Source organism: Bos grunniens, chromosome 21, assembly GCF_055505025.1.
Source record: "Bos grunniens cultivar Pamir isolate PY7600 chromosome 21, Bosgru_T2T1.0, whole genome shotgun sequence".
Taxonomy (NCBI): domain Eukaryota; kingdom Metazoa; phylum Chordata; class Mammalia; order Artiodactyla; family Bovidae; genus Bos; species Bos grunniens.
Window position 1 is genome coordinate 70,915,398 of NC_141185.1, and position 1,153,433 is coordinate 72,068,830.

General features: G+C 54.4%; 1 protein-coding gene across 1 annotated transcript in view; it reads left to right on the forward strand.

Annotated features, from left to right (window-relative positions):
- Positions 1 to 583, forward strand: part of LOC147349994 (uncharacterized) — a 2,495-nt gene extending 1,912 nt beyond the window's left edge. The window contains exon 2 of the mRNA XM_086365443.1: positions 501 to 583. Within this exon, the coding sequence (XP_086221569.1) occupies positions 501 to 583 (83 nt within the window). The remainder of the gene's footprint in view (positions 1 to 500) is intronic.
- The last annotated feature ends 1,152,850 nt before the right edge of the window (positions 584 to 1,153,433 follow it).

Sequence of the window (1,153,433 nt, forward strand, 5' to 3'; positions counted from 1 at the left end):
AGATACTGAAGGACAGGAAAGCCTGGAGTGCTGCAGTCCACGGAGTGGCAAAGAGTCGGACACACTTGAGTGGCTGAACTAAAACCTGAGTGTGTGCTAACCTGCTTCAGTCGTGTCTGACTCTGCGACCCCAGGGACAGTAGCCCACTAGCTCCTCTTTCCATGGGATTCTCAAGGCGAGAATACTGGAGTGGGTGGCCACGCCCTCCTCCAGGGCATCTTCTCGACCCACGGATTGAACCCACATCGCTTGTTATCTGATGCACAGGCAGGCAGGATCTTTACCCCAAGCACCACATGGAAAGACCCAGTGAACGGTGACAACTAGAAATGCAGAAAATAAGGGCTGCTCCTAAGTTAAACTGGAAGAGCAGCAAGCACAGGTTGTAAAGAGGAAAACACATGCCACCCCACGGCAACCGCGTCAGCCAGACAGAGGCGGTTGCCGTGGGGCACCCTAAGAGCCTTGCTCTTCACCGCCCTTTCACTCTGACCTGCAGGTCGGGCCAACAGGCCGGACCTCTCCTTGGGGGGCGTGCTGTACTTGAGCTGCACGACCCGCGACCGGACTCCAGCCTGCTGACGCCGGCCCGCCCCCCGAACACTGCCAACACCAGACCAGGAACCACCTGGTCAGGCGCGGGGGCCCGAAGGGCTTCCAGGACACCCCAGTAACCGGGAGGGTGGGTGTGCTTGCGCGTGGGGCCTGGGGGGTGGGCTGAGGGGTGCGGAGGTCTTGGCGCATTCCCACCCCTAGCCACTCTAAGCCCGGCTGCGCTCGCTGAGCAGGGCCTCCCCCCCGATCCGGTTCGCTGATCAGGGCCACGTGGCTCTAGAGGTGTCGATCTTCGGGGCCTGCCATGACCCGACACCAGTGGCCCGCTGGACTCTAAACCTCCTTCGGGCCTAGGCGCAGGGAATCTTGAGTGCCCATCCTGCCCGGCACCTGCCTGGTGCTCAAACACAGTTGGACCCAGGGAGGTGCAATCGACTGGAGCGCCTCAGCCCAGCCCCTTCGCACTACCTAGGACCCCCTTTGCCCCCACGCCGCCCGCCAAGCACTCGACCTTCCTGTGAGAGCAGACGAGCCACAGGCAGGCACACAGACAGACACACAGACACTCGCACGCACCCATGCCAAGGGAGACAGCTGGCCTACGCAAGCTCCTCAGCCAGAGCCAGAGCACCTGGGAGAGGCCGGCGCCAGAAGAACGGGCCGGTGGCCAGCTGTCAGGAGATACAGAGGCAGAAATACATGAAGATTCCAAGACAGACTCCAAGACGGCGAAAAGAGATACACACACACACACACACACACACTTGAGTGTGGTTTTGGAAATACTTCTGTTCGTGGTTGCTGGGTTGAGCCCAACTTTGATACGACCCATGGACTGTGGCCCATCAGGCTCCTCTGTCCGTGGCATTTCCCAGGCGAGAATACTGGAGTGGGTTGCCATTTCCTTCTTCGGGGGGATCTTCCCGACTCAGGGATCAAACCCCAGTCTCCTGCGGGCGGATGCCTTGCCATCTGAACCAGGACATTGCTAATTCCCTAGGCAAAATACAAAGAATAGAGCTCGTGTTCTACTAAATGGAAAGATGATTTCAGAAACAGAAGCTGTCCTTTGTTGGTATCTTTGAATCTTTATGTAGTTTTCGTTGATTTTTACTCTTAAGGCTACTTGAACAAGGCAAGAGAGAAACCCCAGAATTGAAAAGCAATTGACGTTTTTGAAAGAAACATGTGCAGGTGAAGCTCTCTTCCTTTTTGAGAGATGGTTAAATGCAAAATCTTGATTCAACACATATGACTTTTGTGAACTTTATTTCAAATCTCCATGACGAACCCCTAAGGCATCCAGGAAGAAAGGAGTAGAGGGGCAGACAAAAAGAGCAACCTTTCCCCTTGGTGCCATCTCAACCAGCTGCTTAGTTCCTTCATCTCAAGGACTATCATCTGGGCTTCTCTGGTTTGTGTAATTCTTGTTTCGGGGACCGTTTCTAGTCACAAGGCTGTCAACAGTGGGGGTGGGGTGTGTGTGTGTGGGGGGGAAGCCCTTCTTTCCATTCCACATGAGACAGTGGACAATCCAGGCCCTGCTCACTGCATTGAGTGTGCAGCAACAATATCAACGGTAATGCGGGTTAACAACGCATATTCCTGGAATCCACTCCGTTGGCTACTGACTGTGTGTGGTGGTGGTCTGGAACCTAGACCTGGAAGCTTTCTTGATGATTGCAAATGACACAAAAGTCTGAGGACGATGGAAGATCTTCACATTTCTGCAAGAGCCACACACCTCCAGAAGGAACCACAAGACTTGCCTGAAATGGTCAAGGTATAAGTATTGGACTAAACTTTGGAAGGTCTCCACCTTTGCTATGGAAGTCAAACGATCTTTCTTTGAAATGAAAATGGAGCATACTGAACATTCACTTTCTTCTAGAGCATTTGAAAAGCCCTAACTTGTAGAAATCTGCTGTACGAGTTCCTTGAAAGCAAGAACCTATATGTATGGATATGTCTTCATGCCTTAGATTGTGCCTCAAATATAGTGTACACATCAACCCAGTAAAGGAAGGAATTGCGTGATGCGTGCCTGCTCAACTCTGTGATTATTGACTGCTGAGGCACAGGATCAGTGCATGATGGCCACGTGATCAGCGCATGATCTTTCACATGATCAGTGCCGCTCAGTCCCATGATCACTGCATGGTAGCTAGGTGATCAGTGCATGCTCAGTCACGTGATCAGTGCATGATCAGCCACGTGATCAGGGCCTGATGAGTTATAGGATTAGCGCCTGCTCAGCAGCTTGAAAATTGCCAGCTGAGCTGCGTGATTCCTTTGTGCTCATCCACTTGATAATAGACAGCTGAGCTGCGTGATTCCTGCCGGCTCAGCTGCTTGATAATTGCCAGCTGAGCTGCGTGATTTGTCCCAGCTGAGCTCCATGATTATTGCCTGCTGATTGTGTGATTCGTGCCTGCTCAGCTCTTTGATTATTGACTGCTGAGGCACATGATCAGTGCATGGTGGCCATGTGATCAGTGCATTATCAGTCACATGATCAGCACCTCTCAGTCACGTGATCACTGCATGATAGCCATGTGATCACTGCATAATCAGCCACGTGATCTGTGCCTGCATGGTCGTGTGATCAGTGCCTGCTCAGTCACGTGATCAGCGTCTCTCAGTCACATGATCAGTGCATGATAGCCACGTGATCAGTGCATGCTCAGCCACGTGATTAGTTCGTGCTCAGAGACGTGATCAGGGACTGCTGAGTTACGGGATTAGCGCCTGCTCATCTTCTTGATAATTGCCAGCTCAGCTGCGTGATTCCTGCCTGCTCAGCTGCTTGATAATTGCCAGCTGAGCGGCGTGATTCCTGCCTGTTCCGCTGCTTGATAATTGCCAGCTGAGCTGCGTGATTCCTGCCTATTCAGCAGCTTGATAATTGCCATCTGAGCTGTGTGATTCCTGCCTGCTCATCTACTTGATAATTGCCAACTGAGCTGCGTGATTCCTGCCTGTTCTGCTGCTTGATAATTGCCAACAGAGCTGTGTGATTCCTGCCGGCTCAGCTGCTTGATAATTGCCAGCTGAGCTGGGTGATTCGTCCCAGCTGAGCTCCAGGATTATTGTCTGCTGAATGCATGATTCGTGCCTGCTCAGCTCTTTGATTATTGCCTACAGAGGCACATGATCAGAGGATGATGGCCAGGTGATCAGCGCATGATCAGTCACATGATCAGCACGTCTCAGTCATGTAATCACTGCGTGATAGCGACGTGATCAGTGCCTGCACAGCCACGTGATCAGCGCCTCTCAGTCACGTGATCAGTGCATGATAGCCATGTGATAACTGCATGCTCAGTCACGTGGTCAGTGCATGATCAGCCACGTGATCAGTGCCTGCACAGTCACGTTATCAGGGCCTCTCAGTCACGTGATCAGTGCATGATAGCCACGTGATAAGTGCGTGCTCAGTTACGTGATCAGGGGCTGCTGAGTTACGAGATTAGTGCCTGTTCATCTGCTTGATAATTGCCAGCTGAGCTGCGTGATTCCTGCCTAATCAGCTGCTTGATAATTGCCAGCTGAGCTGCGTGATTCGTCCCAGCTGAGCTCCATGATTATTGCCTGCTAATTGCGTGATTCATGTCGGCTCAGCTCTTTGATTATTGCCTGCTGAGGCACATGATCAGTGCATGATGGCCACAATATCAGCACATGATCAGTGCCTCTTGGTCACGTGATCAGTGGGTTCTCAGCCATGTGATCATTGCGTGCTCAGTCACCTGATCAGGGCCTGCTGAGTTACGGGATTAGCACTTGCTCAGCTGCTTGATAATTGCCAGCTGAGTTTGCGTGATTCCTGCCTGCTCATCTACTGGATAATTGCCAGTTGAGCTTCTTGATTCCTGCCTGATCAGATGCTCGATAATTGCCAGCTGAGCTGTGTGATTCCTGCCTGCTCAGCTGCTTGAAAATTGCCAGCTGAGCTGCGTCATTCCTGCCTGCTCATCTACTTGATAATACCAGCTGAGCTGCGTGATTCCTGCCTGCTGAGCTGCTTGATAATTGCCAGCTGAGCTGCGTGATTCGTCCCAGCTGAGCTCAATGAATATTGCCTGCTGATTGCGTGATTCGTGCCTGCTCAGCTCTTTGATTATTGCCTGCTGAGGCACATTATCAGTGCATGATGGCCACGTGATCATCACATGATCAGTCACCTGATCAGCGCCTCTCTGTCACGTAATCACTGCATGATAGCCATGTGATCAGTGCATGCTCAGTCACGTGATCAGTGCAAGATCAACCACGTGATCTGAGCCTCTCAGTCACGTGAACAGTGCATGATATCCACGTGATCAGTGCGTGCTCAGTCACGTCATCTGTGCCGGCTGAGTTCTGGGATTAGTGCCTGCTCAGCTGCTTGATAATTGCCAGCTGAGCTGCGTGATTCCTGCCTTCTCAGCTGCTTGATAATTGCCAGCTGAGCTGCGTGATTCCTTCCTGCTCATTTACCTGATAATTGCCAGCTAAGCTGCATGATTCCTCCCTGCTCAGCTGCCTGATAATTGCCAGCTGAGTTGCCTGATTCCTGCCTGCTCATCTACTTGATAATTGCCAGCTGAGCTGCATGATTCCTGTCTGCTCAGCTGCTTGATAATTGCCAGCTGAGCTGCGTGATTCCTGCCTGCTCATCTGCTTGACAATTGCCAGCTGAGCTGCGTGATTCGTCTCAGCTGAGCTCCATGATTATTGCCTGCTGATTGCGTGATTCGTGCCTGCTCAGCTCTTTGATTAGTGCCTGCTGAGCCACATGATCAGTGCATGATCAGCCACATGATCAGCGTCTCTCAGTCACGTGATCACTGCATGATAAACACGTGATCAGTGGATGCGCGTTCACGTGATCAGGACAAGCTGGGCTGCGTGATTCCTGCCTGCTCAGCTGCTTAATAATTGCCAGATGAGCTGCGTGATTCCTGCCTGCTCATCTGCTTGATAATTGCCAGCTGAGCTGTGTGATTCCTGTCTGCTCATCTGCTTGATAATTGCCAGCTGAGCTGTGTGATTCCTGCCTGCTCATCTACTTGATAATAGACAGCTGAGCTGCGTGATTCCTGCCGGCTCAGCTGCTTGATAATTGCCAGCTGAGCTGCGTGATTTGTCCCAGCTGAGTTCCATGATTATTGCCTGCTGATTGTGTGATTCGTGCCTGCTCAGCTCTTTGATTATTGACTGCTGAGGCACATGATCAGTGCATGGTGGCCATGTGATCAGTGCATTATCAGTCACATGATCAGCACCTCTCAGTCAGGTGATCACTGCATGATAACCACGTGATCACTGCATAATCAGCCACGTGATCAGTGCCTGCATAGTCGTGTGATCAGTGCCTGCTCAGTCACGTGATCAGCGTCTCTGAGTCACGTGGTCACTGCATGATAAACACGTGATCAGTGCATGAGCCGTCCTGTGATTAGTGCATGATCAGCCACGAGATCTGCGTCTCTCAGTCACATGATCAGTGCATGATAGCCACGTGATCAGTGCATGCTCAGCCACGTGATCAGTGCGTGCTCAGACACGTGATCAGGGGCTGCTGAGTTACGGGATTAGCGCCTGATCATCTTCTTGATAATTGCCAGCTCAGCTGCGTGATTCCTGCCTGTTCTGCTGCTTGATAATTGCCAGCTGAGCTGCGTGATCCCTGCCGGCTCATCTACTTGATAATTGCCAGCTGAGCTGCGTGATTCCTGCCTGCTCAGCTGCTTGATAATTGCCAGCTGAGCTGCGTGATTCTTGCCTGCTCATCTGCTTGACAATTGCCAGCTGAGCTGCATGATTCCTGCCTGCTGAGCTGCTTGATTATTGACAGCTGAGCAGTATGATTCATCACAACTGAACTCCATGATTATTGCCTGCTGATTTCGTGATTCGTGCCTGCTCAGCTCTTTGATTATTGCCTCCTGAGGCACGTGATCAGTGCATGATAGCCACGTGATCAGTGCATGATCAGTCACATGATCAGCGCCATTCAGTCACGTGATCACTGCATGATAGCCACGGGTTCAGAGCATGCTCAGTCAGGATATCAGTGCAAGATCAGCCACGTGAGCAGTCCGTGATAGCAACGTGATCAGTGCATGATAGCCACGTGATCAGTGCATGATTAGTCATGTGATCAGTGTTTGATCAGCCACGTGATCAGGGTATCATAGCCACCTGATCAGTGCATGATATCCACGTGATCAGTGCATCATTAATCACGTGATCAGTGCTTGATCACCCACGTTATCAGTGCATGATCAGCCACATGATCAGTGCATGATCGGTCATGGGATCACTGTATGATCATCCACATGATCTGTGCATGGGCAGTCACGTGATCAGTGAATGATAGCCACGTGATCAGTGCATGATAGCCACCTGATCAGTGCATATTCAGTCACGTGATCAGTGCATGATCTGTCACGTGATCAGTGTATGATCATCCACATGATCAATGCACGTGCAGTACGTGATCAGTGCATGATAGCCACGTGATCAGTTCATGATCAGTCACGTGATCAGTGAATGGGCATTAAACATGATCAGTGCATGATTGCTGCATGATCAGTGCATGATCAGTCACGTGATCAGTGTATGATCATCCACGTGATCAGTGCATGCACAGTCAAGTTATCAGTGAATGACAGCCATGTGATCAGTGCATGATCAGTCACGTGATCAGTGTATGATCAGCAACGTGAAGAGTGCGTGCTCAGTCATGTAATCAGGGCCTGATGAGCTGCATGATTCCTGTCTGATCAGCTGCTTGGCAATTGCCAGCTGAGCTTCGTTATTCCTGCCTGCTCATCTCCTTGATTACTGCCAGCTGAGCTGCGTGATTCCTGCCTGGTCCTCTGCTTCATAACTGGCAGCTGAGCTCCGTGATTCCTATCTGCTCATTTGCTTGATAATTGTGAGCTGAGCTGCGTGATTCCTGCCTGCTCATCTGCGTGATAATTGCCAGCTGAGCTGAGTGATTCCTGGCTGCTCATCTGCTTGACAATTGCCAGCTGAGCCTTGTGATTGCTGCCTGCTCAGCTGCTTGATTATTGCCAGCTGAGCAGCATGATTCATCTGAGCTGAGCTCCATGATTATTGCCTGCTGATTTCGTCATTTGTGCCTGCTCGGCTATTGATTATTGCCACCTGAGGCACATCACCAGTGCATGATATCCACGTGATCAGCCCATGATCAGTCACATGATCAGCGCCATTCAGTCACGAGATCACTGCATGCTCAGTCACCTGATCAGTTCATGGTTAGCCACAGGATCAGTGCTTGATCAGCCACGTAATCAGTGCATGCTCATCCACGTGAACAGTGCATGCACAGTCACGTGATCAGTGCATGATAGCCACGTGATAATTGCATGATCAGTCCCGTGATCAGTGTATGATTAGCCACGTGAACAGTGGGTGCTCAGTCATGTGATCAGGGCCTGCTGAGCTGCGTGATTCCTGTCTGCTCATCTGCTTGACATTTGCCAGCTGAGCTGGGTGATTCCTGCCTACTCATCTGCTTGACAATTGACAGCTGAGCTGTGTGATTCTTTCCTGCTCTTCTACTTGATAATTGCCAGCTGAGCTGCGTGACTCCTGCCTGCTCATCTGCTAGACAATTGCCAGCTGAGCTTCGTGATTCCTGCCTGCTCAGCTGCTTGATTATTGCCAGCTGAGCAGCATGATTCGTCACAGCTGAGCTCCATGATTATTGCCTGCAGATGGTGTGATTCGTGCCTGCTCAGCTCTTTGATTATTGCCTCCTGAGGCACATCATCAGTGCATGATAGCTACGTGATCAGCGCCTGATCAGTCACATGATCAGCACCATTGAATCACGTGATCACTGCATGTTCAGTCACCAGATCAGTTCATGATCAGCCACGTTATCAGTGCATGATCAGCCACGTGATCAGTGCATGATTATCCACGTGATTAGTGCACACCCAGTCACGTGATCACAGCATGATATCCACGTGGTCAGTGCATGATCAGTCACGGGATCAGTGCCATTCAGTCACGTGATCAGTTCATGATATGCCACGTGATCAGTGCATGATCATCCAGGTAATCATTTCATGCACAGTCACGTGATCATTGCATGGGCAGTCACGTGATCATTGCATGATAGCCACGTGATCTGTGCCTCTCAGTCATGGGATCACTGCATGATAAACACGTTATCAGTGCATGCGCAGTCACGTGATCACTGCATGATCATCCACGTGATCAGGGCATGCGCAGTCACGTGATCACTGCATGATAGCTATGTGATCAGTGCATGATCATTCACGTGATCAGTGCCGTTCAGTCACGTGATCAGTTCATGATCACCCACGTGGTCAGTGCATGATCATCCATGTGCTCAGTTCATGCGCAGTCACTGGATCAGTGCATGCGCAGTCACTTGATCAGTGCATGATAGCCAGGTGATCAGCGATTCTCAGTCATGTGATCAGTGCATGCGCAGTCACGTGATCAGTGCATGATCATCCACGTGATCAGTGCATGTGCTATCACGTGATCAGTGCATGATAGCCAAGTGATCAGCGCTTCTCAGTCACGTGATCACTGCATGAACAGCCACGAGATCAGTGCATGATCAGCCACGTGATCAGTGCATGATCATCCACCTAGTCAGTGCATGCCCAGTCACGAGATCAGTGCATGATAGCCACGTGATCCGTGCCTCTCAGTCCCGGGATCACTGCATGATAAACACGTGAACAGTGCATGGGCAGTCACATGATCAGCGCCATTCAGTCACGTAATCACTGCATGCTTAGTCAATCACGAGGTCAGCGAAGAATCAGCCACGTGATCAGTGCCTGCTCATTCACGTGATCAGCGCCTGTCAGTCACTGATCACTGCATGATAAACACGTGAGCAGTGCATGATCAGCCACGTGAGCAGTGCATGATCATCCATGTGATCAGTTCATGCGCAGTCACGTGATCAGTGCATGCACACTCAAGTTATCTGCGCCATTCAGTCACATGATCACTGCATGATCATCCACGTGATCAGTGCATTCGCAGTCACTTTATCACTGCATGATAGCCACGTGATCACGCATGATCAGTCACATGATCAGCGCCTGTCAGTCGAGGTTTGGCGCCATCTTCCAAAGATAAAATTGCATTCCTATAGGGTGGATGTGTAATGGGTTTACAACAAAGGAAAGAATTTATTACCTTAAGGGTCTAAATTTGCTATCACCAAGGCCACTATTATTTTTTCTACATACCAATTATATTAATTAATACACATTCAAGGATACAATTCAGGGGATGTGAAAACTTGGCAGCAAGCATTGGCTCATCAATGAAATCCTTTACTAGTCTTATTCTGACAGTTTCTAACTCTCTGAGTGGCTCTAAGCTATTTGAATATCTTAAGTTTCCCGTGCCTCTGGAGGCTGGGAGACTGTAAACAATCAAATTCATAGCTGTAGGAGTCCGGGTAAATTTGTCAGGCGAGTTAGAGAGCCATTTGAGGGGTTTGGATTTAAACACTCCTAATTGCCCAGGAATTTTACGAATTGGAGCTGTAAGATAACTCTTTGTCAGAGAGATCAAGATGGTGGTGGGGGACAGCCCCCAGTAAACTCAGAGGTGAGAGCACAAAGCTATAAAGTAGGCAGACTCTGGTTTTTGGGGGGTAGATGCTGGAGAATATCCGGGTGGACTCCTGAGGCTTGATCCCGCATTTGCGTATGCAGAGCCTCCTTCCTCATGACCTTTGTCAAGAGTGGAATGCCTCACGGGCTCCCGGCACATGATCAGTGTATGCTCATCACGATATCAGTGCATGATCAGCCACGTGATCACTGACTGCACAGTCACGTGATCAGCGCCTCTCAGTCACGTGATCACTGTATAATAAACACGTGATCATTGAACGATCAGCCACGAGATCACTGCATGCTCGGTCAGGTGGTCAGTTCATGATCAGCCACGTGATCCGTGCCTGCACAGTCACATGATCAGCGCCTGTCAGTCATTGATCACTGCCTGATAAACACGGGATCAGTGCATGTAGAGCCACGTGATCAGTGCCTGATCATCCACGTCATCAGTGCATGCGCAGTCACCTGATCACTGCATGATAGCCACGTGATCAGCACATGATCAGCGCCATTCAGTCACGACATCACTGCATGATAGCCACGTGATCAGTACTTGATCAGCCACGTGATCACTGACTGCACAGTCACGTGATCAGCGCCTCTCAGTCACATGATCACTGTATAATAAACACGTGATCATTGAACGATCAGCCACGTGATCACTGCATGCTCGGTCAGGTGGTCAGTTCATGATCAGCCACGTCATCCGTGCCTGCACAGTCACATGATCAGCGCCTGTCAGTCATTGATCACTGCCTGATAAACACGGGATCAGTGCATGTCGAGCCACGTGATCAGTGCCTGATCATCCACGTCATCAGTGCATGCGCAGTCACGTGATCACTGCATGATAGCCACGTGATCAGTACTTGATCAGCCACGTGATCAGTGCCTGCAGAGTCACGTGATCAGGGCCTGCTGACCTGCGTGATTCCTGCCTGCTCATCTGCATGATCATTGCCAGCTGAGCTGCGTGATTCCTGCCTGGTCACCTGCTTGATTATTGCCAGTTGAGCAGCATGATTAGTCACTGCTGTGCTCCATGCTTATTGCCTGCTGATTGCGTGGTTCATGTCTGCTCAGCTCTTTGATTATTGCCTCCTGAGGTCCCTGTTCGGGCACCACCTGCCGGGGAACAGCCCCAGCTGATCCAGGGTATTCGAAGTAGAGATTGCCTAGGCGACTATTTATATGCTAATCAGAGATATAAAGAATAATAGTATGGGGATAGCTCAGTAGGAAAATTCAGTGGAGAAAAGAGACCAAGTAGCTTGGTTTACGAAGGAGACCAACAAAACTTCAAGACAAGAAGTTTGCACCACTTACGTAAGCAGCAGGCGCCCTCTCCAATAGCGGAAGGTGCCTCACCCTAGACACCTTCTCGAGTGGGTCTTAGCAGCCCAGGCATAATTAGTAAGCGTGGTGGGTTCCGCGCTCCAGATAGAGACTCAGCTGGAAGTTAAAGGGAAGAATGACATGGGGAGACCTAGCGTTGGTGAGCAAGGCCCGTAGATTTATTTTCAACAGGGGTTTTTATACCCTAAGTAACACATAGAGGATAATAGGGGATGCAAAGTAAGCAGTCTTTGATTCTTATCAAAAACCAGGGTTTCTTTCCTGCAAATTTATCGTATACAAATGGTTTAGGTGATTTACATCATGTTCTGGCCAGAAGGCCTACTAACATTTTATGACTCTTGACAAGGACTTGTCAACAAAGACTTATTTTCTCTAAGAGTAATTATTTTAAGTTTCGGCGCCATCTTCCAAAGATAAAATTGAATTCCTATTGGGTGGATGTGTAATGGGTTTACAACAAAGGAAAGAATTTATTACCTTAAGGGTCTAAAGTTACTAACACCAAGGCCACTACATATTTTTTCTACACACCAACTATATTTATTAATACACATTCAAGGATACAATTCAGGGGATGTGAAAACTTGGCAGCAAGCATTGGCTCATCAATGAAATCCTTTACTAGTCTTATTCTGACAGTTTCTAACTCTCCGAGAGGCTCTAAGTTATTTGAATATCTTAAACTTCCCGTGCCTCTGGAGCCTGGGAGACTGTAAACAATCATATGCATAGCTGTAGGAGTCCGGGTAAATTTGTCAGGCGAGTTAGAGAGCCATCTGAGGGGTTTGGATTTAAACACTCCTACTTTCCCAGGAACTTTATGAATTGGAGCTGTAAGTTAACTCTTTGACAGAAAGAGCGAGATGGTGGTGGGGGACAGCCCCCGGTAAAATCAGAGGTGAGAGCACAAAGCAATAAAGTAGGCAGACTCTGGTTTGTTGAGGGGTAGATGCTGGAGAATATCCGGGTGGACTCCTGAGGCTCAATCCCGCATTTGCGTATGCCGAGCCTCCTTCCTCATGACCTTTGTCAAGAGTGGAATGCCTAACCGGCTCCCGGCACATGATCAGTGCATGCTCAGTCACGATATCAGTGCATGATCAGCCACGTGATCACTGACTGCACAGTCACGTGATCAGGGCCTCCCAGTCACGTGATCACTGTATGATAAACACGTGATCAGTGAATGATCAGCCACGTGATCAGTGCCTACAAAGTCCCATGATCAGCGCCTGTCAGTCACGGATCACTGCATGATAAACACGTGATCAGTGCATGTCGAGCCACGTGATCAGTGCCTGATCATCCACGTCAGCAGTGCAGGAGCAGTCACGTGATCAGTGCATGATAGCCACGTGATCAGCACATGATTAGTCACATGATCAGTGCCATTCAGTCACGTAATCACTGCAGGCTCACCTCTTTGATTATTGCCTCCTGATGCACATCATCAGTGCATGATAGCCACGTGATCAGTGCATGATTAGTCACATAATCAGTGTATGAACATCCACGAGGTCAGTGCATGGGCTGTCACGTGATCAGTGCATGATCAGCCAGGTGATTAGTGCATGATCAGCCATTTGATCAGTATATGATCATCCACGTGTTCAGTGCTTGCACAGTCACGTGATCATTGCAATAGCCACGTGATCATTGCATGATCAGTCAGGTGATCAGAGTATGATCAAACACGTGATCAGTGCATGATAGCCTTGTGATCAGTGCATGATGGCCACGTGATCAGTGCACGCTAGCCACCTGATCAGTGCATGATCAGACATGTGATCAGTGTATGATCAGCCACATGATCAGTTCATGATCAGTTATGTGAGCAGTGAATGATCTGCCACGTGATCAGTGCATGATAGCCACGTGATCAGTGCATGATCAGTCACATGAGCAGTGCATGCGCACTCACATGTTCAGTGCATGATAAGTCATGTGATCAGTGCATGATCAGCCAAGTGATCAGTGCATGATAGCCGAGTTATCAGTGCATGATCAGTTACATGATCAGTGTATGCGCAGTCAAGTGATCAGTTCATGATAGCCACGTGATAAGTGCAAGACCAGATACATGATCAGTGCATGATCTGCCACGTGATCAGTGCATGATAGCCACGTGATCAGTGCATGATCAGTCACATGAGCAGTGCATGCGCACTCACATGTTCAGTGCATGATAAGTCACGTGATCAGAGCATGATCAGCCAATTGATCAGTGCATGATAGCCGAGTTATCAGTGCATGATCAGTTACATGATCAGTGCATGCGCAGTCAAGTGATCAGTTCATGATAGCCACGTGATAAGTGCAAGACCAGATACATGATCAGTGCATGATAGCCACGTGATCAGTGCATAATAGCCACGAGATCAGTGCATGATCAGTCATGTCATCAGTGTATGATCAGTCAGGTCATCAGTGTAGGATCATCTATGTGATCAGTTCATTCCCAGTCACGTGATCAGTGCATGACAGCCACGTGATCAGTGCATGATCAGTAACGTGATCAGTGTATGATCAGCAATGTGATCAGTGTATGACCATCCACGTGATCAGTGCATGGGCAGTCACGTGATCAGTGAATTATAGCCACGTGATCAGTGCATGATCAGTCACGTGATCACAGTATGATCAGCCACGTGATCAGTGCATGATAGCCACATGATCAGTGCATGATAGCCACCTTATCAGTGTGCATGATGATTCACCTGATCAGTTTATGATCAGCAACGTGATCAGTGCATGATAGACAAGTGATCAGTGTATGATCATCCACGTGATCAGTGTATGATCATTCACGTTATCAGTGCATGGGCAGTCACGTGATCAGTGAATGATAGCCACGTGATCAGTGCATGATAGCCACATGATCAGTGCATGATAGCCACCTGATCAGTGCATGATCAATGACGTGATTGGTGTATGATCAGCCACGGGAAGAGTGCGTGCTAAGTCACGTGATCAGGGCCTGCTGAACTGCGTGATTCCTGTCTGCTCATCTGCTTGACAATTGCCAGCTGAGCTGCATGATTCCTGCCTGTCATCTGCTTGACAATTGCCAGCAGAGCTGCGTAATTCCTGCCTTCTCAGCTGCTTGGGTATTACCAGCTGAGCAGCATGATTCGTCAAGCTGAGCTCCATGATTATTGCCTGCTGATTGCGTGATTCGTGCCTGCTCAGCTCTTTGAATATTGCCTCCAGAGGCACATCATCAGTGTATGATAGCACACATGACCAGCGCAGGATCAGTCACATGATCAGTGCCATTCAGTCACGTGATCACTACATGATAGTCATGTGATCAGTCCATGCTCAGTCACGGTATCAGTGCATGATCAGCCACGTGATCAGTGCCTGCACATTCACGTAAACAGGGCCTCTGAGTGACGTGATCACTGCATGATAAACACGTGATCAGTGCCTGATCAGCCACGTGATCAGTGCATGATCAGTCACATGATCAATGCATGATAGCCACGTGATCAGTGAATGATAGCAACGTGATCAGTGCATGATCAGTCACGTGATCAATGCATGATAGCCAGGTGATCAGTGAATGATAGCAAGGTGATCAGTGCATGATCAGTCATGTGATCAGTGCCTGATCTGTCACGTGATCAGCGTATGATATCCACGTGATCATTGCATGATAGCCAAGTGATCAGGGCATGATAGCCACGTGATCAGTGCATGATCAGTCACGGGATCTGTGCATGATCAGCCACGTTATCTGTGCAAGATCAGCCACATGATCAGGGCATGATCAGTCACCTGATCACTGTATTATCATTCACATTACCATGGCATGCACAGTAAAGTGATCAGTGAATGTTAGCCATGTGATGAGTGCGTGATTAGTCACGTGATCAGTGTATGATCCACCACGTGAACACTGCATGATCAGTCACGTGATCAGTGAATGATAGCCACGTGATCAGTGCGTGATCAGTCACGTGATCAGTGCATGATCAGTCACGTGATCAGTGAATGATAGCCACATGATCAGTGCATGATCAGTCACGTGGTCAGTGCATGATCAGTCACATGATCAATGCATGATAGCCACGTGATCAGTGAATGATAGCAACGTGATCAGTGTATGATCAGCCACGTGAACAGTGCGTGCTGTCACGTGATCAGTGCCTGCTGAGCTGGGTGATTTCTGTCTACACATCTGCTTGAAAATTGCCAGCTGACCTGCGTGATTCCTGCCTGATCATCTGCTTGATAATTGGCAGCTGAGCTGCATGACACCTTCCTGCTCATCTGCTTGATTATTGCCAGCTGAGCTGCGTGATTCCTGCCTACTCATCTGCTTGACAATTGCCAGCTGAGTCTTGTGATACCTGCCTGTTCAGCTGCTTGATTATTGCCCGCTGAGCAGCATGATTCATCACAGCTGTGGTCCATGATTATTATTTGCTGATTGCGTGATTCGTGCCTGCTCAGCTCTATGATTATTGCCTCCTGAGGCACATCATCAGGACATGATAGCCACATGATCAGTGCATGATCAGTCACGTGATCAGTGTATGATCAGCCACGTGAACAGTGCGTGCTAAGTCACGTGATCAGGGCCTGATGAGCTGCGTGATTGTTGTCTGCTCATTTGCTTTACAGTTGCCAGCTGAGCTGCATGATTCCTGCCTGTCATCTGCTTGACAATTGCCAGCTGTGCTGCGTAATTCCTGCCTGCTCAGCTGCTTGATTATTGCCAGCTGAGCAGCATGATTCGTCACAGCTGAGCTCCATGATTATTGCCTGCTGGTTGCGTGATTCGTGCCTACTCAGCTCTTTGATTATTGCCTCCAGAGGCACATGATCAGTGTATGATAGCAACCATGAGCAGCGCATGATCAGTCACATGATCAGCGCCATTCAGTCACGTGATCAGTACATGATAGTCTTGTGATCAGTCCATGCTCAGTCACGGTATCAGTGCATGATCAGCCAAGTGATCAGTGCCTGCACATTCACGTAATCAGTGCCTCTCATTTACGTGATCACTGCATGATAAACACGTGATCAGTGTGTGATCAGCCACGTGATCAGTGCATGATCAGTCAAGTGATCAATGCATGATAGCCACGTGATCAGTGAATGATAGCATCGTGATCAGTGCATGATCAGTCACGTGATCAGTGTATGATCATCCACGTGAACAGTGTATGCACAGACAAGTGGTCAGTGAATGATAGCCATGTGATCAGCGCATTATCAGTCACGTGATCAGTGTTAGATCAGCCACGTGAACAGTGTGTGCTCAGTCACGTGATCAGTACCTACTTAGCTGCGTGATTCCTGCCTGCTCAGCTGCTTGACAAGTGCCAGCTGAGCTGCATGATTTCTGCCTTCTCATCTGTTTGGTAATTGGCAGCTAAGCTGCGTGACTCCTGCCTGCTAATCTGCTTGACAATTTCTAGCTGAGGTGCGTGATTCCTGCCCGCTCTGCTGCTTGATTATTGCCAGTTGAGCAACATGATTCGTCACAGCTGAGGCCCATGATTATTGCTGATTGCGAGATTCATGCCTGCTCAGCTCTTTGATCATTGCCTCCTGAGGCACATCATCAGTGAAAGATAGCCACATGATGAGCGCATGATCAGTCACATGATCAGTGCCATTCAGTCTCGTGATCACTGCACGCTCAGTCATCTGATCAGTTCATGATCAGCCACGTGATCAGTGCTTGATGAGTCACGTGATCAGTGTATGATCAGCCACGTGATCAGTGCATGATAGCCAAGAGATCAGTGCATGATCAGTCACGTGATCAGTGCATGATCTGTCAGGTGATCACTGTATGATCATCTACATGATCAGTGCATGCTCAGTCACATGATCAGGGATTGATAGCCACGTGATCAGTGCATGATCAGTACGTGTTCAGTTCATGATCAGCCACGTGATCATTGCGTTAACAGTTACGTGATCAGTGCCTGAGAGTCACGTTTTCAGTGCATGAGCAGTCATGTGATCAGTACATGATCAGCACATTATTAGTGCATGATAGCCACCTGATCAGTGCATGATAAGTGACGTGATCAGTGCATGATCTGTCACGTGATCACTGTATGATCATCCACATTAACAGTGCATGCACAGTCACGTGATCAGGGAATGATAGTCACGTGATCAGGGCAGGTGTAGTCACTTGATCAGTGCATGATAGCCACGTGATCAGTGCATGATCAGTCACATGATCAGTGTCATTCAGTCACGTGATCACTGCATGCTCAGTCATCTGATGAGTTCATGATCAGCCACATGATCACTGTATGATCATCCAAATTATCAGTGCATGGGCGTCACGTGATCAGGGCATGATAGCCACATCATCAGTGCATGATCAGTCAGTTTTTCAGTGCATGATCAGCCAGGTTATCAGTGCATGATAGTAACGTGTACAGTGCATGATCTGTCACGTGATCACTGTTTGATCATCCATCTACATTAACAGTGCATGCACAGTCACGTGATCAGGGAATGATAGTCACGTGATCAGGGCAGGTGTAATCACGTGATCAGTGCATGATAGCCACGTGTTCAGTGCATGATCAGTCACATGATCAGTGTATGATCATCCACGTGATCATTGCATGAGCAGTCACGAGATCAGTGCATGATAGCCAGGTGATCAGTGCATGATCAGTCACTTTTTCAATGCATGATCAACCACGTTATGAGTGCATGATAGCCACGTGTTCAGTGCATGATCAGTCACATGATCAGTGTATGATCATCCACGTGATCATTGCATGAGCAGTCACGAGATCAGTGCATGATAGCCAGGTGATCAGTGCATGATCAGTCACTTTTTCAATGCATGATCAACCACGTTATGAGTGCATGATAGCCACATGTTCAGTGCATGATCAGTCACATGATCAGTTTATGATCATCCACGTGATCATTGCATGAGCAGTCACGTGATCAGTGCATGATAGCCACGTGATCAGTGCATGATCAATCACTTTTTCAGTGCATGATCAGCCACATGATCAGTGCATGATAGCCACGTGTTCAGTGCATGATCAGTCACATGATCAGTGTATGATCATCCACGTGATCACTGCATGAGCAGTCACGTGATCAATGCATGATAGCCAGGTGATCAGTGCATGATACCCATGTGATCAGTACATGATCAGCCACGTGATCAGTGCATGATATCCAAGAGATCAGTGCATATAGCCACGTGATCAGTGTATGATCATCCACGTGATCAGTGCATGGGCAGTCATGTGATCAGGGCCTGCGGACCTGCATGATTTCTGCCTGCTCATCTGGTTGACAATTGCCAGCTGAGCTGCGTGATTCCTGCCTGGTCATCTGCTAGAAAATTGCCAGCTGTGCTGCGTGATTCCTGCCTGCTCATCTGCTTGACAATTGCCAGCTGAGCCGAGTGATTCCTCCCTGCTCATCTGCTTGATTATTGCCAGTTGAGCAGCATGATTCATCACAGCTGAGCTCCATGATTTTTGCCTGTTTAACATGTGATTCGTGCCTGGCCATCTTTTTGATTATTGCCTCCTTAGGCACATCATCAGTTCATGAGAGCCACGTGATCAGTGCATGATCAGTCACATGATGAGCGCCATTCACTCACGTGATCACTGCAAGATAGCCACGGGATCAGTGCATGCTCATTCATGTGGTCAGTACTTGATCAGCCACGTGATCAGTGCCTGCACAGTCACGAGACCAAGGCCTGCTGAGCTGCGTGATTCCTGCCTGCTCATCTACTTGACAATTGTCAGCTGAGCTACGTGATTCCTGCCTACTCATCTGCTTGACAATTGCCAGCTGAGCCTTGTGATACCTGCCTGTTCAGCTGCTTGATTATTGCCAGCTGAGAAGCATGATTCATCACAGCTGTGGTCCATGATTATTACCTGCTGATTTCGTGATTCGTGCCTGCTCAGCTTTATGATTATTGCCTCCTGAGGCACATTATCAGTGCATGATAGACACGTGATCAGTGCATGATCAGTTACGTGATCAGTGCTTGCGTAGTCACGTGATCAGTGCATGATAGCCACGTGATAAGTGCATGATCAGTTATGTGATCAGTTCATGAACAGCCACGTGATCAGTGCATGATAGCCACGTGATCAGCACATGATCAGTCACATGATCCATGTATGATCATCCACATGATCAGTGCATGAGCAGTCACGTGATCACTGCATGATAGCCACGTGATCTGTGCCTCTCACTAACGTGATCACTGCATGATAAACACGTTATCACTGCATGCGCTGTCACGTGATCACTGCATGATCATCCACGTGATCAGTGCATGATAGCCACGTGATCAGCACATGATCAGTCACATGATCCGTGTATATTCATCCATATGATCAGTGCATGATCAGTAACGTGATCACAATGTGATCAGCAACATGATCAGTCACATGATCAGCGCCTGTCAGTCACTGATCACTGCTTGATAAACACGTGATCAGTGCCTGATCAGCCACGTGATCAGTCCATAATAGCCACCTGATAAGTGCATGATCAGTCACGTTATCAGTGCTTGACCTGTCACGTGATCACTGTATGATCATACACATGATCAGTGCATGTGCAGTCACGTGATCAGGGAATGACAGCCAGGTAATCAGTGCATGAACAGTCACATGTTCAGTGCATGATCAGTCACGTGATCAGTTCATGGGCAGTCACGTGATTAGTGCAAGATAGCCAGGTGATCAGTGCATGATCAGTCACAAGATCAGTGTATGATCATCCACATGATCAGTGCATGAGCAGTCACGTGATCAGGGAATGATAGCCACCTGATCAATGCGTGATCAGTCACATGATCAGTGTAGGATCAGCCACGTGATCAGTGCATGATTGCAACCTGATCAGTGCATGATAGCCACCTGATCAGTGCATGATTGCCACGTGATCAGTGCATGATCAGTCATGTGATCAGTGTATGATCATCCACGTGATCAGTGCAGGATAGCCATGTGATCAGTGGATGATAGCCACCTGATCAGTGCGTGATCTGTCACGTGTTCAGGGCTTGCTGAGCTGCGTGATTCCTGCCTGCTCATCTGCATGACAATTGCCAGCTGAGCTGCGTGAATCCTGCCTGCTCATCTGCTTGATTATTGCTAGCTGAGCTGTGTGATTCCTGCCTGTTCAGCTGTTTGAAAATTGAAGCTGAGCTGTGTGATTCCTGCCTGCTCATCTGCTTGATTATTGCCAGCTGAGCTGCATGATTCCTCCCTGCTTAGCTGCTTAACAATTGCCAGCTGAGCTGTGTGATTCCAGCTGTTCATCTGTTTGACAATTGCCAGCTGAGCTGCGTGATTCCTGCCTGCTCATCTGCTTGATTATTGCCAGTGGAGCAGCATGATTCGTCACTGCTGAGCTCCATGATTATTGCCTACTGACTGGGTGATTCGTGCCTTCTCAGTTCTTTGATTATTGCCTCCTGAGGTCCCTGTTCAGCCACCACCTGCCGGAGACCAGCCCCAGCTGATCCAGGGTATTCGAAGGAGAGACGGACTAAGCGACTATTCATAAGCTAATTAGAGATATAAAGAATAATAGAATGAGGATAGCTCAGTAGGAAAATTCAGTGGAGAAAAGAGACTGAGTAGCTTGGTTTACTCGGGAGACCAATCAAACTTCAAGACAAGAAATTTGCACCACTTACTTAGGCTGCAGGTGTGCTCCTGAATATCAGAAGGTGCCTCAACCTAGACACCTCCTCGAGTGGGTCTTAGCAGCCCAGGCATAATTAGTAAGCGTGGTGGGATCCACGCTCCAGATGGAGACTCAGCTGGAAGTTAAAGGGAAGAATGACATGGGGAGACCAAGCGTTGGTGAGCAAGGCCCTTAGCTTTATTTTCAACAGGGGTTTTTGTACCCTAAGTTACACATAGAGGATGATAGGGGATGCAAAGTCAGCAGTCTTTGATTCTTATCAAAAACCAGGGTTTCTTTCCTGCAAATTTATCGTATACAGATGGTTTAGGTGATTTACATCATGTTCTGGCCAGAAGGCCTACTAACATTTTATGACTCTTGACAAGGACTTGTCAACAAAGACTTATTTTCTCTAAGAGTAATTATTTTAAGGTTTGGCGCCATCTTCCAAAGATAAAATTGCACTCCTATAGGGTGGATGTGTAATGGGTTTACAACAAAGGAAAGAATGTATTACCTTAAGGGTCTAAAGTTACTAACACCAAGGCCACTACTTGTTTTTTCTACATGCCAATTATATTAATTAATACACATTCATGGATACAATTCAGGGGATGTGAAAACTTGGCAGCAAGCATTGGCTCATCAATGAAATCCTTTACTAGTCTTATTCTGACAGTTTCTAACTCTCTGAGAGGCTCTAAGCTATTTGAATATCTTAAGCCTCCCGTGCCTCTGGAGGCTGGGAGACTGTAAACAATCATATGCACAGCTGTAGGAGTCCGGGTAAATATGTCAGGCGAGTTAGAGAGCCATTTGAGGGGTTTGGATTTAAACACTCCTAATTGCCCAGGAACTTTATGAATTGGAGCTGTAAGTTAACACTTTGACAGAGAGAGCGAGATGGTGGTGGGGGACAGCCCCCAGTAAAATCAGAGGTGAGAGCACAAAGCAATAAATTAGGCAAACTCTGGTTTTTTGGGGGGTAGATGCTCGAGAATATCCGGGTGGACTCCTGAGGCTCGATCCCGCAGTAGCGTATGCCGAGCCTCCTTCCCCATGACCTTTGTCAGGGTGGAATGCCTCACCAGCTCCGGGCACATGATCAGTGCATGCTCAGTCACAATATCAGTGCATGATCAGCCACGTGATCACTGACTGCACAGTCACGTGATCAGTGCCTCTCAGTCACGTGATCACCGTATGATAAACACGTGATCAGTGAATGATCAGCCACGTGATCAGTGCCTACAAAGTCACATGATCAGTGCATGACAGCCATGTAATCAGTGTATGATGAGCCACGTGATCAGTGCATGATAGACATGTGAACAGTGCATGATAGCCACGTGGTCAGTGCATGTTCAGTTATGTGAGCAATGTATGATCAGCCACGTGATCAGTGCATGAGAGCCACGTGATCAGTGTATGATCAGTCACGTGAACAGTGCATGCACAGTCATGTGATCAGTGCATGAGAGCCACGTGATCAGTGTATGATCAGTCACGTGAACAGTGCATGCGCAGTCATGTGATCAGTGCATGATAGAGACGTGATCTGTGCATGATCAGTCACGTGATCAGTCCACGATCAGCCACGTGATCAGTGAATGATAGCCACGTGATCAGCGCATGATCAGTCCTGTGATCAGTGTATGATCAGCCACGTGATCAGTGCATGATAGCTACGTGCTTAGTGCATGATCAGTCACATGATCAGTGCATGATCAGCCACGTGATCAGTGCATGATAGCCACGTGACCAGTGCATACAGTTATGTGAGCAGTGCATGCGCAGTCACATGATCAGTGCATGATAGCCAAATGATCAGTGCATGATCAGCCACGTGATCAGTGCATGATAGCCACATGATCAGTGCATGATCAGTCACGTGATCCGTGCATGATCAGCCATGTGATCTGTGCCTGAACAGCCACATGATCAGTGCATGATAATTCACGTGATCAGTATATGATCAGCCATGTGATCAGTGCATGATAGCCATGTGATCAGTGCCTGATCAGTCACGTGATCAGTGCATGCACAGTCACGTTATCAGTGCATGATAGCTTCGTGATCAGTGCAGGATCAGTGACGTGATGAGTTCCTGATCAGCTACATGATCAGTGCATGACAGCTAGGTGATCAGTGCATGATCAATCTCGTGATCACTGTATGATCAGCCACGTGATCAGTGCATGATAGCCAGGTAATCAGTGCATGATAGCCAGGTGATCAGTGCATGATCAGTCACGTGATCAGTGCATGGTAGCCAGGTTATCAGTGCATGACAGCGACGTAATCAGTGCATGATCAGCCATGTGATCAGTGCATGATCAGCTACCTGATCAGTGCATGATAGCCAGGTGATAAGTGCATGATCAGCGACGTGATCAGTGTATGATCAGCCAAGTGAACTGTGCGTGCTCAGTCACGTGATTAGGGCCTGCTGAGCTGCGTGATTCCTGTCTGGTCAGATGCTTGACAATTGCCAGCTGAGCTGCATGATTCCTGCCTGCTCATCTGCTTGATAATTGCCAGCTGAGCTGTGTGATTCCTGGCTGCTCATCTGCTTTGTAATTGACAGCTGAGCTGCGTGATTCCTGGCTGCTCATCTGCTTGATAATTGCCAGTTGATCTGCGTGATTCCTGGCTGCTCATCTGCTTGATAATGGCCAGATGAACTGAATGATTCCTGCCTGCTCTACTGCTTGATAATTGCCAGCATATGTGCGTTATTGTTGGCTGCTCATCTACTTGATTATTGCCAGCTGAGCTGCGATATTCCTGCCTGCTCATCTGCTTGATAATTGCCAGATGATGTGCGTGATTCCTGGCTGCTCATCTGCTTGATTATTGCCAGCTGAGCTGAGTGATTCCTACCTGCTCATCTGCTTAATAATTGCAAGCTGAGCTGCGTGATACCTGCCTGCTCATCATGAACTGATGATGTGCCTAAGGAGGCAATAATCAAAGAGCTGAGCAGGCACGAATCACACATTAATCAGGCAAAAATCATGGAGCTCAGCTGTGACGAATGATGCTGCTCAGCTGAAAATAATCAAGCAGATGAGCAGGCAGGAATCATGCAGCTCAGCTGGCAATTGTCAAGAAGATGAGCAGGCAGGAATCACGCAGCTCAGCAGGCCCTGATCACGTGACTGTGCAGGCACTGATCACGTGGCTGATCAAGTACTGATCAAGTGACTGATCATACACTGATAACGTGCCTATCATGCACTGATCACGTGACTGAATGGCGCTGATCATGTGACTGATCATGGGATGATCATGTGGCTATCGTGCACTGATGATGTGCCTCAGGAGGCAATAATCAAAGACCTGAGCAGGCACGAATCACCCAATCAGCAGGCAATAATCATGGAGCTCAGCCTTGGCAAATCATGCTTCTCAGCCGGCAATAATCAAGCAGATTAGCAGGCAGGAATCACGCAGCTCACCTTGCAATTGTCAGACAGATGAGCAGGCAGGAATCACACAGCTCACCTTGCAACTGTCAATCAGATGCCAGGGAGGAATCACGCAGCTCAGCTTGCAATTGTCAAACAGATGAGCAGGCAGGAATAACGCAGCTCACCTTGCAATTGTCAATCAGATGAGCAGGGAGGTATCACGCAGCTCAGCTGGTAAGTATGAAGCAGATGAACAGGCAGGAATCATGCAGCTCAGCTGGCAATAATCAAGCAGAAGAGCAGACAGGAATCAAGCAGTTCAGCTGGCAATTGTCAAGCAGATGAGCAGGCAGGAATCACGAAGCTCAGGAGGCCCTGATCACATAACTGTGCAGGCACTGATCTCATGGCTATCATTCACTGATCACGTGACTGCCCATGCACTGATGAGGTGGATGATCATACACTGATCACGTGACAGATCATGCACTGATCATGTGGCTGATCATGCACAGATAACGTGGCTGATCATGCACATATCACGTGATGATCATGCACTGATCACGTGGCTATCATGCACTGATCACGTGACTGCCCATGCACTGATCAAGTGGATGGTCATACACTGATCCCGTAGCTATCATGCACTGATAAAGTGATTGCACAGCAGCTCAGCTGGCAATTATCGAACAGATTAGAAGGCAGGAATCACGCAGCTCAGCTGGCAATTATCAAGCAGCTGAGCAGGCAGGAATTACGCAGCACAGCTGGCAATTGTGAAGCAGATGACTGGCAGGAATATCGCATCTCAGCTGGCAATTGTCAAGTAAATGAGCAGACAGGAATCACGCAGGTCAGCAGGCCCTGATCACGTGACTGAGCACGCACTGTTCACGTGGCTGATCATACACTGATCACGTGATTGATCATGCACTGATCCCGTGGCTATCATGGAATGATCACGAGACTGCGCATGCACTGAACACGTGGATGATCACGTACTGATCTAATGGCTGATCATGCACTAATCACCTGGTTGATCATGCACTGATCACGTGACTGATCAGGCACTGATCAGGTGGCTATCATGCACTGATCGCGTGAATATCATGCACTGATCACGTGGCTGATCATACTCTGATCACGTGAATGATCATGCACTGATCACGTGGCTATCATGCACAGATAACATGATTGATCATGCACTGATCACGTGGCTATCATGCAGTGATCACATGGCTGTTCATGCACTGCTCACGTGACTGATGATGCACTTATCACTTGGCTATCATGCACTGATCACTAGACTGAGCAAGCACGGATCCTGGAACTGAGCATGCACTGATCATGGGACTGTGCATGCACTGATCATGTGGCTGATCATACACTGATCACGTGGCTGATAATGCACTGATCAGGTGGCTGATGACACCGTGATGACGTGGCTGATGATGCCCTAATCACGTTGCTCATCATGACATGATCAAGTGGATGAGCATGCAGTGATCATGTGTCTGAATGGTGCTGAACATGTGACTGATCATGCGCTGATCACTTGGCTATCATGCACTGAACATGTGCCTCAAGAGGCAATAATCAAAGAGCTGAGCAGGCACGAATCATGCAATCAGCAGGCAATAATCATGGACCTCAGCTGGCAATAATCAAGCAGCTGAGCAGGCAGGAATCACATGGCTCAGCAGGCAATTGTCAAGCAGATGAGCAGGCTGTAATCACGCAGCTCAGCTGGCAAAAACCAAGCAGATGAGCAGGCAGGTATCACGCAGCTCAGCTGGCAATTATCAAGCAGATGAGCTGGCTGGAATCACGAAGATCAGCTGGCAGTTATAAAGCAGATGAGCAAGCAGGAATCACACAGCTGACCTGGCAATAATCAAGCAGAAGAGAAGCCAGGAATCACGCAGCTCAGCTGGCCCTGATGATGGGACAGCACGCACTGTTCACGTCGCTCATCATACACTGATCACGTGACTGTTCATGCACTGATCACGTTGATATCATTCACGGATCACGTGATTCTCATGCATTGATCACGTGACTGCGCATGCACTGATCACGTGGCTGATCATGCACTGATACTGTGACCGGGCATGGACTGATCACATGACTATCATGTAGTGATCACGTGACTGAATGGCACTGATCATGTGACTGATCATGCGCTGATCATGTTTGCAATCATACACTGATCATGTGCCTCTGGAGGCAATAATCAAAGAGCTGAGTAGGCACGAGTCACGCAACCAGCAGGCAATAATCATGGAGCTCAGCTGTGATGAATCATGCTGCTCAGCTGGTAATACCCAAGCAGCTGAGCAGGCAGGAATTACACAGCACAGCTGGCAATTGTGAAGCAGATGACTGGCAGGAATATCGCGTCTGAGCTGGCAATTGTCAAGCAAATGAGCAGACAGGAATCACGCAGTTCAGCAGGCCCTTATCACGTGACTGAGCAAGCACTGTTCACGTGGCTGATCGTACACTGATCACGTGATTGTTCATGCACTGATCCAGTGGCTATCATGGAATGATCACGTGACTGCGCATGCACTGAACACGTGGATGATCATGTACTGATCTAATGGCTGATCATGCACTAATCACCTGGCTGATCATGCAATGATCACATGACTGATCATGCACTGATTAGGTGGCTATCATGCACTGATCACGTGAATATCATGCACTGATCACGTGGCTGATCATACACTGATCACGTGACTGATCATGCATTGATTACGTGGCTATCATGCAGTGATCACATGGCTGTTCATGCACTGATCACGTGACTGATGATGCACTTATCACTTGGCTATCATGCACTGATCAGTAGACTGCGCAAGCACTGATCATGTAACTGTACATGCACTGATCACGTGGCTGATCACACACTGATCATTTGACTGATCATGCACTGATCATGTAGCTAACTTGCACTGATCCCGTGGCTGATCATGCACTGGTCATGTGACTGAACATGCACTGATCACGTAGCTATCATGCACTGACCATGTGAGTGCACATGCAGAGATCACGTGACTCATCAAGCACTGATCATGTGGCTGTCATGCACTGATCACGTAGCTACCATGCACTGATCATGTGGTGGATCAGGCACTACACACGTGGCTGATCATGCACTTATCAGGTAGTATCATGCACTGTTCACATGGGTATCATGCACTGATCACGTGGCTGTCATACACTGATTACGTGGCTGATCATACACTGGTCACGTGGCTATCATGCATTGTTCACATGGCTATCATGCACTGAGACGTGACAGCCCAAGCACTGATATCGTGTATGATCATACACTGATCACGTGACTGATCATGCACTGATCAAGTGACTGATCATGCACTGACCACGTGGCTATCATGCACTGATCACGTGGCTGATCATACACTGATCACATGACTGATCAGGCACTGATCACGTGACTGATCATGCACTGATCACGTGGCTGATCATACACTGATCACATGACTGATCATGCGCTGATCACGTGACTAATCATGCACTGATCACGTGGCTATCATCAATTGATCACATGACTGATCATGCCCTGATCACCTGACTGTACATGCACTGATCACTTGGCTGACATACACTGATCACGTGGCTGATCATGCACTGGTCTCGTGGCTGATCATACACTGATCACGTGGCTCATGATGCACTAATCACGTTGCTGATCATGAACTCCTCAAGTGGCTGAGCATGCAGTGAACACGTGTCTGAATGGCACTGATCATGTGACTGATCATACTCTGGTCACGTGACTGGTCATGCACTGATCACCTGGCTATCATGCACTGATCAGGTGACTGTGCATGCACTGATCACGTGACTGATCATACACTGATCATGTGACAGATCATGCACAGATCACATGACTGATAATGCCCGGATCAGGTGGTTATCATGCAGTGATCACGGGACTGCGCATGCACTGAGCATGTGGCTGATAATGCACTGATCAGGTGGCTGATCAAACCGTGATGACGTGGCTGATGATGCCCTAATCACGTTGCTGATCATGAACTGATCAAGTGGATGAGCATGGACTGATCACGTGTCTGAATGGCGCAGAACATGTGACTGATCATGCACTGATCACGTGGCTATCATGCACTGATCACGTGACTGCCCAAGCACTGATCACCTGTATGAGCATACACTGATCATGTGACTGATCATGCACCGATCAAGTGACTGATCAGGCATGATCACGTGGCTATCATGCACTGATCACGTGACTGCCCAAGCACTGATCACTTGTATGAGCATACACTGATCACCTGACTGATCATGCACTGATCAACTGACTGATCAGGCATGATCACGTGTCTATCATGCACTGATCACTTGGGTATCATGCGCTGATCACGTGGCTGATCATACACTGATCACGCAACTGATCATGCACTGATCACGTGACTGATCATGCACTGATCAGGTGGCTATCATCCACTGGTCACAGGACTCACCATGCACTGATCACCTGAGTGTGCATGCACTGATCACGTGGCTATCATGCACTTATCACGTGGCTGATCATACACTGATTACGTGGCTATCATGCATTGTTCACGTGGCTATCATGCACTGATCACGTTACTGCCCAAGCACTGATCACGTGTATGATCATACACTGATCACGTGACTGATCATGCACTGATCAATTGACTGATCATGCACTGATCACGTGGCTTACATGCACTGATCACTTGGCTATCATGCACTGATCACGTGGCTGATCATACACTGATCACGTGGCTTCATCCACTGATCACATGACTGACCATGCACTGATCACCTGACTGTGCATGCACTGATCACGTGGCTGATCATACACTGATCACGTGGCTGATCATGCACTGGTCACGTCGCTGTTTATACACTGATCACCTGTCTGATGATGCACTAATCCCGTTGCTGATCATGAACTTATCAAGTGGCTGAGCCTGCAGTGATCACACATCTGAATGGCGCTGATCATGTGACTGATCATACTCTGGTTACGTGACTGATCATGCACTGATCACCTGGCTGTCATGCACTGATCACGTGACTGTGCATGCACTGATCACGGGACTGATCATACACTGATCATGTGACAGATCATGCACAGATGACGTGACTGGTCATGCACGAATCAGGTGGCTATCATGCACTGATCATGGGACTGTGCATGCACTGATCACGTGGCTGATCATACACTGATCACGTGGCTGATAATGCACTGATCAGGTGTCTGATGACACCGTGATGACGTGGCTGATGATGCCCTAATCAAGTTGCTCATCATGATATGATCAAGTGGATGAGCATGCAGTGATCATGTGTCTGAATGGCGCTGAACATGTGACTGATCACGCGCTGATAACTTGACTATCATTCACTGAACATGTGCCTCAAGAGGCAATAATCAAAGAGCTGAGCAGGCACGAATCATGCTGCTCAGCTGGCAATAATCAAGCAGCTGAGCAGGCAGGAATCACATGGCTCAGCAGGCAATTGTCAAGCAGATGAGCAGGCTGTAATCACGCAGCTCAGCTGGCAATAACCAAGCAGATGAGCAGGCAGGTATCACGCAGCTCAGCTGGCAAATATCAAGCAGATGAGCTAGCTGGAATTACGAAGATCAGCTGGCATTTCTCAAACAGATGACCAGGCAGGAATAATGCAGCTCGGCTGACAATAGTCAAGCAGCTGAGTAGACAGGAATCTCGCAGCTCAGCTGGCCCTGATGACGGGACAGCACGCACTGTTCACGTCGCTCATCATACACTGATCACGTGACTGTTCATGCACTGATCACGTTGATATCACTCACTGATCACGTGATTCTCATGCATTGATCACGTGGCTGATAATGCACTGACACTGTGACTGGGCTTGGACTGATCACATGACTATCATGCAGTGATCACGTGACTGAATGGCACTGATCATGTGACTGATCATGCGCTGATCATGTTTGCTATCATACACTGATCATGTGCCTCTGGAGGCAATAATCAAAGAGCTGAGTAGGCACGAATCACGCAATCAGCAGGCAATAATCATGGAGCTCAGCTGTGACGAATCATGCTGCTCAGCTGGTAATACCCAAGCAGCTGAGCAGGCAGGAATTACGCAGCACAGCTGGCAATTGTGAAGCAGATGACTGGCAGGAATATCCCATCTCAGCTAGCAATTGTCAAGCAAATGAGCAGACAGGAATCACGCAGTTCAGCAGGCCCTGATCACGTGACTGAGCACGCACTGTTCACGTGGCTGATCATACACTGATCACGTGATTGATCCTGCACTGATCCCGTGGCTATCATGGAATGATCACGTGACTGCGCATGCACTGAACACGTGGATGAACATGTACTGATCTAATGGCTGATCATGCACTAATCACCTGGCTGATCATGCACTGATCACATGACTGATCATGCACTGATCAAGTGGCTATCATGCACTGATCACGTGAATATCATGCGCTGATCACGTGGCTGATCATACTCTGATCACGTGACTTATCATGCACTGATAACTTGTCTATCATGCAGTGATCAAGTGGCTATCATGCACTGGTCATGTGACTGAATATGCACTGATCACGTAGCTATCATGCACTGACCATGTGACTGCACATGCACCGATCAGGTGACTCATCATGCACCGATCATGTGGCTGTCATGCACTGATCACCTGGCTGATAAAATACTGATCAAGTGACTGATTGTACACTGATCACGTGGCTGACATCCACTGATCACGTGACTGATCATGCACTGATCACGTGGCTATCATGCAATGATCACGTGGCTGATCATGCACTGGTCATGTGGCTGATCATACACTGATCACGTGGCTGATGATGCACTAATCAGGTTGCTGATCATGAAGTCATCAAGTGGCTGAGCATGCAGTGATCACGTGTCTGAATGGCGCTGATCATGTGACTGATCATACTCTGGTCACGTGACTCATCATGCACAGATCACGTGACTGATCATGCACGAATCAAGTGGCTATCATGCACTGATCACGGGATTGCGCATGCACTGAGCACGTGGCTGATCATACACTGATCACGTGGCTGATAATGCACTGATCAGGTGGGTGATCACACGGTGATGATGTAGCTGATGATGCACTAATCACGTTGCTGATCATGAACTGATCAAGTGATGAGCAGGCAGTGATCACATGTCTGAATGGCACTGAACATGTGACTGATCATGCGCTGATCACTTGGCTATCTTGCACTGAACATGTGCCTCAGGAGGCAATAATCAAAGAGCTGAGCAGGCACGAATCATGCAATCAGCAGGCAATAATCATGGACCTCAGCTGTGACGAATCATGCTGCTCGGCTGGCAATAATCAAGCAGCTGAGCAGGCAGGAATCACATGGCTCAGCAGGCAATTGTCAAGCAGATGAGCAGGCTGTAATCACGCAGCTCAGCTGGCAAAAACCAAGCAGATGAGCAGGCAGGTATCACGCAGCTGAGCTGGCAATTATCAAGGAGATGAGCAGGCTGGAATCACGAAGATCAGCTGACAGTTATCAAGCAGATGAGCAAGCAGGAATCACACAGCTGACCTGGCAATAATCAAGCAGAAGAGCAGCCAGGAATCACGCACCTCAGCTGGCAAATATAAAGCAGATGGGCAGGCAGGTATCACGCACCTCAGGTAGCAATTATCAAGCAGATGGGCAGACAGGAATCACGCAGCTCAGCTGGCAATTATCAAACAGATGATCAGGCAGGAATAATGCAGCTCGGCTGACAATAGTCAAGCAGCTGAGTAGACAGGAATCTCGCAGCTCAGCTGGCCCTGATGACGTGACAGCACGCACTGTTCACGTCGCTCATCATACACTGATCACGTGACTGTTCATGCACTGATCACGTTGATATCATTCACTGATCACGTGATTCTCACGCATTGATCACGTGACTGCGCATGCACTGATCACGTGGCTGATCATGCACTGATACTGTGACTGGGCATGGACTGATCACATGACTATCATGTAGTGATCACGTGACTGAATGGCACTGATCATGTGACTGATCATGCGCTGATCATGTTTGCAATCATACACTGATCATGTGCCTCTGGAGGCAATAATCAAAGAGCTGAGTAGGCACGAATCACACAATCAAAAGGCAATAATCATGGAGCTCAGCTGTGATGAATCATGCCACTCAGCTGGTAATACCCAAGCAGCTGAGCAGGCAGGAATTACGCAGCACAGCTGGCAATTGATAAGCAGATGACTGGCAGGAATATCGCATCTCAGCTGGCAATTGTCAAGCAAATATCAGACAGGAATCATGCAGTTCAGCAGGCCTGGACCACGTGACTGAGCACGCACTGTTCACGTGGCTATCATCCACTGATCACATGACTGACCATTGACTGATCACCTGACTGTGCATGCACTGATCACATGGCTGATCATACACTGATAACGTGGCTGATCATGCACTGATCCCGTGGCTATCAGGGAATGATCACGTGATTGCGCACGCACTGAACACGTGGATGATCACGTACTGATCTACTGGCTGATCATGCACTAATCACCTGGCTGATCATGCACTGATCACGTGACTGATCACGCACTGATCAGGTGGCTATCATGCACTGATCACGTGAATATCATGCACTGATCACGTGGCTGATCCTACTCTGATCACGTGAATGATCATGCACTGATCACGTGGCTATCATGCAATGATCACCTGGCTATCAGCCACTGATCACTTGGCTGATCGAACACTGTTCACGTGGCGGATCAAGCACAGATAACGTGATTGATCATGCACTGATCACGTGGCTATCATGCAGTGATCACATGGCTGTTCATGCACTGCTCACGTGACTGATGATGCACTTATCACTTGGCTAACATGCACTGATCACTAGCTGTGCAAGCACTGATGCTGGAGCTGAACATGCAGTGATCACGTGGCTGATCATGCACTGATCACGTGACTGATCATGCAGCTATCATGCACTGATCCCGTGGCTGATCAAGCACTGGTCATGTGACTGAATATGCACTGATCACGTAGCTATCATGCACTGACCATGTGAATGCACAAGCACCGATCACGTAACTAATCATGCACTGATCACGTGGCTGTCATGCACTGATAACGTGGTGGATCATACCCTGAACACAAGGCTGATAATACACCTATCACGTGACTGATCATGCACTGATCTCGGGGCTCTCATGCACTGATCTCGTGGCTGATCATACATTGCTCACTTAACTGTTCATGCACTGACCACGTGGCTATCATGCACTTATCACGTAGCTATCATGCACTGATCAGGTGGCTATCATGCACTGATCACGTGGCTGATCATACATTGAATATGTGACTGATCATGCACTGATTACGTGGCTTTCATGCACTGATCATGTGGCTGCGCATGCATTGATCACGTAACTGATCATGCATTGATAATGATCATGTAGTGATCATGTGACTGAATGGCACTGATCATGTGACTGATCATGCACTGATCATGTTTGCTATCATAAACTGATCACGTGCCTCTGGAGGCAATAATCAAAGAGCTGAGTAGGCACGAATCACGCAATCAGCAGGCAATAATCATGGAGCTCAGCTGTGACGAATCATGCTGCTCAGCTGGTAATACCCAAGCAGCTGAGCAGGCAGGAATTACGCAGCACAGCTGGCAATTGTGAAGCAGATGACTGGCAGGAATATCGCATCTCAGCTGGCAATTGTCAAGTAAATGAGCAGACAGGAATCACGCAGGTCAGCAGGCCCTGATCACGTGACTGAACACGCACTGTTCACGTGGCTGATCATACACTGATCACGTGATTGATCCTGCACTGATCCCGTGGCTATCATGGATTGATCACGAGACTGCCCATGCACTGAACACGTGGATGATCACGAACTGATCTACTGGCTGATCGTGCACTAATCACCTGGCTGATCATGCACTGATCACGTGACTGATCATGCACTGATCAGGTGTCTATCATACACTGATCACGTGAATATCATGCACTGATCACGTGGCTGATCATACTCTGATCACGTGAATGATCATGCACTGATCACGTGGCTATCATGCACAGATAACATGATTGATCACGCACTGATCACGTGGATATCATGCAGTGATCACATGGCTGTTCATGCACTGCTCACGTGACTGATGATGCACTTATCACTTGGCTATCATGCACTGAACACTACACTGCGCATACACAGATCATCTAACTGAACATGCACTTATCACGTAGCTATCATGCACTGATCAGGTGGCTATCAAGCACTGTTCACATGGCTATCATGCACGGATCACGAGGCTATCATGCACTGATCACGTGACTGCCCAAGCACTGATCACGTGTATGATCATACACTGATCATGTGACTGATCATGCACTGATCACGTGGCGAACATTCACTGATCACTTGACTATCATGCACTGATCACGTTGCTGATCATACACTGATCATATGACTGATCATGCACTGATCACGTTGCTGATCATGCCCTGGTCACGTGGCTGACCATTCACTGATCACCTGACTGTGCATGCACTGATCACGTGGCTGATCATACACTGATCACGTTGCTGATCATGCCCTGGTCACGTGGCTGATCATACACTGATCACGTGGCTGATGATGCACTAATCAGGTTGCTGATCATGAACTCATCAAGTGGCTGAGCATGCAGTGATCACGTGTCTGAATGGCGCTGATCATGTGACTGATCATACTCTGGTCACGTGACTCATCATGCACTGATCACCTGGCTATCATGCACTGATCATGTGATTGTGCATGCGCTGATCATGTGACTGATCATACACTGATCACGTGACAGATCATGCACAGATCACGTGACTGATCATGCACGAATCAGGTGGCTATCATGCACTGATCACGGGACTGCGCATGCACTGATCACGTGGCTGATCATACACTGATCACGTGGCTGATAATGCACTGATCAGGTGGGTGATCACACGGTGATGATGTAGCTGATGATGCACTAATCACGTTGCTGATCTTGAATTGATCAAGTGATGAGCATGCAGTGATCACGTGTCTGAATGGCACTGAACATGTGACTGATCATGCGCTGATCACTTGGCTATCATGCACTGAACATGTGCCTCAGGAGGCAATAATCAAAGAGCTGAGCAGGCACGAATCATGCTGCTCAGCTGGCAATAATCAAGCAGCTGAGCAGGCAGGAATCACATGGCTCAGCAGGCAATTGTCAAGCAGATGAGCAGGCTGTAATCACGCAGCTCAGCTGGCAATAACCAAGCAGATGAGCAGGCAGGTATCACGCAGCTGAGCTGGCAATTATCAAGCAGATGAGCAGGCTGGAATCACGAAGATCAGCTGGCAGTTATCAAGCAGATGAGCAAGCAGGAATCACACAGCTGACCTGGCAATAATCAAGCAGAAGAGCAGCCAGGAATCACGCACCTCAGCTGGCAAATATAAAGCAGATGGGCAGGCAGGTATCGGGCACCTCAGGTAGCAATTATCAAGCAGATGGGCAGCCAGGAATCACGCAGCTCAGCTGGCAATTATCAAACAGATGATCAGGCAGGAATAATGCAGCTCGGCTGACAATAGTCAAGCAGCTGAGTAGACAGGAATCTCGCAGCTCAGCTGGCCCTGATGACGTGACAGCACGCACTGTTCACGTCGCTCATCATACACTGATCACGTGACTGTTCATGCACTGATCACGTTGATATCATTCACTGATCACGTGATTCTCATGCATTGATCACGTGACTGCGCATGCACTGATCACGTGGCTGATCATGCACTGATCACGTGGCTGATAATGCACTGATCAGGTGGGTGATCACACCGTGATGTCGTGGCTGATGATGCACTAATCACGTTGCTGATCATGAACTGATCAAGTGGATGAGCATGCAGTGATCACGTGTCTGAATCGTGCTGAACATGTGACTGATCATGCGCTGATCACTTGGCTAGCATGCACTGAACGTGTGCCTCAGGAGGCAATAATCAAAGAGCTGAGCAGGCACGAATCACGCAATCAGCAGGCAATAATCATGGACCTCAGCTGTGACGAATCATGCTGCTCAGCTGGCAATAATCAAGCAGCTGAGCAAGCAGGAATCACGTGGCTCAGCTGGCAATTGTCAAGCAGATGAGCAGGCTGTAATCACACAGCTCTGCTTGCAATAACCAAGCAGATGAGCAGGCAGGTATCTCCCAGCTCAGCTGGCAATTATCCAGCAGATGAGCAGGCTGTAATGACGCAGCTCAGCTGGCAATTATCAAACAGATGATCAAGCAGGAATAATGCAGCTCCGCTGACAATAGTCAAGCAGCTGAGTAGACAGGAACCTCAGAGCTCAGCAGGCCCTGATGGCGTGACAGCACACACTGTTCACGTCGCTCATCATACACTGATCACGTGACTGTTCATGCACTTATCACGTTGATATCTTTCACTGATCACATGATTCTAATGCATTGATCACGTGTCTGCGAATGCACTGATCACGTGGCTGATCATGCACTGATACTGTGACTGGGCATGGACTGATCTCATGACTATCATGTAGTGATCACGTGACTGAATGGCACTGATCATGTGACTGATCATGCGCTGATCATGTTTGCTATCATACACTGATCATGTGCCTCTGGAGGCAATAATCAAAGAGCTGAGTAGGCACGAATCACGCAATCAGCAGGCAATAATCATGGAGCACAGCTTTGACGAATCATGCTGCTCAGCTGGTAATACCCAAGCAGCTGAGCAGGCAATAATTACCCAGCACAGCTGGCAATTGTGAAGCAGATGACTGGCAGGAATATCGCATCTCAACTGGCAATTGTCAAGCAAATGAGCAGACAGGAATCATGCAGTTCAGCAGGCCCTGATCACATGACTGAGCACGCACTGTTCACGTGGCTGATCAGACACTGATCACGTGATTGATCATGCACTGATCCCGTGACTATCAGGGAATGATCACGTGATTCCGCATGCACTGAACACGTGGATGATCACGTACTGATCTACTGGCTGATCATGCACTAATCACCTGGCTGATCATGCACTGATCACGTGACTGATCACGCACTGATCAGGTGGCTATCATGCACTGATCACCTGAATATCATGCACTGATCACGTGGCTGATCCTACTCTGATCACGTGACTGATCATGCACTGATCACGTGGCTATCATGCAATGATCACCTGGCTATCAGCCACTGATCACTTGGCTGATCGAACACTGTTCACGTGGCTGATCAAGCACAGATAACGTGATTGATCATGCACTGATCACGTGGCTATCATGCAGTGATCACATGGCTGTTCATGCACTGCTCACGTGACTGATGATGCACTTATCACTTGGCTAACATGCACTGATCACTAGCTGTGCAAGCACTGATCCTGGAGCTGAACATGCAGTGATCACGTGGCTGATCATGCACTGATCATGTGACTGATCATGCAGCTATCATGCACTGATCCCGTGGCTGATCAAGCACTGGTCATGTGACTGAATATGCACTGATCACGTAGCTATCATGCACTGACCATGTGAATGCACAAGCACCGATAACGTAACTAATCATGCACTGATCACGTGGCTGTCATGCACTGATATAGTGGTGGATCATACCCTGATCACATGGCTGATAATACACTTATCACGTGACTGATCATGAACTGATCTCGGGGCTCTCATGCACTGATCACGTGGCTGATCATACATTGCTCACTTAACTGATCATGCACTGACCACGTGGCTATCATGAACTGCACCCGTGGCTGATCATGCACTTATCACGTAGCTATCATGCACTAATCAGGTGGCTATCATGCACTGATCACATGGCTATCATGCACTGATCACGTGGCTGATCATACACTGGTCACGTGGCTATCATGCACTGAGACGTGACAGCCCAAGCACTGATATCGTGTATGATCATACACTGATCACGTGACTGATCATGCACTGATCAAGTGACTGATCATGCACTGACCACGTGCCTATCATGCACTGATCACGTGGCTGATCATACACTGATCACGTGACTGATCAGGCACTTATCACGTGACTGATCAGGCACTGATCACGTGACTGATCATACACTGATCACATGACTGATCATGCGCTGATCACGTGACTAATCATGCACTGATCACGTGGCTATCATCAATTGATCACATGACTGATCATGCCCTGATCACCTGACTCTACATGCACTGATCACTTGGCTGACATACACTGATCACGTGGCTGATCATGCACTGGTCTCGTGGCTGATCATACACTGATCACGTGGCTCATGATGCACTAATCACGTTGCTGATCATGAACTCCTCAAGTGGCTGAGCATGCAGTGAACACGTGTCTGAATGGCACTGATCATGTGACTGATCATACTCTGGTCACGTGACTGGTCATGCACTGATCACCTGGCTATCATGCACTGATCAGGTGACTGTGTATGCACTGATCACGTGACTGATCATACACTGATCATGTGACAGATCATGCACAGATCACATGACTGATAATGCCCGGATCAGGTGGCTATCATGCAGTGATCACGGGACTGCACATGCACTGAGCACGTGGCTGATAATGCACTGATCAGGTGGCTGATCACACCGTGATGACGTGGCTGATGATGCCCTAATCACGTTGCTGATCATGAACTGATCAAGTGGATGAGCATGGAGTGATCACGTGTCTGAATGGCGCAGAACATGTGACTGATCATGCACTGATCACGTGGCTATCATGCACTGATCACGTGACTACCCAAGCACTGATCACCTGTATGAGCATACACTGATCATGTGACTGATCATGCACTGATCAAGTGACTGATCAGGCATAATCACGTGGCTATCATGCACTGATCACGTGACTGCCCAAGCACTGATCACTTGTATGAGCATACACTGATCACGTGACTGATCATGCACTGATCAATTGACTGATCATGCACTGATCACGTGGCTATCATCCACTGATCACATGACTGACCATGCACTGATCACCTGACTGTTCATGCACTGATCACGTGGCTGATCATGCACTGATCCCGTGGCTATCATAGAATGATCATGTGACTGCGCATGCACTGAACACGTGGAAGATCATGTACTGATCTAATGGCTGATCATGCACTAATCACCTGGCTGATCATGCACTGATCACGTGACTGATGATGCACTGATCAGGTGGCTATCATGCACTGATTACGTGAATATCATGCACTGATTACGTGGCTGATCATACTCTGATCACGTGACTGATCATGCATTGATTACCTGGCTATCATGCATTGATCACATGGCTGTTCATGCACTGATCACGTGACTGATGATGCACTTATCACTTGGCTATCATGCTCTGATCAGTAGACTGGGCAAGCACTGATCATGTAACTGTACATGCACTGATCACGTGGCTGATCATGCACTGATCACTTGAATGATCATGCACTGATTATGTAGCTAACATGCACTGTTCCCGTGGCTGATCATGCACTGGTCATGTGACTGAACATGCACTGATCACGTAGCTATCATGCACTGACCATGTGAGTGCAAATGCACCGATCACGTGACTCACCATGCACTGATCATGTGGCTGTCATGCACTGATCACGTGGCTACCATGCACTGATCACGTGGCGGATCATGCACTACACACGTGGCTGATCATGCACTTATCACGTAGCTATCATGCACTGATCAGGTGGATATCATGCACTGTTCACATGGCTATCATGCACTGATCAGGAGGCTGATCATACACTGATTACGTGGCTATCATGCACTGATCACGAGGCTATCATGCACTGATCACATGACTGCCCAAGCACTGATCACGTGTATGATCATATACTGATCACGTGACTGATCATGCACTGATCAAGTGACTGATCATGCACTGATCACGTGGCTATCATGCACTTATCACTTGGCTATCACGCACTGATCACGTGGCTATCATACACTGATCTCATGACTGATCATGCACTGTTCACGTGACTTATCATGCAGTGATCACATGGCTGAACATACACTGATCACGTGGCTGATCATGCACTGGTCACGTAGTTGATCATACCCTGATCACGTGGCTGATGATGTACTAATCACGTTGCTGATCATGAACTCATCAAGTGGCTGAGCATGCAGTGATCACGTGTCTGAATGCGCTGATCATGTGACCGATCATACTCTGGTCACGGGGCTGATCATGCACTGATCACGTGGCTATCATTCACTTATCACGTGACTGCCCATGCACTGATCACGTGGATGAACATACACTGATCACGTGGCTGATGATGCACTAATCACGTTGCTGATCATGAACTCATCAAGTGGCTGAGCATGCAGTGAACACGTGTCTTAATGGCGCTTATCATTTGACTGATCACACTCTGGTCACCTGACTGGTCATGCACTGATCACCTGGCTATCATGCACTGATCACGTGACTGTGCATGCACTGATCACGTGACTGATCATACACTGATCACGAGGCAGACCATGCAGAGATCACGTGACTGTTCATGCCCGGATCAGGTGGCTATATTGCACTGATCATGGGACTGCGCATGCACTGATCACGTGGCTGATCATACACTGATCACGTGGCTGATAATGCACTGAACAGGTGGCTGATCACACCGTGATGACGTGGCTGATGATGCACTAATCACGTTGCTGATCATGAACTGATCAAGTGGATGAGCATGGAGTGATCACGTGTCTGAATGGCGCTGAACATGTGACTGATCATGCGCTGATCACGTGGCTATCATGCACTGATCACATGACTGCCCAAGCCCTGATCATGTGTATGATCATACACTGATCACGTGACTGATCATGCACTGATCAAATGACTGATCAGGCACTGATCACCTGGCTATCATGCACTGATCACTTGGCTATCATGCACTGATCACGTGGCTATCATGCACTGATCACGAGGCTGTTCATACACTGATTACGTGTCAATCATGCATTGTTCACGTGGCTGTCATGCACTGATCACCTGACTGCCCAAGCACTGATCACGTGTATGATCATACACTGATCACGTGACTCATCATGCACTGATCATGTGGCTGTCATGCACTGACCACGTGGCTACCATGCACTGATCAGGTGGCGGATCATGCACTAATCACGTGGCTGATCATGCACTGATCACGTGACTGGTCATGCAATGATCAGGTGGCTATATGCACAGATCACTTGGCTGATCATGCACAGATCACGTGACTGATCATACACTGATCACCTGACTGATCGTACACTGATCACGTGGCTGTCATCCACTGATCACGTGACTGATCATGCACTGATCACCTGGCTCTCATTCACTGATCACATGGCTGATCATACACCTATCACGTGAATGATCATGCACTGATCACGGGGCTCTCATGCACTGATCACGTGGCTGATCATACATTGCTCACGTAACTGATCATGCACTGACCACGTGGCTATCATGCACTGCACCCGAGGCTGATCATGCACTTATCACGTGGCTATCATGCACTGATCAGGTGGCTATCATGCACTGATCACATGGCTATCATGCACTGATCACATGGCTGATCATACACTGGTCACGTGGCTCATGCATTGTTCACGTGGCTATCATGCACTGATCACCTAACTGCCCAAGCACTGATTATGTGTATGATCATACACTGATCCCGTGCCTGATCATCCATTGATCACGTGACTGATCAAGCAGTGATCACGTGGCTATCATGCACTGATCACTTGGCTATCATGCGCTGATCACGTGGCTGATCATACACTTATCATATGACTGATCATGCACTGATCATGTGACTGATCATGCACTGATCACGTGGCTATCATCCACTGATCACATGACTGACCACGCACTGATTACCTGACTGTGCATGCACTGATCACGTGGCTGATCATACACTGATCACGTGACTCATCAGGCACTGATCCCGTGGCTATCATGGAATGATCTCGTGACTGCGCATGCACTGAACATGTGGATGATCATGTACTGATCTAATGGCTGATCATGCACTAATCACCTGGCTGATCATGCACTGATCACATGACTGATCATGCACTGATCAGGTGGCTATCATGCACTGATCACGTGAATATCATGCACTGATCACGTGGCTGATCATACTCTGATCACGTGACTTATCATGCACTGATCACTTGTCTATCATGTAGTGATCAAGTGGCTATCATGCACTGGTCATGTGACTGAATATGCACTGATCATGTAGCTATCATGCACTGACCATGTGACTGCACATGCACCGATCACGTGACTGATCATACACTGATCACGTGGCTGTCATGCACTGATCACGTGGCGGATCATATACTAATCAAGTGACTGATCATGCACTGATCACGTGGCTATCATGCAATGATCACGTGGCTATCATGCACTGATCACTTGGCTGATCGTACACTGATCACTTGGCTGATCATGCAGAGATAACATGATTGATCATGCACTGATCACGTGGCTATCATGCAGTGATCACAAGGCTGTTCATGCACTGCTCACGTGACTGATGATGCACTTATCACTTGGCTATCATGCACTGATCACTAGACTGCTCAAGCACGGATCCTGGAACTGAGCATGCACTGATCACGTGGCTGATCATGCACTGATCACGTGGCTATCATGCACTGGTCATGTGACTGAATATGCAATGATCACGTAGCTATCATGCACTGACCATGTGACTGCACATGCACCCATCACGTGACTGATCGTACACTGATCACGTGGCTGTCATGCACTGATCACGTGGCGGATCATATACTAATCAAGTGACTGATCGTACACTGATCACGTGGCTGTTGCACTGATCACGTGGCGGATCATATACTAATCAAGTGACTGATCATGCACTGATCACATGGCTATCATGCAATGATCACGTGGCTATCATGCACTGATCACTTGGCTGATCCTACACTGATCACTTGGCTGATCATGCAGAGATAACATGATTGATCATGCACTGATCACGTGGCTATCATGCAGTGATCACAAGACTGTTCATGCACTGCTCACGTGACTGATGATGCACTTATCACTTGGCTATCATGCACTGATCACTAGACTGCACAAGCACGGATCCTGGAACTGAGCATGCACTGATCACGTGGCTGATCATGCACTGATCACGTGACTGATGATGCACGGATCATGTAGCTATCATGCACTGATACCGTGGCTGATCATGCACTGGTCATGTGACTGAATATGCACTGATCATGTAACTATCATGCACTGACCATGTGACTGCACATGTACCGATCACATGACTGATCATGCACTGATCATGTTGCTGTCATGCACTGATCACCTGGCGGATCACATACTGATCAAGTGACTGATCGTACACTGATCACCTGGCTGTCATCCACTGATCACGTGGCTGATCATGCACTGATCACGTGGCTATCATTCAATGATCACATGGCTGACCATACACCTATCACGTGACTGATCATGCACTAATCACGTGGCTCTCATGCACTGCTCACGTGGCTGATCATACATTGCTCACGTAACTGATCATGCACTGATCACGTTGCTATCATGCACTGCACACGTGGCTGATCATGCACTTATCAAGTAGCTATCATGCACTGATCAGGTGGCTATCATGCACTGTTCACATGGCAATCCTGCACTGATCACGTGGCTATCATGCACTGATCACATGACTGCCCAAGCACTGATCACGTGTATGATCATACACTGATCACGTGACTGATCATGCACTGATCAATTGACTTATCATGCACTGATCACATGGCTATCGTGCACTGATAACTTGGGTATCATGCAGTGATCACGTGGCTGATCATACACTGATCACATGACTGATCATGCACTGATCACGTGACTGTTCATGGACTGATCACGTGGCTATCATCAACTGATCACAGGACTGACCATGTCCTGATCACCTGACTGCATGCACTGATCACGTGGCTGATCATACACTGATCACGTGGCTGATCATGCACTGGTCACGTGGCTGATCATACACTGATCACATGGCTATCATGCAATAATCAGGTGGCTATCATGCACTGAACACTTGGCTGATCATACACTGATCATGTGGCTGATCATGCACAGATAATATGATTGATCATGCACTGACCACGTGGCTATCATGCAGTGATCACATGGCTGTTCATGCACTGCTCACGTGAGTGATGATGCACTTATCACTTGGCTATCATGCAGTGATCACTAGACTGCGCATCCACTGATCATGTAACTGAACATGCACTGATCACGTGGCTGGCCATGCACTGATCACGTGACTGATCATGCACTGATCATGTAGCTATCATGCACTGATCCTGTGACTGCACATGCACTGATCACTGGACTCTTCATGCACTGATCACGTGGCTATCATGCACTGATCCCGTGGCTGCTCATGCACTGGTTACCTGACCGAACATGCACTGATCATGTAGCTATCATGCACTGACCTTGTGACTGCACATTCACCCATCACGTGACTCATCATACACTGATCATGTGGCTGTCATGCACTGATCACGTGGCTGATCATACCCTTATCATGTACCTATCATGCACTGATCAGGTGGCTACCATGCACTGTTCACATGGCTATCATGCACTGATCACGTGGCTGATCATACACTGATTAAGTGGCTATCATGCACTGATCACGTGGCTATCATGCACTGATCACATGACTGCCCAAGAACTGATCACGTGCATGATCATATACTGACCAGGTGACTGATCATGCACTGATCTAGTGACTGATCATGCACTGATCACGTGGCTATCATGCACTGATCACTTGGCTATCATGCACTGATCACGTGGCTGATCATGCTCTGATCACCTAACTGATCATGCACTGATCATGTAGCTATCATGCACTGATCCTGTGACTGCACATGCACTGATCACGGGACTCATCATGGACTGATCACGTGGCTATCATGCACTGGTCATGTGACTGAACATGCACTGATCACGTAGCTATCATGCACTGACCATGTGACTGCACAAGCACCGATCACGTGACTCAACATGCACTGATCATGTGGCTGTCATGCAATGATCATATGGCTACCATGCACTGATCACGTGGCGGAGCTTGCACTAATCACGTGGCTGATCATGCAATGATCACGTGACGAGTCATGCAATGATCAGGTGGCTATCATGCACAGATGACTTGGCTGATCATACACCTATCACGTGTCTGATCATGCACTGATCACGTGGCTCTCATGCCCTGATCACGTGGCTGATCATACATTGCTCATGTAACTGATCATGCACTGATCACATGGCTATCACGTACTGCACACGTGGCTGTTCATGCACTTATCACGTAGCTATCATGCACTGATCAGGTGGCTATCATGCACTGTTCACATGGCTATCATGCACTGATCACGTGGCTGATCATATAATGATTACGTGGCTATCATGCACTGATCACGTGGCTATCATGCACTGACCCCGTGACTGCCCAAGCACTGATCACGTGGATGATCATACACTGATCACGTGACTGATCAAGCACTGATCACGTGGCTATCATCCACTGATCACATGACTGACCATGCACTGATTACCTGACTGTGCATGCACTTATCACGTGGCTGATCATACACTGATCACGTGGCTGATGATGCACTAATCACGTAGCTGATCATGAACTCATCAAGTGGCAAAGCATGCATTGATCACGTGTCTGAATGGCGCTGATCATGTGACTGATCATACTCTGGTCACGTGACTGATCATGCACTGATCACCTGGCTATCATGCACTGATCAGGTGACTGTGTATGCACTGATCACGTGACTGATCATACACTGATCACGGGACAGATCATGCACAGATGACGTGACTGATCATGCTCGGATCAGGTGGCTATCATGCACTGATCACGGGACTGCGCATGCACTGATCACGTGGCTGATCATACACTGATCACGTGACTGATAATGCACTGATCAGGTGGCTGATCACACCGTGATGATGTGGCTGATGATGCCCTAATCTCGTTGCTGATCATGAACTGATCAAGTGGATGAGCATGCAGTGATCACGTGTCTGATGGCCCTGAACATGTGACTGATCATGCTCTGATCACTTGGCTATCATTCACTGAACATGTGCCTCAGGAGGCAATAATCAAAGAGCTGAGCAGGCACGAATCACGCAATCAGCAGGCAATACTCATGGACCTCAGCTGTGACGAATCATGCTGCTCGGCTGGCAATAATCAAGCAGCTGTGCAGGCAGGAATCACATGGCTCAGCTGGCAATTGAAAGCAGATGAGCAGGCTGTAATCACGCACCTCAGCTGGCAATAACCAAGCAGATGAATAGGCAGGTATCACGCAGCTCAGCTGGCAATTATCAAGCAGATGAGCAGGCTGGAATCACGAAGATCAGCTGGCAGTTATCAAGCAGGTGAGCAAGCAGGAATCACGCAGCTGAGCTGGCAATAATCAAGCAGAAGAACAGCCAGGAATCACGCACCTCAGCTGGCAAATATAAAGCAGATGCGCAGGCAGGTATCACGCACCTCAGGTAGGAATTATCAAGCAGATGGGCAGCCAGGAATCACGCAGCTCAGCTGGCAATTATCAAACAGATGATCAGGCAGGAATAATGCAGCTTGGCTGACAATAGTCAAGCAGCTGCATATACAGGAATCTCGCAGCTCAGCAGGCCCTGATGACGTGACAGCACGCACTGTTCACGTCACTCATCATACACTGATCACGTGACTGTTCATGGACTGATCACGTTGATATCATTCACTGATCACGTGATTCTCATGCACTGATCACCTGGCTGATCCTGCACTGATACTGTGACTGGGCATGTACTGATCACATGACTATCATGTCGTGATCACGTGACTGATCATGCGCTGATCATGTTTGCTATCATACACTGATCATGTGCCTCTGGAGGCAATAATCAAAGAGCTGAGTAGGCACGAATCATACAATCAGCAGGCGCAAATCATGGAGCTCAGCTGTGACGAATCATGCTGCTCAGCTGGTAATACCCAAACAGCTGAGCAGGCAGGAATTACGCAGCACAGCTGGCAATTGTCAAGCAGATGACTGGCAGGAATATCGCATCTCAGCTGGCAATTGTCAAGCAAATGAGCAGACAGGAATCACGCAGTTCAGCAGGCCCTGATCACGTGACTGAGCACGCACTGTTCAGGTGGTTGATCATACACTGATCACGTGATTGAACATGCACTGATCCCGAGGCTATCATGGAATGATCAGGTGACTGCGCATGCACTGCACTCGTGGATGATCATGTACTGATCTAATGGCTGATCAAGCACTAATCACCTGGCTGATCATGCACTGATCACGTGACTGATCATGCACTGATCAGGTGGCTATCATACACTGATCACGTGATTGATCATGCACTGATCCCGAGGCTATCATGGAATGATCACGTGACTGCGCATGCACTGAACTCGTGGATGATCATGTACTTATCTAATGGCTGATCAAGCACTAATCACCTGGCTGATCATGCACTGCTCACGTGAATGATGATGCACTTATCACTTGGCTATCATGCACTGAATACTAGACTGTGCATGCACTGATCTTGTAACTCAACATGCACTGATCACGTGGCTGATCATGCTCTGATCACGTGACTGATCATGCACTGATCATGTAGCTATCATGCACTGATCCTGTGACTGCACATGCACTGATCACGTGACTCATCATGCACTGATCACGTGGCTATCATGCACTGATCCCGTGGCTGATCATGCACTGGTCATGTGACTGAACAGGCACTGATCACGTAGCTATCATGCACTGACCATGTGACTGCACAAGCACTGATCACGTGACTCAACATGCACTGATCATGTGGCTGTCATGCAATGATCACGTGGCTACCATGCACTGATCACTTGGCGGGGCTTGCAGTAATCACGTGGCTGATCATGAAGTGATCACGTGATGCGTCATGCAATGATCAGGTGGCTATCATGCACAGATGACTTGGCTGATCATGCACAGATCACGTGACTGATCATGAATTGATCACGTGGCTATCATGCACTGATCACGTGGCGGATCATACACTGTTCACGTGACTGATCGTACACTGATCACGTGGCTAACTTTAACTGATCACATGGCTGATCATACACCTATCACGTGTCTGATCATGTACTGATCACGTGGCTCTCATGCCCTGATCACGTGGCTGATCATACATTGCTCATGTAACTGATCATGCACTGATCACATGGCTATCATGTACTCCACACGTGGCTGTTCATGAACTTATCACGTAGCTATCATGCACTGATCAGGTGGCTATCATGCACTGTTCACATGGCTATCATGCACTGACCACGTGGCTATCATGCACTGATCCCGTGACTGCCCAAGCACTGATCACCTGGATGATCATACACTGATCACGTGACTGATTATGCACTGACCAAGTGACTGATCATGCACTGATCACGTGGCTATCATGCACTGATCACGTGGCTGATGATGCACTAATCACGTTGCTGATCATGAACTCATCAAGTGGCTGAGCATGCAGTGATCACGTGTCTGAATGGTGCTGATCATGTGACTGATCATACTCTGGTCACGTGACTGATCATGCACTGATCACCTGGCTATCATGCACTGATCACGTGACTGTGTATGCACTGATCACCTGACTGATCATACACTGATCACGGGACAGATCATGCACAGATGACGTGACTGATCATGGTCGGATCAAGTGGCTATCATGCACTGATCACGGGACCGCGCATGCACTGATCACGTGGCTGATGATACACTGATCACGTGGCTGATGATGCAATAATCACGTTGCTGATCATGAACTGATCAAGTGGATGAGCATGCAGTGATCACGTTTCTGAATGGCGCTGAACATGTGACTGATCATGCGCTGATCACTTGGCTATCATTCACTGAACATGTGCCTCAGGAGGAAATACTGAAAGAGCTGAGCAGGCACGAATCACGCAACCAGCAGGCAATAAACATGGACCTCAGCTGTGACGAATCATGCTGCTCAGCTGGTAATACCCAAGCAGCTGAGCAGGCAGGAATTACGCAGCACAGCTGGCAATTGTCAAGCAGATGACTGGCAGGAATATCGCATCTCAGCTGGCAATTGTGAAGCAAATGAGCAGACAGGAATCACGCAGTTCAGCAGGACCTGATCACGTGCCTGAGCACGCACTGTTCAAATGGCTGATCATACACTGATCACGTGATTGATCATGCACTGATCCCGTGGCAATCATGGAATGATCATGTTTCTGCGCATGCACTGAACACGTGGATGATCATGTACTGATCTAATGGCTGATCATGCACTAATCACCTTGCTGATCATGCACAGATCACACGACTGATCATGCACTGATCAGGTGGCTATCATGCACAGATCACGTGAATATCATGCACTGATCACGTGGCTGATCATCCTCTGATCACGTGACAGATCATGCACTGATCACGTGGCTATCATGCACTGGTCATGTGACTGAATATGCACTGATCACGTAGCTATCATGCACTGACCATGTGACTGCACATGCACCAATCACGTGACTCATCATGCACTGATCATGTGGCTGTCATGCACTGATCACGTGGCGGATCATATACTGATCAAGTGACTGATCGTACACTGATCACGTGGCTGTCATCCACTGATCACAGGACTGATCATGCACTGATCACGTGGCTATCACGCACTGATCACGTGGCTATCATCCACTGGTCACATGACTGAACATGCACTGATTACCTGACTGTGCATGCACTGATCACGTGGCTGATCATACACTGATCACGTGACTGATCATGCACTGGTCACGTGGCGTATCATACACTGATCACGTGGCTATCATGCAATGATCACGTGGCTATCATGCAGTGATCACATGGCTGTTCATGCACTGCTCACGTGACTGATGATGCACTTATCACTTGACTATCCTGCACTGATCACTAGACTGCCCATGCACTGATCATGTAACTGAACATGCACTGATCACGTGGCTGACCATGCACTGATCACGTGACTGATCATGCACTGATCATGTAGCTATCATGCACTGATCCTGTGACTGCACATGCACTGATCACCGGACTCATCATGCACTGATCACGTGGCTATCATGCACTGATCCCGTGGCTGCTCATGCACTGGTTACGTGACCGAACATGCACTGATCACGTAGCTATCATGCACTGACCTTGTGACTGCACATGCACCCATCACGTGACTCATCATACACTGATCATGTGGCTGTCATGCACTGATCACGTGGCTGATCATACCCTTATCATGTACCTATCATGCACTGATCAGGTGGCTACCATGCACTGTTCACATGGCTATCATGCACTGATCACGTGGCTGATCATACACTGATTAAGTGGCTATCATGCACTGATCACGTGGCTATCATGCACTGATCACATGACTGCCCAAGAACTGATCACGTGCATGATCATATACTGACCAGGTGACTGATCATGCACTGATCTAGTGACTGATCATGCACTGATCATGTTTGCTATCATAAACTGATCACGTGCCTCTGGAGGCAATAATCAAAGAGCTGAGTAGGCACGAATCACGCAATCAGCAGGCAATAATCATGGAGCTCAGCTGTGACGAATCATGCTGCTCAGCTGGTAATACCCAGGCAGCAGAGCAGGCAGGAATTACGCAGCACAGCTGGCAATTGTCAAGCAGATGACTGGCAGGAATATCGCATCTCAGCTGGCAATTGTGAAGCAAATGAGCAGACAGGAATCACGCAGTTCAGCAGGCCCTGATCACGTGACTGAGCATGCACTGTTCAGGTGGTTGATCATACACTGATCACGTGATTGAACATGCACTGATCCCGAGGCTATCATGAAATGATCACGTGACTGTGCATGCACTGCACTCGTGGATGATCATGTACTGATCTAATGGCTGATCAAGCACTAATCACCTGGCTGATCATGCACTGATCACGTGACTGATCATGCACTGATCAGGTGGCTATCATACACTGATCACGTGATTGATCATGCACTGATCCCGAGGCTATCATGGAATGATCACGTGACTTCGCATGCACTGAACTCGTGGATGATCATGTACTGATCTAATGGCTGATCAAGCACTAATCACCTGGCTGATCATGCACTGCTCCCGTGAATGATGATGCACTTATCACTTGGCTATCATGCACTGAATACTAGACTGCGCATGCACTGATCTTGTAACTCAACATGCACTGATCACGTGGCTGATCATGCTCTGATCACGTGACTGATCATGCACTGACCATGTAGCTATCATGCACTGATCCTGTGACTGCACATGCACTGATCACGTGACTCATCATGCACTGATCACGTGGCTATCATGCACTGATCCCGTGGCTGATCATGCACTGGTCATGTGACTGAACAGGCACTGATCACGTAGCTATCATGCACTGACCATGTGACTGCACAAGCACTGATCACGTGACTCAACATGCACTGATCATGTGGCTGTCATGCAATGATCACGTGGCTACCATGCACTGATCACTTGGCGGGGCTTGCAGTAATCACGTGGCTGATCATGAAATGATCACGTGACGGGTCATGCAATGATCAGGTGGCTATCATGCACAGATGACTTGGCTGATCATGCACAGATCACGTGACTGATCATGAATTGATCACGTGGCTATCATGCACTGATCATGTGGCGGATCATACACTGTTCACGTGACTGATCGTACACTGATCACGTGGCTAACATTCACTGATCACATGGCTGATCATACACCTATTACGTGTCTGATCATGTACTGATCACGTGGCTCTCATGCCCTGATCACGTGGCTGATCATACATTGCTCATGTAACTGATCATGCACTGATCACATGGCTATCATGTACTGCACACGTGGCTGTTCATGAACTTATCACATAGCTATCATGCACTGATCAGGTGGCTATCATGCACTGTTCACATGGCTATCATGCACTGATCACGTGGCTATCATGCACTGATCCCGTGACTGCCCAAGCACTGATCACCTGGATGATCATACACTGATCACGTGACTGATTATGCACTGACCAAGTGACTGATCATGCACTGATCACGTGGCTATCATGCACTGATCACGTGGCTGATGATGCACTAATCACGTTGCTGATCATGAACTCATCAAGTGGCTGAGTATGCAGTGATCACGTGTCTGAATGGCGCTGATCATGTGACTGATCATACTCTGGTCACGTGACTGATCATGCACTGATCACGTGACTGATCATGCACTGATCACCTGGCTATCATGCACTGATCAGGTGACTGTGTATGCACTGATCACGTGACTGATCATACACTGATCACGGGACAGATCATGCACAGATGACGTGACTGATCATGGTCGGATCAAGTGGCTATCATGCACTGATCCCGGGACTGCGCATGCACTGATCAGGTGGCTGATGATACACTGATTACGTGGCTGATAATGCACTGATCAGGTGGCTGATCACACCGTGATGACGTGGCTGATGATGCCCTAATCACGTTGCTGATCATGAACTGATCAAGTGGATGAGCATGCATTGATCACGTTTCTGAATGGCTCTGAACATGTGACTGATCATGCGCTGATCATTTGGCTATCATGCACTGAACATGTGCCTCAGGAGGCAATAATCAAAGAGCTGAGCAGGTACGAATCACGCAATCCACAGGCAATAATCATGGACCTCAGCTGTGACGAATCATGCTGCTCAGCTGGCAATCATCAAGCAGCTGAGCTGGCAGGAATCACATGGCTCAGCTGGGAATTGTCAAGCAGATGAGCAGGCTGGAATAATGAAGCTCGGCTGACAATAGTCAAGCAGCTGTGTAGACAGGAATCTCGCAGCTCAGCTGGCCCTGATGACGTGACAGCACGTAGTGTTCAGGTCGCTCATCATACACTGATCACGTGACTGTTCATGCACTGATCACGTTGATATCATTCACTGATCACGTGATTCTCATGCATTGATCACGTGACTGCCCATGCACTGATCACCTAGCTGATCATGCACTGATACTGTGACTGGGCATGGACTGATCACATGACTATCATGTAGTGATCACCGGACTGAATGGCACTGATCATGTGACTGATCATGCACTGATCATGTTTGCTATCAAACACTGATCATGTGCCTCTGGAGGCAATAATCAAAGAGCTGAGTAGGCACGAGTCACGCAACCAGCAGGCAATAATCATGGAGCTCAGCTGTGATGAATCATGCTGCTCAGCTGGTAATACCCAAGCAGCTGAGCAGGCAGGAATTACGCAGCACAGCTGGCAATTGTCAAGCAGATGACTGGCAGGAATATCGCATCTCAGCTGGCAATTGTGAAGCAAATGAGCAGACAGGAATCACGCAGTTCAGAAGGCCCTGATCACGTGACTGAGCATGCACTGTTCACGTGGCTGATCATACACTGATCACGTGATTGATCATGCCCTGATCCCGTGGCAATCATGGAATGATCATGTGACTGCGCATGCACTGAACACGTGGATGATCATGTACTGATCTAATGGCTGATCATGCACTAATCACCTGGCTGATCTTGCACTGATCACGTGACTGATCATGCCCTGATCAGGTGGCTATCATGCACTGATCAGGTGAATACCATGCACTGATCACGTGGCTGATAATACTCTGATCACGTGACTGATCATGCAATGATCACATGGCTATCATGCACTGGTCATGTGACTGAATATGCACTGATCACGTAGCTATCATGCACTGACCATGTGACTGCACATGCACCGGTCACATGACTGATCGTAACTGATCACGTGGCTGTCATGCACTGATCCTGTGGCGTATCATATACTAATCAAGTGACTGATCGTACACTGATCACGTGGCTGTCTTCCACTGATCACGGGACTGATCATGCACTGATCACGTGGCTATCATGCAATGATCACGTGGCTATCATGCACTGATCACTTGGCTGATCGTACACTGATGACTTGGCTGATCATGCAGAGATAACATGATTGATCATGCACTGATCACGTGGCTATCATGCAGTGATCACAAGGCTGTTCATGCACTGCTCACGTGACTGATGATGCACTTATCACTTGGCTATCATGCACTGATCACTAGACTGCGCAAGCACGGATCCTGGAACTGAGCATGCACTGATCACGTGGCTGATCATGCACTGATCACGTGACTGATGATGCACGGATCATGTAGCTATCATGCACTGACCATGTGACTGCACATGTACCGATCACGTGACTGATCATGCACTGATCATGTTGCTGTCATGCACTGATCACCTGGCTGTCATCCACTGATCAGGTGACTGATCATGCACTGATCACTTGGCTATCATTCACTGATCACATGGCTGACCATACACCTATCACGTGACTGATCATGCACTAATCACGTGGCTCTCATGCACTGCTCACGTGGCTGATCATACATTGCTCACGTAACTGATCATGCACTGATCACGTTGCTATCATGCACTGCACACGTGGCTGATCCTGCACTTATCAAGTAGCTATCATGCACTGATCAGGTGGCTATCATGCACTGTTCACATGGCAATCCTGCACTGATCACATGACTGCCCAAGCACTGATCACGTGTATGATCATACACTGATCACGTGACTGATCATGCACTGATCAAGTGACTGATCATGCACTGATCACATGGCTATCGTGCACTGATAACTTGGGTATCATGCAGTGATCACGTGGCTGATCATACACTGATCACATGACTGATCATGCACTGATCACGTGACTGTTCATGGACTGATCACGTGGCTATCATCAACTGATCACAGGACTGACCGTGCCCTGATCACCTGACTGTGCATGCACTGATCACGTGGCTGATCATACACTGATCACGTGGCTGATCATGCACTGGTCACGTGGCTGATCATACACTGATCACATGGCTATCATGCAATAATCAGGTGGCTATCATGCACTGAACACTTGGCTGATCGTACACTGATCATGTGGCTGATCATGCACAGATAACATGATTGATCATGCACTGACCACGTGGCTATCATGCAGTGATCACATGGCTGTTCATGCACTGCTCACGTGAGTGATGATGCACTTATCACTTGGCTATCATGCAGTGATCACTAGACTGCTCATGCACTGATCATGTAACTGAACATGCACTGATCACGTGGCTGGCCATGCACTGATCACGTGACTGATCATGCACTGATCATGTAGCTATCATGCACTGATCCTGTGACTGCACATGCACTGATCACTGGACTCTTCATGCACTGATCACGTGGCTATCATGCACTGATCCCGTGGCTGCTCATACACTGGTTACGTGACCGAACATGCACTGATCACGTAGCTATCATGCACTGACCTTGTGACTGCACATGCACCCATCACGTGACTCATCATACACTGATCATGTGGCTGTCATGCACTGATCACGTGGCTGATCATACCCTTATCACGTACCTATCATGCACTGATCAGGTGGCTACCATGCACTGATCACTTGGCTGGTCATACACTGATCACGTGCCTGGTCATGCACTGATCACGTGGCTCTCATGCCCTGATCACGTGGCTGATCATACATTGCTCATGTAACTGATCATGCACTGATCACATGGCTATCACGTACTGCACACGTGGCTGTTCATGCACTTATCACGTAGCTATCATGCACTGATCAGGTGGCTATCATGCACTGTTCACATGGCTATCATGCACTGATCACGTGGCTGATCATATAATGATTACGTGGCTATCATGCACTGATCACGTGGCTATCATGCACTGATCCCGTGACTGCCCAAGCACTGATCACGTGGATGATCATACACTGATCACGTGACTGATTATGCACTGACCAAGTGACTGATCATGCACTGATCACGTGGCTATCATGCACTGATCACTTGGCTATCATGCACTGATCACGTGGCTGATCATACACTTATCACATGACTAATCATGCACTGATCACGTGACTGATCAAGCACTGATCACGTGGCTATCATCCACTGATCACATGACTGACCATGCACTGATTACCTGACTGTGCATGCACTTATCACGTGGCTGATCATACACTGATCACGTGGCTGATGATGCACTAATCACGTAGCTGATCATGAACTCATCAAGTGGCAAAGCATGCATTGATCACGTGTCTGAATGGCGCTGATCATGTGACTGATCATACTCTGGTCACGTGACTGATCATGCACTGATCACCTGGCTATCATGCACTGATCACGTGACTGTGTATGCACTGATCACGTGACTGATCATACACTGATCACGTGGCTGATAATGCACTGATCAGGTGGCTGATCACACAGTGATGATGTGGCTGATGATGCCCTAATCACGTTGCTGATCATGAACTGATCAAGTGGATGAGCATGCAGTGATCACGTGTCTGATGGCGCTGAACATGTGACTGATCATGCTCTGATCACTTGGCTATCATTCACTGAACATGTGCCTCAGGAGGCAATAATCAAAGAGCTGAGCAGGCACGAATCACGCAATCAGCAGGCAATACTCATGGACCTCAGCTGTGACGAATCATGCTGCTCGGCTGGCAATAATCAAGCAGCTGTGCAGGCAGGAATCACATGGCTCAGCTGGCAATTGAAAGCAGATGAGCAGGCTGTAATCACGCACCTCAGCTGGCAATAACCAAGCAGATGAACAGGCAGGTATCACGCAGCTCAGCTGGCAATTATCAAGCAGATGAGCAGGCTGGAATCACGAAGATCAGCTGGCAGTTATCAAGCAGGTGAGGAAGCAGGAATCACGCAGCTGAGCTGGCAATAATCAAGCAGAAGAACAGCCAGGAATCACGCACCTCAGCTGGCAAATATAAAGCAGATGCGCAGGCAGGTATCACGCACCTCAGGTAGGAATTATCAAGCAGATGGGCAGCCAGGAATCACGCAACTCAGCTGGCAATTATCAAACAGATGATCAGGCAGGAATAATGCAGCTTGGCTGACAATAGTCAAGCAGCTGCATATACAGGAATCTCGCAGCTCAGCAGGCCCTGATGACGTGACAGCACGCACTGTTCACGTCACTCATCATACACTGATCACGTGACTGTTCATGCACTGATCACGTTGATATCATTCACTGATCACGTGATTCTCATGCACTGATCACCTGGCTGATCATGCACTGATACTGTGACTGGGCATGTACTGATCACATGACTATCATGTCGTGATCACGTGACTGATCATGCGCTGATCATGTTTGCTATCATACACTGATCATGTGCCTCTGGAGGCAATAATCAAAGAGCTGAGTAGGCACGAATCACGCAATCAGCAGGCAATAATCATGGAGCTCAGCTGTGATGAATCATGCTGCTCAGCCGGTAATACCCAAGCAGCTGGGAAGGCAGGAATTACACAGCACAGCTGGCAATTGTGAAGCAGGTTACTGACAGGAATATTGCATCTCAGCTGGTAATTGTCATGCAAATGAGCAGACAGGAATCTCCCAGTTCAGCAGGCCCTGATGAGGTGACTGAGCACGCACTGTTCACGTGGCTGATCATACACTGATCACGTGATTGATCATGCACTGATCCCGTGGCTATCATGGAATGATCACATGACTGCCCATGCACTGAACACGTGGATGATCATGTACTGATATGATGGCTGATCATGAACTACACACCTGGCTGATCATGCACTGATCACGTGACTGATCATGCACTGATCGGGTGCCTATCATGCACTGATCACGTGAATATCATGCACTGATCACGTGGCTGATCATACTCTGATCACGTGACTGATCATGCACTGATCACGTGGCTGATCATGCACTGGTCACGTGACTGAACATGCACTGATCACGTGACTGATCATGCACTGATCCCGTGGCTGATCATGCACTGGTCACGTGACTGAACATGCACTGATCCCATGGCTATCATGGAATGATCACGTGACTGCCCATGCACTGAACACGTGGATGATCATGTAGTGATATGATGGCTGATCATGAACTACACACCTGGCTGATCATGCACTGATCATGTGACTGAACATGCACTGATCACGTGGCTGAACATGCACTGATCACGTGACTGATCATGCACTGATCCCGTGGCTGATCATGCACTGGTCACGTGACTGAACATGCACTGATCACGTCGCTATCATGCACTGACCATGTGACTGCACATGCACTGATCACGTGACTAATCATACACCTATCAAGTGACTGATCAAGCACTGATCACTTGGCTATCATGCACTGATCACCTGGCTATCATCCACTGATTGCATGACTGACCATGCACTGATCACCTGACTGCGCATGCACTGATCACGTGGCTGATCATACACACATCACGTGGCTGATCATGCACTGGTAACGTGGCTGATCATACACTGATCACGTGGATGATGATGCACTAATCATGTTGCTGATCATGAACTAATCAAGTGGCTGAGCATGCAGTGATCACGTGTATGAATGGCACTGATCATGTGACTGATCATACTGTGGTCACGTGACTGATCATGCACTGACACCTGGCTGTCATGCACTGGTTACGTGACTCATCATACACTGATCACGTGACAGATCATGCACAGATCACGTGACTGATCATGCAAGGATCAGGTGGCTATCATACACTGATCACGGGACTTCACAGGCACTGATCACGTGGCTGATCCTACACTGATCACGTGACTGATAATGCACTGATCAGGTGGCTGATCAAACCGTGATATCGTGGCTGATGATGCACTAATCACGTTGCTGATCATGAACTGATCAAGTGGAGGAGCATGCAGTGATCATGTCCCTGAATGGCGCTGAACATGTGACTGATCATGCGCTGATGACTTCGCTATCTTGCACTAAACATGTGCCTCAGGAGGCAATAATCAAAGAGCTGAGCAGGCACGAATCACGCAATCAGCAGGCAATACTCATGGACATCAGCTGTGACGAATCATGCTGCTCAGCTGGCAATAATCAAGCAGCTGAGCAGGCAGGAATCACATGGCTCAGCTTGCAATTGTTAAGCAGATGAGCAGGCTGTAATCACGCAGCTCAGCTGGCAATTATCAAGCAGATGAGCAGGCTGGAATCATGAAGATCAGTTGGCAGTTATCAAGCAGATGAGCAGGCAGGAATCACGCAGCTGAACTGCCAATAATCAAGCAGAAGAACAGCCAGGAATCACACACCTCAGCTGGCAAATATAAAGCAGAGGTACAGGCAGGTATCACGCACCTCAGGTAGCAATTATCAAGCAGATGGGCAGCCAGGAATCACGCAGTTCAGCTGGCATTTAACAAACAGATGATCAGGCAGGAATAATGCAGCTCGGTTGGCAATAGTCAAGCAGCTGAGTAGACAGGGATCTCGCAGCTCAGCAGGCCCTGATGATGTGACAGCACGCACTGTTCACGTCGCTCATCATACATTGATCACGTGACTGTTCATGCACTGATCACGTTGATATCATTCACTGATCCCGTGATTCTCATGCATTGATCACGTGACTGCGCATGCACTGATCCCGTGGCTGATTATGCACTGGTCACATGACTGAATATTCACTGATCACGTAGATATCATGCACTGTTCAGGTGGCTATCATGCACTGTTCACATGGCTCTCATGCACTGATCACGTGGCTGATCATACACTGATTAGGTGTCTATCATGCACTGTTCACCTGGCTATCATGCACTGATCACATGACTTCCCAAGCACTGATCACTTGGATGATCATACACTGATCACCTGACTGATCATGCACTGATCAAGTGACTGATAATGCACTGATCACGTGGCTATCATGCACTAATCACTTGACTATCATGCACTGATCACGTGGCTGATCATACACTGATCACATGACTGATCATGCACTGATCACGTGACTGATCATGCACTGATCACGTGGCTATCATCCACTGATCACATGACTGACCATGCACTGATCACGTGACTGATCATGCACTGATCACGTGGCTATCATCCACTGATTACATGACTGACCATGCACTGATCACCTGACTGTGCATGCACTGATCACGTGGCTGATCATACACTGGTCACGTGACTGATCATACACTGATCATGTGGCTGTCATCCACTGATCACGTGACTGATCATGCACTGATTACGTGGCTATCATTCACTGATCACATGGCTGATCATATATCTATCACGTGAAAGATCATGCACTGATCACGTGGCTCTCATGCCCTGATCACGTGGCTGATCATACATTGCTCACGTAACTGATCATGCACTGATCACATGGCTATCATGTACTGCACACGTGGCTGTTCATGCACTTATCACGTAGCTATCATGCACTGATCAGGTGGCTATCATGCACTGATCCTGTGACTGCCCAAGCAATGATCACGTGGATGATCATACACTGATCACCTGACTAATTATGCACTGATCATGTGACTGATCATGCACTGATCACGTGGCTATCATGCACTGATCCGGTGACTGCCTAAGCACTGATCACGAGGATGATCATGCACTGATCACGTGGATGATCATACACTGATCACCTGACTAATTATGCACTGATCAAGTGATTGATCATGCACTGATTATGTGGCTATCATGCACTGATCCCGTGACTGCCCAAGCACTGATCACGTGGATGATCATGCACTGATCACCTGACTAATTATGCACTGATCATGTGACTGATCATGCACTGATCACGTGGCTATCATGCACTGATCACTTGGCTATAATGCACTGATCATGTGGCTGATCATACACTTATCACATGACTGATCATGCACTGATCATGCACTGATCACGTGGCTGTCATCCACTGATCACATGACTGACCATGCACTGATTACCTGACTGTGCATGCACTGATCACGTGGCTGATCATACACTGATCACGTGGCTGATCATGCACTGTTCACGTGGGTGATCATACACTGATCACGTGGCTGATGATGCACTAATCACGTTGCTGATCATGAACTCATCAAGTGGCTGAGCATGCATTGATCACGTGTCTGAATGGCGCTGATCATGTGACAGATCATACTCTGGTCACGTGACTGATTATGCACTGATCACCTGGCTGTCATGCACTGATCACGTGACTGTGTATGCACTGATCACGTGACTGGTCATACACTGATCACGTGGCAGATCATGCACAGATCACGTGACTGATCATGCAAGGATCAGGTGGCTATCATGCACTGATCACGGGACTGCGCATGCACTGATCACGTGGCTGATCGTACACTGATCACGTGGCTGATAATGCACTGATCAGGTGGCTGATCACACCGCGATCACGTGGCTGATGATGCACTAATCACGTTGCTGATCATGAACTTATCAAGTGGATGAGCATGCTGTGATCACGTGTCTGAATGGCGCTGAACATGTGACTGATCATGCTCTGATCACTTGGCTATCATGCACTGAATATGTGCCTCAGGAGGCAATAATCAAAGAGCTGAGCAGGCAGGAATCAGGCAATCAGCAGGCAATACTCATGGACCTCAGCTGTGACGAATCATGCTGCTCAGCTGGCAATAATCAAGCAGCTGAGCAGGCAGGAATCACATGGCTCAGCTGGCAATGGTCAAGCAGATGAGCAGGCTATAATCACGCAGCTCAGCTGGCAATAACCAAGCAGATGAGCAGGCAGGTATCACGCAGCTCAGCTGGCAATTATCAAGCAGATGAGCAGGCTGTAATCAAGCACCTCAGCTGGCAATAACCAAGGAGATGAGCAGGCAGGTATCACGCAGCTCAGCTGGCAATTATCAAGCAGATGAGCAGGCTGGAATCACGAAGATCAGCTGGCAGTTATCAAGCAGATGAGCAAGCAGGAATCACGCAGCTGAGCTGGCAATAATCAAGCAGAAGAACAGCCAGGAATCACGCACCTCAGCTGGCAAATATCAAGCAGATGCGCAGGCAGGTATCACGCACCTCAGGTAGCAATTATCAAGCAGATGGGCAGCCAGGAATCACGCAGCTCAGCTGGCAATTATCAAACAGATGATCAGGCAGGAATAATGCAGCTCGGCTGACAATAGTCAAGCAGCTGAGTAGACAGGAACCTCGCAGCTCAGCAGGCCCTGATGATGTGACAGCACGCAGTGTTCACGTCGCTCATCCTACACTGATCACGTGACTGTTCATGCACTGATCACGTTGATATCATTCACTGATCACGTGATTCTCATGCACTGATCACGTGGCTGATCATGCACTGATACTGTGACTGGGCATGCAATGATCAGGTGGCTATCATGCACAGATGACTTGGCTGATCATGCACAGATCACGTGACTGATCATGAATTGATCACGTGGCTATCAGGCCCTGATCACTTGGCCGATCATAGACTGATCACGTGACTGATAGTACACTGATCACCTGGCTGTCATCCACTGATCACGTGACTGATCATGCACTGATCACGTGGCTATCATTCACTGATCACATGGATGATCATACACTGATCACGTGGCTGATCATGCACTGGCCACGTGACTGATCATGCACTGATCACCTGGCTATCATGCACTGATCACGTGACTGTGCCTACACTGATCACGTGACTGATCATACACTGATCACGTGACAGATCATGCACAGATCACGTGACTGATCCTGCACGGATCAGGTGGCTATAATGCACTGATCTCGGGACTGGGCATGCACTGATAACGTGGCTGATAATGCACTGATCAGGTGGCTGATCACACCGTGATGACGTTGCTGATGATGCATTAATCACGTTGCTGATCATGAACTGATCAATTGGATGAGCATGCAGTGATCACGTGTCTGAATGGCGCTGAACATGAGACTGATCATGTGCTGATCACTTGGCTATCATGCACTGAACATGTGCCTCAGGAGGCAATAATCAAAGAGCTGAGCGGGCACGAATCACGCATATAGCAGGCAATAATCATGGACCTCAGCTGTGACGAATCATGCTGCTCAGCTGGCAATAATCAAGCAGCTGAGCGGGCAGGAATTACATAGCTCAGCTGGCAATTGTCAGGCAGATGAGCAGGCTGTAATCACGAAGCCCAGCTGGCAATAACCAAGCAGATGAGCAGGCAGGTATCACATGGCTCAGTTGGCAATTGTCAAGCAGATGAGCAGGCTGTAATCATGAAGATCAGCTGGCAGTTATCAAGCAGATGAGCAAGCGGGAATCACGCAGCTGAGTTGGCAATAATCAAGCAGAAGAGCAGCCAGGAATCACGCACCTCAGCTGGCAAATATAAAGCAGATGAGCAGGCAGGTATCAACCACCTCAGGTAGCAATTATCAAGCAGATGGGCAGACAGGAATCACGCAGCTCAGCTGGCAATTACCAAACAGATGATCAGGCAGGAATAATGCAGCTCGGCTGACAATAGTCAAGCAGCTGAGTAGACAGGAATCTCGCAGCTCAGCTGACCCTGATGACGTGACAGCACGCAGTGATCTCGTCGCTCATCATACACTGATCACGTGACTGTTCATGCACTGATCACGTTGATATCATTCACTGATCACGTGATTCTCATGCATTGGTCAGGTGACTGCGCATGCAATCATCACCTGGCTGATCATGCACTGATACTGTGACTGGGCATGGACTGATCACATGACTATCATGTCGTGATCACGTGACTGAATGGCACTGATCATGTGACTGATCATGGGCTGATCATGTTTGCTATCATACACTGATCACGTGCCTCTGGAGGCAATAATCAAAGAGCTGAGTAGGCACGAATCAGGCAATCAGCAGGCAACAATCATGGAGGTCAGCTGTGTCGAATCACGCTGCTCAACTGGTAATACCCAAGCAGCTGAGCAGGCAGGAATTACGCAGCATAGCTGGGAATTGTGAAGCAGATGACTGGCAGGAATATCGCATCACAGCTGGCAATTGTCAAGCAAATGAGCAGACAGGAATCACGTAGTTCAGCAGGCCCTGATCACGTGACTGAGCACGCACTGTTCACGTGGCTGATCATGCACTGATCACGTGATTGATCATGCACTGATCCCATGGCTATCATGGAATGATCACGTGACTGCCCATGCACTGAACACGTGGATGATCATGTACTGATATGATGGCTGATCATGAACTACACACCTGGCTGATCATGCACTGATCACGTGACTGATCATGCACTGATCGGGTGCCTATCATGCACTGATCACGTGAATATCATGCACTGATCACGTGGCTGATCATACTCTGATCACGTGACTGATCATGCACTGATCACGTGGCTATCATGCAATGATCACCTGGCTATCATGCACTGATCACTTGGCTGATCGTACACTGATCACGTAGCTGATGAGGCACAGATAACATGATTGATCATGCACTGATCACGTGGCTATCATGCAGTGATCACATGGCTGTTCATGCACTACTCACGTGACTGATGATGCACTTATCACTTGACTATCATGCACTGATCACTAGACTGCGCATGCACTGATCAGGTAACTGAACATGCACTGATCACTTGGGCTGATCATGCTCTGATCACGTGACTGATCATGCACTGATCAGGTAGCTATCATGCACTGATCCTGTGACTGCACATGCACTGATCACTGGACTCTTCATGCACTGATCACGTGGCTATCATGCACTGATCCCGTGGCTGATCATGCACTGGTCATGTGACCGAACATGCACTGATCACGTAGCTATCATGCACTGACCATGTGAATGCACAAGCACCAATCACGTGACTCAACATGCACTGATCATGTGTCTGTCATGCAATGATCACGTGGCTACCATACACTAATTACGTGGTGGAGCATGCACTAATCACGTGGCTGATCATGCAATGATCACGTGACGGGTCATGCAATGACCAGGTGGCTATCATGCACAGATGACTTGGCTGATCATGCACAGATCACGTTTCTGATCATGAATTGATCACGTGGCTATCATGCACTGATCACGTATCGGATCATACACTGATCACGTGACTGATAGTACACTGATCACCTGGCTGTCATCCACTGATCACGTGACTGATCATGCACTGATCACGTGGCTATCATTCACTGATCACATGGCTGATCATACACCTATCACGTGTCTGATCATGCACTGATCACCTGGCTCCCATGCCCTGATCACGTGGCTGATCATATATTGCTCATGTAACTGATCATGCACTGATCACATGGCTATCATGTACTGCACACGTGGCTATTCATGCACTTATCACCTAGCTATCATGCACTGATCAGGTGGCTATCATGCACTGTTCACATGGCTATCATGCACTGATCACGTGGCTATCATGCACTGAATCCATGACTGCCGAAGCACTGATCACGTGGATGATCATACACTGAACACGTGACTGATTATGCACTCATCAAGTGACTGATCATGCACTGATCACGTGGTTATCATGCACTGATCACGTGACTGATCATGCACTGATCACGTGGCTATCATCCACTGATCACATGACTGACCATGCACTGATCACTTGACTGTGCATGCACTGATTACTTGACTGTGCATGCACTGATCACGTGGCTGATCATACACTGATCACATGGCTGATGATGCACTAATCAGGTTGCTGATCATGAACTCATCAAGTGGCTGAGCATGCAGTGATCACGTGTCTGAATGGCGCTGATCATGTGACTGATCATACTCTGGTCACGTGATTGATCATGCACTGATCACCTGGCTATCATGCACTGATCACGTGACTGTGCCTACACTGATCACGTGACTGATCATACACTGATCACGGGACAGATCATGCACAGATCACGTGACTGATTATGCTCGGATCAGGTGGCTATCATGCACTGATCACGGGACTGCGCATGCACTGATCACGTGGCTGATGATACACTGATCACGTGGCTGATAATGCACTGATCAGGTGGCTGATCACACCATGATGACGTGGCTGATGATGCACTAATCACGTTGCTGATCATGAACTGATAAAGTGGATGAGCGGGCAGTGATCACGTGTATGAATGGCGCTGAACATGTGACTGATCATGCGCTGATCACTTGGCTATCATTCACTGAACACGTGCCTCAGGAGGAAATAATCAAAGAGCTGAGCAGGCATGAATCACGCAATCAGCAGGCAATAATCATGGACCTCAGCTGTGATGAATCACCCAGCTCAGCTGGCAATAACCAAGCAGATGAGCAGGCAGGTATCACGCAGCTCAGGTGGCAATTATTAAGCAGATGAGCAGGCTGGAATCACGAAGATCAGCTGGCAGTTATCAAGCAGATAAGCAAGCAGGAATCACGCAGCTGAGCTGGCAATAATCAAGCAGAAGAACAGCCAGGAATCACGCACCTCAGCTGGCACATATAAAGCAGATGCACAGGCAGGTATCACGCACCTCAGGTATCAATTATCAAGCAGATGGGCAGCCAGGAATCACGCAGCTCAGCTGGCAATTATCAAACAGATGATCAGGCAGGAATAATGCAGCTCGGCTGACAATAGTCAAGCAGCTGAGTAGACAGGAATCTCGCAGCTCAGCAGGCCCTGATGATGTGATAGCACGCAGTGTTCACGTCGCTCATCATACACTGATCACGTGACTGTTCATGCACTGATCACGTTGATATCATTCACTGATCACATGATTCGCATGCATTGATCACGTGACTGCACATGCACTGATCACATGGCTGATCATGCACTGATACTGTGACTGGGCATGGACTGATCACATGACTATCTTGTCGTGATCACGTGACTGAATGGCACTGATCATGTGACTGATCATGCGCTTATCATGTTTGCTATCATACACTGATCACGTGCCTCTGGAGGCAATAATCAAAGAGCTGAGTAGGCAGGAATCACGCAATCAGCAGGCAATAATCACGGAGCTCAGCTGTGACGAATCATGCTGCTCAGCTGGTAATACCGAAGCAGCTGAGCAGGCAGGAATTACGCAGCACACTTGGCAATTGTCAAGCAGATGACTGGCAGGAATATCGCATCTCAGCTGTCAATTGTCAAGCAAATGAGCGGACAGGAATCACGCAGTTCAGCAGGCCCTGATCACGTGACTGAGCACGCACTGTTCACGTGGCTGATCATACACTGATCACCTGATTGATCATGCACTGATCCCGTGGCAATCATGGAATGATCATGTGACTGCCCATGCACTGAACACGTGGATGATCATGTACTGATCTAATGGCTGAACATGCACTGATCACGTGACTGATCATGCACTGATCATGTAGCTATCATGCACTGATCCTGTGACTGCACATGCACTAATCACGTGACTCATCATGCACTGATCCCGTGGCTATCATGCGCTGATCCCATGGCTGATCATGCACTGGTCACATGACTGAACATGCACTGATCACGTAGCTATCATGCACTGACCATGTGACTGCACATGCACTGATTACGTGACTATTCATGCACTGATCATGTGGCTGTCATGCACTGATCACGTGGCTATCATGCACTGATCACGTGGCTATCATCCACTGGTCACATAACTGAACATGCAATGATTACCTGACTGTGCATGCAGTGATCACGTGGCTGATCATACACTGATCACCTGGCTGATCGTGCACTGGTCACGTGCCTGATCATACACTGTTCACATGGCTGATGATGCACTAATCACGCTGCTGATCATGAACTCATTAAGTGGCTGAGCATGCAGTGATCACGTGTCTGAATGGCACTGATCATGTGACTGATCATACACTGGTCCCGTGACTGATCATGCACTGATCACCTGGCTATCATGCACTGATCACGTGACTGATCATACACTGATCACGGGACAGATCATACACTGATCACGGTACAGATCATGCACAGATCACGTGACTGATCATGCTCGGATCAGGTGGCTATCATGCACTGATCACGGGACTCCGCATGCACTGATCACGTCGCTGATCATACACTGATCACGTGGCTGATAATGCACTGATCAGGTGGCTGATCACACCATGATGACGAGGCTGATGATGCACTAATCACGTTGCTGATCATGAACTGATCAAGTGGATGAGCATGCAGTGATCACGTGTCTGAATGGCGCTGAACATGTGACTGATCATGCGCTGATCACTTGGCTATCATTCACTGAACATGTGCCTCAGGAGGCAATAATCAAAGAGCTGAGCAGGCACGTATCACACAATCAGCAGGCAATAATCATGGACCTCAGCTGTGACGAATCATGCTGCTCAGCTGGCAATATTCAAGTAGCTGAGCAGGCAGGAATCACATGGCTCAGCTGGCAATTGTCAAGCAGAAGAGCAGTCTGTAATCACGCAGCTCAGCTGGCAATAACCAAGCAGATGAGCATGCAGGTATCACGCAGCTCAACTGGCAATTATCAAGCAGATGAGCAGGCTGTAACCACGCAGCTCAGCTGGCAATAACCAAGCAGATGAGCAGGCAGGTATCACGCAGCTCAGCTGGCAATTATCAAGCAGATGAGCAGGCTGGAATCACGAAGATCAGCTGGCAGTTATCAAGCAGATGAGTAAGCAGGAATCACGAAGCTGAGCTGGCAATAATCAAGCATAAGAACAGCCAGGAATCACGCACCTCAGCTGGCAAATATCAAGCAGATGCGCAGGCAGGTATCACGCACCTCGGGTAGCAATTATCAAGCAGATGGGCAGCCAGGAATCACGCAGCTCAGCTGGCAATTATCAAACAGATGATCAGGCAGGAATAATGCAGCTTGGCTGACAATAGTCAAGCAGCTGCGTAGACAGGAATCTCGCAGCTCAGCAGGCCCTGATGATGTGACAGCACGCAGTGTTCACGTCGCTCATCATACACTGATCACGTGACTGTTCATGCACTGATCACGTTGATATCATTCACTGATCACGTGATTCTCATGCATTGATCACGTGACTGCGCATGCACTGATCACGTGGCTGATCATGCTCTGATACTGTGACTGGGCATGGACTGATCACATGACTATCATGTAGTGATCACGTGACTGAATGGCACTGATCATGCCCTGATCATGTTTGCTATCATACACTGATCATGTGCCTCTGGAGGCAATAATCAAAGAGCTGAGTAGACACGAATCACGCAATCAGCAGGCGCAAATCATGGAGCTCAGCTGTGACGAATCATGCTGCTCAGCTGATAATACCCAAGCAGCTGAGCAGGCAGGAATTACGCAGCACAGCTGGGAATTCTCAAGCAGATGACTGGCAGGAATATCGCCTCTCAGCTGGCATGTTCAAGCAAATGAGCAGACAGGAATCACGCAGTTCAGAAGGCCCTGATCACATGCCTGAGCACGCACTGTTCACGTTGCTGATCATACACTGATCACGTGATTGATCATGCACTGATCCCGTGGCTATCATGGAATGATCACGTGACTGATCATGCACTGATCAGGTGGCTATCATGCACTGATCACGTGAATATCATGCACAGATTACGTGGCTGATCATACTCTGATCACGTGACTGATCATGCACTGATCATGTGCTGGGAGCCGGTGAGGCATTCCACTCTGGACAAAGGTCATGAGGAAGGAGGCTCGGCATATGCAAATGCAGGATCGAGCCTCAGGAGTCAACCCGGATATTCTCGAGCATCTCCCCCCCAAAAAAACCAGAGTCTGCCTACTTTCTTGCTTTGTGCTCTCACCTCTGATTTCACTGGGGGCTGCCCCCACCACCATCGCGCTCTCTCTGTCAAAGAGTTAACTTACAGCTCCAATTCATAAAGTTCCTTGTCATTCTTCCCTTGAACTTCCAGCTGAGTCTCCATCTGGAGCTCGGAACCCACCATGCTTACTAATTATGCCTGGGCTGCTAAAACCCACTCGAGAAACTGTCTAGGGTGAGGCACCTTCCGCTATTCGAGAGGGCGCCTGCGGCCTACATAAGTGGTGCAAACTTCTTGTCTTGAAGTTTGATTGGTCTCCCGCGTAAACCAAGCTACTCAGTCTCTTTTCTCCACCGAATTTTCCTACTGAGCTATCCTCATACTATTATTCTTGACATCTCTGATTGGCATATAAATAGTTGCCTAGGCCATCTCTCCGTCGAATACCCTGGATCAGCTGGGGCGGGTCCCCAGCAGGTTGTGCCGGAACAGGGACCTCAGGAGGCAATATTAACAGAGCTGAGCAGACACGAACCACGCAATCAGCAGGCAATAAGCATGGAGCTCAGCAGTGACGAATCATGTTGCTCACCTGGTAATAATCAAGCAGGTGATCAGGCAGGAATCACGCAGCTCAGCTGGCAATTGTCAAGCAGATGAGCCGACAAGAATGACGCAGCTGACCTGGCAATTGTCATGCAGATGAGCCCGCAGGAATCACGCAGCTCAGCAGGCCCTGATCACGTGACTCTGCAGGCACTGATCACGTGACTGATCAAGTCCAGATCAAGTGACTGAGCATGCACTGATCACGTGGCTATCATGCACTGATCACGTGACTGCGCATGCACTGATGACGTGGCTGATCAGGCACTGATCACATGGCTCATCATGCACTGATCACGTGTTTATCAGGCAATGATCAGTGACTGACAGGCGCTGATCATGGGACTGTGCACGCACTGATCACCTGGCTATCATGCAGTGATCACGTGAGTGCGCATGCACTGATGTCGTGGCTGATCAGGCACTGATCATGTGCCGAGAGGCGGTGAGGCATTACACTCTAGACAAAGGTCATGAGGAAGGAGGCTCGGCATTCGCAAATGCGAGATAGAGCCTCAGGAGTCCACCCGGATATTCTCGAGCATCTCCCCCCCGAAGAAACCAGAGTCTGCCTACTGTATTGCTTTGTGCTCTCACCTCTGATTTCACTGGGGGCTGTCCCCCACCACCATCACGCACTGATCAAGTGCTATCATGCACTGATCGCATGACTGCCCATGCACTGATGACATGGCTGATCAGGCACTGATCACATGGCTCATCATGCACTGATCACCTGTTTCTCAGGCAGTGTTCAGTGACTGACAGGGGCTGATCATGGGACTGTGCACACACTGATCACGTGGCTATCATTCACTGATCACGTGACTGAGCATGCACTGATGACGTGGCTGATCGGGCACTGATCATGTGTTTATCAGGCAGTGATCAGTGACTGACAGGTGCTGATCATGGGACTGTGCATGCACTGATTACGTGGCTATCATGCACTGATCACGTGACTGCACATGCACTGATGACGGGGCTGATCGGGCACTGATCACGTGTTTATCAGGCAGTGATCAGTGACTGACAGGCGCGGATGATGGACTGTGCACGCACTGATCTCGTGGCTGATCAGGAACTGACCATCTGACTGCGCATACAGTGATCACGTGGCTGGTCGTTCACTGATCACGTGTTTATCATACGGTGATCACGGGACTGAGAGGCGCTGATCACGTGACTGTGCCCTCAGTGATTACGTGGCTGATCATGCACTGATATCGTGACTGAGCATGCACTGATCATGTGCCGGGAGCCGGTGAGGCATTCCACTCTGGACAAAGGTCATGAGGAAGGAGGCTCGGCATACGCAAATGCGTGATCGAGCCTCAGGACTCCACCCGGATATTCTCGAGCATCTCCCCCCCAAAAAAACCAGAGTGTGCCTACTGTATTGCTTTGTGCTCTCACCTCTGATTTCACTGGGGGCTGTCCCCCACCACCATCTCGCTCTCACTGTCAAAGAGTTAACTTACAGCTCCAGTTCATAAAGTTCCTTGTCATTCTTCCCTTGAACTTCCAGCTGAGTCTCCATCTGGAGCGCGGAACCCACCACGCTTACTAATTATGCCTGGGCTGCTGAGACCCACTCGAGAAGGTGTCTAGGGTGAGGCACCTTCCGCTATTCGAGACGGCGCCTGCGGCCTATGGAAGTGGTGCAAACTTCTTGTCTTGAAGTTTGATTGGACTCCCCCGTAAACCAAGCTACTCAGTCTCTTTTCTCCACCGAATTTTCCTACTGAGCTATCCTCATACTATTATTCTTGACATCTCTGATTAGCATATAAATAGTCGCCTAGGCCATATCTCCTTCGAATACCCCGGATCAGCTGGGGCTGCTCCCTGGCAGGTGGCACCCGAACAGGGACCTCAGGAGGCAATACTCAAAGAGCTGAGCAGACACGAACCACGAAATCAGCAGGCAATAAGCATGGAGCTCAGCAGTGACGAATCATGCTGCTCAACTGGCAATAATCAAGCAGGTGACCAGGCAGGAATCACTCAGCTCAGCTGGCAATTTTCAAGCAGATGAGCGGACAGGAATGACGCAGCTGAGCTGGCAATTGTCATGCAGATGAGCTGGCAGGAATCACGCAGCTCAGCAGGCCCTGATCACGTGAGTCTGCCAGCACTGATCACGTGATTGATCAAGTACAGATCACGTGACTGAGCATGCACTGGTGACCTGGCTATCATGCACTAATCACGTGACTGCCCATGCACTGATGACGTGGCTGATCAGGCATTGATCACAGGGCTCATCATGTGATCACGTGTTTCTCAGGCAGTGATCAGTGACTGACAAGCGCTGATCGTGGGACTGTGCACGCACTGATCACGTGGCTATCATGTACTGATCACCTGACTGCACATGCACTGATGACGTGGCTGATCAGGCACTGATCACATGGCTGATCAGGCACTGATCACGTGTTTATCAGGCAGTGATCAGTGACTGACAGGCGCTGATCATGGGACTGTGCACGCACTGATCACGTGGCTATCATGCACTGATCACGTGACTGCGCATACACTGATGACGTGGCTGATCGGGCACTGATCACGTGTTTATCATACGGTGATCACGTGACTGAGAGGCACTGATCACGTGACTGTGCAGTCAGTGATCACGTGGCTGATCATGCACTGATATCGTGACTGAGCATGCACTGATCATGTGCCGGGAGCCGGTGAGGCATTCCACTCTGGACAAAGGTCATGTGGAAGGAGGCTCGGCATACGCAAATGCGGGATCGAGCCTCAGGAGTCCACCCGGATATTCTCGAGCATCTCCCCCCAAAAAAAACTAGAGTCTGCCTACTTTCTTGCTTTGTTCTCTCACCTCTGATTTCACAGGGGGCTATCCCCCACCACCATCTCGCTGTCTCTGTCAAAGAGTTAACTTACAGCTCCAGTTCATAAAGTTCGTTGTCATTTTTCCCTTGCACTTCCAGCTGAGTCTTCATCTGGAGCGCGGAACCCACCATGCTTACTAATTATGCCTGGGCTGATAAGACCCACTCGAGAAGGTGTCTAGGGTGAAGCACCTTCCGCTATTCGAAAGGGCGCCTGCGGCCTACGTAAGTGGTGCAAACTTCTTGTCTTGAAGTTTTATTTGTCTCCCGCGTAAACCAAGCTATTCAGTCTCTTTCCTCCACCGAATTTTCCTACTGAGCTATCCTCATACTATTATTCTTGATATCTCTGATGAGCATATAAATAGTCGCCTAAGACATCTCTCCTTGGAATACCCTAGATCAGCTCGGGCTGGTCCCCAGCAGGTGGCGCCCGAACAGGGACCTCAGGAGGCAATACTCAAAATGCTGAGCAGACCCGAACCACACAATCAGCAGGCAATAAGCATGGAGCTCAGCAGTGACGAATCATGCTGCTCACCTGGAAATAATCAAGCAGGTGACCAGGCAGGAATCACGCAGCTCATCTGGCAATTGTCATGCAGATGAGCTGGCAGCAATCACTCAGCTCAGCAGGCCCTGATCACGTTACTCTGCAGGCACTGACCACGTGGCTGATCAAGTACAGATCACGTGACTGATCATGCACTGATCACGTGGTTATCGTGCACTTATCACGTGACTGCGCATGAACTGATGACGTGGCTGATCGGGCACTGATCACGTGGCTCATCATGCACTGATCATGTGTTTATCAGGCAATGATCAGTGACTGACAGGCTCTGATCAAGGGACTGTGCACCCACTGATCTCGAGGCTGATCAGGAACTGACCACCTGACTGCGCATGCAGTGATCACGTGGCTGATCGTTCACTGATCACGTGTTTATCAGGCAGTGTTCAGTGACTGACAGGCGCTGATCATGGGACTCTGCACGCACTGATCACGTGGCTGATCAGGAACTGACCACCTGACTGCCCATACAGTGATCACGTGGCTGGTCTTTCACTGATCACGTGTTTATCATACGGTGATCACGTGACTGAGAGGCGCTGATCACGTGAATGTGCAGTCAGTGATCACGTGGCTAATCATGCACTGATATCGTGACTGAGCATGCACTGATCATGTGCCGGTAGCCGGTGAGGCATTCCACTCTGGACAAAGGTCATGTGGAAGGAGGCTCGGCATACGCAAATGCGTGATCGAGCCTCAGGACTCCACCCGGATGTTCTCGAGCATCTCCCCCCCAATAAAACCAGAGTCTGCCTACTTTATTGCTTTGTGCTCTCACCTCTGATTTCACTGGGGGCTGTCCCCCACCACCATCTCGCTCTCTCTGTCAAAGTGTTAACTTACAGCTCCAATTCATAAAATTCCTTGTCATTCTTCCCTTTAACTTCCAGCTGAGTCTCCAACTGGAGCGCGGAACCCACCATGCTTACTAATTATGCCTGGTCTGCTAAGACCCACTCAAGAAGTTGTGTAGGGTGAGGCACCTTCCGCTATTCGAGAGGGCGCCTGCGGCCTACGTAAGTGGTGAAAACTTCTTGTCTTGAAGTTTGATTGGTCTCCAGGGTAAACCAAGCTACTCAGTCTCTTTTCTCCACCGAATTTTCCTACTGAGCTCTCCTCATACTATTATTCTTGACATCTCTGATTAGCATATAAATAGTCGCCTAGGCCATCTCTCCTTCGAATACCATGGATCAGCTGGGGCTCTTCCCGGCAGGTAGCGCCCGAACAGGGACCTCAGGAGGCAGTACTCAAAGAGCTGAGCAGACACGAACCACGCAATCAGCAGGCAATAAGCATGGAGCTCAGCAGTGACGAATCATGCAGCTCAACTGGCAATAATCAAGCAGGTGACAAGGCAGGAATCACGCAGCTCAGCTGGCAATTGTCAAGCAGATGAGCCGACAGGAATCACTCAGCTCATCTGGCAATTGTCATGCAGACGAGCCGGCAGGAATCTCGCAGCTCAGCAGGCCCTGATCACGTGACTCTGCAGGCACTGATCACGTGTCTGATCAAGTACAGATAAGGTGACAGAGCTTGCACTGATCACGAGGCTATCATTCACTGATCCCGTGACTGCGCATGCACTCATGAAGTGGCTGATCGGGCACTGATCACGTGGCTCATCATGCACTGATCACGTGTTTATCAGGCAGTGATCACTGACTGACAGGCGCTGATCATGGGACTGTGCACGCACTGATCACGTGGCTGATCAGGAACTGACCACCTGACTGCGCATACAGTGATCACGTGGCTGATCGTTCACTGATCACGGGTTTATCATACGATGATCACGTGACTGAGAGGCGCTGATCACGTGACTGTGCAGTCAGTGATCACGTGGCTGATCATGCACTGATATCGTGACTGAGCATGCACTGATCATATTCTGGGAGCCGGTGAGGCATTCCACTCTGGACAAAGGTCATGAGGAAGGAGGCCCGGCATACGCAAATGCGGGACCAAGCCTCAGGAGTCCACCCGAATATTCTTCAGCATCTCACCCCCAAAAAAACCAGAGTCTGCCTACTTTATTGCTTTGTGCTCTCACCTCTGATTTCACTGGGGGCTGTCCCCCACCACCATCTCGCTCTCTCTGTCAAAGTGTTAACTTACAGCTCCAATTCATAAAGTTCCTTTGCATTCTTCCCTGTAACTTCCAGCCGAGTCTCCATCTGGAGCGAGGAAACCACCACGCTTACTAATTATGCCTGGGCTGCTAAGACCCACTCGAGAAGGTGTCTAGGGTGAGGCACCTTCCGCTATTCGAGAGGGCGCCTGCGGCCTACGTAAGTGGTGCAAACTTCTTGTCTTGAAGTTTTATTGGTCTTCCGCGTAAACCAAGCTACTCAGTCTCTTTCTCCACCGAATTTCCCTACTGAGCTATCCTCATACTATTATTCTTGATATCTCTGATTAGCATATAAACAGTCGCCTAGGCCATCTCTCCTTCGAATACCCTAGATCAGCTGGGGCTGGTCCCCGGCAGGTGGCGCCCGAAAAGGGACCTCAGGAGGCAATACTCAAAGAGCTGAGCAGACCCGAACCACGCAATCAGCAGGCAATAAGCATGGAGCTCAGCAGTGACGAATCATGCTGCTCACCTGGCAATAATGAAGCAGGTGACCAGGCAGGAATCACGCAGCTCAGCTGGCAATTGTCATGCAGACGTGCCGGCAGGAATCACGCAGCTCAGCAGGCCCTGATCACGTGACTCTGCAGGCACTGATCACGTGGGTGATCAAGTACCGATCACGTGACTGAGCATGCGCTGATCACGAGGCTATCATGCACTGATCCCGTGACTGGGCATGCACTGATGACGTGGCTGACCGGGCACTGATCACGTGGCTCATCATGCACTGATCAGGTGTTTATCAGGCAGTGATCAGTGACTGACAGGCGCTGATCATGGGACTGTGCACGCACTGATCACGTGCCTGATCAGGAACTGACCACCTTACTGCGTATGCAGTGATCACGTGGCTGATCGTTCACTGATCACGGGTTTATCATACGGTGATCACCTGACTGAGAGGCGCTGATCACGTGACTGTGCAGTCAGTGATCACGTGGCTGATCATGCACTTATATCGTGACTGAGCATGCACTGATCATGTGCCGGGAGCCGGTGAGGCATTCCACTCTGGACAAAGGTCATGAGGAAGGAGGCCCGGTACACGCAAATGCGGGATCGAGCCTCAGGAGTCCACCCGGATATTCTCGAGCATCTCCCCCCCAAAAAAACCAGAGTCTGCCTACTGTATTGCTTTGTGCTCTCACCTCTGATTTCACTGGGGGCTGTCCCCCACCACCATCTCGCTCTCTCTGTCAAAGTGTTAACTTACAGCTCCAATTCATAAAGTTCCTTATCATTCTTCCCTGTAACTTCCAGCCGAGTCTCCATCTGGAGCTCGGAACCCACCACGCTTACTAATTATGCCTGGGCTGCTAAGACCCACTCGAGAAGGTGTCTAGGGTGAGGCACCTTCCGCTATTCGAGAGGGCGCCTGCGGCCTACGTAAGTTGTACAAACTTCTTGTCTTGAAGTTTTATTGGTCTTCCGTGTAAACCAAGCCTCAGTCTCTTTATCCACCGAATTTCCCTACTGAGCTATCCTCATACTATTATTCTTGATATCTCTGGTGAGCATATAAATAGTCGCCTAGGCCATCTCTACTTCGAATACCCTGGATCAGCTGGGGCTGGTCCCCGGCAGGTGGCGCCCGAACAGGGACCTCAGGAGGCAATACTCAAAGAGCTGAGCAGACCAAAACCACGCAATCAGCAGGCAATAAGCATGGAGCACAGCAGTGACGAATCATGCTGCTCACCTGGCAATAATGAAGCAGGTGACCAGGCAGGAATCACGCAGCTCAGCTGACAATTGTCAAGCAGATGAGCCGACAGGAATCTCGCAGCTCAGCTGGCAAATGTCCTGCAGATGAGCCGGAAGGAATCACGCAGCTCAGCAGGCCCTGATCACGTGACTCTGCAGGCGCTGATCACGTGGCTGATCAAGTACAGATCACGTGACTGAGCATGCACTGATCACGTGGTTATCATGCACTGATGACGTGTTTATCAGGCAGTGATCAGTGACTGACAGGCGCTGATCATGGGACTGTGCACGCACTGATCACGTGGCTTGTCAGGAACTGACCACCTGACTGCGCATGCAGTGATCCTGTGGCTGATCGTTCACTGATCACGTGTTTATCATACGGTGATCACGGGCCTGAGAGGCGCTGATCACGTGACTGTGCAGTCAGTGATCACGTGGCTGATCATGCACTGATATCGTGACTGCGCATGCACTGATCTTGTGCCGGGAGCCGGGGAGGCATTCCACTCTGGACAAAGGTCATGAGGAAGGAGGCCCGGCATACGCAAATGCGGGATGGAGCCTCAGGAGTCCACCCGGATATTCTCGAGCATCTCCCCCCCAAAAAAACCAGAGTCTGCCTATTTTATTGCTTTGTGCTCTCACCTCTGATTTCACTGGGGGCTGTCCACAACCACCATCTCGCTCTCTCTGTCAAAGAGTTAACTTGCAGCTCCAATTCATAAAGTTCCTTGTCATTCTTCCCTGTAACTTTCAGCCGAGTCTCCATCTGGAGCGAGGAACCCACCACGCTTAAGAATTATGCCTGGGCTGCTAAGACCCATTCGAGAAGGTGTCTAGGGTGAGGCACCTTCCGCTATTCGAGAGGGCGCCTGCGGCCTATGTAAGTGGTGCAAACTTCTTGTCTTGAAGTTTTATTGGTCTCCCGCGTAAACCAGCTACTCAGTCTCATTTCTCCACGGAATTTTCCTACTGAGCTATCCTCATACTATTATTCTTGATATCTCTGATGAGCATATAAATAGTCGCCTAGGCCATCTCTACTTCGAATACCCTGAATCAGCTGGGGGTGGTCCCCGGTTGGTGGCGCCCATACAGGTACCTCAGGAGGCAATACTCAAAGAGCTGAGCAGACCCGAACCACACAATCAGCAGGCAATAAGCATGGAGCTCAGCAATGACGAATCATGCTGCTCACCTGGCAATAATCAAGCAGGTGACCAGGCAGGAATCACGTAGCTCAGCTGGCAATTGTCAAGCAGATGAGCCGACAGGAATCACGCAGCTCAGCTGGCAATTGTCATGCAGACGATCCGGAAGGAATCACGTAGCTCAGCAGGCCCTGATCACATGACTCTGCAGGCGCTGATTACGTGGCTGATCAAGTACAGATCACGTGACTGAGCATGCACTGATCACGTGGCTATCATGCACTGATCACGTGACTTCCCATGCACTGATGACGTGGCTGATCGGGCACTGATCACGTGGCTCATCATGCACTGATCATGTGTTTATCAGGCAATGATCAGTGACTGACAGGCTCTGATCAAGGGACTGTGCACCCACTGATCTCGAGGCTGATCAGGAACTGACCACCTGACTGTGCATGCAGTGAGCATGTGGCTGATCGTTCACTGATCACGTGTTTATCATACGGTGATCAGGTGACTGAGAGGCGCTGATCACGTGACTGTGCAGTCAGTGATCACGTGGCTGATCATGCACTGATATCGTGACTGAGCAGGCACTCCTCCTGTGCCGGGAGCCGGTGAGGCATTCCACTCTGGACAAAGGTCATGAGGAAGGAGGCCCGGCACACGCAAATGCGGGATCGAGCCTCAGGAGTCCACCCGGATATTCTCTGGCATCTCCGCCTCAGAAAAACCAGAGTGTGCCTACTTTATTGCTCTGTGCTCTCTCCTCTGATTTCACTGGGGGCTGTCCCCCACCACCATCTCGCTCTCTCTGTCAAAGAGTTAACTTACAGCCCCAATTCATAAAGTTCCTTGTCATTCTTCCTTTAACTTCCAGCTGATTCTCCATCTGGAGCGAGGAACCCACCATGCTTACTAATTATGCCTGGGCTGCTAAGACCCATTCGAGAAGGGGTCTAGGGTGAGGCACCTTCCGTTATTCGAGAGAGCGCCTGCGGCCTACGTAAGTGGTGCAAACTTCTTGTCTTGAAGTTTTATTTGTCTCCCGCGTAAACCAAGCTTCTCAGTCTCTTTTCTCCACCGAATTTTCCTACTGAGCTATCCTCATACTATTATTCTTGATATCTCTGATGAGCATATAAATATCCGCCTAGGCCATCTCTCCTTCGAATACCCTGAATCAGCTGGGGGTGGTCCCCGGTTGGTGGCGCCCATACAGGTACCTCAGGAGGCAATACTCAAAGAGCTGAGCAGACCCGAACCACACAATCAGCAGGCAATAAGCATGGAGCTCAGCAGTGACGAATCATGCTGCTCACTTGGCAATAATCAAGCAGGTGACCAGGCAGGAATCACCCAGCTCAGCTGGCAATTGTCAAGCAGATGAGCCGACAGGAATCACGCAGCTCAGCTGGCAATTGTCATGCAGAGGAGCCGACAGGAATCACGCAGCTCAGCAGGCCCTGTTCACGTGACTCTGCAGGCGCTGATCACGTGGGTGATCAAGTACAGATCACGTGACTGAGCATGCACTGATCACGAGGCTATCATGCACTGATCCCGAGACTGCGCATGCACTGATGAAGTGGATGATCGGGCACTGATCACGTGGCTCATCATGCACTGATCACGTGTTTATCAGGCAGTGATCAGTGACTGACAGGCGCTGATCATGGGACTGTCCACGCACTGATCACGTGCCTGATCAGGAACTGACCACCTTACTGCGTATGCAGTGATCACGTGGCTGATCGTTCACTGATCACTGGTTTATCATTCGGTGATCACGTGACTGAGAGGCCCTGATCACGAGACTCTGCAGTCAGTGATCACGTGGCTGATCATGCACTGATATCGTGACTGAGCATGCACTGATCATGTGCCGGGAGCCGGTGAGGCATTCCACTCTGGACAAAGGTCATGAGGAAGGAGGCCCGGCATACGCAAATGCGGGATCGAGCCTCAGGAGTCCACCCGGATATTCTCGAGCATCTCCCCCTCCCCGAAAAAACCAGTGTCTGCCTACTTTATTGCTTTGTGCTTCACCTCTGATTTCACTGGGGGCTGTCCCCCACCACCATTTCGCTGTCTCTGTCAAAGTGTTAACTTCCAGCTCCAATTCATAATGTTCCTTGTCATTCTTCGCTGTAACTTCCAGCCTAGTCTCCATCTGGAGTGCGGAACCCACCACGCTTACTACTTATGCCTGGGCTGCTAAGCCCCTTCGAGAATGTGTCTAGGGTGAGGCACCTTCCGCTATTCGAGAGGGCGCCTGCAGCCTACTGAAGTGGGGCAAACTTCTTGTCTTGAAGTTTTATTGGTCTCCCGCATAAACCAAGCTACTCAGTCTCTTTTCTCCACCGAATTTTCCTACTGAGCTATCCTCATACTATTATTCTTGATATCTCTGATAAGCATATAAAAAGCCGCCTAGGCAATCTCTCCTTCGAATACCCTGGATCAGCTGGTGCTGGTCCCCGGCAGGTGGCGCCCGAACAGGGACCTCAGGAGGCAATACTCAAAGAGCTGAGCAGACATGAACCAGGCAATCAGCAGGCAATAAGCATGGAGCACAGCAGTGACGAATCATGCTGCACACCTGGCAATAATCAAGCAGGTGACCAGGCAGGAATCATGCAGCTCAGCTGGCAATTGTCAAGCAGATGAGCCGACAGGAATCATGCAGCTCAGCTGGCAATTGTCATGCAGAGGAGCCGACAGGAATCACGCAGCTCAGCAGGCCCTGATCACGTGACTCTGCAGGCACTGATCACGTGGCTGATCAAGTACAGATCACGTGACTGAGCATGCACTGATCACGTGGCTATCATGCACTGATCCCGTGACTGGGCATGCACTGATCATGTGCCGAGAGCCGCTGAGGCATTCCACTCTGAACAAAGGTCATGAGGAAGGAGGCCCAGCATTTGCAAATGTGGGATCGAGCCTCAGGAGTCCACCTGGATATTCTCGAGCATCTCCCCCGCAAAAAAAACAGAGTCAGCATACTTTATTGCTTTGTGCTCTCACCTCTGATTTCACTGGGGTCTGTCCTCCACCAGCATCTCGCTCTCTCTGTCAAAGAGTTAACTTACAGCTCCAATTCAGACAGTTCCTTGTCATTCTTCCCTGTACCTTCCAGCCGAGTCTCCATCTGGAGTGCGGAACCCACCACGCTTACTAATTATGCCTGGGCTGCTAAGACCCACTCGAGAAGGTGTCCAGGGTGAGGCACCTTCCGCTATTGGAGAGGGCGCCTGCTGCTTACGTAAGTGGTGCAAACTTCTTGTCTTGAAGTTTTGTTGGTCTCCGAGTAAAACAAGTTACTCAGTCTCTCTTCTCCACCAAATTTTCCTACTGAGCTATCCTCATACTATTATTCTTGATATCTCTGATGAGCATATAAATAGTCGCCTAGGCAATCTCTCCTTCGAATACCCTAGATCAGCTTGGGCTTGTCCACTGCAGGTGGCGCCCGAACAGGGACCTCAGGAGGCAATACTCAAAGAGCTTAGCAGACCCGAACCACGCAATCAGCAGGCAATAATCAAGGAGCTCAGCAGTGACGAATCATGCTGATCACCTGGCAGTAATCAAGCAGGTGACCCGGCAGGAATCACGCAGCTCAGCTGGCAATTGTCTTGCAGATGAGCCGACAGGAATCACGCAGCTCAGCTGGCAAATGTCCTGCAGATGAGCCGGAAGGAATCACGCAGCTCAGCAGGCCCTGATCACGTGACTCTGCAGGCACTGATCACGTGGCTGATCAAGTACAGATCACGTGACAGAGCATGCACTGATCACGTGGCTATCATGCGGTGATCACGTGACTGCGCATGCACTGATGACCTGGCTGATCGGGCACTGATCACGTGGCTCATCATGCACTGATCACGTGTTTATCAGGCAGTGATCAGTGACTGACAGGCGCTGATCATGGGACTGTGCAGGCACAGATCACGTTGCTGATGATGAACTGACCACCTGACTGCGCATGCAGTGATCACGTGGTTGATCGTTCACTGATCACTTGTTTATCATTCGGTGATCACATGACCGAGAGGCGCTGATCACGTGACAGGGGCAGTCAGTGATCACGTGGCTGATCATGCACTGATATCGTGACTGAGCATGCACTGATCATGTGCCGGGAGCCGCTGAGGCATTCCACTCTGGACAAAGGTCATGAGGAAGGAGGCCCGGCATACGCAAATGTGGGATCGAGCCTCAGGAGTCCACCCGGATATTCTCGAGCATCTCCCCCGCAAAAAAAACAGAGTCAGCCTACTTTATTGCTTTGTGCTCTCACCTCTGATTTCATTGGGGTCTGTCTTCCACCAGCATCTCGCTCTTTCTGTCAAAGAGTTAACTTACAGCTCCAATTCAGACAGTTCCTTGTCATTCTTCCCTGTACCTTCCAGCCAAGTCTCCATCTGGAGCGTGGAACCCACCACACTTACTAATTATGCCTGGGCTGCTAACACCCACTGGAGAAGGTGTCCAGGATGAGGCACCTTCCGCTATTCGAGAGGGCGCCTGCGGCCTACATAAGTCGTGCAAATTTCATGTCCTGAAGTTTTATTGGTCTCCCGAGTAAACCAAGCTACTGAGTCTCTTATCGCCACCGAATTTTCCTACTGAGCTATCCTCATACTATTATTCTTGATATCTCTGATGAGCATATAAATAGTCGCCTAGGCCATCTCTCCTTCGAATACACTGGATCAGCTGGGGCCGGTCCCCGGCAGGTGGCGCCCGAACAGGGACCTCAGGAGGCAATACTCAAAAAGCTGAGCAGACCCGAATCACGCAATCAGCAGGCTCTAAGCACGGAGCTCAGCAGGGACGAATCCTGCTGCTGACCTGGCTATAATCAAGCAGGTGACCAGGCAGGAATCACGCAGCTCAGCGGGCAACTGTCAAGCAGATGAGATGACAGGAATCACGCATCTCAGCTGGCAATTGTCATGCAGACGAACCGGCAGGAATCACGCAGCTCAGCAGGCCCTGATCACGTGACTCTGCAGGCACTGATCACGTGGCTGACCAAGTACAGATCACGTGACTGAACATGCACTGATCACGTGGCTATCATGTACTGATCCCGTGACTTCACATGCACTGATGACGTGGCTGATCGGGCACTGATCACGTGGCTCATCATGCACTGATCACGTGTTTATCAGGCACTGATCAGTGACTGACAGGCGCCGATCATGGGACTGTGCACGCACTAATCACTTGGCTGATCAGGAACTGACCACCTGACTGCGCATGCAGTGATCACGTGGCTGATCGTTCACTGATCACTTGTTTATCATATGGTGATCACGTGACCGAGAGGCGCTGATCACGTGACTGTGCCGTCAGTGATCATGTGGCTGATCATGCACTGATATCGGGACTGAGCATGCACTGATAATGTGCCGGGAGCCGGAGAGGCATTCCACTCTGGACAAAGGTCATGAGGAAAGAGGCCTTGCATACACAAATACGGGATCGAGCCTCAGGAGTCCACCCGGGTATTCTCGAGCATCTCCCCCTCAAAAAACCAGAGTCTGCCTACTTTATTGCTTTGTGCTCTCACCTCTGATTTCACTGGGGGCTGTCCCTCACCACCAACTCGCTCTCTCTGTCAAAGAGTTAACTTACAGCTCCAATTCATAAAGTTCCTTATCATTCTCCCCTCTACCTTCCAGCCGAGTCTCCATCTGGAGCGCGGAACCCACCACGCTTACTAATTATGCCTGGGCTGCTAAGACCCACTCAAGAAGGTGTCTAGGGTGAGGCACCTTCCGCTATTCGAGAGGGCGCCTGCGGCCTACGGAAGTGCTGAAAACTTCTTGTCTTGAAGTTTTATTGGTCTCCCGCGTAAACCAAGCTACTCAGTCTCTTTTCTCCACCGAATTTTCCTACTGAGCTATCCTCCTACTATTATTCTTGATATCTCTGATGAGCATATAAATAGTCGCCTAGGCCATCTCTCCTTCGAACACTCTGGATCAGCTGGGGCTGGTCCCCGGCAGGTGGCGCCCGAACAGGGACCTCAGGAGGCAATACTCAAAGAGCTGAGGAGACCCAAACCACGCAATCAGTAGGCAATAAGCATGGAATTCAGCAGTGACGAATCATGCTGCTCACGTGGCAAAAATCAAGCAGGTGACCAGGCAGGAATCACCCAGCTCAGCTGGCAATTGTCAAGGAGATGAGCCGACAGGAATCACGCAGCTAAGTTGGCAACTGTCATGCAGACGAGCCGGCAGGAATCACGCAGCTCAGCAGGCCCTGATCACGTGACTCTGCAGGTATTGATTACGTGGCTGATCAAGTACAGATCACGTGACTGCGCATGCACTGATGATGTGGCTGATCGGGCACTGATCACGTAGCTCATCATGCATTGATCACTTGTTTATCAGGCAGTGATCAGTGACTGACAGGCGCTGATCATGGGACTGTGCACGCACTGATCACGTGCCTGATCAGAAACTGACCACCTGACTGCGCAGGCAGTGATCACGTGGCTGATCGTTCACTGATCACGTGTTTATAATACGGTGATCACGTGACCGAGAGGCGCTGATCACGTGACAGGGGCAGTCAGTAATCACCTGGCTGATCATGCACTGATATCGTGACTGAGCATGCACTGATCATGTGCCGGGAGCCGGTGAGGCATTTCACTCTGCACAAAGGTCATGAGGAAGGAGGCCCGGCATACGCAAATGCGGGATGGAGCCTCAGGAATCCACTCGGATATTCTCGAGCATCTCCCCCCCAAAAAAACCAGAGTCTGCCTACTTTATTGCTTTGTGCTCTCACCTCTGATTTCACTGGGGTTGTCCCCCACCACCATCTCACTCACTCTGTCAAAGAGTTAACTTGCAGCTCCAATTCATAAAGTTCCTTGTCATTCTTCCCTGTAACTTCCAGCCGAGTCTCCATCTGGAGCGCGGAACCCACCACGCTTACTAATTATGCCTGGGCTGCTAAGACCACTCGAGAATGTGTCTAGGGTGAGGCACCTTCCGCTATTCGAGAGGGCGCCTTCGGCCGAGGTAAGTGGTGCAATCTTCTTGTCTTGAAGATTTATTGGTCCCCTCATATACCAAGCTACTCAGTCTCTTTTCTCCACCGAATTTTCCTACTGAGCTATCCTCATACTATTATTCTTGATATCTCTGATGAGCATATAAATAGTCTCCTAGGCCATTTCTCCTTCGAATACCCTGGATCAGCTGGGGCTGTTCCCTGACAGGTGGCGCCCGAACAGGGACCTCAGGAGGCAATACTCAAAGAGCTGAGCAGACCCGAACCTCGCAATCAGCAGGCAATAAGCATGGAGCTCGGCAGTGACGAATCATGTTGCTCACCTGGCAATAATCAAGCAGGTGACCAGGCAGGAATCACGCAGCTCAGCTGGCAATTGTCATGCAGACGAGCCGGCAGGAATCACGCAGCTCAGCAGGCCCTGATCACGTGGCTATCATGCACTGATCACGTGACTGCGCATACACTGATGCCGTGGCTGATCGGGAACTGATCACGTGGCTCATCATTTACTGATCACTTGTTTATCAGGCAGTCATCAGTGACTGACAGGCACTGATCATGGGACTGTGCACGCACTGATCACGTGCCTGATCAGGAACTGACCACCTGACTGCGCAGGCAGTGATCACGTGGCTGATCGTTCACTGATCACGTGTTTATCATACGGTGATCACGTGACCGAGAGGCGCTGATCACGTGACAGGGGCATTCAGTGATCACGTGGCTGATCATGCACTGATATCCTGACTGAGCATGCACTGATCATGTGCCGGGAGCTGGTGAGGCATTCCACTCTGGACAAAGGTCAGGAGGAAGGAGGTCCGGCACTCGCAAATGCGGGATCGAGCCTCAGGAGTCCACCCGGATATTCTCGAGCATCTCCCCCCAAAAAAAACAGAGTCAGCCTAATTTATTGATTTGTGCTCTCACCTCTGATTTCACAGGAGTCTGTCCCCCATCACCATCTCGCTCTCTCTGTCAAAGAGTTAACTTACAGCTCCAATTCATAAAGTTCCTTGTCATTCTTCCCTGTACCTTCCAGCCGAGTCTCCATCTGGAGCACGGAACCCACCACGCTTACTAATTATGCCTGGGCTCCTAAGACCCACTGGAGATGGTGTCAAGGGTGAGGCACCTTCTGCTATTCGAGAGGGCGCCTGCGGCCTACGTAAGTGGTGCAAACTTCTTGTGTTGAAGATTTATTGGTCTCCCGCATTAACCAAGCTACTCAGTCTCTTTTCTCCACCGAATTTTCCTACTGAGCTATACTCAAACTATTATTCTTGATATCTCTGATGAGCATATAAATAGTCGCCTAGGCCATCTCTCCTTCGAACACTCTGGATCAGCTGGGGCTGGTCCCCGGCAGGTGGCGCCCGAACAGGGACCTCAGGAGGCAATACTCAAAGAGCTGAGGAGACCCGAACCACGCAATCAGTAGGCAATAAGCATGGAGCTCAGCAGTGACGAATCATGCTGCTCACCTGGCAATAATCAAGCAGGTGACCAGGCAGGAATCACGAAGCTCAGCTGGCAATTGTCAAGGAGATGAGCCGACAGGAATCACGCAGCTCAGTTGCAATTTTCATGCAGACGAGCCGGCAGGAATCACGCAGCACAGCAGGCCCTGATCACGTGACTCTGCAGGCATTGATTACGTGGCTGATCAAGTACAGATCACGTGACTGCGCATGCACTGATGACGTGGCTGATCGGGCTCTGATCACGTGGCTCATCCTGCACTGATCACGTGTTTATCAGGCAGTGATCAGTGATTGACAGGGGCTGATCATGGGACTGTGCACGCACTGATCACGTGGCTGAGGAGGAACTGACCACCTGACTGCGCATGCAGTGATCATGTGGCTGATCGTTCACTGATCACGTGTTTATCATATGGTGATCACGTGAATGAGAGGCGCTGATCACGTGACTGTGCAGTCAGTGATCACGGGGCTGATCATGCACTGATATCGTGACTGAGCATGCACTGATCATGTGCCGGGAGCCGGTGAGGAATTCCACTCTGGACAGAAGTCATGAGGAAGGAGGCCCGGCGTAGGCAAATGCGGGATCGAGCCTCAGGAGTCCACCCGGTATTCTCGAGCATCTCCCCCCCAAAAAACCAGAGTCTGCCTACTTTATTGCTTTGTGCTCTCACCTCTGATTTCACTGGGGGCTGTCCCCCACCACCATCTCGCTCTCTCTGTCAAAGAGTTAACTTACAGCTCCAATTCATAAAGTTCCTTGTCATTTTCCCTGTAACTTCCAGCCGAGTCTCCATCTGGAGGGCGGAACCCACTACGCTTACTAATTATGCCTGGGCTGCTAAGACCCACTCGAGAAGGTGTCTAGGGTGAGGCACCTTCCGCTATTAGAGAGGGCGCCTGCGGCGTACGTAAGTGGTGCAAACTTCTTGTTTTGAAGTTTTATTGGTCTCCCGCGTAAACCAAGCTACTCAGTCTCTTTTCTCCACTGAATTTTCCTACTGAGCTATCCTCATTCTATTATTCTTGATATCTCTGATGAGCATATAAATAGTCGCCTAGGCCATCTCTCCTTTGAATACCCTGGATCAGCTGGGGTTGGTCCCCTGCAGGTGGCGCCCGAACAGGGACCTCAGGAGGCAATACTCAAAGAGCTGAGCAGACCCGAACCACGCAATCAGCAGGCAATAAGCATGGAGCTCAGCAGTGACGAATCATGCTGCTCACATGGCAATAATCAAGCAGGTGACCAGGCAGGAATCACGCAGCTCAGCTGGCAATTGTCAAGCAAATGAGGGGAAAGGAATCACGCAACTCAGCTGGCAATTGTCAACCAGATGAGCCGACAGGAATCACGCAGCTCAGCTGGCAATTGTCATGCAGATGAGCCCACAGGAATCACGCAGCTCAGCAGGCCCTGATCACGTGACTCTGCAGGCACTGATCACGTGGCTGATCAAGTACAGATCACGTGACTGAGCATGCAATAATCACGTGGCTATCATGCACTGATCACGTGACAGGGCATGCACTGATGACGTGGCTGATCGGGCACTGATCACGTGGCTCATCAAGCACTGATCACCTGTTTATCAGGCAGTGATCAGTGACTGACAGGCGCTGATCATGGGCCTCTGCATGCACTGATCACGGGCCTGATCAAAAACTGACCACCTGACTGCGCATGAAGTGATCACGTGGCTGATCGTTCACTGATCACGGGTTTATCATACGGTGATCACGTGACTGAGAGGCGCTGATCACGTGACAGGGGCAGTCAGTGATCACGTGGCTGATCATGCACTGATATCGTGACTGAGCATGAACTGATCATGTGCCGGGAGCCAGTGAGGCATTCCACTCTGGACAAAGGTCATGAGGAAGGAGGCCCTGCATATGCAAATGCGGGATCGAGCCTCAGGAGTCCACCCGGATATTCTCGAGCATCTCCCCCGCAAAAAAAAACAGAGTCAGCGTAATTTATTGATTTGTGCTCTCACCTCTGATTTCACTGGAGTCTGTACCCCTCCACCATTTCTCTCTCTCTTTCAAAGAGCTAACTTACAGCTCCAATTCATAAAGTTCCTTGTCATGCTTCCCTGAAACTTCCAGCCGAGTCTCCATCTGCAGCGCGCAACACACCACGCTTACTAATTATGCCTGGGCTGCTAAGACCCACTCGAGAAGGTGTCTAGGGTGAGGCACCTTCCGCTATTCGAGAGGGCGCCTTCGGCCTACGTAAGTGGTGCAAACCTCTTGTCTTGAAATTTTATTGGTCTCCCGCGTAAACCAAGCTACTCAGTCTCTTTTCTCCACCGAATTTTCCTACTGAGCTAACCTCATACTATTATTCTTGATATCTTTGAGGAATATATAAATATTCGCCTAGGCCATCTCTCCTTCGAATACCCTAGATCAGCTGGGACTGGCCCCAGCAGGTGGCGCCCGAACAGGGACCTCAGGAGGTAATACTCAAAGAGCTGAGCAGACCCGAACCACGCAATCAGCAGGCAATAAGCATGGAGCTCAGCAGGGACGAATCATGCTGCTCACCTGGCAATAATGAAGCAGGTGACCAGGCAGGAATCACGCAGCTCAGCTGGCAATTGTCAAGCAGATGAGCCGACAGGAATCACGCAGCTCAGCTGGCAATTGTCATGCAGATGAGCCGGCCGGAATCACGCAGCTCAGCAGGCCCTGATCACGTGACTCTGCAGGCACTGACCACGTGGCTGATCAAGTACAGATCACGTGACTGAGCATGCACTGATCACGTGGCTGTCATGCACTGATCACGTGACTGAGCATGCACTGATGACTTGGCTGATCAGGCACTGATCACGTGGCTCATCATGCACTGATCACGTGTTTATCAGGCAGTGATCAGTGACTGACAGGCGCTGATCAGGGGACTGTGCACGCACTGATCACGTGGCTGATCAGGAACTGACCACCTGACTGCGCATGCAGTAATCACGTGACTGATCGTTCACTGATCACGTGTTTTTCAATCGGTGATCACAGGACCGAGAGGCACTGATCACGTGACAGGGGCAGTCAGTGATCACGTGGCTGATCATGCACTGATATCGTGACTGAGCATGCACTGATCATTTGCCGGGAGCCGGTGAGGCATTCCACTCTGGACAAAGGTCATGAGGAAGGAGGCCCGGCATACGCAAACGCGGGATCAAGCCTCAGGAGTCCACCCCCATATTCCCCAGCATCTCCCCCCCAAAAAAACCATAGTCTGCCCACTTTATTGCTTTGTGCTCTCACCTCTGATTTCACTGGGGGCTGTCCCCCACCACCATCTCGCTCTCTCTGTCAAAGAGTTAACTTACAGCTCCAATTCATCAAGTTCCTTGTCATTCTTCCCTGTAACTTCCAGTCGAGTCTCCATCTGGAGCGCAGAACCCGCCACGCTTACTAATTATGCCTGGGCTGCTAAGACCCACTCGAGAAGGTGTCTAGGGTGAGGCACCTTCCGCTATTCGAGAGGGCGCCTGCGGCCTACGTAAGTGGTGCAAACTTCTAGTCTTGAGGTTTATTGGTCTCCCGCGTAAACCAAGCTACTGAGTCTCTTTTCTACACCGAATTTTCGTACTTAGCAATCCTCATATTATTGTTCTTGATATCTCTGATGAGCATACAAGTAGTGGCCTAGGCCATCTCTCCTTCGAATACCATGGATCAGCAGGGGCTGGACCCAGGAAGGTCGCACCCGAACAGGGACCTCAGGAGGCAATACTCACAGAGCTGAGCAGACACGAACCACGCAATCAGCTGGCAATAAGCAGGGAGCTCAGCAGTGACGAATCATGCTGTGCAACTGGCAATAATAAAGCAGGTGACCAGGCAGGAATCACGCAGCTCAGCTGGCAATTGTCAAGCAGATGAGCCGACAGGAATCACGCAGCTCAGCTGGCACTTGTCATGCAGATGAGCCAGCAGGAATCACGCAGCTCAGCAGGCCCTGATCACGTGACTCTGCAGGCACTGATCACGTGGCTGATCAAGTACAGATCACGTGACTGAGCATGCACTGATCACGTGGCTGCCATGCCATGATCCCGTGACTGCGCATGCACTGATGACATGGCTGATCGGGCACTGATCACGTAGTTCATCATGCACTGATCAGGTTTTTATCAGGCAGAGATCAGTGACTGATAGGCGCTGATCATGGGCCTGTGCACGCTCTGATCACGTGCCTGATCAGAAACTGACCACCTGACTGGGCATGCAGTGATCACGTGGCTGATCGTTCACTGATCACGTGTTTATCATACTGTGATCACGTGACCGAGAGGCGCTGATCACGTGACAGGGGCAGTCAGTGATCATCTGGCTGATCATGCACTGAAATCGTGACTGAGCATGCACTGATCATGTGCCGGGAGCCGGTGAGGCATTCTACTCTGCACATAGGTCATGAGGAAGGAGGCCCTGCATATGCAAATGCGGGATCGAGACTCAGGAGTCCACCCGGATATTCTCGAGCATCTCCCCCCAAAAAAAACAGAGTCAGCGTAATTTATTGATTTGTGCTCTCACCTCTGATTTCACTGGGGGCTGTCCCCCACCACCATCTCGCTCTCTCTGTCAAAGAGCTAACTTACAGATCCAATTCATAAAGTTCCTTGTCATGCTTCCCTGAAATTTCCAGCCGAGTCTCCATCTGGAGCGCGGAACCCACCACGCTTTCTAATTATGCCTGGGCTGCTAAGACCCACTCGAGAAGGTGTCTAGGGTGAGGCACCTTCCGCTATTCGAGAGGGCGCCTGTGGCCTACGTAAGTGGTGCAAACTTCTTGTCTTGGAGTTTTATTGGTCTCCCGCGTAAACCAAGCTACTCAGTCTCTTTTCTCCACCGAATTTTCCTACTGAGCTATCCTCATACTATTATTCTTGATATCTCTGATGAGCATATAAATAGTCGCCTAGGCCATCTCTCCTTCGAATACCCTGAATCAGCTGGGGCTGGTCCCCGGCAGGTAGCACCTGTACAGGGACCTCAGGAGGCAATACTCACAGAGCTGAGCAGACCCGAACCACGCAAACAGCAGGCAAGAAGCATGGAGCTCAGCAGTGATGAATCATGCTGCTCACCTGGCAATAGTCAAGCAGGTTACCAGGCAGGAATCACGCAGCTCAGCTGGCAATTGTCAAGCAGATGAGCCGACAGGAATCACACAGCTCACCTGGCAACTGTCATGCAGATGAGCCGGCAGGAATCACGCAGCTCAGCAGGCCCTGATCACGTGACTCTGCAGGCACTGATCACGTGGCTGATCAAGTACAGATCACGTGATTGAGCATGCACTGATCACGTGGCTACCATGCCCTGATCACGTGACTGCGCATGCACTGATGACATGGCTGATAGGGCACTGATCACGTAGTTCATCATGCACTGATCAGGTGTTTATCAGGCAGAGATCAGTAACTGACAGGCGCTAATCATGGGCCTGTGCACGCTCTGATCACGTGGCTGATCAGCATTTGACCACCTGACTGTGCATGCAGTGATCACGTGGCTGATCGTTTATTGATCACGTGTTTATCATATGGTGATCACGTGATCGAGAGGCGCTGATCACGTGACAGGGGCAGTCAGTGATCACGTGGCTGATCATGCACTGATATGGTGACTGAGCATGCACTGATCATGTGCCGGGAGACGGTGAGGCATTCCACTCTTAACAAAGGTCATGAGGAAGGACGCTCGGCATACGCAAGTGCGGGATGGAGCCCCAGGAATTCTCCCGGATATTCTCGAGCTTCTCCCCCGCAAAAAAAACAGAGTCTGCCTACTTTATTGCTTTGTGCTCTCATCTCTGATTTCACTGGGGGCTGTCTCCCACCAAGATCTCGTTCTCCCTCTCAAAGAGTTAATTTACAGCTCCAATTCATAAAGTTCCTTGTCATTCTTCCCTGTAACTTCCAGCCGAGTCTCCATCTGGAGCGCGCAACCGACAACGCTTACTAATTATGCCTGGGCTGCTAAGACCCACTCGAGAAGGTGTCTAGGGTGAGGAAACTTCCGCTATTCGAGATGGCGCCTGCGGCCTACGTAAGTGGTGCAAACTTCTTGTCTTGAAGTTTATTGGTCTCCCGCGTAAACCAAGATACTCAGTCTCTTTTCTCCACCAAATTTTCCTACTGAGCAATCCTCATACTATTATTCTTGATATCTCTGATGAGCATATAAATAGTCGCATAGGCCATCTCTCCTTCGACTACCCTGGATCATCTGGGGCTGGTCCCCGGAAGGTGGCGCCCGAACAGGGACCTCAGGAGGCAATACTCAAAGAGCTGGGCAGACCCGTACCACGCAATCAGCAGGCAATAAGCGAGGAGCTCAGCAGTGACGAATCATGGTGCTCAACTGGCAATAATTAAACCGGTGACCAGGCAGGAATCACGCAGCTCAGCTGGCAATTGTCATGCAGATGATCCGGCAGGAATCTCGAAGCTCATCAGTCCCTGATCACGTGACTCTGCAGGCACTGATCACGTGGCTGATCAAGCACAGATCACGTGATTGAGCATGCACTGATCACGTGGCTATCATGCACTGATCACCTGACTGCGCATGCACTGAATACGTGGCTCATCATGCACTGATCACGTGTTTATCAGGAAGTGATCAGTGACTGACAGGAGCTGATCATGGGACTGTGCACGCACTGATCACGTGACTGATCAGGAACTGACCACCTGACTGCGCATGCACTGATGACCTGGCTGATCGGGCCCTGATCAAGTGGCTCATCATGCACTGATCACGGGTTTATCAGGGAGTGATCAGGGACTGACAGGCGCTGATCATCGGACTGTGCACGCACTGATCACGTGGCTGATCAGGAACTGACCACCTGACTGCGCCTGCAGTGATCACGTGGCTGATCGTTCACTGATCACGTGTTTATCATACGGTGATCACGTGACTGAGAGGCGCTGATCACCTGACAGGGGCAGTCAGTGATCACGTGGCTGATCATGCACTGATATCGTGACTGAGCATGCACTGATCATTTGCCGGGAGCCGGTGAGGCATTCCACTCTGGACAAAGGTCATGAGGAAGGAGGCCCGGCATACGCAAACTCGGGATCAAGCCTCAGGAGTCCACCCCCATATTCCCCAGCATCTCCCCCCCCAAAAAACCATAGTCTGCCTACTTTATTGCTTTGTGCTCTCACCTCTGATTTCACTGGGGGCTGTCCCCCACCACCATCTCGCTCTCTCTGTCAAAGAGTTAACTTACAGCTCCAATTCATCAAGTTCCTTGTCATTCTTCCCTGTAACTTCCAGTCGAGTCTCCATCTGGAGCGCAGAACCCGCCACGCTTACTAATTATGCCTGGGCTGCTAAGACCCACTCGAGAAGGTGTCTAGGGTGAGGCACCTTCCGCTATTCGAGAGGGCGCCTGCGGCCTATGTAGTGGTGCAAACTTCTTGTCTTGTGGTTTTTTGGTCTCCCGCGTAAACCAAGCTACTGAGTCTCTTTTCTCCACCGAATTTTCGTACTTAGCAATCCTCATATTATTGTTCTTGATATCTCTGATGAGCATACAAGTAGTGGCCTAGGCCATCCCTCCTTCGAATACCATGGATCAGCAGGGGCTGGACCCAGGAAGGTCGCACCCGAACAGGGACCTCAGGAGGCAATACTCACAGAGCTGAGCAGACACGAACCACGCAATCAGCTGGCAATAAGCATGGAGCTCAGCAGTGACGAATCATGCTGTGCAACTGGCAATAATAAAGCAGGTGACCAGGCAGGAATCACGCAGCTCAGCTGGCAATTGTCAAGCAGATGAGCCGACAGGAATCACGCAGCTCAGCTGGCAATTGTCATGCAGATGAGCCAGCAGGAATCACGCAGCTCAGCAGGCCCTGATCACGTGACTCTGCAGGCACTGATCACGTGGCTGATCAAGTACAGAACACGTGACTGAGCATGCACTGATCACGTGGCTGCCATGCCCTTATCCCGTGACTGCGCATGCACTGATGACATGGCTGATCGGGCACTGATCACATAGTTCATCATGCACTGATCAGGTTTTTATCAGGCAGAGATCAGTGACTGACAGGCGCTGATCATGGGCCTGTGCACGCTCTGATCACGTGGCTGATCAGGATTTGACTACCTGACTGTGCATGCAGTGTTCACGTCGCTGATCGTTCATTGATCACGTGTTTATCATACGGTGATCACGTGACCGAGAGGCGCTGATCACGTGACAGTGGCAGTCAGTGATCACGTGGATGATCATGCACTGATATGGTGAATGAGCATGCACTGATCATGAGCCGGAAGCCGGTGAGGCATTCCACTCTTAACAAAGGTCATGAGGAAGGACGCTCGGGATACGCAAATGCGGGATGGAGCCCCAGGATTCTCCCGGATATTCTCGAGTATCTACCCGGCAAAAAAACCAGAGTCTGCCTACTTTATTGCTTTGTGCTCTTATCTCTGATTTCACTGGGGGCTGTCCCCCACCACGATCTCGTTCTCATCTCAAAGAGTTAACTTACAGCTCCAATTCAAAAAGTTCCTTGTCATTCTTCCCTGTAACTTCCAGCCGAGTCTCCATCTGGAGCGGGGAACCGACCACGCTTACTAATTATGCCTGGGCTGTTAAGACCCACTTGAGAAGGTGTCTAGGGTGAGGCACCTTCCGCTATTCGAGAGGGCGCCTGCGGCCTACGTAAGTGGTGCAAACTTCTTGTCTTGAAGTTTATTGGTCTCCCGCGTAAACCAAGCTACTCAGTCTCTTTTCTCCACCAAATTTTCCTACTGAGCAATCCTCATACTATTATTCTTGATATCTCTGATGAGCATATAAATAGTCGCCTAGGCCATCTCTCCTTCGAATACCCTGGATCAGCTGGGGCTGGTCCCCGGCAGGTGGCGCCCGAACAGGGACCTCAGGAGGCAACTCAAAGAGCTGAGCAGACACGAACCACGCAATCAGAAGGCAATAAGCATGGAGCTCAGCAGTGACGAATCATGCTGCTCAACTCGCAATAATCAAGCAGGTGACCAGGCAGGAATCACGCAGCTCAGCTGGCAATTGTCAAGCCGGTGAGCTGACAGGAATCACGCAGCTCAGCAGGCAATTGTCATGCAGATGAGCCGGCAGGAATCACGCAGTTCCGCAGGCCCTGATCACGTGACTCTGCAGGCACTGATCACGTGGCTGATCAAGTACAGATCACGTGACAGAGCATGGACTGATCACGTGGCTATCATGCACTAATCCCGTGTTTATCAGGCAATGATCAGTGACTGACAGGAGCTGATCATGGGACTGTGCACGCACTAATCACGTGGCTGATCAGGAACTGACCAGCTGACTGCGCATGCAGTGATCACGTGGCTGATCGTTCACTGATCACGTGTTTATCATACGGTGATCACGTGACTGAGAGGCGCTTATCACGTGACTGTGCAGTCAGTTATCACGTGGCTGGTCATGCACTGATAGCGTGTCTGAGCATGCACTGATCATTTCCCGTGAGCCTGTAAGGCATACCACACTAGACAAAGGTCATGAGGAAGGAGGCTCGGCATACGCAAATTTGGGATGACGCCACAGGTGTTCACCCGGATATTCTCGAGCATCTCCCCCCCCAAAAAAAAGAGTCTGCCTACTTTATTTCTTTGTGCTCTCACCTCTGATTTCACTGGCGCTGTCCCCCACCACCATCTCGCTCTCTCTGTCAAAGAGTTACTTTAGAGCTCCAATTCATAAAGTTCCTTGTCATTCTTCCCTGTAACTTCCAGCCGAGTCTTCATCTGGAGCGTGGAGCACACCACACGTACTAATTTTGCCTGGGCTGCTAAGACGCACTCGAGGAGGTGTCTAGGGTGAGTCACCTTCCGCTATTCGAGAGGGCGCCTGCGGCCTCCGTAAGTGGTACAAACTTCTTGTCTTGAAGTTTTATTGGTCTCCCGCTTAAACCAAGCTACTCAGTCTCTTTTCTCCACCGAATTTTCCTACTGAGCTATCCTCATACTATTATTCTTGATATCTCTGATGAGCATATAAATAGTCGCCTAGGCCATCTCTCCTTCGAATCCCATGAATCAGCTGGGGCTGGTCCCCGGCAGGTGGCACCCGAGCAGGGACCTCAAGAGGCAATACTCAAAGAGCTGAGCAGACACGAACCACGCAATCAGCAGGCAATAAGCATGGAGCTCAGCAGTGACGAATCATGCTGCTCACCTGGCAATAATCAAGCAGGTGACCAGGCAGGAATCACGCAGCTCCCCTGACAATTGTCAAGCAGATGAGCCGACAGGAATCTCGCAGCTCAGCTGGCAAATGTCCTGCAGATGAGCCGGCAGGAATCACCCAGCTCAGCAGGCCCTGATCACGTGATTCTGCAGGCACGGATCACGTGGCTGATCAGGTAAAGATCACTTGACTGAGCATGCACTGATCACGTGGCTATCATGCACTGATCCCGTGACTGCGCATGCACTGATGACGTGGCTGATCGGGCACTGATCAAGTGGCTCATCATGCACTGATCTCGTGTTTATCAGGCAGTGATCAGTGACTGACAGGCGCTGAACATGGGACTGTGCACACACTGATCACGTGGCTGATCAGGAACTGATCACCTGACTGCCCATGCAGTGATCACGTGGCTGATCGTTCACTGATCACGTGTTTATCATACGGTGATCACGTGACCCAGAGGCCTTGATCACGTGACAGGGGCAGTCAGTGATTACCTGACTGATCATGCACTGATATCGTGACTGAGCATGCACTGATCATGTGCCGGGAGCCGGTGAGGCATTCCACTCTGACAAAGGTCATGAGGAAGGAGGCCCGGCATACGCAAATGCGGGATCGAGCCTCAGGATTCCACCCGAATATTCTCGAACATCTCCCCCCCAAAATAACCAGAGTCTGCCTACTTTATTGCTTTGTGCTCTCATCTCTGATTTCACTGCGGGCTGTCCCCCACCACCATCTCTCTCTCTCTGTCAATGTGTTAACTTACAGCTCCAATTCATAAAGTTCCTTGTCATCCTTCCCTGTAACTTCCAGCCGAGTCTCCATCTGGAGCGCGGAACCCACCACGCTTACTAATCAAGCCTGGGCTGCTAAGACCCACTCGAGAAGGTGTCTAGGCTGAGGCACCTTCCGCTATTCGAGAGGGCGCCTGCAGCCTACGTAAGTGGTGCAAACTTCTTGTCTTGAAGTTATTGGTCTCCCGTGTAAACCAAGCTACTCAGTCTTTTTTCTCCACCGAATTTTCCTACTGAGCTATCCTCATACTATTATTCTTGATATCTCTGATGAGCATATAAATAGTCGCCTAGGCCATCTCTCCTTCGAATACCCTGTGTCAGCTGGGGCTGGTTCCCGGAAGGTGGCGCCCGAACAGGGACCTCAGGAGGCACTACTCAAAGAGCTGAGCAGACACGAACCACGCAATCAGAAGGCAATAAGCATGGAGCTCAGGAGTGACGAATCATGCTGCTCACCTGGCAATAATCAAGCAGATGACCAGGCAGGAATCATGCACCTCAGCTGGCAATTGTCAAGCAGATGAGCCGACAGGAATCACGCAGCTCAGCAGACCTTGATCACGTGACTCTGCAGGCACTGATCACGTGGCTGATCAAGTACAGATCACGTGCCTGAGCATGCACTGATCACGTGGCTATCATGCACTGATCACTTGACTGCCCATGCATTGATGACGTGGCTGATCGGGCACTGATCACGTGGCTATCATGCACTGATCACGTGACTGTGCAGCCACTGATCACGTGGCTGATCACGAACTGACCACCTGACTGGGCAAGCAGTGATCACGTGGCTGATGGTTCACTGATCACGTGTTTATCATATGGTGATCACCTGACTGAGAGGCGCTGATCACGTGACTGTGCAGTCAGTGACCACGTGGCTGATCATGCACTGATATCGTGACTGAGCATGCACTGATCATGTGCCGGGGGCCAGTGAGGCATTCCACTCTGGACAAAGGTCATGAGGAAGGAGGATCGGCATACGCAAATGCGGGATCGAGCCTCAGGATTCCACCCGAATATTCTCGAACATCTCCCCCCCAAAAAAACCAGAGTCTGCCTACTTTATTGCTTTGTGCTCTCACCTCTGATTTCACTGGGGTCTGTCCCCCACCACCATCTCGCTCTCTCTGTGAAAGAATTAATTTACAGCTCCAATTCATAAAGTTCCTTGTCATTCTACCCTGTAACTTCCAGCCCAGTCTCCATCTGGAGCGCGGAACCCACCATGCTTAATAATTATCCCTGGACTGCTAAGACCCACTCGAGAAGGTGTCTAAGGTGAGGCACCTTCTGCTAATCGAGAGGGGCTTGCGGCCATGTAAGTGGTGCAAACTTCTTTTCCTGAAGTTTTAGTCGTCTCCCGCGTAAACCAAGCTATTCAGTATCTTTTCTCCACCGAATTTTCCTACTGAGCTATCCTCATAGTATTATTCTTGCTATCTCTGATGAGCATATAAATAGTCGCCTAGGCCATCTCTCCTTCGAATACCTTGGATCAGCTGGGGCTGGTCCCCGGCAGGTGGCGCCCGAACAGGGACCTCAGGAGGCAATACTCCAAGAGCTGAGCAGAGAGGAACCAGGCAATCAGCAGGCAATAAGCATGGAGCTCAGTAGTGACGATTCATGCTGCTCAACTGGCAATAATCAAGCAGGTGACCAGGCACGAATCACGCATCTCAGCTGGCAATTGTCAAGCAGATAACCCGGCAGAATTCATGCAGCTCAGCTGGCAATTGTCATGCAGATGAGCCTGCAGGAATCACGCAGTTCAGCAGGCCCTGATCACGTGACTCTGCAGACCCTGATCACGTGACTGATCAAGTACAGATCACGTGACTGAGCATGCACTGATCACGTGGCTATCATGCACTGATCACGTGACTGCGCATATGATCACCATATGATAAACACGTGATCAGTGAACGATCAGCCACGTGATCACTGCATGCGCAGTCAGGTGGTCAGTTCCTGATCAGCCACGTGATCAGTGAGTGCACAGTCCCATGATCAGCGCCTGTCAGTCACTGATCACGACCTAATAAACACGTGATCAGTGCCTGACGAGCCACGTTATCAGTGCCCAATTAGCCACTTCATCAGTGCATGCGCAGTCACGTGATCAGTGCATGATAGCCACGTGATCGGTGCATGCTCAGTCACGTGGTCTGAACTTGATCAGCCACGTGATCAGTACCTGCAGAGTCACGTGATCAGGGCCTGCTGAGCTGCGTGATTCCTGCCGGCTAATCTGCATGACAATTGCCAGCTGAGCTGCGTGATTCCTGCCTGGTCACCTGCTTGATTATTGCCAGGTGAGCAGCACGATTGGTCACTGCTGAGCTCCACGCTTATTGCCTACTGATTTCGTGGTTCGGGTCTGCTCAGCTCTTTGAGTATTGCCTCCTGATGTCCCTGTTCGGGCGCCACCTCCCGGGGACCAGCCCAAGCTGATCCAGGGTATTCGAAGGAGAGAAGGCCTAGGCGACTATTTATATGCTCATCAGAGATATCAAGAATAATAGTATGAGGATAGCTCAGTAGGAAATTTCGGTGGAGAAAAGAGACTGAGTAGCTTGGTTTACTCGGGAGACCAATAAAACTTCAAGACAAGAAGTTTGCACCACTTACGTAGGCCGCAGGCGCCCTCTCGAATAGCGGAAGGTGCCTCACCCTAGACACTTTCTCAAGTGGGTCTTACCAGCCCAGGCATAATTAGTAAGCCTGATGGTTTCCGCGCTCCAGATGGAGACTCGGCTGGAAGTTATAGGGAAGAATGACAAGAAACTTTATGAATTGGAGCTGTATGTGAACTGTTTGACAGAGAGAGCGAGATGGTGGTGGGGGACAGCCCCCAGTGAAATCAGAGGTGAGAGCACAAAGCAATAAAGTAGGCAGACTCTGGTTTTTTTAGGGGGGAGATGCTGGAGAATATCTGGGTGCACTCCTGAGGCTCGATCCCGCATTTGCGTATGCCGGGCCTCCTTCCTCATGTCCTTTGTCCAGAGTGGAATGCCTCACCGGCTCCCGGCAAATGATCAGTGCATGCTCAGTCACGATATCAGTGCATGATCAGCCACGTGATCACTGACTGCACAGTCACGTGATCACCGTATGATAAACACGTGATCAGTGAACGATCAGCCACGTGATCACTGCATGCGCAGTCATGTGGTCAGTTCCTGCTCAGCCACGTGATCAGTGGGTGCACAGTCCCATGATCAGCGCCTCTCAGTCACTGATCACTGCCTGATAAACACGTGATCAGTGCATGATGAGCCACGTGATCAGTGCCCGATCAGCCACGTCATCAGTGCATGCGCAGTCACGGGATCAGTGCATGATAGCCACGTGATCAGTGCATGCTCAGTCCCGTGATCTGTACTTGATCAGCCAGGTGATCAGTGCCTGCAGAGTCACGTGTTCAGGGCCTGCTGAGCTGCGTGATTCCTGCCGGCTCATCTGCATGACAATTGCCAGCTGAGCTGCGTGATTCCTGTCGGCTCATCTGCATGACAACTGCCAGCTGAGCTGCGTGATTCCTGCCTGGTCACCTGCTTGATTACTGCCAGGTGAGCAGCATGATTCGTCACTGCTGAGCTCCATGCTTATTGCCTGCAGATTGCGTGGTTCGGGTCTGCTCAGCTCTTTGAGTATTGGTCTCCTGAGGTCCCTGTTCGGGGGTCACCTGCCGGGGACCAGCTCCAGCTGATCCAGTGTATTCGAAGGAGAGATCTCCTAGGCGACTATTTATATGCTCATCAGAGATATCAAGAATAATAGTATGAGGATAGCTCAGTAGGAAAATTCGGTGGAGAAAAGAGACTGAGTAGCTTGGTTTACGCGGGAGACCAATCAAACTTCAAGACAAGAAGTTTGCACCACTTACGTGGGCCGCAGGCGCCCTCTCGAATAGCGGAAGGTGCCTCACCCTAGACACCTTCTCGAGTGGGTCTTAGCAGCCCAGGCATAATTAGGAAGCGTGGTGGGTTCCAGGCTCCAGATGGAGACTCGGCTGGAATGTACAGGGAAGAATGACAAGGAACTTTATGAATTGGAGCTGTAAGTTAACTCTTTGACAGAGAGAGCGAGATGGTGGTGGGGGACAGTCCCCAGTGAAATCAGAGGTGAGAGCACAAAGCACTAAAGTAGGCAGACTCAGGTTTTTTTGGGGTGAGATGCTCGTGAATATCCGGGTGGATTCCTGAGGCTCGATCCCGCTTTTGCGTTCGCCGGGCCTCCTTCCTCATGACGTTTGTCCAGAGTGGAATGCCTCACCGGCTCCCGACACATGATCAGTGCATGATCAGCCACGTGATCACTGACTGCCCCTGGCACGTGATCAGCGCCTCTCAGTCACATGATCACCGTATGATAAACACGTGATCAGTGAACGATCAGCCACATGATCACTGCATGCGCAGTCAGGTGGTCAGTTCCTGGTCAGCCACGTGATCAGTGCGTGCGCAGTCCCATGATCAGCGCCTGTCAGTCACTGATCACTGCCTGATAAACACGTGATCAGTGCATGATGAGCCACGTGATCAGTGCCCGATCAGCCACATCATCAGTGCATGTGCAGTCACGTGATCAGTGCATGATAGCCAGGTGATCAGTGCATGCTCAGTCACGTGAACTGTACTTGATCGGCCACGTGATCAGTGCCTGCAGTCACATGATCAGGGCCTGCTGAGCTGCGTGATTCCTGCCGGCTCATCTGCATGACAATTGCCAGCTGAGCTGTGTGATTCCTGTGGGCTCATCTGCTTGACAATTGCCAGCTGAGCTGCGTGATTCCTGCCTGGTCACCTGCCTGATTATTGCCAGGTGAGCAGCATGATTTTTCACTGCTGAGCTCCATGCTTATTGCCTGCTGACTGCGTGGTTCGGGTCTGCTCAGCTCTTTGAGTATTGCCTCCTGAGGTCCCTGTTCGGGCACCACCTGTCGGGGACCAGCCCCAGCTGATCCAAGCTATTCGAAGGAGGGAAGGCCTAGGCGACTGTTTACATGCTCATCAGAGATATCAAGAATAATAGTATGAGGATAGCTCAGTAGGAAAATTCGGTGGAGAAAAGAGACTGAGTAGCTGGTTTACCCGGGAGACCAATAAAACTTCCAGACAAGAAGTTTGCACCACTTACGTGGGCCACAGGCGCCCTCTCGAATAGCGGAAGGTGCCTCACCCTAGACACCTTCTCGAGTGGGTCTTATCAGCCCAGGCATAATTAGTAAGCGTGGTGAGTTCCGCGCTCCAGATGGAGACTCGGCTGGAAGTTACAGGGAAGAATGACAAGGAACTTTATGAATTGGAGCTGCAAGTTAACTCTTTGACAGAGAGAGCGAGATGGTTGTGGGGGACAGCCCCCAGTGAAATCAGAGGTGAGAGCACAAAGCAATAAAGTAGGCAGACTCTGGTTTTTTCAGGGGGGAGATGCTCGAGAATATCCGGGTGGACTCCTGAGGCTCGATCCCGCATTTGCGTATGCCGGGCCTCCTTCCTCATGACCTTTGTCCAGAGTGGAAAGCCTCACCTGCTCCCGGCACATGATCAGTGCATGCTCAGTCACGATATCAGTGCATGATCAGCCACGTGATCACTGAATGCACAGTCACGTGATCAGCGCCTCTCAGTCACGTGATCACCGTATGATAAAGACGTGATCAGTGAACGATCAGCCACGTGATCACTGCATGCACAGTCAGGTGGTCAGTTTCTGATCAGCCACGTGATCAGTGCGTGCACAGTCCCATGATCAGCGCCTGTCAGTCACTGATCATTGCCTGATAAACACGTGATCAGTGCATGATAGCCACGTGATCAGTGCATGCTCAGTCACGTGATCTGTACTTGATCAGCCAGGTGATCAGTGCCGGCAGAATCACGTGACCAGGGCCTGCTGAGCTGCGTGATTCCTGCCGGCTCATTTGCATGACAATTGCCAGCTAAGCTGCGTGATTCCTGTCTGCTCATCTGCTTGACAATGGCCAGCTGAGCTGCGTGATTTCTGCCTGGTCACCTGCTTGATTATTGCCCGTTGAGCAGCATAATTCATCACTGCTGAGCTCCATGCTTATTGCCTGCTGATTGCGTGGTTCGTGTCTGCTCAGCTCTTTGAGTATTGCCTCCAAAGGTCCCTGTTCGGGCACCACCTGCCGGGGACCAGCCCCAGCTTATCCAGGGTATTCGAAGGAGAGATGGCCTAGGCGACAATTTATATACAAATCAGAGATGTCAAGAATCATAGTATGAGGATAGCTCAGTAGGAAATTTCGGTGGAGAAAAGAGACTGAGTAGCTTGGTTTACGTGGGAGACCAATCAAACTTCAAGACAGGAAGTTTGCACCACTTCCGTAGGCCGCAGGCGCCCTCTCGAATAGCGGAAGGTGCCTCACCCTAGACACCTTCTCGAGTGGGTCTTAGCAGTCCAGGCATAATTAGTAAGCGTGGTGGGTTCCGGGCTCCAGATGGAGACTCAGCTGGAAGTTCAAGGGAAGAATGACAAGGAACTTTATGAATTGGAGCTGTAAGTTAAGTCTTTGACAGAGAGAGCGAGATGGTGGTTGGGGACAGCGCTCAGTGAAATCAGAGGTGAGAGCACAAAGCAATACAGTACGCAGACTCTGGTTTCTTCCGAGGGGAGATGCTCGAGAATATCCGGGTGAACTCCTGAGCCTCGATCCTGCATTTGCGTATGTCGAGCCTCCTTCCTCATGACCTTTGTCCAGAGTGGAATGCCTCACCGGCTCACGGCACATGATCAGTGCATGCTCAGTCACGATATCAGTGCATGATCAGCCACGTGATCACTGACTGCACAATCACGTGATCAGCGCCTCTCAGTCACGTGATCACCGTATGATAAACACTTGATCAGTGAACGATCAGCAACGTGATCACTGCATGGGCAGTCAGGTGCTCAGTTCCTGATCAGCCACATGATCAGTGGGTGCACAGTCCCATGATCAGCGCCTGTCAGTCACTGATCACTGCCTGATAAACACGTGATCAGTGCATGATGAGCCACGTGATCAGTGCCCGATCAGCCACGTCATCAGTGCATGCGCAGTCACGGGATCAGTGCATGATAGCCACGTGATCAGTGCATGCTCAGTCCCGTGATCTGTACTTGATCAGCCACGTGATCAGTGCCTGCAAAGTCACGTGACCAGGGCCTGCTGAGCTGGGTGATTCCTGCCGGCTCATCTGCATGACAATTGCCAGCTGAGCTGCGTGATTCCTGTCGGCTCATCTGCATGACAACTGCCAGCTGAGCTGCGTGATTCCTGCCTGGTCACCTGCTTGATTACTGCCAGGTGAGCAGCATGATTCGTCACTGCTGAGCTCCATGCTTATTGCCTGCAGATTGCGTGGTTCGGGTCTGCTCAGCTCTTTGAGTATTGGTCTCCTGAGGTCCCTGTTTGGGGGTCACCTGCCGGGGACCAGCTCCAGCTGATCCAGTGTATTCGAAGGAGAGATCTCCTAGGCGACTATTTATATGCTCATCAGAGATATCAAGAATAATAGTATGAGGATAGCTCAGTAGGAAAATTCGGTGGAGAAAAGAGACTGAGTAACTTGGTTTACGCGGGAGACCAATCAAACTTCAAGACAAGAAGTTTGCACCACTTACGTGGGCCGCAGGCGCCCTCTCGAATAGCGGAAGGTGCCTCACCCTAGACACCTTCTCGAGTGCGTCTTAGCAGCCCAGGCATAATTAGGAAGCGTGGTGGGTTCCACGCTCCAGATGGAGACTCGGCTGGAAGGTACAGGGAAAAATGACAAGGAACTTTATGAATTGGAGCTGTAAGTTAACTCTTTGACAGAGAGAGCGAGATGGTGGTGGGGGACAGTCTCCAGTGAAATCAGAGGTGAGAGCACAAAGCACTAAAGTAGGCAGACTCTGGTTTTTTTGGGGTAAGATGCTCGTGAATATCCGGGTGGATTCCTGAGGCTCGATCCCGCTTTTGCGTACCCCGGGCCTCCTTCCTCATGACGTTTGTCCAGAGTGGAATGCCTCACCGGCTCCCGACACATGATCAGTGCATGATCAGCCACGTGATCACTGACTGCCCCTGGCACGTGATCAGCGCCTCTCAGTCACATGATCACCGTATGATAAACACGTGATCAGTGAACGATCAGCCACATGATCACTGCATGCGCAGTCAGGTGGTCAGTTCCTGGTCAGCCACGTGATCAGTGGGTGCACAGTCCCATGATCAGCGCCTGTCAGTCACTGATCACTGCCTGATAAACACGTGATCAGTGCATGATGAGCCACGTGATCAGTGCCCGATCAGCCACATCATCAGTGCATGTGCAGTCACGTGATCAGTGCATGATAGCCAGGTGATCAGTGCATGCTCAGTCACGTGATCTGTACTTGATCAGCCACGTGATCAGTGCCTGCAGTCACGTGATCAGGGCCTGCTGAGCTGCGTGATTCCTGCCGGCTCATCTGCATGACAATTGCCAGCTGAGCTGTGTGATTCCTGTGGGCTCATCTGCTTGACAATTGCCAGCTGAGCTGCGTGATTCCTGCCTGGTCACCTGCCTGATTATTGCCAGGTGAGCAGCATGATTTTTCACTGCTGAGCTCCATGCTTATTGCCTGCTGACTGCGTGGTTCGGGTCTGCTCAGCTCTTTGAGTATTGCCTCCTGAGGTCCCTGTTCGGGCACCACCTGTCGGGGACCAGCCCCAGCTGATCCAAGCTATTCGAAGGAGGGAAGGCCTAGGCGACTGTTTATATGCTCATCAGAGATATCAAGAATAATAGTATGAGGATAGCTCAGTAGGAAAATTCGGTGGAGAAAAGAGACTGAGTAGCTGGTTTACCCGGGAGACCAATAAAACTTCAAGACAAGAAGTTTGCACCACTTACGTGGGCCGCAGGCGCCCTCTCGAATAGCGGAAGGTGCGTCACCCTAGACACCTTCTCGAGTGGGTCTTATCAGCCCAGGCATAATTAGTAAGCGTGGTGAGTTCCGCGCTCCAGATGGAGACTCGGCTGGAAGTTACAGGGAAGAATGACAAGGAACTTTATGAATTGGAGCTGCAAGTTAACTCTTTGACAGAGAGAGTGAGATGGTTGTGGGGGACAGCCCCCAGTGAAATCAGAGGTGAGAGCACAAAGCAATAAAGTAGGCAGACTCTGGTTTTTTCGGGGGGGAGATGCTCGAGAATATCCGGGTGGACTCCTGAGGCTCGATCCCGCATTTGCGTATGCCGGGCCTCCTTCCTCATGACCTTTGTCCAGAGTGGAAAGCCTCACCTGCTCCCGGCACATGATCAGTGCATGCTCAGTCACGATATCAGTGCATGATCAGCCACGTGATCACTGAATGCACAGTCACGTGATCAGCGCCTCTCAGTCACGTGATCACCGTATGATAAAGAGGTGATCAGTGAACGATCAGCCACGTGATCACTGCATGCACAGTCAGGTGGTCAGTTTCTGATCAGCCACGTGATCAGTGCGTGCACAGTCCCATGATCAGCGCCTGTCAGTCACTGATCATTGCCTGATAAACACGTGATCAGTGCATGATAGCCACGTGATCAGTGCATGCTCAGTCACGTGATCTGTACTTGATCAGCCAGGTGATCAGTGCCGGCAGAATCACGTGATCAGGGCCTGCTGAGCTGCGTGATTCCTGCCGGCTCATTTGCATGACAATTGCCAGCTAAGCTGCGTGATTCCTGTCGGCTCATCTGCTTGACAATTGCCAGCTGAGCTGCGTGATTTCTGCCTGGTCACCTGCTTGATTATTGCCCGTTGAGCAGCATAATTCATCACTGCTGATCTCCATGCTTATTGCCTGCTGATTGCGTGGTTCGTGTCTGCTCAGCTCTTTGAGTATTGCCTCCAAAGGTCCCTGTTCGGGCGCCACCTGCCGGGGACCAGCCCCAGCTTATCCAGGGTATTCGAAGGAGAGATGGCCTAGGCGACAATTTATATACAAATCAGAGATGTCAAGAATCATAGTATGAGGATAGCTCAGTAGGAAATTTCGGTGGAGAAAAGAGACTGAGTAGCTTGGTTTACGTGGGAGACCAATCAAACTTCAAGACAGGAAGTTTGCACCACTTCCGTAGGCCGCAGGCGCCCTCTCGAATAGCGGAAGGTGCCTCACCCTAGACACCTTCTCGAGTGGGTCTTAGCAGTCCAGGCATAATTAGTAAGCGTGGTGGGTTCCGGGCTCCAGATGGAGACTCAGCTGGAAGTTCAAGGGAAGAATGACAAGGAACTTTATGAATTGGAGCTGTAAGTTAAGTCTTTGACAGAGAGAGCGAGATGGTGGTTGGGGACAGCGCTCAGTGAAATCAGAGGTGAGAGCACAAAGCAATACAGTACGCAGACTCTGGTTTCTTCGGAGGGGAGATGCTCGAGAATATCCGGGTGAACTCCTGAGGCTCGATCCTGCATTTGCGTATGTCGAGCCTCCTTCCTCATGACCTTTGTCCAGAGTGGAATGCCTCACCGGCTCACGGCACATGATCAGTGCATGCTCAGTCACGATATCAGTGCATGATCAGCCACGTGATCACTGACTGCACAATCACGTGATCAGCGCCTATCAGTCACGTGATCACCGTATGATAAACACTTGATCAGTGAACGATCAGCAACGTGATCACTGCATGGGCAGTCAGGTGCTCAGTTCCTGATCAGCCACATGATCAGTGGGTGCACAGTCCCATGATCAGCGCCTGTCAGTCACTGATCACTGCCTGATAAACACGTGATCAGTGCATGATAGCCACGTGATCAGTGCATGCTCAGTCCCGTGATCTGTACTTGATCAGCCACGTGATCAGTGCCTGCAAAGTCACGTGACCAGGGCCTGCTGAGCTGGGTGATTCCTGCCGGCTCATCTGCATGACAATTGCCAGCTGAGCTGCGTGATTCCTGTCGGCTCATCTGCATGACAACTGCCAGCTGAGCTGCGTGATTCCTGCCTGGTCACCTGCTTGATTACTGCCAGGTGAGCAGCATGATTCGTCACTGCTGAGCTCCATGCTTATTGCCTGCAGATTGCGTGGTTCGGGTCTGCTCAGCTCTTTGAGTATTGGTCTCCTGAGGTCCCTGTTTGGGGGTCACCTGCCGGGGACCAGCTCCAGCTGATCCAGTGTATTCGAAGGAGAGATCTCCTAGGCGACTATTTATATGCTCATCAGAGATATCAAGAATAATAGTATGAGGATAGCTCAGTAGGAAAATTCGGTGGAGAAAAGAGACTGAGTAACTTGGTTTACGCGGGAGACCAATCAAACTTCAAGACAAGAAGTTTGCACCACTTACGTGGGCCGCAGGCGCCCTCTCGAATAGCGGAAGGTGCCTCACCCTAGACACCTTCTCGAGTGCGTCTTAGCAGCCCAGGCATAATTAGGAAGCGTGGTGGGTTCCACGCTCCAGATGGAGACTCGGCTGGAAGGTACAGGGAAAAATGACAAGGAACTTTATGAATTGGAGCTGTAAGTTAACTCTTTGACAGAGAGAGCGAGATGGTGGTGGGGGACAGTCTCCAGTGAAATCAGAGGTGAGAGCACAAAGCACTAAAGTAGGCAGACTCTGGTTTTTTTGGGGTAAGATGCTCGTGAATATCCGGGTGGATTCCTGAGGCTCGATCCCGCTTTTGCGTACCCCGGGCCTCCTTCCTCATGACGTTTGTCCAGAGTGGAATGCCTCACCGGCTCCCGACACATGATCAGTGCATGATCAGCCACGTGATCACTGACTGCCCCTGGCACGTGATCAGCGCCTCTCAGTCACATGATCACCGTATGATAAACACGTGATCAGTGAACGATCAGCCACATGATCACTGCATGCGCAGTCAGGTGGTCAGTTCCTGGTCAGCCACGTGATCAGTGGGTGCACAGTCCCATGATCAGCGCCTGTCAGTCACTGATCACTGCCTGATAAACACGTGATCAGTGCATGATGAGCCACGTGATCAGTGCCCGATCAGCCACATCATCAGTGCATGTGCAGTCACGTGATCAGTGCATGATAGCCAGGTGATCAGTGCATGCTCAGTCACGTGATCTGTACTTGATCAGCCACGTGATCAGTGCCTGCAGTCACGTGATCAGGGCCTGCTGAGCTGCGTGATTCCTGCCGGCTCATCTGCATGACAATTGCCAGCTGAGCTGTGTGATTCCTGTGGGCTCATCTGCTTGACAATTGCCAGCTGAGCTGCGTGATTCCTGCCTGGTCACCTGCCTGATTATTGCCAGGTGAGCAGCATGATTTTTCACTGCTGAGCTCCATGCTTATTGCCTGCTGACTGCGTGGTTCGGGTCTGCTCAGCTCTTTGAGTATTGCCTCCTGAGGTCCCTGTTCGGGCACCACCTGTCGGGGACCAGCCCCAGCTGATCCAAGCTATTCGAAGGAGGGAAGGCCTAGGCGACTGTTTATATGCTCATCAGAGATATCAAGAATAATAGTATGAGGATAGCTCAGTAGGAAAATTCGGTGGAGAAAAGAGACTGAGTAGCTGGTTTACCCGGGAGACCAATAAAACTTCAAGACAAGAAGTTTGCACCACTTACGTGGGCCGCAGGCGCCCTCTCGAATAGCGGAAGGTGCGTCACCCTAGACACCTTCTCGAGTGGGTCTTATCAGCCCAGGCATAATTAGTAAGCGTGGTGAGTTCCGCGCTCCAGATGGAGACTCGGCTGGAAGTTACAGGGAAGAATGACAAGGAACTTTATGAATTGGAGCTGCAAGTTAACTCTTTGACAGAGAGAGTGAGATGGTTGTGGGGGACAGCCCCCAGTGAAATCAGAGGTGAGAGCACAAAGCAATAAAGTAGGCAGACTCTGGTTTTTTCGGGGGGGAGATGCTCGAGAATATCCGGGTGGACTCCTGAGGCTCGATCCCGCATTTGCGTATGCCGGGCCTCCTTCCTCATGACCTTTGTCCAGAGTGGAAAGCCTCACCTGCTCCCGGCACATGATCAGTGCATGCTCAGTCACGATATCAGTGCATGATCAGCCACGTGATCACTGAATGCACAGTCACGTGATCAGCGCCTCTCAGTCACGTGATCACCGTATGATAAAGAGGTGATCAGTGAACGATCAGCCACGTGATCACTGCATGCACAGTCAGGTGGTCAGTTTCTGATCAGCCACGTGATCAGTGCGTGCACAGTCCCATGATCAGCGCCTGTCAGTCACTGATCATTGCCTGATAAACACGTGATCAGTGCATGATAGCCACGTGATCAGTGCATGCTCAGTCACGTGATCTGTACTTGATCAGCCAGGTGATCAGTGCCGGCAGAATCACGTGATCAGGGCCTGCTGAGCTGCGTGATTCCTGCCGGCTCATTTGCATGACAATTGCCAGCTAAGCTGCGTGATTCCTGTCGGCTCATCTGCTTGACAATTGCCAGCTGAGCTGCGTGATTTCTGCCTGGTCACCTGCTTGATTATTGCCCGTTGAGCAGCATAATTCATCACTGCTGATCTCCATGCTTATTGCCTGCTGATTGCGTGGTTCGTGTCTGCTCAGCTCTTTGAGTATTGCCTCCAAAGGTCCCTGTTCGGGCGCCACCTGCCGGGGACCAGCCCCAGCTTATCCAGGGTATTCGAAGGAGAGATGGCCTAGGCGACAATTTATATACAAATCAGAGATGTCAAGAATCATAGTATGAGGATAGCTCAGTAGGAAATTTCGGTGGAGAAAAGAGACTGAGTAGCTTGGTTTACGTGGGAGACCAATCAAACTTCAAGACAGGAAGTTTGCACCACTTCCGTAGGCCGCAGGCGCCCTCTCGAATAGCGGAAGGTGCCTCACCCTAGACACCTTCTCGAGTGGGTCTTAGCAGTCCAGGCATAATTAGTAAGCGTGGTGGGTTCCGGGCTCCAGATGGAGACTCAGCTGGAAGTTCAAGGGAAGAATGACAAGGAACTTTATGAATTGGAGCTGTAAGTTAAGTCTTTGACAGAGAGAGCGAGATGGTGGTTGGGGACAGCGCTCAGTGAAATCAGAGGTGAGAGCACAAAGCAATACAGTACGCAGACTCTGGTTTCTTCGGAGGGGAGATGCTCGAGAATATCCGGGTGAACTCCTGAGGCTCGATCCTGCATTTGCGTATGTCGAGCCTCCTTCCTCATGACCTTTGTCCAGAGTGGAATGCCTCACCGGCTCACGGCACATGATCAGTGCATGCTCAGTCATGATATCAGTGCATGATCAGCCACGTGATCACTGACTGCACAATCACGTGATCAGCGCCTATCAGTCACGTGATCACCGTATGATAAACACTTGATCAGTGAACGATCAGCAACGTGATCACTGCATGGGCAGTCAGGTGCTCAGTTCCTGATCAGCCACATGATCAGTGGGTGCACAGTCCCATGATCAGCGCCTGTCAGTCACTGATCACTGCCTGATAAACACGTGATCAGTGCATGATAGCCACGTGATCAGTGCATGCTCAGTCCCGTGATCTGTACTTGATCAGCCACGTGATCAGTGCCTGCAAAGTCACGTGACCAGGGCCTGCTGAGCTGGGTGATTCCTGCCGGCTCATCTGCATGACAATTGCCAGCTGAGCTGCGTGATTCCTGTCGGCTCATCTGCATGACAACTGCCAGCTGAGCTGCGTGATTCCTGCCTGGTCACCTGCTTGATTACTGCCAGGTGAGCAGCATGATTCGTCACTGCTGAGCTCCATGCTTATTGCCTGCAGATTGCGTGGTTCGGGTCTGCTCAGCTCTTTGAGTATTGGTCTCCTGAGGTCCCTGTTTGGGGGTCACCTGCCGGGGACCAGCTCCAGCTGATCCAGTGTATTCGAAGGAGAGATCTCCTAGGCGACTATTTATATGCTCATCAGAGATATCAAGAATAATAGTATGAGGATAGCTCAGTAGGAAAATTCGGTGGAGAAAAGAGACTGAGTAACTTGGTTTACGCGGGAGACCAATCAAACTTCAAGACAAGAAGTTTGCACCACTTACGTGGGCCGCAGGCGCCCTCTCGAATAGCGGAAGGTGCCTCACCCTAGACACCTTCTCGAGTGCGTCTTAGCAGCCCAGGCATAATTAGGAAGCGTGGTGGGTTCCACGCTCCAGATGGAGACTCGGCTGGAAGGTACAGGGAAAAATGACAAGGAACTTTATGAATTGGAGCTGTAAGTTAACTCTTTGACAGAGAGAGCGAGATGGTGGTGGGGGACAGTCTCCAGTGAAATCAGAGGTGAGAGCACAAAGCACTAAAGTAGGCAGACTCTGGTTTTTTTGGGGTAAGATGCTCGTGAATATCCGGGTGGATTCCTGAGGCTCGATCCCGCTTTTGCGTACCCCGGGCCTCCTTCCTCATGACGTTTGTCCAGAGTGGAATGCCTCACCGGCTCCCGACACATGATCAGTGCATGATCAGCCACGTGATCACTGACTGCCCCTGGCACGTGATCAGCGCCTCTCAGTCACATGATCACCGTATGATAAACACGTGATCAGTGAACGATCAGCCACATGATCACTGCATGCGCAGTCAGGTGGTCAGTTCCTGGTCAGCCACGTGATCAGTGGGTGCACAGTCCCATGATCAGCGCCTGTCAGTCACTGATCACTGCCTGATAAACACGTGATCAGTGCATGATGAGCCACGTGATCAGTGCCCGATCAGCCACATCATCAGTGCATGTGCAGTCACGTGATCAGTGCATGATAGCCAGGTGATCAGTGCATGCTCAGTCACGTGATCTGTACTTGATCAGCCACGTGATCAGTGCCTGCAGTCACGTGATCAGGGCCTGCTGAGCTGCGTGATTCCTGCCGGCTCATCTGCATGACAATTGCCAGCTGAGCTGTGTGATTCCTGTGGGCTCATCTGCTTGACAATTGCCAGCTGAGCTGCGTGATTCCTGCCTGGTCACCTGCCTGATTATTGCCAGGTGAGCAGCATGATTTTTCACTGCTGAGCTCCATGCTTATTGCCTGCTGACTGCGTGGTTCGGGTCTGCTCAGCTCTTTGAGTATTGCCTCCTGAGGTCCCTGTTCGGGCACCACCTGTCGGGGACCAGCCCCAGCTGATCCAAGCTATTCGAAGGAGGGAAGGCCTAGGCGACTGTTTATATGCTCATCAGAGATATCAAGAATAATAGTATGAGGATAGCTCAGTAGGAAAATTCGGTGGAGAAAAGAGACTGAGTAGCTGGTTTACCCGGGAGACCAATAAAACTTCAAGACAAGAAGTTTGCACCACTTACGTGGGCCGCAGGCGCCCTCTCGAATAGCGGAAGGTGCCTCACCCTAGACACCTTCTCGAGTGGGTCTTATCAGCCCAGGCATAATTAGTAAGGGTGGTGAGTTCCCCGCTCCAGATGGAGACTCGGCTGGAAGTTACAGGGAAGAATGACAAGGAACTTTATGAATTGGAGCTGCAAGTTAACTCTTTGACAGAGAGAGCGAGATGGTTGTGGGGGACAGCCCCCAGTGAAATCAGAGGTGAGAGCACAAAGCAATAAAGTAGGCAGACTCTGGTTTTTTCGGGGGGGAGATGCTCGAGAATATCCGGGTGGACTCCTGAGGCTCGATCCCGCATTTGCGTATGCCGGGCCTCCTTCCTCATGACCTTTGTCCAGAGTGGAAAGCCTCACCGGCTCCCGGCACATGATCAGTGCATGCTCAGTCATGATATCAGTGCATGATCAGCCACGTGATCACTTAATGCACAGTCACGTGATCAGCGCCTCTCAGTCACGTGATCACCGTATGATAAAGACGTGATCAGTGAACGATCAGCCACGTGATCACTGCATGCACAGTCAGGTGGTCAGTTTCTGATCAGCCACGTGATCAGTGCGTGCACAGTCCCATGATCAGCGCCTGTCAGTCACTGATCATTGCCTGATAAACACGTGATCAGTGCATGATAGCCACGTGATCAGTGCATGCTCAGTCACGTGATCTGTACTTGATCAGCCAGGTGATCAGTGCCGGCAGAATCACGTGACCAGGGCCTGCTGAGCTGCGTGATTCCTGCCGGCTCATTTGCATGACAATTGCCAGCTAAGCTGCGTGATTCCTGTCGGCTCATCTGCTTGACAATTGCCAGCTGAGCTGCGTGATTTCTGCCTGGTCACCTGCTTGATTATTGCCCGTTGAGCAGCATAATTCATCACTGCTGAGCTCCATGCTTATTGCCTGCTGATTGCGTGGTTCGGGTCTGCTCAGCTCTTTGAGTATTGCCTCCAAAGGTCCCTGTTCGGGCGCCACCTGCCGGGGACCAGCCCCAGCTTATCCAGGGTATTCGAAGGAGAGATGGCCTAGGCGACAATTTATATACAAATCAGAGATGTCAAGAATCATAGTATGAGGATAGCTCAGTAGGAAATTTCGGTGGAGAAAAGAGACTGAGTAGCTTGGTTTACGTGGGAGACCAATCAAACTTCAAGACAGGAAGTTTGCACCACTTCCGTAGGCCGCAGGCGCCCTCTCGAATAGCGGAAGGTGCCTCACCCTAGACACCTTCTCGAGTGGGTCTTAGCAGTCCAGGCATAATTAGTAAGCGTGGTGGGTTCCGGGCTCCAGATGGAGACTCAGCTGGAAGTTCAAGGGAAGAATGACAAGGAACTTTATGAATTGGAGCTGTAAGTTAAGTCTTTGACAGAGAGAGCGAGATGGTGGTTGGGGACAGCGCTCAGTGAAATCAGAGGTGAGAGCACAAAGCAATACAGTACGCAGACTCTGGTTTCTTCGGAGGGGAGATGCTCGAGAATATCCGGGTGAACTCCTGAGGCTCGATCCTGCATTTGCGTATGTCGAGCCTCCTTCCTCATGACCTTTGTCCAGAGTGGAATGCCTCACCGGCTCACGGCACATGATCAGTGCATGCTCAGTCACGATATCAGTGCATGATCAGCCACGTGATCACTGACTGCACAATCACGTGATCAGCGCCTATCAGTCACGTGATCACCGTATGATAAACACTTGATCAGTGAACGATCAGCAACGTGATCACTGCATGGGCAGTCAGGTGCTCAGTTCCTGATCAGCCACATGATCAGTGGGTGCACAGTCCCATGATCAGCGCCTGTCAGTCACTGATCACTGCCTGATAAACACGTGATCAGTGCATGATGAGCCACGTGATCAGTGCCCGATCAGCCACGTCATCAGTGCATGCGCAGTCACGGGATCAGTGCATGATAGCCACGTGATCAGTGCATGCTCAGTCCCGTGATCTGTACTTGATCAGCCACGTGATCAGTGCCTGCAAAGTCACGTGACCAGGGCCTGCTGAGCTGGGTGATTCCTGCCGGCTCATCTGCATGACAATTGCCAGCTGAGCTGCGTGATTCCTGTCGGCTCATCTGCATGACAACTGCCAGCTGAGCTGCGTGATTCCTGCCTGGTCACCTGCTTGATTACTGCCAGGTGAGCAGCATGATTCGTCACTGCTGAGCTCCATGCTTATTGCCTGCAGATTGCGTGGTTCGGGTCTGCTCAGCTCTTTGAGTATTGGTCTCCTGAGGTCCCTGTTTGGGGGTCACCTGCCGGGGACCAGCTCCAGCTGATCCAGTGTATTCGAAGGAGAGATCTCCTAGGCGACTATTTATATGCTCATCAGAGATATCAAGAATAATAGTATGAGGATAGCTCAGTAGGAAAATTCGGTGGAGAAAAGAGACTGAGTAGCTTGGTTTACGCGGGAGACCAATCAAACTTCAAGACAAGAAGTTTGCAGCACTTACGTGGGCCGCAGGCGCCCTCTCGAATAGCGGAAGGTGCCTCACCCTAGACACCTTCTCGAGTGCGTCTTAGCAGCCCAGGCATAATTAGGAAGCGTGGTGGGTTCCACGCTCCAGATGGAGACTCGGCTGGAAGGTACAGGGAAAAATGACAAGGAACTTTATGAATTGGAGCTGTAAGTTAACTCTTTGACAGAGAGAGCGAGATGGTGGTGGGGGACAGTCTCCAGTGAAATCAGAGGTGAGAGCACAAAGCACTAAAGTAGGCAGACTCTGGTTTTTTTGGGGTAAGATGCTCGTGAATATCCGGGTGGATTCCTGAGGCTCGATCCCGCTTTTGCGTACCCCGGGCCTCCTTCCTCATGACGTTTGTCCAGAGTGGAATGCCTCACCGGCTCCCGACACATGATCAGTGCATGATCAGCCACGTGATCACTGACTGCCCCTGGCACGTGATCAGCGCCTCTCAGTCACATGATCACCGTATGATAAACACGTGATCAGTGAACGATCAGCCACATGATCACTGCATGCGCAGTCAGGTGGTCAGTTCCTGGTCAGCCACGTGATCAGTGGGTGCACAGTCCCATGATCAGCGCCTGTCAGTCACTGATCACTGCCTGATAAACACGTGATCAGTGCATGATGAGCCACGTGATCAGTGCCCGATCAGCCACATCATCAGTGCATGTGCAGTCACGTGATCAGTGCATGATAGCCAGGTGATCAGTGCATGCTCAGTCACGTGATCTGTACTTGATCAGCCACGTGATCAGTGCCTGCAGTCACGTGATCAGGGCCTGCTGAGCTGCGTGATTCCTGCCGGCTCATCTGCATGACAATTGCCAGCTGAGCTGTGTGATTCCTGTGGGCTCATCTGCTTGACAATTGCCAGCTGAGCTGCGTGATTCCTGCCTGGTCACCTGCCTGATTATTGCCAGGTGAGCAGCATGATTTTTCACTGCTGAGCTCCATGCTTATTGCCTGCTGACTGCGTGGTTCGGGTCTGCTCAGCTCTTTGAGTATTGCCTCCTGAGGTCCCTGTTCGGGCACCACCTGTCGGGGACCAGCCCCAGCTGATCCAAGCTATTCGAAGGAGGGAAGGCCTAGGCGACTGTTTATATGCTCATCAGAGATATCAAGAATAATAGTATGAGGATAGCTCAGTAGGAAAATTCGGTGGAGAAAAGAGACTGAGTAGCTGGTTTACCCGGGAGACCAATAAAACTTCAAGACAAGAAGTTTGCACCACTTACGTGGGCCGCAGGCGCCCTCTCGAATAGCGGAAGGTGCCTCACCCTAGACACCTTCTCGAGTGGGTCTTATCAGCCCAGGCATAATTAGTAAGGGTGGTGAGTTCCGCGCTCCAGATGGAGACTCGGCTGGAAGTTACAGGGAAGAATGACAAGGAACTTTATGAATTGGAGCTGCAAGTTAACTCTTTGACAGAGAGAGCGAGATGGTTGTGGGGGACAGCCCCCAGTGAAATCAGAGGTGAGAGCACAAAGCAATAAAGTAGGCAGACTCTGGTTTTTTCGGGGGGGAGATGCTCGAGAATATCCGGGTGGACTCCTGAGGCTCGATCCCGCCTTTGCGTATGCCGGGCCTCCTTCCTCATGACCTTTGTCCAGAGTGGAAAGCCTCACCTGCTCCCGGCACATGATCAGTGCATGCTCAGTCACGATATCAGTGCATGATCAGCCACGTGATCACTGAATGCACAGTCACGTGATCAGCGCCTCTCATTCACGGGATCACCGTATGATAAAGACGTGATCAGTGAACGATCAGCCACGTGATCACTGCATGCACAGTCAGGTGGTCAGTTTCTGATCAGCCACGTGATCAGTGCGTGCACAGTCCCATGATCAGCGCCTGTCAGTCACTGATCATTGCCTGATAAACACGTGATCAGTGCATGATAGCCACGTGATCAGTGCATGCTCAGTCACGTGATCTGTACTTGATCAGCCAGGTGATCAGTGCCGGCAGAATCCCGTGATCAGGGCCTGCTGAGCTGCGTGATTCCTGCCGGCTCATTTGCATGACAATTGCCAGCTAAGCTGCGTGATTCCTGTCGGCTCATCTGCTTGACAATTGCCAGCTGAGCTGCGTGATTTCTGCCTGGTCACCTGCTTGATTATTGCCCGTTGAGCAGCATAATTCATCACTGCTGAGCTCCATGCTTATTGCCTGCTGATTGCGTGGTTCGTGTCTGCTCAGCTCTTTGAGTATTGCCTCCAAAGGTCCTTGTTCGGGCGCCACCTGCCGGGGACCAGCCCCAGCTTATCCAGGGTATTCGAAGGAGAGATGGCCTAGGCGACAATTTATATACAAATCAGAGATGTCAAGAATCATAGTATGAGGATAGCTCAGTAGGAAATTTCGGTGGAGAAAAGAGACTGAGTAGCTTGGTTTACGTGGGAGACCAATCAAACTTCAAGACAGGAAGTTTGCACCACTTCCGTAGGCCGCAGGCGCCCTCTCGAATAGCGGAAGGTGCCTCACCCTAGACACCTTCTCGAGTGGGTCTTAGCAGTCCAGGCATAATTAGTAAGCGTGGTGGGTTCCGGGCTCCAGATGGAGACTCAGCTGGAAGTTCAAGGGAAGAATGACAAGGAACTTTATGAATTGGAGCTGTAAGTTAAGTCTTTGACAGAGAGAGCGAGATGGTGGTTGGGGACAGCGCTCAGTGAAATCAGAGGTGAGAGCACAAAGCAATACAGTACGCAGACTCTGGTTTCTTCGGAGGGGAGATGCTCGAGAATATCCGGGTGAACTCCTGAGCCTCGATCCTGCATTTGCGTATGTCGAGCCTCCTTCCTCATGACCTTTGTCCAGAGTGGAATGCCTCACCGGCTCACGGCACATGATCAGTGCATGCTCAGTCACGATATCAGTGCATGATCAGCCACGTGATCACTGACTGCACAATCACGTGATCAGCGCCTATCAGTCACGTGATCACCGTATGATAAACACTTGATCAGTGAACGATCAGCAACGTGATCACTGCATGGGCAGTCAGGTGCTCAGTTCCTGATCAGCCACATGATCAGTGGGTGCACAGTCCCATGATCAGCGCCTGTCAGTCACTGATCACTGCCTGATAAACACGTGATCAGTGCATGATGAGCCACGTGATCAGTGCCCGATCAGCCACGTCATCAGTGCATGCGCAGTCACGGGATCAGTGCATGATAGCCACGTGATCAGTGCATGCTCAGTCCCGTGATCTGTACTTGATCAGCCACGTGATCAGTGCCTGCAAAGTCACGTGACCAGGGCCTGCTGAGCTGGGTGATTCCTGCCGGCTCATCTGCATGACAATTGCCAGCTGAGCTCCGTGATTCCTGTCGGCTCATCTGCATGACAACTGCCAGCTGAGCTGCGTGATTCCTGCCTGGTCACCTGCTTGATTACTGCCAGGTGAGCAGCATGATTCGTCACTGCTGAGCTCCATGCTTATTGCCTGCAGATTGCGTGGTTCGGGTCTGCTCAGCTCTTTGAGTATTGGTCTCCTGAGGTCCCTGTTTGGGGGTCACCTGCCGGGGACCAGCTCCAGCTGATCCAGTGTATTCGAAGGAGAGATCTCCTAGGCGACTATTTATATGCTCATCAGAGATATCAAGAATAATAGTATGAGGATAGCTCAGTAGGAAAATTCGGTGGAGAAAAGAGACTGAGTAGCTTGGTTTACGCGGGAGACCAATCAAACTTCAAGACAAGAAGTTTGCAGCACTTACGTGGGCCGCAGGCGCCCTCTCGAATAGCGGAAGGTGCCTCACCCTAGACACCTTCTCGAGTGCGTCTTAGCAGCCCAGGCATAATTAGGAAGCGTGGTGGGTTCCACGCTCCAGATGGAGACTCGGCTGGAAGGTACAGGGAAAAATGACAAGGAACTTTATGAATTGGAGCTGTAAGTTAACTCTTTGACAGAGAGAGCGAGATGGTGGTGGGGGACAGTCTCCAGTGAAATCAGAGGTGAGAGCACAAAGCACTAAAGTAGGCAGACTCTGGTTTTTTTGGGGTAAGATGCTCGTGAATATCCGGGTGGATTCCTGAGGCTCGATCCCGCTTTTGCGTACCCCGGGCCTCCTTCCTCATGACGTTTGTCCAGAGTGGAATGCCTCACCGGCTCCCGACACATGATCAGTGCATGATCAGCCACGTGATCACTGACTGCCCCTGGCACGTGATCAGCGCCTCTCAGTCACATGATCACCGTATGATAAACACGTGATCAGTGAACGATCAGCCACATGATCACTGCATGCGCAGTCAGGTGGTCAGTTCCTGGTCAGCCACGTGATCAGTGGGTGCACAGTCCCATGATCAGCGCCTGTCAGTCACTGATCACTGCCTGATAAACACGTGATCAGTGCATGATGAGCCACGTGATCAGTGCCCGATCAGCCACATCATCAGTGCATGTGCAGTCACGTGATCAGTGCATGATAGCCAGGTGATCAGTGCATGCTCAGTCACGTGATCTGTACTTGATCAGCCACGTGATCAGTGCCTGCAGTCACGTGATCAGGGCCTGCTGAGCTGCGTGATTCCTGCCGGCTCATCTGCATGACAATTGCCAGCTGAGCTGTGTGATTCCTGTGGGCTCATCTGCTTGACAATTGCCAGCTGAGCTGCGTGATTCCTGCCTGGTCACCTGCCTGATTATTGCCAGGTGAGCAGCATGATTTTTCACTGCTGAGCTCCATGCTTATTGCCTGCTGACTGCGTGGTTCGGGTCTGCTCAGCTCTTTGAGTATTGCCTCCTGAGGTCCCTGTTCGGGCACCACCTGTCGGGGACCAGCCCCAGCTGATCCAAGCTATTCGAAGGAGGGAAGGCCTAGGCGACTGTTTATATGCTCATCAGAGATATCAAGAATAATAGTATGAGGATAGCTCAGTAGGAAAATTCGGTGGAGAAAAGAGACTGAGTAGCTGGTTTACCCGGGAGACCAATAAAACTTCAAGACAAGAAGTTTGCACCACTTACGTGGGCCGCAGGCGCCCTCTCGAATAGCGGAAGGTGCCTCACCCTAGACACCTTCTCGAGTGGGTCTTAGCAGCCCAGGCATAATTAGTAAGCGTGGTGAGTTCCGCGCTCCAGATGGAGACTCGGCTGGAAGTTACAGGGAAGAATGACAAGGAACTTTATGAATTGGAGCTGCAAGTTAACTCTTTGACAGAGAGAGCGAGATGGTTGTGGGGGACAGCCCCCAGTGAAATCAGAGGTGAGAGCACAAAGCAATAAAGTAGGCAGACTCTGGTTTTTTCGGGGGGGAGATGCTCGAGAATATCCGGGTGGACTCCTGAGGCTCGATCCCGCCTTTGCGTATGCCGGGCCTCCTTCCTCATGACCTTTGTCCAGAGTGGAAAGCCTCACCTGCTCCCGGCACATGATCAGTGCATGCTCAGTCACGATATCAGTGCATGATCAGCCACGTGATCACTGAATGCACAGTCACGTGATCAGCGCCTCTCATTCACGGGATCACCGTATGATAAAGACGTGATCAGTGAACGATCAGCCACGTGATCACTGCATGCACAGTCAGGTGGTCAGTTTCTGATCAGCCACGTGATCAGTGCGTGCACAGTCCCATGATCAGCGCCTGTCAGTCACTGATCATTGCCTGATAAACACGTGATCAGTGCATGATAGCCACGTGATCAGTGCATGCTCAGTCACGTGATCTGTACTTGATCAGCCAGGTGATCAGTGCCGGCAGAATCCCGTGATCAGGGCCTGCTGAGCTGCGTGATTCCTGCCGGCTCATTTGCATGACAATTGCCAGCTAAGCTGCGTGATTCCTGTCGGCTCATCTGCTTGACAATTGCCAGCTGAGCTGCGTGATTTCTGCCTGGTCACCTGCTTGATTATTGCCCGTTGAGCAGCATAATTCATCACTGCTGAGCTCCATGCTTATTGCCTGCTGATTGCGTGGTTCGTGTCTGCTCAGCTCTTTGAGTATTGCCTCCAAAGGTCCCTGTTCGGGCGCCACCTGCCGGGGACCAGCCCCAGCTTATCCAGGGTATTCGAAGGAGAGATGGCCTAGGCGACAATTTATATACAAATCAGAGATGTCAAGAATCATAGTATGAGGATAGCTCAGTAGGAAATTTCGGTGGAGAAAAGAGACTGAGTAGCTTGGTTTACGTGGGAGACCAATCAAACTTCAAGACAGGAAGTTTGCACCACTTCCGTAGGCCGCAGGCGCCCTCTCGAATAGCGGAAGGTGCCTCACCCTAGACACCTTCTCGAGTGGGTCTTAGCAGTCCAGGCATAATTAGTAAGCGTGGTGGGTTCCGGGCTCCAGATGGAGACTCAGCTGGAAGTTCAAGGGAAGAATGACAAGGAACTTTATGAATTGGAGCTGTAAGTTAAGTCTTTGACAGAGAGAGCGAGATGGTGGTTGGGGACAGCGCTCAGTGAAATCAGAGGTGAGAGCACAAAGCAATACAGTACGCAGACTCTGGTTTCTTCCGAGGGGAGATGCTCGAGAATATCCGGGTGAACTCCTGAGCCTCGATCCTGCATTTGCGTATGTCGAGCCTCCTTCCTCATGACCTTTGTCCAGAGTGGAATGCCTCACCGGCTCACGGCACATGATCAGTGCATGCTCAGTCACGATATCAGTGCATGATCAGCCACGTGATCACTGACTGCACAATCACGTGATCAGCGCCTATCAGTCACGTGATCACCGTATGATAAACACTTGATCAGTGAACGATCAGCAACGTGATCACTGCATGGGCAGTCAGGTGCTCAGTTCCTGATCAGCCACATGATCAGTGGGTGCACAGTCCCATGATCAGCGCCTGTCAGTCACTGATCACTGCCTGATAAACACGTGATCAGTGCATGATGAGCCACGTGATCAGTGCCCGATCAGCCACGTCATCAGTGCATGCGCAGTCACGGGATCAGTGCATGATAGCCACGTGATCAGTGCATGCTCAGTCCCGTGATCTGTACTTGATCCGCCACGTGATCAGTGCCTGCAGAGTCACGTGACCAGGGCCTGCTGAGCTGGGTGATTCCTGCCGGCTCATCTGCATGACAATTGCCAGCTGAGCTGCGTGATTCCTGTCGGCTCATCTGCATGACAACTGCCAGCTGAGCTGCGTGATTCCTGCCTGGTCACCTGCTTGATTACTGCCAGGTGAGCAGCATGATTCGTCACTGCTGAGCTCCATGCTTATTGCCTGCAGATTGCGTGGTTCGGGTCTGCTCAGCTCTTTGAGTATTGGTCTCCTGAGGTCCCTGTTTGGGGGTCACCTGCCGGGGACCAGCTCCAGCTGATCCAGTGTATTCGAAGGAGAGATCTCCTAGGTGACTATTTATATGCTCATCAGAGATATCAAGAATAATAGTATGAGGATAGCTCAGTAGGAAAATTCGGTGGAGAAAAGAGACTGAGTAGCTTGGTTTACGCGGGAGACCAATCAAACTTCAAGACAAGAAGTTTGCAGCACTTACGTGGGCCGCAGGCGCCCTCTCGAATAGCGGAAGGTGCCTCACCCTAGACACCTTCTCGAGTGCGTCTTAGCAGCCCAGGCATAATTAGGAAGCGTGGTGGGTTCCACGCTCCAGATGGAGACTCGGCTGGAAGGTACAGGGAAAAATGACAAGGAACTTTATGAATTGGAGCTGTAAGTTAACTCTTTGACAGAGAGAGCGAGATGGTGGTGGGGGACAGTCTCCAGTGAAATCAGAGGTGAGAGCACAAAGCACTAAAGTAGGCAGACTCTGGTTTTTTTGGGGTAAGATGCTCGTGAATATCCGGGTGGATTCCTGAGGCTCGATCCCGCTTTTGCGTACCCCGGGCCTCCTTCCTCATGACGTTTGTCCAGAGTGGAATGCCTCACCGGCTCCCGACACATGATCAGTGCATGATCAGCCACGTGATCACTGACTGCCCCTGGCACGTGATCAGCGCCTCTCAGTCACATGATCACCGTATGATAAACACGTGATCAGTGAACGATCAGCCACATGATCACTGCATGCGCAGTCAGGTGGTCAGTTCCTGGTCAGCCACGTGATCAGTGGGTGCACAGTCCCATGATCAGCGCCTGTCAGTCACTGATCACTGCCTGATAAACACGTGATCAGTGCATGATGAGCCACGTGATCAGTGCCCGATCAGCCACATCATCAGTGCATGTGCAGTCACGTGATCAGTGCATGATAGCCAGGTGATCAGTGCATGCTCAGTCACGTGATCTGTACTTGATCAGCCACGTGATCAGTGCCTGCAGTCACGTGATCAGGGCCTGCTGAGCTGCGTGATTCCTGCCGGCTCATCTGCATGACAATTGCCAGCTGAGCTGTGTGATTCCTGTGGGCTCATCTGCTTGACAATTGCCAGCTGAGCTGCGTGATTCCTGCCTGGTCACCTGCCTGATTATTGCCAGGTGAGCAGCATGATTTTTCACTGCTGAGCTCCATGCTTATTGCCTGCTGACTGCGTGGTTCGGGTCTGCTCAGCTCTTTGAGTATTGCCTCCTGAGGTCCCTGTTCGGGCACCACCTGTCGGGGACCAGCCCCAGCTGATCCAAGCTATTCGAAGGAGGGAAGGCCTAGGCGACTGTTTATATGCTCATCAGAGATATCAAGAATAATAGTATGAGGATAGCTCAGTAGGAAAATTCGGTGGAGAAAAGAGACTGAGTAGCTGGTTTACCCGGGAGACCAATAAAACTTCAAGACAAGAAGTTTGCACCACTTACGTGGGCCGCAGGCGCCCTCTCGAATAGCGGAAGGTGCCTCACCCTAGACACCATCTCGAGTGGGTCTTATCAGCCCAGGCATAATTAGTAAGCGTGGTGAGTTCCACGCTCCAGATGGAGACTCGACTGGAAGTTACAGGGAAGAATGACAAGGAACTTTATGAATTGGAGCTGCAAGTTAACTCTTTGACAGAGAGAGCGAGATGGTTGTGGGGGACAGCCCCCAGTGAAATCAGAGGTGAGAGCACAAAGCAATAAAGTAGGCAGACTCTGGTTTTTTCGTGGGGGAGATGCTCGAGAATATCCGGGTGGACTCCTGAGGCTCGATCCCGCCTTTGCGTATGCCGGGCCTCCTTCCTCATGACCTTTGTCCAGAGTGGAAAGCCTCACCTGCTCCCGGCACATGATCAGTGCATGCTCAGTCACGATATCAGTGCATGATCAGCCACGTGATCACTGAATGCACAGTCACGTGATCAGCGCCTCTCAGTCACGTGATCACCGTATGATAAAGACGTGATCAGTGAACGATCAGCCACGTGATCACTGCATGCACAGTCAGGTGGTCAGTTTCTGATCAGCCACGTGATCAGTGCGTGCACAGTCCCATGATCAGCGCCTGTCAGTCACTGATCATTGCCTGATAAACACGTGATCAGTGCATGATAGCCACGTGATCAGTGCATGCTCAGTCACGTGATCTGTACTTGATCAGCCAGGTGATCAGTGCCGGCAGAATCACGTGACCAGGGCCTGCTGAGCTGCGTGATTCCTGCCGGCTCATTTGCATGACAATTGCCAGCTAAGCTGCGTGATTCCTGTCGGCTCATCTGCTTGACAATTGCCAGCTGAGCTGCGTGATTTCTGCCTGGTCACCTGCTTGATTATTGCCCGTTGAGCAGCATAATTCATCACTGCTGAGCTCCATGCTTATTGCCTGCTGATTGCGTGGTTCGTGTCTGCTCAGCTCTTTGAGTATTGCCTCCAAAGGTCCCTGTTCGGGCGCCACCTGCCGGGGACCAGCCCCAGCTTATCCAGGGTATTCGAAGGAGAGATGGCCTAGGCGACAATTTATATACAAATCAGAGATGTCAAGAATCATAGTATGAGGATAGCTCAGTAGGAAATTTCGGTGGAGAAAAGAGACTGAGTAGCTTGGTTTACGTGGGAGACCAATCAAACTTCAAGACAGGAAGTTTGCACCACTTCCGTAGGCCGCAGGCGCCCTCTCGAATAGCGGAAGGTGCCTCACCCTAGACACCTTCTCGAATGGGTCTTAGCAGTCCAGGCATAATTAGTAAGCGTGGTGGGTTCCGGGCTCCAGATGGAGACTCAGCTGGAAGTTCAAGGGAAGAATGACAAGGAACTTTATGAATTGGAGCTGTAAGTTAAGTCTTTGACAGAGAGAGCGAGATGGTGGTTGGGGACAGCGCTCAGTGAAATCAGAGGTGAGAGCACAAAGCAATACAGTACGCAGACTCTGGTTTCTTCGGAGGGGAGATGCTCGAGAATATCCGGGTGAACTCCTGAGGCTCGATCCTGCATTTGCGTATGTCGAGCCTCCTTCCTCATGACCTTTGTCCAGAGTGGAATGCCTCACCGGCTCACGGCACATGATCAGTGCATGCTCAGTCACGATATCAGTGCATGATCAGCCACGTGATCACTGACTGCACAATCACGTGATCAGCGCCTATCAGTCACGTGATCACCGTATGATAAACACTTGATCAGTGAACGATCAGCAACGTGATCACTGCATGGGCAGTCAGGTGCTCAGTTCCTGATCAGCCACATGATCAGTGGGTGCACAGTCCCATGATCAGCGCCTGTCAGTCACTGATCACTGCCTGATAAACACGTGATCAGTGCATGATGAGCCACGTGATCAGTGCCCGATCAGCCACGTCATCAGTGCATGCGCAGTCACGGGATCAGTGCATGATAGCCACGTGATCAGTGCATGCTCAGTCCCGTGATCTGTACTTGATCAGCCACGTGATCAGTGCCTGCAGAGTCACGTGACCAGGGCCTGCTGAGCTGGGTGATTCCTGCCGGCTCATCTGCATGACAATTGCCAGCTGAGCTGCGTGATTCCTGTCGGCTCATCTGCATGACAACTGCCAGCTGAGCTGCGTGATTCCTGCCTGGTCACCTGCTTGATTACTGCCAGGTGAGCAGCATGATTCGTCACTGCTGAGCTCCATGCTTATTGCCTGCAGATTGCGTGGTTCGGGTCTGCTCAGCTCTTTGAGTATTGGTCTCCTGAGGTCCCTGTTTGGGGGTCACCTGCCGGGGACCAGCTCCAGCTGATCCAGTGTATTCGAAGGAGAGATCTCCTAGGTGACTATTTATATGCTCATCAGAGATATCAAGAATAATAGTATGAGGATAGCTCAGTAGGAAAATTCGGTGGAGAAAAGAGACTGAGTAGCTTGGTTTACGCGGGAGACCAATCAAACTTCAAGACAAGAAGTTTGCAGCACTTACGTGGGCCGCAGGCGCCCTCTCGAATAGCGGAAGGTGCCTCACCCTAGACACCTTCTCGAGTGCGTCTTAGCAGCCCAGGCATAATTAGGAAGCGTGGTGGGTTCCACGCTCCAGATGGAGACTCGGCTGGAAGGTACAGGGAAAAATGACAAGGAACTTTATGAATTGGAGCTGTAAGTTAACTCTTTGACAGAGAGAGCGAGATGGTGGTGGGGGACAGTCTCCAGTGAAATCAGAGGTGAGAGCACAAAGCACTAAAGTAGGCAGACTCTGGTTTTTTTGGGGTAAGATGCTCGTGAATATCCGGGTGGATTCCTGAGGCTCGATCCCGCTTTTGTGTACCCCGGGCCTCCTTCCTCATGACGTTTGTCCAGAGTGGAATGCCTCACCGGCTCCCGACACATGATCAGTGCATGATCAGCCACGTGATCACTGACTGCCCCTGGCACGTGATCAGCGCCTCTCAGTCACATGATCACCGTATGATAAACACGTGATCAGTGAACGATCAGCCACATGATCACTGCATGCGCAGTCAGGTGGTCAGTTCCTGGTCAGCCACGTGATCAGTGGGTGCACAGTCCCATGATCAGCGCCTGTCAGTCACTGATCACTGCCTGATAAACACGTGATCAGTGCATGATGAGCCACGTGATCAGTGCCCGATCAGCCACATCATCAGTGCATGTGCAGTCACGTGATCAGTGCATGATAGCCAGGTGATCAGTGCATGCTCAGTCACGTGATCTGTACTTGATCAGCCACGTGATCAGTGCCTGCAGTCACGTGATCAGGGCCTGCTGAGCTGCGTGATTCCTGCCGGCTCATCTGCATGACAATTGCCAGCTGAGCTGTGTGATTCCTGTGGGCTCATCTGCTTGACAATTGCCAGCTGAGCTGCGTGATTCCTGCCTGGTCACCTGCCTGATTATTGCCAGGTGAGCAGCATGATTTTTCACTGCTGAGCTCCATGCTTATTGCCTGCTGACTGCGTGGTTCGGGTCTGCTCAGCTCTTTGAGTATTGCCTCCTGAGGTCCCTGTTCGGGCACCACCTGTCGGGGACCAGCCCCAGCTGATCCAAGCTATTCGAAGGAGGGAAGGCCTAGGCGACTGTTTATATGCTCATCAGAGATATCAAGAATAATAGTATGAGGATAGCTCAGTAGGAAAATTCGGTGGAGAAAAGAGACTGAGTAGCTGGTTTACCCGGGAGACCAATAAAACTTCAAGACAAGAAGTTTGCACCACTTACGTGGGCCGCAGGCGCCCTCTCGAATAGCGGAAGGTGCCTCACCCTAGACACCTTCTCGAGTGGGTCTTAGCAGCCCAGGCATAATTAGTAAGCGTGGTGAGTTCCGTGCTCCAGATGGAGACTCGGCTGGAAGTTACAGGGAAGAATGACAAGGAACTTTATGAATTGAAGCTGCAAGTTAACTCTTTGACAGAGAGAGCGAGATGGTTGTGGGGGACAGCCCCCAGTGAAATCAGAGGTGAGAGCACAAAGCAATAAAGTAGGCAGACTCTGGTTTTTTTGGGGGGGAGATGCTCGAGAATATCCGGGTGGACTCCTGAGGCTCGATCCCGCATTTGCGTATGCCGGGCCTCCTTCCTCATGACCTTTGTCCAGAGTGGAAAGCCTCACCTGCTCCCGGCACATGATCAGTGCATGCTCAGTCACGATATCAGTGCATGATCAGCCACGTGATCACTGAATGCACAGTCACGTGATCAGCGCCTCTCAGTCACGTGATCACCGTATGATAAAGACGTGATCAGTGAACGATCAGCCACGTGATCACTGCATGCACAGTCAGGTGGTCAGTTTCTGATCAGCCACGTGATCAGTGCGTGCACAGTCCCATGATCAGCGCCTGTCAGTCACTGATCATTGCCTGATAAACACGTGATCAGTGCATGATAGCCACGTGATCAGTGCATGCTCAGTCACGTGATCTGTACTTGATCAGCCAGGTGATCAGTGCCGGCAGAATCACGTGACCAGGGCCTGCTGAGCTGCGTGATTCCTGCCGGCTCATTTGCATGACAATTGCCACCTAAGCTGCGTGATTCCTGTCGGCTCATCTGCATGACAACTGCCAGCTGTGCTGCGTGATTCCTGCCTGGTCACCTGCTTGATTACTGCCAGGTGAGCAGCATGATTCGTCACTGCTGAGCTCCATGCTTATTGCCTGCAGATTGCGTGGTTCGGGTCTGCTCAGCTCGTTGAGTATTGGTCTCCTGAGGTCCCTGTTCGGGGGTCACCTGCCGGGGACCAGCTCCAGCTGATCCAGTGTATTCGAAGGAGAGATCTCCTAGGCGACTATTTATATGCTCATCAGAGATATCAAGAATAATAGTATGAGGATAGCTCAGTAGGAAAATTCGGTGGAGAAAAGAGACTGAGTAGCTTGGTTTACGCGGGAGACCAATAAATCTTCAAGACAAGAAGTTTGCACCACTTACGTGGGCCGCAGGCGCCCTCTCGAATAGCGGAAGGTGCCTCACCCTAGACACCTTCTCGAGTGGGTCTTAGCAGCCCAGGCATAATTAGGAAGCGTGGTGGGTTCCACGCTCCAGATGGAGACTCGGCTGGAAGGTACAGGGAAGAATGACAAGGAACTTTATGAATTGGAGCTGTAAGTTAACTCTTTGACAGAGAGAGCAAGATGGTGGTGGGGGACAGTCCCCAGTGAAATCAGAGGTGAGAGCACAAAGCACTAAAGTAGGCAGACTCTGGTTTTTTTGGGGTAAGATGCTCGTGAATATCCGGGTGGATTCCTGAGGCTCGATCCCGCTTTTGTGTACCCCGGGCCTCCTTCCTCATGACGTTTGTCCAGAGTGGAATGCCTCACCGGCTCCCGACACATGATCAGTGCATGATCAGCCACGTGATCACTGACTGCCCCTGGCACGTGATCAGCGCCTCTCAGTCACATGATCACTGTATGATAAACACGTGATCAGTGAACGATCAGCCACATGATCACTGCATGCGCAGTCAGGTGGTCAGTTCCTGGTCAGCCACGTGATCAGTGCGTGCACAGTCCCATGATCAGCGCCTGTCAGTCACTGATCACTGCCTGATAAACACGTGATCAGTGCATGATGAGCCACGTGATCAGTGCCCGATCAGCCACGTCATCAGTGCATGTGCAGTCACGTGATCAGTGCATGATAGCCAGGTGATCAGTGCATGCTCAGTCACGTGATCTGTACTTGATCAGCCACGTGATCAGTGCCTGCAGAGTCACGTGATCAGGGCCTGCTGAGCTGCGTGATTCCTGCCGGCTCATCTGCATGACAATTGCCAGCTGAGCTGTGTGATTCCTGTGGGCTCATCTGCTTGACAATTGCCAGCTGAGCTGCGTGATTCCTGCCTGGTCACCTGCCTGATTATTGCCAGGTGAGCAGCATGATTTTTCACTGCTGAGCTCCATGCTTATTGCCTGCTGACTGCGTGGTTCGGGTCTGCTCAGCTCTTTGAGTATTGCCTCCTGAGGTCCCTGTTCGGGCACCACCTGTCGGGGACCAGCCCCAGCTGATCCAAGCTATTCGAAGGAGGGAAGGCCTAGGCGACTGTTTATATGCTCATCAGAGATATCAAGAATAATAGTATGAGGATAGCTCAGTAGGAAAATTCGGTGGAGAAAAGAGACTGAGTAGCTGGTTTACCCGGGAGACCAATAAAACTTCAAGACAAGAAGTTTGCACCACTTACGTGGGCCACAGGCGCCCTCTCGAATAGCGGAAGGTGCCTCACCCTAGACACCTTCTCGAGTGGGTCTTAGCAGCCCAGGCATAATTAGTAAGCGTGGTGAGTTCCGCGCTCCAGATGGAGACTCGGCTGGAAGTTACAGGGAAGAATGACAAGGAACTTTATGAATTGGAGCTGCAAGTTAACTCTTTGACAGAGAGAGCGAGATGGTGGTGGGGGACAGCCCCCAGTGAAATCAGAGGTGAGGGCACAAAGCATTAAAATAGGCAGACTCTCGTTCTTTGGGGGGGGAGATGCTCGAGAATATCCGGGTGGACTCCTGAGGCTCGAACCCGCATTTGCGTATGCCGAGCGTCCTTCCTCATGACCTTTGTCCAGAGTGGCATGCCTCACCGTCTCCCGACACATGATCAGTGCATGCTCAGTCACGAAATCAGTGCATGATCAGCCACGTGATCACTGACTGCCCCTGTCACGTGATCAGCGCCTCTCAGTCACGGGATCACCGTATGATAAACATGTGATCAGTGAACGCTCAGCCAGGTGATCACTGCATGTGCTTGAGGTGGTCAATTCCTGATCAGCCACGTGATCATTGCGTGCACAGTCCCATGATCAGCGCCTGTCAGTCACTAATCACTGCCTGATAAACACGTGATCGGTGCATGATGAGCCACGTAATCAGTGCATGCTCAGTCACGTGATCTATACTTGATCAGCCACGTGATCAGTGCCTGCAGAGTCACGGGATCAGGGCCTGCTGATCTTCGTGATTCCTGCCGGCTCATCTGCATTACAATTGTCAGCTGAGCTTCGTGATTCCTGTCGGCTCATCTGCTTGACAATTGCCAGCTGAGCTGCGTGATTCCTGCCTAGTCACCTGCTTGATCATTGCCAGGTGAGCAGCATGATTCGTCCCTGTTGAGCTTCATGCTTATTGCCTGCTGATTGCCTGGTTCGGGTCTGCTCAGCTCTTTGAGTATTGCCTCCTGAGGTCCCTGTTCGGGCGCCACCTGCTGGGGACAAGCCCCAGCTGATCCAGGGTATTCGAAGGAGAGATGGCCTAGGGGACTATTTATATGCTCATCAGAGATATCAAGAATAATAATATGAGGATAGCTCAGTAGGAAAATTCGGTGGAGAAAAGAGACTGAGTAGCTTGGTTTAGGCGATAGACCAATCAAACTTCAAGACAAGAAGTTTGCACCACTTACGTAGGCCGCAGGCGCCCTCTCGAATAGCGGAAGGTGCCTCACCCTAGACACCTTCTCGAGTGGGTCTTAGCAGCCCAGGCATAATTAGTAAGCGTGGTGTGTTCCACGCTCCAGATGGAGACTCGGCTGGAAGGTACAGGGAAGAATGACAAGGAACTTTATGAATTGGAGCTGTAAGTTAACTCTTTGACAGAGAGAGCGAGATGGTGGTGGCGGACAGTCCCCAGTGAAATCAGAGGTGAGAGCACAAAGCACTAAAATAGGCAGACTCTGGTTTTTTTGGGGTGAGATGCTCGTGAATATCCGGGTGGATTCCTGAGGCTCGATCCCGCTTTTGCGTACGCCGGGCCTCCTTCCTCATGACGTTTGTCCAGAGTGGAATGCCTCAACAGCTCCCGACACATGATCAGTGCATGATCAGCCACGTGATCACTGACTGCCCCTGTCACGTGATCAGCGCCTCTCAGTCACATGATCACCGTATGATAAACACGTGATCAGTGAACGATCAGCCACATGATCACTGCATGCGCAGTCAGGTGGTCCGTTCCTGGTAAGCCACGTGATCAGTGCGTGCACAGTCCCATGATCAGCGCCTGTCAGTCACTGATCACTGCCTGATAAACACGTGATCAGTGCATGATGAGCCACGTGATCAGTGCCCGATCAGTAACTTCATCAGTGCATGTGCAGTCACGTGATCAGTGCATGATAGCCACGTGATCAGTGCATGCTCAGTCACGTGATCTGTACTTGATCAGCCACGTGATCAGTGCCTGCAGAGTCACGTGATCAGGGCCTGCTGAGCTGCTTGATTCCTGCCGGCTCATCTGCATGACAATTGCCAGCTGAGCTGTGTGATTCCTGTCGGCTCATCTGCTTGACAATTGCCAGCTGAGCTGCGTGATTCCTGCCTGGTCACCTGCCTGATTATTGCCAGGTGAGCAGCATGATTTTTCACTGCTGAGCTCCATGCTTATTCCCTGCTGACTGCGTGGTTCGGGTCTGCTCAGCTCTTTGAGTATTACCTCCTGAGGTCCTTGTTCAGGCGCCACCTGTCAGGGACCAGCCCCAGCTGATCCAAGCTATTCGAAGGAGGGAAGTCCTAGGCGGCTGTTTATATGCTCATCAGAGATATCAAGAATAATAGTATGAGGATAGCTCAGTAGGAAAATTCGGTGGAGAAAAGAGACTGAGTACCTGGTTTACCCGGGAGACCAATAAAACTTCAAGACAAGAAGTTTGCACCACTTACGTGGGCCGCAGGCGCCCTCTCGAATAGCGGAAGGTGCCTCACCCTAGACACCTTCTCGAGTGGGTCTTATCAGCCCAAGAATAATTACTAAGCGTGGTGAGTTCCGCGCTCCAGATGGAGACTCGGCTGGAAGTTACAGGGAAGAATGACAAGGAACTTTATGAATTGGAGCTGCAAGTTAACTCTTTGACAGAGACAGCGAGATGGTGGTGGGGGACAGCCCCCAGTGAAATCAGAGGTGAGAGCACAAAGCAATAAAGTAGGCAGACTCTGGTTTTTTCGGGGGGGAGATGCTCGAGAATATCCGGGTGGACTCCTGAGGCTCGATCCCGCATTTGCGTATGCCGGGCCTCCTTCCTCATGACCTTTGTCCAGAGTGGAAAGCCTCACCTGCTCCCGGCACATGATCAGTGCATGCTCAGTCACGATATCAGTGCATGATCAGCCACGTGATCACTGAATGCACAGTCACGTGATCAGCGCCTCTCAGTCACGTGATCACCGTATGATAAAGACGTGATCAGTGAACGATCAGCCACGTGATCACTGCATGCACAGTCAGGTGGTCAGTTTCTGATCAGCCACGTGATCAGTGCGTGCACAGTCCCATGATCAGCGCCTGTCAGTCACTGATCATTGCCTGATAAACACGTGATCAGTGCATGATAGCCACGTGATCAGTGCATGCTCAGTCACGTGATCTGTACTTGATCAGCCAGGTGATCAGTGCCGGCAGAATCACGTGACCAGGGCCTGCTGAGCTGCGTGATTCCTGCCGGCTCATTTGCATGACAATTGCCAGCTAAGCTGCGTGATTCCTGTCGGCTCATCTGCTTGACAATTGCCAGCTGAGCTGCGTGATTTCTGCCTGGTCACCTGCTTGATTATTGCCCGTTGAGCAGCATAATTCATCACTGCTGAGCTCCATGCTTATTGCCTGCTGATTGCGTGGTTCGTGTCTGCTCAGCTCTTTGAGTATTGCCTCCAAAGGTCCCTGTTCGGGCGCCACCTGCCGGGGACCAGCCCCAGCTTATCCAGGGTATTCGAAGGAGAGATGGCCTAGGCGACAATTTATATACAAATCAGAGATGTCAAGAATCATAGTATGAGGATAGCTCAGTAGGAAATTTCGGTGGAGAAAAGAGACTGAGTAGCTTGGTTTACGTGGGAGACCAATCAAACTTCAAGACAGGAAGTTTGCACCACTTCCGTAGGCCGCAGGCGCCCTCTCGAATAGCGGAAGGTGCCTCACCCTAGACACCTTCTCGAGTGGGTCTTAGCAGTCCAGGCATAATTAGTAAGCGTGGTGGGTTCCGGGCTCCAGATGGAGACTCAGCTGGAAGTTCAAGGGAAGAATGACAAGGAACTTTATGAATTGGAGCTGTAAGTTAAGTCTTTGACAGAGAGAGCGAGATGGTGGTTGGGGACAGCGCTCAGTGAAATCAGAGGTGAGAGCACAAAGCAATACAGTACGCAGACTCTGGTTTCTTCGGAGGGGAGATGCTCGAGAATATCCGGGTGAACTCCTGAGGCTCGATCCTGCATTTGCGTATGTCGAGCCTCCTTCCTCATGACCTTTGTCCAGAGTGGAATGCCTCACCGGCTCACGGCACATGATCAGTGCATGCTCAGTCACGATATCAGTGCATGATCAGCCACGTGATCACTGACTGCACAATCACGTGATCAGCGCCTATCAGTCACGTGATCACCGTATGATAAACACTTGATCAGTGAACGATCAGCAACGTGATCACTGCATGGGCAGTCAGGTGCTCAGTTCCTGATCAGCCACATGATCAGTGGGTGCACAGTCCCATGATCAGCGCCTGTCAGTCACTGATCACTGCCTGATAAACACGTGATCAGTGCATGATGAGCCACGTGATCAGTGCCCGATCAGCCACGTCATCAGTGCATGCGCAGTCACGGGATCAGTGCATGATAGCCACGTGATCAGTGCATGCTCAGTCCCGTGATCTGTACTTGATCAGCCACGTGATCAGTGCCTGCAAAGTCACGTGACCAGGGCCTGCTGAGCTGGGTGATTCCTGCCGGCTCATCTGCATGACAATTGCCAGCTGAGCTGCGTGATTCCTGTCGGCTCATCTGCATGACAACTGCCAGCTGAGCTGCGTGATTCCTGCCTGGTCACCTGCTTGATTACTGCCAGGTGAGCAGCATGATTCGTCACTGCTGAGCTCCATGCTTATTGCCTGCAGATTGCGTGGTTCGGGTCTGCTCAGCTCTTTGAGTATTGGTCTCCTGAGGTCCCTGTTTGGGGGTCACCTGCCGGGGACCAGCTCCAGCTGATCCAGTGTATTCGAAGGAGAGATCTCCTAGGCGACTATTTATATGCTCATCAGAGATATCAAGAATAATAGTATGAGGATAGCTCAGTAGGAAAATTCGGTGGAGAAAAGAGACTGAGTAGCTTGGTTTACGCGGGAGACCAATCAAACTTCAAGACAAGAAGTTTGCACCACTTACGTGGGCCGCAGGCGCCCTCTCGAATAGCGGAAGGTGCCTCACCCTAGACACCTTCTCGAGTGCGTCTTAGCAGCCCAGGCATAATTAGGAAGCGTGGTGGGTTCCACGCTCCAGATGGAGACTCGGCTGGAAGGTACAGGGAAAAATGACAAGGAACTTTATGAATTGGAGCTGTAAGTTAACTCTTTGACAGAGAGAGCGAGATGGTGGTGGGGGACAGTCTCCAGTGAAATCAGAGGTGAGAGCACAAAGCACTAAAGTAGGCAGACTCTGGTTTTTTTGGGGTAAGATGCTCGTGAATATCCGGGTGGATTCCTGAGGCTCGATCCCGCTTTTGCGTACCCCGGGCCTCCTTCCTCATGACGTTTGTCCAGAGTGGAATGCCTCACCGGCTCCCGACACATGATCAGTGCATGATCAGCCACGTGATCACTGACTGCCCCTGGCACGTGATCAGCGCCTCTCAGTCACATGATCACCGTATGATAAACACGTGATCAGTGAACGATCAGCCACATGATCACTGCATGCGCAGTCAGGTGGTCAGTTCCTGGTCAGCCACGTGATCAGTGGGTGCACAGTCCCATGATCAGCGCCTGTCAGTCACTGATCACTGCCTGATAAACACGTGATCAGTGCATGATGAGCCACGTGATCAGTGCCCGATCAGCCACATCATCAGTGCATGTGCAGTCACGTGATCAGTGCATGATAGCCAGGTGATCAGTGCATGCTCAGTCACGTGATCTGTACTTGATCAGCCACGTGATCAGTGCCTGCAGTCACGTGATCAGGGCCTGCTGAGCTGCGTGATTCCTGCCGGCTCATCTGCATGACAATTGCCAGCTGAGCTGTGTGATTCCTGTGGGCTCATCTGCTTGACAATTGCCAGCTGAGCTGCGTGATTCCTGCCTGGTCACCTGCCTGATTATTGCCAGGTGAGCAGCATGATTTTTCACTGCTGAGCTCCATGCTTATTGCCTGCTGACTGCGTGGTTCGGGTCTGCTCAGCTCTTTGAGTATTGCCTCCTGAGGTCCCTGTTCGGGCACCACCTGTCGGGGACCAGCCCCAGCTGATCCAAGCTATTCGAAGGAGGGAAGGCCTAGGCGACTGTTTATATGCTCATCAGAGATATCAAGAATAATAGTATGAGGATAGCTCAGTAGGAAAATTCGGTGGAGAAAAGAGACTGAGTAGCTGGTTTACCCGGGAGACCAATAAAACTTCAAGACAAGAAGTTTGCACCACTTACGTGGGCCGCAGGCGCCCTCTCGAATAGCGGAAGGTGCCTCACCCTAGACACCTTCTCGAGTGGGTCTTATCAGCCCAGGCATAATTAGTAAGGGTGGTGAGTTCCGCGCTCCAGATGGAGACTCGGCTGGAAGTTACAGGGAAGAATGACAAGGAACTTTATGAATTGGAGCTGCAAGTTAACTCTTTGACAGAGAGAGCGAGATGGTTGTGGGGGACAGCCCCCAGTGAAATCAGAGGTGAGAGCACAAAGCAATAAAGTAGGCAGACTCTGGTTTTTTCGGGGGGGAGATGCTCGAGAATATCCGGGTGGACTCCTGAGGCTCGATCCCGCCTTTGCGTATGCCGGGCCTCCTTCCTCATGACCTTTGTCCAGAGTGGAAAGCCTCACCTGCTCCCGGCACATGATCAGTGCATGCTCAGTCACGATATCAGTGCATGATCAGCCACGTGATCACTGAATGCACAGTCACGTGATCAGCGCCTCTCATTCACGGGATCACCGTATGATAAAGACGTGATCAGTGAACGATCAGCCACGTGATCACTGCATGCACAGTCAGGTGGTCAGTTTCTGATCAGCCACGTGATCAGTGCGTGCACAGTCCCATGATCAGCGCCTGTCAGTCACTGATCATTGCCTGATAAACACGTGATCAGTGCATGATAGCCACGTGATCAGTGCATGCTCAGTCACGTGATCTGTACTTGATCAGCCAGGTGATCAGTGCCGGCAGAATCCCGTGATCAGGGCCTGCTGAGCTGCGTGATTCCTGCCGGCTCATTTGCATGACAATTGCCAGCTAAGCTGCGTGATTCCTGTCGGCTCATCTGCTTGACAATTGCCAGCTGAGCTGCGTGATTTCTGCCTGGTCACCTGCTTGATTATTGCCCGTTGAGCAGCATAATTCATCACTGCTGAGCTCCATGCTTATTGCCTGCTGATTGCGTGGTTCGTGTCTGCTCAGCTCTTTGAGTATTGCCTCCAAAGGTCCCTGTTCGGGCGCCACCTGCCGGGGACCAGCCCCAGCTTATCCAGGGTATTCGAAGGAGAGATGGCCTAAGCGACAATTTATATACAAATCAGAGATGTCAAGAATCATAGTATGAGGATAGCTCAGTAGGAAATTTCGGTGGAGAAAAGAGACTGAGTAGCTTGGTTTACGTGGGAGACCAATCAAACTTCAAGACAGGAAGTTTGCACCACTTCCGTAGGCCGCAGGCGCCCTCTCGAATAGCGGAAGGTGCCTCACCCTAGACACCTTCTCGAGTGGGTCTTAGCAGTCCAGGCATAATTAGTAAGCGTGGTGGGTTCCGGGCTCCAGATGGAGACTCAGCTGGAAGTTCAAGGGAAGAATGACAAGGAACTTTATGAATTGGAGCTGTAAGTTAAGTCTTTGACAGAGAGAGCGAGATGGTGGTTGGGGACAGCGCTCAGTGAAATCAGAGGTGAGAGCACAAAGCAATACAGTACGCAGACTCTGGTTTCTTCGGAGGGGAGATGCTCGAGAATATCCGGGTGAACTCCTGAGCCTCGATCCTGCATTTGCGTATGTCGAGCCTCCTTCCTCATGACCTTTGTCCAGAGTGGAATGCCTCACCGGCTCACGGCACATGATCAGTGCATGCTCAGTCACGATATCAGTGCATGATCAGCCACGTGATCACTGACTGCACAATCACGTGATCAGCGCCTATCAGTCACGTGATCACCGTATGATAAACACTTGATCAGTGAACGATCAGCAACGTGATCACTGCATGGGCAGTCAGGTGCTCAGTTCCTGATCAGCCACATGATCAGTGGGTGCACAGTCCCATGATCAGCGCCTGTCAGTCACTGATCACTGCCTGATAAACACGTGATCAGTGCATGATGAGCCACGTGATCAGTGCCCGATCAGCCACGTCATCAGTGCATGCGCAGTCACGGGATCAGTGCATGATAGCCACGTGATCAGTGCATGCTCAGTCCCGTGATCTGTACTTGATCAGCCACGTGATCAGTGCCTGCAGAGTCACGTGACCAGGGCCTGCTGAGCTGGGTGATTCCTGCCGGCTCATCTGCATGACAATTGCCAGCTGAGCTGCGTGATTCCTGTCGGCTCATCTGCATGACAACTGCCAGCTGAGCTGCGTGATTCCTGCCTGGTCACCTGCTTGATTACTGCCAGGTGAGCAGCATGATTCGTCACTGCTGAGCTCCATGCTTATTGCCTGCAGATTGTGTGGTTCGGGTCTGCTCAGCTCTTTGAGTATTGGTCTCCTGAGGTCCCTGTTCGGGGGTCACCTGCCGGGGACCAGCTCCAGCTGATCCAGTGTATTCGAAGGAGAGATCTCCTAGGCGACTATTTATATGCTCATCAGAGATATCAAGAATAATAGTATGAGGATAGCTCAGTAGGAAAATTCGGTGGAGAAAAGAGACTGAGTAGCTTGGTTTACGCGGGAGACCAATCAAACTTCAAGACAAGAAGTTTGCACCACTTACGTGGGCCACAGGCGCCCTCTCGAATAGCGGAAGGTGCCTCACCCTAGACACCTTCTCGAGTGGGTCTTAGCAGCCCAGGCATAATTAGGAAGCGTGGTGGGTTCCACGCTTCAGATGGAGACTCGGCTGGAAGGTACAGGGAAAAATGACAAGGAACTTTATGAATTGGAGCTGTAAGTTAACTCTTTGACAGAGAGAGCAAGATGGTGGTGGGGGACAGTCTCCAGTGAAATCAGAGGTGAGAGCACAAAGCAATAAAGTAGGCAGACTCTGGTTTTTTTGGGGTAAGATGCTCGTGAATATCCGGGTGGATTCCTGAGGCTCGATCCCGCTTTTGTGTACCCCGGGCCTCCTTCCTCATGACGTTTGTCCAGAGTGGAATGCCTCACCGGCTCCCGACACATGATCAGTGCATGATCAGCCACGTGATCACTGACTGCCCCTGGCACGTGATCAGCGCCTATCAGTCACATGATCACCGTATGATAAAGACGTGATCAGTGAACGATCAGCCACATGATCACTGCATGCGCAGTCAGGTGGTCAGTTCCTGGTCAGCCACGTGATCAGTGCGTGCACAGTCCCATGATCAGCGCCTGTCAGTCACTGATCACTGCCTGATAAACACGTGATCAGTGCATGATGAGCCACGTGATCAGTGCCCGATCAGCCACATCATCAGTGCATGTGCAGTCACGTGATCAGTGCATGATAGCCAGGTGATCAGTGCATGCTCAGTCACGTGATCTGTACTTGATCGGCCACGTGATCAGTGCCTGCAGTCACGTGATCAGGGCCTGCTGAGCTGCGTGATTCCTGCCGGCTCATCTGCATGACAATTGCCAGCTGAGCTGTGTGATTCCTGTGGGCTCATCTGCTTGACAATTGCCAGCTGAGCTGCGTGATTCCTGCCTGGTCACCTGCCTGATTATTGCCAGGTGAGCAGCATGATTTTTCACTGCTGAGCTCCATGCTTATTGCCTGCTGACTGCGTGGTTCGGGTCTGCTCAGCTCTTTGAGTATTGCCTCCTGAGGTCCCTGTTCGGGCACCACCTGTCGGGGACCAGCCCCAGCTGATCCAAGCTATTCGAAGGAGGGAAGGCCTAGGCGACTGTTTATATGCTCATCAGAGATATCAAGAATAATAGTATGAGGATAGCTCAGTAGGAAAATTCGGTGGAGAAAAGAGACTGAGTAGCTGGTTTACCCGGGAGACCAATCAAACTTCAAGACAAGAAGTTTGCACCACTTACGTGGGCCGCAGGCGCCCTCTCGAATAGCGGAAGGTGCCTCACCCTAGACACCTTCTCGAGTGGGTCTTAGCAGCCCAGGCATAATTAGTAAGCGTGGTGAGTTCCGTGCTCCAGATGGAGACTCGGCTGGAAGTTACAGGGAAGAATGACAAGGAACTTTATGAATTGAAGCTGCAAGTTAACTCTTTGACAGAGAGAGCGAGATGGTTGTGGGGGACAGCCCCCAGTGAAATCAGAGGTGAGAGCACAAAGCAATAAAGTAGGCAGACTCTGGTTTTTTCGGGGGGGAGATGCTCGAGAATATCCGGGTGGACTCCTGAGGCTCGATCCCGCATTTGCGTATGCCGGGCCTCCTTCCTCATGACCTTTGTCCAGAGTGGAAAGCCTCACCTGCTCCCGGCACATGATCAGTGCATGCTCAGTCACGATATCAGTGCATGATCAGCCACGTGATCACTGAATGCACAGTCACGTGATCAGCGCCTCTCAGTCACGTGATCACCGTATGATAAAGACGTGATCAGTGAACGATCAGCCACGTGATCACTGCATGCACAGTCAGGTGGTCAGTTTCTGATCAGCCACGTGATCAGTGCGTGCACAGTCCCATGATCAGCGCCTGTCAGTCACTGATCATTGCCTGATAAACACGTGATCAGTGCATGATAGCCACGTGATCAGTGCATGCTCAGTCACGTGATCTGTACTTGATCAGCCAGGTGATCAGTGCCGGCAGAATCCCGTGATCAGGGCCTGCTGAGCTGCGTGATTCCTGCCGGCTCATTTGCATGACAATTGCCAGCTAAGCTGCGTGATTCCTGTCGGCTCATCTGCTTGACAATTGCCAGCTGAGCTGCGTGATTTCTGCCTGGTCACCTGCTTGATTATTGCCCGTTGAGCAGCATAATTCATCACTGCTGAGCTCCATGCTTATTGCCTGCTGATTGCGTGGTTCGTGTCTGCTCAGCTCTTTGAGTATTGCCTCCAAAGGTCCCTGTTCGGGCGCCACCTGCCGGGGACCAGCCCCAGCTTATCCAGGGTATTCGAAGGAGAGATGGCCTAGGCGACAATTTATATACAAATCAGAGATGTCAAGAATCATAGTATGAGGATAGCTCAGTAGGAAATTTCGGTGGAGAAAAGAGACTGAGTAGCTTGGTTTACGTGGGAGACCAATCAAACTTCAAGACAGGAAGTTTGCACCACTTCCGTAGGCCGCAGGCGCCCTCTCGAATAGCGGAAGGTGCCTCACCCTAGACACCTTCTCGAGTGGGTCTTAGCAGTCCAGGCATAATTAGTAAGCGTGGTGGGTTCCGGGCTCCAGATGGAGACTCAGCTGGAAGTTCAAGGGAAGAATGACAAGGAACTTTATGAATTGGAGCTGTAAGTTAAGTCTTTGACAGAGAGAGCGAGATGGTGGTTGGGGACAGCGCTCAGTGAAATCAGAGGTGAGAGCACAAAGCAATACAGTACGCAGACTCTGGTTTCTTCGGAGGGGAGATGCTCGAGAATATCCGGGTGAACTCCTGAGGCTCGATCCTGCATTTGCGTATGTCGAGCCTCCTTCCTCATGACCTTTGTCCAGAGTGGAATGCCTCACCGGCTCACGGCACATGATCAGTGCATGCTCAGTCACGATATCAGTGCATGATCAGCCACGTGATCACTGACTGCACAATCACGTGATCAGCGCCTATCAGTCACGTGATCACCGTATGATAAACACTTGATCAGTGAACGATCAGCAACGTGATCACTGCATGGGCAGTCAGGTGCTCAGTTCCTGATCAGCCACATGATCAGTGGGTGCACAGTCCCATGATCAGCGCCTGTCAGTCACTGATCACTGCCTGATAAACACGTGATCAGTGCATGATGAGCCACGTGATCAGTGCCCGATCAGCCACGTCATCAGTGCATGTGCAGTCACGGGATCAGTGCATGATAGCCACGTGATCAGTGCATGCTCAGTCCCGTGATCTGTACTTGATCAGCCACGTGATCAGTGCCTGCAGAGTCACGTGACCAGGGCCTGCTGAGCTGGGTGATTCCTGCCGGCTCATCTGCATGACAATTGCCAGCTGAGCTGCGTGATTCCTGTCGGCTCATCTGCATGACAACTGCCAGCTGAGCTGCGTGATTCCTGCCTGGTCACCTGCTTGATTACTGCCAGGTGAGCAGCATGATTCGTCACTGCTGAGCTCCATGCTTATTGCCTGCAGATTGCGTGGTTCGGGTCTGCTCAGCTCTTTGAGTATTGGTCTCCTGAGGTCCCTGTTTGGGGGTCACCTGCCGGGGACCAGCTCCAGCTGATCCAGTGTATTCGAAGGAGAGATCTCCTAGGTGACTATTTATATGCTCATCAGAGATATCAAGAATAATAGTATGAGGATAGCTCAGTAGGAAAATTCGGTGGAGAAAAGAGACTGAGTAGCTTGGTTTACGCGGGAGACCAATCAAACTTCAAGACAAGAAGTTTGCAGCACTTACGTGGGCCGCAGGCGCCCTCTCGAATAGCGGAAGGTGCCTCACCCTAGACACCTTCTCGAGTGCGTCTTAGCAGCCCAGGCATAATTAGGAAGCGTGGTGGGTTCCACGCTCCAGATGGAGACTCGGCTGGAAGGTACAGGGAAAAATGACAAGGAACTTTATGAATTGGAGCTGTAAGTTAACTCTTTGACAGAGAGAGCGAGATGGTGGTGGGGGACAGTCTCCAGTGAAATCAGAGGTGAGAGCACAAAGCACTAAAGTAGGCAGACTCTGGTTTTTTTGGGGTAAGATGCTCGTGAATATCCGGGTGGATTCCTGAGGCTCGATCCCGCTTTTGTGTACCCCGGGCCTCCTTCCTCATGACGTTTGTCCAGAGTGGAATGCCTCACCGGCTCCCGACACATGATCAGTGCATGATCAGCCACGTGATCACTGACTGCCCCTGGCACGTGATCAGCGCCTCTCAGTCACATGATCACCGTATGATAAACACGTGATCAGTGAACGATCAGCCACATGATCACTGCATGCGCAGTCAGGTGGTCAGTTCCTGGTCAGCCACGTGATCAGTGGGTGCACAGTCCCATGATCAGCGCCTGTCAGTCACTGATCACTGCCTGATAAACACGTGATCAGTGCATGATGAGCCACGTGATCAGTGCCCGATCAGCCACATCATCAGTGCATGTGCAGTCACGTGATCAGTGCATGATAGCCAGGTGATCAGTGCATGCTCAGTCACGTGATCTGTACTTGATCAGCCACGTGATCAGTGCCTGCAGTCACGTGATCAGGGCCTGCTGAGCTGCGTGATTCCTGCCGGCTCATCTGCATGACAATTGCCAGCTGAGCTGTGTGATTCCTGTGGGCTCATCTGCTTGACAATTGCCAGCTGAGCTGCGTGATTCCTGCCTGGTCACCTGCCTGATTATTGCCAGGTGAGCAGCATGATTTTTCACTGCTGAGCTCCATGCTTATTGCCTGCTGACTGCGTGGTTCGGGTCTGCTCAGCTCTTTGAGTATTGCCTCCTGAGGTCCCTGTTCGGGCACCACCTGTCGGGGACCAGCCCCAGCTGATCCAAGCTATTCGAAGGAGGGAAGGCCTAGGCGACTGTTTATATGCTCATCAGAGATATCAAGAATAATAGTATGAGGATAGCTCAGTAGGAAAATTCGGTGGAGAAAAGAGACTGAGTAGCTGGTTTACCCGGGAGACCAATAAAACTTCAAGACAAGAAGTTTGCACCACTTACGTGGGCCGCAGGCGCCCTCTCGAATAGCGGAAGGTGCCTCACCCTAGACACCTTCTCGAGTGGGTCTTAGCAGCCCAGGCATAATTAGTAAGCGTGGTGAGTTCCACGCTCCAGATGGAGACTCGACTGGAAGTTACAGGGAAGAATGACAAGGAACTTTATGAATTGGAGCTGCAAGTTAACTCTTTGACAGAGAGAGCGAGATGGTTGTGGGGGACAGCCCCCAGTGAAATCAGAGGTGAGAGCACAAAGCAATAAAGTAGGCAGACTCTGGTTTTTTCGTGGGGGAGATGCTCGAGAATATCCGGGTGGACTCCTGAGGCTCGATCCCGCCTTTGCGTATGCCGGGCCTCCTTCCTCATGACCTTTGTCCAGAGTGGAAAGCCTCACCTGCTCCCGGCACATGATCAGTGCATGCTCAGTCACGATATCAGTGCATGATCAGCCACGTGATCACTGAATGCACAGTCACGTGATCAGCGCCTCTCAGTCACGTGATCACCGTATGATAAAGACGTGATCAGTGAACGATCAGCCACGTGATCACTGCATGCACAGTCAGGTGGTCAGTTTCTGATCAGCCACGTGATCAGTGCGTGCACAGTCCCATGATCAGCGCCTGTCAGTCACTGATCATTGCCTGATAAACACGTGATCAGTGCATGATAGCCACGTGATCAGTGCATGCTCAGTCACGTGATCTGTACTTGATCAGCCAGGTGATCAGTGCCGGCAGAATCACGTGACCAGGGCCTGCTGAGCTGCGTGATTCCTGCCGGCTCATTTGCATGACAATTGCCAGCTAAGCTGCGTGATTCCTGTCGGCTCATCTGCTTGACAATTGCCAGCTGAGCTGCGTGATTTCTGCCTGGTCACCTGCTTGATTATTGCCCGTTGAGCAGCATAATTCATCACTGCTGAGCTCCATGCTTATTGCCTGCTGATTGCGTGGTTCGTGTCTGCTCAGCTCTTTGAGTATTGCCTCCAAAGGTCCCTGTTCGGGCGCCACCTGCCGGGGACCAGCCCCAGCTTATCCAGGGTATTCGAAGGAGAGATGGCCTAGGCGACAATTTATATACAAATCAGAGATGTCAAGAATCATAGTATGAGGATAGCTCAGTAGGAATTTTCGGTGGAGAAAAGAGACTGAGTAGCTTGGTTTACGTGGGAGACCAATCAAACTTCAAGACAGGAAGTTTGCACCACTTCCGTAGGCCGCAGGCGCCCTCTCGAATAGCGGAAGGTGCCTCACCCTAGACACCTTCTCGAGTGGGTCTTAGCAGTCCAGGCATAATTAGTAAGCGTGGTGGGTTCCGGGCTCCAGATGGAGACTCAGCTGGAAGTTCAAGGGAAGAATGACAAGGAACTTTATGAATTGGAGCTGTAAGTTAAGTCTTTGACAGAGAGAGCGAGATGGTGGTTGGGGACAGCGCTCAGTGAAATCAGAGGTGAGAGCACAAAGCAATACAGTACGCAGACTCTGGTTTCTTCGGAGGGGAGATGCTCGAGAATATCCGGGTGAACTCCTGAGGCTCGATCCTGCATTTGCGTATGTCGAGCCTCCTTCCTCATGACCTTTGTCCAGAGTGGAATGCCTCACCGGCTCACGGCACATGATCAGTGCATGCTCAGTCACGATATCAGTGCATGATCAGCCACGTGATCACTGACTGCACAATCACGTGATCAGCGCCTATCAGTCACGTGATCACCGTATGATAAACACTTGATCAGTGAACGATCAGCAACGTGATCACTGCATGGGCAGTCAGGTGCTCAGTTCCTGATCAGCCACATGATCAGTGGGTGCACAGTCCCATGATCAGCGCCTGTCAGTCACTGATCACTGCCTGATAAACACGTGATCAGTGCATGATGAGCCACGTGATCAGTGCCCGATCAGCCACGTCATCAGTGCATGCGCAGTCACGGGATCAGTGCATGATAGCCACGTGATCAGTGCATGCTCAGTCCCGTGATCTGTACTTGATCAGCCACGTGATCAGTGCCTGCAGAGTCACGTGACCAGGGCCTGCTGAGCTGGGTGATTCCTGCCGGCTCATCTGCATGACAACTGCCAGCTGAGCTGCGTGATTCCTGCCTGGTCACCTGCTTGATTACTGCCAGGTGAGCAGCATGATTCGTCACTGCTGAGCTCCATGCTTATTGCCTGCAGATTGCGTGGTTCGGGTCTGCTCAGCTCTTTGAGTATTGGTCTCCTGAGGTCCCTGTTTGGGGGTCACCTGCCGGGGACCAGCTCCAGCTGATCCAGTGTATTCGAAGGAGAGATCTCCTAGGTGACTATTTATATGCTCATCAGAGATATCAAGAATAATAGTATGAGGATAGCTCAGTAGGAAAATTCGGTGGAGAAAAGAGACTGAGTAGCTTGGTTTACGCGGGAGACCAATCAAACTTCAAGACAAGAAGTTTGCACCACTTACGTGGGCCGCAGGCGCCCTCTCGAATAGCGGAAGGTGCCTCATCCTAGACACCATCTCGAGTGCGTCTTAGCAGCCCAGGCATAATTAGGAAGCGTGGTGGGTTCCACGCTCCAGATGGAGACTCGGCTGGAAGGTACAGGGAAAAATGACAAGGAACTTTATGAATTGAAGCTGCAAGTTAACTCTTTGACAGAGAGAGCGAGATGGTTGTGGGGGACAGCCCCCAGTGAAATCAGAGGTGAGAGCACAAAGCAATAAAGTAGGCAGACTCTGGTTTTTTCGGGGGGGAGATGCTCGAGAATATCCGGGTGGACTCCTGAGGCTCGATCCCGCATTTGCGTATGCCGGGCCTCCTTCCTCATGACCTTTGTCCAGAGTGGAAAGCCTCACCTGCTCCCGGCACATGATCAGTGCATGCTCAGTCACGATATCAGTGCATGATCAGCCACGTGATCACTGAATGCACAGTCACGTGATCAGCGCCTCTCAGTCACGTGATCACCGTATGATAAAGACGTGATCAGTGAACGATCAGCCACGTGATCACTGCATGCACAGTCAGGTGGTCAGTTTCTGATCAGCCACGTGATCAGTGCGTGCACAGTCCCATGATCAGCGCCTGTCAGTCACTGATCATTGCCTGATAAACACGTGATCAGTGCATGATAGCCACGTGATCAGTGCATGCTCAGTCACGTGATCTGTACTTGATCAGCCAGGTGATCAGTGCCGGCAGAATCACGTGACCAGGGCCTGCTGAGCTGCGTGATTCCTGCCGGCTCATTTGCATGACAATTGCCAGCTAAGCTGCGTGATTCCTGTCGGCTCATCTGCATGACAACTGCCAGCTGTGCTGCGTGATTCCTGCCTGGTCACCTGCTTGATTACTGCCAGGTGAGCAGCATGATTCGTCACTGCTGAGCTCCATGCTTATTGCCTGCAGATTGCGTGGTTCGGGTCTGCTCAGCTCGTTGAGTATTGGTCTCCTGAGGTCCCTGTTCGGGGGTCACCTGCCGGGGACCAGCTCCAGCTGATCCAGTGTATTCGAAGGAGAGATCTCCTAGGCGACTATTTATATGCTCATCAGAGATATCAAGAATAACAGTATGAGGATAGCTCAGTAGGAAAATTCGGTGGAGAAAAGAGACTGAGTAGCTTGGTTTACGCAGGAGACCAATAAATCTTCAAGACAAGAAGTTTGCACCACTTACGTGGGCCGCAGGCGCCCTCTCGAATAGCGGAAGGTGCCTCACCCTAGACACCTTCTCGAGTGGGTCTTAGCAGCCCAGGCATAATTAGGAAGCGTGGTGGGTTCCACGCTCCAGATGGAGACTCGGCTGGAAGGTACAGGGAAAAATGACAAGGAACTTTATGAATTGGAGCTGTAAGTTAACTCTTTGACAGAGAGAGCAAGATGGTGGTGGGGGACAGTCCCCAGTGAAATCAGAGGTGAGAGCACAAAGCACTAAAGTAGGCAGACTCTGGTTTTTTTGGGGTAAGATGCTCGTGAATATCCGGGTGGATTCCTGAGGCTCGATCCCGCTTTTGTGTACCCCGGGCCTCCTTCCTCATGACGTTTGTCCAGAGTGGAATGCCTCACCGGCTCCCGACACATGATCAGTGCATGATCAGCCACGTGATCACTGACTGCCCCTGGCACGTGATCAGCGCCTCTCAGTCACATGATCACTGTATGATAAACACGTGATCAGTGAACGATCAGCCACATGATCACTGCATGCGCAGTCAGGTGGTCAGTTCCTGGTCAGCCACGTGATCAGTGCGTGCACAGTCCCATGATCAGCGCCTGTCAGTCACTGATCACTGCCTGATAAACACGTGATCAGTGCATGATGAGCCACGTGATCAGTGCCCGATCAGTAACTTCATCAGTGCATGTGCAGTCACGTGATCAGTGCATGATAGCCACGTGATCAGTGCATGCTCAGTCACGTGATCTGTACTTGATCAGCCACGTGATCAGTGCCTGCAGAGTCACGTGATCAGGGCCTGCTGAGCTGCGTGATTCCTGCCGGCTCATCTGCATGACAATTGCCAGCTGAGCTGTGTGATTCCTGTGGGCTCATCTGCTTGACAATTGCCAGCTGAGCTGCGTGATTCCTGCCTGGTCACCTGCCTGATTATTGCCAGGTGAGCAGCATGATTTTTCACTGCTGAGCTCCATGCTTATTGCCTGCTGACTGCGTGGTTCGGGTCTGCTCAGCTCTTTGAGTATTGCCTCCTGAGGTCCCTGTTCGGGCACCACCTGTCGGGGACCAGCCCCAGCTGATCCAAGCTATTCGAAGGAGGGAAGGCCTAGGCGACTGTTTATATGCTCATCAGAGATATCAAGAATAATAGTATGAGGATAGCTCAGTAGGAAAATTCGGTGGAGAAAAGAGACTGAGTAGCTGGTTTACCCGGGAGACCAATAAAACTTCAAGACAAGAAGTTTGCACCACTTACGTGGGCCACAGGCGCCCTCTCGAATAGCGGAAGGTGCCTCACCCTAGACACCTTCTCGAGTGGGTCTTAGCAGCCCAGGCATAATTAGTAAGCGTGGTGAGTTCCGCGCTCCAGATGGAGACTCGGCTGGAAGTTACAGGGAAGAATGACAAGGAACTTTATGAATTGGAGCTGCAAGTTAACTCTTTGACAGAGAGAGCGAGATGGTGGTGGGGGACAGCCCCCAGTGAAATCAGAGGTGAGGGCACAAAGCATTAAAATAGGCAGACTCTCGTTCTTTGGGGGGGGAGATGCTCGAGAATATCCGGGTGGACTCCTGAGGCTCGAACCCGCATTTGCGTATGCCGAGCGTCCTTCCTCATGACCTTTGTCCAGAGTGGCATGCCTAACCGTCTCCCGACACATGATCAGTGCATGCTCAGTCACGAAATCAGTGCATGATCAGCCACGTGATCACTGACTGCCCCTGTCACGTGATCAGCGCCTCTCAGTCACGGGATCACCGTATGATAAACATGTGATCAGTGAACGCTCAGCCAGGTGATCACTGCATGTGCTTGAGGTGGTCAATTCCTGATCAGCCACGTGATCATTGCGTGCACAGTCCCATGATCAGCGCCTGTCAGTCACTAATCACTGCCTGATAAACACGTGATCGGTGCATGATGAGCCACGTAATCAGTGCATGCTCAGTCACGTGATCTATACTTGATCAGCCACGTGATCAGTGCCTGCAGAGTCACGGGATCAGGGCCTGCTGATCTTCGTGATTCCTGCCGGCTCATCTGCATTACAATTGTCAGCTGAGCTTCGTGATTCCTGTCGGCTCATCTGCTTGACAATTGCCAGCTGAGCTGCGTGATTCCTGCCTAGTCACCTGCTTGATCATTGCCAGGTGAGCAGCATGATTCGTCCCTGTTGAGCTTCATGCTTATTGCCTGCTGATTGCCTGGTTCGGGTCTGCTCAGCTCTTTGAGTATTGCCTCCTGAGGTCCCTGTTCGGGCGCCACCTGCTGGGGACAAGCCCCAGCTGATCCAGGGTATTCGAAGGAGAGATGGCCTAGGGGACTATTTATATGCTCATCAGAGATATCAAGAATAATAATATGAGGATAGCTCAGTAGGAAAATTCGGTGGAGAAAAGAGACTGAGTAGCTTGGTTTAGGCGATAGACCAATCAAACTTCAAGACAAGAAGTTTGCACCACTTACGTAGGCCGCAGGCGCCCTCTCGAATAGCGGAAGGTGCCTCACCCTAGACACCTTCTCGAGTGGGTCTTAGCAGCCCAGGCATAATTAGTAAGCGTGGTGTGTTCCACGCTCCAGATGGAGACTCGGCTGGAAGGTACAGGGAAGAATGACAAGGAACTTTATGAATTGGAGCTGTAAGTTAACTCTTTGACAGAGAGAGCGAGATGGTGGTGGCGGACAGTCCCCAGTGAAATCAGAGGTGAGAGCACAAAGCACTAAAATAGGCAGACTCTGGTTTTTTTGGGGTGAGATGCTCGTGAATATCCGGGTGGATTCCTGAGGCTCGATCCCGCTTTTGCGTACGCCGGGCCTCCTTCCTCATGACGTTTGTCCAGAGTGGAATGCCTCAACAGCTCCCGACACATGATCAGTGCATGATCAGCCACGTGATCACTGACTGCCCCTGTCACGTGATCAGCGCCTCTCAGTCACATGATCACCGTATGATAAACACGTGATCAGTGAACGATCAGCCACATGATCACTGCATGCGCAGTCAGGTGGTCCGTTCCTGGTCAGCCACGTGATCAGTGCGTGCACAGTCCCATGATCAGCGCCTGTCAGTCACTGATCACTGCCTGATAAACACGTGATCAGTGCATGATGAGCCACGTGATCAGTGCCCGATCAGTAACTTCATCAGTGCATGTGCAGTCACGTGATCAGTGCATGATAGCCACGTGATCAGTGCATGCTCAGTCACGTGATCTGTACTTGATCAGCCACGTGATCAGTGCCTGCAGAGTCACGTGATCAGGGCCTGCTGAGCTGCTTGATTCCTGCCGGCTCATCTGCATGACAATTGCCAGCTGAGCTGTGTGATTCCTGTCGGCTCATCTGCTTGACAATTGCCAGCTGAGCTGCGTGATTCCTGCCTGGTCACCTGCCTGATTATTGCCAGGTGAGCAGCATGATTTTTCACTGCTGAGCTCCATGCTTATTCCCTGCTGACTGCGTGGTTCGGGTCTGCTCAGCTCTTTGAGTATTACCTCCTGAGGTCCTTGTTCAGGCGCCACCTGTCAGGGACCAGCCCCAGCTGATCCAAGCTATTCGAAGGAGGGAAGTCCTAGGCGGCTGTTTATATGCTCATCAGAGATATCAAGAATAATAGTATGAGGATAGCTCAGTAGGAAAATTCGGTGGAGAAAAGAGACTGAGTACCTGGTTTACCCGGGAGACCAATAAAACTTCAAGACAAGAAGTTTGCACCACTTACGTGGGCCGCAGGCGCCCTCTCGAATAGCGGAAGGTGCCTCACCCTAGACACCTTCTCGAGTGGGTCTTATCAGCCCAAGAATAATTACTAAGCGTGGTGAGTTCCGCGCTCCAGATGGAGACTCGGCTGGAAGCTACAGGGAAGAATGACAAGGAACTTTATGAATTGGAGCTGCAAGTTAACTCTTTGACAGAGACAGCGAGATGGTGGTGGGGGACAGCCCCCAGTGAAATCAGAGGTGAGAGCACAAAGCAATAAAGTAGGCAGACTCTGGTTTTTTCGGGGGGGAGATGCTCGAGAATATCCGGGTGGACTCCTGAGGCTCGATCCCGCATTTGCGTATGCCGGGCCTCCTTCCTCATGACCTTTGTCCAGAGTGGAAAGCCTCACCTGCTCCCGGCACATGATCAGTGCATGCTCAGTCACGATATCAGTGCATGATCAGCCACGTGATCACTGAATGCACAGTCACGTGATCAGCGCCTCTCAGTCACGTGATCACCGTATGATAAAGACGTGATCAGTGAACGATCAGCCACGTGATCACTGCATGCACAGTCAGGTGGTCAGTTTCTGATCAGCCACGTGATCAGTGCGTGCACAGTCCCATGATCAGCGCCTGTCAGTCACTGATCATTGCCTGATAAACACGTGATCAGTGCATGATAGCCACGTGATCAGTGCATGCTCAGTCACGTGATCTGTACTTGATCAGCCAGGTGATCAGTGCCGGCAGAATCACGTGACCAGGGCCTGCTGAGCTGCGTGATTCCTGCCGGCTCATTTGCATGACAATTGCCAGCTAAGCTGCGTGATTCCTGTCGGCTCATCTGCTTGAAAATTGCCAGCTGAGCTGCGTGATTTCTGCCTGGTCACCTGCTTGATTATTGCCCGTTGAGCAGCATAATTCATCACTGCTGAGCTCCATGCTTATTGCCTGCTGATTGCGTGGTTCGTGTCTGCTCAGCTCTTTGAGTATTGCCTCCAAAGGTCCCTGTTCGGGCGCCACCTGCCGGGGACCAGCCCCAGCTTATCCAGGGTATTCGAAGGAGAGATGGCCTAGGCGACAATTTATATACAAATCAGAGATGTCAAGAATCATAGTATGAGGATAGCTCAGTAGGAAATTTCGGTGGAGAAAAGAGACTGAGTAGCTTGGTTTACGTGGGAGACCAATCAAACTTCAAGACAGGAAGTTTGCACCACTTCCGTAGGCCGCAGGCGCCCTCTCGAATAGCGGAAGGTGCCTCAACCTAGACACCTTCTCAAGTGGGTCTTAGCAGTCCAGGCATAATTAGTAAGCGTGGTGGGTTCCGGGCTCCAGATGGAGACTCAGCTGGAAGTTCAAGGGAAGAATGACAAGGAACTTTATGAATTGGAGCTGTAAGTTAAGTCTTTGACAGAGAGAGCGAGATGGTGGTTGGGGACAGCGCTCAGTGAAATCAGAGGTGAGAGCACAAAGCAATACAGTACGCAGACTCTGGTTTCTTCGGAGGGGAGATGTTCGAGAATATCCGGGTGAACTCCTGAGGCTCGATCCTGCATTTGCATATGTCGAGCCTCCTTCCTCATGACCTTTGTCCAGAGTGGAATGCCTCACCGGCTCACGGCACATGATCAGTGCATGCTCAGTCACGATATCAGTGCATGATCAGCCACGTGATCACTGACTGCACAATCACGTGATCAGCGCCTATCAGTCACGTGATCACCGTATGATAAACACTTGATCAGTGAACGATCAGCAACGTGATCACTGCAAGGGCAGTCAGGTGCTCAGTTCCTGATCAGCCACATGATCAGTGGGTGCACAGTCCCATGATCAGCGCCTGTCAGTCACTGATCACTGCCTGATAAACACGTGATCAGTGCATGATGAGCCACGTGATCAGTGCCCGATCAGCCACGTCATCAGTGCATGCGCAGTCACGGGATCAGTGCATGATAGCCACGTGATCAGTGCATGCTCAGTCCCGTGATCTGTACTTGATCAGCCACGTGATCAGTGCCTGCAGAGTCACGTGACCAGGGCCTGCTGAGCTGGGTGATTCCTGCCGGCTCATCTGCATGACAATTGCCAGCTGAGCTGCGTGATTCCTGTCGGCTCATCTGCATGACAACTGCCAGCTGAGCTGCGTGATTCCTGCCTGGTCACCTGCTTGATTACTGCCAGGTGAGCAGCATGATTCGTCACTGCTGAGCTCCATGCTTATTGCCTGCAGATTGCGTGGTTCGGGTCTGCTCAGCTCTTTGAGTATTGGTCTCCTGAGGTCCCTGTTTGGGGGTCACCTGCCGGGGACCAGCTCCAGCTGATCCAGTGTATTCGAAGGAGAGATCTCCTAGGTGACTATTTATATGCTCATCAGAGATATCAAGAATAATAGTATGAGGATAGCTCAGTAGGAAAATTCGGTGGAGAAAAGAGACTGAGTAGCTTGGTTTACGCGGGAGACCAATCAAACTTCAAGACAAGAAGTTTGCACCACTTACATGGGCCGCAGGCGCCCTCTCGAATAGCGGAAGGTGCCTCACCCTAGACACCTTCTCGAGTGGGTCTTAGCAGCCCAGGCATAATTAGGAAGCGTGGTGGGTTCCACGCTCCAGATGGAGACTCGGCTGGAAGGTACAGGGAAAAATGACAAGGAACTTTATGAATTGGAGCTGTAAGTTAACTCTTTGACAGAGAGAGCCAGATGGTGGTGGGGGACAGTCTCCAGTGAAATCAGAGGTGAGAGCACAAAGCACTAAAGTAGGCAGACTCTGGTTTTTTTGGGGTAAGATGCTCGTGAATATCCGGGTGGATTCCTGAGGCTCGATCCCGCTTTTGCGTACCCCGGGCCTCCTTCCTCATGACGTTTGTCCAGAGTGGAATGCCTCACCGGCTCCCGACACATGATCAGTGCATGATCAGCCACGTGATCACTGACTGCCCCTGGCACGTGATCAGCGCCTCTCAGTCACATGATCACTGTATGATAAACACGTGATCAGTGAACGATCAGCCACATGATCACTGCATGCGCAGTCAGGTGGTCAGTTCCTGGTCAGCCACGTGATCAGTGCGTGCACAGTCCCATGATCAGCGCCTGTCAGTCACTGATCACTGCCTGATAAACACGTGATCAGTGCATGATGAGCCACGTGATCAGTGCCCGATCAGTAACTTCATCAGTGCATGTGCAGTCACGTGATCAGTGCATGATAGCCACGTGATCAGTGCATGCTCAGTCACGTGATCTGTACTTGATCAGCCACGTGATCAGTGCCTGCAGAGTCACGTGATCAGGGCCTGCTGAGCTGCGTGATTCCTGCCGGCTCATCTGCATGACAATTGCCAGCTGAGCTGTGTGATTCCTGTGGGCTCATCTGCTTGACAATTGCCAGCTGAGCTGCGTGATTCCTGCCTGGTCACCTGCCTGATTATTGCCAGGTGAGCAGCATGATTTTTCACTGCTGAGCTCCATGCTTATTGCCTGCTGACTGCGTGGTTCGGGTCTGCTCAGCTCTTTGAGTATTGCCTCCTGAGGTCCCTGTTCGGGCACCACCTGTCGGGGACCAGCCCCAGCTGATCCAAGCTATTCGAAGGAGGGAAGGCCTAGGCGACTGTTTATATGCTCATCAGAGATATCAAGAATAATAGTATGAGGATAGCTCAGTAGGAAAATTCGGTGGAGAAAAGAGACTGAGTAGCTGGTTTACCCGGGAGACCAATAAAACTTCAAGACAAGAAGTTTGCACCACTTACGTGGGCCACAGGCGCCCTCTCGAATAGCGGAAGGTGCCTCACCCTAGACACCTTCTCGAGTGGGTCTTAGCAGCCCAGGCATAATTAGTAAGCGTGGTGAGTTCCGCGCTCCAGATGGAGACTCGGCTGGAAGTTACAGGGAAGAATGACAAGGAACTTTATGAATTGGAGCTGCAAGTTAACTCTTTGACAGAGAGAGCGAGATGGTGGTGGGGGACAGCCCCCAGTGAAATCAGAGGTGAGGGCACAAAGCATTAAAATAGGCAGACTCTCGTTCTTTGGGGGGGGAGATGCTCGAGAATATCCGGGTGGACTCCTGAGGCTCGAACCCGCATTTGCGTATGCCGAGCGTCCTTCCTCATGACCTTTGTCCAGAGTGGCATGCCTAACCGTCTCCCGACACATGATCAGTGCATGCTCAGTCACGAAATCAGTGCATGATCAGCCACGTGATCACTGACTGCCCCTGTCACGTGATCAGCGCCTCTCAGTCACGGGATCACCGTATGATAAACATGTGATCAGTGAACGCTCAGCCAGGTGATCACTGCATGTGCTTGAGGTGGTCAATTCCTGATCAGCCACGTGATCATTGCGTGCACAGTCCCATGATCAGCGCCTGTCAGTCACTAATCACTGCCTGATAAACACGTGATCGGTGCATGATGAGCCACGTAATCAGTGCATGCTCAGTCACGTGATCTATACTTGATCAGCCACGTGATCAGTGCCTGCAGAGTCACGGGATCAGGGCCTGCTGATCTTCGTGATTCCTGCCGGCTCATCTGCATTACAATTGTCAGCTGAGCTTCGTGATTCCTGTCGGCTCATCTGCTTGACAATTGCCAGCTGAGCTGCGTGATTCCTGCCTAGTCACCTGCTTGATCATTGCCAGGTGAGCAGCATGATTCGTCCCTGTTGAGCTTCATGCTTATTGCCTGCTGATTGCCTGGTTCGGGTCTGCTCAGCTCTTTGAGTATTGCCTCCTGAGGTCCCTGTTCGGGCGCCACCTGCTGGGGACAAGCCCCAGCTGATCCAGGGTATTCGAAGGAGAGATGGCCTAGGGGACTATTTATATGCTCATCAGAGATATCAAGAATAATAATATGAGGATAGCTCAGTAGGAAAATTCGGTGGAGAAAAGAGACTGAGTAGCTTGGTTTAGGCGATAGACCAATCAAACTTCAAGACAAGAAGTTTGCACCACTTACGTAGGCCGCAGGCGCCCTCTCGAATAGCGGAAGGTGCCTCACCCTAGACACCTTCTCGAGTGGGTCTTAGCAGCCCAGGCATAATTAGTAAGCGTGGTGTGTTCCACGCTCCAGATGGAGACTCGGCTGGAAGGTACAGGGAAGAATGACAAGGAACTTTATGAATTGGAGCTGTAAGTTAACTCTTTGACAGAGAGAGCGAGATGGTGGTGGCGGACAGTCCCCAGTGAAATCAGAGGTGAGAGCACAAAGCACTAAAATAGGCAGACTCTGGTTTTTTTGGGGTGAGATGCTCGTGAATATCCGGGTGGATTCCTGAGGCTCGATCCCGCTTTTGCGTACGCCGGGCCTCCTTCCTCATGACGTTTGTCCAGAGTGGAATGCCTCAACAGCTCCCGACACATGATCAGTGCATGATCAGCCACGTGATCACTGACTGCCCCTGGCACGTGATCAGCGCCTCTCAGTCACATGATCACCGTATGATAAACACGTGATCAGTGAACGATCAGCCACATGATCACTGCATGCGCAGTCAGGTGGTCCGTTCCTGGTCAGCCACGTGATCAGTGCGTGCACAGTCCCATGATCAGCGCCTGTCAGTCACTGATCACTGCCTGATAAACACGTGATCAGTGCATGATGAGCCACGTGATCAGTGCCCGATCAGTAACTTCATCAGTGCATGTGCAGTCACGTGATCAGTGCATGATAGCCACGTGATCAGTGCATGCTCAGTCACGTGATCTGTACTTGATCAGCCACGTGATCAGTGCCTGCAGAGTCACGTGATCAGGGCCTGCTGAGCTGCTTGATTCCTGCCGGCTCATCTGCATGACAATTGCCAGCTGAGCTGTGTGATTCCTGTCGGCTCATCTGCTTGACAATTGCCAGCTGAGCTGCGTGATTCCTGCCTGGTCACCTGCCTGATTATTGCCAGGTGAGCAGCATGATTTTTCACTGCTGAGCTCCATGCTTATTCCCTGCTGACTGCGTGGTTCGGGTCTGCTCAGCTCTTTGAGTATTACCTCCTGAGGTCCTTGTTCAGGCGCCACCTGTCAGGGACCAGCCCCAGCTGATCCAAGCTATTCGAAGGAGGGAAGTCCTAGGCGGCTGTTTATATGCTCATCAGAGATATCAAGAATAATAGTATGAGGATAGCTCAGTAGGAAAATTCGGTGGAGAAAAGAGACTGAGTACCTGGTTTACCCGGGAGACCAATAAAACTTCAAGACAAGAAGTTTGCACCACTTACGTGGGCCGCAGGCGCCCTCTCGAATAGCGGAAGGTGCCTCACCCTAGACACCTTCTCGAGTGGGTCTTATCAGCCCAAGAATAATTACTAAGCGTGGTGAGTTCCGCGCTCCAGATGGAGACTCGGCTGGAAGCTACAGGGAAGAATGACAAGGAACTTTATGAATTGGAGCTGCAAGTTAACTCTTTGACAGAGACAGCGAGATGGTGGTGGGGGACAGCCCCCAGTGAAATCAGAGGTGAGAGCACAAAGCAATAAAGTAGGCAGACTCTGGTTTTTTCGGGGGGGAGATGCTCGAGAATATCCGGGTGGACTCCTGAGGCTCGATCCCGCATTTGCGTATGCCGGGCCTCCTTCCTCATGACCTTTGTCCAGAGTGGAAAGCCTCACCTGCTCCCGGCACATGATCAGTGCATGCTCAGTCACGATATCAGTGCATGATCAGCCACGTGATCACTGAATGCACAGTCACGTGATCAGCGCCTCTCAGTCACGTGATCACCGTATGATAAAGACGTGATCAGTGAACGATCAGCCACGTGATCACTGCATGCACAGTCAGGTGGTCAGTTTCTGATCAGCCACGTGATCAGTGCGTGCACAGTCCCATGATCAGCGCCTGTCAGTCACTGATCATTGCCTGATAAACACGTGATCAGTGCATGATAGCCACGTGATCAGTGCATGCTCAGTCACGTGATCTGTACTTGATCAGCCAGGTGATCAGTGCCGGCAGAATCACGTGACCAGGGCCTGCTGAGCTGCGTGATTCCTGCCGGCTCATTTGCATGACAATTGCCAGCTAAGCTGCGTGATTCCTGTCGGCTCATCTGCTTGAAAATTGCCAGCTGAGCTGCGTGATTTCTGCCTGGTCACCTGCTTGATTATTGCCCGTTGAGCAGCATAATTCATCACTGCTGAGCTCCATGCTTATTGCCTGCTGATTGCGTGGTTCGTGTCTGCTCAGCTCTTTGAGTATTGCCTCCAAAGGTCCCTGTTCGGGCGCCACCTGCCGGGGACCAGCCCCAGCTTATCCAGGGTATTCGAAGGAGAGATGGCCTAGGCGACAATTTATATACAAATCAGAGATGTCAAGAATCATAGTATGAGGATAGCTCAGTAGGAAATTTCGGTGGAGAAAAGAGACTGAGTAGCTTGGTTTACGTGGGAGACCAATCAAACTTCAAGACAGGAAGTTTGCACCACTTCCGTAGGCCGCAGGCGCCCTCTCGAATAGCGGAAGGTGCCTCAACCTAGACACCTTCTCAAGTGGGTCTTAGCAGTCCAGGCATAATTAGTAAGCGTGGTGGGTTCCGGGCTCCAGATGGAGACTCAGCTGGAAGTTCAAGGGAAGAATGACAAGGAACTTTATGAATTGGAGCTGTAAGTTAAGTCTTTGACAGAGAGAGCGAGATGGTGGTTGGGGACAGCGCTCAGTGAAATCAGAGGTGAGAGCACAAAGCAATACAGTACGCAGACTCTGGTTTCTTCGGAGGGGAGATGTTCGAGAATATCCGGGTGAACTCCTGAGGCTCGATCCTGCATTTGCATATGTCGAGCCTCCTTCCTCATGACCTTTGTCCAGAGTGGAATGCCTCACCGGCTCACGGCACATGATCAGTGCATGCTCAGTCACGATATCAGTGCATGATCAGCCACGTGATCACTGACTGCACAATCACGTGATCAGCGCCTATCAGTCACGTGATCACCGTATGATAAACACTTGATCAGTGAACGATCAGCAACGTGATCACTGCAAGGGCAGTCAGGTGCTCAGTTCCTGATCAGCCACATGATCAGTGGGTGCACAGTCCCATGATCAGCGCCTGTCAGTCACTGATCACTGCCTGATAAACACGTGATCAGTGCATGATGAGCCACGTGATCAGTGCCCGATCAGCCACGTCATCAGTGCATGCGCAGTCACGGGATCAGTGCATGATAGCCACGTGATCAGTGCATGCTCAGTCCCGTGATCTGTACTTGATCAGCCACGTGATCAGTGCCTGCAGAGTCACGTGACCAGGGCCTGCTGAGCTGGGTGATTCCTGCCGGCTCATCTGCATGACAATTGCCAGCTGAGCTGCGTGATTCCTGTCGGCTCATCTGCATGACAACTGCCAGCTGAGCTGCGTGATTCCTGCCTGGTCACCTGCTTGATTACTGCCAGGTGAGCAGCATGATTCGTCACTGCTGAGCTCCATGCTTATTGCCTGCAGATTGCGTGGTTCGGGTCTGCTCAGCTCTTTGAGTATTGGTCTCCTGAGGTCCCTGTTTGGGGGTCACCTGCCGGGGACCAGCTCCAGCTGATCCAGTGTATTCGAAGGAGAGATCTCCTAGGTGACTATTTATATGCTCATCAGAGATATCAAGAATAATAGTATGAGGATAGCTCAGTAGGAAAATTCGGTGGAGAAAAGAGACTGAGTAGCTTGGTTTACGCGGGAGACCAATCAAACTTCAAGACAAGAAGTTTGCACCACTTACATGGGCCGCAGGCGCCCTCTCGAATAGCGGAAGGTGCCTCACCCTAGACACCTTCTCGAGTGGGTCTTAGCAGCCCAGGCATAATTAGGAAGCGTGGTGGGTTCCACGCTCCAGATGGAGACTCGGCTGGAAGGTACAGGGAAAAATGACAAGGAACTTTATGAATTGGAGCTGTAAGTTAACTCTTTGACAGAGAGAGCGAGATGGTGGTGGGGGACAGTCTCCAGTGAAATCAGAGGTGAGAGCACAAAGCACTAAAGTAGGCAGACTCTGGTTTTTTTGGGGTAAGATGCTCGTGAATATCCGGGTGGATTCCTGAGGCTCGATCCCGCTTTTGCGTACCCCGGGCCTCCTTCCTCATGACGTTTGTCCAGAGTGGAATGCCTCACCGGCTCCCGACACATGATCAGTGCATGATCAGCCACGTGATCACTGACTGCCCCTGGCACGTGATCAGCGCCTCTCAGTCACATGATCACCGTATGATAAACACGTGATCAGTGAACGATCAGCCACATGATCACTGCATGCACAGTCAGGTGGTCAGTTCCTGGTCAGCCACGTGATCAGTGGGTGCACAGTCCCATGATCAGCGCCTGTCAGTCACTGATCACTGCCTGATAAACACGTGATCAGTGCATGATGAGCCACGTGATCAGTGCCCGATCAGCCACATCATCAGTGCATGTGCAGTCACGTGATCAGTGCATGATAGCCAGGTGATCAGTGCATGCTCAGTCACGTGATCTGTACTTGATCAGCCACGTGATCAGTGCCTGCAGTCACGTGATCAGGGCCTGCTGAGCTGCGTGATTCCTGCCGGCTCATCTGCATGACAATTGCCAGCTGAGCTGTGTGATTCCTGTGGGCTCATCTGCTTGACAATTGCCAGCTGAGCTGCGTGATTCCTGCCTGGTCACCTGCCTGATTATTGCCAGGTGAGCAGCATGATTTTTCATTGCTGAGCTCCATGCTTATTGCCTGCTGACTGCGTGGTTCGGGTCTGCTCAGCTCTTTGAGTATTGCCTCCTGAGGTCCCTGTTCGGGCACCACCTGTCGGGGACCAGCCCCAGCTGATCCAAGCTATTCGAAGGAGGGAAGGCCTAGGCGACTGTTTATATGCTCATCAGAGATATCAAGAATAATAGTATGAGGATAGCTCAGTAGGAAAATTCGGTGGAGAAAAGAGACTGAGTAGCTGGTTTACCCGGGAGACCAATAAAACTTCAAGACAAGAAGTTTGCACCACTTACGTGGGCCGCAGGCGCCCTCTCGAATAGCGGAAGGTGCCTCACCCTAGACACCTTCTCGAGTGGGTCTTATCAGCCCAGGCATAATTAGTAAGCGTGGTGAGTTCCGCGCTCCAGATGGAGACTCGGCTGGAAGTTACAGGGAAGAATGACAAGGAACTTTATGAATTGGAGCTGCAAGTTAACTCTTTGACAGAGAGAGCGAGATGGTTGTGGGGGACAGCCCCCAGTGAAATCAGAGGTGAGAGCACAAAGCAATAAAGTAGGCAGACTCTGGTTTTTTCGGGGGGGAGATGCTCGAGAATATCCGGGTGGACTCCTGAGGCTCGATCCCACATTTGCGTATGCCGGGCCTCCTTCCTCATGACCTTTGTCCAGAGTGGAAAGCCTCACCTGCTCCCGGCACATGATCAGTGCATGCTCAGTCACGATATCAGTGCATGATCAGCCACGTGATCACTGAATGCACAGTCACGTGATCAGCGCCTCTCAGTCACGTGATCACCGTATGATAAAGACGTGATCAGTGAACGATCAGCCACGTGATCACTGCATGCACAGTCAGGTGGTCAGTTTCTGATCAGCCACGTGATCAGTGCGTGCACAGTCCCATGATCAGCGCCTGTCAGTCACTGATCATTGCCTGATAAACACGTGATCAGTGCATGATAGCCACGTGATCAGTGCATGCTCAGTCACGTGATCTGTACTTGATCAGCCAGGTGATCAGTGCCGGCAGAATCACGTGACCAGGGCCTGCTGAGCTGCGTGATTCCTGCCGGCTCATTTGCATGACAATTGCCAGCTAAGCTGCGTGATTCCTGTCGGCTCATCTGCATGACAACTGCCAGCTGTGCTGCGTGATTCCTGCTTGGTCACCTGCTTGATTACTGCCAGGTGAGCAGCATGATTCGTCACTGCTGAGCTCCATGCTTATTGCCTGCAGATTGCGTGGTTCGGGTCTGCTCAGCTCGTTGAGTATTGGTCTCCTGAGGTCCCTGTTCGGGGGTCACCTGCCGGGGACCAGCTCCAGCTGATCCAGTGTATTCGAAGGAGAGATCTCCTAGGCGACTATTTATATGCTCATCAGAGATATCAAGAATAATAGTATGAGGATAGCTCAGTAGGAAAATTCGGTGGAGAAAAGAGACTGAGTAGCTTGGTTTACGCGGGAGACCAATAAATCTTCAAGACAAGAAGTTTGCACCACTTACGTGGGCCGCAGGCGCCCTCTCGAATAGCGGAAGGTGCCTCACCCTAGACACCTTCTCGAGTGGGTCTTAGCAGCCCAGGCATAATTAGGAAGCGTGGTGGGTTCCACGCTCCAGATGGAGACTCGGCTGGAAGGTACAGGGAAGAATGACAAGGAACTTTATGAATTGGAGCTGTAAGTTAACTCTTTGACAGAGAGAGCAAGATGGTGGTGGGGGACAGTCCCCAGTGAAATCAGAGGTGAGAGCACAAAGCACTAAAGTAGGCAGACTCTGGTTTTTTTGGGGTAAGATGCTCGTGAATATCCGGGTGGATTCCTGAGGCTCGATCCCGCTTTTGTGTACCCCGGGCCTCCTTCCTCATGACGTTTGTCCAGAGTGGAATGCCTCACCGGCTCCCGACACATGATCAGTGCATGATCAGCCACGTGATCACTGACTGCCCCTGGCACGTGATCAGCGCCTCTCAGTCACATGATCACTGTATGATAAACACGTGATCAGTGAACGATCAGCCACATGATCACTGCATGCGCAGTCAGGTGGTCAGTTCCTGGTCAGCCACGTGATCAGTGCGTGCACAGTCCCATGATCAGCGCCTGTCAGTCACTGATCACTGCCTGATAAACACGTGATCAGTGCATGATGAGCCACGTGATCAGTGCCCGATCAGCCACGTCATCAGTGCATGTGCAGTCACGTGATCAGTGCATGATAGCCAGGTGATCAGTGCATGCTCAGTCACGTGATCTGTACTTGATCAGCCACGTGATCAGTGCCTGCAGAGTCACGTGATCAGGGCCTGCTGAGCTGCGTGATTCCTGCCGGCTCATCTGCATGACAATTGCCAGCTGAGCTGTGTGATTCCTGTGGGCTCATCTGCTTGACAATTGCCAGCTGAGCTGCGTGATTCCTGCCTGGTCACCTGCCTGATTATTGCCAGGTGAGCAGCATGATTTTTCACTGCTGAGCTCCATGCTTATTGCCTGCTGACTGCGTGGTTCGGGTCTGCTCAGCTCTTTGAGTATTGCCTCCTGAGGTCCCTGTTCGGGCGCCACCTGTCGGGGACCAGCCCCAGCTGATCCAAGCTATTCGAAGGAGGGAAGGCCTAGGCGACTGTTTATATGCTCATCAGAGATATCAAGAATAATAGTATGAGGATAGCTCAGTAGGAAAATTCGGTGGAGAAAAGAGACTGAGTAGCTGGTTTACCCGGGAGACCAATAAAACTTCAAGACAAGAAGTTTGCACCACTTACGTGGGCCACAGGCGCCCTCTCGAATAGCGGAAGGTGCCTCACCCTAGACACCTTCTCGAGTGGGTCTTAGCAGCCCAGGCATAATTAGTAAGCGTGGTGAGTTCCGCGCTCCAGATGGAGACTCGGCTGGAAGTTACAGGGAAGAATGACAAGGAACTTTATGAATTGGAGCTGCAAGTTAACTCTTTGACAGAGAGAGCGAGATGGTGGTGGGGGACAGCCCCCAGTGAAATCAGAGGTGAGAGCACAAAGCATTAAAATAGGCAGACTCTCGTTCTTTGGGGGGGGAGATGCTCGAGAATATCCGGGTGGACTCCTGAGGCTCGAACCCGCATTTGCGTATGCCGAGCGTCCTTCCTCATGACCTTTGTCCAGAGTGGCATGCCTCACCGTCTCCCAACACATGATCAGTGCATGCTCAGTCACGAAATCAGTGCATGATCAGCCACGTGATCACTGACTGCCCCTGTCACGTGATCAGCGCCTCTCAGTCACGGGATCACCGTATGATAAACATGTGATCAGTGAACGCTCAGCCAGGTGATCACTGCATGTGCTTGAGGTGGTCAATTCCTGATCAGCCACGTGATCATTGCGTGCACAGTCCCATGATCAGCGCCTGTCAGTCACTAATCACTGCCTGATAAACACGTGATCGGTGCATGATGAGCCACGTAATCAGTGCATGCTCAGTCACGTGATCTATACTTGATCAGCCACGTGATCAGTGCCTGCAGAGTCACGGGATCAGGGCCTGCTGATCTTCGTGATTCCTGCCGGCTCATCTGCATTACAATTGTCAGCTGAGCTTCGTGATTCCTGTCGGCTCATCTGCTTGACAATTGCCAGCTGAGCTGCGTGATTCCTGCCTGGTCACCTGCTTGATCATTGCCAGGTGAGCAGCATGATTCGTCCCTGTTGAGCTTCATGCTTATTGCCTGCTGATTGCCTGGTTCGGGTCTGCTCAGCTCTTTGAGTATTGCCTCCTGAGGTCCCTGTTCGGGCGCCACCTGCTGGGGACAAGCCCCAGCTGATCCAGGGAATTCGAAGGAGAGATGGCCTAGGGGACTATTTATATGCTCATCAGAGATATCAAGAATAATAATATGAGGATAGCTCAGTAGGAAAATTCGGTGGAGAAAAGAGACTGAGTAGCTTGGTTTAGGCGATAGACCAATCAAACTTCAAGACAAGAAGTTTGCACCACTTACGTAGGCCGCAGGCGCCCTCTCGAATAGCGGAAGGTGCCTCACCCTAGACACCTTCTCGAGTGGGTCTTAGCAGCCCAGGCATAATTAGTAAGCGTGGTGTGTTCCACGCTCCAGATGGAGACTCGGCTGGAAGGTACAGGGAAGAATGACAAGGAACTTTATGAATTGGAGCTGTAAGTTAACTCTTTGACAGAGAGAGCGAGATGGTGGTGGCGGACAGTCCCCAGTGAAATCAGAGGTGAGAGCACAAAGCACTAAAATAGGCAGACTCTGGTTTTTTTGGGGTGAGATGCTCGTGAATATCCGGGTGGATTCCTGAGGCTCGATCCCGCTTTTGCGTACGCCGGGCCTCCTTCCTCATGACGTTTGTCCAGAGTGGAATGCCTCAACAGCTCCCGACACATGATCAGTGCATGATCAGCCACGTGATCACTGACTGCCCCTGGCACGTGATCAGCGCCTCTCAGTCACATGATCACCGTATGATAAACACGTGATCAGTGAACGATCAGCCACATGATCACTGCATGCGCAGTCAGGTGGTCCGTTCCTGGTCAGCCACGTGATCAGTGCGTGCACAGTCCCATGATCAGCGCCTGTCAGTCACTGATCACTGCCTGATAAACACGTGATCAGTGCATGATGAGCCACGTGATCAGTGCCCGATCAGTAACTTCATCAGTGCATGTGCAGTCACGTGATCAGTGCATGATAGCCACGTGATCAGTGCATGCTCAGTCACGTGATCTGTACTTGATCAGCCACGTGATCAGTGCCTGCAGAGTCACGTGATCAGGGCCTGCTGAGCTGCTTGATTCCTGCCGGCTCATCTGCATGACAACTGCCAGCTGAGCTGCGTGATTCCTGCCTGGTCACCTGCTTGATTACTGCCAGGTGAGCAGCATGATTCGTCACTGCTGAGCTCCATGCTTATTGCCTGCAGATTGCGTGGTTCGGGTCTGCTCAGCTCTTTGAGTATTGGTCTCCTGAGGTCCCTGTTTGGGGGTCACCTGCCGGGGACCAGCTCCAGCTGATCCAGTGTATTCGAAGGAGAGATCTCCTAGGTGACTATTTATATGCTCATCAGAGATATCAAGAATAATAGTATGAGGATAGCTCAGTAGGAAAATTCGGTGGAGAAAAGAGACTGAGTAGCTTGGTTTACACGGGAGACCAATCAAACTTCAAGACAAGAAGTTTGCACCACTTACATGGGCCGCAGGCGCCCTCTCGAATAGCGGAAGGTGCCTCACCCTAGACACCTTCTCGAGTGGGTCTTAGCAGCCCAGGCATAATTAGGAAGCGTGGTGGGTTCCACGCTCCAGATGGAGACTCGGCTGGAAGGTACAGGGAAAAATGACAAGGAACTTTATGAATTGGAGCTGTAAGTTAACTCTTTGACAGAGAGAGCGAGATGGTGGTGGGGGACAGTCTCCAGTGAAATCAGAGGTGAGAGCACAAAGCACTAAAGTAGGCAGACTCTGGTTTTTTTGGGGTAAGATGCTCGTGAATATCCGGGTGGATTCCTGAGGCTCGATCCCGCTTTTGCGTACCCCGGGCCTCCTTCCTCATGACGTTTGTCCAGAGTGGAATGCCTCACCGGCTCCCGACACATGATCAGTGCATGATCAGCCACGTGATCACTGACTGCCCCTGGCACGTGATCAGCGCCTCTCAGTCACATGATCACCGTATGATAAACACGTGATCAGTGAACGATCAGCCACATGATCACTGCATGCGCAGTCAGGTGGTCAGTTCCTGGTCAGCCACGTGATCAGTGGGTGCACAGTCCCATGATCAGCGCCTGTCAGTCACTGATCACTGCCTGATAAACACGTGATCAGTGCATGATGAGCCACGTGATCAGTGCCCGATCAGCCACATCATCAGTGCATGTGCAGTCACGTGATCAGTGCATGATAGCCAGGTGATCAGTGCATGCTCAGTCACGTGATCTGTACTTGATCAGCCACGTGATCAGTGCCTGCAGTCACGTGATCAGGGCCTGCTGAGCTGCGTGATTCCTGCCGGCTCATCTGCATGACAATTGCCAGCTGAGCTGTGTGATTCCTGTGGGCTCATCTGCTTGACAATTGCCAGCTGAGCTGCGTGATTCCTGCCTGGTCACCTGCCTGATTATTGCCAGGTGAGCAGCATGATTTTTCACTGCTGAGCTCCATGCTTATTGCCTGCTGACTGCGTGGTTCGGGTCTGCTCAGCTCTTTGAGTATTGCCTCCTGAGGTCCCTGTTCGGGCACCACCTGTCGGGGACCAGCCCCAGCTGATCCAAGCTATTCGAAGGAGGGAAGGCCTAGGCGACTGTTTATATGCTCATCAGAGATATCAAGAATAATAGTATGAGGATAGCTCAGTAGGAAAATTCGGTGGAGAAAAGAGACTGAGTAGCTGGTTTACCCGGGAGACCAATAAAACTTCAAGACAAGAAGTTTGCACCACTTACGTGGGCCGCAGGCGCCCTCTCGAATAGCGGAAGGTGCCTCACCCTAGACACCTTCTCGAGTGGGTCTTATCAGCCCAGGCATAATTAGTAAGCGTGGTGAGTTCCGCGCTCCAGATGGAGACTCGGCTGGAAGTTACAGGGAAGAATGACAAGGAACTTTATGAATTGGAGCTGCAAGTTAACTCTTTGACAGAGAGAGCGAGATGGTTGTGGGGGACAGCCCCCAGTGAAATCAGAGGTGAGAGCACAAAGCAATAAAGTAGGCAGACTCTGGTTTTTTCGGGGGGGAGATGCTCGAGAATATCCGGGTGGACTCCTGAGGCTCGATCCCGCATTTGCGTATGCCGGGCCTCCTTCCTCATGACCTTTGTCCAGAGTGGAAAGCCTCACCTGCTCCCGGCACATGATCAGTGCATGCTCAGTCACGATATCAGTGCATGATCAGCCACGTGATCACTGAATGCACAGTCACGTGATCAGCGCCTCTCAGTCACGTGATCACCGTATGATAAAGACGTGATCAGTGAACGATCAGCCACGTGATCACTGCATGCACAGTCAGGTGGTCAGTTTCTGATCAGCCACGTGATCAGTGCGTGCACAGTCCCATGATCAGCGCCTGTCAGTCACTGATCATTGCCTGATAAACACGTGATCAGTGCATGATAGCCACGTGATCAGTGCATGCTCAGTCACGTGATCTGTACTTGATCAGCCAGGTGATCAGTGCCGGCAGAATCACGTGATCAGGGCCTGCTGAGCTGCGTGATTCCTGCCGGCTCATTTGCATGACAATTGCCAGCTAAGCTGCGTGATTCCTGTCGGCTCATCTGCTTGACAATTGCCAGCTGAGCTGCGTGATTTCTGCCTGGTCACCTGCTTGATTATTGCCCGTTGAGCAGCATAATTCATCACTGCTGAGCTCCATGCTTATTGCCTGCTGATTGCGTGGTTCGTGTCTGCTCAGCTCTTTGAGTATTGCCTCCAAAGGTCCCTGTTCGGGCGCCACCTGCCGGGGACCAGCCCCAGCTTATCCAGGGTATTCGAAGGAGAGATGGCCTAGGCGACAATTTATATACAAATCAGAGATGTCAAGAATCATAGTATGAGGATAGCTCAGTAGGAAATTTCGGTGGAGAAAAGAGACTGAGTAGCTTGGTTTACGTGGGAGACCAATCAAACTTCAAGACAGGAAGTTTGCACCACTTCCGTAGGCCGCAGGCGCCCTCTCGAATAGCGGAAGGTGCCTCACCCTAGACACCTTCTCGAGTGGGTCTTAGCAGTCCAGGCATAATTAGTAAGCGTGGTGGGTTCCGGGCTCCAGATGGAGACTCAGCTGGAAGTTCAAGGGAAGAATGACAAGGAACTTTATGAATTGGAGCTGTAAGTTAAGTCTTTGACAGAGAGAGCGAGATGGTGGTTGGGGACAGCGCTCAGTGAAATCAGAGGTGAGAGCACAAAGCAATACAGTACGCAGACTCTGGTTTCTTCGGAGGGGAGATGCTCGAGAATATCCGGGTGAACTCCTGAGGCTCGATCCTGCATTTGCGTATGTCGAGCCTCCTTCCTCATGACCTTTGTCCAGAGTGGAATGCCTCACCGGCTCACGGCACATGATCAGTGCATGCTCAGTCACGATATCAGTGCATGATCAGCCACGTGATCACTGACTGCACAATCACGTGATCAGCGCCTATCAGTCACGTGATCACCGTATGATAAACACTTGATCAGTGAACGATCAGCAACGTGATCACTGCATGGGAAGTCAGGTGCTCAGTTCCTGATCAGCCACATGATCAGTGGGTGCACAGTCCCATGATCAGCGCCTGTCAGTCACTGATCACTGCCTGATAAACACGTGATCAGTGCATGATGAGCCACGTGATCAGTGCCCGATCAGCCACGTCATCAGTGCATGCGCAGTCACGGGATCAGTGCATGATAGCCACGTGATCAGTGCATGCTCAGTCCCGTGATCTGTACTTGATCAGCCACGTGATCAGTGCCTGCAGAGTCACGTGACCAGGGCCTGCTGAGCTGGGTGATTCCTGCCGGCTCATCTGCATGACAATTGCCAGCTGAGCTGCGTGATTCCTGTCGGCTCATCTGCATGACAACTGCCAGCTGAGCTGCGTGATTCCTGCCTGGTCACCTGCTTGATTACTGCCAGGTGAGCAGCATGATTCGTCACTGCTGAGCTCCATGCTTATTGCCTGCAGATTGCGTGGTTCGGGTCTGCTCAGCTCTTTGAGTATTGGTCTCCTGAGGTCCCTGTTTGGGGGTCACCTGCCGGGGACCAGCTCCAGCTGATCCAGTGTATTCGAAGGAGAGATCTCCTAGGTGACTATTTATATGCTCATCAGAGATATCAAGAATAATAGTATGAGGATAGCTCAGTAGGAAAATTCGGTGGAGAAAAGAGACTGAGTAGCTTGGTTTACACGGGAGACCAATCAAACTTCAAGACAAGAAGTTTGCACCACTTACGTGGGCCGCAGGCGCCCTCTCGAATAGCGGAAGGTGCCTCACCCTAGACACCTTCTCGAGTGGGTCTTAGCAGCCCAGGCATAATTAGGAAGCGTGGTGGGTTCCACGCTCCAGATGGAGACTCGGCTGGAAGGTACAGGGAAAAATGACAAGGAACTTTATGAATTGGAGCTGTAAGTTAACTCTTTGACAGAGAGAGCGAGATGGTGGTGGGGGACAGTCTCCAGTGAAATCAGAGGTGAGAGCACAAAGCACTAAAGTAGGCAGACTCTGGTTTTTTTGGGGTAAGATGCTCGTGAATATCCGGGTGGATTCCTGAGGCTCGATCCCGCTTTTGCGTACCCCGGTCCTCCTTCCTCATGACGTTTGTCCAGAGTGGAATGCCTCACCGGCTCCCGACACATGATCAGTGCATGATCAGCCACGTGATCACTGACTGCCCCTGGCACGTGATCAGCGCCTCTCAGTCACATGATCACCGTATGATAAACACGTGATCAGTGAACGATCAGCCACATGATCACTGCATGCGCAGTCAGGTGGTCAGTTCCTGGTCAGCCACGTGATCAGTGCGTGCACAGTCCCATGATCAGCGCCTGTCAGTCACTGATCACTGCCTGATAAACACGTGATCAGTGCATGATGAGCCACGTGATCAGTGCCCGATCAGCCACATCATCAGTGCATGTGCAGTCACGTGATCAGTGCATGATAGCCAGGTGATCAGTGCATGCTCAGTCACGTGATCTGTACTTGATCAGCCACGTGATCAGTGCCTGCAGTCACGTGATCAGGGCCTGCTGAGCTGCGTGATTCCTGCCGGCTCATCTGCATGACAATTGCCAGCTGAGCTGTGTGATTCCTGTGGGCTCATCTGCTTGACAATTGCCAGCTGAGCTGCGTGATTCCTGCCTGGTCACCTGCCTGATTATTGCCAGGTGAGCAGCATGATTTTTCACTGCTGAGCTCCATGCTTATTGCCTGCTGACTGCGTGGTTCGGGTCTGCTCAGCTCTTTGAGTATTGCCTCCTGAGGTCCCTGTTCGGGCACCACCTGTCGGGGACCAGCCCCAGCTGATCCAAGCTATTCGAAGGAGGGAAGGCCTAGGCGACTGTTTATATGCTCATCAGAGATATCAAGAATAATAGTATGAGGATAGCTCAGTAGGAAAATTCGGTGGAGAAAAGAGACTGAGTAGCTGGTTTACCCGGGAGACCAATAAAACTTCAAGACAAGAAGTTTGCACCACTTACGTGGGCCGCAGGCGCCCTCTCGAATAGCGGAAGGTGCCTCACCCTAGACACCTTCTCGAGTGGGTCTTATCAGCCCAGGCATAATTAGTAAGCGTGGTGAGTTCCGAGCTCCAGATGGAGACTCGGCTGGAAGTTACAGGGAAGAATGACAAGGAACTTTATGAATTGGAGCTGCAAGTTAACTCTTTGACAGAGAGAGCGAGATGGTTGTGGGGGACAGCCCCCAGTGAAATCAGAGGTGAGAGCACAAAGCAATAAAGTAGGCAGACTCTGGTTTTTTCGGGGGGGAGATGCTCGAGAATATCCGGGTGGACTCCTGAGGCTCGATCCCGCATTTGCGTATGCCGGGCCTCCTTCCTCATGACCTTTGTCCAGAGTGGAAAGCCTCACCTGCTCCCGGCACATGATCAGTGCATGCTCAGTCACGATATCAGTGCATGATCAGCCACGTGATCACTGAATGCACAGTCACGTGATCAGCGCCTCTCAGTCACGTGATCACCGTATGATAAAGACGTGATCAGTGAACGATCAGCCACGTGATCACTGCATGCACAGTCAGGTGGTCAGTTTCTGATCAGCCACGTGATCAGTGCGTGCACAGTCCCATGATCAGCGCCTGTCAGTCACTGATCATTGCCTGATAAACACGTGATCAGTGCATGATAGCCACGTGATCAGTGCATGCTCAGTCACGTGATCTGTACTTGATCAGCCAGGTGATCAGTGCCGGCAGAATCACGTGATCAGGGCCTGCTGAGCTGCGTGATTCCTGCCGGCTCATTTGCATGACAATTGCCAGCTAAGCTGCGTGATTCCTGTCGGCTCATCTGCTTGACAATTGCCAGCTGAGCTGCGTGATTTCTGCCTGGTCACCTGCTTGATTATTGCCCGTTGAGCAGCATAATTCATCACTGCTGAGCTCCATGCTTATTGCCTGCTGATTGCGTGGTTCGTGTCTGCTCAGCTCTTTGAGTATTGCCTCCAAAGGTCCCTGTTCGGGCGCCACCTGCCGGGGACCAGCCCCAGCTTATCCAGGGTATTCGAAGGAGAGATGTCCTAGGCGACAATTTATATACAAATCAGAGATGTCAAGAATCATAGTATGAGGATAGCTCAGTAGGAAATTTCGGTGGAGAAAAGAGACTGAGTAGCTTGGTTTACGTGGGAGACCAATCAAACTTCAAGACAGGAAGTTTGCACCACTTCCGTAGGCCGCAGGCGCCCTCTCGAATAGCGGAAGGTGCCTCACCCTAGACACCTTCTCGAGTGGGTCTTAGCAGTCCAGGCATAATTAGTAAGCGTGGTGGGTTCCGGGCTCCAGATGGAGACTCAGCTGGAAGTTCAAGGGAAGAATGACAAGGAACTTTATGAATTGGAGCTGTAAGTTAAGTCTTTGACAGAGAGAGCGAGATGGTGGTTGGGGACAGCGCTCAGTGAAATCAGAGGTGAGAGCACAAAGCAATACAGTACGCAGACTCTGGTTTCTTCGGAGGGGAGATGCTCGAGAATATCCGGGTGAACTCCTGAGGCTCGATCCTGCATTTGCGTATGTCGAGCCTCCTTCCTCATGACCTTTGTCCAGAGTGGAATGCCTCACCGGCTCACGGCACATGATCAGTGCATGCTCAGTCACGATATCAGTGCATGATCAGCCACGTGATCACTGACTGCACAATCACGTGATCAGCGCCTATCAGTCACGTGATCACCGTATGATAAACACTTGATCAGTGAACGATCAGCAACGTGATCACTGCATGGGCAGTCAGGTGCTCAGTTCCTGATCAGCCACATGATCAGTGGGTGCACAGTCCCATGATCAGCGCCTGTCAGTCACTGATCACTGCCTGATAAACACGTGATCAGTGCATGATGAGCCACGTGATCAGTGCCCGATCAGCCACGTCATCAGTGCATGCGCAGTCACGGGATCAGTGCATGATAGCCACGTGATCAGTGCATGCTCAGTCCCGTGATCTGTACTTGATCAGCCACGTGATCAGTGCCTGCAGAGTCACGTGACCAGGGCCTGCTGAGCTGGGTGATTCCTGCCGGCTCATCTGCATGATAATTGCCAGCTGAGCTGCGTGATTCCTGTCGGCTCATCTGCATGACAACTGCCAGCTGTGCTGCGTGATTCCTGCCTGGTCACCTGCTTGATTACTGCCAGGTGAGCAGCATGATTCGTCACTGCTGAGCTCCATGCTTATTGCCTGCAGATTGCGTGGTTCGGGTCTGCTCAGCTCGTTGAGTATTGGTCTCCTGAGGTCCCTGTTCGGGGGTCACCTGCCGGGGACCAGCTCCAGCTGATCCAGTGTATTCGAAGGAGAGATCTCCTAGGCGACTATTTATATGCTCATCAGAGATATCAAGAATAATAGTATGAGGATAGCTCAGTAGGAAAATTCGGTGGAGAAAAGAGACTGAGTAGCTTGGTTTACGCGGGAGACCAATAAATCTTCAAGACAAGAAGTTTGCACCACTTACGTGGGCGGCAGGCGCCCTCTCGAATAGCGGAAGGTGCCTCACCCTAGACACCTTCTCGAGTGGGTCTTAGCAGCCCAGGCATAATTAGGAAGCGTGGTGGGTTCCACGCTCCAGATGGAGACTCGGCTGGAAGGTACAGGGAAGAATGACAAGGAACTTTATGAATTGGAGCTGTAAGTTAACTCTTTGACAGAGAGAGCAAGATGGTGGTGGGGGACAGCCCCCAGTGAAATCAGAGGTGAGAGCACAAAGCACTAAAGTAGGCAGACTCTGGTTTTTTTGGGGTAAGATGCTCGTGAATATCCGGGTGGATTCCTGAGGCTCGATCCCGCTTTTGCGTACCCCGGGCCTCCTGCCTCATGACGTTTGTCCAGAGTGGAATGCCTCACCGGCTCCCGACACATGATCAGTGCATGATCAGCCACGTGATCACTGACTGCCCCTGTCACGTGATCAGCGCCTCTCAGTCACATGATCACTGTATGATAAACACGTGATCAGTGAACGATCAGCCACATGATCACTGCATGGGCAGTCAGGTGGTCAGTTCCTGGTCAGCCACGTGATCAGTGCGTGCACAGTCCCATGATCAGCGCCTGTCAGTCACTGATCACTGCCTGATAAACACGTGATCAGTGCATGATGAGCCACGTGATCAGTGCCCGATCAGCCACGTCATCAGTGCATGTGCAGTCACGTGATCAGTGCATGATAGCCAGGTGATCAGTGCATGCTCAGTCACGTGATCTGTACTTGATCAGCCACGTGATCAGTGCCTGCAGAGTCACGTGATCAGGGCCTGCTGAGCTGCGTGATTCCTGCCGGCTCATCTGCATGACAATTGCCAGCTGAGCTGTGTGATTCCTGTGGGCTCATCTGCTTGACAATTGCCAGCTGAGCTGCGTGATTCCTGCCTGGTCACCTGCCTGATTATTGCCAGGTGAGCAGCATGATTTTTCACTGCTGAGCTCCATGCTTATTGCCTGCTGACTGCGTGGTTCGGGTCTGCTCAGCTCTTTGAGTATTGCCTCCTGAGGTCCCTGTTCGGGCGCCACCTGTCGGGGACCAGCCCCAGCTGATCCAAGCTATTCGAAGGAGGGAAGGCCTAGGCGACTGTTTATATGCTCATCAGAGATATCAAGAATAATAGTATGAGGATAGCTCAGTAGGAAAATTCGGTGGAGAAAAGAGACTGAGTAGCTGGTTTACCCGGGAGACCAATAAAACTTCAAGACAAGAAGTTTGCACCACTTACGTGGGCCACAGGCGCCCTCTCGAATAGCGGAAGGTGCCTCACCCTAGACACCTTCTCGAGTGGGTCTTAGCAGCCCAGGCATAATTAGTAAGCGTGGTGAGTTCCGCGCTCCAGATGGAGACTCGGCTGGAAGTTACAGGGAAGAATGACAAGGAACTTTATGAATTGGAGCTGCAAGTTAACTCTTTGACAGAGAGAGCGAGATGGTGGTGGGGGACAGCCCCCAGTGAAATCAGAGGTGAGAGCACAAAGCACTAAAATAGGCAGACTCTCGTTCTTTGGGGGGGGAGATGCTGGAGTATATCCGGGTGGACTCCTGAGGCTCGATCCCGCATTTGCGTATGCCGAGCGTCCTTCCTCATGACCTTTGTCCAGAGTGGCATGCCTCACCGTCTCCCGACACATGATCAGTGCATGCTCAGTCACGAAATCAGTGCATGATCAGCCACGTGATCACTGAGTGCCCCTGTCACGTGATCAGCGCCTCTCAGTCACGGGATCACCGTATGATAAACATGTGATCAGTGAACGCTCAGCCACGTGATCACTGCATGTGCAGTGAGGTGGTCAATTCCTGATCAGCCACGTGATCATTGCGTGCACAGTCCCATGATCAGCGCCTGTCAGTCACTGATCACTGCCTGATAAACACGTGATCGGTGCATGATGAGCCACGTAATCAGTGCATGCTCAGTCACGTGATCTATACTTGATCAGCCACGTGATCAGTGCCTGCAGAGTCACGGGATCAGGGCCTGCTGATCTTCGTGATTCCTGCCGGCTCATCTGCATTACAATTGTCAGCTGAGCTTCGTGATTCCTGTCGGCTCATCTGCTTGACAATTGCCAGCTGAGCTGCGTGATTCCTGCCTGGTCACCTGCTTGATCATTGCCAGGTGAGCAGCATGATTCGTCACTGTTGAGCTTCATGCTTATTGCCTGCTGATTGCCTGGTTCGGGTCTGCTCAGCTCTTTGAGTATTGCCTCCTGAGGTCCCTGTTCGGGCGCCACCTGCTGGGGACAAGCCCCAGCTGATCCAGGGTATTCGAAGGAGAGATGGCCTAGGGGACTATTTATATGCTCATCAGAGATATCAAGAATAATAATATGAGGATAGCTCAGTAGGAAAATTCGGTGGAGAAAAGAGACTGAGTAGCTTGGTTTACGCGGGAGACCAATAAAACTTCAAGACAAGAAGTTTGCACCACTTACATGGGCCGCAGGCGCCCTCTCGAATAGCGGAAGGTGCCTCACCCTAGACACCTTCTCGAGTGGGTCTTAGCAGCCCAGGCATAATTAGTAAGCGTGGTGTGTTCCACGCTCCAGATGGAGACTGGCTGGAAGGTACAGGGAAGAATGACAAGGAACTTTAAGAATTGGAGCTGTAAGTTAACTCTTTGACAGAGCGAGCGAGATGGTGGTGGGGTACAGCCCCCAGTGAAATCAGAGGTGAGAGCACAAAGCAATAAAGTAGGCAGACTCTGGGTTTTTTGGGGGGAGATGCTCGAGAATATCCGGGTGGACTCCTGAGGCTCAATCCCGCATTTGCGTATGCCGGGCCTCCTTCCTCATGACCTTTGTCCAGAGTGGAATGCCTCACCGGCTCCCGGCACATGATCAGTGCATGCGCAGTCACGTGATCACTGCATGATAGCCACGTGATCAGTGCATGCTCAGTCACGTGATATGTACTTGATCAGCCACGTGATCAGTGCCTGCAGAGTCACGTGATCAGGGCCTGCTGAGCTGCGTGATTCCTGCCTGGTCACCTGCTTGATTATTGCCAGTTGAGCCCCATGATTCGTCACTGCTGAGCTCCATGCTTATTGCCTGCTTATTGCGTGGTTCTTGACTGTTAATCTCTTTGATTATTGCCTTCTGAGGTCCCTGTTCGGTCGCCACCTGCCGAAGACCAGCCCCAGTTGACCCACGGTATTCGAAGGAGAGATGGCCTAGGCGACTATTTATATGCTCATCAGAGATATCAAGAATAAAATATGAGGATAGCTCAGTAGGAAAATTCGGTGGAGAAAAGAGACTGTGTTGCTTGGTTTACACAGGAGACCAATAATAATTCAAGACAAGAAGTTTGCACCACTTACGTAGGCCGAAGGCGCCGTCTAGAATGGCGGAAGGTGCCTCACCCTAGACAACTTCTCGAGTGGGTCTTAGCAGCCCAAGCATAGTTAGTAAGTGTGGAGGGTTCCGAGCTCCAGATGGAGACTCAGCTGGAAATTAAAGGCAAGAATGACAAGGAACTTTATGAATTGGAACTGTAAGTTATCTCTTTGACAGAGAGAGCGAGATGGTGGTGGGGGACAGCCCCCAGTGAAATCAGAGGTGAGAGCACAAAGCAATAAAGTAGGCAGACTCTGGTTTTCTTGGGAGGGAGATGCTCGAGAATATCCGGGTGGACTCCTGAGGCTCGATCCCGCATTTGCATATGCCGAGCCTCCTTCCTCCTGACCTTTGTCCAGAGTGGAATGCCTCACCGGCTCTAGGCACATGATCAGTGCATGCGCAGTCACGTGATCAGTGCATGATAGCCACGTGATCAGTGCGTGCACAGTCCCAGGATCAGCGCCTGTCAGTCACTGATCATTGCCTCATAAACACGTGATCAGTGCATGATTAGCCATGTGATCAGTGCCTGATCAGCCAGGTTATCAGTGCATGCGCAGTCACGTGATCAGTGCATGATAGCCACGTGATCAGTGCATGATCAATCACGTGATCTGTACTTGATCAGCCACGTGATCAGTGCCTGCAGAGTCACGTGACCAGGGCCTGCAGAGCTGGGTGATTCCTGCCGGCTCATCTGCATGACAATTGCCAGCTGAGCTGCGTGATTCCTGTCGGCTCATCTGCTTGACAATTGCCAGCTGAGCTGCGTGATTCCTGCCTGGTCACCTGCTTGATTATTGCCACGTGAGCAGCATTATTCGTCACTGCTGAGCTCCATGCTTATTGCCTGCTGATTGCGTGGTTCGGGTCTCCTCAGCTCTTTGAGTATTGCCTCCTGAGGTCCCTGTTCGGGCGCCACCTGCCGAGGACCAACCCCAGCTGATCCAGGTTATTCGAAGGAGAGATGGCCTAGGCGACTATTTATATGTTCATCAGAGATATCAAGAATAATAGTATGAGGATAGCTCAGTAGGAAAATTCGGTGGAGAAAAGAGACTGAGTAGCTTGGTTTACGCGGGAGACCAATAAAACTTCAAGACAAGAAGTTTACACCACTTCCGTAGGCCGCAGGCGCCCTCTCGAATAGCGGAAGGTGCCTCACCCTAGACACCGTCTCGAGTGGGTCTTAGCAGCCCAGGCATAATTAGTAAGCGTGGTGTGTTCCACGCTCCAGATGGAGACTCGGCTGGAAGTTACAGGGAAGAATGACAAGGAAATTTATGAATTGGAGCTGCAAGTTAACTCTTTGACAGAGAGAGCGAGATGGTGGTGGGGGACAGCCCCCAGTGAAATCAGAGGTGAGAGCACAAAGTAATAAAGTAGGCAGACTCTGGTTTTTTCGGGGGGGAGATGCTCGAGAATATCCGGGTGGATTCCTGAGGCTCGATCCCGCATTTGCGTATGCCGGGCCTCCTTCCTCATGACCTTTGTCCAGAGTGGAATGCCTCACCGGCTCCCGGCACATGAGCCGTGCATGCTCAGTCACGATGTCAGTGCATGATCAGCCAGGTGAACACTGACTGCAGAGTAACGTGATCAAAGCCTCTCGGTCACGTGATCACCGTATAATAAACACATGATCAGTGAACGATCAGCCACGTGATCACTGCATTCGCAGTCAGGTGGTCAGTTCCTGATCAGCCACGTGATCAGTGCGTGCAGAGTCCCATGATCAGCACCTGTCTGTCACTGATCACTGCTTGATAAACAGTTCATCAATGCTTGATGAGCCACCTGATCTGTGCCCGATCAGGCACGTCATCAGTGCTTGCGCAGTCACGTGATCAGTGCATGATAGCCACGTGATCAGTGCATGCTCAGTCACGTGATCTGTACTTGATCAGCCAGGTGATCAGTGCCTGCAGAGTCACGTGATCAGGGCCTGCTGAGCTGCGTGATTCCTGCCGGCTCATCTGCATGACAATTTCTAGCTGAGCTGCGTGATTCCTGCCTGGTCACCTGCTTGATTATTGCCAGGTGAGCAGCACGATTGGTCACTGCTGAGCTCCACGCTTAATTCCGGCTGATTGAGAGGTTCGGGTCTGCTCAGCTCTTTGAGTATTGCCTCCTGATGTCCCTGTTCAGGCGCCACCTCCTGGGGACCAGCCCCAGCTGATCCAGGGTATTCGAAGGAGAGAAGGCCTAGGCGACTATTTATATGCTCATCAGAGATATCAAGAATAATAGTATGAGGATAGCTCAGTAGGAAATTTCGGTGGAGAAAAGAGTGAGTAGCTTGGTTAACGCGGGAGACCAATAAAACTTCAAGACAAGAAGTTTGCACCACTTCCGTAGGCCGCAGGCGCCCTCTCGAATAGCGGAAGGTGCCTCACCCTAGACACCTCCTCGAGTGGGTCTTAGCAGCCCAGGCATAATTAGTAAGCGTCGTGGGTTCCGCGCTCCAGATGGAGACTCGGCTGGAAATTACAGGGAAGAATGACAAGGAACTTTATGAATTGGAGCTGTAAGTTAACTCTTTGACAGAGAGAGCGAGATGGTGGTGGGGGACAGCCCCCAGTGAAATCAGAGGTGAGAGCACAAAGCACTAAAATAGGCAGACTCTCGTTCTTTGGGGGGGGAGATGCTCGAGAATATCCGGGTGGACTCCTGAGGCTCGATCCCGCATTTGCTTATGCCGAGCCTCCTTCCTCATGACCTTTGTCCAGAGTGGCATGCCTCACCGTCTCCCGACACATGATCAGTGCATGCTCAGTCACGAAATCAGTGCATGATCAGCCACGTGATCACTGAGTGCCCCTGTCACGTGATCAGCGCCTCTCAGTCACGGGATCACCGTATGATAAACATGTGATCAGTGAACGCTCAGCCACGTGATCACTGCATGTGCAGTGAGGTGGTCAATTCCTGATCAGCCACGTGATCATTGCGTGCACAGTCCCATGATCAGCGCCTGTCAGTCACTGATCACTGCCTGATAAACACGTGATCGGTGCATGATGAGCCACGTAATCAGTGCATGCTCAGTCACGTGATCTACACTTGATCAGCCACGTGATCAGTGCCTGCAGAATCACGGGATCAGGGCCTGCTGATCTTCGTGATTCCTGCCGGCTCATCTGCATTACAATTGTCAGCTGAGCTTCGTGATTCCTGTCGGCTCATCTGCTTGACAATTTCCAGGTGAGCTGCGTGATTCCTGCCTGGTCACCTGCTTGATTATTGCCAGGTGAGCAGCATGATTCGTCACTGTTGAGCTTCATGCTTATTGCCTGCTGATTGCCTGGTTCGGGTCTGCTCAGCTCTTTGAGTATTGCCTCCTGAGGTCCCTGTTCGGGCGCCACCTGCTGGGGACAAGCCCCAGCTCATCCAGGGTATTCGAAGGAGAGATGGCCTAGGGGACTATTTATATGCTCATCAGAGATATCAAGAATAATAATATGAGGATAGCTCAGTAGGAAAATTCGGTGGAGAAAAGAGACTGAGTAGCTTGGTTTAGGCGATAGACCAATAAAACTTCAAGACAAGAAGTTTGCACCACTTACGTAGGCCACAGGCGCCCTCTCGAATAGCGGAAGGTGCCTCACCCTAGACACCTTCTCCAGTGGGTCTTAGCAGCCCAGGCATAATTAGTAAGCGTGGTGAGTTCCGCGCTCCAGATGGAGACTCGGCTGGAAGTTACAGGGAAGAATGACAAGGAACTTTATGAATTGGAGCTGCAAGTTAACTCTTTGACAGAGAGAGCGAGATGGTGGTGGGGGAGAGCCCCCAGTGAAATCAGAGGTGAGAGCACAAAGTAATAAAGTAGGCAGACTCTGGTTTTTTCGGGGGGGAGATGCTCGAGAATATCCGGGTGGATTCCTGAGGCTCGATCCCGCATTTGCGTATGCCGGGCCTCCTTCCTCATGACCTTTGTCCAGAGTGGAAAGCCTCACCGGCTCCCGGCACATGAGCCGTGCATGCTCAGTCACGATGTCAGTGCATGATCAGCCAGGTGATCACTGACTGCAGAGTAACGTGATCAAAGCCTCTCGGTCACGTGATCACCGTATAATAAACACGTGATCAGTGAACGATCAGCCACGTGATCACTGCATTCGCAGTCAGGTGGTCAGTTCCTGATCAGCCACTTGATCAGTGCGTGCAGAGTCCCATGATCAGCACCTGTCTGTCACTGATCACTGCTTGATAAACAGTTCATCAATGCTTGATGAGCCACGTGATCTGTGCCCGATCAGGCACGTCATCAGTGCTTGCGCAGTCACGTGATCAGTGCATGATAGCCACGTGATCAGTGCGTGCACAGTCCCAGGATCAGCGCCTGTCAGTCACTGATCATTGCCTCATAAACACGTGATCAGTGCATGATTAGCCATGTGATCAGTGCCTGAACAGCCAGGTCATCAGTGCATGCGCAGTCACGTGATCAGTGCATGATAGCCACGTGATCAGTGCATGATCAATCACGTGATCTGTACTTGATCAGCCAGCTGATCAGTGCCTGCAGAGTCAGGTGACCAGGGCCTGCAGAGTTGCGTGATTCCTGCCGGCTCATCTGCATGACAATTGCCAGCTGAGCTGCGTGATTCCTGCCTGGTCACCTGCTTCATTATTGCCAGTTGAGCAGCATGATTCGTCACTGCTGAGCTCCGTTTTTATTGCCTGCTGATTGCCTGGTTCGGGTCTGCTCAGCTCTTTAAGTATTGCCTCCTGAGTTCCTTGTTCGGGACCCACCTGCCGGGGACCAGCCACAGCTGATCCAGGGTATTCGAAGCAGAGATGGCCTAGGCGACTATTTATATGCTCATCAGAGTTATCAAGAATAATAGTATGAGGATAGATCAGTAGGAAAATTCGGTGGAGAAAAGAGACTGAGTAGCCTGGTTTATGCGGGAGACCAATAAAACTTCAAGACAAGAAGTTTGCACCACTTAGGTAGGCCGCAGGCGCCCTCTCGAATAGCGGAAGGTGCCTCATCCTAGGCACCTCCTCGAGTGGGTCTTAGCAGCCCAGGCATAATTAGTAAGCGTGGTGGGTTCCGCGCTCCAGATGGAGACTCGCCTGGAAATTACAGGGAAGAATGACATGGAACTTTATGAATTGGAGCTGTAAGTTAACTCTTTGACAGAGCGAGCGAGATGGTGGTGGGGGACAGCCCCCAGTGAAATCAGAGGTGAGAGCACAAAGCACTGAAATAGGCAGACTCTCGTTCTTTGGGGGGGGAGATGCTCGAGAATATCCGGGTGGACTCCTGAGGCTCGATACCGCATTTGCGTATGGCGAGCCTCCTTCCTCATGACCTTTGTCCAGAGTGGCATGCCTCACCGTCTCCTGACACATGATCAGTGCATGCTCAGTCACGAATTCAGTGCATGATCAGCCTCGTGATAACTGACTGCCCCTGTCACGTGATCAGCGCCTCTCAGTCACGGGATCACCGGATGATAAACACGTGATCAGTGAACGCTCAGCCACGTGATCACTGCATGTGCAGTGAGGTGGTCAATTCCTGATCAGCCACGTGATCATTGCGTGCACAGTCCCATGATCAGCGCCTGTCAGTCACTGATCACTGCCTGATAAACACGTGATCAGTGCATGATGAGCCACGTGATCAGTGCATGCTCAGTCACGTGATCTGTACTTGATCAGCCACGTGATCAGTGCCTGCAGAGTCACGGGATGAGGGCCTGCTGAGCTTCGTGATTCCTGCGGGCTCATCTGCATTACAATTGTCAGCTGAGCTGCGTGATTCCTGTCGGCTCATCTGCTTGACAATTGCCAGCTGAGCTGCGTGATTCCTGCCCGGTCACCTGCTTGATTATTGCCCGGTGAGCAGCATGATTCGTCACTGTTGAGCTTCATGCTTATTGCCTGCTGATTGCCTGGTTCGGGTCTGCTCAGCTCTTTGAGTATTGCCTCCTGAGGTCCCTGTTTGGGCGCCACCTGCTGGGGACAAGCCCCAGCTGATACAGGGTATTCGAAGGAGAGATGGCCTAGGGGACTATTTATATGCTCATCAGAGATATCAAGTATAATAGTATGAGGATAGCTCAGTAGGAAAATTCGGTGGAGAAAAAAGACTGAGTAGCTTGGTTCAGGCGATAGACCAATCAAACTTCAAGACAAGAAATTTGCACCACTTACGTAGGCCGCAGGCACCCTCTCGAATAGCGGAACGTGCCTCATCCTAGACACTTTCTCGAGTGGGTCTTAGCAGCCCAGGCATAATTAGTAAGCGTGGTGGTTTCCATGCTCCAGATGGAGACTCGGCTGGAAGTTACAGGGAGGAATAACAAGGAACTTTAAGATTTGGAGCTGTAAGCTATCTCTTTGACAGAGAGAGCGAGATGGTGGTGGGGGACAGCCCCCAGTGAAATCAGAGGTGAGAGCACAAAGCAATACAGTAGGCAGACTCTGGTTTTTTTGGGGGGGAGATGCTCGAGAATATCCGGGTGGACTCCTGAGGCTCGATCCCGCATTTGCGTATGCCGGGCCTCCTTCCTCATGACCTTTGTCCAGAGTGGAATGCCTCACCGGCTCCCGGCACATGATCAGTGCATGCGCAGTCACGTGATCACTGCATGATAGCCACGTGATCAGTGCATGCTCAGTCACGTGATATGTACTTGATCAGCCACGTGATCAGTGCCTGCAGAGTCACGTGATCAGGGCCTGCTGAGCTGCGTGATTCCTGCCTGGTCACCTGCTTGATTATTGCCAGTTGAGCCCCATGATTCGTCACTGCTGAGCTTCATGCTTATTGCCTGCTTATTGCGTGGTTCGTGACGGCTAATCTCTTTGATTATTGCCTCCTTGAGGTCCCTGTTCGGTCGCCACCTGCCGAAGATCAGCCCCAGCTGACCCACGGTATTCGAAGGAGAGATGACCTAGCCGACTATTTATATGCTCATCAGAGATATCAAGAATAAAATATGAGGATAGGTCAGTAGGAAAACTCGGTGGAGAAAAGACACTGTGTAGCTTGGTTTACACAGGAGACCAATAATAATTCAAGACAAGAAGTTTGCACCACTTAGTTAGGCCGAAGGCCCAGTCTGGAATAGCGGAAGGTGCCTCACCCCAGACACCTTCTCAAGTGGGTCTTAGCAACCCAGGCATAATTAGTAAGCGTGGAGTGTTCCGAGCTCCAGATGGAGACTCAGCTGGAAATTAAAGGGAAGAATGACAAGGAACTTTATGAATTGGAGCTGTAAGTTATCTCTTTGACAGAGAGAGCGAGATGGTGGTGGGGGACAGCCCCCAGTGAAATCAGAGGTGAGAGCACAAAGCAATAAAGTAGGCAGACTCTGGGTTTTTTGGGAGGGAGATGCTCGAGAATATCCGGGTGGACTCCTGAGGCTCGATCCCGAATTTGCATATGCCGAGTCTCCTTCCTCCTGACCTCTGTCCAGAGTGGAATGCCTCACCGGCTCCCGGCACATGATCAGTGCATGCTCAGTCACGATATCAGTGCATGATAGCCACATGATCAGTGCGTGCACAGTCCCATGATCAGCGCCTGTCAGTCACTGATCATTGCCTCATAAACACGTGATCAGTGCATGATTAGCCATGTGATCAGTGCCTGATGAGCCACGTCATCAGTGCATGCCCAGTCACGTGATCAGTGCATGATAGCCACGTGATCAGTGCATGCTCAGTCACGTGATCTGTACTTGATCAGCCACGTGATCAGTGCCTGCAGAGTCACGTGATCAGGGCCTGCTGAGCTGCGTGATTCCTGCCTGGTCACCTGCTTGATTATTGCCAGTTGAGCCCCATGATTCGTCACTGCTGAGCTTCATGCTTATTGCCTGCTTATTGCGTGGTTCGTGACTGCTAATCTCTTTGATTATTGCCTCCTTGAGGTCCCTGTTCGGTCGCCACCTGCCGAAGATCAGCCCCAGCTGACCCACGGTATTCGAAGGAGAGATGACCTAGCCGACTATTTATATGCTCATCAGAGATATCAAGAATAAAATATGAGGATAGGTCAGTAGGAAAACTCGGTGGAGAAAAGACACTGTGTAGCTTGGTTTACACAGGAGACCAATAATAATTCAAGACAAGAAGTTTGCACCACTTAGTTAGGCCGAAGGCCCAGTCTGGAATAGCGGAAGGTGCCTCACCCCAGACACCTTCTCAAGTGGGTCTTAGCAACCCAGGCATAATTAGTAAGCGTGGAGTGTTCCGAGCTCCAGATGGAGACTCAGCTGGAAATTAAAGGGAAGAATGACAAGGAACTTTATGAATTGGAGCTGTAAGTTATCTCTTTGACAGAGAGAGCGAGATGGTGGTGGGGGACAGCCCCCAGTGAAATCAGAGGTGAGAGCACAAAGCAATAAAGTAGGCAGACTCTGGGTTTTTTGGGAGGGAGATGCTCGAGAATATCCGGGTGGACTCCTGAGGCTCGATCCCGAATTTGCATATGCCGAGTCTCCTTCCTCCTGACCTCTGTCCAGAGTGGAATGCCTCACCGGCTCCCGGCACATGATCAGTGCATGCTCAGTCACGATATCAGTGCATGATAGCCACATGATCAGTGCGTGCACAGTCCCATGATCAGCGCCTGTCAGTCACTGATCATTGCCTCATAAACACGTGATCAGTGCATGATTAGCCATGTGATCAGTGCCTGATGAGCCACGTCATCAGTGCATGCCCAGTCACGTGATCAGTGCATGATAGCCACGTGATCAGTGCATGCTCAGTCACGTGATCTGTACTTGATCAGCCACGTGATCAGTGCCTGCAGAGTCAGGTGATCAGGGCCTGCAGAGCTGCGTGATTCCTGCCGGCTCGTCTGCATGACAATTGCCAGCTGAGCTGCGTGATTCCTGCCTGGTCACCTGCTTGATTATTGCCAGTTGAGCCCCATGATTCGTCACTGCTGAGCTCCGTGTTTATTGCCTGCTGATTGCGTGGATCGTGTCTGCTAATCTCTTTGATTATTGCCTCCTAAGGTCCCTGTTCGGTCGCCACCTACCGGAGACCATCCCCAGCTGACACACGGTATTCGAAGGGGAGATGGCTTAGGCGACTATTTATATGCTCATCAGAGATATCAAGAATAAAATATGAGGATAGCTCAGTAGGAAAATTCGGTGGAGAAAAGAGACTGAGTAGCTTGGTTTACGCGGGAGACCAATCAAACTTCAAGACAAGAAGTTTACACCACTTCCGTAGGCCGCAGGCGCCCTCTCGAATAGCGGAAGGTGCCTCTCCCTAGACACCGTCTCGAGTGGGTCTTAGCAGCCCAGGCATAATTATAAGCGTGGTGGGTTCCACGCTCCAGATGGAGACTCGGCTGGAAGTTACAGGGAAGAATGACAAGGAACTTTATGAATTGGAGCTCCAAGTTAACTCTTTGACAGAGAGAGCGAGATGGTGGTGGGGGACAGCCCCCAGTGAAATCAGAGGTGAGAGCACAAAGCAATAAAATAGGCAGACTCTGGTTTTTTTTGGTGGGGAGACGCTCGAGAACATCCTGGTGGACTCCTGAGGCTCGATCTTGCATTTGCGTATGCCGGGCCTCCTTCCTCATGACCTTTGTCCAGAGTGGAATGCCTCACCGGCTCCCGGCACATGATCACTGCATGCTCAGTCACGATATCAGTGCGTGATCAGCCACGTGATCAATGACTTCACACTCACGTGATCAGCGCCTCTCAGTCACGTGATCACCGTATGCTAAACACGTGATCAGTGAACGATCAGCCACGATATCACTGCATGCACAGTCAGGTGGTCAGTTCCTGATCAGCCACGTGATCATTGCGTGCACAGTCCCATGATCAGCGCCTGTCAGTCACTGATCACTGCCTGATAAACACGTGATTAGTGCATGATGAGCCACGTGATCAGTGCCCGATCAGCCACTTCTTCAGTGCATGTGCAGTCACGTGATCAGTGCATGATAGCCAGGTGATCAGTGCATGCTCAGTCACGTGATCTGTACTTGATCAGCCACGTGATCAGTGCTGGCAGAGTCACGTGATCAGGGCCTGCTGAGCTGCGTGATTCCTGCCGGCTCATCTGCATGGCAATTGCCAACTGAGCTGTGTGATTCCTGTCGGCTCATCTGCTTGACAATTGCCAGCTGAGCTGCGTGATTCCTGCCTGGTCACCTGCTTGATTATTGCCAGGTGAGCAGCATGATTTTTCACTGCTGAGCTCCATGCTTATTGCCTGTTGACTGCGTGGTTCGGGTCTGCTCAGCTCTTTGAGTATTGCCTCCTGAGGTCCCTGTTCGGGCGCCACGTGCCGGGGACCAGCCCCAGCTGATCCAAGCTATTCGACGGAGGGAAGGCCTAGGCGACTGTTTATATGCTCATCAGAGATATCAAGAATAATAGTATGAGGATAGCTCAGTAGGAAAATTCGGTGGAGAAAAGAGACTGAGTAGCTGGTTTACCCGGGAGACCAATAAAACTTCAAGACAAGAAGTTTGCAGCACTTACGTGGGCCGCAGGCCCCCTCTCAAATAGCGGAAGTTGCCTTACCCTAGACACCTTCTCGAGTGGGTCTTAGCAGCCCAGGCATAATTAGTAAGCGTGGTGGGTTCTGCGCTCCAGATGGAGACTTGGCTGGAAGTTACAGGGAAGAATGACAAGGAACTTTATGAATTGGAGCTGCAAGTTAACTCTTTGACAGAGAGAGCGAGATGGTGGTGGGGGACAGCCCCTAGTGAAATCACAGGTGAGAGCATAAAGCAATAAAGTAGGCAGACTCTGGTTTTTTTGGGCTGGAGATGCTCGAGAATATCCGGGTGGACTCCTGAGATTCGATCCCGCATTTGCGTATGCCGGACCTTCTTCCTCATGACCTTTGTCCAGAGTGGAATGCCTCACCGGCTCCCGGCACATGATCAGTGCATGCTCAGTCACGATATCAGTGCATGATCAGCCAGGTGATCACTGACTGCCCCTGTCACCTGATCAGCGCCTCTCGGTCACGTGATCACCGTATGATAAACACGTGATCAGTGAAGGATCAACCACGTGATCATGCATTTGCCGTCAGGTGATGAGTATCTGATCAGCCTCGTGATCACTGCATGCCCAGTCAGGTGGTCAGTTCCTGATCAGCCCCGTGATCAGTGCGTGCACAGTCCCATGATCAGCGCCTGTCAGTCACTGATCACGGCCTGATAAACACGTGATCAGTGCATGACGAGCCACGTTATCAGTGCCCATACAGCCACTTCATCAGTGCATGCGCAGTCACGTGATCAGTGCATGATAGCCACGTGATCAGTGCATGCTCAGTCACGTTATCTGTACTTGATCAGCCACGTGATCAGTGCCTGCAGAGTCATGTGATCAGGGCCTGCTGAGCTGCGTGATACCTGCCGGCTCATCTGCATGACAATTGCCAGCTGAGCTGCGTGATATCTGCCTGGTCATCTGCTTGATTATTGCCAGTTGAGCAGCATTATTCGTCACTTCTGAGCTCGATGCTCATTGCCTGCTGATTGCGTGGTTCGGGTCTCCTCACCTCTTTGAGTATTGCCTCCTGAGGTCCCTGTTCGGGCGCCACCTGCTGGGGACCAGCCCCCGCTGATCCAGGGTATTCGAAGGAGAGATGGCCTAGGCGACTATTTATATGCTCATCAGAGATATCAAGAATAATAGTATGAGGATAGCTCAGTAGGAAAATTCGGTGGAGAAAAGAGACTGAGTAGCTTGGTTTACCCGGGAGACCAATCAAACTTCAAGACAAGAAGTTTACACCACTTCTGTAGGCCGAAGGCGCCCTCTCGAATAGCGGAAGGTGCCTCTCCCTAGACACCTTCTCAAGTGGGTCTTAGCAGCCCAGGCATAATTAGTAAGCGTGGCGGGTTCTGCGCTCCAGATGGCTATCATGCACTGATCACGGGATTGCGCATGCACTGAGCACGTGGCTGATCATACACTGATCACGTGGCTGATAATGCACTAATCAGGTGGGTGATCACACGGTGATGATGTAGCTGATGATGCACTAATCACGTTGCTGATCATGAACTGATCAAGTGATGAGCAGGCAGTGATCACATGTCTGAATGGCACTGAACATGTGACTGATCATGGGCTGATCACTTGGCTATCTTGCACTGAACATGTGCCTCAGGAGGCAATAATCAAAGAGCTGAGCAGGCACGAATCATGCAATCAGCAGGCAATAATCATGGACCTCAGCTGTGACGAATCATGCTGCTCAGCTGGCAATAATCAAGCAGCTGAGCAGGCAGGAATCACATGGCTCAGCAGGCAATTGTCAAGCAGATGAGCAGGCTGTAATCACGCAGCTCAGCTGGCAATAACCAAGCAGATGAGCAGGCAGGTATCACGCAGCTGAGCTGGCAATTATCAAGGAGATGAGCAGGCTGGAATCACGAAGATCAGCTGACAGTTATCAAGCAGATGAGCAAGCAGGAATCACACAGCTGACCTGGCAATAATCAAGCAGAAGAGCAGCCAGGAATCACGCACCTCAGCTGGCAAATATAAAGCAGATGGGCAGGCAGGTATCACGCACCTCAGGTAGCAATTATCAAGCAGATGGGCAGACAGGAATCACGCAGCTCAGCTGGCAATTATCAAACAGATGATCAGGCAGGAATAATGCAGCTCGGCTGACAATAGTCAAGCAGCTGAGTAGACAGGAATCTCGCAGCTCAGCTGGCCCTGATGTCGTGACAGCATGCACTGTTCACGTCGCTCATCATACACTGATCACGTGACTGTTCATGCACTGATCACGTTGATATCATTCACTGATCACGTGATTCTCATGCATTGATCACGTGACTGCGCATGCACTGATCACGTGGCTGATCATGCACTGATACTGTGACTGGGCATGGACTGATCACATGACTATCATGTAGTTATCACGTGACTGAATGGCACTGATCATGTGACTGATCATGCGCTGATCATGTTTGCAATCATACACTGATCACGTGCCTCTGGAGGCAATAATCAAAGAGCTGAGTAGGCACGAATCACACAATCAAAAGGCAATAATCATGGAGCTCAGCTGTGATAAATCATGCCACTCAGCTGGTAATACCCAAGCAGCTGAGCAGGCAGGAATTACGCAGCACAGCTGGCAATTGATAAGCAGATGACTGGCAGGAATATCGCATCTCAGCTGGCAGTTGTCAAGCAAATGATCAGACAGGAATCATGCAGTTCAGCAGGCCTGGACCACGTGACTGAGCACGCACTGTTCACGTGGCTATCATCCACTGATCACATGACTGACCATTGACTGATCACCTGACTGTGCATGCACTGATCACATGGCTGATCATACACTGATAACGTGGCTGATCATGCACTGATCACGTGGCTATCAGGGAATGATCACGTGATTGCGCACGCACTGAACACGTGGATGATCACGTACTGATCTACTGGCTGATCATGCACTAATCACCTGGCTGATCATGCACTGATCACGTGACTGATCACGCACTGATCAGGTGGCTATCATGCACTGATCACGTGAATATCATGCACTGATCACGTGGCTGATCCTACTCTGATCACGTGAATGATCATGCACTGATCACGTGGCTATCATGCAATGATCACCTGGCTATCAGCCACTGATCACTTGGCTGATCGAACACTGTTCACGTGGCGGATCAAGCACAGATAACGTGATTGATCATGCACTGATCACGTGGCTATCATGCAGTGATCACATGGCTGTTCATGCACTGCTCACGTGACTGATGATGCACTTATCACTTGGCTAACATGCACTGATCACTAGCTGTGCAAGCACTGATCCTGGAGCTGAACATGCAGTGATCACGTGGCTGATCATGCACTGATCACGTGACTGATCATGCAGCTATCATGCACTGATCCCGTGGCTGATCAAGCACTGGTCATGTGACTGAATATGCACTGATCACGTAGCTATCATGCACTGACCATGTGAATGCACAAGCACCGATCACGTAACTAATCATGCACTGATCACGTGGCTGTCATGCACTGATAACGTGGTGGATCATACCCTGATCACAAGGCTGATAATACACCTATCACGTGACTGATCATGCACTGATCTCGGGGCTCTCATGCACTGATCTCGTGGCTGATCATACATTGCTCACTTAACTGTTCATGCACTGACCACGTGGCTATCATGCACTTATCACGTAGCTATCATGCACTGATCAGGTGGCTATCATGCACTGATCACGTGGCTGATCATACATTGAATATGTGACTGATCATGCACTGATTACGTGGCTTTCATGCACTGATCATGTGGCTGCGCATGCATTGATCACGTAACTGATCATGCATTGATAATGATCATGTAGTGATCATGTGACTGAATGGCACTGATCATGTGACTGATCATGCACTGATCATGTTTGCTATCATAAACTGATCACGTGCCTCTGGAGGCAATAATCAAAGAGCTGAGTAGGCACGAATCACGCAATCATCAGGCAATAATCATGGAGCTCAGCTGTGACGAATCATGCTGCTCAGCTGGTAATACCCAAGCAGCTGAGCAGGCAGGAATTACGCAGCACAGCTGGCAATTGTGAAGCAGATGACTGGCAGGAATATCGCATCTCAGCTGGCAATTGTCAAGTAAATGAGCAGACAGGAATCACGCAGGTCAGCAGGCCCTGATCACGTGACTGAGCACGCACTGTTCACGTGGCTGATCATACACTGATCACGTGATTGATCATGCACTGATCCCGTGGCTATCATGGATTGATCACGAGACTGCCCATGCACTGAACACGTGGATGATCACGTACTGATCTACTGGCTGATCGTGCACTAATCACCTGGCTGATCATGCACTGATCACGTGACTGATCATGCACTGATCAGGTGTCTATCATACACTGATCACGTGAATATCATGCACTGATCACGTGGCTGATCATACACTGATCACGTGAATGATCATGCACTGATCACGTGGCTATCATGCACAGATAACATGATTGATCACGCACTGATCACGTGGATATCATGCAGTGATCACATGGCTGTTCATGCACTGCTCACGTGACTGATGATGCACTTATCACTTGGCTATCATGCACTGAACACTACACTGCGCATACACAGATCATCTAACTGAACATGCACTTATCACGTAGCTATCATGCACTGATCAGGAGGCTGATCATACACTGATTACGTGGCTATCATGCACTGATCACGAGGCTATCATGCACTGATCACATGACTGCCCAAGCACTGAATACGTGTATGATCATATACTGATCACGTGACTGATCATGCACTGATCAAGTGACTGATCATGCACTGATCACGTGGCTATCATGCACTTATCACTTGGCTATCACGCACTGATCACGTGGCTGATCATACACTGATCTCATGACTGATCATGCACTGTTCACGTGACTTATCATGCAGTGATCACATGGCTGAACATACACTGATCACGTGGCTGATCATGCACTGGTCACGTAGTTGATCATACCCTGATCACGTGGCTGATGATGTACTAATCACGTTGCTGATCATGAACTCATCAAGTGGCTGAGCATGCAGTGATCACGTGTCTGAATGCGCTGATCATGTGACCGATCATACTCTGCTCACGGGGCTGATCATGCACTGATCACGTGGCTATCATTCACTTATCACGTGACTGCCCATGCACTGATCACGTGGATGAACATACACTGATCACGTGGCTGATGATGCACTAATCACGTTGCTGATCATGAACTCATCAAGTGGCTGAGCATGCAGTGAACACGTGTTTTAATGGCGCTTATCATTTGACTGATCACACTCTGGTCACCTGACTGGTCATGCACTGATCACCTGGCTATCATGCACTGATCACGTGACTGTGCATGCACTGATCACGTGACTGATCATACACTGATCACGAGGCAGACCATGCAGAGATCACGTGACTGATCATGCCCGGATCAGGTGGCTATATTGCACTGATCATGGGACTGCGCATGCACTGATCACGTGGCTGATCATACACTGATCACGTGGCTGATAATGCACTGAACAGGTGGCTGATCACACCGTGATGACGTGGCTGATGATGCACTAATCACGTTGCTGATCATGAACTGATCAAGTGGATGAGCATGGAGTGATCACGTGTCTGAATGGCGCTGAACATGTGACTGATCATGCGCTGATCACGTGGCTATCATGCACTGATCACATGACTGCCCAAGCCCTGATCATGTGTATGATCATACACTGATCACGTGACTGATCATGCACTGATCAAATGACTGATCAGGCACTGATCACCTGGCTATCATGCACTGATCACTTGGCTATCATGCACTGATCATGTGGCTGTCATGCACTGATCACGAGGCTGTTCATACACTGATTACGTGTCAATCATGCATTGTTCATGTGGCTGTCATGCACTGATCACCTGACTGCCCAAGCACTGATCACGTGTATGATCATACACTGATCACGTGACTCATCATGCACTGATCATGTGGCTGTCATGCACTGATCACGTGGCTACCATGCACTGATCAGGTGGCGGATCATGCACTAATCACGTGGCTGATCATGCACTGATCACGTGACTGGTCATGCAATGATCAGGTGGCTATATGCACAGATCACTTGGCTGATCATGCACAGATCACGTGACTGATCATACACTGATCACCTGACTGATCGTACACTGATCACGTGGCTGTCATCCACTGATCACGTGACTGATCATGCACTGATCACCTGGCTCTCATTCACTGATCACATGGCTGATCATACACCTATCACGTGAATGATCATGCACTGATCACGGGGCTCTCATGCACTGATCACGTGGCTGATCATACATTGCTCAAGTAACTGATCATGCACTGACCACGTGGCTATCATGCACTGCACCCGAGGCTGATCATGCACTTATCACGTGGCTATCATGCACTGATCAGGTGGCTATCATGCACTATTCACATGGCTATCATGCACTGATCACGTGGCTGATCATACACTGGTCACGTGGCTATCATGCATTGTTCACGTGGCTATCATGCACTGATCACCTAACTGCCCAAGCACTGATTATGTGTATGATCATACACTGATCCCGTGCCTGATCATCCATTGATCACGTGACTGATCAAGCAGTGATCACGTGGCTATCATGCACTGATCACGTGGCTGATCATACACTGATCACATGACTGATCATGCACTGATCACGTGACTGATCATGCACTGATCACGTGACTGATCATGCACTGATCACGTGGCTATCATCCACTGATTACATGACTGACCATGCACTGATCACCTGACTGTGCATGCACTGATCACGTGGCTGATCATACACTGGTCACGTGACTGATCATACACTGATCATGTGGCTGTCATCCACTGATCACGTGACTGATCATGCACTGATTACGTGGCTATCATTCACTGATCACATGGCTGATCATATATCTATCACGTGAAAGATCATGCACTGATCACGTGGCTCTCATGCCCTGATCACGTGGCTGATCATACATTGCTCACGTAACTGATCATGCACTGATCACATGGCTATCATGTACTGCACACGTGGCTGTTCATGCACTTATCACGTAGCTATCATGCACTGATCAGGTGGCTATCATGCACTGATCCTGTGACTGCCCAAGCAATGATCACGTGGATGATCATACACTGATCACCTGACTAATTATGCACTGATCATGTGACTGATCATGCACTGATCACGTGGCTATCATGCACTAATCCGGTGACTGCCTAAGCACTGATCACGTGGATGATCATGCACTGATCACGTGGATGATCATACACTGATCACCTGACTAATTATGCACTGATCAAGTGATTGATCATGCACTGATCATGTGGCTATCATGCACTGATCCCGTGACTGCCCAAGCACTGATCACGTGGATGATCATGCACTGATCACCTGACTAATTATGCACTGATCATGTGACTGATCATGCACTGATCACGTGGCTATCATGCACTGATCACTTGGCTATAATGCACTGATCATGTGGCTGATCATACACTTATCACATGACTGATCATGCACTGATCATGCACTGATCACGTGGCTGTCATCCACTGATCACATGACTGACCATGCACTGATTACCTGACTGTGCATGCACTGATCACGTGGCTGATCATACACTGATCACGTGGCTGATCATGCACTGTTCACGTGGGTGATCATACACTGATCACGTGGCTGATGATGCACTAATCACGTTGCTGATCATGAACTCATCAAGTGGCTGAGCATGCATTGATCACGTGTCTGAATGGCGCTGATCATGTGACAGATCATACTCTGGTCACGTGACTGATTATGCACTGATCACCTGGCTGTCATGCACTGATCACGTGACTGTGTATGCACTGATCACGTGACTGGTCATACACTGATCACGTGGCAGATCATGCACAGATCACGTGACTGATCATGCTCGGATCAGGTGGCTATCATGCACTGATCACGGGACTGCGCATGCACTGATCACGTGGCTGATCATGCACTGATACTGTGACTGGGCATGCAATGATCAGGTGGCTATCATGCACAGATGACTTGGCTGATCATGCACAGATCACGTGACTGATCATGAATTGATCACGTGGCTATCAGGCCCTGATCACTTGGCCGATCATAGACTGATCACGTGACTGATAGTACACTGATCACCTGGCTGTCATCCACTGATCACGTGACTGATCATGCACTGATCACGTGGCTATCATTCACTGATCACATGGATGATCATACACTGATCACGTGGCTGATCATGCACTGGCCACGTGACTGATCATGCACTGATCACCTGGCTATCATGCACTGATCACGTGACTGTGCCTACACTGATCACGTGACTGATCATACACTGATCACTTGACAGATCATGCACAGATCACGTGACTGATCCTGCACGGATCAGGTGGCTATAATGCACTGATCTCGGGACTGGGCATGCACTGATAACGTGGCTGATAATGCACTGATCAGGTGGCTGATCACACCGTGATGACGTTGCTGATGATGCATTAATCACGTTGCTGATCATGAACTGATCAATTGGATGAGCATGCAGTGATCACGTGTCTGAATGGCGCTGAACATGAGACTGATCATGTGCTGATCACTTGGCTATCATGCACTGAACATGTGCCTCAGGAGGCAATAATCAAAGAGCTGAGCGGGCACGAATCACGCAATCAGCAGGCAATAATCATGGACCTCAGCTGTGACGAATCATGCTGCTCAGCTGGCAATAATCAAGCAGCTGAGCGGGCAGGAATTACATAGCTCAGCTGGCAATTGTCAGGCAGATGAGCAGGCTGTAATCACGAAGCCCAGCTGGCAATAACCAAGCAGATGAGCAGGCAGGTATCACATGGCTCAGTTGGCAATTGTCAAGCAGATGAGCAGGCTGTAATCATGAAGATCAGCTGGCAGTTATCAAGCAGATGAGCAAGCGGGAATCACGCAGCTGAGTTGGCAATAATCAAGCAGAAGAGCAGCCAGGAATCACGCACCTCAGCTGGCAAATATAAAGCAGATGAGCAGGCAGGTATCAACCACCTCAGGTAGCAATTATCAAGCAGATGGGCAGCCAGGAATCACGCAGCTCAGCTGGCAATTATCAAACAGATGATCAGGCAGGAATAATGCAGCTCGGCTGACAATAGTCAAGCAGCTGAGTAGACAGGAATCTCGCAGCTCAGCTGACCCTGATGACGTGACAGCACGCAGTGATCTCGTCGCTCATCATACACTGATCACGTGACTGTTCATGCACTGATCACGTTGATATCATTCACTGATCACGTGATTCTCATGCATTGGTCAGGTGACTGCGCATGCAATCATCACCTGGCTGATCATGCACTGATACTGTGACTGGGCATGGACTGATCACATGACTATCATGTCGTGATCACGTGACTGAATGGCACTGATCATGTGACTGATCATGGGCTGATCATGTTTGCTATCATACACTGATCACGTGCCTCTGGAGGCAATAATCAAAGAGCTGAGTAGGCACGAATCAGGCAATCAGCAGGCAACAATCATGGAGCTCAGCTGTGTCGAATCACGCTGCTCAACTGGTAATACCCAAGCAGCTGAGCAGGCAGGAATTACGCAGCATAGCTGGGAATTGTGAAGCAGATGACTGGCAGGAATATCGCATCACAGCTGGCAATTGTCAAGCAAATGAGCAGACAGGAATCACGTAGTTCAGCAGGCCCTGATCACGTGACTGAGCACGCACTGTTCACGTGGCTGATCATGCACTGATCACGTGATTGATCATGTACTGATCCCATGGCTATCATGGAATGATCACGTGACTGCCCATGCACTGAACACGTGGATGATCATGTACTGATATGATGGCTGATCATGAACTACACACCTGGCTGATCATGCACTGATCACGTGACTGATCATGCACTGATCGGGTGCCTATCATGCACTGATCACGTGAATATCATGCACTGATCACGTGGCTGATCATACTCTGATCACGTGACTGATCATGCACTGATCACGTGGCTATCATGCAATGATCACCTGGCTATCATGCACTGATCACTTGGCTGATCGTACACTGATCACGTAGCTGATGAGGCACAGATAACATGATTGATCATGCACTGATCACGTGGCTATCATGCAGTGATCACATGGCTGTTCATGCACTACTCACGTGACTGATGATGCACTTATCACTTGACTATCATGCACTGATCACTAGACTGCGCATGCACTGATCAGGTAACTGAACATGCACTGATCACGTGGGCTGATCATGCTCTGATCACGTGACTGATCATGCACTGATCAGGTAGCTATCATGCACTGATCCTGTGACTGCACATGCACTGATCACTGGACTCTTCATGCACTGATCACGTGGCTATCATGCACTGATCCCGTGGCTGATCATGCACTGGTCATGTGACCGAACATGCACTGATCACGTAGCTATCATGCACTGACCATGTGAATGCACAAGCACCGATCACGTGACTCAACATGCACTGATCATGTGTCTGTCATGCAATGATCACGTGGCTACCATACACTAATTATGTGGTGGAGCATGCACTAATCACGTGGCTGATCATGCAATGATCACGTGACGGGTCATGCAATGACCAGGTGGCTATCATGCACAGATGACTTGGCTGATCGTGCACAGATCACGTGACTGATCATGAATTGATCACGTGGCTATCATGCACTGATCACGTATCGGATCATACACTGATCACGTGACTGATAGTACACTGATCACCTGGCTGTCATCCACTGATCACGTGACTGATCATGCACTGATCACGTGGCTATCATTCACTGATCACATGGCTGATCATACACCTATCACGTGTCTGATCATGCACTGATCACGTGGCTCCCATGCCCTGATCACGTGGCTGATCATATATTGCTCATGTAACTGATCATGCACTGATCACATGGCTATCATGTACTGCACACGTGGCTATTCATGCACTTATCACGTAGCTATCATGCACTGATCAGGTGGCTATCATGCACTGTTCACATGGCTATCATGCACTGATCACGTGGCTATCATGCACTGAATCCATGACTGCCGAAGCACTGATCACGTGGATGATCATACACTGAACACGTGACTGATTATGCACTCATCAAGTGACTGATCATGCACTGATCACGTGGTTATCATGCACTGATCACGTGACTGATCATGCACTGATCACGTGGCTATCATCCACTGATCACATGACTGACCATGCACTGATCACTTGACTGTGCATGCACTGATTACTTGACTGTGCATGCACTGATCACGTGGCTGATCATACACTGATCACGTGGCTGATGATGCACTAATCAGGTTGCTGATCATGAACTCATCAAGTGGCTGAGCATGCAGTGATCACGTGTCTGAATGGCGCTGATCATGTGACTGATCATACTCTGGTCACGTGATTGATCATGCACTGATCACCTGGCTATCATGCACTGATCACGGGACAGATCATGCACAGATCACGTGACTTATTATGCTCGGATCAGGTGGCTATCATGCACTGATCTCGGGACTGCGCATGCACTGATCACGTGGCTGATGATACACTGATCACGTGGCTGATAATGCACTGATCAGGTGGCTGATCACACCATGATGACGTGGCTGATGATGCACTAATCACGTTGCTGATCATGAACTGATAAAGTGGATGAGCGTGCAGTGATCACGTGTATGAATGGCGCTGAACATGTGACTGATCATGCGCTGATCACTTGGCTATCATTCACTGAACACGTGCCTCAGGAGGAAATAATCAAAGAGCTGAGCAGGCATGAATCACGCAATCAGCAGGCAATAATCATGGACCTCAGCTGTGATGAATCACGCAGCTCAGCTGGCAATAACCAAGCAGATGAGCAGGCAGGTATCACGCAGCTCAGGTGGCAATTATTAAGCAGATGAGCAGTCTGGAATCACGAAGATCAGCTGGCAGTTATCAAGCAGATAAGCAAGCAGGAATCACGCAGCTGAGCTGGCAATAATCAAGCAGAAGAACAGCCAGGAATCATGCACCTCAGCTGGCACATATAAAGCAGATGCACAGGCAGGTATCACGCACCTCAGGTATCAATTATCATGCAGATGGGCAGCCAGGAATCACGCAGCTCAGCTGGCAATTATCAAACAGATGATCAGGCAAGAATAATGCAGCTCGGCTGACAATAGTCAAGCAGCTGAGTAGACAGGAATCTCGCAGCTCAGCAGGCCCTGATGATGTGATAGCACGCAGTGTTCACGTCGCTCATCATACACTGATCACGTGACTGTTCATGCACTGATCACGTTGATATCATTCACTGATCACATGATTCGCATGCATTGATCACGTGACTGCACATGCACTGATCACATGGCTGATCATGCACTGATACTGTGACTGGGCATGGACTGATCACATGACTATCTTGTCGTGATCACGTGACTGAATGGCACTGATCATGTGACTGATCATGCGCTTATCATGTTTGCTATCATACACTGATCACGTGCCTCTGGAGGCAATAATCAAAGAGCTGAGTAGGCAGGAATCACGCAATCAGCAGGCAATAATCACGGAGCTCAGCTGTGACGAATCATGCTGCTCAGCTGGTAATACCGAAGCAGCTGAGCAGGCAGGAATTACGCAGCACACTTGGCAATTGTCAAGCAGATGACTGGCAGGAATATCGCATCTCAGCTGTCAATTGTCAAGCAAATGAGCGGACAGGAATCACGCAGTTCAGCAGGCCCTGATCACGTGACTGAGCACGCACTGTTCACGTGGCTGATCATACACTGATCACCTGATTGATCATGCACTGATCCCGTGGCAATCATGGAATGATCATGTGACTGCCCATGCACTGAACACGTGGATGATCATGTACTGATCTAATGGCTGAACATGCACTGATCACGTGACTGATCATGCACTGATCATGTAGCTATCATGCACTGATCCTGTGACTGCACATGCACTAATCACGTGACTCATCATGCACTGATCCCGTGGCTATCATGCGCTGATCCCATGGCTGATCATGCACTGGTCACATGACTGAACATGCACTGATCACGTAGCTATCATGCACTGACCATGTGACTGCACATGCACTGATTACGTGACTATTCATGCACTGATCATGTGGCTGTCATGCACTGATCACGTGGCTATCATGCACTGATCACGTGGCTATCATCCACTGGTCACATAACTGAACATGCAATGATTACCTGACTGTGCATGCAGTGATCACGTGGCTGATCATACACTGATCACCTGGCTGATCGTGCACTGGTCACGTGCCTGATCATACACTGTTCACATGGCTGATGATGCACTAATCACGCTGCTGATCATGAACTCATTAAGTGGCTGAGCATGCAGTGATCACGTGTCTGAATGGCACTGATCATGTGACTGATCATACACTGGTCCCGTGACTGATCATGCACTGATCACCTGGCTATCATGCACTGATCACGTGACTGATCATACACTGATCACGGGACAGATCATACACTGATCACGGTACAGATCATGCACAGATCACGTGACTGATCATGCTCGCATCAGGTGGCTATCATGCACTGATCACGGGACTCCGCATGCACTGATCACGTGGCTGATCATACACTGATCACGTGGCTGATAATGCACTGATCAGGTGGCTGATCACACCATGATGACGAGGCTGATGATGCACTAATCACGTTGCTGATCATGAACTGATCAAGTGGATGAGCATGCAGTGATCACGTGTCTGAATGGCGCTGAACATGTGACTGATCATGCGCTGATCACTTGGCTATCATTCACTGAACATGTGCCTCAGGAGGCAATAATCAAAGAGCTGAGCAGGCACGAATCACACAATCAGCAGGCAATAATCATGGACCTCAGCTGTGACGAATCATGCTGCTCAGCTGGCAATATTCAAGTAGCTGAGCAGGCAGGAATCACATGGCTCAGCTGGCAATTGTCAAGCAGAAGAGCAGTCTGTAATCACGCAGCTCAGCTGGCAATAACCAAGCAGATGAGCATGCAGGTATCACGCAGCTCAACTGGCAATTATCAAGCAGATGAGCAGGCTGTAACCACGCAGCTCAGCTGGCAATAACCAAGCAGATGAGCAGGCAGGTATCACGCAGCTCAGCTGGCAATTATCAAGCAGATGAGCAGGCTGGAATCACGAAGATCAGCTGGCAGTTATCAAGCAGATGAGTAAGCAGGAATCACGCAGCTGAGCTGGCAATAATCAAGCATAAGAACAGCCAGGAATCACGCACCTCAGCTGGCAAATATCAAGCAGATGCGCAGGCAGGTATCACGCACCTCAGGTAGCAATTATCAAGCAGATGGGCAGCCAGGAATCACGCAGCTCAGCTGGCAATTATCAAACAGATGATCAGGCAGGAATAATGCAGCTTGGCTGACAATAGTCAAGCAGCTGCGTAGACAGGAATCTCGCAGCTCAGCAGGCCCTGATGATGTGACAGCACGCAGTGTTCACGTCGCTCATCATACACTGATCACGTGACTGTTCATGCACTGATCACGTTGATATCATTCACTGATCACGTGATTCTCATGCATTGATCACGTGACTGCGCATGCACTGATCACGTGGCTGATCATGCACTGATACTGTGACTGGGCATGGACTGATCACATGACTATCATGTAGTGATCACGTGACTGAATGGCACTGATCATGCCCTGATCATGTTTGCTATCATACACTGATCATGTGCCTCTGGAGGCAATAATCAAAGAGCTGAGTAGGCACGAATCACCCAATCAGCAGGCGCAAATCATGGAGCTCAGCTGTGACGAATCATGCTGCTCAGCTGATAATACCCAAGCAGCTGAGCAGGCAGGAATTACGCAGCACAGCTGGGAATTGTCAAGCAGATGACTGGCAGGAATATCGCCTCTCAGCTGGCATGTTCAAGCAAATGAGCAGACAGGAATCACGCAGTTCAGAAGGCCCTGATCACGTGCCTGAGCACGCACTGTTAACGTGGCTGATCATACACTGATCACGTGATTGATCATGCACTGATCCCGTGGCTATCATGGAATGATCACGTGACTGCGCATGCACTGGACAGGTGGATGATCTCGTACTGATCTAATGGCTGATCATGCACTAATCACCTGGCTGATCATGCACTGATCACGTGACTGATCATGCACTGATCAGGTGGCTATCATGCACTGATCACGTGAATATCATGCACAGATTACGTGGCTGATCATACTCTGATCACGTGACTGATCATGCACTGATCATGTGCTGGGAGCCGGTGAGGCATTCCACTCTGGACAAAGGTCATGAGGAAGGAGGCTCGGCATACGCAAAGGCAGGATCGAGCCTCAGGAGTCAACCCGGATATTCTCGAGCATCTCCCCCCCAAAAAAACCAGAGTCTGCCTACTTTCTTGCTTTGTGCTCTCACCTCTGATTTCACTGGGGGCTGCCCCCACCACCATCGCGCTCTCTCTGTCAAAGAGTTAACTTACAGCTCCAATTCATAAAGTTCCTTGTCATTCTTCCCTTGAACTTCCAGCTGAGTCTCCATCTGGAGCTCGGAACCCACCATGCTTACTAATTATGCCTGGGCTGCTAAAACCCACTCGAGAAACTGTCTAGGGTGAGGCACCTTCCGCTATTCGAGAGGTCGCCTGCGGCCTACATAAGTGGTGCAAACTTCTTGTCTTGAAGTTTGATTGGTCTCCCGCGTAAACCAAGCTACTCAGTCTCTTTTCTCCACCGAATTTTCCTACTGAGCTATCCTCATACTATTATTCTTGACATCTCTGATTGGCATATAAACAGTCGCCTAGGCCATCTCTCCGTCGAATACCCTGGATCAGCTGGGGCGGGTCCCCGGCAGGTTGTGCCGGAACAGGGACCTCAGGAGGCAATATTAACAGAGCTGAGCAGACACGAACCACGCAATCAGCAGGCAATAAGCATGGAGCTCAGCAGTGACGAATCATGTTGCTCACCTGGTAATAATCAAGCAGGTGACCAGGCAGGAATCACGCAGCTCAGATGGCAATTGTCAAGCAGATGAGCCGACAAGAATGACGCAGCTGACCTGGCAATTGTCATGCAGATGAGCCCGCAGGAATCACGCAGCTCAGCAGGCCCTGATCACGTGACTCTGCAGGCACTGATCACGTGACTGATCATGCACTGATCATGTGCTGGGAGCCGGTGAGGCATTCCACTCTGGACAAAGGTCATGAGGAAGGAGGCTCGGCATACGCAAAGGCAGGATCGAGCCTCAGGAGTCAACCCGGATATTCTCGAGCATCTCCCCCCCAAAAAAACCAGAGTCTGCCTACTTTCTTGCTTTGTGCTCTCACCTCTGATTTCACTGGGGGCTGCCCCCACCACCATCGCGCTCTCTCTGTCAAAGAGTTAACTTACAGCTCCAATTCATAAAGTTCCTTGTCATTCTTCCCTTGAACTTCCAGCTGAGTCTCCATCTGGAGCTCGGAACCCACCATGCTTACTAATTATGCCTGGGCTGCTAAAACCCACTCGAGAAACTGTCTAGGGTGAGGCACCTTCCGCTATTCGAGAGGTCGCCTGCGGCCTACATAAGTGGTGCAAACTTCTTGTCTTGAAGTTTGATTGGTCTCCCGCGTAAACCAAGCTACTCAGTCTCTTTTCTCCACCGAATTTTCCTACTGAGCTATCCTCATACTATTATTCTTGACATCTCTGATTGGCATATAAACAGTCGCCTAGGCCATCTCTCCGTCGAATACCCTGGATCAGCTGGGGCGGGTCCCCGGCAGGTTGTGCCGGAACAGGGACCTCAGGAGGCAATATTAACAGAGCTGAGCAGACACGAACCACGCAATCAGCAGGCAATAAGCATGGAGCTCAGCAGTGACGAATCATGTTGCTCACCTGGTAATAATCAAGCAGGTGACCAGGCAGGAATCACGCAGCTCAGATGGCAATTGTCAAGCAGATGAGCCGACAAGAATGACGCAGCTGACCTGGCAATTGTCATGCAGATGAGCCCGCAGGAATCACGCAGCTCAGCAGGCCCTGATCACGTGACTCTGCAGGCACTGATCACGTGACTGATCAAGTCCAGATCAAGTGACTGAGCATGCACTGATCATGTGGCTATCATGCACTGATCACGTGACTGCCCATGCACTGATGACGTGGCTGATCAGGCACTGATCACATGGCTCATCATGCACTGATCACGTGTTTATCAGGCAATGATCAGTGACTGACAGGCGCTGATCATGGGACTGTGCACGCACTGATCACCTGGCTATCATGCAGTGGTCACGTGAGTGGGCATGCACTGATGTCGTGGCTGATCAGGCACTGATCATGTGCCGAGAGGCGGTGAGGCATTACACTCTAGACAAAGGTCATGAGGAAGGAGGCTCGGCATTCGCAAATGCGGGATAGAGCCTCAGGAGTCCACCCGGATATTCTCGAGCATCTCCCCCCCGAAGAAACCAGAGTCTGCCTACTGTATTGCTTTGTGCTCTCACCTCTGATTTCACTGGGGGCTGTCCCCCACCACCATCACGCACTGATCAAGTGGCTATCATGCATTGATCGCATGACTGCCCATGCACTGATGACGTGGCTGATCAGGCACTGATCACATGGCTCATCATGCACTGATCACCTGTTTCTCAGGCAGTGTTCAGTGACTGACAGGGGCGGATCATGGGACTGTGCACACACTGATCACGTGGCTATCATTCACTGATCACGTGACTGAGCATGCACTGATGACGTGGCTGATCGGGCACTGATCATGTGTTTATCAGGCAGTGATCAGTGACTGACAGGTGCTGATCATGGGACTGTGCACGCACTGATCACGTGGCTATCATGCACTGATCACATGACTGCACATGCACTGATGACGGGGCTGATCGGGCACTGATCACGTGTTTATCAGGCAGTGATCAGTGACTGACAGGCGCGGATGATGGACTGTGCACGCACTGATCTCGTGGCTGATCAGGAACGGACCACCTTACTGCGCATACAGTGATCACGTGGCTGGTCGTTCACTGATCACGGGTTTATCATACGGTGATCACGGGACTGAGAGGCGCTGACCACGTGACTGTGCCCTCAGTGATTACGTGGCTGATCATGCACTGATATCGTGACTGAGCATGCACTGATCATGTGCCGGGAGCTGGTGAGGCATTCCACTCTGGACAAAGGTCATGAGGAAGGAGGCTAGGCATACGCAAATGCGTGATCGAGCCTCAGGACTCCACCCGGATATTCTCGAGCATCTCCCCCCCAAAAAAACCAGAGTCTGCCTACTGTACTGCTTTGTGCTCTCACCTCTGATTTCACTGGGGGCTGTCCCCCACCACCATCTCGCTCTCACTGTCAAAGAGTTAACTTACAGCTCCAGTTCATAAAGTTCCTTGTCATTCTTCCCTTGAACTTCCAGCTGAGTCTCCATCTGGAGCGCGGAACCCACCACGCTTACTAATTATGCCTGGGCTGCTGAGACCCACTCGAGAAGGTGTCTAGGGTGAGGCACCTTCCGCTATTCGAGACGGCGCCTGCGGCCTACGGAAGTAGTGCAAACTTCTTGTCTTGAAGTTTGGTCTCCCCCGTAAACCAAGCTACTCAGTCTCTTTTCTCCACCGAATTTTCCTACTGAGCTATCCTCATACTATTATTCTTGACATCTCTGATTAGCATATAAATAGTCGCCTAGGCCATATCTCCTTCGAATACCCCGGATCAGCTGGGGCTGCTCCCCGGCAGGTGGCACCCGAACAGGGACCTCAGGAGGCAATACTCAAAGAGCTGAGCAGACACGAACCATGCAATCAGCAGGCAATAAGCATGGAGCTCAGCAGTGACGAATCATGCTGCTCAACTGGCAATAATCAAGCAGGTGACCAGGCAGGAATCACTCAGCTCAGCTGGCAATATTCAAGCAGATGAGCCGGCAGCAATCACTCAGCTCAGCAGGCCCTGATCACGTTACTCTGCAGGCACTGACCACGTGGCTGATCAAGTACAGATCACGTGACTGAGCATGCACTGATCACTTGGTTATCGTGCACTTATCACGTGACTGCGCATGAACTGATGACGTGGCTGATCGGGCACTGATCACGTGGCTCATCAGGCACCGATCATGTGTTTATCAGGCAATGATCAGTGACTGAGAGGCTCTGATCAAGGGACTGTGCACCCACTGATCTCGAGGCTGATCAGGAACTGACCACCTGACTGTGCATGCAGTGATCACGTGGCTGATCGTTCACTGATCACGTGTTTATCAGGCAGTGTTCAGTGAGTGACAGGCGCTGATCATGGGACTCTGCACGCACTGATCACGTGGCTGATCAGGAACTGACCACCTGACTGCCAATACAGTGATCACGTGGCTGGTCTTTCACTGATCACGTGTTTATCATACGGTGATCACGTGACTGAGAGGCGCTGATCACGTGAATGTGCAATCAGTGATCACGTGGCTAACCATGCACTGATATCGTGACTGAGCATGCACTGATCATGTGCCGGTAGTCGGTGAGGCATTCCACTCTGGACAAAGGTCATGTGGAAGGAGGCTCGGCATACGCAAATGCGGGATCGAGCCTCAGGACTCCACCCGGATATTCTCGAGCATCTCCCCCTCAAAAAAACCAGAGTCTGCCTACTGTATTGCTTTGTGCTCTCACCTCTGATTTCACTGGGGGCTGTCCCCCACCACCATCTCGCTCTCTCTGTCAAAGTGTTAACTTACAGCTCCAATTCATAAAATTCCTTGTCATTCTTCCCTTTAACTTCCAGCTGAGTCTCCAACTGGAGCGCGGAACCCACCATGCTTACTAATTATGCCTGGGCTGCTAAGACCCACTCAAGAAGGTGTGTAAGGTGAGGCACCTTCTGCTATTCGAGAGGGCGCCTGCGGCCTACGTAAGTGGTGAAAACTTCTTGTCTTGAAGTTTGATTGGTCTCCCGGGTAAACCAAGCTACTCAGTCTCTTTTCTCCACCGAATTTTCCTACTGAGCTCTCCTCATACTATTATTCTTGACATCTCTGATTAGCATATAAATAGTCGCCTAGGCCATCTCTCCTTCGAATACCATGGATCAGCTGGGGCTGTTCCCGGCAGGTGGCGCCCGAACAGTGACCTCAGGAGGCAGTACTCAAAGAGCTGAGCAGACACGAACCACGCAATCAGCAGGCAATAAGCATGGAGCTCAGCAGTGACGAATCATGCTGCTCAACTGGCAATAATCAAGCAGGTGACAAGGCAGGAATCACGCAGCTCAGCTGGCAATTGTCATGCAGACGAGCCGGCAGGAATCTCGCAGCTCAGCAGGCCTTGATCAGGTGACTCTGCAGGCACTGATCACGTGTCTGATCAAGTACAGATAAGGTGACTGAGCTTGCACTGATCACGAGGCTATCATTCACTGATCCCGTGACTGCGCATGCACTGATGAAGTGGCTGATCGGGCACTGATCACGTGGCTCATCATGCACTGATCACGTGTTTATCAGGCAGTGATCACTGACTGACAGGCGCTGATCATGGGACTGTGCACGCACTGATCACGTGCCTGATCAGGAACTGACCACCTGACTGCGCATACAGTGATCACGTGGCTGATCGTTCACTGATCACGGGTTTATCATACGATGATCACGTGACTGAGAGGCGCTGATCACGAGACTGTGCAGTCAGTGATCACGTGGCTGATCATGCACTGATATCGTGACTGAGCATGCACTGATCATATTCTGGGAGCCGGTGAGGCATTCCACTCTGGACAAAGGTCATGAGGAAGGAGGCCCGGCATACGCATATGCGGGATCACGCCTAAGGAGTCCACCCGGATATTCTTCAGCATCTCCCCCCCAAAAAAGCCAGAGTCTGCCTACTTTATTGCTTTGTGCTCTCACCTCTGATTTCACTGGGGGCTGTCCCCCACCACCATCTCGCTCTCTCTGTCAAAGTGTTAACTTACAGCTCCAATTCATAAATTTCCTTTGCATTCTTCCCTGTAACTTCCAGCCGAGTCTCCATCTGGAGCTCGGAACCCACCACGCTTACTAATTATGCCTGGGCTGCTAAGACCCACTCGAGAAGGTGTCTAGGGTGAGGCACCTTCCGCTATTCGAGAGGGCGCCTGTGGCCTACGCAAGTGGTGCAAACTTCTTGTCTTGAAGTTTTATTGGTCTTCCGCGTAAACCAAGCTACTCAGTCTCTTTCTCCACCGAATTTCCCTACTGAGCTATCCTCATACTATTATTCTTGATATCTCTGATTAGCATATAAATAGTCGCCTAGGCTATCTCTCCTTCGAATACCCTAGATCACCTGGGGCTGGTCCCCGGCAGGTGGCGCCCCAAAAGGGACCTCAGGAGGCAATACTCAAAGAGCTGAGCAGACCCGAACCACGCAATCAGCAGGCAATAAGCATGGAGCTCAGCAGTGACGAATCATGCTGCTCACCTGGCAATAATGAAGCAGGTGACCAGGCAGGAATCACGCAGCTCAGCTGGCAATTGTCATGCAGACGAGCCGGCAGGAATCACGCAGCTCAGCAGGCCCTGATCACGTGACTCTGCAGGCACTGATCACGTGGGTGATCAAGTACCGATCACGTGACTGAGCATGCGCTGATCACGAGGCTATCATGCACTGATCCCGTGACTGGGCATGCACTGATGACGTGGCTGACCGGGCACTGATCACTTGGCTCATCATGCACTGATCACGTGTTTATCAGGCAGTGATCAGTGACTGACAGGCGCTGATCATGGGACTGTGCACGCACTGATCACGTGGCTGATCAGGAACGGACCACCTTACTGCGTATGCAGTGATCACGTGGCTGATCGTTCACTGATCACGGGTTTATCATACGGTGATCACCTGACTGAGAGGCGCTGATCACGTGACTGTGCAGTCAGTGATCACGTGGCTGATCATGCATTTATATCGTGACTGAGCATGCACTGATCATGTGCCGGGAGCCCGTGAGGCATTCCACTCTTAACAAAGGTCATGAGGAAGGAGGCCCGGCACACGCAAATGCGGGATCGAGCCTCAGGAGTCCACCCGGATATTCTCGAGCATCTCCCCCCCAAAAAAACCAGAGTCTGCCTACTGTATTGCTTTGTGCTCTCACCTCTGATTTCACTGGGGGCTGTCCCCCACCACCATCTCGCTCTCTCTGTCAAAGTGTTAACTTACAGCTCCAATTCATAAAGTTCCTTTGCATTCTTCCCTGTAACTTCCAGCCGAGTCTCCATCTGGAGCTCGGAACCCACCACGCTTACTAATTATGCCTGGGCTGCTAAGACCCACTCGAGAAGGTGTCTAGGGTGAGGCACCTTCCGCTATTCGAGAGGGCGCCTGCGGCCTACGGAAGTTGTACAAACTTCTTGTCTTGAAGTTTTATTGGTCTTCCGCGTAAACCAAGCCTCAGTCTCTTTCTCCACCGAATTTCCCTACTGAGCTATCCTCATACTATTATTCTTGATATCTCTGATGAGCATATAAATAGTCGCCTAGGCCATCTCTCCTTCGAATACCCTGGATCAGCTGGGGCTGGTCCCCGGCATGTGGCGCCCGAACAGGGACCTCAGGAGGCAATACTCAAAGAGCTGAGCAGACCAAAACCACGCAATCAGCAGGCAATAAGCATGGAGCACAGCAGTGACGAATCATGCTGCTCACCTGGCAATAATCAAGCAGGTGACCAGGCAGGAATCACGCAGCTCAGCTGAGAATTGTCAAGTAGATGAGCCGACAGGAATCTCGCAGCTCAGCTGGCAAATGTCCTGCAGATGAGCCGGCAGGAATCACGCAGCTCAGCAGGCCCTGATCACGTGACTCTGCAGGCGCTGATCACGTGGCTGATCAAGTACAGATCACGTGACTGAGCATGCACTAATCACGTGGCTATCATGCACTGATCACGTGACAGGGCATGCACTGATGACGTGGCTGATCGGGCACTGATCACGTGGCTCATCATGCACTGATCACCTGTTTATCAGGCAGTGATCAGTGACTGACAGGCGCTGATCATGGGACTGTGCATGCACTGATCACGGGCCTGATCAGAAACAGACCACCTGACTGCGCATGCAGTGATCACGTGGCTGATCGTTCACTGATCACGTGTTTATAATACGGTGATCACGTGACCGAGAGGCGCTGATCACGTGACAGGGGCAGTCAGTGATCACCTGGCTGATCATGCACTGATATCGTGACTGAGCATGCACTGATCATGTGCCGGGAGCCGGTGAGGCATTCCACTCTGCACAAAGGTCATGAGGAAGGAGGCCCGGCATACGCAAATGCGGGATCGATCCTCAGGAGTCCACCCGGATATTCTCGAGCATCCCCCCCCAAAAAAAACCAGAGTCTGCCTACTTTATTGCTTTGTGCTCTCACCTCTGATTTCACTGGGGTTGTCCCCCACCACCGTCACGCTCTCTCTGTCAAAGAGTTAACTTGAAGCTCCAATTCATAAAGTTCCTTGTCATTCTTCCCTGTAACTTCCAGCCGAGTCTCCATCTGGAGCGCGCAACCCAAAAGCTTACTAATTATGCCTGGGCTGCTGAGACCCACTCGAGAAGGTGTCTAGGGTGAGGCACCTTCCGCTACTCGAGAGGCCGCCTGCGGATACGTAAGTGGTTCAAACTTCTTGTCTTGAAGTTTTACTGGTCTCCCGCGTAAACCAAGCTACTCAGTTTCTTTTCTCCACCGAATTTTCCTACTGAGCTATCCTCATACTATTATTCTTGATATCTCTGATGAGCATATAAATAGTCGCCTAGGCCATCTCTCCTTCAAATACACTGGATCAGCTGGGGCTGGTCCCCGGCAGGTGGCGCCCGAACAGGGACCTCAAGAGGAAATACTCAAAGAGCTGAGCAGACCCGAACCACGCAGTCAGCAGGCAATAAGCATGGAGCTCAGCAGTGACGAGTCATGCTGCTCACCTGACAATAATCAAGCAGGTGACCAGGCAGGAATCACACAGCTCAGCTGGCAATTGTCAAGCAGATGAGCCGACAGGAATCACGCAGCTCAGCTGGCAGTTGTCATGCAGATGAGCCGACAGGAATCACGCAGCTCAGCTGGCAATTGTCATGCAGATGAGCCGGCAGGAATCACCCAGCTCAGCAGGCCCTGGTCACGTGACTCTGCAGGCACTGATCACGTGGCTGATCAAGTACAGATCACGGGACTGAGCATGCACTGATCACGTGGCTATCATGCACTGATCCCGTGACTGCCCATGCACTGATGACCTGGCTGATCGGGCACTGATCAAGTGGCTCATCATGCACTCATCACGTGTTTATCAGGGGGTGATCAGTGACTGACAGGCGCTGATCATCGGACTGTGCACACACTGATCACGTGGCTGATCAGGAACTGACCACTTGACTGGGCCTGCAGTGATCACGTGGCTGATCGTTCACTGATCACGTGTTTATCATACGGTGATCACGTGACTGAGAGGCGCTGATCACGTGACAGGGGCAGTCAGTGATCACGTGGCTGATCATGCACTGATATCGTGACTGAGCATGCACTGATCATTTGCCGGGAGCCGGTGAGGCATTCCACTCTGGACAAAGGTCATGAGGAAGGAGGCCCGGCATACGCAAACTCGGGATCAAGCCTCAGGAGTCCACCCCCATATTCCCCAGCATCTCCCCCCAAAAAAAACCATAGTCTGCCTACTTTATTGCTTTGTGCTCTCACCTCTGATTTCACTGGGGGCTGTCCCCCACCACCATCTCGCTCTCTCTGTCAAAGAGTTAACTTACAGCTCCAATTCATCAAGTTCCTTGTCATTCTTCCCTGTAACTTCCAGTCGAGTCTCCATCTGGAGCGCAGAACCCGCCACGCTTACTAATTATGCCTGGGCTGCTAAGACCCACTCGAGAAGGTGTCTAGGGTGAGGCACCTTCCGCTGTTCGAGAGGGCGCCTGCGGCCTACGTAAGTGGTGCAAACTTCTAGTCTTGAGGTTTATTGGTCTCCCGCGTAAACCAAGCTACTGAGTCTCTTTTCTACACCGAATTTTCGTACTTAGCAATCCTCATATTATTGTTCTTGATATCTCTGATGAGCATACAAGTAGTGGCCTAGGCCATCTCTCCTTCGAATACCATGGATCAGCAGGGGCTGGACCCAGGAAGGTCGCACCCGAACAGGGACCTCAGGAGGCAATACTCACAGAGCTGAGGAGACACGAACCACGCAATCAGCTGGCAATAAGCATGGAGCTCAGCAGTGACGAACCATGCTGTGCAACTGGCAATAATAAAGCAGGTGACCAGGCAGGAATCACGCAGCTCAGCTGGCAATTGTCAAGCAGATGAGCCGACAGGAATCACGCAGCTCAGCTGGCAATTGTCATGCAGATGAGCCAGCAGGAATCACGCAGCTCAGCAGGCCCTGATCACGTGACTCTGCAGGCACTGATCACGTGGATGATCAAGTACAGATCACGTGACTGAGCATGCACTGATCATGTGGCTGCCATGCCATGATCCCGTGACTGCGCATGCACTGATGACATGGCTGATCGGGCACTGATCACGTAGTTCATCATGCACTGATCAGGTTTTTATCAGGCAGAGATCAGTGACTGACAGGCGCTGATCATGGGCCTGTGCACGCTCTGATCACGTGCCTGATCAGAAACTGACCACCACTGGGCATGCAGTGATCACGTGGCTGATCGTTCACTGATCACGTGTTTATCATACTGTGATCACGTGACCGAGAGGCGCTGATCACGTGACAGGGGCAGTCAGTGATCACCTGGCTGATCATGCACTGAAATCGTGACTGAGCATGCACTGATCATGTGCCGGGAGCCGGTGAGGCATTCCACTCTGCACATAGGTCATGAGGAAGGAGGCCCTGCATATGCAAATGCGGGATCGAGCCTCAGGAGTCCACCCGGATATTCTCGATCATCTCCCCCCCCAAAAAACCAGAGTCTGCCTACTTTATTGCTTTGTGCTCTCACCTCTGATTTCACTGGGGGCTGTCCCCCACCACCATCTGGCTCTCTCTGTCAAAGTGTTTACTTACAGCTCCAATTCATCAAGTTCCTTGTCATTGTTCCCTGAACCTTCCAGCCGAGTCTCCATCTGGAGCCCGGAACCCACCACGCTTACTAATTATGCCTTGGCTGCTAAGACCCACACGAGAAGGTTTCTAGGGTGAGGCACCTTCCGCTATTCGAGAGGGTGCCTGCGGCCTACGTAAGTGGTGCAAATTTCTTGTCTTGAATTTCTATTGGTCTCCTGCGTAAACCAAGCTACTCAGTCTCTGGTCTTCACCGAATATTCCTACTAAGCCATCCTCATAGTATTACTCTTGATATCTCTGATGAGCATATAAATAGTCACCTAGGCCATCTCTCCTTCAAATACCCTGGATCAGCCTGGGATGGTCCCCGGCAGGTGGCGCCCGAACAGGGACCTCAGGAGGCAATACTCAAAAAGCTGAGCAGACCCAAACCACGCAATCAGCAGGCAATAAGTATGGAGCTCAGCAGTGACAAATCATGCTGCTCACTTGGCAATAATCAACAGGTGACCAGGCAGGAATCACGCAGCTCAGCTGGCAATTGTCATGCAGATGAGCTGACAGAAATCACGCAGCTCAGCAGGCCCTGATCACGTGACTCTGCAGGCCCTGATCACGTGGCTGATCAAGTACAGATCACGTGACTGAGCATGCACTGATCACGTGACTACAATGCCCTGATCACCTGACTGCGCATGAACTGATGACATGGCTGATCGGGCACTGATCACGTAGTTCATCATGCACTGATCAGGTGTTTATCAGGCATAGATCAGTGACTGACAGGCGTAGATCATGTGCCTGTGCACGCTCTGATCACGTGGCTGATCAGGATTTGACCACCTGACTGTGCATGCAGTGTTCACGTGGCTGATCGTTCATTGATCACGTGTTTATCATACGGTGATCACGTGACTGAGAGGCGCTGATCACGTTACAGGGGCAGTCAGTGATCACGTGGCTGATCATGCACTGATATGGTGACTGAGCATGCACTGATCATGTGCCGGGAGCCGGTGAGGCATTCCACGCTTAACAAAGGTCATGAGGAAGGACGCTCGGCATACGAAAATGCGGGATGGAGCCCCAGGAGTTCTCCCGGATATTCTCGAACATCTCCCCGGCAAAAAAACCAGAGTCTGCCTACTTTATTGCTTTGTGCTCTCATCTCTGATTTCACTGGGGGCTGTCCCCCACCACGATCTCGTTCTCCCTCTCAAAGAGTTAACTTACAGCTCCAATTCATAAAGTTCCTTGTCATTCTTCCCTGTAACTTCCAGCCGAGTCTCCATCTGGAGCGCAGAACCCACCACGCTTACTAATTATGCCTGGGCTGCTAAGACCCACTCGAGAAGGTGTCTAGGGTGAGGCACCTTCTGCTATTCGAGATGGCGCCTGTGGCCTACGTAAGTGGTGCAAACTTCTTGTCTTGAAGTTTTATTGGTCTCCTGCATAAACCAAGCTACTCACTCTCTTTTCTCCACCGAATTTTCCTACTGAGCTATCCTCATACTATTATTGTTGGTATCTCTGATGAGCATATAAATAGACGCCTAGGCCATCTCTCCTTCGAATACCCTGGATCAGCTGGGGCTGGTCCCCGGCAGGTGGCACCCGAACAGGGACCTTTGGAGGCAATACTCAAAGAGATGAGCAGACCCGAACCACGCAATCAGCAGGCAATAAGCATGGAGCTCAGCAGTGACAAATCATGCTGTTCACCTAGCAATAATCAAGCAGGTGACCAGGCAGGAATCACGCATCTCAGCTGGCAATTGTCAAGCAGATGAGCTGACAGAAATCATGCAGCTCAGCAGGCCCTGATCACGTGACTCTGCAGGCACTGATCACGTGGCTGATCAAGTACAGATCATGTGACTGAGCATGCACTGATCACGTGGCTACCATGCCCTGATCACGTGACTGCGCATGCACTGTTGACATGGCTGATAGGGCACTCATCACGTAGTTCATCATGCACTGATCAGGTGTTTATCAGGCAGAGATCAGTGACTGACAGGCGCTGATCATGGGCCTGTGCACGCTCTGATCACGTGGCTGATCAGCATTTGACCACCTGACTGTGCATGCAGTGATCACGTGGCTGATCGTTCATTGATCACGTGTTTATTATACGGTGATCACGTGACCGAGAGGCGCTGATCACGTGACAGGGGCAGTCAGTGATCACGTGGCTGATCATGCACTGATATGGTGACTGAGCATGCACTGATCATTTACCGGGAGACGGTGAGGCATTCCACTCTTAACAAAGGTCATGAGGAAGGACGCTCGGCATACGCAAGTGCGGGATGGAGCCCCAGGAATTCTCCCGGATATTCTCGAGCTTCACCCCCTCAAAAAAAACAGAGTCTGCCTTCTTTATTGCTTTGTGCTCTCATCTCTGATTTCACTGGGGGCTGTCCCCCACCACGATCTCGTTCTCCCTCTCAAAGAGTTAATTTACAGCTCCAATTCATAAAGTTCCTTGTCATTCTTCCCTGTAACTTCCAGCCGAGTCTCCATCTGGAGCGCGGAAACGACCACGCTTACTAATTATGCCTGGGCTGCTAAGACCCACTCGAGAAGGTGTCTAGGGTGAGGCACCTTCCGCTATTCGAGATGGCGCCTGCGGCCTACGTAAGTGGTGCAAACTTCTTGTCTTGAAGTTTATTGGTCTCCCGCGTAAATCAAGCTACTCAGTCTCTTTTCTCCACCAAATTTTCCTACTGAGCAATCCTCATACTATTATTCTTGATATCTCTGATGAGCATATAAATAGTCGCATAGGCCATCTCTCCTTCGACTACCCTGGATCAGCTGGGGCTGGTCCCCGGCAGGTGGCGCCCGAACAGGGACCTCAGGAGGCAATACTCAAAGAGCTGAGCAGACCCGAACCACGCAATCAGCAGGCAATAAGCGCGGAGCTCAGCAGTGACGAATCATGCTGCTCAACTGGCAATAATCAAGCAGGTGACCAGGCAGTAATCACGCAGCTCAGCTGGCAATTGTCATGCAGATGAGCCGGCAGGAATCTCGCAGCTCATCAGTCCCTGATCACGTGACTCTGCAGGCACTGATCACGTGGCTGATCAAGCACAGATCACGTGATTGAGCATGCACTGATCACGTGGCTATCATGCACTGATCACCTGACTGCCCATGCACTGAATACGTGGCTGATCGGGCACTGATCACGTGGCTCATCATGCACTGATCACGTGTTTATCAGGAAGTGATCAGTGACTGACAGGAGCTGATCATGGGACTGTGCACGCACTGATCACGTGACTGATCAGGAACTGACCACCTGACTGCCCATGCACTGATGACCTGGCTGATCGGGCACTGATCAAGTGGCTCATCATGCACTCATCACGTGTTTATCAGGGGGTGATCAGTGACTGACAGGCGCTGATCATCGGACTGTGCACACACTGATCACGTGGCTGATCAGGAACTGACCACTTGACTGGGCCTGCAGTGATCACGTGGCTGATCGTTCACTGATCACGTGTTTATCATACGGTGATCACGTGACTGAGAGGCGCTGATCACGTGACAGGGGCAGTCAGTGATCACGTGGCTGATCATGCACTGATATCGTGACTGAGCATGCACTGATCATTTGCCGGGAGCCGGTGAGGCATTCCACTCTGGACAAAGGTCATGAGGAAGGAGGCCCGGCATACGCAAACTCGGGATCAAGCCTCAGGAGTCCACCCCCATATTCCCCAGCATCTCCCCCCAAAAAAAACCATAGTCTGCCTACTTTATTGCTTTGTGCTCTCACCTCTGATTTCACTGGGGGCTGTCCCCCACCACCATCTCGCTCTCTCTGTCAAAGAGTTAACTTACAGCTCCAATTCATCAAGTTCCTTGTCATTCTTCCCTGTAACTTCCAGTCGAGTCTCCATCTGGAGCGCAGAACCCGCCACGCTTACTAATTATGCCTGGGCTGCTAAGACCCACTCGAGAAGGTGTCTAGGGTGAGGCACCTTCCGCTGTTCGAGAGGGCGCCTGCGGCCTACGTAAGTGGTGCAAACTTCTAGTCTTGAGGTTTATTGGTCTCCCGCGTAAACCAAGCTACTGAGTCTCTTTTCTACACCGAATTTTCGTACTTAGCAATCCTCATATTATTGTTCTTGATATCTCTGATGAGCATACAAGTAGTGGCCTAGGCCATCTCTCCTTCGAATACCATGGATCAGCAGGGGCTGGACCCAGGAAGGTCGCACCCGAACAGGGACCTCAGGAGGCAATACTCACAGAGCTGAGGAGACACGAACCACGCAATCAGCTGGCAATAAGCATGGAGCTCAGCAGTGACGAACCATGCTGTGCAACTGGCAATAATAAAGCAGGTGACCAGGCAGGAATCACGCAGCTCAGCTGGCAATTGTCAAGCAGATGAGCCGACAGGAATCACGCAGCTCAGCTGGCAATTGTCATGCAGATGAGCCAGCAGGAATCACGCAGCTCAGCAGGCCCTGATCACGTGACTCTGCAGGCACTGATCACGTGGATGATCAAGTACAGATCACGTGACTGAGCATGCACTGATCATGTGGCTGCCATGCCATGATCCCGTGACTGCGCATGCACTGATGACATGGCTGATCGGGCACTGATCACGTAGTTCATCATGCACTGATCAGGTTTTTATCAGGCAGAGATCAGTGACTGACAGGCGCTGATCATGGGCCTGTGCACGCTCTGATCACGTGCCTGATCAGAAACTGACCACCACTGGGCATGCAGTGATCACGTGGCTGATCGTTCACTGATCACGTGTTTATCATACTGTGATCACGTGACCGAGAGGCGCTGATCACGTGACTGGGGCAGTCAGTGATCACCTGGCTGATCATGCACTGAAATCGTGACTGAGCATGCACTGATCATGTGCCGGGAGCCGGTGAGGCATTCCACTCTGCACATAGGTCATGAGGAAGGAGGCCCTGCATATGCAAATGCGGGATCGAGCCTCAGGAGTCCACCCGGATATTCTCGATCATCTCCCCCCCCAAAAAACCAGAGTCTGCCTACTTTATTGCTTTGTGCTCTCACCTCTGATTTCACTGGGGGCTGTCCCCCACCACCATCTGGCTCTCTCTGTCAAAGTGTTTACTTACAGCTCCAATTCATCAAGTTCCTTGTCATTGTTCCCTGAACCTTCCAGCCGAGTCTCCATCTGGAGCCCGGAACCCACCACGCTTACTAATTATGCCTTGGCTGCTAAGACCCACACGAGAAGGTTTCTAGGGTGAGGCACCTTCCGCTATTCGAGAGGGTGCCTGCGGCCTACGTAAGTGGTGCAAATTTCTTGTCTTGAATTTCTATTGGTCTCCTGCGTAAACCAAGCTACTCAGTCTCTGGTCTTCACCGAATATTCCTACTAAGCCATCCTCATAGTATTACTCTTGATATCTCTGATGAGCATATAAATAGTCACCTAGGCCATCTCTCCTTCAAATACCCTGGATCAGCCTGGGATGGTCCCCGGCAGGTGGCACCCGAACAGGGACCTCAGGAGGCAATACTCAAAAAGCTGAGCAGACCCAAACCACGCAATCAGCAGGCAATAAGTATGGAGCTCAGCAGTGACAAATCATGCTGCTCACTTGGCAATAATCAACAGGTGACCAGGCAGGAATCACGCAGCTCAGCTGGCAATTGTCATGCAGATGAGCTGACAGAAATCACGCAGCTCAGCAGGCCCTGATCACGTGACTCTGCAGGCCCTGATCACGTGGCTGATCAAGTACAGATCACGTGACTGAGCATGCACTGATCACGTGACTACAATGCCCTGATCACCTGACTGCGCATGAACTGATGACATGGCTGATCGGGCACTGATCACGTAGTTCATCATGCACTGATCAGGTGTTTATCAGGCATAGATCAGTGACTGACAGGCGTAGATCATGTGCCTGTGCACGCTCTGATCACGTGGCTGATCAGGATTTGACCACCTGACTGTGCATGCAGTGTTCACGTGGCTGATCGTTCATTGATCACGTGTTTATCATACGGTGATCACGTGACTGAGAGGCGCTGATCACGTTACAGGGGCAGTCAGTGATCACGTGGCTGATCATGCACTGATATGGTGACTGAGCATGCACTGATCATGTGCCGGGAGCCGGTGAGGCATTCCACGCTTAACAAAGGTCATGAGGAAGGACGCTCGGCATACGAAAATGCGGGATGGAGCCCCAGGAGTTCTCCCGGATATTCTCGAACATCTCCCCGGCAAAAAAACCAGAGTCTGCCTACTTTATTGCTTTGTGCTCTCATCTCTGATTTCACTGGGGGCTGTCCCCCACCACGATCTCGTTCTCCCTCTCAAAGAGTTAACTTACAGCTCCAATTCATAAAGTTCCTTGTCATTCTTCCCTGTAACTTCCAGCCGAGTCTCCATCTGGAGCGCAGAACCCACCACGCTTACTAATTATGCCTGGGCTGCTAAGACCCACTCGAGAAGGTGTCTAGGGTGAGGCACCTTCTGCTATTCGAGATGGCGCCTGTGGCCTACGTAAGTGGTGCAAACTTCTTGTCTTGAAGTTTTATTGGTCTCCTGCATAAACCAAGCTACTCACTCTCTTTTCTCCACCGAATTTTCCTACTGAGCTATCCTCATACTATTATTGTTGGTATCTCTGATGAGCATATAAATAGACGCCTAGGCCATCTCTCCTTCGAATACCCTGGATCAGCTGGGGCTGGTCCCCGGCAGGTGGCACCCGAACAGGGACCTTTGGAGGCAATACTCAAAGAGATGAGCAGACCCGAACCACGCAATCAGCAGGCAATAAGCATGGAGCTCAGCAGTGACAAATCATGCTGTTCACCTAGCAATAATCAAGCAGGTGACCAGGCAGGAATCACGCATCTCAGCTGGCAATTGTCAAGCAGATGAGCTGACAGAAATCATGCAGCTCAGCAGGCCCTGATCACGTGACTCTGCAGGCACTGATCACGTGGCTGATCAAGTACAGATCATGTGACTGAGCATGCACTGATCACGTGGCTACCATGCCCTGATCACGTGACTGCGCATGCACTGTTGACATGGCTGATAGGGCACTCATCACGTAGTTCATCATGCACTGATCAGGTGTTTATCAGGCAGAGATCAGTGACTGACAGGCGCTGATCATGGGCCTGTGCACGCTCTGATCACGTGGCTGATCAGCATTTGACCACCTGACTGTGCATGCAGTGATCACGTGGCTGATCGTTCATTGATCACGTGTTTATTATACGGTGATCACGTGACCGAGAGGCGCTGATCACGTGACAGGGGCAGTCAGTGATCACGTGGCTGATCATGCACTGATATGGTGACTGAGCATGCACTGATCATTTACCGGGAGACGGTGAGGCATTCCACTCTTAACAAAGGTCATGAGGAAGGACGCTCGGCATACGCAAGTGCGGGATGGAGCCCCAGGAATTCTCCCGGATATTCTCGAGCTTCACCCCCTCAAAAAAAACAGAGTCTGCCTTCTTTATTGCTTTGTGCTCTCATCTCTGATTTCACTGGGGGCTGTCCCCCACCACGATCTCGTTCTCCCTCTCAAAGAGTTAATTTACAGCTCCAATTCATAAAGTTCCTTGTCATTCTTCCCTGTAACTTCCAGCCGAGTCTCCATCTGGAGCGCGGAAACGACCACGCTTACTAATTATGCCTGGGCTGCTAAGACCCACTCGAGAAGGTGTCTAGGGTGAGGCACCTTCCGCTATTCGAGATGGCGCCTGCGGCCTACGTAAGTGGTGCAAACTTCTTGTCTTGAAGTTTATTGGTCTCCCGCGTAAATCAAGCTACTCAGTCTCTTTTCTCCACCAAATTTTCCTACTGAGCAATCCTCATACTATTATTCTTGATATCTCTGATGAGCATATAAATAGTCGCATAGGCCATCTCTCCTTCGACTACCCTGGATCAGCTGGGGCTGGTCCCCGGCAGGTGGCGCCCGAACAGGGACCTCAGGAGGCAATACTCAAAGAGCTGAGCAGACCCGAACCACGCAATCAGCAGGCAATAAGCGCGGAGCTCAGCAGTGACGAATCATGCTGCTCAACTGGCAATAATCAAGCAGGTGACCAGGCAGTAATCACGCAGCTCAGCTGGCAATTGTCATGCAGATGAGCCGGCAGGAATCTCGCAGCTCATCAGTCCCTGATCACGTGACTCTGCAGGCACTGATCACGTGGCTGATCAAGCACAGATCACGTGATTGAGCATGCACTGATCACGTGGCTATCATGCACTGATCACCTGACTGCCCATGCACTGAATACGTGGCTGATCGGGCACTGATCACGTGGCTCATCATGCACTGATCACGTGTTTATCAGGAAGTGATCAGTGACTGACAGGAGCTGATCATGGGACTGTGCACGCACTGATCACGTGACTGATCAGGAACTGACCACCTGACTGCCCATGCACTGATGACCTGGCTGATCGGGCACTGATCAAGTGGCTCATCATGCACTCATCACGTGTTTATCAGGGGGTGATCAGTGACTGACAGGCGCTGATCATCGGACTGTGCACACACTGATCACGTGGCTGATCAGGAACTGACCACTTGACTGGGCCTGCAGTGATCACGTGGCTGATCGTTCACTGATCACGTGTTTATCATACGGTGATCACGTGACTGAGAGGCGCTGATCACGTGACAGGGGCAGTCAGTGATCACGTGGCTGATCATGCACTGATATCGTGACTGAGCATGCACTGATCATTTGCCGGGAGCCGGTGAGGCATTCCACTCTGGACAAAGGTCATGAGGAAGGAGGCCCGGCATACGCAAACTCGGGATCAAGCCTCAGGAGTCCACCCCCATATTCCCCAGCATCTCCCCCCAAAAAAAACCATAGTCTGCCTACTTTATTGCTTTGTGCTCTCACCTCTGATTTCACTGGGGGCTGTCCCCCACCACCATCTCGCTCTCTCTGTCAAAGAGTTAACTTACAGCTCCAATTCATCAAGTTCCTTGTCATTCTTCCCTGTAACTTCCAGTCGAGTCTCCATCTGGAGCGCAGAACCCGCCACGCTTACTAATTATGCCTGGGCTGCTAAGACCCACTCGAGAAGGTGTCTAGGGTGAGGCACCTTCCGCTGTTCGAGAGGGCGCCTGCGGCCTATGTAAGTGGTGCAAACTTCTAGTCTTGAGGTTTATTGGTCTCCCGCGTAAACCAAGCTACTGAGTCTCTTTTCTACACCGAATTTTCGTACTTAGCAATCCTCATATTATTGTTCTTGATATCTCTGATGAGCATACAAGTAGTGGCCTAGGCCATCTCTCCTTCGAATACCATGGATCAGCAGGGGCTGGACCCAGGAAGGTCGCACCCGAACAGGGACCTCAGGAGGCAATACTCACAGAGCTGAGGAGACACGAACCACGCAATCAGCTGGCAATAAGCATGGAGCTCAGCAGTGACGAACCATGCTGTGCAACTGGCAATAATAAAGCAGGTGACCAGGCAGGAATCACGCAGCTCAGCTGGCAATTGTCAAGCAGATGAGCCGACAGGAATCACGCAGCTCAGCTGGCAATTGTCATGCAGATGAGCCAGCAGGAATCACGCAGCTCAGCAGGCCCTGATCACGTGACTCTGCAGGCACTGATCACGTGGATGATCAAGTACAGATCACGTGACTGAGCATGCACTGATCATGTGGCTGCCATGCCATGATCCCGTGACTGCGCATGCACTGATGACATGGCTGATCGGGCACTGATCACGTAGTTCATCATGCACTGATCAGGTTTTTATCAGGCAGAGATCAGTGACTGACAGGCGCTGATCATGGGCCTGTGCACGCTCTGATCACGTGCCTGATCAGAAACTGACCACCACTGGGCATGCAGTGATCACGTGGCTGATCGTTCACTGATCACGTGTTTATCATACTGTGATCACGTGACCGAGAGGCGCTGATCACGTGACAGGGGCAGTCAGTGATCACCTGGCTGATCATGCACTGAAATCGTGACTGAGCATGCACTGATCATGTGCCGGGAGCCGGTGAGGCATTCCACTCTGCACATAGGTCATGAGGAAGGAGGCCCTGCATATGCAAATGCGGGATCGAGCCTCAGGAGTCCACCCGGATATTCTCGATCATCTCCCCCCCCAAAAAACCAGAGTCTGCCTACTTTATTGCTTTGTGCTCTCACCTCTGATTTCACTGGGGGCTGTCCCCCACCACCATCTGGCTCTCTCTGTCAAAGTGTTTACTTACAGCTCCAATTCATAAGGTTCCTTGTCATTGTTCCCTGAACCTTCCAGCCGAGTCTCCATCTGGAGCCCGGAACCCACCACGCTTACTAATTATGCCTTGGCTGCTAAGACCCACACGAGAAGGTTTCTAGGGTGAGGCACCTTCCGCTATTCGAGAGGGTGCCTGCGGCCTACGTAAGTGGTGCAAATTTCTTGTCTTGAATTTCTATTGGTCTCCTGCGAAAACCAAGCTACTCAGTCTCTGGTCTCCACCGAATATTCCTACTAAGCTATCCTCATACTATTACTCTTGATATCTCTGATGAGCATATAAATAGTCACCTAGGCCATCTCTCCTTCAAATACCCTGGATCAGCCTGGGATGGTCCCCGGCAAGTGGCGCCCGAACAGGGACCTCAGGAGGCAATACTCAAAAAGCTGAGCAGACCCAAACCACGCAATCAGCAGGCAATAAGTATGGAGCTCAGCAGTGACAAATCATGCTGCTCACTTGGCAATAATCAACAGGTGACCAGGCAGGAATCACGCAGCTCAGCTGGCAATTGTCAAACAGATGAGCTGACAGAAATCACGCAGCTCAGCAGGCCCTGATCACGTGACTCTGCAGGCCCTGATCACGTGGCTGATCAAGTACAGATCACGTGACTGAGCATGCACTGATCACGTGACTACAATGCCCTGATCACGTGACTGCGCATGAACTGATGACATGGCTGATCGGGCACTGATCACGTAGTTCATCATGCACTGATCAGGTGTTTATCAGGCATAGATCAGTGACTGACAGGCGTAGATCATGTGCCTGTGCACGCTCTGATCACGTGGCTGATCAGGATTTGACCACCTGACTGTGCATGCAGTGTTCACGTGGCTGATCGTTCATTGATCACGTGTTTATCATACGGTGATCACGTGACCGAGAGGCGCTGATCACGTGACAGGGGCAGTCAGTGATCACGTGGCTGATCATGCACTGATATGGTGACTGAGCATGCACTGATCATGTGCCGGGAGACGGTGAGGCATTCCACTCTTAACAAAGGTCATGAGGAAGGACGCTCGGCATACGCAAGTGCGGGATGGAGCCCCAGGAATTCTCCCGGATATTCTCGAGCTTCTCCCCCGCAAAAAAAACAGAGTCTGCCTACTTTATTGCTTTGTGCTCTCATCTCTGATTTCACTGGGGGCTGTCTCCCACCAAGATCTCGTTTTCCCTCTCAAAGAGTTAATTTACAGCTCCAATTCATAAAGTTCCTTGTCATTCTTCCCTGTAACTTCCAGTCGAGTCTCCATCTGGAACGTGCAACCGACCACGCTTACTAATAATGCCTGGGCTGCTAAGACCCACTCGAGAAGGTGTCTAGGGTGAGGCACCTTCCGCTATTCGAGATGGCGCCTGCGGCCTACGTAAGTGGTGCAAACTTCTTGTCTTGAAGTTTATTGGTCTCCCGCGTAAACCAAGCTACTCAGTCTCTTTTCTCCACCAAATTTTCCTACAGAGCAATCCTCATACTATTATTCTTGATATCTCTGATGAGCATATAAATAGTTGCATAGGCCATCTCTCCTTCGACTACCCTGGATCAGCTGGGGCTGGTCCCCGGAAGGTGGCGCCCGAACAGGGACCTTTGGAGGCAATACTCAAAGAGCTGAGCAGACCCGTACCACGCAATCAGCAGGCAATAAGCGCGGAGCTCAGCAGTGACGAATCATGCTGCTCAACTGGCAATAATTAAGCCGGTGACCAGGCAGTAATCACGCAGCTCAGCTGGCAATTGTCATGCAGATGAGCCGGCAGGAATCTCGAAGCTCATCAGTCCCTGATCACGTGACTCTGCAGGCACTGATCACGTGGCTGATCAAGCACAGATCACGTGATTGAGCATGCACTGATCACGTGGCTATCATGCACTGATCACCTGACTGGGCATGCACTGAATACGTGGCTGATCGGGCACTGATCACGTGGCTCATCATGCACTGATCACGTGTTTATCAGGAAGTGATCAGTGACTGACAGGAGCTGATCAAGGGACTGTGCACGCACTGATCACGTGACTGATCAGGAACTGACCACCTGACTGCGCATGCACTGATGACCTGGCTGATCGGGCCCTGATCAAGTGGCTCATCATGCACTGATCACGGGTTTATCAGGGAGTGATCAGGGACTGACAGGCGCTTATCATCGGACTGTGCACGCACTGATCACGTGGCTGATCAGGAACTGACCACCTGACTGCGCCTGCAGTGATCACGGGGCTGATCGTTCACTGATCACGTGTTTATCATACGGTGATCATGTGACTGAGAGGCGCTGATCACGTGCCAGGGGCAGTCAGTGATCACGTGGCTGATCATGCACTGATCATGTGTCGGGAGCCGGTGAGGCATTCCACTCTGGACAAACGTCATGAGGAAGGAGGCCCGGGGTACACAAAAGCGGGATCGAGCCTCAGGAATCCACCCGGATATTCACGAGCATCTTACCCCAAAAAAACCAGAGTCTGCCTACTTTAGTGCTTTGTGCTCTCACCTCTGATTTCACTGGGGGCTGTCACCCACCACCATCTCGCTCTCTCTGTCAAAGAGTTAACTTACAGCTCCAATTCATCAAGTTCCTTGTCATTCTTCCCTGTAACTTCCAGTCGAGTCTCCATCTGGAGCGCAGAACCCGCCACACTTACTAATTATGCCTGGGCTGCTAAGACCCACTCGAGAAGGTGTCTAGGGTGAGGCACCTTCCGCTATTCGAGAGGGCGCCTGCGGCCTATGTAGTGGTGCAAACTTCTTGTCTTGTGGTTTTTTGGTCTCCCGGGTAAACCAAGCTACTGAGTCTCTTTTCTCCACCGAATTTTCGTACTTAGCAATCCTCATATTATTGTTCTTGATATCTCTGATGAGCATACAAGTAGTGGCCTAGGCCATCCCTCCTTCGAATACCATGGATCAGCAGGGGCTGGAGCCAGGAAGGTCGCACCCGAACAGGGACCTCAGGAGGCAATACTCACAGAGCTGAGCAGACACGAACCACGCAATCAGCTGGCAATAAGCATGGAGCTCAGCAGTGACGAATCATGCTGTGCAACTGGCAATAATAAAGCAGGTGACCAGGCAGGAATCACGCAGCTCAGCTGGCAATTGTCAAGCAGATGAGCCGACAGGAATCACGCAGCTCAGCTGGCAATTGTCATGCAGATGAGCCAGCAGGAATCACGCAGCTCAGCAGGCCCTGATCACGTGACTCTGCAGGCACTGATCACGTGGCTGATCAAGTACAGATCACGTGACTGAGCATGCACTGATCACGTGGCTGCCATGCCCTGATCCCGTGACTGCGCATGCACTGATGACATGGCTGATCGGGCACTGATCACGTAGTTCATCATGCACTGATCAGGTTTTTATCAGGCAGAGATCAGTGACTGACAGGCGCTGATCATGGGCCTGTGCACGCTCTGATCACGTGGCTGATCAGCATTTGACTACCTGACTGTGCATGCAGTGTTCACGTCGCTGATCGTTCATTGATCACGTGTTTATCATACGGTGATCACGTGACCGAGAGGCGCTGATCACGTGACAGGGGCAGTCAGTGATTACCTGACTGATCATTCACTGATATCGTGACTGAGCATGCACTGATCATGTGCCGGGAGCCGGTGAGGCATTCCACTCTGACAAAGTCATGAGGAAGGAGGCCCGGCATACGCAAATGCGGGATCGAGCCTCAGGAGTCCACCCGAATATTCTCGAACATCTCCCCCCCAAAATAACCACAGTCTGCCTACTTTATTGCTTTGTGCTCTCATCTCTGATTTCACTGGGGGCTGTCCCCCACCACGATCTCGTTCTCCCTCTCAAAGAGTTAACTTACAGCTCCAATTCATAAAGTTCCTTGTCATCCTTCCCTGTAACTTACAGCCGAGTCTCCATCTGGAGCGCGGAACCCACCACGCTTACTAATCAAGCCTGGGCTGCTAAGACCCACTCGAGAAGGTGTCTAGGCTGAGGCACCTTCCGCTATTCGAGAGGGCGCCTGCAGCCTACGTAAGTGGTGCAAACTTCTTGTCTTGAAGTTATTGGTCTCCCGCGTAAACCAAGCTACTCAGTCTCTTTTCTCCACCGAATTTTCCTACTGAGCTATCCTCATACTATTATTCTTGATATCTCTGATGAGCATATAAATAGTCGCCTAGGCCATCTCTCCTTCGAATACACTGTGTCAGCTGGGGCTGGTTCCCGGAAGGTGGCGCCCGAACAGGGACCTCAGGAGGCACTACTCAAAGAGCTGAGCAGACACGAACCACGCAATCAGAAGGCAATAAGCATGGAGCTCAGGAGTGACGAATCATGCTGCTCACCTGGCAATAATCAAGCAGATGACCCGGCAGGAATCATGCACCTCAGCTGGCAATTGTCAAGCAGATGAGCCGACAGGAATCACGCAGCTCAGCAGACCTTGATCACGTGACTCTGCAGGCACTGATCACGTGGCTGATCAAGTACAGATCACGTGACTGAGCATGCACTGATCACGTGGCTATCATGCACTGATCACGTGACTTCCCAGGCATTGATGACGTGGCTGATCGGGCACTGATCCCGTGGCTATCATGCACTGATCACGTGACTGTGCAGCCACTGATCACGTGGCTGATCACGAACTGACCACCTGACTGCGCATGCAGTGATCACGTGGCTGATGGTTCACTGATCACGTGTTTATCATACGGTGATCACCTGACTGAGAGGCGCTGATCACGTGACTGTGCAGTCAGTGATCACGCGGCTGATCATGCACTGATATCGTGACTGAGCATGCACTGATCATGTGCCGGGAGCTGGTGAGGCATTCCACTCTGGACAAAGGTCATGAGGAAGGAGGATCGGCATACGCAAATGCGGGATCGAGCCTCAGGAGGTCACCAGGATATTCTTGAGCATCTCCTCCCCAAAAAAACCAGAGTCTGCCTACTTTATTGCTTTGTGCTCTCACCTCTGATTTCACTGGGGTCTGTTCCCCACCACCATCTCGCTTTCTCTGTGAAAGAATTAATTTCCAGCTCCAATTCATAAAGTTCCTTGTCATTCTACCCTGTAACTTCCAGCCCAGTCTCCATGTGGAGCGCGGAACCCACCATGCTTACTAATTATCCCTGGACTGCTAAGACCCACTCGAGAAGGTGTCTAAGGTGAGGCACCTTCTGCTAATCGAGAGGGACTTGCGGCCATGTAAGTGGTGCAAACTTCTTTTCCTGAAGTTTTAGTCGTCTCCCGCGTAAACCAAGCTATTCAGTATTTTTTTCCACCGAATTTTCCTACTGAGCTATCCTCATACTATTATTCTTGCTATCTCTGATGAGCATATAAATAGTCGCCTAGGCCATCTCTCCTTCGAATACCTTGGATCAGCTGGGGCTGGTCCCCGGCAGGTGGCGCCCGAACAGGGACCTCAGGAGGCAATACTCCAAGAGCTGAGCAGACAGGAACCAGGCAATCAGCAGGCAATAAGCATGGAGCTCAGCAGTGATGAATCATGCTGTGCAACTGGCAATAATAAAGCAGGTGACCAGGCAGGAATCACGCATCTCAGCTGGCAATTGTCAAGCAGATGAGCCGGCAGAATTCATGCAGCTCAGCTGGCAATTGTCATGCAGATGAGCCGGCAGGAATCACGCAGTTCAGCAGGCCCTGATCACGTGACTCTGCAGACCCTGATCACGTGACTGATCAAGTACAGATCACGTGACTGAGCATGCACTGATCACGTGGCTATCATGCACTGATCACGTGACTGCGCATATGATCACCATATGATAAACACGTGATCAGTGAACGATCAGCCACGTGATCACTGCATGCGCAGTCAGGTGGTCAGTTCCTGATCAGCCACGTGATCAGTGAGTGCACAGTCCCATGATCAGCGCCTGTCAGTCACTGATCACGACCTAATAAACACGTGATCAGTGCCTGACGAGCTACGTTATCAGTGCCCAATTAGCCACTTCATCAGTCCATGCGCAGTCACGTGATCAGTGCATGATAGCCACGTGATCGGTGCATGCTCAGTCACGTGGTCTGTACTTGATCAGCCACGTGATCAGTACCTGCAGAGTCACGTGATCAGGGCCTGCTGAGCTGCGTGATACCTGCCGGCTCATCTGCTTGACAATTGTAGCTGAGCTGCGTGATTCCTGCCTGGTCACCTGCTTGATTATTGCCACGTGAGCAGCATTATTCGTCACTGCTGAGCTCCATGCTTATTGCCTGCTGATTGCGTGGTTCGGGTCTCCTCAGCTCTGTGAGTATTGCCTCCTGAAGTCCCTGTTCGGGCGCCACCTGCCGAGGACCAGCCCCAGCTGATCCAGGGTATTCGAAGGAGAGATGGCCTAGGCGACTATTTATATGTTCATCAAAGATATCAAGAATAATAGTATGAGGATAGCTCAGTAGGAAAATTCGGTGGAGAAAAGAGACTGAGTAGCTTGGTTTACGCGGGAGACCAATAAAAATTCAAGACAAGAAATTGACACCACTTCCGTAGGCCGCAGGCGCCCTCTGGAATAGCGGAAGGTGCCTCACCCTAGACACCGTCTCGAGTGGGTCTTAGCAGCCCAGGCATAATTAGTAAGCGTGGTGGGTTCCACGCTCCAGATGGAGACTCGGCTGGAAGTTCAAGGGAAGAATGACAAGGAACTTTATGAACTGGGGCTGCAAGTTAACTCTTTGACAGAGAGAGCGAGATGGTGGTGGGGGACAGCCCCCAGTGAAATCAGAGGTGAGAGCACAAAGCAATAAAATAGGCAGACTCTGGTTTTTTTTGGGGGGGAGACGCTCGAGAACATCCGGGTGGACTCCTGAGGCTCGATCTTGCATTTGCGTATGCCGGGCCTCCTTCCTCATGACCTTTGTCCAGAGTGGAATGCCTCACCGGCTCCCGGCACATGATCACTGCATGCTCAGTCATGATATCAGTGCGTGATCAGCCACGTGATCAATGACTTCACACTCACGTGAACAGCGCCTCTCAGTCACGGGATCACCGTATGCTAAACACGTGATCAGTGAACGATCAGCCACGATATCACTGCATGCGCAGTCAGGTGGTCAGTTCCTGATCAGCCACGTGATCAGTGCGTGCACAGTCCCATGATCAGCGCCTGTCAGTCACTGATCACTGCCTGATAAACACGTGATTAGTGCATGATGAGCCAAGTGATCAGTGCCCGATCAGCCACTTATTCAGTGCATGTGCAGTCATGTGATCAGTGCATGATAGCCAGGTGATCAGTGCATGCTCAGTCACGTGATCTGTACTTGATCAGCCACGTGAGCAGTGCTGGCAGAGTCACGTGATCAGGGCCTGCAGAGCTGTGTGATTCCTTTCGGCTCATCTGCTTGACAATTGCCAGCTGAGCTGCGTGATTCCTGCCTGGTCACCTGCTTGATTATTGCCAGGTGAGCAGCATGATTTTCCACTGCTGAGCTCCATGCTTATTGCCTGTTGACTGCGTGGTTCGGGTCTGCTCAGCTCTTTGAGTATTGCCTCCTGAGGTCCCTGTTCGGGCGCCACGTGCCGGGGACCAGCCCCAGCTGATCCAAGCTATTCGAAGGAGGGAAGGCCTAGGTGACTGTTTATATGCTCATCAGAGATATCAAGAATAATAGTATGAGGATAGCTCAGTAGGAAAATTCGGTGGAGAAAAGAGACTGAGTAGCTGGTTTACCCGGGAGACCAATAAAACTTCAAGACAAGAAGTTTGCACCACTTACGTGGGCCCCAGGCCCCCTCTCGAATAGCGGAAGGTGCCTCACCCTAGACATCTTCTCGAGTGGGTCTTAGCAGCCCAGGCATAATTAGTAAGCGTGGTGGGTTCTGCGCTCCAGATGGAGACTTGGCTGGATGTTACAGGGAAGAATGACAAGGAACTTTATGAATTGGAGCTGCAAGTTAACTCTTTGACAGAGAGAGCGAGATGGTGGTCGGGGACAGCCCCCAGTGAAATCAGAGGTGAGAGCACAAAACAAGAATTTAGGCAGACTCTGGTTTTTTCGGGGGGGAGATGCTCGAGAATATCCGGGTGGAGTCCTGAGGCTTGATCCCACATTTGCGTATGCCGGGCCTTCCTTCCTCATGACCTTTGTCCAGAGTGGAATGCCTCACCGGCTCCCGGCACATGATCAGTGCATGCTCAGTCATGATATCAGTGTATGATCAGCCACGTGATCACTGACGGCACAGTCACGTGATCAGCGCCTCTCAGTCACGTGATCACCGTATGATAAACACGAGATCAGTGAACGACCAGCCACGTGATCTCTGCATGCGCAGTCAGGTGGTCAGTTCCTGATCAGCCACGTGATCAGTGCGTGCGCAGTCCCATGATCAGTGCCTATCAGTCACTGATCACTGCCTGAGAAACACGTGATCGGTGCCCTTTCAGCCAGGTCATCAGTGCATGGGCAGTCAGGTGATCAGTGCATAATAGCCACGTGATCAGTTCGTGCACAGTCCCATGATCAGCGCCTCTCAGTCACTGATCACTGCCGGAGAAACACGTGATCAGTGCATGATGAGCCATGTGATCATTGCCTGATCAGCCACATCATCAGTGCATGCACAGTCACGTGATCAGTGCATGATAGCCACGTGATCAGTGCGTGCACAGTCCCATGATCAGCGCCTGTCAGTCACTGATCAGTGCCTGATAAACACGTGATCAGTGCCTGATCAGCCACGTCACCAGTGCATGCGCAGTCACGTGATCAGGGCATGATAGCCACGTGATCAGTGCGTGCACAGTCCCATGATCAGCGCCTGTCAGTCACTGATCAGTGCCTGATAAACACGTGATCAGTGACCGATTAGCCACGTGATCAGTGCCGGATCAGCCACGTCATCAGTGCATGCGAAGTCACGTGATCAGTGCATGATAGCTACGTGATCAGTGCATGCTCAGTCAGGTGATCTGTACTTGATCAGCCACGTGATCAGTGCCTGCAGAGTCAATTGATCAGGGCCTGCTGAGCTGCGTGATTCCATCCGGCTCATCCGCATGACAATTGCCAGCTGAGCTGCGTGATTTCTGCCTGGTCACCTGCTTGATTATTGCCAGGGTAGCAGCACGATTCGTAACTGCTGAGCTCCACGCTTATTGCCTGCAGATTGCGTGGTACGGGTCTGCTCAGCTCTTTGAGTATTGCCTCCTGAGGTCCCTGTTCGGGCGCCACCTGCCCGGGACCAGCCCCAGCTGATCCAGTGTATTCGAAGGAGAGATGGCATAGGCGACTCTTTATATGCTCATCAGAGATATCAAGAATAATAGTATGAGGATAGCTCAGTAGGAAAATTCGGTGGAGAAAAGAGACTGAGTAGCTTGGTTTACGCGGGAGACCAATAAAACCTCAAGACAGAAGTTTGCACCACTTATGTGGGCCGCAGGCGCCCTCTCGAATAGCGGAAGGTGCCTCACCCTAGACACCTTCTCGAGTGAGTCTTAGCAGCCCAGGCATAATTAGTAAGCGTGGTGGGTTCCACGCTCCAGATGGAGACTCGGCTGGAAGTTACAGGGAAGAATAACAAGGAACTTTATGAATTGAAGCTGCAAGTTAACTCTTTGACAGAGAGAGCGAGTTGGTGGTGGAGGACAGCCCCCACTGAAATCAGAGGTGAGAGCACAAAGCAATAAAGTAGGCAGACTCTGTTTTTTTGATGGGGGAGATGCTCGAGATACTCCTGAGGCTTGATCCCGCATTTGAATATGCCGGGCCTCTTTCCTCATGACCTTTGTCCAGAGTGGAATGCCTCACGGGCTTCCGGCACATGATCAGTGCATGCTCAGTCACGATATCAGTGCAGGATCAGCCACGTGATCACTGACTGCACAATCAAGTGATCAGCGCCTATCAGTCACGTGATCACCGTATGATAAACACTTGATCAGTGAACGATCAGCAACGTGATCACTGCATGGGCAGTCAGGTGCTCAGTTCCTGATCAGCCACGTGATCAGTGGGTGCACAGTCCCATGATCAGCGCCTCTCAGTCACTGATCACTGCCTGATAAACACGTGATCAGTGCATGATGAGCCACGTGATCAGTGCCCGATCAGCCACGTCATTAGTGCATGCGCAGTCACGGGATCAGTGCATGATAGCCACGTGATCAGTGCATGCTCAGTCCCGTGATCTGTACTTGATCAGCCACGTGATCAGTGCCTGCAGAGTCACGTGATCAGGGCCTGCTGAGCTGCGTGATTCCTGCCGGCTCATCTGCATGACAATTGCCAGCTGAGCTGCGTGATTCCTGTCGGCTCATCTGCATGACAACTGCCAGCTGAGCTGCGTGATTCCTGCCTGGTCACCTGCTTGATTACTGCCAGGTGAGCAGCATGATTCGTCACTGCTGAGCTCCATGCTTATTGCCTGCAGATTGCGTGGTTCGGGTCTGCTCAGCTCTTTGAGTATTGGTCTCCTGAGGTCCCTGTTCGGGGGTCACCTGCCGGGGACCAGCTCCAGCTGATCCAGTGTATTCGAAGGAGAGATCTCCTAGGCGACTATTTATATGCTCATCAGAGATATCAAGAATAATAGTATGAGGATAGCTCAGTAGGAAAATTCGGTGGAGAAAAGAGACTGAGTAGCTTGGTTTACGCGGGAGACCAATCAAACTTCAAGACAAGAAGTTTGCACCACTTACGTGGGCCGCAGGCGCCCTCTCGAATAGCGGAAGGTGCCTCACCCTAGACACCTTCTCGAGTGGGTCTTAGCAGCCCAGGCATAATTAGGAAGCGTGGTGGGTTCCACGCTCCAGATGGAGACTCGGCTGGAAGGTACAGGGAAGAATGACAAGGAACTTTATGAATTGGAGCTGTAAGTTAACTCTTTGACAGAGAGAGCGAGATGGTGGTGGGGGACAGTCCCCAGTGAAATCAGAGGTGAGAGCACAAAGCACTAAAGTAGGCAGACTCAGGTTTTTTTGGGGTGAGATGCTCGTGAATATCCGGGTGGATTCCTGAGGCTCGATCCCGCTTTTGTGTACCCCGGGCCTCCTTCCTCATGACGTTTGTCCAGAGTGGAATGCCTCACCGGCTCCCGACACATGATCAGTGCATGATCAGCCACGTGATCACTGACTGCCCCTGTCACGTGATCAGCGCCTCTCAGTCACATGATCACCGTATGATAAACACGTGATCAGTGAACGATCAGCCACATGATCACTGCATGCGCAGTCAGGTGGTCAGTTCCTGATCAGCCACGTGATCAGTGCGTGCACAGTCCGATGATCAGCGCCTGTCAGTCACTGATCACTGCCTGATAAACACGTGATCAGTGCATGATGAGCCACGTGATCAGTGCCCGATCAGCCACTTCATCAGTGCATGTGCAGTCACGTGATCCGTGCATGATAGCCAGGTGATCAGTGCATGCTCAGTCACGTGATCTGTACTTGATCAGCCACGTGATCAGTGCCTGCAGAGTCACGTGATCAGGGCCTGCTGAGCTGCTTGATTCCTGCCGGCTCATCTGCATGACAATTGCCAGCTGAGCTGTGTGATTCCTGTCGGCTCATCTGCTTGACAATTTCCAGCTGAGCTGCGTGATTCCTGCCTGGTCACCTGCCTGATTATTGCCAGGTGAGCAGCATGATTTTTCAGTGCTGAGCTCCATGCTTATTACCTGCTGACTGCGTGGTTCGGGTCTGCTCAGCTCTTTGAGTATTGCCTCCTGAGGTCCCTGTTCAGGCGCCACCTGTCAGGGACCAGCCCCAGCTGATCCAAGCTATTCGAAGGAGGGAAGTCCTAGGCGACTGTTTATATGCTCATCAGAGATATCAAGAATAATAGTATGAGGATAGCTCAGTAGGAAAATTCGGTGGAGAAAAGAGACTGAGTAGCTGGTTTACCCGGGAGACCAATAAAACTTCAAGACAAGAAGTTTGCACCACTTACGTGGGCCGCAGGCGCCCTCTCGAATAGCGGAAGGTGCCTCACCCTAGACACCTTCTCGAGTGGGTCTTAGCAGCCCAGGCATAATTAGTAAGCGCGGTGAGTTCCGCGCTCCAGATGGAGACTCGGCTGGAAGTTACAGGGAAGAATGACAAGGAACTTTATGAATTGGAGCTGCAAGTTAACTCTTTGACAGAGAGAGCGAGATGGTTGTGGGGGACAGCCCCCAGTGAAATCAGAGGTGAGAGCACAAAGCAATAAAGTAGGCAGACTCTGGTTTTTTCGGGGGGGAGATGCTCGAGAATATCCGGGTGGACTCCTGAGGCTCGATCCCGCATTTGCGTATGCCGGGCCTCCTTCCTCATGACCTTTGTCCAGAGTGGAAAGCCTCACCTGCTCCCGGCACATGATCAGTGCATGCTCAGTCACGATATCAGTGCATGATCAGCCACGTGATCACTGACTGCCCCTGTCACGTGATCAGCGCCTCTCAGTCACGTGATCACCGTATGATAAAGACGTGATCAGTGAACGATCAGCCACGTGATCACTGCATGCACAGTCAGGTGGTCAGTTTCTGATCAGCCACGTGATCAGTGCGTGCACAGTCCCATGATCAGCGCCTGTCAGTCACTGATCATTGCCTGATAAACACGTGATCAGTGCATGATAGCCACGTGATCAGTGCATGCTCAGTCACGTGATCTGTACTTGATCAGCCAGGTGATCAGTGCCGGCAGAATCACGTGATCAGGGCCTGCTGAGCTGCGTGATTCCTGCCGGCTCATTTGCATGACAATTGCCAGCTAAGCTGCGTGATTCCTGTCGGCTCATCTGCTTGACAATTGCCAGCTGAGCTGCGTGATTTCTGCCTGGTCACCTGCTTGATTATTGCCCGTTGAGCAGCATAATTCATCACTGCTGAGCTCCATGCTTATTGCCTGCTGATTGCGTGGTTCGTGTCTGCTCAGCTCTTTGAGTATTGCCTCCAAAGGTCCCTGTTCGGGCGCCACCTGCCGGGGACCAGCCCCAGCTTATCCAGGGTATTCGAAGGAGAGATGGCCTAGGCGACAATTTATATACAAATCAGAGATGTCAAGAATCATAGTATGAGGATAGCTCAGTAGGAAATTTCGGTGGAGAAAAGAGACTGAGTAGCTTGGTTTACGTGGGAGACCAATCAAACTTCAAGACAGGAAGTTTGCACCACTTCCGTAGGCCGCAGGCGCCCTCTCGAATAGCGGAAGGTGCCTCACCCTAGACACCTTCTCGAGTGGGTCTTAGCAGTCCAGGCATAATTAGTAAGCGTGGTGGGTTCCGGGCTCCAGATGGAGACTCAGCTGGAAGTTCAAGGGAAGAATGACAAGGAACTTTATGAATTGGAGCTGTAAGTTAAGTCTTTGACAGAGAGAGCGAGATGGTGGTTGGGGACAGCGCTCAGTGAAATCAGAGGTGAGAGCACAAAGCAATACAGTACGCAGACTCTGGTTTCTTCGGAGGGGAGATGCTCGAGAATATCCGGGTGAACTCCTGAGGCTCGATCCTGCATTTGCGTATGTCGAGCCTCCTTCCTCATGACCTTTGTCCAGAGTGGAATGCCTCACCGGCTCACGGCACATGATCAGTGCATGCTCAGTCACGATATCAGTGCATGATCAGCCACGTGATCACTGACTGCACAATCAAGTGATCAGCGCCTATCAGTCACGTGATCACCGTATGATAAACACTTGATCAGTGAACGATCAGCAACGTGATCACTGCATGGGCAGTCAGGTGCTCAGTTCCTGATCAGCCACATGATCAGTGGGTGCACAGTCCCATGATCAGCGCCTGTCAGTCACTGATCACTGCCTGATAAACACGTGATCAGTGCATGATGAGCCACGTGATCAGTGCCCGATCAGCCACGTCAACAGTGCATGCGCAGTCACGGGATCAGTGTATGATAGCCACGTGATCAGTGCATGCTCAGTCCCGTGATCTGTACTTGATCAGCCACGTGATCAGTGCCTGCAGAGTCACGTGACCAGGGCCTGCTGAGCTGGGTGATTCCTGTCGGCTCATCTGCATGACAACTGCCAGCTGAGCTGCGTGATTCCTGCCTGGTCACCTGCTTGATTACTGCCAGGTGAGCAGCATGATTCGTCACTGCTGAGCTCCATGCTTATTGCCTGCAGATTGCGTGGTTCAGGTCTGCTCAGCTCTTTGAGTATTGGTCTCCTGAGGTCCCTGTTCGGGGGTCACCTGCCGGGGACCAGCTCCAGCTGATCCAGTGTATTCGAAGGAGAGATCTCCTAGGCGACTATTTATATGCTCATCAGAGATATCAAGAATAATAGTATGAGGATAGCTCAGTAGGAAAATTCGGTGGAGAAAAGAGACTGAGTAGCTTGGTTTACGCGGGAGACCAATCAAACTTCAAGACAAGAAGTTTGCACCACTTACGTGGGCCGCAGGCGCCCTCTCGAATAGCGGAAGGTGCCTCACCCTAGACACCTTCTCGAGTGGGTCTTAGCAGCCCAGGCATAATTAGGAAGCGTGGTGGGTTCCACGCTCCAGATGGAGACTCGGCTGGAAGGTACAGGGAAAAATGACAAGGAACTTTATGAATTGGAGCTGTAAGTTAACTCTTTGACAGAGAGAGCGAGATGGTGGTGGGGGACAGTCTCCAGTGAAATCAGAGGTGAGAGCACAAAGCACTAAAGTAGGCAGACTCTGGTTTTTTTGGGGTAAGATGCTCGTGAATATCCGGGTGGATTCCTGAGGCTCGATCCCGCTTTTGTGTACCCCGGGCCTCCTTCCTCATGACGTTTGTCCAGAGTGGAATGCCTCACCGGCTCCCGACACATGATCAGTGCATGATCAGCCACGTGATCACTGACTGCCCCTGTCACGTGATCAGCGCCTCTCAGTCACATGATCACCGTATGATAAACACGTGATCAGTGAACGATCAGCCACATGATCACTGCATGTGCAGTCAGGTGGTCAGTTCCTGGTCAGCCACGTGATCAGTGCGTGCACAGTCCCATGATCAGCGCCTGTCAGTCACTGATCACTGCCTGATAAACACGTGATCAGTGCATGATGAGCCACGTGATCAGTGCCCGATCAGCCACATCATCAGTGCATGTGCAGTCACGTGATCAGTGCATGATAGCCAGGTGATCAGTGCATGCTCAGTCACGTGATCTGTACTTGATCAGCCACGTGATCAGTGCATGCAGAGTCACGTGATCAGGGCCTGCTGAGCTGCGTGATTCCTGCCGGCTCATCTGCATGACAATTGCCAGCTGAGCTGTGTGATTCCTGTGGGCTCATCTGCTTGACAATTGCCAGCTGAGCTGCGTGATTCCTGCCTGGTCACCTGCCTGATTATTGCCAGGTGAGCAGCATGATTTTTCACTGCTGAGCTCCATGCTTATTGCCTGCTGACTGCGTGGTTCGGGTCTGCTCAGCTCTTTGAGTATTGCCTCCTGAGGTCCCTGTTCGGGCACCACCTGTCGGGGACCAGCCCAAGCTGATCCAAGCTATTCGAAGGAGGGAAGGCCTAGGCGACTGTTTATATGCTCATCAGAGATATCAAGAATAATAGTATGAGGATAGCTCAGTAGGAAAATTCGGTGGAGAAAAGAGACTGAGTAGCTGGTTTACCCGGGAGACCAATAAAACTTCAAGACAAGAAGTTTGCACCACTTACGTGGGCCGCAGGCGCCCTCTCGAATAGCGGAAGGTGCCTCACCCTAGACACCTTCTCGAGTGGGTCTTAGCAGCCCAGGCATAATTAGTAAGCGTGGTGAGTTCCGCGCTCCAGATGGAGACTCGGCTGGAAGTTACAGGGAAGAATGACAAGGAACTTTATGAATTGGAGCTGCAAGTTAACTCTTTGACAGAGAGAGCGAGATGGTTGTGGGGGACAGCCCCCAGTGAAATCAGAGGTGAGAGCACAAAGCAATAAAGTAGGCAGACTCTGGTTTTTTCGGGGGGGAGATGCTCGAGAATATCCGGGTGGACTCCTGAGGCTCGATCCCGCATTTGCGTATGCCGGGCCTCCTTCCTCATGACCTTTGTCCAGAGTGGAAAGCCTCACCTGCTCCCGGCACATGATCAGTGCATGCTCAGTCACGATATCAGTGCATGATCAGCCACGTGATCACTGAATGCACAGTCACGTGATCAGCGCCTCTCAGTCACGTGATCACCGTATGATAAAGACGTGATCAGTGAACGATCAGCCACGTGATCACTGCATGCACAGTCAGGTGGTCAGTTTCTGATCAGCCACGTGATCAGTGCGTGCACAGTCCCATGATCAGCGCCTGTCAGTCACTGATCATTGCCTGATAAACACGTGATCAGTGCATGATAGCCACGTGATCAGTGCATGCTCAGTCACGTGATCTGTACTTGATCAGCCAGGTGATCAGTGCCGGCAGAATCACGTGATCAGGGCCTGCTGAGCTGCGTGAATCCTGTCGGCTCATCTGCTTGACAATTGCCAGCTGAGCTGCGTGATTTCTGCCTGGTCACCTGCTTGATTATTGCCCGTTGAGCAGCATAATTCATCACTGCTGAGCTCCATGCTTATTGCCTGCTGATTGCGTGGTTCGTGTCTGCTCAGCTCTTTGAGTATTGCCTCCAAAGGTCCCTGTTCGGGCGCCACCTGCCGGGGACCAGCCCCAGCTTATCCAGGGTATTCGAAGGAGAGATGGCCTAGGCGACAATTTATATACAAATCAGAGATGTCAAGAATCATAGTATGAGGATAGCTCAGTAGGAAATTTCGGTGGAGAAAAGAGACTGAGTAGCTTGGTTTACGTGGGAGACCAATCAAACTTCAAGACAGGAAGTTTGCACCACTTCCGTAGGCCGCAGGCGCCCTCTCGAATAGCGGAAGGTGCCTCACCCTAGACACCTTCTTGAGTGGGTCTTAGCAGTCCAGGCATAATTAGTAAGCGTGGTGGGTTCCGGGCTCCAGATGGAGACTCAGCTGGAAGTTCAAGGGAAGAATGACAAGGAACTTTATGAATTGGAGCTGTAAGTTAACTCTTTGACAGAGAGAGCGAGATGGTGGTGGCGGACAGTCCCCAGTGAAATCAGAGGTGAGAGCACAAAGCACTAAAGTAGGCAGACTCTGGTTTTTTTGGGGTGAGATGCTCGTGAATATCCGGGTGGATTCCTGAGGCTCGATCCCGCTTTTGTGTACCCCGGGCCTCCTTCCTCATGACGTTTGTCCAGAGTGGAATGCCTCAACGGCTCCCGACACATGATCAGTGCATGATCAGCCACGTGATCACTGACTGCCCCTGTCACGTGATCAGCGCCTCTCAGTCACATGATCACCGTATGATAAACACGTGATCAGTGAACGATCAGCCACATGATCACTGCATGGGCAGTCAGGTGGTCCGTTCCTGATCAGCCACGTGATCAGTGCGTGCACAGTCCCATGATCAGCGCCTGTCAGTCACTGATCAGTGCCTGATAAACACGTGATCAGTGCATGATGAGCCACGTGATCAGTGCCCGATCAGCCACTTCATCAGTGCATGTGCAGTCACGTGATCAGTGCATGATAGCCACGTGATCAGTGCATGCTCAGTCACGTGATCTATACTTGATCAGCCACGTGATCAGTGCCTGCAGAGTCACGGGACCAGGGCCTGCTGATCTTCATGATTCCTGCCGGCTCATCTGCATTACAATTGTCAGCTGAGCTTCGTGATTCCTGTCGGCTCATCTGCTTGACAATTGCCAGCTGAGCTGCGTGATTCCTGCCTGGTCACCTGCCTGATTATTGCCAGGTGAGCAGCATGATTTTTCACTGCTGAGGTCCATGCTTATTCCCTGCTGACTGCGTGGTTCGGGTCTGCTCAGCTCTTTGAGTATTACCTCCTGAGGTCCCTGTTCAGGCGTCACCTTTCAGGGACCAGCCCCATCTGATCCAAGTTATTCGAAGGAGGGAAGTCCTAGGTGACTGTTTATATGCTCATCAGAGATATCAAGAATAATAGTATGAGGATAGCTCTGTAGGAAAATTCGGTGGAGAAAAGAGACTGAGTAGCTGGTTTACCCGGGAGACCAATAAAACTTCAAGACAAGAAGTTTGCACCACTTACGTGGGCCGCAGGCGCCCTCTCGAATAGCGGAAGGTGCCTCACCCTAGACACCTTCTCGAGTGGGTCTTATCAGCCCAGGCATAATTAGTAAGCATGGTGAGTTCCGCGCTCCAGATGGAGACTCGGCTGGAAGTTACAGGGAAGAATGACAAGGAACTTTATGAATTGGAGCTGCAAGTTAACTCTTTGACAGAGAGAGCGAGATGGTTGTGGGGGACAGCCCCCAGTGAAATCAGAGGTGAGAGCACAAAGCAATAAAGTAGGCAGACTCTGGTTTTTTCGGGGGGGAGATGCTCGAGAATATCCGGGTGGACTCCTGAGGCTCGATCCCGCATTTGCGTATGCCGGGCCTCCTTCCTCATGACCTTTGTCCAGAGTGGAAAGCCTCACCTGCTCCCGGCACATGATCAGTGCATGCTCAGTCACGATATCAGTGCATGATCAGCCACGTGATCACTGAATGCACACTCACGTGATCAGCGCCTCTCAGTCACGTGATCACCGTATGATAAAGACGTGATCAGTGAACGATCAGCCACGTGATCACTGCATGCACAGTCAGGTGGTCAGTTTCTGATCAGCCACGTGATCAGTGCGTGCACAGTCCCATGATCAGCGCCTGTCAGTCACTGATCATTGCCTGATAAACACGTGATCAGTGCATGATAGCCACGTGATCAGTGCATGCTCAGTCACGTGATCTGTACTTGATCAGCCAGGTGATCAGTGCCGGCAGAATCACGTGACCAGGGCCTGCTGAGCTGCGTGATTCCTGCCGGCTCATTTGCATGACAATTGCCAGCTGAGCTTCGTGATTCCTGTCGGCTCATCTGCTTGACAATTGCCAGCTGAGCTGCGTGATTCCTGCCTGGTCACCTGCCTGATTATTGCCAGGTGAGCAGCATGATTTTTCACTGCTGAGCTCCATGCTTATTGCCTGCTGACTGCGTGGTTCGTGTCTGCTCAGCTCTTTGAGTATTGCCTCCTGAGGTCCCTGTTCGGGCACCATCTGTCCGGGACCAGCTCCAGCTGATCCAAGCTATTCGAAGGAGGGAAGGCCTAGGCGACTGTTTATATGCTCATCAGAGATATCAAGAATAATAGTATGAGGATAGCTCAGTAGGAAAATTCGGTGGAGAAAAGAGACAGAGTAGCTGGTTTACCCGGGAGACCAATAAACCTTCAAGACAAGAAGTTTGCACCACTTACGTGGGCCGCAGGCGCCCTCTCGAATAGCGGAAGGTTCCTCACCCTAGACACCTTCTCGAGTGGGTCTTATCAGCCCAGGCATAATTAGTAAGCGTGGTGAGTTCCGCGCTCCAGATGGAGACTCGGCTGGAAGTTACAGGGAAGAATGACAAGGAACTTTATGAATTGGAGCTGCAAGTTAACTCTTTGACAGAGAGAGCGAGATGGTGGTGGGGGAGAGCCCCCAGTGAAATCAGAGGTGAGAGCACAAAGTAATAAAGTAGGCAGACTCTGGTTTTTTCGGGGGGGAGATGCTCGAGAATATCCGGGTGGACTCCTGAGGCTCGATCCCGCATTTGCGTATGCCGGGCCTCCTTCCTCATGACCTTTGTCCAGACTGGAATGCCTCACCGGCTTCCGGCACATGAGCCGTGCATGCTCAGTCACGATGTCAGTGCATGATCAGCCAGGTGATCACTGACTGCAGAGTAACGTGATCAAAGCCTCTCGGTCACGTGATCACCGTATAATAAACACGTGATCAGTGAACGATCAGCCACGTGATCACTGCATTCGCAGTCAGGTGGTCAGTTCCTGATCAGCCACGTGATCAGTGCGTGCAGAGTCCCATGATCAGCGCCTGTCTGTCACTGATCACTGCTTGATAAACAGTTCATCAATGCTTGATGAGCCACGTGATCTGTGCCCGATCAGGCACGTCATCAGTGCTTGCGCAGTCACGTGATCAGTGCATGATAGCCACGTGATCAGTGCATGCTCAGTCACGTGATCTGTACTTGATCAGCCAGGTGATCAGTGCCTGCAGAGTCACGTGATCAGGGCCTGCTGAGCTGCGTGATTCCTGCCGGCTCATCTGCATGACAATTTCTAGCTGAGCTGCGTGATTCCTGCCTGGTCACCTGCTTGATTATTGCCAGGTGAGCAGCACGATTGGTCACTGCTGAGCTCCACGCTTATTGCCGGCTGATTGAGAGGTTCGGGTCTGCTCAGCTCTTTGAGTATTGCCTCCTGATGTCCCTGTTCAGGCGCCACCTCCTGGGGACCAGCCCCAGCTGATCCAGGGCATTCGAAGGAGAGAAGGCCTAGGCGACTATTTATATGCTCATCAGAGATATCAAGAATAATAGTATGAGGATACCTCAGTAGGAAATTTCGGTGGAGAAAAGAGAATGAGTAGCTTGATTTACGCGGGAGACCAATAAAACTTCAAGACAAGAAGTTTGCACCACTTACCTAGGCCGCAGGCGCCCTCTCGAATAGCGGAAGGTGCCTCACCCTAGACACCTCCTCGAGTGGGTCTTAGCAGCCCAGGCATAATTAGTAAGCGTGGTGTGTTCCACGCTCCAGATGGAGACTCGGCTGGAAATTACATGGAAGAATGACAAGGAACTTTATGAATTGGAGCTGTAAGTTAATCTTTGACAGAGAGAGTGAGATGGTGGTGGGGGACAGCCCCCAGTGAAATCAGAGGTGAGAGCACAAAGCACTAAAATAGGCAGACTCTCGTTCTTTGGGGGGGGAGATGCTCGAGAATATCCGGGTGGACTCCTGAGGCTCGATCCCGCATTTGCGTATGCCGAGCCTCCTTCCTCATGACCTTTGTCCAGAGTGGCATGCCTCACCGTCTCCCGACACATGATCAGTGCATGCTCAGTCACGAAATCACGAAATCAGTGCATGATCAGCCACGTGATCACTGACTGCCCCTGTCACGTGATCAGCGCCTCTCAGTCACGGGATCACCGTATGATAAACATGTGATCAGTGAACGCTCAGCCACGTGATCACTGCATGTGCACTCAGGTGGTCAATTCCTGATCAGCCACGTGATCATTGCGTGCACAATGCCATGATCGGCGCCTGTCAGTCACTGATCACTGCCTGATAAACACGTGATCGGTGCATGATGAGCCACGTAATCAGTGCATGCTCAGTCACGTGATCTATACTTGATCAGCCACGTGATCAGTGCCTGCAGAGTCACGGGATCAGGGCCTGCTGATCTTCATGATTCCTGCCGGCTCATCTGCTTTACAATTGTCAGCTGAGCTTCGTGATTCCTGTCGGCTCATCTGCTTGACAATTGCCAGCTGAGCTGCGTGATTCCTGCCTGGTCACCTGCTTGATTATTGCCAGGTGAGCAGCATGATTCGTCACTGTTGAGCTTCATGCTTATTGCCTGCTGATTGCCTGGTTCGGGTCTGCTCAGCTCTTTGAGTATTGCCTCCTGAGGTCCCTGATCGGGTGCCACCTGCTGGGGACCAGCCCCAGCTTATCCAGGGTATTCGAAGGAGAGATGGCCTAGGGGACTATTTATAAGCTCATCAGAGATATCAAGAATAATAATATGAGGATAGCTCAGTAGGAAAATTCGGTGGAGAAAAGAGACTGAGTAGCTTGGTTTACCCGGGAGACCAATAAAACTTCAAGACAAGAAGTTTGCACCACTTCCGTAGGCCGCAGGCGCCCTCTCGCAAATGGGAAGGTGCTTCACCCTAGACACCTTCTCGAGTGGGACTTAGCAGCCCATGCATAATTAGTAAGCGTGGTGGGTTCCACGCTCCAGATGGAGACTCGGCTGGAAGGTACAGGGAAGAATGACAAGGAACTTTATGAATTGGAGCTGTAAGTTAACTCTTTGACAGAGAGAGCGAGATGGTGGTGGCGGACAGTCCCCAGTGAAATCAGAGGTGAGAGCACAAAGCACTAAAGTAGGCAGACTCTGGTTTTTTTGGGGTAAGATGCTCGTGAATATCCGGGTGGACTCCTGAGGCTCGATCCCGCTTTTGTGTATCCCGGGCCTCCTTTCTCATGACGTTTGTCCAGAGTGGAATGCCTCACCGGCTCCCGACACATGATCAGTGCATGATCAGCCACGTGATCACTGACTGCCCCTGTCACGTGATCAGCGCCTCTCAGTCACATGATCACCGTATGATAAACACGTGATCAGTGAACGATCAGCCACATGATCACTGCATGCGCAGTCAGGTGGTCAGTTCCTGGTCAGCCACGTGATCAGTGCGTGCACAGTCCCATGATCAGCGCCTGTCAGTCACTGGTCACTGCCTGATAAACACGTGATCAGTGCATGATGAGCCACGTGATCAGTGCCCAATCAGCCATATCATCAGTGCATGTGCAGTCACGTGATCAGTGCATGATGAGCCACGTGATCAGTGTCCGATCAGCCACTTCATCAGTGCATGTGCAGTCACGTGATCAGTGCATGATAGCCACGTGATCAGTGCATGCTCAGTCACGTGTTCTGTACTTGATCAGCCAGGTGATCAGTGCCGGCAGAATCACGTGATCAGGGCCTGCTGAGCTGCGTGATTCCTGCCGGCTCATTTGCATGACAATTGCCAGCTAAGCTGCGTGATTCCTGTCGGCTCATCTGCTTGACAATTGCCAGCTGAGCTGCGTGATTTCTGCCTGGTCACCTGCTTGATTATTGCCCGTTGAGCAGCATAATTCATCACTGCTGAGCTCCATGCTTATTGCCTGCTGATTGCGTGGTTCGTGTCTGCTCAGCTCTTTGAGTATTGCCTCCAAAGGTCCCTGTTCGGGCGCCACCTGCCGGGGACCAGCCCCAGCTTATCCAGGGTATTCGAAGGAGAGATGGCCTAGGCGACAATTTATATACAAATCAGAGATGTCAAGAATCATAGTATGAGGATAGCTCAGTAGGAAATTTCGGTGGAGAAAAGAGACTGAGTAGCTTGGTTTACGTGGGAGACCAATCAAACTTCAAGACAGGAAGTTTGCACCACTTCCGTAGGCCGCAGGCGCCCTCTCGAATAGCGGAAGGTGCCTCACCCTAGACACCTTCTTGAGTGGGTCTTAGCAGTCCAGGCATAATTAGTAAGCGTGGTGGGTTCCGGGCTCCAGATGGAGACTCAGCTGGAAGTTCAAGGGAAGAATGACAAGGAACTTTATGAATTGGAGCTGTAAGTTAAGTCTTTGACAGAGAGAGCGAGATGGTGGTTGGGGACAGCGCTCAGTGAAATCAGAGGTGAGAGCACAAAGCAATACAGTACGCAGACTCTGGTTTCTTCGGAGGGGAGATGCTCGAGAATATCCGGGTGAACTCCTGAGGCTCGATCCTGCATTTGCGTATGTCGAGCCTCCTTCCTCATGACCTTTGTCCAGAGTGGAATGCCTCACCGGCTCACGGCACATGATCAGTGCATGCTCAGTCACGATATCAGTGCATGATCAGCCACGTGATCACTGACTGCACAATCACGTGATCAGCGCCTATCAGTCACGTGATCACCGTATGATAAACACTTGATCAGTGAACGATCAGCAACGTGATCACTGCATGGGCAGTCAGGTGCTCAGTTCCTGATCAGCCACATGATCAGTGGGTGCACAGTCCCATGATCAGCGCCTCTCAGTCACTGATCACTGCCTGATAAACACGTGATCAGTGCATGATGAGCCACGTGATCAGTGCCTGATCAGCCACGTCATCAGTGCATGCGCAGTCACGGGATCAGTGCATGATAGCCACGTGATCAGTGCATGCTCAGTCCCGTGATCTGTACTTGATCAGCCACGTGATCAGTGCCTGCAGAGTCACGTGACCAGGGCCTGCTGAGCTGGGTGATTCCTGCCGGCTCATCTGCATGACAATTGCCAGCTGAGCTGCGTGATTCCTGTCGGGTCATCTGCATGACAACTGCCAGCTGAGCTGCGTGATTCCTGCCTGGTCACCTGCTTGATTACTGCCAGGTGAGCAGCATGATTCGTCACTGCTGAGCTCCATGCTTATTGCCTGCAGATTGCGTGGTTCGGGTCTGCTAAGCTCTTTGAGTATTGGTCTCCTGAGGTCCCTGTTTCGGGGTCACCTGCCGGGGACCAGCTCCAGCTGATCCAGTGTATTCGAAGGAGAGATCTCCTAGGCGACTATTTATATGCTCATCAGAGATATCAAGAATAATAGTATGAGGATAGCTCAGTAGGAAAATTCGGTGGAGAAAAGAGACTGAGTAGCTTGGTTTACGCGGGAGACCAATAAAACTTCAAGACAAGAAGTTTGCACCACTTACGTGGGCCGCAGGCGACCTCTCGAATAGCGGAAGGTGCCTCACCCTAGACACCTTCTCGAGTGGGTCTTAGCAGCCCAGGCATAATTAGGAAGCATGGTGGGTTCCACGCTCCAGTTGGAGACTCGGCTGGAAGGTACAGGGAAAAATGACAAGGAACTTTATGAATTGGAGCTGTAAGTTAACTCTTTGACAGAGAGAGCGAGATAGTGGTGGGGGACTGTCCCCAGTGAAATCAGAGGTGAGAGCACAAAGCACTAAAGTAGGCAGACTCTATTTTTTTTGGGGTAAGATGCTCGTGAATATCCGGGTGGATTCCTGAGGCTCGATCCCGCTTTTGTGTACCCCGGGCCTCCTTCCTCATGACGTTTGTCCAGAGTGGAATGCCTCACCGGCTCCCGACACATGATCAGTGCATGATCAGCCACGTGATCACTGACTGCCCCTGTCACGTGATCAGCGCCTCTCAGTCACATGATCACCGTATGATAAACACGTGATCAGTGAACGATCAGCCACATGATCACTGCATGCGCAGTCAGGTGGTCAGTTCCTGGTCAGCCACGTGATCAGTGCGTGCACAGTCCCATGATCAGCGCCTGTCAGTCACTGGTCACTGCCTGATAAACACGTGATCAGTGCATGATGAGCCACGTGATCAGTGTCCGATCAGCCACATCATCAGTGCATGTGCAGTCACGTGATCAGTGCATGATAGCCAGGTGATCAGTGCATGCTCAGTCACGTGATCTGTACTTGATCAGCCACGTGATCAGTGCCTGCAGTCACGTGATCAGGGCCTGCTGAGCTGTGTGATTCCTGCCGGCTCATCTGCATGACAATTGCCAGCTGAGCTGTGTGATTCCTGTGGGCTCATCTGCTTGACAATTGCCAGCTGAGCTGCATGATTCCTGCCTGGTCACCTGCCTGATTATTGCCAGGTGAGCAGCATGATTTTTCACTGCTGAGCTCCATGCTTATTGCCTGCAGATTGCGTGGTCGGGTCTGCTCAGCTCTTTGAGTATTGGTCTCCTGAGGTCCCTGTTTGGGGGTCACCTGCCGGGGACCAGCTCCAGCTGATCCAGTGTATTCGAAGGAGAGATCTCCTAGGCGACTATTTATATGCTCATCAGAGATATCAAGAATAATAGTATGAGGATAGCTCAGTAGGAAAATTCGGTGGAGAAAAGAGACTGAGTAGCTGGTTTACCCGGGAGACCAATCAAACTTCAAGACAAGAAGTTTGCACCACTTACGTGGGCCACAGGCGCCCTCTCGAATAGCGGAAGGTGCCTCACCCTAGACACCTTCTCGAGTGGGTCTTAGCAGCCCAGGCATAATTAGTAAGCGTGGTGAGTTCCGCGCTCCAGATGGAGACTCGGCAGGAAGTTACAGGGAAAAATGACAAGGAACTTTATGAATTGGAGCTGTAAGTTAACTCTTTGACAGAGAGAGCGAGATGGTGGTGGGGGACAGTCTCCAGTGAAATCAGAGGTGAGAGCACAAAGCACTAAAGTAGGCAGACTCTGGTTTTTTTGGGGTAAGATGCTCGTGAATATCCGGGTGGATTCCTGAGGCTCGATCCCGCTTTTGTGTATCCCGGGCCTCCTTCCTCATGACGTTTGTCCAGAGTGGAATGCCTCACCGGCTCCCGACACATGATCAGTGCATGATCAGCCACGTGATCACTGACTGCCCCTGTCACGTGATCAGCGCCTCTCAGTCACATGATCACCGTATGATAAACACGTGATCAGTGAACGATCAGCCACATGATCACTGCATGCGCAGTCAGGTGGTCAGTTCCTGGTCAGCCACGTGATCAGTGCGTGCACAGTCCCATGATCAGCGCCTGTCAGTCACTGGTCACTGCCTGATAAACACGTGATCAGTGCATGATGAGCCACATGATCAGTGCCCAATCAGCCATATCATCAGTGCATGTGCAGTCACGTGATCAGTGCATGATAGCCAGGTGATCAGTGCATGCTCAGTCACGTGATCTGTACTTGATCAGCCACGTGATCAGTGCCTGCAGTCACGTGATCAGGGCCTGCTGAGCTGTGTGATTCCTGCCGGCTCATCTGCATGACAATTGCCAGCTGAGCTGTGTGATTCCTGTGGGCTCATCTGCTTGACAATTGCCAGCTGAGCTGCGTGATTCCTGCCTGGTCACCTGCCTGATTATTGCCAGGTGAGCAGCATGATTTTTCACTGCTGAGCTCCATGCTTATTGCCTGCTGACTGCGTGGTTCGGGTCTGCTCAGCTCTTTGAGTATTGCCTCCTGAGGTCCCTGTTCGGGCACCACCTGTCGGGGACCAGCCCCAGCTGATCCAAGCTATTCGAAGGAGGGAAGGCCTAGGCGACTGTTTATATGCTCATCAGAGATATCAAGAATAATAGTATGAGGATAGCTCAGTAGGAAAATTCGGTGGAGAAAAGAGACTGAGTAGCTGGTTTACCCGGGAGACCAATAAAACTTCAAGACAAGAAGTTTGCACCACTTACGTGGGCCGCAGGCGCCCTCTCGAATAGCGGAAGGTGCCTCACCCTAGACACCTTCTCGAGTGGGTCTTATCAGCCCAGGCATAATTAGTAAGCGTGGTGAGTTCCGCGCTCCAGATGGAGACTCGGCTGGAAGTTACAGGGAAGAATGACAAGGAACTTTATGAATTGGAGCTGCAAGCTAACTCTTTGACAGAGAGAGCGAGATGGTGGTGGGGGAGAGCCCCCAGTGAAATCAGAGGTGAGAGCACAAAGTAATAAAGTAGGCAGACTCTGGTTTTTTCGGGGGGGAGATGCTCGAGAATATCCGGGTGGACTCCTGAGGCTCGATCCCGCATTTGCGTATGCCGGGCCTCCTTCCTCATGACCTTTGTCCAGACTGGAATGCCTCACCGGCTTCCGGCACATGAGCCGTGCATGCTCAGTCACGATGTCAGTGCATGATCAGCCAGGTGATCACTGACTGCAGAGTAACGTGATCAAAGCCTCTCGGTCACGTGATCACCGTATAATAAACACGTGATCAGTGAACGATCAGCCACGTGATCACTGCATTCGCAGTCAGGTGGTCAGTTCCTGATCAGCCACGTGATCAGTGCGTGCAGAGTCCCATGATCAGCGCCTGTCTGTCACTGATCACTGCTTGATAAACAGTTCATCAATGCTTGATGAGCCACGTGATCTGTGCCCGATCAGGCACGTCATCAGTGCTTGCGCAGTCACGTGATCAGTGCATGATAGCCACGTGATCAGTGCATGCTCAGTCACGTGATCTGTACTTGATCAGCCAGGTGATCAGTGCCTGCAGAGTCACGTGATCAGGGCCTGCTGAGCTGCGTGATTCCTGCCGGCTCATCTGCATGACAATTTCTAGCTGAGCTGCGTGATTCCTGCCTGGTCACCTGCTTGATTATTGCCAGGTGAGCAGCACGATTGGTCACTGCTGAGCTCCACGCTTATTGCCGGCTGATTGAGAGGTTCGGGTCTGCTCAGCTCTTTGAGTATTGCCTCCTGATGTCCCTGTTCAGGCGCCACCTCCTGGGGACCAGCCCCAGCTGATCCAGGGCATTCGAAGGAGAGAAGGCCTAGGCGACTATTTATATGCTCATCAGAGATATCAAGAATAATAGTATGAGGATACCTCAGTAGGAAATTTCGGTGGAGAAAAGAGAATGAGTAGCTTGATTTACGCGGGAGACCAATAAAACTTCAAGACAAGAAGTTTGCACCACTTACCTAGGCCGCAGGCGCCCTCTCGAATAGCGGAAGGTGCCTCACCCTAGACACCTCCTCGAGTGGGTCTTAGCAGCCCAGGCATAATTAGTAAGCGTGGTGGGTTCCGCGCTCCAGATGGAGACTCGGCTGGAAATTACATGGAAGAATGACAAGGAACTTTATGAATTGGAGCTGTAAGTTAATCTTTGACAGAGAGAGTGAGATGGTGGTGGGGGACAGCCCCCAGTGAAATCAGAGGTGAGAGCACAAAGCACTAAAATAGGCAGACTCTCGTTCTTTGGGGGGGGAGATGCTCGAGAATATCCGGGTGGACTCCTGAGGCTCGATCCCGCATTTGCGTATGCCGAGCCTCCTTCCTCATGACCTTTGTCCAGAGTGGCATGCCTCACCGTCTCCCGACACATGATCAGTGCATGCTCAGTCACGAAATCACGAAATCAGTGCATGATCAGCCACGTGATCACTGACTGCCCCTGTCACGTGATCAGCGCCTCTCAGTCACGGGATCACCGTATGATAAACATGTGATCAGTGAACGCTCAGCCACGTGATCACTGCATGTGCACTCAGGTGGTCAATTCCTGATCAGCCACGTGATCATTGCGTGCACAATGCCATGATCGGCGCCTGTCAGTCACTGATCACTGCCTGATAAACACGTGATCGGTGCATGATGAGCCACGTAATCAGTGCATGCTCAGTCACGTGATCTATACTTGATCAGCCACGTGATCAGTGCCTGCAGAGTCACGGGATCAGGGCCTGCTGATCTTCATGATTCCTGCCGGCTCATCTGCTTTACAATTGTCAGCTGAGCTTCGTGATTCCTGTCGGCTCATCTGCTTGACAATTGCCAGCTGAGCTGCGTGATTCCTGCCTGGTCACCTGCTTGATTATTGCCAGGTGAGCAGCATGATTCGTCACTGTTGAGCTTCATGCTTATTGCCTGCTGATTGCCTGGTTCGGGTCTGCTCAGCTCTTTGAGTATTGCCTCCTGAGGTCCCTGATCGGGTGCCACCTGCTGGGGACCAGCCCCAGCTTATCCAGGGTATTCGAAGGAGAGATGGCCTAGGGGACTATTTATAAGCTCATCAGAGATATCAAGAATAATAATATGAGGATAGCTCAGTAGGAAAATTCGGTGGAGAAAAGAGACTGAGTAGCTTGGTTTACCCGGGAGACCAATAAAACTTCAAGACAAGAAGTTTGCACCACTTCCGTAGGCCGCAGGCGCCCTCTCGCAAATGGGAAGGTGCTTCACCCTAGACACCTTCTCGAGTGGGACTTAGCAGCCCATGCATAATTAGTAAGCGTGGTGGGTTCCACGCTCCAGATGGAGACTCGGCTGGAAGGTACAGGGAAGAATGACAAGGAACTTTATGAATTGGAGCTGTAAGTTAACTCTTTGACAGAGAGAGCGAGATGGTGGTGGCGGACAGTCCCCAGTGAAATCAGAGGTGAGAGCACAAAGCACTAAAGTAGGCAGACTCTGGTTTTTTTGGGGTAAGATGCTCGTGAATATCCGGGTGGACTCCTGAGGCTCGATCCCGCTTTTGTGTATCCCGGGCCTCCTTTCTCATGACGTTTGTCCAGAGTGGAATGCCTCACCGGCTCCCGACACATGATCAGTGCATGATCAGCCACGTGATCACTGACTGCCCCTGTCACGTGATCAGCGCCTCTCAGTCACATGATCACCGTATGATAAACACGTGATCAGTGAACGATCAGCCACATGATCACTGCATGCGCAGTCAGGTGGTCAGTTCCTGGTCAGCCACGTGATCAGTGCGTGCACAGTCCCATGATCAGCGCCTGTCAGTCACTGGTCACTGCCTGATAAACACGTGATCAGTGCATGATGAGCCACGTGATCAGTGCCCAATCAGCCATATCATCAGTGCATGTGCAGTCACGTGATCAGTGCATGATGAGCCACGTGATCAGTGTCCGATCAGCCACTTCATCAGTGCATGTGCAGTCACGTGATCAGTGCATGATAGCCACGTGATCAGTGCATGCTCAGTCACGTGTTCTGTACTTGATCAGCCAGGTGATCAGTGCCGGCAGAATCACGTGATCAGGGCCTGCTGAGCTGCGTGATTCCTGCCGGCTCATTTGCATGACAATTGCCAGCTAAGCTGCGTGATTCCTGTCGGCTCATCTGCTTGACAATTGCCAGCTGAGCTGCGTGATTTCTGCCTGGTCACCTGCTTGATTATTGCCCGTTGAGCAGCATAATTCATCACTGCTGAGCTCCATGCTTATTGCCTGCTGATTGCGTGGTTCGTGTCTGCTCAGCTCTTTGAGTATTGCCTCCAAAGGTCCCTGTTCGGGCGCCATCTGCCGGGGACCAGCCCCAGCTTATCCAGGGTATTCGAAGGAGAGATGGCCTAGGCGACAATTTATATACAAATCAGAGATGTCAAGAATCATAGTATGAGGATAGCTCAGTAGGAAATTTCGGTGGAGAAAAGAGACTGAGTAGCTTGGTTTACGTGGGAGACCAATCAAACTTCAAGACAGGAAGTTTGCACCACTTCCGTAGGCCGCAGGCGCCCTCTCGAATAGCGGAAGGTGCCTCACCCTAGACACCTTCTTGAGTGGGTCTTAGCAGTCCAGGCATAATTAGTAAGCGTGGTGGGTTCCGGGCTCCAGATGGAGACTCAGCTGGAAGTTCAAGGGAAGAATGACAAGGAACTTTATGAATTGGAGCTGTAAGTTAAGTCTTTGACAGAGAGAGCGAGATGGTGGTTGGGGACAGCGCTCAGTGAAATCAGAGGTGAGAGCACAAAGCAATACAGTACGCAGACTCTGGTTTCTTCGGAGGGGAGATGCTCGAGAATATCCGGGTGAACTCCTGAGGCTCGATCCTGCATTTGCGTATGTCGAGCCTCCTTCCTCATGACCTTTGTCCAGAGTGGAATGCCTCACCGGCTCACGGCACATGATCAGTGCATGCTCAGTCACGATATCAGTGCATGATCAGCCACGTGATCACTGACTGCACAATCACGTGATCAGCGCCTATCAGTCACGTGATCACCGTATGATAAACACTTGATCAGTGAACGATCAGCAACGTGATCACTGCATGGGCAGTCAGGTGCTCAGTTCCTGATCAGCCACATGATCAGTGGGTGCACAGTCCCATGATCAGCGCCTCTCAGTCACTGATCACTGCCTGATAAACACGTGATCAGTGCATGATGAGCCACGTGATCAGTGCCTGATCAGCCACGTCATCAGTGCATGCGCAGTCACGGGATCAGTGCATGATAGCCACGTGATCAGTGCATGCTCAGTCCCGTGATCTGTACTTGATCAGCCACGTGATCAGTGCCTGCAGAGTCACGTGACCAGGGCCTGCTGAGCTGGGTGATTCCTGCCGGCTCATCTGCATGACAATTGCCAGCTGAGCTGCGTGATTCCTGTCGGGTCATCTGCATGACAACTGCCAGCTGAGCTGCGTGATTCCTGCCTGGTCACCTGCTTGATTACTGCCAGGTGAGCAGCATGATTCGTCACTGCTGAGCTCCATGCTTATTGCCTGCAGATTGCGTGGTTCGGGTCTGCTAAGCTCTTTGAGTATTGGTCTCCTGAGGTCCCTGTTTCGGGGTCACCTGCCGGGGACCAGCTCCAGCTGATCCAGTGTATTCGAAGGAGAGATCTCCTAGGCGACTATTTATATGCTCATCAGAGATATCAAGAATAATAGTATGAGGATAGCTCAGTAGGAAAATTCGGTGGAGAAAAGAGACTGAGTAGCTTGGTTTACGCGGGAGACCAATAAAACTTCAAGACAAGAAGTTTGCACCACTTACGTGGGCCGCAGGCGACCTCTCGAATAGCGGAAGGTGCCTCACCCTAGACACCTTCTCGAGTGGGTCTTAGCAGCCCAGGCATAATTAGGAAGCATGGTGGGTTCCACGCTCCAGTTGGAGACTCGGCTGGAAGGTACAGGGAAAAATGACAAGGAACTTTATGAATTGGAGCTGTAAGTTAACTCTTTGACAGAGAGAGCGAGATAGTGGTGGGGGACTGTCCCCAGTGAAATCAGAGGTGAGAGCACAAAGCACTAAAGTAGGCAGACTCTATTTTTTTTGGGGTAAGATGCTCGTGAATATCCGGGTGGATTCCTGAGGCTCGATCCCGCTTTTGTGTACCCCGGGCCTCCTTCCTCATGACGTTTGTCCAGAGTGGAATGCCTCACCGGCTCCCGACACATGATCAGTGCATGATCAGCCACGTGATCACTGACTGCCCCTGTCACGTGATCAGCGCCTCTCAGTCACATGATCACCGTATGATAAACACGTGATCAGTGAACGATCAGCCACATGATCACTGCATGCGCAGTCAGGTGGTCAGTTCCTGGTCAGCCACGTGATCAGTGCGTGCACAGTCCCATGATCAGCGCCTGTCAGTCACTGGTCACTGCCTGATAAACACGTGATCAGTGCATGATGAGCCACGTGATCAGTGTCCGATCAGCCACATCATCAGTGCATGTGCAGTCACGTGATCAGTGCATGATAGCCAGGTGATCAGTGCATGCTCAGTCACGTGATCTGTACTTGATCAGCCACGTGATCAGTGCCTGCAGTCACGTGATCAGGGCCTGCTGAGCTGTGTGATTCCTGCCGGCTCATCTGCATGACAATTGCCAGCTGAGCTGTGTGATTCCTGTGGGCTCATCTGCTTGACAATTGCCAGCTGAGCTGCATGATTCCTGCCTGGTCACCTGCCTGATTATTGCCAGGTGAGCAGCATGATTTTTCACTGCTGAGCTCCATGCTTATTGCCTGCAGATTGCGTGGTCGGGTCTGCTCAGCTCTTTGAGTATTGGTCTCCTGAGGTCCCTGTTTGGGGGTCACCTGCCGGGGACCAGCTCCAGCTGATCCAGTGTATTCGAAGGAGAGATCTCCTAGGCGACTATTTATATGCTCATCAGAGATATCAAGAATAATAGTATGAGGATAGCTCAGTAGGAAAATTCGGTGGAGAAAAGAGACTGAGTAGCTGGTTTACCCGGGAGACCAATCAAACTTCAAGACAAGAAGTTTGCACCACTTACGTGGGCCACAGGCGCCCTCTCGAATAGCGGAAGGTGCCTCACCCTAGACACCTTCTCGAGTGGGTCTTAGCAGCCCAGGCATAATTAGTAAGCGTGGTGAGTTCCGCGCTCCAGATGGAGACTCGGCAGGAAGTTACAGGGAAAAATGACAAGGAACTTTATGAATTGGAGCTGTAAGTTAACTCTTTGACAGAGAGAGCGAGATGGTGGTGGGGGACAGTCTCCAGTGAAATCAGAGGTGAGAGCACAAAGCACTAAAGTAGGCAGACTCTGGTTTTTTTGGGGTAAGATGCTCGTGAATATCCGGGTGGATTCCTGAGGCTCGATCCCGCTTTTGTGTATCCCGGGCCTCCTTCCTCATGACGTTTGTCCAGAGTGGAATGCCTCACCGGCTCCCGACACATGATCAGTGCATGATCAGCCACGTGATCACTGACTGCCCCTGTCACGTGATCAGCGCCTCTCAGTCACATGATCACCGTATGATAAACACGTGATCAGTGAACGATCAGCCACATGATCACTGCATGCGCAGTCAGGTGGTCAGTTCCTGGTCAGCCACGTGATCAGTGCGTGCACAGTCCCATGATCAGCGCCTGTCAGTCACTGGTCACTGCCTGATAAACACGTGATCAGTGCATGATGAGCCACATGATCAGTGCCCAATCAGCCATATCATCAGTGCATGTGCAGTCACGTGATCAGTGCATGATAGCCAGGTGATCAGTGCATGCTCAGTCACGTGATCTGTACTTGATCAGCCACGTGATCAGTGCCTGCAGTCACGTGATCAGGGCCTGCTGAGCTGTGTGATTCCTGCCGGCTCATCTGCATGACAATTGCCAGCTGAGCTGTGTGATTCCTGTGGGCTCATCTGCTTGACAATTGCCAGCTGAGCTGCGTGATTCCTGCCTGGTCACCTGCCTGATTATTGCCAGGTGAGCAGCATGATTTTTCACTGCTGAGCTCCATGCTTATTGCCTGCTGACTGCGTGGTTCGGGTCTGCTCAGCTCTTTGAGTATTGCCTCCTGAGGTCCCTGTTCGGGCACCACCTGTCGGGGACCAGCCCCAGCTGATCCAAGCTATTCGAAGGAGGGAAGGCCTAGGCGACTGTTTATATGCTCATCAGAGATATCAAGAATAATAGTATGAGGATAGCTCAGTAGGAAAATTCGGTGGAGAAAAGAGACTGAGTAGCTGGTTTACCCGGGAGACCAATAAAACTTCAAGACAAGAAGTTTGCACCACTTACGTGGGCCGCAGGCGCCCTCTCGAATAGCGGAAGGTGCCTCACCCTAGACACCTTCTCGAGTGGGTCTTATCAGCCCAGGCATAATTAGTAAGCGTGGTGAGTTCCGCGCTCCAGATGGAGACTCGGCTGGAAGTTACAGGGAAGAATGACAAGGAACTTTATGAATTGGAGCTGCAAGTTAACTCTTTGACAGAGAGAGCGAGATGGTGGTGGGGGAGAGCCCCCAGTGAAATCAGAGGTGAGAGCACAAAGTAATAAAGTAGGCAGACTCTGGTTTCTTCGGAGGGGAGATGCTCGAGAATATCCGGGTGAACTCCTGAGGCTCGATCCTGCATTTGCGTATGTCGAGCCTCCTTCCTCATGACCTTTGTCCAGAGTGGAATGCCTCACCGGCTCACGGCACATGATCAGTGCATGCTCAGTCACGATATCAGTGCATGATCAGCCACGTGTTCACTGACTGCACAATCACGTGATCAGCGCCTATCAGTCACGTGATCACCGTATGATAAACACTTGATCAGTGAACGATCAGCAACGTGATCACTGCATGGGCAGTCAGGTGCTCAGTTCCTGATCAGCCACATGATCAGTGGGTGCACAGTCCCATGATCAGCGCCTGTCAGTCACTGATCACTGCCTGATAAACACGTGATCAGTGCATGATGAGCCACGTGATCAGTGCCTGATCAGCCACGTCATCAGTGCATGCGCAGTCACGGGATCAGTGCATGATAGCCACGTGATCAGTGCATGCTCAGTCCCGTGATCTGTACTTGATCAGCCACGTGATCAGTGCCTGCAGAGTCACGTGACCAGGGCCTGCTGAGCTGGGTGATTCCTGCCGGCTCATCTGCATGACAATTGCCAGCTGAGCTGCGTGATTCCTGTCGGGTCATCTGCATGACAACTGCCAGCTGAGCTGCGTGATTCCTGCCTGGTCACCTGCTTGATTACTGCCAGGTGAGCAGCATGATTCGTCACTGCTGAGCTCCATGCTTATTGCCTGCAGATTGCGTGGTTCGGGTCTGCTCAGCTCTTTGAGTATTGGTCTCCTGAGGTCCCTGTTTGGGGGTCACCTGCCGGGGACCAGCTCCAGCTGATCCAGTGTATTCGAAGGAGAGATCTCCTAGGCGACTATTTATATGCTCATCAGAGATATCAAGAATAATAGTATGAGGATAGCTCAGTAGGAAAATTCGGTGGAGAAAAGAGACTGAGTAGCTTGGTTTACGCGGGAGACCAATAAAACTTCAAGACAAGAAGTTTGCACCACTTACGTGGGCCGCAGGCGACCTCTCGAATAGCGGAAGGTGCCTCACCCTAGACACCTTCTCGAGTGGGTCTTAGCAGCCCAGGCATAATTAGGAAGCATGGTGGGTTCCACGCTCCAGTTGGAGACTCGGCTGGAAGGTACAGGGAAAAATGACAAGGAACTTTATGAATTGGAGCTGTAAGTTAACTCTTTGACAGAGAGAGCGAGATGGTGGTGGGGGACTGTCCCCAGTGAAATCAGAGGTGAGAGCACAAAGCACTAAAGTAGGCAGACTCTATTTTTTTTGGGGTAAGATGCTCGTGAATATCCGGGTGGATTCCTGAGGCTCGATCCCGCTTTTGTGTACCCCGGGCCTCCTTCCTCATGACGTTTGTCCAGAGTGGAATGCCTCACCGGCTCCCGACACATGATCAGTGCATGATCAGCCACGTGATCACTGACTGCCCCTGTCACGTGATCAGCGCCTCTCAGTCACATGATCACCGTATGATAAACACGTGATCAGTGAACGATCAGCCACATGATCACTGCATGCGCAGTCAGGTGGTCAGTTCCTGGTCAGCCACGTGATCAGTGCGTGCACAGTCCCATGATCAGCGCCTGTCAGTCACTGGTCACTGCCTGATAAACACGTGATCAGTGCATGATGAGCCACGTGATCAGTGTCCGATCAGCCACATCATCAGTGCATGTGCAGTCACGTGATCAGTGCATGATAGCCAGGTGATCAGTGCATGCTCAGTCACGTGATCTGTACTTGATCAGCCACGTGATCAGTGCCTGCAGTCACGTGATCAGGGCCTGCTGAGCTGTGTGATTCCTGCCGGCTCATCTGCATGACAATTGCCAGCTGAGCTGTGTGATTCCTGTGGGCTCATCTGCTTGACAATTGCCAGCTGAGCTGCATGATTCCTGCCTGGTCACCTGCCTGATTATTGCCAGGTGAGCAGCATGATTTTTCACTGCTGAGCTCCATGCTTATTGCCTGCAGATTGCGTGGTTCGGGTCTGCTCAGCTCTTTGAGTATTGGTCTCCTGAGGTCCCTGTTTGGGGGTCACCTGCCGGGGACCAGCTCCAGCTGATCCAGTGTATTCGAAGGAGAGATCTCCTAGGCGACTATTTATATGCTCATCAGAGATATCAAGAATAATAGTATGAGGATAGCTCAGTAGGAAAATTCGGTGGAGAAAAGAGACTGAGTAGCTGGTTTACCCGGGAGACCAATCAAACTTCAAGACAAGAAGTTTGCACCACTTACGTGGGCCACAGGCGCCCTCTCGAATAGCGGAAGGTGCCTCACCCTAGACACCTTCTCGAGTGGGTCTTAGCAGCCCAGGCATAATTAGTAAGCGTGGTGAGTTCCGCGCTCCAGATGGAGACTCGGCAGGAAGTTACAGGGAAAAATGACAAGGAACTTTATGAATTGGAGCTGTAAGTTAACTCTTTGACAGAGAGAGCGAGATGGTGGTGGGGGACAGTCTCCAGTGAAATCAGAGGTGAGAGCACAAAGCACTAAAGTAGGCAGACTCTGGTTTTTTTGGGGTAAGATGCTCGTGAATATCCGGGTGGATTCCTGAGGCTCGATCCCGCTTTTGTGTATCCCGGGCCTCCTTCCTCATGACGTTTGTCCAGAGTGGAATGCCTCACCGGCTCCCGACACATGATCAGTGCATGATCAGCCACGTGATCACTGACTGCCCCTGTCACGTGATCAGCGCCTCTCAGTCACATGATCACCGTATGATAAACACGTGATCAGTGAACGATCAGCCACATGATCACTGCATGCGCAGTCAGGTGGTCAGTTCCTGGTCAGCCACGTGATCAGTGCGTGCACAGTCCCATGATCAGCGCCTGTCAGTCACTGGTCACTGCCTGATAAACACGTGATCAGTGCATGATGAGCCACATGATCAGTGCCCAATCAGCCATATCATCAGTGCATGTGCAGTCACGTGATCAGTGCATGATAGCCAGGTGATCAGTGCATGCTCAGTCACGTGATCTGTACTTGATCAGCCACGTGATCAGTGCCTGCAGTCACGTGATCAGGGCCTGCTGAGCTGTGTGATTCCTGCCGGCTCATCTGCATGACAATTGCCAGCTGAGCTGTGTGATTCCTGTGGGCTCATCTGCTTGACAATTGCCAGCTGAGCTGCGTGATTCCTGCCTGGTCACCTGCCTGATTATTGCCAGGTGAGCAGCATGATTTTTCACTGCTGAGCTCCATGCTTATTGCCTGCTGACTGCGTGGTTCGGGTCTGCTCAGCTCTTTGAGTATTGCCTCCTGAGGTCCCTGTTCGGGCACCACCTGTCGGGGACCAGCCCCAGCTGATCCAAGCTATTCGAAGGAGGGAAGGCCTAGGCGACTGTTTATATGCTCATCAGAGATATCAAGAATAATAGTATGAGGATAGCTCAGTAGGAAAATTCGGTGGAGAAAAGAGACTGAGTAGCTGGTTTACCCGGGAGACCAATAAAACTTCAAGACAAGAAGTTTGCACCACTTACGTGGGCCGCAGGCGCCCTCTCGAATAGCGGAAGGTGCCTCACCCTAGACACCTTCTCGAGTGGGTCTTATCAGCCCAGGCATAATTAGTAAGCGTGGTGAGTTCCGCGCTCCAGATGGAGACTCGGCTGGAAGTTACAGGGAAGAATGACAAGGAACTTTATGAATTGGAGCTGCAAGTTAACTCTTTGACAGAGAGAGCGAGATGGTGGTGGGGGAGAGCCCCCAGTGAAATCAGAGGTGAGAGCACAAAGTAATAAAGTAGGCAGACTCTGGTTTCTTCGGAGGGGAGATGCTCGAGAATATCCGGGTGAACTCCTGAGGCTCGATCCTGCATTTGCGTATGTCGAGCCTCCTTCCTCATGACCTTTGTCCAGAGTGGAATGCCTCACCGGCTCACGGCACATGATCAGTGCATGCTCAGTCACGATATCAGTGCATGATCAGCCACGTGTTCACTGACTGCACAATCACGTGATCAGCGCCTATCAGTCACGTGATCACCGTATGATAAACACTTGATCAGTGAACGATCAGCAACGTGATCACTGCATGGGCAGTCAGGTGCTCAGTTCCTGATCAGCCACATGATCAGTGGGTGCACAGTCCCATGATCAGCGCCTGTCAGTCACTGATCACTGCCTGATAAACACGTGATCAGTGCATGATGAGCCACGTGATCAGTGCCTGATCAGCCACGTCATCAGTGCATGCGCAGTCACGGGATCAGTGCATGATAGCCACGTGATCAGTGCATGCTCAGTCCCGTGATCTGTACTTGATCAGCCACGTGATCAGTGCCTGCACAGTCACGTGACCAGGGCCTGCTGAGCTGGGTGATTCCTGCCGGCTCATCTGCATGACAATTGCCAGCTGAGCTGCGTGATTCCTGTCGGGTCATCTGCATGACAACTGCCAGCTGAGCTGCGTGAATCCTGCCTGGTCACCTGCTTGATTACTGCCAGGTGAGCAGCATGATTCGTCACTGCTGAGCTCCATGCTTATTGCCTGCAGATTGCGTGGTTCGGGTCTGCTCAGCTCTTTGAGTATTGGTCTCCTGAGGTCCCTGTTTGGGGGTCACCTGCCGGGGACCAGCTCCAGCTGATCCAGTGTATTCGAAGGAGAGATCTCCTAGGCGACTATTTATATGCTCATCAGAGATATCAAGAATAATAGTATGAGGATAGCTCAGTAGGAAAATTCGGTGGAGAAAAGAGACTGAGTAGCTTGGTTTACGCGGGAGACCAATAAAACTTCAAGACAAGAAGTTTGCACCACTTACGTGGGCCACAGGCGACCTCTCGAATAGCGGAAGGTGCCTCACCCTAGACACCTTCTCGAGTGGGTCTTAGCAGCCCAGGCATAATTAGGAAGCATGGTGGGTTCCACGCTCCAGATGGAGACTCGGCTGGAAGGTACAGGGAAAAATGACAAGGAACTTTATGAATTGGAGCTGTAAGTTAACTCTTTGACAGAGAGAGCGAGATGGTGGTGGGGGACTGTCCCCAGTGAAATCAGAGGTGAGAGCACAAAGCACTAAAGTAGGCAGACTCTGTTTTTTTTGGGGTAAGATGCTCGTGAATATCCGGGTGGATTCCTGAGGCTCGATCCCGCTTTTGTGTACCCCGGGCCTCCTTCCTCATGACGTTTGTCCAGAGTGGAATGCCTCACCGGCTCCCGACACATGATCAGTGCATGATCAGCCACGTGATCACTGACTGCCCCTGTCACGTGATCAGCGCCTCTCAGTCACATGATCACCGTATGATAAACACGTGATCAGTGAACGATCAGCCACATGATCACTGCATGCGCAGTCAGGTGGTCAGTTCCTGGTCAGCCACGTGATCAGTGCGTGCACAGTCCCATGATCAGCGCCTGTCAGTCACTGGTCACTGCCTGATAAACACGTGATCAGTGCATGATGAGCCACGTGATCAGTGTCCGATCAGCCACATCATCAGTGCATGTGCAGTCACGTGATCCGTGCATGATAGCCACGTGATCAGTGCATGCTCAGTCCCGTGATCTGTACTTGATCAGCCACGTGATCAGTGCCTGCAGTCACGTGATCAGGGCCTGCTGAGCTGTGTGATTCCTGCCGGCTCATCTGCATGACAATTGCCAGCTGAGCTGTGTGATTCCTGTGGGCTCATCTGCTTGACAATTGCCAGCTGAGCTGCATGATTCCTGCCTGGTCACCTGCCTGATTATTGCCAGGTGAGCAGCATGATTTTTCACTGCTGAGCTCCATGCTTATTGCCTGCAGATTGCGTGGTTCGGGTCTGCTCAGCTCTTTGAGTATTGGTCTCCTGAGGTCCCTGTTTGGGGGTCACCTGCCGGGGACCAGCTCCAGCTGATCCAGTGTATTCGAAGGAGAGATCTCCTAGGCGACTATTTATATGCTCATCAGAGATATCAAGAATAATAGTATGAGGATAGCTCAGTAGGAAAATTCGGTGGAGAAAAGAGACTGAGTAGCTGGTTTACCCGGGAGACCAATCAAACTTCAAGACAAGAAGTTTGCACCACTTACGTGGGCCACAGGCGCCCTCTCGAATAGCGGAAGGTGCCTCACCCTAGACACCTTCTCGAGTGGGTCTTAGCAGCCCAGGCATAATTAGTAAGCGTGGTGAGTTCCGCGCTCCAGATGGAGACTCGGCAGGAAGTTACAGGGAAAAATGACAAGGAACTTTATGAATTGGAGCTGTAAGTTAACTCTTTGACAGAGAGAGCGAGATGGTGGTGGGGGACAGTCTCCAGTGAAATCAGAGGTGAGAGCACAAAGCACTAAAGTAGGCAGACTCTGGTTTTTTTGGGGTAAGATGCTCGTGAATATCCGGGTGGATTCCTGAGGCTCGATCCCGCTTTTCTGTACCCCGGGCCTCCTTCCTCATGACGTTTGTCCAGAGTGGAATGCCTCACCGGCTCCCGACACATGATCAGTGCATGATCAGCCACGTGATCACTGACTGCCCCTGTCACGTGATCAGCGCCTCTCAGTCACATGATCACCGTATGATAAACACGTGATCAGTGAACGATCAGCCACATGATCACTGCATGCGCAGTCAGGTGGTCAGTTCCTGGTCAGCCACGTGATCAGTGCGTGCACAGTCCCATGATCAGCGCCTGTCAGTCACTGATCACTGCCTGATAAACACGTGATCAGTGCATGATGAGCCACGTGATCAGTGCCCAATCAGCCACATCATCAGTGCATGTGCAGTCACGTGATCAGTGCATGATAGCCAGGTGATCAGTGCATGCTCAGTCACGTGATCTGTACTTGATCAGCCACGTGATCAGTGCCTGCAGTCACGTGATCAGGGCCTGCTGAGCTGTGTGATTCCTGCCGGCTCATCTGCATGACAATTGCCAGCTGAGCTGTGTGATTCCTGTGGGCTCATCTGCTTGACAATTGCCAGCTGAGCTGCGTGATTCCTGCCTGGTCACCTGCCTGATTATTGCCAGGTGAGCAGCATGATTTTTCACTGCTGAGCTCCATGCTTATTGCCTGCTGACTGCGTGGTTCGGGTCTGCTCAGCTCTTTGAGTATTGCCTCCTGAGGTCCCTGATCGGGTGCCACCTGCTGGGGACCAGCCACAGCTTATCCAGTGTATTCGAAGGAGAGATGGCCTAGGGGACTGTTTATATGCTCATCAGAGATATCTAGAATAATAGTATGAGGATAGCTCAGTAGGAAAATTCGGTGGAGAAAAGAGACTGAGTAGCTGGTTTACCCGGGAGACCAATAAAACTTCAAGACAAGAAGTTTGCACCACTTACGTGGGCCGCAGGTGCCCTCTCGAATAGCGGAAGGTGCCTCACCCTAGACACCTTCTCGAGTGGGTCTTATCACCCCAGGCATAATTAGTAAGCGTGGTGAGTTCCGCGCTCCAGATGGAGACTCGGCTGGAAGTTACAGGGAAGAATGACAAGGAACTTTATGAATTGGAGCTGCAAGTTAACTCTTTGACAGAGAGAGCGAGATGGTGGTGGGGGAGAGCCCCCAGTGAAATCAGAGGTGAGAGCACAAAGTAATAAAGTAGGCAGACTCTGGTTTTTTCGGGGGGGAGATGCTCGAGAATATCCGGGTGGACTCCTGAGGCTCGATCCCGCATTTGCGTATGCCGGGCCTCCTTCCTCATGACCTTTGTCCAGACTGGAATGACTCACCGGCTTCCGGCACATGAGCCGTGCATGCTCAGTCACGATGTCAGTGCATGATCAGCCAGGTGATCACTGACTGCAGAGTAACGTAATCAAAGCCTCTCGGTCACGTGATCACCGTATAATAAACACGTGATCAGTGAACGATCAGCCACGTGATCACTGCATTCGCAGTCAGGTGGTCAGTTCCTGATCAGCCACGTGATCAGTGCGTGCAGAGTCCCATGATCAGCGCCTGTCTGTCACTGATCACTGCTTGATAAACAGTTCATCAATGCTTGATGAGCCACGTGATCTGTGCCCGATCAGGCACGTCATCAGTGCTTGCGCAGTCACGTGATCAGTGCATGATAGCCACGTGATCAGTGCATGCTCAGTCACGTGATCTGTACTTGATCAGCCAGGTGATCAGTGCCTGCAGAGTCACGTGATCAGGGCCTGCTGAGCTGCATGATTTCTGTCAGCTCATCTGCTTGACAATTGCCAGCTGAGCTGCGTGATTCCTGCCTGGTCACCTGCTTGATTATTGCCAGGTGAGCAGCACGATTGGTCACTGCTGAGCTCCACGCTTATTGCCGGCTGATTGAGAGGTTCGGGTCTGCTGAGCTCTTTGAGTATTGCCTCCTGAGGTCCCTGATCGGGTGCCACCTGCTGGGGACCAGCCCCAGCTTATCCAGTGTATTCGAAGGAGAGATGGCCTAGGGGACTATTTATATGCTCATCAGAGATATCAAGAATAATAATATGAGGATAGCTCAGTAGGAAAATTCGGTGGAGAAAAGAGAATGAGTAGCTTGATTTACGCGGGAGACCAATAAAACTTCAAGACAAGAAGTTTGCACCACTTACCTAGGCCGCAGGCGCCCTCTCGAATAGCGGAAGGTGCCTCACCCTAGACACCTCCTCGAGTGGGTCTTAGCAGCCCAGGCATAATTAGTAAGTGTGGTGGGTTCCGCGCTCCAGATGGAGACTCGGCTGGAAATTACTTGGAAGAATGACAAGGAACTTTATGAATTGGAGCTGTAAGTTAATCTTTGACAGAGAGAGCGAGATGGTGGTGGGGGACAGCCCCCAGTGAAATCAGAGGTGAGAGCACAAAGCACTAAAATAGGCAGACTCTCGTTCTTTGGGGGGGGAGATGCTCGAGAATATCCGGGTGGACTCCTGAGGCTCGATCCCGCATTTGCGTATGCCGAGCCTCCTTCCTCATGACCTTTGTCCAGAGTGGCATGCCTCACCGTCTCCCGACACATGATCAGTGCATGCTCAGTCACGAAATCAGTGCATGATCAGCCACGTGATCACTGACTGCCCCTGTCACGTGATCAGCGCCTCTCAGTCACGGGATCACCGTATGATAAACATGTGATCAGTGAACGCTCAGCCACGTGATCACTGCATGTGCACTCAGGTGGTCAATTCCTGATCAGCCACGTGATCATTGCGTGCACAATGCCATGATCGGCACCTGTCAGTCACTGATCACTGCCTGATAAACACGTGATCGGTGCATGATGAGCCACGTAATCAGTGCATGCTCAGTCACGTGATCTATACTTGATCAGCCACGTGATCAGTGCCTGCAGAGTCACGGGATCAGGGCCTGCTGATCTTCATGATTCCTGCCGGCTCATCTGCTTTACAATTGTCAGCTGAGCTTCATGATTCCTGTCGGCTCATCTGCTTGACAATTGCCAGCTGAGCTGCGTGATTCCTGCCTGGTCACCTGCTTGATTATTGCCAGGTGAGCAGCATGATTCGTCACTGTTGAGCTTCATGCTTATTGCCTGCTGATTGCCTGGTTCGGGTCTGCTCAGCTCTTTGAGTATTGCCTCCTGAGGTCCCTGATCGGGTGCCACCTGCTGGGGACCAGCCCCAGCTTATCCAGGGTATTCGAAGGAGAGATGGCCTAGGGGACTATTTATATGCTCATCAGAGATATCAAGAATAATAATATGAGGATAGCTCAGTAGGAAAATTCGGTGGAGAAAAGAGACTGAGTAGCTTGGTTTACCCGGGAGACCAATAAAACTTCAAGACAAGAAGTTTGCACCACTTCCGTAGGCCGCAGGCGCCCTCTCGCAAATGGGAAGGTGCTTCACCCTAGACACCTTCTCGAGTGGGACTTAGCAGCCCATGCATAATTAGTAAGCGTGGTGGGTTCCACGCTCCAGATGGAGACTCGGCTGGAAGGTACAGGGAAGAATGACAAGGAACTTTATGAATTGGAGCTGTAAGTTAACTCTTTGACAGAGAGAGCGAGATGGTGGTGGCGGACAGTCCCCAGTGAAATCAGAGGTGAGAGCACAAAGCACTAAAGTAGGCAGACTCTGGTTTTTTTGGGGTGAGATGCTCGTGAATATCCGGGTGGATTCCTGAGGCTCGATCCCGCTTTTGTGTACCCCGGGCCTCCTTCCTCATGACGTTTGTCCAGAGTGGAATGCCTCAACGGCTCCCGACACATGATCAGTGCATGATCAGCCACGTGATCACTGACTGCCCCTGTCACGTGATCAGCGCCTCTCAGTCACATGATCACCGTATGATAAACACGTGATCAGTGAACGATCAACCACATGATCACTGCATGCGCAGTCAGGTGGTCCGTTCCTGATCAGCCACGTGATCAGTGCGTGCACAGTCCCATGATCAGCGCCTGTCAGTCACTGATCACTGCCTGATAAACACGTGATCAGTGCATGATGAGCCACGTGATCAGTGCCCGATCAGCCACTTCATCAGTGCATGTGCAGTCACGTGATCAGTGCATGATAGCCACGTGATCAGTGCATGCTCAGTCACGTGATCTATACTTGATCAGCCACGTGATCAGTGCCTGCAGAGTCACGGGATCAGGGCCTGCTGATCTTCATGATTCCTGCCGGCTCATCTGCATTACAATTGTCAGCTGAGCTTCGTGATTCCTGTCGGCTCATCTGCTTGACAATTGCCAGCTGAGCTGCGTGATTCCTGCCTGGTCACCTGCCTGATTATTGCCAGGTGAGCAGCATGATTTTTCACTGCTGAGGTCCATGCTTATTCCCTGCTGACTGCGTGGTTCGGGTCTGCTCAGCTCTTTGAGTATTACCTCCTGAGGTCCCTGTTCAGGCGCCACCTGTCAGGGACCAGCCCCAGCTGATCCAAGTTATTCGAAGGAGGGAAGTCCTAGGCGACTGTTTATATGCTCATCAGAGATATCAAGAATAATAGTATGAGGATAGCTCTGTAGGAAAATTCGGTGGAGAAAAGAGACTGAGTAGCTGGTTTACCCGGGAGACCAATAAAACTTCAAGACAAGAAGTTTGCACCACTTACGTGGGCCGCAGGCGCCCTCTCGAATAGCGGAAGGTGCCTCACCCTAGACACCTTCTCGAGTGGGTCTTAGCAGCCCAAGAATAATTAGTAAGCGCGGTGAGTTCCGCGCTCCAGATGGAGACTCGGCTGGAAGTTACAGGGAAGAATGACAAGGAACTTTATGAATTGGAGCTGCAAGTTAACTCTTTGACAGAGAGAGCGAGATGGTTGTGGGGGACAGCCCCCAGTGAAATCAGAGGTGAGAGCACAAAGCAATAAAGTAGGCAGACTCTGGTTTTTTCGGGGGGGAGATGCTCGAGAATATCCGGGTGGACTCCTGAGGCTCGATCCCGCATTTGCGTATGCCGGGCCTCCTTCCTCATGACCTTTGTCCAGAGTGGAAAGCCTCACCTGCTCCCGGCACATGATCAGTGCATGCTCAGTCACGATATCAGTGCATGATCAGCCACGTGATCACTGAATGCACAGTCACGTGATCAGCGCCTCTCAGTCACGTGATCACCGTATGATAAAGACGTGATCAGTGAACGATCAGCCACGTGATCACTGCATGCACAGTCAGGTGGTCAGTTTCTGATCAGCCACGTGATCAGTGGGTGCACAGTCCCATGATCAGCGCCTGTCAGTCACTGATCATTGCCTGATAAACACGTGATCAGTGCATGATAGCCACGTGATCAGTGCATGCTCAGTCACGTGTTCTGTACTTGATCAGCCAGGTATTAAGTGCCGGCAGAATCACGTGATCAGGGCCTGCTGAGCTGCGTGATTCCTGCCGGCTCATTTGCATGACAATTGCCAGCTAAGCTGCGTGATTCCTGTCAGCTCATCTGCTTGACAATTGCCAGCTGAGCTGCGTGATTTCTGCCTGGTCACCTGCTTGATTATTGCCCGTTGAGCAGCATAATTCATCACTGCTGAGCTCCATGCTTATTGCCTGCTGATTGCGTGGTTCGTGTCTGCTCAGCTCTTTGAGTATTGCCTCCAAAGGTCCCTGTTCGGGCGCCACCTGCCGGGGACCAGCCCCAGCTTATCCAGGGTATTCGAAGGAGAGATGGCCTAGGCGACAATTTATATACAAATCAGAGATGTCAAGAATCATAGTATGAGGATAGCTCAGTAGGAAATTTCGGTGGAGAAAAGAGACTGAGTAGCTTGGTTTACGTGGGAGACCAATCAAACTTCAAGACAGGAAGTTTGCACCACTTCCGTAGGCCCCAGGCGCCCTCTCGAATAGCGGAAGGTGCCTCACCCTAGACACCTTCTCGAGTGGGTCTTAGCAGTCCAGGCATAATTAGTAAGCGTGGTGGGTTCCGGGCTCCAGATGGAGACTCAGCTGGAAGTTCAAGGGAAGAATGACAAGGAACTTTATGAATTGGAGCTGTAAGTTAAGTCTTTGACAGAGAGAGCGAGATGGTGGTTGGGGACAGCGCTCAGTGAAATCAGAGGTGAGAGCACAAAGCAATACAGTACGCAGACTCTGGTTTCTTCGGAGGGGAGATGCTCGCGAATATCCGGGTGAACTCCTGAGGCTCGATCCTGTATTTGCGTATGTCGAGCCTCCTTCCTCATGACCTTTGTCCAGAGTGGAATGCCTCACCGGCTCACGGCACATGATCAGTGCATGCTCAGTCACGATATCAGTGCATGATCAGCCACGTGATCACTGACTGCACAATCACGTGATCAGCGCCTATCAGTCACGTGATCACCGTATGATAAACACTTGATCAGTGAACGATCAGCAACGTGATCACTGCATGGGCAGTCAGGTGCTCAGTTCCTGATCAGCCACATGATCAGTGGGTGCACAGTCCCATGATCAGCGCCTGTCAGTCACTGATCACTGCCTGATAAACACGTGATCAGTGCATGATGAGCCACGTGATCAGTGCCCGATCAGCCACGTCATCAGTGCATGCGCAGTCACGGGATCAGTGCATGATAGCCACGTGATCAGTGCATGCTCAGTCCCGTGATCTGTACTTGATCAGCCACGTGATCAGTGCCTGCAGAGTCACGTGACCAGGGCCTGCTGAGCTGGGTGATTCCTGCCGGCTCATCTGCATGACTATTGCCAGCTGAGCTGCGTGATTCCTGGCGGCTCATCTGCATGACAACTGCCAGCTGAGCTGCGTGATTCCTGCCTGGTCACCTGCTTGATTACTGCCAGGTGAGCAGCATGATTCGTCACTGCTGAGCTCCATGCTTATTGCCTGCAGATTGCGTGGTTCGGGTCTGCTCAGCTCTTTGAGTATTGCCTCCTGAGGTCCCTGTTTGGGGGTCACCTGCCGGGGACCAGCTCCAGCTGATCCAGTGTATTCGAAGGAGAGATCTCCTAGGCGACTATTTATATGCTCATCAGAGATATCAAGAATAATAGTATGAGGATAGCTCAGTAGGAAAATTCGGTGGAGAAAAGAGACTGAGTAGCTTGGTTTACGCGGGAGACCAATAAAATTTCAAGACAAGAAGTTTGCACCACTTACGTGGGCCGCAGGCGACCTCTCGAATAGCGGAAGGTGCCTCACCCTAGACACCTTCTCGAGTGGGTCTTAGCAGCCCAGGCATAATTAGGAAGCATGGTGGGTTCCACGCTCCAGATGGAGACTCGGCTGGAAGGTACAGGGAAAAATAACAAGGAACTTTATGAATTGGAGCTGTAAGTTAACTCTTTGACAGAGAGAGCGAGATGGTGGTGGGGGACTGTCCCCAGTGAAATCAGAGGTGAGAGCACAAAGCACTAAAGTAGGCAGACCCTGGTTTTTTTGGGGTAAGATGCTCGTGAATATCCGGGTGGATTCCTGAGGCTCGATCCCGCTTTTGTGTACCCCGGGCCTCCTTCCTCATGACGTTTGTCCAGAGTGGAATGCCTCACCGGCTCCCGACACATGATCAGTGCATGATCAGCCACGTGATCACTGACTGCCCCTGTCACGTGATCAGCGCCTCTCAGTCACATGATCACCGTATGATAAACACGTGATCAGTGAACGATCAGCCACATGATCACTGCATGCGCAGTCAGGTGGTCAGTTCCTGGTCAGCCACGTGATCAGTGCGTGCACAGTCCCATGATCAGCGCCTGTCAGTCACTGATCACTGCCTGATAAACACGTGATCAGTGCATGATGAGCCACGTGATCAGTGTCCGATCAGCCACATCATCAGTGCATGTGCAGTCACGTGATCCGTGCATGATAGCCAGGTGATCAGTGCATGCTCAGTCACGTGATCTGTACTTGATCAGCCACGTGATCAGTGCCTGCAGTCACGTGATCAGGGCCTGCTGAGCTGCGTGATTCCTGCCGGCTCATCTGCATGACAATTGCCAGCTGAGCTGTGTGATTCCTGTGGGCTCATCTGCTTGACAATTGCCAGCTGAGCTGCATGATTCCTGCCTGGTCACCTGCCTGATTATTGCCAGGTGAGCAGCATGATTTTTCACTGCTGAGGTCCATGCTTATTGCCTGCTGACTGCGTGGTTCGGGTCTGTTCAGCTCTTTGAGTATTGCCTCCTGAGGTCCCTGTTCGGGCACCACCTGTCGGGGACCAGCCCCAGCTGATCCAAGCTATTCGAAGGAGGGAAGGCCTGGGCGACTGTTTATATGCTCATCAGAGATATCAAGAATAATAGTATGAGGATAGCTCAGTAGGAAAATTCGGTGGAGAAAAGAGACTGAGTAGCTGGTTTACCCGGGAGACCAATAAAACTTCAAGACAAGAAGTTTGCACCACTTACGTGGGCCACAGGCGCCCTCTCGAATAGCGGAAGGTGCCTCACCCTAGACACCTTCTCGAGTGGGTCTTAGCAGCCCAGGCATAATTAGTAAGCGTGGTGAGTTCCGCGCTCCAGATGGAGACTCGGCAGGAAGTTACAGGGAAGAATGACAAGGAACTTTATGAATTGGAGCTGCAAGTTAACTCTTTGACAGAGAGAGCGAGATGGTGGTGGGGGACAGCCCCCAGTGAAATCAGAGGTGAGAGCACAAAGTAATAAAGTAGGCAGACTCTGGTTTTTTCCGGGGGGAGATGCTCGAGAATATCCGGGTGAACTCCTGAGGCTCGATCCTGCATTTGCGTATGTTCAACCACCTTCCTCATGACCTTGGTCCAGAGTGGAATGCCTCACCGGCTCCCGGCACATGATCAGTGCATGCTCAGTCACGATATCAGTGCATGATCAGCCACGTGATCACTGACTGCACAATCACGTGATCAGCGCCTATCAGTCACGTGATCACCGTATGATAAACACTTGATCAGTGAACGATCAGCAACGTGATCACTGCATGTGCAGTCAGGTGGTCAATTCCTGATCAGCCACTTGATCATTGCGTGCACAGTCCCATGATCAGCGCCTGTCAGTCACTGATCACTGCCTGATAACCACGTGATTGGGGCATGATGAGCCACGTAATCAGTGCATGCTCAGTCACGTGATCTATACTTGATCAGCCACGTGATCAGTGCCTGCAGAGTCACGGGATCAGGGCCTGCTGATCTTCGTGATTCCTGCCGGCTCATCTGCATTACAATTGTCAGCTGAGCTTCGTGACTCCTGTCGGCTCATCTGCTTGACAATTGCCAGCTGAGCTGCGTGATTCCTGCCTGGTCACCTGCTTGATTATTGCCAGGTGAGCAGCATGATTCTTCACTGTTGAGCTTCATGCTTATTGCCTGCTGATTGCCTGGTTCGGGTCTGTTCAGCTCTTTGAGTATTGCCTCCTGAGGTCCCTGTTCGGGCGCCACCTGCCGGGGACCAGCCCCCGCTGATCCAGGGTATTCGAAGGAGAGATGGCCTAGGCGACTATTTATATGCTCATCAGAGATATCAAGAATAATAGTATGAGGATAGCTCAGTAGGAAAATTCGGTGGAGAAAAGAGACTGAGTAGCTTGGTTTACCCGGGAGACCAATAAAACTTCAAGACAAGAAGTTTGCACCACTTACGTGGGCCACAGGCGCCCTCTCGAATAGCGGAAGGTGCCTCACCCTAGACACCATCTCGAGTGGGTCTTAGCAGCCCAGGCATAATTAGTAAGCGTGGTGAGTTCCGAGCTCCAGATGGAGACTCGGCTGGAAGTTACAGGGAAGAATGACACGGAACTTTATGAATTGGAGCTGCAAGTTAACTCTTTGACAGAGAGAGCGAGATGGTTGTGGGGGACAGCCCCCAGTGAAATCAGAGGTGAGAGCACCAAGCAATAAAGTAGGCAGGCTCTGGTTTTTTCGGGGGGGAGATGCTCGAGAATATCCGGGTGGACTCCTGAGGCTCGAAACCACCTTTGCGTATGCCGAGCCTCCTTCCTCATGACCTTTGTCCAGAGTGGAAAGCCTCACCTGCTCCCGGCACATGATCAGTGCATGCTCAGTCACGATATCAGTGCATGATCAGCCACGTGATCACTGAATGCACAGTCACTTGATCAGCGCCTCTCAGTCACGTGATCACCGTATGATAAAGACGTGATCAGTGAACGATCAGCCACGTGATACCTGCATGCACAGTCAGGTGGTCAGTTTCTGATCAGCCACGTGATCAGTGGGTGCACAGTCCCATGATCAGCGCCTGTCAGTCACTGATCATTGCCTGATAAACACGTGATCAGTGCATGCTCAGTCACGTGATCTGTACTTGATCAGCCAGGTGACCAGTGCCGGCAGAATCACGTGATCAGGGCCTGCTGAGCTGCGTGATTCCTGCCGGCTCATTTCCATGACAATTGCCAGCTAAGCTGCGTGATTCCTGTCGGCTCATCTGCTTGACAATTGCCAGCTGAGCTGCGTGATTTCTGATTGGTCACCTGCTTGATTATTGCCCGTTGAGCAGCATAATTCATCACTGCTGAGCTCCATGCTTATTGCCTGCTGATTGCGTGGTTCGTGTCTGCTCAGCTCTTTGAGTATTGCCTCCAAAGGTCCCTGTTCCGGAGCCACCTGCCGGGGACTAGCCCCAGCTTATCCAGGGTATTCGAAGGAGAGATGGCCTAGGCGACAATTTATATACAAATCAGAGATGTCAAGAATCATAGTATGAGGATAGCTCAGTAGGAAATTTCGGTGGAGAAAAGAGACTGAGTAGCTTGGTTTACGTGGGAGACCAATCAAACTTCAAGACAGGAAGTTTGCACCACTTACGTAGGCCGCAGGCGCCCTCTCGAATAGCGGAAGGTGCCTCACCCTAGACACCTTCTCGAGTGGGTCTTAGGAGTCCAGGCATAATTAGTAAGCGTGGTGGGTTCCGGGCTCCAGATGGAGACTCAGCTGGAAGTTCAAGGGAAGAATGACAAGGAACTTTATGAATTGGAGCTGTAAGTTAAGTCTTTGACAGAGAGAGCGAGATGGTGGTTGGGGACAGCGCTCAGTGAAATCAGAGGTGAGAGCACAAAGCAATACAGTACGCAGACTCTGGTTTCTTCGGGGGGGAGATGCTCGAGAATATCCGGGTGAACTCCTGAGGCTCGATCCTGCATTTGCGTATGTCGAGCCTCCTTCCTCATGACCTTTGTCCAGAGTGGAATGCCTCACCGGCTCCCGGCACATGATCAGTGCATGCTCAGTCACGATATCAGTGCATGATCAGCCATGTGATCACTGACTGCACAATCACGTGATCAGCGCCTATCAGTCACGTGATCACCGTATGATAAACACTTGATCAGTGAACGATCAGCAACGTGATCACTGCATGGGCAGTCAGGTGCTCAGTTCCTGATCAGCCACGTGATCAGTGGGTGCACAGTCCCATGATCAGCGCCTCTCAGTCACTGATCACTGCCTGATAAACACGTGATCAGTGCATGATGAGCCACGTGATCAGTGCCCGATCAGCCACGTCATCAGTGCATGCGCAGTCACGGGATCAGTGCATGATAGCCACGTGATCAGTGCATGCTCAGTCCCGTGATCTGTACTTGATCAGCCACGTGATCAGTGCCTGCAGAGTCACGTGACCAGGGCATGCTGAGCTGGGTGATTCCTGCCGGCTCATCTGCATGACAATTGCCAGCTGAGCTGCGTGATTCCTGTCGGCTCATCTGCATGACAACTGCCAGCTGAGCTGCGTGATTCCTGCCTGGTCACCTGCTTGATTACTGCCAGGTGAGCAGCATGATTCGTCACTGCTGAGCTCCATGCTTATTGCCTGCAGATTGCGTGGTTCGGGTCTGCTCAGCTCTTTGAGTATTGGTCTCCTGAGGTCCCTGTTCGGGGGTCACATGCCGGGGACCAGCTCCAGGTGATCCAGTGTATTCGAAGGAGAGATCTCCTTGGCGACTATTTATATGCTCATCAGAGTTATCAAGAATAATACTATGAGGATAGCTCAGTAGGAAAATTCAGTGGAGAAAAGAGACTGAGTAGCTTGGTTTACGCGGGAGACCAATAAATCTTCAAGACAAGAAGTTTGCACCACTTACGTGGGCCGCAGGCGCCCTCTCGAATAGCGGAAGGTGCCTCACCCTAGACACCTTCTCGAGTGGGTCTTAGCAGCCCAGGCATAATTAGGAAGCGTGGTGGGTTCCAGGCTCCAGATGGAGACTCGGCTGGAAGGTAGAGGGAAGAATGACAAGGAACTTCATAAATTGGAGTTGTAAGTTAACTCTTTGACAGAGAGAGCGAGATTGTGGTGGGGGACAGTCCCCAGTGAAATCAGAGGTGAGAGCACAAAGCACTAAAGTAGGCAGACTCTGGTTTTTTTGGGGTAAGATGCTCGTGAATATCCGGGTGGATTCCTGAGGCTCAATCCTGCTTTTGCGTACCCCGGGCCTCCTTCCTCATGACGTTTTTCCAGAGTGGAATGCCTCACCGGCCCCCGACACATGATCAGTGCATGATCAGCCACGTGATCACTGACTGCCCCTGTCACGTGATCAGCGCCTCTCAGTCACATGATCACCGTATGATAAACACGTGATCAGTGAACGATCAACCACATGATCACTGCATGCGCAGTCAGGTGGTCCGTTCCTGATCAGCCACGTGATCAGTGCGTGCACAGTCCCATGATCAGCGCCTGTCAGTCACTGATCACTGCCTGATAAACAGGTGATCAGTGCATGATGAGCCACGTGATCAGTGCCGGATCAGCCACTTCATCAGTGCATGTGCAGTCACGTGATCAGTGCATGATAGCCACGTGATCAGTGCATGCTCAGTCACGTGATCTATACTTGATCAGCCACGTGATCAGTGTCTGCAGAGTCACGGGATCAGGGCCTGCTGATCTTCATGATTCCTGCCGGCTCATCTGCATTACAATTGTCAGCTGAGCTTCGTGATTCCTGTCGGCTCATCTGCTTGACAATTGCCAGCTGAGCTTCGTGATTCCTGCCTGGTCACCTGCCTGATTATTGCCAGGTGAGCAGCATGATTTTTCACTGCTGAGGTCCATGCTTATTCCCTGCTGACTGCGTGGTTCGGGTCTGCTCAGCTCTTTGAGTATTACCTCCTGAGGTCCCTGTTCAGGCGCCACCTGTCAGGGACCAGCCCCAGCTGATCCAAGTTATTCGAAGGAGGGAAGTCCTAGGCGACTGTTTATATGCTCATCAGAGATATCAAGAATAATAGTATGAGGATAGCTCTGTAGGAAAATTCGGTGGAGAAAAGAGACTGAGTAGCTGGTTTACCCGGGAGACCAATAAAACTTCAAGACAAGAAGTTTGCACCACTTACGTGGGCCGCAGGCGCCCTCTCGAATAGCGGAAGGTGCCTCACCCTAGACACCTTCTCGAGTGGGTCTTAGCAGCCCAAGAATAATTAGTAAGCGCGGTGAGTTCCGCGCTCCAGATGGAGACTCGGCTGGAAGTTACAGGGAAGAATGACAAGGAACTTTATGAATTGGAGCTGCAAGTTAACTCTTTGACAGAGAGAGCGAGATGGTTGTGGGGGACAGCCCCCAGTGAAATCAGAGGTGAGAGCACAAAGCAATAAAGTAGGCAGACTCTGGTTTTTTCGGGGGGGAGATGCTCGAGAATATCCGGGTGGACTCCTGAGGCTCGATCCCGCATTTGCGTATGCCGGGCCTCCTTCCTCATGACCTTTGTCCAGAGTGGAAAGCCTCACCTGCTCCCAGCACATGATCAGTGCATGCTCAGTCACGATATCAGTGCATGATCAGCCACGTGATCACTGAATGCACAGTCACGTGATCAGCGCCTCTCAGTCACGTGATCACCGTATGATAAAGACGTGATCAGTGAACGATCAGCCACGTGATCACTGCATGCACAGTCAGGTGGTCAGTTTCTGATCAGCCACGTGATCAGTGCGTGCACAGTCCCATGATCAGCGCCTGTCAGTCACTGATCATTGCCTGATAAACACGTGATCAGTGCATGATAGCCACGTGATCAGTGCATGCTCAGTCACGTGTTCTGTACTTGATCAGCCAGGTGATCAGTGCCGGCAGAATCACGTGATCAGGGCCTGCTGAGCTGCGTGATTCCTGCCGGCTCATTTGCATGACAATTGCCAGCTAAGCTGCGTGATTCCTGTCAGCTCATCTGCTTGACAATTGCCAGCTGAGCTGCGTGATTTCTGCCTGGTCACCTGCTTGATTATTGCCCGTTGAGCAGCATAATTCATCACTGCTGAGCTCCATGCTTATTGCCTGCTGATTGCGTGGTTCGTGTCTGCTCAGCTCTTTGAGTATTGCCTCCAAAGGTCCCTGTTCGGGCGCCACCTGCCGGGGACCAGCCCCAGCTTATCCAGGGTATTCGAAGGAGAGATGGCCTAGGCGACAATTTATATACAAATCAGAGATGTCAAGAATCATAGTATGAGGATAGCTCAGTAGGAAATTTCGGTGGAGAAAAGAGACTGAGTAGCTTGGTTTACGTGGGAGACCAATCAAACTTCAAGACAGGAAGTTTGCACCACTTCCGTAGGCCGCAGGCGCCCTCTCGAATAGCGGAAGGTGCCTCACCCTAGACACCTTCTCGAGTGGGTCTTAGCAGTCCAGGCATAATTAGTAAGCGTGGTGGGTTCCGGGCTCCAGATGGAGACTCAGCTGGAAGTTCAAGGGAAGAATGACAAGGAACTTTATGAATTGGAGCTGTAAGTTAAGTCTTTGACAGAGAGAGCGAGATGGTGGTTGGGGACAGCGCTCAGTGAAATCAGAGTTGAGAGCACAAAGCAATACAGTACGCAGACTCTGGTTTCTTCGGAGGGGAGATGCTCGCGAATATCCGGGTGAACTCCTGAGGCTCGATCCTGTATTTGCGTATGTCGAGCCTCCTTCCTCATGACCTTTGTCCAGAGTGGAATGCCTCACCGGCTCACGGCACATGATCAGTGCATGCTCAGTCACGATATCAGTGCATGATCAGCCACGTGATCACTGACTGCACAATCACGTGATCAGCACCTATCAGTTACGTGATCACCGTATGATAAACACTTGATCAGTGAACGATCAGCAACGTGATCACTGCATGGGCAGTCAGGTGCTCAGTTCCTGATCAGCCACATGATCAGTGGGTGCACAGTCCCATGATCAGCGCCTGTCAGTCACTGATCACTGCCTGATAAACACGTGATCAGTGCATGATGAGCCACGTGATCAGTGCCCGATCAGCCACGTCATCAGTGCATGCGCAGTCACGGGATCAGTGCATGATAGCCACGTGATCAGTGCATGCTCAGTCCCGTGATCTGTACTTGATCAGCCACGTGATCAGTGCCTGCAGAGTCACGTGACCAGGGCCTGCTGAGCTGGGTGATTCCTGTCGGCTCATCTGCATGACAACTGCCAGCTGAGCTGCGTGATTCCTGCCTGGTCACCTGCTTGATTACTGCCAGGTGAGCAGCATGATTCGTCACTGCTGAGCTCCATGCTTATTGCCTGCAGATTGCGTGGTTCGGGTCTGCTCAGCTCTTTGAGTATTGGTCTCCTGAGGTCCCTGTTTGGGGGTCACCTGCCGGGGACCAGCTCCAGCTGATCCAGTGTATTCGAAGGAGAGATCTCCTAGGCGACTATTTATATGCTCATCAGAGATATCAAGAATAATAGTATGAGGATAGCTCAGTAGGAAAATTCGGTGGAGAAAAGAGACTGAGTAGCTTGGTTTACGCGGGAGACCAATAAAACTTCAAGACAAGAAGTTTGCACCACTTACGTGGGCCGCAGGCGCCCTCTCGAATAGCGGAAGGTGCCTCACCCTAGACACCTTCTCGAGTGGGTCTTAGCAGCCCAGGCATAATTAGGAAGCATGGTGGGTTCCACGCTCCAGATGGAGACTCGGCTGGAAGGTACAGGGAAAAATAACTAGGAACTTTATGAATTGGAGCTGTAAGTTAACTCTTTGACAGAGAGAGCGAGATGGTGGTGGGGGACTGTCCCCAGTGAAATCAGAGGTGAGAGCACAAAGCACTAAAGTAGGCAGACTCTGGTTATTTTGGGGTAAGATGCTCGTGAATATCCGGGTGGATTCCTGAGGCTCGATCCCGCTTTCGTGTACCCCGGGCCTCCTTCCTCATGACGTTTGTCCAGAGTGGAATGCCTCACCAGCTCCCGACACATGATCAGTGCATGATCAGCCACGTGATCACTGACTGCCCCTGTCACGTGATCAGCGCCTCTCAGTCACATGATCACCGTATGATAAACACGTGATCAGTGAACGATCAGCCACATGATCACTGCATGCGCAGTCAGGTGGTCAGTTCCTGGTCAGCCACGTGATCAGTGCGTGCACAGTCCCATGATCAGCGCCTGTCAGTCACTGATCACTGCCTGATAAACACGTGATCAGTGCATGATGAGCCACGTGATCAGTGTCCGATCAGCCACATCATCAGTGCATGTGCAGTCACGTGATCCGTGCATGATAGCCAGGTGATCAGTGCATGCTCAGTCACGTGATCTGTACTTGATCAGCCACGTGATCAGTGCCTGCAGTCACGAGATCAGGGCCTGCTGAGCTGTGTGATTCCTGCCGGCTCATCTGCATGACAATTGCCAGCTGAGCTGTGTGATTACTGTGGGCTCATCTGCTTGACAATTGCCAGCTGAGCTGCATGATTCCTGCCTGGTCACCTGCCTGATTATTGCCAGGTGAGCAGCATGATTTTTCACTGCTGAGCTCCATGCTTATTGCCTGCTGACTGCGTGGTTCGGGTCTGTTCAGCTCTTTGAGTATTGCCTCCTGAGGTCCCTGTTCGGGCACCACCTGTCGGGGACCAGCCCCAGCTGATCCAAGCTATTCGAAGGAGGGAAGGCCTGGGCGACTGTTTATATGCTCATCAGAGATATCAAGAATAATAGTATGAGGATAGCTCAGTAGGAAAATTCGGTGGAGAAAAGAGACTGAGTAGCTGGTTTACCCGGGAGACCAATAAAACTTCAAGACAAGAAGTTTGCACCACTTACGTGGGCCACAGGCGCCCTCTCGAATAGCGGAAGGTGCCTCACCCTAGACACCTTCTCGAGTGGGTCTTAGCAGCCCAGGCATAATTAGTAAGCGTGGTGAGTTCCGCGCTCCAGATGGAGACTCGGCAGGAAGTTACAGGGAAGAATGACAAGGAACTTTATGAATTGGAGCTGCAAGTTAACTCTTTGACAGAGAGAGCGAGATGGTGGTGGGGGACAGCCCCCAGTGAAATCAGAGGTGAGAGCACAAAGTAATAAAGTAGGCAGACTCTGGTTTTTTCCGGGGGGAGATGCTCGAAAATATCCGGGTGAACTCTTGAGGCTCAATCCTGCATTTGCGTATGTCGAACCACCTTCCTCATGACCTTTGTCCAGAGTGGAATGCCTCACCGGCTCCCGGCACATGATCAGTGCATGCTCAGTCACGATATCAGTGCATGATCAGCCACGTGATCACTGACTGCACAATCACGTGATCAGCGCCTATCAGTCACGTGATCACCGTATGATAAACACTTGATCAGTGAACGATCAGCAACGTGATCACTGCATGTGCAGTCAGGTGGTCAATTCCTGATCAGCCACGTGATCATTGCGTGCACAGTCCCATGATCAGCGCCTGTCAGTCACTGATCACTGCCTGATAACCACGTGATTGGGGCATGATGAGCCACGTAATCAGTGCATGCTCAGTCACGTGATCTATACGTGATCAGCCACGTGATCAGTGCCTGCAGAGTCACGGGATCAGGGCCTGCTGATCTTCGTGATTCCTGCCGGCTCATCTGCATTACAACTGTCAGCTGAGCTTCGTGACTCCTGTCGGCTCATCTGCTTGACAATTGCCAGCTGAGCTGCGTGATTCCTGCCTGGTCACCTGCTTGATTATTGCCAGGTGAGCAGCATGATTCTTCACTGTTGAGCTTCATGCTTATTGCCTGCTGATTGCCTGGTTCGGGTCTGTTCAGCTCTTTGAGTATTGCCTCCTGAGTTCCCTGTTCGGGAGCCACCTGCCGGGGACCAGCCCCCGCTGATCCAGGGTATTCGAAGGAGAGATGGCCTAGGCGACTATTTATATGCTCATCAGAGATATCAAGAATAATAGTATGAGGATAGCTCAGTAGGAAAATTCGGTGGAGAAAAGAGACTGAGTAGCTTGGTTTACCCGGGAGACCAATAAAACTTCAAGACAAGAAGTTTGCACCACTTACGTGGGCCACAGGCGCCCTCTCGAATAGCGGAAGGTGCCTCACCCTAGACACCATCTCGAGTGGGTCTTAGCAGCCCAGGCATAATTAGTAAGCGTGGTGAGTTCCGAGCTCCAGATGGAGACTCGGCTGGAAGTTACAGGGAAGAATGACACGGAACTTTATGAATTGGAGCTGCAAGTTAACTCTTTGACAGAGAGAGCGAGATGGTTGTGGGGGACAGCCCCCAGTGAAATCAGAGGTGAGAGCACCAAGCAATAAAGTAGGCAGGCTCTGGTTTTTTCGGGGGGGAGATGCTCGAGAATATCCGGGTGGACTCCTGAGGCTCGATCCCACCTTTGCGTATGCCGAGCTTCCTTCCTCATGACCTTTGTCCAGAGTGGAAAGCCTCACCTGCTCCCGGCACATGATCAGTGCATGCTCAGTCACGATATCAGTGCATGATCAGCCACGTGATCACTGAATGCACAGTCACGTGATCAGCGCCTCTCAGTCACGTGATCACCGTATGATAAAGACGTGATCAGTGAACGATCAGCCACGTGATACCTGCATGCACAGTCAGGTGGTCAGTTTCTGATCAGCCACGTGATCAGTGGGTGCACAGTCCCATGATCAGCGCCTGTCAGTCACTGATCATTGCCTGATAAACACGTGATCAGTGCATGCTCAGTCACGTGATCTGTACTTGATCAGCCACGTGATCAGTGCATGTGCAGTCACGTGATCAGTGCATGATAGCCAGGTGATCAGTGCATGCTCAGTCACGTGATCTGTACTTGATCAGCCACGTGATCAGTGCCTGCAGAGTCACGTGATCAGGGCCTGCTGAGCTGCGTGATTCCTGCCGGCTCATCTGCATGACAATTGCCAGCTGAGCTGTGTGATTCCTGTGGGCTCATCTGCTTGACAATTGCCAGCTGAGCTGCGTGATTCCTGCCTGGTCACCTGCCTGATTATTGCCAGGTGAGCAGCATGATTTTTCACTGCTGAGCTCCATGCTTATTGCCTGCTGACTGCGTGGTTCGGGTCTGCTCAGCTCTTTGAGTATTGCCTCCTGAGGTCCCTGTTCGGGCGCCACCTGTCGGGGACCAGCCCCAGCTGATCCAAGCTATTCGAAGGAGGGAAGGCCTAGGCGACTGTTTATATGCTCATCAGAGATATCAAGAATAATAGTATGAGGATAGCTCAGTAGGAAAATTCGGTGGAGAAAAGAGACTGAGTAGCTGGTTTACCCGGGAGACCAATAAAACTTCAAGACAAGAAGTTTGCACCACTTACGTGGGCCACAGGCGCCCTCTCGAATAGCGGAAGGTGCCTCACCCTAGACACCTTCTCGAGTGGGTCTTAGCAGCCCAGGCATAATTAGTAAGCATGGTGAGTTCCGTGCTCCAGATGGAGACTCGGCAGGAAGTTACAGGGAAGAATGACAAGGAACTTTATGAATTGGAGCTGCAAGTTAACTCTTTGACAGAGAGAGCGAGATGGTGGTGGGGGAGAGCCCCCAGTGAAATCAGAGGTGAGAGCACAAAGTCATAAAGTAGGCAGACTCTGGTTTTTTCGGGGGGGAGATGCTCGAGAATATCCGGGTGGATTCCTGAGGCTCGATCCCGCATTTGCGAATGCCGGGCCTCCTTCCTCATGACCTTTGTCCAGAGTGGAATGCCTCACCGGCTCCCGGCACATGAGCCGTGCATGCTCAGTCACGATGTCAGTGCATGATCAGCCAGGTGATCACTGACTGCAGAGTAACGTGATCAAAGCCTCTCGGTCACGAGATCACCGTATAATAAACACGTGATCAGTGAATGATCAGCCACGTGATCACTGCATTCGCAGTCAGGTGGTCAGTTCCTGATCAGCCACGTGATCAGTGCGTGCAGAGTCCCATGATCAGCGCCTGTCTGTCACTGATCACTGCTTGATAAACAGTTCATCAATGCTTGATGAGCCACGTGATCTGTGCCCGATCAGGCACGTCATCAGTGCTTGCGCAGTCACGTGATCTGTACTTGATCAGCCAGGTGATCAGTGCCTGCAGAGTCACGTGATCAGGGCCTGCTGAGCTGTGTGATTCCTGCCGGCTCATCTGCATGACAATTGCTAGCTGAGCTGCGTGATTCCTGCCTGGTCACCTGCTTGATTATTGCCAGGTGAGCAACACGATTGGTCACTGCTGAGCTCCACGCTTATTGCCGGCTGATTGAGAGGTTCGGGTCTGCTCAGCTCTTTGAGTATTGCCTCCTGATGTCCCTGTTCAGGCGCCACCTCCTGGGGACCAGCCCCAGCTGATCCAGGGTATTCGAAGGAGAGAAGGCCTAGGCGACTATTTATATGCTCATCAGAGATATCAAGAATAATAGTATGAGGATACCTCAGTAGGAAATTTCGGTGGAGAAAAGAGAATGAGTAGCTTGGTTTACGCGGGAGACCAATAAAATTTCAAGACAAGAAGTTTGCACCACTTACGTAGGCCACAGGCGCCCTCTCGAATAGCGGAAGGTGCCTCACCCTAGACACCTCCTCGAGTGGGTCTTAGCAGCCCAGGCATAATTAGTAAGTGTGGTGGGTTCCGCGCTCCAGATGGAGACTCGGCTGGAAATTACAGGGAAGAATGACAAGGAACTTTATGAATTGGAGCTGTAAGTTAACTCTTTGACAGAGAGAGTGAGATGGTGGTGGGGGACAGCCCCCAGTGAAATCAGAGGTGAGAGCACAAAGCACTAAAATAGGCAGACTCTCGTTCTTTGGGGGGGGAGATGCTCGAGAATATCCGGGTGGATTCCTGAGGCTCGATCCCGCATTTGCGTATGCCGAGCGTCCTTCCTCATGACCTTTGTCCAGAGTGGCATGCCTCACCGTCTCCCGACACATGATCAGTGCATGCTCAGTCACGAAATCAGTGCATGATCAGCCACGTGATCACTGACTGCCCCTGTCACGTGATCAGTGCCTCTCAGTCACGGGATCACCGTATGATAAACATGTGATCAGTGAACGCTCAGCCACGTGATCACTGCATGTGCAGTGAGGTGGTCAATTCCTGATCAGCCACGTGATCATTGCGTGCACAGTCCCATGATCAGCGCCTGTCAGTCACTGATCACTGCCTGATAAACACGTGATCGGTGCATTATGAGCCACGTAATCAGTGCATGCTCAGTCACGTGATCTATACTTGATCAGCCACGTGATCAGTGCCTGCAGAGTCACGGGATCAGGGCCTGCTGATCTTCGTGATTCCTGCCGGCTCATCTGCATTACAATTGTCAGCTGAGCTTCGTGATTCCTGTCGGCTCATCTGCTTGACAATTGCCAGCTGAGCTGCGTGATTCCTGCCTGGTCACCTGCTTGATTATTGCCAGGTGAGCAGCATGATTCGTCACTGTTGAGCTTCATGCTTATTGCCTGCTGATTGCCTGGTTCGGGTCTGCTCAGCTCTTTGAGTATTGCCTCCTGAGGTCCCTGTTCGGGCGCCACATGCCGGGGACAAGCCCCAGCTGATCCAGGGTATTCGAAGGAGAGATGGCCTAGGGGACTATTTATATGCTCATCAGAGATATCAAGAATAATAATATGAGGATAGCTCAGTAGGAAAATTCGGTGGAGAAAAGAGACTGAGTAGCTTGGTTTAGGCGATAGACAAATCAAACTTCAAGACAAGAAGTTTGCACCACTTACGTAGGCCGCAGGCGCCCTCTCGAATAGCGGAAGGTGCCTCACCCTAGACACCTTCTTGAGTGGGTCTTAGCAGCCCAGGCATAATTAGTAAGCGTGGTGTGTTCCACGCTCCAGATGGAGACTCGGCTGGAAGTTACAGGGAAGAATGACAAGGAACTTTAAGAATTGGAGCTGTAAGTTAATTCTTTGACAGAGAGAGCGAGATGGTGTTGGGGGACAGCCCCCAGTGAAATCAGAGGTGAGAGCACAAAGCAATAAAGTAGGCAGACTCTGGGTTTTTTGGGGGGGAGATGCTCGAGAATATCCGGGTGGACTCCTGAGGCTCAATCCCGCATTTGCGTATGCCGGGCCTCCTTCCTCATGACCTTTGTCCAGAGTGGAATGCCTCACCGGCTCCCGGCACATGATCAGTGCATGCGCAGTCACGTGATCACTGCATGATAGCCACGTGATCAGTGCATGCTCAGTCACGTGATATGTACTTGATCAGCCACGTGATCAGTGCCTGAAGAGTCACGTGATCTGGGCCTGCTGAGCTGCGTGATTCCTGCCTGGTCACCTGCTTGATTATTGCCAGTTGAGCCCCATGATTCGTCACTGCTGAGCTCCATGCTTATTGCCTGCTTATTGCGTGGTTCTTGACTGCTAATCTCTTTGATTATTGCCTCCTGAGGTCACTGTTCGGTCGCCACCTGCCGAAGACCAGCCCCAGTTGACCCAAGGTATTCGAAGGAGAGATGGCCTAGGCGACTATTTATATGCTCATCAGAGATATCAAGAATAAAATATGAGGATAGCTCAGTAGGAAAATTCGGTGGAGAAAAGAGACTGTGTTGCTTGGTTTAGACAGGAGACCAATAATAATTCAAGACAAGAAGTTTGCACCACTTACGTAGGCCGAAGGCGCCGTCTAGAATGGCGGAAGGTGCCTCACCCTAGACAACTTCTCGAGTGGGTCTTAGCAGCTCAGGCATAATTAGTAAGCGTGGAGGGTTCCGAGCTCCAGATGGAGACTCAGCTGGAAATTAAAGGGAAGAATGACAAGGAACTTTATGAAATGGAGCTGTAAGTTATCTCTTTGACAGAGAGAGCGAGATGGTGGTGGGGGACAGCCCCCAGTGAAATCAGAGGTGAGAGCACAAAGCAATAAAGTAGGCAGATTCTGGTTTTCTTGGGAGGGAGATGCTCGAGAATATCCGGGTGGACTCCTGAGGCTCGATCCCGCATTTGCATATGCCGAGCCTCCTTCCTCCTGACCTTTGTCCAGAGTGGAATGCCTCACCGGCTCCCGGCACATGATCAGTGCATGCGCAGTCACGTGATCAGTGCATGATAGCCACGTGATCAGTGCGTGCACAGTCCCAGGATCAGCGCCTGTCAGTCACTGATCATTGCCTCATAAACACGTGATCAGTGCATGATTAGCCATGTGATCAGTGCCTGATCAGCCAGGTCATCAGTGCATGTGCAGTCACCTGATCAGTGCATGATAGCCACGTGATCAGTGCATGATCAATCACGTGATCTGTACTTGATCAGCCAGGTGATCAGTGCCTGCAGAGTCAGGTGACCAGGGCCTGCAGAGCTGCGTGATTCCTGCCGGCTCATCTGCATGACAATTGCCACCTGAGCTGCGTGATTCCTGTCGGCTCATCTGCTTGACAATTGCCAGCTGAGCTGCGTGATTCCTGCCTGGTCACCTGCTTGATTATTGCCACGTGAGCAGCATTATTCGTCACTGCTTAGCTCCATGCTTATTGCCTGCTGATTCCGTGGTTCGGGTCTCCTCAGCTCTTTGAGTATTGCCTCCTGAGGTCCCTGTTCGGGAGCCATCTGCCGAGGACCAGCCCCAGCTGATCCAGGTTATTCGAAGGAGAGATGGCCTAGGCGACTATTTATACGTTCATCAGAGATATCAAGAATAATAGTATGAGGATCGCTCAGTAGGAAAATTCGGTGGAGAAAAGAGACTGAGTAGCTTGGTTTACGCGGGAGACCAATCAAACTTCAAGACAAGAAGTTTACACCACTTCCGTAGGCCGCAGGCGCCCTCTCGAATAGCGGAAGGTGCCTCACCCTAGACACCGTCTGGAGTGGGTCTTAGCAGCCCAGGCATAATTAGTAAGCGTGGTGGGTTCCACGCTCCAGATGGAGACTCGGCTGGAAGTTACAGGGAAGAATGACAAGGAACTTTATGAATTGGAGCTGCAAGTTAACTCTTTGACAGAGAGAGCGAGATGGTGGTGGGGGACAGCCCCCAGTGAAATCAGAGGTGAGAGCACATAGCAATAAAATAGGCAGACTCTGGTTTTTTTTGGGGGGGAGACGCTCGAGAACATCCGGGTGGACTCCTGAGGCTCGATCTTGCATTTGCGTATGCCGGTCCTCCTTCCTCATGACCTTTGTCCAGAGTGGAATGCCTCACGGGCTCCCGGCACATGATCACTGCATGCTCAGTCACGATATCAGTGCGTGATCAGCCACGTGATCAATGACTTCACACTCACGTGATCAGCGCCTCTCAGTCACGTGATCACCGTATGCTAAACACGTGATCAGTGAACGATCAGCCACGATATCACTGCATGCGCAGTCAGGTGGTCAGTTCTGATCAGCCACGTGATCAGTGCGTGCACAGTCCCATGATCAGCGCCTGTCAGTCACTGATCACTGCCTGATAAACACGTGATTAGTGCATGATGAGCCACGTGATCAGTGCCCGATCAGCCACTTCTTCACTGCATGTGCAGTCACGTGATCAGTGCATGATAGCCAGGTGATCAGTGCATGCTCAGTCACGTGATCTGTACTTGATCAGCCAGGTGATCAGTGCTGGCAGAGTCACGTGATCAGGGCCTGCTGAGCTGCGTGATTCCTGCCGGCTCATCTGCATGACAATTGCCAACTGAGCTGTGTGATTCCTGTCGGCTCATCTGCTTGACAATTGCCAGCTGAGCTGCGTGATTCCTGCCTGGTCACCTGCTTGATTATTGCCAGGTGAGCAGCATGATTTTTCACTGCTGAGCTCCATGCTTATTGCCTGTTGACTGCGTGGTTCGGGTCTGCTCAGCTCTTTGAGTATTGCCTCCTGAGGTCCCTGTTCGGGCGCCACGTGCCGGGAACCAGCCCCAGCTGATCCAAGCTATTCGAAGGAGGGAAGGCCTAGGCGACTGTTTATATGCTCATCAGAGATATCAAGAATAATAGTATGAGGATAGCTCAGTAGGAAAATTCGGTGGAGAAAAGAGACTGAGTAGCTGGTTTACCCGGGAGACCAATAAAACTTCAAGACAAGAAGTTTGCACCACTTACGTGGGCCACAGGCGCCCTCTCGAATAGCGGAAGTTGCCTCACCCTAGACACCTTCTCGAGTGGGTCTTAGCAGCCCAGGCATAATTAGTAAGCGTGGTGGGTTCTGCGCTCCAGATGGAGACTCGGCAGGAAGTTACAGGGAAGAATGACAAGGAACTTTATGAATTGGAGCTGCAAGTTAACTCTTTGACAGAGAGAGCGAGATGGTGGTCGGGGACAGCCCCTAGTGAAATCACAGGTGAGAGCATGAAGCAATAAAGTAGGCAGACTCTGGTTTTTATGGGCTGGAGATGCTCGAGAATATCGGGGTGGACTCCTGAGGTTCGATCCCGCATTTGCGTATGCCGGGCCTTCTTCCTCATGACCTTTGTCCAGAGTGGAATGCCTCACCGGCTCCCGGCACATGATCAGTGCATGCTCAGTCACGATATCAGTGCTTGATCAGCCAGGTGATCACTGACTGCCCCTGTCACCTGATCAGCGCCTCTCGGTCACGTGATCACCGTATGATAAACACGTGATCAGTGAACGATCAGCCATGTGATCACTGCATTCGCCGTCAGGTGGTGAGTATCTGATCAGCCTCGTGATCACTGCATGCCCAGTCATGTGGTCAGTTCCTGATCAGCCCCGTGATCAGTGCGTGCACAGTCCCATGATCACCGCCTGTCAGTCACTGATCACGGCCTGATAAACACGTGATCAGTGCATGACGAGCCACGTTATCAGTGCCCATACAGCCACTTCATCAGTGCATGCCCAGTCACGTGATCAGTGCATGATAGCCACGTGATCAGTGCATGCTCAGTCATGTTATCTGTACTTGATCAGCCACGTGATCAGTGCCTGCAGAGTCATGTGATCAGGGCCTGCTGAGCTGCGTGATACCTGCCGGCTCATCTGCATGACAATTGCCAGCTGAGCTGCGTGATTCCTGCCTGGTCATCTGCTTGATTATTGCCAGGGGAGCAGCACTATTCGTCACTGCTGAGCTCGATGCTCATTGCCGGCCTATTGCATGGTTCGGGTCTCCTCAGCTCTTTGAGTATTGCCTCCTGAGGTCCCTGTTCGGGCGCCACCTGCCTGGGACCAGCCCCCGCTGATCCAGGGTATTCGAAGGAGAGATGGCCTAGGCGACTATTTATATGCTCATCAGAGATATCAAGAATAATAGTATGAGGATAGCTCAGTAGGAAAATTCGGTGGAGAAAAGAGACTGAGTAGCTTGGTTTACGTGGGAGACCAATCAAACTTCAAGACAAGAAGTTTACACCACTTCCGTAGGCCGAAGGCGCCCTCTCGAATAGCGGAAGGTGCCTCTCCCTAGACACCTACTCAAGTGGGTCTTAGCAGCCCAGGCACAATTAGTAAGCGTGGTGGGCTCCGCACTCCAGATGGAGACTCGGCTGGAAGTTACAGGGAAGAATAACAAGGAACTTTATGAATTGGAGCTGCAAGTTAACTCTTTGACAGAGAGAGCGAAATGGTGGTGGGGGACAGCCCCCAGTGAAATCAGATGTGAGGGCACAAAGCAATAAAATAGGCAAACTCTGGTTTTTTTTGGGGGGGAGACGCGCGAGAATATCCGGGTGGACTCCTGAGGCTCGATCTTGCATTTGCGTATGCCGGGCCTCTTTCATCATGACCTTTGTCCAGAGTGGAATGCCTCACCGGCTCCCGGCACATGATCACTGCATGCTCAGTCACGATATCAGTGCATGATCAGCCACCGGATCAATGACTTCACACTCACGTGATCAGCGCCTCTCCGTCACGTGATCACCGTAGGATAAACACGTGATCAGTGAACAATCAGCCACGATATCACTGCATGCGCATTCAGGTGGTCAGTTCCTGATCAGCCACGTGATCAGTGCGTGCACAGTCCCATGATCAGCGCCTGTCAGTCACTGATCACCCCCTGATAAACACGGGATCAGTGCATGATAGCCACGTGATCAGTGCATGCTCAGTCACGTGATCTGTACTTGATCAGCCACGTGATCAGTGCCTGCAGAGTCACGTGATCAGGGCCTGCTGAGCTTGTGATTCCTGTCGGCTCGTCTACATGACAATTGCCAGCTGAGCTGCCTGACTCCTGTCGGCTCATTTGCTTGACAATCGCCAGCTGAGCTGCGTGATTCCTGCCTGGTCACCTGCTTGATTATTGCCAGGTGAGCAGCATGATTTTTCACTGCTGAGCTCCATGCTTATTGCCTGCTGATTGCGTGGTTCGGGTCTGCTCAGCTCTTTGAGTATTGCCTCCTGAGGTCCCTGTTCGGGCGCCACCTGCTGGGGACCAGCCCCAGCTGATCCAGGGTATTCGAAGGAGAGATGGCCTAGGCGACTATTTATATGCTCATCAGAGATATCTAGAATAATAGTATGAGGATAGCTCAGTAGGAAAATTCGGTGGAGAAAAGAGACTGAGCAGCTTAGTTTACGCGGGAGACCAATCAAACTTCAAGACAAGAAATTTGCACCACTTACGTAGGCCGCAGGCGCCGTCTCGCAAATGGGAAGGTGCTTCACCCTAGACACCTTCTCGAGTGGGACTTAGCAGCCCAGGCATAATAAGTAAGCGTGGTGGGTTCCAGCTCCAGATGGAGACTCGGCTGGAAGTTACAGGGAAGAATGACAAGGAACTTTATGAATTGGAGCTGCAAGTTAACTCTTTGACAGAGAGAGCGAGATGGTGGTGGGGGACAGCCCCCAGTGAAATCAGAGGTGAGAGCACAAAGCAATAAAGTAGGCAGACTCTGGTTTTCTCGAGGGGGAGATGCTCGAGAATATCCGGGTGGAGTCCTGAGGCTTGATCCCGCATTTGCGTATGCCGGGCCTCCTTCCTCATGTCCTTTGTCCAGAGTGGAATGCCTCACCGGCTCCCGGCACATGATCACTGCATGCTCAGTCACGATATCAGTGCATGATCAGCCACGTGATCAATGACTTCACACTCACGTGATCAGCGCCTCTCAGTCACGTGATCACCTTATGATAAACACGTGATCAGTGAAAGATCACCCAGGATATCACTGCATGGGCAGTCAGGTGGTCAGTTCCTGATCAGCCACGTGTTCAGTGCGTTCAGAGTCCCATGATCAGCGCCTGTCAGTCACTGATCACTGCCTGATAAACACGTGATAAGTGCATGATGAGCCTCGTGATCAGTGCCTGATCAGCCACGTCATCAGTGCATGCCCAGTCACGGGATCAGTGAATGATAGCCTCGTGATCAGTGTAAGCTCAGTCACCTTATCTGTACTTGATCAGACACGTGATCAGTGCCTGCAGAGTCACGTGATCAGGGCCTGCTGAGCTGCGAGATTCCTGCCGGCTCGTCTGCATGACAATTGCCAGCTGAGCTGCGTGATTCCTGTCGGCTCATCTGCTTGACAATTGCCAGCTGAGCTGCGTGATTCCTGCCAGGTCACCTGCTTGATTATTGCCAGATGAGCAGCATGATTCGTCACTGCTGAGCTCGATGCTTATAGCCTGCTGATTGCGTGGTTCGTGTCTGTTCAGCTCTTTGAGTATTGCCTCCTGAGGTCCCTGTTCGGGTGCCACCTGCCGGGGACCTGCCCCAGCTGATCCAGGGTATTGGAAGGAGAGATGGCCTAGGCGACTACTTATATGCTAATCAGAGATGTCAAGAATAATAGTATGAGAATAGCTCAGTAGGAAAATTCGGTGGAGAAAAGAGACTTAGTAGCTTGATTTACTCGGGAGACCAATAAAACCTCAAGACAAGAAGTTTGCACCACTTATGTGGGCCGCAGGCGCCCTCTCGAATTGCGGAAGGTGCCTCACCCTAGACACCTTCTCGAGTGGGTCTTAGCAGCCCAGGCATAATTAGTAAGCGTGGTGGGTTCCACGCTCCAGATGGAGACTCGGCTGGAAGTTACAGGGAAGAATAACAAGGAACTTTATGAATTGAAGCTGCAAGTTAACTCTTTGACAGAGAGAGCGAGATGGTGGTGGAGGACAGCCCCCACTGAAATCAGAGGTGAGAGCACAAAGCAATAAAGTAGGCAGACTCTGTTTTTTTTGGGGGGGAGATGCTCGAGATTACCGGTTTTACTCCTGAGGCCTGAGTCCGCATTTGCGTATGCCGGGCCTCTTTCCTCATGACCTTTGTCCAGAGTGGAATGCCTCACGGGCTCCCGGCACATGATCAGTGCATGCTCAGTCACGATATCAGTGCATGATCAGCCACGTGATCACTGACTGCACAATCACGTGATCAGCGCCTATCAGTCACGTGATCACCGTATGATAAACACTTGATCAGTGAACGATCAGCAACGTGATCACTGCATGGGCAGTCAGGTGCTCAGTTCCTGATCAGCCACGTGATCAGTGGGTGCACAGTTCCATGATCAGCGCCTGTCAGTCACTGATCACTGCCTGATAAACACGTGATCAGTGCATGATGAGCCACGTGATCAGTGCCCGATCAGCCACATCATCAGTGCATGCGCAGTCACGGGATCAGTGCATGATAGCCACGTGATCAGTGCATGCTCAGTCCCGTGATCTGTACTTGATCTGCCACGTGATCAGTGCCTGCAGAGTCACGTGATCAGGGCCTGCTGAGCTGCGTGATTCCTGCCGGCTCATCTGCATGACAATTGCCAGCTGAGCTGCGTGATTCCTGTCGGCTCATCTGCATGACAACTGCCAGCTGAGCTGCGTGATTCCTGCCTGGTCACCTGCTTGATTACTGCCAGGTGAGCAGCATGATTCGTCACTGCTGAGCTCCATGCTTATTGCCTGCAGATTTCGTGGTTCGGGTCTGCTCAGCTCTTTGAGTATTGGTCTCCTGAGGTCCCTGTTCGGGGGTCACCTGCCGGGGACCAGCTCCAGCTGATCCAGTGTATTCGAAGGAGAGATCTCCTAGGCGACTATTTATATGCTCATCAGAGATATCAAGAATAATAGTATGAGGATAGCTCAGTAGGAAAATTCGGTGGAGAAAAGAGACTGAGTAGCTGGTTTACCCGGGAGACCAATAAAACTTCAAGACAAGAAGTTTGCACCACTTACGTGGGCCACAGGCGCCCTCTCGAATAGCGGAAGTTGCCTCACCCTAGACACCTTCTCGAGTGGGTCTTAGCAGCCCAGGCATAATTAGTAAGCGTGGTGGGTTCTGCGCTCCAGATGGAGACTCGGCTGGAAGTTACAGGGAAGAATGACAAGGAACTTTATGAATTGGAGCTGCAAGTTAACTCTTTGACAGAGAGAGCGAGATGGTGGTGGGGGACAGCCCCTAGTGAAATCACAGGTGAGAGCATAAAGCAATAAAGTAGGCGGACTCTGGTTTTTTTGGGCTGGAGATGCTCGAGAATATCCGGGTGGACTCCTGAGGTTCGATCCCGCATTTGCGTATGCCGGGCCTTCTTCCTCATGACCTTTGTCCAGAGTGGAATGCCTCACCGGCTCCCGGCACATGATCAGTGCATGCTCAGTCACGATATCAGTGCACGATCAGCCAGGTGATCACTGACTGCCCCTGTCACCTGATCAGCGCCTCTCGGTCACGTGATCACCGTATGATAAACACGTGATCAGTGAACGATCAGCCACGTGATCACTGCATTCGCCGTCAGGTGGTGAGTATCTGATCAGCCTCGTGATCACTGCATGCCCAGTCAGGTGGTCAGTTCCTGATCAGCCCCGTGATCAGTGCGTGCACAGTCCCATGATCACCGCCTGTCAGTCACTGATCACGGCCTGATAAACACGTGATCAGTGCATGACGAGCCACGTTATCAGGCCCCATACAGCCACTTCATCAGTGCATGCGCAGTCACGTGATCAGTGCATGATAGCCACGTGATCAGTGCATGCTCAGTCACGTTATCTGTACTTGATCAGCCACGTGATCAGTGCCTGCAGAGTCATGTGATCAGGGCCTGCTGAGCTGCGTGATACCTGCCGGCTCATCTGCATGACAATTGCCAGCTGAGCTGCGTGATTCCTGCCTGGTCATCTGCTTGATTATTGCCAGGTGAGCAGCATTATTCGTCACTGCTGAGCTCGATGCTCATTGCCTGCTGATTGCGTGGTTCGGGTCTTCTCAGCTCTTTGAGTATTGCCTCCTGAGGTCCCTGTTCGGGCGCCACCTGCCCGGGACCACCCCCTCTGATCCAGGGTATTCGAAGGAGAGATGGCCTAGGCGACTATTTATATGCTCATCAGAGATATCAAGAATAATAGTATGAGGATAGCTCAGTAGGAAAATTCGGTGGAGAAAAGAGACTGAGTAGCTTGGTTTACGTGGGAGACCAATCAAACTTCAAGACAAGAAGTTTACACCACTTCCGTAGGCCGAAGGCGCCCTCTCGAATAGCGGAAGGTGCCTCTCCCTAGACACCTTCTCAAGTGGGTTTAGCAGCCCAGGCATAATTAGTAAGCGTGGTGGGCTCCGCACTCCAGATGGAGACTCGGCTGGAAGTTACAGGGAAGAATGACAAGGAACTTTATGAATTGGAGCTGCAAGTTAACTCTTTGACAGAGAGAGCGAGATGGTGGTGGGGGACAGCCCCCAGTGAAATCAGATGTGAGGGCACAAAACAATAAAATAGGCAGACTCTGGTTTTTTTGGGGGGGGAGACGCTCGAGAATATCCGGGTGGACTCCTGAGGCTCGATCTTGCATTTGCGTATGCCGGGCCTCTTTCATCATGACCTTTGTCCAGAGTGGAATGCCTCACCGGCTCCCGGCACATGATCACTGCATGCTCAGTCACGATATCAGTGCATGATCAGCCACCGGATCAATGACTTCACACTCACGTGATCAGCGCCTCTCCGTCACGTGATCACCGTAGGATAAACACGTGATCAGTGAACAATCAGCCACGATATCACTGCATGCGCATTCAGGTGGTCAGTTCCTGATCAGCCACGTGATCAGTGCGTGCACAGTCCCATGATCAGTGCCGGTCAGTCACTGATCACCGCCTGATAAACACGGGATCAGTGCATGATAGCCACATGATCAGTGCATGCTCAGTCACGTGATCTGTACTTGATCAGCCACGTGATCAGTGCCTGCAGAGTCACGTGATCAGGGCCTGCTGAGCTGTGTGATTCCTGTCGGCTGGTCTACATGACAATTGCCAGCTGAGCTGCCTGACTCCTGTCGGCTCATTTGCTTGACAATCGCCAGCTGAGCTGCGTGATTCCTGCCTGGTCACCTGCTTGATTATTGCCAGGTGAGCAGCATGATTCGTCACTGCTGAGCTCCATGCTTATTGCCTGCTGATTGCGTGGTTCGGGTCTGCTCAGCTCTTTGAGTATTGCCTCCTGAGGTCCCTGTTCGGGCGCCACCTGCCGGGGACCAGCCCCAGCTGATCCAGGGTATTCGAAGGAGAGATGGCCTAGGCGACTATTTATATGCTCATCAGAGATATCAAGAATAATAGTATGAGGATAGCTCAGTAGGAAAATTCGGTGGAGAAAAGAGACTGAGCAGCTTGGTTTACGCGGGAGACCAATCAAACTTCAAGACAAGAAATTTGCACCACTTACGTAGGCCGCAGGCGCCCTCTTGCAAATGGGAAGGTGCTTCACCCTAGACACCTTCTCGAGTGGGACTTAGCAGCCCAGGCATAATTAGTAAGCGTGGTGGGTTCCAGCTCCAGATGGAGACACGGCTGGAAGTTACAGGGAAGAATGACAAGGAACTTTATGAATTGGAGCTGCAATTTAACTCTTTGACAGAGAGAGCGAGATGGTGGTGGGGGACAGCCCCCAGTGAAATCAGAGGTGAGAGCACAAAGCAATAAAGTAGGCAGACTCTGGTTTTTTTGGGGGGGAGATGCTCGAAAATATCCGGGTGGACTCCTGAGGCTCGATCCCGCATTTGCGTAGGCCGGGCCTCCTTCCTCATGACCTTTGTCCAGAGTGGAATGCCTCAACGGCTCCCGGCTCATGATCAGTGCTTGCGCAGGCACGTGATCACTGCATGATAGCCACGTGATCAGTGCATGCTCAGTCACGTGATATGTACTTGATCAGCCACGTGATCAGTGCCTGCAGAGTCACGTGATCAGGGCCTGCTGAGCTGCGTGATTCCTGCCTGGTCACCTGCTTGATTTTGCCAGTTGAGCCCCAGGATTCGTCACTGCTGAGCTTCATGCTTATTGCCTGCTTATTGCGTGGTTCGTGACTGCTAATCTCTTTGATTATTGTCTCCTGATGTCCCTGTTCGGTCGCCACCTGCCGAAGATCAGCCCCAGCTGACCCACGGTATTCGAAGGAGAGATGACCTAGGCGACTATTTATATGCTCATCAGAGATATCAAGAATAAAATATGAGGATAGCTCAGTAGGAAAATTCGGTGGAGAAAAGAGACTGAGTAGCTTGGTTTACGCGGGAGACCAATCAAACTTCAAGACAAGAAGTTTACACCACTTCTGTAGGCCGCAGGCGCCCTCTCGAATAGCGGAAGGTGCCTCACCCTAGACACCGTCTCGAGTGGGTCTTAGCAGCCCAGGCATAATTATAAGCGTGGTGGGTTCCACGCTCCAGATGGAGACTCGGCTGGAAGTTACAGGGAAGAATGACAAGGAACTTTATGAATTGGAGCTGCAAGTTAACTCTTTGACAGAGAGAGCGAGATGGTGGTGGGGGACAGCCCCCAGTGAAATCAGAGGTGAGAGCACAAAGCTATAAAATAGGCAGACTCTGTTTTTTTTTGGTGGCGAGACGCTCGAGAACATCCGGGTGGACTCCTGAGGCTCGATCTTGCATTTGTGTATGCCGGGCCTCCTTCCTCATGACCTTTGTCCAGAGTGGAATGCCTCACCGGCTCCCGGCACATGATCACTGCATGCTCAGTCACGATATCAGTGCGTGATCAGCCACGTGATCAATGACTTCACACTCACGTGATCAGCGCCTCTCAGTCACGTGATCACCGTATGCTAAACACGTGGTCAGTGAATGATCAGCCACGATATCACTGCATGCCCAGTCAGGTGGTCAGTTCCTGATCAGCCACGTGATCAGTGCGTGCACAGTCCCATGATCAGCGCCTGTCAGTCACTGATCACTGCCTGATAAACACGTGATCAGTGCATGATGAGCCACGTGATCAGTGCCCGATCAGCCACGTCATCAGTGCATGCGCAGTCACGGGATCAGTGCATGATAGCCACGTGATCAGTGCATGCTCAGTCCCGTGATCTGTACTTGATCAGCCACGTGATCAGTGCCTGCACAGTCACGTGATCAGGGCCTGCTGAGCTGCGTGATTCCTGCCGGATCATCTGCATGACAATTGCCAGCTGAGCTGCGTGATTCCTGTCGGCTCATCTGCATGACAACTGCCAGCTGAGCTGCGTGATTCCTGCCTGGTCACCTGCTTGATTACTGCCAGGTGAGCAGCATGATTCGTCACTGCTGAGCTCCATGCTTATTGCCTGCAGATTGCGTGGTTCGGGTCTGCTCAGCTCTTTGAGTATTGGTCTCCTGAGGTCCCTGTTCGGGGGTCACCTGCCGGGGACCAGCTCCAGCTGATCCAGTGTATTCGAAGGAGAGATGGCCTAGGCGACAATTTATATACAAATCAGAGATGTCAAGAATCATAGTATGAGGATAGCTCAGTAGATAATTTCGGTGGAGATAAGAGACTGAGTAGCTTGGTTTACGTGGGAGACCAATCAAACTTCAAGACAGGAAGTTTGCACCACTTCCGTAGGCCGCAGGCGCCCTCTCGAATAGCGGAAGGTGCCTCACCCTAGACACCTTCTCGAGTGGGTCTTAGCAGTCCAGGCATAATTAGTAAGCGTGGTGGGTTCCGGGCTCCAGATGGAGACTCAGCTGGAAGTTCAAGGGAAGAATGACAGGAACTTTATGAATTGGAGCTGTAAGTTAAGTCTTTGACAGAGAGAGCGAGATGGTGGTTGGGGACAGCGCTCAGTGAAATCAGAGGTGAGAGCACAAAGCAATACAGTACGCAGACTCTGGTTTCTTCGGGGGGGAGATGCTCGAGAATATCCGGGTGAACTCCTGAGGCTCGATCCTGCATTTGCGTATGTCGAGCCTCCTTCCTCATGACCTTTGTCCAGAGTGGAATGGCTCACCGGCTCCCGGCACATGATCAGTGCATGCTCAGTCACGATATCAGTGCATGATCAGCCACGTGATCACTGACTGCACAATCACGTGATCAGCGCCTATCAGTCACGTGATCACCGTATGATAAACACTTGATCAGTGAACGATCAGCAAAGTGATCACTGCATGGGCAGTCAGGTGCTCAGTTCCTGATCAGCCACGTGATCAGTGGGTGCACAGTCCCATGATCAGCGCCTGTCAGTCACTGATCACTGCCTGATAAACACGTGATCAGTGCATGATGAGCCACGTGATCAGTGCCCGATCAGCCACGTCATCAGTGCATGCGCAGTCACGGGATCAGTGCATGATAGCCACGTGATCAGTGCATGCTCAGTCCCGTGATCTGTACTTGATCAGCCACGTGATCAGTGCCTGCAGAGTCACGTGACCAGGGCCTGCTGAGCTGGGTGATTCCTGCCGGCTCATCTGCATGACTATTGCCAGCTGAGCTGCGTGATTCCTGTCGGCTCATCTGCATGACAACTGCCAGCTGAGCTGCGTGATTCCTGCCTGGTCACCTGCTTGATTACTGCCAGGTGAGCAGCATGATTCGTCACTGCTGAGCTCCATGCTTATTGCCTGCAGATTGCGTGGTTCGGGTCTGCTCAGCTCTTTGAGTATTGGTCTCCTGAGGTCCCTGTTCGGGGGTCACCTGCCGGGGACCAGCTCCAGCTGAGCCAGTGTATTCGAAGGAGAGATCTCCTAGGCGACTATTTATATGCTCATCAGAGATATCAAGAATAATAGTATGAGGAGAGCTCAGTAGGAAAATTCGGTGGAGAAAAGAGACTGAGTAGCTTGGTTTACGCGGGAGACCAATCAAACTTCAAGACAAGAAGTTTGCACCACTTACGTGGGCCGCAGGCGCCCTCTCGAATAGCGGAAGGTGCCTCACCCTAGACACCTTCTCAAGTGGGTCTTAGCAGCCCAGGCATAATTAGGAAGCGTGGTGGGTTCCACGCTCCAGATGGAGACTCGGCTGGAAGGTACAGGGAAGAATGACAAGGAACTTTATAAATTGGAGCTGTAAGTTAACTCTTTGACAGAGAGAGCGAGATGGTGGTGGGGGACAGTCCCCAGTGAAATCAGAGGTGAGAGCACAAAGCACTAAAGTAGGCAGACTCTGGTTTTTTTGGGGTAAGATGCTCGTGAATATCCGGGTGGATTCCTGAGGCTCGATCCCGCTTTTGCGTACCCCGGGCCTCCTTAGTCATGACGTTTGTCCAGAGTGGAATGCCTCACCGGCTCCCGACACATGATCAGTGCATGATCAGCCACGTGATCACTGACTGCCCCTGTCACGTGATCAGCGCCTCTCAGTCACATGATCACCGTATGATAAACACGTGATCAGTGAACGATCAGCCACATGATCACTGCATGCGCAGTCAGGTGGTCAGTTCCTGGTCAGCCACGTGATCAGTGCGTGCAAAGTCCCATGATCAGCGCCTGTCAGTCACTGATCACTGCCTGATAAACACGTGATCAGTGCATGATGAGCCACGTGATCAGTGCCTGATCAGCCACGTCATCAGTGCATGTGCAGTCACGTGATCAGTGCATGATAGCCAGGTGATCAGTGCATGCTCAGTCACATGATCTGTACTTGATCAGCCACGTGATCAGTGCCTGCAGAGTCACGTGATCAGGGCCTGCTGAGCTACGTGATTCCTGCCGGCTCATCTGCATGACAATTGCCAGCTGAGCTGTGTGATTCCTGTGGACTCATCTGCTTGACAATTGCCAGCTGAGCTGCGTGATTCCTGCCTGGTCACCTGCCTGATTATTGCCAGGTGAGCAGCATGATTTTTCACTGCTGAGCTCCATGCTTATTGCCTGCTGACTGCGTGGTTCGGGTCTGTTCAGCTCTTTGAGTATTGCCTCCTGAGGTCCCTGTTCGGGTGCCACCTGTCGGGGACCAGCCCCAGCTGATCCAAGCTATTCGAAGGAGGGAAGGCCTAGGCGACTGTTTATATGCTCATCAGAGATATCTAGAATAATAGTATGAGGATAGCTCAGTAGGAAAATTCGGTGGAGAAAAGAAACTGAGTAGCTGGTTTACCCGGGAGACCAATAAAACTTCAAGACAAGAAGTTTGCACCACTTACGTGGGCCACAGGCGCCCTCTCGAATAGCGGAAGGTGCCTCACCCTAGACACCTTCTCGAGTGGGTCTTAGTAGCCCAGGCATAATTAGTAAGTGTGGTGAGTTCCGCGCTCCAGATGGAGACTCGGCAGGAAGTTACAGGGAAGAATGACAAGGAACTTTATGAATTGGAGCTGCAAGTTAACTCTTTGACAGAGAGAGCGAGATGGTGGTGGGGGAGAGCCCCCAGTGAAATCAGAGGTGAGAGCACAAAGTAATAAAGTAGGCAGACTCTGGTTTTTTCGGGGGGGAGATGCTCGAGAATATCCGGGTGGATTCCTGAGGCTCGATCCCGCATTTGCGTATGCCGGGCCTCCTTCCTCATGACCTTTGTCCAGACTGGAATGCCTCACCGGCTTCCGGCACATGAGCCGTGCATGCTCAGTCACGATGTCAGTGCATGATCAGCCAGGTGATCACTGACTGCAGAGTAACGTGATCAAAGCCTCTCGGTCACGTGATCACCGTATAATAAACACGTGATCAGTGAACGATCAGCCACGTGATCACTGCATTCGCTGTCAGGTGGTCAGTTCCTGATCAGCCACGTGATCAGTGCGTGCAGAGTCCCATGATCAGCGCCTGTCTGTCACTGATCACTGCTTGATAAACAGTTCATCAATGCTTGATGAGCCACGTGATCTGTGCCCGATCAGGCACGTCATCAGTGCTTGCGCAGTCACGTGATCAGTGCATGATAGCCACGTGATCAGTGCATGCTCAGTCACGTGATCTGTACTTGATCAGCCAGGTGATCAGTGCCTGCAGAGTCACGTGATCAGGGCCTGCTGAGCTGTGTGATTCCTGCCGGCTCATCTGCATGACAATTGCTAGCTGAGCTGCGTGATTCCTGCCTGGTGCCCTGCTTGATTATTGCCAGGTGAGCAGCACGATTGGTCACTGCTGAGCTCCACGCTTATTGCCGGCTGATTGAGAGGTTCGGGTCTGCTCAGCTCTTTGAGTATTGCCTCCTGATGTCCCTGTTCAGGCGCCACCTCCTGGGGACCAGCCCCAGCTGATCCAGGGTATTCGAAGGAGAGAAGGCCTAGGCGACTATTTATATGCTCATCAGAGATATCAAGAATAATAGTATGAGGATACCTCAGTAGGAAATTTCGGTGGAGAAAAGAGAATGAGTAGCTTGGTTTACGCGGGAGACCAATAAAACTTCAAGACAAGAAGTTTGCACCACTTACGTAGGCCGCAGGCGCCCTCTCGAATAGCGGAAGGTGCCTCACCCTAGACACCTCCTCGAGTGGGTCTTAGCAGCCCAGGCATAATTAGTAAGTGTGGTGGGTTCCGCGCTCCAGATGGAGACTCGGCTGGAAATTACAGGGAAGAATGACAAGGAACTTTATGAATTGGAGCTGTAAGTTAACTCTTTGACAGAGAGAGCGAGATGGTGGTGGGGGACAGCCCCCAGTGAAATCAGAGGTGAGAGCACAAAGCACTAAAATAGGCAGACTCTCGTTCTTTAGGGAGGGAGATGCTCGAGAATATCCGGGTGGACTCCTGAGGCTCGATCCCGCATTTGCGTATGCCGAGCGTCCTTTCATGACCTTTGTCCAGAGTGGCATGCCTCACCGTCTCCCAACACATGATCAGTGCATGCTCAGTCACGAAATCAGTGCATGATCAGCCACGTGATCACTGACTGCTCCTGTCACGTGATCAGCGCCTCTCGGTCACGTGATCACCGTATGATAAACACGTGATCAGTGAACGATCAGCCACGTGATCACTGCATTCGCCGTCAGGTGGTGAGTATCTGATCAGCCTCGTGATCACTGCATGCCCAGTCAGGTGGTCAGTTCCTGATCAGCCCCGTGATCAGTGCGTGCACATTCCCATGATCACCGCCTGTCAGTCACTGATCACGGCCTGATAAACACGTGATCAGTGCATGACGAGCCACGTTATCAGGCCCCATACAGCCACTTCATCAGTGCATGCGCAGTCACGTGATCAGTGCATGATAGCCACGTGATCAGTGCATGCTCAGTCACGTTATCTGTACTTGATCAGCCACGTGATCAGTGCCTGCAGAGTCATGTGATCAGGGCCTGCTGAGCTGCGTGATACCTGCCGGCTCATCTGCATGACAATTGCCAGCTGAGCTGCGTGATTCCTGCCTGGTCATCTGCTTGATTATTGCCAGGTGAGCAGCATTATTCGTCACTGCTGAGCTCGATGCTCATTGCCTGCTGATTGCGTGGTTCGGGTCTTCTCAGCTCTTTGAGTATTGCCTCCTGAGGTCCCTGTTCGGGCGCCACCTGCCCGGGACCACCCCCTCTGATCCAGGGTATTCGAAGGAGAGATGGCCTAGGCGACTATTTATATGCTCATCAGAGATATCAAGAATAATAGTATGAGGATAGCTCAGTAGGAAAATTCGGTGGAGAAAAGAGACTGAGTAGCTTGGTTTACGTGGGAGACCAATCAAACTTCAAGACAAGAAGTTTACACCACTTCCGTAGGCCGAAGGCGCCCTCTCGAATAGCGGAAGGTGCCTCTCCCTAGACACCTTCTCAAGTGGGTTTAGCAGCCCAGGCATAATTAGTAAGCGTGGTGGGCTCCGCACTCCAGATGGAGACTCGGCTGGAAGTTACAGGGAAGAATGACAAGGAACTTTATGAATTGGAGCTGCAAGTTAACTCTTTGACAGAGAGAGCGAAATGGTGGTGGGGGACAGCCCCCAGTGAAATCAGATGTGAGGGCACAAAACAATAAAATAGGCAGACTCTGGTTTTTTTGGGGGGGGAGACGCTCGAGAATATCCGGGTGGACTCCTGAGGCTCGATCTTGCATTTGCGTATGCCGGGCCTCTTTCATCATGACCTTTGTCCAGAGTGGAATGCCTCACCGGCTCCCGGCACATGATCACTGCATGCTCAGTCACGATATCAGTGCATGATCAGCCACCGGATCAATGACTTCACACTCACGTGATCAGCGCCTCTCCGTCACGTGATCACCGTAGGATAAACACGTGATCAGTGAACAATCAGCCACGATATCACTGCATGCGCATTCAGGTGGTCAGTTCCTGATCAGCCACGTGATCAGTGCGTGCACAGTCCCATGATCAGTGCCGGTCAGTCACTGATCACCGCCTGATAAACACGGGATCAGTGCATGATAGCCACATGATCAGTGCATGCTCAGTCACGTGATCTGTACTTGATCAGCCACGTGATCAGTGCCTGCAGAGTCACGTGATCAGGGCCTGCTGAGCTGTGTGATTCCTGTCGGCTGGTCTACATGACAATTGCCAGCTGAGCTGCCTGACTCCTGTCGGCTCATTTGCTTGACAATCGCCAGCTGAGCTGCGTGATTCCTGCCTGGTCACCTGCTTGATTATTGCCAGGTGAGCAGCATGATTCGTCACTGCTGAGCTCCATGCTTATTGCCTGCTGATTGCGTGGTTCGGGTCTGCTCAGCTCTTTGAGTATTGCCTCCTGAGGTCCCTGTTCGGGCGCCACCTGCCGGGGACCAGCCCCAGCTGATCCAGGGTATTCGAAGGAGAGATGGCCTAGGCGACTATTTATATGCTCATCAGAGATATCAAGAATAATAGTATGAGGATAGCTCAGTAGGAAAATTCGGTGGAGAAAAGAGACTGAGCAGCTTGGTTTACGCGGGAGACCAATCAAACTTCAAGACAAGAAATTTGCACCACTTACGTAGGCCGCAGGCGCCCTCTTGCAAATGGGAAGGTGCTTCACCCTAGACACCTTCTCGAGTGGGACTTAGCAGCCCAGGCATAATTAGTAAGCGTGGTGGGTTCCAGCTCCAGATGGAGACACGGCTGGAAGTTACAGGGAAGAATGACAAGGAACTTTATGAATTGGAGCTGCAATTTAACTCTTTGACAGAGAGAGCGAGATGGTGGTGGGGGACAGCCCCCAGTGAAATCAGAGGTGAGAGCACAAAGCAATAAAGTAGGCAGACTCTGGTTTTTTTGGGGGGGAGATGCTCGAAAATATCCGGGTGGACTCCTGAGGCTCGATCCCGCATTTGCGTAGGCCGGGCCTCCTTCCTCATGACCTTTGTCCAGAGTGGAATGCCTCAACGGCTCCCGGCTCATGATCAGTGCTTGCGCAGGCACGTGATCACTGCATGATAGCCACGTGATCAGTGCATGCTCAGTCACGTGATATGTACTTGATCAGCCACGTGATCAGTGCCTGCAGAGTCACGTGATCAGGGCCTGCTGAGCTGCGTGATTCCTGCCTGGTCACCTGCTTGATTTTGCCAGTTGAGCCCCAGGATTCGTCACTGCTGAGCTTCATGCTTATTGCCTGCTTATTGCGTGGTTCGTGACTGCTAATCTCTTTGATTATTGTCTCCTGATGTCCCTGTTCGGTCGCCACCTGCCGAAGATCAGCCCCAGCTGACCCACGGTATTCGAAGGAGAGATGACCTAGGCGACTATTTATATGCTCATCAGAGATATCAAGAATAAAATATGAGGATAGCTCAGTAGGAAAATTCGGTGGAGAAAAGAGACTGAGTAGCTTGGTTTACGCGGGAGACCAATCAAACTTCAAGACAAGAAGTTTACACCACTTCTGTAGGCCGCAGGCGCCCTCTCGAATAGCGGAAGGTGCCTCACCCTAGACACCGTCTCGAGTGGGTCTTAGCAGCCCAGGCATAATTATAAGCGTGGTGGGTTCCACGCTCCAGATGGAGACTCGGCTGGAAGTTACAGGGAAGAATGACAAGGAACTTTATGAATTGGAGCTGCAAGTTAACTCTTTGACAGAGAGAGCGAGATGGTGGTGGGGGACAGCCCCCAGTGAAATCAGAGGTGAGAGCACAAAGCTATAAAATAGGCAGACTCTGTTTTTTTTTGGTGGCGAGACGCTCGAGAACATCCGGGTGGACTCCTGAGGCTCGATCTTGCATTTGTGTATGCCGGGCCTCCTTCCTCATGACCTTTGTCCAGAGTGGAATGCCTCACCGGCTCCCGGCACATGATCACTGCATGCTCAGTCACGATATCAGTGCGTGATCAGCCACGTGATCAATGACTTCACACTCACGTGATCAGCGCCTCTCAGTCACGTGATCACCGTATGCTAAACACGTGGTCAGTGAATGATCAGCCACGATATCACTGCATGCCCAGTCAGGTGGTCAGTTCCTGATCAGCCACGTGATCAGTGCGTGCACAGTCCCATGATCAGCGCCTGTCAGTCACTGATCACTGCCTGATAAACACGTGATCAGTGCATGATGAGCCACGTGATCAGTGCCCGATCAGCCACGTCATCAGTGCATGCGCAGTCACGGGATCAGTGCATGATAGCCACGTGATCAGTGCATGCTCAGTCCCGTGATCTGTACTTGATCAGCCACGTGATCAGTGCCTGCACAGTCACGTGATCAGGGCCTGCTGAGCTGCGTGATTCCTGCCGGATCATCTGCATGACAATTGCCAGCTGAGCTGCGTGATTCCTGTCGGCTCATCTGCATGACAACTGCCAGCTGAGCTGCGTGATTCCTGCCTGGTCACCTGCTTGATTACTGCCAGGTGAGCAGCATGATTCGTCACTGCTGAGCTCCATGCTTATTGCCTGCAGATTGCGTGGTTCGGGTCTGCTCAGCTCTTTGAGTATTGGTCTCCTGAGGTCCCTGTTCGGGGGTCACCTGCCGGGGACCAGCTCCAGCTGATCCAGTGTATTCGAAGGAGAGATGGCCTAGGCGACAATTTATATACAAATCAGAGATGTCAAGAATCATAGTATGAGGATAGCTCAGTAGATAATTTCGGTGGAGATAAGAGACTGAGTAGCTTGGTTTACGTGGGAGACCAATCAAACTTCAAGACAGGAAGTTTGCACCACTTCCGTAGGCCGCAGGCGCCCTCTCGAATAGCGGAAGGTGCCTCACCCTAGACACCTTCTCGAGTGGGTCTTAGCAGTCCAGGCATAATTAGTAAGCGTGGTGGGTTCCGGGCTCCAGATGGAGACTCAGCTGGAAGTTCAAGGGAAGAATGACAGGAACTTTATGAATTGGAGCTGTAAGTTAAGTCTTTGACAGAGAGAGCGAGATGGTGGTTGGGGACAGCGCTCAGTGAAATCAGAGGTGAGAGCACAAAGCAATACAGTACGCAGACTCTGGTTTCTTCGGGGGGGAGATGCTCGAGAATATCCGGGTGAACTCCTGAGGCTCGATCCTGCATTTGCGTATGTCGAGCCTCCTTCCTCATGACCTTTGTCCAGAGTGGAATGGCTCACCGGCTCCCGGCACATGATCAGTGCATGCTCAGTCACGATATCAGTGCATGATCAGCCACGTGATCACTGACTGCACAATCACGTGATCAGCGCCTATCAGTCACGTGATCACCGTATGATAAACACTTGATCAGTGAACGATCAGCAAAGTGATCACTGCATGGGCAGTCAGGTGCTCAGTTCCTGATCAGCCACGTGATCAGTGGGTGCACAGTCCCATGATCAGCGCCTGTCAGTCACTGATCACTGCCTGATAAACACGTGATCAGTGCATGATGAGCCACGTGATCAGTGCCCGATCAGCCACGTCATCAGTGCATGCGCAGTCACGGGATCAGTGCATGATAGCCACGTGATCAGTGCATGCTCAGTCCCGTGATCTGTACTTGATCAGCCACGTGATCAGTGCCTGCAGAGTCACGTGACCAGGGCCTGCTGAGCTGGGTGATTCCTGCCGGCTCATCTGCATGACTATTGCCAGCTGAGCTGCGTGATTCCTGTCGGCTCATCTGCATGACAACTGCCAGCTGAGCTGCGTGATTCCTGCCTGGTCACCTGCTTGATTACTGCCAGGTGAGCAGCATGATTCGTCACTGCTGAGCTCCATGCTTATTGCCTGCAGATTGCGTGGTTCGGGTCTGCTCAGCTCTTTGAGTATTGGTCTCCTGAGGTCCCTGTTCGGGGGTCACCTGCCGGGGACCAGCTCCAGCTGAGCCAGTGTATTCGAAGGAGAGATCTCCTAGGCGACTATTTATATGCTCATCAGAGATATCAAGAATAATAGTATGAGGAGAGCTCAGTAGGAAAATTCGGTGGAGAAAAGAGACTGAGTAGCTTGGTTTACGCGGGAGACCAATCAAACTTCAAGACAAGAAGTTTGCACCACTTACGTGGGCCGCAGGCGCCCTCTCGAATAGCGGAAGGTGCCTCACCCTAGACACCTTCTCAAGTGGGTCTTAGCAGCCCAGGCATAATTAGGAAGCGTGGTGGGTTCCACGCTCCAGATGGAGACTCGGCTGGAAGGTACAGGGAAGAATGACAAGGAACTTTATAAATTGGAGCTGTAAGTTAACTCTTTGACAGAGAGAGCGAGATGGTGGTGGGGGACAGTCCCCAGTGAAATCAGAGGTGAGAGCACAAAGCACTAAAGTAGGCAGACTCTGGTTTTTTTGGGGTAAGATGCTCGTGAATATCCGGGTGGATTCCTGAGGCTCGATCCCGCTTTTGCGTACCCCGGGCCTCCTTAGTCATGACGTTTGTCCAGAGTGGAATGCCTCACCGGCTCCCGACACATGATCAGTGCATGATCAGCCACGTGATCACTGACTGCCCCTGTCACGTGATCAGCGCCTCTCAGTCACATGATCACCGTATGATAAACACGTGATCAGTGAACGATCAGCCACATGATCACTGCATGCGCAGTCAGGTGGTCAGTTCCTGGTCAGCCACGTGATCAGTGCGTGCAAAGTCCCATGATCAGCGCCTGTCAGTCACTGATCACTGCCTGATAAACACGTGATCAGTGCATGATGAGCCACGTGATCAGTGCCTGATCAGCCACGTCATCAGTGCATGTGCAGTCACGTGATCAGTGCATGATAGCCAGGTGATCAGTGCATGCTCAGTCACATGATCTGTACTTGATCAGCCACGTGATCAGTGCCTGCAGAGTCACGTGATCAGGGCCTGCTGAGCTACGTGATTCCTGCCGGCTCATCTGCATGACAATTGCCAGCTGAGCTGTGTGATTCCTGTGGACTCATCTGCTTGACAATTGCCAGCTGAGCTGCGTGATTCCTGCCTGGTCACCTGCCTGATTATTGCCAGGTGAGCAGCATGATTTTTCACTGCTGAGCTCCATGCTTATTGCCTGCTGACTGCGTGGTTCGGGTCTGTTCAGCTCTTTGAGTATTGCCTCCTGAGGTCCCTGTTCGGGTGCCACCTGTCGGGGACCAGCCCCAGCTGATCCAAGCTATTCGAAGGAGGGAAGGCCTAGGCGACTGTTTATATGCTCATCAGAGATATCTAGAATAATAGTATGAGGATAGCTCAGTAGGAAAATTCGGTGGAGAAAAGAAACTGAGTAGCTGGTTTACCCGGGAGACCAATAAAACTTCAAGACAAGAAGTTTGCACCACTTACGTGGGCCACAGGCGCCCTCTCGAATAGCGGAAGGTGCCTCACCCTAGACACCTTCTCGAGTGGGTCTTAGTAGCCCAGGCATAATTAGTAAGTGTGGTGAGTTCCGCGCTCCAGATGGAGACTCGGCAGGAAGTTACAGGGAAGAATGACAAGGAACTTTATGAATTGGAGCTGCAAGTTAACTCTTTGACAGAGAGAGCGAGATGGTGGTGGGGGAGAGCCCCCAGTGAAATCAGAGGTGAGAGCACAAAGTAATAAAGTAGGCAGACTCTGGTTTTTTCGGGGGGGAGATGCTCGAGAATATCCGGGTGGATTCCTGAGGCTCGATCCCGCATTTGCGTATGCCGGGCCTCCTTCCTCATGACCTTTGTCCAGACTGGAATGCCTCACCGGCTTCCGGCACATGAGCCGTGCATGCTCAGTCACGATGTCAGTGCATGATCAGCCAGGTGATCACTGACTGCAGAGTAACGTGATCAAAGCCTCTCGGTCACGTGATCACCGTATAATAAACACGTGATCAGTGAACGATCAGCCACGTGATCACTGCATTCGCTGTCAGGTGGTCAGTTCCTGATCAGCCACGTGATCAGTGCGTGCAGAGTCCCATGATCAGCGCCTGTCTGTCACTGATCACTGCTTGATAAACAGTTCATCAATGCTTGATGAGCCACGTGATCTGTGCCCGATCAGGCACGTCATCAGTGCTTGCGCAGTCACGTGATCAGTGCATGATAGCCACGTGATCAGTGCATGCTCAGTCACGTGATCTGTACTTGATCAGCCAGGTGATCAGTGCCTGCAGAGTCACGTGATCAGGGCCTGCTGAGCTGTGTGATTCCTGCCGGCTCATCTGCATGACAATTGCTAGCTGAGCTGCGTGATTCCTGCCTGGTGCCCTGCTTGATTATTGCCAGGTGAGCAGCACGATTGGTCACTGCTGAGCTCCACGCTTATTGCCGGCTGATTGAGAGGTTCGGGTCTGCTCAGCTCTTTGAGTATTGCCTCCTGATGTCCCTGTTCAGGCGCCACCTCCTGGGGACCAGCCCCAGCTGATCCAGGGTATTCGAAGGAGAGAAGGCCTAGGCGACTATTTATATGCTCATCAGAGATATCAAGAATAATAGTATGAGGATACCTCAGTAGGAAATTTCGGTGGAGAAAAGAGAATGAGTAGCTTGGTTTACGCGGGAGACCAATAAAACTTCAAGACAAGAAGTTTGCACCACTTACGTAGGCCGCAGGCGCCCTCTCGAATAGCGGAAGGTGCCTCACCCTAGACACCTCCTCGAGTGGGTCTTAGCAGCCCAGGCATAATTAGTAAGTGTGGTGGGTTCCGCGCTCCAGATGGAGACTCGGCTGGAAATTACAGGGAAGAATGACAAGGAACTTTATGAATTGGAGCTGTAAGTTAACTCTTTGACAGAGAGAGCGAGATGGTGGTGGGGGACAGCCCCCAGTGAAATCAGAGGTGAGAGCACAAAGCACTAAAATAGGCAGACTCTCGTTCTTTAGGGGGGGAGATGCTCGAGAATATCCGGGTGGACTCCTGAGGCTCGATCCCGCATTTGCGTATGCCGAGCGTCCTTTCATGACCTTTGTCCAGAGTGGCATGCCTCACCGTCTCCCAACACATGATCAGTGCATGCTCAGTCACGAAATCAGTGCATGATCAGCCACGTGATCACTGACTGCTCCTGTCACGTGATCAGCGCCTCTCAGTCACGGGATCACCGTATGATAATCATGTGATCAGTGAACGCTCAGCCACGTGATCACTGCATGTGCAGTCAGGTGTTCAATTCCTGATCAGCCACGTGATCATTGCGTGCACAGTCCCATGATCAGCGCCTGTCAGTCACTGATCACTGCCTGATAAACACGTGATCGGTGCATGATGAGCCACGTAATCAGTGCATGCTCAGTCACGTGATCTATACTTGATCAGCCACGTGATCAGTGCCTGCAGAGTCACGGGATCAGGGCCTGCTGATCTTCGTGATTCCTGCCGGCTCATCTGCATTACAATTGTCAGCTGAGCTTCGTGATTCCTGTCGGCTCATCTGCTTGACAATTGCCAGCTGAGCTGCGTGATTCCTGCCTGGTCACCTGCTTGATTATTGCCAGGTGAGCAGCATGATTCGTCACTGTTGAGCTTCATGCTTATTGCCTGCTGATTGCCTGGTTCGGGTCTGCTCAGCTCTTTGAGTATTGCCTCCTGAGTTCCCTGTTCGGGCGCCACCTGCTGGGGACAAGCCCCAGCTGATCCAGGGTATTCGAAGGAGAGATGGCCTAGGGGACTATTTATATGCTCATCAGAGATATCAAGAATAATAATATGAGGATAGCTCAGTAGGAAAATTCGGTGGAGAAAAGAGACTGAGTAGCTTGGTTTAGGCGATAGACCAATCAAACTTCAAGACAAGAAGTTTGCACCACTTACGTAGGCCGCAGGCCCCCTCTCAAATAGCGGAAGGTGCCTCACCCTAGACACCTTCTCGAGTGGGTCTTAGCAGCCCAGGCATAATTAGTAAGCGTGGTGTGTTCCACGCTCCAGATGGAGACTCGGCTGGAAGTTACAGGGAAGAATGAAAAGGAACTTTAAGAATTGGAGCTGTAAGTTAACTCTTTGACAGAGAGAGCGAGATGGTGGTGGGGGACAGCCCCCAGTGAAATCAGAGGTGAGAGCACAAAGCAATAAAGTAGGCAGACTCTGGTTTTTTTGGGGGGGAGATGCTCGAGAATATCCGGGTGGACTCCTGAGGCTCAATCCCGCATTTGCGTATGCCGGGCCTCCTTCCTCATGACCTTTGTCCAGAGTGGAATGCCTCACCGGCTCCCGGCACATGATCAGTGCATGCGCAGTCACGTGATCACTGCATGATAGCCACGTGATCAGTGCATGCTCAGTCACGTGATATGTACTTGATCAGCCACGTGGTCAGTGCCTGCAGAGTCACGTGATCAGGGCCTGCTGAGCTGCGTGATTCCTGCCTGGTCACCTGCTTGATTATTGCCACGTGAGCAGCATTATTCGTCACTGCTGAGCTCCATGCTTATTGCCTGCTGATTGCGTGGTTCGGGTCTCCTCAGCTCTTTGAGTATTGCCTCCAGAGGTCCCTGTTCGGGCGCCACCTGCCGAGGACCAGCCCCAGCTGATCCAGGTTATTCGAAGGAGAGATGGCCTAGGTGACTATTTATATGTTCATCAGAGATATCAAGAATAATAGTATGAGGATAGCTCAGTAGGAAAATTCGGTGGAGAAAAGAGACTGAGTAGCTTGCTTTACGCGGGAGACCAATAAAACTTCAAGACAAGAAGTTTACACCACTTCCGTAGGCCGCAGGCGCCCTCTCGAATAGCGGCAGGTGCCTCACCCTAGACACCGTCTCGAGTGGGTCTTAGCAGCCCCGGCATAATTTGTAAGCGTGGTGGGTTCCACGCTCCAGATGGAGACTCGGCTGGAAGTTACAGGGAAGAATGACAAGGAAATTTATGAATTGGAGCTGCAAGTTAACTCTTTGACAGAGAGAGCGAGATGGTGGTGGGGGACAGCCCCTAGTGAAATCAGAGGTGAGAGCACAAAGCAATAAAATAGGCAGACTCTGGTTTTTTTTTGGGGGGAGACGCTCGAGAACATCCGGGTGGACTCCTGAGGCTCGATCTTGCATTTGCGTATGCCGAGCCTCCTTCCTCATGACCTTTGTCCAGAGTGGAATGCCTCACCAGCTCCCGGCACATGATCACTGCATGCTCAGTCACGATATCAGTGCGTGATCAGCCACGTGATCAATGACTTCACACTCACGTGATCAGCGCCTCTCAGTCACTTGATCACCGTATGCTAAACACGTGATCAGTGAACGATCAGCCACGATATCACTGCATGAGCAGTCAGGTGGTCAGTTCCTGATCAGCCACGTGATCAGTGCGTGCACAGTCCCATGATCAGCGCCTGTCAGTCACTGATCACTGCCTGATAAACACGTGATTAGTGCATGATGAGCCACGTGATCAGTGCCCGATCAGCCACTTCTTCAGTGCATGTGCAGTCACGTGATCAGTGCATGATAGCCAGGTGATTAGTGCATGCTCAGTCACGTGATCTGTACTTGATCAGCCAGGTGATCAGTGCTGGCAGAGTCACGTGATCAGGGCCTGCTGAGCTGCCTGATTCCTGACGGCTCATCTGCATGACAATTGCCAACTGAGCTGTGTGATTCCTGTCGGCTCACCTGCTTGACAATTGCCAGCTGAGCTGCGTGATTCCTGCCTGGTCACCTGCTTGATTATTGCCACGTGAGCAGCATGATTTTTCACTGCTGAGCTCCATGCTTATTGCCTGTTGACTGCGTGGTTCTGGTCTGCTCAGCTCTTTGAGTATTGCCTCCTGAGGTCCCTGTTCGGGCGCCACGTGCCGGGGACCAGCCCCAGCTGATCCAAGCTATTCGAAGGAGGGAAGGCCTAGGCGACTGTTTATATGCTCATCAGAGATATCAAGAATAATAGTATGAGGATAGCTCAGTAGGAAAATTCGGTGGAGAAAAGAGACTGAGTAGCTGGTTTACCCGGGAGACCAATAAAACTTCAAGACAAGAAGTTTGCACCACTTACGTGGGCGGCAGGCGCCCTCTCGAATAGCGGAAGTTGCCTCACCGTAGACACCTTCTCGAGTGGGTCTTAGCAGCCCAGGCATAATTAGTAAGCGTGGTGGGTTCTGCGCTCCAGATGGAGACTCGGCTGGAAGTTACAGGGAAGAATGACAAGGAACTTTATGAATTGGAGCTGCAAGTTAACTCTTTGACAGAGAGAGCGAGATGGTGGTGGGGGACAGCCCCTAGTGAAATCACAGGTGAGAGCATAAAGCAATAAAGTAGGCAGACTCTGGTTTTTTTGGGCTGGAGATGCTCGAGAATATCAGGGTGGACTCCTGAGGTTCGATCCCGCATTTGCGTATGCCGGGCCTGCTTCCTCATGACCTTTGTCCAGAGTGGAATGCCTCACCGGCTCCCGGCACATGATCAGTGCATGCTCAGTCACGATATCAGTGCACGATCAGCCAGGTGATCACTGACTGCCCCTGTCACCTGACCAGCCCCTCTCGGTCACGTGATCACCGTATGATAAACACGTGATCAGTGGACAATCAGCCACGTGATCACTGCATTCGCCGTCAGGTGGTGAGTATCTGATCAGCCTCGTGATCACTGCATGCCCAGTCAGGTGGTCAGTTCCTGATCAGCCCCGTGATCAGTGCGTGCACAGTCCCATGATCACCGCCTGTCAGTCACTGATCACGGCCTGATAAACACGTGATCAGTGCATGACGAGCCACGTTATCAGTGCCCATACAGCCACTTCATCAGTGCATGCGCAGTCACGTGATCAGTGCATGATAGCCACGTGATCAGTGCATGCTCAGTCATGTTATCTGTACTTGATCAGCCACGTGATCAGTGCCTGCAGAGTCATGTGATCAGGGCCCGCTGAGCTGCGTGATACCTGCCGGCTCATCTGCATGACAATTGCCAGCTGAGCTGCGTGATTCCTGCCTGGTCATCTGCTTGATTATTGCCAGGTGAGCAGCATTATTCGTCACTGCTGAGCTCGATGCTCATTGCCTGCTGATTGCGTGGTTCGGGTCTCCTCAGCTCTTTGAGTATTGCCTCCTGAGGTCCCTGTTCGGGCGCCACCTGCCCGGGACCAGCCCCCGCTGATCCAGGGTATTCGAAGGAGAGATGGCCTAGGCGACTATTTATATGCTCATCAGAGATATCAAGAATAATAGTATGAGGATAGCTCAGTAGGAAAATTCGGTGGAGAAAAGAGACTGAGTAGCTTGGTTTACGTGGGAGACCAATCAAACTTCAAGACAAGAAATTTACACCACTTCCGTAGGCCGAAGGCGCCCTCTCGAATAGCGGAAGTTGCCTCTCCCTAGACACCTTCTCAAGTGGGTCTTACCAGCCCAGGCACAATTAGTAAGCGTGGTGGGCTCCGCACTCAAGATGGAGACTCGGCTGGAAGTTACAGGGAAGAATGACAAGGAACTTTATGAATTGAAGCTGCAAGTTAACTCTTTGACAGAGAGAGCGAGATGGTGGTGGAGGACAGCCCCCACTGAAATCAGAGGTGAGAGCACAAAGCAATAAAGTAGGCAGACTCTGTTTTTTTTGGGGGGGAGATGCTCCAGATATCCGGGTGTACTACTGAGGCCTGATCCCGCATTTGCGTATGCCGGGCCTCTTTCCTCATGACCTTTGTCCAGAGTGGAATGCCTCACGGGCTCCCGGCACATGATCAGTGCATGCTCAGTCACGATATCAGTGCCTGATCAGCCACGTGATCACTGACTGCACAATCACGTGATCAGCGCCTATCAGTCACGTGATCACCGTATGATAAACACTTGATCAGTGAACGATCAGCAACGTGATCACTGCATGGGCAGTCAGGTGCTCAGTTCCTGATCAGCCACGTGATCAGTGGGTGCACAGTTCCATGATCAGCGCCTGTCAGTCACTGATCACTGCCTGATAAACACGTGATCAGTGCATGATGAGCCACGTGATCAGTGCCCGATCAGCCACGTCATCAGTGCATGCGCAGTCACGGGATCAGTGCATGATAGCCACGTGATCAGTGCATGCTCAGTTCCGTGATCTGTACTTGATCTGCCACGTGATCAGTGCCTGCAGAGTCACGTGATCAGGGCCTGCTGAGCTGCGTGATTCCTGCCTGGTCACCTGCTTGATTATTGCCACGTGAGCAGCATTATTCGTCACTGCTGAGCTCCATGCTTATTGCCTGCTGATTGCGTGGTTCGGGTCTCCTCAGCTCTTTGAGTATTGCCTCCAGAGGTCCCTGTTCGGGCGCCACCTGCCGAGGACCAGCCCCAGCTGATCCAGGTTATTCGAAGGAGAGATGGCCTAGGTGACTATTTATATGTTCATCAGAGATATCAAGAATAATAGTATGAGGATAGCTCAGTAGGAAAATTCGGTGGAGAAAAGAGACTGAGTAGCTTGCTTTACGCGGGAGACCAATAAAACTTCAAGACAAGAAGTTTACACCACTTCCGTAGGCCGCAGGCGCCCTCTCGAATAGCGGCAGGTGCCTCACCCTAGACACCGTCTCGAGTGGGTCTTAGCAGCCCCGGCATAATTTGTAAGCGTGGTGGGTTCCACGCTCCAGATGGAGACTCGGCTGGAAGTTACAGGGAAGAATGACAAGGAAATTTATGAATTGGAGCTGTAAGTTAACTCTTTGACAGAGAGAGCGAGATGGTGGTGGGGGACAGCCCCTAGTGAAATCAGAGGTGAGAGCACAAAGCAATAAAATAGGCAGACTCTGGTTTTTTTTTGGGGGGAGACGCTCGAGAACATCCGGGTGGACTCCTGAGGCTCGATCTTGCATTTGCGTATGCCGAGCCTCCTTCCTCATGACCTTTGTCCAGAGTGGAATGCCTCACCAGCTCCCGGCACATGATCACTGCATGCTCAGTCACGATATCAGTGCGTGATCAGCCACGTGATCAATGACTTCACACTCACGTGATCAGCGCCTCTCAGTCACTTGATCACCGTATGCTAAACACGTGATCAGTGAACGATCAGCCACGATATCACTGCATGAGCAGTCAGGTGGTCAGTTCCTGATCAGCCACGTGATCAGTGCGTGCACAGTCCCATGATCAGCGCCTGTCAGTCACTGATCACTGCCTGATAAACACGTGATTAGTGCATGATGAGCCACGTGATCAGTGCCCGATCAGCCACTTCTTCAGTGCATGTGCAGTCACGTGATCAGTGCATGATAGCCAGGTGATTAGTGCATGCTCAGTCACGTGATCTGTACTTGATCAGCCAGGTGATCAGTGCTGGCAGAGTCACGTGATCAGGGCCTGCTGAGCTGCCTGATTCCTGACGGCTCATCTGCATGACAATTGCCAACTGAGCTGTGTGATTCCTGTCGGCTCACCTGCTTGACAATTGCCAGCTGAGCTGCGTGATTCCTGCCTGGTCACCTGCTTGATTATTGCCACGTGAGCAGCATGATTTTTCACTGCTGAGCTCCATGCTTATTGCCTGTTGACTGCGTGGTTCTGGTCTGCTCAGCTCTTTGAGTATTGCCTCCTGAGGTCCCTGTTCGGGCGCCACGTGCCGGGGACCAGCCCCAGCTGATCCAAGCTATTCGAAGGAGGGAAGGCCTAGGCGACTGTTTATATGCTCATCAGAGATATCAAGAATAATAGTATGAGGATAGCTCAGTAGGAAAATTCGGTGGAGAAAAGAGACTGAGTAGCTGGTTTACCCGGGAGACCAATAAAACTTCAAGACAAGAAGTTTGCACCACTTACGTGGGCGGCAGGCGCCCTCTCGAATAGCGGAAGTTGCCTCACCGTAGACACCTTCTCGAGTGGGTCTTAGCAGCCCAGGCATAATTAGTAAGCGTGGTGGGTTCTGCGCTCCAGATGGAGACTCGGCTGGAAGTTACAGGGAAGAATGACAAGGAACTTTATGAATTGGAGCTGCAAGTTAACTCTTTGACAGAGAGAGCGAGATGGTGGTGGGGGACAGCCCCTAGTGAAATCACAGGTGAGAGCATAAAGCAATAAAGTAGGCAGACTCTGGTTTTTTTGGGCTGGAGATGCTCGAGAATATCAGGGTGGACTCCTGAGGTTCGATCCCGCATTTGCGTATGCCGGGCCTGCTTCCTCATGACCTTTGTCCAGAGTGGAATGCCTCACCGGCTCCCGGCACATGATCAGTGCATGCTCAGTCACGATATCAGTGCACGATCAGCCAGGTGATCACTGACTGCCCCTGTCACCTGACCAGCCCCTCTCGGTCACGTGATCACCGTATGATAAACACGTGATCAGTGGACAATCAGCCACGTGATCACTGCATTCGCCGTCAGGTGGTGAGTATCTGATCAGCCTCGTGATCACTGCATGCCCAGTCAGGTGGTCAGTTCCTGATCAGCCCCGTGATCAGTGCGTGCACAGTCCCATGATCACCGCCTGTCAGTCACTGATCACGGCCTGATAAACACGTGATCAGTGCATGACGAGCCACGTTATCAGTGCCCATACAGCCACTTCATCAGTGCATGCGCAGTCACGTGATCAGTGCATGATAGCCACGTGATCAGTGCATGCTCAGTCATGTTATCTGTACTTGATCAGCCACGTGATCAGTGCCTGCAGAGTCATGTGATCAGGGCCCGCTGAGCTGCGTGATACCTGCCGGCTCATCTGCATGACAATTGCCAGCTGAGCTGCGTGATTCCTGCCTGGTCATCTGCTTGATTATTGCCAGGTGAGCAGCATTATTCGTCACTGCTGAGCTCGATGCTCATTGCCTGCTGATTGCGTGGTTCGGGTCTCCTCAGCTCTTTGAGTATTGCCTCCTGAGGTCCCTGTTCGGGCGCCACCTGCCCGGGACCAGCCCCCGCTGATCCAGGGTATTCGAAGGAGAGATGGCCTAGGCGACTATTTATATGCTCATCAGAGATATCAAGAATAATAGTATGAGGATAGCTCAGTAGGAAAATTCGGTGGAGAAAAGAGACTGAGTAGCTTGGTTTACGTGGGAGACCAATCAAACTTCAAGACAAGAAATTTACACCACTTCCGTAGGCCGAAGGCGCCCTCTCGAATAGCGGAAGTTGCCTCTCCCTAGACACCTTCTCAAGTGGGTCTTACCAGCCCAGGCACAATTAGTAAGCGTGGTGGGCTCCGCACTCAAGATGGAGACTCGGCTGGAAGTTACAGGGAAGAATGACAAGGAACTTTATGAATTGAAGCTGCAAGTTAACTCTTTGACAGAGAGAGCGAGATGGTGGTGGAGGACAGCCCCCACTGAAATCAGAGGTGAGAGCACAAAGCAATAAAGTAGGCAGACTCTGTTTTTTTTGGGGGGGAGATGCTCCAGATATCCGGGTGTACTACTGAGGCCTGATCCCGCATTTGCGTATGCCGGGCCTCTTTCCTCATGACCTTTGTCCAGAGTGGAATGCCTCACGGGCTCCCGGCACATGATCAATGCATGCTCAGTCACGATATCAGTGCCTGATCAGCCACGTGATCACTGACTGCACAATCACGTGATCAGCGCCTATCAGTCACGTGATCACCGTATGATAAACACTTGATCAGTGAACGATCAGCAACGTGATCACTGCATGGGCAGTCAGGTGCTCAGTTCCTGATCAGCCACGTGATCAGTGGGTGCACAGTTCCATGATCAGCGCCTGTCAGTCACTGATCACTGCCTGATAAACACGTGATCAGTGCATGATGAGCCACGTGATCAGTGCCCGATCAGCCACGTCATCAGTGCATGCGCAGTCACGGGATCAGTGCATGATAGCCACGTGATCAGTGCATGCTCAGTTCCGTGATCTGTACTTGATCTGCCACGTGATCAGTGCCTGCAGAGTCACGTGATCAGGGCCTGCTGAGCTGCGTGATTCCTGCCGGCTCATCTGCATGACAACTGCCAGCTGAGCTGCGTGATTCCTGCCTGGTCACCTGCTTGATTACTGCCAGGTGAGCAGCATGATTCGTCACTGCTGAGCTCCATGCTTATTGCCTGCAGATTGCGTGGTTCGGGACTGCTCAGCTCTTTGAGTATTGGTCTCCTGAGGTCCCTGTTCGGGGGTCACCTGCCGGGGACCAGCTCCAGCTGATCCAGTGTATTCGAAGGAGAGATCTCCTAGGCGACTATTTATATGCTCATCAGAGATATCAAGAATAATAGTATGAGGATAGCTCAGTAGGAAAATTCGGTGGAGAAAAGAGACTGAGTAGCTTGGTTTACGCGGGAGACCAATAAAACTTCAAGACAAGAAGTTTGCACCACTTACGGGGGCCGCAGGCGCCCTCTCGAATAGCGGAAGGTGCCTCACCCTAGACACCTTCTCGAGTGGGTCTTAGCAGCCCAGGCATAATTAGGAAGCGTGGTGGGTTCCACGCTCCAGATGGAGACTCGGCTGGAAGGTACAGGGAAGAATGACAAGGAACTTTATAAATTGGAGCTGTAAGTTAACTCTTTGACAGAGAGAGCGAGATGGTGGTGGGGGACAGTCCCCAGTGAAATCAGAGGTGAGAGCACAAAGCACTAAAGTAGGCAGACTCTGGTTTTTTCGGGGGGGAGATGCTCGAGAATATCCGGGTGGACTCCTGAGGCTCGATCCCGCATTTGCGTATGCCGGGCCTCCTTCCTCATGACCTTTGTCCAGAGTGGAAAGCCTCACCTGCTCCCGGCACATGATCAGTGCATGCCCAGTCACGATATCAGTGCATGATCAGCCACGTGATCACTGAATGCACAGTCACGTGATCAGCGCCTCTCAGTCACGTGATCACCGTATGATAAAGATGTGATCAGTGAACGATCAGCCACGTGATCACTGCATGAACAGTCAGGTGGTCCGTTTCTGATCAACCACGTGATCAGTGCGTGCACAGTCCCATGATCAGCGCCTGTCAGTCACTGATCATTGCCTGATAAACACGTGATCAGTGCATGCTCAGTCACGTGATCTGTACTTGATCAGCCAGGTGACCAGTGCCGGCAGAATCACGTGATCAGGGCCTGCTGAGCTGCGTGATTCCTGCCGGCTCATTCGCATGACAATTGCCAGCTAAGCTGCGTGATTCCTGTCGGCTCGTCTGCTTGACAATTGCCAGCTGAGCTGCCTGATTTCTGCCTGGTCACCTGCTTGATTATTGCCCGTTGAGCAGCATAATTCATCACTGCTGAGCTCCATGCTTATTGCCTGCTGATTGCGTGGTTCGTGTCTGCTCAGCTCTTTGAGTATTGCCACCAAAGGTCCCTGTTCGGGCGCCACCTGCAGGGGACCAGCCCCAGCTTATCCAGGGTATTCGAAGGAGAGATGGCCTAGGCGACAATTTATATACAAATCAGAGATGTCAAGAATCATAGTATGAGGATAGCTCAGTAGGAAATTTCGGTGGAGAAAAGAGATTGAGTAGCTTGGTTTACGTGGGAGACCAATCAAACTTCAAGACAGGAAGTTTGCACCACTTCCGTAGGCCCCAGGCGCCCTCTCGAATAGCGGAAGGTGCCTCACCCTAGACACCTTCTCGAGTGGGTCTTAGCAGTCCAGGCATAATTAGTAAGCGGGGTGGGTTCCGGGCTCCAGATGGAGACTCAGCTGGAAGTTCAAGGGAAGAATGACAAGGAACTTTATGAATTGGAGCTGTAAGTTAAGTTTTTGACAGAGAGAGCGAGATGGTGGTTGGGGACAGCGCTCAGTGAAATCAGAGGTGAGAGCACAAAGCAATACAGTACGCAGACTCTGGTTTCTTCGGGGGGGAGATGCTCGAGAATATCCGGGTGAACTCCTGAGGCTCGATCCTGCATTTGCGTATGTCGAGCCTCCTTCCTCATGACCTTTGTCCAGAGTGGAATGGCTCACCGGCTCCTGGCACATGATCAGTGCATGCTCAGTCACGATATCAGTGCATGATCAGCCATGTGATCACTGACTGCACAATCACGTGATCAGCGCCTATCAGTCACGTGATCACCGTATGATAAACACTTGATCAGTGAACGATCAGCAACGTGATCACTGCATGGGCAGTCAGGTGCTCAGTTCCTGATCAGCCACGTGATCAGTGGGTGCACAGTCCCATGATCAGCGCCTGTCAGTCACTGATCACTGCCTGATAAACACGTGATCAGTGCATGATGAGCCACGTGATCAGTGCCCGATCAGCCACGTCATCAGTGCATGCGCAGTCACGGGATCAGTGCATGATAGCCACGTGATCAGTGCATGGTCAGTCCCGTGATCTGTACTTGATCAGCCACGTGATCAGTGCCTGCAGAGTCACGTGACCAGGGCCTGCTGAGCTGCGTGATTCCTGCCGGCTCATCTGCATGACAATTGCCAGCTGAGCTGCGTGATTCCTGTCGGCTCATCTGCATGACAACTGCCAGCTGAGCTGCGTGATTCCTGCCTGGTCACCTGCTTGATTACTGCCAGGTGAGCAGCATGATTCGTCACTGCTGAGCTCCATGCTTATTGCCTGCAGATTTCGTGGTTCGGGTCTGCTCAGCTCTTTGAGTATTGGTCTCCTGAGGTCCCTGTTCGGGGGTCACCTGCCGGGGACCAGCTCCAGCTGATCCAGTGTATTCGAAGGAGAGATCTCCTAGGCGACTATTTATATGCTCATCAGAGATATCAAGAATAATAGTATGAGGATAGCTCAGTAGGAAAATTCGGTGGAGAAAAGAGACTGAGTAGCTTGGTTTACGCGGGAGACCAATAAATCTTCAAGACAAGAAGTTTGCACCACTTACGTGGGCCGCAGGCGCCCTCTCGAATAGCGGAAGGTGCCTCACCCTAGACACCTTCTCGAGTGGGTCTTAGCAGCCCAGGCATAATTAGGAAGCGTGGTGGGTTCCACGCTCCAGATGGAGACTCGGCTGGAAGGTACAGGGAAGAATGACAAGGAACTTTATAAATTGGAGCTGTAATTTAACTCTTTGACAGAGAGAGCGAGATGGTGGTGGGGGACAGTCCCCAGTGAAATCAGAGGTGAGAGCACAAAGCACTAAAGTAGGCAGACTCTGGTTTTTTGGGGGTAAGATGCTCGTGAATATCCGGGTGGATTCCTGAGGCTCGATCCCACTTTTGCGTACCCCGGGCCTCCTTCGTCATGACGTTTGTCCAGAGTGGAATGCCTCACCGGCTCCCCACACATGATCAGTGCATGATCAGCCACGTGATCACTGACTGCCCCTGTCACGTGATCAGCGCCTCTCAGTCACATGATCACCGTATGATAAACACGTGATCAGTGAACGATCAGCCACATGATCACTGCATGCGCAGTCAGGTGGTCAGTTCCTGGTCAGCCACGTGATCAGGGCGTGCACAGCCCCATGATCAGCGCCTGTCAGTCACTGATCACTGCCTGATAAACACGTGATCAGTGCATGATGAGCCACGTGATCAGTGCCCGATCAGCCACGTCATCAGTGCATGTGCAGTCACGTGATCAGTGCATGATAGCCAGGTGATCAGTGCATGCTCAGTCACGTGATCTGTACTTGATCAGCCACGTGATCAGTGCCTGCAGAGTCACGTGATCAGGGCCCGCTGAGCTGCTTGATTCCTGCCGGCTCATCTGCATGACAATTGCCAGCTGAGCTGTGTGATTCCTGTGGGCTCATCTGCTTGACAATTGCCAGCTGAGCTGCGTGATTCCTGCCGGGTCACCTGCCTGATTATTGCCAGGTGAGCAGCATGATTTTTCACTGCTGAGCTCCATGCTTATTCCCTGCTGACTGCGTGGTTCGGGTCTGCTCAGCTCTTTGAGTATTGCCTCCTGAGGTCCCTGTTCAGGCGCCACCTGTCAGGGACCAGCCCCAGCTGATCCAAGCTATTCGAAGGAGGGAAGTCCTAGGCGACTGTTTATATGCTCATCAGAGATATCAAGAATAATAGTATGAGGATAGCTCAGTAGGAAAATTCGGTGGAGAAAAGAGACTGAGTAGCTGGTTTACCCGGGAGACCAATAAAACTTCAAGACAAGAAGTTTGCACCACTTACGTGGGCCGCAGGCGCCCTCTCGAATAGCGGAAGGTGCCTCACCCTAGACACCTTCTCGAGTGGGTCTTAGCAGCCCAGGCATAATTAGTAAGCATGGTGAGTTCCGCGCTCCAGATGGAGACTCGGCAGGAAGTTACAGGGAAGAATGACAAGGAACTTTATGAATTGGAGCTGCAAGTTAACTCTTTGACAGAGAGAGCGAGATGGTTGTGGGGGACAGCCCCCAGTGAAATCAGAGGTGAGAGCACAAAGCAATAAAGTAGGCAGACTCTGGTTTTTTCGGGGGGGAGATGCTCGAGAATATCCGGGTGGACTCCTGAGGCTCGATCCCGCATTTGTATATGCCGGGCCTCCTTCCTCATGACCTTTGTCCAGAGTGGAAACCCTCACCTGCTCCCGGCACATGATCAGTGCATGCTCAGTCACGATATCAGTGCATGATCAGCCACGTGATCACTGAATGCACAGTCACGTGATCAGCGCCTCTCAGTCACGTGATCACCGTATGATAAAGACGTGATCAGTGAACGATCAGCCACGTGATCACTGCATGCACAGTCAGGTGGTCAGTTTCTGATCAGCCACGTGATCAGTGCGTGCACAGTCCCATGATCAGCGCCTGTCAGTCACTGATCATTGCCTGATAACAACGTGATCAGTGCATGATAGCCACGTGATCAGTGCATGCTCAGTCACGTGATCTGTACTTGATCAGCCAGGTGATCAGTGCCGGCAGAATCACGTGATCAGGGCCTGCTGAGCTGCGTGATTCCTGCCGGCTCATTTGCATGACATTTGCCAGCTAAGCTGCGTGATTCCTGTCGGCTCATCTGCTTGACAATTGCCAGCTGAGCTGCGTGATTTCTGCCTGGTCACCTGCTTGATTATTGCCCGTTGAGCAGCATAATTCATCACTGCTGAGCTCCATGCTTATTGCCTGCTGATTGCGTGGTTCGTGTCTGCTCAGCTCTTTGAGTATTGCCTCCAAAGCTCCCTGTTCGGGCGCCACCTGCCGGGGACCAGCCCCAGCTTATCCAGGGTATTCGAAGGAGAGATGGCCTAGGCGACAATTTATATACAAATCAGAGATGTCAAGAATCATAGTATGAGGATAGCTCAGTAGGAAATTTCGGTGGAGAAAAGAGATTGAGTAGCTTGGTTTACGTGGGAGACCAATCAAACTTCAAGACAGGAAGTTTGCACCACTTCCGTAGGCCCCAGGCGCCCTCTCGAATAGCGGAAGGTGCCTCACCCTAGACACCTTCTCGAGTGGGTCTTAGCAGTCCAGGCATAATTAGTAAGCGGGGTGGGTTCCGGGCTCCAGATGGAGACTCAGCTGGAAGTTCAAGGGAAGAATGACAAGGAACTTTATGAATTGGAGCTGTAAGTTAAGTTTTTGACAGAGAGAGCGAGATGGTGGTTGGGGACAGCGCTCAGTGAAATCAGAGGTGAGAGCACAAAGCAATACAGTACGCAGACTCTGGTTTCTTCGGGGGGGAGATGCTCGAGAATATCCGGGTGAACTCCTGAGGCTCGATCCTGCATTTGCGTATGTCGAGCCTCCTTCCTCATGACCTTTGTCCAGAGTGGAATGGCTCACCGGCTCCTGGCACATGATCAGTGCATGCTCAGTCACGATATCAGTGCATGATCAGCCATGTGATCACTGACTGCACAATCACGTGATCAGCGCCTATCAGTCACGTGATCACCGTATGATAAACACTTGATCAGTGAACGATCAGCAACGTGATCACTGCATGGGCAGTCAGGTGCTCAGTTCCTGATCAGCCACGTGATCAGTGGGTGCACAGTCCCATGATCAGCGCCTCTCAGTCACTGATCACTGCCTGATAAACACGTGATTAGTGCATGATGAGCCACGTGATCAGTGCCCGATCAGCCACGTCATCAGTGCATGCGCAGTCACGGGATCAGTGCATGATAGCCACGTGATCAGTGCATGCTCAGTCCCGTGATCTGTACTTGATCAGCCACGTGATCAGTGCCTGCAGAGTCACGTGACCAGGGCCTGCTGAGCTGCGTGATTCCTGCCGGCTCATCTGCATGACAATTGCCAGCTGAGCTGCGTGATTCCTGTCGGCTCATCTGCATGACAACTGCCAGCTGAGCTGCGTGATTCCTGCCTGGTCACCTGCTTGATTACTGCCAGGTGAGCAGCATGATTCGTCACTGCTGAGCTCCATGCTTATTGCCTGCAGATTTCGTGGTTCGGGTCTGCTCAGCTCTTTGAGTATTGGTCTCCTGAGGTCCCTGTTCCGGGGTCACCTGCCGGGGACCAGCTCCAGCTGATCCAGTGTATTCGAAGGAGAGATCTCCTAGGCGACTATTTATATGCTCATCAGAGATATCAAGAATAATAGTATGAGGATAGCTCAGTAGGAAAATTCGGTGGAGAAAAGAGACTGAGTAGCTTGGTTTACGCGGGAGACCAATCAAACTTCAAGACAAGAAGTTTGCACCACTTACGGGGGCCGCAGGCGCCCTCTCGAATAGCGGAAGGTGCCTCACCCTAGACACCTTCTCGAGTGGGTCTTAGCAGCCCAGGCATAATTAGGAAGCGTGGTGGGTTCCACGCTCCAGATGGAGACTCGGCTGGAAGGTACAGGGAAGAATGACAAGGAACTTTATGAATTGGAGCTGTAAGTTAACTCTTTGACAGAGAGAGTGAGATGGTGGCGGGGGACAGTCCCCAGTGAAATCAGAGGTGAGAGCACAAAGCACTAAAGTAGGCAGACTCTGGTTTTTTTGGGGTAAGATGCTCGTGAATATCCGGGTGGATTCCTGAGGCTCGATCCCGCTTTTGCGTATCCCGGGCCTCCTTCCTCATGACGTTTGTCCAGAGTGGAATGCCTCACCGGCTCCCGACACATGATCAGTGCATGATCAGCCACGTGATCACTGACTGCCCCTGTCACGTGATCAGCGCCTCTCAGTCACATGATCATCGTATGATAAACACGTGATCAGTGAACGATCAGCCACATGATCACTGCATGCGCAGTCAGGTGGTCAGTTCCTGGACAGCCACGTGATCACTGCGTGCACAGTCCCATGATCAGTGCCTGTCAGTCACTGATCACTGCCTGATAAACACGTGATCAGTGCATGATGAGCCACGTGATCAGTGCCCATCAGCCACGTCATCAGTGCATGTGCAGTCACGTGATCAGTGCATGACAGCCAGGTGATCAGTGCATGCTCAGTCACGTGATCTGTACTTGATCAGCCACGTGATCAGTGCCTGCAGAGTCACGTGATCAGGGCCTGCTGAGCTGCGTGATTCCTGCCGGCTCATCTGCATGATAATTGCCAGCTAGCTGTGTGATTCCTGTGGGCTCATCTGCTTGACAATTGCCAGCTGAGCTGCGTGATTCGTGCCTGGTCACCTGCCTGATTATTGCCAGGTGAGCAGCATGATTTTTCACTGCTGAGCTCCATGCTTATTGCCTGCTGACTGCGTGGTTCGGGTCTGCTCAGCTCTTTGAGTATTGCCCCATGAGGTCCCTGTTCGGGTGCCACCTGTCGGGGACCAGCCCCAGCTGATCCAAGCTATTCGAAGGAGGGAAGGCCTAGGCGACTGTTTATATGCTCATCAGAGATATCAAGAATAATAGTATGAGGATAGCTCAGTAGGAAAATTCGGTGGAGAAAAGAGACTGAGTAGCTGGTTTACCCGGGAGACCAATAAAACTTCAAGACAAGAAGTTTGCACCACTTACGTGGGCCACAGGCGCCCTCTCGAACAGCGGAAGGTGCCTCACCCTAGACACCTTCTCGAGTGGGTCTTAGCAGCCCAGGCATAATTAGTAAGCGTGGTGAGTTCCGCGCCCCAGATGGAGACTCGGCAGGAAGTTACAGGGAAGAATGACAAGGAACTTTATGAATTGGAGCTGCAAGTTAACTCTTTGACAGAGAGAGCGAGATGGTGGTGGGGGAGAGCCCCCAGTGAAATCAGAGGTGAGAGCACAAAGTCATAAAGTAGGCAGACTCTGGTTTTTTCGGGGGGGAGATGCTCGAGAATATCCGGGTGGATTCCTGAGGCTCGATCCCGCATTTGCGTATGCCGGGCCTCCTTCCTCATGACCTTTGTCCAGAGTGGAATGCCTCAACGGCTCCCGGCACATGAGCCGTGCATGCTCAGTCACGATGTCAGTGCATGATCAGCCAGGTGAACACTGACTGCAGAGTAACGTGATCAAAGCCTCTCGGTCACGTGATCACCGTATAATAAACACGTGATCAGTGAACGATCAGCCACGTGATCACTGCATTCGCAGTCAGGTGGTCAGTTCCTGATCAGCCACGTGATCAGTGCGTGCAGAGTCCCATGATCAGCACCTGTCTGTCACTGATCACTGCTTGATAAACAGTTCATCAATGCTTGATGAGCCACGTAATCTGTGCCCGATCAGGCAAGTCATCAGTGCTTGGGCAGTCACCTGATCAGTGCATGATAGCCACGTGATCAGTGCATGCTCAGTCACGTGATCTGTACTAGATCAGCCAGGTGATCAGTGCCTGCAGAGTCACGTGATCAGGGCCTGCTGAGCTGCGTGATTCCTGCCGGCTCATCTGCATGACAATTGCTAGCTGAGCTGCGTGATTCCTGCCTGGTGCCCTGCTTGATTAATACCAGGTGAGCAGCACGATTGGTCACTGCTGAGCTCCACGCTTATTGCCGGCTGATTGAGAGGTTCGGGTCTGCTCAGCTCTTTAGGTATTGCCTCCTGATGTCCCTGTTCAGGCGCCACCTCCTGGGGACCAGCCCCAGCTGATCCAGGGTATTCGAAGGAGAGAAGGCCTAGGCGACTATTTATATGCTCATCAGAGATATCAAGAATAATAGTATGAGGATAGCTCAGTAGGAAATTTCGGTGGAGAAAAGAGAATGAGTAGCTTGGTTTAAGCGGGAGACCAATAAAACTTCAAGACAAGAAGTTTGCACCACTTACGGGGGCCGCAGGCGCCATCTCGAATAGCGGAAGGTGCCTCACCCTAGACACCTCCTCGAGTGGGTCTTAGCAGCCCAGGCATAATCAGTAAGCGTGGTGGGTTCCGCGCTCCAGATGGAGACTCGGCTGGAAATTACAGGGAAGAATGACAAGGAACTTTATGAATTGGAGCTGTAAGTTAACTCTTTGACAGAGAGAGCGAGATGGTGGTGGGGGACAGCCCCCAGTGAAATCAGAGGTGAGAGCACAAAGCACTAAAATAGGCAGACTCTCGTTCTTTGGGGGGGGAGATGCTCGAGAATATCCGGGTGGACTCCTGAGGCTCGATCCCGCATTTGCGTATGCCGAGCCTCCTTCCTCATGACCTTTGTCCAGAGTGGCATGCCTCACCGTCTCCCGACACATAATCAGTGCATGCTCAGTCACGAAATCAGTGCATGATCAGCCACGTGATCACTGACTGCCCCTGTCACGTGATCAGCGCCTCTCAGTCACGGGATCACCGTATGAAAAACATGTGATCAGTGAACGCTCAGCCATGTGATCACTGCATGTGCAGTCAGGTGGTCAATTCCTGATCAGCCACGTGATCATTGCGTGCACAGTCCCATGATCAGCGCCTGTCAGTCACTGATCACTGCCTGATAAACACGTGATCGGTGCATGATGAGCCACGTAATCAGTGCATGCTCAGTCACGTGATCTATACTTCATCAGTCACGTGATCAGTGCCTGCAGAGTCACGGTATCAGGGCCTGCTGATCTTCGTGATTCCTGCCGGCTCATCTGCATTACAATTGTCAGCTGAGCTTCGTGATTCCTGTCGGCTCATCTGCTTGACAATTGCCAGCTGAGCTGCGTGATTCCTGCCTGGTCACCTGCTTGATTATTGCCACGTGAGCAGCATGATTCGTCACTGTTGAGCTTCATGCTTATTGCCTGCTGATTGCCTGATTCGGGTCTGCTCAGCTCTTTGAGTATTGCCTCCTGAGGTCCCTGTTCGGGCGCCACCTGCTGGGGACAAGCCCCAGCTGATCCAGGGTATTCGAAGGAGAGATGGCCTAGGGGACTATTTATATGCTCATCAGAGATACCAACAATAATAGTATGAGGATAGCTCAGTAGGAAAATTCGGTGGAGAAAAGAGAGTGAGTAGCTTGGTTTATGCAGGAGACCAATAAAACTTCAAGACAAGAAGTTTGCACCACTTACGTAGGCCACAGGCGCCATCTCGAATAGCAGAAGGTGCCTCACCCTAGACACTTTCTCGAGTGGGTCTTAGCAGCCCAGGCATAATTAGTAAGCGTGGTGTGTTCCACGCTCCAGATGGAGACTCGGCTGGAAGTTACAGGGAAGAATGACAAGGAACTTTAAGAATTGGAGCTGTAAGTTAACTCTTTGACAGAGAGAGCGAGATGGTGGTGGGGGACAGCCCCCAGTGAAATCAGAGGTGAGAGCACAAAGCAATAAAGTAGGCAGACTCTGGTTTTTTTGGGGGGGAGATGCTCGAGAATATCCGGGTGGACTCCTGAGGCTCAATCCCGCATTTGCGTATGCCGGGCCTCCTTCCTCCTGACCTTTGTCCAGAGTGGAATGCCTCACCGGCTCCCGGCACATGATCAGTGCATGCGCAGTCACGTGATCACTGCATGATAGCCACGTGATCAGTGCATGCTCAGTCACGTGATATGTACTTGATCAGCCACGTGATCAGTGCCTGCAGAGTCACGTGATCAGGGCCTGCTGAGCTGCGTGATTCCTACCTGGTCACCTGCTTGATTATTGCCAGTTGAGCCCCATGATTCGTCACTGCTGAGCTCCATGCTTATTGCCTGCTTATTGCGTGGTTGTTGACTGCTAATCTCTTTGATTATTGCCTCCTGAGGTCCCTGTTCGGTCGCCACCTGCTGAAGACCAGCCCCAGTTGACCCACGGTATTCGAAGGAGAGATGGCCTAGGCGACTATTTATATGCTCATCAGAGATATCAAGAATAAAATATGAGGATAGCTCAGTAGGAAAATTCGGTGGAGAAAAGACACTGTGTAGCTTGGTTTACACAGGAAACCAATAATAATTCAAGACAAGAAGTTTGCACCACTTAGTTAGGCCGAAGGCCCAGTCTGGAATAGCGGAAGGTGCCTCACCCTAGACACCTTCTCAAGAGGGTCTTAGCAACCCAGGCATAATTAGTAAGCGTGGAGGGTTCCGCGCTCCAGATGGAGACTCAGCTGGAAATTAAAGGGAAGAATGACAAGGAACTTTATGAATTGGAGCTGTAAGTTATCTCTTTGACAGTGAGAGCGAGATGGTGGTGGGGGACAGCCCCCAGTGAAATCAGAGGTGAGAGCACAAAGCAATAAAGTAGGCAGACTCTGGTTTTTTTGGGAGGGAGATGCTCGAGAATATCCGGGTGGACTCCTGAGGCTCGATCCCGCATTTGCATATGCCGAGCCTCCTTCCTCCTGACCTTTGTCCAGAGTGGAATGCCTCACCGGCTCCCGGCACATGATCAGTGCATGCGCAGTCACGTGATCAGTGCATGATAGCCACATGATCAGTGCGTGCACAGTCCCATGATCAGCGCCGGTCAGTCACTGATCATTGCCTCATAAACACGTGATCAGTGCATGATTAGCCATGTGATCAGTGCCTGATGAGCCACGTCATCAGTGCATGCCCAGTCACGTGATCAGTGCATGATAGCCACGTGATCAGTGCATGCTCAGTCACGTGATCTGTACTTGATCAGCCACGTGATCAGTGCCTGCAGAGTCAGGTGATCAGGGCCTTCAGAGCTGCGTGATTCCTGCCGGCTCATCTGCATGACAATTGCCAGCTGAGCTGCGTGATTCCTGCCTGGTCATCTGCTTGATTATTGCCAGTTGAGCAGCATGATTCGTCATTGCTGAGCTCCGTGTTTATTGCCTGCTGATTGCGTGGATCGTGTCTGCTAATCTCTTTGATTATTGCCTCCTGAGGTCCCTGTTCGGTCACCACCTACCGGAGACCAGCCCCAGCTGACCCACGGTATTCGAAGGGGAGATGTCTTAGGCGACTATTTATATGCTCATCAGAGATATCAAGAATAAAATATGAGGATAGCTCAGTAGGAAAATTCGGTGGAGAAAAGAGACTGAGTAGCTTGGTTTACGCGGGAGACCAATAAAACTTCAAGACAAGAAGTTTACACCACTTCCGTAGGCCGCAGGCGCCCTCTCGAATAGCGGAAGGTGCCTCACCCTAGACACCTTCTCGAGTGGGTCTTAGCAGCCCAGGCATAATTATAAGCGTGGTGCGTTCCACGCTCCAGATGGAGACTCGGCTGGAAGTTACAGGGAAGAATGACAAGGAAATTTATGAATTGGAGCTGCAAGTTAACTCTTTGACAGAGAGAGCAAGATGGTGGTGGGGGACAGCCCCCAGTGAAATCAGAGGTGAGAGCACAAAGCAATAAAATAGGCAGACTCTGGTTTTTTTTGGTGGGGAGACGCTCAAGAACATCCGGGTGGACTCCTGAGGCTCGATCTTGCATTTGCGTATGCCGGGCCTCCTTCCTCATGACCTTTGTCCAGAGTGGAATGCCTCACCGGCTCCCGGCACATGATCACTGCATGCTCAGTCACGATATCAGTGCGTGATCAGCCACGTGATCAATGACTTCACACTCACGTGATCAGCGCCTCTCAGTCACGTGATCACCGTATGCTAAACACGTGATCAGTGAACGATCAGCCACGATATCACTGCATGCGCAGTCAGGTGGTCAGTTCCTGATCAGCCACGTGATCAGTGCGTGCACAGTCCCTTGATCAGCGCCTGTCAGTCACTGATCATTGCCTGATAAACACGTGATCAGTGCATGATAGCCACGTGATCAGTGCATGCTCAGTCACGTGATCTGTACTTGATCAGCCAGGTGATCAGTGCCGGCAGAATCACGTGATCAGGGCCTGCTGAGCTGCGTGATTCCTGCCGGCTCATTTGCATGACAATTGCCAGCTAAGCTGCGTGATTCCTGTCGGCTCATCTGCTTGACAATTGCCAGCTGAGCTGCGTGATTTCTGCCTGGTCACCTGCTTGATTATTGCCCGTTGAGCAGCATAATTCATCACTGCTGAGCTCCATGCTTATTGCCTGCTGATTGCGTGGTTCGTGTCTGCTCAGCTCTTTGAGTATTGCCTCCAAAGGTCCCTGTTCCGGAGCCACCTGCCGGGGACCAGCCCCAGCTTATCCAGGGTATTCGAAGGAGAGATGGCCTAGGCGACAATTTATATACAAATCAGAGATGTCAAGAATCATAGTATGAGGATAGCTCAGTAGGAAATTTCGGTGGAGAAAAGAGATTGAGTAGCTTGGTTTACGTGGGAGACCAATCAAACTTCAAGACAGGAAGTTTGCACCACTTACGTAGGCCGCAGGCGCCCTCTCGAATAGCGGAAGGTGCCTCACCCTAGACACCTTCTCGAGTGGGTCTTAGGAGTCCAGGCATAATTAGTAAGCGTGGTGGGTTTCGGGCTCCAGATGGAGACTCAGCTGGAAGTTCAAGGGAAGAATGACAAGGAACTTTATGAATTGGAGTTGTAAGTTAAGTCTTTGACAGAGAGAGCGAGATGGTGGTTGGGGACAGCGCTCAGTGAAATCAGAGGTGAGAGCACAAAGCAATACAGTACGCAGACTCTGGTTTCTTCGGGGGGGAGATGCTCGAGAATATCCGGGTGAACTCCTGAGGCTCGATCCTGCATTTGCGTATGTCGAGCCTCCTTCCTCATGACCTTTGTCCAGAGTGGAATGCCTCACCGGCTCATGGCACATGATCAGTGCATGCTCAGTCACGATATCAGTGCATGATCAGCCACGTGATCACTGACTGCACAATCACGTGATCAGCGCCTATCAGTCACGTGATCACCGTATGATAAACACTTGATCAGTGAACGATCAGCAACGTGATCACTGCATGGGCAGTCAGGTGCTCAGTTCCTGATCAGCCACGTGATCAGTGGGTGCACAGTCCCATGATCAGCGCCTGTCAGTCACTGATCACTGCCTGATAAACACGTGATCAGTGCATGATGAGCCACGTGATCAGTGCCCGATCAGCCACGTCATCAGTGCATGCGCAGTCACGGGATCAGTGCATGATAGCCACGTGATCAGTGCATGGTCAGTCCCGTGATCTGTACTTGATCAGCCACGTGATCAGTGCCTGCAGAGTCACGTGACCAGGGCCTGCTGAGCTGCGTGATTCCTGCCGGCTCATCTGCATGACAATTGCCAGCTGAGCTGCGTGATTCCTGTCGGCTCATCTGCATGACAACTGCCAGCTGAGCTGCGTGATTCCTGCCTGGTCACCTGCTTGATTACTGCCAGGTGAGCAGCATGATTCGTCACTGCTGAGCTCCATGCTTATTGCCTGCAGATTTCGTGGTTCGGGTCTGCTCAGCTCTTTGAGTATTGGTCTCCTGAGGTCCCTGTTCGGGGGTCACCTGCCGGGGACCAGCTCCAGCTGATCCAGTGTATTCGAAGGAGAGATCTCCTAGGCGACTATTTATATGCTCATCAGAGATATCAAGAATAATAGTATGAGGATAGCTCAGTAGGAAAATTCGGTGGAGAAAAGAGACTGAGTAGCTTGGTTTACGCGGGAGACCAATAAATCTTCAAGACAAGAAGTTTGCACCACTTACGTGGGCCGCAGGCGCCCTCTCGAATAGCGGAAGGTGCCTCACCCTAGACACCTTCTCGAGTGGGTCTTAGCAGCCCAGGCATAATTAGGAAGCGTGGTGGGTTCCACGCTCCAGATGGAGACTCGGCTGGAAGGTACAGGGAAGAATGACAAGGAACTTTATAAATTGGAGCTGTAATTTAACTCTTTGACAGAGAGAGCGAGATGGTGGTGGGGGACAGTCCCCAGTGAAATCAGAGGTGAGAGCACAAAGCACTAAAGTAGGCAGACTCTGGTTTTTTGGGGGTAAGATGCTCGTGAATATCCGGGTGGATTCCTGAGGCTCGATCCCACTTTTGCGTACCCCGGGCCTCCTTCGTCATGACGTTTGTCCAGAGTGGAATGCCTCACCGGCTCCCCACACATGATCAGTGCATGATCAGCCACGTGATCACTGACTGCCCCTGTCACGTGATCAGCGCCTCTCAGTCACATGATCACCGTATGATAAACACGTGATCAGTGAACGATCAGCCACATGATCACTGCATGCGCAGTCAGGTGGTCAGTTCCTGGTCAGCCACGTGATCAGGGCGTGCACAGCCCCATGATCAGCGCCTGTCAGTCACTGATCACTGCCTGATAAACACGTGATCAGTGCATGATGAGCCACGTGATCAGTGCCCGATCAGCCACGTCATCAGTGCATGTGCAGTCACGTGATCAGTGCATGATAGCCAGGTGATCAGTGCATGCTCAGTCACGTGATCTGTACTTGATCAGCCACGTGATCAGTGCCTGCAGAGTCACGTGATCAGGGCCCGCTGAGCTGCTTGATTCCTGCCGGCTCATCTGCATGACAATTGCCAGCTGAGCTGTGTGATTCCTGTGGGCTCATCTGCTTGACAATTGCCAGCTGAGCTGCGTGATTCCTGCCGGGTCACCTGCCTGATTATTGCCAGGTGAGCAGCATGATTTTTCACTGCTGAGCTCCATGCTTATTCCCTGCTGACTGCGTGGTTCGGGTCTGCTCAGCTCTTTGAGTATTGCCTCCTGAGGTCCCTGTTCAGGCGCCACCTGTCAGGGACCAGCCCCAGCTGATCCAAGCTATTCGAAGGAGGGAAGTCCTAGGCGACTGTTTATATGCTCATCAGAGATATCAAGAATAATAGTATGAGGATAGCTCAGTAGGAAAATTCGGTGGAGAAAAGAGACTGAGTAGCTGGTTTACCCGGGAGACCAATAAAACTTCAAGACAAGAAGTTTGCACCACTTACGTGGGCCGCAGGCGCCCTCTCGAATAGCGGAAGGTGCCTCACCCTAGACACCTTCTCGAGTGGGTCTTAGCAGCCCAGGCATAATTAGTAAGCATGGTGAGTTCCGCGCTCCAGATGGAGACTCGGCAGGAAGTTACAGGGAAGAATGACAAGGAACTTTATGAATTGGAGCTGCAAGTTAACTCTTTGACAGAGAGAGCGAGATGGTTGTGGGGGACAGCCCCCAGTGAAATCAGAGGTGAGAGCACAAAGCAATAAAGTAGGCAGACTCTGGTTTTTTCGGGGGGGAGATGCTCGAGAATATCCGGGTGGACTCCTGAGGCTCGATCCCGCATTTGTATATGCCGGGCCTCCTTCCTCATGACCTTTGTCCAGAGTGGAAACCCTCACCTGCTCCCGGCACATGATCAGTGCATGCTCAGTCACGATATCAGTGCATGATCAGCCACGTGATCACTGAATGCACAGTCACGTGATCAGCGCCTCTCAGTCACGTGATCACCGTATGATAAAGACGTGATCAGTGAACGATCAGCCACGTGATCACTGCATGCACAGTCAGGTGGTCAGTTTCTGATCAGCCACGTGATCAGTGCGTGCACAGTCCCATGATCAGCGCCTGTCAGTCACTGATCATTGCCTGATAACAACGTGATCAGTGCATGATAGCCACGTGATCAGTGCATGCTCAGTCACGTGATCTGTACTTGATCAGCCAGGTGATCAGTGCCGGCAGAATCACGTGATCAGGGCCTGCTGAGCTGCGTGATTCCTGCCGGCTCATTTGCATGACATTTGCCAGCTAAGCTGCGTGATTCCTGTCGGCTCATCTGCTTGACAATTGCCAGCTGAGCTGCGTGATTTCTGCCTGGTCACCTGCTTGATTATTGCCCGTTGAGCAGCATAATTCATCACTGCTGAGCTCCATGCTTATTGCCTGCTGATTGCGTGGTTCGTGTCTGCTCAGCTCTTTGAGTATTGCCTCCAAAGCTCCCTGTTCGGGCGCCACCTGCCGGGGACCAGCCCCAGCTTATCCAGGGTATTCGAAGGAGAGATGGCCTAGGCGACAATTTATATACAAATCAGAGATGTCAAGAATCATAGTATGAGGATAGCTCAGTAGGAAATTTCGGTGGAGAAAAGAGATTGAGTAGCTTGGTTTACGTGGGAGACCAATCAAACTTCAAGACAGGAAGTTTGCACCACTTCCGTAGGCCCCAGGCGCCCTCTCGAATAGCGGAAGGTGCCTCACCCTAGACACCTTCTCGAGTGGGTCTTAGCAGTCCAGGCATAATTAGTAAGCGGGGTGGGTTCCGGGCTCCAGATGGAGACTCAGCTGGAAGTTCAAGGGAAGAATGACAAGGAACTTTATGAATTGGAGCTGTAAGTTAAGTTTTTGACAGAGAGAGCGAGATGGTGGTTGGGGACAGCGCTCAGTGAAATCAGAGGTGAGAGCACAAAGCAATACAGTACGCAGACTCTGGTTTCTTCGGGGGGGAGATGCTCGAGAATATCCGGGTGAACTCCTGAGGCTCGATCCTGCATTTGCGTATGTCGAGCCTCCTTCCTCATGACCTTTGTCCAGAGTGGAATGGCTCACCGGCTCCTGGCACATGATCAGTGCATGCTCAGTCACGATATCAGTGCATGATCAGCCATGTGATCACTGACTGCACAATCACGTGATCAGCGCCTATCAGTCACGTGATCACCGTATGATAAACACTTGATCAGTGAACGATCAGCAACGTGATCACTGCATGGGCAGTCAGGTGCTCAGTTCCTGATCAGCCACGTGATCAGTGGGTGCACAGTCCCATGATCAGCGCCTCTCAGTCACTGATCACTGCCTGATAAACACGTGATTAGTGCATGATGAGCCACGTGATCAGTGCCCGATCAGCCACGTCATCAGTGCATGCGCAGTCACGGGATCAGTGCATGATAGCCACGTGATCAGTGCATGCTCAGTCCCGTGATCTGTACTTGATCAGCCACGTGATCAGTGCCTGCAGAGTCACGTGACCAGGGCCTGCTGAGCTGCGTGATTCCTGCCGGCTCATCTGCATGACAATTGCCAGCTGAGCTGCGTGATTCCTGTCGGCTCATCTGCATGACAACTGCCAGCTGAGCTGCGTGATTCCTGCCTGGTCACCTGCTTGATTACTGCCAGGTGAGCAGCATGATTCGTCACTGCTGAGCTCCATGCTTATTGCGTGCAGATTTCGTGGTTCGGGTCTGCTCAGCTCTTTGAGTATTGGTCTCCTGAGGTCCCTGTTCCGGGGTCACCTGCCGGGGACCAGCTCCAGCTGATCCAGTGTATTCGAAGGAGAGATCTCCTAGGCGACTATTTATATGCTCATCAGAGATATCAAGAATAATAGTATGAGGATAGCTCAGTAGGAAAATTCGGTGGAGAAAAGAGACTGAGTAGCTTGGTTTACGCGGGAGACCAATCAAACTTCAAGACAAGAAGTTTGCACCACTTACGGGGGCCGCAGGCGCCCTCTCGAATAGCGGAAGGTGCCTCACCCTAGACACCTTCTCGAGTGGGTCTTAGCAGCCCAGGCATAATTAGGAAGCGTGGTGGGTTCCACGCTCCAGATGGAGACTCGGCTGGAAGGTACAGGGAAGAATGACAAGGAACTTTATGAATTGGAGCTGTAAGTTAACTCTTTGACAGAGAGAGTGAGATGGTGGCGGGGGACAGTCCCCAGTGAAATCAGAGGTGAGAGCACAAAGCACTAAAGTAGGCAGACTCTGGTTTTTTTGGGGTAAGATGCTCGTGAATATCCGGGTGGATTCCTGAGGCTCGATCCCGCTTTTGCGTATCCCGGGCCTCCTTCCTCATGACGTTTGTCCAGAGTGGAATGCCTCACCGGCTCCCGACACATGATCAGTGCATGATCAGCCACGTGATCACTGACTGCCCCTGTCACGTGATCAGCGCCTCTCAGTCACATGATCATCGTATGATAAACACGTGATCAGTGAACGATCAGCCACATGATCACTGCATGCGCAGTCAGGTGGTCAGTTCCTGGACAGCCACGTGATCACTGCGTGCACAGTCCCATGATCAGTGCCTGTCAGTCACTGATCACTGCCTGATAAACACGTGATCAGTGCATGATGAGCCACGTGATCAGTGCCCATCAGCCACGTCATCAGTGCATGTGCAGTCACGTGATCAGTGCATGACAGCCAGGTGATCAGTGCATGCTCAGTCACGTGATCTGTACTTGATCAGCCACGTGATCAGTGCCTGCAGAGTCACGTGATCAGGGCCTGCTGAGCTGCGTGATTCCTGCCGGCTCATCTGCATGATAATTGCCAGCTAGCTGTGTGATTCCTGTGGGCTCATCTGCTTGACAATTGCCAGCTGAGCTGCGTGATTCGTGCCTGGTCACCTGCCTGATTATTGCCAGGTGAGCAGCATGATTTTTCACTGCTGAGCTCCATGCTTATTGCCTGCTGACTGCGTGGTTCGGGTCTGCTCAGCTCTTTGAGTATTGCCCCATGAGGTCCCTGTTCGGGTGCCACCTGTCGGGGACCAGCCCCAGCTGATCCAAGCTATTCGAAGGAGGGAAGGCCTAGGCGACTGTTTATATGCTCATCAGAGATATCAAGAATAATAGTATGAGGATAGCTCAGTAGGAAAATTCGGTGGAGAAAAGAGACTGAGTAGCTGGTTTACCCGGGAGACCAATAAAACTTCAAGACAAGAAGTTTGCACCACTTACGTGGGCCACAGGCGCCCTCTCGAACAGCGGAAGGTGCCTCACCCTAGACACCTTCTCGAGTGGGTCTTAGCAGCCCAGGCATAATTAGTAAGCGTGGTGAGTTCCGCGCTCCAGATGGAGACTCGGCAGGAAGTTACAGGGAAGAATGACAAGGAACTTTATGAATTGGAGCTGCAAGTTAACTCTTTGACAGAGAGAGCGAGATGGTGGTGGGGGAGAGCCCCCAGTGAAATCAGAGGTGAGAGCACAAAGTCATAAAGTAGGCAGACTCTGGTTTTTTCGGGGGGGAGATGCTCGAGAATATCCGGGTGGATTCCTGAGGCTCGATCCCGCATTTGCGTATGCCGGGCCTCCTTCCTCATGACCTTTGTCCAGAGTGGAATGCCTCAACGGCTCCCGGCACATGAGCCGTGCATGCTCAGTCACGATGTCAGTGCATGATCAGCCAGGTGAACACTGACTGCAGAGTAACGTGATCAAAGCCTCTCGGTCACGTGATCACCGTATAATAAACACGTGATCAGTGAACGATCAGCCACGTGATCACTGCATTCGCAGTCAGGTGGTCAGTTCCTGATCAGCCACGTGATCAGTGCGTGCAGAGTCCCATGATCAGCACCTGTCTGTCACTGATCACTGCTTGATAAACAGTTCATCAATGCTTGATGAGCCACGTGATCTGTGCCCGATCAGGCAAGTCATCAGTGCTTGGGCAGTCACCTGATCAGTGCATGATAGCCACGTGATCAGTGCATGCTCAGTCACGTGATCTGTACTAGATCAGCCAGGTGATCAGTGCCTGCAGAGTCACGTGATCAGGGCCTGCTGAGCTGCGTGATTCCTGCCGGCTCATCTGCATGACAATTGCTAGCTGAGCTGCGTGATTCCTGCCTGGTGCCCTGCTTGATTAATACCAGGTGAGCAGCACGATTGGTCACTGCTGAGCTCCACGCTTATTGCCGGCTGATTGAGAGGTTCGGGTCTGCTCAGCTCTTTGAGTATTGCCTCCTGATGTCCCTGTTCAGGCGCCACCTCCTGGGGACCAGCCCCAGCTGATCCAGGGTATTCGAAGGAGAGAAGGCCTAGGCGACTATTTATATGCTCATCAGAGATATCAAGAATAATAGTATGAGGATAGCTCAGTAGGAAATTTCGGTGGAGAAAAGAGAATGAGTAGCTTGGTTTAAGCGGGAGACCAATAAAACTTCAAGACAAGAAGTTTGCACCACTTACGGGGGCCGCAGGCGCCATCTCGAATAGCGGAAGGTGCCTCACCCTAGACACCTCCTCGAGTGGGTCTTAGCAGCCCAGGCATAATCAGTAAGCGTGGTGGGTTCCGCGCTCCAGATGGAGACTCGGCTGGAAATTACAGGGAAGAATGACAAGGAACTTTATGAATTGGAGCTGTAAGTTAACTCTTTGACAGAGAGAGCGAGATGGTGGTGGGGGACAGCCCCCAGTGAAATCAGAGGTGAGAGCACAAAGCACTAAAATAGGCAGACTCTCGTTCTTTGGGGGGGGAGATGCTCGAGAATATCCGGGTGGACTCCTGAGGCTCGATCCCGCATTTGCGTATGCCGAGCCTCCTTCCTCATGACCTTTGTCCAGAGTGGCATGCCTCACCGTCTCCCGACACATAATCAGTGCATGCTCAGTCACGAAATCAGTGCATGATCAGCCACGTGATCACTGACTGCCCCGTGTCACGTGATCAGCGCCTCTCAGTCACGGGATCACCGTATGAAAAACATGTGATCAGTGAACGCTCAGCCATGTGATCACTGCATGTGCAGTCAGGTGGTCAATTCCTGATCAGCCACGTGATCATTGCGTGCACAGTCCCATGATCAGCGCCTGTCAGTCACTGATCACTGCCTGATAAACACGTGATCGGTGCATGATGAGCCACGTAATCAGTGCATGCTCAGTCACGTGATCTATACTTCATCAGTCACGTGATCAGTGCCTGCAGAGTCACGGTATCAGGGCCTGCTGATCTTCGTGATTCCTGCCGGCTCATCTGCATTACAATTGTCAGCTGAGCTTCGTGATTCCTGTCGGCTCATCTGCTTGACAATTGCCAGCTGAGCTGCGTGATTCCTGCCTGGTCACCTGCTTGATTATTGCCACGTGAGCAGCATGATTCGTCACTGTTGAGCTTCATGCTTATTGCCTGCTGATTGCCTGATTCGGGTCTGCTCAGCTCTTTGAGTATTGCCTCCTGAGGTCCCTGTTCGGGCGCCACCTGCTGGGGACAAGCCCCAGCTGATCCAGGGTATTCGAAGGAGAGATGGCCTAGGGGACTATTTATATGCTCATCAGAGATACCAACAATAATAGTATGAGGATAGCTCAGTAGGAAAATTCGGTGGAGAAAAGAGAGTGAGTAGCTTGGTTTATGCAGGAGACCAATAAAACTTCAAGACAAGAAGTTTGCATCACTTACGTAGGCCACAGGCGCCATCTCGAATAGCAGAAGGTGCCTCACCCTAGACACTTTCTCGAGTGGGTCTTAGCAGCCCAGGCATAATTAGTAAGCGTGGTGTGTTCCACGCTCCAGATGGAGACTCGGCTGGAAGTTACAGGGAAGAATGACAAGGAACTTTAAGAATTGGAGCTGTAAGTTAACTCTTTGACAGAGAGAGCGAGATGGTGGTGGGGGACAGCCCCCAGTGAAATCAGAGGTGAGAGCACAAAGCAATAAAGTAGGCAGACTCTGGTTTTTTTGGGGGGGAGATGCTCGAGAATATCCGGGTGGACTCCTGAGGCTCAATCCCGCATTTGCGTATGCCGGGCCTCCTTCCTCCTGACCTTTGTCCAGAGTGGAATGCCTCACCGGCTCCCGGCACATGATCAGTGCATGCGCAGTCACGTGATCACTGCATGATAGCCACGTGATCAGTGCATGCTCAGTCACGTGATATGTACTTGATCAGCCACGTGATCAGTGCCTGCAGAGTCACGTGATCAGGGCCTGCTGAGCTGCGTGATTCCTACCTGGTCACCTGCTTGATTATTGCCAGTTGAGCCCCATGATTCGTCACTGCTGAGCTCCATGCTTATTGCCTGCTTATTGCGTGGTTGTTGACTGCTAATCTCTTTGATTATTGCCTCCTGAGGTCCCTGTTCGGTCGCCACCTGCTGAAGACCAGCCCCAGTTGACCCACGGTATTCGAAGGAGAGATGGCCTAGGCGACTATTTATATGCTCATCAGAGATATCAAGAATAAAATATGAGGATAGCTCAGTAGGAAAATTCGGTGGAGAAAAGACACTGTGTAGCTTGGTTTACACAGGAAACCAATAATAATTCAAGACAAGAAGTTTGCACCACTTAGTTAGGCCGAAGGCCCAGTCTGGAATAGCGGAAGGTGCCTCACCCTAGACACCTTCTCAAGAGGGTCTTAGCAACCCAGGCATAATTAGTAAGCGTGGAGGGTTCCGCGCTCCAGATGGAGACTCAGCTGGAAATTAAAGGGAAGAATGACAAGGAACTTTATGAATTGGAGCTGTAAGTTATCTCTTTGACAGTGAGAGCGAGATGGTGGTGGGGGACAGCCCCCAGTGAAATCAGAGGTGAGAGCACAAAGCAATAAAGTAGGCAGACTCTGGTTTTTTTGGGAGGGAGATGCTCGAGAATATCCGGGTGGACTCCTGAGGCTCGATCCCGCATTTGCATATGCCGAGCCTCCTTCCTCCTGACCTTTGTCCAGAGTGGAATGCCTCACCGGCTCCCGGCACATGATCAGTGCATGCGCAGTCACGTGATCAGTGCATGATAGCCACATGATCAGTGCGTGCACAGTCCCATGATCAGCGCCGGTCAGTCACTGATCATTGCCTCATAAACACGTGATCAGTGCATGATTAGCCATGTGATCAGTGCCTGATGAGCCACGTCATCAGTGCATGCCCAGTCACGTGATCAGTGCATGATAGCCACGTGATCAGTGCATGCTCAGTCACGTGATCTGTACTTGATCAGCCACGTGATCAGTGCCTGCAGAGTCAGGTGATCAGGGCCTTCAGAGCTGCGTGATTCCTGCCGGCTCATCTGCATGACAATTGCCAGCTGAGCTGCGTGATTCCTGCCTGGTCATCTGCTTGATTATTGCCAGTTGAGCAGCATGATTCGTCATTGCTGAGCTCCGTGTTTATTGCCTGCTGATTGCGTGGATCGTGTCTGCTAATCTCTTTGATTATTGCCTCCTGAGGTCCCTGTTCGGTCACCACCTACCGGAGACCAGCCCCAGCTGACCCACGGTATTCGAAGGGGAGATGTCTTAGGCGACTATTTATATGCTCATCAGAGATATCAAGAATAAAATATGAGGATAGCTCAGTAGGAAAATTCGGTGGAGAAAAGAGACTGAGTAGCTTGGTTTACGCGGGAGACCAATAAAACTTCAAGACAAGAAGTTTACACCACTTCCGTAGGCCGCAGGCGCCCTCTCGAATAGCGGAAGGTGCCTCACCCTAGACACCTTCTCGAGTGGGTCTTAGCAGCCCAGGCATAATTATAAGCGTGGTGCGTTCCACGCTCCAGATGGAGACTCGGCTGGAAGTTACAGGGAAGAATGACAAGGAAATTTATGAATTGGAGCTGCAAGTTAACTCTTTGACAGAGAGAGCAAGATGGTGGTGGGGGACAGCCCCCAGTGAAATCAGAGGTGAGAGCACAAAGCAATAAAATAGGCAGACTCTGGTTTTTTTTGGTGGGGAGACGCTCAAGAACATCCGGGTGGACTCCTGAGGCTCGATCTTGCATTTGCGTATGCCGGGCCTCCTTCCTCATGACCTTTGTCCAGAGTGGAATGCCTCACCGGCTCCCGGCACATGATCACTGCATGCTCAGTCACGATATCAGTGCGTGATCAGCCACGTGATCAATGACTTCACACTCACGTGATCAGCGCCTCTCAGTCACGTGATCACCGTATGCTAAACACGTGATCAGTGAACGATCAGCCACGATATCACTGCATGCGCAGTCAGGTGGTCAGTTCCTGATCAGCCACGTGATCAGTGCGTGCACAGTCCCTTGATCAGCGCCTGTCAGTCACTGATCATTGCCTGATAAACACGTGATCAGTGCATGATAGCCACGTGATCAGTGCATGCTCAGTCACGTGATCTGTACTTGATCAGCCAGGTGATCAGTGCCGGCAGAATCACGTGATCAGGGCCTGCTGAGCTGCGTGATTCCTGCCGGCTCATTTGCATGACAATTGCCAGCTAAGCTGCGTGATTCCTGTCGGCTCATCTGCTTGACAATTGCCAGCTGAGCTGCGTGATTTCTGCCTGGTCACCTGCTTGATTATTGCCCGTTGAGCAGCATAATTCATCACTGCTGAGCTCCATGCTTATTGCCTGCTGATTGCGTGGTTCGTGTCTGCTCAGCTCTTTGAGTATTGCCTCCAAAGGTCCCTGTTCCGGAGCCACCTGCCGGGGACCAGCCCCAGCTTATCCAGGGTATTCGAAGGAGAGATGGCCTAGGCGACAATTTATATACAAATCAGAGATGTCAAGAATCATAGTATGAGGATAGCTCAGTAGGAAATTTCGGTGGAGAAAAGAGATTGAGTAGCTTGGTTTACGTGGGAGACCAATCAAACTTCAAGACAGGAAGTTTGCACCACTTACGTAGGCCGCAGGCGCCCTCTCGAATAGCGGAAGGTGCCTCACCCTAGACACCTTCTCGAGTGGGTCTTAGGAGTCCAGGCATAATTAGTAAGCGTGGTGGGTTTCGGGCTCCAGATGGAGACTCAGCTGGAAGTTCAAGGGAAGAATGACAAGGAACTTTATGAATTGGAGTTGTAAGTTAAGTCTTTGACAGAGAGAGCGAGATGGTGGTTGGGGACAGCGCTCAGTGAAATCAGAGGTGAGAGCACAAAGCAATACAGTACGCAGACTCTGGTTTCTTCGGGGGGGAGATGCTCGAGAATATCCGGGTGAACTCCTGAGGCTCGATCCTGCATTTGCGTATGTCGAGCCTCCTTCCTCATGACCTTTGTCCAGAGTGGAATGCCTCACCGGCTCATGGCACATGATCAGTGCATGCTCAGTCACGATATCAGTGCATGATCAGCCACGTGATCACTGACTGCACAATCACGTGATCAGCGCCTATCAGTCACGTGATCACCGTATGATAAACACTTGATCAGTGAACGATCAGCAACGTGATCACTGCATGGGCAGTCAGGTGCTCAGTTCCTGATCAGCCACGTGATCATTGCGTGCACAGTCCCATGATCAGCGCCTGTCAGTCACTGATCACTGCCTGATAAACACGTGATCAGTGCATGATGAGCCACGTGATCAGTGCCCGTTCAGCCACGTCATCAGTGCATGCGCAGTCCCGTGATCTGTACTTGATCAGCCACGTGATCAGTGCCTGCAGAGTCACGTGACCAGGGCCTGCTGAGCTGGGTGATTCCTGCCGGCTCATCTGCATGACAATTGCCAGCTGAGCTGCGTGATTCCTGTCGGCTCATCTGCATGACAACTGCCAGCTGAGCTGCGTGATTCCTGCCTGGTCACCTGCTTGATTACTGCCAGGTGAGCAGCATGATTCGTCACTGCTGAGCTCCATGCTTATTGCCTGCAGATTGCGTGGTTCGTGTCTGCTCAGCTCTTTGAGTATTGGTCTCCTGAGGTCCCTGTTCGGGGGTCACCTGCCGGGGACCAGCCCCAGCTGATCCAGTGTATTCGAAGGAGAGATCTCCTAGGCGACTATTTATATGCTCATCAGAGATATCAAGAATAATAGTATGAGGATAGCTCAGTAGGAAAATTCGGTGGAGAAAAGAGACTGAGTAGCTTGGTTTACGCGGGAGACCAATCAAACTTCAAGACAAGAAGTTTGCACCACTTACGGGGGCCGCAGGCGCCCTCTCGAATAGCGGAAGGTGCCTCACCCTAGACACCTTCTCGAGTGGGTCTTAGCAGCCCAGGCATAATTAGGAAGCGTGGTGGGTTCCACGCTCCAGATGGAGACTCGGCTGGAAGGTACAGGGAAGAATGACAAGGAACTTTATGAATTGGAGCTGTAAGTTAACTCTTTGACAGAGAGAGTGAGATGGTGGCGGGGGACAGTCCCCAGTGAAATCAGAGGTGAGAGCACAAAGCACTAAAGTAGGCAGACTCTGGTTTTTTTGGGGTAAGATGCTCGTGAATATCCGGGTGGATTCCTGAGGCTCGATCCCGCTTTTGCGTATCCCGGGCCTCCTTCCTCATGACGTTTGTCCAGAGTGGAATGCCTCACCGGCTCCCGACACATGATCAGTGCATGATCAGCCACGTGATCACTGACTGCCCCTGTCACGTGATCAGCGCCTCTCAGTCACATGATCATCGTATGATAAACACGTGATCAGTGAACGATCAGCCACATGATCACTGCATGCGCAGTCAGGTGGTCAGTTCCTGGACAGCCACGTGATCACTGCGTGCACAGTCCCATGATCAGTGCCTGTCAGTCACTGATCACTGCCTGATAAACACGTGATCAGTGCATGATGAGCCACGTGATAGTGCCCATCAGCCACGTCATCAGTGCATGTGCAGTCACGTGATCAGTGCATGACAGCCAGGTGATCAGTGCATGCTCAGTCACGTGATCTGTACTTGATCAGCCACGTGATCAGTGCCTGCAGAGTCACGTGATCAGGGCCTGCTGAGCTGCGTGATTCCTGCCGGCTCATCTGCATGATAATTGCCAGCTAGCTGTGTGATTCCTGTGGGCTCATCTGCTTGACAATTGCCAGCTGAGCTGCGTGATTCGTGCCTGGTCACCTGCCTGATTATTGCCAGGTGAGCAGCATGATTTTTCACTGCTGAGCTCCATGCTTATTGCCTGCTGACTGCGTGGTTCGGGTCTGCTCAGCTCTTTGAGTATTGCCCCATGAGGTCCCTGTTCGGGTGCCACCTGTCGGGGACCAGCCCCAGCTGATCCAAGCTATTCGAAGGAGGGAAGGCCTAGGCGACTGTTTATATGCTCATCAGAGATATCAAGAATAATAGTATGAGGATAGCTCAGTAGGAAAATTCGGTGGAGAAAAGAGACTGAGTAGCTGGTTTACCCGGGAGACCAATAAAACTTCAAGACAAGAAGTTTGCACCACTTACGTGGGCCACAGGCGCCCTCTCGAACAGCGGAAGGTGCCTCACCCTAGACACCTTCTCGAGTGGGTCTTAGCAGCCCAGGCATAATTAGTAAGCGTGGTGAGTTCCGCGCTCCAGATGGAGACTCGGCAGGAAGTTACAGGGAAGAATGACAAGGAACTTTATGAATTGGAGCTGCAAGTTAACTCTTTGACAGAGAGAGCGAGATGGTGGTGGGGGAGAGCCCCCAGTGAAATCAGAGGTGAGAGCACAAAGTCATAAAGTAGGCAGACTCTGGTTTTTTCGGGGGGGAGATGCTCGAGAATATCCGGGTGGATTCCTGAGGCTCGATCCCGCATTTGCGTATGCCGGGCCTCCTTCCTCATGACCTTTGTCCAGAGTGGAATGCCTCAACGGCTCCCGGCACATGAGCCGTGCATGCTCAGTCACGATGTCAGTGCATGATCAGCCAGGTGAACACTGACTGCAGAGTAACATGATCAAAGCCTCTCGGTCACGTGATCACCGTATAATAAACACGTGATCAGTGAACGATCAGCCACGTGATCACTGCATTCGCAGTCAGGTGGTCAGTTCCTGATCAGCCACGTGATCAGTGCGTGCAGAGTCCCATGATCAGCACCTGTCTGTCACTGATCACTGCTTGATAAACAGTTCATCAATGCTTGATGAGCCACGTGATCTGTGCCCGATCAGGCAAGTCATCAGTGCTTGGGCAGTCACCTGATCAGTGCATGATAGCCACGTGATCAGTGCATGCTCAGTCACGTGATCTGTACTAGATCAGCCAGGTGATCAGTGCCTGCAGAGTCACGTGATCAGGGCCTGCTGAGCTGCGTGATTCCTGCCTGGTGCCCTGCTTGATTAATACCAGGTGAGCAGCACGATTGGTCACTGCTGAGCTCCACGCTTATTGCCGGCTGATTGAGAGGTTCGGGTCTGCTCAGCTCTTTGAGTATTGCCTCCTGATGTCCCTGTTCAGGCGCCACCTCCTGGGGACCAGCCCCAGCTGATCCAGGGTATTCGAAGGAGAGAAGGCCTAGGCGACTATTTATATGCTCATCAGAGATATCAAGAATAATAGTATGAGGATAGCTCAGTAGGAAATTTCGGTGGAGAAAAGAGAATGAGTAGCTTGGTTTAAGCGGGAGACCAATAAAACTTCAAGACAAGAAGTTTGCACCACTTACGGGGGCCGCAGGCGCCATCTCGAATAGCGGAAGGTGCCTCACCCTAGACACCTCCTCGAGTGGGTCTTAGCAGCCCAGGCATAATCAGTAAGCGTGGTGGGTTCCGCGCTCCAGATGGAGACTCGGCTGGAAATTACAGGGAAGAATGACAAGGAACTTTATGAATTGGAGCTGTAAGTTAACTCTTTGACAGAGAGAGCGAGATGGTGGTGGGGGACAGCCCCCAGTGAAATCAGAGGTGAGAGCACAAAGCACTAAAATAGGCAGACTCTCGTTCTTTGGGGGGGGAGATGCTCGAGAATATCCGGGTGGACTCCTGAGGCTCGATCCCGCATTTGCGTATGCCGAGCCTCCTTCCTCATGACCTTTGTCCAGAGTGGCATGCCTCACCGTCTCCCGACACATAATCAGTGCATGCTCAGTCACGAAATCAGTGCATGATCAGCCACGTGATCACTGACTGCCCCTGTCACGTGATCAGCGCCTCTCAGTCACGGGATCACCGTATGAAAAACATGTGATCAGTGAACGCTCAGCCACGTGATCACTGCATGTGCAGTCAGGTGGTCAATTCCTGATCAGCCACGTGATCATTGCGTGCACAGTCCCATGATCAGCGCCTGTCAGTCACTGATCACTGCCTGATAAACACGTGATCGGTGCATGATGAGCCACGTAATCAGTGCATGCTCAGTCACGTGATCTATACTTCATCAGTCACGTGATCAGTGCCTGCAGAGTCACGGTATCAGGGCCTGCTGATCTTCGTGATTCCTGCCGGCTCATCTGCATTACAATTGTCAGCTGAGCTTCGTGATTCCTGTCGGCTCATCTGCTTGACAATTGCCAGCTGAGCTGCGTGATTCCTGCCTGGTCACCTGCTTGATTATTGCCACGTGAGCAGCATGATTCGTCACTGTTGAGCTTCATGCTTATTGCCTGCTGATTGCCTGATTCGGGTCTGCTCAGCTCTTTGAGTATTGCCTCCTGAGGTCCCTGTTCGGGCGCCACCTGCTGGGGACAAGCCCCAGCTGATCCAGGGTATTCGAAGGAGAGATGGCCTAGGGGACTATTTATATGCTCATCAGAGATACCAACAATAATAGTATGAGGATAGCTCAGTAGGAAAATTCGGTGGAGAAAAGAGAGTGAGTAGCTTGGTTTATGCAGGAGACCAATAAAACTTCAAGACAAGAAGTTTGCACCACTTACGTAGGCCACAGGCGCCATCTCGAATAGCAGAAGGTGCCTCACCCTAGACACTTTCTCGAGTGGGTCTTAGCAGCCCAGGCATAATTAGTAAGCGTGGTGTGTTCCACGCTCCAGATGGAGACTCGGCTGGAAGTTACAGGGAAGAATGACAAGGAACTTTAAGAATTGGAGCTGTAAGTTAACTCTTTGACAGAGAGAGCGAGATGGTGGTGGGGGACAGCCCCCAGTGAAATCAGAGGTGAGAGCACAAAGCAATAAAGTAGGCAGACTCTGGTTTTTTTGGGGGGGAGATGCTCGAGAATATCCGGGTGGACTCCTGAGGCTCAATCCCGCATTTGCGTATGCCGGGCCTCCTTCCTCCTGACCTTTGTCCAGAGTGGAATGCCTCACCGGCTCCCGGCACATGATCAGTGCATGCGCAGTCACGTGATCACTGCATGATAGCCACGTGATCAGTGCATGCTCAGTCACGTGATATGTACTTGATCAGCCACGTGATCAGTGCCTGCAGAGTCACGTGATCAGGGCCTGCTGAGCTGCGTGATTCCTACCTGGTCACCTGCTTGATTATTGCCAGTTGAGCCCCATGATTCGTCACTGCTGAGCTCCATGCTTATTGCCTGCTTATTGCGTGGTTGTTGACTGCTAATCTCTTTGATTATTGCCTCCTGAGGTCCCTGTTCGGTCGCCACCTGCTGAAGACCAGCCCCAGTTGACCCACGGTATTCGAAGGAGAGATGGCCTAGGCGACTATTTATATGCTCATCAGAGATATCAAGAATAAAATATGAGGATAGCTCAGTAGGAAAATTCGGTGGAGAAAAGACACTGTGTAGCTTGGTTTACACAGGAAACCAATAATAATTCAAGACAAGAAGTTTGCACCACTTAGTTAGGCCGAAGGCCCAGTCTGGAATAGCGGAAGGTGCCTCACCCTAGACACCTTCTCAAGAGGGTCTTAGCAACCCAGGCATAATTAGTAAGCGTGGAGGGTTCCGCGCTCCAGATGGAGACTCAGCTGGAAATTAAAGGGAAGAATGACAAGGAACTTTATGAATTGGAGCTGTAAGTTATCTCTTTGACAGTGAGAGCGAGATGGTGGTGGGGGACAGCCCCCAGTGAAATCAGAGGTGAGAGCACAAAGCAATAAAGTAGGCAGACTCTGGTTTTTTTGGGAGGGAGATGCTCGAGAATATCCGGGTGGACTCCTGAGGCTCGATCCCGCATTTGCATATGCCGAGCCTCCTTCCTCCTGACCTTTGTCCAGAGTGGAATGCCTCACCGGCTCCCGGCACATGATCAGTGCATGCGCAGTCACGTGATCAGTGCATGATAGCCACATGATCAGTGCGTGCACAGTCCCATGATCAGCGCCGGTCAGTCACTGATCATTGCCTCATAAACACGTGATCAGTGCATGATTAGCCATGTGATCAGTGCCTGATGAGCCACGTCATCAGTGCATGCCCAGTCACGTGATCAGTGCATGATAGCCACGTGATCAGTGCATGCTCAGTCACGTGATCTGTACTTGATCAGCCACGTGATCAGTGCCTGCAGAGTCAGGTGATCAGGGCCTTCAGAGCTGCGTGATTCCTGCCGGCTCATCTGCATGACAATTGCCAGCTGAGCTGCGTGATTCCTGCCTGGTCATCTGCTTGATTATTGCCAGTTGAGCAGCATGATTCGTCATTGCTGAGCTCCGTGTTTATTGCCTGCTGATTGCGTGGATCGTGTCTGCTAATCTCTTTGATTATTGCCTCCTGAGGTCCCTGTTCGGTCACCACCTACCGGAGACCAGCCCCAGCTGACCCACGGTATTCGAAGGGGAGATGTCTTAGGCGACTATTTATATGCTCATCAGAGATATCAAGAATAAAATATGAGGATAGCTCAGTAGGAAAATTCGGTGGAGAAAAGAGACTGAGTAGCTTGGTTTACGCGGGAGACCAATAAAACTTCAAGACAAGAAGTTTACACCACTTCCGTAGGCCGCAGGCGCCCTCTCGAATAGCGGAAGGTGCCTCACCCTAGACACCTTCTCGAGTGGGTCTTAGCAGCCCAGGCATAATTATAAGCGTGGTGCGTTCCACGCTCCAGATGGAGACTCGGCTGGAAGTTACAGGGAAGAATGACAAGGAAATTTATGAATTGGAGCTGCAAGTTAACTCTTTGACAGAGAGAGCAAGATGGTGGTGGGGGACAGCCCCCAGTGAAATCAGAGGTGAGAGCACAAAGCAATAAAATAGGCAGACTCTGGTTTTTTTTGGTGGGGAGACGCTCAAGAACATCCGGGTGGACTCCTGAGGCTCGATCTTGCATTTGCGTATGCCGGGCCTCCTTCCTCATGACCTTTGTCCAGAGTGGAATGCCTCACCGGCTCCCGGCACATGATCACTGCATGCTCAGTCACGATATCAGTGCGTGATCAGCCACGTGATCAATGACTTCACACTCACGTGATCAGCGCCTCTCAGTCACGTGATCACCGTATGCTAAACACGTGATCAGTGAACGATCAGCCACGATATCACTGCATGCGCAGTCAGGTGGTCAGTTCCTGATCAGCCACGTGATCAGTGCGTGCACAGTCCCTTGATCAGCGCCTGTCAGTCACTGATCATTGCCTGATAAACACGTGATCAGTGCATGATAGCCACGTGATCAGTGCATGCTCAGTCACGTGATCTGTACTTGATCAGCCAGGTGATCAGTGCCGGCAGAATCACGTGATCAGGGCCTGCTGAGCTGCGTGATTCCTGCCGGCTCATTTGCATGACAATTGCCAGCTAAGCTGCGTGATTCCTGTCGGCTCATCTGCTTGACAATTGCCAGCTGAGCTGCGTGATTTCTGCCTGGTCACCTGCTTGATTATTGCCCGTTGAGCAGCATAATTCATCACTGCTGAGCTCCATGCTTATTGCCTGCTGATTGCGTGGTTCGTGTCTGCTCAGCTCTTTGAGTATTGCCTCCAAAGGTCCCTGTTCCGGAGCCACCTGCCGGGGACCAGCCCCAGCTTATCCAGGGTATTCGAAGGAGAGATGGCCTAGGCGACAATTTATATACAAATCAGAGATGTCAAGAATCATAGTATGAGGATAGCTCAGTAGGAAATTTCGGTGGAGAAAAGAGATTGAGTAGCTTGGTTTACGTGGGAGACCAATCAAACTTCAAGACAGGAAGTTTGCACCACTTACGTAGGCCGCAGGCGCCCTCTCGAATAGCGGAAGGTGCCTCACCCTAGACACCTTCTCGAGTGGGTCTTAGGAGTCCAGGCATAATTAGTAAGCGTGGTGGGTTTCGGGCTCCAGATGGAGACTCAGCTGGAAGTTCAAGGGAAGAATGACAAGGAACTTTATGAATTGGAGTTGTAAGTTAAGTCTTTGACAGAGAGAGCGAGATGGTGGTTGGGGACAGCGCTCAGTGAAATCAGAGGTGAGAGCACAAAGCAATACAGTACGCAGACTCTGGTTTCTTCGGGGGGGAGATGCTCGAGAATATCCGGGTGAACTCCTGAGGCTCGATCCTGCATTTGCGTATGTCGAGCCTCCTTCCTCATGACCTTTGTCCAGAGTGGAATGCCTCACCGGCTCATGGCACATGATCAGTGCATGCTCAGTCACGATATCAGTGCATGATCAGCCACGTGATCACTGACTGCACAATCACGTGATCAGCGCCTATCAGTCACGTGATCACCGTATGATAAACACTTGATCAGTGAACGATCAGCAACGTGATCACTGCATGGGCAGTCAGGTGCTCAGTTCCTGATCAGCCACGTGATCATTGCGTGCACAGTCCCATGATCAGCGCCTGTCAGTCACTGATCACTGCCTGATAAACACGTGATCAGTGCATGATGAGCCACTTGATCAGTGCCCGTTCAGCCACGTCATCAGTGCATGTGCAGTCCCGTGATCTGTACTTGATCAGCCACGTGATCAGTGCCTGCAGAGTCACGTGACCAGGGCCTGCTGAGCTGGGTGATTCCTGCCGGCTCATCTGCATGACAATTGCCAGCTGAGCTGCGTGATTCCTGTCGGCTCATCTGCATGACAACTGCCAGCTGAGCTGCGTGATTCCTGCCTGGTCACCTGCTTGATTACTGCCAGGTGAGCAGCATGATTTGTCACTGCTGAGCTCCATGCTTATTGCCTGCAGATTGCGTGGTTCGGGTCTGCTCAACTCTTTGAGTATTGGTCTCCTGAGGTCCCTGTTCGGGGGTCACCTGCCGTGGACCAGCTCCAGCTGATCCAGTGTATTCGAAGGAGAGATCTCCTAGGCGACTATTTATATGCTCATCAGAGATATCAAGAATAATAGTATGAGGATAGCTCAGTAGGAAAATTCGGTGGAGAAAAGAGACTGAGTAGCTTGGTTTACGCGGGAGACCAATCAAACTTCAAGACAAGAAGTTTGCACCACTTACGGGGGCCGCAGGCGCCCTCTCGAATAGCGGAAGGTGCCTCACCCTAGACACCTTCTCGAGTGGGTCTTAGCAGCCCAGGCATAATTAGGAAGCGTGGTGGGTTCCACGCTCCAGATGGAGACTCGGCTGGAAGGTACAGGGAAGAATGACAAGGAACTTTATGAATTGGAGCTGTAAGTTAACTCTTTGACAGAGAGAGTGAGATGGTGGCGGGGGACAGTCCCCAGTGAAATCAGAGGTGAGAGCACAAAGCACTAAAGTAGGCAGACTCTGGTTTTTTTGGGGTAAGATGCTCGTGAATATCCGGGTGGATTCCTGAGGCTCGATCCCGCTTTTGCGTATCCCGGGCCTCCTTCCTCATGACGTTTGTCCAGAGTGGAATGCCTCACCGGCTCCCGACACATGATCAGTGCATGATCAGCCACGTGATCACTGACTGCCCCTGTCACGTGATCAGCGCCTCTCAGTCACATGATCATCGTATGATAAACACGTGATCAGTGAACGATCAGCCACATGATCACTGCATGCGCAGTCAGGTGGTCAGTTCCTGGACAGCCACGTGATCACTGCGTGCACAGTCCCATGATCAGTGCCTGTCAGTCACTGATCACTGCCTGATAAACACGTGATCAGTGCATGATGAGCCACGTGATCAGTGCCCATCAGCCACGTCATCAGTGCATGTGCAGTCACGTGATCAGTGCATGACAGCCAGGTGATCAGTGCATGCTCAGTCACGTGATCTGTACTTGATCAGCCACGTGATCAGTGCCTGCAGAGTCACGTGATCAGGGCCTGCTGAGCTGCGTGATTCCTGCCGGCTCATCTGCATGATAATTGCCAGCTAGCTGTGTGATTCCTGTGGGCTCATCTGCTTGACAATTGCCAGCTGAGCTGCGTGATTCGTGCCTGGTCACCTGCCTGATTATTGCCAGGTGAGCAGCATGATTTTTCACTGCTGAGCTCCATGCTTATTGCCTGCTGACTGCGTGGTTCGGGTCTGCTCAGCTCTTTGAGTATTGCCCCATGAGGTCCCTGTTCGGGTGCCACCTGTCGGGGACCAGCCCCAGCTGATCCAAGCTATTCGAAGGAGGGAAGGCCTAGGCGACTGTTTATATGCTCATCAGAGATATCAAGAATAATAGTATGAGGATAGCTCAGTAGGAAAATTCGGTGGAGAAAAGAGACTGAGTAGCTGGTTTACCCGGGAGACCAATAAAACTTCAAGACAAGAAGTTTGCACCACTTACGTGGGCCACAGGCGCCCTCTCGAACAGCGGAAGGTGCCTCACCCTAGACACCTTCTCGAGTGGGTCTTAGCAGCCCAGGCATAATTAGTAAGCGTGGTGAGTTCCGCGCTCCAGATGGAGACTCGGCAGGAAGTTACAGGGAAGAATGACAAGGAACTTTATGAATTGGAGCTGCAAGTTAACTCTTTGACAGAGAGAGCGAGATGGTGGTGGGGGAGAGCCCCCAGTGAAATCAGAGGTGAGAGCACAAAGTCATAAAGTAGGCAGACTCTGGTTTTTTCGGGGGGGAGATGCTCGAGAATATCCGGGTGGATTCCTGAGGCTCGATCCCGCATTTGCGTATGCCGGGCCTCCTTCCTCATGACCTTTGTCCAGAGTGGAATGCCTCAACGGCTCCCGGCACATGAGCCGTGCATGCTCAGTCACGATGTCAGTGCATGATCAGCCAGGTGAACACTGACTGCAGAGTAACGTGATCAAAGCCTCTCGGTCACGTGATCACCGTATAATAAACACGTGATCAGTGAACGATCAGCCACGTGATCACTGCATTCGCAGTCAGGTGGTCAGTTCCTGATCAGCCACGTGATCAGTGCGTGCAGAGTCCCATGATCAGCACCTGTCTGTCACTGATCACTGCTTGATAAACAGTTCATCAATGCTTGATGAGCCACGTGATCTGTGCCCGATCAGGCAAGTCATCAGTGCTTGGGCAGTCACCTGATCAGTGCATGATAGCCACGTGATCAGTGCATGCTCAGTCACGTGATCTGTACTAGATCAGCCAGGTGATCAGTGCCTGCAGAGTCACGTGATCAGGGCCTGCTGAGCTGCGTGATTCCTGCCTGGTGCCCTGCTTGATTAATACCAGGTGAGCAGCACGATTGGTCACTGCTGAGCTCCACGCTTATTGCCGGCTGATTGAGAGGTTCGGGTCTGCTCAGCTCTTTGAGTATTGCCTCCTGATGTCCCTGTTCAGGCGCCACCTCCTGGGGACCAGCCCCAGCTGATCCAGGGTATTCGAAGGAGAGAAGGCCTAGGCGACTATTTATATGCTCATCAGAGATATCAAGAATAATAGTATGAGGATAGCTCAGTAGGAAATTTCGGTGGAGAAAAGAGAATGAGTAGCTTGGTTTAAGCGGGAGACCAATAAAACTTCAAGACAAGAAGTTTGCACCACTTACGGGGGCCGCAGGCGCCATCTCGAATAGCGGAAGGTGCCTCACCCTAGACACCTCCTCGAGTGGGTCTTAGCAGCCCAGGCATAATCAGTAAGCGTGGTGGGTTCCGCGCTCCAGATGGAGACTCGGCTGGAAATTACAGGGAAGAATGACAAGGAACTTTATGAATTGGAGCTGTAAGTTAACTCTTTGACAGAGAGAGCGAGATGGTGGTGGGGGACAGCCCCCAGTGAAATCAGAGGTGAGAGCACAAAGCACTAAAATAGGCAGACTCTCGTTCTTTGGGGGGGGAGATGCTCGAGAATATCCGGGTGGACTCCTGAGGCTCGATCCCGCATTTGCGTATGCCGAGCCTCCTTCCTCATGACCTTTGTCCAGAGTGGCATGCCTCACCGTCTCCCGACACATAATCAGTGCATGCTCAGTCACGAAATCAGTGCATGATCAGCCACGTGATCACTGACTGCCCCTGTCACGTGATCAGCGCCTCTCAGTCACGGGATCACCGTATGAAAAACATGTGATCAGTGAACGCTCAGCCACGTGATCACTGCATGTGCAGTCAGGTGGTCAATTCCTGATCAGCCACGTGATCATTGCGTGCACAGTCCCATGATCAGCGCCTGTCAGTCACTGATCACTGCCTGATAAACACGTGATCGGTGCATGATGAGCCACGTAATCAGTGCATGCTCAGTCACGTGATCTATACTTCATCAGTCACGTGATCAGTGCCTGCAGAGTCACGGTATCAGGGCCTGCTGATCTTCGTGATTCCTGCCGGCTCATCTGCATTACAATTGTCAGCTGAGCTTCGTGATTCCTGTCGGCTCATCTGCTTGACAATTGCCAGCTGAGCTGCGTGATTCCTGCCTGGTCACCTGCTTGATTATTGCCACGTGAGCAGCATGATTCGTCACTGTTGAGCTTCATGCTTATTGCCTGCTGATTGCCTGATTCGGGTCTGCTCAGCTCTTTGAGTATTGCCTCCTGAGGTCCCTGTTCGGGCGCCACCTGCTGGGGACAAGCCCCAGCTGATCCAGGGTATTCGAAGGAGAGATGGCCTAGGGGACTATTTATATGCTCATCAGAGATACCAACAATAATAGTATGAGGATAGCTCAGTAGGAAAATTCGGTGGAGAAAAGAGAGTGAGTAGCTTGGTTTATGCAGGAGACCAATAAAACTTCAAGACAAGAAGTTTGCACCACTTACGTAGGCCACAGGCGCCATCTCGAATAGCAGAAGGTGCCTCACCCTAGACACTTTCTCGAGTGGGTCTTAGCAGCCCAGGCATAATTAGTAAGCGTGGTGTGTTCCACGCTCCAGATGGAGACTCGGCTGGAAGTTACAGGGAAGAATGACAAGGAACTTTAAGAATTGGAGCTGTAAGTTAACTCTTTGACAGAGAGAGCGAGATGGTGGTGGGGGACAGCCCCCAGTGAAATCAGAGGTGAGAGCACAAAGCAATAAAGTAGGCAGACTCTGGTTTTTTTGGGGGGGAGATGCTCGAGAATATCCGGGTGGACTCCTGAGGCTCAATCCCGCATTTGCGTATGCCGGGCCTCCTTCCTCCTGACCTTTGTCCAGAGTGGAATGCCTCACCGGCTCCCGGCACATGATCAGTGCATGCGCAGTCACGTGATCACTGCATGATAGCCACGTGATCAGTGCATGCTCAGTCACGTGATATGTACTTGATCAGCCACGTGATCAGTGCCTGCAGAGTCACGTGATCAGGGCCTGCTGAGCTGCGTGATTCCTACCTGGTCACCTGCTTGATTATTGCCAGTTGAGCCCCATGATTCGTCACTGCTGAGCTCCATGCTTATTGCCTGCTTATTGCGTGGTTGTTGACTGCTAATCTCTTTGATTATTGCCTCCTGAGGTCCCTGTTCGGTCGCCACCTGCTGAAGACCAGCCCCAGTTGACCCACGGTATTCGAAGGAGAGATGGCCTAGGCGACTATTTATATGCTCATCAGAGATATCAAGAATAAAATATGAGGATAGCTCAGTAGGAAAATTCGGTGGAGAAAAGACACTGTGTAGCTTGGTTTACACAGGAAACCAATAATAATTCAAGACAAGAAGTTTGCACCACTTAGTTAGGCCGAAGGCCCAGTCTGGAATAGCGGAAGGTGCCTCACCCTAGACACCTTCTCAAGAGGGTCTTAGCAACCCAGGCATAATTAGTAAGCGTGGAGGGTTCCGCGCTCCAGATGGAGACTCAGCTGGAAATTAAAGGGAAGAATGACAAGGAACTTTATGAATTGGAGCTGTAAGTTATCTCTTTGACAGTGAGAGCGAGATGGTGGTGGGGGACAGCCCCCAGTGAAATCAGAGGTGAGAGCACAAAGCAATAAAGTAGGCAGACTCTGGTTTTTTTGGGAGGGAGATGCTCGAGAATATCCGGGTGGACTCCTGAGGCTCGATCCCGCATTTGCATATGCCGAGCCTCCTTCCTCCTGACCTTTGTCCAGAGTGGAATGCCTCACCGGCTCCCGGCACATGATCAGTGCATGCGCAGTCACGTGATCAGTGCATGATAGCCACATGATCAGTGCGTGCACAGTCCCATGATCAGCGCCGGTCAGTCACTGATCATTGCCTCATAAACACGTGATCAGTGCATGATTAGCCATGTGATCAGTGCCTGATGAGCCACGTCATCAGTGCATGCCCAGTCACGTGATCAGTGCATGATAGCCACGTGATCAGTGCATGCTCAGTCACGTGATCTGTACTTGATCAGCCACGTGATCAGTGCCTGCAGAGTCAGGTGATCAGGGCCTTCAGAGCTGCGTGATTCCTGCCGGCTCATCTGCATGACAATTGCCAGCTGAGCTGCGTGATTCCTGCCTGGTCATCTGCTTGATTATTGCCAGTTGAGCAGCATGATTCGTCATTGCTGAGCTCCGTGTTTATTGCCTGCTGATTGCGTGGATCGTGTCTGCTAATCTCTTTGATTATTGCCTCCTGAGGTCCCTGTTCGGTCACCACCTACCGGAGACCAGCCCCAGCTGACCCACGGTATTCGAAGGGGAGATGTCTTAGGCGACTATTTATATGCTCATCAGAGATATCAAGAATAAAATATGAGGATAGCTCAGTAGGAAAATTCGGTGGAGAAAAGAGACTGAGTAGCTTGGTTTACGCGGGAGACCAATAAAACTTCAAGACAAGAAGTTTACACCACTTCCGTAGGCCGCAGGCGCCCTCTCGAATAGCGGAAGGTGCCTCACCCTAGACACCTTCTCGAGTGGGTCTTAGCAGCCCAGGCATAATTATAAGCGTGGTGCGTTCCACGCTCCAGATGGAGACTCGGCTGGAAGTTACAGGGAAGAATGACAAGGAAATTTATGAATTGGAGCTGCAAGTTAACTCTTTGACAGAGAGAGCAAGATGGTGGTGGGGGACAGCCCCCAGTGAAATCAGAGGTGAGAGCACAAAGCAATAAAATAGGCAGACTCTGGTTTTTTTTGGTGGGGAGACGCTCAAGAACATCCGGGTGGACTCCTGAGGCTCGATCTTGCATTTGCGTATGCCGGGCCTCCTTCCTCATGACCTTTGTCCAGAGTGGAATGCCTCACCGGCTCCCGGCACATGATCACTGCATGCTCAGTCACGATATCAGTGCGTGATCAGCCACGTGATCAATGACTTCACACTCACGTGATCAGCGCCTCTCAGTCACGTGATCACCGTATGCTAAACACGTGATCAGTGAACGATCAGCCACGATATCACTGCATTCGCAGTCAGGTGGTCAGTTCCTGATCAGCCACGTGATCAGTGCGTGCACAGTCCCTTGATCAGCGCCTGTCAGTCACTGATCATTGCCTGATAAACACGTGATCAGTGCATGATAGCCACGTGATCAGTGCATGCTCAGTCACGTGATCTGTACTTGATCAGCCAGGTGATCAGTGCCGGCAGAATCACGTGATCAGGGCCTGCTGAGCTGCGTGATTCCTGCCGGCTCATTTGCATGACAATTGCCAGCTAAGCTGCGTGATTCCTGTCGGCTCATCTGCTTGACAATTGCCAGCTGAGCTGCGTGATTTCTGCCTGGTCACCTGCTTGATTATTGCCCGTTGAGCAGCATAATTCATCACTGCTGAGCTCCATGCTTATTGCCTGCTGATTGCGTGGTTCGTGTCTGCTCAGCTCTTTGAGTATTGCCTCCAAAGGTCCCTGTTCCGGAGCCACCTGCCGGGGACCAGCCCCAGCTTATCCAGGGTATTCGAAGGAGAGATGGCCTAGGCGACAATTTATATACAAATCAGAGATGTCAAGAATCATAGTATGAGGATAGCTCAGTAGGAAATTTCGGTGGAGAAAAGAGATTGAGTAGCTTGGTTTACGTGGGAGACCAATCAAACTTCAAGACAGGAAGTTTGCACCACTTACGTAGGCCGCAGGCGCCCTCTCGAATAGCGGAAGGTGCCTCACCCTAGACACCTTCTCGAGTGGGTCTTAGGAGTCCAGGCATAATTAGTAAGCGTGGTGGGTTTCGGGCTCCAGATGGAGACTCAGCTGGAAGTTCAAGGGAAGAATGACAAGGAACTTTATGAATTGGAGTTGTAAGTTAAGTCTTTGACAGAGAGAGCGAGATGGTGGTTGGGGACAGCGCTCAGTGAAATCAGAGGTGAGAGCACAAAGCAATACAGTACGCAGACTCTGGTTTCTTCGGGGGGGAGATGCTCGAGAATATCCGGGTGAACTCCTGAGGCTCGATCCTGCATTTGCGTATGTCGAGCCTCCTTCCTCATGACCTTTGTCCAGAGTGGAATGCCTCACCGGCTCATGGCACATGATCAGTGCATGCTCAGTCACGATATCAGTGCATGATCAGCCACGTGATCACTGACTGCACAATCACGTGATCAGCGCCTATCAGTCACGTGATCACCGTATGATAAACACTTGATCAGTGAACGATCAGCAACGTGATCACTGCATGGGCAGTCAGGTGCTCAGTTCCTGATCAGCCACGTGATCATTGCGTGCACAGTCCCATGATCAGCGCCTGTCAGTCACTGATCACTGCCTGATAAACACGTGATCAGTGCATGATGAGCCACTTGATCAGTGCCCGTTCAGCCACGTCATCAGTGCATGCGCAGTCCCGTGATCTGTACTTGATCAGCCACGTGATCAGTGCCTGCAGAGTCACGTGACCAGGGCCTGCTGAGCTGGGTGATTCCTGCCGGCTCATCTGCATGACAATTGCCAGCTGAGCTGCGTGATTCCTGTCGGCTCATCTGCATGACAACTGCCAGCTGAGCTGCGTGATTCCTGCCTGGTCACCTGCTTGATTACTGCCAGGTGAGCAGCATGATTTGTCACTGCTGAGCTCCATGCTTATTGCCTGCAGATTGCGTGGTTCGGGTCTGCTCAACTCTTTGAGTATTGGTCTCCTGAGGTCCCTGTTCGGGGGTCACCTGCCGTGGACCAGCTCCAGCTGATCCAGTGTATTCGAAGGAGAGATCTCCTAGGCGACTATTTATATGCTCATCAGAGATATCAAGAATAATAGTATGAGGATAGCTCAGTAGGAAAATTCGGTGGAGAAAAGAGACTGAGTAGCTTGGTTTACGCGGGAGACCAATCAAACTTCAAGACAAGAAGTTTGCACCACTTACGGGGGCCGCAGGCGCCCTCTCGAATAGCGGAAGGTGCCTCACCCTAGACACCTTCTCGAGTGGGTCTTAGCAGCCCAGGCATAATTAGGAAGCGTGGTGGGTTCCACGCTCCAGATGGAGACTCGGCTGGAAGGTACAGGGAAGAATGACAAGGAACTTTATGAATTGGAGCTGTAAGTTAACTCTTTGACAGAGAGAGTGAGATGGTGGCGGGGGACAGTCCCCAGTGAAATCAGAGGTGAGAGCACAAAGCACTAAAGTAGGCAGACTCTGGTTTTTTTGGGGTAAGATGCTCGTGAATATCCGGGTGGATTCCTGAGGCTCGATCCCGCTTTTGCGTATCCCGGGCCTCCTTCCTCATGACGTTTGTCCAGAGTGGAATGCCTCACCGGCTCCCGACACATGATCAGTGCATGATCAGCCACGTGATCACTGACTGCCCCTGTCACGTGATCAGCGCCTCTCAGTCACATGATCATCGTATGATAAACACGTGATCAGTGAACGATCAGCCACATGATCACTGCATGCGCAGTCAGGTGGTCAGTTCCTGGACAGCCACGTGATCACTGCGTGCACAGTCCCATGATCAGTGCCTGTCAGTCACTGATCACTGCCTGATAAACACGTGATCAGTGCATGATGAGCCACGTGATCAGTGCCCATCAGCCACGTCATCAGTGCATGTGCAGTCACGTGATCAGTGCATGACAGCCAGGTGATCAGTGCATGCTCAGTCACGTGATCTGTACTTGATCAGCCACGTGATCAGTGCCTGCAGAGTCACGTGATCAGGGCCTGCTGAGCTGCGTGATTCCTGCCGGCTCATCTGCATGATAATTGCCAGCTAGCTGTGTGATTCCTGTGGGCTCATCTGCTTGACAATTGCCAGCTGAGCTGCGTGATTCGTGCCTGGTCACCTGCCTGATTATTGCCAGGTGAGCAGCATGATTTTTCACTGCTGAGCTCCATGCTTATTGCCTGCTGACTGCGTGGTTCGGGTCTGCTCAGCTCTTTGAGTATTGCCCCATGAGGTCCCTGTTCGGGTGCCACCTGTCGGGGACCAGCCCCAGCTGATCCAAGCTATTCGAAGGAGGGAAGGCCTAGGCGACTGTTTATATGCTCATCAGAGATATCAAGAATAATAGTATGAGGATAGCTCAGTAGGAAAATTCGGTGGAGAAAAGAGACTGAGTAGCTGGTTTACCCGGGAGACCAATAAAACTTCAAGACAAGAAGTTTGCACCACTTACGTGGGCCACAGGCGCCCTCTCGAACAGCGGAAGGTGCCTCACCCTAGACACCTTCTCGAGTGGGTCTTAGCAGCCCAGGCATAATTAGTAAGCGTGGTGAGTTCCGCGCTCCAGATGGAGACTCGGCAGGAAGTTACAGGGAAGAATGACAAGGAACTTTATGAATTGGAGCTGCAAGTTAACTCTTTGACAGAGAGAGCGAGATGGTGGTGGGGGAGAGCCCCCAGTGAAATCAGAGGTGAGAGCACAAAGTCATAAAGTAGGCAGACTCTGGTTTTTTCGGGGGGGAGATGCTCGAGAATATCCGGGTGGATTCCTGAGGCTCGATCCCGCATTTGCGTATGCCGAGCCTCCTTCCTCATGACCTTTGTCCAGAGTGGCATGCCTCACCGTCTCCCGACACATGATCAGTGCATGCTCAGTCACGAAATCAGTGCCTGATCAGCCACGTGATCACTGACTGCCCCTGTCACGTGATCAGCGCCTCTCAGTCACGGGATCACCGTATGAAAAACATGTGATCAGTGAACGCTCAGCCACGTGATCACTGCATGTGCAGTCAGGTGGTCAATTCCTGATCAGCCACGTGATCATTGCGTGCACAGTCCCATGATCAGCGCCTGTCAGTCACTGATCACTGCCTGATAAACACATGATCGGTGCATGATGAGCCACGTAATCAGTGCATGCTCAGTCACGTGATCTATACTTGATCAGCCACGTGATCAGTGCCTGCAGAGTCACGGGATCAGGGCCTGCTGATCTTCGTGATTCCTGCCGGCTCATCTGCATTACAATTGTCAGCTGAGCTTCGTGATTCCTGTCGGCTCATCTGCTTGACAATTGCCAGCTGAGCTGCGTGATTCCTGCCTGGTCACCTGCTTGATTATTGCCAGGTGAGCAGCATGATTCGTCACTGTTGAGCTTCATGCTTATTGCCTGCTGATTGCCTGGTTCGGGTCTGCTCAGCTCTTTGAGTATTGCCTCCTGAGGTCCCTGTTTGGGCGCCACCTGCTGGGGACCAGCCCCAGCTGATCCAGGGTATTCGAAGGAGAGATGGCCTAGGGGACTATTTATATGCTCATCAGAGATACCAACAATAATAGTATGAGGATAGCTCAGTAGGAAAATTCGGTGGAGAAAAGAGAGTGAGTAGCTTGGTTTATGCAGGAGACCAATAAAACTTCAAGACAAGAAGTTTGCACCACTTACGTAGGCCACAGGCGCCATCTCGAATAGCAGAAGGTGCCTCACCCTAGACACCTTCTCGAGTGGGTCTTAGCAGCCCAGGCATAATTAGTAAGCGTGGTGTGTTCCACGCTCCAGATGGAGACTCGGCTGGAAGTTACAGGGAAGAATGACAAGGAACTTTAAGAATTGGAGCTGTAAGTTAACTCTTTGACAGAGAGAGCGAGATGGTGGTGGGGGACAGCCCCCAGTGAAATCAGAGGTGAGAGCACAAAGCAATAAAGTAGGCAGACTCTGGTTTTTTTGGGGGGGAGATGCTCGAGAATATCCGGGTGGACTCCTGAGGCTCAATCCCGCATTTGCGTATGCCGGGCCTCCTTCCTCATCACCTTTGTCCAGAGTGGAATGCCTCACCGGCTCCCGGCACATGATCAGTGCATGCGCAGTCACGTGATCACTGCATGATAGCCACGTGATCAGTGCATGCTCAGTCACGTGATATGTACTTGATCAGCCACGTGATCAGTGCCTGCAGAGTCACGTGATCAGGGCCTGCTGAGCTGCGTGATTCCTGCCTGGTCACCTGCTTGATTATTGCCAGTTGAGCCCCATGATTCGTCACTGCTGAGCTCCATGCTTATTGCCTGCTTACTGCGTGGTTCCTGACTGCTAATCTCTTTGATTATTGCCTCCTGAGGTCCCTGTTCGGTCGCCACCTGCCGAAGATCAGCCCCAGTTGACCCACGGTATTCGAAGGAGAGATGGCCTAGGCGACTATTTATATGCTCATCAGAGATATCAAGAATAAAATATGAGGATAACTCAGTAGGAAAATTCGGTGGAGAAAAGAGACTGTGTAGCTTGATTTACACAGGAGACCAATAATAATTCAAGACAAGAAGTTTGCACCACTTACGTAGGCCGAAGGCGCCGTCTAGAATGGCGGAAGGTGCCTCACCCTAGACAACTTCTCGAGTGGGTCTTAGCAGCCCAGGCATAATTAGTAAGCGTGGAGGGTTCCGAGCTCCAGATGGAGACTCAGCTGGAAATTAAAGGGAAGAATGACAAGGAACTTTATGAATTGGAGCTGTAAGTTATCTCTTTGACAGAGAGAGCGAGATGGTGGTGGGGGACAGCCCCCAGTGAAATCAGAGGTGAGAGCACAAAGCAATAAAGTAGGCAGACTCTGGTTTTCTTGGGAGGGAGATGCTCGAGAATATCCGGATGGACTCCTGAGGCTCGATCCCGCATTTGCATATGCCGAGCCTCCTTCCTCCTGACCTTTGTCCAGAGTGGAATGCCTCACCGGCTCCTGGCACAAGGTCAGTGCATGTGCAGTCACGTGATCAGTGCATGATAGCCACGTGATCAGTGCGTGCACAGTCCCAGGATCAGCGCCTGTCAGTCACTGATCATTGCCTCATAAACACGGAATCAGTGCATGATTAGCCATGTGATCAGTGCCTGAACAGCCAGGTCATCAGTGCATGCGCAGTCACGTGATCAGTGCATGATAGCCACGTGATCAGTGCATGATCAATCACGTGATCTGTACTTGATCAGCCAGCTGATCAGTGCCTGCAGAGTCAGGTGACCAGGGCCTGCAGAGTTGCGTGATTCATGCCGGCTCATCTGCATGACAATTGCCAGCTGAGCTGCGTGATTCCTGTCGGCTCATCTGCTTGACAATTGCCAGCTGAGCTGCGTGATTCCTGCCTGGTCACCTGCTTGATTATTGCCAGTTGAGCAGCATGATTCGTCACTGCTGAGCTCCGTTTTTATTGCCTGCTGATTGCCTGGTTCGGGTCTGCTCAGCTCTTTAAGTATTGCCTCCTGAGTTCCTTGTTCGGGACCCACCTGCCGGGGACCAGCCACAGCTGATCCAGGGTATTCGAAGCATAGATGGCCTAGGCGACTATTTATATGCTCATCAGAGTTATCAAGAATAATAGTATGAGGATAGATCAGTAGGAAAATTCGGTGGAGAAAAGAGAATGAGTAGCTTGGTTTATGCGGGAGACCAATAAAACTTCAAGACAAGAAGTTTGCACCACTTAGGTAGGCCGCAGGCGCCCTCTCGAATAGTGGAAGGTGCCTCACCCTAGACACCTCCTCGAGTGGGTCTTAGCAGCCCAGGCATAATTAGTAAGCGTGGTGGGTTCCGCGCTCCAGATGGAGACTCGCCTGGAAATTACAGGGAAGAATGACATGGAACTTTATGAATTGGAGCTGTAAGTTAACTCTTTGACAGAGCGAGTGAGATGGTGGTGGGGGACAGCCCCCAGTGAAATCAGAGGTGAGAGCACAAAGCACTAAAATAGGCAGACTCTCGTTCTTTGGGGGGGGAGATGCTCGAGAATATCCGGGTGGACTCCTGAGGCTCGATCCCGCATTTGCGTATGCCGAGCCTCCTTCCTCATGACCTTTGTCCAGAGTGGCATGCCTCACCGTCTCCCGACACATGATCAGTGCATGCTCAGTCACGAAATCAGTGCATGATCAGCCTCGTGATAACTGACTGCCCCTTGTCACGTGATCAGCGCCTCTCAGTCACGGGATCACCGTATGATAAACACGTGATCAGTGAACGCTCAGCCACGTGATCACTGCATGTGCAGTGAGGTGGTCAATTCCTGATCAGCCACGTGATCATTGCGTGCACAGTCCCATGATCAGTGCCTGTCAGTCACTGATCACTGCCTGATAAACACGTGATCAGTGCATGATGAGCCACGTGATCAGTGCATGCTCAGTCACGTGATCTGTACTTGATCAGCCACGTAATCAGTGCCTGCAGAGTCACGGGATGAGGGCCTGCTGAGCTTCGTGATTCCTGCCGGCTCATCTGCATTACAATTGCCAGCTGAGCTGCGTGATTCCTGCCTGGTCACCTGCTTGATTATTGCCCGGTGAGCAGCATGATTCGTCACTGTTGAGCTTCATGCTTATTGCCTGCTGATTGCCTGGTTCGGGTCTGCTCAGCTCTTTGAGTATTGCCTCCTGAGGTCCCTGTTTGGGCGCCACCTGCTGGGGACAAGCCCCAGCTGATACAGGGTATTCGAAGGAGAGATGGCCTAGGGGACTACTTATATGCTCATCAGAGATATCAAGAATAATAGTATGAGGATAGCTCAGTAGGAATATTCGGTGGAGAAAAAAGACTGAGTAGCTTGGTTCAGGCGATAGACCAATCAAACTTCAAGACAAGAAATTTGCACCACTTACGTAGGCCGCAGGCACCCTCTCGAATAGCGGAACGTGCTTCATCCTAGACACCTTCTCGAGTGGGTCTTAGCAGCCCTGGCATAATTAGGAAGCGTGGTGGGTTCCACGCTCCAGATGGAGACTCGGCTGGAAGGTACAGGGAAGAATGACAAGGAACTTTATGAATTGGAGCTGTAAGTTAACTCTTTGACAGAGAGAGCGAGATGGTGATGGGGGACAGTCCCTATTGAAATCAGAGTTGAGAGCACAAAGCACTAAAGTAGGCAGACTCTGGTTTTTTTGGGGTGAGATGCTCGTGAATATCCGGGTGGATTCCTGAGGCTCGATCCCGCTTTTGCGAACGCCGGGCCTCCTTCCTCATGACGTTTGTCTAGAGTGGAATGCCTCAACGGCTCCCGACACATGATCAGTGCATGATCAGCCACGTGATTACTGACTGCCCCTGTCACGTGATCAGCGCCTCTCAGTCACGTGATCACCGTATGATAAAGACGTGATCAGTGAACGATCAGCCACGTGATCACTGCATGCACAGTCAGGTGGTCAGTTTCTGATCAGCCACGTGATCAGTGCGTGCACAGTCCCATGATCAGCGCCTGTCAGTCACTGATCATTGCCTGATAAACACGTGATCAGTGCATGATAGCCACGTGATCAGTGCATGCTCAGTCACGTGATCTGTACTTGATCAGCCAGGTGATCAGTGCCGGCAGAATCACGTGATCAGGGCCTGCTGAGCTGCGTGATTCCTGCCGGCTCATTTGCATGACAATTGCCAGCTAAGCTGCGTGATTCCTGTCGGCTCATCTGCTTGACAATTGCCAGCTGAGCTGCGTGATTTCTGCCTGGTCACCTGCTTGATTATTGCCCGTTGAGCAGCATAATTCATCACTGTTGAGCTCCATGCTTATTGCCTGCTGATTGCGTGGTTCGTGTCTGCTCAGCTCTTTGAGTATTGCCTCCAAAGGTCCCTGTTCGGGCGCCACCTGCCGGGGAACAGCCCCAGCTTATCCAGGGTATTCGAAGGAGAGATGGCCTAGGCGACAATTTATATACAAATCAGAGATGTCAAGAATCATAGTATGAGGATAGCTCAGTAGGAAATTTCGGTGGAGAAAAGAGACTGAGTAGCTTGGTTTACGTGGGAGACCAATCAAACTTCAAGACAGGAAGTTTGCACCACTTACGTAGGCCGCAGGCGCCCTCTCGAATAGCGGAAGGTGCCTCACCCTAGACACCTTCTCGAGTGGGTCTTAGGAGTCCAGGCATAATTAGTAAGCGTGGTGGGTTTCGGGCTCCAGATGGAGACTCAGCTGGAAGTTCAAGGGAAGAATGACAAGGAACTTTATGAATTGGAGTTGTAAGTTAAGTCTTTGACAGAGAGAGCGAGATGGTGGTTGGGGACAGCGCTCAGTGAAATCAGAGGTGAGAGCACAAAGCAATACAGTACGCAGACTCTGGTTTCTTCGGGGGGGAGATGCTCGAGAATATCCGGGTGAACTCCTGAGGCTCGATCCTGCATTTGCGTATGTCGAGCCTCCTTCCTCATGACCTTTGTCCAGAGTGGAATGCCTAACGGGCTCCCGGCACATGATCAGTGCATGCTCAGTCACGATATCAGTGCATGATCAGCCACGTGATCACTGACTGCACAATCACGTGATCAGCGCCTATCAGTCACGTGATCACCGTATGATAAACACTTGATCAGTGAACGATCAGCAACGTGATCACTGCATGGGCAGTCAGGTGCTCAGTTCCTGATCAGCCACGTGATCAGTGGGTGCACAGTCCCATGATCAGCGCCTGTCAGTCACTGATCACTGCCTGATAAACACGTGATCAGTGCATGATGAGCCACGTGATCAGCGCCCGATCAGCCACGTCATCAGTGCATGCGCAGTCACGGGATCAGTGCATGATAGCCACGTGATCAGTGCATGCTCAGTTCCGTGATCTGTACTTGATCTGCCACGTGATCAGTGCCTGCAGAGTCACGTGATCAGGGCCTTCAGAGCTGCGTGATTCCTGCCGGCTCATCTGCATGACAATTGCCAGCTGAGCTGCGTGATTCCTGCCTGGTCATCTGCTTGATTATTGCCAGTTGAGCAGCATGATTCGTCATTGCTGAGCTCCGTGTTTATTGCCTGCTGATTGCGTGGATCGTGTCTGCTAATCTCTTTGATTATTGCCTCCTGAGGTCCCTGTTCGGTCACCACCTACCGGAGACCAGCCCCAGCTGACCCACGGTATTCGAAGGGGAGATGTCTTAGGCGACTATTTATATGCTCATCAGAGATATCAAGAATAAAATATGAGGATAGCTCAGTAGGAAAATTCGGTGGAGAAAAGAGACTGAGTAGCTTGGTTTACGCGGGAGACCAATAAAACTTCAAGACAAGAAGTTTACACCACTTCCGTAGGCCGCAGGCGCCCTCTCGAATAGCGGAAGGTGCCTCACCCTAGACACCTTCTCGAGTGGGTCTTAGCAGCCCAGGCATAATTATAAGCGTGGTGCGTTCCACGCTCCAGATGGAGACTCGGCTGGAAGTTACAGGGAAGAATGACAAGGAAATTTATGAATTGGAGCTGCAAGTTAACTCTTTGACAGAGAGAGCAAGATGGTGGTGGGGGACAGCCCCCAGTGAAATCAGAGGTGAGAGCACAAAGCAATAAAATAGGCAGACTCTGGTTTTTTTTGGTGGGGAGACGCTCAAGAACATCCGGGTGGACTCCTGAGGCTCGATCTTGCATTTGCGTATGCCGGGCCTCCTTCCTCATGACCTTTGTCCAGAGTGGAATGCCTCACCGGCTCCCGGCACATGATCACTGCATGCTCAGTCACGATATCAGTGCGTGATCAGCCACGTGATCAATGACTTCACACTCACGTGATCAGCGCCTCTCAGTCACGTGATCACCGTATGCTAAACACGTGATCAGTGAACGATCAGCCACGATATCACTGCATGCGCAGTCAGGTGGTCAGTTCCTGATCAGCCACGTGATCAGTGCGTGCACAGTCCCTTGATCAGCGCCTGTCAGTCACTGATCATTGCCTGATAAACACGTGATCAGTGCATGATAGCCACGTGATCAGTGCATGCTCAGTCACGTGATCTGTACTTGATCAGCCAGGTGATCAGTGCCGGCAGAATCACGTGATCAGGGCCTGCTGAGCTGCGTGATTCCTGCCGGCTCATTTGCATGACAATTGCCAGCTAAGCTGCGTGATTCCTGTCGGCTCATCTGCTTGACAATTGCCAGCTGAGCTGCGTGATTTCTGCCTGGTCACCTGCTTGATTATTGCCCGTTGAGCAGCATAATTCATCACTGCTGAGCTCCATGCTTATTGCCTGCTGATTGCGTGGTTCGTGTCTGCTCAGCTCTTTGAGTATTGCCTCCAAAGGTCCCTGTTCCGGAGCCACCTGCCGGGGACCAGCCCCAGCTTATCCAGGGTATTCGAAGGAGAGATGGCCTAGGCGACAATTTATATACAAATCAGAGATGTCAAGAATCATAGTATGAGGATAGCTCAGTAGGAAATTTCGGTGGAGAAAAGAGATTGAGTAGCTTGGTTTACGTGGGAGACCAATCAAACTTCAAGACAGGAAGTTTGCACCACTTACGTAGGCCGCAGGCGCCCTCTCGAATAGCGGAAGGTGCCTCACCCTAGACACCTTCTCGAGTGGGTCTTAGGAGTCCAGGCATAATTAGTAAGCGTGGTGGGTTTCGGGCTCCAGATGGAGACTCAGCTGGAAGTTCAAGGGAAGAATGACAAGGAACTTTATGAATTGGAGTTGTAAGTTAAGTCTTTGACAGAGAGAGCGAGATGGTGGTTGGGGACAGCGCTCAGTGAAATCAGAGGTGAGAGCACAAAGCAATACAGTACGCAGACTCTGGTTTCTTCGGGGGGGAGATGCTCGAGAATATCCGGGTGAACTCCTGAGGCTCGATCCTGCATTTGCGTATGTCGAGCCTCCTTCCTCATGACCTTTGTCCAGAGTGGAATGCCTCACCGGCTCATGGCACATGATCAGTGCATGCTCAGTCACGATATCAGTGCATGATCAGCCACGTGATCACTGACTGCACAATCACGTGATCAGCGCCTATCAGTCACGTGATCACCGTATGATAAACACTTGATCAGTGAACGATCAGCAACGTGATCACTGCATGGGCAGTCAGGTGCTCAGTTCCTGATCAGCCACGTGATCATTGCGTGCACAGTCCCATGATCAGCGCCTGTCAGTCACTGATCACTGCCTGATAAACACGTGATCAGTGCATGATGAGCCACGTGATCAGTGCCCGTTCAGCCACGTCATCAGTGCATGCGCAGTCCCGTGATCTGTACTTGATCAGCCACGTGATCAGTGCCTGCAGAGTCACGTGACCAGGGCCTGCTGAGCTGGGTGATTCCTGCCGGCTCATCTGCATGACAATTGCCAGCTGAGCTGCGTGATTCCTGTCGGCTCATCTGCATGACAACTGCCAGCTGAGCTGCGTGATTCCTGCCTGGTCACCTGCTTGATTACTGCCAGGTGAGCAGCATGATTCGTCACTGCTGAGCTCCATGCTTATTGCCTGCAGATTGCGTGGTTCGTGTCTGCTCAGCTCTTTGAGTATTGGTCTCCTGAGGTCCCTGTTCGGGGGTCACCTGCCGGGGACCAGCCCCAGCTGATCCAGTGTATTCGAAGGAGAGATCTCCTAGGCGACTATTTATATGCTCATCAGAGATATCAAGAATAATAGTATGAGGATAGCTCAGTAGGAAAATTCGGTGGAGAAAAGAGACTGAGTAGCTTGGTTTACGCGGGAGACCAATCAAACTTCAAGACAAGAAGTTTGCACCACTTACGGGGGCCGCAGGCGCCCTCTCGAATAGCGGAAGGTGCCTCACCCTAGACACCTTCTCGAGTGGGTCTTAGCAGCCCAGGCATAATTAGGAAGCGTGGTGGGTTCCACGCTCCAGATGGAGACTCGGCTGGAAGGTACAGGGAAGAATGACAAGGAACTTTATGAATTGGAGCTGTAAGTTAACTCTTTGACAGAGAGAGTGAGATGGTGGTGGGGGACAGTCCCCAGTGAAATCAGAGGTGAGAGCACAAAGCACTAAAGTAGGCAGACTCTGGTTTTTTTGGGGTAAGATGCTCGTGAATATCCGGGTGGATTCCTGAGGCTCGATCCCGCTTTTGCGTATCCCGGGCCTCCTTCCTCATGACGTTTGTCCAGAGTGGAATGCCTCACCGGCTCCCGACACATGATCAGTGCATGATCAGCCACGTGATCACTGACTGCCCCTGTCACGTGATCAGCGCCTCTCAGTCACATGATCATCGTATGATAAACACGTGATCAGTGAACGATCAGCCACATGATCACTGCATGCGCAGTCAGGTGGTCAGTTCCTGGACAGCCACGTGATCACTGCGTGCACAGTCCCATGATCAGTGCCTGTCAGTCACTGATCACTGCCTGATAAACACGTGATCAGTGCATGATGAGCCACGTGATCAGTGCCCATCAGCCACGTCATCAGTGCATGTGCAGTCACGTGATCAGTGCATGACAGCCAGGTGATCAGTGCATGCTCAGTCACGTGATCTGTACTTGATCAGCCACGTGATCAGTGCCTGCAGAGTCACGTGATCAGGGCCTGCTGAGCTGCGTGATTCCTGCCGGCTCATCTGCATGATAATTGCCAGCTAGCTGTGTGATTCCTGTGGGCTCATCTGCTTGACAATTGCCAGCTGAGCTGCGTGATTCGTGCCTGGTCACCTGCCTGATTATTGCCAGGTGAGCAGCATGATTTTTCACTGCTGAGCTCCATGCTTATTGCCTGCTGACTGCGTGGTTCGGGTCTGCTCAGCTCTTTGAGTATTGCCCCATGAGGTCCCTGTTCGGGTGCCACCTGTCGGGGACCAGCCCCAGCTGATCCAAGCTATTCGAAGGAGGGAAGGCCTAGGCGACTGTTTATATGCTCATCAGAGATATCAAGAATAATAGTATGAGGATAGCTCAGTAGGAAAATTCGGTGGAGAAAAGAGACTGAGTAGCTGGTTTACCCGGGAGACCAATAAAACTTCAAGACAAGAAGTTTGCACCACTTACGTGGGCCACAGGCGCCCTCTCGAACAGCGGAAGGTGCCTCACCCTAGACACCTTCTCGAGTGGGTCTTAGCAGCCCAGGCATAATTAGTAAGCGTGGTGAGTTCCGCGCTCCAGATGGAGACTCGGCAGGAAGTTACAGGGAAGAATGACAAGGAACTTTATGAATTGGAGCTGCAAGTTAACTCTTTGACAGAGAGAGCGAGATGGTGGTGGGGGAGAGCCCCCAGTGAAATCAGAGGTGAGAGCACAAAGTCATAAAGTAGGCAGACTCTGGTTTTTTCGGGGGGGAGATGCTCGAGAATATCCGGGTGGATTCCTGAGGCTCGATCCCGCATTTGCGTATGCCGGGCCTCCTTCCTCATGACCTTTGTCCAGAGTGGAATGCCTCAACGGCTCCCGGCACATGAGCCGTGCATGCTCAGTCACGATGTCAGTGCATGATCAGCCAGGTGAACACTGACTGCAGAGTAACGTGATCAAAGCCTCTCGGTCACGTGATCACCGTATAATAAACACGTGATCAGTGAACGATCAGCCACGTGATCACTGCATTCGCAGTCAGGTGGTCAGTTCCTGATCAGCCACGTGATCAGTGCGTGCAGAGTCCCATGATCAGCACCTGTCTGTCACTGATCACTGCTTGATAAACAGTTCATCAATGCTTGATGAGCCACGTGATCTGTGCCCGATCAGGCAAGTCATCAGTGCTTGGGCAGTCACCTGATCAGTGCATGATAGCCACGTGATCAGTGCATGCTCAGTCACGTGATCTGTACTAGATCAGCCAGGTGATCAGTGCCTGCAGAGTCACGTGATCAGGGCCTGCTGAGCTGCGTGATTCCTGCCTGGTGCCCTGCTTGATTAATACCAGGTGAGCAGCACGATTGGTCACTGCTGAGCTCCACGCTTATTGCCGGCTGATTGAGAGGTTCGGGTCTGCTCAGCTCTTTGAGTATTGCCTCCTGATGTCCCTGTTCAGGCGCCACCTCCTGGGGACCAGCCCCAGCTGATCCAGGGTATTCGAAGGAGAGAAGGCCTAGGCGACTATTTATATGCTCATCAGAGATATCAAGAATAATAGTATGAGGATAGCTCAGTAGGAAATTTCGGTGGAGAAAAGAGAATGAGTAGCTTGGTTTAAGCGGGAGACCAATAAAACTTCAAGACAAGAAGTTTGCACCACTTACGGGGGCCGCAGGCGCCATCTCGAATAGCGGAAGGTGCCTCACCCTAGACACCTCCTCGAGTGGGTCTTAGCAGCCCAGGCATAATCAGTAAGCGTGGTGGGTTCCGCGCTCCAGATGGAGACTCGGCTGGAAATTACAGGGAAGAATGACAAGGAACTTTATGAATTGGAGCTGTAAGTTAACTCTTTGACAGAGAGAGCGAGATGGTGGTGGGGGACAGCCCCCAGTGAAATCAGAGGTGAGAGCACAAAGCACTAAAATAGGCAGACTCTCGTTCTTTGGGGGGGGAGATGCTCGAGAATATCCGGGTGGACTCCTGAGGCTCGATCCCGCATTTGCGTATGCCGAGCCTCCTTCCTCATGACCTTTGTCCAGAGTGGCATGCCTCACCGTCTCCCGACACATAATCAGTGCATGCTCAGTCACGAAATCAGTGCATGATCAGCCACGTGATCACTGACTGCCCCTGTCACGTGATCAGCGCCTCTCAGTCACGGGATCACCGTATGAAAAACATGTGATCAGTGAACGCTCAGCCACGTGATCACTGCATGTGCAGTCAGGTGGTCAATTCCTGATCAGCCACGTGATCATTGCGTGCACAGTCCCATGATCAGCGCCTGTCAGTCACTGATCACTGCCTGATAAACACGTGATCGGTGCATGATGAGCCACGTAATCAGTGCATGCTCAGTCACGTGATCTATACTTCATCAGTCACGTGATCAGTGCCTGCAGAGTCACGGTATCAGGGCCTGCTGATCTTCGTGATTCCTGCCGGCTCATCTGCATTACAATTGTCAGCTGAGCTTCGTGATTCCTGTCGGCTCATCTGCTTGACAATTGCCAGCTGAGCTGCGTGATTCCTGCCTGGTCACCTGCTTGATTATTGCCACGTGAGCAGCATGATTCGTCACTGTTGAGCTTCATGCTTATTGCCTGCTGATTGCCTGATTCGGGTCTGCTCAGCTCTTTGAGTATTGCCTCCTGAGGTCCCTGTTCGGGCGCCACCTGCTGGGGACAAGCCCCAGCTGATCCAGGGTATTCGAAGGAGAGATGGCCTAGGGGACTATTTATATGCTCATCAGAGATACCAACAATAATAGTATGAGGATAGCTCAGTAGGAAAATTCGGTGGAGAAAAGAGAGTGAGTAGCTTGGTTTATGCAGGAGACCAATAAAACTTCAAGACAAGAAGTTTGCACCACTTACGTAGGCCACAGGCGCCATCTCGAATAGCAGAAGGTGCCTCACCCTAGACACTTTCTCGAGTGGGTCTTAGCAGCCCAGGCATAATTAGTAAGCGTGGTGTGTTCCACGCTCCAGATGGAGACTCGGCTGGAAGTTACAGGGAAGAATGACAAGGAACTTTAAGAATTGGAGCTGTAAGTTAACTCTTTGACAGAGAGAGCGAGATGGTGGTGGGGGACAGCCCCCAGTGAAATCAGAGGTGAGAGCACAAAGCAATAAAGTAGGCAGACTCTGGTTTTTTTGGGGGGGAGATGCTCGAGAATATCCGGGTGGACTCCTGAGGCTCAATCCCGCATTTGCGTATGCCGGGCCTCCTTCCTCCTGACCTTTGTCCAGAGTGGAATGCCTCACCGGCTCCCGGCACATGATCAGTGCATGCGCAGTCACGTGATCACTGCATGATAGCCACGTGATCAGTGCATGCTCAGTCACGTGATATGTACTTGATCAGCCACGTGATCAGTGCCTGCAGAGTCACGTGATCAGGGCCTGCTGAGCTGCGTGATTCCTACCTGGTCACCTGCTTGATTATTGCCAGTTGAGCCCCATGATTCGTCACTGCTGAGCTCCATGCTTATTGCCTGCTTATTGCGTGGTTGTTGACTGCTAATCTCTTTGATTATTGCCTCCTGAGGTCCCTGTTCGGTCGCCACCTGCTGAAGACCAGCCCCAGTTGACCCACGGTATTCGAAGGAGAGATGGCCTAGGCGACTATTTATATGCTCATCAGAGATATCAAGAATAAAATATGAGGATAGCTCAGTAGGAAAATTCGGTGGAGAAAAGACACTGTGTAGCTTGGTTTACACAGGAAACCAATAATAATTCAAGACAAGAAGTTTGCACCACTTAGTTAGGCCGAAGGCCCAGTCTGGAATAGCGGAAGGTGCCTCACCCTAGACACCTTCTCAAGAGGGTCTTAGCAACCCAGGCATAATTAGTAAGCGTGGAGGGTTCCGCGCTCCAGATGGAGACTCAGCTGGAAATTAAAGGGAAGAATGACAAGGAACTTTATGAATTGGAGCTGTAAGTTATCTCTTTGACAGTGAGAGCGAGATGGTGGTGGGGGACAGCCCCCAGTGAAATCAGAGGTGAGAGCACAAAGCAATAAAGTAGGCAGACTCTGGTTTTTTTGGGAGGGAGATGCTCGAGAATATCCGGGTGGACTCCTGAGGCTCGATCCCGCATTTGCATATGCCGAGCCTCCTTCCTCCTGACCTTTGTCCAGAGTGGAATGCCTCACCGGCTCCCGGCACATGATCAGTGCATGCGCAGTCACGTGATCAGTGCATGATAGCCACATGATCAGTGCGTGCACAGTCCCATGATCAGCGCCGGTCAGTCACTGATCATTGCCTCATAAACACGTGATCAGTGCATGATTAGCCATGTGATCAGTGCCTGATGAGCCACGTCATCAGTGCATGCCCAGTCACGTGATCAGTGCATGATAGCCACGTGATCAGTGCATGCTCAGTCACGTGATCTGTACTTGATCAGCCACGTGATCAGTGCCTGCAGAGTCAGGTGATCAGGGCCTTCAGAGCTGCGTGATTCCTGCCGGCTCATCTGCATGACAATTGCCAGCTGAGCTGCGTGATTCCTGCCTGGTCATCTGCTTGATTATTGCCAGTTGAGCAGCATGATTCGTCATTGCTGAGCTCCGTGTTTATTGCCTGCTGATTGCGTGGATCGTGTCTGCTAATCTCTTTGATTATTGCCTCCTGAGGTCCCTGTTCGGTCACCACCTACCGGAGACCAGCCCCAGCTGACCCACGGTATTCGAAGGGGAGATGTCTTAGGCGACTATTTATATGCTCATCAGAGATATCAAGAATAAAATATGAGGATAGCTCAGTAGGAAAATTCGGTGGAGAAAAGAGACTGAGTAGCTTGGTTTACGCGGGAGACCAATAAAACTTCAAGACAAGAAGTTTACACCACTTCCGTAGGCCGCAGGCGCCCTCTCGAATAGCGGAAGGTGCCTCACCCTAGACACCTTCTCGAGTGGGTCTTAGCAGCCCAGGCATAATTATAAGCGTGGTGCGTTCCACGCTCCAGATGGAGACTCGGCTGGAAGTTACAGAGAAGAATGACAAGGAAATTTATGAATTGGAGCTGCAAGTTAACTCTTTGACAGAGAGAGCAAGATGGTGGTGGGGGACAGCCCCCAGTGAAATCAGAGGTGAGAGCACAAAGCAATAAAATAGGCAGACTCTGGTTTTTTTTGGTGGGGAGACGCTCAAGAACATCCGGGTGGACTCCTGAGGCTCGATCTTGCATTTGCGTATGCCGGGCCTCCTTCCTCATGACCTTTGTCCAGAGTGGAATGCCTCACCGGCTCCCGGCACATGATCACTGCATGCTCAGTCACGATATCAGTGCGTGATCAGCCACGTGATCAATGACTTCACACTCACGTGATCAGCGCCTCTCAGTCACGTGATCACCGTATGCTAAACACGTGATCAGTGAACGATCAGCCACGATATCACTGCATGCGCAGTCAGGTGGTCAGTTCCTGATCAGCCACGTGATCAGTGCGTGCACAGTCCCTTGATCAGCGCCTGTCAGTCACTGATCATTGCCTGATAAACACGTGATCAGTGCATGATAGCCACGTGATCAGTGCATGCTCAGTCACGTGATCTGTACTTGATCAGCCAGGTGATCAGTGCCGGCAGAATCACGTGATCAGGGCCTGCTGAGCTGCGTGATTCCTGCCGGCTCATTTGCATGACAATTGCCAGCTAAGCTGCGTGATTCCTGTCGGCTCATCTGCTTGACAATTGCCAGCTGAGCTGCGTGATTTCTGCCTGGTCACCTGCTTGATTATTGCCCGTTGAGCAGCATAATTCATCACTGCTGAGCTCCATGCTTATTGCCTGCTGATTGCGTGGTTCGTGTCTGCTCAGCTCTTTGAGTATTGCCTCCAAAGGTCCCTGTTCCGGAGCCACCTGCCGGGGACCAGCCCCAGCTTATCCAGGGTATTCGAAGGAGAGATGGCCTAGGCGACAATTTATATACAAATCAGAGATGTCAAGAATCATAGTATGAGGATAGCTCAGTAGGAAATTTCGGTGGAGAAAAGAGATTGAGTAGCTTGGTTTACGTGGGAGACCAATCAAACTTCAAGACAGGAAGTTTGCACCACTTACGTAGGCCGCAGGCGCCCTCTCGAATAGCGGAAGGTGCCTCACCCTAGACACCTTCTCGAGTGGGTCTTAGGAGTCCAGGCATAATTAGTAAGCGTGGTGGGTTTCGGGCTCCAGATGGAGACTCAGCTGGAAGTTCAAGGGAAGAATGACAAGGAACTTTATGAATTGGAGTTGTAAGTTAAGTCTTTGACAGAGAGAGCGAGATGGTGGTTGGGGACAGCGCTCAGTGAAATCAGAGGTGAGAGCACAAAGCAATACAGTACGCAGACTCTGGTTTCTTCGGGGGGGAGATGCTCGAGAATATCCGGGTGAACTCCTGAGGCTCGATCCTGCATTTGCGTATGTCGAGCCTCCTTCCTCATGACCTTTGTCCAGAGTGGAATGCCTCACCGGCTCATGGCACATGATCAGTGCATGCTCAGTCACGATATCAGTGCATGATCAGCCATGTGATCACTGACTGCACAATCACGTGATCAGCGCCTATCAGTCACGTGATCACCGTATGATAAACACTTGATCAGTGAACGATCAGCAACGTGATCACTGCATGGGCAGTCAGGTGCTCAGTTCCTGATCAGCCACGTGATCATTGCGTGCACAGTCCCATGATCAGCGCCTGTCAGTCACTGATCACTGCCTGATAAACACGTGATCAGTGCATGATGAGCCACTTGATCAGTGCCCGTTCAGCCACGTCATCAGTGCATGCGCAGTCCCGTGATCTGTACTTGATCAGCCACGTGATCAGTGCCTGCAGAGTCACGTGACCAGGGCCTGCTGAGCTGGGTGATTCCTGCCGGCTCATCTGCATGACAATTGCCAGCTGAGCTGCGTGATTCCTGTCGGCTCATCTGCATGACAACTGCCAGCTGAGCTGCGTGATTCCTGCCTGGTCACCTGCTTGATTACTGCCAGGTGAGCAGCATGATTCGTCACTGCTGAGCTCCATGCTTATTGCCTGCAGATTGCGTGGTTCGGGTCTGCTCAACTCTTTGAGTATTGGTCTCCTGAGGTCCCTGTTCGGGGGTCACCTGCCGTGGACCAGCTCCAGCTGATCCAGTGTATTCGAAGGAGAGATCTCCTAGGCGACTATTTATATGCTCATCAGAGATATCAAGAATAATAGTATGAGGATAGCTCAGTAGGAAAATTCGGTGGAGAAAAGAGACTGAGTAGCTTGGTTTACGCGGGAGACCAATAAAACTTCAAGACAAGAAGTTTGCACCACTTACGGGGGCCGCAGGCGCCCTCTCGAATAGCGGAAGGTGCCTCACCCTAGACACCTTCTCGAGTGGGTCTTAGCAGCCCAGGCATAATTAGGAAGCGTGGTGGGTTCCACGCTCCAGATGGAGACTCGGCTGGAAGTTACAGGGAAGAATGACAAGGAACTTTATGCATTGGAGCTGTAAGTTAACTCTTTGACAGAGAGAGTGAGATGGTGGCGGGGGACAGTCCCCAGTGAAATCAGAGGTGAGAGCACAAAGCACTAAAGTAGGCAGACTCTGGTTTTTTTGGGGTAAGATGCTCGTGAATATCCGGGTGGATTCCTGAGGCTCGATCCCGCTTTTGCGTATCCCGGGCCTCCTTCCTCATGACGTTTGTCCAGAGTGGAATGCCTCACCGGCTCCCGACACATGATCAGTGCATGATCAGCCACGTGATCACTGACTGCCCCTGTCACGTTATCAGTGCCTCTCAGTCACATGATCACCGTATGATAAACACGTGATCAGTGAACGATCAGCCACATGATCACTGCATGCGCAGTCAGGTGGTCAGTTCCTGGACAGCCACGTGATCACTGCGTGCACAGTCCCATGATCAGCGCCTGTCAGTCACTGATCACTGCCTGCTAAACACGTGATCAGTGCATGATGAGCCACGTGATCAGTGCCCGATCAGCCACGTCATCAGTGCATGTGCAGTCACGTGATCAGTGCATGACAGCCAGGTGATCAGTGCATGCTCAATCACGTGATCTGTACTTGATCAGCCACGTGATCAGTGCCTGCAGAGTCACGTGATCAGGGCCTGCTGAGCTGCGTGATTCCTGTGGGCTCATCTGCTTGACAATTGCCAGCTGAGCTGCGTGATTCGTGCCTGGTCACCTGCCTGATTATTGCCAGGTGAGCAGCATGATTTTTCACTGCTGAGCTCCATGCTTATTGCCTGCTGACTGCGTGGTTCGGGTCTGCTCAGCTCTTTGAGTATTGCCTCCTGAGGTCCCTGTTCGGGCGCCACCTGTCGGGGACCAGCCCCAGCTGATCCAAGCTATTCGAAGGAGGGAAGGCCTAGGCGACTGTTTATATGCTCATCAGAGATATCAAGAATAATAGTATGAGGATAGCTCAGTAGGAAAATTCGGTGGAGAAAAGAGACTGAGTAGCTGGTTTACCCGGGAGACCAATAAAACTTCAAGACAAGAAGTTTGCACCACTTACGTGGGCCACAGGCGCCCTCTCGAACAGCGGAAGGTGCCTCACCCTAGACACCTTCTCGAGTGGGTCTTAGCAGCCCAGGCATAATTAGTAAGCGTGGTGAGTTCCGCGCTCCAGATGGAGACTCGGCAGGAAGTTACAGGGAAGAATGACAAGGAACTTTATGAATTGGAGCTGCAAGTTAACTCTTTGACAGAGAGAGCGAGATGGTGGTGGGGGAGAGCCCCCAGTGAAATCAGAGGTGAGAGCACAAAGTAATAAAGTAGGCAGACTCTGGTTTTTTCGGGGGGGAGATGCTCGAGAATATCCGGGTGGATTCCTGAGGCTCGATCCCGCATTTGCGTATGCCGGGCCTCCTTCCTCATGACCTTTGTCCAGAGTGGAATGCCTCAACGGCTCCCGGCACATGAGCCGTGCATGCTCAGTCATGATGTCAGTGCATGATCAGCCAGGTGATCACTGACTGCAGAGTAACGTGATCAAAGCCTCTCGGTCACGTGATCACCGTATAATAAACACGTGATCAGTGAACGATCAGCCACGTGATCTCTGCATTCGCAGTCAGGTGGTCAGTTCCTGATCAGCCACGTGATCAGTGCGTGCAGAGTCCCATGATCAGCACCTGTCTGTCACTGATCACTGCTTGATAAACAGTTCATCAATGCTTGATGAGCCACGTGATCTGTGCCCGATCAGGCACGTCATCAGTGCTTGCGCAGTCACGTGATCAGTGCATGATAGCCACGTGATCAGTGCATGCTCAGTCACGTGATCTGTACTTGATCAGCCAGGTGATCAGTGCCTGCAGAGTCACGTGATCAGGGCCTGCTGAGCTGCGTGATTCCTGCCGGCTCATCTGCATGACAATTGCTAGCTGAGCTGCGTGATTCCTGCCTGGTGCCCTGCTTGATTATTGCCAGGTGAGCAGCACGATTGGTCACTGCTGAGCTCCACGCTTATTGCCGGCTGATTGAGAGGTTCGCGTCTGCTCAGCTCTTTGAGTATTGCCTCCTGATGTCCCTGTTCAGGCGCCACCTCCTGGGGACCAGCCCCAGCTGATCCAGGGTATTCGAAGGAGAGAAGGCCTAGGCGACTATTTATATGCTCATCAGAGATATCAAGAATAATAGTATGAGGATAGCTCAGTAGGAAATTTCGGTGGAGAAAAGAGAATGAGTAGCTTGGTTTACGCGGGAGACCAATAAAACTTCAAGACAAGAAGTTTGCACCACTTACGTAGGCCGCAGGCGCCCTCTCGAATAGCGGAAGGTGCCTCACCCTAGACACCTCCTCGAGTGGGTCTTAGCAGCCCAGGCATAATTAGTAAGCGTGGTGGGTTCCGCGCTCCAGATGGAGACTCGGCTGGAAATTACAGGGAAGAATGACAAGGAACTTTATGAATTGGAGCTGTAAGTTAACTCTTTGACAGAGAGAGCGAGATGGTGGTGGGGGACAGCCCCCAGTGAAATCAGAGGTGAGAGCACAAAGCACTAAAATAGGCAGACTCTCGTTCTTTGGGGGGGGAGATGCTCGAGAATATCCGGGTGGACTCCTGAGGCTCAATCCCGCATTTGCGTATGCCGAGCCTCCTTCCTCATGACCTTTGTCCAGAGTGGCATGCCTCACCGTCTCCCGACACATGATCAGTGCATGCTCAGTCACGAAATCAGTGCCTGATCAGCCACGTGATCACTGACTGCCCCTGTCACGTGATCAGCGCCTCTCAGTCACGGGATCACCGTATGAAAAACATGTGATCAGTGAACGCTCAGCCACGTGATCACTGCATGTGCAGTCAGGTGGTCAATTCCTGATCAGCCACGTGATCATTGCGTGCACAGTCCCATGATCAGCGCCTGTCAGTCACTGATCACTGCCTGATAAACACATGATCGGTGCATGATGAGCCACGTAATCAGTGCATGCTCAGTCACGTGATCTATACTTGATCAGCCACGTGATCAGTGCCTGCAGAGTCACGGGATCAGGGCCTGCTGATCTTCGTGATTCCTGCCGGCTCATCTGCATTACAATTGTCAGCTGAGCTTCGTGATTCCTGTCGGCTCATCTGCTTGACAATTGCCAGCTGAGCTGCGTGATTCCTGCCTGGTCACCTGCTTGATTATTGCCAGGTGAGCAGCATGATTCGTCACTGTTGAGCTTCATGCTTATTGCCTGCTGATTGCCTGGTTCGGGTCTGCTCAGCTCTTTGAGTATTGCCTCCTGAGGTCCCTGTTTGGGCGCCACCTGCTGGGGACCAGCCCCAGCTGATCCAGGGTATTCGAAGGAGAGATGGCCTAGGGGACTATTTATATGCTCATCAGAGATACCAACAATAATAGTATGAGGATAGCTCAGTAGGAAAATTCGGTGGAGAAAAGAGAGTGAGTAGCTTGGTTTATGCAGGAGACCAATAAAACTTCAAGACAAGAAGTTTGCACCACTTACGTAGGCCACAGGCGCCATCTCGAATAGCAGAAGGTGCCTCACCCTAGACACCTTCTCGAGTGGGTCTTAGCAGCCCAGGCATAATTAGTAAGCGTGGTGTGTTCCACGCTCCAGATGGAGACTCGGCTGGAAGTTACAGGGAAGAATGACAAGGAACTTTAAGAATTGGAGCTGTAAGTTAACTCTTTGACAGAGAGAGCGAGATGGTGGTGGGGGACAGCCCCCAGTGAAATCAGAGGTGAGAGCACAAAGCAATAAAGTAGGCAGACTCTGGTTTTTTTGGGGGGGAGATGCTCGAGAATATCCGGGTGGACTCCTGAGGCTCAATCCCGCATTTGCGTATGCCGGGCCTCCTTCCTCATCACCTTTGTCCAGAGTGGAATGCCTCACCGGCTCCCGGCACATGATCAGTGCATGCGCAGTCACGTGATCACTGCATGATAGCCACGTGATCAGTGCATGCTCAGTCACGTGATATGTACTTGATCAGCCACGTGATCAGTGCCTGCAGAGTCACGTGATCAGGGCCTGCTGAGCTGCGTGATTCCTGCCTGGTCACCTGCTTGATTATTGCCAGTTGAGCCCCATGATTCGTCACTGCTGAGCTCCATGCTTATTGCCTGCTTATTGCGTGGTTCCTGACTGCTAATCTCTTTGATTATTGCCTCCTGAGGTCCCTGTTCGGTCGCCACCTGCCGAAGATCAGCCCCAGTTGACCCACGGTATTCGAAGGAGAGATGGCCTAGGCGACTATTTATATGCTCATCAGAGATATCAAGAATAAAATATGAGGATAACTCAGTAGGAAAATTCGGTGGAGAAAAGAGACTGTGTAGCTTGATTTACACAGGAGACCAATAATAATTCAAGACAAGAAGTTTGCACCACTTACGTAGGCCGAAGGCGCCGTCTAGAATGGCGGAAGGTGCCTCACCGTAGACAACTTCTCGAGTGGGTCTTAGCAGCCCAGGCATAATTAGTAAGCGTGGAGGGTTCCGAGCTCCAGATGGAGACTCAGCTGGAAATTAAAGGGAAGAATGACAAGGAACTTTATGAATTGGAGCTGTAAGTTATCTCTTTGACAGAGAGAGCGAGATGGTGGTGGGGGACAGCCCCCAGTGAAATCAGAGGTGAGAGCACAAAGCAATAAAGTAGGCAGACTCTGGTTTTCTTGGGAGGGAGATGCTCGAGAATATCCGGATGGACTCCTGAGGCTCGTTCCCGCATTTGCATATGCCGAGCCTCCTTCCTCCTCACCTTTGTCCAGAGTGGAATGCCTCACCGGCTCCTGGCACAAGGTCAGTGCATGCGCAGTCACGTGATCAGTGCATGATAGCCACGTGATCAGTGCGTGCACAGTCCCAGGATCAGCGCCTGTCAGTCACTGATCATTGCCTCATAAACACGGAATCAGTGCATGATTAGCCATGTGATCAGTGCCTGAACAGCCAGGTCATCAGTGCATGCCCAGTCACGTGATCAGTGCATGATAGCCACGTGATCAGTGCATGATCAATCACGTGATCTGTACTTGATCAGCCAGGTGATCAGTGCCTGCAGAGTCAGGTGACCAGGGCCTGCAGAGTTGCGTGATTCATGCCGGCTCATCTGCATGACAATTGCCAGCTGAGCTGCGTGATTCCTGTCGGCTCATCTGCTTGACAATTGCCAGCTGAGCTGCGTGATTCCTGCCTGGTCACCTGCTTGATTATTGCCAGTTGAGCAGCATGATTCGTCACTGCTGAGCTCCGTTTTTATTGCCTGCTGATTGCCTGGTTCGGGTCTGCTCAGCTCTTTAAGTATTGCCTCCTGAGTTCCTTGTTCGGGACCCACCTGCCGGGGACCAGCCACAGCTGATCCAGGGTATTCGAAGCATAGATGGCCTAGGCGACTATTTATATGCTCATCAGAGTTATCAAGAATAATAGTATGAGGATAGATCAGTAGGAAAATTCGGTGGAGAAAAGAGAATGAGTAGCTTGGTTTATGCGGGAGACCAATAAAACTTCAAGACAAGAAGTTTGCACCACTTAGGTAGGCCGCAGGCGCCCTCTCGAATAGCGGAAGGTGCCTCACCCTAGACACCTCCTCGAGTGGGTCTTAGCAGCCCAGGCATAATTAGTAAGCGTGGTGGGTTCCGCGCTCCAGATGGAGACTCGCCTGGAAATTACAGGGAAGAATGACATGGAACTTTATGAATTGGAGCTGTAAGTTAACTCTTTGACAGAGCGAGTGAGATGGTGGTGGGGGACAGCCCCCAGTGAAATCAGAGGTGAGAGCACAAAGCACTAAAATAGGCAGACTCTCGTTCTTTGGGGGGGGAGATGCTCGAGAATATCCGGGTGGACTCCTGAGGCTCGATCCCGCATTTGCGTATGCCGAGCCTCCTTCCTCATGACCTTTGTCCAGAGTGGCATGCCTCACCGTCTCCCGACACATGATCAGTGCATGCTCAGTCACGAAATCAGTGCATGATCAGCCTCGTGATAACTGACTGCCCCTTGTCACGTGATCAGCGCCTCTCAGTCACGGGATCACCGTATGATAAACACGTGATCAGTGAACGCTCAGCCACGTGATCACTGCATGTGCAGTGAGGTGGTCAATTCCTGATCAGCCACGTGATCATTGCGTGCACAGTCCCATGATCAGCGCCTGTCAGTCACTGATCACTGCCTGATAAACACGTGATCAGTGCATGATGAGCCACGTGATCAGTGCATGCTCAGTCACGTGATCTGTACTTGATCAGCCACGTAATCAGTGCCTGCAGAGTCACGGGATGAGGGCCTGCTGAGCTTCGTGATTCCTGCCGGCTCATCTGCATTACAATTGCCAGCTGAGCTGTGTGATTCCTGCCTGGTCACCTGCTTGATTATTGCCCGGTGAGCAGCATGATTCGTCACTGTTGAGCTTCATGCTTATTGCCTGCTGATTGCCTGGTTCAGGTCTGCTCAGCTCTTTGAGTATTGCCTCCTGAGGTCCCTGTTTGGGCGCCACCTGCTGGGGACAAGCCCCAGCTGATACAGGGTATTCGAAGGAGAGATGGCCTAGGGGACTACTTATATGCTCATCAGAGATATCAAGAATAATAGTATGAGGATAGCTCAGTAGGAATATTCGGTGGAGAAAAAAGACTGAGTAGCTTGGTTCAGGCGATAGACCAATCAAACTTCAAGACAAGAAATTTGCACCACTTACGTAGGCCGCAGGCACCCTCTCGAATAGCGGAACGTGCTTCATCCTAGACACCTTCTCGAGTGGGTCTTAGCAGCCCTGGCATAATTAGGAAGCGTGGTGGGTTCCACGCTCCAGATGGAGATTCGGCTGGAAGGTACAGGGAAGAATGACAAGGAACTTTATGAATTGGAGCTGTAAGTTAACTCTTTGACAGAGAGAGCGAGATGGTGATGGGGGACAGTCCCTAGTGAAATCAGAGTTGAGAGCACAAAGCACTAAAGTAGGCAGACTCTGGTTTTTTTGGGGTGAGATGCTCGTGAATATCCGGGTGGATTCCTGAGGCTCGATCCCGCTTTTGCGAACGCCGGGCCTCCTTCCTCATGACGTTTGTCTAGAGTGGAATGCCTCAACGGCTTCCGACACATGATCAGTGCATGATCAGCCACGTGATTACTGACTGCCCCTGTCACGTGATCAGCGCCTCTCAGTCACATGATCACCGTATGATAAACACTTGATCAGTGAACGATCAGCCACATGATCACTGCATGCGCAGTCAGGTGGTCAGTTCCTGATCAGCCACGTGATCAGTGGGTGCACAGTCCCATGATCAGCGCCTGTCAGTCACTGATCACTGCCTGATAAACACGTGATCAGTGCATCATGAGCCACGTGATCAGTGCCCGATCAGCCACTTCATCAGTGCATGTGCAGTCACGTGATCAGTGCATGATAGCCAGGTGATCAGTGCATGCTCAGTCACGTGATCTGTACTTGATCAGCCACGTGATCAGTGCCTGCAGAGTCACGTGATCAGGGCCCGCTGAGCTGCTTGATTCCTGCCGGCTCATCTGCATGACAATTGCCAGCTGAGCTGTGTGATTCCTGTGGGCTCATCTGCTTGACAATTGCCAGCTGAGCTGCGTGATTCCTGCCTGGTCACCTGCCTGATTATTGCCAGGTGAGCAGCATGATTTTTCACTGCTGAGCTCCATGCTTATTCCCTGCTGACTGCGTGGTTCGGGTCTGCTCAGCTCTTTGAGTATTGCCTCCTGAGGTCCCTGTTCAGGCGCCACCTGTCAGGGACCAGCCCCAGCTGATCCAAGCTATTCGAAGGAGGGAAGTCCTAGGCGACTGTTTATATGCTCATCAGAGATATCAAGAATAATAGTATGAGGATAGCTCAGTAGGAAAATTCGGTGGAGAAAAGAGACTGAGTAGCTGGTTTACCCGGGAGACCAATAAAACTTCAAGACAAGAAGTTTGCACCACTTACGTGGGCCGCAGGCGCCCTCTCGAATAGCGGAAGGTGCCTCACCCTAGACACCTTCTCGAGTGGGTCTTAGCAGCCCAGGCATAATTAGTAAGCATGGTGAGTTCCGCGCTCCAGATGGAGACTCGGCAGGAAGTTACAGGGAAGAATGACAAGGAACTTTATGAATTGGAGCTGCAAGTTAACTCTTTGACAGAGAGAGCGAGATGGTTGTGGGGGACAGCCCCCAGTGAAATCAGAGGTGAGAGCACAAAGCACTAAAGTAGGCAGACTCTGGTTTTTTCGGGGGGGAGATGCTCGAGAATATCCGGGTGGACTCCTGAGGCTCGATCCCGCATTTGCGTATGCCGGGCCTCCTTCCTCATGACCTTTGTCCAGAGTGGAAAGCCTCACCTGCTCCCGGCACATGATCAGTGCATGCTCAGTCACGATATCAGTGCATGATCAGCCACGTGATCACTGAATGCACAGTCACGTGATCAGCGCCTCTCAGTCACGTGATCACCGTATGATAAAGACGTGATCAGTGAACGATCAGCCACGTGATCACTGCATGCAGAGTCAGGTGGTCAGTTTCTGATCAGCCACGTGATCAGTGCGTGCACAGTCCCATGATCAGCGCCTGTCAGTCACTGATCATTGCCTGATAAACACGTGATCAGTGCATGATAGCCACGTGATCAGTGCATGCTCAGTCACGTGATCTGTACTTGATCAGCCAGGTGATCAGTGGCGGCAGAATCACGTGATCAGGGCCTGCTGAGCTGCGTGATTCCTGCCGGCTCATTTGCATGACAATTGCCAGCTAAGCTGCGTGATTCCTGTCGGCTCATCTGCTTGACAATTGCCAGCTGAGCTGCGTGATTTCTGCCTGGTCACCTGCTTGATTATTGCCCGTTGAGCAGCATAATTCATCACTGCTGAGCTCCATGCTTATTGCCTGCTGATTGCGTGGTTCGTGTCTGCTCAGCTCTTTGAGTATTGCCTCCAAAGGTCCCTGTTCGGGCGCCACCTGCCGGGGAACAGCCCCAGCTTATCCAGGGTATTCGAAGGAGAGATGGCCTAGGCGACAATTTATATACAAATCAGAGATGTCAAGAATCATAGTATGAGGATAGCTCAGTAGGAAATTTCGGTGGAGAAAAGAGACTGAGTAGCTTGGTTTACGTGGGAGACCAATCAAACTTCAAGACAGGAAGTTTGCACCACTTACGTAGGCCGCAGGCGCCCTCTCGAATAGCGGAAGGTGCCTCACCCTAGACACCTTCTCGAGTGGGTCTTAGGAGTCCAGGCATAATTAGTAAGCGTGGTGGGTTTCGGGCTCCAGATGGAGACTCAGCTGGAAGTTCAAGGGAAGAATGACAAGGAACTTTATGAATTGGAGTTGTAAGTTAAGTCTTTGACAGAGAGAGCGAGATGGTGGTTGGGGACAGCGCTCAGTGAAATCAGAGGTGAGAGCACAAAGCAATACAGTACGCAGACTCTGGTTTCTTCGGGGGGGAGATGCTCGAGAATATCCGGGTGAACTCCTGAGGCTCGATCCTGCATTTGCGTATGTCGAGCCTCCTTCCTCATGACCTTTGTCCAGAGTGGAATGCCTAACGGGCTCCCGGCACATGATCAGTGCATGCTCAGTCACGATATCAGTGCATGATCAGCCACGTGATCACTGACTGCACAATCACGTGATCAGCGCCTATCAGTCACGTGATCACCGTATGATAAACACTTGATCAGTGAACGATCAGCAACGTGATCACTGCATGGGCAGTCAGGTGCTCAGTTCCTGATCAGCCACGTGATCAGTGGGTGCACAGTCCCATGATCAGCGCCTGTCAGTCACTGATCACTGCCTGATAAACACGTGATCAGTGCATGATGAGCCACGTGATCAGCGCCCGATCAGCCACGTCATCAGTGCATGCGCAGTCACGGGATCAGTGCATGATAGCCACGTGATCAGTGCATGCTCAGTTCCGTGATCTGTACTTGATCTGCCACGTGATCAGTGCCTGCAGAGTCACGTGATCAGGGCCTGCTGAGCTGCGTGATTCCTGCCGGCTCATCTGCATGATAATTGCCAGCTAGCTGTGTGATTCCTGTGGGCTCATCTGCTTGACAATTGCCAGCTGAGCTGCGTGATTCGTGCCTGGTCACCTGCCTGATTATTGCCAGGTGAGCAGCATGATTTTTCACTGCTGAGCTCCATGCTTATTGCCTGCTGACTGCGTGGTTCGGGTCTGCTCAGCTCTTTGAGTATTGCCTCCTGAGGTCCCTGTTCGGGCGCCACCTGTCGGGGACCAGCCCCAGCTGATCCAAGCTATTCGAAGGAGGGAAGTCCTAGGCGACTGTTTATATGCTCATCAGAGATATCAAGAATAATAGTATGAGGATAGCTCAGTAGGAGAATTCGGTGGAGAAAAGAGACTGAGTAGCTGGTTTACCCGGGAGACCAATAAAACTTCAAGACAAGAAGTTTGCACCACTTACGCGGGCCACAGGCGCCCTCTCGAACAGCGGAAGGTGCCTCACCCTAGACACCTTCTCGAGTGGGTCTTAGCAGCCCAGGCATAATTAGTAAGCGTGGTGAGTTCCGCGCTCCAGATGGAGACTCGGCAGGAAGTTACAGGGAAGAATGACAAGGAACTTTATGAATTGGAGCTGCAAGTTAACTCTTTGACAGAGAGAGCGAGATGGTGGTGGGGGAGAGCCCCCAGTGAAATCAGAGGTGAGAGCACAAAGTAATAAAGTAGGCAGACTCTGGTTTTTTCGGGGGGGAGATGCTCGAGAATATCCGGGTGGATTCCTGAGGCTCGATCCCGCATTTGCGTATGCCGGGCCTCCTTCCTCATGACCTTTGTCCAGAGTGGAATGCCTCAACGGCTCCCGGCACATGAGCCGTGCATGCTCAGTCATGATGTCAGTGCATGATCAGCCAGGTGATCACTGACTGCAGAGTAACGTGATCAAAGCCTCTCGGTCACGTGATCACCGTATAATAAACACGTGATCAGTGAACGATCAGCCACGTGATCTCTGCATTCGCAGTCAGGTGGTCAGTTCCTGATCAGCCACGTGATCAGTGCGTGCAGAGTCCCATGATCAGCACCTGTCTGTCACTGATCACTGCTTGATAAACAGTTCATCAATGCTTGATGAGCCACGTGATCTGTGCCCGATCAGGCACGTCATCAGTGCTTGCGCAGTCACGTGATCAGTGCATGATAGCCACGTGATCAGTGCATGCTCAGTCACGTGATCTGTACTTGATCAGCCAGGTGATCAGTGCCTGCAGAGTCACGTGATCAGGGCCTGCTGAGCTGCGTGATTCCTGCCGGCTCATCTGCATGACAATTGCTAGCTGAGCTGCGTGATTCCTGCCTGGTGCCCTGCTTGATTATTGCCAGGTGAGCAGCACGATTGGTCACTGCTGAGCTCCACGCTTATTGCCGGCTGATTGAGAGGTTCGCGTCTGCTCAGCTCTTTGAGTATTGCCTCCTGATGTCCCTGTTCAGGCGCCACCTCCTGGGGACCAGCCCCAGCTGATCCAGGGTATTCGAAGGAGAGAAGGCCTAGGCGACTATTTATATGCTCATCAGAGATATCAAGAATAATAGTATGAGGATAGCTCAGTAGGAAATTTCGGTGGAGAAAAGAGAATGAGTAGCTTGGTTTACGCGGGAGACCAATAAAACTTCAAGACAAGAAGTTTGCACCACTTACGTAGGCCGCAGGCGCCCTCTCGAATAGCGGAAGGTGCCTCACCCTAGACACCTCCTCGAGTGGGTCTTAGCAGCCCAGGCATAATTAGTAAGCGTGGTGGGTTCCGCGCTCCAGATGGAGACTCGGCTGGAAATTACAGGGAAGAATGACAAGGAACTTTATGAATTGGAGCTGTAAGTTAACTCTTTGACAGAGAGAGCGAGATGGTGGTGGGGGACAGCCCCCAGTGAAATCAGAGGTGAGAGCACAAAGCACTAAAATAGGCAGACTCTCGTTCTTTGGGGGGGGAGATGCTCGAGAATATCCGGGTGGACTCCTGAGGCTCAATCCCGCATTTGCGTATGCCGAGCCTCCTTCCTCATGACCTTTGTCCAGAGTGGCATGCCTCACCGTCTCCCGACACATGATCAGTGCATGCTCAGTCACGAAATCAGTGCCTGATCAGCCACGTGATCACTGACTGCCCCTGTCACGTGATCAGCGCCTCTCAGTCACGGGATCACCGTATGAAAAACATGTGATCAGTGAACGCTCAGCCACGTGATCACTGCATGTGCAGTCAGGTGGTCAATTCCTGATCAGCCACGTGATCATTGCGTGCACAGTCCCATGATCAGCGCCTGTCAGTCACTGATCAATGCCTGATAAACACGTGATCGGTGCATGATGAGCCACGTAATCAGTGCATGCTCAGTCACGTGATCTATACTTGATCAGCCACGTGATCAGTGCCTGCAGAGTCACGGGATCAGGGCCTGCTGATCTTCGTGATTCCTGCCGGCTCATCTGCATTACAATTGTCAGCTGAGCTTCGTGATTCCTGTCGGCTCATCTGCTTGACAATTGCCAGCTGAGCTGCGTGATTCCTGCCTGGTCACCTGCTTGATTATTGCCAGGTGAGCAGCATGATTCGTCACTGTTGAGCTTCATGCTTATTGCCTGCTGATTGCCTGGTTCGGGTCTGCTCAGCTCTTTGAGTATTGCCTCCTGAGGTCCCTGTTTGGGCGCCACCTGCTGGGGACAAGCCCCAGCTGATCCAGGGTATTCGAAGGAGAGATGGCCTAGGGGACTATTTATATGCTCATCAGAGATACCAACAATAATAGTATGAGGATAGCTCAGTAGGAAAATTCGGTGGAGAAAAGAGAGTGAGTAGCTTGGTTTATGCAGGAGACCAATAAAACTTCAAGACAAGAAGTTTGCACCACTTACGTAGGCCACAGGCGCCATCTCGAATAGCAGAAGGTGCCTCACCCTAGACACCTTCTCGAGTGGGTCTTAGCAGCCCAGGCATAATTAGTAAGCGTGGTGTGTTCCACGCTCCAGATGGAGACTCGGCTGGAAGTTACAGGGAAGAATGACAAGGAACTTTAAGAATTGGAGCTGTAAGTTAACACTTTGACAGAGAGAGCGAGATGGTGGTGGGGGACAGCCCCCAGTGAAATCAGAGGTGAGAGCACAAAGCAATAAAGTAGGCAGACTCTGGTTTTTTTGGGGGGGAGATGCTCGAGAATATCCGGGTGGACTCCTGAGGCTCAATCCCGCATTTGCGTATGCCGGGCCTCCTTCCTCATGACCTTTGTCCAGAGTGGAATGCCTCACCGGCTCCCGGCACATGATCAGTGCATGCGCAGTCACGTGATCAGTGCATGATAGCCACGTGATCAGTGCGTGCACAGTCCCAGGATCAGCGCCTGTCAGTCACTGATCATTGCCTCATAAACACGGAATCAGTGCATGATTAGCCATGTGATCAGTGCCTGAACAGCCAGGTCATCAGTGCATGCCCAGTCACGTGATCAGTGCATGATAGCCACGTGATCAGTGCATGATCAATCACGTGATCTGTACTTGATCAGCCAGGTGATCAGTGCCTGCAGAGTCAGGTGACCAGGGCCTGCAGAGTTGCGTGATTCATGCCGGCTCATCTGCATGACAATTGCCAGCTGAGCTGCGTGATTCCTGTCGGATCATCTGCTTGACAATTGCCAGCTGAGCTGCGTGATTCCTGCCTGGTCACCTGCTTGATTATTGCCAGTTGAGCAGCATGATTCGTCACTGCTGAGCTCCGTTTTTATTGCCTGCTGATTGCCTGGTTCGGGTCTGCTCAGCTCTTTAAGTATTGCCTCCTGAGTTCCTTGTTCGGGACCCACCTGCCGGGGACCAGCCACAGCTGATCCAGGGTATTCGAAGCATAGATGGCCTAGGCGACTATTTATATGCTCATCAGAGTTATCAAGAATAATAGTATGAGGATAGATCAGTAGGAAAATTCGGTGGAGAAAAGAGAATGAGTAGCTTGGTTTATGCGGGAGACCAATAAAACTTCAAGACAAGAAGTTTGCACCACTTAGGTAGGCCGCAGGCGCCCTCTCGAATAGCGGAAGGTGCCTCACCCTAGACACCTCCTCGAGTGGGTCTTAGCAGCCCAGGCATAATTAGTAAGCGTGGTGGGTTCCGCGCTCCAGATGGAGACTCGCCTGGAAATTACAGGGAAGAATGACATGGAACTTTATGAATTGGAGCTGTAAGTTAACTCTTTGACAGAGCGAGTGAGATGGTGGTGGGGGACAGCCCCCAGTGAAATCAGAGGTGAGAGCACAAAGCACTAAAATAGGCAGACTCTCGTTCTTTGGGGGGGGAGATGCTCGAGAATATCCGGGTGGACTCCTGAGGCTCGATCCCGCATTTGCGTATGCCGAGCCTCCTTCCTCATGACCTTTGTCCAGAGTGGCATGCCTCACCGTCTCCCGACACATGATCAGTGCATGCTCAGTCACGAAATCAGTGCATGATCAGCCTCGTGATAACTGACTGCCCCTTGTCACGTGATCAGCGCCTCTCAGTCACGGGATCACCGTATGATAAACACGTGATCAGTGAACGCTCAGCCACGTGATCACTGCATGTGCAGTGAGGTGGTCAATTCCTGATCAGCCACGTGATCATTGCGTGCACAGTCCCATGATCAGCGCCTGTCAGTCACTGATCACTGCCTGATAAACACGTGATCAGTGCATGATGAGCCACGTGATCAGTGCATGCTCAGTCACGTGATCTGTACTTGATCAGCCACGTAATCAGTGCCTGCAGAGTCACGGGATGAGGGCCTGCTGAGCTTCGTGATTCCTGCCGGCTCATCTGCATTACAATTGCCAGCTGAGCTGTGTGATTCCTGCCTGGTCACCTGCTTGATTATTGCCCGGTGAGCAGCATGATTCGTCACTGTTGAGCTTCATGCTTATTGCCTGCTGATTGCCTGGTTCAGGTCTGCTCAGCTCTTTGAGTATTGCCTCCTGAGGTCCCTGTTTGGGCGCCACCTGCTGGGGACAAGCCCCAGCTGATACAGGGTATTCGAAGGAGAGATGGCCTAGGGGACTACTTATATGCTCATCAGAGATATCAAGAATAATAGTATGAGGATAGCTCAGTAGGAATATTCGGTGGAGAAAAAAGACTGAGTAGCTTGGTTCAGGCGATAGACCAATCAAACTTCAAGACAAGAAATTTGCACCACTTACGTAGGCCGCAGGCACCCTCTCGAATAGCGGAACGTGCTTCATCCTAGACACCTTCTCGAGTGGGTCTTAGCAGCCCTGGCATAATTAGGAAGCGTGGTGGGTTCCACGCTCCAGATGGAGACTCGGCTGGAAGGTACAGGGAAGAATGACAAGGAACTTTATGAATTGGAGCTGTAAGTTAACTCTTTGACAGAGAGAGCGAGATGGTGATGGGGGACAGTCCCTAGTGAAATCAGAGTTGAGAGCACAAAGCACTAAAGTAGGCAGACTCTGGTTTTTTTGGGGTGAGATGCTCGTGAATATCCGGGTGGATTCCTGAGGCTCGATCCCGCTTTTGCGAACGCCGGGCCTCCTTCCTCATGACGTTTGTCTAGAGTGGAATGCCTCAACGGCTCCCGACACATGATCAGTGCATGATCAGCCACGTGATTACTGACTGCCCCTGTCACGTGATCAGCGCCTCTCAGTCACATGATCACCGTATGATAAACACTTGATCAGTGAACGATCAGCCACATGATCACTGCATGCGCAGTCAGGTGGTCAGTTCCTGATCAGCCACGTGATCAGTGGGTGCACAGTCCCATGATCAGCGCCTGTCAGTCACTGATCACTGCCTGATAAACACGTGATCAGTGCATCATGAGCCACGTGATCAGTGCCCGATCAGCCACTTCATCAGTGCATGTGCAGTCACGTGATCAGTGCATGATAGCCAGGTGATCAGTGCATGCTCAGTCACGTGATCTGTACTTGATCAGCCACGTGATCAGTGCCTGCAGAGTCACGTGATCAGGGCCCGCTGAGCTGCTTGATTCCTGCCGGCTCATCTGCATGACAATTGCCAGCTGAGCTGTGTGATTCCTGTGGGCTCATCTGCTTGACAATTGCCAGCTGAGCTGCGTGATTCCTGCCTGGTCACCTGCCTGATTATTGCCAGGTGAGCAGCATGATTTTTCACTGCTGAGCTCCATGCTTATTCCCTGCTGACTGCGTGGTTCGGGTCTGCTCAGCTCTTTGAGTATTGCCTCCTGAGGTCCCTGTTCAGGCGCCACCTGTCAGGGACCAGCCCCAGCTGATCCAAGCTATTCGAAGGAGGGAAGTCCTAGGCGACTGTTTATATGCTCATCAGAGATATCAAGAATAATAGTATGAGGATAGCTCAGTAGGAAAATTCGGTGGAGAAAAGAGACTGAGTAGCTGGTTTACCCGGGAGACCAATAAAACTTCAAGACAAGAAGTTTGCACCACTTACGTGGGCCGCAGGCGCCCTCTCGAATAGCGGAAGGTGCCTCACCCTAGACACCTTCTCGAGTGGGTCTTAGCAGCCCAGGCATAATTAGTAAGCATGGTGAGTTCCGCGCTCCAGATGGAGACTCGGCAGGAAGTTACAGGGAAGAATGACAAGGAACTTTATGAATTGGAGCTGCAAGTTAACTCTTTGACAGAGAGAGCGAGATGGTTGTGGGGGACAGCCCCCAGTGAAATCAGAGGTGAGAGCACAAAGCACTAAAGTAGGCAGACTCTGGTTTTTTCGGGGGGGAGATGCTCGAGAATATCCGGGTGGACTCCTGAGGCTCGATCCCGCATTTGCGTATGCCGGGCCTCCTTCCTCATGACCTTTGTCCAGAGTGGAAAGCCTCACCTGCTCCCGGCACATGATCAGTGCATGCTCAGTCACGATATCAGTGCATGATCAGCCACGTGATCACTGAATGCACAGTCACGTGATCAGCGCCTCTCAGTCACGTGATCACCGTATGATAAAGACGTGATCAGTGAACGATCAGCCACGTGATCACTGCATGCAGAGTCAGGTGGTCAGTTTCTGATCAGCCACGTGATCAGTGCGTGCACAGTCCCATGATCAGCGCCTGTCAGTCACTGATCATTGCCTGATAAACACGTGATCAGTGCATGATAGCCACGTGATCAGTGCATGCTCAGTCACGTGATCTGTACTTGATCAGCCAGGTGATCAGTGGCGGCAGAATCACGTGATCAGGGCCTGCTGAGCTGCGTGATTCCTGCCGGCTCATTTGCATGACAATTGCCAGCTAAGCTGCGTGATTCCTGTCGGCTCATCTGCTTGACAATTGCCAGCTGAGCTGCGTGATTTCTGCCTGGTCACCTGCTTGATTATTGCCCGTTGAGCAGCATAATTCATCACTGCTGAGCTCCATGCTTATTGCCTGCTGATTGCGTGGTTCGTGTCTGCTCAGCTCTTTGAGTATTGCCTCCAAAGGTCCCTGTTCGGGCGCCACCTGCCGGGGAACAGCCCCAGCTTATCCAGGGTATTCGAAGGAGAGATGGCCTAGGCGACAATTTATATACAAATCAGAGATGTCAAGAATCATAGTATGAGGATAGCTCAGTAGGAAATTTCGGTGGAGAAAAGAGACTGAGTAGCTTGGTTTACGTGGGAGACCAATCAAACTTCAAGACAGGAAGTTTGCACCACTTACGTAGGCCGCAGGCGCCCTCTCGAATAGCGGAAGGTGCCTCACCCTAGACACCTTCTCGAGTGGGTCTTAGGAGTCCAGGCATAATTAGTAAGCGTGGTGGGTTTCGGGCTCCAGATGGAGACTCAGCTGGAAGTTCAAGGGAAGAATGACAAGGAACTTTATGAATTGGAGTTGTAAGTTAAGTCTTTGACAGAGAGAGCGAGATGGTGGTTGGGGACAGCGCTCAGTGAAATCAGAGGTGAGAGCACAAAGCAATACAGTACGCAGACTCTGGTTTCTTCGGGGGGGAGATGCTCGAGAATATCCGGGTGAACTCCTGAGGCTCGATCCTGCATTTGCGTATGTCGAGCCTCCTTCCTCATGACCTTTGTCCAGAGTGGAATGCCTAACGGGCTCCCGGCACATGATCAGTGCATGCTCAGTCACGATATCAGTGCATGATCAGCCACGTGATCACTGACTGCACAATCACGTGATCAGCGCCTATCAGTCACGTGATCACCGTATGATAAACACTTGATCAGTGAACGATCAGCAACGTGATCACTGCATGGGCAGTCAGGTGCTCAGTTCCTGATCAGCCACGTGATCAGTGGGTGCACAGTCCCATGATCAGCGCCTGTCAGTCACTGATCACTGCCTGATAAACACGTGATCAGTGCATGATGAGCCACGTGATCAGCGCCCGATCAGCCACGTCATCAGTGCATGCGCAGTCACGGGATCAGTGCATGATAGCCACGTGATCAGTGCATGCTCAGTTCCGTGATCTGTACTTGATCTGCCACGTGATCAGTGCCTGCAGAGTCACGTGATCAGGGCCTGCTGAGCTGCGTGATTCCTGCCGGCTCATCTGCATGATAATTGCCAGCTAGCTGTGTGATTCCTGTGGGCTCATCTGCTTGACAATTGCCAGCTGAGCTGCGTGATTCGTGCCTGGTCACCTGCCTGATTATTGCCAGGTGAGCAGCATGATTTTTCACTGCTGAGCTCCATGCTTATTGCCTGCTGACTGCGTGGTTCGGGTCTGCTCAGCTCTTTGAGTATTGCCTCCTGAGGTCCCTGTTCGGGCGCCACCTGTCGGGGACCAGCCCCAGCTGATCCAAGCTATTCGAAGGAGGGAAGGCCTAGGCGACTGTTTATATGCTCATCAGAGATATCAAGAATAATAGTATGAGGATAGCTCAGTAGGAAAATTCGGTGGAGAAAAGAGACTGAGTAGCTGGTTTACCCGGGAGACCAATAAAACTTCAAGACAAGAAGTTTGCACCACTTACGTGGGCCACAGGCGCCCTCTCGAACAGCGGAAGGTGCCTCACCCTAGACACCTTCTCGAGTGGGTCTTAGCAGCCCAGGCATAATTAGTAAGCGTGGTGAGTTCCGCGCTCCAGATGGAGACTCGGCAGGAAGTTACAGGGAAGAATGACAAGGAACTTTATGAATTGGAGCTGCAAGTTAACTCTTTGACAGAGAGAGCGAGATGGTGGTGGGGGAGAGCCCCCAGTGAAATCAGAGGTGAGAGCACAAAGTAATAAAGTAGGCAGACTCTGGTTTTTTCGGGGGGGAGATGCTCGAGAATATCCGGGTGGATTCCTGAGGCTCGATCCCGCATTTGCGTATGCCGGGCCTCCTTCCTCATGACCTTTGTCCAGAGTGGAATGCCTCAACGGCTCCCGGCACATGAGCCGTGCATGCTCAGTCATGATGTCAGTGCATGATCAGCCAGGTGATCACTGACTGCAGAGTAACGTGATCAAAGCCTCTCGGTCACGTGATCACCGTATAATAAACACGTGATCAGTGAACGATCAGCCACGTGATCTCTGCATTCGCAGTCAGGTGGTCAGTTCCTGATCAGCCACGTGATCAGTGCGTGCAGAGTCCCATGATCAGCACCTGTCTGTCACTGATCACTGCTTGATAAACAGTTCATCAATGCTTGATGAGCCACGTGATCTGTGCCCGATCAGGCACGTCATCAGTGCTTGCGCAGTCACGTGATCAGTGCATGATAGCCACGTGATCAGTGCATGCTCAGTCACGTGATCTGTACTTGATCAGCCAGGTGATCAGTGCCTGCAGAGTCACGTGATCAGGGCCTGCTGAGCTGCGTGATTCCTGCCGGCTCATCTGCATGACAATTGCTAGCTGAGCTGCGTGATTCCTGCCTGGTGCCCTGCTTGATTATTGCCAGGTGAGCAGCACGATTGGTCACTGCTGAGCTCCACGCTTATTGCCGGCTGATTGAGAGGTTCGCGTCTGCTCAGCTCTTTGAGTATTGCCTCCTGATGTCCCTGTTCAGGCGCCACCTCCTGGGGACCAGCCCCAGCTGATCCAGGGTATTCGAAGGAGAGAAGGCCTAGGCGACTATTTATATGCTCATCAGAGATATCAAGAATAATAGTATGAGGATAGCTCAGTAGGAAATTTCGGTGGAGAAAAGAGAATGAGTAGCTTGGTTTACGCGGGAGACCAATAAAACTTCAAGACAAGAAGTTTGCACCACTTACGTAGGCCGCAGGCGCCCTCTCGAATAGCGGAAGGTGCCTCACCCTAGACACCTCCTCGAGTGGGTCTTAGCAGCCCAGGCATAATTAGTAAGCGTGGTGGGTTCCGCGCTCCAGATGGAGACTCGGCTGGAAATTACAGGGAAGAATGACAAGGAACTTTATGAATTGGAGCTGTAAGTTAACTCTTTGACAGAGAGAGCGAGATGGTGGTGGGGGACAGCCCCCAGTGAAATCAGAGGTGAGAGCACAAAGCACTAAAATAGGCAGACTCTCGTTCTTTGGGGGGGGAGATGCTCGAGAATATCCGGGTGGACTCCTGAGGCTCAATCCCGCATTTGCGTATGCCGAGCCTCCTTCCTCATGACCTTTGTCCAGAGTGGCATGCCTCACCGTCTCCCGACACATGATCAGTGCATGCTCAGTCACGAAATCAGTGCCTGATCAGCCACGTGATCACTGACTGCCCCTGTCACGTGATCAGCGCCTCTCAGTCACGGGATCACCGTATGAAAAACATGTGATCAGTGAACGCTCAGCCACGTGATCACTGCATGTGCAGTCAGGTGGTCAATTCCTGATCAGCCACGTGATCATTGCGTGCACAGTCCCATGATCAGCGCCTGTCAGTCACTGATCAATGCCTGATAAACACGTGATCGGTGCATGATGAGCCACGTAATCAGTGCATGCTCAGTCACGTGATCTATACTTGATCAGCCACGTGATCAGTGCCTGCAGAGTCACGGGATCAGGGCCTGCTGATCTTCGTGATTCCTGCCGGCTCATCTGCATTACAATTGTCAGCTGAGCTTCGTGATTCCTGTCGGCTCATCTGCTTGACAATTGCCAGCTGAGCTGCGTGATTCCTGCCTGGTCACCTGCTTGATTATTGCCAGGTGAGCAGCATGATTCGTCACTGTTGAGCTTCATGCTTATTGCCTGCTGATTGCCTGGTTCGGGTCTGCTCAGCTCTTTGAGTATTGCCTCCTGAGGTCCCTGTTTGGGCGCCACCTGCTGGGGACAAGCCCCAGCTGATCCAGGGTATTCGAAGGAGAGATGGCCTAGGGGACTATTTATATGCTCATCAGAGATACCAACAATAATAGTATGAGGATAGCTCAGTAGGAAAATTCGGTGGAGAAAAGAGAGTGAGTAGCTTGGTTTATGCAGGAGACCAATAAAACTTCAAGACAAGAAGTTTGCACCACTTACGTAGGCCACAGGCGCCATCTCGAATAGCAGAAGGTGCCTCACCCTAGACACCTTCTCGAGTGGGTCTTAGCAGCCCAGGCATAATTAGTAAGCGTGGTGTGTTCCACGCTCCAGATGGAGACTCGGCTGGAAGTTACAGGGAAGAATGACAAGGAACTTTAAGAATTGGAGCTGTAAGTTAACTCTTTGACAGAGAGAGCGAGATGGTGGTGGGGGACAGCCCCCAGTGAAATCAGAGGTGAGAGCACAAAGCAATAAAGTAGGCAGACTCTGGTTTTTTTGGGGGGGAGATGCTCGAGAATATCCGGGTGGACTCCTGAGGCTCAATCCCGCATTTGCGTATGCCGGGCCTCCTTCCTCATCACCTTTGTCCAGAGTGGAATGCCTCACCGGCTCCCGGCACATGATCAGTGCATGCGCAGTCACGTGATCACTGCATGATAGCCACGTGATCAGTGCATGCTCAGTCACGTGATATGTACTTGATCAGCCACGTGATCAGTGCCTGCAGAGTCACGTGATCAGGGCCTGCTGAGCTGCGTGATTCCTGCCTGGTCACCTGCTTGATTATTGCCAGTTGAGCCCCATGATTCGTCACTGCTGAGCTCCATGCTTATTGCCTGCTTATTGCGTGGTTCCTGACTGCTAATCTCTTTGATTATTGCCTCCTGAGGTCCCTGTTCGGTCGCCACCTGCCGAAGATCAGCCCCAGTTGACCCACGGTATTCGAAGGAGAGATGGCCTAGGCGACTATTTATATGCTCATCAGAGATATCAAGAATAAAATATGAGGATAACTCAGTAGGAAAATTCGGTGGAGAAAAGAGACTGTGTAGCTTGATTTACACAGGAGACCAATAATAATTCAAGACAAGAAGTTTGCACCACTTACGTAGGCCGAAGGCGCCGTCTAGAATGGCGGAAGGTGCCTCACCCTAGACAACTTCTCGAGTGGGTCTTAGCAGCCCAGGCATAATTAGTAAGCGTGGAGGGTTCCGAGCTCCAGATGGAGACTCAGCTGGAAATTAAAGGGAAGAATGACAAGGAACTTTATGAATTGGAGCTGTAAGTTATCTCTTTGACAGAGAGAGCGAGATGGTGGTGGGGGACAGCCCCCAGTGAAATCAGAGGTGAGAGCACAAAGCAATAAAGTAGGCAGACTCTGGTTTTCTTGGGAGGGAGATGCTCGAGAATATCCGGATGGACTCCTGAGGCTCGATCCCGCATTTGCATATGCCGAGCCTCCTTCCTCCTGACCTTTGTCCAGAGTGGAATGCCTCACCGGCTCCTGGCACAAGGTCAGTGCATGCGCAGTCACGTGATCAGTGCATGATAGCCACGTGATCAGTGCGTGCACAGTCCCAGGATCAGCGCCTGTCAGTCACTGATCATTGCCTCATAAACACGTAATCAGTGCATGATTAGCCATGTGATCAGTGCCTGAACAGCCAGGTTATCAGTGCATGCGCAGTCACGTGATCAGTGCATGATAGCCACGTGATCAGTGCATGATCAATCACGTGATCTGTACTTGATCAGCCAGCTGATCAGTGCCTGCAGAGTCAGGTGACCAGGGCCTGCAGAGTTGCGTGATTCATGCCGGCTCATCTGCATGACAATTGCCAGCTGAGCTGCGTGATTCCTGTCGGCTCATCTGCTTGACAATTGCCAGCTGAGCTGCGTGATTCCTGCCTGGTCACCTGCTTGATTATTGCCAGTTGAGCAGCATGATTCGTCACTGCTGAGCTCCGTTTTTATTGCCTGCTGATTGCCTGGTTCGGGTCTGCTCAGCTCTTTAAGTATTGCCTCCTGAGTTCCTTGTTCGGGACCCACCTGCCGGGGACCAGCCACAGCTGATCCAGGGTATTCGAAGCATAGATGGCCTAGGCGACTATTTATATGCTCATCAGAGTTATCAAGAATAATAGTATGAGGATAGATCAGTAGGAAAATTCGGTGGAGAAAAGAGAATGAGTAGCTTGGTTTATGCGGGAGACCAATAAAACTTCAAGACAAGAAGTTTGCACCACTTAGGTAGGCCCCAGGCGCCCTCTCGAATAGCGGAAGGTGCCTCACCCTAGACACCTCCTCGAGTGGGTCTTAGCAGCCCAGGCATAATTAGTAAGCGTGGTGGGTTCCGCGCTCCAGATGGAGACTCGGCTGGAAGGTACAGGGAAGAATGACAAGGAACTTTATGAATTGGAGCTGTAAGTTAACTCTTTGACAGAGAGAGCGAGATGGTGATGGGGGACAGTCCCTAGTGAAATCAGAGTTGAGAGCACAAAGCACTAAAGTAGGCAGACTCTGGTTTTTTTGGGGTGAGATGCTCGTGAATATCCGGGTGGATTCCTGAGGCTCGATCCCGCTTTTGCGAACGCCGGGCCTCCTTCCTCATGACGTTTGTCTAGAGTGGAATGCCTCAACGGCTCCCGACACATGATCAGTGCATGATCAGCCACGTGATTACTGACTGCCCCTGTCACGTGATCAGCGCCTCTCAGTCACATGATCACCGTATGATAAACTCTTGATCAGTGAACGATCAGCCACATGATCACTGCATGCGCAGTCAGGTGGTCAGTTCCTGATCAGCCACGTGATCAGTGGGTGCACAGTCCCATGATCAGCGCCTGTCAGTCACTGATCACTGCCTGATAAACACGTGATCAGTGCATGATGAGCCACGTGATCAGTGCCGGATCAGCCACTTCATCAGTGCATGTGCAGTCACGTGATCAGTGCATGATAGCCAGGTGATCAGTGCATGCTCAGTCACGTGATCTGTACTTGATCAGCCACGTGATCAGTGCCTGCAGAGTCACGTGATCAGGGCCCGCTGAGCTGCTTGATTCCTGCCGGCTCATCTGCATGACAATTGCCAGCTGAGCTGTGTGATTCCTGTGGGCTCATCTGCTTGACAATTGCCAGCTGAGCTGCGTGATTCCTGCCGGGTCACCTGCCTGATTATTGCCAGGTGAGCAGCATGATTTTTCACTGCTGAGCTCCATGCTTATTCCCTGCTGACTGCGTGGTTCGGGTCTGCTCAGCTCTTTGAGTATTGCCTCCTGAGGTCCCTGTTCAGGCGCCACCTGTCAGGGACCAGCCCCAGCTGATCCAAGCTATTCGAAGGAGGGAAGTCCTAGGCGACTGTTTATATGCTCATCAGAGATATCAAGAATAATAGTATGAGGATAGCTCAGTAGGAAAATTCGGTGGAGAAAAGAGACTGAGTAGCTGGTTTACCCGGGAGACCAATAAAACTTCAAGACAAGAAGTTTGCACCACTTACGTGGGCCGCAGGCGCCCTCTCGAATAGCGGAAGGTGCCTCACCCTAGACACCTTCTCGAGTGGGTCTTAGCAGCCCAGGCATAATTAGTAAGCATGGTGAGTTCCGCGCTCCAGATGGAGACTCGGCAGGAAGTTACAGGGAAGAATGACAAGGAACTTTATGAATTGGAGCTGCAAGTTAACTCTTTGACAGAGAGAGCGAGATGGTTGTGGGGGACAGCCCCCAGTGAAATCAGAGGTGAGAGCACAAAGCACTAAAGTAGGCAGACTCTGGTTTTTTCGGGGGGGAGATGCTCGAGAATATCCGGGTGGACTCCTGAGGCTCGATCCCGCATTTGCGTATGCCGGGCCTCCTTCCTCATGACCTTTGTCCAGAGTGGAAAGCCTCACCTGCTCCCGGCACATGATCAGTGCATGCTCAGTCACGATATCAGTGCATGATCAGCCACGTGATCACTGAATGCACAGTCACGTGATCAGCGCCTCTCAGTCACGTGATCACCGTATGATAAAGACGTGATCAGTGAACGATCAGCCACGTGATCACTGCATGCAGAGTCAGGTGGTCAGTTTCTGATCAGCCACGTGATCAGTGCGTGCACAGTCCCATGATCAGCGCCTGTCAGTCACTGATCATTGCCTGATAAACACGTGATCAGTGCATGATAGCCACGTGATCAGTGCATGCTCAGTCACGTGATCTGTACTTGATCAGCCAGGTGATCAGTGGCGGCAGAATCACGTGATCAGGGCCTGCTGAGCTGCGTGATTCCTGCCGGCTCATTTGCATGACAATTGCCAGCTAAGCTGCGTGATTCCTGTCGGCTCATCTGCTTGACAATTGCCAGCTGAGCTGCGTGATTTCTGCCTGGTCACCTGCTTGATTATTGCCCGTTGAGCAGCATAATTCATCACTGCTGAGCTCCATGCTTATTGCCTGCTGATTGCGTGGTTCGTGTCTGCTCAGCTCTTTGAGTATTGCCTCCAAAGGTCCCTGTTCGGGCGCCACCTGCCGGGGAACAGCCCCAGCTTATCCAGGGTATTCGAAGGAGAGATGGCCTAGGCGACAATTTATATACAAATCAGAGATGTCAAGAATCATAGTATGAGGATAGCTCAGTAGGAAATTTCGGTGGAGAAAAGAGACTGAGTAGCTTGGTTTACGTGGGAGACCAATCAAACTTCAAGACAGGAAGTTTGCACCACTTACGTAGGCCGCAGGCGCCCTCTCGAATAGCGGAAGGTGCCTCACCCTAGACACCTTCTCGAGTGGGTCTTAGGAGTCCAGGCATAATTAGTAAGCGTGGTGGGTTTCGGGCTCCAGATGGAGACTCAGCTGGAAGTTCAAGGGAAGAATGACAAGGAACTTTATGAATTGGAGTTGTAAGTTAAGTCTTTGACAGAGAGAGCGAGATGGTGGTTGGGGACAGCGCTCAGTGAAATCAGAGGTGAGAGCACAAAGCAATACAGTACGCAGACTCTGGTTTCTTCGGGGGGGAGATGCTCGAGAATATCCGGGTGAACTCCTGAGGCTCGATCCTGCATTTGCGTATGTCGAGCCTCCTTCCTCATGACCTTTGTCCAGAGTGGAATGCCTAACGGGCTCCCGGCACATGATCAGTGCATGCTCAGTCACGATATCAGTGCATGATCAGCCACGTGATCACTGACTGCACAATCACGTGATCAGCGCCTATCAGTCACGTGATCACCGTATGATAAACACTTGATCAGTGAACGATCAGCAACGTGATCACTGCATGGGCAGTCAGGTGCTCAGTTCCTGATCAGCCACGTGATCAGTGGGTGCACAGTCCCATGATCAGCGCCTGTCAGTCACTGATCACTGCCTGATAAACACGTGATCAGTGCATGATGAGCCACGTGATCAGCGCACGATCAGCCACGTCATCAGTGCATGCGCAGTCACGGGATCAGTGCATGATAGCCACGTGATCAGTGCATGCTCAGTCCCGTGATCTGTACTTGATCAGCAACGTGATCAGTGCCTGCAGAGTCACGTGACCAGGGCCTGCTGAGCTAGGTGATTCCTGCCGGCTCATCTGCATGACAATTGCCAGCTGAGCTGCGTGATTCCTGTCGGCTCATCTGCATGACAACTGCCAGCTGAGCTGCGTGATTCCTGCCTGGTCACCTGCTTGATTACTGCCAGGTGAGCAGCATGATTCGTCACTGCTGAGCTCCATGCTTATTGCCTGCAGATTGCGTGGTTCGTGTCTGCTCAGCTCTTTGAGTATTGGTCTCCTGAGGTCCCTGTTCGGGGGTCACCTGCCGGGGACCAGCTCCAGCTGATCCAGTGTATTCGAAGGAGAGATCTCCTAAGCGACTATTTATATGCTCATCAGAGATATCAAGAATAATAGTATGAGGATAGCTCAGTAGGAAAATTCGGTGGAGAAAAGAGAATGAGTAGCTTGGTTTACGCGGGAGACCAATAAAACTTCAAGACAAGAAGTTTGCACCACTTACGGGGGCCGCAGGCGCCCTCTCGAATAGCGGAAGGTGCCTCACCCTAGACATCTTCTCGAGTGGGTCTTAGCAGCCCAGGCATAATTAGTAAGCGTGGTGTGTTCCACACTCCAGATGGAGACTCGGCTGGAAGTTACAGGGAAGAATGACAAGGAACTTCAAGAATTGGAGCTGTAAGTTAACTCTTTGGCAGAGAGAGCGAGATGGTGGTGGGGGACAGCCCCCTGTGAAATCAGAGGTGAGAGCACAAAGCAATAAAGTAGGCAGACTCTGGATTTTTTGGGGGGGAGATGCTCGAGAATATCCGGGTGGACTCCTGAGGCTCAATCCCGCATTTGCGTATGCCGGGCCTCCTTCCTCATGACCTTTGTCCAGAGTGGAATGCCTCACCGGCTCCCGGCACATGATCAGTGCATGCGCAGTCACGGGATCACTGCATATAGCCACGTGATCAGTGCATGCTCAGTCACGTGATATGTACTTGATCAGCCACGTGATCAGTGCCTGCAGAATCACGTGATCAGGGCCTGCTGAGCTGCGTGATTCCTGCCTGGTCACCTGCTTGATTATTGCCAGTTGAGCCCCATGATTCGTCACTGCTGAGCTCCATGCTTATTGCCTGCTTATTGCGTGGTTCTTGACTGCTAATCTCTTTGATTATTGCCTCCTGAGGTCCCTGTTCGGTCGCCACCTGCCGAAGACCAGCCCCAGTTGACCCACGGTATTCGAAGGAGAGATGGCCTAGGCGACTATTTATATGCTCATCAGAGATATCAAGAATAAAATATGAGGATTGCTCAGTAGGAAAATTCGGTGGAGAAAAGAGACTGTGTAGCTTGATTTACACAGGAGACCAATAATAATTCAAGACAAGAAGTTTGCACCACTTACGTAGGCCGAAGGCGCCGTCTAAAATGGCGGAAGGTGCCTCACCCTAGACAACTTCTCGAGTGGGTCTTAGCTGCCCAGGCATAATTAGTAAGCGTGGAGGGTTCCGAGCTCCAGATGGAGACTCAGCTGGAAATTAAAGGGAAGAATGACAAGGAACTTTATGAATTGGAGCTGTTAGTTATCTCTTTGACAGAGAGAGCAAGATGGTGGTGGGGGACAGCCCCCAGTGAAATCAGAGGTGAGAGCACAAAGCAATAAAGTAGGCAGACTCTGGTTTTCTTGGGAGGGAGATGCTGGAGAATATCCGGGTGGACTCCTGAGGCTCGATCCCGCATTTGCATATGCCGAGCCTCCTTCCTCATGACCTTTGTCCAGAGTGGAATGCCTCACCGTCTCCCCGCACATGATCAGTGCATGCGCAGTCACGTGATCAGTGCATGATAGCCACGTGATCAGTGCGTGCACAGTCCCAAGATCAGCGCCTGTCTGTCACTGATCATTGCCTCATAAACACGTGATCAGTGCATGATTAGCCATGTGATCAGTGCCTGATCAGCCAGGTCATCAGTGCATGCGCAGTCAGGAGATCAGTGCATGATAGCCACGTGATCAATGCATGATCAATCACGTGATCTGTACTTGATCAGCCAGGTGATCAGTGCCTGCAGAGGCAGGTGACCAGGGCCTGCAGAGCTGCGTGATTCCTGCCGGCTCATCTGCATGACAATTGTCAGCTGAGCTGCGTGATTCCTGTCGGCTCATCTGCTTGACAATTGCCAGCTGAGCTGCGTGATTCCTGCCTGGTCACCTGCTTGATTATTGCCAGTTGAGCAGCATGATTCGTCACTGCTGAGCTCCGTTTTTATTGCCTGCTGATTGCCTGGTTCGGGTCTGCTCAGCTCTTTAAGTATTGCCTCCTGAGTTCCTTGTTCGGGACCCACCTGCCGGGGACCAGCCACAGCTGATCCAGGGTATTCGAAGCAGAGATGGCCTAGGCGACTATTTATATGCTCATCAGAGTTATCAAGAATAATAGTATGAGGATAGATCAGTAGGAAAATTCGGTGGAGAAAAGAGACTGAGTAGCTTGGTTTATGCGGGAGACCAATAAAACTTCAAGACAAGAAGTTTGCACCACTTAGGTAGGCCGCAGGCGCCCTCTCGAATAGCGGAAGGTGCCTCACCCTAGGCACCTCCTCAAATGGGTCTTAGCAGCCCAGGCATGATTAGTAAGCGTGGTGGGTTCCACGCTCCAGATGGAGACTCGCCTGGAAATTACAGGGAAGAATGACATGGAACTTTATGAATTGGAGCTGTAAGTTAACTCTTTGACAGAGAGAGCGAGATGGTGGTGGGGGACAGCCCCCAGTGAAATCAGAGGTGAGAGCACAAAGCACTAAAATAGGCAGACTCTCGTTCTTTGGGGGGGGAGATGCTCGAGAATATCCGGGTGGACTCCTGAGGCTCGATCCCGCATTTGCGTATGCCGAGCCTCCTTCCTCATGACCTTTGTCCAGAGTGGCATGCCTCACCGTCTCCCGACACATGATCAGTGCATGCTCAGTCACGAAATCAGTGCATGATCAGCCTCGTGATAACTGACTGCCCCTGTCACGTGATCAGCGCCTCTCAGTCACGGGATCACCGTATGATAAACACGTGATCAGTGAACGCTCAGCCACGTGATCACTGCATGTGCAGTGAGGTGGTCAATTCCTGATCTGCCACGTGATCATTGCGTGCACAGTCCCATGATCAGCGCCTGTCAGTCACTGATCACTGCCTGATAAACACGTGATCAGTGCATGATGAGCCACGTGATCAGTGCATGCTCAGTCACGTGATCTGTACTTGATCAGCCCCGTGATCAGTGCCTGCAGAGTCACGGGATGAGGGCCTGCTGAGCTTCGTGATTCCTGCCGGCTCATCTGCATTACAATTGTCAGCTGAGCTGCGTGATTCCTGTCGGCTCATCTGCTGGACAATTGCCAGCTGAGCTGCGTGATTCCTGCCTGGTCACCTGCTTGATTATTGCCCGGTGAGCAGCATGATTCATCACTGTTGAGCTTCATGCTTATTGCCTGCTGATTGCCTGGTTCGGGTCTGCTCAGCTCTTTGAGTATTGCCTCCTGAGGTCCCTGTTCGGGCGCCACCTGCTGGGGACAAGCCCCAGCTGATACAGGGTATTCGAAGGAGAGATGGCCTAGGCGACTATTTATATGCTCATCAGAGATATCAAGAATAATAGTATGAGGATAGCTCAGTAGGAAAATTCGGTGGAGAAAAAAGACTGAGTAGCTTGGTTCAGGCGATAGACCAATCAAACTTCAAGACAAGAAATTTGTACCACTTACGTAGGCCGCAGGCACCCTCTCGAATAGCGGAACGTGCCTCATCCTAGACACCTTCTCGAGTGGGTCTTAGCAGCCCAGGCATAATTAGTAAGCGTGGTGGGTTCCACGCTCCAGATGGAGACTCGGCTGGAAGTTACAGGGATGAATAACAAGGAACTTTAAGATTTGGAGCTGTAAGTTATCTCTTTGACAGAGAGAGCGAGATGGTGGTGGGGGACAGCCCCCAGTGAAATCAGAGGTGAGAGCACAAAGCAATACAGTAGGCAGACTCTGGTTTTTTGGCGGGGGAGATGCTCGAGAATATCCGGGTGGACTCCTGAGGCTCGATCCCGCATTTGCGTATGCCGGGCCTCCTTCCTCATGACCTTTGTCCAGAGTGGAATGCGTCACCGGCTCCCGGCACATGATCAGTGCATGCGCAGTCACGTGATCACTGCATGATAGCCACGTGATCAGTGCATGCTCAGTCACGTGATATGTACTTGATCAGCCACGTGATCATTGCCTGCAGAGTCACGTGATCAGGGCCTGCTGAGCTGCGTGATTCCTGCCTGGTCACCTGCTTGATTATTGCCAGTTGAGCCCCATGATTCGTCACTGCTGAGCTTCATGCTTATTGCCTGCTTATTGCGTGGTTCATGACTGCTAATCTCTTTGATTATTGCCTCCTGAGGTCCCTGTTCGGTCGCCACCTGCCAAAGATCAGCCCCAGCTGACCCACGGTATTCGAAGGAGAGATGACCTAGGCGACTATTTATATGCTCATCAGAGATATCAAGAATAAAATATGAGGATAGCTCAGTAGGACAATTCGGTGGAGAAAAGACACTGTGTAGCTTGGTTTACACAGGAGACCAATAATAATTCAAGACAAGAAGTTTGCACCACTTATTTAGGCCGAAGGCCCAGTCTGGAATAGCGGAAGGTGCCTCACCCTAGACACCTTCTCAAGTGGGTCTTAGCAACCCAGGCATAATTAGTAAGCGTGGAGGGTTCCTCGCTCCAGATGGAGACTCAGCTGGAAATTAAAGGGAAGAATGACAAGGAACTTTATGAATTGGAGCTGTAAGTTATCTCTTTGACAGACAGAGCGAGATGGTGGTGGGGGACAGCCCCCAGTGAAATCAGAGGTGAGAGCACAAAGCAATAAAGTAGGCAGACTCTGGTTTTTTTGGGAGGGAGATGCTCGAGAATATCCGGGTGGACTCCTGAGGCTCGATCCCGAATTTGCATATGCCGAGCCTCCTTCCTCCTGACCTTTGTCCAGAGTGGAATGCCTCACCGGCTCCCGGCACATGATCAGTGCATGCGCAGTCACGTGATCAGTGCATGACAGCCACATGATCAGTGCGTGCACAGTCCCATGATCAGCGCCTCTCAGTCACTGATCATTGCCTCATAAACACCTGATCAGTGCATGATTAGCCATGTGATCAGTGCCTGATGAGCCGCGTCATCAGTGCATGCCCAGTCACGTGATCAGTGCATGGTAGCCACGTGATCAGTGCATGCTCAGTCACGGGATCTGTACTTGATCAGCCACGTGATCAGTGCCTGCAGAGTCAGGTGATCAGGGCCTGCAGAGCTGCGTGATTCCTGCCGGCTCATCTGCATGACAATTGCCAGCTGAGCTGCGTGATTCCTGCCTGGTCACCTGCTTGATTATTGCCAGTTGAGCCCCATCATTCGTCACTGCTGAGCTCCATGCTTATTGCCTGCTTATTGCGTGCTTCGTGACTGCTAATCTCTTTGATTATTGCCTCCTGAGGTCCCTGTTCGGTCGCCAACTACCGGAGACCAGCTCCAGCTGACCCACGGTATTCGAAGGGGAGATGGCTTAGGCGACTATTTATATGCTCATCAGAGATATCAAGAATAAAATATGAGGATAGCTCAGTAGGAAAATTCGGTGGAGAAAAGAGACTGAGTAGCTTGGTTTACGCGGGAGACCAATCAAACTTCAAGACAAGAAATTTGCACCAATTATGTAGGCCACAGGCGCCCTCTCGAACAGCGGAAGGTGCCTCACCCTAGACACCTTCTCGAGTGGGTCTTAGCAGCCCAGGCATATTTAGTATGCATGGTGGGTTCCGCTCTCCAGATGGATACTCGGCTGGAAGTTAAAGGGAAGAATGACAAGGAACTTTATAAATTGGAGATGTAAGGTAACTCTTTGACAGAGAGAGCGAGATGGTGGTGGGGGACAGCCCCCAGTGAAATCAGAGATGAGAGCACAAAGAAATACAGTAGGCAGACTCTGGTTTTTTTGGGGGGTAGATGCTCGAAAATTTCCGGGTGCAGTCCTGAGGCTCGATCCCACATTTGCGTATGCCGAGCCTCCTTCCTCATGACCTTTGTCCAGAGTGGAATGCCTCACCGGCTCCCGGCACCTGGTCAGTGCATGCTCAGTCATGATATCAGTTCATGATCAGCCACGTGATCACTGACGGCAAAGTCACATGATCAGTGCCTTTCAGTCACGTGATCACCGTATGATAAACATGTGATCAGTGAACAACGAGCCACGTGATCACTGCATTTGCAGTCAGGTTGTCAGTTCCTGATCAGCCACGTCATCAGTGCATGCGCAGTCACGTGATCAGTGCATGATCGCCACGCTCTGATCACATGGCTGATCAGGAATTGACCACCTGACTGCGCATGCAGTGATCACGTGGCTGATCGTTCATTGATCACGTGTTTATCATATGGTGATCACGTGACCGAGAGGCGCTGATCACGTGACAGGAGTCCACCCGGATATTCTAGAGCATCTCCCCCCCAAAAAAACCATAGTCTGCCTACTTTATTGCTTTGCGCTCTCACCTATGATTTCACTGGGGGCTGTCCCCCACCATGATCTCGTTCTCCCTCTCAAAGAGTTAACTTACAGCTCCAATTCATAAAGTTCCTTGTCATTCTTCCCTGTACCTTCCAGCCGAGTCTCCATCTGGAGCGCGCAACCCACCACGCTTACTAATTATGCCTGGGCTGCTAAGACCCACTCGAAAAGGTGTCTAGGGTGAGGCACCTTCCGCTACTCGAGAGGCCGCCTGGGGCCTACGTAAGTGGTTCAAACTTCTTGTCTTGAAGTTTTATTGGTCTCCAGCGTAAACCCAGCTACTCAGTTTCTTTTCTCCACCGAATTTTCCTACTGAGCTATCCTCATACTATTATTCTTGATATATCTGATGAGCATATAAATAGTCGCCTAGGCCATCTCTCCTTCGAATACACTGGATCAGCTGGGGCTGGTCCCCGGCAGGTGGCGCCCGAACAGGGACCACAGGAGGAAATACTCAAAGAGCTGAGCAGACCCGAACCACGCAGTCAGCAGGCAATAAGCATGGAGCTCAGCAGTGATGAATCATGCTGCTCACCTGGCAATAATCAAGCAGGTGACCAGGCAGGAATCACACAGCTCAGCTGGCAATTGTCAAGCAGATGAGCCGACAGGCATCACGCAGCTCAGCTTTCAATTGTCATGCAGACGAGCCGTCAGGTATCACGCAGCTCAGCAGGCCCTGATCACGGGACTCTGCAGGCACTGATCACGTGGCTGATCAAGTACAGATCTCGTGACTGAGCATGCACTGATCATGTGGCTATCATGCACTGATCCCGTGACTGGGCATGCACTGATCACGTGGCTCATCATGCACTGATCCCGTGTTTATCAGGCAGTGATCAGTGACTGACAGGCGCTGATCATGGGACTGTGCACTCTCTGATCACGTGGCTGATCAGGAACTGACCACCTGACTGCGCCTGCAGTGATCACGTGGCTGATCGTTCACTGATCACGTGTTTATCATACGGTGATCACGTGACTGAGAGGCGCTGATCACGTGACAGGGGCAGTCAGTGATCACGTGGCTGATCATGCACTGATATCGTGACTGAGCATGCACTGATCATTTGCCGGGAGCCGGTGAGGCATTCCACTCTGGACAAAGGTCATGAGGAAGGACCCCCGGCATACGCAAACGCGGGATCAAGCCTCAGGAGTCCACCCCCATATTCCCCAGCATCTCCCCCCCAAAAAAACCATAGTCTGCCTACTTTATTGCTTTGTGCTCTCACCTCTGATTTCACTGGGGGCTGTCCCCTACCACCATCTCGCTCTCTCTGTCAAAGAGTTAACTTACAGCTCCAATTCATCAAGTTCCTTGTCATTCTTCCCTGTAACTTCCAGTCGAGTCTCCATCTGGAGCGCAGAACCCGCCACGCTTACTAATTATGCCTGGGCTGCTAAGACCCACTCGAGAAGGTGTCTAGGGTGAGGCACCTTCCGCTATTCGAGAGGGCGCCTGCGGCCTACGTAAGTGGTGCAAACTTCTAGTCTTGAGGTTTATTGGTCTCCCGCGTAAACCAAGCTACTGAGTCTCTTTTCTCCACCGAATTTTCGTACTTAGCAATCCTCATATTATTGTTCTTGATATCTCTGATGAGCATACAAGTAGTGGCCTAGGCCATCTCTCCTTCTAATACCATGGATCAGCAGGGACTGGACCCAGGATGGTCGCACCCGAACAGGGACCTCAGGAGGCAATACTCACAGAGCTGAGCAGACACGAACCACGCAATCAGCAGGCAATAAGCATGGAGCTCAGCAGTGACGAATCATGCTGTGCAACTGGCAATAATAAAGCAGGTGACCAGGCAGGAATCACGCAGCTCAGCTGGCAATTGTCAAGCAGATGAGCCGACAGGAATCACGCAGCTCAGCTGGCAATTGTCATGCAGATGAGCCAGCAGGAATCACGCAGTTCAGCAGGCCCTAATCACGTGACTCTGCAGGCACTGATCACGTGGCTGATCAAGTACAGATCACGTGACTGAGCATGCACTGATCACGTGGCTGCCATGCCCAGATCCCGTGACTGCGCATGCACTGATGACATGGCTGATCGGGCACTGATCACGTAGTTCATCATGCACTGATCAGGTTTTTATCAGGCAGAGATCAGTGATTGACAGGCGCTGATCATGGGCCTGTGCACGCTCTGATCACGTGCCTGATCAGAAACTGACCACCTGACTGGGCATGCAGTGATCACGTGGCTGATCGTTCACTGATCACGTGTTTATCATACGGTGATCACGTGACTGAGAGGCGCTGATCACGTTACAGGGGCAGTCAGTGATCACGTGGCTGATCATGCACTGATATGGTGACTGAGCATGCACTGATCATGTGCCGGGAGCCGGTGAGGCATTCCACTCTTAACAAAGGTCATGAGGAAGGACGCTCGGCATACGCAAATGCGGGATGGAGCCCCAGGAATTCTCCCGGATATTCTCGAGCATCTCCCCGGCAAAAAAACCAGAGTCTGCCTAGTTTATTGCTTTGTGCTCTCATCTCTGATTTCACTGGGGGCTGTCCCCCACCACGATCACGTTCTCCCTCTCAAAGAGTTAACTTACAGCTCCAATTCATAAAGTTCCTTGTCATTCTTCCCTGTAACTTCCAGCCGAGTCTCCATCTGGAGCGCAGAACCCACCACGCTTACTAATTATGCCTGGGCTGCTAAGACCCACTCGAGAAGGTGTCTAGGGTGAGGCACCTTCTGCTATTCGAGATGGCGCCTGTGGCCTACGTAAGTGGTGCAAACTTCTTGTCTTGAAGTTTTATTGGTCTCCTGCATAAACCAAGCTACTCACTCTCTTTTCTCCACCGAATTTTCCTACTGAGCTATCCTCATACTATTATTGTTGGTATCTCTGATGAGCATATAAATAGACGCCTAGGACATCTCTCCTTCGAATACCCTGGATCAGCTGGGGCTGGTCCCCGGCAGGTGGCACCCGAACAGGGACCTCAGGAGGCAATACTCAAAGAGCTGAGCAGACCCGAACCACGCAATCAGCAGGCAATAAGCATGGAGCTCAGCAGTGACAAATCATGCTGTTCACCTGGCAATAATCAAGCAGGTGACCAGGCAGGAATCACACAGCTCAGCTGGCAATTGTCAAGCAGACGAGCTGACAGAAATCATGCAGCTCAGCAGGCCCTGATCACGTGACTCTGCAGGCACTGATCACGTGGCTGATCAAGTACAGATCACGTGACTGAGCATGCACTGATCACGTGGCTACCATGCCCTGATCACGTGACTGCGCATGCACTGATGACATGGCTGATAGGGCACTGATCACGTAGTTCATCATGCACTGATCAGGTGTTTATCAGGCAGAGATCAGTGACTGACAGGCGCTGATCATGGGCCTGTGCACGCTCTGATCACGTGGCTGATCAGCATTTGACCACCTGACTGTGCATGCAGTGATCACGTGGCTGATCGTTCATTGATCACGTGTTTATCATATGGTGATCACGTGACCGAGAGGCGCTGATCACGTGACAGGGGCAGTCAGTGATCACGTGGCTGATCATGCACTGATATGGTGACTGAGCATGCACTGATCATGTGCCGGGAGACGGTGAGGCATTCCACTCTTAACAAAGGTCATGAGGAAGGACGCTCGGCATACGCAAGTGCGGGATGGAGCCCCAGGAATTCTCCCGGATATTCTCGAGCTTCTCCCCCTCAAAAAAAACAGAGTCTGCCTTCTTTATTGCTTTGTGCTCTCATCTCTGATTTCACTGGGGGCTGTCCCCCACCACGATCTCGTTCTCCCTCTCAAAGAGTTAATTTACAGCTCCAATTCATAAAGTTCCTTGTCATTCTTCCCTGTAACTTCCAGCCGAGTCTCCATCTGGAGCGCGGAACCGACCACGCTTACTAATTATGCCTGGGCTGCTAAGACCCACTCGAGAAGGTGTCTAGGGTGAGGCACCTTCCACTATTCGAGATGGCGCCTGCGGCCTACGTAAGTGGTGCAAACTTCTTGTCTTGAAGTTTATTGGTCTCCCGCGTAAACCAAGCTACTCAGTCTCTTTTCTCCACCAAATTTTCCTACTGAGCAATCCTCATACTATTATTCTTGATATCTCTGATGAGCATATAAATAGTCGCATAGGCCATCTCTCCTTCGACTACCCTGGATCAGCTGGGGCTGGTCCCCGGCAGGTGGCGCCCGAACAGGGACCTCAGGAGGCAATACTCAAAGAGCTGAGCAGACCCGTACCACGCAATCAGCAGGCAATAAGCGAGGAGCTGAGCAGTGACGAATCATGCTGCTCAACTGGCAATAATCAAGCAGGTGACCAGGCAGTAATCACGCAGCTCAGCTGGCAATTGTCATGCAGATGAGCCGGCAGGAATCTCGCCGCTCATCAGTCCCTGATCACGTGACTCTGCAGGCACTGATCACGTGGCTGATCAAGCACAGATCACGTGATTGAGCATGCACTGATCACGTGGCTATCATGCACTGATCACCTGACTGCGCATGCACTGAATACGTGGCTGATCGGGCACTGATCACGTGGCTCATCATGCACTGATCCCGTGTTTATCAGGAAGTGATCAGTGACTGACAGGAGCTGATCATGGGACTGTGCACGCACTGATCACGTGACTGATCAGGAACTGACCACCTGACTGCGCCTGCAGTGATCACGTGGCTGATCGTTCACTGATCACGTGTTTATCATACGGTGATCACGTGACTGAGAGGCGCTGATCACGTGACAGGGGCAGTCAGTGATCACGTGGCTGATCATGCACTGATATCGTGACTGAGCATGCACTGATCATTTGCCGGGAGCCGGTGAGGCATTCCACTCTGGACAAAGGTCATGAGGAAGGAGGCCCGGCATAAGCAAACGCGGGATCAAGCCTCAGGAGTCCACCCCCATATTCCCCAGCATCTCCCCCCCAAAAAAACCATAGTCTGCCTACTTTATTGCTTTGTGCTCTCACCTCTGATTTCACTGGGGGCTGTCCCCCACCACCATCTCGCTCTCTCTGTCAAAGAGTTAACTTACAGCTCCAATTCATCAAGTTCCTTGTCATTCTTCCCTGTAACTTCCAGTCGAGTCTCCATCTGGAGCGCAGAACCCGCCACGCTTACTAATTATGCCTGGGCTGCTAAGACCCACTCGAGAAGGTGTCTAGGGTGAGGCACCTTCCGCTATTCGAGAGGGCGCCTGCGGCCTACATAAGTGGTGCAAACTTCTAGTCTTGAGGTTTATTGGTCTCCCGCGTAAACCAAGCTACTGAGTCTCTTTTCTCCACCGAATTTTCGTACTTAGCAATCCTCATATTATTGTTCTTGATATCTCTGATGAGCATACATGTAGTGGCCTAGGCCATCTCTCCTTCGAATACCATGGATCAGCAGGGGCTGGACCCAGGAAGGTCGCACCCGAACAGGGACCTCAGGAGGCAATACTCAAAGAGCTGAGCAGACACGAACCACGCAATCAGCAGGCAATAAGCATGGAGCTCAGCAGTGACGAATCATGCTGTGCAACTGGCAATAATAAAGCAGGTGACCAGGCAGGAATCACGCAGCTCAGCTGGCAATTGTCAAGCAGATGAGCCGACAGGAATCATGCAGCTCAGCTGGCAATTGTCATGCAGATGAGCCAGCAGGAATCACGCAGCTCAGCAGGCCCTGATCACGTGACTCTGCAGGCACTGATCACGTGGCTGATCAAGTACAGATCACGTGACTGAGCATGCACTGATCACGTGGCTGCCATGCCCTGATCCCGTGACTGCGCATGCACTGATGACATGGCTGATCGGGCACTGATCACGTAGTTCATCATGCACTGATCAGGTTTTTATCAGGCAGAGATCAGTGATTGACAGGCGCTGATCATGGGCCTGTGCACGCTCTGATCACGTGCCTGATCAGAAACTGACCACCTGACTGGGCATGCAGTGATCACGTGGCTGATCGTTCACTGATCACGTGTTTATCATACGGTGATCACGTGACCGAGAGGCGCTGATCACGTGACAGGGGCAGTCAGTGATCACCTGGCTGATCATGCACTGAAATCGTGACTGAGCATGCACTGATCATGTGCCGGGAGCCGGTGAGGCACTCCACTCTGCACAAAGGTCATGAGGAAGGAGGCCCTGCATATGCAAATGCGGGATCGAGCCTCAGGAGTCCACCCGGATATTCTCGAGCATCTCCCCCGCAAAAAAAACAGAGTCAGCGTAATTTATTGATTTGTGCTCTCACCTCTGATTTCACTGGGGGCTGTCCCCCACCACCATCTCGCTCTCTCTGCCAAAGAGTTAACTTGCAGCTCCAATTAATAAAGTTCCTTGTCATTCTTGCCTGTAACTTCCAGCCGAGTCTCCATCTGGAGCGCGCAACCCACAACGCTTACTAATTATGCCTGGGCTGCTAAGACCCACTCGAAAAGGTGTCTAGGGTGAGGCACCTTCCGCTACTCGAGAGGCCGCCTGCGGCCTACGTAAGTGGTTCAAACTTCTTGTCTTGAAGTTTTATTGGTCTCCAGCGTAAACCAAGCTACTCAGTTTCTTTTCTCCACCGAATTTTCCTACTGAGCTATCCTCATACTATTATTCTTGATATCTCTGATGAGCATATAAATAGTCGCCTAGGCCATCTCTCCTTCGAATACACTGGATCAGCTGGGGCTGGTCCCCGGCAGGTGGCGCCCGAACAGGAACCTCAGGAGGAAATACTCAAAGAGCTGAGCAGACCCGAACCACGCAGTCAGCAGGCAATAAGCATGGAGCTCAGCAGTGATGAATCATGCTGCTCACCTGGCAATAATCAAGCAGGTGACCAGGCAGGAATCACACAGCTCAGCTGGCAATTGTCAAGCAGATGAGCCGACAGGAATCACGCAGCTCAGCTGGCAATTGTCATGCAGACGAGCCGTCAGGTATCACGCAGCTCAGCAGGCCCTGATCACGTGACTCTGCAGGCACTGATCACGTGGCTGATCAAGTACAGATCACGTGACTGAGCATGCACTGATCATGTGGCTATCATGCACTGATCCCGTGACTGAGCATGCACTGATCACGTGGCTCATCATGCACTGATCAGGTGTTTATCTGGCAGAGATCAGTGACTGACAGGCGCTGATCATGGGACTGTGCACGCACTGATCACGTGGCTGATCAGGAACTGACCACCTGACTGCACATGCAGTGACCACGTGGCTGATCGTTCACTGATCACGTGTTTATCATACGGTGATCACGTGACCGAGAGGCGCTGATCACGTTACAGGGGCAGTCAGTGATCACGTGGCTGATCATGCACTGATATGGTGACTGAGCATGCACTGATCATGTGCCGGGAGCCGGTGAGGCATTCCACTCTTAACAAAGGTCATGAGGAAGGACGCTCGGCATACGCAAATGCGGGATGGAGCCCCAGGAATTCTCCCGGATATTCTCGAGCATCTCCCCGGCAAAAAAACCAGAGTCTGCCTAGTTTATTGCTTTGTGCTCTCATCTCTGATTTCACTGGGGGCTGTCCCCCACCACGATCTCGTTCTCCCTCTCAAAGAGTTAACTTACAGCTCCAATTCATAAAGTTCCTTGTCATTCTTCCCTGTAACTTCCAGCCGAGTCTCCATCTGGAGCGCAGAACCCACCACGCTTACTAATTATGCCTGGGCTGCTAAGACCCACTCGAGAAGGTGTCTAGGGTGAGGCACCTTCCGCTATTCGAGAGGGCGCCTGCGGCCTACGTAAGTGGTGCAAACTTCTAGTCTTGAGGTTTATTGGTCTCCCGCGTAAACCAAGCTACTGAGTCTCTTTTCTCCACCGAATTTTCGTACTTAGCAATCCTCATATTATTGTTCTTGATATCTCTGATGAGCATACAAGTAGTGGCCTAGGCCATCTCTCCTTCGAATACCATGGATCAGCAGGGATTGGACCCAGGATGGTCGCACCCGAACAGGGACCTCAGGAGGCAATACTCACAGAGCTGAGCAGACACGAACCACGCAATCAGCAGGCAATAAGCATGGAGCTCAGCAGTGACGAATCATGCTGTGCAACTGGCAATAATAAAGCAGGTGACCAGGCAGGAATCACGCAGCTCAGCTGGCAATTGTCAAGCAGATGAGCCGACAGGAATCACGCAGCTCAGCTGGCAATTGTCATGCAGATGAGCCAGCAGGAATCACGCAGTTCAGCAGGCCCTAATCACGTGACTCTGCAGGCACTGATCACGTGGCTGATCAAGTACAGATCACGTGACTGAGCATGCACTGATCACGTGGCTGCCATGCCCAGATCCCGTGACTGCGCATGCACTGATGACATGGCTGATCGGGCACTGATCACGTAGTTCATCATGCACTGATCAGGTTTTTATCAGGCAGAGATCAGTGATTGACAGGCGCTGATCATGGGCCTGTGCACGCTCTGATCACGTGCCTGATCAGAAACTGACCACCTGACTGGGCATGCAGTGATCACGTGGCTGATCGTTCACTGATCACGTGTTTATCATACGGTGATCACGTGACTGAGAGGCGCTGATCACGTTACAGGGGCAGTCAGTGATCACGTGGCTGATCATGCACTGATATGGTGACTGAGCATGCACTGATCATGTGCCGGGAGCCGGTGAGGCATTCCACTCTTAACAAAGGTCATGAGGAAGGACGCTCGGCATACGCAAATGCGGGATGGAGCCCCAGGAATTCTCCCGGATATTCTCGAGCATCTCCCCGGCAAAAAAACCAGAGTCTGCCTAGTTTATTGCTTTGTGCTCTCATCTCTGATTTCACTGGGGGCTGTCCCCCACCACGATCACGTTCTCCCTCTCAAAGAGTTAACTTACAGCTCCAATTCATAAAGTTCCTTGTCATTCTTCCCTGTAACTTCCAGCCGAGTCTCCATCTGGAGCGCAGAACCCACCACGCTTACTAATTATGCCTGGGCTGCTAAGACCCACTCGAGAAGGTGTCTAGGGTGAGGCACCTTCTGCTATTCGAGATGGCGCCTGTGGCCTACGTAAGTGGTGCAAACTTCTTGTCTTGAAGTTTTATTGGTCTCCTGCATAAACCAAGCTACTCACTCTCTTTTCTCCACCGAATTTTCCTACTGAGCTATCCTCATACTATTATTGTTGGTATCTCTGATGAGCATATAAATAGACGCCTAGGACATCTCTCCTTCGAATACCCTGGATCAGCTGGGGCTGGTCCCCGGCAGGTGGCACCCGAACAGGGACCTCAGGAGGCAATACTCAAAGAGCTGAGCAGACCCGAACCACGCAATCAGCAGGCAATAAGCATGGAGCTCAGCAGTGACAAATCATGCTGTTCACCTGGCAATAATCAAGCAGGTGACCAGGCAGGAATCACACAGCTCAGCTGGCAATTGTCAAGCAGACGAGCTGACAGAAATCATGCAGCTCAGCAGGCCCTGATCACGTGACTCTGCAGGCACTGATCACGTGGCTGATCAAGTACAGATCACGTGACTGAGCATGCACTGATCACGTGGCTACCATGCCCTGATCACGTGACTGCGCATGCACTGATGACATGGCTGATAGGGCACTGATCACGTAGTTCATCATGCACTGATCAGGTGTTTATCAGGCAGAGATCAGTGACTGACAGGCGCTGATCATGGGCCTGTGCACGCTCTGATCACGTGGCTGATTAGCATTTGACCACCTGACTGTGCATGCAGTGATCACGTGGCTGATCGTTCATTGATCACGTGTTTATCATATGGTGATCACGTGACCGAGAGGCGCTGATCACGTGACAGGGGCAGTCAGTGATCACGTGGCTGATCATGCACTGATATGGTGACTGAGCATGCACTGATCATGTGCCGGGAGACGGTGAGGCATTCCACTCTTAACAAAGGTCATGAGGAAGGACGCTCGGCATACGCAAGTGCGGGATGGAGCCCCAGGAATTCTCCCGGATATTCTCGAGCTTCTCCCCCTCAAAAAAAACAGAGTCTGCCTTCTTTATTGCTTTGTGCTCTCATCTCTGATTTCACTGGGGGCTGTCCCCCACCACGATCTCGTTCTCCCTCTCAAAGAGTTAATTTACAGCTCCAATTCATAAAGTTCCTTGTCATTCTTCCCTGTAACTTCCAGCCGAGTCTCCATCTGGAGCGCGGAACCGACCACGCTTACTAATTATGCCTGGGCTGCTAAGACCCACTCGAGAAGGTGTCTAGGGTGAGGCACCTTCCACTATTCGAGATGGCGCCTGCGGCCTACGTAAGTGGTGCAAACTTCTTGTCTTGAAGTTTATTGGTCTCCCGCGTAAACCAAGCTACTCAGTCTCTTTTCTCCACCAAATTTTCCTACTGAGCAATCCTCATACTATTATTCTTGATATCTCTGATGAGCATATAAATAGTCGCATAGGCCATCTCTCCTTCGACTACCCTGGATCAGCTGGGGCTGGTCCCCGGCAGGTGGCGCCCGAACAGGGACCTCAGGAGGCAATACTCAAAGAGCTGAGCAGACCCGTACCACGCAATCAGCAGGCAATAAGCGAGGAGCTGAGCAGTGACGAATCATGCTGCTCAACTGGCAATAATCAAGCAGGTGACCAGGCAGTAATCACGCAGCTCAGCTGGCAATTGTCATGCAGATGAGCCGGCAGGAATCTCGCCGCTCATCAGTCCCTGATCACGTGACTCTGCAGGCACTGATCACGTGGCTGATCAAGCACAGATCACGTGATTGAGCATGCACTGATCACGTGGCTATCATGCACTGATCACCTGACTGCGCATGCACTGAATACGTGGCTGATCGGGCACTGATCACGTGGCTCATCATGCACTGATCCCGTGTTTATCAGGAAGTGATCAGTGACTGACAGGAGCTGATCATGGGACTGTGCACGCACTGATCACGTGACTGATCAGGAACTGACCACCTGACTGCGCCTGCAGTGATCACGTGGCTGATCGTTCACTGATCACGTGTTTATCATACGGTGATCACGTGACTGAGAGGCGCTGATCACGTGACAGGGGCAGTCAGTGATCACGTGGCTGATCATGCACTGATATCGTGACTGAGCATGCACTGATCATTTGCCGGGAGCCGGTGAGGCATTCCACTCTGGACAAAGGTCATGAGGAAGGAGGCCCGGCATAAGCAAACGCGGGATCAAGCCTCAGGAGTCCACCCCCATATTCCCCAGCATCTCCCCCCCAAAAAAACCATAGTCTGCCTACTTTATTGCTTTGTGCTCTCACCTCTGATTTCACTGGGGGCTGTCCCCCACCACCATCTCGCTCTCTCTGTCAAAGAGTTAACTTACAGCTCCAATTCATCAAGTTCCTTGTCATTCTTCCCTGTAACTTCCAGTCGAGTCTCCATCTGGAGCGCAGAACCCGCCACGCTTACTAATTATGCCTGGGCTGCTAAGACCCACTCGAGAAGGTGTCTAGGGTGAGGCACCTTCCGCTATTCGAGAGGGCGCCTGCGGCCTACATAAGTGGTGCAAACTTCTAGTCTTGAGGTTTATTGGTCTCCCGCGTAAACCAAGCTACTGAGTCTCTTTTCTCCACCGAATTTTCGTACTTAGCAATCCTCATATTATTGTTCTTGATATCTCTGATGAGCATACATGTAGTGGCCTAGGCCATCTCTCCTTCGAATACCATGGATCAGCAGGTGCTGGACCCAGGAAGGTCGCACCCGAACAGGGACCTCAGGAGGCAATACTCAAAGAGCTGAGCAGACACGAACCACGCAATCAGCAGGCAATAAGCATGGAGCTCAGCAGTGACGAATCATGCTGTGCAACTGGCAATAATAAAGCAGGTGACCAGGCAGGAATCACGCAGCTCAGCTGGCAATTGTCAAGCAGATGAGCCGACAGGAATCATGCAGCTCAGCTGGCAATTGTCATGCAGATGAGCCAGCAGGAATCACGCAGCTCAGCAGGCCCTGATCACGTGACTCTGCAGGCACTGATCACGTGGCTGATCAAGTACAGATCACGTGACTGAGCATGCACTGATCACGTGGCTGCCATGCCCTGATCCCGTGACTGCGCATGCACTGATGACATGGCTGATCGGGCACTGATCACGTAGTTCATCATGCACTGATCAGGTTTTTATCAGGCAGAGATCAGTGATTGACAGGCGCTGATCATGGGCCTGTGCACGCTCTGATCACGTGCCTGATCAGAAACTGACCACCTGACTGGGCATGCAGTGATCACGTGGCTGATCGTTCACTGATCACGTGTTTATCATACGGTGATCACGTGACCGAGAGGCGCTGATCACGTGACAGGGGCAGTCAGTGATCACCTGGCTGATCATGCACTGAAATCGTGACTGAGCATGCACTGATCATGTGCCGGGAGCCGGTGAGGCACTCCACTCTGCACAAAGGTCATGAGGAAGGAGGCCCTGCATATGCAAATGCGGGATCGAGCCTCAGGAGTCCACCCGGATATTCTCGAGCATCTCCCCCGCAAAAAAAACAGAGTCAGCGTAATTTATTGATTTGTGCTCTCACCTCTGATTTCACTGGGGGCTGTCCCCCACCACCATCTCGCTCTCTCTGCCAAAGAGTTAACTTGCAGCTCCAATTCATAAAGTTCCTTGTCATTCTTGCCTGTAACTTCCAGCCGAGTCTCCATCTGGAGCGCGCAACCCACAACGCTTACTAATTATGCCTGGGCTGCTAAGACCCACTCGAAAAGGTGTCTAGGGTGAGGCACCTTCCGCTACTCGAGAGGCCGCCTGCGGCCTACGTAAGTGGTTCAAACTTCTTGTCTTGAAGTTTTATTGGTCTCCAGCGTAAACCAAGCTACTCAGTTTCTTTTCTCCACCGAATTTTCCTACTGAGCTATCCTCATACTATTATTCTTGATATCTCTGATGAGCATATAAATAGTCGCCTAGGCCATCTCTCCTTCGAATACACTGGATCAGCTGGGGCTGGTCCCCGGCAGGTGGCGCCCGAACAGGAACCTCAGGAGGAAATACTCAAAGAGCTGAGCAGACCCGAACCACGCAGTCAGCAGGCAATAAGCATGGAGCTCAGCAGTGATGAATCATGCTGCTCACCTGGCAATAATCAAGCAGGTGACCAGGCAGGAATCACACAGCTCAGCTGGCAATTGTCAAGCAGATGAGCCGACAGGAATCACGCAGCTCAGCTGGCAATTGTCATGCAGACGAGCCGTCAGGTATCACGCAGCTCAGCAGGCCCTGATCACGTGACTCTGCAGGCACTGATCACGTGGCTGATCAAGTACAGATCACGTGACTGAGCATGCACTGATCATGTGGCTATCATGCACTGATCCCGTGACTGAGCATGCACTGATCACGTGGCTCATCATGCACTGATCAGGTGTTTATCTGGCAGAGATCAGTGACTGACAGGCGCTGATCATGGGACTGTGCACGCACTGATCACGTGGCTGATCAGGAACTGACCACCTGACTGCACATGCAGTGACCACGTGGCTGATCGTTCACTGATCACGTGTTTATCATACGGTGATCACGTGACCGAGAGGCGCTGATCACGTTACAGGGGCAGTCAGTGATCACGTGGCTGATCATGCACTGATATGGTGACTGAGCATGCACTGATCATGTGCCGGGAGCCGGTGAGGCATTCCACTCTTAACAAAGGTCATGAGGAAGGACGCTCGGCATACGCAAATGCGGGATGGAGCCCCAGGAATTCTCCCGGATATTCTCGAGCATCTCCCCGGCAAAAAAACCAGAGTCTGCCTAGTTTATTGCTTTGTGCTCTCATCTCTGATTTCACTGGGGGCTGTCCCCCACCACGATCTCGTTCTCCCTCTCAAAGAGTTAACTTACAGCTCCAATTCATAAAGTTCCTTGTCATTCTTCCCTGTAACTTCCAGCCGAGTCTCCATCTGGAGCGCAGAACCCACCACGCTTACTAATTATGCCTGGGCTGCTAAGACCCACTCGAGAAGGTGTCTAGGGTGAGGCACCTTCGGCTATTCGAGATGGCGCCTGTGGCCTACGTAAGTGGTGCAAACTTCTTGTCTTGAAGTTTTATTGGTCTCCTGCATAAACCAAGCTACTCACTCTCTTTTCTCCACCGAATTTTCCTACTGAGCTATCCTCATACTATTATTGTTGGTATCTCTGATGAGCATATAAATAGACGCCTAGGCCATCTCTCCTTCGAATACCCTGGATCAGCTGGGGCTGGTCCCCGGCAGGTGGCACCCGAACAGGGACCTCAGGAGGCAATACTCAAAGAGCTGAGCAGACCCGAACCACGCAATCAGCAGGCAATAAGCATGGAGCTCAGCAGTGACAAATCATGCTGTTCACCTGGCAATAATCAAGCAGGTGACCAGGCAGGAATCACGTAGCTTAGCTGGCATTGTCAAGCAGATGAGCTGAAAGAAATCATGCAGCTCAGCAGGCCCTGATCACGTGACTCTGCAGGCACTGATCACGTGGCTGATCAAGTACAGATCACGTGACTGAGCATGCACTGATCACGTGGCTACCATGCCCTGATCACGTGACTGCGCATGCACTGATGACATGGCTGATAGGGCACTGATCACGTAGTTCATCATGCACTGATCAGGTGTTTATCAGGCAGAGATCAGTGACTGACAGGCGCTGATCATGGGCGTGTGCACGCACTGATCACGTGGCTGATCAGCATTTGACCACCTGACTGTGCATGCAGTGATCACGTGGCTGATCGTTCATTGATCACGTGTTTATCATATGGTGATCACGTGACCGAGAGGCGCTGATCACGTGACAGGGGCAGTCAGTGATCACGTGGCTGATCATGCACTGATATGGTGACTGAGCATGCACTGATCATGTGCCGGGAGACGGTGAGGCATTCCACTCTTAACAAAGGTCATGAGGAAGGACGCTCGGCATACGCAAGTGCGGGATGGAGCCCCAGGAATTCTCCCGGATATTCTCGAGCTTCTCCCCCTCAAAAAAAACAGAGTCTGCCTTCTTTATTGCTTTGTGCTCTCATCTCTGATTTCACTGGGGGCTGTCCCCCACCACGATCTCGTTCTCCCTCTCAAAGAGTTAATTTACAGCTCCAATTCATAAAGTTCCTTGTCATTCTTCCCTGTAACTTCCAGCCGAGTCTCCATCTGGAGCGCAGAACCGACCACGCTTACTAATTATGCCTGGGCTGCTAAGACCCACTCGAGAAGGTGTCTGGGGTGAGGCACCTTCCGCTATTCAAGATGGCGCCTGCGGCCTACGTAAGTGGTGCAAACTTCTTGTCTTGAAGTTTATTGGTCTCCCGTGTAAACCAAGCTACTCAGTCTCTTTTCTCCACCAAATTTTCCTACTGAGCAATCCTCATACTATTATTCTTGATATCTCTGATGAGCATATAAATAGTCGCATAGGCCATCTCTCCTTCGACTACCCTGGATCAGCTGGGGCTGGTCCCCGGCAGGTGGCGCCCGAACAGGGACCTCAGGAGGCAATACTCAAAGAGCTGAGCAGACCCGTACCACGCAATCAGCAGGCAATAAGCGCGGAGCTCAGCAGTGACGAATCATGCTGCTCAACTGGCAATAATCAAGCAGGTGACCAGGCAGTAATCACGCAGCTCAGCTGGCAATTGTCATGCAGATGAGCCGGCAGGAATCTCGCAGCTCATCAGTCCCTGATCACGTGACTCTGCAGGCACTGATCACGTGGCTGATCAAGCACAGATCACGTGATTGAGCATGCACTGATCACGTGGCTATCATGCACTGATCACCTGACTGCGCATGCACTGAATACGTGGCTGATCGGGCACTGATCACGTGGCTCATCATGCACTATTCCCGTGTTTATCAGGAAGTGATCAGTGACTGACAGGAGCTGATCATGGGACTGTGCACGCACTGATCACGTGACTGATCAGGAACTGACCACCTCACTGCACATGCACTGATGACCTGGCTGATCGGGCACTGATCAAGTGGCTCATCATGCACTGATCACGTGTTTATCAGGGAGTGATCAGTGACTGACAGGCGCTGATCATCGGACTGTGCACGCACTGATCACGTGGCTGATCAGGAACTGACCACCTGACTGCACCTGCAGTGATCACGTGGCTGATCGTTCACTGATCACGTGTTTATCATAGGGTGATCACGTGACTGAGAGGCGCTTATCACGTGACAGGGGCAGTCAGTGATCACGTGGCTGATCATGCACTGATATCGTGACTGAGCATGCACTGATCATTTGCCGGGAGCCGGTGAGGCATTCCACTCTGGACAAAGGTCATGAGGAAGGAGGCCCGGCATACGCAAACGCGGGATCAAGCCTCAGGAGTCCACCCCCATATTCCCCAGCATCTCCCCCCCCAAAAAACCATAGTCTGCCTACTTTATTGCTTTGTGCTCTCACCTCTGATTTCACTGGGGGCTGTCCCCCACCACCATCTCGCTCTCTCTGTCAAAGAGTTAACTTACAGCTCCAATTCATCAAGTTCCTTGTCATTCTTCCCTGTAACTTCCAGTCGAGTCTCCATCTGGAGCGCAGAACCCGCCACGCTTACTAATTATGCCTGGGCTGCTAAGACCCACTCGAGAAGGTGTCTAGGGTGAGGCACCTTCCGCTATTCGAGAGGGCGCCTGCGGCCTACGTAAGTGGTGCAAACTTCTAGTCTTGAGGTTTATTGGTCTCCCGCGTAAACCAAGCTACTGAGTCTCTTTTCTACACCGAATTTTCGTACTTAGCAATCCTCATATTATTGTTCTTGATATCTCTGATGAGCATACAAGTAGTGGCCTAGGCCATCTCTCCTTCGAATACCATGGATCAGCAGGTGCTGGACCCAGGAAGGTCGCACCCGAACAGGGACCTCAGGAGGCAATACTCACAGAGCTGAGCAGACACGAACCACGCAATCAGCAGGCAATAAGCATGGAGCTCAGCAGTGACGAATCATGCTGTGCAACTGGCAATAATAAAGCAGGTGACCAGGCAGGAATCACGCAGCTCAGCTGGCAATTGTCAAGCAGATGAGCCGACAGGAATCATGCAGCTCAGCTGGCAATTGTCATGCAGATGAGCCAGCAGGAATCACGCAGCTCAGCAGGCCCTGATCACGTGACTCTGCAGGCACTGATCACGTGGCTGATCAAGTACAGATCACGTGACTGAGCATGCACTGATCACGTGGCTGCCATGCCCTGATCCCGTGACTGCGCATGCACTGATGACATGGCTGATCGGGCACTGATCACGTAGTTCATCATGCACTGATCAGGTTTTTATCAGGCAGAGATCAGTGATTGACAGGCGCTGATCATGGGCCTGTGCACGCTCTGATCACGTGCCTGATCAGAAACTGACCACCTGACTGGGCATGCAGTGATCACGTGGCTGATCGTTCACTGATCACGTGTTTATCATACGGTGATCACGTGACCGAGAGGCGCTGATCACGTGACAGGGGCAGTCAGTGATCACCTGGCTGATCATGCACTGAAATCGTGACTGAGCATGCACTGATCATGTGCCGGGAGCCGGTGAGGCACTCCACTCTGCACAAAGGTCATGAGGAAGGAGGCCCTGCATATGCAAATGCGGGATCGAGCCTCAGGAGTCCACCCGGATATTCTCGAGCATCTCCCCCGCAAAAAAAACAGAGTTAGCGTAATTTATTGATTTGTGCTCTCACCTCTGATTTCACTGGGGGCTGTCCCCCACCACCATCTCGCTCTCTCTGCCAAAGAGTTAACTTGCAGCTCCAATTAATAAAGTTCCTTGTCATTCTTGCCTGTAACTTCCAGCCGAGTCTCCATCTGGAGCGCGCAACTCACAACGCTTACTAATTATGCCTGGGCTGCTAAGACCCACTCGAAAAGGTGTCTAGGGTGAGGCACCTTCCGCTACTCGAGAGGCCGCCTGCGGCCTACGTAAGTGGTTCAAACTTCTTGTCTTGAAGTTTTATTGGTCTCCAGCGTAAACCAAGCTACTCAGTTTCTTTTCTCCACCGAATTTTCCTACTGAGCTATCCTCATACTATTATTCTTGATATCTCTGATGAGCATACAAGTAGTGGCCTAGGCCATCTCTCCTTCGAATACCATGGATCAGCAGGGACTGGACCCAGGATGGTCGCACCCGAACAGGAACCTCAGGAGGAAATACTCAAAGAGCTGAGCAGACCCGAACCACGCAGTCAGCAGGCAATAAGCATGGAGCTCAGCAGTGATGAATCATGCTGCTCACCTGGCAATAATCAAGCAGGTGACCAGGCAGGAATCACACAGCTTAGCTGGCAACTGTCAAGCAGATGAGCCGACAGGAATCACGCAGCTCAGCTGGCAATTGTCATGCAGACGAGCCGTCAGGTATCACGCAGCTCAGCAGGCCCTGATCACGTGACTCTGCAGGCACTGATCACGTGGCTGATCAAGTACAGATCACGTGACTGAGCATGCACTGATCATGTGGCTATCATGCACTGATCCCGTGACTGAGCATGCACTGATCACGTGGCTCATCATGCACTGATCAGGTGTTTATCTGGCAGAGATCAGTGACTGACAGGCGCTGATCATGGGACTGTGCACGCACTGATCACGTGGCTGATCAGGAACTGACCACCTGACTGCACATGCAGTGACCACGTGGCTGATCGTTCACTGATCACGTGTTTATCATACGGTGATCACGTGACCGAGAGGCGCTGATCACGTTACAGGGGCAGTCAGTGATCACGTGGCTGATCATGCACTGATATGGTGACTGAGCATGCACTGATCATGTGCCGGGAGCCGGTGAGGCATTCCACTCTTAACAAAGGTCATGAGGAAGGACGCTCGGCATACGCAAATGCGGGATGGAGCCCCAGGAATTCTCCCGGATATTCTCGAGCATCTCCCCGGCAAAAAAACCAGAGTCTGCCTACTTTATTGCTTTGTGCTCTCATCTCTGATTTCACTGGGGGCTGTCCCCCACCACGATCTCGTTCTCCCTCTCAAAGAGTTAACTTACAGCTCCAATTCATAAAGTTCCTTGTCATTCTTCCCTGTAACTTCCAGCCGAGTCTCCATCTGGAGCGCAGAACCCACCACGCTTACTAATTATGCCTGGGCTGCTAAGACCCACTCGAGAAGGTGTCTAGGGTGAGGCACCTTCTGCTATTCGAGATGGCGCCTGTGGCCTACGTAAGTGGTGCAAACTTCTTGTCTTGAAGTTTTATTGGTCTCCTGCATAAACCAAGCTACTCACTCTCTTTTCTCCACCGAATTTTCCTACTGAGCTATCCTCATACTATTATTGTTGGTATCTCTGATGAGCATATAAATAGACGCCTAGGCCATCTCTCCTTCGAATACCCTGGATCAGCTGGGGCTGGTCCCCGGCAGGTGGCACCCGAACAGGGACCTCAGGAGGCAATACTCAAAGAGCTGAGCAGACCCGAACCACGCAATCAGCAGGCAATAAGCATGGAGCTCAGCAGTGACAAATCATGCTGTTCACCTGGCAATAATCAAGCAGGTGACCAGGCAGGAATCACGTAGCTTAGCTGGCATTGTCAAGCAGATGAGCTGAAAGAAATCATGCAGCTCAGCAGGCCCTGATCACGTGACTCTGCAGGCACTGATCACGTGGCTGATCAAGTACAGATCACGTGACTGAGCATGCACTGATCACGTGGCTACCATGCCCTGATCACGTGACTGCGCATGCACTGATGACATGGCTGATAGGGCACTGATCACGTAGTTCATCATGCACTGATCAGGTGTTTATCAGGCAGAGATCAGTGACTGACAGGCGCTGATCATGGGCGTGTGCACGCACTGATCACGTGGCTGATCAGCATTTGACCACCTGACTGTGCATGCAGTGATCACGTGGCTGATCGTTCATTGATCACGTGTTTATCATATGGTGATCACGTGACCGAGAGGCGCTGATCACGTGACAGGGGCAGTCAGTGATCACGTGGCTGATCATGCACTGATATGGTGACTGAGCATGCACTGATCATGTGCCGGGAGACGGTGAGGCATTCCACTCTTAACAAAGGTCATGAGGAAGGACGCTCGGCATACGCAAGTGCGGGATGGAGCCCCAGGAATTCTCCCGGATATTCTCGAGCTTCTCCCCCTCAAAAAAAACAGAGTCTGCCTTCTTTATTGCTTTGTGCTCTCATCTCTGATTTCACTGGGGGCTGTCCCCCACCACGATCTCGTTCTCCCTCTCAAAGAGTTAATTTACAGCTCCAATTCATAAAGTTCCTTGTCATTCTTCCCTGTAACTTCCAGCCGAGTCTCCATCTGGAGCGCAGAACCGACCACGCTTACTAATTATGCCTGGGCTGCTAAGACCCACTCGAGAAGGTGTCTGGGGTGAGGCACCTTCCGCTATTCAAGATGGCGCTTGCGGCCTACGTAAGTGGTGCAAACTTCTTGTCTTGAAGTTTATTGGTCTCCCGTGTAAACCAAGCTACTCAGTCTCTTTTCTCCACCAAATTTTCCTACTGAGCAATCCTCATACTAATATTCTTGATATCTCTGATGAGCATATAAATAGTCGCATAGGCCATCTCTCCTTCGACTACCCTGGATCAGCTGGGGCTGGTCCCCGGCAGGTGGCGCCCGAACAGGGACCTCAGGAGGCAATACTCAAAGAGCTGAGCAGACCCGTACCACGCAATCAGCAGGCAATAAGCGCGGAGCTCAGCAGTGACGAATCATGCTGCTCAACTGGCAATAATCAAGCAGGTGACCAGGCAGGAATCACGCAGCTCAGCTGGCAATTGTCATGCAGATGAGCCGGCAGGAATCTCGCAGCTCATCAGTCCCTGATCACGTGACTCTGCAGGCACTGATCACGTGGCTGATCAAGCACAGATCACGTGATTGAGCATGCACTGATCACGTGGCTATCATGCACTGATCACCTGACTGCGCATGCACTGAATACGTGGCTGATCGGGCACTGATCACGTGGCTCATCATGCACTGATCCCGTGTTTATCAGGAAGTGATCAGTGACTGACAGGAGCTGATCATGGGACTGTGCACGCACTGATCACGTGACTGATCAGGAACTGACCACCTCACTGCACATGCACTGATGACCTGGCTGATCGGGCACTGATCAAGTGGCTCATCATGCACTTATCACGTGTTTATCAGGGAGTGATCAGTGACTGACAGGCGCTGATCATCGGACTGTGCACGCACTGATCACGTGGCTGATCAGGAACTGACCACCTGACTGCACCTGCAGTGATCACGTGGCTGATCGTTCACTGATCACGTGTTTATCATAGGGTGATCACGTGACTGAGAGGCGCTGATCACGTGACAGGGGCAGTCAGTGATCACGTGGCTGATCATGCACTGATATCGTGACTGAGCATGCACTGATCATTTGCCGGGAGCCGGTGAGGCATTCCACTCTGGACAAAGGTCATGAGGAAGGAGGCCCGGCATACGCAAACGCGGGATCAAGCCTCAGGAGTCCACCCCCATATTCCCCAGCATCTCCCCCCCAAAAAAACCATAGTCTGCCTACTTTATTGCTTTGTGCTCTCACCTCTGATTTCACTGGGGGCTGTCCCCCACCACCATCTCGCTCTCTCTGTCAAAGAGTTAACTTACAGCTCCAATTCATCAAGTTCCTTGTCATTCTTCCCTGTAACTTCCAGTCGAGTCTCCATCTGGAGCGCAGAACCCGCCACGCTTACTAATTATGCCTGGGCTGCTAAGACCCACTCGAGAAGGTGTCTAGGGTGAGGCACCTTCCGCTATTCGAGAGGGCGCCTGCGGCCTACGTAAGTGGTGCAAACTTCTAGTCTTGAGGTTTATTGGTCTCCCGCGTAAACCAAGCTACTGAGTCTCTTTTCTCCACCGAATTTTCGTACTTAGCAATCCTCATATTATTGTTCTTGATATCTCTGATGAGCATACAAGTAGTGGCCTAGGCCATCTCTCCTTCGAATACCATGGATCAGCAGGTGCTGGACCCAGGAAGGTCGCACCCGAACAGGGACCTCAGGAGGCAATACTCACAGAGCTGAGCAGACACGAACCACGCAATCAGCAGGCAATAAGCATGGAGCTCAGCAGTGACGAATCATGCTGTGCAACTGGCAATAATAAAGCAGGTGACCAGGCAGGAATCACGCAGCTCAGCTGGCAATTGTCAAGCAGATGAGCCGACAGGAATCATGCAGCTCAGCTGGCAATTGTCATGCAGATGAGCCAGCAGGAATCACGCAGCTCAGCAGGCCCTGATCACGTGACTCTGCAGGCACTGATCACGTGGCTGATCAAGTACAGATCACGTGACTGAGCATGCACTGATCACGTGGCTGCCATGCCCTGATCCCGTGACTGCGCATGCACTGATGACATGGCTGATCGGGCACTGATCACGTAGTTCATCATGCACTGATCAGGTTTTTATCAGGCAGAGATCAGTGATTGACAGGCGCTGATCATGGGCCTGTGCACGCTCTGATCACGTGCCTGATCAGAAACTGACCACCTGACTGGGCATGCAGTGATCACGTGGCTGATCGTTCACTGATCACGTGTTTATCATACGGTGATCACGTGACCGAGAGGCGCTGATCACGTGACAGGGGCAGTCAGTGATCACCTGGCTGATCATGCACTGAAATCGTGACTGAGCATGCACTGATCATGTGCCGGGAGCCGGTGAGGCATTCCACTCTGCACAAAGGTCATGAGGAAGGAGGCCCTGCATATGCAAATGCGGGATCGAGCCTCAGGAGTCCACCCGGATATTCTCGAGCATCTCCCCCGCAAAAAAAACAGAGTCAGCGTAATTTATTGATTTGTGCTCTCACCTCTGATTTCACTGGGGGCTGTCCCCCACCACCATCTCGCTCTCTCTGCCAAAGAGTTAACTTGAAGCTCCAATTCATAAAGTTCCTTGTCATTCTTCCCTGTAACTTCCAGCCGAGTCTCCATCTGGAGCCTGAAACCCACCACGCTTACTAATTATGCCTGGGCTGCTAAGACCCACTCGAAAAGGTGTCTAGGGTGAGGCACCTTCCGCTACTCGAGAGGCCGCCTGCGGCCTACGTAAGTGGTTCAAACTTCTTGTCTTGAAGTTTTATTGGTCTCCAGCGTAAACCAAGCTACTCAGTTTCTTTTCTCCACCGAATTTTCCTACTGAGCTATCCTCATACTATTATTCTTGATATCTCTGATGAGCATATAAATAGTCGCCTAGGCCATCTCTCCTTCGAATACACTGGATCAGCTGGGGCTGGTCCCCGGCAGGTGGCGCCCGAACAGGAACCTCAGGAGGAAATACTCAAAGAGCTGAGCAGACCCGAACCACGCAGTCAGCAGGCAATAAGCATGGAGCTCAGCAGTGATGAATCATGCTGCTCACCTGGCAATAATCAAGCAGGTGACCAGGCAGGAATCACACAGCTCAGCTGGCAATTGTCAAGCAGATGAGCCGACAGGAATCACGCAGCTCAGCTGGCAATTGTCATGCAGACGAGCCGTCAGGTATCACGCAGCTCAGCAGGCCCTGATCACGTGACTCTGCAGGCACTGATCACGTGGCTGATCAAGTACAGATCACGTGACTGAGCATGCACTGATCATGTGGCTATCATGCACTGATCCCGTGACTGAGCATGCACTGATCACGTGGCTCATCATGCACTGATCCCGTGTTTATCAGGCAGTGATCAGTGACTGACAGGCGCTGATCATGGGACTCTGCACGCACTGATCACGTGACTGATCAGGAACTGACCACCTGACTGCACATGCAGTGACCACGTGGCTGATCGTTCACTGATCACGTGTTTATCATACGGTGATCACGTGACCGAGAGGCGCTGATCACGTTACAGGGGCAGTCAGTGATCACGTGGCTGATCATGCACTGATATGGTGACTGAGCATGCACTGATCATGTGCCGGGAGCCGGTGAGGCATTCCACTCTTAACAAAGGTCATGAGAAAGGACGCTCGGCATACGCAAATGCGGGATGGAGCCCCAGGAATTCTCCCGGATATTCTCGAGCATCTCCCCGGCAAAAAAACCAGAGTCTGCCTACTTTATTGCTTTGTGCTCTCATCTCTGATTTCACTGGGGGCTGTCCCCCACCACGATCTCGTTCTCCCTCTCAAAGAGTTAACTTACAGCTCCAATTCATAAAGTTCCTTGTCATTCTTCCCTGTAACTTCCAGCCGAGTCTCCATCTGGAGCGCAGAACCCACCACGCTTACTAATTATGCCTGGGCTGCTAAGACCCACTCGAGAAGGTGTCTAGGGTGAGGCACCTTCTGCTATTCGAGATGGCGCCTGTGGCCTACGTAAGTGGTGCAAACTTCTTGTCTTGAAGTTTTATTGGTCTCCTGCATAAACCAAGCTACTCACTCTCTTTTCTCCACCGAATTTTCCTACTGAGCTATCCTCATACTATTATTGTTGGTATCTCTGATGAGCATATAAATAGACGCCTAGGCCATCTCTCCTTCGAATACCCTGGATCAGCTGGGGCTGGTCCCCAGCAGGTGGCACCCGAACAGGGACCTCAGGAGGCAATACTCAAAGAGCTGAGCAGACCCGAACCACGCAATCAGCAGGCAATAAGCATGGAGCTCAGCAGTGACAAATCATGCTGTTCACCTGGCAATAATCAAGCAGGTGACCAGGCAGGAATCACGCATCTCAGCTGGCAATTGTCAAGCAGATGAGCTGACAGAAATCATGCAGCTCAGCAGGCCCTGATCACGAGACTCTGCAGGCACTGATCACGTGGCTGATCAAGTACAGATCACCTGACTGAGCATGCACTGATCACGTGGCTACCATGCCCTGATCACGTGACTGCGCATGCACTGATGACATGGCTGATAGGGCACTGATCACGTAGTTCATCATGCACTGATCAGGTGTTTATCAGGCAGAGATCAGTGACTGACAGGCGCTGATCATGGGCGTGTGCACGCACTGATCACGTGGCTGATCAGCATTTGACCACCTGACTGTGCATGCAGTGATCACGTGGCTGATCGTTCATTGATCACGTGTTTATCATATGGTGATCACATGACCGAGAGGCGCTGATCACGTGACAGGGGCAGTCAGTGATCTCGTGGCTGATCATGCACTGATATGGTGACTGAGCATGCACTGATCATGTGCCGGGAGACGGTGAGGCATTCCACTCTTAACAAAGGTCATGAGGAAGGACGCTCGGCATACGCAAGTGCGGGATTGAGCCCCAGGAATTCTCCCGGATATTCTCGAGCTTCTCCCCCTCAAAAAAAACAGAGTCTGCCTTCTTTATTGCTTTGTGCTCTCATCTCTGATTTCACTGGGGGCTGTCCCCCACCACGTTCTCGTTCTCCCTCTCAAAGAGTTAATTTACAGCTCCAATTCATAAAGTTCCTTGTCATTCTTCCCTGTAACTTCCAGCCGAGTCTCCATCTGGAGCGCGGAACCGACCACGCTTACTAATTATGCCTGGGCTGCTAAGACCCACTCGAGAAGGTGTCTAGGGTGAGGCACCTTCCGCTATTCGAGATGGCGCCTGCGGCCTACGTAAGTGGTGCAAACTTCTTGTCTTGAAGTTTATTGGTCTCCCGCGTAAACCAAGCTACTCAGTCTCTTTTCTCCACCAAATTTTCCTACTGAGCAATCCTCATACTATTATTCTTGATATCTCTGATGAGCATATAAATAGTCGCATAGGCCATCTCTCCTTCGACTACCCTGGATCAGCTGGGGCTGGTCCCCGGCAGGTGGCGCCCGAACAGGGACCTCAGGAGGCAATACTCAAAGAGCTGAGCAGACCCGTACCACGCAATCAGCAGGCAATAAGCGAGGAGCTCAGCAGTGACGAATCATGCTGCTCAACTGGCAATAATCAAGCAGGTGACCAGGCAGGAATCACGCAGCTCAGCTGGCAATTGTCATGCAGATGAGCCGGCAGGAAACTCGCAGCTCATCAGTCCCTGATCACGTGACTCTGCAGGCACTGATCACGTGGCTGATCAAGCACAGATCACGTGATTGAGCATGCACTGATCACGTGGCTATCATGCACTGATCACCTGACTGCGCATGCACTGAATACGTGGCTGATCGGGCACTGATCACGTGGCTCATCATGCACTGATCCCGTGTTTATCAGGAAGTGATCAGTGACTGACAGGAGCTGATCATGGGACTGTGCACGCACTGATCACGTGACTGATCAGGAACTGACCACCTGACTGCACATGCACTGATGACCTGGCTGATCGGGCACTGATCAAGTGGCCCATCATGCACTGATCACGTGTTTATCAGGGAGTGATCAGTGACTGACAGGCGCTGATCATCGGACTGTGCACGCACTGATCACGTGGCTGATCAGGAACTGACCACCTGACTGCGCCTGCAGTGATCACGTGGCTGATCGTTCACTGATCACGTGTTTATCATAGGGTGATCACGTGACTGAGAGGCGCTGATCACGTGACAGGGGCAGTCAGTGATCACGTGGCTGATCATGCACTGATATCGTGACTGAGCATGCACTGATCATTTGCCGGGAGCCGGTGAGGCATTCCACTCTGGACAAAGGTCATGAGGAAGGAGGCCCGGCATACGCAAACGCGGGATCAAGCCTCAGGAGTCCACCCCCATATTCCCCAGCATCTCCCCCCCAAAAAAACCATAGTCTGCCTACTTTATTGCTTTGTGCTCTCACCTCTGATTTCACTGGGGGCTGTCCCCCACCACCATCTCGCTCTCTCTGTCAAAGAGTTAACTTACAGCTCCAATTCATCAAGTTCCTTGTCATTCTTCCCTGTAACTTCCAGTCGAGTCTCCATCTGGAGCGCAGAACCCGCCACGCTTACTAATTATGCCTGGGCTGCTAAGACCCACTCGAGAAGGTGTCTAGGGTGAGGCACCTTCCGCTATTCGAGAGGGCGCCTGCGGCCTACGTAAGTGGTGCAAACTTCTAGTCTTGAGGTTTATTGGTCTCCCGCGTAAACCAAGCTACTGAGTCTCTTTTCTCCACCGAATTTTCGTACTTAGCAATCCTCATATTATTGTTCTTGATATCTCTGATGAGCATACAAGTAGTGGCCTAGGCCATCTCTCCTTCGAATACCATGGATCAGCAGGGGCTGGACCCAGGAAGGTCGCACCCGAACAGGGACCTCAGGAGGCAATACTCACAGAGCTGAGCAGACACGAACCACGCAATCAGCAGGCAATAAGCATGGAGCTCAGCAGTGACGAATCATGCTGTGCAACTGGCAATAATAAAGCAGGTGACCAGGCAGGAATCACGCAGCTCAGCTGGCAATTGTCAAGCAGATGAGCCGACAGGAATCACGCAGCTCAGCTGGCAATTGTCATGCAGATGAGCCAGCAGGAATCACGCAGCTCAGCAGGCCCTGATCACGTGACTCTGCAGGCACTGATCACGTGGCTGATCAAGTACAGATCACGTGACTGAGCATGCACTGATCACGTGGCTGCCATGCCCTGATCCCGTGACTGCGCATGCACTGATGACATGGCTGATCGGGCACTGATCACGTAGTTCATCATGCACTGATCAGGTTTTTATCAGGCAGAGATCAGTGATTGACAGGCGCTGATCATGGGCCTGTGCACGCTCTGATCACGTGCCTGATCAGAAACTGACCACCTGACTGGGCATGCAGTGATCACGTGGCTGATCGTTCACTGATCACGTGTTTATCATACGGTGATCACGTGACCGAGAGGCGCTGATCACGTGACAGGGGCAGTCAGTGATCACCTGGCTGATCATGCACTGAAATCGTGACTGAGCATGCACTGATCATGTGCCGGGAGCCGGTGAGGCATTCCACTCTGCACAAAGGTCATGAGGAAGGAGGCCCTGCATATGCAAATGCGGGATCGAGCCTCAGGAGTCCACCCGGATATTCTCGAGCATCTCCCCGGCAAAAAAACCAGAGTCTGCCTACTTTATTGCTTTGTGCTCTCATCTCTGATTTCACTGGGGGCTGTCCCCCACCACGATCTCGTTCTCCCTCTCAAAGAGTTAACTTACAGCTCCAATTCATAAAGTTCCTTGTCATTCTTCCCTGTAACTTCCAGCCGAGTCTCCATCTGGAGCGCGGAACCGACCACGCTTACTAATTATGCCTGGGCTGCTAAGACCCACTCGAGAAGGTGTCTAGGGTGAGGCACCTTCCGCTATTCGAGATGGCGCCTGCGGCCTACGTAAGTGGTGCAAACTTCTTGTCTTGAAGTTTATTGGTCTCCCGCGTAAACCAAGCTACTCAGTCTCTTTTCTCCACCAAATTTTCCTACTGAGCAATCCTCATACTATTATTCTTGATATCTCTGATGAGCATATAAATAGTCGCATAGGCCATCTCTCCTTCGACTACCCTGGATCAGCTGGGGCTGGTCCCCGGCAGGTGGCGCCCGAACAGGGACCTCAGGAGGCAATACTCAAAGAGCTGAGCAGACCCGTACCACGCAATCAGCAGGCAATAAGCGAGGAGCTCAGCAGTGACGAATCATGCTGCTCAACTGGCAATAATCAAGCAGGTGACCAGGCAGGAATCACGCAGCTCAGCTGGCAATTGTCATGCAGATGAGCCGGCAGGAAACTCGCAGCTCATCAGTCCCTGATCACGTGACTCTGCAGGCACTGATCACGTGGCTGATCAAGCACAGATCACGTGATTGAGCATGCACTGATCACGTGGCTATCATGCACTGATCACCTGACTGCGCATGCACTGAATACGTGGCTGATCGGGCACTGATCACGTGGCTCATCATGCACTGATCCCGTGTTTATCAGGAAGTGATCAGTGACTGACAGGAGCTGATCATGGGACTGTGCACGCACTGATCACGTGACTGATCAGGAACTGACCACCTGACTGCACATGCACTGATGACCTGGCTGATCGGGCACTGATCAAGTGGCCCATCATGCACTGATCACGTGTTTATCAGGGACTGATCAGTGACTGACAGGCGCTGATCATCGGACTGTGCACGCACTGATCACGTGGCTGATCAGGAACTGACCACCTGACTGCGCCTGCAGTGATCACGTGGCTGATCGTTCACTGATCACGTGTTTATCATAGGGTGATCACGTGACTGAGAGGCGCTGATCACGTGACAGGGGCAGTCAGTGATCACGTGGCTGATCATGCACTGATATCGTGACTGAGCATGCACTGATCATTTGCCGGGAGCCGGTGAGGCATTCCACTCTGGACAAAGGTCATGAGGAAGGAGGCCCGGCATACGCAAACGCGGGATCAAGCCTCAGGAGTCCACCCCCATATTCCCCAGCATCTCCCCCCCAAAAAAACCATAGTCTGCCTACTTTATTGCTTTGTGCTCTCACCTCTGATTTCACTGGGGGCTGTCCCCCACCACCATCTCGCTCTCTCTGTCAAAGAGTTAACTTACAGCTCCAATTCATCAAGTTCCTTGTCATTCTTCCCTGTAACTTCCAGTCGAGTCTCCATCTGGAGCGCAGAACCCGCCACGCTTACTAATTATGCCTGGGCTGCTAAGACCCACTCGAGAAGGTGTCTAGGGTGAGGCACCTTCCGCTATTCGAGAGGGCGCCTGCGGCCTACGTAAGTGGTGCAAACTTCTAGTCTTGAGGTTTATTGGTCTCCCGCGTAAACCAAGCTACTGAGTCTCTTTTCTCCACCGAATTTTCATACTTAGCAATCCTCATATTATTGTTCTTGATATCTCTGATGAGCATACAAGTAGTGGCCTAGGCCATCTCTCCTTCGAATACCATGGATCAGCAGGGGCTGGACCCAGGAAGGTCGCACCCGAACAGGGACCTCAGGAGGCAATACTCACAGAGCTGAGCAGACACGAACCACGCAATCAGCAGGCAATAAGCATGGAGCTCAGCAGTGACGAATCATGCTGTGCAACTGGCAATAATAAAGCAGGTGACCAGGCAGGAATCACGCAGCTCAGCTGGCAATTGTCAAGCAGATGAGCCGACAGGAATCACGCAGCTCAGCTGGCAATTGTCATGCAGATGAGCCAGCAGGAATCACGCAGCTCAGCAGGCCCTGATCACGTGACTCTGCAGGCACTGATCACGTGGCTGATCAAGTACAGATCACGTGACTGAGCATGCACTGATCACGTGGCTGCCATGCCCTGATCCCGTGACTGCGCATGCACTGATGACATGGCTGATCGGGCACTGATCACGTAGTTCATCATGCACTGATCAGGTTTTTATCAGGCAGAGATCAGTGATTGACAGGCGCTGATCATGGGCCTGTGCACGCTCTGATCACGTGCCTGATCAGAAACTGACCACCTGACTGGGCATGCAGTGATCACGTGGCTGATCGTTCACTGATCACGTGTTTATCATACGGTGATCACGTGACCGAGAGGCGCTGATCACGTGACAGGGGCAGTCAGTGATCACCTGGCTGATCATGCACTGAAATCGTGACTGAGCATGCACTGATCATGTGCCGGGAGCCGGTGAGGCATTCCACTCTGCACAAAGGTCATGAGGAAGGAGGCCCTGCATATGCAAATGCGGGATCGAGCCTCAGGAGTCCACCCGGATATTCTCGAGCATCTCCCCGGCAAAAAAACCAGAGTCTGCCTACTTTATTGCTTTGTGCTCTCATCTCTGATTTCACTGGGGGCTGTCCCCCACCACGATCTCGTTCTCCCTCTCAAAGAGTTAACTTACAGCTCCAATTCATAAAGTTCCTTGTCATTCTTCCCTGTAACTTCCAGCCGAGTCTCCATCTGGAGCGCAGAACCCACCACGCTTACTAATTATGCCTGGGCTGCTAAGACCCACTCGAGAAGGTGTCTAGGGTGAGGCACCTTCTGCTATTCGAGATGGCGCCTGTGGCCTACGTAAGTGGTGCAAACTTCTTGTCTTGAAGTTTTATTGGTCTCCTGCATAAACCAAGCTACTCACTCTCTTTTCTCCACCGAATTTTCCTACTGAGCTATCCTCATACTATTATTGTTGATATCTCTGATGAGCATATAAATAGACGCCTAGTCCATCTCTCCTTCGAATACCCTGGATCAGCTGGGGCTGGTCCCCGGCAGGTGGCACCCGAACAGGGACCTCAGGAGGCAATACTCAAAGAGCTGAGCAGACCCGAACCACGCAATCAGCAGGCAATAAGCATGGAGCTCAGCAGTGACAAATCATGCTGTTCACCTGGCAATAATCAAGCAGGTGACCAGGCAGGAATCACGCAGCTCAGCTGGCAATTATCAAGCAGATGAGCTGACAGAAATCATGCAGCTCAGCAGGCCCTAATCACGTGACTCTGCAGGCACTGATCACGTGGCTGATCAAGTACAGATCACCTGACTGAGCATGCACTGATCACGTGGCTACCATGCCCTGATCACGTGACTGCGCATGCACTGATGACATGGCTGATAGGGCACTGATCACGTAGTTCATCATGCACTGATCAGGTGTTTATCAGGCAGAGATCAGTGACTGACAGGCGCTGATCATGGGCGTGTGCACGCACTGATCATGTGGCTGATCAGCATTTGACCACCTGACTGTGCATGCAATGATCACGTGGCTGATCGTTCATTGATCACGTGTTTATCATATGGTGATCACGTGACCGAGAGGCGCTGATCACGTGACAGGGCAGTCAGTGATCACGTGGCTGATCATGCACTGATATGGTGACTGAGCATGCACTGATCATGTGCCGGGAGACGGTGAGGCATTCCACTCTTAATAAAAGTCATGAGGAAGGACGCTCGGCATACGCAAGTGCGGGATGGAGCCCCAGGAATTTTCCCGGATATTCTCGAGCTTCTCCCCCTCAAAAAAAACAGAGTCTGCCTTCTTTATTGCTTTGTGCTCTCATCTCTGATTTCACTGGGGGCTGTCCCCCACCACGATCTCGTTCTCCCTCTCAAAGAGTTAATTTACAGCTCCAATTCATAAAGTTCCTTGTCATTCTTCCCTGTAACTTCCAGCCGAGTCTCCATCTGGAGCGCAGAACCGACCACGCTTACTAATTATGCCTGGGCTGCTAAGACCCACTCGAGAAGATGTCTAGGGTGAGGCACCTTCCGCTATTCAAGATGGCGCCTGCGGCCTACGTAAGTGGTGCAAACTTCTTGTCTTGAAGTTTATTGGTCTCCTGCGTAAACCAAGCTACTCAGTCTCTTTTCTCCACCAAATTTTCCTACTGAGCAATCCTCATACTATTATTCTTGATATGTCTGATGAGCATATAAATAGTCGCATAGGCCATCTCTCCCTCGACTACCCTGGATCAGCTGGGGCTGGTCACCGGCAGGTGGCGCCCGAACAGGGACCTCAGGAGGCAATACTCAAAGAGCTGAGCAGACCCGTACCACGCAATCAGCAGGCAATAAGCGAGGAGCTCAGCAGTGACGAATCATGCTGCTCAACTGGCAATAATCAAGCAGGTGACCAGGCAGGAATCACGCAGCTCAGCTGGCAATTGTCATGCAGATGAGCCGGCAGGAAACTCGCAGCTCATCAGTCCCTGATCACGTGACTCTGCAGGCACTGATCACGTGGCTGATCAAGCACAGATCACGTGATTGAGCATGCACTGATCACGTGGCTATCATGCACTGATCACCTGACTGCGCATGCACTGAATACGTGGCTGATCGGGCACTGATCACGTGGCTCATCATGCACTGATCCCGTGTTTATCAGGAAGTGATCAGTGACTGACAGGAGCTGATCATGGGACTGTGCACGCACTGATCACGTGACTGATCAGGAACTGACCACCTCACTGCACATGCACTGATGACCTGGCTGATCGGGCACTGATCAAGTGGCTCATCATGCACTGATCACGTGTTTATCAGGGAGTGATCAGTGACTGACAGGCCCTGATCATCGGACTGTGCACGCACTGATGTCGTGGCTGATCAGGAACTGACCACCTGACTCCGCCTGCAGTGATCACGTGGCTGATCGTTCACTGATCACGTGTTTATCATACGGTGATCACGTGACTGAGAGGCGCTGATCACGTGACAGGGGCAGTCAGTGATCACGTGGCTCATCATGCACTGATATCGTGACTGAGCATGCACTGATCATTTGCCGGGAGCCGGTGAGGCATTCCACTCTGGACAAAGGTCATGAGGAAGGAGGCCCGGCATACGCAAACGCGGGATCAAGCCTCAGGAGTCCACCCCCATATTCCCCAGCATCTCCCCCCCAAAAAAACCATAGTCTGCCTACTTTATTGCTTTGTGCTCTCACCTCTGATTTCACTGGGGGCTGTCCCCCACCACCATCTCGCTCTCTCTGTCAAAGAGTTAACTTACAGCTCCAATTCATCAAGTTCCTTGTCATTCTTCCCTGTAACTTCCAGTCGAGTCTCCATCTGGAGCGCAGAACCCGCCACGCTTACTAATTATGCCTGGGCTGCTAAGACCCACTCGAGAAGGTGTCTAGGGTGAGGCACCTTCCGCTATTCGAGAGGGCGCCTGCGGCCTACGTAAGTGGTGCAAACTTCTAGTCTTGAGGTTTATTGGTCTCCCGCGTAAACCAAGCTACTGAGTCTCTTTTCTCCACCGAATTTTCGTACTTAGCAATCCTCATATTATTGTTCTTGATATCTCTGATGAGCATACAAGTAGTGGCCTAGGCCATCTCTCCTTCGAATACCATGGATCAGCAGGGGCTGGACCCAGGAAGGTCGCACCCGAACAGGGACCTCAGGAGGCAATACTCACAGAGCTGAGCAGACACGAACCACGCAATCAGCAGGCAATAAGCATGGAGCTCAGCAGTGACGAATCATGCTGTGCAACTGGCAATAATAAAGCAGGTGACCAGGCAGGAATCACGCAGCTCAGCTGGCAATTGTCAAGCAGATGAGCCGACAGGAATCACGCAGCTCAGCTGGCAATTGTCATGCAGATGAGCCAGCAGGAATCACGCAGTTCAGCAGGCCCTAATCACGTGACTCTGCAGGCACTGATCACGTGGCTGATCAAGTACAGATCACGTGACTGAGCATGCACTGATCACGTGGCTGCCATGCCCAGATCCCGTGACTGCGCATGCACTGATGACATGGCTGATCGGCCACTGATCACGTAGTTCATCATGCACTGATCAGGTTTTTATCAGGCAGAGATCAGTGATTGACAGGCGCTGATCATGGGCCTGTGCACGCTCTGATCACGTGCCTGATCAGAAACTGACCACCTGACTGGGCATGCAGTGATCACGTGGCTGATCGTTCACTGATCACGTGTTTATCATACGGTGATCACGTGACCGAGAGGCGCTGATCACGTGACAGGGGCAGTCAGTGATCACCTGGCTGATCATGCACTGAAATCGTGACTGAGCATGCACTGATCATGTGCCGGGAGCCGGTGAGGCACTCCACTCTGCACAGAGGTCATGAGGAAGGAGGCCCTGCATATGCAAATGCGGGATTGAGCCTCAGGAGTCCACCCGGATATTCTCGAGCATCTCCCCCACAAAAAAAACAGAGTCAGCGTAATTTATTGATTTGTGCTCTCACCTCTGATTTCACTCGGTGCTGTCCCCCACCACCATCTCGCTCTCTCTGCCAAAGAGTTAACTTGAAGCTCCAATTCATAAAGTTCCTTGTCATTCTTCCCTGTAACTTCCAGACGAGTCTTCATCTGGAGCGCGCAACCCACCACGCTTACTAATTATGCCTGGGCTGCTAAGACCCACTCGAAAAGGTGTCTAGGGTGAGGCACCTTCCGCTACTCGAGGGGCCTCCTGCGGCCTACGTAAGTGGTTCAAACTTCTTGTCTTGAAGTTTTATTGGTCTCCAGCGTAAACCAAGCTACTCAGTTTCTTTTCTCCACCGAATTTTCCGACTGAGCTATCCTCATACTATTATTCTTGATATCTCTGATGACCATATAAATAGTCGCCTAGGCCATCTCTCCTTCGAATACACTGGAACAGCTGGGGCTGGTCCCCGGCAGGTGGCGCCCGAACAGGGACCTCAGGAGGAAATACTCAAAGAGCTGAGCAGACCCGAACCACGCAGTCAGCAGGCAATAAGCATGTAGCTCAGCAGTGATGAATCATGCTACTCACCTGGCAATAATCAAGCAGGTGACCAGGCAGGAATCACACAGCTCAGGTGGCAATTGTCAAGCAGATGAGCCGACAGGAATCACGCAGCTCAGCTGGCAATTGTCATGCAGACGAGCCGTCAGGTATCACGCAGCTCAGCAGGCCCTGATCACGTGACTCTGCAGGCACTGATCACGTGGCTGATCAAGTACAGATCATGTGACTGAGCATGCACTGATGACGTGGCTGATCGGGCACTGATCACGTGGCTCATCATGCACTGGTCCCCTGACTGCGCATGCACTGATGACGTGGCTGATCGGGCACTGATCACGTGGCTCATCATGCACTGATCACGTGTTTATCAGGCGGTGATCAGTGACTGACAGGCGCTGATCATGGGACTGTGCACGAACTGATCACGTGGCTGATCAGGAACTGACCACCTGACTGCGCATGCAGTGATGACGTGGCTGATCGTTCACTGATCACGTGTTTATCATACGGTGATGACGTGAACGGGAGTCGCTGATCACGTGACTGTGCAGTCAGGGATCACAGGGCTCATCATGCATTGATATCGTGACTGAGCATGCACTGATCATGTGCCAGGAGCCGGTGAGGCATTCCACTCTGAACAAAGGTCATGAGGAAGGAGGCCCGGCATTCGCATATGCGGGATCCAGCCTCAGGAGTCCATCCGGATATTCTCGAGCATCTCCCACCCAAAAAAACCAGAGTCTGCCTACTTTATTGCTTTGTGCTCTCACCTCTAATTTCACTGGGGGCTGTCCCCCACCACCATCTCGCTCTTTCTGTGAAAGAGCTAACTTACAGATCCAATTCATAAAGTTCCTTGTCATGCTTCCCTGAAATTTCCAGCCGAGTCTCCATCTGGAGCGCGGAACCCACCACGCTTACTAATTATGCCTGTTCTGCTAAGACCCACTGGAGAAGGTGTCTAAGGTGAGGCACCTTCCGCTATTCGAGACGGCGCCTGCGGCCTACGGAAGTGGTCCAAACTTCTTGTCTTGGAGTTTTATTGGTCTCCCGCGTAAACCAAGCTACTCAGTCTCTTTTCTCCACCGAATTTTCCTACTGAGCTATCCTCATACTATTATTCTTGATATCTCTGATGAGCATATAAATAGTCGCCTAGGCCATCTCTCCTTCGAATACCCTGAATCAGCTGGGGCTGGTCCCCGGCAGGTAGCACCTGTACAGGGACCTCAGGGGGCAATACTCACAGAGCTGAGCAGACCCGAACCACGCAAACAGCAGGCAAGAAGCATGGAGCTCAGCAGTGATGAATCATGCTGCTCACCTGGCAATAGTCAAGCAGGTTACCAGGCAGGAATCACGCAGCTCAGCTGGCAATTGTCAAGCAGATGAGCCGACAGGAATCACACAGCTCACCTGGCAACTATCATGCAGATGAGCCGGCAGGAATCACGCAGCTCAGCAGGCCCTGATCACGTGACTCTGCAGGCACTGATCACGTGGCTGATCAAGTACAGATCACGTGACTGAGCATGCACTGATCACGTGGCTATCATGCACTGATCACCTGATTGCCCATGCACTGATGACCTGGCTGATCGGGCACTGATCACGTGGCTATCATGCACTGATCACGTGACTGTGCACGCACTGATGACATGGCTGATCAGGCACTGATCACGTGGCTCATCATGCACTGATCACGTGTTTATCAGGCAGTGATCAGTGACTGACAGGCGCTGATCATGGGACTGTGCACGCACTGATCACGTGGCTGATCAGGAGCTGACCACCTGACTGCGCATGCAGTGATCACGTGGCTGATCGTTCACTGATCACGTGTTTATCATACGGTGATCAGGTGACCCAGAGGCGCTGATCACGTGACAGGGGCAGTCAGTGATCACGTGGCTGATCTTGCACTGATATCGTGACTGCGCATGAACTGATCATGTGCCGGGAGCCAGTGAGGCATTCCACTCTGGACAAAGGTCATGAGGAAGGAGGCCCTGCATATGCAAATGCGGGATCGAGCCTCAGGAGTTCATCCGGATATTCTCGAGCATCTCCCCCACAAAAAAAACAGAGTCAGCGCAATTTATTGATTTGTGCGCTCACCTCTGATTTCACTAGAGTCTGTACCCCTCCACCATCTCTCTCTCTCTTTCAAAGAGCTAACTTACAGCTCCAATTCATAAAGTTCCTTGTCATGCTTCCCGGAAACTTCCAGCCGAGTCTCCATCTGCAGCGCGCAACACACCACGCTTACTAATTATGCCTGGGCTGCTAAGACCCACTCGAGAAGGTGTCTAGGGTGAGGCACCTTCCGCTATTAGAGAGGGCGCCTTCGGCCTACGTAAGTGGTGCAAACCTCTTGTCTTGAAATTTTATTGGTCTCCCGCGTAAACCAAGCTACTCAGTCTCTTTTCTCCACCGAATTTTCCTACTGAGCTAACCTCATACTATTATTCTTGATATCTCTGATGAATATATAAATATTCGCCTAGGCCATCTCTCCTTCGAATACCCTAGATCAGCTGGGGCTGGTCCCCAGCAGGTGGCGCCCGAACAGGGACCTCAGGAGGTAATACTCAAAGAGCTGAGCAGACCCGAACCACGCAATCAGCAGGCAATAAGCATGGAGCTCAGCAGGGACGAATCATGCTGCTCACCTGGCAATAATCAAGCAGGTGACCAGGCAGGAATCACGCAGCTCAGCTGGCAATTGTCAAGCAGATGAGCCGACAGGAATCACGCAGCTCAGCTGGCAATTGTCATGCAGATGAGCCGGCCGGAATCACGCAGCTCAGCAGGCCCTGATTACGTGACTCTGCAGGCACTGACCACGTGGCTGATCAAGTACAGATCACGTGACTGAGCATGCACTGATCACGTGGCTGTCATGTACTGATCACGTGACTGAGCCTGCACTGATGACTTGGCTGATCAGGCACTGATCACGTGGCTCATCATGCACTGATCACGTGTTTATCAGGCAGTGATCAGTGACTGACAGGCACTGATCATGGGACTGTGCACGCACTGATCACGTGGCTGATCAGGAACTGACCACCTGACTGCCCATGCAGTGACCACGTGGCTGATCGTTCACTGATCACGTGTTTATCAAACTGTGATCACAGGACCGAGAGTCGCTGATCACGTGACAGGGGCAGTCAGTGATCACGTGGCTGATCATGCACTGATATCGTGACTGAGCATGCACTGATCATGTGCCGGGAGCTGGTGAGGCATTCCACTCTGGACAAAGGTCATGAGGAAGGAGGCCCGGCATACGCAAATGCGGGATCGAGCCTCAGGAGTCCACCCGGATATTCTCGAGCATCTCCCCCCCAAAAAAACCAGAGTCTGCCTACTTTACTGCTTTGTGCTCTCACCTCTGATTTCACTGGGGGCTGTCCCCCACCACCATCTCGCTCTCTCTGTCAAAGGGTTAACTTACAACTCCAATTCATAAAGTTCCTTGTCATGCTTCCCTTAACCTTCCAGCCGAGTCTCCAGCTGGAGCGCGGAACCCACCACGCTTACTAATTATGCCTGGGCTGCTAAGACCCACTCGAGAAGATGTCTAGGGTGAGGCACCTTCCGCTATTTGAGAGGGCGCCTGCGGCCTACGTAAGTGGTGCAAACTTCTTGTCTTGAAGTTGTATTGGTCTCCCGCGAAAACCAAGCTACTCAGTCTCTTTTCTCCACCGAATTTTCCTACTGAGCTATCCTCATACTATTATTCTTGATATCTCTGATGAGCGTATAAATAGTCGCCTAGGCCATCTCTCCTTCGAATACCCTGGATCAGCTGTGGCTGGTCCCCGCTTGGTGGCGCCCGAACAGGGACCTCAGGAGGCAATACTCAAAGAGCTGAGCAGACCCGAACCACGCAATCAGCAGGCAATAAGCATGGAGCTCAGCAGTGACGAATCATGCTGCTCACCTGGCAATAATCAAGCAGGTGACCAGGCAGGAATCAGGCAGCTCAGCTGGCAATTGTCATGCAGATGAGCCGGCAGGAATCACCCAGCTCAGCAGGCCCTGATCACGTGACTCTGCTGGCACTAATCACGTGGCTTATCAAGTACAGCTCACGTGACTCAGCATGCACAGATCACGTGGCTATCATGCACTGATCACGTAACTGCGCATGCACTGATGACGTTGCTGATCGGGCATTGATCACGTGTCTCATCATGCCTCATCACGTGTTTATCAGGCAGTGATCATTTACTGTCATGCTCAGATCATGGGACTGTGCACGCACAGATCACGTGGCTAATTAGGAACTGACCACCTGACTGGGCATGCAGTGATCACGTGGCTGATCGTCACTGTTCCCGTGTTTATCATACGGTGATCACATCACCGAGAGGCGCTGATCACGTGACAGGGGCACTTAGTATTCACGTGGCTGATCACGCACTGATAAGGTGACTGAGCATGCACTGATCATGTGCCGGGAGCCGGTGAAGCATTCCACTCTGGACAAAGGTCATGAGGAAGGAGGCCCGGCATACGCAAATGCGGGATCGAGCCTCAGGAGTCCACCCGGATATTCTCGAGCATCTCCCCCGCAAAAAAAACAGAGTCTGCCTACTTTATTGCTTTGTGCTCTCACCTCTAATATCACTGTGGGCTGTCCCCCACAACCATCTCGCTCTCTCTGTCAAAGAGTTAACTTACAGCTCCAATTCATCAAGTTCCTTGTCATTCTTCCCTGTACCTTCCAGCCGAGTCTCCATCTGGAGCGAGGAACCCACCACGCTTACTAATTATGCCTGGGCTGCTAAGACCCACTCGAGAAGGTGTCTAGGGTGAGGCACCTTCCACTATTCAAGAGGGCGCCTGCGGCCTATGTAAGTGGTGCAAACTTCTTGTCTTGAAGTTTATTGGTCTCCCGCGTAAACCAAGCTACTCAGTCTCTTTTCTCCACCGAATTTTCCTACTGAGCTGTCCTCATACTATTATTCTTGATATCTCTGATGAGCATATAAATACTCACCTAGGCCATCTCTCCTTCGAATACCCTGGATCAGCTGGGTCTGGTCCCCGGCAGGTGGTGCCCGAACAAGGACCTCAGGAGGCAATACACAAAGAGCTGAGCAGACCCGAACCACGCAATCAGCAGGCAATAAGCATGGAGCTCAGCAGTGACGAATCATGCTGCTCACCTGGCAAATATCAAGCAGGTGACCAGGCAGGAATCACGCAGCTCAGCTGGCAATTGTCAAGCAGATGAGCCGACAGGAATCACGCAGCTCAGCTGGCAATTGTCATGCAGATGAGCCGGGCGGAATCACGCAGCTCAGCAGGCCCTGATCACGTGACTCTGCAGGCACTAACCACGTGGCTGATCAAGTACAGATCACGTGACTGAGCATGCACTGATGACTTGGCTGATCAGGCACTGATCACGTGGCTCATCATGCACTGATCACTTGTTTATCAGGCAGTGATCAGTGACTGACAGGCGCTGATCATGGGACTGTGCACGCACTGATCACGTGGCTGATCAGGAACTGACCACCTGACTGCACATGCAGTAATCACGTGGCTGATCGTTCTCTGATCACGTGTTTATCAAACGGTGATCACAGGACCGAGAGGCGCTGATCACGTGACAGGGGCAGTCAGTGATCATGTTGCTGATCATGCATTGATATCGTGACTGAGCATGCACTTATCATGTGCCGGGAGCCGATGAGGCATTCCACTCTGGACAAGGTTATGAGGAAGGACGCCCGGCATTCGCAAATGCGGGATGGAGCCTAAGGAGTCCATCCGGATATTCTCGATCATCTCCCCCCCAAAAAAACCAGAGTCTGCCTACTTTATTGCTTTGTGCTCTCACCTCTGATTTCACTGGGGGCTGTCCCCCACCACCATCTCCCTCTCTCTGTCAAAGTGTTTACTTACAGCTCCAATTCATAAGGTTCCTTGTCATTGTTCCCTGTACCTTCCAGCCGAGTCTCCATCTGGAGCCCAGAACCCACCACGCTTACTGATTATGCCTTGGCTGCTAAGACCCACTCGAGAAGGTGTCTAGGGTGAGGCACCTTCCGCTATTCGAGAGGGTGCCTGCAGCCTACGTAAGTGGTGCAAATTTCTTGTCTTGAAATTCTATTGGTCTCCCGCGTAAACCAAGCTACTCAGTCTCTGTTCTCCACCGAATATTCCTACTAAGCTATCCTCATACTATTATTCTTGATATCTCTGATGAGCATATAAATAGTCACCTAGGCCATCTTTCCTTCAGATACCCTGGATCAGCCTGGGATGGTCCCCGGCAGGTGGCGCCCGAACAGGGACCTCAGGAGGCAATACTCAAAAAGCTGAGCAGACCCAAACCACGCAATCAGCAGGCAATAAGTATGGAGCTCAGCAGTGACAAATATTGCTGCTCACTTGACAATAATAAAGCAGGTGACCAGGCAGGAATCACGCAGCTCAGCTGGCAATTGTCAAACAGATGAGCTGACAGGAATCACGCAGCTCAGCAGGCCCTGATCACGTGACTCTGCAGGCACTGATCACGTGGCTGATCAAGTATAGATCACGTGACTGAGCATGCACTGATCACGTGACTACAATGCCCTGATCACGTGACTGCCCATGAACTGATGACATGGCTGATCGGGCACTGATCACGTAGTTCATCATGCACTGATCAGGTGTTTATCAGTCATAGATCAGTGACTGACAGGCGTAGATCATGTGCCTGTGCACGCTCTGATCACGTGGCTGATCAGGAATTGACCACCTGACTGTGCATGCAGTGTTCACGTCGCTGATCGTTCATTGATCACGTGTTTATCATACGGTGATCACGTGACTGAGAGGCGCTGATCACGTTACAGGGGCAGTCAGTGATCACGTGGCTGATCATGCACTGATATGGTGACTGAGCATGCACTGATCATGTGCCGGGAGCCGGTGAGGCATTCCACGCTTAACAAAGGTCATGAGGAGGACGCTCGGCATAAGAAAATGCGGGATAGAGCCCCAGGAGTTCTCCCGGATATTCTCGAGCATCTCCCCGGCAAAAAAACCAGAGTCTGCCTACTTTATTGCTTTGTGCTCTCATCTCTGATTTCACTGGGGGCTGTCCCCCACCACGATCTCGTTTTCCCTCTCAAAGAGTTAACTTACAGCTCCAATTCATAAAGTTCCTTGTCATTCTTCCCTGTAACTTCCAGCCGAGTCTCCATCTGGAGCGCAGAACCCACCACGCTTACTAATTATGCCTGGGCTGCTAAGACCCACTCGAGAAGGTGTCTAGGGTGAGGCACCTTCCGCTATTCGAGAGGGCGCCTGCGGCCCACGTAAGTGGTGCAAACTTCTTGTCTTGAAGTTTTATTGGTCTCCCGCGAAAACCAAGCTACTCACTCTCTTTTCTCCACCGAATTTTCCTACTGAGCTATCCTCATACTATTATTGTTGGTATCTCTGATGAGCATATAAATAGACGCCTAGGCCATCTCTCCTTCGAATACCCTGGATCAGCTGGGGCTGGTCCCCGGCAGGTGGCACCCGAACAGGGACCTCAGGAGGCAATACTCAAAGAGCTGAGCAGACCCGAACCACGCAATCAGCAGGCAATAAGCATGGAGCTCAGCAGTGACAAATCATGCTGTTCACCTGGCAATAATCAAGCAGGTGACCAGGCAGGAATCACGCAACTCAGCTGGCAATTGTCAAGCAGATGAGCTGACAGAAATCACGCAGCTCATCAGTCCCTGATCACGTGTCTCTGCAGGCATTGATCAAGCACAGATCACCTGATTGAGCATGCACTGATCACGTGGTTATCATGCACTGATCACATGACTGCCCATGCACTGAATACGTGGCTGATCCGGCACTGATCACGTGGCTCATCATGCACTGATCACGTGTTTATCAGGCAGTGATCAGTGACTGACAGGAGCTGATCATGGGACTGTGCACGCACTGATCACGTGGCTGATCAGGAACTGACCACCTGACTGCGCCTGCAGTGATCAGGTTGCTGATCGGTCACTGATCACGTGTTTATCATACGGTGATCACGTGACTGAGAGGCGCTGATCACGTGACTGTGCAGTCAGTGATCACGTGGCTGATCATGCACTGATATCGTGACTGAGCATGCACTGATCATGTGCCGGGAGTCGTTGAGGCATTCCACACTGGACAAAGGTCATGAGGAAGGAGGCTCGGCAAACGCAAATTCGGGATGAGGCCACAGGGGGTCACCAGGATATTCTCGAGCATCTCCCCCCCAAAAAAACCAGAGTCTGCTTATTTTATTGCTTTGTGCTCTCACCTCTGATTTTACTGGGGGCTGTCCCCCACAACCATCTCGTTCTCCCTCTCAAAGAGTTAACTTACAGCTCCAATTCATAAAGTTCCTTGTCATTCTTCCCTGTAACTTCCAGCCGAGTCTCCATCTGGAGCGCAGAACCCACCACGCTTACTAATTATGCCTGGGCTGCTAAGACCCACTCGAGAAGGTGTCTAGGGTGAGGCACCTTCTGCTATTCGAGATGGCGCCTGTGGCCTACGTAAGTGGTGCAAACTTCTTGTCTTGAAGTTTTATTGGTCTCCTGCATAAACCAAGCTACTCACTCTCTTTTCTCCACCGAATTTTCCTACTGAGCTATCCTCATACTATTATTGTTGGTATCTCTGATGAGCATATAAATAGACGCCTAGGCCATCTCTCCTTCGAATACCCTGGATCAGCTGGGGCTGGTCCCCGGCAGGTGGCACCCGAACAGGGACCTCAGGAGGCAATACTCAAAGAGCTGAGCAGACCCGAACCACGCAATCAGCAGGCAATAAGCATGGAGCTCAGCAGTGACAAATCATGCTGTTCACCTGGCAATAATCAAGCAGGTGACCAGGCAGGAATCACGCATCTCAGCTGGCAATTGTCAAGCAGATGAGCTGACAGAAATCATGCAGCTCAGCAGGCCCTGATCACGTGACTCTGCAGGCACTGATCACGTGGCTGATCAAGTACAGATCACGTGACTGAGCATGCACTGATCACGTGGCTACCATGCCCTGATCACGTGACTGCGCATGCACTGATGACATGGCTGATAGGGCACTGATCACGTAGTTCATCATGCACTGATCAGGTGTTTATCAGGCAGAGATCAGTGACTGACAGGCGCTGATCATGGGCGTGTGCACGCACTGATCACGTGGCTGATCAGCATTTGACCACCTGACTGTGCATGCAGTGATCACGTGGCTGATCGTTCATTGATCACGTGTTTATCATATGGTGATCACGTGACCGAGAGGCGCTGATCACGTGACAGGGGCAGTCAGTGATCACGTGGCTGATCATGCACTGATATGGTGACTGAGCATGCACTGATCATGTGCCGGGAGACGGTGAGGCATTCCACTCTTAATAAAGGTCATGAGGAAAGACGCTCGGCATACGCAAGTGCGGGATGGAGCCCCAGGAATTCTCCCGGATATTCTCGAGATTCTCCCCCTCAAAAAAAACAGAGTCTGCCTTCTTTATTGCTTTGTGCTCTCATCTCTGATTTCACTGGGGGCTGTCCCCCACCACGATCTCGTTCTCCCTCTCAAAGAGTTAATTTACAGCTCCAATTCATAAAGTTCCTTGTCATTCTTCCCTGTAACTTCCAGCCGAGTCTCCATCTGGAGCGCGGAACCGACCACGCTTACTAATTATGCCTGGGCTGCTAAGACCCACTCGAGAAGATGTCTAGGGTGAGGCACCTTCCCCTATTCAAGATGGCGCCTGTGGCCTACGTAAGTGGTGCAAACTTCTTGTCTTGAAGTTTATTGGTCTCCCGCGTAAACCAAGCTACTCAGTCTCTTTTCTCCACCAAATTTTCCTACTGAGCAATCCTCATACTATTATTCTTGATATCTCTGATGAGCATATAAATAGTCGCATAGGCCATCTCTCCCTCGACTACCCTGGATCAGCTGGGGCTGGTCACCGGCAGGTGGCGCCCGAACAGGGACCTCAGGAGGCAATATTCAAAGAGCTGAACAGACCCGTACCACGCAATCAGCAGGCAATAAGCGAGGAGCACAGCAGTGACGAATCATGCTGTTCAACTGGCAGTAATCAAGCAGGTGACCAGGCAGGAATCACGCAGCTCAGCTGGCAATTGTCATGCAGATGAGCCGGCAGGAAACTCGCAGGTCATCAGTCCCTGATCACGTGACTCTGCAGGCACTGATCACGTGGCTGATCAAGCACAGATCACGTGATTGAGCATGCACTGATCACGTGGCTATCATGCACTGATCACCTGACTGCGCATGCACTGAATACGTGGCTGATCAGGCACTGATCCCGTGTTTATCAGGAAGTGATCAGTGACTGACAGGAGCTGATCATGGGACTGTGCACGCACTGATCACGTGACTGATCAGGAACTGACCACCTGACTGCACATGCACTGATGACCTGGCTGATCGGGCACTGATCAAGTGGCTCATCATGCACTGATCACGTGTTTATCAGGGAGTGATCAGTGACTGACAGGCCCTGATCATCGGACTGTGCACGCACTGATCACGTGGCTGATCAGGAACTGACCACCTGACTCCGCCTGCAGTGATCACGTGGCTGATCGTTCACTGATCACGTGTTTATCATACGGTGATCACGTGACTGAGAGGCGCTGATCACGTGACAGGGGCAGTCAGTGATCACGTGGCTGATCATGCACTGATATCGTGACTGAGCATGCACTGATCATTTGCCGGGAGCCGGTGAGGCATTCCACTCTAGACAAAGGTCATGAGGAAGGAGGCCCGGCATACGCAAACGCGGGATCAAGCCTCAGGAGTCCACCCCCATATTCCCCAGCATCTCCCCCCCAAAAAAACCATAGTCTGCCTACTTTATTGCTTTGTGCTCTCACCTCTGATTTCACTGGGGGCTGTCCCCCACCACCATCTCGCTCTCTCTGTCAAAGAGTTAACTTACAGCTCCAATTCATCAAGTTCCTTGTCATTCTTCCCTGTAACTTCCAGTCGAGTCTCCATCTGGAGCGCAGAACCCGCCACGCTTACTAATTATGCCTGGGCTGCTAAGACCCACTCGAGAAGGTGTCTAGGGTGAGGCACCTTCCGCTATTCGAGAGGGCGCCTGCGGCCTACGTAAGTGGTGCAAACTTCTAGTCTTGAGGTTTATTGGTCTCCCGCGTAAACCAAGCTACTGAGTCTCTTTTCTCCACCGAATTTTCGTACTTAGCAATCCTCATATTATTGTTCTTGATATCTCTGATGAGCATACAAGTAGTGGCCTAGGCCATCTCTCCTTCGAATACCATGGATCAGCAGGGGCTGGACCCAGGAAGGTCGCACCCGAACAGGGACCTCAGGAGGCAATACTCACAGAGCTGAGCAGACACGAACCACGCAATCAGCAGGCAATAAGCATGGAGCTCAGCAGTGACGAATCATGCTGTGCAACTGGCAATAATAAAGCAGGTGACCAGGCAGGAATCACGCAGCTCAGCTGGCAATTGTCAAGCAGATGAGCCGACAGGAATCACGCAGCTCAGCTGGCAATTGTCATGCAGATGAGCCAGCAGGAATCACGCAGTTCAGCAGGCCCTAATCACGTGACTCTGCAGGCACTGATCACGTGGCTGATCAAGTACAGATCACGTGACTGAGCATGCACTGATCACGTGGCTGCCATGCCCAGATCCCGTGACTGCGCATGCACTGATGACATGGCTGATCGGCCACTGATCACGTAGTTCATCATGCACTGATCAGGTTTTTATCAGGCAGAGATCAGTGATTGACAGGCGCTGATCATGGGCCTGTGCACGCTCTGATCACGTGCCTGATCAGAAACTGACCACCTGACTGGGCATGCAGTGATCACGTGGCTGATCGTTCACTGATCACGTGTTTATCATACGGTGATCACGTGACCGAGAGGCGCTGATCACGTGACAGGGGCAGTCAGTGATCACCTGGCTGATCATGCACTGAAATCGTGACTGAGCATGCACTGATCATGTGCCGGGAGCCGGTGAGGCACTCCACTCTGCACAGAGGTCATGAGGAAGGAGGCCCTGCATATGCAAATGCGGGATCGAGCCTCAGGAGTCCACCCGGATATTCTCGAGCATCTCCCCCACAAAAAAAACAGAGTCAGCGTAATTTATTGATTTGTGCTCTCACCTCTGATTTCACTGGGGGCTGTCCCCCACCACCATCTCGCTCTCTCTGCCAAAGAGTTAACTTGAAGCTCCAATTCATAAAGTTCCTTGTCATTCTACCCTGTAACTTCCAGCCGAGTCTCCATCTGGAGCCCGAAACCCACCACGCTTACTAATTATGCCTGGGCTGCTAAGACCCACTCGAAAAGGTGTCTAGGGTGAGGCACCTTCCGCTACTCGAGAGGCCGCCTGCGGCCTACGTAAGTGGTTCAAACTTCTTGTCTTGAAGTTTTATTGGTCTCCAGCGTAAACCAAGCTACTCAGTTTCTTTTCTCCACCGAATTTTCCTACTGAGCTATCCTCATACTATTATTCTTGATATCTCTGATGAGCATATAAATAGTCGCCTAGGCCATCTCTCCTTCGAATACACTGGATCAGCTGGGGCTGGTCCCCGGCAGGTGGCGCCCGAACAGGAACCTCAGGAGGAAATACTCAAAGAGCTGAGCAGACCCGAACCACGCAGTCAGCAGGCAATAAGCATGGAGCTCAGCAGTGATGAATCATGCTGCTCACCTGGCAATAATCAAGCAGGTGACCAGGCTGGAATCACACAGCTCAGCTGGCAATTGTCAAGCAGATGAGCCGACAGGAATCACGCAGCTCAGCTGGCAATTGTCATGCAGACGAGCCGTCAGGTATCACGCAGCTCAGCAGGCCCTGATCACGTGACTCTGCAGGCACTGATCACGTGGCTGATCAAGTACAGATCACGTGACTGAGCATGCACTGATCATGTGGCTATCATGCACTGATCCCGTGACTGAGCATGCACTGATCACGTGGCTCATCATGCACTGATCCCGTGTTTATCAGGCAGTGATCAGTGACTGACAGGCGCTGATCATGGGACTCTGCACGCACTGATCACGTGACTGATCAGGAACTGACCACCTGACTGCACATGCAGTGACCACGTGGCTGATCGTTCACTGATCACGTGTTTATCATACGGTGATCACGTGACCGAGAGGCGCTGATCACGTTACAGGGGCAGTCAGTGATCACGTGGCTGATCATGCACTGATATGGTGACTGAGCATGCACTGATCATGTGCCGGGAGCCGGTGAGGCATTCCACTCTTAACAAAGGTCATGAGGAAGGAGGCCCTGCATATGCAAATGCGGGATCGAGCCTCAGGAGTCCACCCGGATATTCTCGAGCATCTCCCCGGCAAAAAAACCAGAGTCTGCCTACTTTATTGCTTTGTGCTCTCATCTCTGATTTCACTGGGGGCTGTCCCCCACCACGATCTCGTTCTCCCTCTCAAAGAGTTAACTTACAGCTCCAATTCATAAAGTTCCTTGTCATTCTTCCCTGTAACTTCCAGCCGAGTCTCCATCGGGAGCGCAGAACCCACCACGCTTACTAATTATGCCTGGGCTGCTAAGACCCACTCGAGAAGGTGTCTAGGGTGAGGCACCTTCTGCTATTCGAGATGGCGCCTGTGGCCTACGTAAGTGGTGCAAACTTCTTGTCTTGAAGTTTATTGGTCTCCTGCATAAACCAAGCTACTCACTCTCTTTTCTCCACCGAATTTTCCTACTGAGCTATCCTCATACTATTATTGTTGGTATCTCTGATGAGCATATAAATAGACGCCTAGGCCATCTCTCCTTCGAATACCCTGGATCAGCTGGGGCTGGTCCCCAGCAGGTGGCACCCGAACAGGGACCTCAGGAGGCAATACTCAAAGAGCTGAGCAGACCCGAACCACGCAATCAGCAGGCAATAAGCATGGAGCTCAGCAGTGACAAATCATGCTGTTCACCTGGCAATAATCAAGCAGGTGACCAGGCAGGAATCACGCATCTCAGCTGGCAATTGTCAAGCAGATGAGCTGACAGAAATCATGCAGCTCAGCAGGCCCTGATTACGAGACTCTGCAGGCACTGATCACGTGGCTGATCAAGTACAGATCACCTGATTGAGCATGCACTGATCACGTGGCTACCATGCCCTGATCACGTGACTGCGCATGCACTGATGACATGGCTGATAGGGCACTGATCACGTAGTTCATCATGCACTGATCAGGTGTTTATCAGGCAGTGATCAGTGACTGACAGGCGCTGATCATGGGCGTGTGCACGCACTGATCACGTGGCTGATCAGCATTTGACCACCTGACTGTGCATGCAGTGATCACGTGGCTGATCGTTCATTGATCACGGGTTTATCATATGGTGATCACATGACCGAGAGGCGCTGATCACGTGACAGGGGCAGTCAGTGATCTCGTGGCTGATCATGCACTGATATGGTGACTGAGCATGCACTGATCATGTGCCGGGAGACGGTGAGGCATTCCACTCTTAACAAAGGTCATGAGGAAGGACGCTCGGCATACGCAAGTGCGGGATTGAGCCCCAGGAATTCTCCCGGATATTCTCGAGCTTCTCCCCCTCAAAAAAAACAGAGTCTGCCTTCTTTATTGCTTTGTGCTCTCATCTCTGATTTCACTGGGGGCTGTCCCCCACCACGTTCTCGTTCTCCCTCTCAAAGAGTTAATTTACAGCTCCAATTCATAAAGTTCCTTGTCATTCTTCCCTGTAACTTCCAGCCGAGTCTCCATCTGGAGCGCGGAACCGACCACGCTTACTAATTATGCCTGGGCTGCTAAGACCCACTCGAGAAGGTGTCTAGGGTGAGGCACCTTCCGCTATTCGAGATGGCGCCTGCGGCCTACGTAAGTGGTGCAAACTTCTTGTCTTGAAGTTTATTGGTCTCCCGCGTAAACCAAGCTACTCAGTCTCTTTTCTCCACCAAATTTTCCTACTGAGCAATCCTCATACTATTATTCTTGATATCTCTGATGAGCATATAAATAGTCGCATAGGCCATCTCTCCTTCGACTACCCTGGATCAGCTGGGGCTGGTCCCCGGCAGGTGGCGCCCGAACAGGGACCTCAGGAGGCAATACTCAAAGAGCTGAGCAGACCCGTACCACGCAATCAGCAGGCAATAAGCGAGGAGCTCAGCAGTGACGAATCATGCTGCTCAACTGGCAATAATCAAGCAGGTGACCAGGCAGGAATCACGCAGCTCAGCTGGCAATTGTCATGCAGATGAGCCGGCAGGAAACTCGCAGCTCATCAGTCCCTGATCACGTGACTCTGCAGGCACTGATCACGTGGCTGATCAAGCACAGATCACGTGATTGAGCATGCACTGATCACGTGGCTATCATGCACTGATCACCTGACTGCGCATGCACTGAATACGTGGCTGATCGGGCACTGATCACGTGGCTCATCATGCACTGATCCCGTGTTTATCAGGAAGTGATCAGTGACTGACAGGAGCTGATCATGGGACTGTGCACGCACTGATCACGTGACTGATCAGGAACTGACCACCTGACTGCACATGCACTGATGACCTGGCTGATCGGGCACTGATCAAGTGGCCCATCATGCACTGATCACGTGTTTATCAGGGAGTGATCAGTGACTGACAGGCGCTGATCATCGGACTGTGCACGCACTGATCACGTGGCTGATCAGGAACTGACCACCTGACTGCGCCTGCAGTGATCACGTGGCTGATCGTTCACTGATCACGTGTTTATCATAGGGTGATCACGTGACTGAGAGGCGCTGATCACGTGACAGGGGCAGTCAGTGATCACGTGGCTGATCATGCACTGATATCGTGACTGAGCATGCACTGATCATTTGCCGGGAGCCGGTGAGGCATTCCACTCTGGACAAAGGTCATGAGGAAGGAGGCCCGGCATACGCAAACGCGGGATCAAGCCTCAGGAGTCCACCCCCATATTCCCCAGCATCTCCCCCCCAAAAAAACCATAGTCTGCCTACTTTATTGCTTTGTGCTCTCACCTCTGATTTCACTGGGGGCTGTCCCCCACCACCATCTCGCTCTCTCTGTCAAAGAGTTAACTTACAGCTCCAATTCATCAAGTTCCTTGTCATTCTTCCCTGTAACTTCCAGTCGAGTCTCCATCTGGAGCGCAGAACCCGCCACGCTTACTAATTATGCCTGGGCTGCTAAGACCCACTCGAGAAGGTGTCTAGGGTGAGGCACCTTCCGCTATTCGAGAGGGCGCCTGCGGCCTACGTAAGTGGTGCAAACTTCTAGTCTTGAGGTTTATTGGTCTCCCGCGTAAACCAAGCTACTGAGTCTCTTTTCTCCACCGAATTTTCGTACTTAGCAATCCTCATATTATTGTTCTTGATATCTCTGATGAGCATACAAGTAGTGGCCTAGGCCATCTCTCCTTCGAATACCATGGATCAGCAGGGGCTGGACCCAGGAAGGTCGCACCCGAACAGGGACCTCAGGAGGCAATACTCACAGAGCTGAGCAGACACGAACCACGCAATCAGCAGGCAATAAGCATGGAGCTCAGCAGTGACGAATCATGCTGTGCAACTGGCAATAATAAAGCAGGTGACCAGGCAGGAATCACGCAGCTCAGCTGGCAATTGTCAAGCAGATGAGCCGACAGGAATCACGCAGCTCAGCTGGCAATTGTCATGCAGATGAGCCAGCAGGAATCACGCAGCTCAGCAGGCCCTGATCACGTGACTCTGCAGGCACTGATCACGTGGCTGATCAAGTACAGATCACGTGACTGAGCATGCACTGATCACGTGGCTGCCATGCCCTGATCCCGTGACTGCGCATGCACTGATGACATGGCTGATCGGCCACTGATCACGTAGTTCATCATGCACTGATCAGGTTTTTATCAGGCAGAGATCAGTGATTGACAGGCGCTGATCATGGGCCTGTGCACGCTCTGATCACATGCCTGATCAGAAACTGACCACCTGACTGGGCATGCAGTGATCACGTGGCTGATCGTTCACTGATCACGTGTTTATCATACGGTGATCACGTGACCGAGAGGCGCTGATCACGTGACAGGGGCAGTCAGTGATCACCTGGCTGATCATGCACTGAAATCGTGACTGAGCATGCACTGATCATGTGCCGGGAGCCGGTGAGGCATTCCACTCTGCACAAAGGTCATGAGGAAGGAGGCCCTGCATATGCAAATGCGGGATCGAGCCTCAGGAGTCCACCCGGATATTCTCGAGCATCTCCCCGGCAAAAAAACCAGAGTCTGCCTACTTTATTGCTTTGTGCTCTCATCTCTGATTTCACTGGGGGCTGTCCCCCACCACGATCTCGTTCTCCCTCTCAAAGAGTTAACTTACAGCTCCAATTCATAAAGTTCCTTGTCATTCTTCCCTGTAACTTCCAGCCGAGTCTCCATCTGGAGCGCAGAACCCACCACGCTTACTAATTATGCCTGGGCTGCTAAGACCCACTCGAGAAGGTGTCTAGGGTGAGGCACCTTCTGCTATTCGAGATGGCGCCTGTGGCCTACGTAAGTGGTGCAAACTTCTTGTCTTGAAGTTTTATTGGTCTCCTGCATAAACCAAGCTACTCACTCTCTTTTCTCCACCGAATTTTCCTACTGAGCTATCCTCATACTATTATTGTTGATATCTCTGATGAGCATATAAATAGACGCCTAGTCCATCTCTCCTTCGAATACCCTGGATCAGCTGGGGCTGGTCCCCGGCAGGTGGCACCCGAACAGGGACCTCAGGAGGCAATACTCAAAGAGCTGAGCAGACCCGAACCACGCAATCAGCAGGCAATAAGCATGGAGCTCAGCAGTGACAAATCATGCTGTTCACCTGGCAATAATCAAGCAGGTGACCAGGCAGGAATCACGCAGCTCAGCTGGCAATTGTCAAGCAGATGAGCTGACAGAAATCATGCAGCTCAGCAGGCCCTGATCACGTGACTCTGCAGGCACTGATCACGTGGCTGATCAAGTACAGATCACCTGACTGAGCATGCACTGATCACGTGGCTACCATGCCCTGATCACGTGACTGCGCATGCACTGATGACATGGCTGATAGGGCACTGATCACGTAGTTCATCATGCACTGATCAGGTGTTTATCAGGCAGAGATCAGTGACTGACAGGCGCTGATCATGGGCGTGTGCACGCACTGATCATGTGGCTGATCAGCATTTGACCACCTGACTGTGCATGCAATGATCACGTGGCTGATCGTTCATTGATCACGTGTTTATCATATGGTGATCACGTGACCGAGAGGCGCTGATCACGTGACAGGGGCAGTCAGTGATCACGTGGCTGTTCATGCACTGATATGGTGACTGAGCATGCACTGATCATGTGCCGGGAGACGGTGAGGCATTCCACTCTTAATAAAAGTCATGAGGAAGGACGCTCGGCATACGCAAGTGCGGGATGGAGCCCCAGGAATTCTCCCGGATATTCTCGAGCTTCTCCCCCTCAAAAAAAACAGAGTCTGCCTTCTTTATTGCTTTGTGCTCTCATCTCTGATTTCACTGGGGGCTGTCCCCCACCACGATCTCGTTCTCCCTCTCAAAGAGTTAATTTACAGCTCCAATTCATAAAGTTCCTTGTCATTCTTCCCTGTAACTTCCAGCCGAGTCTCCATCTGGAGCGCGGAACCGACCACGCTTACTAATTATGCCTGGGCTGCTAAGACCCACTCGAGAAGATGTCTAGGGTGAGGCACCTTCCGCTATTCAAGATGGCGCCTGTGGCCTACGTAAGTGGTGCAAACTTCTTGTCTTGAAGTTTATTGGTCTCCTGCGTAAACCAAGCTACTCAGTCTCTTTTCTCCACCAAATTTTCCTACTGAGCAATCCTCATACTATTATTCTTGATATGTCTGATGAGCATATAAATAGTCGCATAGGCCATCTCTCCCTCGACTACCCTGGATCAGCTGGGGCTGGTCACCGGCAGGTGGCGCCCGAACAGGGACCTCAGGAGGCAATACTCAAAGAGCTGAGCAGACCCGTACCACGCAATCAGCAGGCAATAAGCGAGGAGCTCAGCAGTGACGAATCATGCTGGTCAACTGGCAATAATCAAGCAGGTGACCAGGCAGGAATCACGCAGCTCAGCTGGCAATTGTCATGCAGATGAGCCGGCAGGAAACTCGCAGCTCATCAGTCCCTGATCACGTGACTCTGCAGGCACTGATCACGTGGCTGATCAAGCACAGATCACGTGATTGAGCATGCACTGATCACGTGGCTATCATGCACTGATCACCTGACTGCGCATGCACTGAATACGTGGCTGATCGGGCACTGATCACGTGGCTCATCATGCACTGATCCCGTGTTTATCAGGAAGTGATCAGTGACTGACAGGAGCTGATCATGGGACTGTGCACGCACTGATCACGTGACTGATCAGGAACTGACCACCTCACTGCACATGCACTGATGACCTGGCTGATCGGGCACTGATCAAGTGGCTCATCATGCACTGATCACGTGTTTATCAGGGAGTGATCAGTGACTGACAGGCCCTGATCATCGGACTGTGCACGCACTGATCTCGTGGCTGATCAGGAACTGACCACCTGACTCCGCCTGCAGTGATCACGTGGCTGATCGTTCACTGATCACGTGTTTATCATACGGTGATCACGTGACTGAGAGGCGCTGATCACGTGACAGGGGCAGTTAGTGATCACGTGGCTGATCATGCACTGATATCGTGACTGAGCATGCACTGATCATTTGCCGGGAGCCGGTGAGGCATTCCACTCTGGACAAAGGTCATGAGGAAGGAGGCCCGGCATACGCAAACGCGGGATCAAGCCTCAGGAGTCCACCCCCATATTCCCCAGCATCTCCCCCCCAAAAAACCCATAGTCTGCCTACTTTATTGCTTTGTGCTCTCACCTCTGATTTCACTGGGGGCTGTCCCCCACCACCATCTCGCTCTCTCTGTCAAAGAGTTAACTTACAGCTCCAATTCATCAAGTTCCTTGTCATTCTTCCCTGTAACTTCCAGTCGAGTCTCCATCTGGAGCGCAGAACCCGCCACGCTTACTAATTATGCCTGGGCTGCTAAGACCCACTCGAGAAGGTGTCTAGGGTGAGGCACCTTCCGCTATTCGAGAGGGCGCCTGCGGCCTACGTAAGTGGTGCAAACTTCTAGTCTTGAGGTTTATTGGTCTCCCGCGTAAACCAAGCTACTGAGTCTCTTTTCTCCACCGAATTTTCGTACTTAGCAATCCTCATATTATTGTTCTTGATATCTCTGATGAGCATACAAGTAGTGGCCTAGGCCATCTCTCCTTCGAATACCATGGATCAGCAGGGGCTGGACCCAGGAAGGTCGCACCCGAACAGGGACCTCAGGAGGCAATACTCACAGAGCTGAGCAGACACGAACCACGCAATCAGCAGGCAATAAGCATGGAGCTCAGCAGTGACGAATCATGCTGTGCAACTGGCAATAATAAAGCAGGTGACCAGGCAGGAATCACGCAGCTCAGCTGGCAATTGTCAAGCAGATGAGCCGACAGGAATCACGCAGCTCAGCTGGCAATTGTCATGCAGATGAGCCAGCAGGAATCACGCAGTTCAGCAGGCCCTAATCACGTGACTCTGCAGGCACTGATCACGTGGCTGATCAAGTACAGATCACGTGACTGAGCATGCACTGATCACGTGGCTGCCATGCCCAGATCCCGTGACTGCGCATGCACTGATGACATGGCTGATCGGCCACTGATCACGTAGTTCATCATGCACTGATCAGGTTTTTATCAGGCAGAGATCAGTGATTGACAGGCGCTGATCATGGGCCTGTGCACGCTCTGATCACGTGCCTGATCAGAAACTGACCACCTGACTGGGCATGCAGTGATCACGTGGCTGATCGTTCACTGATCACGTGTTTATCATACGGTGATCACGTGACCGAGAGGCGCTGATCACGTGACAGGGGCAGTCAGTGATCACCTGGCTGATCATGCACTGAAATCGTGACTGAGCATGCACTGATCATGTGCCGGGAGCCGGTGAGGCACTCCACTCTGCACAGAGGTCATGAGGAAGGAGGCCCTGCATATGCAAATGCGGGATTGAGCCTCAGGAGTCCACCCGGATATTCTCGAGCATCTCCCCCACAAAAAAAACAGAGTCAGCGTAATTTATTGATTTGTGCTCTCACCTCTGATTTCACTCGGTGCTGTCCCCCACCACCATCTCGCTCTCTCTGCCAAAGAGTTAACTTGAAGCTCCAATTCATAAAGTTCCTTGTCATTCTTCCCTGTAACTTCCAGACGAGTCTTCATCTGGAGCGCGCAACCCACCACGCTTACTAATTATGCCTGGGCTGCTAAGACCCACTCGAAAAGGTGTCTAGGGTGAGGCACCTTCCGCTACTCGAGGGGCCTCCTGCGGCCTACGTAAGTGGTTCAAACTTCTTGTCTTGAAGTTTTATTGGTCTCCAGCGTAAACCAAGCTACTCAGTTTCTTTTCTCCACCGAATTTTCCGACTGAGCTATCCTCATACTATTATTCTTGATATCTCTGATGACCATATAAATAGTCGCCTAGGCCATCTCTCCTTCGAATACACTGGAACAGCTGGGGCTGGTCCCCGGCAGGTGGCGCCCGAACAGGGACCTCAGGAGGAAATACTCAAAGAGCTGAGCAGACCCGAACCACGCAGTCAGCAGGCAATAAGCATGTAGCTCAGCAGTGATGAATCATGCTACTCACCTGGCAATAATCAAGCAGGTGACCAGGCAGGAATCACACAGCTCAGGTGGCAATTGTCAAGCAGATGAGCCGACAGGAATCACGCAGCTCAGCTGGCAATTGTCATGCAGACGAGCCGTCAGGTATCACGCAGCTCAGCAGGCCCTGATCACGTGACTCTGCAGGCACTGATCACGTGGCTGATCAAGTACAGATCATGTGACTGAGCATGCACTGATGACGTGGCTGATCGGGCACTGATCACGTGGCTCATCATGCACTGGTCCCCTGACTGCGCATGCACTGATGACGTGGCTGATCGGGCACTGATCACGTGGCTCATCATGCACTGATCACGTGTTTATCAGGCGGTGATCAGTGACTGACAGGCGCTGATCATGGGACTGTGCACGAACTGATCACGTGGCTGATCAGGAACTGACCACCTGACTGCGCATGCAGTGATGACGTGGCTGATCGTTCACTGATCACGTGTTTATCATACGGTGATGACGTGAACGGGAGTCGCTGATCACGTGACTGTGCAGTCAGGGATCACAGGGCTCATCATGCATTGATATCGTGACTGAGCATGCACTGATCATGTGCCAGGAGCCGGTGAGGCATTCCACTCTGAACAAAGGTCATGAGGAAGGAGGCCCGGCATTCGCATATGCGGGATCCAGCCTCAGGAGTCCATCCGGATATTCTCGAGCATCTCCCACCCAAAAAAACCAGAGTCTGCCTACTTTATTGCTTTGTGCTCTCACCTCTAATTTCACTGGGGGCTGTCCCCCACCACCATCTCGCTCTTTCTGTGAAAGAGCTAACTTACAGATCCAATTCATAAAGTTCCTTGTCATGCTTCCCTGAAATTTCCAGCCGAGTCTCCATCTGGAGCGCGGAACCCACCACGCTTACTAATTATGCCTGTTCTGCTAAGACCCACTGGAGAAGGTGTCTAAGGTGAGGCACCTTCCGCTATTCGAGACGGCGCCTGCGGCCTACGGAAGTGGTCCAAACTTCTTGTCTTGGAGTTTTATTGGTCTCCCGCGTAAACCAAGCTACTCAGTCTCTTTTCTCCACCGAATTTTCCTACTGAGCTATCCTCATACTATTATTCTTGATATCTCTGATGAGCATATAAATAGTCGCCTAGGCCATCTCTCCTTCGAATACCCTGAATCAGCTGGGGCTGGTCCCCGGCAGGTAGCACCTGTACAGGGACCTCAGGGGGCAATACTCACAGAGCTGAGCAGACCCGAACCACGCAAACAGCAGGCAAGAAGCATGGAGCTCAGCAGTGATGAATCATGCTGCTCACCTGGCAATAGTCAAGCAGGTTACCAGGCAGGAATCACGCAGCTCAGCTGGCAATTGTCAAGCAGATGAGCCGACAGGAATCACACAGCTCACCTGGCAACTATCATGCAGATGAGCCGGCAGGAATCACGCAGCTCAGCGGGCCCTGATCACGTGACTCTGCAGGCACTGATCACGTGGCTGATCAAGTACAGATCACGTGACTGAGCATGCACTGATCACCTGGCTATCATGCACTGATCACCTGATTGCCCATGCACTGATGACCTGGCTGATCGGGCACTGATCACGTGGCTATCATGCACTGATCACGTGACTGTGCACGCACTGATGACATGGCTGATCAGGCACTGATCACGTGGCTCATCATGCACTGATCACGTGTTTATCAGGCAGTGATCAGTGACTGACAGGCGCTGATCATGGGACTGTGCACGCACTGATCACGTGGCTGATCAGGAGCTGACCACCTGACTGCGCATGCAGTGATCACGTGGCTGATCGTTCACTGATCACGTGTTTATCATACGGTGATCAGGTGACCCAGAGGCGCTGATCACGTGACAGGGGCAGTCAGTGATCACGTGGCTGATCTTGCACTGATATCGTGACTGCGCATGAACTGATCATGTGCCGGGAGCCAGTGAGGCATTCCACTCTGGACAAAGGTCATGAGGAAGGAGGCCCTGCATATGCAAATGCGGGATCGAGCCTCAGGAGTTCATCCGGATATTCTCGAGCATCTCCCCAACAAAAAAAACAGAGTCAGCGCAATTTATTGATTTGTGCGCTCACCTCTGATTTCACTAGAGTCTGTACCCCTCCACCATCTCTCTCTCTCTTTCAAAGAGCTAACTTACAGCTCCAATTCATAAAGTTCCTTGTCATGCTTCCCGGAAACTTCCAGCCGAGTCTCCATCTGCAGCGCGCAACACACCACGCTTACTAATTATGCCTGGGCTGCTAAGACCCACTCGAGAAGGTGTCTAGGGTGAGGCACCTTCCGCTATTAGAGAGGGCGCCTTCGGCCTACGTAAGTGGTGCAAACCTCTTGTCTTGAAATTTTATTGGTCTCCCGCGTAAACCAAGCTACTCAGTCTCTTTTCTCCACCGAATTTTCCTACTGAGCTAACCTCATACTATTATTCTTGATATCTCTGATGAATATATAAATATTCGCCTAGGCCATCTCTCCTTCGAATACCCTAGATCAGCTGGGGCTGGTCCCCAGCAGGTGGCGCCCGAACAGGGACCTCAGGAGGTAATACTCAAAGAGCTGAGCAGACCCGAACCACGCAATCAGCAGGCAATAAGCATGGAGCTCAGCAGGGACGAATCATGCTGCTCACCTGGCAATAATCAAGCAGGTGACCAGGCAGGAATCACGCAGCTCAGCTGGCAATTGTCAAGCAGATGAGCCGACAGGAATCACGCAGCTCAGCTGGCAATTGTCATGCAGATGAGCCGGCCGGAATCACGCAGCTCAGCAGGCCCTGATTACGTGACTCTGCAGGCACTGACCACGTGGCTGATCAAGTACAGATCACGTGACTGAGAATGCACTGATCACGTGGCTGTCATGCACTGATCACGTGACTGAGCCTGCACTGATGACTTGGCTGATCAGGCACTGATCACGTGGCTCATCATGCACTGATCACGTGTTTATCAGGCAGTGATCAGTGACTGACAGGCACTGATCATGGGACTGTGCACGCACTGATCACGTGGCTGATCAGGAACTGACCACCTGACTGCCCATGCAGTGACCACGTGGCTGATCGTTCACTGATCACGTGTTTATCAAACTGTGATCACAGGACCGAGAGTCGCTGATCACGTGACAGGGGCAGTCAGTGATCACGTGGCTGATCATGCACTGATATCGTGACTGAGCATGCACTGATCATGTGCCGGGAGCTGGTGAGGCATTCCACTCTGGACAAAGGTCATGAGGAAGGAGGCCCGGCATACGCAAATGCGGGATCGAGCCTCAGGAGTCCACCCGGATATTCTCGAGCATCTCCCCCCCAAAAAAACCAGAGTCTGCCTACTTTACTGCTTTGTGCTCTCACCTCTGATTTCACTGGGGGCTGTCCCCCACCACCATCTCGCTCTCTCTGTCAAAGGGTTAACTTACAACTCCAATTCATAAAGTTCCTTGTCATGCTTCCCTTAACCTTCCAGCCGAGTCTCCAGCTGGAGCGCGGAACCCACCACGCTTACTAATTATGCCTGGGCTGCTAAGACCCACTCGAGAAGATGTCTAGGGTGAGGCACCTTCCGCTATTTGAGAGGGCGCCTGCGGCCTACGTAAGTGGTGCAAACTTCTTGTCTTGAAGTTGTATTGGTCTCCCGCGTAAACCAAGCTACTCAGTCTCTTTTCTCCACCGAATTTTCCTACTGAGCTATCCTCATACTATTATTCTTGATATCTCTGATGAGCGTATAAATAGTCGCCTAGGCCATCTCTCCTTCGAATACCCTGGATCAGCTGTGGCTGGTCCCCGCTTGGTGGCGCCCGAACAGGGACCTCAGGAGGCAATACTCAAAGAGCTGAGCAGACCCGAACCACGCAATCAGCAGGCAATAAGCATGGAGCTCAGCAGTGACGAATCATGCTGCTCACCTGGCAATAATCAAGCAGGTGACCAGGCAGGAATCAGGCAGCTCAGCTGGCAATTGTCATGCAGATGAGCCGGCAGGAATCACCCAGCTCAGCAGGCCCTGATCACGTGACTCTGCTGGCACTAATCACGTGGCTGATCAAGTACAGCTCACGTGACTCAGCATGCACAGATCACGTGGCTATCATGCACTGATCACGTAACTGCGCATGCACTGATGACGTTGCTGATCGGGCATTGATCACGTGTCTCATCATGCCTCATCACGTGTTTATCAGGCAGTGATCATTTACTGTCATGCTCAGATCATGGGACTGTGCACGCACAGATCACGTGGCTAATTAGGAACTGACCACCTGACTGGGCATGCAGTGATCACGTGGCTGATCGTCACTGTTCCCGTGTTTATCATACGGTGATCACATCACCGAGAGGCGCTGATCACGTGACAGGGGCACTTAGTATTCACGTGGCTGATCACGCACTGATAAGGTGACTGAGCATGCACTGATCATGTGCCGGGAGCCAGTGAAGCATTCCACTCTGGACAAAGGTCATGAGGAAGGAGGCCCGGCATACGCAAATGCGGGATCGAGCCTCAGGAGTCCACCCGGATATTCTCGAGCATCTCCCCCGCAAAAAAAACAGAGTCTGCCTACTTTATTGCTTTGTGCTCTCACCTCTAATATCACTGTGGGCTGTCCCCCACAACCATCTCGCTCTCTCTGTCAAAGAGTTAACTTACAGCTCCAATTCATCAAGTTCCTTGTCATTCTTCCCTGTACCTTCCAGCCGAGTCTCCATCTGGAGCGAGGAACCCACCACGCTTACTAATTATGCCTGGGCTGCTAAGACCCACTCGAGAAGGTGTCTAGGGTGAGGCACCTTCCACTATTCAAGAGGGCGCCTGCGGCCTATGTAAGTGGTGCAAACTTCTTGTCTTGAAGTTTATTGGTCTCCCGCGTAAACCAAGCTACTCAGTCTCTTTTCTCCACCGAATTTTCCTACTGAGCTGTCCTCATACTATTATTCTTGATATCTCTGATGAGCATATAAATACTCACTTAGGCCATCTCTCCTTCGAATACCCTGGATCAGCTGGGGCTGGTCCCCGGCAGGTGGTGCCCGAACAAGGACCTCAGGAGGCAATACACAAAGAGCTGAGCAGACCCGAACCACGCAATCAGCAGGCAATAAGCATGGAGCTCAGCAGTGACGAATCATGCTGCTCACCTGGCAAATATCAAGCAGGTGACCAGGCAGGAATCACGCAGCTCAGCTGGCAATTGTCAAGCAGATGAGCCGACAGGAATCACGCAGCTCAGCTGGCAATTGTCATGCAGATGAGCCGGGCGGAATCACGCAGCTCAGCAGGCCCTGATCACGTGACTCTGCAGGCACTGACCACGTGGCTGATCAAGTACAGATCACGTGACTGAGCATGCACTGATGACTTGGCTGATCAGGCACTGATCACGTGGCTCATCATGCACTGATCACTTGTTTATCAGGCAGTGATCAGTGACTGACAGGCGCTGATCATGGGACTGTGCACGCACTGATCACGTGGCTGATCAGGAACTGACCACCTGACTGCACATGCAGTAATCACGTGGCTGATCGTTCTCTGATCACGTGTTTATCAAACGGTGATCACAGGACCGAGAGGCGCTGATCACGTGACAGGGGCAGTCAGTGATCATGTTGCTGATCATGCATTGATATCGTGACTGAGCATGCACTTATCATGTGCCGGGAGCCGATGAGGCATTCCACTCTGGACAAGGTTATGAGGAAGGACGCCCGGCATTCGCAAATGCGGGATGGAGCCTAAGGAGTCCATCCGGATATTCTCGATCATCTCCCCCCCAAAAAAACCAGAGTCTGCCTACTTTATTGCTTTGTGCTCTCACCTCTGATTTCACTGGGGGCTGTCCCCCACCACCATCTCCCTCTCTCTGTCAAAGTGTTTACTTACAGCTCCAATTCATAAGGTTCCTTGTCATTGTTCCCTGTACCTTCCAGCCGAGTCTCCATCTGGAGCCCAGAACCCACCACGCTTACTGATTATGCCTTGGCTGCTAAGACCCACTCGAGAAGGTGTCTAGGGTGAGGCACCTTCCGCTATTCGAGAGGGTGCCTGCAGCCTACCTAAGTGGTGCAAATTTCTTGTCTTGAAGTTCTATTGGTCTCCCGCGTAAACCAAGCTACTCAGTCTCTGTTCTCCACCGAATATTCCTACTAAGCTATCCTCATACTATTATTCTTGATATCTCTGATGAGCATATAAATAGTCACCTAGGCCATCTTTCCTTCAGATACCCTGGATCAGCCTGGGATGGTCCCCGGCAGGTGGCGCCCGAACAGGGACCTCAGGAGGCAATACTCAAAAAGCTGAGCAGACCCAAACCACGCAATCAGCAGGCAATAAGTATGGAGCTCAGCAGTGACAAATATTGCTGCTCACTTGACAATAATCAACAGGTGACCAGGCAGGAATCACGCAGCTCAGCTGGCAATTGTCAAACAGATGAGCTGACAGGAATCACGCAGCTCAGCAGGCCCTGATCACGTGACTCTGCAGGCACTGATCACGTGGCTGATCAAGTATAGATCACGTGACTGAGCATGCACTGATCACGTGGCTACAATGCCCTGATCACGTGACTGCCCATGAACTGATGACATGGCTGATCGGGCACTGATCACGTAGTTCATCATGCACTGATCAGGTGTTTATCAGGCATAGATCAGTGACTGACAGGCGTAGATCATGTGCCTGTGCACGCTCTGATCACGTGGCTGATCAGGAATTGACCACCTGACTGTGCATGCAGTGTTCACGTCGCTGATCGTTCATTGATCACGTGTTTATCATACGGTGATCACGTGACTGAGAGGCGCTGATCAAGTTACAGGGGCAGTCAGTGATCACGTGGCTGATCATGCACTGATATGGTGACTGAGCATGCACTGATCATGTGCCGGGAGCCGGTGAGGCATTCCACGCTTAACAAAGGTCATGAGGAGGACGCTCGGCATAAGAAAATGCGGGATAGAGCCCCAGGAGTTCTCCCGGATATTCTCGAGCATCTCCCCGGCAAAAAAACCAGAGTCTGCCTACTTTATTGCTTTGTGCTCTCATCTCTGATTTCACTGGGGGCTGTCCCCCACCACGATCTCGTTTTCCCTCTCAAAGAGTTAACTTACAGCTCCAATTCATAAAGTTCCTTGTCATTCTTCCCTGTAACTTCCAGCCGAGTCTCCATCTGGAGCGCAGAACCCACCACGCTTACTAATTATGCCTGGGCTGCTAAGACCCACTCGAGAAGGTGTCTAGGGTGAGGCACCTTCCGCTATTCGAGAGGGCGCCTGCGGCCCACGTAAGTGGTGCAAACTTCTTGTCTTGAAGTTTTATTGGTCTCCCGCGAAAACCAAGCTACTCACTCTCTTTTCTCCACCGAATTTTCCTACTGAGCTATCCTCATACTATTATTGTTGGTATCTCTGATGAGCATATAAATAGACGCCTAGGCCATCTCTCCTTCGAATACCCTGGATCAGCTGGGGCTGGTCCCCGGCAGGTGGCACCCGAACAGGGACCTCAGGAGGCAATACTCAAAGAGCTGAGCAGACCCGAACCACGCAATCAGCAGGCAATAAGCATGGAGCTCAGCAGTGACAAATCATGCTGTTCACCTGGCAATAATCTAGCAGGTGACCAGGCAGGAATCACGCATCTCAGCTGGCAATTGTCAAGCAGATGAGCTGACAGAAATCATGCAGCTCAGCAGGCCCTGATCACGTGACTCTGCAGGCACTGATCACGTGGCTGATCAAGTACAGATCACGTGACTGAGCATGCACTGATCACGTGGCTACCATGCCCTGATCACGTGACTGCGCATGCACTGATGACATGGCTGATAGGGCACTGATCACGTAGTTCATCATGCACTGATCAGGTGTTTATCAGGCAGAGATCAGTGACTGACAGGCGCTGATCATGGGCGTGTGCACGCACTGATCACGTGGCTGATCAGCATTTGACCACCTGACTGTGCATGCAGTGATCACGTGGCTGATCGTTCATTGATCACGTGTTTATCATATGGTGATCACGTGACCGAGAGGCGCTGATCACGTGACAGGGGCAGTCAGTGATCACGTGGCTGATCATGCACTGATATGGTGACTGAGCATGCACTGATCATGTGCCGGGAGACGGTGAGGCATTCCACTCTTAATAAAGGTCATGAGGAAGGACGCTCGGCATACGCAAGTGCGGGATGGAGCCCCAGGAATTCTCCCGGATATTCTCGAGATTCTCCCCCTCAAAAAAAACAGAGTCTGCCTTCTTTATTGCTTTGTGCTCTCATCTCTGATTTCACTGGGGGCTGTCCCCCACCACGATCTCGTTCTCCCTCTCAAAGAGTTAATTTACAGCTCCAATTCATAAAGTTCCTTGTCATTCTTCCCTGTAACTTCCAGCCGAGTCTCCATCTGGAGCGCGGAACCGACCACGCTTACTAATTATGCCTGGGCTGCTAAGACCCACTCGAGAAGATGTCTAGGGTGAGGCACCTTCCCCTATTCAAGATGGCGCCTGTGGCCTACGTAAGTGGTGCAAACTTCTTGTCTTGAAGTTTATTGGTCTCCCGCGTAAACCAAGCTACTCAGTCTCTTTTCTCCACCAAATTTTCCTACTGAGCAATCCTCATACTATTATTCTTGATATCTCTGATGAGCATATAAATAGTCGCATAGGCCATCTCTCCCTCGACTACCCTGGATCAGCTGGGGCTGGTCACCGGCAGGTGGCGCCCGAACAGGGACCTCAGGAGGCAATACTCAAAGAGCTGAGCAGACCCGTACCACGCAATCAGCAGGCAATAAGCGAGGAGCTCAGCAGTGACGAATCATGCTGTTCAACTGGCAGTAATCAAGCAGGTGACCAGGCAGGAATCACGCAGCTCAGCTGGCAATTGTCATGCAGATGAGCCGGCAGGTAACTCGCAGGTCATCAGTCCCTGATCACGTGACTCTGCAGGCACTGATCACGTGGCTGATCAAGCACAGATCACGTGATTGAGCATGCACTGATCACGTGGCTATCATGCACTGATCACCTGACTGCGCATGCACTGAATACGTGGCTGATCGGGCACTGATCACGTGGCTCATCAGGCACTGATCCCGTGTTTATCAGGAAGTGATCAGTGACTGACAGGAGCTGATCATGGGACTGTGCACGCACTGATCACGTGACTGATCAGGAACTGACCACCTCACTGCACATGCACTGATGACCTGGCTGATCGGGCACTGATCAAGTGGCTCATCATGCACTGATCACGTGTTTATCAGGGAGTGATCAGTGACTGACAGGCCCTGATCATCGGACTGTGCACGCACTGATCACGTGGCTGATCAGGAACTGACCACCTGACTCCGCCTGCAGTGATCACGTGGCTGATCGTTCACTGATCACGTGTTTATCATACGGTGATCACGTGACTGAGAGGCGCTGATCACGTGACAGGGGCAGTCAGTGATCACATGGCTGATCATGCACTGATATCGTGACTGAGCATGCACTGATCATTTGCCGGGAGCCGGTGAGGCATTCCACTCTGGACAAAGGTCATGAGGAAGGAGGCCCGGCATACGCAAACGCGGGATCAAGCCTCAGGAGTCCACCCCCATATTCCCCAGCATCTCCCCCCCAAAAAAACCATAGTCTGCCTACTTTATTGCTTTGTGCTCTCACCTCTGATTTCACTGGGGGCTGTCCCCCACCACCATCTCGCTCTCTCTGTCAAAGAGTTAACTTACAGCTCCAATTCATCAAGTTCCTTGTCATTCTTCCCTGTAACTTCCAGTCGAGTCTCCATCTGGAGCGCAGAACCCGCCACGCTTACTAATTATGCCTGGGCTGCTAAGACCCACTCGAGAAGGTGTCTAGGGTGAGGCACCTTCCGCTATTCGAGAGGGCGCCTGCGGCCTACGTAAGTGGTGCAAACTTCTAGTCTTGAGGTTTATTGGTCTCCCGCGTAAACCAAGCTACTGAGTCTCTTTTCTCCACCGAATTTTCGTACTTAGCAATCCTCATATTATTGTTCTTGATATCTCTGATGAGCATACAAGTAGTGGCCTAGGCCATCTCTCCTTCGAATACCATGGATCAGCAGGGGCTGGACCCAGGAAGGTCGCACCCGAACAGGGACCTCAGGAGGCAATACTCACAGAGCTGAGCAGACACGAACCACGCAATCAGCAGGCAATAAGCATGGAGCTCAGCAGTGACGAATCATGCTGTGCAACTGGCAATAATAAAGCAGGTGACCAGGCAGGAATCACGCAGCTCAGCTGGCAATTGTCAAGCAGATGAGCCGACAGGAATCACGCAGCTCAGCTGGCAATTGTCATGCAGATGAGCCAGCAGGAATCACGCAGTTCAGCAGGCCCTAATCACGTGACTCTGCAGGCACTGATCACGTGGCTGATCAAGTACAGATCACGTGACTGAGCATGCACTGATCACGTGGCTGCCATGCCCAGATCCCGTGACTGCGCATGCACTGATGACATGGCTGATCGGCCACTGATCACGTAGTTCATCATGCACTGATCAGGTTTTTATCAGGCAGAGATCAGTGATTGACAGGCGCTGATCATGGGCCTGTGCACGCTCTGATCACGTGCCTGATCAGAAACTGACCACCTGACTGGGCATGCAGTGATCACGTGGCTGATCGTTCACTGATCACGTGTTTATCATACGGTGATCACGTGACCGAGAGGCGCTGATCACGTGACAGGGGCAGTCAGTGATCACCTGGCTGATCATGCACTGAAATCGTGACTGAGCATGCACTGATCATGTGCCAGGAGCCGGTGAGGCACTCCACTCTGCACAGAGGTCATGAGGAAGGAGGCCCTGCATATGCAAATGCGGGATCGAGCCTCAGGAGTCCACCCGGATATTCTCGAGCATCTCCCCCACAAAAAAAACAGAGTCATCGTAATTTATTGATTTGTGCTCTCACCTCTGATTTCACTGGGGGCTGTCCCCCACCACCATCTCGCTCTCTCTGCCAAAGAGTTAACTTGAAGCTCCAATTCATAAAGTTCCTTGTCATTCTTCCCTGTAACTTCCAGCCGAGTCTTCATCTGGAGCGCGCAACCCACCACGCTTACTAATTATGCCTGGGCTGCTAAGACCCACTCGAAAAGGTGTCTAGGGTGAGGCATCTTACGCTACTCGAGGGGCCTCCTGCGGCCTACGTAAGTGGTTCAAACTTCTTGTCTTGAAGTTTTATTGGTCTCCAGCGTAAACCAAGCTACTCAGTTTCTTTTCTCCACCGAATTTTCCTACTGAGCTATCCTCATACTATTATTCTTGATATCTCTGATGAGCATATAAATAGTCGCCTAGGCCATCTCTCCTTCGAATACACTGGAACAGCTGGGGCTGGTCCCCGGCAGGTAGCGCCCGAACAGGGACCTCAGGAGGAAATACTCAAAGAGCTGAGCAGACCCGAACCACGCAGTCAGCAGGCAATAAGCATGGAGCTCAGCAGTGATGAATCATGCTGCTCACCTGGCAATAATCAAGCAGGTGACCAGGCAGGAATCACGCAGCTCAGCTGGCAATTGTCATGCAGACGAGCCGTCAGGTATCACGCAGCTCAGCAGGCCCTGATCACGTGACTCTGTTGGCACTGATCACGTGGCTGATCAAGTACAGATCATGTGACTGAGCATGCACTGATGACGTGGCTGATCGGGCACTGATCACGTGGCTCATCATGCACTGGTCCCCTGACTGGGCATGCACTGATGACGTGGCTGATCGGGCACTGATCACGTGGCTCATCATGCACTGATCACGTAACTGCGCATGCACTGATGACGTTGCTGATCGGGCATTGATCACGTGTCTCATCATGCCTCATCACGTGTTTATCAGGCAGTGATCATTTACTGTCATGCTCAGATCATGGGACTCTGCACGCACAGATCAGGTGGCTAATTAGGAACTGACCACCTGACTGGGCATGCAGTGATCACGTGGCTGATCGTCACTGTTCCCGTGTTTATCATACGGTGATCACATCACCGAGAGGCGCTGATCACGTGACAGGGGCACTTAGTATTCACGTGGCTGATCACGCACTGATAAGGTGACTGAGCATGCACTGATCATGTGCCGGGAGCCGGTGAAGCATTCCACTCTGGACAAAGGTCATGAGGAAGGAGCCCCGGCATACGCAAATGCGGGATCGAGCCTCAGGAGTCCACCCGGATATTCTCGAGCATCTCCCCCGCAAAAAAAACAGAGTCTGCCTATTTTATTGCTTTGTGCTCTCACCTCTAATATCACTGTGGGCTGTCCCCCACAACCATCTCGCTCTCTCTGTCAAAGAGTTAACTTACAGCTCCAATTCATCAAGTTCCTTGTCATTCTTCCCTGTACCTTCCAGCCGAGTCTCCATCTGGAGCGAGGAACCCACCACGCTTACTAATTATGCCTGGGCTGCTAAGACCCACTCGAGAAGGTGTCTAGGGTGAGGCACCTTCCACTATTCAAGAGGGCGCCTGCGGCCTATGTAAGTGGTGCAAACTTCTTGTCTTGAAGTTTATTGGTCTCCCGCGTAAACCAAGCTACTCAGTCTCTTTTCTCCACCGAATTTTCCTACTGAGCTGTCCTCATACTATTATTCTTGATATCTCTGATGAGCATATAAATACTCACCTAGGCCATCTCTACTTCGAATACCCTGGATCAGCTGGGGCTGGTCCCCGGCAGGTGGCACCCGACCAGGGACCTCAAGAGGCAATACTCAAAGAGCTGAGCAGACACGAACCACGCAATCAGCAGGCAATAAGCATGGAGCTCAGCAGTGACGAATCATGCTGCTCACCTGGCAATAATCAAGCAGGTGATCAGGCAGGAATCACGCAGCTCAGCTGACAATTGTCAAGCAGATGAGCCGACAGGAATCTCGCAGCTCAGCTGGCAAATGTCCTGCAGATGAGCCGGCAGGAATCACGCAGCTCAGCAGGCCCTGATCACGTGATTCTGCAGGCACGGATCACGTGGCTGATCAGGTACAGATCACTTGACTGAGCATGCACTGATCACGTGGCTATCATGCAGTGATCCCGTGACTGTGCATGCACTGATGACGTGGCTGATCGGGCACTGATCAAGTGGCTCATCATGCACTGATCTCGTGTTTATCAGGCAGTGATCAGTGACTGACAGGCGCTGAACATGGGACTGTGCACACACTGATCACGTGGCTGATCAGGAACTGATCACCTGACTGCGCATGCAGTGATCACGTGGCTGATCGTTCACTGATCACGTGTTTATCATACGGTGATCACGTGACCGAGAGGCCGTGATCACGTGACAGGGGCAGTCAGTGATTACCTGACTGATCATGCACTGATATCGTGACTGAGCATGCACTGATCATGTGCCGGGAGCCGGTGAGGCATTCCACTCTGACAAAGGTCATGAGGAAGGAATCCCGGCATACCCAAATGCGGGATCGAGCCTCAGAATTCCACCCGAATATTCTCGAACATCTCCCCCACAAAATAACCAGAGTCTGCCTACTTTTTTGCTTTGTGCTCTCATCTCTGATTTCACTGCGGGCTGTCCCCCACCACCTACTCTCTCTCTCTGTCAATGTGTTAACTTACAGCTCCAATTCATAAAGTTCCTTGTCATCCTTCCCTGTAACTTCCAGCCGAGTCTCCATCTGGAGTGCGGAACCCACCACGCTTATTAATCATGCCTGGGCTGCTAAGACCCACTCGAGAAGGTGTGTAGGCTGAGGCACCTTCCGCTATTCGAGAGGGCGCCTGCAGCCTACGTAAGTGGTGCAAACTACTTGTCTTGAAGTTATTGGTCTCCCGCGTAAACCAAGCTACTCAGTCTCTTTTCTCCACCGAATTTTCCTACTGAGCTATCCTCATACTATTATTCTTGATGTCTCTGATGAGCATATAAATAGTCGCCTAGGCCATCTCTCCTTCGAATACCCTGGGTCAGCTGGGGCTGGTCCCCGGAAGGTGGCGCCCGAACAGGGACCTCAGGAGGCACTACTCAAAGAGCTGAGCAGACACGAACCACGCAGTCAGAAGGCAATAAGCATGGAGCTCAGAAGTGACGAATCATGCCGCTCACCTGGCAATAATCAAGCAGATGACCAGGCAGGAATCATGCAGCTCAGCTGGCAATTGTCAAGCAGATGAGCCGACAGGAATCACGCAGCTCAGCAGGCCCTGATCACGTGACTCTGCAGGCACTGATCACGTGGCTGATCAAGTACAGATCACGTGACTTAGCATGCACTGATCACGTGGCTATCATGCACTGATCCCGTGACTGCCCATGCACTGATGACGTGGATGATCGGGCACTGATCCCGTGGCTATCATGCACTGATCACGTGACTGTGCAGCCACTGATCACCTGGCTGATCACGAACTGACCACCTGACTGCGCATGCAGTGATCACGTGGCTGATGGTTCACTGATCCCGTGTTTATCATACGGTGATCACCTGACTGAGAGGCGCTGATCACGTGACTGTGCAGTCAGTGATCACGTGGCTGATCATGCACTGATATCGTGACTGAGCATGCACTGATCATGTGCCGGGAGCCGGTGAGGCATTCCACTCTGGACAAAGGTCTTGAGGAAGGAGGATCGGCATACGCAAATGCGGGATCGAGCCTCAGGAGGTCACCAGGATATTCTCGAGCATCTCCTCCCCAAAAAATCCAGAGTCTGCCTTCTTTATTGCTTTGTGCTCTCACCTCTGATTTCACTGGGGTCTGTCCCCCACCACCATCTCGCTCTCTCTGTGAAAGAATTAATTTACAGCTCCAATTCATAAAGTTCCTTGTCATTCTCCCCTGTAACTTCCAGCCCAGTCTCCATCTGGAGCGCGGAACCCACCATGCTTACTAATTATCCCTGGACTGCTAAGACCCACTCGAGAAGGTGTCTAAGGTGAGGCACCTTCTGCTAATCGAGAGGGGCTTGCGGCCATGTAAGTGGTGCAAACTTCTTTTCCTGAAGTTTTAGTCGTCTCCCGCGTAAACCAAGCTATTCAGTATCTTTTCTCCACCGAATTTTCCTACTGAGCTATCTTCATACTATTATTCTTGCTATCTCTGATGAGCATATGAATAGTCGCCAAGGCCATCTCTCCTTCGAATACCTTGGATCAGTTCAGCAGGCCCTGATCACGTGACTCTGAAGACCCTGATCACGTGACTGATCAAGTACAGATCACCTGACTGAGCATGCACTGATCACGTGGCTATCATGCACTGATCACGTGACTGCGCATATGATCACCATATGATAAACACGTGATCACTGCATGCGCAGTCAGGTGGTCAGTTCCTGATCAGCCACGTGATCACTGAGTGCACAGTCCCATGATCAGCGCCTGTCAGTCACTGATCACGACCTAATAAACACGTGATCAGTGCATGACGAGCCACGTTATCAGTGCCCAATCAGCCACTTCATCAGTGCATGCGCAGTCACGTGATCAGTGCATGATAGCCACGTGATCAGTGCATGCTCAGTCACGTGGTCTGTACTTGATCAGCCACGTGATCAGGGCCTGCTCAGCTGCGTGATTCTTGCCGGCACATCTGCATGACAATTGCCAGCTCAGCTGCATGATTCCTGCCTGGTCACCTGCTTGATTATTGCCAGGTGAGCAGCACGATTGGTCACTGCTGAGCTCCACGCTTATTGCCTACTGATTGCGTGGTTCGGGTCTGCTCAGCTCTTTGAGTATTGCCTCCTGATGTCCCTGTTCAGGCGCCACCTCCCGGGGACCAGCCCAAGCTGATCCAGGGTATTCGAAGGAGAGAAGGCCTAGGGGACTATTTATATGCTCATCAGAGATATCAAGAAGAATAGTATGAGGATAGCTCAGTAGGAAAATTCGGTGGAGAAAAGAGACTGAGTAGCTTGGTTTACTCGGGAGACCAATCAAACTTCAAGACAAGAAGTTTGCACCACTTACGTAGGCCGCAGGCGCCCTCTCGAATAGCGGAAGGTGCCTCACCCTAGACACTTTCTCGAGTGGGTCTTAGCAGCCCAGGCATAATTAGTAAGCCTGATGGTTTCCGCGCTCCAGATGGAGACTCGGCTGGAAGTTACAGGGAAGAATGACAAGAAACTTTATGAATTGGAGCTGTAAGTGAACTGTTTGACAGAGAGAGCGAGATGGTGGTGGGGGACAGCCCCCAGTGAAATCAGAGGTGAGAGCACAAAGCAATACAGTAAGGCAGACTCTGGTTTTTTTTGGGGGGGAGACGCTCGAGAACATCCGGGTGGACTCCTGAGGCTCGATCTTGCATTTGCGTATGCCGGGCCTCCTTCCTCATGTCTTTGTCCAGAGTGGAATGCCTCACCGGCTCCCGGCACATGATCAGTGCATGCTCAGTCACGATATCAGTGCATGATCAGCCACGTGATCACTGACTGCACAGTCACGTGATCACCGTATGATAAACACGTGATCAGTGAATGATCAGCCACGTGATCACTGCATGGGCAGTCATGTGGTCAGTTCCTGCTCAGCCACGTGATCAGTGGGTGCACAGTCCCATGATCAGCGCATTTCAGTCACTGATTACTGCCTGATAATCACGTGATCAGTGCATGATGAGCCACGTGATCTGTGCCCAATCAGCCACGTCATCAGTGCATGCTAAGTCCCGTGATCAGTGCATGATAGCCACGTGATCAGTGCATGCTCAGTCACGTGATCTGTACTTGATCAGCCACGTGATCAACGCCTGTAGAGTCACGTGATCAGGGCCTGCTGAGCTGCGTGATACCTGCCGGCTCGTCTGCATGACAATTGCCAGCTGAGCTGCGTGACTCCCGACGGCTCATCTGCTTGACAATTGCTAGCTGAGCTGCGTGACTCCTGCCTGGTCACCTGCTTGATTATTGCCACGTGAGCAGCATTATTCGTCACTGCTGAGCTCCATGCTTATTGCCTGCTGATTACGTGGTTTGGGTCTCCACAGCTCTTTGAGTATTGCCTCCTGAGGTCCCTGTTCGGGCGCCACCTGCCGAGGACCAGCCCCAGCTGATCCTGGGTATTCGAAGGAGAGACGGCCTAGGCGACTATTTATATGTTCATCAGAGATATCAAGAATAATAGTATGAGGATAGCTCAGTAGGAAAATTCGGTGGAGAAAAGAGACTGAGTAGCTTTGTTTTACGCGGGAGACCAATAAAACTTCAAGACAAGAAGTTTACACCACTTCCGTAGGCCGCAGGCGCCCTCTCGAATAGCGGAAGGTGCCTCACCCTAGACACCGTCTCGAGTGGGTCTTAGCAGCCCAGGCATAATTAGTAAGCGTGGTGGATTCCACGCTCCAGATGGAGACTCGGCTGGAAGTTACAGGGAAGAATGACAAGGAACTTTATGAATTGGAGCTGCAAGTTAACTCTTTGACAGAGAGAGCGAGATGGTGGTGGGGGACAGCCCCCAGTGAAATCAGAGGTGAGAGCACAAAGCAATAAAATAGGCAGACTCTGGTTTTTTTTTGGGGGGAGACGCTCGAGAACATCCGGGTGGACTCCTGAGGCTCGATCTTGCATTTGCGTATGCCGGGCCTCCTTCCTCATGACCTTTGTCCAGAGTGGAATGCCTCACCGGCTCCCGGCAGATGATCACTGCATGCTCAGTCATGATATCAGTGCGTGATCAGCCACGTGATCAATGACTTCACACTCACGTGATCAGCGCCTCTCAGTCACGGGATCACCGTATGCTAAACACGTGATCAGTGAACGATCAGCCACGATATCACTGCATGCACAGTCAGGTGGTCAGTTCCTGATCAGCCACGTGATCAGTGCGTGCACAGTCCCATGATCAGCGCCTGTCAGTCACTGATCACTGCCTGATAAACACGTGATTAGTGCATGATGAGCCACGTGATCAGTGCCCGATCAGCCACTTCTTCAGTGGATGTGCAGTCACGTGATCAGTGCATGATAGCCAGGTGATCAGTGCATGCTCAGTCACGTGATCTGTACTTGATCAGCCACGTGATCAGTGCTGGCAGAGTCACGTGATCAGGTCCTGCTGAGCTGCGTGATTCCTGCCGGCTCATCTGCATGACAATTGCCAACTGAGCTGTGTGATTCCTGTCGGCTCATCTGCTTGACAATTGCCAGCTGAGCTGCGTGATTCCTGCCTGGTCACCTGCCTGATTATTGCCAGGTGAGCAGCATGATTTTTCACTGCTGAGCTCCATGCTTATTGCCTGTTGACTGCGTGGTTCGGGTCTGCTCAGCTCTTTGAGTATTGCCTCCTGAGGTCCCTGTTCGGGCGCCACGTGCCGGGGACCAGCCCCAGCTGATCCAAGCTATTCGAAGGAGGGAAGGCCTAGGCGACTGTTTATATGCTCATCAGAGATATCAAGAATAATAGTATGAGGATAGCTCAGTAGGAAAATTCGGTGGAGAAAAGAGACTGTGTAGCTGGTTTACCCGGGAGACCAATAAAACTTCAAGACAAGAAGTTTGCACCACTTACGTGGGCCGCAGGCCCCCTCTCGAATAGCGGAAGGTGCCTCACCCTAGACACCTTCTCGAGTGGGTCTTAGCAGCCCAGGCATAATTAGTAAGCGTGGTGGGTTCTGCGCTCCAGATGGAGACTTGGCTGGAAGTTACAGGGAAGAACGACAAGGAACTTTATGAATTGGAGCTGCAAGTTAACTCTTTGACAGAGAGAGCGAGATGGTGGTGGGGGACAGCCCCCAGTGAAATCAGAGGTGAGAGCACAAAACAAGAAGGTAGGCAGACTCTGGTTTTTATGGGCTGGAGATGCTCGAGAATATCCGGGTGGACTCCTGAGGTTCGATCCCGCATTTGCGTATGCCGGGCCTCCTTCCTCATGACCTTTGTCCAGAGTGGAATGCCTCACCGGCTCCCGGCACATGATCAGTGCATGCTCAGTCACGATATCAGTGCATGATCAGCCAGGTGATCACTGACTGCCCCTGTCACCTGATCAGTGCCTCTCGGTCACGTGATCACCGTATGATAAACACGTGATCAGTGAACGATCAGCCACGTGATCACTGCATTCGCCGTCAGGTGGTCAGTTCCTGATCAGCCCCGTGATCAGTGCGTGCACAGTCCCATGATCAGCGACTGTCAGTCACTGATCACTGCCTGATAAACACGTGATCAGTGCATGATAGCCACGTGATCAGTGCATGCTCAGTCACGTGATCTGTACTTGATCAGCCACTTGATCAGTGCCTGCAGATTCAAGTGATCAGGGCCTGCTGAGCTGCGTGATTCCTGCCGGCTCATCTGCATGACAATTGCCAGCTGAGCTGCGTGATTCCTGTCGGCTCATCTGCTTGACAATTTTCAGCTGAGCAGCGTGATTCCTGCCTGGTCACCTGCTTCATTATTGCCAGGTTAGCAGCATGATTCGTCACTGCTGAGCTCCACGCTTATTGCCTGCTGATTGCGTGGTACGTGTCTGCTCAGCTCTTTGAGTATTGCCTCCTGAGGTCCCTGTTCGGGCGCCACCTGCTAAGGACCAGCCCCAGCTGATCCAGGGTATTAGAAGGAGAGATGGCCTAGGCGACTATTTATATGTTCATCAGAGATATAAAGAATAATAGTATGAGGATAGCTCAGTAGGAAAATTCGGTGGAGAAAAGAGACTGAGTAGCTTGGTTTTCGCGGGAGACCAATAAAACTTCAAGACAAGAAGTTTACACCACTTCCGTAGGCCGCAGGCGCCCTCTCGAATAGCGGAAGGTGCCTCACCCTAGACACCGTCTCGAGTGGGTCTTAGCAGCTCAGGCATAATTAGTAAGCGTGGTGGGTTCCACGCTCCAGATGGAGACTCGGCTGGAAGTTACAGGGAAGAATGACAAGGAATTTTATGAATTGGAGCTGCAAGTTAACTCTTTGACAGAGAGAGCGAGATGGTGGTGGGGGACAGCCCCCAGTGAAATCAGAGGTGAGAGCACAAAGCACTAAAGTAGGCAGACTCTGGTTTTTTTTGGGGGGGAGACGCTCGAGAACATCCGGGTGGACTCCTGAGGCTCGATCTTGCATTTGCGTATGCCGGGCCTCCTTCCTCATGACCTTTGTCCAGAGTGGAATGCCTCACCGGCTCCCGGCAGATGATCACTGCATGCTCAGTCATGATATCAGTGCGTGATCAGCCACGTGATCAATGACTTCACACTCACGTGATCACCGCCTCTCAGTCACGGGATCACCGTATGCTAAGCACGGGATCAGTGAACGATCAGCCACGATATCACTGCATGCGCAGTCAGGTGGTCAGTTCCTGATCAGCCACGTGATCAGTGCGTGCACAGTCCCATGATCAGCGCCTGTCAGTCACTGATCACTGCCTGATAAACACGTGATTAGTGCATGATGAGCCACGTGATCAGTGCCCAATCAGCCACTTCTTCAGTGGATGTGCAGTCACGTGATCAGTGCATGATAGCCAGGTGATCAGTGCATGCTCAGTCACGTGATCTGTACTTGATCAGCCACGTGATCAGTGCTGGCAGAGTCACGTGATCAGGTCCTGCTGAGCTGCGTGATTCCTGCCGGCTCATCTGCATGACAATTGCCAACTGAGCTGTGTGATTCCTGTCGGCTCATCTGCTTGACAATTGCCAGCTGAGCTGCGTGATTCCTGCCTGGTCACCTGCCTGATTATTGCCAGGTGAGCAGCATGATTTTTCACTGCTGAGCTCCATGCTTATTGCCTGTTGACTGCGTGGTTCGGGTCTGCTCAGCTCTTTGAGTATTGCCTCCTGAGGTCCCTGTTCGGGCGCCACGTGCCGGGGACCAGCCCCAGCTGATCCAAGCTATTCGAAGGAGGGAAGGCCTAGGCGACTGTTTATATGCTCATCAGAGATATCAAGAATAATAGTATGAGGATAGCTCAGTAGGAAAATTCGGTGGAGAAAAGAGACTGAGTAGCTGGTTTACCCGGGAGACCAATAAAACTTCAAGACAAGAAGTTTGCACCACTTACGTGGGCCGCAGGCCCCCTCTCGAATAGCGGAAGGTGCCTCACCCTAGACACCTTCTCGAGTGGGTCTTAGCAGCCCAGGCATAATTAGTAAGCGTGGTGGGTTCTGCGCTCCAGATGGAGACTTGGCTGGAAGTTACAGGGAAGAACGACAAGGAACTTTATGAATTGGAGCTGCAAGTTAACTCTTTGACAGAGAGAGCGAGATGGTGGTGGGGGACAGCCCCCAGTGAAATCAGAGGTGAGAGCACAAAACAAGAAGGTAGGCAGACTCTGGTTTTTATGGGCTGGAGATGCTCGAGAATATCCGGGTGGACTCCTGAGGTTCGATCCCGCATTTGCGTATGCCGGGCCTCCTTCCTCATGACCTTTGTCCAGAGTGGAATGCCTCACCGGCTCCCGGCACATGATCAGTGCATGCTCAGTCACGATATCAGTGCATTATCAGCCAGGTGATCACTGACTGCCCCTGTCACCTGATCAGTGCCTCTCGGTCACGTGATCACCGTATGATAAACACGTGATCAGTGAACGATCAGCCACGTGATCACTGCATTCGCCGTCAGGTGGTCAGTTCCTGATCAGCCCCGTGATCAGTGCGTGCACAGTCCCATGATCAGCGACTGTCAGTCACTGATCACTGCCTGATAAACACGTGATCAGTGCATGATAGCCACGTGATCAGTGCATGCTCAGTCACGTGATCTGTACTTGATCAGCCACTTGATCAGTGCCTGCAGATTCAAGTGATCAGGGCCTGCTGAGCTGCGTGATTCCTGCCGGCTCATCTGCATGACAATTGCCAGCTGAGCTGCGTGATTCCTGTCGGCTCATCTGCTTGACAATTTTCAGCTGAGCAGCGTGATTCCTGCCTGGTCACCTGCTTCATTATTGCCAGGTTAGCAGCATGATTCGTCACTGCTGAGCTCCACGCTTATTGCCAGCTGATTGCGTGGTACGTGTCTGCTCAGCTCTTTGAGTATTGCCTCCTGAGGTCCCTGTTCGGGCGCCACCTGCTAATGACCAGCCCCAGCTCATCCAGGGTATTAGAAGGAGAGATGGCCTAGGCGACTATTTATATGTTCATCAGAGATATCAAGAATAATAGTATGAGGATAGCTCAGTAGGAAAATTCGGTGGAGAAAAGAGACTGAGTAGCTTGGTTTTCGCGGGAGACCAATAAAACTTCAAGACAAGAAGTTTACACCACTTCCGTAGGCCGCAGGCGCCCTCTCGAATAGCGGAAGGTGCCTCACCCTAGACACCGTCTCGAGTGGGTCTTAGCAGCCCAGGCATAATTAGTAAGCGTGGTGGGTTCCACGCTCCAGATGGAGACTCGGCTGGAAGTTACAGGGAAGAATGACAAGGAACTTTATGAATTGGAGCTGCAAGTTAACTCTTTGACAGAGAGAGCGAGATGGTGGTGGGGGACAGCCCCCAGTGAAATCAGAGGTGAGAGCACAAAGCACTAAAGTAGGCAGACTCTGGTTTTTTTTGGGGGGGAGACGCTCGAGAACATCCGGGTGGACTCCTGAGGCTCGATCTTGCATTTGCGTATGCCGGGCCTCCTTCCTCATGACCTTTGTCCAGAGTGGAATGCCTCACCGGCTCCCGGCAGATGATCACTGCATGCTCAGTCATGATATCAGTGCGTGATCAGCCACGTGATCAATGACTTCACACTCACGTGATCACCGCCTCTCAGTCACGGGATCACCGTATGCTAAGCACGGGATCAGTGAACGATCAGCCACGATATCACTGCATGCGCAGTCAGGTGGTCAGTTCCTGATCAGCCACGTGATCAGTGCGTGCACAGTCCCATGATCAGCGCCTGTCAGTCACTGATCACTGCCTGATAAACACGTGATTAGTGCATGATGAGCCACGTGATCAGTGCCCGATCAGCCACTTCTTCAGTGGATGTGCAGTCACGTGATCAGTGCATGATAGCCAGGTGATCAGTGCATGCTCAGTCACGTGATCTGTACTTGATCAGCCACGTGATCAGTGCTGGCAGAGTCACGTGATCAGGGCCTGCTGAGCTGCGTGATTCCTGCCGGCTCATCTGCATGACAATTGCCAACTGAGCTGTGTGATTCCTGTCGGCTCATCTGCTTGACAATTGCCAGCTAAGCTGCGTGATTCCTGCCTGGTCACCTGCTTGATTATTGCCAGGTGAGCAGCATGATTTTTCACTGCTGAGCTCCATGCTTATTGCCTGTTGACTGCGTTGTTCGGGTCTGCTCAGCTCTTTGAGTATTGCCTCCTGAGGTCCCTGTTCGGGCGCCACGTGCCGGGGACCAGCCCCAGCTGATCCAAGCTATTCGAAGGAGGGAAGGCCTAGGCGACTGTTTATATGCTCATCAGAGATATCAAGAATAATAGTATGAGGATAGCTCAGTAGGAAAATTCGGTGGAGAAAAGAGACTGAGTAGCTGGTTTACCCGGGAGACCAATAAAACTTCAAGACAAGAAGTTTGCACCACTTACGTGGGCCGCAGGCCCCCTCTCGAATAGCGGAAGGTGCCTCACCCTAGACACCTTCTCGAGTGGGTCTTAGCAGCCCAGGCATAATTAGTAAGCGTGGTGGGTTATGCGCTCCAGATGGAGACTCGGCTGGAAGTTACAGGGAAGAATGACAAGGAACTTTATGAATTGGAGCTGCAAGTTAACTCTTTGACAGAGAGAGCGAGATGGTGGTGGGGGACAGCCCCCAGTGAAATCAGAGGTGAGAGCACAAAACAAGAAGGTAGGCAGACTCTGGTTTTTTCGGGGGGGAGATGCTCGAGAATATCCGGGTGGAGTCCTGAGGCTTGATCCCGCATTTGCGTATGCCGGGCCTTCCTTCCTCATGACCTTTGTCCAGAGTGGAATGCCTCACCGGCTCCCGGCACATGATCAGTGCATGCTCAGTCATGATATCAGTGTATGATCAGCCACGTGATCACTGACGGCACAGTCACGTGATCAGCGCCTCTCAGTCACGTGATCACCGTATGATAAACACGAGATCAGTGAACGACCAGCCACGTGATCACTGCATGCGCAGTCAGGTGGTCAGTTCCTGATCAGCCACGTGATCAGTGCGTGCGCAGTCCCATGATCAGTGCCTATCAGTCACTGATCACTGCCTGAGAAACACGTGATCGGTGCCCGATCAGCCACGTCATCAGTGCATGCGCAGTCAGGTGATCAGTGCATAATAGCCACGTGATCAGTGCGTGCACAGTCCCATGATCAGCGCCTGTCAGTCACTGATCACTGCCGGAGAAACACGTGATCAGTGCATGATGAGCCATGTGATCATTGCCTGATCAGCCACATCATCAGTGCATGCACAGTCACGTGATCAGTGCATGATAGCCACGTGATCAGTGCGTGCACAGTCCCATGATCAGCGCCTGTCAGTCACTGATCACTGCGTGATAAACACATGATCAGTGGCCGATCAGCCACGTCACCAGTGCATGCGCAGTCACGTGATCAGTGCATGATAGCCACGTGATCAGTGCGTGCACAGTCCCATGATCAGCGCCTGTCAGTCACTGATCAGTGCCTGATAAACACGTGATCAGTGACCGATTAGCCACGTGATCAGTGCCGGATCAGCCACTTCATCAGTGCATGCGAAGTCACGTGATCAGTGCATGATAGCCACGTGATCAGTGCATGCTCAGTCACGTGATCTGTACTTGATCAGCCACGTGATCAGTGCCTGCAGAATCAATTGATCAGGGCCTGCTGAGCTGCGTGATTCCATCCGGCTCATCCGCATGACAATTGCCAGCTGAGCTGCCTGACTCCTGTCGGCTCATCTGCTTGAAAATTGCCAGCTGAGCTGCATGATTCCTGCCTGGTCACCTGCTAGATTATTGCCAAGTTAGCAGCACGATTCGTAACTGCTGAGCTCCATGCTTATTGCCTGCTGATTGCGTGGTACGGGTCTGCTCAGCTCTTTGAGTATTGCCTCCTGAGGTCCCTGTTCGGGCGCCACCTGCCCGGGACCAGCCCCAGCTGATCCAGTGTATTCGAAGGAGAGATGGCCTAGGCGACTATTTATATGCTCATCAGAGATACCAAGAGTAATAGTATGAGGAATGCTTAGTAGGAATATTCGGTGGAGAACAGAGACTGAGTAGCTTGGTTTACGCGGGAGACCAATAGAACTTCAAGACAAGAAGTTTGCACCACTTACGTAGGCCGCAGGCGCCCTCTTGAATAGCGGAAGGTGCCTCACCGTAGACACCTTCTCGAGTGGGTCTTAGCAGCCCAAGAATAATTAGTAAGCCTAGTGGGTTCCGCGCTCCAGATGGAGACACGGCTGGAAGCTACAGGGAAGAATGACAAGAAACTTTATGAATTGGAGCTGTAAGTTAACTCTTCGACAGAGAGAGCGAGATGGTGGTGGGGGACAGCCCCTAGTGAAATCACAGGTGAGAGCTAAAGCAATAAAGTAGGCAGACTCTGGTTTTTTTTGGGCTGGAGATGCTCGAGAATATCCGGGTGGAGTCCTGAGGCTCGATCCCGCATTTGCGTAGGCCGGGCCTCCTTCCTCATGACCTTTGTCCAGAGTGGAATGCCTCACCGGCTCCCGGCACATGATCAGTGCATGCTCAGTCACGATATCAGTGCATGATCAGCCAGGTGATCACTGACTGCCCCTGTCACCTGATCAGTGCCTCTCGGTCACGTGATCACCGTATGATAAACACGTGATCAGTGAACGATCAGCCACGTGATCACTGCATTCGCCGTCAGGTGGTGAGTATCTGATCAGCCTCGTGATCACTGCATGCCCAGTCAGGTGGTCAGTTCCTGATCAGCCCCGTGATCAGTGCGTGCACAGTCCCATGATCAGCGCCTGTCAGTCACTGATCACTGCCTGATAAACACGTGATCAGTGCATGATAGCCACGTGATCAGTGCATGCTCAGCCACGTGATCTGTACTTGATCAGCCACTTGATCAGTGCCTGCAGATTCAAGTGATCAGGGCCTGCTGAGCTGCGTGATTCCTGTCGGCTCATCTGCATGACAATTGCCAGCTGAGCTGCGTGATTCCTGTCGGCTCATCTGCTTGACAATTTTCAGCTGAGCAGCGTGATTCCTGCCTGGTCACCTGCTTGATTATTGCCAGGTTAGCAGCATGATTCGTCACTGCTGAGCTCCACGCTTATTGCCTGCTGATTGCGTGGTACGTGTCTGCTCAGCTCTTTGAGTATTGCCTCTTGAGGTCCCTGTTCGGGCGCCACCTGCCAAGGACCAGCCCCAGCTGATCCAGGGTATTCGAAGGAGAGATGGCCTAGGCGACTATTTATATGTTCATCAGAGATATCTAGAATAATAGTATGAGGATAGCTCAGTAGGAAAATTCGGTGGAGAAAAGAGACTGAGTAGCTTGGTTTACGCGGGAGACCAATAAAATTTCAAGACAAGAGGTTTGCACCACTTACGTAGGCCGAAGGCGCCCTCTCGAATAGCGGAAGGTGCCTCACCCTAGACACCTTCTCGAGTGGGTCTTAGCAGCCCAGGCATAATTAGTAAGCGTGGTGTGTTGCGCGCTGCAGATGGAGACTCGGCTGGAAGTTACAGGGAAGAATGACAAGGAACTTTATGAATTGAAGCTGCAAGTTAACTCTTTGACAGAGAGAGCGAGATGGTGGTGGGGGACAGCCCCCAGTGAAATCAGAGGTGAGAGCACAAAGCAATAAAATAGGCAGACTCTGGTTTTTTTTGGGGAGGAGACGCTCGAGAACATCCGGGTGGACTCCTGAGGCTCGATCTTGCATTTGCGTATGCCGGGCCTCCTTCCTCATGACCTTTGTCCAGAGTGGAATGCCTCACCGGCTCCCGGCACATGATCAGTGCATGCTCAGTCATGATATCAGTGTATGATCAGCCACGTGATCACTGACTGCCCCTGTCACGTGATCAGCGCCTCTCAGTCACGTGATCACCGTATGATAAACACGAGATCAGTGAACGACCAGCCACGTGATCACTGCATGCGCAGTCAGGTGGTCAGTTCCTGATCAGCCACGTGATCAGTGCGTGCGCAGTCCCATGATCAGTGCCTATCAGTCACTGATCACTGCCTGAGAAACACGTGATCGGTGCCCGATCAGCCACGTCATCAGTGCATGCGCAGTCAGGTGATCAGTGCATAATAGCCACGTGATCAGTGCGTGCACAGTCCCATGATCAGCGCCTGTCAGTCACTGATCACTGCCGGAGAAACACGTGATCAGTGCATGATGAGCCATGTGATCATTGCCTGATCAGCCACATCATCAGTGCATGCACAGTCACGTGATCAGTGCATGATAGCCAAGTGATCAGTGCGTGCACAGTCCCATGATCAGCGCCTGTCAGTCACTGATCACTGCCGGAGAAACACGTGATCAGTGCATGATGAGCCATGTGATCATTGCCTGATCAGCCACATCATCAGTGCATGCACAGTCACGTGATCAGTGCATGATAGCCACGTGATCAGTGAGTGCACAGTCCCATGATCAGCGTATGTCAGTCACTGATCAGTGCCTGATAAACACGTGATCAGTGACGGATTAGCCACGTGATCAGTGCCGGATCAGCCACGTCATCAGTGCATGGGAAGTCAAGTGATCAGTGCATGATAGCCACGTGATCAGTGCATGCTCAGTCACGTGATCTGTACTTGATCAGCCACGTGATCAGTGCCTGCAGAGTCACGTGATCAGGGCCTGCTGAGCTGCGTGATTCCATCCGGCTCATCCGCATGACAATTGCCAGCTGAGCTGCCTGACTCCTGTCGGCTCATCTGCTTGACAATTGCCAGCTAAGCTGCGTGATTCCTGCCTGGTCACCTGCTTGATTATTGCCAGGTGAGCAGCATGATTTTTCACTGCTGAGCTCCATGCTTATTGCCTGTTGACTGCGTGGTTCGGGTGTGCTCAGCTCTTTGAGTATTGCCTCCTGAGGTCCCTGTTCGGGCGCCACGTGCCGGGGACCAGCCCCAGCTGATCCAAGCTATTCGAAGGAGGGAAGGCCTAGGCGACTGTTTATATGCTCATCAGAGATATCAAGAATAATAGTATGAGGATAGCTCAGTAGGAAAATTCGGTGGAGAAAAGAGACTGAGTAGCTGGTTTACCCTGGAGACCAATGAAACTTCAAGACAAGAAGTTTGAACCACTTACGTGGGCCGCAGACACCCTCTCGAATAGCGGAAGGTGCCCCACCCTAGACACCTTCTCGAGTGGGTCTTAGCAGCCCAGGCATAATTAGTAAGCGTGGTGGGTTATGCGCTCCAGATGGAGACTCGGCTGGAAGTTACAGGGAAGAATGACAAGGAACTTTATGAATTGGAGCTGCAAGTTAACTCTTTGACAGAGAGAGCGAGATGGTGGTGGGGGACAGCCCCCAGTGAAATCAGAGGTGAGAGCACAAAACAAGAAGGTAGGCAGACTCTGGTTTTTTCGGGGGGGAGATGCTCGAGAATATCCGGGTGGAGTCCTGAGGCTTGATCCCGCATTTGCGTATGCCGGGCCTTCCTTCCTCCTGACCTTTGTCCAGAGTGGAATGCCTCACCGGCTCCCGGCACATGATCAGTGCATGCTCATTCATGATATCAGTGTATGATCAGCCACGTGATCACTGACTGCCCCTGTCACGTGATCAGCGCCTCTCAGTCACGTGATCACCGTATGATAAACACGAGATCAGTGAACGACCAGCCACGTGATCACTGCATGCGCAGTCAGGTGGTCAGTTCCTGATCAGCCACGTGATCAGTGCGTGCGCAGTCCCATGATCAGTGCCTATCAGTCACTGATCACTGCCTGAGAAACACGTGATCGGTGCCCGATCAGCCACGTCATCAGTGCATGCGCAGTCAGGTGATCAGTGCATAATAGCCACGTGATCAGTGCGTGCACAGTCCCATGATCAGCGCCTGTCAGTCACTGATCACTGCCGGAGAAACACGTGATCAGTGCATGATGAGCCATGTGATCATTGCCTGATCAGCCACATCATCAGTGCATGCACAGTCACGTGATCAGTGCATGATAGCCAAGTGATCAGTGCGTGCACAGTCCCATGATCAGCGCCTGTCAGTCCCTGATCACTGCGTGATAAACACATGATCAGTGGCCGATCAGCCACGTCACCAGTGCATGCGCAGTCACGTGATCAGTGCATGATAGCCACGTGATCAGTGAGTGCACAGTCCCATGATCAGCGTATGTCAGTCACTGATCAGTGCCTGATAAACACGTGATCAGTGACGGATTAGCCACGTGATCAGTGCCGGATCAGCCACGTCATCAGTGCAGGGGAAGTCAAGTGATCAGTGCATGATAGCCACGTGATCAGTGCATGCTCAGTCACGTGATCTGTACTTGATCAGCCACGTGATCAGTGCCTGCAGAGTCACGTGATCAGGGCCTGCTGAGCTGCGTGATTCCATCCGGCTCATCTGCATGACAATTGCCAGCTGAGCTGCCTGACTCCTGTCGGCTCATCTGCTTGACAATTGCCAGCTAAGCTGCGTGATTCCTGCCTGGTCACCTGCTTGATTATTGCCAGGTGAGCAGCATGATTTTTCACTGCTGAGCTCCATGCTTATTGCCTGTTGACTGTGTGGTTCGGGTCTGCTCAGCTCTTTGAGTATTGCCTCCTGAGGTCCCTGTTCGGGCGCCACGTGCCGGGGACCAGCCCCAGCTGATCCAAGCTATTCGAAGGAGGGAAGGCCTAGGCGACTGTTTATATGCTCATCAGAGATATCAAGAATAATAGTATGAGGATAGCTCAGTAGGAAAATTCGGTGGAGAAAAGAGACTGAGTAGCTGGTTTACCCGGGAGACCAATAAAACTTCAAGACAAGAAGTTTGCACCACTTACGTGGGCCGCAGGCCCCCTCTCGAATAGCGGAAGGTGCCCCACCCTAGACACCTTCTCGAGTGGGTCTTAGCAGCCCAGGCATAATTAGTAAGCGTGGTGGGTTATGCGCTCCAGATGGAGACTCGGCTGGAAGTTACAGGGAAGAATGACAAGGAACTTTATGAATTGGAGCTGCAAGTTAACTCTTTGACAGAGAGAGCGAGATGGTGGTGGGGGACAGCCCCCAGTGAAATCAGAGGTGAGAGCACAAAACAAGAAGGTAGGCAGACTCTGGTTTTTTCGGGGGGGAGATGCTCGAGAATATCCGGGTGGAGTCCTGAGGCTTGATCCCGCATTTGCGTATGCCGGGCCTTCCTTCCTCCTGACCTTTGTCCAGAGTGGAATGCCTCACCGGCTCCCGGCACATGATCAGTGCATGCTCAGTCATGATATCAGTGTATGATCAGCCACGTGATCACTGACTGCCCCTGTCACGTGATCAGCGCCTCTCAGTCACGTGATCACCGTATGATAAACACGAGATCAGTGAACGACCAGCCACGTGATCACTGCATGCGCAGTCAGGTGGTCAGTTCCTGATCAGCCACGTGATCAGTGCGTGCGCAGTCCCATGATCAGTGCCTATCAGTCACTGATCACTGCCTGAGAAACACGTGATCGGTGCCCGATCAGCCACGTCACCAGTGCATGCACAGTCACGTGATCAGTGCATGATAGCCACGTGATCAGTGCGTGCACAGTCCCATGATCAGCACCTGTCAGTCACTGATCAGTGCCTGATAAACACGTGATCAGTGACCGATTAGCCACGTGATCAGTGCCGGATCAGCCACATCATCAGTGCATGCACAGTCACGGGATCAGTGCATGATAGCCACGTGATCAGTGCGTGCACAGTCCCATGATCAGCGCCTGTCAGTCACTGATCACTGCGTGATAAACACATGATCAGTGGCCGATCAGCCACGTCATCAGTGCATGCGAAGTCACGTGATCAGTGCATGATAGCCACGTGATCATTGCATGCTCAGTCACGTGATCTGTACTTGATCAGCCACGTGATCAGTGCCTGCAGAGTCAATTGATCAGGGCCTGCTGAGCTGCGTGATTCCATCCGGCTCATCCGCATGACAATTGCCAGCTGAGCTGCTTGATTCCTGCCGGCTCATCTGCATGACAATTGCCAGCTGAGCTGTGTGATTCCTGTGGGCTCATCGGCTTGACAATTGCCAGCTAAGCTGCGTGATTCCTGCCTGGTCACCTGCTTGATTATTGCCAGGTGAGCAGCATGATTTTTCACTGTTGACCTTCATGCTTATTGCCTGCTGATTGCCTGGTTCGGGTCTGCTCAGCTCTTTGAGTATTGCCTCCTGAGGTCCCTGTACGGGCGCCACCTGCTGGGGACAAGCCCCTGCTGATCCAGGGTATTTGAAGGAGAGATGGCCTAGGGGACTATTTATATGCTCATCAGAGATATCAAGAATAATAGTATGAGGATAGCTCAGTAGGAAAATTCGGTGGAGAAAAAAGACTGAGTAGCTTGGTTCAGGCGATAGACCAATCAAAATTCAAGACAAGAAATTTGCACCACTTACGTAGGCCACAGGCACCCTCTCCAATAGCGGAACGTGCCTCATCCTAGACACCTTCTCGAGTGGGTCTTAGCAGCCCAGGCATAATTAGTAAGCGTGGTGGGTTCCGCGCTCCAGATGGAGACTCGGCTGGAAGTTACAGGGAAGAATAACAAGGAACTTTAAGATTTGGAGCTGTAAGTTATCTCTTTGACAGAGAGAGCGAGATGGTGGTGGGGGACAGCCCCCAGTGAAATCAGAGGTGAGAGCACAAAGCAATACAGTAGGCAGACTCTGGTTTTTTTGGGGGGGAGATGCTCGAGAATATCCGGGTGGACTCCTGAGGCTCGATCCCGCATTTGCGTATGCCGGGCCTCCTTCCTCATGACCTTTGTCCAGAGTGGAATGCCTCACCGGCTCCCGGCACATGATCAGTGCATGCGCAGTCACGTGATCACTGCATGATAGCCACGTGATCAGTGCATGCTCAGTCATGTGATATGTACTTGATCAGCCACGTGATCAGTGCCTGCAGAGTCACGTGATCAGGGCCTGCTGAGCTGCGTGATTCCTGCCTGGTCACCTGCTTGATTATTGCCAGTTGAGCCCCATGATTCGTCACTGCTGAGCTTCATGCTTATTGCCTGCTTATTGCGTGGTTCGTGACTGCTAATCTCTTTGATTATTGCCTCCTGAGGTCCCTGTTCGGTCGCCACCTGCCGAAGATCAGCCCCAGCTGACCCACGGTATTCGAAGGAGAGATGACCTAGGCGACTATTTATATGCTCATCAGAGATATCAAGAATAAAATATGAGGATAGCTCAGTAGGAAAATTCGGTGGAGAAAAGACACTGTGTAGCTTGGTTTACACAGGAGACCAATAATAATTCAAGACAAGAAGTTTGCACCACGTACGTAGGCCGAAGGCCCAGTCTGGAATAGCGGAAGGTGCCTCACCCTAGACACCTTCTCAAGTGGGTCTTAGCAACCCAGGCATAATTAGTAAGCATGGAGGGTTCCGCGCTCCAGATGGAGACGCAGCTGGAAATTAAAGGGAAAAATGACAAGGAAGTTTATGAATTGGAGCTGTAAGTTATCTCTTTGACAGAGAGAGCGAGATGGTGGTGGGGGACAGCCCCCAGTGAAATCAGAGGTGAGAGCACAAAGCAATAAAGTAGGCAGACTCTGGTTTTTTTGGGAGGGAGATGCTCGAGAATATCCGGGTGGACTCCTGAGGCTCGATCCCGCATTTGCATATGCCGAGCCTCCTTCCTCATGACCTTTGTCCAGAGTGGAATGCCTCCCCGCCTCCGAGCACCTGGTCAGTGCATGCTCAGTCACTATATCAGTGCATGGTCAGCCACGTGATTACTGACGGCACAGTCACGTGATCAGGGCCTCTCAGTCACGTGATCACCATATGATAAACACGTAATCAGTGAACGACCAGCCAAGTGATCACAGCATGGGCAGTCAGGTGGCTGATCATGCACTGATCACGTGATTGATCATTCACTGATCACGTGGCTATCAGGCACTGCTCACGTGGCTGTTCATGCAATGAACACATAGCTACCGTGTACTGGTCACGTGAATGATCATGCACTGTTCAGGTAATTGATCAAGCACTGATCACGTGGCTGATCATACACTGATCACGTGATTGATCATACACTGATCTCGTGTCTGATCAAGCACTGACCACGTGACTGATCATGCACTGATGACGTGGCTATCATGCCCTGCTCACGAGGATGATCGTGATCAGTGAATGATAGCCCCCTAATAAGTGCATGAAGGCCACGTGATCAGCACATGATCAGTAACGTGATCAGTGCATGATCAGTCACGGGATCAGTGCATGATCAGTCACGTGATCAGTGAATGATAGCCAAGTGATCAGTGTCTGATCAGCCACAAGATCATTGCATGATAGCCACGTGTTTAGTGCATGATCATTTATATGATCAGTGCATGATCAGCCACGTTACCAATGAATGATAGACACCTGATCAGTGCATGATAGCCAACTGATCATTGCATGATAGCCAGGTGATCAGTGTATGATCAGTCACGTGATCAGTGCATGATCAGTCACGTGATCTTTGCATAATTTGACACATGATCAGTGAATGATAGCGACCAGATCAGTGAATGATAGCCAACTGAACTTTGCATGATAGCCAGGTGATCAGTGTATGATCAGTCACGTGATCAGTGCATGATCAGTCACGTGATCAGTGCTAGATCATTTACGTGATCAGTACATGATCAGTCACGTGACCAGTTCATGGTAGCTATGTGATCATTGCATGATCAGTCCCATAATCAGCACATTATAGCCACGTGATCCGTGCTTGATCAGTTAGGTAATCTGCGAATGATCAGCCACATGATCAGTGCATGATAGCCACGTGATCAGTGCATGATCAGTCACGTGATTAGTGCATGATAAGTCACTTGATCAGTGCATAATGATCCATGTGATCAGTGCATGGTCAATTACGTGATCAGTGCATGATCAGTCACGTGACCAGTACATGGTAGCTACGTGATCATTGCATGATCAGCCTCGTGAGCAGGGCATGATAGCCACGTGATCAGGGCATGATAAGTCACGTGGTCAGTGCATGATCAGTCACGTGATCAGTGCATCATCATTTACGTGATCTGTGCATGATCAGTCACGTTACCAGTACATGGTAGCTACGTGATCATTGCATGACCAGACACGTGAGCAGTGCATGATAGCCACGTGATGTGTGCATGATCAGTTACGTGAGCAGAGTATGATCAGCCACGTGATCAGTGCATGAGAGCCACGAGATCAGTGTATGATCAGTAACAAGACAGGTGTGTGATCAGCCACGTGAACAGTGCATGTTCAGCCACGTGATCAGTGCATGATAACCACGTGATCAGTGCATGATCAGTTACGTGAGCAGTGTATGATCAACCACGTGATCAGTGCATGATCAGACACGTGAACAGTGAATGATAGACACCTGATCAGTGCATGATAGCCAGGTGATCAGTGCATGATCTGTAACGTAATCAGTGCATGATCAGTCACGTGATCATTGCATGATTCGACACATGATCAGTGAATGATAGACACCAGATAAGTGAATGATAGCCCCCTGATCATTGCATGATAGCCACGTGATCATTGCATGATCAGCCACGTGAGCAGTGCATGATAGCCACGTGCTCAGTGCATGATCAGTTACGAGAGCAGTGTATGATCAGCCACGTGATTAGTGCATGATCTGCCACGTGATCAGTGAATGATAGCCACCTTATAAGTGCATGATAGCCACGTGATCAGTACAAGATCAGTAACGTAATCAGTGCCTGATCATGTACGGGAACAGTGCATGCGCAGTCACATGATCAGTGAATGATAGCCACGTGATCAGTGTATGATCAGCCAGGAGATCCGTGCATGATATCAAAGTATTCAGTGCATGATCAGCCACGTGATCAGTGCATGATAGCCACGTGATCAGTGCATGATCAGTCACGTGGTCAGTGCATGATCAGTCACGGGATCAGTGCATCATCATTTACGTGATCTGTGCATGATCAGTCACGTTACCATTACATGGTAGCTACGTGATCATTGCATGACCAGCCACGTGAGCAGTGCATGATAGCCACGTGATGTGTGCATGATCAATTACGTGAGCAGAGTATGATCAGCCACGTGATCAGTGCATGAGAGCCACGTGATCAGTGTATGATCAGTCACATGACAGGTGTGTGATCAGCCTCGTGAACAGTGCATGATAACCACGTGATCAGTGCATGATCAGTTACGTGAGCAGTGTATGATCAACCACGTGATCAGTGCATGATCAAACACGTGAACAGTGAATGATATACACCTGATCAGTGCATGACAGCCAGGTGATCAGTGCATGATCTGTAACGTAATCAGTGCATGATCAGTCACGTGATCATTGCATGATTCGACACATGATCAGTGAATGATAGACACCAGATAAGTGAATGATAGCCCCCTGATCATTGCATGATAGCCACGTGATCATTGCATGATCAGCCACGTGAGCAGTGCATGATAGCCACGTGCTCAGTGCATGATCAGTTACGAGAGCAGTGTATGATCAGCCACGTGATTAGTGCATGATCTGCCACGTGATCAGTGAATGATAGCCACCTTATAAGTGCATGATAGCCACGTGATCAGTACATGATCAGTAACGTAATCAGTCCTTGATCATGTACGGGAACAGTGCATGCGCAGTCACGTGATCAGTGAATGATAGCCACGTGATCAGTGCATGATCAGCCACGTGATCAGTGCATGATAGCCACGTGATTAGTGCATGATCATTCACAAGATCAGTGCATGATCAGCCACGTGACCAGTGAATGATAGACACCTGATCAGTGAATGATAGCCAGGTGATCAGTGCATGATCAGTCACGTGATCAGTGCATGATCATTTCCGTGATCAGTGCATGATCAGACAGGTTACCAGTACAGGGTAGCTACGTGATCATTGCATGATCAGCCACGTGATCAGTACATGATAGCCACGTGATCAGTGCATGATCAGTTACGTAAGCAGTGTATGATCAGCCACGGGATCAGTGCGAGATACCCACGTGATCAGTTCATGATTAGTCACGTGATCTGTGCATGACCAGGCACGTGATCAGTGTATGATCAGCCACGTGATCAGTGCATGATAACCACGTGATTAGTGCATGATCATTCACATGATCAGTGCATGATCAGTCACGTGACCAGTGAATGATAGCCACCTGATCATGCATGATAGCCACGTGATCAGTGCATGATCAGTCACGTGACCAGTACATGGTAGCTACGTGACCATTGCACGATCAGGCACGTGATCAGTACATGATAGCCACGTGATCAGTGCATAATCAGTTACGTAAGCAGTATATGATCAGCCAGGTGTTCAGTGCATGATAGCCACGTGATCAGTTCATGATTAGTCACGTGATCTGCGCATGACCAGGCACGTGATCAGTGTATGATCAGCCACGTGATCAGTTCATGATAACCACGTGATCAGTGAAAGATCAGTCAGGTGATTAGTGCATGATCAGTCACGTGATCAGTGCATGATCAGCCACGTGATCAGTGCATGATCAGTCTCGTGAGCAGTGCATGATCAATCACGTGATCAGTGCATGATCAATTACATTATCAGTGCATGATCAGTCACGTGACCAGTACATTGTAGCTCCGTGATCATTGCATGATCAGCCACGTGAGCAGTGCATGATAGCCACGTGATCAGTGCATGATCAGTTACGTGAGCAGTGTATGATCAGCTCCGTGATCAGTGCATGATATCCAAGTGATCAGTGCATGATCAATTACGTGATCAGTGTATGATCAGCCACGTGAACAGTGCATGCTCAGTCACTTGATCAGGGCCTGCTGAGTTGCGTGATTACTGTCTGCTCATCTACTTGCCAATTGCCAGCTGAGCTGCACGATTCCTGCCTGTCTACTTCTTGACAATTGCCAGCTGTCCTGCGTAATTCCTGCCTGCTCAGCTGCTTGATTATTGCCAGCTGAGCAGTATGATTCCTCACAGCTGAGTTCCATGATTATTGCCTGCTGACTGTTTGATTCGTGCCTACTCAGCTGTTTGTTTATTGCCTGCAGAGGCACATGATCAGTGTATGATAGCAAACATGATCAGTGCATGATCAGCCACGTTACCAATGAATGATAGACAACTGATCAGTGCTTGATAGCCAGGTGATCAGTGCATGATCAGTCACGTAATCAGTGCATGATCAGTCAAATGATCATTGCATAATTCCACACATGATCAGTGAATGATATCCACCAGATCAGTGAATGACAGCCACCTGATCATTGCATGATAGCCACGTGATCAGTGTATGATCATTTATGTGATCAGTGCATGATCAGTCACGTTACCAGTACATGGGAGGTAGGTGATCATTGCATGATCAGCCACGAGATCAGTACATGATAGCCACGTGATCAGTACATGACCAGTTACATAAGCAGTGTATGATCAGCCTTGGGATCAGTGCATGATATCCACGTGATCACTTCAAGATTAGTAACGTAATCTGTGCATGACCAGGCACGTGATCAGTGCATGATCAGTCACATGATCAGTGTATGATGAGCCACGGGATCAGTGCATGATCAATTACGTGATCAGTTCATGATCAGTCACGTGACCAGTATATTGTAGCTACGTGATCATTGCATGATCAGCCTCGTGAGCACGGCATGATAGCCACGTGATCAGTGCATGATCAGTCACGTGGTCAGTGCATGATCAGACACGTGATCATTGCATGATCAATTACGTGATCAGTTCATGATCAGTCACATGAGCAGTGCATGAGAGCCACGGGATCAGTGCATGATCAGTCAAGTGGTCAGTGCATGATAAGACACGTGATCAGTGCATGATCAATTACGTGATCAGTGTATGATCAGCCACGTGATCAGTGCATGAGAGCCACGTGATCAGTGCATGATCAGTCACGTGATCACTGCATGATCAGTCAGGTTATCAGTGTATGATGATCCACGTGATCAGTGCATGATCAATTAGGTGATCAGTGCATGATCAGGGTCGGGACCACTACATGGTAGCTATGTGATCATTGCATGACCATCCACGTGATCAGTGAATGATAGCCACCTGATAAGTGCATGAAGGCCACGTGATCAGTACATGATCAGTAACGTGATCAGTGCATGATCATTTACGTTATCAGTGCATGGGCAGTCACGTGATCACTGAATGATAGCCACGTGATCAGTGCTTGTTCAGTTACGTGATCAGTGTATGATCAGCCACGAGATCAGTGCATTATAGCAACGTGTTCAGTGCATGATCAGCCACGTGACCAGTGAATGATAGACACCTGATCAGTGAATGATAACCAGGTGATCAGTGCATGATCAGTCACGTAATCAGTGCATGATCAGTCACGGGATCATTGCATAATTCGACACATGATCAATGAATGATAGCCACCAGATCAGTGAATGATAGCCTCATGATCATTGCATGATAGTCACGTGACCAGTGCATGTTCAGTCACGTGATCAGTGCATGTTCAGTCACGTGATCAATGCATGATCATTTACATGATCAGTGCATGATCAGTCACGTGACCAGTACATGGTATCTAATGATCAGTGCATGATCACTCACGTGATCAGTACATGGTAGCTACGTGATCATTGCATGATCAGCCACGTGATCAGTGCATGATAGCCTCATGATGAGTGCATGATCAGTCACGTGATAGGTGTATGATCAGCCACGTGATCAGTGCGTGATATCCACGTGATCAGTGAATGATAGCCACGTGATAAGTTCATGATTAGTCACGTGATCTGTGCATGAATAGGCACGTGATCAGTGTATGATCAGCCACGTGATCAGTGCATGATAACCACATGATCAGTGCATGATCATTCACGTGATCAGTGCATGATCAGTCACATGATCAGTGCATGATCAGTCACGTGACCAGTACATGGTAGCTACGTGAACATTGCATGATCAGCCTCGTAAGCAGGGCATGATAGCCACGTGATCAGTGCATGATCAGTCACGTGGTCAGTGCATGATCAGACACGTGATCAGTGCATGATCAATTACGTGATCAGTGCATGATTAGCCACGTGACCAGTATATGGTAGCTACGTGATCATTGCATGATCAGCCACGGGAGCAGTGCATGATAGCCAAGTGATCAGTGTATGATCAGCCACGTGATCAGTGCGTGATAGCCACGTGATCAGTGCAAGATACCCACGTGATCAGTTGATGATTAGTCACGTGATCTGTGCATGACCAGGCACGAGATCAGTGTATGATCAGCCACGTGATCAGTGTATGATTAGCACGTGATCAGAGCATGATCAGTCTCGTGAGCAGTGCATGATCAATCAAGTGATCAGTGCATGATCAATTACATTATCAGTGCATGATCAGTCACGTGACCAGTACATTGTAGCTCCGTGATCATTGCATGTTCAGCCACATGAGCAGTGCATGAGCAGCCACGTGATCAGTGCATGATATCCAAGTGGTCAGTGCATGATCAATCACATAATCAGTGTATGATCAGCCACGTGAACAGTGCATGCTCAGTCACGTGATCAGGGCCTGCTGAGCTGCGTGATTACTGTCTGCTCATCTGCTTGCCAATTGCCACCTGAGCTGCACGATTCCTGCCTGTCTACTTCTTGACAATTGCCAGCTGTGCTGCGTAATTCCTGCCTGCTCAGCTGCTTGATTATTGCCAGCTGAGCAGCATGATTCCTCACAGCTGAGTTCCATGATTATTGCCTGCTGACTGTTTGATTCGTGCCTACTCAGCTCTTTGTTTATTGCCTCCAGAGGCACATGATCAGTGTATGATAGCAAACATGATCAGCGCATGATCAGTCACATGATCAGCACCATTAAGTCACGTGATCACTACATGATAGTCATGTGATCAGTCCATGCTCAGTCACCGTATAAGTGCATGATCAGCCACGTGATCAGTGCGTGCACATTCACGTAATTAGCGCCTTTCAGTCACGTGATCACTGCAAGATAAACACGTGATCAGATCGTGATCAGCCACGTGATCATTGCATGATCAGCCACGTGATCAGTACATGATAGCCACGTGATCAGTGCATGATCAGTTACGTAAGCAGTGTATGATCAACCACGTGATCAGTGTATGATAGCCACGTTGTGAGTGCATGATCAGTCACGTGATAGGTGTATGATCAGCCACGTGATAGTAGGTGATATCCACGTGATCAGTGCATGATAGCCACGTGATCAGTTCATGATTAGTCACGTTATCTGTGCATGACCAGGCACGTGATCAGTGCATGATCAGTCACGTGATCAGTGCATGATCAATTACGTGATCAGTGCATGACCAGTCACGTGACCAGTACATGGTAGCCACGTGACCATTGCATGATCAGCCACGTGACCAGTGCCTGATAGCCACGTGATCAGTGCATGATCAGTTACGAGAGCAGGGTATTATCAACCACGTGATCAGTGCATGAGAGCCACGGGATCAGTGCATGATCAGTCACGTGATAGGTGTATGATCAGTCACGTGATCAGTGCATGATATCCACGTGATCAGTGCATGATACCTACGTGATCAGTTCATGATTAGTCACGTGATCTGGGCATGACAGGCACGTAATCAGTGCATGATATGCACGTGATCAGTGCATTAGCAACGTGATCAGTTCATGATTAGTCACGTGATCTGTGCATGACCAGGTACGTGATCAGTGTATGATCAGCCTCGTGATCAGTGATAATAACCACGTGATAAGTGCATGATCAGTCAAGTTCTCAGTACGTGAACAGTCACGTGATCAGTGCATGATGAGCCACGTGATCATTGCAGGATCAATTAGGTGATCAGTGCATGATCAGTCACGTGACCAGTACATGGTTGCTACGTGATCATTGCATGATCAGCCATCTTAGCATTGCATGATAGCCACGTGATCAGTGCATGATTAGTCACGTGATCAGTGCATGATCAGTCACGTGAACAGTGCATGATCAGTCACCTGATCAGTGCATGATCAATTACATCATCTGTGCATGATCAGTCACGTGACCAGTACATGGTAGGTACGTGACCATTGCATGATCAGCCACGTGAGGAGTGCATGATAGCCACGTGATCAGTGCATGATCAGTCACGTGAACAATGCATGATCAGTCACGTGATCAGTGCATGATCAGTCTCGTGATCGGTGTATGATCAACCACATGATCAGTGCACGATAGCCAGGTAATGAGTGCATGATAGCCAGATGATCAGTGCATGATCAGTTACGTGGTCAGTGCATGATCAGTCACGTAATCAGTGCATGATCAATTACGTGATCAGTGAATGAACAGTCTTGGGACCTGTACAGGGTAGCTACATGCTCATTGCATGATCAGCCTCGTGAGCAGGGCATGATAGCCACGTGATCAGTGCATGATCAGTCACGTGGTCAGTGCATGGTCAGTCACGTGATCAGTGCATGATCAATTACGTGATCAGTGCATGACCAGTCACGTGACCAGTACATGGTGAAAAGTGATCATTGCATGATCAGCCATGTGACCAGTGCATGATAGCCACGTGATCAGTGCATGATCAGTTACGAGAGCAGTGTATGTTCAGCCAGGTGATCAGTGCATGTGAGCCACGTGATCAGTGCATGATCAGTCACATGATCAGTGCATGATCATCCACGTGATCAGTGCATGTGGAGTCATGTAATCAATGCATGATAGCGCCGTGATCTGTGCATGATCAGTCAAGTTATCAGTCCACGGTCAGCCACGTGATCAGTGAAAAATAGCCACGTATTCAGTGCATGATCAGTCACGTGATCAGTGCATGATCAGTCACGTGATCAGTGTATGATCAGCCACCTGATCAGTGCATGATCAACACCTGATCAGTAGATGATCATTCACATGACCAGTACTGGTCTCGATGTGATCATAGCATGATCAGCCACGTGATCAGTGCATGATCAGTCACGTGATCAGTGCATGATCAGTCACGTGATCAGTGTATGATCAGCCACCTGATCAGTGCATGATCAACACGTGATCAGTACATGATCATTCACATGACCAGTACTGGTCGCTATGTGATCATAGCATGATCAGCCACGTGATCAGTGCATGATCAATACGTGATCAGTGCATGATCATTCACATGACCAGTACATGGTCGCTATGTGATCATAGCATGATCAGCCACGTGAGCAGTGCCTGATAGCCACGTGATCAGTGCATGATCAGTCACGTGATCAGTGCAAGATCAGCCACGTGATCATTGTATGATCAGCCACGTGAACAGAGCATGATAGCCACGTGATCAGTGCATGATCAATTACGTGAGCAGTGTATGATCAGCCACGTGATCAGTGCATTATCAAACACGTGAACAGTGTATGATGTGCCACGTGATCATTGCATGATATCCAAGTCATCAGTGAACGATCAATCACGTGATCAGTGTATGATCAGCCAAGTGAACAGTGCATGCTCAGTCACGTGATTAGGGCCTGCTGAGCTGCGTGATTACTGTCGGCTCATCTGCTTTACAATTGCCAGGTGAGCTGCACGATTCCTGCGTGTCATCTGCTTGACAATTGCCAGCTGTGCTGTGTAATTCCTGCCTGCTCAGCTGCTTGATTTTTGCCAGCTGAGCAGCATGATTCTGCACAGCTGAGTTCCATGATTATTGCCTGCTGACTGTTTAATTCATGCCTATTCAGCTCTTTGTTTATTGCCTCCAGAGGTACATGATCAGTGTATGATAGCAAAGATGATCAGCGCATAATTAGTCACATGATCAGCGCCATTACGTCACGTGATCACTACATGATAGTTGTGATCAGTCCATGCTCAGTCACGATATCAGTGCATGATCAGCCACGTGGTCAGTGAATGATCAGCCACGTGATCAGTGCATCATCAATTACGTGCACACTGCATGATCAGTCACGTGTCCAGTACATGGTAGCTACATAATCATTGCATGATCAGCCACGTGAGCAGTGCATGATAGCCACGTGATCAGTGGATGATGAGTCATGTGATCAGTGCATGATCAGTCACGTTATCAGTGCATGATCATTTACGTGATTAGTGCATGATCAGTCACGTGACCAGTAGATGGTAGCTACGTGATCATTGCATGATCATCCACATGAGCAGTGCATGATAGCCATGTGATGTGTGCATTATCAGTTACATGAGCAGTGTATGATCAGCCACGTGATCAGTGTGTGTTCAGCCACGTGATCTGTGCATGAGAGCCACGTGATCAGCGCAATATCAGTCACGTGACCGGTGTGTGATCTGCCATGTGAACAGTGCATGATCAGCCAAGTGATCAGTGCATGATAGCCACGTGATCATTGCATGACAGCCACGTAATCAGTGCATGAGAGCCACGTGATCAGTGCATGATCAGTCACGTGTCTGGTGTGTGATCAGCCATGTGAACAGTGCATGATCAGCCACGTGATCAGTACATGATAGCCACGTGATCATTGCATGACAGCCACGTAATCAGTGCATGATCAGCCAGGTGATCAGTGAATGATAGCTACGTGATCATTTCATGATTAGTCACGTGATATGTGCATGACCAGGCAGGTGATCAGGGTATGATCAGCCATGTGAACAGTGCATGATCAGTTACCTGATGCGTGCATGTTCAGTCACGTGACCGGTACATGGTAGCTACGTGATCATTGCATGATCAGGCACGTGAACAGTGCATGATAGCCACGTGTTCAGTGCATGATCAGTCACGTAATCAGAGCATGATCAGTCATGTGATCAGTGCATGATCAGTCACGTGATCAGTGCATGATCATTTATGTGATCAGTGCATGATCAGCCATGTGATCAGTGCATGATCAATTATGTGATCAGTGCATGATCAGCCAAGTGATCAGTGCATGATAGCCACGTGATCAGTGCATGATAGCCAGGTGACCAGTGCATGATCAGTCACGTGATACGTGCGTGATCAGCCACTTGATCAGTGCATGATCAGAACATGTTCAGTGCATGATATCCAAGTGATCAGTGCATGATAGCCACGTGATCAGTGCATGATATCCAAATGATCAGTGCATGATCAATCACGTGATAAGTGTATGATCAGTCACGTGATCAGTGCATGATCAGCCACGTGATCAGTGCATCATCAATTACGTGATCACTGCATGATCAGTCACGTGACCAGTACATGATAGCCACGTGATCAGTGCATGATCAGTTACATGAGCTGTGTATGATCAGCCACGTGATCAGTGCATGATCAGACACGTGAACAGTGTATGATCAGCCACGTGATCAGTGCGTGCCATTCACATAATCAGCGCCTTTCAGTCACGTGATGACTGCATGATAAACACGTGATCAGTGACTGCATGATAAACACGTGATCAGTGCGTGATCAGAAACGTGATCAGTGCATGCGCAGTCACGTGTCAATGCATGATAACCACGTGATCAGTGCATGATCAGTCACATGATCATTGCATTAGTCACGTGATCAGCGCATGATCAGCCACGTGATCAGTGAATGATCATCCACATGATCAGTGCATGCACAGTCACGTGATTAGTGCATGATACCCAGGTTATCAGTGCATGATCAGTCACATGATCCATGTATGATCAGACACGTGAACAGTGAGTGCTCTGTCACGTGATCAGGGCCTGCTGAGCTGCGTTATTCCTCTCTGCTCACCTGCTTGACAATTGTCAGCTGAGCTGCATGATTCCTTCGTGTCATGTGCTTGACAATTGCGAGCTGTGCTGTGTAATTTTGCCTCCTCAACTGCTTGATTATTGCCAACTGAGCAGCATGATTCCTCACAGCTGAGTTGCATGATTATTGCCTGCTGACTGTTTGATTCGTGGCTACTCAGCTCTTTGTTTATTGCCTCCAGAGGCACATGATCAGTGTATGATAGCAAACATGATCAGCGCATGATCAGTCACATGATCAGCACCATTAAGTCACTTGATCACTACATGATAGTCATGTGATCAGTCCATGCTCAGTGTCGGTATCAGTGCATGATCAGCCACGTGATCAGTGTGTGCACATTCACGTAATCAGCGCCTTTCAGTCACGTGATCACTGCATGATAAACATGTGATCAGTGCGTGATCAGCCACGTGATCAGTGCATGCACAGTCACGTGTCAATGCATGATAGCCACGTGATCAGAGAAAGATAGCACCGTGATCAGTGCTTGATCAGTCACGTGATCAGTGTATGATCAGCCACCTTTACAGTGGGTGATGTCATGTGATCAGGGCCTGCTGAGCTGCGTGATTCCTGTCTACTCAGCTTAGTGACAATTGCGAGCTGAGCTGCGTTATTCCTGCCTGCTAATCTGCTGGATAATTTCCAGCTGAGCTGCATGATTCCTTCCTGCTCATCAGCTTGATAATCGCCAGCTGAGCTGCGTTATTCCTGCCTGCTCATCTGCTTGATTATTGCCAGCTGAGTTGTGTTATTCCTGCCTGCTCAGCTGCTTGATTATTCCCAGCTGAGCAGAATGATTCGTCACAGCTGAGGTCCATGATTATTGCCTGTTGATTTCGTGATTCGTGCCTGCTAAGCTCTTTGATTATTGCCTTCTGAGGGACATCATCAGTGCATGATAGCCAAGTGATCAGCGCAGGATCAGTCACATGATCAGCGCCATTCAGACATGTGATCACTGCATGCTCATCCGCTTGAAGAGTTCATGATCAGCAACGTGAGTAGTGCATCATCAGCCACATGATCAGTGCATCATCAGGCACGTGATCAGTGAATGATAGCCATCTGATCAGTGCATGATAGCCACGTGATCAGTGCATGATCAGTCACGTGGTCATTGCATGATCAGTCAACTGATCAGTGCATGATCAGTCATGTGATCAGTGAATGATAGCCACCTGTTAAGTGCATGATAGCCACGTGATAAGTACATGATCAGTAACATGATCAGTGCATGAAAATGTACGTGAACAGTGCATGCGCAGTCACGTGATCAGTGAATGGTAGCCACGTGACCAGTGCATGATCAGTTACGTGATCAGTGTATGATGAGCCACGAGATCAGTGCATGACAGCAACGTGTTCAGTGCATGATCAGCTTGGGACCAGTGCATGATAGACACCTGATCAGTGCATGATAGCCAGGTGATCAGTGCATGAACAGTCACGTGATCAGTGCATGATGATCCACGTGATCAGTGCATGATCAATTTCGTGATCAGTGCATGATCAGTTACGTGACCAGTACATGGTTGCTACGTGATCATTGCAAGATCAGCCACGTGAGCAGTGCATGATAGCCACGTAATTAGTGCATGATCAGTCACGTGAACAGTGCGTGATCAGTCACGTGTTCAGGGCCTGCTGAGCTGCGTGATTACTGTCTGCTCATCTGCTTGACAATTGCCAGCTGAGCTGCACGATTCCTGCCTGTCATCTGCTTGACAATTGCCAGCTATGTTGCGTAATTCCTGCCTGCTCAGCTGCTTGATATTTGCCAGCTGAGCAGCATGATTCCTCACAGCTGAGTTCCATGATTATTGCCTGCTGACTGTTTAATTCGTGCCTATTCAGCTCTTTGTTTATTGCCTCCAGAGGTATATGATCAGTGTATGATAGCAAACATGATCAGCGCATGATCAGTCACATGATCAGTGCCATTAAGTCACGTGATCACTACATGATAGTCATGTGATCAGTCCATGCTCAGTCACGGTATCAGTGCATGATCAGCCACGTGGTCAGTGCATGATCAGCCACGTGATCAGTGCATCATCAATTACGTGATCACTGCATGATCAGTCACGTGACCAGTACATGGTAGCTACGTAATCATTGCATGATCAGCCACGTGAGCAGTGCATGATAGCCACGTGATCAGTGGATGATGAGTCATGTGATCAGTGCATGATCAGTCACGTTATCAGTGCATGGTCATTTAGGTGATTAGTGCATGACCAGTCACGTGACCAGTACATGGTAGCTACGTGATCATTGCATGATCAGCCACATGAGCAGTGCATGATAGCTACGTGATGTGTGCATTATCAGTTACATGAGCAGTGTATGATCAGCCACGTGATCAGTGCATGAGAGCCACGTGATCAGCGCATGATCAGTCACATGACCGGTGTGTGATCAGCCATGTGAACAGTGCATGATCAGCCAAGTGATCAGTGCATGATAGCCACGTGATCATTGCATGACAGCCACGGGATCAGTGCATGAGAGCCACGTGATCAGTGCATGATCAGTCACGTGTCCGGTGTGTGATCAGCCATGTGAACAGTGCATGATCAGCCACGTGATCAGTGCATGATAGCCACGTGATCATTGCATGACAGCCACGTTATCAGTACATGATCAGCCAGGTGATCAGTGCATGATAGCTACGTGATCAGTTCATGATTAGTCACGTGATCTGTTCATGACCAGGCAGGTGATCAGGGTATGATCAGCCACGTGAACAGTGCATGATAGCCACGTGATCAGTGTATGATCATTAACGTGGTCAGTGCATGATCAGTCTCGTGACCAGTACATGGTAGCTACGTGATCATTGCATGTTCAGCCACGTGAGCAGGTCATGATAGCCACGTGATCAGTGTATGATCATTAACGTGGTCAGTGCATGATCAGTCACGTGACCAGTACATGGTAGCTACGTGATCATTGCATGTTCAGCCACGTGAGCAGGGCATGATAGCCACGTGATGTGAGCCTGATCAGTTACGTGAGCAGTGTATAATCAGCCACGGGATCAGTGCATGAGAGCCACATAATCAGTGCATGATCAGTCACGTGACAGGTGTGTGAACAGCTCGTGAACAGTGCATGATCAGCCACGTGATCAGTGCATGATAGCCACGTGATCATTGCATGATAGTCACGTGATTTTTGCATGATCAGCCAGGTGATCAGTGCATGATAGCTACGTGATCAGTTCATGATTAGTCACGTGATCTGTGCGTGACCTGGCAGGTAATCAATATATGATCAGCCACGTGAACAGTGCATGATAGCCATGTGATCCGTGCATAAACAGTCACATGATCAGTGCATGATCAATTAAGTGATCAGTGCATGATCAGCAAAGTGATCAGTGCATGATAGCCACGTAATCAGTGCATGATAGCCACGTGACCAGTGCATGATCAGTCACGTGATGCGTGTGTGACCAACCATGTGATCAGTGAATGATATCCACGTGATCAGTGCATGATAGCCACGTGATCAGTTCATGATTAGTCACGTAATCTGTGCATGACCAGGCACGAGATCAGTGTATGACCAGCCAAGTGATCAGTGCATGATAGCCACATGATCAGTGCATGATCAGTCACGTGATCAGTGCATGATCTGTCACGTGATCAGTGTATGATCAGCCACGTGATCAGTGCATGATCAGTCACGTGACCAGTACATGGTAGCTACGTGGTCATTACATGATCAGCCTCATGAGGAGGGCATGATAGCCACGTGATCAGTGCATGATCAGTCACGTGGTCAGTGCATGATCAGTCACGTGATCAGTGCATGATCAATTACGTGATCAGTGCTTGATCAGTCACGTGACCAGCACATGGTAGCCACGTTATCATTGCATGATCAGCCACGTGAACAGTGAATGATAGCCACGTAATCACTGCATGATCAGTTATGAGAGCAGTATGATCAGCCACGTGATCAGTGCATGATAGCCACGTGAGCAGTGCATGATCAGTCACGTGATAGGTGTATGATCAGCCCCGTGATCAGTGCATGATATCCACATGATCAGTGCGTGATACCTACGAGATCAGTTCATGATTAGTCACGTGATCTGTGCCTGACAGGCACGTAATCAGTGCATGATATCCACGTGATCAGTGCATTATAGCCACGTGATCATTCATGATTAGTCACGTGATCTGTGCAAGAACAGGCAAGTGATCAGTGTATGATCAGCCACGTGATCAGTGCATTATAGCCACTTGATCAGTGCGTGAACTGTCACGTGATCAGTGCATGATGAGCCACGTGGTCAGTGCATGATCAATAACATGATCATGCATGATCAGTCACGTGACCAGTATATGGTTGCTAAGTGATCATTGCATGATCAGCCACGTGAGCAGTGCATGAGAGCCACGTGATCAGTGAATGATAAGTCACGTGAGCAGTGCATGATCATTTACGTGTTCTGTGCATGATCATCACCTGACCAGTACATGGTAGCTACGTTATTATTGCACGATCAGCCATGTGAGCAGTGCACGAGAGCCACGTGATGTGTGCTGGAGCAGTTACGTGAGCAGAGTATGATCAGCCACGTGATCAGTGCATGAGAGCCACGTCATCAGTGCATGATCAGTCATGTGACAGGTGTGTAATCAGCCACGTTAACAGTGCATGTTCAACCACGTGATCAGTGCAGGATAGCCATGTGATCAGTGCATGATCAGTTACGTGAGCAGTGTATTATCAGCCACGTGATCAGTGCATGATCAGACCCGTGAACACTGTATGATCAGCCACGTGACCAGTGCATGATAGCCAAGTGATCAGTGCATAATCAATCACGTGATCAGTGTATGATCAGCCACGTGAACAGTGCATGATCAGCCAGGTGATCAGTGCATGAGAGCCACGTGATCAGTGCATGATCAGTCACGTGACCGGTGTGTGATCAGCCATGTGAACAGTGCATGATCAGCCACGTGATCAGTGCATGATAGCCACGTGATCATTGCCTGACAGCCACGTGATAAGTGCATGATCAGCCAGGTGATCAGTGCATGATAGCTACGTGATCAGTTCATGATTAGTCACGTGATCTGTGCATGACCAGGCAGGTGATCAGTGTATGATCAGCCACGTGAACAGTGCATGATAGCCACGTGATCAGTGCCTGATCAGTCACTTGATAGGTGTATGATCAGCCACGTGATCAGTGCATGATATCCTCATGATAAATGCATGAAACCTACGTGATCAGTTCATGATTAGTCACGTGATCTGTGCATGACAGGCACGTAATCAGTGCATGATATCCACGTGATCAGTGCATGATAGCCACGTGATCAGTGCATGATTACAAGGTGATCAGTGCATGATCAGTCACATGATTAGTGCATGATCAGTCACGTGATCAGTGCATGATCAGCCGCGTGATCAGTGCATGATCAATTATGTGATAAGTGCATGATCAGTCACGTGACCACTACATGGTAGCTACATGATCATTGCATGATCAGCCTCGTGAGCAGGGCATGATAGCCACGTGATCAGTGCATGAAACCTACGTGATCAGTTCATGATTAGTCACGTGATCTGTGCATGACAGGCACGTAATCAGTGCATGATATCCACGTGATCAGTGCATGAGAGCCACGTGATCAGTTCATGATTAGTCACGTGATCTGTGCATGACCAGGCACGAGATCATTGTATGATCAGCTACGTGATCAGTGCAGGACGAATTAGGTGATCAGTGCATGATCAGTCACGTGACCAGTACATTGCAGCTACATGATCATTGCATGATCAGCCACGTGAGCAGTGCATGATAGCCACGTGATCACTGCATGATCAGTCACGTGATCACTGCATGATAAGTCACGTGATCAGTGCATGATCATTTTCGTGAACTGAGCATGATCAGTCACGTTATCAGTGCATGATCATTTACGTGATCATTGTATGATCAGCCACGAGAGCAGTGCATGATAGCCACGTGATGTGTGCATGATCAGTTCCGTGAGCAGAGTATGATCAGCCATGTGATAAGTGCATGAGAGCCACGTGATCAGTGTATGATCAGTCACGTTATCAGTGCATGATCATTTATGTGATCAGTGCATGATCAGTCACGTTATCAGTGCATGATCATTTACGTGATCAGTGCATGATCAGTCACGTTATCAGTGCATGATCATTTACGTGATCAGTGCGTGATCAGTCACGTGACCAGTGCATGGTAGCTAGGTGATCATTGCATGATCAGCCACGTGAGCAGGGCATGATAGCCACGTGATGTGTGCCTGATCATTTACGTTCGCAGTGTATGATCAGCCACGTGATCAGTGCATGAGAGCCACGTGATCAGTGCATGATCAGTCACGTGACAGGTGTGTGATCAGCCACGTGAACAGTGCATGGTCAGCCACGTGATCAGTGCATGATAGCCACTTGATCCTTGCATGATAGTCACGTGATCAGTGCATGTTCAGCCAGGTGATCAGTTCATGATTAGTCAGTTGATCTGTGCAAGATAGGCATGTGATCAGTGCATGATATCCACGTGATCAGTGCATTATAGCCAAGTGATCAGTTCATGATTAGGCACGTGATCTGTGCATGACCAGGCACGTGATCAGTGTATGAACAGCCACGTGATCAGTGTATGATAGCCACGTGATCAGTGCATGATCAGTCACGTGATCAGTCCATGAACAGTCACGGGATCAGTGCATGATGATCCACGTGATCAGTGCATGATGAATTTCGTGATAAGTGCATGATCAGTCACGTGACCAGTACATGGTAGCTGCGTGATCATTGCATGATCAGCCACGTGAGCAGTGCATGATAGCCACGTGATGTGTGCATTATCAGTTACATGAGCAGTATACGATCAGCGATGTGATCAGTGCATGAGAGCCACGTGATCAGTGCATGATAAGTCACGTGACCGGAGTGTGAACAGCCATGTGAACAGTGCATGATCAGCCACGTGATCAGTGCATGATAGCCACGTGAACATTGCATGACAGCCATGTGATCAGTGCATGATCAGCCAGGTGATCAGTGCATGATAGCTACGTGATTAGTTCATGCTTAGTCACGTGGTCTGTGCATGACCAGGCACGTGATCAGTGTATGAACAGCCACGTGATCAGTGCATGATGATCCACGTGATCAGTGCATGATCAATTTCGTGATCAGTGCATGATCAGTCACGTAACCAGTACATGGTAGCTAAGTGATCATTGCATGATCAACCACGTGAGCAGGCCATGATAGCCACGTAATCAGTGCGTGATCAGTCACGTGATCAGTGCATGATCAGCCATGTGATCAGTGCATGATCAATTACGTTATCAGTGCATCATCAGTCACGTGACCAGTACCTGGTAGCTACATGATCATTGCATGATCAGCCTCGGGAGCAGGGCATGATAGCCATGTGATCAGTGCATGAAACCTACGTAATCATTTCATGATTAGTCACGTGATCTGTGAATGACAGGCACGTAATCAGTGCATGATATCCACGTGATCAGTGCATGATAGCCACGTGATCAGTTCATGATTAGTCATGTGATCTGTGCATGACCAGGCACGTGATCATTGTATGATCAACCACGTGATCAGTGCAAGATTACCACGTGATCAGTGCATGATCTGTCACGTGATTAGTGCATGATCAGTCACGTGATCAGTGCATGATCAGCCACGTGATCAGTGCATGATCAATTACGTGATCAGTGCATGATCAGTCACGTGACCTGTACAGGGTAGCTACATGATCATTGCATGATCAGCCTAGTGAGCAGGGCATGATAGCCACATGATCAGTGCATGATCAGTCACGTGGTCAGTGCATGATCAGTCACGTGATCAGTGCATGATCAATTATGTGATCAGTGCATGACCAGTCACGTGATCAGTACATATTAGTCACGTGATCATTGCATGATCAACCACGTGACCAGTGCATGATAGCCACGTGATCAGTGCATGATCAGTCACGTGATCAGTGCATGAACATTTACGTAATCTGTGCATGATCAGTCACGGGACCACTACATGATAGCCATGTGATCAGTGCATGATCAGTTACCTAAGCAGTGTATGATCAGCCACGTGATCAGTGCATGATCATTTACGTAATCTGTGCATAATCAGCCACGTGATCATTACATGATAGCCATGTGATCAGTGCATGATCAGTTACGTAAGCAGTGTATGATCAGCCACGTGATCAGTGCATGATTACCACGTGATCAGTGCGTGGTCTGTCACGTGATTAGTGCATGATAAGCCACGTCATCAGTGAATGATAGCCACCTGATCAGTGCATACAGTTACGTGATCAGTGCATGCGCCATCACGTGATCAGTGCATGAGAGCCACGTGATCAGTACATGATCAGTCACGTGATAGGTGTGTGATCAGCCACGTGAACAGTGCATGTTCAGTCACGTGATCAGGGCCTGCTGAGCTGCGTGATTACTGTCTGCTCATCTGCTTGACAATTGCCAGCTGAGCTGCACGATTTCTGCCTGTCATCTGCTTTACAATTGCCAGCTGTGCTGCGTAATTCCTGCCTGCTCAGCTGCTTGATTATTGCCAGCTGAGCAGCATGATTCCTCACAGCTGAGTTCCATGATTATTGCCTGCTGACTGTTTGATTCGTGCCTACTCAGCTCTTTGTTTATTGCCTCCAGAGGCACATGATCAGTTTACGATAGCAAACATGATCAGCGCATGATCAGTCACATGATCAGCGCCACTAAGTCACGTGATCACTACATGATAGACATGTGATCAGTTCATGCTCAGTCACAGTATCAGTGCGTGATCAGCCACGTGATCAGTGCATGCGTAGTCACGTGTCAATGCATGATAACCAGGTGATCAGTGCATGATCAGTCACATGATCATTGCATGATTAGTCACGTGATCTGTGCATGACCAGGCACGTGATCATTGTATGATCAACCACGTGATCAGTGCATGATTACCACGTGATCAGTGCGTGGTCTGTCACGTGATTAGTGCATGACCAGTCACGTGATCAGTGCATGATTACCACGTGATCACTGTATGATCAATTACGTGATCAGTGAAAGATCAGTAACCTGACCTGTACAGGGTAGCTACATGATCATTGCAGGATCAGCCTCGTGAACAGGGCATGATAGCCACGTGATCAGTGCATGATCAATTATGAGAGCAGTGTATTTTCAGCCAGGTGACCAGTGCATTATGAGTCATGTGATCAGTGCATGATCAGTCACGTTATCAGTGCATGATCATTTACGTGATTAGTGCATGATCAGTCACGAGACCAGTACATGGTAGCTACGTGATCATTGGATGATCAGCCACATGAGCAGTGCATGATAGCCACGTGATGTGTGCACTATCAGTTACATGAGCAGTGTATGATCAGCCATGTGATCAGTGCATGAGACCCACCTGATCAGTGCATGATCAGTCACGAGACCGGTGTGTGATCAGCCATGTGAACAGTGCATGATCAGCCACGTGATCAGTGCATGCTAGCCACGTGATCATTGCATGACAGCCACGTGATAAGTGCATGATCAGCCAGGTGATCAGTGCATATAGCTACGTGATCAGTTCATGATTAGTCACGTGATCTGTGCATGACCAGGCAGGTGATCAGTGTATGATCAGTCACGTGAACAATGCATGATAGCCACGTGATCAGTGCATAATCAGTTTCGAGAGCAGTGTATGATCAGCCACGTGATCAGTACCTGGTAGCCACGTGATCACTGCATGATCAGTCACTTGATAGGTGTATGTTAAGCCACGTGATCAGTGCATGATATCCTCGTGATCAATGCATGAAACCTACGTGATCAGTTCATGATTAGTCACGTGATCTGTGCATGACAGGCACGTAATCAGTGCATGATATCCACGTGATCAGTGCATTATAGACACGTGATCAGTGCATGATTACAAGGTGATCAGTGCATGATCAGTCACGTGATTAGTGCATGATCAGTCACGTATTCAGTGCATGATCAGCCACGTGATCAGTGCATGATCAATTACGTGATCAGTGCATGATCAGTCACGTGACCAGTACATGGTAGCTGCATGATCATTGCATGATTAGCCTCGTGAGCAGGGCATGATAGCCACGTGGTCAGTGCATGAAACCTACATGAGCAGTTCATGATTAGTCACGTGATCTGTGCATGACAGTCACGTAATCAGTGCATGATATCCACGTGATCAGTGCATGATAGCCCCGTGATCAGTTCATGATTATTCACGGGATCTGTGCATGACCAGGCACGTGATCATTGTATGATCAGCCACGTGATCAGTGCATGATTACCACGTGATCAGTGCATGATCTGTCACGTGATTAGTGCATGATCAGTCACGTGATCAGTGCATGATCAGCCACGTGATCAGTGCATGATCAATTACGTGATCAGTGAATGATCCGTCAGGTGACCTGTACAGGGTAGCTACATGATCATTGCATGATCAGCGTCATGAGCAGGGCATGATAGCCACGTGATCAGTGCATGATCAGATACGAGAGCAGTGTATGTTCAGCCAGGTGATTAGTGCATATGAGCCACGTGATCAGTGCATGATCAGTCACATTATACGTGTCTGATCATCCACGTGATCCGTGCATGATATCCACGTGTTCAGTGCATGGTACCTACGTGATCAGTTCATGATTAGTCACTTGATCTCTGCATGACAGGCACGTAATCAGTTCATGATTAGTCACGTGATCTGTGCATGACCAGGCACGTGATCAGTGTATGATCAGCCAGGTGATCAGTGCATGATCAGTCAAGTTATCAGTGCGAGAACAGTCACGTGATCAGTGCATGATGAGCAACGTGATCAGTGCAGGACCAATTAGGTGATCATTGCATGATCAGTCACGTGACCAGTACATTGTAGCTACGTGATCATTTCATGATCAGCCACGTGAGCAGTGCATGATAGCCAAGTGATCACTGCATGGTCAGTCACGTGATCAGTGCATGATCAGTCACGTGATCAGTGCATGATCATTTTCGTGAACTGTGCATGATCAGTCACCTGACCAGTACATGGTAGCTACGTGATCATTGCATGATCAGCCACATGAGCAGTGCATGATAGACAAGTGATGTGTGCATGATCAGTTACGTGAGTAGAGTATGATCAGCCATGTGATAAGTGCATGAGAGCCACGTGATCAGTTCATGATCAATCATGTGATCAGTGCCTGATCAGTTACGTTATCAGTGCATGATCATTTACGTGATCAGTGCCCGATCAGTCACGTGACCAGTACATGGTAGTTAGGTGATCATTGCATGATCAGCCACGTGAGCAGTGCATGATAGCCACGTGATCAGTGCATTATCAGTTACGTGAGCAGTGTATGATCAGCCATGTGATCAGTGCATGATAGCCACGTGATCAGTGCCTGATCAGTCACGTGATCAATGCATGATCAGGCACGTGATCAGTGCATCATCAATTACGTGATCACTGCATGATCAGTCACGTGACCAGTACATGGTAGCTACGTAATCATTGCATGATCAGCCACGTGAGCAGTGCACGATAGCCAGGTGAGCAGTGTATTATGAGTCATGTGATCAGTGCATGATCAGTCACGTTATCAGTGCATCATCATTTACGTGATTAGTGCATGTTCAGTCACGTGACCAGTACATGGTAGCTACGTGATCATTGGATGATCAGCCACATGAGCAGTGCATGATAGCCACGTGATGTGTGCATTATCAGTTACATGAGCAGTGTACGATCAGCCATGTGATCAGTGCATGAGAGCCACGGGATCAGTGCATGATCAGTCACGTGACCGGAGTGTGAACAGCCATGTGAACAGTGCAGGATCAGCCACGTGATCAGTGCATGATAGCCACGTGAACATTTCATGACAGCCACGTGAACAGTGCATGATCAGCCAGGTGATCAGTGCATGATAGCTAAGTGATCAGTTCATGATTAGTCACGTGATCTGTGCATGACCAGGCAGGTGATCAGTGTATGACCAGCCATGTGAACAGTGCATGATAGCCACGTGACCAGTGCATGATCAGTCACCTTATGGGTGCATGATCAGTCACGAGACCGCTACATGGTAGCTACGTGATCACTGCATGATCAGTCACGTGACCAGTACATGGTAGCTACATAATCTTTGCATGATCAGCCACGTGAGCAGTGCACGATAGCCACGTGATCAGTGCATTAGGAGTCTTGTGATCAGTGCATGATCAGTCATGTTATCAGTGCATGATCATTTACGTGATTAGTGCTAGATCAGTCACGTGACCAGTACATCGTAGCTACGTGATCATTGGATGATCAGCCACATGAGCAGTGCATGATAGCCACGTGATGTGTGCATTATCAGTTACATGAGCAGTATATGATCAGCCATGTGATCAGTGCATGAGAGCCACGTGATCAGTGCATGATAAGTCACGTGACCGGAGTGTGAACAGCCATGTGAACAGTGCATGATCAGCCACGTGATCAGTGCATGATAGCCACGTGAACATTGCATGACAGCCACGTGATCAGTGCATGATCAGCCAGGTGATCAGTGCATGATAGCTACGTGATTAGTTCATGCTTAGTCACGTGGTCTGTGCATGACCAGGCACGTGATCAGTGTATGAACAGCCACGTGATCAGTGCATGATGATCCACGTGATCAGTGCATGATCAATTTCGTGATCAGTGCATGATCAGTCACGTAACCAGTACATGGTAGCTAAGTGATCATTGCATGATCAACCACGTGAGCAGGCCATGATAGCCACGTAATCAGTGCGTGATCAGTCACGTGATCAGTGCATGATCAGCCACGTGATCAGTGCATGATCAATTACGTGATCAATGCATCATCAGTCACGTGACCAGTACCTGGTAGCTACATGATCATTGCATGATCAGCCTCGGGAGCAGGGTATGATAGCCATGTGATCAGTGCATGAAACCTACGTAATCATTTCATGATTAGTCACGTGATCTGTGCATGACAGGCACGTAATCAGTGCATGATATACACGTGATCAGTGCATGATAGCCACGTGATCAGTTCATGATTAGTCTCGTGATCTGTGCATGACCAGGCACGTGATCATTGTATGATCAGCCACGTGATCAGTGCATGATTACCACGTGATCAGTGCATGATCTGTCACGTGATTAGTGCATGATCAGTCACGTGATCAGTGCATGATGATCCACGTGATCAGTGCAGGATCAATTACTTGATCAGTGCATGATCAGTCACGTGAGCAGTACATGGTAGCTACGTGATCATTGCATGATCAGCCACGTGAGGAGTGCATGATAGCCACGTGATCAGTGCATGATCATTTACGTGATCTGTGCATGATCATTCACGTGACCAGTACATGGTAGCTACGTGATCATTGCATGACGAGTCACGTGAGCAGTGCATGATAGCCAAGTGATGTGTGCATGATCAGTTACGTGAGCAGAGTATGATCAGCCACGTGATCAGTGCATGAGAGCCACATAATCAGTGCATGATCAGTCACGTGACAGGTGTGTGATCAGCCACGTGAACAGTGCCTGCACATTCACATAATCAGCGCCTTTCAGCCACGTGATCACTGCATGATAAACACGGGATAAGTGCGTGATCAGCCACGTGATCAGTGCATGGGCAGTCACCTGTCAATGCATGATAACCACGTGATCAGTGCATGATCAGTCACATGATCATTGCATGATTAGTTAGGTTATCAGTGCATGATCACCCACGTGATCAGTGAATGATCATCCACATGATCAGTGCATGCGCAGTCACCTGATCAGTGCAGGATACGCAGGTGATCAGTCCATGATCAGTCACATGATCAGTGTACGATCAGCCACGTGAACTGTGCGTGCTCAGTCACGTGATCAGGGCCTGCTGAGCTGCGTTGTTCCTCTCTGGTCACCTGCTTCACAATTGCCGGCTGAGCTGCACGATTCCTGCTTGTCATCTGCTTGACAATTGCCAGCTGTGCTGCGTAATTCCTGCCTGCTCAGCTGCTTGATTATTGCCAGCTGAGCAGCATGATTCCTCACAGCTGAGTTCCATGACTACTGTCTGCTGACTGTTTGAATCGTGCCTACTCAGCTCTTTGTTTATTGCCTCCAGAGGCACATGATCAGTGTATGATAGCAAACATGATCAGCGCATGATCAGTCATGTGATCATTGAATAATTCGACACATGATCAGTGAATGATAGCCAAGAGATCAGTGAATGATAGCCACCTGATCATTGCATGATAGCCACTTGATCATTGCATGATCAGTCACGTGATCAGTGCATGAACATCCACGTGATCAGTGAATGATAGTCACCTGATAAGTTCATGAAGGCCACGTGATCAGTACATGATCAGTAACGTGATCAGTGCATGATCATTTATGTGATCAGTGCATGGGCAGTCACGTTATCAGTGAATGATAGCCACGTGATCAGTGCATGATCAATTACGTGATCAGTGCATGATCAGTCAGGTGACCAGTACATGGTAGCTACGTGATCATTGCATGATCAGCCACGTGAGCAGTGCATGATAGCCACGTGATCAGTGCATGATCAGTTTCGGGAGCAGAGTATGATCAGCCACTTGATCAGTGCATGATAGCCACGTGATCATTGCATGATCTGTCACATGATCAGTGTACGATCATCCACGTGATCAGTGCATGGGCAGTCATGTGATTGGTGCATGATATAGACGTGATCAGTGTATGATCAGTCTTGTGATCGGTGTATGATCAACCACATGATCAGTGCACGATAGCAGGTAATGAGTGCATGATAGCCAGATGATCAGTGTATGATCAGGCAAGTAATCAGTGCATGTGGAGTCATGTAATCAATGCATGATAGCGCCGTGATCTCTGCATGATCAGTCACGTGATCAGTTCACGGTCAGCCATGTCATCAGTGAAAAATAGCCATGTGATCAGTGCATGATCATTCCCTTGATGAGTGCATGATCAGTCACATGATCAGTGCCTGATAAGCCACGTCATCAGTGCATGATAGCCACGTGATCAGTGCATAAAATTACGTGATCAGTGCATGCGCCATCACATGATCAGTGCATGAGAGCCACGTGATCAGTGCATGATCAGTCACGTATTAGGTGTGTGATGATCCACGTGAACAGTGCATGTTCAGTCACGTGATCAGGGCCTGCTGAGCTGCACGATTACTGTTTGCTCATCTGCTTGACAGTTGCCAGCTGAGCTGCACGATTCCTGCATGTCATCTCCTTGACAATTGCCAGCTGTGCTGCGTAATTCCTGCCTGCTTATCTACTTGATTATTGCCAGCTGAGCAGCCTGATTCCTCCCAGCTGAGTTCCATGATTATTGCCTGCTGACTGATTCCTGCCTACTCAGCTCTTTGTTCATTGCCTCCAGAGGCACATGATCAGTGTATGAAAGCAAACATGATCAGCGCATGATCAGTCACATGATCAGCACCATTAAGTCACTTGAACACTACATGATAGTCATGTGATCAATCCATGCACAGTTACGGTATCAGTGCATGATCAGCCACGTGAGCAATGCATGATAAGCCAGGTGATCAGTGCATGATCAATTATGTGATCAGGGCATGATCAGTCATTTGACCAGTACATGGTAGCTACGTGACCATTGCATGATCAGCCAGGTGAGCAGTGCATGATAGCCACGTGATCAGTGCATGATCAGTCACGTGATCAGTGCATGATCAGTCACGTGATCAGTGCATGATCAGCCACGTGATCAGTGCATGATCATTTACGTGATCAGTGCATGATCAGTCACGTGACCAGTACAGGGTAGCTACGTAATCAGTGCATGATCAGCCACGTGAGCAGTGCATGATCAGCCACGTGATCAGTGCATGATCATTTACGTGATCAGTGCATGATCAGTCACGTGAACAATATATGGTAGCTACGTGATCATTGCATGATCAGTCACGGGAGCAGTGCATGATAGCCACGTGATCAGTGCATGATCAGTCTCGTGATCAGTGTATGATCAACCACCTGATCAGTGCATGATAGCCAGGTAATGAGTGCATGATAGCCAAATGATCAGTGCATGATCAGTCACGTAATCAGTGCATGATCAGTCACGTGATCATTGCATAATTCGACACATGATCAGTGAATGATAGCCACCAGATCAGTGAATGATAGCCACATGATCACTGCATGATTGCCACGTGATCAGTGCATGATCAGTCACGTCATCAGTGCATGATCAGTCACGTGATCAGTGAATGATCATTTACGTGATCAGTACATGATCAGTCACGTGACCAATACATGGTAGCTACGTGATCATTGCATGATCAGCCACGTGATCAGTACATCATAGCCAGGTGATGATTGCATGATCAGTTACGTAAGCAGTGTATGATCAGCCACGTGATCAGTGCATGATAGCCACGTGATAAGTCCATGATGAGTCACGTGATAGGTGTATGAACAGCCACGTTATCAGTGCGTGATATCCACGTGATGAGAGCATGATACCCACGTGATCAATTCATGATTAATCACGTGATCTGTGCATGACAGGCACGTGATCAGTGCATGATATCCACGTGATCATTGCATTATAGCCACGTGATCAGTTAACGATTAGTCACGTGATCTCTGCATGACCAGGCACGTGATCAGTGTATGATCAGCCACGTGATCAGTGCATGATGATCCACGGATCAGTGCATGATGAATTTAGTGATCAGTGCATGATCAGTCAGGTGACCAGTACATTGTAGCTACGTGACCTTTGCATGATCAACCACGTGAGCAGTGCATGATAGCCACGTGATCATTGCATGATCACTTCCGAGAGCAGTGTATGATCAGCCACGTGATCAGTGCATGATCAGCCGCGTGATCAGTGCATGATCAATTACGTGATCAGTGCATGATCAGTCACGTGACCAGTACAGGGTAGCTACGTGATCAGTGCATGATAGCCACGTGATCAGTGCATGATAGCCACGTGATCAGTGCACGATCAATTACGTGATCAGTGCATGATCAGTCACGTGACCAGTACATGGTAGCTACGTGAACATTGCATGATCAGCCACGTGATCAGTGCATGATAGCCACGTGATCACTGCAATGTCTGTCACATGATCAGTGTATGATCATCCACGTGATCAGTGCATGAGCAGTCATGTGATTGGTGCATGATATAGACGTGATCAGTGCATGATCACTCTCGTGATCGGTGTATGATCAACCACATGATCAGTGCACGATAGCCAGGTAATGAGTGCATGATAGCCAGATGATCAGTGCATGATCAGTCACGTGATTAGTGCATGATCAGGCACGTGATCAGTGTATGATCCGCCAAGTAATCAGTGCATGATAGCCAACTGATCAGCGCATGATCAGTCACATGATTAGCACCCTTAAGTCACTTGAAAACTACATGATAGTCATGTGATCAGTCCATGCTCAGTCACAGTATCAGTGCATGATCAGCCACGTGATCAATGCATGATAAGCCAGGTGATCAGTGCATTATCAAATACGTGATCACTGCATGATCAGTCACGTGACCAGTACATGGTAGCTACGTGATCATTGCATGATCAGCCACGTGAGCAGTGCATGATCAGCCCCGTGAGCAGTGCATGATAGCCACGTGATCAGTTCATGATCAGTCACGTGATCAGTGCATGATCAGTCACGTGACCAGTACAGGGTAGCTACGTGATCAGAGCATGATAGCCACGTGATCAGTGCATGATAGCCACGTGAGCAGTGCATGATCAGTTTCGTGAGCAGAATATGATCAGCCACTTGATCAGTGCATGATAGCCACGTGATCACTGCATGATCTGTCACATGATCAGTGTATGATCATCCACGTGATCAGTGCATGGGCAGTCATGTGATTGTTGCATGATATAGACGTGATCAGTGCATGATCAGTCTCGTGATCAGTGTATGAACAACCACCTGATCAGTGCACGATAGCCAGGTAATGAGTGCATGATAGCCAAATGATCAGTGCATGATCAGTCACGTAATCAGTGCATGATCAGTCACGTGATCATTGCATAATTCGACACATGATCAGTGAATGATAGCCACCAGATCAGTGAATGCTAGCCACATGATCATTGCATGATTGCCACGTGATCAGTGCATGATCAGTCACGTCATCAGTGCATGATCAGTCACGTGATCAGTGAATGATCATTTACGTGATCAGTGCATGATCAGTCACGTGACCAGTACATGGTAGCTACGTGATCATTGCATGATCAGCCACGTGATCAGTACATCATAGCCAGGTGATGATTGCATGATCAGTTACGTAAGCAGTGTATGATCAGCCATGTGATCAGTGCATGATAGCCACGTGATGAGTCCATGATGAGTCACGTGATAGGTGTATGAACAGCCACGTTATCAGTGCGTGATATCCACGTGATCAGCGCATGATAGCCACGTGATCACTTCATAATTAATCACGTGATCTGTGAATGATCAGGCACGCGATCAGTGTATGTTCAGCCACGTGATCAGTGCATGATACCCACGTGATCTGTGCATGACAGGCACGTGATCAGTGCATGATATCCACGTGATCATTGCATTATAGCCACGTGATCAGTTAACGATTAGTCACGTGATCTGTGCATGACCAGGCACGTGATCACTGTATGAACAGCCACGTGATCAGTGCATGATAGCCACGTGACCAGTGCATGATCAGCCATGTGATCAGTGCATGATCAATTACGTGATCAGTGCATGATCAGTCACGTGACCAGTACATGGTAGCTAGGTGATCATTGCATGATCAGCCTAGTGAGCAGGGCATGATAGCCACGTCAGTAGTGCATGATCAGTCACGTGGTCAGTTCATGATCAATTATGTGATCAGTGCATGATACCCACGGGATCAATTCATGATTAGTCACGTGATCTGTGCATGACAGGCACGTGATCAGTGCATGATATCCACGTGATCATTGCATTATAGCCACGTGATCAGTTAACGATTAGTCACGTGATCTCTGCATGACCAGGCACGTGATCAGTGTATGATCAGCCACGTGATCAGTGCATGATGATCCACGGATCAGTGCATGATGAATTTAGTGATCAGTGCATGATCAGTCAGGTGACCAGTACATTGTAGCTACGTGACCTTTGCATGATCAACCACGTGAGCAGTGCATGATAGCCACGTGATCATTGCATGATCACTTCCGAGAGCAGTGTATGATCAGCCACGTGAGCAGTGCATGATAGCCACGTGATCAGTGCAGGATCAGTCACGTGATAGGTGTATGATCAGCCACGTGATCAGTGCATGATATTTTCGTGATCAGTGCCCGAAACCCACGTGATCTGTTCACGATTAGTCACGTGATCTGTGCATGACCAGCCACGTGAGCAGTGTATGATCAGCAACGTGATCAGTGCATGATAGCCACGTAATCAGTGCATGATCAATCACGTGATAGGTGTATGATCAGTAACGTGATGAGTGCATGATATCCACGTGATCAGTGCCTGGTACCCACGTGATCAGTTCATGATTAGTCACGTGATCTGTGCATGATCAGGAACGTGATCAGTGTATGATCAGCCACGTGATCAGTGCATGATAGCCACGTGATCAGTGCATGATGAGTCACGTGATCACTGCATGAACAGTCACGTGCCAGTGCTTGATGAGCCACGTGATCAGTGCATGATCAATTACGTGATCAGTGCATGATCAGTCACGTGACCAGTACATGCTAGCTACGTGATTATTGAATTATCAGCCACGTGAGCAGTGCATGATAGCCACGTGATCAGTGCATGATCAGTTTCGGGAGCAGAGTATTATCAGCCACTTGATCAGTGCATGATAGCCACGTGATCACTGCATGATCTGTCACATGATCAGTGTATGATCATCCACGTGATCAGTGCATGGGCAGTCATGTGATTGGTGCATGATATAGACGTGATCAGTGCATGATCAGTCTCGTGATCGGTGTATGATCAACCACATGATCAGTGCACGATAGCCAGGTAATGAGTGCATGATAGCCAGATGATCAGTGCATGATCAATCACGTGATCAGTGTATGATCAGCCAAGTAATCAGTGCATGATAGCCAACTGATCAGCGCATGATCAGTCACATGATCAGCACCATTAAGTCACTTGAACACTACATGATAGTCATGTGATCAACCCATGCTCAGTCACGGTATCAGTGCATGATCAGCCACGTGAGCAATGCATGATAAGCCAGGTGATCAGTGCATTATCAATTACGTGATCAGTGCACGATCAGTCAAGTGACCGGTACATGGTAGCTACGTGATCATTGCATGATCAGCCACGTGAGCAGTGCACGATAGCCACGTGATCAGTGCATGATCAGTCACGTGATCAGTGCATGATCAGCCGCGTGATCAGTGCATGATCAATTACGTGATCAGTGCATGATCAGTCACGTGACCAGTACAGGGTAGCTACGTGATCAGTGCATGATAGCCACGTGATCAGTGCATGATAGCCTCGTGATCAGTGCATGATAGCCACGTGATCAGTGCATGATCAATTACGTGATCAGTGCATGATCAGTCACGTGACCAGTACATGGTAGCTACGTGAACATTGCATGATCAGCCACGTGATCAGTGCATGATAACCAAGTGATCACTGCAATGTCTGTCACATGATCAGTGTATGATCATCCACGTGATCAGTGCATGAGCAGTCATGTGATTGGTGCATGATATAGACGTGATCAGTGCATGATCACTCTCGTGATCGGTGTATGATCAACCACATGATCAGTGCACGATAGCCAGGTAATGAGTGCATGATAGCCAGATGATCAGTGCATGATCAGTCACGTGATAAGTGCATGATCAGGCACGTGATCAGTGTATGATCCGCCAAGTAATCAGTGCATGATAGCCAACTGATCAGCACATGATCAGTCACATGATTAGCACACTTAAGTCACTTGAAAACTACATGATAGTCATGTGATCAGTCCATGCTCAGTCACAGTATCAGTGCATGATCAGCCACGTGATCAATGCATGATAAGCCAGGTGATCAGTGCATTATCAAATACGTGATCACTGCATGATCAGTCACGTGACCAGTACATGGTAGCTACGTGATCATTGCATGATCAGCCACGTGAGCAGTGCATGATCAGCCCCGTGATCAGTGCATGATCAGCCACGTGATCAGTACATCATAGCCAGGTGATGATTGCATGATCAGTTACATAAGCAGTGTATGATCAGCCATGTGATCAGTGCATGATAGCCACGTGATGAGTCCATGATGAGTCACGTGATAGGTGTATGAACAGCCACGTTATCAGTGCGTGATATCCACGTGATCACTGCAATGTCTGTCACATGATCAGTGTACGATCATCCACGTGATCAGTGCATGAGCAGTCATGTGATTGGTGCATGATATAGACGTGATCAGTGCATGATCACTCTCGTGATCGGTGTATGATCAACCACATGATCAGTGCACGATAGCCAGGTAATGAGTGCATGATAGCCAGATGATCAGTGCATGATCAGTCACGTGATAAGTGCATGATCAGGCACGTGATCAGTGTATGATCAGCCAAATAATCAGTGCATGATAGCCAACTGATCAGCGCATGACCAGTCACATGATTAGCACCCTTAAGTCACTTGAAAACTACGTGATAGTCATGTGATCAGTCCATGCTCAGTCACAGTATCAGTGCATGATCAGCCACGTGATCAATGCATGATAAGCCAGGTGATCAGTGCATTATCAAATACGTGATCACTGCATGATCAGTCACGTGACCAGTACATGGTAGCTACGTGATCATTGCATGATCAGCCACGTGAGCAGTGCATGATCAGCCCCGTGAGCAGTGCATGATAGCCACGTGATCAGTGCATGATCAGTCACGTGATCAGTGCATGATCAGTCACGTGACCAGTACAGGGTAGCTACGTGATCAGAGCATGATAGCCACGTGATCAGTGCATGATAGCCACGTGATCAGTGCATGATCAATTACGTGATCAGTGCATGATCAGTCACGTGACCAGTACATGCTAGCTACGTGATCATTGCATGATCAGCCACGTGAGCAGTGCATGATAGCCACGTGAGCAGTGCATGATCAGTTTCGGGAGCAGAATATGATCAGCCACTTGATCAGTGCATGATAGCCACGTGATCACTGCATGATCTGTCACATGATCAGTGTATGATCATCCACGTGATCAGTGCATGGGCAGTCATGTGATTGTTGCATGATATAGACGTGATCAGTGCATGATCAGTCTCGTGATCAGTGTATAATCAACCACCTGATCAGTGCACGATAGCCAGGTAATGAGTGCATGATAGCCAAATGATCAGTGCATGATCAGTCACGTAATCAGTGCATGATCAGTCTCGTGATCATTGCATAATTCGACACATGATCAGTGAATGATAGCCACCAGATCAGTGAATGCTAGCCACATGATCATTGCATGATTGCCACGTGATCAGTGCATGATCAGTCACGTCATCAGTGCATGATCAGTCACGTGATCAGTGAATGATCATTTACGTGATCAGTGCATGATCAGTCACGTGACCAGTACATGGTAGCTACGTGATCATTGCATGATCAGCCACGTGATCAGTACATCATAGCCAGGTGATGATTGCATGATCAGTTACGTAAGCAGTGTATGATCAGCCATGTGATCAGTGCATGATAGCCACGTGATGAGTCCATGATGAGTCACGTGATAGGTGTATGAACAGCCACGTTATCAGTGCGTGATATCCACGTGATCAGCGCATGATAGCCACGTGATCACTTCATAGTTAATCACGTGATCTGTGAATGATCAGGCACGCGATCAGTGTATGTTCAGCCACGTGATCAGTGCATGATACCCACGTGATCAATTCATGATTAGTCACGTGATCTGTGCATGACAGGCACGTGATCAGTGCATGATATCCACGTGATCATTGCATTATAGCCACGTGATCACTTAACGATTAGTCACGTGATCTGTGCATGACCAGGCACGTGATCACTGTATGAACAGCCACGTGATCAGTGCATGATAGCCACGTGACCAGTGCATGATCAGCCATGTGATCAGTGCATGATCAATTACGTGATCAGTGCATGATCAGTCACGTGACCAGTACATGGTAGCTAGGTGATCATTGCATGATCAGCCTAGTGAGCAGGGCATGATAGCCACGTCAGTAGTGCATGATCAGTCACGTGGTCAGTTCATGATCAATTATGTGATCAGTGCATGATACCCACGGGATCAATTCATGATTAGTCACGTGATCTGTGCATGACAGGCACGTGATCAGTGCATGATATCCACGTGATCATTGCATTATAGCCACGTGATCAGTTAACGATTAGTCACGTGATCTCTGCATGACCAGGCACGTGATCAGTGTATGATCAGCCACGTGATCAGTGCATGATGATCCACGGATCAGTGCATGATGAATTTAGTGATCAGTGCATGATCAGTCAGGTGACCAGTACATGGTAGCTACGTGACCTTTGCATGATCAACCACGTGAGCAGTGCATGATAGCCATGTGATCATTGCATGATCACTTCCGAGAGCAGTGTATGATCAGCCACGTGATCAGTGCATGATAGCCACGTGATCAGTGCAGGATCAGTCACGTGATAGGTGTATGATCAGCCACGTGATCAGTGCATGATATTTTCGTGATCAGTGCCCGAAACCCACGTGATCTGTTCACGATTAGTCACGTGATCTGTGCATGACCAGCCACGTGAGCAGTGTATGATCAGCAACGTGATCAGTGCATGATAGCCACGTAATCAGTGCATGATCAATCACGTGATAGGTGTATGATCAGTAACGTGATGAGTGCATGATATCCACGTGATCAGTGCCTGGTACCCACGTGATCAGTTCATGATTAGTCACGTGATCTGTGCATGATCAGGCACGTGATCAGTGTATGATCAGCCACGTGATCAGTGCATGATAGCCACGTGATCAGTGCATGATGAGTCACGTGATCACTGCATGAACAGTCACGTGCCAGTGCTTGATGAGCCACGTGATCAGTGCATGATCAATTACGTGATCAGTGCATGATCAGTCACGTGACCAGTACATGCTAGCTACGTGATTATTGAATTATCAGCCACGTGAGCAGTGCATGATAGCCACGTGATCAGTGCATGATCAGTTTCGGGAGCAGAGTATTATCAGCCACTTGATCAGTGCATGATAGCCACGTGATCACTGCATGATCTGTCACATGATCAGTGTATGATCATCCACGTGATCAGTGCATGGGCAGTCATGTGATTGGTGCATGATATAGACGTGATCAGTGCATGATCAGTCTCGTGATCGGTGTATGATCAACCACATGATCAGTGCACGATAGCCAGGTAATGAGTGCATGATAGCCAGATGATCAGTGCATGATCAATCACGTGATCAGTGTATGATCAGCCAAGTAATCAGTGCATGATAGCCAACTGATCAGCGCATGATCAGTCACATGATCAGCACCATTAAGTCACTTGAACACTACATGATAGTCATGTGATCAACCCATGCTCAGTCACGGTATCAGTGCATGATCAGCCACGTGAGCAATGCATGATAAGCCAGGTGATCAGTGCATTATCAATTACGTGATCAGTGCACGATCAGTCAAGTGACCGGTACATGGTAGCTACGTGATCATTGCATGATCAGCCACGTGAGCAGTGCACGATAGCCACGTGATCAGTGCATGATCAGTCACGTGATCAGTGCATGATCAGCCGCGTGATCAGTGCATGATCAATTACGTGATCAGTGCATGATCAGTCACGTGACCAGTACAGGGTAGCTACGTGATCAGTGCATGATAGCCACGTGATCAGTGCATGATAGCCACGTGATCAGTGCATGATAGCCACGTGATCAGTGCATGATCAATTACGTGATCAGTGCATGATCAGTCACGTGACCAGTACATGGTAGCTACGTGAACATTGCATGATCAGCCACGTGATCAGTGCATGATAGCCAAGTGATCACTGCAATGTCTGTCACATGATCAGTGTATGATCATCCACGTGATCAGTGCATGAGCAGTCATGTGATTGGTGCATGATATAGACGTGATCAGTGCATGATCACTCTCGTGATCGGTGTATGATCAACCACATGATCAGTGCACGATAGCCAGGTAATGAGTGCATGATAGCCAGATGATCAGTGCGTGATCAGTCACGTGATAAGTGCATGATCAGGCACGTGATCAGTGTATGATCCGCCAAGTAATCAGTGCATGATAGCCAACTGATCAGCACATGATCAGTCACATGATTAGCACCCTTAAGTCACTTGAAAACTACATGATAGTCATGTGATCAGTCCATGCTCAGTCACAGTATCAGCGCATGATCAGCCACGTGATCAATGCATGATAAGCCAGGTGATCAGTGCATTATCAAATACGTGATCACTGCATGATCAGTCACGTGACCAGTACATGGTAGCTACGTGATCATTGCATGATCAGCCACGTGAGCAGTGCATGATCAGCCCCGTGAGCAGTGCATGATAGCCACATGATCAGTGCATGATTAGTCACGTGATCAGTGCATGATCAGTCACGTGACCAGTACAGGGTAGCTACGTGATCAGAGCATGATAGCCACGTGATCAGTGCATGATAGCCACGTGATCAGTGCATGATCAATTACGTGATCAGTGCATGATCAGTCACGTGACCAGTACATGCTAGCTACGTGATCATTGCATGATCAGCCACGTGAGCAGTGCATGATAGCCACGTGAGCAGTGCATGATCAGTTTCGGGAGCAGAATATGATCAGCCACTTGATCAGTGCATGATAGCCACGTGATCACTGCATGTTCTGTCACATGATCAGTGTATGATCATCCACGTGATCAGTGCATGGGCAGTCATGTGATTGTTGCATGATATAGACGTGATCAGTGCATGATCAGTCTCGTGATCAGTGTATGATCAACCACCTGATCAGTGCACGATAGCCAGGTAATGAGTGCATGATAGCCAAATGATCAGTGCATGATCAGTCACGTAATCAGTGCATGATCAGTCACGTGATCATTGCATAATTCGACACATGATCAGTGAATGATAGCCACCAGATCAGTGAATGCTAGCCACATGATCATTGCATGATTGCCACGTGATCAGTGCATGATCAGTCACGTCATCAGTGCATGATCAGTCACGTGATCAGTGAATGATCATTTAAGTGATCAGTGCATGATCAGTCACGTGACCAGTACATGGTAGCTACGTGATCATTGCATGATCAGCCACGTGATCAGTACATCATAGCCAGGTGATGATTGCATGATCAGTTACATAAGCAGTGTATGATCAGCCATGTGATCAGTGCATGATAGCCACGTGATGAGTCCATGATGAGTCACGTGATAGGTGTATGAACAGCCACGTTATCAGTGCGTGATATCCACCTGATCACTGCAATGTCTGTCACATGATCAGTGTATGATCATCCACGTGATCAGTGCATGAGCAGTCATGTGATTGGTGCATGATATAGACGTGATCAGTGCATGATCACTCTCGTGATCGGTGTATGATCAACCACATGATCAGTGCACGATAGCCAGGTAATGAGTGCATGATAGCCAGATGATCAGTGCATGATCAGTCACGTGATAAGTGCATGATCAGGCACGTGATCAGTGTATGATCAGCCAAATAATCAGTGCATGATAGCCAACTGATCAGCGCATGACCAGTCACATGATTAGCACCCTTAAGTCACTTGAAAACTACGTGATAGTCATGTGATCAGTCCATGCTCAGTCACAGTATCAGTGCATGATCAGCCACGTGATCAATGCATGATAAGCCAGGTGATCAGTGCATTATCAAATACGTGATCACTGCATGATCAGTCACGTGACCAGTACATGGTAGCTACGTGATCATTGCAGGATCAGCCACGTGAGCAGTGCATGATCAGCCCCGTGAGCAGTGCATGATAGCCACGTGATCAGTGCATGATCAGTCACGTGATCAGTGCATGATCAGTCACGTGACCAGTACAGGGTAGCTACGTGATCAGAGCATGATAGCCACGTGATCAGTGCATGATAGCCACGTGATCAGTGCATGATCAATTACGTGATCAGTGCATGATCAGTCACGTGACCAGTACATGCTAGCTACGTGATCATTGCATGATCAGCCACGTGAGCAGTGCATGATAGCCACGTGATCAGTGCATGATCAGTTTCGGGAGCAGAATATGATCAGCCACTTGATCAGTGCATGATAGCCACGTGATCACTGCATGATCTGTCACATGATCAGTGTATGATCATCCACGTGATCAGTGCATGGGCAGTCATGTGATTGTTGCATGATATAGACGTGATCAGTGCATGATCAGTCTCGTGATCAGTGTATGATCAACCACCTGATCAGTGCACGATAGCCAGGTAATGAGTGCATGATAGCCAAATGATCAGTGCATGATCAGTCACGTAATCAGTGCATGATCAGTCACGTGATCATTGCATAATTCGACACATGATCAGTGAATGATAGCCACCAGATCAGTGAATGCTAGACACATGATCATTGCATGATTGCCACGTGATCAGTGCATGATCAGTCACGTCATCAGCGCATGATCAGTCACGTGATCAGTGAATGATCATTTACGTGATCAGTGCATGATCAGTCACGTGACCAGTACATGGTAGCTACGTGATCATTGCATGATCAGCCACGTGATCAGTACATCATAGCCAGGTGATGATTGCATGATCAGTTACGTAAGCAGTGTATGATCAGCCATGTGATCAGTGCATGATAGCCACGTGATGAGTCCATGATGAGTCACGTGATAGGTGTATGAACAGCCACGTTATCAGTGCGTGATATCCACGTGATCAGCGCATGATAGCCACGTGATCACTTCATAGTTAATCACGTGATCTGTGAATGATCAGGCACGCGATCAGTGTATGTTCAGCCACGTGATCAGTGCATGATACCCACGTGATCAATTCATGATTAGTCACGTGATCTGTGCATGACAGGCACGTGATCAGTGCATGATATCCACGTGATCATTGCATTATAGCCACGTGATCAGTTAACGATTAGTCACGTGATCTGTGCATGACCAGGCACGTGATCACTGTATGAACAGCCACGTGATCAGTGCATGAAAGCCACGTAATCAGTGCATGATAGCCACGTGACCAGTGCATGATCAGCCATGTGATCAGTGCATGATCAATTACGTGATCAGTGCATGATCAGTCACGTGACCAGTACATGGTAGCTAGGTGATCATTGCATGATCAGCCTAGTGAGCAGGGCATGATAGCCACGTCAGTAGTGCATGATCAGTCACGTGGTCAGTTCATGATCAATTATGTGATCAGTGCATGATACCCACGGGATCAATTCATGATTAGTCACGTGATCTGTGCATGACAGGCACGTGATCAGTGCATGATATCCACGTGATCATTGCATTATAGCCACGTGATCAGTTAACGATTAGTCACGTGATCTCTGCATGACCAGGCACGTGATCAGTGTATGATCAGCCACGTGATCAGTGCATGATGATCCACGGATCAGTGCATGATGAATTTAGTGATCAGTGCATGATCAGTCAGGTGACCAGTACATGGTAGCTACGTGACCTTTGCATGATCAACCACGTGAGCAGTGCATGATAGCCACGTGATCATTGCATGATCACTTCCGAGAGCAGTGTATGATCAGCCACGTGAGCAGTGCATGATAGCCACGTGATCAGTGCAGGATCAGTCACGTGATAGGTGTATGATCAGCCACGTGATCAGTGCATGATATTTTCGTGATCAGTGCCCGAAACCCACGTGATCTGTTCACGATTAGTCACGTGATCTGTGCATGACCAGCCACGTGAGCAGTGTATGATCAGCAACGTGATCAGTGCATGATAGCCACGTAATCAGTGCATGATCAATCACGTGATAGGTGTATGATCAGTAACGTGATGAGTGCATGATATCCACGTGATCAGTGCCTGGTACCCACGTGATCAGTTCATGATTAGTCACGTGATCTGTGCATGATCAGGCACGTGATCAGTGTATGATCAGCCACGTGATCAGTGCATGATAGCCACGTGATCAGTGCATGATGAGTCACGTGATCACTGCATGAACAGTCACGTGCCAGTGCATGATGAGCCACGTGATCAGTGCATGATCAATTACGTGATCAGTGCATGATCAGTCACGTGACCAGTACATGCTAGCTACGTGATTATTGAATTATCAGCCACGTGAGCAGTGCATGATAGCCACGTGATCAGTGCATGATCAGTTTCGGGAGCAGAGTATTATCAGCCACTTGATCAGTGCATGATAGCCACGTGATCACTGCATGATCTGTCACATGATCAGTGTATGATCATCCACGTGATCAGTGCATGGGCAGTCATGTGATTGGTGCATGATATAGACGTGATCAGTGCATGATCAGTCTCGTGATCGGTGTATGATCAACCACATGATCAGTGCACGATAGCCAGGTAATGAGTGCATGATAGCCAGATGATCAGTGCATGATCAATCACGTGATCAGTGTATGATCAGCCAAGTAATCAGTGCATGATAGCCAACTGATCAGCGCATGATCAGTCACATGATCAGCACCATTAAGTCACTTGAACACTACATGATAGTCATGTGATCAACCCATGCTCAGTCACGGTATCAGTGCATGATCAGCCACGTGAGCAATGCATGATAAGCCAGGTGATCAGTGCATTATCAATTACGTGATCAGTGCACGATCAGTCAAGTGACCGGTACATGGTAGCTACGTGATCATTGCATGATCAGCCACGTGAGCAGTGCATGATAGCCACGTGATCAGTGCATGATCAGTCACGTGATCAGTGCATGATCAGTCACGTGATCAGTGCATGATCAGCCGCGTGATCAGTGCAAGATCAATTACGTGGTCAGTGCATGATCAGTCACGTGACCAGTACAGGGTAGCTACGTGATCAGTGCATGATAGCCACGTGATCAGTGCATGATACCCACGTGATCACTGCAATGTCTCTCACATGATGAGTGTATGATCATCCACGTGATCAGTGCATGAGCAGTCATGTGATTGGTGCATGATATAGACGTGATCAGTGCATGATCACTCTCGTGATCGGTGTATGATCAACCACATGATCAGTGCACGATAGCCAGGTAATGAGTGCATGATAGCCAGATGATCAGTGCATGATCAGTCACGTGATAAGTGCATGATCAGGCACGTGATCAGTGTATGATCCGCCAAGTAATCAGTGCATGATAGCCAACTGATCAGCGCATGATCAGTCACATGATTAGCACCCTTAAGTCACTTGAAAACTACATGATAGTCATGTGATCAGTCCATGCTCAGTCACAGTATCAGTGCATGATCAGCCACGTGATCAATGCATGATAAGCCAGGTGATCAGTGCATTATCAAATACGTGATCACTGCATGATCAGTCACGTGACCAGTACATGGTAGCTACGTGATCATTGCATGATCAGCCACGTGAGCAGTGCATGATCAGCCCCGTGAGCAGTGCATGATAGCCACGTGATCAGTGCATGATCAGTCACGTGATCAGTGCATGATCAGTCACGTGACCAGAACAGGGTAGCTACGTGATCAGAGCATGATAGCCACGTGATCAGTGCATGATAGCCACGTGATCAGTGCATGATCAATTACGTGATCAGTGCATGATCAGTCACGTGACCAGTACATGCTAGCTACGTGATCATTGCATGATCAGCCACGTGAGCAGTGCATGATAGCCACGTGATCAGTGCATGATCAGTTTCGGGAGCAGAATATGATCAGCCACTTGATCAGTGCATGATAGCCACGTGATCACTGCATGATCTGTCACATGATCAGTGTATGATCATCCACGTGATCAGTGCATGGGCAGTCATGTGATTGGTGCATGATATAGACGTGATCAGTGCATGATCAGTCTCGTGATCAGTGTATGATCAACCACCTGATCAGTGCACGATAGCCAGGTAATGAGTGCATGATAGCCAAATGATCAGTGCATGATCAGTCACGTAATCAGTGCATGATCAGTCACGTGATCATTGCATAATTCGACACATGATCAGTGAATGATAGCCACCAGATCAGTGAATGATAGCCACATGATCATTGCATGATTGCCACGTGATCAGTGCATGATCAGTCACGTCATCAGTGCATGATCAGTCACGTGACCAGTACATGGTAGCTATGTGATCATTGCATGATCAGCCACGTGATCAGTACATCATAGCCAGGTGATGATTGCATGATCAGTTACGTAAGCAGTGTATGATCAGCCATGTGATCAGTGCATGATAGCCACGTGATGAGTCCATGATGAGTCACGTGATAGGTGTATGAACAGCCAAGTTATCAGTGCGTGATATCCACGTGATCAGCGCATGATAGCCACGTGATCACTTCATAATTAATCACGTGATCTGTGAATGATCAGGCACGCGATCAGTGTATGTTCAGCCACGTGATCAGTGCATGATACCCACGTGATCAATTCATGATTAGTCACGTGATCTGTGCATGACAGGCACGTGATCAGTGCATGATATCCACGTGATCATTGCATTATAGCCACGTGATCAGTTAACGATTAGTCACGTGATCTGTGCATGACCAGGCACGTGATCACTGTATGAACAGCCACGTGATCAGTGCATGATAGACACGTAATCAGTGCATGATAGCCACGTGACCAGTGCATGATCAGCCATGTGATCAGTGCATGATCAATTACGTGATCAGTGCATGATCAGTCACGTGACCAGTACATGGTAGCTAGGTGATCATTGCATGATCAGCCTAGTGAGCAGGGCATGATAGCCAAGTGAACATTGCATTATAGCCACGTGGTCAGTTAACGATTAGTCACGTGATCTGTGCATGACCAGGCTCGTGATCAGTGTATGATCAGCCACGTGATCAGTGCATGATGAATTTAGTGATCAAGGCATGATCAGTCAGGTGACCAGTACATTGTAGCTACGTGATCTTTGCATGATCAACCACGTGAGCAGTGCATGATAGCCACGTGATCATTCCATGATCACTTCTGAGAGCAGTATATGATCAGCCACGTGATCAGTGCATGATAACCACGTGATCAGTGCAGGATCAGTCACGTGATAGGTGTATGATCAGCCACGTGATCAGTGCATGATATTTTCGAGATCAGTGCCCGAAACCCACGTGATCTGTTCACGATTAGTCACGTGATCTGTGCATGACCAGCCACGTGAGCAGTGCATGATCAGCAACGTGATCAGTGCATGATAGCCACGTAATCAGTGCATGATCAATCACGTGATAGGTGTATGATCAGTAACGTGATGAGTGCATGATATCCACGTGATCAGTGCCTGGTACCCACGTGATCAGTTCATGATTAGTCACGTGATCTGTGCATGATCAGGCACGTGATCAGTGTATGATCAGCCACGTGATCAGTGCATGATAGCCACGTGATCAGTGCATGATGAGTCACGTGATCACTGCATGAACAGCCACGTGCCAGTGCATGATGAGCCACGTGATCAGTGCATGATCAATTACGTGATCAGTGCATGATCAGTCACGTGACCAGTACATGCTAGCTACGTGATTATTGAATTATCAGCCACGTGAGCAGTGCATGATAGCCACGTGATCAGTGCATGATCAGTTTCGGGAGCAGAGTATTATCAGCCACTTGATCAGTGCATGATAGCCACGTGATCACTGCATGATCTGTCACATGATCAGTGTATGATCATCCACGTGATCAGTGCATGGGCAGTCATGTGATTGGTGCATGATATAGACGTGATCAGTGCATGATCAGTCTCGTGATCGGTGTATGATCAACCACATGATCAGTGCACGATAGCCAGGTAATGAGTGCATGATAGCCAGATGATCAGTGCATGATCAATCACGTGATCAGTGTATGATCAGCCAAGTAATCAGTGCATGATAGCCAACTGATCAGCGCATGATCAGTCACATGATCAGCACCATTAAGTCACTTGAACACTACATGATAGTCATGTGATCAACCCATGCTCAGTCACGGTATCAGTGCATGAACAGCCACGTGAGCAATGCATGATAAGCCAGGTGATCAGTGCATTATCAATTACGTGATCAGTGCACGATCAGACAAGTGACCGGTACATGGTAGCTAAGTGATCATTGCATGATCAGCCACGTGAGCAGTGCATGATAGCCACGTGATCAGTGCATGATCAGTCACGTGATCAGTGCATGATCAGTCACGTGATCAGTGCATGATCAATTATGTGATCAGTGCATGATCAGTCACGTGACCAGTACAGGGTAGCTACGTGATCAGTGCATGATAGCCACGTGATCAGTGCATGATAGCCACGTGATCAGTGCATGATCAATTACGTGATCAGTGCATGATCAGTCACGTGACCAGTACATGGTAGCTATGTGAACATTGCATGATCAGCCACGTGATCAGTGCATGATAGCCACGTGATCACTGCAATGTCTGTCACATGATCAGTGTATGATCATCCACGTGATCAGTGCATGAGCAGTCATGTGATTGGTACATGATATAGACGTGATCAGTGCATGATCACTCTCGTGATCGGTGTATGATCAACCACATGATCAGTGCACGATAGCCAGGTAATGAGTGCATGATAGCCAGATGATCAGTGCATGATCAGTCACGTGATAAGTGCATGATCAGGCACGTGATCAGTGTATGATCAGCCAAGTAATCAGTGCATGATAGCCAACTGATCAGCGCATGATCAGTCACATGATTAGCACCAGTAAGTCACTTGAAAACTACATGATAGTCATGTGATCAGTCCATGCTCAGTCACAGTATCAGTGCATGATCAGCCACGTGATCAATGCATGATAAGCCAGGTGATCAGTGCATTATCAAATATGTGATCACTGCATGATCAGTCACGTGACCAGTACATGGTAGCTACGTGATCATTGCTTGATCAGCCACGTGAGCAGTGCATGATCAGCCCCGTGAGCAGTGCATGATAGCCACGTGATCAGTGCATGATCAGTCAAGTGATCAGTGCATGATCAGTCACGTGACCAGTACATGGTAGCTAGGTGATCATTGCATGATCAGCCTAGTGAGCAGGGCATGATAGCCACGTCAGTAGTGCATGATCAGTCACGTGGTCAGTTCATGATCAATTATGTGATCAGTGCATGATACCCACGGGATCAATTCATGATTAGTCACGTGATCTGTGCATGACAGGCACGTGATCAGTGCATGATATCCACGTGATCATTGCATTATAGCCACGTGATCAGTTAACGATTAGTCACGTGATCTCTGCATGACCAGGCACGTGATCAGTGTATGATCAGCCACGTGATCAGTGCATGATGATCCACGGATCAGTGCATGATGAATTTAGTGATCAGTGCATGATCAGTCAGGTGACCAGTACATTGTAGCTACGTGACCTTTGCATGATCAACCACGTGAGCAGTGCATGATAGCCACGTGATCATTGCATGATCACTTCCGAGAGCAGTGTATGATCAGCCACGTGAGCAGTGCATGATAGCCACGTGATCAGTGCAGGATCAGTCACGTGATAGGTGTATGATCAGCCACGTGATCAGTGCATGATATTTTCGTGATCAGTGCCCGAAACCCACGTGATCTGTTCACGATTAGTCACGTGATCTGTGCATGAACAGCCACGTGAGCAGTGTATGATCAGCAACGTGATCAGTGCATGATAGCCACGTAATCAGTGCATGATCAATCACGTGATAGGTGTATGATCAGTAACGTGATGAGTGCATGATATCCACGTGATCAATGCCTGGTACCCACGTGATCAGTTCATGATTAGTCACGTGATCTGTGCATGATCAGGCACGTGATCAGTGTATGATCAGCCACGTGATCAGTGCATGTTAGCCACGTGATCAGTGCATGATGAGTCACGTGATCACTGCATGAACAGTCACGTGCCAGTGCATGATGAGCCACGTGATCAGTGCATGATCAATTACGTGATCAGTGCATGATCAGTCACGTGACCAGTACATGCTAGCTACGTGATTATTGAATTATCAGCCACGTGAGCAGTGCATGATAGCCACGTGATCAGTGCATGATCAGTTTCGGGAGCAGAGTATTATCAGCCACTTGATCAGTGCATGATAGCCACGTGATCACTGCATGATCTGTCACATGATCCGTGTATGATCATCCACGTGATCAGTGCATGGGCAGTCATGTGATTGGTGCATGATATAGACGTGATCAGTGCATGATCAGTCTCGTGATCGGTGTATGATCAACCACATGATCAGTGCACGATAGCCAGGTAATGAGTGCATGATAGCCAGATGATCAGTGCATGATCAATCACGTGATCAGTGTATGATCAGCCAAGTAATCAGTGCATGATAGCCAACTGATCAGCGCATGATCAGTCACATGATCAGCACCATTAAGTCACTTGAACACTACATGATAGTCATGTGATCAACCCATGCTCAGTCACGGTATCAGTGCATGATCAGCCACGTGAGCAATGCATGATAAGCCAGGTGATCAGTGCATTATCAATTACGTGATCAGTGCACGATCAGTCAAGTGACCGGTACATGGTAGCTACGTGATCATTGCATGATCAGCCACGTGAGCAGTGCATGATAGCCACGTGATCAGTGCATGATCAGTCACGTGATCAGTGCATGATCAGTCACGTGATCAGTGCATGATCAGCCGCGTGATCAGTGCAAGATCAATTACGTGGTCAGTGCATGATCAGTCACGTGACCAGTACAGGGTAGCTACGTGATCAGTCATGATAGCCACGTGATCAGTGCATGATACCCACGTGATCACTGCAATGTCTCTCACATGATGAGTGTATGATCATCCACGTGATCAGTGCATGAGCAGTCATGTGATTGGTGCATGATATAGACGTGATCAGTGCATGATCACTCTCGTGATCGGTGTATGATCAACCACATGATCAGTGCACGATAGCCAGGTAATGAGTGCATGATAGCCAGATGATCAGTGCATGATCAGTCACGTGATAAGTGCATGATCAGGCACGTGATCAGTGTATGATCCGCCAAGTAATCAGTGCATGATAGCCAACTGATCAGCGCATGATCAGTCACATGTTTAGCACCCTTAAGTCACTTGAAAACTACATGATAGTCATGTGATCAGTCCATGCTCAGTCACAGTATCAGTGCATGATCAGCCACGTGATCAATGCATGATAAGCCAGGTGATCAGTGCATTATCAAATACGTGATCACTGCATGATCAGTCACGTGACCAGTACATGGTAGCTACGTGATCATTGCATGATCAGCCACGTGAGCAGTGCATGATCAGCCCCGTGAGCAGTGCATGATAGCCACGTGATCAGTGCATGATCAGTCACGTGATCAGTGCATGATCAGTCACGTGACCAGTACAGGGTAGCTACGTGATCAGAGCATGATAGCCACGTGATCAGTGCATGATAGCCACGTGATCAGTGCATGATCAATTACGTGATCAGTGCATGATCAGTCACGTGACCAGTACATGCTAGCTACGTGATCATTGCATGATCAGCCACGTGAGCAGTGCATGATAGCCACGTGATCAGTGCATGATCAGTTTCGGGAGCAGAATATGATCAGCCACTTGATCAGTGCATGATAGCCACGTGATCACTGCATGATCTGTCACATGATCAGTGTATGATCATCCACGTGATCAGTGCATGGGCAGTCATGTGATTGGTGCATGATATAGACGTGATCAGTGCATGATCAGTCTCGTGATCAGTGTATGATCAACCACCTGATCAGTGCACGATAGCCAGGTAATGAGTGCATGATAGCCAAATGATCAGTGCATGATCAGTCACGTAATCAGTGCATGATCAGTCACGTGATCATTGCATAATTCGACACATGATCAGTGAATGATAGCCACCAGATCAGTGAATGATAGCCACATGATCATTGCATGATTGCCACGTGATCAGTGCATGATCAGTCACGTCATCAGTGCATGATCAGTCACGTGACCAGTACATGGTAGCTATGTGATCATTGCATGATCAGCCACGTGATCAGTACATCATAGCCAGGTGATGATTGCATGATCAGTTACGTAAGCAGTGTATGATCAGCCATGTGATCAGTGCATGATAGCCAGGTGATGAGTCCATGATGAGTCACGTGATAGGTGTATGAACAGCCAAGTTATCAGTGCGTGATATCCACGTGATCAGCGCATGATAGCCACGTGATCACTTCATAATTAATCACGTGATCTGTGAATGATCAGGCACGCGATCAGTGTATGTTCAGCCACGTGATCAGTGCATGATACCCACGTGATCAATTCATGATTAGTCACGTGATCTGTGCATGACAGGCACGTGATCAGTGCATGATATCCACGTGATCATTGCATTATAGCCACGTGATCAGTTAACGATTAGTCACGTGATCTGTGCATGACCAGGCACGTGATCACTGTATGAACAGCCACGTGATCAGTGCATGATAGACACGTAATCAGTGCATGATAGCCACGTGACCAGTGCATGATCAGCCATGTGATCAGTGCATGATCAATTACGTGATCAGTGCATGATCAGTCACGTGACCAGTACATGGTAGCTAGGTGATCATTGCATGATCAGCCTAGTGAGCAGGGCATGATAGCCAAGTGAACATTGCATTATAGCCACGTGGTCAGTTAACGATTAGTCACGTGATCTGTGCATGACCAGGCTCGTGATCAGTGTATGATCAGCCACGTGATCAGTGCATGATGAATTTAGTGATCAAGGCATGATCAGTCAGGTGACCAGTACATTGTAGCTACGTGACCTTTGCATGATCAACCACGTGAGCAGTGCATGATAGCCACGTGATCATTCCATGATCACTTCTGAGAGCAGTATATGATCAGCCACGTGATCAGTGCATGATAACCACGTGATCAGTGCAGGATCAGTCACGTGATAGGTGTATGATCAGCCACGTGATCAGTGCATGATATTTTCGAGATCAGTGCCCGAAACCCACGTGATCTGTTCACGATTAGTCACGTGATCTGTGCATGACCAGCCACGTGAGCAGTGCATGATCAGCAACGTGATCAGTGCATGATAGCCACGTAATCAGTGCATGATCAATCACGTGATAGGTGTATGATCAGTAACGTGATGAGTGCATGATATCCACGTGATCAGTGCCTGGTACCCACGTGATCAGTTCATGATTAGTCACGTGATCTGTGCATGATCAGGCACGTGATCAGTGTATGATCAGCCACGTGATCAGTGCATGATAGCCACGTGATCAGTGCATGATGAGTCACGTGATCACTGCATGAACAGTCACGTGCCAGTGCATGATGAGCCACGTGATCAGTGCATGATCAATTACGTGATCAGTGCATGATCAGTCACGTGACCAGTACATGCTAGCTACGTGATTATTGAATTATCAGCCACGTGAGCAGTGCATGATAGCCACGTGATCAGTGCATGATCAGTTTCGGGAGCAGAGTATTATCAGCCACTTGATCAGTGCATGATAGCCACGTGATCACTGCATGATCTGTCACATGATCAGTGTATGATCATCCACGTGATCAGTGCATGGGCAGTCATGTGATTGGTGCATGATATAGACGTGATCAGTGCATGATCAGTCTCGTGATCGGTGTATGATCAACCACATGATCAGTGCACGATAGCCAGGTAATGAGTGCATGATAGCCAGATGATCAGTGCATGATCAATCACGTGATCAGTGTATGATCAGCCAAGTAATCAGTGCATGATAGCCAACTGATCAGCGCATGATCAGTCACATGATCAGCACCATTAAGTCACTTGAACACTACATGATAGTCATGTGATAAACCCATGATCAGTCACGGTATCAGTGCATGAACAGCCACGTGAGCAATGCATGATAAGCCAGGTGATCAGTGCATTATCAATTACGTGATCAGTGCACGATCAGACAAGTGACCGGTACATGATAGCTAAGTGATCATTGCATGATCAGCCACGTGAGCAGTGCATGATAGCCACGTGATCAGTGCATGATCAGTCACGTGATCAGTGCATGATCAGTCACGTGATCAGTGCATGATCAATTATGTGATCAGTGCATGATCAGTCACGTGACCAGTACAGGGTAGCTACGTGATCAGTGCATGATAGCCACGTGATCAGTGCATGATAGCCACGTGATCAGTGCATGATCAATTACGTGATCAGTGCATGATCAGTCACGTGACCAGTACATGGTAGCTATGTGAACATTGCATGATCAGCCACGTGATCAGTGCATGATAGCCACGTGATCACTGCAATGTCTGTCACATGATCAGTGTATGATCATCCACGTGATCAGTGCATGAGCAGTCATGTGATTGGTACATGATATAGACGTGATCAGTGCATGATCACTCTCGTGATCGGTGTATGATCAACCACATGATCAGTGCACGATAGCCAGGTAATGAGTGCATGATAGCCAGATGATCAGTGCATGATCAGTCACGTGATAAGTGCATGATCAGGCACGTGATCAGTGTATGATCAGCCAAGTAATCAGTGCATGATAGCCAACTGATCAGCGCATGATCAGTCACATGATTAGCACCAGTAAGTCACTTGAAAACTACATGATAGTCATGTGATCAGTCCATGCTCAGTCACAGTATCAGTGCATGATCAGCCACGTGATCAATGCATGATAAGCCAGGTGATCAGTGCATTATCAAATATGTGATCACTGCATGATCAGTCACGTGACCAGTACATGGTAGCTACGTGATCATTGCATGATCAGCCACGTGAGCAGTGCATGATCAGCCCCGTGAGCAGTGCATGATAGCCACGTGATCAGTGCATGATCAGTCAAGTGATCAGTGCATGATCAGTCACGTGACCAGTACAGGGTAGCTACGTGATCAGAGCATGATAGCCACGTGATCAGTGCATGATAGCCACGTGATCAATGCATGATCAGTCACGTGACCAGTACATGCTAGCTACGTGATCATTGCATGATCAGCCACGTGAGCAGTGCATGATAGCCACGTGATCAGTGCATGATCAGTTTCGGGAGCAGAATATGATCAGCCACGTGATCAGTGCATGATAGCCACGTGATCACTGCATGATCTGTCACATGATCAGTGTATGATCATCCACGTGATCAGTGCATGGGCAGTCATGTGATTGTTGCATGATATAGACGTGATCAGTGCATGATCAGTCTCGTGATCAGTGTATGATCAACCACCTGATCAGTGCACGATAGCCAGGTAATGAGTGCGTGATAGCCAAATGATCAGTGCATGATCAGTCACGTAATCAGTGCATGATCAGTCACGTGATCATTGCATAATTCGACACATGATCAGTGAATGATAGCCACCAGATCAGTGAATGCTAGCCACATGATCATTGCATGATTGCCACGTGATCAGTGCATGATCAGTCACGTCATCAGTGCATGATCAGTCACGTGATCAGTGAATGATCATTTACGTGATCAGTGCATGATCAGTCACGTGACCAGTACATGGTAGCTACGTGATCATTGCATGATCAGCCACGTGATCAGTACATCATAGCCAGGTGATGATTGCATGATCAGTTACGTAAGCAGTGTATGATCAGCCATGTGATCAGTGCATGAGAGCCACTTGATGAGTCCATGATGAGTCACGTGATAGGTGTATGAACAGCCACGTTATCAGTGCGTGATATCCACGTGATCAGCGCATGATAGCCACGTGATCACTTCATAATTAATCACGTGATCTGTGAATGATCAGGCACGCGATCAGTGTATGTTCAGCCACGTGATCAGTGCATGATACCCACGTGATCAATTCATGATTAGTCACGTGATCTGTGCATGACAGGCACGTGATCAGTGCATGATATCCACGTGATCATTGCATTATAGCCACGTGATCAGTTAACGATTAGTCACGTGATCTGTGCATGACCAGGCACGTGATCACTGTATGAACAGCCACGTGATCAGTGCATGATAGCCACGTAATCAGTGCATGATAGCCACGTGACCAGTGCATGATCAGCCATGTGATCAGTGCATGATCAATTACGTGATCAGTGCATGATCAGTCACGTGACCAGTACATGGTAGCTAGGTGATCATTGCATGATCAGCCTAGTGAGCAGGGCATGATAGCCACGTCAGTAGTGCATGATCAGTCACGTGGTCAGTTCATGATCAATTATGTGATCAGTGCATGATACCCACGGGATCAATTCATGATTAGTCACGTGATCTGTGCATGACAGGCACGTGATCAGTGCATGATATCCACGTGAACATTGCATTATAGCCACGTGATCAGTTAATGATTAGTCACGTGATCTTTGCATGACCAGGCACGTGATCAGTGTATGATCAGCGACGTGATCAGTGCATGATGATCCACGTGATCAGTGCATGATGAATTTAGTGATCAGTGCATGATCAGTCAGGTGACCAGTACATTGTAGCTACGTGATCTTTGCATGATCAACCACGTGACCAGTGCATGATAGCCACGTGATCATTGCATGATCACTTCCGAGAGCAGAGTATGATCAGCCACGTGATCAGTGCATGGGCAGTCATGTGATTGGTGCATGATATAGACGTGATCAGTGCATGATCAGTCTCGTGATCGGTGTATGATCAACCACATGATCAGTGCACGATAGCCAGGTAATGAGTGCATGATAGCCAGATGATCAGTGCATGATCAATCACGTGATCAGTGTATGATCAGCCAAGTAATCAGTGCATGATAGCCAACTGATCAGCGCATGATCAGTCACATGATCAGCACCATTAAGTCACTTGAACACTACATGATAGTCATGTGATAAACCCATGCTCAGTCACGGTATCAGTGCATGAACAGCCACGTGAGCAATGCATGATAAGCCAGGTGATAAGTGCATTATCAATTACGTGATCAGTGCACGATCAGTCAAGTGACCGGTACATGGTAGCTACGTGATCATTGCATGATCAGCCACGTGAGCAGTGCATGATAGCCACGTGATCAGTGCATGATCAGTCACGTGATCAGTGCATGATCAGTCACGTGATCAGTGCATGATCAGCCGTGTGATCAGTGCATGATCAATTATGTGATCAGTGCATGATCAGTCACGTGACCAGTACAGGGTATCTACGTGATCAGTGCATGATAGCCACGTGATCAGTGCATGATAGCCACGTGATCACTGCAATGTCTGTCACATGATCAGTGTATGATCATCCACGTGATCAGTGCATGAGCAGTCATGTGATTGGTGCATGATATAGACGTGATCAGTGCATGATCACTCTCGTGATCGGTGTATGATCAACCACATGATCAGTGCACGATAGCCAGGTAATGAGTGCATGATAGCCAGATGATCAGTGCATGATCAGTCACGTGATAAGTGCATGATCAGGCACGTGATCAGTGTATGATCCGCCAAGTAATCAGTGCATGATAGCCAACTGATCAGCGCATGACCAGTCACATGATTAGCACCCTTAAGTCACTTGAAAACTACGTGATAGTCATGTGATCAGTCCATGCTCAGTCACAGTATCAGTGCATGATCAGCCACGTGATCAATGCATGATAAGCCAGGTGATCAGTGCATTATCAAATACGTGATCACTGCATGATCAGTCACGTGACCAGTACATGGTAGCTACGTGATCATTGCATGATCAGCCACATGAGCAGTGCATGATCAGCCCCGTGAGCAGTGCATGATAGCCACGTGATCAGTGCATGATCAGTCACGTGATCAGTGCATGATCAGTCACGTGACCAGTACAGGGTAGCTACGTGATCAGAGCATGATAGCCACGTGATCAGTGCATGATAGCCACGTGATCAGTGCATGATCAATTACGTGATCAGTGTATGATCAGCCAAGTAATCAGTGCATGATAGCCAACTGATCAGCGCATGATCAGTCACATGATCAGCACCATTAAGTCACTTGAACACTACATGATAGTCATGTGATCAACCCATGCTCAGTCACGGTATCAGTGCATGATCAGCCACGTGAGCAATGCATGATAAGCCAGGTGATCAGTGCATTATCAATTACGTGATCAGTGCACGATCAGTCAAGTGACCGGTACATGGTAGCTACGTGATCATTGCATGATCAGCCACGTGAGCAGTGCATGATCAGTCACGTGACCAGTACAGGGTAGCTACGTGATCAGTGCATGATAGCCACGTGATCAGTGCATGATAGCCACGTGATCAGTGCATGATCAATTACGTGATCAGTGCATGATCAGTCACGTGACCAGTACATGGTAGCTACGTGAACATTGCATGATCAGCCACGTGATCAGTGCATGATAGCCACGTGATCACTGCAATGTCTGTCACATGATCAGTGTATGATCATCCACGTGATCAGTGCATGAGCAGTCATGTGATTGGTGCATGATATAGACGTGATCAGTGCATGATCACTCTCGTGATCGGTGTATGATCAACCACATGATCAGTGCACGATAGCCAGGTAATGAGTGCATGATAGCCAGATGATCAGTGCATGATCAGTCACGTGATAAGTGCATGATCAGGCACGTGATCAGTGTATGATCCGCCAAGTAATCAGTGCATGATAGCCAACTGATCAGCGCATGATCAGTCACATGATTAGCACCCTTAAGTCACTTGAAAACTACATGATAGTCATGTGATCAGTCCATGCTCAGTCACAGTATCAGTGCATGATCAGCCACGTGATCAATGCATGATAAGCCAGGTGATCAGTGCATTATCAAATACGTGATCACTGCATGATCAGTCACGTGACCAGTACATGGTAGCTACGTGATCATTGCATGATCAGCCACGTGAGCAGTGCATGATCAGCCCCGTGAGCAGTGCATGATAGCCACGTGATCAGTGCATGATCAGTCACGTGATCAGTGCATGATCAGTCACGTGACCAGTACAGGGTAGCTACGTGATCAGAGCATGATAGCCACGTGATCAGTGCATGATAGCCACGTGATCAGTGCATGATCAATTACGTGATCAGTGCATGATCAGTCACGTGACCAGTACAGGGTAGCTACGTGATCAGAGCATGATAGCCACGTGATCAGTGCATGATAGCCACGTGATCAGTGCATGATCAATTACGTGATCAGTGTATGATCAGCCAAGTAATCAGTGCATGATAGCCAACTGATCAGCGCATGATCAGTCACATGATCAGCACCATTAAGTCACTTGAACACTACATGATAGTCATGTGATCAACCCATGCTCAGTCACGGTATCAGTGCATGATCAGCCACGTGAGCAATGCATGATAAGCCAGGTGATCAGTGCATTATCAATTACGTGATCAGTGCACGATCAGTCAAGTGACCGGTACATGGTAGCTACGTGATCATTGCATGATCAGCCACATGAGCAGTGCATGATCAGCCCCGTGAGCAGTGCATGATAGCCACGTGATCAGTGCATGATCAGTCACGTGATCAGTGCATGATCAGTCACGTGACCAGTACAGGGTAGCTACGTGATCAGAGCATGATAGCCACGTGATCAGTGCATGATAGCCACGTGATCAGTGCATGATCAATTACGTGATCAGTGTATGATCAGCCAAGTAATCAGTGCATGATAGCCAACTGATCAGCGCATGATCAGTCACATGATCAGCACCATTAAGTCACTTGAACACTACATGATAGTCATGTGATCAACCCATGCTCAGTCACGGTATCAGTGCATGATCAGCCACGTGAGCAATGCATGATAAGCCAGGTGATCAGTGCATTATCAATTACGTGATCAGTGCACGATCAGTCAAGTGACCGGTACATGGTAGCTACGTGATCATTGCATGATCAGCCACGTGAGCAGTGCATGATCAGTCACGTGACCAGTACAGGGTAGCTACGTGATCAGTGCATGATAGCCACGTGATCAGTGCATGATAGCCACGTGATCAGTGCATGATCAATTACGTGATCAGTGCATGATCAGTCACGTGACCAGTACATGGTAGCTACGTGAACATTGCATGATCAGCCACGTGATCAGTGCATGATAGCCACGTGATCACTGCAATGTCTGTCACATGATCAGTGTATGATCATCCACGTGATCAGTGCATGAGCAGTCATGTGATTGGTGCATGATATAGACGTGATCAGTGCATGATCACTCTCGTGATCGGTGTATGATCAACCACATGATCAGTGCACGATAGCCAGGTAATGAGTGCATGATAGCCAGATGATCAGTGCATGATCAGTCACGTGATAAGTGCATGATCAGGCACGTGATCAGTGTATGATCCGCCAAGTAATCAGTGCATGATAGCCAACTGATCAGCGCATGATCAGTCACATGATTAGCACCCTTAAGTCACTTGAAAACTACATGATAGTCATGTGATCAGTCCATGCTCAGTCACAGTATCAGTGCATGATCAGCCACGTGATCAATGCATGATAAGCCAGGTGATCAGTGCATTATCAAATACGTGATCACTGCATGATCAGTCACGTGACCAGTACATGGTAGCTACGTGATCAGTGTATGATCAGCCACGTGATCAGTGCATGATGATCCACGGATCAGTGCATGATGAATTTAGTGATCAGTGCATGATCAGTCAGGTGACCAGTACATTGTAGCTACGTGACCTTTGCATGATCAACCACGTGAGCAGTGCATGATAGCCACGTGATCATTGCATGATCACTTCCGAGAGCAGTGTATGATCAGCCACGTGAGCAGTGCATGATAGCCACGTGATCAGTGCAGGATCAGTCACGTGATAGGTGTATGATCAGCCACGTGATCAGTGCATGATATTTTCGTGATCAGTGCCCGAAACCCACGTGATCTGTTCACGATTAGTCACGTGATCTGTGCATGAACAGCCACGTGAGCAGTGTATGATCAGCAACGTGATCAGTGCATGATAGCCACGTAATCAGTGCATGATCAATCACGTGATAGGTGTATGATCAGTAACGTGATGAGTGCATGATATCCACGTGATCAATGCCTGGTACCCACGTGATCAGTTCATGATTAGTCACGTGATCTGTGCATGATCAGGCACGTGATCAGTGTATGATCAGCCACGTGATCAGTGCATGTTAGCCACGTGATCAGTGCATGATGAGTCACGTGATCACTGCATGAACAGTCACGTGCCAGTGCATGATGAGCCACGTGATCAGTGCATGATCAATTACGTGATCAGTGCATGATCAGTCACGTGACCAGTACATGCTAGCTACGTGATTATTGAATTATCAGCCACGTGAGCAGTGCATGATAGCCACGTGATCAGTGCATGATCAGTTTCGGGAGCAGAGTATTATCAGCCACTTGATCAGTGCATGATAGCCACGTGATCACTGCATGATCTGTCACATGATCCGTGTATGATCATCCACGTGATCAGTGCATGGGCAGTCATGTGATTGGTGCATGATATAGACGTGATCAGTGCATGATCAGTCTCGTGATCGGTGTATGATCAACCACATGATCAGTGCACGATAGCCAGGTAATGAGTGCATGATAGCCAGATGATCAGTGCATGATCAATCACGTGATCAGTGTATGATCAGCCAAGTAATCAGTGCATGATAGCCAACTGATCAGCGCATGATCAGTCACATGATCAGCACCATTAAGTCACTTGAACACTACATGATAGTCATGTGATCAACCCATGCTCAGTCACGGTATCAGTGCATGATCAGCCACGTGAGCAATGCATGATAAGCCAGGTGATCAGTGCATTATCAATTACGTGATCAGTGCACGATCAGTCAAGTGACCGGTACATGGTAGCTACGTGATCATTGCATGATCAGCCACGTGAGCAGTGCATGATAGCCACGTGATCAGTGCATGATCAGTCACGTGATCAGTGCATGATCAGTCACGTGATCAGTGCATGATCAGCCGCGTGATCAGTGCAAGATCAATTACGTGGTCAGTGCATGATCAGTCACGTGACCAGTACAGGGTAGCTACGTGATCAGTCATGATAGCCACGTGATCAGTGCATGATACCCACGTGATCACTGCAATGTCTCTCACATGATGAGTGTATGATCATCCACGTGATCAGTGCATGAGCAGTCATGTGATTGGTGCATGATATAGACGTGATCAGTGCATGATCACTCTCGTGATCGGTGTATGATCAACCACATGATCAGTGCACGATAGCCAGGTAATGAGTGCATGATAGCCAGATGATCAGTGCATGATCAGTCACGTGATAAGTGCATGATCAGGCACGTGATCAGTGTATGATCCGCCAAGTAATCAGTGCATGATAGCCAACTGATCAGCGCATGATCAGTCACATGTTTAGCACCCTTAAGTCACTTGAAAACTACATGATAGTCATGTGATCAGTCCATGCTCAGTCACAGTATCAGTGCATGATCAGCCACGTGATCAATGCATGATAAGCCAGGTGATCAGTGCATTATCAAATACGTGATCACTGCATGATCAGTCACGTGACCAGTACATGGTAGCTACGTGATCATTGCATGATCAGCCACGTGAGCAGTGCATGATCAGCCCCGTGAGCAGTGCATGATAGCCACGTGATCAGTGCATGATCAGTCACGTGATCAGTGCATGATCAGTCACGTGACCAGTACAGGGTAGCTACGTGATCAGAGCATGATAGCCACGTGATCAGTGCATGATAGCCACGTGATCAGTGCATGATCAATTACGTGATCAGTGCATGATCAGTCACGTGACCAGTACATGCTAGCTACGTGATCATTGCATGATCAGCCACGTGAGCAGTGCATGATAGCCACGTGATCAGTGCATGATCAGTTTCGGGAGCAGAATATGATCAGCCACTTGATCAGTGCATGATAGCCACGTGATCACTGCATGATCTGTCACATGATCAGTGTATGATCATCCACGTGATCAGTGCATGGGCAGTCATGTGATTGGTGCATGATATAGACGTGATCAGTGCATGATCAGTCTCGTGATCAGTGTATGATCAACCACCTGATCAGTGCACGATAGCCAGGTAATGAGTGCATGATAGCCAAATGATCAGTGCATGATCAGTCACGTAATCAGTGCATGATCAGTCACGTGATCATTGCATAATTCGACACATGATCAGTGAATGATAGCCACCAGATCAGTGAATGATAGCCACATGATCATTGCATGATTGCCACGTGATCAGTGCATGATCAGTCACGTCATCAGTGCATGATCAGTCACGTGACCAGTACATGGTAGCTATGTGATCATTGCATGATCAGCCACGTGATCAGTACATCATAGCCAGGTGATGATTGCATGATCAGTTACGTAAGCAGTGTATGATCAGCCATGTGATCAGTGCATGATAGCCAGGTGATGAGTCCATGATGAGTCACGTGATAGGTGTATGAACAGCCAAGTTATCAGTGCGTGATATCCACGTGATCAGCGCATGATAGCCACGTGATCACTTCATAATTAATCACGTGATCTGTGAATGATCAGGCACGCGATCAGTGTATGTTCAGCCACGTGATCAGTGCATGATACCCACGTGATCAATTCATGATTAGTCACGTGATCTGTGCATGACAGGCACGTGATCAGTGCATGATATCCACGTGATCATTGCATTATAGCCACGTGATCAGTTAACGATTAGTCACGTGATCTGTGCATGACCAGGCACGTGATCACTGTATGAACAGCCACGTGATCAGTGCATGATAGACACGTAATCAGTGCATGATAGCCACGTGACCAGTGCATGATCAGCCATGTGATCAGTGCATGATCAATTACGTGATCAGTGCATGATCAGTCACGTGACCAGTACATGGTAGCTAGGTGATCATTGCATGATCAGCCTAGTGAGCAGGGCATGATAGCCAAGTGAACATTGCATTATAGCCACGTGGTCAGTTAACGATTAGTCACGTGATCTGTGCATGACCAGGCTCGTGATCAGTGTATGATCAGCCACGTGATCAGTGCATGATGAATTTAGTGATCAAGGCATGATCAGTCAGGTGACCAGTACATTGTAGCTACGTGACCTTTGCATGATCAACCACGTGAGCAGTGCATGATAGCCACGTGATCATTCCATGATCACTTCTGAGAGCAGTATATGATCAGCCACGTGATCAGTGCATGATAACCACGTGATCAGTGCAGGATCAGTCACGTGATAGGTGTATGATCAGCCACGTGATCAGTGCATGATATTTTCGAGATCAGTGCCCGAAACCCACGTGATCTGTTCACGATTAGTCACGTGATCTGTGCATGACCAGCCACGTGAGCAGTGCATGATCAGCAACGTGATCAGTGCATGATAGCCACGTAATCAGTGCATGATCAATCACGTGATAGGTGTATGATCAGTAACGTGATGAGTGCATGATATCCACGTGATCAGTGCCTGGTACCCACGTGATCAGTTCATGATTAGTCACGTGATCTGTGCATGATCAGGCACGTGATCAGTGTATGATCAGCCACGTGATCAGTGCATGATAGCCACGTGATCAGTGCATGATGAGTCACGTGATCACTGCATGAACAGTCACGTGCCAGTGCATGATGAGCCACGTGATCAGTGCATGATCAATTACGTGATCAGTGCATGATCAGTCACGTGACCAGTACATGCTAGCTACGTGATTATTGAATTATCAGCCACGTGAGCAGTGCATGATAGCCACGTGATCAGTGCATGATCAGTTTCGGGAGCAGAGTATTATCAGCCACTTGATCAGTGCATGATAGCCACGTGATCACTGCATGATCTGTCACATGATCAGTGTATGATCATCCACGTGATCAGTGCATGGGCAGTCATGTGATTGGTGCATGATATAGACGTGATCAGTGCATGATCAGTCTCGTGATCGGTGTATGATCAACCACATGATCAGTGCACGATAGCCAGGTAATGAGTGCATGATAGCCAGATGATCAGTGCATGATCAATCACGTGATCAGTGTATGATCAGCCAAGTAATCAGTGCATGATAGCCAACTGATCAGCGCATGATCAGTCACATGATCAGCACCATTAAGTCACTTGAACACTACATGATAGTCATGTGATAAACCCATGATCAGTCACGGTATCAGTGCATGAACAGCCACGTGAGCAATGCATGATAAGCCAGGTGATCAGTGCATTATCAATTACGTGATCAGTGCACGATCAGACAAGTGACCGGTACATGATAGCTAAGTGATCATTGCATGATCAGCCACGTGAGCAGTGCATGATAGCCACGTGATCAGTGCATGATCAGTCACGTGATCAGTGCATGATCAGTCACGTGATCAGTGCATGATCAATTATGTGATCAGTGCATGATCAGTCACGTGACCAGTACAGGGTAGCTACGTGATCAGTGCATGATAGCCACGTGATCAGTGCATGATAGCCACGTGATCAGTGCATGATCAATTACGTGATCAGTGCATGATCAGTCACGTGACCAGTACATGGTAGCTATGTGAACATTGCATGATCAGCCACGTGATCAGTGCATGATAGCCACGTGATCACTGCAATGTCTGTCACATGATCAGTGTATGATCATCCACGTGATCAGTGCATGAGCAGTCATGTGATTGGTACATGATATAGACGTGATCAGTGCATGATCACTCTCGTGATCGGTGTATGATCAACCACATGATCAGTGCACGATAGCCAGGTAATGAGTGCATGATAGCCAGATGATCAGTGCATGATCAGTCACGTGATAAGTGCATGATCAGGCACGTGATCAGTGTATGATCAGCCAAGTAATCAGTGCATGATAGCCAACTGATCAGCGCATGATCAGTCACATGATTAGCACCAGTAAGTCACTTGAAAACTACATGATAGTCATGTGATCAGTCCATGCTCAGTCACAGTATCAGTGCATGATCAGCCACGTGATCAATGCATGATAAGCCAGGTGATCAGTGCATTATCAAATATGTGATCACTGCATGATCAGTCACGTGACCAGTACATGGTAGCTACGTGATCATTGCATGATCAGCCACGTGAGCAGTGCATGATCAGCCCCGTGAGCAGTGCATGATAGCCACGTGATCAGTGCATGATCAGTCAAGTGATCAGTGCATGATCAGTCACGTGACCAGTACAGGGTAGCTACGTGATCAGAGCATGATAGCCACGTGATCAGTGCATGATAGCCACGTGATCAATGCATGATCAGTCACGTGACCAGTACATGCTAGCTACGTGATCATTGCATGATCAGCCACGTGAGCAGTGCATGATAGCCACGTGATCAGTGCATGATCAGTTTCGGGAGCAGAATATGATCAGCCACGTGATCAGTGCATGATAGCCACGTGATCACTGCATGATCTGTCACATGATCAGTGTATGATCATCCACGTGATCAGTGCATGGGCAGTCATGTGATTGTTGCATGATATAGACGTGATCAGTGCATGATCAGTCTCGTGATCAGTGTATGATCAACCACCTGATCAGTGCACGATAGCCAGGTAATGAGTGCGTGATAGCCAAATGATCAGTGCATGATCAGTCACGTAATCAGTGCATGATCAGTCACGTGATCATTGCATAATTCGACACATGATCAGTGAATGATAGCCACCAGATCAGTGAATGCTAGCCACATGATCATTGCATGATTGCCACGTGATCAGTGCATGATCAGTCACGTCATCAGTGCATGATCAGTCACGTGATCAGTGAATGATCATTTACGTGATCAGTGCATGATCAGTCACGTGACCAGTACATGGTAGCTACGTGATCATTGCATGATCAGCCACGTGATCAGTACATCATAGCCAGGTGATGATTGCATGATCAGTTACGTAAGCAGTGTATGATCAGCCATGTGATCAGTGCATGAGAGCCACTTGATGAGTCCATGATGAGTCACGTGATAGGTGTATGAACAGCCACGTTATCAGTGCGTGATATCCACGTGATCAGCGCATGATAGCCACGTGATCACTTCATAATTAATCACGTGATCTGTGAATGATCAGGCACGCGATCAGTGTATGTTCAGCCACGTGATCAGTGCATGATACCCACGTGATCAATTCATGATTAGTCACGTGATCTGTGCATGACAGGCACGTGATCAGTGCATGATATCCACGTGATCATTGCATTATAGCCACGTGATCAGTTAACGATTAGTCACGTGATCTGTGCATGACCAGGCACGTGATCACTGTATGAACAGCCACGTGATCAGTGCATGATAGCCACGTAATCAGTGCATGATAGCCACGTGACCAGTGCATGATCAGCCATGTGATCAGTGCATGATCAATTACGTGATCAGTGCATGATCAGTCACGTGACCAGTACATGGTAGCTAGGTGATCATTGCATGATCAGCCTAGTGAGCAGGGCATGATAGCCACGTCAGTAGTGCATGATCAGTCACGTGGTCAGTTCATGATCAATTATGTGATCAGTGCATGATACCCACGGGATCAATTCATGATTAGTCACGTGATCTGTGCATGACAGGCACGTGATCAGTGCATGATATCCACGTGAACATTGCATTATAGCCACGTGATCAGTTAATGATTAGTCACGTGATCTTTGCATGACCAGGCACGTGATCAGTGTATGATCAGCGACGTGATCAGTGCATGATGATCCACGTGATCAGTGCATGATGAATTTAGTGATCAGTGCATGATCAGTCAGGTGACCAGTACATTGTAGCTACGTGACCTTTGCATGATCAACCACGTGACCAGTGCATGATAGCCACGTGATCATTGCATGATCACTTCCGAGAGCAGAGTATGATCAGCCACGTGATCAGTGCATGGGCAGTCATGTGATTGGTGCATGATATAGACGTGATCAGTGCATGATCAGTCTCGTGATCGGTGTATGATCAACCACATGATCAGTGCACGATAGCCAGGTAATGAGTGCATGATAGCCAGATGATCAGTGCATGATCAATCACGTGATCAGTGTATGATCAGCCAAGTAATCAGTGCATGATAGCCAACTGATCAGCGCATGATCAGTCACATGATCAGCACCATTAAGTCACTTGAACACTACATGATAGTCATGTGATAAACCCATGCTCAGTCACGGTATCAGTGCATGAACAGCCACGTGAGCAATGCATGATAAGCCAGGTGATAAGTGCATTATCAATTACGTGATCAGTGCACGATCAGTCAAGTGACCGGTACATGGTAGCTACGTGATCATTGCATGATCAGCCACGTGAGCAGTGCATGATAGCCACGTGATCAGTGCATGATCAGTCACGTGATCAGTGCATGATCAGTCACGTGATCAGTGCATGATCAGCCGTGTGATCAGTGCATGATCAATTATGTGATCAGTGCATGATCAGTCACGTGACCAGTACAGGGTATCTACGTGATCAGTGCATGATAGCCACGTGATCAGTGCATGATAGCCACGTGATCACTGCAATGTCTGTCACATGATCAGTGTATGATCATCCACGTGATCAGTGCATGAGCAGTCATGTGATTGGTGCATGATATAGACGTGATCAGTGCATGATCACTCTCGTGATCGGTGTATGATCAACCACATGATCAGTGCACGATAGCCAGGTAATGAGTGCATGATAGCCAGATGATCAGTGCATGATCAGTCACGTGATAAGTGCATGATCAGGCACGTGATCAGTGTATGATCCGCCAAGTAATCAGTGCATGATAGCCAACTGATCAGCGCATGACCAGTCACATGATTAGCACCCTTAAGTCACTTGAAAACTACGTGATAGTCATGTGATCAGTCCATGCTCAGTCACAGTATCAGTGCATGATCAGCCACGTGATCAATGCATGATAAGCCAGGTGATCAGTGCATTATCAAATACGTGATCACTGCATGATCAGTCACGTGACCAGTACATGGTAGCTACGTGATCATTGCATGATCAGCCACATGAGCAGTGCATGATCAGCCCCGTGAGCAGTGCATGATAGCCACGTGATCAGTGCATGATCAGTCACGTGATCAGTGCATGATCAGTCACGTGACCAGTACAGGGTAGCTACGTGATCAGAGCATGATAGCCACGTGATCAGTGCATGATAGCCACGTGATCAGTGCATGATCAATTACGTGATCAGTGTATGATCAGCCAAGTAATCAGTGCATGATAGCCAACTGATCAGCGCATGATCAGTCACATGATCAGCACCATTAAGTCACTTGAACACTACATGATAGTCATGTGATCAACCCATGCTCAGTCACGGTATCAGTGCATGATCAGCCACGTGAGCAATGCATGATAAGCCAGGTGATCAGTGCATTATCAATTACGTGATCAGTGCACGATCAGTCAAGTGACCGGTACATGGTAGCTACGTGATCATTGCATGATCAGCCACGTGAGCAGTGCATGATAGCCACGTGATCAGTGCATGATCAGTCACGTGATCAGTGCATGATCAGTCACGTGATCAGTGCATGATCAGCCGCGTGATCAGTGCATGATCAATTACGTGATCAGTGCATGATCAGTCACGTGACCAGTACAGGGTAGCTACGTGATCAGTGCATGATAGCCACGTGATCAGTGCATGATAGCCACGTGATCAGTGCATGATCAATTACGTGATCAGTGCATGATCAGTCACGTGACCAGTACATGGTAGCTACGTGAACATTGCATGATCAGCCACGTGATCAGTGCATGATAGCCACGTGATCACTGCAATGTCTGTCACATGATCAGTGTATGATCATCCACGTGATCAGTGCATGAGCAGTCATGTGATTGGTGCATGATATAGACGTGATCAGTGCATGATCACTCTCGTGATCGGTGTATGATCAACCACATGATCAGTGCACGATAGCCAGGTAATGAGTGCATGATAGCCAGATGATCAGTGCATGATCAGTCACGTGATAAGTGCATGATCAGGCACGTGATCAGTGTATGATCCGCCAAGTAATCAGTGCATGATAGCCAACTGATCAGCGCATGATCAGTCACATGATTAGCACCCTTAAGTCACTTGAAAACTACATGATAGTCATGTGATCAGTCCATGCTCAGTCACAGTATCAGTGCATGATCAGCCACGTGATCAATGCATGATAAGCCAGGTGATCAGTGCATTATCAAATACGTGATCACTGCATGATCAGTCACGTGACCAGTACATGGTAGCTACGTGATCATTGCATGATCAGCCACGTGAGCAGTGCATGATCAGCCCCGTGAGCAGTGCATGATAGCCACGTGATCAGTGCATGATCAGTCACGTGATCAGTGCATGATCAGTCACGTGACCAGTACAGGGTAGCTACGTGATCAGAGCATGATAGCCACGTGATCAGTGCATGATAGCCACGTGATCAGTGCATGATCAATTACGTGATCAGTGCATGATCAGTCACGTGACCAGTACATGCTAGCTACGTGATCATTGCATGATCAGCCACGTGAGCAGTGCATGATAGCCACGTGATCAGTGCATGATCAGTTTCGGGAGCAGAATATGATCAGCCACTTGATCAGTGCATGATAGCCACGTGATCACTGCATGATCTGTCACATGATCAGTGTATGATCATCCACGTGATCAGTGCATGGGCAGTCATGTGATTGTTGCATGATATAGACGTGATCAGTGCATGATCAGTCTCGTGATCAGTGTATGATCAACCACCTGATCAGTGCACGATAGCCAGGTAATGAGTGCATGATAGCCAAATGATCAGTGCATGATCAGTCACGTAATCAGTGCATGATCAGTCACGTGATCATTGCATAATTCGACACATGATCAATGAATGATAGCCACCAGATCAGTGAATGCTAGCCACATGATCATTGCATGATTGCCACGTGATCAGTGCATGATCAGTCACGTCATCAGTGAATGATCATTTACGTGATCAGTGCATGATCAGTCACGTGACCAGTACATGGTAGCTACGTGATCATTGCATGATCAGCCACGTGATCAGTACATCATAGCCAGGTGATGATTGCATGATCAGTTACGTAAGCAGTGTATGATCAGCCATGTGATCAGTGCATGATAGCCACGTGATGAGTCCATGATGAGTCACGTGATAGGTGTATGAACAGCCACGTTATCAGTGCGTGATATCCACGTGATCAGCGCATGATAGCCACGTGATTACTTCATAGTTAATCACGTGATCTGTGAATGATCAGGCACGCGATCAGTGTATGTTCAGCCACGTGATCAGTGCATGATACCCACGTGATCAATTCATGATTAGTCACGTGATCTGTGCATGACAGGCACGTGATCAGTGCATGATATCCACGTGATCATTGCATTATAGCCACGTGATCAGTTAACGATTAGTCACGTGATCTGTGCATGACCAGGCACGTGATCACTGTATGAACAGCCACGTGATCAGTGCATGATAGCCACGTAATCAGTGCATGATAGCCACGTGACCAGTGCATGACCAGCCACGTGAGCAGTGCATGATCAGCAACGTGATCAGTGCATAATAGCCACGTAATCAGTGCATGATCAATCACGTGATAGGTGTATGATCAGTAACATGATGAGTGCATGATATCCACGTGATCAGTGCCTGGTACCCACGTGATCAGTTCATGATTAGTCACGTGATCTGTGCATGATCAGGCACATGATCAGTGCATGATAGCCACGTGATCAGTGCATGATGAGTCACGTGATCACTGCATGAACAGTCACGTGCCAGTGCATGATGAGCCACGTGATCAGTGCATGATCAATTACGTGATCAGTGCATGATCAGTCACGTGACCAGTACATGGTAGCTAGGTGATCATTGCATGATCAGCCTAGTGAGCAGGGCATGATAGCCACGTCAGTAGTGCATGATCAGTCACGTGGTCAGTTCATGATCAATTATGTGATCAGTGCATGATACCCACGGGATCAATTCATGATTAGTCACGTGATCTGTGCATGACAGGCACGTGATCAGTGCATGATATCCACGTGAACATTGCATTATAGCCACGTGATCAGTTAACGATTAGTCACGTGATCTGTGCATGACCAGGCACGTGATCAGTGTATGATCAGCCACGTGATCAGTGCATGATGATCCAAGTGATCAGTGCATGATGAATTTAGTGATCAGTGCATGATCAGTCAGGTGACCAGTACATTGTAGCTACGTGACCTTTGCATGATCAACCACGTGAGCAGTGCATGATAGCCACGTGATCATTGCATGATCACTTCCGAGAGCAGTGTATGATCAGCCACGTGATCAGTGCATGATAGCCACGTGATCAGTGCAGGATCAGTCACGTGATAGGTGTATGATCAGCCACGTGATCAGTGCATGATATTTTCGTGATCAGTGTCCGAAACCCACGTGATCTGTTCACGATTAGTCACGTGATCTGTGCATGACCAGCCACGTGAGCAGTGCATGATCAGCAACGTGATCAGTGCATGATAGCCACGTAATCAGTGCATGATCAATCACGTGATAGGTGTATGATCAGTAACATGATGAGTGCATGATATCCACGTGATCAGTGCCTGGTACCCACGTGATCAGTTCATGATTAGTCACGTGATCTGTGCATGATCAGGCACATGATCAGTGCATGATAGCCACGTGATCAGTGCATGATGAGTCACGTGATCACTGCATGAACAGTCACGTGCCAGTGCATGATGAGCCACGTGATCAGTGCATGATCAATTACGTGATCAGTGCATGATCAGTCACGTGACCAGTACATGCTAGCTATGTGATCATTGCATGATCAGCCACGTGAGCAGTGCATGATATCCAAGTGATCAGTGCATGATCAGTTTCGGGAGCAGAGTATTATCAGCCACTTGATCAGTGCATGATAGCCACGTGATCACTGCATGATCTGTCACATGATCAGTGTATGATCATCCACGTGATCAGTGCATGGGCAGTCATGTGATTGGTGCATGATATAGACGTGATCAGTGCATGATCAGTCTCGTGATCGGTGTATGATCAACCACATGATCAGTGCACGATAGCCAGGTAATGAGTGCATGATAGCCAGATGATCAGTGCATGATCAATCACGTGATCAGTGTATGATCAGCCAAGTAATCAGTGCATGATAGCCAACTGATCAACGCATGATCATTCACATGATCAGCACCATTAAGTCACTTGAACACTACATGATAGTCATGTGATCTACCCATTGTCAGTCACGGTATCAGTGCATGAACAGCCACGTGAGCAATGCATGATAAGCCAGGTGATCAGTGCATTATCAATTACGTGATCAGTGCACGATCAGTCAAGTGACCGGTACATGGTAGCTAAGTGATCATTGCATGATCAGCCACGTGAGCAGTGCATGATAGCCACGTGATCAGTGCATGATCAGTCACGTGATCAGTGCATGATCAGTCACGTGATCAGTGCATGATCAGCCGCGTGATCAGTGCATGATCAATTACGTGATCAGTGCATGATCAGTCACGTGACCAGTACAGGGTAGCTACGTGATCAGTGCATGATAGCCACGTGATCAGTGCATGATAGCCACGTGATCAGTGCATGATCAATTACGTGATCAGTGCATGATCAGTCACGTGACCAGTACATGGTAGCTACGTGAACATTGCATGATCAGCCACGTGATCAGTGCATGATAGCCACGTGATCACTGCAATGTCTGTCACATGATCAGTGTATGATCATCCACGTGATCAGTGCATGAGCAGTCATGTGATTGGTGCATGATATAGACGTGATCAGTGCATGATCACTCTCGTGATCGGTGTATGATCAACCACATGATCAGTGCACGATAGCCAGGTAATGAGTGCATGATAGCCAGATGATCAGTGCATGATCAGTCACGTGATAAGTGCATGATCAGGCACATGATCAGTGTATGATCAGCCAAGTAATCAGTGCATGATTGCCAACTGATCAGCGCATGATCAGTCACATGATTAGCACCACTAAGTCACTTGAAAACTACATGATAGTCATGTGATCAGTCCATGCTCAGTCACAGTATCAGTGCATGATCAGCCACGTGATCAATGCATGATAAGCCAGGTGATCAGTGCATTATCAAATACGTGATCACTGCATGATCAGTCACGTGACCAGTACATGGTAGCTACGTGATCATTGCATGATCAGCCACGTGAGCAGTGCATGATCAGCCCCGTGAGCAGTGCATGATAGCCACGTGATCAGTGCATGATCAGTCACGTGATCAGTGCATGATCAGTCACGTGACCAGTACAGGGTAGCTACGTGATCAGAGCATGATAGCCACGTGATCAGTGCATGATAGCCACGTGATCAGTGCATGATCAATTACGTGATCACTGCATGATCAGTCACGTGACCAGTACATGCTAGCTACGTGATCATTGCATGATCAGCCACGTGAGCAGTGCATGATCAGCCCCGTGAGCAGTGCATGATAGCCACGTGATCAGTCCATGATCAGTCACGTGATCAGTGCATGATCAGTCACGTGACCAGTACAGGGTAGCTACGTGATCAGAGCATGATAGCCACGTGATCAGTGCATGATAGCCACGTGATCAGTGCATGATCAATTACGTGATCAGTGCATGATCAGTCACGTGACCAGTACATGCTAGCTACGTGATCATTGCATGATCAGCCACGTGAGCAGTGCATGATAGCCACGTGATCAGTGCATGATCAGTTTCGGGAGCAGAATATGATCAGCCACTTGATCAGTGCATGATAGCCACGTGATCACTGCATGATCTGTCACATGATCAGTGTATGATCATCCACGTGATCAGTGCATGGGCAGTCATGTGATTGTTGCATGATATAGACGTGATCAGTGCATGATCAGTCTCGTGATCAGTGTATGATCAACCACCTGATCAGTGCATGATAGCCAGGTAATGAGTGCATGATAGCCAAATGATCAGTGCATGATCAGTCACGTAATCAGTGCATGATCAGTCACGTTATCATTGCATAATTCGACAGATGATCAGTGAATGATAGCCACCAGATCAGTGAATGCTAGCCACATGATCACTGCATGATTGCCACGTGATCAGTGCATGATCATTTACGTGATCAGTACATGATCAGTCACGTGACCAATACATGGTAGCTACGTGATCATTGCATGATCAGCCACGTGATCAGTACATCATAGCCAGGTGATGATTGCATGATCAGTTACGTAAGCAGTGTATGATCAGCCATGTGATCAGTGCATGATAGCCACGTGATGAGTCCATGATGAGTCACGTGATAGGTGTATGAATAGCCACGTTATCAGTGCGTGATATCCACGTGATCAGCGCATGATAGCCACGTGATCACTTCATAGTTAATCACGTGATCTGTGAATGATCAGGCACGCGATCAGTGTATGTTCAGCCACGTGATCAGTGCATGATACCCACGTGATCAATTCATGATTAGTCACGTGATCTGTGCATGACAGGCACGTGATCAGTGCATGATATCCACGTGATCATTGCATTATAGCCACGTGATCAGTTAACGATTAGTCACGTGATCTGTGCATGACCAGGCACATGATCAGTTTATGAACAGCCACGTGATCAGTGCATGATAGCCACGTAATCAGTGCATGATAGCCACGTGACCAGTGCATGATCAGCTATGTGATCAGTGCATGATCAATTACGTGATCAGTGCATGATCAGTCACGTGACCAGTACATGGTAGCTAGGTGATCATTGCATGATCAGCCTAGTGAGCAGGGCATGATAGCCACGTCAGTAGTGCATGATCAGTCACGTGGTCAGTTCATGATCAATTATGTGATCAGTGCATGATACCCACGTGATCAATTTATGATTAGTTACGTGATCTGTGCATGACAGGCACGTGATCAGTGCATGATATCCACGTGATCATTGCATTATAGCCACGTGATCAGTTAACGATTAGTCACGTGATCTCTGCATGACCAGGCACGTGATCAGTGTATGATCAGCCACGTGATCAGTGCATGATGATCCACGTGATCAGTGCATGGTGAATTTAGTGATCAGTGCATGATCAGTCAGGTGACCAGTACATTGAAGCTACGTGACCTTTGCATGATCAACCACGTGAGCAGTGCATGATAGCCACGTGATCATTGCATGATCACTTCCGAGAGCAGTGTATGATCAGCCACGTGATCAGTGCATGATAGCCACGTGATCAATGCAGGATCAGTCACGTGATAGGTGTATGATCAGCCACGTGATCAGTGCATGATATTTTCGTGATCAGTGCCCGAAACCCACGTGATCTGTTCACGATTAGTCACGTGATCTGTGCATGACCAGCCACGTGAGCAGTGTATGATCAGCAACGTGATCAGTGCATGATAGCCACGTAATCAGTGCATGATCAATCACGTGATAGGTGTATGATCAGTAACGTGATGAGTGCATGATATCCACGTGATCAGTGCCTGGTACCCACGTGATCAGTTCATGATTAGTCACGTGATCTGTGCATGATCAGGCACATGATCAGTGTATGATCAGCACGTGATCAGTGCATGATGAGTCACGTGATCACTGCATGAACAGTCACGTGCCAGTGCATGATGAGCCACGTGATCAGTGAATGATCAATTACGTGATCAGTGCATGATCAGTCACGTGACCAGTACAGGGTAGCTACGTGTTTATTGAATTATCAGCCACGTGAGCAGTGCATGATAGCCACGTGATCAGTGCATGATCAGTTTCGGGAGCAGAGTATTATCAGCCACTTGATCAGTGCATGATAGCCACGTGATCACTGCATGATCTGTCACATGATCAGTGTATGATCATCCACGTGATCAGTGCATGGGCAGTCATGTGATTGGTGCATGATATAGACGTGATCAGTGCATGATCAGTCTCGTGATCGGTGTATGATCAACCACATGATCAGTGCACGATAGCCAGGTAATGAGTGCATGATAGCCAGATGATCAGTGCATGATCAATCACGTGATCAGTGTATGATCAGCCAAGTAATCAGTGCAGGATAGCCAACTCATCAGCGCATGATCAGTCACATGATCAGCACCATTAAGTCACTTGAACACTACATGATAGTCATGTGATCAACCCATGCTCAGTCACGGTATCAGTGCATGATCAGCCACGTGAGCAATGCATGATAAGCCAGGTGATCAGTGCATGATCAGTCACGTGATAAGTGCATGATCAGGCACGTGATCAGTGTATGATCAGCCAAGTAATCAGTGCATGATAGCCAACTGATCAGCGCATGACCAGTCACATGATTACCACCCTTAAGTCACTTGAAAACTACATGATAGTCATGTGATCAGTCCATGCTCAGTCACAGTATCAGTGCATGATCAGCCACGTGATCAATGCATGATAAGCCAGGTGATCAGTGCATTATCAAATACGTGATCACTGCATGATCAGTCACGTGACCAGTACATGGTAGCTACGTGATCATTGCATGATCAGCCACGTGAGCAGTGCATGATCAGCCCCGTGAGCAGTGCATGATAGCCACGTGATCAGTGCATGATCAGTCACGTGATCAGTGCATGATCAGTCACGTGACCAGTACAGGGTAGCTACGTGATCAGAGCATGATAGCCACGTGATCAGTGCATGATAGCCACGTGATCAGTGCATGATCAATTACGTGATCAGTGCATGATCAGTCACGTGACCAGTACATGCTAGCTACGTGATCATTGCATGATCAGCCACGTGAGCAGTGCATGATAGCCACGTGATCAGTGCATGATCAGTTTCGGGAGCAGAATATGATCAGCCACTTGATCAGTGCATGATAGCCACGTGATCACTGCATGATCTGTCACATGATCAGTGTATGATCATCCACGTGATCAGTGCATGGGCAGTCATGTGATTGTTGCATGATATAGACGTGATCAGTGCATGATCAGTCTCGTGATCAGTGTATGATCAACCACCTGATCAGTGCACGATAGCCAGGTAATGAGTGCATGATAGCCAAATGATCAGTGCATGATCAGTCACGTAATCAGTGCATGATCAGTCTCGTGATCATTGCATAATTCGACACATGATCAGTGAATGATAGCCACCAGATCAGTGAATGCTAGCCACATGATCATTGCATGATTGCCACGTGATCAGTGCATGATCAGTCACGTCATCAGTGCATGATCAGTCACGTGATCAGTGAATGATCATTTACGTGATCAGTGCATGATCAGTCACGTGACCAGTACATGGTAGCTACGTGATCATTGCATGATCAGCCACGTGATCAGTACATCATAGCCAGGTGATGATTGCATGATCAGTTACGTAAGCAGTGTATGATCAGCCATGTGATCAGTGCATGATAGCCACGTGATGAGTCCATGATGAGTCACGTGATAGGTGTATGAACAGCCACGTTATCAGTGCGTGATATCCACGTGATCAGCGCATGATAGCCACGTGATCACTTCATAATTAATCACGTGATCTGTGAATGATCAGGCACGCGATCAGTGTATGTTCAGCCACGTGATCAGTGCATGATACCCACGTGATCAATTCATGATTAGTCACGTGATCTGTGCATGACAGGCACGTGATCAGTGCATGATATCCACGTGATCATTGCATTATAGCCACGTGATCAGTTAACGATTAGTCACGTGATCTGTGCATGACCAGGCACGTGATCACTGTATGAGCAGCCACGTGATCAGTGCATGATAGCCACGTAATCAGTGCATGATAGCCACGTGACCAGTGCATGATCAGCCATGTGATCAGTGCATGATCAATTACGTGATCAGTGCATGATCAGTCACGTGACCAGTACATGGTAGCTAGGTGATCATTGCATGATCAGCCTAGTGAGCAGGGCATGATAGCCACGTCAGTAGTGCATGATCAGTCATGTGGTCAGTTCATGATCAATTATGTGATCAGTGCATGATACCCACGGGATCAATTCATGATTAGTCACGTGATCTGTGCATGACAGGCACGTGATCAGTGCATGATATCCACGTGAACATTGCATTATAGCCACGTGATCAGTTAACGATTAGTCACGTGATCTGTGCATGACCAGGCACGTGATCAGTGTATGATCAGCCACGTGATCAGTGCATGATGATCCACGTGATCAGTGCATGATGAATTTAGTGATCAGTGCATGATCAGTCAGGTGACCAGTACATTGTAGCTACGTGACCTTTGCATGATCAACCACGTGAGCAGTGCATGATAGCCACGTGATCATTGCATGATCACTTCCGAGAGCAGTGTATGATCAGCCACGTGATCAGTGCATGATAGCCACGTGATCAGTGCAGGATCAGTCACGTGATAGGTGTATGATCAGCCACGTGATCAGTGCATGATATTTTCGTGATCAGTGCCCGAAACCCACGTGATCTGTTCACGATTAGTCACGTGATCTGTGCATGACCAGCCACGTGAGCAGTGCATGATCAGCAACGTGATCAGTGCATGATAGCCACGTAATCAGTGCATGATCAATCACGTGATAGGTGTATGATCAGTAACATGATGAGTGCATGATATCCACGTGATCAGTGCCTGGTACCCACGTGATCAGTTCATGATTAGTCACGTGATCTGTGCATGACCAGCCACGTGAGCAGTGCATGATCAGCAACGTGATCAGTGCATGATAGCCACGTGAGCAGTGCATGATCAGTTTCGGGAGCAGAATATGATCAGCCACTTGATCAGTGCATGATCAAACACGTGATAGGTGTATGATCAGTAACGTGATGAGTGCATGATATCCACGTGATCAGTGCCTGGTATCCACGTGATCAGTTCATGATTAGTCACGTGATCTGTGCATGATCAGGCACGTGATCAGTGTATGATCAGCCACGTGATCAGTGCATGATAGCCACGTGATCAGTGCATGATGAGTCACGTGATCACTGCATGAACAGTCACGTGCCAGTGCATGATGAGCCACGTGATCAGTGCATGATCAATTACGTGATCAGTGCATGATCAGTCACGTGACCAGTACATGGTAGCTACGTGAACATTGCATGATCAGCCACGTGATCAGTGCATGATAGCCACGTGATCACTGCAATGTCTGTCACATGATCAGTGTATGATCATCCACGTGATCAGTGCATGAGCAGTCATGTGATTGGTGCATGATATAGACGTGATCAGTGCATGATCACTCTCGTGATCGGTGTATGATCAACCACATGATCAGTGCACGATAGCCAGGTAATGAGTGCATGATAGCCAGATGATCAGTGCATGATCAGTCACGTGATAAGTGCATGATCAGGCACGTGATCAGTGTATGATCCGCCAAGTAATCAGTGCATGATAGCCAACTGATCAGCGCTTGATCAGTCACATGATTAGCACCCTTAAGTCACTTGAAAACTACATGATAGTCATGTGATCAGTCCATGCTCAGTCACAGTATCAGTGCATGATCAGCCACGTGATCAATGCATGATAAGCCAGGTGATCAGTGCATTATCAAATACATGATCACTGCATGATCAGTCACGTGACCAGTACATGGTAGCTACGTGATCATTGCATTATCAGCCACGTGAGCAGTGCATGATCAGCCCCGTGAGCAGTGCATGATAGCCACGTGATCAGTGCATGATCAGTCACGTGATCAGTGCATGATCAGTCACGTGACCAGTACAGGGTAGCTACGTGATCAGAGCATGATAGCCACGTGATCAGTGCATGATAGCCACGTGATCAGTGCATGATCAATTACGTGATCAGTGCATGATCAGTCACGTGACCAGTACATGCTAGCTACGTGATCATTGCATGATCAGCCACGTGAGCAGTGCATGATAGCCACGTGAGCAGTGCATGATCAGTCACGTGATCAGTGCATGATCAGTCACGTGACCAGTACAGGGTAGCTACGTGATCAGAGCATGATAGCCACGTGATCAATGCATGATAGCCTCGTGATCAGTGCATGATCAATTACGTGATCAGTGCATGATCAGTCACGTGACCAGTACATGCTAGCTACGTGATCATTGCATGATCAGCCACGTGAGCAGTGCATGATAGCCACGTGATCAGTGCATGATCAGTTTCGGGAGCAGAATATGATCAGCCACTTGATCAGTGCATGATAGCCACGTGATCACTGCATGATCTGTCACATGATCAGTGTATGATCATCCACGTGATCAGTGCATGGGCAGTCATGTGATTGTTGCATGATATAGACGTGATCAGTGCATGATCAGTCTCGTGATCAGTGTATGATCAACCACCTGATCAGTGCACGATAGCCAGGTAATGAGTGCATGATAGCCAAATGATCAGTGCATGATCAGTCACGTAATCAGTGCATGATCAGTCACGTGATCATTGCATAATTCGACACATGATCAGTGAATGATAGCCACCAGATCAGTGAATGCTAGCCACATGATCATTGCATGATTGCCACGTGATCAGTGCATGATCAGTCACGTCATCAGTGCATGATCAGTCACGTGATCAGTGAATGATCATTTACGTGATCAGTGCATGATCAGTCACGTGACCAGTACATGGTAGCTACGTGATCATTGCATGATCAGCCACGTGATCAGTACATCATAGCCAGGTGATGATTGCATGATCAGTTACGTAAGCAGTGTATGATCAGCCATGTGATCAGTGCATGATAGCCACGTGATGAGTCCATGATGAGTCACGTGATAGGTGTATGAACAGCCACGTTATCAGTGCGTGATATCCACGTGATCAGCGCATGATAGCCACGTGATCACTTCATAATTAATCACGTGATCTGTGAATGATCAGGCACGCGATCAGTGTATGTTCAGCCACGTGATCAGTGCATGATACCCACGTGATCAATTCATGATTAGTCACGTGATCTGTGCATGACAGGCACGTGATCAGTGCATGATATCCACGTGATCATTGCATTATAGCCACGTGATCAGTTAACGATTAGTCACGTGATCTGTGCATGACCAGGCACGTGATCACTGTATGAACAGCCACGTGATCAGTGCATGATAGCCACGTAATCAGTGCATGATAGCCACGTGACCAGTGCATGATCAGCCCTGTGATCAGTGCATGATCAATTACGTGATCAGTGCATGATCAGTCACGTGACCAGTACATGGTAGCTAGGTGATCATTGCATGATCAGCCTAGTGAGCAGGGCATGATAGCCACGTCAGTAGTGCATGATCAGTCACGTGGTCAGTTCATGATCAATTATGTGATCAGTGCATGATACCCACGGGATCAATTCATGATTAGTCACGTGATCTGTGCATGACAGGCACGTGATCAGTGCATGATATCCACGTGAACATTGCATTATAGCCACGTGATCAGTTAACGATTAGTCACGTGATCTGTGCATGACCAGGCACGTGATCAGTGCATGATGATCCACGTGATCAGTGCATGATGAATTTAGTGATCAGTGCATGATCAGTCAGGTGACCAGTACATTGTAGCTACGTGACCTTTGCATGATCAACCACGTGAGCAGTGCATGATAGCCACGTGATCATTGCATGATCACTTCCGAGAGCAGTGTATGATCAGCCACGTGATCAGTGCATGATAGCCACGTGATCAGTGCAGGATCAGTCACGTGATAGGTGTATGATCAGCCACGTGATCAGTGCATGATATTTTCGTGATCAGTGCCCGAAACCCACGTGATCTGTTCACGATTAGTCACGTGATCTGTGCATGACCAGCCACGTGAGCAGTGCATGATCAGCAACGTGATCAGTGCATGATAGCCACGTAATCAGTGCATGATCAATCACGTGATAGGTGTATGATCAGTAACATGATGAGTGCATGATATCCACGTGTCAGTGCCTGGTACCCACGTGATCAGTTCATGATTAGTCACGTGATCTGTGCATGATCAGGCACATGATCAGTGCATGATAGCCACGTGATCAGTGCATGATGAGTCACGTGATCACTGCATGAACAGTCACGTGCCAGTGCATGATGAGCCACGTGATCAGTGCATGATCAATTACGTGATCAGTGCATGATCAGTCACGTGACCAGTACATGCTAGCTACGTGATCATTGCATGATCAGCCACGTGAGCAGTGCATGATAGCCACGTGATCAGTGCATGATCAGTTTCGGGAGCAGAGTATTATCAGCCACTTGATCAGTGCATGATAGCCACGTGATCACTGCATGATCTGTCACATGATCAGTGTATGATCATCCACGTGATCAGTGCATGGGCAGTCATGTGATTGGTGCATGATATAGACGTGATCAGTGCATGATCAGTCTCGTGATCGGTGTATGATCAACCACATGATCAGTGCACGATAGCCAGGTAATGAGTGCATGATAGCCAGATGATCAGTGCATGATCAATCACGTGATCAGTGTATGATCAGCCAAGTAATCAGTGCATGATAGCCAACTGATCAACGCATGATCATTCACATGATCAGCACCATTAAGTCACTTGAACACTACATGATAGTCATGTGATCTACCCATTGTCAGTCACGGTATCAGTGCATGAACAGCCACGTGAGCAATGCATGATAAGCCAGGTGATCAGTGCATTATCAATTACGTGATCAGTGCACGATCAGTCAAGTGACCGGTACATGGTAGCTAAGTGATCATTGCATGATCAGCCACGTGAGCAGTGCATGATAGCCACGTGATCAGTGCATGATCAGTCACGTGATCAGTGCATGATCAGTCACGTGATCAGTGCATGATCAGCCGCGTGATCAGTGCATGATCAATTACGTGATCAGTGCATGATCAGTCACGTGACCAGTACAGGGTAGCTACGTGATCAGTGCATGATAGCCACGTGATCAGTGCATGATAGCCACGTGATCAGTGCATGATCAATTACGTGATCAGTGCATGATCAGTCACGTGACCAGTACATGGTAGCTACGTGAACATTGCATGATCAGCCACGTGATCAGTGCATGATAGCCACGTGATCACTGCAATGTCTGTCACATGATCAGTGTATGATCATCCACGTGATCAGTGCATGAGCAGTCATGTGATTGGTGCATGATATAGACGTGATCAGTGCATGATCACTCTCGTGATCGGTGTATGATCAACCACATGATCAGTGCACGATAGCCAGGTAATGAGTGCATGATAGCCAGATGATCAGTGCATGATCAGTCACGTAATCAGTGCATGATCAGTCTCGTGATCATTGCATAATTCGACACATGATCAGTGAATGATAGCCACCAGATCAGTGAATGCTAGCCACATGATCATTGCATGATTGCCACGTGATCAGTGCATGATCAGTCACGTCATCAGTGCATGATCAGTCACGTGATCAGTGAATGATCATTTACGTGATCAGTGCATGATCAGTCACGTGACCAGTACATGGTAGCTACGTGATCATTGCATGATCAGCCACGTGATCAGTACATCATAGCCAGGTGATGATTGCATGATCAGTTACGTAAGCAGTGTATGATCAGCCATGTGATCAGTGCATGATAGCCACGTGATGAGTCCATGATGAGTCACGTGATAGGTGTATGAACAGCCACGTTATCAGTGCGTGATATCCACGTGATCAGCGCATGATAGCCACGTGATCACTTCATAGTTAATCACGTGATCTGTGAATGATCAGGCACGCGATCAGTGTATGTTCAGCCACGTGATCAGTGCATGATACCCACGTGATCAATTCATGATTAGTCACGTGATCTGTGCATGACAGGCACGTGATCAGTGCATGATATCCACGTGATCATTGCATTATAGCCACGTGATCAGTTAACGATTAGTCACGTGATCTGTGCATGACCAGGCACATGATCAGTTTATGAACAGCCACGTGATCAGTGCATGATAGCCACGTAATCAGTGCATGATAGCCACGTGACCAGTGCATGATCAGCTATGTGATCAGTGCATGATCAATTACGTGATCAGTACATGATCAGTCACGTGACCAGTACATGGTAGCTAGGTGATCATTGCATGATCAGCCTAGTGAGCAGGGCATGATAGCCACGTCAGTAGTGCATGATCAGTCACGTGGTCAGTTCATGATCAATTATGTGATCAGTGCATGATACCCACGTGATCAATTTATGATTAGTCACGTGATCTGTGCATGACAGGCACGTGATCAGTGCATGATATCCACGTGATCATTGCATTATAGCCACGTGATCAGTTAACGATTAGTCACGTGATCTCTGCCTGACCAGGCACGTGATCAGTGTATGATCAGCCACGTGATCAGTGCATGATGATCCACGTGATCAGTGCATGGTGAATTTAGTGATCAGTGCATGATCAGTCAGGTGACCAGTACATTGAAGCTAGGTGATCTTTGCATGATCAACCACGTGAGCAGTGCATGATAGCCACGTGATCATTGCATGATCACTTCCGAGAGCAGTGTATGATCAGCCACGTGATCAGTGCATGATAGCCACGTGATCTGTTCACTATTAGTCACGTGATCTGTGCATGACCAGCCACGTGAGCAGTGTATGATCAGCAACGTGATCAGTGCATGATAGCCACGTAATCAGTGCATGATCAATCACGTGATAGGTGTATGATCAGTAACGTGATGAGTGCATGATATCCACGTGATCAGTGCCTGGTACCCACGTGATCAGTTCATGATTAGTCACGTGATCTGCGCATGATCAGGCACATGATCAGTGTATGATCAGCACGTGATCAGTGCATGATGAGTCACGTGATCACTGCATGAACAGTCACGTGCCAGTGCATGATGAGCCACGTGATCAGTGCATGATCAATTACGTGATCAGTGCATGATCAGTCACGTGACCAGTACATGCTAGCTACGTGATTATTGAATTATCAGCCACGTGAGCAGTGCATGATAGCCACGTGATCAGTGCATGATCAGTTTCGGGAGCAGAGTATTATCAGCCACTTGATCAGTGTATGATAGCCACGTGATCACTGCATGATCTGTCACATGATCAGTGTATGATCATCCACGTGATCAGTGCATGGGCAGTCATGTGATTGGTGCATGATATAGACGTGATCAGTGCATGATCAGTCTCGTGATCGGTGTATGATCAACCACATGATCAGTGCACGATAGCCAGGTAATGAGTGCATGATAGCCAGATGATCAGTGCATGATCAATCACGTGATCAGTGTATGATCAGCCAAGTAATCAGTGCAGGATAGCCAACTGATCAGCGCATGATCAGTCACATGATCAGCACCATTAAGTCACTTGAACACTACATGATAGTCATGTGATCAACCCATGCTCAGTCACGGTATCAGTGCATGATCAGCCACGTGAGCAATGCATGATAAGCCAGGTGATCAGTGCATGATCAGTCACGTGATAAGTGCATGATCAGGCACATGATCAGTGTATGATCAGCCAAGTAATCAGTGCATGATAGCCAACTGATCAGCGCATGACCAGTCACATGATTACCACCCTTAAGTCACTTGAAAACTACATGATAGTCATGTGATCAGTCCATGCTCAGTCAAAGTATCAGTGCATGATCAGCCACGTGATCAATGCATGATAAGCCAGGTGATCAGTGCATTATCAAATACGTGATCACTGCATGATCAGTCACGTGACCAGTACATGGTAGCTACGTGATCATTGCATGATCAGCCACGTGAGCAGTGCATGATCAGCCCCGTGAGCAGTGCATGATAGCCACGTGATCAGTGCATGATCAGTCACGTGATCAGTGCATGATCAGTCACGTGACCAGTACAGGGTAGCTACGTGATCAGAGCATGATAGCCACGTGATCAGTGCATGATAGCCACGTGATCAGTGCATGATCAATTACGTGATCAGTGCATGATCAGTCACGTGACCAGTACATGCTAGCTACGTGATCATTGCATGATCAGCCACGTGAGCAGTGCATGATAGCCACGTGATCAGTGCATGATCAGTTTCGGGAGCAGAATATGATCAGCCACTTGATCAGTGCATGATAGCCACGTGATCACTGCATGATCTGTCACATGATCAGTGTATGATCATCCACGTGATCAGTGCATGGGCAGTCATGTGATTGTTGCATGATATAGACGTGATCAGTGCATGATCAGTCTCGTGATCAGTGTATGATCAACCACCTGATCAGTGCACGATAGCCAGGTAATGAGTGCATGATAGCCAAATGATCAGTGCATGATCAGTCACGTAATCAGTGCATGATCAGTCTCGTGATCATTGCATAATTCGACACATGATCAGTGAATGATAGCCACCAGATCAGTGAATGCTAGCCACATGATCATTGCATGATTGCCACGTGATCAGTGCATGATCAGTCACGTCATCAGTGCATGATCAGTCACGTGATCAGTGAATGATCATTTACGTGATCAGTGCATGATCAGTCACGTGACCAGTACATGGTAGCTACGTGATCATTGCATGATCAGCCACGTGATCAGTACATCATAGCCAGGTGATGATTGCATGATCAGTTACGTAAGCAGTGTATGATCAGCCATGTGATCAGTGCATGATAGCCACGTGATGAGTCCATGATGAGTCACGTGATAGGTGTATGAACAGCCACGTTATCAGTGCGTGATATCCACGTGATCAGCGCATGATAGCCACGTGATCACTTCATAATTAATCACGTGATCTGTGAATGATCAGGCACGCGATCAGTGTATGTTCAGCCACGTGATCAGTGCATGATACCCACGTGATCAATTCATGATTAGTCACGTGATCTGTGCATGACAGGCACGTGATCAGTGCATGATATCCACGTGATCATTGCATTATAGCCACGTGATCAGTTAACGATTAGTCACGTGATCTGTGCATGACCAGGCACGTGATCACTGTATGAGCAGCCACGTGATCAGTGCATGATAGCCACGTAATCAGTGCATGATAGCCACGTGACCAGTGCATGATCAGCCATGTGATCAGTGCATGATCAATTACGTGATCAGTGCATGATCAGTCACGTGACCAGTACATGGTAGCTAGGTGATCATTGCATGATCAGCCTAGTGAGCAGGGCATGATAGCCACGTCAGTAGTGCATGATCAGTCACGTGGTCAGTTCATGATCAATTATGTGATCAGTGCATGATACCCACGGGATCAATTCATGATTAGTCACGTGATCTGTGCATGACAGGCACGTGATCAGTGCATGATATCCACGTGAACATTGCATTATAGCCACGTGATCAGTTAACGATTAGTCACGTGATCTGTGCATGACCAGGCACGTGATCAGTGTATGATCAGCCACGTGATCAGTGCATGATGATCCACGTGATCAGTGCATGATGAATTTAGTGATCAGTGCATGATCAGTCAGGTGACCAGTACATTGTAGCTACGTGACCTTTGCATGATCAACCACGTGAGCAGTGCATGATAGCCACGTGATCATTGCATGATCACTTCCGAGAGCAGTGTATGATCAGCCACGTGATCAGTGCATGATAGCCACGTGATCAGTGCAGGATCAGTCACGTGATAGGTGTATGATCAGCCACGTGATCAGTGCATGATATTTTCGTGATCAGTGCCCGAAACCCACGTGATCTGTTCACGATTAGTCACGTGATCTGTGCATGACCAGCCACGTGAGCAGTGCATGATCAGCAACGTGATCAGTGCATGATAGCCACGTAATCAGTGCATGATCAATCACGTGATAGGTGTATGATCAGTAACATGATGAGTGCATGATATCCACGTGATCAGTGCCTGGTACCCACGTGATCAGTTCATGATTAGTCACGTGATCTGTGCATGATCAGGCACATGATCAGTGCATGATAGCCACGTGATCAGTGCATGATGAGTCACGTGATCACTGCATGAACAGTCACGTGCCAGTGCATGATGAGCCACGTGATCAGTGCATGATCAATTACGTGATCAGTGCATGATCAGTCACGTGACCAGTACATGGTAGCTAGGTGATCATTGCATGATCAGCCTAGTGAGCAGGGCATGATAGCCACGTCAGTAGTGCATGATCAGTCACGTGGTCAGTTCATGATCAATTATGTGATCAGTGCATGATACCCACGGGATCAATTCATGATTAGTCACGTGATCTGTGCATGACAGGCACGTGATCAGTGCATGATATCCACGTGAACATTGCATTATAGCCACGTGATCAGTTAACGATTAGTCACGTGATCTGTGCATGACCAGGCACGTGATCAGTGTATGATCAGCCACGTGATCAGTGCATGATGATCCACGTGATCAGTGCATGATGAATTTAGTGATCAGTGCATGATCAGTCAGGTGACCAGTACATTGTAGCTACGTGACCTTTGCATGATCAACCACGTGAGCAGTGCATGATAGCCACGTGATCATTGCATGATCACTTCCGAGAGCAGTGTATGATCAGCCACGTGATCAGTGCATGATAGCCACGTGATCAGTGCAGGATCAGTCACGTGATAGGTGTATGATCAGCCACGTGATCAGTGCATGATATTTTCGTGATCAGTGCCCGAAACCCACGTGATCTGTTCACGATTAGTCACGTGATCTGTGCATGACCAGCCACGTGAGCAGTGCATGATCAGCAACGTGATCAGTGCATGATAGCCACGTAATCAGTGCATGATCAATCACGTGATAGGTGTATGATCAGTAACATGATGAGTGCATGATATCCACGTGATCAGTGCCTGGTACCCACGTGATCAGTTCATGATTAGTCACGTGATCTGTGCATGATCAGGCACATGATCAGTGCATGATAGCCACGTGATCAGTGCATGATAGCCACGTGATCACTGCATGATCTGTCACATGATCAGTGTATGATCATCCACGTGATCAGTGCATGGGCAGTCATGTGATTGGTGCATGATATAGACGTGATCAGTGCATGATCAGTCTCGTGATCGGTGTATGATCAACCACATGATCAGTGCACGATAGCCAGGTAATGAGTGCATGATAGCCAGATGATCAGTGCATGATCAATCACGTGATCAGTGTATGATCAGCCAAGTAATCAGTGCATGATAGCCAACTGATCAACGCATGATCATTCACATGATCAGCACCATTAAGTCACTTGAACACTACATGATAGTCATGTGATCAACCCATTGTCAGTCACGGTATCAGTGCATGAACAGCCACGTGAGCAATGCATGATAAGCCAGGTGATCAGTGCATTATCAATTACGTGTTCAGTGCACGATCAGTCAAGTGACCGGTACATGGTAGCTAAGTGATCATTGCATGATCAGCCACGTGAGCAGTGCATGATAGCCACGTGATCAGTGCATGATCAATTACGTGATCAGTGCATGATCAGTCACGTGACCAGTACATGGTAGCTACGTGAACATTGCATGATCAGCCACGTGATCAGTGCATGATAGCCACGTGATCACTGCAATGTCTGTCACATGATCAGTGTATGATCATCCACGTGATCAGTGCATGAGCAGTCATGTGATTGGTGCATGATATAGACGTGATCAGTGCATGATCACTCTCGTGATCGGTGTATGATCAACCACATGATCAGTGCACGATAGCCAGGTAATGAGTGCATGATAGCCAGATGATCAGTGCATGATCAGTCACGTGATAAGTGCATGATCAGGCACATGATCAGTGTATGATCAGCCAAGTAATCAGTGCATGATAGCCAACTGATCAGCGCATGATCAGTCACATGATTAGCACCACTAAGTCACTTGAAAACTACATGATAGTCATGTGATCAGTCCATGCTCAGTCACAGTATCAGTGCATGATCAGCCACGTGATCAATGCATGATAAGCCAGGTGATCAGTGCATTATCAAATACGTGATCACTGCATGATCAGTCATGTGACCAGTACATGGTAGCTACGTGATCATTGCATGATCAGCCACGTGAGCAGTGCATGATCAGCCCCGTGAGCAGTGCATGATAGCCACGTGATCAGTGCATGATCAGTCACGTGATCAGTGCATGATCAGTCACGTGACCAGTACAGGGTAGCTACGTGATCAGAGCATGATAGCCACGTGATCAGTGCATGATAGCCACGTGATCAGTGCATGATCAGTCACGTGACCAGTACATGCTAGCTACGTGATCATTGCATGATCAGCCACTTGATCAGTGCATGATAGCCACGTGATCACTGCATGATCTGTCACATGATCAGTGTATGATCATCCACGTGATCAGTGCATGGGCAGTCATGTGATTGTTGCATGATATAGACGTGATCAGTGCATGATCCGTCTCGTGATCAGTGTATGATCAACCACCTGATCAGTGCACGATAGCCAGGTAATGAGTGCATGATAGCCAAATGATCAGTGCATGATCAGTCACGTAATCAGTGCATGATCAGTCACGTTATCATTGCATAATTCGACAGATGATCAGTGAATGATAGCCACCAGATCAGTGAATGCTAGCCACATGATCACTGCATGATTGCCACGTGATCAGTGCATGATCATTTACGTGATCAGTACATGATCAGTCACGTGACCAATACATGGTAGCTACGTGATCATTGCATGATCAGCCACGTGATCAGTACATCATAGCCAGGTGATGATTGCATGATCAGTTACGTAAGCAGTGTATGATCAGCCATGTGATCAGTGCATGATAGCCACGTGATGAGTCCATGATGAGTCACGTGAGAGGTGTATGAACAGCCACGTTATCAGTGCGTGATATCCACGTGATCAGCGCATGATAGCCACGTGATCACTTCATAGTTAATCACGTGATCTGTGAATGATCAGGCACGCGATCAGTGTATGTTCAGCCACGTGATCAGTGCATGATACCCACGTGATCAATTCATGATTAGTCACGTGATCTGTGCATGACAGGCACGTGATCAGTGCATGATATCCACGTGATCATTGCATTATAGCCACGTGATCAGTTAACGATTAGTCACGTGATCTGTGCATGACCAGGCACATGATCAGTTTATGAACAGCCACGTGATCAGTGCATGATAGCCACGTAATCAGTGCATGATAGCCACGTGACCAGTGCATGATCAGCTATGTGATCAGTGCATGATCAATTACGTGATCAGTGCATGATCAGTCATGTGACCAGTACATGGTAGCTAGGTGATCATTGCATGATCAGCCTAGTGAGCAGGGCATGATAGCCACGTCAGTAGTGCATGATCAGTCACGTGGTCAGTTCATGATCAATTATGTGATCAGTGCATGATACCCACGTGATCAATTTATGATTAGTCACGTGATCTGTGCATGACAGGCACGTGATCAGTGCATGATATCCACGTGAACATTGCATTATAGCCACGTGATCAGTTAACGATTAGTCACGTGATCTCTGCATGACCAGGCACGTGATCAGTGTATGATCAGCCACGTGATCAGTGCATGATGATCCACGTGATCAGTGCATGGTGAATTTAGTGATCAGTGCATGATCAGTCAGGTGACCAGTACATTGTAGCTACGTGACCTTTGCATGATCAACCACGTGAGCAGTGCATGATAGCCACGTGATCATTGCATGATCACTTCCGAGAGCAGTGTATGATCAGCCACGTGATCAGTGCATGATAGCCACGTGATCAATGCAGGATCAGTCACGTGATAGGTGTATGATCAGCCACGTGATCAGTGCATGATATTTTCGTGATCAGTGCCCGAAACCCACGTGATCTGTTCACTATTAGTCACGTGATCTGTGCATGACCAGCCACGTGAGCAGTGTATGATCAGCAACGTGATCAGTGCATGATAGCCACGTAATCAGTGCATGATCAATCACGTGATAGGTGTATGATCAGTAACATGATGAATGCATGATATCCACGTGATCAGTGCCTGGTACCCACGTGATCAGTTCATGATTAGTCACGTGATCTGTGCATGATCAGGCACATGATCAGTGCATGATAGCCACGTGATCAGTGCATGATGAGTCACGTGATCACTGCATGAACAGTCACGTGCCAGTGCATGATGAGCCACGTGATCAGTGCATGATCAATTACGTGATCAGTGCATGATCAGTCACGTGACCAGTACATGCTAGCTACGTGATTATTGAATTATCAGCCACGTGAGCAGTGCATGATAGCCACGTGATCAGTGCAGGATAGCCAAGTGATCACTTCATGATTAGTCACGTGATCTGTACATGATCAGCCACGTGATCAGTGCATGATAGCCACGTGATCAATGCATGATCAGTCACGTGACCAGTACATGCTAGCTACGTGATCATTGCATGATCAGCCACGTGAGCAGTGCATGATAGCCACGTGATCAGTGCATGATCAGTTTCGGGAGCAGAATATGATCAGCCACTTGATCAGTGCATGATAGCCACGTGATCACTGCATGATCTGTCCCATGATCAGTGTATGATCATCCACGTGATCAGTGCATGGGCAGTCATGTGATTGTTGCATGATATAGACGTGATCAGTGCATGATCAGTCTCGTGATCAGTGTATGATCAACCACCTGATCAGTGCACGATAGCCAGGTAATGAGTGCATGATAGCCAAATGATCAGTGCATGATCAGTCACGTAATCAGTGCATGATCAGTCACGTGATCATTGCATAATTCGACACATGATCAGTGAATGATAGCCACCAGATCAGTGAATGCTAGCCACATGATCATTGCATGATTGCCACGTGATCAGTGCATGATCAGTCACGTCATCAGTGCATGATCAGTCACGTGATCAGTGAATGATCATTTACGTGATCAGTGCATGATCAGTCACGTGACCAGTACATGGTAGCTACGTGATCATTGCATGATCAGCCACGTGATCAGTACATCATAGCCAGGTGATGATTGCATGATCAGTTACGTAAGCAGTGTATGATCAGCCATGTGATCAGTGCATGATAGCCACGTGATGAGTCCATGATGAGTCACGTGATAGGTGTATGAACAGCCACGTTATCAGTGCGTGATATCCACGTGATCAGCGCATGATAGCCACGTGATCACTTCATAGTTAATCACGTGATCTGTGAATGATCAGGCACGCGATCAGTGTATGTTCAGCCACGTGATCAGTGCATGATACCCACGTGATCAATTCATGATTAGTCACGTGATCTGTGCATGACAGGCACGTGATCAGTGCATGATATCCACGTGATCATTGCATTATAGCCACGTGATCAGTTAACGATTAGTCACGTGATCTGTGCATGACCAGGCACGTGATCACTGTATGAACAGCCACGTGATCAGTGCATGATAGCCACGTAATCAGTGCATGATAGCCACGTGACCAGTGCATGATCAGCCATGTGATCAGTGCATGATCAATTATGTGATCAGTGCATGATCAGTCACGTGACCAGTACATGGTAGCTAGGTGATCATTGCATGATCAGCCTAGTGAGCAAGGCATGATAGCCACGTGATCACTGCAATGTCTGTCACATGATCAGTGTATGATCATCCACGTGATCAGTGCATGAGCAGTCATGTGATTGGTGCATGATATAGACATGATCAGTGCATGATCATCTCGTGATCGGTGTATGATCAACCACATGATCAGTGCACGATAGCCAGGTAATGAGTGCATGATAGCCAGATGATCAGTGCATGATCAGTCACGTGATAAGTGCATGATCAGGCACATGATCAGTGTATGATCAGCCAAGTAATCAGTGCATGATAGCCAACTGATCAGCGCATGATCAGTCACATGATTAGCACCACTAAGTCACTTGAAAACTACATGATAGTCATGTGACCAGTCCATGCTCAGTCACAGTATCAGTGCATGATCAGCCACGTGATCAATGCATGATAAGCCAGGTGATCAGTGCATTATCAAATACGTGATCACTGCATGATCAGTCACGTGACCAGTACATGGTAGCTACGTGATCATTGCATGATCAGCCACGTGAGCAGTGCATGATCAGCCCCGTGAGCAGTGCATGATAGCCACGTGATCAGTGCATGATCAGTCACGTGATCAGTGCATGATCAGTCACGTGACCAGTACAGGGTAGCTACGTGATCATTGCATGATCAGCCACGTGAGCAGTGCATGATCAGCCCCGTGAGCAGTGCATGATAGCCACGTGATCAGTGCATGATCAGTCACGTGATCAGTGCATGATCAGTCACGTGACCAGTACAGGGTAGCTACGTGATCAGAGCATGATAGCCACGTGATCAGTGCATGATAGCCACGTGATCAGTGCATGATCAATTACGTGATCAGTGCATCATCAGTCACGTGACCAGTACATGCTAGCTACGTGATCATTGCATGATCAGCCACGTGAGCAGTGCATGATAGCCACGTGATCAGTGCATGATCAGTTTCGGGAGCAGAATATGATCAGCCACTTGATCAGTGCATGATAGCCACGTGATCACTGCATGATCTGTCACATGATCAGTGTATGATCATCCACGTGATCAGTGCATGGGCAGTCATGTGATTGTTGCATGATATAGACGTGATCAGTGCATGATCAGTCTCGTGATCAGAGTATGATCAACCACCTGATCAGTGCATGATAGCCAGGTAATGAGTGCATGATAGCCAAATGATCAGTGCATGATCAGTCACGTAATCAGTGCATGATCAGTCACGTTATCATTGCATAATTCGACAGATGATCAGTGAATGATAGCCACCAGATCAGTGAATGCTAGCCACATGATCACTGCATGATTGCCACGTGATCAGTGCATGATCATTTACGTGATCAGTACATGATCAGTCACGTGACCAATACATGGTAGCTACGTGATCATTGCATGATCAGCCACGTGATCAGTACATCATAGCCAGGTGATGATTGCATGATCAGTTACGTAAGCAGTGTATGATCAGCCATGTGATCAGTGCATGATAGCCACGTGATGAGTCCATGATGAGTCACGTGATAGGTGTATGAACAGCCACGTTATCAGTGCGTGATATCCACGTGATCAGCGCATGATAGCCACGTGATCACTTCATAGTTAATCACGTGATCTGTGAATGATCAGGCACGCGATCAGTGTATGTTCAGCCACGTGATCAGTGCATGATACCCACGTGATCAATTCATGATTAGTCACGTGATCTGTGCATGACAGGCACGTGATCAGTGCATGATATCCACGTGATCATTGCATTATAGCCACGTGATCAGTTAACGATTAGTCACGTGATCTGTGCATGACCAGGCACATGATCAGTTTATGAACAGCCACGTGATCAGTGCATGATAGCCACGTAATCAGTGCATGATAGCCACGTGACCAGTGCATGATCAGCTATGTGATCAGTGCATGATCAATTACGTGATCAGTGCATGATCAGTCACGTGACCAGTACATGGTAGCTAGGTGATCATTGCATGATCAGCCTAGTGAGCAGGGCATGATAGCCACGTCAGTAGTGCATGATCAGTCACGTGGTCAGTTCATGATCAATTATGTGATCAGTGCATGATACCCACGTGATCAATTTATGATTAGTTACGTGATCTGTGCATGACAGGCACGTGATCAGTGCATGATATCCACGTGATCATTGCATTATAGCCACGTGATCAGTTAACGATTAGTCACGTGATCTCTGCATGACCAGGCACGTGATCAGTGTATGATCAGCCACGTGATCAGTGCATGATGATCCACGTGATCAGTGCATGGTGAATTTAGTGATCAGTGCATGATCAGTCAGGTGACCAGTACATTGAAGCTAGGTGATCTTTGCATGATCAACCACGTGAGCAGTGCATGATAGCCACGTGATCATTGCATGATCACTTCCGAGAGCAGTGTATGATCAGCCACGTGATCAGTGCATGATAGCCACGTGATCTGTTCACTATTAGTCACGTGATCTGTGCATGACCAGCCACGTGAGCAGTGTATGATCAGCAACGTGATCAGTGCATGATAGCCACGTAATCAGTGCATGATCAATCACGTGATAGGTGTATGATCAGTAACGTGATGAGTGCATGATATCCACGTGATCAGTGCCTGGTACCCACGTGATCAGTTCATGATTAGTCACGTGATCTGCGCATGATCAGGCACATGATCAGTGTATGATCAGCACGTGATCAGTGCATGATGAGTCACGTGATCACTGCATGAACAGTCACGTGCCAGTGCATGATGAGCCACGTGATCAGTGCATGATCAATTACGTGATCAGTGCATGATCAGTCACGTGACCAGTACATGCTAGCTACGTGATTATTGAATTATCAGCCACGTGAGCAGTGCATGATAGCCACGTGATCAGTGCATGATCAGTTTCGGGAGCAGAGTATTATCAGCCACTTGATCAGTGCATGATAGCCACGTGATCACTGCATGATCTGTCACATGATCAGTGTATGATCATCCACGTGATCAGTGCATGGGCAGTCATGTGATTGGTGCATGATATAGACGTGATCAGTGCATGATCAGTCTCGTGATCGGTGTATGATCAACCACATGATCAGTGCACGATAGCCAGGTAATGAGTGCATGATAGCCAGATGATCAGTGCATGATCAATCACGTGATCAGTGTATGATCAGCCAAGTAATCAGTGCAGGATAGCCAACTGATCAGCGCATGATCAGTCACATGATCAGCACCATTAAGTCACTTGAACACTACATGATAGTCATGTGATCAACCCATGCTCAGTCACGGTATCAGTGCATGATCAGCCACGTGAGCAATGCATGATAAGCCAGGTGATAAGTGCATGATCAGTCACGTGATAAGTGCATGATCAGGCACATGATCAGTGTATGATCAGCCAAGTAATCAGTGCATGATAGCCAACTGATCAGCGCATGACCAGTCACATGATTACCACCCTTAAGTCACTTGAAAACTACATGATAGTCATGTGATCAGTCCATGCTCAGTCACAGTATCAGTGCATGATCAGCCACGTGATCAATGCATGATAAGCCAGGTGATCAGTGCATTATCAAATACGTGATCACTGCATGATCAGTCACGTGACCAGTACATGGTAGCTACGTGATCATTGCATGATCAGCCACGTGAGCAGTGCATGATCAGCCCCGTGAGCAGTGCATGATAGCCACGTGATCAGTGCATGATCAGTCACGTGACCAGTACAGGGTAGCTACGTGATCAGAGCATGATAGCCACGTGATCAGTGCATGATAGCCACGTGATCAGTGCATGATCAATTACGTGATCAGTGCATGATCAGTCACGTGACCAGTACATGCTAGCTACGTGATCATTGCATGATCAGCCACGTGAGCAGTGCATGATAGCCACGTGATCAGTGCATGATCAGTTTCGGGAGCAGAATATGATCAGCCACTTGATCAGTGCATGATAGCCACGTGATCACTGCATGATCTGTCACATGATCAGTGTATGATCATCCACGTGATCAGTGCATGGGCAGTCATGTGATTGTTGCATGATATAGACGTGATCAGTGCATGATCAGTCTCGTGATCAGTGTATGATCAACCACCTGATCAGTGCACGATAGCCAGGTAATGAGTGCATGATAGCCAAATGATCAGTGCATGATCAGTCACGTAATCAGTGCATGATCAGTCTCGTGATCATTGCATAATTCGACACATGATCAGTGAATGATAGCCACCAGATCAGTGAATGCTAGCCACATGATCATTGCATGATTGCCACGTGAGCAGTGCATGATCAGTCACGTCATCAGTGCATGATCAGTCACGTGATCAGTGAATGATCATTTACGTGATCAGTGCATGATCAGTCACGTGACCAGTACATGGTAGCTACGTGATCATTGCATGATCAGCCACGTGATCAGTACATCATAGCCAGGTGATGATTGCATGATCAGTTACGTAAGCAGTGTATGATCAGCCATGTGATCAGTGCATGATAGCCACGTGATGAGTCCATGATGAGTCACGTGATAGGTGTATGAACAGCCACGTTATCAGTGCGTGATATCCACGTGATCAGGGCATGATAGCCACGTGATCACTTCATAATTAATCACGTGATCTGTGAATGATCAGGCACGCGATCAGTGTATGTTCAGCCACGTGATCAGTGCATGATACCCACGTGATCAATTCATGATTAGTCACGTGATCTGTGCATGACAGGCACGTGATCAGTGCATGATATCCACGTGATCATTGCATTATAGCCACGTGATCAGTTAACGATTAGTCACGTGATCTGTGCATGACCAGGCACGTGATCACTGTATGAGCAGCCACGTGATCAGTGCATGATAGCCACGTAATCAGTGCATGATAGCCACGTGACCAGTGCATGATCAGCCATGTGATCAGTGCATGATCAATTACGTGATCAGTGCATGATCAGTCACGTGACCAGTACATGGTAGCTAGGTGATCATTGCATGATCAGCCTAGTGAGCAGGGCATGATAGCCACGTCAGTAGTGCATGATCAGTCACGTGGTCAGTTCATGATCAATTATGTGATCAGTGCATGATACCCACGGGATCAATTCATGATTAGTCACGTGATCTGTGCATGACAGGCACGTGATCAGTGCATGATATCCACGTGAACATTGCATTATAGCCACGTGATCAGTTAACGATTAGTCACGTGATCTGTGCATGACCAGGCACGTGATCAGTGTATGATCAGCCACGTGATCAGTGCATGATGATCCACGTGATCAGTGCATGATGAATTTAGTGATCAGTGCATGATCAGTCAGGTGACCAGTACATTGTAGCTACGTGACCTTTGCATGATCAACCACGTGAGCAGTGCATGATAGCCACGTGATCATTGCATGATCACTTCCGAGAGCAGTGTATGATCAGCCACGTGATCAGTGCATGATAGCCACGTGATCAGTGCAGGATCAGTCACGTGATAGGTGTATGATCAGCCACGTGATCAGTGCATGATATTTTCGTGATCAGTGCCCGAAACCCACGTGATCTGTTCACGATTAGTCACGTGATCTGTGCATGACCAGCCACGTGAGCAGTGCATGATCAGCAACGTGATCAGTGCATGATAGCCACGTAATCAGTGCATGATCAATCACGTGATAGGTGTATGATCAGTAACGTGATGAGTGCATGATATCCACGTGATCAGTGCCTGGTACCCACGTGATCAGTTCATGATTAGTCACGTGATCTGTGCATGATCAGGCACATGATCAGTGCATGATAGCCACGTGATCAGTGCATGATAGCCACGTGATCACTGCATGATCTGTCACATGATCAGTGTATGATCATCCACGTGATCAGTGCATGGGCAGTCATGTGATTGGTGCATGATATAGACGTGATCAGTGCATGATCAGTCTCGTGATCGGTGTATGATCAACCACATGATCAGTGCACGATAGCCAGGTAATGAGTGCATGATAGCCAGATGATCAGTGCATGATCAATCACGTGATCAGTGTATGATCAGCCAAGTAATCAGTGCATGATAGCCAACTGATCAACGCATGATCATTCACATGATCAGCACCATTAAGTCACTTGAACACTACATGATAGTCATGTGATCAACCCATTGTCAGTCACGGTATCAGTGCATGAACAGCCACGTGAGCAATGCATGATAAGCCAGGTGATCAGTGCATTATCAATTACGTGTTCAGTGCACGATCAGTCAAGTGACCGGTACATGGTAGCTAAGTGATCATTGCATGATCAGCCACGTGAGCAGTGCATGATAGCCACGTGATCAGTGCATGATCAATTACGTGATCAGTGCATGATCAGTCACGTGACCAGTACATGGTAGCTACGTGAACATTGCATGATCAGCCACGTGATCAGTGCATGATAGCCACGTGATCACTGCAATGTCTGTCACATGATCAGTGTATGATCATCCACGTGATCAGTGCATGAGCAGTCATGTGATTGGTGCATGATATAGACGTGATCAGTGCATGATCACTCTCGTGATCGGTGTATGATCAACCACATGATCAGTGCACGATAGCCAGGTAATGAGTGCATGATAGCCAGATGATCAGTGCATGATCAGTCACGTGATAAGTGCATGATCAGGCACATGATCAGTGTATGATCAGCCAAGTAATCAGTGCATGATAGCCAACTGATCAGCGCATGATCAGTCACATGATTAGCACCACTAAGTCACTTGAAAACTACATGATAGTCATGTGATCAGTCCATGCTCAGTCACAGTATCAGTGCATGATCAGCCACGTGATCAATGCATGATAAGCCAGGTGATCAGTGCATTATCAAATACGTGATCACTGCATGATCAGTCACGTGACCAGTACATGGTAGCTACGTGATCATTGCATGATCAGCCACGTGAGCAGTGCATGATCAGCCCCGTGAGCAGTGCATGATAGCCACGTGATCAGTGCATGATCAGTCACGTGATCAGTGCATGATCAGTCACGTGACCAGTACAGGGTAGCTACGTGATCAGAGCATGATAGCCACGTGATCAGTGCATGATAGCCACGTGATCAGTGCATGATCAATTACGTGATCAGTGCATGATCAGTCACGTGACCAGTACATGCTAGCTACGTGATCATTGCATGATCAGCCACGTGAGCAGTGCATGATAGCCACGTGATCAGTGCATGATCAGTTTCGGGAGCAGAATATGATCAGCCACTTGATCAGTGCATGATAGCCACGTGATCACTGCATGATCTGTCACATGATCAGTGTATGATCATCCACGTGATCAGTGCATGGGCAGTCATGTGATTGTTGCATGATATAGACGTGATCAGTGCATGATCAGTCTCGTGATCAGTGTATGATCAACCACCTGATCAGTGCACGATAGCCAGGTAATGAGTGCATGATAGCCAAATGATCAGTGCATGATCAGTCACGTAATCAGTGCATGATCAGTCACGTTATCATTGCATAATTCGACAGATGATCAGTGAATGATAGCCACCAGATCAGTGAATGCTAGCCACATGATCACTGCATGATTGCCACGTGATCAGTGCATGATCATTTACGTGATCAGTACATGATCAGTCACGTGACCAATACATGGTAGCTACGTGATCATTGCATGATCAGCCACGTGATCAGTACATCATAGCCAGGTGATGATTGCATGATCAGTTACGTAAGCAGTGTATGATCAGCCATGTGATCAGTGCATGATAGCCACGTGATGAGTCCATGATGAGTCACGTGATAGGTGTATGAACAGCCACGTTATCAGTGCGTGATATCCACGTGATCAGCGCATGATAGCCACGTGATCACTTCATAGTTAATCACGTGATCTGTGAATGATCAGGCACGCGATCAGTGTATGTTCAGCCACGTGATCAGTGCATGATACCCACGTGATCAATTCATGATTAGTCACGTGATCTGTGCATGACAGGCACGTGATCAGTGCATGATATCCACGTGATCATTGCATTATAGCCACGTGATCAGTTAACGATTAGTCACGTGATCTGTGCATGACCAGGCACATGATCAGTTTATGAACAGCCACGTGATCAGTGCATGATAGCCACGTAATCAGTGCATGATAGCCACGTGACCAGTGCATGATCAGCTATGTGATCAGTGCATGATCAATTACGTGATCAGTGCATGATCAGTCACGTGACCAGTACATGGTAGCTAGGTGATCATTGCATGATCAGCCTAGTGAGCAGGGCATGATAGCCACGTCAGTAGTGCATGATCAGTCACGTGGTCAGTTCATGATCAATTATGTGATCAGTGCATGATACCCACGTGATCAATTTATGATTAGTCACGTGATCTGTGCATGACAGGCACGTGATCAGTGCATGATATCCACGTGATCATTGCATTATAGCCACGTGATCAGTTAACGATTAGTCACGTGATCTCTGCATGACCAGGCACGTGATCAGTGTATGATCAGCCACGTGATCAGTGCATGATGATCCACGTGATCAGTGCATGGTGAATTTAGTGATCAGTGCATGATCAGTCAGGTGACCAGTACATTGTAGCTACGTGACCTTTGCATGATCAACCACGTGAGCAGTGCATGATAGCCACGTGATCATTGCATGATCACTTCCGAGAGCAGTGTATGATCAGCCACGTGATCAGTGCATGATAGCCACGTGATCAATGCAGGATCAGTCACGTGATAGGTGTATGATCAGCCACGTGATCAGTGCATGATATTTTCGTGATCAGTGCCCGAAACCCACGTGATCTGTTCACTATTAGTCACGTGATCTGTGCATGACCAGCCACGTGAGCAGTGTATGATCAGCAACGTGATCAGTGCATGATAGCCACGTAATCAGTGCATGATCAATCACGTGATAGGTGTATGATCAGTAACATGATGAATGCATGATATCCACGTGATCAGTGCCTGGTACCCACGTGATCAGTTCATGATTAGTCACGTGATCTGTGCATGATCAGGCACATGATCAGTGCATGATAGCCACGTGATCAGTGCATGATGAGTCACGTGATCACTGCATGAACAGTCACGTGCCAGTGCATGATGAGCCACGTGATCAGTGCATGATCAATTACGTGATCAGTGCATGATCAGTCACGTGACCAGTACATGCTAGCTACGTGATTATTGAATTATCAGCCACGTGAGCAGTGCATGATAGCCACGTGATCAGTGCAGGATAGCCAAGTGATCACTTCATGATTAGTCACGTGATCTGTACATGATCAGCCACGTGATCAGTGCATGATAGCCACGTGATCAATGCATGATCAGTCACGTGACCAGTACATGCTAGCTACGTGATCATTGCATGATCAGCCACGTGAGCAGTGCATGATAGCCACGTGATCAGTGCATGATCAGTTTCGGGAGCAGAATATGATCAGCCACTTGATCAGTGCATGATAGCCACGTGATCACTGCATGATCTGTCCCATGATCAGTGTATGATCATCCACGTGATCAGTGCATGGGCAGTCATGTGATTGTTGCATGATATAGACGTGATCAGTGCATGATCAGTCTCGTGATCGGTGTATGATCAACCACATGATCAGTGCACGATAGCCAGGTAATGAGTGCATGATAGCCAGATGATCAGTGCATGATCAATCACGTGATCAGTGTATGATCAGCCAAGTAATCAGTGCATGATAGCCAACTGATCAGCGCATGATCAGTCACATGATCAGCACCATTAAGTCACTTGAACACTACATGATAGTCATGTGATCAACCCATGCTCAGTCACGGTATCAGTGCATGATCAGCCACGTGAGCAATGCATGATAAGCCAGGTGATCAGTGCATTATCAATTACGTGATCAGTGCACGATCAGTCAAGTGACCGGTACATGGTAGCTACGTGATCATTGCATGATCAGCCACGTGAGCAGTGCATGATAGCCACGTGATCAGTGCATGATCAGTCACATGATCAGTGCATGATCAGTCACGTGATCAGTGCATGATCAGCCGCGTGATCAGTGCATGATCAATTACGTGATCAGTGCATGATCAGTCACGTGACCAGTACAGGGTAGCTACGTGATCAGTGCATGATAGCCACGTGATCAGTGCATGATAGCCACGTGATCAGTGCATGATCAATTACGTGATCAGTGCATGATCAGTCACGTGACCAGTACATGGTAGCTACGTGAACATTGCATGATCAGCCACGTGATCAGTGCATGATAGCCACGTGATCACTGCAATGTCTGTCACATGATCAGTGTATGATCATCCACGTGATCAGTGCATGAGCAGTCATGTGATTGGTGCATGATATAGACGTGATCAGTGCATGATCACTCTCGTGATCGGTGTATGATCAACCACATGATCAGTGCACGATAGCCAGGTAATGAGTGCATGATAGCCAGATGATCAGTGCATGATCAGTCACGTGATAAGTGCATGATCAGGCACGTGATCAGTGTATGATCCGCCAAGTAATCAGTGCATGATAGCCAACTGATCAGCGCATGATCAGTCACATGATTAGCACCCTTAAGTCACTTGAAAACTACATGATAGTCATGTGATCAGTCCATGCTCAGTCACAGTATCAGTGCATGATCAGCCACGTGATCAATGCATGATAAGCCAGGTGATCAGTGCATTATCAAATACGTGATCACTGCATGATCAGTCACGTGACCAGTACATGGTAGCTACGTGATCATTGCATGATCAGCCACGTGAGCAGTGCATGATCAGCCCCGTGAGCAGTGCATGATAGCCACGTGATCAGTGCATGATCAGTCACGTGATCAGTGCATGATCAGTCACGTGACCAGTACAGGGTAGCTACGTGATCAGAGCATGATAGCCACGTGATCAGTGCATGATAGCCACGTGATCAGTGCATGATCAATTACGTGATCAGTGCATGATCAGTCACGTGACCAGTACATGCTAGCTACGTGATCATTGCATGATCAGCCACGTGAGCAGTGCATGATAGCCACGTGATCAGTGCATGATCAGTTTCGGGAGCAGAATATGATCAGCCACTTGATCAGTGCATGATAGCCACGTGATCACTGCATGATCTGTCACATGATCAGTGTATGATCATCCACGTGATCAGTGCATGGGCAGTCATGTGATTGTTGCATTATATAGACGTGATCAGTGCATGATCAGTCTCGTGATCAGTGTATGATCAACCACCTGATCAGTGCACGATAGCCAGGTAATGAGTGCATGATAGCCAAATGATCAGTGCATGATCAGTCACGTAATCAGTGCATGATCAGTCACGTGATCATTGCATAATTCGACACATGATCAGTGAATGATAGCCACCAGATCAGTGAATGCTAGCCACATGATCATTGCATGATTGCCACGTGATCAGTGCATGATCAGTCACGTCATCAGTGCATGATCAGTCACGTGATCAGTGAATGATCATTTACGTGATCAGTGCATGATCAGTCACGTGACCAGTACATGGTAGCTACGTGATCATTGCATGATCAGCCACGTGATCAGTACATCATAGCCAGGTGATGATTGCATGATCAGTTACGTAAGCAGTGTATGATCAGCCATGTGATCAGTGCATGATAGCCACGTGATGAGTCCATGATGAGTCACGTGATAGGTGTATGAACAGCCACGTTATCAGTGTGTGATATCCACGTGATCAGCGCATGATAGCCACGTGATCACTTCATAGTTAATCACGTGATCTGTGAATGATCAGGCACGCGATCAGTGTATGTTCAGCCACGTGATCAGTGCATGATACCCACGTGATCAATTCATGATTAGTCACGTGATCTGTGCATGACAGGCACGTGATCAGTGCATGATATCCACGTGATCATTGCATTATAGCCACGTGATCAGTTAACGATTAGTCACGTGATCTGTGCATGACCAGGCACGTGATCACTGTATGAACAGCCACGTGATCAGTGCATGATAGCCACGTAATCAGTGCATGATAGCCACGTGACCAGTGCATGATCAGCCATGTGATCAGTGCATGATCAATTATGTGATCAGTGCATGATCAGTCACGTGACCAGTACATGGTAGCTAGGTGATCATTGCATGATCAGCCTAGTGAGCAAGGCATGATAGCCACGTCAGTAGTGCATGATCAGTCACGTGGTCAGTTCATGATCAATTATGTGATCAGTGCATGATACCCACGGGATCTATTCATGATTAGTCACGTGATCTGTGCATGACAGGCACGTGATCAGTGCATGATATCCACGTGATCATTGCATTATAGCCACGTGATCAGTTAACGATTAGTCACGTGATCTCTGCATGACCAGGCACGTGATCAGTGTATGATCAGACTCGTGATCAGTGCATGATGATCCACGGATCAGTGCATGATGAATTTAGTGATCAGTGCATGATCAGTCAGGTGACCAGTACATTGTAGCTACGTGACCTTTGCATGATCAACCACGTGAGCAGTGCAGGATCAGTCACGTGATAGGTGTATGATCAGCCACGTGATCAGTGCATGATATTTTCGTGATCAGTGCCCGAAACCCACGTGATCTGTTCACGATTAGTCACGTGATCTGTGCATGACCAGCCACGTGAGCAGTGTATGATCAGCAACGTGATCAGTGCATGATAGCCACGTAATCAGTGCATGATCAATCACGTGATAGGTGTATGATCAGTAACGTGATGAGTGCATGATATCCACGTGATCAGTGCCTGGTACCCACGTGATCAGTTCATGATTAGTCACGTGATCTGTGCATGATCAGGCACGTGATCAGTGTATGATCAGCCACGTGATCAGTGCATGATAGCCACGTGATCAGTGCATGATGAGTCACGTGATCACTGCATGAACAGTCACGTGCCAGTGCATGATGAGCCACGTGATCAGTGCATGATCAATTACGTGATCAGTGCATGATCAGTCACGTGACCAGTATATGCTAGCTACGTGATTATTGAATTATCAGCCACGTGAGCAGTGCATGATAGCCACGTGATCAGTGCATGATCAGTTTCGGGAGCAGAGTATTATCAGCCACTTGATCAGTGCATGATAGCCACGTGATCACTGCATGATCTGTCACATGATCAGTGTATGATCATCCACGTGATCAGTGCATGGGCAGTCATGTGATTGGTGCATGATATAGACGTGATCAGTGCATGATCAGTCTCGTGATCGGTGTATGATCAACCACATGATCAGTGCACGATAGCCAGGTAATGAGTGCATGATAGCCAGATGATCAGTGCATGATCAATCACGTGATCAGTGTATGATCAGCCAAGTAATCAGTGCATGATAACCAACTGATCAGCGCATGATCAGTCACATGATCAGCACCATTAAGTCACTTGAACACTACATGATAGTCATGTGATCAACCCATGCTCAGTCACGGTATCAGTGCATGATCAGCCACGTGAGCAATGCATGATAAGCCAGGTGATCAGTGCATTATCAATTACGTGATCAGTGCACGATCAGTCAAGTGACCGGTACATGGTAGCTACGTGATCATTGCATGATCAGCCACGTGAGCAGTGCATGATAGCCACGTGATCAGTGCATGATCAGTCACATGATCAGTGCATGATCAGTCACGTGATCAGTGCATGATCAGCCGCGTGATCAGTGCATGATCAATTACGTGATCAGTGCATGATCAGTCACGTGACCAGTACAGGGTAGCTACGTGATCAGTGCATGATAGCCACGTGATCAGTGCATGATAGCCACGTGATCAGTGCATGATCAATTACGTGATCAGTGCATGATCAGTCACGTGACCAGTACATGGTAGCTACGTGAACATTGCATGATCAGCCACGTGATCAGTGCATGATAGCCACGTGATCACTGCAATGTCTGTCACATGATCAGTGTATGATCATCCACGTGATCAGTGCATGAGCAGTCATGTGATTGGTGCATGATATAGACGTGATCAGTGCATGATCACTCTCGTGATCGGTGTATGATCAACCACATGATCAGTGCACGATAGCCAGGTAATGAGTGCATGATAGCCAGATGATCAGTGCATGATCAGTCACGTGATAAGTGCATGATCAGGCACGTGATCAGTGTATGATCCGCCAAGTAATCAGTGCATGATAGCCAACTGATCAGCGCATGATCAGTCACATGATTAGCACCCTTAAGTCACTTGAAAACTACATGATAGTCATGTGATCAGTCCATGCTCAGTCACAGTATCAGTGCATGATCAGCCACGTGATCAATGCATGATAAGCCAGGTGATCAGTGCATTATCAAATACGTGATCACTGCATGATCAGGCACGTGACCAGTACATGGTAGCTACGTGATCATTGCATGATCAGCCACGTGAGCAGTGCATGATCAGCCCCGTGCGCAGTGCATGATAGCCACGTGATCAGTGCATGATCAGTCACGTGATCAGTGCATGATCAGTCACGTGACCAGTACAGGGTAGCTACGTGATCAGAGCATGATAGCCACGTGATCAGTGCATGATAGCCACGTGATCAATGCATGATCAGTCACGTGACCAGTACATGCTAGCTACGTGATCATTGCATGATCAGCCACGTGAGCAGTGCATGATAGCCACGTGATCAGTGCATGATCAGTTTCGGGAGCAGAATATGATCAGCCACTTGATCAGTGCATGATAGCCACGTGATCACTGCATGATCTGTCACATGATCAGTGTATGATCATCCACGTGATCAGTGCATGGGCAGTCATGTGATTGTTGCATGATATAGACGTGATCAGTGCATGATCAGTCTCGTGATCAGTGTATGATCAACCACCTGATCAGCGCACGATAGCCAGGTAATGAGTGCATGATAGCCAAATGATCAGTGCATGATCAGTCACGTAATCAGTGCATGATCAGTCACGTGATCATTGCATAATTCGACACATGATCAGTGAATGATAGCCACCAGATCAGTGAATGCTAGCCACATGATCATTGCATGATTGCCACGTGATCAGTGCATGATCAGTCACGTCATCAGTGCATGATCAGTCACGTGATCAGTGAATGATCATTTACGTGATCAGTGCATGATCAGTCACGTGACCAGTACATGGTAGCTACGTGATCATTGCATGATCAGCCACGTGATCAGTACATCATAGCCAGGTGATGATTGCATGATCAGTTACGTAAGCAGTGTATGATCAGCCATGTGATCAGTGCATGATAGCCACGTGATGAGTCCATGATGAGTCACGTGATAGGTGTATGAACAGCCACGTTATCAGTGCGTGATATCCACGTGATCAGCACATGATAGCCACGTGATCACTTCATAGTTAATCACGTGATCTGTGAATGATCAGGCACGCGATCAGTGTATGTTCAGCCACGTGATCAGTGCATGATACCCACGTGATCAATTCATGATTAGTCACGTGATCTGTGCATGACAGGCACGTGATCAGTGCATGATATCCACGTGATCATTGCATTATAGCCACGTGATCAGTTAACGATTAGTCACGTGATCTGTGCATGACCAGGCACGTGATCACTGTATGAACAGCCACGTGATCAGTGCATGATAGCCACGTAATCAGTGCATGATAGCCACGTGACCAGTGCATGATCAGCCATGTGATCAGTGCATGATCAATTATGTGATCAGTGCATGATCAGTCACGTGACCAGTACATGGTAGCTAGGTGATCATTGCATGATCAGCCTAGTGAGCAGGGCCTGATAGCCACGTCAGTAGTGCATGATCAGTCACGTGGTCAGTTCATGATCAATTATATGATCAGTGCATGATACCCACGGGATCTATTCATGATTAGTCACGTGATCTGTGCATGACAGGCACGTGATCAGTGCATGATATCCACGTGATCATTGCATTATAGCCACGTGATCAGTTAACGATTAGTCACGTGATCTCTGCATGACCAGGCACGTGATCAGTGTATGATCAGCCACGTGATCAGTGCATGATGATCCACGGATCAGTGCATGATGAATTTAGTGATCAGTGCATGATCAGTCAGGTGACCAGTACATTGTAGCTACGTGACCTTTGCATGATCAACCACGTGAGCAGTGCAGGATCAGTCACGTGATAGGTGTATGATCAGCCACGTGATCAGTGCATGATATTTTCGTGATCAGTGCCCGAAACCCACGTGATCTGTTCACGATTAGTCACGTGATCTGTGCATGACCAGCCACGTGAGCAGTGTATGATCAGCAACGTGATCAGTGCATGATAGCCACGTAATCAGTGCATGATCAATCACGTGATAGGTGTATGATCAGTAACGTGATGAGTGCATGATATCCACGTGATCAGTGCCTGGTACCCACGTGATCAGTTCATGATTAGTCACGTGATCTGTGCATGATCAGGCACGTGATCAGTGTATGATCAGCCACGTGATCAGTGCATGATAGCCACGTGATCAGTGCATGATGAGTCACGTGATCACTGCATGAACAGTCACGTGCCAGTGCATGATGAACCACGTGATCAGTGCATGATCAATTACGTGATCAGTGCATGATCAGTCACGTGACCAGTACATGCTAGCTACGTGATTATTGAATTATCAGCCACGTGAGCAGTGCATGATAGCCACGTGATCAGTGCATGATCAGTTTCGGGAGCAGAGTATTATCAGCCACTTGATCAGTGCATGATAGCCACGTGATCACTGCATGATCTGTCACACGATCAGTGTATGATCATCCACGTGATCAGTGCATGGGCAGTCATGTGATTGGTGCATGATATAGACGTGATCAGTGCATGATCAGTCTCGTGATCGGTGTATGATCAACCACATGATCAGTGCACGATAGCCAGGTAATGAGTGCATGATAGCCAGATGATCAGTGCATGATCAATCACGTGATCAGTGTATGATCAGCCAAGTAATCAGTGCATGATAGCCAACTGATCAGCGCATGATCAGTCACATGATCAGCACCATTAAGTCACTTGAACACTACATGATAGTCATGTGATCAACCCATGCTCAGTCACGGTATCAGTGCATGATCAGCCACGTGAGCAATGCATGATAAGCCAGGTGATCAGTGCATTATCAATTACGTGATCAGTGCACGATCAGTCAAGTGACCGGTACATGGTAGCTACGTGATCATTGCATGATCAGCCACGTGAGCAGTGCATGATAGCCACGTGATCAGTGCATGATCAGTCACATGATCAGTGCATGATCAGTCACGTGATCAGTGCATGATCAGCCGCGTGATCAGTGCATGATCAATTACGTGATCAGTGCATGATCAGTCACGTGACCAGTACAGGGTAGCTACGTGATCAGTGCATGATAGCCACGTGATCAGTGCATGATAGCCACGTGATCAGTGCATGATCAATTACGTGATCAGTGCATGATCAGTCACGTGACCAGTACATGGTAGCTACGTGAACATTGCATGATCAGCCACGTGATCAGTGCATGATAGCCACGTGATCACTGCAATGTCTGTCACATGATCAGTGTATGATCATCCACGTGATCAGTGCATGAGCAGTCATGTGATTGGTGCATGATATAGACGTGATCAGTGCATGATCACTCTCGTGATCGGTGTATGATCAACCACATGATCAGTGCACGATAGCCAGGTAATGAGTGCATGATAGCCAGATGATCAGTGCATGATCAGTCACGTGATAAGTGCATGATCAGGCACGTGATCAGTGTATGATCCGCCAAGTAATCAGTGCATGATAGCCAACTGATCAGCGCATGATCAGTCACATGATTAGCACCCTTAAGTCACTTGAAAACTACATGATAGTCATGTGATCAGTCCATGCTCAGTCACAGTATCAGTGCATGATCAGCCACGTGATCAATGCATGATAAGCCAGGTGATCAGTGCATTATCAAATACGTGATCACTGCATGATCAGGCACGTGACCAGTACATGGTAGCTACGTGATCATTGCATGATCAGCCACGTGAGCAGTGCATGATCAGCCCCGTGCGCAGTGCATGATAGCCACGTGATCAGTGCATGATCAGTCACGTGATCAGTGCATGATCAGTCACGTGACCAGTACAGGGTAGCTACGTGATCAGAGCATGATAGCCACGTGATCAGTGCATGATAGCCACGTGATCAATGCATGATCAGTCACGTGACCAGTACATGCTAGCTACGTGATCATTGCATGATCAGCCACGTGAGCAGTGCATTATAGCCACGTGATCAGTGCATGATCAGTTTCGGGAGCAGAATATGATCAGCCACTTGATCAGTGCATGATAGCCACGTGATCACTGCATGATCTGTCACATGATCAGTGTATGATCATCCACGTGATCAGTGCATGGGCAGTCATGTGATTGTTGCATGATATAGACGTGATCAGTGCATGATCAGTCTCGTGATCAGTGTATGATCAACCACCTGATCAGTGCACGATAGCCAGGTAATGAGTGCATGATAGCCAAATGATCAGTGCATGATCAGTCACGTAATCAGTGCATGATCAGTCACGTGATCATTGCATAATTCGACACATGATCAGTGAATGATAGCCACCAGATCAGTGAATGCTAGCCACATGATCATTGCATGATTGCCACGTGATCAGTGCATGATCAGTCACGTCATCAGTGCATGATCAGTCACGTGATCAGTGAATGATCATTTACGTGATCAGTGCATGATCAGTCACGTGACCAGTACATGGTAGCTACGTGATCATTGCATGATCAGCCACGTGATCAGTACATCATAGCCAGGTGATGATTGCATGATCAGTTACGTAAGCAGTGTATGATCAGCCATGTGATCAGTGCATGATAGCCACGTGATGAGTCCATGATGAGTCACGTGATAGGTGTATGAACAGCCACGTTATCAGTGCGTGATATCCACGTGATCAGCGCATGATAGCCACGTGATCACTTCATAGTTAATCACGTGATCTGTGAATGATCAGGCACGCGATCAGTGTATGTTCAGCCACGTGATCAGTGCATGATACCCACGTGATCAATTCATGATTAGTCACGTGATCTGTGCATGACAGGCACGTGATCAGTGCATGATATCCACGTGATCATTGCATTATAGCCACGTGATCAGTTAACGATTAGTCACGTGATCTGTGCATGACCAGGCACGTGATCACTGTATGAACAGCCACGTGATCAGTGCATGATAGCCACGTAATCAGTGCATGATAGCCACGTGACCAGTGCATGATCAGCCATGTGATCAGTGCATGATCAATTACGTAATCAGTGCATGATCAGTCACGTGACCAGTACATGGTAGCTAGGTGATCATTGCATGATCAGCCTAGTGAGCAGGGCATGATAGCCACGTCAGTAGTGCATGATCAGTCACGTGGTCAGTTCATGATCAATTATGTGATCAGTGCATGATACCCACGGGATCAATTCATGATTAGTCACGTGATCTGTGCATGACAGGCACGTGATCAGTGCATGATATCCACGTGATCATTGCATTATAGCCACGTGATCAGTTAACGATTAGTCACGTGATCTCTGCATGACCAGGCACGTGATCAGTGTATGATCAGCCACGTGATCAGTGCATGATGATCCACGGATCAGTGCATGATGAATTTAGTGATCAGTGCATGATCAGTCAGGTGACCAGTACATTGTAGCTACGTGACCTTTGCATGATCAACCACGTGAGCAGTGCATGATAGCCACGTGATCATTGCATGATCACTTCCGAGAGCAGTGTATGATCAGCCACGTGATCAGTGCATGATAGTCACGTGATTAGCACCCTTAAGTCACTTGAAAACTACATGATAGTCATGTGATCAGTCCATGCTCAGTCACAGTATCAGTGCATGATCAGCCACGTGATCAATGCATGATAAGCCAGGTGATCAGTGCATTATCAAATACGTGATCACTGCATGATCAGTCACGTGACCAGTACATGGTAGCTACGTGATCATTGCATGATCAGCCACGTGAGCAGTGCATGATCAGCCCCGTGAGCAGTGCATGATAGCCACGTGATCAGTGCATGATCAGTCACGTGATCAGTGCATGATCAGTCACGTGACCAGTACAGGGTAGCTACGTGATCAGAGCATGATAGCCACGTGATCAGTGCATGATAGCCACGTGATCAGTGCATGATCAATTACGTGATCAGTGCATGATCAGTCACGTGACCAGTACATGCTAGCTACGTGATCATTGCATGATCAGCCACGTGAGCAGTGCATGATAGCCACGTGATCAGTGCATGATCAGTTTCGGGAGCAGAATATGATCAGCCACTTGATCAGTGCATGATAGCCACGTGATCACTGCATGATCTGTCACATGATCAGTGTATGATCATCCACGTGATCAGTGCATGGGCAGTCATGTGATTGTTGCATGATATAGACGTGATCAGTGCATGATCAGTCTCGTGATCAGTGTATGATCAACCACCTGATCAGTGCACGATAGCCAGGTAATGAGTGCATGATAGCCAAATGATCAGTGCATGATCAGTCACGTAATCAGTGCATGATCAGTCACGTGATCATTGCATAATTCGACACATGATCAGTGAATGATAGCCACCAGATCAGTGAATGCTAGCCACATGAAAATTGCATGATTGCCACGTGATCAGTGCATGATCAGTCACGTCATCAGTGCATGATCAGTCACGTGATCAGTGAATGATCATTTACGTGATCAGTGCATGATCAGTCACGTGACCAGTACATGGTAGCTACGTGATCATTGCATGATCAGCCACGTGATCAGTACATCATAGCCAGGTGATGATTGCATGATCAGTTACGTAAGCAGTGTATGATCAGCCATGTGATCAGTGCATGATAGCCACGTGATGAGTCCATGATGAGTCACGTGATAGGTGTATGAACAGCCACGTTATCAGTGCGTGATATCCACGTGAACACTGCAATGTCTGTCACATGATCAGTGTATGATCATCCACGTGATCAGTGCATGAGCAGTCATGTGATTGGTGCATGATATAGACGTGATCAGTGCATGATCACTCTCGTGATCGGTGTATGATCAACCACATGATCAGTGCACGATAGCCAGGTAATGAGTGCATGATAGCCAGATGATCAGTGCATGATCAGTCACGTGATAAGTGCATGATCAGGCACGTGATCAGTGTATGATCCGCCAAGTAATCAGTGCATGATAGCCAACTGATCAGCGCATGACCAGTCACATGATTAGCACCCTTAAGTCACTTGAAAACTACGTGATAGTCATGTGATCAGTCCATGCTCAGTCACAGTATCAGTGCATGATCAGCCACGTGATCGATGCATGATAAGCCAGGTGATCAGTGCATTATCAAATACGTGATCACTGCATGATCAGTCACGTGACCAGTACATGGTAGCTACGTGATCATTGCATGATCAGCCACATGAGCAGTGCATGATCAGCCCCGTGAGCAGTGCATGATAGCCACGTGATCAGTGCATGATCAGTCACGTGATCAGTGCATGATCAGTCACGTGACCAGTACAGGGTAGCTACGTGATCAGAGCATGATAGCCACGTGATCAGTGCATGATAGCCACGTGATCAGTGCATGATCAATTACGTGATCAGTGTATGATCAGCCAAGTAATCAGTGCATGATAGCCAACTGATCAGCGCATGATCAGTCACATGATCAGCACCATTAAGTCACTTGAACACTACATGATAGTCATGTGATCAACCCATGCTCAGTCACGGTATCAGTGCATGATCAGCCACGTGAGCAATGCATGATAAGCCAGGTGATCAGTGCATTATCAATTACGTGATCAGTGCACGATCAGTCAAGTGACCGGTACATGGTAGCTACGTGATCATTGCATGATCAGCCACGTGAGCAGTGCATGATAGCCACGTGATCAGTGCATGATCAGTCACGTGATCAGTGCATGATCAGTCACGTGATCAGTGCATGATCAGCCGCGTGATCAGTGCATGATCAATTACGTGATCAGTGCATGAGCAGTCACGTGACCAGTACATGGTAGCTAGGTGATCATTGCATGATCAGCCTAGTGAGCAGGGCATGATAGCCACGTCAGTAGTGCATGATCAGTCACGTGGTCAGTTCATGATCAATTATGTGATCAGTGCATGATACCCACGGGATCAATTCATGATTAGTCACGTGATCTGTGCATGACAGGCACGTGATCAGTGCATGATATCCACGTGATCATTGCATTATAGCCACGTGATCAGTTAACGATTAGTCACGTGATCTCTGCATGACCAGGCACGTGATCAGTGTATGATCAGCCACGTGATCAGTGCATGATGATCCACGGATCAGTGCATGATGAATTTAGTGATCAGTGCATGATCAGTCAGGTGACCAGTACATTGTAGCTACGTGACCTTTGCATGATCAACCACGTGAGCAGTGCATGATAGCCACGTGATCATTGCATGATCACTTCCGAGAGCAGTGTATGATCAGCCACGTGATCAGTGCATGATAGTCACGTGATTAGCACCCTTAAGTCACTTGAAAACTACATGATAGTCATGTGATCAGTCCATGCTCAGTCACAGTATCAGTGCATGATCAGCCACGTGATCAATGCATGATAAGCCAGGTGATCAGTGCATTATCAAATACGTGATCACTGCATGATCAGTCACGTGACCAGTACATGGTAGCTACGTGATCATTGCATGATCAGCCACGTGAGCAGTGCATGATCAGCCCCGTGAGCAGTGCATGATAGCCACGTGATCAGTGCATGATCAGTCACGTGATCAGTGCATGATCAGTCACGTGACCAGTACAGGGTAGCTACGTGATCAGAGCATGATAGCCACGTGATCAGTGCATGATAGCCACGTGATCAGTGCATGATCAATTACGTGATCAGTGCATGATCAGTCACGTGACCAGTACATGCTAGCTACGTGATCATTGCATGATCAGCCACGTGAGCAGTGCATGATAGCCACGTGATCAGTGCATGATCAGTTTCGGGAGCAGAATATGATCAGCCACTTGATCAGTGCATGATAGCCACGTGATCACTGCATGATCTGTCACATGATCAGTGTATGATCATCCACGTGATCAGTGCATGGGCAGTCATGTGATTGTTGCATGATATAGACGTGATCAGTGCATGATCAGTCTCGTGATCAGTGTATGATCAACCACCTGATCAGTGCACGATAGCCAGGTAATGAGTGCATGATAGCCAAATGATCAGTGCATGATCAGTCACGTAATCAGTGCATGATCAGTCACGTGATCATTGCATAATTCGACACATGATCAGTGAATGATAGCCACCAGATCAGTGAATGCTAGCCACATGAAAATTGCATGATTGCCACGTGATCAGTGCATGATCAGTCACGTCATCAGTGCATGATCAGTCACGTGATCAGTGAATGATCATTTACGTGATCAGTGCATGATCAGTCACGTGACCAGTACATGGTAGCTACGTGATCATTGCATGATCAGCCACGTGATCAGTACATCATAGCCAGGTGATGATTGCATGATCAGTTACGTAAGCAGTGTATGATCAGCCATGTGATCAGTGCATGATAGCCACGTGATGAGTCCATGATGAGTCACGTGATAGGTGTATGAACAGCCACGTTATCAGTGCGTGATATCCACGTGAACACTGCAATGTCTGTCACATGATCAGTGTATGATCATCCACGTGATCAGTGCATGAGCAGTCATGTGATTGGTGCATGATATAGACGTGATCAGTGCATGATCACTCTCGTGATCGGTGTATGATCAACCACATGATCAGTGCACGATAGCCAGGTAATGAGTGCATGATAGCCAGATGATCAGTGCATGATCAGTCACGTGATAAGTGCATGATCAGGCACGTGATCAGTGTATGATCCGCCAAGTAATCAGTGCATGATAGCCAACTGATCAGCGCATGACCAGTCACATGATTAGCACCCTTAAGTCACTTGAAAACTACATGATAGTCATGTGATCAGTCCATGCTCAGTCACAGTATCAGTGCATGATCAGCCACGTGATCAATGCATGATAAGCCAGGTGATCAGTGCATTATCAAATACGTGATCACTGCATGATCAGTCACGTGACCAGTACATGGTAGCTACGTGATCATTGCATGATCAGCCACATGAGCAGTGCATGATCAGCCCCGTGAGCAGTGCATGATAGCCACGTGATCAGTGCATGATCAGTCACGTGATCAGTGCATGATCAGTCACGTGACCAGTACAGGGTAGCTACGTGATCAGAGCATGATAGCCACGTGATCAGTGCATGATAGCCACGTGATCAGTGCATGATCAATTACGTGATCAGTGTATGATCAGCCAAGTAATCAGTGCATGATAGCCAACTGATCAGCGCATGATCAGTCACATGATCAGCACCATTAAGTCACTTGAACACTACATGATAGTCATGTGATCAACCCATGCTCAGTCACGGTATCAGTGCATGATCAGCCACGTGAGCAATGCATGATAAGCCAGGTGATCAGTGCATTATCAATTACGTGATCAGTGCACGATCAGTCAAGTGACCGGTACATGGTAGCTACGTGATCATTGCATGATCAGCCACGTGAGCAGTGCATGATAGCCACGTGATCAGTGCATGATCAGTCACGTGATCAGTGCATGATCAGTCACGTGATCAGTGCATGATCAGCCGCGTGATCAGTGCATGATCAATTACGTGATCAGTGCATGAGCAGTCACGTGACCAGTACAGGGTAGCTACGTGATCAGTGCATGATAGCCACGTGATCAGTGCATGATAGCCACGTGATCAGTGCATGATCAATTACGTGATCAGTGCATGATCAGTCACGTGACCAGTACATGGTAGCTACGTGAACATTGCATGATCAGCCACGTGATCAGTGCATGATAGCCACGTGATCACTGCAATGTCTGTCACATGATCAGTGTATGATCATCCACGTGATCAGTGCATGAGCAGTCATGTGATTGGTGCATGATATAGACGTGATCAGTGCATGATCACTCTCGTGATCGGTGTATGATCAACCACATGATCAGTGCACGATAGCCAGGTAATGAGTGCATGATAGCCAGATGATCAGTGCATGATCAGTCACGTGATAAGTGCATGATCAGGCACGTGATCAGTGTATGATCCGCCAAGTAATCAGTGCATGATAGCCAACTGATCAGCGCATGATCAGTCACATGATTAGCACCCTTAAGTCACTTGAAAACTACATGATAGTCATGTGATCAGTCCATGCTCAGTCACAGTATCAGTGCATGATCAGCCACGTGATCAATGCATGATAAGCCAGGTGATCAGTGCATTATCAAATACGTGATCACTGCATGATCAGTCACGTGACCAGTACATGGTAGCTACGTGATCATTGCATGATCAGCCACGTGAGCAGTGCATGATCAGCCCCGTGAGCAGTGCATGATAGCCACGTGATCAGTGCATGATCAGTCACGTGATCAGTGCATGATCAGTCACGTGACCAGTACAGGGTAGCTACGTGATCAGAGCATGATAGCCACGTGATCAGTGCATGATAGCCACGTGATCAGTGCATGATCAATTACGTGATCAGTGCATGATCAGTCACGTGACCAGTACATGCTAGCTACGTGATCATTGCATGATCAGCCACGTGAGCAGTGCATGATAGCCACGTGATCAGTGCATGATCAGTTTCGGGAGCAGAATATGATCAGCCACTTGATCAGTGCATGATAGCCACGTGATCACTGCATGATCTGTCACATGATCAGTGTATGATCATCCACGTGATCAGTGCATGGGCAGTCATGTGATTGTTGCATGATATAGACGTGATCAGTGCATGATCAGTCTCGTGATCAGTGTATGATCAACCACCTGATCAGTGCACGATAGCCAGGTAATGAGTGCATGATAGCCAAATGATCAGTGCATGATCAGTCACGTAATCAGTGCATGATCAGTCACGTGATCATTGCATAATTCGACACATGATCAGTGAATGATAGCCACCAGATCAGTGAATGCTAGCCACATGATCATTGCATGATTGCCACGTGATCAGTGCATGATCAGTCACGTCATCAGTGCATGATCAGTCACGTGATCAGTGAATGATCATTTACGTGATCAGTGCATGATCAGTCACGTGACCAGTACATGGTAGCTACGTGATCATTGCATGATCAGCCACGTGATCAGTACATCATAGCCAGGTGATGATTGCATGATCAGTTACGTAAGCAGTGTATGATCAGCCATGTGATCAGTGCATGATAGCCACGTGATGAGTCCATGATGAGTCACGTGATAGGTGTATGAACAGCCACGTTATCAGTGCGTGATATCCACGTGATCAGCGCATGATAGCCACGTGATCACTTCATAATTAATCACGTGATCTGTGAATGATCAGGCACGCGATCAGTGTATGTTCAGCCACGTGATCAGTGCATGATACCCACGTGATCAATTCATGATTAATCACGTGATCTGTGCATGACAGGCACGTGATCAGTGCATGATATCCACGTGATCATTGCATTATAGCCACGTGATCAGTTAACGATTAGTCACGTGATCTCTGCATGACCAGGCACGTGATCAGTGTATGATCAGCCACGTGATCAGTGCATGATGATCCACGGATCAGTGCATGATGAATTTAGTGATCAGTGCATGATCAGTCAGGTGACCAGTACATTGTAGCTACGTGACCTTTGCATGATCAACCACGTGAGCAGTGCATGATAGCCACGTGATCATTGCATGATCACTTCCGAGAGCAGTGTATGATCAGCCACGTGATCAGTGCATGATAGCCACGTGATCAGTGCAGGATCAGTCACGTGATAGGTGTATGATCAGCCACGTGATCAGTGCATGATATTTTCGTGATCAGTGCCCGAAACCCACGTGATCTGTTCACGATTAGTCACGTGATCTGTGCATGACCAGCCACGTGAGCAGTGTATGATCAGCAACGTGATCAGTGCATGATAGCCACGTAATCAGTGCATGATCAATCACGTGATAGGTGTATGATCAGTAACGTGATGAGTGCATGATATCCACGTGATCAGTGCCTGGTACCCACGTGATCAGTTCATGATTAGTCACGTGATCTGTGCATGATCAGGCACGTGATCAGTGTATGATCAGCCACGTGATCAGTGCATGATAGCCACGTGATCAGTGCATGATGAGTCACGTGATCACTGCATGAACAGTCACGTGCCAGTGCATGATGAGCCACGTGATCAGTGCATGATCAATTACGTGATCAGTGCATGATCAGTCACGTGACCAGTACATGCTAGCTACGTGATTATTGAATTATCAGCCACGTGAGCAGCGCATGATAGCCACGTGATCAGTGCATGATCAGTTTCGGGAGCAGAGTATTATCAGCCACTTGACCAGTGCATGATAGCCACGTGATCACTGCATGATCTGTCACACGATCAGTGTATGATCATCCACGTGATCAGTGCATGGGCAGTCATGTGATTGGTGCATGATATAGACGTGATCGGTGCATGATCAGTCTCGTGATCAGTGTATGATCAACCACATGATCAGTGCACGATAGCCAGGTAATGAGTGCATGATAGCCAGATGATCAGTGCATGATCAATCACGTGATCAGTGTATGATCAGCCAAGTAATCAGTGCATGATAGCCAACTGATCAGCGCATGATCAGTCACATGATCAGCACCATTAAGTCACTTGAACACTACATGATAGTCATGTGATCAACCCATGCTCAGTCACGGTATCAGTGCATGATCAGCCACATGAGCAATGCATGATAAGCCAGTTGATCAGTGCATTATCAATTACGTGATCAGTGCACGATCAGTCAAGTGACCGGTACATGGTAGCTACGTGATCATTGCATGACCAGCCACGTGAGCAGTGCATGATAGCCACGTGATCAGTGCATGATCAGTCACGTGATCAGTGCATGATCAGTCACGTGATCAGTGCATGATCAGCCGCGTGATCAGTGCATGATCAATTACGTGATCAGTGCATGATCAGTCACGTGACCAGTACAGGGTAGCTACGTGATCAGTGCATGATAGCCACGTGATCAGTGCATGATAGCCACGTAATCAGTGCATGCACAGTCACGGGATCAGTGTATGATCACCTTCGTGATCAGTGCATGGTCAGCCAGGTGATGAGTGCATGATCAAGTACGTGAAGAGTGCATGGCAGTCACGTGATCAGTGTATGATAGCCAGCTTATCACTGCACGATCAGCCACGTGATCAGTGCAGGATCAGCCACGTGATCAGCGCATGATCAGTCAAGTGATCAGTGCATGATGTGTCACTTGATCAGTGTATGATATCCATGTGATCAGTTCATGCGCAGTCATGTGATCAGTGCATGATAGCTACGTGATCAGTGCATGATCAGCCACGTGATGAGTGCAAGATTGCCAAGTGATCAGTGCATGTTTAGTTATGTGATGAATGTATGCTTAGCCACGTGATCAGTGCATGATAGCCTCCTGATTAGTGCATGATCAGTCACGTGATCATTGCATGCGCAGTCATGTGATCAGTGCATGATAGCTATGCAATCAGTTCATCATCAGTCACGTGATCATTGCAGGATCAGCCACGTGATCAGTGCATGATAGCCACGTAATCAGTGCATGATCTCTACGTGATCAGTGTATGATCATCCTCGTGATTAGTGTATGCGCAATCTCGAGATCAGTGCATGATAGCGACGTGATCACTGAATGATCATTCACGTGATCAGTGCATGCTAGCCACGTGAACAGTGCATGATAGCCACTTGATCAGTGCATGATCAGTCACATGATCCGTGTATGATGAGCCTCGTGATCAGTGTATGATCATCCACGTGATCAGTGCATGATAGGCACGTGATCAGTGCATGATAGCCAACAGATCACTGCATGATCAGCCACGTGATCAGTGCATGATAGCCAAGTGATCAGTGCATGATAGCCACGTGATCAGTGCTTGATAGCCACGTGATCAGTGCATGATCAGTCATGTGAACAGTGTATGACCAACCACGTTATCAATGCATGATAGCCACCAGATCAGTGCATGATCAGTCACGTGATCAGTGCATGATCTGTCACGTGTGCAGTGTATGATATCCACGTGATCAGTTCTTGCGCAGTCATGTGATCAGTGCATGATAGCTAAGTTATCAGTGCCTGATCAGCCACGTGATCAGTGCAAGACCGCCCCGTGATCAGTGCATGATTATTTAGGTGATCAATGTATGATTAGCCATATGACCAGTGCATGATAGCCACGTGATCAGTGCATGATCAGTCACGTGATCATGGCATGCGCAGCCATGTGATCAGTGCATGATAGCTTCGAGATCAGTGCATAATCAGTCACATTGATCAGTGCATGATCAGAAACGTCAACAGTGCATGATAGCCGCGTGATCAGTGCATGATCAGTCACATGATCATGACATGCGCAGTCATGTGATCAGTGCATTATAGCTAGGCGATCAGTGCATAATCAGTCACGTTGTCAGTGCATGATCAGCCACGTCAACATTGCATGATAGCCACGTGATCAGTGCATGATCAGTCACATGATCATGGCATGCTCAGTCATATGATCAGGGCATGATAGCCACGTGATCAGTGCATGATAGCTTCATGATCAGTGCATAATCTGCCCCGTGATCAGTGTATGATCAGCCACGTGATCAGTGCATGTTCCGCAACGTGATTAGTGCATGATCAGGCACGTGATCAGTGTATGATCAGCCATGTGATCAGTGCATGATCAGCCTCGTGATCAGGACATGATCAGCCACGTTATCAGTGCATGCACAGTCACGTGTTCTGTATATGATCAGCTATGTGATCAGTGCATGATCAGGCACGTCATCAGTGCATGATCAGCCACGTGATCAGTGCATGAATCACGTGATCAGTCTAGGATCAGCTTCAGATCAGTGGATGATCAGACACGTGATCAGTGCATGATCAGGCACGAGATCACTGCATGATCAGTCACGTGCTCAGTTCATGATCAGTCACCTGATCAGTGTATGATCAGCCACGTGATCAGTGCATGATCAGCCACGTGATCAGTGCATAAACAGCGACGTGATCAGTGCATGATCAGCCACGTGATCAGTGCATAAACAGCCACGTGATCAGTGTATGATCAGCCACGTGATCAGTTCATGATCCGCACCGTGATCAGTGCATGATCAGCGACGTGATACGTGTATGATCAGCCACATGATCAGTGCATGATCACCCACGTGATCAGTGCATGATCAGCCCCACAGCAGGCACAGTCACGTGATCAGTGTATGATCAGCTTCCTGATCATTGCATGATCAGCCACGGGATCAGTGCATGATCAGGCCAGTGAAGAGTGCATGATCAGTCACGTGATCAGTGTATGATAGCCAGGTTATCATTGCATGATCAGCCACGTGATCAGTGCATGCACAGTTCCGTGATCAGTGTATGATCAGCTTCGTGATCAGTGCATGATCAGCCATGTGATCAGTGCATGATTAGGCACGTGGTCAGTGCATTATCTGTCAAGTGTGCAGTGTATGATATCCACGTGATCAGTTCTTGCGCAGTCATGTGATCAGTGCATGATAGCTAAGTTATCAGTGCCTGATCAGCCACGTGACCAGTGCAAGACTGCCCCGTGTTCAGTGCATGATTATTTAGGTGATCAGTGTATGATTAGCCATATGACCAGTGCATGATAGCCACGTGATCAGTGCATGATCAGTCACGTGATCATGGCATGCGCAGTCATGTGATCAGTGCATAATCAGTCACGTGATCAGTGCATGATCAGCCACGTCAACAGTGCATGATAGCCACGTGATCAGTGCATGATCAGTCACATGATCATGACATGCTCAGTCATATGATCAGGGCATGATAGCCACGTGATCAGTGCATGATCAGTCACGTGATCATGGCCTGCCCAGTCATGTGATCAGTGCATGATAGCTTCACGATCAGTGCATAATCAGCCCCGTGATCAGTGCATGATCAGCCACGTGATCAGTGCATGTTCCGCAACATGATTAGTGCATGATCAGGCACGTGATCAGTGTATGATCAGCCATGTGATCAGTGCATGATCAGCCTCGTGATCAGGGCATGATCAGCCACGTTATCAGTGCATGCACAGTCACGTGATCAGTATATGATCAGCTATGTGATCAGTGCATGATCAGCCACGTGATCAGTGCGTGATCAGGCACGTCATCAGTGCATGATCAGACACGTGATCAGTGCATGAATCACGTGATCAGTCTAGGATCAGCTTCAGATCAGTGGATGATCAGACACGTGATCAGTGCATGATCAGGCATGAGATCACTGCATGATCAGTCACGTGCTCAGTTCATGATCAGTCACGAGATCAGTGTATGATCAGCCACGTGATCAGTGCATGATCAGCCACGTGATCAGTGTATGATCAGCCACGTGATCAGTGCATTATCAGCCACGTGATCAGTGCATGCAGAGTCAGTGTATGATCAGCTTCGTGATCAGTGCATAATCAGGCACGTGATCAGTGCATTATCAGTAATTTGACAAGTGTATGATCATCCACGTGATCAGTGCATAAACAGCCACGTGATCAGTGTATGATCAGGCATGTGATCAGTGCATGATCAGCGTCGTGATCAGGGCATGATCAGCCACGTGATCAGTGCATGCACAGTCACGTGATCAGTATATGATCAGCTATGTGATCAGTGCATGATCAACCACGTGATCAGTGCATGAATCACGTGATCAGTCTAGGATCAGCTTCAGATCAGTGGATGATCAGACACGTGATCAGTGCATGATCAGGCACGAGATCACTGCATGATCAGTCACGTGCTCAGTTCATGATCAGTCACCTGATCAGTGAATGATCAGCCACATGATCAGTGCATGATCAGCCACGTGATCAGTGCATAAACAGCCACGTGATCAGTGTATGATCAGCCACGTGATCAGTTCATGATCCGCACCGTGATCAGTGCATGATCAGCGACGTGATACGTGTATGATCAGCCACATGATCAGTGCATGATCACCCACGTGATCAGTGCATGATCAGCCCCACAGCAGGCACAGTCACGTGATCAGTGTATGATCAGCTTCCTGATCATTGCATGATCAGCCACGGAATCAGTGCATGATCAGCCACGTGATCAGTGAATGACCAGCCACGTGATCAGTGTATGATAGCCAGGTTATCATTGCATGATCAGCCACGTGATCAGTGCATGATCAGCCACGTGATCAGTGCATGATTAGGCACGGGGTCAGTGCATTATCTGTCACGTGTGCAGTGTATGATATCCACGTGATCAGTTCTTGCGCAGTCATGTGATCAGTGCATGATAGCTAAGTTATCAGTGCCTGATCAGCCACGTGATCAGTGCAGGACTGCCCTGTGATCAGTGCATGATTATTTAGGTGATCAATGTATGATTAGCCATATGACCAGTGCATGATAGCCACGTGATCAGTGCATGATCAGTCACGTGATCAGTTCATGATCAGTCACGTGATCAGTGTATGATCAGCCACGTGATCACTGCATGATCAGCCACGTGATCACTGTATGATTACCCACGAGATCAGTGCATGTGCAGTCACGTGATCAGTGCATGATTAGCCACGTGATCAGTGTATGATCCGCCACGTGATCAGTGCATGATCAGCCACGTGATCACTGTATGATTACCCACGTGATCAGTGCATGTGCAGTCACGTGATCAGTGTATGATTAGCCACGTGATCAGTGCATGGTAAGCAACGTGATCAGTGCATGATCAGCCATGTGATCAGTGCATGCACAGTCACGTGGTCACTGTATGATCAGCTTCGAAATCAGTGCATTATCAGCCACGTGACCAGTGCATGATAGCCACGTGACCAGTGCATGATCAGTCATGATATCAGTGCATGATCAGCCATGGGATCAGTGCATGATAGCCATGTGATCTTTGCATGATAGCTACGTGATCAGTGCATGATCAGCCACGTAATCAGTGCATGATCAGCCACGTGATCACTGTATGATCAGCCACGTGATCAGTGCATGTGCAGTCACCTGATCAGTGTATGATGAGCCATGTGTTCAGTGCATGATAGACAAGTGATTAATGCATGATAGCTACGTGATCAGTGCATGCTCAGTCACATGAGCAGTGCATGATAGCCACGTGATCCGTGCATGATCAGTCACGTGATCATTGCGTGATTAGTAACGTGATCACTGTATGATCATCCACCTGATCAGTGCATGCACAGTCACGTGATCAGTGCATTATAGCCTCGTGATCAGTGCATTATCAGTCACGTGATCAGTGCATGATCAGCCATGTGATCAGTGCATGCACAGTCACGTGGTCACTGTATGATCAGCTTCGAAATCAGTGCATTATCAGCCACGTGACCAGTGCATGATAGCCACGTGACCAGTGCATGATCAGTCATGATATCAGTGCATGATCAGCCATGGGATCAGTGCATGATAGCCATGTGATCTTTGCATGATAGCTACGTGATCAGTGCATGATCAGCCACGTAATCAGTGCATGATCAGCCACGTGATCACTGTATGATCAGCCACGTGATCAGTGCATGTGCAGTCACCTGATCAGTGTATGATGAGCCATGTGTTCAGTGCATGATAGACAAGTGATTAATGCATGATAGCTACGTGATCAGTGCATGCTCAGTCACATGAGCAGTGCATGATAGCCACGTGATCCGTGCATGATCAGTCACGTGATCATTGCGTGATCAGTAACGTGATCACTGTATGATCATCCACATGATCAGTGCATGCACAGTCACGTGATCAGTGCATTATAGCCTCGTGATCAGTGCATTATCAGTCACGTGATCAGTGCGTGCTCAGTCCCGTGATCAGGGCCTACTGAGCTCCGTTTTTCCGGTCTACTCCTCTGCTTGACAATTGCCAGCTGAGCTGCGTGATTCCTGCCTGCTCATCTGCTTGACAATGGCCAGCTGAGCCGTCTGATTCCTGCCTATTCAGCTGCTTGATGATTGCCAGCTGAGCAGCATGATTCATCACAGCTGAGGTCCATGATTATTGCCTGCTGATTGGGTGATTCGTGCCTGCTCAGCTCTTTGGTTATTGCCTCCTGAGAAACATCATCAGTGCATGATAGCCACGTGATCAGTTCTTGATTAGTCACATAATCAGCACCATTCAGACACGAGATCACAGCATGCTAAGTCACGTGATCAGTTCATGATCACTCTTGGGATTAGTGCATGATCAGCCACGTGATAAATGCATGATCATCCATGTGATTAATGCATGCACAATCAAGTGATCAGTGCATGATAGCCACGTGATCAGTGCATGATAGCCACGTGATCAGTTCTTGATTAGTCACATGATCAGCACCATTCAGACAGGAGATCACAGCATGCTAAGTCACGTGATCAGTTCATGATCACCCTTGTGATTAGTGCATGATCAGCCACGTGATAAATGCATGATCATCCACGTGATTATTGCATGCACAATCAAGTGATCAGTGCATGATAGCCACGTGATCTGTGCATAATCAGCCAAGTGATCAGTGCATGCACAGTCACGTGATCATTGTATGATCAGCTTCGGGATCAGTGCATGATCAGTCATGTGATCAGGGCATGATCAGCCATTTTTTTAGTGCATAATCAGTCACATGATCAGCGTATGATCATCCAGGTGATCAGTGCATGGGCAGTCAATTGATCAGTGCATGCAGTCACCTGATTAGTGTATGATCAGCTTCGTGTTCAGAGTATGATCAGCCACGTGATTAGTGTCTGATCAGCTACGTGATCAGTGCATGATCTGCAACATATTTAGTGCATGATCAGGCACATGAACAGTGTATGATCAGCCACGTGATCACTGCATGATCAGTCACGTGATCAGTGCATGATCAGACACGTGATCAGTGCATGCACAGTCACGTGATCAGTGTATGATCTGCTTCGTGATCATTGCATGGTCAGCCGCGTGATCAGTGCATGATCAGGCATGTGATCAGTGCATGATCAGTCACGTGATCATTGTATGATCAGCCTCGTGATCAGTGCATGATCAGCCCCTTGATCAGTGCATGATCATCCAAATGATCAGTGCATGCAGTCACGTGATCAGTGTATGATCAGCTTCGTGTTCAGTGCATGATCAGCCATGTGGTCAGTGCATGATCAGCCAGGTGATCAGTGCATGATCAGGCACGTGATCAGTGCATGATAAGACACGTGATCAGTGCATGATTGCCATGTGATCAGTGCATGATCAGCCTCGTAATCAGTGCATGATAGCCACCTGATCAGTGCATGATCAGCAACATGATTAGTGCATGATCAACCACATGATCAGTGCATGATCAGCCACGTGATCACTGTATGATCAGCCACGTCATCAGTGCATGTGCAGTCAGGTGATCAGTGTATGATCAGCCACGTGATCAGTGCATGACAGCCAAGTGATCAATGCATAATAGCTACGTGATCAGTGCATGATCAGTCACATGATCAGTGCATGATCATCCACGTGATCACTGCATGACAGCCATGTGCTCATTGCCTACCGTTACATGGTCAGTGCATGCGCAGTCAGGTGATCAGTGCATGATACCCACGTGATCAGCACATGATCAATAACATGATCAGCAATATTCAGACACATGATCACTATATGCTCAATCACGTGACCAGTTCCTGATCAGCCACGTGATCAGTGTATGATCATCCTCGAGATCACTGGATGTGCAGTCACATGATCAGTGCATGAGAGCCATGTGATTAGTGCATGATCAGTCACGTCTTCAGTTCATGATCAATCACTTGATCAGTGCAAGATCAGCTACGTGACCAGTGCATGATAGCCAGGTGATCAGTGCATGATCAGTTACGTGATCAGTGTATGATCAACCACGGGATCAATGCATGATAGCCACCAGATCAGTGCATGATCATTCACGTGATCAGTGCATAATCGGCAATGTGATTAGTGCATGATCAGCCACGGGATTAGTGCATGATCAGCCAAGTTATCAGTGCATGCACAGTCACGTGATCAGTGTATGATCAGCTTCATATTCAGTGCATGATCAGCCTCGTGATCAGTGCATGATCAGCCACGTGATGAGTGCATGATACGCAACGTGATGAGTGCATGATCAGCCACATGATCAGTGTATGATCAGCCACGTGATCAGTGCATGATCAGCAACGTAATCAGTGCATGCACAGTCACGTGATCAGTGTATGATCAGCTTCGTGATCAGTGCATGATTAGTTACATGATCAATGTATCATTAGCCACGTGATCAGTGCATGATAGCCACGTGACCAGTGCATGATCAGTCAGGAGATCAGTGCATGATCAGCCATGGGATCAGTGCATTATAGCCATGTTATCAGTGCATGATAACTATGTGATCAGTGCATGATCAGCCACATAATCAGTGCATGATCAGCCACGTGATCACTGTATGATCAGCCACGTGATCAGTGCATGTGCAGTCACGTAATCAGTGTATGATCAGCCAAGTGTTCAGTGCATGATAGACAAGGGATCAATGCTTGATAGCTACGTGATCAGTGCATGCTGAGTCACATGAGCAGTGCATGATCAGCCACGTGGTCAGTGCGTGATAGCCACGTGATCATTGCCTACAATTACGTGATCAGTGCATGTGCAGTCACGTGATTAGTGCATGGGCAGTCACGTGATCAGTGTATGATCAGCCACGTGATCAGTGCATGATACCCACCTGATCAGTTCATGGTAAGCAACGTGATTAGTACATGATTAGCCACGTGATTAGCGCATGATCTGCCACTTGATCAGTGCATGATCAGGTACGTGATCAGTGCATGATCAGTCACGTGATCAGTGTATGATCAGCCACGGGATCAGTGCATGATAGCCACGTGCCAAGTGCATGTTCAGTCACGAGATCACTGCATGATCAGCCATGGGATCAGTGCATGATAGCCATGTGATCAGTGAATGATTGCTACGTGATCAGTGCATGATCAGCCACGTAATCAGTGCATGATCAGCCACGTGATCACTCTATGATCAGCCACGTGATCAGTGCATGTTCAGTCACGTGATCAGTGTATGATCAGCCATGTGTTCAGTGCATGATAGACAAGTGATCAATGGATGATAGCTACGTAATTAGTTCATGCTCAGTCACATTAGCTGTGCATGATCAGCCACGTGATCAGTGCATGATAGCCACGTGATCAGTGCATGATCAGCCACGTGATCAGTGTATGATCAGCCACGTGATCCGTGCATGATCCGCAACGTGATTAGTGCATGAACACCACGTGTTCAGTGTATGATCAACCACATGATCAGTGCTTGATCAGCCACGTGATCAGTGCATGATCACGCATGTGATCAGTGCATGATATCCACGTGACCAGTGCAAGATCAGTCATGATATCAGTGCATGATAAGCCATGGGATCAGTGCATGATAGCCATGTGATCAGTGCATGATACGTACGTGATCAGTGCATGATCAGCCACGTGATCCGTGCATGATCCGCAACGTGATTAGTGCATGAACACCACGTGTTCAGTGCATGATCAGTCACGTGATAAGTGCCTTATCAGGCACGTGATCAGTGCATGATCACGCATGTGATCAGTGCATGATATCCACGTGACCAGTGCAAGATCAGTCATGATATCAGTGCATGATAAGCCATGGGATCAGTGCATGATAGCCATGTGATCAGTGCATGATACGTACGTGATCAGTGCATGATCAGCCACGTGATCACTGTATGATCTGTCACGTGATCAGTGCAGGGACAGTCACGTGATCAGTATATGATCAACTTCGTGATCATTGCATGATCAGCCACGTGGTCAGTGCATGATCAGTCACCAGATCAGTGCATGATCAGTCACATGATAAGTGCCTGATCAGGCACGTGATCACTGCATGATCACCCACGTGATCAGTGCATGATAGCCACGTGACCAGTGCAATATCAGTCATGATACCAGTGCATGATAAGCCATGGGATCAGTGCATGATAGCCATGTGATCAGTGCATGATAGGTACGCGATCAGTGCATGATCATCCACGTGATCACTGTATGATCAGTCACGTGATCACTGCATGCACAGTCACGTGATCAGTGTATGATCAGCTTCGTGATCAGTGCATGATCAGTGCATGATCAGGCACGTGATCAGTGTATGATCAGTCACGGGATCAGTGCCTAATAGCCACGTGACCAGTGTATGATCAGTCACTTGATCAGTGCATGATCACCCAAATGATCAGTGAATGATCAGCCCCGTGATCATTGCATGATAGCCACGTGATCAGTGCAGGATCAGTCACGTGTTCAGTGCATGATCTGTCACTTGATAGGTGTATGATATCCACGTGATCATTTCATGCACAGTCATGTGATCAGTGCATGATAGCTACGTGATCAGTGCATGATCAGCCACGTGATCAGTGCAAGATTGCCAAGTGATCAGTGCATGATTATTTACGTGATCAATGTATGATTAGCCACGTGATCAGTGCATGATAGCCACCTGATCAGTGCATGATCAGTCATGTGACCATGGCATGTGCAGTCATGTGATCAGTGCATGATAGCTACACAATCCATTCATAATCAGTCACATGATCATTGCAGGATCAGCCACGTGATCAGTGCATGTTCAGCCACGTGTTCAGTGTACGATCAGACACGTGATTATTGCATGATCAGCCACGTGATCAGTGCATGATCAGCCACGTGATCAGTGTACGATCAGACACGTGATTAGTGCATGATCAGCCACGTGATCAGTGCATGATAGCCACGTGATCAGTGCATGATCAGTCACGTGATCAGTGCATGATCTGTCACCTGATCAGTGTATAATATCCACCTGATCAGTTCATGCGCAGTCATGTGATCAGTGCATGATAGCCTCATGATGAGTGCATGATCAGCCATTTGATCAATGGAAGATTGCCAAGGGATCAGTGCATGATTAGTTACGTGATCAATGTACGATTAGCCACGTGATTAGTTCATGATCAGCCACGTGATTAGTGCATGATCAGCCACGTGATGAGTGCATGATCAGCCAATGATCAGTGTATGATCAGCCACGTGATCAGTGCATGATCAGCCACGTGATCAGTGCATGATCAGCCACGTGATAAGTGTATGATCAGCTTCGTGATCAGTGCATGATTAGTTACATGATCAATGTATGATTAGCCACGTGATCAGTGCATGATAGCCACGTTATCAGTGCATGATAGCCTCGTGACCAGTGCATGATCAGTCACGAGATCAGTGCATGATCAGCCATGGGATCAGTGCATGATAGCCATGTGATCAGTGCAGGATAACTACGTGATCTGTGCATGATCAGCCACGTAATCAGTACATGATCAGCCACGTGATCAGTGTATGATCAGCCACGTGTTCAGTGCATGATAGGCACGTGATCAGTGCTGGATCAGTCACGTGATCACTGCATGCGCAGTCACGTGATGAATGTATGATCAGCCACGAGATCAATGCATGATAGCAACATGATCAGTGCATGATAAGAAACGTGATTAGTGCATGTTAATCCACGTGACCAGTGAACGATCAGAAACGTGATCAGTGCATGATCAGCCACGTGATCAGTGCATGACAGCCACCTGATCAATGCATGATAAGCAACGTGATTAGTGCATGATCAGCCAAGTGATCAGTGTATGAACAGACACATGATCAGTGCATGACAGCAACTTGATCAGTGCATGAGAAGCAAAGTGATTAGTGTATGATCAGCCACGTGATCAGAGTATTATCAGCTACGTGATCAGTGCATAATCAGCCACGTGATCAGTGCATGATAAACACATGATCAGTGCATGATAAGCAACGTGAATAGTGCATGATCAGCCACGTGATCAGTGTATGATCAGCCACATGATCAGTGCATGATCAGCCACGTGATCAGTGCATGATCAGCCACGTGATAAGTGCATGATCAGCCACGTGATCAGTGTATGATCAGCCACGTTATCAGTGCATGATCAGCCACGTGATCAGTGTATGATCAGCCACGTGATCAGTGCATGATAACAACCTGATCAGTGCATGACAAGCAACGTGATCAGTGCATGATCAGCCACTTGATCAGTGCATGATAGCCACCTGATCAATGCATGATAAGCAACGTGATTAGTGCATGATCAGACAAGTGATCAGTGTATTATCAGCCACGTGATCAGTGCATGATCAGCCACGTGATCAGTGCATGATAGCCACCTGATCAGTGCATGATAAGCAACGTAATTAGTGCATGATCAGCCTCGTGATCAGTGTATGATCAGCCACATGATCAGTGCATGATAACCACCTGGTCAGTGCATGACAAACAACGTGATTAGTGCATGATCAGCCACGTGATCAGTGTATTATCAGGCACGTGATCAGTGCATGATCAGCCACGTGATCAGTGCATGATAGCCACCTGGTCAGTGCATGATCACTCACGTGATCAGTGCATGCGAAGTCACGTGATCAGTGTATGATCAGCCACGGAATCAGTGAATGATAGACACGTGATCAGTGCATGAGAGCCACGTGATCAGTGCATGATCTGTCACGTGATTCGTGCATGATAGCCACGTGATCAGTGCATGATCTGTCACGTGATCAGTGCATGATCAGCCAACTGATAAGTGCATGATCTGTCACGTGATCAGTGTATATTATTCATGTGACCAGTACATGATCAGTCACGTGATCCGTGCATGATAGCCACGTGATCAGTGCATGATCTGTCACGTGATCAGTGCATGCGCAGTATTGGGATCAGTGTATGATCAGCCACGTGATCAGTGCATGATCCGCAACGTGATTAGTGCATGAACAGCCACGTGTTCAGTGTATGATCAACCACGTGATCAGTGCATGATCAGCCACATGATCAGTGCATGATCAGCCACGTGATCAGTGCAGGCACAGTCAAGTGATCAGTATAGGATCAACTTCGTGATAAGTGCATGGTAGGCCACGTGATCAGTGCATGATCAGTCACGATATCAGTGCATGATAAGCCATTGGATCAGTGCATGATAGCTATGTCACAGTGCATGATAGGTACGTGATCAGTGCATGATCAGCCACGTGATCAGTGTATGATCCGCCTCGTGATCAGTGCATGATCCGCAACGTGTTTAGTGCATGATGAGTCACGTGATCCATGCATGCGCAGTCACGTGATTAGTGCATTATCAGCCACATGATCAGTGCATGATAAGCCAAGTGATCATTGTATGATCAGCCACGTGATCAGTGCATGATTAGTTACGTGATAAGTGTAGGATCATCCACGTGATCACTGCATGATAGCCACGTGATCTGTGCATGATCAGTCAAGTGATGATTGTATGATCAGCCACGTGATCAGTGCATGATAGCCAAGTGATCAGTGCATGATCAGTCAAGTGATCATTGTACGATCCGGCACGTGATCAGTGCATGATAGCCACGGGATCTGTGCATGATCAGTCAAGTAATCATTGTATGATCAGCCAACTGATCAGTGCATGATAGGCACGTGATCAGTGCAAGATCAGCCACGTGATCAGTGCATGATAGCCATGTGATATGTGCATGATCAGTCAAGTGATCATTGTATGATCAGCCACGTGATCAGTGCATTATAGGCACGTGATCATTGCATGATAGCCACGTAATCAGTGCATGATCAGTTTCGTGATCGGTGCATGATACCCAAGTGATAAGTGCATGATCAGTCACGTGATCAGTGCATGATCAGCCAGGTGATCAGTGCATGATAGCCACGTGATCAGTACATGATCAGCCACGTGATCAGTGCATGATACCCAAGTGAAAAGTGCATGATCAGTCACGTGATCAGTGCATGATCAGCCACGTGATCAGTGCATGATAGCCACATGATCAGTGTATGATCATCCACGTGATCAGTGCATGATCAGTCACGTGATCAGTGCATGATAGCCAAGTGATCACTGCATGATCAGTCACGTGATCCGTGCATGATAGCCACGTGATCAGTGTATGATCCGCAACGTGATCAGTGCATGATCCGCAACGTGTTTAGTGCACGATGAGTCACGTGATCAGTGCATGCGCAGTCACGTGATCAGTGTATGATCAGCCACGTGATCAGTGCCTGATAGCAAAATGATCAGTGCATGATCTGCAAGGTGATTAGTGCATGATCAGCCACATGATCAGTGCATGATAATCCAAGTGATCATTGTATGATCAGCCACGTGATCAGTGCATGATTAGTTACGTGATAAGTGTAGGATCATCCGCGTGATCACTGCATGATAGCCACGTGATCTGTGCATGATCAGTCAAGTGATGATTGTATGATCAGCCACGTGATCAGTGCATGATAGCCACGTGATCAGTGCATGATCAGTCAAGTGATCATTGTATGATAAGCCACGTGATCAGTGCATTATAGGCACGTGATCATTGCATGATAGCCACGTAATCAGTGCATGATCAGTTTCGTGATTGGTGCATGATACCCAAGTGATAAGTGCATGATCAGTCACGTGATCAGTGCATGATCAGCCAGGTGATCAGTGCATGATAGCCACGTGATCAGTACATGATCAGCCACGTGATCGGTGCATGATCAGTCACGTGATCAGTGTATGATCATCCACGTGATCAGTGCATGATCAGTCACGTGATTCGTGCATGATAGCCACGTGATCAGTGCATGATCTGTCACGTGATCAGTGCATGATCAGCCAACTGATAAGTGCATGATCTGTCACGTGATCAGTGTATAATATTCATGTGACCAGTACATGATCAGTCACGTGATCCGTGCATGATAGCCACGTGATCAGTGCATGATAGCCACCTGATCAGTGCATGATAAGCAACGTAATTAGTGCATGATCAGCCTCGTGATCAGTGTATGATCAGCCACATGATCAGTGCATGATAACCACCTGGTCAGTGCATGACAAACAACGTGATTAGTGCATGATCAGCCACGTGATCAGTGTATTATCAGGCACGTGATCAGTGCATGATCAGCCACGTGATCAGTGCATGATAGCCACCTGGTCAGTGCATGATCACTCACGTGATCAGTGCATGCGAAGTCACGTGATCAGTGTATGATCAGCCACGGAATCAGTGAATGATAGACACGTGATCAGTGCATGAGAGCCACGTGATCAGTGCATGATCTGTCACGTGATTCGTGCATGATAGCCACGTGATCAGTGCATGATCTGTCACGTGATCAGTGCATGATCAGCCAACTGATAAGTGCATGATCTGTCACGTGATCAGTGTATATTATTCATGTGACCAGTACATGATCAGTCACGTGATCCGTGCATGATAGCCACGTGATCAGTGCATGATCTGTCACGTGATCAGTGCATGCGCAGTATTGGGATCAGTGTATGATCAGCCACGTGATCAGTGCATGATCCGCAACGTGATTAGTGCATGAACAGCCACGTGTTCAGTGTATGATCAACCACGTGATCAGTGCATGATCAGCCACATGATCAGTGCATGATCAGCCACGTGATCAGTGCAGGCACAGTCAAGTGATCAGTATAGGATCAACTTCGTGATCAGTGCATGATAGGCCACGTGATCAGTGCATGATCAGTCACGATATCAGTGCATGATAAGCCATTGGATCAGTGCATGATAGCTATGTCACAGTGCATGATAGGTACGTGATCAGTGCATGATCAGCCACGTGATCAGTGTATGATCTGCCACGTGATCAGTGCATGATCCGCAACGTGTTTAGTGCACGATGAGACACGTGATCAGTGCATGCGCAGTCAGGTGATCAGTGTATGATCAGCCACGTGATCAGTGCATGATAGCAAAATGATCAGTGCATGATCTGCAACGTGATTAGTGCATGATCAGCCACATGATCAGTGCATGATAAGCCAAGTGATCATTGTATGATCAGCCACGTGATCAGTGCATGATTAGTTACGTGATAAGTGTAGGATCATCCACGTGATCACTGCATGATAGCCACGTGATCTGTGCATGATCAGTCAAGTGATGATTGTATGATCAGCCAGGTGATCAGTGCATGATAGCCACGTGATCAGTGCATGATCAGTCAAGTGATCATTGTACGATCCGGCACGTGATCAGTGCATGATAGCCACGGGATCTGTGCATGATCAGTCAAGTAATCATTGTATGATCAGCCACCTGATCAGTGCATGATAGGCACGTGATCAGTGCAAGATCAGCCACGTGATCAGTGCATGATAGCCATGTGATATGTGCATGATCAGTCAAGTGATCATTGTATGATCAGCCACGTGATCAGTGCATTATAGGCACGTGATCATTGCATGATAGCCACGTAATCAGTGCATGATCAGTTTCGTGATCGGTGCATGATACCCAAGTGATAAGTGCATGATCAGTCACGTGATAAATGCATGATCAGCCACGTGATCAGTGCATGATAGCCACATGATCAGTGTATGATCATCCACATGATCAGTGCATGATCAGTCACGTGATCAGTGCATGATAGCCAAGTGATCAGTGCATGATCAGTCACGTGATCCGTGCATGATAGCCACGTGATCAGTGCATGATCTGTCACATGATCAGTGCATGATCAGCCACCTGATCAATGCATGATAGCCAAGTGATCAGTGTATGAACAGTCACGGGTTCAGTGCATGATAGCCACGTAATCAGTGCATGACAGCCTCCTGATAAGTGCATGATCTGTCACGTGATCAGTGTATAATATTCATGTGACCAGTACATGATCAGTCACGTGATCCGTGCATGATAGCCACGTGATCAGTGAATGTTCCGTCACGTGATCATGGCATGCGCAGTCATGTGATCAGTGCATGATAGCTACACGATCAGAGCATAATCAGTCACGTGATCAGTGCATGATAAGCAACGTGATTAGTGCATGATCAGCCACGTGATCAGTGTAAGATCAGCCATGTGATCAGTGCATGATCAGCCACGTGATCAGTGTATTATCTACCACGTGATCAGTGCATGATCAGCCACGTGATCAGTGCATGATAAGCCACGTGATCAGTGCATGTACAGTCACGTGATCAGTGTATGATCAGCCAAATGATCAGTGCATGATCAGGTACGTGATCAGTGCATGATCAGATATGTGATCAGTGTAAGATCAGCCACGTGATCAGTGCATGATCCGCAACGTGATTAGTGCATGATCAGCCACGTGGTCAATGTATGATCAGCCCCGAGATCAGTGCATGATCAGCCTCGTGATCTGTGCTTGAGCAGTCACGTGATCAGTGTAACCTCAGCTTCGTGATCAGTGCCTGATCAGCCACGTGATCAGTGCATGATCAGGCACGTGATCAGTGCATGATCAGTCACGTGATCAGTGCGTGATCAGCCACATGATCAGTGCATGTTCAGTCCCGTGATAAGTGCATGATCAGTAAAGTGATCAGTGTATGATCAGCCACGTGATCAGTGCATGACAGCCACGTGATCAGTGCATGATCAGTCACGTGATCAGTGCATGATCAGCCACGGGTCAGTGCATGATAGCCATGTGGTCAGTGCATGATAGCTATTTGATCAGTGCATGATCAGCCATGTAATAAGTGCATGATAGCCACCTGACCAGTGCTGATCAGCAACGTGATTAGTGCATGATCAGGCATGTGATAAGTGCATGATCAGCCACGTGATCAGTGTATGATCAGCCACGTCATCAGTGCATGATAGCCAAGTGATCAATGCAGGATAGCTACGTGACCAGTTCATGCTCAGTCACATGAAATGTGCATGATCTGCAATGTGATCAGTGCATGCACAGTTACGTGATCAGTGTATGAACTGCTTCGTGATCAGTGCATGATCACCCACGTGATCAGTGCATGATCAGTTATGTGATCAGTGTATGGTCAGCCACGTGATCAGTGCATGATTAGCCACGGGATCAGTGCATGATCAGGCACGTGATCAGTGAATGATCAGCCACGTCATCAATGCATGATCAGTCACGTGGTCAGTGCATGATAGCCACGTGATCAGTGCATGATAGCCACTTGATCAGTGCATGATAGCCAAGTGATCATTGCCTACAGTTACGTGATCAGTGCATGCGCAGTCACGTGATCATTGCATGATAGCCACGTGTTCAGTGCATGATCAACCACTTTATCAGTGCATGATCAGCCACATGATCAGTGCATGATCAACCACTTTATCAGTGCATGATCAGCCACATGATCAGTGCATGCACAGTCATGTGATCAGTGAATGATAGCCATTTGATCATTGCATGATCAGTCACGTGATCAGTGTATGATCAGCCACGTGAACAGTGCCTACTGAGTCACGTGACCAGGGCCTACTGAGCTGCATGATTCCTGTCTGCTGAGCTGCTTGACAATGCCAGCTGAGCTGCGTGATTCCTGCCTGCTCATCTGCTTGACAATTGCCAGCTGAGCCGTCTGATTCCTGCCTATTCAGCTGCTTGATGATTGCCAGCTGAGCAGCATGATTCATCAAAGCTGAGAACCATGATTATTGCCTGATGATTGCGTGATTCGTGCCTGCTCAGCTCTTTGGTTATTGCCTTCTGAGGCACATCATTAGTGCATGATAGCCACGTGATCAGTTCATGATCAGCCATGTGATTAATGCATGATCAGCCACGTGATATATCATGATCATCCACGTGATTATTGCATGCACAATCAAGTGATCAGTGCATGATAGCCACGTGATCTGTGCAAGATCAGTCACGTGATCAGTGTATGATCAGCCACGTGATCAGTGCATGATCAGCCATTTTTGTAGTGCATGATCAGTCACATAATCAGTGTATGATCATCCACGTGATCAGTGCATGCACAGTCAAGTGATCAGTGAATGATAGCCATGTGATCAGGGCATGATCAAGCACGATATCAGTGTATCATCAGCCACGTGAACAGTGCGAGCTAAGTCACGTAATCAGGGCCTACTGAGCCGCGTTTTTCCTGTCTGCTCAGCTGCTTGACAAGTGCCAGCTGAGCTGCGTGATTACTGCCTGCTCATCGGCTTGATAATCGCCAGCTGAGCTGAGTGAGTCCTGCGTGCTCATCGGCTTGATAATTGCCAGCTGAGGTGCATGATTCCTGCCTGCTCATTAGCTTGATAATTGCCAGTTGAGCTGCGTGATTCCTGGCGGCTTATCTGCGTTATAATTGCCAGCGTCATTGCTTTTGAGTAATGGTAGGGGAATCTGACCTCCAGACGTGTTGAAGAAGGTCTCTCGAGGTCTTTCTCGGGTTGAGGCACGAAACCCTGGGATCCCTCGACTTGTGCAGGTGACCTCAGGGGGCCTCTCATAGTGGCTCTGAGAAGTCAGGGAAACTGGAGGTGGGAGGGGCCTCTCGGGACTCCACTGGGTTTGGTGTATTGGAAGAGGGCCTCATCTCCAGTTGAGCCAGGAACCTCAGGGTTCCTCTGATTTCAGACTCCGATCGCAGTGTCCCTGCAGACTTGGGATTGGAGAGTCAGGCCTCGTCTTGTATTGAGGCATGGAACTCCGCTTGCCTTTCGAGTTGGCCCGGGGGAGAGGCCACTTGTCGAGCTGTATTTGGAACCTGGGGGTTTTTCCGGACGATGCACTGGCAAGTAACTGCCCCTTCGCGTTGACTTCATTCACGGGGTGGCCTTCAGAGATGTGTTTGGGAATCAGGTTCTTATGAAGAGGTGACCTGGAAATCGGGGTCCTTTGCAATGTGGAAGCACCCACGAGGCCACGTCTGGAATGTCGTCGTGAGACCGGCCTCATCCTGAGGTGCGACCAGAAGGTTGGGAAACTCTTCCAGACAAAGCAGGGTAGTCGACCGTCCTGTCGAAATCAGGAGGGTAGAAGGGGCTCAGAGGAAGTGGTGCCGGAAAACTTCGGTGTTCCTCTCCAGGGAGACCGGGATGCCGGGGAACTTTGTGGGTCGCATCAAGGGTGCCAAGTACCGTTTCGACCTCCAATTTCTAACGTGGAACTTCTCCTGAGACGCTGAAGCCAAAAAGGGCTTCATCTTGCGATGACGGGGGAACCACGTGGATTTTCTCGAGATGCGGTGGGATTCTCGAGTTACGACGGGGAATTCAGGATGCCTCTTGTGTTGCCCCAGGGAAGTCCAATCTTCCATTCGAGTTGCGAAGGTAAGATGGGGATTGCTCTCCAGTGACTGCATGGCCAATAGACCTCATCTAGGCTTGTGTCCAGAAGCCAATGTTCCTCTCCTGGGCGACCGGGATCTCGGGTTGAATTCGAGACGTACCCGGGGAGACAGGCATTCATCTCAAGTGGAAGCAAAGAACCCCACTCTGCTCTCGAGTCGCGACGGGTATCTCTTGGAGCTCACTGGGTGGACTAAAGGGAGTCAAGCCTCCTGAGGCGTATGGAGAGAGGTCGCTAGATTGGTTTCTAGGCCAAGCAGGAGACGAAGGCCCTCATCTCGCAATGACGGGGGAGTCTCGGGGTTGTACTCCAGCGGCGGCCCCAGGGTGCGGATTCTCACGAGGTATGACGGCGAGGTCAGTGAGGCTCTCATGGGGCGCCAGGCAAGTCGGGTCTCCATGTGAGTGGCGAGGGGGAGCGTGTCATTGCTCTCGAGTCATCGTAGGGGAATCTGGCCTTGAGACATGTTGAAGAAGGTCTCTCGAGGTTTTTCTCGGGTTGAGGCGGGAAACCCTTGGTTCCCTCGACTTCTGCAGGTGACCTCAGGGGGCTTCTCATGTTGGCTCTGAGAAGTCAGGGAAACTGGAGGTGGGAGGGGCCTCTCGGGACTCCACTGGGTTTGGTGCATTGAAAGAGGGCCTCATCTCCAGTTGAGCCAGGAACCTCAGGGTTCCTCTGATTTCAGACTCCGATCGCAGGGTCCCTGCAGACTGGGGACAGGAGAGTCAGGCCTCGTTTTGGGTTGAGGCATGGAACTCCGCTTGCCTTTCGACGTGTCCCGGGGGAGAGGCCACTTGTCAAGCTGTATTTGGAACCCTGTGGTTTCTCCGGACGATGCACGGGCGAGTCACTGCCCCTTGGTGTTGACTTCATTCACAGGGTGGATTTCGGAGAGGTGTCCGGGCATCGGGTTCTTATCAAGAGGGGACCGGGAAATCGGGGTGCTTTGCAATGTGGAAGCACCCACGAGGCTACGTCTGGAATGTCGTCGTGAGACCGGCCTCATCCTGAGGTGCGACCGGAAGGTCGGGAACCTCTTCCAGACAAAGCAGGGGAGTCGATCTTCCTGTCCAGATCAGGAGGGTAGAAGGGGCTCAGAGGAAATGGTGCCGGAAAACCTCGGTGTTCCTCTCCAGGCAGACCGGGATGCCGGGGAACTTTGTGGGGTGCATCAAGGGTGCCAAGTACCGTTTGGACCTCCAGTTCCTAACGTGGGACTTCTCCTGAGACGCTGTAGCGGGAAAGGGCTTCATCTTGCGATGACGGGGGAACCACGTGGTTTTTCTCGAGTTCCGGCGGGATTCTCGAGTTACGAGGGGGAATTCAGGATGCCTCTAGTGTTGGTCCAGGGAAGTCCAGTCTTCCATTCGAGTTGCGAAGGAAAGCTGGGGATTGCTCTCGAGTGACTGTAGGGCCAGTAGACCTCATCTAGGCTTTTGTCCAGAAGACAATGTTCCTCTCCAGGGGCGACAGCGATCTCAGGGTTGTATTCCAGACGCACCCGGGGAGACAAGCTTTCATCTCGAGTGGAAGCAAAGAACCCCGCTCTTCTCTCGAGTCGCGACGGGTATCTCTTGGAGCTCACTGGGTGGACTAAAGGGAGTCAAGCCTACTGAGGCTTTGGATAGAGGTCGCGTGATTGGTCTCTAGGCCATGCAGTAGACGAAGGCCCTCATCTCGCGATGACGGGGGAGTCTCGAGGTTGTTCTCGAGCAGCGTCCTCAGTGTGCGGTTTCTCACGAGGTAAGACAGCGAGGTCAGTGAGCCTCTCGTGGGGCGCCAGGGAAGTCGGGTCTCCATGCGAGTGGCGAGGGGGAGCGCGTCATTGCTCTCGAGTCATGCTAGGGGAATCTGGCCTCGAGACGTGTTGAAGAAGGTCTCTCGAGGTCTTTCTCGGGTTGAGGCAGGAAACCCTTGGTACCCTCGACTTGTGCAGGTGACCTCAGGGGGCTTCTCATGGTGGCTCTGAGAAGTCAGGGAAACTGGAGGTGGGAGGGGCCTCTCGGGACTCCACTGGGTTTGGTGCATTGGAAGAGGGCCTCATCTCCAGTTGAGGCAGGAACCTCAGGGTTCCTCTGATTTCAGACTCCGATCGCAGGGTCCCTGCAGACTGGGGACAGGAGAGTCAGGCCTCGTCTTGGGTTGAGGCATGGAACTCCGCTGGCCTCTCGAGGTGTCCCCGGGGAGAGAGGCCACTTGTCGAGCTGTATTTGGAACCTGGGGGGGTTTTCCGGACGATGCACGGGCGAGTCACTGCCCCTTCGTGTTGACTTCATTCACAGGGTGGAGTTCGGAGAGGTGTCCGGGCATCGGGTTCTTATCAAGAGGGGACCGGGAAATCGGGGTGCTTCGCAACGTGGAAGCACCCACGAGGCCACGTCTGGAATGTCGTCGTGAGACCGGCCTCATCCTGAGGTGCGACCGGAAGGTCGGGAACCCCTTCCAGACAAAGCAGGGGAGTCGACCCTCCTGTCGAGATCAGGAGGGTAGAAGGGGCTCAGAGGAAGTGGTGCCGGAAAACCTCGGTGTTCCTCTCCAGGGAGACCGGGATGCCGGGGAACTTTGTGGGGGCGCATCAAGGGTGCCAAGTACCGTTTCGACCACCAATTCCTAACGTGGGACTTCTCCTGAGACGCTGTAGCGGGAAAGGGCTTCATCTTGCGATGACGGGGGAACCACGTGGTTTTTCTCGAGTTGCGGCGGGATTCTCGAGTTACGACGGGGAATTCAGGATGCCTCTTGTGTGGGCCCAGGCAAGTCCAATCTTCCATTCGAGTTGCGAAGGAAAGCTGGGGATTGCTCTCGAGTGACTGCAGGGCCAATAGACCTCATCTAGGCTTGTGTCCAGAAGCCAAGGTTCCTCTCCAGGGGCGACCGGGATCTCGGGGTTGCATTCCAGACGCACCCGGGGAGACAGGCATTCATCTCGAGTGGAAGCAAAGAACCCCGCTCTGCTCTCGAGTCGCGACGGGTATCTCTTGGAGCTCACTGGGTGGACTAAAGGGAGTCAAGTCTCCTGAGGCGTTTGGAGAGAGGTCGCGAGATTGGCCTCTAGGCCATGCAGGAGACGAAGGCCCTCATCCCCGCGATGACGGGGGAGTCTCCGGGTGGTTCTCGAGCGGCGGCCCCAGGGTGCGGTTTCTCACGAGGTACGACGGCGAGGTCAGTGAGCCTCTCGTGGGGCGCCAGGGAAGTCGGGTCTCCATGCGAGTGGCGAGGGGGAGCGCGTCACTGCTCTCGAGTCATGGTAGGGGAATCTGGCCTCAAGACGTGTTGAAGAAGGTCTCTCGAGGTCTTTCTCGGGTTGAGGCAGGAAACCCTGGGTTCCCTCGACTTGTGCAGGTGACCTCAGGGGGCTTCTCATGGTGGCTCTGAGAAGTCAGGGAAACTGGATGTGGGAAGGGCCTCCCGGGACTCCACTGGGTTTGGTGCATTGGAAGATGGCCTCATCTCCAGTTGAGACAGGAACCTCAGGGTTCCTCTGATTTCAGACTCCGATCGCAGGGTCCCTGCAGACTGGGGACAGGAGAGTCAGGCCTCGTCTTGGGTTGAGGCATGGAACTCCGCTTGCCTCTCGAGGTGTCCCCGGGGAGAGAGGCCGATTGTCGAGCTGTATTTGAAACCTGGGGGTTTTTTCCGGACGATGCACGGGCGAGTCACTGCCCCTTCGTGTTGACTTCATTCACAGGGTGGAGTTCGGAGAGGTGTCCGGGCATCGGGTTCTTATCAAGAGGGGACCGGGAAATCGGGGTGCTTCGCAACGTGGAAGCACCCACGAGGCCACGTCTGGAATGTCGTCGTGAGACCGGCCTCATCCTGAGGTGCGACCGGAAGGTCGGGAACCCCTTCCAGACAAAGCAGGGGAGTCGACCCTCCTGTCGAGATCAGGAGGGTAGAAGGGGCTCAGAGGAAGTGGTGCCGGAAAACCTCGGTGTTCCTCTCCAGGGAGACCGGGATGCCGGGGAACTTTGTGGGGGCGCATCAAGGGTGCCAAGTACCGTTTCGACCTCCAATTCCTAACGTGGTACTTCTCCTGAGACGCTGTAGTGGGAAAGGGCTTCATCTTGCGATGACGGGGGAGCCACGTGGTTTTTCTCGAGTTGCGGCGGGATTCTCGAGTTACGACGGGGAATTCAGGATGCCTCTTGTGTTGGCCCAGGGAAGTCCAATCTTCCATTCGAGTTGCGAAGGAAAGCTGGGGATTGCTCTCGAGTGACTGCAGGGCCAATAGACCTCATCTAGGCTTGTGTCCAGAAGCCAATGTTCCTCTCCAGGGACGACCGGGATCTCGGGGTTGCATTCCAGACGCACCCGGGGAGACAGGCATTCATCTCGAGTGGAAGCAAAGAACCGCGATCTGCTCTCGAGTCGCGAAGGGTATCTCTGGGAGCTCACTGGGTGGACTAAAGGGAGTCAAGCCTCCTGAGGCGTTTGGAGAGAGGTCGCGAGATTGGCCTCTAGGCCATGCAGGAGACGAAGGCCCTCATCTCCGCGATGACGGGGGAGTCTCGGGGTGGTTCTCGAGCGGCGGCCCCAGGGTGCGGTTTCTCACGAGGTACGACGGCGAGGTCAGTGAGCCTCTCGTGGGGCGCCAGGGAAGTCGGGTCTCCATGCGAGTGGCGAGGGGGAGCGCGTCATTGCTCTCGAGTCATGGGAGGGGAATCTGGCCTCGAGACGTGTTGAAGAAGGTCTCTCGAGGTCTTTCTCGGGTTGAGGCAGGAAACCCTGGGTTCCCTCGACTTGTGCAGGTGACCTCAGGGGGCTTCTCATGGTGGCTCTGAGAAGTCAGGGAAACTGGAGGTGGGAGGGGCCTCTCGGGACTCCACTGGGTTTGGTGCATTGGAAGAGGGCCTCATGTCCAGTTGAGGCAGGAACCTCAGGGTTCCTCTGATTTCAGACTCCGATCGCAGGGTCCCTGCAGACTGGGGACAGGAGAGTCAGGCCTCGTCTTGGGTTGAGGCATGGAACTCCGCTTGCCTCTCGAGGTGTCCCCGGGGAGATAGGCCACTTGTCGAGCTGTATTTGGAACCTGGGGGGTTTTTCCGGACGATGCACGGGCGAGTCACTGCCCCTTCGTGTTGACTTCATTCACAGGGTGGAGTTCGGAGAGGTGTCCGGGCATCGGGTTCTTATCAAGAGGGGACCGGGAAATCGGGGTGCTTCGCAACGTGGAAGCACCCACGAGGCCACGTCTGGAATGTCGTCGTGAGGCCGGCCTCATCCTGAGGTGCGACCGGAAGGTCGGGAACCCCTTCCAGACAAAGCAGGGGAGTCGACCCTCCTGTCGAGATCAGGAGGGTAGAAGGGGCTCAGAGGAAGTGGTGCCGGAAAACCTCGGTGTTCCTCTCCAGGGAGACCGGGATGTCGGGGAACTTTGTGGGGGCGCATCAAGGGTGCCAAGTACCGTTTCGACCTCCAATTCCTAACGTGGGACTTCTACTGAGACGCTGTAGCGGGAAAGGGCTTCATCTTGCGATGACGGGGGAGCCCCGTGGTTTTTCTCGAGTTGCGGTGGGATTCTCGAATTACGACGGGGAATTCAGGATGTCTCTTGTGTTGGCCCAGGGAAGTCCAATCTTCCATTCGAGTTGCGAAGGAAAGCTGGGGATTGCTCTCGAGTGACTGCAGGGCCAATAGACCTCATCTAGGCTTGTGTCCAGAAGCTAAGGTTCCTCTCCAGGGGCGACCGGTATCTCGGGGTTGCATTCCAGACGCACCCGGGGAGACAGGCATTCATCTCGAGTGGAAGCAAAGAACCCCGCTCTGCTCTCGAGTCGCGACGGGTATCTCTTGGAGCTCACTGGGTGGACTAAAGGGAGTCAAGCCTCCTGAGGCGTTTGGAGAGAGGTCGCGAGATTGGCCTCTAGGCCATGCAGGAGACGAAGGCCCTCATCTCCGCGATGACGGGGGAGTCTCGGGGTGGTTCTCGAGCGGCGGCCCCAGGGTGCGGTTTCTCACGAGGTACGACGGCGAGGTCAGTGAGCCTCTCGTGGGGCGCCAGGGAAGTCGGGTCTCCATGCGAGTGGCGAGCGGGAGCGCGTCATTGCTCTCGAGTCATGCTAGGGGAATCTGGCCTCCAGACGTGTTGAAGAAGGTCTCTCGAGGTCTTTCTCGGGTTGAGGCAGGAAACCCTTGTTTCGCTCGACTTGTGCAGGTGACCTCAGGGGGCTTCTCATGGTGGCTCTGAGAAGTCAGGGAAACTGGAGGTGGGAGGGGCCTCTCGGGACTCCACTGGGTTTGGTGCATTGGAAGAGGGCCTCATCTCAAGTTGAGGCAGGAAGCTCAGGGTTCCTCTGATTTCAGACTCCGATCGCAGGGTCCCTGCAGACTGGGGACAGGAGAGTCAGGCCTCGTCTTGGGTTGAGGCATGGAACTCCGCTTGCCTCTCGAGGTGTCCCCGGGGAGAGAGGCCACTTGTCGAGCTGTATTTGGAACCTGGGGGGTTTTTCCGGACGATGCACGGGCGAGTCACTGCCCCTTCGTGTTGACTTCATTCACAGGGTGGAGTTCGGAGAGGTGTCCGGGCATCGGGTTCTTATCAAGAGGGGACCGGGAAATCGGGGTGCTTCGCAACGTGGAAGCACCCACGAGGCCACGTCTGGAATGTCGTCGTGAGACTGGCCTCATCCTGAGGTGCGACCGGAAGGTCGGGAACCCCTTCCAGACAAAGCAGGGGAGTCGAACCTCCTGTCGAGATCAGGAGGGTAGAAGGGGCTCAGAGGAAGTGGTGCCGGAAAACCTCGGTGTTCCTCTCCAGGGAGACCGGGATGCCGGGGAACTTTGTGGGGGCGCATCAAGGGTGCCAAGTACCGTTTCGACCTCCAATTCCTAACGTGGGACTTCTCCTGAGACGCTGTAGCGGGACAGGGCTTCATCTTGCGATGACGGGGGAACCACGTGGTTTTTCTCGAGTTGCGGCGGGATACTCGAGTTACGACGGGGAATTCAGGATGCCTCTTGTGTGGGCCCAGGGAAGTCCAATCTTCCATTCGAGTTTCGAAGGAAAGCTGGGGATTGCTCTCGAGTGACTGCAGGGCCAATAGACCTCATCTAGGCTTGTGTCCAGAAGCCAAGGTTCCTCTCCAGGGGCGACCGGGATCTCGGGGTTGCATTCCAGACGCACCCGGGGAGACAGGCATTCATCTCGAGTGGAAGCAAAGAACCCCGCTCTGCTCTCGAGTCGCGACGGGTATCTCTTGGAGCTCACTGGGTGGACTAAAGGGAGTCAAGCCTCCTGAGGCGTTTGGAGAGAGGTCGCGAGATTGGCCTCTAGGCCATGCAGGAGACGATGGCCCTATCCCCGCGATGACGGGGGAGTCTCGGGGTGGTTCTCGAGCGGCGGCCCCAGGGTGCGGTTTCTCACGAGGTACGACGGCGAGGTCGGTGAGCCTCTCGTGGGGCGCCAGGGAAGTCGGGTCTCCATGCGAGTGGTGAGGGGGAGCGCGTCACTGCTCTCGAGTCATGGTAGGGGAATCTGGCCTCGAGACGTGTTGAAGAAGGTCTCTCGAGGTCTTTCTCGGGTTGAGGCAGGAAACCCTGTTTTCCCTCGACTTGTGCAGGTGACCTCAGGGGGCTTCTCATGGTGGCTCTGAGAAGCCAGGGAAAGTGGAGGTGGGAGGGGCCTCTCGGGACTGTACTGGGTTTGGCGCATTGGAAGAGGGCCTCATCTCCAGTTGAGGCAGGAACGGCATGGTACCTCTGATTTCAGACTCCGATCGCAGGGTCCCTGCAGACTGGGGACAGGAGAGTCAGGCCTCGTCTGGGGTTGAGGCATGGAACTCCGCTTGCCTCTCGAGATGTCCCCGGGGAGAGAGGCCGCTTGTCGAGCTGTATTTGGAACCTGGGGTTTTTTTCCGAACGATGCACGGAAAAACTGCCCCTTCGTGTTGACTTCATTCACAGGGTGGAGTTCGGAGAGGTGTCCAGGCATCGGGTTCTTCTCAAGAGGGGACCGGGAAATCGGGGTCCTACGGAATGTGGAAGCACCCACGAGGCCACGGCTGGAATGTCTTCGTGAGACCGGCCTCATCCTGAGGTGCGACCGGAAGGTCGGGAACCCCTTCCAGACAAAGCAGGGGAGTCGACCCTCCTGTCCAGATCAGGAGGGGAGAAAGGGCTCAGAGGAGGGGGTGCCGGAAAACCTCAGTGTTCCTCTCGAGGGAGACCGGGATTTCGGGGAACTTTGTGGGTCGCATCAAGGGTGCCAAGTGCCCTTTCGACCTCCAATTCCTAACGTGGGACTTCTCCTGAGACGCTGTAGCGGGAAAGGGCTTCATCTTGCGATGACGGGGGAGCCACGTGGTTTTTCTCGAGTTACGGCGGGATTCTCGAGTTACGATGGGGAATTCAGGATGCCTCTTGTGTTGGCCCAGGCAAGTCCAATCTTCCATTCGAGTTGCGAAGGAAAGCTGGGGATTGCTCTCGAGTGACTGCAGGGCCAATAGACCTCATCTAGGCTTGTGTCCAGAAGCCAATGTTCCTCTCCAGGGGCGACAGGGATCTCGGGGTTGCATTCCAGACGCACCCGGGGAGGCAGGCATTCATCTCGAGTGGAAACAAAGAACCCCGCTCTGCTCTCGGATCGCGACGGGTATCTCTTGGAGCTCACTGGGTGGACTCAAGGGAGTCAAGCCTCCTGAGGCGTTTGGAGAGAGGTCGCGAGATTGGTCTCTAGGCCATGCAGGAGACGAAGGCCCTCATCTCTCGATGACGGGGGAATCTCGGGGTTGTTCTCGAGCGGCGGCCCCAGTGTGCGGTTTCTCACGAGGTACGACGGCGAGGTCAGTGAAGCCTCTCGTGGGGCGCCAGGGAAGTCGGGTCTCCATGCGAGTGGCGAGGGGGAGCGCGTCATTGCTCCCGAGCCATGGTAGGGGAATCTGGCCTCGAGACGTGTTGAAGAAGGTCTCTCGAGGTCTTTCTCGGGTTGGGGCAGGAAACCCTGGGTTCCCTCGACTTGTGCAGGTGACCTCAGGGGGCTTCTCATGGTGGCTCTGAGAAGCCAGGGAAAGTGGAGGTGGGAGGGGCCTCTCGGGACTCCACTGGGTTTGGTGCATTGGAAGAGGGCCTCATGTCCAGTTGAGGCAGGAACCGCAGGGTACCTCTGATTTCAGACTCCGATCGCAGGGTCCCTGCAGACTGGGGACAGGAGAGTCAGGCCTCGTCTTGGGTTGAGGCATGGAACTCCGCTTGCCTCTCGAGATGTCCCGGGGGAGAGAGGCCGCTTGTCGAGCTGTATTTGGAACCTGGGGTTTTTTTCCGAACGATGCACGGAAAAACTGCCCCTTCGTGTTGACTTCATTCACAGGGTGGAGTTCGGAGAGGTGTCCGGGCATCGGGTTCTTCTCAAGAGGGGACCGGGAAATCGGGGTCCTACGGAATGTGGAACCACCCACGAGGCCACGTCTGGAATGTCTTCGTGAGACCGGCCTCATCCTGAGGTGCGACCGGAAGGTCGGGAACCCCTTCCAGACAAAGCAGGGGAGTCGACCCTCCTGTCCAGATCAGGAGGGGAGAAAGGGCTCAGAGGAGGGGGTGCCGGAAAACCTCAGTGTTCCTCTCGAGGGAGACCGGGATTTCGGGGAACTTTGTGGGTCGCATCAAGGGTGCCAAGTGCCCTTTCGACCTCCAATTCCTAATGTGGGACTTCTCCTGAGACGCTGTAGCGGGAAAGGGCTTCATCTTGCGATGACGGGGGAGCCACGTGGTTTTTCTCGAGTTACGGCGGGATTCTCGAGTTACGACGGGGAATTCAGGATGCCTCTTGTGTTGGCCCAGGCAAGTCCAATCCTCCATTCGAGTTGAGAAGGAAAGCTGGGGATTGCTCTCGATTGACTGCAGGGCCAATAGACCTCATCTAGGCTTGTGTCCAGAAGCCAATGTTCCTCTCCAGGGGCGACAGGGATCTCGGGGTTGCATTGCAGACGCACCCGGGGAGACAGGCATTCATCTCGAGTGGAAGCAAAGAACCCCGCTCTGCTCTCGGATCGCGACGGGTATCTCTTGGAGCTCACTGGGTGGACTCAAGGGAGTCAAGCCTCCTGAGGCGTTTGGAGAGAAGTCGCGAGATTGGTCTCTAGGCCATGCAGGAGACGAAGGCCCTCATCTCTTGATGACGGGGGAATCTCGGAGTTGTTCTCGAGCGGCGGCCCCAGTGTGCCGTTTCTCACGAGGTACGACGGCGAGGTCAGTGAAGCCTCTCGTGGGGCGCCAGGGAAGTCGGGTCTCCATGCGAGTGGCGAGGGGGAGCGCGTCATTGCTCCCGAGCCATGGTAGGGGAATCTGGCCTCGAGACGTGTTGAAGAAGGTCTCTCGAAGTCTTTCTCGGGTTGGGGCAGGAAACCCTGGGTTCCCTCGACTTGTGCAGGTGACCTCAGGGGGCTTCTCATGGTGGCTCTGAGAAGCCAGGGAAACTGGAGGTGGGAGGGGCCTCTCGGGACTCCACTGGGTTTGGTGCATTGGAAGAGGGCCTCATGTCCAGTTGAGGCAGGAAGCGCAGGGTACCTCTGATTTCAGACTCCGATCGCAGGGTCCCTGCAGACTGGGGACAGGAGAGTCAGGCCTCGTCTTGGGTTGAGGCATGGAACTCCGCTTGCCTCTCGAGATGTCCCCGGGGAGAGAGGCCGCTTGTCGAGCTGTATTTGGAACCTGGGGTTTTTTTCCGAACGATGCACGGAAAAACTGCCCCTTCGTGTTGACTTCATTCACAGGGTGGAGTTCGGAGAGGTGTCCGGGCATCGGGTTCTTCTCAAGAGGGGACCGGGAAATCGGGGTCCTACGGAATGTGGAAGCACCCACGAGGCCACGTCTGGAATGTCTTCGTGAGACCGGCCTCATCCTGAGGGGCGACCGGAAGGTCGGGAACCCCTTCCAGACAAAGCAGGGGAGTCGACCCTCCTGTCCAGATCAGGAGGGGAGAAAGGGCTCAGAGGAGGGGGTGCCGGAAAACCTCAGTGTTCCTCTCGAGGGAGACTGGGATTTCGGGGAACTTTGTGGGTCGCATCAAGGGTGCCAAGTGCCCTTTCGACCTCCAATTCCTAACGTGGGACTTCTCCTGAGACGCTGTAGCGGGAAAGGGCTTCATCTTGCGATGACGGGGGAGCCACGTGGTTTTTCTCGAGTTACGGCGGGATTCTGGAGTTACGACGGGGAATTCAGGATGCCTCTTGTGTTGGCCCAGGCAAGTCCAATCTTCCATTCGAGTTGAGAAGGAAAGCTGGGGATTGCTCTCGATTGACTGCAGGGCCAATAGACCTCATCTAGGCTTGTGTCCAGAAGCCAATGTTCCTCTCCAGGGGCGACAGGGATCTCGGGGTTGCATTGCAGACGCACCCGGGGAGACAGGCATTCATCTCGAGTGGAAGCAAAGAACCCCGCTCTGCTCTCGGATCGCGACGGGTATCTCTTGGAGCTCACTGGGTGGACTCAAGGGAGTCAAGCTTCCTGAGGCGTTTGGAGAGAAGTCGCGAGATTGGTCTCTAGGCCATGAAGGAGACGAAGGCCCTCATTTCTTGATGACGGGGGAATCTCGGAGTTGTTCTCGAGCGGCGGCCCCAGTGTGCCGTTTCTCACGAGGTACCACGGCGAGGTCAGTGAAGCCTCTCGTGGGGCGCCAGGGAAGTCGGGTCTCCATGCGAGTGGCGAGGGGGAGCGCGTCATTGCTCCCGAGCCATGGTAGGGGAATCTGGCCTCGAGACGTGTTGAAGAAGGTCTCTCGAGGTCTTTCTCGTGTTGGGGCAGGAAACCCTGGGTTCCCTCGACTTGTGCAGGTGACCTCAGGGGGCTTCTCATGGTGGCTCTGAGAAGCCAGGGAAACTGCAGGTGGGAGGGGCCTCTCGGCACCCCACTGGGTTTGGTGCATTGGAAGAGGGCCTCATGTCCAGTTGAGGCAGGAACCGCAGGGTACCTCTGATTTCAGACTCCGATCGCAGGGTCCCTGCAGACTGGGGACAGGAGAGTCAGGCCTCGTCTTGGGTTGAGGCGTGGAACTCCGCTTGCCTCTCTAGATGTCCCCGGGGAGAGAGGCCGCTTGTCGAGCTGTATTTGGAACATGGGGTTTTTTTCCGAACGATGCACGGAAAAACTGCCCCTTCGTGTTGACTTCATTCACAGGGTGGAGTTCGGAGAGGTGTCCGGGCATCGGGTTCTTATCAAGAGGGGACCGGGAAATCGGGGTCCTACAGAATGTGGAACCACTCTCGAGGCCACGTCTGGAATGTCTTCGTGAGACCGGCCTCATCCTGAGGTGCGACCGGAAGGTCGGGAACCCCTTCCAGACAAAGCAGGGGATTCGACCCTCCTGTCCAGATCAGGAGGGGAGAAAGGGCTCAGAGGAGGGGGTGCCGGAAAACCTCAGTGTTCCTCTCGAGGGAGACCGGGATTTCGGGGAACTTTGTGGGTCGCATCAAGGGTGCCAAGTGCCCTTTCGACCTCCAATTCCTAACGTGGGACTTCTCCTGAGACGCTGTAGCGGGAAAGGGCTTCATCTTGCGATGACGGGGGAGCCACGTGGTTTTTCTCGAGTTACGGCGGGATTCTCGAGTTACGACGGGGAATTCAGGATGCCTCTTGTGTTGGCCCAGGCAAGTCCAATCTTCCATTCGAGTTGAGAAGGAAAGCTGGGGATTGCTCTCGATTGACTGCAGGGCCAATAGACCTCATCTAGGCTTGTGTCCAGAAGCCAATGTTCCTCTCCAGGGGCGACAGGGATCTCGGGGTTGCATTGCAGACGCACCCGGGGAGACAGGCATTCATCTCGAGTGGAAGCAAAGAACCCCGCTCTGCTTTCGAATCGCGACGGGTATCTCTTGGAGCTCACTGGGTGGACTCAAGGGAGTCAAGCCTCCTGAGGCGTTTGGAGAGAGGTCGCGAGATTGGTCTCTAGGCCATGCAGGAGACGAAGGCCCTCATCTCTCGATGACGGGGGAATCTCGGGGTTGTTCTCGAGCGGCGGCCCCAGTGTGCGGTTTCTCACGAGGTACGACGGCGAGGTCAGTGAAGCCTCTCGTGGGGCGCCAGGGAAGCCGGTTCTCCATGCGAGTGGCGAGGGGGAGCGCGTCATTGCTCCCGAGCCATGGTAGGGGAATCTGGCCTCGAGACGTGTTGAAGAAGGTCTCTCGAGGTCTTTCTCGGGTTGGGGCAGGAAACCCTGGGTTCCCTCGACTTGTGCAGGTGACCTCAGGGGGCTTCTCATGGTGGCTCTGAGAAGCCAGGGAAAGTGGAGGTGGGAGGGGCCTCTCGGGACTCCACTGGGTTTGGTGCATTGGAAGAGGGCCTCATGTCCAGTTGAGGCAGGAACCGCAGGGTACCTCTGATTTCAGACTCCGATCGCAGGGTCCCTGCAGACTGGGGACAGGAGAGTCAGGCCTCGTCTTGGGTTGAGGCATGGAACTCCGCTTGCCTCTCGAGATGTCCCCGGGGAGAGAGGCCGCTTGTCGAGCTGTATTTGGAACCTGGGGTTTTTTTCCGAACGACGCACGGAAAAACTGCCCCTTCGTGTTGACTTCATTCACAGGGTGGAGTTCGGAGAGGTGTCCGGGCATCGGGTTCTTCTCAAGAGGGGACCGGGAAATCGGGGTCCTACGGAATGTGGAAGCAACCACGAGGCCACGTCTGGAATGTCTTCGTGAGACCGGCCTCATCCTGAGGTGCGACCGGAAGGTCGGGAACCCCTTCCAGACAAAGCAGGGGAGTCGACCCTCCTGTCCAGATCAGGAGGGGAGAAAGGGCTCAGAGGAGGGGGTGCCGGAAAACCTCAGTGTTCCTCTCGAGGGAGACCGGGATTTCGGGGAACTTTGTGGGTCGCATCAAGGGTGCCAAGTGCCCTTTCGACCTCCAATTCCTAACGTGGGACTTCTCCTGAGGCGCTGTAGCGGGAAAGGGCTTCATCTTGCGATGACGGGGGAGCCACGTGGTTTTTCTCGAGTTACGGTGGGATTCTCGAGTTACGACGGGGAATTCAGGATGCCTCTTGTGTTGGCCCAGGCAAGTCCAATCTTCCATTCGAGTTGCGAAGGAAAGCTGGGGATTGCTCTCGAGTGACTGCAGGGCCAATAGACCTCATCTAGGCTTGTGTCCAGAAGCCAATGTTCCTCTCCAGGGGCGACAGGGATCTCGGGGTTGCATTCCAGACGCACCCGGGGAGACAGGCATTCATCTCGAGTGGAAGCAAAGAACCCCGCTCTGCTCTCGAATCGCGACGGGTATCTCTTGGAGCTCACTGGGTGGACTCAAGGGAGTCAAGCCTCCTGAGGCGTTTGGAGAGAGGTCGCGAGATTGGTCTCTAGGCCATGCAGGAGACGAAGGCCCTCATTTCTCGATGACGGGGGAATCTCGGGGTTGTTCTCGAGCGGCGGCCCAAGTGTGCGGTTTCTCACGAGGTACGACGGCGAGGTCAGTGAAGCCTCTCGTGGGGCGCCAGGGAAGCCGGGTCTCCATGCGAGTGGCGAGGGGGAGCGCGTCATTGCTCCCGAGCCATGGTAGGGGAATCTGGCCTCGAGACGTGTTGAAGAAGGTCTCTCGAGGTCTTTCTCGGGTTGGGGCAGGAAACCCTGGGTTTCCTCGACTTGTGCAGGTGACCTCAGGGGGCTTCTCATGGTGGCTCTGAGAAGCCAGGGAAAGTGGAGGTGGGAGGGGCCTCTCGGGACTCCACTGGGTTTGGTGCATTGGAAGAGGGCCTCATGTCCAGTTGAGGCAGGAACCGCAGGGTACCTCTGATTTCAGACTCCGATCGCAGGGTCCCTGCAGACTGGGGACAGGAGAGTCAGGCCTCGTCTTGGGTTGAGGCATGGAACTCCGCTTGCCTCTCGAGATGTCCCCAGGGAGAGAGGCCGCTTGTCGAGCTGTATTTGGAACCTGGGGTTTTTTTCCGAACGATGCACGGAAAAACTGCCCCTTCGTGTTGACTTCATTCACAGGGTGGAGTTCGGAGAGGTGTCCGGGCATCGGGTTCTTCTCAAGAGGGGACCGGGAAATCGGGGTCCTACGGAATGTGGAAGCACCCACGAGGCCACGTCTGGAATGTCTTCGTGAGACCGGCCTCATCCTGAGGTGCGACCGGAAGGTCGGGAACCCCTTCCAGACAAAGCAGGGGAGTCGACCCTCCTGTCCAGATCAGGAGGGGAGAAAGGGCTCAAAGGAGGGGGTGCCGGAAAACCTCAGTGTTCCTCTTGAGGGAGACCGGGATTTCGGGGAACTTTGTGGGTCGCATCAAGGGTGCCAAGTGCCCTTTCGACCTCCAATTCCTAACGTGGGACTTCTCCTGAGACGCTGTAGCGGGAAAGGGCTTCATCTTGCGATGACGGGGGAGCCACGTGGTTTTTCTCGAGTTACGGCGGGATTCTCGAGTTACGACGGGGAATTCAGGATGCCTCTTGTGTTGGCCCAGGCAAGTCCAATCTTCCATTCGAGTTGCGAAGGAAAGCTGGGCATTGCTCTCGAGGGACTGCAGGGCCAATAGACCTCATCTAGGCTTGTGTCCAGAAGCCAATGTTCCTCTCCAGGGGCGACAGGGATCTCGGGGTTGCATTCCAGACGCACCCGGGGAGACAGGCATTCATCTCGAGTGGAAGCAAAGAACCCCGCTCTGCTCTCGGATCGCGACGGGTATCTCTTGGAGCTCACTGGGTGGACTCAAGGGAGTCAAGCCTCCTGAGGCGTTTGGAGAGAGGTCGCGAGATTGGTCTCTAGGCCATGCAGGAGACGAAGGCCCTCATCTCTCGATGACGGGGGAATCTCGGGGTTGTTCTCGAGCGGCGGCCCCAGTGTGCGGTTTCTCACGAGGTACGACGGCGAGGTCAGTGAAGCCTCTCGTGGGGCGCCAGGGAAGTCGGGTCTCCATGCGAGTGGCGAGGGGGAGCGCGTCATTGCTCCCGAGCCATGGTAGGGGAATCTGGCCTCGAGACGTGTTGAAGAAGGTCTCTCGAGGTCTTTCTCGGGTTGAGGCAGGAAACCCTGGGTTCCCTCGACTTGTGCAGGTGACCTCAGGGGGCTTCTCATGGTGGCTCTGAGAAGCCAGGGAAACTGGAGGTGGGAGGGGCCTCTCGGGACCCCACTGGGTTTGGTGCATTGGAAGAGGGCCTCATGTCCAGTTGAGGCAGGAACCGCAGGGTACCTATGATTTCAGACTCCGATCGCAGGGTCCCTGCAGACTGGGGACAGGAGAGTCAGGCCTCTTCTTGGGTTGAGGCATGGAACTCCGCTTGCCTCTCGAGATGTCCCCGGGGAGAGAGGCCGCTTGTCGAGCTGTATTTGGAACCTGGGGTTTTTTTCCGAACGATGCACGGAAAAACTGCCCCTTCGTGTTGACTTCATTCACAGGGTGGAGTTCGGAGAGGTGTCCGGGCATCGGGTTCTTCTCAAGAGGGGACCGGGAAATCGGGGTCCTACGGAATGTGGAACCACCCACGAGGCCACGTCTGGAATGTCTTCGTGAGGCCGGCCTCATCCTGAGGTGCGACCGGAAGGTCGGGAACCCCTTCCAGACAAAGCAGGGGATTCGACCCTCCTGTCCAGATCAGGAGGGGAGAAAGGGCTCAGAGGAGGGGGTGCCGGAAAACCTCAGTGTTCCTCTCGACGGAGACTGGGATTTCGGGGAACTTTGTGGGTCGCATCAAGGGTGCCAAGTGCCCTTTCGACCTCCAATTCCTAACGTGGGACTTCTCCTGAGACGCTGTAGCGGGAAAGGGCTTCATCTTGCGATGACGGGGGAGCCACGTGGTTTTTCTCGAGTTACGGCGGGATTCTCGAGTTACGACGGGGAATTCAGGATGCCTCTTGCGTTGGCCCAGGCAAGTCCAATCTTCCATTCGAGTTGCGAAGGCAAGCTGGGGATTGCTCTCGAGTGACTGCAGGGCCAATAGACCTCATCTAGGCTTGTGTCCAGAAGCCAATGTTCCTCTCCAGGGGCGACAGGGATCTCGGGGTTGCATTCCAGACGCACCCGGGGAGGCAGGCATTCATCTCGAGTGGAAGCAAAGAACCCCGCTCTGCTCTCGAATCGCGACGGGTATCTCTTGGAGCTCACTGGGTGGACTCAAGGGAGTCAAGCCTCCTGAGGCGTTTGGAGAGAGGTCGCGAGATTGGTCTCTAGGCCATGCAGGAGATGAAGGCCCTCATCTCTCGATGACGGGGGAATCTCGGGGTTGTTCTCGAGCGGCGGCCCCAGTGTGCGGTTTCTCACGAGGTACGACGGCGAGGTCAGTGAAGCCTCTCGTGGGGCGCCAGGGAAGCCGGGTCTCCATGCGAGTGGCGAGGGGGAGCGCGTCATTGCTCCCGAGCCATGGTAGGGGAATCTGGCCTCGAGACGTGTTGAAGAAGGTCTCTCGAGGTCTTTCTCGGGTTGGGGCAGGAAACCCTGGGTTTCCTCGACTTGTGCAGGTGACCTCAGGGGGCTTCTCATGGTGGCTCTGAGAAGCCAGGGAAAGTGGAGGTGGGAGGGGCCTCTCGGGACCCCACTGGGTTTGGTGCATTGGAAGAGGGCCTCATGTCCAGTTGAGGCAGGAACCGCAGGGTACCTCTGATTTCAGACTCCGATCGCAGGGTCCCTGCAGACTGGGGACAGGAGAGTCAGGCCTCGTCTTGGGTTGAGGCATGGAACTCCGCTTGCCTCTCGAGATGTCCCCGGGGAGAGAGGCCGCTTGTCGAGCTGTATTTGGAACCTGGGGTTTTTTTCCGAACGATGCACGGAAAAACTGCCCCTTCGTGTTGACTTCATTCACAGGGTGCAGTTCGGAGAGGTGTCCGGGCATCGGGTTCTTCTCAAGAGGGGACCGGGAAATCGGGGTCCTACGGAATGTGGAAGCACCCACGAGGCCACGTCTGGAATGTCTTCGTGAGACCGGCCTCATCCTGAGGTGCGACCGGAAGGTCGGGAACCCCTTCCAGACAAAGCAGGGGAGTCGACCCTCCTGTCCAGATCAGGAGGGGAGAAAGGGCTCAGAGGAGGGGGTGCCGGAAAACCTCAGTGTTCCTCTTGAGGGAGACCGGGATTTCGGGGAACTTTGTGGGTCGCATCAAGGGTGCCAAGTGCCCTTTCGACCTCCAATTCCTAACGTGGGACTTCTCCTGAGACGCTGTAGCGGGAAAGGGCTTCATCTTGCGATGACGGGGGAGCCACGTGGTTTTTCTCGAGTTACGGCGGGATTCTCGAGTTACGACGGGGAATTCAGGATGCCTCTTGTGTTGGCCCAGGCAAGTCCAATCTTCCATTCGAGTTGCGAAGGAAAGCTGGGCATTGCTCTCGAGGGACTGCAGGGCCAATAGACCTCATCTAGGCTTGTGTCCAGAAGCCAATGTTCCTCTCCAGGGGCGACAGGGATCTCGGGGTTGCATTCCAGACGCACCCGGGGAGACAGGCATTCATCTCGAGTGGAAGCAAAGAACCCCGCTCTGCTCTCGGATCGCGACGGGTATCTCTTGGAGCTCACTGGGTGGACTCAAGGGAGTCAAGCCTCCTGAGGCGTTTGGAGAGAGGTCGCGAGATTGGTCTCTAGGCCATGCAGGAGACGAAGGCCCTCATCTCTCGATGACGGGGGAATCTCGGGGTTGTTCTCGAGCGGCGGCCCCAGTGTGCGGTTTCTCACGAGGTACGACGGCGAGGTCAGTGAAGCCTCTCGTGGGGCGCCAGGGAAGTCGGGTCTCCATGCGAGTGGCGAGGGGGAGCGCGTCATTGCTCCCGAGCCATGGTAGGGGAATCTGGCCTCGAGACGTGTTGAAGAAGGTCTCTCGAGGTCTTTCTCGGGTTGAGGCAGGAAACCCTGGGTTCCCTCGACTTGTGCAGGTGACCTCAGGGGGCTTCTCATGGTGGCTCTGAGAAGCCAGGGAAACTGGAGGTGGGAGGGGCCTCTCGGGACCCCACTGGGTTTGGTGCATTGGAAGAGGGCCTCATGTCCAGTTGAGGCAGGAACCGCAGGGTACCTCTGATTTCAGACTCCGATCGCAGGGTCCCTGCAGACTGGGGACAGGAGAGTCAGGCCTCGTCTTGGGTTGAGGCATGGAACTCCGCTTGCCTCTCGAGATGTCCCCGGGGAGAGAGGCCGCTTGTCGAGCTGTATTTGGAACCTGGGGTTTTTTTCCGAACGATGCACGGAAAAACTGCCCCTTCGTGTTGACTTCATTCACAGGGTGGAGTTCGGAGAGGTGTCCGGGCATCGGGTTCTTCTCAAGAGGGGACCGGGAAATCGGGGTCCTACGGAATGTGGAACCACCCACGAGGCCACGTCTGGAATGTCTTCGTGAGGCCGGCCTCATCCTGAGGTGCGACCGGAAGGTCGGGAACCCCTTCCAGACAAAGCAGGGGATTCGACCCTCCTGTCCAGATCAGGAGGGGAGAAAGGGCTCAGAGGAGGGGGTGCCGGAAAACCTCAGTGTTCCTCTCGACGGAGACTGGGATTTCGGGGAACTTTGTGGGTCGCATCAAGGGTGCCAAGTGCCCTTTCGACCTCCAATTCCTAACGTGGGACTTCTCCTGAGACGCTGTAGCGGGAAAGGGCTTCATCTTGCGATGACGGGGGAGCCACGTGGTTTTTCTCGAGTTACGGCGGGATTCTCGAGTTACGACGGGGAATTCAGGATGCCTCTTGCGTTGGCCCAGGCAAGTCCAATCTTCCATTCGAGTTGCGAAGGCAAGCTGGGGATTGCTCTCGAGTGACTGCAGGGCCAATAGACCTCATCTAGGCTTGTGTCCAGAAGCCAATGTTCCTCTCCAGGGGCGACAGGGATCTCGGGGTTGCATTCCAGACGCACCCGGGGAGGCAGGCATTCATCTCGAGTGGAAGCAAAGAACCCCGCTCTGCTCTCGAATCGCGACGGGTATCTCTTGGAGCTCACTGGGTGGACTCAAGGGAGTCAAGCCTCCTGAGGCGTTTGGAGAGAGGTCGCGAGATTGGTCTCTAGGCCATGCAGGAGATGAAGGCCCTCATCTCTCGATGACGGGGGAATCTCGGGGTTGTTCTCGAGCGGCGGCCCCAGTGTGCGGTTTCTCACGAGGTACGACGGCGAGGTCAGTGAAGCCTCTCGTGGGGCGCCAGGGAAGCCGGGTCTCCATGCGAGTGGCGAGGGGGAGCGCGTCATTGCTCCCGAGCCATGGTAGGGGAATCTGGCCTCGAGACGTGTTGAAGAAGGTCTCTCGAGGTCTTTCTCGGGTTGGGGCAGGAAACCCTGGGTTTCCTCGACTTGTGCAGGTGACCTCAGGGGGCTTCTCATGGTGGCTCTGAGAAGCCAGGGAAAGTGGAGGTGGGAGGGGCCTCTCGGGACCCCACTGGGTTTGGTGCATTGGAAGAGGGCCTCATGTCCAGTTGAGGCAGGAACCGCAGGGTACCTCTGATTTCAGACTCCGATCGCAGGGTCCCTGCAGACTGGGGACAGGAGAGTCAGGCCTCGTCTTGGGTTGAGGCATGGAACTCCGCTTGCCTCTCGAGATGTCCCCGGGGAGAGAGGCCGCTTGTCGAGCTGTATTTGGAACCTGGGGTTTTTTTCCGAACGATGCACGGAAAAACTGCCCCTTCGTGTTGACTTCATTCACAGGGTGCAGTTCGGAGAGGTGTCCGGGCATCGGGTTCTTCTCAAGAGGGGACCGGGAAATCGGGGTCCTACGGAATGTGGAACCACCCACGAGGCCACGTCTGGAATGTCTTCGTGAGGCCGGCCTCATCCTGAGGTGCGACCGGAAGGTCGGGAACCCCTTCCAGACAAAGCAGGGGAGTCGACCCTCCTGTCCAGATCAGGAGGGGAGAAAGGGCTCAGAGGAGGGGGTGCCGGAAAACCTCAGTGTTCCTCTCGAGGGAGACCGGGATTTCGGGGAACTTTGTGGGTCGCATCAAGGGTGCCAAGTGCCCTTTCGACCTCGAATTCCTAAGGTGGGACTTCTCCTGAGACGCTGTAGCGGGAAAGGGCTTCATCTTGCGATGACGGGGGAGCCACGTGGTTTTTCTCGAGTTACGGCGGGATTCTCGAGTTACGACGGGGAATTCAGGATGCCTCTTGTGTTGGCCCAGGCAAGTCCAATCTTCCATTCGAGTTGCGAAGGCAAGCTGGGGATTGCTCTCGAGTGACTGCAGGGCCAATAGACCTCATCTAGGCTTGTGTCCAGAAGCCAATGTTCCTCTCCAGGGGCGACAGGAATCTCGGGGTTGCATTCCAGACGCACCCGGGGAGACAGGCATTCATCTCGAGTGGAAGCAAAGAACCCCGCTCTGCTCTCGAATCGCGACGGGTATCTCTTGGAGCTCACTGGGTGGACTCAAGGGAGTCAAGCCTCCTGAGGCGTTTGGAGAGAGGTCGCGAGATTGGTCTCTAGGCCATGCAGGAGACGAAGGCCCTCATCTCTCGATGACGGGGGAATCTCGGGGTTGTTCTCGAGCGGCGGCCCCAGTGTGCGGTTTCTCACGAGGTACGACGGCGAGGTCAGTGAAGCCTCTCGTGGGGCGCCAGGGAAGTCGGGTCTCCATGGGAGTGGCGAGGGGGAGCGCGTCATTGCTCCCGAGCCATGGTAGGGGAATCTGGCCTCGAGACGTGTTGAAGAAGGTCTCTCGAGGTCTTTCTCGGGTTGGGGCAGGAAACCCTGGGTTCCCTCGACTTGTGCAGGTGACCTCAGGGGGCTTCTCATGGTGGCTCTGAGAAGCCAGGGAAAGTGGAGGTGGGAGGGGCCTCTCGGGACTCCACTGTGTTTGGTGCATTGGAAGAGGGCCTCATGTCCAGTTGAGGCAGGAACCGCAGGGTACCTCTGATTTCAGACTCCGATCGCAGGGTCCCTGCAGACTGGGGACAGGAGAGTCAGGCCTCGTCTTGGGTTGAGGCATGGAACTCCGCTTGCCTCTCGAGATGTCCCCGGGGAGAGAGGCCGCTTGTCGAGCTGTATTTGGAACCTGGGGTTTTTTTCCGAACGATGCACGGAAAAACTGCCCCTTCGTGTTGACTTCATTCACAGGGTGCAGTTCGGAGAGGTGTCCGGGCATCGGGTTCTTCTCAAGAGGGGACCGGGAAATCGGGGTCCTACGGAATGTGGAACCACCCACGAGGCCACGTCTGGAATGTCTTCGTGAGGCCGGCCTCATCCTGAGGTGCGACCGGAAGGTCGGGAACCCCTTCCAGACAAAGCAGGGGAGTCGACCCTCCTGTCCAGATCAGGAGGGGAGAAAGGGCTCAGAGGAGGGGGTGCCGGAAAACCTCAGTGTTCCTCTCGAGGGAGACCGGGATTTCGGTGAACTTTGTGGGTCGCATCAAGGGTGCCAAGTGCCCTTTCGACCTCCAATTCCTAACGTGGGACTTCTCCTGAGACGCTGTAGCGGGAAAGGGCTTCATCTTGCGATGACGGGGGAGCCACGTGGTTTTTCTCGAGTTACGGCGGGATTCTCGAGTTACGACGGGGAATTCAGGATGCCTCTTGTGTTGGCCCAGGCAAGTCCAATCTTTCATTTGAGTTGCGAAGGCAAGCTGGGGATTGCTCTCGAGTGACTGCAGGGCCAATAGACCTCATCTAGGCTTGTGTCCAGAAGCCAATGTTCCTCTCCAGGGGCGACAGGAATCTCGGGGTTGCATTCCAGACGCACCCGGGGAGACAGGCATTCATCTCGAGTGGAAGCAAAGAACCCCGCTCTGCTCTCGAATCGCGACGGGTATCTCTTGGAGCTCACTGGGTGGACTCAAGGGAGTCAAGCCTCCTGAGGCGTTTGGAGAGAGGTCGCGAGATTGGTCTCTAGGCCATGCAGGAGACGAAGGCCCTCATTTCTCGATGACGGGGGAATCTCGGGGTTGTTCTCGAGCGGCGGCCCCAGTGTGCGGTTTCTCACGAGGTACGACGGCGAGGTCAGTGAAGCCTCTCGTGGGGCGCCAGGGAAGTCGGGTCTCCATGCGAGTGGCGAGGGGGAGCGCGTCATTGCTCCCGAGCCATGGTAGGGGAATCTGGCCTCGAGACGTGTTGAAGAAGGTCTCTCGAGGTCTTTCTCGGGTTGGGGCAGGAAACCCTGGGTTCCCTCGACTTGTGCAGGTGACCTCAGGGGGCTTCTCATGGTGGCTCTGAGAAGCCAGGGAAAGTGGAGGTGGGAGGGGCCTCTCGGGACTCCACTGGGTTTGGTGCATTGGAAGAGGGCCTCATGTCCAGTTGAGGCAGGAACCGCAGGGTACCTCTGATTTCAGACTCCGATCGCAGGGTCCCTGCAGACTGGGGACAGGAGAGTCAGGCCTCGTCTTGGGTTGAGGCATGGAACTCCGCTTGCCTCTCGAGATGTCCCCGGGGAGAGAGGCCGCTTGTCGAGCTGTATTTGGAACCTGGGGTTTTTTTCCGAACGATGCACGGAAAAACTGCCCCTTCGTGGTGACTTCATTCACAGGGTGGAGTTCGGAGAGGTGTCCGGGCATCGGGTTCTTCTCAAGAGGGGACCGGGAAATCGGGGTCCTAACGGAATGTGGAACCACCCACGAGGCCACGTCTGGAATGTCTTCGTGAGGCCGGCCTCATCCTGAGGTGCGACCGGAAGGTCGGGAACCCCTTCCAGACAAAGCAGGGGAGTCGACCCTCCTGTCCAGATCAGGAGGGGAGAAAGGGCTCAGAGGAGGGGGTGCCGGAAAACCTCAGTGTTCCTCTCGAGGGAGACCGGGATTTCGGGGAACTTTGTGGGTCGCATCAAGGGTGCCAAGTGCCCTTTCGACCTCCAATTCCTAACGTGGGACTTCTCCTGAGGCGCTGTAGCGGGAAAGGGCTTCATCTTGCGATGACGGGGGAGCCACGTGGTTTTTCTCGAGTTACGGCGGGATTCTCGAGTTACGACGGGGAATTCAGGATGCCTCTTGTGTTGGCCCAGGCAAGTCCAATCTTTCATTCGAGTTGCGAAGGCAAGCTGGGGATTGCTCTCGAGTGACTGCAGGGCCAATAGACCTCATCTAGGCTTGTGTCCAGAAGCCAATGTTCCTCTCCAGGGGCGACAGGGATCTCGGGGTTGCATTGCAGACGCACCCGGGGAGACAGGCATTCATCTCGAGTGGAAGCAAAGAACCCCGCTCTGCTCTCGAATCGCGACGGGTATCTCTTGGAGCTCACTGGGTGGACTCAAGGGAGTCAAGCCTCCTGAGGCGTTTGGAGAGAGGTCGCGAGATTGGTCTCTAGGCCATGCAGGAGACGAAGGCCCTCATCTCTCGATGACGGGGGAATCTCGGGGTTGTTCTCGAGCGGCGGCCCCAGTGTGCGGTTTCTCACGAGGTACGACGGCGAGGTCAGTGAAGCCTCTCGTGGGGCGCCAGGGAAGTCGGGTCTCCATGCGAGTGGCGAGGGGGAGCGCGTCATTGCTCCCGAGCCATGGTAGGGGAATCTGGCCTCGAGACGTGTTGAAGAAGGTCTCTCGAGGTCTTTCTCGGGTTGGGGCAGGAAACCCTGGGTTCCCTCGACTTGTGCAGGTGACCTCAGGGGGCTTCTCATGGTGGCTCTGAGAAGCCAGGGAAAGTGGAGGTGGGAGGGGCCTCTTGGGACTCCACTGGGTTTGGTGCATTGGAAGAGGGCCTCATGTCCAGTTGAGGCAGGAACCGCAGGGTACCTCTGATTTCAGACTCCGATCGCAGGGTCCCTGCAGACTGGGGACAGGAGAGTCAGGCCTCGTCTTGGGTTGAGGCATGGAACTCCGCTTGCCTCTCGAGATGTCCCCGGGGAGAGAGGCCGCTTGTCGAGCTGTATTTGGAACCTGGGGTTTTTTTCCGAACGACGCACGGAAAAACTGCCCCTTCGTGTTGACTTCATTCACAGGGTGGAGTTCGGAGAGGTGTCCGGGCAACGGGTTCTTCTCAAGAGGGGACCGGGAAATCGGGGTCCTACGGAATGTGGAAGCAACCACGAGGCCACGTCTGGAATGTCTTCGTGAGACCGGCCTCATCCTGAGGTGCGACCGGAAGGTCGGGAACCCCTTCCAGACAAAGCAGGGGAGTCGACCCTCCTGTCCAGATCAGGAGGGGAGAAAGGGCTCAGAGGAGGGGGTGCCGGAAAACCTCAGTGTTCCTCTCGAGGGAGACCGGGATTTCGGGGAACTTTGTGGGTCGCATCAAGGGTGCCAAGTGCCCTTTCGACCTCCAATTCCTAACGTGGGACTTCTCCTGAGGCGCTGTAGCGGGAAAGGGCTTCATCTTGCGATGACGGGGGAGCCACGTGGTTTTTCTCGAGTTACGGTGGGATTCTCGAGTTACGACGGGGAATTCAGGATGCCTCTTGTGTTGGCCCAGGCAAGTCCAATCTTCCATTCGAGTTGCGAAGGAAAGATGGGCATTGCTCTCGAGGGACTGCAGGGCCAATAGACCTCATCTAGGCTTGTGTCCAGAAGCCAATGTTCCTCTCCAGGGGCGACAGGGATCTCGGGGTTGCATTCCAGACGCACCCGGGGAGACAGGCATTCATCTCGAGTGGAAGCAAAGAACCCCGCTCTGCTCTCGGATCGCGACGGGTATCTCTTGGAGCTCACTGGGTGGACTCAAGGGAGTCAAGCCTCCTGAGGCGTTTGGAGAGAGGTCGCGAGATTGGTCTCTAGGCCATGCAGGAGACGAAGGCCCTCATCTCTCGATGACGGGGGAATCTCGGGGTTGTTCTCGAGCGGCGGCCCCAGTGTGCGGTTTCTCACGAGGTACGACGGCGAGGTCAGTGAAGCCTCTCGTGGGGCGCCAGGGAAGTCGGGTCTCCATGGGAGTGGCGAGGGGGAGCGCGTCATTGCTCCCGAGCCATGGTAGGGGAATCTGGCCTCGAGACGTGTTGAAGAAGGTCTCTCGAGGTCTTTCTCGGGTTGAGGCAGGAAACCCTGGGTTCCCTCGACTTGTGCAGGTGACCTCAGGGGGCTTCTCATGGTGGCTCTGAGAAGCCAGGGAAACTGGAGGTGGGAGGGGCCTCTCGGGACCCCACTGGGTTTGGTGCATTGGAAGAGGGCCTCATGTCCAGTTGAGGCAGGAACCGCAGGGTACCTCTGATTTCAGACTCCGATCGCAGGGTCCCTGCAGACTGGGGACAGGAGAGTCAGGCCTCGTCTTGGGTTGAGGCATGGAACTCCGCTTGCCTCTCGAGATGTCCCCGGGGAGAGAGGCCGCTTGTCGAGCTGTATTTGGAACCTGGTGTTTTTTTCCGAACGACGCACGGAAAAACTGCCCCTTCGTGTTGACTTCATTCACAGGGTGGAGTTCGGAGAGGTGTCCGGGCATCGGGTTCTTCTCAAGAGGGGACCGGGAAATCGGGGTCCTACGGAATGTGGAAGCAACCACGAGGCCACGTCTGGAATGTCTTCGTGAGACCGGCCTCATCCTGAGGTGCGACCGGAAGGTCGGGAACCCCTTCCAGACAAAGCAGGGGAGTCGACCCTCCTGTCCAGATCAGGAGGGGAGAAAGGGCTCAGAGGAGGGGGTGCCGGAAAACCTCAGTGTTCCTCTCGAGGGAGACCGGGATTTCGGGGAACTTTGTGGGTCGCATCAAGGGTGCCAAGTGCCCTTTCGACCTCCAATTCCTAACGTGGGACTTCTCCTGAGGCGCTGTAGCGGGAAAGGGCTTCATCTTGCGATGACGGGGGAGCCACGTGGTTTTTCTCGAGTTACGGTGGGATTCTCGAGTTACGACGGGGAATTCAGGCTGCCTCTTGCGTTGGCCCAGGCAAGTCCAATCTTCCATTCGAGTTGCGAAGGAAAGCTGGGGATTGCTCTCGAGTGACTGCAGGGCCAATAGACCTCATCTAGGCTTGTGTCCAGAAGCCAATGTTCCTCTCCAGGGGCGACAGGGATCTCGGGGTTGCATTCCAGACGCACCCGGGGAGACAGGCATTCATCTCGAGTGGAAGCAAAGAACCCCGCTCTGCTCTCGAATCGCGACGGGTATCTCTTGGAGCTCACTGGGTGGACTCAAGGGAGTCAAGCCTCCTGAGGCGTTTGGAGAGAGGTCGCGAGATTGGTCTCTAGGCCATGCAGGAGACGAAGGCCCTCATTTCTCGATGACGGGGGAATCTCGGGGTTGTTCTCGAGCGGCGGCCCCAGTGTGCGGTTTCTCACGAGGTACGACGGCGAGGTCAGTGAAGCCTCTCGTGGGGCGCCAGGGAAGCCGGGTCTCCATGCGAGTGGCGAGGGGGAGCGCGTCACTGCTCCCGAGCCATGGTAGGGGAATCTGGCCTCGAGACGTGTTGAAGAAGGTCTCTCGAGGTCTTTCTCGGGTTGGGGCAGGAAACCCTGGGTTTCCTCGACTTGTGCAGGTGACCTCAGGGGGCTTCTCATGGTGGCTCTGAGAAGCCAGGGAAACTGGAGGTGGGAGGGGCCTCTCGGGACTCCACTGGGTTTGGTGCATTGGAAGAGGGCCTCATGTCCAGTTGAGGCAGGAACCGCAGGGTACCTCTGATTTCAGACTCCGATCGCAGGGTCCCTGCAGACTGGGGACAGGAGAGTCAGGCCTCGTCTTGGGTTGAGGCATGGAACTCCGCTTGCCTCTCGAGATGTCCCCAGGGAGAGAGGCCGCTTGTCGAGCTGTATTTGGAACCTGGGGTTTTTTTCCGAACGATGCACGGAAAAACTGCCCCTTCGTGTTGACTTCATTCACAGGGTGGAGTTCGGAGAGGTGTCCGGGCATCGGGTTCTTCTCAAGAGGGGACCGGGAAATCGGGGTCCTACGGAATGTGGAACCACCCACGAGGCCACGTCTGGAATGTCTTCGTGAGACCGGCCTCATCCTGAGGTGCGACCGGAAGGTCGGGAACCCCTTCCAGACAAAGCAGGGGAGTCGACCCTCCTGTCCAGATCAGGAGGGGAGAAAGGGCTCAGAGGAGGGGGTGCCGGAAAACCTCAGTGTTCCTCTTGAGGGAGACCGGGATTTCGGGGAACTTTGTGGGTCGCATCAAGGGTGCCAAGTGCCCTTTCGACCTCCAATTCCTAACGTGGGACTTCTCCTGAGGCGCTGTAGCGGGAAAGGGCTTCATCTTGCGATGACGGGGGAGCCACGTGGTTTTTCTCGAGTTACGGCGGGATTCTCGAGTTACCACGGGGAATTCAGGATGCCTCTTGTGTTGGCCCAGGCAAGTCCAATCTTCCATTCGAGTTGCGAAGGAAAGCTGGGCATTGCTCTCGAGGGACTGCAGGGCCAATAGACCTCATCTAGGCTTGTGTCCAGAAGCCAATGTTCCTCTCCAGGGGCGACAGGGATCTCGGGGTTGCATTGCAGACGCACCCGGGGAGACAGGCATTCATCTCGAGTGGAAGCAAAGAACCCCGCTCTGCTCTCGGATCGCGACGGGTATCTCTTGGAGCTCACTGGGTGGACTCAAGGGAGTCAAGCCTCCTGAGGCGTTTGGAGAGAGGTCGCGAGATTGGTCTCTAGGCCATGCAGGAGACGAAGGCCCTCATCTCTCGATGACGGGGGAATCTCGGGGTTGTTCTCGAGCGGCGGCCCCAGTGTGCGGTTTCTCACGAGGTACGACGGCGAGGTCAGTGAAGCCTCTCGTGGGGCGCCAGGGAAGTCGGGTCTCCATGCGAGTGGCGAGGGGGAGCGCGTCATTGCTCCCGAGCCATGGTAGGGGAATCTGGCCTCGAGACATGTTGAAGAAGGTCTCTCGAGGTCTTTCTCGGGTTGAGGCAGGGAACCCTGGGTTCCCTCGACTTGTGCAGGTGACCTCAGGGGGCTTCTCATGGTGGCTCTGAGAAGCCAGGGAAACTGGAGGTGGGAGGGGCCTCTCGGGACCCCACTGGGTTTGGTGCATTGGAAGAGGGCCTCATGTCCAGTTGAGGCAGGAACCGCAGGGTACCTCTGATTTCAGACTCCGATCGCAGGGTCCCTGCAGACTGGGGACAGGAGAGTCAGGCCTCGTCTTGGGTTGAGGCATGGAACTCCGCTTGCCTCTCGAGATGTCCCCGGGGAGAGAGGCCGCTTGTCGAGCTGTATTTGGAACCTGGGGTTTTTTTCCGAACGATGCACGGAAAAACTGCCCCTTCGTGTTGACTTCATTCACAGGGTGGAGTTCGGAGAGGTGTCCGGGCATCGGGTTCTTCTCAAGAGGGGACCGGGAAATCGGGGTCCTACGGAATGTGGAACCACCCACGAGGCCACGTCTGGAATGTCTTCGTGAGGCCGGCCTCATCCTGAGGTGCGACCGGAAGGTCGGGAACCCCTTCCAGACAAAGCAGGGGAGTCGACCCTCCTGTCCAGATCAGGAGGGGAGAAAGGGCTCAGAGGAGGGGGTGCCGGAAAACCTCAGTGTTCCTCTCGACGGAGACTGGGATTTCGGGGAACTTTGTGGGTCGCATCAAGGGTGCCAAGTGCCCTTTCGACCTCCAATTCCTAACGTGGGACTTCTCCTGAGACGCTGTAGCGGGAAAGGGCTTCATCTTGCGATGACGGGGGAGCCACGTGGTTTTTCTCGAGTTACGGCGGGATTCTCGAGTTACGACGGGGAATTCAGGATGCCTCTTGCGTTGGCCCAGGCAAGTCCAATCTTCCATTCGAGTTGCGAAGGCAAGCTGGGGATTGCTCTCGAGTGACTGCAGGGCCAATAGACCTCATCTAGGCTTGTGTCCAGAAGCCAATGTTCCTCTCCAGGGGCGACAGGGATCTCGGGGTTGCATTGCAGACGCACCCGGGGAGGCAGGCATTCATCTCGAGTGGAAGCAAAGAACCCCGCTCTGCTCTCGAATCGCGACGGGTATCTCTTGGAGCTCACTGGGTGGACTCAAGGGAGTCAAGCCTCCTGAGGCGTTTGGAGAGAGGTCGCGAGATTGGTCTCTAGGCCATGCAGGAGACGAAGGCCCTCATCTCTCGATGACGGGGGAATCTCGGGGTTGTTCTCGAGCGGCGGCCCCAGTGTGCGGTTTCTCACGAGGTACGACGGCGAGGTCAGTGAAGCCTCTCGTGGGGCGCCAGGGAAGCCGGGTCTCCATGCGAGTGGCGAGGGGGAGCGCGTCATTGCTCCCGAGCCATGGTAGGGGAATCTGGCCTCGAGACGTGTTGAAGAAGGTCTCTCGAGGTCTTTCTTGGGTTGGGGCAGGAAACCCTGGGTTTCCTCGACTTGTGCAGGTGACCTCAGGGGGCTTCTCATGGTGGCTCTGAGAAGCCAGGGAAACTGGAGGTGGGAGGGGCCTCTCGGGACTCCACTGGGTTTGGTGCATTGGAAGAGGGCCTCATGTCCAGTTGAGGCAGGAACCGCAGGGTACCTCTGATTTCAGACTCCGATCGCAGGGTCCCTGCAGACTGGGGACAGGAGAGTCAGGCCTCGTCTTGGGTTGAGGCATGGAACTCCGCTTGCCTCTCGAGATGTCCCCGGGGAGAGAGGCCGCTTGTCGAGCTGTATTTGGAACCTGGGGTTTTTTTCCGAACGATGCACGGAAAAACTGCCCCTTCGTGTTGACTTCATTCACAGGGTGCAGTTCGGAGAGGTGTCCGGGCATCGGGTTCTTCTCAAGAGGGGACCGGGAAATCGGGGTCCTACGGAATGTGGAACCACCCACGAGGCCACGTCTGGAATGTCTTCGTGAGGCCGGCCTCATCCTGAGGTGCGACCGGAAGGTCGGGAACCCCTTCCAGACAAAGCAGGGGAGTCGACCCTCCTGTCCAGATCAGGAGGGGAGAAAGGGCTCAGAGGAGGGGGTGCCGGAAAACCTCAGTGTTCCTCTCGAGGGAGACCGGGATTTCGGGGAACTTTGTGGGTCGCATCAAGGGTGCCAAGTGCCCTTTCGACCTCGAATTCCTAAGGTGGGACTTCTCCTGAGACGCTGTAGCGGGAAAGGGCTTCATCTTGCGATGACGGGGGAGCCACGTGGTTTTTCTCGAGTTACGGCGGGATTCTCGAGTTACGACGGGGAATTCAGGATGCCTCTTTTGTTGGCCCAGGCAAGTCCAATCTTCCATTCGAGTTGCGAAGGCAAGCTGGGGATTGCTCTCGAGTGACTGCAGGGCCAATAGACCTCATCTAGGCTTGTGTCCAGAAGCCAATGTTCCTCTCCAGGGGCGACAGGAATCTCGGGGTTGCATTCCAGACGCACCCGGGGAGACAGGCATTCATCTCGAGTGGAAGCAAAGAACCCCGCTCTGCTCTCGAATCGCGACGGGTATCTCTTGGAGCTCACTGGGTGGACTCAAGGGAGTCAAGCCTCCTGAGGCGTTTGGAGAGAGGTCGCGAGATTGGTCTCTAGGCCATGCAGGAGACGAAGGCCCTCATCTCTCGATGACGGGGGAATCTCGGGGTTGTTCTCGAGCGGCGGCCCCAGTGTGCGGTTTCTCACGAGGTACGACGGCGAGGTCAGTGAAGCCTCTCGTGGGGCGCCAGGGAAGTCGGGTCTCCATGCGAGTGGCGAGGGGGAGCGCGTCATTGCTCCCGAGCCATGGTAGGGGAATCTGGCCTCGAGACGTGTTGAAGAAGGTCTCTCGAGGTCTTTCTCGGGTTGGGGCAGGAAACCCTGGGTTCCCTCGACTTGTGCAGGTGACCTCAGGGGGCTTCTCATGGTGGCTCTGAGAAGCCAGGGAAAGTGCAGGTGGGAGGGGCCTCTCGGGACTCCACTGTGTTTGGTGCATTGGAAGAGGGCCTCATGTCCAGTTGAGGCAGGAACCGCAGGGTACCTCTGATTTCAGACTCCGATCACAGGGTCCCTGCAGACTGGGGACAGGAGAGTCAGGCCTCGTCTTGGGTTGAGGCATGGAACTCCGCTTGCCTCTCGAGATGTCCCCGGGGAGAGAGGCCGCTTGTCGAGCTGTATTTGGAACCTGGGGTTTTTTTCCGAACGATGCACGGAAAAACTGCCCCTTCGTGTTGACTTCATTCACAGGGTGGAGTTCGGAGAGGTGTCCGGGCATCGGGTTCTTCTCAAGAGGGGACCGGGAAATCGGGGTCCTACGGAATGTGGAACCACCCACGAGGCCACGTCTGGAATGTCTTCGTGAGGCCGGCCTCATCCTGAGGTGCGACCGGAAGGTCGGGAACCCCTTCCAGACAAAGCAGGGGAGTCGACCCTCCTGTCCAGATCAGGAGGGGAGAAAGGGCTCAGAGGAGGGGGTGCCGGAAAACCTCAGTGTTCCTCTCGAGGGAGACCGGGATTTCGGGGAACTTTGTGGGTCGCATCAAGGGTGCCAAGTGCCCTTTCGACCTCCAATTCCTAACGTGGGACTTCTCCTGAGACGCTGTAGCGGGAAAGGGCTTCATCTTGCGATGACGGGGGAGCCACGTGGTTTTTCTCGAGTTACGGCGGGATTCTCGAGTTACGACGGGGAATTCAGGATGCCTCTTGTGTTGGCCCAGGCAAGTCCAATCTTTCATTTGAGTTGCGAAGGCAAGCTGGGGATTGCTCTCGAGTGACTGCAGGGCCAATAGACCTCATCTAGGCTTGTGTCCAGAAGCCAATGTTCCTCTCCAGGGGCGACAGGAATCTCGGGGTTGCATTCCAGACGCACCCGGGGAGACAGGCATTCATCTCGAGTGGAAGCAAAGAACCCCGCTCTGCTCTCGAATCGCGACGGGTATCTCTTGGAGCTCACTGGGTGGACTCAAGGGAGTCAAGCCTCCTGAGGCGTTTGGAGAGAGGTCGCGAGATTGGTCTCTAGGCCATGCAGGAGACGAAGGCCCTCATCTCTCGATGACGGGGGAATCTCGGGGTTGTTCTCGAGCGGCGGCCCCAGTGTGCGGTTTCTCACGAGGTACGACGGCGAGGTCAGTGAAGCCTCTCGTGGGGCGCCAGGGAAGTCGGGTCTCCATGCGAGTGGCGAGGGGGAGCGCGTCATTGCTCCCGAGCCATGGTAGGGGAATCTGGCCTCGAGACGTGTTGAAGAAGGTCTCTCGAGGTCTTTCTCGGGTTGGGGCAGGAAACCCTGGGTTCCCTCGACTTGTGCAGGTGACCTCAGGGGGCTTCTCATGGTGGCTCTGAGAAGCCAGGGAAAGTGGAGGTGGGAGGGGCCTCTCGGGACTCCACTGGGTTTGGTGCATTGGAAGAGGGCCTCATGTCCAGTTGAGGCAGGAACCGCAGGGTACCTCTGATTTCAGACTCCGATCGCAGGGTCCGTGCAGACTGGGGACAGGAGAGTCAGGCCTCGTCTTGGGTTGAGGCATGGAACTCCGCTTGCCTCTCGAGATGTCCCCGGGGAGAGAGGCCGCTTGTCGAGCTGTATTTGGAACCTGGGGTTTTTTTCCGAACGACGCACGGAAAAACTGCCCCTTCGTGTGGACTTCATTCACAGGGTGGAGTTCGGAGAGGTGTCCGGGCATCGGGTTCTTCTCAAGAGGGGACCGGAAAATCGGGGTCCTACGGAATGTGGAAGCACCCACGAGGCCACGTCTGGAATGTCTTCGTGAGACCGGCCTCATCCTGAGGTGCGACCGGAAGGTCGGGAACCCCTTCCAGACAAAGCAGGGGAGTCGACCCTCCTGTCCAGATCAGGAGGGGAGAAAGGGCTCAGAGGAGGGGGTGCCGGAAAACCTCAGTGTTCCTCTCGAGGGAGACCGGGATTTCGGGGAACTTTGTGGGTCGCATCAAGGGTGCCAAGTGCCCTTTCGAACTCCAATTCCTAACGTGGGACTTCTCCTGAGACGCTGTAGCGGGAAAGGGCTTCATCTTGCGATGACGGGGGAGCCACGTGGTTTTTCTCGAGTTACGGCGGGATTCTCGAGTTACGACAGGGAATTCAGGATGCCTCTTGTGTTGGTTCAGGCAAGTCCAATCTTCCATTCGAGTTGCGAAGGAAAACTGGGCATTGCTCTCGAGTGACTGCAGGGCCAATAGACCTCATCTAGGCTTGTGTCCAGAAGCCAATGTTCCTCTCCAGGGGCGACAGGGATCTCGGGGTTGCATTCCAGACGAACCCGGGGAGACAGGCATTCATCTCGAGTGGAAGCAAAGAACCCCGCTCTGCTCTCGAATCGCAACGGGTATCTCTTGGAGCTCACTGGGTGGACTCAAGGGAGTCAAGCCTCCTGAGGCGTTTGGAGAGAGGTCGCGAGATTGGTCTCTAGGCCATGCAGGAGACGAAGGCCCTCATCTCTCGATGACGGGGGAATCTCGGGGTTGTTCTCGAGCGGCGGCCCCAGTGTGCGGTTTCTCACGAGGTACGACGGCGAGGTCAGTGAGCCTCTCGTGGGGCGCCAGGGAAGTCGGGTCTCCATGCGAGTGGCGAGGGGGAGCGCGTCACTGCTCCCGAGCCATGGTAGGGGAATCTGGCCTCGAGACGTGTTGAAGAAGGTCTCTCGAGGCCTTTCTCGGGTTGAGGCAGGAAACCCTGGGTTCCCTCGACTTGTGCAGGTGACCTCAGGGGGCTTCTCATGGTGGCTCTGAGAAGCCAGGGAAACTGGAGGTGGGAGGGGCCTCTAGGGACCCCACTGGGTTTGGTGCATTGGAAGAGGGCCTCATCTCCAGTTGAGGCAGGAACCGCAGGGTACCTCTGATTTCAGACTCCGATCGCAGGGTCCCTGCAGACTGGGGACAGGAGAGTCAGGCCTCGTCTTGGGTTGAGGCATGGAACTCCGCTTGCCTCTCGAGATATACCCGGGGAGAGAGGCCGCTTGTCGAGCTGTATTTGGAACCTGGGGTTTTTCCCGAACGATGCAAGGAAAAACTGCCCCTTCGTGTTGACTTCATTCACAGGGTGGAGTTCGGAGAGGTGTCCGGGCATCGGGTTCTTCTCAAGAGGGGACCGGGAAATCGGGGTCCTACGGAATGTGGAACCACCCACGAGGCCACGTCTGGAATGTCTTCGTGAGACCGGCCTCATCCTGAGGTGCGACCGGAAGGTCGGGAACCCCTTCCAGACAAAGCAGGGGAGTCGACCCTCCTGTCCAGATCAGGAGGGGAGAAAGGGCTCAGAGGAGGGGGTGCCGGAAAACCTCAGTGTTCCTCTCGAGGGAGACCGGGATTTCGGGGAACTTTGTGGGTCGCATCAAGGGTGCCAAGTGCCCTTTCGACCTCCAATTCCTAACGTGGGACTTCTCCTGAGACGCTGTAGCGGGAAAGGGCTTCATCTTGCGATGACGGGGGAGCCACGTGGTTTTTCTCGAGTTACGGCGGTATTCTCGAGTTACGACGGGGAATTCAGGCTGCCTCTTGTGTTGGTCCAGGCAAGTCCAATCTTCCATTCGAGTTGCGAAGGAAAGCTGGGCATTGCTCTCGAGTGACTGCAGGGCCAATAGACCTCATCTAGGCTTGTGTCCAGAAGACAATGTTCCTCTCCAGGGGCGACAGGGATCTCGGGGTTGCATTCCAGACGCACCCGGTGAGACAGGCATTCATCTCGAGTGGAAGCAAAGAACCCCGCTCTGCTCTCGAATCGCGACGGGTATCTCTTGGAGCTCACTGGGTGGACTCAAGGAAGTCAAGCCTCCTGAGGCGTTTGGAGAGAGGTCGCGAGATTGGTCTCTAGGCCATGCAGGAGACGAAGGCCCTCATCTCTCGATGACGGGGGAATCTCGGGGTTGTTCTCGAGCGGCGGCCCCAGTGTGCGGTTTCTCACGAGGTACGTCGGCGAGGTCAGTGAGCCGCTCGTGGGGCGCCAGGGAATTCGGGTCTCCATGCGAGTGGCGAGGGGGAGCGCGTCACTGCTCCCGAGCCATGGTAGGGGAATCTGTCCTCGAGACGTGTTGAAGAAGCTCTCTCGAGGTCTTTCTCGGGTTGAGGCAGGAAACCCTGGGTTCCCTCGGCTTGTGCAGGTGACCTCAGGGGGCTTCTCATGGTGGCTCTGAGAAGCCAGGGAAACTGGAGGTGGGAGGGGCCTCTCGGGACCCCACTGGGTTTGGTGCATTGGAAGAGGGCCTCATGTCCAGTTGAGGCAGGAACCGCAGGGTACCTCTGATTTCAGACTCCGATCGCAGGGTCCCTGCAGACTGGGGACAGGAGAGTCAGGCCTCGTCTTGGGTTGAGGCATGGAACTCCGCTTGCCTCTCGAGATGTCCCCGGGGAGAGAGGCCGCTTGTCGAGCTGTATTTGGAACCTGGGGTTTTTCCCGAACGATGCATGGAAAAACTGCCCCTTCGTGTTGACTTCATTCACAGGGTGGAGTTCGGAGAGGTGTCCGGGCATCGGGTTCTTATCAAGAGGGGACCGGGAAATCCGGGTCCTATGGAATGTGGAACCACCCACGAGGCCACGTCTGGAATGTCTTCGTGAGACCGGCCTCATCCTGAGGTGCGACCGGAAGGTCGGGAACCCCTTCCAGACAAAGCAGGGGAGTCGACCCTCCTGTCCAGATCAGGAGGGGAGAAAGGGCTCAGAGGAGGGGGTGCCGGAAAACCTCAGTGTTCCTCTCGAGGGAGACCGGGATTTCGGGGAACTTTGTGGGTCGCATCAAGGGTGCCAAGTGCCCTTTCGACCTCCAATTCCTAACGTGGGACTTCTCCTGAGACGCTGTAGCGGGAAAGGGCTTCATCTTGCGATGACGGGGGAGCCACGTGGTTTTTCTCGAGTTACGGCGGGATTCTCGAGTTACGACGGGGAATTCAGGATGCCTCTTGTGTTGGCCCAGGCAAGTCCAATCTTCCATTCCAGTTGCGAAGGCAAGCTGGGGATTGCTCTCGAGTGACTGCAGGGCCAATAGACCTCATCTAGGCTTGTGTCCAGAAGCCAATGTTCCTCTCCAGGGGCGACAGGAATCTCGGGGTTGCATTCCAGACGCACCCGGGGAGACAGGCATTCATCTCGAGTGGAAGCAAAGAACCCCGCTCTGCTCTCGAATCGCGACGGGTATCTCTTGGAGCTCACTGGGTGGACTCAAGGGAGTCAAGCCTCCTGAGGCGTTTGGAGAGAGGTCGCGAGATTGGTCTCTAGGCCATGCAGGAGACGAAGGCCCTCATCTCTCGATGACGGGGGAATCTCGGGGTTGTTCTCGAGCGGCGGCCCCAGTGTGCGGTTTCTCACGAGGTACGACGGCGAGGTCAGTGAAGCCTCTCGTGGGGCGCCAGGGAAGTCGGGTCTCCATGCGAGTGGCGAGGGGGAGCGCGTCATTGCTCCCGAGCCATGGTAGGGGAATCTGGCCTCGAGACGTGTTGAAGAAGGTCTCTCGAGGTCTTTCTCGGGTTGGGGCAGGAAACCCTGGGTTCCCTCGACTTGTGCAGGTGACCTCAGTGGGCTTCTCATGGTGGCTCTGAGAAGCCAGGGAAAGTGGAGGTGGGAGGGGCCTCTCGGGACTCCACTGGGTTTGGTGCATTGGAAGAGGGCCTCATGTCCAGTTGAGGCAGGAACCGCAGGGTACCTCTGATTTCAGACTCCGATCGCAGGGTCCCTGCAGACTGGGGACAGGAGAGTCAGGCCTCGTCTTGGGTTGAGGCATGGAACTCCGCTTGCCTCTCGAGATGTCCCCGGGGAGAGAGGCCGCTTGTCGAGCTGTATTTGGAACCTGGGGTTTTTTTCCGAACGACGCACGGAAAAACTGCCCCTTCGTGTTGACTTCATTCACAGGGTGGAGTTCGGAGAGGTGTCCGGGCATCGGGTTCTTCTCAAGAGGGGACCGGGAAATCGGGGTCCTACGGAATGTGGAACCACCCACGAGGCCACGTCTGGAATATCTTCGTGAGACCGGCCTCATCCTGAGGTGCGACCGGAAGGTCGGGAACCCCTTCCAGACAAAGCAGGGGAGTCGACCCTCCTGTCCAGATCAGGAGGGGAGAAAGGGCTCAGAGGTGGGGGTGCCGGAAAACCTCAGTGTTCCTCTCGAGGGAGACCGGGATTTCGGGGAACTTTGTGGGTCGCATCAAGGGTGCCAAGAGCCCTTTCGACCTCCAATTCCTAACGTGGGACTTCTCCTGAGGCGCTGTAGCGGGAAAGGGCTTCATCTTGCGATGACGGGGGAGCCACGTGGTTTTTCTCGAGTTACGGCGGGATTCTCGAGTTACGACGGGGAATTCAGGCTGCCTCTTGCGTTGGCCCAGGCAAGACCAATCTTCCATTCGAGTTGCGAAGGAAAACTGGGCATTGCTCTCGAGTGACTGCAGGGCCAATAGACCTCATCTAGGCTTGTGTCCAGAAGCCAATGTTCCTCTCCAGGGGCGACAGGGATCTCGGGGTTGCATTCCAGACGCACCCGGGGAGACAGGCATTCATCTCGAGTGGAAGCAAAGAACCCCGCTCTGCTCTCGGATCGCGACGGGTATCTCTTGGAGCTCACTGGGTGGACTCAAGGGAGTCAAGCCTCCTGAGGCGTTTGGAGAGAGGTCGCGAGATTGGTCTCTAGGCCATGCAGGAGACGAAGGCCCTCATCTCTCGATGACGGGGGAATCTCGGGGTTGTTCTCGAGCGGCGGCCCCAGTGTGCGGTTTCTCACGAGGTACGACGGCGAGGTCAGTGAGCCTCTCGTGGGGCGCCAGGGAAGTCGGGTCTCCATGCGAGTGGCGAGGGGGAGCGCGTCACTGCTCCCGAGCCATGGTAGGGGAATCTGGCCTCGAGACGTGTTGAAGAAGGTCTCTCGAGGTCTTTCTCGGGTTGAGGCAGGAAACCCTGGGTTCCCTCGACTTGTGCAGGTGACCTCAGGGGGCTTCTCATGGTGGCTCTGAGAAGCCAGGGAAACTGGAGGTGGGAGGGGCCTCTCGGGACCCCACTGGGTTTGGTGCATTGGAAGAGGGCCTCATCTCCAGTTGAGGCAGGAACCGCAGGGTACCTCTGATTTCAGACTCCGATCGCAGGGTCCCTGCAGACTGGGGACAGGAGAGTCAGGCCTCGTCTTGGGTTGAGGCATGGAACTCCGCTTGCCTCTCGAGATATACCCGGGGAGAGAGGCCGCTTGTCGAGCTGTATTTGGAACCTGGGGTTTTTCCCGAACGATGCACGGAAAAACTGCCCCTTCGTGTGGACTTCATTCACAGGGTGGAGTTCGGAGAGGTGTCCGGGCATCGGGTTCTTATCAAGAGGGGACCGGGAAATCGGGGTCCTACGGAATGTGGAACCACCCACGAGGCCACGTCTGGAATGTCTTCGTGAGACCGGCCTCATCCTGCGGTGCGACCGGAAGGTCGGGAACCCCTCTCAGACAAAGCAGGGGAGTCGACCCTCCTGTCCAGATCAGGAGGGGAGAAAGGGCTCAGAGGAGGGGGTGCCGGAAAACCTCAGTGTTCCTCTCGAGGGAGACCGGGATTTCGGGGAACTTTGTGGGTCGCATCAAGGGTGCCAAGTGCCCTTTCGACCTCCAATTCCTAACGTGGGACTTCTCCTGAGACGCTGTAGCGGGAAAGGGCTTCATCTTGCGATGACGGGGGAGCCACGTGGTTTTTCTCGAGTTACGGCGGGATTCTCGAGTTACGACGGGGAATTCAGGCTGCCTCTTGTGTTGGCCCAGGCAAGTCCAATCTTCCATTCGAGTTGCGAAGGAAAGCTGGGCATTGCTCTCGAGTGACTGCAGGGCCAATAGACCTCATCTAGGCTTGTGTCCAGAAGCCAATGTTCCTCTCCAGGGGCGACAGGGATCTCGGGGTTGCATTCCAGACGCACCCGGGGAGACAGGCATTCATCTCGAGTGGAAGCAAAGAACCCCGCTCTGCTCTCGAATCGCGACGGGTATCTCTTGGAGCTCACTGGGTGGACTCAAGGAAGTCAAGCCTCCTGAGGCGTTTGGAGAGAGGTCGCGAGATTGGTCTCTAGGCCATGCAGGAGACGAAGGCCCTCATCTCTCGATGACGGGGGAATCTCGGGGTTGTTCTCGAGCGGCGGCCCCAGTGTGCGGTTTCTCACGAGGTACGACGGCGAGGTCAGTGAGCCTCTCGTGGGGCGCCAGGGAAGTCGGGTCTCCATGCGAGTGGCGAGGGGGAGCGCGTCACTGCTCCCGAGCCATGGTAGGGGAATCTGGCCTCGAGACGTGTTGAAGAAGGTCTCTCGAGGTCTTTCTCGGGTTGAGGCAGGAAACCCTGGGTTCCCTCGGCTTGTGCAGGTGACCTCAGGGGGCTTCTCATGGTGGCTCTGAGAAGCCAGGGAAACTGGAGGTGGGAGGGGCCTCTCGGGACCCCACTGGGTTTGGTGCATTGGAAGAGGGCCTCATCTCCAGTTGAGGCAGGAACCGCAGGGTACCTCTGATTTCAGACTCCGATCGCAGGGTCCCTGCAGACTGGGGACAGGAGAGTCAGGCCTCGTCTTGGGTTGAGGCATGGAACTCCGCTTGCCTCTCGAGATATACCCGGGGAGAGAGGCCGCTTGTCGAGCTGTATTTGGAACCTGGGGTTTTTCCCGAACGATGCACGGAAAAACTGCCCCTTCGTGTTGACTTCATTCACAGGGTGGAGTTCGGAGAGGTGTCCGGGCATCGGGTTCTTATCAAGAGGGGACCGGGAAATCGGGGTCCTACGGAATGTGGAACCACCCACGAGGCCACGTCTGGAATGTCTTCGTGAGACCGGCCTCATCCTGCGGTGCGACCGGAAGGTCGGGAACCCCTCTCAGACAAAGCAGGGGAGTCGACCCTCCTGTCCAGATCAGGAGGGGAGAAAGGGCTCAGAGGAGGGGGTGCCGGAAAACCTCAGTGTTCCTCTCGAGGGAGACCGGGATTTCGGGGAACTTTGTGGGTCGCATCAAGGGTGCCAAGTGCCCTTTCGACCTCCAATTCCTAACGTGGGACTTCTCCTGAGACGCTGTAGCGGGAAAGGGCTTCATCTTGCGATGACGGGGGAGCCACGTGGTTTTTCTCGAGTTACGGCGGGATTCTCGAGTTACGACGGGGAATTCAGGCTGCCTCTTGTGTTGGCCCAGGCAAGTCCAATCTTCCATTCGAGTTGCGAAGGAAAGCTGGGCATTGCTCTCGAGTGACTGCAGGGCCAATAGACCTCATCTAGGCTTGTGTCCAGAAGCCAATGTTCCTCTCCAGGGGCGACAGGGATCTCGGGGTTGCATTGCAGACGCACCCGGGGAGACAGGCATTCATCTCGAGTGGAAGCAAAGAACCCCGCTCTGCTCTCGAATCGCGACGGGTATCTCTTGGAGCTCACTGGGTGGACTCAAGGAAGTCAAGCCTCCTGAGGCGTTTGGAGAGAGGTCGCGAGATTGGTCTCTAGGCCATGCAGGAGACGAAGGCCCTCATCTCTCGATGACGGGGGAATCTCGGGGTTGTTCTCGAGCGGCGGCCCCAGTGTGCGGTTTCTCACGAGGTACGACGGCGAGGTCAGTGAGCCTCTCGTGGGGCGCCAGGGAAGTCGGGTCTCCATGCGAGTGGCGAGGGGGAGCGCGTCACTGCTCCCGAGCCATGGTAGGGGAATCTGGCCTCGAGACGTGTTGAAGAAGGTCTCTCGAGGTCTTTCTCGGGTTGAGGCAGGAAACCCTGGGTTCCCTCGGCTTGTGCAGGTGACCTCAGGGGGCTTCTCATGGTGGCTCTGAGAAGCCAGGGAAACTGGAGGTGGGAGGGGCCTCTCGGGACCCCACTGGGTTTGGTGCATTGGAAGAGGGCCTCATCTCCAGTTGAGGCAGGAACCGCAGGGTAACTCTGATTTCAGACTCCGATCGCAGGGTCCCTGCAGACTGGGGACAGGAGAGTCAGGCCTCGTCTTGGGTTGAGGCACGGAACTCCGCTTGCCTCTCGAGATGTCCCCGGGGAGAGAGGCCGCTTGTCGAGCTGTATTTGGAACCTGGGGTTTTTCCCGAACGATGCACGGAAAAACTGCCCCTTCGTGTTGACTTCATTCACAGGGTGGAGTTCGGAGAGGTGTCCGGGCATCGGGTTCTTCTCAAGAGGGGACCGGGAAATCGGGGTCCTACGGAATGTGGAACCACCCACGAGGCCACGTCTGGAATGACTTCGTGAGACCGGCCTCATCCTGAGGTGCGACCGGAAGGTCGGGAACCCCTTCCAGACAAAGCAGGGGAGTCGACCCTCCTGTCCAGATCAGGAGGGGAGAAAGGGCTCAGAGGAGGGGGTGCCGGAAAACCTCAGTGTTCCTCTCGAGGGAGACCGGGATTTCGGGGAACTTTGTGGGTCGCATCAAGGGTGCCAAGAGCCCTTTCGACCTCCAATTCCTAACGTGGGACTTCTCCTGAGGCGCTGTAGCGGGAAAGGGCTTCATCTTGCGATGACGGGGGAGCCACGTGGTTTTTCTCGAGTTACGGCGGGATTCTCGAGTTACGACGGGGAATTCAGGCTGCCTCTTGTGTTGGCCCAGGCAAGTCCAATCTTCCATTCGAGTTGCGAAGGAAAGCTGGGCATTGCTCTCGAGTGACTGCAGGGCCAATAGACCTCATCTAGGCTTGTGTCCAGAAGCCAATGTTCCTCTCCAGGGGCGACAGGGATCTCGGGGTTGCATTCCAGACGTACCCGGGGAGACAGGCATTCATCTCGAGTGGAAGCAAAGAACCCCGCTCTGCTCTCGAATCGCGACGGGTATCTCTTGGAGCTCACTGGGTGGACTCAAGGGAGTCAAGCCTCCTGAGGCGTTTGGAGAGAGGTCGCGAGATTGGTCTCTAGGCCATGCAGGAGACGAAGGCCCTCATCTCTCGATGACGGGGGAATCTCGGGGTTGTTCTCGAGCGGCGGCCCCAGTGTGCGGTTTCTCACGAGGTACGACGGCGAGATCAGTGAGCCTCTCGTGGGGCGCCAGGGAAGTCGGGTCTCCATGCGAGTGGCGAGGGGGAGCGCGTCACTGCTCCCGTGCCATGGTAGGGAAATCTGGCCCCGAGACGTGTTGAAGAAGGTCTCTCGAGGTCTTTCTCGGGTTGAGGCAGGAAACCCTGGGTTCCCTCGACTTGTGCAGGTGACCTCAGGGGGCTTCTCATGGTGGCTCTGAGAAGCCAGGGAAACTGGAGGTGGGAGGGGCCTCTCGGGACCCCACTGGGTTTGGTGCATTGGAAGAGGGCCTCATGTCCAGTTGAGGCAGGAACCGCAGGGTACCTCTGATTTCAGACTCCGATCGCAGGGTCCCTGCAGACTGGGGACAGGAGAGTCAGGCCTCGTCTTGGGTTGAGGCATGGAACTCCGCTTGCCTCTCGAGATGTCCCCGGGGAGAGAGGCCGCTTGTCGAGCTGTATTTGGAACCTGGGGTTTTTTTCCGAACGATGCACGGAAAAACTGCCCCTTCGTGGTGACTTCATTCACAGGGTGGAGTTCGGAGAGGTGTCCGGGCATCGGGTTCTTCTCAAGAGGGGACCGGGAAATCGGGGTCCTACGGAATGTGGAACCACCCACGAGGCCACGTCTGGAATGTCTTCGTGAGGCCGGCCTCATCCTGAGGTGCGACCGGAAGGTCGGGAACCCCTTCCAGACAAAGCAGGGGAGTCGACCCTCCTGTCCAGATCAGGAGGGGAGAAAGGGCTCAGAGGAGGGGGTGCCGGAAAACCTCAGTGTTCCTCTCGAGGGAGACCGGGATTTCGGGGAACTTTGTGGGTCGCATCAAGGGTGCCAAGTGCCCTTTCGACCTCCAATTCCTAACGTGGGACTTCTCCTGAGACGCTGTAGCGGGAAAGGGCTTCATCTTGCGATGACGGGGGAGCCACGTGGTTTTTCTCGAGTTACGGCGGGATTCTCGAGTTACGACGGGGAATTCAGGATGCCTCTTGTGTTGGCCCAGGCAAGTCCAATCTTTCATTCGAGTTGCGAAGGCAAGCTGGGGATTGCTCTCGAGTGACTGCAGGGCCAATAGACCTCATCTAGGCTTGTGTCCAGAAGCCAATGTTCCTCTCCAGGGGCGACAGGGATCTCGGGGTTGCATTGCAGACGCACCCGGGGAGACAGGCATTCATCTCGAGTGGAAGCAAAGAACCCCGCTCTGCTCTCGAATCGCGACGGGTATCTCTTGGAGCTCACTGGGTGGACTCAAGGGAGTCAAGCCTCCTGAGGCGTTTGGAGAGAGGTCGCGAGATTGGTCTCTAGGCCATGCAGGAGACGAAGGCCCTCATCTCTCGATGACGGGGGAATCTCGGGGTTGTTCTCGAGCGGCGGCCCCAGTGTGCGGTTTCTCACGAGGTAAGACGGCGCGGTCAGTGAAGCCTCTCGTGGGGCGCCAGGGAAGTCGGGTCTCCATGCGAGTGGCGAGGGGGAGCGCGTCATTGCTCCCGAGCCATGGTAGGGGAATCTGGCCCCGAGACGTGTTGAAGAAGGTCTCTCGAGGTCTTTCTCGGGTTGGGGCAGGAAACCCTGGGTTCCCTCGACTTGTGCAGGTGACCTCAGGGGGCTTCTCATGGTGGCTCTGAGAAGCCAGGGAAAGTGGAGGTGGGAGGGGCCTCTCGGGACTCCACTGGGTTTGGTGCATTGGAAGAGGGCCTCATGTCCAGTTGAGGCAGGAACCGCAGGGTACCTCTGATTTCAGACTCCGATCGCAGGGTCCCTGCAGACTGGGGACAGGAGAGTCAGGCCTCGTCTTGGGTTGAGGCATGGAACTCCGCTTGCCTCTCGAGATGTCCCCGGGGAGAGAGGCCGCTTGTCGAGCTGTATTTGGAACCTGGGGTTTTTTTCCGAACGATGCACGGAAAAACTGCCCCTTCGTGGTGACTTCATTCACAGGGTGGAGTTCGGAGAGGTGTCCGGGCATCGGGTTCTTCTCAAGAGGGGACCGGGAAATCGGGGTCCTACGGAATGTGGAAGCACCCACGAGGCCACGTCTGGAATGTCTTCGTGAGGCCGGCCTCATCCTGAGGTGCGACCGGAAGGTCGGGAACCCCTTCCAGACAAAGCAGGGGAGTCGACCCTCCTGTCCAGATCAGGAGGGGAGAAAGGGCTCAGAGGAGGGGGTGCCGGAAAACCTCAGTGTTCCTCTCGAGGGAGACCGGGATTTCGGGGAACTTTGTGGGTCGCAACAAGGGTGCCAAGTGCCCTTTCGACCTCCAATTCCTAACGTGGGACTTCTCCTGAGACGCTGTAGCGGGAAAGGGCTTCATCTTGCGATGACGGGGGAGCCACGTGGTTTTTCTCGAGTTACGGCGGGATTCTCGAGTTACGACGGGGAATTCAGGATGCCTCTTGTGTTGGCCCAGGCAAGTCCAATCTTTCATTCGAGTTGCGAAGGCAAGCTGGGGATTGCTCTCGAGTGACTGCAGGGCCAATAGACCTCATCTAGGCTTGTGTCCAGAAGCCAATGTTCCTCTCCAGGGGCGACAGGGATCTCGGGGTTGCATTGCAGACGCACCCGGGGAGACAGGCATTCATCTCGAGTGGAAGCAAAGAACCCCGCTCTGCTCTCGAATCGCGACGGGTATCTCTTGGAGCTCACTGGGTGGACTCAAGGGAGTCAAGCCTCCTGAGGCGTTTGGAGAGAGGTCGCGAGATTGGTCTCTAGGCCATGCAGGAGACGAAGGCCCTCATCTCTCGATGACGGGGGAATCTCGGGGTTGTTCTCGAGCGGCGGCCCCAGTGTGCGGTTTCTCACGAGGTACGACGGCGAGGTCAGTGAAGCCTCTCGTGGGGCGCCAGGGAAGTCGGGTCTCCATGCGAGTGGCGAGGGGGAGCGCGTCATTGCTCCCGAGCCATGGTAGGGGAATCTGGCCTCGAGACGTGTTGAAGAAGGTCTCTCGAGGTCTTTCTCGGGTTGGGGCAGGAAACCCTGGGTTCCCTCGACTTGTGCAGGTGACCTCAGGGGGCTTCTCATGGTGGCTCTGAGAAGCCAGGGAAAGTGGAGGTGGGAGGGGCCTCTCGGGACTCCACTGGGTTTGGTGCATTGGAAGAGGGCCTCATCTCCAGTTGAGGCAGGAACCGCAGGGTACCTCTGATTTCAGACTCCGATCGCAGGGTCCCTGCAGACTGGGGACAGGAGAGTCAGGCCTCGTCTTGGGTTGAGGCATGGAACTCCGCTTGCCTCTCGAGATGTCCCCGGGGAGAGAGGCCGCTTGTCGAGCTGTATTTGGAACCTGGGCTTTTTTTCCGAACGATGCACGGAAAAACTGCCCCTTCGTGGTGACTTCATTCACAGGGTGGAGTTCGGAGAGGTGTCCGGGCATCGGGTTCTTCTCAAGAGGGGACCGGGAAATCGGGGTCCTACGGAATGTGGAACCACCCACGAGGCCACGTCTGGAATGTCTTCGTGAGGCCGGCCTCATCCTGAGGTGCGACCGGAAGGTCGGGAACCCCTTCCAGACAAAGCAGGGGAGTCGACCCTCCTGTCCAGATCAGGAGGGGAGAAAGGGCTCAGAGGAGGGGGTGCCGGAAAACCTCAGTGTTCCTCTCGAGGGAGACCGGGATTTCGGGGAACTTTGTGGGTCGCATCAAGGGTGCCAAGTGCCCTTTCGACCTCCAATTCCTAACGTGGGACTTCTCCTGAGACGCTGTAGCGGGAAAGGGCTTCATCTTGCGATGACGGGGGAGCCACGTGGTTTTTCTCGAGTTACGGCGGGATTCTCGAGTTACGACGGGGAATTCAGGATGCCTCTTGTGTTGGTCCAGGCAAGTCCAATCTTCCATTCGAGTTGCGAAGGAAAGCTGGGGATTGCTCTCGAGTGACTGCAGGGCCAATAGACCTCATCTAGGCTTGTGTCCAGAAGCCAATGTTCCTCTCCAGGGGCGACAGGGATCTCGGGGTTGCATTCCAGACGCACCCGGGGAGACAGGCATTCATCTCGAGTGGAAGCAAAGAACCCCGCTCTGCTCTCGGATCGCGACGGGTATCTCTTGGAGCTCACTGGGTGGACTCAAGGGAGTCAAGCCTCCTGAGGCGTTGGAGAGAGGTCGCGAGATTGGTCTCTAGGCCATGCAGGAGACGAAGGCCCTCATCTCTCGATGACGGGGGAATCTCCGGGTTGTTCTCGAGCGGCGGCCCCAGTGTGCGGTTTCTCACGAGGTACGACGGCGAGGTCAGTGAAGCCTCTCGTGGGGCGCCAGGGAAGTCGGGTCTCCATGCGAGTGGCGAGGGGGAGCGCGTCATTGCTCCCGAGCCATGGTAGGGGAATCTGGCCTCGAGACGTGTTGAAGAAGGTCTCTCGAGGTCTTTCTCGGGTTGGGGCAGGAAACCCTGGGTTCCCTCGACTTGTGCAGGTGACCTCAGGGGGCTTCTCATGGTGGCTCTGAGAAGCCAGGGAAACTGGAGGTGGGAGGGGCCTCTCGGGACCCCACTGGGTTTGGTGCATTGGAAGAGGGCCTCATGTCCAGTTGAGGCAGGAACCGCAGGGTACCTCTGATTTCAGACTCCGATCGCAGGGTCCCTGCAGACTGGGGACAGGAGAGTCAGGCCTCGTCTTGGGTTGAGGCACGGAACTCCGCTTGCCTCTCGAGATGTCCCCGGGGAGAGAGGCCGCTTGTCGAGCTGTATTTGGAACCTGGGGTTTTTCCCGAACGATGCACGGAAAAACTGCCCCTTCGTGTTGACTTCATTCACAGGGTGGATTTCGGAGAGGTGTCCGGGCATCGGGTTCTTCTCAAGAGGGGACCGGGAAATCGGGGTCCTACGGAATGTGGAACCACCCACGAGGCCACGTCTGGAATGTCTTCGTGAGACCGGCCTCATCCTGAGGTGCGACCGGAAGGTCGGGAACCCCTTCCAGACAAAGCAGGGGAGTCGACCCTCCTGTCCAGATCAGGAGGGGAGAAAGGGCTCAGAGGAGGGGGTGCCGGAAAACCTCAGTGTTCCTCTCGAGGGAGACCGGGATTTCGGGGAACTTTGTGGGTCGCATCAAGGGTGCCAAGAGCCCTTTCGACCTCCAATTCCTAACGTGGGACTTCTCCTGAGGCGCTGTAGCGGGAAAGGGCTTCATCTTGCGATGACGGGGGAGCCACGTGGTTTTTCTCGAGTTACGGCGGGATTCTCGAGTTACGACGGGGAATTCAGGCTGCCTCTTGTGTTGGCCCAGGCAAGTCCAATCTTCCATTCGAGTTGCGAAGGAAAGCTGGGCATTGCTCTCGAGTGACTGCAGGGCCAATAGACCTCATCTAGGCTTGTGTCCAGAAGCCAATGTTCCTCTCCAGGGGCGACAGGGATCTCGGGGTTGCATTCCAGACGCACCCGGGGAGACAGGCATTCATCTCGAGTGGAAGCAAAGAACCCCGCTCTGCTCTCGAATCGCGACGGGTATCTCTTGGAGCTCACTGGGTGGACTCAAGGGAGTCAAGCCTCCTGAGGCGTTTGGAGAGAGGTCGCGAGATTGGTCTCTAGGCCATGCAGGAGACGAAGGCCCTCATCTCTCGATGACGGGGGAATCTCGGGGTTGTTCTCGAGCGGCGGCCCCAGTGTGCGGTTTCTCACGAGGTACGACGGCGAGGTCAGTGAGCCTCTCGTGGGGCGCCAGGGAAGTCGGGTCTCCATGCGAGTGGCGAGGGGGAGCGCGTCACTGCTCCCGTGCCATGGTAGGGAAATCTGGCCCCGAGACGTGTTGAAGAAGGTCTCTCGAGGTCTTTCTCGGGTTGAGGCAGGAAACCCTGGGTTCCCTCGACTTGTGCAGGTGACCTCAGGGGGCTTCTCATGGTGGCTCTGAGAAGCCAGGGAAACTGGAGGTGGGAGGGGCCTCTCGGGACCCCACTGGGTTTGGTGCATTGGAAGAGGGCCTCATCTCCAGTTGAGGCAGGAACCGCAGGGTACCTCTGATTTCAGACTCCGATCGCAGGGTCCCTGCAGACTGGGGACAGGAGAGTCAGGCCTCGTCTTGGGTTGAGGCATGGAACTCCGCTTGCCTCTCGAGATGTCCCCGGGGAGAGAGGCCGCTTGTCGAGCTGTATTTGGAACCTGGGGTTTTTCCCGAACGATGCACGGAAAAACTGCCCCTTCGTGTGGACTTCATTCACAGGGTGGAGTTCGGAGAGGTGTCCGGGCATCGGGTTCTTCTCAAGAGGGGACCGGGAAATCGGGGTCCTACGGAATGTGGAACCACCCACGAGGCCACGTCTGGAATGTCTTCGTGAGACCGGCCTCATCCTGAGGTGCGACCGGAAGGTCGGGAACCCCTTCCAGACAAAGCAGGGGAGTCGACCCTCCTGTCCAGATCAGGAGGGGAGAAAGGGCTCAGAGGAGGGGGTGCCGGAAAACCTCAGTGTTCCTCTCGAGGGAGACCGGGATTTCGGGGAACTTTGTGGGTCGCATCAAGGGTGCCAAGTGCCCTTTCGACCTCCAATTCCTACCGTGGGACTTCTCCTGAGGCGCTGTAGCGGGAAAGGGCTTCATCTTGCGATGACGGGGGAGCCACGTGGTTTTTCTCGAGTTACGGCGGGATTCTCGAGTTACAACGGGGAATTCAGGATGCCTCTTGCGTTGGCCCAGGCAAGTCCAATCTTCCATTCGAGTTGCGAAGGAAAGCTGGGCATTGCTCTCGAGTGACTGCAGGGCCAATAGACCTCATCTAGGCTTGTGTCCAGAAGCCAATGTTCCTCTTCAGGGGCGACAGGGATCTCGGGGTTGCATTCCAGACGCACCCGGGGAGACAGGCATTCATCTCGAGTGGAAGCAAAGAACCCCGCTCTGCTCTCGAATCGCGACGGGTATCTCTTGGAGCTCACTGGGTGGACTCAAGGGAGTCAAGCCTCCTGAGGCGTTTGGAGAGAGGTCGCGAGATTGGTCTCTAGGCCATGCAGGAGACGAAGGCCCTCATCTCTCGATGACGGGGGAATCTCGGGGTTGTTCTCGAGCGGCGGCCCCAGTGTGCGGTTTCTCACGAGGTACGACGGCGAGGTCAGTGAGCCTCTCGTGGGGCGCCAGGGAAGTCGGGTCTCCATGCGAGTGGCGAGGGGGAGCGCGTCACTGCTCCCGAGCCATGGTAGGGGAATCTGGCCTCGAGACGTGTTGAAGAAGCTCTCTCGAGGTCTTTCTCGGGTTGAGGCAGGAAACCCTGGGTTCCCTCGACTTGTGCAGGTGACCTCAGGGGGCTTCTCATGGTGGCTCTGAGAAGCCAGGGAAACTGGAGGTGGGAGGGGCCTCTCGGGACCCCACTGGGTTTGGCGCATTGGAAGAGGGCCTCATCTCCAGTTGAGGCAGGAACCGCAGGGTACCTCTGATTTCAGACTCCGATCGCAGGGTCCCTGCAGACTGGGGACAGGAGAGTCAGGCCTCGTCTTGGGTTGAGGCATGGAACTCCGCTTGCCTCTCGAGATGTCCCCGGGGAGAGAGGCCGCTTGTCGAGCTGTATTTGGAACCTGGGGTTTTTCCCGAACGATGCACGGAAAAACTGCCCCTTCGTGTGGACTTCATTCACAGGGTGGAGTTCGGAGTGGTGTCCGGGCATCGGGTTCTTCTCAAGAGGGGACCGGGAAATCGGGGTCCTACGGAATGTGGAACCACCCACGAGGCCACGTCTGGAATGTCTTCGTGAGACCGGCCTCATCCTGAGGTGCGACCGGAAGGTCGGGAACCCCTTCCAGACAAAGCAGGGGAGTCGACCCTCCTGTCCAGATCAGGAGGGGAGAAAGGGCTCAGAGGAGGGGGTGCCGGAAAACCTCAGTGTTCCTCTCGAGGGAGACCGGGATTTCGGGGAACTTTGTGGGTCGCATCAAGGGTGCCAAGTGCCCTTTCGACCTCCAATTCCTAACGTGGGACTTCTCCTGAGGCGCTGTAGCGGGAAAGGGCTTCATCTTGCGATGACGGGGGAGCCACGTGGTTTTTCTCGAGTTACGGCGGGATTCTCGAGTTACGAGGGGAATTCAGGCTGCCTCTTGCGTTGGCCCAGGCAAGTCCAATCTTCCATTCGAGTTGCGAAGGAAAGCTGGGCATTGCTCTCGAGTGACTGCAGGGCCAATAGACCTCATCTAGGCTTGTGTCCAGAAGCCAATGTTCCTCTCCAGGGGCGACAGGGATCTCGGGGTTGCATTCCAGACGCACCCGGGGAGACAGGCATTCATCTCGAGTGGAAGCAAAGAACCCCGCTCTGCTCTCGAATCGCGACGGGTATCTCTTGGAGCTCACTGAGTGGACTCAAGGGAGTCAAGCCTCCTGAGGCGTTTGGAGAGAGGTCGCGAGATTGGTCTCTAGGCCATGCAGGAGACGAAGGCCCTCATCTCTCGATGACGGGGGAATCTCGGGGTTGTTCTCGAGCGGCGGCCCCAGTGTGCGTTTTCTCACGAGGTACGACGGCGAGGTCAGTGAGCCTCTCGTGGGGCGCCAGGGAAGTCGGGTCTCCATGCGAGTGGCGAGGGGGAGCGCGTCACTGCTCCCGAGCCATGGTAGGGGAATCTGGCCTCGAGACGTGTTGAAGAAGGTCTCTCGAGGTCTTTCTCGGGTTGAGGCAGAAAACCCTGGGTTCCCTCGACTTGTGCAGGTGACCTCAGGGGGCTTCTCATGGTGGCTCTGAGAAGCCAGGGAAACTGGAAGTGGGAGGGGCCTCTCGGGACCCCACTGGGTTTGGCGCATTGGAAGAGGGCCTCATCTCCAGTTGAGGCAGGAAGCGCAGGGTACCTCTGATTTCAGACTCCGATCGCAGGGTCCCTGCAGACTGGGGACAGGAGAGTCAGGCCTCGTCTTGGGTTGAGGCATGGAACTCCGCTTGCCTCTCGAGATGTCCCCGGGGAGAGAGGCCGCTTGTCGAGCTGTATTTGGAACCTGGGGTTTTTCCCGAACGATGCACGGAAAAACTGCCCCTTCGTGTGGACTTCATTCACAGGGTGGAGTTCGGAGAGGTGTCCGGGCATCGGGTTCTTCTCAAGAGGGGACCGGGAAATCGGGGTCCTACGGAATGTGGAACCACCCACGAGGCCACGTCTGGAATGTCTTCGTGAGACCGGCCTCATCCTGAGGTGCGACCGGAAGGTCGGGAACCCCTTCCAGACAAAGCAGGGGAGTCGACCCTCCTGTCCAGATCAGGAGGGGAGAAAGGGCTCAGAGGAGGGGGTGCCGGAAAACCTCAGTGTTCCTCTCGAGGGAGACCGGGATTTCGGGGAACTTTGTGGGTCGCATCAAGGGTGCCAAGTGCCCTTTCGACCTCCAATTCCTAACGTGGGACTTCTCCTGAGGCGCTGTAGCGGGAAAGGGCTTCATCTTGCGATGACGGGGGAGCCACGTGGTTTTTCTCGAGTTACGGCGGGATTCTCGAGTTACGACGGGGAATTCAGGCTGCCTCTTGCGTTGGCCCAGGCAAGTCCAATCTTCCATTCGAGTTGCGAAGGAAAGCTGGGCATTGCTCTCGAGTGACTGCAGGGCCAATAGACCTCATCTAGGCTTGTGTCCAGAAGCCAATGTTCCTCTCCAGGGGCGACAGGGATCTCGGGGTTGCATTCCAGACGCACCCGGGGAGACAGGCATTCATCTCGAGTGGAAGCAAAGAACCCCGCTCTGCTCTCGAATCGCGACGGGTATCTCTTGGAGCTCACTGGGTGGACTCAAGGGGGTCAAGCCTCCTGAGGCGTTTGGAGAGAGGTCGCGAGATTGGTCTCTAGGCCATGCAGGAGACGAAGGCCCTCATCTCTCGATGACGGGGGAATCTCGGGGTTGTTCTCGAGCGGCGGCCCCAGTGTGCGGTTTCTCACGAGGTACGACGGCGAGGTCAGTGAGCCTCTCGTGGGGCGCCAGGGAAGTCGGGTCTCCATGCGAGTGGCGAGGGGGAGCGCGTCACTGCTCCCGAGCCATGGTAGGGGAATCTGGCCTCGAGACGTGTTGAAGAAGGTCTCTCGAGGTCTTTCTCGGGTTGAGGCAGGAAACCCTGGGTTCCCTCGACTTGTGCAGGTGACCTCAGGGGGCTTCTCATGGTGGCTCTGAGAAGCCAGGGAAACTGGAGGTGGGAGGGGCCTCTCGGGACCCCACTGGGTTTGGCGCATTGGAAGAGGGCCTCATCTCCAGTTGAGGCAGGAACCGCAGGGTACCTCTGATTTCAGACTCCGATCGCAGGGTCCCTGCAGACTGGGGACAGGAGAGTCAGGCCTCGTCTTGGGTTGAGGCATGGAACTCCGCTTGCCTCTCGAGATGTCCCCGGGGAGAGAGGCCGCTTGTCGAGCTGTATTTGGAACCTGGGGTTTTTCCCGAACGATGCACGGAAAAACTGCTCCTTCGTGTTGACTTCATTCACAGGGTGGAGTTCGGAGTGGTGTCCGGGCATCGGGTACTTCTCAAGAGGGGACCGGGAAATCGGGGTCCTACGGAATGTGGAACCACCCACGAGGCCACGTCTGAAATGTCTTCGTGAGACCGGCCTCATCCTGAGGTGCGACCGGAAGGTCGGGAACCCCTTCCAGACAAAGCAGGGGAGTCGACCCTCCTGTCCAGATCAGGAGGGGAGAAAGGGCTCAGAGGAGGGGGTGCCGGAAAACCTCAGTGTTCCTCTCGAGGGAGACCGGGATTTCGGGGAACTTTGTGGGTCGCATCAAGGGTGCCAAGTGCCCTTTCGACCTCCAATTCCTAACGTGGGACTTCTCCTGAGGCGCTGTAGCGGGAAAGGGCTTCATCTTGCGATGACGGGGGAGCCACGTGGTTTTTCTCGAGTTACGGCGGGATTCTCGAGTTACGACGGGGAATTCAGGCTGCCTCTTGCGTTGGCCCAGGCAAGTCCAATCTTCCATTCGAGTTGCGAAGGAAAGCTGGGCATTGCTCTCGAGTGACTGCAGGGCCAATAGACCTCATCTAGGCTTGTGTCCAGAAGCCAATGTACCTCTCCAGGGGCGACAGGGATCTCGGGGTTGCATTCCAGACGCACCCGGGGCGACAGGCATTCATCTCGAGTGGAAGCAAAGAACCCCGCTCTGCTCTCGAATCGCGACGGGTATCTCTTGGAGCTCACTGGGTGGACTCAAGGGAGTCAAGCCTCCTGAGGCGTTTGGAGAGAGGTCGCGAGATTGGTCTCTAGGCCATGCAGGAGACGAAGGCCCTCATCTCTCGATGACGGGGGAATCTCGGGGTTGTTCTCGAGCGGCGGCCCCAGTGTGCGGTTTCTCACGAGGTACGACGGCGAGGTCAATGAGCCTCTCGAGGGGCGCCAGGGAAGTCGGGTCTCCATGCGAGTGGTGAGGGGGAGCGCGTCACTGCTCCCGAGCCATGGTAGGGGAATCTGGCCTCGAGACGTGTTGAAGAAGGTCTCTCGAGGTCTTTCTCGGGTTGAGGCAGGAAACCCTGGGTTCCCTCGACTTGTGCAGGTGACCTCAGGGGGCTTCTCATGGTGGCTCTGAGAAGCCAGGGAAACTGGAGGTGGGAGGGGCCTCTCGGGACCCCACTGGGTTTGGCGCATTGGAAGAGGGCCTCATCTCCAGTTGAGGCAGGAACCGCAGGGTACCTCTGATTTCAGACTCCGATCGCAGGGTCCCTGCAGACTGGGGACAGGAGAGTCAGGCCTCGTCTTGGGTTGAGGCATGGAACTCCGCTTGCCTCTCGAGATGTCCCCGGGGAGAGAGGCCGCTTGTCGAGCTGTATTTGGAACCTGGGGTTTTTCCCGAACGATGCACGGAAAAACTGCCCCTTCGTGTGGACTTCATTCACAGGGTGGAGTTCGGAGAGGTGTCCGGGCATCGGGTTCTTCTCAAGAGGGGACCGGGAAATCGGGGTCCTACGGAATGTGGAACCACCCACGAGGCCACGTCTGGAATGTCTTCGTGAGACCGGCCTCATCCTGAGGTGCGACCGGAAGGTCGGGAACCCCTTCCAGACAAAGCAGGGGAGTCGACCCTCCTGTCCAGATCAGGAGGGGAGAAAGGGCTCAGAGGAGGGGGTGCCGGAAAACCTCAGTGTTCCTCTCGAGGGAGACCGGGATTTCGGGGAACTTTGTGGGTCGCATCAAGTGTGCCAAGTGCCCTTTCGACCTCCAATTCCTAACGTGGGACTTCTCCTGAGGCGCTGTAGCGGGAAAGGGCTTCATCTTGCGATGACGGGGGAGCCACGTGGTTTTTCTCGAGTTACGGCGGGATTCTCGAGTTACGACGGGGAATTCAGGCTGCCTCTTGCGTTGGCCCAGGCAAGTCCAATCTTCCATTCGAGTTGCGAAGGAAAGCTGGGCATTGCTCTCGAGTGACTGCAGGGCCAATAGACCTCATCTAGGCTTGTGTCCAGAAGCCAATGTTCCTCTCCAGGGGCGACAGGGATCTCGGGGTTGCATTCCAGACGCATCCGGGGAGACAGGCATTCATCTCGAGTGGAAGCAAAGAACCCCGCTCTGCTCTCCAATCGCGACGGGTATCTCTTGGAGCTCACTGGGTGGACTCAAGGGGGTCAAGCCTCCTGAGGCGTTTGGAGAGAGGTCGCGAGATTGGTCTCTAGGCCATGCAGGAGACGAAGGCCCTCATCTCTCGATGACGGGGGAATCTTGGGGTTGTTCTCGAGCGGCGGCCCCAGTGTGCGGTTTCTCACGAGGTACGACGGCGAGGTCAGTGAGCCTCTCGTGGGGCGCCAGGGAAGTCGGGTCTCCATGCGAGTGGCGAGGGGGAGCGCGTCACTGCTCCCGAGCCATGGTAGGGGAATCTGGCCTCGAGACATGTTGAAGAAGGTCTCTCGAGGTCTTTCTCGGGTTGAGGCAGGAAACCCTGTGTTCCCTCGGCTTGTGCAGGTGACCTCAGGGGGCTTCTCATGGTGGCTCTGAGAAGCCAGGGAAACTGGAGGTGGGAGGGGCCTCTCGGGACCCCACTGGGTTTGGTGCATTGGAAGAGGGCCTCATCTCCAGTTGAGGCAGGAACCGCAGGGTACCTCTGATTTCAGACTCCGATCGCAGGGTCCCTGCAGACTGGGGACAGGAGAGTCAGGCCTCGTCTTGGGTTGAGGCATGGAACTCCGCTTGCCTCTCGAGATGTCCCCGGGGAGAGAGGCCGCTTGTCGAGCTGTATTTGGAACCTGGGGTTTTTCCCGAACGATGCACGGAAAAACTGCCCCTTCGTGTGGACTTCATTCACAGGGTGGAGTTCGGAGAGGTGTCCGGGCATCGGGTTCTTCTCAAGAGGGCACCGGGAAATCGGGGTCCTACGGAATGTGGAACCACCCACGAGGCCACGTCTGGATTGTCTTCGTGAGACCGGCCTCATCCTGAGGTGCGACCGGAAGGTCGGGAACCCCTTCCAGACAAAGCAGGGGAGTCGACCCTCCTGTCCAGATCAGGAGGCGAGAAAGGGCTCAGAGGAGGGGGTGCCGGAAAACCTCAGTGTTCCTCTCGAGGGAGACCGGGATTTCGGGGAACTTTGTGGGTCGCATCAAGGGTGCCAAGTGCCCTTTCGACCTCCAATTCCTAACGTGGGACTTCTCCTGAGGCGCTGTAACGGGAAAGGGCTTCATCTTGCGATGACGGGGGAGCCACGTGGTTTTTCTCGAGTTACGGCGGGATTCTCGAGTTACGACGGGGAATTCAGGCTGCCTCTTGTGTTGGCCCAGGCAAGTCCAATCTTCCATTCGAGTTGCGAAGGAAAGCTGGGCATTGCTCTCGAGTGACTGCAGGGCCAATAGACCTCATCTAGGCTTGTGTCCAGAAGCCAATGTTCCTCTCCAGGGGCGACAGGGATCTCGGGGTTGCATTCCAGACGCACCCGGGGAGACAGGCATTCATCTCGAGTGGAAGCAAAGAACCCCGCTCTGCTCTCGAATCGCGACGGGTATCTCTTGGAGCTCACTGGGTGGACTCAAGGGAGTCAAGCCTCCTGAGGCGTTTGGAGAGAGGTCGCGAGATTGGTCTCTAGGCCATGCAGGAGACGAAGGCCCTCATCTCTCGATGACGGGGGAATCTCGGGGTTGTTCTCGAGCGGCGGCCCCAGTGTGCGGTTTCTCACGAGGTACGACGGCGAGGTCAGTGAGCCTCTCGTGGGGCGCCAGGGAAGTCGGGTCTCCATGCGAGTGGCGAGGGGGAGCGCGTCACTGCTCCCGAGCCATGGTAGGGGAATCTGGCCTCGAGACGTGTTGAAGAAGCTCTCTCGAGGTCTTTCTCGGGTTGAGGCAGGAAACCCTGGGTTCCCTCGACTTGTGCAGGTGACCTCAGGGGGCTTCTCATGGTGGCTCTGAGAAGCCAGGGAAACTGGAGGTGGGAGGGGCCTCTCGGGACCCCACTGGGTTTGGCGCATTGGAAGAGGGCCTCATCTCCAGTTGAGGCAGGAACCGCAGGGTACCTCTGATTTCAGACTCCGATCGCAGGGTCCCTGCAGACTGGGGACAGGAGAGTCAGGCCTCGTCTTGGGTTGAGGCATGGAACTCCGCTTGCCTCTCGAGATGTCCCCGGGGAGAGAGGCCGCTTGTCGAGCTGTATTTGGAACCTGGGGTTTTTCCCGAACGATGCACGGAAAAACTGCCCCTTCGTGTGGACTTCATTCACAGGGTGGAGTTCGGAGAGGTGTCCGGGCATCGGGTTCTTCTCAAGAGGGGACCGGGAAATCGGGGTCCTACGGAATGTGGAACCACCCACGAGGCCACGTCTGGAATGTCTTCGTGAGACCGGCCTCATCCTGAGGTGCGACCGGAAGGTCGGGAACCCCTTCCAGACAAAGCAGGGGAGTCGACCCTCCTGTCCAGATCAGGAGGGGAGAAAGGGCTCAGAGGAGGGGGTGCCGGAAAACCTCAGTGTTCCTCTCGAGGGAGACCGGGATTTCGGGGAACTTTGTGGGTCGCATCAAGGGTGCCAAGTGCCCTTTCGACCTCCAATTCCTAACGTGGGACTTCTCCTGAGGCGCTGTAACGGGAAAGGGCTTCATCTTGCGATGACGGGGGAGCCACGTGGTTTTTCTCGAGTTACGGCGGGATTCTCGAGTTACGACGGGGAATTCAGGCTGCCTCTTGCGTTGGCCCAGGCAAGTCCAATCTTCCATTCGAGTTGCGAAGGAAAGCTGGGCATTGCTCTCGAGTGACTGCAGGGCCAATAGACCTCATCTAGGCTTGTGTCCAGAAGCCAATGTTCCTCTCCAGGGGCGACAGGGATCTCGGGGTTGCATTGCAGACGCACCCGGGGAGACAGGCATTCATCTCGAGTGGAAGCAAAGAACCCCGCTCTGCTCTCGAATCGCGACGGGTATCTCTTGGAGCTCACTGGGTGGACTCAAGGGGGTCAAGCCTCCTGAGGCGTTTGGAGAGAGGTCGCGAGATTGGTCTCTAGGCCATGCAGGAGACGAAGGCCCTCATCTCTCGATGACGGGGGAATCTCGGGGTTGTTCTCGAGCGGCGGCCCCAGTGTGCGGTTTCTCACGAGGTACGACGGCGAGGTCAGTGAGCCTCTCGTGGGGCGCCAGGGAAGTCGGGTCTCCATGCGAGTGGCGAGGGGGAGCGCGTCACTGCTCCCGAGCCATGGTAGGGGAATCTGGCCTCGAGACGTGTTGAAGAAGGTCTCTCGAGGTCTTTCTCGGGTTGAGGCAGGAAACCCTGGGTTCCCTCGACTTGTGCAGGTGACCTCAGGGGGCTTCTCATGGTGGCTCTGAGAAGCCAGGGAAACTGGAGGTGGGAGGGGCCTCTCGGGACCCCACTGGGTTTGGTGCATTGGAAGAGGGCCTCATCTCCAGTTGAGGCAGGAACCGCAGGGTACCTCTGATTTCAGACTCCGATCGCAGGGTCCCTGCAGACTGGGGACAGGAGAGTCAGGCCTCGTCTTGGGTTGAGGCATGGAACTCCGCTTGCCTCTCGAGATGTCCCCGGGGAGAGAGGCCGCTTGTCGAGCTGTATTTGGAACCTGGGGTTTTTCCCGAACGATGCACGGAAAAACTGCCCCTTCGTGTGGACTTCATTCACAGGGTGGAGTTCGGAGAGGTGTCCGGGCATCGGGTTCTTCTCAAGAGGGGACCGGGAAATCGGGGTCCTACGGAATGTGGAACCACCCACGAGGCCACGTCTGGAATGTCTTCGTGAGACCGGCCTCATCCTGAGGTGCGACCGGAAGGTCGGGAACCCCTTCCAGACAAAGCAGGGGAGTCGACCCTCCTGTCCAGATCAGGAGGGGAGAAAGGGCTCAGAGGAGGGGGTGCCGGAAAACCTCAGTGTTCCTCTCGAGGGAGACCGGGATTTCGGGGAACTTTGTGGGTCGCATCAAGGGTGCCAAGTGCCCTTTCGACCTCCAATTCCTAACGTGGGACTTCTCCTGAGGCGCTGTAGCGGGAAAGGGCTTCATCTTGCGATGACGGGGGAGCCACGTGGTTTTTCTCGAGTTACGGCGGGATTCTCGAGTTACGACGGGGAATTCAGGCTGCCTCTTGCGTTGGCCCAGGCAAGTCCAATCTTCCATTCGAGTTGCGAAGGAAAGCTGGGCATTGCTCTCGAGTGACTGCAGGGCCAATAGACCTCATCTAGGCTTGTGTCCAGAAGCCAATGTTCCTCTCCAGGGGCGACAGGGATCTCGGGGTTGCATTCCAGACGCACCCGGGGAGGCAGGCATTCATCTCGAGTGGAAGCAAAGAACCCCGCTCTGCTCTCGAATCGCGACGGGTATCTCTTGGAGCTCACTGGGTGGACTCAAGGGAGTCAAGCCTCCTGAGGCGTTTGGAGAGAGGTCGCGAGATTGGTCTCTAGGCCATGCAGGAGACGAAGGCCCTCATCTCTCGATGACGGGGGAATCTCGGGGTTGTTCTCGAGCGGCGGCCCCAGTGTGCGGTTTCTCACGAGGTACGACGGCGAGGTCAGTGAGCCTCTCGTGGGGCGCCAGGGAAGTCGGGTCTCCATGCGAGTGGCGAGGGGGAGCGCGTCACTGCTCCCGAGCCATGGTAGGGGAATCTGGCCTCGAGACGTGTTGAAGAAGGTCTCTCGAGGTCTTTCTCGGGTTGAGGCAGGAAACCCTGGGTTCCCTCGACTTGTGCAGGTGACCTCAGGGGGCTTCTCATGGTGGCTCTGAGAAGCCAGGGAAACTGGAGGTGGGAGGGGCCTCTCGGGACCCCACTGGGTTTGGTGCATTGGAAGAGGGCCTCATCTCCAGTTGAGGCAGGAACCGCAGGGTACCTCTGATTTCAGACTCCGATCGCAGGTTCCCTGCAGACTGGGGACAGGAGAGTCAGGCCTCGTCTTGGGTTGAGGCATGGAACTCCGCTTGCCTCTCGAGATGTCCCCGGGGAGAGAGGCCGCTTGTCGAGCTGTATTTGGAACCTGGGGTTTTTCCCGAACGATGCACGGAAAAACTGCCCCTTCGTGTGGACTTCATTCACAGGGTGGAGTTCGGAGAGGTGTCCGGGCATCGGGTTCTTCTCAAGAGGGGACCGGGAAATCGGGGTCCTACGGAATGTGGAACCACCCACGAGGCCACGTCTGGAATGTCTTCGTGAGACCGGCCTCATCCTGAGGTGCGACCGGAAGGTTAGGAACCCCTTCCAGACAAAGCAGGGGAGTCGACCCTCCTGTCCAGATCAGGAGGGGAGAAAGGGCTCAGAGGAGGGGGTGCCGGAAAACCTCAGTGTTCCTCTCGAGGGAGACCGGGATTTCGGGGAACTTTGTGGGTCGCATCAAGGGTGCCAAGTGCCCTTTCGACCTCCAATTCCTAACGTGGGACTTCTCCTGAGGCGCTGTAGCGGGAAAGGGCTTCATCTTGCGATGACGGGGGAGCCACGTGGTTTTTCTCGAGTTACGGCGGGATTCTCGAGTTACGTCGGGGAATTCAGGCTGCCTCTTGCGTTGGCCCAGGCAAGTCCAATCTTCCATTCGAGTTGCGAAGGAAAGCTGGGCATTGCTCTCGAGTGACTGCAGGGCCAATAGACCTCATCTAGGCTTGTGTCCAGAAGCCAATGTTCCTCTCCAGGGGCGACAGGGATCTCGGGGTTGCATTGCAGACGCACCCGGGGAGACAGGCATTCATCTCGAGTGGAAGCAAAGAACCCCGCTCTGCTCTCGAATCGCGACGGGTATCTCTTGGAGCTCACTGGGTGGACTCAAGGGAGTCAAGCCTCCTGAGGCGTTTGGAGAGAGGTCGCGAGATTGGTCTCTAGGCCATGCAGGAGACGAAGGCCCTCATCTCTCGATGACGGGGGAATCTCGGGGTTGTTCTCGAGCGGCGGCCCCAGTGTGCGGTTTCTCACGAGGTACGACGGCGAGGTCAGTGAGCCTCTCGTGGGGCGCCAGGGAAGTCGGGTCTCCATGCGAGTGGCGAGGGGGAGCGCGTCACTGCTCCCGAGCCATGGTAGGGGAATCTGGCCTCGAGACGTGTTGAAGAAGGTCTCTCGAGGTCTTTCTCGGGTTGAGGCAGGAAACCCTGGGTTCCCTCGACTTGTGCAGGTGACCTCAGGGGGCTTCTCATGGTGGCTCTGAGAAGCCAGGGAAACTGGAGGTGGGAGGGGCCTCTCGGGACCCCACTGGGTTTGGCGCATTGGAAGAGGGCCTCATCTCCAGTTGAGGCAGGAAGCGCAGGGTACCTCTGATTTCAGACTCCGATCGCAGGGTCCCTGCAGACTGGGGACAGGAGAGTCAGGCCTCGTCTTGGGTTGAGGCATGGAACTCCGCTTGCCTCTCGAGATGTCCCCGGGGAGAGAGGCCGCTTGTCGAGCTGTATTTGGAACCTGGGGTTTTTCCCGAACGATGCACGGAAAAACTGCCCCTTCGTGTGGACTTCATTCACAGGGTGGAGTTCGGAGAGGTGTCCGGGCATCGGGTTCTTCTCAAGAGGGGACCGGGAAATCGGGGTCCTACGGAATGTGGAACCACCCACGAGGCCACGTCTGGAATGTCTTCGTGAGACCGGCCTCATCCTGAGGTGCGACCGGAAGGTCGGGAACCCCTTCCAGACAAAGCAGGGGAGTCGACCCTCCTGTCCAGATCAGGAGGGGAGAAAGGGCTCAGAGGAGGGGGTGCCGGAAAACCTCAGTGTTCCTCTCGAGGGAGACCGGGATTTCGGGGAACTTTGTGGGTCGCATCAAGGGTGCCAAGTGCCCTTTCGACCTCCAATTCCTAACGTGGGACTTCTCCTGAGGCGCTGTAGCGGGAAAGGGCTTCATCTTGCGATGACGGGGGAGCCACGTGGTTTTTCTCGAGTTACGGCGGGATTCTCGAGTTACGACGGGGAATTCAGGCTGCCTCTTGCGTTGGCCCAGGCAAGTCCAATCTTCCATTCGAGTTGCGAAGGAAAGCTGGGCATTGCTCTCGAGTGACTGCAGGGCCAATAGACCTCATCTAGGCTTGTGTCCAGAAGCCAATGTTCCTCTCCAGGGGCGACAGGGATCTCGGGGTTGCATTCCAGACGCACCCGGGGAGACAGGCATTCATCTCGAGTGGAAGCAAAGAACCCCGCTCTGCTCTCGAATCGCGACGGGTATCTCTTGGAGCTCACTGGGTGGACTCAAGGGGGTCAAGCCTCCTGAGGCGTTTGGAGAGAGGTCGCGAGATTGGTCTCTAGGCCATGCAGGAGACGAAGGCCCTCATCTCTCGATGACGGGGGAATCTCGGGGTTGTTCTCGAGCGGCGGCCCCAGTGTGCGGTTTCTCACGAGGTACGACGGCGAGGTCAGTGAGCCTCTCGTGGGGCGCCAGGGAAGTCGGGTCTCCATGCGAGTGGCGAGGGGGAGCGCGTCACTGCTCCCGAGCCATGGTAGGGGAATCTGGCCTCGAGACGTGTTGAAGAAGGTCTCTCGAGGTCTTTCTCGGGTTGAGGCAGGAAACCCTGGGTTCCCTCGACTTGTGCAGGTGACCTCAGGGGGCTTCTCATGGTGGCTCTGAGAAGCCAGGGAAACTGGAGGTGGGAGGGGCCTCTCGGGACCCCACTGGGTTTGGCGCATTGGAAGAGGGCCTCATCTCCAGTTGAGGCAGGAACCGCAGGGTACCTCTGATTTCAGACTCCGATCGCAGGGTCCCTGCAGACTGGGGACAGGAGAGTCAGGCCTCGTCTTGGGTTGAGGCATGGAACTCCGCTTGCCTCTCGAGATGTCCCCGGGGAGAGAGGCCGCTTGTCGAGCTGTATTTGGAACCTGGGGTTTTTCCCGAACGATGCACGGAAAAACTGCTCCTTCGTGTTGACTTCATTCACAGGGTGGAGTTCGGAGTGGTGTCCGGGCATCGGGTACTTCTCAAGAGGGGACCGGGAAATCGGGGTCCTACGGAATGTGGAACCACCCACGAGGCCACGTCTGAAATGTCTTCGTGAGACCGGCCTCATCCTGAGGTGCGACCGGAAGGTCGGGAACCCCTTCCAGACAAAGCAGGGGAGTCGACCCTCCTGTCCAGATCAGGAGGGGAGAAAGGGCTCAGAGGAGAGGGTGCCGGAAAACCTCAGTGATCCTCTCGAGGGAGACCGGGATTTCGGGGAACTTTGTGGGTCGCATCAAGGGTGCCAAGTGCCCTTTCGACCTCCAATTCCTAACGTGGGACTTCTCCTGAGGCGCTGTAGCGGGAAAGGGCTTCATCTTGCGATGACGGGGGAGCCACGTGGTTTTTCTCGAGTTACGGCGGGATTCTCGAGTTACGACGGGGAATTCAGGCTGCCTCTTGCGTTGGCCCAGGCAAGTCCAATCTTCCATTCGAGTTGCGAAGGAAAGCTGGGCATTGCTCTCGAGTGACTGCAGGGCCAATAGACCTCATCTAGGCTTGTGTCCAGAAGCCAATGTACCTCTCCAGGGGCGACAGGGATCTCGGGGTTGCATTCCAGACGCACCCGGGGCGACAGGCATTCATCTCGAGTGGAAGCAAAGAACCCCGCTCTGCTCTCGAATCGCGACGGGTATCTCTTGGAGCTCACTGGGTGGACTCAAGGGAGTCAAGCCTCCTGAGGCGTTTGGAGAGAGGTCGCGAGATTGGTCTCTAGGCCATGCAGGAGACGAAGGCCCTCATCTCTCGATGACGGGGGAATCTCGGGGTTGTTCTCGAGCGGCGGCCCCAGTGTGCGGTTTCTCACGAGGTACGACGGCGAGGTCAATGAGCCTCTCGAGGGGCGCCAGGGAAGTCGGGTCTCCATGCGAGTGGTGAGGGGGAGCGCGTCACTGCTCCCGAGCCATGGTAGGGGAATCTGGCCTCGAGACGTGTTGAAGAAGGTCTCTCGAGGTCTTTCTCGGGTTGAGGCAGGAAACCCTGGGTTCCCTCGACTTGTGCAGGTGACCTCAGGGGGCTTCTCATGGTGGCTCTGAGATGCCAGGGAAACTGGAGGTGGGAGGGGCCTCTCGGGACCCCACTGGGTTTGGCGCATTGGAAGAGGGCCTCATCTCCAGTTGAGGCAGGAACCGCAGGGTACCTCTGATTTCAGACTCCGATCGCAGGGTCCCTGCAGACTGGGGACAGGAGAGTCAGGCCTCGTCTTGGGTTGAGGCATGGAACTCCGCTTGCCTCTCGAGATGTCCCCGGGGAGAGAGGCCGCTTGTCGAGCTGTATTTGGAACCTGGGGTTTTTCCCGAACGATGCACGGAAAAACTGCCCCTTCGTGTGGACTTCATTCACAGGGTGGAGTTCGGAGAGGTGTCCGGGCATCGGGTTCTTCTCAAGAGGGGACCGGGAAATCGGGGTCCTACGGAATGTGGAACCACCCACGAGGCCACGTCTGGAATGTCTTCGTGAGACCGGCCTCATCCTGAGGTGCGACCGGAAGGTCGGGAACCCCTTCCAGACAAAGCAGGGGAGTCGACCCTCCTGTCCAGATCAGGAGGGGAGAAAGGGCTCAGAGGAGGGGGTGCCGGAAAACCTCAGTGTTCCTCTCGAGGGAGACCGGGATTTCGGGGAACTTTGTGGGTCGCATCAAGTGTGCCAAGTGCCCTTTCGACCTCCAATTCCTAACGTGGGACTTCTCCTGAGGCGCTGTAGCGGGAAAGGGCTTCATCTTGCGATGACGGGGGAGCAACGTGGTTTTTCTCGAGTTACGGCGGGATTCTCGAGTTACGACGGGGAATTCAGGCTGCCTCTTGCGTTGGCCCAGGCAAGTCCAATCTTCCATTCGAGTTGCGAAGGAAAGCTGGGCATTGCTCTCGAGTGACTGCAGGGCCAATAGACCTCATCTAGGCTTGTGTCCAGAAGCCAATGTTCCTCTCCAGGGGCGACAGGGATCTCGGGGTTGCATTCCAGACGCATCCGGGGAGACAGGCATTCATCTCGAGTGGAAGCAAAGAACCCCGCTCTGCTCTCCAATCGCGACGGGTATCTCTTGGAGCTCACTGGGTGGACTCAAGGGGGTCAAGCCTCCTGAGGCGTTTGGAGAGAGGTCGCGAGATTGGTCTCTAGGCCATGCAGGAGACGAAGGCCCTCATCTCTCGATGACGGGGGAATCTCGGGGTTGTTCTCGAGCGGCGGCCCCAGTGTGCGGTTTCTCACGAGGTACGACGGCGAGGTCAGTGAGCCTCTCGTGGGGCGCCAGGGAAGTCGGGTCTCCATGCGAGTGGCGAGGGGGAGCGCGTCACTGCTCCCGAGCCATGGTAGGGGAATCTGGCCTCGAGACGTGTTGAAGAAGGTCTCTCGAGGTCTTTCTCGGGTTGAGGCAGGAAACCCTGGGTTCCCTCGACTTGTGCAGGTGACCTCAGGGGGCTTCTCATGGTGGCTCTGAGAAGCCAGGGAAACTGGAGGTGGGAGGGGCCTCTCGGGACCCCACTGGGTTTGGCGCATTGGAAGAGGGCCTCATCTCCAGTTGAGGCAGGAACCGCAGGGTACCTCTGATTTCAGACTCCGATCGCAGGGTCCCTGCAGACTGGGGACAGGAGAGTCAGGCCTCGTCTTGGGTTGAGGCATGGAACTCCGCTTGCCTCTCGAGATGTCCCCGGGGAGAGAGGCCGCTTGTCGAGCTGTATTTGGAACCTGGGGTTTTTCCCGAACGATGCACGGAAAAACTGCCCCTTCGTGTGGACTTCATTCACAGGGTGGAGTTCGGAGAGGTGTCCGGGCATCGGGTTCTTCTCAAGAGGGGACCGGGAAATCGGGGTCCTACGGAATGTGGAACCACCCACGAGGCCACGTCTGGAATGTCTTCGTGAGACCGGCCTCATCCTGAGGTGCGACCGGAAGGTCGGGAACCCCTTCCAGACAAAGCAGGGGAGTCGACCCTCCTGTCCAGATCAGGAGGGGAGAAAGGGCTCAGAGGAGGGGGTGCCGGAAAACCTCAGTGTTCCTCTCGAGGGAGACCGGGATTTCGGGGAACTTTGTGGGTCGCATCAAGGGTGCCAAGTGCCCTTTCGACCTCCAATTCCTAACGTGGGACTTCTCCTGAGGCGCTGTAGCGGGAAAGGGCTTCATCTTGCGATGACGGGGGAGCCACGTGGTTTTTCTCGAGTTACGGCGGGATTCTCGAGTTACGACGGGGAATTCAGGCTGCCTCTTGCGTTGGCCCAGGCAAGTCCAATCTTCCATTCGAGTTGCGAAGGAAAGCTGGGCATTGCTCTCGAGTGACTGCAGGGCCAATAGACCTCATCTAGGCTTGTGTCCAGAAGCCAATGTTCCTCTCCAGGGGCGACAGGGATCTCGGGGTTGCATTCCAGACGCACCCGGGGAGGCAGGCATTCATCTCGAGTGGAAGCAAAGAACCCCGCTCTGCTCTCGAATCGCGACGGGTATCTCTTGGAGCTCACTGGGTGGACTCAAGGGAGTCAAGCCTCCTGAGGCGTTTGGAGAGAGGTCGCGAGATTGGTCTCTAGGCCATGCAGGAGACGAAGGTCCTCATCTCTCGATGACGGGGGAATCTCGGGGTTGTTCTCGAGCGGCGGCCCCAGTGTGCGGTTTCTCACGAGGTACGACGGCGAGGTCAGTGAGCCTCTCGTGGGGCGCCAGGGAAGTCGGGTCTCCATGCGAGTGGCGAGGGGGAGCGCGTCACTGCTCCCGAGCCATGGTAGGGGAATCTGGCCTCGAGACGTGTTGAAGAAGGTCTCTCGAGGTCTTTCTCGGGTTGAGGCAGGAAACCCTGGGTTCCCTCGACTTGTGCAGGTGACCTCAGGGGGCTTCTCATGGTGGCTCTGAGAAGCCAGGGAAACTGGAGGTGGGAGGGGCCTCTCGGGACCCCACTGGGTTTGGTGCATTGGAAGAGGGCCTCATCTCCAGTTGAGGCAGGAACCGCAGGGTACCTCTGATTTCAGACTCCGATCGCAGGGTCCCTGCAGACTGGGGACAGGAGAGTCAGGCCTCGTCTTGGGTTGAGGCATGGAACTCCGCTTGCCTCTCGAGATGTCCCCGGGGAGAGAGGCCGCTTGTCGAGCTGTATTTGGAACCTGGGGTTTTTCCCGAACGATGCACGGAAAAACTGCCCCTTCGTGTTGACTTCATTCACAGGGTGAAGTTCGGAGAGGTGTCCGGGCATCGGGTTCTTCTCAAGAGGGGACCGGGAAATCGGGGTCCTACGGAATGTGGAACCACCCACGAGGCCACGTCTGGAATGTCTTCGTGAGACCGGCCTCATCCTGAGGTGCGACCGGAAGGTTGGGAACCCCTTCCAGACAAAGCAGGGGAGTCGACCCTCCTGTCCAGATCAGGAGGGGAGAAAGGGCTCAGAGGAGGGGGTGCCGGAAAACCTCAGTGTTCCTCTCGAGGGAGACCGGGATTTCGGGGAACTTTGTGGGTCGCATCAAGGGTGCCAAGTGCCCTTTCGACCTCCAATTCCTAACGTGGGACTTCTCCTGAGGCGCTGTAGCGGGAAAGGGCTTCATCTTGCGATGACGGGGGAGCCACGTGGTTTTTCTCGAGTTACGGCGGGATTCTCGAGTTACGTCGGGGAATTCAGGCTGCCTCTTGCGTTGGCCCAGGCAAGTCCAATCTTCCATTCGAGTTGCGAAGGAAAGCTGGGCATTGCTCTCGAGTGACTGCAGGGCCAATAGACCTCATCTAGGCTTGTGTCCAGAAGCCAATGTTCCTCTCCAGGGGCGACAGGGATCTCGGGGTTGCATTGCAGACGCACCCGGGGAGACAGGCATTCATCTCGAGTGGAAGCAAAGAACCCCGCTCTGCTCTCGAATCGCGACGGGTATCTCTTGGAGCTCACTGGGTGGACTCAAGGGAGTCAAGCCTCCTGAGGCGTTTGGAGAGAGGTCGCGAGATTGGTCTCTAGGCCATGCAGGAGACGAAGGCCCTCATCTCTCGATGACGGGGGAATCTCGGGGTTGTTCTCGAGCGGCGGCCCCAGTGTGCGGTTTCTCACGAGGTACGACGGCGAGGTCAGTGAGCCTCTCGTGGGGCGCCAGGGAAGTCGGGTCTCCATGCGAGTGGCGAGGGGGAGCGCGTCACTGCTCCCGAGCCATGGTAGGGGAATCTGGCCTCGAGACGTGTTGAAGAAGGTCTCTCGAGGTCTTTCTCGGGTTGAGGCAGGAAACCCTGGGTTCCCTCGACTTGTGCAGGTGACCTCAGGGGGCTTCTCATGGTGGCTCTGAGAAGCCAGGGAAACTGGAGGTGGGAGGGGCCTCTCGGGACCCCACTGGGTTTGGCGCATTGGAAGAGGGCCTCATCTCCAGTTGAGGCAGGAACCGCAGGGTACCTCTGATTTCAGACTCCGATCGCAGGGTCCCTGCAGACTGGGGACAGGAGAGTCAGGCCTCGTCTTGGGTTGAGGCATGGAACTCCGCTTGCCTCTCGAGATGTCCCCGGGGAGAGAGGCCGCTTGTCGAGCTGTATTTGGAACCTGGGGTTTTTCCCGAACGATGCACGGAAAAACTGCCCCTTCGTGTGGACTTCATTCACAGGGTGGAGTTCGGAGAGGTGTCCGGGCATCGGGTTCTTCTCAAGAGGGGACCGGGAAATCGGGGTCCTACGGAATGTGGAACCACCCACGAGGCCACGTCTGGAATGTCTTCGTGAGACCGGCCTCATCCTGAGGTGCGACCGGAAGGTCGGGAACCCCTTCCAGACAAAGCAGGGGAGTCGACCCTCCTGTCCAGATCAGGAGGGGAGAAAGGGCTCAGAGGAGGGGGTGCCGGAAAACCTCAGTGTTCCTCTCGAGGGAGACCGGGATTTCGGGGAACTTTGTGGGTCGCATCAAGGGTGCCAAGTGCCCTTTCGACCTCCAATTCCTAACGTGGGACTTCTCCTGAGGCGCTGTAGCGGGAAAGGGCTTCATCTTGCGATGACGGGGGAGCCACGTGGTTTTTCTCGAGTTACGGCGGGATTCTCGAGTTACGACGGGGAATTCAGGCTGCCTCTTGCGTTGGCCCAGGCAAGTCCAATCTTCCATTCGAGTTGCGAAGGAAAGCTGGGCATTGCTCTCGAGTGACTGCAGGGCCAATAGACCTCATCTAGGCTTGTGTCCAGAAGCCAATGTTCCTCTCCAGGGGCGACAGGGATCTCGGGGTTGCATTCCAGACGCACCCGGGGAGACAGGCATTCATCTCGAGTGGAAGCAAAGAACCCCGCTCTGCTCTCGAATCGCGACGGGTATCTCTTGGAGCTCACTGGGTGGACTCAAGGGAGTCAAGCCTCCTGAGGCGTTTGGAGAGAGGTCGCGAGATTGGTCTCTAGGCCATGCAGGAGACGAAGGCCCTCATCTCTCGATGACGGGGGAATCTCGGGGTTGTTCTCGAGCGGCGGCCCCAGTGTGCGGTTTCTCACGAGGTACGACGGCGAGGTCAGTGAGCCTCTCGTGGGGCGCCAGGGAAGTCGGGTCTCCATGCGAGTGGCCAGGGGGAGCGCGTCACTGCTCCCGAGCCATGGTAGGGGAATCTGGCCTCGAGACGTGTTGAAGAAGGTCTCTCGAGGTCTTTCTCGGGTTGAGGCAGGAAACCCTGGGTTCCCTCGACTTGTGCAGGTGACCTCAGGGGGCTTCTCATGGTGGCTCTGAGAAGCCAGGGAAACTGGAGGTGGGAGGGGCCTCTCGGGACCCCACTGGGTTTGGCGCATTGGAAGAGGGCCTCATCTCCAGTTGAGGCAGGAACCGCAGGGTACCTCTGATTTCAGACTCCGATCGCAGGGTCCCTGCAGACTGGGGACAGGAGAGTCAGGCCTCGTCTTGGGTTGAGGCATGGAACTCCGCTTGCCTCTCGAGATGTCCCCGGGGAGAGAGGCCGCTTGTCGAGCTGTATTTGGAACCTGGGGTTTTTCCCGAACGATGCACGGAAAAACTGCCCCTTCGTGTGGACTTCATTCACAGGGTGGAGTTCGGAGAGGTGTCCGGGCATCGGGTTCTTCTCAAGAGGGGACCGGGAAATCGGGGTCCTACGGAATGTGGAACCACCCACGAGGCCACGTCTGGAATGTCTTCGTGAGACCGGCCTCATCCTGAGGTGCGACCGGAAGGTCGGGAACCCCTTCCAGACAAAGCAGGGGAGTCGACCCTCCTGTCCAGATCAGGAGGGGAGAAAGGGCTCAGAGGAGGGGGTGCCGGAAAACCTCAGTGTTCCTCTCGAGGGAGACCGGGATTTCGGGGAACTTTGTGGGTCGCATCAAGGGTGCCAAGTGCCCTTTCGACCTCCAATTCCTAACGTGGGACTTCTCCTGAGGCGCTGTAGCGGGAAAGGGCTTCATCTTGCGATGGCGGGGGAGCCACGTGGTTTTTCTCGAGTTACGGCGGGATTCTCGAGTTACGACGGGGAATTCAGGCTGCCTCTTGTGTTGGCCCAGGCAAGTCCAATCTTCCATTCGAGTTGCGAAGGAAAGCTGGGCATTGCTCTCGAGTGACTGCAGGGCCAATAGACCTCATCTAGGCTTGTGTCCAGAAGCCAATGTTCCTCTCCAGGGGCGACAGGGATCTCGGGGTTGCATTCCAGACGCACCCGGGGAGACAGGCATTCATCTCGAGTGGAAGCAAAGAACCCCGCTCTGCTCTCGAATCGCGACGGGTATCTCTTGGAGCTCACTGGGTGGACTCAAGGGAGTCAAGCCTCCTGAGGCGTTTGGAGAGAGGTCGCGAGATTGGTCTCTAGGCCATGCAGGAGACGAAGGCCCTCATCTCTCGATGACGGGGGAATCTCGGGGTTGTTCTCGAGCGGCGGCCCCAGTGTGCGGTTTCTCACGAGGTACGACGGCGAGGTCAGTGAGCCTCTCGTGGGGCGCCAGGGAAGTCGGGTCTCCATGCGAGTGGCGAGGGGGAGCGCGTCACTGCTCCCGAGCCATGGTAGGGGAATCTGGCCTCGAGACGTGTTGAAGAAGGTCTCTCGAGGTCTTTCTCGGGTTGAGGCAGGAAACCCTGGGTTCCCTCGACTTGTGCAGGTGACCTCAGGGGGCTTCTCATGGTGGCTCTGAGAAGCCAGGGAAACTGGAGGTGGGAGGGGCCTCTCGGGACCCCACTGGGTTTGGTGCATTGGAAGAGGGCCTCATCTCCAGTTGAGGCAGGAACCGCAGGGTACCTCTGATTTCAGACTCCGATCGCAGGGTCCCTGCAGACTGGGGACAGGAGAGTCAGGCCTCGTCTTGGGTTGAGGCATGGAACTCCGCTTGCCTCTCGAGATGTCCCCGGGGAGAGAGGCCGCTTGTCGAGCTGTATTTGGAACCTGGGGTTTTTCCCGAACGATGCACGGAAAAACTGCCCCTTCGTGTGGACTTCATTCACAGGGTGGAGTTCGGAGAGGTGTCCGGGCATCGGGTTCTTCTCAAGAGGGGACCGGGAAATCGGGGTCCTACGGAATGTGGAACCACCCACGAGGCCACGTCTGGAATGTCTTCGTGAGACCGGCCTCATCCTGAGGTGCGACCGGAAGGTCGGGAACCCCTTCCAGACAAAGCAGGGGAGTCGACCCTCCTGTCCAGATCAGGAGGGGAGAAAGGGCTCAGAGGAGGGGGTGCCGGAAAACCTCAGTGTTCCTCTCGAGGGAGACCGGGATTTCGGGGAACTTTGTGGGTCGCATCAAGGGTGCCAAGTGCCCTTTCGACCTCCAATTCCTAACGTGGGACTTCTCCTGAGGCGCTGTAGCGGGAAAGGGCTTCATCTTGCGATGACGGGGGAGCCACGTGGTTTTTCTCGAGTTACGGCGGGATTCTCGAGTTACGACGGGGAATTCAGGCTGCCTCTTGCGTTGGCCCAGGCAAGTCCAATCTTCCATTCGAGTTGCGAAGGAAAGCTGGGCATTGCTCTCGAGTGACTGCAGGGCCAATAGACCTCATCTAGGCTTGTGTCCAGAAGCCAATGTTCCTCTCCAGGGGCGACAGGGATCTCGGGGTTGCATTGCAGACGCACCCGGGGAGACAGGCATTCATCTCGAGTGGAAGCAAAGAACCCCGCTGTGCTCTCCAATCGCGACGGGTATCTCTTGCAGCTCACTGGGTGGACTCAAGGGAGTCAAGCCTCCTGAGGCGTTTGGAGAGAGGTCGCGAGATTGGTCTCTAGGCCATGCAGGAGACGAAGGCCCTCATCTCTCGATGACGGGGGAATCTCGGGGTTGTTCTCGAGCGGCGGCCCCAGTGTGCGGTTTCTCACGAGGTACGACGGCGAGGTCAGTGAGCCTCTCGTGGGGCGCCAGGGAAGTCGGGTCTCCATGCGAGTGGCCAGGGGGAGCGCGTCACTGCTCCCGAGCCATGGTAGGGGAATCTGGCCTCGAGACGTGTTGAAGAAGGTCTCTCGAGGTCTTTCTCGGGTTGAGGCAGGAAACCCTGGGTTCCCTCGGCTTGTGCAGGTGACCTCAGGGGGCTTCTCATGGTGGCTCTGAGAAGCCAGGGAAACTGGAGGTGGGAGGGGCCTCTCGGGACCCCATTGGGTTTGGTGCATTGGAAGAGGGCCTCATCTCCAGTTGAGGCAGGAACCGCAGGGTACCTCTGATTTCAGACTCCGATCGCAGGGTCCCTGCAGACTGGGGACAGGAGAGTCAGGCCTCGTCTTGGGTTGAGGCATGGAACTCCGCTTGCCTCTCGAGATGTCCCCGGGGAGAGAGGCCGCTTGTCGAGCTGTATTTGGAACCTGGGGTTTTTCCCGAACGATGCACGGAAAAACTGCCCCTTCGTGTGGACTTCATTCACAGGGTGGAGTTCGGAGAGGTGTCCGGGCATCGGGTTCTTCTCAAGAGGGGACCGGGAAATCGGGGTCCTACGGAATGTGGAACCACCCACGAGGCCACGTCTGGAATGTCTTCGTGAGACCGGCCTCATCCTGAGGTGCGACCGGAAGGTCGGGAACCCCTTCCAGACAAAGCAGGGGAGTCGACCCTCCTGTCCAGATCAGGAGGGGAGAAAGGGCTCAGAGGAGGGGGTGCCGGAAAACCTCAGTGTTCCTCTCGAGGGAGACCGGGATTTCGGGGAACTTTGTGGGTCGCATCAAGGGTGCCAAGTGCCCTTTCGACCTCCAATTCCTAACGTGGGACTTCTCCTGAGGCGCTGTAGCGGGAAAGGGCTTCATCTTGCGATGACGGGGGAGCCACGTGGTTTTTCTCGAGTTACGGCGGGATTCTCGAGTTACGACGGGGAATTCAGGCTGCCTCTTGCGTTGGCCCAGGCAAGTCCAATCTTCCATTCGAGTTGCGAAGGAAAGCTGGGCATTGCTCTCGAGTGACTGCAGGGCCAATAGACCTCATCTAGGCTTGTGTCCAGAAGCCAATGTTCCTCTCCAGGGGCGACAGGGATCTCGGGGTTGCATTCCAGACGCACCCGGGGAGACAGGCATTCATCTCGAGTGGAAGCAAAGAACCCCGCTCTGCTCTCGAATCGCGACGGGTATCTCTTGGAGCTCACTGGGTGGACTCAAGGGAGTCAAGCCTCCTGAGGCGTTTGGAGAGAGGTCGCGAGATTGGTCTCTAGGCCATGCAGGAGACGAAGGCCCTCATCTCTCGATGACGGGGGAATCTCGGGGTTGTTCTCGAGCGGCGGCCCCAGTGTGCGGTTTCTCACGAGGTACGACGGCGAGGTCAGTGAGCCTCTCGTGGGGCGCCAGGGAAGTCGGGTCTCCATGCGAGTGGCGAGGGGGAGCGCGTCACTGCTCCCGAGCCATGGTAGGGGAATCTGGCCTCGAGACGTGTTGAAGAAGGTCTCTCGAGGTCTTTCTCGGGTTGAGGCAGGAAACCCTGGGTTCCCTCGGCTTGTGCAGGTGACCTCAGGGGGCTTCTCATGGTGGCTCTGAGAAGCCAGGGAAACTGGAGGTGGGAGGGGCCTCTCGGGACCCCACTGGGTTTGGTGCATTGGAAGAGGGCCTCATCTCCAGTTGAGGCAGGAACCGCAGGGTACCTCTGATTTCAGACTCCGATCGCAGGGTCCCTGCAGACTGGGGACAGGAGAGTCAGGCCTCGTCTTGGGTTGAGGCATGGAACTCCGCTTGCCTCTCGAGATGTCCCCGGGGAGAGAGGCCGCTTGTCGAGCTGTATTTGGAACCTGGGGTTTTTCCCGAACGATGCACGGAAAAACTGCCCCTTCGTGTGGACTTCATTCACAGGGTGGAGTTCGGAGAGGTGTCCGGGCATCGGGTTCTTCTCAAGAGGGGACCGGGAAATCGGGGTCCTACGGAATGTGGAACCACCCACGAGGCCACGTCTGGAATGTCTTCGTGAGACCGGCCTCATGCTGAGGTGCGACCGGAAGGTCGGGAACCCCTTCCAGACAAAGCAGGGGAGTCGACCCTCCTGTCCAGATCAAGAGGGGAGAAAGGGCTCAGAGGAGGGGGTGCCGGAAAACCTCAGTGTTCCTCTCGAGGGAGACCGGGATTTCGGGGAACTTTGTGGGTCGCATCAAGGGTGCCAAGTGCCCTTTCGACCTCCAATTCCTAACGTGGGACTTCTCCTGAGGCGCTGTAGCGGGAAAGGGCTTCATCTTGCGATGGCGGGGGAGCCACGTGGTTTTTCTCGAGTTACGGCGGGATTCTCGAGTTACGACGGGGAATTCAGGCTGCCTCTTGCGTTGGCCCAGGCAAGTCCAATCTTCCATTCGAGTTGCGAAGGAAAGCTGGGCATTGCTCTCGAGTGACTGCAGGGCCAATAGACCTCATCTAGGCTTGCGTCCAGAAGCCAATGTTCCTCTCCAGGGGCGACAGGGATCTCGGGGTTGCATTGCAGACGCACCCGGGGAGACAGGCATTCATCTCGAGTGGAAGCAAAGAACCCCGCTCTGCTCTCGAATCGCGACGGGTATCTCTTGGAGCTCACTGGGTGGACTCAAGGGAGTCAAGCCTCCTGAGGCGTTTGGAGAGAGGTCGCGAGATTGGTCTCTAGGCCATGCAGGAGACGAAGGCCCTCATCTCTCGATGACGGGGGAATCTCGGGGTTGTTCTCGAGCGGCGGCCCCAGTGTGCGGTTTCTCACGAGGTACGACGGCGAGGTCAGTGAGCCTCTCGTGGGGCGCCAGGGAAGTCGGGTCTCCATGCGAGTGGCGACGGGGAGCGCGTCACTGCTCCCGAGCCATGGTAGGGGAATCTGGCCTCGAGACGTGTTGAAGAAGGTCTCTCGAGGTCTTTCTCGGGTTGAGGCAGGAAACCCTGGGTTCCCTCGGCTTGTGCAGGTGACCTCAGGGGGCTTCTCATGGTGGCTCTGAGAAGCCAGGGAAACTGGAGGTGGGAGGGGCCTCTCGGGACCCCACTGGGTTTGGCGCATTGGAAGAGGGCCTCATCTCCAGTTGAGGCAGGAACCGCAGGGTACCTCTGATTTCAGACTCCGATCGCAGGGTCCCTGCAGACTGGGGACAGGAGAGTCAGGCCTCGTCTTGGGTTGAGGCATGGAACTCCGCTTGCCTCTCGAGATGTCCCCGGGGAGAGAGGCCGCTTGTCGAGCTGTATTTGGAACCTGGGGTTTTTCCCGAACGATGCACGGAAAAACTGCCCCTTCGTGTGGACTTCATTCACAGGGTGGAGTTCGGAGAGGTGTCCGGGCATCGGGTTCTTCTCAAGAGGGGACCGGGAAATCGGGGTCCTACGGAATGTGGAACCACCCACGAGGCCACGTCTGGAATGTCTTCGTGAGACCGGCCTCATCCTGAGGTGCGACCGGAAGGTCGGGAACCCCTTCCAGACAAAGCAGGGGAGTCGACCCTCCTGTCCAGATCAGGAGGGGAGAAAGGGCTCAGAGGAGGGGGTGCCGGAAAACCTCAGTGTTCCTCTCGAGGGAGACCGGGATTTCGGGGAACTTTGTGGGTCGCATCAAGGGTGCCAAGTGCCCTTTCGACCTCCAATTCCTAACGTGGGACTTCTCCTGAGGCGCTGTAGCGGGAAAGGGCTTCATCTTGCGATGACGGGGGAGCCACGTGGTTTTTCTCGAGTTACGGCGGGATTCTCGAGTTACGACGGGGAATTCAGGCTGCCTCTTGCGTTGGCCCAGGCAAGTCCAATCTTCCATTCGAGTTGCGAAGGAAAGCTGGGCATTGCTCTCGAGTGACTGCAGGGCCAATAGACCTCATCTAGGCTTGTGTCCAGAAGCCAATGTTCCTCTCCAGGGGCGACAGGGATCTCGGGGTTGCATTCCAGACGCACCCGGGGAGACAGGCATTCATCTCGAGTGGAAGCAAAGAACCCCGCTCTGCTCTCGAATCGCGACGGGTATCTCTTGGAGCTCACTGGGTGGACTCAAGGGAGTCAAGCCTCCTGAGGCGTTTGGAGAGAGGTCGCGAGATTGGTCTCTAGGCCATGCAGGAGACGAAGGCCCTCATCTCTCGATGACGGGGGAATCTCGGGGTTGTTCTCGAGCGGCGGCCCCAGTGTGCGGTTTCTCACGAGGTACGACGGCGAGGTCAGTGAGCCTCTCGTGGGGCGCCAGGGAAGTCGGGTCTCCATGCGAGTGGCGAGGGGGAGCGCGTCACTGCTCCCGAGCCATGGTAGGGGAATCTGGCCTCGAGACGTGTTGAAGAAGGTCTCTCGAGGTCTTTCTCGGGTTGAGGCAGGAAACCCTGGGTTCCCTCGGCTTGTGCAGGTGACCTCAGGGGGCTTCTCATGGTGGCTCTGAGAAGCCAGGGAAACTGGAGGTGGGAGGGGCCTCTCGGGACCCCACTGGGTTTGGTGCATTGGAAGAGGGCCTCATCTCCAGTTGAGGCAGGAACCGCAGGGTACCTCTGATTTCAGACTCCGATCGCAGGGTCCCTGCAGACTGGGGACAGGAGAGTCAGGCCTCGTCTTGGGTTGAGGCATGGAACTCCGCTTGCCTCTCGAGATGTCCCCGGGGAGAGAGGCCGCTTGTCGAGCTGTATTTGGAACCTGGGGTTTTTCCCGAACGATGCACGGAAAAACTGCCCCTTCGTGTGGACTTCATTCACAGGGTGGAGTTCGGAGAGGTGTCCGGGCATCGGGTTCTTCTCAAGAGGGGACCGGGAAATCGGGGTCCTACGGAATGTGGAACCACCCACGAGGCCACGTCTGGAATGTCTTCGTGAGACCGGCCTCATGCTGAGGTGCGACCGGAAGATCGGGAACCCCTTCCAGACAAAGCAGGGGAGTCGACCCTCCTGTCCAGATCAGGAGGGGAGAAAGGGCTCAGAGGAGGGGGTGCCGGAAAACCTCAGTGTTCCTCTCGAGGGAGACCGGGATTTCGGGGAACTTTGTGGGTCGCATCAAGGGTGCCAAGTGCCCTTTCGACCTCCAATTCCTAACGTGGGACTTCTCCTGAGGCGCTGTAGCGGGAAAGGGCTTCATCTTGCGATGGCGGGGGAGCCACGTGGTTTTTCTCGAGTTACGGCGGGATTCTCGAGTTACGACGGGGAATTCAGGCTGCCTCTTGCGTTGGCCCAGGCAAGTCCAATCTTCCATTCGAGTTGCGAAGGAAAGCTGGGCATTGCTCTCGAGTGACTGCAGGGCCAATAGACCTCATCTAGGCTTGTGTCCAGAAGCCAATGTTCCTCTCCAGGGGCGACAGGGATCTCGGGGTTGCATTCCAGACGCACCCGGGGAGACAGGCATTCATCTCGAGTGGAAGCAAAGAACCCCGCTCTGCTCTCGAATCGCGACGGGTATCTCTTGGAGCTCACTGGGTGGACTCAAGGGAGTCAAGCCTCCTGAGGCGTTTGGAGAGAGGTCGCGAGATTGGTCTCTAGGCCATGCAGGAGACGAAGGCCCTCATCTCTCGATGACGGGGGAATCTCGGGGTTGTTCTCGAGCGGCGGCCCCAGTGTGCGGTTTCTCACGAGGTACGACGGCGAGGTCAGTGAGCCTCTCGTGGGGCGCCAGGGAAGTCGGGTCTCCATGCGAGTGGCGACGGGGAGCGCGTCACTGCTCCCGAGCCATGGTAGGGGAATCTGGCCTCGAGACGTGTTGAAGAAGGTCTCTCGAGGTCTTTCTCGGGTTGAGGCAGGAAACCCTGGGTTCCCTCGGCTTGTGCAGGTGACCTCAGGGGGCTTCTCATGGTGGCTCTGAGAAGCCAGGGAAACTGGAGGTGGGAGGGGCCTCTCGGGACCCCACTGGGTTTGGCGCATTGGAAGAGGGCCTCATCTCCAGTTGAGGCAGGAACCGCAGGGTACCTCTGATTTCAGACTCCGATCGCAGGGTCCCTGCAGACTGGGGACAGGAGAGTCAGGCCTCGTCTTGGGTTGAGGCATGGAACTCCGCTTGCCTCTCGAGATGTCCCCGGGGAGAGAGGCCGCTTGTCGAGCTGTATTTGGAACCTGGGGTTTTTCCCGAACGATGCACGGAAAAACTGCCCCTTCGTGTGGACTTCATTCACAGGGTGGAGTTCGGAGAGGTGTCCGGGCATCGGGTTCTTCTCAAGAGGGGACCGGGAAATCGGGGTCCTACGGAATGTGGAACCACCCACGAGGCCACGTCTGGAATGTCTTCGTGAGACCGGCCTCATCCTGAGGTGCGACCGGAAGGTCGGGAACCCCTTCCAGACAAAGCAGGGGAGTCGACCCTCCTGTCCAGATCAGGAGGGGAGAAAGGGCTCAGAGGAGGGGGTGCCGGAAAACCTCAGTGTTCCTCTCGAGGGAGACCGGGATTTCGGGGAACTTTGTGGGTCGCATCAAGGGTGCCAAGTGCCCTTTCGACCTCCAATTCCTAACGTGGGACTTCTCCTGAGGCGCTGTAGCGGGAAAGGGCTTCATCTTGCGATGACGGGGGAGCCACGTGGTTTTTCTCGAGTTACGGCGGGATTCTCGAGTTACGACGGGGAATTCAGGCTGCCTCTTGCGTTGGCCCAGGCAAGTCCAATCTTCCATTCGAGTTGCGAAGGAAAGCTGGGCATTGCTCTCGAGTGACTGCAGGGCCAATAGACCTCATCTAGGCTTGTGTCCAGAAGCCAATGTTCCTCTCCAGGGGCGACAGGGATCTCGGGGTTGCATTCCAGACGCACCCGGGGAGACAGGCATTCATCTCGAGTGGAAGCAAAGAACCCCGCTCTGCTCTCGAATCGCGACGGGTATCTCTTGGAGCTCACTGGGTGGACTCAAGGGAGTCAAGCCTCCTGAGGCGTTTGGAGAGAGGTCGCGAGATTGGTCTCTAGGCCATGCAGGAGACGAAGGCCCTCATCTCTCGATGACGGGGGAATCTCGGGGTTGTTCTCGAGCGGCGGCCCCAGTGTGCGGTTTCTCACGAGGTACGACGGCGAGGTCAGTGAGCCTCTCGTGGGGCGCCAGGGAAGTCGGGTCTCCATGCGAGTGGCGAGGGGGAGCGCGTCACTGCTCCCGAGCCATGGTAGGGGAATCTGGCCTCGAGACGTGTTGAAGAAGGTCTCTCGAGGTCTTTCTCGGGTTGAGGCAGGAAACCCTGGGTTCCCTCGGCTTGTGCAGGTGACCTCAGGGGGCTTCTCATGGTGGCTCTGAGAAGCCAGGGAAACTGGAGGTGGGAGGGGCCTCTCGGGACCCCACTGGGTTTGGTGCATTGGAAGAGGGCCTCATCTCCAGTTGAGGCAGGAACCGCAGGGTACCTCTGATTTCAGACTCCGATCGCAGGGTCCCTGCAGACTGGGGACAGGAGAGTCAGGCCTCGGCTTGGGTTGAGGCATGGAACTCCGCTTGCCTCTCGAGATGTCCCCGGGGAGAGAGGCCGCTTGTCGAGCTGTATTTGGAACCTGGGGTTTTTCCCGAACGATGCACGGAAAAACTGCCCCTTCGTGTGGACTTCATTCACAGGGTGGAGTTCGGAGAGGTGTCCGGGCATCGGGTTCTTCTCAAGAGGGGACCGGGAAATCGGGGTCCTACGGAATGTGGAACCACCCACGAGGCCACGTCTGGAATGTCTTCGTGAGACCGGCCTCATCCTGAGGTGCGACCGGAAGGTCGGGAACCCCTTCCAGACAAAGCAGGGGAGTCGACCCTCCTGTCCAGATCAGGAGGGGAGAAAGGGCTCAGAGGAGGGGGTGCCGGAAAACCTCAGTGTTCCTCTCGAGGGAGACCGGGATTTCGGGGAACTTTGTGGGTCGCATCAAGGGTGCCAAGTGCCCTTTCGACCTCCAATTCCTAACGTGGGACTTCTCCTGAGGCGCTGTAGCGGGAAAGGGCTTCATCTTGCGATGACGGGGGAGCCACGTGGTTTTTCTCGAGTTACGGCGGGATTCTCGAGTTACGACGGGGAATTCAGGCTGCCTCTTGCGTTGGCCCAGGCAAGTCCAATCTTCCATTCGAGTTGCGAAGGAAAGCTGGGCATTGCTCTCGAGTGACTGCAGGGCCAATAGACCTCATCTAGGCTTGTGTCCAGAAGCCAATGTTCCTCTCCAGGGGCGACAGGGATCTCGGGGTTGCATTGCAGACGCACCCGGGGAGACAGGCATTCATCTCGAGTGGAAGCAAAGAACCCCGCTGTGCTCTCCAATCGCGACGGGTATCTCTTGCAGCTCACTGGGTGGACTCAAGGGAGTCAAGCCTCCTGAGGCGTTTGGAGAGAGGTCGCGAGATTGGTCTCTAGGCCATGCAGGAGACGAAGGCCCTCATCTCTCGATGACGGGGGAATCTCGGGGTTGTTCTCGAGCGGCGGCCCCAGTGTGCGGTTTCTCACGAGGTACGACGGCGAGGTCAGTGAGCCTCTCGTGGGGCGCCAGGGAAGTCGGGTCTCCATGCGAGTGGCGACGGGGAGCGCGTCACTGCTCCCGAGCCATGGTAGGGGAATCTGGCCTCGAGACGTGTTGAAGAAGGTCTCTCGAGGTCTTTCTCGGGTTGAGGCAGGAAACCCTGGGTTCCCTCGACTTGTGCAGGTGACCTCAGGGGGCTTCTCATGGTGGCTCTGAGAAGCCAGGGAAACTGGAGGTGGGAGGGGCCTCTCGGGACCCCACTGGGTTTGGCGCATTGGAAGAGGGCCTCATCTCCAGTTGAGGCAGGAACCGCAGGGTACCTCTGATTTCAGACTCCGATCGCAGGGTCCCTGCAGACTGGGGACAGGAGAGTCAGGCCTCGTCTTGGGTTGAGGCATGGAACTCCGCTTGCCTCTCGAGATGTCCCCGGGGAGAGAGGCCGCTTGTCGAGCTGTATTTGGAACCTGGGGTTTTTCCCGAACGATGCACGGAAAAACTGCCCCTTCGTGTGGACTTCATTCACAGGGTGGAGTTCGGAGAGGTGTCCGGGCATCGGGTTCTTCTCAAGAGGGGACCGGGAAATCGGGGTCCTACGGAATGTGGAACCACCCACGAGGCCACGTCTGGAATGTCTTCGTGAGACCGGCCTCATCCTGAGGTGCGACCGGAAGGTCAGGAACCCCTTCCAGACAAAGCAGGGGAGTCGACCCTCCTGTCCAGATCAGGAGGGGAGAAAGGGCTCAGAGGAGGGGGTGCCGGAAAACCTCAGTGTTCCTCTCGAGGGAGACCGGGATTTCGGGGAACTTTGTGGGTCGCATCAAGGGTGCCAAGTGCCCTTTCGACCTCCAATTCCTAACGTGGGACTTCTCCTGAGGCGCTGTAGCGGGAAAGGGCTTCATCTTGCGATGACGGGGGAGCCACGTGGTTTTTCTCGAGTTACGGCGGGATTCTCGAGTTACGACGGGGAATTCAGGCTGCCTCTTGCGTTGGCCCAGGCAAGTCCAATCTTCCATTCGAGTTGCGAAGGAAAGCTGGGCATTGCTCTCGAGTGACTGCAGGGCCAATAGACCTCATCTAGGCTTGTGTCCAGAAGCCAATGTTCCTCTCCAGGGGCGACCGGGATCTCGGGGTTGCATTCCAGACGCACCCGGGGAGACAGGCATTCATCTCGAGTGGAAGCAAAGAACCCCGCTCTGCTCTCGAATCGCGACGGGTATCTCTTGGAGCTCACTGGGTGGACTCAAGGGAGTCAAGCCTCCTGAGGCGTTTGGAGAGAGGTCGCGAGATTGGTCTCTAGGCCATGCAGGAGACGAAGGCCCTCATCTCTCGATGACGGGGGAATCTCGGGGTTGTTCTCGAGCGGCGGCCCCAGTGTGCGGTTTCTCACGAGGTACGACGGCGAGGTCAGTGAGCCTCTCGTGGGGCGCCAGGGAAGTCGGGTCTCCATGCGAGTGGCGACGGGGAGCGCGTCACTGCTCCCGAGCCATGGTAGGGGAATCTGGCCTCGAGACGTGTTGAAGAAGGTCTCTCGAGGTCTTTCTCGGGTTGAGGCAGGAAACCCTGGGTTCCCTCGACTTGTGCAGGTGACCTCAGGGGGCTTCTCATGGTGGCTCTGAGAAGCCAGGGAAACTGGAGGTGGGAGGGGCCTCTCGGGACCCCACTGGGTTTGGCGCATTGGAAGAGGGCCTCATCTCCAGTTGAGGCAGGAACCGCAGGGTACCTCTGATTTCAGACTCCGATCGCAGGGTCCCTGCAGACTGGGGACAGGAGAGTCAGGCCTCGTCTTGGGTTGAGGCATGGAACTCCGCTTGCCTCTCGAGATGTCCCCGGGGAGAGAGGCCGCTTGTCGAGCTGTATTTGGAACCTGGGGTTTTTCCCGAACGATGCACGGAAAAACTGCCCCTTCGTGTGGACTTCATTCACAGTGTGGAGTTCGGAGAGGTGTCCGGGCATCGGGTTCTTCTCAAGAGGGGACCGGGAAATCGGGGTCCTACGGAATGTGGAACCACCCACGAGGCCACGTCTGGAATGTCTTCGTGAGACCGGCCTCATCCTGAGGTGCGACCGGAAGGTCGGGAACCCCTTCCAGACAAAGCAGGGGAGTCGACCCTCCTGTCCAGATCAGGAGGGGAGAAAGGGCTCAGAGGAGGGGGTGCCGGAAAACCTCAGTGTTCCTCTCGAGGGAGACCGGGATTTCGGGGAACTTTGTGGGTCGCATCAAGGGTGCCAAGTGCCCTTTCGACCTCCAATTCCTAACGTGGGACTTCTCCTGAGGCGCTGTAGCGGGAAAGGGCTTCATCTTGCGATGACGGGGGAGCCACGTGGTTTTTCTCGAGTTACGGCGGGATTCTCGAGTTACGACGGGGAATTCAGGCTGCCTCTTGCGTTGGCCCAGGCAAGTCCAATCTTCCATTCGAGTTGCGAAGGAAAGCTGGGCATTGCTCTCGAGTGACTGCAGGGCCAATAGACCTCATCTAGGCTTGTGTCCAGAAGCCAATGTTCCTCTGCAGGGGCGACCGGGATCTCGGGGTTGCATTCCAGACGCACCCGGGGAGACAGGCATTCATCTCGAGTGGAAGCAAAGAACCCCGCTCTGCTCTCGAATCGCGACGGGTATCTCTTGGAGCTCACTGGGTGGACTCAAGGGAGTCAAGCCTCCTGAGGCGTTTGGAGAGAGGTCGCGAGATTGGTCTCTAGGCCATGCAGGAGACGAAGGCCCTCATCTCTCGATGACGGGGGAATCTCGGGGTTGTTCTCGAGCGGCGGCCCCAGTGTGCGGTTTCTCACGAGGTACGACGGCGAGGTCAGTGAGCCTCTCGTGGGGCGCCAGGGAAGTCGGGTCTCCATGCGAGTGGCGACGGGGAGCGCGTCACTGCTCCCGAGCCATGGTAGGGGAATCTGGCCTCGAGACGTGTTGAAGAAGGTCTCTCGAGGTCTTTCTCGGGTTGAGGCAGGAAACCCTGGGTTCCCTCGACTTGTGCAGGTGACCTCAGGGGGCTTCTCATGGTGGCTCTGAGAAGCCAGGGAAACTGGAGGTGGGAGGGGCCTCTCGGGACCCCACTGGGTTTGGCGCATTGGAAGAGGGCCTCATCTCCAGTTGAGGCAGGAACCGCAGGGTACCTCTGATTTCAGACTCCGATCGCAGGGTCCCTGCAGACTGGGGACAGGAGAGTCAGGCCTCGTCTTGGGTTGAGGCATGGAACTCCGCTTGCCTCTCGAGATGTCCCCGGGGAGAGAGGCCGCTTGTCGAGCTGTATTTGGAACCTGGGGTTTTTCCCGAACGATGCACGGAAAAACTGCCCCTTCGTGTGGACTTCATTCACAGGGTGGAGTTCGGAGAGGTGTCCGGGCATCGGGTTCTTCTCAAGAGGGGACCGGGAAATCGGGGTCCTACGGAATGTGGAACCACCCACGAGGCCACGTCTGGAATGTCTTCGTGAGACCGGCCTCATCCTGAGGTGCGACCGGAAGGTCGGGAACCCCTTCCAGACAAAGCAGGGGAGTCGACCCTCCTGTCCAGATCAGGAGGGGAGAAAGGGCTCAGAGGAGGGGGTGCCGGAAAACCTCAGTGTTCCTCTCGAGGGAGACCGGGATTTCGGGGAACTTTGTGGGTCGCATCAAGGGTGCCAAGTGCCCTTTCGACCTCCAATTCCTAACGTGGGACTTCTCCTGAGGCGCTGTAGCGGGAAAGGGCTTCATCTTGCGATGACGGGGGAGCCACGTGGTTTTTCTCGAGTTACGGCGGGATTCTCGAGTTACGACGGGGAATTCAGGCTGCCTCTTGCGTTGGCCCAGGCAAGTCCAATCTTCCATTCGAGTTGCGAAGGAAAGCTGGGCATTGCTCTCGAGTGACTGCAGGGCCAATAGACCTCATCTAGGCTTGTGTCCAGAAGCCAATGTTCCTCTCCAGGGGCGACCGGGATCTCGGGGTTGCATTCCAGACGCACCCGGGGAGACAGGCATTCATCTCGAGTGGAAGCAAAGAACCCCGCTCTGCTCTCGAATCGCGACGGGTATCTCTTGGAGCTCACTGGGTGGACTCAAGGGAGTCAAGCCTCCTGAGGCGTTTGGAGAGAGGTCGCGAGATTGGTCTCTAGGCCATGCAGGAGACGAAGGCCCTCATCTCTCGATGACGGGGGAATCTCGGGGTTGTTCTCGAGCGGCGGCCCCAGTGTGCGGTTTCTCACGAGGTACGACGGCGAGGTCAGTGAGCCTCTCGTGGGGCGCCAGGGAAGTCGGGTCTCCATGCGAGTGGCGACGGGGAGCGCGTCACTGCTCCCGAGCCATGGTAGGGGAATCTGGCCTCGAGACGTGTTGAAGAAGGTCTCTCGAGGTCTTTCTCGGGTTGAGGCAGGAAACCCTGGGTTCCCTCGACTTGTGCAGGTGACCTCAGGGGGCTTCTCATGGTGGCTCTGAGAAGCCAGGGAAACTGGAGGTGGGAGGGGCCTCTCGGGACCCCACTGGGTTTGGCGCATTGGAAGAGGGCCTCATCTCCAGTTGAGGCAGGAACCGCAGGGTACCTCTGATTTCAGACTCCGATCGCAGGGTCCCTGCAGACTGGGGACAGGAGAGTCAGGCCTCGTCTTGGGTTGAGGCATGGAACTCCGCTTGCCTCTCGAGATGTCCCCGGGGAGAGAGGCCGCTTGTCGAGCTGTATTTGGAACCTGGGGTTTTTCCCGAACGATGCACGGAAAAACTGCCCCTTCGTGTGGACTTCATTCACAGGGTGGAGTTCGGAGAGGTGTCCGGGCATCGGGTTCTTCTCAAGAGGGGACCGGGAAATCGGGGTCCTACGGAATGTGGAACCACCCACGAGGCCACGTCTGGAATGTCTTCGTGAGACCGGCCTCATCCTGAGGTGCGACCGGAAGGTCAGGAACCCCTTCCAGACAAAGCAGGGGAGTCGACCCTCCTGTCCAGATCAGGAGGGGAGAAAGGGCTCAGAGGAGGGGGTGCCGGAAAACCTCAGTGTTCCTCTCGAGGGAGACCGGGATTTCGGGGAACTTTGTGGGTCGCATCAAGGGTGCCAAGTGCCCTTTCGACCTCCAATTCCTAACGTGGGACTTCTCCTGAGGCGCTGTAGCGGGAAAGGGCTTCATCTTGCGATGACGGGGGAGCCACGTGGTTTTTCTCGAGTTACGGCGGGATTCTCGAGTTACGACGGGGAATTCAGGCTGCCTCTTGCGTTGGCCCAGGCAAGTCCAATCTTCCATTCGAGTTGCGAAGGAAAGCTGGGCATTGCTCTCGAGTGACTGCAGGGCCAATAGACCTCATCTAGGCTTGTGTCCAGAAGCCAATGTTCCTCTCCAGGGGCGACCGGGATCTCGGGGTTGCATTCCAGACGCACCCGGGGAGACAGGCATTCATCTCGAGTGGAAGCAAAGAACCCCGCTCTGCTCTCGAATCGCGACGGGTATCTCTTGGAGCTCACTGGGTGGACTCAAGGGAGTCAAGCCTCCTGAGGCGTTTGGAGAGAGGTCGCGAGATTGGTCTCTAGGCCATGCAGGAGACGAAGGCCCTCATCTCTCGATGACGGGGGAATCTCGGGGTTGTTCTCGAGCGGCGGCCCCAGTGTGCGGTTTCTCACGAGGTACGACGGCGAGGTCAGTGAGCCTCTCGTGGGGCGCCAGGGAAGTCGGGTCTCCATGCGAGTGGCGACGGGGAGCGCGTCACTGCTCCCGAGCCATGGTAGGGGAATCTGGCCTCGAGACGTGTTGAAGAAGGTCTCTCGAGGTCTTTCTCGGGTTGAGGCAGGAAACCCTGGGTTCCCTCGACTTGTGCAGGTGACCTCAGGGGGCTTCTCATGGTGGCTCTGAGAAGCCAGGGAAACTGGAGGTGGGAGGGGCCTCTCGGGACCCCACTGGGTTTGGCGCATTGGAAGAGGGCCTCATCTCCAGTTGAGGCAGGAACCGCAGGGTACCTCTGATTTCAGACTCCGATCGCAGGGTCCCTGCAGACTGGGGACAGGAGAGTCAGGCCTCGTCTTGGGTTGAGGCATGGAACTCCGCTTGCCTCTCGAGATGTCCCCGGGGAGAGAGGCCGCTTGTCGAGCTGTATTTGGAACCTGGGGTTTTTCCCGAACGATGCACGGAAAAACTGCCCCTTCGTGTGGACTTCATTCACAGGGTGGAGTTCGGAGAGGTGTCCGGGCATCGGGTTCTTCTCAAGAGGGGACCGGGAAATCGGGGTCCTACGGAATGTGGAACCACCCACGAGGCCACGTCTGGAATGTCTTCGTGAGACCGGCCTCATCCTGAGGTGCGACCGGAAGGTCGGGAACCCCTTCCAGACAAAGCAGGGGAGTCGACCCTCCTGTCCAGATCAGGAGGGGAGAAAGGGCTCAGAGGAGGGGGTGCCGGAAAACCTCAGTGTTCCTCTCGAGGGAGACCGGGATTTCGGGGAACTTTGTGGGTCGCATCAAGGGTGCCAAGTGCCCTTTCGACCTCCAATTCCTAACGTGGGACTTCTCCTGAGGCGCTGTAGCGGGAAAGGGCTTCATCTTGCGATGACGGGGGAGCCACGTGGTTTTTCTCGAGTTACGGCGGGATTCTCGAGTTACGACGGGGAATTCAGGCTGCCTCTTGCGTTGGCCCAGGCAAGTCCAATCTTCCATTCGAGTTGCGAAGGAAAGCTGGGCATTGCTCTCGAGTGACTGCAGGGCCAATAGACCTCATCTAGGCTTGTGTCCAGAAGCCAATGTTCCTCTCCAGGGGCGACCGGGATCTCGGGGTTGCATTCCAGACGCACCCGGGGAGACAGGCATTCATCTCGAGTGGAAGCAAAGAACCCCGCTCTGCTCTCGAATCGCGACGGGTATCTCTTGGAGCTCACTGGGTGGACTCAAGGGAGTCAAGCCTCCTGAGGCGTTTGGAGAGAGGTCGCGAGATTGGTCTCTAGGCCATGCAGGAGACGAAGGCCCTCATCTCTCGATGACGGGGGAATCTCGGGGTTGTTCTCGAGCGGCGGCCCCAGTGTGCGGTTTCTCACGAGGTACGACGGCGAGGTCAGTGAGCCTCTCGTGGGGCGCCAGGGAAGTCGGGTCTCCATGCGAGTGGCGACGGGGAGCGCGTCACTGCTCCCGAGCCATGGTAGGGGAATCTGGCCTCGAGACGTGTTGAAGAAGGTCTCTCGAGGTCTTTCTCGGGTTGAGGCAGGAAACCCTGGGTTCCCTCGACTTGTGCAGGTGACCTCAGGGGGCTTCTCATGGTGGCTCTGAGAAGCCAGGGAAACTGGAGGTGGGAGGGGCCTCTCGGGACCCCACTGGGTTTGGCGCATTGGAAGAGGGCCTCATCTCCAGTTGAGGCAGGAACCGCAGGGTACCTCTGATTTCAGACTCCGATCGCAGGGTCCCTGCAGACTGGGGACAGGAGAGTCAGGCCTCGTCTTGGGTTGAGGCATGGAACTCCGCTTGCCTCTCGAGATGTCCCCGGGGAGAGAGGCCGCTTGTCGAGCTGTATTTGGAACCTGGGGTTTTTCCCGAACGATGCACGGAAAAACTGCCCCTTCGTGTGGACTTCATTCACAGGGTGGAGTTCGGAGAGGTGTCCGGGCATCGGGTTCTTCTCAAGAGGGGACCGGGAAATCGGGGTCCTACGGAATGTGGAACCACCCACGAGGCCACGTCTGGAATGTCTTCGTGAGACCGGCCTCATCCTGAGGTGCGACCGGAAGGTCGGGAACCCCTTCCAGACAAAGCAGGGGAGTCGACCCTCCTGTCCAGATCAGGAGGGGAGAAAGGGCTCAGAGGAGGGGGTGCCGGAAAACCTCAGTGTTCCTCTCGAGGGAGACCGGGATTTCGGGGAACTTTGTGGGTCGCATCAAGGGTGCCAAGTGCCCTTTCGACCTCCAATTCCTAACGTGGGACTTCTCCTGAGGCGCTGTAGCGGGAAAGGGCTTCATCTTGCGATGACGGGGGAGCCACGTGGTTTTTCTCGAGTTACGGCGGGATTCTCGAGTTACGACGGGGAATTCAGGCTGCCTCTTGCGTTGGCCCAGGCAAGTCCAATCTTCCATTCGAGTTGCGAAGGAAAGCTGGGCATTGCTCTCGAGTGACTGCAGGGCCAATAGACCTCATCTAGGCTTGTGTCCAGAAGCCAATGTTCCTCTGCAGGGGCGACCGGGATCTCGGGGTTGCATTCCAGACGCACCCGGGGAGACAGGCATTCATCTCGAGTGGAAGCAAAGAACCCCGCTCTGCTCTCGAATCGCGACGGGTATCTCTTGGAGCTCACTGGGTGGACTCAAGGGAGTCAAGCCTCCTGAGGCGTTTGGAGAGAGGTCGCGAGATTGGTCTCTAGGCCATGCAGGAGACGAAGGCCCTCATCTCTCGATGACGGGGGAATCTCGGGGTTGTTCTCGAGCGGCGGCCCCAGTGTGCGGTTTCTCACGAGGTACGACGGCGAGGTCAGTGAGCCTCTCGTGGGGCGCCAGGGAAGTCGGGTCTCCATGCGAGTGGCGACGGGGAGCGCGTCACTGCTCCCGAGCCATGGTAGGGGAATCTGGCCTCGAGACGTGTTGAAGAAGGTCTCTCGAGGTCTTTCTCGGGTTGAGGCAGGAAACCCTGGGTTCCCTCGACTTGTGCAGGTGACCTCAGGGGGCTTCTCATGGTGGCTCTGAGAAGCCAGGGAAACTGGAGGTGGGAGGGGCCTCTCGGGACCCCACTGGGTTTGGCGCATTGGAAGAGGGCCTCATCTCCAGTTGAGGCAGGAACCGCAGGGTACCTCTGATTTCAGACTCCGATCGCAGGGTCCCTGCAGACTGGGGACAGGAGAGTCAGGCCTCGTCTTGGGTTGAGGCATGGAACTCCGCTTGCCTCTCGAGATGTCCCCGGGGAGAGAGGCCGCTTGTCGAGCTGTATTTGGAACCTGGGGTTTTTCCCGAACGATGCACGGAAAAACTGCCCCTTCGTGTGGACTTCATTCACAGGGTGGAGTTCGGAGAGGTGTCCGGGCATCGGGTTCTTCTCAAGAGGGGACCGGGAAATCGGGGTCCTACGGAATGTGGAACCACCCACGAGGCCACGTCTGGAATGTCTTCGTGAGACCGGCCTCATCCTGAGGTGCGACCGGAAGGTCGGGAACCCCTTCCAGACAAAGCAGGGGAGTCGACCCTCCTGTCCAGATCAGGAGGGGAGAAAGGGCTCAGAGGAGGGGGTGCCGGAAAACCTCAGTGTTCCTCTCGAGGGAGACCGGGATTTCGGGGAACTTTGTGGGTCGCATCAAGGGTGCCAAGTGCCCTTTCGACCTCCAATTCCTAACGTGGGACTTCTCCTGAGGCGCTGTAGCGGGAAAGGGCTTCATCTTGCGATGACGGGGGAGCCACGTGGTTTTTCTCGAGTTACGGCGGGATTCTCGAGTTACGACGGGGAATTCAGGCTGCCTCTTGCGTTGGCCCAGGCAAGTCCAATCTTCCATTCGAGTTGCGAAGGAAAGCTGGGCATTGCTCTCGAGTGACTGCAGGGCCAATAGACCTCATCTAGGCTTGTGTCCAGAAGCCAATGTTCCTCTCCAGGGGCGACCGGGATCTCGGGGTTGCATTCCAGACGCACCCGGGGAGACAGGCATTCATCTCGAGTGGAAGCAAAGAACCCCGCTCTGCTCTCGAATCGCGACGGGTATCTCTTGGAGCTCACTGGGTGGACTCAAGGGAGTCAAGCCTCCTGAGGCGTTTGGAGAGAGGTCGCGAGATTGGTCTCTAGGCCATGCAGGAGACGAAGGCCCTCATCTCTCGATGACGGGGGAATCTCGGGGTTGTTCTCGAGCGGCGGCCCCAGTGTGCGGTTTCTCACGAGGTACGACGGCGAGGTCAGTGAGCCTCTCGTGGGGCGCCAGGGAAGTCGGGTCTCCATGCGAGTGGCGACGGGGAGCGCGTCACTGCTCCCGAGCCATGGTAGGGGAATCTGGCCTCGAGACGTGTTGAAGAAGGTCTCTCGAGGTCTTTCTCGGGTTGAGGCAGGAAACCCTGGGTTCCCTCGACTTGTGCAGGTGACCTCAGGGGGCTTCTCATGGTGGCTCTGAGAAGCCAGGGAAACTGGAGGTGGGAGGGGCCTCTCGGGACCCCACTGGGTTTGGCGCATTGGAAGAGGGCCTCATCTCCAGTTGAGGCAGGAACCGCAGGGTACCTCTGATTTCAGACTCCGATCGCAGGGTCCCTGCAGACTGGGGACAGGAGAGTCAGGCCTCGTCTTGGGTTGAGGCATGGAACTCCGCTTGCCTCTCGAGATGTCCCCGGGGAGAGAGGCCGCTTGTCGAGCTGTATTTGGAACCTGGGGTTTTTCCCGAACGATGCACGGAAAAACTGCCCCTTCGTGTGGACTTCATTCACAGGGTGGAGTTCGGAGAGGTGTCCGGGCATCGGGTTCTTCTCAAGAGGGGACCGGGAAATCGGGGTCCTACGGAATGTGGAACCACCCACGAGGCCACGTCTGGAATGTCTTCGTGAGACCGGCCTCATCCTGAGGTGCGACCGGAAGGTCAGGAACCCCTTCCAGACAAAGCAGGGGAGTCGACCCTCCTGTCCAGATCAGGAGGGGAGAAAGGGCTCAGAGGAGGGGGTGCCGGAAAACCTCAGTGTTCCTCTCGAGGGAGACCGGGATTTCGGGGAACTTTGTGGGTCGCATCAAGGGTGCCAAGTGCCCTTTCGACCTCCAATTCCTAACGTGGGACTTCTCCTGAGGCGCTGTAGCGGGAAAGGGCTTCATCTTGCGATGACGGGGGAGCCACGTGGTTTTTCTCGAGTTACGGCGGGATTCTCGAGTTACGACGGGGAATTCAGGCTGCCTCTTGCGTTGGCCCAGGCAAGTCCAATCTTCCATTCGAGTTGCGAAGGAAAGCTGGGCATTGCTCTCGAGTGACTGCAGGGCCAATAGACCTCATCTAGGCTTGTGTCCAGAAGCCAATGTTCCTCTCCAGGGGCGACCGGGATCTCGGGGTTGCATTCCAGACGCACCCGGGGAGACAGGCATTCATCTCGAGTGGAAGCAAAGAACCCCGCTCTGCTCTCGAATCGCGACGGGTATCTCTTGGAGCTCACTGGGTGGACTCAAGGGAGTCAAGCCTCCTGAGGCGTTTGGAGAGAGGTCGCGAGATTGGTCTCTAGGCCATGCAGGAGACGAAGGCCCTCATCTCTCGATGACGGGGGAATCTCGGGGTTGTTCTCGAGCGGCGGCCCCAGTGTGCGGTTTCTCACGAGGTACGACGGCGAGGTCAGTGAGCCTCTCGTGGGGCGCCAGGGAAGTCGGGTCTCCATGCGAGTGGCGACGGGGAGCGCGTCACTGCTCCCGAGCCATGGTAGGGGAATCTGGCCTCGAGACGTGTTGAAGAAGGTCTCTCGAGGTCTTTCTCGGGTTGAGGCAGGAAACCCTGGGTTCCCTCGACTTGTGCAGGTGACCTCAGGGGGCTTCTCATGGTGGCTCTGAGAAGCCAGGGAAACTGGAGGTGGGAGGGGCCTCTCGGGACCCCACTGGGTTTGGCGCATTGGAAGAGGGCCTCATCTCCAGTTGAGGCAGGAACCGCAGGGTACCTCTGATTTCAGACTCCGATCGCAGGGTCCCTGCAGACTGGGGACAGGAGAGTCAGGCCTCGTCTTGGGTTGAGGCATGGAACTCCGCTTGCCTCTCGAGATGTCCCCGGGGAGAGAGGCCGCTTGTCGAGCTGTATTTGGAACCTGGGGTTTTTCCCGAACGATGCACGGAAAAACTGCCCCTTCGTGTGGACTTCATTCACAGGGTGGAGTTCGGAGAGGTGTCCGGGCATCGGGTTCTTCTCAAGAGGGGACCGGGAAATCGGGGTCCTACGGAATGTGGAACCACCCACGAGGCCACGTCTGGAATGTCTTCGTGAGACCGGCCTCATCCTGAGGTGCGACCGGAAGGTCGGGAACCCCTTCCAGACAAAGCAGGGGAGTCGACCCTCCTGTCCAGATCAGGAGGGGAGAAAGGGCTCAGAGGAGGGGGTGCCGGAAAACCTCAGTGTTCCTCTCGAGGGAGACCGGGATTTCGGGGAACTTTGTGGGTCGCATCAAGGGTGCCAAGTGCCCTTTCGACCTCCAATTCCTAACGTGGGACTTCTCCTGAGGCGCTGTAGCGGGAAAGGGCTTCATCTTGCGATGACGGGGGAGCCACGTGGTTTTTCTCGAGTTACGGCGGGATTCTCGAGTTACGACGGGGAATTCAGGCTGCCTCTTGCGTTGGCCCAGGCAAGTCCAATCTTCCATTCGAGTTGCGAAGGAAAGCTGGGCATTGCTCTCGAGTGACTGCAGGGCCAATAGACCTCATCTAGGCTTGTGTCCAGAAGCCAATGTTCCTCTCCAGGGGCGACCGGGATCTCGGGGTTGCATTCCAGACGCACCCGGGGAGACAGGCATTCATCTCGAGTGGAAGCAAAGAACCCCGCTCTGCTCTCGAATCGCGACGGGTATCTCTTGGAGCTCACTGGGTGGACTCAAGGGAGTCAAGCCTCCTGAGGCGTTTGGAGAGAGGTCGCGAGATTGGTCTCTAGGCCATGCAGGAGACGAAGGCCCTCATCTCTCGATGACGGGGGAATCTCGGGGTTGTTCTCGAGCGGCGGCCCCAGTGTGCGGTTTCTCACGAGGTACGACGGCGAGGTCAGTGAGCCTCTCGTGGGGCGCCAGGGAAGTCGGGTCTCCATGCGAGTGGCGACGGGGAGCGCGTCACTGCTCCCGAGCCATGGTAGGGGAATCTGGCCTCGAGACGTGTTGAAGAAGGTCTCTCGAGGTCTTTCTCGGGTTGAGGCAGGAAACCCTGGGTTCCCTCGACTTGTGCAGGTGACCTCAGGGGGCTTCTCATGGTGGCTCTGAGAAGCCAGGGAAACTGGAGGTGGGAGGGGCCTCTCGGGACCCCACTGGGTTTGGCGCATTGGAAGAGGGCCTCATCTCCAGTTGAGGCAGGAACCGCAGGGTACCTCTGATTTCAGACTCCGATCGCAGGGTCCCTGCAGACTGGGGACAGGAGAGTCAGGCCTCGTCTTGGGTTGAGGCATGGAACTCCGCTTGCCTCTCGAGATGTCCCCGGGGAGAGAGGCCGCTTGTCGAGCTGTATTTGGAACCTGGGGTTTTTCCCGAACGATGCACGGAAAAACTGCCCCTTCGTGTGGACTTCATTCACAGGGTGGAGTTCGGAGAGGTGTCCGGGCATCGGGTTCTTCTCAAGAGGGGACCGGGAAATCGGGGTCCTACGGAATGTGGAACCACCCACGAGGCCACGTCTGGAATGTCTTCGTGAGACCGGCCTCATCCTGAGGTGCGACCGGAAGGTCGGGAACCCCTTCCAGACAAAGCAGGGGAGTCGACCCTCCTGTCCAGATCAGGAGGGGAGAAAGGGCTCAGAGGAGGGGGTGCCGGAAAACCTCAGTGTTCCTCTCGAGGGAGACCGGGATTTCGGGGAACTTTGTGGGTCGCATCAAGGGTGCCAAGTGCCCTTTCGACCTCCAATTCCTAACGTGGGACTTCTCCTGAGGCGCTGTAGCGGGAAAGGGCTTCATCTTGCGATGACGGGGGAGCCACGTGGTTTTTCTCGAGTTACGGCGGGATTCTCGAGTTACGACGGGGAATTCAGGCTGCCTCTTGCGTTGGCCCAGGCAAGTCCAATCTTCCATTCGAGTTGCGAAGGAAAGCTGGGCATTGCTCTCGAGTGACTGCAGGGCCAATAGACCTCATCTAGGCTTGTGTCCAGAAGCCAATGTTCCTCTCCAGGGGCGACAGGGATCTCGGGGTTGCATTGCAGACGCACCCGGGGAGACAGGCATTCATCTCGAGTGGAAGCAAAGAACCCCGCTGTGCTCTCCAATCGCGACGGGTATCTCTTGCAGCTCACTGGGTGGACTCAAGGGAGTCAAGCCTCCTGAGGCGTTTGGAGAGAGGTCGCGAGATTGGTCTCTAGGCCATGCAGGAGACGAAGGCCCTCATCTCTCGATGACGGGGGAATCTCGGGGTTGTTCTCGAGCGGCGGCCCCAGTGTGCGGTTTCTCACGAGGTACGACGGCGAGGTCAGTGAGCCTCTCGTGGGGCGCCAGGGAAGTCGGGTCTCCATGCGAGTGGCGAGGGGGAGCGCGTCACTGCTCCCGAGCCATGGTAGGGGAATCTGGCCTCGAGACGTGTTGAAGAAGGTCTCTCGAGGTCTTTCTCGGGTTGAGGCAGGAAACCCTGGGTTCCCTCGACTTGTGCAGGTGACCTCAGGGGGCTTCTCATGGTGGCTCTGAGAAGCCAGGGAAACTGGAGGTGGGAGGGGCCTCTCGGGACCCCACTGGGTTTGGCGCATTGGAAGAGGGCCTCATCTCCAGTTGAGGCAGGAACCGCAGGGTACCTCTGATTTCAGACTCCGATCGCAGGGTCCCTGCAGACTGGGGACAGGAGAGTCAGGCCTCGTCTTGGGTTGAGGCATGGAACTCCGCTTGCCTCTCGAGATGTCCCCGGGGAGAGAGGCCGCTTGTCGAGCTGTATTTGGAACCTGGGGTTTTTCCCGAACGATGCACGGAAAAACTGCCCCTTCGTGTGGACTTCATTCACAGGGTGGAGTTCGGAGAGGTGTCCGGGCATCGGGTTCTTCTCAAGAGGGCACCGGGAAATCGGGGTCCTACGGAATGTGGAACCACCCACGAGGCCACGTCTGGATTGTCTTCGTGAGACCGGCCTCATCCTGAGGTGCGACCGGAAGGTCGGGAACCCCTTCCAGACAAAGCAGGGGAGTCGACCCTCCTGTCCAGATCAGGAGGCGAGAAAGGGCTCAGAGGAGGGGGTGCCGGAAAACCTCAGTGTTCCTCTCGAGGGAGACCGGGATTTCGGGGAACTTTGTGGGTCGCATCAAGGGTGCCAAGTGCCCTTTCGACCTCCAATTCCTAACGTGGGACTTCTCCTGAGGCGCTGTAGCGGGAAAGGGCTTCATCTTGCGATGACGGGGGAGCCACGTGGTTTTTCTCGAGTTACGGCGGGATTCTCGAGTTACGACGGGGAATTCAGGCTGCCTCTTGCGTTGGCCCAGGCAAGTCCAATCTTCCATTCGAGTTGCGAAGGAAAGCTGGGCATTGCTCTCGAGTGACTGCAGGGCCAATAGACCTCATCTAGGCTTGTGTCCAGAAGCCAATGTTCCTCTCCAGGGGCGACAGGGATCTCGGGGTTGCATTGCAGACGCACCCGGGGAGACAGGCATTCATCTCGAGTGGAAGCAAAGAACCCCGCTGTGCTCTCCAATCGCGACGGGTATCTCTTGCAGCTCACTGGGTGGACTCAAGGGAGTCAAGCCTCCTGAGGCGTTTGGAGAGAGGTCGCGAGATTGGTCTCTAGGCCATGCAGGAGACGAAGGCCCTCATCTCTCGATGACGGGGGAATCTCGGGGTTGTTCTCGAGCGGCGGCCCCAGTGTGCGGTTTCTCACGAGGTACGACGGCGAGGTCAGTGAGCCTCTCGTGGGGCGCCAGGGAAGTCGGGTCTCCATGCGAGTGGCGAGGGGGAGCGCGTCACTGCTCCCGAGCCATGGTAGGGGAATCTGGCCTCGAGACGTGTTGAAGAAGGTCTCTCGAGGTCTTTCTCGGGTTGAGGCAGGAAACCCTGGGTTCCCTCGACTTGTGCAGGTGACCTCAGGGGGCTTCTCATGGTGGCTCTGAGAAGCCAGGGAAACTGGAGGTGGGAGGGGCCTCTCGGGACCCCACTGGGTTTGGCGCATTGGAAGAGGGCCTCATCTCCAGTTGAGGCAGGAACCGCAGGGTACCTCTGATTTCAGACTCCGATCGCAGGGTCCCTGCAGACTGGGGACAGGAGAGTCAGGCCTCGTCTTGGGTTGAGGCATGGAACTCCGCTTGCCTCTCGAGATGTCCCCGGGGAGAGAGGCCGCTTGTCGAGCTGTATTTGGAACCTGGGGTTTTTCCCGAACGATGCACGGAAAAACTGCCCCTTCGTGTGGACTTCATTCACAGGGTGGAGTTCGGAGAGGTGTCCGGGCATCGGGTTCTTCTCAAGAGGGCACCGGGAAATCGGGGTCCTACGGAATGTGGAACCACCCACGAGGCCACGTCTGGATTGTCTTCGTGAGACCGGCCTCATCCTGAGGTGCGACCGGAAGGTCGGGAACCCCTTCCAGACAAAGCAGGGGAGTCGACCCTCCTGTCCAGATCAGGAGGCGAGAAAGGGCTCAGAGGAGGGGGTGCCGGAAAACCTCAGTGTTCCTCTCGAGGGAGACCGGGATTTCGGGGAACTTTGTGGGTCGCATCAAGGGTGCCAAGTGCCCTTTCGACCTCCAATTCCTAACGTGGGACTTCTCCTGAGGCGCTGTAACGGGAAAGGGCTTCATCTTGCGATGACCTGGGAGCCACGTGGTTTTTCTCGAGTTACGGCGGGATTCTCGAGTTACGACGGGGAATTCAGGCTGCCTCTTGTGTTGGCCCAGGCAAGTCCAATCTTCCATTCGAGTTGCGAAGGAAAGCTGGGCATTGCTCTCGAGTGACTGCAGGGCCAATAGACCTCATCTAGGCTTGTGTCCAGAAGCCAATGTTCCTCTCCAGGGGCGACAGGGATCTCGGGGTTGCATTCCAGACGCACCCGGGGAGACAGGCATTCATCTCGAGTGGAAGCAAAGAACCCCGCTCTGCTCTCGAATCGCGACGGGTATCTCTTGGAGCTCACTGGGTGGACTCAAGGGAGTCAAGCCTCCTGAGGCGTTTGGAGAGAGGTCGCGAGATTGGTCTCTAGGCCATGCAGGAGACGAAGGCCCTCATCTCTCGATGACGGGGGAATCTCGGGGTTGTTCTCGAGCGGCGGCCCCAGTGTGCGGTTTCTCACGAGGTACGACGGCGAGGTCAGTGAGCCTCTCGTGGGGCGCCAGGGAAGTCGGGTCTCCATGCGAGTGGCGAGGGGGAGCGCGTCACTGCTCCCGAGCCATGGTAGGGGAATCTGGCCTCGAGACGTGTTGAAGAAGGTCTCTCGAGGTCTTTCTCGGGTTGAGGCAGGAAACCCTGGGTTCCCTCGACTTGTGCAGGTGACCTCAGGGGGCTTCTCATGGTGGCTCTGAGAAGCCAGGGAAACTGGAGGTGGGAGGGGCCTCTCGGGACCCCACTGGGTTTGGCGCATTGGAAGAGGGCCTCATCTCCAGTTGAGGCAGGAACCGCAGGGTACCTCTGATTTCAGACTCCGATCGCAGGGTCCCTGCAGACTGGGGACAGGAGAGTCAGGCCTCGTCTTGGGTTGAGGCATGGAACTCCGCTTGCCTCTCGAGATGTCCCCGGGGAGAGAGGCCGCTTGTCGAGCTGTATTTGGAACCTGGGGTTTTTCCCGAACGATGCACGGAAAAACTGCCCCTTCGTGTGGACTTCATTCACAGGGTGGAGTTCGGAGAGGTGTCCGGGCATCGGGTTCTTCTCAAGAGGGGACCGGGAAATCGGGGTCCTACGGAATGTGGAACCACCCACGAGGCCACGTCTGGAATGTCTTCGTGAGACCGGCCTCATCCTGAGGTGCGACCGGAAGGTCGGGAACCCCTTCCAGACAAAGCAGGGGAGTCGACCCTCCTGTCCAGATCAGGAGGGGAGAAAGGGCTCAGAGGAGGGGGTGCCGGAAAACCTCAGTGTTCCTCTCGAGGGAGACCGGGATTTCGGGGAACTTTGTGGGTCGCATCAAGGGTGCCAAGTGCCTTTCGACCTCCAATTCCTAACGTGGGACTTCTCCTGAGGCGCTGTAGCGGGAAAGGGCTTCATCTTGCGATGACGGGGGAGCCACGTGGTTTTTCTCGAGTTACGGCGGGATTCTCGAGTTACGACGGGGAATTCAGGCTGCCTCTTGCGTTGGCCCAGGCAAGTCCAATCTTCCATTCGAGTTGCGAAGGAAAGCTGGGGATTGCTCTCGAGTGACTGCAGGGCCAATAGACCTCATCTAGGCTTGTGTCCAGAAGCCAATGTTCCTCTCCAGGGGCGACAGGGATCTCGGGGTTGCATTCCAGACGCACCCGGGGAGACAGGCATTCATCTCGAGTGGAAGCAAAGAACCCCGCTCTGCTCTCGAATCGCGACGGGTATCTCTTGGAGCTCACTGGGTGGACTCAAGGGAGTCAAGCCTCCTGAGGCGTTTGGAGAGAGGTCGCGAGATTGGTCTCTAGGCCATGCAGGAGACGAAGGCCCTCATCTCTCGATGACGGGGGAATCTCGGGGTTGTTCTCGAGCGGCGGCCCCAGTGTGCGGTTTCTCACGAGGTACGACGGCGAGGTCAGTGAGCCTCTCGTGGGGCGCCAGGGAAGTCGGGTCTCCATGCGAGTGGCGAGGGGGAGCGCGTCACTGCTCCCGAGCCATGGTAGGGGAATCTGGCCTCGAGACGTGTTGAAGAAGGTCTCTCGAGGGCTTTCTCGGTTTGAGGCAGGAAACCCTGGGTTCCCTCGACTTGTGCAGGTGACCTCAGGGGGCTTCTCATGGTGGCTCTGAGAAGCCAGGGAAACTGGAGGTGGGAGGGGCCTCTCGGGACCCCACTGGGTTTGGTGCATTGGAAGAGGGCCTCATCTCCAGTTGAGGCAGGAACCGCAGGGTACCTCTGATTTCAGACTCCGATCGCAGGGTCCCTGCAGACTGGGGACAGGAGAGTCAGGCCTCGTCTTGGGTTGAGGCATGGAACTCCGCTTGCCTCTCGAGATGTCCCCGGGGAGAGAGGCCGCTTGTCGAGCTGTATTTGGAACCTGGGGTTTTTCCCGAACGATGCACGGAAAAACTGCCCCTTCGTGTGGACTTCATTCACAGGGTGGAGTTCGGAGAGGTGTCCGGGCATCGGGTTCTTCTCAAGAGGGGACCGGGAAATCGGGGTCCTACGGAATGTGGAACCACCCACGAGGCCACGTCTGGAATGTCTTCGTGAGACCGGCCTCATCCTGAGGTGCGACCGGAAGGTCGGGAACCCCTTCCAGACAAAGCAGGGGAGTCGACCCTCCTGTCCAGATCAGGAGGGGAGAAAGGGCTCAGAGGAGGGGGTGCCGGAAAACCTCAGTGTTCCTCTCGAGGGAGACCGGGATTTCGGGGAACTTTGTGGGTCGCATCAAGGGTGCCAAGTGCCCTTTCGACCTCCAATTCCTAACGTGGGACTTCTCCTGAGGCGCTGTAGCGGGAAAGGGCTTCATCTTGCGATGACGGGGGAGCCACGTGGTTTTTCTCGAGTTACGGCGGGATTCTCGAGTTACGACGGGGAATTCAGGCTGCCTCTTGCGTTGGCCCAGGCAAGTCCAATCTTCCATTCGAGTTGCGAAGGAAAGCTGGGCATTGCTCTCGAGTGACTGCAGGGCCAATAGACCTCATCTAGGTTTGTGTCCAGAAGCCAATGTTCCTCTCCAGGGGCGACCGGGATCTCGGGGTTGCATTCCAGACGCACCCGGGGAGACAGGCATTCATCTCGAGTGGAAGCAAAGAACCCCGCTCTGCTCTCGAATCGCGACGGGTATCTCTTGGAGCTCACTGGGTGGACTCAAGGGAGTCAAGCCTCCTGAGGCGTTTGGAGAGAGGTCGCGAGATTGGTCTCTAGGCCATGCAGGAGACGAAGGCCCTCATCTCTCGATGACGGGGGAATCTCGGGGTTGTTCTCGAGCGGCGGCCCCAGTGTGCGGTTTCTCACGAGGTACGACGGCGAGGTCAGTGAGCCTCTCGTGGGGCGCCAGGGAAGTCGGGTCTCCATGCGAGTGGCGAGGGGGAGCGCGTCACTGCTCCCGAGCCATGGTAGGGGAATCTGGCCTCGAGACGTGTTGAAGAAGGTCTCTCGAGGTCTTTCTCGGGTTGAGGCAGGAAACCCTGGGTTCCCTCGACTTGTGCAGGTGACCTCAGGGGGCTTCTCATGGTGGCTCTGAGAAGCCAGGGAAACTGGAGGTGGGAGGGGCCTCTCGGGACCCCACTGGGTTTGGTGCATTGGAAGAGGGCCTCATCTCCAGTTGAGGCAGGAACCGCAGGGTACCTCTGATTTCAGACTCCGATCGCAGGGTCCCTGCAGACTGGGGACAGGAGAGTCAGGCCTCGTCTTGGGTTGAGGCATGGAACTCCGCTTGCCTCTCGAGATGTCCCCGGGGAGAGAGGCCGCTTGTCGAGCTGTATTTGGAACCTGGGGTTTTTCCCGAACGATGCACGGAAAAACTGCCCCTTCGTGTGGACTTCATTCACAGGGTGGAGTTCGGAGAGGTGTCCGGGCATCGGGTTCTTCTCAAGAGGGGACCGGGAAATCGGGGTCCTACGGAATGTGGAACCACCCACGAGGCCACGTCTGGAATGTCTTCGTGAGACCGGCCTCATCCTGAGGTGCGACCGGAAGGTCGGGAACCCCTTCCAGACAAAGCAGGGGAGTCGACCCTCCTGTCCAGATCAGGAGGGGAGAAAGGGCTCAGAGGAGGGGGTGCCGGAAAACCTCAGTGTTCCTCTCGAGGGAGACCGGGATTTCGGGGAACTTTGTGGGTCGCATCAAGGGTGCCAAGTGCCCTTTCGACCTCCAATTCCTAACGTGGGACTTCTCCTGAGGCGCTGTAGCGGGAAAGGGCTTCATCTTGCGATGACGGGGGAGCCACGTGGTTTTTCTCGAGTTACGGCGGGATTCTCGAGTTACGACGGGGAATTCAGGCTGCCTCTTGCGTTGGCCCAGGCAAGTCCAATCTTCCATTCGAGTTGCGAAGGAAAGCTGGGCATTGCTCTCGAGTGACTGCAGGGCCAATAGACCTCATCTAGGCTTGTGTCCAGAAGCCAATGTTCCTCTCCAGGGGCGACAGGGATCTCGGGGTTGCATTCCAGACGCACCCGGGGAGACAGGCATTCATCTCGAGTGGAAGCAAAGAACCCCGCTCTGCTCTCGAATCGCGACGGGTATCTCTTGGAGCTCACTGGGTGGACTCAAGGGAGTCAAGCCTCCTGAGGCGTTTGGAGAGAGGTCGCGAGATTGGTCTCTAGGCCATGCGGGAGACGAAGGCCCTCATCTCTCGATGACGGGGGAATCTCGGGGTTGTTCTCGAGCGGCGGCCCCAGTGTGCGGTTTCTCACGAGGTACGACGGCGAGGTCAGTGAGCCTCTCGTGGGGCGCCAGGGAAGTCGGGTCTCCATGCGAGTGGCGAGGGGGAGCGCGTCACTGCTCCCGAGCCATGGTAGGGGAATCTGGCCTCGAGACGTGTTGAAGAAGGTCTCTCGAGGTCTTTCTCGGGTTGAGGCAGGAAACCCTGGGTTCCCTCGGCTTGTGCAGGTGACCTCAGGGGGCTTCTCATGGTGGCTCTGAGAAGCCAGGGAAACTGGAGGTGGGAGGGGCCTCTCGGGACCCCACTGGGTTTGGTGCATTGGAAGAGGGCCTCATCTCCAGTTGAGGCAGGAACCGCAGGGTACCTCTGATTTCAGACTCCGATCGCAGGGTCCCTGCAGACTGGGGACAGGAGAGTCAGGCCTCGTCTTGGGTTGAGGCATGGAACTCCGCTTGCCTCTCGAGATGTCCCCGGGGAGAGAGGCCGCTTGTCGAGCTGTATTTGGAACCTGGGGTTTTTCCCGAACGATGCACGGAAAAACTGCCCCTTCGTGTGGACTTCATTCACAGGGTGGAGTTCGGAGAGGTGTCCGGGCATCGGGTTCTTCTCAAGAGGGGACCGGGAAATCGGGGTCCTACGGAATGTGGAACCACCCACGAGGCCACGTCTGGAATGTCTTCGTGAGACCGGCCTCATCCTGAGGTGCGACCGGAAGGTCGGGAACCCCTTCCAGACAAAGCAGGGGAGTCGACCCTCCTGTCCAGATCAGGAGGGGAGAAAGGGCTCAGAGGAGGGGGTGCCGGAAAACCTCAGTGTTCCTCTCGAGGGAGACCGGGATTTCGGGGAACTTTGTGGGTCGCATCAAGGGTGCCAAGTGCCCTTTCGACCTCCAATTCCTAACGTGGGACTTCTCCTGAGGCGCTGTAGCGGGAAAGGGCTTCATCTTGCGATGACGGGGGAGCCACGTGGTTTTTCTCGAGTTACGGCGGGATTCTCGAGTTACGACGGGGAATTCAGGCTGCCTCTTGCGTTGGCCCAGGCAAGTCCAATCTTCCATTCGAGTTGCGAAGGAAAGCTGGGCATTGCTCTCGAGTGACTGCAGGGCCAATAGACCTCATCTAGGCTTGTGTCCAGAAGCCAATGTTCCTCTCCAGGGGCGACAGGGATCTCGGGGTTGCATTCCAGACGCACCCGGGGAGACAGGCATTCATCTCGAGTGGAAGCAAAGAACCCCGCTCTGCTCTCGAATCGCGACGGGTATCTCTTGGAGCTCACTGGGTGGACTCAAGGGAGTCAAGCCTCCTGAGGCGTTTGGAGAGAGGTCGCGAGATTGGTCTCTAGGCCATGCGGGAGACGAAGGCCCTCATCTCTCGATGACGGGGGAATCTCGGGGTTGTTCTCGAGCGGCGGCCCCAGTGTGCGGTTTCTCACGAGGTACGACGGCGAGGTCAGTGAGCCTCTCGTGGGGCGCCAGGGAAGTCGGGTCTCCATGCGAGTGGCGAGGGGGAGCGCGTCACTGCTCCCGAGCCATGGTAGGGGAATCTGGCCTCGAGACGTGTTGAAGAAGGTCTCTCGAGGTCTTTCTCGGGTTGAGGCAGGAAACCCTGGGTTCCCTCGGCTTGTGCAGGTGACCTCAGGGGGCTTCTCATGGTGGCTCTGAGAAGCCAGGGAAACTGGAGGTGGGAGGGGCCTCTCGGGACCCCACTGGGTTTGGTGCATTGGAAGAGGGCCTCATCTCCAGTTGAGGCAGGAACCGCAGGGTACCTCTGATTTCAGACTCCGATCGCAGGGTCCCTGCAGACTGGGGACAGGAGAGTCAGGCCTCGTCTTGGGTTGAGGCATGGAACTCCGCTTGCCTCTCGAGATGTCCCCGGGGAGAGAGGCCGCTTGTCGAGCTGTATTTGGAACCTGGGGTTTTTCCCGAACGATGCACGGAAAAACTGCCCCTTCGTGTGGACTTCATTCACAGGGTGGAGTTCGGAGAGGTGTCCGGGCATCGGGTTCTTCTCAAGAGGGGACCGGGAAATCGGGGTCCTACGGAATGTGGAACCACCCACGAGGCCACGTCTGGAATGTCTTCGTGAGACCGGCCTCATCCTGAGGTGCGACCGGAAGGTCGGGAACCCCTTCCAGACAAAGCAGGGGAGTCGACCCTCCTGTCCAGATCAGGAGGGGAGAAAGGGCTCAGAGGAGGGGGTGCCGGAAAACCTCAGTGTTCCTCTCGAGGGAGACCGGGATTTCGGGGAACTTTGTGGGTCGCATCAAGGGTGCCAAGTGCCCTTTCGACCTCCAATTCCTAACGTGGGACTTCTCCTGAGGCGCTGTAGCGGGAAAGGGCTTCATCTTGCGATGACGGGGGAGCCACGTGGTTTTTCTCGAGTTACGGCGGGATTCTCGAGTTACGACGGGGAATTCAGGCTGCCTCTTGCGTTGGCCCAGGCAAGTCCAATCTTCCATTCGAGTTGCGAAGGAAAGCTGGGCATTGCTCTCGAGTGACTGCAGGGCCAATAGACCTCATCTAGGTTTGTGTCCAGAAGCCAATGTTCCTCTCCAGGGGCGACCGGGATCTCGGGGTTGCATTCCAGACGCACCCGGGGAGACAGGCATTCATCTCGAGTGGAAGCAAAGAACCCCGCTCTGCTCTCGAATCGCGACGGGTATCTCTTGGAGCTCACTGGGTGGACTCAAGGGAGTCAAGCCTCCTGAGGCGTTTGGAGAGAGGTCGCGAGATTGGTCTCTAGGCCATGCAGGAGACGAAGGCCCTCATCTCTCGATGACGGGGGAATCTCGGGGTTGTTCTCGAGCGGCGGCCCCAGTGTGCGGTTTCTCACGAGGTACGACGGCGAGGTCAGTGAGCCTCTCGTGGGGCGCCAGGGAAGTCGGGTCTCCATGCGAGTGGCGAGGGGGAGCGCGTCACTGCTCCCGAGCCATGGTAGGGGAATCTGGCCTCGAGACGTGTTGAAGAAGGTCTCTCGAGGTCTTTCTCGGGTTGAGGCAGGAAACCCTGGGTTCCCTCGACTTGTGCAGGTGACCTCAGGGGGCTTCTCATGGTGGCTCTGAGAAGCCAGGGAAACTGGAGGTGGGAGGGGCCTCTCGGGACCCCACTGGGTTTGGTGCATTGGAAGAGGGCCTCATCTCCAGTTGAGGCAGGAACCGCAGGGTACCTCTGATTTCAGACTCCGATCGCAGGGTCCCTGCAGACTGGGGACAGGAGAGTCAGGCCTCGTCTTGGGTTGAGGCATGGAACTCCGCTTGCCTCTCGAGATGTCCCCGGGGAGAGAGGCCGCTTGTCGAGCTGTATTTGGAACCTGGGGTTTTTCCCGAACGATGCACGGAAAAACTGCCCCTTCGTGTGGACTTCATTCACAGGGTGGAGTTCGGAGAGGTGTCCGGGCATCGGGTTCTTCTCAAGAGGGGACCGGGAAATCGGGGTCCTACGGAATGTGGAACCACCCACGAGGCCACGTCTGGAATGTCTTCGTGAGACCGGCCTCATCCTGAGGTGCGACCGGAAGGTCGGGAACCCCTTCCAGACAAAGCAGGGGAGTCGACCCTCCTGTCCAGATCAGGAGGGGAGAAAGGGCTCAGAGGAGGGGGTGCCGGAAAACCTCAGTGTTCCTCTCGAGGGAGACCGGGATTTCGGGGAACTTTGTGGGTCGCATCAAGGGTGCCAAGTGCCCTTTCGACCTCCAATTCCTAACGTGGGACTTCTCCTGAGGCGCTGTAGCGGGAAAGGGCTTCATCTTGCGATGACGGGGGAGCCACGTGGTTTTTCTCGAGTTACGGCGGGATTCTCGAGTTACGACGGGGAATTCAGGCTGCCTCTTGCGTTGGCCCAGGCAAGTCCAATCTTCCATTCGAGTTGCGAAGGAAAGCTGGGCATTGCTCTCGAGTGACTGCAGGGCCAATAGACCTCATCTAGGCTTGTGTCCAGAAGCCAATGTTCCTCTCCAGGGGCGACAGGGATCTCGGGGTTGCATTCCAGACGCACCCGGGGAGACAGGCATTCATCTCGAGTGGAAGCAAAGAACCCCGCTCTGCTCTCGAATCGCGACGGGTATCTCTTGGAGCTCACTGGGTGGACTCAAGGGAGTCAAGCCTCCTGAGGCGTTTGGAGAGAGGTCGCGAGATTGGTCTCTAGGCCATGCGGGAGACGAAGGCCCTCATCTCTCGATGACGGGGGAATCTCGGGGTTGTTCTCGAGCGGCGGCCCCAGTGTGCGGTTTCTCACGAGGTACGACGGCGAGGTCAGTGAGCCTCTCGTGGGGCGCCAGGGAAGTCGGGTCTCCATGCGAGTGGCGAGGGGGAGCGCGTCACTGCTCCCGAGCCATGGTAGGGGAATCTGGCCTCGAGACGTGTTGAAGAAGGTCTCTCGAGGTCTTTCTCGGGTTGAGGCAGGAAACCCTGGGTTCCCTCGGCTTGTGCAGGTGACCTCAGGGGGCTTCTCATGGTGGCTCTGAGAAGCCAGGGAAACTGGAGGTGGGAGGGGCCTCTCGGGACCCCACTGGGTTTGGTGCATTGGAAGAGGGCCTCATCTCCAGTTGAGGCAGGAACCGCAGGGTACCTCTGATTTCAGACTCCGATCGCAGGGTCCCTGCAGACTGGGGACAGGAGAGTCAGGCCTCGTCTTGGGTTGAGGCATGGAACTCCGCTTGCCTCTCGAGATGTCCCCGGGGAGAGAGGCCGCTTGTCGAGCTGTATTTGGAACCTGGGGTTTTTCCCGAACGATGCACGGAAAAACTGCCCCTTCGTGTGGACTTCATTCACAGGGTGGAGTTCGGAGAGGTGTCCGGGCATCGGGTTCTTCTCAAGAGGGGACCGGGAAATCGGGGTCCTACGGAATGTGGAACCACCCACGAGGCCACGTCTGGAATGTCTTCGTGAGACCGGCCTCATCCTGAGGTGCGACCGGAAGGTCGGGAACCCCTTCCAGACAAAGCAGGGGAGTCGACCCTCCTGTCCAGATCAGGAGGGGAGAAAGGGCTCAGAGGAGGGGGTGCCGGAAAACCTCAGTGTTCCTCTCGAGGGAGACCGGGATTTCGGGGAACTTTGTGGGTCGCATCAAGGGTGCCAAGTGCCCTTTCGACCTCCAATTCCTAACGTGGGACTTCTCCTGAGGCGCTGTAGCGGGAAAGGGCTTCATCTTGCGATGACGGGGGAGCCACGTGGTTTTTCTCGAGTTACGGCGGGATTCTCGAGTTACGACGGGGAATTCAGGCTGCCTCTTGCGTTGGCCCAGGCAAGTCCAATCTTCCATTCGAGTTGCGAAGGAAAGCTGGGCATTGCTCTCGAGTGACTGCAGGGCCAATAGACCTCATCTAGGCTTGTGTCCAGAAGCCAATGTTCCTCTCCAGGGGCGACAGGGATCTCGGGGTTGCATTCCAGACGCACCCGGGGAGACAGGCATTCATCTCGAGTGGAAGCAAAGAACCCCGCTCTGCTCTCGAATCGCGACGGGTATCTCTTGGAGCTCACTGGGTGGACTCAAGGGAGTCAAGCCTCCTGAGGCGTTTGGAGAGAGGTCGCGAGATTGGTCTCTAGGCCATGCGGGAGACGAAGGCCCTCATCTCTCGATGACGGGGGAATCTCGGGGTTGTTCTCGAGCGGCGGCCCCAGTGTGCGGTTTCTCACGAGGTACGACGGCGAGGTCAGTGAGCCTCTCGTGGGGCGCCAGGGAAGTCGGGTCTCCATGCGAGTGGCGAGGGGGAGCGCGTCACTGCTCCCGAGCCATGGTAGGGGAATCTGGCCTCGAGACGTGTTGAAGAAGGTCTCTCGAGGTCTTTCTCGGGTTGAGGCAGGAAACCCTGGGTTCCCTCGGCTTGTGCAGGTGACCTCAGGGGGCTTCTCATGGTGGCTCTGAGAAGCCAGGGAAACTGGAGGTGGGAGGGGCCTCTCGGGACCCCACTGGGTTTGGTGCATTGGAAGAGGGCCTCATCTCCAGTTGAGGCAGGAACCGCAGGGTACCTCTGATTTCAGACTCCGATCGCAGGGTCCCTGCAGACTGGGGACAGGAGAGTCAGGCCTCGTCTTGGGTTGAGGCATGGAACTCCGCTTGCCTCTCGAGATGTCCCCGGGGAGAGAGGCCGCTTGTCGAGCTGTATTTGGAACCTGGGGTTTTTCCCGAACGATGCACGGAAAAACTGCCCCTTCGTGTGGACTTCATTCACAGGGTGGAGTTCGGAGAGGTGTCCGGGCATCGGGTTCTTCTCAAGAGGGGACCGGGAAATCGGGGTCCTACGGAATGTGGAACCACCCACGAGGCCACGTCTGGAATGTCTTCGTGAGACCGGCCTCATCCTGAGGTGCGACCGGAAGGTCGGGAACCCCTTCCAGACAAAGCAGGGGAGTCGACCCTCCTGTCCAGATCAGGAGGGGAGAAAGGGCTCAGAGGAGGGGGTGCCGGAAAACCTCAGTGTTCCTCTCGAGGGAGACCGGGATTTCGGGGAACTTTGTGGGTCGCATCAAGGGTGCCAAGTGCCCTTTCGACCTCCAATTCCTAACGTGGGACTTCTCCTGAGGCGCTGTAGCGGGAAAGGGCTTCATCTTGCGATGACGGGGGAGCCACGTGGTTTTTCTCGAGTTACGGCGGGATTCTCGAGTTACGACGGGGAATTCAGGCTGCCTCTTGCGTTGGCCCAGGCAAGTCCAATCTTCCATTCGAGTTGCGAAGGAAAGCTGGGCATTGCTCTCGAGTGACTGCAGGGCCAATAGACCTCATCTAGGCTTGTGTCCAGAAGCCAATGTTCCTCTCCAGGGGCGACATGGATCTCGGGGTTGCATTCCAGACGCACCCGGGGAGACAGGCATTCATCTCGAGTGGAAGCAAAGAACCCCGCTCTGCTCTCGAATCGCGACGGGTATCTCTTGGAGCTCACTGGGTGGACTCAAGGGAGTCAAGCCTCCTGAGGCGTTTGGAGAGAGGTCGCGAGATTCGTCTCTAGGCCATGCAGGAGACGAAGGCCCTCATCTCTCGATGACGGGGGAATCTCGGGGTTGTTCTCGAGCGGCGGCCCCAGTGTGCGGTTTCTCACGAGGTACGACGGCGAGGTCAGTGAGCCTCTCGTGGGGCGCCAGGGAAGTCGGGTCTCCATGCGAGTGGCGAGGGGGAGCGCGTCACTGCTCCCGAGCCATGGTAGGGGAATCTGGCCTCGAGACGTGTTGAAGAAGGTCTCTCGAGGGCTTTCTCGGGTTGAGGCAGGAAACCCTGGGTTCCCTCGGCTTGTGCAGGTGACCTCAGGGGGCTTCTCATGGTGGCTCTGAGAAGCCAGGGAAACTGGAGGTGGGAGGGGCCTCTCGGGACCCCACTGGGTTTGGTGCATTGGAAGAGGGCCTCATCTCCAGTTGAGGCAGGAACCGCAGGGTACCTCTGATTTCAGACTCCGATCGCAGGGTCCCTGCAGACTGGGGACAGGAGAGTCAGGCCTCGTCTTGGGTGGAGGCATGGAACTCCGCTTGCCTCTCGAGATGTCCCCGGGGAGAGAGGCCGCTTGTCGAGCTGTATTTGGAACCTGGGGTTTTTCCCGAATGATGTACGGAAAAACTGCCCCTTCGTGTGGACTTCATTCACAGGGTGGAGTTCGGAGAGGTGTCCGGGCATCGGGTTCTTCTCAAGAGGGGACCGGGAAATCGGGGTCCTACGGAATGTGGAACCACCCACGAGGCCACGTCTGGAATGTCTTCGTGAGACCGGCCTCATCCTGAGGTGCGACCGGAAGGTCGGGAACCCCTTCCAGACAAAGCAGGGGAGTCGACCCTCCTGTCCAGATCAGGAGGGGAGAAAGGGCTCAGAGGAGGGGGTGCCGGAAAACCTCAGTGTTCCTCTCGAGGGAGACCGGGATTTCGGGGAACTTTGTGGGTCGCATCAAGGGTGCCAAGTGCCCTTTCGACCTCCAATTCCTAACGTGGGACTTCTCCTGAGGCGCTGTAGCGGGAAAGGGCTTCATCTTGCGATGACGGGGGAGCCACGTGGTTTTTCTCGAGTTACGGCGGGATTCTCGAGTTACGACGGGGAATTCAGGCTGCCTCTTGCGTTGGCCCAGGCAAGTCCAATCTTCCATTCGAGTTGCGAAGGAAAGCTGGGCATTGCTCTCGAGTGACTGCAGGGCCAATAGACCTCATCTAGGCTTGTGTCCAGAAGCCAATGTTCCTCTCCAGGGGCGACAGGGATCTCGGGGTTGCATTCCAGACGCACCCGGGGAGACAGGCATTCATCTCGAGTGGAAGCAAAGAACCCCGCTCTGCTCTCGAATCGCGACGGGTATCTCTTGGAGCTCACTGGGTGGACTCAAGGGAGTCAAGCCTCCTGAGGCGTTTGGAGAGAGGTCGCGAGATTGGTCTCTAGGCCATGCAGGAGATGAAGGCCCTCATCTCTCGATGACGGGGGAATCTCGGGGTTTTTCTCGAGCGGCGGCCCCAGTGTGCGGTTTCTCACGAGGTACGACGGCGAGGTCAGTGAGCCTCTCGTGGGGCGCCAGGGAAGTCGGGTCTCCATGCGAGTGGCGAGGGGGAGCGCGTCACTGCTCCCGAGCCATGGTAGGGGAATCTGGCCTCGAGACATGTTGAAGAAGGTCTCTCGAGGGCTTTCTCGGGTTGAGGCAGGAAACCCTGGGTTCCCTCGGCTTGTGCAGGTGACCTCAGGGGGCTTCTCATGGTGGCTCTGAGAAGCCAGGGAAACTGGAGGTGGGAGGGGCCTCTCGGGACCCCACTGGGTTTGGTGCATTGGAAGAGGGCCTCATCTCCAGTTGAGGCAGGAACCGCAGGGTACCTCTGATTTCAGACTCCGATCGCAGGGTCCCTGCAGACTGGGGACAGGAGAGTCAGGCCTCGTCTTGGGTTGAGGCATGGAACTCCGCTTGCCTCTCGAGATGTCCCCGGGGAGAGAGGCCGCTTGTCGAGCTGTATTTGGAACCTGGGGTTTTTCCCGAACGATGCACGGAAAAACTGCCCCTTCGTGTGGACTTCATTCACAGGGTGGAGTTCGGAGAGGTGTCCGGGCATCGGGTTCTTCTCAAGAGGGGACCGGGAAATCGGGGTCCTACGGAATGTGGAACCACCCACGAGGCCACGTCTGGAATGTCTTCGTGAGACCGGCCTCATCCTGAGGTGCGACCGGAAGGTCGGGAACCCCTTCCAGACAAAGCAGGGGAGTCGACCCTCCTGTCCAGATCAGGAGGGGAGAAAGGGCTCAGAGGAGGGGGTGCCGGAAAACCTCAGTGTTCCTCTCGAGGGAGACCGGGATTTCGGGGAACTTTGTGGGTTGCATCAAGGGTGCCAAGTGCCCTTTCGACCTCCAATTCCTAACGTGGGACTTCTCCTGAGGCGCTGTAGCGGGAAAGGGCTTCATCTTGCGATGACGGGGGAGCCACGTGGTTTTTCTCGAGTTACGGCGGGATTCTCGAGTTACGACGGGGAATTCAGGCTGCCTCTTGCGTTGGCCCAGGCAAGTCCAATCTTCCATTCGAGTTGCGAAGGAAAGCTGGGCATTGCTCTCGAGTGACTGCAGGGCCAATAGACCTCATCTAGGCTTGTGTCCAAAAGCCAATGTTCCTCTCCAGGGGCGACCGGGATCTCGGGGTTGCATTCCAGACGCACCCGGGGAGACAGGCATTCATCTCGAGTGGAAGCAAAGAACCCCGCTCTGCTCTCGAATCGCGACGGGTATCTCTTGGAGCTCACTGGGTGGACTCAAGGGAGTCAAGCCTCCTGAGGCGTTTGGAGAGAGGTCGCGAGATTGGTCTCTAGGCCATGCAGGAGACGAAGGCCCTCATCTCTCGATGACGGGGGAATCTCGGGGTTGTTCTCGAGCGGCGGCCCCAGTGTGCGGTTTCTCACGAGGTACGACGGCGAGGTCAGTGAGCCTCTCGTGGGGCGCCAGGGAAGTCGGGTCTCCATGCGAGTGGCGAGGGGGAGCGCGTCACTGCTCCCGAGCCATGGTAGGGGAATCTGGCCTCGAGACGTGTTGAAGAAGGTCTCTCGAGGGCTTTCTCGGGTTGAGGCAGGAAACCCTGGGTTCCCTCGGCTTGTGCAGGTGACCTCAGGGGGCTTCTCATGGTGGCTCTGAGAAGCCAGGGAAACTGGAGGTGGGAGGGGCCTCTCGGGACCCCACTGGGTTTGGTGCATTGGAAGAGGGCCTCATCTCCAGTTGAGGCAGGAACCGCAGGGTACCTCTGATTTCAGACTCCGATCGCAGGGTCCCTGCAGACTGGGGACAGGAGAGTCAGGCCTCGTCTTGGGTTGAGGCATGGAACTCCGCTTGCCTCTCGAGATGTCCCCGGGGAGAGAGGCCGCTTGTCGAGCTGTATTTGGAACCTGGGGTTTTTCCCGAACGATGCACGGAAAAACTGCCCCTTCGTGTGGACTTCATTCACAGGGTGGAGTTCGGAGAGGTGTCCGGGCATCGGGTTCTTCTCAAGAGGGGACCGGGAAATCGGGGTCCTACGGAATGTGGAACCACCCACGAGGCCACGTCTGGAATGTCTTCGTGAGACCGGCCTCATCCTGAGGTGCGACCGGAAGGTCGGGAACCCCTTCCAGACAAAGCAGGGGAGTCGACCCTCCTGTCCAGATCAGGAGGGGAGAAAGGGCTCAGAGGAGGGGGTGCCGGAAAACCTCAGTGTTCCTCTCGAGGGAGACCGGGATTTCGGGGAACTTTGTGGGTCGCATCAAGGGTGCCAAGTGCCCTTTCGACCTCCAATTCCTAACGTGGGACTTCTCCTGAGGCGCTGTAGCGGGAAAGGGCTTCATCTTGCGATGACGGGGGAGCCACGTGGTTTTTCTCGAGTTACGGCGGGATTCTCGAGTTACGACGGGGAATTCAGGCTGCCTCTTGCGTTGGCCCAGGCAAGTCCAATCTTCCATTCGAGTTGCGAAGGAAAGCTGGGCATTGCTCTCGAGTGACTGCAGGGCCAATAGACCTCATCTAGGCTTGTGTCCAGAAGCCAATGTTCCTCTCCAGGGGCGACAGGGATCTCGGGGTTGCATTCCAGACGCACCCGGGGAGACAGGCATTCATCTCGAGTGGAAGCAAAGAACCCCGCTCTGCTCTCGAATCGCGACGGGTATCTCTTGGAGCTCACTGGGTGGACTCAAGGGGGTCAAGCCTCCTGAGGCGTTTGGAGAGAGGTCGCGAGATTGGTCTCTAGGCCATGCAGGAGACGAAGGCCCTCATCTCTCGATGACGGGGGAATCTCGGGGTTGTTCTCGAGCGGCGGCCCCAGTGTGCAGTTTCTCACGAGGTACGACTGCGAGGTCAGTGAGCCTCTCGTGGGGCGCCAGGGAAGTCGGGTCTCCATGCGAGTGGCGAGGGGGAGCGCGTCACTGCTCCCGAGCCATGGTAGGGGAATCTGGCCTCGAGACGTGTTGAAGAAGGTCTCTCGAGGTCTTTCTCGGGTTGAGGCAGGAAACCCTGGGTTCCCTCGGCTTGTGCAGGTGACCTCAGGGGGCTTCTCATGGTGGCTCTGAGAAGCCAGGGAAACTGGAGGTGGGAGGGGCCTCTCGGGACCCCACTGGGTTTGGTGCATTGGAAGAGGGCCTCATCTCCAGTTGAGGCAGGAACCGCAGGGTACCTCTGATTTCAGACTCCGATCGCAGGGTCCCTGCAGACTGGGGACAGGAGAGTCAGGCCTCGTCTTGGGTTGAGGCATGGAACTCCGCTTGCCTCTCGAGATGTCCCCGGGGAGAGAGGCCGCTTGTCGAGCTGTATTTGGAACCTGGGGTTTTTCCCGAACGATGCACGGAAAAACTGCCCCTTCGTGTGGACTTCATTCACAGGGTGGAGTTCGGAGAGGTGTCCGGGCATCGGGTTCTTCTCAAGAGGGGACCGGGAAATCGGGGTCCTACGGAATGTGGAACCACCCACGAGGCCACGTCTGGAATGTCTTCGTGAGACCGGCCTCATCCTGAGGTGCGACCGGAAGGTCGGGAACCCCTTCCAGACAAAGCAGGGGAGTCGACCCTCCTGTCCAGATCAGGAGGGGAGAAAGGGCTCAGAGGAGGGGGTGCCGGAAAACCTCAGTGTTCCTCTCGAGGGAGACCGGGATTTCGGGGAACTTTGTGGGTCGCATCAAGGGTGCCAAGTGCCCTTTCGACCTCCAATTCCTAACGTGGGACTTCTCCTGAGGCGCTGTAGCGGGAAAGGGCTTCATCTTGCGATGACGGGGGAGCCACGTGGTTTTTCTCGAGTTACGGCGGGATTCTCGAGTTACGACGGGGAATTCAGGCTGCCTCTTGCGTTGGCCCAGGCAAGTCCAATCTTCCATTCGAGTTGCGAAGGAAAGCTGGGCATTGCTCTCGAGTGACTGCAGGGCCAATAGACCTCATCTAGGCTTGTGTCCAGAAGCCAATGTTCCTCTCCAGGGGCGACCGGGATCTCGGGGTTGCATTCCAGACGCACCCGGGGAGACAGGCATTCATCTCGAGTGGAAGCAAAGAACCCCGCTCTGCTCTCAAATCGCGACGGGTATCTCTTGGAGCTCACTGGGTGGACTCAAGGGAGTCAAGCCTCCTGAGGCGTTTGGAGAGAGGTCGCGAGATTGGTCTCTAGGCCATGCAGGAGACGAAGGCCCTCATCTCTCGATGACGGGGGAATCTCGGGGTTGTTCTCGAGCGGCGGCCCCAGTGTGCGGTTTCTCACGAGGTACGACGGCGAGGTCAGTGAGCCTCTCGTGGGGCGCCAGGGAAGTCGGGTCTCCATGCGAGTGGCGAGGGGGAGCGCGTCACTGCTCCCGAGCCATGGTAGGGGAATCTGGCCTCGAGACGTGTTGAAGAAGGTCTCTCGAGGTCTTTCTCGGGTTGAGGCAGGAAACCCTGGGTTCCCTCGACTTGTGCAGGTGACCTCAGGGGGCTTCTCATGGTGGCTCTGAGAAGCCAGGGAAACTGGAGGTGGGAGGGGCCTCTCGGGACCCCACTGGGTTTGGTGCATTGGAAGAGGGCCTCATCTCCAGTTGAGGCAGGAACCGCAGGGTACCTCTGATTTCAGACTCCGATCGCAGGGTCCCTGCAGACTGGGGACAGGAGAGTCAGGCCTCGTCTTGGGTTGAGGCATGGAACTCCGCTTGCCTCTCGAGATGTCCCCGGGGAGAGAGGCCGCTTGTCGAGCTGTATTTGGAACCTGGGGTTTTTCCCGAACGATGCACGGAAAAACTGCCCCTTCGTGTGGACTTCATTCACAGGGTGGAGTTCGGAGAGGTGTCCGGGCATCGGGTTCTTCTCAAGAGGGGACCGGGAAATCGGGGTCCTACGGAATGTGGAACCACCCACGAGGCCACGTCTGGAATGTCTTCGTGAGACCGGCCTCATCCTGAGGTGCGACCGGAAGGTCGGGAACCCCTTCCAGACAAAGCAGGGGAGTCGACCCTCCTGTCCAGATCAGGAGGGGAGAAAGGGCTCAGAGGAGGGGGTGCCGGAAAACCTCAGTGTTCCTCTCGAGGGAGACCGGGATTTCGGGGAACTTTGTGGGTCGCATCAAGGGTGCCAAGTGCCCTTTCGACCTCCAATTCCTAACGTGGGACTTCTCCTGAGGCGCTGTAGCGGGAAAGGGCTTCATCTTGCGATGACGGGGGAGCCACGTGGTTTTTCTCGAGTTACGGCGGGATTCTCGAGTTACGACGGGGAATTCAGGCTGCCTCTTGCGTTGGCCCAGGCAAGTCCAATCTTCCATTCGAGTTGCGAAGGAAAGCTGGGCATTGCTCTCGAGTGACTGCAGGGCCAATAGACCTCATCTAGGCTTGTGTCCAGAAGCCAATGTTCCTCTCCAGGGGCGACCGGGATCTCGGGGTTGCATTCCAGACGCACCCGGGGAGACAGGCATTCATCTCGAGTGGAAGCAAAGAACCCCGCTCTGCTCTCGAATCGCGACGGGTATCTCTTGGAGCTCACTGGGTGGACTCAAGGGAGTCAAGCCTCCTGAGGCGTTTGGAGAGAGGTCGCGAGATTGGTCTCTAGGCCATGCAGGAGACGAAGGCCCTCATCTCTCGATGACGGGGGAATCTCGGGGTTGTTCTCGAGCGGCGGCCCCAGTGTGCGGTTTCTCACGAGGTACGACGGCGAGGTCAGTGAGCCTCTCGTGGGGCGCCAGGGAAGTCGGGTCTCCATGCGAGTGGCGAGGGGGAGCGCGTCACTGCTCCCGAGCCATGGTAGGGGAATCTGGCCTCGAGACGTGTTGAAGAAGGTCTCTCGAGGTCTTTCTCGGGTTGAGGCAGGAAACCCTGGGTTCCCTCGACTTGTGCAGGTGACCTCAGGGGGCTTCTCATGGTGGCTCTGAGAAGCCAGGGAAACTGGAGGTGGGAGGGGCCTCTCGGGACCCCACTGGGTTTGGTGCATTGGAAGAGGGCCTCATCTCCAGTTGAGGCAGGAACCGCAGGGTACCTCTGATTTCAGACTCCGATCGCAGGGTCCCTGCAGACTGGGGACAGGAGAGTCAGGCCTCGTCTTGGGTTGAGGCATGGAACTCCGCTTGCCTCTCGAGATGTCCCCGGGGAGAGAGGCCGCTTGTCGAGCTGTATTTGGAACCTGGGGTTTTTCCCGAACGATGCACGGAAAAACTGCCCCTTCGTGTGGACTTCATTCACAGGGTGGAGTTCGGAGAGGTGTCCGGGCATCGGGTTCTTCTCAAGAGGGGACCGGGAAATCGGGGTCCTACGGAATGTGGAACCACCCACGAGGCCACGTCTGGAATGTCTTCGTGAGACCGGCCTCATCCTGAGGTGCGACCGGAAGGTCGGGAACCCCTTCCAGACAAAGCAGGGGAGTCGACCCTCCTGTCCAGATCAGGAGGGGAGAAAGGGCTCAGAGGAGGGGGTGCCGGAAAACCTCAGTGTTCCTCTCGAGGGAGACCGGGATTTCGGGGAACTTTGTGGGTCGCATCAAGGGTGCCAAGTGCCCTTTCGACCTCCAATTCCTAACGTGGGACTTCTCCTGAGGCGCTGTAGCGGGAAAGGGCTTCATCTTGCGATGACGGGGGAGCCACGTGGTTTTTCTCGAGTTACGGCGGGATTCTCGAGTTACGACGGGGAATTCAGGCTGCCTCTTGCGTTGGCCCAGGCAAGTCCAATCTTCCATTCGAGTTGCGAAGGAAAGCTGGGCATTGCTCTCGAGTGACTGCAGGGCCAATAGACCTCATCTAGGCTTGTGTCCAGAAGCCAATGTTCCTCTCCAGGGGCGACCGGGATCTCGGGGTTGCATTCCAGACGCACCCGGGGAGACAGGCATTCATCTCGAGTGGAAGCAAAGAACCCCGCTCTGCTCTCGAATCGCGACGGGTATCTCTTGGAGCTCACTGGGTGGACTCAAGGGAGTCAAGCCTCCTGAGGCGTTTGGAGAGAGGTCGCGAGATTGGTCTCTAGGCCATGCAGGAGACGAAGGCCCTCATCTCTCGATGACGGGGGAATCTCGGGGTTGTTCTCGAGCGGCGGCCCCAGTGTGCGGTTTCTCACGAGGTACGACGGCGAGGTCAGTGAGCCTCTCGTGGGGCGCCAGGGAAGTCGGGTCTCCATGCGAGTGGCGAGGGGGAGCGCGTCACTGCTCCCGAGCCATGGTAGGGGAATCTGGCCTCGAGACGTGTTGAAGAAGGTCTCTCGAGGTCTTTCTCGGGTTGAGGCAGGAAACCCTGGGTTCCCTCGACTTGTGCAGGTGACCTCAGGGGGCTTCTCATGGTGGCTCTGAGAAGCCAGGGAAACTGGAGGTGGGAGGGGCCTCTCGGGACCCCACTGGGTTTGGTGCATTGGAAGAGGGCCTCATCTCCAGTTGAGGCAGGAACCGCAGGGTACCTCTGATTTCAGACTCCGATCGCAGGGTCCCTGCAGACTGGGGACAGGAGAGTCAGGCCTCGTCTTGGGTTGAGGCATGGAACTCCGCTTGCCTCTCGAGATGTCCCCGGGGAGAGAGGCCGCTTGTCGAGCTGTATTTGGAACCTGGGGTTTTTCCCGAACGATGCACGGAAAAACTGCCCCTTCGTGTGGACTTCATTCACAGGGTGGAGTTCGGAGAGGTGTCCGGGCATCGGGTTCTTCTCAAGAGGGGACCGGGAAATCGGGGTCCTACGGAATGTGGAACCACCCACGAGGCCACGTCTGGAATGTCTTCGTGAGACCGGCCTCATCCTGAGGTGCGACCGGAAGGTCGGGAACCCCTTCCAGACAAAGCAGGGGAGTCGACCCTCCTGTCCAGATCAGGAGGGGAGAAAGGGCTCAGAGGAGGGGGTGCCGGAAAACCTCAGTGTTCCTCTCGAGGGAGACCGGGATTTCGGGGAACTTTGTGGGTCGCATCAAGGGTGCCAAGTGCCCTTTCGACCTCCAATTCCTAACGTGGGACTTCTCCTGAGGCGCTGTAGCGGGAAAGGGCTTCATCTTGCGATGACGGGGGAGCCACGTGGTTTTTCTCGAGTTACGGCGGGATTCTCGAGTTACGACGGGGAATTCAGGCTGCCTCTTGCGTTGGCCCAGGCAAGTCCAATCTTCCATTCGAGTTGCGAAGGAAAGCTGGGCATTGCTCTCGAGTGACTGCAGGGCCAATAGACCTCATCTAGGCTTGTGTCCAGAAGCCAATGTTCCGCTCCAGGGGCGACCGGGATCTCGGGGTTGCATTGCAGACGCACCCAGGGAGACAGGCATTCATCTCGAGTGGAAGCAAAGAACCCCGCTGTGCTCTCCAATCGCGACGGGTATCTCTTGGAGCTCACTGGGTGGACTCAAGGGAGTCAAGCCTCCTGAGGCGTTTGGAGAGAGGTCGCGAGATTGGTCTCTAGGCCATGCAGGAGACGAAGGCCCTCATCTCTCGATGACGGGGGAATCTCGGGGTTGTTCTCGAGCGGCGGCCCCAGTGTGCGGTTTCTCACGAGGTACGACGGCGAGGTCAGTGAGCCTCTCGTGGGGCGCCAGGGAAGTCGGGTCTCCATGCGAGTGGCGAGGGGGAGCGCGTCACTGCTCCCGAGCCATGGTAGGGGAATCTGGCCTCGAGACGTGTTGAAGAAGGTCTCTCGAGGTCTTTCTCGGGTTGAGGCAGGAAACCCTGGGTTCCCTCGGCTTGTGCAGGTGACCTCAGGGGGCTTCTCATGGTGGCTCTGAGAAGCCAGGGAAACTGGAGGTGGGAGGGGCCTCTCGGGACCCCACTGGGTTTGGTGCATTGGAAGAGGGCCTCATCTCCAGTTGAGGCAGGAACCGCAGGGTACCTCTGATTTCAGACTCCGATCGCAGGGTCCCTGCAGACTGGGGACAGGAGAGTCAGGCCTCGTCTTGGGTTGAGGCATGGAACTCCGCTTGCCTCTCGAGATGTCCCCGGGGAGAGAGGCCGCTTGTCGAGCTGTATTTGGAACCTGGGGTTTTTCCCGAACGATGCACGGAAAAACTGCCCCTTCGTGTGGACTTCATTCACAGGGTGGAGTTCGGAGAGGTGTCCGGGCATCGGGTTCTTCTCAAGAGGGGACCGGGAAATCGGGGTCCTACGGAATGTGGAACCACCCACGAGGCCACGTCTGGAATGTCTTCGTGAGACCGGCCTCATCCTGAGGTGCGACCGGAAGGTCGGGAACCCCTTCCAGACAAAGCAGGGGAGTCGACCCTCCTGTCCAGATCAGGAGGGGAGAAAGGGCTCAGAGGAGGGGGTGCCGGAAAACCTCAGTGTTCCTCTCGAGGGAGACCGGGATTTCGGGGAACTTTGTGGGTCGCATCAAGGGTGCCAAGTGCCCTTTCGACCTCCAATTCCTAACGTGGGACTTCTCCTGAGGCGCTGTAGCGGGAAAGGGCTTCATCTTGCGATGACGGGGGAGCCACGTGGTTTTTCTCGAGTTACGGCGGGATTCTCGAGTTACGAAGGGGAATTCAGGCTGCCTCTTGCGTTGGCCCAGGCAAGTCCAATCTTCCATTCGAGTTGCGAAGGAAAGCTGGGCATTGCTCTCGAGTGACTGCAGGGCCAATAGACCTCATCTAGGCTTGTGTCCAGAAGCCAATGTTCCTCTCCAGGGGCGACAGGGATCTCGGGGTTGCATTGCAGACGCACCCGGGGAGACAGGCATTCATCTCGAGTGGAAGCAAAGAACCCCGCTGTGCTCTCCAATCGCGACGGGTATCTCTTGCAGCTCACTGGGTGGACTCAAGGGAGTCAAGCCTCCTGAGGCGTTTGGAGAGAGGTCGCGAGATTGGTCTCTAGGCCATGCAGGAGACGAAGGCCCTCATCTCTCGATGACGGGGGAATCTCGGGGTTGTTCTCGAGCGGCGGCCCCAGTGTGCGGTTTCTCACGAGGTACGACGGCGAGGTCAGTGAGCCTCTCGTGGGGCGCCAGGGAAGTCGGGTCTCCATGCGAGTGGCGAGGGGGAGCGCGTCACTGCTCCCGAGCCATGGTAGGGGAATCTGGCCTCGAGACGTGTTGAAGAAGGTCTCTCGAGGGCTTTCTCGGGTTGAGGCAGGAAACCCTGGGTTCCCTCGACTTGTGCAGGTGACCTCAGGGGGCTTCTCATGGTGGCTCTGAGAAGCCAGGGAAACTGGAGGTGGGAGGGGCCTCTCGGGACCCCACTGGGTTTGGTGCATTGGAAGAGGGCCTCATCTCCAGTTGAGGCAGGAACCGCAGGGTACCTCTGATTTCAGACTCCGATCGCAGGGTCCCTGCAGACTGGGGACAGGAGAGTCAGGCCTCGTCTTGGGTTGAGGCATGGAACTCCGCTTGCCTCTCGAGATGTCCCCGGGGAGAGAGGCCGCTTGTCGAGCTGTATTTGGAACCTGGGGTTTTTCCCGAACGATGCACGGAAAAACTGCCCCTTCGTGTGGACTTCATTCACAGGGTGGAGTTCGGAGAGGTGTCCGGGCATCGGGTTCTTCTCAAGAGGGGACCGGGAAATCGGGGTCCTACGGAATGTGGAACCACCCACGAGGCCACGTCTGGAATGTCTTCGTGAGACCGGCCTCATCCTGAGGTGCGACCGGAAGGTCGGGAACCCCTTCCAGACAAAGCAGGGGAGTCGACCCTCCTGTCCAGATCAGGAGGGGAGAAAGGGCTCAGAGGAGGGGGTGCCGGAAAACCTCAGTGTTCCTCTCGAGGGAGACCGGGATTTCGGGGAACTTTGTGGGTCGCATCAAGGGTGCCAAGTGCCCTTTCGACCTCCAATTCCTAACGTGGGACTTCTCCTGAGGCGCTGTAGCGGGAAAGGGCTTCATCTTGCGATGACGGGGGAGCCACGTGGTTTTTCTCGAGTTACGGCGGGATTCTCGAGTTACGACGGGGAATTCAGGCTGCCTCTTGCGTTGGCCCAGGCAAGTCCAATCTTCCATTCGAGTTGCGAAGGAAAGCTGGGCATTGCTCTCGAGTGACTGCAGGGCCAATAGACCTCATCTAGGCTTGTGTCCAGAAGCCAATGTTCCTCTCCAGGGGCGACAGGGATCTCGGGGTTGCATTCCAGACGCACCCGGGGAGACAGGCATTCATCTCGAGTGGAAGCAAAGAACCCCGCTCTGCTCTCGAATCGCGACGGGTATCTCTTGGAGCTCACTGGGTGGACTCAAGGGAGTCAAGCCTCCTGAGGCGTTTGGAGAGAGGTCGCGAGATTGGTCTCTAGGCCATGCAGGAGACGAAGGCCCTCATCTCTCGATGACGGGGGAATCTCGGGGTTGTTCTCGAGCGGCGGCCCCAGTGTGCGGTTTCTCACGAGGTACGACGGCGAGGTCAGTGAGCCTCTCGTGGGGCGCCAGGGAAGTCGGGTCTCCATGCGAGTGGCGAGGGGGAGCGCGTCACTGCTCCCGAGCCATGGTAGGGGAATCTGGCCTCGAGACGTGTTGAAGAAGGTCTCTCGAGGTCTTTCTCGGGTTGAGGCAGGAAACCCTGGGTTCCCTCGGCTTGTGCAGGTGACCTCAGGGGGCTTCTCATGGTGGCTCTGAGAAGCCAGGGAAACTGGAGGTGGGAGGGGCCTCTCGGGACCCCACTGGGTTTGGTGCATTGGAAGAGGGCCTCATCTCCAGTTGAGGCAGGAACCGCAGGGTACCTCTGATTTCAGACTCCGATCGCAGGGTCCCTGCAGACTGGGGACAGGAGAGTCAGGCCTCGTCTTGGGTTGAGGCATGGAACTCCGCTTGCCTCTCGAGATGTCCCCGGGGAGAGAGGCCGCTTGTCGAGCTGTATTTGGAACCTGGGGTTTTTCCCGAACGATGCACGGAAAAACTGCCCCTTCGTGTGGACTTCATTCACAGGGTGGAGTTCGGAGAGGTGTCCGGGCATCGGGTTCTTCTCAAGAGGGGACCGGGAAATCGGGGTCCTACGGAATGTGGAACCACCCACGAGGCCACGTCTGGAATGTCTTCGTGAGACCGGCCTCATCCTGAGGTGCGACCGGAAGGTCGGGAACCCCTTCCAGACAAAGCAGGGGAGTCGACCCTCCTGTCCAGATCAGGAGGGGAGAAAGGGCTCAGAGGAGGGGGTGCCGGAAAACCTCAGTGTTCCTCTCGAGGGAGACCGGGATTTCGGGGAACTTTGTGGGTCGCATCAAGGGTGCGAAGCGCCCTTTCGACCTCCAATTCCTAACGTGGGACTTCTCCTGAGGCGCTGTAGCGGGAAAGGGCTTCATCTTGCGATGACGGGGGAGCCACGTGGTTTTTCTCGAGTTACGGCGGGATTCTCGAGTTACGACGGGGAATTCAGGCTGCCTCTTGCGTTGGCCCAGGCAAGTCCAATCTTCCATTCGAGTTGCGAAGGAAAGCTGGGCATTGCTCTCGAGTGACTGCAGGGCCAATAGACCTCATCTAGGCTTGTGTCCAGAAGCCAATGTTCCTCTCCAGGGGCGACAGGGATCTCGGGGTTGCATTCCAGACGCACCCGGGGAGACAGGCATTCATCTCGAGTGGAAGCAAAGAACCCCGCTCTGCTCTCGAATCGCGACGGGTATCTCTTGGAGCTCACTGGGTGGACTCAAGGGAGTCAAGCCTCCTGAGGCGTTTGGAGAGAGGTCGCGAGATTGGTCTCTAGGCCATGCAGGAGACGAAGGCCCTCATCTCTCGATGACGGGGGAATCTCGGGGTTGTTCTCGAGCGGCGGCCCCAGTGTGCGGTTTCTCACGAGGTACGACGGCGAGGTCAGTGAGCCTCTCGTGGGGCGCCAGGGAAGTCGGGTCTCCATGCGAGTGGCGAGGGGGAGCGCGTCACTGCTCCCGAGCCATGGTAGGGGAATCTGGCCTCGAGACGTGTTGAAGAAGGTCTCTCGAGGGCTTTCTCGGGTTGAGGCAGGAAACCCTGGGTTCCCTCGACTTGTGCAGGTGACCTCAGGGGGCTTCTCATGGTGGCTCTGAGAAGCCAGGGAAACTGGAGGTGGGAGGGGCCTCTCGGGACCCCACTGGGTTTGGTGCATTGGAAGAGGGCCTCATCTCCAGTTGAGGCAGGAACCGCAGGGTACCTCTGATTTCAGACTCCGATCGCAGGGTCCCTGCAGACTGGGGACAGGAGAGTCAGGCCTCGTCTTGGGTTGAGGCATGGAACTCCGCTTGCCTCTCGAGATGTCCCCGGGGAGAGAGGCCGCTTGTCGAGCTGTATTTGGAACCTGGGGTTTTTCCCGAACGATGCACGGAAAAACTGCCCCTTCGTGTGGACTTCATTCACAGGGTGGAGTTCGGAGAGGTGTCCGGGCATCGGGTTCTTCTCAAGAGGGGACCGGGAAATCGGGGTCCTACGGAATGTGGAACCACCCACGAGGCCACGTCTGGAATGTCTTCGTGAGACCGGCCTCATCCTGAGGTGCGACCGGAAGGTCGGGAACCCCTTCCAGACAAAGCAGGGGAGTCGACCCTCCTGTCCAGATCAGGAGGGGAGAAAGGGCTCAGAGGAGGGGGTGCCGGAAAACCTCAGTGTTCCTCTCGAGGGAGACCGGGATTTCGGGGAACTTTGTGGGTCGCATCAAGGGTGCCAAGTGCCCTTTCGACCTCCAATTCCTAACGTGGGACTTCTCCTGAGGCGCTGTAGCGGGAAAGGGCTTCATCTTGCGATGACGGGGGAGCCACGTGGTTTTTCTCGAGTTACGGCGGGATTCTCGAGTTACGACGGGGAATTCAGGCTGCCTCTTGCGTTGGCGCAGGCAAGTCCAATCTTCCATTCGAGTTGCGAAGGAAAGCTGGGCATTGCTCTCGAGTGACTGCAGGGCCAATAGACCTCATCTAGGCTTGTGTCCAGAAGCCAATGTTCCTCTCCAGGGGCGACAGGGATCTCGGGGTTGCATTCCAGACGCACCCGGGGAGACAGGCATTCATCTCGAGTGGAAGCAAAGAACCCCGCTCTGCTCTCGAATCGCGACGGGTATCTCTTGGAGCTCACTGGGTGGACTCAAGGGGGTCAAGCCTCCTGAGGCGTTTGGAGAGAGGTCGCGAGATTGGTCTCTAGGCCATGCAGGAGACGAAGGCCCTCATCTCTCGATGACGGGGGAATCTCGGGGTTGTTCTCGAGCGGCGGCCCCAGTGTGCGGTTTCTCACGAGGTACGACGGCGAGGTCAGTGAGCCTCTCGTGGGGCGCCAGGGAAGTCGGGTCTCCATGCGAGTGGCGAGGGGGAGCGCGTCACTGCTCCCGAGCCATGGTAGGGGAATCTGGCCTCGAGACGTGTTGAAGAAGGTCTCTCGAGGGCTTTCTCGGGTTGAGGCAGGAAACCCTGGGTTCCCTCGACTTGTGCAGGTGACCTCAGGGGGCTTCTCATGGTGGCTCTGAGAAGCCAGGGAAACTGGAGGTGGGAGGGGCCTCTCGGGACCCCACTGGGTTTGGTGCATTGGAAGAGGGCCTCATCTCCAGTTGAGGCAGGAACCGCAGGGTACCTCTGATTTCAGACTCCGATCGCAGGGTCCCTGCAGACTGGGGACAGGAGAGTCAGGCCTCGTCTTGGGTTGAGGCATGGAACTCCGCTTGCCTCTCGAGATGTCCCCGGGGAGAGAGGCCGCTTGTCGAGCTGTATTTGGAACCTGGGGTTTTTCCCGAACGATGCACGGAAAAACTGCCCCTTCGTGTGGACTTCATTCACAGGGTGGAGTTCGGAGAGGTGTCCGGGCATCGGGTTCTTCTCAAGAGGGGACCGGGAAATCGGGGTCCTACGGAATGTGGAACCACCCACGAGGCCACGTCTGGAATGTCTTCGTGAGACCGGCCTCATCCTGAGGTGCGACCGGAAGGTCGGGAACCCCTTCCAGACAAAGCAGGGGAGTCGACCCTCCTGTCCAGATCAGGAGGGGAGAAAGGGCTCAGAGGAGGGGGTGCCGGAAAACCTCAGTGTTCCTCTCGAGGGAGACCGGGATTTCGGGGAACTTTGTGGGTCGCATCAAGGGTGCCAAGTGCCCTTTCGACCTCCAATTCCTAACGTGGGACTTCTCCTGAGGCGCTGTAGCGGGAAAGGGCTTCATCTTGCGATGACGGGGGAGCCACGTGGTTTTTCTCGAGTTACGGCGGGATTCTCGAGTTACGACGGGGAATTCAGGCTGCCTCTTGCGTTGGCCCAGGCAAGTCCAATCTTCCATTCGAGTTGCGAAGGAAAGCTGGGCATTGCTCTCGAGTGACTGCAGGGCCAATAGACCTCATCTAGGCTTGTGTCCAGAAGCCAATGTTCCTCTCCAGGGGCGACCGGGATCTCGGGGTTGCATTCCAGACGCACCCGGGGAGACAGGCATTCATCTCGAGTGGAAGCAAAGAACCCCGCTGTGCTCTCCAATCGCGACGGGTATCTCTTGGAGCTCACTGGGTGGACTCAAGGGAGTCAAGCCTCCTGAGGCGTTTGGAGAGAGGTCGCGAGATTGGTCTCTAGGCCATGCAGGAGACGAAGGCCCTCATCTCTCGATGACGGGGTAATCTCGGGGTTGTTCTCGAGCGGCGGCCCCAGTGTGCGGTTTCTCACGAGGTACGACGGCGAGGTCAGTGAGCCTCTCGTGGGGCGCCAGGGAAGTCGGGTCTCCATGCGAGTGGCGAGGGGGAGCGCGTCACTGCTCCCGAGCCATGGTAGGGGAATCTGGCCTCGAGACGTGTTGAAGAAGGTCTCTCGAGGTCTTTCTCGGGTTGAGGCAGGAAACCCTGGGTTCCCTCGGCTTGTGCAGGTGACCTCAGGGGGCTTCTCATGGTGGCTCTGAGAAGCCAGGGAAACTGGAGGTGGGAGGGGCCTCTCGGGACCCCACTGGGTTTGGTGCATTGGAAGAGGGCCTCATCTCCAGTTGAGGCAGGAACCGCAGGGTACCTCTGATTTCAGACTCCGATCGCAGGGTCCCTGCAGACTGGGGACAGGAGAGTCAGGCCTCGTCTTGGGTTGAGGCATGGAACTCCGCTTGCCTCTCGAGATGTCCCCGGGGAGAGAGGCCGCTTGTCGAGCTGTATTTGGAACCTGGGGTTTTTCCCGAACGATGCACGGAAAAACTGCCCCTTCGTGTGGACTTCATTCACAGGGTGGAGTTCGGAGAGGTGTCCGGGCATCGGGTTCTTCTCAAGAGGGGACCGGGAAATCGGGGTCCTACGGAATGTGGAACCACCCACGAGGCCACGTCTGGAATGTCTTCGTGAGACCGGCCTCATCCTGAGGTGCGACCGGAAGGTCGGGAACCCCTTCCAGACAAAGCAGGGGAGTCGACCCTCCTGTCCAGATCAGGAGGGGAGAAAGGGCTCAGAGGAGGGGGTGCCGGAAAACCTCAGTGTTCCTCTCGAGGGAGACCGGGATTTCGGGGAACTTTGTGGGTCGCATCAAGGGTGCCAAGTGCCCTTTCGACCTCCAATTCCTAACGTGGGACTTCTCCTGAGGCGCTGTAGCGGGAAAGGGCTTCATCTTGCGATGACGGGGGAGCCACGTGGTTTTTCTCGAGTTACGGCGGGATTCTCGAGTTACGACGGGGAATTCAGGCTGCCTCTTGCGTTGGCCCAGGCAAGTCCAATCTTCCATTCGAGTTGCGAAGGAAAGCTGGGCATTGCTCTCGAGTGACTGCAGGGCCAATAGACCTCATCTAGGCTTGTGTCCAGAAGCCAATGTTCCTCTCCAGGGGCGACCGGGATCTCGGGGTTGCATTCCAGACGCACCCGGGGAGACAGGCATTCATCTCGAGTGGAAGCAAAGAACCCCGCTGTGCTCTCCAATCGCGACGGGTATCTCTTGGAGCTCACTGGGTGGACTCAAGGGAGTCAAGCCTCCTGAGGCGTTTGGAGAGAGGTCGCGAGATTGGTCTCTAGGCCATGCAGGAGACGAAGGCCCTCATCTCTCGATGACGGGGGAATCTCGGGGTTGTTCTCGAGCGGCGGCCCCAGTGTGCGGTTTCTCACGAGGTACGACGGCGAGGTCAGTGAGCCTCTCGTGGGGCGCCAGGGAAGTCGGGTCTCCATGCGAGTGGCGAGGGGGAGCGCGTCACTGCTCCCGAGCCATGGTAGGGGAATCTGGCCTCGAGACGTGTTGAAGAAGGTCTCTCGAGGTCTTTCTCGGGTTGAGGCAGGAAACCCTGGGTTCCCTCGGCTTGTGCAGGTGACCTCAGGGGGCTTCTCATGGTGGCTCTGAGAAGCCAGGGAAACTGGAGGTGGGAGGGGCCTCTCGGGACCCCACTGGGTTTGGTGCATTGGAAGAGGGCCTCATCTCCAGTTGAGGCAGGAACCGCAGGGTACCTCTGATTTCAGACTCCGATCGCAGGGTCCCTGCAGACTGGGGACAGGAGAGTCAGGCCTCGTCTTGGGTTGAGGCATGGAACTCCGCTTGCCTCTCGAGATGTCCCCGGGGAGAGAGGCCGCTTGTCGAGCTGTATTTGGAACCTGGGGTTTTTCCCGAACGATGCACGGAAAAACTGCCCCTTCGTGTGGACTTCATTCACAGGGTGGAGTTCGGAGAGGTGTCCGGGCATCGGGTTCTTCTCAAGAGGGGACCGGGAAATCGGGGTCCTACGGAATGTGGAACCACCCACGAGGCCACGTCTGGAATGTCTTCGTGAGACCGGCCTCATCCTGAGGTGCGACCGGAAGGTCGGGAACCCCTTCCAGACAAAGCAGGGGAGTCGACCCTCCTGTCCAGATCAGGAGGGGAGAAAGGGCTCAGAGGAGGGGGTGCCGGAAAACCTCAGTGTTCCTCTCGAGGGAGACCGGGATTTCGGGGAACTTTGTGGGTCGCATCAAGGGTGCCAAGTGCCCTTTCGACCTCCAATTCCTAACGTGGGACTTCTCCTGAGGCGCTGTAGCGGGAAAGGGCTTCATCTTGCGATGACGGGGGAGCCACGTGGTTTTTCTCGAGTTACGGCGGGATTCTCGAGTTACGACGGGGAATTCAGGCTGCCTCTTGCGTTGGCCCAGGCAAGTCCAATCTTCCATTCGAGTTGCGAAGGAAAGCTGGGCATTGCTCTCGAGTGACTGCAGGGCCAATAGACCTCATCTAGGCTTGTGTCCAGAAGCCAATGTTCCTCTCCAGGGGCGACAGGGATCTCGGGGTTGCATTCCAGACGCACCCGGGGAGACAGGCATTCATCTCGAGTGGAAGCAAAGAACCCCGCTCTGCTCTCGAATCGCGACGGGTATCTCTTGGAGCTCACTGGGTGGACTCAAGGGAGTCAAGCCTCCTGAGGCGTTTGGAGAGAGGTCGCGAGATTGGTCTCTAGGCCATGCAGGAGACGAAGGCCCTCATCTCTCGATGACGGGGGAATCTCGGGGTTGTTCTCGAGCGGCGGCCCCAGTGTGCGGTTTCTCACGAGGTACGACGGCGAGGTCAGTGAGACTCTCGTGGGGCGCCAGGGAAGTCGGGTCTCCATGCGAGTGGCGAGCGGGAGCGCGTCACTGCTCCCGAGCCATGGTAGGGGAATCTGGCCTCGAGACGTGTTGAAGAAGGTCTCTCGAGGGCTTTCTCGGGTTGAGGCAGGAAACCCTGGGTTCCCTCGACTTGTGCAGGTGACCTCAGGGGGCTTCTCATGGTGGCTCTGAGAAGCCAGGGAAACTGGAGGTGGGAGGGGCCTCTCGGGACCCCACTGGGTTTGGTGCATTGGAAGAGGGCCTCATCTCCAGTTGAGGCAGGAACCGCAGGGTACCTCTGATTTCAGACTCCGATCGCAGGGTCCCTGCAGACTGGGGACAGGAGAGTCAGGCCTCGTCTTGGGTTGAGGCATGGAACTCCGCTTGCCTCTCGAGATGTCCCCGGGGAGAGAGGCCGCTTGTCGAGCTGTATTTGGAACCTGGGGTTTTTCCCGAACGATGCACGGAAAAACTGCCCCTTCGTGTGGACTTCATTCACAGGGTGGAGTTCGGAGAGGTGTCCGGGCATCGGGTTCTTCTCAAGAGGGGACCGGGAAATCGGGGTCCTACGGAATGTGGAACCACCCACGAGGCCACGTCTGGAATGTCTTCGTGAGACCGGCCTCATCCTGAGGTGCGACCGGAAGGTCGGGAACCCCTTCCAGACAAAGCAGGGGAGTCGACCCTCCTGTCCAGATCAGGAGGGGAGAAAGGGCTCAGAGGAGGGGGTGCCGGAAAACCTCAGTGTTCCTCTCGAGGGAGACCGGGATTTCGGGGAACTTTGTGGGTTGCATCAAGGGTGCCAAGTGCCCTTTCGACCTCCAATTACTAACGTGGGACTTCTCCTGAGGCGCTGTAGCGGGAAAGGGCTTCATCTTGCGATGACGGGGGAGCCACGTGGTTTTTCTCGAGTTACGGCGGGATTCTCGAGTTACGACGGGGAATTCAGGCTGCCTCTTGCGTTGGCCCAGGCAAGTCCAATCTTCCATTCGAGTTGCGAAGGAAAGCTGGGCATTGCTCTCGAGTGACTGCAGGGCCAATAGACCTCATCTAGGCTTGTGTCCAGAAGCCAATGTTCCTCTCCAGGGGCGACCGGGATCTCGGGGTTGCATTCCAGACGCACCCGGGGAGACAGGCATTCATCTCGAGTGGAAGCAAAGAACCCCGCTGTGCTCTCCAATCGCGACGGGTATCTCTTGGAGCTCACTGGGTGGACTCAAGGGAGTCAAGCCTCCTGAGGCGTTTGGAGAGAGGTCGCGAGATTGGTCTCTAGGCCATGCAGGAGACGAAGGCCCTCATCTCTCGATGACGGGGGAATCTCGGGGTTGTTCTCGAGCGGCGGCCCCAGTGTGCGGTTTCTCACGAGGTACGACGGCGAGGTCAGTGAGCCTCTCGTGGGGCGCCAGGGAAGTCGGGTCTCCATGCGAGTGGCGAGGGGGAGCGCGTCACTGCTCCCGAGCCATGGTAGGGGAATCTGGCCTCGAGACGTGTTGAAGAAGGTCTCTCGAGGTCTTTCTCGGGTTGAGGCAGGAAACCCTGGGTTCCCTCGGCTTGTGCAGGTGACCTCAGGGGGCTTCTCATGGTGGCTCTGAGAAGCCAGGGAAACTGGAGGTGGGAGGGGCCTCTCGGGACCCCACTGGGTTTGGTGCATTGGAAGAGGGCCTCATCTCCAGTTGAGGCAGGAACCGCAGGGTACCTCTGATTTCAGACTCCGATCGCAGGGTCCCTGCAGACTGGGGACAGGAGAGTCAGGCCTCGTCTTGGGTTGAGGCATGGAACTCCGCTTGCCTCTCGAGATGTCCCCGGGGAGAGAGGCCGCTTGTCGAGCTGTATTTGGAACCTGGGGTTTTTCCCGAACGATGCACGGAAAAACTGCCCCTTCGTGTGGACTTCATTCACAGGGTGGAGTTCGGAGAGGTGTCCGGGCATCGGGTTCTTCTCAAGAGGGGACCGGGAAATCGGGGTCCTACGGAATGTGGAACCACCCACGAGGCCACGTCTGGAATGTCTTCGTGAGACCGGCCTCATCCTGAGGTGCGACCGGAAGGTCGGGAACCCCTTCCAGACAAAGCAGGGGAGTCGACCCTCCTGTCCAGATCAGGAGGGGAGAAAGGGCTCAGAGGAGGGGGTGCCGGAAAACCTCAGTGTTCCTCTCGAGGGAGACCGGGATTTCGGGGAACTTTGTGGGTCGCATCAAGGGTGCCAAGTGCCCTTTCGACCTCCAATTCCTAACGTGGGACTTCTCCTGAGGCGCTGTAGCGGGAAAGGGCTTCATCTTGCGATGACGGGGGAGCCACGTGGTTTTTCTCGAGTTACGGCGGGATTCTCGAGTTACGACGGGGAATTCAGGCTGCCTCTTGCGTTGGCCCAGGCAAGTCCAATCTTCCATTCGAGTTGCGAAGGAAAGCTGGGCATTGCTCTCGAGTGACTGCAGGGCCAATAGACCTCATCTAGGCTTGTGTCCAGAAGCCAATGTTCCTCTCCAGGGGCGACCGGGATCTCGGGGTTGCATTCCAGACGCACCCGGGGAGACAGGCATTCATCTCGAGTGGAAGCAAAGAACCCCGCTGTGCTCTCCAATCGCGACGGGTATCTCTTGGAGCTCACTGGGTGGACTCAAGGGAGTCAAGCCTCCTGAGGCGTTTGGAGAGAGGTCGCGAGATTGGTCTCTAGGCCATGCAGGAGACGAAGGCCCTCATCTCTCGATGACGGGGGAATCTCGGGGTTGTTCTCGAGCGGCGGCCCCAGTGTGCGGTTTCTCACGAGGTACGACGGCGAGGTCAGTGAGCCTCTCGTGGGGCGCCAGGGAAGTCGGGTCTCCATGCGAGTGGCGAGGGGGAGCGCGTCACTGCTCCCGAGCCATGGTAGGGGAATCTGGCCTCGAGACGTGTTGAAGAAGGTCTCTCGAGGTCTTTCTCGGGTTGAGGCAGGAAACCCTGGGTTCCCTCGGCTTGTGCAGGTGACCTCAGGGGGCTTCTCATGGTGGCTCTGAGAAGCCAGGGAAACTGGAGGTGGGAGGGGCCTCTCGGGACCCCACTGGGTTTGGTGCATTGGAAGAGGGCCTCATCTCCAGTTGAGGCAGGAACCGCAGGGTACCTCTGATTTCAGACTCCGATCGCAGGGTCCCTGCAGACTGGGGACAGGAGAGTCAGGCCTCGTCTTGGGTTGAGGCATGGAACTCCGCTTGCCTCTCGAGATGTCCCCGGGGAGAGAGGCCGCTTGTCGAGCTGTATTTGGAACCTGGGGTTTTTCCCGAACGATGCACGGAAAAACTGCCCCTTCGTGTGGACTTCATTCACAGGGTGGAGTTCGGAGAGGTGTCCGGGCATCGGGTTCTTCTCAAGAGGGGACCGGGAAATCGGGGTCCTACGGAATGTGGAACCACCCACGAGGCCACGTCTGGAATGTCTTCGTGAGACCGGCCTCATCCTGAGGTGCGACCGGAAGGTCGGGAACCCCTTCCAGACAAAGCAGGGGAGTCGACCCTCCTGTCCAGATCAGGAGGGGAGAAAGGGCTCAGAGGAGGGGGTGCCGGAAAACCTCAGTGTTCCTCTCGAGGGAGACCGGGATTTCGGGGAACTTTGTGGGTCGCATCAAGGGTGCCAAGTGCCCTTTCGACCTCCAATTCCTAACGTGGGACTTCTCCTGAGGCGCTGTAGCGGGAAAGGGCTTCATCTTGCGATGACGGGGGAGCCACGTGGTTTTTCTCGAGTTACGGCGGGATTCTCGAGTTACGACGGGGAATTCAGGCTGCCTCTTGCGTTGGCCCAGGCAAGTCCAATCTTCCATTCGAGTTGCGAAGGAAAGCTGGGCATTGCTCTCGAGTGACTGCAGGGCCAATAGACCTCATCTAGGCTTGTGTCCAGAAGCCAATGTTCCTCTCCAGGGGCGACCGGGATCTCGGGGTTGCATTCCAGACGCACCCGGGGAGACAGGCATTCATCTCGAGTGGAAGCAAAGAACCCCGCTGTGCTCTCCAATCGCGACGGGTATCTCTTGGAGCTCACTGGGTGGACTCAAGGGAGTCAAGCCTCCTGAGGCGTTTGGAGAGAGGTCGCGAGATTGGTCTCTAGGCCATGCAGGAGACGAAGGCCCTCATCTCTCGATGACGGGGGAATCTCGGGGTTGTTCTCGAGCGGCGGCCCCAGTGTGCGGTTTCTCACGAGGTACGACGGCGAGGTCAGTGAGCCTCTCGTGGGGCGCCAGGGAAGTCGGGTCTCCATGCGAGTGGCGAGGGGGAGCGCGTCACTGCTCCCGAGCCATGGTAGGGGAATCTGGCCTCGAGACGTGTTGAAGAAGGTCTCTCGAGGTCTTTCTCGGGTTGAGGCAGGAAACCCTGGGTTCCCTCGGCTTGTGCAGGTGACCTCAGGGGGCTTCTCATGGTGGCTCTGAGAAGCCAGGGAAACTGGAGGTGGGAGGGGCCTCTCGGGACCCCACTGGGTTTGGTGCATTGGAAGAGGGCCTCATCTCCAGTTGAGGCAGGAACCGCAGGGTACCTCTGATTTCAGACTCCGATCGCAGGGTCCCTGCAGACTGGGGACAGGAGAGTCAGGCCTCGTCTTGGGTTGAGGCATGGAACTCCGCTTGCCTCTCGAGATGTCCCCGGGGAGAGAGGCCGCTTGTCGAGCTGTATTTGGAACCTGGGGTTTTTCCCGAACGATGCACGGAAAAACTGCCCCTTCGTGTGGACTTCATTCACAGGGTGGAGTTCGGAGAGGTGTCCGGGCATCGGGTTCTTCTCAAGAGGGGACCGGGAAATCGGGGTCCTACGGAATGTGGAACCACCCACGAGGCCACGTCTGGAATGTCTTCGTGAGACCGGCCTCATCCTGAGGTGCGACCGGAAGGTCGGGAACCCCTTCCAGACAAAGCAGGGGAGTCGACCCTCCTGTCCAGATCAGGAGGGGAGAAAGGGCTCAGAGGAGGGGGTGCCGGAAAACCTCAGTGTTCCTCTCGAGGGAGACCGGGATTTCGGGGAACTTTGTGGGTCGCATCAAGGGTGCCAAGTGCCCTTTCGACCTCCAATTCCTAACGTGGGACTTCTCCTGAGGCGCTGTAGCGGGAAAGGGCTTCATCTTGCGATGACGGGGGAGCCACGTGGTTTTTCTCGAGTTACGGCGGGATTCTCGAGTTACGACGGGGAATTCAGGCTGCCTCTTGCGTTGGCCCAGGCAAGTCCAATCTTCCATTCGAGTTGCGAAGGAAAGCTGGGCATTGCTCTCGAGTGACTGCAGGGCCAATAGACCTCATCTAGGCTTGTGTCCAGAAGCCAATGTTCCTCTCCAGGGGCGACAGGGATCTCGGGGTTGCATTGCAGACGCACCCAGGGAGACAGGCATTCATCTCGAGTGGAAGCAAAGAACCCCGCTGTGCTCTCCAATCGCGACGGGTATCTCTTGCAGCTCACTGGGTGGACTCAAGGGAGTCAAGCCTCCTGAGGCGTTTGGAGAGAGGTCGCGAGATTGGTCTCTAGGCCATGCAGGAGAGGAAGGCCCTCATCTCTCGATGACGGGGGAATCTCGGGGTTGTTCTCGAGCGGCGGCCCCAGTGTGCGGTTTCTCACGAGGTACGACGGCGAGGTCAGTGAGCCTCTCGTGGGGCGCCAGGGAAGTCGGGTCTCCATGCGAGTGGCGAGGGGGAGCGCGTCACTGCTCCCGAGCCATGGTAGGGGAATCTGGCCTCGAGACGTGTTGAAGAAGGTCTCTCGAGGTCTTTCTCGGGTTGAGGCAGGAAACCCTGGGTTCCCTCGACTTGTGCAGGTGACCTCAGGGGGCTTCTCATGGTGGCTCTGAGAAGCCAGGGAAACTGGAGGTGGGAGGGGCCTCTCGGGACCCCACTGGGTTTGGTGCATTGGAAGAGGGCCTCATCTCCAGTTGAGGCAGGAACCGCAGGGTACCTCTGATTTCAGACTCCGATCGCAGGGTCCCTGCAGACTGGGGACAGGAGAGTCAGGCCTCGTCTTGGGTTGAGGCATGGAACTCCGCTTGCCTCTCGAGATGTCCCCGGGGAGAGAGGCCGCTTGTCGAGCTGTATTTGGAACCTGGGGTTTTTCCCGAACGATGCACGGAAAAACTGCCCCTTCGTGTGGACTTCATTCACAGGGTGGAGTTCGGAGAGGTGTCCGGGCATCGGGTTCTTCTCAAGAGGGGACCGGGAAATCGGGGTCCTACGGAATGTGGAACCACCCACGAGGCCACGTCTGGAATGTCTTCGTGAGACCGGCCTCATCCTGAGGTGCGACCGGAAGGTCGGGAACCCCTTCCAGACAAAGCAGGGGAGTCGACCCTCCTGTCCAGATCAGGAGGGGAGAAAGGGCTCAGAGGAGGGGGTGCCGGAAAACCTCAGTGTTCCTCTCGAGGGAGACCGGGATTTCGGGGAACTTTGTGGGTCGCATCAAGGGTGCCAAGTGCCCTTTCGACCTCCAATTCCTAACGTGGGACTTCTCCTGAGGCGCTGTAGCGGGAAAGGGCTTCATCTTGCGATGACGGGGGAGCCACGTGGTTTTTCTCGAGTTACGGCGGGATTCTCGAGTTACGACGGGGAATTCAGGCTGCCTCTTGCGTTGGCCCAGGCAAGTCCAATCTTCCATTCGAGTTGCGAAGGAAAGCTGGGCATTGCTCTCGAGTGACTGCAGGGCCAATAGACCTCATCTAGGCTTGTGTCCAGAAGCCAATGTTCCTCTCCAGGGGCGACAGGGATCTCGGGGTTGCATTCCAGACGCATCCGGGGAGACAGGCATTCATCTCGAGTGGAAGCAAAGAACCCCGCTCTGCTCTCGAATCGCGACGGGTATCTCTTGGAGCTCACTGGGTGGAATCAAGGGGGTCAAGCCTCCTGAGGCGTTTGGAGAGAGGTCGCGAGATTGGTCTCTAGGCCATGCAGGAGACGAAGGCCCTCATCTCTCGATGACGGGGGAATCTCGGGGTTGTTCTCGAGCGGCGGCCCCAGTGTGCAGTTTCTCACGAGGTACGACGGCGAGGTCAGTGAGCCTCTCGTGGGGCGCCAGGGAAGTCGGGTCTCCATGCGAGTGGCGAGGGGGAGCGCGTCACTGCTCCCGAGCCATGGTAGGGGAATCTGGCCTCGAGACGTGTTGAAGAAGGTCTCTCGAGGTCTTTCTCGGGTTGAGGCAGGAAACCCTGGGTTCCCTCGACTTGTGCATGTGACCTCAGGGGGCTTCTCATGGTGGCTCTGAGAAGCCAGGGAAACTGGAGGTGGGAGGGGCCTCTCGGGACCCCACTGGGTTTGGTGCATTGGAAGAGGGCCTCATCTCCAGTTGAGGCAGGAACCGCAGGGTACCTCTGATTTCAGACTCCGATCGCAGGGTCCCTGCAGACTGGGGACAGGAGAGTCAGGCCTCGTCTTGGGTTAAGGCATGGAACTCCGCTTGCCTCTCGAGATGTCCCCGAGGAGAGAGGCCGCTTGTCGAGCTGTATTTGGAACCTGGGGTTTTTCCCGAACGATGCACGGAAAAACTGCCCCTTCGTGTGGACTTCATTCACAGGGTGGAGTTCGGAGAGGTGTCCGGGCATCGGGTTCTTCTCAAGAGGGGACCGGGAAATCGGGGTCCTACGGAATGTGGAACCACCCACGAGGCCACGTCTGGAATGTCTTCGTGAGACCGGCCTCATCCTGAGGTGCGACCGGAAGGTCGGGAACCCCTTCCAGACAAAGCAGGGGAGTCGACCCTCCTGTCCAGATCAGGAGGGGAGAAAGGGCTCAGAGGAGGGGGTGCCGGAAAACCTCAGTGTTCCTCTCGAGGGAGACCGGGATTTCGGGGAACTTTGTGGGTCGCATCAAGGGTGCCAAGTGCCCTTTCGACCTCCAATTCCTAACGTGGGACTTCTCCTGAGGCGCTGTAGCGGGAAAGGGCTTCATCTTGCGATGACGGGGGAGCCACGTGGTTTTTCTCGAGTTACGGCGGGATTCTCGAGTTACGACGGGGAATTCAGGCTGCCTCTTGCGTTGGCCCAGGCAAGTCCAATCTTCCATTCGAGTTGCGAAGGAAAGCTGGGCATTGCTCTCGAGTGACTGCAGGGCCAATAGACCTCATCTAGGCTTGTGTCCAGAAGCCAATGTTCCTCTCCAGGGGCGACCGGGATCTCGGGGTTGCATTCCAGACGCACCCGGGGAGACAGGCATTCATCTCGAGTGGAAGCAAAGAACCCCGCTCTGCTCTCGAATCGCGACGGGTATCTCTTGGAGCTCACTGGGTGGACTCAAGGGAGTCAAGCCTCCTGAGGCGTTTGGAGAGAGGTCGCGAGATTGGTCTCTAGGCCATGCAGGAGACGAAGGCCCTCATCTCTCGATGACGGGGGAATCTCGGGGTTGTTCTCGAGCGGCGGCCCCAGTGTGCGGTTTCTCACGAGGTACGACGGCGAGGTCAGTGAGCCTCTCGTGGGGCGCCAGGGAAGTCGGGTCTCCATGCGAGTGGCGAGCGGGAGCGCGTCACTGCTCCCGAGCCATGGTAGGGGAATCTGGCCTCGAGACGTGTTGAAGAAGGTCTCTCGAGGGCTTTCTCGGGTTGAGGCAGGAAACCCTGGGTTCCCTCGACTTGTGCAGGTGACCTCAGGGGGCTTCTCATGGTGGCTCTGAGAAGCCAGGGAAACTGGAGGTGGGAGGGGCCTCTCGGGACCCCACTGGGTTTGGTGCATTGGAAGAGGGCCTCATCTCCAGTTGAGGCAGGAACCGCAGGGTACCTCTGATTTCAGACTCCGATCGCAGGGTCCCTGCAGACTGGGGACAGGAGAGTCAGGCCTCGTCTTGGGTTGAGGCATGGAACTCCGCTTGCCTCTCGAGATGTCCCCGGGGAGAGAGGCCGCTTGTCGAGCTGTATTTGGAACCTGGGGTTTTTCCCGAACGATGCACGGAAAAACTGCCCCTTCGTGTGGACTTCATTCACAGGGTGGAGTTCGGAGAGGTGTCCGGGCATCGGGTTCTTCTCAAGAGGGGACCGGGAAATCGGGGTCCTACGGAATGTGGAACCACCCACGAGGCCACGTCTGGAATGTCTTCGTGAGACCGGCCTCATCCTGAGGTGCGACCGGAAGGTCGGGAACCCCTTCCAGACAAAGCAGGGGAGTCGACCCTCCTGTCCAGATCAGGAGGGGAGAAAGGGCTCAGAGGAGGGGGTGCCGGAAAACCTCAGTGTTCCTCTCGAGGGAGACCGGGATTTCGGGGAACTTTGTGGGTCGCATCAAGGGTGCCAAGTGCCCTTTCGACCTCCAATTCCTAACGTGGGACTTCTCCTGAGGCGCTGTAGCGGGAAAGGGCTTCATCTTGCGATGACGGGGGAGCCACGTGGTTTTTCTCGAGTTACGGCGGGATTCTCGAGTTACGACGGGGAATTCAGGCTGCCTCTTGCGTTGGCCCAGGCAAGTCCAATCTTCCATTCGAGTTGCGAAGGAAAGCTGGGCATTGCTCTCGAGTGACTGCAGGGCCAATAGACCTCATCTAGGCTTGTGTCCAGAAGCCAATGTTCCTCTCCAGGGGCGACAGGGATCTCGGGGTTGCATTGCAGACGCTCCCGGGGAGACAGGCATTCATCTCGAGTGGAAGCAAAGAACCCCGCTGTGCTCTCCAATCGCGACGGGTATCTCTTGGAGCTCACTGGGTGGACTCAAGGGAGTCAAGCCTCCTGAGGCGTTTGGAGAGAGGTCGCGAGATTGGTCTCTAGGCCATGCAGGAGACGAAGGCCCTCATCTCTCGATGACGGGGGAATCTCGGGGTTGTTCTCGAGCGGCGGCCCCAGTGTGCGGTTTCTCACGAGGTACGACGGCGAGGTCAGTGAGCCTCTCGTGGGGCGCCAGGGAAGTCGGGTCTCCATGCGAGTGGCGAGGGGGAGCGCGTCACTGCTCCCGAGCCATGGTAGGGGAATCTGGCCTCGAGACGTGTTGAAGAAGGTCTCTCGAGGTCTTTCTCGGGTTGAGGCAGGAAACCCTGGGTTCCCTCGACTTGTGCAGGTGACCTCAGGGGGCTTCTCATGGTGGCTCTGAGAAGCCAGGGAAACTGGAGGTGGGAGGGGCCTCTCGGGACCCCACTGGGTTTGGTGCATTGGAAGAGGGCCTCATCTCCAGTTGAGGCAGGAACCGCAGGGTACCTCTGATTTCAGACTCCGATCGCAGGGTCCCTGCAGACTGGGGACAGGAGAGTCAGGCCTCGTCTTGGGTTGAGGCATGGAACTCCGCTTGCCTCTCGAGATGTCCCCGGGGAGAGAGGCCGCTTGTCGAGCTGTATTTGGAACCTGGGGTTTTTCCCGAACGATGCACGGAAAAACTGCCCCTTCGTGTGGACTTCATTCACAGGGTGGAGTTCGGAGAGGTGTCCGGGCATCGGGTTCTTCTCAAGAGGGGACCGGGAAATCGGGGTCCTACGGAATGTGGAACCACCCACGAGGCCACGTCTGGAATGTCTTCGTGAGACCGGCCTCATCCTGAGGTGCGACCGGAAGGTCGGGAACCCCTTCCAGACAAAGCAGGGGAGTCGACCCTCCTGTCCAGATCAGGAGGGGAGAAAGGGCTCAGAGGAGGGGGTGCCGGAAAACCTCAGTGTTCCTCTCGAGGGAGACCGGGATTTCGGGGAACTTTGTGGGTCGCATCAAGGGTGCCAAGTGCCCTTTCGACCTCCAATTCCTAACGTGGGACTTCTCCTGAGGCGCTGTAGCGGGAAAGGGCTTCATCTTGCGATGACGGGGGAGCCACGTGGTTTTTCTCGAGTTACGGCGGGATTCTCGAGTTACGACGGGGAATTCAGGCTGCCTCTTGCGTTGGCCCAGGCAAGTCCAATCTTCCATTCGAGTTGCGAAGGAAAGCTGGGCATTGCTCTCGAGTGACTGCAGGGCCAATAGACCTCATCTAGGCTTGTGTCCAGAAGCCAATGTTCCTCTCCAGGGGCGACAGGGATCTCGGGGTTGCATTCCAGACGCACCCGGGGAGACAGGCATTCATCACGAGTGGAAGCAAAGAACCCCGCTCTGCTCTCGAATCGCGACGGGTATCTCTTGGAGCTCACTGGGTGGACTCAAGGGGGTCAAGCCTCCTGAGGTGTTTGGAGAGAGGTCGCGAGATTGGTCTCTAGGCCATGCAGGAGACGAAGGCCCTCATCTCTCGATGACGGGGGAATCTCGGGGTTGTTCTCGAGCGGCGGCCCCAGTGTGCGGTTTCTCACGAGGTACGACGGCGAGGTCAGTGAGCCTCTCGTGGGGCGCCAGGGAAGTCGGGTCTCCATGCGAGTGGCGAGGGGGAGCGCGTCACTGCTCCCGAGCCATGGTAGGGGAATCTGGCCTCGAGACGTGTTGAAGAAGGTCTCTCGAGGTCTTTCTCGGGTTGAGGCAGGAAACCCTGGGTTCCCTCGGCTTGTGCAGGTGACCTCAGGGGGCTTCTCATGGTGGCTCTGAGAAGCCAGGGAAACTGGAGGTGGGAGGGGCCTCTCGGGACCCCACTGGGTTTGGTGCATTGGAAGAGGGCCTCATCTCCAGTTGAGGCAGGAACCGCAGGGTACCTCTGATTTCAGACTCCGATCGCAGGGTCCCTGCAGACTGGGGACAGGAGAGTCAGGCCTCGTCTTGGGTTGAGGCATGGAACTCCGCTTGCCTCTCGAGATGTCCCCGGGGAGAGAGGCCGCTTGTCGAGCTGTATTTGGAACCTGGGGTTTTTCCCGAACGATGCACGGAAAAACTGCCCCTTCGTGTGGACTTCATTCACAGGGTGGAGTTCGGAGAGGTGTCCGGGCATCGGGTTCTTCTCAAGAGGGGACCGGGAAATCGGGGTCCTACGGAATGTGGAACCACCCACGAGGCCACGTCTGGAATGTCTTCGTGAGACCGGCCTCATCCTGAGGTGCGACCGGAAGGTCGGGAACCCCTTCCAGACAAAGCAGGGGAGTCGACCCTCCTGTCCAGATCAGGAGGGGAGAAAGGGCTCAGAGGAGGGGGTGCCGGAAAACCTCAGTGTTCCTCTCGAGGGAGACCGGGATTTCGGGGAACTTTGTGGGTCGCATCAAGGGTGCCAAGTGCCCTTTCGACCTCCAATTCCTAACGTGGGACTTCTCCTGAGGCGCTGTAGCGGGAAAGGGCTTCATCTTGCGATGACGGGGGAGCCACGTGGTTTTTCTCGAGTTACGGCGGGATTCTCGAGTTACGACGGGGAATTCAGGCTGCCTCTTGCGTTGGCCCAGGCAAGTCCAATCTTCCATTCGAGTTGCGAAGGAAAGCTGGGCATTGCTCTCGAGTGACTGCAGGGCCAATAGACCTCATCTAGGCTTGTGTCCAGAAGCCAATGTTCCTCTCCAGGGGCGACAGGGATCTCGGGGTTGCATTGCAGACGCTCCCGGGGAGACAGGCATTCATCTCGAGTGGAAGCAAAGAACCCCGCTGTGCTCTCCAATCGCGACGGGTATCTCTTGCAGCTCACTGGGTGGACTCAAGGGAGTCAAGCCTCCTGAGGCGTTTGGAGAGAGGTCGCGAGATTGGTCTCTAGGCCATGCAGGAGACGAAGGCCCTCATCTCTCGATGACGGGGGAATCTCGGGGTTGTTCTCGAGCGGCGGCCCCAGTGTGCGGTTTCTCACGAGGTACGACGGCGAGGTCAGTGAGCCTCTCGTGGGGCGCCAGGGAAGTCGGGTCTCCATGCGAGTGGCGAGGGGGAGCGCGTCACTGCTCCCGAGCCATGGTAGGGGAATCTGGCCTCGAGACGTGTTGAAGAAGGTCTCTCGAGGTCTTTCTCGGGTTGAGGCAGGAAACCCTGGGTTCCCTCGACTTGTGCAGGTGACCTCAGGGGGCTTCTCATGGTGGCTCTGAGAAGCCAGGGAAACTGGAGGTGGGAGGGGCCTCTCGGGACCCCACTGGGTTTGGTGCATTGGAAGAGGGCCTCATCTCCAGTTGAGGCAGGAACCGCAGGGTACCTCTGATTTCAGACTCCGATCGCAGGGTCCCTGCAGACTGGGGACAGGAGAGTCAGGCCTCGTCTTGGGTTGAGGCATGGAACTCCGCTTGCCTCTCGAGATGTCCCCGGGGAGAGAGGCCGCTTGTCGAGCTGTATTTGGAACCTGGGGTTTTTCCCGAACGATGCACGGAAAAACTGCCCCTTCGTGTGGACTTCATTCACAGGGTGGAGTTCGGAGAGGTGTCCGGGCATCGGGTTCTTCTCAAGAGGGGACCGGGAAATCGGGGTCCTACGGAATGTGGAACCACCCACGAGGCCACGTCTGGAATGTCTTCGTGAGACCGGCCTCATCCTGAGGTGCGACCGGAAGGTCGGGAACCCCTTCCAGACAAAGCAGGGGAGTCGACCCTCCTGTCCAGATCAGGAGGGGAGAAAGGGCTCAGAGGAGGGGGTGCCGGAAAACCTCAGTGTTCCTCTCGAGGGAGACCGGGATTTCGGGGAACTTTGTGGGTCGCATCAAGGGTGCCAAGTGCCCTTTCGACCTCCAATTCCTAACGTGGGACTTCTCCTGAGGCGCTGTAGCGGGAAAGGGCTTCATCTTGCGATGACGGGGGAGCCACGTGGTTTTTCTCGAGTTACGGCGGGATTCTCGAGTTACGACGGGGAATTCAGGCTGCCTCTTGCGTTGGCCCAGGCAAGTCCAATCTTCCATTCGAGTTGCGAAGGAAAGCTGGGCATTGCTCTCGAGTGACTGCAGGGCCAATAGACCTCATCTAGGCTTGTGTCCAGAAGCCAATGTTCCTCTCCAGGGGCGACCGGGATCTCGGGGTTGCATTCCAGACGCACCCGGGGAGACAGGCATTCATCTCGAGTGGAAGCAAAGAACCCCGCTCTGCTCTCGAATCGCGACGGGTATCTCTTGGAGCTCACTGGGTGGACTCAAGGGAGTCAAGCCTCCTGAGGCGTTTGGAGAGAGGTCGCGAGATTGGTCTCTAGGCCATGCAGGAGACGAAGGCCCTCATCTCTCGATGACGGGGGAATCTCGGGGTTGTTCTCGAGCGGCGGCCCCAGTGTGCGGTTTCTCACGAGGTACGACGGCGAGGTCAGTGAGCCTCTCGTGGGGCGCCAGGGAAGTCGGGTCTCCATGCGAGTGGCGAGCGGGAGCGCGTCACTGCTCCCGAGCCATGGTAGGGGAATCTGGCCTCGAGACGTGTTGAAGAAGGTCTCTCGAGGGCTTTCTCGGGTTGAGGCAGGAAACCCTGGGTTCCCTCGACTTGTGCAGGTGACCTCAGGGGGCTTCTCATGGTGGCTCTGAGAAGCCAGGGAAACTGGAGGTGGGAGGGGCCTCTCGGGACCCCACTGGGTTTGGTGCATTGGAAGAGGGCCTCATCTCCAGTTGAGGCAGGAACCGCAGGGTACCTCTGATTTCAGACTCCGATCGCAGGGTCCCTGCAGACTGGGGACAGGAGAGTCAGGCCTCGTCTTGGGTTGAGGCATGGAACTCCGCTTGCCTCTCGAGATGTCCCCGGGGAGAGAGGCCGCTTGTCGAGCTGTATTTGGAACCTGGGGTTTTTCCCGAACGATGCACGGAAAAACTGCCCCTTCGTGTGGACTTCATTCACAGGGTGGAGTTCGGAGAGGTGTCCGGGCATCGGGTTCTTCTCAAGAGGGGACCGGGAAATCGGGGTCCTACGGAATGTGGAACCACCCACGAGGCCACGTCTGGAATGTCTTCGTGAGACCGGCCTCATCCTGAGGTGCGACCGGAAGGTCGGGAACCCCTTCCAGACAAAGCAGGGGAGTCGACCCTCCTGTCCAGATCAGGAGGGGAGAAAGGGCTCAGAGGAGGGGGTGCCGGAAAACCTCAGTGTTCCTCTCGAGGGAGACCGGGATTTCGGGGAACTTTGTGGGTCGCATCAAGGGTGCCAAGTGCCCTTTCGACCTCCAATTCCTAACGTGGGACTTCTCCTGAGGCGCTGTAGCGGGAAAGGGCTTCATCTTGCGATGACGGGGGAGCCACGTGGTTTTTCTCGAGTTACGGCGGGATTCTCGAGTTACGACGGGGAATTCAGGCTGCCTCTTGCGTTGGCCCAGGCAAGTCCAATCTTCCATTCGAGTTGCGAAGGAAAGCTGGGCATTGCTCTCGAGTGACTGCAGGGCCAATAGACCTCATCTAGGCTTGTGTCCAGAAGCCAATGTTCCTCTCCAGGGGCGACAGGGATCTCGGGGTTGCATTCCAGACGCACCCGGGGAGACAGGCATTCATCTCGAGTGGAAGCAAAGAACCCCGCTCTGCTCTCGAATCGCGACGGGTATCTCTTGGAGCTCACTGGGTGGACTCAAGGGGGTCAAGCCTCCTGAGGTGTTTGGAGAGAGGTCGCGAGATTGGTCTCTAGGCCATGCAGGAGACGAAGGCCCTCATCTCTCGATGACGGGGGAATCTCGGGGTTGTTCTCGAGCGGCGGCCCCAGTGTGCGGTTTCTCACGAGGTACGACGGCGAGGTCAGTGAGCCTCTCGTGGGGCGCCAGGGAAGTCGGGTCTCCATGCGAGTGGCGAGGGGGAGCGCGTCACTGCTCCCGAGCCATGGTAGGGGAATCTGGCCTCGAGACGTGTTGAAGAAGGTCTCTCGAGGTCTTTCTCGGGTTGAGGCAGGAAACCCTGGGTTCCCTCGGCTTGTGCAGGTGACCTCAGGGGGCTTCTCATGGTGGCTCTGAGAAGCCAGGGAAACTGGAGGTGGGAGGGGCCTCTCGGGACCCCACTGGGTTTGGTGCATTGGAAGAGGGCCTCATCTCCAGTTGAGGCAGGAACCGCAGGGTACCTCTGATTTCAGACTCCGATCGCAGGGTCCCTGCAGACTGGGGACAGGAGAGTCAGGCCTCGTCTTGGGTTGAGGCATGGAACTCCGCTTGCCTCTCGAGATGTCCCCGGGGAGAGAGGCCGCTTGTCGAGCTGTATTTGGAACCTGGGGTTTTTCCCGAACGATGCACGGAAAAACTGCCCCTTCGTGTGGACTTCATTCACAGGGTGGAGTTCGGAGAGGTGTCCGGGCATCGGGTTCTTCTCAAGAGGGGACCGGGAAATCGGGGTCCTACGGAATGTGGAACCACCCACGAGGCCACGTCTGGAATGTCTTCGTGAGACCGGCCTCATCCTGAGGTGCGACCGGAAGGTCGGGAACCCCTTCCAGACAAAGCAGGGGAGTCGACCCTCCTGTCCAGATCAGGAGGGGAGAAAGGGCTCAGAGGAGGGGGTGCCGGAAAACCTCAGTGTTCCTCTCGAGGGAGACCGGGATTTCGGGGAACTTTGTGGGTCGCATCAAGGGTGCCAAGTGCCCTTTCGACCTCCAATTCCTAACGTGGGACTTCTCCTGAGGCGCTGTAGCGGGAAAGGGCTTCATCTTGCGATGACGGGGGAGCCACGTGGTTTTTCTCGAGTTACGGCGGGATTCTCGAGTTACGACGGGGAATTCAGGCTGCCTCTTGCGTTGGCCCAGGCAAGTCCAATCTTCCATTCGAGTTGCGAAGGAAAGCTGGGCATTGCTCTCGAGTGACTGCAGGGCCAATAGACCTCATCTAGGCTTGTGTCCAGAAGCCAATGTTCCTCTCCAGGGGCGACAGGGATCTCGGGGTTGCATTCCAGACGCACCCGGGGAGACAGGCATTCATCTCGAGTGGAAGCAAAGAACCCCGCTCTGCTCTCGAATCGCGACGGGTATCTCTTGGAGCTCACTGGGTGGACTCAAGGGGGTCAAGCCTCCTGAGGTGTTTGGAGAGAGGTCGCGAGATTGGTCTCTAGGCCATGCAGGAGACGAAGGCCCTCATCTCTCGATGACGGGGGAATCTCGGGGTTGTTCTCGAGCGGCGGCCCCAGTGTGCGGTTTCTCACGAGGTACGACGGCGAGGTCAGTGAGCCTCTCGTGGGGCGCCAGGGAAGTCGGGTCTCCATGCGAGTGGCGAGGGGGAGCGCGTCACTGCTCCCGAGCCATGGTAGGGGAATCTGGCCTCGAGACGTGTTGAAGAAGGTCTCTCGAGGTCTTTCTCGGGTTGAGGCAGGAAACCCTGGGTTCCCTCGGCTTGTGCAGGTGACCTCAGGGGGCTTCTCATGGTGGCTCTGAGAAGCCAGGGAAACTGGAGGTGGGAGGGGCCTCTCGGGACCCCACTGGGTTTGGTGCATTGGAAGAGGGCCTCATCTCCAGTTGAGGCAGGAACCGCAGGGTACCTCTGATTTCAGACTCCGATCGCAGGGTCCCTGCAGACTGGGGACAGGAGAGTCAGGCCTCGTCTTGGGTTGAGGCATGGAACTCCGCTTGCCTCTCGAGATGTCCCCGGGGAGAGAGGCCGCTTGTCGAGCTGTATTTGGAACCTGGGGTTTTTCCCGAACGATGCACGGAAAAACTGCCCCTTCGTGTGGACTTCATTCACAGGGTGGAGTTCGGAGAGGTGTCCGGGCATCGGGTTCTTCTCAAGAGGGGACCGGGAAATCGGGGTCCTACGGAATGTGGAACCACCCACGAGGCCACGTCTGGAATGTCTTCGTGAGACCGGCCTCATCCTGAGGTGCGACCGGAAGGTCGGGAACCCCTTCCAGACAAAGCAGGGGAGTCGACCCTCCTGTCCAGATCAGGAGGGGAGAAAGGGCTCAGAGGAGGGGGTGCCGGAAAACCTCAGTGTTCCTCTCGAGGGAGACCGGGATTTCGGGGAACTTTGTGGGTCGCATCAAGGGTGCCAAGTGCCCTTTCGACCTCCAATTCCTAACGTGGGACTTCTCCTGAGGCGCTGTAGCGGGAAAGGGCTTCATCTTGCGATGACGGGGGAGCCACGTGGTTTTTCTCGAGTTACGGCGGGATTCTCGAGTTACGACGGGGAATTCAGGCTGCCTCTTGCGTTGGCCCAGGCAAGTCCAATCTTCCATTCGAGTTGCGAAGGAAAGCTGGGCATTGCTCTCGAGTGACTGCAGGGCCAATAGACCTCATCTAGGCTTGTGTCCAGAAGCCAATGTTCCTCTCCAGGGGCGACAGGGATCTCGGGGTTGCATTGCAGACGCTCCCGGGGAGACAGGCATTCATCTCGAGTGGAAGCAAAGAACCCCGCTGTGCTCTCCAATCGCGACGGGTATCTCTTGCAGCTCACTGGGTGGACTCAAGGGAGTCAAGCCTCCTGAGGCGTTTGGAGAGAGGTCGCGAGATTGGTCTCTAGGCCATGCAGGAGACGAAGGCCCTCATCTCTCGATGACGGGGGAATCTCGGGGTTGTTCTCGAGCGGCGGCCCCAGTGTGCGGTTTCTCACGAGGTACGACGGCGAGGTCAGTGAGCCTCTCGTGGGGCGCCAGGGAAGTCGGGTCTCCATGCGAGTGGCGAGGGGGAGCGCGTCACTGCTCCCGAGCCATGGTAGGGGAATCTGGCCTCGAGACGTGTTGAAGAAGGTCTCTCGAGGTCTTTCTCGGGTTGAGGCAGGAAACCCTGGGTTCCCTCGACTTGTGCAGGTGACCTCAGGGGGCTTCTCATGGTGGCTCTGAGAAGCCAGGGAAACTGGAGGTGGGAGGGGCCTCTCGGGACCCCACTGGGTTTGGTGCATTGGAAGAGGGCCTCATCTCCAGTTGAGGCAGGAACCGCAGGGTACCTCTGATTTCAGACTCCGATCGCAGGGTCCCTGCAGACTGGGGACAGGAGAGTCAGGCCTCGTCTTGGGTTGAGGCATGGAACTCCGCTTGCCTCTCGAGATGTCCCCGGGGAGAGAGGCCGCTTGTCGAGCTGTATTTGGAACCTGGGGTTTTTCCCGAACGATGCACGGAAAAACTGCCCCTTCGTGTGGACTTCATTCACAGGGTGGAGTTCGGAGAGGTGTCCGGGCATCGGGTTCTTCTCAAGAGGGGACCGGGAAATCGGGGTCCTACGGAATGTGGAACCACCCACGAGGCCACGTCTGGAATGTCTTCGTGAGACCGGCCTCATCCTGAGGTGCGACCGGAAGGTCGGGAACCCCTTCCAGACAAAGCAGGGGAGTCGACCCTCCTGTCCAGATCAGGAGGGGAGAAAGGGCTCAGAGGAGGGGGTGCCGGAAAACCTCAGTGTTCCTCTCGAGGGAGACCGGGATTTCGGGGAACTTTGTGGGTCGCATCAAGGGTGCCAAGTGCCCTTTCGACCTCAATTCCTAACGTGGGACTTCTCCTGAGGCGCTGTAGCGGGAAAGGGCTTCATCTTGCGATGACGGGGGAGCCACGTGGTTTTTCTCGAGTTACGGCGGGATTCTCGAGTTACGACGGGGAATTCAGGCTGCCTCTTGCGTTGGCCCAGGCAAGTCCAATCTTCCATTCGAGTTGCGAAGGAAAGCTGGGCATTGCTCTCGAGTGACTGCAGGGCCAATAGACCTCATCTAGGCTTGTGTCCAGAAGCCAATGTTCCTCTCCAGGGGCGACCGGGATCTCGGGGTTGCATTCCAGACGCACCCGGGGAGACAGGCATTCATCTCGAGTGGAAGCAAAGAACCCCGCTCTGCTCTCGAATCGCGACGGGTATCTCTTGGAGCTCACTGGGTGGACTCAAGGGGGTCAAGCCTCCTGAGGCGTTTGGAGAGAGGTCGCGAGATTGGTCTCTAGGCCATGCAGGAGACGAAGGCCCTCATCTCTCGATGACGGGGGAATCTCGGGGTTGTTCTCGAGCGGCGGCCCCAGTGTGCGGTTTCTCACGAGGTACGACGGCGAGGTCAGTGAGCCTCTCGTGGGGCGCCAGGGAAGTCGGGTCTCCATGCGAGTGGCGAGGGGGAGCGCGTCACTGCTCCCGAGCCATGGTAGGGGAATCTGGCCTCGAGACGTGTTGAAGAAGGTCTCTCGAGGTCTTTCTCGGGTTGAGGCAGGAAACCCTGGGTTCCCTCGGCTTGTGCAGGTGACCTCAGGGGGCTTCTCATGGTGGCTCTGAGAAGCCAGGGAAACTGGAGGTGGGAGGGGCCTCTCGGGACCCCACTGGGTTTGGTGCATTGGAAGAGGGCCTCATCTCCAGTTGAGGCAGGAACCGCAGGGTACCTCTGATTTCAGACTCCGATCGCAGGGTCCCTGCAGACTGGGGACAGGAGAGTCAGGCCTCGTCTTGGGTTGAGGCATGGAACTCCGCTTGCCTCTCGAGATGTCCCCGGGGAGAGAGGCCGCTTGTCGAGCTGTATTTGGAACCTGGGGTTTTTCCCGAACGATGCACGGAAAAACTGCCCCTTCGTGTGGACTTCATTCACAGGGTGGAGTTCGGAGAGGTGTCCGGGCATCGGGTTCTTCTCAAGAGGGGGCCGGGAAATCGGGGTCCTACGGAATGTGGAACCACCCACGAGGCCACGTCTGGAATGTCTTCGTGAGACCGGCCTCATCCTGAGGTGCGACCGGAAGGTCGGGAACCCCTTCCAGACAAAGCAGGGGAGTCGACCCTCCTGTCCAGATCAGGAGGGGAGAAAGGGCTCAGAGGAGGGGGTGCCGGAAAACCTCAGTGTTCCTCTCGAGGGAGACCGGGATTTCGGGGAACTTTGTGGGTCGCATCAAGGGTGCCAAGTGCCCTTTCGACCTCCAATTCCTAACGTGGGACTTCTCCTGAGGCGCTGTAGCGGGAAAGGGCTTCATCTTGCGATGACGGGGGAGCCACGTGGTTTTTCTCGAGTTACGGCGGGATTCTCGAGTTACGACGGGGAATTCAGGCTGCCTCTTGCGTTGGCCCAGGCAAGTCCAATCTTCCATTCGAGTTGCGAAGGAAAGCTGGGCATTGCTCTCGAGTGACTGCAGGGCCAATAGACCTCATCTAGGCTTGTGTCCAGAAGCCAATGTTCCTCTCCAGGGGCGACCGGGATCTCGGGGTTGCATTCCAGACGCACCCGGGGAGACAGGCATTCATCTCGAGTGGAAGCAAAGAACCCCGCTGTGCTCTCCAATCGCGACGGGTATCTCTTGGAGCTCACTGGGTGGACTCAAGGGAGTCAAGCCTCCTGAGGCGTTTGGAGAGAGGTCGCGAGATTGGTCTCTAGGCCATGCAGGAGACGAAGGCCCTCATCTCTCGATGACGGGGGAATCTCGGGGTTGTTCTCGAGCGGCGGCCCCAGTGTGCGGTTTCTCACGAGGTACGACGGCGAGGTCAGTGAGCCTCTCGTGGGGCGCCAGGGAAGTCGGGTCTCCATGCGAGTGGCGAGGGGGAGCGCGTCACTGCTCCCGAGCCATGGTAGGGGAATCTGGCCTCGAGACGTGTTGAAGAAGGTCTCTCGAGGTCTTTCTCGGGTTGAGGCAGGAAACCCTGGGTTCCCTCGACTTGTGCAGGTGACCTCAGGGGGCTTCTCATGGTGGCTCTGAGAAGCCAGGGAAACTGGAGGTGGGAGGGGCCTCTCGGGACCCCACTGGGTTTGGTGCATTGGAAGAGGGCCTCATCTCCAGTTGAGGCAGGAACCGCAGGGTACCTCTGATTTCAGACTCCGATCGCAGGGTCCCTGCAGACTGGGGACAGGAGAGTCAGGCCTCGTCTTGGGTTGAGGCATGGAACTCCGCTTGCCTCTCGAGATGTCCCCGGGGAGAGAGGCCGCTTGTCGAGCTGTATTTGGAACCTGGGGTTTTTCCCGAACGATGCACGGAAAAACTGCCCCTTCGTGTGGACTTCATTCACAGGGTGGAGTTCGGAGAGGTGTCCGGGCATCGGGTTCTTCTCAAGAGGGGACCGGGAAATCGGGGTCCTACGGAATGTGGAACCACCCACGAGGCCACGTCTGGAATGTCTTCGTGAGACCGGCCTCATCCTGAGGTGCGACCGGAAGGTCGGGAACCCCTTCCAGACAAAGCAGGGGAGTCGACCCTCCTGTCCAGATCAGGAGGGGAGAAAGGGCTCAGAGGAGGGGGTGCCGGAAAACCTCAGTGTTCCTCTCGAGGGAGACCGGGATTTCGGGGAACTTTGTGGGTCGCATCAAGGGTGCCAAGTGCCCTTTCGACCTCCAATTCCTAACGTGGGACTTCTCCTGAGGCGCTGTAGCGGGAAAGGGCTTCATCTTGCGATGACGGGGGAGCCACGTGGTTTTTCTCGAGTTACGGCGGGATTCTCGAGTTACGACGGGGAATTCAGGCTGCCTCTTGCGTTGGCCCAGGCAAGTCCAATCTTCCATTCGAGTTGCGAAGGAAAGCTGGGCATTGCTCTCGAGTGACTGCAGGGCCAATAGACCTCATCTAGGCTTGTGTCCAGAAGCCAATGTTCCTCTCCAGGGGCGACCGGGATCTCGGGGTTGCATTCCCCACGCACCCGGGGAGACAGGCATTCATCTCGAGTGGAAGCAAAGAACCCCGCTCTGCTCTCGAATCGCGACGGGTATCTCTTGGAGCTCACTGGGTGGACTCAAGGGAGTCAAGCCTCCTGAGGCGTTTGGAGAGAGGTCGCGAGATTGGTCTCTAGGCCATGCAGGAGACGAAGGCCCTCATCTCTCGATGACGGGGGAATCTCGGGGTTGTTCTCGAGCGGCGGCCCCAGTGTGCGGTTTCTCACGAGGTACGACGGCGAGGTCAGTGAGCCTCTCGTGGGGCGCCAGGGAAGTCGGGTCTCCATGCGAGTGGCGAGGGGGAGCGCGTCACTGCTCCCGAGCCATGGTAGGGGAATCTGGCCTCGAGACGTGTTGAAGAAGGTCTCTCGAGGGCTTTCTCGGGTTGAGGCAGGAAACCCTGGGTTCCCTCGGCTTGTGCAGGTGACCTCAGGGGGCTTCTCATGGTGGCTCTGAGAAGCCAGGGAAACTGGAGGTGGGAGGGGCCTCTCGGGACCCCACTGGGTTTGGTGCATTGGAAGAGGGCCTCATCTCCAGTTGAGGCAGGAACCGCAGGGTACCTCTGATTTCAGACTCCGATCGCAGGGTCCCTGCAGACTGGGGACAGGAGAGTCAGGCCTCGTCTTGGGTTGAGGCATGGAACTCCGCTTGCCTCTCGAGATGTCCCCGGGGAGAGAGGCCGCTTGTCGAGCTGTATTTGGAACCTGGGGTTTTTCCCGAACGATGCACGGAAAAACTGCCCCTTCGTGTGGACTTCATTCACAGGGTGGAGTTCGGAGAGGTGTCCGGGCATCGGGTTCTTCTCAAGAGGGGACCGGGAAATCGGGGTCCTACGGAATGTGGAACCACCCACGAGGCCACGTCTGGAATGTCTTCGTGAGACCGGCCTCATCCTGAGGTGCGACCGGAAGGTCGGGAACCCCTTCCAGACAAAGCAGGGGAGTCGACCCTCCTGTCCAGATCAGGAGGGGAGAAAGGGCTCAGAGGAGGGGGTGCCGGAAAACCTCAGTGTTCCTCTCGAGGGAGACCGGGATTTCGGGGAACTTTGTGGGTCGCATCAAGGGTGCCAAGTGCCCTTTCGACCTCCAATTCCTAACGTGGGACTTCTCCTGAGGCGCTGTAGCGGGAAAGGGCTTCATCTTGCGATGACGGGGGAGCCACGTGGTTTTTCTCGAGTTACGGCGGGATTCTCGAGTTACGACGGGGAATTCAGGCTGCCTCTTGCGTTGGCCCAGGCAAGTCCAATCTTCCATTCGAGTTGCGAAGGAAAGCTGGGCATTGCTCTCGAGTGACTGCAGGGCCAATAGACCTCATCTAGGCTTGTGTCCAGAAGCCAATGTTCCTCTCCAGGGGCGACAGGGATCTGGGGTTGCATTCCAGACGCACCCGGGGAGACAGGCATTCATCTCGAGTGGAAGCAAAGAACCCCGCTCTGCTCTCGAATCGCGACGGGTATCTCTTGGAGCTCACTGGGTGGACTCAAGGGGGTCAAGCCTCCTGAGGCGTTTGGAGAGAGGTCGCGAGATTGGTCTCTAGGCCATGCAGGAGACGAAGGCCCTCATCTCTCGATGACGGGGGAATCTCGGGGTTGTTCTCGAGCGGCGGCCCCAGTGTGCGGTTTCTCACGAGGTACGACGGCGAGGTCAGTGAGCCTCTCGTGGGGCGCCAGGGAAGTCGGGTCTCCATGCGAGTGGCGAGGGGGAGCGCGTCACTGCTCCCGAGCCATGGTAGGGGAATCTGGCCTCGAGACGTGTTGAAGAAGGTCTCTCGAGGTCTTTCTCGGGTTGAGGCAGGAAACCCTGGGTTCCCTCGGCTTGTGCAGGTGACCTCAGGGGGCTTCTCATGGTGGCTCTGAGAAGCCAGGGAAACTGGAGGTGGGAGGGGCCTCTCGGGACCCCACTGGGTTTGGTGCATTGGAAGAGGGCCTCATCTCCAGTTGAGGCAGGAACCGCAGGGTACCTCTGATTTCAGACTCCGATCGCAGGGTCCCTGCAGACTGGGGACAGGAGAGTCAGGCCTCGTCTTGGGTTGAGGCATGGAACTCCGCTTGCCTCTCGAGATGTCCCCGGGGAGAGAGGCCGCTTGTCGAGCTGTATTTGGAACCTGGGGTTTTTCCCGAACGATGCACGGAAAAACTGCCCCTTCGTGTGGACTTCATTCACAGGGTGGAGTTCGGAGAGGTGTCCGGGCATCGGGTTCTTCTCAAGAGGGGACCGGGAAATCGGGGTCCTACGGAATGTGGAACCACCCACGAGGCCACGTCTGGAATGTCTTCGTGAGACCGGCCTCATCCTGAGGTGCGACCGGAAGGTCGGGAACCCCTTCCAGACAAAGCAGGGGAGTCGACCCTCCTGTCCAGATCAGGAGGGGAGAAAGGGCTCAGAGGAGGGGGTGCCGGAAAACCTCAGTGTTCCTCTCGAGGGAGACCGGGATTTCGGGGAACTTTGTGGGTCGCATCAAGGGTGCCAAGTGCCCTTTCGACCTCCAATTCCTAACGTGGGACTTCTCCTGAGGCGCTGTAGCGGGAAAGAGCTTCATCTTGCGATGACGGGGGAGCCACGTGGTTTTTCTCGAGTTACGGCGGGATTCTCGAGTTACGACGGGGAATTCAGGCTGCCTCTTGCGTTGGCCCAGGCAAGTCCAATCTTCCATTCGAGTTGCGAAGGAAAGCTGGGCATTGCTCTCGAGTGACTGCAGGGCCAATAGACCTCATCTAGGCTTGTGTCCAGAAGCCAATGTTCCTCTCCAGGGGCGACCGGGATCTCGGGGTTGCATTCCAGACGCACCCGGGGAGACAGGCATTCATCTCGAGTGGAAGCAAAGAACCCCGCTCTGCTCTCGAATCGCGACGGGTATCTCTTGGAGCTCACTGGGTGGACTCAAGGGGGTCAAGCCTCCTGAGGCGTTTGGAGAGAGGTCGCGAGATTGGTCTCTAGGCCATGCAGGAGACGAAGGCCCTCATCTCTCGATGACGGGGGAATCTCGGGGTTGTTCTCGAGCGGCGGCCCCAGTGTGCGGTTTCTCACGAGGTACGACGGCGAGGTCAGTGAGCCTCTCGTGGGGCGCCAGGGAAGTCGGGTCTCCATGCGAGTGGCGAGGGGGAGCGCGTCACTGCTCCCGAGCCATGGTAGGGGAATCTGGCCTCGAGACGTGTTGAAGAAGGTCTCTCGAGGTCTTTCTCGGGTTGAGGCAGGAAACCCTGGGTTCCCTCGGCTTGTGCAGGTGACCTCAGGGGGCTTCTCATGGTGGCTCTGAGAAGCCAGGGAAACTGGAGGTGGGAGGGGCCTCTCGGGACCCCACTGGGTTTGGTGCATTGGAAGAGGGCCTCATCTCCAGTTGAGGCAGGAACCGCAGGGTACCTCTGATTTCAGACTCCGATCGCAGGGTCCCTGCAGACTGGGGACAGGAGAGTCAGGCCTCGTCTTGGGTTGAGGCATGGAACTCCGCTTGCCTCTCGAGATGTCCCCGGGGAGAGAGGCCGCTTGTCGAGCTGTATTTGGAACCTGGGGTTTTTCCCGAACGATGCACGGAAAAACTGCCCCTTCGTGTGGACTTCATTCACAGGGTGGAGTTCGGAGAGGTGTCCGGGCATCGGGTTCTTCTCAAGAGGGGACCGGGAAATCGGGGTCCTACGGAATGTGGAACCACCCACGAGGCCACGTCTGGAATGTCTTCGTGAGACCGGCCTCATGCTGAGGTGCGACCGGAAGGTCGGGAACCCCTTCCAGACAAAGCAGGGGAGTCGACCCTCCTGTCCAGATCAGGAGGGGAGAAAGGGCTCAGAGGAGGGGGTGCCGGAAAACCTCAGTGTTCCTCTCGAGGGAGACTGGGATTTCGGGGAACTTTGTGGGTCGCATCAAGGGTGCCAAGTGCCCTTTCGACCTCCAATTCCTAACGTGGGACTTCTCCTGAGGCGCTGTAGCGGGAAAGGGCTTCATCTTGCGATGACGGGGGAGCCACGTGGTTTTTCTCGAGTTACGGCGGGATTCTCGAGTTACGACGGGGAATTCAGGCTGCCTCTTGCGTTGGCCCAGGCAAGTCCAATCTTCCATTCGAGTTGCGAAGGAAAGCTGGGCATTGCTCTCGAGTGACTGCAGGGCCAATAGACCTCATCTAGGCTTGTGTCCAGAAGCCAATGTTCCTCTCCAGGGGCGACCGGGATCTCGGGGTTGCATTCCAGACGCACCCGGGGAGACAGGCATTCATCTCGAGTGGAAGCAAAGAACCCCGCTCTGCTCTCGAATCGCGACGGGTATCTCTTGGAGCTCACTGGGTGGACTCAAGGGAGTCAAGCCTCCTGAGGCGTTTGGAGAGAGGTCGCGAGATTGGTCTCTAGGCCATGCAGGAGACGAAGGCCCTCATCTCTCGATGACGGGGGAATCTCGGGGTTGTTCTCGAGCGGCGGCCCCAGTGTGCGGTTTCTCACGAGGTACGACGGCGAGGTCAGTGAGCCTCTCGTGGGGCGCCAGGGAAGTCGGGTCTCCATGCGAGTGGCGAGGGGGAGCGCGTCACTGCTCCCGAGCCATGGTAGGGGAATCTGGCCTCGAGACGTGTTGAAGAAGGTCTCTCGAGGGCTTTCTCGGGTTGAGGCAGGAAACCCTGGGTTCCCTCGGCTTGTGCAGGTGACCTCAGGGGGCTTCTCATGGTGGCTCTGAGAAGCCAGGGAAACTGGAGGTGGGAGGGGCCTCTCGGGACCCCACTGGGTTTGGTGCATTGGAAGAGGGCCTCATCTCCAGTTGAGGCAGGAACCGCAGGGTACCTCTGATTTCAGACTCCGATCGCAGGGTCCCTGCAGACTGGGGACAGGAGAGTCAGGCCTCGTCTTGGGTTGAGGCATGGAACTCCGCTTGCCTCTCGAGATGTCCCCGGGGAGAGAGGCCGCTTGTCGAGCTGTATTTGGAACCTGGGGTTTTTCCCGAACGATGCACGGAAAAACTGCCCCTTCGTGTGGACTTCATTCACAGGGTGGAGTTCGGAGAGGTGTCCGGGCATCGGGTTCTTCTCAAGAGGGGACCGGGAAATCGGGGTCCTACGGAATGTGGAACCACCCACGAGGCCACGTCTGGAATGTCTTCGTGAGACCGGCCTCATCCTGAGGTGCGACCGGAAGGTCGGGAACCCCTTCCAGACAAAGCAGGGGAGTCGACCCTCCTGTCCAGATCAGGAGGGGAGAAAGGGCTCAGAGGAGGGGGTGCCGGAAAACCTCAGTGTTCCTCTCGAGGGAGACCGGGATTTCGGGGAACTTTGTGGGTCGCATCAAGGGTGCCAAGTGCCCTTTCGACCTCCAATTCCTAACGTGGGACTTCTCCTGAGGCGCTGTAGCGGGAAAGGGCTTCATCTTGCGATGACGGGGGAGCCACGTGGTTTTTCTCGAGTTACGGCGGGATTCTCGAGTTACGACGGGGAATTCAGGCTGCCTCTTGCGTTGGCCCAGGCAAGTCCAATCTTCCATTCGAGTTGCGAAGGAAAGCTGGGCATTGCTCTCGAGTGACTGCAGGGCCAATAGACCTCATCTAGGCTTGTGTCCAGAAGCCAATGTTCCTCTCCAGGGGCGACCGGGATCTCGGGGTTGCATTCCAGACGCACCCGGGGAGACAGGCATTCATCTCGAGTGGAAGCAAAGAACCCCGCTCTGCTCTCGAATCGCGACGGGTATCTCTTGGAGCTCACTGGGTGGACTCAAGGGAGTCAAGCCTCCTGAGGCGTTTGGAGAGAGGTCGCGAGATTGGTCTCTAGGCCATGCAGGAGACGAAGGCCCTCATCTCTCGATGACGGGGGAATCTCGGGGTTGTTCTCGAGCGGCGGCCCCAGTGTGCGGTTTCTCACGAGGTACGACGGCGAGGTCAGTGAGCCTCTCGTGGGGCGCCAGGGAAGTCGGGTCTCCATGCGAGTGGCGAGGGGGAGCGCGTCACTGCTCCCGAGCCATGGTAGGGGAATCTGGCCTCGAGACGTGTTGAAGAAGGTCTCTCGAGGTCTTTCTCGGGTTGAGGCAGGAAACCCTGGGTTCCCTCGGCTTGTGCAGGTGACCTCAGGGGGCTTCTCATGGTGGCTCTGAGAAGCCAGGGAAACTGGAGGTGGGAGGGGCCTCTCGGGACCCCACTGGGTTTGGTGCATTGGAAGAGGGCCTCATCTCCAGTTGAGGCAGGAACCGCAGGGTACCTCTGATTTCAGACTCCGATCGCAGGGTCCCTGCAGACTGGGGACAGGAGAGTCAGGCCTCGTCTTGGGTTGAGGCATGGAACTCCGCTTGCCTCTCGAGATGTCCCCGGGGAGAGAGGCCGCTTGTCGAGCTGTATTTGGAACCTGGGGTTTTTCCCGAACGATGCACGGAAAAACTGCCCCTTCGTGTGGACTTCATTCACAGGGTGGAGTTCGGAGAGGTGTCCGGGCATCGGGTTCTTCTCAAGAGGGGACCGGGAAATCGGGGTCCTACGGAATGTGGAACCACCCACGAGGCCACGTCTGGAATGTCTTCGTGAGACCGGCCTCATCCTGAGGTGCGACCGGAAGGTCGGGAACCCCTTCCAGACAAAGCAGGGGAGTCGACCCTCCTGTCCAGATCAGGAGGGGAGAAAGGGCTCAGAGGAGGGGGTGCCGGAAAACCTCAGTGTTCCTCTCGAGGGAGACCGGGATTTCGGGGAACTTTGTGGGTCGCATCAAGGGTGCCAAGTGCCCTTTCGACCTCCAATTCCTAACGTGGGACTTCTCCTGAGGCGCTGTAGCGGGAAAGGGCTTCATCTTGCGATGACGGGGGAGCCACGTGGTTTTTCTCGAGTTACGGCGGGATTCTCGAGTTACGACGGGGAATTCAGGCTGCCTCTTGCGTTGGCCCAGGCAAGTCCAATCTTCCATTCGAGTTGCGAAGGAAAGCTGGGCATTGCTCTCGAGTGACTGCAGGGCCAATAGACCTCATCTAGGCTTGTGTCCAGAAGCCAATGTTCCTCTCCAGGGGCGACAGGGATCTGGGGTTGCATTCCAGACGCACCCGGGGAGACAGGCATTCATCTCGAGTGGAAGCAAAGAACCCCGCTCTGCTCTCGAATCGCGACGGGTATCTCTTGGAGCTCACTGGGTGGACTCAAGGGGGTCAAGCCTCCTGAGGCGTTTGGAGAGAGGTCGCGAGATTGGTCTCTAGGCCATGCAGGAGACGAAGGCCCTCATCTCTCGATGACGGGGGAATCTCGGGGTTGTTCTCGAGCGGCGGCCCCAGTGTGCGGTTTCTCACGAGGTACGACGGCGAGGTCAGTGAGCCTCTCGTGGGGCGCCAGGGAAGTCGGGTCTCCATGCGAGTGGCGAGGGGGAGCGCGTCACTGCTCCCGAGCCATGGTAGGGGAATCTGGCCTCGAGACGTGTTGAAGAAGGTCTCTCGAGGTCTTTCTCGGGTTGAGGCAGGAAACCCTGGGTTCCCTCGGCTTGTGCAGGTGACCTCAGGGGGCTTCTCATGGTGGCTCTGAGAAGCCAGGGAAACTGGAGGTGGGAGGGGCCTCTCGGGACCCCACTGGGTTTGGTGCATTGGAAGAGGGCCTCATCTCCAGTTGAGGCAGGAACCGCAGGGTACCTCTGATTTCAGACTCCGATCGCAGGGTCCCTGCAGACTGGGGACAGGAGAGTCAGGCCTCGTCTTGGGTTGAGGCATGGAACTCCGCTTGCCTCTCGAGATGTCCCCGGGGAGAGAGGCCGCTTGTCGAGCTGTATTTGGAACCTGGGGTTTTTCCCGAACGATGCACGGAAAAACTGCCCCTTCGTGTGGACTTCATTCACAGGGTGGAGTTCGGAGAGGTGTCCGGGCATCGGGTTCTTCTCAAGAGGGGACCGGGAAATCGGGGTCCTACGGAATGTGGAACCACCCACGAGGCCACGTCTGGAATGTCTTCGTGAGACCGGCCTCATCCTGAGGTGCGACCGGAAGGTCGGGAACCCCTTCCAGACAAAGCAGGGGAGTCGACCCTCCTGTCCAGATCAGGAGGGGAGAAAGGGCTCAGAGGAGGGGGTGCCGGAAAACCTCAGTGTTCCTCTCGAGGGAGACCGGGATTTCGGGGAACTTTGTGGGTCGCATCAAGGGTGCCAAGTGCCCTTTCGACCTCCAATTCCTAACGTGGGACTTCTCCTGAGGCGCTGTAGCGGGAAAGAGCTTCATCTTGCGATGACGGGGGAGCCACGTGGTTTTTCTCGAGTTACGGCGGGATTCTCGAGTTACGACGGGGAATTCAGGCTGCCTCTTGCGTTGGCCCAGGCAAGTCCAATCTTCCATTCGAGTTGCGAAGGAAAGCTGGGCATTGCTCTCGAGTGACTGCAGGGCCAATAGACCTCATCTAGGCTTGTGTCCAGAAGCCAATGTTCCTCTCCAGGGGCGACCGGGATCTCGGGGTTGCATTCCAGACGCACCCGGGGAGACAGGCATTCATCTCGAGTGGAAGCAAAGAACCCCGCTCTGCTCTCGAATCGCGACGGGTATCTCTTGGAGCTCACTGGGTGGACTCAAGGGGGTCAAGCCTCCTGAGGCGTTTGGAGAGAGGTCGCGAGATTGGTCTCTAGGCCATGCAGGAGACGAAGGCCCTCATCTCTCGATGACGGGGGAATCTCGGGGTTGTTCTCGAGCGGCGGCCCCAGTGTGCGGTTTCTCACGAGGTACGACGGCGAGGTCAGTGAGCCTCTCGTGGGGCGCCAGGGAAGTCGGGTCTCCATGCGAGTGGCGAGGGGGAGCGCGTCACTGCTCCCGAGCCATGGTAGGGGAATCTGGCCTCGAGACGTGTTGAAGAAGGTCTCTCGAGGTCTTTCTCGGGTTGAGGCAGGAAACCCTGGGTTCCCTCGGCTTGTGCAGGTGACCTCAGGGGGCTTCTCATGGTGGCTCTGAGAAGCCAGGGAAACTGGAGGTGGGAGGGGCCTCTCGGGACCCCACTGGGTTTGGTGCATTGGAAGAGGGCCTCATCTCCAGTTGAGGCAGGAACCGCAGGGTACCTCTGATTTCAGACTCCGATCGCAGGGTCCCTGCAGACTGGGGACAGGAGAGTCAGGCCTCGTCTTGGGTTGAGGCATGGAACTCCGCTTGCCTCTCGAGATGTCCCCGGGGAGAGAGGCCGCTTGTCGAGCTGTATTTGGAACCTGGGGTTTTTCCCGAACGATGCACGGAAAAACTGCCCCTTCGTGTGGACTTCATTCACAGGGTGGAGTTCGGAGAGGTGTCCGGGCATCGGGTTCTTCTCAAGAGGGGACCGGGAAATCGGGGTCCTACGGAATGTGGAACCACCCACGAGGCCACGTCTGGAATGTCTTCGTGAGACCGGCCTCATGCTGAGGTGCGACCGGAAGGTCGGGAACCCCTTCCAGACAAAGCAGGGGAGTCGACCCTCCTGTCCAGATCAGGAGGGGAGAAAGGGCTCAGAGGAGGGGGTGCCGGAAAACCTCAGTGTTCCTCTCGAGGGAGACCGGGATTTCGGGGAACTTTGTGGGTCGCATCAAGGGTGCCAAGTGCCCTTTCGACCTCCAATTCCTAACGTGGGACTTCTCCTGAGGCGCTGTAGCGGGAAAGGGCTTCATCTTGCGATGACGGGGGAGCCACGTGGTTTTTCTCGAGTTACGGCGGGATTCTCGAGTTACGACGGGGAATTCAGGCTGCCTCTTGCGTTGGCCCAGGCAAGTCCAATCTTCCATTCGAGTTGCGAAGGAAAGCTGGGCATTGCTCTCGAGTGACTGCAGGGCCAATAGACCTCATCTAGGCTTGTGTCCAGAAGCCAATGTTCCTCTCCAGGGGCGACCGGGATCTCGGGGTTGCATTCCAGACGCACCCGGGGAGACAGGCATTCATCTCGAGTGGAAGCAAAGAACCCCGCTCTGCTCTCGAATCGCGACGGGTATCTCTTGGAGCTCACTGGGTGGACTCAAGGGAGTCAAGCCTCCTGAGGCGTTTGGAGAGAGGTCGCGAGATTGGTCTCTAGGCCATGCAGGAGACGAAGGCCCTCATCTCTCGATGACGGGGGAATCTCGGGGTTGTTCTCGAGCGGCGGCCCCAGTGTGCGGTTTCTCACGAGGTACGACGGCGAGGTCAGTGAGCCTCTCGTGGGGCGCCAGGGAAGTCGGGTCTCCATGCGAGTGGCGAGGGGGAGCGCGTCACTGCTCCCGAGCCATGGTAGGGGAATCTGGCCTCGAGACGTGTTGAAGAAGGTCTCTCGAGGGCTTTCTCGGGTTGAGGCAGGAAACCCTGGGTTCCCTCGGCTTGTGCAGGTGACCTCAGGGGGCTTCTCATGGTGGCTCTGAGAAGCCAGGGAAACTGGAGGTGGGAGGGGCCTCTGGGGACCACACTGGGTTTGGTGCATTGGAAGAGGGCCTCATCTCCAGTTGAGGCAGGAACCGCAGGGTACCTCTGATTTCAGACTCCGATCGCAGGGTCCCTGCAGACTTGGGACAGGAGAGTCAGGCCTCGTCTTGGGTTGAGGCATGGAACTCCGCTTGCCTCTCGAGATGTCCCCGGGGAGAGAGGCCGCTTGTCGAGCTGTATTTGGAACCTGGGGTTTTTCCCGAACGATGCACGGAAAAACTGCCCCTTCGTGTGGACTTCATTCACAGGGTGGAGTTCGGAGAGGTGTCCGGGCATCGGGTTCTTCTCAAGAGGGGACCGGGAAATCGGGGTCCTACGGAATGTGGAACCATCCACGAGGCCACGTCTGGAATGTCTTCGTGAGACCGGCCTCATCCTGAGGTGCGACCGGAAGGTCGGGAACCCCTTCCAGACAAAGCAGGGGAGTCGACCCTCCTGTCCAGATCAGGAGGGGAGAAAGGGCTCAGAGGAGGGGGTGCCGGAAAACCTCAGTGTTCCTCTCGAGGGAGACCGGGATTTCGGGGAACTTTGTGGGTCGCATCAAGGGTGCCAAGTGCCCTTTCGACCTCCAATTCCTAACGTGGGACTTCTCCTGAGGCGCTGTAGCGGGAAAGGGCTTCATCTTGCGATGACGGGGGAGCCACGTGGTTTATCTCGAGTTACGGCGGGATTCTCGAGTTACGACGGGGAATTCAGGCTGCCTCTTGCGTTGGCCCAGGCAAGTCCAATCTTCCATTCGAGTTGCGAAGGAAAGCTGGGCATTGCTCTCGAGTGACTGCAGGGCCAATAGACCTCATCTAGGCTTGTGTCCAGAAGCCAATGTTCCTCTCCAGGGGCGACAGGGATCTCGGGGTTGCATTGCAGACGCACCCGGGGAGACAGGCATTCATCTCGAGTGGAAGCAAAGAACCCCGCTCTGCTCTCGAATCGCGACGGGTATCTCTTGGAGCTCACTGGGTGGACTCAAGGGAGTCAAGCCTCCTGAGGCGTTTGGAGAGAGGTTGCGAGATTGGTCTCTAGGCCATGCAGGAGACGAAGGCCCTCATCTCTCGATGACGGGGGAATCTCGGGGTTGTTCTCGAGCGGCGGCCCCAGTGTGCGGTTTCTCACGAGGTACGACGGCGAGGTCAGTGAGCCTCTCGTGGGGCGCCAGGGAAGTCGGGTCTCCATGCGAGTGGCGAGGGGGAGCGCGTCACTGCTCCCGAGCCATGGTAGGGGAATCTGGCCTCGAGACGTGTTGAAGAAGGTCTCTCGAGGTCTTTCTCGGGTTGAGGCAGGAAACCCTGGGTTCCCTCGGCTTGTGCAGGTGACCTCAGGGGGCTTCTCATGGTGGCTCTGAGAAGCCAGGGAAACTGGAGGTGGGAGGGGCCTCTCGGGACCCCACTGGGTTTGGTGCATTGGAAGAGGGCCTCATCTCCAGTTGAGGCAGGAACCGCAGGGTACCTCTGATTTCAGACTCCGATCGCAGGGTCCCTGCAGACTGGGGACAGGAGAGTCAGGCCTCGTCTTGGGTTGAGGCATGGAACTCCGCTTGCCTCTCGAGATGTCCCCGGGGAGAGAGGCCGCTTGTCGAGCTGTATTTGGAACCTGGGGTTTTTCCCGAACGATGCACGGAAAAACTGCCCCTTCGTGTGGACTTCATTCACAGGGTGGAGTTCGGAGAGGTGTCCGGGCATCGGGTTCTTCTCAAGAGGGGACCGGGAAATCGGGGTCCTACGGAATGTGGAACCACCCACGAGGCCACGTCTGGAATGTCTTCGTGAGACCGGCCTCATCCTGAGGTGCGACCGGAAGGTCGGGAACCCCTTCCAGACAAAGCAGGGGAGTCGACCCTCCTGTCCAGATCAGGAGGGGAGAAAGGGCTCAGAGGAGGGGGTGCCGGAAAACCTCAGTGTTCCTCTCGAGGGAGACCGGGATTTCGGGGAACTTTGTGGGTCGCATCAAGGGTGCCAAGTGCCCTTTCGACCTCCAATTCCTAACGTGGGACTTCTCCTGAGGCGCTGTAGCGGGAAAGGGCTTCATCTTGCGATGACGGGGGAGCCACGTGGTTTTTCTCGAGTTACGGCGGGATTCTCGAGTTACGACGGGGAATTCAGGCTGCCTCTTGCGTTGGCCCAGGCAAGTCCAATCTTCCATTCGAGTTGCGAAGGAAAGCTGGGCATTGCTCTCGAGTGACTGCAGGGTCAATAGACCTCATCTAGGCTTGTGTCCAGAAGCCAATGTTCCTCTCCAGGGGCGACAGGGATCTCGGGGTTGCATTGCAGACGCACCCGGGGAGACAGGCATTCATCTCGAGTGGAAGCAAAGAACCCCGCTGTGCTCTCCAATCGCGACGGGTATCTCTTGCAGCTCACTGGGTGGACTCAAGGGAGTCAAGCCTCCTGAGGCGTTTGGAGAGAGGTCGCGAGATTGGTCTCTAGGCCATGCAGGAGACGAAGGCCCTCATCTCTCGATGACGGGGGAATCTCGGGGTTGTTCTCGAGCGGCGGCCCCAGTGTGCGGTTTCTCACGAGGTACGACGGCGAGGTCAGTGAGCCTCTCGTGGGGCGCCAGGGAAGTCGGGTCTCCATGCGAGTGGCGAGGGGGAGCGCGTCACTGCTCCCGAGCCATGGTAGGGGAATCTGGCCTCGAGACGTGTTGAAGAAGGTCTCTCGAGGTCTTTCTCGGGTTGAGGCAGGAAACCCTGGGTTCCCTCGACTTGTGCAGGTGACCTCAGGGGGCTTCTCATGGTGGCTCTGAGAAGCCAGGGAAACTGGAGGTGGGAGGGGCCTCTCGGGACCCCACTGGGTTTGGTGCATTGGAAGAGGGCCTCATCTCCAGTTGAGGCAGGAACCGCAGGGTACCTCTGATTTCAGACTCCGATCGCAGGGTCCCTGCAGACTGGGGACAGGAGAGTCAGGCCTCGTCTTGGGTTGAGGCATGGAACTCCGCTTGCCTCTCGAGATGTCCCCGGGGAGAGAGGCCGCTTGTCGAGCTGTATTTGGAACCTGGGGTTTTTCCCGAACGATGCACGGAAAAACTGCCCCTTCGTGTGGACTTCATTCACAGGGTGGAGTTCGGAGAGGTGTCCGGGCATCGGGTTCTTCTCAAGAGGGGACCGGGAAATCGGGGTCCTACGGAATGTGGAACCACCCACGAGGCCACGTCTGGAATGTCTTCGTGAGACCGGCCTCATCCTGAGGTGCGACCGGAAGGTCGGGAACCCCTTCCAGACAAAGCAGGGGAGTCGACCCTCCTGTCCAGATCAGGAGGGGAGAAAGGGCTCAGAGGAGGGGGTGCCGGAAAACCTCAGTGTTCCTCTCGAGGGAGACCGGGATTTCGGGGAACTTTGTGGGTCGCATCAAGGGTGCCAAGTGCCCTTTCGACCTCCAATTCCTAACGTGGGACTTCTCCTGAGGCGCTGTAGCGGGAAAGGGCTTCATCTTGCGATGACGGGGGAGCCACGTGGTTTTTCTCGAGTTACGGCGGGATTCTCGAGTTACGACGGGGAATTCAGGCTGCCTCTTGCGTTGGCCCAGGCAAGTCCAATCTTCCATTCGAGTTGCGAAGGAAAGCTGGGCATTGCTCTCGAGTGACTGCAGGGCCAATAGACCTCATCTAGGCTTGTGTCCAGAAGCCAATGTTCCTCTCCAGGGGCGACCGGGATCTCGGGGTTGCATTCCAGACGCACCCGGGGAGACAGGCATTCATCTCGAGTGGAAGCAAAGAACCCCGCTCTGCTCTCGAATCGCGACGGGTATCTCTTGGAGCTCACTGGGTGGACTCAAGGGAGTCAAGCCTCCTGAGGCGTTTGGAGAGAGGTCGCGAGATTGGTCTCTAGGCCATGCAGGAGACGAAGGCCCTCATCTCTCGATGACGGGGGAATCTCGGGGTTGTTCTCGAGCGGCGGCCCCAGTGTGCGGTTTCTCACGAGGTACGACGGCGAGGTCAGTGAGCCTCTCGTGGGGCGCCAGGGAAGTCGGGTCTCCACGCGAGTGGCGAGCGGGAGCGCGTCACTGTTCCTGAGCCATGGTAGGGGAATCTGGCCTCGAGACGTGTTGAAGAAGGTCTCTCGAGGGCTTTCTCGGGTTGAGGCAGGAAACCCTGGGTTCCCTCGACTTGTGCAAGTGACCTCAGGGGGCTTCTCATGGTGGCTCTGAGAAGCCAGGGAAACTGGAGGTGGGAGGGGCCTCTCGGGACCCCACTGGGTTTGGTGCATTGGAAGAGGGCCTCATCTCCAGTTGAGGCAGGAACCGCAGGGTACCTCTGATTTCAGACTCCGATCGCAGGGTCCCTGCAGACTGGGGACAGGAGAGTCAGGCCTCGTCTTGGGTTGAGGCATGGAACTCCGCTTGCCTCTCGAGATGTCCCCGGGGAGAGAGGCCGCTTGTCGAGCTGTATTTGGAACCTGGGGTTTTTCCCGAACGATGCACGGAAAAACTGCCCCTTCGTGTGGACTTCATTCACAGGGTGGAGTTCGGAGAGGTGTCCGGGCATCGGGTTCTTCTCAAGAGGGGACCGGGAAATCGGGGTCCTACGGAATGTGGAACCACCCACGAGGCCACGTCTGGAATGTCTTCGTGAGACCGGCCTCATCCTGAGGTGCGACCGGAAGGTCGGGAACCCCTTCCAGACAAAGCAGGGGAGTCGACCCTCCTGTCCAGATCAGGAGGGGAGAAAGGGCTCAGAGGAGGGGGTGCCGGAAAACCTCAGTGTTCCTCTCGAGGGAGACCGGGATTTCGGGGAACTTTGTGGGTCGCATCAAGGGTGCCAAGTGCCCTTTCGACCTCCAATTCCTAACGTGGGACTTCTCCTGAGGCGCTGTAGCGGGAAAGGGCTTCATCTTGCGATGACGGGGGAGCCACGTGGTTTTTCTCGAGTTACGGCGGGATTCTCGAGTTACGACGGGGAATTCAGGCTGCCTCTTGCGTTGGCCCAGGCAAGTCCAATCTTCCATTCGAGTTGCGAAGGAAAGCTGGGCATTGCTCTCGAGTGACTGCAGGGCCAATAGACCTCATCTAGGCTTGTGTCCAGAAGCCAATGTTCCTCTCCAGGGGCGACAGGGATCTCGGGGTTGCATTGCAGACGCACCCGGGGAGACAGGCATTCATCTCGAGTGGAAGCAAAGAACCCCGCTCTGCTCTCGAATCGCGACGGGTATCTCTTGGAGCTCACTGGGTGGACTCAAGGGAGTCAAGCCTCCTGAGGCGTTTGGAGAGAGGTCGCGAGATTGGTCTCTAGGCCATGCAGGAGACGAAGGCCCTCATCTCTCGATGACGGGGGAATCTCGGGGTTGTTCTCGAGCGGCGGCCCCAGTGTGCGGTTTCTCACGAGGTACGACGGCGAGGTCAGTGAGCCTCTCGTGGGGCGCCAGGGAAGTCGGGTCTCCACGCGAGTGGCGAGCGGGAGTGCGTCACTGTTCCTGAGCCATGGTAGGGGAATCTGGCCTCGAGACGTGTTGAAGAAGGTCTCTCGAGGGCTTTCTCGGGTTGAGGCAGGAAACCCTGGGTTCCCTCGACTTGTGCAGGTGACCTCAGGGGGCTTCTCATGGTGGCTCTGAGAAGCCAGGGAAACTGGAGGTGGGAGGGGCCTCTCGGGACCCCACTGGGTTTGGTGCATTGGAAGAGGGCCTCATCTCCAGTTGAGGCAGGAACCGCAGGGTACCTCTGATTTCAGACTCCGATCGCAGGGTCCCTGCAGACTGGGGACAGGAGAGTCAGGCCTCGTCTTGGGTTGAGGCATGGAACTCCGCTTGCCTCTCGAGATGTCCCCGGGGAGAGAGGCCGCTTGTCGAGCTGTATTTGGAACCTGGGGTTTTTCCCGAACGATGCACGGAAAAACTGCCCCTTCGTGTGGACTTCATTCACAGGGTGGAGTTCGGAGAGGTGTCCGGGCATCGGGTTCTTCTCAAGAGGGGACCGGGAAATCGGGGTCCTACGGAATGTGGAACCACCCACGAGGCCACGTCTGGAATGTCTTCGTGAGACCGGCCTCATCCTGAGGTGCGACCGGAAGGTCGGGAACCCCTTCCAGACAAAGCAGGGGAGTCGACCCTCCTGTCCAGATCAGGAGGGGAGAAAGGGCTCAGAGGAGGGGGTGCCGGAAAACCTCAGTGTTCCTCTCGAGGGAGACCGGGATTTCGGGGAACTTTGTGGGTCGCATCAAGGGTGCCAAGTGCCCTTTCGACCTCCAATTCCTAACGTGGGACTTCTCCTGAGGCGCTGTAGCGGGAAAGGGCTTCATCTTGCGATGACGGGGGAGCCACGTGGTTTTTCTCGAGTTACGGCGGGATTCTCGAGTTACGACGGGGAATTCAGGCTGCCTCTTGCGTTGGCCCAGGCAAGTCCAATCTTCCATTCGAGTTGCGAAGGAAAGCTGGGCATTGCTCTCGAGTGACTGCAGGGCCAATAGACCTCATCTAGGCTTGTGTCCAGAAGCCAATGTTCCTCTCCAGGGGCGACAGGGATCTCGGGGTTGCATTCCAGACGCACCCGGGGAGACAGGCATTCATCTCGAGTGGAAGCAAAGAACCCCGCTCTGCTCTCGAATCGCGACGGGTATCTCTTGGAGCTCACTGGGTGGACTCAAGGGAGTCAAGCCTCCTGAGGCGTTTGGAGAGAGGTCGCGAGATTGGTCTCTAGGCCATGCAGGAGACGAAGGCCCTCATCTCTCGATGACGGGGGAATCTCGGGGTTGTTCTCGAGCGGCGGCCCCAGTGTGCGGTTTCTCACGAGGTACGACGGCGAGGTCAGTGAGCCTCTCGTGGGGCGCCAGGGAAGTCGGGTCTCCACGCGAGTGGCGAGCGGGAGCGCGTCACTGCTCCTGAGCCATGGTAGGGGAATCTGGCCTCGAGACGTGTTGAAGAAGGTCTCTCGAGGTCTTTCTCGGGTTGAGGCAGGAAACCCTGGGTTCCCTCGACTTGTGCAGGTGACCTCAGGGGGCTTCTCATGGTGGCTCTGAGAAGCCAGGGAAACTGGAGGTGGGAGGGGCCTCTCGGGACCCCACTGGGTTTGGTGCATTGGAAGAGGGCCTCATCTCCAGTTGAGGCAGGAACCGCAGGGTACCTCTGATTTCAGACTCCGATCGCAGGGTCCCTGCAGACTGGGGACAGGAGAGTCAGGCCTCGTCTTGGGTTGAGGCATGGAACTCCGCTTGCCTCTCGAGATGTCCCCGGGGAGAGAGGCCGCTTGTCGAGCTGTATTTGGAACCTGGGGTTTTTCCCGAACGATGCACGGAAAAACTGCCCCTTCGTGTGGACTTCATTCACAGGGTGGAGTTCGGAGAGGTGTCCGGGCATCGGGTTCTTCTCAAGAGGGGACCGGGAAATCGGGGTCCTACGGAATGTGGAACCACCCACGAGGCCACGTCTGGAATGTCTTCGTGAGACCGGCCTCATGCTGAGGTGCGACCGGAAGGTCGGGAACCCCTTCCAGACAAAGCAGGGGAGTCGACCCTCCTGTCCAGATCAGGAGGGGAGAAAGGGCTCAGAGGAGGGGGTGCCGGAAAACCTCAGTGTTCCTCTCGAGGGAGACCGGGATTTCGGGGAACTTTGTGGGTCGCATCAAGGGTGCCAAGTGCCCTTTCGACCTCCAATTCCTAACGTGGGACTTCTCCTGAGGCGCTGGAGCGGGAAAGGGCTTCATCTTGCGATGACGGGGGAGCCACGTGGTTTTTCTCGAGTTACGGCGGGATTCTCGAGTTACGACGGGGAATTCAGGCTGCCTCTTGCGTTGGCCCAGGCAAGTCCAATCTTCCATTCGAGTTGCGAAGGAAAGCTGGGCATTGCTCTCGAGTGACTGCAGGGCCAATAGACCTCATCTAGGCTTGTGTCCAGAAGCCAATGTTCCTCTCCAGGGGCGACCGGGATCTCGGGGTTGCATTCCCCACGCACCCGGGGAGACAGGCATTCATCTCGAGTGGAAGCAAAGAACCCCGCTCTGCTCTCGAATCGCGACGGGTATCTCTTGGAGCTCACTGGGTGGACTCAAGGGAGTCAAGCCTCCTGAGGCGTTTGGAGAGAGGTCGCGAGATTGGTCTCTAGGCCATGCAGGAGACGAAGGCCCTCATCTCTCGATGACGGGGGAATCTCGGGGTTGTTCTCGAGCGGCGGCCCCAGTGTGCGGTTTCTCACGAGGTACGACGGCGAGGTCAGTGAGCCTCTCGTGGGGCGCCAGGGAAGTCGGGTCTCCATGCGAGTGGCGAGGGGGAGCGCGTCACTGCTCCCGAGCCATGGTAGGGGAATCTGGCCTCGAGACGTGTTGAAGAAGGTCTCTCGAGGGCTTTCTCGGGTTGAGGCAGGAAACCCTGGGTTCCCTCGGCTTGTGCAGGTGACCTCAGGGGGCTTCTCATGGTGGCTCTGAGAAGCCAGGGAAACTGGAGGTGGGAGGGGCCTCTCGGGACCCCACTGGGTTTGGTGCATTGGAAGAGGGCCTCATCTCCAGTTGAGGCAGGAACCGCAGGGTACCTCTGATTTCAGACTCCGATCGCAGGGTCCCTGCAGACTGGGGACAGGAGAGTCAGGCCTCGTCTTGGGTTGAGGCATGGAACTCCGCTTGCCTCTCGAGATGTCCCCGGGGAGAGAGGCCGCTTGTCGAGCTGTATTTGGAACCTGGGGTTTTTCCCGAACGATGCACGGAAAAACTGCCCCTTCGTGTGGACTTCATTCACAGGGTGGAGTTCGGAGAGGTGTCCGGGCATCGGGTTCTTCTCAAGAGGGGACCGGGAAATCGGGGTCCTACGGAATGTGGAACCACCCACGAGGCCACGTCTGGAATGTCTTCGTGAGACCGGCCTCATCCTGAGGTGCGACCGGAAGGTCGGGAACCCCTTCCAGACAAAGCAGGGGAGTCGACCCTCCTGTCCAGATCAGGAGGGGAGAAAGGGCTCAGAGGAGGGGGTGCCGGAAAACCTCAGTGTTCCTCTCGAGGGAGACCGGGATTTCGGGGAACTTTGTGGGTCGCATCAAGGGTGCCAAGTGCCCTTTCGACCTCCAATTCCTAACGTGGGACTTCTCCTGAGGCGCTGTAGCGGGAAAGGGCTTCATCTTGCGATGACGGGGGAGCCACGTGGTTTTTCTCGAGTTACGGCGGGATTCTCGAGTTACGACGGGGAATTCAGGCTGCCTCTTGCGTTGGCCCAGGCAAGTCCAATCTTCCATTCGAGTTGCGAAGGAAAGCTGGGCATTGCTCTCGAGTGACTGCAGGGCCAATAGACCTCATCTAGGCTTGTGTCCAGAAGCCAATGTTCCTCTCCAGGGGCGACAGGGATCTCGGGGTTGCATTCCAGACGCACCCGGGGAGACAGGCATTCATCTCGAGTGGAAGCAAAGAACCCCGCTCTGCTCTCGAATCGCGACGGGTATCTCTTGGAGCTCACTGGGTGGACTCAAGGGAGTCAAGCCTCCTGAGGCGTTTGGAGAGAGGTCGCGAGATTGGTCTCTAGGCCATGCAGGAGACGAAGGCCCTCATCTCTCGATGACGGGGGAATCTCGGGGTTGTTCTCGAGCGGCGGCCCCAGTGTGCGGTTTCTCACGAGGTACGACGGCGAGGTCAGTGAGCCTCTCGTGGGGCGCCAGGGAAGTCGGGTCTCCACGCGAGTGGCGAGCGGGAGCGCGTCACTGTTCCTGAGCCATGGTAGGGGAATCTGGCCTCGAGACGTGTTGAAGAAGGTCTCTCGAGGGCTTTCTCGGGTTGAGGCAGGAAACCCTGGGTTCCCTCGACTTGTGCAAGTGACCTCAGGGGGCTTCTCATGGTGGCTCTGAGAAGCCAGGGAAACTGGAGGTGGGAGGGGCCTCTCGGGACCCCACTGGGTTTGGTGCATTGGAAGAGGGCCTCATCTCCAGTTGAGGCAGGAACCGCAGGGTACCTCTGATTTCAGACTCCGATCGCAGGGTCCCTGCAGACTGGGGACAGGAGAGTCAGGCCTCGTCTTGGGTTGAGGCATGGAACTCCGCTTGCCTCTCGAGATGTCCCCGGGGAGAGAGGCCGCTTGTCGAGCTGTATTTGGAACCTGGGGTTTTTCCCGAACGATGCACGGAAAAACTGCCCCTTCGTGTGGACTTCATTCACAGGGTGGAGTTCGGAGAGGTGTCCGGGCATCGGGTTCTTCTCAAGAGGGGACCGGGAAATCGGGGTCCTACGGAATGTGGAACCACCCACGAGGCCACGTCTGGAATGTCTTCGTGAGACCGGCCTCATCCTGAGGTGCGACCGGAAGGTCGGGAACCCCTTCCAGACAAAGCAGGGGAGTCGACCCTCCTGTCCAGATCAGGAGGGGAGAAAGGGCTCAGAGGAGGGGGTGCCGGAAAACCTCAGTGTTCCTCTCGAGGGAGACCGGGATTTCGGGGAACTTTGTGGGTCGCATCAAGGGTGCCAAGTGCCCTTTCGACCTCCAATTCCTAACGTGGGACTTCTCCTGAGGCGCTGTAGCGGGAAAGGGCTTCATCTTGCGATGACGGGGGAGCCACGTGGTTTTTCTCGAGTTACGGCGGGATTCTCGAGTTACGACGGGGAATTCAGGCTGCCTCTTGCGTTGGCCCAGGCAAGTCCAATCTTCCATTCGAGTTGCGAAGGAAAGCTGGGCATTGCTCTCGAGTGACTGCAGGGCCAATAGACCTCATCTAGGCTTGTGTCCAGAAGCCAATGTTCCTCTCCAGGGGCGACAGGGATCTCGGGGTTGCATTGCAGACGCACCCGGGGAGACAGGCATTCATCTCGAGTGGAAGCAAAGAACCCCGCTCTGCTCTCGAATCGCGACGGGTATCTCTTGGAGCTCACTGGGTGGACTCAAGGGAGTCAAGCCTCCTGAGGCGTTTGGAGAGAGGTCGCGAGATTGGTCTCTAGGCCATGCAGGAGACGAAGGCCCTCATCTCTCGATGACGGGGGAATCTCGGGGTTGTTCTCGAGCGGCGGCCCCAGTGTGCGGTTTCTCACGAGGTACGACGGCGAGGTCAGTGAGCCTCTCGTGGGGCGCCAGGGAAGTCGGGTCTCCACGCGAGTGGCGAGCGGGAGTGCGTCACTGTTCCTGAGCCATGGTAGGGGAATCTGGCCTCGAGACGTGTTGAAGAAGGTCTCTCGAGGGCTTTCTCGGGTTGAGGCAGGAAACCCTGGGTTCCCTCGACTTGTGCAGGTGACCTCAGGGGGCTTCTCATGGTGGCTCTGAGAAGCCAGGGAAACTGGAGGTGGGAGGGGCCTCTCGGGACCCCACTGGGTTTGGTGCATTGGAAGAGGGCCTCATCTCCAGTTGAGGCAGGAACCGCAGGGTACCTCTGATTTCAGACTCCGATCGCAGGGTCCCTGCAGACTGGGGACAGGAGAGTCAGGCCTCGTCTTGGGTTGAGGCATGGAACTCCGCTTGCCTCTCGAGATGTCCCCGGGGAGAGAGGCCGCTTGTCGAGCTGTATTTGGAACCTGGGGTTTTTCCCGAACGATGCACGGAAAAACTGCCCCTTCGTGTGGACTTCATTCACAGGGTGGAGTTCGGAGAGGTGTCCGGGCATCGGGTTCTTCTCAAGAGGGGACCGGGAAATCGGGGTCCTACGGAATGTGGAACCACCCACGAGGCCACGTCTGGAATGTCTTCGTGAGACCGGCCTCATCCTGAGGTGCGACCGGAAGGTCGGGAACCCCTTCCAGACAAAGCAGGGGAGTCGACCCTCCTGTCCAGATCAGGAGGGGAGAAAGGGCTCAGAGGAGGGGGTGCCGGAAAACCTCAGTGTTCCTCTCGAGGGAGACCGGGATTTCGGGGAACTTTGTGGGTCGCATCAAGGGTGCCAAGTGCCCTTTCGACCTCCAATTCCTAACGTGGGACTTCTCCTGAGGCGCTGTAGCGGGAAAGGGCTTCATCTTGCGATGACGGGGGAGCCACGTGGTTTTTCTCGAGTTACGGCGGGATTCTCGAGTTACGACGGGGAATTCAGGCTGCCTCTTGCGTTGGCCCAGGCAAGTCCAATCTTCCATTCGAGTTGCGAAGGAAAGCTGGGCATTGCTCTCGAGTGACTGCAGGGCCAATAGACCTCATCTAGGCTTGTGTCCAGAAGCCAATGTTCCTCTCCAGGGGCGACAGGGATCTCGGGGTTGCATTCCAGACGCACCCGGGGAGACAGGCATTCATCTCGAGTGGAAGCAAAGAACCCCGCTCTGCTCTCGAATCGCGACGGGTATCTCTTGGAGCTCACTGGGTGGACTCAAGGGAGTCAAGCCTCCTGAGGCGTTTGGAGAGAGGTCGCGAGATTGGTCTCTAGGCCATGCAGGAGACGAAGGCCCTCATCTCTCGATGACGGGGGAATCTCGGGGTTGTTCTCGAGCGGCGGCCCCAGTGTGCGGTTTCTCACGAGGTACGACGGCGAGGTCAGTGAGCCTCTCGTGGGGCGCCAGGGAAGTCGGGTCTCCACGCGAGTGGCGAGCGGGAGCGCGTCACTGCTCCTGAGCCATGGTAGGGGAATCTGGCCTCGAGACGTGTTGAAGAAGGTCTCTCGAGGTCTTTCTCGGGTTGAGGCAGGAAACCCTGGGTTCCCTCGACTTGTGCAGGTGACCTCAGGGGGCTTCTCATGGTGGCTCTGAGAAGCCAGGGAAACTGGAGGTGGGAGGGGCCTCTCGGGACCCCACTGGGTTTGGTGCATTGGAAGAGGGCCTCATCTCCAGTTGAGGCAGGAACCGCAGGGTACCTCTGATTTCAGACTCCGATCGCAGGGTCCCTGCAGACTGGGGACAGGAGAGTCAGGCCTCGTCTTGGGTTGAGGCATGGAACTCCGCTTGCCTCTCGAGATGTCCCCGGGGAGAGAGGCCGCTTGTCGAGCTGTATTTGGAACCTGGGGTTTTTCCCGAACGATGCACGGAAAAACTGCCCCTTCGTGTGGACTTCATTCACAGGGTGGAGTTCGGAGAGGTGTCCGGGCATCGGGTTCTTCTCAAGAGGGGACCGGGAAATCGGGGTCCTACGGAATGTGGAACCACCCACGAGGCCACGTCTGGAATGTCTTCGTGAGACCGGCCTCATCCTGAGGTGCGACCGGAAGGTCGGGAACCCCTTCCAGACAAAGCAGGGGAGTCGACCCTCCTGTCCAGATCAGGAGGGGAGAAAGGGCTCAGAGGAGGGGGTGCCGGAAAACCTCAGTGTTCCTCTCGAGGGAGACCGGGATTTCGGGGAACTTTGTGGGTCGCATCAAGGGTGCCAAGTGCCCTTTCGACCTCCAATTCCTAACGTGGGACTTCTCCTGAGGCGCTGTAGCGGGAAAGGGCTTCATCTTGCGATGACGGGGGAGCCACGTGGTTTTTCTCGAGTTACGGCGGGATTCTCGAGTTACGACGGGGAATTCAGGCTGCCTCTTGCGTTGGCCCAGGCAAGTCCAATCTTCCATTCGAGTTGCGAAGGAAAGCTGGGCATTGCTCTCGAGTGACTGCAGGGCCAATAGACCTCATCTAGGCTTGTGTCCAGAAGCCAATGTTCCTCTCCAGGGGCGACCGGGATCTCGGGGTTGCATTCCAGACGCACCCGGGGAGACAGGCATTCATCTCGAGTGGAAGCAAAGAACCCCGCTCTGCTCTCGAATCGCGACGGGTATCTCTTGGAGCTCACTGGGTGGACTCAAGGGAGTCAAGCCTCCTGAGGCGTTTGGAGAGAGGTCGCGAGATTGGTCTCTAGGCCATGCAGGAGACGAAGGCCCTCATCTCTCGATGACGGGGGAATCTCGGGGTTGTTCTCGAGCGGCGGCCCCAGTGTGCGGTTTCTCACGAGGTACGACGGCGAGGTCAGTGAGCCTCTCGTGGGGCGCCAGGGAAGTCGGGTCTCCACGCGAGTGGCGAGCGGGAGCGCGTCACTGCTCCTGAGCCATGGTAGGGGAATCTGGCCTCGAGACGTGTTGAAGAAGGTCTCTCGAGGTCTTTCTCGGGTTGAGGCAGGAAACCCTGGGTTCCCTCGACTTGTGCAGGTGACCTCAGGGGGCTTCTCATGGTGGCTCTGAGAAGCCAGGGAAACTGGAGGTGGGAGGGGCCTCTCGGGACCCCACTGGGTTTGGTGCATTGGAAGAGGGCCTCATCTCCAGTTGAGGCAGGAACCGCAGGGTACCTCTGATTTCAGACTCCGATCGCAGGGTCCCTGCAGACTGGGGACAGGAGAGTCAGGCCTCGTCTTGGGTTGAGGCATGGAACTCCGCTTGCCTCTCGAGATGTCCCCGGGGAGAGAGGCCGCTTGTCGAGCTGTATTTGGAACCTGGGGTTTTTCCCGAACGATGCACGGAAAAACTGCCCCTTCGTGTGGACTTCATTCACAGGGTGGAGTTCGGAGAGGTGTCCGGGCATCGGGTTCTTCTCAAGAGGGGACCGGGAAATCGGGGTCCTACGGAATGTGGAACCACCCACGAGGCCACGTCTGGAATGTCTTCGTGAGACCGGCCTCATCCTGAGGTGCGACCGGAAGGTCGGGAACCCCTTCCAGACAAAGCAGGGGAGTCGACCCTCCTGTCCAGATCAGGAGGGGAGAAAGGGCTCAGAGGAGGGGGTGCCGGAAAACCTCAGTGTTCCTCTCGAGGGAGACCGGGATTTCGGGGAACTTTGTGGGTCGCATCAAGGGTGCCAAGTGCCCTTTCGACCTCCAATTCCTAACGTGGGACTTCTCCTGAGGCGCTGTAGCGGGAAAGGGCTTCATCTTGCGATGACGGGGGAGCCACGTGGTTTTTCTCGAGTTACGGCGGGATTCTCGAGTTACGACGGGGAATTCAGGCTGCCTCTTGCGTTGGCCCAGGCAAGTCCAATCTTCCATTCGAGTTGCGAAGGAAAGCTGGGCATTGCTCTCGAGTGACTGCAGGGCCAATAGACCTCATCTAGGCTTGTGTCCAGAAGCCAATGTTCCTCTCCAGGGGCGACCGGGATCTCGGGGTTGCATTCCAGACGCACCCGGGGAGACAGGCATTCATCTCGAGTGGAAGCAAAGAACCCCGCTCTGCTCTCGAATCGCGACGGGTATCTCTTGGAGCTCACTGGGTGGACTCAAGGGAGTCAAGCCTCCTGAGGCGTTTGGAGAGAGGTCGCGAGATTGGTCTCTAGGCCATGCAGGAGACGAAGGCCCTCATCTCTCGATGACGGGGGAATCTCGGGGTTGTTCTCGAGCGGCGGCCCCAGTGTGCGGTTTCTCACGAGGTACGACGGCGAGGTCAGTGAGCCTCTCGTGGGGCGCCAGGGAAGTCGGGTCTCCATGCGAGTGGCGAGGGGGAGCGCGTCACTGCTCCCGAGCCATGGTAGGGGAATCTGGCCTCGAGACGTGTTGAAGAAGGTCTCTCGAGGTCTTTCTCGGGTTGAGGCAGGAAACCCTGGGTTCCCTCGGCTTGTGCAGGTGACCTCAGGGGGCTTCTCATGGTGGCTCTGAGAAGCCAGGGAAACTGGAGGTGGGAGGGGCCTCTCGGGACCCCACTGGGTTTGGTGCATTGGAAGAGGGCCTCATCTCCAGTTGAGGCAGGAACCGCAGGGCACCTCTGATTTCAGACTCCGATCGCAGGGTCCCTGCAGACTGGGGACAGGAGAGTCAGGCCTCGTCTTGGGTTGAGGCATGGAACTCCGCTTGCCTCTCGAGATGTCCCCGGGGAGAGAGGCCGCTTGTCGAGCTGTATTTGGAACCTGGGGTTTTTCCCGAACGATGCACGGAAAAACTGCCCCTTCGTGTGGACTTCATTCACAGGGTGGAGTTCGGAGAGGTGTCCGGGCATCGGGTTCTTCTCAAGAGGGGACCGGGAAATCGGGGTCCTACGGAATGTGGAACCACCCACGAGGCCACGTCTGGAATGTCTTCGTGAGACCGGCCTCATCCTGAGGTGCGACCGGAAGGTCGGGAACCCCTTCCAGACAAAGCAGGGGAGTCGACCCTCCTGTCCAGATCAGGAGGGGAGAAAGGGCTCAGAGGAGGGGGTGCCGGAAAACCTCAGTGTTCCTCTCGAGGGAGACCGGGATTTCGGGGAACTTTGTGGGTCGCATCAAGGGTGCCAAGTGCCCTTTCGACCTCCAATTCCTAACGTGGGACTTCTCCTGAGGCGCTGTAGCGGGAAAGGGCTTCATCTTGCGATGACGGGGGAGCCACGTGGTTTTTCTCGAGTTACGGCGGGATTCTCGAGTTACGACGGGGAATTCAGGCTGCCTCTTGCGTTGGCCCAGGCAAGTCCAATCTTCCATTCGAGTTGCGAAGGAAAGCTGGGCATTGCTCTCGAGTGACTGCAGGGCCAATAGACCTCATCTAGGCTTGTGTCCAGAAGCCAATGTTCCTCTCCAGGGGCGACCGGGATCTCGGGGTTGCATTCCAGACGCACCCGGGGAGACAGGCATTCATCTCGAGTGGAAGCAAAGAACCCCGCTCTGCTCTCGAATCGCGACGGGTATCTCTTGGAGCTCACTGGGTGGACTCAAGGGGGTCAAGCCTCCTGAGGCGTTTGGAGAGAGGTCGCGAGATTGGTCTCTAGGCCATGCAGGAGACGAAGGCCCTCATCTCTCGATGACGGGGGAATCTCGGGGTTGTTCTCGAGCGGCGGCCCCAGTGTGCGGTTTCTCACGAGGTACGACGGCGAGGTCAGTGAGCCTCTCGTGGGGCGCCAGGGAAGTCGGGTCTCCATGCGAGTGGCGAGGGGGAGCGCGTCACTGCTCCCGAGCCATGGTAGGGGAATCTGGCCTCGAGACGTGTTGAAGAAGGTCTCTCGAGGGCTTTCTCGGGTTGAGGCAGGAAACCCTGGGTTCCCTCGACTTGTGCAGGTGACCTCAGGGGGCTTCTCATGGTGGCTCTGAGAAGCCAGGGAAACTGGAGGTGGGAGGGGCCTCTCGGGACCCCACTGGGTTTGGTGCATTGGAAGAGGGCCTCATCTCCAGTTGAGGCAGGAACCGCAGGGCACCTCTGATTTCAGACTCCGATCGCAGGGTCCCTGCAGACTGGGGACAGGAGAGTCAGGCCTCGTCTTGGGTTGAGGCATGGAACTCCGCTTGCCTCTCGAGATGTCCCCGGGGAGAGAGGCCGCTTGTCGAGCTGTATTTGGAACCTGGGGTTTTTCCCGAACGATGCACGGAAAAACTGCCCCTTCGTGTGGACTTCATTCACAGGGTGGAGTTCGGAGAGGTGTCCGGGCATCGGGTTCTTCTCAAGAGGGGACCGGGAAATCGGGGTCCTACGGAATGTGGAACCACCCACGAGGCCACGTCTGGAATGTCTTCGTGAGACCGGCCTCATCCTGAGGTGCGACCGGAAGGTCGGGAACCCCTTCCAGACAAAGCAGGGGAGTCGACCCTCCTGTCCAGATCAGGAGGGGAGAAAGGGCTCAGAGGAGGGGGTGCCGGAAAACCTCAGTGTTCCTCTCGAGGGAGACCGGGATTTCGGGGAACTTTGTGGGTCGCATCAAGGGTGCCAAGTGCCCTTTCGACCTCCAATTCCTAACGTGGGACTTCTCCTGAGGCGCTGTAGCGGGAAAGGGCTTCATCTTGCGATGACGGGGGAGCCACGTGGTTTTTCTCGAGTTACGGCGGGATTCTCGAGTTACGACGGGGAATTCAGGCTGCCTCTTGCGTTGGCCCAGGCAAGTCCAATCTTCCATTCGAGTTGCGAAGGAAAGCTGGGCATTGCTCTCGAGTGACTGCAGGGCCAATAGACCTCATCTAGGCTTGTGTCCAGAAGCCAATGTTCCTCTCCAGGGGCGACCGGGATCTCGGGGTTGCATTCCAGACGCACCCGGGGAGACAGGCATTCATCTCGAGTGGAAGCAAAGAACCCCGCTCTGCTCTCGAATCGCGACGGGTATCTCTTGGAGCTCACTGGGTGGACTCAAGGGAGTCAAGCCTCCTGAGGCGTTTGGAGAGAGGTCGCGAGATTGGTCTCTAGGCCATGCAGGAGACGAAGGCCCTCATCTCTCGATGACGGGGGAATCTCGGGGTTGTTCTCGAGCGGCGGCCCCAGTGTGCGGTTTCTCACGAGGTACGACGGCGAGGTCAGTGAGCCTCTCGTGGGGCGCCAGGGAAGTCGGGTCTCCATGCGAGTGGCGAGGGGGAGCGCGTCACTGCTCCCGAGCCATGGTAGGGGAATCTGGCCTCGAGACGTGTTGAAGAAGGTCTCTCGAGGGCTTTCTCGGGTTGAGGCAGGAAACCCTGGGTTCCCTCGGCTTGTGCAGGTGACCTCAGGGGGCTTCTCATGGTGGCTCTGAGAAGCCAGGGAAACTGGAGGTGGGAGGGGCCTCTCGGGACCCCACTGGGTTTGGTGCATTGGAAGAGGGCCTCATCTCCAGTTGAGGCAGGAACCGCAGGGTACCTCTGATTTCAGACTCCGATCGCAGGGTCCCTGCAGACTGGGGACAGGAGAGTCAGGCCTCGTCTTGGGTTGAGGCATGGAACTCCGCTTGCCTCTCGAGATGTCCCCGGGGAGAGAGGCCGCTTGTCGAGCTGTATTTGGAACCTGGGGTTTTTCCCGAACGATGCACGGAAAAACTGCCCCTTCGTGTGGACTTCATTCACAGGGTGGAGTTCGGAGAGGTGTCCGGGCATCGGGTTCTTCTCAAGAGGGGACCGGGAAATCGGGGTCCTACGGAATGTGGAACCACCCACGAGGCCACGTCTGGAATGTCTTCGTGAGACCGGCCTCATCCTGAGGTGCGACCGGAAGGTCGGGAACCCCTTCCAGACAAAGCAGGGGAGTCGACCCTCCTGTCCAGATCAGGAGGGGAGAAAGGGCTCAGAGGAGGGGGTGCCGGAAAACCTCAGTGTTCCTCTCGAGGGAGACCGGGATTTCGGGGAACTTTGTGGGTCGCATCAAGGGTGCCAAGTGCCCTTTCGACCTCCAATTCCTAACGTGGGACTTCTCCTGAGGCGCTGTAGCGGGAAAGGGCTTCATCTTGCGATGACGGGGGAGCCACGTGGTTTTTCTCGAGTTACGGCGGGATTCTCGAGTTACGACGGGGAATTCAGGCTGCCTCTTGCGTTGGCCCAGGCAAGTCCAATCTTCCATTCGAGTTGCGAAGGAAAGCTGGGCATTGCTCTCGAGTGACTGCAGGGCCAATAGACCTCATCTAGGCTTGTGTCCAGAAGCCAATGTTCCTCTCCAGGGGCGACCGGGATCTCGGGGTTGCATTCCAGACGCACCCGGGGAGACAGGCATTCATCTCGAGTGGAAGCAAAGAACCCCGCTCTGCTCTCGAATCGCGACGGGTATCTCTTGGAGCTCACTGGGTGGACTCAAGGGGGTCAAGCCTCCTGAGGCGTTTGGAGAGAGGTCGCGAGATTGGTCTCTAGGCCATGCAGGAGACGAAGGCCCTCATCTCTCGATGACGGGGGAATCTCGGGGTTGTTCTCGAGCGGCGGCCCCAGTGTGCGGTTTCTCACGAGGTACGACGGCGAGGTCAGTGAGCCTCTCGTGGGGCGCCAGGGAAGTCGGGTCTCCATGCGAGTGGCGAGGGGGAGCGCGTCACTGCTCCCGAGCCATGGTAGGGGAATCTGGCCTCGAGACGTGTTGAAGAAGGTCTCTCGAGGGCTTTCTCGGGTTGAGGCAGGAAACCCTGGGTTCCCTCGACTTGTGCAGGTGACCTCAGGGGGCTTCTCATGGTGGCTCTGAGAAGCCAGGGAAACTGGAGGTGGGAGGGGCCTCTCGGGACCCCACTGGGTTTGGTGCATTGGAAGAGGGCCTCATCTCCAGTTGAGGCAGGAACCGCAGGGCACCTCTGATTTCAGACTCCGATCGCAGGGTCCCTGCAGACTGGGGACAGGAGAGTCAGGCCTCGTCTTGGGTTGAGGCATGGAACTCCGCTTGCCTCTCGAGATGTCCCCGGGGAGAGAGGCCGCTTGTCGAGCTGTATTTGGAACCTGGGGTTTTTCCCGAACGATGCACGGAAAAACTGCCCCTTCGTGTGGACTTCATTCACAGGGTGGAGTTCGGAGAGGTGTCCGGGCATCGGGTTCTTCTCAAGAGGGGACCGGGAAATCGGGGTCCTACGGAATGTGGAACCACCCACGAGGCCACGTCTGGAATGTCTTCGTGAGACCGGCCTCATCCTGAGGTGCGACCGGAAGGTCGGGAACCCCTTCCAGACAAAGCAGGGGAGTCGACCCTCCTGTCCAGATCAGGAGGGGAGAAAGGGCTCAGAGGAGGGGGTGCCGGAAAACCTCAGTGTTCCTCTCGAGGGAGACCGGGATTTCGGGGAACTTTGTGGGTCGCATCAAGGGTGCCAAGTGCCCTTTCGACCTCCAATTCCTAACGTGGGACTTCTCCTGAGGCGCTGGAGCGGGAAAGGGCTTCATCTTGCGATGACGGGGGAGCCACGTGGTTTTTCTCGAGTTACGGCGGGATTCTCGAGTTACGACGGGGAATTCAGGCTGCCTCTTGCGTTGGCCCAGGCAAGTCCAATCTTCCATTCGAGTTGCGAAGGAAAGCTGGGCATTGCTCTCGAGTGACTGCAGGGCCAATAGACCTCATCTAGGCTTGTGTCCAGAAGCCAATGTTCCTCTCCAGGGGCGACCGGGATCTCGGGGTTGCATTCCAGACGCACCCGGGGAGACAGGCATTCATCTCGAGTGGAAGCAAAGAACCCCGCTCTGCTCTCGAATCGCGACGGGTATCTCTTGGAGCTCACTGGGTGGACTCAAGGGAGTCAAGCCTCCTGAGGCGTTTGGAGAGAGGTCGCGAGATTGGTCTCTAGGCCATGCAGGAGACGAAGGCCCTCATCTCTCGATGACGGGGGAATCTCGGGGTTGTTCTCGAGCGGCGGCCCCAGTGTGCGGTTTCTCACGAGGTACGACGGCGAGGTCAGTGAGCCTCTCGTGGGGCGCCAGGGAAGTCGGGTCTCCATGCGAGTGGCGAGGGGGAGCGCGTCACTGCTCCCGAGCCATGGTAGGGGAATCTGGCCTCGAGACGTGTTGAAGAAGGTCTCTCGAGGGCTTTCTCGGGTTGAGGCAGGAAACCCTGGGTTCCCTCGGCTTGTGCAGGTGACCTCAGGGGGCTTCTCATGGTGGCTCTGAGAAGCCAGGGAAACTGGAGGTGGGAGGGGCCTCTCGGGACCCCACTGGGTTTGGTGCATTGGAAGAGGGCCTCATCTCCAGTTGAGGCAGGAACCGCAGGGTACCTCTGATTTCAGACTCCGATCGCAGGGTCCCTGCAGACTGGGGACAGGAGAGTCAGGCCTCGTCTTGGGTTGAGGCATGGAACTCCGCTTGCCTCTCGAGATGTCCCCGGGGAGAGAGGCCGCTTGTCGAGCTGTATTTGGAACCTGGGGTTTTTCCCGAACGATGCACGGAAAAACTGCCCCTTCGTGTGGACTTCATTCACAGGGTGGAGTTCGGAGAGGTGTCCGGGCATCGGGTTCTTCTCAAGAGGGGACCGGGAAATCGGGGTCCTACGGAATGTGGAACCACCCACGAGGCCACGTCTGGAATGTCTTCGTGAGACCGGCCTCATCCTGAGGTGCGACCGGAAGGTCGGGAACCCCTTCCAGACAAAGCAGGGGAGTCGACCCTCCTGTCCAGATCAGGAGGGGAGAAAGGGCTCAGAGGAGGGGGTGCCGGAAAACCTCAGTGTTCCTCTCGAGGGAGACCGGGATTTCGGGGAACTTTGTGGGTCGCATCAAGGGTGCCAAGTGCCCTTTCGACCTCCAATTCCTAACGTGGGACTTCTCCTGAGGCGCTGTAGCGGGAAAGGGCTTCATCTTGCGATGACGGGGGAGCCACGTGGTTTTTCTCGAGTTACGGCGGGATTCTCGAGTTACGACGGGGAATTCAGGCTGCCTCTTGCGTTGGCCCAGGCAAGTCCAATCTTCCATTCGAGTTGCGAAGGAAAGCTGGGCATTGCTCTCGAGTGACTGCAGGGCCAATAGACCTCATCTAGGCTTGTGTCCAGAAGCCAATGTTCCTCTCCAGGGGCGACCGGGATCTCGGGGTTGCATTCCAGACGCACCCGGGGAGACAGGCATTCATCTCGAGTGGAAGCAAAGAACCCCGCTCTGCTCTCGAATCGCGACGGGTATCTCTTGGAGCTCACTGGGTGGACTCAAGGGGGTCAAGCCTCCTGAGGCGTTTGGAGAGAGGTCGCGAGATTGGTCTCTAGGCCATGCAGGAGACGAAGGCCCTCATCTCTCGATGACGGGGGAATCTCGGGGTTGTTCTCGAGCGGCGGCCCCAGTGTGCGGTTTCTCACGAGGTACGACGGCGAGGTCAGTGAGCCTCTCGTGGGGCGCCAGGGAAGTCGGGTCTCCATGCGAGTGGCGAGGGGGAGCGCGTCACTGCTCCCGAGCCATGGTAGGGGAATCTGGCCTCGAGACGTGTTGAAGAAGGTCTCTCGAGGGCTTTCTCGGGTTGAGGCAGGAAACCCTGGGTTCCCTCGGCTTGTGCAGGTGACCTCAGGGGGCTTCTCATGGTGGCTCTGAGAAGCCAGGGAAACTGGAGGTGGGAGGGGCCTCTCGGGACCCCACTGGGTTTGGTGCATTGGAAGAGGGCCTCATCTCCAGTTGAGGCAGGAACCGCAGGGTACCTCTGATTTCAGACTCCGATCGCAGGGTCCCTGCAGACTGGGGACAGGAGAGTCAGGCCTCGTCTTGGGTTGAGGCATGGAACTCCGCTTGCCTCTCGAGATGTCCCCGGGGAGAGAGGCCGCTTGTCGAGCTGTATTTGGAACCTGGGGTTTTTCCCGAACGATGCACGGAAAAACTGCCCCTTCGTGTGGACTTCATTCACAGGGTGGAGTTCGGAGAGGTGTCCGGGCATCGGGTTCTTCTCAAGAGGGGACCGGGAAATCGGGGTCCTACGGAATGTGGAACCACCCACGAGGCCACGTCTGGAATGTCTTCGTGAGACCGGCCTCATCCTGAGGTGCGACCGGAAGGTCGGGAACCCCTTCCAGACAAAGCAGGGGAGTCGACCCTCCTGTCCAGATCAGGAGGGGAGAAAGGGCTCAGAGGAGGGGGTGCCGGAAAACCTCAGTGTTCCTCTCGAGGGAGACCGGGATTTCGGGGAACTTTGTGGGTCGCATCAAGGGTGCCAAGTGCCCTTTCGACCTCCAATTCCTAACGTGGGACTTCTCCTGAGGCGCTGTAGCGGGAAAGGGCTTCATCTTGCGATGACGGGGGAGCCACGTGGTTTTTCTCGAGTTACGGCGGGATTCTCGAGTTACGACGGGGAATTCAGGCTGCCTCTTGCGTTGGCCCAGGCAAGTCCAATCTTCCATTCGAGTTGCGAAGGAAAGCTGGGCATTGCTCTCGAGTGACTGCAGGGCCAATAGACCTCATCTAGGCTTGTGTCCAGAAGCCAATGTTCCTCTCCAGGGGCGACCGGGATCTCGGGGTTGCATTCCAGACGCACCCGGGGAGACAGGCATTCATCTCGAGTGGAAGCAAAGAACCCCGCTCTGCTCTCGAATCGCGACGGGTATCTCTTGGAGCTCACTGGGTGGACTCAAGGGGGTCAAGCCTCCTGAGGCGTTTGGAGAGAGGTCGCGAGATTGGTCTCTAGGCCATGCAGGAGACGAAGGCCCTCATCTCTCGATGACGGGGGAATCTCGGGGTTGTTCTCGAGCGGCGGCCCCAGTGTGCGGTTTCTCACGAGGTACGACGGCGAGGTCAGTGAGCCTCTCGTGGGGCGCCAGGGAAGTCGGGTCTCCATGCGAGTGGCGAGGGGGAGCGCGTCACTGCTCCCGAGCCATGGTAGGGGAATCTGGCCTCGAGACGTGTTGAAGAAGGTCTCTCGAGGGCTTTCTCGGGTTGAGGCAGGAAACCCTGGGTTCCCTCGACTTGTGCAGGTGACCTCAGGGGGCTTCTCATGGTGGCTCTGAGAAGCCAGGGAAACTGGAGGTGGGAGGGGCCTCTCGGGACCCCACTGGGTTTGGTGCATTGGAAGAGGGCCTCATCTCCAGTTGAGGCAGGAACCGCAGGGCACCTCTGATTTCAGACTCCGATCGCAGGGTCCCTGCAGACTGGGGACAGGAGAGTCAGGCCTCGTCTTGGGTTGAGGCATGGAACTCCGCTTGCCTCTCGAGATGTCCCCGGGGAGAGAGGCCGCTTGTCGAGCTGTATTTGGAACCTGGGGTTTTTCCCGAACGATGCACGGAAAAACTGCCCCTTCGTGTGGACTTCATTCACAGGGTGGAGTTCGGAGAGGTGTCCGGGCATCGGGTTCTTCTCAAGAGGGGACCGGGAAATCGGGGTCCTACGGAATGTGGAACCACCCACGAGGCCACGTCTGGAATGTCTTCGTGAGACCGGCCTCATCCTGAGGTGCGACCGGAAGGTCGGGAACCCCTTCCAGACAAAGCAGGGGAGTCGACCCTCCTGTCCAGATCAGGAGGGGAGAAAGGGCTCAGAGGAGGGGGTGCCGGAAAACCTCAGTGTTCCTCTCGAGGGAGACCGGGATTTCGGGGAACTTTGTGGGTCGCATCAAGGGTGCCAAGTGCCCTTTCGACCTCCAATTCCTAACGTGGGACTTCTCCTGAGGCGCTGGAGCGGGAAAGGGCTTCATCTTGCGATGACGGGGGAGCCACGTGGTTTTTCTCGAGTTACGGCGGGATTCTCGAGTTACGACGGGGAATTCAGGCTGCCTCTTGCGTTGGCCCAGGCAAGTCCAATCTTCCATTCGAGTTGCGAAGGAAAGCTGGGCATTGCTCTCGAGTGACTGCAGGGCCAATAGACCTCATCTAGGCTTGTGTCCAGAAGCCAATGTTCCTCTCCAGGGGCGACCGGGATCTCGGGGTTGCATTCCAGATGCACCCGGGGAGACAGGCATTCATCTCGAGTGGAAGCAAAGAACCCCGCTCTGCTCTCGAATCGCGACGGGTATCTCTTGGAGCTCACTGGGTGGACTCAAGGGAGTCAAGCCTCCTGAGGCGTTTGGAGAGAGGTCGCGAGATTGGTCTCTAGGCCATGCAGGAGACGAAGGCCCTCATCTCTCGATGACGGGGGAATCTCGGGGTTGTTCTCGAGCGGCGGCCCCAGTGTGCGGTTTCTCACGAGGTACGACGGCGAGGTCAGTGAGCCTCTCGTGGGGCGCCAGGGAAGTCGGGTCTCCATGCGAGTGGCGAGGGGGAGCGCGTCACTGCTCCCGAGCCATGGTAGGGGAATCTGGCCTCGAGACGTGTTGAAGAAGGTCTCTCGAGGGCTTTCTCGGGTTGAGGCAGGAAACCCTGGGTTCCCTCGGCTTGTGCAGGTGACCTCAGGGGGCTTCTCATGGTGGCTCTGAGAAGCCAGGGAAACTGGAGGTGGGAGGGGCCTCTCGGGACCCCACTGGGTTTGGTGCATTGGAAGAGGGCCTCATCTCCAGTTGAGGCAGGAACCGCAGGGTACCTCTGATTTCAGACTCCGATCGCAGGGTCCCTGCAGACTGGGGACAGGAGAGTCAGGCCTCGTCTTGGGTTGAGGCATGGAACTCCGCTTGCCTCTCGAGATGTCCCCGGGGAGAGAGGCCGCTTGTCGAGCTGTATTTGGAACCTGGGGTTTTTCCCGAACGATGCACGGAAAAACTGCCCCTTCGTGTGGACTTCATTCACAGGGTGGAGTTCGGAGAGGTGTCCGGGCATCGGGTTCTTCTCAAGAGGGGACCGGGAAATCGGGGTCCTACGGAATGTGGAACCACCCACGAGGCCACGTCTGGAATGTCTTCGTGAGACCGGCCTCATCCTGAGGTGCGACCGGAAGGTCGGGAACCCCTTCCAGACAAAGCAGGGGAGTCGACCCTCCTGTCCAGATCAGGAGGGGAGAAAGGGCTCAGAGGAGGGGGTGCCGGAAAACCTCAGTGTTCCTCTCGAGGGAGACCGGGATTTCGGGGAACTTTGTGGGTCGCATCAAGGGTGCCAAGTGCCCTTTCGACCTCCAATTCCTAACGTGGGACTTCTCCTGAGGCGCTGTAGCGGGAAAGGGCTTCATCTTGCGATGACGGGGGAGCCACGTGGTTTTTCTCGAGTTACGGCGGGATTCTCGAGTTACGACGGGGAATTCAGGCTGCCTCTTGCGTTGGCCCAGGCAAGTCCAATCTTCCATTCGAGTTGCGAAGGAAAGCTGGGCATTGCTCTCGAGTGACTGCAGGGCCAATAGACCTCATCTAGGCTTGTGTCCAGAAGCCAATGTTCCTCTCCAGGGGCGACCGGGATCTCGGGGTTGCATTCCAGACGCACCCGGGGAGACAGGCATTCATCTCGAGTGGAAGCAAAGAACCCCGCTCTGCTCTCGAATCGCGACGGGTATCTCTTGGAGCTCACTGGGTGGACTCAAGGGGGTCAAGCCTCCTGAGGCGTTTGGAGAGAGGTCGCGAGATTGGTCTCTAGGCCATGCAGGAGACGAAGGCCCTCATCTCTCGATGACGGGGGAATCTCGGGGTTGTTCTCGAGCGGCGGCCCCAGTGTGCGGTTTCTCACGAGGTACGACGGCGAGGTCAGTGAGCCTCTCGTGGGGCGCCAGGGAAGTCGGGTCTCCATGCGAGTGGCGAGGGGGAGCGCGTCACTGCTCCCGAGCCATGGTAGGGGAATCTGGCCTCGAGACGTGTTGAAGAAGGTCTCTCGAGGGCTTTCTCGGGTTGAGGCAGGAAACCCTGGGTTCCCTCGGCTTGTGCAGGTGACCTCAGGGGGCTTCTCATGGTGGCTCTGAGAAGCCAGGGAAACTGGAGGTGGGAGGGGCCTCTCGGGACCCCACTGGGTTTGGTGCATTGGAAGAGGGCCTCATCTCCAGTTGAGGCAGGAACCGCAGGGTACCTCTGATTTCAGACTCCGATCGCAGGGTCCCTGCAGACTGGGGACAGGAGAGTCAGGCCTCGTCTTGGGTTGAGGCATGGAACTCCGCTTGCCTCTCGAGATGTCCCCGGGGAGAGAGGCCGCTTGTCGAGCTGTATTTGGAACCTGGGGTTTTTCCCGAACGATGCACGGAAAAACTGCCCCTTCGTGTGGACTTCATTCACAGGGTGGAGTTCGGAGAGGTGTCCGGGCATCGGGTTCTTCTCAAGAGGGGACCGGGAAATCGGGGTCCTACGGAATGTGGAACCACCCACGAGGCCACGTCTGGAATGTCTTCGTGAGACCGGCCTCATCCTGAGGTGCGACCGGAAGGTCGGGAACCCCTTCCAGACAAAGCAGGGGAGTCGACCCTCCTGTCCAGATCAGGAGGGGAGAAAGGGCTCAGAGGAGGGGGTGCCGGAAAACCTCAGTGTTCCTCTCGAGGGAGACCGGGATTTCGGGGAACTTTGTGGGTCGCATCAAGGGTGCCAAGTGCCCTTTCGACCTCCAATTCCTAACGTGGGACTTCTCCTGAGGCGCTGTAGCGGGAAAGGGCTTCATCTTGCGATGACGGGGGAGCCACGTGGTTTTTCTCGAGTTACGGCGGGATTCTCGAGTTACGACGGGGAATTCAGGCTGCCTCTTGCGTTGGCCCAGGCAAGTCCAATCTTCCATTCGAGTTGCGAAGGAAAGCTGGGCATTGCTCTCGAGTGACTGCAGGGCCAATAGACCTCATCTAGGCTTGTGTCCAGAAGCCAATGTTCCTCTCCAGGGGCGACCGGGATCTCGGGGTTGCATTCCAGACGCACCCGGGGAGACAGGCATTCATCTCGAGTGGAAGCAAAGAACCCCGCTCTGCTCTCGAATCGCGACGGGTATCTCTTGGAGCTCACTGGGTGGACTCAAGGGGGTCAAGCCTCCTGAGGCGTTTGGAGAGAGGTCGCGAGATTGGTCTCTAGGCCATGCAGGAGACGAAGGCCCTCATCTCTCGATGACGGGGGAATCTCGGGGTTGTTCTCGAGCGGCGGCCCCAGTGTGCGGTTTCTCACGAGGTACGACGGCGAGGTCAGTGAGCCTCTCGTGGGGCGCCAGGGAAGTCGGGTCTCCATGCGAGTGGCGAGGGGGAGCGCGTCACTGCTCCCGAGCCATGGTAGGGGAATCTGGCCTCGAGACGTGTTGAAGAAGGTCTCTCGAGGGCTTTCTCGGGTTGAGGCAGGAAACCCTGGGTTCCCTCGGCTTGTGCAGGTGACCTCAGGGGGCTTCTCATGGTGGCTCTGAGAAGCCAGGGAAACTGGAGGTGGGAGGGGCCTCTCGGGACCCCACTGGGTTTGGTGCATTGGAAGAGGGCCTCATCTCCAGTTGAGGCAGGAACCGCAGGGCACCTCTGATTTCAGACTCCGATCGCAGGGTCCCTGCAGACTGGGGACAGGAGAGTCAGGCCTCGTCTTGGGTTGAGGCATGGAACTCCGCTTGCCTCTCGAGATGTCCCCGGGGAGAGAGGCCGCTTGTCGAGCTGTATTTGGAACCTGGGGTTTTTCCCGAACGATGCACGGAAAAACTGCCCCTTCGTGTGGACTTCATTCACAGGGTGGAGTTCGGAGAGGTGTCCGGGCATCGGGTTCTTCTCAAGAGGGGACCGGGAAATCGGGGTCCTACGGAATGTGGAACCACCCACGAGGCCACGTCTGGAATGTCTTCGTGAGACCGGCCTCATCCTGAGGTGCGACCGGAAGGTCGGGAACCCCTTCCAGACAAAGCAGGGGAGTCGACCCTCCTGTCCAGATCAGGAGGGGAGAAAGGGCTCAGAGGAGGGGGTGCCGGAAAACCTCAGTGTTCCTCTCGAGGGAGACCGGGATTTCGGGGAACTTTGTGGGTCGCATCAAGGGTGCCAAGTGCCCTTTCGACCTCCAATTCCTAACGTGGGACTTCTCCTGAGGCGCTGGAGCGGGAAAGGGCTTCATCTTGCGATGACGGGGGAGCCACGTGGTTTTTCTCGAGTTACGGCGGGATTCTCGAGTTACGACGGGGAATTCAGGCTGCCTCTTGCGTTGGCCCAGGCAAGTCCAATCTTCCATTCGAGTTGCGAAGGAAAGCTGGGCATTGCTCTCGAGTGACTGCAGGGCCAATAGACCTCATCTAGGCTTGTGTCCAGAAGCCAATGTTCCTCTCCAGGGGCGACCGGGATCTCGGGGTTGCATTCCAGACGCACCCGGGGAGACAGGCATTCATCTCGAGTGGAAGCAAAGAACCCCGCTCTGCTCTCGAATCGCGACGGGTATCTCTTGGAGCTCACTGGGTGGACTCAAGGGGGTCAAGCCTCCTGAGGCGTTTGGAGAGAGGTCGCGAGATTGGTCTCTAGGCCATGCAGGAGACGAAGGCCCTCATCTCTCGATGACGGGGGAATCTCGGGGTTGTTCTCGAGCGGCGGCCCCAGTGTGCGGTTTCTCACGAGGTACGACGGCGAGGTCAGTGAGCCTCTCGTGGGGCGCCAGGGAAGTCGGGTCTCCATGCGAGTGGCGAGGGGGAGCGCGTCACTGCTCCCGAGCCATGGTAGGGGAATCTGGCCTCGAGACGTGTTGAAGAAGGTCTCTCGAGGGCTTTCTCGGGTTGAGGCAGGAAACCCTGGGTTCCCTCGACTTGTGCAGGTGACCTCAGGGGGCTTCTCATGGTGGCTCTGAGAAGCCAGGGAAACTGGAGGTGGGAGGGGCCTCTCGGGACCCCACTGGGTTTGGTGCATTGGAAGAGGGCCTCATCTCCAGTTGAGGCAGGAACCGCAGGGTACCTCTGATTTCAGACTCCGATCGCAGGGTCCCTGCAGACTGGGGACAGGAGAGTCAGGCCTCGTCTTGGGTTGAGGCATGGAACTCCGCTTGCCTCTCGAGATGTCCCCGGGGAGAGAGGCCGCTTGTCGAGCTGTATTTGGAACCTGGGGTTTTTCCCGAACGATGCACGGAAAAACTGCCCCTTCGTGTGGACTTCATTCACAGGGTGGAGTTCGGAGAGGTGTCCGGGCATCGGGTTCTTCTCAAGAGGGGACCGGGAAATCGGGGTCCTACGGAATGTGGAACCACCCACGAGGCCACGTCTGGAATGTCTTCGTGAGACCGGCCTCATCCTGAGGTGCGACCGGAAGGTCGGGAACCCCTTCCAGACAAAGCAGGGGAGTCGACCCTCCTGTCCAGATCAGGAGGGGAGAAAGGGCTCAGAGGAGGGGGTGCCGGAAAACCTCAGTGTTCCTCTCGAGGGAGACCGGGATTTCGGGGAACTTTGTGGGTCGCATCAAGGGTGCCAAGTGCCCTTTCGACCTCCAATTCCTAACGTGGGACTTCTCCTGAGGCGCTGTAGCGGGAAAGGGCTTCATCTTGCGATGACGGGGGAGCCACGTGGTTTTTCTCGAGTTACGGCGGGATTCTCGAGTTACGACGGGGAATTCAGGCTGCCTCTTGCGTTGGCCCAGGCAAGTCCAATCTTCCATTCGAGTTGCGAAGGAAAGCTGGGCATTGCTCTCGAGTGACTGCAGGGCCAATAGACCTCATCTAGGCTTGTGTCCAGAAGCCAATGTTCCTCTCCAGGGGCGACCGGGATCTCGGGGTTGCATTCCAGACGCACCCGGGGAGACAGGCATTCATCTCGAGTGGAAGCAAAGAACCCCGCTCTGCTCTCGAATCGCGACGGGTATCTCTTGGAGCTCACTGGGTGGACTCAAGGGAGTCAAGCCTCCTGAGGCGTTTGGAGAGAGGTCGCGAGATTGGTCTCTAGGCCATGCAGGAGACGAAGGCCCTCTTCTCTCGATGACGGGGGAATCTCGGGGTTGTTCTCGAGCGGCGGCCCCAGTGTGCGGTTTCTCACGAGGTACGACGGCGAGGTCAGTGAGCCTCTCGTGGGGCGCCAGGGAAGTCGGGTCTCCATGCGAGTGGCGAGGGGGAGCGCGTCACTGCTCCCGAGCCATGGTAGGGGAATCTGGCCTCGAGACGTGTTGAAGAAGGTCTCTCGAGGGCTTTCTCGGGTTGAGGCAGGAAACCCTGGGTTCCCTCGGCTTGTGCAGGTGACCTCAGGGGGCTTCTCATGGTGGCTCTGAGAAGCCAGGGAAACTGGAGGTGGGAGGGGCCTCTCGGGACCCCACTGGGTTTGGTGCATTGGAAGAGGGCCTCATCTCCAGTTGAGGCAGGAACCGCAGGGTACCTCTGATTTCAGACTCCGATCGCAGGGTCCCTGCAGACTGGGGACAGGAGAGTCAGGCCTCGTCTTGGGTTGAGGCATGGAACTCCGCTTGCCTCTCGAGATGTCCCCGGGGAGAGAGGCCGCTTGTCGAGCTGTATTTGGAACCTGGGGTTTTTCCCGAACGATGCACGGAAAAACTGCCCCTTCGTGTGGACTTCATTCACAGGGTGGAGTTCGGAGAGGTGTCCGGGCATCGGGTTCTTCTCAAGAGGGGACCGGGAAATCGGGGTCCTACGGAATGTGGAACCACCCACGAGGCCACGTCTGGAATGTCTTCGTGAGACCGGCCTCATCCTGAGGTGCGACCGGAAGGTCGGGAACCCCTTCCAGACAAAGCAGGGGAGTCGACCCTCCTGTCCAGATCAGGAGGGGAGAAAGGGCTCAGAGGAGGGGGTGCCGGAAAACCTCAGTGTTCCTCTCGAGGGAGACCGGGATTTCGGGGAACTTTGTGGGTCGCATCAAGGGTGCCAAGTGCCCTTTCGACCTCCAATTCCTAACGTGGGACTTCTCCTGAGGCGCTGTAGCGGGAAAGGGCTTCATCTTGCGATGACGGGGGAGCCACGTGGTTTTTCTCGAGTTACGGCGGGATTCTCGAGTTACGACGGGGAATTCAGGCTGCCTCTTGCGTTGGCCCAGGCAAGTCCAATCTTCCATTCGAGTTGCGAAGGAAAGCTGGGCATTGCTCTCGAGTGACTGCAGGGCCAATAGACCTCATCTAGGCTTGTGTCCAGAAGCCAATGTTCCTCTCCAGGGGCGACCGGGATCTCGGGGTTGCATTCCAGACGCACCCGGGGAGACAGGCATTCATCTCGAGTGGAAGCAAAGAACCCCGCTCTGCTCTCGAATCGCGACGGGTATCTCTTGGAGCTCACTGGGTGGACTCAAGGGAGTCAAGCCTCCTGAGGCGTTTGGAGAGAGGTCGCGAGATTGGTCTCTAGGCCATGCAGGAGACGAAGGCCCTCATCTCTCGATGACGGGGGAATCTCGGGGTTGTTCTCGAGCGGCGGCCCCAGTGTGCGGTTTCTCACGAGGTACGACGGCGAGGTCAGTGAGCCTCTCGTGGGGCGCCAGGGAAGTCGGGTCTCCATGCGAGTGGCGAGGGGGAGCGCGTCACTGCTCCCGAGCCATGGTAGGGGAATCTGGCCTCGAGACGTGTTGAAGAAGGTCTCTCGAGGTCTTTCTCGGGTTGAGGCAGGAAACCCTGGGTTCCCTCGGCTTGTGCAGGTGACCTCAGGGGGCTTCTCATGGTGGCTCTGAGAAGCCAGGGAAACTGGAGGTGGGAGGGGCCTCTCGGGACCCCACTGGGTTTGGTGCATTGGAAGAGGGCCTCATCTCCAGTTGAGGCAGGAACCGCAGGGTACCTCTGATTTCAGACTCCGATCGCAGGGTCCCTGCAGACTGGGGACAGGAGAGTCAGGCCTCGTCTTGGGTTGAGGCATGGAACTCCGCTTGCCTCTCGAGATGTCCCCGGGGAGAGAGGCCGCTTGTCGAGCTGTATTTGGAACCTGGGGTTTTTCCCGAACGATGCACGGAAAAACTGCCCCTTCGTGTGGACTTCATTCACAGGGTGGAGTTCGGAGAGGTGTCCGGGCATCGGGTTCTTCTCAAGAGGGGACCGGGAAATCGGGGTCCTACGGAATGTGGAACCACCCACGAGGCCACGTCTGGAATGTCTTCGTGAGACCGGCCTCATGCTGAGGTGCGACCGGAAGGTCGGGAACCCCTTCCAGACAAAGCAGGGGAGTCGACCCTCCTGTCCAGATCAGGAGGGGAGAAAGGGCTCAGAGGAGGGGGTGCCGGAAAACCTCAGTGTTCCTCTCGAGGGAGACCGGGATTTCGGGGAACTTTGTGGGTCGCATCAAGGGTGCCAAGTGCCCTTTCGACCTCCAATTCCTAACGTGGGACTTCTCCTGAGGCGCTGGAGCGGGAAAGGGCTTCATCTTGCGATGACGGGGGAGCCACGTGGTTTTTCTCGAGTTACGGCGGGATTCTCGAGTTACGACGGGGAATTCAGGCTGCCTCTTGCGTTGGCCCAGGCAAGTCCAATCTTCCATTCGAGTTGCGAAGGAAAGCTGGGCATTGCTCTCGAGTGACTGCAGGGCCAATAGACCTCATCTAGGCTTGTGTCCAGAAGCCAATGTTCCTCTCCAGGGGCGACCGGGATCTCGGGGTTGCATTCCAGACGCACCCGGGGAGACAGGCATTCATCTCGAGTGGAAGCAAAGAACCCCGCTCTGCTCTCGAATCGCGACGGGTATCTCTTGGAGCTCACTGGGTGGACTCAAGGGAGTCAAGCCTCCTGAGGCGTTTGGAGAGAGGTCGCGAGATTGGTCTCTAGGCCATGCAGGAGACGAAGGCCCTCATCTCTCGATGACGGGGGAATCTCGGGGTTGTTCTCGAGCGGCGGCCCCAGTGTGCGGTTTCTCACGAGGTACGACGGCGAGGTCAGTGAGCCTCTCGTGGGGCGCCAGGGAAGTCGGGTCTCCATGCGAGTGGCGAGGGGGAGCGCGTCACTGCTCCCGAGCCATGGTAGGGGAATCTGGCCTCGAGACGTGTTGAAGAAGGTCTCTCGAGGGCTTTCTCGGGTTGAGGCAGGAAACCCTGGGTTCCCTCGGCTTGTGCAGGTGACCTCAGGGGGCTTCTCATGGTGGCTCTGAGAAGCCAGGGAAACTGGAGGTGGGAGGGGCCTCTCGGGACCACACTGGGTTTGGTGCATTGGAAGAGGGCCTCATCTCCAGTTGAGGCAGAAACCGCAGGGTACCTCTGATTTCAGACTCCGATCGCAGGGTCCCTGCAGACTTGGGACAGGAGAGTCAGGCCTCGTCTTGGGTTGAGGCATGGAACTCCGCTTGCCTCTCGAGATGTCCCCGGGGAGAGAGGCCGCTTGTCGAGCTGTATTTGGAACCTGGGGTTTTTCCCGAACGATGCACGGAAAAACTGCCCCTTCGTGTGGACTTCATTCACAGGGTGGAGTTCGGAGAGGTGTCCGGGCATCGGGTTCTTCTCAAGAGGGGACCGGGAAATCGGGGTCCTACGGAATGTGGAACCATCCACGAGGCCACGTCTGGAATGTCTTCGTGAGACCGGCCTCATCCTGAGGTGCGACCGGAAGGTCGGGAACCCCTTCCAGACAAAGCAGGGGAGTCGACCCTCCTGTCCAGATCAGGAGGGGAGAAAGGGCTCAGAGGAGGGGGTGCCGGAAAACCTCAGTGTTCCTCTCGAGGGAGACCGGGATTTCGGGGAACTTTGTGGGTCGCATCAAGGGTGCCAAGTGCCCTTTCGACCTCCAATTCCTAACGTGGGACTTCTCCTGAGGCGCTGTAGCGGGAAAGGGCTTCATCTTGCGATGACGGGGGAGCCACGTGGTTTTTCTCGAGTTACGGCGGGATTCTCGAGTTACGACGGGGAATTCAGGCTGCCTCTTGCGTTGGCCCAGGCAAGTCCAATCTTCCATTCGAGTTGCGAAGGAAAGCTGGGCATTGCTCTCGAGTGACTGCAGGGCCAATAGACCTCATCTAGGCTTGTGTCCAGAAGCCAATGTTCCTCTCCAGGGGCGACAGGGATCTCGGGGTTGCATTGCAGACGCACCCGGGGAGACAGGCATTCATCTCGAGTGGAAGCAAAGAACCCCGCTCTGCTCTCGAATCGCGACGGGTATCTCTTGGAGCTCACTGGGTGGACTCAAGGGAGTCAAGCCTCCTGAGGCGTTTGGAGAGAGGTCGCGAGATTGGTCTCTAGGCCATGCAGGAGACGAAGGCCCTCATCTCTCGATGACGGGGGAATCTCGGGGTTGTTCTCGAGCGGCGGCCCCAGTGTGCGGTTTCTCACGAGGTACGACGGCGAGGTCAGTGAGCCTCTCGTGGGGCGCCAGGGAAGTCGGGTCTCCATGCGAGTGGCGAGGGGGAGCGCGTCACTGCTCCCGAGCCATGGTAGGGGAATCTGGCCTCGAGACGTGTTGAAGAAGGTCTCTCGAGGTCTTTCTCGGGTTGAGGCAGGAAACCCTGGGTTCCCTCGGCTTGTGCAGGTGACCTCAGGGGGCTTCTCATGGTGGCTCTGAGAAGCCAGGGAAACTGGAGGTGGGAGGGGCCTCTCGGGACGCCACTGGGTTTGGTGCATTGGAAGAGGGCCTCATCTCCAGTTGAGGCAGGAACCGCAGGGTACCTCTGATTTCAGACTCCGATCGCAGGGTCCCTGCAGACTGGGGACAGGAGAGTCAGGCCTCGTCTTGGGTTGAGGCATGGAACTCCGCTTGCCTCTCGAGATGTCCCCGGGGAGAGAGGCCGCTTGTCGAGCTGTATTTGGAACCTGGGGTTTTTCCCGAACGATGCACGGAAAAACTGCCCCTTCGTGTGGACTTCATTCACAGGGTGGAGTTCGGAGAGGTGTCCGGGCATCGGGTTCTTCTCAAGAGGGGACCGGGAAATCGGGGTCCTACGGAATGTGGAACCACCCACGAGGCCACGTCTGGAATGTCTTCGTGAGACCGACCTCATGCTGAGGTGCGACCGGAAGGTCGGGAACCCCTTCCAGACAAAGCAGGGGAGTCGACCCTCCTGTCCAGATCAGGAGGGGAGAAAGGGCTCAGAGGAGGGGGTGCCGGAAAACCTCAGTGTTCCTCTCGAGGGAGACCGGGATTTCGGGGAACTTTGTGGGTCACATCAAGGGTGCCAAGTGCCCTTTCGACCTCCAATTCCTAACGTGGGACTTCTCCTGAGGCGCTGTAGCGGGAAAGGGCTTCATCTTGCGATGACGGGGGAGCCACGTGGTTTTTCTCGAGTTACGGCGGGATTCTCGAGTTACGACGGGGAATTCAGGCTGCCTCTTGCGTTGGCGCAGGCAAGTCCAATCTTCCATTCGAGTTGCGAAGGAAAGCTGGGCATTGCTCTCGAGTGACTGCAGGGCCAATAGACCTCATCTATGCTTGTGTCCAGAAGCCAATGTTCCTCTCCAGGGGCGACAGGGATCTCGGGGTTGCATTCCAGACGCACCCGGGGAGACAGGCATTCATCTCGAGTGGAAGCAAAGAACCCCGCTCTGCTCTCGAATCGCGACGGGTATCTCTTGGAGCTCACTGGGTGGACTCAAGGGGGTCAAGCCTCCTGAGGCGTTTGGAGAGAGGTCGCGAGATTGGTCTCTAGGCCATGCAGGAGACGAAGGCCCTCATCTCTCGATGACGGGGGAATCTCGGGGTTGTTCTCGAGCGGCGGCCCCAGTGTGCGGTTTCTCACGAGGTACGACGGCGAGGTCAGTGAGCCTCTCGTGGGGCGCCAGGGAAGTCGGGTCTCCATGCGAGTGGCGAGGGGGAGCGCGTCACTGCTCCCGAGCCATGGTAGGGGAATCTGGCCTCGAGACGTGTTGAAGAAGGTCTCTCGAGGTCTTTCTCGGGTTGAGGCAGGAAACCCTGGGTTCCCTCGGCTTGTGCAGGTGACCTCAGGGGGCTTCTCATGGTGGCTCTGAGAAGCCAGGGAAACTGGAGGTGGGAGGGGCCTCTCGGGACCCCACTGGGTTTGGTGCATTGGAAGAGGGCCTCATCTCCAGTTGAGGCAGGAACCGCAGGGCACCTCTGATTTCAGACTCCGATCGCAGGGTCCCTGCAGACTGGGGACAGGAGAGTCAGGCCTCGTCTTGGGTTGAGGCATGGAACTCCGCTTGCCTCTCGAGATGTCCCCGGGGAGAGAGGCCGCTTGTCGAGCTGTATTTGGAACCTGGGGTTTTTCCCGAACGATGCACGGAAAAACTGCCCCTTCGTGTGGACTTCATTCACAGGGTGGAGTTCGGAGAGGTGTCCGGGCATCGGGTTCTTCTCAAGAGGGGACCGGGAAATCGGGGTCCTACGGAATGTGGAACCACCCACGAGGCCACGTCTGGAATGTCTTCGTGAGACCGGCCTCATCCTGAGGTGCGACCGGAAGGTCGGGAACCCCTTCCAGACAAAGCAGGGGAGTCGACCCTCCTGTCCAGATCAGGAGGGGAGAAAGGGCTCAGAGGAGGGGGTGCCGGAAAACCTCAGTGTTCCTCTCGAGGGAGACCGGGATTTCGGGGAACTTTGTGGGTCGCATCAAGGGTGCCAAGTGCCCTTTCGACCTCCAATTCCTAACGTGGGACTTCTCCTGAGGCGCTGTAGCGGGAAAGGGCTTCATCTTGCGATGACGGGGGAGCCACGTGGTTTTTCTCGAGTTACGGCGGGATTCTCGAGTTACGACGGGGAATTCAGGCTGCCTCTTGCGTTGGCCCAGGCAAGTCCAATCTTCCATTCGAGTTGCGAAGGAAAGCTGGGCATTGCTCTCGAGTGACTGCAGGGCCAATAGACCTCATCTAGGCTTGTGTCCAGAAGCCAATGTTCCTCTCCAGGGGCGACCGGGATCTCGGGGTTGCATTCCAGACGCACCCGGGGAGACAGGCATTCATCTCGAGTGGAAGCAAAGAACCCCGCTCTGCTCTCGAATCGCGACGGGTATCTCTTGGAGCTCACTGGGTGGACTCAAGGGGGTCAAGCCTCCTGAGGCGTTTGGAGAGAGGTCGCGAGATTGGTCTCTAGGCCATGCAGGAGACGAAGGCCCTCATCTCTCGATGACGGGGGAATCTCGGGGTTGTTCTCGAGCGGCGGCCCCAGTGTGCGGTTTCTCACGAGGTACGACGGCGAGGTCAGTGAGCCTCTCGTGGGGCGCCAGGGAAGTCGGGTCTCCATGCGAGTGGCGAGGGGGAGCGCGTCACTGCTCCCGAGCCATGGTAGGGGAATCTGGCCTCGAGACGTGTTGAAGAAGGTCTCTCGAGGGCTTTCTCGGGTTGAGGCAGGAAACCCTGGGTTCCCTCGACTTGTGCAGGTGACCTCAGGGGGCTTCTCATGGTGGCTCTGAGAAGCCAGGGAAACTGGAGGTGGGAGGGGCCTCTCGGGACCCCACTGGGTTTGGTGCATTGGAAGAGGGCCTCATCTCCAGTTGAGGCAGGAACCGCAGGGCACCTCTGATTTCAGACTCCGATCGCAGGGTCCCTGCAGACTGGGGACAGGAGAGTCAGGCCTCGTCTTGGGTTGAGGCATGGAACTCCGCTTGCCTCTCGAGATGTCCCCGGGGAGAGAGGCCGCTTGTCGAGCTGTATTTGGAACCTGGGGTTTTTCCCGAACGATGCACGGAAAAACTGCCCCTTCGTGTGGACTTCATTCACAGGGTGGAGTTCGGAGAGGTGTCCGGGCATCGGGTTCTTCTCAAGAGGGGACCGGGAAATCGGGGTCCTACGGAATGTGGAACCACCCACGAGGCCACGTCTGGAATGTCTTCGTGAGACCGGCCTCATCCTGAGGTGCGACCGGAAGGTCGGGAACCCCTTCCAGACAAAGCAGGGGAGTCGACCCTCCTGTCCAGATCAGGAGGGGAGAAAGGGCTCAGAGGAGGGGGTGCCGGAAAACCTCAGTGTTCCTCTCGAGGGAGACCGGGATTTCGGGGAACTTTGTGGGTCGCATCAAGGGTGCCAAGTGCCCTTTCGACCTCCAATTCCTAACGTGGGACTTCTCCTGAGGCGCTGTAGCGGGAAAGGGCTTCATCTTGCGATGACGGGGGAGCCACGTGGTTTTTCTCGAGTTACGGCGGGATTCTCGAGTTACGACGGGGAATTCAGGCTGCCTCTTGCGTTGGCCCAGGCAAGTCCAATCTTCCATTCGAGTTGCGAAGGAAAGCTGGGCATTGCTCTCGAGTGACTGCAGGGCCAATAGACCTCATCTAGGCTTGTGTCCAGAAGCCAATGTTCCTCTCCAGGGGCGACCGGGATCTCGGGGTTGCATTCCAGACGCACCCGGGGAGACAGGCATTCATCTCGAGTGGAAGCAAAGAACCCCGCTCTGCTCTCGAATCGCGACGGGTATCTCTTGGAGCTCACTGGGTGGACTCAAGGGAGTCAAGCCTCCTGAGGCGTTTGGAGAGAGGTCGCGAGATTGGTCTCTAGGCCATGCAGGAGACGAAGGCCCTCATCTCTCGATGACGGGGGAATCTCGGGGTTGTTCTCGAGCGGCGGCCCCAGTGTGCGGTTTCTCACGAGGTACGACGGCGAGGTCAGTGAGCCTCTCGTGGGGCGCCAGGGAAGTCGGGTCTCCATGCGAGTGGCGAGGGGGAGCGCGTCACTGCTCCCGAGCCATGGTAGGGGAATCTGGCCTCGAGACGTGTTGAAGAAGGTCTCTCGAGGTCTTTCTCGGGTTGAGGCAGGAAACCCTGGGTTCCCTCGGCTTGTGCAGGTGACCTCAGGGGGCTTCTCATGGTGGCTCTGAGAAGCCAGGGAAACTGGAGGTGGGAGGGGCCTCTCGGGACCCCACTGGGTTTGGTGCATTGGAAGAGGGCCTCATCTCCAGTTGAGGCAGGAACCGCAGGGTACCTCTGATTTCAGACTCCGATCGCAGGGTCCCTGCAGACTGGGGACAGGAGAGTCAGGCCTCGTCTTGGGTTGAGGCATGGAACTCCGCTTGCCTCTCGAGATGTCCCCGGGGAGAGAGGCCGCTTGTCGAGCTGTATTTGGAACCTGGGGTTTTTCCCGAACGATGCACGGAAAAACTGCCCCTTCGTGTGGACTTCATTCACAGGGTGGAGTTCGGAGAGGTGTCCGGGCATCGGGTTCTTCTCAAGAGGGGACCGGGAAATCGGGGTCCTACGGAATGTGGAACCACCCACGAGGCCACGTCTGGAATGTCTTCGTGAGACCGGCCTCATCCTGAGGTGCGACCGGAAGGTCGGGAACCCCTTCCAGACAAAGCAGGGGAGTCGACCCTCCTGTCCAGATCAGGAGGGGAGAAAGGGCTCAGAGGAGGGGGTGCCGGAAAACCTCAGTGTTCCTCTCGAGGGAGACCGGGATTTCGGGGAACTTTGTGGGTCGCATCAAGGGTGCCAAGTGCCCTTTCGACCTCCAATTCCTAACGTGGGACTTCTCCTGAGGCGCTGTAGCGGGAAAGGGCTTCATCTTGCGATGACGGGGGAGCCACGTGGTTTTTCTCGAGTTACGGCGGGATTCTCGAGTTACGACGGGGAATTCAGGCTGCCTCTTGCGTTGGCCCAGGCAAGTCCAATCTTCCATTCGAGTTGCGAAGGAAAGCTGGGCATTGCTCTCGAGTGACTGCAGGGCCAATAGACCTCATCTAGGCTTGTGTCCAGAAGCCAATGTTCCTCTCCAGGGGCGACCGGGATCTCGGGGTTGCATTCCAGACGCACCCGGGGAGACAGGCATTCATCTCGAGTGGAAGCAAAGAACCCCGCTCTGCTCTCGAATCGCGACGGGTATCTCTTGGAGCTCACTGGGTGGACTCAAGGGGGTCAAGCCTCCTGAGGCGTTTGGAGAGAGGTCGCGAGATTGGTCTCTAGGCCATGCAGGAGACGAAGGCCCTCATCTCTCGATGACGGGGGAATCTCGGGGTTGTTCTCGAGCGGCGGCCCCAGTGTGCGGTTTCTCACGAGGTACGACGGCGAGGTCAGTGAGCCTCTCGTGGGGCGCCAGGGAAGTCGGGTCTCCATGCGAGTGGCGAGGGGGAGCGCGTCACTGCTCCCGAGCCATGGTAGGGGAATCTGGCCTCGAGACGTGTTGAAGAAGGTCTCTCGAGGGCTTTCTCGGGTTGAGGCAGGAAACCCTGGGTTCCCTCGACTTGTGCAGGTGACCTCAGGGGGCTTCTCATGGTGGCTCTGAGAAGCCAGGGAAACTGGAGGTGGGAGGGGCCTCTCGGGACCCCACTGGGTTTGGTGCATTGGAAGAGGGCCTCATCTCCAGTTGAGGCAGGAACCGCAGGGCACCTCTGATTTCAGACTCCGATCGCAGGGTCCCTGCAGACTGGGGACAGGAGAGTCAGGCCTCGTCTTGGGTTGAGGCATGGAACTCCGCTTGCCTCTCGAGATGTCCCCGGGGAGAGAGGCCGCTTGTCGAGCTGTATTTGGAACCTGGGGTTTTTCCCGAACGATGCACGGAAAAACTGCCCCTTCGTGTGGACTTCATTCACAGGGTGGAGTTCGGAGAGGTGTCCGGGCATCGGGTTCTTCTCAAGAGGGGACCGGGAAATCGGGGTCCTACGGAATGTGGAACCACCCACGAGGCCACGTCTGGAATGTCTTCGTGAGACCGGCCTCATCCTGAGGTGCGACCGGAAGGTCGGGAACCCCTTCCAGACAAAGCAGGGGAGTCGACCCTCCTGTCCAGATCAGGAGGGGAGAAAGGGCTCAGAGGAGGGGGTGCCGGAAAACCTCAGTGTTCCTCTCGAGGGAGACCGGGATTTCGGGGAACTTTGTGGGTCGCATCAAGGGTGCCAAGTGCCCTTTCGACCTCCAATTCCTAACGTGGGACTTCTCCTGAGGCGCTGGAGCGGGAAAGGGCTTCATCTTGCGATGACGGGGGAGCCACGTGGTTTTTCTCGAGTTACGGCGGGATTCTCGAGTTACGACGGGGAATTCAGGCTGCCTCTTGCGTTGGCCCAGGCAAGTCCAATCTTCCATTCGAGTTGCGAAGGAAAGCTGGGCATTGCTCTCGAGTGACTGCAGGGCCAATAGACCTCATCTAGGCTTGTGTCCAGAAGCCAATGTTCCTCTCCAGGGGCGACCGGGATCTCGGGGTTGCATTCCAGACGCACCCGGGGAGACAGGCATTCATCTCGAGTGGAAGCAAAGAACCCCGCTCTGCTCTCGAATCGCGACGGGTATCTCTTGGAGCTCACTGGGTGGACTCAAGGGAGTCAAGCCTCCTGAGGCGTTTGGAGAGAGGTCGCGAGATTGGTCTCTAGGCCATGCAGGAGACGAAGGCCCTCATCTCTCGATGACGGGGGAATCTCGGGGTTGTTCTCGAGCGGCGGCCCCAGTGTGCGGTTTCTCACGAGGTACGACGGCGAGGTCAGTGAGCCTCTCGTGGGGCGCCAGGGAAGTCGGGTCTCCATGCGAGTGGCGAGGGGGAGCGCGTCACTGCTCCCGAGCCATGGTAGGGGAATCTGGCCTCGAGACGTGTTGAAGAAGGTCTCTCGAGGGCTTTCTCGGGTTGAGGCAGGAAACCCTGGGTTCCCTCGGCTTGTGCAGGTGACCTCAGGGGGCTTCTCATGGTGGCTCTGAGAAGCCAGGGAAACTGGAGGTGGGAGGGGCCTCTCGGGACCCCACTGGGTTTGGTGCATTGGAAGAGGGCCTCATCTCCAGTTGAGGCAGGAACCGCAGGGTACCTCTGATTTCAGACTCCGATCGCAGGGTCCCTGCAGACTGGGGACAGGAGAGTCAGGCCTCGTCTTGGGTTGAGGCATGGAACTCCGCTTGCCTCTCGAGATGTCCCCGGGGAGAGAGGCCGCTTGTCGAGCTGTATTTGGAACCTGGGGTTTTTCCCGAACGATGCACGGAAAAACTGCCCCTTCGTGTGGACTTCATTCACAGGGTGGAGTTCGGAGAGGTGTCCGGGCATCGGGTTCTTCTCAAGAGGGGACCGGGAAATCGGGGTCCTACGGAATGTGGAACCACCCACGAGGCCACGTCTGGAATGTCTTCGTGAGACCGGCCTCATCCTGAGGTGCGACCGGAAGGTCGGGAACCCCTTCCAGACAAAGCAGGGGAGTCGACCCTCCTGTCCAGATCAGGAGGGGAGAAAGGGCTCAGAGGAGGGGGTGCCGGAAAACCTCAGTGTTCCTCTCGAGGGAGACCGGGATTTCGGGGAACTTTGTGGGTCGCATCAAGGGTGCCAAGTGCCCTTTCGACCTCCAATTCCTAACGTGGGACTTCTCCTGAGGCGCTGTAGCGGGAAAGGGCTTCATCTTGCGATGACGGGGGAGCCACGTGGTTTTTCTCGAGTTACGGCGGGATTCTCGAGTTACGACGGGGAATTCAGGCTGCCTCTTGCGTTGGCCCAGGCAAGTCCAATCTTCCATTCGAGTTGCGAAGGAAAGCTGGGCATTGCTCTCGAGTGACTGCAGGGCCAATAGACCTCATCTAGGCTTGTGTCCAGAAGCCAATGTTCCTCTCCAGGGGCGACCGGGATCTCGGGGTTGCATTCCAGACGCACCCGGGGAGACAGGCATTCATCTCGAGTGGAAGCAAAGAACCCCGCTCTGCTCTCGAATCGCGACGGGTATCTCTTGGAGCTCACTGGGTGGACTCAAGGGGGTCAAGCCTCCTGAGGCGTTTGGAGAGAGGTCGCGAGATTGGTCTCTAGGCCATGCAGGAGACGAAGGCCCTCATCTCTCGATGACGGGGGAATCTCGGGGTTGTTCTCGAGCGGCGGCCCCAGTGTGCGGTTTCTCACGAGGTACGACGGCGAGGTCAGTGAGCCTCTCGTGGGGCGCCAGGGAAGTCGGGTCTCCATGCGAGTGGCGAGGGGGAGCGCGTCACTGCTCCCGAGCCATGGTAGGGGAATCTGGCCTCGAGACGTGTTGAAGAAGGTCTCTCGAGGGCTTTCTCGGGTTGAGGCAGGAAACCCTGGGTTCCCTCGGCTTGTGCAGGTGACCTCAGGGGGCTTCTCATGGTGGCTCTGAGAAGCCAGGGAAACTGGAGGTGGGAGGGGCCTCTCGGGACCCCACTGGGTTTGGTGCATTGGAAGAGGGCCTCATCTCCAGTTGAGGCAGGAACCGCAGGGTACCTCTGATTTCAGACTCCGATCGCAGGGTCCCTGCAGACTGGGGACAGGAGAGTCAGGCCTCGTCTTGGGTTGAGGCATGGAACTCCGCTTGCCTCTCGAGATGTCCCCGGGGAGAGAGGCCGCTTGTCGAGCTGTATTTGGAACCTGGGGTTTTTCCCGAACGATGCACGGAAAAACTGCCCCTTCGTGTGGACTTCATTCACAGGGTGGAGTTCGGAGAGGTGTCCGGGCATCGGGTTCTTCTCAAGAGGGGACCGGGAAATCGGGGTCCTACGGAATGTGGAACCACCCACGAGGCCACGTCTGGAATGTCTTCGTGAGACCGGCCTCATCCTGAGGTGCGACCGGAAGGTCGGGAACCCCTTCCAGACAAAGCAGGGGAGTCGACCCTCCTGTCCAGATCAGGAGGGGAGAAAGGGCTCAGAGGAGGGGGTGCCGGAAAACCTCAGTGTTCCTCTCGAGGGAGACCGGGATTTCGGGGAACTTTGTGGGTCGCATCAAGGGTGCCAAGTGCCCTTTCGACCTCCAATTCCTAACGTGGGACTTCTCCTGAGGCGCTGTAGCGGGAAAGGGCTTCATCTTGCGATGACGGGGGAGCCACGTGGTTTTTCTCGAGTTACGGCGGGATTCTCGAGTTACGACGGGGAATTCAGGCTGCCTCTTGCGTTGGCCCAGGCAAGTCCAATCTTCCATTCGAGTTGCGAAGGAAAGCTGGGCATTGCTCTCGAGTGACTGCAGGGCCAATAGACCTCATCTAGGCTTGTGTCCAGAAGCCAATGTTCCTCTCCAGGGGCGACCGGGATCTCGGGGTTGCATTCCAGACGCACCCGGGGAGACAGGCATTCATCTCGAGTGGAAGCAAAGAACCCCGCTCTGCTCTCGAATCGCGACGGGTATCTCTTGGAGCTCACTGGGTGGACTCAAGGGGGTCAAGCCTCCTGAGGCGTTTGGAGAGAGGTCGCGAGATTGGTCTCTAGGCCATGCAGGAGACGAAGGCCCTCATCTCTCGATGACGGGGGAATCTCGGGGTTGTTCTCGAGCGGCGGCCCCAGTGTGCGGTTTCTCACGAGGTACGACGGCGAGGTCAGTGAGCCTCTCGTGGGGCGCCAGGGAAGTCGGGTCTCCATGCGAGTGGCGAGGGGGAGCGCGTCACTGCTCCCGAGCCATGGTAGGGGAATCTGGCCTCGAGACGTGTTGAAGAAGGTCTCTCGAGGGCTTTCTCGGGTTGAGGCAGGAAACCCTGGGTTCCCTCGACTTGTGCAGGTGACCTCAGGGGGCTTCTCATGGTGGCTCTGAGAAGCCAGGGAAACTGGAGGTGGGAGGGGCCTCTCGGGACCCCACTGGGTTTGGTGCATTGGAAGAGGGCCTCATCTCCAGTTGAGGCAGGAACCGCAGGGCACCTCTGATTTCAGACTCCGATCGCAGGGTCCCTGCAGACTGGGGACAGGAGAGTCAGGCCTCGTCTTGGGTTGAGGCATGGAACTCCGCTTGCCTCTCGAGATGTCCCCGGGGAGAGAGGCCGCTTGTCGAGCTGTATTTGGAACCTGGGGTTTTTCCCGAACGATGCACGGAAAAACTGCCCCTTCGTGTGGACTTCATTCACAGGGTGGAGTTCGGAGAGGTGTCCGGGCATCGGGTTCTTCTCAAGAGGGGACCGGGAAATCGGGGTCCTACGGAATGTGGAACCACCCACGAGGCCACGTCTGGAATGTCTTCGTGAGACCGGCCTCATCCTGAGGTGCGACCGGAAGGTCGGGAACCCCTTCCAGACAAAGCAGGGGAGTCGACCCTCCTGTCCAGATCAGGAGGGGAGAAAGGGCTCAGAGGAGGGGGTGCCGGAAAACCTCAGTGTTCCTCTCGAGGGAGACCGGGATTTCGGGGAACTTTGTGGGTCGCATCAAGGGTGCCAAGTGCCCTTTCGACCTCCAATTCCTAACGTGGGACTTCTCCTGAGGCGCTGGAGCGGGAAAGGGCTTCATCTTGCGATGACGGGGGAGCCACGTGGTTTTTCTCGAGTTACGGCGGGATTCTCGAGTTACGACGGGGAATTCAGGCTGCCTCTTGCGTTGGCCCAGGCAAGTCCAATCTTCCATTCGAGTTGCGAAGGAAAGCTGGGCATTGCTCTCGAGTGACTGCAGGGCCAATAGACCTCATCTAGGCTTGTGTCCAGAAGCCAATGTTCCTCTCCAGGGGCGACCGGGATCTCGGGGTTGCATTCCAGATGCACCCGGGGAGACAGGCATTCATCTCGAGTGGAAGCAAAGAACCCCGCTCTGCTCTCGAATCGCGACGGGTATCTCTTGGAGCTCACTGGGTGGACTCAAGGGAGTCAAGCCTCCTGAGGCGTTTGGAGAGAGGTCGCGAGATTGGTCTCTAGGCCATGCAGGAGACGAAGGCCCTCATCTCTCGATGACGGGGGAATCTCGGGGTTGTTCTCGAGCGGCGGCCCCAGTGTGCGGTTTCTCACGAGGTACGACGGCGAGGTCAGTGAGCCTCTCGTGGGGCGCCAGGGAAGTCGGGTCTCCATGCGAGTGGCGAGGGGGAGCGCGTCACTGCTCCCGAGCCATGGTAGGGGAATCTGGCCTCGAGACGTGTTGAAGAAGGTCTCTCGAGGGCTTTCTCGGGTTGAGGCAGGAAACCCTGGGTTCCCTCGGCTTGTGCAGGTGACCTCAGGGGGCTTCTCATGGTGGCTCTGAGAAGCCAGGGAAACTGGAGGTGGGAGGGGCCTCTCGGGACCCCACTGGGTTTGGTGCATTGGAAGAGGGCCTCATCTCCAGTTGAGGCAGGAACCGCAGGGTACCTCTGATTTCAGACTCCGATCGCAGGGTCCCTGCAGACTGGGGACAGGAGAGTCAGGCCTCGTCTTGGGTTGAGGCATGGAACTCCGCTTGCCTCTCGAGATGTCCCCGGGGAGAGAGGCCGCTTGTCGAGCTGTATTTGGAACCTGGGGTTTTTCCCGAACGATGCACGGAAAAACTGCCCCTTCGTGTGGACTTCATTCACAGGGTGGAGTTCGGAGAGGTGTCCGGGCATCGGGTTCTTCTCAAGAGGGGACCGGGAAATCGGGGTCCTACGGAATGTGGAACCACCCACGAGGCCACGTCTGGAATGTCTTCGTGAGACCGGCCTCATCCTGAGGTGCGACCGGAAGGTCGGGAACCCCTTCCAGACAAAGCAGGGGAGTCGACCCTCCTGTCCAGATCAGGAGGGGAGAAAGGGCTCAGAGGAGGGGGTGCCGGAAAACCTCAGTGTTCCTCTCGAGGGAGACCGGGATTTCGGGGAACTTTGTGGGTCGCATCAAGGGTGCCAAGTGCCCTTTCGACCTCCAATTCCTAACGTGGGACTTCTCCTGAGGCGCTGTAGCGGGAAAGGGCTTCATCTTGCGATGACGGGGGAGCCACGTGGTTTTTCTCGAGTTACGGCGGGATTCTCGAGTTACGACGGGGAATTCAGGCTGCCTCTTGCGTTGGCCCAGGCAAGTCCAATCTTCCATTCGAGTTGCGAAGGAAAGCTGGGCATTGCTCTCGAGTGACTGCAGGGCCAATAGACCTCATCTAGGCTTGTGTCCAGAAGCCAATGTTCCTCTCCAGGGGCGACCGGGATCTCGGGGTTGCATTCCAGACGCACCCGGGGAGACAGGCATTCATCTCGAGTGGAAGCAAAGAACCCCGCTCTGCTCTCGAATCGCGACGGGTATCTCTTGGAGCTCACTGGGTGGACTCAAGGGGGTCAAGCCTCCTGAGGCGTTTGGAGAGAGGTCGCGAGATTGGTCTCTAGGCCATGCAGGAGACGAAGGCCCTCATCTCTCGATGACGGGGGAATCTCGGGGTTGTTCTCGAGCGGCGGCCCCAGTGTGCGGTTTCTCACGAGGTACGACGGCGAGGTCAGTGAGCCTCTCGTGGGGCGCCAGGGAAGTCGGGTCTCCATGCGAGTGGCGAGGGGGAGCGCGTCACTGCTCCCGAGCCATGGTAGGGGAATCTGGCCTCGAGACGTGTTGAAGAAGGTCTCTCGAGGGCTTTCTCGGGTTGAGGCAGGAAACCCTGGGTTCCCTCGGCTTGTGCAGGTGACCTCAGGGGGCTTCTCATGGTGGCTCTGAGAAGCCAGGGAAACTGGAGGTGGGAGGGGCCTCTCGGGACCCCACTGGGTTTGGTGCATTGGAAGAGGGCCTCATCTCCAGTTGAGGCAGGAACCGCAGGGTACCTCTGATTTCAGACTCCGATCGCAGGGTCCCTGCAGACTGGGGACAGGAGAGTCAGGCCTCGTCTTGGGTTGAGGCATGGAACTCCGCTTGCCTCTCGAGATGTCCCCGGGGAGAGAGGCCGCTTGTCGAGCTGTATTTGGAACCTGGGGTTTTTCCCGAACGATGCACGGAAAAACTGCCCCTTCGTGTGGACTTCATTCACAGGGTGGAGTTCGGAGAGGTGTCCGGGCATCGGGTTCTTCTCAAGAGGGGACCGGGAAATCGGGGTCCTACGGAATGTGGAACCACCCACGAGGCCACGTCTGGAATGTCTTCGTGAGACCGGCCTCATCCTGAGGTGCGACCGGAAGGTCGGGAACCCCTTCCAGACAAAGCAGGGGAGTCGACCCTCCTGTCCAGATCAGGAGGGGAGAAAGGGCTCAGAGGAGGGGGTGCCGGAAAACCTCAGTGTTCCTCTCGAGGGAGACCGGGATTTCGGGGAACTTTGTGGGTCGCATCAAGGGTGCCAAGTGCCCTTTCGACCTCCAATTCCTAACGTGGGACTTCTCCTGAGGCGCTGTAGCGGGAAAGGGCTTCATCTTGCGATGACGGGGGAGCCACGTGGTTTTTCTCGAGTTACGGCGGGATTCTCGAGTTACGACGGGGAATTCAGGCTGCCTCTTGCGTTGGCCCAGGCAAGTCCAATCTTCCATTCGAGTTGCGAAGGAAAGCTGGGCATTGCTCTCGAGTGACTGCAGGGCCAATAGACCTCATCTAGGCTTGTGTCCAGAAGCCAATGTTCCTCTCCAGGGGCGACCGGGATCTCGGGGTTGCATTCCAGACGCACCCGGGGAGACAGGCATTCATCTCGAGTGGAAGCAAAGAACCCCGCTCTGCTCTCGAATCGCGACGGGTATCTCTTGGAGCTCACTGGGTGGACTCAAGGGGGTCAAGCCTCCTGAGGCGTTTGGAGAGAGGTCGCGAGATTGGTCTCTAGGCCATGCAGGAGACGAAGGCCCTCATCTCTCGATGACGGGGGAATCTCGGGGTTGTTCTCGAGCGGCGGCCCCAGTGTGCGGTTTCTCACGAGGTACGACGGCGAGGTCAGTGAGCCTCTCGTGGGGCGCCAGGGAAGTCGGGTCTCCATGCGAGTGGCGAGGGGGAGCGCGTCACTGCTCCCGAGCCATGGTAGGGGAATCTGGCCTCGAGACGTGTTGAAGAAGGTCTCTCGAGGGCTTTCTCGGGTTGAGGCAGGAAACCCTGGGTTCCCTCGGCTTGTGCAGGTGACCTCAGGGGGCTTCTCATGGTGGCTCTGAGAAGCCAGGGAAACTGGAGGTGGGAGGGGCCTCTCGGGACCCCACTGGGTTTGGTGCATTGGAAGAGGGCCTCATCTCCAGTTGAGGCAGGAACCGCAGGGTACCTCTGATTTCAGACTCCGATCGCAGGGTCCCTGCAGACTGGGGACAGGAGAGTCAGGCCTCGTCTTGGGTTGAGGCATGGAACTCCGCTTGCCTCTCGAGATGTCCCCGGGGAGAGAGGCCGCTTGTCGAGCTGTATTTGGAACCTGGGGTTTTTCCCGAACGATGCACGGAAAAACTGCCCCTTCGTGTGGACTTCATTCACAGGGTGGAGTTCGGAGAGGTGTCCGGGCATCGGGTTCTTCTCAAGAGGGGACCGGGAAATCGGGGTCCTACGGAATGTGGAACCACCCACGAGGCCACGTCTGGAATGTCTTCGTGAGACCGGCCTCATGCTGAGGTGCGACCGGAAGGTCGGGAACCCCTTCCAGACAAAGCAGGGGAGTCGACCCTCCTGTCCAGATCAGGAGGGGAGAAAGGGCTCAGAGGAGGGGGTGCCGGAAAACCTCAGTGTTCCTCTCGAGGGAGACCGGGATTTCGGGGAACTTTGTGGGTCGCATCAAGGGTGCCAAGTGCCCTTTCGACCTCCAATTCCTAACGTGGGACTTCTCCTGAGGCGCTGTAGCGGGAAAGGGCTTCATCTTGCGATGACGGGGGAGCCACGTGGTTTTTCTCGAGTTACGGCGGGATTCTCGAGTTACGACGGGGAATTCAGGCTGCCTCTTGCGTTGGCCCAGGCAAGTCCAATCTTCCATTCGAGTTGCGAAGGAAAGCTGGGCATTGCTCTCGAGTGACTGCAGGGCCAATAGACCTCATCTAGGCTTGTGTCCAGAAGCCAATGTTCCTCTCCAGGGGCGACCGGGATCTCGGGGTTGCATTCCAGACGCACCCGGGGAGACAGGCATTCATCTCGAGTGGAAGCAAAGAACCCCGCTCTGCTCTCGAATCGCGACGGGTATCTCTTGGAGCTCACTGGGTGGACTCAAGGGAGTCAAGCCTCCTGAGGCGTTTGGAGAGAGGTCGCGAGATTGGTCTCTAGGCCATGCAGGAGACGAAGGCCCTCTTCTCTCGATGACGGGGGAATCTCGGGGTTGTTCTCGAGCGGCGGCCCCAGTGTGCGGTTTCTCACGAGGTACGACGGCGAGGTCAGTGAGCCTCTCGTGGGGCGCCAGGGAAGTCGGGTCTCCATGCGAGTGGCGAGGGGGAGCGCGTCACTGCTCCCGAGCCATGGTAGGGGAATCTGGCCTCGAGACGTGTTGAAGAAGGTCTCTCGAGGGCTTTCTCGGGTTGAGGCAGGAAACCCTGGGTTCCCTCGGCTTGTGCAGGTGACCTCAGGGGGCTTCTCATGGTGGCTCTGAGAAGCCAGGGAAACTGGAGGTGGGAGGGGCCTCTCGGGACCCCACTGGGTTTGGTGCATTGGAAGAGGGCCTCATCTCCAGTTGAGGCAGGAACCGCAGGGTACCTCTGATTTCAGACTCCGATCGCAGGGTCCCTGCAGACTGGGGACAGGAGAGTCAGGCCTCGTCTTGGGTTGAGGCATGGAACTCCGCTTGCCTCTCGAGATGTCCCCGGGGAGAGAGGCCGCTTGTCGAGCTGTATTTGGAACCTGGGGTTTTTCCCGAACGATGCACGGAAAAACTGCCCCTTCGTGTGGACTTCATTCACAGGGTGGAGTTCGGAGAGGTGTCCGGGCATCGGGTTCTTCTCAAGAGGGGACCGGGAAATCGGGGTCCTACGGAATGTGGAACCACCCACGAGGCCACGTCTGGAATGTCTTCGTGAGACCGGCCTCATCCTGAGGTGCGACCGGAAGGTCGGGAACCCCTTCCAGACAAAGCAGGGGAGTCGACCCTCCTGTCCAGATCAGGAGGGGAGAAAGGGCTCAGAGGAGGGGGTGCCGGAAAACCTCAGTGTTCCTCTCGAGGGAGACCGGGATTTCGGGGAACTTTGTGGGTCGCATCAAGGGTGCCAAGTGCCCTTTCGACCTCCAATTCCTAACGTGGGACTTCTCCTGAGGCGCTGTAGCGGGAAAGGGCTTCATCTTGCGATGACGGGGGAGCCACGTGGTTTTTCTCGAGTTACGGCGGGATTCTCGAGTTACGACGGGGAATTCAGGCTGCCTCTTGCGTTGGCCCAGGCAAGTCCAATCTTCCATTCGAGTTGCGAAGGAAAGCTGGGCATTGCTCTCGAGTGACTGCAGGGCCAATAGACCTCATCTAGGCTTGTGTCCAGAAGCCAATGTTCCTCTCCAGGGGCGACCGGGATCTCGGGGTTGCATTCCAGACGCACCCGGGGAGACAGGCATTCATCTCGAGTGGAAGCAAAGAACCCCGCTCTGCTCTCGAATCGCGACGGGTATCTCTTGGAGCTCACTGGGTGGACTCAAGGGGGTCAAGCCTCCTGAGGCGTTTGGAGAGAGGTCGCGAGATTGGTCTCTAGGCCATGCAGGAGACGAAGGCCCTCATCTCTCGATGACGGGGGAATCTCGGGGTTGTTCTCGAGCGGCGGCCCCAGTGTGCGGTTTCTCACGAGGTACGACGGCGAGGTCAGTGAGCCTCTCGTGGGGCGCCAGGGAAGTCGGGTCTCCATGCGAGTGGCGAGGGGGAGCGCGTCACTGCTCCCGAGCCATGGTAGGGGAATCTGGCCTCGAGACGTGTTGAAGAAGGTCTCTCGAGGGCTTTCTCGGGTTGAGGCAGGAAACCCTGGGTTCCCTCGACTTGTGCAGGTGACCTCAGGGGGCTTCTCATGGTGGCTCTGAGAAGCCAGGGAAACTGGAGGTGGGAGGGGCCTCTCGGGACCCCACTGGGTTTGGTGCATTGGAAGAGGGCCTCATCTCCAGTTGAGGCAGGAACCGCAGGGTACCTCTGATTTCAGACTCCGATCGCAGGGTCCCTGCAGACTGGGGACAGGAGAGTCAGGCCTCGTCTTGGGTTGAGGCATGGAACTCCGCTTGCCTCTCGAGATGTCCCCGGGGAGAGAGGCCGCTTGTCGAGCTGTATTTGGAACCTGGGGTTTTTCCCGAACGATGCACGGAAAAACTGCCCCTTCGTGTGGACTTCATTCACAGGGTGGAGTTCGGAGAGGTGTCCGGGCATCGGGTTCTTCTCAAGAGGGGACCGGGAAATCGGGGTCCTACGGAATGTGGAACCACCCACGAGGCCACGTCTGGAATGTCTTCGTGAGACCGGCCTCATCCTGAGGTGCGACCGGAAGGTCGGGAACCCCTTCCAGACAAAGCAGGGGAGTCGACCCTCCTGTCCAGATCAGGAGGGGAGAAAGGGCTCAGAGGAGGGGGTGCCGGAAAACCTCAGTGTTCCTCTCGAGGGAGACCGGGATTTCGGGGAACTTTGTGGGTCGCATCAAGGGTGCCAAGTGCCCTTTCGACCTCCAATTCCTAACGTGGGACTTCTCCTGAGGCGCTGTAGCGGGAAAGGGCTTCATCTTGCGATGACGGGGGAGCCACGTGGTTTTTCTCGAGTTACGGCGGGATTCTCGAGTTACGACGGGGAATTCAGGCTGCCTCTTGCGTTGGCCCAGGCAAGTCCAATCTTCCATTCGAGTTGCGAAGGAAAGCTGGGCATTGCTCTCGAGTGACTGCAGGGCCAATAGACCTCATCTAGGCTTGTGTCCAGAAGCCAATGTTCCTCTCCAGGGGCGACAGGGATCTCGGGGTTGCATTCCAGACGCACCCGGGGAGACAGGCATTCATCTCGAGTGGAAGCAAAGAACCCCGCTCTGCTCTCGAATCGCGACGGGTATCTCTTGGAGCTCACTGGGTGGACTCAAGGGGGTCAAGCCTCCTGAGGCGTTTGGAGAGAGGTCGCGAGATTGGTCTCTAGGCCATGCAGGAGACGAAGGCCCTCATCTCTCGATGACGGGGGAATCTCGGGGTTGTTCTCGAGCGGCGGCCCCAGTGTGCGGTTTCTCACGAGGTACGACGGCGAGGTCAGTGAGCCTCTCGTGGGGCGCCAGGGAAGTCGGGTCTCCATGCGAGTGGCGAGGGGGAGCGCGTCACTGCTCCCGAGCCATGGTAGGGGAATCTGGCCTCGAGACGTGTTGAAGAAGGTCTCTCGAGGGCTTTCTCGGGTTGAGGCAGGAAACCCTGGGTTCCCTCGACTTGTGCAGGTGACCTCAGGGGGCTTCTCATGGTGGCTCTGAAAAGCCAGGGAAACTGGAGGTGGGAGGGGCCTCTCGGGACCCCACTGGGTTTGGTGCATTGGAAGAGGGCCTCATCTCCAGTTGAGGCAGGAACCGCAGGGTACCTCTGATTTCAGACTCCGATCGCATGGTCCCTGCAGACTGGGGACAGGAGAGTCAGGCCTCGTCTTGGGTTGAGGCATGGAACTCCGCTTGCCTCTCGAGATGTCCCCGGGGAGAGAGGCCGCTTGTCGAGCTGTATTTGGAACCTGGGGTTTTTCCCGAACGATGCACGGAAAAACTGCCCCTTCGTGTGGACTTCATTCACAGGGTGGAGTTCGGAGAGGTGTCCGGGCATCGGGTTCTTCTCAAGAGGGGACCGGGAAATCGGGGTCCTACGGAATGTGGAACCACCCACGAGGCCACGTCTGGAATGTCTTCGTGAGACCGGCCTCATGCTGAGGTGCGACCGGAAGGTCGGGAACCCCTTCCAGACAAAGCAGGGGAGTCGACCCTCCTGTCCAGATCAGGAGGGGAGAAAGGGCTCAGAGGAGGGGGTGCCGGAAAACCTCAGTGTTCCTCTCGAGGGAGACCGGGATTTCGGGGAACTTTGTGGGTCGCATCAAGGGTGCCAAGTGCCCTTTCGACCTCCAATTCCTAACGTGGGACTTCTCCTGAGGCGCTGTAGCGGGAAAGGGCTTCATCTTGCGATGACGGGGGAGCCACGTGGTTTTTCTCGAGTTACGGCGGGATTCTCGAGTTACGACGGGGAATTCAGGCTGCCTCTTGCGTTGGCCCAGGCAAGTCCAATCTTCCATTCGAGTTGCGAAGGAAAGCTGGGCATTGCTCTCGAGTGACTGCAGGGCCAATAGACCTCATCTAGGCTTGTGTCCAGAAGCCAATGTTCCTCTCCAGGGGCGACCGGGATCTCGGGGTTGCATTCCAGACGCACCCGGGGAGACAGGCATTCATCTCGAGTGGAAGCAAAGAACCCCGCTCTGCTCTCGAATCGCGACGGGTATCTCTTGGAGCTCACTGGGTGGACTCAAGGGAGTCAAGCCTCCTGAGGCGTTTGGAGAGAGGTCGCGAGATTGGTCTCTAGGCCATGCAGGAGACGAAGGCCCTCATCTCTCGATGACGGGGGAATCTCGGGGTTGTTCTCGAGCGGCGGCCCCAGTGTGCGGTTTCTCACGAGGTACGACGGCGAGGTCAGTGAGCCTCTCGTGGGGCGCCAGGGAAGTCGGGTCTCCATGCGAGTGGCGAGGGGGAGCGCGTCACTGCTCCCGAGCCATGGTAGGGGAATCTGGCCTCGAGACGTGTTGAAGAAGGTCTCTCGAGGGCTTTCTCGGGTTGAGGCAGGAAACCCTGGGTTCCCTCGGCTTGTGCAGGTGACCTCAGGGGGCTTCTCATGGTGGCTCTGAGAAGCCAGGGAAACTGGAGGTGGGAGGGGCCTCTCGGGACCCCACTGGGTTTGGTGCATTGGAAGAGGGCCTCATCTCCAGTTGAGGCAGGAACCGCAGGGTACCTCTGATTTCAGACTCCGATCGCAGGGTCCCTGCAGACTGGGGACAGGAGAGTCAGGCCTCGTCTTGGGTTGAGGCATGGAACTCCGCTTGCCTCTCGAGATGTCCCCGGGGAGAGAGGCCGCTTGTCGAGCTGTATTTGGAACCTGGGGTTTTTCCCGAACGATGCACGGAAAAACTGCCCCTTCGTGTGGACTTCATTCACAGGGTGGAGTTCGGAGAGGTGTCCGGGCATCGGGTTCTTCTCAAGAGGGGACCGGGAAATCGGGGTCCTACGGAATGTGGAACCACCCACGAGGCCACGTCTGGAATGTCTTCGTGAGACCGGCCTCATCCTGAGGTGCGACCGGAAGGTCGGGAACCCCTTCCAGACAAAGCAGGGGAGTCGACCCTCCTGTCCAGATCAGGAGGGGAGAAAGGGCTCAGAGGAGGGGGTGCCGGAAAACCTCAGTGTTCCTCTCGAGGGAGACCGGGATTTCGGGGAACTTTGTGGGTCGCATCAAGGGTGCCAAGTGCCCTTTCGACCTCCAATTCCTAACGTGGGACTTCTCCTGAGGCGCTGTAGCGGGAAAGGGCTTCATCTTGCGATGACGGGGGAGCCACGTGGTTTTTCTCGAGTTACGGCGGGATTCTCGAGTTACGACGGGGAATTCAGGCTGCCTCTTGCGTTGGCCCAGGCAAGTCCAATCTTCCATTCGAGTTGCGAAGGAAAGCTGGGCATTGCTCTCGAGTGACTGCAGGGCCAATAGACCTCATCTAGGCTTGTGTCCAGAAGCCAATGTTCCTCTCCAGGGGCGACCGGGATCTCGGGGTTGCATTCCAGACGCACCCGGGGAGACAGGCATTCATCTCGAGTGGAAGCAAAGAACCCCGCTCTGCTCTCGAATCGCGACGGGTATCTCTTGGAGCTCACTGGGTGGACTCAAGGGGGTCAAGCCTCCTGAGGCGTTTGGAGAGAGGTCGCGAGATTGGTCTCTAGGCCATGCAGGAGACGAAGGCCCTCATCTCTCGATGACGGGGGAATCTCGGGGTTGTTCTCGAGCGGCGGCCCCAGTGTGCGGTTTCTCACGAGGTACGACGGCGAGGTCAGTGAGCCTCTCGTGGGGCGCCAGGGAAGTCGGGTCTCCATGCGAGTGGCGAGGGGGAGCGCGTCACTGCTCCCGAGCCATGGTAGGGGAATCTGGCCTCGAGACGTGTTGAAGAAGGTCTCTCGAGGGCTTTCTCGGGTTGAGGCAGGAAACCCTGGGTTCCCTCGACTTGTGCAGGTGACCTCAGGGGGCTTCTCATGGTGGCTCTGAAAAGCCAGGGAAACTGGAGGTGGGAGGGGCCTCTCGGGACCCCACTGGGTTTGGTGCATTGGAAGAGGGCCTCATCTCCAGTTGAGGCAGGAACCGCAGGGTACCTCTGATTTCAGACTCCGATCGCAGGGTCCCTGCAGACTGGGGACAGGAGAGTCAGGCCTCGTCTTGGGTTGAGGCATGGAACTCCGCTTGCCTCTCGAGATGTCCCCGGGGAGAGAGGCCGCTTGTCGAGCTGTATTTGGAACCTGGGGTTTTTCCCGAACGATGCACGGAAAAACTGCCCCTTCGTGTGGACTTCATTCACAGGGTGGAGTTCGGAGAGGTGTCCGGGCATCGGGTTCTTCTCAAGAGGGGACCGGGAAATCGGGGTCCTACGGAATGTGGAACCACCCACGAGGCCACGTCTGGAATGTCTTCGTGAGACCGGCCTCATGCTGAGGTGCGACCGGAAGGTCGGGAACCCCTTCCAGACAAAGCAGGGGAGTCGACCCTCCTGTCCAGATCAGGAGGGGAGAAAGGGCTCAGAGGAGGGGGTGCCGGAAAACCTCAGTGTTCCTCTCGAGGGAGACCGGGATTTCGGGGAACTTTGTGGGTCGCATCAAGGGTGCCAAGTGCCCTTTCGACCTCCAATTCCTAACGTGGGACTTCTCCTGAGGCGCTGTAGCGGGAAAGGGCTTCATCTTGCGATGACGGGGGAGCCACGTGGTTTTTCTCGAGTTACGGCGGGATTCTCGAGTTACGACGGGGAATTCAGGCTGCCTCTTGCGTTGGCCCAGGCAAGTCCAATCTTCCATTCGAGTTGCGAAGGAAAGCTGGGCATTGCTCTCGAGTGACTGCAGGGCCAATAGACCTCATCTAGGCTTGTGTCCAGAAGCCAATGTTCCTCTCCAGGGGCGACCGGGATCTCGGGGTTGCATTCCAGACGCACCCGGGGAGACAGGCATTCATCTCGAGTGGAAGCAAAGAACCCCGCTCTGCTCTCGAATCGCGACGGGTATCTCTTGGAGCTCACTGGGTGGACTCAAGGGAGTCAAGCCTCCTGAGGCGTTTGGAGAGAGGTCGCGAGATTGGTCTCTAGGCCATGCAGGAGACGAAGGCCCTCATCTCTCGATGACGGGGGAATCTCGGGGTTGTTCTCGAGCGGCGGCCCCAGTGTGCGGTTTCTCACGAGGTACGACGGCGAGGTCAGTGAGCCTCTCGTGGGGCGCCAGGGAAGTCGGGTCTCCATGCGAGTGGCGAGGGGGAGCGCGTCACTGCTCCCGAGCCATGGTAGGGGAATCTGGCCTCGAGACGTGTTGAAGAAGGTCTCTCGAGGGCTTTCTCGGGTTGAGGCAGGAAACCCTGGGTTCCCTCGGCTTGTGCAGGTGACCTCAGGGGGCTTCTCATGGTGGCTCTGAGAAGCCAGGGAAACTGGAGGTGGGAGGGGCCTCTCGGGACCCCACTGGGTTTGGTGCATTGGAAGAGGGCCTCATCTCCAGTTGAGGCAGGAACCGCAGGGTACCTCTGATTTCAGACTCCGATCGCAGGGTCCCTGCAGACTGGGGACAGGAGAGTCAGGCCTCGTCTTGGGTTGAGGCATGGAACTCCGCTTGCCTCTCGAGATGTCCCCGGGGAGAGAGGCCGCTTGTCGAGCTGTATTTGGAACCTGGGGTTTTTCCCGAACGATGCACGGAAAAACTGCCCCTTCGTGTGGACTTCATTCACAGGGTGGAGTTCGGAGAGGTGTCCGGGCATCGGGTTCTTCTCAAGAGGGGACCGGGAAATCGGGGTCCTACGGAATGTGGAACCACCCACGAGGCCACGTCTGGAATGTCTTCGTGAGACCGGCCTCATCCTGAGGTGCGACCGGAAGGTCGGGAACCCCTTCCAGACAAAGCAGGGGAGTCGACCCTCCTGTCCAGATCAGGAGGGGAGAAAGGGCTCAGAGGAGGGGGTGCCGGAAAACCTCAGTGTTCCTCTCGAGGGAGACCGGGATTTCGGGGAACTTTGTGGGTCGCATCAAGGGTGCCAAGTGCCCTTTCGACCTCCAATTCCTAACGTGGGACTTCTCCTGAGGCGCTGTAGCGGGAAAGGGCTTCATCTTGCGATGACGGGGGAGCCACGTGGTTTTTCTCGAGTTACGGCGGGATTCTCGAGTTACGACGGGGAATTCAGGCTGCCTCTTGCGTTGGCCCAGGCAAGTCCAATCTTCCATTCGAGTTGCGAAGGAAAGCTGGGCATTGCTCTCGAGTGACTGCAGGGCCAATAGACCTCATCTAGGCTTGTGTCCAGAAGCCAATGTTCCTCTCCAGGGGCGACCGGGATCTCGGGGTTGCATTCCAGACGCACCCGGGGAGACAGGCATTCATCTCGAGTGGAAGCAAAGAACCCCGCTCTGCTCTCGAATCGCGACGGGTATCTCTTGGAGCTCACTGGGTGGACTCAAGGGAGTCAAGCCTCCTGAGGCGTTTGGAGAGAGGTCGCGAGATTGGTCTCTAGGCCATGCAGGAGACGAAGGCCCTCATCTCTCGATGACGGGGGAATCTCGGGGTTGTTCTCGAGCGGCGGCCCCAGTGTGCGGTTTCTCACGAGGTACGACGGCGAGGTCAGTGAGCCTCTCGTGGGGCGCCAGGGAAGTCGGGTCTCCATGCGAGTGGCGAGGGGGAGCGCGTCACTGCTCCCGAGCCATGGTAGGGGAATCTGGCCTCGAGACGTGTTGAAGAAGGTCTCTCGAGGGCTTTCTCGGGTTGAGGCAGGAAACCCTGGGTTCCCTCGGCTTGTGCAGGTGACCTCAGGGGGCTTCTCATGGTGGCTCTGAGAAGCCAGGGAAACTGGAGGTGGGAGGGGCCTCTCGGGACCCCACTGGGTTTGGTGCATTGGAAGAGGGCCTCATCTCCAGTTGAGGCAGGAACCGCAGGGTACCTCTGATTTCAGACTCCGATCGCAGGGTCCCTGCAGACTGGGGACAGGAGAGTCAGGCCTCGTCTTGGGTTGAGGCATGGAACTCCGCTTGCCTCTCGAGATGTCCCCGGGGAGAGAGGCCGCTTGTCGAGCTGTATTTGGAACCTGGGGTTTTTCCCGAACGATGCACGGAAAAACTGCCCCTTCGTGTGGACTTCATTCACAGGGTGGAGTTCGGAGAGGTGTCCGGGCATCGGGTTCTTCTCAAGAGGGGACCGGGAAATCGGGGTCCTACGGAATGTGGAACCACCCACGAGGCCACGTCTGGAATGTCTTCGTGAGACCGGCCTCATCCTGAGGTGCGACCGGAAGGTCGGGAACCCCTTCCAGACAAAGCAGGGGAGTCGACCCTCCTGTCCAGATCAGGAGGGGAGAAAGGGCTCAGAGGAGGGGGTGCCGGAAAACCTCAGTGTTCCTCTCGAGGGAGACCGGGATTTCGGGGAACTTTGTGGGTCGCATCAAGGGTGCCAAGTGCCCTTTCGACCTCCAATTCCTAACGTGGGACTTCTCCTGAGGCGCTGTAGCGGGAAAGGGCTTCATCTTGCGATGACGGGGGAGCCACGTGGTTTTTCTCGAGTTACGGCGGGATTCTCGAGTTACGACGGGGAATTCAGGCTGCCTCTTGCGTTGGCCCAGGCAAGTCCAATCTTCCATTCGAGTTGCGAAGGAAAGCTGGGCATTGCTCTCGAGTGACTGCAGGGCCAATAGACCTCATCTAGGCTTGTGTCCAGAAGCCAATGTTCCTCTCCAGGGGCGACCGGGATCTCGGGGTTGCATTCCAGACGCACCCGGGGAGACAGGCATTCATCTCGAGTGGAAGCAAAGAACCCCGCTCTGCTCTCGAATCGCGACGGGTATCTCTTGGAGCTCACTGGGTGGACTCAAGGGAGTCAAGCCTCCTGAGGCGTTTGGAGAGAGGTCGCGAGATTGGTCTCTAGGCCATGCAGGAGACGAAGGCCCTCATCTCTCGATGACGGGGGAATCTCGGGGTTGTTCTCGAGCGGCGGCCCCAGTGTGCGGTTTCTCACGAGGTACGACGGCGAGGTCAGTGAGCCTCTCGTGGGGCGCCAGGGAAGTCGGGTCTCCATGCGAGTGGCGAGGGGGAGCGCGTCACTGCTCCCGAGCCATGGTAGGGGAATCTGGCCTCGAGACGTGTTGAAGAAGGTCTCTCGAGGGCTTTCTCGGGTTGAGGCAGGAAACCCTGGGTTCCCTCGGCTTGTGCAGGTGACCTCAGGGGGCTTCTCATGGTGGCTCTGAGAAGCCAGGGAAACTGGAGGTGGGAGGGGCCTCTCGGGACCCCACTGGGTTTGGTGCATTGGAAGAGGGCCTCATCTCCAGTTGAGGCAGGAACCGCAGGGTACCTCTGATTTCAGACTCCGATCGCAGGGTCCCTGCAGACTGGGGACAGGAGAGTCAGGCCTCGTCTTGGGTTGAGGCATGGAACTCCGCTTGCCTCTCGAGATGTCCCCGGGGAGAGAGGCCGCTTGTCGAGCTGTATTTGGAACCTGGGGTTTTCCCCGAACGATGCACGGAAAAACTGCCCCTTCGTGTGGACTTCATTCACAGGGTGGAGTTCGGAGAGGTGTCCGGGCATCGGGTTCTTCTCAAGAGGGGACCGGGAAATCGGGGTCCTACGGAATGTGGAACCACCCACGAGGCCACGTCTGGAATGTCTTCGTGAGACCGGCCTCATCCTGAGGTGCGACCGGAAGGTCGGGAACCCCTTCCAGACAAAGCAGGGGAGTCGACCCTCCTGTCCAGATCAGGAGGGGAGAAAGGGCTCAAAGGAGGGGGTGCCGGAAAACCTCAGTGTTCCTCTCGAGGGAGACCGGGATTTCGGGGAACTTTGTGGGTCGCATCAAGGGTGCCAAGTGCCCTTTCGACCTCCAATTCCTAACGTGGGACTTCTCCTGAGGCGCTGTAGCGGGAAAGGGCTTCATCTTGCGATGACGGGGGAGCCACGTGGTTTTTCTCGAGTTACGGCGGGATTCTCGAGTTACGACGGGGAATTCAGGCTGCCTCTTGCGTTGGCCCAGGCAAGTCCAATCTTCCATTCGAGTTGCGAAGGAAAGCTGGGCATTGCTCTCGAGTGACTGCAGGGCCAATAGACCTCATCTAGGCTTGTGTCCAGAAGCCAATGTTCCTCTCCAGGGGCGACCGGGATCTCGGGGTTGCATTCCAGACGCACCCGGGGAGACAGGCATTCATCTCGAGTGGAAGCAAAGAACCCCGCTCTGCTCTCGAATCGCGACGGGTATCTCTTGGAGCTCACTGGGTGGACTCAAGGGAGTCAAGCCTCCTGAGGCGTTTGGAGAGAGGTCGCGAGATTGGTCTCTAGGCCATGCAGGAGACGAAGGCCCTCATCTCTCGATGACGGGGGAATCTCGGGGTTGTTCTCGAGCGGCGGCCCCAGTGTGCGGTTTCTCACGAGGTACGACGGCGAGGTCAGTGAGCCTCTCGTGGGGCGCCAGGGAAGTCGGGTCTCCATGCGAGTGGCGAGGGGGAGCGCGTCACTGCTCCCGAGCCATGGTAGGGGAATCTGGCCTCGAGACGTGTTGAAGAAGGTCTCTCGAGGGCTTTCTCGGGTTGAGGCAGGAAACCCTGGGTTCCCTCGGCTTGTGCAGGTGACCTCAGGGGGCTTCTCATGGTGGCTCTGAGAAGCCAGGGAAACTGGAGGTGGGAGGGGCCTCTCGGGACCCCACTGGGTTTGGTGCATTGGAAGAGGGCCTCATCTCCAGTTGAGGCAGGAACCGCAGGGTACCTCTGATTTCAGACTCCGATCGCAGGGTCCCTGCAGACTGGGGACAGGAGAGTCAGGCCTCGTCTTGGGTTGAGGCATGGAACTCCGCTTGCCTCTCGAGATGTCCCCGGGGAGAGAGGCCGCTTGTCGAGCTGTATTTGGAACCTGGGGTTTTTCCCGAACGATGCACGGAAAAACTGCCCCTTCGTGTGGACTTCATTCACAGGGTGGAGTTCGGAGAGGTGTCCGGGCATCGGGTTCTTCTCAAGAGGGGACCGGGAAATCGGGGTCCTACGGAATGTGGAACCACCCACGAGGCCACGTCTGGAATGTCTTCGTGAGACCGGCCTCATCCTGAGGTGCGACCGGAAGGTCGGGAACCCCTTCCAGACAAAGCAGGGGAGTCGACCCTCCTGTCCAGATCAGGAGGGGAGAAAGGGCTCAGAGGAGGGGGTGCCGGAAAACCTCAGTGTTCCTCTCGAGGGAGACCGGGATTTCGGGGAACTTTGTGGGTCGCATCAAGGGTGCCAAGTGCCCTTTCGACCTCCAATTCCTAACGTGGGACTTCTCCTGAGGCGCTGTAGCGGGAAAGGGCTTCATCTTGCGATGACGGGGGAGCCACGTGGTTTTTCTCGAGTTACGGCGGGATTCTCGAGTTACGACGGGGAATTCAGGCTGCCTCTTGCGTTGGCCCAGGCAAGTCCAATCTTCCATTCGAGTTGCGAAGGAAAGCTGGGCATTGCTCTCGAGTGACTGCAGGGCCAATAGACCTCATCTAGGCTTGTGTCCAGAAGCCAATGTTCCTCTCCATGGGCGACAGGGATCTCGGGGTTGCATTCCAGACGCACCCGGGGAGACAGGCATTCATCTCGAGTGGAAGCAAAGAACCCCGCTCTGCTCTCGAATCGCGACGGGTATCTCTTGGAGCTCACTGGGTGGACTCAAGGGAGTCAAGCCTCCTGAGGCGTTTGGAGAGAGGTCGCGAGATTGGTCTCTAGGCCATGCAGGAGACGAAGGCCCTCATCTCTCGATGACGGGGGAATCTCGGGGTTGTTCTCGAGCGGCGGCCCCAGTGTGCGGTTTCTCACGAGGTACGACGGCGAGGTCAGTGAGCCTCTCGTGGGGCGCCAGGGAAGTCGGGTCTCCATGCGAGTGGCGAGGGGGAGCGCGTCACTGCTCCCGAGCCATGGTAGGGGAATCTGGCCTCGAGACGTGTTGAAGAAGGTCTCTCGAGGGCTTTCTCGGGTTGAGGCAGGAAACCCTGGGTTCCCTCGGCTTGTGCAGGTGACCTCAGGGGGCTTCTCATGGTGGCTCTGAGAAGCCAGGGAAACTGGAGGTGGGAGGGGCCTCTCGGGACCCCACTGGGTTTGGTGCATTGGAAGAGGGCCTCATCTCCAGTTGAGGCAGGAACCGCAGGGTACCTCTGATTTCAGACTCCGATCGCAGGGTCCCTGCAGACTGGGGACAGGAGAGTCAGGCCTCGTCTTGGGTTGAGGCATGGAACTCCGCTTGCCTCTCGAGATGTCCCCGGGGAGAGAGGCCGCTTGTCGAGCTGTATTTGGAACCTGGGGTTTTTCCCGAACGATGCACGGAAAAACTGCCCCTTCGTGTGGACTTCATTCACAGGGTGGAGTTCGGAGAGATGTCCGGGCATCGGGTTCTTCTCAAGAGGGGACCGGGAAATCGGGGTCCTACGGAATGTGGAACCACCCACGAGGCCACGTCTGGAATGTCTTCGTGAGACCGGCCTCATCCTGAGGTGCGACCGGAAGGTCGGGAACCCCTTCCAGACAAAGCAGGGGAGTCGACCCTCCTGTCCAGATCAGGAGGGGAGAAAGGGCTCAGAGGAGGGGGTGCCGGAAAACCTCAGTGTTCCTCTCGAGGGAGACCGGGATTTCGGGGAACTTTGTGGGTCGCATCAAGGGTGCCAAGTGCCCTTTCGACCTCCAATTCCTAACGTGGGACTTCTCCTGAGGCGCTGTAGCGGGAAAGGGCTTCATCTTGCGATGACGGGGGAGCCACGTGGTTTTTCTCGAGTTACGGCGGGATTCTCGAGTTACGACGGGGAATTCAGGCTGCCTCTTGCGTTGGCCCAGGCAAGTCCAATCTTCCATTCGAGTTGCGAAGGAAAGCTGGGCATTGCTCTCGAGTGACTGCAGGGCCAATAGACCTCATCTAGGCTTGTGTCCAGAAGCCAATGTTCCTCTCCAGGGGCGACCGGGATCTCGGGGTTGCATTCCAGACGCACCCGGGGAGACAGGCATTCATCTCGAGTGGAAGCAAAGAACCCCGCTCTGCTCTCGAATCGCGACGGGTATCTCTTGGAGCTCACTGGGTGGACTCAAGGGAGTCAAGCCTCCTGAGGCGTTTGGAGAGAGGTCGCGAGATTGGTCTCTAGGCCATGCAGGAGACGAAGGCCCTCATCTCTCGATGACGGGGGAATCTCGGGGTTGTTCTCGAGCGGCGGCCCCAGTGTGCGGTTTCTCACGAGGTACGACGGCGAGGTCAGTGAGCCTCTCGTGGGGCGCCAGGGAAGTCGGGTCTCCATGCGAGTGGCGAGGGGGAGCGCGTCACTGCTCCCGAGCCATGGTAGGGGAATCTGGCCTCGAGACGTGTTGAAGAAGGTCTCTCGAGGGCTTTCTCGGGTTGAGGCAGGAAACCCTGGGTTCCCTCGGCTTGTGCAGGTGACCTCAGGGGGCTTCTCATGGTGGCTCTGAGAAGCCAGGGAAACTGGAGGTGGGAGGGGCCTCTCGGGACCCCACTGGGTTTGGTGCATTGGAAGAGGGCCTCATCTCCAGTTGAGGCAGGAACCGCAGGGTACCTCTGATTTCAGACTCCGATCGCAGGGTCCCTGCAGACTGGGGACAGGAGAGTCAGGCCTCGTCTTGGGTTGAGGCATGGAACTCCGCTTGCCTCTCGAGATGTCCCCGGGGAGAGAGGCCGCTTGTCGAGCTGTATTTGGAACCTGGGGTTTTTCCCGAACGATGCACGGAAAAACTGCCCCTTCGTGTGGACTTCATTCACAGGGTGGAGTTCGGAGAGGTGTCCGGGCATCGGGTTCTTCTCAAGAGGGGACCGGGAAATCGGGGTCCTACGGAATGTGGAACCACCCACGAGGCCACGTCTGGAATGTCTTCGTGAGACCGGCCTCATCCTGAGGTGCGACCGGAAGGTCGGGAACCCCTTCCAGACAAAGCAGGGGAGTCGACCCTCCTGTCCAGATCAGGAGGGGAGAAAGGGCTCAGAGGAGGGGGTGCCGGAAAACCTCAGTGTTCCTCTCGAGGGAGACCGGGATTTCGGGGAACTTTGTGGGTCGCATCAAGGGTGCCAAGTGCCCTTTCGACCTCCAATTCCTAACGTGGGACTTCTCCTGAGGCGCTGTAGCGGGAAAGGGCTTCATCTTGCGATGACGGGGGAGCCACGTGGTTTTTCTCGAGTTACGGCGGGATTCTCGAGTTACGACGGGGAATTCAGGCTGCCTCTTGCGTTGGCCCAGGCAAGTCCAATCTTCCATTCGAGTTGCGAAGGAAAGCTGGGCATTGCTCTCGAGTGACTGCAGGGCCAATAGACCTCATCTAGGCTTGTGTCCAGAAGCCAATGTTCCTCTCCAGGGGCGACCGGGATCTCGGGGTTGCATTCCAGACGCACCCGGGGAGACAGGCATTCATCTCGAGTGGAAGCAAAGAACCCCGCTCTGCTCTCGAATCGCGACGGGTATCTCTTGGAGCTCACTGGGTGGACTCAAGGGAGTCAAGCCTCCTGAGGCGTTTGGAGAGAGGTCGCGAGATTGGTCTCTAGGCCATGCAGGAGACGAAGGCCCTCATCTCTCGATGACGGGGGAATCTCGGGGTTGTTCTCGAGCGGCGGCCCCAGTGTGCGGTTTCTCACGAGGTACGACGGCGAGGTCAGTGAGCCTCTCGTGGGGCGCCAGGGAAGTCGGGTCTCCATGCGAGTGGCGAGGGGGAGCGCGTCACTGCTCCCGAGCCATGGTAGGGCAATCTGGCCTCGAGACGTGTTGAAGAAGGTCTCTCGAGGGCTTTCTCGGGTTGAGGCAGGAAACCCTGGGTTCCCTCGGCTTGTGCAGGTGACCTCAGGGGGCTTCTCATGGTGGCTCTGAGAAGCCAGGGAAACTGGAGGTGGGAGGGGCCTCTCGGGACCCCACTGGGTTTGGTGCATTGGAAGAGGGCCTCATCTCCAGTTGAGGCAGGAACCGCAGGGTACCTCTGATTTCAGACTCCGATCGCAGGGTCCCTGCAGACTGGGGACAGGAGAGTCAGGCCTCGTCTTGGGTTGAGGCATGGAACTCCGCTTGCCTCTCGAGATGTCCCCGGGGAGAGAGGCCGCTTGTCGAGCTGTATTTGGAACCTGGGGTTTTTCCCGAACGATGCACGGAAAAACTGCCCCTTCGTGTGGACTTCATTCACAGGGTGGAGTTCGGAGAGGTGTCCGGGCATCGGGTTCTTCTCAAGAGGGGACCGGGAAATCGGGGTCCTACGGAATGTGGAACCACCCACGAGGCCACGTCTGGAATGTCTTCGTGAGACCGGCCTCATCCTGAGGTGCGACCGGAAGGTCGGGAACCCCTTCCAGACAAAGCAGGGGAGTCGACCCTCCTGTCCAGATCAGGAGGGGAGAAAGGGCTCAGAGGAGGGGGTGCCGGAAAACCTCAGTGTTCCTCTCGAGGGAGACCGGGATTTCGGGGAACTTTGTGGGTCGCATCAAGGGTGCCAAGTGCCCTTTCGACCTCCAATTCCTAACGTGGGACTTCTCCTGAGGCGCTGTAGCGGGAAAGGGCTTCATCTTGCGATGACGGGGGAGCCACGTGGTTTTTCTCGAGTTACGGCGGGATTCTCGAGTTACGACGGGGAATTCAGGCTGCCTCTTGCGTTGGCCCAGGCAAGTCCAATCTTCCATTCGAGTTGCGAAGGAAAGCTGGGCATTGCTCTCGAGTGACTGCAGGGCCAATAGACCTCATCTAGGCTTGTGTCCAGAAGCCAATGTTCCTCTCCAGGGGCGACCGGGATCTCGGGGTTGCATTCCAGACGCACCCGGGGAGACAGGCATTCATCTCGAGTGGAAGCAAAGAACCCCGCTCTGCTCTCGAATCGCGACGGGTATCTCTTGGAGCTCACTGGGTGGACTCAAGGGAGTCAAGCCTCCTGAGGCGTTTGGAGAGAGGTCGCGAGATTGGTCTCTAGGCCATGCAGGAGACGAAGGCCCTCATCTCTCGATGACGGGGGAATCTCGGGGTTGTTCTCGAGCGGCGGCCCCAGTGTGCGGTTTCTCACGAGGTACGACGGCGAGGTCAGTGAGCCTCTCGTGGGGCGCCAGGGAAGTCGGGTCTCCATGCGAGTGGCGAGGGGGAGCGCGTCACTGCTCCCGAGCCATGGTAGGGGAATCTGGCCTCGAGACGTGTTGAAGAAGGTCTCTCGAGGGCTTTCTCGGGTTGAGGCAGGAAACCCTGGGTTCCCTCGGCTTGTGCAGGTGACCTCAGGGGGCTTCTCATGGTGGCTCTGAGAAGCCAGGGAAACTGGAGGTGGGAGGGGCCTCTCGGGACCCCACTGGGTTTGGTGCATTGGAAGAGGGCCTCATCTCCAGTTGAGGCAGGAACCGCAGGGTACCTCTGATTTCAGACTCCGATCGCAGGGTCCCTGCAGACTGGGGACAGGAGAGTCAGGCCTCGTCTTGGGTTGAGGCATGGAACTCCGCTTGCCTCTCGAGATGTCCCCGGGGAGAGAGGCCGCTTGTCGAGCTGTATTTGGAACCTGGGGTTTTTCCCGAACGATGCACGGAAAAACTGCCCCTTCGTGTGGACTTCATTCACAGGGTGGAGTTCGGAGAGGTGTCCGGGCATCGGGTTCTTCTCAAGAGGGGACCGGGAAATCGGGGTCCTACGGAATGTGGAACCACCCACGAGGCCACGTCTGGAATGTCTTCGTGAGACCGGCCTCATCCTGAGGTGCGACCGGAAGGTCGGGAACCCCTTCCAGACAAAGCAGGGGAGTCGACCCTCCTGTCCAGATCAGGAGGGGAGAAAGGGCTCAGAGGAGGGGGTGCCGGAAAACCTCAGTGTTCCTCTCGAGGGAGACCGGGATTTCGGGGAACTTTGTGGGTCGCATCAAGGGTGCCAAGTGCCCTTTCGACCTCCAATTCCTAACGTGGGACTTCTCCTGAGGCGCTGTAGCGGGAAAGGGCTTCATCTTGCGATGACGGGGGAGCCACGTGGTTTTTCTCGAGTTACGGCGGGATTCTCGAGTTACGACGGGGAATTCAGGCTGCCTCTTGCGTTGGCCCAGGCAAGTCCAATCTTCCATTCGAGTTGCGAAGGAAAGCTGGGCATTGCTCTCGAGTGACTGCAGGGCCAATAGACCTCATCTAGGCTTGTGTCCAGAAGCCAATGTTCCTCTCCAGGGGCGACCGGGATCTCGGGGTTGCATTCCAGACGCACCCGGGGAGACAGGCATTCATCTCGAGTGGAAGCAAAGAACCCCGCTCTGCTCTCGAATCGCGACGGGTATCTCTTGGAGCTCACTGGGTGGACTCAAGGGAGTCAAGCCTCCTGAGGCGTTTGGAGAGAGGTCGCGAGATTGGTCTCTAGGCCATGCAGGAGACGAAGGCCCTCATCTCTCGATGACGGGGGAATCTCGGGGTTGTTCTCGAGCGGCGGCCCCAGTGTGCGGTTTCTCACGAGGTACGACGGCGAGGTCAGTGAGCCTCTCGTGGGGCGCCAGGGAAGTCGGGTCTCCATGCGAGTGGCGAGGGGGAGCGCGTCACTGCTCCCGAGCCATGGTAGGGGAATCTGGCCTCGAGACGTGTTGAAGAAGGTCTCTCGAGGGCTTTCTCGGGTTGAGGCAGGAAACCCTGGGTTCCCTCGGCTTGTGCAGGTGACCTCAGGGGGCTTCTCATGGTGGCTCTGAGAAGCCAGGGAAACTGGAGGTGGGAGGGGCCTCTCGGGACCCCACTGGGTTTGGTGCATTGGAAGAGGGCCTCATCTCCAGTTGAGGCAGGAACCGCAGGGTACCTCTGATTTCAGACTCCGATCGCAGGGTCCCTGCAGACTGGGGACAGGAGAGTCAGGCCTCGTCTTGGGTTGAGGCATGGAACTCCGCTTGCCTCTCGAGATGTCCCCGGGGAGAGAGGCCGCTTGTCGAGCTGTATTTGGAACCTGGGGTTTTTCCCGAACGATGCACGGAAAAACTGCCCCTTCGTGTGGACTTCATTCACAGGGTGGAGTTCGGAGAGGTGTCCGGGCATCGGGTTCTTCTCAAGAGGGGACCGGGAAATCGGGGTCCTACGGAATGTGGAACCACCCACGAGGCCACGTCTGGAATGTCTTCGTGAGACCGGCCTCATCCTGAGGTGCGACCGGAAGGTCGGGAACCCCTTCCAGACAAAGCAGGGGAGTCGACCCTCCTGTCCAGATCAGGAGGGGAGAAAGGGCTCAGAGGAGGGGGTGCCGGAAAACCTCAGTGTTCCTCTCGAGGGAGACCGGGATTTCGGGGAACTTTGTGGGTCGCATCAAGGGTGCCAAGTGCCCTTTCGACCTCCAATTCCTAACGTGGGACTTCTCCTGAGGCGCTGTAGCGGGAAAGGGCTTCATCTTGCGATGACGGGGGAGCCACGTGGTTTTTCTCGAGTTACGGCGGGATTCTCGAGTTACGACGGGGAATTCAGGCTGCCTCTTGCGTTGGCCCAGGCAAGTCCAATCTTCCATTCGAGTTGCGAAGGAAAGCTGGGCATTGCTCTCGAGTGACTGCAGGGCCAATAGACCTCATCTGGGCTTGTGTCCAGAAGCCAATGTTCCTCTCCAGGGGCGACCGGGATCTCGGGGTTGCATTCCAGACGCACCCGGGGAGACAGGCATTCATCTCGAGTGGAAGCAAAGAACCCCGCTCTGCTCTCGAATCGCGACGGGTATCTCTTGGAGCTCACTGGGTGGACTCAAGGGAGTCAAGCCTCCTGAGGCGTTTGGAGAGAGGTCGCGAGATTGGTCTCTAGGCCATGCAGGAGACGAAGGCCCTCATCTCTCGATGACGGGGGAATCTCGGGGTTGTTCTCGAGCGGCGGCCCCAGTGTGCGGTTTCTCACGAGGTACGACGGCGAGGTCAGTGAGCCTCTCGTGGGGCGCCAGGGAAGTCGGGTCTCCATGCGAGTGGCGAGGGGGAGCGCGTCACTGCTCCCGAGCCATGGTAGGGGAATCTGGCCTCGAGACGTGTTGAAGAAGGTCTCTCGAGGTCTTTCTCGGGTTGAGGCAGGAAACCCTGGGTTCCCTCGGCTTGTGCAGGTGACCTCAGGGGGCTTCTCATGGTGGCTCTGAGAAGCCAGGGAAACTGGAGGTGGGAGGGGCCTCTCGGGACCCCACTGGGTTTGGTGCATTGGAAGAGGGCCTCATCTCCAGTTGAGGCAGGAACCGCAGGGTACCTCTGATTTCAGACTCCGATCGCAGGGTCCCTGCAGACTGGGGACAGGAGAGTCAGGCCTCGTCTTGGGTTGAGGCATGGAACTCCGCTTGCCTCTCGAGATGTCCCCGGGGAGAGAGGCCGCTTGTCGAGCTGTATTTGGAACCTGGGGTTTTCCCCGAACGATGCACGGAAAAACTGCCCCTTCGTGTGGACTTCATTCACAGGGTGGAGTTCGGAGAGGTGTCCGGGCATCGGGTTCTTCTCAAGAGGGGACCGGGAAATCGGGGTCCTACGGAATGTGGAACCACCCACGAGGCCACGTCTGGAATGTCTTCGTGAGACCGGCCTCATCCTGAGGTGCGACCGGAAGGTCGGGAACCCCTTCCAGACAAAGCAGGGGAGTCGACCCTCCTGTCCAGATCAGGAGGGGAGAAAGGGCTCAGAGGAGGGGGTGCCGGAAAACCTCAGTGTTCCTCTCGAGGGAGACCGGGATTTCGGGGAACTTTGTGGGTCGCATCAAGGGTGCCAAGTGCCCTTTCGACCTCCAATTCCTAACGTGGGACTTCTCCTGAGGCGCTGGAGCGGGAAAGGGCTTCATCTTGCGATGACGGGGGAGCCACGTGGTTTTTCTCGAGTTACGGCGGGATTCTCGAGTTACGACGGGGAATTCAGGCTGCCTCTTGCGTTGGCCCAGGCAAGTCCAATCTTCCATTCGAGTTGCGAAGGAAAGCTGGGCATTGCTCTCGAGTGACTGCAGGGCCAATAGACCTCATCTAGGCTTGTGTCCAGAAGCCAATGTTCCTCTCCAGGGGCGACAGGGATCTCGGGGTTGCATTCCAGACGCACCCGGGGAGACAGGCATTCATCTCGAGTGGAAGCAAAGAACCCCGCTCTGCTCTCGAATCGCGACGGGTATCTCTTGGAGCTCACTGGGTGGACTCAAGGGAGTCAAGCCTCCTGAGGCGTTTGGAGAGAGGTCGCGAGATTGGTCTCTAGGCCATGCAGGAGACGAAGGCCCTCATCTCTCGATGACGGGGGAATCTCGGGGTTGTTCTCGATCGGCGGCCCCAGTGTGCGGTTTCTCACGAGGTACGACGGCGAGGTCAGTGAGCCTCTCGTGGGGCGCCAGGGAAGTCGGGTCTCCATGCGAGTGGCGAGGGGGAGCGCGTCACTGCTCCCGAGCCATGGTAGGGGAATCTGGCCTCGAGACGTGTTGAAGAAGGTCTCTCGAGGTCTTTCTCGGGTTGAGGCAGGAAACCCTGGGTTCCCTCGGCTTGTGCAGGTGACCTCAGGGGGCTTCTCATGGTGGCTCTGAGAAGCCAGGGAAACTGGAGGTGGGAGGGGCCTCTCGGGACCCCACTGGGTTTGGTGCATTGGAAGAGGGCCTCATCTCCAGTTGAGGCAGGAACCGCAGGGTACCTCTGATTTCAGACTCCGATCGCAGGGTCCCTGCAGACTGGGGACAGGAGAGTCAGGCCTCGTCTTGGGTTGAGGCATGGAACTCCGCTTGCCTCTCGAGATGTCCCCGGGGAGAGAGGCCGCTTGTCGAGCTGTATTTGGAACCTGGGGTTTTCCCCGAACGATGCACGGAAAAACTGCCCCTTCGTGTGGACTTCATTCACAGGGTGGAGTTCGGAGAGGTGTCCGGGCATCGGGTTCTTCTCAAGAGGGGACCGGGAAATCGGGGTCCTACGGAATGTGGAACCACCCACGAGGCCACGTCTGGAATGTCTTCGTGAGACCGGCCTCATCCTGAGGTGCGACCGGAAGGTCGGGAACCCCTTCCAGACAAAGCAGGGGAGTCGACCCTCCTGTCCAGATCAGGAGGGGAGAAAGGGCTCAGAGGAGGGGGTGCCGGAAAACCTCAGTGTTCCTCTCGAGGGAGACCGGGATTTCGGGGAACTTTGTGGGTCGCATCAAGGGTGCCAAGTGCCCTTTCGACCTCCAATTCCTAACGTGGGACTTCTCCTGAGGCGCTGGAGCGGGAAAGGGCTTCATCTTGCGATGACGGGGGAGCCACGTGGTTTTTCTCGAGTTACGGCGGGATTCTCGAGTTACGACGGGGAATTCAGGCTGCCTCTTGCGTTGGCCCAGGCAAGTCCAATCTTCCATTCGAGTTGCGAAGGAAAGCTGGGCATTGCTCTCGAGTGACTGCAGGGCCAATAGACCTCATCTAGGCTTGTGTCCAGAAGCCAATGTTCCTCTCCAGGGGCGACAGGGATCTCGGGGTTGCATTCCAGACGCACCCGGGGAGACAGGCATTCATCTCGAGTGGAAGCAAAGAACCCCGCTCTGCTCTCGAATCGCGACGGGTATCTCTTGGAGCTCACTGGGTGGACTCAAGGGAGTCAAGCCTCCTGAGGCGTTTGGAGAGAGGTCGCGAGATTGGTCTCTAGGCCATGCAGGAGACGAAGGCCCTCATCTCTCGATGACGGGGGAATCTCGGGGTTGTTCTCGAGCGGCGGCCCCAGTGTGCGGTTTCTCACGAGGTACGACGGCGAGGTCAGTGAGCCTCTCGTGGGGCGCCAGGGAAGTCGGGTCTCCATGCGAGTGGCGAGGGGGAGCGCGTCACTGCTCCCGAGCCATGGTAGGGGAATCTGGCCTCGAGACGTGTTGAAGAAGGTCTCTCGAGGGCTTTCTCGGGTTGAGGCAGGAAACCCTGGGTTCCCTCGGCTTGTGCAGGTGACCTCAGGGGGCTTCTCATGGTGGCTCTGAGAAGCCAGGGAAACTGGAGGTGGGAGGGGCCTCTCGGGACCCCACTGGGTTTGGTGCATTGGAAGAGGGCCTCATCTCCAGTTGAGGCAGGAACCGCAGGGTACCTCTGATTTCAGACTCCGATCGCAGGGTCCCTGCAGACTGGGGACAGGAGAGTCAGGCCTCGTCTTGGGTTGAGGCATGGAACTCCGCTTGCCTCTCGAGATGTCCCCGGGGAGAGAGGCCGCTTGTCGAGCTGTATTTGGAACCTGGGGTTTTTCCCGAACGATGCACGGAAAAACTGCCCCTTCGTGTGGACTTCATTCACAGGGTGGAGTTCGGAGAGGTGTCCGGGCATCGGGTTCTTCTCAAGAGGGGACCGGGAAATCGGGGTCCTACGGAATGTGGAACCACCCACGAGGCCACGTCTGGAATGTCTTCGTGAGACCGGCCTCATCCTGAGGTGCGACCGGAAGGTCGGGAACCCCTTCCAGACAAAGCAGGGGAGTCGACCCTCCTGTCCAGATCAGGAGGGGAGAAAGGGCTCAGAGGAGGGGGTGCCGGAAAACCTCAGTGTTCCTCTCGAGGGAGACCGGGATTTCGGGGAACTTTGTGGGTCGCATCAAGGGTGCCAAGTGCCCTTTCGACCTCCAATTCCTAACGTGGGACTTCTCCTGAGGCGCTGTAGCGGGAAAGGGCTTCATCTTGCGATGACGGGGGAGCCACGTGGTTTTTCTCGAGTTACGGCGGGATTCTCGAGTTACGACGGGGAATTCAGGCTGCCTCTTGCGTTGGCCCAGGCAAGTCCAATCTTCCATTCGAGTTGCGAAGGAAAGCTGGGCATTGCTCTCGAGTGACTGCAGGGCCAATAGACCTCATCTAGGCTTGTGTCCAGAAGCCAATGTTCCTCTCCAGGGGCGACCGGGATCTCGGGGTTGCATTCCAGACGCACCCGGGGAGACAGGCATTCATCTCGAGTGGAAGCAAAGAACCCCGCTCTGCTCTCGAATCGCGACGGGTATCTCTTGGAGCTCACTGGGTGGACTCAAGGGAGTCAAGCCTCCTGAGGCGTTTGGAGAGAGGTCGCGAGATTGGTCTCTAGGCCATGCAGGAGACGAAGGCCCTCATCTCTCGATGACGGGGGAATCTCGGGGTTGTTCTCGAGCGGCGGCCCCAGTGTGCGGTTTCTCACGAGGTACGACGGCGAGGTCAGTGAGCCTCTCGTGGGGCGCCAGGGAAGTCGGGTCTCCATGCGAGTGGCGAGGGGGAGCGCGTCACTGCTCCCGAGCCATGGTAGGGGAATCTGGCCTCGAGACGTGTTGAAGAAGGTCTCTCGAGGGCTTTCTCGGGTTGAGGCAGGAAACCCTGGGTTCCCTCGGCTTGTGCAGGTGACCTCAGGGGGCTTCTCATGGTGGCTCTGAGAAGCCAGGGAAACTGGAGGTGGGAGGGGCCTCTCGGGACCCCACTGGGTTTGGTGCATTGGAAGAGGGCCTCATCTCCAGTTGAGGCAGGAACCGCAGGGTACCTCTGATTTCAGACTCCGATCGCAGGGTCCCTGCAGACTGGGGACAGGAGAGTCAGGCCTCGTCTTGGGTTGAGGCATGGAACTCCGCTTGCCTCTCGAGATGTCCCCGGGGAGAGAGGCCGCTTGTCGAGCTGTATTTGGAACCTGGGGTTTTTCCCGAACGATGCACGGAAAAACTGCCCCTTCGTGTGGACTTCATTCACAGGGTGGAGTTCGGAGAGGTGTCCGGGCATCGGGTTCTTCTCAAGAGGGGACCGGGAAATCGGGGTCCTACGGAATGTGGAACCACCCACGAGGCCACGTCTGGAATGTCTTCGTGAGACCGGCCTCATCCTGAGGTGCGACCGGAAGGTCGGGAACCCCTTCCAGACAAAGCAGGGGAGTCGACCCTCCTGTCCAGATCAGGAGGGGAGAAAGGGCTCAGAGGAGGGGGTGCCGGAAAACCTCAGTGTTCCTCTCGAGGGAGACCGGGATTTCGGGGAACTTTGTGGGTCGCATCAAGGGTGCCAAGTGCCCTTTCGACCTCCAATTCCTAACGTGGGACTTCTCCTGAGGCGCTGTAGCGGGAAAGGGCTTCATCTTGCGATGACGGGGGAGCCACGTGGTTTTTCTCGAGTTACGGCGGGATTCTCGAGTTACGACGGGGAATTCAGGCTGCCTCTTGCGTTGGCCCAGGCAAGTCCAATCTTCCATTCGAGTTGCGAAGGAAAGCTGGGCATTGCTCTCGAGTGACTGCAGGGCCAATAGACCTCATCTAGGCTTGTGTCCAGAAGCCAATGTTCCTCTCCAGGGGCGACCGGGATCTCGGGGTTGCATTCCCCACGCACCCGGGGAGACAGGCATTCATCTCGAGTGGAAGCAAAGAACCCCGCTCTGCTCTCGAATCGCGACGGGTATCTCTTGGAGCTCACTGGGTGGACTCAAGGGAGTCAAGCCTCCTGAGGCGTTTGGAGAGAGGTCGCGAGATTGGTCTCTAGGCCATGCAGGAGACGAAGGCCCTCATCTCTCGATGACGGGGGAATCTCGGGGTTGTTCTCGAGCGGCGGCCCCAGTGTGCGGTTTCTCACGAGGTACGACGGCGAGGTCAGTGAGCCTCTCGTGGGGCGCCAGGGAAGTCGGGTCTCCATGCGAGTGGCGAGGGGGAGCGCGTCACTGCTCCCGAGCCATGGTAGGGGAATCTGGCCTCGAGACGTGTTGAAGAAGGTCTCTCGAGGGCTTTCTCGGGTTGAGGCAGGAAACCCTGGGTTCCCTCGACTTGTGCAGGTGACCTCAGGGGGCTTCTCATGGTGGCTCTGAGAAGCCAGGGAAACTGGAGGTGGGAGGGGCCTCTCGGGACCCCACTGGGTTTGGTGCATTGGAAGAGGGCCTCATCTCCAGTTGAGGCAGGAACCGCAGGGTACCTCTGATTTCAGACTCCGATCGCAGGGTCCCTGCAGACTGGGGACAGGAGAGTCAGGCCTCGTCTTGGGTTGAGGCATGGAACTCCGCTTGCCTCTCGAGATGTCCCCGGGGAGAGAGGCCGCTTGTCGAGCTGTATTTGGAACCTGGGGTTTTTCCCGAACGATGCACGGAAAAACTGCCCCTTCGTGTGGACTTCATTCACAGGGTGGAGTTCGGAGAGGTGTCCGGGCATCGGGTACTTCTCAAGAGGGGACCGGGAAATCGGGGTCCTACGGAATGTGGAACCACCCACGAGGCCACGTCTGGAATGTCTTCGTGAGACCGGCCTCATCCTGAGGTGCGACCGGAAGGTCGGGAACCCCTTCCAGACAAAGCAGGGGAGTCGACCCTCCTGTCCAGATCAGGAGGGGAGAAAGGGCTCAGAGGAGGGGGTGCCGGAAAACCTCAGTGTTCCTCTCGAGGGAGACCGGGATTTCGGGGAACTTTGTGGGTCGCATCAAGGGTGCCAAGTGCCCTTTCGACCTCCAATTCCTAACGTGGGACTTCTCCTGAGGCGCTGTAGCGGGAAAGGGCTTCATCTTGCGATGACGGGGGAGCCACGTGGTTTTTCTCGAGTTACGGCGGGATTCTCGAGTTACGACGGGGAATTCAGGCTGCCTCTTGCGTTGGCCCAGGCAAGTCCAATCTTCCATTCGAGTTGCGAAGGAAAGCTGGGCATTGCTCTCGAGTGACTGCAGGGCCAATAGACCTCATCTAGGCTTGTGTCCAGAAGCCAATGTTCCTCTCCAGGGGCGACCGGGATCTCGGGGTTGCATTCCAGACGCACCCGGGGAGACAGGCATTCATCTCGAGTGGAAGCAAAGAACCCCGCTCTGCTCTCGAATCGCGACGGGTATCTCTTGGAGCTCACTGGGTGGACTCAAGGGAGTCAAGCCTCCTGAGGCGTTTGGAGAGAGGTCGCGAGATTGGTCTCTAGGCCATGCAGGAGACGAAGGCCCTCATCTCTCGATGACGGGGGAATCTCGGGGTTGTTCTCGAGCGGCGGCCCCAGTGTGCGGTTTCTCACGAGGTACGACGGCGAGGTCAGTGAGCCTCTCGTGGGGCGCCAGGGAAGTCGGGTCTCCATGCGAGTGGCGAGGGGGAGCGCGTCACTGCTCCCGAGCCATGGTAGGGGAATCTGGCCTCGAGACGTGTTGAAGAAGGTCTCTCGAGGGCTTTCTCGGGTTGAGGCAGGAAACCCTGGGTTCCCTCGGCTTGTGCAGGTGACCTCAGGGGGCTTCTCATGGTGGCTCTGAGAAGCCAGGGAAACTGGAGGTGGGAGGGGCCTCTCGGGACCCCACTGGGTTTGGTGCATTGGAAGAGGGCCTCATCTCCAGTTGAGGCAGGAACCGCAGGGTACCTCTGATTTCAGACTCCGATCGCAGGGTCCCTGCAGACTGGGGACAGGAGAGTCAGGCCTCGTCTTGGGTTGAGGCATGGAACTCCGCTTGCCTCTCGAGATGTCCCCGGGGAGAGAGGCCGCTTGTCGAGCTGTATTTGGAACCTGGGGTTTTTCCCGAACGATGCACGGAAAAACTGCCCCTTCGTGTGGACTTCATTCACAGGGTGGAGTTCGGAGAGGTGTCCGGGCATCGGGTTCTTCTCAAGAGGGGACCGGGAAATCGGGGTCCTACGGAATGTGGAACCACCCACGAGGCCACGTCTGGAATGTCTTCGTGAGACCGGCCTCATCCTGAGGTGCGACCGGAAGGTCGGGAACCCCTTCCAGACAAAGCAGGGGAGTCGACCCTCCTGTCCAGATCAGGAGGGGAGAAAGGGCTCAGAGGAGGGGGTGCCGGAAAACCTCAGTGTTCCTCTCGAGGGAGACCGGGATTTCGGGGAACTTTGTGGGTCGCATCAAGGGTGCCAAGTGCCCTTTCGACCTCCAATTCCTAACGTGGGACTTCTCCTGAGGCGCTGTAGCGGGAAAGGGCTTCATCTTGCGATGACGGGGGAGCCACGTGGTTTTTCTCGAGTTACGGCGGGATTCTCGAGTTACGACGGGGAATTCAGGCTGCCTCTTGCGTTGGCCCATGCAAGTCCAATCTTCCATTCGAGTTGCGAAGGAAAGCTGGGCATTGCTCTCGAGTGACTGCAGGGCCAATAGACCTCATCTGGGCTTGTGTCCAAAAGCCAATGTTCCTCTCCAGGGGCGACCGGGATCTCGGGGTTGCATTCCAGACGCACCCGGGGAGACAGGCATTCATCTCGAGTGGAAGCAAAGAACCCCGCTCTGCTCTCGAATCGCGACGGGTATCTCTTGGAGCTCACTGGGTGGACTCAAGGGAGTCAAGCCTCCTGAGGCGTTTGGAGAGAGGTCGCGAGATTGGTCTCTAGGCCATGCAGGAGACGAAGGCCCTCATCTCTCGATGACGGGGGAATCTCGGGGTTGTTCTCGAGCGGCGGCCCCAGTGTGCGGTTTCTCACGAGGTACGACGGCGAGGTCAGTGAGCCTCTCGTGGGGCGCCAGGGAAGTCGGGTCTCCATGCGAGTGGCGAGGGGGAGTGCGTCACTGCTCCCGAGCCATGGTAGGGGAATCTGGCCTCGAGACGTGTTGAAGAAGGTCTCTCGAGGTCTTTCTCGGGTTGAGGCAGGAAACCCTGGGTTCCCTCGACTTGTGCAGGTGACCTCAGGGGGCTTCTCATGGTGGCTCTGAGAAGCCAGGGAAACTGGAGGTGGGAGGGGCCTCTCGGGACCCCACTGGGTTTGGTGCATTGGAAGAGGGCCTCATCTCCAGTTGAGGCAGGAACCGCAGGGTACCTCTGATTTCAGACTCCGATCGTAGGGTCCCTGCAGACTGAGGACAGGAGAGTCAGGCCTCGTCTTGGGTTGAGGCATGGAACTCCGCTTGCCTCTCGAGATGTCCCCGGGGAGAGAGGCCGCTTGTCGAGCTGTATTTGGAACCTGGGGTTTTTCCCGAACGATGCACGGAAAAACTGCCCCTTCGTGTGGACTTCATTCACAGGGTGGAGTTCGGAGAGGTGTCCGGGCATCGGGTTCTTCTCAAGAGGGGACCGGGAAATCGGGGTCCTACGGAATGTGGAACCACCCACGAGGCCACGTCTGGAATGTCTTCGTGAGACCGGCCTCATCCTGAGGTGCGACCGGAAGGTCGGGAACCCCTTCCAGACAAAGCAGGGGAGTCGACCCTCCTGTCCAGATCAGGAGGGGAGAAAGGGCTCAGAGGAGGGGGTGCCGGAAAACCTCAGTGTTCCTCTCGAGGGAGACCGGGATTTCGGGGAACTTTGTGGGTCGCATCAAGGGTGCCAAGTGCCCTTTCGACCTCCAATTCCTAACGTGGGACTTCTCCTGAGGCGCTGTAGCGGGAAAGGGCTTCATCTTGCGATGACGGGGGAGCCACGTGGTTTTTCTCGAGTTACGGCGGGATTCTCGAGTTACGACGGGGAATTCAGGCTGCCTCTTGCGTTGGCCCAGGCAAGTCCAATCTTCCATTCGAGTTGCGAAGGAAAGCTGGGCATTGCTCTCGAGTGACTGCAGGGCCAATAGACCTCATCTAGGCTTGTGTCCAGAAGCCAATGTTCCTCTCCAGGGGCGACCGGGATCTCGGGGTTGCATTCCAGACGCACCCGGGGAGACAGGCATTCATCTCGAGTGGAAGCAAAGAACCCCGCTCTGCTCTCGAATCGCGACGGGTATCTCTTGGAGCTCACTGGGTGGACTCAAGGGAGTCAAGCCTCCTGAGGCGTTTGGAGAGAGGTCGAGAGATTGGTCTCTAGGCCATGCAGGAGACGAAGGCCCTCATCTCTCGATGACGGGGGAATCTCGGGGTTGTTCTCGAGCGGCGGCCCCAGTGTGCGGTTTCTCACGAGGTACGACAGCGAGGTCAGTGAGCCTCTCGTGGGGCGCCAGGGAAGTCGGGTCTCCATGCGAGTGGCGAGGGGGAGCGCGTCACTGCTCCCGAGCCATGGTAGGGGAATCTGGCCTCGAGACGTGTTGAAGAAGGTCTCTCGAGGGCTTTCTCGGGTTGAGGCAGGAAACCCTGGGTTCCCTCGGCTTGTGCAGGTGACCTCAGGGGGCTTCTCATGGTGGCTCTGAGAAGCCAGGGAAACTGGAGGTGGGAGGGGCCTCTCGGGACCCCACTGGGTTTGGTGCATTGGAAGAGGGCCTCATCTCCAGTTGAGGCAGGAACCGCAGGGTACCTCTGATTTCAGACTCCGATCGCAGGGTCCCTGCAGACTGGGGACAGGAGAGTCAGGCCTCGTCTTGGGTTGAGGCATGGAACTCCGCTTGCCTCTCGAGATGTCTCCGGGGAGAGAGGCCGCTTGTCGAGCTGTATTTGGAACCTGGGGTTTTTCCCGAACGATGCACGGAAAAACTGCCCCTTCGTGTGGACTTCATTCACAGGGTGGAGTTCGGAGAGGTGTCCGGGCATCGGGTTCTTCTCAAGAGGGGACCGGGAAATCGGGGTCCTACGGAATGTGGAACCACCCACGAGGCCACGTCTGGAATGTCTTCGTGAGACCGGCCTCATCCTGAGGTGCGACCGGAAGGTCGGGAACCCCTTCCAGACAAAGCAGGGGAGTCGACCCTCCTGTCCAGATCAGGAGGGGAGAAAGGGCTCAGAGGAGGGGGTGCCGGAAAACCTCAGTGTTCCTCTCGAGGGAGACCGGGATTTCGGGGAACTTTGTGGGTCGCATCAAGGGTGCCAAGTGCCCTTTCGACCTCCAATTCCTAACGTGGGACTTCTCCTGAGGCGCTGGAGCGGGAAAGGGCTTCATCTTGCGATGACGGGGGAGCCACGTGGTTTTTCTCGAGTTACGGCGGGATTCTCGAGTTACGACGGGGAATTCAGGCTGCCTCTTGCGTTGGCCCAGGCAAGTCCAATCTTCCATTCGAGTTGCGAAGGAAAGCTGGGCATTGCTCTCGAGTGACTGCAGGGCCAATAGACCTCATCTAGGCTTGTGTCCAGAAGACAATGTTCCTCTCCAGGGGCGACCGGGATCTCGGGGTTGCATTCCAGACGCACCCGGGGAGACAGGCATTCATCTCGAGTGGAAGCAAAGAACCCCGCTCTGCTCTCGAATCGCGACGGGTATCTCTTGGAGCTCACTGGGTGGACTCAAGGGAGTCAAGCCTCCTGAGGCGTTTGGAGAGAGGTCGCGAGATTGGTCTCTAGGCCATGCAGGAGACGAAGGCCCTCATCTCTCGATGACGGGGGAATCTCGGGGTTGTTCTCGAGCGGCGGCCCCAGTGTGCGGTTTCTCACGAGGTACGACGGCGAGGTCAGTGAGCCTCTCGTGGGGCGCCAGGGAAGTCGGGTCTCCATGCGAGTGGCGAGGGGGAGCGCGTCACTGCTCCCGAGCCATGGTAGGGGAATCTGGCCTCGAGACGTGTTGAAGAAGGTCTCTCGAGGGCTTTCTCGGGTTGAGGCAGGAAACCCTGGGTTCCCTCGGCTTGTGCAGGTGACCTCAGGGGGCTTCTCATGGTGGCTCTGAGAAGCCAGGGAAACTGGAGGTGGGAGGGGCCTCTCGGGACCCCACTGGGTTTGGTGCATTGGAAGAGGGCCTCATCTCCAGTTGAGGCAGGAACCGCAGGGTACCTCTGATTTCAGACTCCGATCGCAGGGTCCCTGCAGACTGGGGACAGGAGAGTCAGGCCTCGTCTTGGGTTGAGGCATGGAACTCCGCTTGCCTCTCGAGATGTCTCCGGGGAGGGAGGCCGCTTGTCGAGCTGTATTTGGAACCTGGGGTTTTTCCCGAACGATGCACGGAAAAACTGCCCCTTCGTGTGGACTTCATTCACAGGGTGGAGTTCGGAGAGGTGTCCGGGCATCGGGTTCTTCTCAAGAGGGGACCGGGAAATCGGGGTCCTACGGAATGTGGAACCACCCACGAGGCCACGTCTGGAATGTCTTCGTGAGACCGGCCTCATCCTGAGGTGCGACCGGAAGGTCGGGAACCCCTTCCAGACAAAGCAGGGGAGTCGACCCTCCTGTCCAGATCAGGAGGGGAGAAAGGGCTCAGAGGAGGGGGTGCCGGAAAACCTCAGTGTTCCTCTCGAGGGAGACCGGGATTTCGGGGAACTTTGTGGGTCGCATCAAGGGTGCCAAGTGCCCTTTCGACCTCCAATTCCTAACGTGGGACTTCTCCTGAGGCGCTGGAGCGGGAAAGGGCTTCATCTTGCGATGACGGGGGAGCCACGTGGTTTTTCTCGAGTTACGGCGGGATTCTCGAGTTACGACGGGGAATTCAGGCTGCCTCTTGCGTTGGCCCAGGCAAGTCCAATCTTCCATTCGAGTTGCGAAGGAAAGCTGGGCATTGCTCTCGAGTGACTGCAGGGCCAATAGACCTCATCTAGGCTTGTGTCCAGAAGCCAATGTTCCTCTCCAGGGGCGACCGGGATCTCGGGGTTGCATTCCAGACGCACCCGGGGAGACAGGCATTCATCTCGAGTGGAAGCAAAGAACCCCGCTCTGCTCTCGAATCGCGACGGGTATCTCTTGGAGCTCACTGGGTGGACTCAAGGGAGTCAAGCCTCCTGAGGCGTTTGGAGAGAGGTCGCGAGATTGGTCTCTAGGCCATGCAGGAGACGAAGGCCCTCATCTCTCGATGACGGGGGAATCTCGGGGTTGTTCTCGAGCGGCGGCCCCAGTGTGCGGTTTCTCACGAGGTACGACGGCGAGGTCAGTGAGCCTCTCGTGGGGCGCCAGGGAAGTCGGGTCTCCATGCGAGTGGCGAGGGGGAGCGCGTCACTGCTCCCGAGCCATGGTAGGGGAATCTGGCCTCGAGACGTGTTGAAGAAGGTCTCTCGAGGTCTTTCTCGGGTTGAGGCAGGAAACCCTGGGTTCCCTCGGCTTGTGCAGGTGACCTCAGGGGGCTTCTCATGGTGGCTCTGAGAAGCCAGGGAAACTGGAGGTGGGAGGGGCCTCTCGGGACCCCACTGGGTTTGGTGCATTGGAAGAGGGCCTCATCTCCAGTTGAGGCAGGAACCGCAGGGTACCTCTGATTTCAGACTCCGATCGCAGGGTCCCTGCAGACTGGGGACAGGAGAGTCAGGCCTCGTCTTGGGTTGAGGCATGGAACTCCGCTTGCCTCTCGAGATGTCCCCGGGGAGAGAGGCCGCTTGTCGAGCTGTATTTGGAACCTGGGGTTTTTCCCGAACGATGCACGGAAAAACTGCCCCTTCGTGTGGACTTCATTCACAGGGTGGAGTTCGGAGAGGTGTCCGGGCATCGGGTTCTTCTCAAGAGGGGACCGGGAAATCGGGGTCCTACGGAATGTGGAACCACCCACGAGGCCACGTCTGGAATGTCTTCGTGAGACCGGCCTCATCCTGAGGTGCGACCGGAAGGTCGGGAACCCCTTCCAGACAAAGCAGGGGAGTCGACCCTCCTGTCCAGATCAGGAGGGGAGAAAGGGCTCAGAGGAGGGGGTGCCGGAAAACCTCAGTGTTCCTCTCGAGGGAGACCGGGATTTCGGGGAACTTTGTGGGTCGCATCAAGGGTGCCAAGTGCCCTTTCGACCTCCAATTCCTAACGTGGGACTTCTCCTGAGGTGCTGTAGCGGGAAAGGGCTTCATCTTGCGATGACGGGGGAGCCACGTGGTTTTTCTCGAGTTACGGCGGGATTCTCGAGTTACGACGGGGAATTCAGGCTGCCTCTTGCGTTGGCCCATGCAAGTCCAATCTTCCATTCGAGTTGCGAAGGAAAGCTGGGCATTGCTCTCGAGTGACTGCAGGGCCAATAGACCTCATCTAGGCTTGTGTCCAGAAGCCAATGTTCCTCTCCAGGGGCGACAGGGATCTCGGGGTTGCATTCCAGACGCACCCGGGGAGACAGGCATTCATCTCGAGTGGAAGCAAAGAACCCCGCTCTGCTCTCGAATCGCGACGGGTATCTCTTGGAGCTCACTGGGTGGACTCAAGGGAGTCAAGCCTCCTGAGGCGTTTGGAGAGAGGTCGCGAGATTGGTCTCTAGGCCATGCAGGAGACGAAGGCCCTCATCTCTCGATGACGGGGGAATCTCGGGGTTGTTCTCGAGCGGCGGCCCCAGTGTGCGGTTTCTCACGAGGTACGACGGCGAGGTCAGTGAGCCTCTCGTGGGGCGCCAGGGAAGTCGGGTCTCCATGCGAGTGGCGAGGGGGAGCGCGTCACTGCTCCCGAGCCATGGTAGGGGAATCTGGCCTCGAGACGTGTTGAAGAAGGTCTCTCGAGGGCTTTCTCGGGTTGAGGCAGGAAACCCTGGGTTCCCTCGACTTGTGCAGGTGACCTCAGGGGGCTTCTCATGGTGGCTCTGAGAAGCCAGGGAAACTGGAGGTGGGAGGGGCCTCTCGGGACCCCACTGGGTTTGGTGCATTGGAAGAGGGCCTCATCTCCAGTTGAGGCAGGAACCGCAGGGTACCTCTGATTTCAGACTCCGATCGCAGGGTCCCTGCAGACTGGGGACAGGAGAGTCAGGCCTCGTCTTGGGTTGAGGCATGGAACTCCGCTTGCCTCTCGAGATGTCCCCGGGGAGAGAGGCCGCTTGTCGAGCTGTATTTGGAACCTGGGGTTTTTCCCGAACGATGCACGGAAAAACTGCCCCTTCGTGTGGACTTCATTCACAGGGTGGAGTTCGGAGAGGTGTCCGGGCATCGGGTTCTTCTCAAGAGGGGACCGGGAAATCGGGGTCCTACGGAATGTGGAACCACCCACGAGGCCACGTCTGGAATGTCTTCGTGAGACCGGCCTCATCCTGAGGTGCGACCGGAAGGTCGGGAACCCCTTGAAGACAAAGCAGGGGAGTCGACCCTCCTGTCCAGATCAGGAGGGGAGAAAGGGCTCAGAGGAGGGGGTGCCGGAAAACCTCAGTGTTCCTCTCGAGGGAGACCGGGATTTCGGGGAACTTTGTGGGTCGCATCAAGGGTGCCAAGTGCCCTTTCGACCTCCAATTCCTAACGTGGGACTTCTCCTGAGGCGCTGTAGCGGGAAAGGGCTTCATCTTGCGATGACGGGGGAGCCACGTGGTTTTTCTCGAGTTACGGCGGGATTCTCGAGTTACGACGGGGAATTCAGGCTGCCTCTTGCGTTGGCCCAGGCAAGTCCAATCTTCCATTCGAGTTGCGAAGGAAAGCTGGGCATTGCTCTCGAGTGACTGCAGGGCCAATAGACCTCATCTAGGCTTGTGTCCAGAAGCCAATGTTCCTCTCCAGGGGCGACCGGGATCTCGGGGTTGCATTCCAGACGCACCCGGGGAGACAGGCATTCATCTCGAGTGGAAGCAAAGAACCCCGCTCTGCTCTCGAATCGCGACGGGTATCTCTTGGAGCTCACTGGGTGGACTCAAGGGAGTCAAGCCTCCTGAGGCGTTTGGAGAGAGGTCGCGAGATTGGTCTCTAGGCCATGCAGGAGACGAAGGCCCTCATCTCTCGATGACGGGGGAATCTCGGGGTTGTTCTCGAGCGGCGGCCCCAGTGTGCGGTTTCTCACGAGGTACGACGGCGAGGTCAGTGAGCCTCTCGTGGGGCGCCAGGGAAGTCGGGTCTCCATGCGAGTGGCGAGGGGGAGCGCGTCACTGCTCCCGAGCCATGGTAGGGGAATCTGGCCTCGAGACGTGTTGAAGAAGGTCTCTCGAGGGCTTTCTCGGGTTGAGGCAGGAAACCCTGGGTTCCCTCGGCTTGTGCAGGTGACCTCAGGGGGCTTCTCATGGTGGCTCTGAGAAGCCAGGGAAACTGGAGGTGGGAGGGGCCTCTCGGGACCCCACTGGGTTTGGTGCATTGGAAGAGGGCCTCATCTCCAGTTGAGGCAGGAACCGCAGGGTACCTCTGATTTCAGACTCCGATCGCAGGGTCCCTGCAGACTGGGGACAGGAGAGTCAGGCCTCGTCTTGGGTTGAGGCATGGAACTCCGCTTGCCTCTCGAGATGTCCCCGGGGAGAGAGGCCGCTTGTCGAGCTGTATTTGGAACCTGGGGTTTTTCCCGAACGATGCACGGAAAAACTGCCCCTTCGTGTGGACTTCATTCACAGGGTGGAGTTCGGAGAGGTGTCCGGGCATCGGGTTCTTCTCAAGAGGGGACCGGGAAATCGGGGTCCTACGGAATGTGGAACCACCCACGAGGCCACGTCTGGAATGTCTTCGTGAGACCGGCCTCATCCTGAGGTGCGACCGGAAGGTTGGGAACCCCTTCCAGACAAAGCAGGGGAGTCGACCCTCCTGTCCAGATCAGGAGGGGAGAAAGGGCTCAGAGGAGGGGGTGCCGGAAAACCTCAGTGTTCCTCTCGAGGGAGACCGGGATTTCGGGGAACTTTGTGGGTCGCATCAAGGGTGCCAAGTGCCCTTTCGACCTCCAATTCCTAACGTGGGACTTCTCCTGAGGCGCTGTAGCGGGAAAGGGCTTCATCTTGCGATGACGGGGGAGCCACGTGGTTTTTCTCGAGTTACGGCGGGATTCTCGAGTTACGACGGGGAATTCAGGCTGCCTCTTGCGTTGGCCCATGCAAGTCCAATCTTCCATTCGAGTTGCGAAGGAAAGCTGGGCATTGCTCTCGAGTGACTGCAGGGCCAATAGACCTCATCTGGGCTTGTGTCCAAAAGCCAATGTTCCTCTCCAGGGGCGACCGGGATCTCGGGGTTGCATTCCAGACGCACCCGGGGAGACAGGCATTCATCTCGAGTGGAAGCAAAGAACCCCGCTCTGCTCTCGAATCGCGACGGGTATCTCTTGGAGCTCACTGGGTGGACTCAAGGGAGTCAAGCCTCCTGAGGCGTTTGGAGAGAGGTCGCGAGATTGGTCTCTAGGCCATGCAGGAGACGAAGGCCCTCATCTCTCGATGACGGGGGAATCTCGGGGTTGTTCTCGAGCGGCGGCCCCAGTGTGCGGTTTCTCACGAGGTACGACGGCGAGGTCAGTGAGCCTCTCGTGGGGCGCCAGGGAAGTCGGGTCTCCATGCGAGTGGCGAGGGGGAGCGCGTCACTGCTCCCGAGCCATGGTAGGGGAATCTGGCCTCGAGACGTGTTGAAGAAGGTCTCTCGAGGTCTTTCTCGGGTTGAGGCAGGAAACCCTGGGTTCCCTCGACTTGTGCAGGTGACCTCAGGGGGCTTCTCATGGTGGCTCTGAGAAGCCAGGGAAACTGGAGGTGGGAGGGGCCTCTCGGGACCCCACTGGGTTTGGTGCATTGGAAGAGGGCCTCATCTCCAGTTGAGGCAGGAACCGCAGGGTACCTCTGATTTCAGACTCCGATCGCAGGGTCCCTGCAGACTGGGGACAGGAGAGTCAGGCCTCGTCTTGGGTTGAGGCATGGAACTCCGCTTGCCTCTCGAGATGTCCCCGGGGAGAGAGGCCGCTTGTCGAGCTGTATTTGGAACCTGGGGTTTTTCCCGAACGATGCACGGAAAAACTGCCCCTTCGTGTGGACTTCATTCACAGGGTGGAGTTCGGAGAGGTGTCCGGGCATCGGGTTCTTCTCAAGAGGGGACCGGGAAATCGGGGTCCTACGGAATGTGGAACCACCCACGAGGCCACGTCTGGAATGTCTTCGTGAGACCGGCCTCATCCTGAGGTGCGACCGGAAGGTCGGGAACCCCTTCCAGACAAAGCAGGGGAGTCGACCCTCCTGTCCAGATCAGGAGGGGAGAAAGGGCTCAGAGGAGGGGGTGCCGGAAAACCTCAGTGTTCCTCTCGAGGGAGACCGGGATTTCGGGGAACTTTGTGGGTCGCATCAAGGGTGCCAAGTGCCCTTTCGACCTCCAATTCCTAACGTGGGACTTCTCCTGAGGCGCTGGAGCGGGAAAGGGCTTCATCTTGCGATGACGGGGGAGCCACGTGGTTTTTCTCGAGTTACGGCGGGATTCTCGAGTTACGACGGGGAATTCAGGCTGCCTCTTGCGTTGGCCCAGGCAAGTCCAATCTTCCATTCGAGTTGCGAAGGAAAGCTGGGCATTGCTCTCGAGTGACTGCAGGGCCAATAGACCTCATCTAGGCTTGTGTCCAGAAGCCAATGTTCCTCTCCAGGGGCGACAGGGATCTCGGGGTTGCATTCCAGACGCACCCGGGGAGACAGGCATTCATCTCGAGTGGAAGCAAAGAACCCCGCTCTGCTCTCGAATCGCGACGGGTATCTCTTGGAGCTCACTGGGTGGACTCAAGGGAGTCAAGCCTCCTGAGGCGTTTGGAGAGAGGTCGCGAGATTGGTCTCTAGGCCATGCAGGAGACGAAGGCCCTCATCTCTCGATGACGGGGGAATCTCGGGGTTGTTCTCGAGCGGCGGCCCCAGTGTGCGGTTTCTCACGAGGTACGACGGCGAGGTCAGTGAGCCTCTCGTGGGGCGCCAGGGAAGTCGGGTCTCCATGCGAGTGGCGAGGGGGAGCGCGTCACTGCTCCCGAGCCATGGTAGGGGAATCTGGCCTCGAGACGTGTTGAAGAAGGTCTCTCGAGGTCTTTCTCGGGTTGAGGCAGGAAACCCTGGGTTCCCTCGACTTGTGCAGGTGACCTCAGGGGGCTTCTCATGGTGGCTCTGAGAAGCCAGGGAAACTGGAGGTGGGAGGGGCCTCTCGGGACCCCACTGGGTTTGGTGCATTGGAAGAGGGCCTCATCTCCAGTTGAGGCAGGAACCGCAGGGTACCTCTGATTTCAGACTCCGATCGCAGTTTCCCTGCAGACTGGGGACAGGAGAGTCAGGCCTCGTCTTGGGTTGAGGCATGGAACTCCGCTTGCCTCTCGAGATGTCCCCGGGGAGAGAGGCCGCTTGTCGAGCTGTATTTGGAACCTGGGGTTTTTCCCGAATGATGCACGGAAAAACTGCCCCTTCGTGTGGACTTCATTCACAGGGTGGAGTTCGGAGAGGTGTCCGGGCATCGGGTTCTTCTCAAGAGGGGACCGGGAAATCGGGGTCCTACGGAATGTGGAACCACCCACGAGGCCACGTCTGGAATGTCTTCGTGAGACCGGCCTCATCTAGAGGTGCGACCGCAAGGTCGGGAACCCCTTCCAGACAAAGCAGGGAAGTCGGCCCTCCTGTCCAGATCAAGAGGGGAGACAGGGCTCAGAGGAGGGGGTGCCGGAAAACCTCAGTGTTCCTCTCGAGGGAGACCGGGATTTCGGGGAACTTTGTGGGTCGCATCAAGGGTGCCAAGTGCCCTTTCGACCTCCAATTCCTAACGTGGGACTTCTCCTGAGGCGCTGTAGCGGGAAAGGGCTTCATCTTGCGATGACGGGGGAGCCACGTGGTTTTTCTCGAGTTACGGCGGGATTCTCGAGTTACGACGGGGAATTCAGGCTGCCTCTTGCGTTGGCCCAGGCAAGTCCAATCTTCCATTCGAGTTGCGAAGGAAAGCTGGGCATTGCTCTCGAGTGACTGCAGGGCCAATAGACCTCATCTAGGCCTGTGTCCAGAAGCCAATGTTCCTCTCCAGGGGCGACCGGGATCTCGGGGTTGCATTCCAGACGCACCCGGGGAGACAGGCATTCATCTCGAGTGGAAGCAAAGAACCCCGCTCTGCTCTCGAATCGCGACGGGTATCTCTTGGAGCTCACTGGGTGGACTCAAGGGAGTCAAGCCTCCTGAGGCGTTTGGAGAGAGGTCGCGAGATTGGTCTCTAGGCCATGCAGGAGACGAAGGCCCTCATCTCTCGATGACGGGGGAATCTCGGGGTTGTTCTCGAGCGGCGGCCCCAGTGTGCGGTTTCTCACGAGGTACGACGGCGAGGTCAGTGAGCCTCTCGTGGGGCGCCAGGGAAGTCGGGTCTCCATGCGAGTGGCGAGGGGGAGCGCGTCACTGCTCCCGAGCCATGGTAGGGGAATCTGGCCTCGAGACGTGTTGAAGAAGGTCTCTCGAGGGCTTTCTCGGGTTGAGGCAGGAAACCCTGGGTTCCCTCGGCTTGTGCAGGTGACCTCAGGGGGCTTCTCATGGTGGCTCTGAGAAGCCAGGGAAACTGGAGGTGGGAGGGGCCTCTCGGGACCCCACTGGGTTTGGTGCATTGGAAGAGGGCCTCATCTCCAGTTGAGGCAGGAACCGCAGGGTACCTCTGATTTCAGACTCCGATCGCAGGGTCCCTGCAGACTGGGGACAGGAGAGTCAGGCCTCGTCTTGGGTTGAGGCATGGAACTCCGCTTGCCTCTCGAGATGTCCCCGGGGAGAGAGGCCGCTTGTCGAGCTGTATTTGGAACCTGGGGTTTTTCCCGAACGATGCACGGAAAAACTGCCCCTTCGTGTGGACTTCATTCACAGGGTGGAGTTCGGAGAGGTGTCCGGGCATCGGGTTCTTCTCAAGAGGGGACCGGGAAATCGGGGTCCTACGGAATGTGGAACCACCCACGAGGCCACGTCTGGAATGTCTTCGTGAGACCGGCCTCATCCTGAGGTGCGACCGGAAGGTTGGGAACCCCTTCCAGACAAAGCAGGGGAGTCGACCCTCCTGTCCAGATCAGGAGGGGAGAAAGGGCTCAGAGGAGGGGGTGCCGGAAAACCTCAGTGTTCCTCTCGAGGGAGACCGGGATTTCGGGGAACTTTGTGGGTCGCATCAAGGGTGCCAAGTGCCCTTTCGACCTCCAATTCCTAACGTGGGACTTCTCCTGAGGCGCTGTAGCGGGAAAGGGCTTCATCTTGCGATGACGGGGGAGCCACGTGGTTTTTCTCGAGTTACGGCGGGATTCTCGAGTTACGACGGGGAATTCAGGCTGCCTCTTGCGTTGGCCCATGCAAGTCCAATCTTCCATTCGAGTTGCGAAGGAAAGCTGGGCATTGCTCTCGAGTGACTGCAGGGCCAATAGACCTCATCTGGGCTTGTGTCCAAAAGCCAATGTTCCTCTCCAGGGGCGACCGGGATCTCGGGGTTGCATTCCAGACGCACCCGGGGAGACAGGCATTCATCTCGAGTGGAAGCAAAGAACCCCGCTCTGCTCTCGAATCGCGACGGGTATCTCTTGGAGCTCACTGGGTGGACTCAAGGGAGTCAAGCCTCCTGAGGCGTTTGGAGAGAGGTCGCGAGATTGGTCTCTAGGCCATGCAGGAGACGAAGGCCCTCATCTCTCGATGACGGGGGAATCTCGGGGTTGTTCTCGAGCGGCGGCCCCAGTGTGCGGTTTCTCACGAGGTACGACGGCGAGGTCAGTGAGCCTCTCGTGGGGCGCCAGGGAAGTCGGGTCTCCATGCGAGTGGCGAGGGGGAGCGCGTCACTGCTCCCGAGCCATGGTAGGGGAATCTGGCCTCGAGACGTGTTGAAGAAGGTCTCTCGAGGTCTTTCTCGGGTTGAGGCAGGAAACCCTGGGTTCCCTCGACTTGTGCAGGTGACCTCAGGGGGCTTCTCATGGTGGCTCTGAGAAGCCAGGGAAACTGGAGGTGGGAGGGGCCTCTCGGGACCCCACTGGGTTTGGTGCATTGGAAGAGGGCCTCATCTCCAGTTGAGGCAGGAACCGCAGGGTACCTCTGATTTCAGACTCCGATCGCAGGCTCCCTGCAGACTGGGGACAGGAGAGTCAGGCCTCGTCTTGGGTTGAGGCATGGAACTCCGCTTGCCTCTCGAGATGTCCCCGGGGAGAGAGGCCGCTTGTCGAGCTGTATTTGGAACCTGGGGTTTTTCCCGAACGATGCACGGAAAAACTGCCCCTTCGTGTGGACTTCATTCACAGGGTGGAGTTCGGAGAGGTGTCCGGGCATCGGGTTCTTCTCAAGAGGGGACCGGGAAATCGGGGTCCTACGGAATGTGGAACCACCCACGAGGCCACGTCTGGAATGTCTTCGTGAGACCGGCCTCATCCTGAGGTGCGACCGGAAGGTCGGGAACCCCTTCCAGACAAAGCAGGGGAGTCGACCCTCCTGTCCAGATCAGGAGGGGAGAAAGGGCTCAGAGGAGGGGGTGCCGGAAAACCTCAGTGTTCCTCTCGAGGGAGACCGGGATTTCGGGGAACTTTGTGGGTCGCATCAAGGGTGCCAAGTGCCCTTTCGACCTCCAATTCCTAACGTGGGACTTCTCCTGAGGCGCTGGAGCGGGAAAGGGCTTCATCTTGCGATGACGGGGGAGCCACGTGGTTTTTCTCGAGTTACGGCGGGATTCTCGAGTTACGACGGGGAATTCAGGCTGCCTCTTGCGTTGGCCCAGGCAAGTCCAATCTTCCATTCGAGTTGCGAAGGAAAGCTGGGCATTGCTCTCGAGTGACTGCAGGGCCAATAGACCTCATCTAGGCTTGTGTCCAGAAGCCAATGTTCCTCTCCAGGGGCGACAGGGATCTCGGGGTTGCATTCCAGACGCACCCGGGGAGACAGGCATTCATCTCGAGTGGAAGCAAAGAACCCCGCTCTGCTCTCGAATCGCGACGGGTATCTCTTGGAGCTCACTGGGTGGACTCAAGGGAGTCAAGCCTCCTGAGGCGTTTGGAGAGAGGTCGCGAGATTGGTCTCTAGGCCATGCAGGAGACGAAGGCCCTCATCTCTCGATGACGGGGGAATCTCGGGGTTGTTCTCGAGCGGCGGCCCCAGTGTGCGGTTTCTCACGAGGTACGACGGCGAGGTCAGTGAGCCTCTCGTGGGGCGCCAGGGAAGTCGGGTCTCCATGCGAGTGGCGAGGGGGAGCGCGTCACTGCTCCCGAGCCATGGTAGGGGAATCTGGCCTCGAGACGTGTTGAAGAAGGTCTCTCGAGGTCTTTCTCGGGTTGAGGCAGGAAACCCTGGGTTCCCTCGACTTGTGCAGGTGACCTCAGGGGGCTTCTCATGGTGGCTCTGAGAAGCCAGGGAAACTGGAGGTGGGAGGGGCCTCTCGGGACCCCACTGGGTTTGGTGCATTGGAAGAGGGCCTCATCTCCAGTTGAGGCAGGAACCGCAGGGTACCTCTGATTTCAGACTCCGATCGCAGTTTCCCTGCAGACTGGGGACAGGAGAGTCAGGCCTCGTCTTGGGTTGAGGCATGGAACTCCGCTTGCCTCTCGAGATGTCCCCGGGGAGAGAGGCCGCTTGTCGAGCTGTATTTGGAACCTGGGGTTTTTCCCGAACGATGCACGGAAAAACTGCCCCTTCGTGTGGACTTCATTCACAGGGTGGAGTTCGGAGAGGTGTCCGGGCATCGGGTTCTTCTCAAGAGGGGACCGGGAAATCGGGGTCCTACGGAATGTGGAACCACCCACGAGGCCACGTCTGGAATGTCTTCGTGAGACCGGCCTCATCTAGAGGTGCGACCGCAAGGTCGGGAACCCCTTCCAGACAAAGCAGGGAAGTCGGCCCTCCTGTCCAGATCAGGAGGGGAGACAGGGCTCAGAGGAGGGGGTGCCGGAAAACCTCAGTGTTCCTCTCGAGGGAGACCGGGATTTCGGGGAACTTTGTGGGTCGCATCAAGGGTGCCAAGTGCCCTTTCGACCTCCAATTCCTAACGTGGGACTTCTCCTGAGGCGCTGTAGCGGGAAAGGGCTTCATCTTGCGATGACGGGGGAGCCACGTGGTTTTTCTCGAGTTACGGCGGGATTCTCGAGTTACGACGGGGAATTCAGGCTGCCTCTTGCGTTGGCCCAGGCAAGTCCAATCTTCCATTCGAGTTGCGAAGGAAAGCTGGGCATTGCTCTCGAGTGACTGCAGGGCCAATAGACCTCATCTAGGCCTGTGTCCAGAAGCCAATGTTCCTCTCCAGGGGCGACCGGGATCTCGGGGTTGCATTCCAGACGCACCCGGGGAGACAGGCATTCATCTCGAGTGGAAGCAAAGAACCCCGCTCTGCTCTCGAATCGCGACGGGTATCTCTTGGAGCTCACTGGGTGGACTCAAGGGAGTCAAGCCTCCTGAGGCGTTTGGAGAGAGGTCGCGAGATTGGTCTCTAGGCCATGCAGGAGACGAAGGCCCTCATCTCTCGATGACGGGGGAATCTCGGGGTTGTTCTCGAGCGGCGGCCCCAGTGTGCGGTTTCTCACGAGGTACGACGGCGAGGTCAGTGAGCCTCTCGTGGGGCGCCAGGGAAGTCGGGTCTCCATGCGAGTGGCGAGGCGGAGCGCGTCACTGCTCCCGAGCCATGGTAGGGGAATCTGGCCTCGAGACGTGTTGAAGAAGGTCTCTCGAGGTCTTTCTCGGGTTGAGGCAGGAAACCCTGGGTTCCCTCGACTTGTGCAGGTGACCTCAGGGGGCTTCTCATGGTGGCTCTGAGAAGCCAGGGAAACTGGAGGTGGGAGGGGCCTCTCAGGACCCCACTGGGTTTGGTGCATTGGAAGAGGGCCTCATCTCCAGTTGAGGCAGGAACCGCAGGGTACCTCTGATTTCAGACTCCGATCGCAGGGTCCCTGCAGACTGGGGACAGGAGAGTCAGGCCTCGTCTTGGGTTGAGGCATGGAACTCCGCTTGCCTCTCGAGATGTCCCCGGGGAGAGAGGCCGCTTGTCGAGCTGTATTTGGAACCTGGGGTTTTTTCCGAACGATGCACGGAAAAACTGCCCCTTCGTGTTAACTTCATTCACCGGGTGGAGTTCGGAGAGGTGTCCGGGCATCGGGTTCTTATCAAGAGGGCACCGGGAAATCGGGGTCCTACGGAATGTGGAACCACCCACGAGGCCACGTCTGGAATGTCTTCGTGAGACCGGCCTCATCCTGAGGTGCGACCGGAAGGTCGGGAACCCCTTCCAGACAAAGCAGGGGAGTCGACCCTCCTGTCCAGATCAGGAGGGGAGAAAGGGCTCAGAGGAGGGGGTGCCGGAAAACCTCAGTGTTCCTCTCGAGGGAGACCGGGATTTCGGGGAACTTTGTGGGTCGCATCAAGGGTGCCAAGTGCCCTTTCGACCTCCAATTCCTAACGTGGGACTTCTCCTGAGGCGCTGTAGCGGGAAAGGGCTTCATCTTGCGATGACGGGGGAGCCACGTGGTTTTTCTCGAGTTACGGCGGGATTCTCGAGTTACGACGGGGAATTCAGGCTGCCTCTTGTGTTGGCCCAGGCAAATCCAATCTTCCATTCGAGTTGCGAAGGAAAGCTGGGCATTGCTCTCGAGTGACTGCAGGGACAATAGACCTCATCTAGGCTTGTGTCCAGAAGCCAATGATCCTCTCCAGGGGCGACAGGGATCTCGGGGTTGCATTCCAGACGCACCCGGGGAGACAGGCATTCATCTCGAGTGGAAGCAAACAACCCCGCTCTGCTCTCGAATCGCGACGGGTATCTCTTGGAGCTCACTGGGTGGACTCAAGGGAGTCAAGCCTCCTGAGGCGTTTGGAGAGAGGTCTCAAGATTGGTCTCTAGGCCATGCAGGAGACGAAGACCATCATCTCTCGATGACGGGGGAATCTCGGAGTTGTTCTCGAGCGGCGGCCCCAGTGTGCGGTTTCTCACGAGGTACGACGGCGAGGTCAGTGAGCCTCTCGTGGGGCACCAGGGAAGTCGGGTCTCCATGCGAGTGGCGAAGGGGAGCGCGTCACTGCTCCCGAGCCATGGTAGGGGAATCTGGCCTCGAGACGTGTTGAAGAGGGTCTCTCGAGGTCTTTCTCGGGTTGAGGCAGGAAACCCTGGGTTCCCTCGACTTGTGCAGGTGACCTCAGGGGGCTTCTCATGGTGGCTCTGAGAAGCCAGGGAAACTGGAGGTGGGAGGGGCCTCTCGGGACCCCACTGGGTTTGGTGCATTGGAAGAGGGCCTCATCTCCAGTTGAGGCAGGAACCGCAGGGTACCTCTGATTTCAGACTCCGATCGCAGGGTCCCTGCAGACTGGGGACAGGAGAGTCAGGCCTCGTCTTGGGTTGAGGCATGGAACTCCGCTTGCCTCTCGAGATGTCCCCGGGGAGAGAGGCCGCTTGTCGAGCTGTATTTGGAACCTGGGGTTTTTCCCGAACGATGCACGGAAAAACTGCCCCTTCGTGTGGACTTCATTCACAGGGTGGAGTTCGGAGAGGTGTCCGGGCATCGGGTTCTTCTCAAGAGGGGACCGGGAAATCGGGGTCCTACGGAATGTGGAACCACCCACGAGGCCACGTCTGGAATGTCTTCGTGAGACCGGCCTCATCCTGAGGTGCGACCGGAAGGTCGGGAACCCCTTCCAGACAAAGCAGGGGAGTCGACCCTCCTGTCCAGATCAGGAGGGGAGAAAGGGCTCAGAGTAGGGGGTGCCGGAAAACCTCAGTGTGCCTCTCGAGGGAGACCGGAATTTCGGGGAACTTTGTGGGTCGCATCAAGGGTGCCAAGTGCCCTTTCGACCTCCAATTCCTAACGTGGGACTTCTCCTGAGGCGCTGTAGTGGGAAAGGGCTTCATCTTGCGATGACGGGGGAGCCACGTGGTTTTTCTCGAGTTACGGCGGGATTCTCGAGTTACGACGGGGAATTCAGGCTGCCTCTTGCGTTGGCCCAGGCAAGTCCAATCTTCCATTCGAGTTGCGAAGGAAAGCTGGGCATTGCTCTCGAGTGACTGCAGGGCCAATAGACCTCATCTAGGCTTGTGTCCAGAAGCCAATGTTCCTCACCAGGGGTGACAGGGATCTCGGGGTTGCATTCCAGACGCACCCGGGGAGACAGGCATTCATCTCGAGTGGAAGCAAAGAACCCCGCTCTGCTCTCGAATCGCGACGGGTATCTCTTGCAGCTCACTGGGTGGACTCAAGGGAGTCAAGCCTCCTGAAGCGTTTGGAGAGAGGTCGCGAGATTGGTCTCTAGGCCATGCAGGAGACGAAGGCCCTCATCTCTCGATGACGGGGGAATCTCGGGGTTGTTCTCGAGTGGCGGCCCCAGTGTGCGGTTTCTCACGAGGTACGACGGCGAGGTCAGTGAGCCTCTCGTGGGGCGCCAGGGAAGTCGGGTCTCCATGCGAGTGGCGAGGGGGAGCGCGTCACTGCTCCCGAGCCATGGTAGGGGAATCTGGCCTCGAGACGTGTTGAAGAAGGTCTCTCGAGGTCTTTCTCGGGTTGAGGCAGGAAACCCTGGGTTCCCTCGACTTGTGCAGGTGACCTCAGGGGGCTTCTCATGGTGGCTCTGAGAAGCCAGGGAAACTGGAGGTGGGAGGGGCCTCTCGGGACCCCACTGGGTTTGGTGCATTGGAAGAGGGCCTCATCTCCAGTTGAGGCAGGAACCGCAGGGTACCTCTGATTTCAGACTCCGATCGCAGGGTCCCTGCAGACTGGGGACAGGAGAGTCAGGCCTCGTCTTGGGTTGAGGCATGGAACTCCGCTTGCCTCTCGAGATGTCCCCGGGGAGAGAGGCCGCTTGTCGAGCTGTATTTGGAACCTGGGGTTTTTCCCGAACGATGCACGGAAAAACTGCCCCTTCGTGTGGACTTCATTCACAGGGTGGAGTTCGGAGAGGTGTCCGGGCATCGGGTTCTTCTCAAGAGGGGACCGGGAAATCGGGGTCCTACGGAATGTGGAACCACCCACGAGGCCACGTCTGGAATGTCTTCGTGAGACCGGCCTCATCCTGAGGTGCGACCGGAAGGTCGGGAACCCCTTCCAGACAAAGCAGGGGAGTCGACCCTCCTGTCCAGATCAGGAGGGGAGAAAGGGCTCAGAGTAGGGGGTGCCGGAAAACCTCAGTGTGCCTCTCGAGGGAGACCGGAATTTCGGGGAACTTTGTGGGTCGCATCAAGGGTGCCAAGTGCCCTTTCGACCTCCAATTCCTAACGTGGGACTTCTCCTGAGGCGCTGTAGTGGGAAAGGGCTTCATCTTGCGATGACGGGGGAGCCACGTGGTTTTTCTCGAGTTACGGCGGGATTCTCGAGTTACGACGGGGAATTCAGGCTGCCTCTTGCGTTGGCCCAGGCAAGTCCAATCTTCCATTCGACTTGCGAAGGAAAGCTGGGCATTGCTCTCGAGTGACTGCAGGGCCAATAGACCTCATCTAGGCTTGTGTCCAGAAGCCAATGTTCCTCACCAGGGGTAACAGGGATCTCGGGGTTGCATTCCAGACGCACCCGGGGAGACAGGCATTCATCTCGAGTGGAAGCAAAGAACCCCGCTCTGCTCTCGAATCGCGACGGGTATCTCTTGGAGCTCACTGGGTGGACTCAAGGGAGTCAAGCCTCCTGAGGCGTTTGGAGAGAGGTCGCGAGATTGGTCTCTAGGCCATGCAGGAGACGAAGGCCCTCATCTCTCGATGACGGGGGAATCTCGGGGTTGTTCTCGAGTGGCGGCCCCAGTGTGCGGTTTCTCACGAGGTACGACGGCGAGGTCAGTGAGCCTCTCGTGGGGCGCCAGGGAAGTCGGGTCTCCATGCGAGTGGCGAGGGGGAGCGCGTCACTGCTCCCGAGCCATGGTAGGGGAATCTGGCCTCGAGACGTGTTGAAGAAGGTCTCTCGAGGTCTTTCTCGGGTTGAGGCAGGAAACCCTGGGTTCCCTCGACTTGTGCAGGTGACCTCAGGGGGCTTCTCATGGTGGCTCTGAGAAGCCAGGGAAACTGGAGGTGGGAGGGGCCTCTCGGGACCCCACTGGGTTTGGTGCATTGGAAGAGGGCCTCATCTCCAGTTGAGGCAGGAACCGCAGGGTACCTCTGATTTCAGACTCCGATCGCAGGGTCCCTGCAGACTGGGGACAGGAGAGTCAGGCCTCGTCTTGGGTTGAGGCATGGAACTCCGCTTGCCTCTCGAGATGTCCCCGGGGAGAGAGGCCGCTTGTCGAGCTGTATTTGGAACCTGGGGTTTTTTCCGAACGATGCACGGAAAAACTGCCCCTTCGTGTTGACTTCATTCACAGGGTGGAGTTCGGAGAGGTGTCCGGGCATCGGGTTCTTCTCAAGAGGGGACCGGGAAATCGGGGTCCTACGGAATGTGGAACCACCCACGAGGCCACGTCTGGAATGTCTTCGTGAGACCGGCCTCAGCCTGAGGTGCGACCGGAAGGTCGGGAACCCCTTCCACACAAAGCAGGGGAGTCGACCCTCCTGTCCAGATCAGGAGGGGAGAAAGGGCTCAGAGGAGGGGGTGCCGGAAAACCTCAGTGTTCCTCTCGAGGGAGACCGGGATTTCGGGGAACTTTGTGGGTCGCATCAAGGGTGCCAAGTGCCCTTTCGACCTCCAATTCCTAACGTGGGACTTCTCCTGAGGCGCTGTAGCGGGAAAGGGCTTCATCTTGCGATGACGGGGGAGCCACGTGGTTTTTCTCGAGTTACGGCGGGATTCTTGAGTTACGACGGGGAATTCAGGCTGCCTCTTGCGTTGGCCCAGGCAAGTCCAATCTTCCATTCGAGTTGCGAAGGAAAGCTGGGCATTGCTCTCGAGTGACTGCAGGGACAATAGACCTCATCTAGGCTTGTGTCCAGAAGCCAATGTTCCTCTCCAGGGGCGACAGGGATCTCGGGGTTGCATTCCAGACGCACCCGGGGAGACAGGCATTCATCTCGAGTGGAAGCAAAGAACCCCGCTCTGCTCTCGAATCGCGACGGGTATCTCTTGGAGCTCACTGGGTGGACTCAAGGGAGTCAAGCCTCCTGAGGCGTTTGGAGAGAGGTCGCGAGATTGGTCTCTAGGCCATGCAGGAGACGAAGGCCCTCATCTCTCGATGACGGGGGAATCTCGGGGTTGTTCTCGAGCGGCGGCCCCAGTGTGCGGTTTCTCACGAGGTACGACGGCGAGGTCAGTGAGCCTCTCGTGGGGCGCCAGGGAAGTCGGGTCTCCATGCGAGTGGCGAGGGGGAGCGCTTCACTGCTCCCGAGCCATGGTAGGGGAATCTGGCCTCGAGACGTGTTGAAGAAGGTCTCTCGAGGTCTTTCTCGGGTTGAGGCAGGAAACCCTGGGTTCCCTCGACTTGTGCAGGTGACCTCAGGGGGCTTCTCATGGTGGCTCTGAGAAGCCAGGGAAACTGGAGGTGGGAGGGGCCTCTCGGGACCCCACTGGGTTTGGTGCATTGGAAGAGGGCCTCATCTCCAGTTGAGGCAGGAACCGCAGGGTACCTCTGATTTCAGACTCCGATCGCAGGGTCCCTGCAGACTGGGGACAGGAGAGTCAGGCCTCGTCTTGGGTTGAGGCATGGAACTCCGCTTGCCTCTCGAGATGTCCCCGGGGAGAGAGGCCGCTTGTCGAGCTGTATTTGGAACCTGGGGTTTTTCCCGAACGATGCACGGAAAAACTGCCCCTTCGTGTTGACTTCATTCACAGGGTGGAGTTCGGAGAGGTGTCCGGGCATCGGGTTCTTCTCAAGAGGGGACCGGGAAATCGGGGTCCTACGGAATGTGGAACCACCCACGAGGCCACGTCTGGAATGTCTTCGTGAGACCGGCCTCATCCTGAGGTGCGACCGGAAGGTCGGGAACCCCTTCCAGACAAAGCAGGGGAGTCGACCCTCCTGTCCAGATCAGGAGGGGAGAAAGGGCTCAGAGGAGGGGGTGCCGGAAAACCTCAGTGTTCCTCTCGAGGGAGACCGGGATTTCGGGGAACTTTGTGGGTCGCATCAAGGGTGCCAAGTGCCCTTTCGACCTCCAATTCCTAACGTGGCACTTCTCCTGAGGCGCTGTAGCGGGAAAGGGCTTCATCTTGCGATGACGGGGGAGCCACGTGGTTTTTCTCGAGTTACGGCGGGATTCTCGAGTTACGACGGGGAATTCAGGCTGCCTCTTGTGTTGGCCCAGGCAAGTCCAATCTTCCATTCGAGTTGCGAAGGAAAGCTGGGCATTGCTCTCGAGTGACTGCAGGGCCAATAGACCTCATCTAGGCTTGTGTCCAGAAGCCAATGTTCCTCTCCGGGGGCGACAGGGATCTCGGGGTTGCATTCCAGACGCACCCGGGGAGACAGGCATTCATCTCGAGTGGAAGCAAAGAACCCCGCTCTGCTCTCGAATCGCGACGGGTATCTCTTGGAGCTCACTGGGTGGACTCAAGGGAGTCAAGCCTCCTGAGGCGTTTGGAGAGAGGTCGCGAGATTGGTCTCTAGGCCATGCAGGAGACGAAGGCCCTCATCTCTCGATGACGGGGGAATCTCGGGGTTGTTCTCGAGCGGCGGCCCCAGTGTGCGGTTTCTCACGAGGTACGACGGCGAGGTCAGTGAGCCTCTCGTGGGGCGCCAGGGAAGTCGGGTCTCCATGCGAGTGGCGAAGGGGAGCGCGTCACTGCTCCCGAGCCATGGTAGGGGAATCTGGCCTCGAGACGTGTTGAAGAAGGTCTCTCGAGGTCTTTCTCGGGTTGAGGCAGGAAACCCTGGGTTCCCTCGACTTGTGCAGGTGACCTCAGGGGGCTTCTCATGGTGGCTCTGAGAAGCCAGGGAAACTGGAGGTGGGAGGGGCCTCTCGGGACCCCACTGGGTTTGGTGCATTGGAAGAGGGCCTCATCTCCAGTTGAGGCAGGAACCGCAGGGTACCTCTGATTTCAGACTCCGATCGCAGGCTCCCTGCAGACTGGGGACAGGAGAGTCAGGCCTCGTCTTGGGTTGAGGCATGGAACTCCGCTTGCCTCTCGAGATGTCCCCGGGGAGAGAGGCCGCTTGTCGAGCTGTATTTGGAACCTGGGGTTTTTTCCGAACGATGCACGGAAAAACTGCCCCTTCGTGTTGACTTCATTCACAGGGTGGAGTTCGGAGAGGTGTCCGGGCATCGGGTTCTTCTCAAGAGGGGACCGGGAAATCGGGGTCCTACGGAATGTGGAACCACCCACGAGGCCACGTCTGGAATGTCTTCGTGAGACCGGCCTCAGCCTGAGGTGCGACCGGAAGGTCGGGAACCCCTTCCAGACAAAGCAGGGGAGTCGACCCTCCTGTCCAGATCAGGAGGGGAGAAAGGGCTCAGAGGAGGGGGTGCCGGAAAACCTCAGGGTTCCTCTCGAGGGAGCCCGGGATTTCGGGGAACTTTGTGGGTCGCATCAAGGGTGCCAAGTGCCCTTTCGACCTCCAATTCCTAACGTGGGACTTCTCCTGAGGCGCTGTAGCGGGAAAGGGCTTCATCTTGCGATGACGGGGGAGCCACGTGGTTTTTCTCGAGTTACGGCGGGATTCTTGAGTTACGACGGGGAATTCAGGCTGCCTCTTGCGTTGGCCCAGGCAAGTCCAATCTTCCATTCGAGTTGCGAAGGAAAGCTGGGCATTGCTCTCGAGTGACTGCAGGGCCAATAGACCTCATCTAGGCTTGTGTCCAGAAGCCAATGTTCCTCTCCAGGGGCGACAGGGATCTCGGGGTTGCATTCCAGACGCACCCGGGGAGACAGGCATTCATCTCGAGTGGAAGCAAAGAACCCCGCTCTGCTCTCGAATCGCGACGGGTATCTCTTGGAGCTCACTGGGTGGACTCAAGGGAGTCAAGCCTCCTGAGGCGTTTGGAGAGAGGTCGCGAGATTGGTCTCTAGGCCATGCAGGAGACGAAGGCCCTCATCTCTCGATGACGGGGGAATCTCGGGGTTGTTCTCGAGCGGCGGCCCCAGTGTGCGGTTTCTCACGAGGTACGACGGCGAGGTCAGTGAGCCTCTCGTGGGGCGCCAGGGAAGTCGGGTCTCCATGCGAGTGGCGAGGGGGAGCGCTTCACTGCTCCCGAGCCATGGCAGGGGAATCTGGCCTCGAGACGTGTTGAAGAAGGTCTCTCGAGGTCTTTCTCGGGTTGAGGCAGGAAACCCTGGGTTCCCTCGACTTGTGCAGGTGACCTCAGGGGGCTTCTCATGGTGGCTCTGAGAAGCCAGGGAAACTGGAGGTGGGAGGGGCCTCTCGGGACCCCACTGGGTTTGGTGCATTGGAAGAGGGCCTCATCTCCAGTTGAGGCAGGAACCGCAGGGTACCTCTGATTTCAGACTCCGATCGCAGGCTCCCTGCAGACTGGGGACAGGAGAGTCAGGCCTCGTCTTGGGTTGAGGCATGGAACTCCGCTTGCCTCTCGAGATGTCCCCGGGGAGAGAGGCCGCTTGTCGAGCTGTATTTGGAACCTGGGGTTTTTTCCACACGATGCACGGAAAAACTGCCCCTTCGTGTTGACTTCATTCACAGGGTGGAGTTCGGAGAGGTGTCCGGGCATCGGGTTCTTCTCAAGAGGGGACCGGGAAATCGGGGTCCTACGGAATGTGGAACCACCCACGAGGCCACGTCTGGAATGTCTTCGTGAGACCGGCCTCAGCCTGAGGTGCGACCGGAAGGTCGGGAACCCCTTCCAGACAAAGCAGGGGAGTCGACCCTCCTGTCCAGATCAGGAGGGGAGAAAGGGCTCAGAGGAGAGGGTGCCGGAAAACCTCAGTGTTCCTCTCGAGGGAGACCGGGATTTCGGGGAACTTTGTGGGTCGCATCAAGGGTGCCAAGTGCCCTTTCGACCTCCAATTCCTAACGTGGGACTTCTCCTGAGGCGCTGTAGCGGGAAAGGGCTTCATCTTGCGATGACGGGGGAGCCACGTGGTTTTTCTCGAGTTACGGCGGGATTCTCGAGTTACGACGGGGAATTCAGGCTGCCTCTTGCGTTGGCCCAGGCAAGTCCAATCTTCCATTCGAGTTGCGAAGGAAAGCTGGGCATTGCTCTCGAGTGACTGCAGGGCCAATAGACCTCATCTAGGCTTGTGTCCAGAAGCCAATGTTCCTCTCCAGGGGCGACCGGGATCTCGGGGTTGCATTCCAGACGCACCCGGGGAGACAGGCATTCATCTCGAGTGGAAGCAAAGAACCCCGCTCTGCTCTCGAATCGCGACGGGTATCTCTTGGAGCTCACTGGGTGGACTCAAGGGAGTCAAGCCTCCTGAGGCGTTTGGAGAGAGGTCGCGAGATTGGTCTCTAGGCCATGCAGGAGACGAAGGCCCTCATCTCTCGATGACGGGGGAATCTCGGGGTTGTTCTCGAGCGGCGGCCCCAGTGTGCGGTTTCTCACGAGGTACGACGGCGAGGTCAGTGAGCCTCTCGTGGGGCGCCAGGGAAGTCGGGTCTCCATGCGAGTGGCGAAGGGGAGCGCGTCACTGCTCCCGAGCCATGGTAGGGGAATCTGGCCTCGAGACGTGTTGAAGAAGGTCTCTCGAGGTCTTTCTCGGGTTGAGGCAGGAAACCCTGGGTTCCCTCGACTTGTGCAGGTGACCTCAGGGGGCTTCTCATGGTGGCTCTGAGAAGCCAGGGAAACTGGAGGTGGGAGGGGCCTCTCGGGACCCCACTGGGTTTGGTGCATTGGAAGAGGGCCTCATCTCCAGTTGAGGCAGGAACCGCAGGGTACCTCTGATTTCAGACTCCGATCGCAGGGTCCCTGCAGACTGGGGACAGGAGAGTCAGGCCTCGTTCTGGGTTGAGGCATGGAACTCCGCTTGCCTCTCGAGATGTCCCCGGGGAGAGAGGCCGCTTGTCGAGCTGTATTTGGAACCTGGGGTTTTTCCCGAACGATGCACGGAAAAACTGCCCCTTCGTGTGGACTTCATTCACAGGGTGGAGTTCGGAGAGGTGTCCGGGCATCGGGTTCTTCTCAAGAGGGCACCGGGAAATCGGGGTCCTACGGAATGTGGAACCACCCACGAGGCCACGTCTGGAATGTCTTCGTGAGACCGGCCTCATCCTGAGGTGCGACCGGAAGGTCGGGAACCCCTTCCAGACAAAGCAGGGGAGTCGACCCTCCTGTCCAGATCAGGAGGGGAGAAAGGGCTCAGAGGAGGGGGTGCCGGAAAACCTCAGTGTTCCTCTCGAGGGAGAGCGGGATTTCGGGGAACTTTGTGGGTCGCATCAAGGGTGCCAAGTGCCCTTTCGACCTCCAATTCCTAACGTGGGACTTCTCCTGAGACGCTGTAGCGGGAAAGGGCTTCATCTTGCGATGACGGGGGAGCCACGTGGTTTTTCTCGAGTTACGGCGGGATTCTCGAGTTACGACGGGGAATTCAGGCTGCCTCTTGCGTTGGCCCAGGCAAGTCCAATCTTCCATTCGAGTTGCGAAGGAAAGCTGGGCATTGCTCTCGAGTGACTGCAGGGCCAATAGACCTCATCTAGGCTTGTGTCCAGAAGCCAATGTTCCTCTCCAGGGGCGACCGGGATCTCGGGGTTGCATTCCAGACGCACCCGGGGAGACAGGCATTCATCTCGAGTGGAAGCAAAGAACCCCGCTCTGCTCTCGAATCGCGACAGGTATCTCTTGGAGCTCACTGCGTGGACTCAAGGGAGTCAAGCGTCCTGAGGCGTTTGGAGAGAGGTCGCGAGATTGGTCTCTAGGCCATGCAGGAGACGAAGGCCCTCATCTCTCGATGACGGGGGAATCTCGGGGTTGTTCTCGAGCGGCGGCCCCAGTGTGCGGTTTCTCACGAGGTACGACGGCGAGGTCAGTGAGCCTCTCGTGGGGCGCCAGGGAAGTCGGGTCTCCATGCGAGTGGCGAAGGGGAGCGCGTCACTGCTCCCGAGCCATGGTAGGGGAATCTGGCCTCGAGACGTGTTGAAGAAGGTCTCTCGAGGTCTTTCTCGGGTTGAGGCAGGAAACCCTGGGTTCCCTCGACTTGTGCAGGTGACCTCAGGGGGCTTCTCATGGTGGCTCTGAGAAGCCAGGGAAACTGGAGGTGGGAGGGGCCTCTCGGGACCCCACTGGGTTTGGTGCATTGGAAGAGGGCCTCATCTCCAGTTGAGGCAGGAACCGCAGGGTACCTCTGATTTCAGACTCCGATCGCAGGGTCCCTGCAGACTGGGGACAGGAGAGTCAGGCCTCGTCTTGGGTTGAGGCATGGAACTCCGCTTGCCTCTCGAGATGTCCCCGGGGAGAGAGGCCGCTTGTCGAGCTGTATTTGGAACCTGGGGTTTTTCCCGAACGATGCACGGAAAAACTGCCCCTTCGTGTTGACTTCATTCACAGGGTGGAGTTCGGAGAGGTGTCCGGGCATCGGGTTCTTCTCAAGAGGGCACCGGGAAATCGGGGTCCTACGGAATGTGGAACCACCCACGAGGCCACGTCTGGAATGTCTTCGTGAGACCGGCCTCATCCTGAGGTGCGACCGGAAGGTCGGGAACCCCTTCCAGACAAAGCAGGGGAGTCGACCCTCCTGTCCAGATCAGGAGGGGAGAAAGGGCTCAGAGGAGGGGGTGCCGGAAAACCTCAGTGTTCCTCTCGAGGGAGACCGGGATTTCGGGGAACTTTGTGGGTCGCATCAAGGGTGCCAAGTGCCCTTTCGACCTCCAATTCCTAACGTGGGACTTCTCCTGAGGCGCTGTAGTGGGAAAGGGCTTCATCTTGCGATGACGGGGGAGCCACGTGGTTTTTCTCGAGTTACGGCGGGATTCTCGAGTTACGACGGGGAATTCAGGCTGCCTCTTGCGTTGGCCCAGGCAAGTCCAATCTTCCATTCGAGTTGCGAAGGAAAGCTGGGCATTGCTCTCGAGTGACTGCAGGGCCAATAGACCTCATCTAGGCTTGTGTCCAGAAGCCAATGTTCCTCTCCAGGGGCGACAGGGATCTCGGGGTTGCATTCCAGACGCACCCGGGGAGACAGGCATTCATCTCGAGTGGAAGCAAAGAACCCCGCTCTGCTCTCGAATCGCGACGGGTATCTCTTGGAGCTCACTGGGTGGACTCAAGGGAGTCAAGCCTCCTGAGGCGTTTGGAGAGAGGTCTCAAGATTGGTCTCTAGGCCATGCAGGAGACGAAGGCCCTCATCTCTCGATGACGGGGGAATCTCGGGGTTGTTCTCGAGCGGCGGCCCCAGTGTGCGGTTTCTCACGAGGTACGACGGCGAGGTCAGTGAGCCTCTCGTGGGGCGCCAGGGAAGTCGGGTCTCCATGCGAGTGGCGAGGGGGAGCGCGTCACTGCTCCCGAGCCATGGTAGGGGAATCTGGCCTCGAGACGTGTTGAAGAAGGTCTCTCGAGGTCTTTCTCGGGTTGAGGCAGGAAACCCTGGGTTCCCTCGACTTGTGCAGGTGACCTCAGGGGGCTTCTCATGGTGGCTCTGAGAAGCCAGGGAAACTGGAGGTGGGAGGGGCCTCTCGGGACCCCACTGGGTTTGGTGCATTGGAAGAGGGCCTCATCTCCAGTTGAGGCAGGAACCGCAGGGTACCTCTGATTTCAGACTCCGATCGCAGGGTCCCTGCAGACTGGGGACAGGAGAGTCAGGCCTCGTCTTGGGTTGAGGCATGGAACTCCGCTTGCCTCTCGAGATGTCCCCGGGGAGAGAGGCCGCTTGTCGAGCTGTATTTGGAACCTGGGGTTTTTCCCGAACGATGCACGGAAAAACTGCCCCTTCGTGTTGACTTCATTCACAGGGTGGAGTTCGGAGAGGTGTCCGGGCATCGGGTTCTTCTCAAGAGGGGACCGGGAAATCGGGGTCCTACGGAATGTGGAACCACCCACGAGGCCACGTCTGGAATGTCTTCGTGAGACCGGCCTCATCCTGAGGTGCGACCGGAAGGTCGGGAACCCCTTCCAGACAAAGCAGGGGAGTCGACCCTCCTGTCCAGATCAGGAGGGGAGAAAGGGCTCAGAGGAGGGGGTGCCGGAAAACCTCAGTGTTCCTCTCGAGGGAGACCGGGATTTCGGGGAACTTTGTGGGTCGCATCAAGGGTGCCAAGTGCCCTTTCGACCTCCAATTCCTAACGTGGGACTTCTCCTGAGGTGCTGTAGCGGGAAAGGGCTTCATCTTGCGATGACGGGGGAGCCACGTGGTTTTTCTCGAGTTACGGCGGGATTCTCGAGTTACGACGGGGAATTCAGGCTGCCTCTTGTGTTGGCCCAGGCAAGTCCAATCTTCCATTCGAGTTGCGAAGGAAAGCTGGGCATTGCTCTCGAGTGACTGCAGGGCCAATAGACCTCATCTAGGCTTGTGTCCAGAAGCCAATGTTCCTCTCCAGGGGTGACAGAGATCTCGGGGTTGCATTCCAGACGCACCCGGGGAGACAGGCATTCATCTCGAGTGGAAGCAAAGAACCCCGCTCTGCTCTCGAATCGCGACGGGTATCTCTTGCAGCTCACTGGGTGGACTCAAGGGAGTCAAGCCTCCTGAGGCGTTTGGAGAGAGGTCGCGAGATTGGTCTCTAGGCCATGCAGGAGACGAAGGCCCTCATCTCTCGATGACGGGGGAATCTCGGGGTTGTTCTCGAGCGGCGGCCCCAGTGTGCGGTTTCTCACGAGGTACGACGGCGAGGTCAGTGAGCCTCTCGTGGGGCGCCAGGGAAGTCGGGTCTCCATGCGAGTGGCGAGGGGGAGCGCGTCACTGCTCCCGAGCCATGGTAGGGGAATCTGGCCTCGAGACGTGTTGAAGAAGGTCTCTCGAGGTCTTTCTCGGGTTGAGGCAGGAAACCCTGGGTTCCCTCGACTTGTGCAGGTGACCTCAGGGGGCTTCTCATGGTGGCTCTGAGAAGCCAGGGAAACTGGAGGTGGGAGGGGCCTCTCGGGACCCCACTGGGTTTGGTGCATTGGAAGAGGGCCTCATCTCCAGTTGAGGCAGGAACCGCAGGGTACCTCTGATTTCAGACTCCGATCGCAGGGTCCCTGCAGACTGGGGACAGGAGAGTCAGGCCTCGTCTTGGGTTGAGGCATGGAACTCCGCTTGCCTCTCGAGATGTCCCCGGGGAGAGAGGCCGCTTGTCGAGCTGTATTTGGAACCTGGGGTTTTTCCCGAACGATGCACGGAAAAACTGCCCCTTCGTGTTGACTTCATTCACAGGGTGGAGTTCGGAGAGGTGTCCGGGCATCGGGTTCTACTCAAGAGGGGACCGGGAAATCGGGGTCCTACGGAATGTGGAACCACCCACGAGGCCACGTCTGGAATGTCTTCGTGAGACCGGCCTCAGCCTGAGGTGCGACCGGAAGGTCGGGAACCCCTTCCAGACAAAGCAGGGGAGTCGACCCTCCTGTCCAGATCAGGAGGGGAGAAAGGGCTCAGAAGAGGGGGTGCCGGAAAACCTCAGTGTTCCTCTCGAGGGAGAGCGGGATTTCGGGGAACTTTGTGGGTCGCATCAAGGGTGCCAAGTGCCCTTTCGACCTCCAATTCCTAACGTGGGACTTCTCCTGAGGTGCTGTAGCGGGAAAGGGCTTCATCTTGCGATGACGGGGGAGCCACGTGGTTTTTCTCGAGTTACGGCGGGATTCTCGAGTTACGACGGGGAATTCAGGCTGCCTCTTGTGTTGGCCCAGGCAAGTCCAATCTTCCATTCGAGTTGCGAAGGAAAGCTGGGCATTGCTCTCGAGTGACTGCAGGGCCAATAGACCTCATCTAGGCTTGTGTCCAGAAGCCAATGTTCCTCTCCAGGGGTGACAGGGATCTCGGGGTTGCATTCCAGACGCACCCGGGGAGACAGGCATTCATCTCGAGTGGAAGCAAAGAACCCCGCTCTGCTCTCGAATCGCGACGGGTATCTCTTGCAGCTCACTGGGTGGACTCAAGGGAGTCAAGCCTCCTGAGGCGTTTGGAGAGAGGTCGCGAGATTGGTCTCTAGGCCATGCAGGAGACGAAGGCCCTCATCTCTCGATGACGGGGGAATCTCGGGGTTGTTCTCGAGCGGCGGCCCCAGTGTGCGGTTTCTCACGAGGTACGACGGCGAGGTCAGTGAGCCTCTCGTGGGGCGCCAGGGAAGTCGGGTCTCCATGCGAGTGGCGAGGGGGAGCGCGTCACTGCTCCCGAGCCATGGTAGGGGAATCTGGCCTCGAGACGTGTTGAAGAAGGTCTCTCGAGGTCTTTCTCGGGTTGAGGCAGGAAACCCTGGGTTCCCTCGACTTGTGCAGGTGACCTCAGGGGGCTTCTCATGGTGGCTCTGAGAAGCCAGGGAAACTGGAGGTGGGAGGGGCCTCTCGGGACCCCACTGGGTTTGGTGCATTGGAAGAGGGCCTCATCTCCAGTTGAGGCAGGAACCGCAGGGTACCTCTGATTTCAGACTCCGATCGCAGGGTCCCTGCAGACTGGGGACAGGAGAGTCAGGCCTCGTCTTGGGTTGAGGCATGGAACTCCGCTTGCCTCTCGAGATGTCCCCGGGGAGAGAGGCCGCTTGTCGAGCTGTATTTGGAACCTGGGGTTTTTTCCGAACGATGCACGGAAAAACTGCCCCTTCGTGTTGACTTCATTCACAGGGTGGAGTTCGGAGAGGTGTCCGGGCATCGGGTTCTTCTCAAGAGGGGACCGGGAAATCGGGGTCCTACGGAATGTGGAACCACCCACGAGGCCACGTCTGGAATGTCTTCGTGAGACCGGCCTCATCCTGAGGTGCGACCGGAAGGTCGGGAACCCCTTGAAGACAAAGCAGGGGAGTCGACCCTCCTGTCCAGATCAGGAGGGGAGAAAGGGCTCAGAGGAGGGGGTGCCGGAAAACCTCAGTGTTCCTCTCGAGGGAGACCGGGATTTCGGGGAACTTTGTGGGTCGCATCAAGGGTGCCAAGTGCCCTTTCGACCTCCAATTCCTAACGTGGGACTTCTCCTGAGGCGCTGTAGCGGGAAAGGGCTTCATCTTGCGATGACGGGGGAGCCACGTGGTTTTTCTCGAGTTACGGCGGGATTCTCGAGTTACGACGGGGAATTCAGGCTGCCTCTTGCGTTGGCCCAGGCAAGTCCAATCTTCCATTCGAGTTGCGAAGGAAAGCTGGGCATTGCTCTCGAGTGACTGCAGGGCCAATAGACCTCATCTAGGCTTGTGTCCAGAAGCCAATGTTCCTCTCCAGGGGCGACAGGGATCTCGGGGTTGCATTCCAGACGCACCCGGGGAGACAGGCATTCATCTCGAGTGGAAGCAAAGAACCCCGCTCTGCTCTCGAATCGCGACGGGTATCTCTTGGAGCTCACTGGGTGGACTCAAGGGAGTCAAGCCTCCTGAGGCGTTTGGAGAGAGGTCGCGAGATTGGTCTCTAGGCCATGCAGGAGACGAAGGCCCTCATCTCTCGATGACGGGGGAATCTCGGGGTTGTTCTCGAGCGGCGGCCCCAGTGTGCGGTTTCTCACGAGGTACGACGGCGAGGTCAGTGAGCCTCTCGTGGGGCGCCAGGGAAGTCGGGTCTCCATGCGAGTGGTGAGGGGGAGCGCGTCACTGCTCCCGAGCCATGGTAGGGGAATCTGGCCTCGAGACGTGTTGAAGAAGGTCTCTCGAGGTCTTTCTCGGGTTGAGGCAGGAAACCCTGGGTTCCCTCGACTTGTGCAGGTGACCTCAGGGGGCTTCTCATGGTGGCTCTGAGAAGCCAGGGAAACTGGAGGTGGGAGGGGCCTCTCGGGACCCCACTGGGTTTGGTGCATTGGAAGAGGGCCTCATCTCCAGTTGAGGCAGGAACCGCAGGGTACCTCTGATTTCAGACTCCGATCGCAGGGTCCCTGCAGACTGGGGACAGGAGAGTCAGGCCTCGTCTTGGGTTGAGGCATGGAACTCCGCTTGCCTCTCGAGATGTCCCCGGGGAGAGAGGCCGCTTGTCGAGCTGTATTTGGAACCTGGGGTTTTTTCCGAACGATGCACGGAAAAACTGCCCCTTCGTGTTGACTTCATTCACAGGGTGGAGTTCGGAGAGGTGTCCGGGCATCGGGTTCTTCTCAAGAGGGGACCGGGAAATCGGGGTCCTACGGAATGTGGAACCACCCACGAGGCCACGTCTGGAATGTCTTCGTGAGACCGGCCTCAGCCTGAGGTGCGACCGGAAGGTCGGGAACCCCTTCCAGACAAAGCAGGGGAGTCGACCCTCCTGTCCAGATCAGGAGGGGAGAAAGGGCTCAGAGGAGGGGGTGCCGGAAAACCTCAGTGTTCCTCTCGAGGGAGACCGGGATTTCGGGGAACTTTGTGGGTCGCATCAAGGGTGCCAAGTGCCCTTTCGACCTCCAATTCCTAACGTGGGACTTCTCCTGAGGCGCTGTAGCGGGAAAGGGCTTCATCTTGCGATGACGGGGGAGCCACGTGGTTTTTCTCGAGTTACGGCGGGATTCTCGAGTTACGACGGGGAATTCAGGCTGCCTCTTGCGTTGGCCCAGGCAAGTCCAATCTTCCATTCGAGTTGCGAAGGAAAGCTGGGCATTGCTCTCGAGTGACTGCAGGGCCAATAGACCTCATCTAGGCTTGTGTCCAGAAGCCAATGTTCCTCTCCAGGGGCGACAGGGATCTCGGGGTTGCATTCCAGACGCACCCGGGGAGACAGGCATTCATCTCGAGTGGAAGCAAAGAACCCCGCTCTGCTCTCGAATCGCGACGGGTATCTCTTGGAGCTCACTGGGTGGACTCAAGGGAGTCAAGCCTCCTGAGGCGTTTGGAGAGAGGTCGCGAGATTGGTCTCTAGGCCATGCAGGAGACGAAGGCCCTCATCTCTCGATGACGGGGGAATCTCGGGGTTGTTCTCGAGCGGCGGCCCCAGTGTGCGGTTTCTCACGAGGTACGACGGCGAGGTCAGTGAGCCTCTCGTGGGGCGCCAGGGAAGTCGGGTCTCCATGCGAGTGGCGAGGGGGAGCGCGTCACTGCTCCCGAGCCATGGTAGGGGAATCTGGCCTCGAGACGTGTTGAAGAAGGTCTCTCGAGGTCTTTCTCGGGTTGAGGCAGGAAACCCTGGGTTCCCTCGACTTGTGCAGGTGACCTCAGGGGGCTTCTCATGGTGGCTCTGAGAAGCCAGGGAAACTGGAGGTGGGAGGGGCCTCTCGGGACCCCACTGGGTTTGGTGCATTGGAAGAGGGCCTCATCTCCAGTTGAGGCAGGAACCGCAGGGTACCTCTGATTTCAGACTCCGATCGCAGGGTCCCTGCAGACTGGGGACAGGAGAGTCAGGCCTCGTCTTGGGTTGAGGCATGGAACTCCGCTTGCCTCTCGAGATGTCCCCGGGGAGAGAGGCCGCTTGTCGAGCTGTATTTGGAACCTGGGGTTTTTCCCGAACGATGCACGGAAAAACTGCCCCTTCGTGTTGACTTCATTCACAGGGTGGAGTTCGGAGAGGTGTCCGGGCATCGGGTTCTTCTCAAGAGGGGACCGGGAAATCGGGGTCCTACGGAATGTGGAACCACCCACGAGGCCACGTCTGGAATGTCTTCGTGAGACCGGCCTCAGCCTGAGGTGCGACCGGAAGGTCGGGAACCCCTTCCAGACAAAGCAGGGGAGTCGACCCTCCTGTCCAGATCAGGAGGGGAGAAAGGGCTCAGAGGAGGGGGTGCCGGAAAACCTCAGTGTTCCTCTCGAGGGAGACCGGGATTTCGGGGAACTTTGTGGGTCGCATCAAGGGTGCCAAGTGCCCTTTCGACCTCCAATTCCTAACGTGGGACTTCTCCTGAGGCGCTGTAGCGGGAAAGGGCTTCATCTTGCGATGACGGGGGAGCCACGTGGTTTTTCTCGAGTTACGGCGGGATTCTCGAGTTACGACGGGGAATTCAGGCTGCCTCTTGCGTTGGCCCAGGCAAGTCCAATCTTCCATTCGAGTTGCGAAAGAAAGCTGGGCATTGCTCTCGAGTGACTGCAGGGCCAATAGACCTCATCTAGGCTTGTGTCCAGAAGCCAATGTTCCTCTCCAGGGGCGACAGGGATCTCGGGGTTGCATTCCAGACGCACCCGGGGAGACAGGCATTCATCTCGAGTGGAAGCAAAGAACCCCGCTCTGCTCTCGAATCGCGACGGGTATCTCTTGGAGCTCACTGGGTGGACTCAAGGGAGTCAAGCCTCCTGAGGCGTTTGGAGAGAGGTCGCGAGATTGGTCTCTAGGCCATGCAGGAGACGAAGGCCCTCATCTCTCGATGACGGGGGAATCTCGGGGTTGTTCTCGAGCGGCGGCCCCAGTGTGCGGTTTCTCACGAGGTACGACGGCGAGGTCAGTGAGCCTCTCGTGGGGCGCCAGGGAAGTCGGGTCTCCATGCGAGTGGCGAGGGGGAGCGCGTCACTGCTCCCGAGCCATGGTAGGGGAATCTGGCCTCGAGACGTGTTGAAGAAGGTCTCTCGAGGTCTTTCTCGGGTTGAGGCAGGAAACCCTGGGTTCCCTCGACTTGTGCAGGTGACCTCAGGGGGCTTCTCATGGTGGCTCTGAGAAGCCAGGGAAACTGGAGGTGGGAGGGGCCTCTCGGGACCCCACTGGGTTTGGTGCATTGGAAGAGGGCCTCATCTCCAGTTGAGGCAGGAACCGCAGGGTACCTCTGATTTCAGACTCCGATCGCAGGGTCCCTGCAGACTGGGGACAGGAGAGTCAGGCCTCGTCTTGGGTTGAGGCATGGAACTCCGCTTGCCTCTCGAGATGTCCCCGGGGAGAGAGGCCGCTTGTCGAGCTGTATTTGGAACCTGGGGTTTTTTCCGAACGATGCACGGAAAAACTGCCCCTTCGTGTTGACTTCATTCACAGGGTGGAGTTCGGAGAGGTGTCCGGGCATCGGGTTCTTCTCAAGAGGGGACCGGGAAATCGGGGTCCTACGGAATGTGGAACCACCCACGAGGCCACGTCTGGAATGTCTTCGTGAGACCGGCCTCATCCTGAGGTGCGACCGGAAGGTCGGGAACCCCTTGAAGACAAAGCAGGGGAGTCGACCCTCCTGTCCAGATCAGGAGGGGAGAAAGGGCTCAGAGGAGGGGGTGCCGGAAAACCTCAGTGTTCCTCTCGAGGGAGACCGGGATTTCGGGGAACTTTGTGGGTCGCATCAAGGGTGCCAAGTGCCCTTTCGACCTCCAATTCCTAACGTGGGACTTCTCCTGAGGCGCTGTAGCGGGAAAGGGCTTCATCTTGCGATGACGGGGGAGCCACGTGGTTTTTCTCGAGTTACGGCGGGATTCTCGAGTTACGACGGGGAATTCAGGCTGCCTCTTGCGTTGGCCCAGGCAAGTCCAATCTTCCATTCGAGTTGCGAAGGAAAGCTGGGCATTGCTCTCGAGTGACTGCAGGGCCAATAGACCTCATCTAGGCTTGTGTCCAGAAGCCAATGTTCCTCTCCAGGGGCGACAGGGATCTCGGGGTTGCATTCCAGACGCACCCGGGGAGACAGGCATTCATCTCGAGTGGAAGCAAAGAACCCCGCTCTGCTCTCGAATCGCGACGGGTATCTCTTGGAGCTCACTGGGTGGACTCAAGGGAGTCAAGCCTCCTGAGGCGTTTGGAGAGAGGTCGCGAGATTGGTCTCTAGGCCATGCAGGAGACGAAGGCCCTCATCTCTCGATGACGGGGGAATCTCGGGTTTGTTCTCGAGCGGCGGCCCCAGTGTGCGGTTTCTCACGAGGTACGACGGCGAGGTCAGTGAGCCTCTCGTGGGGCGCCAGGGAAGTCGGGTCTCCATGCGAGTGGCGAGGGGGAGCGCGTCACTGCTCCCGAGCCATGGTAGGGGAATCTGGCCTCGAGACGTGTTGAAGAAGGTCTCTCGAGGTCTTTCTCGGGTTGAGGCAGGAAACCCTGGGTTCCCTCGACTTGTGCAGGTGACCTCAGGGGGCTTCTCATGGTGGCTCTGAGAAGCCAGGGAAACTGGAGGTGGGAGGGGCCTCTCGGGACCCCACTGGGTTTGGTGCATTGGAAGAGGGCCTCATCTCCAGTTGAGGCAGGAACCGCAGGGTACCTCTGATTTCAGACTCCGATCGCAGGGTCCCTGCAGACTGGGGACAGGAGAGTCAGGCCTCGTCTTGGGTTGAGGCATGGAACTCCGCTTGCCTCTCGAGATGTCCCCGGGGAGAGAGGCCGCTTGTCGAGCTGTATTTGGAACCTGGGGTTTTTTCCGAACGATGCACGGAAAAACTGCCCCTTCGTGTTGACTTCATTCACAGGGTGGAGTTCGGAGAGGTGTCCGGGCATCGGGTTCTTCTCAAGAGGGGACCGGGAAATCGGGGTCCTACGGAATGTGGAACCACCCACGAGGCCACGTCTGGAATGTCTTCGTGAGACCGGCCTCATCCTGAGGTGCGACCGGAAGGTCGGGAACCCCTTGAAGACAAAGCAGGGGAGTCGACCCTCCTGTCCAGATCAGGAGGGGAGAAAGGGCTCAGAGGAGGGGGTGCCGGAAAACCTCAGTGTTCCTCTCGAGGGAGACCGGGATTTCGGGGAACTTTGTGGGTCGCATCAAGGGTGCCAAGTGCCCTTTCGACCTCCAATTCCTAACGTGGGACTTCTCCTGAGGCGCTGTAGCGGGAAAGGGCTTCATCTTGCGATGACGGGGGAGCCACGTGGTTTTTCTCGAGTTACGGCGGGATTCTCGAGTTACGACGGGGAATTCAGGCTGCCTCTTGCGTTGGCCCAGGCAAGTCCAATCTTCCATTCGAGTTGCGAAGGAAAGCTGGGCATTGCTCTCGAGTGACTGCAGGGCCAATAGACCTCATCTAGGCTTGTGTCCAGAAGCCAATGTTCCTCTCCAGGGGCGACAGGGATCTCGGGGTTGCATTCCAGACGCACCCGGGGAGACAGGCATTCATCTCGAGTGGAAGCAAAGAACCCCGCTCTGCTCTCGAATCGCGACGGGTATCTCTTGGAGCTCACTGGGTGGACTCAAGGGAGTCAAGCCTCCTGAGGCGTTTGGAGAGAGGTCGCGAGATTGGTCTCTAGGCCATGCAGGAGACGAAGGCCCTCATCTCTCGATGACGGGGGAATCTCGGGGTTGTTCTCGAGCGGCGGCCCCAGTGTGCGGTTTCTCACGAGGTACGACGGCGAGGTCAGTGAGCCTCTCGTGGGGCGCCAGGGAAGTCGGGTCTCCATGCGAGTGGCGAGGGGGAGCGCTTCACTGCTTCCGAGCCATGGTAGGGGAATCTGGCCTCGAGACGTGTTGAAGAAGGTCTCTCGAGGTCTTTCTCGGGTTGAGGCAGGAAACCCTGGGTTCCCTCGACTTGTGCAGGTGACCTCAGGGGGCTTCTCATGGTGGCTCTGAGAAGCCAGGGAAACTGGAGGTGGGAGGGGCCTCTCGGGACCCCACTGGGTTTGGTGCATTGGAAGAGGGCCTCATCTCCAGTTGAGGCAGGAACCGCAGGGTACCTCTGATTTCAGACTCCGATCGCAGGGTCCCTGCAGACTGGGGACAGGAGAGTCAGGCCTCGTCTTGGGTTGAGGCATGGAACTCCGCTTGCCTCTCGAGATGTCCCCGGGGAGAGAGGCCGCTTGTCGAGCTGTATTTGGAACCTGGGGTTTTTCCCGAACGATGCACGGAAAAACTGCCCCTTCGTGTTGACTTCATTCACAGGGTGGAGTTCGGAGAGGTGTCCGGGCATCGGGTTCTTCTCAAGAGGGGACCGGGAAATCGGGGTCCTACGGAATGTGGAACCACCCACGAGGCCACGTCTGGAATGTCTTCGTGAGACCGGCCTCAGCCTGAGGTGCGACCGGAAGGTCGGGAACCCCTTCCAGACAAAGCAGGGGAGTCGACCCTCCTGTCCAGATCAGGAGGGGAGAAAGGGCTCAGAGGAGGGGGTGCCGGAAAACCTCAGTGTTCCTCTCGAGGGAGACCGGGATTTCGGGGAACTTTGTGGGTCGCATCAAGGGTGCCAAGTGCCCTTTCGACCTCCAATTCCTAACGTGGGACTTCTCCTGAGGCGCTGTAGCGGGAAAGGGCTTCATCTTGCGATGACGGGGGAGCCACGTGGTTTTTCTCGAGTTACGGCGGGATTCTCGAGTTACGACGGGGAATTCAGGCTGCCTCTTGCGTTGGCCCAGGCAAGTCCAATCTTCCATTCGAGTTGCGAAAGAAAGCTGGGCATTGCTCTCGAGTGACTGCAGGGCCAATAGACCTCATCTAGGCTTGTGTCCAGAAGCCAATGTTCCTCTCCAGGGGCGACAGGGATCTCGGGGTTGCATTCCAGACGCACCCGGGGAGACAGGCATTCATCTCGAGTGGAAGCAAAGAACCCCGCTCTGCTCTCGAATCGCGACGGGTATCTCTTGGAGCTCACTGGGTGGACTCAAGGGAGTCAAGCCTCCTGAGGCGTTTGGAGAGAGGTCGCGAGATTGGTCTCTAGGCCATGCAGGAGACGAAGGCCCTCATCTCTCGATGACGGGGGAATCTCGGGGTTGTTCTTGAGTGGCGGCCCCAGTGTGCGGTTTCTCACGAGGTACGACGGCGAGGTCAGTGAGCCTCTCGTGGGGCGCCAGGGAAGTCGGGTCTCCATGCGAGTGGCGAGGGGGAGCGCTTCACTGCTCCCGAGCCATGGCAGGGGAATCTGGCCTCGAGACGTGTTGAAGAAGGTCTCTCGAGGTCTTTCTCGGGTTGAGGCAGGAAACCCTGGGTTCCCTCGACTTGTGCAGGTGACCTCAGGGGGCTTCTCATGGTGGCTCTGAGAAGCCAGGGAAACTGGAGGTGGGAGGGGCCTCTCGGGACCCCACTGGGTTTGGTGCATTGGAAGAGGGCCTCATCTCCAGTTGAGGCAGGAACCGCAGGGTACCTCTGATTTCAGACTCCGATCGCAGGGTCCCTGCAGACTGGGGACAGGAGAGTCAGGCCTCGTCTTGGGTTGAGGCATGGAACTCCGCTTGCCTCTCGAGATGTCCCCGGGGAGAGAGGCCGCTTGTCGAGCTGTATTTGGAACCTGGGGTTTTTCCCGAACGATGCACGGAAAAACTGCCCCTTCGTGTGGACTTCATTCACAGGGTGGAGTTCGGAGAGGTGTCCGGGCATCGGGTTCTTCTCAAGAGGGGACCGGGAAATCGGGGTCCTACGGAATGTGGAACCACCCACGAGGCCACGTCTGGAATGTCTTCGTGAGACCGGCCTCAGCCTGAGGTGCGACCGGAAGGTCGGGAACCCCTTCCAGACAAAGCAGGGGAGTCGACCCTCCTGTCCAGATCAGGAGGGGAGAAAGGGCTCAGAGGAGGGGGTGCCGGAAAACCTCAGTGTTCCTCTCGAGGGAGACCGGGATTTCGGGGAACTTTGTGGGTCGCATCAAGGGTGCCAAGTGCCCTTTCGACCTCCAATTCCTAACGTGGCACTTCTCCTGAGGCGCTGTAGCGGGAAAGGGCTTCATCTTGCGATGACGGGGGAGCCACGTGGTTTTTCTCGAGTTACGGCGGGATTCTCGAGTTACGACGGGGAATTCAGGCTGCCTCTTGTGTTGGCCCAGGCAAGTCCAATCTTCCATTCGAGTTGCGAAGGAAAGCTGGGCATTGCTCTCGAGTGACTGCAGGGCCAATAGACCTCATCTAGGCTTGTGTCCAGAAGCCAATGTTCCTCTCCAGGGGCGACAGGGATCTCGGGGTTGCATTCCAGACGCACCCGGGGAGACAGGCATTCATCTCGAGTGGAAGCAAAGAACCCCGCTCTGCTCTCGAATCGCGACGGGTATCTCTTGGAGCTCACTGGGTGGACTCAAGGGAGTCAAGCCTCCTGAGGCGTTTGGAGAGAGGTCGCGAGATTGGTCTCTAGGCCATGCAGGAGACGAAGGCCCTCATCTCTCGATGACGGGGGAATCTCGGGGTTGTTCTCGAGCGGCGGCCCCAGTGTGCGGTTTCTCACGAGGTACGACGGCGAGGTCAGTGAGCCTCTCGTGGGGCGCCAGGGAAGTCGGGTCTCCATGCGAGTGGCGAGGGGGAGCGCTTCACTGCTCCCGAGCCATGGCAGGGGAATCTGGCCTCGAGACGTGTTGAAGAAGGTCTCTCGAGGTCTTTCTCGGGTTGAGGCAGGAAACCCTGGGTTCCCTCGACTTGTGCAGGTGACCTCAGGAGGCTTCTCATGGTGGCTCTGAGAAGCCAGGGAAACTGGAGGTGGGAGGGGCCTCTCGGGACCCCACTGGGTTTGGTGCATTGGAAGAGGGCCTCATCTCCAGTTGAGGCAGGAACCGCAGGGTACCTCTGATTTCAGACTCCGATCGCAGGGTCCCTGCAGACTGGGGACAGGAGAGTCAGGCCTCGTCTTGGGTTGAGGCATGGAACTCCGCTTGCCTCTCGAGATGTCCCCGGGGAGAGAGGCCGCTTGTCGAGCTGTATTTGGAACCTGCGGTTTTTCCCGAACGATGCACGGAAAAACTGCCCCTTCGTGTTGACTTCATTCACAGGGTGGAGTTCGGAGAGGTGTCCGGGCATCGGGTTCTTCTCAAGAGGGGACCGGGAAATCGGGGTCCTACGGAATGTGGAACCACCCACGAGGCCACGTCTGGAATGTCTTCGTGAGACCGGCCTCAGCCTGAGGTGCGACCGGAAGGTCGGGAACCCCTTCCAGACAAAGCAGGGGAGTCAACCCTCCTGTCCAGATCAGGAGGGGAGAAAGGGCTCAGAGGAGGGGGTGCCGGAAAACCTCAGTGTTCCTCTCGAGGGAGACCGGGATTTCGGGGAACTTTGTGGGTCGCATCAAGGGTGCCAAGTGCCCTTTCGACCTCCAATTCCTAACGTGGGACTTCTCCTGAGGCGCTGTAGCGGGAAAGGTCTTCATCTTGCGATGACGGGGGAGCCACGTGGTTTTTCTCGAGTTACGGCGGGATTCTCGAGTTACGACGGGGAATTCAGGCTGCCTCTTGTGTTGGCCCAGGCAAGTCCAATCTTCCATTCGAGTTGCGAAGGAAAGCTGGGCATTGCTCTCGAGTGACTGCAGGGCCAATAGACCTCATCTAGGCTTGTGTCCAGAAGCCAATGTTCCTCTCCAGGGGCGACAGGGATCTCGGGGTTGCATTCCAGACGCACCCGGGGAGACAGGCATTCATCTCGAGTGGAAGCAAAGAACCCCGCTCTGCTCTCGAATCGCGACGGGTATCTCTTGGAGCTCACTGGGTGGACTCAAGGGAGTCAAGCCTCCTGAGGCGTTTGGAGAGAGGTCGCGAGATTGGTCTCTAGGCCATGCAGGAGACGAAGGCCCTCATCTCTCGATGACGGGGGAATCTCGGGGTTGTTCTCGAGCGGCGGCCCCAGTGTGCGGTTTCTCACGAGGTACGACGGCGAGGTCAGTGAGCCTCTCGTGGGGCGCCAGGGAAGTCGGGTCTCCATGCGAGTGGCGAAGGGGAGCGCGTCACTGCTCCCGAGCCATGGTAGGGGAATCTGGCCTCGAGACGTGTTGAAGAAGGTCTCTCGAGGTCTTTCTCGGGTTGAGGCAGGAAACCCTGGGTTCCCTCGACTTGTGCAGGTGACCTCAGGGGGCTTCTCATGGTGGCTCTGAGAAGCCAGGGAAACTGGAGGTGGGAGGGGCCTCTCGGGACCCCACTGGGTTTGGTGCATTGGAAGAGGGCCTCATCTCCAGTTGAGGCAGGAACCGCAGGGTACCTCTGATTTCAGACTCCGATCGCAGGGTCCCTGCAGACTGGGGACAGGAGAGTCAGGCCTCGTCTTGGGTTGAGGCATGGAACTCCGCTTGCCTCTCGAGATGTCCCCGGGGAGAGAGGCCGCTTGTCGAGCTGTATTTGGAACCTGGGGTTTTTTCCGAACGATGCACGGAAAAACTGCCCCTTCGTGTTGACTTCATTCACAGGGTGGAGTTCGGAGAGGTGTCCGGGCATCGGGTTCTTCTCAAGAGGGGACCGGGAAATCGGGGTCCTACGGAATGTGGAACCACCCACGAGGCCACGTCTGGAATGTCTTCGTGAGACCGGACTCATCCTGAGGTGCGACCGGAAGGTCGGGAACCCCTTCCAGACAAAGCAGGGGAGTCGACCCTCCTGTCCAGATCAGGAGGGGAGAAAGGGCTCAGAGGAGGGGGTGCCGGAAAACCTCAGTGTTCCTCTCGAGGGAGACCGGGATTTCGGGGAACTTTGTGGGTCGCATCAAGGGTGCCAAGTGCCCTTTCGACCTCCAATTCCTAACGTGGGACTTCTCCTGAGGCGCTGTAGCGGGAAAGGGCTTCATCTTGCGATGACGGGGGAACCACGTGGTTTTTCTCGAGTTACGGCGGGATTCTCGAGTTACGACGGGGAATTCAGGCTGCCTCTTGCGTTGGCCCAGGCAAGTCCAATCTTCCATTCGAGTTGCGAAAGAAAGCTGGGCATTGCTCTCGAGTGACTGCAGGGCCAATAGACCTCATCTAGGCTTGTGTCCAGAAGCCAATGTTCCTCTCCAGGGGCGACAGGGATCTCGGGGTTGCATTCCAGACGCACCCGGGGAGACAGGCATTCATCTCGAGTGGAAGCAAAGAACCCCGCTCTGCTCTCGAATCGCGACGGGTATCTCTTGGAGCTCACTGGGTGGACTCAAGGGAGTCAAGCCTCCTGAGGCGTTTGGAGAGAGGTCGCGAGATTGGTCTCTAGGCCATGCAGGAGACGAAGGCCCTCATCTCTCGATGACGGGGGAATCTCGGGGTTGTTCTCGAGCGGCGGCCCCAGTGTGCGGTTTCTCACGAGGTACGACGGCGAGGTCAGTGAGCCTCTCGTGGGGCGCCAGGGAAGTCGGGTCTCCATGCGAGTGGCGAGGGGGAGCGCGTCACTGCTCCCGAGCCATGGTAGGGGAATCTGGCCTCGAGACGTGTTGAAGAAGGTCTCTCGAGGTCTTTCTCGGGTTGAGGCAGGAAACCCTGGGTTCCCTCGACTTGTGCAGGTGACCTCAGGGGGCTTCTCATGGTGGCTCTGAGAAGCCAGGGAAACTGGAGGTGGGAGGGGCCTCTCGGGACCCCACTGGGTTTGGTGCATTGGAAGAGGGCCTCATCTCCAGTTGAGGCAGGAACCGCAGGGTACCTCTGATTTCAGACTCCGATCGCAGGGTCCCTGCAGACTGGGGACAGGAGAGTCAGGCCTCGTCTTGGGTTGAGGCATGGAACTCCGCTTGCCTCTCGAGATGTCCCCGGGGAGAGAGGCCGCTTGTCGAGCTGTATTTGGAACCTGGGGTTTTTCCCGAACGATGCACGGAAAAACTGCCCCTTCGTGTTGACTTCATTCACAGGGTGGAGTTCGGAGAGGTGTCCGGGCATCGGGTTCTTCTCAAGAGGGGACCGGGAAATCGGGGTCCTACGGAATGTGGAACCACCCACGAGGCCACGTCTGGAATGTCTTCGTGAGACCGGCCTCAGCCTGAGGTGCGACCGGAAGGTCGGGAACCCCTTCCAGACAAAGCAGGGGAGTCGACCCTCCTGTCCAGATCAGGAGGGGAGAAAGGGCTCAGAGGAGGGGGTGCCGGAAAACCTCAGTGTTCCTCTCGAGGGAGACCGGGATTTCGGGGAACTTTGTGGGTCGCATCAAGGGTGCCAAGTGCCCTTTCGACCTCCAATTCCTAACGTGGCACTTCTCCTGAGGCGCTGTAGCGGGAAAGGGCTTCATCTTGCGATGACGGGGGAGCCACGTGGTTTTTCTCGAGTTACGGCGGGATTCTCGAGTTACGACGGGGAATTCAGGCTGCCTCTTGCGTTGGCCCAGGCAAGTCCAATCTTCCATTCGAGTTGCGAAGGAAAGCTGGGCATTGCTCTCGAGTGACTGCAGGGCCAATAGACCTCATCTAGGCTTGTGTCCAGAAGCCAATGTTCCTCTCCAGGGGCGACAGGGATCTCGGGGTTGCATTCCAGACGCACCCGGGGAGACAGGCATTCATCTCGAGTGGAAGCAAAGAACCCCGCTCTGCTCTCGAATCGCGACGGGTATCTCTTGGAGCTCACTGGGTGGACTCAAGGGAGTCAAGCCTCCTGAGGCGTTTGGAGAGAGGTCGCGAGATTGGTCTCTAGGCCATGCAGGAGACGAAGGCCCTCATCTCTCGATGACGGGGGAATCTCGGGGTTGTTCTCGAGCGGCGGCCCCAGTGTGCGGTTTCTCACGAGGTACGACGGCGAGGTCAGTGAGCCTCTCGTGGGGCGCCAGGGAAGTCGGGTCTCCATGCGAGTGGCGAGGGGGAGCGCTTCACTGCTCCCGAGCCATGGCAGGGGAATCTGGCCTCGAGACGTGTTGAAGAAGGTCTCTCGAGGTCTTTCTCGGGTTGAGGCAGGAAACCCTGGGTTCCCTCGACTTGTGCAGGTGACCTCAGGAGGCTTCTCATGGTGGCTCTGAGAAGCCAGGGAAACTGGAGGTGGGAGGGGCCTCTCGGGACCCCACTGGGTTTGGTGCATTGGAAGAGGGCCTCATCTCCAGTTGAGGCAGGAACCGCAGGGTACCTCTGATTTCAGACTCCGATCGCAGGGTCCCTGCAGACTGGGGACAGGAGAGTCAGGCCTCGTCTTGGGTTGAGGCATGGAACTCCGCTTGCCTCTCGAGATGTCCCCGGGGAGAGAGGCCGCTTGTCGAGCTGTATTTGGAACCTGGGGTTTTTCCCGAACGATGCACGGAAAAACTGCCCCTTCGTGTTGACTTCATTCACAGGGTGGAGTTCGGAGAGGTGTCCGGGCATCGGGTTCTTCTCAAGAGGGGACCGGGAAATCGGGGTCCTACGGAATGTGGAACCACCCACGAGGCCACGTCTGGAATGTCTTCGTGAGACCGGCCTCAGCCTGAGGTGCGACCGGAAGGTCGGGAACCCCTTCCAGACAAAGCAGGGGAGTCAACCCTCCTGTCCAGATCAGGAGGGGAGAAAGGGCTCAGAGGAGGGGGTGCCGGAAAACCTCAGTGTTCCTCTCGAGGGAGACCGGGATTTCGGGGAACTTTGTGGGTCGCATCAAGGGTGCCAAGTGCCCTTTCGACCTCCAATTCCTAACGTGGGACTTCTCCTGAGGCGCTGGAGCGGGAAAGGTCTTCATCTTGCGATGACGGGGGAGCCACGTGGTTTTTCTCGAGTTACGGCGGGATTCTCGAGTTACGACGGGGAATTCAGGCTGCCTCTTGTGTTGGCCCAGGCAAGTCCAATCTTCCATTCGAGTTGCGAAGGAAAGCTGGGCATTGCTCTCGAGTGACTGCAGGGCCAATAGACCTCATCTAGGCTTGTGTCCAGAAGCCAATGTTCCTCTCCAGGGGCGACAGGGATCTCGGGGTTGCATTCCAGACGCACCCGGGGAGACAGGCATTCATCTCGAGTGGAAGCAAAGAACCCCGCTCTGCTCTCGAATCGCGACGGGTATCTCTTGGAGCTCACTGGGTGGACTCAAGGGAGTCAAGCCTCCTGAGGCGTTTGGAGAGAGGTCGCGAGATTGGTCTCTAGGCCATGCAGGAGACGAAGGCCCTCATCTCTCGATGACGGGGGAATCTCGGGGTTGTTCTCGAGCGGCGGCCCCAGTGTGCGGTTTCTCACGAGGTACGACGGCGAGGTCAGTGAGCCTCTCGTGGGGCGCCAGGGAAGTCGGGTCTCCATGCGAGTGGCGAGGGGGAGCGCTTCACTGCTCCCGAGCCATGGCAGGGGAATCTGGCCTCGAGACGTGTTGAAGAAGGTCTCTCGAGGTCTTTCTCGGGTTGAGGCAGGAAACCCTGGGTTCCCTCGACTTGTGCAGGTGACCTCAGGAGGCTTCTCATGGTGGCTCTGAGAAGCCAGGGAAACTGGAGGTGGGAGGGGCCTCTCGGGACCCCACTGGGTTTGGTGCATTGGAAGAGGGCCTCATCTCCAGTTGAGGCAGGAACCGCAGGGTACCTCTGATTTCAGACTCCGATCGCAGGGTCCCTGCAGACTGGGGACAGGAGAGTCAGGCCTCGTCTTGGGTTGAGGCATGGAACTCCGCTTGCCTCTCGAGATGTCCCCGGGGAGAGAGGCCGCTTGTCGAGCTGTATTTGGAACCTGGGGTTTTTCCCGAACGATGCACGGAAAAACTGCCCCTTCGTGTTGACTTCATTCACAGGGTGGAGTTCGGAGAGGTGTCCGGGCATCGGGTTCTTCTCAAGAGGGGACCGGGAAATCGGGGTCCTACGGAATGTGGAACCACCCACGAGGCCACGTCTGGAATGTCTTCGTGAGACCGGCCTCAGCCTGAGGTGCGACCGGAAGGTCGGGAACCCCTTCCAGACAAAGCAGGGGAGTCGACCCTCCTGTCCAGATCAGGAGGGGAGAAAGGGCTCAGAGGAGGGGGTGCCGGAAAACCTCAGTGTTCCTCTCGAGGGAGACCGGGATTTCGGGGAACTTTGTGGGTCGCATCAAGGGTGCCAAGTGCCCTTTCGACCTCCAATTCCTAACGTGGGACTTCTCCTGAGGCGCTGTAGCGGGAAAGGGCTTCATCTTGCGATGACGGGGGAGCCACGTGGTTTTTCTCGAGTTATGGCGGGATTCTCGAGTTACGACGGGGAATTCAGGCTGCCTCTTGTGTTGGCCCAGGCAAGTCCAATCTTCCATTCGAGTTGCGAAGGAAAGCTGGGCATTGCTCTCGAGTGACTGCAGGGCCAATAGACCTCATCTAGGCTTGTGTCCAGAAGCCAATGTTCCTCTCCAGGGGCGACAGGGATCTCGGGGTTGCATTCCAGACGCACCCGGGGAGACAGGCATTCATCTCGAGTGGAAGCAAAGAACCCCGCTCTGCTCTCGAATCGCGACGGGTATCTCTTGGAGCTCACTGGGTGGACTCAAGGGAGTCAAGCCTCCTGAGGCGTTTGGAGAGAGGTCGCGAGATTGGTCTCTAGGCCATGCAGGAGACGAAGGCCCTCATCTCTCGATGACGGGGGAATCTCGGGGTTGTTCTCGAGCGGCGGCCCCAGTGTGCGGTTTCTCACGAGGTACGACGGCGAGGTCAGTGAGCCTCTCGTGGGGCGCCAGGGAAGTCGGGTCTCCATGCGAGTGGCGAAGGGGAGCGCGTCACTGCTCCCGAGCCATGGTAGGGGAATCTGGCCTCGAGACGTGTTGAAGAAGGTCTCTCGAGGTCTTTCTCGGGTTGAGGCAGGAAACCCTGGGTTCCCTCGACTTGTGCAGGTGACCTCAGGGGGCTTCTCATGGTGGCTCTGAGAAGCCAGGGAAACTGGAGGTGGGAGGGGCCTCTCGGGACCCCACTGGGTTTGGTGCATTGGAAGAGGGCCTCATCTCCAGTTGAGGCAGGAACCGCAGGGTACCTCTGATTTCAGACTCCGATCGCAGGGTCCCTGCAGACTGGGGACAGGAGAGTCAGGCCTCGTCCTGGGTTGAGGCATGGAACTCCGCTTGCCTCTCGAGATGTCCCCGGGGAGAGAGGCCGCTTGTCGAGCTGTATTTGGAACCTGGGGTTTTTCCCGAACGATGCACGGAAAAACTGCCCCTTCGTGTGGACTTCATTCACAGGGTGGAGTTCGGAGAGGTGTCCGGGCATCGGGTTCTTCTCAAGAGGGCACCGGGAAATCGGGGTCCTACGGAATGTGGAACCACCCACGAGGCCACGTCTGGAATGTCTTCGTGAGACCGGCCTCATCCTGAGGTGCGACCGGAAGGTCGGGAACCCCTTCCAGACAAAGCAGGGGAGTCGACCCTCCTGTCCAGATCAGGAGGGGAGAAAGGGCTCAGAGGAGGGGGTGCCGGAAAACCTCAGTGTTCCTCTCGAGGGAGACCGGGATTTCGGGGAACTTTGTGGGTCGCATCAAGGGTGCCAAGTGCCCTTTCGACCTCCAATTCCTAACGTGGGACTTCTCCTGAGGCGCTGTAGTGGGAAAGGGCTTCATCTTGCGATGACGGGGGAGCCACGTGGTTTTTCTCGAGTTACGGCGGGATTCTCGAGTTACGACGGGGAATTCAGGCTGCCTCTTGCGTTGGCCCAGGCAAGTCCAATCTTCCATTCGAGTTGCGAAGGAAAGCTGGGCATTGCTCTCGAGTGACTGCAGGGCCAATAGACCTCATCTAGGCTTGTGTCCAGAAGCCAATGTTCCTCTCCAGGGGCGACAGGGATCTCGGGGTTGCATTCCAGACGCACCCGGGGAGACAGGCATTCATCTCGAGTGGAAGCAAAGAACCCCGCTCTGCTCTCGAATCGCGACGGGTATCTCTTGGAGCTCACTGGGTGGACTCAAGGGAGTCAAGCCTCCTGAGGCGTTTGGAGAGAGGTCTCAAGATTGGTCTCTAGGCCATGCAGGAGACGAAGGCCCTCATCTCTCGATGACGGGGGAATCTCGGGGTTGTTCTCGAGCGGCGGCCCCAGTGTGCGGTTTCTCACGAGGTACGACGGCGAGGTCAGTGAGCCTCTCGTGGGGCGCCAGGGAAGTCGGGTCTCCATGCGAGTGGCGAGGGGGAGCGCGTCACTGCTCCCGAGCCATGGTAGGGGAATCTGGCCTCGAGACGTGTTGAAGAAGGTCTCTCGAGGTCTTTCTCGGGTTGAGGCAGGAAACCCTGGGTTCCCTCGACTTGTGCAGGTGACCTCAGGGGGCTTCTCATGGTGGCTCTGAGAAGCCAGGGAAACTGGAGGTGGGAGGGGCCTCTCGGGACCCCACTGGGTTTGGTGCATTGGAAGAGGGCCTCATGTCCAGTTGAGGCAGGAACCGCAGGGTACCTCTGATTTCAGACTCCGATCGCAGGGTCCCTGCAGACTGGGGACAGGAGAGTCAGGCCTCGTCTTGGGTTGAGGCATGGAACTCCGCTTGCCTCTCGAGATGTCCCCGGGGAGAGAGGCCGCTTGTCGAGCTGTATTTGGAACCTGGGGTTTTTTCCGAACGATGCACGGAAAAACTGCCCCTTCGTGTTGACTTCATTCACAGGGTGGAGTTCGGAGAGGTGTCCGGGCATCGGGTTCTTCTCAAGAGGGGACCGGGAAATCGGGGTCCTACGGAATGTGGAACCACCCACGAGGCCACGTCTGGAATGTCTTCGTGAGACCGGCCTCAGCCTGAGGTGCGACCGGAAGGTCGGGAACCCCTTCCAGACAAAGCAGGGGAGTCGACCCTCCTGTCCAGATCAGGAGAGGAGAAAGGGCTCAGAGGAGGGGGTGCCGGAAAACCTCAGTGTTCCTCTCGAGGGAGACCGGGATTTCGGGGAACTTTGTGGGTCGCATCAAGGGTGCCAAGTGCCCTTTCGACCTCCAATTCCTAACGTGGGACTTCTCCTGAGGCGCTGTAGCGGGAAAGGGCTTCATCTTGCGATGACGGGGGAGCCACGTGGTTTTTCTCGAGTTACGGCGGGATTCTCGAGTTACGACGGGGAATTCAGGCTGCCTCTTGCGTTGGCCCAGGCAAGTCCAATCTTCCATTCGAGTTGCGAAGGAAAGCTGGGCATTGCTCTCGAGTGACTGCAGGGCCAATAGACCTCATCTAGGCTTGTGTCCAGAAGCCAATGTTCCTCTCCAGGGGCGACAGGCATCTCGGAGTTGCATTCCAGACGCACCCGGGGAGACAGGCATTCATCTCGAGTGGAAGCAAAGAACCCCGCTCTGCTCTCGAATCGCGACGGGTATCTCTTGGAGCTCACTGGGTGGACTCAAGGGAGTCAAGCCTCCTGAGGCGTTTGGAGAGAGGTCGCGAGATTGGTCTCTAGGCCATGCAGGAGACGAAGGCCCTCATCTCTCGATGACGGGGGAATCTCGGGGTTGTTCTCGAGCGGCGGCCCCAGTGTGCGGTTTCTCACGAGGTACGACGGCGAGGTCAGTGAGCCTCTCGTGGGGCGCCAGGGAAGTCGGGTCTCCATGCGAGTGGCGAGGGGGAGCGCTTCACTGCTCCCGAGCCATGGTAGGGGAATCTGGCCTCGAGACGTGTTGAAGAAGGTCTCTCGAGGTCTTTCTCGGGTTGAGGCAGGAAACCCTGGGTTCCCTCGACTTGTGCAGGTGACCTCAGGGGGCTTCTCATGGTGGCTCTGAGAAGCCAGGGAAACTGGAGGTGGGAGGGGCCTCTCGGGACCCCACTGGGTTTGGTGCATTGGAAGAGGGCCTCATCTCCAGTTGAGGCAGGAACCGCAGGGTACCTCTGATTTCAGACTCCGATCGCAGGGTCCCTGCAGACTGGGGACAGGAGAGTCAGGCCTCGTCTTGGGTTGAGGCATGGAACTCCGCTTGCCTCTCGAGATGTCCCCGGGGAGAGAGGCCGCTTGTCGAGCTGTATTTGGAACCTGGGGTTTTTCCCGAACGATGCACGGAAAAACTGCCCCTTCGTGTGGACTTCATTCACAGGGTGGAGTTCGGAGAGGTGTCCGGGCATCGGGTTCTTCTCAAGAGGGGACCGGGAAATCGGGGTCCTACGGAATGTGGAACCACCCACGAGGCCACGTCTGGAATGTCTTCGTGAGACCGGCCTCAGCCTGAGGTGCGACCGGAAGGTCGGGAACCCCTTCCAGACAAAGCAGGGGAGTCGACCCTCCTGTCCAGATCAGGAGGGGAGAAAGGGCTCAGAGGAGGGGGTGCCGGAAAACCTCAGTGTTCCTCTCGAGGGAGACCGGGATTTCGGGGAACTTTGTGGGTCGCATCAAGGGTGCCAAGTGCCCTTTCGACCTCCAATTCCTAACGTGGCACTTCTCCTGAGGCGCTGTAGCGGGAAAGGGCTTCATCTTGCGATGACGGGGGAGCCACGTGGTTTTTCTCGAGTTACGGCGGGATTCTCGAGTTACGACGGGGAATTCAGGCTGCCTCTTGCATTGGCCCAGGCAAGTCCAATCTTCCATTCGAGTTGCGAAGGAAAGCTGGGCATTGCTCTCGAGTGACTGCAGGGCCAATAGACCTCATCTAGGCTTGTGTCCAGAAGCCAATGTTCCTCTCCACGGGCGACAGGGATCTCGGGGTTGCATTCCAGACGCACCCGGGGAGACAGGCATTCATCTCGAGTGGAAGCAAAGAACCCCGCTCTGCTCTCGAATCGCGACGGGTATCTCTTGGAGCTCACTGGGTGGACTCAAGGGAGTCAAGCCTCCTGAGGCGTTTGGAGAGAGGTCGCGAGATTGGTCTCTAGGCCATGCAGGAGACGAAGGCCCTCATCTCTCGATGACGGGGGAATCTCGGGGTTGTTCTCGAGCGGCGGCCCCAGTGTGCGGTTTCTCACGAGGTACGACGGCGAGGTCAGTGAGCCTCTCGTGGGGCGCCAGGGAAGTCGGGTCTCCATGCGAGTGGCGAGGGGGAGCGCGTCACTGCTCCCGAGCCATGGTAGGGGAATCTGGCCTCGAGACGTGTTGAAGAAGGTCTCTCGAGGTCTTTCTCGGGTTGAGGCAGGAAACCCTGGGTTCCCTCGACTTGTGCAGGTGACCTCAGGGGGCTTCTCATGGTGGCTCTGAGAAGCCAGGGAAACTGGAGGTGGGAGGGGCCTCTCGGGACCCCACTGGGTTTGGTGCATTGGAAGAGGGCCTCATCTCCAGTTGAGGCAGGAACCGCAGGGTACCTCTGATTTCAGACTCCGATCGCAGGGTCCCTGCAGACTGGGGACAGGAGAGTCAGGCCTCGTCTTGGGTTGAGGCATGGAACTCCGCTTGCCTCTCGAGATGTCCCCGGGGAGAGAGGCCGCTTGTCGAGCTGTATTTGGAACCTGGGGTTTTTCCCGAACGATGCACGGAAAAACTGCCCCTTCGTGTTGACTTCATTCACAGGGTGGAGTTCGGAGAGGTGTCCGGGCATCGGGTTCTTCTCAAGAGGGGACCGGGAAATCGGGGTCCTACGGAATGTGGAACCACCCACGAGGCCACGTCTGGAATGTCTTCGTGAGACCGGCCTCATGCTGAGGTGCGACCGGAAGGTCGGGAACCCCTTCCAGACAAAGCAGGGGAGTCGACCCTCCTGTCCAGATCAGGAGGGGAGAAAGGGCTCAGAGGAGGGGGTGCCGGAAAACCTCAGTGTTCCTCTCGAGGGAGACCGGGATTTCGGGGAACTTTGTGGGTCGCATCAAGGGTGCCAAGTGCCCTTTCGACCTCCAATTCCTAACGTGGCACTTCTCCTGAGGCGCTGGAGCGGGAAAGGGCTTCATCTTGCGATGACGGGGGAGCCACGTGGTTTTTCTCGAGTTACGGCGGGATTCTCGAGTTACGACGGGGAATTCAGGCTGCCTCTTGCGTTGGCCCAGGCAAGTCCAATCTTCCATTCGAGTTGCGAAGGAAAGCTGGGCATTGCTCTCGAGTGACTGCAGGGCCAATAGACCTCATCTAGGCTTGTGTCCAGAAGCCAATGTTCCTCTCCACGGGCGACAGGGATCTCGGGGTTGCATTCCAGACGCACCCGGGGAGACAGGCATTCATCTCGAGTGGAAGCAAAGAACCCCGCTCTGCTCTCGAATCGCGACGGGTATCTCTTGGAGCTCACTGGGTGGACTCAAGGGAGTCAAGCCTACTGAGGCGTTTGGAGAGAGGTCGCGAGATTGGTCTCTAGGCCATGCAGGAGACGAAGGCCCTCATCTCTCGATGACGGGGGAATCTCGGGGTTGTTCTCGAGCGGCGGCCCCAGTGTGCGGTTTCTCACGAGGTACGACGGCGAGGTCAGTGAGCCTCTCGTGGGGCGCCAGGGAAGTCGGGTCTCCATGCGAGTGGCGAGGGGGAGCGCGTCACTGCTCCCGAGCCATGGTAGGGGAATCTGGCCTCGAGACGTGTTGAAGAAGGTCTCTCGAGGTCTTTCTCGGGTTGAGGCAGGAAACCCTGGGTTCCCTCGACTTGTGCAGGTGACCTCAGGGGGCTTCTCATGGTGGCTCTGAGAAGCCAGGGAAACTGGAGGTGGGAGGGGCCTCTCGGGACCCCACTGGGTTTGGTGCATTGGAAGAGGGCCTCATCTCCAGTTGAGGCAGGAACCGCAGGGTACCTCTGATTTCAGACTCCGATCGCAGGCTCCCTGCAGACTGGGGACAGGAGAGTCAGGCCTCGTCTTGGGTTGAGGCATGGAACTCCGCTTGCCTCTCGAGATGTCCCCGGGGAGAGAGGCCGCTTGTCGAGCTGTATTTGGAACCTGGGGTTTTTCCCGAACGATGCACGGAAAAACTGCCCCTTCGTGTTGACTTCATTCACAGGGTGGAGTTCGGAGAGGTGTCCGGGCATCGGGTTCTTCTCAAGAGGGGACCGGGAAATCGGGGTCCTACGGAATGTGGAACCACCCACGAGGCCACGTCTGGAATGTCTTCGTGAGACCGGCCTCAGCCTGAGGTGCGACCGGAAGGTCGGGAACCCCTTCCAGACAAAGCAGGGGAGTCGACCCTCCTGTCCAGATCAGGAGGGGAGAAAGGGCTCAGAGGAGGGGGTGCCGGAAAACCTCAGTGTTCCTCTCGAGGGAGACCGGGATTTCGGGGAACTTTGTGGGTCGCATCAAGGGTGCCAAGTGCCCTTTCGACCTCCAATTCCTAACGTGGGACTTCTCCTGAGGCGCTGTAGCGGGAAAGGGCTTCATCTTGCGATGACGGGGGAGCCACGTGGTTTTTCTCGAGTTACGGCGGGATTCTCGAGTTACGACGGGGAATTCAGGCTGCCTCTTGTGTTGGCCCAGGCAAGTCCAATCTTCCATTCGAGTTGCGAAGGAAAGCTGGGCATTGCTCTCGAGTGACTGCAGGGCCAATAGACCTCATCTAGGCTTGTGTCCAGAAGCCAATGTTCCTCTCCAGGGGCGACAGGGATCTCGGGGTTGCATTCCAGACGCACCCGGGGAGACAGGCATTCATCTCGAGTGGAAGCAAAGAACCCCGCTCTGCTCTCGAATCGCGACGGGTATCTCTTGGAGCTCACTGGGTGGACTCAAGGGAGTCAAGCCTCCTGAGGCGTTTGGAGAGAGGTCGCGAGATTGGTCTCTAGGCCATGCAGGAGACGAAGGCCCTCATCTCTCGATGACGGGGGAATCTCGGGGTTGTTCTCGAGCGGCGGCCCCAGTGTGCGGTTTCTCACGAGGTACGACGGCGAGGTCAGTGAGCCTCTCGTGGGGCGCCAGGGAAGTCGGGTCTCCATGCGAGTGGCGAAGGGGAGCGCGTCACTGCTCCCGAGCCATGGTAGGGGAATCTGGCCTCGAGACGTGTTGAAGAAGGTCTCTCGAGGTCTTTCTCGGGTTGAGGCAGGAAACCCTGGGTTCCCTCGACTTGTGCAGGTGACCTCAGGGGGCTTCTCATGGTGGCTCTGAGAAGCCAGGGAAACTGGAGGTGGGAGGGGCCTCTCGGGACCCCACTGGGTTTGGTGCATTGGAAGAGGGCCTCATCTCCAGTTGAGGCAGGAACCGCAGGGTACCTCTGATTTCAGACTCCGATCGCAGGCTCCCTGCAGACTGGGGACAGGAGAGTCAGGCCTCGTCTTGGGTTGAGGCATGGAACTCCGCTTGCCTCTCGAGATGTCCCCGGGGAGAGAGGCCGCTTGTCGAGCTGTATTTGGAACCTGGGGTTTTTTCCGAACGATGCACGGAAAAACTGCCCCTTCGTGTTGACTTCATTCACAGGGTGGAGTTCGGAGAGGTGTCCGGGCATCGGGTTCTTCTCAAGAGGGGACCGGGAAATCGGGGTCCTACGGAATGTGGAACCACCCACGAGGCCACGTCTGGAATGTCTTCGTGAGACCGGCCTCATGCTGAGGTGCGACCGGAAGGTCGGGAACCCCTTCCAGACAAAGCAGGGGAGTCGACCCTCCTGTCCAGATCAGGAGGGGAGAAAGGGCTCAGAGGAGGGGGTGCCGGAAAACCTCAGTGTTCCTCTCGAGGGAGACCGGGATTTCGGGGAACTTTGTGGGTCGCATCAAGGGTGCCAAGTGCCCTTTCGACCTCCAATTCCTAACGTGGGACTTCTCCTGAGGCGCTGTAGCGGGAAAGGGCTTCATCTTGCGATGACGGGGGAGCCACGTGGTTTTTCTCGAGTTACGGCGGGATTCTCGAGTTACGACGGGGAATTCAGGCTGCCTCTTGTGTTGGCCCAGGCAAGTCCAATCTTCCATTCGAGTTGCGAAGGAAAGCTGGGCATTGCTCTCGAGTGACTGCAGGGCCAATAGACCTCATCTAGGCTTGTGTCCAGAAGCCAATGTTCCTCTCCAGGGGCGACAGGGATCTCGGGGTTGCATTCCAGACGCACCCGGGGAGACAGGCATTCATCTCGAGTGGAAGCAAAGAACCCCGCTCTGCTCTCGAATCGCGACGGGTATCTCTTGGAGCTCACTGGGTGGACTCAAGGGAGTCAAGCCTCCTGAGGCGTTTGGAGAGAGGTCGCGAGATTGGTCTCTAGGCCATGCAGGAGACGAAGGCCCTCATCTCTCGATGACGGGGGAATCTCGGGGTTGTTCTCGAGCGGCGGCCCCAGTGTGCGGTTTCTCACGAGGTACGACGGCGAGGTCAGTGAGCCTCTCGTGGGGCGCCAGGGAAGTCGGGTCTCCATGCGAGTGGCGAAGGGGAGCGCGTCACTGCTCCCGAGCCATGGTAGGGGAATCTGGCCTCGAGACGTGTTGAAGAAGGTCTCTCGAGGTCTTTCTCGGGTTGAGGCAGGAAACCCTGGGTTCCCTCGACTTGTGCAGGTGACCTCAGGGGGCTTCTCATGGTGGCTCTGAGAAGCCAGGGAAACTGGAGGTGGGAGGGGCCTCTCGGGACCCCACTGGGTTTGGTGCATTGGAAGAGGGCCTCATCTCCAGTTGAGGCAGGAACCGCAGGGTACCTCTGATTTCAGACTCCGATCGCAGGGTCCCTGCAGACTGGGGACAGGAGAGTCAGGCCTCGTCCTGGGTTGAGGCATGGAACTCCGCTTGCCTCTCGAGATGTCCCCGGGGAGAGAGGCCGCTTGTCGAGCTGTATTTGGAACCTGGGGTTTTTCCCGAACGATGCACGGAAAAACTGCCCCTTCGTGTGGACTTCATTCACAGGGTGGAGTTCGGAGAGGTGTCCGGGCATCGGGTTCTTCTCAAGAGGGCACCGGGAAATCGGGGTCCTACGGAATGTGGAACCACCCACGAGGCCACGTCTGGAATGTCTTCGTGAGACCGGCCTCATCCTGAGGTGCGACCGGAAGGTCGGGAACCCCTTCCAGACAAAGCAGGGGAGTCGACCCTCCTGTCCAGATCAGGAGGGGAGAAAGGGCTCAGAGGAGGGGGTGCCGGAAAACCTCAGTGTTCCTCTCGAGGGAGACCGGGATTTCGGGGAACTTTGTGGGTCGCATCAAGGGTGCCAAGTGCCCTTTCGACCTCCAATTCCTAACGTGGGACTTCTCCTGAGGCGCTGTAGCGGGAAAGGGCTTCATCTTGCGATGACGGGGGAGCCACGTGGTTTTTCTCGAGTTACGGCGGGATTCTCGAGTTACGACGGGGAATTCAGGCTGCCTCTTGTGTTGGCCCAGGCAAGTCCAATCTTCCATTCGAGTTGCGAAGGAAAGCTGGGCATTGCTCTCGAGTGACTGCAGGGCCAATAGACCTCATCTAGGCTTGTGTCCAGAAGCCAATGTTCCTCTCCAGGGGCGACCGGGATCTCGGGGTTGCATTCCAGACGCACCCGGGGAGACAGGCATTCATCTCGAGTGGAAGCAAAGAACCCCGCTCTGCTCTCGAATCGCGACGGGTATCTCTTGGAGCTCACTGGGTGGACTCAAGGGAGTCAAGCCTCCTGAGGCGTTTGGAGAGAGGTCGTGAGATTGGTCTCTAGGCCATGCAGGAGACGAAGGCCCTCATCTCTCGATGACGGGGGAATCTCGGGGTTGTTCTCGAGCGGCGGCCCCAGTGTGCGGTTTCTCACGAGGTACGACGGCGAGGTCAGTGAGCCTCTCGTGGGGCGCCAGGGAAGTCGGGTCTCCATGCGAATGGCGAGGGGGAGCGCGTCACTGCTCCCGAGCCATGGTAGGGGAATCTGGCCTCGAGACGTGTTGAAGAAGGTCTCTCGAGGTTTTTCTCGGGTTGAGGCAGGAAACCCTGGGTTCCCTCGACTTGTGCAGGTGACCTCAGGGGGCTTCTCATGGTGGCTCTGAGAAGCCAGGGAAACTGGAGGTGGGAGGGGCCTCTCGGGACCCCACTGGGTTTGGTGCATTGGAAGAGGGCCTCATCTCCAGTTGAGGCAGGAACCGCAGGGTACCTCTGATTTCAGACTCCGATCGCAGGCTCCCTGCAGACTGGGGACAGGAGAGTCAGGCCTCGTCTTGGGTTGAGGCATGGAACTCCGCTTGCCTCTCGAGATGTCCCCGGGGAGAGAGGCCGCTTGTCGAGCTGTATTTGGAACCTGGGGTTTTTCCCGAACGATGCACGGAAAAACTGCCCCTTCGTGTGGACTTCATTCACAGGGTGGAGTTCGGAGAGGTGTCCGGGCATCGGGTTCTTCTCAAGAGGGCACCGGGAAATCGGGGTCCTACGGAATGTGGAACCACCCACGAGGCCACGTCTGGAATGTCTTCGTGAGACCGGCCTCATCCTGAGGTGCGACCGGAAGGTCGGGAACCCCTTCCAGACAAAGCAGGGGAGTCGACCCTCCTGTCCAGATCAGGAGGGGAGAAAGGGCTCAGAGGAGGGGGTGCCGGAAAACCTCAGTGTTCCTCTCGAGGGAGACCGGGATTTCGGGGAACTTTGTGGGTCGCATCAAGGGTGCCAAGTGCCCTTTCGACCTCCAATTCCTAACGTGGGACTTCTCCTGAGGCGCTGTAGCGGGAAAGGGCTTCATCTTGCGATGACGGGGGAGCCACGTGGTTTTTCTCGAGTTACGGCGGGATTCTCGAGTTACGACGGGGAATTCAGGCTGCCTCTTGTGTTGGCCCAGGCAAGTCCAATCTTCCATTCGAGTTGCGAAGGAAAGCTGGGCATTGCTCTCGAGTGACTGCAGGGCCAATAGACCTCATCTAGGCTTGTGTCCAGAAGCCAATGTTCCTCTCCAGGGGCGACCGGGATCTCGGGGTTGCATTCCAGACGCACCCGGGGAGACAGGCATTCATCTCGAGTGGAAGCAAAGAACCCCGCTCTGCTCTCGAATCGCGACGGGTATCTCTTGGAGCTCACTGGGTGGACTCAAGGGAGTCAAGCCTCCTGAGGCGTTTGGAGAGAGGTCGCGAGATTGGTCTCTAGGCCATGCAGGAGTCGAAGGCCCTCATCTCTCGATGACGGGGGAATCTCGGGGTTGTTCTCGAGCGGCGGCCCCAGTGTGCGGTTTCTCACGAGGTACGACGGCGAGGTCAGTGAGCCTCTCGTGGGGCGCCAGGGAAGTCGGGTCTCCATGCGAGTGGCGAGGGGGAGCGCGTCACTGCTCCCGAGCCATGGTAGGGGAATCTGGCCTCGAGACGTGTTGAAGAAGGTCTCTCGAGGTCTTTCTCGGGTTGAGGCAGGAAACCCTGGGTTCCCTCGACTTGTGCAGGTGACCTCAGGGGGCTTCTCATGGTGGCTCTGAGAAGCCAGGGAAACTGGAGGTGGGAGGGGCCTCTCGGGACCCCACTGGGTTTGGTGCATTGGAAGAGGGCCTCATCTCCAGTTGAGGCAGGAACCGCAGGGTACCTCTGATTTCAGACTCCGATCGCAGGCTCCCTGCAGACTGGGGACAGGAGAGTCAGGCCTCGTCTTGGGTTGAGGCATGGAACTCCGCTTGCCTCTCGAGATGTCCCCGGGGAGAGAGGCCGCTTGTCGAGCTGTATTTGGAACCTGGGGTTTTTCCCGAACGATGCAAGGAAAAACTGCCCCTTCGTGTGGACTTCATTCACAGGGTGGAGTTCGGAGAGGTGTCCGGGCATCGGGTTCTTCTCAAGAGGGGACCGGGAAATCGGGGTCCTACGGAATGTGGAACCACCCACGAGGCCACGTCTGGAATGTCTTCGTGAGACCGGCCTCATGCTGAGGTGCGACCGGAAGGTCGGGAACCCCTTCCAGACAAAGCAGGGGAGTCGACCCTCCTGTCCAGATCAGGAGGGGAGAAAGGGCTCAGAGGAGGGGGTGCCGGAAAACCTCAGTGTTCCTCTCGAGGGAGACCGGGATTTCGGGGAACTTTGTGGGTCGCATCAAGGGTGCCAAGTGCCCTTTCGACCTCCAATTCCTAACGTGGGACTTCTCCTGAGGCGCTGTAGCGGGAAAGGGCTTCATCTTGCGATGACGGGGGAGCCACGTGGTTTTTCTCGAGTTACGGCGGGATTCTCGAGTTACGACGGGGAATTCAGGCTGCCTCTTGTGTTGGCCCAGGCAAGTCCAATCTTCCATTCGAGTTGCGAAGGAAAGCTGGGCATTGCTCTCGAGTGACTGCAGGGCCAATAGACCTCATCTAGGCTTGTGTCCAGAAGCCAATGTTCCTCTCCAGGGGCGACCGGGATCTCGGGGTTGCATTCCAGACGCACCCGGGGAGACAGGCATTCATCTCGAGTGGAAGCAAAGAACCCCGCTCTGCTCTCGAATCGCGACGGGTATCTCTTGGAGCTCACTGGGTGGACTCAAGGGAGTCAAGCCTCCTGAGGCGTTTGGAGAGAGGTCGCGAGATTGGTCTCTAGGTCATGCAGGAGACGAAGGCCCTCATCTCTCGATGACGGGGGAATCTCGGGGTTGTTCTCGAGCGGCGGCCCCAGTGTGCGGTTTCTCACGAGGTACGACGGCGAGGTCAGTGAGCCTCTCGTGGGGCGCCAGGGAAGTCGGGTCTCCATGCGAGTGGCGAGGGGGAGCTCGTTACTGGTCCCGAGCCATGGTAGGGGAATCTGGCCTCGAGACGTGTTGAAGAAGGTCTCTCGAGGTCTTTCTCGGGTTGAGGCAGGAAACCCTGGGTTCCCTCGACTTGTGCAGGTGACCTCAGGGGGCTTCTCATGGTGGCTCTGAGAAGCCAGGGAAACTGGAGGTGGGAGGGGCCTCTCGGGACCCCACTGGGTTTGGTGCATTGGAAGAGGGCCTCATCTCCAGTTGAGGCAGGAACCGCAGGGTACCTCTGATTTCAGACTCCGATCGCAGGCTCCCTGCAGACTGGGGACAGGAGAGTCAGGCCTCGTCTTGGGTTGAGGCATGGAACTCCGCTTGCCTCTCGAGATGTCCCCGGGGAGAGAGGCCGCTTGTCGAGCTGTATTTGGAACCTGGGGTTTTTCCCGAACGATGCACGGAAAAACTGCCCCTTCGTGTGGACTTCATTCACAGGGTGGAGTTCGGAGAGGTGTCCGGGCATCGGGTTCTTCTCAAGAGGGCACCGGGAAATCGGGGTCCTACGGAATGTGGAACCACCCACGAGGCCACGTCTGGAATGTCTTCGTGAGACCGGCCTCATGCTGAGGTGCGACCGGAAGGTCGGGAACCCCTTCCAGACAAAGCAGGGGAGTCGACCCTCCTGTCCAGATCAGGAGGGGAGAAAGGGCTCAGAGGAGGGGGTGCCGGAAAACCTCAGTGTTCCTCTCGAGGGAGACCGGGATTTCGGGGAACTTTGTGGGTCGCATCAAGGGTGCCAAGTGCCCTTTCGACCTCCAATTCCTAACGTGGGACTTCTCCTGAGGCGCTGTAGCGGGAAAGGGCTTCATCTTGCGATGACGGGGGAGCCACGTGGTTTTTCTCGAGTTACGGCGGGATTCTCGAGTTACGACGGGGAATTCAGGCTGCCTCTTGTGTTGGCCCAGGCAAGTCCAATCTTCCATTCGAGTTGCGAAGGAAAGCTGGGCATTGCTCTCGAGTGACTGCAGGGCCAATAGACCTCATCTAGGCTTGTGTCCAGAAGCCAATGTTCCTCTCCAGGGGCGACCGGGATCTCGGGGTTGCATTCCAGACGCACCCGGGGAGACAGGCATTCATCTCGAGTGGAAGCAAAGAACCCCGCTCTGCTCTCGAATCGCGACGGGTATCTCTTGGAGCTCACTGGGTGGACTCAAGGGAGTCAAGCCTCCTGAGGCGTTTGGAGAGAGGTCGTGAGATTGGTCTCTAGGCCATGCAGGAGACGAAGGCCCTCATCTCTCGATGACGGGGGAATCTCGGGGTTGTTCTCGAGCGGCGGCCCCAGTGTGCGGTTTCTCACGAGGTACGACGGCGAGGTCAGTGAGCCTCTCGTGGGGCGCCAGGGAAGTCGGGTCTCCATGCGAGTGGCGAGGGGGAGCGCGTCACTGCTCCCGAGCCATGGTAGGGGAATCTGGCCTCGAGACGTGTTGAAGAAGGTCTCTCGAGGTCTTTCTCGGGTTGAGGCAGGAAACCCTGGGTTCCCTCGACTTGTGCAGGTGACCTCAGGGGGCTTCTCATGGTGGCTCTGAGAAGCCAGGGAAACTGGAGGTGGGAGGGGCCTCTCGGGACCCCACTGGGTTTGGTGCATTGGAAGAGGGCCTCATCTCCAGTTGAGGCAGGAACCGCAGGGTACCTCTGATTTCAGACTCCGATCGCAGGGTCCCTGCAGACTGGGGACAGGAGAGTCAGGCCTCGTCTTGGGTTGAGGCATGGAACTCCGCTTGCCTCTCGAGATGTCCCCGGGGAGAGAGGCCGCTTGTCGAGCTGTATTTGGAACCTGGGGTTTTTCCCGAACGATGCACGGAAAAACTGCCCCTTCGTGTGGACTTCATTCACAGGGTGGAGTTCGGAGAGGTGTCCGGGCATCGGGTTCTTCTCAAGAGGGCACCGGGAAATCGGGGTCCTACGGAATGTGGAACCACCCACGAGGCCACGTCTGGAATGTCTTCGTGAGACCGGCCTCATCCTGAGGTGCGACCGGAAGGTCGGGAACCCCTTCCAGACAAAGCAGGGGAGTCGACCCTCCTGTCCAGATCAGGAGGGGAGAAAGGGCTCAGAGGAGGGGGTGCCGGAAAACCTCAGTGTTCCTCTCGAGGGAGACCGGGATTTCGGGGAACTTTGTGGGTCGCATCAAGGGTGCCAAGTGCCCTTTCGACCTCCAATTCCTAACGTGGGACTTCTCCTGAGGCGCTGTAGCGGGAAAGGGCTTCATCTTGCGATGACGGGGGAGCCACGTGGTTTTTCTCGAGTTACGGCGGGATTCTCGAGTTACGACGGGGAATTCAGGCTGCCTCTTGTGTTGGCCCAGGCAAGTCCAATCTTCCATTCGAGTTGCGAAGGAAAGCTGGGCATTGCTCTCGAGTGACTGCAGGGCCAATAGACCTCATCTAGGCTTGTGTCCAGAAGCCAATGTTCCTCTCCAGGGGCGACCGGGATCTCGGGGTTGCATTCCAGACGCACCCGGGGAGACAGGCATTCATCTCGAGTGGAAGCAAAGAACCCCGCTCTGCTCTCGAATCGCGACGGGTATCTCTTGGAGCTCACTGGGTGGACTCAAGGGAGTCAAGCCTCCTGAGGCGTTTGGAGAGAGGTCGCGAGATTGGTCTCTAGGCCATGCAGGAGTCGAAGGCCCTCATCTCTCGATGACGGGGGAATCTCGGGGTTGTTCTCGAGCGGCGGCCCCAGTGTGCGGTTTCTCACGAGGTACGACGGCGAGGTCAGTGAGCCTCTCGTGGGGCGCCAGGGAAGTCGGGTCTCCATGCGAGTGGCGAGGGGGAGCGCGTCACTGCTCCCGAGCCATGGTAGGGGAATCTGGCCTCGAGACGTGTTGAAGAAGGTCTCTCGAGGTCTTTCTCGGGTTGAGGCAGGAAACCCTGGGTTCCCTCGACTTGTGCAGGTGACCTCAGGGGGCTTCTCATGGTGGCTCTGAGAAGCCAGGGAAACTGGAGGTGGGAGGGGCCTCTCGGGACCCCACTGGGTTTGGTGCATTGGAAGAGGGCCTCATCTCCAGTTGAGGCAGGAACCGCAGGGTACCTCTGATTTCAGACTCCGATCGCAGGGTCCCTGCAGACTGGGGACAGGAGAGTCAGGCCTCGTCTTGGGTTGAGGCATGGAACTCCGCTTGCCTCTCGAGATGTCCCCGGGGAGAGAGGCCGCTTGTCGAGCTGTATTTGGAACCTGGGGTTTTTCCCGAACGATGCACGGAAAAACTGCCCCTTCGTGTGGACTTCATTCACAGGGTGGAGTTCGGAGAGGTGTCCGGGCATCGGGTTCTTCTCAAGAGGGCACCGGGAAATCGGGGTCCTACGGAATGTGGAACCACCCACGAGGCCACGTCTGGAATGTCTTCGTGAGACCGGCCTCATGCTGAGGTGCGACCGGAAGGTCGGGAACCCCTTCCAGACAAAGCAGGGGAGTCGACCCTCCTGTCCAGATCAGGAGGGGAGAAAGGGCTCAGAGGAGGGGGTGCCGGAAAACCTCAGTGTTCCTCTCGAGGGAGACCGGGATTTCGGGGAACTTTGTGGGTCGCATCAAGGGTGCCAAGTGCCCTTTCGACCTCCAATTCCTAACGTGGGACTTCTCCTGAGGCGCTGTAGCGGGAAAGGGCTTCATCTTGCGATGACGGGGGAGCCACGTGGTTTTTCTCGAGTTACGGCGGGATTCTCGAGTTACGACGGGGAATTCAGGCTGCCTCTTGTGTTGGCCCAGGCAAGTCCAATCTTCCATTCGAGTTGCGAAGGAAAGCTGGGCATTGCTCTCGAGTGACTGCAGGGCCAATAGACCTCATCTAGGCTTGTGTCCAGAAGCCAATGTTCCTCTCCAGGGGCGACCGGGATCTCGGGGTTGCATTCCAGACGCACCCGGGGAGACAGGCATTCATCTCGAGTGGAAGCAAAGAACCCCGCTCTGCTCTCGAATCGCGACGGGTATCTCTTGGAGCTCACTGGGTGGACTCAAGGGAGTCAAGCCTCCTGAGGCGTTTGGAGAGAGGTCGTGAGATTGGTCTCTAGGCCATGCAGGAGACGAAGGCCCTCATCTCTCGATGACGGGGGAATCTCGGGGTTGTTCTCGAGCGGCGGCCCCAGTGTGCGGTTTCTCACGAGGTACGACGGCGAGGTCAGTGAGCCTCTCGTGGGGCGCCAGGGAAGTCGGGTCTCCATGCGAGTGGCGAGGGGGAGCGCGTCACTGCTCCCGAGCCATGGTAGGGGAATCTGGCCTCGAGACGTGTTGAAGAAGGTCTCTCGAGGTCTTTCTCGGGTTGAGGCAGGAAACCCTGGGTTCCCTCGACTTGTGCAGGTGACCTCAGGGGGCTTCTCATGGTGGCTCTGAGAAGCCAGGGAAACTGGAGGTGGGAGGGGCCTCTCGGGACCCCACTGGGTTTGGTGCATTGGAAGAGGGCCTCATCTCCAGTTGAGGCAGGAACCGCAGGGTACCTCTGATTTCAGACTCCGATCGCAGGGTCCCTGCAGACTGGGGACAGGAGAGTCAGGCCTCGTCTTGGGTTGAGGCATGGAACTCCGCTTGCCTCTCGAGATGTCCCCGGGGAGAGAGGCCGCTTGTCGAGCTGTATTTGGAACCTGGGGTTTTTCCCGAACGATGCACGGAAAAACTGCCCCTTCGTGTGGACTTCATTCACAGGGTGGAGTTCGGAGAGGTGTCCGGGCATCGGGTTCTTCTCAAGAGGGCACCGGGAAATCGGGGTCCTACGGAATGTGGAACCACCCACGAGGCCACGTCTGGAATGTCTTCGTGAGACCGGCCTCATCCTGAGGTGCGACCGGAAGGTCGGGAACCCCTTCCAGACAAAGCAGGGGAGTCGACCCTCCTGTCCAGATCAGGAGGGGAGAAAGGGCTCAGAGGAGGGGGTGCCGGAAAACCTCAGTGTTCCTCTCGAGGGAGACCGGGATTTCGGGGAACTTTGTGGGTCGCATCAAGGGTGCCAAGTGCCCTTTCGACCTCCAATTCCTAACGTGGGACTTCTCCTGAGGCGCTGTAGCGGGAAAGGGCTTCATCTTGCGATGACGGGGGAGCCACGTGGTTTTTCTCGAGTTACGGCGGGATTCTCGAGTTACGACGGGGAATTCAGGCTGCCTCTTGTGTTGGCCCAGGCAAGTCCAATCTTCCATTCGAGTTGCGAAGGAAAGCTGGGCATTGCTCTCGAGTGACTGCAGGGCCAATAGACCTCATCTAGGCTTGTGTCCAGAAGCCAATGTTCCTCTCCAGGGGCGACCGGGATCTCGGGGTTGCATTCCAGACGCACCCGGGGAGACAGGCATTCATCTCGAGTGGAAGCAAAGAACCCCGCTCTGCTCTCGAATCGCGACGGGTATCTCTTGGAGCTCACTGGGTGGACTCAAGGGAGTCAAGCCTCCTGAGGCGTTTGGAGAGAGGTCGCGAGATTGGTCTCTAGGCCATGCAGGAGTCGAAGGCCCTCATCTCTCGATGACGGGGGAATCTCGGGGTTGTTCTCGAGCGGCGGCCCCAGTGTGCGGTTTCTCACGAGGTACGACGGCGAGGTCAGTGAGCCTCTCGTGGGGCGCCAGGGAAGTCGGGTCTCCATGCGAGTGGCGAGGGGGAGCGCGTCACTGCTCCCGAGCCATGGTAGGGGAATCTGGCCTCGAGACGTGTTGAAGAAGGTCTCTCGAGGTCTTTCTCGGGTTGAGGCAGGAAACCCTGGGTTCCCTCGACTTGTGCAGGTGACCTCAGGGGGCTTCTCATGGTGGCTCTGAGAAGCCAGGGAAACTGGAGGTGGGAGGGGCCTCTCGGGACCCCACTGGGTTTGGTGCATTGGAAGAGGGCCTCATCTCCAGTTGAGGCAGGAACCGCAGGGTACCTCTGATTTCAGACTCCGATCGCAGGGTCCCTGCAGACTGGGGACAGGAGAGTCAGGCCTCGTCTTGGGTTGAGGCATGGAACTCCGCTTGCCTCTCGAGATGTCCCCGGGGAGAGAGGCCGCTTGTCGAGCTGTATTTGGAACCTGGGGTTTTTCCCGAACGATGCACGGAAAAACTGCCCCTTCGTGTGGACTTCATTCACAGGGTGGAGTTCGGAGAGGTGTCCGGGCATCGGGTTCTTCTCAAGAGGGCACCGGGAAATCGGGGTCCTACGGAATGTGGAACCACCCACGAGGCCACGTCTGGAATGTCTTCGTGAGACCGGCCTCATCCTGAGGTGCGACCGGAAGGTCGGGAACCCCTTCCAGACAAAGCAGGGGAGTCGACCCTCCTGTCCAGATCAGGAGGGGAGAAAGGGCTCAGAGGAGGGGGTGCCGGAAAACCTCAGTGTTCCTCTCGAGGGAGACCGGGATTTCGGGGAACTTTGTGGGTCGCATCAAGGGTGCCAAGTGCCCTTTCGACCTCCAATTCCTAACGTGGGACTTCTCCTGAGGCGCTGTAGCGGGAAAGGGCTTCATCTTGCGATGACGGGGGAGCCACGTGGTTTTTCTCGAGTTACGGCGGGATTCTCGAGTTACGACGGGGAATTCAGGCTGCCTCTTGTGTTGGCCCAGGCAAGTCCAATCTTCCATTCGAGTTGCGAAGGAAAGCTGGGCATTGCTCTCGAGTGACTGCAGGGCCAATAGACCTCATCTAGGCTTGTGTCCAGAAGCCAATGTTCCTCTCCAGGGGCGACCGGGATCTCGGGGTTGCATTCCAGACGCACCCGGGGAGACAGGCATTCATCTCGAGTGGAAGCAAAGAACCCCGCTCTGCTCTCGAATCGCGACGGGTATCTCTTGGAGCTCACTGGGTGGACTCAAGGGAGTCAAGCCTCCTGAGGCGTTTGGAGAGAGGTCGCGAGATTGGTCTCTAGGCCATGCAGGAGTCGAAGGCCCTCATCTCTCGATGACGGGGGAATCTCGGGGTTGTTCTCGAGCGGCGGCCCCAGTGTGCGGTTTCTCACGAGGTACGACGGCGAGGTCAGTGAGCCTCTCGTGGGGCGCCAGGGAAGTCGGGTCTCCATGCGAGTGGCGAGGGGGAGCGCGTCACTGCTCCCGAGCCATGGTAGGGGAATCTGGCCTCGAGACGTGTTGAAGAAGGTCTCTCGAGGTCTTTCTCGGGTTGAGGCAGGAAACCCTGGGTTCCCTCGACTTGTGCAGGTGACCTCAGGGGGCTTCTCATGGTGGCTCTGAGAAGCCAGGGAAACTGGAGGTGGGAGGGGCCTCTCGGGACCCCACTGGGTTTGGTGCATTGGAAGAGGGCCTCATCTCCAGTTGAGGCAGGAACCGCAGGGTACCTCTGATTTCAGACTCCGATCGCAGGCTCCCTGCAGACTGGGGACAGGAGAGTCAGGCCTCGTCTTGGGTTGAGGCATGGAACTCCGCTTGCCTCTCGAGATGTCCCCGGGGAGAGAGGCCGCTTGTCGAGCTGTATTTGGAACCTGGGGTTTTTCCCGAACGATGCACGGAAAAACTGCCCCTTCGTGTGGACTTCATTCACAGGGTGGAGTTCGGAGAGGTGTCCGGGCATCGGGTTCTTCTCAAGAGGGCACCGGGAAATCGGGGTCCTACGGAATGTGGAACCACCCACGAGGCCACGTCTGGAATGTCTTCGTGAGACCGGCCTCATGCTGTGGTGCGACCGGAAGGTCGGGAACCCCTTCCAGACAAAGCAGGGGAGTCGACCCTCCTGTCCAGATCAGGAGGGGAGAAAGGGCTCAGAGGAGGGGGTGCTGGAAAACCTCAGTGTTCCTCTCGAGGGAGACCGGGATTTCGGGGAACTTTGTGGGTCGCATCAAGGGTGCCAAGTGCCCTTTCGACCTCCAATTCCTAACGTGGGACTTCTCCTGAGGCGCTGTAGCGGGAAAGGGCTTCATCTTGCGATGACGGGGGAGCCACGTGGTTTTTCTCGAGTTACGGCGGGATTCTCGAGTTACGACGGGGAATTCAGGCTGCCTCTTGTGTTGGCCCAGGCAAGTACAATCTTCCATTCGAGTTGCGAAGGAAAGCTGGGCATTGCTCTCGAGTGACTGCAGGGCCAATAGACCTCATCTAGGCTTGTGTCCAGAAGCCAATGTTCCTCTCCAGGGGCGACCGGGATCTCGGGGTTGCATTCCAGACGCACCCGGGGAGACAGGCATTCATCTCGAGTGGAAGCAAAGAACCCCGCTCTGCTCTCGAATCGCGACGGGTATCTCTTGGAGCTCACTGGGTGGACTCAAGGGAGTCAAGCCTCCTGAGGCGTTTGGAGAGAGGTCGCGAGATTGGTCTCTAGGCCATGCAGGAGTCGAAGGCCCTCATCTCTCGATGACGGGGGAATCTCGGGGTTGTTCTCGAGCGGCGGCCCCAGTGTGCGGTTTCTCACGAGGTACGACGGCGAGGTCAGTGAGCCTCTCGTGGGGCGCCAGGGAAGTCGGGTCTCCATGCGAGTGGCGAGGGGGAGCGCGTCACTGCTCCCGAGCCATGGTAGGGGAATCTAGCCTCGAGACGTGTTGAAGAAGGTCTCTCGAGGTCTTTCTCGGGTTGAGGCAGGAAACCCTGGGTTCCCTCGACTTGTGCAGGTGACCTCAGGGGGCTTCTCATGGTGGCTCTGAGAAGCCAGGGAAACTGGAGGTGGGAGGGGCCTCTCGGGACCCCACTGGGTTTGGTGCATTGGAAGAGGGCCTCATCTCCAGTTGAGGCAGGAACCGCAGGGTACCTCTGATTTCAGACTCCGATCGCAGGGTCCCTGCAGACTGGGGACAGGAGAGTCAGGCCTCGTCTTGGGTTGAGGCATGGAACTCCGCTTGCCTCTCGAGATGTCCCCGGGGAGAGAGGCCGCTTGTCGAGCTGTATTTGGAACCTGGGGTTTTTCCCGAACGATGCACGGAAAAACTGCCCCTTCGTGTGGACTTCATTCACAGGGTGGAGTTCGGAGAGGTGTCCGGGCATCGGGTTCTTCTCAAGAGGGCACCGGGAAATCGGGGTCCTACGGAATGTGGAACCACCCACGAGGCCACGTCTGGAATGTCTTCGTGAGACCGGCCTCATCCTGAGGTGCGACCGGAAGGTCGGGAACCCCTTCCAGACAAAGCAGGGGAGTCGACCCTCCTGTCCAGATCAGGAGGGGAGAAAGGGCTCAGAGGAGGGGGTGCCGGAAAACCTCAGTGTTCCTCTCGAGGGAGACCGGGATTTCGGGGAACTTTGTGGGTCGCATCAAGGGTGCCAAGTGCCCTTTCGACCTCCAATTCCTAACGTGGGACTTCTCCTGAGGCGCTGTAGCGGGAAAGGGCTTCATCTTGCGATGACGGGGGAGCCACGTGGTTTTTCTCGAGTTACGGCGGGATTCTCGAGTTACGACGGGGAATTCAGGCTGCCTCTTGTGTTGGCCCAGGCAAGTCCAATCTTCCATTCGAGTTGCGAAGGAAAGCTGGGCATTGCTCTCGAGTGACTGCAGGGCCAATAGACCTCATCTAGGCTTGTGTCCAGAAGCCAATGTTCCTCTCCAGGGGCGACCGGGATCTCGGGGTTGCATTCCAGACGCACCCGGGGAGACAGGCATTCATCTCGAGTGGAAGCAAAGAACCCCGCTCTGCTCTCGAATCGCGACGGGTATCTCTTGGAGCTCACTGGGTGGACTCAAGGGAGTCAAGCCTCCTGAGGCGTTTGGAGAGAGGTCGCGAGATTGGTCTCTAGGCCATGCAGGAGTCGAAGGCCCTCATCTCTCGATGACGGGGGAATCTCGGGGTTGTTCTCGAGCGGCGGCCCCAGTGTGCGGTTTCTCACGAGGTACGACGGCGAGGTCAGTGAGCCTCTCGTGGGGCGCCAGGGAAGTCGGGTCTCCATGCGAGTGGCGAGGGGGAGCGCGTCACTGCTCCCGAGCCATGGTAGGGGAATCTGGCCTCGAGACGTGTTGAAGAAGGTCTCTCGAGGTCTTTCTCGGGTTGAGGCAGGAAACCCTGGGTTCCCTCGACTTGTGCAGGTGACCTCAGGGGGCTTCTCATGGTGGCTCTGAGAAGCCAGGGAAACTGGAGGTGGGAGGGGCCTCTCGGGACCCCACTGGGTTTGGTGCATTGGAAGAGGGCCTCATCTCCAGTTGAGGCAGGAACCGCAGGGTACCTCTGATTTCAGACTCCGATCGCAGGCTCCCTGCAGACTGGGGACAGGAGAGTCAGGCCTCGTCTTGGGTTGAGGCATGGAACTCCGCTTGCCTCTCGAGATGTCCCCGGGGAGAGAGGCCGCTTGTCGAGCTGTATTTGGAACCTGGGGTTTTTCCCGAACGATGCACGGAAAAACTGCCCCTTCGTGTGGACTTCATTCACAGGGTGGAGTTCGGAGAGGTGTCCGGGCATCGGGTTCTTCTCAAGAGGGCACCGGGAAATCGGGGTCCTACGGAATGTGGAATCACCCACGAGGCCACGTCTGGAATGTCTTCGTGAGGCCGGCCTCATCCTGAGGTGCGACCGGAAGGTCGGGAACCCCTTCCAGACAAAGCAGGGGAGTCGACCCTCCTGTCCAGATCAGGAGGGGAGAAAGGGCTCAGAGGAGGGGGTGCCGGAAAACCTCAGTGTTCCTCTCGAGGGAGACCGGGATTTCGGGGAACTTTGTGGGTCGCATCAAGGGTGCCAAGTGCCCTTTCGACCTCCAATTCCTAACGTGGGACTTCTCCTGAGGCGCTGTAGCGGGAAAGGGCTTCATCTTGCGATGACGGGGGAGCCACGTGGTTTTTCTCGAGTTACGGCGGGATTCTCGAGTTACGACGGGGAATTCAGGCTGCCTCTTGTGTTGGCCCAGGCAAGTCCAATCTTCCATTCGAGTTGCGAAGGAAAGCTGGGCATTGCTCTCGAGTGACTGCAGGGCCAATAGACCTCATCTAGGCTTGTGTCCAGAAGCCAATGTTCCTCTCCAGGGGCGACCGGGATCTCGGGGTTGCATTCCAGACGCACCCGGGGAGACAGGCATTCATCTCGAGTGGAAGCAAAGAACCCCGCTCTGCTCTCGAATCGCGACGGGTATCTCTTGGAGCTCACTGGGTGGACTCAAGGGAGTCAAGCCTCCTGAGGCGTTTGGAGAGAGGTCGCGAGATTGGTCTCTAGGCCATGCAGGAGACGAAGGCCCTCATCTCTCGATGACGGGGGAATCTCGGGGTTGTTCTCGAGCGGCGGCCCCAGTGTGCGGTTTCTCACGAGGTACGACGGCGAGGTCAGTGAGCCTCTCGTGGGGCGCCAGGGAAGTCGGGTCTCCATGCGAGTGGCGAGGGGGAGCGCGTCACTGCTCCCGAGCCATGGTAGGGGAATCTGGCCTCGAGACGTGTTGAAGAAGGTCTCTCGAGGTCTTTCTCGGGTTGAGGCAGGAAACCCTGGGTTCCCTCGACTTGTGCAGGTGACCTCAGGGGGCTTCTCATGGTGGCTCTGAGAAGCCAGGGAAACTGGAGGTGGGAGGGGCCTCTCGGGACCCCACTGGGTTTGGTGCATTGGAAGAGGGCCTCATCTCCAGTTGAGGCAGGAACCGCAGGGTACCTCTGATTTCAGACTCCGATCGCAGGGTCCCTGCAGACTGGGGACAGGAGAGTCAGGCCTCGTCTTGGGTTGAGGCATGGAACTCCGCTTGCCTCTCGAGATGTCCCCGGGGAGAGAGGCCGCTTGTCGAGCTGTATTTGGAACCTGGGGTTTTTCCCGAACGATGCACGGAAAAACTGCCCCTTCGTGTGGACTTCATTCACAGGGTGGAGTTCGGAGAGGTGTCCGGGCATCGGGTTCTTCTCAAGAGGGCACCGGGAAATCGGGGTCCTACGGAATGTGGAACCACCCACGAGGCCACGTCTGGAATGTCTTCGTGAGACCGGCCTCATCCTGAGGTGCGACCGGAAGGTCGGGAACCCCTTCCAGACAAAGCAGGGGAGTCGACCCTCCTGTCCAGATCAGGAGGGGAGAAAGGGCTCAGAGGAGGGGGTGCCGGAAAACCTCAGTGTTCCTCTCGAGGGAGACCGGGATTTCGGGGAACTTTGTGGGTCGCATCAAGGGTGCCAAGTGCCCTTTCGACCTCCAATTCCTAACGTGGGACTTCTCCTGAGGCGCTGTAGCGGGAAAGGGCTTCATCTTGCGATGACGGGGGAGCCACGTGGTTTTTCTCGAGTTACGGCGGGATTCTCGAGTTACGACGGGGAATTCAGGCTGCCTCTTGTGTTGGCCCAGGCAAGTCCAATCTTCCATTCGAGTTGCGAAGGAAAGCTGGGCATTGCTCTCGAGTGACTGCAGGGCCAATAGACCTCATCTAGGCTTGTGTCCAGAAGCCAATGTTCCTCTCCAGGGGCGACCGGGATCTCGGGGTTGCATTCCAGACGCACCCGGGGAGACAGGCATTCATCTCGAGTGGAAGCAAAGAACCCCGCTCTGCTCTCGAATCGCGACGGGTATCTCTTGGAGCTCACTGGGTGGACTCAAGGGAGTCAAGCCTCCTGAGGCGTTTGGAGAGAGGTCGTGAGATTGGTCTCTAGGCCATGCAGGAGACGAAGGCCCTCATCTCTCGATGACGGGGGAATCTCGGGGTTGTTCTCGAGCGGCGGCCCCAGTGTGCGGTTTCTCACGAGGTACGACGGCGAGGTCAGTGAGCCTCTCGTGGGGCGCCAGGGAAGTCGGGTCTCCATGCGAGTGGCGAGGGGGAGCGCGTCACTGCTCCCGAGCCATGGTAGGGGAATCTGGCCTCGAGACGTGTTGAAGAAGGTCTCTCGAGGTCTTTCTCGGGTTGAGGCAGGAAACCCTGGGTTCCCTCGACTTGTGCAGGTGACCTCAGGGGGCTTCTCATGGTGGCTCTGAGAAGCCAGGGAAACTGGAGGTGGGAGGGGCCTCTCGGGACCCCACTGGGTTTGGTGCATTGGAAGAGGGCCTCATCTCCAGTTGAGGCAGGAACCGCAGGGTACCTCTGATTTCAGACTCCGATCGCAGGCTCCCTGCAGACTGGGGACAGGAGAGTCAGGCCTCGTCTTGGGTTGAGGCATGGAACTCCGCTTGCCTCTCGAGATGTCCCCGGGGAGAGAGGCCGCTTGTCGAGCTGTATTTGGAACCTGGGGTTTTTCCCGAACGATGCACGGAAAAACTGCCCCTTCGTGTGGACTTCATTCACAGGGTGGAGTTCGGAGAGGTGTCCGGGCATCGGGTTCTTCTCAAGAGGGCACCGGGAAATCGGGGTCCTACGGAATGTGGAACCACCCACGAGGCCACGTCTGGAATGTCTTCGTGAGACCGGCCTCATCCTGAGGTGCGACCGGAAGGTCGGGAACCCCTTCCAGACAAAGCAGGGGAGTCGACCCTCCTGTCCAGATCAGGAGGGGAGAAAGGGCTCAGAGGAGGGGGTGCCGGAAAACCTCAGTGTTCCTCTCGAGGGAGACCGGGATTTCGGGGAACTTTGTGGGTCGCATCAAGGGTGCCAAGTGCCCTTTCGACCTCCAATTCCTAACGTGGGACTTCTCCTGAGGCGCTGTAGCGGGAAAGGGCTTCATCTTGCGATGACGGGGGAGCCACGTGGTTTTTCTCGAGTTACGGCGGGATTCTCGAGTTACGACGGGGAATTCAGGCTGCCTCTTGTGTTGGCCCAGGCAAGTCCAATCTTCCATTCGAGTTGCGAAGGAAAGCTGGGCATTGCTCTCGAGTGACTGCAGGGCCAATAGACCTCATCTAGGCTTGTGTCCAGAAGCCAATGTTCCTCTCCAGGGGCGACCGGGATCTCGGGGTTGCATTCCAGACGCACCCGGGGAGACAGGCATTCATCTCGAGTGGAAGCAAAGAACCCCGCTCTGCTCTCGAATCGCGACGGGTATCTCTTGGAGCTCACTGGGTGGACTCAAGGGAGTCAAGCCTCCTGAGGCGTTTGGAGAGAGGTCGCGAGATTGGTCTCTAGGCCATGCAGGAGTCGAAGGCCCTCATCTCTCGATGACGGGGGAATCTCGGGGTTGTTCTCGAGCGGCGGCCCCAGTGTGCGGTTTCTCACGAGGTACGACGGCGAGGTCAGTGAGCCTCTCGTGGGGCGCCAGGGAAGTCGGGTCTCCATGCGAGTGGCGAGGGGGAGCGCGTCACTGCTCCCGAGCCATGGTAGGGGAATCTGGCCTCGAGACGTGTTGAAGAAGGTCTCTCGAGGTCTTTCTCGGGTTGAGGCAGGAAACCCTGGGTTCCCTCGACTTGTGCAGGTGACCTCAGGGGGCTTCTCATGGTGGCTCTGAGAAGCCAGGGAAACTGGAGGTGGGAGGGGCCTCTCGGGACCCCACTGGGTTTGGTGCATTGGAAGAGGGCCTCATCTCCAGTTGAGGCAGGAACCGCAGGGTACCTCTGATTTCAGACTCCGATCGCAGGCTCCCTGCAGACTGGGGACAGGAGAGTCAGGCCTCGTCTTGGGTTGAGGCATGGAACTCCGCTTGCCTCTCGAGATGTCCCCGGGGAGAGAGGCCGCTTGTCGAGCTGTATTTGGAACCTGGGGTTTTTCCCGAACGATGCACGGAAAAACTGCCCCTTCGTGTGGACTTCATTCACAGGGTGGAGTTCGGAGAGGTGTCCGGGCATCGGGTTCTTCTCAAGAGGGGACCGGGAAATCGGGGTCCTACGGAATGTGGAACCACCCACGAGGCCACGTCTGGAATGTCTTCGTGAGACCGGCCTCATCCTGAGGTGCGACCGGAAGGTCGGGAACCCCTTCCAGACAAAGCAGGGGAGTCGACCCTCCTGTCCAGATCAGGAGGGGAGAAAGGGCTCAGAGGAGGGGGTGCCGGAAAACCTCAGTGTTCCTCTCGAGGGAGACCGGGATTTCGGGGAACTTTGTGGGTCGCATCAAGGGTGCCAAGTGCCCTTTCGACCTCCAATTCCTAACGTGGGACTTCTCCTGAGGCGCTGTAGCGGGAAAGGGCTTCATCTTGCGATGACGGGGGAGCCACGTGGTTTTTCTCGAGTTACGGCGGGATTCTCGAGTTACGACGGGGAATTCAGGCTGCCTCTTGTGTTGGCCCAGGCAAGTCCAATCTTCCATTCGAGTTGCGAAGGAAAGCTGGGCATTGCTCTCGAGTGACTGCAGGGCCAATAGACCTCATCTAGGCTTGTGTCCAGAAGCCAATGTTCCTCTCCAGGGGCGACCGGGATCTCGGGGTTGCATTCCAGACGCACCCGGGGAGACAGGCATTCATCTCGAGTGGAAGCAAAGAACCCCGCTCTGCTCTCGAATCGCGACGGGTATCTCTTGGAGCTCACTGGGTGGACTCAAGGGAGTCAAGCCTCCTGAGGCGTTTGGAGAGAGGTCGCGAGATTGGTCTCTAGGCCATGCAGGAGTCGAAGGCCCTCATCTCTCGATGACGGGGGAATCTCGGGGTTGTTCTCGAGCGGCGGCCCCAGTGTGCGGTTTCTCACGAGGTACGACGGCGAGGTCAGTGAGCCTCTCGTGGGGCGCCAGGGAAGTCGGGTCTCCATGCGAGTGGCGAGGGGGAGCGCGTCACTGCTCCCGAGCCATGGTAGGGGAATCTGGCCTCGAGACGTGTTGAAGAAGGTCTCTCGAGGTCTTTCTCGGGTTGAGGCAGGAAACCCTGGGTTCCCTCGACTTGTGCAGGTGACCTCAGGGGGCTTCTCATGGTGGCTCTGAGAAGCCAGGGAAACTGGAGGTGGGAGGGGCCTCTCGGGACCCCACTGGGTTTGGTGCATTGGAAGAGGGCCTCATCTCCAGTTGAGGCAGGAACCGCAGGGTACCTCTGATTTCAGACTCCGATCGCAGGCTCCCTGCAGACTGGGGACAGGAGAGTCAGGCCTCGTCTTGGGTTGAGGCATGGAACTCCGCTTGCCTCTCGAGATGTCCCCGGGGAGAGAGGCCGCTTGTCGAGCTGTATTTGGAACCTGGGGTTTTTCCCGAACGATGCACGGAAAAACTGCCCCTTCGTGTGGACTTCATTCACAGGGTGGAGTTCGGAGAGGTGTCCGGGCATCGGGTTCTTCTCAAGAGGGCACCGGGAAATCGGGGTCCTACGGAATGTGGAACCACCCACGAGGCCACGTCTGGAATGTCTTCGTGAGGCCGGCCTCATCCTGAGGTGCGACCGGAAGGTCGGGAACCCCTTCCAGACAAAGCAGGGGAGTCGACCCTCCTGTCCAGATCAGGAGGGGAGAAAGGGCTCAGAGGAGGGGGTGCCGGAAAACCTCAGTGTTCCTCTCGAGGGAGACCGGGATTTCGGGGAACTTTGTGGGTCGCATCAAGGGTGCCAAGTGCCCTTTCGACCTCCAATTCCTAACGTGGGACTTCTCCTGAGGCGCTGTAGCGGGAAAGGGCTTCATCTTGCGATGACGGGGGAGCCACGTGGTTTTTCTCGAGTTACGGCGGGATTCTCGAGTTACGACGGGGAATTCAGGCTGCCTCTTGTGTTGGCCCAGGCAAGTCCAATCTTCCATTCGAGTTGCGAAGGAAAGCTGGGCATTGCTCTCGAGTGACTGCAGGGCCAATAGACCTCATCTAGGCTTGTGTCCAGAAGCCAATGTTCCTCTCCAGGGGCGACCGGGATCTCGGGGTTGCATTCCAGACGCACCCGGGGAGACAGGCATTCATCTCGAGTGGAAGCAAAGAACCCCGCTCTGCTCTCGAATCGCGACGGGTATCTCTTGGAGCTCACTGGGTGGACTCAAGGGAGTCAAGCCTCCTGAGGCGTTTGGAGAGAGGTCGCGAGATTGGTCTCTAGGCCATGCAGGAGACGAAGGCCCTCATCTCTCGATGACGGGGGAATCTCGGGGTTGTTCTCGAGCGGCGGCCCCAGTGTGCGGTTTCTCACGAGGTACGACGGCGAGGTCAGTGAGCCTCTCGTGGGGCGCCAGGGAAGTCGGGTCTCCATGCGAGTGGCGAGGGGGAGCGCGTCACTGCTCCCGAGCCATGGTAGGGGAATCTGGCCTCGAGACGTGTTGAAGAAGGTCTCTCGAGGTCTTTCTCGGGTTGAGGCAGGAAACCCTGGGTTCCCTCGACTTGTGCAGGTGACCTCAGGGGGCTTCTCATGGTGGCTCTGAGAAGCCAGGGAAACTGGAGGTGGGAGGGGCCTCTCGGGACCCCACTGGGTTTGGTGCATTGGAAGAGGGCCTCATCTCCAGTTGAGGCAGGAACCGCAGGGTACCTCTGATTTCAGACTCCGATCGCAGGCTCCCTGCAGACTGGGGACAGGAGAGTCAGGCCTCGTCTTGGGTTGAGGCATGGAACTCCGCTTGCCTCTCGAGATGTCCCCGGGGAGAGAGGCCGCTTGTCGAGCTGTATTTGGAACCTGGGGTTTTTCCCGAACGATGCACGGAAAAACTGCCCCTTCGTGTGGACTTCATTCACAGGGTGGAGTTCGGAGAGGTGTCCGGGCATCGGGTTCTTCTCAAGAGGGCACCGGGAAATCGGGGTCCTACGGAATGTGGAACCACCCACGAGGCCACGTCTGGAATGTCTTCGTGAGACCGGCCTCATGCTGAGGTGCGACCGGAAGGTCGGGAACCCCTTCCAGACAAAGCAGGGGAGTCGACCCTCCTGTCCAGATCAGGAGGGGAGAAAGGGCTCAGAGGAGGGGGTGCCGGAAAACCTCAGTGTTCCTCTCGAGGGAGACCGGGATTTCGGGGAACTTTGTGGGTCGCATCAAGGGTGCCAAGTGCCCTTTCGACCTCCAATTCCTAACGTGGGACTTCTCCTGAGGCGCTGTAGCGGGAAAGGGCTTCATCTTGCGATGACGGGGGAGCCACGTGGTTTTTCTCGAGTTACGGCGGGATTCTCGAGTTACGACGGGGAATTCAGGCTGCCTCTTGTGTTGGCCCAGGCAAGTCCAATCTTCCATTCGAGTTGCGAAGGAAAGCTGGGCATTGCTCTCGAGTGACTGCAGGGCCAATAGACCTCATCTAGGCTTGTGTCCAGAAGCCAATGTTCCTCTCCAGGGGCGACCGGGATCTCGGGGTTGCATTCCAGACGCACCCGGGGAGACAGGCATTCATCTCGAGTGGAAGCAAAGAACCCCGCTCTGCTCTCGAATCGCGACGGGTATCTCTTGGAGCTCACTGGGTGGACTCAAGGGAGTCAAGCCTCCTGAGGCGTTTGGAGAGAGGTCGCGAGATTGGTCTCTAGGCCATGCAGGAGACGAAGGCCCTCATCTCTCGATGACGGGGGAATCTCGGGGTTGTTCTCGAGCGGCGGCCCCAGTGTGCGGTTTCTCACGAGGTACGACGGCGAGGTCAGTGAGCCTCTCGTGGGGCACCAGGGAAGTCGGGTCTCCATGCGAGTGGCGAGGGGGAGCGCGTCACTGCTCCCGAGCCATGGTAGGGGAATCTGGCCTCGAGACGTGTTGAAGAAGGTCTCTCGAGGTCTTTCTCGGGTTGAGGCAGGAAACCCTGGGTTCCCTCGACTTGTGCAGGTGACCTCAGGGGGCTTCTCATGGTGGCTCTGAGAAGCCAGGGAAACTGGAGGTGGGAGGGGCCTCTCGGGACCCCACTGGGTTTGGTGCATTGGAAGAGGGCCTCATCTCCAGTTGAGGCAGGAACCGCAGGGTACCTCTGATTTCAGACTCCGATCGCAGGCTCCCTGCAGACTGGGGACAGGAGAGTCAGGCCTCGTCTTGGGTTGAGGCATGGAACTCCGCTTGCCTCTCGAGATGTCCCCGGGGAGAGAGGCCGCTTGTCGAGCTGTATTTGGAACCTGGGGTTTTTCCCGAACGATGCACGGAAAAACTGCCCCTTCGTGTGGACTTCATTCACAGGGTGGAGTTCGGAGAGGTGTCCGGGCATCGGGTTCTTCTCAAGAGGGCACCGGGAAATCGGGGTCCTACGGAATGTGGAACCACCCACGAGGCCACGTCTGGAATGTCTTCGTGAGACCGGCCTCATGCTGAGGTGCGACCGGAAGGTCGGGAACCCCTTCCAGACAAAGCAGGGGAGTCGACCCTCCTGTCCAGATCAGGAGGGGAGAAAGGGCTCAGAGGAGGGGGTGCCGGAAAACCTCAGTGTTCCTCTCGAGGGAGACCGGGATTTCGGGGAACTTTGTGGGTCGCATCAAGGGTGCCAAGTGCCCTTTCGACCTCCAATTCCTAACGTGGGACTTCTCCTGAGGCGCTGTAGCGGGAAAGGGCTTCATCTTGCGATGACGGGGGAGCCACGTGGTTTTTCTCGAGTTACGGCGGGATTCTCGAGTTACGACGGGGAATTCAGGCTGCCTCTTGTGTTGGCCCAGGCAAGTCCAATCTTCCATTCGAGTTGCGAAGGAAAGCTGGGCATTGCTCTCGAGTGACTGCAGGGCCAATAGACCTCATCTAGGCTTGTGTCCAGAAGCCAATGTTCCTCTCCAGGGGCGACCGGGATCTCGGGGTTGCATTCCAGACGCACCCGGGGAGACAGGCATTCATCTCGAGTGGAAGCAAAGAACCCCGCTCTGCTCTCGAATCGCGACGGGTATCTCTTGGAGCTCACTGGGTGGACTCAAGGGAGTCAAGCCTCCTGAGGCGTTTGGAGAGAGGTCGCGAGATTGGTCTCTAGGCCATGCAGGAGACGAAGGCCCTCATCTCTCGATGACGGGGGAATCTCGGGGTTGTTCTCGAGCGGCGGCCCCAGTGTGCGGTTTCTCACGAGGTACGACGGCGAGGTCAGTGAGCCTCTCGTGGGGCGCCAGGGAAGTCGGGTCTCCATGCGAGTGGCGAGGGGGAGCGCGTCACTGCTCCCGAGCCATGGTAGGGGAATCTGGCCTCGAGACGTGTTGAAGAAGGTCTCTCGAGGTCTTTCTCGGGTTGAGGCAGGAAACCCTGGGTTCCCTCGACTTGTGCAGGTGACCTCAGGGGGCTTCTCATGGTGGCTCTGAGAAGCCAGGGAAACTGGAGGTGGGAGGGGCCTCTCGGGACCCCACTGGGTTTGGTGCATTGGAAGAGGGCCTCATCTCCAGTTGAGGCAGGAACCGCAGGGTACCTCTGATTTCAGACTCCGATCGCAGGGTCCCTGCAGACTGGGGACAGGAGAGTCAGGCCTCGTCTTGGGTTGAGGCATGGAACTCCGCTTGCCTCTCGAGATGTCCCCGGGGAGAGAGGCCGCTTGTCGAGCTGTATTTGGAACCTGGGGTTTTTCCCGAACGATGCACGGAAAAACTGCCCCTTCGTGTGGACTTCATTCACAGGGTGGAGTTCGGAGAGGTGTCCGGGCATCGGGTTCTTCTCAAGAGGGCACCGGGAAATCGGGGTCCTACGGAATGTGGAACCACCCACGAGGCCACGTCTGGAATGTCTTCGTGAGACCGGCCTCATGCTGAGGTGCGACCGGAAGGTCGGGAACCCCTTCCAGACAAAGCAGGGGAGTCGACCCTCCTGTCCAGATCAGGAGGGGAGAAAGGGCTCAGAGGAGGGGGTGCCGGAAAACCTCAGTGTTCCTCTCGAGGGAGACCGGGATTTCGGGGAACTTTGTGGGTCGCATCAAGGGTGCCAAGTGCCCTTTCGACCTCCAATTCCTAACGTGGGACTTCTCCTGAGGCGCTGTAGCGGGAAAGGGCTTCATCTTGCGATGACGGGGGAGCCACGTGGTTTTTCTCGAGTTACGGCGGGATTCTCGAGTTACGACGGGGAATTCAGGCTGCCTCTTGTGTTGGCCCAGGCAAGTCCAATCTTCCATTCGAGTTGCGAAGGAAAGCTGGGCATTGCTCTCGAGTGACTGCAGGGCCAATAGACCTCATCTAGGCTTGTGTCCAGAAGCCAATGTTCCTCTCCAGGGGCGACCGGGATCTCGGGGTTGCATTCCAGACGCACCCGGGGAGACAGGCATTCATCTCGAGTGGAAGCAAAGAACCCCGCTCTGCTCTCGAATCGCGACGGGTATCTCTTGGAGCTCACTGGGTGGACTCAAGGGAGTCAAGCCTCCTGAGGCGTTTGGAGAGAGGTCGCGAGATTGGTCTCTAGGCCATGCAGGAGACGAAGGCCCTCATCTCTCGATGACGGGGGAATCTCGGGGTTGTTCTCGAGCGGCGGCCCCAGTGTGCGGTTTCTCACGAGGTACGACGGCGAGGTCAGTGAGCCTCTCGTGGGGCGCCAGGGAAGTCGGGTCTCCATGCGAGTGGCGAGGGGGAGCGCGTCACTGCTCCCGAGCCATGGTAGGGGAATCTGGCCTCGAGACGTGTTGAAGAAGGTCTCTCGAGGTCTTTCTCGGGTTGAGGCAGGAAACCCTGGGTTCCCTCGACTTGTGCAGGTGACCTCAGGGGGCTTCTCATGGTGGCTCTGAGAAGCCAGGGAAACTGGAGGTGGGAGGGGCCTCTCGGGACCCCACTGGGTTTGGTGCATTGGAAGAGGGCCTCATCTCCAGTTGAGGCAGGAACCGCAGGGTACCTCTGATTTCAGACTCCGATCGCAGGGTCCCTGCAGACTGGGGACAGGAGAGTCAGGCCTCGTCTTGGGTTGAGGCATGGAACTCCGCTTGCCTCTCGAGATGTCCCCGGGGAGAGAGGCCGCTTGTCGAGCTGTATTTGGAACCTGGGGTTTTTCCCGAACGATGCACGGAAAAACTGCCCCTTCGTGTGGACTTCATTCACAGGGTGGAGTTCGGAGAGGTGTCCGGGCATCGGGTTCTTCTCAAGAGGGGACCGGGAAATCGGGGTCCTACGGAATGTGGAACCACCCACGAGGCCACGTCTGGAATGTCTTCGTGAGACCGGCCTCATCCTGAGGTGCGACCGGAAGGTCGGGAACCCCTTCCAGACAAAGCAGGGGAGTCGACCCTCCTGTCCAGATCAGGAGGGGAGAAAGGGCTCAGAGGAGGGGGTGCCGGAAAACCTCAGTGTTCCTCTCGAGGGAGACCGGGATTTCGGGGAACTTTGTGGGTCGCATCAAGGGTGCCAAGTGCCCTTTCGACCTCCAATTCCTAACGTGGGACTTCTCCTGAGGCGCTGTAGCGGGAAAGGGCTTCATCTTGCGATGACGGGGGAGCCACGTGGTTTTTCTCGAGTTACGGCGGGATTCTCGAGTTACGACGGGGAATTCAGGCTGCCTCTTGTGTTGGCCCAGGCAAGTCCAATCTTCCATTCGAGTTGCGAAGGAAAGCTGGGCATTGCTCTCGAGTGACTGCAGGGCCAATAGACCTCATCTAGGCTTGTGTCCAGAAGCCAATGTTCCTCTCCAGGGGCGACCGGGATCTCGGGGTTGCATTCCAGACGCACCCGGGGAGACAGGCATTCATCTCGAGTGGAAGCAAAGAACCCCGCTCTGCTCTCGAATCGCGACGGGTATCTCTTGGAGCTCACTGGGTGGACTCAAGGGAGTCAAGCCTCCTGAGGCGTTTGGAGAGAGGTCGCGAGATTGGTCTCTAGGCCATGCAGGAGACGAAGGCCCTCATCTCTCGATGACGGGGGAATCTCGGGGTTGTTCTCGAGCGGCGGCCCCAGTGTGCGGTTTCTCACGAGGTACGACGGCGAGGTCAGTGAGCCTCTCGTGGGGCGCCAGGGAAGTCGGGTCTCCATGCGAGTGGCGAGGGGGAGCGCGTCACTGCTCCCGAGCCATGGTAGGGGAATCTGGCCTCGAGACGTGTTGAAGAAGGTCTCTCGAGGTCTTTCTCGGGTTGAGGCAGGAAACCCTGGGTTCCCTCGACTTGTGCAGGTGACCTCAGGGGGCTTCTCATGGTGGCTCTGAGAAGCCAGGGAAACTGGAGGTGGGAGGGGCCTCTCGGGACCCCACTGGGTTTGGTGCATTGGAAGAGGGCCTCATCTCCAGTTGAGGCAGGAACCGCAGGGTACCTCTGATTTCAGACTCCGATCGCAGGGTCCCTGCAGACTGGGGACAGGAGAGTCAGGCCTCGTCTTGGGTTGAGGCATGGAACTCCGCTTGCCTCTCGAGATGTCCCCGGGGAGAGAGGCCGCTTGTCGAGCTGTATTTGGAACCTGGGGTTTTTCCCGAACGATGCACGGAAAAACTGCCCCTTCGTGTGGACTTCATTCACAGGGTGGAGTTCGGAGAGGTGTCCGGGCATCGGGTTCTTCTCAAGAGGGGACCGGGAAATCGGGGTCCTACGGAATGTGGAACCACCCACGAGGCCACGTCTGGAATGTCTTCGTGAGACCGGCCTCATCCTGAGGTGCGACCGGAAGGTCGGGAACCCCTTCCAGACAAAGCAGGGGAGTCGACCCTCCTGTCCAGATCAGGAGGGGAGAAAGGGCTCAGAGGAGGGGGTGCCGGAAAACCTCAGTGTTCCTCTCGAGGGAGACCGGGATTTCGGGGAACTTTGTGGGTCGCATCAAGGGTGCCAAGTGCCCTTTCGACCTCCAATTCCTAACGTGGGACTTCTCCTGAGGCGCTGTAGCGGGAAAGGGCTTCATCTTGCGATGACGGGGGAGCCACGTGGTTTTTCTCGAGTTACGGCGGGATTCTCGAGTTACGACGGGATTCTCGAGTTACGACGGGGAATTCAGGATGCCTCTTGTGTTGGCCCAGGCAAGTCCAATCTTCCATTCGAGTTGCGAAGGAAAGCTGGGCATTGCTCTCGAGTGACTGCAGGGCCAATAGACCTCATCTAGGCTTGTGTCCAGAAGCCAATGTTCCTCTCCAGGGGCGACAGGGATCTCGGGGTTGCATTCCAGACGCACCCGGGGAGACAGGCATTCATCTCGAGTGGAAGCAAAGAACCCCGCTCTGCTCTCGAATCGCGACGGGTATCTCTTGGAGCTCACTGGGTGGACTCAAGGGAGTCAAGCCTCCTGAGGCGTTTGGAGAGAGGTCGCGAGATTGGTCTCTAGGCCATGCAGGAGACGAAGGCCCTCATCTCTCGATGACGGGGGAATCTCGGGGTTGTTCTCGAGCGGCGGCCCCAGTGTGCGGTTTCTCACGAGGTACGACGGCGAGGTCAGTGAGCCTCTCGTGGGGCGCCAGGGAAGTCGGGTCTCCATGCGAGTGGCGAGGGGGAGCGCGTCACTGCTCCCGAGCCATGGTAGGGGAATCTGGCCTCGAGACGTGTTGAAGAAGGTCTCTCGAGGTCTTTCTCGGGTTGAGGCAGGAAACCCTGGGTTCCCTCGACTTGTGCAGGTGACCTCAGGGGGCTTCTCATGGTGGCTCTGAGAAGCCAGGGAAACTGGAGGTGGGAGGGGCCTCTCGGGACCCCACTGGGTTTGGTGCATTGGAAGAGGGCCTCATCTCCAGTTGAGGCAGGAACCGCAGGGTACCTCTGATTTCAGACTCCGATCGCAGGCTCCCTGCAGACTGGGGACAGGAGAGTCAGGCCTCGTCTTGGGTTGAGGCATGGAACTCCGCTTGCCTCTCGAGATGTCCCCGGGGAGAGAGGCCGCTTGTCGAGCTGTATTTGGAACCTGGGGTTTTTCCCGAACGATGCACGGAAAAACTGCCCCTTCGTGTGGACTTCATTCACAGGGTGGAGTTCGGAGAGGTGTCCGGGCATCGGGTTCTTCTCAAGAGGGGACCGGGAAATCGGGGTCCTACGGAATGTGGAACCACCCACGAGGCCACGTCTGGAATGTCTTCGTGAGACCGGCCTCATCCTGAGGTGCGACCGGAAGGTCGGGAACCCCTTCCAGACAAAGCAGGGGAGTCGACCCTCCTGTCCAGATCAGGAGGGGAGAAAGGGCTCAGAGGAGGGGGTGCCGGAAAACCTCAGTGTTCCTCTCGAGGGAGACCGGGATTTCGGGGAACTTTGTGGGTCGCATCAAGGGTGCCAAGTGCCCTTTCGACCTCCAATTCCTAACGTGGGACTTCTCCTGAGGCGCTGTAGCGGGAAAGGGCTTCATCTTGCGATGACGGGGGAGCCACGTGGTTTTTCTCGAGTTACGGCGGGATTCTCGAGTTACGACGGGATTCTCGAGTTACGACGGGGAATTCAGGATGCCTCTTGTGTTGGCCCAGGCAAGTCCAATCTTCCATTCGAGTTGCGAAGGAAAGCTGGGCATTGCTCTCGAGTGACTGCAGGGCCAATAGACCTCATCTAGGCTTGTGTCCAGAAGCCAATGTTCCTCTCCAGGGGCGACAGGGATCTCGGGGTTGCATTCCAGACGCACCCGGGGAGACAGGCATTCATCTCGAGTGGAAGCAAAGAACCCCGCTCTGCTCTCGAATCGCGACGGGTATCTCTTGGAGCTCACTGGGTGGACTCAAGGGAGTCAAGCCTCCTGAGGCGTTTGGAGAGAGGTCGCGAGATTGGTCTCTAGGCCATGCAGGAGACGAAGGCCCTCATCTCTCGATGACGGGGGAATCTCGGGGTTGTTCTCGAGCGGCGGCCCCAGTGTGCGGTTTCTCACGAGGTACGACGGCGAGGTCAGTGAGCCTCTCGTGGGGCGCCAGGGAAGTCGGGTCTCCATGCGAGTGGCGAGGGGGAGCGCGTCACTGCTCCCGAGCCATGGTAGGGGAATCTGGCCTCGAGACGTGTTGAAGAAGGTCTCTCGAGGTCTTTCTCGGGTTGAGGCAGGAAACCCTGGGTTCCCTCGACTTGTGCAGGTGACCTCAGGGGGCTTCTCATGGTGGCTCTGAGAAGCCAGGGAAACTGGAGGTGGGAGGGGCCTCTCGGGACCCCACTGGGTTTGGTGCATTGGAAGAGGGCCTCATCTCCAGTTGAGGCAGGAACCGCAGGGTACCTCTGATTTCAGACTCCGATCGCAGGGTCCCTGCAGACTGGGGACAGGAGAGTCAGGCCTCGTCTTGGGTTGAGGCATGGAACTCCGCTTGCCTCTCGAGATGTCCCCGGGGAGAGAGGCCGCTTGTCGAGCTGTATTTGGAACCTGGGGTTTTTCCCGAACGATGCACGGAAAAACTGCCCCTTCGTGTGGACTTCATTCACAGGGTGGAGTTCGGAGAGGTGTCCGGGCATCGGGTTCTTCTCAAGAGGGGACCGGGAAATCGGGGTCCTACGGAATGTGGAACCACCCACGAGGCCACGTCTGGAATGTCTTCGTGAGACCGGCCTCATCCTGAGGTGCGACCGGAAGGTCGGGAACCCCTTCCAGACAAAGCAGGGGAGTCGACCCTCCTGTCCAGATCAGGAGGGGAGAAAGGGCTCAGAGGAGGGGGTGCCGGAAAACCTCAGTGTTCCTCTCGAGGGAGACCGGGATTTCGGGGAACTTTGTGGGTCGCATCAAGGGTGCCAAGTGCCCTTTCGACCTCCAATTCCTAACGTGGGACTTCTCCTGAGGCGCTGTAGCGGGAAAGGGCTTCATCTTGCGATGACGGGGGAGCCACGTGGTTTTTCTCGAGTTACGGCGGGATTCTCGAGTTACGACGGGATTCTCGAGTTACGACGGGGAATTCAGGCTGCCTGTTGTGTTGGCCCAGGCAAGTCCAATCTTCCATTCGAGTTGCGAAGGAAAGCTGGGCATTGCTCTCGAGTGACTGCAGGGCCAATAGACCTCATCTAGGCTTGTGTCCAGAAGCCAATGTTCCTCTCCAGGGGCGACAGGGATCTCGGGGTTGCATTCCAGACGCACCCGGGGAGACAGGCATTCATCTCGAGTGGAAGCAAAGAACCCCGCTCTGCTCTCGAATCGCGACGGGTATCTCTTGGAGCTCACTGGGTGGACTCAAGGGAGTCAAGCCTCCTGAGGCGTTTGGAGAGAGGTCGCGAGATTGGTCTCTAGGCCATGCAGGAGACGAAGGCCCTCATCTCTCGATGACGGGGGAATCTCGGGGTTGTTCTCGAGCGGCGGCCCCAGTGTGCGGTTTCTCACGAGGTACGACGGCGAGGTCAGTGAGCCTCTCGTGGGGCGCCAGGGAAGTCGGGTCTCCATGCGAGTGGCGAGGGGGAGCGCGTCACTGCTCCCGAGCCATGGTAGGGGAATCTGGCCTCGAGACGTGTTGAGGAAGGTCTCTCGAGGTCTTTCTCGGGTTGAGGCAGGAAACCCTGGGTTCCCTCGACTTGTGCAGGTGACCTCAGGGGGCTTCTCATGGTGGCTCTGAGAAGCCAGGGAAACTGGAGGTGGGAGGGGCCTCTCGGGACCCCACTGGGTTTGGTGCATTGGAAGAGGGCCTCATCTCCAGTTGAGGCAGGAACCGCAGGGTACCTCTGATTTCAGACTCCGATCGCAGGGTCCCTGCAGACTGGGGACAGGAGAGTCAGGCCTCGTCTTGGGTTGAGGCATGGAACTCCGCTTGCCTCTCGAGATGTCCCCGGGGAGAGAGGCCGCTTGTCGAGCTGTATTTGGAACCTGGGGTTTTTCCCGAACGATGCACGGAAAAACTGCCCCTTCGTGTGGACTTCATTCACAGGGTGGAGTTCGGAGAGGTGTCCGGGCATCGGGTTCTTCTCAAGAGGGGACCGGGAAATCGGGGTCCTACGGAATGTGGAACCACCCACGAGGCCACGTCTGGAATGTCTTCGTGAGACCGGCCTCATCCTGAGGTGCGACCGGAAGGTCGGGAACCCCTTCCAGACAAAGCAGGGGAGTCGACCCTCCTGTCCAGATCAGGAGGGGAGAAAGGGCTCAGAGGAGGGGGTGCCGGAAAACCTCAGTGTTCCTCTCGAGGGAGACCGGGATTTCGGGGAACTTTGTGGGTCGCATCAAGGGTGCCAAGTGCCCTTTCGACCTCCAATTCCTAACGTGGGACTTCTCCTGAGGCGCTGTAGCGGGAAAGGGCTTCATCTTGCGATGACGGGGGAGCCACGTGGTTTTTCTCGAGTTACGGCGGGATTCTCGAGTTACGACGGGATGCTCGAGTTACGACGGGGAATTCAGGATGCCTCTTGTGTTGGCCCAGGCAAGTCCAATCTTCCATTCGAGTTGCGAAGGAAAGCTGGGCATTGCTCTCGAGTGACTGCAGGGCCAATTGACCTCATCTAGGCTTGTGTCCAGAAGCCAATGTTCCTCTCCAGGGGCGACAGGGATCTCGGGGTTGCATTCCAGACGCACCCGGGGAGACAGGCATTCATCTCGAGTGGAAGCAAAGAACCCCGCTCTGCTCTCGAATCGCGACGGGTATCTCTTGGAGCTCACTGGGTGGACTCAAGGGAGTCAAGCCTCCTGAGGCGTTTGGAGAGAGGTCGCGAGATTGGTCTCTAGGCCATGCAGGAGACGAAGGCCCTCATCTCTCGATGACGGGGGAATCTCGGGGTTGTTCTCGAGCGGCGGCCCCAGTGTGCGGTTTCTCACGAGGTACGACGGCGAGGTCAGTGAGCCTCTCATGGGGCGCCAGGGAAGTCGGGTCTCCATGCGAGTGGCGAGGGGGAGCGCGTCACTGGTCCCGAGCCATGGTAGGGGAATCTGGCCTCGAGACGTGTTGAAGAAGGTCTCTCGAGGTCTTTCTCGGGTTGAGGCAGGAAACCCTGGGTTCCCTCGACTTGTGCAGGTGACCTCAGGGGGCTTCTCATGGTGGCTCTGAGAAGCCAGGGAAACTGGAGGTGGGAGGGGTCTCTCGGGACCCCACTGGGTTTGGTGCCTTGGAAGAGGGCCTCATCTCCAGTTGAGGCAGGAACCGCAGGGTACCTCTGATTTCAGACTCCGATCGCAGGGTCCCTGCAGACTGGGGACAGGAGAGTCAGGCCTCGTCTTGGGTTGAGGCATGGAACTCCGCTTGCCTCTCGAGATGTCCCCGGGGAGAGAGGCCGCTTGTCGAGCTGTATTTGGAACCTGGGGTTTTTCCCGAACGATGCACGGAAAAACTGCCCCTTCGTGTGGACTTCATTCACAGGGTGGAGTTCGGAGAGGTGTCCGGGCATCGGGTTCTTCTCAAGAGGGCACCGGGAAATCGGGGTCCTACGGAATGTGGAACCACCCACGAGGCCACGTCTGGAATGTCTTCGTGAGACCGGCCTCATCCTGAGGTGCGACCGGAAGGTCGGGAACCCCTTCCAGACAAAGCAGGGGAGTCGACCCTCCTGTCCAGATCAGGAGGGGAGAAAGGGCTCAGAGGAGGGGGTGCCGGAAAACCTCAGTGTTCCTCTCGAGGGAGACCGGGATTTCGGGGAACTTTGTGGGTCGCATCAAGGGTGCCAAGTGCCCTTTCGACCTCCAATTCCTAACGTGGGACTTCTCCTGAGGCGCTGTAGCGGGAAAGGGCTTCATCTTGCGATGACGGGGGAGCCACGTGGTTTTTCTCGAGTTACGGCGGGATTCTCGAGTTACGACGGGATTCTCGAGTTACGACGGGGAATTCAGGATGCCTCTTGTGTTGGCCCAGGCAAGTCCAATCTTCCATTCGAGTTGCGAAGGAAAGCTGGGCATTGCTCTCGAGTGACTGCAGGGCCAATAGACCTCATCTAGGCTTGTGTCCAGAAGCCAATGTTCCTCTCCAGGGGCGACAGGGATCTCGGGGTTGCATTCCAGACGCACTCGGGGAGACAGGCATTCATCTCGAGTGGAAGCAAAGAACCCCGCTCTGCTCTCGAATCGCGACGGGTATCTCTTGGAGCTCACTGGGTGGACTCAAGGGAGTCAAGCCTCCTGAGGCGTTTGGAGAGAGGTCGCGAGATTGGTCTCTAGGCCATGCAGGAGACGAAGGCCCTCATCTCTCGATGATGGGGGAATCTCGGGGTTGTTCTCGAGCGGCGGCCCCAGTGTGCGGTTTCTCACGAGGTACGACGGCGAGGTCAGTGAGCCTCTCGTGGGGCGCCAGGGAAGTCGGGTCTCCATGCGAGTGGCGAGGGGGAGCGCGTCACTGCTCCCGAGCCATGGTAGGGGAATCTGGCCTCGAGACGTGTTGAAGAAGGTCTCTCGAGGTCTTTCTCGGGTTGAGGCAGGAAACCCTGGGTTCCCTCGACTTGTGCAGGTGACCTCAGGGGGCTTCTCATGGTGGCTCTGAGAAGCCAGGGAAACTGGAGGTGGGAGGGGCCTCTCGGGACCCCACTGGGTTTGGTGCATTGGAAGAGGGCCTCATCTCCAGTTGAGGCAGGAACCGCAGGGTACCTCTGATTTCAGACTCCGATCGCAGGGTCCCTGCAGACTGGGGACAGGAGAGTCAGGCCTCGTCTTGGGTTGAGGCATGGAACTCCGCTTGCCTCTCGAGATGTCCCCGGGGAGAGAGGCCGCTTGTCGAGCTGTATTTGGAACCTGGGGTTTTTTCCGAACGATGCACGGAAAAACTGCCCCTTCGTGTGGACTTCATTCACAGGGTGGAGTTCGGAGAGGTGTCCGGGCATCGGGTTCTTCTCAAGAGGGGACCGGGAAATCGGGGTCCTACGGAATGTGGAACCACCCACGAGGCCACGTCTGGAATGTCTTCGTGAGACCGGCCTCATCCTGAGGTGCGACCGGAAGGTCGGGAACCCCTTCCAGACAAAGCAGGGGAGTCGACCCTCCTGTCCAGATCAGGAGGGGAGAAAGGGCTCAGAGGAGGGGGTGCCGGAAAACCTCAGTGTTCCTCTCGAGGGAGACCGGGATTTCGGGGAACTTTGTGGGTCGCATCAAGGGTGCCAAGTGCCCTTTCGACCTCCAATTCCTAACGTGGGACTTCTCCTGAGGCGCTGTAGCGGGAAAGGGCTTCATCTTGCGATGACGGGGGAGCCACGTGGTTTTTCTCGAGTTACGGCGGGATTCTCGAGTTACGACGGGGAATTCAGGCTGCCTCTTGTGTTGGCCCAGGCAAGTCCAATCTTCCATTCGAGTTGCGAAGGAAAGCTGGGCATTGCTCTCGAGTGACTGCAGGGCCAATAGACCTCATCTAGGCTTGTGTCCAGAAGCCAATGTTCCTCTCCAGGGGCGACAGGGATCTCGGGGTTGCATTCCAGACGCACCCGGGGAGACAGGCATTCATCTCGAGTGGAAGCAAAGAACCCCGCTCTGCTCTCGAATCGCGACGGGTATCTCTTGGAGCTCACTGGGTGGACTCAAGGGAGTCAAGCCTCCTGAGGCGTTTGGAGAGAGGTCGCGAGATTGGTCTCTAGGCCATGCAGGAGACGAAGGCCCTCATCTCTCGATGACGGGGGAATCTCGGGGTTGTTCTCGAGCGGCGGCCCCAGTGTGCGGTTTCTCACGAGGTACGACGGCGAGGTCAGTGAGCCTCTCGTGGGGCGCCAGGGAAGTCGGGTCTCCATGCGAGTGGCGAGGGGGAGCGCGTCACTGCTCCCGAGCCATGGTAGGGGAATCTGGCCTCGAGACGTGTTGAAGAAGGTCTCTCGAGGTCTTTCTCGGGTTGAGGCAGGAAACCCTGGGTTCCCTCGACTTGTGCAGGTGACCTCAGGGGGCTTCTCATGGTGGCTCTGAGAAGCCAGGGAAACTGGAGGTGGGAGGGGCCTCTCGGGACCCCACTGGGTTTGGTGCATTGGAAGAGGGCCTCATCTCCAGTTGAGGCAGGAACCGCAGGGTACCTCTGATTTCAGACTCCGATCGCAGGGTCCCTGCAGACTGGGCACAGGAGAGTCAGGCCTCGTCTTGGGTTGAGGCATGGAACTCCGCTTGCCTCTCGAGATGTCCCCGGGGAGAGAGGCCGCTTGTCGAGCTGTATTTGGAACCTGGGGTTTTTCCCGAACGATGCACGGAAAAACTGCCCCTTCGTGTGGACTTCATTCACAGGGTGGAGTTCGGAGAGGTGTCCGGGCATCGGGTTCTTCTTAAGAGGGGACCGGGAAATCGGGGTCCTACGGAATGTGGAACCACCCACGAGGCCACGTCTGGAATGTCTTCGTGAGACCGGCCTCATCCTGAGGTGCGACCGGAAGGTCGGGAACCCCTTCCAGACAAAGCAGGGGAGTCGACCCTCCTGTCCAGATCAGGAGGGGAGAAAGGGCTCAGAGGAGGGGGTGCCGGAAAACCTCAGTGTTCCTCTCGAGGGAGACCGGGATTTCGGGGAACTTTGTGGGTCGCATCAAGGGTGCCAAGTGCCCTTTCGACCTCCAATTCCTAACGTGGGACTTCTCCTGAGGCGCTGTAGCGGGAAAGGGCTTCATCTTGCGATGACGGGGGAGCCACGTGGTTTTTCTCGAGTTACGGCGGGATTCTCGAGTTACGACGGGATTCTCGAGTTACGACGGGGAATTCAGGATGCCTCTTGTGTTGGCCCAGGCAAGTCCAATCTTCCATTCGAGTTGCGAAGGAAAGCTGGGCATTGCTCTCGAGTGACTGCAGGGCCAATAGACCTCATCTAGGCTTGTGTCCAGAAGCCAATGTTCCTCTCCAGGGGCGACAGGGATCTCGGGGTTGCATTCCAGACGCACCCGGGGAGACAGGCATTCATCTCGAGTGGAAGCAAAGAACCCCGCTCTGCTCTCGAATCGCGACGGGTATCTCTTGGAGCTCACTGGGTGGACTCAAGGGAGTCAAGCCTCCTGAGGCGTTTGGAGAGAGGTCGCGAGATTGGTCTCTAGGCCATGCAGGAGACGAAGGCCCTCATCTCTCGATGACGGGGGAATCTCGGGGTTGTTCTCGAGCGGCGGCCCCAGTGTGCGGTTTCTCACGAGGTACGACGGCGAGGTCAGTGAGCCTCTCGTGGGGCGCCAGGGAAGTCGGGTCTCCATGCGAGTGGCGAGGGGGAGCGCGTCACTGCTCCCGAGCCATGGTAGGGGAATCTGGCCTCGAGACGTGTTGAAGAAGGTCTCTCGAGGGCTTTTTCGGGTTGAGGCAGGAAACCCTGGGTTCCCTCGGCTTGTGCAGGTGACCTCAGGGGGCTTCTCATGGTGGCTCTGAGAAGCCAGGGAAACTGGAGGTGGGAGGGGCCTCTCGGGACCCCACTGGGTTTGGTGCATTGGAAGAGGGCCTCATCTCCAGTTGAGGCAGGAACCGCAGGGTACCTCTGATTTCAGACTCCAATCGCAGGGTCCCTGCAGACTGGGGACAGGAGAGTCAGGCCTCGTCTTGGGTTGAGGCATGGAACTCCGCTTGCCTCTCGAGATGTCCCCGGGGAGAGAGGCCGCTTGTCGAGCTGTATTTGGAACCTGGGGTTTTTCCCGAACGATGCACGGAAAAACTGCCCCTTCGTGTGGACTTCATTCACAGGGTGGAGTTCGGAGAGGTGTCCGGGCATCGGGTTCTTCTCAAGAGGGGACCGGGAAATCGGGGTCCTACGGAATGTGGAACCACCCACGAGGCCACGTCTGGAATGTCTTCGTAAGACCGGCCTCATCCTGAGGTGCGACCGGAAGGTCGGGAACCCCTTCCAGACAAAGCAGGGGAGTCGACCCTCCTGTCCAGATCAGGAGGGGAGAAAGGGCTCAGAGGAGGGGGTGCCGGAAAACCTCAGTGTTCGTCTCGAGGGAGACCGGGATTTCGGGGAACTTTGTGGGTCGCATCAAGGGTGCCAAGTGCCCTTTCGACCTCCAATTCCTAACGTGGGACTTCTCCTGAGGCGCTGTAGCGGGAAAGGGCTTCATCTTGCGATGACGGGGGAGCCACGTGGTTTTTCTCGAGTTACGGCGGGATTCTCGAGTTACGACGGGGAATTCAGGCTGCCTCTTGCGTTGCCCCAGGCAAGTCCAATCTTCCATTCGAGTTGCGAAGGAAAGCTGGGCATTGCTCTCGAGTGACTGCAGGGCCAATAGACCTCATCTAGGCTTGTGTCCAGAAGCCAATGTTCCTCTCCAGGGGCGACCGGGATCTCGGGGTTGCATTCCAGACGCACCCGGGGAGACAGGCATTCATCTCGAGTGGAAGCAAAGAACCCCGCTGTGCTCTCCAATCGCGACGGGTATCTCTTGGAGCTCACTGGGTGGACTCAAGGGAGTCAAGCCTCCTGAGGCGTTTGGAGAGTGGTCGCGAGATTGGTCTCTAGGCCATGCAGGAGACGAAGGCCCTCATCTCTCGATGACGGGGGAATCTCGGGGTTGTTCTCGAGCGGCGGCCCCAGTGTGCAGTTTCTCACGAGGTACGACGGCGAGGTCAGTGAGCCTCTCGTGGGGCGCCAGGGAAGTCGGGTCTCCATGCGAGTGGTGAGGGGGAGCGCGTCACTGCTCCCGAGCCATGGTAGGGGAATCTGGCCTCGAGACGTGTTGAAGAAGGTCTCTCGAGGTCTTTCTCGGGTTGAGGCAGGAAACCCTGGGTTCCCTCGGCTTGTGCAGGTGACCTCAGGGGGCTTCTCATGGTGGCTCTGAGAAGCCAGGGAAACTGGAGGTGGAAGGGGCCTCTCGGGACCCCACTGGGTTTGGTGCATTGGAAGAGGGCCTCATCTCCAGTTGAGGCAGGAACTGCAGGGTACCTCTGATTTCAGACTCCGATCGCAGGGTCCCTGCAGACTGGGGACAGGAGAGTCAGGCCTCGTCTTGGGTTGAGGCATGGAACTCCGCTTGCCTCTCGAGATGTCCCCGGGGAGAGAGGCCGCTTGTCGAGTTGTATTTGGAACCTGGGGTTTTTCCCGAACGATGCACGGAAAAACTGCCCCTTCGTGTGGACTTCATTCACAGGGTGGAGTTCGGAGAGGTGTCCGGGCATCGGGTTCTTCTCAAGAGGGGACCGGGAAATCGGGGTCCTACGGAATGTGGAACCACCCACGAGGCCACGTCTGGAATGTCTTCGTGAGACCGGCCTCATCCTGAGGTGCGACCGGAAGGTCGGGAACCCCTTCCAGACAAAGCAGGGGAGTCGACCCTCCTGTCCAGATCAGGAGGGGAGAAAGGGCTCAGAGGAGGGGGTGCCGGAAAACCTCAGTGTTCCTCTCGAGGGAGACCGGGATTTCGGGGAACTTTGTGGGTCGCATCAAGGGTGCCAAGTGCCCTTTCGACCTCCAATTCCTAACGTGGGACTTCTCCTGAGGCGCTGTAGCGGGAAAGGGCTTCATCTTGCGATGACGGGGGAGCCACGTGGTTTTTCTCGAGTTACGGCGGGATTCTCGAGTTACGACGGGGAATTCAGGCTGCCTCTTGCGTTGGCCCAGGCAAGTCCAATCTTCCATTCGAGTTGCGAAGGAAAGCTGGGCATTGCTCTCGAGTGACTGCAGGGCCAATAGACCTCATCTAGGCTTGTGTCCAGAAGCCAATGTTCCTCTCCAGGGGCGACAGGGATCTCGGGGTTGCATTGCAGACGCTCCCGGGGAGACAGGCATTCATCTCGAGTGGAAGCAAAGAACCCCGCTGTGCTCTCCAATCGCGACGGGTATCTCTTGGAGCTCACTGGGTGGACTCAAGGGAGTCAAGCCTCCTGAGGCGTTTGGAGAGAGGTCGCGAGATTGGTCTCTAGGCCATGCAGGAGACGAAGGCCCTCATCTCTCGATGACGGGGGAATCTCGGGGTTGTTCTCGAGCGGCGGCCCCAGTGTGCGGTTTCTCACGAGGTACGACGGCGAGGTCAGTGAGCCTCTCGTGGGGCGCCAGGGAAGTCGGGTCTCCATGCGAGTGGCGAGGGGGAGCGCGTCACTGCTCCCGAGCCATGGTAGGGGAATCTGGCCTCGAGACGTGTTGAAGAAGGTCTCTCGAGGTCTTTCTCGGGTTGAGGCAGGAAACCCTGGGTTCCCTCGACTTGTGCAGGTGACCTCAGGGGGCTTCTCATGGTGGCTCTGAGAAGCCAGGGAAACTGGAGGTGGGAGGGGCCTCTCGGGACCCCACTGGGTTTGGTGCATTGGAAGAGGGCCTCATCTCCAGTTGAGGCAGGAACCGCAGGGTACCTCTGATTTCAGACTCCGATCGCAGGGTCCCTGCAGACTGGGGACAGGAGAGTCAGGCCTCGTCTTGGGTTGAGGCATGGAACTCCGCTTGCCTCTCGAGATGTCCCCGGGGAGAGAGGCCGCTTGTCGAGCTGTATTTGGAACCTGGGGTTTTTCCCGAACGATGCACGGAAAAACTGCCCCTTCGTGTGGACTTCATTCACAGGGTGGAGTTCGGAGAGGTGTCCGGGCATCGGGTTCTTCTCAAGAGGGGGCCGGGAAATCGGGGTCCTACGGAATGTGGAACCACCCACGAGGCCACGTCTGGAATGTCTTCGTGAGACCGGCCTCATCCTGAGGTGCGACCGGAAGGTCGGGAACCCCTTCCAGACAAAGCAGGGGAGTCGACCCTCCTGTCCAGATCAGGAGGGGAGAAAGGGCTCAGAGGAGGGGGTGCCGGAAAACCTCAGTGTTCCTCTCGAGGGAGACCGGGATTTCGGGGAACTTTGTGGGTCGCATCAAGGGTGCCAAGTGCCCTTTCGACCTCCAATTCCTAACGTGGGACTTCTCCTGAGGCGCTGTAGCGGGAAAGGGCTTCATCTTGCGATGACGGGGGAGCCACGTGGTTTTTCTCGAGTTACGGCGGGATTCTCGAGTTACGACGGGGAATTCAGGCTGCCTCTTGCGTTGGCCCAGGCAAGTCCAATCTTCCATTCGAGTTGCGAAGGAAAGCTGGGCATTGCTCTCGAGTGACTGCAGGGCCAATAGACCTCATCTAGGCTTGTGTCCAGAAGCCAATGTTCCTCTCCAGGGGCGACAGGGATCTCGGGGTTGCATTGCAGACGCACCCAGGGAGACAGGCATTCATCTCGAGTGGAAGCAAAGAACCCCGCTGTGCTCTCCAATCGCGACGGGTATCTCTTGGAGCTCACTGGGTGGACTCAAGGGAGTCAAGCCTCCTGAGGCGTTTGGAGAGAGGTCGCGAGATTGGTCTCTAGGCCATGCAGGAGACGAAGGCCCTCATCTCTCGATGACGGGGGAATCTCGGGGTTGTTCTCGAGCGGCGGCCCCAGTGTGCGGTTTCTCACGAGGTACGACGGCGAGGTCAGTGAGCCTCTCGTGGGGCGCCAGGGAAGTCGGGTCTCCATGCGAGTGGCGAGGGGGAGCGCGTCACTGCTCCCGAGCCATGGTAGGGGAATCTGGCCTCGAGACGTGTTGAAGAAGGTCTCTCGAGGTCTTTCTCGGGTTGAGGCAGGAAACCCTGGGTTCCCTCGACTTGTGCAGGTGACCTCAGGGGGCTTCTCATGGTGGCTCTGAGAAGCCAGGGAAACTGGAGGTGGGAGGGGCCTCTCGGGACCCCACTGGGTTTGGTGCATTGGAAGAGGGCCTCATCTCCAGTTGAGGCAGGAACCGCAGGGTACCTCTGATTTCAGACTCCGATCGCAGGGTCCCTGCAGACTGGGGACAGGAGAGTCAGGCCTCGTCTTGGGTTGAGGCATGGAACTCCGCTTGCCTCTCGAGATGTCCCCGGGGAGAGAGGCCGCTTGTCGAGCTGTATTTGGAACCTGGGGTTTTTCCCGAACGATGCACGGAAAAACTGCCCCTTCGTGTGGACTTCATTCACAGGGTGGAGTTCGGAGAGGTGTCCGGGCATCGGGTTCTTCTCAAGAGGGGACCGGGAAATCGGGGTCCTACGGAATGTGGAACCACCCACGAGGCCACGTCTGGAATGTCTTCGTGAGACCGGCCTCATCCTGAGGTGCGACCGGAAGGTCGGGAACCCCTTCCAGACAAAGCAGGGGAGTCGACCCTCCTGTCCAGATCAGGAGGGGAGAAAGGGCTCAGAGGAGGGGGTGCCGGAAAACCTCAGTGTTCCTCTCGAGGGAGACCGGGATTTCGGGGAACTTTGTGGGTCGCATCAAGGGTGCCAAGTGCCCTTTCGACCTCCAATTCCTAACGTGGGACTTCTCCTGAGGCGCTGTAGCGGGAAAGGGCTTCATCTTGCGATGACGGGGGAGCCACGTGGTTTTTCTCGAGTTACGGCGGGATTCTCGAGTTACGACGGGGAATTCAGGCTGCCTCTTGCGTTGGCCCAGGCAAGTCCAATCTTCCATTCGAGTTGCGAAGGAAAGCTGGGCATTGCTCTCGAGTGACTGCAGGGCCAATAGACCTCATCTAGGCTTGTGTCCAGAAGCCAATGTTCCGCTCCAGGGGCGACAGGGATCTCGGGGTTGCATTGCAGACTCACCAAGGGAGACAGGCATTCATCTCGAGTGGAAGCAAAGAACCCCGCTGTGCTCTCCAATCGCGATGGGTATCTCTTGGAACTCACTGGGTGGACTCAAGGGAGTCAAGCCTCCTGAGGCGTTTGGAGAGAGGTCGCAAGATTGGTCTCTAGGCCATGCAGGAGACGAAGGCCCTCATCTCTCGATGACGGGGGAATCTCGGGGTTGTTCTCGAGCGGCGGCCCCAGTGTGCAGTTTTTCACGAGGTACGACGGCGAGGTCAGTGAGCCTCTCGTGGGGCGCCAGGGAAGTCGGGTCTCCATGCCAGTGGCGAGGGGGAGCGCGTCACTGCTCCCGAGCCATGGTAGGGGAATCTGGCCTCGAGACGTGTTGAAGAAGGTCTCTCGAGGGCTTTCTCGGGTTGAGGCAGGAAACCCTGGGTTCCCTCGGCTTGTGCAGGTGACCTCAGGGGGCTTCTCATGGTGGCTCTGAGAAGCCAGGGAAACTGGAGGTGGGAGGGGCCTCTCGGGACCCCACTGGGTTTGGTGCATTGGAAGAGGGCCTCATCTCCAGTTGAGGCAGGAACCGCAGGGTACCTCTGATTTCAGACTCCGATCGCAGGGTCCCTGCAGACTGGGGACAGGAGAGTCAGGCCTCGTCTTGGGTTGAGGCATGGAACTCCGCTTGCCTCTCGAGATGTCCCCGGGGAGAGAGGCCGCTTGTCGAGCTGTATTTGGAACCTGGGGTTTTTCCCGAACGATGCACGGAAAAACTGCCCCTTCGTGTGGACTTCATTCACAGGGTGGAGTTCGGAGAGGTGTCCGGGCATCGGGTTCTTCTCAAGAGGGGGCCGGGAAATCGGGGTCCTACGGAATGTGGAACCACCCACGAGGCCACGTCTGGAATGTCTTCGTGAGACCGGCCTCATCCTGAGGTGCGACCGGAAGGTCGGGAACCCCTTCCAGACAAAGCAGGGGAGTCGACCCTCCTGTCCAGATCAGGAGGGGAGAAAGGGCTCAGAGGAGGGGGTGCCGGAAAACCTCAGTGTTCCTCTCGAGGGAGACCGGGATTTCGGGGAACTTTGTGGGTCGCATCAAGGGTGCCAAGTGCCCTTTCGACCTCCAATTCCTAACGTGGGACTTCTCCTGAGGCGCTGTAGCGGGAAAGGGCTTCATCTTGCGATGAAGGGGGAGCCACGTGGTTTTTCTTGAGTTACGGCGGGATTCTCGAGTTACGACGGGGAATTCAGGCTGCCTCTTGCGTTGGCCCAGACAAGTCCAATCTTCCATTCGAGTTGCGAAGGAAAGCTGGGCATTGCTCTCGAGTGACTGCAGGGCCAATAGACCTCATCTAGGCTTGTGTCCAGAAGCCAATGTTCCTCTCCAGGGGCGACTGGGATCTCGGGGTTGCATTGCAGACTCACCCAGGGAGACAGGCATTCATCTCGAGTGGAAGCAAAGAACCCCGCTGTGCTCTCCAATCGCGACGGGTATCTCTTGGAGCTCACTGGGTGGACTCAAGGGAGTCAAGCCTCCTGAGGCGTTTGGAGAGAGGTCGCGAGATTGGTCTCTAGGCCATGCAGGAGACGAAGGCCCTCATCTCTCGATGACGGGGGAATCTCGGGGTTGTTCTCGAGCGGCGGCCCCAGTGTGCGGTTTCTCACGAGGTACGACGGCGAGGTCAGTGAGCCTCTCGTGGGGCACCAGGGAAGTCGGGTCTCCATGCGAGTGGCGAGGGGGAGCGCGTCACTGCTCCCGAGCCATGGTAGGGGAATCTGGCCTCGAGACGTGTTGAAGAAGGTCTCTCGAGGTCTTTCTCGGGTTGAGGCAGGAAACCCTGGGTTCCCTCGGCTTGTGCAGGTGACCTCAGGGGGCTTCTCATGGTGGCTCTGAGAAGCCAGGGAAACTGGAGGTGGGAGGGGCCTCTCGGGACCCCACTGGGTTTGGTGCATTGGAAGAGGGCCTCATCTCCAGTTGAGGCAGGAACCGCAGGGTACCTCTGATTTCAGACTCCGATCGCAGGGTCCCTGCAGACTGGGGACAGGAGAGTCAGGCCTCGTCTTGGGTTGAGGCATGGAACTCCGCTTGCCTCTCGAGATGTCCCCGGGGAGAGAGGCCGCTTGTCGAGCTGTATTTGGAACCTGGGGTTTTTCCCGAACGATGCACGGAAAAACTGCCCCTTCGTGTGGACTTCATTCACAGGGTGGAGTTCGGAGAGGTGTCCGGGCATCGGGTTCTTCTCAAGAGGGGACCGGGAAATCGGGGTCCTACGGAATGTGGAACCACCCACGAGGCCACGTCTGGAATGTCTTCGTGAGACCGGCCTCATCCTGAGGTGCGACCGGAAGGTCGGGAACCCCTTCCAGACAAAGCAGGGGAGTCGACCCTCCTGTCCAGATCAGGAGGGGAGAAAGGGCTCAGAGGAGGGGGTGCCGGAAAACCTCAGTGTTCCTCTCGAGGGAGACCGGGATTTCGGGGAACTTTGTGGGTCGCATCAAGGGTGCCAAGTGCCCTTTCGACCTCCAATTCCTAACGTGGGACTTCTCCTGAGGCGCTGTAGCGGGAAAGGGCTTCATCTTGCGATGACGGGGGAGCCACGTGGTTTTTCTCGAGTTACGGCGGGATTCTCGAGTTACGACGGGGAATTCAGGCTGCCTCTTGCATTGGCCCAGGCAAGTCCAATCTTCCATTCGAGTTGCGAAGGAAAGCTGGGCATTGCTCTCGAGTGACTGCAGGGCCAATAGACCTCATCTAGGCTTGTGTCCAGAAGCCAATGTTCCGCTCCAGGGGCGACAGGGATCTCGGGGTTGCATTGCAGACGCACCCAGGGAGACAGGCATTCATCTCGAGTGGAAGCAAAGAACCCCGCTGTGCTCTCCAATCGCGACGGGTATCTCTTGGAGCTCACTGGGTGGACTCAAGGGAGTCAAGCCTCCTGAGGCGTTTGGAGAGAGGTCGCGAGATTGGTCTCTAGGCCATGCAGGAGACGAAGGCCCTCATCTCTCGATGACGGGGGAATCTCGGGGTTGTTCTCGAGCGGCGGCCCCAGTGTGCGGTTTCTCACGAGGTACGACGGCGAGGTCAGTGAGCCTCTCGTGGGGCGCCAGGGAAGTCGGGTCTCCATGCGAGTGGCGAGGGGGAGCGCGTCACTGCTCCCGAGCCATGGTAGGGGAATCTGGCCTCGAGACGTGTTGAAGAAGGTCTCTCGAGGTCTTTCTCGGGTTGAGGCAGGAAACCCTGGGTTCCCTCGACTTGTGCAGGTGACCTCAGGGGGCTTCTCATGGTGGCTCTGAGAAGCCAGGGAAACTGGAGGTGGGAGGGGCCTCTCGGGACCCCACTGGGTTTGGTGCATTGGAAGAGGGCCTCATCTCCAGTTGAGGCAGGAACCGCAGGGTACCTCTGATTTCAGACTCCGATCGCAGGGTCCCTGCAGACTGGGGACAGGAGAGTCAGGCCTCGTCTTGGGTTGAGGCATGGAACTCCGCTTGCCTCTCGAGATGTCCCCGGGGAGAGAGGCCGCTTGTCGAGCTGTATTTGGAACCTGGGGTTTTTCCCGAACGATGCACGGAAAAACTGCCCCTTCGTGTGGACTTCATTCACAGGGTGGAGTTCGGAGAGGTGTCCGGGCATCGGGTTCTTCTCAAGAGGGGACCGGGAAATCGGGGTCCTACGGAATGTGGAACCACCCACGAGGCCACGTCTGGAATGTCTTCGTGAGACCGGCCTCATCCTGAGGTGCGACCGGAAGGTCGGGAACCCCTTCCAGACAAAGCAGGGGAGTCGACCCTCCTGTCCAGATCAGGAGGGGAGAAAGGGCTCAGAGGAGGGGGTGCCGGAAAACCTCAGTGTTCCTCTCGAGGGAGACCGGGATTTCGGGGAACTTTGTGGGTCGCATCAAGGGTGCCAAGTGCCCTTTCGACCTCCAATTCCTAACGTGGGACTTCTCCTGAGGCGCTGTAGCGGGAAAGGGCTTCATCTTGCGATGACGGGGGAGCCACGTGGTTTTTCTCGAGTTACGGCGGGATTCTCGAGTTACGACGGGGAATTCAGGCTGCCTCTTGCGTTGCCCCAGGCAAGTCCAATCTTCCATTCGAGTTGCGAAGGAAAGCTGGGCATTGCTCTCGAGTGACTGCAGGGCCAATAGACCTTATCTAGGCTTGTGTCCAGAAGCCAATGTTCCTCTCCAGGGGCGACAGGGATCTCGGGGTTGCATTGCAGACGCACCCGGGGAGACAGGCATTCATCTCGAGTGGAAGCAAAGAACCCCGCTGTGCTCTCCAATCGCGACGGGTATCTCTTGCAGCTCACTGGGTGGACTCAAGGGAGTCAAGCCTCCTGAGGCGTTTGGAGAGAGGTCGCGAGATTGGTCTCTAGGCCATGCAGGAGACGAAGGCCCTCATCTCTCGATGACGGGGGAATCTCGGGGTTGTTCTCGAGCGGCGGCCCCAGTGTGCGGTTTCTCACGAGGTACGACGGCGAGGTCAGTGAGCCTCTCGTGGGGCGCCAGGGAAGTCGGGTCTCCATGCGAGTGGCGAGGGGGAGCGCGTCACTGCTCCCGAGCCATGGTAGGGGAATCTGGCCTCGAGACGTGTTGAAGAAGGTCTCTCGAGGGCTTTCTCGGGTTGAGGCAGGAAACCCTGGGTTCCCTCGGCTTGTGCAGGTGACCTCAGGGGGCTTCTCATGGTGGCTCTGAGAAGCCAGGGAAACTGGAGGTGGGAGGGGCCTCTCGGGACCCCACTGGGTTTGGTGCATTGGAAGAGGGCCTCATCTCCAGTTGAGGCAGGAACCGCAGGGTACCTCTGATTTCAGACTCCGATCGCAGGGTCCCTGCAGACTGGGGACAGGAGAGTCAGGCCTCGTCTTGGGTTGAGGCATGGAACTCCGCTTGCCTCTCGAGATGTCCCCGGGGAGAGAGGCCGCTTGTCGAGCTGTATTTGGAACCTGGGGTTTTTCCCGAACGATGCACGGAAAAACTGCCCCTTCGTGTGGACTTCATTCACAGGGTGGAGTTCGGAGAGGTGTCCGGGCATCGGGTTCTTCTCAAGAGGGGACCGGGAAATCGGGGTCCTACGGAATGTGGAACCACCCACGAGGCCACGTCTGGAATGTCTTCGTGAGACCGGCCTCATCCTGAGGTGCGACCGGAAGGTCGGGAACCCCTTCCAGACAAAGCAGGGGAGTCGACCCTCCTGTCCAGATCAGGAGGGGAGAAAGGGCTCAGAGGAGGGGGTGCCGGAAAACCTCAGTGTTCCTCTCGAGGGAGACCGGGATTTCGGGGAACTTTGTGGGTCGCATCAAGGGTGCCAAGTGCCCTTTCGACCTCCAATTCCTAACGTGGGACTTCTCCTGAGGCGCTGTAGCGGGAAAGGGCTTCATCTTGCGATGACGGGGGAGCCACGTGGTTTTTCTCGAGTTACGGCGGGATTCTCGAGTTACGACGGGGAATTCAGGCTGCCTCTTGCGTTGGCCCAGGCAAGTCCAATCTTCCATTCGAGTTGCGAAGGAAAGCTGGGCATTGCTCTCGAGTGACTGCAGGGCCAATAGACCTCATCTAGGCTTGTGTCCAGAAGCCAATGTTCCTCTCCAGGGGCGACAGGGATCTCGGGGTTGCATTCCAGACGCACCCGGGGAGACAGGCATTCATCTCGAGTGGAAGCAAAGAACCCCGCTCTGCTCTCGAATCGCGACGGGTATCTCTTGGAGCTCACTGGGTGGACTCAAGGGAGTCAAGCCTCCTGAGGCGTTTGGAGAGAGGTCGCGAGATTGGTCTCTAGGCCATGCAGGAGACGAAGGCCCTCATCTCTCGATGACGGGGGAATCTCGGGGTTGTTCTCGAGCGGCGGCCCCAGTGTGCGGTTTCTCACGAGGTACGACGGCGAGGTCAGTGAGCCTCTCGTGGGGCGCCAGGGAAGTCGGGTCTCCACGCGAGTGGCGAGCGGGAGCGCGTCACTGCTCCTGAGCCATGGTAGGGGAATCTGGCCTCGAGACGTGTTGAAGAAGGTCTCTCGAGGGCTTTCTCGGGTTGAGGCAGGAAACCCTGGGTTCCCTCGACTTGTGCAGGTGACCTCAGGGGGCTTCTCATGGTGGCTCTGAGAAGCCAGGGAAACTGGAGGTGGGAGGGGCCTCTCGGGACCCCACTGGGTTTGGTGCATTGGAAGAGGGCCTCATCTCCAGTTGAGGCAGGAACCGCAGGGTACCTCTGATTTCAGACTCCGATCGCAGGGTCCCTGCAGACTGGGGACAGGAGAGTCAGGCCTCGTCTTGGGTTGAGGCATGGAACTCCGCTTGCCTCTCGAGATGTCCCCGGGGAGAGAGGCCGCTTGTCGAGCTGTATTTGGAACCTGGGGTTTTTCCCGAACGATGCACGGAAAAACTGCCCCTTCGTGTGGACTTCATTCACAGGGTGGAGTTCGGAGAGGTGTCCGGGCATCGGGTTCTTCTCAAGAGGGGACCGGGAAATCGGGGTCCTACGGAATGTGGAACCACCCACGAGGCCACGTCTGGAATGTCTTCGTGAGACCGGCCTCATCCTGAGGTGCGACCGGAAGGTCGGGAACCCCTTCCAGACAAAGCAGGGGAGTCGACCCTCCTGTCCAGATCAGGAGGGGAGAAAGGGCTCAGAGGAGGGGGTGCCGGAAAACCTCAGTGTTCCTCTCGAGGGAGACCGGGATTTCGGGGAACTTTGTGGGTCGCATCAAGGGTGCCAAGTGCCCTTTCGACCTCCAATTCCTAACGTGGGACTTCTCCTGAGGCGCTGTAGCGGGAAAGGGCTTCATCTTGCGATGACGGGGGAGCCACGTGGTTTTTCTCGAGTTACGGCGGGATTCTCGAGTTACGACGGGGAATTCAGGCTGCCTCTTGCGTTGGCCCAGGCAAGTCCAATCTTCCATTCGAGTTGCGAAGGAAAGCTGGGCATTGCTCTCGAGTGACTGCAGGGCCAATAGACCTCATCTAGGCTTGTGTCCAGAAGCCAATGTTCCTCTCCAGGGGCGACAGGGATCTCGGGGTTGCATTGCAGACGCACCCGGGGAGACAGGCATTCATCTCGAGTGGAAGCAAAGAACCCCGCTGTGCTCTCCAATCGCGACGGGTATCTCTTGCAGCTCACTGGGTGGACTCAAGGGAGTCAAGCCTCCTGAGGCGTTTGGAGAGAGGTCGCGAGATTGGTCTCTAGGCCATGCAGGAGACGAAGGCCCTCATCTCTCGATGACGGGGGAATCTCGGGGTTGTTCTCGAGCGGCGGCCCCAGTGTGCGGTTTCTCACGAGGTACGACGGCGAGGTCAGTGAGCCTCTCGTGGGGCGCCAGGGAAGTCGGGTCTCCATGCGAGTGGCGAGGGGGAGCGCGTCACTGCTCCCGAGCCATGGTAGGGGAATCTGGCCTCGAGACGTGTTGAAGAAGGTCTCTCGAGGTCTTTCTCGGGTTGAGGCAGGAAACCCTGGGTTCCCTCGACTTGTGCAGGTGACCTCAGGGGGCTTCTCATGGTGGCTCTGAGAAGCCAGGGAAACTGGAGGTGGGAGGGGCCTCTCGGGACCCCACTGGGTTTGGTGCATTGGAAGAGGGCCTCATCTCCAGTTGAGGCAGGAACCGCAGGGTACCTCTGATTTCAGACTCCGATCGCAGGGTCCCTGCAGACTGGGGACAGGAGAGTCAGGCCTCGTCTTGGGTTGAGGCATGGAACTCCGCTTGCCTCTCGAGATGTCCCCGGGGAGAGAGGCCGCTTGTCGAGCTGTATTTGGAACCTGGGGTTTTTCCCGAACGATGCACGGAAAAACTGCCCCTTCGTGTGGACTTCATTCACAGGGTGGAGTTCGGAGAGGTGTCCGGGCATCGGGTTCTTCTCAAGAGGGGACCGGGAAATCGGGGTCCTACGGAATGTGGAACCACCCACGAGGCCACGTCTGGAATGTCTTCGTGAGACCGGCCTCATCCTGAGGTGCGACCGGAAGGTCGGGAACCCCTTCCAGACAAAGCAGGGGAGTCGACCCTCCTGTCCAGATCAGGAGGGGAGAAAGGGCTCAGAGGAGGGGGTGCCGGAAAACCTCAGTGTTCCTCTCGAGGGAGACCGGGATTTCGGGGAACTTTGTGGGTCGCATCAAGGGTGCCAAGTGCCCTTTCGACCTCCAATTCCTAACGTGGGACTTCTCCTGAGGCGCTGTAGCGGGAAAGGGCTTCATCTTGCGATGACGGGGGAGCCACGTGGTTTTTCTCGAGTTACGGCGGGATTCTCGAGTTACGACGGGGAATTCAGGCTGCCTCTTGCGTTGGCCCAGGCAAGTCCAATCTTCCATTCGAGTTGCGAAGGAAAGCTGGGCATTGCTCTCGAGTGACTGCAGGGCCAATAGACCTCATCTAGGCTTGTGTCCAGAAGCCAATGTTCCTCTCCAGGGGCGACAGGGATCTCGGGGTTGCATTCCAGACGCACCCGGGGAGACAGGCATTCATCTCGAGTGGAAGCAAAGAACCCCGCTCTGCTCTCGAATCGCGATGGGTATCTCTTGGAGCTCACTGGGTGGACTCAAGGGAGTCAAGCCTCCTGAGGCGTTTGGAGAGAGGTCGCGAGATTGGTCTCTAGGCCATGCAGGAGACGAAGGCCCTCATCTCTCGATGACGGGGGAATCTCGGGGTTGTTCTCGAGCGGCGGCCCCAGTGTGCGGTTTCTCACGAGGTACGACGGCGAGGTCAGTGAGCCTCTCGTGGGGCGCCAGGGAAGTCGGGTCTCCACGCGAGTGGCGAGCGGGAGCGCGTCACTGCTCCTGAGCCATGGTAGGGGAATCTGGCCTCGAGACGTGTTGAAGAAGGTCTCTCGAGGGCTTTCTCGGGTTGAGGCAGGAAACCCTGGGTTCCCTCGACTTGTGCAGGTGACCTCAGGGGGCTTCTCATGGTGGCTCTGAGAAGCCAGGGAAACTGGAGGTGGGAGGGGCCTCTCGGGACCCCACTGGGTTTGGTGCATTGGAAGAGGGCCTCATCTCCAGTTGAGGCAGGAACCGCAGGGTACCTCTGATTTCAGACTCCGATCGCAGGGTCCCTGCAGACTGGGGACAGGAGAGTCAGGCCTCGTCTTGGGTTGAGGCATGGAACTCCGCTTGCCTCTCGAGATGTCCCCGGGGAGAGAGGCCGCTTGTCGAGCTGTATTTGGAACCTGGGGTTTTTCCCGAACGATGCACGGAAAAACTGCCCCTTCGTGTGGACTTCATTCACAGGGTGGAGTTCGGAGAGGTGTCCGGGCATCGGGTTCTTCTCAAGAGGGGGCCGGGAAATCGGGGTCCTACGGAATGTGGAACCACCCACGAGGCCACGTCTGGAATGTCTTCGTGAGACCGGCCTCATCCTGAGGTGCGACCGGAAGGTCGGGAACCCCTTCCAGACAAAGCAGGGGAGTCGACCCTCCTGTCCAGATCAGGAGGGGAGAAAGGGCTCAGAGGAGGGGGTGCCGGAAAACCTCAGTGTTCCTCTCGAGGGAGACCGGGATTTCGGGGAACTTTGTGGGTCGCATCAAGGGTGCCAAGTGCCCTTTCGACCTCCAATTCCTAACGTGGGACTTCTCCTGAGGCGCTGTAGCGGGAAAGGGCTTCATCTTGCGATGACGGGGGAGCCACGTGGTTTTTCTCGAGTTACGGCGGGATTCTCGAGTTACGACGGGGAATTCAGGCTGCCTCTTGCGTTGGCCCAGGCAAGTCCAATCTTCCATTCGAGTTGCGAAGGAAAGCTGGGCATTGCTCTCGAGTGACTGCAGGGCCAATAGACCTCATCTAGGCTTGTGTCCAGAAGCCAATGTTCCTCTCCAGGGGCGACAGGGATCTGGGGTTGCATTCCAGACGCACCCGGGGAGACAGGCATTCATCTCGAGTGGAAGCAAAGAACCCCGCTCTGCTCTCGAATCGCGACGGGTATCTCTTGGAGCTCACTGGGTGGACTCAAGGGGGTCAAGCCTCCTGAGGCGTTTGGAGAGAGGTCGCGAGATTGGTCTCTAGGCCATGCAGGAGACGAAGGCCCTCATCTCTCGATGACGGGGGAATCTCGGGGTTGTTCTCGAGCGGCGGCCCCAGTGTGCGGTTTCTCACGAGGTACGACGGCGAGGTCAGTGAGCCTCTCGTGGGGCGCCAGGGAAGTCGGGTCTCCATGCGAGTGGCGAGGGGGAGCGCGTCACTGCTCCCGAGCCATGGTAGGGGAATCTGGCCTCGAGACGTGTTGAAGAAGGTCTCTCGAGGGCTTTCTCGGGTTGAGGCAGGAAACCCTGGGTTCCCTCGGCTTGTGCAGGTGACCTCAGGGGGCTTCTCATGGTGGCTCTGAGAAGCCAGGGAAACTGGAGGTGGGAGGGGCCTCTCGGGACCCCACTGGGTTTGGTGCATTGGAAGAGGGCCTCATCTCCAGTTGAGGCAGGAACCGCAGGGTACCTCTGATTTCAGACTCCGATCGCAGGGTCCCTGCAGACTGGGGACAGGAGAGTCAGGCCTCGTCTTGGGTTGAGGCATGGAACTCCGCTTGCCTCTCGAGATGTCCCCGGGGAGAGAGGCCGCTTGTCGAGCTGTATTTGGAACCTGGGGTTTTTCCCGAACGATGCACGGAAAAACTGCCCCTTCGTGTGGACTTCATTCACAGGGTGGAGTTCGGAGAGGTGTCCGGGCATCGGGTTCTTCTCAAGAGGGGACCGGGAAATCGGGGTCCTACGGAATGTGGAACCACCCACGAGGCCACGTCTGGAATGTCTTCGTGAGACCGGCCTCATCCTGAGGTGCGACCGGAAGGTCGGGAACCCCTTCCAGACAAAGCAGGGGAGTCGACCCTCCTGTCCAGATCAGGAGGGGAGAAAGGGCTCAGAGGAGGGGGTGCCGGAAAACCTCAGTGTTCCTCTCGAGGGAGACCGGGATTTCGGGGAACTTTGTGGGTCGCATCAAGGGTGCCAAGTGCCCTTTCGACCTCCAATTCCTAACGTGGGACTTCTCCTGAGGCGCTGTAGCGGGAAAGAGCTTCATCTTGCGATGACGGGGGAGCCACGTGGTTTTTCTCGAGTTACGGCGGGATTCTCGAGTTACGACGGGGAATTCAGGCTGCCTCTTGCGTTGGCCCAGGCAAGTCCAATCTTCCATTCGAGTTGCGAAGGAAAGCTGGGCATTGCTCTCGAGTGACTGCAGGGCCAATAGACCTCATCTAGGCTTGTGTCCAGAAGCCAATGTTCCTCTCCAGGGGCGACCGGGATCTCGGGGTTGCATTCCAGACGCACCCGGGGAGACAGGCATTCATCTCGAGTGGAAGCAAAGAACCCCGCTCTGCTCTCGAATCGCGACGGGTATCTCTTGGAGCTCACTGGGTGGACTCAAGGGAGTCAAGCCTCCTGAGGCGTTTGGAGAGAGGTCGCGAGATTGGTCTCTAGGCCATGCAGGAGACGAAGGCCCTCATCTCTCGATGACGGGGGAATCTCGGGGTTGTTCTCGAGCGGCGGCCCCAGTGTGCGGTTTCTCACGAGGTACGACGGCGAGGTCAGTGAGCCTCTCGTGGGGCGCCAGGGAAGTCGGGTCTCCATGCGAGTGGCGAGGGGGAGCGCGTCACTGCTCCCGAGCCATGGTAGGGGAATCTGGCCTCGAGACGTGTTGAAGAAGGTCTCTCGAGGGCTTTCTCGGGTTGAGGCAGGAAACCCTGGGTTCCCTCGGCTTGTGCAGGTGACCTCAGGGGGCTTCTCATGGTGGCTCTGAGAAGCCAGGGAAACTGGAGGTGGGAGGGGCCTCTCGGGACCCCACTGGGTTTGGTGCATTGGAAGAGGGCCTCATCTCCAGTTGAGGCAGGAACCGCAGGGTACCTCTGATTTCAGACTCCGATCGCAGGGTCCCTGCAGACTGGGGACAGGAGAGTCAGGCCTCGTCTTGGGTTGAGGCATGGAACTCCGCTTGCCTCTCGAGATGTCCCCGGGGAGAGAGGCCGCTTGTCGAGCTGTATTTGGAACCTGGGGTTTTTCCCGAACGATGCACGGAAAAACTGCCCCTTCGTGTGGACTTCATTCACAGGGTGGAGTTCGGAGAGGTGTCCGGGCATCGGGTTCTTCTCAAGAGGGGACCGGGAAATCGGGGTCCTACGGAATGTGGAACCACCCACGAGGCCACGTCTGGAATGTCTTCGTGAGACCGGCCTCATCCTGAGGTGCGACCGGAAGGTCGGGAACCCCTTCCAGACAAAGCAGGGGAGTCGACCCTCCTGTCCAGATCAGGAGGGGAGAAAGGGCTCAGAGGAGGGGGTGCCGGAAAACCTCAGTGTTCCTCTCGAGGGAGACCGGGATTTCGGGGAACTTTGTGGGTCGCATCAAGGGTGCCAAGTGCCCTTTCGACCTCCAATTCCTAACGTGGGACTTCTCCTGAGGCGCTGTAGCGGGAAAGAGCTTCATCTTGCGATGACGGGGGAGCCACGTGGTTTTTCTCGAGTTACGGCGGGATTCTCGAGTTACGACGGGGAATTCAGGCTGCCTCTTGCGTTGGCCCAGGCAAGTCCAATCTTCCATTCGAGTTGCGAAGGAAAGCTGGGCATTGCTCTCGAGTGACTGCAGGGCCAATAGACCTCATCTAGGCTTGTGTCCAGAAGCCAATGTTCCTCTCCAGGGGCGACCGGGATCTCGGGGTTGCATTCCAGACGCACCCGGGGAGACAGGCATTCATCTCGAGTGGAAGCAAAGAACCCCGCTCTGCTCTCGAATCGCGACGGGTATCTCTTGGAGCTCACTGGGTGGACTCAAGGGAGTCAAGCCTCCTGAGGCGTTTGGAGAGAGGTCGCGAGATTGGTCTCTAGGCCATGCAGGAGACGAAGGCCCTCATCTCTCGATGACGGGGGAATCTCGGGGTTGTTCTCGAGCGGCGGCCCCAGTGTGCGGTTTCTCACGAGGTACGACGGCGAGGTCAGTGAGCCTCTCGTGGGGCGCCAGGGAAGTCGGGTCTCCATGCGAGTGGCGAGGGGGAGCGCGTCACTGCTCCCGAGCCATGGTAGGGGAATCTGGCCTCGAGACGTGTTGAAGAAGGTCTCTCGAGGGCTTTCTCGGGTTGAGGCAGGAAACCCTGGGTTCCCTCGGCTTGTGCAGGTGACCTCAGGGGGCTTCTCATGGTGGCTCTGAGAAGCCAGGGAAACTGGAGGTGGGAGGGGCCTCTGGGGACCACACTGGGTTTGGTGCATTGGAAGAGGGCCTCATCTCCAGTTGAGGCAGGAACCGCAGGGTACCTCTGATTTCAGACTCCGATCGCAGGGTCCCTGCAGACTTGGGACAGGAGAGTCAGGCCTCGTCTTGGGTTGAGGCATGGAACTCCGCTTGCCTCTCGAGATGTCCCCGGGGAGAGAGGCCGCTTGTCGAGCTGTATTTGGAACCTGGGGTTTTTCCCGAACGATGCACGGAAAAACTGCCCCTTCGTGTGGACTTCATTCACAGGGTGGAGTTCGGAGAGGTGTCCGGGCATCGGGTTCTTCTCAAGAGGGGACCGGGAAATCGGGGTCCTACGGAATGTGGAACCACCCACGAGGCCACGTCTGGAATGTCTTCGTGAGACCGGCCTCATCCTGAGGTGCGACCGGAAGGTCGGGAACCCCTTCCAGACAAAGCAGGGGAGTCGACCCTCCTGTCCAGATCAGGAGGGGAGAAAGGGCTCAGAGGAGGGGGTGCCGGAAAACCTCAGTGTTCCTCTCGAGGGAGACCGGGATTTCGGGGAACTTTGTGGGTCGCATCAAGGGTGCCAAGTGCCCTTTCGACCTCCAATTCCTAACGTGGGACTTCTCCTGAGGCGCTGTAGCGGGAAAGAGCTTCATCTTGCGATGACGGGGGAGCCACGTGGTTTTTCTCGAGTTACGGCGGGATTCTCGAGTTACGACGGGGAATTCAGGCTGCCTCTTGCGTTGGCCCAGGCAAGTCCAATCTTCCATTCGAGTTGCGAAGGAAAGCTGGGCATTGCTCTCGAGTGACTGCAGGGCCAATAGACCTCATCTAGGCTTGTGTCCAGAAGCCAATGTTCCTCTCCAGGGGCGACCGGGATCTCGGGGTTGCATTCCAGACGCACCCGGGGAGACAGGCATTCATCTCGAGTGGAAGCAAAGAACCCCGCTCTGCTCTCGAATCGCGACGGGTATCTCTTGGAGCTCACTGGGTGGACTCAAGGGAGTCAAGCCTCCTGAGGCGTTTGGAGAGAGGTCGCGAGATTGGTCTCTAGGCCATGCAGGAGACGAAGGCCCTCATCTCTCGATGACGGGGGAATCTCGGGGTTGTTCTCGAGCGGCGGCCCCAGTGTGCGGTTTCTCACGAGGTACGACGGCGAGGTCAGTGAGCCTCTCGTGGGGCGCCAGGGAAGTCGGGTCTCCATGCGAGTGGCGAGGGGGAGCGCGTCACTGCTCCCGAGCCATGGTAGGGGAATCTGGCCTCGAGACGTGTTGAAGAAGGTCTCTCGAGGGCTTTCTCGGGTTGAGGCAGGAAACCCTGGGTTCCCTCGACTTGTGCAGGTGACCTCAGGGGGCTTCTCATGGTGGCTCTGAGAAGCCAGGGAAACTGGAGGTGGGAGGGGCCTCTCGGGACCCCACTGGGTTTGGTGCATTGGAAGAGGGCCTCATCTCCAGTTGAGGCAGGAACCGCAGGGTACCTCTGATTTCAGACTCCGATCGCAGGGTCCCTGCAGACTGGGGACAGGAGAGTCAGGCCTCGTCTTGGGTTGAGGCATGGAACTCCGCTTGCCTCTCGAGATGTCCCCGGGGAGAGAGGCCGCTTGTCGAGCTGTATTTGGAACCTGGGGTTTTTCCCGAACGATGCACGGAAAAACTGCCCCTTCGTGTGGACTTCATTCACAGGGTGGAGTTCGGAGAGGTGTCCGGGCATCGGGTTCTTCTCAAGAGGGGACCGGGAAATCGGGGTCCTACGGAATGTGGAACCACCCACGAGGCCACGTCTGGAATGTCTTCGTGAGACCGGCCTCATGCTGAGGTGCGACCGGAAGGTCGGGAACCCCTTCCAGACAAAGCAGGGGAGTCGACCCTCCTGTCCAGATCAGGAGGGGAGAAAGGGCTCAGAGGAGGGGGTGCCGGAAAACCTCAGTGTTCCTCTCGAGGGAGACCGGGATTTCGGGGAACTTTGTGGGTCGCATCAAGGGTGCCAAGTGCCCTTTCGACCTCCAATTCCTAACGTGGGACTTCTCCTGAGGCGCTGTAGCGGGAAAGGGCTTCATCTTGCGATGACGGGGGAGCCACGTGGTTTTTCTCGAGTTACGGCGGGATTCTCGAGTTACGACGGGGAATTCAGGCTGCCTCTTGCGTTGGCCCAGGCAAGTCCAATCTTCCATTCGAGTTGCGAAGGAAAGCTGGGCATTGCTCTCGAGTGACTGCAGGGCCAATAGACCTCATCTAGGCTTGTGTCCAGAAGCCAATGTTCCTCTCCAGGGGCGACCGGGATCTCGGGGTTGCATTCCAGACGCACCCGGGGAGACAGGCATTCATCTCGAGTGGAAGCAAAGAACCCCGCTCTGCTCTCGAATCGCGACGGGTATCTCTTGGAGCTCACTGGGTGGACTCAAGGGAGTCAAGCCTCCTGAGGCGTTTGGAGAGAGGTCGCGAGATTGGTCTCTAGGCCATGCAGGAGACGAAGGCCCTCATCTCTCGATGACGGGGGAATCTCGGGGTTGTTCTCGAGCGGCGGCCCCAGTGTGCGGTTTCTCACGAGGTACGACGGCGAGGTCAGTGAGCCTCTCGTGGGGCGCCAGGGAAGTCGGGTCTCCATGCGAGTGGCGAGGGGGAGCGCGTCACTGCTCCCGAGCCATGGTAGGGGAATCTGGCCTCGAGACGTGTTGAAGAAGGTCTCTCGAGGGCTTTCTCGGGTTGAGGCAGGAAACCCTGGGTTCCCTCGACTTGTGCAGGTGACCTCAGGGGGCTTCTCATGGTGGCTCTGAGAAGCCAGGGAAACTGGAAGTGGGAGGGGCCTCTCGGGACCCCACTGGGTTTGGTGCATTGGAAGAGGGCCTCATCTCCAGTTGAGGCAGGAACCGCAGGGTACCTCTGATTTCAGACTCCGATCGCAGGGTCCCTGCAGACTGGGGACAGGAGAGTCAGGCCTCGTCTTGGGTTGAGGCATGGAACTCCGCTTGCCTCTCGAGATGTCCCCGGGGAGAGAGGCCGCTTGTCGAGCTGTATTTGGAACCTGGGGTTTTTCCCGAACGATGCACGGAAAAACTGCCCCTTCGTGTGGACTTCATTCACAGGGTGGAGTTCGGAGAGGTGTCCGGGCATCGGGTTCTTCTCAAGAGGGGACCGGGAAATCGGGGTCCTACGGAATGTGGAACCACCCACGAGGCCACGTCTGGAATGTCTTCGTGAGACCGGCCTCATGCTGAGGTGCGACCGGAAGGTCGGGAACCCCTTCCAGACAAAGCAGGGGAGTCGACCCTCCTGTCCAGATCAGGAGGGGAGAAAGGGCTCAGAGGAGGGGGTGCCGGAAAACCTCAGTGTTCCTCTCGAGGGAGACCGGGATTTCGGGGAACTTTGTGGGTCGCATCAAGGGTGCCAAGTGCCCTTTCGACCTCCAATTCCTAACGTGGGACTTCTCCTGAGGCGCTGTAGCGGGAAAGGGCTTCATCTTGCGATGACGGGGGAGCCACGTGGTTTTTCTCGAGTTACGGCGGGATTCTCGAGTTACGACGGGGAATTCAGGCTGCCTCTTGCGTTGGCCCAGGCAAGTCCAATCTTCCATTCGAGTTGCGAAGGAAAGCTGGGCATTGCTCTCGAGTGACTGCAGGGCCAATAGACCTCATCTAGGCTTGTGTCCAGAAGCCAATGTTCCTCTCCAGGGGCGACCGGGATCTCGGGGTTGCATTCCAGACGCACCCGGGGAGACAGGCATTCATCTCGAGTGGAAGCAAAGAACCCCGCTCTGCTCTCGAATCGCGACGGGTATCTCTTGGAGCTCACTGGGTGGACTCAAGGGAGTCAAGCCTCCTGAGGCGTTTGGAGAGAGGTCGCGAGATTGGTCTCTAGGCCATGCAGGAGACGAAGGCCCTCATCTCTCGATGACGGGGGAATCTCGGGGTTGTTCTCGAGCGGCGGCCCCAGTGTGCGGTTTCTCACGAGGTACGACGGCGAGGTCAGTGAGCCTCTCGTGGGGCGCCAGGGAAGTCGGGTCTCCATGCGAGTGGCGAGGGGGAGCGCGTCACTGCTCCCGAGCCATGGTAGGGGAATCTGGCCTCGAGACGTGTTGAAGAAGGTCTCTCGAGGTCTTTCTCGGGTTGAGGCAGGAAACCCTGGGTTCCCTCGGCTTGTGCAGGTGACCTCAGGGGGCTTCTCATGGTGGCTCTGAGAAGCCAGGGAAACTGGAGGTGGGAGGGGCCTCTCGGGACCCCACTGGGTTTGGTGCATTGGAAGAGGGCCTCATCTCCAGTTGAGGCAGGAACCGCAGGGTACCTCTGATTTCAGACTCCGATCGCAGGGTCCCTGCAGACTGGGGACAGGAGAGTCAGGCCTCGTCTTGGGTTGAGGCATGGAACTCCGCTTGCCTCTCGAGATGTCCCCGGGGAGAGAGGCCGCTTGTCGAGCTGTATTTGGAACCTGGGGTTTTTCCCGAACGATGCACGGAAAAACTGCCCCTTCGTGTGGACTTCATTCACAGGGTGGAGTTCGGAGAGGTGTCCGGGCATCGGGTTCTTCTCAAGAGGGGACCGGGAAATCGGGGTCCTACGGAATGTGGAACCACCCACGAGGCCACGTCTGGAATGTCTTCGTGAGACCGGCCTCATCCTGAGGTGTGACCGGAAGGTCGGGAACCCCTTCCAGACAAAGCAGGGGAGTCGACCCTCCTGTCCAGATCAGGAGGGGAGAAAGGGCTCAGAGGAGGGGGTGCCGGAAAACCTCAGTGTTCCTCTCGAGGGAGACCGGGATTTCGGGGAATTTTGTGGGTCGCATCAAGGGTGCCAAGTGCCCTTTCGACCTCCAATTCCTAACGTGGGACTTCTCCTGAGGCGCTGTAGCGGGAAAGGGCTTCATCTTGCGATGACGGGGGAGCCACGTGGTTTTTCTCGAGTTACGGCGGGATTCTCGAGTTACGACGGGGAATTCAGGCTGCCTCTTGCGTTGGCCCAGGCAAGTCCAATCTTCCATTCGAGTTGCGAAGGAAAGCTGGGCATTGCTCTCGAGTGACTGCAGGGCCAATAGACCTCATCTAGGCTTGTGTCCAGAAGCCAATGTTCCTCTCCAGGGGCGACAGGGATCTCGGGGTTGCATTGCAGACGCACCCGGGGAGACAGGCATTCATCTCGAGTGGAAGCAAAGAACCCCGCTGTGCTCTCCAATCGCGACGGGTATCTCTTGCAGCTCACTGGGTGGACTCAAGGGAGTCAAGCCTCCTGAGGCGTTTGGAGAGAGGTCGCGAGATTGGTCTCTAGGCCATGCAGGAGACGAAGGCCCTCATCTCTCGATGACGGGGGAATCTCGGGGTTGTTCTCGAGCGGCGGCCCCAGTGTGCGGTTTCTCACGAGGTACGACGGCGAGGTCAGTGAGCCTCTCGTGGGGCGCCAGGGAAGTCGGGTCTCCATGCGAGTGGCGAGGGGGAGCGCGTCACTGCTCCCGAGCCATGGTAGGGGAATCTGGCCTCGAGACGTGTTGAAGAAGGTCTCTCGAGGTCTTTCTCGGGTTGAGGCAGGAAACCCTGGGTTCCCTCGACTTGTGCAGGTGACCTCAGGGGGCTTCTCATGGTGGCTCTGAGAAGCCAGGGAAACTGGAGGTGGGAGGGTCCTCTCGGGACCCCACTGGGTTTGGTGCATTGGAAGAGGGCCTCATCTCCAGTTGAGGCAGGAACCGCAGGGTACCTCTGATTTCAGACTCCGATCGCAGGGTCCCTGCAGACTGGGGACAGGAGAGTCAGGCCTCGTCTTGGGTTGAGGCATGGAACTCCGCTTGCCTCTCGAGATGTCCCCGGGGAGAGAGGCCGCTTGTCGAGCTGTATTTGGAACCTGGGGTTTTTCCCGAACGATGCACGGAAAAACTGCCCCTTCGTGTGGACTTCATTCACAGGGTGGAGTTCGGAGAGGTGTCCGGGCATCGGGTTCTTCTCAAGAGGGGACCGGGAAATCGGGGTCCTACGGAATGTGGAACCACCCACGAGGCCACGTCTGGAATGTCTTCGTGAGACCGGCCTCATCCTGAGGTGCGACCGGAAGGTCGGGAACCCCTTCCAGACAAAGCAGGGGAGTCGACCCTCCTGTCCAGATCAGGAGGGGAGAAAGGGCTCAGAGGAGGGGGTGCCGGAAAACCTCAGTGTTCCTCTCGAGGGAGACCGGGATTTCGGGGAACTTTGTGGGTCACATCAAGGGTGCCAAGTGCCCTTTCGACCTCCAATTCCTAACGTGGGACTTCTCCTGAGGCGCTGTAGCGGGAAAGGGCTTCATCTTGCGATGACGGGGGAGCCACGTGGTTTTTCTCGAGTTACGGCGGGATTCTCGAGTTACGACGGGGAATTCAGGCTGCCTCTTGCGTTGGCCCAGGCAAGTCCAATCTTCCATTCGAGTTGCGAAGGAAAGCTGGGCATTGCTCTCGAGTGACTGCAGGGCCAATAGACCTCATCTAGGCTTGTGTCCAGAAGCCAATGTTCCTCTCCAGGGGCGACCGGGATCTCGGGGTTGCATTCCCCACGCACCCGGGGAGACAGGCATTCATCTCGAGTGGAAGCAAAGAACCCCGCTCTGCTCTCGAATCGCGACGGGTATCTCTTGGAGCTCACTGGGTGGACTCAAGGGAGTCAAGCCTCCTGAGGCGTTTGGAGAGAGGTCGCGAGATTGGTCTCTAGGCCATGCAGGAGACGAAGGCCCTCATCTCTCGATGACGGGGGAATCTCGGGGTTGTTCTCGAGCGGCGGCCCCAGTGTGCGGTTTCTCACGAGGTACGACGGCGAGGTCAGTGAGCCTCTCGTGGGGCGCCAGGGAAGTCGGGTCTCCATGCGAGTGGCGAGGGGGAGCGCGTCACTGCTCCCGAGCCATGGTAGGGGAATCTGGCCTCGAGACGTGTTGAAGAAGGTCTCTCGAGGGCTTTCTCGGGTTGAGGCAGGAAACCCTGGGTTCCCTCGGCTTGTGCAGGTGACCTCAGGGGGCTTCTCATGGTGGCTCTGAGAAGCCAGGGAAACTGGAGGTGGGAGGGGCCTCTCGGGACCCCACTGGGTTTGGTGCATTGGAAGAGGGCCTCATCTCCAGTTGAGGCAGGAACCGCAGGGTACCTCTGATTTCAGACTCCGATCGCAGGGTCCCTGCAGACTGGGGACAGGAGAGTCAGGCCTCGTCTTGGGTTGAGGCATGGAACTCCGCTTGCCTCTCGAGATGTCCCCGGGGAGAGAGGCCGCTTGTCGAGCTGTATTTGGAACCTGGGGTTTTTCCCGAACGATGCACGGAAAAACTGCCCCTTCGTGTGGACTTCATTCACAGGGTGGAGTTCGGAGAGGTGTCCGGGCATCGGGTTCTTCTCAAGAGGGGACCGGGAAATCGGGGTCCTACGGAATGTGGAACCACCCACGAGGCCACGTCTGGAATGTCTTCGTGAGACCGGCCTCATCCTGAGGTGCGACCGGAAGGTCGGGAACCCCTTCCAGACAAAGCAGGGGAGTCGACCCTCCTGTCCAGATCAGGAGGGGAGAAAGGGCTCAGAGGAGGGGGTGCCGGAAAACCTCAGTGTTCCTCTCGAGGGAGACCGGGATTTCGGGGAACTTTGTGGGTCGCATCAAGGGTGCCAAGTGCCCTTTCGACCTCCAATTCCTAACGTGGGACTTCTCCTGAGGCGCTGTAGCGGGAAAGGGCTTCATCTTGCGATGACGGGGGAGCCACGTGGTTTTTCTCGAGTTACGGCGGGATTCTCGAGTTACGACGGGGAATTCAGGCTGCCTCTTGCGTTGGCCCAGGCAAGTCCAATCTTCCATTCGAGTTGCGAAGGAAAGCTGGGCATTGCTCTCGAGTGACTGCAGGGCCAATAGACCTCATCTAGGCTTGTGTCCAGAAGCCAATGTTCCTCTCCAGGGGCGACAGGGATCTCGGGGTTGCATTGCAGACGCACCCGGGGAGACAGGCATTCATCTCGAGTGGAAGCAAAGAACCCCGCTCTGCTCTCGAATCGCGACGGGTATCTCTTGGAGCTCACTGGGTGGACTCAAGGGAGTCAAGCCTCCTGAGGCGTTTGGAGAGAGGTCGCGAGATTGGTCTCTAGGCCATGCAGGAGACGAAGGCCCTCATCTCTCGATGACGGGGGAATCTCGGGGTTGTTCTCGAGCGGCGGCCCCAGTGTGCGGTTTCTCACGAGGTACGACGGCGAGGTCAGTGAGCCTCTCGTGGGGCGCCAGGGAAGTCGGGTCTCCACGCGAGTGGCGAGCGGGAGCGCGTCACTGCTCCTGAGCCATGGTAGGGGAATCTGGCCTCGAGACGTGTTGAAGAAGGTCTCTCGAGGGCTTTCTCGGGTTGAGGCAGGAAACCCTGGGTTCCCTCGACTTGTGCAGGTGACCTCAGGGGGCTTCTCATGGTGGCTCTGAGAAGCCAGGGAAACTGGAGGTGGGAGGGGCCTCTCGGGACCCCACTGGGTTTGGTGCATTGGAAGAGGGCCTCATCTCCAGTTGAGGCAGGAACCGCAGGGTACCTCTGATTTCAGACTCCGATCGCAGGGTCCCTGCAGACTGGGGACAGGAGAGTCAGGCCTCGTCTTGGGTTGAGGCATGGAACTCCGCTTGCCTCTCGAGATGTCCCCGGGGAGAGAGGCCGCTTGTCGAGCTGTATTTGGAACCTGGGGTTTTTCCCGAACGATGCACTGAAAAACTGCCCCTTCGTGTGGACTTCATTCACAGGGTGGAGTTCGGAGAGGTGTCCGGGCATCGGGTTCTTCTCAAGAGGGGACCGGGAAATCGGGGTCCTACGGAATGTGGAACCACCCACGAGGCCACGTCTGGAATGTCTTCGTGAGACCGGCCTCATCCTGAGGTGCGACCGGAAGGTCGGGAACCCCTTCCAGACAAAGCAGGGGAGTCGACCCTCCTGTCCAGATCAGGAGGGGAGAAAGGGCTCAGAGGAGGGGGTGCCGGAAAACCTCAGTGTTCCTCTCGAGGGAGACCGGGATTTCGGGGAACTTTGTGGGTCGCATCAAGGGTGCCAAGTGCCCTTTCGACCTCCAATTCCTAACGTGGGACTTCTCCTGAGGCGCTGTAGCGGGAAAGGGCTTCATCTTGCGATGACGGGGGAGCCACGTGGTTTTTCTCGAGTTACGGCGGGATTCTCGAGTTACGACGGGGAATTCAGGCTGCCTCTTGCGTTGGCCCAGGCAAGTCCAATCTTCCATTCGAGTTGCGAAGGAAAGCTGGGCATTGCTCTCGAGTGACTGCAGGGCCAATAGACCTCATCTAGGCTTGTGTCCAGAAGCCAATGTTCCTCTCCAGGGGCGACCGGGATCTCGGGGTTGCATTCCAGACGCACCCGGGGAGACAGGCATTCATCTCGAGTGGAAGCAAAGAACCCCGCTCTGCTCTCGAATCGCGACGGGTATCTCTTGGAGCTCACTGGGTGGACTCAAGGGAGTCAAGCCTCCTGAGGCGTTTGGAGAGAGGTCGCGAGATTGGTCTCTAGGCCATGCAGGAGACGAAGGCCCTCATCTCTCGATGACGGGGGAATCTCGGGGTTGTTCTCGAGCGGCGGCCCCAGTGTGCGGTTTCTCACGAGGTACGACGGCGAGGTCAGTGAGCCTCTCGTGGGGCGCCAGGGAAGTCGGGTCTCCATGCGAGTGGCGAGGGGGAGCGCGTCACTGCTCCCGAGCCATGGTAGGGGAATCTGGCCTCGAGACGTGTTGAAGAAGGTCTCTCGAGGTCTTTCTCGGGTTGAGGCAGGAAACCCTGGGTTCCCTCGACTTGTGCAGGTGACCTCAGGGGGCTTCTCATGGTGGCTCTGAGAAGCCAGGGAAACTGGAGGTGGGAGGGGCCTCTCGGGACCCCACTGGGTTTGGTGCATTGGAAGAGGGCCTCATCTCCAGTTGAGGCAGGAACCGCAGGGTACCTCTGATTTCAGACTCCGATCGCAGGGTCCCTGCAGACTGGGGACAGGAGAGTCAGGCCTCGTCTTGGGTTGAGGCATGGAACTCCGCTTGCCTCTTGAGATGTCCCCGGGGAGAGAGGCCGCTTGTCGAGCTGTATTTGGAACCTGGGGTTTTTCCCGAACGATGCACGGAAAAACTGCCCCTTCGTGTGGACTTCATTCACAGGGTGGAGTTCGGAGAGGTGTCCGGGCATCGGGTTCTTCTCAAGAGGGGACCGGGAAATCGGGGTCCTACGGAATGTGGAACCACCCACGAGGCCACGTCTGGAATGTCTTCGTGAGACCGGCCTCATCCTGAGGTGCGACCGGAAGGTCGGGAACCCCTTCCAGACAAAGCAGGGGAGTCGACCCTCCTGTCCAGATCAGGAGGGGAGAAAGGGCTCAGAGGAGGGGGTGCCGGAAAACCTCAGTGTTCCTCTCGAGGGAGACCGGGATTTCGGGGAACTTTGTGGGTCGCATCAAGGGTGCCAAGTGCCCTTTCGACCTCCAATTCCTAACGTGGGACTTCTCCTGAGGCGCTGTAGCGGGAAAGGGCTTCATCTTGCGATGACGGGGGAGCCACGTGGTTTTTCTCGAGTTACGGCGGGATTCTCGAGTTACGACGGGGAATTCAGGCTGCCTCTTGCGTTGGCCCAGGCAAGTCCAATCTTCCATTCGAGTTGCGAAGGAAAGCTGGGCATTGCTCTCGAGTGACTGCAGGGCCAATAGACCTCATCTAGGCTTGTGTCCAGAAGCCAATGTTCCGCTCCAGGGGCGACAGGGATCTCGGGGTTGCATTGCAGACTCACCCAGGGAGACAGGCATTCATCTCGAGTGGAAGCAAAGAACCCCGCTCTGCTCTCGAATCGCGACGGGTATCTCTTGGAGCTCACTGGGTGGACTCAAGGGAGTCAAGCCTCCTGAGGCGTTTGGAGAGAGGTCGCGAGATTGGTCTCTAGGCCATGCAGGAGACGAAGGCCCTCATCTCTCGATGACGGGGGAATCTCGGGGTTGTTCTCGAGCGGCGGCCCCAGTGTGCGGTTTCTCACGAGGTACGACGGCGAGGTCAGTGAGCCTCTCGAGGGGCGCCAGGGAAGTCGGGTCTCCATGCGAGTGGCGAGGGGGAGCGCGTCACTGCTCCCGAGCCATGGTAGGGGAATCTGGCCTCGAGACGTGTTGAAGAAGGTCTCTCGAGGTCTTTCTCGGGTTGAGGCAGGAAACCCTGGGTTCCCTCGGCTTGTGCAGGTGACCTCAGGGGGCTTCTCATGGTGGCTCTGAGAAGCCAGGGAAACTGGAGGTGGGAGGGGCCTCTCGGGACCCCACTGGGTTTGGTGCATTGGAAGAGGGCCTCATCTCCAGTTGAGGCAGGAACCGCAGGGTACCTCTGATTTCAGACTCCGATCGCAGGGTCCCTGCAGACTGGGGACAGGAGAGTCAGGCCTCGTCTTGGGTTGAGGCATGGAACTCCGCTTGCCTCTCGAGATGTCCCCGGGGAGAGAGGCCGCTTGTCGAGCTGTATTTGGAACCTGGGGTTTTTCCCGAACGATGCACGGAAAAACTGCCCCTTCGTGTGGACTTCATTCACAGGGTGGAGTTCGGAGAGGTGTCCGGGCATCGGGTTCTTCTCAAGAGGGGACCGGGAAATCGGGGTCCTACGGAATGTGGAACCACCCACGAGGCCACGTCTGGAATGTCTTCGTGAGACCGGCCTCATCCTGAGGTGCGACCGGAAGGTCGGGAACCCCTTCCAGACAAAGCAGGGGAGTCGACCCTCCTGTCCAGATCAGGAGGGGAGAAAGGGCTCAGAGGAGGGGGTGCCGGAAAACCTCAGTGTTCCTCTCGAGGGAGACCGGGATTTCGGGGAACTTTGTGGGTCGCATCAAGGGTGCCAAGTGCCCTTTCGACCTCCAATTCCTAACGTGGGACTTCTCCTGAGGCGCTGTAGCGGGAAAGGGCTTCATCTTGCGATGACGGGGGAGCCACGTGGTTTTTCTCGAGTTACGGCGGGATTCTCGAGTTACGACGGGGAATTCAGGCTGCCTCTTGCGTTGGCCCAGGCAAGTCCAATCTTCCATTCGAGTTGCGAAGGAAAGCTGGGCATTGCTCTCGAGTGACTGCAGGGCCAATAGACCTCATCTAGGCTTGTGTCCAGAAGCCAATGTTCCTCTCCAGGGGCGACCGGGATCTCGGGGTTGCATTCCCCACGCACCCGGGGAGACAGGCATTCATCTCGAGTGGAAGCAAAGAACCCCGCTCTGCTCTCGAATCGCGACGGGTATCTCTTGGAGCTCACTGGGTGGACTCAAGGGAGTCAAGCCTCCTGAGGCGTTTGGAGAGAGGTCGCGAGATTGGTCTCTAGGCCATGCAGGAGACGAAGGCCCTCATCTCTCGATGACGGGGGAATCTCGGGGTTGTTCTCGAGCGGCGGCCCCAGTGTGCGGTTTCTCACGAGGTACGACGGCGAGGTCAGTGAGCCTCTCGTGGGGCGCCAGGGAAGTCGGGTCTCCATGCGAGTGGCGAGGGGGAGCGCGTCACTGCTCCCGAGCCATGGTAGGGGAATCTGGCCTCGAGACGTGTTGAAGAAGGTCTCTCGAGGGCTTTCTCGGGTTGAGGCAGGAAACCCTGGGTTCCCTCGGCTTGTGCAGGTGACCTCAGGGGGCTTCTCATGGTGGCTCTGAGAAGCCAGGGAAACTGGAGGTGGGAGGGGCCTCTCGGGACCCCACTGGGTTTGGTGCATTGGAAGAGGGCCTCATCTCCAGTTGAGGCAGGAACCGCAGGGTACCTCTGATTTCAGACTCCGATCGCAGGGTCCCTGCAGACTGGGGACAGGAGAGTCAGGCCTCGTCTTGGGTTGAGGCATGGAACTCCGCTTGCCTCTCGAGATGTCCCCGGGGAGAGAGGCCGCTTGTCGAGCTGTATTTGGAACCTGGGGTTTTTCCCGAACGATGCACGGAAAAACTGCCCCTTCGTGTGGACTTCATTCACAGGGTGGAGTTCGGAGAGGTGTCCGGGCATCGGGTTCTTCTCAAGAGGGGACCGGGAAATCGGGGTCCTACGGAATGTGGAACCACCCACGAGGCCACGTCTGGAATGTCTTCGTGAGACCGGCCTCATGCTGAGGTGCGACCGGAAGGTCGGGAACCCCTTCCAGACAAAGCAGGGGAGTCGACCCTCCTGTCCAGATCAGGAGGGGAGAAAGGGCTCAGAGGAGGGGGTGCCGGAAAACCTCAGTGTTCCTCTCGAGGGAGACCGGGATTTCGGGGAACTTTGTGGGTCGCATCAAGGGTGCCAAGTGCCCTTTCGACCTCCAATTCCTAACGTGGGACTTCTCCTGAGGCGCTGTAGCGGGAAAGGGCTTCATCTTGCGATGACGGGGGAGCCACGTGGTTTTTCTCGAGTTACGGCGGGATTCTCGAGTTACGACGGGGAATTCAGGCTGCCTCTTGCGTTGGCCCAGGCAAGTCCAATCTTCCATTCGAGTTGCGAAGGAAAGCTGGGCATTGCTCTCGAGTGACTGCAGGGCCAATAGACCTCATCTAGGCTTGTGTCCAGAAGCCAATGTTCCTCTCCAGGGGCGACAGGGATCTCGGGGTTGCATTGCAGACGCACCCGGGGAGACAGGCATTCATCTCGAGTGGAAGCAAAGAACCCCGCTCTGCTCTCGAATCGCGACGGGTATCTCTTGGAGCTCACTGGGTGGACTCAAGGGAGTCAAGCCTCCTGAGGCGTTTGGAGAGAGGTCGCGAGATTGGTCTCTAGGCCATGCAGGAGACGAAGGCCCTCATCTCTCGATGACGGGGGAATCTCGGGGTTGTTCTCGAGCGGCGGCCCCAGTGTGCGGTTTCTCACGAGGTACGACGGCGAGGTCAGTGAGCCTCTCGTGGGGTGCCAGGGAAGTCGGGTCTCCACGCGAGTGGCGAGCGGGAGCGCGTCACTGCTCCTGAGCCATGGTAGGGGAATCTGGCCTCGAGACGTGTTGAAGAAGGTCTCTCGAGGGCTTTCTCGGGTTGAGGCAGGAAACCCTGGGTTCCCTCGACTTGTGCAGGTGACCTCAGGGGGCTTCTCATGGTGGCTCTGAGAAGCCAGGGAAACTGGAGGTGGGAGGGGCCTCTCGGGACCCCACTGGGTTTGGTGCATTGGAAGAGGGCCTCATCTCCAGTTGAGGCAGGAACCGCAGGGTACCTCTGATTTCAGACTCCGATCGCAGGGTCCCTGCAGACTGGGGACAGGAGAGTCAGGCCTCGTCTTGGGTTGAGGCATGGAACTCCGCTTGCCTCTCGAGATGTCCCCGGGGAGAGAGGCCGCTTGTCGAGCTGTATTTGGAACCTGGGGTTTTTCCCGAACGATGCACGGAAAAACTGCCCCTTCGTGTGGACTTCATTCACAGGGTGGAGTTCGGAGAGGTGTCCGGGCATCGGGTTCTTCTCAAGAGGGGACCGGGAAATCGGGGTCCTACGGAATGTGGAACCACCCACGAGACCACGTCTGGAATGTCTTCGTGAGACCGGCCTCATCCTGAGGTGCGACCGGAAGGTCGGGAACCCCTTCCAGACAAAGCAGGGGAGTCGACCCTCCTGTCCAGATCAGGAGGGGAGAAAGGGCTCAGAGGAGGGGGTGCCGGAAAACCTCAGTGTTCCTCTTGAGGGAGACCGGGATTTCGGGGAACTTTGTGGGTCGCATCAAGGGTGCCAAGTGCCCTTTCGACCTCCAATTCCTAACGTGGGACTTCTCCTGAGGCGCTGTAGCGGGAAAGGGCTTCATCTTGCGATGACGGGGGAGCCACGTGGTTTTTCTCGAGTTACGGCGGGATTCTCGAGTTACGACGGGGAATTCAGGCTGCCTCTTGCGTTGGCCCAGGCAAGTCCAATCTTCCATTCGAGTTGCGAAGGAAAGCTGGGCATTGCTCTCGAGTGACTGCAGGGCCAATAGACCTCATCTAGGCTTGTGTCCAGAAGCCAATGTTCCTCTCCAGGGGCGACCGGGATCTCGGGGTTGCATTCCAGACGCACCCGGGGAGACAGGCATTCATCTCGAGTGGAAGCAAAGAACCCCGCTCTGCTCTCGAATCGCGACGGGTATCTCTTGGAGCTCACTGGGTGGACTCAAGGGAGTCAAGCCTCCTGAGGCGTTTGGAGAGAGGTCGCGAGATTGGTCTCTAGGCCATGCAGGAGACGAAGGCCCTCATCTCTCGATGACGGGGGAATCTCGGGGTTGTTCTCGAGCGGCGGCCCCAGTGTGCGGTTTCTCACGAGGTACGACGGCGAGGTCAGTGAGCCTCTCGTGGGGCGCCAGGGAAGTCGGGTCTCCATGCGAGTGGCGAGGGGGAGCGCGTCACTGCTCCCGAGCCATGGTAGGGGAATCTGGCCTCGAGACGTGTTGAAGAAGGTCTCTCGAGGTCTTTCTCGGGTTGAGGCAGGAAACCCTGGGTTCCCTCGACTTGTGCAGGTGACCTCAGGGGGCTTCTCATGGTGGCTCTGAGAAGCCAGGGAAACTGGTGGTGGGAGGGGCCTCTCGGGACCCCACTGGGTTTGGTGCATTGGAAGAGGGCCTCATCTCCAGTTGAGGCAGGAACCGCAGGGTACCTCTGATTTCAGACTCCGATCGCAGGCTCCCTGCAGACTGGGGACAGGAGAGTCAGGCCTCGTCTTGGGTTGAGGCATGGAACTCCGCTTGCCTCTCGAGATGTCCCCGGGGAGAGAGGCCGCTTGTCGAGCTGTATTTGGAACCTGGGGTTTTTCCCGAACGATGCACGGAAAAACTGCCCCTTCGTGTGGACTTCATTCACAGGGTGGAGTTCGGAGAGGTGTCCGGGCATCGGGTTCTTCTCAAGAGGGGACCGGGAAATCGGGGTCCTACGGAATGTGGAACCACCCACGAGGCCACGTCTGGAATGTCTTCGTGAGACCGGCCTCATCCTGAGGTGCGACCGGAAGGTCGGGAACCCCTTCCAGACAAAGCAGGGGAGTCGACCCTCCTGTCCAGATCAGGAGGGGAGAAAGGGCTCAGAGGAGGGGGTGCCGGAAAACCTCAGTGTTCCTCTCGAGGGAGACCGGGATTTCGGGGAACTTTGTGGGTCGCATCAAGGGTGCCAAGTGCCCTTTAGACCTCCAATTCCTAACGTGGGACTTCTCCTGAGGCGCTGTAGCGGGAAAGGGCTTCATCTTGCGATGACGGGGGAGCCACGTGGTTTTTCTCGAGTTACGGCGGGATTCTCGAGTTACGACGGGGAATTCAGGCTGCCTCTTGCGTTGGCCCAGGCAAGTCCAATCTTCCATTCGAGTTGCGAAGGAAAGCTGGGCATTGCTCTCGAGTGACTGCAGGGCCAATAGACCTCATCTAGGCTTGTGTCCAGAAGCCAATGTTCCGCTCCAGGGGCGACAGGGATCTCGGGGTTGCATTGCAGACTCACCCAGGGAGACAGGCATTCATCTCGAGTGGAAGCAAAGAACCCCGCTCTGCTCTCCAATCGCGACGGGTATCTCTTGGAGCTCACTGGGTGGACTCAAGGGAGTCAAGCCTCCTGAGGCGTTTGGAGAGAGGTCGCGAGATTGGTCTCTAGGCCATGCAGGAGACGAAGGCCCTCATCTCTCGATGACGGGGGAATCTCGGGGTTGTTCTCGAGCGGCGGCCCCAGTGTGCGGTTTCTCACGAGGTACGACGGCGAGGTCAGTGAGCCTCTCGTGGGGCGCCAGGGAAGTCGGGTCTCCATGCGAGTGGCGAGGGGGAGCGCGTCACTGCTCCCGAGCCATGGTAGGGGAATCTGGCCTCGAGACGTGTTGAAGAAGGTCTCTCGAGGGCTTTCTCGGGTTGAGGCAGGAAACCCTGGGTTCCCTCGGCTTGTGCAGGTGACCTCAGGGGGCTTCTCATGGTGGCTCTGAGAAGCCAGGGAAACTGGAGGTGGGAGGGGCCTCTCGGGACCCCACTGGGTTTGGTGCATTGGAAGAGGGCCTCATCTCCAGTTGAGGCAGGAACCGCAGGGTACCTCTGATTTCAGACTCCGATCGCAGGGTCCCTGCAGACTGGGGACAGGAGAGTCAGGCCTCGTCTTGGGTTGAGGCATGGAACTCCGCTTGCCTCTCGAGATGTCCCCGGGGAGAGAGGCCGCTTGTCGAGCTGTATTTGGAACCTGGGGTTTTTCCCGAACGATGCACGGAAAAACTGCCCCTTCGTGTGGACTTCATTCACAGGGTGGAGTTCGGAGAGGTGTCCGGGCATCGGGTACTTCTCAAGAGGGGACCGGGAAATCGGGGTCCTACGGAATGTGGAACCACCCACGAGGCCACGTCTGGAATGTCTTCGTGAGACCGGCCTCATCCTGAGGTGCGACCGGAAGGTCGGGAACCCCTTCCAGACAAAGCAGGGGAGTCGACCCTCCTGTCCAGATCAGGAGGGGAGAAAGGGCTCAGAGGAGGGGGTGCCGGAAAACCTCAGTGTTCCTCTCGAGGGAGACCGGGATTTCGGGGAACTTTGTGGGTCGCATCAAGGGTGCCAAGTGCCCTTTCGACCTCCAATTCCTAACGTGGGACTTCTCCTGAGGCGCTGTAGCGGGAAAGGGCTTCATCTTGCGATGACGGGGGAGCCACGTGGTTTTTCTCGAGTTACGGCGGGATTCTCGAGTTACGACGGGGAATTCAGGCTGCCTCTTGCGTTGGCCCAGGCAAGTCCAATCTTCCATTCGAGTTGCGAAGGAAAGCTGGGCATTGCTCTCGAGTGACTGCAGGGCCAATAGACCTCATCTAGGCTTGTGTCCAGAAGCCAATGTTCCTCTCCAGGGGCGACCGGGATCTCGGGGTTGCATTCCAGACGCACCCGGGGAGACAGGCATTCATCTCGAGTGGAAGCAAAGAACCCCGCTCTGCTCTCGAATCGCGACGGGTATCTCTTGGAGCTCACTGGGTGGACTCAAGGGAGTCAAGCCTCCTGAGGCGTTTGGAGAGAGGTCGCGAGATTGGTCTCTAGGCCATGCAGGAGACGAAGGCCCTCATCTCTCGATGACGGGGGAATCTCGGGGTTGTTCTCGAGCGGCGGCCCCAGTGTGCGGTTTCTCACGAGGTACGACGGCGAGGTCAGTGAGCCTCTCGTGGGGCGCCAGGGAAGTCGGGTCTCCATGCGAGTGGCGAGGGGGAGCGCGTCACTGCTCCCGAGCCATGGTAGGGGAATCTGGCCTCGAGACGTGTTGAAGAAGGTCTCTCGAGGGCTTTCTCGGGTTGAGGCAGGAAACCCTGGGTTCCCTCGGCTTGTGCAGGTGACCTCAGGGGGCTTCTCATGGTGGCTCTGAGAAGCCAGGGAAACTGGAGGTGGGAGGGGCCTCTCGGGACCCCACTGGGTTTGGTGCATTGGAAGAGGGCCTCATCTCCAGTTGAGGCAGGAACCGCAGGGTACCTCTGATTTCAGACTCCGATCGCAGGGTCCCTGCAGACTGGGGACAGGAGAGTCAGGCCTCGTCTTGGGTTGAGGCATGGAACTCCGCTTGCCTCTCGAGATGTCCCCGGGGAGAGAGGCCGCTTGTCGAGCTGTATTTGGAACCTGGGGTTTTTCCCGAACGATGCACGGAAAAACTGCCCCTTCGTGTGGACTTCATTCACAGGGTGGAGTTCGGAGAGGTGTCCGGGCATCGGGTTCTTCTCAAGAGGGGACCGGGAAATCGGGGTCCTACGGAATGTGGAACCACCCACGAGGCCACGTCTGGAATGTCTTCGTGAGACCGGCCTCATCCTGAGGTGCGACCGGAAGGTCGGGAACCCCTTCCAGACAAAGCAGGGGAGTCGACCCTCCTGTCCAGATCAGGAGGGGAGAAAGGGCTCAGAGGAGGGGGTGCCGGAAAACCTCAGTGTTCCTCACGAGGGAGACCGGGATTTCGGGGAACTTTGTGGGTCGCATCAAGGGTGCCAAGTGCCCTTTCGACCTCCAATTCCTAACGTGGGACTTCTCCTGAGGCGCTGTAGCGGGAAAGGGCTTCATCTTGCGATGACGGGGGAGCCACGTGGTTTTTCTCGAGTTACGGCGGGATTCTCGAGTTACGACGGGGAATTCAGGCTGCCTCTTGCGTTGGCCCAGGCAAGTCCAATCTTCCATTCGAGTTGCGAAGGAAAGCTGGGCATTGCTCTCGAGTGACTGCAGGGCCAATAGACCTCATCTAGGCTTGTGTCCAGAAGCCAATGTTCCTCTCCAGGGGCGACCGGGATCTCGGGGTTGCATTCCAGACGCACCCGGGGAGACAGGCATTCATCTCGAGTGGAAGCAAAGAACCCCGCTCTGCTCTCGAATCGCGACGGGTATCTCTTGGAGCTCACTGGGTGGACTCAAGGGAGTCAAGCCTCCTGAGGCGTTTGGAGAGAGGTCGCGAGATTGGTCTCTAGGCCATGCAGGAGACGAAGGCCCTCATCTCTCGATGACGGGGGAATCTCGGGGTTGTTCTCGAGCGGCGGCCCCAGTGTGCGGTTTCTCACGAGGTACGACGGCGAGGTCAGTGAGCCTCTCGTGGGGCGCCAGGGAAGTCGGGTCTCCATGCGAGTGGCGAGGGGGAGCGCGTCACTGCTCCCGAGCCATGGTAGGGGAATCTGGCCTCGAGACGTGTTGAAGAAGGTCTCTCGAGGGCTTTCTCGGGTTGAGGCAGGAAACCCTGGGTTCCCTCGGCTTGTGCAGGTGACCTCAGGGGGCTTCTCATGGTGGCTCTGAGAAGCCAGGGAAACTGGAGGTGGGAGGGGCCTCTCGGGACCCCACTGGGTTTGGTGCATTGGAAGAGGGCCTCATCTCCAGTTGAGGCAGGAACCGCAGGGTACCTCTGATTTCAGACTCCGATCGCAGGGTCCCTGCAGACTGGGGACAGGAGAGTCAGGCCTCGTCTTGGGTTGAGGCATGGAACTCCGCTTGCCTCTCGAGATGTCCCCGGGGAGAGAGGCCGCTTGTCGAGCTGTATTTGGAACCTGGGGTTTTTCCCGAACGATGCACGGAAAAACTGCCCCTTCGTGTGGACTTCATTCACAGGGTGGAGTTCGGAGAGGTGTCCGGGCATCGGGTTCTTCTCAAGAGGGGACCGGGAAATCGGGGTCCTACGGAATGTGGAACCACCCACGAGGCCACGTCTGGAATGTCTTCGTGAGACCGGCCTCATCCTGAGGTGCGACCGGAAGGTCGGGAACCCCTTCCAGACAAAGCAGGGGAGTCGACCCTCCTGTCCAGATCAGGAGGGGAGAAAGGGCTCAGAGGAGGGGGTGCCGGAAAACCTCAGTGTTCCTCTCGAGGGAGACCGGGATTTCGGGGAACTTTGTGGGTCGCATCAAGGGTGCCAAGTGCCCTTTCGACCTCCAATTCCTAACGTGGGACTTCTCCTGAGGCGCTGTAGCGGGAAAGGGCTTCATCTTGCGATGACGGGGGAGCCACGTGGTTTTTCTCGAGTTACGGCGGGATTCTCGAGTTACGACGGGGAATTCAGGCTGCCTCTTGCGTTGGCCCAGGCAAGTCCAATCTTCCATTCGAGTTGCGAAGGAAAGCTGGGCATTGCTCTCGAGTGACTGCAGGGCCAATAGACCTCATCTAGGCTTGTGTCCAGAAGCCAATGTTCCTCTCCAGGGGCGACAGGGATCTCGGGGTTGCATTCCAGACGCACCCGGGGAGACAGGCATTCATCTCGAGTGGAAGCAAAGAACCCCGCTCTGCTCTCGAATCGCGACGGGTATCTCTTGGAGCTCACTGGGTGGACTCAAGGGAGTCAAGCCTCCTGAGGCGTTTGGAGAGAGGTCTCGAGATTGGTCTCTAGGCCATGCAGGAGACGAAGGCCCTCATCTCTCGATGACGGGGGAATCTCGGGGTTGTTCTCGAGCGGCGGCCCCAGTGTGCGGTTTCTCACGAGGTACGACGGCGAGGTCAGTGAGCCTCTCGTGGGGCGCCAGGGAAGTCGGGTCTCCATGCAAGTGGCGAGGGGGAGCGCGTCACTGCTCCCGAGCCATGGTAGGGGAATCTGGCCTCGAGACGTGTTGAAGAAGGTCTCTCGAGGGCTTTCTCGGGTTGAGGCAGGAAACCCTGGGTTCCCTCGGCTTGTGCAGGTGACCTCAGGGGGCTTCTCATGGTGGCTCTGAGAAGCCAGGGAAACTGGAGGTGGGAGGGGCCTCTCGGGACCCCACTGGGTTTGGTGCATTGGAAGAGGGCCTCATCTCCAGTTGAGGCAGGAACCGCAGGGTACCTCTGATTTCAGACTCCGATCGCAGGGTCCCTGCAGACTGGGGACAGGAGAGTCAGGCCTCGTCTTGGGTTGAGGCATGGAACTCCGCTTGCCTCTCGAGATGTCCCCGGGGAGAGAGGCCGCTTGTCGAGCTGTATTTGGAACCTGGGGTTTTTCCCGAACGATGCACGGAAAAACTGCCCCTTCTTGTGGACTTCATTCACAGGGTGGAGTTCGGAGAGGTGTCCGGGCATCGGGTTCTTCTCAAGAGGGGACCGGGAAATCGGGGTCCTACGGAATGTGGAACCACCCACGAGGCCACGTCTGGAATGTCTTCGTGAGACCGGCCTCATCCTGAGGTGCGACCGGAAGGTCGGGAACCCCTTCCAGACAAAGCAGGGGAGTCGACCCTCCTGTCCAGATCAGGAGGGGAGAAAGGGCTCAGAGGAGGGGGTGCCGGAAAACCTCAGTGTTCCTCACGAGGGAGACCGGGATTTCGGGGAACTTTGTGGGTCGCATCAAGGGTGCCAAGTGCCCTTTCGACCTCCAATTCCTAACGTGGGACTTCTCCTGAGGCGCTGTAGCGGGAAAGGGCTTCATCTTGCGATGACGGGGGAGCCACGTGGTTTTTCTCGAGTTACGGCGGGATTCTCGAGTTACGACGGGGAATTCAGGCTGCCTCTTGCGTTGGCCCAGGCAAGTCCAATCTTCCATTCGAGTTGCGAAGGAAAGCTGGGCATTGCTCTCGAGTGACTGCAGGGCCAATAGACCTCATCTAGGCTTGTGTCCAGAAGCCAATGTTCCTCTCCAGGGGCGACCGGGATCTCGGGGTTGCATTCCAGACGCACCCGGGGAGACAGGCATTCATCTCGAGTGGAAGCAAAGAACCCCGCTCTGCTCTCGAATCGCGACGGGTATCTCTTGGAGCTCACTGGGTGGACTCAAGGGAGTCAAGCCTCCTGAGGCGTTTGGAGAGAGGTCGCGAGATTGGTCTCTAGGCCATGCAGGAGACGAAGGCCCTCATCTCTCGATGACGGGGGAATCTCGGGGTTGTTCTCGAGCGGCGGCCCCAGTGTGCGGTTTCTCACGAGGTACGACGGCGAGGTCAGTGAGCCTCTCGTGGGGCGCCAGGGAAGTCGGGTCTCCATGCGAGTGGCGAGGGGGAGCGCGTCACTGCTCCCGAGCCATGGTAGGGGAATCTGGCCTCGAGACGTGTTGAAGAAGGTCTCTCGAGGGCTTTCTCGGGTTGAGGCAGGAAACCCTGGGTTCCCTCGGCTTGTGCAGGTGACTTCAGGGGGCTTCTCATGGTGGCTCTGAGAAGCCAGGGAAACTGGAGGTGGGAGGGGCCTCTCGGGACCCCACTGGGTTTGGTGCATTGGAAGAGGGCCTCATCTCCAGTTGAGGCAGGAACCGCAGGGTACCTCTGATTTCAGACTCCGATCGCAGGGTCCCTGCAGACTGGGGACAGGAGAGTCAGGCCTCGTCTTGGGTTGAGGCATGGAACTCCGCTTGCCTCTCGAGATGTCCCCGGGGAGAGAGGCCGCTTGTCGAGCTGTATTTGGAACCTGGGGTTTTTCCCGAACGATGCACGGAAAAACTGCCCCTTCGTGTGGACTTCATTCACAGGGTGGAGTTCGGAGAGGTGTCCGGGCATCGGGTTCTTCTCAAGAGGGGACCGGGAAATCGGGGTCCTACGGAATGTGGAACCACCCACGAGGCCACGTCTGGAATGTCTTCGTGAGACCGGCCTCATCCTGAGGTGCGACCGGAAGGTCGGGAACCCCTTCCAGACAAAGCAGGGGAGTCGACCCTCCTGTCCAGATCAGGAGGGGAGAAAGGGCTCAGAGGAGGGGGTGCCGGAAAACCTCAGTGTTCCTCTCGAGGGAGACCGGGATTTCGGGGAACTTTGTGGGTCGCATCAAGGGTGCCAAGTGCCCTTTCGACCTCCAATTCCTAACGTGGGACTTCTCCTGAGGCGCTGTAGCGGGAAAGGGCTTCATCTTGCGATGACGGGGGAGCCACGTGGTTTTTCTCGAGTTACGGCGGGATTCTCGAGTTACGACGGGGAATTCAGGCTGCCTCTTGCGTTGGCCCAGGCAAGTCCAATCTTCCATTCGAGTTGCGAAGGAAAGCTGGGCATTGCTCTCGAGTGACTGCAGGGACAATAGACCTCATCTAGGCTTGTGTCCAGAAGCCAATGTTCCTCTCCAGGGGCGACCGGGATCTCGGGGTTGCATTCCAGACGCACCCGCGGAGACAGGCATTCATCTCGAGTGGAAGCAAAGAACCCCGCTCTGCTCTCGAATCGCGACGGGTATCTCTTGCAGCTCACTGGGTGGACTCAAGGGAGTCAAGCCTCCTGAGGCGTTTGGAGAGAGGTCGCGAGATTGGTCTCTAGGCCATGCAGGAGACGAAGGCCCTCATCTCTCGATGACGGGGGAATCTCGGGGTTGTTCTCGAGCGGCGGCCCCAGTGTGCGGTTTCTCACGAGGTACGACGGCGAGGTCAGTGAGCCTCTCGTGGGGCGCCAGGGAAGTCGGTTCTCCATGCGAGTGGCGAGGGGGAGCGCGTCACTGCTCCCGAGCCATGGTAGGGGAATCTGGCCTCGAGACGTGTTGAAGAAGGTCTCTCGAGGGCTTTCTCGGGTTGAGGCAGGAAACCCTGGGTTCCCTCGACTTGTGCAGGTGACCTCAGGGGGCTTCTCATGGTGGCTCTGAGAAGCCAGGGAAACTGGAGGTGGGAGGGGCCTCTCGGGACCCCACTGGGTTTGGTGCATTGGAAGAGGGCCTCATCTCCAGTTGAGGCAGGAACCGCAGGGTACCTCTGATTTCAGACTCCGATCGCAGGGTCCCTGCAGACTGGGGACAGGAGAGTCAGGCCTCGTCTTGGGTTGAGGCATGGAACTCCGCTTGCCTCTCGAGATGTCCCCGGGGAGAGAGGCCGCTTGTCGAGCTGTATTTGGAACCTGGGGTTTTTCCCGAACGATGCACGGAAAAACTGCCCCTTCGTGTGGACTTCATTCACAGGGTGGAGTTCGGAGAGGTGTCCGGGCATCGGGTTCTTCTCAAGAGGGGACCGGGAAATCGGGGTCCTACGGAATGTGGAACCACCCACGAGGCCACGTCTGGAATGTCTTCGTGAGACCGGCCTCATCCTGAGGTGCGACCGGAAGGTCGGGAACCCCTTCCAGACAAAGCAGGGGAGTCGACCCTCCTGTCCAGATCAGGAGGGGAGAAAGGGCTCAGAGGAGGGGGTGCCGGAAAACCTCAGTGTTCCTCTCGAGGGAGACCGGGATTTCGGGGAACTTTGTGGGTCGCATCAAGGGTGCCAAGTGCCCTTTCGACCTCCAATTCCTAACGTGGGACTTCTCCTGAGGCGCTGTAGCGGGAAAGGGCTTCATCTTGCGATGACGGGGGAGCCACGTGGTTTTTCTCGAGTTACGGCGGGATTCTCGAGTTACGACGGGGAATTCAGGCTGCCTCTTGCGTTGGCCCAGGCAAGTCCAATCTTCCATTCGAGTTGCGAAGGAAAGCTGGGCATTGCTCTCGAGTGACTGCAGGGCCAATAGACCTCATCTAGGCTTGTGTCCAGAAGCCAATGTTCCTCTCCAGGGGCGACAGGGATCTCGGGGTTGCATTCCAGACGCACCCGGGGAGACAGGCATTCATCTCGAGTGGAAGCAAAGAACCCCGCTCTGCTCTCGAATCGCGACGGGTATCTCTTGGAGCTCACTGGGTGGACTCAAGGGAGTCAAGCCTCCTGAGGCGTTTGGAGAGAGGTCGCGAGATTGGTCTCTAGGCCATGCAGGAGACGAAGGCCCTCATCTCTCGATGACGGGGGAATCTCGGGGTTGTTCTCGAGCGGCGGCCCCAGTGTGCGGTTTCTCACGAGGTACGACGGCGAGGTCAGTGAGCCTCTCGTGGGGCGCCAGGGAAGTCGGGTCTCCATGCGAGTGGCGAGGGGGAGCGCGTCACTGCTCCCGAGCCATGGTAGGGGAATCTGGCCTCGAGACGTGTTGAAGAAGGTCTCTCGAGGTCTTTCTCGGGTTGAGGCAGGAAACCCTGGGTTCCCTCGGCTTGTGCAGGTGACCTCAGGGGGCTTCTCATGGTGGCTCTGAGAAGCCAGGGAAACTGGAGGTGGGAGGGGCCTCTCGGGACCCCACTGGGTTTGGTGCATTGGAAGAGGGCCTCATCTCCAGTTGAGGCAGGAACCGCAGGGTACCTCTGATTTCAGACTCCGATCGCAGGGTCCCTGCAGACTGGGGACAGGAGAGTCAGGCCTCGTCTTGGGTTGAGGCATGGAACTCCGCTTGCCTCTCGAGATGTCCCCGGGGAGAGAGGCCGCTTGTCGAGCTGTATTTGGAACCTGGGGTTTTTCCCGAACGATGCACGGAAAAACTGCCCCTTCGTGTGGACTTCATTCACAGGGTGGAGTTCGGAGAGGTGTCCGGGCATCGGGTTCTTCTCAAGAGGGGACCGGGAAATCGGGGTCCTACGGAATGTGGAACCACCCACGAGGCCACGTCTGGAATGTCTTCGTGAGACCGGCCTCATCCTGAGGTGCGACCGGAAGGTCGGGAACCCCTTCCAGACAAAGCAGGGGAGTCGACCCTCCTGTCCAGATCAGGAGGGGAGAAAGGGCTCAGAGGAGGGGGTGCCGGAAAACCTCAGTGTTCCTCTCGAGGGAGACCGGGATTTCGGGGAACTTTGTGGGTCGCATCAAGGGTGCCAAGTGCCCTTTCGACCTCCAATTCCTAACGTGGGACTTCTCCTGAGGCGCTGGAGCGGGAAAGGGCTTCATCTTGCGATGACGGGGGAGCCACGTGGTTTTTCTCGAGTTACGGCGGGATTCTCGAGTTACGACGGGGAATTCAGGCTGCCTCTTGCGTTGGCCCAGGCAAGTCCAATCTTCCATTCGAGTTGCGAAGGAAAGCTGGGCATTGCTCTCGAGTGACTGCAGGGCCAATAGACCTCATCTAGGCTTGTGTCCAGAAGCCAATGTTCCTCTCCAGGGGCGACCGGGATCTCGGGGTTGCATTCCAGACGCACCCGGGGAGACAGGCATTCATCTCGAGTGGAAGCAAAGAACCCCGCTCTGCTCTCGAATCGCGACGGGTATCTCTTGGAGCTCACTGGGTGGACTCAAGGGAGTCAAGCCTCCTGAGGCGTTTGGAGAGAGGTCGCGAGATTGGTCTCTAGGCCATGCAGGAGACGAAGGCCCTCATCTCTCGATGACGGGGGAATCTCGGGGTTGTTCTCGAGCGGCGGCCCCAGTGTGCGGTTTCTCACGAGGTACGACGGCGAGGTCAGTGAGCCTCTCGTGGGGCGCCAGGGAAGTCGGGTCTCCATGCGAGTGGCGAGGGGGAGCGCGTCACTGCTCCCGAGCCATGGTAGGGGAATCTGGCCTCGAGACGTGTTGAAGAAGGTCTCTCGAGGGCTTTCTCGGGTTGAGGCAGGAAACCCTGGGTTCCCTCGGCTTGTGCAGGTGACCTCAGGGGGCTTCTCATGGTGGCTCTGAGAAGCCAGGGAAACTGGAGGTGGGAGGGGCCTCTCGGGACCCCACTGGGTTTGGTGCATTGGAAGAGGGCCTCATCTCCAGTTGAGGCAGGAACCGCAGGGTACCTCTGATTTCAGACTCCGATCGCAGGGTCCCTGCAGACTGGGGACAGGAGAGTCAGGCCTCGTCTTGGGTTGAGGCATGGAACTCCGCTTGCCTCTCGAGATGTCCCCGGGGAGAGAGGCCGCTTGTCGAGCTGTATTTGGAACCTGGGGTTTTTCCCGAACGATGCACGGAAAAACTGCCCCTTCGTGTGGACTTCATTCACAGGGTGGAGTTCGGAGAGGTGTCCGGGCATCGGGTTCTTCTCAAGAGGGGACCGGGAAATCGGGGTCCTACGGAATGTGGAACCACCCACGAGGCCACGTCTGGAATGTCTTCGTGAGACCGGCCTCATCCTGAGGTGCGACCGGAAGGTCGGGAACCCCTTCCAGACAAAGCAGGGGAGTCGACCCTCCTGTCCAGATCAGGAGGGGAGAAAGGGCTCAGAGGAGGGGGTGCCGGAAAACCTCAGTGTTCCTCTCGAGGGAGACCGGGATTTCGGGGAACTTTGTGGGTCGCATCAAGGGTGCCAAGTGCCCTTTCGACCTCCAATTCCTAACGTGGGACTTCTCCTGAGGCGCTGTAGCGGGAAAGGGCTTCATCTTGCGATGACGGGGGAGCCACGTGGTTTTTCTCGAGTTACGGCGGGATTCTCGAGTTACGACGGGGAATTCAGGCTGCCTCTTGCGTTGGCCCATGCAAGTCCAATCTTCCATTCGAGTTGCGAAGGAAAGCTGGGCATTGCTCTCGAGTGACTGCAGGGCCAATAGACCTCATCTAGGCTTGTGTCCAGAAGCCAATGTTCCTCTCCAGGGGCGACAGGGATCTCGGGGTTGCATTCCAGACGCACCCGGGGAGACAGGCATTCATCTCGAGTGGAAGCAAAGAACCCCGCTCTGCTCTCGAATCGCGACGGGTATCTCTTGGAGCTCACTGGGTGGACTCAAGGGAGTCAAGCCTCCTGAGGCGTTTGGAGAGAGGTCGCGAGATTGGTCTCTAGGCCATGCAGGAGACGAAGGCCCTCATCTCTCGATGACGGGGGAATCTCGGGGTTGTTCTCGAGCGGCGGCCCCAGTGTGCGGTTTCTCACGAGGTACGACGGCGAGGTCAGTGAGCCTCTCGTGGGGCGCCAGGGAAGTCGGGTCTCCATGCGAGTGGCGAGGGAGAGCGCGTCACTGTTCCCGAGCCATGGTAGGGGAATCTGGCCTCGAGACGTGTTGAAGAAGGTCTCTCGAGGGCTTTCTCGGGTTGAGGCAGGAAACCCTGGGTTCCCTCGGCTTGTGCAGGTGACCTCAGGGGGCTTCTCATGGTGGCTCTGAGAAGCCAGGGAAACTGGAGGTGGGAGGGGCCTCTCGGGACCCCACTGGGTTTGGTGCATTGGAAGAGGGCCTCATCTCCAGTTGAGGCAGGAACCGCAGGGTACCTCTGATTTCAGACTCCGATCGCAGGGTCCCTGCAGACTGGGGACAGGAGAGTCAGGCCTCGTCTTGGGTTGAGGCATGGAACTCCGCTTGCCTCTCGAGATGTCCCCGGGGAGAGAGGCCGCTTGTCGAGCTGTATTTGGAACCTGGGGTTTTTCCCGAACGATGCACGGAAAAACTGCCCCTTCGTGTGGACTTCATTCACAGGGTGGAGTTCGGAGAGGTGTCCGGGCATCGGGTTCTTCTCAAGAGGGGACCGGGAAATCGGGGTCCTACGGAATGTGGAACCACCCACGAGGCCACGTCTGGAATGTCTTCGTGAGACCGGCCTCATCCTGAGGTGCGACCGGAAGGTCGGGAACCCCTTCCAGACAAAGCAGGGGAGTCGACCCTCCTGTCCAGATCAGGAGGGGAGAAAGGGCTCAGAGGAGGGGGTGCCGGAAAACCTCAGTGTTCCTCTCGAGGGAGACCGGGATTTCGGGGAACTTTGTGGGTCGCATCAAGGGTGCCAAGTGCCCTTTCGACCTCCAATTCCTAACGTGGGACTTCTCCTGAGGCGCTGTAGCGGGAAAGGGCTTCATCTTGCGATGACGGGGGAGCCACGTGGTTTTTCTCGAGTTACGGCGGGATTTTCGAGTTACGACGGGGAATTCAGGCTGCCTCTTGTGTTGGCCCAGGCAAGTCCAATCTTCCATTCGAGTTGCGAAGGAAAGCTGGGCATTGCTCTCGAGTGACTGCAGGGCCAATAGACCTCATCTAGGCTTGTGTCCAGAAGCCAATGTTCCTCTCCAGGGGCGACCGGGATCTCGGGGTTGCATTCCAGACGCACCCGGGGAGACAGGCATTCATCTCGAGTGGAAGCAAAGAACCCCGCTCTGCTCTCGAATCGCGACGGGTATCTCTTGGAGCTCACTGGGTGGACTCAAGGGAGTCAAGCCTCCTGAGGCGTTTGGAGAGAGGTCGCGAGATTGGTCTCTAGGCCATGCAGGAGACGAAGGCCCTCATCTCTCGATGACGGGGGAATCTCGGGGTTGTTCTCGAGCGGCGGCCCCAGTGTGCGGTTTCTCACGAGGTACGACGGCGAGGTCAGTGAGCCTCTCGTGGGGCGCCAGGGAAGTCGGGTCTCCATGCGAGTGGCGAGGGGGAGCGCGTCACTGCTCCCGAGCCATGGTAGGGGAATCTGGCCTCGAGACGTGTTGAAGAAGGTCTCTCGAGGTCTTTCTCGGGTTGAGGCAGGAAACCCTGGGTTCCCTCGACTTGTGCAGGTGACCTCAGGGGGCTTCTCATGGTGGCTCTGAGAAGCCAGGGAAACTGGAGGTGGGAGGGGCCTCTCAGGACCCCACTGGGTTTGGTGCATTGGAAGAGGGCCTCATCTCCAGTTGAGGCAGGAACCGCAGGGTACCTCTGATTTCAGACTCCGATCGCAGGGTCCCTGCAGACTGGGGACAGGAGAGTCAGGCCTCGTCTTGGGCTGAGGCATGGAACTCCACTTGCCTCTCGAGATGTCCCCGGGGAGAGAGGCCGCTTGTCGAGCTGTATTTGAACCTGGGGTTTTTCCCGAACGATGCACGGAAAAACTGCCCCTTCGTGTTGACTTCATTCACAGGGTGGAGTTCGGAGAGGTGTCCGGGCATCGGGTTCTTCTCAAGAGGGGACCGGGAAATCGGGGTCCTCCGGAATGTGGAACCACCCACGAGGCCACGTCTGGAATGTCTTCGTGAGACCGGCCTCATCCTGAGGTGCGACCGGAAGGTCGGGAACCCCTTCCAGACAAAGCAGGGGAGTCGACCCTCCTGTCCAGATCAGGAGGGGAGGAAGGGCTCAGAGGAGGGGGTGCCGGAAAACCTCAGTGTTCCTCTCGAGGGAGACCGGGATTTCGGGGAACTTTGTGGGTCGCATCAAGGGTGCCAAGTGCCCTTTCGACCTCCAATTCCTAACGTGGGACTTCTCCTGAGGCGCTGTAGCGGGAAAGGGCTTCATCTTGCGATGACGGGGGAGCCACGTGGTTTTTCTCGAGTTACGGCGGGATTCTCGAGTTTCGACGGGGAATTCAGGCTGCCTCTTGCATTGGCCCAGGCAAGTCCAATCTTCCATTCGAGTTGCGAAGGAAAGCTGGGCATTGCTCTCGAGTGACTGCAGGGCCAATAGACCTCATCTGGGCTTGTGTCCAGAAGCCAATGTTCCTCTCCAGGGGCGACAGGGATCTCGGGGTTGCATTCCAGACGCACCCGGGGAGACAGGCATTCATCTCGAGTGGAAGCAAAGAACCCCGCTCTGCTCTCGAATCGCGACGGGTATCTCTTGGAGCTCACTGGGTGGACTCAAGGGAGTCAAGCCTCCTGAGGCGTTTGGAGAGAGGTCGCGAGATTGGTCTTTAGGCCATGCAGGAGACGAAGGCCCTCATCTCTCGATGACGGGGGAATCTCGGGGTTGTTCTCGAGCGGCGGCCCCAGTGTGCGGTTTCTCACGAGGTACGACGGCGAGGTCAGTGAGCCTCTCGTGGGGCGCCAGGGAAGTCGGGTCTCCATGCGAGTGGCGAGGGGGAGCGCGTCACTGCTCCCGAGCCATGGTAGGGGAATCTGGCCTCGAGACGTGTTGAAGAAGGTCTCTCGAGGTCTTTCTCGGGTTGAGGCAGGAAACCCTGGGTTCCCTCGACTTGTGCAGGTGACCTCAGGGGGCTTCTCATGGTGGCTCTGAGAAGCCAGGGAAACTGGAGGTGGGAGGGGCCTCTCGGGACCCCACTGGGTTTGGTGCATTGGAAGAGGGCCTCATCTCCAGTTGAGGCAGGAACCGCAGGGTACCTCTGATTTCAGACTCCGATCGCAGGGTCCCTGCAGACTGGGGACAGGAGAGTCAGGCCTCGTCTTGGGTTGAGGCATGGAACTCCGCTTGCCTCTCGAGATGTCCCCGGGGAGAGAGGCCGCTTGTCGAGCTGTATTTGGAACCTGGGGTTTTTCCCGAACGATGCACGGAAAAACTGCCCTTCGTGTTGACTTCATTCACAGGGTGGAGTTCGGAGAGGTGTCCGGGCATCGGGTTCTTCTCAAGAGGGGACCGGGAAATCGGGGTCCTACGGAATGTGGAACCACCCACGAGGCCACGTCTGGAATGTCTTCGTGAGACCGGCCTCATCCTGAGGTGCGACCGGAAGGTCGGGAACCCCTTCCAGACAAAGCAGGGAAGTCGGCCCTCCTGTCCAGATCAGGAGGGGAGAAAGGGCTCAGAGGAGGGGGTGCCGGAAAACCTCAGTGTTCCTCTCGAGGGAGACCGGGATTTCGGGGAACTTTGTGGGTCGCATCAAGGGTGCCAAGTGCCCTTTCGACCTCCAATTCCTAACGTGGGACTTCTCCTGAGGCGCTGTAGCGGGAAAGGGCTTCATCTTGCGATGACGGGGGAGCCACGTGGTTTTTCTCGAGTTACGGCGGGATTCTCGAGTTACGACGGGGAATTCAGGCTGCCTCTTGCGTTGGCCCAGGCAAGTCCAATCTTCCATTCGAGTTGCGAAGGAAAGCTGGGCATTGCTCTCGAGTGACTGCAGGGCCAATAGACCTCATCTAGGCTTGTGTCCAGAAGCCAATGTTCCTCTCCAGGGGCGACAGGGATCTCGGGGTTGCATTCCAGACGCACCCGGGGAGACAGGCATTCATCTCGAGTGGAAGCAAAGAACCCCGCTCTGCTCTCGAATCGCGACGGGTATCTCTTGGAGCTCACTGGGTGGACTCAAGGGAGTCAAGCCTCCTGAGGCGTTTGGAGAGAGGTCGCGAGATTGGTCTCTAGGCCATGCAGGAGACGAAGGCCCTCATCTCTCGATGACGGGGGAATCTCGGGGTTGTTCTCGAGCGGCGGCCCCAGTGTGCGGTTTCTCACGAGGTACGACGGCGAGGTCAGTGAGCCTCTCGTGGGGCGCCAGGGAAGTCGGGTCTCCATGCGAGTGGCGAGGGGGAGCGCGTCACTGCTCCCGAGCCATGGTAGGGGAATCTGGCCTCGAGACGTGTTGAAGAAGGTCTCTCGAGGTCTTTCTCGGGTTGAGGCAGGAAACCCTGGGTTCCCTCGACTTGTGCAGGTGACCTCAGGGGGCTTCTCATGGTGGCTCTGAGAAGCCAGGGAAACTGGAGGTGGGAGGGGCCTCTCGGGACCCCACTGGGTTTGGTGCATTGGAAGAGGGCCTCATCTCCAGTTGAGGCAGGAACCGCAGGGTACCTCTGATTTCAGACTCCGATCGCAGGGTCCCTGCAGACTGGGGACAGGAGAGTCAGGCCTCGTCTTGGGTTGAGGCATGGAACTCCGCTTGCCTCTCGAGATGTCCCCGGGGAGAGAGGCCGCTTGTCGAGCTGTATTTGGAACCTGGGGTTTTTCCCGAACGATGCACGGAAAAACTGCCCCTTCGTGTTGACTTCATTCACAGGGTGGAGTTCGGAGAGGTGTCCGGGCATCGGGTTCTTCTCAAGAGGGGACCGGGAAATCGGGGTCCTACGGAATGTGGAACCACCCACGAGGCCACGTCTGGAATGTCTTCGTGAGACCGGCCTCATCCTGAGGTGCGACCGGAAGGTCGGGAACCCCTTCCAGACAAAGCAGGGAAGTCGGCCCTCCTGTCCAGATCAGGAGGGGAGAAAGGGCTCAGAGGAGGGGGTGCCGGAAAACCTCAGTGTTCCTCTCGAGGGAGACCGGGATTTCGGGGAACTTTGTGGGTCGCATCAAGGGTGCCAAGTGCCCTTTCGACCTCCAATTCCTAACGTGGGACTTCTCCTGAGGCGCTGTAGCGGGAAAGGGCTTCATCTTGTGATGACGGGGGAGCCACATGGTTTTTCTCGAGTTACGGCGGGATTCTCGAGTTACGACGGGGAATTCAGGCTGCCTCTTGCGTTGGCCCAGGCAAGTCCAATCTTCCATTCGAGTTGCGAAGGAAAGCTGGGCATTGCTCTCGAGTGACTGCAGGGCCAATAGACCTCATCTAGGCTTGTGTCCAGAAGCCAATGTTCCTCTCCAGGGGCGACAGGGATCTCGGGGTTGCATTCCAGACGCACCCGGGGAGACAGGCATTCATCTCGAGTGGAAGCAAAGAACCCCGCTCTGCTCTCGAATCGCGACGGGTATCTCTTGGAGCTCACTGGGTGGACTCAAGGGAGTCAAGCCTCCTGAGGCGTTTGGAGAGAGGTCGCGAGATTGGTCTCTAGGCCATGCAGGAGACGAAGGCCCTCATCTCTCGATGACGGGGGAATCTCGGGGTTGTTCTCGAGCGGCGGCCCCAGTGTGCGGTTTCTCACGAGGTACGACGGCGAGGTCAGTGAGCCTCTCGTGGGGCGCCAGGGAAGTCGGGTCTCCATGCGAGTGGCGAGGGGGAGCGCGTCACTGCTCCCGAGCCATGGTAGGGGAATCTGGCCTCGAGACGTGTTGAAGAAGGTCTCTCGAGGTCTTTCTCGGGTTGAGGCAGGAAACCCTGGGTTCCCTCGACTTGTGCAGGTGACCTCAGGGGGCTTCTCATGGTGGCTCTGAGAGGCCAGGGAAACTGGAGGTGGGAGGGGCCTCTCGGGACCCCACTGGGTTTGGTGCATTGGAAGAGGGCCTCATCTCCAGTTGAGGCAGGAACCGCAGGGTACCTCTGATTTCAGACTCCGATCGCAGGGTCCCTGCAGACTGGGGACAGGAGAGTCAGGCCTCGTCTTGGGTTGAGGCATGGAACTCCGCTTGCCTCTCGAGATGTCCCCGGGGAGAGAGGCCGCTTGTCGAGCTGTATTTGGAACCTGGGGTTTTTCCCGAACGATGCACGGAAAAACTGCCCCTTCGTGTGGACTTCATTCACAGGGTGGAGTTCGGAGAGGTGTCCGGGCATCGGGTTCTTCTCAAGAGGGGACCGGGAAATCGGGGTCCTACGGAATGTGGAACCACCCACGAGGCCACGTCTGGAATGTCTTCGTGAGACCGGCCTCATCCTGAGGTGCGACCGGAAGGTCGGGAACCCCTTCCAGACAAAGCAGGGGAGTCGACCCTCCTGTCCAGATCAGGAGGGGAGGAAGGGCTCAGAGGAGGGGGTGCCGGAAAACCTCAGTGTTCCTCTCGAGGGAGACCGGGATTTCGGGGAACTTTGTGGGTCGCATCAAGGGTGCCAAGTGCCCTTTCGACCTCCAATTCCTAACGTGGGACTTCTCCTGAGGCGCTGTAGCGGGAAAGGGCTTCATCTTGCGATGACGGGGGAGCCACGTGGTTTTTCTCGAGTTACGGCGGGATTTTCGAGTTACGACGGGGAATTCAGGCTGCCTCTTGCGTTGGCCCAGGCAAGTCCAATCTTCCATTCGAGTTGCGAAGGAAAGCTGGGCATTGCTCTCGAGTGACTGCAGGGCCAATAGACCTCATCTAGGCTTGTGTCCAGAAGCCAATGTTCCTCTCCAGGGGCGACAGGGATCTCGGGGTTGCATTCCAGACGCACCCGGGGAGACAGGCATTCATCTCGAGTGGAAGCAAAGAACCCCGCTCTGCTCTCGAATCGCGACGGGTATCTCTTGGAGCTCACTGGGTGGACTCAAGGGAGTCAAGCCTCCTGAGGCGTTTGGAGAGAGGTCGCGAGATTGGTCTCTAGGCCATGCAGGAGACGAAGGCCCTCATCTCTCGATGACGGGGGAATCTCGGGGTTGTTCTCGAGCGGCGGCCCCAGTGTGCGGTTTCTCACGAGGTACGACGGCGAGGTCAGTGAGCCTCTCGTGGGGCGCCAGGGAAGTCGGGTCTCCATGCGAGTGGCGAGGGGGAGCGCGTCACTGCTCCCGAGCCATGGTAGGGGAATCTGGCCTCGAGACGTGTTGAAGAAGGTCTCTCGAGGTCTTTCTCGGGTTGAGGCAGGAAACCCTGGGTTCCCTCGACTTGTGCAGGTGACCTCAGGGGGCTTCTCATGGTGGCTCTGAGAGGCCAGGGAAACTGGAGGTGGGAGGGGCCTCTCGGGACCCCACTGGGTTTGGTGCATTGGAAGAGGGCCTCATCTCCAGTTGAGGCAGGAACCGCAGGGTACCTCTGATTTCAGACTCCGATCGCAGGGTCCCTGCAGACTGGGGACAGGAGAGTCAGGCCTCGTCTTGGGTTGAGGCATGGAACTCCGCTTGCCTCTCGAGATGTCCCCGGGGAGAGAGGCCGCTTGTCGAGCTGTATTTGGAACCTGGGGTTTTTCCCGAACGATGCACGGAAAAACTGCCCCTTCGTGTGGACTTCATTCACAGGGTGGAGTTCGGAGAGGTGTCCGGGCATCGGGTTCTTCTCAAGAGGGGACCGGGAAATCGGGGTCCTACGGAATGTGGAACCACCCACGAGGCCACGTCTGGAATGTCTTCGTGAGACCGGCCTCATCCTGAGGTGCGACCGGAAGGTCGGGAACCCCTTCCAGACAAAGCAGGGGAGTCGACCCTCCTGTCCAGATCAGGAGGGGAGGAAGGGCTCAGAGGAGGGGGTGCCGGAAAACCTCAGTGTTCCTCTCGAGGGAGACCGGGATTTCGGGGAACTTTGTGGGTCGCATCAAGGGTGCCAAGTGCCCTTTCGACCTCCAATTCCTAACGTGGGACTTCTCCTGAGGCGCTGTAGCGGGAAAGGGCTTCATCTTGCGATGACGGGGGAGCCACGTGGTTTTTCTCGAGTTACGGCGGGATTTTCGAGTTACGACGGGGAATTCAGGCTGCCTCTTGCGTTGGCCCAGGCAAGTCCAATCTTCCATTCGAGTTGCGAAGGAAAGCTGGGCATTGCTCTCGAGTGACTGCAGGGCCAATAGACCTCATCTAGGCTTGTGTCCAGAAGCCAATGTTCCTCTCCAGGGGCGACCGGGATCTCGGGGTTGCATTCCAGACGCACCCGGGGAGACAGGCATTCATCTCGAGTGGAAGCAAAGAACCCCGCTCTGCTCTCGAATCGCGACGGGTATCTCTTGGAGCTCACTGGGTGGACTCAAGGGAGTCAAGCCTCCTGAGGCGTTTGGAGAGAGGTCGCGAGATTGGTCTCTAGGCCATGCAGGAGACGAAGGCCCTCATCTCTCGATGACGGGGGAATGTCGGGGTTGTTCTCGAGCGGCGGCCCCAGTGTGCGGTTTCTCACGAGGTACGACGGCGAGGTCAGTGAGCCTCTCGTGGGGCGCCAGGGAAGTCGGGTCTCCATGCGAGTGGCGAGGGGGAGCGCGTCACTGCTCCCGAGCCATGGTAGGGGAATCTGGCCTCGAGACGTGTTGAAGAAGGTCTCTCGAGGTCTTTCTCGGGTTGAGGCAGGAAACCCTGGGTTCCCTCGACTTGTGCAGGTGACCTCAGGGGGCTTCTCATGGTGGCTCTGAGAAGCCAGGGAAACTGGAGGTGGGAGGGGCCTCTCGGGACCCCACTGGGTTTGGTGCATTGGAAGAGGGCCTCATCTCCAGTTGAGGCAGGAACCGCAGGGTACCTCTGATTTCAGACTCCGATCGCAGGGTCCCTGCAGACTGGGGACAGGAGAGTCAGGCCTCGTCTTGGGTTGAGGCATGGAACTCCGCTTGCCTCTCGAGATGTCCCCGGGGAGAGAGGCCGCTTGTCGAGCTGTATTTGGAACCTGGGGTTTTTCCCGAACGATGCACGGAAAAACTGCCCCTTCGTGTTGACTTCATTCACAGGGTGGAGTTCGGAGAGGTGTCCGGGCATCGGGTTCTTCTCAAGAGGGGACCGGGAAATCGGGGTCCTACGGAATGTGGAACCACCCACGAGGCCACGTCTGGAATGTCTTCGTGAGACCGGCCTCATCCTGAGGTGCGACCGGAAGGTCGGGAACCCCTTCCAGACAAAGCAGGGAAGTCGGCCCTCCTGTCCAGATCAGGAGGGGAGAAAGGGCTCAGAGGAGGGGGTGCCGGAAAACCTCAGTGTTCCTCTCGAGGGAGACCGGGATTTCGGGGAACTTTGTGGGTCGCATCAAGGGTGCCAAGTGCCCTTTCGACCTCCAATTCCTAACGTGGGACTTCTCCTGAGGCGCTGTAGCGGGAAAGGGCTTCATCTTGTGATGACGGGGGAGCCACATGGTTTTTCTCGAGTTACGGCGGGATTCTCGAGTTACGACGGGGAATTCAGGCTGCCTCTTGCGTTGGCCCAGGCAAGTCCAATCTTCCATTCGAGTTGCGAAGGAAAGCTGGGCATTGCTCTCGAGTGACTGCAGGGCCAATAGACCTCATCTAGGCTTGTGTCCAGAAGCCAATGTTCCTCTCCAGGGGCGACAGGGATCTCGGGGTTGCATTCCAGACGCACCCGGGGAGACAGGCATTCATCTCGAGTGGAAGCAAAGAACCCCGCTCTGCTCTCGAATCGCGACGGGTATCTCTTGGAGCTCACTGGGTGGACTCAAGGGAGTCAAGCCTCCTGAGGCGTTTGGAGAGAGGTCGCGAGATTGGTCTCTAGGCCATGCAGGAGACGAAGGCCCTCATCTCTCGATGACGGGGGAATCTCGGGGTTGTTCTCGAGCGGCGGCCCCAGTGTGCGGTTTCTCACGAGGTACGACGGCGAGGTCAGTGAGCCTCTCGTGGGGCGCCAGGGAAGTCGGGTCTCCATGCGAGTGGCGAGGGGGAGCGCGTCACTGCTCCCGAGCCATGGTAGGGGAATCTGGCCTCGAGACGTGTTGAAGAAGGTCTCTCGAGGTCTTTCTCGGGTTGAGGCAGGAAACCCTGGGTTCCCTCGACTTGTGCAGGTGACCTCAGGGGGCTTCTCATGGTGGCTCTGAGAGGCCAGGGAAACTGGAGGTGGGAGGGGCCTCTCGGGACCCCACTGGGTTTGGTGCATTGGAAGAGGGCCTCATCTCCAGTTGAGGCAGGAACCGCAGGGTACCTCTGATTTCAGACTCCGATCGCAGGGTCCCTGCAGACTGGGGACAGGAGAGTCAGGCCTCGTCTTGGGTTGAGGCATGGAACTCCGCTTGCCTCTCGAGATGTCCCCGGGGAGAGAGGCCGCTTGTCGAGCTGTATTTGGAACCTGGGGTTTTTCCCGAACGATGCACGGAAAAACTGCCCCTTCGTGTGGACTTCATTCACAGGGTGGAGTTCGGAGAGGTGTCCGGGCATCGGGTTCTTCTCAAGAGGGGACCGGGAAATCGGGGTCCTACGGAATGTGGAACCACCCACGAGGCCACGTCTGGAATGTCTTCGTGAGACCGGCCTCATCCTGAGGTGCGACCGGAAGGTCGGGAACCCCTTCCAGACAAAGCAGGGGAGTCGACCCTCCTGTCCAGATCAGGAGGGGAGGAAGGGCTCAGAGGAGGGGGTGCCGGAAAACCTCAGTGTTCCTCTCGAGGGAGACCGGGATTTCGGGGAACTTTGTGGGTCGCATCAAGGGTGCCAAGTGCCCTTTCGACCTCCAATTCCTAACGTGGGACTTCTCCTGAGGCGCTGTAGCGGGAAAGGGCTTCATCTTGCGATGACGGGGGAGCCACGTGGTTTTTCTCGAGTTACGGCGGGATTTTCGAGTTACGACGGGGAATTCAGGCTGCCTCTTGCGTTGGCCCAGGCAAGTCCAATCTTCCATTCGAGTTGCGAAGGAAAGCTGGGCATTGCTCTCGAGTGACTGCAGGGCCAATAGACCTCATCTAGGCTTGTGTCCAGAAGCCAATGTTCCTCTCCAGGGGCGACCGGGATCTCGGGGTTGCATTCCAGACGCACCCGGGGAGACAGGCATTCATCTCGAGTGGAAGCAAAGAACCCCGCTCTGCTCTCGAATCGCGACGGGTATCTCTTGGAGCTCACTGGGTGGACTCAAGGGAGTCAAGCCTCCTGAGGCGTTTGGAGAGAGGTCGCGAGATTGGTCTCTAGGCCATGCAGGAGATGAAGGCCCTCATCTCTCGATGACGGGGGAATCTCGGGGTTGTTCTCGAGCGGCGGCCCCAGTGTGCGGTTTCTCACGAGGTACGACGGCGAGGTCAGTGAGCCTCTCGTGGGGCGCCAGGGAAGTCGGGTCTCCATGCGAGTGGCGAGGGGGAGCGCGTCACTGCTCCCGAGCCATGGTAGGGGAATCTGGCCTCGAGACGTGTTGAAGAAGGTCTCTCGAGGTCTTTCTCGGGTTGAGGCAGGAAACCCTGGGTTCCCTCGACTTGTGCAGGTGACCTCAGGGGGCTTCTCATGGTGGCTCTGAGAAGCCAGGGAAACTGGAGGTGGGAGGGGCCTCTCAGGACCCCACTGGGTTTGGTGCATTGGAAGAGGGCCTCATCTCCAGTTGAGGCAGGAACCGCAGGGTACCTCTGATTTCAGACTCCGATCGCAGGGTCCCTGCAGACTGGGGACAGGAGAGTCAGGCCTCGTCTTGGGCTGAGGCATGGAACTCCACTTGCCTCTCGAGATGTCCCCGGGGAGAGAGGCCGCTTGTCGAGCTGTATTTGGAACCTGGGGTTTTTCCCGAACGATGCACGGAAAAACTGCCCCTTCGTGTTGACTTCATTCACAGGGTGGAGTTCGGAGAGGTGTCCGGGCATCGGGTTCTTCTCAAGAGGGGACCGGGAAATCGGGGTCCTACGGAATGTGGAACCACCCACGAGGCCACGTCTGGAATGTCTTCGTGAGACCGGCCTCATCCTGAGGTGCGACCGGAAGGTCGGGAACCCCTTCCAGACAAAGCAGGGGAGTCGACCCTCCTGTCCAGATCAGGAGGGGAGGAAGGGCTCAGAGGAGGGGGTGCCGGAAAACCTCAGTGTTCCTCTCGAGGGAGACCGGGATTTCGGGGAACTTTGTGGGTCGCATCAAGGGTGCCAAGTGCCCTTTCGACCTCCAATTCCTAACGTGGGACTTCTCCTGAGGCGCTGTAGCGGGAAAGGGCTTCATCTTGCGATGACGGGGGAGCCACGTGGTTTTTCTCGAGTTACGGCGGGATTCTCGAGTTACGACGGGGAATTCAGGCTGCCTCTTGCGTTGGCCCAGGCAAGTCCAATCTTCCATTCGAGTTGCGAAGGAAAGCTGGGCATTGCTCTCGAGTGACTGCAGGGCCAATAGACCTCATCTGGGCTTGTGTCCAGAAGCCAATGTTCCTCTCCAGGGGCGACAGGGATCTCGGGGTTGCATTGCAGACGCACCCGGGGAGACAGGCATTCATCTCGAGTGGAAGCAAAGAACCCCGCTCTGCTCTCGAATCGCGACGGGTATCTCTTGGAGCTCACTGGGTGGACTCAAGGGAGTCAAGCCTCCTGAGGCGTTTGGAGAGAGGTCGCGAGATTGGTCTTTAGGCCATGCAGGAGACGAAGGCCCTCATCTCTCGATGACGGGGGAATCTCGGGGTTGTTCTCGAGCGGCGGCCCCAGTGTGTGGTTTCTCACGAGGTACGACGGCGAGGTCAGTGAGCCTCTCGTGGGGCGCCAGGGAAGTCGGGTCTCCATGCGAGTGGCGAGGGGGAGCGCGTCACTGCTCCCGAGCCATGGTAGGGGAATCTGGCCTCGAGACGTGTTGAAGAAGGTCTCTCGAGGTCTTTCTCGGGTTGAGGCAGGAAACCCTGGGTTCCCTCGACTTGTGCAGGTGACCTCAGGGGGCTTCTCATGGTGGCTCTGAGAAGCCAGGGAAACTGGAGGTGGGAGGGGCCTCTCGGGACCCCACTGGGTTTGGTGCATTGGAAGAGGGCCTCATCTCCAGTTGAGGCAGGAACCGCAGGGTACCTCTGATTTCAGACTCCGATCGCAGGGTCCCTGCAGACTGGGGACAGGAGAGTCAGGCCTCGTCTTGGGTGGAGGCATGGAACTCCGCTTGCCTCTCGAGATGTCCCCGGGGAGAGAGGCTGCTTGTCGAGCTGTATTTGGAACCTGGGGTTTTTCCCGAACGATGCACGGAAAAACTGCCCCTTCGTGTGGACTTCATTCACAGGGTGGAGTTCGGAGAGGTGTCCGGGCATCGGGTTCTTCTCAAGAGGGGACCGGGAAATCGGGGTCCTACGGAATGTGGAACCACCCACGAGGCCACGTCTGGAATGTCTTCGTGAGACCGGCCTCATCCTGAGGTGCGACCGGAAGGTCGGGAACCCCTTCCAGACAAAGCAGGGAAGTCGGCCCTCCTGTCCAGATCAGGAGGGGAGAAAGGGCTCAGAGGAGGGGGTGCCGGAAAACCTCAGTGTTCCTCTCGAGGGAGACCGGGATTTCGGGGAACTTTGTGGGTCGCATCAAGGGTGCCAAGTGCCCTTTCGACCTCCAATTCCTAACGTGGGACTTCTCCTGAGGCGCTGTAGCGGGAAAGGGCTTCATCTTGCGATGACGGGGGAGCCACGTGGTTTTTCTCGAGTTACGGCGGGATTCTCGAGTTACGACGGGGAATTCAGGCTGCCTCTTGCGTTGGCCCAGGCAAGTCCAATCTTCCATTCGAGTTGCGAAGGAAAGCTGGGCATTGCTCTCGAGTGACTGCAGGGCCAATAGACCTCATCTAGGCTTGTGTCCAGAAGCCAATGTTCCTCTCCAGGGGCGACAGGGATCTCGGGGTTGCATTCCAGACGCACCCGGGGAGACAGGCATTCATCTCGAGTGGAAGCAAAGAACCCCGCTCTGCTCTCGAATCGCGACGGGTATCTCTTGGAGCTCACTGGGTGGACTCAAGGGAGTCAAGCCTCCTGAGGCGTTTGGAGAGAGGTCGCGAGATTGGTCTCTAGGCCATGCAGGAGACGAAGGCCCTCATCTCTCGATGACGGGGGAATCTCGGGGTTGTTCTCGAGCGGCGGCCCCAGTGTGCGGTTTCTCACGAGGTACGACGGCGAGGTCAGTGAGCCTCTCGTGGGGCGCCAGGGAAGTCGGGTCTCCATGCGAGTGGCGAGGGGGAGCGCGTCACTGCTCCCGAGCCATGGTAGGGGAATCTGGCCTCGAGACGTGTTGAAGAAGGTCTCTCGAGGTCTTTCTCGGGTTGAGGCAGGAAACCCTGGGTTCCCTCGACTTGTGCAGGTGACCTCAGGGGGCTTCTCATGGTGGCTCTGAGAAGCCAGGGAAACTGGAGGTGGGAGGGGCCTCTCGGGACCCCACTGGGTTTGGTGCATTGGAAGAGGGCCTCATCTCCAGTTGAGGCAGGAACCGCAGGGTACCTCTGATTTCAGACTCCGATCGCAGGGTCCCTGCAGACTGGGGACAGGAGAGTCAGGCCTCGTCTTGGGTTGAGGCATGGAACTCCGCTTGCCTCTCGAGATGTCCCCGGGGAGAGAGGCCGCTTGTCGAGCTGTATTTGGAACCTGGGGTTTTTCCCGAACGATGCACGGAAAAACTGCCCCTTCGTGTTGACTTCATTCACAGGGTGGAGTTCGGAGAGGTGTCCGGGCATCGGGTTCTTCTCAAGAGGGGACCGGGAAATCGGGGTCCTACGGAATGTGGAACCACCCACGAGGCCACGTCTGGAATGTCTTCGTGAGACCGGCCTCATCCTGAGGTGCGACCGGAAGGTCGGGAACCCCTTCCAGACAAAGCAGGGAAGTCGGCCCTCCTGTCCAGATCAGGAGGGGAGAAAGGGCTCAGAGGAGGGGGTGCCGGAAAACCTCAGTGTTCCTCTCGAGGGAGACCGGGATTTCGGGGAACTTTGTGGGTCGCATCAAGGGTGCCAAGTGCCCTTTCGACCTCCAATTCCTAACGTGGGACTTCTCCTGAGGCGCTGTAGCGGGAAAGGGCTTCATCTTGTGATGACGGGGGAGCCACGTGGTTTTTCTCGAGTTACGGCGGGATTCTCGAGTTACGACGGGCAATTCAGGCTGCCTCTTGCGTTGGCCCAGGCAAGTCCAATCTTCCATTCGAGTTGCGAAGGAAAGCTGGGCATTGCTCTCGAGTGACTGCAGGGCCAATAGACCTCATCTAGGCTTGTGTCCAGAAGCCAATGTTCCTCTCCAGGGGCGACAGGGATCTCGGGGTTGCATTCCAGACGCACCCGGGGAGACAGGCATTCATCTCGAGTGGAAGCAAAGAACCCCGCTCTGCTCTCGAATCGCGACGGGTATCTCTTGGAGCTCACTGGGTGGACTCAAGGGAGTCAAGCCTCCTGAGGCGTTTGGAGAGAGGTCGCGAGATTGGTCTCTAGGCCATGCAGGAGACGAAGGCCCTCATCTCTCGATGACGGGGGAATCTCGGGGTTGTTCTCGAGCGGCGGCCCCAGTGTGCGGTTTCTCACGAGGTACGACGGCGAGGTCAGTGAGCCTCTCGTGGGGCGCCAGGGAAGTCGGGTCTCCATGCGAGTGGCGAGGGGGAGCGCGTCACTGCTCCCGAGCCATGGTAGGGGAATCTGGCCTCGAGACGTGTTGAAGAAGGTCTCTCGAGGGCTTTCTCGGGTTGAGGCAGGAAACCCTGGGTTCCCTCGACTTGTGCAGGTGACCTCAGGGGGCTTCTCATGGTGGCTCTGAGAGGCCAGGGAAACTGGAGGTGGGAGGGGCCTCTCGGGACCCCACTGGGTTTGGTGCATTGGAAGAGGGCCTCATCTCCAGTTGAGGCAGGAACCGCAGGGTACCTCTGATTTCAGACTCCGATCGCAGGCTCCCTGCAGACTGGGGACAGGAGAGTCAGGCCTCGTCTTGGGTTGAGGCATGGAACTCCGCTTGCCTCTCGAGATGTCCCCGGGGAGAGAGGCCGCTTGTCGAGCTGTATTTGGAACCTGGGGTTTTTCCCGAACGATGCACGGAAAAACTGCCCCTTCGTGTTGACTTCATTCACAGGGTGGAGTTCGGAGAGGTGTCCGGGCATCGGGTTCTTCTCAAGAGGGGACCGGGAAATCGGGGTCCTACGGAATGTGGAACCACCCACGAGGCCACGTCTGGAATGTCTTCGTGAGACCGGCCTCAGCCTGAGGTGCGACCGGAAGGTCGGGAACCCCTTCCAGACAAAGCAGGGGAGTCGACCCTCCTGTCCAGATCAGGAGGGGAGGAAGGGCTCAGAGGAGGGGGTGCCGGAAAACCTCAGTGTTCCTCTCGAGGGAGACCGGGATTTCGGGGAACTTTGTGGGTCGCATCAAGGGTGCCAAGTGCCCTTTCGACCTCCAATTCCTAACGTGGGACTTCTCCTGAGGCGCTGTAGCGGGAAAGGGCTTCATCTTGCGATGACGGGGGAGCCACGTGGTTTTTCTCGAGTTACGGCGGGATTCTCGAGTTACGACGGGGAATTCAGGCTGCCTCTTGTGTTGGCCCAGGCAAGTCCAATCTTCCATTCGAGTTGCGAAGGAAAGCTGGGCATTGCTCTCGAGTGACTGCAGGGCCAATAGACCTCATCTAGGTTTGTGTCCAGAAGCCAATGTTCCTCTCCAGGGGCGACAGGGATCTCGGGGTTGCATTCCAGACGCACCCGGGGAGACAGGCATTCATCTCGAGTGGAAGCAAAGAACCCCGCTCTGCTCTCGAATCGCGACGGGTATCTCTTGGAGCTCACTGGGTGGACTCAAGGGAGTCAAGCCTCCTGAGGCGTTTGGAGAGAGGTCGCGAGATTGGTCTCTAGGCCATGCAGGAGACGAAGGCCCTCATCTCTCGATGACGGGGGAATCTCGGGGTTGTTCTCGAGCGGCGGCCCCAGTGTGCGGTTTCTCACGAGGTACGACGGCGAGGTCAGTGAGCCTCTCGTGGGGCGCCAGGGAAGTCGGGTCTCCATGCGAGTGGCGAGGGGGAGCGCTTCACTGCTCCCGAGCCATGGTAGGGGAATCTGGCCTCGAGACGTGTTGAAGAAGGTCTCTCGAGGTCTTTCTCGGGTTGAGGCAGGAAACCCTGGGTTCCCTCGACTTGTGCAGGTGACCTCAGGGGGCTTCTCATGGTGGCTCTGAGAAGCCAGGGAAACTGGAGGTGGGAGGGGCCTCTCGGGACCCCACTGGGTTTGGTGCATTGGAAGAGGGCCTCATCTCCAGTTGAGGCAGGAACCGCAGGGTACCTCTGATTTCAGACTCCGATCGCAGTTTCCCTGCAGACTGGGGACAGGAGAGTCAGGCCTCGTCTTGGGTTGAGGCATGGAACTCCGCTTGCCTCTCGAGATGTCCCCGGGGAGAGAGGCCGCTTGTCGAGCTGTATTTGGAACCTGGGGTTTTTCCCGAACGATGCACGGAAAAACTGCCCTTTCGTGTTGACTTCATTCACAGGGTGGAGTTCGGAGAGGTGTCCGGGCATCGGGTTCTTCTCAAGAGGGGACCGGGAAATCGGGGTCCTACGGAATGTGGAACCACCCACGAGGCCACGTCTGGAATGTCTTCGTGAGACCGGCCTCATCTAGAGGTGCGACCGCAAGGTCGGGAACCCCTTCCAGACAAAGCAGGGAAGTCGGCCCTCCTGTCCAGATCAGGAGGGGAGACAGGGCTCAGAGGAGGGGGTGCCGGAAAACCTCAGTGTTCCTCTCGAGGGAGACCGGGATTTCGGGGAACTTTGTGGGTCGCATCAAGGGTGCCAAGTGCCCTTTCGACCTCCAATTCCTAACGTGGGACTTCTCCTGAGGCGCTGTAGCGGGAAAGGGCTTCATCTTGCGATGACGGGGGAGCCACGTGGTTTTTCTCGAGTTACGGCGGGATTCTCGAGTTACGACGGGGAATTCAGGCTGCCTCTTGCGTTGGCCCAGGCAAGTCCAATCTTCCATTCGAGTTGCGAAGGAAAGCTGGGCATTGCTCTCGAGTGACTGCAGGGCCAATAGACCTCATCTAGGCTTGTGTCCAGAAGCCAATGTTCCTCTCCAGGGGCGACCGGGATCTCGGGGTTGCATTCCAGACGCACCCGGGGAGACAGGCATTCATCTCGAGTGGAAGCAAAGAACCCCGCTCTGCTCTCGAATCGCGACGGGTATCTCTTGGAGCTCACTGGGTGGACTCAAGGGAGTCAAGCCTCCTGAGGCGTTTGGAGAGAGGTCGCGAGATTGGTCTCTAGGCCATGCAGGAGACGAAGGCCCTCATCTCTCGATGACGGGGGAATCTCGGGGTTGTTCTCGAGCGGCGGCCCCAGTGTGCGGTTTCTCACGAGGTACGACGGCGAGGTCAGTGAGCCTCTCGTGGGGCGCCAGGGAAGTCGGGTCTCCATGCGAGTGGCGAGGGGGAGCGCGTCACTGCTCCCGAGCCATGGTAGGGGAATCTGGCCTCGAGACGTGTTGAAGAAGGTCTCTCGAGGTCTTTCTCGGGTTGAGGCAGGAAACCCTGGGTTCCCTCGACTTGTGCAGGTGACCTCAGGGGGCTTCTCATGGTGGCTCTGAGAAGCCAGGGAAACTGGAGGTGGGAGGGGCCTCTCAGGACCCCACTGGGTTTGGTGCATTGGAAGAGGGCCTCATCTCCAGTTGAGGCAGGAACCGCAGGGTACCTCTGATTTCAGACTCCGATCGCAGGGTCCCTGCAGACTGGGGACAGGAGAGTCAGGCCTCGTCTTGGGTTGAGGCATGGAACTCCGCTTGCCTCTCGAGATGTCCCCGGGGAGAGAGGCCGCTTGTCGAGCTGTATTTGGAACCTGGGGTTTTTTCCGAACGATGCACGGAAAAACTGCCCCTTCGTGTTAACTTCATTCACAGGGTGGAGTTCGGAGAGGTGTCCGGGCATCGGGTTCTTATCAAGAGGGCACCAGGAAATCGGGGTCCTACGGAATGTGGAACCACCCACGAGGCCACGTCTGGAATGTCTTCGTGAGACCGGCCTCAGCCTGAGGTGCGACCGGAAGGTCGGGAACCCCTTCCAGACAAAGCAGGGGAGTCGACCCTCCTGTCCAGATCAGGAGGGGAGAAAGGGCTCAGAGGAGGGGGTGCCGGAAAACCTCAGTGTTCCTCTCGAGGGAGACCGGGATTTCGGGGAACTTTGTGGGTCGCATCAAGGGTGCCAAGTGCCCTTTCGACCTCCAATTCCTAACGTGGGACTTCTCCTGAGGCGCTGTAGCGGGAAAGGGCTTCATCTTGCGATGACGGGGGAGCCACGTGGTTTTTCTCGAGTTACGGCGGGATTCTCGAGTTACGACGGGGAATTCAGGCTGCCTCTTGTGTTGGCCCAGGCAAATCCAATCTTCCATTCGAGTTGCGAAGGAAAGCTGGGCATTGCTCTCGAGTGACTGCAGGGCCAATAGACCTCATCTAGGCTTGTGTCCAGAAGCCAATGTTCCTCTTCTGGGGCGACAGGGATCTCGGGGTTGCATTCCAGACGCACCCGGGGAGACAGGCATTCATCTCGAGTGGAAGCAAACAACCCCGCTCTGCTCTCGAATCGCGACGGGTATCTCTTGGAGCTCACTGGGTGGACTCAAGGGAGTCAAGCCTCCTGAGGCGTTTGGAGAGAGGTCTCAAGATTGGTCTCTAGGCCATGCAGGAGACGAAGACCATCATCTCTCGATGACGGGGGAATCTCGGAGTTGTTCTCGAGCGGCGGCCCCAGTGTGCGGTTTCTCACGAGGTACGACGGCGAGGTCAGTGAGCCTCTCGTGGGGCACCAGGGAAGTCGGGTCTCCATGCGAGTGGCGAAGGGGAGCGCGTCACTGCTCCCGAGCCATGGTAGGGGAATCTGGCCTCGAGACGTGTTGAAGAGGGTCTCTCGAGGTCTTTCTCGGGTTGAGGCAGGAAACCCTGGGTTCCCTCGACTTGTGCAGGTGACCTCAGGGGGCTTCTCATGGTGGCTCTGAGAAGCCAGGGAAACTGGAGGTGGGAGGGGCCTCTCGGGACCCCACTGGGTTTGGTGCATTGGAAGAGGGCCTCATCTCCAGTTGAGGCAGGAACCGCAGGGTACCTCTGATTTCAGACTCCGATCGCAGGGTCCCTGCAGACTGGGGACAGGAGAGTCAGGCCTCGTCTTGGGTTGAGGCATGGAACTCCGCTTGCCTCTCGAGATGTCCCCGGGGAGAGAGGCCGCTTGTCGAGCTGTATTTGGAACCTGGGGTTTTTCCCGAACGATGCACGGAAAAACTGCCCCTTCGTGTTGACTTCATTCACAGGGTGGAGTTCGGAGAGGTGTCCGGGCATCGGGTTCTTCTCAAGAGGGGACCGGGAAATCGGGGTCCTACGGAATGTGGAACCACCCACGAGGCCACGTCTGGAATGTCTTCGTGAGACCGGCCTCATCCTGAGGTGCGACCGGAAGGTCGGGAACCCCTTCCAGACAAAGCAGGGGAGTCGACCCTCCTGTCCAGATCAGGAGGGGAGAAAGGGCTCAGAGGAGGGGGTGCCGGAAAACCTCAGTGTGCCTCTCGAGGGAGACCGGGATTTCGGGGAACTTTGTGGGTCGCATCAAGGGTGCCAAGTGCCCTTTCGACCTCCAATTCCTAACGTGGGACTTCTCCTGAGGCGCTGTAGCGGGAAAGGGCTTCATCTTGCGATGACGGGGGAGCCACGTGGTTTTTCTCGAGTTACGGCGGGATTCTCGAGTTACGACGGGGAATTCAGGCTGCCTCTTGCGTTGGCCCAGGCAAGTCCAATCTTCCATTCGAGTTGCGAAGGAAAGCTGGGCATTGCTCTCGAGTGACTGCAGGGCCAATAGACCTCATCTAGGCTTGTGTCCAGAAGCCAATGTTCCTCTCCAGGGGCGACAGGGATCTCGGGGTTGCATTCCAGACGCACCCGGGGAGACAGGCATTCATCTCGAGTGGAAGCAAAGAACCCCGCTCTGCTCTCGAATCGCGACGGGTATCTCTTGGAGCTCACTGGGTGGACTCAAGGGAGTCAAGCCTCCTGAGGCGTTTGGAGAGAGGTCTCAAGATTGGTCTCTAGGCCATGCAGGAGACGAAGGCCCTCATCTCTCGATGACGGGGGAATCTCGGGGTTGTTCTCGAGCGGCGGCCCCAGTGTGCGGTTTCTCACGAGGTACGACGGCGAGGTCAGTGAGCCTCTCGTGGGTCGCCAAGGAAGTCGGGTCTCCATGCGAGTGGCGAGGGGGAGCGCTTCACTGCTCCCGAGCCATGGTAGGGGAATCTGGCCTCGAGACGTGTTGAAGAAGGTCTCTCGAGGTCTTTCTCGGGTTGAGGCAGGAAACCCTGGGTTCCCTCGACTTGTGCAGGTGACCTCAGGGGGCTTCTCATGGTGGCTCTGAGAAGCCAGGGAAACTGGAGGTGGGAGGGGCCTCTCGGGACCCCACTGGGTTTGGTGCATTGGAAGAGGGCCTCATCTCCAGTTGAGGCAGGAACCGCAGGGTACCTCTGATTTCAGACTCCGATCGCAGGGTCCCTGCAGACTGGGGACAGGAGAGTCAGGCCTCGTCTTGGGTTGAGGCATGGAACTCCGCTTGCCTCTCGAGATGTCCCCGGGGAGAGAGGCCGCTTGTCGAGCTGTATTTGGAACCTGCGGTTTTTCCCGAACGATGCACGGAAAAACTGCCCCTTCGTGTTGACTTCATTCACAGGGTGGAGTTCGGAGAGGTGTCCGGGCATCGGGTTCTTCTCAAGAGGGGACCGGGAAATCGGGGTCCTACGGAATGTGGAACCACCCACGAGGCCACGTCTGGAATGTCTTCGTGAGACCGGCCTCAGCCTGAGGTGCGACCGGAAGGTCGGGAACCCCTTCCAGACAAAGCAGGGGAGTCGACCCTCCTGTCCAGATCAGGAGGGGAGAAAGGGCTCAGAGGAGGGGGTGCCGGAAAACCTCAGTGTTCCTCTCGAGGGAGACCGGGATTTCGGGGAACTTTGTGGGTCGCATCAAGGGTGCCAAGTGCCCTTTCGACCTCCAATTCCTAACGTGGGACTTCTCCTGAGGTGCTGTAGCGGGAAAGGGCTTCATCTTGCGATGACGGGGGAGCCACGTGGTTTTTCTCGAGTTACGGCGGGATTCTCGAGTTACGACGGGGAATTCAGGCTGCCTCTTGTGTTGGCCCAGGCAAGTCCAATCTTCCATTCGAGTTGCGAAGGAAAGCTGGGCATTGCTCTCGAGTGACTGCAGGGCCAATAGACCTCATCTAGGCTTGTGTCCAGAAGCCAATGTTCCTCACCAGGGGTGACAGGGATCTCGGGGTTGCATTCCAGACGCACCCGGGGAGACAGGCATTCATCTCGAGTGGAAGCAAAGAACCCCGCTCTGCTCTCGAATCGCGACGGGTATCTCTTGCAGCTCACTGGGTGGACTCAAGGGAGTCAAGCCTCCTGAGGCGTTTGGAGAGAGGTCGCGAGATTGGTCTCTAGGCCATGCAGGAGACGAAGGCCCTCATCTCTCGATGACGGGGGAATCTCGGGGTTGTTCTCGAGCGGCGGCCCCAGTGTGCGGTTTCTCACGAGGTACGACGGCGAGGTCAGTGAGCCTCTCGTGGGGCGCCAGGGAAGTCGGGTCTCCATGCGAGTGGCGAGGGGGAGCGCGTCACTGCTCCCGAGCCATGGTAGGGGAATCTGGCCTCGAGACGTGTTGAAGAAGGTCTCTCGAGGTCTTTCTCGGGTTGAGGCAGGAAACCCTGGGTTCCCTCGACTTGTGCAGGTGACCTCAGGGGGCTTCTCATGGTGGCTCTGAGAAGCCAGGGAAACTGGAGGTGGGAGGGGCCTCTCGGGACCCCACTGGGTTTGGTGCATTGGAAGAGGGCCTCATCTCCAGTTGAGGCAGGAACCGCAGGGTACCTCTGATTTCAGACTCCGATCGCAGGGTCCCTGCAGACTGGGGACAGGAGAGTCAGGCCTCGTCTTGGGTTGAGGCATGGAACTCCGCTTGCCTCTCGAGATGTCCCCGGGGAGAGAGGCCGCGTGTCGAGCTGTATTTGGAACCTGGGGTTTTTTCCGAACGATGCACGGAAAAACTGCCCCTTCGTGTTGACTTCATTCACAGGGTGGAGTTCGGAGAGGTGTCCGGGCATCGGGTTCTTCTCAAGAGGGGACCGGGAAATCGGGGTCCTACGGAATGTGGAACCACCCACGAGGCCACGTCTGGAATGTCTTCGTGAGACCGGCCTCATCCTGAGGTGCGACCGGAAGGTCGGGAACCCCTTCCAGACAAAGCAGGGGAGTCGACCCTCCTGTCCAGATCAGGAGGGGAGAAAGGGCTCAGAGGAGGGGGTGCCGGAAAACCTCAGTGTTCCTCTCGAGGGAGACCGGGATTTCGGGGAACTTTGTGGGTCGCATCAAGGGTGCCAAGTGCCCTTTCGACCTCCAATTCCTAACGTGGGACTTCTCCTGAGGCGCTGTAGCGGGAAAGGGCTTCATCTTGCGATGACGGGGGAGCCACGTGGTTTTTCTCGAGTTACGGCGGGATTCTTGAGTTACGACGGGGAATTCAGGCTGCCTCTTGCGTTGGCCCAGGCAAGTCCAATCTTCCATTCGAGTTGCGAAGGAAAGCTGGGCATTGCTCTCGAGTGACTGCAGGGCCAATAGACCTCATCTAGGCTTGTGTCCAGAAGCCAATGTTCCTCTCCAGGGGCGACCGGGATCTCGGGGTTGCATTCCAGACGCACCCGGGGAGACAGGCATTCATCTCGAGTGGAAGCAAAGAACCCCGCTCTGCTCTCGAATCGCGACGGGTATCTCTTGGAGCTCACTGGGTGGACTCAAGGGAGTCAAGCCTCCTGAGGCGTTTGGAGAGAGGTCGCGAGATTGGTCTCTAGGCCATGCAGGAGACGAAGGCCCTCATCTCTCGATGACGGGGGAATCTCGGGGTTGTTCTCGAGCGGCGGCCCCAGTGTGCGGTTTCTCACGAGGTACGACGGCGAGGTCAGTGAGCCTCTCGTGGGGCGCCAGGGAAGTCGGGTCTCCATGCGAGTGGCGAGGGGGAGCGCTTCACTGCTCCCGAGCCATGGTAGGGGAATCTGGCCTCGAGACGTGTTGAAGAAGGTCTCTCGAGGTCTTTCTCGGGTTGAGGCAGGAAACCCTGGGTTCCCTCGACTTGTGCAGGTGACCTCAGGGGGCTTCTCATGGTGGCTCTGAGAAGCCAGGGAAACTGGAGGTGGGAGGGGCCTCTCGGGACCCCACTGGGTTTGGTGCATTGGAAGAGGGCCTCATCTCCCGTTGAGGCAGGAACCGCAGGGTACCTCTGATTTCAGACTCCGATCGCAGGCTCCCTGCAGACTGGGGACAGGAGAGTCAGGCCTCGTCTTGGGTTGAGGCATGGAACTCCGCTTGCCTCTCGAGATGTCCCCGGGGAGAGAGGCCGCTTGTCGAGCTGTATTTGGAACCTGGGGTTTTTCCCGAACGATGCACGGAAAAACTGCCCCTTCGTGTTGACTTCATTCACAGGGTGGAGTTCGGAGAGGTGTCCGGGCATCGGGTTCTTCTCAAGAGGGGACCGGGAAATCGGGGTCCTACGGAATGTGGAACCACCCACGAGGCCACGTCTGGAATGTCTTCGTGAGACCGGCCTCAGCCTGAGGTGCGACCGGAAGGTCGGGAACCCCTTCCAGACAAAGCAGGGGAGTCGACCCTCCTGTCCAGATCAGGAGGGGAGAAAGGGCTCAGAGGAGGGGGTGCCGGAAAACCTCAGTGTTCCTCTCGAGGGAGACCGGGATTTCGGGGAACTTTGTGGGTCGCATCAAGGGTGCCAAGTGCCCTTTCGACCTCCAATTCCTAACGTGGGACTTCTCCTGAGGCGCTGTAGCGGGAAAGGGCTTCATCTTGCGATGACGGGGGAGCCACGTGGTTTTTCTCGAGTTACGGCGGGATTCTTGAGTTACGACGGGGAATTCAGGCTGCCTCTTGCGTTGGCCCAGGCAAGTCCAATCTTCCATTCGAGTTGCGAAGGAAAGCTGGGCATTGCTCTCGAGTGACTGCAGGGCCAATAGACCTCATCTAGGCTTGTGTCCAGAAGCCAATGTTCCTCTCCAGGGGCGACAGGGATCTCGGGGTTGCATTCCAGACGCACCCGGGGAGACAGGCATTCATCTCGAGTGGAAGCAAAGAACCCCGCTCTGCTCTCGAATCGCGACGGGTATCTCTTGGAGCTCACTGGGTGGACTCAAGGGAGTCAAGCCTCCTGAGGCGTTTGGAGAGAGGTCGCGAGATTGGTCTCTAGGCCATGCAGGAGACGAAGGCCCTCATCTCTCGATGACGGGGGAATCTCGGGGTTGTTCTCGAGCGGCGGCCCCAGTGTGCGGTTTCTCACGAGGTACGACGGCGAGGTCAGTGAGCCTCTCGTGGGGCGCCAGGGAAGTCGGGTCTCCATGCGAGTGGCGAGGGGAAGCGCGTCACTGCTCCCGAGCCATGGCAGGGGAATCTGGCCTCGAGACGTGTTGAAGAAGGTCTCTCGAGGTCTTTCTCGGGTTGAGGCAGGAAACCCTGGGTTCCCTCGACTTGTGCAGGTGACCTCAGGGGGCTTCTCATGGTGGCTCTGAGAAGCCAGGGAAACTGGAGGTGGGAGGGGCCTCTCGGGACCCCACTGGGTTTGGTGCATTGGAAGAGGGCCTCATCTCCAGTTGAGGCAGGAACCGCAGGGTACCTCTGATTTCAGACTCCGATCGCAGGCTCCCTGCAGACTGGGGACAGGAGAGTCAGGCCTCGTCTTGGGTTGAGGCATGGAACTCCGCTTGCCTCTCGAGATGTCCCCGGGGAGAGAGGCCGCTTGTCGAGCTGTATTTGGAACCTGGGGTTTTTCCCGAACGATGCACGGAAAAACTGCCCCTTCGTGTTGACTTCATTCACAGGGTGGAGTTCGGAGAGGTGTCCGGGCATCGGGTTCTTCTCAAGAGGGGACCGGGAAATCGGGGTCCTACGGAATGTGGAACCACCCACGAGGCCACGTCTGGAATGTCTTCGTGAGACCGGCCTCAGCCTGAGGTGCGACCGGAAGGTCGGGAACCCCTTCCAGACAAAGCAGGGGAGTCGACCCTCCTGTCCAGATCAGGAGGGGAGAAAGGGCTCAGAGGAGGGGGTGCCGGAAAACCTCAGTGTTCCTCTCGAGGGAGACCGGGATTTCGGGGAACTTTGTGGGTCGCATCAAGGGTGCCAAGTGCCCTTTCGACCTCCAATTCCTAACGTGGGACTTCTCCTGAGGCGCTGTAGCGGGAAAGGGCTTCATCTTGCGATGACGGGGGAGCCACGTGGTTTTTCTCGAGTTACGGCGGGATTCTCGAGTTACGACGGGGAATTCAGGCTGCCTCTTGTGTTGGCCCAGGCAAGTCCAATCTTCCATTCGAGTTGCGAAGGAAAGCTGGGCATTGCTCTCGAGTGACTGCAGGGCCAATAGACCTCATCTAGGCTTGTGTCCAGAAGCCAATGTTCCTCTCCAGGGGCGACAGGGATCTCGGGGTTGCATTCCAGACGCACCCGGGGAGACAGGCATTCATCTCGAGTGGAAGCAAAGAACCCCGCTCTGCTCTCGAATCGCGACGGGTATCTCTTGGAGCTCACTGGGTGGACTCAAGGGAGTCAAGCCTCCTGAGGCGTTTGGAGAGAGGTCGCGAGATTGGTCTCTAGGCCATGCAGGAGACGAAGGCCCTCATCTCTCGATGACGGGGGAATCTCGGGGTTGTTCTCGAGCGGCGGCCCCAGTGTGCGGTTTCTCACGAGGTACGACGGCGAGGTCAGTGAGCCTCTCGTGGGGCGCCAGGGAAGTCGGGTCTCCATGCGAGTGGCGAGGGGGAGCGCTTCACTGCTCCCGAGCCATGGCAGGGGAATCTGGCCTCGAGACGTGTTGAAGAAGGTCTCTCGAGGTCTTTCTCGGGTTGAGGCAGGAAACCCTGGGTTCCCTCGACTTGTGCAGGTGACCTCAGGGGGCTTCTCGTGGTGGCTCTGAGAAGCCAGGGAAACTGGAGGTGGGAGGGGCCTCTCGGGACCCCACTGGGTTTGGTGCATTGGAAGAGGGCCTCATCTCCAGTTGAGGCAGGAACCGCAGGGTACCTCTGATTTCAGACTCCGATCGCAGGGTCCCTGCAGACTGGGGACAGGAGAGTCAGGCCTCGTCTTGGGTTGAGGCATGGAACTCCGCTTGCCTCTCGAGATGTCCCCGGGGAGAGAGGCCGCTTGTCGAGCTGTATTTGGAACCTGGGGTTTTTCCCGAACGATGCACGGAAAAACTGCCCCTTCGTGTTGACTTCATTCACAGGGTGGAGTTCGGAGAGGTGTCCGGGCATCGGGTTCTTCTCAAGAGGGGACCGGGAAATCGGGGTCCTACGGAATGTGGAACCACCCACGAGGCCACGTCTGGAATGTCTTCGTGAGACCGGCCTCAGCCTGAGGTGCGACCGGAAGGTCGGGAACCCCTTCCAGACAAAGCAGGGGAGTCGACCCTCCTGTCCAGATCAGGAGGGGAGAAAGGGCTCAGAGGAGGGGGTGCCGGAAAACCTCAGTGTTCCTCTCGAGGGAGACCGGGATTTCGGGGAACTTTGTGGGTCGCATCAAGGGTGCCAAGTGCCCTTTCGACCTCCAATTCCTAACGTGGGACTTCTCCTGAGGCGCTGGAGCGGGAAAGGGCTTCATCTTGCGATGACGGGGGAGCCACGTGGTTTTTCTCGAGTTACGGCGGGATTCTCGAGTTACGACGGGGAATTCAGGCTGCCTCTTGTGTTGGCCCAGGCAAGTCCAATCTTCCATTCGAGTTGCGAAGGAAAGCTGGGCATTGCTCTCGAGTGACTGCAGGGCCAATAGACCTCATCTAGGCTTGTGTCCAGAAGCCAATGTTCCTCTCCAGGGGCGACAGGGATCTCGGGGTTGCATTCCAGACGCACCCGGGGAGACAGGCATTCATCTCGAGTGGAAGCAAAGAACCCCGCTCTGCTCTCGAATCGCGACGGGTATCTCTTGGAGCTCACTGGGTGGACTCAAGGGAGTCAAGCCTCCTGAGGCGTTTGGAGAGAGGTCGCGAGATTGGTCTCTAGGCCATGCAGGAGACGAAGGCCCTCATCTCTCGATGACGGGGGAATCTCGGGGTTGTTCTCGAGCGGCGGCCCCAGTGTGCGGTTTCTCACGAGGTACGACGGCGAGGTCAGTGAGCCTCTCGTGGGGCGCCAGGGAAGTCGGGTCTCCATGCGAGTGGCGAGGGGGAGCGCTTCACTGCTCCCGAGCCATGGTAGGGGAATCTGGCCTCGAGACGTGTTGAAGAAGGTCTCTCGAGGTCTTTCTCGGGTTGAGGCAGGAAACCCTGGGTTCCCTCGACTTGTGCAGGTGACCTCAGGGGGCTTCTCATGGTGGCTCTGAGAAGCCAGGGAAACTGGAGGTGGGAGGGGCCTCTCGGGACCCCACTGGGTTTGGTGCATTGGAAGAGGGCCTCATCTCCAGTTGAGGCAGGAACCGCAGGGTACCTCTGATTTCAGACTCCGATCGCAGGCTCCCTGCAGACTGGGGACAGGAGAGTCAGGCCTCGTCTTGGGTTGAGGCATGGAACTCCGCTTGCCTCTCGAGATGTCCCCGGGGAGAGAGGCCGCTTGTCGAGCTGTATTTGGAACCTGCGGTTTTTCCCGAACGATGCACGGAAAAACTGCCCCTTCGTGTTGACTTCATTCACAGGGTGGAGTTCGGAGAGGTGTCCGGGCATCGGGTTCTTCTCAAGAGGGGACCGGGAAATCGGGGTCCTACGGAATGTGGAACCACCCACGAGGCCACGTCTGGAATGTCTTCGTGAGACCGGCCTCAGCCTGAGGTGCGACCGGAAGGTCGGGAACCCCTTCCAGACAAAGCAGGGGAGTCGACCCTCCTGTCCAGATCAGGAGGGGAGAAAGGGCTCAGAGGAGGGGGTGCCGGAAAACCTCAGTGTTCCTCTCGAGGGAGACCGGGATTTCGGGGAACTTTGTGGGTCGCATCAAGGGTGCCAAGTGCCCTTTCGACCTCCAATTCCTAACGTGGGACTTCTCCTGAGGTGCTGTAGCGGGAAAGGGCTTCATCTTGCGATGACGGGGGAGCCACGTGGTTTTTCTCGAGTTACGGCGGGATTCTCGAGTTACGACGGGGAATTCAGGCTGCCTCTTGTGTTGGCCCAGGCAAGTCCAATCTTCCATTCGAGTTGCGAAGGAAAGTTGGGCATTGCTCTCGAGTGACTGCAGGGCCAATAGACCTCATCTAGGCTTGTGTCCAGAAGCCAATGTTCCTCACCAGGGGTGACAGGGATCTCGGGGTTGCATTCCAGACGCACCCGGGGAGACAGGCATTCATCTCGAGTGGAAGCAAAGAACCCCGCTCTGCTCTCGAATCGCGACGGGTATCTCTTGCAGCTCACTGGGTGGACTCAAGGGAGTCAAGCCTCCTGAGGCGTTTGGAGAGAGGTCGCGAGATTGGTCTCTAGGCCATGCAGGAGACGAAGGCCCTCATCTCTCGATGACGGGGGAATCTCGGGGTTGTTCTCGAGCGGCGGCCCCAGTGTGCGGTTTCTCACGAGGTACGACGGCGAGGTCAGTGAGCCTCTCGTGGGGCGCCAGGGAAGTCGGGTCTCCATGCGAGTGGCGAGGGGGAGCGCTTCACTGCTCCCGAGCCATGGTAGGGGAATCTGGCCTCGAGACGTGTTGAAGAAGGTCTCTCGAGGTCTTTCTCGGGTTGAGGCAGGAAACCCTGGGTTCCCTCGACTTGTGCAGGTGACCTCAGGGGGCTTCTCATGGTGGCTCTGAGAAGCCAGGGAAACTGGAGGTGGGAGGGGCCTCTCGGGACCCCACTGGGTTTGGTGCATTGGAAGAGGGCCTCATCTCCAGTTGAGGCAGGAACCGCAGGGTACCTCTGATTTCAGACTCCGATCGCAGGGTCCCTGCAGACTGGGGACAGGAGAGTCAGGCCTCGTCTTGGGTTGAGGCATGGAACTCCGCTTGCCTCTCGAGATGTCCCCGGGGAGAGAGGCCGCTTGTCGAGCTGTATTTGGAACCTGCGGTTTTTCCCGAACGATGCACGGAAAAACTGCCCCTTCGTGTTGACTTCATTCACAGGGTGGAGTTCGGAGAGGTGTCCGGGCATCGGGTTCTTCTCAAGAGGGGACCGGGAAATCGGGGTCCTACGGAATGTGGAACCACCCACGAGGCCACGTCTGGAATGTCTTCGTGAGACCGGGCTCAGCCTGAGGTGCGACCGGAAGGTCGGGAACCCCTTCCAGACAAAGCAGGGGAGTCGACCCTCCTGTCCAGATCAGGAGGGGAGAAAGGGCTCAGAGGAGGGGGTGCCGGAAAACCTCAGTGTTCCTCTCGAGGGAGACCGGGATTTCGGGGAACTTTGTGGGTCGCATCAAGGGTGCCAAGTGCCCTTTCGACCTCCAATTCCTAACGTGGCACTTCTCCTGAGGCGCTGTAGCGGGAAAGGGCTTCATCTTGCGATGACGGGGGAGCCACGTGGTTTTTCTCGAGTTACGGCGGGATTCTCGAGTTACGACGGGGAATTCAGGCTGCCTCTTGCGTTGGCCCAGGCAAGTCCAATCTTCCATTCGAGTTGCGAAGGAAAGCTGGGCATTGCTCTCGAGTGACTGCAGGGCCAATAGACCTCATCTAGGCTTGTGTCCAGAAGCCAATGTTCCTCTCCACGGGCGACAGGGATCTCGGGGTTGCATTCCAGACGCACCCGGGGAGACAGGCATTCATCTCGAGTGGAAGCAAAGAACCCCGCTCTGCTCTCGAATCGCGACGGGTATCTCTTGGAGCTCACTGGGTGGACTCAAGGGAGTCAAGCCTCCTGAGGCGTTTGGAGAGAGGTCGCGAGATTGGTCTCTAGGCCATGCAGGAGACGAAGGCCCTCATCTCTCGATGACGGGGGAATCTCGGGGTTGTTCTCGAGCGGCGGCCCCAGTGTGCGGTTTCTCACGAGGTACGACGGCGAGGTCAGTGAGCCTCTCGTGGGGCGCCAGGGAAGTCGGGTCTCCATGCGAGTGGCGAAGGGGAGCGCGTCACTGCTCCCGAGCCATGGTAGGGGAATCTGGCCTCGAGACGTGTTGAAGAAGGTCTCTCGAGGTCTTTCTCGGGTTGAGGCAGGAAACCCTGGGTTCCCTCGACTTGTGCAGGTGACCTCAGGGGGCTTCTCATGGTGGCTCTGAGAAGCCAGGGAAACTGGAGGTGGGAGGGGCCTCTCGGGACCCCACTGGGTTTGGTGCATTGGAAGAGGGCCTCATCTCCAGTTGAGGCAGGAACCGCAGGGTACCTCTGATTTCAGACTCCGATCGCAGGCTCCCTGCAGTCTGGGGACAGGAGAGTCAGGCCTCGTCTTGGGTTGAGGCATGGAACTCCGCTTGCCTCTCGAGATGTCCCCGGGGAGAGAGGCCGCTTGTCGAGCTGTATTTGGAACCTGGGGTTTTTCCCGAACGATGCACGGAAAAACTGCCCCTTCGTGTTGACTTCATTCACAGGGTGGAGTTCGGAGAGGTGTCCGGGCATCGGGTTCTTCTCAAGAGGGGACCGGGAAATCGGGGTCCTACGGAATGTGGAACCACCCACGAGGCCACGTCTGGAATGTCTTCGTGAGACCGGCCTCAGCCTGAGGTGCGACCGGAAGGTCGGGAACCCCTTCCAGACAAAGCAGGGGAGTCGACCCTCCTGTCCAGATCAGGAGGGGAGAAAGGGCTCAGAGGAGGGGGTGCTGGAAAACCTCAGTGTTCCTCTCGAGGGAGACCGGGATTTCGGGGAACTTTGTGGGTCGCATCAAGGGTGCCAAGTGCCCTTTCGACCTCCAATTCCTAACGTGGCACTTCTCCTGAGGCGCTGGAGCGGGAAAGGGCTTCATCTTGCGATGACGGGGGAGCCACGTGGTTTTTCTCGAGTTACGGCGGGATTCTCGAGTTACGACGGGGAATTCAGGCTGCCTCTTGTGTTGGCCCAGGCAAGTCCAATCTTCCATTCGAGTTGCGAAGGAAAGCTGGGCATTGCTCTCGAGTGACTGCAGGGCCAATAGACCTCATCTAGGCTTGTGTCCAGAAGCCAATGTTCCTCTCCAGGGGCGACAGGGATCTCGGGGTTGCATTCCAGACGCACCCGGGGAGACAGGCATTCATCTCGAGTGGAAGCAAAGAACCCCGCTCTGCTCTCGAATCGCGACGGGTATCTCTTGGAGCTCACTGGGTGGACTCAAGGGAGTCAAGCCTCCTGAGGCGTTTGGAGAGAGGTCGCGAGATTGGTCTCTAGGCCATGCAGGAGACGAAGGCCCTCATCTCTCGATGACGGGGGAATCTCGGGGTTGTTCTCGAGCGGCGGCCCCAGTGTGCGGTTTCTCACGAGGTACGACGGCGAGGTCAGTGAGCCTCTCGTGGGGCGCCAGGGAAGTCGGGTCTCCATGCGAGTGGCGAAGGGGAGCGCGTCACTGCTCCCGAGCCATGGTAGGGGAATCTGGCCTCGAGACGTGTTGAAGAAGGTCTCTCGAGGTCTTTCTCGGGTTGAGGCAGGAAACCCTGGGTTCCCTCGACTTGTGCAGGTGACCTCAGGGGGCTTCTCATGGTGGCTCTGAGAAGCCAGGGAAACTGGAGGTGGGAGGGGCCTCTCGGGACCCCACTGGGTTTGGTGCATTGGAAGAGGGCCTCATCTCCAGTTGAGGCAGGAACCGCAGGGTACCTCTGATTTCAGACTCCGATCGCAGGGTCCCTGCAGACTGGGGACAGGAGAGTCAGGCCTCGTCCTGGGTTGAGGCATGGAACTCCGCTTGCCTCTCGAGATGTCCCCGGGGAGAGAGGCCGCTTGTCGAGCTGTATTTGGAACCTGGGGTTTTTCCCGAACGATGCACGGAAAAACTGCCCCTTCGTGTGGACTTCATTCACAGGGTGGAGTTCGGAGAGGTGTCCGGGCATCGGGTTCTTCTCAAGAGGGCACCGGGAAATCGGGGTCCTACGGAATGTGGAACCACCCACGAGGCCACGTCTGGAATGTCTTCGTGAGACCGGCCTCATCCTGAGGTGCGACCGGAAGGTCGGGAACCCCTTCCAGACAAAGCAGGGGAGTCGACCCTCCTGTCCAGATCAGGAGGGGAGAAAGGGCTCAGAGGAGGGGGTGCCGGAAAACCTCAGTGTTCCTCTCGAGGGAGACCGGGATTTCGGGGAACTTTGTGGGTCGCATCAAGGGTGCCAAGTGCCCTTTCGACCTCCAATTCCTAACGTGGGACTTCTCCTGAGGCGCTGTAGCGGGAAAGGGCTTCATCTTGCGATGACGGGGGAGCCACGTGGTTTTTCTCGAGTTACGGCGGGATTCTCGAGTTACGACGGGGAATTCAGGGTGCCTCTTGTGTTGGCCCAGGCAAGTCCAATCTTCCATTCGAGTTGCGAAGGAAAGCTGGGCATTGCTCTCGAGTGACTGCAGGGCCAATAGACCTCATCTAGGCTTGTGTCCAGAAGCCAATGTTCCTCTCCAGGGGCGACCGGGATCTCGGGGTTGCATTCCAGACGCACCCGGGGAGACAGGCATTCATCTCGAGTGGAAGCAAAGAACCCCGCTCTGCTCTCGAATCGCGACGGGTATCTCTTGGAGCTCACTGGGTGGACTCAAGGGAGTCAAGCCTCCTGAGGCGTTTGGAGAGAGGTCGTGAGATTGGTCTCTAGGCCATGCAGGAGACGAAGGCCCTCATCTCTCGATGACGGGGGAATCTCGGGGTTGTTCTCGAGCGGCGGCCCCAGTGTGCGGTTTCTCACGAGGTACGACGGCGAGGTCAGTGAGCCTCTCGTGGGGCGCCAGGGAAGTCGGGTCGCCATGCGAGTGGCGAGGGGGAGCGCGTCACTGCTCCCGAGCCATGGTAGGGGAATCTGGCCTCGAGACGTGTTGAAGAAGGTCTCTCGAGGTCTTTCTCGGGTTGAGGCAGGAAACCCTGGGTTCCCTCGACTTGTGCAGGTGACCTCAGGGGGCTTCTCATGGTGGCTCTGAGAAGCCAGGGAAACTGGAGGTGGGAGGGGCCTCTCGGGACCCCACTGGGTTTGGTGCATTGGAAGAGGGCCTCATCTCCAGTTGAGGCAGGAACCGCAGGGTACCTCTGATTTCAGACTCCGATCGCAGGGTCCCTGCAGACTGGGGACAGGAGAGTCAGGCCTCGTCTTGGGTTGAGGCATGGAACTCCGCTTGCCTCTCGAGATGTCCCCGGGGAGAGAGGCCGCTTGTCGAGCTGTATTTGGAACCTGGGGTTTTTCCCGAACGATGCACGGAAAAACTGCCCCTTCGTGTGGACTTCATTCACAGGGTGGAGTTCGGAGAGGTGTCCGGGCATCGGGTTCTTCTCAAGAGGGCACCGGGAAATCGGGGTCCTACGGAATGTGGAACCACCCACGAGGCCACGTCTGGAATGTCTTCGTGAGACCGGCCTCATCCTGAGGTGCGACCGGAAGGTCGGGAACCCCTTCCAGACAAAGCAGGGGAGTCGACCCTCCTGTCCAGATCAGGAGGGGAGAAAGGGCTCAGAGGAGGGGGTGCCGGAAAACCTCAGTGTTCCTCTCGAGGGAGACCGGGATTTCGGGGAACTTTGTGGGTCGCATCAAGGGTGCCAAGTGCCCTTTCGACCTCCAATTCCTAACGTGGGACTTCTCCTGAGGCGCTGTAGCGGGAAAGGGCTTCATCTTGCGATGACGGGGGAGCCACGTGGTTTTTCTCGAGTTACGGCGGGATTCTCGAGTTACGACGGGGAATTCAGGCTGCCTCTTGCGTTGGCCCAGGCAAGTCCAATCTTCCATTCGAGTTGCGAAGGAAAGCTGGGCATTGCTCTCGAGTGACTGCAGGGCCAATAGACCTCATCTAGGCTTGTGTCCAGAAGCCAATGTTCCTCTCCAGGGGCGACCGGGATCTCGGGGTTGCATTCCAGACGCACCCGGGGAGACAGGCATTCATCTCGAGTGGAAGCAAAGAACCCCGCTCTGCTCTCGAATCGCGACAGGTATCTCTTGGAGCTCACTGCGTGGACTCAAGGGAGTCAAGCCTCCTGAGGCGTTTGGAGAGAGGTCGCGAGATTGGTCTCTAGGCCATGCAGGAGACGAAGGCCCTCATCTCTCGATGACGGGGGAATCTCGGGGTTGTTCTCGAGCGGCGGCCCCAGTGTGCGGTTTCTCACGAGGTACGACGGCGAGGTCAGTGAGCCTCTCGTGGGGCGCCAGGGAAGTCGGGTCTCCATGCGAGTGGCGAAGGGGAGCGCGTCACTGCTCCCGAGCCATGGTAGGGGAATCTGGCCTCGAGACGTGTTGAAGAAGGTCTCTCGAGGTCTTTCTCGGGTTGAGGCAGGAAACCCTGGGTTCCCTCGACTTGTGCAGGTGACCTCAGGGGGCTTTTCATGGTGGCTCTGAGAAGCCAGGGAAACTGGAGGTGGGAGGGGCCTCTCGGGACCCCACTGGGTTTGGTGCATTGGAAGAGGGCCTCATCTCCAGTTGAGGCAGGAACCGCAGGGTACCTCTGATTTCAGACTCCGATCGCAGGGTCCCTGCAGACTGGGGACAGGAGAGTCAGGCCTCGTCTTGGGTTGAGGCATGGAACTCCGCTTGCCTCTCGAGATGTCCCCGGGGAGAGAGGCCGCTTGTCGAGCTGTATTTGGAACCTGGGGTTTTTCCCGAACGATGCACGGAAAAACTGCCCCTTCGTGTTGACTTCATTCACAGGGTGGAGTTCGGAGAGGTGTCCGGGCATCGGGTTCTTCTCAAGAGGGGACCGGGAAATCGGGGTCCTACGGAATGTGGAACCACCCACGAGGCCACGTCTGGAATGTCTTCGTGAGACCGGCCTCATCCTGAGGTGCGACCGGAAGGTCGGGAACCCCTTCCAGACAAAGCAGGGGAGTCGACCCTCCTGTCCAGATCAGGAGGGGAGAAAGGGCTCAGAGGAGGGGGTGCCGGAAAACCTCAGTGTTCCTCTCGAGGGAGACCGGGATTTCGGGGAACTTTGTGGGTCGCATCAAGGGTGCCAAGTGCCCTTTCGACCTCCAATTCCTAACGTGGGACTTCTCCTGAGGTGCTGTAGCGGGAAAGGGCTTCATCTTGCGATGACGGGGGAGCCACGTGGTTTTTCTCGAGTTACGGCGGGATTCTCGAGTTACGACGGGGAATTCAGGCTGCCTCTTGTGTTGGCCCAGGCAAGTCCAATCTTCCATTCGAGTTGCGAAGGAAAGCTGGGCATTGCTCTCGAGTGACTGCAGGGCCAATAGACCTCATCTAGGCTTGTGTCCAGAAGCCAATGTTCCTCTCCAGGGGTGACAGGGATCTCGGGGTTGCACTCCAGACGCACCCGGGGAGACAGGCATTCATTTCGAGTGGAAGCAAAGAACCCCGCTCTGCTCTCGAATCGCGACGGGTATCTCTTGCAGCTCACTGGGTGGACTCAAGGGAGTCAAGCCTCCTGAGGCGTTTGGAGAGAGGTCGCGAGATTGGTCTCTAGGCCATGCAGGAGACGAAGGCCCTCATCTCTCGATGACGGGGGAATCTCGGGGTTGTTCTCGAGCGGCGGCCCCAGTGTGCGGTTTCTCACGAGGTACGATGGCGAGGTCAGTGAGCCTCTCGTGGGGCGCCAGGGAAGTCGGGTCTCCATGCGAGTGGCGAGGGGGAGCGCTTCACTGCTCCCGAGCCATGGTAGGGGAATCTGGCCTCGAGACGTGTTGAAGAAGGTCTCTCGAGGTCTTTCTCGGGTTGAGGCAGGAAACCCTGGGTTCCCTCGACTTGTGCAGGTGACCTCAGGGGGCTTCTCATGGTGGCTCTGAGAAGCCAGGGAAACTGGAGGTGGGAGGGGCCTCTCGGGACCCCACTGGGTTTGGTGCATTGGAAGAGGGCCTCATCTCCAGTTGAGGCAGGAACCGCAGGGTACCTCTGATTTCAGACTCCGATCGCAGGGTCCCTGCAGACTGGGGACAGGAGAGTCAGGCCTCGTCTTGGGTTGAGGCATGGAACTCCGCTTGCCTCTCGAGATGTCCCCGGGGAGAGAGGCCGCTTGTCGAGCTGTATTTGGAACCTGGGGTTTTTTCCGAACGATGCACGGAAAAACTGCCCCTTCGTGTTGACTTCATTCACAGGGTGGAGTTCGGAGAGGTGTCCGGGCATCGGGTTCTTCTCAAGAGGGGACCGGGAAATCGGGGTCCTACGGAATGTGGAACCACCCACGAGGCCACGTCTGGAATGTCTTCGTGAGACCGGCCTCATCCTGAGGTGCGACCGGAAGGTCGGGAACCCCTTCCAGAAAAAGCAGGGGAGTCGACCCTCCTGTCCAGATCAGGAGGGGAGAAAGGGCTCAGAGGAGGGGGTGCCGGAAAACCTCAGTGTTCCTCTCGAGGGAGACCGGGATTTCGGGGAACTTTGTGGGTCGCATCAAGGGTGCCAAGTGCCCTTTCGACCTCCAAGTCCTAACGTGGGACTTCTCCTGAGGCGCTGTAGCGGGAAAGGGCTTCATCTTGCGATGACGGGGGAGCCACGTGGTTTTTCTCGAGTTACGGCGGGATTCTCGAGTTACGACGGGGAATTCAGGCTGCCTCTTGCGTTGGCCCAGGCAAGTCCAATCTTCCATTCGAGTTGCGAAGGAAAGCTGGGCATTGCTCTCGAGTGACTGCAGGGCCAATAGACCTCATCTAGGCTTGTGTCCAGAAGCCAATGTTCCTCTCCAGGGGCGACCGGGATCTCGGGGTTGCATTCCAGACGCACCCGGGGAGACAGGCATTCATCTCGAGTGGAAGCAAAGAACCCCGCTCTGCTCTCGAATCGCGACGGGTATCTCTTGGAGCTCACTGGGTGGACTCAAGGGAGTCAAGCCTCCTGAGGCGTTTGGAGAGAGGTCGCGAGATTGGTCTCTAGGCCATGCAGGAGACGAAGGCCCTCATCTCTCGATGACGGGGGAATCTCGGGGTTGTTCTCGAGCGGCGGCCCCAGTGTGCGGTTTCTCACGAGGTACGACGGCGAGGTCAGTGAGCCTCTCGTGGGGCGCCAGGGAAGTCGGGTCTCCATGCGAGTGGCGAGGGGGAGCGCGTCACTGCTCCCGAGCCATGGTAGGGGAATCTGGCCTCGAGACGTGTTGAAGAAGGTCTCTCGAGGTCTTTCTCGGGTTGAGGCAGGAAACCCTGGGTTCCCTCGACTTGTGCAGGTGACCTCAGGGGGCTTCTCATGGTGGCTCTGAGAAGCCAGGGAAACTGGAGGTGGGAGGGGCCTCTCGGGACCCCACTGGGTTTGGTGCATTGGAAGAGGGCCTCATCTCCAGTTGAGGCAGGAACCGCAGGGTACCTCTGATTTCAGACTCCGATCGCAGGGTCCCTGCAGACTGGGGACAGGAGAGTCAGGCCTCGTCTTGGGTTGAGGCATGGAACTCCGCTTGCCTCTCGAGATGTCCCCGGGGAGAGAGGCCGCTTGTCGAGCTGTATTTGGAACCTGGGGTTTTTTCCGAACGATGCACGGAAAAACTGCCCCTTCGTGTTGACTTCATTCACAGGGTGGAATTCGGAGAGGTGTCCGGGCATCGGGTTCTTCTCAAGAGGGGACCGGGAAATCGGGGTCCTACGGAATGTGGAACCACCCACGAGGCCACGTCTGGAATGTCTTCGTGAGACCGGCCTCAGCCTGAGGTGCGACCGGAAGGTCGGGAACCCCTTCCAGACAAAGCAGGGGAGTCGACCCTCCTGTCCAGATCAGGAGGGGAGAAAGGGCTCAGAGGAGGGGGTGCCGGAAAACCTCAGTGTTCCTCTCGAGGGAGACCGGGATTTCGGGGAACTTTGTGGGTCGCATCAAGGGTGCCAAGTGCCCTTTCGACCTCCAATTCCTAACGTGGGACTTCTCCTGAGGCGCTGTAGCGGGAAAGGGCTTCATCTTGCGATGACGGGGGAGCCACGTGGTTTTTCTCGAGTTACGGCGGGATTCTCGAGTTACGACGGGGAATTCAGGCTGCCTCTTGCGTTGGCCCAGGCAAGTCCAATCTTCCATTCGAGTTGCGAAGGAAAGCTGGGCATTGCTCTCGAGTGACTGCAGGGCCAATAGACCTCATCTAGGCTTGTGTCCAGAAGCCAATGTTCCTCTCCAGGGGCGACAGGGATCTCGGGGTTGCATTCCAGACGCACCCGGGGAGACAGGCATTCATCTCGAGTGGAAGCAAAGAACCCCGCTCTGCTCTCGAATCGCGACGGGTATCTCTTGGAGCTCACTGGGTGGACTCAAGGGAGTCAAGCCTCCTGAGGCGTTTGGAGAGAGGTCGCGAGATTGGTCTCTAGGCCATGCAGGAGACGAAGGCCCTCATCTCTCGATGACGGGGGAATCTCGGGGTTGTTCTCGAGCGGCGGCCCCAGTGTGCGGTTTCTCACGAGGTACGACGGCGAGGTCAGTGAGCCTCTCGTGGGGCGCCAGGGAAGTCGGGTCTCCATGCGAGTGGCGAGGGGGAGCGCTTCACTGCTCCCGAGCCATGGTAGGGGAATCTGGCCTCGAGACGTGTTGAAGAAGGTCTCTCGAGGTCTTTCTCGGGTTGAGGCAGGAAACCCTGGGTTCCCTCGACTTGTGCAGGTGACCTCAGGGGGCTTCTCATGGTGGCTCTGAGAAGCCAGGGAAACTGGAGGTGGGAGGGGCCTCTCGGGACCCCACTGGGTTTGGTGCATTGGAAGAGGGCCTCATCTCCAGTTGAGGCAGGAACCGCAGGGTACCTCTGATTTCAGACTCCGATCGCAGGGTCCCTGCAGACTGGGGACAGGAGAGTCAGGCCTCGTCTTGGGTTGAGGCATGGAACTCCGCTTGCCTCTCGAGATGTCCCCGGGGAGAGAGGCCGCTTGTCGAGCTGTATTTGGAACCTGGGGTTTTTCCCGAACGATGCACGGAAAAACTGCCCCTTCGTGTTGACTTCATTCACAGGGTGGAGTTCGGAGAGGTGTCCGGGCATCGGGTTCTTCTCAACAGGGGACCGGGAAATCGGGGTCCTACGGAATGTGGAACCACCCACGAGGCCACGTCTGGAATGTCTTCGTGAGACCGGCCTCAGCCTGAGGTGCGACCGGAAGGTCGGGAACCCCTTCCAGACAAAGCAGGGGAGTCGACCCTCCTGTCCAGATCAGGAGGGGAGAAAGGGCTCAGAGGAGGGGGTGCCGGAAAACCTCAGTGTTCCTCTCGAGGGAGACCGGGATTTCGGGGAACTTTGTGGGTCGCATCAAGGGTGCCAAGTGCCCTTTCGACCTCCAATTCCTAACGTGGGACTTCTCCTGAGGCGCTGTAGCGGGAAAGGGCTTCATCTTGCGATGACGGGGGAGCCACGTGCTTTTTCTCGAGTTACGGCGGGATTCTTGAGTTACGACGGGGAATTCAGGCTGCCTCTTGCGTTGGCCCAGGCAAGTCCAATCTTCCATTCGAGTTGCGAAAGAAAGCTGGGCATTGCTCTCGAGTGACTGCAGGGCCAATAGACCTCATCTAGGCTTGTGTCCAGAAGCCAATGTTCCTCTCCAGGGGCGACAGGGATCTCGGGGTTGCATTCCAGACGCACCCGGGGAGACAGGCATTCATCTCGAGTGGAAGCAAAGAACCCCGCTCTGCTCTCGAATCGCGACGGGTATCTCTTGGAGCTCACTGGGTGGACTCAAGGGAGTCAAGCCTCCTGAGGCGTTTGGAGAGAGGTCGCGAGATTGGTCTCTAGGCCATGCAGGAGACGAAGGCCCTCATCTCTCGATGACGGGGGAATCTCGGGGTTGTTCTCGAGCGGCGGCCCCAGTGTGCGGTTTCTCACGAGGTACGACGGCGAGGTCAGTGAGCCTCTCGTGGGGCGCCAGGGAAGTCGGGTCTCCATGCGAGTGGCGAGGGGGAGCGCTTCACTGCTCCCGAGCCATGGCAGGGGAATCTGGCCTCGAGACGTGTTGAAGAAGGTCTCTCGAGGTCTTTCTCGGGTTGAGGCAGGAAACCCTGGGTTCCCTCGACTTGTGCAGGTGACCTCAGGGGGCTTCTCATGGTGGCTCTGAGAAGCCAGGGAAACTGGAGGTGGGAGGGGCCTCTCGGGACCCCACTGGGTTTGGTGCATTGGAAGAGGGCCTCATCTCCAGTTGAGGCAGGAACCGCAGGGTACCTCTGATTTCAGACTCCGATCGCAGGGTCCCTGCAGACTGGGGACAGGAGAGTCAGGCCTCGTCTTGGGTTGAGGCATGGAACTCCGCTTGCCTCTCGAGATGTCCCCGGGGAGAGAGGCCGCTTGTCGAGCTGTATTTGGAACCTGGGGTTTTTCCCGAACGATGCACGGAAAAACTGCCCCTTCGTGTTGACTTCATTCACAGGGTGGAGTTCGGAGAGGTGTCCGGGCATCGGGTTCTTCTCAAGAGGGGACCGGGAAATCGGGGTCCTACGGAATGTGGAACCACCCACGAGGCCACGTCTGGAATGTCTTCGTGAGACCGGCCTCAGCCTGAGGTGCGACCGGAAGGTCGGGAACCCCTTCCAGACAAAGCAGGGGAGTCGACCCTCCTGTCCAGATCAGGAGGGGAGAAAGGGCTCAGAGGAGGGGGTGCCGGAAAACCTCAGTGTTCCTCTCGAGGGAGACCGGGATTTCGGGGAACTTTGTGGGTCGCATCAAGGGTGCCAAGTGCCCTTTCGACCTCCAATTCCTAACGTGGGACTTCTCCTGAGGCGCTGTAGCGGGAAAGGGCTTCATCTTGCGATGACGGGGGAGCCACGTGGTTTTTCTCGAGTTACGGCGGGATTCTCGAGTTACGACGGGGAATTCAGGCTGCCTCTTGTGTTGGCCCAGGCAAGTCCAATCTTCCATTCGAGTTGCGAAGGAAAGCTGGGCATTGCTCTCGAGTGACTGCAGGGCCAATAGACCTCATCTAGGCTTGTGTCCAGAAGCCAGTGTTCCTCTCCAGGGGCGACAGGGATCTCGGGGTTGCATTCCAGACGCACCCGGGGAGACAGGCATTCATCTCGAGTGGAAGCAAAGAACCCCGCTCTGCTCTCGAATCGCGACGGGTATCTCTTGCAGCTCACTGGGTGGACTCAAGGGAGTCAAGCCTCCTGAGGCGTTTGGAGAGAGGTCGCGAGATTGGTCTCTAGGCCATGCAGGAGACGAAGGCCCTCATCTCTCGATGACGGGGGAATCTCGGGGTTGTTCTCGAGCGGCGGCCCCAGTGTGCGGTTTCTCACGAGGTACGACGGCGAGGTCAGTGAGCCTCTCGTGGGGCGCCAGGGAAGTCGGGTCTCCATGCGAGTGGCGAAGGGGAGCGCGTCACTGCTCCCGAGCCATGGTAGGGGAATCTGGCCTCGAGACGTGTTGAAGAAGGTCTCTCGAGGTCTTTCTCGGGTTGAGGCAGGAAACCCTGGGTTCCCTCGACTTGTGCAGGTGACCTCAGGGGGCTTCTCATGGTGGCTCTGAGAAGCCAGGGAAACTGGAGGTGGGAGGGGCCTCTCGGGACCCCACTGGGTTTGGTGCATTGGAAGAGGGCCTCATCTCCAGTTGAGGCAGGAACCGCAAGGTACCTCTGATTTCAGACTCCGATCGCAGGCTCCCTGCAGACTGGGGACAGGAGAGTCAGGCCTCGTCTTGGGTTGAGGCATGGAACTCCGCTTGCCTCTCGAGATGTCCCCGGGGAGAGAGGCCGCTTGTCGAGCTGTATTTGGAACCTGGGGTTTTTTCCGAACGATGCACGGAAAAACTGCCCCTTCGTGTGGACTTCATTCACAGGGTGGAGTTCGGAGAGGTGTCCGGGCATCGGGTTCTTCTCAAGAGGGGACCGGGAAATCGGGGTCCTACGGAATGTGGAACCACCCACGAGGCCACGTCTGGAATGTCTTCGTGAGACCGGCCTCAGCCTGAGGTGCGACCGGAAGGTCGGGAACCCCTTCCAGACAAAGCAGGGGAGTCGACCCTCCTGTCCAGATCAGGAGGGGAGAAAGGGCTCAGAGGAGGGGGTGCCGGAAAACCTCAGTGTTCCTCTCGAGGGAGCCCGGGATTTCGGGGAACTTTGTGGGTCGCATCAAGGGTGCCAAGTGCCCTTTCGACCTCCAATTCCTAACGTGGGACTTCTCCTGAGGCGCTGTAGCGGGAAAGGGCTTCATCTTGCGATGACGGGGGAGCCACGTGGTTTTTCTCGAGTTACGGCGGGATTCTTGAGTTACGACGGGGAATTCAGGCTGCCTCTTGCGTTGGCCCAGGCAAGTCCAATCTTCCATTCGAGTTGCGAAGGAAAGCTGGGCATTGCTCTCGAGTGACTGCAGGGCCAATAGACCTCATCTAGGCTTGTGTCCAGAAGCCAATGTTCCTCTCCAGGGGCGACAGGGATCTCGGGGTTGCATTCCAGACGCACCCGGGGAGACAGGCATTCATCTCGAGTGGAAGCAAAGAACCCCGCTCTGCTCTCGAATCGCGACGGGTATCTCTTGGAGCTCACTGGGTGGACTCAAGGGAGTCAAGCCTCCTGAGGCGTTTGGAGAGAGGTCGCGAGATTGGTCTCTAGGCCATGCAGGAGACGAAGGCCCTCATCTCTCGATGACGGGGGAATCTCGGGGTTGTTCTCGAGCGGCGGCCCCAGTGTGCGGTTTCTCACGAGGTACGACGGCGAGGTCAGTGAGCCTCTCGTGGGGCGCCAGGGAAGTCGGGTCTCCATGCGAGTGGCGAGGGGGAGCGCTTCACTGCTCCCGAGCCATGGCAGGGGAATCTGGCCTCGAGACGTGTTGAAGAAGGTCTCTCGAGGTCTTTCTCGGGTTGAGGCAGGAAACCCTGGGTTCCCTCGACTTGTGCAGGTGACCTCAGGGGGCTTCTCATGGTGGCTCTGAGAAGCCAGGGAAACTGGAGGTGGGAGGGGCCTCTCGGGACCCCACTGGGTTTGGTGCATTGGAAGAGGGCCTCATCTCCAGTTGAGGCAGGAACCGCAGGGTACCTCTGATTTCAGACTCCGATCGCAGGGTCCCTGCAGACTGGGGACAGGAGAGTCAGGCCTCGTCTTGGGTTGAGGCATGGAACTCCGCTTGCCTCTCGAGATGTCCCCGGGGAGAGAGGCCGCTTGTCGAGCTGTATTTGGAACCTGCGGTTTTTCCCGAACGATGCACGGAAAAACTGCCCCTTCGTGTTGACTTCATTCACAGGGTGGAGTTCGGAGAGGTGTCCGGGCATCGGGTTCTTCTCAAGAGGGGACCGGGAAATCGGGGTCCTACGGAATGTGGAACCACCCACGAGGCCACGTCTGGAATGTCTTCGTGAGACCGGCCTCAGCCTGAGGTGCGACCGGAAGGTCGGGAACCCCTTCCAGACAAAGCAGGGGAGTCGACCCTCCTGTCCAGATCAGGAGGGGAGAAAGGGCTCAGAGGAGGGGGTGCCGGAAAACCTCAGTGTTCCTCTCGAGGGAGCCCGGGATTTCGGGGAACTTTGTGGGTCGCATCAAGGGTGCCAAGTGCCCTTTCGACCTCCAATTCCTAACGTGGGACTTCTCCTGAGGCGCTGTAGCGGGAAAGGGCTTCATCTTGCGATGACGGGGGAGCCACGTGGTTTTTCTCGAGTTACGGCGGGATTCTCGAGTTACGACGGGGAATTCAGGCTGCCTCTTGTGTTGGCCCAGGCAAGTCCAATCTTCCATTCGAGTTGCGAAGGAAAGCTGGGCATTGCTCTCGAGTGACTGCAGGGCCAATAGACCTCATCTAGGCTTGTGTCCAGAAGCCAATGTTCCTCTCCAGGGGCGACAGGGATCTCGGGGTTGCATTCCAGACGCACCCGGGGAGACAGGCATTCATCTCGAGTGGAAGCAAAGAACCCCGCTCTGCTCTCGAATCGCGACGGGTATCTCTTGGAGCTCACTGGGTGGACTCAAGGGAGTCAAGCCTCCTGAGGCGTTTGGAGAGAGGTCGCGAGATTGGTCTCTAGGCCATGCAGGAGACGAAGGCCCTCATCTCTCGATGACGGGGGAATCTCGGGGTTGTTCTCGAGCGGCGGCCCCAGTGTGCGGTTTCTCACGAGGTACGACGGCGAGGTCAGTGAGCCTCTCGTGGGGCGCCAGGGAAGTCGGGTCTCCATGCGAGTGGCGAGGGGGAGCGCTTCACTGCTCCCGAGCCATGGCAGGGGAATCTGGCCTCGAGACGTGTTGAAGAAGGTCTCTCGAGGTCTTTCTCGGGTTGAGGCAGGAAACCCTGGGTTCCCTCGACTTGTGCAGGTGACCTCAGGGGGCTTCTCATGGTGGCTCTGAGAAGCCAGGGAAACTGGAGGTGGGAGGGGCCTCTCGGGACCCCACTGGGTTTGGTGCATTGGAAGAGGGCCTCATCTCCAGTTGAGGCAGGAACCGCAGGGTACCTCTGATTTCAGACTCCGATCGCAGGCTCCCTGCAGACTGGGGACAGGAGAGTCAGGCCTCGTCTTGGGTTGAGGCATGGAACTCCGCTTGCCTCTCGAGATGTCCCCGGGGAGAGAGGCCGCTTGTCGAGCTGTATTTGGAACCTGCGGTTTTTCCCGAACGATGCACGGAAAAACTGCCCCTTCGTGTTGACTTCATTCACAGGGTGGAGTTCGGAGAGGTGTCCGGGCATCGGGTTCTTCTCAAGAGGGGACCGGGAAATCGGGGTCCTACGGAATGTGGAACCACCCACGAGGCCACGTCTGGAATGTCTTCGTGAGACCGGCCTCAGCCTGAGGTGCGACCGGAAGGTCGGGAACCCCTTCGAGACAAAGCAGGGGAGTCGACCCTCCTGTCCAGATCAGGAGGGGAGAAAGGGCTCAGAGGAGGGGGTGCCGGAAAACCTCAGTGTTCCTCTCGAGGGAGACCGGGATTTCGGGGAACTTTGTGGGTCGCATCAAGGGTGCCAAGTGCCCTTTCGACCTCCAATTCCTAACGTGGGACTTCTCCTGAGGCGCTGTAGCGGGAAAGGGCTTCATCTTGCGATGACGGGGGAGCCACGTGGTTTTTCTCGAGTTACGGCGGGATTCTCGAGTTACGACGGGGAATTCAGGCTGCCTCTTGTGTTGGCCCAGGCAAGTCCAATCTTCCATTCGAGTTGCGAAGGAAAGCTGGGCATTGCTCTCGAGTGACTGCAGGGCCAATAGACCTCATCTAGGCTTGTGTCCAGAAGCCAATGTTCCTCTCCAGGGGCGACAGGGATCTCGGGGTTGCATTCCAGACGCACCCGGGGAGACAGGCATTCATCTCGAGTGGAAGCAAAGAACCCCGCTCTGCTCTCGAATCGCGACGGGTATCTCTTGGAGCTCACTGGGTGGACTCAAGGGAGTCAAGCCTCCTGAGGCGTTTGGAGAGAGGTCGCGAGATTGGTCTCTAGGCCATGCAGGAGACGAAGGCCCTCATCTCTCGATGACGGGGGAATCTCGGGGTTGTTCTCGAGCGGCGGCCCCAGTGTGCGGTTTCTCACGAGGTACGACGGCGAGGTCAGTGAGCCTCTCGTGGGGCGCCAGGGAAGTCGGGTCTCCATGCGAGTGGCGAGGGGGAGCGCTTCACTGCTCCCGAGCCATGGCAGGGGAATCTGGCCTCGAGACGTGTTGAAGAAGGTCTCTCGAGGTCTTTCTCGGGTTGAGGCAGGAAACCCTGGGTTCCCTCGACTTGTGCAGGTGACCTCAGGGGGCTTCTCATGGTGGCTCTGAGAAGCCAGGGAAACTGGAGGTGGGAGGGGCCTCTCGGGACCCCACTGGGTTTGGTGCATTGGAAGAGGGCCTCATCTCCAGTTGAGGCAGGAACCGCAGGGTACCTCTGATTTCAGACTCCGATCGCAGGCTCCCTGCAGACTGGGGACAGGAGAGTCAGGCCTCGTCTTGGGTTGAGGCATGGAACTCCGCTTGCCTCTCGAGATGTCCCCGGGGAGAGAGGCCGCTTGTCGAGCTGTATTTGGAACCTGCGGTTTTTCCCGAACGATGCACGGAAAAACTGCCCCTTCGTGTTGACTTCATTCACAGGGTGGAGTTCGGAGAGGTGTCCGGGCATCGGGTTCTTCTCAAGAGGGGACCGGGAAATCGGGGTCCTACGGAATGTGGAACCACCCACGAGGCCACGTCTGGAATGTCTTCGTGAGACCGGCCTCATGCTGAGGTGCGACCGGAAGGTCGGGAACCCCTTCCAGACAAAGCAGGGGAGTCGACCCTCCTGTCCAGATCAGGAGGGGAGAAAGGGCTCAGAGGAGGGGGTGCCGGAAAACCTCAGTGTTCCTCTCGAGGGAGACCGGGATTTCGGGGAACTTTGTGGGTCGCATCAAGGGTGCCAAGTGCCCTTTCGACCTCCAATTCCTAACGTGGGACTTCTCCTGAGGCGCTGTAGCGGGAAAGGGCTTCATCTTGCGATGACGGGGGAGCCACGTGGTTTTTCTCGAGTTACGGCGGGATTCTCGAGTTACGACGGGGAATTCAGGCTGCCTCTTGTGTTGGCCCAGGCAAGTCCAATCTTCCATTCGAGTTGCGAAGGAAAGCTGGGCATTGCTCTCGAGTGACTGCAGGGCCAATAGACCTCATCTAGGCTTGTGTCCAGAAGCCAATGTTCCTCTCCAGGGGCGACAGGGATCTCGGGGTTGCATTCCAGACGCACCCGGGGAGACAGGCATTCATCTCGAGTGGAAGCAAAGAACCCCGCTCTGCTCTCGAATCGCGACGGGTATCTCTTGGAGCTCACTGGGTGGACTCAAGGGAGTCAAGCCTCCTGAGGCGTTTGGAGAGAGGTCGCGAGATTGGTCTCTAGGCCATGCAGGAGACGAAGGCCCTCATCTCTCGATGACGGGGGAATCTCGGGGTTGTTCTCGAGCGGCGGCCCCAGTGTGCGGTTTCTCACGAGGTACGACGGCGAGGTCAGTGAGCCTCTCGTGGGGCGCCAGGGAAGTCGGGTCTCCATGCGAGTGGCGAGGGGGAGCGCTTCACTGCTCCCGAGCCATGGCAGGGGAATCTGGCCTCGAGACGTGTTGAAGAAGGTCTCTCGAGGTCTTTCTCGGGTTGAGGCAGGAAACCCTGGGTTCCCTCGACTTGTGCTGGTGACCTCAGGGGGCTTCTCATGGTGGCTCTGAGAAGCCAGGGAAACTGGAGGTGGGAGGGGCCTCTCGGGACCCCACTGGGTTTGGTGCATTGGAAGAGGGCCTCATCTCCAGTTGAGGCAGGAACCGCAGGGTACCTCTGATTTCAGACTCCGATCGCAGGGTCCCTGCAGACTGGGGACAGGAGAGTCAGGCCTCGTCTTGGGTTGAGGCATGGAACTCCGCTTGCCTCTCGAGATGTCCCCGGGGAGAGAGGCCGCTTGTCGAGCTGTATTTGGAACCTGCGGTTTTTCCCGAACGATGCACGGAAAAACTGCCCCTTCGTGTTGACTTCATTCACAGGGTGGAGTTCGGAGAGGTGTCCGGGCATCGGGTTCTTCTCAAGAGGGGACCGGGAAATCGGGGTCCTACGGAATGTGGAACCACCCACGAGGCCACGTCTGGAATGTCTTCGTGAGACCGGCCTCAGCCTGAGGTGCGACCGGAAGGTCGGGAACCCCTTCCAGACAAAGCAGGGGAGTCAACCCTCCTGTCCAGATCAGGAGGGGAGAAAGGGCTCAGAGGAGGGGGTGCCGGAAAACCTCAGTGTTCCTCTCGAGGGAGACCGGGATTTCGGGGAACTTTGTGGGTCGCATCAAGGGTGCCAAGTGCCCTTTCGACCTCCAATTCCTAACGTGGCACTTCTCCTGAGGCGCTGTAGCGGGAAAGGTCTTCATCTTGCGATGACGGGGGAGCCACGTGGTTTTTCTCGAGTTACGGCGGGATTCTCGAGTTACGACGGGGAATTCAGGCTGCCTCTTGTGTTGGCCCAGGCAAGTCCAATCTTCCATTCGAGTTGCGAAGGAAAGCTGGGCATTGCTCTCGAGTGACTGCAGGGCCAATAGACCTCATCTAGGCTTGTGTCCAGAAGCCAATGTTCCTCTCCAGGGGCGACAGGGATCTCGGGGTTGCATTCCAGACGCACCCGGGGAGACAGGCATTCATCTCGAGTGGAAGCAAAGAACCCCGCTCTGCTCTCGAATCGCGACGGGTATCTCTTGGAGCTCACTGGGTGGACTCAAGGGAGTCAAGCCTCCTGAGGCGTTTGGAGAGAGGTCGCGAGATTGGTCTCTAGGCCATGCAGGAGACGAAGGCCCTCATCTCTCGATGACGGGGGAATCTCGGGGTTGTTCTCGAGCGGCGGCCCCAGTGTGCGGTTTCTCACGAGGTACGACGGCGAGGTCAGTGAGCCTCTCGTGGGGCGCCAGGGAAGTCGGGTCTCCATGCGAGTGGCGAAGGGGAGCGCGTCACTGCTCCCGAGCCATGGTAGGGGAATCTGGCCTCGAGACGTGTTGAAGAAGGTCTCTCGAGGTCTTTCTCGGGTTGAGGCAGGAAACCCTGGGTTCCCTCGACTTGTGCAGGTGACCTCAGGGGGCTTCTCATGGTGGCTCTGAGAAGCCAGGGAAACTGGAGGTGGGAGGGGCCTCTCGGGACCCCACTGGGTTTGGTGCATTGGAAGAGGGCCTCATCTCCAGTTGAGGCAGGAACCGCAGGGTACCTCTGATTTCAGACTCCGATCGCAGGGTCCCTGCAGACTGGGGACAGGAGAGTCAGGCCTCGTCCTGGGTTGAGGCATGGAACTCCGCTTGCCTCTCGAGATGTCCCCGGGGAGAGAGGCCGCTTGTCGAGCTGTATTTGGAACCTGGGGTTTTTCCCGAACGATGCACGGAAAAACTGCCCCTTCGTGTTGACTTCATTCACAGGGTGGAGTTCGGAGAGGTGTCCGGGCATCGGGTTCTTCTCAAGAGGGGACCGGGAAATCGGGGTCCTACGGAATGTGGAACCACCCACGAGGCCACGTCTGGAATGTCTTCGTGAGACCGGCCTCAGCCTGAGGTGCGACCGGAAGGTCGGGAACCCCTTCCAGACAAAGCAGGGGAGTCGACCCTCCTGTCCAGATCAGGAGGGGAGAAAGGGCTCAGAGGAGGGGGTGCCGGAAAACCTCAGTGTTCCTCTCGAGGGAGACCGGGATTTCGGGGAACTTTGTGGGTCGCATCAAGGGTGCCAAGTGCCCTTTCGACCTCCAATTCCTAACGTGGGACTTCTCCTGAGGCGCTGTAGCGGGAAAGGGCTTCATCTTGCGATGACGGGGGAGCCACGTGGTTTTTCTCGAGTTACGGCGGGATTCTTGAGTTACGACGGGGAATTCAGGCTGCCTCTTGCGTTGGCCCAGGCAAGTCCAATCTTCCATTCGAGTTGCGAAGGAAAGCTGGGCATTGCTCTCGAGTGACTGCAGGGCCAATAGACCTCATCTAGGCTTGTGTCCAGAAGCCAATGTTCCTCTCCAGGGGCGACAGGGATCTCGGGGTTGCATTCCAGACGCACCCGGGGAGACAGGCATTCATCTCGAGTGGAAGCAAAGAACCCCGCTCTGCTCTCGAATCGCGACGGGTATCTCTTGGAGCTCACTGGGTGGACTCAAGGGAGTCAAGCCTCCTGAGGCGTTTGGAGAGAGGTCGCGAGATTGGTCTTTAGGCCATGCAGGAGACGAAGGCCCTCATCTCTCGATGACGGGGGAATCTCGGGGTTGTTCTCGAGCGGCGGCCCCAGTGTGCGGTTTCTCACGAGGTACGACGGCGAGGTCAGTGAGCCTCTCGTGGGGCGCCAGGGAAGTTGGGTCTCCATGCGAGTGGCGAGGGGGAGCGCTTCACTGCTCCCGAGCCATGGCAGGGGAATCTGGCCTCGAGACGTGTTGAAGAAGGTCTCTCGAGGTCTTTCTCGGGTTGAGGCAGGAAACCCTGGGTTCCCTCGACTTGTGCAGGTGACCTCAGGGGGCTTCTCATGGTGGCTCTGAGAAGCCAGGGAAACTGGAGGTGGGAGGGGCCTCTCGGGACCCCACTGGGTTTGGTGCATTGGAAGAGGGCCTCATCTCCAGTTGAGGCAGGAACCGCAGGGTACCTCTGATTTCAGACTCCGATCGCAGGGTCCCTGCAGACTGGGGACAGGAGAGTCAGGCCTCGTCTTGGGTTGAGGCATGGAACTCCGCTTGCCTCTCGAGATGTCCCCGGGGAGAGAGGCCGCTTGTCGAGCTGTATTTGGAACCTGCGGTTTTTCCCGAACGATGCACGGAAAAACTGCCCCTTCGTGTTGACTTCATTCACAGGGTGGAGTTCGGAGAGGTGTCCGGGCATCGGGTTCTTCTCAAGAGGGGACCGGGAAATCGGGGTCCTACGGAATGTGGAACCACCCACGAGGCCACGTCTGGAATGTCTTCGTGAGACCGGCCTCAGCCTGAGGTGCGACCGGAAGGTCGGGAACCCCTTCCAGACAAAGCAGGGGAGTCAACCCTCCTGTCCAGATCAGGAGGGGAGAAAGGGCTCAGAGGAGGGGGTGCCGGAAAACCTCAGTGTTCCTCTCGAGGGAGACCGGGATTTCGGGGAACTTTGTGGGTCGCATCAAGGGTGCCAAGTGCCCTTTCGACCTCCAATTCCTAACGTGGGACTTCTCCTGAGGCGCTGTAGCGGGAAAGGTCTTCATCTTGCGATGACGGGGGAGCCACGTGGTTTTTCTCGAGTTACGGCGGGATTCTCGAGTTACGACGGGGAATTCAGGCTGCCTCTTGTGTTGGCCCAGGCAAGTCCAATCTTCCATTCGAGTTGCGAAGGAAAGCTGGGCATTGCTCTCGAGTGACTGCAGGGCCAATAGACCTCATCTAGGCTTGTGTCCAGAAGCCAATGTTCCTCTCCAGGGGCGACAGGGATCTCGGGGTTGCATTCCAGACGCACCCGGGGAGACAGGCATTCATCTCGAGTGGAAGCAAAGAACCCCGCTCTGCTCTCGAATCGCGACGGGTATCTCTTGGAGCTCACTGGGTGGACTCAAGGGAGTCAAGCCTCCTGAGGCGTTTGGAGAGAGGTCGCGAGATTGGTCTCTAGGCCATGCAGGAGACGAAGGCCCTCATCTCTCGATGACGGGGAAATCTCGGGGTTGTTCTCGAGCGGCGGCCCCAGTGTGCGGTTTCTCACGAGGTACGACGGCGAGGTCAGTGAGCCTCTCGTGGGGCGCCAGGGAAGTCGGGTCTCCATGCGAGTGGCGAGGGGGAGCGCGTCACTGCTCCCGAGCCATGGTAGGGGAATCTGGCCTCGAGACGTGTTGAAGAAGGTCTCTCGAGGTCTTTCTCGGGTTGAGGCAGGAAACCCTGGGTTCCCTCGACTTGTGCAGGTGACCTCAGGGGGCTTCTCATGGTGGCTCTGAGAAGCCAGGGAAACTGGAGGTGGGAGGGGCCTCTCGGGACCCCACTGGGTTTGGTGCATTGGAAGAGGGCCTCATCTCCAGTTGAGGCAGGAACCGCAGGGTACCTCTGATTTCAGACTCCGATCGCAGGGTCCCTGCAGACTGGGGACAGGAGAGTCAGGCCTCGTCTTGGGTTGAGGCATGGAACTCCGCTTGCCTCTCGAGATGTCCCCGGGGAGAGAGGCCGCTTGTCGAGCTGTATTTGGAACCTGGGGTTTTTCCCGAACGATGCACGGAAAAACTGCCCCTTCGTGTGGACTTCATTCACAGGGTGGAGTTCGGAGAGGTGTCCGGGCATTGGGTTCTTCTCAACAGGGGACCGGGAAATCGGGGTCCTACGGAATGTGGAACCACCCACGAGGCCACGTCTGGAATGTCTTCGTGAGACCGGCCTCATCCTGAGGTGCGACCGGAAGGTCGGGAACCCCTTCCAGACAAAGCAGGGGAGTCGACCCTCCTGTCCAGATCAGGAGGGGAGAAAGGGCTCAGAGGAGGGGGTGCCGGAAAACCTCAGTGTTCCTCTCGAGGGAGACCGGGATTTCGGGGAACTTTGTGGGTCGCATCAAGGGTGCCAAGTGCCCTTTCGACCTCCAATTCCTAACGTGGCACTTCTCCTGAGGCGCTGTAGTGGGAAAGGGCTTCATCTTGCGATGACGGGGGAGCCACGTGGTTTTTCTCGAGTTACGGCGGGATTCTCGAGTTACGACGGGGAATTCAGGCTGCCTCTTGCGTTGGCCCAGGCAAGTCCAATCTTCCATTCGAGTTGCGAAGGAAAGCTGGGCATTGCTCTCGAGTGACTGCAGGGCCAATAGACCTCATCTAGGCTTGTGTCCAGAAGCCAGTGTTCCTCTCCAGGGGCGACAGGGATCTCGGGGTTGCATTCCAGACGCACCCGGGGAGACAGGCATTCATCTCGAGTGGAAGCAAAGAACCCCGCTCTGCTCTCGAATCGCGACGGGTATCTCTTGGAGCTCACTGGGTGGACTCAAGGGAGTCAAGCCTCCTGAGGCGTTTGGAGAGAGGTCTCAAGATTGGTCTCTAGGCCATGCAGGAGACGAAGGCCCTCATCTCTCGATGACGGGGGAATCTCGGGGTTGTTCTCGAGCGGCGGCCCCAGTGTGCGGTTTCTCACGAGGTACGACGGCGAGGTCAGTGAGCCTCTCGTGGGGCGCCAGGGAAGTCGGGTCTCCATGCGAGTGGCGAGGGGGAGCGCGTCACTGCTCCCGAGCCATGGTAGGGGAATCTGGCCTCGAGACGTGTTGAAGAAGGTCTCTCGAGGTCTTTCTCGGGTTGAGGCAGGAAACCCTGGGTTCCCTCGACTTGTGCAGGTGACCTCAGGGGGCTTCTCATGGTGGCTCTGAGAAGCCAGGGAAACTGGAGGTGGGAGGGGCCTCTCGGGACCCCACTGGGTTTGGTGCATTGGAAGAGGGCCTCATCTCCAGTTGAGGCAGGAACCGCAGGGTACCTCTGATTTCAGACTCCGATCGCAGGCTCCCTGCAGACTGGGGACAGGAGAGTCAGGCCTCGTCTTGGGTTGAGGCATGGAACTCCGCTTGCCTCTCGAGATGTCCCCGGGGAGAGAGGCCGCTTGTCGAGCTGTATTTGGAACCTGGGGTTTTTCCCGAACGATGCACGGAAAAACTGCCCCTTCGTGTTGACTTCATTCACAGGGTGGAGTTCGGAGAGGTGTCCGGGCATCGGGTTCTTCTCAAGAGGGGACCGGGAAATCGGGGTCCTACGGAATGTGGAACCACCCACGAGGCCACGTCTGGAATGTCTTCGTGAGACCGGCCTCATCCTGAGGTGCGACCGGAAGGTCGGGAACCCCTTCCAGACAAAGCAGGGGAGTCGACCCTCCTGTCCAGATCAGGAGGGGAGAAAGGGCTCAGAGGAGGGGGTGCCGGAAAACCTCAGTGTTCCTCTCGAGGGAGACCGGGATTTCGGGGAACTTTGTGGGTCGCATCAAGGGTGCCAAGTGCCCTTTCGACCTCCAATTCCTAACGTGGGACTTCTCCTGAGGCGCTGTAGCGGGAAAGGGCTTCATCTTGCGATGACGGGGGAGCCACGTGGTTTTTCTCGAGTTACGGCGGGATTCTCGAGTTACGACGGGGAATTCAGGCTGCCTCTTGCGTTGGTCCAGGCAAGTCCAATCTTCCATTCGAGTTGCGAAGGAAAGCTGGGCATTGCTCTCGAGTGACTGCAGGGCCAATAGACCTCATCTAGGCTTGTGTCCAGAAGCCAATGTTCCTCTCCAGGGGCGACCGGGATCTCGGGGTTGCATTCCAGACGCACCCGGGGAGACAGGCATTCATCTCGAGTGGAAGCAAAGAACCCCGCTCTGCTCTCGAATCGCGACGGGTATCTCTTGGAGCTCACTGCGTGGACTCAAGGGAGTCAAGCCTCCTGAGGCGTTTGGAGAGAGGTCGCGAGATTGGTCTCTAGGCCATGCAGGAGACGAAGGCCCTCATCTCTCGATGACGGGGGAATCTCGGGGTTGTTCTCGAGCGGCGGCCCCAGTGTGCGGTTTCTCACGAGGTACGACGGCGAGGTCAGTGAGCCTCTCGTGGGGCGCCAGGGAAGTCGGGTCTCCATGCGAGTGGCGAAGGGGAGCGCGTCACTGCTCCCGAGCCATGGTAGGGGAATCTGGCCTCGAGACGTGTTGAAGAAGGTCTCTCGAGGTCTTTCTCGGGTTGAGGCAGGAAACCCTGGGTTCCCTCGACTTGTGCAGGTGACCTCAGGGGGCTTCTCATGGTGGCTCTGAGAAGCCAGGGAAACTGGAGGTGGGAGGGGCCTCTCGGGACCCCACTGGGTTTGGTGCATTGGAAGAGGGCCTCATCTCCAGTTGAGGCAGGAACCGCAGGGTACCTCTGATTTCAGACTCCGATCGCAGGGTCCCTGCAGACTGGGGACAGGAGAGTCAGGCCTCGTCTTGGGTTGAGGCATGGAACTCCGCTTGCCTCTCGAGATGTCCCCGGGGAGAGAGGCCGCTTGTCGAGCTGTATTTGGAACCTGGGGTTTTTTCCGAACGATGCACGGAAAAACTGCCCCTTCGTGTTGACTTCATTCACAGGGTGGAGTTCGGAGAGGTGTCCGGGCATCGGGTTCTTCTCAAGAGGGGACCGGGAAATCGGGGTCCTACGGAATGTGGAACCACCCACGAGGCCACGTCTGGAATGTCTTCGTGAGACCGGCCTCATGCTGAGGTGCGACCGGAAGGTCGGGAACCCCTTCCAGACAAAGCAGGGGAGTCGACCCTCCTGTCCAGATCAGGAGAGGAGAAAGGGATCAGAGGAGGGGGTGCCGGAAAACCTCAGTGTTCCTCTCGAGGGAGACCGGGATTTCGGGGAACTTTGTGGGTCGCATCAAGGGTGCCAAGTGCCCTTTCGACCTCCAATTCCTAACGTGGGACTTCTCCTGAGGCGCTGTAGCGGGAAAGGGCTTCATCTTGCGATGACGGGGGAGCCACGTGGTTTTTCTCGAGTTACGGCGGGATTCTCGAGTTACGACGGGGAATTCAGGCTGCCTCTTGCGTTGGCCCAGGCAAGTCCAATCTTCCATTCGAGTTGCGAAGGAAAGCTGGGCATTGCTCTCGAGTGACTGCAGGGCCAATAGACCTCATCTAGGCTTGTGTCCAGAAGCCAATGTTCCTCTCCAGGGGCGACAGGGATCTCGGGGTTGCATTCCAGACGCACCCGGGGAGACAGGCATTCATCTCGAGTGGAAGCAAAGAACCCCACTCTGCTCTCGAATCGCGACGGGTATCTCTTGGAGCTCACTGGGTGGACTCAAGGGAGTCAAGCCTCCTGAGGCGTTTGGAGAGAGGTCGCGAGATTGGTCTCTAGGCCATGCAGGAGACGAAGGCCCTCATCTCTCGATGACGGGGGAATCTCGGGGTTGTTCTCGAGCGGCGGCCCCAGTGTGCGGTTTCTCACGAGGTACGACGGCGAGGTCAGTGAGCCTCTCGTGGGGCGCCAGGGAAGTCGGGTCTCCATGCGAGTGGCGAGGGGGAGCGCTTCACTGCTCCCGAGCCATGGTAGGGGAATCTGGCCTCGAGACGTGTTGAAGAAGGTCTCTCGAGGTCTTTCTCGGGTTGAGGCAGGAAACCCTGGGTTCCCTCGACTTGTGCAGGTGACCTCAGGGGGCTTCTCATGGTGGCTCTGAGAAGCCAGGGAAACTGGAGGTGGGAGGGGCCTCTCGGGACCCCACTGGGTTTGGTGCATTGGAAGAGGGCCTCATCTCCAGTTGAGGCAGGAACCGCAGGGTACCTCTGATTTCAGACTCCGATCGCAGGCTCCCTGCAGACTGGGGACAGGAGAGTCAGGCCTCGTCTTGGGTTGAGGCATGGAACTCCGCTTGCCTCTCGAGATGTCCCCGGGGAGAGAGGCCGCTTGTCGAGCTGTATTTGGAACCTGGGGTTTTTCCCGAACGATGCACGGAAAAACTGCCCCTTCGTGTTGACTTCATTCACAGGGTGGAGTTCGGAGAGGTGTCCGGGCATCGGGTTCTTCTCAAGAGGGGACCGGGAAATCGGGGTCCTACGGAATGTGGAACCACCCACGAGGCCACGTCTGGAATGTCTTCGTGAGACCGGCCTCAGCCTGAGGTGCGACCGGAAGGTCGGGAACCCCTTCCAGACAAAGCAGGGGAGTCGACCCTCCTGTCCAGATCAGGAGGGGAGAAAGGGCTCAGAGGAGGGGGTGCCGGAAAACCTCAGTGTTCCTCTCGAGGGAGACCGGGATTTCGGGGAACTTTGTGGGTCGCATCAAGGGTGCCAAGTGCCCTTTCGACCTCCAATTCCTAACGTGGGACTTCTCCTGAGGTGCTGTAGCGGGAAAGGGCTTCATCTTGCGATGACGGGGGAGCCACGTGGTTTTTCTCGAGTTACGGCGGGATTCTCGAGTTACGACGGGGAATTCAGGCTGCCTCTTGCGTTGGCCCAGGCAAGTCCAATCTTCCATTCGAGTTGCGAAGGAAAGCTGGGCATTGCTCTCGAGTGACTGCAGGGCCAATAGACCTCATCTAGGCTTGTGTCCAGAAGCCAATGTTCCTCTCCAGGGGTGACAGGGATCTCGGGGTTGCATTCCAGACGCACCCGGGGAGACAGGCATTCATCTCGAGTGGAAGCAAAGAACCCCGCTCTGCTCTCGAATCGCGACGGGTATCTCTTGGAGCTCACTGGGTGGACTCAAGGGAGTCAAGCCTCCTGAGGCGTTTGGAGAGAGGTCGCGAGATTGGTCTCTAGGCCATGCAGGAGACGAAGGCCCTCATCTCTCGATGACGGGGGAATCTCGGGGTTGTTCTCGAGCGGCGGCCCCAGTGTGCGGTTTCTCACGAGGTACGACGGCGAGGTCAGTGAGCCTCTCGTGGGGCGCCAGGGAAGTCGGGTCTCCATGCGAGTGGCGAGGGGGAGCGCGTCACTGCTCCCGAGCCATGGTAGGGGAATCTGGCCTCGAGACGTGTTGAAGAAGGTCTCTCGAGGTCTTTCTCGGGTTGAGGCAGGAAACCCTGGGTTCCCTCGACTTGTGCAGGTGTCCTCAGGGGGCTTCTCATGGTGGCTCTGAGAAGCCAGGGAAACTGGAGGTGGGAGGGGCCTCTCGGGACCCCACTGGGTTTGGTGCATTGGAAGAGGGCCTCATCTCCAGTTGAGGCAGGAACCGCAGGGTACCTCTGATTTCAGACTCCGATCGCAGGGTCCCTGCAGACTGGGGACAGGAGAGTCAGGCCTCGTCTTGGGTTGAGGCATGGAACTCCGCTTGCCTCTCGAGATGTCCCCGGGGAGAGAGGCCGCTTGTCAAGCTGTATTTGGAACCTGGGGTTTTTTCCGAACGATGCACGGAAAAACTGCCCCTTCGTGTTGACTTCATTCACAGGGTGGAGTTCGGAGAGGTGTCCGGGCATCGGGTTCTTCTCAAGAGGGGACCGGGAAATCGGGGTCCTACGGAATGTGGAACCACCCACGAGGCCACGTCTGGAATGTCTTCGTGAGACCGGCCTCAGCCTGAGGTGCGACCGGAAGGTCGGGAACCCCTTCCAGACAAAGCAGGGGAGTCGACCCTCCTGTCCAGATCAGGAGGGGAGAAAGGGCTCAGAGGAGGGGGTGCCGGAAAACCTCAGTGTTCCTCTCGAGGGAGACCGGGATTTCGGGGAACTTTGTGGGTCGCATCAAGGGTGCCAAGTGCCCTTTCGACCTCCAATTCCTAACGTGGGACTTCTCCTGAGGCGCTGTAGCGGGAAAGGGCTTCATCTTGCGATGACGGGGGAGCCACGTGGTTTTTCTCGAGTTACGGCGGGATTCTCGAGTTACGACGGGGAATTCAGGCTGCCTCTTGCGTTGGCCCAGGCAAGTCCAATCTTCCATTCGAGTTGCGAAGGAAAGCTGGGCATTGCTCTCGAGTGACTGCAGGGCCAATAGACCTCATCTAGGCTTGTGTCCAGAAGCCAATGTTCCTCTCCAGGGGCGACAGGGATCTCGGGGTTGCATTCCAGACGCACCCGGGGAGACAGGCATTCATCTCGAGTGGAAGCAAAGAACCCCGCTCTGCTCTCGAATCGCGACGGGTATCTCTTGGAGCTCACTGGGTGGACTCAAGGGAGTCAAGCCTCCTGAGGCGTTTGGAGAGAGGTCGCGAGATTGGTCTCTAGGCCATGCAGGAGACGAAGGCCCTCATCTCTCGATGACGGGGGAATCTCGGGGTTGTTCTCGAGCGGCGGCCCCAGTGTGCGGTTTCTCACGAGGTATGACGGCGAGGTCAGTGAGCCTCTCGTGGGGCGCCAGGGAAGTCGGGTCTCCATGCGAGTGGCGAGGGGGAGCGCTTCACTGCTCCCGAGCCATGGTAGGGGAATCTGGCCTCGAGACGTGTTGAAGAAGGTCTCTCGAGGTCTTTCTCGGGTTGAGGCAGGAAACCCTGGGTTCCCTCGACTTGTGCAGGTGACCTCAGGGGGCTTCTCATGGTGGCTCTGAGAAGCCAGGGAAACTGGAGGTGGGAGGGGCCTCTCGGGACCCCACTGGGTTTGGTGCATTGGAAGAGGGCCTCATCTCCAGTTGAGGCAGGAACCGCAGGGTACCTCTGATTTCAGACTCCGATCGCAGGCTCCCTGCAGACTGGGGACAGGAGAGTCAGGCCTCGTCTTGGGTTGAGGCATGGAACTCCGCTTGCCTCTCGAGATGTCCCCGGGGAGAGAGGCCGCTTGTCGAGCTGTATTTGGAACCTGGGGTTTTTCCCGAACGATGCACGGAAAAACTGCCCCTTCGTGTGGACTTCATTCACAGGGTGGAGTTCGGAGAGGTGTCCGGGCATCGGGTTCTTCTCAAGAGGGGACCGGGAAATCGGGGTCCTACGGAATGTGGAACCACCCACGAGGCCACGTCTGGAATGTCTTCGTGAGACCGGCCTCAGCCTGAGGTGCGACCGGAAGGTCGGGAACCCCTTCCAGACAAAGCAGGGGAGTCGACCCTCCTGTCCAGATCAGGAGGGGAGAAAGGGCTCAGAGGAGGGGGTGCCGGAAAACCTCAGTGTTCCTCTCGAGGGAGACCGGGATTTCGGGGAACTTTGTGGGTCGCATCAAGGGTGCCAAGTGCCCTTTCGACCTCCAATTCCTAACGTGGCACTTCTCCTGAGGCGCTGTAGCGGGAAAGGGCTTCATCTTGCGATGACGGGGGAGCCACGTGGTTTTTCTCGAGTTACGGCGGGATTCTCGAGTTACGACGGGGAATTCAGGCTGCCTCTTGCGTTGGCCCAGGCAAGTCCAATCTTCCATTCGAGTTGCGAAGGAAAGCTGGGCATTGCTCTCGAGTGACTGCAGGGCCAATAGACCTCATCTAGGCTTGTGTCCAGAAGCCAATGTTCCTCTCCACGGGCGACAGGGATCTCGGGGTTGCATTCCAGACGCACCCGGGGAGACAGGCATTCATCTCGAGTGGAAGCAAAGAACCCCGCTCTGCTCTCGAATCGCGACGGGTATCTCTTGGAGCTCACTGGGTGGACTCAAGGGAGTCAAGCCTCCTGAGGCGTTTGGAGAGAGGTCGCGAGATTGGTCTCTAGGCCATGCAGGAGACGAAGGCCCTCATCTCTCGATGACGGGGGAATCTCGGGGTTGTTCTCGAGCGGCGGCCCCAGTGTGCGGTTTCTCACGAGGTACGACGGCGAGGTCAGTGAGCCTCTCGTGGGGCGCCAGGGAAGTCGGGTCTCCATGCGAGTGGCGAAGGGGAGCGCGTCACTGCTCCCGAGCCATGGTAGGGGAATCTGGCCTCGAGACGTGTTGAAGAAGGTCTCTCGAGGTCTTTCTCGGGTTGAGGCAGGAAACCCTGGGTTCCCTCGACTTGTGCAGGTGACCTCAGGGGGCTTCTCATGGTGGCTCTGAGAAGCCAGGGAAACTGGAGGTGGGAGGGGCCTCTCGGGACCCCACTGGGTTTGGTGCATTGGAAGAGGGCCTCATCTCCAGTTGAGGCAGGAACCGCAGGGTACCTCTGATTTCAGACTCCGATCGCAGGGTCCCTGCAGACTGGGGACAGGAGAGTCAGGCCTCGTCTTGGGTTGAGGCATGGAACTCCGCTTGCCTCTCGAGATGTCCCCGGGGAGAGAGGCCGCTTGTCGAGCTGTATTTGGAACCTGGGGTTTTTTCCGAACGATGCACGGAAAAACTGCCCCTTCGTGTTGACTTCATTCACAGGGTGGAGTTCGGAGAGGTGTCCGGGCATCGGGTTCTTCTCAAGAGGGGACCGGGAAATCGGGGTCCTACGGAATGTGGAACCACCCACGAGGCCACGTCTGGAATGTCTTCGTGAGACCGGCCTCATGCTGAGGTGCGACCGGAAGGTCGGGAACCCCTTCCAGACAAAGCAGGGGAGTCGACCCTCCTGTCCAGATCAGGAGAGGAGAAAGGGATCAGAGGAGGGGGTGCCGGAAAACCTCAGTGTTCCTCTCGAGGGAGACCGGGATTTCGGGGAACTTTGTGGGTCGCATCAAGGGTGCCAAGTGCCCTTTCGACCTCCAATTCCTAACGTGGGACTTCTCCTGAGGCGCTGTAGCGGGAAAGGGCTTCATCTTGCGATGACGGGGGAGCCACGTGGTTTTTCTCGAGTTACGGCGGGATTCTCGAGTTACGACGGGGAATTCAGGCTGCCTCTTGCGTTGGCCCAGGCAAGTCCAATCTTCCATTCGAGTTGCGAAGGAAAGCTGGGCATTGCTCTCGAGTGACTGCAGGGCCAATAGACCTCATCTAGGCTTGTGTCCAGAAGCCAATGTTCCTCTCCAGGGGCGACAGGGATCTCGGGGTTGCATTCCAGACGCACCCGGGGAGACAGGCATTCATCTCGAGTGGAAGCAAAGAACCCCACTCTGCTCTCGAATCGCGACGGGTATCTCTTGGAGCTCACTGGGTGGACTCAAGGGAGTCAAGCCTCCTGAGGCGTTTGGAGAGAGGTCGCGAGATTGGTCTCTAGGCCATGCAGGAGACGAAGGCCCTCATCTCTCGATGACGGGGGAATCTCGGGGTTGTTCTCGAGCGGCGGCCCCAGTGTGCGGTTTCTCACGAGGTACGACGGCGAGGTCAGTGAGCCTCTCGTGGGGCGCCAGGGAAGTCGGGTCTCCATGCGAGTGGCGAGGGGGAGCGCTTCACTGCTCCCGAGCCATGGTAGGGGAATCTGGCCTCGAGACGTGTTGAAGAAGGTCTCTCGAGGTCTTTCTCGGGTTGAGGCAGGAAACCCTGGGTTCCCTCGACTTGTGCAGGTGACCTCAGGGGGCTTCTCATGGTGGCTCTGAGAAGCCAGGGAAACTGGAGGTGGGAGGGGCCTCTCGGGACCCCACTGGGTTTGGTGCATTGGAAGAGGGCCTCATCTCCAGTTGAGGCAGGAACCGCAGGGTACCTCTGATTTCAGACTCCGATCGCAGGCTCCCTGCAGACTGGGGACAGGAGAGTCAGGCCTCGTCTTGGGTTGAGGCATGGAACTCCGCTTGCCTCTCGAGATGTCCCCGGGGAGAGAGGCCGCTTGTCGAGCTGTATTTGGAACCTGGGGTTTTTCCCGAACGATGCACGGAAAAACTGCCCCTTCGTGTTGACTTCATTCACAGGGTGGAGTTCGGAGAGGTGTCCGGGCATCGGGTTCTTCTCAAGAGGGGACCGGGAAATCGGGGTCCTACGGAATGTGGAACCACCCACGAGGCCACGTCTGGAATGTCTTCGTGAGACCGGCCTCAGCCTGAGGTGCGACCGGAAGGTCGGGAACCCCTTCCAGACAAAGCAGGGGAGTCGACCCTCCTGTCCAGATCAGGAGGGGAGAAAGGGCTCAGAGGAGGGGGTGCCGGAAAACCTCAGTGTTCCTCTCGAGGGAGACCGGGATTTCGGGGAACTTTGTGGGTCGCATCAAGGGTGCCAAGTGCCCTTTCGACCTCCAATTCCTAACGTGGGACTTCTCCTGAGGTGCTGTAGCGGGAAAGGGCTTCATCTTGCGATGACGGGGGAGCCACGTGGTTTTTCTCGAGTTACGGCGGGATTCTCGAGTTACGACGGGGAATTCAGGCTGCCTCTTGCGTTGGCCCAGGCAAGTCCAATCTTCCATTCGAGTTGCGAAGGAAAGCTGGGCATTGCTCTCGAGTGACTGCAGGGCCAATAGACCTCATCTAGGCTTGTGTCCAGAAGCCAATGTTCCTCTCCAGGGGTGACAGGGATCTCGGGGTTGCATTCCAGACGCACCCGGGGAGACAGGCATTCATCTCGAGTGGAAGCAAAGAACCCCGCTCTGCTCTCGAATCGCGACGGGTATCTCTTGGAGCTCACTGGGTGGACTCAAGGGAGTCAAGCCTCCTGAGGCGTTTGGAGAGAGGTCGCGAGATTGGTCTCTAGGCCATGCAGGAGACGAAGGCCCTCATCTCTCGATGACGGGGGAATCTCGGGGTTGTTCTCGAGCGGCGGCCCCAGTGTGCGGTTTCTCACGAGGTACGACGGCGAGGTCAGTGAGCCTCTCGTGGGGCGCCAGGGAAGTCGGGTCTCCATGCGAGTGGCGAGGGGGAGCGCGTCACTGCTCCCGAGCCATGGTAGGGGAATCTGGCCTCGAGACGTGTTGAAGAAGGTCTCTCGAGGTCTTTCTCGGGTTGAGGCAGGAAACCCTGGGTTCCCTCGACTTGTGCAGGTGTCCTCAGGGGGCTTCTCATGGTGGCTCTGAGAAGCCAGGGAAACTGGAGGTGGGAGGGGCCTCTCGGGACCCCACTGGGTTTGGTGCATTGGAAGAGGGCCTCATCTCCAGTTGAGGCAGGAACCGCAGGGTACCTCTGATTTCAGACTCCGATCGCAGGGTCCCTGCAGACTGGGGACAGGAGAGTCAGGCCTCGTCTTGGGTTGAGGCATGGAACTCCGCTTGCCTCTCGAGATGTCCCCGGGGAGAGAGGCCGCTTGTCAAGCTGTATTTGGAACCTGGGGTTTTTTCCGAACGATGCACGGAAAAACTGCCCCTTCGTGTTGACTTCATTCACAGGGTGGAGTTCGGAGAGGTGTCCGGGCATCGGGTTCTTCTCAAGAGGGGACCGGGAAATCGGGGTCCTACGGAATGTGGAACCACCCACGAGGCCACGTCTGGAATGTCTTCGTGAGACCGGCCTCAGCCTGAGGTGCGACCGGAAGGTCGGGAACCCCTTCCAGACAAAGCAGGGGAGTCGACCCTCCTGTCCAGATCAGGAGGGGAGAAAGGGCTCAGAGGAGGGGGTGCCGGAAAACCTCAGTGTTCCTCTCGAGGGAGACCGGGATTTCGGGGAACTTTGTGGGTCGCATCAAGGGTGCCAAGTGCCCTTTCGACCTCCAATTCCTAACGTGGGACTTCTCCTGAGGCGCTGTAGCGGGAAAGGGCTTCATCTTGCGATGACGGGGGAGCCACGTGGTTTTTCTCGAGTTACGGCGGGATTCTCGAGTTACGACGGGGAATTCAGGCTGCCTCTTGCGTTGGCCCAGGCAAGTCCAATCTTCCATTCGAGTTGCGAAGGAAAGCTGGGCATTGCTCTCGAGTGACTGCAGGGCCAATAGACCTCATCTAGGCTTGTGTCCAGAAGCCAATGTTCCTCTCCAGGGGCGACAGGGATCTCGGGGTTGCATTCCAGACGCACCCGGGGAGACAGGCATTCATCTCGAGTGGAAGCAAAGAACCCCGCTCTGCTCTCGAATCGCGACGGGTATCTCTTGGAGCTCACTGGGTGGACTCAAGGGAGTCAAGCCTCCTGAGGCGTTTGGAGAGAGGTCGCGAGATTGGTCTCTAGGCCATGCAGGAGACGAAGGCCCTCATCTCTCGATGACGGGGGAATCTCGGGGTTGTTCTCGAGCGGCGGCCCCAGTGTGCGGTTTCTCACGAGGTATGACGGCGAGGTCAGTGAGCCTCTCGTGGGGCGCCAGGGAAGTCGGGTCTCCATGCGAGTGGCGAGGGGGAGCGCTTCACTGCTCCCGAGCCATGGTAGGGGAATCTGGCCTCGAGACGTGTTGAAGAAGGTCTCTCGAGGTCTTTCTCGGGTTGAGGCAGGAAACCCTGGGTTCCCTCGACTTGTGCAGGTGACCTCAGGGGGCTTCTCATGGTGGCTCTGAGAAGCCAGGGAAACTGGAGGTGGGAGGGGCCTCTCGGGACCCCACTGGGTTTGGTGCATTGGAAGAGGGCCTCATCTCCAGTTGAGGCAGGAACCGCAGGGTACCTCTGATTTCAGACTCCGATCGCAGGCTCCCTGCAGACTGGGGACAGGAGAGTCAGGCCTCGTCTTGGGTTGAGGCATGGAACTCCGCTTGCCTCTCGAGATGTCCCCGGGGAGAGAGGCCGCTTGTCGAGCTGTATTTGGAACCTGGGGTTTTTCCCGAACGATGCACGGAAAAACTGCCCCTTCGTGTGGACTTCATTCACAGGGTGGAGTTCGGAGAGGTGTCCGGGCATCGGGTTCTTCTCAAGAGGGGACCGGGAAATCGGGGTCCTACGGAATGTGGAACCACCCACGAGGCCACGTCTGGAATGTCTTCGTGAGACCGGCCTCAGCCTGAGGTGCGACCGGAAGGTCGGGAACCCCTTCCAGACAAAGCAGGGGAGTCGACCCTCCTGTCCAGATCAGGAGGGGAGAAAGGGCTCAGAGGAGGGGGTGCCGGAAAACCTCAGTGTTCCTCTCGAGGGAGACCGGGATTTCGGGGAACTTTGTGGGTCGCATCAAGGGTGCCAAGTGCCCTTTCGACCTCCAATTCCTAACGTGGCACTTCTCCTGAGGCGCTGTAGCGGGAAAGGGCTTCATCTTGCGATGACGGGGGAGCCACGTGGTTTTTCTCGAGTTACGGCGGGATTCTCGAGTTACGACGGGGAATTCAGGCTGCCTCTTGCGTTGGCCCAGGCAAGTCCAATCTTCCATTCGAGTTGCGAAGGAAAGCTGGGCATTGCTCTCGAGTGACTGCAGGGCCAATAGACCTCATCTAGGCTTGTGTCCAGAAGCCAATGTTCCTCTCCACGGGCGACAGGGATCTCGGGGTTGCATTCCAGACGCACCCGGGGAGACAGGCATTCATCTCGAGTGGAAGCAAAGAACCCCGCTCTGCTCTCGAATCGCGACGGGTATCTCTTGGAGCTCACTGGGTGGACTCAAGGGAGTCAAGCCTCCTGAGGCGTTTGGAGAGAGGTCGCGAGATTGGTCTCTAGGCCATGCAGGAGACGAAGGCCCTCATCTCTCGATGACGGGGGAATCTCGGGGTTGTTCTCGAGCGGCGGCCCCAGTGTGCGGTTTCTCACGAGGTACGACGGCGAGGTCAGTGAGCCTCTCGTGGGGCGCCAGGGAAGTCGGGTCTCCATGCGAGTGGCGAAGGGGAGCGCGTCACTGCTCCCGAGCCATGGTAGGGGAATCTGGCCTCGAGACGTGTTGAAGAAGGTCTCTCGAGGTCTTTCTCGGGTTGAGGCAGGAAACCCTGGGTTCCCTCGACTTGTGCAGGTGACCTCAGGGGGCTTCTCATGGTGGCTCTGAGAAGCCAGGGAAACTGGAGGTGGGAGGGGCCTCTCGGGACCCCACTGGGTTTGGTGCATTGGAAGAGGGCCTCATCTCCAGTTGAGGCAGGAACCGCAGGGTACCTCTGATTTCAGACTCCGATCGCAGGCTCCCTGCAGTCTGGGGACAGGAGAGTCAGGCCTCGTCTTGGGTTGAGGCATGGAACTCCGCTTGCCTCTCGAGATGTCCCCGGGGAGAGAGGCCGCTTGTCGAGCTGTATTTGGAACCTGGGGTTTTTCCCGAACGATGCACGGAAAAACTGCCCCTTCGTGTTGACTTCATTCACAGGGTGGAGTTCGGAGAGGTGTCCGGGCATCGGGTTCTTCTCAAGAGGGGACCGGGAAATCGGGGTCCTACGGAATGTGGAACCACCCACGAGGCCACGTCTGGAATGTCTTCGTGAGACCGGCCTCATGCTGAGGTGCGACCGGAAGGTCGGGAACCCCTTCCAGACAAAGCAGGGGAGTCGACCCTCCTGTCCAGATCAGGAGGGGAGAAAGGGCTCAGAGGAGGGGGTGCCGGAAAACCTCAGTGTTCCTCTCGAGGGAGACCGGGATTTCGGGGAACTTTGTGGGTCGCATCAAGGGTGCCAAGTGCCCTTTCGACCTCCAATTCCTAACGTGGCACTTCTCCTGAGGCGCTGTAGCGGGAAAGGGCTTCATCTTGCGATGACGGGGGAGCCACGTGGTTTTTCTCGAGTTACGGCGGGATTCTCGAGTTACGACGGGGAATTCAGGCTGCCTCTTGTGTTGGCCCAGGCAAGTCCAATCTTCCATTCGAGTTGCGAAGGAAAGCTGGGCATTGCTCTCGAGTGACTGCAGGGCCAATAGACCTCATCTAGGCTTGTGTCCAGAAGCCAATGTTCCTCTCCAGGGGCGACAGGGATCTCGGGGTTGCATTCCAGACGCACCCGGGGAGACAGGCATTCATCTCGAGTGGAAGCAAAGAACCCCGCTCTGCTCTCGAATCGCGACGGGTATCTCTTGGAGCTCACTGGGTGGACTCAAGGGAGTCAAGCCTCCTGAGGCGTTTGGAGAGAGGTCGCGAGATTGGTCTCTAGGCCATGCAGGAGACGAAGGCCCTCATCTCTCGATGACGGGGGAATCTCGGGGTTGTTCTCGAGCGGCGGCCCCAGTGTGCGGTTTCTCACGAGGTACGACGGCGAGGTCAGTGAGCCTCTCGTGGGGCGCCAGGGAAGTCGGGTCTCCATGCGAGTGGCGAAGGGGAGCGCGTCACTGCTCCCGAGCCATGGTAGGGGAATCTGGCCTCGAGACGTGTTGAAGAAGGTCTCTCGAGGTCTTTCTCGGGTTGAGGCAGGAAACCCTGGGTTCCCTCGACTTGTGCAGGTGACCTCAGGGGGCTTCTCATGGTGGCTCTGAGAAGCCAGGGAAACTGGAGGTGGGAGGGGCCTCTCGGGACCCCACTGGGTTTGGTGCATTGGAAGAGGGCCTCATGTCCAGTTGAGGCAGGAACCGCAGGGTACCTCTGATTTCAGACTCCGATCGCAGGCTCCCTGCAGACTGGGGACAGGAGAGTCAGGCCTCGTCTTGGGTTGAGGCATGGAACTCCGCTTGCCTCTCGAGATGTCCCCGGGGAGAGAGGCCGCTTGTCGAGCTGTATTTGGAACCTGGGGTTTTTTCCGAACGATGCACGGAAAAACTGCCCCTTCGTGTTGACTTCATTCACAGGGTGGAGTTCGGAGAGGTGTCCGGGCATCGGGTTCTTCTCAAGAGGGGACCGGGAAATCGGGGTCCTACGGAATGTGGAACCACCCACGAGGCCACGTCTGGAATGTCTTCGTGAGACCGGCCTCATCCTGAGGTGCGACCGGAAGGTCGGGAACCCCTTCCAGACAAAGCAGGGGAGTCGACCCTCCTGTCCAGATCAGGAGGGGAGAAAGGGCTCAGAGGAGGGGGTGCCGGAAAACCTCAGTGTTCCTCTCGAGGGAGACCGGGATTTCGGGGAACTTTGTGGGTCGCATCAAGGGTGACAAGTGCCCTTTCGACCTCCAATTCCTAACGTGGGACTTCTCCTGAGGCGCTGTAGCGGGAAAGGGCTTCATCTTGCGATGACGGGGGAGCCACGTGGTTTTTCTCGAGTTACGGCGGGATTCTCGAGTTACGACGGGGAATTCAGGCTGCCTCTTGTGTTGGCCCAGGCAAGTCCAATCTTCCATTCGAGTTGCGAAGGAAAGCTGGGCATTGCTCTCGAGTGACTGCAGGGCCAATAGACCTCATCTAGGCTTGTGTCCAGAAGCCAATGTTCCTCTCCAGGGGCGACAGGGATCTCGGGGTTGCATTCCAGACGCACCCGGGGAGACAGGCATTCATCTCGAGTGGAAGCAAAGAACCCCGCTCTGCTCTCGAATCGCGACGGGTATCTCTTGGAGCTCACTGGGTGGACTCAAGGGAGTCAAGCCTCCTGAGGCGTTTGGAGAGAGGTCGCGAGATTGGTCTCTAGGCCATGCAGGAGACGAAGGCCCTCATCTCTCGATGACGGGGGAATCTCGGGGTTGTTCTCGAGCGGCGGCCCCAGTGTGCGGTTTCTCACGAGGTACGACGGCGAGGTCAGTGAGCCTCTCGTGGGGCGCCAGGGAAGTCGGGTCTCCATGCGAGTGGCGAAGGGGAGCGCGTCACTGCTCCCGAGCCATGGTAGGGGAATCTGGCCTCGAGACGTGTTGAAGAAGGTCTCTCGAGGTCTTTCTCGGGTTGAGGCAGGAAACCCTGGGTTCCCTCGACTTGTGCAGGTGACCTCAGGGGGCTTCTCATGGTGGCTCTGAGAAGCCAGGGAAACTGGAGGTGGGAGGGGCCTCTCGGGACCCCACTGGGTTTGGTGCATTGGAAGAGGGCCTCATCTCCAGTTGAGGCAGGAACCGCAGGGTACCTCTGATTTCAGACTCCGATCGCAGGGTCCCTGCAGACTGGGGACAGGAGAGTCAGGCCTCGTCCTGGGTTGAGGCATGGAACTCCGCTTGCCTCTCGAGATGTCCCCGGGGAGAGAGGCCGCTTGTCGAGCTGTATTTGGAACCTGGGGTTTTTCCCGAACGATGCACGGAAAAACTGCCCCTTCGTGTGGACTTCATTCACAGGGTGGAGTTCGGAGAGGTGTCCGGGCATCGGGTTCTTCTCAAGAGGGCACCGGGAAATCGGGGTCCTACGGAATGTGGAACCACCCACGAGGCCACGTCTGGAATGTCTTCGTGAGACCGGCCTCATCCTGAGGTGCGACCGGAAGGTCGGGAACCCCTTCCAGACAAAGCAGGGGAGTCGACCCTCCTGTCCAGATCAGGAGGGGAGAAAGGGCTCAGAGGAGGGGGTGCCGGAAAACCTCAGTGTTCCTCTCGAGGGAGACCGGGATTTCGGGGAACTTTGTGGGTCGCATCAAGGGTGCCAAGTGCCCTTTCGACCTCCAATTCCTAACGTGGGACTTCTCCTGAGGCGCTGTAGCGGGAAAGGGCTTCATCTTGCGATGACGGGGGAGCCACGTGGTTTTTCTCGAGTTACGGCGGGATTCTCGAGTTACGACGGGGAATTCAGGCTGCCTCTTGTGTTGGCCCAGGCAAGTCCAATCTTCCATTCGAGTTGCGAAGGAAAGCTGGGCATTGCTCTCGAGTGACTGCAGGGCCAATAGACCTCATCTAGGCTTGTGTCCAGAAGCCAATGTTCCTCTCCAGGGGCGACCGGGATCTCGGGGTTGCATTCCAGACGCACCCGGGGAGACAGGCATTCATCTCGAGTGGAAGCAAAGAACCCCGCTCTGCTCTCGAATCGCGACGGGTATCTCTTGGAGCTCACTGGGTGGACTCAAGGGAGTCAAGCCTCCTGAGGCGTTTGGAGAGAGGTCGCGAGATTGGTCTCTAGGCCATGCAGGAGACGAAGGCCCTCATCTCTCGATGACGGGGGAATCTCGGGGTTGTTCTCGAGCGGCGGCCCCAGTGTGCGGTTTCTCACGAGGTACGACGGCGAGGTCAGTGAGCCTCTCGTGGGGCGCCAGGGAAGTCGGGTCTCCATGCGAGTGGCGAGGGGGAGCGCGTCACTGCTCCCGAGCCATGGTAGGGGAATCTGGCCTCGAGACGTGTTGAAGAAGGTCTCTCGAGGTCTTTCTCGGGTTGAGGCAGGAAACCCTGGGTTCCCTCGACTTGTGCAGGTGACCTCAGGGGGCTTCTCATGGTGGCTCTGAGAAGCCAGGGAAACTGGAGGTGGGAGGGGCCTCTCGGGACCCCACTGGGTTTGGTGCATTGGAAGAGGGCCTCATCTCCAGTTGAGGCAGGAACCGCAGGGTACCTCTGATTTCAGACTCCGATCGCAGGGTCCCTGCAGACTGGGGACAGGAGAGTCAGGCCTCGTCTTGGGTTGAGGCATGGAACTCCGCTTGCCTCTCGAGATGTCCCCGGGGAGAGAGGCCGCTTGTCGAGCTGTATTTGGAACCTGGGGTTTTTCCCGAACGATGCACGGAAAAACTGCCCCTTCGTGTGGACTTCATTCACAGGGTGGAGTTCGGAGAGGTGTCCGGGCATCGGGTTCTTCTCAAGAGGGGACCGGGAAATCGGGGTCCTACGGAATGTGGAACCACCCACGAGGCCACGTCTGGAATGTCTTCGTGAGACCGGCCTCATGCTGAGGTGCGACCGGAAGGTCGGGAACCCCTTCCAGACAAAGCAGGGGAGTCGACCCTCCTGTCCAGATCAGGAGGGGAGAAAGGGCTCAGAGGAGGGGGTGCCGGAAAACCTCAGTGTTCCTCTCGAGGGAGACCGGGATTTCGGGGAACTTTGTGGGTCGCATCAAGGGTGCCAAGTGCCCTTTCGACCTCCAATTCCTAACGTGGCACTTCTCCTGAGGCGCTGTAGCGGGAAAGGGCTTCATCTTGCGATGACGGGGGAGCCACGTGGTTTTTCTCGAGTTACGGCGGGATTCTCGAGTTACGACGGGGAATTCAGGCTGCCTCTTGTGTTGGCCCAGGCAAGTCCAATCTTCCATTCGAGTTGCGAAGGAAAGCTGGGCATTGCTCTCGAGTGACTGCAGGGCCAATAGACCTCATCTAGGCTTGTGTCCAGAAGCCAATGTTCCTCTCCAGGGGCGACCGGGATCTCGGGGTTGCATTCCAGACGCACCCGGGGAGACAGGCATTCATCTCGAGTGGAAGCAAAGAACCCCGCTCTGCTCTCGAATCGCGACGGGTATCTCTTGGAGCTCACTGGGTGGACTCAAGGGAGTCAAGCCTCCTGAGGCGTTTGGAGAGAGGTCGCGAGATTGGTCTCTAGGCCATGCAGGAGACGAAGGCCCTCATCTCTCGATGACGGGGGAATCTCGGGGTTGTTCTCGAGCGGCGGCCCCAGTGTGCGGTTTCTCACGAGGTACGACGGCGAGGTCAGTGAGCCTCTCGTGGGGCGCCAGGGAAGTCGGGTCTCCATGCGAGTGGCGAGGGGGAGCGCGTCACTGCTCCCGAGCCATGGTAGGGGAATCTGGCCTCGAGACGTGTTGAAGAAGGTCTCTCGAGGTCTTTCTCGGGTTGAGGCAGGAAACCCTGGGTTCCCTCGACTTGTGCAGGTGACCTCAGGGGGCTTCTCATGGTGGCTCTGAGAAGCCAGGGAAACTGGAGGTGGGAGGGGCCTCTCGGGACCCCACTGGGTTTGGTGCATTGGAAGAGGGCCTCATCTCCAGTTGAGGCAGGAACCGCAGGGTACCTCTGATTTCAGACTCCGATCGCAGGGTCCCTGCAGACTGGGGACAGGAGAGTCAGGCCTCGTCTTGGGTTGAGGCATGGAACTCCGCTTGCCTCTCGAGATGTCCCCGGGGAGAGAGGCCGCTTGTCGAGCTGTATTTGGAACCTGGGGTTTTCCCCGAACGATGCACGGAAAAACTGCCCCTTCGTGTGGACTTCATTCACAGGGTGGAGTTCGGAGAGGTGTCCGGGCATCGGGTTCTTCTCAAGAGGGGACCGGGAAATCGGGGTCCTACGGAATGTGGAACCACCCACGAGGCCACGTCTGGAATGTCTTCGTGAGACCGGCCTCATCCTGAGGTGCGACCGGAAGGTCGGGAACCCCTTCCAGACAAAGCAGGGGAGTCGACCCTCCTGTCCAGATCAGGAGGGGAGAAAGGGCTCAGAGGAGGGGGTGCCGGAAAACCTCAGTGTTCCTCTCGAGGGAGACCGGGATTTCGGGGAACTTTGTGGGTCGCATCAAGGGTGCCAAGTGCCCTTTCGACCTCCAATTCCTAACGTGGGACTTCTCCTGAGGCGCTGTAGCGGGAAAGGGCTTCATCTTGCGATGACGGGGGAGCCACGTGGTTTTTCTCGAGTTACGGCGGGATTCTCGAGTTACGACGGGGAATTCAGGCTGCCTCTTGTGTTGGCCCAGGCAAGTCCAATCTTCCATTCGAGTTGCGAAGGAAAGCTGGGCATTGCTCTCGAGTGACTGCAGGGCCAATAGACCTCATCTAGGCTTGTGTCCAGAAGCCAATGTTCCTCTCCAGGGGCGACCGGGATCTCGGGGTTGCATTCCAGACGCACCCGGGGAGACAGGCATTCATCTCGAGTGGAAGCAAAGAACCCCGCTCTGCTCTCGAATCGCGACGGGTATCTCTTGGAGCTCACTGGGTGGACTCAAGGGAGTCAAGCCTCCTGAGGCGTTTGGAGAGAGGTCGCGAGATTGGTCTCTAGGCCATGCAGGAGACGAAGGCCCTCATCTCTCGATGACGGGGGAATCTCGGGGTTGTTCTCGAGCGGCGGCCCCAGTGTGCGGTTTCTCACGAGGTACGACGGCGAGGTCAGTGAGCCTCTCGTGGGGCGCCAGGGAAGTCGGGTCTCCATGCGAGTGGCGAGGGGGAGCGCGTCACTGCTCCCGAGCCATGGTAGGGGAATCTGGCCTCGAGACGTGTTGAAGAAGGTCTCTCGAGGTCTTTCTCGGGTTGAGGCAGGAAACCCTGGGTTCCCTCGACTTGTGCAGGTGACCTCAGGGGGCTTCTCATGGTGGCTCTGAGAAGCCAGGGAAACTGGAGGTGGGAGGGGCCTCTCGGGACCCCACTGGGTTTGGTGCATTGGAAGAGGGCCTCATCTCCAGTTGAGGCAGGAACCGCAGGGTACCTCTGATTTCAGACTCCGATCGCAGGCTCCCTGCAGACTGGGGACAGGAGAGTCAGGCCTCGTCTTGGGTTGAGGCATGGAACTCCGCTTGCCTCTCGAGATGTCCCCGGGGAGAGAGGCCGCTTGTCGAGCTGTATTTGGAACCTGGGGTTTTTCCCGAACGATGCACGGAAAAACTGCCCCTTCGTGTGGACTTCATTCACAGGGTGGAGTTCGGAGTGGTGTCCGGGCATCGGGTTCTTCTCAAGAGGGCACCGGGAAATCGGGGTCCTACGGAATGTGGAACCACCCACGAGGCCACGTCTGGAATGTCTTCGTGAGACCGGCCTCAGCCTGAGGTGCGACCGGAAGGTCGGGAACCCCTTCCAGACAAAGCAGGGGAGTCGACCCTCCTGTCCAGATCAGGAGGGGAGAAAGGGCTCAGAGGAGGGGGTGCCGGAAAACCTCAGTGTTCCTCTCGAGGGAGACCGGGATTTCGGGGAACTTTGTGGGTCGCATCAAGGGTGCCAAGTGCCCTTTCGACCTCCAATTCCTAACGTGGGACTTCTCCTGAGGCGCTGTAGCGGGAAAGGGCTTCATCTTGCGATGACGGGGGAGCCACGTGGTTTTTCTCGAGTTACGGCGGGATTCTCGAGTTACGACGGGGAATTCAGGCTGCCTCTTGTGTTGGCCCAGGCAAGTCCAATCTTCCATTCGAGTTGCGAAGGAAAGCTGGGCATTGCTCTCGAGTGACTGCAGGGCCAATAGACCTCATCTAGGCTTGTGTCCAGAAGCCAATGTTCCTCTCCAGGGGCGACCGGGATCTCGGGGTTGCATTCCAGACGCACCCGGGGAGACAGGCATTCATCTCGAGTGGAAGCAAAGAACCCCGCTCTGCTCTCGAATCGCGACGGGTATCTCTTGGAGCTCACTGGGTGGACTCAAGGGAGTCAAGCCTCCTGAGGCGTTTGGAGAGAGGTCGCGAGATTGGTCTCTAGGCCATGCAGGAGACGAAGGCCCTCATCTCTCGATGACGGGGGAATCTCGGGGTTGTTCTCGAGCGGCGGCCCCAGTGTGCGGTTTCTCACGAGGTACGACGGCGAGGTCAGTGAGCCTCTCGTGGGGCGCCAGGGAAGTCGGGTCTCCATGCGAGTGGCGAGGGGGAGCGCGTCACTGCTCCCGAGCCATGGTAGGGGAATCTGGCCTCGAGACGTGTTGAAGAAGGTCTCTCGAGGTCTTTCTCGGGTTGAGGCAGGAAACCCTGGGTTCCCTCGACTTGTGCAGGTGACCTCAGGGGGCTTCTCATGGTGGCTCTGAGAAGCCAGGGAAACTGGAGGTGGGAGGGGCCTCTCGGGACCCCACTGGGTTTGGTGCATTGGAAGAGGGCCTCATCTCCAGTTGAGGCAGGAACCGCAGGGTACCTCTGATTTCAGACTCCGATCGCAGGCTCCCTGCAGACTGGGGACAGGAGAGTCAGGCCTCGTCTTGGGTTGAGGCATGGAACTCCGCTTGCCTCTCGAGATGTCCCCGGGGAGAGAGGCCGCTTGTCGAGCTGTATTTGGAACCTGGGGTTTTTCCCGAACGATGCACGGAAAAACTGCCCCTTCGTGTGGACTTCATTCACAGGGTGGAGTTCGGAGAGGTGTCCGGGCATCGGGTTCTTCTCAAGAGGGGACCGGGAAATCGGGGTCCTACGGAATGTGGAACCACCCACGAGGCCACGTCTGGAATGTCTTCGTGAGACCGGCCTCATCCTGAGGTGCGACCGGAAGGTCGGGAACCCCTTCCAGACAAAGCAGGGGAGTCGACCCTCCTGTCCAGATCAGGAGGGGAGAAAGGGCTCAGAGGAGGGGGTGCCGGAAAACCTCAGTGTTCCTCTCGAGGGAGACCGGGATTTCGGGGAACTTTGTGGGTCGCATCAAGGGTGACAAGTGCCCTTTCGACCTCCAATTCCTAACGTGGGACTTCTCCTGAGGCGCTGTAGCGGGAAAGGGCTTCATCTTGCGATGACGGGGGAGCCACGTGGTTTTTCTCGAGTTACGGTGGGATTCTCGAGTTACGACGGGGAATTCAGGCTGCCTCTTGTGTTGGCCCAGGCAAGTCCAATCTTCCATTCGAGTTGCGAAGGAAAGCTGGGCATTGCTCTCGAGTGACTGCAGGGCCAATAGACCTCATCTAGGCTTGTGTCCAGAAGCCAATGTTCCTCTCCAGGGGCGACCGGGATCTCGGGGTTGCATTCCAGACGCACCCGGGGAGACAGGCATTCATCTCGAGTGGAAGCAAAGAACCCCGCTCTGCTCTCGAATCGCGACGGGTATCTCTTGGAGCTCACTGGGTGGACTCAAGGGAGTCAAGCCTCCTGAGGCGTTTGGAGAGAGGTCGCGAGATTGGTCTCTAGGCCATGCAGGAGACGAAGGCCCTCATCTCTCGATGACGGGGGAATCTCGGGGTTGTTCTCGAGCGGCGGCCCCAGTGTGCGGTTTCTCACGAGGTACGACGGCGAGGTCAGTGAGCCTCTCGTGGGGCGCCAGGGAAGTCGGGTCTCCATGCGAGTGGCGAGGGGGAGCGCGTCACTGCTCCCGAGCCATGGTAGGGGAATCTGGCCTCGAGACGTGTTGAAGAAGGTCTCTCGAGGTCTTTCTCGGGTTGAGGCAGGAAACCCTGGGTTCCCTCGACTTGTGCAGGTGACCTCAGGGGGCTTCTCATGGTGGCTCTGAGAAGCCAGGGAAACTGGAGGTGGGAGGGGCCTCTCGGGACCCCACTGGGTTTGGTGCATTGGAAGAGGGCCTCATCTCCAGTTGAGGCAGGAACCGCAGGGTACCTCTGATTTCAGACTCCGATCGCAGGGTCCCTGCAGACTGGGGACAGGAGAGTCAGGCCTCGTCTTGGGTTGAGGCATGGAACTCCGCTTGCCTCTCGAGATGTCCCCGGGGAGAGAGGCCGCTTGTCGAGCTGTATTTGGAACCTGGGGTTTTTCCCGAACGATGCACGGAAAAACTGCCCCTTCGTGTGGACTTCATTCACAGGGTGGAGTTCGGAGAGGTGTCCGGGCATCGGGTTCTTCTCAAGAGGGCACCGGGAAATCGGGGTCCTACGGAATGTGGAACCACCCACGAGGCCACGTCTGGAATGTCTTCGTGAGACCGGCCTCATGCTGAGGTGCGACCGGAAGGTCGGGAACCCCTTCCAGACAAAGCAGGGGAGTCGACCCTCCTGTCCAGATCAGGAGGGGAGAAAGGGCTCAGAGGAGGGGGTGCCGGAAAACCTCAGTGTTCCTCTCGAGGGAGACCGGGATTTCGGGGAACTTTGTGGGTCGCATCAAGGGTGCCAAGTGCCCTTTCGACCTCCAATTCCTAACGTGGGACTTCTCCTGAGGCGCTGTAGCGGGAAAGGGCTTCATCTTGCGATGACGGGGGAGCCACGTGGTTTTTCTCGAGTTACGGCGGGATTCTCGAGTTACGACGGGGAATTCAGGCTGCCTCTTGTGTTGGCCCAGGCAAGTCCAATCTTCCATTCGAGTTGCGAAGGAAAGCTGGGCATTGCTCTCGAGTGACTGCAGGGCCAATAGACCTCATCTAGGCTTGTGTCCAGAAGCCAATGTTCCTCTCCAGGGGCGACCGGGATCTCGGGGTTGCATTCCAGACGCACCCGGGGAGACAGGCATTCATCTCGAGTGGAAGCAAAGAACCCCGCTCTGCTCTCGAATCGCGACGGGTATCTCTTGGAGCTCACTGGGTGGACTCAAGGGAGTCAAGCCTCCTGAGGCGTTTGGAGAGAGGTCGCGAGATTGGTCTCTAGGCCATGCAGGAGACGAAGGCCCTCATCTCTCGATGACGGGGGAATCTCGGGGTTGTTCTCGAGCGGCGGCCCCAGTGTGCGGTTTCTCACGAGGTACGACGGCGAGGTCAGTGAGCCTCTCGTGGGGCGCCAGGGAAGTCGGGTCTCCATGCGAGTGGCGAGGGGGAGCGCGTCACTGCTCCCGAGCCATGGTAGGGGAATCTGGCCTCGAGACGTGTTGAAGAAGGTCTCTCGAGGTCTTTCTCGGGTTGAGGCAGGAAACCCTGGGTTCCCTCGACTTGTGCAGGTGACCTCAGGGGGCTTCTCATGGTGGCTCTGAGAAGCCAGGGAAACTGGAGGTGGGAGGGGCCTCTCGGGACCCCACTGGGTTTGGTGCATTGGAAGAGGGCCTCATTTCCAGTTGAGGCAGGAACCGCAGGGTACCTCTGATTTCAGACTCCGATCGCAGGCTCCCTGCAGACTGGGGACAGGAGAGTCAGGCCTCGTCTTGGGTTGAGGCATGGAACTCCGCTTGCCTCTCGAGATGTCCCCGGGGAGAGAGGCCGCTTGTCGAGCTGTATTTGGAACCTGGGGTTTTTCCCGAACGATGCACGGAAAAACTGCCCCTTCGTGTGGACTTCATTCACAGGGTGGAGTTCGGAGTGGTGTCCGGGCATCGGGTTCTTCTCAAGAGGGCACCGGGAAATCGGGGTCCTACGGAATGTGGAACCACCCACGAGGCCACGTCTGGAATGTCTTCGTGAGACCGGCCTCAGCCTGAGGTGCGACCGGAAGGTCGGGAACCCCTTCCAGACAAAGCAGGGGAGTCGACCCTCCTGTCCAGATCAGGAGGGGAGAAAGGGCTCAGAGGAGGGGGTGCCGGAAAACCTCAGTGTTCCTCTCGAGGGAGACCGGGATTTCGGGGAACTTTGTGGGTCGCATCAAGGGTGCCAAGTGCCCTTTCGACCTCCAATTCCTAACGTGGGACTTCTCCTGAGGCGCTGTAGCGGGAAAGGGCTTCATCTTGCGATGACGGGGGAGCCACGTGGTTTTTCTCGAGTTACGGCGGGATTCTCGAGTTACGACGGGGAATTCAGGCTGCCTCTTGTGTTGGCCCAGGCAAGTCCAATCTTCCATTCGAGTTGCGAAGGAAAGCTGGGCATTGCTCTCGAGTGACTGCAGGGCCAATAGACCTCATCTAGGCTTGTGTCCAGAAGCCAATGTTCCTCTCCAGGGGCGACCGGGATCTCGGGGTTGCATTCCAGACGCACCCGGGGAGACAGGCATTCATCTCGAGTGGAAGCAAAGAACCCCGCTCTGCTCTCGAATCGCGACGGGTATCTCTTGGAGCTCACTGGGTGGACTCAAGGGAGTCAAGCCTCCTGAGGCGTTTGGAGAGAGGTCGCGAGATTGGTCTCTAGGCCATGCAGGAGACGAAGGCCCTCATCTCTCGATGACGGGGGAATCTCGGGGTTGTTCTCGAGCGGCGGCCCCAGTGTGCGGTTTCTCACGAGGTACGACGGCGAGGTCAGTGAGCCTCTCGTGGGGCGCCAGGGAAGTCGGGTCTCCATGCGAGTGGCGAGGGGGAGCGCGTCACTGCTCCCGAGCCATGGTAGGGGAATCTGGCCTCGAGACGTGTTGAAGAAGGTCTCTCGAGGTCTTTCTCGGGTTGAGGCAGGAAACCCTGGGTTCCCTCGACTTGTGCAGGTGACCTCAGGGGGCTTCTCATGGTGGCTCTGAGAAGCCAGGGAAACTGGAGGTGGGAGGGGCCTCTCGGGACCCCACTGGGTTTGGTGCATTGGAAGAGGGCCTCATCTCCAGTTGAGGCAGGAACCGCAGGGTACCTCTGATTTCAGACTCCGATCGCAGGGTCCCTGCAGACTGGGGACAGGAGAGTCAGGCCTCGTCTTGGGTTGAGGCATGGAACTCCGCTTGCCTCTCGAGATGTCCCCGGGGAGAGAGGCCGCTTGTCGAGCTGTATTTGGAACCTGGGGTTTTTCCCGAACGATGCACGGAAAAACTGCCCCTTCGTGTGGACTTCATTCACAGGGTGGAGTTCGGAGAGGTGTCCGGGCATCGGGTTCTTCTCAAGAGGGCACCGGGAAATCGGGGTCCTACGGAATGTGGAACCACCCACGAGGCCACGTCTGGAATGTCTTCGTGAGACCGGCCTCATCCTGAGGTGCGACCGGAAGGTCGGGAACCCCTTCCAGACAAAGCAGGGGAGTCGACCCTCCTGTCCAGATCAGGAGGGGAGAAAGGGCTCAGAGGAGGGGGTGCCGGAAAACCTCAGTGTTCCTCTCGAGGGAGACCGGGATTTCGGGGAACTTTGTGGGTCGCATCAAGGGTGCCAAGTGCCCTTTCGACCTCCAATTCCTAACGTGGGACTTCTCCTGAGGCGCTGTAGCGGGAAAGGGCTTCATCTTGCGATGACGGGGGAGCCACGTGGTTTTTCTCGAGTTATGGCGGGATTCTCGAGTTACGACGGGGAATTCAGGCTGCCTCTTGTGTTGGCCCAGGCAAGTCCAATCTTCCATTCGAGTTGCGAAGGAAAGCTGGGCATTGCTCTCGAGTGACTGCAGGGCCAATAGACCTCATCTAGGCTTGTGTCCAGAAGCCAATGTTCCTCTCCAGGGGCGACCGGGATCTCGGGGTTGCATTCCAGACGCACCCGGGGAGACAGGCATTCATCTCGAGTGGAAGCAAAGAACCCCGCTCTGCTCTCGAATCGCGACGGGTATCTCTTGGAGCTCACTGGGTGGACTCAAGGGAGTCAAGCCTCCTGAGGCGTTTGGAGAGAGGTCGCGAGATTGGTCTCTAGGCCATGCAGGAGACGAAGGCCCTCATCTCTCGATGACGGGGGAATCTCGGGGTTGTTCTCGAGCGGCGGCCCCAGTGTGCGGTTTCTCACGAGGTACGACGGCGAGGTCAGTGAGCCTCTCGTGGGGCGCCAGGGAAGTCGGGTCTCCATGCGAGTGGCGAGGGGGAGCGCGTCACTGCTCCCGAGCCATTGTAGGGGAATCTGGCCTCGAGACGTGTTGAAGAAGGTCTCTCGAGGTCTTTCTCGGGTTGAGGCAGGAAACCCTGGGTTCCCTCGACTTGTGCAGGTGACCTCAGGGGGCTTCTCATGGTGGCTCTGAGAAGCCAGGGAAACTGGAGGTGGGAGGGGCCTCTCGGGACCCCACTGGGTTTGGTGCATTGGAAGAGGGCCTCATGTCCAGTTGAGGCAGGAACCGCAGGGTACCTCTGATTTCAGACTCCGATCGCAGGGTCCCTGCAGACTGGGGACAGGAGAGTCAGGCCTCGTCTTGGGTTGAGGCATGGAACTCCGCTTGCCTCTCGAGATGTCCCCGGGGAGAGAGGCCGCTTGTCGAGCTGTATTTGGAACCTGGGGTTTTTCCCGAACGATGCACGGAAAAACTGCCCCTTCGTGTGGACTTCATTCACAGGGTGGAGTTCGGAGAGGTGTCCGGGCATCGGGTTCTTCTCAAGAGGGGACCGGGAAATCGGGGTCCTACGGAATGTGGAACCACCCACGAGGCCACGTCTGGAATGTCTTCGTGAGACCGGCCTCATCCTGAGGTGCGACCGGAAGGTCGGGAACCCCTTCCAGACAAAGCAGGGGAGTCGACCCTCCTGTCCAGATCAGGAGGGGAGAAAGGGCTCAGAGGAGGGGGTGCCGGAAAACCTCAGTGTTCCTCTCGAGGGAGACCGGGATTTCGGGGAACTTTGTGGGTCGCATCAAGGGTGCCAAGTGCCCTTTCGACCTCCAATTCCTAACGTGGGACTTCTCCTGAGGCGCTGTAGCGGGAAAGGGCTTCATCTTGCGATGACGGGGGAGCCACGTGGTTTTTCTCGAGTTACGGCGGGATTCTCGAGTTACGACGGGGAATTCAGGCTGCCTCTTGTGTTGGCCCAGGCAAGTCCAATCTTCCATTCGAGTTGCGAAGGAAAGCTGGGCATTGCTCTCGAGTGACTGCAGGGCCAATAGACCTCATCTAGGCTTGTGTCCAGAAGCCAATGTTCCTCTCCAGGGGCGACCGGGATCTCGGGGTTGCATTCCAGACGCACCCGGGGAGACAGGCATTCATCTCGAGTGGAAGCAAAGAACCCCGCTCTGCTCTCGAATCGCGACGGGTATCTCTTGGAGCTCACTGGGTGGACTCAAGGGAGTCAAGCCTCCTGAGGCGTTTGGAGAGAGGTCGCGAGATTGGTCTCTAGGCCATGCAGGAGACGAAGGCCCTCATCTCTCGATGACGGGGGAATCTCGGGGTTGTTCTCGAGCGGCGGCCCCAGTGTGCGGTTTCTCACGAGGTACGACGGCGAGGTCAGTGAGCCTCTCGTGGGGCGCCAGGGAAGTCGGGTCTCCATGCGAGTGGCGAGGGGGAGCGCGTCACTGCTCCCGAGCCATGGTAGGGGAATCTGGCCTCGAGACGTGTTGAAGAAGGTCTCTCGAGGTCTTTCTCGGGTTGAGGTAGGAAACCCTGGGTTCCCTCGACTTGTGCAGGTGACCTCAGGGGGCTTCTCTTGGTGGCTCTGAGAAGCCAGGGAAACTGGAGGTGGGAGGGGCCTCTCGCGACCCCACTGGGTTTGGTGCATTGGAAGAGGGCCTCATCTCCAGTTGAGGCAGGAACCGCAGGGTACCTCTGATTTCAGACTCCGATCGCAGGGTCCCTGCAGACTGGGGACAGGAGAGTCAGGCCTCGTCCTGGGTTGAGGCATGGAACTCCGCTTGCCTCTCGAGATGTCCCCGGGGAGAGAGGCCGCTTGTCGAGCTGTATTTGGAACCTGGGGTTTTTCCCGAACGATGCACGGAAAAACTGCCCCTTCGTGTGGACTTCATTCACAGGGTGGAGTTCGGAGAGGTGTCCGGGCATCGGGTTCTTCTCAAGAGGGGACCGGGAAATCGGGGTCCTACGGAATGTGGAACCACCCACGAGGCCACGTCTGGAATGTCTTCGTGAGACCGGCCTCATCCTGAGGTGCGACTGGAAGGTCGGGAACCCCTTCCAGACAAAGCAGGGGAGTCGACCCTCCTGTCCAGATCAGGAGGGGAGAAAGGGCTCAGAGGAGGGGGTGCCGGAAAACCTCAGTGTTCCTCTCGAGGGAGACCGGGATTTCGGGGAACTTTGTGGGTCGCATCAAGGGTGCCAAGTGCCCTTTCGACCTCCAATTCCTAACGTGGGACTTCTCCTGAGGCGCTGTAGCGGGAAAGGGCTTCATCTTGCGATGACGGGGGAGCCACGTGGTTTTTCTCGAGTTACGGCGGGATTCTCGAGTTACGACGGGGAATTCAGGCTGCCTCTTGTGTTGGCCCAGGCAAGTCCAATCTTCCATTCGAGTTGCGAAGGAAAGCTGGGCATTGCTCTCGAGTGACTGCAGGGCCAATAGACCTCATCTAGGCTTGTGTCCAGAAGCCAATGTTCCTCTCCAGGGGCGACCGGGATCTCGGGGTTGCATTCCAGACGCACCCGGGGAGACAGGCATTCATCTCGAGTGGAAGCAAAGAACCCCGCTCTGCTCTCGAATCGCGACGGGTATCTCTTGGAGCTCACTGGGTGGACTCAAGGGAGTCAAGCCTCCTGAGGCGTTTGGAGAGAGGTCGCGAGATTGGTCTCTAGGCCATGCAGGAGACGAAGGCCCTCATCTCTCGATGACGGGGGAATCTCGGGGTTGTTCTCGAGCGGCGGCCCCAGTGTGCGGTTTCTCACGAGGTACGACGGCGAGGTCAGTGAGCCTCTCGTGGGGCGCCAGGGAAGTCGGGTCTCCATGCGAGTGGCGAGGGGGAGCGCGTCACTGCTCCCGAGCCATGGTAGGGGAATCTGGCCTCGAGACGTGTTGAAGAAGGTCTCTCGAGGTCTTTCTCGGGTTGAGGCAGGAAACCCTGGGTTCCCTCGACTTGTGCAGGTGACCTCAGGGGGCTTCTCATGGTGGCTCTGAGAAGCCAGGGAAACTGGAGGTGGGAGGGGCCTCTCGGGACCCCACTGGGTTTGGTGCATTGGAAGAGGGCCTCATCTCCAGTTGAGGCAGGAACCGCAGGGTACCTCTGATTTCAGACTCCGATCGCAGGGTCCCTGCAGACTGGGGACAGGAGAGTCAGGCCTCGTCTTGGGTGGAGGCATGGAACTCCGCTTGCCTCTCGAGATGTCCCCGGGGAGAGAGGCCGCTTGTCGAGCTGTATTTGGAACCTGGGGTTTTTCCCGAACGATGCACGGAAAAACTGCCCCTTCGTGTGGACTTCATTCACAGGGTGGAGTTCGGAGAGGTGTCCGGGCATCGGGTTCTTCTCAAGAGGGGACCGGGAAATCGGGGTCCTACGGAATGTGGAACCACCCACGAGGCCACGTCTGGAATGTCTTCGTGAGACCGGCCTCATCCTGAGGTGCGACCGGAAGGTCGGGAACCCCTTCCAGACAAAGCAGGGGAGTCGACCCTCCTGTCCAGATCAGGAGGGGAGAAAGGGCTCAGAGGAGGGGGTGCCGGAAAACCTCAGTGTTCCTCTCGAGGGAGACCGGGATTTCGGGGAACTTTGTGGGTCGCATCAAGGGTGCCAAGTGCCCTTTCGACCTCCAAGTCCTAACGTGGGACTTCTCCTGAGGCGCTGTAGCGGGAAAGGGCTTCATCTTGCGATGACGGGGGAGCCACGTGGTTTTTCTCGAGTTACGGCGGGATTCTCGAGTTACGACGGGGAATTCAGGCTGCCTCTTGTGTTGGCCCAGGCAAGTCCAATCTTCCATTCGAGTTGCGAAGGAAAGCTGGGCATTGCTCTCGAGTGACTGCAGGGCCAATAGACCTCATCTAGGCTTGTGTCCAGAAGCCAATGTTCCTCTCCAGGGGCGACCGGGATCTCGGGGTTGCATTGCAGACGCACCCGGGGAGACAGGCATTCATCTCGAGTGGAAGCAAAGAACCCCGCTCTGCTCTCGAATCGCGACGGGTATCTCTTGGAGCTCACTGGGTGGACTCAAGGGAGTCAAGCCTCCTGAGGCGTTTGGAGAGAGGTCGCGAGATTGGTCTCTAGGCCATGCAGGAGACGAAGGCCCTCATCTCTCGATGACGGGGGAATCTCGGGGTTGTTCTCGAGCGGCGGCCCCAGTGTGCGGTTTCTCACGAGGTACGACGGCGAGGTCAGTGAGCCTCTCGTGGGGCGCCAGGGAAGTCGGGTCTCCATGCGAGTGGCGAGGGGGAGCGCGTCACTGCTCCCGAGCCATGGTAGGGGAATCTGGCCTCGAGACGTGTTGAAGAAGGTCTCTCGAGGTCTTTCTCGGGTTGAGGCAGGAAACCCTGGGTTCCCTCGACTTGTGCAGGTGACCTCAGGGGGCTTCTCATGGTGGCTCTGAGAAGCCAGGGAAACTGGAGGTGGGAGGGGCCTCTCGGGACCCCACTGGGTTTGGTGCATTGGAAGAGGGCCTCATCTCCAGTTGAGGCAGGAACCGCAGGGTACCTCTGATTTCAGACTCCGATCGCAGGCTCCCTGCAGACTGGGGACAGGAGAGTCAGGCCTCGTCTTGGGTTGAGGCATGGAACTCCGCTTGCCTCTCGAGATGTCCCCGGGGAGAGAGGCCGCTTGTCGAGCTGTATTTGGAACCTGGGGTTTTTCCCGAACGATGCACGGAAAAACTGCCCCTTCGTGTGGACTTCATTCACAGGGTGGAGTTCGGAGAGGTGTCCGGGCATCGGGTTCTTCTCAAGAGGGGACCGGGAAATCGGGGTCCTACGGAATGTGGAACCACCCACGAGGCCACGTCTGGAATGTCTTCGTGAGACCGGCCTCATGCTGAGGTGCGACCGGAAGGTCGGGAACCCCTTCCAGACAAAGCAGGGGAGTCGACCCTCCTGTCCAGATCAGGAGGGGAGAAAGGGCTCAGAGGAGGGGGTGCCGGAAAACCTCAGTGTTCCTCTCGAGGGAGACCGGGATTTCGGGGAACTTTGTGGGTCGCATCAAGGGTGCCAAGTGCCCTTTCGACCTCCAAGTCCTAACGTGGGACTTCTCCTGAGGCGCTGTAGCGGGAAAGGGCTTCATCTTGCGATGACGGGGGAGCCACGTGGTTTTTCTCGAGTTACGGCGGGATTCTCGAGTTACGACGGGGAATTCAGGCTGCCTCTTGTGTTGGCCCAGGCAAGTCCAATCTTCCATTCGAGTTGCGAAGGAAAGCTGGGCATTGCTCTCGAGTGACTGCAGGGCCAATAGACCTCATCTAGGCTTGTGTCCAGAAGCCAATGTTCCTCTCCAGGGGCGACCGGGATCTCGGGGTTGCATTCCAGACGCACCCGGGGAGACAGGCATTCATCTCGAGTGGAAGCAAAGAACCCCGCTCTGCTCTCGAATCGCGACGGGTATCTCTTGGAGCTCACTGGGTGGACTCAAGGGGGTCAAGCCTCCTGAGGCGTTTGGAGAGAGGTCGCGAGATTGGTCTCTAGGCCATGCAGGAGACGAAGGCCCTCATCTCTCGATGACGGGAGAATCTCGGGGTTGTTCTCGAGCGGCGGCCCCAGTGTGCGGTTTCTCACGAGGTACGACGGCGAGGTCAGTGAGCCTCTCGTGGGGCGCCAGGGAAGTCGGGTCTCCATGCGAGTGGCGAGGGGGAGCGCGTCACTGCTCCCGAGCCATGGTAGGGGAATCTGGCCTCGAGACGTGTTGAAGAAGGTCTCTCGAGGTCTTTCTCGGGTTGAGGCAGGAAACCCTGGGTTCCCTCGACTTGTGCAGGTGACCTCAGGGGGCTTCTCATGGTGGCTCTGAGAAGCCAGGGAAACTGGAGGTGGGAGGGGCCTCTCGGGACCCCACTGGGTTTGGTGCATTGGAAGAGGGCCTCATCTCCAGTTGAGGCAGGAACCGCAGGGTACCTCTGATTTCAGACTCCGATCGCAGGGTCCCTGCAGACTGGGGACAGGAGAGTCAGGCCTCGTCCTGGGTGGAGGCATGGAACTCCGCTTGCCTCTCGAGATGTCCCCGGGGAGAGAGGCCGCTTGTCGAGCTGTATTTGGAACCTGGGGTTTTTCCCGAACGATGCACGGAAAAACTGCCCCTTCGTGTTGACTTCATTCACAGGGTGGAGTTCGGAGAGGTGTCCGGGCATCGGGTTCTTCTCAAGAGGGGACCGGGAAATCGGGGTCCTACGGAATGTGGAACCACCCACGAGGCCACGTCTATTCGAGAGACCGGCCTCATGCTGAGGTGCGACCGGAAGGTCGGGAACCCCTTCCAGACAAAGCAGGGGAGTCGACCCTCCTGTCCAGATCAGGAGGGGAGAAAGGGCTCAGAGGAGGGGGTGCCGGAAAACCTCAGTGTTCCTCTCGAGGGAGACCGGGATTTCGGGGAACTTTGTGGGTCGCATCAAGGGTGCCAAGTGCCCTTTCGACCTCCAATTCCTAACGTGGGACTTCTCCTGAGGCGCTGTAGCGGGAAAGGGCTTCATCTTGCGATGACGGGGGAGCCACGTGGTTTTTCTCGAGTTACGGCGGGATTCTCGAGTTACGACGGGGAATTCAGGCTGCCTCTTGTGTTGGCCCAGGCAAGTCCAATCTTCCATTCGAGTTGCGAAGGAAAGCTGGGCATTGCTCTCGAGTGACTGCAGGGCCAATAGACCTCATCTAGGCTTGTGTCCAGAAGCCAATGTTCCTCTCCAGGGGCGACAGGGATCTCGGGGTTGCATTGCAGACGCACCCGGGGAGACAGGCATTCATCTCGAGTGGAAGCAAAGAACCCCGCTCTGCTCTCGAATCGCGACGGGTATCTCTTGGAGCTCACTGGGTGGACTCAAGGGAGTCAAGCCTCCTGAGGCGTTTGGAGAGAGGTCGCGAGATTGGTCTCTAGGCCATGCAGGAGACGAAGGCCCTCATCTCTCGATGACGGGGGAATCTCGGGGTTGTTCTCGAGCGGCGGCCCCATTGTGCGGTTTCTCACGAGGTACGACGGCGAGGTCAGTGAGCCTCTCGTGGGGCGCCAGGGAAGTCGGGTCTCCATGCGAGTGGCGAGGGGGAGCGCGTCACTGCTCCCGAGCCATGGTAGGGGAATCTGGCCTCGAGACGTGTTGAAGAAGGTCTCTCGAGGTCTTTCTCGGGTTGAGGCAGGAAACCCTGGGTTCCCTCGACTTGTGCAGGTGACCTCAGGGGGCTTCTCATGGTGGCTCTGAGAAGCCAGGGAAACTGGAGGTGGGAGGGGCCTCTCGGGACCCCACTGGGTTTGGTGCATTGGAAGAGGGCCTCATCTCCAGTTGAGGCAGGAACCGCAGGGTACCTCTGATTTCAGACTCCGATCGCAGGGTCCCTGCAGACTGGGGACAGGAGAGTCAGGCCTCGTCTTGGGTTGAGGCATGGAACTCCGCTTGCCTCTCGAGATGTCCCCGGGGAGAGAGGCCGCTTGTCGAGCTGTATTTGGAACCTGGGGTTTTTCCCGAACGATGCACGGAAAAACTGCCCCTTCGTGTTGACTTCATTCACAGGGTGGAGTTCGGAGAGGTGTCCGGGCATCGGGTTCTTCTCAAGAGGGGACCGGGAAATCGGGGTCCTACGGAATGTGGAACCACCCACGAGGCCACGTCTGGAATGTCTTCGTGAGACCGGCCTCATGCTGAGGTGCGACCGGAAGGTCGGGAACCCCTTCCAGACAAAGCAGGGGAGTCGACCCTCCTGTCCAGATCAGGAGGGGAGAAAGGGCTCAGAGGAGGGGGTGCCGGAAAACCTCAGTGTTCCTCTCGAGGGAGACCGGGATTTCGGGGAACTTTGTGGGTCGCATCAAGGGTGCCAAGTGCCCTTTCGACCTCCAATTCCTAACGTGGGACTTCTCCTGAGGCGCTGTAGCGGGAAAGGGCTTCATCTTGCGATGACGGGGGAGCCACGTGGTTTTTCTCGAGTTACGGCGGGATTCTCGAGTTACGACGGGGAATTCAGGCTGCCTCTTGTGTTGGCCCAGGCAAGTCCAATCTTCCATTCGAGTTGCGAAGGAAAGCTGGGCATTGCTCTCGAGTGACTGCAGGGCCAATAGACCTCATCTAGGCTTGTGTCCAGAAGCCAATGTTCCTCTCCAGGGGCGACAGGGATCTCGGGGTTGCATTGCAGACGCACCCGGGGAGACAGGCATTCATCTCGAGTGGAAGCAAAGAACCCCGCTCTGCTCTCGAATCGCGACGGGTATCTCTTGGAGCTCACTGGGTGGACTCAAGGGAGTCAAGCCTCCTGAGGCGTTTGGAGAGAGGTCGCGAGATTGGTCTCTAGGCCATGCAGGAGACGAAGGCCCTCATCTCTCGATGACGGGGGAATCTCGGGGTTGTTCTCGAGCGGCGGCCCCAGTGTGCGGTTTCTCACGAGGTACGACGGCGAGGTCAGTGAGCCTCTCGTGGGGCGCCAGGGAAGTCGGGTCTCCATGCGAGTGGCGAGGGGGAGCGCGTCACTGCTCCCGAGCCATGGTAGGGGAATCTGGCCTCGAGACGTGTTGAAGAAGGTCTCTCGAGGTCTTTCTCGGGTTGAGGCAGGAAACCCTGGGTTCCCTCGACTTGTGCAGGTGACCTCAGGGGGCTTCTCATGGTGGCTCTGAGAAGCCAGGGAAACTGGAGGTGGGAGGGGCCTCTCGGGACCCCACTGGGTTTGGTGCATTGGAAGAGGGCCTCATCTCCAGTTGAGGCAGGAACCGCAGGGTACCTCTGATTTCAGACTCCGATCGCAGGGTCCCTGCAGACTGGGGACAGGAGAGTCAGGCCTCGTCTTGGGTTGAGGCATGGAACTCCGCTTGCCTCTCGAGATGTCCCCGGGGAGAGAGGCCGCTTGTCGAGCTGTATTTGGAACCTGGGGTTTTTCCCGAACGATGCACGGAAAAACTGCCCCTTCGTGTTGACTTCATTCACAGGGTGGAGTTCGGAGAGGTGTCCGGGCATCGGGTTCTTCTCAAGAGGGGACCGGGAAATCGGGGTCCTACGGAATGTGGAACCACCCACGAGGCCACGTCTATTCGAGAGACCGGCCTCATCCTGAGGTGCGACCGGAAGGTCGGGAACCCCTTCCAGACAAAGCAGGGGAGTCGACCCTCCTGTCCAGATCAGGAGGGGAGAAAGGGCTCAGAGGAGGGGGTGCCGGAAAACCTCAGTGTTCCTCTCGAGGGAGACCGGGATTTCGGGGAACTTTGTGGGTCGCATCAAGGGTGCCAAGTGCCCTTTCGACCTCCAATTCCTAACGTGGGACTTCTCCTGAGGCGCTGTAGCGGGAAAGGGCTTCATCTTGCGATGACGGGGGAGCCACGTGGTTTTTCTCGAGTTACGGCGGGATTCTCGAGTTACGACGGGATTCTCGAGTTACGACGGGGAATTCAGGATGCCTCTTGTGTTGGCCCAGGCAAGTCCAATCTTCCATTCGAGTTGGGAAGGAAAGCTGGGCATTGCTCTCGAGTGAATGCAGGGCCAATAGACCTCATCTAGGCTTGTGTCCAGAAGCCAATGTTCCTCTCCAGGGGCGACAGGGATCTCGGGGTTGCATTGCAGACGCACCCGGGGAGACAGGCATTCATCTCGAGTGGAAGCAAAGAACCCCGCTCTGCTCTCGAATCGCGACGGGTATCTCTTGGAGCTCACTGGGTGGACTCAAGGGAGTCAAGCCTCCTGAGGCTTTTGGAGAGAGGTCGCGAGATTGGTCTCTAGGCCATGCAGGAGACGAAGGCCCTCATCTCTCGATGACGGGGGAATCTCGGGGTTGTTCTCGAGCGGCGGCCCCAGTGTGCGGTTTCTCACGAGGTACGACGGCGAGGTCAGTGAGCCTCTCGTGGGGCGCCAGGGAAGTCGGGTCTCCATGCGAGTGGCGAGGGGGAGCGCGTCACTGCTCCCGAGCCATGGTAGGGGAATCTGGCCTCGAGACGTGTTGAAGAAGGTCTCTCGAGGTCTTTCTCGGGTTGAGGCAGGAAACCCTGGGTTCCCTCGACTTGTGCAGGTGACCTCAGGGGGCTTCTCATGGTGGCTCTGAGAAGCCAGGGAAACTGGAGGTGGGAGGGGCCTCTCGGGACCCCACTGGGTTTGGTGCATTGGAAGAGGGCCTCATCTCCAGTTGAGGCAGGAACCGCAGGGTACCTCTGATTTCAGACTCCGATCGCAGGGTCCCTGCAGACTGGGGACAGGAGAGTCAGGCCTCGTCTTGGGTTGAGGCATGGAACTCCGCTTGCCTCTCGAGATGTCCCCGGGGAGAGAGGCCGCTTGTCGAGCTGTATTTGGAACCTGGGGTTTTTCCCGAACGATGCACGGAAAAACTGCCCCTTCGTGTTGACTTCATTCACAGGGTGGAGTTCGGAGAGGTGTCCGGGCATCGGGTTCTTCTCAAGAGGGGACCGGGAAATCGGGGTCCTACGGAATGTGGAACCACCCACGAGGCCACGTCTATTCGAGAGACCGGCCTCATCCTGAGGTGCGACCGGAAGGTCGGGAACCCCTTCCAGACAAAGCAGGGGAGTCGACCCTCCTGTCCAGATCAGGAGGGGAGAAAGGGCTCAGAGGAGGGGGTGCCGGAAAACCTCAGTGTTCCTCTCGAGGGAGACCGGGATTTCGGGGAACTTTGTGGGTCGCATCAAGGGTGCCAAGTGCCCTTTCGACCTCCAATTCCTAACGTGGGACTTCTCCTGAGGCGCTGTAGCGGGAAAGGGCTTCATCTTGCGATGACGGGGGAGCCACGTGGTTTTTCTCGAGTTACGGCGGGATTCTCGAGTTACGACGGGATTCTCGAGTTACGACGGGGAATTCAGGATGCCTCTTGTGTTGGCCCAGGCAAGTCCAATCTTCCATTCGAGTTGCGAAGGAAAGCTGGGCATTGCTCTCGAGTGACTGCAGGGCCAATAGACCTCATCTAGGCTTGTGTCCAGAAGCCAATGTTCCTCTCCAGGGGCGACAGGGATCTCGGGGTTGCATTGCAGACGCACCCGGGGAGACAGGCATTCATCTCGAGTGGAAGCAAAGAACCCCGCTCTGCTCTCGAATCGCGACGGGTATCTCTTGGAGCTCACTGGGTGGACTCAAGGGAGTCAAGCCTCCTGAGGCTTTTGGAGAGAGGTCGCGAGATTGGTCTCTAGGCCATGCAGGAGACGAAGGCCCTCATCTCTCGATGACGGGGGAATCTCGGGGTTGTTCTCGAGCGGCGGCCCCAGTGTGCGGTTTCTCACGAGGTACGACGGCGAGGTCAGTGAGCCTCTCGTGGGGCGCCAGGGAAGTCGGGTCTCCATGCGAGTGGCGAGGGGGAGCGCGTCACTGCTCCCGAGCCATGGTAGGGGAATCTGGCCTCGAGACGTGTTGAAGAAGGTCTCTCGAGGTCTTTCTCGGGTTGAGGCAGGAAACCCTGGGTTCCCTCGACTTGTGCAGGTGACCTCAGGGGGCTTCTCATGGTGGCTCTGAGAAGCCAGGGAAACTGGAGGTGGGAGGGGCCTCTCGGGACCCCACTGGGTTTGGTGCATTGGAAGAGGGCCTCATCTCCAGTTGAGGCAGGAACCGCAGGGTACCTCTGATTTCAGACTCCGATCGCAGGGTCCCTGCAGACTGGGGACAGGAGAGTCAGGCCTCGTCTTGGGTTGAGGCATGGAACTCCGCTTGCCTCTCGAGATGTCCCCGGGGAGAGAGGCCGCTTGTCGAGCTGTATTTGGAACCTGGGGTTTTTCCCGAACGATGCACGGAAAAACTGCCCCTTCGTGTGGACTTCATTCACAGGGTGGAGTTCGGAGAGGTGTCCGGGCATCGGGTTCTTCTCAAGAGGGGACCGGGAAATCGGGGTCCTACGGAATGTGGAACCACCCACGAGGCCACGTCTGGAATGTCTTCGTGAGACCGGCCTCATCCTGAGGTGCGACCGGAAGGTCGGGAACCCCTTCGAGACAAAGCAGGGGAGTCGACCCTCCTGTCCAGATCAGGAGGGGAGAAAGGGCTCAGAGGAGGGGGTGCCGGAAAACCTCAGTGTTCCTCTCGAGGGAGACCGGGATTTCGGGGAACTTTGTGGGTCGCATCAAGGGTGCCAAGTGCCCTTTCGACCTCCAATTCCTAACGTGGGACTTCTCCTGAGGCGCTGTAGCGGGAAAGGGCTTCATCTTGCGATGACGGGGGAGCCACGTGGTTTTTCTCGAGTTACGGCGGGATTCTCGAGTTACGACGGGGAATTCAGGCTGCCTCTTGTGTTGGCCCAGGCAAGTCCAATCTTCCATTCGAGTTGCGAAGGAAAGCTGGGCATTGCTCTCGAGTGACTGCAGGGCCAATAGACCTCATCTAGGCTTGTGTCCAGAAGCCAATGTTCCTCTCCAGGGGCGACCGGGATCTCGGGGTTGCATTCCAGACGCACCCGGGGAGACAGGCATTCATCTCGAGTGGAAGCAAAGAACCCCGCTCTGCTCTCGAATCGCGACGGGTATCTCTTGGAGCTCACTGGGTGGACTCAAGGGAGTCAAGCCTCCTGAGGCGTTTGGAGAGAGGTCGCGAGATTGGTCTCTAGGCCATGCAGGAGACGAAGGCCCTCATCTCTCGATGACGGGGGAATCTCGGGGTTGTTCTCGAGCGGCGGCCCCAGTGTGCGGTTTCTCACGAGGTACGACGGCGAGGTCAGTGAGCCTCTCGTGGGGCGCCAGGGAAGTCGGGTCTCCATGCGAGTGGCGAGGGGGAGCGCGTCACTGCTCCCGAGCCATGGTAGGGGAATCTGGCCTCGAGACGTGTTGAAGAAGGTCTCTCGAGGTCTTTCTCGGGTTGAGGCAGGAAACCCTGGGTTCCCTCGACTTGTGCAGGTGACCTCAGGGGGCTTCTCATGGTGGCTCTGAGAAGCCAGGGAAACTGGAGGTGGGAGGGGCCTCTCGGGACCCCACTGGGTTTGGTGCATTGGAAGAGGGCCTCATCTCCAGTTGAGGCAGGAACCGCAGGGTACCTCTGATTTCAGACTCCGATCGCAGGGTCCCTGCAGACTGGGGACAGGAGAGTCAGGCCTCGTCTTGGGTTGAGGCATGGAACTCCGCTTGCCTCTCGAGATGTCCCCGGGGAGAGAGGCCGCTTGTCGAGCTGTATTTGGAACCTGGGGTTTTTCCCGAACGATGCACGGAAAAACTGCCCCTTCGTGTGGACTTCATTCACAGGGTGGAGTTCGGAGAGGTGTCCGGGCATCGGGTTCTTCTCAAGAGGGCACCGGGAAATCGGGGTCCTACGGAATGTGGAACCACCCACGAGGCCACGTCTGGAATGTCTTCGTGAGACCGGCCTCATCCTGAGGTGCGACCGGAAGGTCGGGAACCCCTTCCAGACAAAGCAGGGGAGTCGACCCTCCTGTCCAGATCAGGAGGGGAGAAAGGGCTCAGAGGAGGGGGTGCCGGAAAACCTCAGTGTTCCTCTCGAGGGAGACCGGGATTTCGGGGAACTTTGTGGGTCGCATCAAGGGTGCCAAGTGCCCTTTCGACCTCCAATTCCTAACGTGGGACTTCTCCTGAGGCGCTGTAGCGGGAAAGGGCTTCATCTTGCGATGACGGGGGAGCCACGTGGTTTTTCTCGAGTTACGGCGGGATTCTCGAGTTACGACGGGGAATTCAGGCTGCCTCTTGTGTTGGCCCAGGCAAGTCCAATCTTCCATTCGAGTTGCGAAGGAAAGCTGGGCATTGCTCTCGAGTGACTGCAGGGCCAATAGACCTCATCTAGGCTTGTGTCCAGAAGCCAATGTTCCTCTCCAGGGGCGACCGGGATCTCGGGGTTGCATTGCAGACGCACCCGGGGAGACAGGCATTCATCTCGAGTGGAAGCAAAGAACCCCGCTCTGCTCTCGAATCGCGACGGGTATCTCTTGGAGCTCACTGGGTGGACTCAAGGGAGTCAAGCCTCCTGAGGCGTTTGGAGAGAGGTCGCGAGATTGGTCTCTAGGCCATGCAGGAGACGAAGGCCCTCATCTCTCGATGACGGGGGAATCTCGGGGTTGTTCTCGAGCGGCGGCCCCAGTGTGCGGTTTCTCACGAGGTACGACGGCGAGGTCAGTGAGCCTCTCGTGGGGCGCCAGGGAAGTCGGGTCTCCATGCGAGTGGCGAGGGGGAGCGCGTCACTGCTCCCGAGCCATGGTAGGGGAATCTGGCCTCGAGACGTGTTGAAGAAGGTCTCTCGAGGTCTTTCTCGGGTTGAGGCAGGAAACCCTGGGTTCCCTCGACTTGTGCAGGTGACCTCAGGGGGCTTCTCATGGTGGCTCTGAGAAGCCAGGGAAACTGGAGGTGGGAGGGGCCTCTCGGGACCCCACTGGGTTTGGTGCATTGGAAGAGGGCCTCATGTCCAGTTGAGGCAGGAACCGCAGGGTACCTCTGATTTCAGACTCCGATCGCAGGGTCCCTGCAGACTGGGGACAGGAGAGTCAGGCCTCGTCTTGGGTTGAGGCATGGAACTCCGCTTGCCTCTCGAGATGTCCCCGGGGAGAGAGGCCGCTTGTCGAGCTGTATTTGGAACCTGGGGTTTTTCCCGAACGATGCACGGAAAAACTGCCCCTTCGTGTGGACTTCATTCACAGGGTGGAGTTCGGAGAGGTGTCCGGGCATCGGGTTCTTCTCAAGAGGGGACCGGGAAATCGGGGTCCTACGGAATGTGGAACCACCCACGAGGCCACGTCTGGAATGTCTTCGTGAGACCGGCCTCATCCTGAGGTGCGACCGGAAGGTCGGGAACCCCTTCGAGACAAAGCAGGGGAGTCGACCCTCCTGTCCAGATCAGGAGGGGAGAAAGGGCTCAGAGGAGGGGGTGCCGGAAAACCTCAGTGTTCCTCTCGAGGGAGACCGGGATTTCGGGGAACTTTGTGGGTCGCATCAAGGGTGCCAAGTGCCCTTTCGACCTCCAATTCCTAACGTGGGACTTCTCCTGAGGCGCTGTAGCGGGAAAGGGCTTCATCTTGCGATGACGGGGGAGCCACGTGGTTTTTCTCGAGTTACGGCGGGATTCTCGAGTTACGACGGGGAATTCAGGCTGCCTCTTGTGTTGGCCCAGGCAAGTCCAATCTTCCATTCGAGTTGCGAAGGAAAGCTGGGCATTGCTCTCGAGTGACTGCAGGGCCAATAGACCTCATCTAGGCTTGTGTCCAGAAGCCAATGTTCCTCTCCAGGGGCGACAGGGATCTCGGGGTTGCATTCCAGACGCACCCGGGGAGACAGGCATTCATCTCGAGTGGAAGCAAAGAACCCCGCTCTGCTCTCGAATCGCGACGGGTATCTCTTGGAGCTCACTGGGTGGACTCAAGGGAGTCAAGCCTCCTGAGGCGTTTGGAGAGAGGTCGCGAGATTGGTCTCTAGGCCATGCAGGAGATGAAGGCCCTCATCTCTCGATGACGGGGGAATCTCGGGGTTGTTCTCGAGCGGCGGCCCCAGTGTGCGGTTTCTCACGAGGTACGACGGCGAGGTCAGTGAGCCTCTCGTGGGGCGCCAGGGAAGTCGGGTCTCCATGCGAGTGGCGAGGGGGAGCGCGTCACTGCTCCCGAGCCATGGTAGGGGAATCTGGCCTCGAGACGTGTTGAAGAAGGTCTCTCGAGGTCTTTCTCGGGTTGAGGCAGGAAACCCTGGGTTCCCTCGACTTGTGCAGGTGACCTCAGGGGGCTTCTCATGGTGGCTCTGAGAAGCCAGGGAAACTGGAGGTGGGAGGGGCCTCTCGGGACCCCACTGGGTTTGGTGCATTGGAAGAGGGCCTCATCTCCAGTTGAGGCAGGAACCGCAGGGTACCTCTGATTTCAGACTCCGATCGCAGGGTCCCTGCAGACTGGGGACAGGAGAGTCAGGCCTCGTCTTGGGTTGAGGCATGGAACTCCGCTTGCCTCTCGAGATGTCCCCGGGGAGAGAGGCCGCTTGTCGAGCTGTATTTGGAACCTGGGGTTTTTCCCGAACGATGCACGGAAAAACTGCCCCTTCGTGTGGACTTCATTCACAGGGTGGAGTTCGGAGAGGTGTCCGGGCATCGGGTTCTTCTCAAGAGGGGACCGGGAAATCGGGGTCCTACGGAATGTGGAACCACCCACGAGGCCACGTCTGGAATGTCTTCGTGAGACCGGCCTCATGCTGAGGTGCGACCGGAAGGTCGGGAACCCCTTCCAGACAAAGCAGGGGAGTCGACCCTCCTGTCCAGATCAGGAGGGGAGAAAGGGCTCAGAGGAGGGGGTGCCGGAAAACCTCAGTGTTCCTCTCGAGGGAGACCGGGATTTCGGGGAACTTTGTGGGTCGCATCAAGGGTGCCAAGTGCCCTTTCGACCTCCAATTCCTAACGTGGGACTTCTCCTGAGGCGCTGTAGCGGGAAAGGGCTTCATCTTGCGATGACGGGGGAGCCACGTGGTTTTTCTCGAGTTACGGCGGGATTCTCGAGTTACGACGGGGAATTCAGGCTGCCTCTTGTGTTGGCCCAGGCAAGTCCAATCTTCCATTCGAGTTGCGAAGGAAAGCTGGGCATTGCTCTCGAGTGACTGCAGGGCCAATAGACCTCATCTAGGCTTGTGTCCAGAAGCCAATGTTCCTCTCCAGGGGCGACCGGGATCTCGGGGTTGCATTCCAGACGCACCCGGGGAGACAGGCATTCATCTCGAGTGGAAGCAAAGAACCCCGCTCTGCTCTCGAATCGCGACGGGTATCTCTTGGAGCTCACTGGGTGGACTCAAGGGAGTCAAGCCTCCTGAGGCGTTTGGAGAGAGGTCGCGAGATTGGTCTCTAGGCCATGCAGGAGACGAAGGCCCTCATCTCTCGATGACGGGGGAATCTCGGGGTTGTTCTCGAGCGGCGGCCCCAGTGTGCGGTTTCTCACGAGGTACGACGGCGAGGTCAGTGAGCCTCTCGTGGGGCGCCAGGGAAGTCGGGTCTCCATGCGAGTGGCGAGGGGGAGCGCGTCACTGCTCCCGAGCCATGGTAGGGGAATCTGGCCTCGAGACGTGTTGAAGAAGGTCTCTCGAGGTCTTTCTCGGGTTGAGGCAGGAAACCCTGGGTTCCCTCGACTTGTGCAGGTGACCTCAGGGGGCTTCTCATGGTGGCTCTGAGAAGCCAGGGAAACTGGAGGTGGGAGGGGCCTCTCGGGACCCCACTGGGTTTGGTGCATTGGAAGAGGGCCTCATCTCCAGTTGAGGCAGGAACCGCAGGGTACCTCTGATTTCAGACTCCGATCGCAGGGTCCCTGCAGACTGGGGACAGGAGAGTCAGGCCTCGTCTTGGGTTGAGGCATGGAACTCCGCTTGCCTCTCGAGATGTCCCCGGGGAGAGAGGCCGCTTGTCGAGCTGTATTTGGAACCTGGGGTTTTTCCCGAACGATGCACGGAAAAACTGCCCCTTCGTGTGGACTTCATTCACAGGGTGGAGTTCGGAGAGGTGTCCGGGCATCGGGTTCTTCTCAAGAGGGGACCGGGAAATCGGGGTCCTACGGAATGTGGAACCACCCACGAGGCCACGTCTGGAATGTCTTCGTGAGACCGGCCTCATCCTGAGGTGCGACCGGAAGGTCGGGAACCCCTTCCAGACAAAGCAGGGGAGTCGACCCTCCTGTCCAGATCAGGAGGGGAGAAAGGGCTCAGAGGAGGGGGTGCCGGAAAACCTCAGTGTTCCTCTCGAGGGAGACCGGGATTTCGGGGAACTTTGTGGGTCGCATCAAGGGTGCCAAGTGCCCTTTCGACCTCCAATTCCTAACGTGGGACTTCTCCTGAGGCGCTGTAGCGGGAAAGGGCTTCATCTTGCGATGACGGGGGAGCCACGTGGTTTTTCTCGAGTTACGGCGGGATTCTCGAGTTACGACGGGGAATTCAGGCTGCCTCTTGTGTTGGCCCAGGCAAGTCCAATCTTCCATTCGAGTTGCGAAGGAAAGCTGGGCATTGCTCTCGAGTGACTGCAGGGCCAATAGACCTCATCTAGGCTTGTGTCCAGAAGCCAATGTTCCTCTCCAGGGGCGACAGGGATCTCGGGGTTGCATTCCAGACGCACCCGGGGAGACAGGCATTCATCTCGAGTGGAAGCAAAGAACCCCGCTCTGCTCTCGAATCGCGACGGGTATCTCTTGGAGCTCACTGGGTGGACTCAAGGGAGTCAAGCCTCCTGAGGCGTTTGGAGAGAGGTCGCGAGATTGGTCTCTAGGCCATGCAGGAGACGAAGGCCCTCATCTCTCGATGACGGGGGAATCTCGGGGTTGTTCTCGAGCGGCGGCCCCAGTGTGCGGTTTCTCACGAGGTACGACGGCGAGGTCAGTGAGCCTCTCGTGGGGCGCCAGGGAAGTCGGGTCTCCATGCGAGTGGCGAGGGGGAGCGCGTCACTGCTCCCGAGCCATGGTAGGGGAATCTGGCCTCGAGACGTGTTGAAGAAGGTCTCTCGAGGTCTTTCTCGGGTTGAGGCAGGAAACCCTGGGTTCCCTCGACTTGTGCAGGTGACCTCAGGGGGCTTCTCATGGTGGCTCTGAGAAGCCAGGGAAACTGGAGGTGGGAGGGGCCTCTCGGGACCCCACTGGGTTTGGTGCATTGGAAGAGGGCCTCATCTCCAGTTGAGGCAGGAACCGCAGGGTACCTCTGATTTCAGACTCCGATCGCAGGGTCCCTGCAGACTGGGGACAGGAGAGTCAGGCCTCGTCTTGGGTTGAGGCATGGAACTCCGCTTGCCTCTCGAGATGTCCCCGGGGAGAGAGGCCGCTTGTCGAGCTGTATTTGGAACCTGGGGTTTTTCCCGAACGATGCACGGAAAAACTGCCCCTTCGTGTGGACTTCATTCACAGGGTGGAGTTCGGAGAGGTGTCCGGGCATCGGGTTCTTCTCAAGAGGGGACCGGGAAATCGGGGTCCTACGGAATGTGGAACCACCCACGAGGCCACGTCTATTCGAGAGACCGGCCTCATCCTGAGGTGCGACCGGAAGGTCGGGAACCCCTTCCAGACAAAGCAGGGGAGTCGACCCTCCTGTCCAGATCAGGAGGGGAGAAAGGGCTCAGAGGAGGGGGTGCCGGAAAACCTCAGTGTTCCTCTCGAGGGAGACCGGGATTTCGGGGAACTTTGTGGGTCGCATCAAGGGTGCCAAGTGCCCTTTCGACCTCCAAGTCCTAACGTGGGACTTCTCCTGAGGCGCTGTAGCGGGAAAGGGCTTCATCTTGCGATGACGGGGGAGCCACGTGGTTTTTCTCGAGTTACGGCGGGATTCTCGAGTTACGACGGGATTCTCGAGTTACGACGGGGAATTCAGGCTGCCTCTTGTGTTGGCCCAGGCAAGTCCAATCTTCCATTCGAGTTGCGAAGGAAAGCTGGGCATTGCTCTCGAGTGACTGCAGGGCCAATAGACCTCATCTAGGCTTGTGTCCAGAAGCCAATGTTCCTCTCCAGGGGCGACAGGGATCTCGGGGTTGCATTGCAGACGCACCCGGGGAGACAGGCATTCATCTCGAGTGGAAGCAAAGAACCCCGCTCTGCTCTCGAATCGCGACGGGTATCTCTTGGAGCTCACTGGGTGGACTCAAGGGAGTCAAGCCTCCTGAGGCGTTTGGAGAGAGGTCGCGAGATTGGTCTCTAGGCCATGCAGGAGACGAAGGCCCTCATCTCTCGATGACGGGGGAATCTCGGGGTTGTTCTCGAGCGGCGGCCCCAGTGTGCGGTTTCTCACGAGGTACGACGGCGAGGTCAGTGAGCCTCTCGTGGGGCGCCAGGGAAGTCGGGTCTCCATGCGAGTGGCGAGGGGGAGCGCGTCACTGCTCCCGAGCCATGGTAGGGGAATCTGGCCTCGAGACGTGTTGAAGAAGGTCTCTCGAGGTCTTTCTCGGGTTGAGGCAGGAAACCCTGGGTTCCCTCGACTTGTGCAGGTGACCTCAGGGGGCTTCTCATGGTGGCTCTGAGAAGCCAGGGAAACTGGAGGTGGGAGGGGCCTCTCGGGACCCCACTGGGTTTGGTGCATTGGAAGAGGGCCTCATCTCCAGTTGAGGCAGGAACCGCAGGGTACCTCTGATTTCAGACTCCGATCGCAGGGTCCCTGCAGACTGGGGACAGGAGAGTCAGGCCTCGTCTTGGGTTGAGGCATGGAACTCCGCTTGCCTCTCGAGATGTCCCCGGGGAGAGAGGCCGCTTGTCGAGCTGTATTTGGAACCTGGGGTTTTTCCCGAACGATGCACGGAAAAACTGCCCCTTCGTGTGGACTTCATTCACAGGGTGGAGTTCGGAGAGGTGTCCGGGCATCGGGTTCTTCTCAAGAGGGGACCGGGAAATCGGGGTCCTACGGAATGTGGAACCACCCACGAGGCCACGTCTGGAATGTCTTCGTGAGACCGGCCTCATCCTGAGGTGCGACCGGAAGGTCGGGAACCCCTTCCAGACAAAGCAGGGGAGTCGACCCTCCTGTCCAGATCAGGAGGGGAGAAAGGGCTCAGAGGAGGGGGTGCCGGAAAACCTCAGTGTTCCTCTCGAGGGAGACCGGGATTTCGGGGAACTTTGTGGGTCGCATCAAGGGTGCCAAGTGCCCTTTCGACCTCCAATTCCTAACGTGGGACTTCTCCTGAGGCGCTGTAGCGGGAAAGGGCTTCATCTTGCGATGACGGGGGAGCCACGTGGTTTTTCTCGAGTTACGGCGGGATTCTCGAGTTACGACGGGGAATTCAGGCTGCCTCTTGTGTTGGCCCAGGCAAGTCCAATCTTCCATTCGAGTTGCGAAGGAAAGCTGGGCATTGCTCTCGAGTGACTGCAGGGCCAATAGACCTCATCTAGGCTTGTGTCCAGAAGCCAATGTTCCTCTCCAGGGGCGACAGGGATCTCGGGGTTGCATTCCAGACGCACCCGGGGAGACAGGCATTCATCTCGAGTGGAAGCAAAGAACCCCGCTCTGCTCTCGAATCGCGACGGGTATCTCTTGGAGCTCACTGGGTGGACTCAAGGGAGTCAAGCCTCCTGAGGCGTTTGGAGAGAGGTCGCGAGATTGGTCTCTAGGCCATGCAGGAGACGAAGGCCCTCATCTCTCGATGACGGGGGAATCTCGGGGTTGTTCTCGAGCGGCGGCCCCAGTGTGCGGTTTCTCACGAGGTACGACGGCGAGGTCAGTGAGCCTCTCGTGGGGCGCCAGGGAAGTCGGGTCTCCATGCGAGTGGCGAGGGGGAGCGCGTCACTGCTCCCGAGCCATGGTAGGGGAATCTGGCCTCGAGACGTGTTGAAGAAGGTCTCTCGAGGTCTTTCTCGGGTTGAGGCAGGAAACCCTGGGTTCCCTCGACTTGTGCAGGTGACCTCAGGGGGCTTCTCATGGTGGCTCTGAGAAGCCAGGGAAACTGGAGGTGGGAGGGGCCTCTCGGGACCCCACTGGGTTTGGTGCATTGGAAGAGGGCCTCATGTCCAGTTGAGGCAGGAACCGCAGGGTACCTCTGATTTCAGACTCCGATCGCAGGGTCCCTGCAGACTGGGGACAGGAGAGTCAGGCCTCGTCTTGGGTTGAGGCATGGAACTCCGCTTGCCTCTCGAGATGTCCCCGGGGAGAGAGGCCGCTTGTCGAGCTGTATTTGGAACCTGGGGTTTTTCCCGAACGATGCACGGAAAAACTGCCCCTTCGTGTGGACTTCATTCACAGGGTGGAGTTCGGAGAGGTGTCCGGGCATCGGGTTCTTCTCAAGAGGGGACCGGGAAATCGGGGTCCTACGGAATGTGGAACCACCCACGAGGCCACGTCTGGAATGTCTTCGTGAGACCGGCCTCATCCTGAGGTGCGACCGGAAGGTCGGGAACCCCTTCCAGACAAAGCAGGGGAGTCGACCCTCCTGTCCAGATCAGGAGGGGAGAAAGGGCTCAGAGGAGGGGGTGCCGGAAAACCTCAGTGTTCCTCTCGAGGGAGACCGGGATTTCGGGGAACTTTGTGGGTCGCATCAAGGGTGCCAAGTGCCCTTTCGACCTCCAATTCCTAACGTGGGACTTCTCCTGAGGCGCTGTAGCGGGAAAGGGCTTCATCTTGCGATGACGGGGGAGCCACGTGGTTTTTCTCGAGTTACGGCGGGATTCTCGAGTTACGACGGGATTCTCGAGTTACGACGGGGAATTCAGGCTGCCTCTTGTGTTGGCCCAGGCAAGTCCAATCTTCCATTCGAGTTGCGAAGGAAAGCTGGGCATTGCTCTCGAGTGACTGCAGGGCCAATAGACCTCATCTAGGCTTGTGTCCAGAAGCCAATGTTCCTCTCCAGGGGCGACAGGGATCTCGGGGTTGCATTCCAGACGCACCCGGGGAGACAGGCATTCATCTCGAGTGGAAGCAAAGAACCCCGCTCTGCTCTCGAATCGCGACGGGTATCTCTTGGAGCTCACTGGGTGGACTCAAGGGAGTCAAGCCTCCTGAGGCGTTTGGAGAGAGGTCGCGAGATTGGTCTCTAGGCCATGCAGGAGACGAAGGCCCTCATCTCTCGATGACGGGGGAATCTCGGGGTTGTTCTCGAGCGGCGGCCCCAGTGTGCGGTTTCTCACGAGGTACGACGGCGAGGTCAGTGAGCCTCTCGTGGGGCGCCAGGGAAGTCGGGTCTCCATGCGAGTGGCGAGGGGGAGCGCGTCACTGCTCCCGAGCCATGGTAGGGGAATCTGGCCTCGAGACGTGTTGAAGAAGGTCTCTCGAGGTCTTTCTCGGGTTGAGGCAGGAAACCCTGGGTTCCCTCGACTTGTGCAGGTGACCTCAGGGGGCTTCTCATGGTGGCTCTGAGAAGCCAGGGAAACTGGAGGTGGGAGGGGCCTCTCGGGACCCCACTGGGTTTGGTGCATTGGAAGAGGGCCTCATGTCCAGTTGAGGCAGGAACCGCAGGGTACCTCTGATTTCAGACTCCGATCGCAGGGTCCCTGCAGACTGGGGACAGGAGAGTCAGGCCTCGTCTTGGGTTGAGGCATGGAACTCCGCTTGCCTCTCGAGATGTCCCCGGGGAGAGAGGCCGCTTGTCGAGCTGTATTTGGAACCTGGGGTTTTTCCCGAACAATGCACGGAAAAACTGCCCCTTCGTGTTGACTTCATTCACAGGGTGGAGTTCGGAGAGGTGTCCGGGCATCGGGTTCTTCTCAAGAGGGGACCGGGAAATCGGGGTCCTACGGAATGTGGAACCACCCACGAGGCCACGTCTATTCGAGAGACCGGCCTCATCCTGAGGTGCGACCGGAAGGTCGGGAACCCCTTCCAGACAAAGCAGGGGAGTCGACCCTCCTGTCCAGATCAGGAGGGGAGAAAGGGCTCAGAGGAGGGGGTGCCGGAAAACCTCAGTGTTCCTCTCGAGGGAGACCGGGATTTCGGGGAACTTTGTGGGTCGCATCAAGGGTGCCAAGTGCCCTTTCGACCTCCAATTCCTAACGTGGGACTTCTCCTGAGGCGCTGTAGCGGGAAAGGGCTTCATCTTGCGATGACGGGGGAGCCACGTGGTTTTTCTCGAGTTACGGCGGGATTCTCGAGTTACGACGGGATTCTCGAGTTACGACGGGGAATTCAGGCTGCCTCTTGTGTTGGCCCAGGCAAGTCCAATCTTCCATTCGAGTTGCGAAGGAAAGCTGGGCATTGCTCTCGAGTGACTGCAGGGCCAATAGACCTCATCTAGGCTTGTGTCCAGAAGCCAATGTTCCTCTCCAGGGGCGACAGGGATCTCGGGGTTGCATTGCAGACGCACCCGGGGAGACAGGCATTCATCTCGAGTGGAAGCAAAGAACCCCGCTCTGCTCTCGAATCGCGACGGGTATCTCTTGGAGCTCACTGGGTGGACTCAAGGGAGTCAAGCCTCCTGAGGCGTTTGGAGAGAGGTCGCGAGATTGGTCTCTAGGCCATGCAGGAGACGAAGGCCCTCATCTCTCGATGACGGGGGAATCTCGGGGTTGTTCTCGAGCGGCGGCCCCAGTGTGCGGTTTCTCACGAGGTACGACGGCGAGGTCAGTGAGCCTCTCGTGGGGCGCCAGGGAAGTCGGGTCTCCATGCGAGTGGCGAGGGGGAGCGCGTCACTGCTCCCGAGCCATGGTAGGGGAATCTGGCCTCGAGACGTGTTGAAGAAGGTCTCTCGAGGTCTTTCTCGGGTTGAGGCAGGAAACCCTGGGTTCCCTCGACTTGTGCAGGTGACCTCAGGGGGCTTCTCATGGTGGCTCTGAGAAGCCAGGGAAACTGGAGGTGGGAGGGGCCTCTCAGGACCCCACTGGGTTTGGTGCATTGGAAGAGGGCCTCATGTCCAGTTGAGGCAGGAACCGCAGGGTACCTCTGATTTCAGACTCCGATCGCAGGGTCCCTGCAGACTGGGGACAGGAGAGTCAGGCCTCGTCTTGGGTTGAGGCATGGAACTCCGCTTGCCTCTCGAGATGTCCCCGGGGAGAGAGGCCGCTTGTCGAGCTGTATTTGGAACCTGGGGTTTTTCCCGAACGATGCACGGAAAAACTGCCCCTTCGTGTGGACTTCATTCACAGGGTGGAGTTCGGAGAGGTGTCCGGGCATCGGGTTCTTCTCAAGAGGGGACCGGGAAATCGGGGTCCTACGGAATGTGGAACCACCCACGAGGCCACGTCTATTCGAGAGACCGGCCTCATCCTGAGGTGCGACCGGAAGGTCGGGAACCCCTTCCAGACAAAGCAGGGGAGTCGACCCTCCTGTCCAGATCAGGAGGGGAGAAAGGGCTCAGAGGAGGGGGTGCCGGAAAACCTCAGTGTTCCTCTCGAGGGAGACCGGGATTTCGGGGAACTTTGTGGGTCGCATCAAGGGTGCCAAGTGCCCTTTCGACCTCCAATTCCTAACGTGGGACTTCTCCTGAGGCGCTGTAGCGGGAAAGGGCTTCATCTTGCGATGACGGGGGAGCCACGTGGTTTTTCTCGAGTTACGGCGGGATTCTCGAGTTACGACGGGATTCTCGAGTTACGACGGGGAATTCAGGCTGCCTCTTGTGTTGGCCCAGGCAAGTCCAATCTTCCATTCGAGTTGCGAAGGAAAGCTGGGCATTGCTCTCGAGTGACTGCAGGGCCAATAGACCTCATCTAGGCTTGTGTCCAGAAGCCAATGTTCCTCTCCAGGGGCGACAGGGATCTCGGGGTTGCATTCCAGACGCACCCGGGGAGACAGGCATTCATCTCGAGTGGAAGCAAAGAACCCCGCTCTGCTCTCGAATCGCGACGGGTATCTCTTGGAGCTCACTGGGTGGACTCAAGGGAGTCAAGCCTCCTGAGGCGTTTGGAGAGAGGTCGCGAGATTGGTCTCTAGGCCATGCAGGAGACGAAGGCCCTCATCTCTCGATGACGGGGGAATCTCGGGGTTGTTCTCGAGCGGCGGCCCCAGTGTGCGGTTTCTCACGAGGTACGACGGCGAGGTCAGTGAGCCTCTCGTGGGGCGCCAGGGAAGTCGGGTCTCCATGCGAGTGGCGAGGGGGAGCGCGTCACTGCTCCCGAGCCATGGTAGGGGAATCTGGCCTCGAGACGTGTTGAAGAAGGTCTCTCGAGGTCTTTCTCGGGTTGAGGCAGGAAACCCTGGGTTCCCTCGACTTGTGCAGGTGACCTCAGGGGGCTTCTCATGGTGGCTCTGAGAAGCCAGGGAAACTGGAGGTGGGAGGGGCCTCTCGGGACCCCACTGGGTTTGGTGCATTGGAAGAGGGCCTCATCTCCAGTTGAGGCAGGAACCGCAGGGTACCTCTGATTTCAGACTCCGATCGCAGGGTCCCTGCAGACTGGGGACAGGAGAGTCAGGCCTCGTCTTGGGTTGAGGCATGGAACTCCGCTTGCCTCTCGAGATGTCCCCGGGGAGAGAGGCCGCTTGTCGAGCTGTATTTGGAACCTGGGGTTTTTCCCGAACGATGCACGGAAAAACTGCCCCTTCGTGTTGACTTCATTCACAGGGTGGAGTTCGGAGAGGTGTCCGGGCATCGGGTTCTTCTCAAGAGGGGACCGGGAAATCGGGGTCCTACGGAATGTGGAACCACCCACGAGGCCACGTCTGGAATGTCTTCGTGAGACCGGCCTCATCCTGAGGTGCGACCGGAAGGTCGGGAACCCCTTCCAGACAAAGCAGGGGAGTCGACCCTCCTGTCCAGATCAGGAGGGGAGAAAGGGCTCAGAGGAGGGGGTGCCGGAAAACCTCAGTGTTCCTCTCGAGGGAGACCGGGATTTCGGGGAACTTTGTGGGTCGCATCAAGGGTGCCAAGTGGACTTTCGACCTCCAATTCCTAACGTGGGACTTCTCCTGAGGCGCTGTAGCGGGAAAGGGCTTCATCTTGCGATGACGGGTGAACCACGTGGTTTTTCTCGAGTTACGGCGGGATTCTCGAGTTACGACGGGATTCTCGAGTTACGACGGGGAATTCAGGCTGCCTCTTGTGTTGGCCCAGGCAAGTCCAATCTTCCATTCGAGTTGCGAAGGAAAGCTGGGCATTGCTCTCGAGTGACTGCAGGGCCAATAGACCTCATCTAGGCTTGTGTCCAGAAGCCAATGTTCCTCTCCAGGGGCGACCGGGATCTCGGGGTTGCATTCCAGACGCACCCGGGGAGACAGGCATTCATCTCGAGTGGAAGCAAAGAACCCCGCTCTGCTCTCGAATCGCGACGGGTATCTCTTGGAGCTCACTGGGTGGACTCAAGGGAGTCAAGCCTCCTGAGGCGTTTGGAGAGAGGTCGCGAGATTGGTCTCTAGGCCATGCAGGAGACGAAGGCCCTCATCTCTCGATGACGGGGGAATCTCGGGGTTGTTCTCGAGCGGCGGCCCCAGTGTGCGGTTTCTCACGAGGTACGACGGCGAGGTCAGTGAGCCTCTCGTGGGGCGCCAGGGAAGTCGGGTCTCCATGCGAGTGGCGAGGGGGAGCGCGTCACTGCTCCCGAGCCATGGTAGGGGAATCTGGCCTCGAGACGTGTTGAAGAAGGTCTCTCGAGGTCTTTCTCGGGTTGAGGCAGGAAACCCTGGGTTCCCTCGACTTGTGCAGGTGACCTCAGGGGGCTTCTCATGGTGGCTCTGAGAAGCCAGGGAAACTGGAGGTGGGAGGGGCCTCTCGGGACCCCACTGGGTTTGGTGCATTGGAAGAGGGCCTCATCTCCAGTTGAGGCAGGAACCGCAGGGTACCTCTGATTTCAGACTCCGATCGCAGGGTCCCTGCAGACTGGGGACAGGAGAGTCAGGCCTCGTCTTGGGTTGAGGCATGGAACTCCGCTTGCCTCTCGAGATGTCCCCGGGGAGAGAGGCCGCTTGTCGAGCTGTATTTGGAACCTGGGGTTTTTCCCGAACGATGCACGGAAAAACTGCCCCTTCGTGTTGACTTCATTCACAGGGTGGAGTTCGGAGAGGTGTCCGGGCATCGGGTTCTTCTCAAGAGGGGACCGGGAAATCGGGGTCCTACGGAATGTGGAACCACCCACGAGGCCACGTCTGGAATGTCTTCGTGAGACCGGCCTCATCCTGAGGTGCGACCGGAAGGTCGGGAACCCCTTCCAGACAAAGCAGGGGAGTCGACCCTCCTGTCCAGATCAGGAGGGGAGAAAGGGCTCAGAGGAGGGGGTGCCGGAAAACCTCAGTGTTCCTCTCGAGGGAGACCGGGATTTCGGGGAACTTTGTGGGTCGCATCAAGGGTGCCAAGTGGCCTTTCGACCTCCAATTCCTAACGTGGGACTTCTCCTGAGGCGCTGTAGCGGGAAAGGGCTTCATCTTGCGATGACGGGGGAGCCACGTGGTTTTTCTCGAGTTACGGCGGGATTCTCGAGTTACGACGGGATTCTCGAGTTACGACGGGGAATTCAGGATGCCTCTTGTGTTGGCCCAGGCAAGTCCAATCTTCCATTCGAGTTGCGAAGGAAAGCTGGGCATTGCTCTCGAGTGACTGCAGGGCCAATAGACCTCATCTAGGCTTGTGTCCAGAAGCCAATGTTCCTCTCCAGGGGCGACAGGGATCTCGGGGTTGCATTCCAGACGCACCCGGGGAGACAGGCATTCATCTCGAGTGGAAGCAAAGAACCCCGCTCTGCTCTCGAATCGCGACGGGTATCTCTTGGAGCTCACTGGGTGGACTCAAGGGAGTCAAGCCTCCTGAGGCGTTTGGAGAGAGGTCGCGAGATTGGTCTCTAGGCCATGCAGGAGACGAAGGCCCTCATCTCTCGATGACGGGGGAATCTCGGGGTTGTTCTCGAGCGGCGGCCCCAGTGTGCGGTTTCTCACGAGGTACGACGGCGAGGTCAGTGAGCCTCTCGTGGGGCGCCAGGGAAGTCGGGTCTCCATGCGAGTGGCGAGGGGGAGCGCGTCACTGCTCCCGAGCCATGGTAGGGGAATCTGGCCTCGAGACGTGTTGAAGAAGGTCTCTCGAGGTCTTTCTCGGGTTGAGGCAGGAAACCCTGGGTTCCCTCGACTTGTGCAGGTGACCTCAGGGGGCTTCTCATGGTGGCTCTGAGAAGCCAGGGAAACTGGAGGTGGGAGGGGCCTCTCGGGACCCCACTGGGTTTGGTGCATTGGAAGAGGGCCTCATCTCCAGTTGAGGCAGGAACCGCAGGGTACCTCTGATTTCAGACTCCGATCGCAGGGTCCCTGCAGACTGGGGACAGGAGAGTCAGGCCTCGTCTTGGGTTGAGGCATGGAACTCCGCTTGCCTCTCGAGATGTCCCCGGGGAGAGAGGCCGCTTGTCGAGCTGTATTTGGAACCTGGGGTTTTTCCCGAACGATGCACGGAAAAACTGCCCCTTCGTGTTGACTTCATTCACAGGGTGGAGTTCGGAGAGGTGTCCGGGCATCGGGTTCTTCTCAAGAGGGGACCGGGAAATCGGGGTCCTACGGAATGTGGAACCACCCACGAGGCCACGTCTGGAATGTCTTCGTGAGACCGGCCTCATGCTGAGGTGCGACCGGAAGGTCGGGAACCCCTTCCAGACAAAGCAGGGGAGTCGACCCTCCTGTCCAGATCAGGAGGGGAGAAAGGGCTCAGAGGAGGGGGTGCCGGAAAACCTCAGTGTTCCTCTCGAGGGAGACCGGGATTTCGGGGAACTTTGTGGGTCGCATCAAGGGTGCCAAGTGCCCTTTCGACCTCCAATTCCTAACGTGGGACTTCTCCTGAGGCGCTGTAGCGGGAAAGGGCTTCATCTTGCGATGACGGGGGAGCCACGTGGTTTTTCTCGAGTTACGGCGGGATTCTCGAGTTACGACGGGATTCTCGAGTTACGACGGGGAATTCAGGCTGCCTCTTGTGTTGGCCCAGGCAAGTCCAATCTTCCATTCGAGTTGCGAAGGAAAGCTGGGCATTGCTCTCGAGTGACTGCAGGGCCAATAGACCTCATCTAGGCTTGTGTCCAGAAGCCAATGTTCCTCTCCAGGGGCGACAGGGATCTCGGGGTTGCATTGCAGACGCACCCGGGGAGACAGGCATTCATCTCGAGTGGAAGCAAAGAACCCCGCTCTGCTCTCGAATCGCGACGGGTATCTCTTGGAGCTCACTGGGTGGACTCAAGGGAGTCAAGCCTCCTGAGGCGTTTGGAGAGAGGTCGCGAGATTGGTCTCTAGGCCATGCAGGAGACGAAGGCCCTCATCTCTCGATGACGGGGGAATCTCGGGGTTGTTCTCGAGCGGCGGCCCCAGTGTGCGGTTTCTCACGAGGTACGACGGCGAGGTCAGTGAGCCTCTCGTGGGGCGCCAGGGAAGTCGGGTCTCCATGCGAGTGGCGAGGGGGAGCGCGTCACTGCTCCCGAGCCATGGTAGGGGAATCTGGCCTCGAGACGTGTTGAAGAAGGTCTCTCGAGGTCTTTCTCGGGTTGAGGCAGGAAACCCTGGGTTCCCTCGACTTGTGCAGGTGACCTCAGGGGGCTTCTCATGGTGGCTCTGAGAAGCCAGGGAAACTGGAGGTGGGAGGGGCCTCTCGGGACCCCACTGGGTTTGGTGCATTGGAAGAGGGCCTCATCTCAAGTTGAGTCAGGAACCGCAGGGTACCTCTGATTTCAGACTCCGATCGCAGGGTCCCTGCAGACTGGGGACAGGAGAGTCAGGCCTCGTCTTGGGTTGAGGCATGGAACTCCGCTTGCCTCTCGAGATGTCCCCGGGGAGAGAGGCTGCTTGTCGAGCTGTATTTGGAACCTGGGGTTTTTCCCGAACGATGCACGGAAAAACTGCCCCTTCGTGTGGACTTCATTCACAGGGTGGAGTTCGGAGAGGTGTCCGGGCATCGGGTTCTTCTCAAGAGGGCACCGGGAAATCGGGGTCCTACGGAATGTGGAACCACCCACGAGGCCACGTCTGGAATGTCTTCGTGAGACCGGCCTCATCCTGAGGTGCGACCGGAAGGTCGGGAACCCCTTCGAGACAAAGCAGGGGAGTCGACCCTCCTGTCCAGATCAGGAGGGGAGAAAGGGCTCAGAGGAGGGGGTGCCGGAAAACCTCAGTGTTCCTCTCGAGGGAGACCGGGATTTCGGGGAACTTTGTGGGTCGCATCAAGGGTGCCAAGTGCCCTTTCGACCTCCAATTCCTAACGTGGCACTTCTCCTGAGGCGCTGTAGCGGGAAAGGGCTTCATCTTGCGATGACGGGGGAGCCACGTGGTTTTTCTCGAGTTACGGCGGGATTCTCGAGTTACGACGGGGAATTCAGGCTGCCTCTTGTGTTGGCCCAGGCAAGTCCAATCTTCCATTCGAGTTGCGAAGGAAAGCTGGGCATTGCTCTCGAGTGACTGCAGGGCCAATAGACCTCATCTAGGCTTGTGTCCAGAAGCCAATGTTCCTCTCCAGGGGCGACCGGGATCTCGGGGTTGCATTCCAGACGCACCCGGGGAGACAGGCATTCATCTCGAGTGGAAGCAAAGAACCCCGCTCTGCTCTCGAATCGCGACGGGTATCTCTTGGAGCTCACTGGGTGGACTCAAGGGAGTCAAGCCTCCTGAGGCGTTTGGAGAGAGGTCGCGAGATTGGTCTCTAGGCCATGCAGGAGACGAAGGCCCTCATCTCTCGATGACGGGGGAATCTCGGGGTTGTTCTCGAGCGGCGGCCCCAGTGTGCGGTTTCTCACGAGGTACGACGGCGAGGTCAGTGAGCCTCTCGTGGGGCGCCAGGGAAGTCGGGTCTCCATGCGAGTGGCGAGGGGGAGCGCGTCACTGCTCCCGAGCCATGGTAGGGGAATCTGGCCTCGAGACGTGTTGAAGAAGGTCTCTCGAGGTCTTTCTCGGGTTGAGGCAGGAAACCCTGGGTTCCCTCGACTTGTGCAGGTGACCTCAGGGGGCTTCTCATGGTGGCTCTGAGAAGCCAGGGAAACTGGAGGTGGGAGGGGCCTCTCGGGACCCCACTGGGTTTGGTGCATTGGAAGAGGGCCTCATCTCCAGTTGAGGCAGGAACCGCAGGGTACCTCTGATTTCAGACTCCGATCGCAGGGTCCCTGCAGACTGGGGACAGGAGAGTCAGGCCTCGTCTTGGGTTGAGGCATGGAACTCCGCTTGCCTCTCGAGATGTCCCCGGGGAGAGAGGCCGCTTGTCGAGCTGTATTTGGAACCTGGGGTTTTTCCCGAACGATGCACGGAAAAACTGCCCCTTCGTGTGGACTTCATTCACAGGGTGGAGTTCGGAGAGGTGTCCGGGCATCGGGTTCTTCTCAAGAGGGGACCGGGAAATCGGGGTCCTACGGAATGTGGAACCACCCACGAGGCCACGTCTGGAATGTCTTCGTGAGACCGGCCTCATCCTGAGGTGCGACCGGAAGGTCGGGAACCCCTTCCAGACAAAGCAGGGGAGTCGACCCTCCTGTCCAGATCAGGAGGGGAGAAAGGGCTCAGAGGAGGGGGTGCCGGAAAACCTCAGTGTTCCTCTCGAGGGAGACCGGGATTTCGGGGAACTTTGTGGGTCGCATCAAGGGTGCCAAGTGCCCTTTCGACCTCCAATTCCTAACGTGGGACTTCTCCTGAGGCGCTGTAGCGGGAAAGGGCTTCATCTTGCGATGACGGGGGAGCCACGTGGTTTTTCTCGAGTTACGGCGGGATTCTCGAGTTACGACGGGGAATTCAGGCTGCCTCTTGTGTTGGCCCAGGCAAGTCCAATCTTCCATTCGAGTTGCGAAGGAAAGCTGGGCATTGCTCTCGAGTGACTGCAGGGCCAATAGACCTCATCTAGGCTTGTGTCCAGAAGCCAATGTTCCTCTCCAGGGGCGACAGGGATCTCGGGGTTGCATTCCAGACGCACCCGGGGAGACAGGCATTCATCTCGAGTGGAAGCAAAGAACCCCGCTCTGCTCTCGAATCGCGACGGGTATCTCTTGGAGCTCACTGGGTGGACTCAAGGGAGTCAAGCCTCCTGAGGCGTTTGGAGAGAGGTCGCGAGATTGGTCTCTAGGCCATGCAGGAGACGAAGGCCCTCATCTCTCGATGACGGGGGAATCTCGGGGTTGTTCTCGAGCGGCGGCCCCAGTGTGCGGTTTCTCACGAGGTACGACGGCGAGGTCAGTGAGCCTCTCGTGGGGCGCCAGGGAAGTCGGGTCTCCATGCGAGTGGCGAGGGGGAGCGCGTCACTGCTCCCGAGCCATGGTAGGGGAATCTGGCCTCGAGACGTGTTGAAGAAGGTCTCTCGAGGTCTTTCTCGGGTTGAGGCAGGAAACCCTGGGTTCCCTCGGCTTGTGCAGGTGACCTCAGGGGGCTTCTCATGGTGGCTCTGAGAAGCCAGGGAAACTGGAGGTGGGAGGGGCCTCTAGGGGCCCCACTGGGTTTGGTGCATTGGAAGAGGGCCTCATCTCCAGTTGAGGCAGGAACCGCAGGGTACCTCTGATTTCAGACTCCGATCGCAGGGTCCCTGCAGACTGGGGACAGGAGAGTCAGGCCTCGTCTTGGGTTGAGGCATGGAACTCCGCTTGCCTCTCGAGATGTCCCCGGGGAGAGAGGCCGCTTGTCGAGCTGTATTTGGAACCTGGGGTTTTTCCCGAACGATGCACGGAAAAACTGCCCCTTCGTGTGGACTTCATTCACAGGGTGGAGTTCGGAGAGGTGTCCGGGCATCGGGTTCTTCTCAAGAGGGGACCGGGAAATCGGGGTCCTACGGAATGTGGAACCACCCACGAGGCCACGTCTGGAATGTCTTCGTGAGACCGGCCTCATCCTGAGGTGCGACCGGAAGGTCGGGAACCCCTTCCAGACAAAGCAGGGGAGTCGACCCTCCTGTCCAGATCAGGAGGGGAGAAAGGGCTCAGAGGAGGGGGTGCCGGAAAACCTCAGTGTTCCTCTCGAGGGAGACCGGGATTTCGGGGAACTTTGTGGGTCGCATCAAGGGTGCCAAGTGCCCTTTCGACCTCCAATTCCTAACGTGGGACTTCTCCTGAGGCGCTGTAGCGGGAAAGGGCTTCATCTTGCGATGACGGGTGAACCACGTGGTTTTTCTCGAGTTACGGCGGGATTCTCGAGTTACGACGGGATTCTCGAGTTACGACGGGGAATTCAGGCTGCCTCTTGTGTTGGCCCAGGCAAGTCCAATCTTCCATTCGAGTTGCGAAGGAAAGCTGGGCATTGCTCTCGAGTGACTGCAGGGCCAATAGACCTCATCTAGGCTTGTGTCCAGAAGCCAATGTTCCTCTCCAGGGGCGACAGGGATCTCGGGGTTGCATTCCAGACGCACCCGGGGAGACAGGCATTCATCTCGAGTGGAAGCAAAGAACCCCGCTCTGCTCTCGAATCGCGACGGGTATCTCTTGGAGCTCACTGGGTGGACTCAAGGGAGTCAAGCCTCCTGAGGCGTTTGGAGAGAGGTCGCGAGATTGGTCTCTAGGCCATGCAGGAGACGAAGGCCCTCATCTCTCGATGACGGGGGAATCTCGGGGTTGTTCTCGAGCGGCGGCCCCAGTGTGCGGTTTCTCACGAGGTACGACGGCGAGGTCAGTGAGCCTCTCGTGGGGCGCCAGGGAAGTCGGGTCTCCATGCGAGTGGCGAGGGGGAGCGCGTCACTGCTCCCGAGCCATGGTAGGGGAATCTGGCCTCGAGACGTGTTGAAGAAGGTCTCTCGAGGTCTTTCTCGGGTTGAGGCAGGAAACCCTGGGTTCCCTCGACTTGTGCAGGTGACCTCAGGGGGCTTCTCATGGTGGCTCTGAGAAGCCAGGGAAACTGGAGGTGGGAGGGGCCTCTCGGGACCCCACTGGGTTTGGTGCATTGGAAGAGGGCCTCATCTCCAGTTGAGGCAGGAACCGCAGGGTACCTCTGATTTCAGACTCCGATCGCAGGGTCCCTGCAGACTGGGGACAGGAGAGTCAGGCCTCGTCTTGGGTTGAGGCATGGAACTCCGCTTGCCTCTCGAGATGTCCCCGGGGAGAGAGGCCGCTTGTCGAGCTGTATTTGGAACCTGGGGTTTTTCCCGAACGATGCACGGAAAAACTGCCCCTTCGTGTTGACTTCATTCACAGGGTGGAGTTCGGAGAGGTGTCCGGGCATCGGGTTCTTCTCAAGAGGGGACCGGGAAATCGGGGTCCTACGGAATGTGGAACCACCCACGAGGCCACGTCTGGAATGTCTTCGTGAGACCGGCCTCATCCTGAGGTGCGACCGGAAGGTCGGGAACCCCTTCCAGACAAAGCAGGGGAGTCGACCCTCCTGTCCAGATCAGGAGGGGAGAAAGGGCTCAGAGGAGGGGGTGCCGGAAAACCTCAGTGTTCCTCTCGAGGGAGACCGGGATTTCGGGGAACTTTGTGGGTCGCATCAAGGGTGCCAAGTGGCCTTTCGACCTCCAATTCCTAACGTGGGACTTCTCCTGAGGCGCTGTAGCGGGAAAGGGCTTCATCTTGCGATGACGGGTGAACCACGTGGTTTTTCTCGAGTTACGGCGGGATTCTCGAGTTACGACGGGATTCTCGAGTTACGACGGGGAATTCAGGCTGCCTCTTGTGTTGGCCCAGGCAAGTCCAATCTTCCATTCGAGTTGCGAAGGAAAGCTGGGCATTGCTCTCGAGTGACTGCAGGGCCAATAGACCTCATCTAGGCTTGTGTCCAGAAGCCAATGTTCCTCTCCAGGGGCGACCGGGATCTCGGGGTTGCATTCCAGACGCACCCGGGGAGACAGGCATTCATCTCGAGTGGAAGCAAAGAACCCCGCTCTGCTCTCGAATCGCGACGGGTATCTCTTGGAGCTCACTAGGTGGACTCAAGGGAGTCAAGCCTCCTGAGGCGTTTGGAGAGAGGTCGCGAGATTGGTCTCTAGGCCATGCAGGAGACGAAGGCCCTCATCTCTCGATGACGGGGGAATCTCGGGGTTGTTCTCGAGCGGCGGCCCCAGTGTGCGGTTTCTCACGAGGTACGACGGCGAGGTCAGTGAGCCTCTCGTGGGGCGCCAGGGAAGTCGGGTCTCCATGCGAGTGGCGAGGGGGAGCGCGTCACTGCTCCCGAGCCATGGTAGGGGAATCTGGCCTCGAGACGTGTTGAAGAAGGTCTCTCGAGGTCTTTCTCGGGTTGAGGCAGGAAACCCTGGGTTCCCTCGACTTGTGCAGGTGACCTCAGGGGGCTTCTCATGGTGGCTCTGAGAAGCCAGGGAAACTGGAGGTGGGAGGGGCCTCTCGGGACCCCACTGGGTTTGGTGCATTGGAAGAGGGCCTCATCTCCAGTTGAGGCAGGAACCGCAGGGTACCTCTGATTTCAGACTCCGATCGCAGGCTCCCTGCAGACTGGGGACAGGAGAGTCAGGCCTCGTCTTGGGTTGAGGCATGGAACTCCGCTTGCCTCTCGAGATGTCCCCGGGGAGAGAGGCCGCTTGTCGAGCTGTATTTGGAACCTGGGGTTTTTCCCGAACGATGCACGGAAAAACTGCCCCTTCGTGTTGACTTCATTCACAGGGTGGAGTTCGGAGAGGTGTCCGGGCATCGGGTTCTTCTCAAGAGGGGACCGGGAAATCGGGGTCCTACGGAATGTGGAACCACCCACGAGGCCACGTCTGGAATGTCTTCGTGAGACCGGCCTCATCCTGAGGTGCGACCGGAAGGTCGGGAACCCCTTCCAGACAAAGCAGGGGAGTCGACCCTCCTGTCCAGATCAGGAGGGGAGAAAGGGCTCAGAGGAGGGGGTGCCGGAAAACCTCAGTGTTCCTCTCGAGGGAGACCGGGATTTCGGGGAACTTTGTGGGTCGCATCAAGGGTGCCAAGTGGCCTTTCGACCTCCAATTCCTAACGTGGGACTTCTCCTGAGGCGCTGTAGCGGGAAAGGGCTTCATCTTGCGATGACGGGGGAGCCACGTGGTTTTTCTCGAGTTACGGCGGGATTCTCGAGTTACGACGGGATTCTCGAGTTACGACGGGGAATTCAGGATGCCTCTTGTGTTGGCCCAGGCAAGTCCAATCTTCCATTCGAGTTGCGAAGGAAAGCTGGGCATTGCTCTCGAGTGACTGCAGGGCCAATAGACCTCATCTAGGCTTGTGTCCAGAAGCCAATGTTCCTCTCCAGGGGCGACAGGGATCTCGGGGTTGCATTCCAGACGCACCCGGGGAGACAGGCATTCATCTCGAGTGGAAGCAAAGAACCCCGCTCTGCTCTCGAATCGCGACGGGTATCTCTTGGAGCTCACTGGGTGGACTCAAGGGAGTCAAGCCTCCTGAGGCGTTTGGAGAGAGGTCGCGAGATTGGTCTCTAGGCCATGCAGGAGACGAAGGCCCTCATCTCTCGATGACGGGGGAATCTCGGGGTTGTTCTCGAGCGGCGGCCCCAGTGTGCGGTTTCTCACGAGGTACGACGGCGAGGTCAGTGAGCCTCTCGTGGGGCGCCAGGGAAGTCGGGTCTCCATGCGAGTGGCGAGGGGGAGCGCGTCACTGCTCCCGAGCCATGGTAGGGGAATCTGGCCTCGAGACGTGTTGAAGAAGGTCTCTCGAGGTCTTTCTCGGGTTGAGGCAGGAAACCCTGGGTTCCCTCGACTTGTGCAGGTGACCTCAGGGGGCTTCTCATGGTGGCTCTGAGAAGCCAGGGAAACTGGAGGTGGGAGGGGCCTCTCGGGACCCCACTGGGTTTGGTGCATTGGAAGAGGGCCTCATGTCCAGTTGAGGCAGGAACCGCAGGGTACCTCTGATTTCAGACTCCGATCGCAGGGTCCCTGCAGACTGGGGACAGGAGAGTCAGGCCTCGTCTTGGGTTGAGGCATGGAACTCCGCTTGCCTCTCGAGATGTCCCCGGGGAGAGAGGCCGCTTGTCGAGCTGTATTTGGAACCTGGGGTTTTTCCCGAACGATGCACGGAAAAACTGCCCCTTCGTGTGGACTTCATTCACAGGGTGGAGTTCGGAGAGGTGTCCGGGCATCGGGTTCTTCTCAAGAGGGGACCGGGAAATCGGGGTCCTACGGAATGTGGAACCACCCACGAGGCCACGTCTGGAATGTCTTCGTGAGACCGGCCTCATCCTGAGGTGCGACCGGAAGGTCGGGAACCCCTTCCAGACAAAGCAGGGGAGTCGACCCTCCTGTCCAGATCAGGAGGGGAGAAAGGGCTCAGAGGAGGGGGTGCCGGAAAACCTCAGTGTTCCTCTCGAGGGAGACCGGGATTTCGGGGAACTTTGTGGGTCGCATCAAGGGTGCCAAGTGCCCTTTCGACCTCCAATTCCTAACGTGGGACTTCTCCTGAGGCGCTGTAGCGGGAAAGGGCTTCATCTTGCGATGACGGGGGAGCCACGTGGTTTTTCTCGAGTTACGGCGGGATTCTCGAGTTACGACGGGGAATTCAGGCTGCCTCTTGTGTTGGCCCAGGCAAGTCCAATCTTCCATTCGAGTTGCGAAGGAAAGCTGGGCATTGCTCTCGAGTGACTGCAGGGCCAATAGACCTCATCTAGGCTTGTGTCCAGAAGCCAATGTTCCTCTCCAGGGGCGACAGGGATCTCGGGGTTGCATTCCAGACGCACCCGGGGAGACAGGCATTCATCTCGAGTGGAAGCAAAGAACCCCGCTCTGCTCTCGAATCGCGACGGGTATCTCTTGGAGCTCACTGGGTGGACTCAAGGGAGTCAAGCCTCCTGAGGCGTTTGGAGAGAGGTCGCGAGATTGGTCTCTAGGCCATGCAGGAGACGAAGGCCCTCATCTCTCGATGACGGGGGAATCTCGGGGTTGTTCTCGAGCGGCGGCCCCAGTGTGCGGTTTCTCACGAGGTACGACGGCGAGGTCAGTGAGCCTCTCGTGGGGCGCCAGGGAAGTCGGGTCTCCATGCGAGTGGCGAGGGGGAGCGCGTCACTGCTCCCGAGCCATGGTAGGGGAATCTGGCCTCGAGACGTGTTGAAGAAGGTCTCTCGAGGTCTTTCTCGGGTTGAGGCAGGAAACCCTGGGTTCCCTCGGCTTGTGCAGGTGACCTCAGGGGGCTTCTCATGGTGGCTCTGAGAAGCCAGGGAAACTGGAGGTGGGAGGGGCCTCTAGGGGCCCCACTGGGTTTGGTGCATTGGAAGAGGGCCTCATCTCCAGTTGAGGCAGGAACCGCAGGGTACCTCTGATTTCAGACTCCGATCGCAGGGTCCCTGCAGACTGGGGACAGGAGAGTCAGGCCTCGTCTTGGGTTGAGGCATGGAACTCCGCTTGCCTCTCGAGATGTCCCCGGGGAGAGAGGCCGCTTGTCGAGCTGTATTTGGAACCTGGGGTTTTTCCCGAACGATGCACGGAAAAACTGCCCCTTCGTGTGGACTTCATTCACAGGGTGGAGTTCGGAGAGGTGTCCGGGCATCGGGTTCTTCTCAAGAGGGGACCGGGAAATCGGGGTCCTACGGAATGTGGAACCACCCACGAGGCCACGTCTGGAATGTCTTCGTGAGACCGGCCTCATCCTGAGGTGCGACCGGAAGGTCGGGAACCCCTTCCAGACAAAGCAGGGGAGTCGACCCTCCTGTCCAGATCAGGAGGGGAGAAAGGGCTCAGAGGAGGGGGTGCCGGAAAACCTCAGTGTTCCTCTCGAGGGAGACCGGGATTTCGGGGAACTTTGTGGGTCGCATCAAGGGTGCCAAGTGCCCTTTCGACCTCCAATTCCTAACGTGGGACTTCTCCTGAGGCGCTGTAGCGGGAAAGGGCTTCATCTTGCGATGACGGGTGAACCACGTGGTTTTTCTCGAGTTACGGCGGGATTCTCGAGTTACGACGGGATTCTCGAGTTACGACGGGGAATTCAGGCTGCCTCTTGTGTTGGCCCAGGCAAGTCCAATCTTCCATTCGAGTTGCGAAGGAAAGCTGGGCATTGCTCTCGAGTGACTGCAGGGCCAATAGACCTCATCTAGGCTTGTGTCCAGAAGCCAATGTTCCTCTCCAGGGGCGACAGGGATCTCGGGGTTGCATTCCAGACGCACCCGGGGAGACAGGCATTCATCTCGAGTGGAAGCAAAGAACCCCGCTCTGCTCTCGAATCGCGACGGGTATCTCTTGGAGCTCACTGGGTGGACTCAAGGGAGTCAAGCCTCCTGAGGCGTTTGGAGAGAGGTCGCGAGATTGGTCTCTAGGCCATGCAGGAGACGAAGGCCCTCATCTCTCGATGACGGGGGAATCTCGGGGTTGTTCTCGAGCGGCGGCCCCAGTGTGCGGTTTCTCACGAGGTACGACGGCGAGGTCAGTGAGCCTCTCGTGGGGCGCCAGGGAAGTCGGGTCTCCATGCGAGTGGCGAGGGGGAGCGCGTCACTGCTCCCGAGCCATGGTAGGGGAATCTGGCCTCGAGACGTGTTGAAGAAGGTCTCTCGAGGTCTTTCTCGGGTTGAGGCAGGAAACCCTGGGTTCCCTCGACTTGTGCAGGTGACCTCAGGGGGCTTCTCATGGTGGCTCTGAGAAGCCAGGGAAACTGGAGGTGGGAGGGGCCTCTCGGGACCCCACTGGGTTTGGTGCATTGGAAGAGGGCCTCATCTCCAGTTGAGGCAGGAACCGCAGGGTACCTCTGATTTCAGACTCCGATCGCAGGGTCCCTGCAGACTGGGGACAGGAGAGTCAGGCCTCGTCTTGGGTTGAGGCATGGAACTCCGCTTGCCTCTCGAGATGTCCCCGGGGAGAGAGGCCGCTTGTCGAGCTGTATTTGGAACCTGGGGTTTTTCCCGAACGATGCACGGAAAAACTGCCCCTTCGTGTTGACTTCATTCACAGGGTGGAGTTCGGAGAGGTGTCCGGGCATCGGGTTCTTCTCAAGAGGGGACCGGGAAATCGGGGTCCTACGGAATGTGGAACCACCCACGAGGCCACGTCTGGAATGTCTTCGTGAGACCGGCCTCATCCTGAGGTGCGACCGGAAGGTCGGGAACCCCTTCCAGACAAAGCAGGGGAGTCGACCCTCCTGTCCAGATCAGGAGGGGAGAAAGGGCTCAGAGGAGGGGGTGCCGGAAAACCTCAGTGTTCCTCTCGAGGGAGACCGGGATTTCGGGGAACTTTGTGGGTCGCATCAAGGGTGCCAAGTGGCCTTTCGACCTCCAATTCCTAACGTGGGACTTCTCCTGAGGCGCTGTAGCGGGAAAGGGCTTCATCTTGCGATGACGGGTGAACCACGTGGTTTTTCTCGAGTTACGGCGGGATTCTCGAGTTACGACGGGATTCTCGAGTTACGACGGGGAATTCAGGCTGCCTCTTGTGTTGGCCCAGGCAAGTCCAATCTTCCATTCGAGTTGCGAAGGAAAGCTGGGCATTGCTCTCGAGTGACTGCAGGGCCAATAGACCTCATCTAGGCTTGTGTCCAGAAGCCAATGTTCCTCTCCAGGGGCGACCGGGATCTCGGGGTTGCATTCCAGACGCACCCGGGGAGACAGGCATTCATCTCGAGTGGAAGCAAAGAACCCCGCTCTGCTCTCGAATCGCGACGGGTATCTCTTGGAGCTCACTAGGTGGACTCAAGGGAGTCAAGCCTCCTGAGGCGTTTGGAGAGAGGTCGCGAGATTGGTCTCTAGGCCATGCAGGAGACGAAGGCCCTCATCTCTCGATGACGGGGGAATCTCGGGGTTGTTCTCGAGCGGCGGCCCCAGTGTGCGGTTTCTCACGAGGTACGACGGCGAGGTCAGTGAGCCTCTCGTGGGGCGCCAGGGAAGTCGGGTCTCCATGCGAGTGGCGAGGGGGAGCGCGTCACTGCTCCCGAGCCATGGTAGGGGAATCTGGCCTCGAGACGTGTTGAAGAAGGTCTCTCGAGGTCTTTCTCGGGTTGAGGCAGGAAACCCTGGGTTCCCTCGACTTGTGCAGGTGACCTCAGGGGGCTTCTCATGGTGGCTCTGAGAAGCCAGGGAAACTGGAGGTGGGAGGGGCCTCTCGGGACCCCACTGGGTTTGGTGCATTGGAAGAGGGCCTCATCTCCAGTTGAGGCAGGAACCGCAGGGTACCTCTGATTTCAGACTCCGATCGCAGGCTCCCTGCAGACTGGGGACAGGAGAGTCAGGCCTCGTCTTGGGTTGAGGCATGGAACTCCGCTTGCCTCTCGAGATGTCCCCGGGGAGAGAGGCCGCTTGTCGAGCTGTATTTGGAACCTGGGGTTTTTCCCGAACGATGCACGGAAAAACTGCCCCTTCGTGTTGACTTCATTCACAGGGTGGAGTTCGGAGAGGTGTCCGGGCATCGGGTTCTTCTCAAGAGGGGACCGGGAAATCGGGGTCCTACGGAATGTGGAACCACCCACGAGGCCACGTCTGGAATGTCTTCGTGAGACCGGCCTCATCCTGAGGTGCGACCGGAAGGTCGGGAACCCCTTCCAGACAAAGCAGGGGAGTCGACCCTCCTGTCCAGATCAGGAGGGGAGAAAGGGCTCAGAGGAGGGGGTGCCGGAAAACCTCAGTGTTCCTCTCGAGGGAGACCGGGATTTCGGGGAACTTTGTGGGTCGCATCAAGGGTGCCAAGTGGCCTTTCGACCTCCAATTCCTAACGTGGGACTTCTCCTGAGGCGCTGTAGCGGGAAAGGGCTTCATCTTGCGATGACGGGGGAGCCACGTGGTTTTTCTCGAGTTACGGCGGGATTCTCGAGTTACGACGGGATTCTCGAGTTACGACGGGGAATTCAGGATGCCTCTTGTGTTGGCCCAGGCAAGTCCAATCTTCCATTCGAGTTGCGAAGGAAAGCTGGGCATTGCTCTCGAGTGACTGCAGGGCCAATAGACCTCATCTAGGCTTGTGTCCAGAAGCCAATGTTCCTCTCCAGGGGCGACAGGGATCTCGGGGTTGCATTCCAGACGCACCCGGGGAGACAGGCATTCATCTCGAGTGGAAGCAAAGAACCCCGCTCTGCTCTCGAATCGCGACGGGTATCTCTTGGAGCTCACTGGGTGGACTCAAGGGAGTCAAGCCTCCTGAGGCGTTTGGAGAGAGGTCGCGAGATTGGTCTCTAGGCCATGCAGGAGACGAAGGCCCTCATCTCTCGATGACGGGGGAATCTCGGGGTTGTTCTCGAGCGGCGGCCCCAGTGTGCGGTTTCTCACGAGGTACGACGGCGAGGTCAGTGAGCCTCTCGTGGGGCGCCAGGGAAGTCGGGTCTCCATGCGAGTGGCGAGGGGGAGCGCGTCACTGCTCCCGAGCCATGGTAGGGGAATCTGGCCTCGAGACGTGTTGAAGAAGGTCTCTCGAGGTCTTTCTCGGGTTGAGGCAGGAAACCCTGGGTTCCCTCGACTTGTGCAGGTGACCTCAGGGGGCTTCTCATGGTGGCTCTGAGAAGCCAGGGAAACTGGAGGTGGGAGGGGCCTCTCGGGACCCCACTGGGTTTGGTGCATTGGAAGAGGGCCTCATGTCCAGTTGAGGCAGGAACCGCAGGGTACCTCTGATTTCAGACTCCGATCGCAGGGTCCCTGCAGACTGGGGACAGGAGAGTCAGGCCTCGTCTTGGGTTGAGGCATGGAACTCCGCTTGCCTCTCGAGATGTCCCCGGGGAGAGAGGCCGCTTGTCGAGCTGTATTTGGAACCTGGGGTTTTTCCCGAACGATGCACGGAAAAACTGCCCCTTCGTGTTGACTTCATTCACAGGGTGGAGTTCGGAGAGGTGTCCGGGCATCGGGTTCTTCTCAAGAGGGGACCGGGAAATCGGGGTCCTACGGAATGTGGAACCACCCACGAGGCCACGTCTGGAATGTCTTCGTGAGACCGGCCTCATGCTGAGGTGCGACCGGAAGGTCGGGAACCCCTTCCAGACAAAGCAGGGGAGTCGACCCTCCTGTCCAGATCAGGAGGGGAGAAAGGGCTCAGAGGAGGGGGTGCCGGAAAACCTCAGTGTTCCTCTCGAGGGAGACCGGGATTTCGGGGAACTTTGTGGGTCGCATCAAGGGTGCCAAGTGCCCTTTCGACCTCCAATTCCTAACGTGGGACTTCTCCTGAGGCGCTGTAGCGGGAAAGGGCTTCATCTTGCGATGACGGGGGAGCCACGTGGTTTTTCTCGAGTTACGGCGGGATTCTCGAGTTACGACGGGATTCTCGAGTTACGACGGGGAATTCAGGCTGCCTCTTGTGTTGGCCCAGGCAAGTCCAATCTTCCATTCGAGTTGCGAAGGAAAGCTGGGCATTGCTCTCGAGTGACTGCAGGGCCAATAGACCTCATCTAGGCTTGTGTCCAGAAGCCAATGTTCCTCTCCAGGGGCGACAGGGATCTCGGGGTTGCATTCCAGACGCACCCGGGGAGACAGGCATTCATCTCGAGTGGAAGCAAAGAACCCCGCTCTGCTCTCGAATCGCGACGGGTATCTCTTGGAGCTCACTGGGTGGACTCAAGGGAGTCAAGCCTCCTGAGGCGTTTGGAGAGAGGTCGCGAGATTGGTCTCTAGGCCATGCAGGAGACGAAGGCCCTCATCTCTCGATGACGGGGGAATCTCGGGGTTGTTCTCGAGCGGCGGCCCCAGTGTGCGGTTTCTCACGAGGTACGACGGCGAGGTCAGTGAGCCTCTCGTGGGGCGCCAGGGAAGTCGGGTCTCCATGCGAGTGGCGAGGGGGAGCGCGTCACTGCTCCCGAGCCATGGTAGGGGAATCTGGCCTCGAGACGTGTTGAAGAAGGTCTCTCGAGGTCTTTCTCGGGTTGAGGCAGGAAACCCTGGGTTCCCTCGACTTGTGCAGGTGACCTCAGGGGGCTTCTCATGGTGGCTCTGAGAAGCCAGGGAAACTGGAGGTGGGAGGGGCCTCTCGGGACCCCACTGGGTTTGGTGCATTGGAAGAGGGCCTCATCTCCAGTTGAGGCAGGAACCGCAGGGTACCTCTGATTTCAGACTCCGATCGCAGGCTCCCTGCAGACTGGGGACAGGAGAGTCAGGCCTCGTCTTGGGTTGAGGCATGGAACTCCGCTTGCCTCTCGAGATGTCCCCGGGGAGAGAGGCCGCTTGTCGAGCTGTATTTGGAACCTGGGGTTTTTCCCGAACGATGCACGGAAAAACTGCCCCTTCGTGTTGACTTCATTCACAGGGTGGAGTTCGGAGAGGTGTCCGGGCATCGGGTTCTTCTCAAGAGGGGACCGGGAAATCGGGGTCCTACGGAATGTGGAACCACCCACGAGGCCACGTCTGGAATGTCTTCGTGAGACCGGCCTCATCCTGAGGTGCGACCGGAAGGTCGGGAACCCCTTCCAGACAAAGCAGGGGAGTCGACCCTCCTGTCCAGATCAGGAGGGGAGAAAGGGCTCAGAGGAGGGGGTGCCGGAAAACCTCAGTGTTCCTCTCGAGGGAGACCGGGATTTCGGGGAACTTTGTGGGTCGCATCAAGGGTGCCAAGTGCCCTTTCGACCTCCAAGTCCTAACGTGGGACTTCTCCTGAGGCGCTGTAGCGGGAAAGGGCTTCATCTTGCGATGACGGGGGAGCCACGTGGTTTTTCTCGAGTTACGGCGGGATTCTCGAGTTACGACGGGATTCTCGAGTTACGACGGGGAATTCAGGCTGCCTCTTGTGTTGGCCCAGGCAAGTCCAATCTTCCATTCGAGTTGCGAAGGAAAGCTGGGCATTGCTCTCGAGTGACTGAGGGCCAATAGACCTCATCTAGGCTTGTGTCCAGAAGCCAATGTTCCTCTCCAGGGGCGACAGGGATCTCGGGGTTGCATTCCAGACGCACCCGGGGAGACAGGCATTCATCTCGAGTGGAAGCAAAGAACCCCGCTCTGCTCTCGAATCGCGACGGGTATCTCTTGGAGCTCACTGGGTGGACTCAAGGGAGTCAAGCCTCCTGAGGCGTTTGGAGAGAGGTCGCGAGATTGGTCTCTAGGCCATGCAGGAGACGAAGGCCCTCATCTCTCGATGACGGGGGAATCTCGGGGTTGTTCTCGAGCGGCGGCCCCAGTGTGCGGTTTCTCACGAGGTACGACGGCGAGGTCAGTGAGCCTCTCGTGGGGCGCCAGGGAAGTCGGGTCTCCATGCGAGTGGCGAGGGGGAGCGCGTCACTGCTCCCGAGCCATGGTAGGGGAATCTGGCCTCGAGACGTGTTGAAGAAGGTCTCTCGAGGTCTTTCTCGGGTTGAGGCAGGAAACCCTGGGTTCCCTCGACTTGTGCAGGTGACCTCAGGGGGCTTCTCATGGTGGCTCTGAGAAGCCAGGGAAACTGGAGGTGGGAGGGGCCTCTCGGGACCCCACTGGGTTTGGTGCATTGGAAGAGGGCCTCATCTCCAGTTGAGGCAGGAACCGCAGGGTACCTCTGATTTCAGACTCCGATCGCAGGGTCCCTGCAGACTGGGGACAGGAGAGTCAGGCCTCGTCTTGGGTTGAGGCATGGAACTCCGCTTGCCTCTCGAGATGTCCCCGGGGAGAGAGGCCGCTTGTCAAGCTGTATTTGGAACCTGGGGTTTTTCCCGAACGATGCACGGAAAAACTGCCCCTTCGTGTGGACTTCATTCACAGGGTGGAGTTCGGAGAGGTGTCCGGGCATCGGGTTCTTCTCAAGAGGGGACCGGGAAATCGGGGTCCTACGGAATGTGGAACCACCCACGAGGCCACGTCTGGAATGTCTTCGTGAGACCGGCCTCATCCTGAGGTGCGACCGGAAGGTCGGGAACCCCTTCCAGACAAAGCAGGGGAGTCGACCCTCCTGTCCAGATCAGGAGGGGAGAAAGGGCTCAGAGGAGGGGGTGCCGGAAAACCTCAGTGTTCCTCTCGAGGGAGACCGGGATTTCGGGGAACTTTGTGGGTCGCATCAAGGGTGCCAAGTGCCCTTTCGACCTCCAATTCCTAACGTGGGACTTCTCCTGAGGCGCTGTAGCGGGAAAGGGCTTCATCTTGCGATGACGGGGGAGCCACGTGGTTTTTCTCGAGTTACGGTGGGATTCTCGAGTTACGACGGGGAATTCAGGCTGCCTGTTGTGTTGGCCCAGGCAAGTCCAATCTTCCATTCGAGTTGCGAAGGAAAGCTGGGCATTGCTCTCGAGTGACTGCAGGGCCAATAGACCTCATCTAGGCTTGTGTCCAGAAGCCAATGTTCCTCTCCAGGGGCGACCGGGATCTCGGGGTTGCATTCCAGACGCACCCGGGGAGACAGGCATTCATCTCGAGTGGAAGCAAAGAACCCCGCTCTGCTCTCGAATCGCGACGGGTATCTCTTGGAGCTCACTGGGTGGACTCAAGGGAGTCAAGCCTCCTGAGGCGTTTGGAGAGAGGTCGCGAGATTGGTCTCTAGGCCATGCAGGAGACGAAGGCCCTCATCTCTCGATGACGGGGGAATGTCGGGGTTGTTCTCGAGCGGCGGCCCCAGTGTGCGGTTTCTCACGAGGTACGACGGCGAGGTCAGTGAGCCTCTCGTGGGGCGCCAGGGAAGTCGGGTCTCCATGCGAGTGGCGAGGGGGAGCGCGTCACTGCTCCCGAGCCATGGTAGGGGAATCTGGCCTCGAGACGTGTTGAAGAAGGTCTCTCGAGGTCTTTCTCGGGTTGAGGCAGGAAACCCTGGGTTCCCTCGACTTGTGCAGGTGACCTCAGGGGGCTTCTCATGGTGGCTCTGAGAAGCCAGGGAAACTGGAGGTGGGAGGGGCCTCTCGGGACCCCACTGGGTTTGGTGCATTGGAAGAGGGCCTCATCTCCAGTTGAGGCAGGAACCGCAGGGTACCTCTGATTTCAGACTCCGATCGCAGGGTCCCTGCAGACTGGGGACAGGAGAGTCAGGCCTCGTCTTGGGTTGAGGCATGGAACTCCGCTTGCCTCTCGAGATGTCCCCGGGGAGAGAGGCCGCTTGTCAAGCTGTATTTGGAACCTGGGGTTTTTCCCGAACGATGCACGGAAAAACTGCCCCTTCGTGTGGACTTCATTCACAGGGTGGAGTTCGGAGAGGTGTCCGGGCATCGGGTTCTTCTCAAGAGGGGACCGGGAAATCGGGGTCCTACGGAATGTGGAACCACCCACGAGGCCACGTCTGGAATGTCTTCGTGAGACCGGCCTCATCCTGAGGTGCGACCGGAAGGTCGGGAACCCCTTCCAGACAAAGCAGGGGAGTCGACCCTCCTGTCCAGATCAGGAGGGGAGAAAGGGCTCAGAGGAGGGGGTGCCGGAAAACCTCAGTGTTCCTCTCGAGGGAGACCGGGATTTCGGGGAACTTTGTGGGTCGCATCAAGGGTGCCAAGTGCCCTTTCGACCTCCAATTCCTAACGTGGGACTTCTCCTGAGGCGCTGTAGCGGGAAAGGGCTTCATCTTGCGATGACGGGGGAGCCACGTGGTTTTTCTCGAGTTACGGTGGGATTCTCGAGTTACGACGGGGAATTCAGGCTGCCTGTTGTGTTGGCCCAGGCAAGTCCAATC